Here is a 1,153,433-nt window from a genome sequence, read left to right as displayed (position 1 = left end):
TTTATTTGTCCTCAATTTACCTCCCTCAAGCTTCAAAGAAGCCTCCCACATCCAGAGCTAAAGCTCTAGTGGCCAAAGTAGAGACCCTTGTGTTCACAATGCTCAGAGTTAGAATACATAAGCTCAACTCATCTCTACAAAAGTTAGAGATCCAGGATTCTTGGGATGTCAGTTCTAGAAAGATGGTCACAGATCATCCAGTCCCCTCTCTACACTTTCCTCAACCCCCACCCACTATTCAGAAAAGAAGACTGAAGTTCAAAGAGGTTAGTAATCCTTTATGTATGTATGCATTGATAGAGTGGACAAAGCTGTTTAGCACATGTTTCTTCATGGAACCCTCAGAATAATCCTGTAAGGGATACTTATTATACCCAGCTGAGAGAAGAAGAGATTGGGGGTCATAACTGCCTAAGAATTTGTCTGTGATCTCATAGCAAATATGTGGCAGAGGAGAGCTCTAGCCTGTCTTGTCTCAAAGGCACTTTCAGGCTTTGAAGCTAAAGACCTGGGATTAAATTCCCATTACACCACCTCCTAGTGGGTGGCCTAGAACTTTCAATGAGCCCCTTAAGCCCCCAGTTTCTTGCCCTGAAAGCGGGGGGTAACAATTACCACTCTCATGGTGTTGTCAGGATGAAGGAAGCTGATGCATTATGAAGTGCTTATTCATTCAGTCCACAAATATTTAGTGAGCATTTACTATGTGCCGGGTACTATTCTGGGCCACAAGAATACACCAACAAACAAAAACATATTACAATGCTTGCCTTCATGAACTTACATTTCGATGTCATGGAGAAGCATGTAGATAAGTAAATGAACAGGACTACTTCAGCGAGTGATGAGTGCTGGAAGAAAATAAAATAGAGCATGCCTGGGGCAGGAGGTAGGAGGCAACTTGAGACCGAGGCACTGTTTGAGCTGAGACCTGAGGACAAGTGCTAGACAGAGGGGAGCATGTTCAAAGGCCCAAGGTAAAAACTCTGATCCCTTCCATGCCCTATCTCTTGCCCTGACCATTCCACTGGGCTCCAGATGACTGCCAACTTAACACTTCTACCTGTCTAATAAGATCTTGAAGTTAAGATAGCCAAGGTAGAATTTTTGAGTTTCCCCAAAAGCTTCCTTCCTCCCATGCTTCCCAGCTCCATACTTGGTATCACTATCTAGCCAGTTGCTCCAGCCCCAAACTCTTGAATCTTTTCTTTTAGTCACCTTCTATATCTGGTCCGTGAACCAGTCTAGCCACCCTACCCCCAGAATATATCCTAATCCATCCACTATTCTGCACTACCCCTTTCACAAGCTTGACTCAAGCCACCATCCCCACTCACCCCAATGGACCTCCTCTCACCTCCATGGTCTATTCTCAACATAGAAGCCAGAGTGAGTCTTTTAAAAATGCAAATTAGATAAAGCCACTCTCATGCTCACAACCCCCCATTGGCCTCTCAGATGGCTTAGAATAAATCCCTAAGTCCACCTCATGGTCTCCAGGGCCCTACCTTCTCTGGCCCTGCCTGGCCCTCCCACTCAGTCCTCACCATTTTTCTCCTTACTTGCTCACCTCCAATGCCACCAACCTCCTCCTCGCTGAGCCCTCCAACATGACAAAGCTCTTCGAATGTAGTGAGCATTCAGAAGATGTTAGGGGGTGGATAAAAAAGAAGACTAGAGGTGGACAGGGCAGGGAGGAAAGGGAGGGGGAGGAGGAACATTGGAAATTCAGATACAGCAGTTCCCTGAAGCCACAGCCTACAGCCTGGAGAAGCTCAGAGTCAGTGTCTTCTTCTGCACTCATCTCTCCTTACTGAGGCAGGAGTCTGGTGCATGACCTTCCTGGTCTGTCCTCACATGCCCTCTCTTCCTCTGTCAGGGGAGACAATTGAGACCACAAGACTAGATGGGTTTCCCAAGGTAAGGTATTGGAAGAAGAAAAGGAATCCAAAGAAAATGATGCAGAATCCTGAGGAGGACTATTAGAAAGAAAGGAGGATTTGGAGAGCACAATTCCAAAGAAACCCAGGAAGGGGCACTGCAAGGAGAGGCTGGACAATGGTGTCAAAACCAAATGGATGTTGTAAAGGCCAGGTGGAAGGAGGTGACTTTGAGCCGCACAGACACCACTGTCTTTTGCGTTAAGAGTGGGAAGGAGGTCATAGGGTAGGTCTATTTTTAATTTTCTGAGGAACCTCCACACTGCTTTCCAGAGTGGCTGCACCAATTTGCATTCCCACCAACAGTGCAAGAGGGTTCCCGTTTCTCCACATCCTCTCCAGCATCTATAGTCAATAGCACTGCTAGGAATTTATCCAAGGGATACAGGAGTACTGATGCATAGGGGCACTTGTACCCCAATGTTTATAGCAGCACTCTCAACAATAGCCAAATTATGGAAAGAGCCTAAATGTCCATCAACTGATGAATGGATAAAGAAATTGTGGTTTATATACACAATGGAGTACTACGTGGCAATGAGAAAGAATGAAATATGGCCTTTTGTAGCAACGTGGATGGAACTGGAGAGTGTGATGCTAAGTGAAATAAGCCATACAGAGAAAGACAGATACCATATGGTTTCACTCTTATGTGGATCCTGAGAAACTTAACAGGAACCCATGGGGGAGGGGGAGGAAAAAAAAAAAAGAGGTTAGAGTGGGAGAGAGCCAAAGCATAAGAGACTCTTAAAAACTGAGAACAAACTAAGGGTTGATGGGGGGGTGGGAGGGAGGGGAGGGTGGGTGATGGGTATTGAGGAGGGCACCTTTTGGGATGAGCACTGGGTGTTGTATGGAAACCAATTTGACAATAAATTTCATATATTAAAAAAAAAAAGAGTGGGAGGTAGCTCAAGCCAGGAGACAATGCATGTAGATGCTCGGCTGTGACCAGGTAGGCGAGCAGAAGGGTGGCAGCTCAAAGGGGTATATAGCATGGAGGAGAGGATTTTTTCGGATGGGAAAAACTGGAACGTATTTACAGGCTGAGGGCAGGGAACCAGCAGAGGGGAGAAAATGACTGAAGCATGGTCCCCTAAGGGATGAGCTACTTGGACTTCGGAGGAGAAGGGCCACTCTTTCCTTTGAGGAGGGTAGGGGTAAGGAACAGAGGAGGGCAGTTGAGAAGAAGAAAGAGGGGAAAGAGGATTCAAGCCCATGACCATCAGCCTCCTGCTATATCCCTTCATTTCCCTGTTCTGCAATGCTTCACCCACCAAGGACAATGCCAGCAGCTGTTCTTCAGCTCTTGCCCTCACATTTAAAAGATAACTGGGGGGGGGGGCGGGCAGGAAAGAGCAATGAAATGGGGTATTGCAACCACTCCTTTGATCTGCACTGCGGCCTATGGGAGCCTCCCAACATTGGGCTCAGGTGAAGAGGACAAGTGGAGCTTATACCTGGTATGGCCTCTCTCCCTGGCTCCCTTGCCAGATTTCCTCAAGACCCAGACCAGCACCCTCAACAACCAATTCCCAGGCCCACCACCTTAACTCACACTCCTGCTGCAATGTGCAGGGGGAGCTAAGGATGGCTCTGCGACTGGGAACACCATCAGGGATGCTACCACCAGTCCCAGATCAATGGCCTCATGCTGCTCTAGGCTCACAGGCTCTTTGTCAGAACTTCTGTATACATGATCACCCACAGCTAATGCCCCCAAAGACCTTATGAGGTAGATAGTTTTATTATGCCCTATTTAGAGTTGAGGAAACTAAGCTAATTAATTGCCTAAGACCAGCCAGAACCATTGGCCAAGGGAAAAATTCCCCAGGAATTGTCAGTGCTAGAACTTATAGCATATGTCCAAAGGCAAGAACAGTAACTGAAGCAGGAAAAGCCCTCTGAGCACATCATAGGGCATACAGTCCCAGTACAAATGGGAAAACAAAGAACCTTTCAGGGTCAATGACAAGGTCACATGGTGAACGAAAGAGAGGTTCTGTGTCTTCTGGCTTCTTCTTGTCAAGCTACCAGAGTGAACTGCCAATACAATGGTTGGCAACCTGCCTGACAGAGCCACGGAAGTGACAAAATATGTAAAGTCATGGAGAAGAATAGCTAAGAACATACTAGGTTTGGTGGTCTTGGGGGGGCAGTGACATATCTGCCTGTTCAATGTCCCAATAAAATCCCTGGCACAAGAATCAAGGCTCAGCAAATATGAGTTGAGTACACGGATGGAATAATGACTAGGTGGACACATGTTTGGAGTAAACCCAGAGAAAGGTCCATGCAGGATACCCAACACTGGTCCCAAGTCCTCTCCCAGATCCAGGACTTCACTCCTTTACCCCACTACCCTGGGGACCTGACTTCTACTGGGACAGAGTAGAGTGGAGAGGAAGCTCTTCCAAAGTTGTCTTGGGTCTTTCATTGAAAGCTGGACCCCAAAATCCATAGAGGCACCATCAATAAGCCTCTCATTCTCCTCCCCACCCATCACTCCAGGAATGTCTCCTGAATCCCCTCTTAACCATGCTGATGAAGCAAAAGCCCCATTCTTGTACACACACATACACACACACACACACACACACACACACACACTCTAGTGCCCGAGTAAGTTGGTAACACTCATGAAGGTAACTCCTTCTTGGTTCCCAGGGCCCACTGGAAACAGTTTTGTGGCTAGCATGGCACATCTGGCCTGCCTATCTTCCAGGCCCCAAAGCCTGCTCAGCTCTCTGGGACCTACCCTCCTTTCCATGCTTCCCATTTCCCTCTTACCCAGCTTAGCTGTCATACTTGCCCTCTGGGATGTACTCAGGGAAGGTCTTGTTTTTGTTCAGAAGCAGGGAGCAGTAGGAACAAGTACTCTCACACATGGGCACCATCCCACATCCTTGCTTACACACACACACACACACACACACCTTAGTTACAGACATTCTTGCATATGCCATGCACACATACATGCTACTGTACATTCACATGCCACTATACACACTGGCACATGTAGACACTCATGGACACACAGACACTTGTACCAGAGATAGACACAATTGGACCTAAGTACATATCTATCCTGCCAGGGCCAGTCTGTGAGTTCTCTTCCTGGGCAGACCTGTCTTTATTGAAGTGGGACTGATAAGAAAAGGTGGAAGCTAAGTGGGACAGTGAATGTGATTGTGTCTCTTGTGTTTGGAAATGGTTCTAGGGTCCAAAGAACCCGAGCCAGGGTTTGGATCTAATTCCCCTAGGCCCCCCATGCCCCAACCTCTCTGTTGTACTTCTTCCCAAAACTTGGCCCTCTTCTGCCCAGTGACCAGCTTGGTGCTCTAGCCTGGCCCTGCCCTGCTCAGTCCTCTGGGTGCAAAATATGTGGCCAGGGCTCAAGTAACAGGTCTCCTCTTGCCCAAACTGGGAAGCTGCTCAGTTGTGGAAGAGGGCCCCCCACCCCCACCAGAGGTTATTTTTTTTTATTATATGAAATTTATTGTCAAATTGGTTTCCATACAACACCCAGTGCTCGTCCCAAAAGATGCCCTCCTCAATACCCATCACCCACCCTCTCTTCCCTCCCACCCCCCATCAACCCTCAGTTTGTTCTCAGTTTTTAACAGTCTCTTATGCTTTGGCTCTCTCCCACTCTAACCTCTTTTTTTCTTTTTTTCCTCCCCCTCCCCCATGGGTTCCTGTTAAGTTTCTCAGGATCCACATAAGAGTGAAACCATATGGTATCTGTCTTTCTCTGTATGGCTTATTTCACTTAGCATCACACTCTCCAGTTCCATCCACGTTGCTACAAAAGGCCATATTTCATTCTTTCTCATTGCCACGTAGTATTCCATTGTGTATATAAACCACAATTTCTTTATCCATTCATCAATTGATGGACATTTAGGCTCTTTCCATAATTTGGCTATTGTTGAGAGTGCTGCTATGAACATTGGGGTACAAGTGCCCCTATGCATCAGTACTCCTGTATCCCTTGGGTAAATTCCTAGCAATGCTATTGCTGGGTCATAGGGTAGGTCTATTTTTAATTTTCTGCGGAACCTCCACACTGCTTTCCAGAGCGGCTGCACCAATTTGCATTCCCACCAACAGTGCAAGAGGGTTCCCGTTTCTCCACATCCTCTCCAGCATCTATAGTCTCCTGATTAGTTCATTTTGGCCACTCTGACTGGCGTGAGGTGATATCTGAGTGTGGTTTTGATTTGTATTTCCCTGATAAGGAGCGACGCTGAACATCTTTTCATGTGCCTGTTGGCCATCCGGATGTCTTCTTTAGAGAAGTGTCTATTCATGTTTTCTGCCCATTTCTTCACTGGGTTATTTGTTTTTCGGGTGTGGAGTTTGGTGAGCTCTTTATAGATTCTGGATACTAGCCCTTTGTCCCATATGTCATTTGCAAATATCTTTTCCCATTCCGTTGGTTGCCTTTTAGTTTTGTTGGTTGTTTCCTTTGCTGTGCAGAAGCTTTTTATCTTCATAAGGTCCCAGTAATTCACTTTTGCTTTTAATTCCCTTGCCTTTGGGGATGTGTCGAGTAAGAGATTGCTATGGCTGAGGTCAGAGAGGTCTTTTCCTGCTTTCTCCTCTAAGGTTTTGATGGTTTCCTGTCTCACATTCAGGTCCTTTATCCATTTTGAGTTTATTTTTGTGAATGGTGTGAGAAAGTGGTCTAGTTTCAACCTTCTGCATGTTGCTGTCCAGTTCTCCCAGCACCATTTGTTAAAGAGGCTGTCTTTTTTCCATTGGATGTTCTTTCCTGCTTTGTCAAAGATGAGTTGGCCATACGTTTGTGGGTCTAGTTCTGGGGTTTCTATTCTATTCCATTGGTCTATGTGTCTGTTTTTGTGCCACCACCAGAGGTTATTTAGTGTGGCCACTACTCTGATGGAGTACAGCCCAGGTCCTCTGAAGCCTCCCCAAAAAGAAGGCAGGAGCCTCCCTCAAAAAGCAAGCCATATTTCCTAGTATTGACAGACCTGGTGTGGATCCTGCTAAGAGGAAATGAGAAAAGAAGAGGACACTGGGGCCATCAGAGCTGTGGGTAAAGGGGAGGCAGCACTTCCTGGCCACTGCTCTGCTGAGCCCCATCAGGGATTCCCCAATCCCCTCACTGCCCACTGTCCCCACCCCCACTTGTCTGCACCATCCTTCTCCTGATTCTCTCATGAAAAATGGATAGAGCTTTTATTAAACTGTTTTCTCTTCAAGAGAGCTTTCAATTTTTAATGCTTTGCTGGAGTTGGAGAGACAGACTGGCCCAGACAGACTGTGAGGAGGGGGCAAAAGAGGTCTTCCCTGGACTGGGGGAGGGGACATGGAGAAGGAGCGGGGACTCTAGGTGTGCCTGAGGGTCAAAGAAGAGGGAGGCAAGAGAAGAGATACCTGCCAAAAGAGGTCGTTAGTCTTCAGAGTGGAAATACTTTCCTGTCTTGAATTTTGCTGTCCTATTCCAACCTAGTCTCAATTTACTATGTGTCCCCTTATACTAATCACTTCACTCCTCTGGTGACAGACACCTGAGTACCCCATCTCCTTTTTCGGCTCTCTTGGTAGATGAAGCTCCTGTGGAAAGAGGAGGTATGAGAAGATCCCAGTTATTAGCTGATAGAGTAAGCCTCCATGAGGACACGACTGCACAGGACAGGAACCCACAACCCCAACCCCAAAGTACCCACCACAGTGTTTGGTAAATGGTTTGGGTCTGCGTTTTGAATATGTGCTTTCAATTTCTTATTGTGGGATTTATGTTTGCTAATTACAAAGGTAATACTTGAATTTCCTAATTGTAGGAAATGTAGAAAACACAGGAAAACCCATAAAAAAAGGAAGAAATCTACTTTGAATCTAAAAAGGGTTGATTTGACCTCAATTTGTCCACATGCATCTCTTCTCTGAATTCTGAAGCCAGAGGATCTACTTCAAGATGGATATTGCCATCCAAGTGTATAGAAAAAGGAGGCATGAGGCCCAGCTGAATTAAATTCAAGCATGGACCCAGTGGTGTTCTAGGCACCTCCAAGGAGAACAAGATGAGGACCTTTGTTCCAGCCTATCTGGTCTGGATCCAAGTGAAATGATGGAAAAAGAAAGTTGGTTCTAAATGATAAACTAGAGAAAAATACATACTCCTAACTGATAGATTTTCCAGTTATTGGCCATTTTGACATATGTGAGATGTTTCCACAAATGTTTTTGACAATTTTAAGCATTTTTCGTGTATTGTTCATGTCGAAGGGAGGAACTTGTTGTTTATTTGTGGGGTGTTATTTCTAATTCATTTAAACTCCTATTCTTCCTGGTCAGCTGCATTGAAGGGTATTTGTTTCATTTTGGTGGAAGGATCAACGCATGCAGGGCCAGTGGGGCAACCACTCTGAGCCTAGACTCCACAGTTCTGCTACCCAGGAAAGGGGCCCCAATCAGTTTTTCAGACAGAGCCGGTGTTGGAACCATCAATGCTGAGACAATGTGGACCACCACTGAGGCAGCAGCACGTGGGCTGCAACGAACCATACACCCTGATCCTTTTCACTGGCTTCAGATGCTTCTCTCACCTCACACCCCACCCGGTGTGCTGTGTGTGTGAACAATACGCCTGCTGGCATTTTCCTTGCCAATACTTTCAAGCACCATTACACCAACAAAGCTCAGCCTAAGTCTGTCCCTGTCCCAGAAACCATACAGCACTTCAATCCTGACAGCAAGCAGCATTCCTAGTGGGAGCAAACGATTACCATGGCACAGTTGAAAAGATGCTAAGGAAAAGTTGCTTACGTTGAAAAGGGGTGTATGTTGAAACTGGTGGGAGCATAGGTTAAAGATAAAGAACATGAACATCACTGTCAAAGAAAAAATTAATTTGAAAAACTTAAAGGCAAATCACTTGAAAAGCAGATTGCATCCTGGCTTGCACGGATTTATGGAAACTGGAAGTAGCAGATGGAAACATTTCAGTTTCAATTTACTTGCTTTTGGGGCAGTTTATTTAGAACCAGAGGTAAGATTTCAAAGTTTTTGAAAATATTGTTGAACAACCGGAGCAGAAAGAGTGAGTTGAAAATGAATCTGCAAATTATTCTCCCCCAAAAATAAAAAAAATTGGAAAATCCAGAAAACAGGCAAACATGTTCAAAGTGCCTGAACATTATGATTACGTGCAAAACCATTGCTTGGAAATATTTATTTTCAACCAATTTATAATTTTAAAAAATTCTTTTTAATGTTTGTTTATTTTTGAGAGGGAGAGAGACAAAGAGACAGAGCATGAGCTGGGGAGGGGCAGAGAGAGAGGGAGATGCAGAATCAGAAGCAGGATCCAGGCTCTGAGTTGTCAGCACAGAGCCCAATGCTGGGCTCTAACCCACGCACCGTGAGATCATGACCTGTGTTGAAGTCAGAGGCTTAACCAACTGAGCCATCCAGGCACCCCATCAGTATAATTTAACTAGTTTGCTGTTGCCACTGACTTTTCAAGTTTGTTTCCTTTTTTCTTAATGTTTATTTATTTTTGAGAGCAGGGAAGGGTAGAGAGCGAGGGAGACAGAATCCAAAGCAGGCTCCAGGCTCTGAGCTGTCAGCACAGAGCCTGATGCAGGGCTCGAACCCAAGAACCTCAAGATCATGACCTGAGCTGAAGTCGGATGCTTAACTGACTGAGCCACCCAGGTGCCCCTCACAAGTTTGTTTCTGATATGCTACCAGATCCTCAAAAATCTCACTGTCTCCAGTCTTCAATGGGGCAGTATAGGGCTAATGAGCAGACACTACATCAGGAAGCAGACAGCACACTTCCTAGCTTCATATCCTGTGGTCGAACTGCTCCCCCTCTCTGAGCCACAGGTTCCTCTTCTGTGAAATAGGGAGAAATAACCCATCTGGGCCCATTTCCAGGGCTATTACAAGGGCCACATGACCTAAGGAAATGTTAAGGAAAATGGTCACAGGAATCAGTCTGCTTGGCTCTGCCACCTAGAAGGAGTTTACTTAACCTTCCTGGGTCTTGTTTTCCCCATCTACAAAGTAGGGCCACACCTCCTTCAATGACATCTTGACATCCTACGTGTACAGTACGTGGCATATAGTAAATGTTAAATAAATGTCTGTTAGCTATATGTATGACAAAGTTCACTTTGAACGCTTATGAGGCATTGCCATTACTTTTACATCTGCCTCCCCAGACAGTGCAGGAGCAGAGGGTCAGCAGAGGCTAGACTTTGCCCATCCATGTGTGTCTTGCAGAATGGAGACAGAGTAGTCACCATGGCATGAAACTGTGTGTCCTTCTTCCCCATTTACCCTCTGGCTGACTGGATCTCTTAAAGAGATCCAAATGACTCCATGCAGTCCCATGAACAGAAAGAGAACTAGAAAAATCCTAATGAAAACATCCGAGCCACATTCTTCTGTCACCCTGCCTGCCCCTGCCCTGGCCTGAACCATGACCCCTGCAAGTGTGACAGATAGAGCTCTGGGTCAGACTGTGGGAGTCCAGCCCTCCAGTATCAGCCCTGCTTCTGACTTCCTGGAAGACTTCAAGCAATTGCTTGGCCCTCTCTAAGTCTCAGTGCCCTCAACTGAAACATGAAGGGGCTGAATCAAATCAGTGCTTCTCAACCTTTGGGTGGAGTCCACAGATCTTCCCTTTACAGGACAAAAATTCCAGCAGAACCAGCCCCTAAAATGATATCTTTGAACAATTACGGCTCTCAACCCGAGATCTGCACGTCCTTCATTTGAGAAATGTCTTCAGAATTGAACATAGGCTATGAAAATGTCTTCCAGTGTGAATTATAGCTGTTGCTATAAATGTAAGAAAAATCATGTTTAGGTTACCATCAAAATAAGAACATAAAAGTTCAATTCTCAAAGAACTCGTGACCCCTGAGAATAGACCCCTCCCTACCCCCAAATCACACAAACCCCAGGCTGAGAATTACTGGGCCAGATGTTTGCCAACATGCCCTGGACCTACGCCTACTTTTATGGTCTCTTGGCTATGTATATACCTTAATTCCATGGACCCAGACACGCCCCTCCTCCCTGTCTCTTCTTGTTACCCCCAGCCCCTCTGGCAGACTAGATAGGCTTCTCACTTTCCTGCCAGCGCCCCCAGAGCAGCTGTGTGGTCAGAATGGGAGATGGGCCTGGGCAGAAATCAGCTTGAGGCCCCACCTTTCACCCTCCACTGGGGCTGGGCCAACCCCAGTAAAGCTTCCGTATCCAGGGGAGGAAATGGAGAAGGAACTCTGAATCCAAACTTTCTGCTGCCCCCAGATCCACTTTTAGGTATCTCCTAGAAAATAGCCACTGGGCCCCTGGAGCCCCTTTTACTTCTGTGGACACTGCTCTCCTTCTTTGCCAGGTGAACTAACCTGGGGAAGAGGGAACTTGTTCTACAGGTGCTGCTGACAGGAGGGTGGTGGTGGTGGTAGGTGGTCAGAAAGCCAAGACCGGCCATCTCTCTACTCTCTTTCCTTTGGAAAGCTTCTGTGGGCAAGAAGAGCCCTGGACCAATACAGGGGGCAAGGGTGGGAGGATCCAAGACAGGCACTGGGTGAATGGAGAAGACCGCCATGTTTAGCATCTGTCAAGGACTAGCCGCTCGCTGTATGACCTCACCTCCCTGGCAGTCAGTTTACTCATCTGGAAAGTGGGCAGGATCCCCATTGTTGAGAGGGTCAGAGGAGGCTATAAGTGAGAAGACCCTTTGGAAACTGTAAAGCGCTGTGCCCTAGGCGTGTGTGTACATGTACATAGATGCATGCATCCCAGCATGCTTTGGGACGCTCCCACCGATATCTAATGCTTACCACTTGTGCTGCATCAGAATCACCTGGAGGGCTTGTTAAAATACAGATTGCTGGGTCCCACCCTGAGTCTCTGATTCAGTAGGACTGGGGTAGGGCCTAGGAATTTGCATTTCTGGCAAGTTCCCAGGTGATGCTGATGCTGCTGGTCCTGGGACCACACACAGTTTGGAGAACCACATGCAAAGGGTTACACATCCACCATGGTATCTGTGCATGTTCTTGCTAAAGTGTGCTGCTCTTCTTAGAGGGATAAGGGTATCTGGACATGATGTCACAGCTATTTTGAACCTCTGGTACCCAAACCCCGGTCTTAGATAGCTTGCCCTGGGCCCCAGACAGCCCTTGTGCAGAGCATGAAAGAGCAATTGGGAATTAGCCAAGAACCCCTCCCAGCTCACAACTGACCATACACAACCATCATGTGTGCACACATACAAGCACACACACACACACACACACACAAAATCATCATGCACACACATTCATCTCACATCTGTATAACCTAGTGGCTAAATACAAAGACTCATCAACAAAACTGCCAAAGTTGGCCAACTCCCTCACTTCCTAATGTGTTAGCTTAGACAAGTCACTTAACTGCTCTGAGCTCTAGTTTCCCCATCAATAAAAATAGGGTTAGTAATACTTCAAAAGGTGAGATCAGTGAAATCAAAAGGTGACTCAGTGAGATCATGACTGGAAATCTCTTGGAAGAATGCTAAATGTTAGCTATTATTATAATTTTTAGCAGTGGGCTCCAGGCCCCCAAAGGAAGCCTCAGTGAGGGGGGGGGAATAAAGCTAGGGCAGGCTATAACTATTAACAAATTCACTCAGGTCAAAGCAGCCTCCCAGCTCAACCATGACCCACTTGGGAGGCAGGACACCTAGACCCCAGTTCCAGGTGTTTCTAACTCAATCACTGTGTGCCCGTGGGTCATTCCCTTGCCACCCCTGGACCCAGCATCTCCATCTATCCTATATGGGCTGAGCTGGATTATTTGTCAGGGCTTTCTTCCAGCTCTGCCACATGGTGGGTTCATGGCCAGTGGTGCATGGCAGAGGCAACAGCCACAATGCCACAGGCCCAGCCCATGGCCCAGTTTCATCCTTACTGGAGCTGGGGGAAACTGATCACCCTCTCTTGAATAAAAGGCTGTCAGTAACTCTCCCACTGCCATCTCTTCTACTGGCTCCTCAGGCGCAAAGAGCCTTGGGGCTGCCAGAGACCCGGAAAGGGATGCCAGAGAGAAGATTCGTAATAACCCCTTTACCTCTGTGCCCTGCCTGTCAGATTAGAAGGCACCATCGTGTCCATCATTTCACCACAGCCTCAGGAGGCAGGGTGCACAGGAGAAATGGAGGCTCAAAGAGGCAGTTTCCTGCCCAAGGAACTAGGACTTGAATCCAAGACTGTCAGATCCCAAGTATACTGGCCTGGGCTGTGAAAATCTGTAGGAATCAGACATGAGAAGAGTCCTTAATATTATTTCTGCTTGCTTCACATTTTTGGATTAAATGTCATTTTCTCAAAAAGGTTGTAAACCAGGGGCGCCTGGGTGGCTCAGTTAGTTAAATGTCTCACTTCGTCTCAGGTCATGGTCTCATGGTTCCTGAGTTCGAGCCTCACATCGGGCTCTGTGCTGACAGCTCAGAGCCTGGAGCCTGCTTCAGATTCTGTGTCTCCCTCTCCATCTGCTTCTCCCCTGCTCATGCTCTGTCTCTTTTTCTCTCAAAAATAAAAAAAATAATAAAATAAACATTTAAAAAAAAACGTTGTAAGCCAGCCCCACCCTCATAATTTCAAGTCTCCTTATTGTGCTGTTTTCTCTTTTTCTATATAGCTCTTATCACCTTCTAACCTAATATGTAAATTACTTATTTATTATGCCTATTGTTTATTGTGTGTCTCCGTGGGCAAGGAGCTTTGTCCATGCTGTTTATTGGCACATCTCCAATGCCTACGACAGTGCCTGGTGCTTAATAGACACTCAATAGGTATTTGTTGAAGCAGTGACATATATGGTAGCAGCTCAGAACTGGGTGGTGAAAACTGCCTCTTAACTGGTTCCTTGTCTCCACACTCCACACTGCTCTATGTGGATGACTTTCCAAAATGCCAAGCTGACCAGGTCCCTGACCTGGCTTCAACATTTCCAGAACTCCCCATCTGTTGCATGATGAACTCCAAATGCCTTGGTCCTTCATGATTTGGCCTCCTTACCTTTCCAGCTTCATCTCTTAGGCCACCCAACACATCCCCTGCCTTTCAACCAGAGCAGATTATTTAAAGCTTCCCAACATGCCCTGGTCTCCCCTGTCTTTGTGCTTTCATCCATGTGATTCTACCTGTCCTCTGGCACATCTGCAACCTAGCAAACTGTTAATCATCCTCTATTCTTTGCTCAATCTCCCTCTTGGAAATATTTCCCAATGAGATGATAATTTAAAGCATTTCCTGATTCTCATTGACCTCCTGCTCTCCACCTCTGGCTGCCTCTGTGCTTCCCAGACACCCTGAAGAGGCCTGGGTTCTACCATCTGCATTGTAATCTCTAGTCTTTTTTTAATTTTTTAAATGTCTATTTATTTTTGAGAGAGAGAGAGAGAGAGAGAGAGAGACAAAGCATGAGTGGCGGAGGGGCAGAGAGAGAGGGAGACAGAGAATCTGAAGCAGGATCCAGGCTCTGAGCTGTCAGCACAGAGCCCGGCATGGGGTTCGAACTCACGGACCGCGAGATCATGACATGAGTTGAAGTCAGATGCTCAACCGACTGAGCCACCCGGGTGCCCCTGTGATCTCTAGTCTTCATGCATGTCTCACTCAGTGAATCAGGAGCCCCTTGAGGATGGGGACACACCATGTCTTAGTTATCTCTGTGTCCCTAGTGCCCAGCCACATAGTAATTGCATGATGGATGAATGTATGAATGAATAGGGGTCCACAGGGGCATTAATGAACATCCACAACTATCTCAATTCCAAAAGCCCTAAGGGAGAATGAACATTTCTTTATCATAGGATTGTTCAAGCTAAGACATCAAGTTCTTTTGCCTTGGGCTAGAATTGTATCACCTCGATGAGGCAACTCTGGTTATCTTATGGAAAAACCAATCATATCTTTCATCTCACTGTTTGCCATGTATGCCTATCATGTCTGCCTATATCTATGTACCTAACCTGTCATCTGTATACATGCATTCCCTAAATACCTACCTGAGTAACTACCTTTCATTTATCAGAGCGAGGATACAGCTCTGGACTCGGATGGCACAAGTTCCTACCCAGATTTACCAAGCCATATGACCTGGCATGAGTCATTTAGCTTTTCTGAGGCTCAGTTCTCTCATGTCTAAAAGTTGAATAATAATAATGGCCCCTTTCTCATATGGTTGTTGTGTGATTAAATAAGCTAATTCTTTGTGAGTACTGGTGACAATGCACATTCACTAAATGGTGGTGGCTCTTACAACAGTCATTTATATCACAAGTTATTCATCAAAGGATTTGGTACAACTGAACAAATGCTATAAAATATAAAATGATAAAATATGTACTGGAGAGAAATCGAGATAAAATAAGGTTAGGAAAATAATAAATCCAGAAGTAAGATTCACACACACACACACACACACACACACACAATGCCTTCTCTGAAATTCTATGCAGATATTGGAGCCTGCATTTAGCTCTCAGCTCCTCTAGTAGTCTCATAAAAGAGGGAAACATCATCAATTATAAGCTTCATGGCATCTGTAATGTAAAAACAAACCAAGTATTCTAGAGAAGCATGGCTTTCCCTAGTCAGAAAAGAAATTACATCTTTTCCTTGGTCCTTCACAAAGAGGACCCTGGAAAAATAACCACACAATGTCTTTCAACATCCCTGCAACCAGTGAGCTCCAAGCTAACTTTCTGACAGTGTTCCCTCTAGCCACCTAACTATGAGGACCCAAAGCAATTTTCTAAGAATAACAATAAATAATAACAGCCGCCATTTACTATGTGTCAGGCATTGGAGTCCCTTGAATAAACTCAGGAGGTGAGCAATGTTATTATTCCCATTTTACAGATGAGGAAACTGAAAGGTGAAATCACTTGCTTGAGGACACACAGGCAGGAAGTGGTAGGGTTACATGCAAACCCAGATCGGTCTGTAACCAGAACCCAGATTCATAATCACTATACTCTCCTGCCTCTGAGAAGGCCACAGTGCTGTGCTCCAAATACCCAGCCCTCTGATGAGCTACCTTAAGCTCAGGATAAGACCCCAGGACAGAGGCTGGACATTCTGCTCTGCAGACTGTCCACCATAAATATTAGCTCTCTCAATGGAGCTGTTGATAAGGCTGGGGCATCAGGGGCTTCAAGGATGGGTTATCTGGAGGAAGATCCTGGAGTGTCGCAATTGTGAGTCGCTGATGCAGGGCAGAGCCGCACGCTTGGCTGGAGAGCTAGGCAGAGGGGAGGGCTTATGTGGATCAAAAGGGCCTAGGAGCGATTCTCACAGAGAGGCCTGGAGGGGTACCCATGTGCAAGGGCAGTGTTCTCCTGAAAACAGTTCTGAATCCCCTCCAATGTGCAAAGTTCTCTGCCATTGAGCCAGGCCTGCAGCCATTTCTGTCTGGAATGCTTTCAAAGCAGGCGTTACCAATTGCCACTGTGGCCATTTAAAAACTCAATAAAACACCCCTAGAACATCTAATTTAGGCAATATAGCTTCCTGGTGAACCCTCCAAGATGAATTAGTTGCAAATTGCACCCCCAGGTAACTAAATGATTTGACCTGCTGTATTAAATTGTTGGAGAGAAACCAACTGAATGCTGGGGACTGTCTGCCAACGCTGATGATCTGGGTTTTCGGGTAGTTGATCTTAAGGTCTGCTTTCTGATAATAATTGGGCAGTAGTATCAATTGTCTGCTGCAGACAATCCTACAGCATGACAATAAAGCTGTATCAACAGCAGAGAAAAAAATACTGATCTTTCTATTCTCATTTGCAGGGGGCCCAGCCAGGCCTCTGCTTTGCCCAGAAGTCGCATGGAGTCATTCAAACTCAAGCTCAGAAGAAGTGGGGTGTGTGGAAAAGGCAAAATCCATACACCTCTCAAATGTGGTATCTGATTTCCAGGAGACTTGCCTTCTCTGCTAACCCTGCACTATATGTTTTAAATGCAGAGTGTTTGCTAGACAAGATCTTTCAAAGCTTTAGTATTGAGGGCAGGGAGAAGAGAGGAATGAAGAGGAATAATTCCAAAAGATGATCCTAGGTGGTGAAACGGTTAAGGGCTACTGGCACTGAGTACCTTATATAGCTTCATGAAGGTGGTCACACGTGAAGTGTCCCTCTAAGCCTCTCCTGCCGACCACTCCCCCTCAACACACAAACCCTGCCTGTCCAGGTGCTTGCTTTGGAGATGGGTTCAGAATAAATACCTGAAAAGGCAGGGTTTGTGTTCATATATGCAGGATTCTTTTTTGGTGGGGGTGGGGAAAGGGTCATTCCAAGTTGAAAAAACTAAGCCAGGGCTGGGGAGCAGGTAAGTGTCCTTGAAATTCTGAAAGCAGTCACTCAGTTCACAAGGTGATTTGTGGTGTGAGGAGAAGGACAGGTAAGAGAGCCTTGAGTGGCAGCTTAAAGAATTTAGACTTTATCCTATAGGTACTAGGGAGTCATAGACTGTTTTAGGGGCACAAAACAGCTGAGTGGTTAAGAGGCCAATTTCTGGAAGCAAACAATGTGGATTCAAATGCTTGATCAGCAGGTTACTAGCAATGTGAACTTTGGGAAGTTGCATAATATTGCTGTGCCTCAGTGTATTCATCTGTGAAATGATAATGATAGCAGTGATCCCATGTAAAACTGTTGCAGAAACTTGATACACTATGACATGTGAAGTACTTAGAACAGTGCCTGGCACATAGTCACCACTCACTTGGTGTCAGTCTGTTTCATTATTAGCAGATGAGATGATAATATTGAGTGCTTCCTCTACTCCAGGCATGGATGTAAATGCTTTACATCATGCTCTTGGTTCATTTCCACAACCCCATTGAGATAGGACTGGTTTTTATCCCCACCTCACAGAGGAGGAAGCTGAAGCATAGAGAAGGTAAGCAAATAACCTGGGTCTGGAGTTTAAGAAGGTCATCCTGGCCTCAGGGTGTAAATCATGAATTACAGGGGCAACTGGGCAGTAAAGTGGGACTGGGGAGGATGCAGAGGAAGGGGTTCAAGTGAGAGGCTGTGGGGCCAGGGCCATAAAAGCAGCAACAGGAAGAAAACATAGGGATGAGAAAGACCTGGGCCTTTGCTTCCAAGGCATAGATAAAGATCCCACAAGACCTGTGTGGACCTCTATAAATCTTGAGGTGATTGTGTCCCAGAGGCCTCATGGTTCCCTACAAAGCACAGTAGGTCTCAGACATCACCAAGGGGTAGGACACTAGGACTGAGCAGCCCCATGTTTTAGCCCTTTGGCCAGGATCATCCCAGACAAAAAATGGAGTCAGAAGTGCCATTGGAGCCAGGGGGCACTGACTGAGTCAAGTGTTAGCCATTCTCCTCATCTGGAGCCCTCAGTTTACCAGGCTATTAATTAGGTAGGTGATTCCAAGGTGTTTCTGAATAGTGTTGAGTGAAGGAGCACACAGAGGAGGTAAGATCAAGGTGAGAGGCAGAGGAAAGTGCCAGGTGGGAGAGTGAGGGATGGGAGGCACACTCCACTGCCCTTCCCTTCCTTAGCAAAGTCAAACCACTATCTGGCCATTAGGTACTGATAAAGTCTGTGTGTGCCCACCACTGAGGGGGAAGGGACAACAGGGGAAAATTGTGCCCCTGACACACAATGGCTTGTTTCTTTCTTCTCCTGGCTATTGAGAATCATGGTGGGAAAGGAGGGAGCAGCTGCCAAATGGATACACACCCTAAGGGAGAGCTGGATGAAAGCAAATCCTTTCTGACCTTCAGTGGTGACCACAACCCCTTGCCCTGTGTTCCTATCCCACTCCAAGGAAAGACTACTGTCTTCCCAGGCTCCTTGGTGAAGTCTAACAAACACAAGCAGCTATACCCTTGTCTGGGTGTCTGTGGGTCGGGTCAGAGGATGGTGGCATCTGGCAGTGTCTCACATGTAGCTGTGATGGTAAATCTCTCTCTTTCTCTTGGAGCCATCCGCAGGATGGCAAATGGCAAATGGTTTTCACCTGCGTGTTGGAAGACCTGGGGCCAAGTCCCATATTTACCACCACCTTCCCACATGAATGAAGGTGAGTCTTTTCTCCTGTCTGGCCTGTGGAATTCAACTAAAAGGTCTCAGCTCATTCTTTCCTAACAATCCAACTGTAATCCAATGGAAGCCTGGAGATCTGGTGTCATGGGCACTGACTCTGTGTCATATCAGTGGGTCCCATCTTAATCTAAGCATCCAGAGACTGAAATCATCCTTAGCAGATCAGGGTGGGGTGCAGGAAGAAAAGAAGCCTTGGAAGCAGAAAGCTCTGAGTTTAAAATCTCCGTTCTATCGTGTAAAGCCTCTGTGATGTGGGCAAGTCCAGAAGCTTCTCAGATGTGCTATGTCCCTGTCAATAAACAGGGATAATATGACCCCGCCTTGTAGGAGATGGTAATGAGAATTTGATGAAATGATATATCCAGAGCACCCACAACCACTCAGAAATTGCCCTCCCTGCTCAGCCCACCACACACCAGCATAAGATGCTCCCTGGACAAAGAGTCAGCCTAGCAAAGCAGAGGTAGATAATGACCAGGGGGCTGACCAAGACTGGGAAGGTGACTTCTACCTCCACAGAGGGCAGAGGGCAAAGAAGGGAACTTGCATGGAGGTGGAGAGGGGCAGAAAATGGCTGAGGAAGGGGAGGTGAAAGAAATGGGGAGGCTCTGAATGGGAAGGAAGGGAAAGGGGGGCAGGATAAAGGAAGTTTATTATTCTTCCTGCAGACCAATCATGGGGCTCCTGGAGTGTCGAATTCCAGCTCCTGCAGCCAGATGTGACCTGTTCCTGTTATCATGGAATATTAATCAGAGGGGCCCTTGGGTAATTGGGGAGTTTTGATTAGAGAAATAGCCTTTACAATAATAAGCAGGCAGGAGCCTGGGGAAACCTACCCCCACTCCTGGTTGCCCACCTTTAAGCTCCATACTTCTGAGGCTCAGGAACCTGGACTAAAGGGTTTGAGGAGTGTGGAGAGGGGGATGGTATCAAAGCTGGCATGAGGATCAGAGTTGGACCTGGGGGGCTGCTGCAAGGATAGATGGCTACAAATGGGACTAGAGACTGGGAGTTCCAATGGCCTGGCGCTGGCCTGGCTTCACTCACCTTCCCATCAATCATCACATTAGCTGTTCCAAGGCCTTCCCCCTTGCTGGGCCCCTCCCAGCCAGCCCTCTGCCTGCACCACTGCCTCAGGCTCTGGCCCTGCTGGGACCCCAGCTCTGTTGCAGGCTGCACATGGCCCCTGGGCTCTGTATATTTAAATGGTTAATGAATCTTCCTGTTTGGCTGGGGCCAGGCTAGAGCTTGAGATGGAGAGAATGAGGGCAAGAATGAGGAGAGTCAGCAAAACTGCCCCAGCCTTGGAGACCCTCTGATCACAGGATCCCAGACCCAAAGCATGGAAAGAGCCCAGGCAGTTCAGCTCAAGGAATCCAGAAGATCCCCAGCCCCCAGCCTCACCCCCAATTCCCCATGGCACCATAATTTAAGTACACAAGACCCAGGATGTAGGCCTAACCCTTGACTTGCCCCTTCCTTGGGCCTCAGCTGCATCTTCTCCATGTTGAGGGCATTGGACTAAATTTCTTTCATCAAACTCACTCAGCACCTACTGTGTGCCAAGCCCTGTACTGGGCCCTATAGATTCAGAGAGAAAAAATATATAGCATAACTTTCACTCTTTTTTTTTTTTTTAATTTTTTTTTTCAACGTTTATTTATTTTTGGGACAGAGAGAGACAGAGCATGAATGGGGGAGGTGCAGAGAGAGAGGGAGACACAGAATCGGAAACAGGCTCCAGGCTCCGAGCCATCAGCCCAGAGCCCGACGCGGGGCTCGAACTCACAGACCGCGAGATCGTGACCTGGCTGAAGTCGGACGCTTAACCAACTGCGCCACCCAGGCGCCCCTGCTTTCACCCTTGAAGACATCATGGTGTAATGACAGAGGCAGTCATGTAACTATCTCGCATTGAGATAGTAATCATCATAATAAAATGAATTGAGTGATTATGACATGCCAAGCCCTGTGCTGAGGGCCTTAAATGGCATGTCTTTAACAGCCCAACACTATTGATAGTATCAGAAGTCCCATTTTCCAGATGAGAAAACTGAATTATTGACAGGGGAAGAACTCAGTAACTGTGATCTAATGTGTCAGGGACACCCATAGAGCTCAGAAAAAGAACTGAGAAGGTTTCTTTTTGTAAAAACATTTATTTATTTATTTTGACAGAGAAAGGAGAGAAAGAATCTCAAGCAGACTTCATGCTTAGCACAGAGCCTGACGTGGGGCTCGATCTCATGATTGCGAGATCATGACCTGAGCCGATGTGAAGAGTCAGATGCTTAACTCACTAAGCCACCCAGGCACCCCAAGAACTGCGGAGGTTTCTGAATGGAGAAGACAATTAATATATGCTACCTCAAAACATGTTCATTGTTACTGGAGGTGTGTGTGTGTGTGTGTGTGTGTGTGTGTGTGTGTGTGAGTGGATGGTGAAAACTTACCAGAGAAGGTGGCTTTTGAGGTTTCTCCCATTTTTCATTATTAGAAAAACACTAAAAATAAGTACAAATGTGATGAAAATCCTTTACACAGGCCCTTAACCCACATTGGAATTGCTAAGTGAGAGGGTCTGCACCTCTTTTAGGCTTTTAATATGTATATTATTATCTAAGTGGCCTCCAGAAAGGCTGCAATGACTTAGACTTCACCAGCCTAATAAGTGTAGAAAGAAGCCATTTAGTGTAGCTTCTTTCTTTTCAATGGTACCTGGAAGCCCCAGTGACACTGCTGAGGATCTGAACAAAATAGGCTCTGGATCTCAGGTTTTAGTTACCAGGCTTCTCCTCAACAGGCTAACACATGCTTCTTGATTTCCCAGAAGCACTGAAGACAACTACCAGAGTATTCCTGCTTCAGAACTGGGCCTCTGGCTGCTGGAGCCTGGCTGGGGATGGGCACAGATGCTGGGTGGGATAGACACTTGCTTAGGCATTCATTCATCAGGTCTTTGCTCAGCACCAGGTTCACTGCCCCAAAGGAACACACATTCTGATGAGAGTTGGTGGCTCCTTACAACAAAGTTCAGTTGGTGCTTTTACCAAGCAGTTTTGCTCACATGGTTCCATTCCCAACAGATGAAGAAGAAACCCAAACCCCAAGAAATAAATTATTCAAGTGTTAGTGGCAGAGTCAGGCCCTGAATGCAGGCCTCCCGACCCTGAGTCCAAGCTCCTGTGGGGGCACAACAGACTAGGTGTTCCTACCTCTGGGCCTTTGGGAGCCAAGGCCAGGCCAGCCAAGCCCTCAGGCTGGGGCCTGGAGAGCTTGCAGCCTACCACCGCTGGACTCGTACTGGAATCATAGTGACCCAGGCTGAGGCTGAGGCCAGGGCTGGTGAGTCCCTGATTCATGTGGCCACACAGAGACCAGCCTAGAGCAGACATGGCTGCCTACAGCTAGGTGAGAAGAACCAAAGGCTGCCTCAGGACTCAAAGGTTAGTAAGTAGCACTTATTGAGCAATTACCAGGGCACTGTTCTCAGGGCTTGTTATGTGTGTGTTCACGTAATCCTCACTGCAATCTCATGAATATGGTTGCTATGCTCAGCCCTATCTTATGGAGGAGAAAACAAAAGCACAGAGGGGTTTAAGTAACTTGCTAGAGAATTCATAGCTAGAGAGGGGTAGAGCTGGGGTGTAAACCCTGACAGCCTGACTCCAGGGCCTGGGCTCTTAACTACCACAGCAACCAGCCTCTGAAGCCACATGGCTGACATCGAAAGAACAGGCTACAGGGCCCAACTTCACTCTCTCCCCTTGCTGGCACTACCACCTCACCTCACTAGTGTGGCAAAGTACCTAAGCATTTAGGCTCTGGATTTGGTCTACTTAAGTTCAAATCCTTGCTCTACAACTGTGCTCATGGACAAGGTACTTTCCCTTTCTGAGTCTCTGTTTCTGTATTGGTAGAACAGGGCTAATCATAGTCCTGCCTCAGATAAGGCTCTCCTTGAGACCTCATTGAGACATGAGGTGTCAATGGAGTAATGCATGTGAAGTGTTGAGCACAGCGTCTGACCCATAATAAGTACCCAATAAATGGTCACTGTTATTGTAGGGTAATGTAATAAGTCATTGACTCTCCAGATTGGCTGGACAGTAATGTAAGCAGGCAGGGTCAGGGACAGAGCCCTGGGATGACTGTCCTAGTCCATCCAAGCCCATTCAATTTGACAAACAGTTCAAGTTTATTGATATTGCCTCTGTGCTAAACTCTGTACTGGGCCTCACTCTAGGTGAGTTACAGAGATGAATTAAACAGTTTCTGCCCTCTGGAAGCTCACAATCTAGTGGAGGAAACAGGCCACATAGTGTGAGCAGAAGCACTGTGAGAACTGAGAAGGGAACTCTACCCTTGCCTGGATCTGTGGATCAGAAGTGTCCATGAAGGACTAATAGGAGTTTGCCAGGCCAAGGGCAAGGGGATGGGCATTTCTGGCTGATGGAAGGAAGTGCATCCAGAAAGGCTTAATGGTGCCTCTTGTGGTCAGGGACCAATGGGGAGGCTTGTGTTGTTGGGATGTAAGGTGAGCATGGTGTGGAGGGATGAGAGGTTCAAAGCTTAAAATATGGGTAGGGACCAGACCACCCAGGGCCCTGATAGCCATGCTAAGGAGCTGATGGATGATTGACAAATTTGAAAGGTAAACAGACTGACAGTATCAGGAGTGAGTTTGGGAAGGATCATTTTGGCTGCTGTTCTGCAAGAGATGGGGACAGGATGGAAGCCGGGAGACCAGTTAGGAGGCTATTGCCATAGTCCAGGCAGGAGATGAAGGCAGCTTGAATCAGAGTTGTGGCATTAGGGGTGGTTAGAAATGGTCAGAGTCAAGAGCTGTTTCAGGGGCAGAACTAAAGGGTAACCCTGAAGTTTCTAGCTTAGACCCATCTGTGGCAAGACCGAGGCTGAGCTGGGAGCAGACACCTGTGCTCTGTAAACTAGTCTCTTTTCCCCCTTTGCTGTTTAGTTTTGTTTCCTTGTAAAGTTCATTTCAGAAAATTCTGATCTTGTTTCACTGAACTGAAAGGAAGGGAGATTTTTCCATACCCAACCTGGGGCCTGGGTTCCTGGGCTTCCCAGGGCTGAGGTTTTACCGGTGACAACTCCAGCAGAGTGATGATGCACAAAGCTAGGAAGATCTGGTGAGGTTTGGCATGGCTTGGCAGGCCTGCTGGGTCCGGGGGAGGGGGGTGGGGGGCAGATGGTGAGAGCAGTTCAGCCTAGATCGGGGGTGGGGGGATGGGGGTGACGGTTGTTGCACAGAGAGAGAAGTGAGCAAATCCTGCCTATCACTTGTTTCAAAGGAGAATGGCTCCCTTCCCTGGGCAATGCCTCTAAGTCATAGACACCTTTGGCCTTTTCTTCTGTGGATTCAACACTCCCAGGCCCCACTGAGAGCTGCCTCAGCTGAGTGTCTGTGCTAGAGGGAGGGATCCCAGAGTCCACAATAAACAACCCGTGGTGGGGGTGGGGCAGGGGGATTGGGAGCTGTGTGGTGGTTTGAAGCGGCAATGGGCTGGAAGTCAGAAGACCTGGGTGAAGGCCAGTCCTGGTGAACTTTCTATGTGACTGTGGGCAGTTCCTTCTTCCCCCTCTCTGGACCTCAGTTTTCCCATCCATCCAACAAGGAGGCTGGACTAGAAGGTCTCTAAAGGCCCTAACAACTTGAAAGATTCCATTCTCTTCTCTGAATCTGCCCAGGGGGAGGCCTTGGGGGCTGGGGCACCAACAGGGGCTGAGAATTCCATAGCAATTTGCATGTGAAAGCATGTTACTGCCATGGCTATTAGTGTGTGTAGGGGGGCTGAAGACAGGGCAAGGACAGCTAACTGTCAGGCTGTCCTGAAAGGCCCAGGCTGGCTGCCTGGGTGGGGGAGGGAGGGAGGAAGGTCCTGGAGGTGTGCACAGGAGGCTGTATGGCCTCACTAGGCTTCCAGGGAAGGGTGAACTGCATGACTTTTAAGGCCCCGCCCAATTGAGATGCCCAATTCTGGGTCCAGGCCATGAACTACACAAACTAGTAGGCCTGGACTCTACAGTTGTCCCTAAACTATTGTACTGAGTGACTTCAGAGCTGTGTGAGGTGCCACAGGAGAGGGAGGCCCTAGGGAATGGGGTGAACCATCAGTGCATTTTCGAGGTCTGCTCTGACTAGGCCTAAACTTCCCAGGGCCATGTTTTCCTCAGGGTTATAATGTGTCATTTTGGTAATTGCCTTGTGTCAACTTACATAGTTTGTCAATATAAATACTGTGTATATATAGATTTGTTTGGTTCACTCACATACACAAACGCCTGGGGATTCTGGGGGAACAAAGCAACGGTGTGCAAGAAAGAAGAGCACACAACCATGACCTGTGAGGTAAAGGAAATGGTTGTGATGCTTGGCTCTGCCAGCAAGCACTCCCTGTGTGCCCTTGAGTAAGTCCCTTCTGGTGTCTGGGCCTCAGTTTCCCCATAAGTGGCTTGTTCTGGAAAGGAGCTCTCAGGACACTCCTAGCGCTACCATTTCCTGGCCTCTAACCTCTCAGATTCTACTGAACAGGCATGAGGGCAGCCAGGGAAACCACCAGCTAGTACCCCTTGAGAACAAACACTCTGCCCAGCAGAATTCAGCCAGTGTGAAGTCCCTGTGATGTCAGATGGATTCCAGGATCTCCTTGGCTTCTGGTAACCTGGAAGTAAAGAAGCCATCTGGAGCCTCTCTCTAGGGCCCTGGCCAGAGAAAACGGGAAGATTCTCTCTCGGAAGCCAGTGCCTCATATACTGCCTCTAGGAAGGATGGGAGAGACGAACCCATGGAGCCATAGGAGTAGGCAAGGACTAAGGACACACATCTCTTCTACTTTGGTTTTGGAAGTATTTATCATGGATATATTTTGCCCAGCCCCCAGCCATGGACCCAGGATCGGGGCTAGGGAAGGTAACTGGGGATTGGCGCCTCAGGAAAACTTCTGATGAGGATGTTCAGTAACTTTGCAAAAGGCCAGCTTTGGTCAGTGATGATGAGAAAGGCTGGGGCTTGAGGTCCCCAGGAAGCCCAGCTGAACTGCCCATTCCATGCCTCAGGAGGAAAACAACAGGTATTTGGTGCTTACAATGTGCCAGGCCTTCAACATTTTATGGGGAAAAAAATGGATGAATGAATGCATGAAAGGCTAACTTCAGAACCCAAGGTTTTAATCTGTGTATCTTCTATTCTGCCTCTCACATTCCCATGACCCATCACCACAGAAGCACAGGTAAGAGCTAACCAGGCACTTAAAGGCCTTTATAGAATGTGAGGTCCCTGGAAGTAGGGACCTTATCTATTCTGTTCACCACTGCATCCCAGTGCCCAGACCACTAGCTGGCATATAGTGGCTGCTCAGTAAATATTTTCTGAATGAATGAAGACATCTAGTTCTACTCCTCATTACCCTGACAGGGAAATTGAGGTCCAAAGAAGCAGGGACCTGCCTGCTTCTGGTCAAAAAGTCATGTTGGAGTTGGGACAGGCCCTTAGTCTCTAGCCTCTCAGCCTGGGGCTATCTCCCCTGTATCAAAGGGCCCTGCAGCAAACTCCTCACACCCTTCCATATCCCTTCACACATTCCTTATTCCCCCCACTCCCCAGCTTTTCCTCTTTCCTTTCTCTTTGCCAGCTGGGTAATTAACTATTGGAAACAGAACATATAATTACTGTCTCCCCCATGCCCTTAAATTGCTTTCAGTTTGGGATCTGTGACCCCTGTCCTGGGTGGAGGTTGGTCTCCTCCTCAGCAGCCTCCCAAAGGGGGAGCCAAGCTAACAAGCACCAGCTGGGGCCCCAGCCCCCCAGATCTAATGGCCAGCTGTACAGGAGACCGGCAGCAGATGGGCAAGGAGGGTCCCCAGGCCAGCTGGGGCTGACTCAGCTGGGGTATCAGTGGGACTGTGACGTGCCTGGGCAGGACAGGAAGCTAGGCAGGCAGGGTGGATTTCTGAGACTGACTGATGCCAGGTGGCCAAAGCACCACCTAGGATGATCCCAGTGGGGCCTGGGTCTCTCCTTGGGTTCTTCACCTCCCTCCACGACCCCCCCCCCCCCGGCCAAGTCCCTGTCTCGAGTGTGCCAGGCCATCCGCATCCTCAGGGAGGCCTCCTATGAGCATCAAATGGACTGGTGCAATAAATCATAAGAGCCCCAGTTCCCCAGCTCCACATGGCCTGTTCCTTTAGGGAAACTGAGGCCTGGCTAGTAGCTGCCCAGCCTGTCTCATTGGTGATCTGGGCTCAGCCTGCAGAGGAAGCCAGGCAACCCCACCCTCACCTGGAAAGCATCCTCTATCCCTGACTCACCAGGAGCTTGGCCCAGCTGGGACAGGAATTAGAGCTGAGGGTGGGGCTGGTCTGGGGCCCTACCACGGGAGGCTCACACCTCCTGCCTCCACCTAGCTATGCTTGGTCTCTCTCTGACCCACACAGATGGGAAGGTAAGGGGGCAGGGAATGTCTCCTGTTCTTCAAGATCCCTAAGGAAGCATGCTTGCTCAGTCTCACCAGGGACAGCACAAGGAACAGGGGTGTGGGGAGAAGGAGAATCACCATCAAGAAACTTTTATTTGCTCATGGTATAGAAAAAGGCCTGGGCTCCAATCCTAGTGCTCTGGATAACTTGATGTGTGTTCTTGGGTAAGTTACTGCCCCTCACAGGGTCTCAGTTTCCTCATCTCAAATATGAGGCCAAAATTCCTCACTGTCCACCCTCACAGGAAGTTTACGAGACTCAATGACATAGTGTGTGTAAGATAAGTGTTTGAAAAAAGTGGCAGGCACTGGCCAGGTAAAGGACACTCTGCCACAAGGAGCTACTGAGCACCACTGTGTGGCCAGCATGGCTTGGATACTGAGCTCACACCAGCACCAGTCACAGCACCCAGGCCAGGGCAAGTAAGAATAGGCAGTCACAAACCTGGGCTGTTGGAGACTGCCCCATACTTTCCTCTGCTCTCCCCCACAGATTTTTACTTCATACTCCCACAGCTACTCCTGACGGGCTCCCAGGAACTCAACCCCCCACCGACAGGGTGAGGGTAGCTGATATCTTGGGCGGGGTGGGGGACCACCCAAGGACACTCAGTTATAGGAGTAAGGGACAGATCACCCAACCCTGGTCAGGCTCCACCTCAGAGATATCAACCTGGCCTGAACCAGTCCTGGTTAAAGACCACCAAGCCAGGCTGAGGGCCCCACTCTGGGCAGTCACTCAAGTAGCAGAGGCCCCATCTGATCCAGGCACTTCCTTTGGTTAATGAGAAACCAAATAAACAGTCTCTGCCCCAGCTGGCTCCAGGAGCACCCCAGCCGGGCCCAGCCTCCCTTCCCTTCGCCCTACAGGTCCCATGGCTCTCTTCCCCCTTGCTTCTCCATGTGCTTCCCAATTCCCTCATAGCCCTGCCTGCTCCTTGGCTGCTTCTCTGAGGCTTCTTATTCTGGATCACTAACCAACCCCCCCCCCCTTCCTTCCTCTTTCTCCTTTCCTCTAGTGCCTTGTTACCCATTTCTAGCTAGTGGGATCTCACATGGCCTCCATTTCTGACATCTGCCTTAGCCATCTCGACAGGGAATCCCCTCAGACTGGAGTGGGAAGGCCCCAGGCCCTGCCAGTATGCATCTCTGTTGCGAGACTGAGGCCAAACCCTCTTCAGGGCCCTTGCCACACTCCTGGACCACGAGCCTTCAGGGGAACTGAGTGCTCAGGGGTGCTCTAGCTCGAGGGCTTCAACTGCTAGCCAGAAGCTCCTAAGTATGCCATGGTGAGGGTTCTGGTGTGGCCCAGCTCTGGAGACAAGAGAGGAAGAATCTTCTGGCTACGAAGTGAACTGGGCAGGCTGAAACCTCAGTACCCAATGGGCCACAAGTGAGGCCCAGCTCTTAGGAAGTTATTTCTATCCACCTTTAGGTGTCTTGAGGCAGGGCAGGGCTGGGCCTGCCAGCAGGTTCCAGATGTAGCTCCAGCCAGGTGGTGGCAGTACTTGCAGACACACCCAGGTCCCCATGGGAACACCTCCTCCCCCATCAATTCTCTCTAGCTGAGCCTAATGACAGACTGGGCAGATGCTCACGGCCTATGCCACAGAGGTGACAGGATAGACAGGGAGAAATTGTCACAGGCTCCAGCAGAACAAGAGGGCAGAGGATCCTGCGGGCAGAAGAGGAAAGGCACAGGACAATTGAAACATCTTGTTCCACTAGGAAAGCCACCCTCTTCTTATACCTGCCCAGATCTTCAGTGGTTTGGGCACAGGGAATCTCTCTGTCTCTCTCTGTCTCTCTGTCTCACACACACAGACAAACACACACACATTCACACACACACTCACATACTCACTCACACTTCATTCCACAACATCATGACACAATTTTACACCCAGTTCTCCATGTGGTTAATTTTTTTTTTTAGTTCTCATTTTTTCTAAGAAAAAAGCAACAAGAAAATAATTCAGAGTTTATACAAAACATCTTTACATTATTTTTTCCAAAAAGACTAGTATTTACACAAATGGCAACAGAAACAAAAACAAAAAACCCTTCCGACTGCCACCTGGAAGGGGATGGCTGTTCCGCTCCCTCTCCCACCTGGCACTGGGGTGGGCAGCTGGCCAGGAGGCAGTGTGGAGGTGGATGGTGTAAGGCCCAGCTCCTTCCATGGCCACTCTGGGAGTACCTGCAAGGTGCACTCAAGTGGCAGTCTGTTAGCAGCCGTGCTGGCAAGGAGCCGGGGTCAAAGTGCACGGCGTGCTGGCCCAGCCCTGGGCAGCCTCTTCCTCTTTCCAGGCCCCAGCCCAAGATTGGAGGGGCCAGTGGAAGCTGGGTTGAGGGGGGCACCCACTTGTGCTAGAGCCCAGAAAAGGAGCAGGCCACCTGGCCTTATACCCGCTTAGGTCTCTGCCCTGGGCCTCTGTTTCCCCACCGGGCCAAAGGACGCCAAAGATGAGGAGAGAACAGGGCGGGGAGGGGGAGGGGGAACTCCCAGATCTGCAGGGCAAATAGCCACCTGGGCACCTCACCTCCCTCCACCCCCATGAGGTCATCTGCCTGCAGCAGCTCTCCTGTTCCCCAGGCAACAGCCAATTAAGACGTTAATTACCGTGAGAGTGAGGGAGGCAGGAGATGCCCAAGAATCCCACAAGGAAGATATTTTTTTTTTTTTTGGTGGAAGGGTGGCAGCCACTACCCCATTCCCAAGATCAGCTTTGTAGAAGGAGGGTCAGGAGGACAGAGTGAAACACTTTGCCCATTGGCACTCTCATCTTCCCTCATGGGCAAGAAGAGCTCTGGCCTGCCACCCCTCCCCAAAATACCAAGGAGTTTTTAAAAGAAATGCCATCCTATGCTTCCTGGCTGGCCACATCTTGCCCCAGTTCCCTTAAACTTAGCTGGGCCTGGCTCAGAAAGCCTAAGGAGGGACTGCATTTTCCATTTTTCCATTTTCTTTAAAAAACAGATGCAAATGAGTTGACAGCTAAAAAATGAACACAAAAACATTAAAAACAGTGATGATAGCGGACAAACAGTCCTGGGAAGGGGGAAAGGGGGTGGGGGGCAGGGCCAGGGGGGCATCTTCCTGCCTGCTGTCCATCAGCGTCCAACCCTGCCCTCCAAGAAGGGGTGCCCCTGCAGAGCCCAGAGGCCTGGCCAGAGGGGGAAGGCACAAGAGCATGGTGGCTGGGGGCAAAAGCACCCCCCTCCGAAGCCCAGGGGGCAGGGCAAAAGGGGGATTATAAAAGCCAAGAAACTACAAAACTAAATACAAAGGTGGGCACAGCTGGTAAGGGGAGGGAGTGTGGGGGAGAAAGGAGAGGTGCAGTCCTGGCTGACTGTCCCTCAGGGCCCGAGGCTGCACTGGGCTCTCAGACCTTGTAGTAGATGTTCGCTGGGCTCTGGGGTGGCATCTCCTGGACGATGTAGACGGGGTGCCCGTAGTCCCCACTCACCTTCTCATAGTGGGGGCAGTAGTTGTTCTCTGTAGTCCGTAAGGGGATGATGATGTCGCTGGGCTCGGTGCCCGCCGTGCCACTGCCCCCCTTGGGACTGGCCAGGGTACTGAGTGAGAGGGCAGGTGCCCGCTGTTGGGTGTGCTTGCGATGCCGCTTGCGCAGCTTTAGTAGCAGAACTGTCAGGAAGATGATGATGAGCAGGAAGATGACGCAACCAGCACCAACGGCCGCAAACAATGCCACCTTGGAGTTGAAGAAGCTGTCAGGGTCTCCACTGCCACCTCCACTCGCACCTGGGCCACTCTTCTCTTCCTGGTTCACAGTCTCTGAGGAAGGAGAAGGGAGGGGAGAAATGGTCAGCCAGGGGTCCCAGGGCCCTGTTCTGCCTCGCTTCAGAGACAGGGCCTGAAAAGGTAGCTAAGCAATGGGTTCTGCCCTTTGGGAGACACCTATACACTCACCATGCTTGCCATCAGAGTCACCCAGGGAGCCCCGACCACTGGGGGCCTGTGTGGCCATCTTGATAGTGTTATCTGCCTCCTTGCTCGGCCGGCTGGTGGTCAGCTGCTCAGGTGTCACAGCATTGGGGTCTGGGAGTGTGGAGAGCACAGGTTGATGGGGGACCCCACTAGCATACATGCCTCAATCATCTAGCATGGGCTCATTTAGCATGGGCCAACAATGGCCTGTATATCAGACCTCAGATACTCTAACCCCATTGCCCCTCCCCTACTCCCAAACACATCCATACCCAGACAGAGACATCTGTTATGACTGGGCACTCACCTTGCCCAACCTTCATGACGATCTTCATGGTGCGTGTACGGCACACACCTCCCTCCCGGTTTTCCAGTCCCTCCAAACTCCCATTGGATGTAGCTGTAGCAAGAGGCCAGAGAAGTCAGGGGGAAAGGAAGGTCTGCCCTCATTACCTAGAAATCCTAGTGCTGTCTTAGCCCATGAGAACAGAACTGGGAATTGGGGAGTGGCAAGCAGTGAACCTTTCTACTTATCTCCCTCTCACTGGGAACAGAGTAGCTGGCCCAGCTCAGGCCACATCAGAAACTAGGCCTTCCCCCAAGGGTGCTGCTCCTTTAACATCATCAGGGCTTAGCCCTTCTTTCTCAGTATCTTCTCATTGTGTGATCTCACTCAGAGGCAAAACAGTCAGAACTGGAATCATGAGGGAGGCTTCTATACAGACTAGAAGGAATCCAGTCAGGTGAACTGGGTTAGAGTCCCAATCCTGCCCCTAACTCCATGAGTGATATCAGGGCAGGGAGCTCCTTCACTTTTTGGGGCCAGTTTCCCATGAAGAGAAAGTCCGGACAGCCAGCTGATCCCAAAGGGTTCGTCCAACTCTGTCACTCCCAAGATTATATCTTAGGTAGGCCAAAGAAATAAGAGAGAGCACCACAAAGTGGAGTCCTCTCCCAGCCAACTCCTAGAGCCAAGGTGAGCTGGCAGCCATCCTCTTGGTGAATGTTAGGGCCAGAATTCCAAGGCCAGGCTGGAAGGAGAGCATGCCAGTCTTCAGAGGGAACCCAGATCAAGGTGGTCTGTGTGCTATCTCACTGTACTACTTAGAAAGCTCCTAGATAAGAGAGAACCATATGACGGGAAGAGACTCACAGGTAATGTAGTAATCATGGTGCTTCTTAAACTCCAGGCCCATGTAGTTGGGGCTGAACTCCTGGAACTTAATGGTGAAGCGGATTTCCTGCTCTGGCCTATTGCAGGTGACCAGCACGTTGGGGTCAAGCACAGTGCTGCAAGCAGCTGCCTGCTCAGGCCGCACCAGGTACAGCTTGTAGTACTCATAGGGCCGCCCTGCTTCTGCTCGGGGGCAGATGATGTCCAGCTTGTCTCCAATCTTTGGGTAGATCACCAGGCCCTTCCCACTCAGGAATCTGCCCAGAAGGGAAGAGATGGTCAGCCTCAGGGTCAGGGGTCCCGGACCATCTCCAGAATCAAGGGCACAAACAATGAGGGGCCAGGCTGAGCCTACTGGGTGGAGATGGCAAGAATAGGCATTCTGTCCTCCCTCCATCCTTAGGCTGGGGGTGCAGAGAGAGAATCACACTGCCAGCAGGGTGTGGAAGGGGTGGCCCATGGGCAAGGCTGCCAGGCTTTGACTGCTTGGTAGGGTGGGGCACTGCGTAGCTGGGGGAGCCCTTTGTCCTAATGTGGCATTTCCACAGGGGGCTGATGTGGCCAATGGTGTGAGGCTTGGGCTGCCTGGAGGTGGCAGCCCTGTCCTCTTCCCGCCCCCATCACACACATTCCTTCAGAGCCACTGCTACCATCTCCCTACCACACACGCATGTGTGTGCACACAAACATGTTGTGCACATGCACGCGTACACACACACACACACACACACACACACAAACAAGCCCACACACAAGCCCACACATGCCTTAGCCACCACCCCTGCAGCTCCCAGAAAACAACTGGGGGAGCTCAACCTATCTGGGACCCATACCTTCTCTGCCATCCTTGCTAATCTTGGGCATGAGGAGGAGATATGAATAGGCATCACCTGGAACCAAGGGTGATGGGCATAGTCTCTGGCCAGGAGCAATTCCACATAGCTCTCCCCACCTCCCATTCATACAGCCCAGTGTCTTATAGGGGACTGATTCAACTCCTGTAATGCAAGAATGTGAGTCCCCAAACTTGACCAGTCTCAGTCCTAAAAGAACAGAGGGAGGGGAGAAGGGGCCCAAGCAGGGACAACAGATTATGTAAGATAGGGCCCCAGGAACTTCACACATCTGTGTTCTAATCTACCCATCTCCACACTGCCTCTGTTCCAGATCCTAAGGGAGATGGACAAATGCCTTCTGAGCCAGGTTCCTCTTCTAATCCTGAAGGCCAGGCACAGGGAATAGCAGGGAGAGAGCAGCTGCCCAGGGCCATCTATTCATATCAGTGTCCTTGCCTAAGCACACAGCAAAATGGTGGTGCTATCTTGGCCATTTCTGAGCCTGGGCAGGCTGGAGCTGGAAACAAGGCAATAGTATGTAGCAAGGAAGAAGCAGACAGACTTTGGAATCAGACAGACATGCCCCTTCCGAGCTCTGCAACCTTGGATGAGCTACCTGATCTCCCTGAGTTTCCATTTCCTCACTTATAAACTGGCAGAGGTAAGAGCCCTACCCTCCTGGGATTGTGGAGGGGATGCAATGGTGCATACAGAGTGCCTAGCACACAGTAGGCACTCAACGTGTTTGACTCCTGCTTAGAAACAGTCTAGTTTGCCAAGAGGCAGGAGGCCAGATTAACAGCAAGTACCTATGAGGCCAGTCTTGCAGTTTTTTCGGCGGGTGAGGGGAAATAGGAAGAGGAGTTATGGCTCCATCCTCAAGGATTTTACTGTCTGCTGTAGGTCAGAAAAGTAAAAATGGTCCATGCTTTGGCAATAGACGGGACAAGGCTATCTGTAGGTTATGTGGGAGGAGGGTGGTTCAAACGGCAAGAGCTGGAGGCAGGGAGAGGAAGGAGACAGTTCATCTGACAGGATGGTCTAAGATGGTTCCTCAGAAGGAGCAGAATGAAAGTGGGTCCTGGGTAAGGAATTAGAAGTTAACACAGAGCAAGAGTGGACAAGAGTGGCTGGGACACAAACCCCAGGCCAGTGATTGGCCCCACAACTGGTAGAGAGAAGCAGAAGAGGAGGCCGATAAGCTCAGCTGGAACCAGGGTGAAAGGCCTTGAGGGTCACAACAAACAGTGTGGGGTTCATCCCACTGGAGACAGACTTTCTAGTAAGGACAATGAAGGGTTGAAAGCAGTGCTTCAAGAGAACAAAGCTCACAGTGGAAGAGCATGGCTCCACTTCCTGGAGGCCCATACCACAGTGGGGAGCACAAGGTATGAGTGCCTAGTGGTTGCACAGTGCCCTCACTCAAGGGAGGGAAATGATACCCCAGGAGGTGAGTCTAGACCAAGTAGATGAAGAAAGACAGCCCTCCCTCGATGTTAAAGGAGGCTTCAACAAGCTGGGACATGCCATTTTGCTGTACAGGTCGGTAAAAACCACAATGAGAAGGTCTTTCCCTTAGTATCTAGCTTTACTGCACTCCAGAGGGCCAGAAAGGAGGTGGGCATGGGATGAAGGCCCATACAAACATTTGAGAGGAAACATCCTCACCCCATTAACCACAAAAGGCTGAGAAGTTTCACCAGACCCCCTATGACTCCCAAGGCATTTTTCATTTTCCAATCCTCACACTGGTTCCATCCAGACAGCAGGATTAGACAACTTCTAACTTCTTAGCACCAGAAGAACCTTTAAGATCCACAGAGTCCTGGCTCCTCATGGGAGGGAGGGAGTGATCAGATGAACATTCCTATTGAAGAGAAGTTCTCAAAGGCAACCAGAGGAGGCTAACCTCACCCAGGATGTTGACCCCTAGGGGGTCTAAGAAGACCTGAAACATTGGCTGAATCCTTGTACAGCTGCACCTCAACAAGACCCTACATGGAGGTGACAGCAGGTACATAGAGGACATGCAAATGGGGGGTACGGGCCAGCTCACCTTCCTAACCACTTGGACCTGGCCTCCTCACCAGGGAGTCTTATGTGTTCTGAGCACATCTGTGGCCATTCAGGCTCTGGAGCTCCAGAAGCGAAACACAGGGCTTCCAGCTACTTGGGGTTATCCCTTGAATCCAGACACATTGAGGTAGCAGATGTCTATATAGTGGATGGGGGAAGGGGAAGAAAAGAGGACTATTGCCCCTAACACCCCTCAGACTCCTCAAACCTCAGAGAAGACTTCATGAATATTAATTAGTTAATTTGCCTGGCAGCTGCAGAGGGGAAACTCACCTTCTCCTAAAGTGAAGAAGGGAGAAGACCCTGAGGAGACCTGCCTTCCCTGACCCTGATCCCCCATAATGGTGCCTTTTCAGCATCTTCTGTATCACCAGGAAAACTGCTTCTTGGCCTTTGAGAAGCCCAGGAAAGTGGCAAGGGGACCTTGCCAAGGTGGGCATGTAGCCAGTGAGAGTGAAACCTGAAGTCAGCTTACAACACTAGCCATACTGTATAGGAAGGACCCTGCCCATCTTTCCTCATACATATCAGGTTAGGAATAGGGGCAAGAGAGTTGGAGGAAGAGATTGTTCCCAAGTTAAACTCTTTATCCCCCACTTTTCAAAAACTACTACTCCCCCATTATCAAGCCAAGCTTTCTTGCCTGGGGCCACCCCTAGACAAAGCCCTTTTCTGGAAAATAAGGGGATTGACAAGGCCCAGCAGCAAGCCTGAAGCAGGTCGCCATGGTAACCCCTGAGGCCTTCCCTCTTTAGCTTCGGATAGCCCCAGGACCCCAGTGAGCCACCCCAGGGAGTAAAGGGACTTGAAGGAGGCCATTCCAGCTCCTGTCTTATAGCCTACTTCTTCCTTCTACCCTAGCCCGTTTGTCTCTCAGCCTTTCTACTGAGCTGAGAAGGGCCACCATGACTGCTAATCAGAATCCTGCCATTCGAGAAGCCTGAAGAGTCTGGGGCAGTAGCCTGGTCAGAGGCCAACTGTCCTCCTGTTTCTTTTGTCCAGCTGAGCCCCTCTCCACCCAAACACATACAGTCTACAGTGGGGCTAGCTTGCAGATGTGGGTGTCATGCCCAGAAAGGTGCCCATGTTCCACCACATCTACATTTTCTTCTCTCTCACCCTTCCCACAGGCTCTAGGAACCTGTGGTCAGAGATTGGGAGAGCGTGGTCCCTGGCCATGCTAGTGCAAGTCTGGTTAAGACTCTAGACACAGCTTTGATTTGGTGACCCCAGCACCACTATGCCTGCACCCACAGAGTGGCAGGACGAGCAGAGGACAGACCCCAAGCCAGAGCTCAAGTCTGCTCTCATCCCAGCAAGGGTGGGGAGCCCCCAAATTAAAGGCTCCTCTTTCATTCCCCCAGCTCCACCCAGCCCCCAAGGCAGCAGGAGCAGGCCTGGCATGTCCCAGCAGTGCCCGCCCAGGCGTGGGTGGGTAGGAACAGCAGCTGGGTCCTGGCACACACGCAGCACTGTCGGAGGTAGGGAAGCCAGGAGAGTCCCAGAGGGTCACCCTCCCCACCTACACGGGACTACGCTCTCCCCTCTGCCCCACCAGGCTAACACTAGGGCCCATTGGGGGCTTAACACGCCCTTCCCTGTCTGCTTTCTAGGGGATCCCTGAGAGGAAGTGAGATTCCCGGCCCAGAGAGGAACCAAAGGTGAGATTCAGCACTCAGGAGGGAGAGTGCCAGGCAGTGAGTTGGCTGCCTCTAGTTCAGGTCACCCAAGCAAGGCTGCTGGTAGACCTAGCAAAATCAAATGAGGAAGCCAGAGCACTGCTCATCTGATGCAGGCAGGGCCTGAGTCATGAGGACAGATGCACGCACATCTGTGAAGTAAGAGGGGCAGGGAGATGGCACCTCTTTCCAAACCCCACCTTGAATTCCTATCTCTCCTAGATTCCAAGGTATAGCAGGATGGCATGGAAAGAATGGCATACAGCAAGCTCTACCCACTATAAGCAGACTGAGTTCAGACAATTCATTTCCCTGTTCCAGGCATATGCCTTCTCATCTGGAAATGGGGACAATTCCTACTTCCCAGGGCGGTTGGGAACAACCAATAATATTTACATATGAGGATGCTTTGTAAGTAGCAAGGTGCTGCCTGTTAGTTAGCATTGCCAAGCACAGTACCATTTACGGCTTATGTTCCTGGCTGCTAGCACCCCCACCCCAAATGACCACTATGAAAACACACCCAGGAGGAGTGGGTTATGGTACACAAGGCAAGGAACCCAGAATGTGGCTGGTAAGCATCCCACCACAGCTTCCCTGATAATCATGGAGTGTACCCTCCCCCAAACCTGGTGTTCTCATGGCAATAAGCTGCCTCCTGGCTGGCCCACCTCCTCCACAGTCCAAACCCCAGAAAAGAGTACTATCCAGGGCCTGGCCGTCCCCATTCACCTGAGCTGATGAGGCAACAAAGAACCTGAGGGGATACAGGGAACCCTCAATTTAGCCTGCACCCCAGCCTCACAGGCCCTTCTTGCCCTGGCCTGGCTGCCTGGGGTGGGGGTGGGGAGGAAGGGGAACAGGAAACTTTAGGAGCTGCTGGGTTCCCATCACTCTCAGGCCCCCGCCTGTGGCCAATCAGCCACAGAGTAGGAGAGGTCAGCCACCCTGGAAAGGGGCCCCCTGAGCTGGCCTCCCCAGGACTGTGAGCTGGAACAGCTGTGAGGGGGCTGGGACCAACACTTTGGCTTGTGGCAGGCAAGCCTGGGTTAGGGTCTGCAGCTGCCCCCACCCATGTTGGATGGAGTCAAGGGTCCTGGACACCAAGCTGAACCCCCCACCCCCACCCCCTTATAGGGAAGGTGTAATGTGATCTCAGGCATATTCCCACTCCCTGGAGGTGGGGGAACCTGAGTGGGGGGCAGGAAGGGGTCAGAATGGGACTGAGAGACTGAACTGCAGCAGCTGGACTTGGCTGAGGACTCAAGTGTGAGGCCTACCGGCTGCCCCAAGCTCTCAGGGGAAGAAGTTGGGGGAGGGGGCTGCTCTGGGACCTTCCATCACAGCCCCCAACCCACCCAAGCACATGCATTCATTCTGGTTTCTCCCAACCTCTAGTGGGACTAAACCTGCTTCCCCAACCTCTGTTCATCAGGGTAATCTGACAGGAGGGGCCGAAGAGGCAGAAGCTAATGCTACCCATTCAAAGACCCCAGCACGGATTTGGGAAAGAAGCTGGAAGTCTTAAGCCGGCCCTTCCAGCTCCCCTCTTCCAGTCAGGACTGGGGCTGCACGCACCCTGGAACCTGGAAACATACCCCCAGCCCCATCACTTCTTTATTTTGATTTTTTTCCCAAGAAGGAAGCAATTAAGCAAGGTTTATAGGCACTGGGAGATTTGAGGGGTGGGGTGGGGGTGCCAGCTCCTGACAAGGCTGAGTAAAGAGACCAAAAGCAGGGAGGAAGAGGGGAGGGAAGAGAGAAAATGAGCCTGTGAGGGAGAGCACGGGCATGTGCGAGAAACAAAAGGACTTGAGAAAAAGAGGCAGAGAGTGACTAAGAGTGAGAGGGAGTGTGAGAAAGAGGGAGAGCAGGCGAACCTAGCTGGAGAGGGGAGGTGAGCACAGCTCACAGAGGGTGTGAGAGGGCAAACCAGACACAGACCTGAGAGGGAGAACTCGGGCAGGAGGCAAAGAGGGAGAGACAGAGAAAGACTGTTTAGTTGAAAGGCTGTGGCAGCCTGAGGGTTGGGCGCGGTGGCAGAGGCAGCCCCCAGAGCTTGAGTGGAGCTGAGGGCAGTGCCTCCCTCCTGTCCTCCTGCCCATCCCCCATGTGCCAACACACACAGACCCTTGGGCATAGATGGAACTGGGAGTGTGTGTGTGTGTGTGTGCAGGGGCGCCAAGATCAGTCCCCCACCATTCTCAGGATCTGTTCAATTATGGGATAGAATTTGTGCAGGTCCTACTGAGTCCTCAGCCACCCCCCCACCTTACCACCCCCTCAAGGATGCCTGCCCTCAGCTTGAAGTGGATGGTGGCGTGGGCAGAACTCAAAAACCTATAAACTGGTCCAGAGAACTAAAGGCTCAGAACACAAAAAGGGAGAAGCTCAGAGAGATCTTGTTTCTCCCAGCTCCCCCCCCCCCAACTCTGCAGGAGGGCTCCTTTCCAGCTGTGGAGCTGCATGCTATCTCTGGTTAGAGACCTGAGAGAGCAATTAGGTCACTCCCATGAGCCCCTATAATGGGCTACCCCAGGCGGATTTCAGCTATCCTGGTTCAAGAGAGAGCATTTCCAGCCTCCACCCTTACATGAGGGAACTGGGCTCTTCAGAACCTTTCCCCTGTTTAGCTCAGGGGTCCCCAGACTATCTTGAATCCCTGCTGTTAGGAGAGCTCTGCACCCAGGTTGGCTTCTAGGTGGGGGAGAAATTCTTGTCAATCCCTTTCCTTGTACCTTGTTCTCTTTCCCAAACCCTCACACTGACCTTGTTTTAACCATCCCACAAACCAGTAAATAGGACTCTACCTTAACCCAAGGAGAACAGAACTAGAGAAGCTGATTTCTTCCACTCCAGGGCTAAGAGACGCACTGTCCCTGGAACCTAAGAGGCCAAGGGAGGCAGGAGCCCGGGGAAGTTAGCGGGGAGCCCATGAGAGTGGACAGGGATTCCGGATACAAACATCAGAGAGCACAGAGGGCAGGCCAAAGCCCCCCATTTTCCCACTAAGTAGGGGTGTCTGCACATTGCCGGGACCTCCACAAAACAGGAAGAGCAATCTTGACCCTGGATTTCAACCCCAGTCCTGAATGCCAGAAGAGTAAAAGGTCCAGAGGTCACCACACAGCCCCAGCGACTCTTCACTAACAGCCCAGAAACCACTGAGCCACCGCCCTAAAAGGTGTGTGTGTGTTGTTTGGGGTAGGGGGAATTGTGAAGGGGGAAGGAGGAGGAAGAAAAGAAAGGATCTTCTCTACATAGCTACCTCCCTAACCCCTTGGGAAAAGCTAAGCATAGCTTCCCAATCTGAGGGACATAGGGTGGGGGGGCCAACGGGACCCGCTTGAGCAGGAATCCTTCGACCCCCACCCACCTCCCTCACCAGCTCGGACGCCACTCTCTGCCTGGGCCGGCTTTCGAAGCTCTGCCACCCGCTCCATTAGACCCCCGACAGGCGCTGGATCGAAACCACCCCCTCCCAGATACCTCTCCCACTCCGCCCCTCTCCACCCGCCGCCTTTGTGAGCCTGGGAGCGACGCCCGCCCTTCCATGGCCCGGCAGGGAGAAAAGAGGGGCTAGAAGAGACGGCAAAGCGAAAAGCTAGAGAGGCAAACAGGGAAGAAAGAGAAATGAAAATGGGAGAAGCCCGAATGGGGATACAGGCGCTGCCACCCACCCCAAGCGCGGTGTCCCGCGCTGTGGTCCTTTCACAGCTAAACAAACGAGGAACCTGTGTTCTGGCCTCGCCCCCACCCAGGTCACGCTAGCCACTCGAGCGGCTCTCGGCGAAAACCGCCACGTTCCCAAGGGCCCCATAGGGGAATGCGTTCTCTCCCCCACCCAGCTCTCGGGTGCGCCCTCGAGCGCCGGGACTCCCAGCTCCGCCTGGCGCGACCATTCCGACTTGATCTGGGACGTGCGGAGGAGAAGGCGGGGAAGCCAAGGGGTCACAACCCAGCAGAGTGCCCCCACCCCACCCCGCCGCACCCTGCTCCGCCCGCCCGCAGGAAAACACACACGAAAACCACAGAGACAAAATGGGGTACAGCTCTTCCTCGGAACACCTCCCCACACGCACTCGGGGGCGCGTGGCCTCACCCTGCAGGAGTGCCTCCCACCCCCAGGGATCAGAGCCAATAAGTTACTCACTTGGGGTTGAGGGAGCTCCAGGACACGGGCTCCAGGTTCTTGGCCAACGGCGTGGCAAGCCGGCACAGTGCCAACACGACCATCGCCACAAGCCACTTGCCGAGCCAACGCTGCCCAGGCCGGGCCATCTTCCCGGGTGCAGGCTGCACTTGGGATCCCCTGGCGCCTCCTCAGCAAACTGGCCTTGCCTTCCCGTGCTGCGCTGCGCTCTGAACCGCTCAGGCGCCCATCCTCCGCAGTCGCCGGCCTTGAAGTGCTCCCCTCCCGCCGGCTTCCGTGTCGCTCTTCTCCGCCCAGCGGGCCAGGAGGACTCACTGGGCAGCTGTCCCCAACCTGGGCATGGGCCGCGGCCTCCGATGGCTCGTTACCTTGGTCTCTCCGCCGCACTAGGGGCGACGGGGGCTCTGCGCCCCCGGGTGATCCGGCCCGATTCCGCTTGGCTCCCGGAGACTGTTCGAGACTGCGCGCCCTCTCCCTGACTGGGTCTCCCCACTGAAGCCTCGGTGGCCGCTCCGACGCCTCGACCGTCTCGGGATCGACGCCCCTCGGAAGAAATGGGAGTCTCCCCACAACACGAGCTCAATCTGGGGGCTCCCGGCTGGGTCGCCCTGGCACGGTCTCTGTTCCTCCAGGCCACACTGGGACTCTGGGCTTCGCGCCCCCCGACAGCTTCTACTTCAGTGGGGCCCCCGTTCAGTGTACTTAGAAGAGCGGGAAGACGCAGTCGAGCGAGCCAGTTCCATCAGTTTTCTATTCTGAAGCCTCCGCCGGGTAGCCCCGCAGCCCCTTCGCCGACTCCTAGCTCCCCGGCGATTGCGCCCGAAGGTCTGCGGCCAGTGCGAGCTTCACACAACTACCACTGCTGTCCAGCGCGCATAGACTCCCTTCGGCTGCCGCTGAGCTGTCTACTCCCCTGCTCAGGCGAACGCAAGGCCAACCCTACTCCTCTTAGCCAATAGTAAGCTCCGTCTCGGGGGTCCTCGTCCGGTACCACGCCCCCAGAACAGGAAGGGGGCGGGGCTTCTGGGAGCTCTTAAGGACGCTGTGCTCGCGATGGCACCAATCTCGGAGTGTGGCTCCTGCGGTTAGGGGTGGGTCCGGTATAGCCCCGTTCCCAGAGCGCGCAGCCCGTGGGAAGTTGGAGCTCCTCAAGGGCTGTTGGCCTGCCCTCCTCCCGCGCGCCTAGTCAACACTCTGGCCCAATGACCTGGGCCACACAGGCCCTGTCACAAGTATCCCGTGAAAGTACTTCCATTCTCTTTACGCAGGAGCCCTGAAGTCGTGCTCTGTGCCCCTCTCTGTGGCAAAAACAGCCTGTTTGCTCTTGGTCCCATCTCACGTAGAGTTCTGGTGGTCTTTTCTCCTGCCCTAGCAATGCAGTGTCTGCTTGCACTTGGACCTGGAGTCCTAAACATACGGATAGCGTTAGGTAATGGAGACTGAGAGAGGTCAGTTACAAGTACGGGATGGAGGTGGGTGGGAGGTGAGTTCTTTGCCCCTGGGGACTGGGCTTTCGGAATCTCAGCTTTAGGGGAGAGCCTTGTGGGACCCAGGAACCCAAATTTGGCGTCGTGTCCTGTCCGAAGTCGCAGGCAAGGCCCCGGAATAGGCTAGCTGGGATGAGAGAGTGAGAGAGTACCTCGATAAAGAAAGACACCTGGAAGGCAAAGAGTCAAAGGCACAGGGTGGACGCTTTTTGAAAAAGCAAAAGCGGGCGTCCTGGCCCCAAAACACCAGACTCCAGCCCCGCCCGGCCTCGCCATCTGGGTCTTTGTCTCCCAGCCCTCGCCCATTCTTCCCGCCCCTCCTCGCTTCCTTGCTTATAACTTTGGCTCCATCCCATAGCTCAGACCCTCCCAGTCCGACCCACTCTCCTGGTCGGACCCCAACAGGCGTACCCACGTGCTAATGTCTCCCCCTACTGGTCTTCTGTAGCACTGTGGGGACCTGGGACAAACTGGAAGCTCCAACCTGGGAGCCTGTCACACACAAACCTAGCACATGATTTGAACACAAGACTTGGGACAGGCTTAGTGGCCTTGGCAAGAACTGCGGCCCAGTATGTGGAGGAAGGGAAACCATTAGGAGGAAGATCTAGGTTTGGGTTGGCTTTGGGATTGCCAAGGATATACTGTCTTTGCTGATACTTTATAGAGATAATTAGGTGAGCAACATTCCCCAAATTCTCTACAATTTACACAGTTTTGTGTCATATCACTTAAGTAGGGGTTTCTCACTGGATCCTATGATGCTCCCTTTGGCTGTAGGGTGAAACTGTATTTGGAGGGAAATAAGGGAGAAGCTAGGCCACTTCTACTTTTAGGGACAGGGCCTGGAAGGTAAGAGGGATCTGGGTGGACAGGGTCGAGGAGGAACTATGTCAGGTCTCTCGACTGACAGCTGGACCCCTTATTGGGGTGTGAACAAGGAGAAATGAGAACAAGGTACAAGGGCACACCAATAGTCTGGCTTAGAGACTTGGATCCCTTGAAATGTGCATGCACCTGAGTATGGAAAGAAGCGTGTTGCTTCCTGAGTGCCTACTCTGTGCCAAGAATCATGTTAGATGGCTTTTCTCTCATAGTCTGATGAGATAAGTTTCACTCCCCCCATTTCAGATAAGAAGGAAGATAAGGCTCAGGGAAGAGAAGTAGCTCCACTGAGCTCATCGATGGCAGAAGCAGGATTTCCCCCAGGCTTATTTGTCTCCAAAGCCTATATTGACTTGACAAATTTTCAGCTGCTCCTTGCCTACTTGCTTACTTAATACATTCCTGGTTAAAAGCTGGTTCATGCTTGGAAGGCAGCAGCCTTCAGGATGGCCAGGAGTCTACTCTTCATTCCCAGGTTGCTAGGCCTGGGAAAGTTCATCTGTGTTCCTGGCCACATCTCCAAGTTCCCACCTAAAATTGCCACCACCAACCCCAGAACCAGCCTCAGATTCTGCTGCTAACATGCCCAATGCCCCTTGGAAGGCAAACCCAAGACCAGGAGGGGAATAGGGGAGATGAGGCTATGGTCCCAGACTTGGGAAACCTGGGAAGACAGAAGTAACTTCTGAGTGTGCCAACACCTAATTATGGCTGGAGAGAGCAGCAGAGGAAAGAGGAGAAGACTCTTTATGTCTAGGCCTGCTCTACATGCTGATCACCCCTGGTCACAGCACAACCTTTCTGCCTCAACCCGTCCCCTCCAGTTATAGGGTCCTCAGTAGCCGGGCTGGACCTACTCTCTGCCACAGCCAGGGCCAGTGACTTCAAGCCCTCACATCCTGCCCCACCCTAGCAGGGCCTCAGATGTAATGATTCAGGCCCCTAAAGTCAGGAAAAATTACTCCCCAAGGGAGCCTGAGAAGAAGTTGGAATGTGTGGAGCATGTGGACCCTCTCTTATCCAAGCCCTCCCTACTCCAGTGGCAGTTGCACCCCTCCCCACGCCTCCCAGATCAGTGTCACCAAACATTCACACACACACACACACACACACACACACACACACACACACCCTTGGGATTCAAGTCCACCAGTGCTTCCTGAGCACTGACGTTGTGCTAGCTACCCTGGTGACCCAAAGAAAAGCCCCACCAGCCCTGTCTTCAAGGAGCTCCAAGCACACCAAAATCAGCACGTGGGGACCTCCCAGATCCAGGGATGATGAAGAACTTCTGAAAACTTCAGGAAACCTCAGACATCATGCAGTCCCCAGAAAGTTTCCATCAGTTCCTTCTGAGCCCAGCTTCCCACACCCACCGGAGGCACGAGGTATAAACTTCAGAGCCCCAGATTTCACTGCTTATCAGCTGTGTTTCCTTGGGCAAGTCAGTGAACTCATTTATAATTTGGAGATCATCCCTCCTTCACAGAAATGTGGTGAGGGGTGAATAAGATAATGTGTACATCAAGGGCTTAGCATCATGCCTGGCCCACCATGGTTCACTATATGGAAACTCATTCTTCCACAGAGATACCCTCATTCCTAGTCACACAAGTTCTCCCTTTTGTCTGTTCACACATTTCATGTACACATGCACAGTTTGTAGCCCCTCTTGTATATTCACACACAGGTACATACATATTCATACAAGAATACTTGGTGTTTCTCACCTATCAATTCATGCAGTGCCAGGTGACAGGATTGATTCCTGCTCCTGTGGAACTTAGATTCTCGCCCCCACATTTTCTCATGTCACTGTTGCATATACATGCATGAACACACACACACACACACACACACACACACACACAAACACCCTCAATTTCTGTGGCCCTTGCCCTTGACCTCTCCTTGCCTGCTTGTACTCTGAGACGAGAAGTGAACTAACTCACCTAAGGCCACACCGCCAAGAAGTAGGAAAGTCAGGATTCTAACCTAGGCCATTTAGCTACACAACTTGTGTTGTAACTGATGACTCTCATGAATCTACACTGATATCCCAAGGCTCTGGAAAGGAGTGTGTGCCAAGGGGTGGGCCTTGCACACCAAAGGGTTAGAGAACAGGCCTAGGGCAATGTGAGCTGGGACAACCCAGTAAGCCTAGCAGCCCTCTCTTATATCTACAGTCATCCCCAGCTTGCCCTAGGTCTCCTGTCTGTCCCCTCAAAGATCCATAGCTTCTGCACATACCCTCCTCACAGACACACACAGCTATTCCCTACAGGGAGAGAGAGAGAGCTCCATATCTTGAACACCCAGTGTATGCCAGGCACTGTGGCTGGTTACTTTCACCTTTGGTGCTATATTATACATCCCTGAAGTAGATATTTATGGGCCTATTCTAGAGATGAGAAAAACTGAGGTTCCAGGTTCCAACTGTCTACATCCTCTACCCCTGCCAACCTCAGCTTGCAAGGCCCTCTCTTGCCTGGCTGGCTCATTTCCACCATCCATTTCTCTCCTGTTCTTCCCTCTGCCATCATGGCTCCCCTAGCTGAGATTTGCTGGGGTCTGTGTTGGACCCAGCTGTCCTCCTTCCCCCACAAATACCTTGCTTTTCCCAAATCACTCTATCTCTGGGTTAGTCTCAGGGCAAACCCAGGGTGGGGCCTGAGCCCTCCCACTGTTCCTCCTTCCCTCCCCTGGATGCACCACACCCCAGGACTAGGTCAGATCAAGCCCCAGGTAGGTAAACCTTGCAAGTCTAGTTTCACTGCAGCCATGACAATTTTAAGTGGCTGGTGAAGGAGTGGGTGGTCCCCAAGGCCCAAGGTTCAACCAGACTCTCAACCCCTAGCCCCTCCCAAGTCCTGCCCCAACTTCATGCCTGATTTACAGGTGTTTGTACTGAGATCACCTTGATCTTCTAGGTGTCAGCCTGGTCCCTGCTTAAGCTATCAGCACTATACTAGGGATAGGAGGAGCCCCTCTTCTTGAGATGGTCCTGCTCCCCTCCCTCTCACTCTCTTTATCCCTTCCTTATTCCACTTCACCCTACCCTAGACTTCTAGAAATCTGTCCCAAACCCTCAGGCCCCATACAGGCAAATGACCTATCCCCTGTCCCTGAAAAAAGCCTACAACAGGGCATCTGAGAGACAGAACATGGCTAGGTGTGGCAGAGTAGGTAGCACAAGGCTCTGACTGCAGCTGGGACCCTGGGTTCCTTAGAAGCCTCCTCTTTGGACATCCCTGCCCTCCTGTGTCACTGATCTGGACTCAGCTTCCTCTAGCCATCCCTCCTGTTCTCAGCTCTCTAGCCCAGCAGGGGGCAGTCTAAGAGAGAAATCCCACAACACTCCAACCCAGCCCTCCTGTTGTTCTCTCACTCCTGGTAACCTATAGAGTGTGCAAAGCAAGGCTGGGCCATTCATCACTGTCAAGGTCTGAGGAATTTGGAGGAGGAGAAGCAGTAGCTGTCTCCACCTTGTCACTGACCCTAGCCTAGCTTCCCATCTCAGAAGCCCCGTAGGCCTGGGGGAGGATAATGCTGGCTGGAGAAATAGCATCTTTACCCAGTCCTGCTCCTGGATCCTTAGAGAACACATTGGACATGCCAGGCCTCTTAAACACAGGGAATAAAGTACCCTTGGAGGAACATCCCAAACAGAGCAAACATTTGAACAACCCAAGGAGCACAGGGAAGGGTAGCTGCTTCCTCATCTCTCCAGCCCTCCTAGCTCTAACCTCTCACCAGCCTGTGAGCTAACTTCCTATATTCCACCCTACCATGAAGGCTAAAGAATCAGGCCCTGGACTTTCTTGGCTGATAAACACAGGCCTACTGGTGGAGAGTCCATGAGCCCCCGAGGGCATCCTGAGGATAGATAAGGGGCTGGACCCAGCTGCCCAGATAATGACTGGCAGATATATGGCACCCAGGCCCACCAGCCTCAAGCTGCCCCTTAGCCAACCCAGCCAGTATTTCTGACATTGAAACCTCCCCTCCCCACTCACAACTTAGCCCAAACTTGGCTTAGAGACCTTCCTTCCTATCTACAGTTAGGAGGGCCCCAGTGCCTGGGCTCAGTGTACCTCCCAGTGAGGGCCCAGTTTCCTTCTAAGCCGTTAGTCTGCACCTAGCCTCCCCCATCTTGCCCCCACCATGCCTCCACCTCCCCAGAGGGCTGCCTAACTTGGGGTTGGGGTAAGACCTCAATTACAGAACCACCCGGCATCTTCCTTACAGGAAGCCACCTTCTCAGGGGAACATGAATTTCCTTGGCCTGGCTTGTTTTTCTTTTACAGACCCTCCCTAGGACACAAAGTAGAGCCTATAGCAGCACCTAATCTCAAGAGGAATTTTCTTCCTTGGGCTGGTGTCCTAGGAAGATGTGGGGAAGTCAGGAAGCTGAAGGCTTCTGAACTAAGAGTGCCACAGGGGATTAGGGCTCTGAAGACATAGGAGAGAGAAGATAGGATTTCAGATTTGGGGAAATGAGGCTGTTAAATCACAGGGATAGAGTCCTTAAGGAAATACTTCCCTCTCCCTGGTAGCCTCCCTATTCCTCAATCTCTGTCGACCTCCAGTGGCCAGCCCAGTATTTGCATTCCAAATGCTGACTTAGCACTAAACCTGGCCACTTACAGCCCAACAGGAAGTAGGGGACACTGCCAGCTTTGGGTACTGGCCTGGGCTGAGCTAAGCCAAGAACATCCTTTCTTCTCCTCCCCATCTTCCCTTTCAGTACTGTAAATCCAATCTCTCCAGGCCTATATCAGCACCCAGCTCCTCTGGGCAGCTTTCCTGGAAGGTTCTAGAAAACAAGTCTGTTTCTTCCTTTGAACTCCATATCATGACTGTACTTCCTATGATTGGCACTTGAATTGCCATTATTTGTATACCTCCTAGCTCTCCCACTACATACTAACCTGGGGCAGAAATCACTGACTGCTTCTCCTTTATCTTCTACGTGAAGCCAAGCATAAGAATGGGCATACAGGAGGTGTGCAGTGTTAATGTTGATGATGTTGATGATGATGGTGGTGGTAGTGGTGATGTGGTGATATTGGTGACAGCTGCCATCTACTGAGTACCTAATACATTCCACACACTTTGTATTCATTTTCTCATTCAAAAGTCATTTTACATACAGACCAGGAAACTGGCGTTATGAGAAGCCAATTGACTTAAATAATGCCTTACATCTAGTAAGACTGGCAGACTCCAAGGCTTGATGTGGGTCTCTCTGGCTCCAAACTATAGGTATCCCCATCTCCTACATGCCATACACTGTCTTTATCCCTGGAAGGGACATGGGGATGACTATGATTTAGTCCCTGACAACATGGCATGATATGGGCCACAGCAAAGATGATATGCTCCACAGAGCATGGAGGAACTAGCTCTACATCTTTCCAATTTTTCTCTAGTTTGCTCATTTGACAGAACAGATTGCCAAGCCCAGATGGGAACTCTCCCAGGTCCCATCACACAAGGAGACTTCTAAAGACAGTGAGGGCTTGACAAAGTCAAGAATCTAGCAGCACAGAGGAAGAGTCCATCAGAGATTGCTGTCAGTAGAATAAATACCCAGACCCTCCCATGAACAACATGGGTCTGTTAAATTCACAAGCACTGCTGGGACTTCTATAGGAGCCTGGCAGGTGCTGGAATCTGAGGTTTAAAGAGATGAGAGAGATATGTGACTTACTTCCCCTCTCTCCATGCTGAGCCCAGTTAGCTAACAGTGCCAGGCCAACAAGCACTATTGAGTAGAGCACCCATTGATCTGAACCTGAGCCATTTGCCTTTCTCCAGCCTGGTGACCTTAGAGGAAACCCACTCTCGCCCTCTCTCTTTCCCCAAGTAAACTCTTCATCTGAGACTCTTTCAGTCACTCTATTTTTAGTAGTCCTTGGTGCAAAGAGTACCTGTTTGAGTTGGAAAGGAAAAAAGCCCATTTTGGGGGGTCAGAGGTGGTTCAAACTACCCTTTCCTTGCCTGCCCCACTACTAGGGTTCTAACAAGGCCGTGGCTTAGAGTTGACAGCCTTGGAAAGTAGGATGCTTAGTTTCCCAGGCACATTCTACAAGGGGCAGAACTTGCAGGTTTCATGCTGGACTTTCCATGGACAGTTTATTAAGGGATTTCTATGGCCAAAGTGGCTGAGTGGTAACACCTGCTTTTAAAAATGCCCAGTCTGAAATGACCAGAGCCAAGAAATAAAGCACAGGCCTTGCCTCTGAAATCTATTTTTCCCCCCTCACATTTGTGCAAAACACAAGTGCTTCCTGTAAGAAATCTCAGCCCTGCTAGCAGGGCCTCCCAGGGCCACTGCTGGGCAGAAGCACTGTGATCATCCTCTAGAAGTGTATGTGCCCTCACCAGGCAACCCACCTTCCATCAGCAGCAAACAACCTCATTTCCAGCCTTAGCTGATTGCTAAGACTTATGGGTGTGCATGTACCCCACCACACAGGATGTTTGCACTCCAGGAGCTCATTAGGGAAGTTGGACTCACACACTGCCACCTAGCACATAGCAAAACTTATACTTCCGGAAATAATGACTCCAGGAGCCTTGACTGAAGGCATGCAGCCTAGCAATCTATCCTGGCACCCTAAATGATCCCAGGGATGAAATCAAACCCCAGGTCAGTGGTGCTAAAATGGGAATTGTGGGGACACACATCATCACACACAAATCAACAGACCACCATGGATGGGGTAATGGTGTCACACAGTATTGGGTGGCCTAATGGCGTTCACCATGAGGGAATGGGAGCCCAAATCATAGAGCTGTTGTGAGGGTTAAATGGATGATATATGTGAAATATTTATACAGCATGCACCATAGATGTGTTAGCCTTATTAATTGTCTTTTTGCCCTCTTCAAATATTTATTAGCCAATTTGTATTTCTTCTCAGCTTTACATATTCCTCTCCTTTGCCTTTGTGGTTTTCTTCTTATTAACTTGTAAGAATAATTTTTCTGTTAAGAATACTAAGTATTTGGGGTGCCTGGGTGGTGCAGTTGGTTGAGCATCCGACTCTTGATCTTGGCTCAGGTCATGATCTCACAGTTCATGAGTTTGAGCCCCACGTCGGGATGTGTGCTGATGGTGTGGAGCCTGCTTAAGATTCTGTCTTTCCTTCTTTCTGCCCCTCCCCCCACCTCTCAAAATAAATAAATAAACTTAAAAAAAAAGAATATCAATTATTTGTTGAAACTCTCTTGGACTTGGACCCCAAATTATTTTTATTATGTTTTTGATTTTCAGATTATTCCTTATTACAGCTTTGTTGAGAAATATTTTAGAAACCATAAAATTCACTCCTTTAAAATGTACAAATCAGTACATTTTAGTATATTTGTATAGTTGTGAAAACATCATTATTATCTAATTTCACAACACTTAATCATGCCCCAAGTACCATATCCATTAGCACCCATTCCCCACTCCCCATTCCTTTCTCCCCCCAGCCCCTGGCAACTAATAATCTATTTTCTGTCTTGGTGGATTTGCCTATTCTAAACATTTCATATAAATGGAATCATACAATATGCCATATTTCATGACTGGCTTCTTTCATGTAGCCAGTTTTTGAGGTTTGTCAATGTTGTAGTACATTGCCACATAATATTTCATTGCATGGATATACCACACAATTTTTTGGCATTCATCAGTTGAACATTTGGGTTGTTTCTACTCTTTAGATACTATGAATAATGCTGCTATGAACATTCGTGCACAAAATTTTGTGTAGACATATATTTACATTTTTCTTGCTTACATATACCTGGAAGTGGAATTGCTGAGTTATGTGGTAATTCTATAACTGTTTTAGGAACTGCCATATTGTTTTCTGAAGCAACTGTACCATTTTACATTCTCACCAACAATATATAAAGGTTTCAATTTCTCCACATCCTCCTCAACATTTATTTCCTTTCTTTGTGATTACAGTTATCTTAGTGGGTGTGAAGTGGTATCTCACTGTGGTTTTGATTTCTCTGATAACTGGCGATGTTGAGAACATTTTCATGTGCTTAAAGCACATTTTTGTTATTTTGATGAAGTACAATTTATCATTTTTTTCTTTTGTTGCTTATGTTTTTGGCATCACATCAAGAAACCACTGTATGACCCAAGGTCTCAAAGATTTACTCCCAAATTACTTCTAAGAGTTTTATAGTTTTACATCTTACATTTAGATTGATCCATTTTGAGTTCATTTTAGTGTTTGGTATGTATTAGGGTTCCAACCTCATTTTTTTTTTCTGGATATTCAGGTATCCTAGCACTTTTGTTGAAAAGACTTTCATTTATTTATTTTTATTTAGATTCAATTTGGTTACTATATAGTGTAGTATTTGTTTCAGGAGTAGAATTTAGTGGTTCATTATTTGCATACAACACCCAGTGCTCATCCCAACAAGTGCGTTCTTCAATGCCCATCACTCATTAAGCCATCCCAGCTACCTCCCCTCCATCAACCTTCAGTTTGTTTTCTGTATTTAAGAGTCTTTTATGGTTTGCCTCCCTCTCTGTTTTTATTTTATTTTTCCTCACCTTCCCCATGTTCATCTGTTTTGTTTCTTAAATTCCACATTAGAGTGAAATAATATATTTACCTTTCTCTGATTTATTTCACTTAGCGTAATACACTCTAACCATGTTGTTGTGTTATGCCCAGAATTCATGATCCCCAAAGACCACTAGGGAGCCGAGTCCAATGCAAAAGCAAAAGAGCCTTTATTCGAGCTAGCTCGAGCTCAATCCCCCACCTGCACCGACGCAGCGGTGAGATACCAGGGAGAGAGAGCGAGTTTCGAAAGCACAAAGGTTTTATAGGGGTCTAGGGGCAGTTGGTGAGGTAATGGCTGTGGCCTCAGCCGATTGGCTCGGAAAGGGTCGTGGCCTCGGCCGACTGGCTGGGGAAGGGTCGGGAGTCCTGTTACGCAGGTCGCTGGGCATGTTTTGATCAGGAAGTTTGAACGGGTGAGCAGGAGGTTACTCAAGGGGAGGAGGCGAGGTCTGAGGTTTCTGCGATTTTCCCAGAAAAGGGGTCATGTTGGGGACATAGTCACTCAAGGTGGAGAACACAGAACAAGATGGAGTCGGCCGGCGTAGGCCCGCCCTTTCAGTTGCAAATGGCAAGATTTCATTCTTTGTGATCCTTTAGTAATATTCATGTACATATGAATATATGTATTGTATGTATGTATATATTTATATATATGTATATTCACCACTTTATCTTTATCCATTCATCAGCCGATGGACATTTGGGCTCTTTCCATAGTTTGGCTATTGTTGATAGCACTGCTATAAACATTGGGGTGCATGTGCCCCTTCAATTCAACATTTTTGTATACTTTGGATAAGTACCTAGTAGTGCAATTGCTGGGTCATAGGGTAGTTCTATTCTATTTTTAACTTTTTTAGGAGCCTCAATACTGTTTTCCAGAGTGGATGTATCAGTTTACATTCCCAACAACAGTGCAAAAGAGTTCCCCTTTCTCCACATCCTTGCCAACATCTGTTGTTTCCTGAGTTGTTAATTTTAGCCATCTGACAAGTGTGAGGTGGTATCTCATTGTAGTTTTGATTTGCAGTTCTCTGATGACAAGTGATGTTGAGCATCTTGAAAAGACTTTTCTTTTGCCATTCAGTTTTCCTGGCACCCTTGCTGAAAATCAATTGACCATACATGTGAATATTTATTTTATCATATCCCATTGATCTGTATGTTTATTCTTGTGCCCATATGATACTGTCTTGATTACTATAGCTTTGTAGTAAGTTTTGAAGTTGGAAAGCATGAATCTTCTAACTTTGTTTCTCTCTTTCAATATTGTTTTGCTTATTCAGGGTCCATAGCATTTCATATAGATTTTAGGATCTGCTTGTCAAATCTGCAAAACAAAGCCAGCTGGGATTTTCATAGGGATTCCACTGAAACTATACATCAATTTAAGAATTAAATTTACAATATTAAGTTTTCCATTAAGTTATAAACACAGAGTATGACTTTCCACCTATTTAGGTCTTCTTTAATTTCTGACAATAACACTTTGTGGTTTTCAGACTATAAGTCTTTCACTTCTTTTGTTAACTTTACTAGTATTTTATTCTTTTGATGTTATCATAAATGAGATTATTTTTTAAATTTTATTTCAGATTGTTCATTGATGGTATATAGAAATACACATTTTTGTACATCGATCTTGTATCCTGCAACTTTGTTTAATTCATTTGTTACTTTTATAGGGTTTCAGTAGATTTGTTATGCTTTTTTATACATAAGATTATGTACTCTGTAAATAGAGATAAGTATTTACTTTTTCTTTTGTTATCTAGATATCTTTTATTTATTTTTCTTTCCATATTTCCTTGGCTAGAGCCTCCAGTAAAATGTTGAAAAGAAGTGGCAAAAGCAGACATCCTTGTCTTCTTTCTGAACTTCGGGAAGAATTCAATCTTTCACCATTAAATAGGACGTTAATTGTGAGTTTTATTGGTAGATGCCCTTTATCTGGTTGAAAATAGTTCCCTTCTCATCCTAGTTTATTGAGTTCTGTGTATTTTATTTATTATGAAAGGATAATAAATTTTATCAAGCACTTCTTGTGTATCTATAGAGAAGATCATGTAGTTTTTGTCCTTAATTAATATGGGTGTTAAATAAACCTTTTATTCCAGGAGGAAATTCCACTGGTTTATAGTGCTTAATCATTTTTATTTATATGTTACTGGATATGGTTTGGTCCATTGTTTTCTTATGATGTCTTTGTCTAGTTCTAATATCAGTAACATTTATTCCATTGGGTGAGTTACAAAGTATTCCCTTCTTGTATTAGGATTCTACAAAGAAATAGAACCAATATTGTATATTTACTAATTGACTTATTCACTTATGCAGTCATGAAGGCTGGCATGCCCAAAATCTGCAGAGCTGGTGTCCCAATTCAAAAGCCTTCAAGAAGGAAGAGATGATGTTCTAGTTTGAAGGCTGGCAGGTAGGAAAATTCTTTTATTGGGGATAAAATCAAGTAATATTGGGGAGATAAGCCCTTTATTCTATTTAGGCCTTCAAGTGATTAGATGAGGTCCACCCACATTATGGAAGGCAATCTGCTTTACTCAGTCTAATGATTTAAATGTTAATCTCATCCAGAAACACCTTCACAGACATTCCCAGAATAATGTTTGACCAAATATCTAGGCACTCCATGACCCAATAAAGCTGGCACATAAAACTATCTGTCACAAGCCTACCCTTTATCAGTTTGGCACCCATATTCATCTTCTTAAACCATATTTAAACTCCAAATAAAGACAACAATGAGGTTATTGACAATTCCACCAGCACGATAAAATTATCCTGCTACAACCAAAAGCACACTAACACCTTTCCCAGATGAAGGGGTGAAGTCCTTGAGTGATATTTACTCTCACCATGATATCCTCATAACTTAAATAATATGATGTAAATTTATAATACTGATACTCAAATCTTCCTCTACCTTTCTCTTGTCATTGAATTTAGAATGCACCCAGATAATCCAAGATGCTCTCTTCATCTCAAGCTCATTAACTTACTCACACTTGCAGAGATAGATTCTTTTTCCAAATAAGGTAACATTTGTAGTTTACATAGTCTTAGGGCATGGACATATATTTTTGGTGGCTACCATTCAGGCCAGTACAGTGGATAAAGGGATGGAGGGAATGGGGTGAAGAGCAAGGTTCAGAGAAGGTATAAGGAGGGACTGTCATGTTGTGTTTGACTCAGGGACCTTCATCACCATCACAAACATTTATTGTGTGATTACATGTACCAAGCTCCATGCTAAGTCCTTTATGTACATTATATCATTAAAGTGGTCCAACCCTCTGAGTTGTTACTTTTACTATCCCCATTTGCCAAGGAGGAAGCTGTGGTACAAACAAGTTAAGCAACTTGACCATGCTCACATAGCCAGGAAATGGTGAGCCTGCTTACTAGCCGTCTGACTTCAAATCCAGTATCCCTAATCACAATGCTGAGCTTCCCCCTCAGCCAGGCCTGGGAATTGGGATTCAAGGCACTTGCCATGGTTTTATAAGCATCTTCATATGATTTTTGGGAGCCTGGGCTCTGAGATTGAGTAGGCTTGAGTTTCCATTCTTTCTCTGTCCCTTATTACTTATGTGATCTCCCTGAGCTTCTGTTGGCCCTATGATAAACTGGGGAGAAATCATTTACTCATGCCCACAATGTGCCAAGAAAATACACAATTTACACATTGCCCACAATGTGCCAAGAAAATAACACTTACCTATCAGGAAGCTGTGCAGATCAAAGAGTTCATGTGTATAAATATTCTGGCACATACTATAGGTTTAGCAAATAGTGGCTATTATTATTGTTGTATAGTTACAGTTTTTTGAGAAAGAGAGAAAGACATAGGGGGAAATGACCAAGAGGTCTTACATTTGGAGTGAGACCAGATGGAGTTCCCAAGACCTAGGCTGATTCAAATGCCAGGAAGGCAATAGTACAGTCAGGCAGAGAAAAGCTAGGATCCTTGGCTGGGCTCTGGAGACTGACAGGAGGGCTACAGAATGTCATATCAGCTTGAATTTACATTAGGTGAACACATGAGGGCGTGTGCTCCTCACAACAGGTGGGCTCAGAGACTCCCAGAGAAGCCCCAGCCTCTGGCTCCCTTGTTTCCATCTCTAGGGCAACAAGCCCAGGCCCTGTGACTGAGAAGGAGGCTGATGGAGGGAGAGTGGAGGCATAGGAGTTTAACAGGGTCTTCTCTGGTGCACAAAAGACACCTTATATTGACCCACTGAAAGGAATAAAAAGGAAAGTAGAACTGGTTCAGCATGTTTGGGGGTTGAGTGGAGAGGGAAGAGGTCACAATACAGAGGGTTGAAATTACCTCTTAGCCTCCAGGCTAGGCAGGTAAACAACATCAGTCTATTACACACACACACACACACACACACACACACACACACATGCACATACACACACGTATGCACACACACAGAAATTATGAGGGAGTCCCAGATTTAGGGAGGGGAGCATGAGTGAGGCATGAGAATGACCAGCCAGGAGCGTTTTGAGTTACACTAGATCTCAGTCTTCATGTTATAATTTTGAAAAATAAAGACAGTAAAGCTTCATGTCTCTATAAGGTTAGCATGTGGACAAAGCTAAGCTGATAGTTGTAGTGAGAAAGATCTGATGAAATCAAGCCTGTTCTGAGGTTAGGAATCTCAAAGAAGTTCTAGACTGAATAATATGGTTTAAACTTCAGAATTAGGGAAGCAAGGAATGGTAGCAATATGCACCAGCTTTAGAGTTAGGCACATTCACTGCACACTTGCTAGCACTGTGGCCTTGGGCAAATTTATAAACTCTTTAATTTGTTCCATCTTTCAAATAGGCATAATAATAATAGTACTACTAGATAAGAGTTAAGTAAGATACTGGGTATAGAAGTATCTGGCACACAGCACATGCCTAGAAAATGCTGGTTCGGCAGCTATCCATAAGGGAGTCTTGAAAAATAACTTCAGTATGAAGTTTTGGGGACCTTGAGGCAGGTTGTTCTACTTGGGATCAGTAACCTACTGTTGGAAGATAAAACCTATGTAGGATTGGACCTTGTCTAGATAACTTTAGGAACCTTCCACCCCTGAGCAAGGCATTGTGGGAGGTACAAAAAGATCTAGTTCTCATCAGTCAAGTCCCAGCTCAATTGGCACCTCCTTGGAGAAATTTCTCCAACCATCCTGACTAAACTAGTGCCACTCCCCCAACCCTAGTCATTGCCTAGGCCTCTGTCTTGTTTTATTTTCTTTATAACAGTTATCACAGGATGAAATTACCATTTTCCTTATGTGCTTACTTTCTGGCACGCACACACACAAAAACTCAGTAAAATTTGTTGCTGTGTTGTATAAGAAATGGACCCTAGCATCAAAGACCTTATGATACAGCTGTAAGAGTAACTGAGGGCTCATGTGCCAAGGTCAGGAGCTTACTTCCCCCCAAGAGGTATGAGTTCTAGGAATTGTTGGGTCTTGAGTGAGGCTTTGAAGGATGAATAACATTTGAAAAAGTGGAGATAAGTAAGGAAAGAGGAGTTAATGAATGACAACAGCAACAGCAGTTCTCATTTTCTGAACACCACCATGTTAACATACCTGGTTCTCAGACCTGCAGCAGAGCAGTGAGTAAGCCAGAAGAGACTCTGGCTCTGAAATGGCACTCACATCACAGTGAGAGGAGACAGGATCCTTTCAGGTAGTAATCAATACTATGGAAAGGAAAATGGAGACAGAGGTGGGTGGGTTTCCTTTAGAGGTAGCCATCAGGGGGACTTTGAAAAGGCCATGTCTGAGCTAAGATCAGAATGGCTTAAAAAAATCAGGCACACAAATTCCAGTCCACTGTTCTATGCACAAGGTTCATTTCTCCTGCATTCACCTCTTCTCTTTCTCTGTCATCCTCTGATCTTTCCCCAGAGCTTTTTTTTTTTTTTTTTTTTTTTGCTTCTTCTGGCCATTCTCTACTCCTTTTATTATAAATCAATCCAGGCTTTCAAAGCCTCTTTCAATTTTCCTTTATTTAGTACCAATTAAACAACACAAAAAGCTCCAAATCAATCCAGAAAACTCAAGCCTCTTAGAAGGAGGAAGAGAATGGGTAAAGACAGTGAATCCTCATGCCTGATTTTTCCCTGTCACACTAGTGATATCAAAATAAAAATAGCAATCTCTCAGGGATGCTGCAGGGATTGTCTTACCTAGTACATAGTAGGTACTTAGAACATGTTAATTCTCTTCTCTTCCATCCTCCTTGATATTTTCAAGCACTAAGTGTCTATTTTTGTTATATGTTCATCATAGGATAAGTGAAAGACCTTGTAAAGTAGAGGAAAAGGAAAGAATAGCAATCACTTTCACAAATTGCCCATAGCTCAAGGTTAACAACTATTTAAATTTTTGGTGTATTTTTTGTAGGATTTTCCCAGGTTTCCTTCTTTAAAAAAACAGATTTACTGAGATATACTTTGGCTACCATGAAGTCCACCTTTTTGAAGTGTGCAATATAATTTCTTAGCATATTCCCAAAGTTGTGTGATAATCATCACTATCTAATTTTAGAACATTTCACCACCCCACAAAGAAACTTTGCACTCATTAACAGTCACTTCCATTTACCCCCACCTCCTGGCCAGTCCTAACTAACCATTAATTTACTTTCTGTCTTTATAGACCTACCTATTCTGAAATTTTTATAAAAATGAAGTCTCTTGTGTCTGGCTTTACTTAGCATGATTTCAAGGTTCATCCATGTTGTACTATATATTGATAATTCATTCCTCTGTATGGCCCAATAATATTTTGTTGCATGGATCGCACATTTTGTTTATACATTCTTCAGTTGATAAACACTTGGGTTATTTCCATTTTTGACTGTTATGAATAATGCTACTGTTCAGTTTTTATGCAGGTACATATTTTCATTTTTCTTGAATATTGGATATACCTAGAATTGAACTTTCTGGGTCATGTGGTAACTGTTTAACATTTTGAGGAACTACCAGACTATCAGTGTTTCTTCATAGTTATGGTAATGCTGTAACACAACCACGTGTACTAGCTTTCTGAGACGTTCTTATTCTTTTCCCCTAGTTTCTTAGTAAAATTTATTTTTTCAAGTGTCCTTTTAAAAAATGCATTTGAGAACCATATTATCCTCTCAAAAGATGCAGAGAAAGCATTTGACAAAATACAGCATTCTTTTTTTTTTGATAAAAACCCTCAAGAAAGTAAGATAGAAGGATCATACCTCAAGATCATAAAAGCCATTATGAATGACCCAACACTACTATCATCCTCAATGGGGAAAAACTGAGAGCTTTCCCCCTAAGGTCAGGAACAAAACAGGGATGTCCACTCTCGACACTGTTATTCAACATAGTATTGGAAGTCTTAGCCTCTGCAATCAGACAACACAAAGAAGTAAAAGGCATCCAAATCGGCCAGGAGGAGGTCAAACTTTCACTCTTCACAGATGACATGATACTCTATATGGAAAACCCAAAAGATTCCACCAAAAAACTGCTAGAACTGATCCATGAATTCAGCAAAGTTGCAGGATATAAAATCAATGCACAGAAATCGGTTGCATTCCTATACACCAACAGTGAAGCAACAGAAAGAGAAATCAAGGAATCGACCCCATTTACAGTTGCACAAAAAAACATAAAATACCTAAGAATAAATCTAACCAAAGACGTGAAAAATCTATACACTTAAAACTATAGAAAGCTTATGAAAGAGACTGAAGAAGATGCCAAAAAATGGAAAAAGATTCCATGCTCCTGGGTAGGAAGAACAAATATTGTTAAAATGTCGATACTACCCAAAGCAATCTACATATTCAATGCAATCCTTATCAAAGTAACACCAGCATTCTTCACAGAGCTAGAACAAATAATCTTAAAATTTGTATGGAACCAGAAAAGACCCGAATAGCCAAAGCAATCTTGAAAAAGAAAACCAGGGAGCCTGGGTGGCTCAGTCGGTTGAGCGTCCAACTTCAATTCAGGTCATGATCTCGCAGTCTTGTGATTTTGAGTGTCTCATCAGGCTCTGTGCTGACAGCTCAGAGCCTGGAGCCTGCTTTGGATTCTGTGTCTCCCTCTCTCTCTGCCCCTCCCCCACTCATGCTCTGTCTCTCTGTCTCTGTCAAAAATAAACATTAAAAAGTTTTTTAAAAAAAGAAAAGAAAACCAAAGCAGGAGGCATCACAATCCCAGACTTCAAGCTATACTACAAAGCTGTAATCATTAAGACAGTATGATACTGGCACAAGAACAGACACTCAGATCAATGGAACAGAATAGAGAACCCAGAAATGGACCCACAAACGTATGGCCAACTAATCTTTGACAAAGCAGGAAAGAATATCCAATGAAATAAAGACAGTCTCTTTAGCAAGTGGTGCTGGGAAAACTGGACAGTGGCATGCAGAAGAATGAACCTGGACCACTTTCTTACACCATACACAAAAATAAATTCAAAATGGATGAAAGACCTCAATGTAAGACAAGAAGCCATCAAAATCTTCGAGGAGAAAGCAGGCAAAAACCTCTTTGATCTTGGCCACAGCAACTTCTTACTCAACACGTCTCTGGAGGCAAGGGAAACAAAAGCAAAAATGAACTACTGGGACCTCACCAAAATAAAAAGCTTCTGCACAGCAAAGGAAACAATCAGCAAAACTAAAAGGCAACCGACAGAATGGGAGAAGATATTTGAAAATGACATATCAGGTAAAAGGTTAGTGTCCAAACTCTATAAAGAACTTATCAAACTCAACACCCAAAAGACAAATAATCCAGTGAAGAAATGGGCAAAAGACATGAATAGACACTTCTCCAAGGAAGACATCCAGATGGCCAACTGACACATGAAAAAATGCTCAACATCACCCATCATCAGGGAAATACAAATCAAAACCACAATGAGATACCACCTCACACCTGTGAGAATGGCTAACATTAACAACTCAGGCAACAACAGATGTTGGCAAGGATGCGGAGAAAGAGGATCTCTTTTGCATTGTTGGTGGGAGTGCAAGCTGGTGCAGCCACTCTGGAAAACAGTATGGAGGTTCCTCAAAAAACGAAAAATAGAACTACCCTATGACCCAGCAATTGCACTACTAGGTATTTATCCAAGGGATACAGGTGTGCTGTTTTGAAGGGACATATGCACCCCCATGTTTATAGCAGCACTATCAACAATAGCCAAAATATGGAAGGACCCCAAATGTCCATCGATGGATGAATGGATAAAGAAAATGTGGTATATATATACAATGGAGTATTACTTAGCAATCAATAAGAATGAAATCTTGCCATTTGCAACTACGTGGATGGAACTGGAGGGTATTATGTTAAGTGAAATTAGTCAGAGAAAGACAAAAATCATATGACTTCACTCATATGAGGACTTTAAGAGACAAAACAAATGAACATAAGGGAAAGGAAACAAAAATAATATAAAAACAGGGAGGGGGACAAAACAGAAGAGACTCATATATATGGAGAACAAACTGAAGGTGGCTGGAGGGGTTGAGGGAGGGGGGATGGGCTAAATGGGTAAAGGGCATTAAGGAATCTATTCCTGAAATCATTGTTTCACTATATGCTAACTAATTTGGACGTAAATTTTAAAAAATAAAATAATAAAATTTAAAAAATGCATTTGAGTCAATAAGGAATGGGCTAAGCCCTAGGAATACAAACATAAATAAAAGCTAGTCATTCCTGTCAATTAACCTACATTCCAGTGGGGAAAGCAAACACATCAAGTTCAATCCCATGTGGTCTGTACTATAGTAAAGAGAGATTTACAAACTATTGAAAGAGCTCAGAGTAAAGGGAGCAAAACTTCCTGTGGGGTGCTAGGGAAGTCTTCCTGGGGGAGGTGACATTTGCAGAGTCTGAAAAGATGAATATGGGTTCATCAGGTCGATGAGTCAGAAGGGGAGGAGGAGGAGAAGAATGCCAAGCAGAGGCAACAAAGTGTGAAAAAAGCATAAAAACATGAAAGGAAATGGCACCCAAGATGCTACAAATAGATTGGTGTGATCAGAATCCCAAGGCAGTTATGATGCTGATAATGTAGGTTAGGGCCAGATTTTGAAGGGCTTTGAATGACATGTAAAGAATGCATAATATAACCTGTATCATTGGAGAGACTCAGAAAAATTTAAGGCCAACAGTAGGCATGGTTAAAATTACAGAGTTTAAAAAATATTTTTAAATCAAAATATTACACATGTATATGGTTAAAAATCAAGGAGCAGAAGTGTTTATTATAACGACCAGCATTCCCTTGCTCCCTTTTTCCTATGTCAGACTCTCTCCTCTTTTGTTTCTCCTGGTAATTAGTTCCTTCATTTATTCCTAATGATAATATACATAAACTGCTATTTCTTGATCTATCAATTTTAGATACAACCTCCCTACTTTTGTTTTTGTGGTATACATGTTATTTTTGTATATTGTACTCCTATCTATGTACTCCCATCTTTCAATGGACACTATGCCATTTTACATTTCTATCAGCAATGTTTAAGAGTTTCAATCACTCCTTTACTTTTCTGTGTAGCTTTAGACAATATACTTGTACCTGTATTTCTTGTTTATCAAGTCTAGATAGTATCTCTTGACTCTCCATTCTGTGAGATAAGGATATTAGTGGCCCTGCTTTTCCTTACTGCTTTTCTTTCTACAACCCATTTTCTATCACCTGTATTTTTAATTTTGCATTTTCAAGATTGATATTTGCATTCTGCTCTATAAGCATAATTAAATCTTCCATGATTTCTCTATACATTGATTCAAAATGTTGAAAATAAACAATGGTTGCCCTAATTATTGTGACTTCATATATTTTGTTCCTTTTGCAGCCAAGTAGTTTAGTATGCTCCCATTTCCCTTTCTTTTACAGCTTTTTGTGTATTCTGCTGTAGTTCGATTGAGGATTCTGTATATGTCTGTTGGGTCTAATTGGTTTATAATATTAAGTTTTCTATCCCCTTATTTATCTTTTATCTGGTGGTTCTATCCATTATTGAAAGTGGGATATTAGAGTTTCCAAAAATTACTGTAGAAACATTTATTCCTCTCTTTAATTCTGTCCATTTTTGTTTCATATATTTGGGGATCTGAGTTCACTCACATATGCCATTCAGATGGTCTCGACACCACATCACTATCTCAAGGCTATGTCCTTGGGACACCTTATAGGGGCACTAAAGGCAAGCAGAATGCACATTCAAGGTCAGAGGAGTGGGTGAGGAGCCCTGGTTCAGCTCATGGTTCAACCGCTGGTCATGTCTTATCCATGACATCCCCTAACAATAACCTTAGATTTGGCAGTGGATCTTTGTGGAAGACACAAAAACACAAGAAAAACAATTAAAATAGATAAATTTGAAGTTATCAAAATGAAAATATTTTATTATATAAAAGACATCAAGAGAGTGAAAAAACAATCCCAGGATGGAGGAAATATTTTCAGATCACAGGGGACTTATATATAGTATATATAAACAACTCTTAAAACCTGATAACAAATAGGCAATTCAATTTTTAAAAATGGGCAAAATATCTGAGTAGACATTTCTCCAAAGAAGATATACAAATATCTAATAATTACATGAAAAGTTTCTCAAAATCATTAGTCAACAGTCCAAACCACAATGAGATACCACTTCACAACTACTAGGATGGCTATAATCAAAAAGTCAGATAATAACAAGTGTTGCTGAAGATGTGGAGAAATCAGAACCCTCATATATTGATTGATGGAATGTAAAATGGTGCAGCCACTTTGGAAAACAGTCTGGCAGTTCCTTGAATGGTTAAACATTGAGCTACCACATGACCCAGCAATTCCAATCCTAGGCATATACTCAAAAGAAATAAAAACACATATTCACACAAAAACTTGTTTATGAATGTTTATAGCAGCATTATTAATAATAGCCAAAAGGTAGAAACAACCCAAATATCTATCAACTGATGAATAGGTAAATTAAATATGCTATATCTATACAGTGAAAATTTATTTCACAATAAAAAGAAATAAAATTCAGACACATACTACAACACAGATTCACCTTGAAAACATTACATTAAATGAAAGAAGCCAGTCATACAAGGCCATGTATTATAGGAGTCCAATTATATGAAACGTCTGTAGTAGGCAAAAATACAGATACTCCTGGTTGCCAGGAGTTGGAGAAAAGGAGGAAGGGGGAATGACTGGTAATACAGATGCAAGATTTCTTTTTGAGGTTGTGAAAATGTTTTATCACCACAGTCAATAGTTGCACATACACTAAAAACCATTGCATTGTATACTCACTAATGGATGAATTGTATAGTATATGAAGTATATCTCAATAAAGCTATTCATTTAAAAAAGCTCCACTTAGACAATTTTAAAAAGAAGCTGTGATCCACTCAGTCCAACTCAATTAGTGGAAGTTTCATGTATAGAGCAATAAGGAAATGAATATGGGACTTGAAGAGACAGAACCTTTGAATAATCTGGCCTCATGGAGGCTGGAACTGGATTCTAAGCTACTTCAGAGACTTCTGCAGCAGGAGTTTAAATTTTCACTCTTAGCTTCTCTTTTCATTCTTTCTGATCCAATTTTCAGTGTTGGGTGCTTGATGATTTTTCTCCAGTTCTCATATCAGAATTCCTTTTGCATAGAATTTTCTGCCAGACCACCTTTAAAGCAGCACCAAGTGGACTGCCCTCTGGTTAGATAGCTAACTTGATTCAACTAATCATGTTCACCTCTTCTCCACCTCACTAAATTCAATTACTTGCTCTTCTCTCCTTTGCTCTCAGAGTACTCTGAGCCTCTCTCTATTATAGTCCTAAGCCTCTTGGATTCTGGCCAGTAAGTATGCATTTCTCTCTCAGGAACCTGGTCCAATTCTTCCCTGCTTCTCCCAGGGCATCTAGCACAATCAGGCACAATATGCACACAAAGTCAAAATGCATTCAACACTAATGATAATAGCATTTATCAAGTGTTTACAATATGGCAGGCATTGAGATATTTTCATACATCAACTCATTTAATTTTCACATCAACTTTATAGGGTAAATACTATTATTATCCCCATAATACTGTTGAGGAAATTGTGACTTTAGAGAAGTTAAGTATCTTACCCAAGATCACACATCTAGTAAGTGGTAGAGCTAAGAATTCTCAAGCCTAAGTCTTGAGAATTTTTGAATTACATGAAATCCAGAGGACTAATAGTGATGACAGTGAACCAAGCGTCAGAGAGTTCTTTGCAGGCTGGAATAATGAGTTGAGATGGACAAGGTAAAAAATTATAGCACCAAATGTAACCTGCAACTAGCTCCACACCTCACCCCCTAATTCAACTACACAAGTCTAAGAAAGGGAAGATGGATCTTAGCAGCAGTGAATTTGGAAGCTTTTTGAATTTGCCCCCTTCCCTTTATTCCCTTTATTTTTATATTTATTTTTATTTTTTTTAATTTTTTTCAATATCTGAAATTTATTGTCAAATTGGTTTCCATACAACACCCAGTGCTCATCCCAAAAGGTGCCCTCCTCAATACCCATCACCCACCCTCCCCTCCCTCCTACCCCCCATCAACCCTCAGTTTGTTCTCAGTTTTTAACAGTCTCCTATGCTTTGACTCTCTCCCACTCTAACCTCTTTTTTTTTTTCCTTCCCCTCCCCCATGGGTTTCTATTAAGTTTCTCAGGATCCACATAAGAGTGAAACCATATGGTATCTGTCTTTCTCTGTATGGTTTATTTCACTTAGCCCTTTATTCCCTTTAATCCACCATTTGCCAGGTAAGGCTGCAGTCACTTCCACGTATGCCCTCCTCTCCATTCTCACTGACTGTCTTAGTCTGAGATACTAACATCCCTTCCTTAGCCCACAGAAAAAGTCTCTTAGATGACCTTGCCTCAAGCCACCACTTTCTCCACACCTAGGGTGAATCTAAAACCCTATCTGGAAGACTTCCCCTTCAAGACTCCCTATCTCTCCCCTTACTAAAATGTAAGCCCTTGAGGTAAAGGCCAGATCTTGTTTATCTTTTTGTTTCTCCCCAACATAACCAAAACATACACACAGGCACACACACACACACACACACACACACACACACACACACGTGCGATGTGCTCAGTGCAGTGCCTGCTGTGATGAATACTTCTTAAATATCCTGGGTCTACCAAAGAGATATTTAAGTTTCTTCACTAAGGATGGTACACAAATGAGGAGAAAGGGCACCTCTTACTATCTGATGAGGCAATATCCTTTCCCTCTTTGCCATGGGTCATCAGCCGCGTTCTCTGGCACATATAAACCCATCTGATAACCAATTACTGAAATCATCCAAAGGTTCATCCAAGGTCCAGGCATATGTGGATGGCTAGAGAAGTTTGGATGTTTCTACCTCTCAGCAAAAGAGTGAATGACGATGGTATCCACCAAAGATTTTTATATTCCCCTTTAAGCTTTTCACATCATTTTCATCCTTAAGTATCCTGCAAAGTAAGTAGGGCAGGAGCTTCATATTTCAAATGGGGAAACTGAGGCACAGAGAAAGAACAGAAACTTCCCAGAGTCAGTGAGGCTGCACATGGAATCCCAACTCCAACACGCACACATAGTACCCAGAGCACATTTTCTATACATTAGTGGTGGTGTCTTACTCACATTCATTCATGCCATCCTGATAAATTCAGGGACCTGAGATAGCAGATACAATCTGCACTGGTTAACCAGACTTGTTAGTCACACCCCCAATGATCACCAGTTTCAGCTGAAAGGAAGTAGCCGCCAAGAAGCAGTTCTGGACTGTGAGGGTTGATGTGCTATTACTATGTGTATATGTGGTGAGGGCAGGGACTGGAGTGAGAAATGAGAATAGATGAGAATGCAGGCACCGTGAAATTTCAGGCTCACACCAATCTCCAGGGTGCCCACTTAGGTCCCTGGTACCTCACTGTGGCTTCCACTCACAGGCCCAGTGGGGAGCTCACCTCACCCTGGCCTTGCCCCTCCTCTGGGCTTCTTACCTTCTACAGGTCTGAAACATACACCCCCTCTAGCAACTTCTTAGTTCCCTTTGATCCTTACTTTTTATTCATAGATTTATAACCATTTAGCATTCTATAAATTTTATTTATTTTGTTTATTGTCTGTCTCTTGTCACAAATGGGAGCTCCATGAGGGAAGGGGTTTTTATATGTTTTTGCCTCTCATAGTCACTGCTGTGTTCCTCAGTGTCAAGAACAGTGCCTGGCACATCATGGGTGCTCAGTAAAGATTCATGGTATGGATGGAGTCTCACAGACAAAATCCTCCACTATCAGCTATCCAACCTACAAAACATCACAATGTGCACAACATCCCACATGCCCATGAAGTATGGAATGGGCAGTGTGATTACAGATAACTCCTTTTCCCCTTAAAGGGCTAAAGCTGGTATCTTTCCTTCTGGTTTCCATGTTGTGGCATGCACCTCACATTCACCCACCTAGCCCTGCAGCCTGGATAGGCTTCCCTTTCTCTCAACTTACCTAGTCCTTACTAGCAGAAACTTCAGCTTTCAGCTGAAACTCTGCCTGACTACCTCAAACTCTTTCCCAGTCCTATTCACGCATTGACATCCACACCTACCACATCTTCTATGGATAGTAATTCAATCCAATAAAAATTGGCTTACTGTGCACAAGATACCAGACTGTTTCCAGAACGTTCATTCAACACACAATTATTAAGCATCTACAAGATGCTATACAAAGACAAATAAGACATGGTTTATGTCCTCAAGTTGATCCTAGTTGAGTAAAGGAGTCCAAAATATAACTAGATTCATACTAGTTAGTGTGATTAGGTCTGTGACAAAGAGAAGCCAGGGATTGTGGGAACCCAGAAGAGAAACCTCCAACCCAGACTGGCTTTCAAAAAAGAAGTTGTGTAAGCTGAGGCTCAAAAGATGAAGAGTTTGCCAAGTGATGAAGTAGAAAGGAAGATGTTTCAGGCAGAGGAAGCAGTGTGTGCCAAAGTTTGAGATACAAAGTTTGTAAGATAGGAGTGTTGCCATCTACCAGGAAGTGGAAGAAGTGAAGCTGGGAAGAAAGTATGTGTCAGACCATGGGAGGGTAGTTGTAGGCCATGATGAGGAGTTTGGATTTTACCTAAAGAACAATGGGGAACCACAGAAGAGTATTTCAGAGATGTGGAGCATGGGCTGGAGATGCAAGAGTGAACTCAGGGAAATCAGTTAGGAGGCACTATGGTGTTCCAGGTGAGTAGTGAAAGATGATGATGACTTTGTGGTACCAGTGCAGACATGGAGGAAGGGACAGATTCAAACTTGCGATGTAGGGAAGAGAAAAAAAAACCCACTGGACCTGGAGACTAGTTTGTTGGAGGATCTGGTTCAGAAGGAGAGAGATGCTGAGTTGGGTTGGAGCCAACCAAAGCCATGGTGGCTTTAAGTTGCTGGTGGCACTTCTGAAGGGAGATGTCCAGTAAGCAAATAGACTTATGAGTGCCAACATTTTTCTCAAGTAGCTCAGTTTCATCTATCTTGGGGTTCTCCATTCTCTTCATTATTCTAATCCCTTTGCCTTGTCATTTCTACTAGATCCCCATGTTTGTACCGCTCATGCTTCTTTCTGAGGCCATCAGCTTGTCTGCCCACCTCCATCCCATTATGTTCTGTTCTGTTCCATCCCAACTAAATATCCCTAAGTACATCTGAGTACAACCACATATTTCCAATTAATACATTATTATCTTTTCCATCAGTCAATTTCTTCTCCATAGTGAATCTTTAATTGCAGACATGTACATTAACTCTTGACATAGCATCATCTGATCAGAGGCTTTTGAACTACTAAATGGAAATACCCTTAGAATGTGAAGCCCAGAGAGAGAAAGTGTGTTGTTAAGAAGCTCACACAGTGAGTTCATAGCTGAAAGGGGACCAGAACCTGGTACTTTTGCACCCAGGCTGGTGCTTGAGTGCACACAGTGGATTATTTCTAGCACAAAAAGAGATACTTTATATATTGACCAATCAGAGAGGGTTCTTACTTGCCATGAAGACATAAAGAGGAGCTAGGAAATTTCCTCTTCCAAATTGTCTCAGCAGAGAGTTCTATTCAATTGACTCTGGCTTTTCTACTTTAAAATAGGGGTTTCACTAGGCCAACTTGTGCCCCATTTACATTCTCACTGGGTTGAATGTCACCTAGCAGGTAAGCTATTGGGATCAGCCCATGGGGGGATAATGGAGACTTGTATTTCTACTCCAAAAGTACCCCACTGCAGCAGAGATGTACGTGCCTTATTGGCCAGTTCAGAGATCATCCAGGGATGACACACTTGTTCAAACAGTGGCTTCTGAGAGCTGGGAGCCCAATGGAAAACAATTTCAGGCATGTAATTACCCAAGATTAATTACCCACAAGGACTGGGTTTCATCTCTTTCAGACCTTCCCTAAGGAGAAGGAAGACATCACAATGGGCGTAAGGGACACTGTGAGGCCTCCAACCTACTTGATGGCCTCTCTGAGACCTGAAATCTGTGCCAGCATCCATCCAGCTGACACAGAATGACCTATAATCATCACTGAGGGGCATAAGACCTAAAATTGAATCTCTCCTCTACTACTTAGTAACTATGTGATCTTAAGCAAGTGACTTAATCTCTCTGAGATCCGACTGCCAATTCTGTAAAATAGAAATAATTAGTATCCACATCACAGTGCTATGAGATGCTTAAAGAAGAGTGTGAATATGAAAGAACTCAATAAACTGTAAACCAGTGCACAAATAGGAGGAAGTCTTATCGCCAGGAATTCTTTGTGCTGTCTGACCAGCAGTTCCACCTCGAGCATGGACTCCTCTTGCTGTGTTTCAGTCCATGCTTCTTATTAGTCCTTATTCTCCAAAGTGGCAAGTACTACAACTGCTTTCCTAAATCTTGTGGAGCCCCCACTCTCATTTTACTTAAAAGTAGAGTGGAGACTCAAGGGTACAATGGTATCTGACTTCAGACCTCAGAGGTATTGTCACAAGCAGAGGTTGTAGATGGGTTCTGGGTGGGAGCAATAAGGACCGATGCTCAAAATTTGCTCCTTCCCTTCCCCTAGCAGCCCTTCTTCCAATAGCAGACAAAAAGCCCCATGAAACCACTTCAGAAATCTGCATCTATAACATGCACCTCAGATGATTCCAATGAAGAATTCCTCAGACCAGATAACTACCTTAATTAATCTACATGAACAGGGCCAGTAGCTCTTCTGGGTTCTTTGCAAGGCAATACCTTATCCTAAATGATGGCAGTGAGACATTGTGAGTGATGGGTAGGAGTGACATTTGGGGTCCAGCCTCTCCACATCACTCAGATGGTACCTCATGAGTGTGACCACAGGGTCCCATAAGGTGCAAATATATTTTTTATCTTCCCACACTTGAGCCAAACAAGCTTAGTTCCCAGCCTCTGCTAAAATTCAGCCTGGGGGCGGGGGTGTGAACACCACAGGACGCATGGATAATGGAGAGGCACAAAGCCAATTTTTGTGAGTCTGGGAAGAATACACCAGTGGTTTGATGGAGGAAGACAGTAGGAAGCCCCTTTCAAAAAGGACATAAGAGGTTAGGAGATAGAGCAACCGAGGAATTTGGTCAGAGCCCAGGACACATGTTTAGGGAGATGTCTTTGAGGGAAGTCCAATGACAGCATGGGGCAGATGACTGTGGGGGGTAGGGTGGGGATTATATGATTTCCAAGCAGCTTGAGAGGAAAGTCCCTTAGCTCCTTTCCCCCATGACTATATCAGTGACAGCAGAAACTAGTGCCCTGCATTTTGTCAGTGTCAAAAAAACACATACCAGACAAGGAGGAAGGAATCCCAGGTCTGAGTGCCACCCCTAATATAGATGCACTAGGGGTGAAGAGAGGGAAGGTATCTATGAACATGTTGCACCTCTGTCTTTATAACCAGTACTAGGACCTCCAGAAGAGCCAGATAGCACTTGGCAAGGATGCTGCGCAGAAGGATCCAACACAAAATGATTGTCTGTTTCTTTATCTCTGCTTAATCAGATCAAGATGAAGAAGATTTTCCAGGTAAGACACAATAGTAATAAATACAACATTGATTATATGCTTTATCATATATCTCAGACCGTTCTAAGCCCATTATGTATGACCCACTTAATCTTTACAGGAGATTGGGACTTTTATGACTCTAATTTTACAGATGAGGAAACTGGGGCATAGAAAGGGTAACTTGCCCATAATTTCCCATTTGGGGCAGTACAGGCCAGATTATGCTGCAGTAGTAAACATCACCTAAATCTCAGGGATTTAAAAAGAAAGTTTACTGTCACTCGTATTATATGTTCATCATGGGTCAGCAGGAGAATCCAGGCTGAGGGAGAAGCCACCATTTTAAAACAATAACACCACCATCTAAATCTGGGCTTCCACCATTACCGAAACTATGGAAGACAAATGTAGAGAGTTGAAAACCTGCCATTAAATGTTTAGATCCAGATGTGACCCCTGTCACTTTTGTCCTCACTTCTTTGGCCAGAACTAGTCACATGGTCACATATAACTTCAAGCAAATGGGGACATCTAATACTCTGTGTACCTAGAAATGCAAAGAAAGACTGCTATTGGTGAATGTTGGTGATACCTATCACAACCCCACAGCTTACACAGATTCAACCTCTAGCTGCCTGTTTCTCAAGCCTCCACTCTCTATCACTAAGATTGACTGCTCTCCTCTTGTGCCCCCCAGGAAGAATGGCTAACACTCCTATGGTGACACAGCTAGCAATTGACATGGCTTGGGGTAGGAGGGGTAGGAGACTGGGGCCTCTCCTTGTCCAGTGTCTCTATGACTCTTGCCGCCAAATCCCTCAGGATCCCAGGGTGCTTTCTACTCCCGGGGTAAGTCCAGGAGAACTTCTGGAATAAGTTGAAGTCCACTGTCCCCTTCCATTCTCTGATTCTCAGAGAGGTAGGAATTCATAGGCTTCTGATGAACCTCACCTCACCCCACCCCTACCGCTAGCTCAGGCTCACATAAATACTTTTCTGTTGAGTTCTGGGTGTTGGGAAACAGAGCAGTGGAGACATAAAAGCCAGAGGGAAATTGGAAGTCTTCACTCCTGGTGATCAGAGAACAGTAGCAGAAGTTCAGCTTGATGGCTGAAGCTTCTACTGTAGCCTACCAAGGTGATGTCAGGAAACTGAGGGAGGATTTATATAAAAGAATCTGGCATGACATCATCCCAGAATGCAGCAGGAGAGATTAAAGTTAGATACTGAAGACTTCCTGATGATAAATGTAATTGTTTCTTTATGCCTGTCTCCCCACTCATTGAGGGAGAAACTGTCAAATTCATCTTTAGATCCTCAGCACCCAACATAGGCCTGGCACAGAATAGGCAATCAGAAAATATTTGGGGTGGGGGCACTAGAAGCAGATTTTTTTTAATATATTAAATTTATTGTCAAATTGGTTTCCATACAACACCCAGTGCTCATCCCAAAAGGTGCCCTCCTCAATACCCATCACCCACCCTCTCCTCCCTCCCACCCCCCATCAACCCTCAGTTTGTTCTCAGTTTTCAAGAGTCTCTTATGCTTTGGCTCTCTCCCACTCTAACCTCTTTTTTTTTCCTACCCCTCCCCCATGGGTTTTTGTTAAGTTTCTCAGGATCCACATAAGAGTGAAACCATATGGTATCTGTCTTTCTCTGTATGGCTTATTTCACTTAGCATAACACTCTCCAGTTCCATCCACGTTGCTACAAAAGGCCATATTTCATTCTTTCTCATTGCCACGTAGTACTCCATTGTGTATATAAACCACAATTTATTTATCCATTCATCAGTTGATGGACATTTAAGCTCTTTCCATAATTTGGCTATTGTTGAGAGTGCTAGAAGCAGATTTTTAAGAACAAGGTGAGGATAGCCAGGCTGGCTTACAGTTTCAAGAATGCCCCACTAAGCCTTCCTGTACCATGCTGGGTTGCTTGATGAAAGGCAGAGCTGGGCTCAGGACTAGGGAGTCTTGACAGGTTACTGTTTTCACAGGAACTGAGCAGTTGGTTTCCTTCACAGGCCTCATTCCTCCTTTCAAGTGGAGCCTACAGTCCCTGACACTTGGATACCTGGAAAGGGATTAGGAAGAAACAAATCCCGCAGGGTGGCTCAACCTCTTTGCCCCAGTAATAACACTCTCCTTCCAATTCTTCATGCACTCTGATCTCTTCCCCATCTTGAAGCCCTAGCTTAAAGTAGTCCCTCTATGTGAAACATTCTTCCCTTGGCTCTTGATTTAACAATTCCTACTCAACCTTTAGGTCTCATTTTAGGGCTTTTCTTCATAGGGGATTTCTTTGACACTCCCCTCCCCACCACCTGAATCGTGCTCCCCTTGCTATATACTCTCAAAGCCTTTCTATTTTTTTTTCAGAGCATTTATCACACTTTGTAATTTGGAATCAAATTGGGGGAATGATTTGCTTTATGTCTGTTTCTCCCAGCAGACTGTAGTTTCATGAGGTCAGAGGTCATGGTTTCTCACTGTATATCCCCAGTATCTAGCACAATGCCTGATGCATAGTGAGTTCAATAAACATTTGTTATATAAATGGATAAAATTGTGAATGAATGAATGAACATCTGACTCTAAAGTCTTTGCTCTTTCCATTAAACCATGCTTCCTTTGGGGTTTAATATGGGGCATGGCACATAGGTGAAGTTTGATAAAAGTTTCCTCTATCCCTCCTCCTTCCCTTCCTCCTCCTCTCCTTCCTTCCCTCTTCCTTTCTTTCTTCCTTCCTTCTCTCACTATTCCATTCCCTGGGAAACTCTTGCCCAGTTATGTATCTTCTACTGAGTACTTCAGACACTAAGACTCCAGATGGGTCAGCAGGAGCAAGGGGCATGGCTGGGCTACACAATGCTCAGAGTAGACCTGCATTATGAGGCATAAAACTTGCTACCTGATCCCCAGCATCTCCTACCTCCTCCAGGAAGATGCCAAACCACAGTAGGTTTGGTGTCCAAGGCTCATCTGTCACCTAGCAACAAAGGATACATTGAGGATGGGGACTAGAGTTCTTGAGGCATAAGGAGAATGGCAGGGATATCAAGAGGTCTCTTGGAGACAACTTACTAGCCAAAGGGGAACTTTGTTGACCTGGCTGGGGGACTGTGTCCCACTATCTGTCTATGGCGGAACTCTCTGGGTTCATCTCTGGAAAACAACTGGGCAGAATCTCTAAATTTCAGCTTCCAAACCAGGAAAAGATATGGAAGTCCACCTGGTTCCACTCCATGCCCACTGCCACTGGCTCCTGATGCCCCATAACTCTCTATAGCATCCCCAGCAGGTGTTCTCACAGCCTCCACTTGCACATCCCCAGCCACCCAGAGCCTACTACTCCTGAAGGAAGAAAAACCTGAAACCTCTGCTATATCATTTGAATTGTGCACTCATGGCTCAGATCCCTCCTCAAAGGAATGGTATTGGTCCGGGGGAATGATATGCCACTCAGTCCACAAACATAGAGGTATGGAAGGCTACAATCCTCTGTCCAGCCTCCAAAAGTCCTAGGGACCCTGCTTAGCACCCTAGTATACAGTCCATGCCAGAGACTGGACAGAGCAACCTGTGCAAGTAACCAACCTGATAGTCAAAAGAGCTTCTTCATGGTGGGGACCACATCTCTCTTGTTTGCCATTTCTGTCACTTGGCTATTGCCCAGTAAAGGATAAGGATTGAGCTTATTCATCTTTGTGACCAGCATAGTGTCTGACTTTGTTCATCTAGTGAATGGATGGATAGGTTTTCCTCCCTGGGTAAGTTACTTCTCTTCTCTGGGCTTCATTTACCTTATGCTTCAAATGAGAACCGTAACCCTTGTCCCATCTAGTTCCTAAGGATAGAGGGGGAAGGCAATGTCAGCTGGTATACTTCAGAAAGGGTGTGAGAAATCATTGGTATTCTTGTCTTTGTTTCATTTGTTTTCTCCACCAGAAACTCAGGAGTCCCCTGGTCATGAACAGAAGACTCCACAGGTTAGGTCACCCATCTTGCAGGCACCCTTCAGACATTCTTGCCACCATAGTCCCTGGCTTCAGCTGTCCCTACATTCCTCCCATGCCAACTCTAGAAGGATCTTGGCTGCTCTGGTTGGCCACTTGGCTCTGGAAGGTACCCCTAAAGTTAATTTTGTGGGCCCTGGCAAAGACTGCTTCTTGGCAGCTACCACAGTGGGTGGGTGGATAAGCCAGGAATGGGGATTTATCACCAAGAAGGCCAAAACTATAAGCAGCTTGAATTTAGTTGAAGAGCCACTTGAGAACTTGGAGGAATAGAGGAATAGTGTGTCAGCTCAGAGAGCAGACAAAAATAATCCCAACCATTACTGAAATAAATTTCCCAGGCAGAACAGAAAAGAAGACATTCCCTTGGAGAGGGTATTAGCACAAGAGGAGATTTAAGAGTACATCTCAGCCATTCCCCTGCCCTGTGCTGAGCCATTTTGCACTAAGAAGACTCTCTGCGTTGTTTAAAACTTGGCAGCTTAAGATAAATTGGAAACACCCTGAAAACCCAACAATAGGAGATTGTTTAAATAAATTACAGCTCACCCACAAGATAGAACACTGGACAGCTATTTCTTTAAATCACAATTTTGGAGGCTCCTTAATAGCATTATATATATGCATATATATATACACATATATATACGTATATATATATGTATATATATGTATATATGTGTGTATATATATGTATATGTATATATCTATATATATGTATATATATGTATATGTATATATCTATATATATGTATATATATGTATATATAATGTTATTAATGCTAAATATATATTTGCTATATAATGCTAAATATATATATATATTTAAATGTTATACATTTTTATATATTTATTTTATGTACTCATGCAGTTTTTAAATACTTTTAAAATATACATATATAATATATACATTCATATTATATATATATTTATATGTACATATAAAAGACTACAAAGAAGTACACCAAAATGTGTACACCGATGACCCTGGGTGGCAAAGTTATATATGATTTTTATTTTCTTCACTTTACTGTCAGTTCTTACCAAATTTTATCCATTAAATGCATGTAATATTAAAGTACTGATCAAGGCTACAACATGAGTTTACCTTGAAAACAACATTTGGAGAAGTAGCTTTCCCCAAGCTACAAAACAAATACTTGGAAAATCTCAATTTGGCACCTAGGACTTAAGTAAATTATTAATTCAGTGCCCCAGTGGAGCTTGGAAGGGGAGATGAAAAGCCTATGAAGTAGAGAAATGGGTCTAGACACAGCTCTGCCTTCAGCTCATTGAGTAGCCTCTGGGGCAAAGCACTTGAGAACCCAAAACCCTCAGAACTGAATGGACTCTTAAATACCGCCTAATCCAAAGAGGGTAAAAGGGTGGTATGCTATTTCTTCCCTCTCCCTCATCCATGGCAGATATTGCTGATTCATTCACTCCTTCTCCTTTAGCCTAGATGTCCTCAGAATCTACCTCCAGGTAGTGATCCAGGTAGCCATTGCCTATTGTGTAAACTTATGTACCTGAACTGATCCAATCCCATTTTATAGTTAGGGGAAAAGTATCTTAAGGTCACAGAATGAGTAAGTAGCCATGGCAGGACTTGCACCTGGGAGTCCTGCATCCCTGTCCAGTGTGCATTCCACTTACCATCTCTCTCTCATGGTACCTCTTTGCACATTTGGTGGGGGGTGGGGGTCAAATAAGATAATGTATGTGCAAGCACTTCCCCAACTGTTAAATGCAGTACATATATGTGGGTGAAGGATGACTGTTATAGGCATTGGGTGATGAGGCTCTCTGAGGCTGTGTGAGGCTCTCTGGAGGACAAGAGAGAAGCACACAGAAGAACACATTATTCTAGGAAAGAAGCTAGTGAGCAGAGGTGGCCAGTGAGAACAGATTCCAGGCATGCAAATACGTACCAGCCCACAGGTCCAGGATCTGAAAGAAATCAGGTAGTAGGTGGGAATTTGCTTTTTCCCTATTTGGTTTCTTCTTTGCATTCTGTCGCAGTTTTTCATAGTCACAGATGCCACAGGCTGGAGTTCTAGAAATATTTGCTACAGGAAGTAAAAATTTATGAATTATATACAAATTAGAAGTTGGAGTACAGGGCCAGAGAGATGAATACATAGCCCGACTCTGCTGCCAGATTTGTAGTGGCTCACACTTTGGGCCCTATACCCAAGGCCAACCCCATTTATCCTGAGCTGGATGTAATATTCTTTTATAAATTGTTTTAAAACATCGTTATAGTTTGTGAATATCTGTCTGCATGGAGAGCTTTGGTGATATCATGGGTGGTTTACTCTAGGGAATGTTTGAAAAGTGGCTCAATCCCAGAGGATGCCTCAAAGCATGTGCAGTCTATAGAGTAAAGCTCACCAAACACAGTGGGTACCACCATCCATGGCTGGCAGAAGGTGGCTCTTCTATACAAAGACTCTGGAAAGTAGGAAGGACTGGGCCTTTCTTTGGCAATAGAACAGCTTTTCCCACAATGCACTGGGGCCTGCTTTTCAGAGCAGGGGCCTGAGCCTCAGGCTGGCCTGTTTTCTATTCTCACTTCTTTTTATAAGGCCTTGGCATTCTTATCTGTGACATGAGGATAATGACACTGCCTCAAGGGGAGCCATCAAAGTACAGAAGAGAAGGTAAATAGAGCACAGAACACAGAGCTGAATGTGGAGGGGCCATAGTAATTGACCACTTCATTTCTTTTCTTCAGGGACACAGCCATTCAGGGAAGGGCCTTTGCCTCCCCAATTTGTAGCTTAATTCTATGAGAGAGAATACCAATGAACATGATAAGGAAACCAGCAAGGCAAGAGATGCTACTTCCACTGTCAGAGACCTCATTTTTATTCACTGCCTCACTTAATGTCTCTGGCCACCTTGGAGGCTCTAAATTATCATTAGCTCCATACTAGGGATGAGGAAACTGAGGCTACTTAGCAAGGTGAAATGACTTGCCTAAGGTCACAACTTTCACACTGAGATCTGTCTGTCTTGGAAGACTAGGCTTGGTTTATAATGCCACATGAGAGTTAAGAGAGTTTCTGCTCACAGAATTGCTATGTTCAAAGCACTATGAATGGGGAGGATCAAGAGAGCCTTCCCAAAAGACACTGGATCCCATAGAATTTCATCTAGGACAAACAAAGGAAAGGAAGCAAAAAAGAATCCAAAGATGCGTGGCATGGTGGGTACAAACTGAGGAAAACATCAGTTATGGATAGAGGCTACAACTCTGGCTCTTACAGTTGTGTAACCATGGAAATTTTACCTTACTTCTTTGGGCTTCAGTTTCCTCATCTGCAAAATGAGGATAGTTATAAGACCTTCTGTATAGGGATATTATAAGAATTTGATGAGATAATACATGTAGAGCTCTTAAAATAACAGCCAGCACATGGTAGACATCTCAATAAATAGCAGTTAGTACTACTATTTAATAGAAGGGGGAGATCAAGTTAGGGAGGTAGACTGGAGCCAGTTCCTAGACAATCACAGATGCCCACAAGCTAAATTTTGACTTTCTCCTACAGGTAATGGGGAGCCATTGATAGTTCTCAAGTCAAGGAGTGTCATGAGCCAGAGCTGTGTTCTAAGAAGATGAGATTAGCAAAGTCATAGGACAGACTCTCCTAGAAAGGACTGAGAATTCTGGAATTTTCCTGATGTCCAGAAGATATGGGAACAGTTAGTACTTTGGAGATTTGGTGAGAAGGAAGCAGTGGTAGCCTGAGTACTTGAAACCTCTGCTCAGGGATTTGGCCTCCTAGAAATGTGACAGCCTGTGACTGGAGCCTCCTTTGTGCTCTGTGCCTCAACCCTATCACACTTTCCCTGACCATAAGATACTCAAGAAGGCTTATCCTTGGGATGGGCTGCCGGAAATGTCATGATGTTTGGGTGCAGGGAGTAGCAAAGCAATGAGTTAGTCCACCTAGCTCAGGCCACCAGCATTCGTTACCTGGATGGTGACACCAGCCTTTTGTGTTTGTCATTTGTGAGTTTATATTCAGATCTTGTCTCTGGCCCTTCCTTCCCTCTGTTCTATGTTGGGTCTGGCCAATGGGAGGCACTGGTGGAAGATTAGATAGCAAGAGGAAGTAAGTCTTTCTCTACCTCTGGTTCTGCTTTGTACGCTGGCTATGGCAGCCGCTATGTCCCCTCTGTGCTCCGTCACTAGGCAACTCTGTGTGGTTCTAGTTTCCACTTAATTAACCAGCTTCTGGGATCCAGTTACATGACACCACTTCCCATTGTTCCTCCAGCCTAAGGATGACAGTGGCCTCCTGCTGCTGTTAAACTGTGGGCTGCCTCACCATCCTCTATTTGGCTTCTCGGCTCTTCTGTTCACTGTGTAACCCTGTTCACATGTTAAATTCCTTCTGTTTGAAGGATGAATATCATATGATTTCACTCATATGTAGAAGTTAAGAAATAAAGCAGATGAATATAGGGGAAGGGAGAGAAAAATGAGATAAAAAGAGAGAGGAAGGCAAATGATAAGAGACTCTAAAATATAGAGAACAAACTGAGGGTTGTGGGAGGGGTGTTGGGTGGGGGAATGGGCTAAATGCATGATGGCCACTAAGGAGGTCACTTGTTGGGATGAACACTGGGTGTTACATATAAGTCATGAGTCACTAAGTTCTATCCCTGACATCATTATTACGCTATATGTTAACTAATTTGGACTTATATTTAAGTAAAATAAATAATATTAAAAATTAAAAATTAAAAAAAAGAAAGATACAGCATGGGTTGTTTCCTTAATTGGACTTTCCCTGATATACCTTCATTTTGGTCTCTCTGAGTTGGCTCTTGCCTTCTTCCAATCCATCCTTCCCACCAAAGCCTGAATGACCTTTCTAAAATGCAAATCAGGGTGCCTGGATGGCTCAGTCAGTTAAGTGTCCGACTTCAGCTCAGGCCGTGATCTTGTGGTTTGTGAGTTCAAGCTCTGCTTCTGGCTCTGTGCTGACAGCTCAGAGCCTGGGGCCTGCTTTGGATTCTGTGTCTCCCTCTCTCTCTCTGCCCCTCCCCTGCTCATACTCTGTCTCTCTCTCTCTGTCAAAAAAAAAAAAAACAAACATTAAAAAAATTAAAAAAAAAATAAAATGAAAATCAAACCATGCTACTCCCATGCACGGAACCCTCCAATAGTTTCCTATTATCCTTAGAATCAAGTCCAATCTTTAGCATGCCTCTCCTTACCTCTCCCATGTCATTCCCTACTACTCTTTCCTGCTTTCACTACACTCTAACCCCACTGGGCTTCTCAAACACTCCCAAATGTTTCCAGCCTCAAGGCCTTTGTCCATGCTGTTTCCACATCCTGAAATACTCTTCCTCTGCCCGACCACACTATTGCCTAGTTTAAATCCTTTTCATTCTTCAGAGCTCAGTTTGTCAATTCCTCAAGGAAATCTACCTGGCCCTCCAAGATAGATACTTTCCCATCATAGAGCTCACCACAAATCATGGTAATTAATTATTTGACAGATTTACAACCTGTTTCTCCCTCTACTTTCATAAGGAAGAAGGATCAAATATCTTGTTCATCACTGTATCCTCTGTGCGTAGCACATAATAGATGTTCAAAACAATTTGTTGGATGAAAAACTTACCTCTTAACTCCAACTACCCTAGTGAGGTCAGGCTGAAGAGGGAAGGGCCAGGGGATAGCTGGGCCAGCCAGGCCCTTTCCAGCTATTTGACTTTGCCTTGCCTGCTGAGCCCTGGGGAAGGCAGGATGAGTGCCCGGCACCTTAGAGCAGGAAAGGCCTCTGATACCTCCCTTCTCCCTCTCAGGAATAAGTATTTCCTGACTTTCCATGGAACAAATAAGCTAGCAAGCAGTATTCTGCTGCTCAGATGAGACTATGGGGTCATAGCCAGGCCTGAGTTCCCAAGTTCTTCTCCAAAGCTGGAGAGGTAGATGGGAGTAGCTGTGGAGCCAGGGAGGACAAAGGAAGAAAGCTAGGCTTTTAAAGCAATTCAGACAGGGCCGTTGTGTGTGTGTGTGTGTGTGTGTGTGAGAGAGAGAGAGAGAGAGATTATCATTGTGAGTCTGTGTGTGAGTCCCTGCATGTCTCTGAAGGACATGGATGAGGCTGAAGGGAAAGGGAATCTGTACCACATGATGCTGACAACTGCATGTAAATGTGTGTACATGAGTGCCAGTGCATGGGGGAGCCAGTTTCTGTGTGTACGTGTGTGTGTGTGATACTATGTGAATGAATACATGTGTGACTATGGTGACAGTAAGGGGGTTGGGAAGGAGGGAGGCAGGTAAGGGGGTAACAGAGAAAGGAAGGAAGGCAGGAAGCAAAGAGATAGCAGAGTCTACCCCAGCCAGTCAAGGGCCCTCAGAGATGAGCCAAGTTCTGCCAGAGATTTCCTTCTCCCTGTGCTTGCACTCCTAGTCACAACAACCTAAAGAACACCTCCTGTCTGCTCATAGCCCTCTTTAAAGTACCTGCTGGTTCCCTTCTGCTTTTCTCCCATCCAGGGGAGAAGAAGAAGGGTGGTTTCCCTAGTCCATGACCCCAGAGAGGTGGTCCCCAGTGGGCAGATGGCTGAGTGAGGGGCTGGCCTGTTTGCTGTTCCAGAGAGTTTGAGTCATAGAAAGGTGGCCACCAACAGGAAGGGTAATTCTATCAGAAGAAGGTGCTACCACAGGTAGGTAGGTGAGAAGTAGAAACATCTTGACTTCACTCTACTCCTCTCCTAACCCTTGCAGGTGCTTCCCATTGACTGAACCCAATGGGAAGCCAGAGGGCAAGGGAGACCAAGTGATACTGTCCCTAAGGATCAGCTGCCTCCTGCCCACCTAGGATAAAGAGCAGGGTAGAGAGCAGGAAAGAATGAAGCTGGGGGAGGGGTTGTGGAGAAAAATCGAGTTAAATAAGGAAGGTTCTCTGGAAAAAGTGAACTTCAAGGGAGAGGTTAGGGAATCCAGCCTCTGAGGCCTAGCAGCCAGGTTCAGATTGGGTGGGCTGAAGAGAAACTAAAGGATGTGGGCCTCAGCTTTATCCCTGGGCAAGGTTTCCTAGAGGTCAATAAATGAGACAATGAAGTTATAGTTTTCCTGAAGAAAGTTCTGGTCACTTTGCAGAGTGGGGGACATCCAGCAAGGTAGGTGGCACTGTGAAATTGGGTGGGAAGCTCCTTCCATCAGGGTAGGCTGTGCCTTGACTTTTCCTGAGATACAAACATTCTGGAGTCATTGAATCAGATCATCCAAGTGGGGACTGCTGGGATCCATAGGGATTGCTCTCTCTCTCTCTCTCTCTCTCTCTCTCTGTGAATAAGAACATCTTCTAGAGGTCTTAGCAAAACCCTGCAATGCCAGCCAGAAAGTGGAGCACATGGTGGGGATACAGATGCAGCAAGTACATTCAGTTTCTCTTTACTGCCCTGGCACTAAAGTCATTTCTGAGCCACTCCATTCTCCTCCCCACTGACTTCTTCCCTCTATACCTTCAGGGGAAATTCAGGGCCTCTCTTGGCAAAACACTCTGTGAAGTCTCAGATGTTACATAGTGACAGAAGCAGAGGAGCTGGACTGCATATGCCAGCTGCATAGATTGGGGTAGGACATTAAAGAAAAGTGAGGGATATTCAAATACTAAAACAGTTGCCCATGAGAGAGTGTAGAAGCATATGCCTGGAGGAGGTGGCCTGGTGCTATGGAGTTAGCACAGAAAAAGGACTCAGGAAACTTGAGTTCTAGTACTGGGTTTGCCACTAACTCTGATCTTCAGAAAGTACATCCTGGTCTTTGAGCCTCAGTTTTCCCATTTATAACGGTGAAATCACCAGGTGGGCCTCAAATGGGTTTTATAAAGAAGAAAGCATAAAGTGAATCAGGAAGTATTTCTAAAATTATAAATCACCAGGTGAACCTGAAGTATGGCTAAAAAAAAAAAAAAAACAAAAAACCAGTAATAATGCTGACAGAAGCTCCCAGTGTCTCTCTTGGTAGGGAAACATGTCTGTTGACTACATGAATGAATGTCTCTATATGGAAACACATTTCCATGTATAACTAAACCTGAAATATGCAGAAGCTTGAACATTGCGTAGGGCACCTTTGGATCCAGAACATATACACAGGTCTGAATGCTTGGGTGAAAGGGTCTATGAGGGCTGCAGTGTCTGGGAAGAAAACAGCCTGGAGAAGTGATATGCAGCCTGCTTAGAGCCAGCCCTAAAGATACACATTTGTCTTCACTTCTAGTGAAAACTTAGTTCCTCTAGACAAAGCCAAGCTTTGGCTTCACAACAAATGCCATCTTGCCTAACCCACTCTTCTTTCAGCTTGTCTTTGAGTCTGTCTGAGAAACGCATTACTCACTATGATTTGAGGCTTTGCCTGGGTTTGGGGGAAAGAGTTTAGATGGGAAAATGAAAGAGATCTCATAATCAAAAGAACGTTGGAATAGGAAGTCAAAATTCCCTTCTGTTCCTGGTCCACCATGGGACCCAATGTAAGTTCCTTGCCCTCTTTGGGCACTTGCATCTGAAGCTAGTAGAAGTGTCTAAAGGTTGCATGAGCTGGGACTGCCCTTTCTATCCTGGCATAGAATATTTTGGAGAAAGTGATGCCAGGGGAAAACCAGGAGCTCTAACAAACTGTCTTAAAAACTACAGACAGTCTGCTTGAGATATGTACTTTAGAAGCAGTGGTTGGGGAACAACACTGTACACAATATGCTCTTCCTTTTCAGAGGGTTGAAAGATATCAGAGACCTCCAAAGAGAAGGTATGAGTAAGAGCAGGGAGCTGATTGCAAGATGAGTCCCAGGCTATATGAGCCCACTGGCCCCCCATGAGAGGAATGGCAAGGTTCAGCTCCTTGCTCTGGCTACAGCTAGGCCAGAACTGGGGTTTTGTCTATTTTAGAGATGGGGATACTGAAGCACAGTAAGGTGAGAAAAATTGCCTGATAGCCTTCAGCTACTAGGTAACAGAATCAGAATACACACTCAGGTAGTGAAATTCCAGAGCCTGTGTGCTTGCTTCCACACCTCTTGCCATCATACTGGACAGTATGCTAAGGGCTCTCAGAAAATAAGTAATCAAGCTTCTACTCTGTGCCAGGCATTGCTTTAAGCACTTAACAAGACAAAATCCCTTCCCTGATGGACTTCAAATCTAGTGCAGGTAGATGGACAGTAAACCAGTGAATGGTTAATGCGGTGTTAAGTTGTGGTAAGTGCTTTCATGAAAGGTGAAGCAGGGTCATGTGCTGGAGAGTGATGCACGTGCTGTTTTAAACAGGATGGTCCCAGGGGCATCTGGGTGGCTCAGTCAGTTGGGCATCCGACTCTTGATTTCAGCTCAGGTCATGATCCCAGGGTTGTGGGATCGAGCCCTGGGTTGGGCTCCACGCTGAGCATGGAGCCTGCTTGGGATTCTCTCTCTTTCTCTCTGTCTCTCTCTCTGCCCCTCTTCCCCATTCACCATCTCTCTGCAATAAACAAGCAAACAAACAAGATGGTCCCAGATGGCCTCATGAATAGCTAATACTTTTATCTTTTTTCTATGAAGTATGATTTACATAGAATACAGTACACTAATCCCACATATGGACAGTCAATTGCTCCAGCATCATTTACTGAAAAGGCTGCCCTTTCCTCCATTGAATCACAATGAGGGCCTTTTTTGTAAGTCAGTGACCATATGTGTGAGTCCATTTCTGGCTTGAGGTGATCTTTGAGCTGAAACATGAATGAAGTAAGAAAGTCAGCCACAGTGCTAAGGGAGACAGAATATCCCAGGGCCTGAACTAGGGTGAGGCAGTTGCCTTTGGCTAAAATTTACAGGAACACACACACACACACACACACACACACACACACACAAACCCTCAGAAATTTTGATGTATTTTAGCCTAACATTTTTAAAAGATTTTTAAAAATGTTTTTTTTAATTTATTTTGAGGGGGGGAGAGAGGGAGAGAGAGAGAGAGAGAGAGAGAGAGAGAGAGAGAGAGAGAGAGAGAAAATCCCAAGTAGGCTCTGCACTGTCAGCACAACCCTGCTGCATATAGTGCTGAAGGACCAGAGAGGGAGCAGCCAGGACAAAAGGCCTAAGCAGTTGGGCCTGAATTAAGGGAGGTGCATATCAGAGGTGCATAAGGGAGGTGCATATCAGAGAAAGCATCCCATAAGAGGTGACATTTGACCTAGTCTTGAAGGAAAGCTAGGAGCTTCCTTGCAGTCTGGGGTGGAGTACAGCATGGGCAGAGCACAGTGTGAGCAAAGGGATGCTGGCCTGAAAAAGCCTGGAATTTGAGAGAAATCAAGGGTAATCTGGTGTGGCTGGGTCCTGCCCAAAGTAGGGAAGGAGAGAGGGTGAGAGAGGCAGTTGGAAAGATATTCTGAGACCAGATGGTGAATGGTTTGTAACTCCAGCCTAGTTATGGGTTTGGTTTCAAAGGTAAGCAAAGGACATAGATGCATTTTCTTAGTGGGGGGTAGTTAGGACATGCAGTGCTTTGGAAGATGTTACAATCTCTATGCCATGGAATTCAGGGCTGGAAGAGAGTTAATGGACCATCTAGGATAGTGGTTCTCAGCTCTGCCTACACATTGGAATCACCTGGGGAACACTTCACAGTTGGACTGCGAGAGTTAGGCAAATAACCCAGGTTGTTTAGAGAGTCTAGGTGTTCCTGGGCTTGAATAACAGATGTGATGCTAAAAACCAGCATTCAAATCAAACATGGGCACACCCAGTTATGCTTCAAGTGCAGGAGTGAGAGGGGTGAAGTGGCATTTGACTTCAAGGAATCCCACAGTAAGCCCTTTCCTGGAACAAAGTTACCTCCTAAGTGTATTTTATAGGTGGCAATGAGGAGAGGGACAAAGGAGGGAGAGAAAGGAAAGAAATGTAAGGACATCTCATCCATCCTCCAAATGGATATTCCTGTGGGTATGAATGGTTGGTTTTTGTGTTGTACTTTGGCACTCCATGTGTGGGTATGGTTTTTCTTAGAGAGAAGACATTTCTGGGGTCATTAACTTGGGGAAGAAGCAGATCCGGATACAGAAACCTGAACTGTGGGGGAACCTGGGTGGCTCTTTCGGTTAAGTAGACGATTTCTGCTCAGGTTATGATCTCACTGTTCATGAGTTCAAGCCCCGCATCGGGCACTGCACTGACAGTGGAAGCCTGTTTGGTATTCCCTCTCTCTCCCTTTCTATCTGCCCCTCCCCCACTTGTGCTCTCCCTCTCTCAAAATAAGTAAATAAACTTAAAAAAAAGGAAACCCAAACTATGAGAAGTGGCCATTTGGCAGGACAGAACCTCTTCAGCCTGCTGGAGCACTGGACTACATACAGGTTTCTGGGTGGCATCTACACTGTGGTAGCAGATCAGAAGCTGAGGTGGGACTGGCATGGGCCTCATGGATAGGTTCTGTTGTAAGCTTGATAATGTACTTTTATGTCATTTCCCTGCTATTATCCATGCACCTATAGGAAAGCTTTGGCTGTATAATTCCACACTGAAGGCAAGGAATGAAGGGAAATGACCTAGGTCCTTCCCCAGGCCAGAGCATTAAATGGGTCCTGCCCGTGTTTGTATGGAGTCCCAGAAGAGGGGAGATAGCAGAAATTAACTATGAGCCAGTTAAGCTGTCTTTTGTTAAGGATGCCAAGGATGCAGCAGTGGGGGACAGGTCTCATTTTGCAAACACACCACCACATACTTTGTTAAAATGCACCCCACCCCTACTGGAGACCAAACACTGCTCACAATAAGCAAGGAGAGCCTCTGCAGACAACTGGGCTGAAGGAAAAAGAGTCCAAGTGTCAACAGCAAAGCATACACAACACACATTACAGACACCCCCAAAAGAACCAGGCTCTGGAGAACAGAGGACACTGCACTTCAGGACACTACAGAACCTCTTCTTGCTCTTTAAGAGCAAGAGAAGTAGCTGACTTTCCTAACACAAAGAAGAAGACACGGAAAGTCAGTCAAAGTGAGGAGACGGAGAAATATTTCCCAAATGAAAGAACAGGACCAAATCACAGCATGAAATCAAAGCAAAATGGATATTAGTAATATTCCTGATAGAGAATTTAAAGTAATGATCAAAAAGGTGCTCACTGGACTTGAGAAGAGTGGAGGACAGCAGTGAGACCCTTAACATGGAGATAAAAAGAAAAAGAACCAACTAGAAATCAAGAACACAGTAAATGAAATACTACTTTTTAAAAAATGCTTATTATTTCTTTTGAGAGAGAGAGAGAGAGAGAGAGAGAGAGAATCCCAAGCAGGCTTTGCACTGTCTGTGCAGAGCTCGATCCCATGAACCATGAGATCGTGACCTGAGCTGAAATCAAGAGTCAGACGCTTAACTGACTGAGCCACCCAGGTGACCCAAGGCTCCATTTTCACATCAGGCCTTCAAAGCTTTGGAAAAGATCCCTTCCCCTGGAAATAAAATTATATCCAGCTCTGTGAAAGGGCTACTATGAAGCCACAGATAAAGTAAGGCTTCATACAGTAAGAAAAGGGGAGGCAAGAAAGAGATCACTGGTCATTTTTAAATTAATAAACAAGGATACATTTCAAAGTCAAAATCAAAGCTCATGTAAATTCACTAAGAAAGAACCCAGCACCTCAGAGCAGTTCTGACTTGTGAGCATGCAGTGGTCATTCTCAGATTTCCAGGGCTACCTCTGCACTTTCCTCTGGCATTAAAGCCTTGTGGTCGCACAGGGACCAGGCACCTTATGGAATACTACACTTGTACCAGAAAAACACACAAGAGTCTCCCACTCTAGAGTGCTACTCAGCCACTGAACCACAGGACCACTTCTCTCCTCAATATCCACTTTGTTTCTTTGTTTTGCACCTTCTATCCACAAGCACAGCATCATTTCTACTTCTGCCTTCTGGTGGCCTGTCCAATGCTGTGGTGGCAAAACTTTCCCTAGTGTCTTTTCCTGCCCTCAATGGTGATCCAGGTCAAATGGTTGGTTTGCACCTCTTCCTTCAGATGATATTCCCAGTCATCTGCTCAAAAGCATAGGCCAAGCTCCACTGAGGCCATACCCAAGCAAAGTGCTGGAGACTCTGAGGAACTGAGTCATAGTTCTTGCCTTCCAATGTTCCACAGTTAATTGAGAACAGAGCACACCAAAAGGTGATGAAAATGCAGTATTGTCAGTGCCATTTAAAGTAAAATACAGGGGGGATTCTAGGGAAGATGGCGGCGTAGGAGGACGCTGGGCTCACCGCGCATCCTGCTGATCACTTAGATTCCACCTACACCTGCCTAAATAACCCAGAAAACCACCAGAAGACTAGCAGAATGGAGTCTCCAGAGCCAAGCGCAGATGAAAGGCCCATGGAAGACGGTAGGAAGTGCGGCAAGGCGGTGCACCCTCCACAGACTGGCGGGAGGGAGCCGGGGCGGAGGGGCAGCCCGCCGGTCAAGCAGAGCCCCGGAGTCTGGCTTGCAAAAGCGGAGGGGCCGGATGGAGTGTGTTCTGACAGCAAGCGGGACTTGACATCTGGAAGGTTATAAGCTAACAGCTCTGCTCAGAGAACGGAGAACGGGAGGGCTGGAGGATAACGGGAGGGAGAGTTGCTGAGCCCCTGGACGACAGAGCTCAGTTTGGCTTAGATTCCACCTACACATGCCTGAATAACCCAGAAAACCACCAGAAAACTAGCAGAATGGAGTCTCCGTAGTCCAGAGACTACGACAGGCCTCAGTTTGGGAACAAAGGCGCTGGCCAGCGCCATCTCCCTTGCCCATCCCCCAGTCAAAATCCCAAAGGGAACCAGTTCCTGCCAGGGAACTTGCTTGCTCCACTCAAACACCCAACGCTGTGCTCCTGCGGAGCCACCCCTCCGGCGGTGGGTCTGACTCTCTCCCGCTGCCACAGGGCCCCTCCTGAAGTGGATCACCAAAGGAGAAGCGAGCTAAGCCAGCCCCTCCTGCCCCCGTGCACCTTGCCTACCCACCCCAGCTAATATACCAGATCCCCAGCACCACAAGCCTGGCAGTGTGCAAGTAGCCCAGATGGGCCACGCCACCCCACAGTGAATCCCGCCCCTAGGAGAGGGGAAGAGAAGGCACACACCAGTCTGACTGTGGCCCCAGCGGTGGACTGGGGGCAGATATCAGGTCGGACTGTGGCCCCGCCCACCAACTCCAGTTATACACCACAGCACAGGGGAAGTGCCCTGCAGGTCCTCACCACTCCAGGGACTATCCAAAATGACCAAGCGGAAGAATTCCCCTCAGAAGAATCTCCAGGAAATAACAACAGCTAATGAGCTGATCAAAAAGGATTTAAATAATAGAACAGAAAGTGAATTTAGAATAATAGTCATAAAATTAATCGCTGGGCTTGAAAACAGTATAGAGGACAGCAGAGAATCTATTGCTACAGAGATCAAGGGACTAAGGAATAGTCAGGAGGAGCTGAAAAACGCTATAAACGAGATGCAAAATAAAATGGAAATGACCATGGCTCGGATTGAAGAGGCAGAGGAGAGAATAGGTGAACTAGAAGATAAAATTATGGAAAAAGAGGAAGCTGAGAAAAAAAGAGAGGAAAAAATCCAGAAGTATGAGGGGAGAATTAGAGAACTAAGTGATGCGATAAAACACAATAACATATGCATAATTGGTATTCCAGAGGAGGAAGAGAGAGGGAAAGGTGCTGAAGGTGTACTTGAAGAAATAATAGCTGAGAACTTCCCGGATCTGGGGAAGGAAAAAGGCATTGAAATCCAAGAGGCACAGAGAACTCCCTTCAGACGTAACTTGAATCGATCTTCTGCACGACATATCATAGTGAAACTGGCAAAATACAAGGATAAAGAGAAAATTCTGAAAGCAGCGAGGGATAAACATGCTCTAACATATAAAGGGAGACCTATAAGACTCATGACCGATCTCTCTTCTGAAACTTGGCAGGCCAGAAAGGAATGACAGGAGATCTTCAATGTGGTGAACAGAAAAATATGCAGCCGAGAATCCTTTATCCAGCAAGTCTGTCACTTAGAATAGAAGGAGAGATAAAGGTCTTCCCAAACAAACAAAAACTGAAGGAATTCATCACCACCAAACCAGCCCTACAAGAGATCTTCAGGGGGATCCTGTGAGACAAAGTACCAGAGACATCGCTACAAGCATAAAACATACAGACATCACAATGACTCTAAACCCTTATCTTTCTATAATAACACTGAATGTAAAGTAAATACAGGGACACTTACTCCACACTGGGATTGAGGAGGAAGACCAAGGAAGATTTGCAGGAAGAAGTGAAATCTGGCTTAAGATCTGAAGAAGAAATTATAGTTAACTAAGGAAAACAAATGGCATTCCAGGCAAAAGGACCTGCATGTTCAAAGTCTAGGAAGAAAATGAAAGCATGACATGTTACAGGAACTGCAAGAGGATGAATGTGGCCAGAGCAAAGAACGTAAGGGAACGTAGTGATGCGCGATAAGGTACATGGGCAGGGATATGTTGTGGAGAGCCTGGTATATCATGCCAGGAATCTGTGATTTTATTCTGAAGGCCTGAGGGAGATATTGAAGAAATAACCTCATGGACCCTCCTGTGGCAGAGAGGGTCAGTTGTCTAACTAGCCCTGTGCCGTTGAGAGTTGCACACCCAGCTCACTTGGCAGAATGGCCTAGAGATGAAACACCTGGGCTCTGGAGCCAAACTCCCTGGGTTGGAAATCCTGTTATGCCTTGGACAAGTTCCTAAACCTCTCTAGACCTCAGTTTCTTTATCTGTAAAATGGGGATAATTATAGTACCAATCTTGGAGTGCAGTTATGAGGATTAAATGAAATAATACATATAAAGTATCAGGCTCCTAGAAAGTACTTAATACATAGTAGCTATTATGCCTTATTACACACAAAAACTCTCACTATATGCTAGGCACTGTTCTAATAAGTAACTAAGTATTAACTCGTTTAACCCTCACAACAACTCTATGATGGCTGGCTAGAAAGAGCTACGAAAACCTCTTAAATAAGACTGACAAGGCCAGTAATCAGCTCAACCTGGACAGAATTCCCATAAACACAGTGGGACTGGGGCAGTGTGACACTCCCCTCAAAACACAAGTTTCTGGCTGGACTGGAGTGATTGATATGTGTGTGTGTGTGTGTGTGTATGTGTGTGTGTGTGTATGTGTGTGTGTTTGGGGGGAGTGACAGTGACAGACTGTGCCCTGTATCAGGCCAATCCCCTCCAGCTGCGGAGCCAGCTTGGCCTGTGGGTAGAAGAGTGGCTGTGGAAGGGTCTTGTATGAAGACTTGCCTCCAGCAAGAGACCCCTCCTCATATGGGCCCGGCCTGAATGAGGGGTAAATGCATACCCCTAGCCCTGTCCCCTGCCAATGTGGTCTGTTTAGAAGGCCTGGCCTGGGAGCTGTCTGGACAAACACCTCATTTCAGCCTGGAGATCACTGCCCTCCCAACTCTTTCCTCTCCACAGCCCCCAGATGGTTAGAGGACCAGGTCCGGTCCCTTCTTTCTCCCAAACGGTCTGTCATCTTTCCTTATAGGGAAAGTACCTGAGGACAGACATTCCCATGACCCTGCAAGGGGCATACAGAGCAGCACCCCACATATGCCCTATCACCTCTGTTGACAGGGCTGACCATGTGTGTGATTCACCCCTGGGGGAGGACTATAGGGTGGTCAATGGGTGAGACCAGTCTTGGGTCTCCAGCATTCCTTCAGCCCCACCAGCTTTGGGACAAGCAGTTCATCTAGTACTCATGTTTTGAAGGGCGGCAAGTGCCTGCATGCCTCTACCCTTGCCCTGTGACTGGTGTGCCCATCACACACCCTGATTCCAGCAGAGGCTGTGTCACTAAGACACACTACAACCCAGAGTTGCATAAACAAGTAAATGATAAGGGGAAATGATGTGTGTTAGAGACTCCTATATGTTTGTGCAGGAGCCTGTGTGTCTTTGTGCCTAGAATTGTTTTTCTGTGCCACTGTGTAGACACATGCCTGTGTGCCCTGCATCTCCATGCACCACCATAACCAGCACATGCTAACACAGAACAATTTAAAGCCCATTCTACTGGAGCCATTAACACACTATACCCAGATGACTGGGTTACAATATATAATCACCATGATTTTATTACCAGGTAATGGACTTCTCCCTGAGCCTCCCTTCACCTGTGAATGCCTCTATAAGTCCCCACCATAGCCAGTGTCACCAATAGAGTGAGGTGAAGTAGTAAGTTGAAGATGTCCTTTTCTTTTCCTTTTTAAATAAATAAACCATTAATGTGTATTTATTTCTTATTTATTTATTGCAGGGCCAAAAATTTTGCATCATCTGCATAAAATACAGCCATAATGCATCTTTTATGATTTTCAGTTTTGGTTTCTTTTCTTCTTTTCCCAGTTTTAATGAGAAAAAAAATTGACGTATATCACTCTATAAGTTTAAGATGTACAGCATGATGGTTTGATTTACATGTATTGTGAAATGATTACCACAATAGGTCAGTTAACATCCATCAAATCATATAGATACAATAAAAAGAATAAAAAACAAAAAAAAGTTTTTCCTTCAATTAGAACTCTTAGGATTAACTCTCTTAACAACTTTTCTATATATCATAGAGCAGTGTTAGCTGTAGCCAGTGTGTTGTACATTACAAATTTGTACAGTACAAACTTCTTGCAACTGGAAGTTTGTACATTTTGACCACCTTCTTTCATTTCCCCCTCCCCCCCACCCCCACCTCTGGTAACTGCAAGTCTGATCTCTTTTTCTGAGTTTGTTTTTGTTTTTTGTTTTTGTTTGTTTGTTTGTTTAGATTCCATGTATAAAGGAGATCATACAATATTTGTCTTTCTGGCTGACATGCTTCACTTAGGATAATTTCTTCAAGGTTCATTCATGTTTTCTCAAGTGATAGGATTTCTTCATTTTTTTATGGCTAAATGATGTTCTATTCTGGCTATATATGCCACAACTTCTTTATCCATTCATCCATTGATGGACACTTAGGTTGTTTCCATGTCCTTGTAAACAAGGCTGCTATGAACATGGGGGTGCAGGTACCTTTTTGATTTACTGTTTTTATTTCATTTAGATCTATTCCCAGAAATGGAATTGATGGATGATATGGCAGTTCTATTTTTAATTTTTGAGGCACTTCCATACTATTTTCCATAGTGGTGGCACCAATTTGCATTCCCATGAATAGTGCACAAGTATTCCCTTTACTCAATATCCATGCCAGTATTTCTTGTCTTGCATTTTTGACAATGGCCATTCTAACAATCATGAGGTGATATGTCACTGTTGTTTTAATTTGCATTTCTCTAATGACTAGTGATGTTGAGCATTGGTTCATGTACCTGCTAGCCTTCCTTATCTCTTTGAAAAAATGTGTTCAGGTCCATTGTTTAATTGGCTTGTTTGTTTTAGCAACTGAGTTCTACGAGTTCTTTATTTTCTTATTTAATTTTTAAATTTTAATTACAGGATAGTTAACATACAGTGTTATATTATTTTCAGGTGTACAATATAGTGATTCAACAATTCTATACTCGTGCTTTGTGTGAGTTTATATACTTTGCATATTAACCCCTTATCAGATATATGGTTTGCAAATATTTTTTTGCCATTCCATACGTTGTCTTTTCACTTTGTTGATGGTTTCTTTTGCTTGCAGAAGCTTTTTAGTTTGATGTAGTCCCATATGTTTATTTTTTGTTGTTTGTGTTTTAGGTGTAATCACCAAAATATCATCACCAAGACCCATGTCACAGAGTTTTGTTTTCTTCTAGGACTTTCATGGTTTCAGATTTTACATTTACTTTTCTTATTTTTTATTTTTTTGGATTCTTTAATTTATTTTTTTAAATTTACATCCAAGTTAGTTAGCATATAGTGCAACAATGATTTCAGGAGTAGGTTCCTTAATGCCCCTTACCCATTTAGTCCATCCCCCCTCCCACAACCACTCCAGTAACCCTCTATTTGTTCTCCATATTTAAGAGTCTCTTATGTTTTGTCCCCCTCCCTGTTTTTACATTATTTTTGCTTCCCTTCCTTTATGTTCATCTGTTTTGTCTCTTAAAGTCCTCATATGAGTGAAGTCATATAATATTTGTCTTTCTCTGACTGACTAATTTCACTTAGTGTAATACTCTCTAGTTCCATCCACGTAGTTGCAAATGGCAAGATTTCATTCTTTTTGATTGCCAAGTAGTACTCCATTGTGTGTGTGTTTGTGTGTGTGTGTGTGTGTGTGTGTGTGTGTGTGTGTGTGTGTATACCACATCTTCTTTATCCATTTGTCTATCGATGGACATTTGGGCTCTTTCCATACTTTGTATATTGTTGATAGTGCTGCTATAAACACGGGAGTGCATGTGTCCCTTCGAAACAGCAAACCTGTATCCCTTGAATAAATACCTAGCAGTGCAATTGCTGGGTTGTAGGGTAGTTCTATTTTAAATTTTTTGAGGAACCTCCATACTGTTTTCCAGAGTGGCTGCATCAGCTTGCATTCCCACAAGCAATGCCAAAGAGATCCTCTTTCTCTGCATCCTCACTGACACTATTCTTGCCTGAGTTGTTAATGTTAGCCATTCTCACAGGTGTAAGGTGATATCTCATTGTGGTTTTGATTTGTATTTCCCTGATGATGGGTGATGTTGAGCATTTTTTCATGTGTCGATTGGCCATCTGGATGTCTTCTTTGGAGAAGTGTCTATTCATGTCTTTTGCCCATTTCTTCACTGGATTATTTGTTTTTTGGGTGTTGAGTTTGATAAGTTCTTTATAGATTTTGGATACTAACCCTTTATCTGATATGTCGTTTTCAAATATCTTCTCCCATTCTGTCGGTTGCCTTTTAGTTTTGCTGATTGTTTCCTTTGCTGTGCAGAAGCTTTTTAATTTTGATGAGGTTCCAGTAGTTCATTTTTGCTTTTGTTTCCCTTGCCTCCAGAGACGTGTTGAGCAAGAAGTTGCTGTGGCCAAGATCAAAGAGGTTTTTGCCTGCTGTCTCCTCAAGGATTTTGATGGCTTCCTGTATTACATTGAGGTCTTTCAGCCATTTTGAGTTTATTTTTGAGTATGGTGTAAGAAAGCAGTCCAGGTTCGTTTTTCTGCATGTCGCTGTCCAGTTTTCCCAGCACCATTTGCTGAAGAGACTGTCTTTGTTCCTTTGGATATTCTTTCCTGCTTTGTCAAAGAGTAGTTGGCCATATGTTTGTGGGTCTATTTCTGGGTTCTCTATTCTGTTCCATTGATCTGAGTGTCTGTCTTTGTGCCAGTACCATACTGTCTTGATGATTACAGATTTGTAATCAGCTTGAAGTCTGGGATTGTGATGCCTCCTGCTTGGGTTTTCTTTTTCAAGATTTCTTTGGCTGTTTGGGGTCTTTTCTGGATTCATACAAATTTTAGAATTATTTGTTCTAGCTCTGTGAAGGATGCTGGTATTCTTTCGATAGGTATTGTATTGAGTATGTAGGTGGGTTTGGGTAGTATTGACATTTTAGCAATACTTGTTCTTCCTATCCAGGACCATGGACTATTTTTCCAGTTTTTTGTGTCTTCTTCCATTTTTTTTTAATAAGCTTTCTATAGTTTTCAGTGTATAGATTTTTTTCCTTCTTTGGTTAGATTTATTCCTAGGTATTTTATGGTTTTTGGTGCAATTGTAAATGGGATAGATTCCTGGATTTCTCTTTCTGTTGCTCCATTATTGGTGTATAGGAATGTAACTGATTTCTGTGCGTTGATTTTATATCCTGCCACTTTGCTGAATTCATGGATCAGTTCTAGCAGTTTTTTGGTGGAGTCTTTTGGGTTTTCCATATAGAGTATCTCCTGTGAAGAGTGAAAGTTTGACCTCTTCCTTGCTGATTTGCGTGCCTTCTACTTCTTTGTGTTGTCTGATTGCTGAGGCTAAGACTTCCAATACTATGTTGAGTAACAGTGGCTAGAGTGGACTTCCCTGTCTTCTTCCTGACCTTAGGGGGAAAGCTCTCAGTTTGTCCCCATTGAGGATGATATTAGCAGTGGGTCTTTCATATATGGCTTTTATGATCTGGCGGTATGATCCTTCTATCCCTAGTTTCTTGAGGGTTTTTTTTTTTTATCAAGAAAGGATGCTGTATTCTGTCAAATGCTTTCTCTGCATCTATTGAGAGGATCATGTGGCTCTTGTCCCTTCTTTTATTGATTCGATGAATCATGGTAATTGTTCTGTGGATATTGAACCAGTCCTGCATCCCAGGTATAAATCCCACTTGGTTGTGTTGAATAATTTTCTTAATGCATTGTTATTTCTGACTGGCTAATATCTTATTGAGGAATTTTGCATCCATGTTCATCAGGGAAATTGGTCTATAGTTCTCCTTTTTAGTGAGGTCTTTGTCTGGTTTTGGAATCAAGGAAATGCTGGCTTCATAGAAAGAGTTTGGAAGTTTTCCTTCCATTTATATGTTTTGGAACAGCTTTAAGAGAATAGGTATCAACTTCCTTAAATGTTTGGTAGAATCCCCCTGGAAAGCCATCTGGCCCTGGACTCTTGTTTCTTGGGAGATTTTTGATTATTATTTTGATTTCTTTACTGGTTATGGGTCTGTTCAAACTTTTTATTTCTTCCCGTTTCAGTTTTGGTAGTTTATATGTTTCTAAGAATTTGTCCATTTCTTCCAGATTGCCCAGTTTATTGGCATATAATTGCTTATAATATTCTCTTATTTTTGTTTTTATGTCTGTTGTGTCGGTTGTGATCTCTCCTCTTTCATTCTTGACTTTATATATTTGGGTCCTTTCCTTTCTTTTTTGATCAAACTGGCTAGTGGTTTATCATTTTTTTTAATTCTTTCAAAGAACCAGCTTCTGGTTTCATTGATCTGTTCTACTGTTTAGTTTTGTTTTTTCTTTTCTTTTTTCTTTTCTTTTCTTTTCTTTCTTTCTTTTTTTTTTTTTTTTTTTTTTTTTTTGGTTTTGATAGCATTGATTTCTGCTCTAGTCTTTATTATTTCCTGTCTTCTGTTGGTTTGGCATTTTATTTGCTGTTCTTTTTCCAGGTCTTTAAGGTGTAGGGTTAGGTTGTGAATCTGAGACCTTTCTTCCTGCTTTCGGAAGGACTGGCTTGCTATATACTTCCCTCTTATGACCACCTTTGCTATGTCCCAGAGGTTTTGGGTTGTGGTGTTATCATTTTCATTGGCTTCCATATACTTTTTAATTTCTTCTTTAACTTCTTGGTTAGCCCACTCATTCTTTAGTAGGATGTTCTTTAGTATCCAAGTATCTGTTATCTTTCCAATTTTGTTCTTGTGGTTGATTTCAAGTTTCATAGCGTTGTGGTCTGAAAATATGCATGGTATGATCTCAATCTTTTTGTACTTGTTGAGGGCTGATTTGTGTCCCAGTATGTGATTTTTTCTGGAGAATGTTCCATGTGCACTGGAGAAGAATGTAAATTCTGTTGCTTTAGGATGAAATGTTCTGAATATATCTGTTAAGTCCATCTCGTCCAGTGTGTCATTCAAAGCCATTGTTTCCTTTTGATTTTCTGTTTAGATGATCTGTCCATTGTTGTAAGTGGGGTGTTGAAGTCCTTTACCATTATGGTATTATAATAAATGAGTTTCTTTATTTTTGTGCTATATCTATCTATCTATCTATCTATCTATCTATCTATATGGGTACTTTCACATTTGGAGCATAAGTGTTTACAGATGTTAGGTCTTCTTAGTGGATAGACCCCTTAATTATTATATAATGCCTTTCTTCATCTCTTGATAGTCTTTACTTTAAATTCTAGATTGTCTGATATAAGTATGGCTACTCCGGCTTTCTTTTGTTGGCCATTAGCATGGTAGATGGTTCTCCATCCCCTTACTTTCAATTTGAAGGTGTCTTTAGGTCTAAAGTGGGTCTCTTGTAAACAGCATATAGATGGATCTTGTTTTCTTATCCATTCTGTTACCCTATGTCTTTTGATTGGACCATTTAGCCATTGACATTTAGAGTGAGTACTGAAAGATATGAATTTATTGCCATTATTGTACAGTTTGAGTTTCTGGTGACGTTCTCTGGTCCTTTCTAGTGTTTGTTGCTTTTAGTCTTTTTTTTTTTTCTCATCTTTTCTCCCCTCAGAGAGTCCCTGTTAAAATGTCTTGCAGGGCTGGTTTCGTCATCATGAACTCCTTTCATTTTTGTTTGTCTGGGAAACTTTTAATCTCTCATTCTATAATCTATCCAGCCTTGCTGGAGAATTCTTGGCTACATATTTTTTTTCTGATTCAGCACATTGAATATATCCTGCCACTCCTTTCTGGCCTGCCACATTTCTGTGGATAGGTCTGCTGCAAACCTGATCTGTCTTCCCTTGTAGGTTAAGGACTTTTTTTCCCTTGCTGCTTTCATGATTCTTTCCTTGCCTGAGTATCTTGTGAATTTGACTATGATATGCCTTGTCGATGTTTGGTTTTTGTTTAATCTAATGGGAGTCCTCTGTGCTTCCTGGATTTTGATGTCTGTGTCTTTCCCTTGGTTATGAAAGTTTTCCACTATGATTTGCTCACATAACCCTTCTACCTTTTTTTCTCTCTCTTCATCTTCTAGAACCCTATGATTCTGATGTTGTTCCTTTTTAATGCATCACTAATTTCTCTAATTCTTAAATCGTGCTCTTTCGCCTTAGTCTCCCTCTGTTTTCTGCTTCATCTTCTCTTTACGTTTGTCCTCTATATCGCTGATTCGATGCTCTGCTTCATCCATTCTTGCCGAAATGGCATCCATTTGAGATTGCAGCTCAGTTATAACATTTTTTATTTCATCCTGACTAGATTTTACTTCTTTTATCTCCACAGAAAGGATTCTAATCTATTTTCGACCCCAGCTAGTATTCGTAGTATCGTGATTCTAAATTCTGGTTCAGACATCTTGCTTGTATCTGTGTTGATTACGTCCCTGGCTGTCGTTTCTTCCTGCTCTTTCTTTTGGGGTGAATTCCTTTGTTTCGTCATTTTGAAGGAAGAAAAGGAATTAACAAGGTAAAAAAAAATTTAAATTAAAAAATTAAAAACACCACACACACACACACACACACACAGACAAATCAAATAAATGATGTTAGATCTTAGGTGTGTTTTGATCTGGTTGTTGAAAGGAGCTTGATAGATTAGAGAAAAAAGGAGGGGAGAAAGGAAAACGTTTGAAAATTTGAAAAAATGGATACAATGAAATAGAATAAAATGAAATAATGGAAGTAAAATAGAATCTGAAAAAAAATTACAAGAAATTAAAAATATATAGTAGAAAAACATTAAAGAAAAATATTTAAAAAATTTTTAATGTTTCTTATTTATTTTTGAAAGAGACAGAATGTGAGTCGGGGAGGGGCAGAGAGAGAGGAGGACACAGAATCTGAAGCAGGCTCTAGTCTCTGAGCTGTTAGCACAGAGCCTGATGTGGGGCTTGAACTCACATGCTGTGAGATCATGACCTGAGCTGAAGCTGGGAAGCTCAACCAACTGAGCCACCCAGGCACCCCAGAGAAATATTTTTAACAAAAAATACATTTTTTTCTCTTTCTGTATTCAAGAAAAAGAAAAGAAATGAAAAAGGAAAAAAAGGGGGAAAAAAGAAAATTTAATAGATGGATCAGCAAACAGACTGAAATACAATTGAAATTACATCGTTTTCCCATAGAAGTCAAACTATGATGCATTTTATAGTCCATGAACTAAGCAGAGGGAGAGACTTGTGGTGTTCCTGAAGAGGAAAGTTGGCCCAGTTGGGCGGGGCTTAGTGTAACGGCTCCATTCTCCACTAGATGGTGCTGCTTAGCTTACTGGGGTGGATTGTTGTGGCTCTTGTAGGTGTGTATGGGCATGCGTGGGAGTAGTGAAAATGGTGTCACCCATCTAGCCAGTGTCTAGTATTGGAACTCTGTTCTCCCTGATCAGCAATCACACACCTGTCCTTTGTCTCTGGCTTCCATCCACTCCCCATTTTTACACTGTCCATGACCAAGCCATCAGGTTACCAAGTGGCACCTCCCTCCTGAGTTTTATCTCAGATGTAGCTGTGTATGTCCAAGGTTACTTTTCAGCTATACAATCAAATCTTAGAGATGCCTGGGTAGCTCAGTAGGTTAAATGTCTGACTCTTGGTTTCAGCTCAGGTCATGATTTCACAGTTCATGAGATCGAGCCCCATGTCTGCAGCTTTGATCCACTCATTTCTGAGGGACTGCGGCTTTGATCCACTCAGACAATGATCTCACCAAACAATGACTGGGTCCTGGACGCACCCAAGAATGTTCATGGGACCATGCTGCTTCCGATGCCCAGAGACTGCGGCTGGGTGCCCGCCAACACCAGAAAAAGTTCACACGATCGTGTAGCGGCAGTGTTTCAGGGATTATGGAAAGTCACAACACCCATCTGGCACCAAGCATCACCCTTAACAATCTTGTTCCAGCACCAGCGAATGTGGTTGTTCTCTGGGGTCTGCTGGGACTGGGTGGCTGCATAGCCTCTACCAAATGTCCTTCCAGTAGGGGAACCACCTCTTCCCAAGTGGTCCTAGGATCCCCAGACCTACTTTGCTGTTGGGTATTCGCCCTTCCCACCAGAGCACCACCAGGTATCAAGCTCTGGGGTTTCAGACCCTGCACTCTCCCTGTTTATAGAGTCTTAATGGAATTTAAACCCTCTCCTTTCTCCCTTTTTAGTTCAGTCCCTGTGGCTGTTTCCACTTTTCCACTTTCTCTCCAGCTGCTTTTGGGGGAGTGCTTTTCCAGAACTCCCCCCCCCCCATCTCTGTCCTCTCTCTGCAAGCAAAAACATCTCCCTGCTCTCCGCAGCTTCTTTCTCCCCCAGTTCACCTCTCCGGTGCCACGTACCTGCTGAGTTCTGTGGTTCAGGTTGTACAGATTATTGTGTTAACCATTGAATACTTTTTCTAGGTGTGCAAGATGGTTTAGTGTTTATCTGGCTGTATTTCATGGGCATGAGACACAAAAAAAATTTCCTTGTTGTTCTGCCATCTTGGCTCCTCCCCTCAGATTTTACGTTTAAGTCTTTAATCCATTTCAATTTAATTTTTGTGAGTGGTGTGAGATAAGGATCCAGTTTTATTTTTTTACATATGAATAGTCAATTATCCCAGCACCATTTATTGAAAAGACTTGCTTTTCTCCACTGAGTACTCTTGGTTCCCTTGTCAAATATTAGTTGACTGTACATGCTTGGGCTTGTTTCTGGGATCTTGATTCTGTTTCATTGGTCCATTTGTATGTTTTTATGCCAGTACCACACTGTTTTGATGACTATAGCTTTAAATCAGGAAATGTGATGCCTCTGACTTTTTTCTTCCTTTCAGGATTTGTTTGGTGTGGGGGTCTACCTATGTAAAAAATGCCATTGAAATCTTGCCAGGAATTACATTGAATGAATAGATGGCTTTTGGTAGTATTAATATTTTAACAATATTAATTCTTCCATTCCATAAACACAGGATATATTTTCATTTATTTGTATCTTCTTTGATTTCTTTTATCAGTGTCTTGTAGTTTTCAAGTACAGATCTTTCACCTCCTTGCTTTAATTTATTTCTAAGGATTTTATGGTTTTTATGCTATTATAAATGGGGTCAATTTCTTTCATTTTTAGGAATTTTGTTGTTAGTGTGTAGAAATCTACTGTTTTTTTTGTAGTTAATTTTGTATCCTGTAACTGCACTGTGTTCATTGATTAGATCTAACAGTTTGGTTTTATTTTTGGTTAAGCATTTAAGGATTTTCTATATATAAAAGCATGTCATCTGCAAATAGAGACAATGTTACTTCTTCCTTTCCTATTCTGATATTTTTATTTATTTTTCTTGGCTGATTGCTCTAGGTAGGACTTCCAGAACTATACTGAAAAAGAGTGGTGAGAGTGAGTTCTTTTATCTTATACTCGATCTTGGAGGAAAAGCTTTCAAACTTTCACCATGGAGTATGATGTTAGCTATGGGCTTGTCACATATGGCCTTTATTATGTTGAGATATGTTCCTTTCATGCCAAATTTGTGAAGTTTTTATATGAATTAGTTTATATGAGTTTTTATATGAATATGTTTAATTTTGTCAAATGCTTTATCTGTATCTACTGAGATGATCCTATGGTTCATTTATTCTATTTATGTGATTGACTTGCATAGGTTGCATCCCAGGGATAAATCCAAGTGATCATGGTGAATGATTCTTTTAAGGTGTGTTGAATTCAGTTTGCAAGTATTTTGTTGAGAATTTTTGCATCTATATTCATTAGGGATATTGGCCTATAGTTGTTTTCTTTGTTTGTTTTGTCTCTTGTTGTTTCTTATAGTAGTTTTTCTGGGTTTGGAATCAGGGTTATGCTAGCCTTGTAAAATGTTTTGGGGAGAATTTCCTCCTCTTTGAATTTTTGAAAGAATTTGAGAAGATTTGATAATTATTCTTTAAATGTTTGTAAAATCCACCATTAAAGCCATCTGGTCCTGGGCTTTTCTTTGTTGGGAGGTTTTTGATTACTGATTCAATATCCTTACTAGTAATTGCCCTATTCAGATTTTCTATTTCTTCCTGATTCAGTGGCAGTAAGTTTTAAGTTTCTAAGAATTGTTTCATTTCTTTCAGGTTTTCCAGTGTGTTGGTATAATATTCTTTTATGACCCATTGTGTTTCTGTGGTATCAGTTGTAATGTTTTCTTCTTCATTTATAATTTTGCAGATTTGAGGTTATTCTTCCCTTGCTTAGTCTAGCTAAGGGTTTGTCAATTTGTTTATCTTTTGAAAGAACCAACTCTTAGTTTGTTTAATCTTCTCTGTTGTTTTTCTGTTCTTTATTTTATTTATTTCTGCTCTAATATTTATTATTTCCATTCTCCTGTTAACTTTGGGCTCAGTTTATTCTTTTTTGACTTCCTTAACGTATAAATTTCAGTTGTTTTGGGGGATCTTTCTTGCTTTTTCTTAACATAGGCATTTAATGCTCTGAATCTCCCTCTTGGAACTGCTTTTGCTGCATCCCATAAGTTCTGGTATGTTGTATCTCCATTTTCATTTGTCTCAAGAAATTTTATTATTTCCCCTTTAATTTCTGTTTTTGCTCCATTGGTTATTCAGGAGAGTGTTGTTTAATTTTCATGTGTTCATAGATTTTCTAATTTTCCTCTTGTTATTGATTCCTAGTTTCATGCCATTCTGGTCAGAGAAGATACTTGATATGATTCTAATCTTGAATTTACTAAGGCTTGTTTTATGGCCTAACATATGGTCTCTCCTAGTAATGTTCCATGGCACTTGAGAAGACTGTATATTCTGCTGTTGCTGTATAGAATATTTTGTAGAGATCTGTTAAGCCCATTTGGTCTATGGTGTTATTCAAATCCACTGTTTCCTTATTAATTCTCTGTCTGGATTATCTATCCATTGTTGGGAGTGTGGTATTAATGTCTCCAACTGTTATTCTTTTAGTGTTTATTTCTGCTTTTATTCCTGTCAGTTTTTGCTTTATATGTTGGGTGCATAAATATTTATAATTGTTTTATGTTCTTGATGTATTGATCCCTCCATTAATATTTAATGGCTTTTTCCCTCTCTTTTTATCATTTTTAGTTTAACGTCTATTTTTTATATAAGTATATCTACCTCTGTTTTGTTATTGTTGTTGTTGCTACCATTGCCTTGAAATGACTTTTCCTGTCCCCTCACTTTCAGTCTATGTTCATCTTTAAGGCTAAAATGAGTTTCTTGTAGGCAGTATTTCTTTAACTCTTGTTTTTTAAAATCCATTCAGCCTTTCTATGTCTTTCAACTGGAGAATCTCCAGTCTTTTTTCATGTTTTGATGTATTTTGGTATCAGTATGCTTGAGTTCTTTATCATGCTCTTTTCTGTAATTGCTACAGGTTTTTCCTTTGTGGTTACCATGAGGCTTACATAAAATATCTTAAAATTATAATACCTTATTTTAAGCTGATAACAACTTTTTTTAAATTTAATTTTATTTTTGAGAAAAGGAGAGAGCACAAGCAGGGAAGGGGCAGAGAGAGAGGGGAGAGAGAATCCCAAGCAGTGCAGAGCCTGCACTGGCAGTGCAGAGCCCAACACAGGGCTCAATCTCATGAATAGTGAGATCATGACCTGAGCCAAAATCAAGATTTGGATGCTCAACCAACCAACTAACTGAGACACCCAGACACCCCAGAGTCATAACAACTTAACTTTAATAGAACTTGTAAACTTTACACTTTTATTTCCCTTCTCCTTACATTTCAGGTTATTGTTATTAAAAGTTACATGTTTTTATATTTTGTAACTAATAACACTTATAGTTATTTTTACTACACTCATTTTTTAACCTTTATACTATAGTTTAAGTGAATTATTCACCACCATTAACAAATTACAGAATATACCTTGAGATGTCTTTTTCAAATAGCACTTGACAATAATAATAATTTTTGGGGCGCCTGGGTGGCGCAGTCGGTTAAGCGTCCGACTTCAGCCAGGTCACGATCTCGCGGTCCGTGAGTTCGAGCCCCGCGTCAGGCTCTGGGCTGATGGCTCAGAGCCTGGAGCCTGTTTCCGATTCTGTGTCTCCCTCTCTTTCTGCCCCTCCCCCGTTCATGCTCTGTCTCTCTCTGTCCCAAAAATAAATAAATGCTGAAAAAAAAATTAAAAAAAAAAAATAATAATTTTTAAGGTAAAAGTTTATTGGTATAGGGGTGCCTGGATAGTTCAGTCAGTTAAGCACCCGACTCTCAGTTTTTGCTCAAGTCATGATCTCATGGTTTGTGAGAATGAGTACCACATCAGGTTCTGTGCTGACAATGCAGAGCCTGCTTGGGATTCTCTCTCTCCCTCTCTACCCGCCCCCCCACTCATGCTTTCTCTATATTTAAATAAATAAATAAATGAAAACTTAAAAAAATTAAAAAAGAAAAAGTTTATTGGTTTAATTTTAGGCCTTGTAAAAAGATATTTATATCAAATTCACCCTATTAAAGCACTCAGAACAAAATATTCCAGGTGTCCGAATGTATGCATCAAAACAACCAGCTCAAAATATCATGTACCTGTGTGTGTGTGTGTGAGAGAGAGAGAGACAGAGAGAGAGACAGAGAGACAGAGACAGAGACAGAGAGAGAAAGAGAGAGAGCCTCATGTGAGTAAAATAAGGGTCAGTGGATAAATGCTCCCTTTATGGACACTTTGGTCAGCCCAAGTACCCATAGACCTGAGGGCCTTGTTTGGTGTATGTAGTGTGTGTCCATGAGTGCAAAGGTGCTTATCACCATTGCCCACAGAAATAGTCTGCCAGAGCGTTTTTATCTGTGCCCTTGACTTTACATTTGGCTGGGGTGAGGAAGTAAGGCTGATCCATGGGGAGAAGAGCTGCTATTTGCACCCCCTCCTCACCTTTTCATTGCTGTCATCAGTCTAGCTAGCCTTTCTAACACAGTGCCTCCAGTGGAAAGTCATAAAATGCTTCATAAAAGATAAGGGAGCCTGATGCCACATCTGCTCAGGCTGAAAACCCCAATAGGGTGAAATGAAATTGAAGAGTATGGGCCTTGTGAGATGCCAGACTTTTAAGATTTTACTGAAGGAGGAACCTAGCCTCCTTCAGTGCAAGCACACTGGCATTCTTGGCAGTCTGGAGGAGTGAGGGCTGGGAGGGTGGAATAAAACTGGGTGGGGAGAGTGCAGACAGGCCTACAGTGGGACTAGGCTGACTGAGTGGGCTTAGTCTTGGTCTGTGGGCAAGCTTCAGGATGCATGGACTGGGTCCAATTCAAACATGATACGTGCTCCAATGCCATCCATCATCCCTGCTGCACCCTTGCTATGGGTGGGACTCTGAATTCTCTTGCCTGGGTGATTGCATTGGTCTCTTCTGATCTTCCTGTGGCTCTTCTCTCCCTCTCCAGTCCATGATCCACACAGTGTCCAGAGTGAGCCTTCTAAAACAGGCTCAATCTCATCACTCCCAGACTGAAACCCTTTGCTGGTTCCCTAGTGTCTATGACAGCATTTCTCAAACTCTGTGGCCTGGGATAATAACTGGGATCTGGTGACAAAAGAGGCTTTAAGGATAAATACGTTAAAAGAATGCTGGGCTCAACAAAGTAAAGCAGGCATCTTTATTGCAGGACGGATCAGCACTTCTATTGTAATAATGTGTACTGAGGCTCAAGGCTCACTAAAACCCTCCTCTACTTCATCTTTCTCATAGGACATTGTGTTCAACAGAACCCATTTCAGGAAACACTGGCTCAGCAGGTCTCTGGGACCTGGTGCCTGCTTGCACCTCCAGCCCCTGTGTCCACTAATGCTGTCCCCTCAACTGAAATGCCTTCCTTGACCCTTCATTTTCCTAATTCCTACTTATCTGTGAGGACTTTTAGACTGTACCTCCCCCAGGAAAGCTATCATGGCTATGCCCACCCACTACGCATCACTCAGTCTCCAGGATGTGCTTATCTCTGACTTCTCAGTAATGGCCATGTATTAATATGATTTCTATATTTGTCTCCTGAATGAGATTTTTAGCTCCTTGTAGGCAGGGTCTCAGCTTTATTTAACTCTGGGCCCAGAGCCCAGCACAGGGCCTGCAAGTTCTCAGTAAATGCTGGATGGAGAGATGGGACAAAAAGAGCAGCAGGGAAAAAAGAAGAGAAAGAGAGCTTAAGAAAGAGAAGGATAAATGAGGCGCCTAGGTTGCTCAGGCAGTGAGCGTCCAACTCTTGGTTTCAGCTCAGGTCATGATCTCAGGGTCATGGAATTGAGCCCAACATCAGGCTCCATGCTGAACGTGGAGCCTGCTTAAGATTCTCTCTCTCCCTCCCTCTTCCCTTCTCCCCACCCCTCTCTGTCTCTCTAAAATAAAATAAATAAATAAATAAATAAATAAATAAATAACAAAGCAAAGGATAGGAAGAGAAAATGAGGGAACAAAAGCAAGTACATTTGACCCTTGAACAATGTGGGTTTGAAATGCATGGGCCCACTAATATGTGGATTTTTTATAGTACAGGATGGTGAATGTATTTTCTTTTCCTTGTGATTTTCTTAATAACATTTTCTTTTTACTAGCTTACTTTATTGTAAGAATACAGTTATAGTATATAATAAATATAACATTCAAAATATGTGTTATGTTATCAGTAAGGCTTCCACTCAACAGTAGGCTATTAGTAAAGTTTTGAGGAGTCAAAAGTTATACATGATTTTTTTTTTACTATATGGGGTGTCAACATGTTCAATTCCTACATGTTCAAATGTCAACTATATGGAAGCTTTTGTTAGGAAGCCCTCAGAATGCTCCAGGTTCTATGTGTCAAGTTAATAGACTTGAAATTGAACAGTAGTACATTATATAAGATACTCTATTCAGCTTTAGTAAGAATCACCGTTTATTCTTAGCTTATTGACATCCAGTGATGCTTTAGCCCACAAACAACAGGGAGGCCAGTACATTGGGCCAGTCCAGCCTACTAATTCAGCAGTGTTCACTAATTTGAAAAAACAATGTCTGCTAAAAAGCTTAGGTGGGCCATCCCCCTGATCAGGTGACCCTCATTTGGCCCTCATGCAGCACGTGTCAGTGTCAGGTTCCACTCCACTGGGGCCTTTCCCATAAACTGCTTGTAGTGCTTCTATGGGAGGATTAGACCTGAGGACACACCCATATCTATAGAAGGACACTAGGGCATCCTAGCATCCATGCAGGTGATACACCTCTTTCTCTACATCTGTTTCCTTCTCCTTTTTTTCTGAGGCTCAGAGTTTGGAAGTGGGGAAAAGAGATACTAGAAAGCAAGGCCAAGGTTAGAGTTTGGATGGGCTTCCTTGTTGACAAAGGACTAGCCTTCCTAGAATCTGGCATAAAATAAGTACTCAAGGAATATTTGTTAAATAAGTGAGCCTGGGTCAGGGGATATGAGTTTGGGGCTGGAGTGAAATTCAAGGAGTACCTCAAGCCTCACTTTTCCCAAGTGAGTGGCTGATGTGGCTACAGGGCCTGAGTTTCTACCACTGCTGGTCATCCTTGGGGTTGAAGCATTGTGTTTTGAGAGGACTCCTTTGAAATGCAAACATTTTACCAAAGAGGAGAAACCAGTACTTAGTCAATTCACATTTGTCTATCAACTTGCCCTAATATCTGTTGATTGAACAAACATTGGGTACCTATAAAGTGCCAGATCCTGCATCAGGTGGACATAGTCCTTGCTCTGTTGAACTCGCAATCCTATGTTCAAGATGCTTCCATGTGGGCACTAGCCCATTTGAAGAAGGGTAGGGTTTCCCAGCTTGATCTGAAAGGTTTCACTGCTAACTCATTTAATGCTTATTCATTGAGTGTGTACTACCTATTGTCCTTATTCTGGTGATAAAGCAGAGACCAAACCTATTGAACATCTCTGCCCTTAGTGGGACTTCTGCTGAGTGCAAAGGACAGACAATATATGAAATACATAAGTGAAACAGTATTTCACATGGTGATAAAACAGGAAAATGACATAGGGTGAATTGGGCCCAGGATGGGGGTATGCATTGCCATCTCAAATAAGTGATCACAGAAAGCCTCACTGACTTTTGAGTAAGAAGTCCAAGAAGATAAGAGACAAAGCTTTCCTGATATCTGGAGAAACAGGCAATATAAGGACACCAAGGCAGGAGTATGCCTGATAAGGTAGAGCAAGGAGGTCATTGTGGCCAATGCAAATAAAATGAGGGGCAAGTAGTAGAAGATGTGGTTAGAGAGGTGACAAGGGGCAAAGTTGGTCAAGGTCTTGTAGACCAACACAAAGAGTAGAGCAAAGTCAGAAGCCACTGGAGCGCTTTGAGCAAAGGGTCTTTCTGGTTTCTGTATTGAGAGTGGATTGTAGGAGTCTAGGGTGGAAATAGGAAGGCCAATTTAGAGGTTCCTGCAATCACCCAGGTGAAAGATGATGTTAGCAAGGACTAGGGTGGTATCAGTGGATTTGGTAGGGAATGGGGAGTTTCTGGATGGATTTTGAAAGGAGAACTAACAGAACTTGGATTAAATTTGGGGTATACAAGAAAGATAGGAATCAAGGATGATTCCAAGGATTTTGGCCTGAGCAACTGAAAAGATGGAGTTGCCATTTATTGCTAGTTGATACAGATAATCAAACCAATTTGCAGGGCATGGTGAAGGTAACCCAAGTTCCTGCAAAGCCCATTTATCCCCCTCAGTGACTGCCCCCAGTACAGGTCCTGCTTGACTTGACGAAGCCCCATGTGTTTTGCTGGAAGGAGGAGAATGAGATGTTTGGCAGGCCCAGGTAGAAACACTGGAATCTGGGAAAGTCAATGAAGCCAGAGAGAACACATGAGGATCTGTTTCTTCCCTTGAGTCCTCGACTTCTCTGGGGCATGAGAGCATTGGTTACTATAAAGTACCCCAGCACCTTTCTTTCCTTAACAGCTTCCTTTTTTCAACTCAATCCACTCTATCACTCCCAAGGTTTTCAAAGGTTTGTCAGAACTAAGAAAGCTCTGAGTGCCAGGTTTCTTTGTTGGATCCCGGGGCTGGTGGTTAGAGAGCAGAGACTGAGGCTTTGGGAGCTAAAGATGGAAAGGTTCAGCTGTTGGGCTGGAGAAGAGGTAAGATTGGACCACTTACCAAAGACCCATTAGCTATTGGTAGAATGGGTACCCAGCCCAGAAAGAAACGAGATTGAGGTGACCTTGGTATTGTTTGGAACCCATTTCTATGGGCCACTAGTAATCAGTCTTTAGCAGAGGCCATAGGAAAGGGAAGCGTGTTCAGCCCCCAGTTGTAAGTGACTATGCACCCAGGAGTTATACTTGTCTCTGATCCTAGGGATCACTGGTCAGGCTTTGGAGGGACATCTGTCACCTCTTTCTGTCCCAGATCTTAAAGATGACTAAGGCTTTTGTCCTCACTCGTGCCTAAAGACCAGGACCATGAATTATGTGTCCAGCAAGTGGATGTGCTACACAGAACCATCCCTGCTCTCACTTCCTCCCTTGGCAACCCTGGGCACTTGGTGAGTTTGGCCCCTTTGGATAAACTATTGTTCTAAGGAAGCAATAGTACACTTCTTGGTAACCTTAGTAACATTTAGAAAAATTAATCTTCCATAGGAAGACTCAGCTGAGAAAAAGGTCTGTGCCTTTCATGGCCAACTAGGAATTTACTACATATTTCTCTCTTAAAGCAGATTCACTCTTCAGTGCTTGCTTTTTTCACTCAAACCAGTCCTCTTGGGCCCTTCGGCACACCTACTGCTCAGGTAAGCCCCATGTCCAGCCCTGCCCTTGTTCCTGACTCTTCTCTGTCCTTTAGGGCCCTTGTGGTGCCCCCTCCTTGGCACTTTCAGGACCTTTACCTAGAGTGTAGATTCTTTCCAAGGAAGAAGATGGAAAGGAGTCCAGAAAAGGCTCAGTGAGAGTTGGGAAAGGCAGTCTCATGCAGTCTTCCACCCGTACCCTCCATTTCCCTCCCCTCCCCATTGGGCTTTGGACCTAGAACCTTGTGCTGGGCATATAGACTTGTGAAGGACTATCTCTCCCTCTTCTGGGCTTGATGCATACTCATGTGTTCTGCTTCGGTTCCCATGTCAGTGGCCATGAGGCATGCCCCAGCTTTCTATATTTCAGACCCTGCATGGGGGAAAGATCAAGTCCTTCCACTGAAGCATGAAATTGGGTGCCTGCAGTCACACTGCCAGTTGTAATACAGATCCTCTGGCATGGGAGAACCTCTTCAAGGGGCTGGATCTTGTGCACTGTCTCATCCCTTGCTTGTAAGTAAGAGCTACGCCACTTGAGCCCGGTATGTGTGCAGTTTATTCTCAGTGACCTTGAATCATGTATTTGTCTCTTCCCTGGGTGGCACTTTTCGCCTTGACTGCACAGCCTCAGCACCCTATGAATAGTAAAACAGTGAGACCAGTTTGTGCCTTGGCTACTGGCAGCCACCCCTTGTGTTTGGATAACAAGGAAAAAGCAAGACTGAGGGCCTGGTAAGGCCCACCCTCAGAAGGAGACTTAACCTCATATGTTCAAAAACTTCTTGGCCCCACTGTCAGGGCAAATCTGTGATGTTTTCTTGTACACTATCCAGAATAAGGACAGCAAATCAGGGAAAAGCTGACTGGGGACCACACCTCTGGTTGTACCCCACCTTGGAGCTAGGCCCCCTGCCTGGGCAATGCCCACCTGCTGTACCCCCTTGCTGAGGCTTGCCTGCTGCAGGATTTTGGACAGCAATAACCTCATCCAGGTGCTCCTGGATAATTTTCTGGGCTGAGTTCCTTGTGAATAACTGAACTTTCTGTAAATTCTTGATCCTGTCATCCATTTTCCCCACATTTACTCCAGCCAGGGATCAAAGAATCTGGTGACTGTGTGTATATGTGTGTGACTTTGTGCACATAAGCATGTGTGTATAGTACACATCTGTGAGCGTGTGTGTGTATGCATAGAACTATATGCAACCAGGAGAGGCACAAGGGCTTCTTCCTAGAGAACAGGGACCCACAGGTCCCCAAGTCTATCCCCTGGAAGTGGTGGGGGTGTGGAAGGCAGACCCTGGCTTAACTCCCTAGACCATGTCTCCAGTTACACTGGGTGGGTTTGGAGGAAATGCTAAGTGGGGTGTCTTGCTCAAGGTAACATAGTTCAGAAGTAACAGAGCTGTGACAGACTCCATGGCTCTTGATTCTCAGAGCAGTGTTTTTCCTACCACCCCAGAGCAGAGAGAAGAATCTTCATCCTGCCAATCCCATGGAGCATGTGTGAAGCCTGCAGGAGCCAGTGGACAGAGCAATGCTTGGTTAGGTGTAAAGGGCCATATGGCTGTAAGAGGTGACTCTTAGGCATTGTGTCTCCCTAAGTGTCTGGGAGACTACTGAATACCTGGAGGGTACTCAGTCCTGCCTACTTGCTTGTCACCTTTTAGGATCCTGCTGAACAATTCTCTCAGCTACATGCCCACTTCATGTATCTGTACCCAGAGACCCAAGCTGAAATGGCTGTGAAGGCTCCTCCTTCAGAACTCTGGAAATAAGACTGGGGGATTCACAGTCGGCTCCCTGCAGCCCTTCTTTTCTTCTCCCTTTATCTTCTCAACTTTTATTTTCTGGATTTATGGACTTCAGTCCCAATGGCCTTGGCCAGTTAATCCCAATTGCAACTGGAAGGATTTGGGTTAGACCAGCATTTCTCAATAGTTAGCACTATTGACATTTTGGGTAGGGGAGTTCTTTGTTGTGGAGCCTGTCCTATATCCTGAGCAGCAGCATCCTTAGCCTCTACGTGGCATTTGGTGTGCCACTGCCACATTTATCCTCACTGTCCCCAAGTTGTGACAACAAAAAGCATTTCCAGAAATTTTGCCCCTGGGAGGCAAAATTGCTTTCCATTGAGAACCACTGGGTTAGGCTGAAGGCAACTACTCTGGTTCTGCCTCCTTTTTCCTGGGAACACTGTGGTGTTGGTGGCGAGCTAGACCAGCTCCAAAGCTCCCAGTACCTCTCTGAGGCCTTTTCCCTGCCAGGTCCCTTGCCTGCTTGGCAGTAAAATCCAGAATTCCGGGAGCCAACATTTGGCAGCTAGGCCTGAGCACTCCCATCCAAACAAATTGTGAGGACTTGGAAGTGGATTGGGATGAGATCTAATAGTGTGGGAAGGGGAAAGGGCTGGGGGAGGACACTGGGACTTGCCAGTGTATTAGTAGCAAATGGCCCTTATTTGCAAGGCCAAGTCCTAGGACAAAGTGCCACTTTCATTTCAGAGCCCTGCTGGGTCTTTTAAAGACCTTACCTGTCCTGCTAGGTGCTCATCATGGCTGAGGCTTATAATCTGAGCCTCATAACTCCTTGTTTTTCTCCTCTCTAGGCAATCTGCCATCACCATGGGGTGCCTGGGAAAAGTCAGTGCCTCCAGAGTGTCCCTGGGCTCAACCCTCTAACTGCTCTACCCTGAGGGACCTGGAGTGTGACAATATCAGTGGTCTGAGCACCTCCATGTTTCAGGGCTATAGGGCCTTCATTGTGTTGTAAGCAAGTCTTTTCTCAGCACACTTGCCCATACTGCCAACTCCACTTTACCACCCTTCAGGCACCTTCACCTTTTCAATCCTCTGGCCCATGTGGCAGGAGTAGCCAAGGTTTTGAGTTGGTTTCTCCAGGAACTCTTGGAGGGACCTTGGCAAATTAGAGCTACAGGATGTGTTGGCTGTAGGACCCTTGGAGAACCAAAGCCCAAATCACTGTGAAGATCAGAACACTGAGGCCATGAGAAGAAGATAATGACTCAGTGGCTGTATGGGGTCTAGAACTGACCCCTCTTGGCTCCAAGTCATGATCTTTACCTACTCTTTATAGGAGTCTTGGAAACAGCTTTCTCATTGGGGTTCCTACTCCCAGACCTTCCTCCCTTCTAACCTTACTGTACTATGCTGCCAAATTTATCTTCCTTAAGCATGGTTTTCATCATACTCCTCTCCTGCTCAAAAACCTTCAATGGCTCCCTGTGGCCTAGGCCATAGGGAATTAAATTCAAAGTCTCCCTGTGAGGAGCCTCTTCTCCAGACCCATCCTCCTTCTCTCCCTGCCTCTACTGTGGTCACCTGCCAACCCAGTTCCTCAAGTTCACTAGGTAGGACCTGTGCTCTCCAAGCTGCCAATCCTAGCTCACACTTCTCTCTTCCACAGTATCTCCTCCCATCCTCCCCAAATTGTCTCACTCAAATGTTTCTCTCAAATGCATCTTTAAATTGATGCTCCCCCTACATTACCCCATTAGGATGAAATCTTGCCTCCTCTAAACCTTTGCCCTGTGACACATCTTCCATGTTTCCTGTCACATTCTAGTCCTCTCTGAATCTGTTTCCCTGTCCTGTAAAATGGGTCTAATAAGCTTTCAGCACATGGGCCTGCTGTGGAATTCAGATGAAAATAGCCTATGTAGCATGAAGGTGTTTTACAGTGCTCTCCTGTTGCCCTTCTTCATCATGCTATCCCCAGTGAACCGAGACCTCAGCTAGTGGTGCACCTAGTTCAGTAGTAATGTGGTAGCACTCTGCACTGTCCTTTAGCTCCTCATCTTGTGGGAGGACAGGGGGTGCAAAGCATTCTGAGAGGCTGGGTCTCTAAACCTCAGAGTAGGAAGTAAGTTTGCCACTCAGGTGTAAATAATCAAATACACAGCCAGAATAGACCTGGCCTAGGAAGGGGCGGGTGGTGGGAAATCTGGTTCTTGAGGGCTCAGGCCCATTTCTGTCCCACCTGTCTCTGTGAGCTGGTCTCCAAAAAGGAACTCAGTCCTGCTCTTTTCCAGACAATCTGAGTCCTTACATGTCCTCCCTGAATTCTGGCTCAACCTCCAGACCCCATGGGAGTCATTTTAGACAGCCCCTGTCTCCGAGTAAGGTGCTGCCAGGTAAGTGGTGTTTTAGTGATACATAGAATGAGGAAGTGTTCCCAACCTCTCAAGCTGTTCCCTAGACCTACTTCCTCTCTTTCCTCCATAGACAAGGAAACCACTTCTTACCATATCTGGATAAAGAATGTCTCAGTCATGTGTTGCTTCTTCTCTGGCTGGGCTCCATTTTCTGCCCCCTCACTCTGCCAAGCTTATCCCACTGGATCTAATGCCCACCACGCTGCCGAAGCACAGCCTTCTTTTGGTCTTTAGAGTCTGACAGCCCAAGCTTCAAATTCAGGATCCCTCACTTGCTAGCTCTGTGACCTCAGGTAGGCCCCTTTACCTCTCTGGGTTGCAGTTGTTCTCATCCATAAAATGGGTCTACTAATCATAAGATTGTTGTGAAAAGTGAATGAGCGAATGCATATAAAGTGTGCAGCACTGCCTGGCATGATAAATGCACACTAAACATTAAAGGAGGAAGGGCATGCAAACTGTGTAAAGCAGTGCTTGGCATATGGGAGGCACTGAATAAATGTTAGCTACTATTATGCTGATACCCAAGGGAAGATCTTTTGGAAACAAATCAAGTGTACTTTATGGGAGGTAGTAAAGAGACTGACCTGGCTTTCCAGACAAGTGAAACCACCAGAAAAGGCACTCCTGCCTCACTCGTTCTCCCCACCCACCTCAACCAATACTGAGTCGCACAAGCCAAATTTGTTTAAATCTAGCTCCAGTAGTACTGGAGTACTGTTAACTAGCTTAGTATAACACTGGGCAAGTACCTTCTCTCACCTCTCTGAGCCTTAGTTTCTGCACCTTTAAAATGGGGACCAAATGTATACCTATCTTCAGGGTTTTGTGAGTATCTAATGAGAAAACAGGTATGTGAGCTGCGTCAACCACACTGGAGAGAGGCTGGATTTTATTTCTGTGGTTCCTCCTCCTTTCCCTAGGCCCTGGGCCCTGCCTCCATTCTTAGCACTCTGCCCCTTTACCCCCCATCTCACCCTGTCCCCCACCTCCTCTTCTTCTCCTCATAAAGCTGTCATAAGCCAGGGCATGGCCATTTACTCCATACAAGCAGCACTTGTTTATGCCGGCATTATTTTGTGACCTGCACAATGTGTCCCACTACATGGACAAGCTGGAGTCACCGATTTAGCTGCTGACTCAGAGGAGAGAAGGCTGGGAACCCCGAGGGCTCTGCCTCCCAGTCATGAGCCCTGGGCTATATTGCTTTCACTTGGCAGCAAGGAACTTGTCCAGGGACATAGAAGTCAGTTCAAGGCCCTGACGGAAACCTGCTTGCCTCTCTAGACTAAGAAGCATAGCTAGGGTGGAGTTAGTAAATGAGAAGAGGTGTCTACAGTCCAACAAGGGAGGCAGGAAGTGTCCCTACGGTTGCACACGCTAGATCACCTGAAGTATAGAGTCAGGCATCCAGCTGCCCATGCCTAAGTACCTTTCTCCCTAAGCTGTAATGTTTTTACTTTAATACAGGCTCTGTGCTTCCTTCTGACAGGCCCAACTTATCATTAGGCATTATCAGTAGGCACAGCTTCTAGGGCACAGGAAATTGTTTTAATCTTAATTTATTTTAACCTCAGAGGAAAAAATGAGTATAATAACACCAAATATATAAGGAATAGTGCAACCCAAATAATATTTACCTTTATACCAATGCAGTTGTAAAATATATTTTTAAATGTTGCTTATAGAGGAATGGCCCATGAAAGTCTAGATGCAGCCTTCGTCTCTGCTCAGTCCTCAGCAGTCCCCATTGATTGAAGCACCATCTGCTTGTGTTAGAGGTGTGGCGGCAGGCCAAGGCCACTCTATGGGCCTTTGGATCACTGCTGGAATCCAGGAGGCAAGGCAGGGCAGAGAAGGCTGACTCCCAGCAGGCTGTGAGGATGGGCTGGGGCCAGAGAAGAGCAGCCTCTATGTCACTGTTCATCCTAGCATCCCTGGCCCTCTTCCCTCTCTCCTGGCCAGACTGCTCTTCAGCCAGCATTCCTCAAACACATTTCCTACTTTCTTCAACAGCTGTCATACCTACCACTCCCAGTTCACTCCCCACTGCCCCTCACACACACACACACACACACACACACACTGAAGCCAGCAGCAGGAAGTAGGAGTGTCCTATCCCTTTGCACTGGGCTCCAGTGGAATGAAGGCTGGCTTAGGATGAGGTGCCTGGGTGGCTCAGTTGGTTAAGCTTCCGACTTCAGCTCAAGTCATAATCTCACAGCTCGTGGGTTCGAGCCCTACGCTGGGCTCTGTACTGATAGCTAAGAGCCTGGAACCTTCTTTATATTCTGTGTCTCCATCACTCTCTGCCCCTCCCTCACTCAAGCTCTGTCTCTCTCTCCCTCAAAAATAAACATTAAAAAAAATTTTTTTTTTAAAGACAGGCTTAGGGGGGCGCCTGGGTGGCGCAGTCGGTTAAGCGTCCGACTTCAGCCAGGTCACGATCTCGCAGTCCGTGAGTTCGAGCCCCGCGTCAGGCTCTGGGCTGATGGCTCAGAGCCTGGAGCCTGTTTCCGATTTTGTGTCTCCCTCTCTCTCTGCCCCTCCCCCATTCATGCTCTGTCTCTCTCTGTCCCAAAAATAAATAAACGTTGAAAAAAAAATTAAAAAAAAAATAATAAAATAAAAGACAGGCTTAGGAGTCTGGGCAGAAGTCCCCATTCAGCCCCTTACTAGCTGTGTACTCCAGGGCAAGTCACCTTATTTCTCAGACTCCAAGATCCCCAACCAGAAAAAGGGGGTCCTAACACCTCACAGGAGACTTTTGAGGTTGAAAGGACATCTTGTATTGGAAAATGCATGGCATGGTGCCTGCTATACAGTAGGCACTCAGTATTCATGTGTTCCCTCTTAGGCAGTAGAAGGATTTGATGCTGTTCTCACCCACTGTACCAGGTTCCTCAGGTTCCAGTGCAGCCACCCTCACACTCCCCACCTCATGCTCTCTCATGTCTCCCTGATCCTACACACAAACATGTAACCACATTCAGCATACATTCCCTGACACTGGCTCTTCTAGACCAGACATTGTACTGGACACTGGGGCCACAGAGATGACTCTCACTTGGTCCCTGTCCTTGATGTCATAGTGTAGGCAAAGAGACAGGTTTGTCCATTTGAAGTTACTTTTGTGTGATAAAAAGTGCTTTTTGAGTGTCCATTCAAAAAGTGCTTAAGGAGCTCAGGGGTAGGTTGGTTAGAAAAGGCTGGCTGAGTCTGGAAGGGTGTGAATAGCTAGAGGAGATACAGGAGGGCAAGCCAAGCAGAGGGAAGCTTGTAGAGCAAGGGCTTGAGGTGAACAAGCTAACATAATCAATGGTGATGAAACACTCCCTTTATGTCCATTAATGTACTGGGCACTGTTCTAGGTGCACGGGCTCTTGTCAACACCCATTTTACACATGAGAAAATTGAGGCTCAGAGAGCAAAGTAGCTTGCTCACAATCACACTGCTAACAAGTTGCAGAGCCAGGACTTAAACCCACCTCTGTGTGTCTCCAGATGCTTTCCACCAGGCCTTCCTGCCTCTCTGAGGTGGGAATTATAAAGGACTCAGAGTTGAGCCTCACTATGATCCTGATCCCAGGTGCTCCCATGCCAATGGGGGTCATGTGACTGGTACCCAAAGAACCCTAAGAGGAGACATAAGCAAGATGGAAGCCTTGAAACAGATGCAAAAGACAATGATGTCTCAGAAGACGGGAGTCAACAAATCTTGCCAGAAGCTTCAGGGACAGCTTCATAGTGGGGATATATTGGAATTGGGCTTTGCCAAACTGATAAGGTTTGAGGGTAATAGCACTTTGTCATAAGTAATCCGCACATCTTTCCAAGCCTCATTTTACACATGGGGAAACTGGGCTTCCAAAAGCTTAAATAACTTGTGCACAGGCTCACAGATAAGAACTGACAGAACTGAGACTTGAGCCTGGGTCCTCTAAATCCAAGACAGTCCTATGTCTGCTTATGGCAAAGGTAACTAAAGGAGCATGTCAGGCACATGGCTGAAGAAGGTAAGTGAAAAGAAAGTTGGTGGACAGGTGAAGGCCACATTGTGGGGTCCTGAATTCCACAGTCTGAAAAACATAGGAAGACATTGGATTTTTGAAAGACTCACCTAGTACTAAGTATAGGTGGAAATGGGTGGGAGAAGAGAGAAAGGAGGTGAAAGCTTCTTTCTAATACCTGGGTGGAAAGGCATGCAATATGAATTGAGTGCTTCAGACACTGGGTAGAAGCTAGATACAGGAGACATGGTGGAAGTAGATCATAGTATGTAGCTAGCTCCCCTTTAGGCCCACACGATCTAGGCTTCTATTTACCTCTGCAACACCATCTCCTTCTCTCCCCTTGCTCCCTGCATTCCAGCATGCTACCCAGCTACTCAGCCCCAGACATGCCAACTTTGTCTTCACCCCAGGTCCATTGTACTTGCTATTTTCTCTGCTTAGAACTCCTCCCCATAGATCTTTGCATTGCTGATTTCTTCTCCTCTCTTAAGGTCTGACTTACATGTCACTTCCTCAGGCCTTCCCTGATCAGTCACCAGTGCCTTACCCTGCTTGATTGCCTTCATAACCCTTATCATAGCTGAAGTTAGCTTGTGTATGTGTTTATTGCCGACCTCCTTCTACTCATGCATCCACTAAGATGTGTGCTAAAGGCAGGTGGGAACCTTTTCAGTCTTTGTCATTGCTCTATTCTCTGTGCCTCGAGTCTGGCATATGGCAGACATTCTGCAACTACTTGAATGGCAGAATGGATGAGTGTTTGGATTGATGGATGGATACCTGTATGCATTGGTTATGGGGGGAAGTGAGAGAGAGGGAGGAGTTTTTACTGATTTGGGGATCTGAGTTTAGCAGCCAGGAAGATAACAGTGCTAACAGAGATAGAGCGGGCAGCGGGGAGCTATGTGTGAGAAGATGTTGAATTTGGCTTGTGCCTGGTGAGTCTGATATGCAGATAGGGCCTCCAGGTAGAGAGGTCCACTTATACAGCAGGAAATACTGGCCTGAGCTCAAAGAAGTGATGGGGTTCTGGGAGTGATGGGGGTCATCTGCACAAAAGTATAAAATGAAACCATGGATGCCAGTGAGGTCCCTTATGAGCAAGGTGATGCAGGAAGAGGAAAAGGAAAAACTTGAGAGGAATGATTGAAGTTGAGGTGGGACTGAGGGAGAAGAGAAGTGGAAGGGGCAAGGAAAGAGGACCAAGAGCTGCAAAGAATTGAGAAGAGCTCTCCTTGTGTGGAGGAAGGAGAGCTTTGAGAGGGAAGATAAAGTCACAGAGCCAAATTCTCAAAGAGGACATGGAGTGGAAACCAAAAGATGCAAAAAGGCCACTGGGATTTTTTGAGCCTAGTGAGGAGGTAGGTGTATCCAGAATGGTGGCTGAGACTATGGGGGTTTGAGAGCCAAGGAGGTAGGTAGGGCCCTGATGCCAAGCAGAACATAATGTGCATATCCACTCATCCACCCAAGCCTAAGCCCTCTTCCAGAACCTGACTGGTAAGGAGGAGGCAGGTAGGAGGAAGGACAGGGGAGACTACCATTTATTCATGTCCACCATGTGCTAGGCACTGTGCAGCCATGTTCACAGCTATTGGCTCATTTAACCCTAATGACAACATTGCAGTATATAAACAATTATTAACCCTATCTTCTGTGAGGAAAAAGAAATTAAAAAGGTTAAGTGTCATTTAAGATCACAGCCAGGAAATGATACAGCTAGATTTGAACTTGAGTCTATCTACCATCTACCCTCAGCCACTCTAGCTAGGAACAGGGCACTGGAGACTAAAAGCTCCAGGTAGATTAATTCCTATGTGAGATTCTCTCACTGCCTGGTTTCTTCGAGGTGCTGGGTCAGGGGAAATATAGGAAGAGAAAATATAGGCAACAGGATTGAGAATTTGAAGATGAGAGTTGTCTAGCATAAGGGAAAGGAAGAGATCAAGTCAGGGTAGGCCAAGGTAATGACTGAGGGTTAAAAATGGTCATAGGCAGTGCTTGCCATGTGTGTGGAATTGAGAGGCCCCATAATCATGACACCCAGTCCCACATCTATAGGCCATGGTGGTCAATTCATTGACTTCACAGTGGGCCACGCAGAGAGGCAGAAATGGGAGCCTCTGCTTTATGCAGGGGAACTACACTAAGGCCCAGAGAAGCTCCCTAACTTGGCACTAGATCTCCCAGAATGCCAGAGATGTAGAACTACACTGGGCAGCTGGTTCTGGGCAAAAGTCCAGAGCTGAAAGTTTGGAGGAATTCTCTGGCTCTTCCAAGAATCTCCACCATACACAGTTATCTGTCTCCTAGAGACCATCACCTGGGTGGTCATTTTCATATTACTCATTAACAGTATTCTCAACCTCATCCTCTGTATTATCACTACAGCCTCCTTCCATGACCAGGTCAGGCAGTGTTTGTGCCATAAGGTGCCCCTGGCTGCCGGCCTCAAGCTACTGGCTGGAGCTTCACACTAGTGTCCCTTAACACCAACACTGCTTGAGCCATCTCCCATCACCCATACCCACATGTGGGGTGCCTTCATTGTTTTCCCAAAAGCAAGAGGCTGACAAGACCTCTGTTTCACCTTGCTCCCAAGGCTATCTGAGATCCCCAGGCAGCAGCAGTGAAGAAAGGCCAAAGGGATGTAGGGACAGCTGAACCCAAAAGAAGAGAATGAAAGGTGAGAGAGAAGTGTGACTTGACAGGGACCCCAACCTGTTCAGGCTGAGTGGGGCAGAGCAAAGTGAACACTTACTGAGCCAGGCTTGTGCCCAGGTTTCACTAGCCTGTTTGGCCTACGAGGAGGCTGAGGTTCCGGTAGAGGGAGAGCAGCAGGATGTTTACCCCAGACTAGTCAATACCACTCTATGGGTGGAAATATAGATTGAATTGCAAAGCCTATACTCCCTCTCTAGCTGCCCTTAGGAGCTTAGAAACTTTATGGCTACAGAAGTGTGTCAAAGAAAGCCTTTTCCTATGAAGAAGTAAAGACAAGGCAGGGGGAGACTTTCTAGCCCCCTGGGATTTGCAGGCTACTAGAGCCAGACCAGAGGTTGCCTTCAGGCACTCTAACCTCTCTTAGGCTGGCTTATGGAGAAAACGGTCTTGTAGCCATCCAGGGCTGGGTTTCCACTCTTCATCCTTAAGCTTAGACTGTGTGTACCAGGTGAAGGAAGGACAACATAGCCAGGGACATCTCTCCCCAGGGCCACTGTCATCATGCCTGAGATCATGCTTGTGGGCCACTCAGACTGGGAACCCTGGCCAGATCAGGGGATGGGATCTGCAGCTTCTGCCCAGGCCCTGGGTTCTTGGAGTCCCACCTCCCCCACCCCCAAATTGCCTCCCAAAGAGAAGCGCTGAGGCCCTCCCCATTCCTCCTATGGCCTTCCCTTGAGTCCTAGAGTGTTTCTGATCCTAACATGAAGCCCACATTGTAACCCGCCCTCAGTTCCTAACCCATCATCTCAGTGAAGACAGCCACACAGCCAGAGTGGATCTCTAGTAATGCTTTATTGTTCTGCTGAGGGGTCCCATGGTTCCTGATCTCCACCTCCCTCATCTTAAATGCCCTGCCCCCTTAGGCTTTCAAGACCCCTGCTCATACCCACAGATTATAATATAGTCTGGACAGAATATGTGTGCATATGTAGATGTGCATGTATATATGTATACATGTATACATGCATGTGCATGTATACATGTATACATATATACATATATTATTCTGACTGTACAGTATTTATAGGTAGAAATAAAAAAGGCTTAAAAAGTTACAATATTGCCTGGGATCCATCTCACTCCAGTTTATTTTGCTGAAAGAAAAATAAAGCACTAGTTGGCATTTGAATGTCATTGGAAATTCCACATAAGCCAAGATAGCTGCTGGGTAGGATGAATCAGGTTTGGATCAAGCCCCAGCTGGCTGAGATGACACTAGGCCCTTCCATCTGGCTGGCTGGCTGCCTCAGGCAGGGGCCTGGTCTCTGCTTGAGGAAGGGGCTGTTATGTCAGCCAGCTACCACAGGCAGGAAGATCAGGAGAAGAGACACAGATACAGATGTGTGTCTCTTTTTACCACCATCTGTTTTTGCTTGGCCTGTGTGGTGGGAGTGAGCTTGTTTGCTCTCCAGACAAAAGAGTGTGTGACCACAGGCCGCACAGGACACCAGAGAGTGGCAGATAAAGTATGGGGCCCAAACTGGGGAGACTGGTTCATTGATCTCCTGAGACCTGAGAAAGGAAGCCACCTCCCCCCACTACCATATCCCAAGCTAGCCGAAATTGTCATGTCACCTACTAGGAACCTGTCAGTGCTCACTCTTTAAATCAGCCTCATAAAAATCAGCATTGTATTTACACAAATAAAACAGCTCATAGTGCTTGTAGCTGCCCTGTGCTCATCTTGTCTAATTTCTGTGGAAAAACCAGTTCAGGGCCAATATTAGGCCCCAAGGCAGGACCAGAGCCTCCTGCCAACCTCAAGGGGATGCTAGCACCAGACAGGATGGCTTGCCCTCTCAGAGAGGCAAGGAGTTGGAAGCAAATATTGCTCTCTACCTCCTTCCCCTGCAGGTGGGGGAGCTGGTAAGGCTTCAGATTGATGGTGGCTCTGTGGGCCTGGAGAGCAGCAGCAGTCTTCTTGTTCCTAAAATGACTCCTCTCTCTTGGGACGACAGACCACAGGCTTGGGGGTGGAGGTGGACTGGAGATGGGGCACTGAAATTCTCTTTTCCTCCCCTGAATGTGTGGAGGAGCTTCAGGAAGTAAAGGGGACAGTCAGTGGGAGCTTCAAGAGCCTGGCTCTGCCCCTGGAAGCAACATCTGGGGGCTGCTCTGCTCTCTTTATCCCCTTACTCCCTTGGTGCCAGGGGGCCTGGGTGGCGCCACCTTTGGACCAAGCTGAGGCTCACAGTTTTGTCTCAGGGCCAGCTGCCTGCAGGGTGGGGAAGGAGTCCCGGATCTTTGCCACTTCCATGGCACACAGGTGCCCAAAGACTTTGTTGTACCAGTCAGGAGAACGGCCCCTGGGGAGGTAGAAGCAGGCAGGCATGAGCTATGGGTTCTTCCCTGGAGCCCTTCCCAGGAGGAAGAAAGGGCTTTCCCCCAGCCTCCCGGGATCAATGGCATGGGGCAGAGGTGGGGAAAGTGCCAGGGCTAAAGGGGCCTGGTACCTGAGATCAGCACGGCAGATGTGAGTGAGCCGGGAGCGGCCCAAGCCACAAGGCTCCATGAGGTACTGGGAAGTGAGCATCATGGCCCTCACCCCTGACTCTGGCACAGGTTGCTCGGGATCCAGGGACTGGGAGACAAGCAGACAGCCACCACGGGGCAGGTCGGAGCGCCACATCCTGTGGGGAAGAGACACATACGTTCACATTCCTGGTGTCTGCTCCCACTCCACCTCCCTGGTTCCCCAAGCGCATCAGGATGACAACCAGAAGCCCTCACCGGAGCACCACAAAGTCGCGGCAAGGATGGGGTGCCATGCTGTCAGTGACATAGTGGTACAGCTCCACACCCGGCATCAGGGCTTCCAACACCTGGGCCCGCAGCAGGTCCTCATCCCAGAGGGCCCGCTCCCGCAGAACACGGTGCAGCACTACAGCCGGAGGGGCTGCTACCTCTGTGGACACCTTCCACACACGCAGGGGATGCCCATCGGACGCCTGGGAGCCACAGGAGTGGGGACAGGGGACAACTGTCAGAGCTGGAGAACAGCCACTCCACCCCCCAGTTCCAGCCTGCCCTCACTTTAGCCCCTGAAAAGGGAAGGTTGCAGAGCTACTGTGCTAACCCCAGCCAGATCCAGACAGGCCTTCCCTGTGTTCCCTGTCCTCTCTCTCCTCTTTGGACATCTGCTTCTCCACCTAGTCAAAAGCACAAACAGATGACAAGACACAAGTTCTCTGGGGCCTAGTAGGCTCTACCACGAAATGGACTCAGAGCTTGGAATTTCTAGAAGTGAACAGGAAGAGAAGATGGTGATCATCCTCAAGGAACTCACCATCTAGTGCAGGAAGTAGAACATGGGCACAGCAATCAAAGCTGCCACTCAGTGAGTCTTTTGTACGTGTCAGGCACTGCACGAGCTTCTCATCCCGATCCCGTAAGGGAGATTTTAGACGGGTTTATACATGGCAAACCTCAGGCTTGCAGTCTTACTTGTAATCAGAATCCAAGAAAGAAGATGGCTAGTGCCAAGAGGAGGACAGAGAGAAGTCATCTCCAGTTTGGGACATGACAGGAGGCTCTGAATGAAGGAGAGTGCATATCAAGTCAAGGCTAAAAGTGGCTTGGGAAATTTAACGCTTGGGGAAGGTCAGTCCAGACAGCAGGAAAGCAGGGGCAGAAGCACAAAGGTGGAAGTGTAAGGAGCTCAGCCTGACCATGGTGCAGAAAGATACTGGAGGTGAGGCTCTGCAAATAGTGACCTGTCTGGAATGGAGATTTGGTATAGGAATTCTGTCAGGCAATGCCCAAATGAGGGCCCCTGGTCTCATTTGGTTCTTGACTCCTTAAGGAACTTGCTTTGCTGGCTTACACCTTCCAGGATCAAGCCGAGGCACAGTGACACTAGCTGGGGAGCTCCTTCGTTTGGGATTCTTGGCCTCCCCTGCATGCACCACGCCCTCTCCCAGCCCCATGGCAGCCATTGGCAGTGTGCTACTCACTTTCCGGCAAGCCAGCTCCGTGTGCTGGGGCCCTGGCATACTCATCCAGCCCTTGAAGCGCTCAGCAGCATCACGCAGCAGCTCTTGGACACTTTCTTCCATGTAGAGGCTCAGGCTCATGCCTGCAGCTTGGGCCTGCCGCAGCTCAGCCAGAGCTGGGCCAGGAGAGCTGAGCTCAGCTGCACTGTAGGAACCACACAGTTGCAGCACCATGTCCTGGGGAACCTGGGAGAGCACACATACACTAGGGCCATGGGGAGAAACAGGGGGTGAGAAACCATCATTCCCAGAGCCCATGGGATCTTTCAGGTCCATGTTACGGGGGTAGAGAAGCCTGACTACTGCAGTGAGATAGATGAGAAACCTTGCAGGAAAAGAGTTGGAAGTTGAGGGGCATGCATCAAGTTGGGCCCTTACCCCTGACTTGGGGTAAAAATCTCTGGCCTGATAGTTCCTCCAGGTGTGAGCCTAGAGTTACTCACTTGGAAAAGTTTCTTGCAGTCATTGATCATGTGTGATAGGCCCTGAGTAGCAGCCATGTTCTCACTCAGGTCCCTAGGGCCTGGCCGGCCAACGATGCTGCGTTTGTTCCTGATCCTAGAGGGAAGGGCAGGGAGGAGAGGATGGCACATGGGCACAAGACAAGATGGCTGACTGGTTGGCTTCTAGCTCCCCTAAACACAAAACAACCTGCTGCTCTTTAGAAGGCCCTGCTTCAAAACATGCAACCAGTTTCAGGCCCCTGAACTGTCAGGCTGACCCCTTGTGGTGATGCTGGGGAACTGTAGGACCGGCCATCAAGGACCAAAAGTCCAAGGAGGCCCAAACCCTCCCTGCCTGGCCCTGCCACACACTGCCATGTTTCACCTGGGTGAGGTGCCATCCTTCTTGGAGACGTTGAGATGGAAGATGGAAGGTGCCAGGCACACTGCTAGGTTGCCAGCTGTCATCTGGTTTTCTTCAGCAGAGGCAATGTCACTTAGGAAATAGAGCAGGGTCTGTAGGACCTCTCGGTTCTCATCAGGGAGTAACAAGGTGGCAGCTTGTGCTGCTGCCAACCATTGATCCTTGGGGAGGACTGTGAGGAAGGAATGGCAGAACAGCTTTCTTATTCCCCTAGAGCTTCTGGCAGCAAGTCTCCTGCTTCTAGGAATTCAGAGAGCACAGCAGTCCCAAGGGAAGTCAGTCAGTGAGAGGAAAGGGTAAAGATGGGCTCTGGGATGTCTCTGGGTAAAAGAGGGGATAAAGCCCCACTCTAATATACAATGTCACCTTAGGTAAGCCCCTGCCTTTCCTCAAGGCCTCAGTCTATCTTTCCATATAATGGGTTCGGGGAATAGAACATGATCTCCCTCCAAGGGCCTTTCCAACTCTGGATAGCAAATCTTCCAATGAGCTCATGGATGTGGCTAGATTTGCTCACACCAGGTTTAGCTTTCACAAGCCCCAGGATTCGGAGAGATTGAGAATGGGGCAGGTTGCTGGGGACAGGTGCAGGTGACTCACGCTGGTAGATCTGCAGGAAAGTGGTGGTGAGCTTGCTGGTGAAGATAGGCTCTGGTAGGTCCCGGAAATACTGCTTCAGCAGGTCAGCCACATCATAGGCCGACTGGCCCTCATAGCAAACATTGTCAGGGGAGGTCTCATTCATTTGGCGCAGGTTCTGGATCCTGGACTTCACCCCAGACTTGCGGAAGATGCCCACCTGGCCCATGCAGGGAAGGGAGGGAGGGAGACATGCAGGACAAGGGTGGGGTGGGGAGGAAGATTATGAGGCCAGCCCTGGATCAGGTGTCAGGAGAGTAGGTCACCCTAGAGACTTCCAAGCCTGGAAGGTTTCCCACTGGGTAGGGTAGGAAAAAAATTGCAAAACCAAAGAGAAGCATTTTTATAGCCTTAGGGTCAAGAAGAAATATGGTTTTAGTGGGAATGAGCAGGAAGAGAGGGACCTAAAGCAGGCTCCTAAAGATGGGCCCTACGGTGCCCGGGCTGGAAATAAGCTGGCAGAGAGCTTGGCTGAGAGGAGCTTCAGCTCCATCCTTGCTGGGCCTTCCTAAGGCTCAGAAAGGTCTCTAGTGGGCCAGAAAGGCCATAGCAGCTCCCCACCAAATTCCTCAGTCTTGGATTTCTTCCCCAGTGTCATTTCTCTGTAGGTTCCCTGGCAGGGCTCACCTGGTCCAGGCACTGGCTGCGCAAGTAGCGCATGGCTTGCTGAATGCTCTGTGGCAGTGGCTGGCCTGTGCGCTGCACGTGGATGAGGGGTGGCACCCCAAACACGTGCTGGCCCCGGTAGTCTGGGGTCTTATTCCTTTTCATGAACTTGGGCACTGACCTGTTTGGGGGAATGACAAGAGATCTGTGAGGGGTATGGGGTAGGCCCAGACACAGCTTGGAGACTCTGTAGTCTCAGGGGGTTCAGGCAGGGGTGAGGGGAGTAAAAAACACACCACATCCCCAGAGTCAACATTCACTGAGCATCTGCTGTGGGCCTGGCCCAAGGGAGTCACAGAGGAATACAAGGAGCTCTCTGTCTGGTTAAGGAGATAACTGTGTCGACAGGCAATGACAATATATGTGGCCAGGAGTGGACCAAGAACTTAAGGGAAGACCCATGAGGAAGGGGAACTATACCTAGTGGATCAGAGAAGGCTTCAGGGAGGATGTGGAAATTCAGCAGGCTCATGAGGGATAGGTAGGTGTTGTCCCAGAGGAGAAATGGGGAAAAGGCATCCCAGGCAGAGAGAACAGCATGGACAAAGGCAAAGAGGTAGGAAAAAAGAGTATAGCACATTCAGGGAAGGGCAACAACTTTAGTGGCCTATATGGTGGTAGTGCTTGAGAGTGGCAGGCTAGAGAACCCAACAGCAAGGGCAGGGCTGGAACATGAAAGGACCATCATGGGAAGAAAGCTAGGCCCTATTCTTTGGCAGTTGAGGGGCAGTGGGGGGGGGGGGAAAGAAGGGTGTTTATCAGGAGAGCAGCAACCAAAGATGTATTTTAGAACAATCTCACTGGTAATAGCCTGGAAGTTGGGATGGAGGAGTTACAGCTCAAGGACCTAAGGTCCACTACCCCCACTCCTCCTCACACATGGCACACACTCATGCATGTCCCATGAGCATCCCCCACAGACATATGCAAGCCATGCTGACCTCTCAGGCCATGGCCCCTCCAGCTTCCCAACACTATTGGCTTCTGGGCTCCACCTTCTCGCACCCACCTTCAGGGGATGACCCTTCCAGTCCTAGAGTGGGGACAGGGAGGGGGCCAGCACCTGGATAAGAAGCTCCCCACACACCATGGCCCAGGAGCACTCACCAGACCCATCCTGGTTTGTGGGGCACAGTGTACTTCTCCATGAAGGCAGTGAGCCGCAGCAGTGAGCCCTTGTGCAGGAGGTGGATCTGGCCAGCAAACTGCCGGTTGATCTCCAGTGACTCTGAGTTGAGGCTAGGCCGGTGGGAGTTCTGGAAGCTGTGCCAACGGAGCTTCCTGGTGAAAGATGAGGAAGTGCAGAAGGGCCAGAGGAGCAGGTTTGGATAAGCCTTAGGAAATGGTGACTTCTTCTGATCCCTTTATTCTCCCCAAAGAAAACAAATGCAGGGAGGGAGATGTGACTACTGTCAGCATTGCTACTGGGTCCCAGGGTGGTAAACCTTAATTTTAGTTTCCAGGGCTGCCAAGTGGCCAAGAAGCTATCAAGGAGGGTGGCACAGAGCTCAGGCCCATCTAGTGCCAGCAAGCAGTACCAGCCCCTTATCCCTCCAAGACTGCAGTGTAGGGGCTGTTCTGAGAGCCCAGAATGGTAAAGCTGGGGACCAGAGACCATGTCCTCTAACACCTATGATTTACTCATGGGGAAAAAAATGCCCAAAGTGGAGCTAGAATTTGTTCAAGGCCATGGCAGAGGTAAGCCCTGAACTTAACCTGGAGGCAATCAAGAACCTGTCCCTGGGACTGGGCACTTCTTAGTGCCTTGAAAAAGAGTTGTGTAGAGGAGAGAGGGAGGGATGGGAGAGAGGGGAAAGAAGAAAGGGAGGATGAAGGATGGGGAGCAGGACAAAGAGACACAACAGAGTCCTCTGTCCCCACCCTTACTCAAAACTCCCACCTGCACGGTCTAGTCAGTGAGGCCCCAACGCCTGAATCTCGTCGTTCACGTGGTGCTGATGCCTGAAGTCCAGCTGGTGAGCCTGCAGCCTCAGCCTCATTCACAGAGTTTCCACTACTGTCCAGTTCACTGGAGGAGGCCACAGTGTCATAAATGGAGTGTCCTTCTTCCACAGACAGGCTGGAGGCAGAGGTTGGTTCCCCACCTGAATTTGCCTCCTGCTCATTATCCTGGGCTGGGTGTGGGGCCTCGGCCTGTGCCTGTTCCAGGGGCTCAGCCTGAGCCTGAGCCTGAACCTGAGCTGGGACTACTGGATGAACATCAGCCTGGCCCAGAGCTGAGGACTCTCTATGGGTCAGAGCCTCTAATTGGGCCAGAGACTCAGCCTGCCTTTCAACCTCAACTGTGGCTACTTTTACTGAAGTGACCTCCTCCTCTTCTTCCTCTTCCTTATCTCTAGTCCCCAGGTCTGGGTAGATGGCCTGAGACCAGAGCTCTACCCGTTGCTGCAGCCCCCACACATGCTGGAGAATGTCATCTAGGTGGGCGTAGTTGCCCTCACCCTCCTCATCTTCAGCTTCAGCCCCAGCCAGTACAGGCTCAGCTGGGTATAGCTCAGGCATGTTGTCATAGGTGCTGGCATGGCTGCCTGTGGAGCCACAGGAGCCCCGGCGCCCTTCATAGCCCCAGGGCCTACCTGGCTGCCAATCTGCCAGGCGGTGTCCGTCCTCAGGAAATAGGCTCTCAATGGACAGGGAGCGAGGGAATGTGCCTGGTTTGTGGTCCCTGGGCACATGCACAAGGCAGTCACCCCGGTGCACCCGCTGAGGATGCCAAAACATGGCCACAGGCCAGGCTTCCCAAGCCCTCTGAGCCTTAGTGCCACTGTCACCAGCTGAGGTGGCTGTCCTATTCTTGGCCCTATAGAATCCAGCTGAAAGGAAGCCACGGTGACTGCAGAAAGAGGAGGCTTTGGTGGTCTTTGAGGTGGCTGGGCTACGCTCAGGCTCTGTTTGCTGGCTGCCACCCTTTTCCTTCCGCCTCAGAGAATCAAGGTGCTTAAGGAAGCTACGAGAACGGCGCTTCTTGGCTTTGTCCTGGAGACCCTCTTGGCCCTGGGTGGGGCTGAGGAATGGCTGGTCATTTGGTCTGGGGGCACAGCTTAGCAAGGGCAGGTCTGCTGGCTCGGGCAATAGGCTCACGGTGATGGCTGGCAGGGAAGTGGCACTAAGCTCAGTGAGGACGCTCTCACAGCTGGAGGTCACTGGCAGGCCAGGGCTTGGTGGGGCCAGTAGGTCAGAGAAGCCTACACGAGACCAACATTTACTTTCACGCTTGAAAGCCCAGTGGTTGCTGATGGTACACTGCTCTTCCTCTTCTGAGTCTTCATTCTGGGGAGGGAGCCACAGGGTCAGGTCAGAATAGTCCTCAAGTGCTTGTTTGTACTCCACTCCCTGCCTCCAAACTCTTAGAGGACCTTGAGATAAAGGGCGCCACTTTCTGACTCAAGACATGTCCTAGATGTGGAGCTGGCTCTGGAGTACCAGAGTAAGCCAGGAGTCAGAGACAGAGCCCAGATGGATGGTAATGGTCATCGAATTAATCTAATCCCTCCTCATTTTACAGATAGGGAAACTAAGACCCACAAATGAGAAGTCATTTGCCTAAGGTCATCCAATGTCATGTAGTAAGTCAGTGACAGAGCCAGGGTTAGAATCCAGGTGTCTTGACCTGTCCTCAGCAGCCTCCCAAGTCTCTAGGCTATAGTCTTAGATTGGAATCACAGAATTCCAGAACTAAAAGGAGATTTTAGATTTTCTAATTTTCTATTTTGCAATATGGGGAAATCAAGGCCTATTCCTATTCTGGAATCACAGAATTCCAGAACTAAAAGGAGATTTTAGATTTTCTAATTTTCTATTTTGCAATATGGGGAAATCAAGAGAGGGGAAGAGGCTTGCTCAAGGCCACTGAGTAGTCAGTGGCAGAGGTGGGATCAGGCCCCAGGGGTTTCCTGCTTCCCAGGCCAGGGCTCTGGCTGCTTAGCTGACCCTCCTGGCTCCAGACCTCTGGTGGAGAAAGCTCCAGAGGAAACTAACAAAGCCTGACCCCATGGAAAGATGAGGTCATCAGGCCAGCATTCCAGGGCTACATGTGGACTAAGAGTCCTCTCGGTTTTTGCAATCCCACATTGGCAGAGTCAGAAAGGCCTCTTGAGTTTAGAGATGGGAAAAACGAGGCTCAGGGGTGTAAGACCTCCTGTGGACACAGTTGGGGATCTTGACTTCTAAGATCATATAGGCCATGATTTTTCCACCACATTATTCTGTCTCTGCTGTCTAGTGAAGGAATTCTCACCATCACAAAGCAAGTAGTGGAGGCAGATAGATTTCCCTGAGGAAGGGCAATCACTAGGTCAAGTTATTAGTAAACTCAGTGTGGAGAGGTGTGCTGAGGGGGGTGGGTGTGGCCATGGTACTTATTTTCACACTCTAAACTCTATACCAGGCTTGCCAAAAACCCATCAGGCTCATAAGAGCCCCCTATACCTCACTCTCAGGTTGGGGCAAGGCACTGCTCTGTACATCCCAGACACCCAGGACACTGGATCTAGTTTTGCAAGTGGTCTATGTATATCCTGGGTTCCCCATGGTGCCACAAGACCCCAGACCCCACCCTTGCCATGACTCACCTGCTTGCATTGAAAATTAACTTCCAGTTTCATCGAGGCACAATTGTTCAAGGTCATCAGCTTTCTATAAGGAAATGAAGCAGTGTTCACCCAAGAGTCCCAACCCAAGTTTTCAGGGCATAACCTATTGAAACAGTCCCATGATGCCATCCACTACTTTACATGCTCAAGATATCAAAACCTCTCCCAAGATCCAGTGCTCATGAAGGTTTCAGTGCCAGACACAATGCTAGGAAAATTATGGCTTCTGTCCTCTGGAAGCTTACATATGTGGAATAAACCACTAGAGAGCACAGGTTCAGGAACTTAGAAGACACAACAGGCACACAGAGAGTGGGGCAAGGAACTTCCATGAAGATGGGGTGGGCAGTCAGAGAAGGCTTCCTGGTGGTCAGAAATGGGTTTCTGGAGGGAAAAAAAAAACAGGGACTCTTATCCTGGGCTTCCACAAGAGGCTGTGACAAGGTAGAGAGGGAAAGAGTAAACTGACCAGTACTGGTGTGACAGAGGAGACTGAGGCTGATAAGGTCGGTCAAAGCCATACTGCAAAGGTGCCTCATGCTAAAAAAGTTTCACTTTTCTCTGCAGGCAGTTACACACTCTAAGCAGAGGAGTTCCTGCTTGGAAACTGAATCTAGTGGCTGTAAAGAGGCTGGATTGAGGCGCGGAGGGACATGGCAGGAAGGCCAGTGAGTTGGCTACTGTAATGGATCCAAAAAGCCATGGTTTGGCCTCAAACAAGGCCCAAACCAGTGTAAGCAGAGAAGGGGAAAATCAGAAGAATGTCTCAGGAATCTAACTGAAGGGAGAAAAGAGTCAACACCAGATTTTGACTTTCCAGCTAGAGTGCCTGGGTGGTGAGGTGTCACAGACACAGAAGACAGAGTGAGCAGTGTGACTCTACCAGATGAGCTTTGTTACAGGTTGGGCTCCTCCTCTGTTAGAGGGGACAGGGATTGTTTCTTTCCATGAAGAAGCTCCAAGCAAGGCCCTGACCTCCCAGGCCTGGCTCTTAGTGCTCCCTACCTGCACAGGGCCCCCAAAGAGTCCTCGTCCAGAAAACCGTGGTCCTTCTTCACAGAGCCAATATCCAGGGGAAACAGACCTTCTGTACGGCAGAGAAAAGCCACGATGAGTTGAGAGTGGTATGGTCAGAAACTCAGTGCCAGTAGCCCTTGAGTTGCAAAGGGGGGGCAGGGAAGGGAGGAGGCAGGAAAGCAAAAGCTGAGCAAAAGGAGCAAGCCTGGAGTAAAGAAGGGGCCCAGGGAACTCAGGCTGACCATTGGGGACAAGTTCAGGGTTGAAGGAAAGGAGGGTTGAGCTGGATAAGAGGACCCAGCAATAATACCAGTCCATGGGAGATGGCAAGCCTGAGGCCTTGGGTGGCTGCCAGGAGCCAAGCTGGGCTCACCCAGTCCTCTTTGAATCCTGGGTACTAAGACAAGGAAACTCCTCCCTGCCCGAAGATGAACTGGGGGGGATCAGGAAGAGAGTGAGGACAGAAAGGACAGTGTGCAGCTAAACCCCACCTCATTTCCTCCTACTTCTCAAAGCAGGGGAGCCCACTCCTTGGGATTTAAGAAGGAGAGGAGAGAGAGGAAGGTGCAGTAAGAGGACAGAGCATCCAGGAAATCCCATACCTCTCTCTGTCTTACTGGTAAAGCAAGCCCATTTATTCATTTAACTAATATTAATCATGCATCTACTTGGTGACAGATGCTAGGGCTACAACAGCGAACGAGATAAAAATGATCCTTGCCTTCACGGAGTTTACACTCTAATGGGGACAACAGACAATAAGCAATGTGTGAAACAAGATAATACGGTTCTGAATGCCATGAAAGACATTAGACAGGGTGATGGGGTAAAGAGAGGCTGGAGGGGTGGGGGCTACTCATAGAGAGGTGGTCAACAGAGGCCTTTCTGAGGTGGTGACCTCTGAACTGAATCCTGAAGAACAAGAGGAGGCTGGCCATGCCAAAAGCCTGGGAAGAGGGCTCCAGGCAGGACCAACATTAAGGTGTTGAGTGAGGAAAAAACATGGTGAGCAAGTGAGCAAGAAAGGAGCCTGGAATGTAGTGAGCAAAGGGAAGAGGAGTAAACAGCAGTTGAGTGATGTAGTCTTGTCATTCATAATAAAACATGTAAGCTTGCCTCATTCTGAGTGTGCTGGGAAACCATCAGAGGAGTGACAGAGCACAGAAGTGACAAAGTGAGTCCCAAGGCTCACAAGGTCCTTCTGGCTGCTGTGCATTGCAGAGAAGAGAAAGAGGATGCCTGAGTGGCTCAGTAGGTTAAGCTTCCAACTCTTGGTTTCGGCTCAGGTCATGATTTCACAGTTCATGAGTTAAAGCCCCATGTTGGGCTCTTTGCCGACAGTGCAGAGCCTGCTTAGGATTCTCTCTCTTCCCCTCCCCTGCTCTTGCTCTCTCTGTCTCTAAACAAACAAACAAAATTTTTTCTCAAAAGGAATAGAGGAGGTAGCAAAGGAAGGAGGCTGGTGCACTTTGGCAGGTGAGCAGTGATGGCAGGTCACACAGGATGCGGCAGTAAAGATGGCAGGAACTAGACTGATCCGAGACATACCGTGGAGGGAGGAGGGACTTGCTGAAGGATTAGATATAGAAGATGAAAGAAAAGACGAATCAAGGGTGATTCCTGGATGCACGGCTTGAGTGGACAGCGGTGCTCTCAGGAGTTGGAATTTAGACCTGCTACATTTGAGATGTCTGTCAGACATCCAAGGAGATACTTAACTGCTGGCTGAAAAGATGAATCTTGAGCTTGGGAATGAGGTCTGACAGAAATATTTGAGAGTCACCAGAATATAGATGGTACTTGGAGAAAGATCTCCTGGGAAAGAAATGTTGAGAGGGAAGAGGGACCAAGACTGAGCTTTGGGACACTCCAACATTTAGATATCAGTTACAGAAAGCAGAGTCCTCTATAAGAAGACTAAGAGCAGCATCTAGAGAGACAGCAAAGACAGGTGAGTGTTCTAGAAGCCGAAGTGAGTGGCCAGCGGCACTGAATGCTATTGAGAGATTAAGTAAAGACTGGGAAGTGACTAGTGAACTTGATCACATGGAGGTCAATGGTGACCTGGACAAGGATTGTTTTATTGGCAAGGTGGGGTTGAAGGCAGAGTACAGTGGGGAATGTGAGAAGAAGAAGGAAAGCAGAAATAGAAAGTATAGACAACACTAAAGAAAAACAGAAAAATGAAGGAAACAGAGAAATGAGGCCATGGGGAAGTGGAGATGAGGTCGGGGACACCAGGATGCACCCTCCACATTGCATCTATGCCAGTGGCATCCTCAGAACTGGTACAGTGCAGGGGCCCTGGTCAAGACATGGGTGACACCAGAGCTTATGAGAGCCAATCAAAGTGACCCAGTAGACATGATGATGTAACTATAGGAGGAGGGCCAAGGTCCACAGCTACCTGTGTGGTTGGAGAAAGGATCTGATTGGCACCATTTTACAGATGAAAAACAGAGGGATATGGCAAGTTTTGGGGTAGAGGAGGGGGAGCAGCTGAGTATCCTTACCTTCAAAAAGCTGAGCATATTGAGGGAATCCTGTTGCTCGGAGCCACTTGCATGCTCTTTTGGCCTCAACTTCTAAAACGGAACAGAGGGAGAGAAATGGGTCTAGGTGGGTGTTGGCACTGAACCATCCTGGGTGTATGCTGCCTCATTTCCAGCAGACAAGCACCTCTAGTTCCCATGATCTGGAAATGGCAAGAAAAGCATGGAGGGAGCTGGCTTATTTGTTTCATATCACAGCCAGCAAGAGTTTACCCTGTTCCCCATACCCTACCCTCTATGTCCTGTGAGGCCATCCTTGAGCCTCATTCCCCTGCTTGTCTCAATACCCCTCTCGCTCTCCTGCCCCTGCCCAAGAACAGAACCCACCAGCAGGAGCAACTCTCAGGAAAGTCTGAAGTCAAGGAGTACTGCTGGGGGAGGAAGCCATAGCTGTGTCTTCACCTTCCCCTTCTTCAGGGAGACATCCCCTTCCATGACCCTGGGTAGACCATCCTAGTCCAGCTAGGGATACAAAATGTTCAACGATTATCATTCTTTTTCCCACCATCATACCTCACATTCCCTAGCACTTTGATAACGAAATCTCACTTAACACACACAATAAGCTGTGAAAGAGGTTTTACTATCTACATTTTATAGATCTCCAGACAGGCTCAGAAAGGAAGAAGTCACCCACAGTCTCACAGCTGACCAAGGTAGCAGTGCCGGGGCCAGAGTTAAAGCTCAGTCTCCCTCCCACTCAGGGCCCCTACCTTTCTGACATGGCAGCTTCCCCAGTGCTTACTCTTCCCCATCACTCATGGATTTACAGCCCTCCCTTCCCAGGGAACCTCCCAAGACTGCTCCAGCTCTCCCTTGTGGCTAGATCTATGTGGCATAATCCAGTGCTGACTGTCATGATGACACAGTGGTACCTGTGGGAATCTTGGAGGGCACTGGCTGGGTTAGCCTCCCACCTCTGCTCTGGGAGTGCCCAGCACCTCTGCCAGCCTCAGTGAAGACATGCAGCTGGACTAAAGGAGGCCCTCCTGGCAAGGATAGGCTGAGTGCCAGCAGCAATGCCCTGGGACTACCCAGGCAGCCATCTGTTTCCTACCCCAAGCACTTCCAGGGAGCAGTGGGGCTGGGACTATAGGACAAGGCACTGTGGGGTTGGAGGGTGGGGTAGGCTGGTGGCTCAGCAGAGCTGCTCTGGCCACAGAGTCATACTCCTAACATCTCCTTGATTTCCTTAGCACCTGTGACCAGGCAACTCCGAGGAGACTGGTGGGGTTTTTCCGAGACAGGAAGAGCTCTTTCTTTCCAGTGCTCTTCTACAGGAAAATCCAGGATGAGATCCTGGCAGCTGAGACTGAGAAGTTAAAAGACAAAACAACATTTCAGAGGATGCAGGTAGGTAGACAACAGAGGGAAGAATACAGGAAGATCGAAGTTGATGAGAAAAAACAATAGGCTTCTCAAGGGCCACAAACTGATGAAGATTTGAGGGGGGAGAAGAGAAGGTTCTGGAGCCCCTGGAGCTCCTGAAAGCTTTTGGGGCAAACAGGAGTGGGGCGGAGATGAACATCTGGGCATTTCCCAGAGTGAGTGCATCAGGTCAGTGCCACCCTAGCATCTGCCTCAGCACATAGCTGTAGCCAAGTTTGCTCATGTCCGTGATCCGTGAAGATTGGTATGAGATGGTGCACCTGTACACACACCCCCTATAGGCCCCCTCAGTCTGTGCAGCACTTGAATGGTGTGTGTATGTGCCCATGTTTCTTGTTACTGCAACTTTCTAACCTATGATAAAGATCTAGGAATCATCTGGACTTCAGAGAGGTCCTGGAAAGTGTTTGTTCCCACAGAGCTTAGCTAACAGTACCTCAGACCCTCTGACAGGGGGCAATGCAGGCCTAGCAGAGGATACAGGTCTCTAGGCAATTGGTGGTGTGGGGGAACTGTGGTAAGAGCTGTTGGAAGGGACCTCACACCAGCCCAGGAAGCATCCGAGGTACCTGGTTTTGCTGCTAAAACAGCTTAGCCAGCTGCCACTACCACCTCCCTGTCTCCTGATCCTACCACACCCCCAGGAGAAGGCCCTTCTCCATCCTCAGAGCCCCTCCTAGCAGCCAGCTCTGCTTTCCCATGATTAGGATGAAGAGAAGGTACCAAAGAAAGGACCTGATAGTTCCCAGAAAGGCAGGAACAGGCACAGAAAGAAATAGTGACCCTAAAAGGGCCATGAGTCTGCTATGGCGACCCCAGGTAGGAAAGCTAATCCCCAGGGTTAGGCCTGCATGCCAAGAACACACCCTTGAAGTCCACTGCAGCCCTTAGCCATTTATGGCTATAGGCAGAACAAAGAGGAAAGGGAAGGAGAGAGGCCCTGCCTGCCCATTAGTCCTGAGGTCCTTCTTTAAGCCTGAAGAAGTTGAGAGAGTGTAGTAAGAAAGTCCCGCATCTTACACATCTGCACCATCTACCAGAGCCACAGAGGCAGAGCCCACAGGAGAGTGGTGAGCCGCCTGCTCCTCTAACGCTAGGCATTGGCCCTAGCCAGGGTTGGTGGGAAGGAAACCAGTGCACCTGAGTGGGCACCAAGTTCTTTTGCTTTTACCTAGAGCCCTCTAGCCCGCTACTACTTTAACTGTGATCTCTGGACCAGCAGCATCAGCATCACCAGGGAGCTTGTTAGAAATGCAGAATTCCAGACCTACTGAATCAAAATCTATATTTAACTACATCCTGAGTTTATTTGCATGCACATTAAAGTTTGAGAAGCACTGGCCTATATCCCTAGCTGAAGGATTTTCACCCTGGGATGCACGTTAAAATCAGCTAGGAAGCTTAAAAAAGACCAATTCCCTGGGATCCCATCCTCAGAGGCTGATGTAATTGGTCTCTGGTGGGGCTTTCCACGTCAGCACTTTTAAAAAGCTATAGTATGGGGCATATTGAGTCCCGAGGAACTTTCCCAATTCCCACAGAGTTACATGTCACAGCTGAGACTATGATCCTAATCTTTTATTTTTTTTAAGTTTTTGTTTTAATTCCAGTTACCTAACATACAGTGTTATTTTAGTTTCAGGTGTACAATATGATGAGTCAACAATTCCATACATCACCTGGTGCTCATCACAAGTACACTCCTTAATCCCCACCCCTTATTTCACCCATCCCCTGACCAACTCCCCTCTGGTAACCATCAGTTTGTTCTCTGTATTTTAAGAGTCTATTTCTTGTGTGCATGCTCTCTTGCACTTTCTCTCTCTTTCCCTTTGCTCCTTTGTTGTTTCCTAACTTCCACATATGAGTGAAATCATATGGTATTTGTCATTATCTGACTTATTTTGTTTAGCATAATGCTCTCCAGCTCCATCCATGTCATTGCAAATGGTAAGATTTCATTCTTTTTGATCACTAATATTCCATTGTGTGTGTGTGTGTACACTATACACACACACACACATACACACACCACATCTTTACCCATTCATCAATTGATGGACATGGGCTACTTCCATAACTTGGCTATTATAAACAATGCTGCCATAAACAGAGGGGTGCGCATATTCCTTTGAATTAGTGTTTTTGTATTCTTTGGGTAAATAGTAGTGCATTTGCTGGATCATGGGGTAGTTCTATTTTTAACTTTTTGAGGAAACTTCATACGGTTTTCCAGAGTGGCTGCACCAGTGGCTGCATTCCAACACTGCACGAGGGTCCTTCTTTCTCCACATCCTCACCAACACCTGTTGTTTCTGATATTGTTGATTTTAGCCATTCTGACCAGTGTGAGGTGATATCTCATTATAGTTTTGATTTGTATTTCCCTGATAGTAAGTGATGATGAGCATATTTTCATGCATCTGTTGGCCATCTGTATGTCTTCTTTGGAGAAATGTCTTTTCATGTGAGACCCTGACCTTTTAATTTCCTTTACAGCTCTCTCTTTCCCATTTCATTATGCCACTTGCCCTCAGAGGCCAGGTAAACAAAGGGCTTAGACTCAAAGGAACAAACTCCAGGTCCCCAAACTTTTTTTTGACCTCCTGATGTAGTGGAGTAACAAGCTTGAGTTGAAATCCTAGTGCTGTCAGTCACTAGCTCTCGGACCTTGGCAAGTTGTTTAACCTCTGTAAGACTCAGTTTCCCCCACTGTAAAATGGATGGAATTGTGTCTACCTGTAATAGCTACTGAGAGCATTAAATAAAATACTGGAGAGTGGAAAAATACCCTGACACATAGTACAAGTACTCCCAACTAACTGAAGGGTCCCAAGAAAGAACGACAAACAGGAGAAAGAGGCCCAGCTAGCATTCCCTTCTGGGTCTAGAAAGTGGCTGCATCCCAGCGAAGGCAGTCCTGAGAGGAAAATACATTATAATCCAGGCCTATCTCAAGAAACAAGAAAAATCCCAAATATAAAATCTAACAGCACACCTAAAGGAAATAGAAGCAGAACAGCAAAGACACCCCAAACCCAGCAGAAGAAGAGAAATAATACAGATCAGAGCAGAAATAAAAAATATAGAATCTAAAAAAACTGTAGAGCAGATCAATGAAACCAAGAGTTGTTTTTTTGAAAAAATATACAAAATTGATAAACCTCTAGCCAGGCTTCTCAAGAAGAAAAGAGAGATGGCCCAAATACATAAGATTATGAATGAAAATGGAATTATTACAACCAATCCCTCAGAAATACAAGCAATTATCAGGGAATACTATGAAAAATTATATGCCAACAATCTGGACAACCTGGAAGAAATGGACAAATTCCTAAACACCCACACACTCCCAAAACTCAAACAGGAAGAAATAGAATGCTTGAACAGACCCATAACCAGCAAAGAAATTGAATCAGTTATCAAAAATCTCCCAACGAATAAGAGTCCAGGACCAGATGGCTTCCCAAGGAAATTCTACCAGACATTTAAAGCAGAAATAATACCTATCCTTCTCAAGCTATTCCAAAAAAATAGAAAGGGAGGGAAAACTTCCAGACTCATTCTATGAAGTCAGTGTTACTTTGATTCCTAAAGCAGAAAGAGACCCGATAAAAAAAGAGAACTACAGGCCAATATCCCTGATGAACATGGATGCAAAAATTCTCAATAAGATACTAGCAAATTGAATTCAACAGCATGTAAAAGGAATTATTCACCATGATCAAGTGGGATTCATTCGTGGGCTGCAGGGTTGGTTCGACATTCACAAATCAATCAATGTGATACATCACATTAATAAAAGAAAAGAAAAGAACCATATGATCCTGTCAATCGATGCAGAAAAAGCATTTGAAAAAATCAGCACCCTTTCTTAATAAAAACCCTCAAGAAAGTTGGGATAGAAGGAACTTACTTAAACATCATAAAAGCCATTTATGAAAAGCCCACAGTTAATATCATCCTCAATGGGGAAAAACTGAGAGCTTTTTCCCTGAGATCAGGAACACGACAGGGATGTCCACTCTCATCGCTGTTGTTTAACATAGTGTTGGAAGTTCTAGCATCAGCAATCACACAACAAAAGGAAATCAAAGGCATCAAAATTGGCAAAGATGATTTCAAGCTTTCACTCTTTGCAGATGACATGATATTATACATGGAAAATCCAATTGACTCCACCAAAAGTCTGCTAGAACTGATACATGAATTTAGCAAAGTCGCAGGATACAAAATCAATGTACAGAAATCAGTTGCCTTCTTATACACTAATAATGAAGCAACAGAAAGACAAAGAAACTGATCCCATTCACAATTGCACCAAGAATCATAAAATACCTACGATAAACCTAACCAAAGATGTAAAAGATCTGTATACTGAAAACTATAGAAAGCTTATGAAGGAAATTGAAGAAGATATAAAGAAATGGAAAAACATTCCGTGCTCATGGATTGGAAGAATAAACATTGTTAAAATGTCAATACTACCCAAAGTTATCTACACATTCAATGCAATCCCAATCAAGATTGCAATAGCACTCTTCTCAAAGCTAGAACAAGCAATCCTAAAATTTGTATGGAACCACAAAAGGCCCCGAATAGCCAAAGGAATTTTGAAGAAGACCAAAGCAGGAGGCATCACAATCCCAGACTTTAGCCTCTACTACAAAGCTGTAATCATCAAGACAGCATGGTATTGGCACAAAAACAGACACATACACCAATGGAATAGAATAGAAACCCCAGAACTAGACTCACAAAAGTATGGCCAACTAATCTTTGACAAAGCAGGAAAGAATATCCAATGGAAAAAAGACAGTCTCTTTAACAAATGGTGCTGGGAGAACTGGACAGCAACATGCAGAAGGATGAAACTAGACCACTTTCTTACACCATTCACAAAAACAAACTCAAAATGGATAAAGAAACTGAATGTGAGAAAGGAAACCATCAAAACCCTAGAGGAGAAAGCGGGCAAAAACCTCTCTGACCTCAGCTGTAGCAATCTCTTTTTTTTTTTTTTAATTTTTTTTTCAACGTTTATTTATTTTTGGGACAGAGAGAGACAGAGCATGAACGGGGGAGGGGCAGAGAGAGAGGGAGACACAGAATCGGAAACAGGCTCCAGGCTCTGAGCCATCAGCCCAGAGCCCGACGCGGGGCTCGAACTCACGGACCGCGAGATCGTGACCTGGCTGAAGTCGGACGCTTAACCGACTGCGCCACCCAGGCGCCCCTGTAGCAATCTCTTACTTGACACATCTCCAAAGGCAAGGGAATTAAAAGCAAAAATGAACAATTGGGACCTCATGAAGATAAAAACTTCTGCACAGCAAAGGAAACAATCAACAAAACTAGAAGGCAACCAACGGAATGGGAAAAGATATTTGCAAATGACATATGGGACAAAGGGCTAGTATCTAAAATCTATAAAGAGCTCACCAAATTCCACACCCGGAAAACAAATAATCCGGTGAAGAAATGGGCAGAAAACATGAATAGACACTTCTCTACAGAAGACATCCACATGGCCAACAGACACATGAAAAGGTGCTCAACGTCGCTCCTCATCAGGGAAATACAAATCAAAACCACACTCAGATATCACCTCACGCCAGTCAGAGTGGCTAAAATGAACAAATCAGGAGACTATAGATGCTGGAGAGGATGTGGATAAACAGGAACCCTCTTGCACTGTTGGTGGGAATGCAAACTGGTGCAGCCACTCTGGAAAACAGTGTGGAGGTTCCTCAAAAAATTAAAAATAGATCTACCCTATGACCCAGCAACAGCACTGCTAGGAATTTACCCAAGGGATACAGGAGTACTGATGCATAGGGACACTTGTACCCCAATGTTTATAGCAGCACTCTCAGCAATAGCCAAGTTATGGAAAGAGCCTAAATGTCCATCAACTGATGCATGGATAAAGAAATTGTGGTTTATATACGCAATGGAATACTACATGGCAATGAGAAAGAATGAAATCTGGCCTTTTGTAGCAACGTGGATGGAACTGGAGAGTGTGATGCTAAGTGAAATAAGTCATACAGAGAAAGACAGATACCATATGTTTTCACTCTTATGTGGATCCTGAGAAACTTAACAGAAGTCCAGTGGGGAGGGGAAGGAAAGAAAAAAAAAGGTTAGAGAGGGAGAGAGCCAAAGCATAAGAGACTCTTAAAAACTTAGAACAAACTGAGGGTAGATGGGGAGGTGGGAGGGAGGGAAGGGTGGGTGATGCGTACTGAGGAGGGCACCTTTTGGGGATGAGCACTGAGTGTTGTATGGAAACCAATTTAACAATAAATTTGATATTAAAAAAATAAAAACAAAACAAAACAAAACAAAAAGAAAGTGGCTGCATCCACATCACTGTCAAAGTTGCAGCCAAATGGCTCCAGGAAGTGACGTTAGTTAGGAGGCAGAAGTTTCAAAGAGGCCACAATAGCTCCAAAAGACAAAGGATCCAAGTAGTTTGAAGCGGGGTTATGGGATGAATCCCCAGAAAGTACTCCCTGGCAGGAATCTGGAGAATGTAATGGGTTATTACCCAACAGGATGTCAGGGACACTGGCTCCTAACAATATACCACCTCATGGAGGGCTGGGAGGCCCTGAGGCTCCCTCCCAAATGGAGCAAAGATATATGTCTTGGTGATTAAGGGCTGAGCTAAAGTGCTTTGCTTTCATCCCTCCCACACATCCCAGCCTGTCGAGGCTGGGGCCAGGAGTGACCACTCACCCCTAGTAGAGTCCACTCACCTGAGGTTGGGCCCAGGTGTCCTGGACTGAGGACTGCCTTACATGCCTCGTGGGGAGAGTAACACCAGGCAGGCTGAGGCAAGTGATGTGGGAATGTCTGTGACCCCTAGTCTTGTTTCTATGTCCAGATGTGCAGATTTCAGCAGTTTCACTATATTCTGAAGGCCATGCTCTGGTCAAGGCTAGGTTGATATGCTGGGACAGGTCAGGGATGTCATTCATCTGGCACAAGCTTGATTTCACTGAGATTTAAAAAAAATTTTTTTAATGTTTCTTTATTTTTGAGAGACAGAGACAGAGACAGAGCATGATCAGGGGAGGGGCAGAGAGAGAAGGAGACACAAAATCCGAAGCAGCCTGAGATGTCAGCACAGAGCCCGATCCAGGGCTCAAGCTCAGGAACTGTGAGATAATGATCTGAGCCAAAATTGGACGCTCAACCAACTGAGCCACCCAGGCGCCCCAGGTTTCCACTGAGATTTAAGCCCAGACTCTTTCCCTGGGGAGGGTCCCAGCTGATCTGAGCCATAAAAGTTTGGGAAAAGGGCATACTCGAAAGCTCCAACATCAAATCGGGCCTCAAGGCCATACCCACGAGTCTCCTGGAGGGAGTGTCAAAGAAACATTGCTGAGCAGCAATGGATGATTTCAGAGGCCAATGACAGGATGTGCACCTACTAATATAGGCCATGCACCAGGGATCCTCTTAGCACAGCGTTTTTTTTTTTTTGTTTTTTGTTTTTGTTTGTTTGTTTGTTTGTTTTTTCTATTCAGAGAAGGATGGAATGAGGAGAAAAGCAGGGCTTTTCTTCTTGAGAAATGCTATATGAACAAGAGTAGAGTTTATGCGCTCGGGAAAGGGGCAGCAACATCCCCACTGAGGAAATGCAATAATGTTCAAAGATGATAACTGAGTTGAAGAAAGAGCTTCTTACAATCAAGCTGGCTCCCCTACCTGCTGCCTAAGTCATTTTAGGCAACTTGCTTCATTCCGTAAGCTTTGGATTTTGATCTATACAGCAAGGACTAACAACTTTCCTGCTTACTTCCACAGCTACTGTGTGGATTTGGTCAGCTTTTTCCTGGTTTTGAAAGTGACTATATGAAAGCTATCATTAGTGCTACTTTTGTTAAGGCTACTTGAACTTGGCCTCTCTCTCCTGAAACTAATATTACACTATATGTTAACTAACTGGAATTTAAATAAAAACTTAAAATAAGACTACTTGAACTTGGTATTCACAAATTCAGTCTCTAAGGCTCAGTTCAGATTGTGTCCTAGTTTTAAAACAGTAAGAATGAGCTAGGAGAAAAAGAAAAGGCAACTGGCAACTAAGCTGAGGGAGGTCAGGCTGCACCCAGCCGATATCACCAACCTGACCCTCTTCATGCCACACTTGGGGGACTTTCGCATTGTGGTCACTCTGGGCCGTGAGAGAGCCACTTGAACCCCACTTCTGCCTGCGCTTCCCCAACCCAAAAGCCAGCTCAGACATAGGTACCAGGTAAGACTCAGGGCCCAGGATAAGCAATGGGTGGATGTCACAGAGGCCCCACATCAAAGGATCCTTGTCCTGCTGAAGCAGTACTCTCTCAACTCAGACTGCACATTATAATCTGGGATCTTTTAAAAATTCCAGTGCCTGGGCCCCCATCATGACCAAATTAAATTAGAATCTCTGGGAACAGGGGTGGTTAGTTTTCATTTGTTTTTGAGAGCTTTCCAGATGATTCTAAAGTGTAGGCAATATAAAATGTAGGCCTTAAACAAACATGGCCAGCTAAAAAGCCACAGCATAGGTCTCTGGAAAGATTCTAGCCAGAGGCCAGACTCAGGCCCATTCTAATCACTGGTCCATGTTCTCTCAGCCAGAGTGAAGAAGCAAGAAAGCAATGAGCTTATGGTAAGACAGGGGAGGGCATACCTATGGGTATATGTGAAGGTAATTTATTCAAACAGAGGACCAGCAATTGTGTTGATTTCCTTTACCTTACTTTGTTTCCTATTTGGAAAGGCATCTCCTTCACGGCCCTCACCGTAGGAGGAGTGTCTCCAAAATAAGGTCTGGCATCATCATGGTCTTTCTCACCTTTAGTGAGCACAGGAGGAAAAGCCACCATTGTGAAGGAGTGGAGAAAGATCTGGGATGCCACTGTGTGATGACCCAAGTGTCTAAGGTGGACTTTGTGAGATCAAGCTGGTATTCAAGGTAGGCAGAGGGGCCCCCTACCACTCCAGGCCCTGCTGCTAGGTCCTGGCAAAAGGCTTCTCAGATTGTTTCTCTTGGTTGATGCAAGGCCCTTTTTCTTTGCCCATCTCCATTACTAGAGAGGGATCCTGCTTAAGGAAGAGATGTTGGCTTTGTAGCAGATGGCTTGGATCTCACTTGGCCCCAGGCAGCTATTAACCAGCTCCTTTCACCCTCTCATAAGGATACATCTAAGGAGCCCAGGCCACAAGAAGTATGCCCACCCAGTCTTGATCCTTGGATCCCTCAGAAGTGGATCTTCATTCAAATTTTCACAAATGCTACAACAGGTGACTGTCTGGCTATGCCCCCTCTCTCCCTGAGGGACAGTGGGAGGGGAGCCTTCACAAGGGCTCATAATAACAGCTATCATGAATTTGAAGACTGCCAAGATTTCCCCCTTCCTGACCTTGGAAGGGAGATTCAGGGGAGTCTGCAATACCCTGTCCACTAGGAGACTGGGTACACTCGTTGTCTCCCTGCTACTACTGCTCTTAGCTGTAATTACAATTCTTACTAGATTCTTACAGGGGAGGGACACAAATGGAGGAAAAGAGACAAGACCAAAATAGCTCTCATCCCACATTCTAAACCTCACAGGAGGGGTGCCATGGTAAGGGCTGTTGGATTTCAAGCAACTAGCTTGGCTGTGCTAGTCACTGGCTGGCCTCTGGCTTGTTAGGTCACAGGCAGAACTCAGGGCCCCTACTACACCTGTTTGGATGCCAGCCTCAATCTCAGTCAGAGCTACAGCTGGATGCCAAGCTCCTGCGCCCACACATGCAACACTTTTGGAGTCTCCCTGTCAGAACTGAGGCACCACCAAGGCACAAAGCCCAGGAAGGGACAATAACATGGGACTGGGTGGCAACATTAGTGAAGCCACTGAATCTTGCTGGTTAGTGGCAAGCTCACATGTGTGGCTCTCCATTCTAATACCCCTTTCTCCTTAACACTCCATGTCCACACCAAAGCCATTAGGCCTCAGGGATTCTCAACCAGAGACAATGTTATGCCCCGGGGGACCTATGGAAATATCTAGAAACATTTTTGGCCATCACAACTGGGGAGGGATGTTAGATGCTTCTATTGAGTAGAGGCCAGGGATGCTGCTAAACATGCTACACCACACAGGACAGTCCCCACAACAAAAGAACGGTTGACTCCAGACCTGAAATGTGAAACTATGAGGGTCAGCTCCACCTTACCTGGGATTCTCTAGCACTTCCAGGTATTCCCATCCTTCCTTGGGGATATCCTGAGGGATGAGGCAAATAATGGATACATGATTCAGTGGCGTCCCTGGTCTGTGGACCCTGTTAATCCTTCGTAGGCAGAGTTGGGTCAGCCACAGATAGGTGGCAGTTCTAGTTTGGAGTTTTTATAAATATGGAAGTCATGCATGAAACCCCCAACCATACACCTCTTCCCATAGAAGCTGTAGCCAGAGATCTGGTATGCAGCTTTAAGCAAGGGAGGCTCACGAGGGCCTTGTGGCTAAATCAGACCTCTGGCCTGCTGGGGCTGCTTGAAAATTTGGGTCCAGTCTGTGGTCTCCTGAACTGGCACTTGATACAGCAGGGTTAAAGCAGGCAGCTGACATTCTTGCTTAGCCCAGGGCTTCTCTGTGACAGTGAAGGTCAAAGCTGTCACCTGCTTTGTTGCAGTCACTCCATTAGCTTTCTTGCCTCCAGGGGATCCTGCCCCCAACCCAGTCCCCAAGTGCTCTGACAAGGTCATGGTGACAAGGAAAGACATGTGTTTTAATAAGTCATGTACTACTCCATCACCTCCAGTTCCCAGCCTGGAGGCAAGAGCTGCCAGCCTAACTGGTCTGGGGCAGATGTTAGACCAGTGGAAACTGCTCTCCATTATGGTATGGGTGGAAAGATTATTGGATTTAAGGCCAGGAGAACTACATTCTAGCCCCAACTGTACTAGGAACTTGTTGGGTGACCTTGGGCAAGCCACCAACACTCTCTGGGCTACAGTTTCCCCATCTTCTAATAGCCACTCACCAAATCTAGACCCAGAGCAAGGGTGTGTGTGATTAGCAGTGGCTGGTTCAGTATAGGGAGCTTTCCTCCTCCTGCACATTCTCTTCTGGGAGACTCCAGTGAGGGTCTTCGGTGAAGACCAAGACCAAACTCATCTTCCCCTCCCAACCTGGTTTTCTCTCCAGATTTTCTACCTCCAAAGGCACCAAACACCCAGGTTTGAAACACTAGTCATCCTATTCTGTCCTTTCTTGGCTCATGTATTTAGTCACCAAGTTCTATCAACTTTTCCATCAGGTGGTCACGGTTTCCCATGCCCAACCGTGCTCTAGGTTCTCATGTCTAGATTACTTAAGCCCTCCAAGTTCCCAGGCTCTAGTCTCTCCTTTCAACAGGTTGTCCTGCCAGTTTCTTCTTACAAGAGGCAAGCTTTGACCTGGCCACTCTCCTACTCTGCAACCTAGCAGGCTTCCCACTGCCCACAGCCCAGGGTAGACACCAGACTGTCTTCCACCTAGCACTTGAGGCCTTCTACACTCTGGACCCAGCCTGATTTGAAGCTGAAAATTCCTATTATGCATCAGGATGGATGCATCCTATGAAATCTTCCTTCCCTGACCTCTCACTAACCCCCTACCACCCAATGGCTCATTTAAATTAAATGACCTTCTACACATTTCCATTACCTTCTCAGCAGCACATGAGACTATCTCCCCCATTCAACTGGAGTTCAACTGGGTCTTATTGGTCTCAGTATCTCCACTGCAGTGTAATCAGAGCTACAGAATGTTCAGGCAACACCCAGACAGGAAGTCCTGCTTTCCAACTAAACAGTGTGCGAACCTATGACTCCACCCATTCCTCTGGCATCACTATAGCAGAGACACAGAACTGAGGACACACCTGCAACTCAGCCAACTAGATGACTAGCAGAACACCTTGCTCCAGTGCAGAAGCCACAGGAACAGGAACCAAGGCCCAGAGGTATAAAAATGGAAAATAACCTCTACGTGAGGGTGAAGGCATTCTGACCTCAAGGAATACTCAGCTCTTCCATCCCAAGCTCCTATGAAGGCATCCAAGCCCACTTAAGAAGGGACATGCGCCATCTCCTGCTTCCTCTCTTGGCCTGCAAAGTCTTGGCATGCACCTATTTTGACCTTGTGCCACCACTTCTACATCCCAACCCCACCCCCCTTGCCTACTTCCTTTTCCTTTTGCTGGGGCCAAATATAAACTCCTGGGCAGGAAATGCCTTGAAGGAGCCTGGCCCCACCCTAAGATCCACAGAAAATTGTCTCTTATAGGAAGAAAAAATGGGCCTGAGAGAAGTAGCCTCTTCAAGAGGGGTTTGTTCTCCCTCTGGAAGCCAGGGGACACAGGCCTTCCTGGAGACCTGAAGCCAAAGGGAGGGCTGTGATTCTGAACATAAAGCAGAAGGCAGGGGCCTTGGCTTTGTGGGCAGGGGGTGACAACATGCATATTTAGGTCATATGGGGTGAAGGGAAGGAGAATCCACAATGGTGGCCTAACAGCTGTGTAAAGTCTAGAAACATAGAGGTTTTGGGTTACAGAGGGAAGACTAACAGGCTAGCAATCTGAGAATGTGGCTTTTAGTCTTGACTCTGCTACTTCTTAATTGTGGTTGTGTTCATTATTGATAACAATATTTACAATAGTGAATGTAATTATTAATAATAATTAATATGAAACACTAATATTTACTGAGCACCTACTATGTGCCAGATCCTGAGCTAAGGACTTTACACAGATCACATTGGGCAAGACTTAACTTCCTTGTGCTTCAGTGTTCTCATCTGTAAAATAGGGATATGATTATAGCACTGACAACATGAGGTTTCTGCAAGTATAAAATGAGATAGTAATAACAACAGCCAAAGGGTACAGAGTCATCATTATGTTCCAGGCCTAGGTACTTTTTATATGGTTTATATCAATGAATCTTCACAACACCCCTGTGGGGTAAGTGCTATATTTCTATTTGACAGATTGAGAAAACTGAGGCCCAGAGATAGCTAGTGACTTGCCCAAAGTCAGCAGCTAGGAAGTGGTGTGTCAAGATGCAAATCCAGGCAGTCTAGTTACAGAGTCCTCCAAGTCCACCAAGTTAGAATATTCTTCATTAAACAGGAGAAATCATGTTGGCCATAGATACAAAAAACATATACTAGGATTTTTATAGTATGAACCCTTGGCCTGAAGTAACTTCCCATCAGCAGAGAAGACATTTGACCATCCCACATCTCATTTGGTCCCCATGACAGCCCTGTCCAAAGCAGGCCTACTGCACAAATGGGGGATCTGAGGCTACAATAGGTCAACTGGCTTCTATTGTACTACAGATGGGGGCCAGGAGCCTGCCTAGATGACCATAGCCATCCTATTAATCTGTTCCCATGTCGGTCTCCCTACGCTCTCCCCTCCAAATTCACTCCTACTTGGCTGTGCACTTATTCAATCAGTATTACCTGAATAGTTAGTTGGTGCTAACCACTACGCTAGGCACCAAAGTCTAAAACCGAACAAAAGCCAAACTTTCCTGGAGTACCTGGCCAGAGCTGCTACCAGGCCCATACTTCCCAAGGAGGCAGAAACTAAGATGGGCTGTCCTTTGAAGCATTCCCTGGAACTGGTTGGGTGGTAAGATAGCATAGAATAAGCTCAAAAGCAATGGAACTGACAGCAACAGTTACAGCCTGGGGGATGGAAGTCTGTAGCACCCAAGGGCCCTGAGGTGGGAACACTGTGGGGGGCGGCTAGAACTTCTGGGCAAAAGCTTACCCCTCCACATTCCCAATACCAGCATGGGCCACACCAGCTGGAGGGGGTCAAAAAGTTAATCCAGCCAGGCTCCTGCTTGCCCCTAACTACCCACACCTGCTAAAAATATTTTTTCTAATGTTTATTTTTGAGAGAGAGAGGTAGAGCATGAACAGGGGAGGGGCACAGAGAGAGGGAGACACAGAATCAGAAGCAGGCCCCAGGCTCCCAACTGCCAGCACAGAGCCTGATGCATGGCTGAAACCCATGAACCATGAGATCATGACCTGAGCCAGAGTCAGACACGCAACCAACTGAGCCACCCAGGTGCCCCAACCACCCACACCTTCCAAATAATGAAATCTGGTTGTCAAGAGGGCTCATTATAATGTCTCTTTTGTCCTGGGGCACCTGGGTGGCTCAGTCGGTTGAGCATCTGACTTCAGCTCAGGTCATGATCTCGCGGTCTGTAAGTTCATGCCCTACGTCGGGCGCTGAGCTGACAGCTCAGAGCCTGGAGCCTGCTTCGGATTGTGTCTCCCTCTCTCTCTGCTCTTCCCTTGCTCACACTCTATCTCTTTCCCTCTCTCAAAAATAAATAAACATTAAAAAAATTTAATGTTTCCCCAGTGCTGGAAGGTGCTAATCAGGCAGACCTACTGTTCTCAGAACCACCTCCCCAACCTTCTCCTGCACACCCTCCCCCAACTGTGCAGCTCTGCTATAGAGCATCAATACCCAGCCCTTTGATTTTCTCTCCTCTCCATCTGTCCACCTTGGTGGGGAGGGGGCAGGCAAGGACCTAGGGACTGTCTGCCCAGGAGTGACTGATCACTGGTGGGTACAATAAGCTGTCAGGGGCAGAAGGAAGGCCCAAGTCTCAGCTCTCACCTCCTGGCCAGGCACCTGGGAAATGGAGAAGAAGCATGGCACTGTTGCTAAGGGTGTGAGTGGTAGAGTCAGCCTGCTTGGATCCTGATCTCAGCTCCATCATTCCCTAGCTACGGGACCTTGAGTAACTTCTTCATTTAACCTCTTCTTGCCTCTGTTTCTTCATATGTAAAGTGGGGATGATGATAGCAGCACCTACCTTACAGAATTATCCTGAGAGCTAAATAAGGTCAAATGTGCCAAGACCTCAGAAGAATTTACTATTATTATTGGTGGTATCAGGGTTACTAAAACCTGTTGCAGTGCCACAAATGCCACTAAAGGAGGCCGGAGGGAGGGATCCCTAAGCGTGCGCTCTATCACTGAGCTACACCCCCCTTCTAAGGGAGGGATCCCTATAGGTGGGTATGGCCAAGGAATGCTTTTCTGGGGAAGGTGGAATCTGAAGTGACAGAAAAATCCAGACGTAATGCCTAGGGGGCAGCATGTTTGAGCACCACACTTCCCCAGGTCATTGAAAAACAGCAAAGTTGGGGCGCCTGGGTGGCTTAGTCGGTTAAGCATCCGACTTCGGCTCAGGTCATGATCTCACTGTCTGTGAGTTCGAGCCCCACGTCGGGCTCTGTGCTGACCGCTCAGACCCTGCAGCCTGTTTCAGATTCTGTGTCTCCCTCTCTCTCTGCCCCTCCCCTGTTCATGCTCTGTCTCTCCCTGTCTCAAAAATAAATAAACGATAAAAAAAAAAAACAGCAAAGTGACAAGGTGGCAGAAAGTACTACTAAACAATAACAGTGAGATTTCTTTTTGTATTATGGGATTTAATACTCAGCAACCCCATGAGGTAGGTACATATCTCCATTTCATAGCTGACAAAATGGAGGCTCACAGAGGTTAAGTAATTTGCCCAAAGTCACCCAGTGCTGTTTATACAAGAGCCCCTGCTCCCCACCATGACACTTTCCTGCCTCAAGCTCCATGTATACAAATAAGCACGAGTTTTGCTTCATCTCCAGTCTGGCCCCTTTCCCACAAGCCCCTCTACAAATGTTGTTCCAATTTAGAAAGCCCTGCTCAGGTAGGGGCTGCTCAGGCCAGATGTCTGGGGCCAAGCTCTTCCCAAGCTCCATGCTCCTAGCCCCAGCCTGACTTGACCTCAGCCTGGAGCAGAAAAGCTGGCTGCAAGTGCATGTCTCACACCTCAGACAGGCCAGCCTTTGGCCAGCCCAGATAAAGGACAGGAAATCCTTGGCCACCTCCCCTGGAGATTTTTCCCTCTACCATGGGAACAGAGTTGCAGCCTGGGCAGAGGTTCCTCTGTGGTGAGGAAGCTGTTGAGTCAGCCCCAGATGCCTTGGCTGCCGGGTGTGGTTTAGGGGAAACAGGGACGGCTGAATATGAGGAGACCTGGGTTCTAAATCCTCCCTCCTTGGAGACCATGCCCTTCCCCTTTCTGGGCCACAGGCACATATCAACAAGGATCACACTGCTTATCTTACTGGGCTGCTCTAAGAACAGAATGGAATCACAGAAGTGAAAGTGCCTTGGAAATGGAAAGAAATGGGAAGACTTGTTGTTGTCATAATCATCAATTGCAGAAGAGGAATGGCTGAGTTGGTATTTCTCCCTGTCCGATTCACCCTTCTAGGCCCTACTGTGGGCATGGCTCATACTCATTTCCGGGTTCAGTGCTCCTTAAAATATCCCCTTCCCCCCACCTCCACCAGCTCAAGGGAAGAAAGCAAGTGGCAGGAAAACAGGATATACTGGCAGCCCCCACAGAGTACACTGCAGTCAACTGGTCAGAGGTAAGTACCTCCTCTCACTAGGCTTATCCTCTGCTACGAGGACAACAAGAAGAAAGCTCTAGCCTCCAATGGCTCCCCAGTCATGAGAACTGGCTGGACCTGACCAACAAACAAATCAGAGAGCTGTATGAGGTGCTCAGACCCAGGACTCTGGGGATTCACCTGTTAGTCACCAGAAAAAGATGATAGAGAAATCTTATAGAAAAGTTCAGGGTAGAAATAGAAAGAGGAGAGTGGCCATTTCCCATTCCCAGGGCCACAAATAGTAGCATGTGCAGAAGGCAGTAACGAGGCTGGGAAGGGGACTTGCCCCAAGTACCTGGAGGAGTACTTGGAGGAACTGAGGCTGTTTGTCCTAGAGAAGATGCAGGAGGACTTGGATTCCAACCTCAGACCCCTGAAAGTCAGAGAGGACAGTGGCTAGGTGGTCCCAGGGGGCAGAGCTGGAATCCAGCATTATAGAAGCCACAGAGATACAGAGTTCAATCCAACATAAGCAAACACTTTTGGATAGTCCATGAATGAAAGCAACTGCTTTAAACATTGTGCTCCCATGTACTGAAAATGGGGGAACAGGAGCTGCACAAATACTTGGCGGGAAGATCTAGGTTCATAAGGAGAGTTGGACCTCTAAAGGCCCTTGTCCCCTGAGCTCTGTCTGCTTCCTACCTCTGGGGTATTATGGGAGAAAGCATAAAAGTGACTGGGGCCGGCTAAGCCCTTGGCCACTTGCCATAGAGCCCCGGGATCCCAGGAACACCTTAGGTTGGCACTACCCAGGGAGAGCAGGTCATTCATTAACTTGTGGCAGAATGGGTCAGAGGGTAGCCACTTGGAACAGACACAAACATGGGGAGGGGGCTCGAGAACAAACTGTACAAAAGCCCATGCTCAAGGAAAACCCAAGCTCTGGCAGTTCAAGGCCTGGTCAGCCCAAAGTGACCAGCCAACTGGGAATATTTAGTGACCAGGCCTGGAAGAATTTAAAGCCAATTGACTTTTGCCTTGTGGATAAGCAAAAGGTTTTGACTGGGCATGCATAATTTTACAGGTGGAATGGACCCTGAGAGACCATTGAGTCCACGCCTCTTGCCCTGATGATTCTAAAGATGTGGAAACTGAGGCACAGAGAAAGCAATGTCTTCTCTAAAGTCACTCATGTAGAGGTAGCTACAGAGAGGCACAACCAGAAGCCAGGTTTCCTGACTCTATAGTAGGCTTACATGGTTCACTAAATGTCGGTTCCTTTTCTTCTCACTGAAACTGCAGAAAACTGCTTGTGGTCCAGAGCTTTCCAAACTGGACCTGGCCTGAGCCTTCCCAATTCCCACTGCTTGTCAAGATACAGGCTCTTGAAGGAAGGTCTCCTCCTCCACTATGGAGGCCTCAGCCTTACAGCAGCAGCGTGGCTGACAGTTCATGTCCTTGCCTTGTACACGGGGACCCACAGCTATACTCAAAAGAAACACATGCACATAGCCCCACTAACGGGGAAGATCCTTTGGGTGGACATTTCTCGCTCTTTCAAATTGACATTAGGGGCTCAGGTGCTCCTGGAAACATCCCCAGCCCCTTCTGACTCTGATGCCTAAAAATCCCCCTTACCCCAACTGCCCATCTGAATCCCTGTCAACTCAACTCCCTGACTCTCTCAGTACCACCCAAATGAATGTGTGTCCTTCAGCAATGTGAATAACAACTTCTGTTTGCCCAAACGAAAACAGAGGGGCAGATGTTTAATTGGCCCTGGAAGTTCCTGTGAAGGAATGTTTGTTAATGTCCTCTTGGGGGAAGTGAGGGTTAAGATGGGATCCCCTCAAGGCCTGGGGTGGACAGGGAGTTAGTTAATGGCCATCCCCAGAGGTGACTTTTCAAGGTAGTTATTATGTGGTTCAATCATTAACCAAGCAGTGGCAGGACCCCAGGCTTGTTGGAAAGGAGCCACTCCTTTCCCAAGGACAGCCCAAGAGCAGGAGGCTGCAGCCAGGGAGAGCACTCATAGGGTCTTTCTGTCCCTTTCACAGCCTGCTCTGGGGCATTAGGAAGAGAGGCCTGGATGAGGGAAGCTGTCCCTCAGCTCCACATGGGGTGGAGGAGGGCTGGTCCGGATGTGGAGGAAGTCAGCACACCCTTACTGGGGTGGAGGGAAAAAGGAGACAGTGAGGGTTTTTATCATGAATGAGAGAGGAAGCTCCAAGCTGGGCCTTGGTGATTAGATGACAAGCTGGGAAAGACGCTCATCCTGAATGCATCCTGTTTTGCTCCAAAGTGGCCTCAGGGGAGAGGGGAGGGGCCAGGAGGAAAGAAGCCTCCCAGGAATTCTCCCAGGCCTGCTGACCTCAAGTTCCTGGGTGGCCCTGGAACTGGGGAAGCAAGTGGGAGAGTTTACCCCATTTACTGCTAGAGAAGCAAGGCACAAAGTTTCCACAAGAAGATTCCACAAGTCAGCCTCTGTAGCTGCAGCCCCAGAGACTGTGGCCAAGTGCTATAAAATGAGGAGCTAGGGCTCCCTAATTGACTTTCCCTGGGCCTCTCTTCAAAGGTTCAGCTCAAATGTCACTGCCTTGCCTCCTCAGCCACCTTCCCCTCAGTCAAAACCAATGGCTCCCTAGTCAGGCCCGCCAGGGCAAAACAGTCCCCTCAACAATTGGAAATATGAACGCTGTCAGGATATTTGACGATATTAAGGGGCTGTTTTAGATGTGCTAATGGTACAGTGGCTATTTTTTATGATCCTTATCTTTTAGAGATATATACTAGACTACTTACATATAAATTGATAAGATGCTTTAGATTTGTTTCAAAATAACAAGAAAGAAGGTAAGGAGGTGGAAGTGTTAATAGGCAAGATTGGTGATGGGCTAATGGCTGTTGCAGTTGAGTGATGAGTACATGGGGCCTCATTACACTAATCATCTCTACTTTTATATATGTTTGAAAGTCTTTGTAATAGTCTTTTAAAAAGTTCTCACTGAAGTAAAGACTTAGTATGACATACTCATTATTTATGCCAGTAACCCCCAAACTAGATGGTAATTCCCTGAAGGTGAAGGTTACATTCTTTGTCCTCTACAAGACCAAGCCAAGACTGAACTTAATGACTAATAATTTGTATAGCACTTGGTAGTTTACAAAGCACTTAGCCATGGATCCCCTCACTTAATCCAGTGAAGTGCAAAGAGTGGGGAGAACCCAAGAGTCTGACAGGTCACGAATGGAACAGCAGAGCTTGGATTTAAACCTCATATATTCAGGGGCACCTGGGTGGCTCAGTCAGTTGAGCGTCTGACTTCAGCTCAGGTCATGATTTCACGGTTGGTGAGTTTGAGCCCCGCATCTGGCTCTGTGCTGACAGCTCAGAGCCTGGAGCCTGGTTCGGATTCTGTGTCTCCCTCTCTCTCTGCCCTCCCCCACTTACACTCTGTCTCTGTCTCAAAAAAATAAATACATAAACACTAAAAAAAATGTAAACTTCACACATCCAGCTCTCAGTCCCCTGTGTTTTGCCCCATACCTCCCTGGACCCCTGAGGGTCTGAGGAACTTAACATCCAGTTCTACAGTCCCTGAGAGTTGGGGTAAACAGGGACAGCAATTCCACAGGGACAATTGTGTACATGTGAGTTCCCAAGGTGGAAGGCTGGGAAAGAGGAGACTCAACACACAAACACAGCATTTCAGACTTGTGACAGACTGATTCAAGGACTGGTCCTCACTCCTCATATACACACAAACCAAGATTTCAAGTCACAGGTGAGAAAAGCCTTAATAAACACTTGACACCAGCAACTGTGTGCCCAGCCTTGTGCCCAACTACTTTGTTTAGGGTTGCAGGATAGGGGAGTTCACACTTCTTATCCTAGAGCTCTTGCATTTTTGAGATCTCTTATCTCTATTTTATCTGATAACAGATTTGAGATCTCTTATCTCTATGTTATCTGATAACAGCCCCCCAAGAGCCCAGGGCCCTGACACTTGATCTTACCCAAACTTGAGGCCCAAAGAATAAGTTCTACTTTATTCAAGCCAGAGGCAATTCCTTCTTCCAGCCAGAGACCCCTTGCCCCACCTTCTTGAAAAAAGTGGGGGCACAGTCTGCTTTTGTTAGGACTGCCATCCATTGAACCTGAACTTTTTCCATGGCTAGAACAGGAAGCTCCAAGAGAGTCCTAGCAGAAAAGCACAGGCAGCTGCAACAGCACCCAGATTAGAGACTCCATCCTCTCGTCCCTTTGGAATCTTCTTGCTTTTGTATTGTTGCTGGTATTCCTATACCAGGCTCCAGGGGCCCTCTGCTCCCTCTCCAATCCCTATCCCTAAGAATAGAATTTTAAAACTTCAAGAAGGCAGAGTGGGTCAAAGTTCGGGCCTCTTCGTGCCACTTTCTTTGCTCCTATGCTCAAACTCTGGAGGTGTGCTTTAATAAGGAAGGCCCTTCCATTGGCCCTGCCCAACTCATGCTCCACTCTGCAGCAGTCACTCAAGATACACAGCTTCTTTGTGCACCTTCTGCCCCTCTTCATGCTCTAAACACCTCCAGATATCTCTCAACAATGTCTCCCCCCACCAGATGGGGGAGGGGAGCTGCAGATGCACAGGGAGGTTTAGCATACTTCCTGAAGAGTTGCTTAAGAGGTGAACAGAAGGCAAGCGAAGAGGGGAAACAGGACTCTATCTATGTGGTGTTTTCTAGCCCTGGTTACAGGGGTCCAGGGAGCAGAAATTCTAAACCCTAACCCTGGAACAAAACTGGACAAAGACTAAACCCTGAAAATGAGGATCAAGCCCAGAATGTCCACTGATATGGTAGCTGTAGTTTTAGGGTAAAAGAACCACCAACACCCAACACCATCATAACCATCACACTCTTACCCACTTGCTCTGTCAACCATTCATAAACCACCTGCAGCCATGACTCCTTCCTTATGCCCTTGGACACTCTGCCTTCCCATACCCAGATAGAAACTGTCTCTTCTTTATTCCAGACAGATGGAAGTGTGGAGAAAATTCAGAGAGCAATAAGACAAGATGGTGGGTGGTGACAGCAACCCCTAGAATGGAGACGGGAACAGGTCTCACAGTAGGAGTCAGGGTTTGAAAATAGCCCTGGTGTGATTCATCACCCTCTCCTCCTGGGTGGGCAGACCTGGGTGCTCCAAGTGGGATAGAAACAAGCCAGGCTTCTCCAGCCCAACTTCTGTAGTCCCGGCTCTGAGTTGGCCCCACATTCAGTCTGGCTGTTGTCCTGCTCACCCTTCCCACCACTACTAGTTACAGGGGGCTTGGCTGCATATCACCACAAAGATTTCCATCTGAATAGTTCCTGTCACCCCAAGCATCTCAAAGACAACCTTTCACCATGTGACAAGTCACCAAATGTCATGGAAGAGACTGGCCCTTGCAATACTAAAATGCAGCCCACCACCTGAAGTGCAGTTGAAAACACTGTGGCCCCCAGAAGTAGCATGACTCACCTAAGGTCACATGAATTAGTGGATGAACCCCAGTTTCCTGAGTTCTAATTCAGTGCTTAAGTTTACAGAGTCTTGGGGGAAGAGAAATGGAGAAAACCCCAGCCTAACTAATTTGAAAATCCCAAAAACTTCCATTAAAAGACCTTTCGTGAAAGCATCTGTAATCCAAACCCATTTTGGATTTCATGGGGAAACTCGGCCCTGAAAGATGCGACTTCTCCAAAGGTTTTCACTTGATCCCCACAGCTACCTTAACTACCAGGAAAGTCTGGAGCATTTCTCAGAAGGGAGGACAGTGGCCAAGGGGAAAGCCCATAGGGCCGGACTGGGGCTTTCTGGCAATGCCCTCAAAAGCAGAGGAAGGAAAAGGGTAGGCGAAGTGGCGCAGAGCCCAAAGGCCTGCCACCCCTGCTTGGTTCCAGTTCCCCTCCAAAGCCCCACAGCTACGCCTTCGGACTCTGGCCAGGCCCTGGATAACAGGCAGAAAACCTCCTTCTACTACCAGACTTCCCTGGGGAGAAGCGCTGCCAGCCGGCTCAGGGGGTCCCCCAGTTTCGGCGACTCCAACCCCAAATCCCAGGGCGGAAGGTGGCTGGGCTTGCTTCCTCCGCCCCTCCTGTGTGTGCCGCCCAGCCGAACCGCTAGGAGCGGGGGCCGGGCCAGAGCGCTCCCGAGACTAGGCCGGGCAAGGGGTCCCAGGAGGCCCTGCTGGTCCAGATTTCTCCCTGCCGTCGCCCCAGCTCCTACCTGGAGGCCGCGTCCACCGCTTTGGTTCAAGACCCTGCCAGTGCGCAGGACGTGAGCGCAGGAGGGACTGCTCCGTCCGGGGCACGCGCGGAGCCTCGGGTCGGGCGTGGGTAATGGTGCCAGCCAGAAAGAGCGGCTGCCGCAGCTGCTTAGCTGTTGTCAATCCGAGGCCACTTTCAGCGCAGGTGGGGAGGGCACGGCAGCGAGTGGGGCGGCAGGGACGCCCCGCCCACCTACACGACCTTCGACCAATGAGGCCGCAGTCCGGCCCACCGGACTCCCCCGAAAGTCGCCCAAATTGTGGTGGGCGGGGCTCTGCCTTCTAGCTCCTCCAATATCCTCGCCGCTGCCTCTTCCTCAGGTCACACCGCTAGTAAGGAGGGGGTAGGCGGGGAGCAGTCAAGCCAGAGCTAGCGACTGAAGGTGAAAGACAGAGTTGGCCAGGCGCACAGATTATTTATTGGGCTCTGAATGTGCCTGGTACCATATGGGGGATTTAAATACATGTGCCATGTAGACGTGAAGATTCAGTGGCTTGCTGAGGATAATTTATGGGGATTTCAGAAGACAACTTCAATGAAATGTCTGATTAGTACGGACAATCAAGAGAGAATCTTGGACATTAAATATGTGAGCAGGAAGTTGCCATTCCCACCTTGCTCAGGTCCCAGCATTCTGCAACTTTCCCACTACCCCAGCTCTCTGCCTCAAGTCCAAACACTACCCCCGCGGGGAAATGCATGGAAAACTTGGAGCATATGCATTAATCATGGCAGACGAGGGCTCCCAAGAGTGTATCAGCAAGTGCCATCAGAGAGTTGGTTTAAATTCAGTAAGAAACAGAGTGTTAAGATTTGATCTCTCTCTTGCCTTTCCTCACAAAGGTCCAATACATGTTCACAACCATGATTTCACTGTTGAATTGAGGACTCCGGGATCTGGAGTACTCAACGTGCCATGCCATCCAACTACCATCCTCCACATTTACAAATACAGAAACTGGGAAGAGAATACTCGCTCATCTTGACCAACCAAATCCATAGCAGGGATAATACCTGCACATGGGTTATTTTCTCCATACCTAACAGGTAGAAAGCAGGCTCCACATCCATCTAATTTGTTTGCCAAAGTACCCAACACAGATGAAAGCAAAAATTCATGTTTCTTGGGACAGCAACTTTCTTAAGGTCACCCAGGCAATGGCAAAGACAAACATAGCCCCAGGTGTCCCCCTCCTGTCTGGTCTTCAGACTCATTAGAATTCTCCCACCTTACTTACCTACTGGCCTTGATGAGAATCAGAGGAGAAATAATGAAGCAAGGCTACCTCCAGTGTGCACCCCTCCTTTCCTCTCAATGGCAAGACTGGAGCTGGCACTTTGTTTAAGGTGAGTCATGTACCTGTGGGTCTTGGAGTTCTGTACAACAGAACTCACTTCTTTTTTTTTTTTTTTAATTTTTTTTAACGTTTATTTATTTTTGAGACAGAGAGAGACAGAGCATGAACGGGGGAGGGGCAGAGAGAGAGGGAGACACAGAATCGGAAGCAGGCTCCAGGCTCTGAGCCATCAGTCCAGAGCCCGACGCGGGGCTCGAACTCGCGGACCGCGAGATCGTGACCTGAGCTGAAGTCGGACGCTTAACCGACTGAGCCACCCAGGCGCCCCCAGAACTCACTTCTTGAAACAAAATCCCATCCAGAGTCAGGAACCACTACGATGGGTGGGAAGGTAGAAGACCTCCTTTCTGAGGCTGTGCTGTTATGTTTGTATGCATCCCTAAAGCTCTGAGTTGGAGCCAAACTTATCTTGCTTCTGGAAAATGCTAAAAGGATATCCTATAGCTTCCCTAAGGGCAGGAAACCACGTCAGAGCCAATTCCATCCACCTCATGGCACCAAGCACAGTGTCTACAGTAGTTTCTCAGTAATGTTTGCTAATGGATGAATGAATGTTGAAAAGATATTCAAGGGACAACCATGAAGAAATTACATTCATATAGATAATGACCAAACCCCACTTACCTTTTAGTAGATTCATTTAACTAAATCAGATATGATGGGTCCTGAGACATCCAGTTCTTTTTTTTTTTTTAAGGTAATCAAACCAGAAAACTAAAAAAGGGAAAACTACAGAAAGTACAAAAACTACAAAAAGAGCAAGTGCTACAAATAAGTAGAACAAGAGCTTCACATGCCTGGCATAGAGCATGTGTGTACTCAATAAAAATATCTGTCAAATGACTTAGTGAACACAATAGCCAGAGAAAGCTATAATCCTAATATTTGCCATGTACCTTGTGACATTGTAGAATGGCCCAAGCAATAAATAAATAGAAATGCATTTTTTAATGTTTATTTATTTTTGAAAGACAGAGACAGAGCACGAGCAGGGGAGGGGCAGATAGAGGCACACATACACAGAATCTGAAGCAGGCTCCACACTCTGAACTGTCAGCACAGAGCCTGACATGGGGCTCAAACTCATTAACTGTGAGATCATGAACTGAGCAGAAGTCAGATGCTCAACCGACTGAGCCACCCAGGTGCCCCCCCACAATCAATCAATCAATCAATCAATAGTCCAAACAATGTCTAGACTGTTTCTTTGGGTCTTTCTTGATCTCCTTCTCTTAACCCATGAGCTTCAGAAACACAAGAACTCAACCTCTTTAGAAGGAGATAGCTCACTCTCTTCAATTCTTGCTCCCTGATCTACTCCCGTGCTCTGACCTAAACCAGAGTCTTACATGGAACAAATATACAATAATGGTGCCTGTAACAGATGAAGAAATAGTAACTTTCGATAATCTCCTTTCTGGGTTGCATCTGGAGTGGCTCTGGTGATAACTGGAGCCTTTAGGTCCTGGGTGTCCCTTTCCCACACACCCCCACTATTTACTGACTGTGTGTCATATAGTGCTGCTGCTGCTGCTGCTGCTGCTGCTGCTACCTTGGATGCCAGCTCAGGCATTAAGCAGGGAAATGTAGAGTGCATGAGGGCAGGCTGAGAGCAGGTGGAAAAGCCGTGGGTACATGTATGCATTTCCATGCCCTATACGTGGGGTTTCCATATTTCTACCACTACGAAAGCCCAGCTATGCCATACAAAGAGCAGTATGATGGATTCTGGAGCCATACAGCCTAAGAACAAAGCCCGGTTCTGGTAGGTATTTTCCAACTTTCTGTGCCTCAGTTTCCTCACCTGTAAAGTGTGGATGATAATCACAGTCCTGACCTTATGTGGCTGTTGAGTGGATCCACTGGGCTAAAGCACACTTAGAATGGTGGCTAGTACATAATAAGTGATCCCAAGTGTTAGATTAGTGGTGACAGAGGCACTGAGAAATGGAAAAAGCCCTGGATCAGAAAGTAGGAGAGTTGGGTCTACTCCCAGTTCTACCATTTTCTGGCTGTCACTGAGGGGGAAGTCATTGCACCACTAACCATCAGTTTCTTGGCCTGTAAAATGAGAGTAGAGCATAATCCCTAGCAGGCAAAATTAAGACAATGGATGTGAGGATGTACTGTAAAGGGCAGGTGACAGGATATCACTGAAGGTGTTTGACAGCTCAGCTTTTTTCCAAGGCCAATCATTCCTTTTCTTCCAGGAGATGGCAGAGACAAACTCCATATGCTGTTACTGTGGGCCTCACTCCAAGACACTTAGGTCCCAATAAGTGCCTGTCTGGACTTATAACAGCCCCCATACTCCCCCCTGCCTAGAAATGGGGATTCCTCAAGCTGTTGCAGCCACTCTGGAATGGCTGAGGGCAATGAAACAGGCCCTTCCACTACTCTTTTCCATGGAGCTAAAGGAGCAGCAGCAAATCCAGGAACCTGAGCTGAGAAGAAAAAAGGGGAGTAGGAACCATGGGGGGAAAATAAATTACACTTGGACCAGCCCCGCACAGCACATGACCATGGATGTCCTCACACTTGCACACACATTCCTGCATGCCTCATCAAAAGCCCACCAGTCAATCCTGGGAGGGTCAAGGCCTGCTTTCCAAAGATTTGGGGGTCCCCACCCAATTTCATGAAAGGGGGATACTGATCAGACTCCCACAACATGAGATAGTTACAGCTCACTAAAAAAAATCCTCAGGAGCCATGCCATGGCAGAGGGGTTTGCACTAAGAGGGGCAGCCAGAGCAGAGCCAATGTGGGGAGAAGGGGATTTGGTAGTGGGAGGGGATTGAAAAGGTGAGGAGCACACAAGCACCTCACTGTGCATTGCCAAGTGGGAGTGAAGGCACAGAGCTATGTCCAGAAGAGCACAAAGACTCCCTCTCAGCCCACAGCCCAGGAAACCACTCTGGCTGTGCCCACCCCACACTCCAGAGTACCCTGAAATGGGGAGCTCTCTGCTGGGCTGAGAGCCCTGGGCTGGCTGTCAGGAGAGCTGGAGTACAGGCCAGCAAAGTTTCAGAGATCACTTACTCTCTCTGCCCCCGCCACCCCACCCACCCCCCCCCCCCCCCCCAGCTCCAAGCTATGACCCAGATGCATTTATTTCCTCTCCTGGAACTACTGAAAGGAGTGTTTGGTGCTACTCATGATGGACCTCCACATACTTGGACTAGGAAGCTGGAGGGGGAGAACCCAGGCCCACTCAGTCTCTGCCCCTCACTCTTCCCTCAATACCAAACACTCTGTCCCCATCCTTCCAACAGTCACTAGGCAAAGTGTCAGTTGATGGAGAGCTGGCCCCCAGAATCTAACACAATAGACCCACTGATCCATGACAGTGTGGTGGGTCCCATTTCACACCAGGATGGCTGGCTTTACTGGTCAGTCTCAAAGGGGCTAGAGGTTTTCTGCTGCAGGCAGATGGAGCGCACCCACCATTCCCTCAGGGAATGCCTCAGTTCAAACCAATAGACAGGGGTCACCCTGGGCTGAGCAGTTGGTGAATCTGGCACAGACACCCAGAGCAGGATGTCCACTCCCACCCTCCCACTTCATTCCTGCCCTTCAGAGAACAGTCATAGTGTGGTGAGGAGAGATGAGCAAAAGCAAGACAACTTCTAACACAAATCCCCTCGCCTTGCCTCAATCCCATGCACCTACAAACACCTGAGGCCAGAGGAACCTTCCTTGTACCCCTCAATAGTCCCCCCTACCTGACTTTGTTTCAGCCCTTGAGCTTTCTCCTTCCTGGCTAGGCTCAATTTCCTCATCTGGAAAACAGGACTGGCTTCTTGAGTACCCTCTTTCTGTAGCATTATCTTCTTCTGTAAGCTTTTCTGTGTGTTCCTATAGGGGTGAGGCTCCCAGAAGCCCACCATCCATGCAGCTTCTGAAGAAGAAGGGAGTGTTGGGGGTGTGACAGCCCTCTGAGGATGAGGAGAAAGAGCAGAGGAAAGTGAGAAAAAGGAAGGAGGAAAGCTGATGTGAAAGGCAGAGAAAGAAGGGAGCAGGTGCTGAGACCAAACAAGCCCAGAAGTCTAGAAACCTGGCCCCCACCTCCAGCACTGCCTCCAGCTCACCTAGTGGCAGTGGACACACAGAACCTCTGAAAAGAGTTCAGGATCCTGCCTCCTTTCCTGGGACTTTTCCACATGTCCCTCAGGGGAAGCAGCTCTCAAGACAAAACTGAAAGGGTAAAGAGGAGCTGGAGTAGGATGAAAGGCAAGGGCTCTTCCTTCCTACCCACAGGCTACCCCATCAGTCCACCATGGCCTGACCTCATGCTGCCACCAGATATAGTGTCCACAAAGTGGGACAGCTGCTGGTGGGAGGTGGGGGATGGGGATTAGCTTTCACAGGCTTGCCCAGAGCCTGGCCCAGTCCAACCCTGTGATTATGAGTCTCTAGGACTTGGTAATTTCAATTCAAGCAGACAGAGCCATCCTCTGGCCACCCACCCTGTCTATTTTCCGTGAAGAATACCCTCAGAGGCTCCTGGATGACATCAGAGAGGATACAGGATGTGTGGTGAGGCTCGAGGGCCACTCAGCTAAGGGTCTGGGCTCTTGTAACCCCTCTCAGTGTGCCCTTCTCCAAACACAGCTTCCCCCTTCTGCAATCCTACACACACACACATACACACACACATGCACACACGCACACACATTCTAACTAAATAAAAACTCTGAGCTGATCTTCAACCAGGGCCAGGGCTTCCCTACACATACACAGCAACCCATCAGTCAACATGGGCACCCAGGCACTGATGGGGGGGCTGGAGCAGAGAACAGAGAAAGTAGGCCCAACAGCCAGGGTGTCTGTCTTCTGGAGCTCCCATGCCAATGGAAGAGGCAACAGCAGCCCCCAGATAGAGAATACCCAACTCAGGCAGGTGGGCAGCCAGGTCACATCCCAGAGATCAAGGAGAGAGGGGACAACCAGGCTCCCAGGTTGGACACCTGATATCTCTGGATCAACAGACCTCCAGGAAACACCAGGGAAGTAGCTTCTGGGCCCCACCCCCACCAAGGTTCCTGTATCAGGGTCCAGGACACTGCAACTCTGGCTTCTACTCTGCTTTTACCACTGAGGAGCTGTGTGACTTGGCTGAGAGCCTTGACCTCTCTGGGCCTCAGAGTCCACATACATACAATCAGAGAGTTTGCTCTGAGGATTTATGTGGGCCCTGTCCCGTAAATGTGTTCATGTTCCATGACAAACCCATTTCAAGAAACTCGACCCAGTTTGCTATTTCCACCCTACCATTTGGGCAGGAGCAAGGGAGGACTTATTGGAGAAAAGGAAGGAGCACAGCCTGGAAAGTGTTTTAAGTGCTCAGAGAAATATATACTTTTTCAATTTTTAAAAAGACAAAGTGCCAGGTAGTCTGGAAGACCCGCTGGAGTGGAAACAGGCCTTAGGGTGGAGCTTTAGGCAATTCAAGATGACTAACAAGGTGCTTCCAGGGTGGCTGGGCTGTGTCATGCAACAAGGGGACAGAGTGAGGCAAGTGATGGAGGGGGGTATGGAGCTACCAGCTAGGTAAGTAAGACCCAAGGGTAGGAGACAAAAAGAGGGACAGAAGGACAGACAGTGGGATAAAGTAAAAATATAAGCAGAGTGTCAGACATATAGTGGGACAGGAAGACAGACAGGAGGGTGGAAGGCAGAGACAGAGGCAAAGAAAGTACTGGGGGAATAGGGGGTAAGGGACCTACCGTTTATTAAATGCCTACTGAGTGTTAACAACCAAAATGTTGCTCTTCTTTGAGTGGAGGATGAAGACAGAGGGAGAGAGGTGGGTGGGGACAAAGCCAGATGGACAGTTGGGATAAAAGGATGGGGCACCTTGAGAAAGAACAGCTGGCTAAGAATTAGAGGAAAGCCAGCGGGCGGAGATGGAAGGTCTGAAAAACGGAGTCTGCCAGCCAGAGGTGAGGTTCAGACAGACTGACATAGGGCTAGTAGATCAAAACGGGACTGGAATCAAAGATGAGGAGGCGAGGGGGACTCAAGTTTTGCCTAGCAGAGGGCAGCTCAGCGCCCAGGTTCTCAGCGAAGTGCAAGCTTAGCCCTGACCTCCCACCCGGGTCCGCCCGGGTCCGCCCAGCTCTCTTCTTCACCTGGTTTCCAGCGCGGCGGGTCCCACCGGGTGCCCTTCACACCCCACGGCTTCCAGGACATCCGCGCCCGGGGCTTTGGGAGCCGCAAGGCTGGCCCCCAGTCCCTCGCCTCAGCCTTGTATCCACAGGCCGGCCACTCCCAAGCGGAGCGCTGCGCCTCTGGTGGTCGCACCCGGACTGAGCCTACAGCCAGGGCTGCATCGGAGGGAGGGAGGGAGGGAGGGCTGAGGGAATGAAGGCCCGGATTGCCCCACCCCCTCAGTAGCGACTAGAAAGTTCCACGCCCACACTTTAAGCAGGACACTACCCTTCTCTCTCCTACACTGGCCTCAAGTCATTTAGCTTAGCTACGCTGCCTCTTCCATTGCCATCCAGCCTCCTTTCCTGGGTTGGAGTCACCCTTTGGCCTTTTGTACACTAGCCCCCGATTTGAGGGGTGTTTCACCACTGATCTCACTCCTTTTTGCTGTACTATGCCAGTGCAAGATAGTGGGGGTCTTAGCCACTAAGTCAGCCCCTCTACCTCCTGTCTCCCCCAAATTTTACCAACCACGTTACAGGGCAGAAGACCTTATGCAACAGCCAGATGGAGAGGGGAACAATGGCTCCAGCCAGCTTGGCAGACTGACTCACTGACTCCTCAGCCTCCTACAGACCTTGCTTTTCACCACCCTTCCAGCCCCGTTTAATGTGTCTCTGACCAGAACAAGAAGACCCTGAGTTCCAACGACACCTTGAAATCCTTCTAGTACCAAGAGTATTCTAGACCTTATGAGCAGAAGCATTCTTTTCTTATAGACTCTCTCTAGAGAAGCAAAACTGAGGCCCAAGGATGCAAATTACTTGGTCACCATGTCAGCAGGATAATGATCTCTGTTGCAGAGCTGTTTTGAAGATCTAAAGCTACTGAACATGGTGCCTAGCACAGTGTAGTCTCCATGAAGAAAGATTAACTTATTCTCAAAGAAGAGGATCTATCATGAAAAAAGCCTGGAACAGGACCCTAAATTACATGACCCTTTCCCTTACCCCTAACTTCCATCCACAACAAGGGAACTTGTATTCCCTATTCAGCGATGGTGGGGAGTCTCTATCTGCCTTTGTTTACAATGGAGGGAAGGCAGAAAGTTGCCATCTCTCAGACCTGGTCATTTCCACTCCACTTGTGGCAGTGGCCAGTAAGGAGGGAAGATTCTAATAGTGGTTCTGCACTAACTGGGCAAAGCCCAGGCCATTTTCCTTCTCTGAGCCTCCATTTCCTCATCTGTAACATGAGCATAATCCCATGACTCAATCAGAATAATGATAAAAGGATACACAGGTAAAGGTCACAGCCCCTTCTTCTACTATATCCCTACCTTGTGCCACTAGACAAGGGCAGAATAGCACCATTTGTGAGGGACAGGCTAAGAAAAGGAAGAGGAGTTTGTGAATTGATATGTGCTTTTTGAATGAGATTTGCACTTGCTTTTCATAGACTCAGTGTCAGAACTGGAAAGGAATGAGAGAGTAACATGTTGATCTCCATGTCATTCACCCTTTTCCCCAGGGTAGTGTTGGCACACAGTAGGTGTTCACAAAATATGGAATGAGTATATTCTTCACATGGGGAAGAGAACTTGCCCAAAGCCACACAGTTAGTCTGTTTCACAATCAAGTCAGATCTCTTGTCCATTCCTCCTTCTATCAGGCCATGCTACTTAATGGAATTCCCCCCCCCCCATATGATCATAAATCATTGGGGAGCTCATTCCTCTCCCCCAGCACCCTCTGGTCTATCAGCAATCCTCATTCTGGATGAGCTAAGCCAGGGTAAACAGCCACTGGGAGTCTGCTGTCTGTGTCCAGCTTGGTACTGCCAAACCTTTGACTTCTGAGCTTCCAGCAGCCTCTGCCTCAGGGGCAAGTTCCTCTCTGAGGAAAAGGAGGCCCCAGTCAGCTTCCTCCAAGCACAGGAGTTTCCCTTTTGCTCTCTGGTGGGGTGGGAGTGCAGGACACAGGCTCTCAGAGCAGCAGCCTAGAAGGAAGGGCGGCAGCAGCCATTTCCTACCCTGCTAAGGCATCTCCCTTAAGTCCCTCCCATTTCCTGAGCTCTGCTGCTTCAGCCCCAGCCAGAACAGTGATATGAAAGGGCTCCTGAGTTTAACTTGAATCACAGAAGCTTGGAACTGGAAAGGACCTCAGAGCTTATTTATTCCCACCTCCTCCCCACTGCAGGAATGCCCTCTGTTAGCAAAGAGGAAGGGGGCATGTGATCTAACCTCATACAGCTTCAATTTCCTCCTTCATACAATGGACATGATGACACCTACCTGACAATGTTGTTGTGGGAGGAAATGTGAGAATGGATTTGATAAAAGCTAATATGCATTGAGCACTAACTCTATGCCCAGCATTGTTCCGAGTGCTTTTTGGGGATTCATCTATGTAATTTTTACCACAGCCCTCTAAAGTAGGTACTGTTATTATTGTCATCATCATCCTTATCACCCCCCTTTTACAGATGGAGAAACTGAGCCATGACAAAGATAATGTGACTTGCTAAGTTCACACAGCTAATGAGTGACAATGGCAGAATTTGACCGCTGAACCTCAGGTTTCACACATATAATGGCAGTGATCACCCTTACCCCAGAGAACAATCCATCGATGAAGTTTCATGAGCTCACATGTGTCCCTGTGGCTGGAACTTTTGAACGGAAAAGTACCCCACCCCAACCTAAGGGCTGAGGGAAAGAATGTGTAGGAACCTTGGGGGAGCTGAAGATATAACCAGAAGACTTCACTCCCTGCAGAGAATGCCTTTGAAGTCCCCACTCTTATCTTAAACACCTACTTGAATTTCCTGGTTAACTCTGGTATACATCCATGTTGTCTTATAAAAATGGGTGTTTTTCTCCTTTAAGCCTTTGAGGAAAGTTGACACTCCAGGAAATGGGCTACATTAGTCCTGTGCCTGTGTATGTTCCAGGCCACTGCCTTTTACCCCAGAAGTACCACATACCTGGCACACGGTAGACCATTACTCACTGGGAAGAGCTAATGTTAATGAAGTGCTTATTATATGAACCAACATTCTAAATACTTTCCACATATGATTTAATCAACGTGACAATTCTATGAGGAGGTATAATTATTATCATTGCCCTTATTTTCTAGTGGGAAAACTGTAGCACAGAGAGGTTAAGCAATTTGTCCAAGGCCGCATAGTTTGCAAGTGACCACTAAGCTTTGAATCCCTACAGCCTTTGGGATGCCTGGGTGGTTCAGTCAGTTAAGCATCCAACTTCAGCTTAGGTCATGATCTCATGGTTTGTGAGTTCGAGCCCTGCATTAGGCTCTGTGCTGAAGGCTCAAAGCCTGGAGCCTACTTTGGATTCTGTGTCTTTCTCTCTTTCTGCCCCTACCCTGCTCATGCTCTGTCTCTCAAAAGTAAATAAAAACATTAAAAAAAATTAAACCCTGTTAGCCTTGGCTGGTAACCACTATACGTACTGCCTCTCAGGCCACAACAGAGTCTTTCTTACCCACCCATCTCCACTACTTACCACCAGGATGGTTGAGTTCATTCTTGGCAAAAGCAGGACATATTCCAATTAGATGAGCAGCTCCTTGAGGGCAAATACGTAGTGTCTCTCCCACCAACCCAGCATTTCCCAAATGATGTTAAGCCAGGGTCTGGGCTATGTACAGAGAAGGTCCTCCATTCATATTTGCCAACTGATGGCTCCCTGGCTTGTGGCAGTCTCTTGGACCTAGCACCTACTGGGCACTATCATTTCACACAGGAGTCCTCTGCTACTCCCTGTGGCAAAGATCCAACTTCAGAAATGGCTGCACATCATCTACAAGGACAAGTCCATGCCTCTAGCCCTGACATTCAAAGTGCTGCACAAGCTTACCCAGCCAAATCAGCTGGCAATCCCAGAACACCCTATACTTCATTAACCCTTCAAATGTGTTACGTTTAATCTTCTCTCTCACAAAAATGCTCATTCTTACTTCTCTTGACTTATTTTACAAACACTTATATGGTGCTTTCTGTGTGCCTGGCACTGTTCTAAGCTGTTACCACATTTTAACTCATGGACTCCTTATGGAAACACTGCAGGTATCATTACCATCCCATTTTACAATGAGACAACTGACATACAAAGAGGCTAAGCTATTTGCCCTATCTCCTGGATCTGGCAAAGCCCCACATATTCCTTTAGTCCTCCCTATGAATACCATAAGCCATTCCAGTTCTGTGTGTTCCCACAGCTCAGTTATACCAGCAATCCTTCTATATTAAGTTTAGTTATCTATATGTCTTCCTGCCCAATAAAAGTGTGAGTTCCCTGAGGGCAAGGACTGTGTTTTATTATTTACAACATGCCCATTGCTCAGGAAGGAGTTTGGCATTGAGTTGGCACTGAGGGGATATTTAGTAAAGGACTGATGACAATTGAGAGAATGAATGAGTGTGTGACCCAAAAGTAGCCTTGACCCAACCAAACTGTGGCTCAGAAATTTTAGGTTTTCTTTCCCCAATGGCATTGGGATAGAGAAACATAAAGATGGCCGAATGACCTAGTATGAAATGCATCCATAGGTAGTGAGAGCAGCAGAGAGAGAACCCCCTTCTCCACCATCCTGCTACTTGTGTAGCTGGACCAAACCTGGCACCCTGATCACAGGGTTGATGGGGCATCTAGCAAACCACAGAAGCTGCCAGCTCTGGGGTCTGTGTGAAACTGAGCTCACTGGATTCTGTTTTTCTTCCTCAAAGGCCTCAGGACTGCCCTTGCAATTCAGAGGTTCATATGGAAAAGAGCAAAGGGCTTAAATGTCATTCCAGGGGGTCAGAGTTTGCCTCTTTTGGTCTCAAACAGTATGCTTCAATGAACTTTCTCTGTCCATCTCTGACTGGCCAAATGCACTTTGTGGGAAAGTAGAAGGGAATTTGGGCACAACTCTGGTCTCAAGTCCTGCTTCTATTATTCAGTATCTGCGCAACCTTTGGCAAGGTAACTGAACCTAGAAAATGGAAATAATTTTAAAAAATAAAATAAAATGGAAATAATTTTTCCTGCCCTGCAAACAAACACTGACATAATGGATCTGAGAGAGAGCCTTTGTAAGTGGAAAATGACCAGATGCAGAGAAAATGGCAGTGGGAGTGCTACTTTAGCAGTGTTTTGCAGCTTTCCAATTGAAGGCAGACAGGTGAGAGACCTGAGCCTCAGCCTCTCCCCTCTCTCACTCTGCCTGAGTATAATTCTGAAACAATCATCAGCCTTTCCTGTGCCTTTGTAAAATTGGAAGGATAATTCTTATGCCCTTGCAGCCAAGTCTTAGAAGAGTTGCTGGATGAAAAGCAACAGTGTATACGTGTATGGATTGGATCAGCTCCAGAGAAAGGGATCCCTGAGCACTGTAACTCTCAAAGCAGCCTTGGGTTTGAACACCAGCTTTAACTTGATGGCATGTCACATCACCTCTCTGGGCCTCAGTTTCCTCATTTACTAATGGAGACAATAACACCTACCTCCCTAAAATGTTACGTGGATCAAAACTGCAGGTGTCAATGAGATGCCTTTATCAGTGGCAAGATTGCCCCTTAGCCCTTTATCCTGCTTCATTGCTTTCTTCTTACCCTTGAATCATGTAGGCGGCATAGTTCAAACCTTCACTGATTCTTTCTGCCTTTATCTGGGTCTCTCTCCAGCCACCCTCTACTCCCAACTCCTCAGCATTAGTGCATACACCTTTAACCTGGTGAAAACTTACAGAAGCTCCTCCCATCATCTGGTGGGGTATAGCACCAACCCTACAGTAACACATATCTCACACTATGGCTCAGGGGTTTAGGGCTCTGTGCATTTGAGCAAGTGGCTTTGCCATGAGGAAAAGCTGCTTTTATGTCAGAGGAGTAGTTTGCAAGTTAAGGGTCATTAATCTGCCTCCTGCATCCCTTCCTTCTTGTGACTAGTCCAAAGGTCCAGCAAACCATGGAAGTGGGCAAGCTTTGTTTGCATCCACCACTTGGTGTGTTCCCCTGGGATTCTAGGCCAGCACATGAGAGAGTACCCAAGTGGTGGGAGCCTCCACAGAAGCCCAGCCTGGAGCTGGTGGGCCCTCAGAGAGAATCTACTCCACTCCTTCATGGTCCAGATGAAGATCTTGAGGCCTACCAAAGGAGGGTCAAACAACTCAGGGCCTGCACCCAGGCTTTGCCCTCCAGTATTTGCCTCAGGATGATATAGTCTTCTAGAGCTCTCATGGGGCCTGAGTGCTCAAATGATTAGGTCAGAAGAAGGGATTCCAGAGAAATCCCAAAGTTCTCTGGGAGGAACTTCTCCTATAATTTCTCCTCCATGTGGTGTTCTCAGGTAACCCACGCTGAAGTCTGGAAATAAAAGTTGGCAACACACAGGTTCTTAGATAGAAAGTAGCACACCTTGAACATATAGGGGCACCCACATGTGTAAATGTACAAGGGGCAGAACTTCAGGTCATTCCCCTGCACTTCCCTGACAACCATAAGTTGGAAGCCTGACTGCCATCCCAGAACCTGGGGGAAAAGAAGCCTTATAAAAATGCCCAGTTAGGGCCAAGAGTCCAGTAAGAAGGCCAGAATGGTAAGATTTAGCCCCAGGTCTGCTGAGTCCCACAGACTGAAAACCTCAGAGACAGGTGGCAACATCCCTTGTCAAAACAGAACCCCAAACCCTGTACAGTGAGAGGCCCCATGATGGTAAGGCTTGTCTTATCTCTTGAAGTCTAGGGTGGCTCTAGTAGGCTATAAGGGTTCACAGGGGTCTGCTGATATCCAGGGCTCAGGGGCAGGGCGTCTGGCTCAGCTTCCCTTTCCCTCTTGCTCTCTTTCCTTACCTAGCTGTTCTCTGCCCAAGCCTGGCATATTTTGTGTTCTAGTTTAACCAAGGAGGCTTTTCTCTTCGACTAAGTTATTACTGTCCATGACTAGTCGTACCATCTGTGCCCTCCTCTGCCTTTGACTAGCTATGCAACCTTGGGGATGTTACTTGCCCTTTCAGGGTTAATAATACCTTCATCTGAGCATAACAAGGTTGGATAGACTACATGAGCAGGCTTGCAAATTATTCCTTCTAGTGAGCAGCAAAGACCCTCAAGGCCTACCTTGGGGATCTTGGAAGCGGGGAGATCAGGGGAAGTCTGAGCCTGGAGGCTCTAGGCCCCACCCTTACCCAATTTTGCTTCCATCAAAGCCATGCTGCTTTTTATATGTTCTATAGATTGGAGTTCTACATAGAATTCAGTTTGGGGGTGGGGAGAAAAGAGTTATGCATCTAAGAAACATTTTCTTTTTAATTTTTATTTATTTTTGAGAGAGACAGAGTGCAAGCAGGGGAGGGGCAGACAGAGAGGGAGACACAGAGTCTAAAGCAGACTCCAGGCTCTGAGCTGTCAGGACAGAGCCCAGTGAGGGTTTTGAACCCACGAACCGTGAGATGATGACTGGAGCTGAAGTTGGACGCTTAACCAACTGAGCCACCCAGGCTTCTCTGCACCTAGGAAAACTTTAAAGGCTAATGGACTTAATATGTTCTTGCACCTGGGCTTCAGTTACCTTCTGAGTGATCATTGTATACCACAATACAAATAAAACATTTAGAGTTGTGCCCAGCACATAATGATGGTATCAATAGTAGCTACTATTTATTGAGCACTATGTGCCAGGAATTGTTCAAAGGCCATCAACTCATTTGATCCTTACAAATATTCTCAAGAAGGTATTATTATCTTCACTTTACAGATAAGGACACTGAGGCACAGAGAGGTTAATCAACTTGTCCAAGATCACACCACTGATGAGAGGAACAACTGGGGTTTGAGTCCAGGCAGTTTGGCTCTGGGGCCTCATTCTTCATCAGTACAACAATTGGTTTTCAATACATATGTAGCTATTTCTATTATTCTTGTGTTGTTATTATTTTCATTGGCAAATTATATTACCCCTCCTCTGTAAAATGGGCTAAGTTTACCTCAGAATGTGACTGTGTGCCTAAAATCCGATCGTGGCTGTACAGCAAGTGCATTCCCACTCTGACAACCAGCCCAGACTGTATGGTGCCCTCGTGTGCCAAATCTGAGGCAAAACCTACAGTCTGGGGCCACTTTTCCAAACAACACAGTGGAAAAATTTTGCATCTGCTAAAAAAATAAGGACTGGCTTGCATGTTCAGAGTCTGAAAGGAACCAGGCAGCAGACCTGGTGGGAACTTAGAAAGTTCTAGATGTCTTGCATGCAACAAGACCCTACTGACTTGCTATGCTCAGCCCTTACTGAGCCTACCACTTTAAATATTCTCCATCTGCCTGGTTTAGATTTCATTCTCTCCTGTTTTCTCCTTTTCTGGCCCCCTCTATTTTTCTCTTCCTCTCTCCTCCCTCTCCTTGCTCATCAAGACTCATAATAACTTGCTAAACCACAGCCCTCATGTTTCTTATATTTTTACTTTCCAGGGGAATTTTGCAGTTGGTCCCAACTTCTTCTCTTGATTGATCCCCCCTCTCTGCTCATATTCATCTCTTTTGGGGCCCCACACACTTTCCCCAGGTTAGTTACCTCAACTTGAGTTCCCTCAGCCCAGAGACTTGCCTTTTCCCTCCTTAATTTGGCTGTCAGAGCCACTAGTTCCCTGGGAAAATCCCTTCCCTTTTCTGGGTCTCAGGTTCCCTAGCTCTTAAAGGTTGGATAGTGATTGGACTAAATGATACCTGAGGTGCTTTCCAGCTCTCATTTTCTACCATTCTACAGCTTGTCCATTTAAAAAATGGAGTCTTCTCGAGCATCTGGGTGACTCAGTTGATTGAGTGTCTCTTGATTTCTGCTCAGGTCATGATCCCAGGGTCATGGGATCCAGCCCCATGTCAGGTTCCAAGCTGAGTGAGGAGCCTGCTTAAGATTTTCTCTCTCTCTCTCTCTCTCTCTCTCTCTCTCCCACTGCTCCTGTCCTCTGCTCACACTCTCCCTCCAAAATTAAAAAAAAAATGAAATCTCTCTCTCTTTCTGTCTCTTTCACCTACATTTGTATCTATATCTACATCCACTGTCTCTTTCACCTGTATTTGTATCTATATCTACATCCACACACTCACACATGAGGAACTCCAAAAACATTAGCTGGGCCAGAATCTGAGGAACTGGAAGCTGAGAGAGGTAGAGACTGGAAATAGCACTTGTAGGATTTTCAAAGTAAAGCATGGTTTTGAAAGGCAAGTAACTTTAGAAAAATGGTCCCTCCACAAAAGTATGGCCAAATAATCTTTGACAAAGCATGAAAGAATATCCAATGGAAAAAAGACAGTCTCTTTAACAAACGGTGCTGGGAGAACTGGACAGCAACTTGCAGAAGAATGAAACTAGACCACTTTTTTACACCATTCACAAAAATAAACTCAAAATGGATGAAGGACTTGAATGTGAGACAGGAAACCATCAAAACCGTAGAGGAGAAAGCAGGCAAAAACCTCTTTGACCTCAGCCACAGCAATTCTTACTTGACATATCTCCAAAGGCAAGGGAATTAAAAGCAAAAATGAACAATTGGGACCTCATGAAGATAAAAAGCTTCTGCACTGCAAAGGAAACAATCAACAAAACTAAAAAGCAATCAACGGAATGGGAAAAGATATTTGCAAATGACATATTGGACAAAGGGCTAGTATCCAAAATCTATAAAGAGCTCACCAAACTCCACACCTGGAAAACAAATAATCCAGTAAAGAAATGGGCAGAAAACATGAATAGACACTTCTCTAAAGAAGACATCCATCCACATGGCCAACAGACACATGAAAAGATGCTCAACGTCCCTCCTCATCAGGGAAATACAAATCAAAACCACACTCAGATATCACCTCACGCCAGTCAGAGTGTTTAAAATGAACAAATCAGGAGACTATAGATGCTGGTGAGGATGTGGAGAAACGGGAACCCTCTTGCACTGTTGGTGGGAATGCAAACTGGTGCAGCCGCTCTGGAAAACAGTGCGGAAGTTCCTCAAAAAATTAAAAATAGATCTACCCTATGACCCAGCAATAGCACTGCTAGGAATTTACCCAAGGGATACAGGAGTGCTGATGCATAGGGGCACTTTTACCCCAATGTTTATAGCAGCACTCTCAACAATAGCTAAATTATTGAAAGACCCTAAATGTCCATCGACTGACAAATGGATAAAGAAATTGTGGTTTATATACACAATGGAATACTACGTGGCAATGAGAAAGAATGAAATATGGCCTTTTGTAGCAACATGGATGGAACTGGAGAGTGTTATGCTGAGTGAAATAAGTCATACAGAGAAGGACAGATTCCATATGTTTTCACTCCTATGTGGATTCTGAGAAACTTAGCAGAGGACCATGGGGGAGGGGAAGGAAAAAAAAAGTTAGAGAGGGAGGGAACCAAACCATAAGAGACTCTTAAAACACTGAGAATAAACTGAGGGTTGATGGGGGGTGGGAGGGAGGGGAGGGTGGGTGATGGGTATTGAGGATGGTACTGGGTGTTGTATGGAAACCAATTTGACAATAAATTTCATATTAAAAAGAAAAGAGAAAAATGGTCTTCTCAGCTGGGCTTGTCTCCAAAGGAAAGTCAAGGAACTATGTTCCCAGAAGCAGGAAAGGAGCAAAGCACCAACCTCTGGTATTCAGTTCCATATCTCCCATTATTCACCACCTTCTTGTTCTAGACATGTTATTGGAGCTAAGGGTAATGGGAACTTCAGCCCCAGTGGACCAAGGTTTCTGTTGTCAAGGTGCTTACATTCAAGTTGCAGACACAGGCATGGAGATAGAGTACCATTTACAGTTGCAAAAAGGCTTTTATTTCTTTTGTCTCACTTGGTCTTTACAATAATCCAGTGAGATAGCAGAAGAGGGATTGTTATCCCATTTTACAGAGCAGAGGACCAAGAATCAAAGAGGACACATAATTCACACAAGATGATCTGACCAGCAAATGGAGAGCTGAGCCACAAACCCAGCTGTTTGGTCTGCAGAGCCATCACTCTATCCAAATAACATGCTCCTGCATTTTCAATAGCTTTGACAATAGAAGCTTTCTGGGAAGCTGCAAAGAAATCTCCAAACAGTGGTTAATTATGGAAAGTGGGAATGAGTGATTATAGGACTTTGACTCTCTATTTTATATTCAGATATACAGGTTTAAATTTTTCCGTGGAGAATGTATTTTATTTCTAATCCATATGTGAAAGGAAATAGTTCCAACATGAGACAGAATTAGATCCATACTATTAGACAGATACACAGTATGCTGGGGATTTGAAGGGGGAGGCAATAGTATTTGAAATAAGCTCTGAAAAATGGCAAAGGTCTAAAGATGTTGAGATGGGGGCAGGGAGCCCTAGAATCCCAGAGACTGCAGCAGTCAGCTTTCCAGCTCAGCAGCTGTTGCTGACTTCTGAGACAGCGAGCTGGCCTAGAAGGAATTCTTCCTGAAAAATTAGGTGTATATTGTGGACAGGATTTCCTGTTTTCTTCCCTTTCCTCATTTTATATTGTGAAGTACCTGGGCCAGAGCCCAGGGCTCGGGAAACACCTGCTTTATCCATACATCCCTTACCTGGACTGTGATCCCATATTGCCAGTCCAGCAAGACACAGAAGACTTACAAAGAGAAGAGGATTCCAGTCAGGCATCCCCACAACGCCTGGGGTCCAGTATCAAACTATCAGATGATCAGATTGATCACTTATTTTTTTGGGGGGGAGGAATCAAGGTCAAATGCCTTTTCAGTTAAGGGTCACATAACCATAGTGTGTAGGAGATCAATGGCCTTAGAGTCTACCCTTTACAATCTCATCATTTTAATGATGAGGAAGTCAGGGCCCAGAAGGAGAAGATACTTGCCCAAGGTGACATAGCTTGTTAGCAGCCAAGTCATCATTCCTGGTTGTACTTGAGCCCCTACTGATGAATGATCCTTGCTATGAGCCAGGCCACCAAGGAGCTCATTGGCAGACATGAGAAAGCAAGCATGTCTGGTCTTTGGAGACCTGAGGTATATCAGGCTCATCTGATCCTTCCATCATTCCACCAGAAGAAGTTGCCCTCTGGCCTGGGAAGTGCTTCTCTGAAGTGGGGGTGGGGCTCTAGAGTCATGATTCAACATTGACCCTCCACATCCCAGAGGCCCAGTGGCTCATTGCTGAGGCCTCAGCTCCTGCCCTCTTAATCCGAAATCAGACTTCCGGGTTGCAGAAAATCTCTCTCCCTTCCCTCACCCTACTGCCAAGGGCTAGTCATGGTGGTCATTTTATAATCTTAATAACTATTATTTGCATATTGCCTAAGAGGTTATAAAGCACTCTTTTTTAACATTTAAGAAAATTATTCTTTTTCAAATTTTTATTTAAGTTGTAGTTAGTTAACATATAGTGTAATACTGGTTTCAGGAGTAGAATTTAGTGATTCATCACTTAACATATAACACCAGTGCTCATTGTAGCAAATGCCCTCCTAAATGCCCATCATCCATTTAGCCCATCCCCCACTACCACACTTAGTTCCTGCAACAACCCAGGAGATGAGTATTGCATCCACATTTTTAAACTGAGAAAACTGAGGCTCAGAGAGATAGTCACACAGCTAATAAGTGACACAGTTAGACTTCAGACCCAGAGCTGTCTGAAATCTCCAGAAACTGAGTTCTTTCCACAACTCACTTTAAGGCTGCCTTTTTTGCTTGTTCCTTGACAAGGACAAATGGGCAGATAGGTGGATGGAAAGGTGCAACAAATAGTTCTTGAGCACAATCTCTCTGTGGCTTGCTCTGTATTGGGCATGAAGATACAGAAAGGAGTGAGACAAAGTTTCTACCCTCAGGGTGCCCACCATTTCAGTGAGTGCTTCTCAAACTTTTGCACCAAAGTACCAAATGGCTGAACGGAATGAACTCATTCCCCACACAGCCCCCCAAAAGCTGGAGAAGCCCAGGTAGTCAGCTACAAGTGTGAAATTTCTTTGAAGTCCCCACTTTTATCTCACAAATTCATGTGAATTTTTCATGCTATTCCATAACATATATCTGTGCTTGTTTTAATATAAAAATAATGCTCCCTCCACCCAGATCTTTTAAGAAGAATGAGCCATTCCAAGCAGATGCTCTTGAAAGCATGTTCCAGGAAGAGGTTCTGCATACCTCTGGCCCAAGGGGACACATAATACCCTTTGAGAAGCAAAAGACAGTGGTTCATTTTTGTGTTTTGAAGGAGCTGTTACTCTGCAGAACTAGTACTTTGGTAAAGATGTTATGTGTGTGTATGTGTGTATGCGTGCATACATGCATGTAACACATGTTTGTGTGTGCCTGTAGAAGCTCCAGAGATGGCCAGAACTGTTTCTTTGCAGAACTATGTTTCTTTGGCACACAAATGATCCACATTTTTACCCTGCCAATTACCTGTCAACTGGCCATGTTCCTCAATGCAAAAACCAGAATTGGAAAGGACCCAAGGGGTTCTGGGGTTTTTTTCTTTCTTTTTTTTAAAAAGATGGCTTTATTTTTATATTTATTTATTTATTTATTTATTTATTTATTTATTTAGTGTGAGAGAGAGAGAAAGCGTGAGAGCAGGGGAGAGTAGGGGCAGAGAGACGGCAAGAGAGAATCCCAAGGAGTTCTGGGTTTTTTTTTTTTTCTTTCTTTCTCTTTTTTAAAAAGATGGCTTTAGTTTTTTATGTTTATTTATTTATTTATTTTGTGTGTGAGAGAGAGAAAGTGTGAAAGCAGGGGAGGGTAGGGGCAGAGAGATGGCAAGAGAGAATCCCAAGGAAGTTCTGTGTTGTCAGCACAGAGCCCTATGTGGTTCTCGATCTCACCAACTGTGAGATCATGACCTGAGCCAATAATAAGAGTTGGATGCTTAACTGACTGATCTACCCAGGTGCCCCTGGAATATTTTTATTTTTCTAAAAGACCTTTTGCATTGACTCTTTTGGTAACTGTGGTTGGGAAATAAGATGGCACTCGCCTCCCAGCAACAGAGAGCTAAGTGGGGAGAAAGCCAGGCAAACTTGCAGCAGCTCATGTGCAGCGATAAAGTAGTTATCCTGAGGGATGTTTGGGGACTGGAAAAGTGCGTCCCACCTTTTGCTGGCTTTAAGATAAGAGGCATTTACTTTGTAAAGCTTGAATGTTGTTCTGCTGTTTGTAGGTTCTGTAATTAATCTATGTCTGTTTTTTTCTTGGTTTTAAAGTAAGGTTCTGAGTGATAGCCTGTTTTGATGATCTTCAGAGAAACAAGAAAAGAGGCTTGGACCTTCTTCTGGGCCATAGGTTGAAAGGAGCAGGGCATCTCTGGGGGCCAGATGTGGTGATAACAGCAGTGAGATCAAAGTACAACAGCTCAAAGTGGTGGATGGGGGAGAAGAGTTGGAGATTCTGAAAGAGCTGCCCCTCCCCTCCTTAAGAGTCTCCTTTTGGCCTTTTTCTCTTTCCAAACCTTGACAGGCTTTGTGTTTTGTTTTTAATAAGGAGGCTGTTCCCTTCTCTTATGGAATGTATTCTCTGAAATATCCTGTTCCAGGGGCACATGCACACAGAGTTGGAATCCTCTGTTCTCGGGCGCCCCACTTCCTATGTTTTCATTTTTCTTTTCAAAATATAAACCAAACCAACTCTTCCTGTTTCTGGGTTTGGGATGTGGAAGGTCACACAGCAGGAACCTCCAGCAGACAGGTCAGAAGGGACCTCTGAAAGCTGCCCTTTGGCTGCCCTGCCATGGGAGGAGCACTGTTTGAATGGAATTTAGTCCTATGGAGAGCAGCATCCAGGCTGTGGTGAGGGAACAGCTCTGTTTCTGATGCCAGTTTGCTTTCCTTTTCCTTTGCCCTTACCCTAGGCCAACCAAAGCCTAGGTGCCATAGAATATCCACCAGCTGAGCTGCGGATCTTCAGCCATTGGTTACTGTTAATCGGGAGTAAGTTTAGGGAATAGTCATCAGGACTGTGAGAAATAATTTTAGGAGTTGGAGCTATTTACTCAGGGGAAAGACAGATTCAGGGGAGGACATTATAGATGAGTGGGAATTTGGCTTCTAGTCTCAGTTCTACCACCAATGAGTTGTCTGCTGTTGTGAAGATCACTCAGCTTTGACCTCCCCAAATACAATGAAGGCATTGGACTGTATGAACTACAAAGTCACTTCCATCTAAGACTTTGGGAAATTCTAAACGCCATTAGATTGGTCTTATTGAAGAAGGAACAACTTCCATGAGACTCCAAGGAGTGAAAATGGGACAGCTGGGTGGAAGTTATAAGGCAGATTCTGGTTGTATATAAAGAAGAACTTTCAACTGAGTACAGAATGAAAAGAGATACTTGACCATATCTGGAGAATTTGGTCCAAGCCTGAGTGAACACATTAGCAGGAATGATATAAAAGGGAGGCTGTTAGCAATTGAGCACTGGGCTAGAGCAGTGGTCTGCAAAGTCTACTTTTATGTGCCCAACTCCAGTCTCCAAATGAAATCTTCATGAAATCTCCAAAATGTTTACATTTGGTTGAACCAAATGAGATTTGGTTGAATGAAGCACCCCTCAACTCTTTGACATTCCCCAATGAATTTCTGGGGACTCTAGGGTTCCTCAGTGTTTGGTTTGAAAACCACTGGTTAATAAGGTCCTTTAAGTGCCCTTCCTGCCTTGAGATTAAGGCAATCTTGAAGTTTCAAGAGTTCGGTGGAAATGTGCTTTACATGGATCTGCACCATTAACTGGAACTACAGGACCTTAAAGACCCTGTCTTAAGAATTTGTCATCTGGAGACAGTGGGGGCTGTGTGTCAATTTGTAATAGCTAGTTCAGAGATGAAACGATAGAGAAGAAAGTCTGCTGAGATGAAGAAGGCACTAGCCTGATTACCAGCAGTTCTTTTGTTATGTTATCAAAAATAAAAAGACAATCTTTGGTAGATTCATTGTTTATGTGAGATCCTGTGCTTAGTTCTGGGAATATAGGAATCAGTGAGACGTCACTCTCATACACTAATTGTCTGTAAGAGATACAGGAAAGAAAAGAAGAAAATGAAGATCAGTATGATGTGTTATAATAGAGATATGGACACAATGGAAAGGGAGTCCAGAGGATGGCTTAACAGACCAAATGTTTGTGGCGGTGGGAGCTGGCAAAGACATACCCAGTAGAGAGCCCAATATAAGGGTTCATTGTATGTATAGGAAATAAGGAGTTGTCCCATAGAGCTCAGAAATGTAAGGATGTGGTGGGAGATGAAAGAAAGATAGTTGTTTAAGTTGTGAAGGACCTTGAATGCCAATGCAAAGAATTTGGACTTTGGCCAAAGGTAGGGAACAATCAAAATTTTTGAGCAACCAAATTGTTTTCTTAAAGACAGAACTATGGCAGTGTATGGGAAATGGAATAGAAGGAAAAGCATGGTGACAGGGATACCAGTTAAGAAGCCAAGCAACCATCCATGCCAGAGATGCTAAGGACTGAGATGGATGGCTATCCTAGTGTGAATGGAAAAGAAGGGGCAGAAGTAGGAAACATTACAGATAAGTTTCATGGCCATGGTTTGGTGACTGGATGACAACAAATGAGAGAGATGGAGGCGTCCAAATGGTTCTCATGATTTTTGCTTGACTGACTGGTGGATGATGGTGCATTAACCAAGAAAGAGAGTCTTACAGAAGGAGGGGTTTCCAGGAGAATGATGATGAATAATTATTTTTAATGCTGAGTTTCAATAATTTATGGGATCTTCTGGTAGAAGTGTCCAAAATAATACTTCCAAGGTCTTTTCCATACCTGTCCCTCCTCCTACAATTCTTGCTCCCTTTCTAGCCCCTGGGTAGCTACACCAGGTCATCCAGCCCTGGCTCTGATATTCTGGATTGATCCAGGCTATAAAAAATGTTTCATTATCCTGTGCCTCAGGACATTTGCCTGGCCTGTATCTGTAAGCCTGGGCCTGGCTTTCTGTCTTACACTCCTGAAAACAGGCATTGGGAACCTGAGCTTCCCAGCCCCTTTACACACAAAAGGAAGCTGTTATACTCCTCTCACAGGTCTGGAAATCCTTCTCCCATTGCAAAGAACATCTTGAAATTGCCCTTTCCACTGACCCTATCTCCATCTTTCCCTCCTTTCAGACTGACTCTGGTAGGGATGGAGGGCAGAGGATGACAGAGTGCAGAGAACTTTGGGACCTTCAATTTCAACTTCCAGGCAGGAAAATTGAGGTCCAGGGAAAGGAAACAACTAAGTCAAGGTCACAGAAGTTTATGTCAGATCTGGGACTAGATCTTAGAAATCTCAACTCATAGGACAGTGTTTTTGACTTGGCTGAATTCATTGTAGATCACAGTTGAAAGATTTCCTGTCTCAAATGATAATCACTTCCAGATACCCCCTAAGTAAATTTTTATACTATTCCAAGTTGCTGAATAAACTATTTGTCAAATCCTAGATAAGCTATACCCTGCAAATATTCTTCATGAAATAGCAAATGTTAAGTGACCAAATCTATCAAGAAATAGTTACAGGAATGATTTGTTATTTTAAAAGTAAAAGAAGTTAATTATTATCATTATTATTATTATTATTATGCTGATTTTCTTAGGCTCAGTATTTTAGTCTTCTGCCCCCTTGAGCCTTGGAAGTAATATCCAATAGCAGCTTAAATAAATGCACTTATATTATGTATTTGTTTCTATTTTTTCCCTTTAAAACTGGTCTCCCTGCCCACTTCAGAGCTGGAGGAGGGGGTCTGGGGCAGCTGATAGACAGAATCCGGTGCTAAGGCCAAGCTTGCAGCCAGGCCAAAGCCAGTTGGATTAGGGAACCAGTCTCTTGTTACAGGCCAACTATTACCCCACAGGTTGACTTAGCCACTTCAGCAGGAGCCTGGAGAGAAGCTCTGAATGGCTTCAGGCAACAAAAGGAGCTTGGTGCACTGGGAGCAAGGGGACTTAGGGAGGATTTGGTACAACGTTGGTGGGAGGTCAGGTCAGCAGCCTCCTTACCTCTGCAAGCTACTGGGAGCCAATGGGTTAAGCAGAAGTGTGAGGTCTACAAGTGAAGGAGTCATTGATTTTCAGAGCAATCATTGAATTTCGAGGTCATTAGACCAAATTATTCATTTTTAAAAGTTTATTTATTTTTGAGAGAGAGAGAGAGAGAGAGAGAGCAAGTGGGGGAGGGGCAGAGAGAGAGGGAGAGAGAGAATCTTAAGCAGACTTTACACCATCAGTGTAGAGCCTGATGGGGGGCTTGAGCCCACGAACTGCAAGATCATGACTTGAGCCAAAGTCGGACACCTAACACACTGAGCCACCCAGGCACCCTCCAAAATACTCACTTTATTGTTGGGGACACTAAGGCCCAGAGAGAGAATGGAACAAGCCTAAGGTCTTAAAGTTGGCAAATGGCAGAGCCAAAACTGGAGCCTAGAGCTTCTGGTTTCCTAGTCAAGTGTTCTCACTTTAGTTCTTGTGATGCCATTCAGAATTGTCGATTTTGTTTGGAGGGAAGTAGTTCCTTTTAGGCTCCAGAACCTACTTCCATTTCAGGATCAATTTGTGCTGCATAACAGGATATAAGGACTTGGAAGGAGTGTGAAGTGTTGCAGGGAGCCCAAGAGCACCTAGTAAGTCTTGGAGTGAGCCCTGAAGGCCTGAGCCTCCTTCTGACCTGCTGGTTTGTGTTACTGCTACCTCTGTGTTTTCCAATGCTTGTTTATACACATGGGAAGATTTGGAGTGATACATTGACATTTTGAATCATGAGAAATATATACTGAATTCAATATGTATTAGGAAAGATGTAACTAGTACTTCAAACACTAATTTCATAGATATTATGGTAAGGCTATTGTTTAAAATCAGATTTATGTAAATAAAAAAATAAGTATAAACTTTTGGCACAGGATGAAGTGATGGTTAAAATTGTGAAGTTGGGGGGCGCCTGGGTGGCGCAGTCGGTTAAGCGTCCGACCTCAGCCAGGTCACGATCTCGCGGTCCGTGAGTTCAAGCCCTGCGTCAGGCTCTGGGCTGATGGCTCAGAGCCTGGAGCCTGTTTCCGATTCTGTGTCTCCCTCTCTCTCTGCCCCTCCCCCATTCATGCTCTGTCTCTCTCTGTCCCCCAAAAAATAAATAAACGTTAAAAAAAAATTGTGAAGTTGATTCACAAATATGTAAAATTTGGGAAACATTATGCTAGTGGATTCTTGGACCATTATAGCAGGACTGCCAAAGTCCCATCAGGCCATCCTCTTGGGCCTGGGCAGAACTACATATGTTGAATCAAGTTAGACATTCCTAACATTCTCCAGTGAAAACTGTACCAAAGGTTTGCTCTGTCAGTGAGACCACTGACAAAGGACAAAAGCAGTAGCATGTCAGAAAAGCCTTTGATTGATCTTAACATGAAAAAGATTACATATGCAAATCACATTCGATTGTCAGCTTTGAATCAGTGTCTTGGCTTTTTCTTCTCTAATATGTCCCTGGTTAGTCCTCTCCTCTACCACATCTGTTCAATTCTGGAGGAACTTGTAAGAATGGCATGTGAAAACATAATAGTTTTAATGTGCAGATGCAACATTGAGGATCAGAGAGGGAAAAGTTCTTAAGATCATTCAACCATGAGTGGAGCTGTCAATACTGGATCCTAGGCCTCTTGTCACCCAGACTAGTGCTTATTCCACCACTGCCCACATTTCCCTCCCCACAATTCCTTCTCCATTGCCTTTTCCGCACATTCTGGTCAGCCATTCCCCCACACCAAATCGGGCAGCCACAGCCTCCACTGATGTCCTGTCTAGCAAACTCACTTTAGACCTTCTAAACTCATCAAGGGCTGAAGAAGGTGGTAACATTGGTCACCTCCAAGGGGATTTCTGGGTGGTTGAGAGACAAGGGTGGGAAAACTTTTTATTTTCATATTTCTTTATGTTTGAGACATGTGAGGGTATTCCATATTCCAAAAATAAATGAATAAAAAAAACCCCAAAGATTTCTGCTCCTTACATGAGCTAGATCTCAGAAATAATCACATTTGTTAAGTACTTTAACATTTTAATGCACTATCTTGTATGACTCATACAAGAGCCCCATGCAATAAGCTCCATTTTGTAGATGTGAACCATGGTCTAGAGATAGAAGTTCCTTAGCTGGCCTGACAGAGTGAATTGGTAATGAAATTTGGGCAAAAATCTAGGTCCCCTGGTTCCCAGTGCCTTGCTGCTTCCATTGCCAAATCCACATAAAATCATAATTTGTGCCAGATAGTCCTCGGATTGGCCTGAGACAATGTATTCACATTTGCTCTTAAATAGACATTTTCAAACTTTAACCTAAAGAAGTAGCACAAAAATTAGTCTCGGCTCAGCTTTGTAGGTAGCAATCTCTTCTGCCTGGCCACATCCCCTAAAAGACATTCCTCTTTCCTCTGGAAGTCACAGACCTCTCAGGCACCTAGTACCCACCCTTCCAGGATTCAGCACTGTTGCTGGGCTTGGCACAGACATTCTAATGAGGCAACTTGGAAGCTGCAAGTGCATTCATCTGAGGGGGTCACTATTTCAGGGTATGAGGGGTTTCCTTTTAGCCTCTGCAGCTGGTGTCTCTGAAATGTAGAAGTTTGTCCTTCTCCCAGAACTGGGCAGACCACAGGTCTTGTGCCCCCAGAAGTCTCTTTTGCAAAGCAGGAACTGTGCTTAGCCAGAAGTCCTGGAATGGTGATGGGGGAAGAGGTGGGCAGTGGAGGAGCAGATGTATGCTCTATGCTGATCACTGCAGTGTTCCCACCTCAAAATAAGTCCCTCTTGTCTGCTGTCACGGCAATGCAAATAAACACCTCACCCAGCCAATTCTTCTTTTCTAGCAGCTGCCACCCAAGAACTCAAAATCCGAAGGTGGAAAAGTACTTGGGAAGTCACCAGATCCCCTCTCTGCCTCCAGGTAAAACTGTGCCCAAACTGGCTCCAACTACTTGGAGTAGTCTTCAGGAGCAAGAGCTCAGGACATCTCTTCCAACATCTCCCCAAGACACCTCACATAGGCCTTTAGCATGCCACGTGTTCATTGGTGCCTTTCAGTTTCTGTTACCTTCCTAGAAAGTCATGCTCATTCCAGCTAGTGGATGATCTCATGCTCATTCCATTCAAGTGATGACCTCATCCTAATGAAAAACTGTAGCCAATGGGAATAGCTGAGGCTAAGCTAGAGCCAAGGATGGCCTAAATGACCTCAGCAAAGCCCAGCCAATGCTAGTAGTTCAGACTGTGAAATCCTGGCTAGTATCCTTCTTTCTTTTCTTCCCCAAACCAGGCATCCCCTTCTAGACAACTGTTTCCTCCTCAATGAAAGGGAGCTGTTCCCAGGATGCCACTAATTTGCCCACCCAAGTAGGACACCAGAGACTGAAGGCAAATATGCAGCAAGGTGCAAAGAAACTTGTTAGAGAGAAAAAGGAGGGAGTTTTCTCCCTCAAAGCTATATATATTCCCTCAGTCCTAACTCTCTTAGAAGCCTTCTAGATAAAGAAAGTGTTGGTTATATCACATTGAATTCTAAATGTCATGTTTATTTTTTTAATTTTTTAAATGCTTATTTTTTGAGAAAGAGACAGAGTGTGAGCTGGAGAAGGGCAGAGAGAAAGAGAGAGGGAGACACCGAATCTGAAGCAGGGTCCAGGCTCCGAGCTGTCAGCACAGTGCCTGATGTGGGGCTCGAACTCACAAGCTATGAAATCATGACCTGAGCCAAAGTCAGACGCTGAACCAACTGAGCCACCCAGGGGCCTGAACTTCAAGTCTATTTATAGGATAAATTCTAAGCAGCAAGTGACTTCTAGTCACCATCTGTGACAAGGCTGGATGTGGTAAGAATTGGTATTTACCTGATAGTATTTTAAAGGATTATAGGAGCATGGTCCACAGGAATTATTTCTTCATTGGGACCTAAGTAGTTCTGACAGGTGGCCACTACAGGCTGAACGTTAGTTACCATCTCTCTTCTCTCATTTTTCCTTCCCTGTAGACAAACCTACCTATCTTCAAGTTGAAGGAGTCCTGTGTACGGCAGTGCTATAGTGACTTTGAGTGGCTAAAAAATGAACTGGAGTGAGATAGTAAGGTATGACCCCATTCCCTGTGAGGGATCTTTGGAGGAGGAGATCTACATAGGCTCAGAAGGAATAAGACCCTAGTGTATAAAATCTTTATAAAAATTTTTTTTAATATGAAATTTATTGTCAAATTGGTTTCCTAAAAAAAATTAACATTTATTTATTTGTGAGAGACAGAGAGAGAGCAAGAGCAGGGGAGGGGCAGAGAGAGAGGGAGACACAGAATCCAAAGCAGGCTCCAGGCTCTGAGCTGTCAGCACAGAGCCTGATGCAGGGCTCAAACTCACAAGCTGTGAGATCATGACCTGAGCCGAAGTCAGACGCTTAACTGACTGAGCCACCTAGGTGCCCCCTCATGTTTCTTTTTTTTAATGTTTATTTTGAGGGGGGGGAGGGGCAGAGGGAGAGAATCCCAAGCGGGCTCTGCTCTGTCAGCACAGAGCCGGATGCAGATGCAGGACTCAGTCTCAGGAACCATGAGATCATGGCCTGAAACAAAATCAAGAGTCCGATACTTAACCAACTGAGCCACCCAGACACCCCCTAAATGTCATGTTTCCTTCCTTTACCTTCCACTTATTTATTCCTTTTCTCAACAAACCTCCCACCCCTAATATACTTTCTGGTGGAAAGAAAGCATCTGAGAACAAGGGAAGCATATGGGTGGCTGCCACTTGCTGATAGTTCTTCAGGGAAATTCTCCCCTGGCTCCCCGACCAGAGAAAACCTTCTATCTGAGAAATAAAGAAGTTCTGCATACTCACTCTCTTTCAAAAAGAAAGGCTGGAAGAGCTCAGGAAATGCCCACTGGAGGGTGACAGAGAGGATGTTGCCAGATTTTACATCTAGGCCACTGGTCAGGAACCAGATCAGCCAGCCCATGAGAACCATTGAGAAGCTCAGCCATATTGCATGCCACTTGTGATCCTCACTTCACACACTTACCTTTAGTCTTCCTCCTCTGCAGCAATGGGAAGCACTGCAAAGGAAACAGAAAAAAATCAACACATTGAAATCAACCCACACAATGTCAGAACTGGAAGGGAACTTTGAAGTCAAGTTCAATCTACTCATTTCACGGAAATACACACTGAAGCTTACAGAAAAGGAAAGTGGAATACAATAGGGAGCAAAGTAGAGTCTAGAAGTCCAGACTCCTGACTACTTGATGCACAATACTTTCTCCCACTCCACTGGCTGATTCCTCTGGTTCACTTCACTCTCATCAACTGGGGAAGTCAGGAGACCGGAGACCAAGTCAGGAGACTGGAGACAGTCTGCACAGCTCACAGTGCTGTTCCAAGAACTGACAATAAGGATTACCAAAGAATCAGTCAAAATTTTCTTGGCACATGCCATCCTTGGTTAGAAGTAAGGCATATTGGTGGGAAGAGCAGTATTTAGAATTGGAAAACTCAAGTTCAGGGCTACCTTATGTAACATTGGACTTACCTTCTCGAGCCTCATTTTTTGCATCTATAAGTCTAGGATGGTAATGATCCCCACCTCACAGGCTTTGTGAGAAATTAAATTACATGAAAGCACTTTTAAAAATTATAAAACACATTATAAATTCATTCATTCAATAAATATTTATAGAGCACCAGTGCCCTATGGAGCATTATGCAGTATGCTAAAGCTGTAGCAGTCATCTAGACAGATAAGGTCTCTGTTCTCACAGAACAGGGACAATCAATAGGTAAACAGATAAACAAAAGGAAATTTCAGACATAATTAAGAACCAAGAAGCAGAAACTAAAAAACAGGATGAGGTAGGGAGTGATAGGGTAGGATAAATAAGGATAATTGCTTTAGAAAATATGGTCAGAGATGGTGTCTCAGAGGAGCTGAGCTTTGTGGGTTTTTTTAAGCTTTTATTTTCATCTAAATTAGTTAACATATTAGTTTCAGGTGTACAATATAGTGATTCAACAATGCCATACATCACCCTGTGCTCATCAACACAAGTGCACTCTTTAATCCCCATCACCTATTTAACCCATCCTGCCATCCCTTCCCTTCTGGTAACCATCAGTTTGTTCTCTATAATTAAGAGTCTATTGGTCTCTCTTTCTCTCTTTCCCCCCCCTTTGTTCATTTGTTTTGTTTCTTAAATTCCACATATGAGTGAAATCATATGGTATTTGTCTTTCTCTGACTATTTCATTTAACATAATAGTCTCTGGCTCCGCCCATGTCATTTCAAATAGCAAGATTTCATTCTTATTTATGACTAAGTAATATTCCAGTGTGTGTGTGTGTGTGTGTGTGTGTGTGTGTATGTATGGTATATTCTTTATCCATTCATCAGTCATTGGACATTTGGGCTATTTCCATAATTTAGCTATTGTTGATAGTGCTGCTATAAACATTGGGGTTATGTATCCCTTTGAATTAGTATTTTTGTTTTCCTTGGGTAACTACCTAGTACTGCAATTGTTAGATCATAGGGCAGTTCTGTTTTTCAATTTTTGAGTAATCTCCACACTGTTTTCCACAGTGGACGCACCAGTTTACATTCCCACCAATAGTGCATGATGGTTCCTCTTTCTTCATATCCTCATCAACAACTGTTGTTTCTTATGTTGTTGATTTTAGCCATTCTGACAGGTGTGAGGTGATATCTCATTGTAGTTTTGATTTGCATTTTGCATTTCCCTGATGATAAGTTATGATGAACATGTTTTGATATGTCTGGTGGCCATTTGGATGTCTTTTTTGGAGAAATGTCTGTTCATGTCTTCTGCCCATTTTTAATTGGATTGATTTTTTGGGTGTTGAGTTTTATAAGTTCTTTATATATTTTAGATACTAACCCTTTGTTGGATATGTCATTTGCAAATATCTTCTCCAATTCTGTAAGTTGCCTTTTAGTTTTGTTGATTGTTTGCTTCTCTGTGCAGAAACGTTTTATTTTGATTTAGTCTCAATAGTTTATTTTTGCTTTTGTTTCCCTTATCTCAGGAGACATATATGGAAAAAATTTGCTACAGCCCGTGTCAAAGAGGTTACTTCCTGTGTTCTTTTCTAGGATTTTTATGGTTTCAGGACTCACATTAGGTCTTTAATCCATTTAGAGTTTATTTTTATTTATGGTGTAAGAAAGTGGTCAAGTTTCGTTCTTTTGCAAGTTGATATCCAGTTTTCCCAACACTGTTTGGTTTTGGGGGGGAGTTCTTTGTTTTTTGTTTTTTTACACTTCTTTCTAAGATTTTATTTAAATTCAAGTTAATTAACATATGGTGTACTATTGGTTTCAGGAGTAGAATTTAGTGATTCATCATTTCCATATAACACCTGGAACTCATCCCAACAAGTGCCCTCTACATCTATTTAACTCATCGCTCCACCCACCTCCCCTCCAAAACCCCTCAGTTTGTTCTGTATAGTTAAGAGTCTTTTATGGTTTGCCTCTCTGTTTTTGTTTTATTTTTCCTTCCCTTCTCCTATATTCATCTGTTTTGTTTCTTAAATTCCACATATGACTGAAATCACGTGATATTTGTCTTCTCTGACTGACTTATCTCACTTAGCATAGTACACTCTAGTTCCATCACTACAGCTTTGTAATATAACTTGAAGTCCAGAATTGTGATACCTCCAGCTTTGCTTTGCTTTTTCATGATGCTTTGGCTAGTTGGGGTCTTTGTGGTTCCATACAAATTTTAGGGTTGTTAATTCTAGTTCTGTGAAAAATGCTGTTGGTATTTTTGTAGGGATTACATGAAATGTGTAGCTTGTTTTGGGAAGTATAAACATTTCAACAATATTTATTCTTCCAATCCATGAGCATGGAATTTATTTCCATTTCTTTGTTTCATCTTCAATTTCTTTCATCAGTGTTTTATAGTTTTCAGAGTACAGCTCTTTTACCTCTTCAGTTAGGTTTATTCCTAGATATCTTACTATGTTGGGTGCCACTGCAAATCAGATTGTTTTATTAATTTCCTCCTCTGCTGCTTCATTTTTTGTGTATAGATATGCAACAAATTTCTGTACATTGACTTTGTATCCTGAAACTTTACTGAATTCGTGTATCAGTTCTAGCAGTTTTAGGGTGGAGTCTTTTGGGTTTTCTATATAGAGTATCATGTCATGTGCAAATAGTGAAAGTTTTATTTCCTCATTACCTATTTATATGACTTTATTTCTTTTTGTTGTCTGATTGCTGTGCCTAGGGCTTCCAGTACTATGTTGAATAAGTATGGTGAGAAGGGACATTCTTGTCTTGTTCATGACCTTAGGGGTAAAGTTCTGTTTTTCCCCATTTAAGGATGATGCTAGCTGTGGCTTTTTCATATATGGGCTTTATTAGGTTGAGATATGCTTCCTGTTACCCTACTTTCTTGAGGGTTTTTATCATAAATGGTTGTTGTACTTTGTCAAATGCTTTTTCTGCATCTATTGGAATGATTGGACGGTACTTATCCTTTCCCTTATCTATGTAATGTATCACATTGATTGATTTGCAAATATTGAACCACTCTTGCAACCCAGGAATAAATCCCACTTGATCATGGTGAACTATTTTTTTTAATGTATTGTTGGATTAAATTTGCTAGCATTTTATTGAGAATTTTTGCATGCATGTTCATCAGGGATATTGGCCTGTATTTCTCTCTTTTAGTGGGGTCTTTATCTGGTTTTGGTGTCAGGATAATGCCTCATAGATGAGGTCTCATAGAATGAATTTGGAAATTACCCTTCTTTTTCTATTTTTTGGAATCGTTTTAGAAGAATAGGTATAGCTCTTCTTTAAACGTTTGGTAGAATTGGGCTGTGAAGCCATCTGGCCCTGGACTGTGGTTTGTTGGGAGTTTTTTGATTACTGATTCAATTTATTTGCTGATTATTGGTCTGTTCAAGTTTTCTATTTTTTCCTGTTTAAGTCTTAGTAGTTTATATCCTTCCAGGAAGTCTTGGTAGTTTATATGCTTCCAGGAATTTGTCAATTTCTTCTTGATTGACCAACTTGTTGGCATATAGTTTTTCATGATATTCTCTTATAATTGTTTGTATTTCCATGGTGTTAGTTGTTATTTCTCCTCTCTTATTTGTGATTTTGTTTATTTGAATATTTTACCTTTTTTTCTTTATATGTCTGGGGAGAGATTTATTAATTTTACTGATATTTTCAAAGAGCCAGTTCTAGGTTTCATTGATATGTTCTACTGGTTTTTTAGTTTCTCTAGCATTTATTTCTGCTCTAGTCTTTATTGTTTCCTTCCTTCTACTGGTTTTATATTTTGTTTGTTGTTCTTTCTCCATCTCTTGTAGGTGTATGGTTAGGTTGTTTGAGGTTTTTCTTGCTTCTTGTTGTAGTCCTTTATTGCTATATCCTTCCTTCTTAGAACCACTTTTTCTACATCCCAAAATTTTGGACTTTTGTGTTTTCATTTTCATTTGCTTCCATGTACTTTTATTTCTTCTTTTATTTCCTGGTTGACCCATTCATTGTTTAGTAGCATGCTATTTAACCTGCATGTATTTGTGCTCTTTACAGATTTTTTCTCGTGGTTGACTTCTACTTTCATAGCATTCTGGTCAGAAAAGATGCATGGTATGAATTCGATCATCTTGAATTTGTTGAGGCTTGTTTTGTAGGCTAATATGTGGTCTATATTGGAGAATGATCCATGTGCACTTGAATAGAATGTGTATTCTTCTGTTTTAGGATGGAATGTTCTGAATACATCTGTTAAATCCATATGTTCCAGTGTGTCATTCAAAGCCACTGTTTCCTTGTTGATTTTCTGTTTAGATTATCTGTCCATTGATGTAAGTGGGGTGTTCAAGTCCTCTACTATTATTGTATTATTATTGATTAGTTCATTTATGTTTGTTTTTAACTGTTTTATGTATTTTGGTGACCCTATGTATAAACATTCACAATTGTTATATCTTCTTGTTGGATTGTCCCCATTATTATTATGTAGTGGAGCAGAACTTTGAATAGAGGCATGTATGAAAAGAAGGAACCAGTAATGTGACAATCTTGGTGCAGAATATTCAAGCAGAGATGGAAGAGAGAGGTAAGGTGCTTTAAGGGCCAGGGGGAGAATTTGGACTTTTATTTAAATTACATTAGGAAACCATTGGAGTGTGTAGAGGAGAATGACTATCTGATTTTCACCTTAAAAAGATCATTTTATGGCTGTTGTGTGAGGAATGCATTGTGGAGCTAGAGTGGAAGCAGGCAGACCTTTTAGGAGGCTTTTACAGGAAATCAATATCAAGATTGTAATTTGAAAGTTAGGAAGAAAAGAAAGAAGGGTTTCTCTTATGCAGTCAACCAAAAGCTTATCAGTAACAGAGTTGCCATAGTATTTGTCATCTCTCTTATCCCTTGAATAATGATTGCCTCACTAGGTGCAGACACTTGACTACAATGATATCTAGTCCTAGGAGATTAGTCTCAGCCCCAGATCATTTTAAATGGCTAAAGTTCAGCTCCACCCTTGTAGACCACAAGACAACCTGGTGAATCTTCAACCCACAATTGGCCACAGGAGAGAGGAAGGGTAAGAAGTGTCCCCCGGGATGTTCACTGACAAGGTCCTTGAGGGTTGTTAGTATGAGAGAGTTGGCAAAGTATAGAATGAGATAGGTGTAAAAAGAGGAGAAGATCAATCAAGAGGGACAGATATGAAATTACCCTACAAGCTACAAAAGAACCTATGATTAACCTAGTCAATATAATTATTAGTGGTGGACGAAAGGAGAGTAAAAGAAAAAGATAAGGGAGTGGGAGGGAAAGAGGAAACAGCCTCCTGTGAGGTCCTAAATGTGACCATTTTGGGAAATTAGGAGATGAACTGATGGGTAGGACAGTCTGTTACTCTGAAGTCATGTTCTATTCACATTAAATTTCCTCTTTTCCCACCCTATCCCCCAACCCATCATGGGTATAACAGAAGTAAAGAATTAAAGAATTAAACATCAAGAGCTAAATAAGCTTTAATTTTACACAGGGATTTACAGGTCACAAGTAAGTGATCTTGTTTGTCACAAACATTCCACATGGTAAGTTTTATTATCTTCATGTAACACATGAGGAAAACGAAGCCCAGAGAAGTGACATGACTTACCCAAGGTAACATAGCTAGCAAATGTCAGAGCCAAATTTACACTTTAGGCCTATGGAGCTCCCAATTTTATTGCATCTTATTCTTTTCTCCCTGGGGTTCAGGATAACCATGACTAGGTCAAGACTATGAGTCCCACTCTGCTTTGGACCCTGATCATAGTAGCTGAGAAACTTACAGGGAAAGGTGAGGCATAAACTTCTACATCAGAGAGTTCTGCTGCAGAGTGGAGGCTCTTTTTTCCCTGTTGTAGAGCATATTCCTTACACTTGGGGGTGTTTTGAACCCAGGAATCCAGCAGTTACAGAGACAACCACTCTTGGAGAGGACCAGGATTAGTGGTTACAGTCTTCCCATCATTAATTTATTCATTCATTCACTCACTGCAAGCCTCTTCAGGGCCAGGCCCTGGGGTAGGTATTCATGGATTCAGACAAATTGCTCATGTCCCCTGTCCTTGAGTAATTCACAGCCAAGCAGGTGACTGGGGAAACTGCATGTGCAAATCATCACAATTCCATGTAAGTGCTACCGGGAAGTATAAAACTTTGTGGAACTTAGCAAATGGAGTAATTGTTTGCTGGGAATGTAGGTGCATTGTCATGATGATCTTCATGAAGTAAGCAGCATTTTGAACAGGTCTTAAAGGCTGAATCGTTAGTTGTTCATGAGGCAGACAAGATGGCAGGCAAAGGAAGAACATAGAAAAGGGCAAGGAGGTATAGAAGCACATGGTTTGTGGAAGTGTGTAGTCTGGCTGGAGAGTAGAGTGATGGAATAGTGGATAGGGGCCAGATTATGAAGTACATTGTAGGTCACGTGAAGGAATTTGAACTTTATCCAGAACCCAGGGGGAAGCCATTGAAAGGACAGAAGAGTACCATTGTCAGATTTATATTTCAAAATGTTATTTTATCTGTTGAGTGAAGAATAGATTGGGAAAAGGACTGGGAGAGGTTAAGCAAAACTAGAGACAGAGAGGCCAGAGCAGATCTGAGCAGTGGCCTTTGGGACCGAAAAGAGGACCAATATATGAACTGTTTATATGGTGGAACCAAAAGTCAATGACAGGATGTGGGAGCATAAAAATGGAGTCAACGATGAATCCAAACTTTCTGGCCTGTGGAACTGGGTAGATAATGGGGCTATTAACTGAGGGCAGGAACAGAGGAAAATACATGGTTGGGGGTAGGGAGAACAGGGATCTTCTTTTTGTAATGAATCACAGTTTTGAAACTGTTGAATTTGAGGAGTCTGTGGAGAATCCATTCAGAGCTATCCAGAAGGCACTGTGGTAGACCTACAAATGCAAAATTGCACAGAAGCAGATGTGGTCCTTGCCCTTGAGGAGGTTGTAGTCCAGTGGGTGATAGAGTGGCCGGCATAAAAAGAAAAAATCAGGAGTTTTTGAGAAAAATAGGGAATCATGTTGAAAGAGTGAAAAAGAGAGAACCCGAAAAGGGAATGGGAGCAGAAGGGAGATGGGATGGGAGAAGAAAGCTGGTTGCTGTGTGAGAAAGTGAGAGGTCTGAGAAGGTTAGTTTGGAGACAAGCTGCAAAAGCCACTGACAAGCCTTGTCAAAACCCAAAGAATCTTCAGCCATAAGTGGCCAGGATGGACCTCACTCTCTCCAGCAACCTCTCTGCTGGGTCTGCAAGCTGTATGACCAGTCCTTGCCTTGAGATTTGAAAAAGGCCTGGTTTTCTTTGCCTGGTTTTCAAGCTTTCTTTGCCTGGTTTCTCTGCTCCCCCTCATCCCCTGGCCAGCCCTGTGCCACAGGCTCAAGCCTGGGGCCAGTCATGGGAGCACATTCTTCACATTCCAGCCTCCTCCAGCCCTATCCTCTAGGCCACACAGAGTCCTATTCACAGCCTGACCCTCCTGCTCTCCAGAGTGGGCCTTCACCACCTCCAGGCCCAGCCCCAGCCAGTGTTCTGCCAACACAGACTATGGCCACTGTGGGAAACAGGGTCCCCTGATTCCTCAAGAGCTGACTTCTCTATATCTTAGGGTTTCTCAGCTGGGACGAGGTACAGTGGGTCTGGCTACTAGTATGAGCATGAGTATGTGTATATGTCCTATACACTCAGTCAACTTCCTTTAGACTAGACCTAGAATAGGAGCTGTGTTGGGCTGGACACAAGGGTGGATAAAACACAGTCTGGGTCCTTAAAAGAGCTCACAGTCCAGTATGGAGATATCCGGGTTCATGAAGGGCATTGTGCAAGCTGAGTCTGGAATCATCCTTCCACCAGGTCCTAAATTGGAGTATTGGTGTCATGGTGCCATTTTAAACCCCATCCTGGAGGCCTGAGAACATGTGCTCATGTTTGGGGCATGACATCTGCTGGGACGGGGTGCTGCAGCCTTGAGGGATGCCAATATCTTCCCTGGAAGGGGCAATGAGACCTAATTTAGAGTAAGACTGACCAAAACAGGCATTCTGGGCCTGACCATGTGCCTTTGATCAATTCTTTTCTGGGCTTCAGATTATTTGTTGCCTATAATGATATGCAAGTCCTTGACAATTCTCATCCTTTCAACACAGGGAAGAGGGTAAGGGACAATCCCAACTGGGAAAGGACAATGGAAGACATGAATTCTAGAAGGTCTTTGCAGAATTCAGAGTCTGGAACAGCCTTCTGAGGAATCCCTAGAAGGTCTACTTCCCCTTGTCCCCTCTTTGAGGATACAAGCTGTCCCATGCAAGCTTGGAGTGTGGGGCCTCCCAGAAAACCTAAATGTCCTTTCTGACCCATCAGGACCATGGTGGTCTCATATCTACTCACACATACACCTCAAAAGAGTACCTGACCTGTAGCCTCAAGAAGGCTGATCTGCATATCATTTTGTAATTCCTCCCATGACAGAAACTCCTGCTGCCTTGGACTCTTTTTACTTTGATTTCTTCCTGCCAGTTGCAGAAGGGCCTCCTTTCCTCCTTTCCCAGTCCCCACTCATCACCTGGCCAGAAGGGCTGTTCCAGGCCTAGCTTTTGCCTTTGGTCCTGTTTTCTTCGGCTTTCTGTCCTTCCTTACTGTTCTTCCGCCTCCACAGCAGGCGAGAGTGGGCCAAAGAGTGAGCTTGCAGCTGCAATGCCCAAGGGTTCTCTGGATAATCTCAGGAATGTCATATCCTAAAGACTTGGCTTTCCCACCAGCCAACAGGGACCCTCCTTCCTGCCCAGAGCTTGGGAGTCCTTCTGGGAGAGGGATCTTGGGTGGGGTGAGTGCAGGAAGTGACTGGAGGAAAGTGACACAGTGGTTCCAGGGTGGAGCTACGCCTCTTTTTCAGACTCTGAACTAGTTCAACAATGGATGGGAGTAAGGGTGGAGAGAGGAGAAAAGGGGGAAATCACCTAAACAACCCACTTCCTGAGCCTCAGTGTTTCCTACTGTCTTTTTACTTCCAAGATATTCTGAATTCTAGGCTCTCCTCAGGCAGGTAAATCTTATTTTATAGATGAGGAAACTGAAAGTACAAGCCATGAGCCCAGGATCACTTAGAGCAACCAATCAACTATCTTCAAATTTAACTCAGATTTACTGAGCATCTACAATGTAGTAGGCCCTTTCACATATGTCATCATTCACATACTTCAATTATGAAGTAGGGCATATTCTCCCCATGTTGTGTATGTGGAAACTGGGGATCAGAGAGGAGAAGTAGAGGCTGACCTTGGGCTAGCAGATTGGTGTCCTGTTTATGGTAGCTATGGGATTATATCATCATAATTTTTTCCTCTCAAGCTCTCAGCATGACCCAGCCCAGGGTAGAGGAGAGTCCAGGGAAAGTCAATTCACACCCATTTCCAGGGCCTCAGGCCCCATTCCCCAAGTGCAGGACTTCCTTTATTCTGCCCCTTGGCAGCCTCAGCCTTGGAACTGCCAGTTGAACTGGACTTCAAGGTCTCTAGTTTCAGCAGCAGCAGTTTGAGGGGTGGGCCAGAGAAGTGGGGTCAAGGTGCTCCACTCCTCTTCCCCACTGTGAAATCTCTGGCCCCCCATCCCAGCATAGGCTACTTGAGCTGCTGCTCCTTGTTATTGTTACTAGTAACTTGGAAGCCAGGCCCTGGCTTACAGAGCTTTTGCCAAGACTGCAGCTGTTCTCAGGCCTTGCTGGCTGCTGGGAGGATGAAACTCCAGGACAGGCTCATTTTCCTGAGCCTGGGCTCCCTTCCCCTTCCCCTTCCCCAGGGACCTTGAGTAGAAATCACTGACCTTTGGAGAGCACTTTTTTTTCACTTTGCTTGGAAGTTCAAAGAAGCATATATGAAATATGATGAGAGTGCCAGAGCTGGAAGGACTCTCAGAGATAAACCAGTCTAACATTGTCATTTTATAGGTGGAGAAACAGAGCAGAGATCACATAAACACAGTGGATAGAACATGAACTTTGGACCTGGCTTACCTGGGTTGAAACTCCCAATAATAGCTGTGTGACTTTGGGTAAGTCTCCTAGCTTTTCCATGTTTCAATAAAATGAGGATGATGATAATAATAGCACTTGCCTTGTAGTTATTGTGATGATAAAATGAGTTAGTATATGTGTAGGGCTTAGAACAGTGTCTACCACAAATACGTGCTCTATAAATGTTAGATAATATTACTTTTAACTTTTTATAGTGCTTTGGAGGGAAAAGCAAACCTGGCATCACCAATCCGCAAACGTTCCCAGTTACTTCTGTCTTCACCAGCCATATTGTCAGATATGTCCTTCACCCTCCAGCAGTCCCCACTCATATTCCTTTTGGCACCAATGAAACTAAAGGTAAAGTAAGAATTCATGTCCAAGATAGAGGTCAGAGTCAAAGCTTTGCTTTCCACTCCTCATCTTACTTCCTCAGTGCCCATCTCCATCTCTCCCACTTCCCAGAACAAATATTGTCCCATCTCTTGATCAATCTTGTTCAAACAGTATCAATTGTGTTGAAATGGGGCAACTGGGAAAGAGGGGCAAGGTAACTCCTAATGGAGTTCAGATCAGGCAAATTCTGGAGGTCCCCATCTCCATCTGCAGGCTGGGCCTATGATTAAAATTGTTCTGGCTCTGCTGTTGTAAGAAGTCCCTGGGACTCCAGTTTAGCCATCCCTTTGCCTTGAACACTAGGTGGGATTGCCATGCACTGGTGTTAGATAGACTAAAATTGTTAAGTGAACACTTTATACCCTGGAATTTTCTGGACTCAACCAGTTATACCCACCAACAGGGCACTTTGTGGTGTGAGTATGAAAAAATCTCATTTTATATCCACTGGAGAGTAAGTTCCATGAGGTTAGGGACCCACAGCTATTTTGTTAACCATTATCTATCTCCTTATGGCCTGACACAGTGTCTGGCACATAGTAGGCCTTGAATAAATATTGCTTGGTAATGAGCGAAAGAATGATTCCCTCAAGGCTATTCCCAGCATAAGGAAGCCTCCCATTTTCTTCAAGATAACAAATAATTATGTCAACGGGCCTTGCCATCATTATTTCGTGTGATCCTCACTACAACCTTATGAGGTAGGAATTATAATTTTCCCCAGTGCACAAATAATAAAAAAAGTTAATGCTCACTAACCATGTGCCAAGTGCTTTTCTAAGTGCTTTGTATGTATTCACTCAGTTAAACCTCATAACAATTATATGAAGTGGGTACTGTTATTAGTTCCATTTTATAGAGCAAGAAACTAAAGCTCAAAGAGGTGAAGTAATTTTCTCAAGGTCACACAGCTAGCAGTTTGTGGCTCAGAGAATGAATGGCTTGACTCCATGTTTTCTTACTCTAGAGACCTTGGATTTTTCACTGCATCAAGAACACCTTCTCAAAGTCTAACTCCCACATACAAATTTGCAAGTCTCTCCTTTTGGCCCCTTCTCCCATAACCATTTACACCTAATTTCTACATCCGGGGCAAGTCCCCTGCCTTTCTGTGTCTCTTCCTTCTTCTGTCTTCAGTCTTACTTCTCCTTGAAGAAGCCTCCCTACTCTTTCTCTCCATAGATAATCCCTTCAGATTTTGATCCAATTGTGCATCTATCATGTGTTGGGCTTGTATATACACCATTTCATTGGCAATTCCATTAAGTCATATCCACTGAGGAGAGACGGCTTGGCCAAGACCACTCAGCTTAGATGTGGCAGAGGTGGGCATTACCTCCAAGCCAGTCTGACTCCATGTCCAGTGCTCTTTCTGCCACACCAAGCTGCCTTCTGTTCTGAGCCAGGAAACTTCTCCAAGAAAGTTTCTTAAATGACTCAAAAACCAACTCCCAAATCTCTTTAAATCCATGTGTGCCAATAACCTTAGTACAATCTATTCTTTTACTTCAGCCTATTGACATAGGCCCCACAGATTTATGACATATATCAGCATCTAGGTAATTAATAATTTAGCCACACAGGGACAATCCATAGTGTGGGTTTTTCACCCATGTCAGGAACCAGTACCCACCATTCAAGCTGAGCTGTAAAACTGCAAAGAGAGGTCCTGAGAGTGAAGACTCCTTCTATCAGGCATAAGGCCTTGCCCTGCCCTTACTAAGTGGTTTTCCCATGACATGACAGTCTATGTAATAATTCCTTTCTTTGGATCCAGTAACTGAGAGGTGACCATATGTACAATTCTAAGAAGTACATGTTTACATTTAACCACTTACACACAAGAACACACACACACACACACACACAATCAAGTTGATGAAGGGACCTGTGGCAGTGTCCTCAGATGAAGCAGGCTATTTGAGGAGGTGGTGAGCTCTACATCAGTGGGGGTATGCAACAATGTCTGACCATCCTTTTGACAAAGTGTGATAGGACTCCTACATGGAATGTGGAAATGGCATCCAGAACCATTTGAAATTTTCTATGCATTCATACGCTCTCCTGAATTCTCTACACTCCTTCTTGCCCCTCCCACAGCAAACACACAGTGCATGTGGCAAATTGGTCTTGCTTGAGACAATAAGAGCAAAGGCCTAGAAAAGTAGAGACATCCTGGAGACTGAGAGTAAAACTGCTGAATCATGCAGCTACTGTCACACTTTCACCCCATATCCTGCCAGCCAAAGACTGGGAATTTATGAGCTGGCCTGGGGACAGAAAGAGCCCCAGGTGTGAAGAAGCACACGTGAGTATGTGTGCTTACATGAGTGTATATATGTATATAAATTTAAGCAGGCAAAGGGAGTGTGAAAGCATACACCCATATGAGCAGGTACCTAGGAGCCAGGTATAAGAGGCTAGAGTGAGAGACTCATATGCATGCTTGGTTGTGCTGAGAGGCCATTTATACCTTTCTGGCCCCTGCTGGCCTCCAGAGAAGACACATCAGACACATATGGAACTATTTATATTGGGTTCGTCTCACATCCAAACATCTTGTCCCTTGGCTGCCTCTAACCCCAGTGCAGCTCAAAGCAGTCCTGGGCCCTGCCCTGGCCTCTTGCTACCTTTCCAGTATCCCTGGCTTCTGAGGTGTCATTCTTCAGCTCCCAAATGGGTTGTTTCTGGTCCTAGATTCAGGCAGGGCCAGAGTGCTGTAGGGAAGTTCTTCCTAAGGAGCAAGTAAGACCTGAGATCTTAACCTTGGAGTTTCCAAATACAGAATAACCCTTGTTCTTTGCTCTGGTGCTCCTGGTGTGCAGTTTGGAATTCTGCTTCTAACAGGTCATGTGTTGACCACCTTGTCTATGCCAAGCACATTAAAGGTGCAACCTCCCCCAAATCTTCATGGCATCTCTGTGAGGCAAGCGCTTATTAGTATCATTTTTCAGATAAGAAAACTGAGGTTCAGAGAGGACTTGCTCAAAGGCACACATCCAGTGTGTGTGTGTGTGTGTGTGTGTGTGTGTGTGTGTGTGTCAGAGGGGTGGAATTCAGGCTTAAGTTTCTCTGCATCCCTCTTCTCATACTTCTTCAGTTGATGGAGAGCTCCATATGGTGTGGGATGGTAGGCAGCTTCATTTCTCCATTAGGACCACAAGAAGGTTGAATGAGATGATCTGAAAGACCCTTTTCAGCTATGATAGACTCTGCCACAGCCATGCTCTTCTCTGCCATCAGCTTTCCCACAGCCATGCAATTGCTTACAAGGGGGCCTGGCTCAGAAAGGGAGGGTGGCCCATAGCAGCGCATACCCTTGCCTGGGTTTATAAGCTCAGAAGCCCTGTTTATCTGACTGGGGCCTCAAAGCAGCAGCATTGGAAAAGTAGCATGTATGTGAGTTTGGCAAGCTGCCTCTTAGCCCTGAGATATAGCCACATGTTGATTCACATCTGCAATAGCCTTGTGTGTGTGCATGCATGCACATGTGCCTTTGTGCCATGTGCATACTTTTGTATGTCTACACAATTTTGTGTATATGCCTAGGTTTGTGTGTGCCTGCCTGCTTGTGCATGGGAGGGTACTTATTTGTGTACACGTGTGCCTATCTCTGTATGTACATGCAGGCATGGGTGTGTGAGTTTACATGATTGTGGATATGCACTATCTGTGTGTGTGTGTGTGTGCATTTGAATGTGTTTGTCTTGATATTTGTGTGTGTGCACTTGAATGGTGTGTCTATGCATATGTGCATGTAACTATAAACACATACACGTGTACATCCTGTATTTGTGGACATGCATGAGTGAATGTGTCTGTGTGTGCTAGTGTCGGGGACCTGGGATAGAGGTGTCCAAGCCTTTTAGGGGGGTCTCCTACTCACAAAATGTCTAAAAGGCTGACATGGGTAGGGAGTGTTTGCTGGGAGTCTGAAAGACTGAGGTAATAAGTGCAAAGTGATTTAAATCCTTGCCAAGTACCCAGAGTGGTTAGCCAGAGTAGTGAACAGTGGTGCCAATCGGATGTCAAATTTCACAGGTGCTTTTGCTTCCACCCTGCTTTGTCTTTATCATTAGACCCATCTCTCATCATCTCTTCCCTATCCACCCTCACTTCCATCTCAGCCACCTTCATGATGCTGTGTCACCACTTGGGCTCTTCCACACTGGAATTGAAGGCTGCTGGAGTAGGTTTCTTAAAATTGCCCACTTAAATATATTCCTACTTTACTAAAATCCTCCTTATCCCTTAAAACAACTGTCTCTAGACTTTGGAATTTCATAGATGAGAAAGACAATGTTTAAATAAATAAATAAATAAATAAATAAAGGAACAGAGTGTTACAAACTTTATGTTGCTAAGGGCAGATATTTTAAAAATCTCTCACTCCTGGACCCCACCCCATTAGAAGGACATAATAATCTCCAAATAAAGAATAGTCTTTTGAGGTGAATTAATTTAGCTTTCTGAAAACTGCATTACATTATCCATACTTTTATCCCATTTCACCACATATGGGTGAAAATCTCATTTAGGTACCCCTGTAGGTAAAGACCATGGACCCATGGATCTATTCCAAACCCTATGGGAGGCAGCCTAATTTCCCCTCTCCAGTTCCTCTCCACTCAAACCCTGTACATGAGACACATCACAAAACCAGCCCTCCCCCCAACTCACCACCACTTGACTGCCTCCAGACTCTTGCTCACAAAGTTCCCTCTGCCAGGCATGCCTGGAATGCCCTTCCCCCCTTTTTGGACTGACAAAGTCTTCTCTTCCTTCAAGCCTCAGGCTCAGCCCAAATGTAACCTCCTGTGAAACCTTTCCAAGTCGCTCCTGGTGGAAGTGATCTTTCCTTCCAAGGGTCCCAGGCCTCCCTTCACCATATTTAATAGTCAGGCTAGTTATTTAAAAGTTTCCCTACTGAATTAAACTGTGGAATGCCACATAGTATCAAGAGAAGTATGGACTTAGGAGTTCAGATCCCAGTTCTACCAGTCATATCTGAGTGACCTTCCTTAATTGTTTATAGTGTCCCTTCCTCATCTATAAAAACAGGAAAACAATGGGTTTTGGTAAAGATTACCACCACAGTTAATGTATTGAAAGTGCCTATGTCTGGTGCATAACAGATAGTAAATAAGTATCAGTCCCTAGGATGTTGAGAGCAGAAATCATGCCCTGCACATCCTTGTGGGTCCTGTTGTGCTCATGTATCCCCCATGTCCAGGATATAGTAGGCATTTAACAAATATTTATTGACCGACTATCTAGCATAGTGTCTAGCATATAGTAGGTGCTTGATAAAGATCAGTCACTTTTCTTACCTCCTCTTTGAGAACAGAAGCCATGTCCTTTTTGTATTTGTGTAACTCCTACAGTGCCTAGTACAGAGTAGGTGCTTGATATATGTGATGGAAATTAGTAATAATAATCATAATAATAGTACCACTAATAATCATAATAAATACCATTACTAATGGTAATAGTATGGATGTTATATATGAGGCATCACGCTAGGATCTTCACACACATATCTCTTTTATTCACATACATTTAGTATATAAACAATAACACCAACCTCATCACCCTATAAGGTTATTGCCACTATTATCTTCATTTTAAATCTGAGGAAACTGAGGCTAATAGAGGTTAAGAATATTTCCTTTGTGGCAAGGTCTGGGATGCAACACAGGCAAGTTTTATGATAAAGAGCCAGCTAGCCTACTTATTTTTATGGGAAAACAGCAGATATTTATAGAGCTGGTTAAGTGACAAAAGTAAGACTTGAATCCAATTCTTTCTAGCTCCAAGGTAGTCTCAGAAGTCCATCTGCCTTCCAGTGGCACACAGTGGTCCCCAGCTCCCTCCTTCCCCTCTAAGCAGTGGAGCAGGCTGGGTCTGGGCAGCCACTTACCTTCACTTTCTTGAAGCAAGCCCAGAAAACGTCCAGTAGAGTCATGGTGGGGTGTGGGGAGCTGGCAGGGTCCAGCAGAGCTCTGCTGGGCACGGGCTTCTTTCTCTCTAGGGACTAGACTAGAAAGGATTTGGGCCTCTGTGAGAATCAGCCCTGGCCCTGTACTCCATCAGCCATACCAGCGAAGGGAGAGACAGAAAGCAGTGGCTGGCCTGAGCTCAGCTTGCCTCCTCTTCAGGAGCCTCCTGCCTCCCGAAGGCCCCAGGGAGGGAAGTAGAGAGGGAGGGAGAGAGAGGCTAGCTAAGGAGGAGGGGCCAGGAGGCGGGTCACTGATTCAAACACGGCACCGTTAACCAGTTGGCTGGGAGACCAATGCCAGTTGAAATTCCTTGAACATTACAGTTCCCAAGCCTGGCGTGTCCAGCCTGCCTGCCAGCTCACCCGTCACTCCTGCCACCTTCACGCTGGCGTGCATGCCTACTTGTCTTCTGCTGAATGATACACAAGCTCTCCCTGGGGGTCTCTAGGTGCAACCAAGACCACATAGGAGTTGTGGAAAGAGTTCCGGGCAAAGAGCCCAGGAAGCGGAGCCTTCAACCTGGGCAAGACCCAGGCAAGTATGAAGGCATTTGATGGAAGGGGAAAAGGTATGAGCCTAGGAAACTCTCAGACAGGAGACTCTGGGCCCTTGATCAATAGGTCATTCTCCATCCCCACTTTAAAGTTAAGGATCATGAATCACTCTGGCACTTTGAGGTGGCACCTTCCTTTCTGGACTTCAGTTTTCCTGGCTGTGCAATGAAAGGCAGAGTCACAGTTATCTAAGCCTCAAGTCTTTTGTGTGACTTCTGTTTGGGGTTAGGTACAGGGTGACTCAAGAAGAAATTGCATTCTGAACAACAATTACAAGCTCCCCTCAGAACTCCCATGTTGCCCATAAGAAATCAGGTAACGTTCCAAGGAGAATCTGAGCCCAAAAGGGCCATTTCTTGATCTGCTTGCCTCAGGGCATCATAGTTCTCTCTCTCCCAGCTCGATAACCTAGGTGTAAGCCCTTTTCTGAACATCTGAGGAGATGGTGGCTTTCCTCCTTTATCTACTCCCATGCTCAGAAACCTCCAGATTCATATGTTTAGCCTGGAATCTGAACTTGAACCTCCTGAATACACTGAAGTCAGTTCTTTCAGTAAAAATAAAGTTAGCACTAGGCAGTTCTAGAGGCTTTATGGGCAGGAAGCCATTAAGAAGTGGTTATTCTCCCCTCCCCCAAACCTCAGCAGGCAGGGTGCTATGGCTGGCAGCCAGAAGGCTCCTAGGAACTCGATGGCAAAGGGCCAGGCGTGGGTCTCTGGAGGCATGTGTCATCACAAGGCCCAGAATAACTTATTCCCCTTGGCTTCACTTCCCCTTCAGAGACCCCAGCTGGTTAGGCAAAGGACCAAATCCTGGGACCCTTTGAGAATGCCTCTGCCTATCTTTGAGGACTTTACTCATTAATGGTTTGGTTCAGAGGTTCGTCCCAAGAGTCTATGAGAATCTCTCCAGCTCTTGATACAACTTACTCTGTGGCTCTCAGTTTCCCCATTTGTCCCCTAGGGAGGTTGCGATAACTGATCTCTCATCTTCTCTTATCATTTACAGTATCCCTTCCCCACCTGTAAAAATGAGTTAAAGCATTTAGTATATATTTAGTATAGTGCCTGGCATAAAGTAAATTCTCAATAAATGTTATTTGTTATTATTGAAGAAGTCCAGGCTTTGGGACCAGACATAGATTTGAATACTGGTTTGTTACCTCCTAGCAGTGCTCCCTTAGGAAAACTTCACTTCTCAAAACATGTTGCTTCATGTGTAAACTCCGGATTCACTGTTTATGTAAGGGGACTACTGCTGGGAGTCAGTGAGATAACATTCACTTATACTTAGCATGCTCAGCACATCATAAGTGCTTAATAGATATTAGTTCCCTTGCTCTCTCTGCCTGTCCTGGATGTTCCTGACTCTCCCTCCTTCTGGTAAAACAGAAGGTACATTGATTTGGCATCATCCAGACCTGAATTCAAATCCAAGCCCAGCTACTTTTCTGTTGTGTGACTACCCGAGGCAAGTTACTTTCTCTCTAGGACCCTGTTTCCCTGGCTGTAATATGAGGATGAGGATAAAGATCCCTACTCACCTCTCAGCCTTGTCATTAAGGAAGAAGGGACATGAAGAACCCGACACGTAGTGGGTTCTCTCAGTTAACATGAATCCTCCCTCCTCTCTTTCCTCCCTCTGCCTCCCACATCCCATAGAGGCTCTGAATCAGGCAGAGCCTCCCTTACCTCACATCCAATACTTCCCAGGAACAGCACACCAGGCACAAAGCCTGCTTTTTTTGGAAGAGTGGGAGGCGGGGAGAATTGGGAGAAAGTCAGGGAAGGTGGTGGGGGGGGGGAGTATAGAAAGTGCAACAATCAGGGCAGGCAGACAAGCAGGGAGGCTATCTATCACATTAACACTCACTGGGCCAGCTGCTTTATTTTCTTACCCAGGATCTGGCACTGCCTATTATGGGGTGCTTTGTTTAAGGCCCGAGTCACCAGTCCATGCCAAGGAACCAAGATGAAGGAGAAGAGAAGCTTTGTATGGTTGAGACCTGTAAGTTAGGAAGAATGGCATACCTCTCGAGGTAATTGTGTCCATCTTTCTGCTGGATATTGAGCAGATCACAGTTGGAACCATTGGAGGGAGAAGGCTGTACCAAATGAAGACAGGAAGTCAGAAACATACTAGAACAGTGACTCTCAAACTTGCTGCTCTCCAGACCCCTCTCCACTATTAAGTTACTAAAGACCAGAAATTTTGTGTGGGTTATATCTATGGATATCTACCACATTAGAAACCAAAACTGAGATATTTAATGTTCATTGATTTACTCATTCATTTCAAAAAACATGCTTAAGGGCGCCGGGGTAGCTCAGTAGGTTGAACATCTGGCTCTTGATTTTGGCTCAGGGCATGATCTCGCAGTCCTGGGATGGAGCTCCGCCTCAGGCTCCGTACTGAGTGTGGAGCCTCCATGGGATTCTCTCTGTCCTTCTCTCGCAGCCCCTCCCCTGCCCACGTTCTCTCTCTCTCTCAAAGTAAAAATTTTTTTAAGTTTTTTAAAAAACATGCTTAAAATCAGACACATTAACATAAATGACATATTTTAGAGCATATTTTTATTTTATTTTATTTTAATTCTGGCATAATTAACATACAGTGTTATATTAGTTTTAGGTGTATGAATTATTCAATAGTTCCATATATCACTTAGTGCTCATCACAGCAAGTGCACTCCTTAATCACCATCATCTATTTAACCCACCCCCCCCAACAATCTCCCCTTGAATAACCATCAGTTTATTCCTTATAGTTTTGAGTTTTCTCGGTTTCTCTCTTGCGCACGCACGTGCTTTCTCTCTTGCTTTCTTTTCTTTCTCTTTGCTTATTTGTTTCATTTCTTAAATTCCACATATAAGTGAATTCATATGGTATTTTTCTTACTCTGACTGACTTATCTTTCTTAGCATTATACTCTAACTCTATCCACGTCCTTGCAAATGGCAAGATTTCATTTTTAATGTCTGAATAATATTCCATTGTATATATATACCACTTTTTCTTTATCCATTCATTTATCAGTAGGCACTTGAGCTGCTTCCACATTTTGTATCTTGCAAACAATGCTGCTACAAACATAAGGGTTCAGGTATCTCTTTGAATTAGTATTTTTGTATTCTTTGGGTAAATATCCAGTAGTGTGATTGCTGGGGCATAGGGTAGTTCTATTTCTCACTTTTTGAGGTACCTCCATACTGTTTTCCACACTGGCTGCACCACTTTGCATTCTCACCAACAGTACAAGAGGATCCCCCTTTCTCCACATCCTCACCAACACGTGTTGTTTCTTGTGTTGTTGATATTGGCCATTCTGACAGGTGTGAGGTGATATTGCATTGTAGTTTTGATTTACATTTGCCTGATAATGAGTGATGTTGAGAATCCTTTCATGTGGCTGTTGGCCATCTGGATGTCTTCTTTGAGGAATGTCTGTTCATTTCTTCTGCCCATTTTTCATGGGATTATTTGTTTTTTGGATATTGATTTGTATACATTCCTTATATATTTTGGATACTAACCCTTTGTTGGATATATCATTTACAAATATCGTCTCTCAATCCATAGATTGCCTTTTATTTTTGTTGATTGTTTTCTTCACTGTGCAGTTTATTTTTGCTTTTATTTCCCTGGCTCAGGAGACATATCTTTAAAAAAATGTTGATACGGCTGATGTCAGGGATCTTACTGCCCATGCTCTCTCTAGGATTTTTATGGTTTCAGGTTTCACATTTAGATCTTTAGTCCACTTTGAATTTATTTTTTATGGTGTAAGAAAGCCATCCAGTTTCATTCTTTTGCATGAACATGTCCAGTTTCCCAACACCATTTGTTGAAGAGAATGTCTTTTCCTGTTGGATATTCTTTCTTGCTTTGTCGAAGATTAGTTAACCATATAAAAGAAAACCACTTCTGGGTTTTCTATCCTGTTCTGTTGATCCGCGTGTCTATTTTTGTGCCAGTACCATACTGTTTTGATTATTATAGCTTTGTAATATAACTTGAAATCCAGAATTGTCATACTTCAAGCTTTTCTTTTATCTTTGAAGATTGCTTTGGCTATTCAGGGTCTTTTGTGGTCCCACAAAAATTTTAGGATTGTTTGTTCTAGCTCTCTGAAAAACGCTGCTGGTGTTTTGATAAGAACTGAATTAAACATGTAGATTGCTTTAGGTAGGAGACATTTTAACCATATTTGCTCTTCCAAATCATAAACATGGAATGTCATTCCATTTCTTTGTGTCATCTTCAATTTCTTTCATCAGTGTTTTAAAATTCCCAGAATACAGGTCTTTCAATTCTTTGGTTAGGTTTATTCCTAGGTATCTTATTGCTTTTGGTGTAATTGTAGATGGGATTGATTCTTTAATGGCGCTTTCTGCTGCTTTATTATAGGTGTATGGAAATGCAACAGATTTCTATCCTTTGATATTGTATCCTGGGACATTACTGAATTTGTATATCAGTTCTAGCAATTTTTTGATGGAGTCTTTTGGGTTTTATATATGTACTATCATGTCATCTGCAGATAGTGAGAGTTTTACTTCTTTGCCAATTTGGATGCCTTTTATTTCTTTTTGTTGTCTGATTGCTGTGGCTAGAATTTGCAATACTATGTTGAATAAAGGTGGTGAGTGGACATCCTTGTCTTATTCATAACTTTAAGGGAAAAGCTCTCAGTTTTTCCCCACTAAGGATGATGTTAGCTGTGTTTTTTTCATATATGACCTTTATTATGCTGTGATATGTTCCCTCTAAACCTACTTTGTTGAGGGTTATTTTTTTTATCATGAATGCATGTCATACTTTATCAAGTGCTTTTTATGCAAATATTGAAATGATCATATAGTTCTTACCCTTTCTCTTATTAATGTGATGTATCACACTGATTGAATTGTGAACATTAAAGGAACTTTGCAACCCAGGAATAAATCCCACTTGATTCTGATGAATTATTTTTTTAATGTATTGTTGGATTTGGTTTGTTAGTATTCTGTTGAGGATTTTTTGCATCTATGTTCACAGAGATACTGGCCTGTAGACTCTTTTTTTTTTCTGGTGTCTTTATCTGGTTTTGGTATCAAGGTAATGGTGGCCTTATAGAATGATGTTGGAAGTTTTCTTTACTTTTAAAATTTTTGGAATAGTTTTAGAAGAATAAGTATTAAGTCTTCTTTAAATGTTTGGTAGAATTGGCCTATGAAGCCATCTGGCCCTGGACTTTGGTTTGTTGGGAGTTTTTTGATTACTGATTCAATTTCTTTGCAGGTCTGCTCAAATGTTCTGCTTCTTCCTGTTTCAGTTTTGGTAGTTTATATGTTTCTAGGAATTTATCCCATTCTTCTAGATTGTCCATTTTGTTGGCATATAGTTTTTCATAATTTTCTCTTAGAATTGTGTGTATTTCTGTGCCGTTCGTTGTTATTTCTCCTCTCTTGTTTGTGATAAACTTCTGGCTAGAAGTTTATCAACTTTATTATTTTTTTCAAAGAACCAGCTCTTGGTTTCATTGATCTGTTCCACTGTTGTTTTTAGTTTCAATATCATTTATTTCTGCTCTAATCTTTAATATTTCCTTCTTTCTGCTGGTTTTAGGCTTCATTTGTTGTTCTTTTTCTCCTTTAGGTATAAGGTTAGGTTGTTTGGGATTTGTCTTGCTTTGTGTGGTAGGCCTATATTGCTATATCCTTCCCTATTAGGACTGTTTTTGTTGTATCTCAAAAGTTTTGGACCATTGTGTTATCATTTTCATTTATTTCAATGTATTTTTTTTTATTTATTCCTTTGTTTCCTGGTTAACCCATTCAGTGTTTAGTAGCATGTTATTTAACCTTCATGTATTTGTGGCCTTTCCAGATTTTTCCTCGTGATTGACTTCTAGTTTTATACCGTTGAGGTCAGAAAGGATGCATGGTATGACTTCAATATTTTTCTGTTTGTTGAGGCCTATTTCCTGGCCTAATGTGATCTATTCTGGAGAAAGTTCCTTGTGCTCTTGAAAAGAATGTGTATTCTGTTGTTTTAGGATGGAATCTTCTGAATATATTTGTTAAGTCCATCTGTTCCAGTGTGTCATTCAAAGACTTTGTTTCCTTTCTGATTTCTATTTGAATGATCTGTCCATTGATTTGAGTGGGGTGTTAAAGTCTCCTACTGTTATTGTATTGTTATCTATTAGTTACTTTATGTTTCTTATTAATGGTGTTTTATATTTAAGTGTTCCCATATTGCATGCATAAATATTTACAATTGTTGTATCTTCTTCTTGGATTGTCCCCTTTATTATTATATATTGCTCTTCTTTGTCTTTTCTTACAGTCTTTGTTTTAATGTCTAGTTTATCCGATATAAGTATTGCTACTCTGGCTTTCTTTTAACATCCATTTGCATGGTAAATGTTTCTCCATGCCTCACTTTCAATCTGCAGGTGTCTTTTTGTCTAAAATGAGTCTCCTTTAGGCTTGTTTATTTTATGATTCTGCTGCCCTATGTCTTTTTAAAAATAATTTTTATTATTTTTAAATTTTTTTTTAACATTTATGTATTTTTGAGACAGAGAGAGACAGAGCATGAACGGGGGAGGGGCAGAGAGAGAGACACACACAGAATCGGAAGCAGGTGCCAGGCTCTGAGCCATCAGCCCAGAGCCCGACGTGGGGCTCGAACTCATGGACCACGAGATTGTGACTTGCGCTGAAGTTGGACGTGCAACCGACTGAGCCACCCAGGCGCCCCTTAAAAATAATCTTTAGAGAGAGAGAGCACCAACAAGCAGGGAAGAGGGGGAGAGAAAGAGACAGAGGAAGAGACAGAGGGAGAGAATCTTAAGCAGGCTCCATGCTCAGTGTGGAGCCTGATGCAGGGCTTGATCCCATGACCCTGGGATCATGACTTGACCAAAATGAAGAGTTGGATAATCAACCAACTGAGCCACCCAGGAACCCCTCATCCTATGTCTTTTGATTGGAGTATTTAGTCCATTTACATTCAAAGTAACTATTGACAGATATGTATTTATTGCCATTTTATTACTTGTTTTGTGGTTGTTTCTGTAGATTTTCTCTGGTCTTTGCTTGTCTCTCTCTTTCATGTTTTGCTGATTTTCTTTAGTGATATATTTGGATTTCTTTCTCTTTATTCGTTGCATGCTTATTAGTGATTTTTGATATGTGGTTACCATTAGGTTTGTATTTAACCTCTTCTGCAAATAGTAGTCTATATTAAGTTGATGATCATTTAAGTTTGGACCCATTCTTTACTCCTGTCCTCCCCATGTTTTAGGTATCTGTTATTAAAGTTTATATTCTTTTTTGCGAGTTCCTTGACTGATTTTTTAATAGAAATATTCACTTTTGCTGCTTTTGTGTTTTCTGCCTTTGTATTCTCACTTTTCATTTCTCCTTTCCACTTAGTGTCCCCTTGAATATTTATTACAGGTCTGATTTTGTGGTCATGAACTCCTTTAGTTTGTCTAGGAAACTCTTCATCTCTATTCATCTCTATTGTGAATGCTAGCCTTGCAGATAGAATATTCTTGGTTGCAGATTTTTTCCATTCAGTACTTAGAATATATCATGCCACTCCTTTCTGACTTGGAAAGTTTTGGCTAAAAAATCCCCTGCTAGCCTTGTGGGGCTTCCCTTGTAAGTTAATCACTTTTTTGGTCTTGTTGCTTTTAAGATTTTTTTCTTTATCACTATATTTTTCCAATTTAATTACAATATGTCTTGGTGTGGGTCTGCCTTTGTTGATTTTGAACAGAATTTTCTGTGCCCTCTGTATCTGAATGTCTATTCGCTCCCCCCAAATTAGGGAAGTTTTCAGCTATTTTTTCCCAAATAATTTTTCTGTCCCCTTTTCTTTCTGTTCTTCTGGGACTCCTATAATACAAATGTTACTACATTTGATGGAGTCACCAAATTCCCTAAGTCTATTCTAATGTTTCATATTTCTTCTCTTTCATTCAGCTTCATTGCTTTTCATTAGTTTGTCTTCTAGGTCATTAATTTGTTTCTCTACTTCTTCCCACCTGCTGTTGAGTCCATAAAGCATGTTTCTAATCTTGTTAACTGAATTCATCTCTGATTCTTTTTTAACTCTTTTATTTCTGTGGTGTCTCACTGATGTTTTCAATGTTTTTGTCAAGCACAATGAGTATCCTTTTGATTGTTGCTTTAAATAGTTCATCAGGCATGTTACTTATATTTATTTTGTTTCTATATCTGGCTGTTGCCTTATCTTTTTCTTTCATTTGGAATAAATCCTTCCATCTTCACATTTTGTATAAGTCTCTGCCTTCTCTGTGCTACAAAAATCAGTTATGTCTCCTTCTCCTGAACATAATGGGCTAAGAAGAAAGGTCATGTAGTGCCCAAGACTTGGTGATTCAGTGAGTGCCTCCAATGTGGCTCTGCTCTTGTGTTTTGGCTGTTCTGTCTTTCAGTCCAGTCATCTGCAGAGTGTCTCCTTGCCTGCAGTGCACAGTGTTTGGTACCTGGCCTAAATATGGCTTATTTTTAACTAGGTGTGCTCAGGTTTGCTTTTGAAATAAGACTGGTCACCACCTCCACTGGAACTAGTCCCTGCAAACCCCTATGTTCAGGAGGCATGGTATGGGCAGAGCTTTGTGCTGTTCTTTAGGGGTGGAGCATCACTGAGACTGAGGCAAGCTTGACTGAGAGGGGCAGACCTTTCAGAGATCAGGGGGGTGGGGCTTGGTGCAAGCAAGTTAGGCAGCCATTGTCCACACTGAGCTGCTCCCTGCAGGTGGCTCTGTGTTTATGCTGAGGGTTGGAAAAGGGAAATGTTGCCAGCTAGCTACTTTGTTCCCAGAGAGGTGTATCCATAAATGCTGACTCTCATGGACACACTCTGAAAGGAGTGAATAATCCCCCTGTGTACCCCAGGCACTCTTCAGATTGCTGTTTCCACACTGTCCCTGGTTTGTTTGCCTGCCTTCTCTCCAAGAACAGTGCTGTGACCTCAGGGATCTATCCCAGCCAAGCCTGCTGACCTTTAAAACTCCAGGATTTAAGCCCTACCGACTGCAAGAACTTATGAAATTCAGCCACTTTCATTTTCCAAGTTGGTGGCTATGGGAAAACATTCTCTTTGTAGGATCCCCTGTGTGCTCCTCTCTTTCACTTGCCCTTCTCCACCATCATGGGTCCTTCTCCTCTGCAAGAACCAGGTTCCATTTCTCCCTTTAAACCATGTCTCCACACTTCCTACTTTCTTAGAAGTGGCTTGTTCTCCCTCTTTAGTTGTGGAATTTGTTCTGTCTGTCTTCAGGTTGATTTCTGAGGTATTTAGGATGACTTATAGTTACCTAGTTGCATCTGTGGGACAAGGTGAGCCTAGGTTCCTCCTACTCTGCCACCATCGTACTCCTTCTCTCTAGAACATGTTTTTAATATAGTTTATAAATAATAACAATATTTTCTGGAGCAAAAATGAATTTACTGAGAAAAGGAGCATGGTTTTACCTTTTTTGCCATTCTCTTTACTGTCTGTCTTAATAGAAGAGAACTGAGTTGTTATAGATGTTTCCACATTCAGTCTGCTGTGATATGCTGTTTTTTGTTGAAGTATATGAAGAGAATCCTGCCTCCCACAGATATAGAATTTGAAAGTGAAGACCTCATTGATCCTTGGAAAGGGTTTCAGTTATCCCTGGGGATTCTTGGGCCACACTTTGAGAATGACTGTATTATGAGATCTTGATTAGACTGCATTAGAGGATGCTAGAACATACGAACTGAGTCTTGCAGACCATCCAGTTTGAAAACCCTTATTGTGCAAAAAGGGAATCTGAGGGCCAAGTAAGAAAAGGGATTACTGAATTTTACACAGCAAGTCAATGCAAGGGCACCTTGCAGAGTTGGAACTAGGTCACCTGCTCCATAAGAAAGTTATTTTCCCAACACCTTTGAGTAAAAATAGCTTTATAATTCCAAGGATAGTACAGTGGAGACTACCATAGTCTTGATTATAGTGATGTCATTGATACAGCAGTCAGAGCTTTTCAGAGCATTCAAAGATTATAGCATAGATTAAAAGCATAGCAAATATTATAAAGTAGTGAGCTCCCTGTCACTAGATGTATACAAGGGAAAAGTTGGCCCGACTAACCTCTCAGGTTCCTATCAGCCTCAAGGGCCCAACAAAGGTGACTACAAATGACACTTGCACCAAAGTTCAGGCAGGGTTCCTGAGGCAGGGCCTAATCAGTCACTTTTTTGGTTCAGCTAAGAACATGGTATGCAGAAAGAAGCGGTAGAAGAATTATTCCACATTTACTTTATTTAAAACACTATGTATTTATTTATTTCTACTATATCTTTAATTCAACAATATTCAGTCATTTGTTCAACAAATATTTATTTGGCACCTATTATATATCAGGCAATATGCTGAGTTCTTGTTCCAACAAAAGCCGTAAGTGATTTCAGATAATAATCCCACTGCACTAGAAAACCACCTGTCTCATCTCCTTTTATTTCAATCTCTACCTGTTCATTTTATGCTCATTTTAATAAATGCCAAGGACTCAATGAACCCTCAAATACTGCATTTGTTGGGAACAGTAATGGTGAGGAATCAGAAAAGTAATGAACAGAACACGGCATTTTTTTCTAAATGTTTGTCTGTTTACATATTTATGTATGTTTGAATTTATGTTGAGAGAGAGAGAGAGAGAGAGAGAGGGAGAATGCAAGTGGAAGACAGGCAGAGAGAGAGAGGGAGAGACAGAATCTTAAGCAGGCTCCATGCTCATCTCAGGGCCCAACGTGGGGTTTGATCCCACAACTGTGAGATTATGACCTAAACTGAAATCAAGAGTCAGATGCTTAACTGATGAGCCACCCAAGCACCCAAGAACATGATATTTCTATCTTTTTCTCCCTTGATTTCCAAGTATTTGTCAATCTTTCAATCAATGAATTTCACTGTAACAGAGGGAAAGAACAAAGCCCAATGGAAATGAAGTTTCTTGTCAGTCCATTGGAAGGTAGGGTCAGAGTGAAAGGCACAGTCTAGATTTTCATTTCCAATAATTACTGTAGAGAATAGAAGCATAGAAGAGACAAACATTTGTGTAACAATCTCCAAACAACAATAGGAATATGGTATTATATGCAGCTCCTTGAGGGCAGAAACTTTCTCCTGAGGAAACATAGTTTTCTAATGCACATGTATTTTCAGTGCAAAACTGCCCACATTGGCATTTACCACTGTCAGTAGGGTACAGGACCTTATATCCAGGCTTTTTACTTTTAATCATATATTCATGTATTCATTCATTTATTTAGTAGACTACTGATCACTACTCTGCACTTGATCCTGAGGTTACAGAGACAGTGATTTATAACAATAGCTAACATAGATTCAGCGCTTTCTGTATACTAGCTCTGTTCTAAAGTACTTACATAGTTTCATCTTATTTAGATTTCACAGCAACCCTATGTAAAAATTACTCTTAAAATTCCCATTTTACTGATGGGGAAACGGGGTCCCAAAAATATGAACAATCTTGCCCAAGGTCACACAGGTGGTAAGTGGCAGAGCTGAAATTCAAGAAAAAGCCTTCTGACTCCAGAGCTTATGTGTTTATACATTGCTCTCTACTCAAATATGGTTCCTGCTATGGCAGAGGGCTGGTTCATGATCCACAGGAGTGCTAAACCAAGTAGATAAAGAACTCTCATTCATGATAGAACATGATGAGGTGGAAGTAGAGAAAGAAGGAGGCTAGATGAACACCAGCTCAAAAACTAAGGAAATCTGAGAGATGTGGCATTAGGTTGAAAAATGGGTGGTAGTTGAGGAAATAATGGAGTATTCCAGACATAGAGAACAGCATAAGAAAAGGCTTAGAAGTAGGAATTCAGAAATTACATCTGACACATGACAAAGTTCATTCAGGTGGTCTGTGGTGTAGGGTGCTTAGAGTTGCCAGATTGAACTAATATGAGTACAGGATACTCAGTTAAATTTAAATTTCAGATGAACAGTGAATAATTACTTTAGTATAAGTATGTCTGAAATTAAAATGTAACTAGCATTCTGTATTTTATATAGCAACCCTAAGGGTGAAAAAATATAGATTAAAACTGATCATAGAGGGCCTTCAATATCAGGTTAAGTAGTTGCCATATGACCTTGAAAATATGCCGATCTAAGCCTCAATTCCCTCATCTGTAATGTGAGCACACTGGACTATATCAGTACTTCCTAAATCTGGCTGCACATCTATATTTAAAAATATAGATTGGGGCACCTGGGTGCTCAGTCGGTTAAGCCCCTTGATCTCAGTTCAGGTCTTGATCTCACGGTTGTGATTTCAAGCCCACGTTGGGCTCTGCATTGGGCTCTGTGTTGGGCTCCGTGCTGGGCATGAGGCCTACATAAAAAATAGAAAGAGAGATTGTCAAGCCCTTCCCCAGATATTCTGAATCAGAAATTTAAGGGATAGAGTCTTCACTTCTGGTGATTCTGATGAATAGCTTGGTTTGAATACCAATGGGCCAGGTGGTTCTAAGGGTCCTTCTAGCTCCCACATTCTTTGTGACCAACCCAAGATTTGATTATGTTGGAGAAGCAGGATATTCCTTAATGATTTTAAAATCCCTGAGCCCCTTCTGTCCCCAGGTTTTCTCACCAGGGAGGCCCAACACAAAAGTCTTCAGAATTCTCCTATTCCTCTCCCAGTGACAGAAGACTACCATTTTATCTATCATTATTTTTTTTAAGTTTACTTATTTTGAGAGAGACAGAGAGAGGGAGAGAGCATGAGCAGGGGAGGAGCAGAGAAAGAGAGAGAGAGAGAGAGAGAATCCCAGTGTGGAGACTGATGTGGTGCTTGAACACATGAACTGCGAGATCATGACCTGAGCCGAAACCAAGAGTCAGTTGGCTAAGCCACCCAGGAGCTCCAGAAGACTACCATTTTAAAATGTCCACAGTATGGGGAATTCTAGCAGATGGGAGGCAGCTAAACATTTCTTTGCTGAAAAATGACCCTTCTCTTGAACAGGAATTTCTTCTTCCTGTGCAAGGCAGCGGACCAGAGGTGGCTGGAAGATGGGATGCAGACTGGAATTCTGTGTGTCACAGGACCATCAAGGTAAGCATCCAGAGACTGAAGCAGGCCTAAATGAGATGTCCAGAAAAATCATTAGATGCCTCTTGGAGAAGTGAAACCCTGGGGTGGGAAATACAGATTTTCCATCTCAGGAACACAGTGTCCCTGCATACCGCCACAGTGGATCTGCCCATAAGTAGTTCAGCTCAGCACCTCTTAGCTCCTGTTGCCCCTACTTCAACCAGCTTGGTATGCTGAGAGTTGAAAGAAAGGCAGAAGACATGATCCCTAAGGACCAAGCTCTGCTATGTTTCCTAGTCAGACCCAGCAGCCCACACCTTGGGCTACTCCACCTCTCTGGGGAGGCCTTGGGTTCCTTCTTTTTCAAGTATAATTAACATACAGTGTTACATTAGTTTCAGGCATACAATATGATTCAACAATTCTATGCATTTCTCAGTGCTCATCAAGATAAATGTACTCTTAATTTCCTTTATCTATTTCATCCATCCCCCCCACCCATCTCCCCTCTGGCAACTACCAGCTTGTTTTCTGTATTTAAGAGTTTTCTTTTTTGTCTCGTTTTTTTCTTTGTGTATTCATTTATTTTACTTCTTAAATTCCACATATGAATGAAATCATATGGTATTTGTCTTTCTCTTACTGACTTATTTCACTTAACATTATACCCTCTAAGTCCATCCATGTTGTTGCAAATGGCAAGATCTCATTCTTTTTCATATATATATATATATATATATATATATATATATATATATATCACACATCTTTCGCATCCATTCATCAATTGATGGACACTTGGATTGCTTCCATATATTGGCTATTGTAAATAATGCTGCAGTAAACATAGGAGTGTATGCATATTTTTGAATTGCTGTTTCTGTTTTCTCTGGGTAAACACCCAGTAGTGGAATTACTAGATGATATGGTAATTTTATTTTCAATTTTCTGAGGAACCGCCATCCTGCTTTCCATGGTGACTACACCAACGATTTGCACTCCCATCAACAGTACACAAGGATTCCTTTTTCTCCACATTATCACCAACACTTAATTTGTGTTTTTTATTTTAGCCATTCTAATAACTATAAAGTGATATCTCATTACGGTTTTAATTTGCATTTCCCTGATGATTAGTGATGTTGAGCATATTTTCATGTTCCTGTTGGTCACCTGTATGCCTTCTTTGGAAAAATGTTCTTTCATGTCTTCCACCCATTTTTAATCAGATTATTTGTTTTTTTGGTGCTGAGTCACATAAGTTTTTTATATATTTTGGATACTAACCCTTTATCAGATATATCATTTGAAAATATCTTCTCCCATTCATTAGGTTGTTTTATTAATGGTTTCCTTCACTGTGCAGGAGCTTTTTATTTTGGTGTAGTACCAATAGGTTTGCTTTTGTTTCCCTTGTCTCAGGAGACATATCTAGAAAAATGTTACTACAGCTTATGTCAAAGAATTATTGGCTATATTTTTTTCTATAAATTTTATGATTTCAGATCTCACATTTAGGTCTTTTGTCCACTTAATCTATTTTGTGTATGGTGTAATAACATGGTCTAGTTTCATGCTTTTGCATGTAGCTGTCCAGTTTTCCCATCACCTTTTGTTGAAGAGACTATCTTTTCCCCATTCTATATTCTTGCCTCCTTTGTCATAGACTAATTGACCATATAAGCATGGGTTTATTTCTGGGCTTTCTATTCTGTTCCATTGATCTATATGTTTATTTTTTGCCAGCACGATCTTGTTTTGATTACTACAATTTTGTGGTATATTTTCAAATCTGAGGTTGTGATACTTCCAACTTTCTTCTTCTTTCTCAAGATTGTTTTTACTATTTGGAGTTTTTTGTGGTTTCATACAAATTTTAGTATTATTTGTTCTAGTTCTGTGAAATATGTTGTTGGTATTTTGATAGGGATTGCATTGCAAGTTTCTTTGTGTAGTATGTACATTTTAACAATATTCATTCTTCTAATCCATGAGCATGGAGTATCTTTCCATTTGTTTGTGTCATTTTCAAATTATTTCATCAGAGTTTTATAGTTTTCAGAGTGTAGTTTTTCACCTCCTTGCTTAAGTTTATTCCTAGGCTTTTTCTTATTTTTGGTCTTAGACGCCATTCTTAAGGGTGAGGGCCTTTCCAGGCCACAGCTGGCTTGGCAGGGCCTCACAAGAAGTGATGACAACTGAGGGCTGAATCCCATGAGCATCAATTATCAGGATTGTCAGTCATTAACAGTCCAGCACATGAACAATTTTCTGCATGAAGTTCTGGCAGAAGGGCTGCTGCCTTGGTTCTCACAGAGTCAGATAAAGACTGGCAGAGCTAAGTGCAAGATGGGAACACTGGCCAGCAAGGGAAGAGAACAAGGTGTAGTCCAATGATACAGCAGAGGATTTATCCTTAGAACAAAGTTGGCTTAGAGCTCTATTGGCATGTCTCAGGGGCTCAGGGAGACCCTGGGTTAGTAGCATCTAATGCTTGAGAACTTCTTTGTCAAACTTAGTGGGTGGAGTCAAATTCCTTGGCATGGAACCATGGCCTCAGCTTTCTGAAGGAAACCTGGATGCCCCAAGATATGACAAGACCTGGGCAGGCAGTAAGGAATAGGCCTTGATACTCCTATAGTAAGGCAGGCAGAAAAGGCTCTCTGGAGAGCTGAGATGACAGCCATAAATGGGACTCCTAGAGGGACAGTGGAGGTCTTCAGTCTCACATAATCTCAGCAGAGAACATGGTAACTGACAAGGAGTCTGGGGGCAGGTGATGCCAAACACTCTAGGGGCAGCTGGGATGTCACAGCTGGAGGGTGTCTACAGACAGCAGGATTCAAGCAGAAAGAAAGGATAAGACTCCAGTCTTTGACAGGACCAGCAAAGACAAGGCAGCGTTCAGCTTTCAAGTCACCAAGGATGGAACCAGGGATCAGAGCTGGGGTGGGCAAAGTTGAGACTTGGCCACAGTTACCAGTCAGAGCCTAGTGACTCAAACCAGGGTACAGGTCCAGTACCAAGCCTCATAGCAAGACTCTGATGCTGAGGCCAGTAGGTGGGCCTGGGGTTGCCCATTGTCAGGATGGGTGCCAAGGACTGGGTTGGGTCTGCGGTGGGATCAAAAGGTCTCAGCTATGGGAGCTGGCTCTCAGGCAACATTAGATAATAGACAACCCACGGTGCTAAGTCCAGCCCAGAAGTGTCCACCTCCCTATGCTTAATACCATTCAGCTTGCACAGTGTGACTCAGACCCTATTACAGTAGGAAGGAAACTTCCCAAGAGGCCCAAGCTCAGCAAAAGCAAGCCCTCAGCTGGAGATGCTTTGGCCTTATTGGTGACTTGGTAAACTATAAAACCTGGGACAAGCCACTGCTGGGATTCTGTGCTTCCATTTTCCCATCTATGATCAATCATTAGGGCTGGGAAAGAAAAGTGCATAGAATGTATGGAACAAAAAAGCAAAATAAGAGAAATAATAACAATGATGAGGATGGTGAAATAAAATAAATAACAATAGAACAATAACAAGAATAAAGTATAATAATAGGTTCTAGCAAAATAACCACAATCATGGGGAACCTGGGTGGCTCAGTCAGTTAAGAATCTGACTTCGTTTCAGGTCATGATTTCGAAGTTCATGAATTCAAGCCCTGTGTTGGGCTCTCTGCTGTCAGCACAGAGCCCACTTCAAATCCTCTGTTTCCCTCTCTCTCTGCCCCTCCTCCATTCTCTCTCTCTAAAATAAAAATAAACCATAAAAATCTTTTAAAAATAACCACAATCATGACCAACATGCATCAAGCACTTATTTTGTGCCAGACACCCCTCCAAACACTTTTCATGGATTGCCTCATTTAACCCCCACAGTAACTCCATGTGGTAGGCAGAGATGAAGAAATGGATGTGGTTAGAAGTTTGCCTGAAGTCATACAGTTGGTAATTGATAGAGACAGCTTCCTAATCCTGGCAGGCTGGCTGGCTCTTAAGCCTGTACAAGTAACTATCATGCTCAACAGCCTTCCACAACAAATAATAATAATAATAATAAACTCAGCTGCCCCTGCTAGATCATCTACAGTTAGTAAGAGTCCCTACACCAGTGAGCATTGGGCATGGTCATTCACACTCTCACCCAGTCCCCTGGACCACTGGGAGATGCTGTCTGGCCAGGCCCAGGGGCTCAGCTTATGGCCAATGCCAGAGCTTTCCTCTGTATAAGGCAAATAGCCCTTCTCAAGACTGCAGTGATTATCATCGGCCCTAACCACCAAGTCCAATGTCCCTTTTCTAGTGTCCTAGCCACCAAATCAACAGAGTGGTTTTAGAACTAAGCACTGTGCAGCAGTTATGACTCCATGGGAGTGGAGAGAGCACTGTCTTGAGAGTCAGGAAAAAGAGGGACATAGGGTCTTGTCCTGTCTGAAACAGTGATGAACTGTATGATTTGGGACAAAGCTGTTCTCCTTTGTGGAACTTGATTTCCCCATTTATTGATTAAACAAATATTTACTTAGTTCTCATCATAGGCCAGACACTCTTCTGATCACTGGAACTTCAATAATGAATGAGATGGCCATAGTCCCTGCCCTTCTGAAGCTTACATTCCAGTAGGGAAGACAAACAATAAATAAATTAACAAGTAAATATACAATAAAAGTAAAATAAAATGTCAGGTAGTGATAAGGGCTATAAAATATAGCAGAGGAAGAATATGAAAAATGATGAAGTTAGAGAGTGCTATTTTAGCTAGGATGGTCAGGAAAGTAGGGCCTTAAGACCTGGGGATAATGGCTCTTACCTCCAAGGGCTATTATTGAGGCTGAAAATAGATGGGTGATGGATATTAAGGAGGGCACTTGTGTTGAGCACTAGGTGTATGTAACTGATGAATCACTGAATTCTACTCCTGAAATCAATATTGCACTCTATTTTAACTAAAATTTAAATTTAAAAATATATGAAGTGGTCATTGACTCTGAAAGTATTTTGGAAATTGTAAAAATGCCCAAATGGGAGAAATTATTCCTACTCGTATCCTTAGTGACAGGAAGGTCTATTTATTGCCTTTCACTTTTTTTTTTCAAAAGAGATCCCTTTCTCCAAGCTCCTGTTTCATGGATGTTTCCCTTCCCCCTGCCAGTCCTGTGACTGTTCCTTCCAAAATGCTTCTAAGGGTCTCCATTGTACAAAGTACATTTCCCAAGGAAGAAGGTAGAGTAGATACCAGGGGACTGGAGTGTGCTGCCCATGTGTAAGGGAAGTGGCACTTCTGGAGCCCTGTGGCTTCCACCCATCAAGGTTTAGAGAGCCAGGGAGTGAGAAGGGAGGGCAGTGGGGGAAGAACCTTCTCCAGATAGCCATTGTGACTCCTGGGAGCAAAGAAGGAGAAAAACTTAGAAGTATGGATGTTCAGGAGGTGTCCTGTGAGCCCCCTTGCCTAGGACTGCTTGTGAAGAGGCAGGGGCCACATATTGGTAGAGCTCTTAGTAACAATGCAGCCCAGAAATTCTAAAACTGGGGGTAAGTAGAATCATCTGAGAAGCTATTTTCAAAAACACAATCATAGATCCTACCTCCTGGAGATTCTGCTTCAGTAGATTTGGAGTGAGGTCTTGGGACTTGAGCATTTTGAAAAAAAAGCTCTTCAGATTATGCTGATAAGCAGATCTGGTTATGAAATAACACTGGTTTAACCTCCCATGTCACAGGGAAACTGAAGATCAGAGGGTAAAATGTGTATGCTTGAAGTCACACAGAAGTGAAAGCATCTGGACTAGAAATGGAGCCTCAGTGTCTCTATGCCCACCCAGGCTTCCTTCCACTGCTCGACTTTGTCTCTTTATCCTCCAACCCACATCTCACCAACCCCCACCAAAAGCCCTGGATTCTGTCACATCCTACCAAGGCCAGGGCTCAATGCATGTGGTAGTCTTGTTCTTCCCATGGTCAATGGGAATCCCTTCACTAGCCATTAGGAACAGAAGCTCAAGGTTGCCTCTGTCTTTCCTCTTTCTTGGCTTCCTGCTGCCCTGGACTCAGGGCCCATGAGCACTAGTGCTGACCCCTGGTGGCAAGACCAAACAATAGATGGAGAAGTTAGTTTTCTCATTAATTCTGGAACTCCATAGCAGTGAGCACCTCAGCTTTCACATGGGGGTGAATCTGGGACTCATTTGATACGTCAGACGGTCACCAATTTTTTTGAACATCAAACATTGTGGGTTTATCCAAAATAAACAAGACACAATCCTGCCCTCAAAGAGCTTGCAATCTAACCTCAGGCACAGAACAGACATTTGTATTGGAAGGTAAGGGGCCCCAGGCTGAGAAGCAGTAGATATACCTTGTAGTCCCAGCTCAGTATTTTATAGCTGACTGAACTTGGAAAAACCTCTGCATGACTCCATACTTTGGTTTCCCCTTATGGAAAATCTGGATAATAATCTGTCTTATCGACCTGCTAGAAATATTTTAAAAATCAAATGATATATGTATGTGAAAGTATTGGGGATCTATAAAGTGTCATGTAAATGGAGGAAGATATTTATCCTGGCCTAAACAGCTAAGCTGGCTATGGCATAGGTTAACTGAGACAAGGACAGGGTTGTGCTTTTCAAAGCGTTTATACTTTTTTCCATAAAAATGAAACTCTTTATGAAAACAGCTTGGCTTCAACATCAACCTCTACTAAGTTTAAACATTTAAATCAAATGCAAAACTCACATATGATTTTAATATATACAGTTAGATACAATTCTGTTATGCATGAGCAATGTTTTTTTTATTTTTATTTTTTTTTGAGCAATGTGTTTTTTAAATAAATTGGAAAATATTATGGAAATATGTCATTACTATAAAATGTAGACGCCATCACATTTCCTTCTAGAATCCTCCAATTTGGAATTAGGCATTCCAGTAGGGCCTAATTGTTTGGCAGTTCAGATTACTTTGGCATCAAAGGTAAGTGCACCTTGTCACAGTGTTAGAATGAGATGGGTTCTGTGGACCCAGCTGAGGTCCACAGAGAAGGAGACCAAGCTGCAGTAGGTTGGACCACAGTGGGGAGGGGGACTGATTGCTTCCCTACAGAGAGTGAAGCCCTCGGGAGGAGAGAGACTTTATCTGGCAGCATATAAAAATACAAGCCATTTAGTCCCTTTCCTTGGAATTTGGAGTATAGAGACCAAGGGATACAGGGATTAGGACAGGACTATCAGGATTTATAGATAATACATGGCCTTGAGTGTCCATGTCTGTGTGCATACTTGGTTCCACTGGAAAAAAGAAAAGATGGAGGTAAACATGTGAAATCTCAGGAACTGAAAGATTTCAGGGACCCCTGATTAATCTCTCATGCTCAGTTGCTTTGTATGCTCAGCAATTTCCCCTCTTCTTCTGAGAAATATTCCACCCTCCATTTTTTAATGAAACCTGTCATGGTCTTAGATACCCAGCACTACCATTACCTTCTAAAACATACTTCCTGAAAATAATTTATTGATCCAGAGATGAGTCTAAGGATGGCTGGCTGACCTAAGTATGGACCATTGAATTCCACCCTTTGGTTTTTCTAACTGGAGCATGGGAAAGGGATTCAGTCATTCTCTGGTTACAAAGCACAAAGGCCATGCTATCATGTGAAGAGAGTCAGTCTGCATTCAAAGATAGTAATGGTGACATGTAGAAATAAACTTACTAGTGAGAAACAGCTAGATTTAAGGACTTGGTTCCAATTGTTCCTGAGGCCCAGCTGTATCCCTGCCTCTCCTGAGGTTTGGTTGTTCAACCCTACATTACACTTTGGGTTTTTTTGGCCTACACTACTTTTAACTGAAATTTTTGGGTCAATTTCTACCAAAATGAGTGCTGAAAATTCTCTATCCTTGGTTTTTCATCTTCAAATCTTTCACAACCAGCATTGTCAAAAGGCCCTAAGAGAGAAACCAAGGAAACTGGCTTTTATTCATTTTCTTTTTAAAAAAATTTTTAAAAATGTTTATTTATTTATTTTGAGAAAGAAAGAGCAAGAGAGCATGCATGATTAGGTGAGGGGCAGAGAGAGAGGGAGAGAGAGAGAACCCTAAGCAGGTTCTACACTCAGCACAGAGCTGAATGCAGGGCTTGATCCCATCATGACCACGAGATCATGATCTGAGCTGAAATCAAGAGTTGAACGCTTAACCAACTGAGCCACCCAGGCATCCCTATTCATTTTATGTGACATCTCCATTGAATTTGACTATTAATTACTTTCATTTTCTTGAAACACTTCTCTTCCATTAAAGACTCTGCATTTTCCTTCTCCTCATATGCTTCTGGTTCATCTTTTCCCTATCTCCTTCACGGAGACATTATTTTCTGACTATTCCTTAACTATTGTTTTTCTCTAAAGTTCTATCATAAGCTCATTCTATTCTCCCTGGATAATCTCACTTATTTTCAAGGTTTCAACCACCATTTATATCCTGATGATGCCCAATCCTTGTTTTCAGATCAGACCTCTCTCTGTATTGAGATCACATCTATGTATTAAGTTGCCTACTCAATATGTGTGCCTGAATTTGTCACAAGCACCTCCAATGCAACACATACAATGTTTAACTCATCATTTTTACTTCCCTGTAGTCCTCACCTTAATGAGTATCACCCCCAAAAACTCAGTAACATAAACTGGAAACCTGGGAATCCTCCAAGCTTCCTCTTTCTCTTATTCTAATATTTAATCACCATGTTTCATCAGTTCTACCTGCTAAATATCTCCCTTGGTTTGTCATTTATTTCTCCTTTACTTGATGTTAAATGGTAAGAGAGTTATTTGTAGCAAATTAGAAACTATAAATGGTCCAAAATATGCCACTTTATATTGACAAAATGATAATAAACAGTTTGTAATTAGCTATCTGAGTTATTACCATGACTGGTATGACAAACATACCACACACACCTAATTATTTAGTCTTCTCAGTCTCCTTATCCCTACCATCCTTGGCCTAGGTCAGGTCTCAGCTTCTACTTGGGGGCATATAAAGTATTCCCTGGAAGTATATCAAGCCACCATAAAAAGAGAGGGAGGGCACAAGAAACTAGGGCTCTAGACCCCACTCCTGCTTCAAACAGAGCAGTGATGATTGATTTATTGATTGATTCCTAGATTCCTTGAAAATTTCATTGAAATTTTCATTGAAATAAAGGGTTACTACTGCTGCCAAAATAAAGAAAACAAGAGAAAGAGGAAAGGAAGGAAGGTGGTGAGAGTGAGAAAGGAAGGGAAAAGAAAGAAAATGCAAACCATTGAATTAAATATTGCAATAGCTTCCTAATTGGTCTCCTTGCCTCTAGTCTCCACCCTTCCTATTTGCTTTCCAACAAATGCTTATGAATTCTGATTTATGGAATAAAGTTTTAAACATTTTTATTTTTTTTAATTTTTTTTCAACATTTATTTATTTTTGGGACAGAGAGAGACAGAGCATGAATGGGGGAGGGGCAGAGAGAGAGGGAGACACAGAATTGGAAACAGGCTCCAGGCTCCGAGCCATCAGCCCAGACCCTGACGCGGGGCTCGAACTCACGGACCGCGAGATCGTGACCTGGCTGAAGTCTGACGCCTAACCGACTGCGCCACCCAGGCGCCCCAGTTTTAAACATTTTTAAAACATAAATACTACATGAATATAAGTTTGCATTAAAAATCCAAACAAAAGAGGTCTAAAGAAGTCTATGACCATAGTCTTTCAGCTTTGGCACTTTCAGCTTTTGGACTGGATTCTTCTTTGTTGTGGGAGCTGTCCCATGCCCTGTAGAATGTTTAGCTATATCCCTGGCCTCTGTCCACTAATTTCCCTTAGCACTTTCCCACTTGTGACTACAAAAAAATGTGGAGACATTGGTATATATCACTTGAGGAAAAAATCTTCCCCTGTTGAGAACCACTGCTAAAGAGTGAAATGTGCATGACCCCCTTCACATCTGCCGATCCCACTCCCCTCTTCAGAGATAGCCATTTGTATCAGATGACATTTATCATTCCAGACCTTTTCTATGTCCTCACATAGCAATATGATCTTTCAAACTGCAGGTTTTATTATATTACTTTTCTGATCCAATTTATCCCAAATAGTCTGTGGGAGAAAATGCAAAATCCTTAGACATATGAGGCCTTCAAGACCTGGCTTCTTCAGGCTCTTTTCCTGCCATCCTTTCCTTGTTGTAAAGCTTCTCATTATAAAAAATGCCATATACTCATTTTCCCAGCCTCCTTTGCATTGAGGTCAAGGGCAGGGGACTGGAAAAGATGTCTAATGGGGAAATTCTGTGAAAGGTTTTCCTGCCTAATAAAAGGGCACATGTGGCATGAAGTGGTCTTCTTGTTCTTCACTGGATGTGGTTGTGCCTCCATGTGACACAATAACCATCTTGCAATCCAGAAGACATTGAAAACACAAAGATAGAGCAGAAGGATAAGAAAGGCTCTGGGACATTTATGACAACATTGAATCACTGAACCTGCCTGGGAACCACCTTCCTTTGGACTTCTTGTCATGTGAGATAACTAACTACTGTTCATGTGTTCATGATACTTTTAGTTGGATATCCACTTAGCTGCAACTGAAAACATCCTAACTAATACATACCATATTCAGCAATTTATAATTGCTTGAATACACCAGTGTATGGTGTTGTGCATGTTGGTTCTTCTGCCTGGAGTTCATTCACCACCATATCTGCATGACAAATACTCATACATCAAGTCCTGTTTTTAAGTGTCACCATCTTCTCTATTAAGACTTTCTAACCATCATCTTACACCCAGAACATCCTTTCTTCATGAATCTATTTCATCTTTCTCACATTTTATTACAAAATGTATCACACTAAATTGCAATCTTTTTATGTGTCTATCTTTCCTGTTAGACTGTGAGCCCTTTTTGGGATGAGGCTGTATCTGATTCACTTCTGAATGATTATGCTCATCACAAGGCTTGGCACAGAGCAGGGAGTTAGTAAATATTTGAGTGAATTGATCATTAGATGGATTAGTGAATTAATGAGGACATGAATGAACTAACTGAGCTAGCTGGATAGATGAAATTGCAATTAGTCTATTTCTCTGAATGCCCTGCTTCAGTCCATGCTGGTTGGGACCCTCAAAATGTAGAATGGGGAGAGTTATATGGATAGGAAATGTTCTTATATGACCTCAGTCCATTTATACTTCAGCTCTGCCACCACTTCCTGGCCAGGGTAGGGCCCTGTGCCCTTTCTTTTTACTACCAGGCTCTGACTTTGAATTGAAGTAAAGAAACAAAGTATACAGTCAACCCCTTGTTCCAGAAAAGAGTAATCATCTTAGAGAATGTGATCCCAAAGAGGTTATATAACCACTTGTTCTTTGAAGTGCCTAGGGACTTATTAGAAATACAGAGTCTTAGGCCCCAACTCAGACCTTTGAATCCGAATCTGCATTTTAACAACATCCAAGGTAATTCCTATGCTTAAGTTTGGGAAGCATGGAAGTCCAGCTCTCCATGGAAGTAATATGGCATTTGCTCAAGTCTAGGCCAGCCTAATGTGGGGATCTTTAGTGGGGGACAGATGGCCCAGGGGTGTCTCCTCATCTCAGATACCAAATGGAAGAACTGGAAGAAACATTCAAGGTAAGGTGGCCCTATGCTCCCATTTTGTAGCAAGGAAACTATACTCTGAAAAGAAGAGAGACAGACTAAGCATGGTCCACAGAACCAGAAACTACTTTAAAAAAATCATTTAGTTTAACATCTTCCCTTGTCACTTGCATTTTATAAATTAAGAAACAATGGCCTAGAGAGAATTGACCTGGATGACAAAGCAGGCTTAGAGCAGAGCTGAGGAGCATCCAGGTCTCTTTATGGATTTGAGACATTTACAATTCCATTCTGGTTTCTTAGACATTCCTTTCACATAATAAAACAGGCAATTCCATCTATATTATAAGAAATACCTTTAACAATATTCTTTCTAAGAGGAGGAATTAAGACGGTGAAGAACTAGGAGGACCCTGAGCTTTCCTTGTCCCTCAAACACAGCTGTGTTGAGGTCAGATCACTTGGAACACCCAGGAAATAGACCTGTGGACTGGCATAAGGATCTCCACAGTTGGGGGGAGACAGCTTGGCAGGTGCAAGGTGCATGGAAGTGAATTGGAGGAGAGAAAAAATGGTGGAATCTCAGAGGAGAGGGAACCCTTTCCATGGAGAGACAAAAGGGAGAGAAAAGGAGAGGGGTTGAGAAAGTGCAGCATTCAGTTTCACAAGAGGAAAACCTCTCTGGACCACAGACTGGGGAGGGATAAGTATTGAGTGCCCCATTCCTTTATTGAAAACAGCGTTTGGAGTTGAAACTCTGAGGTTTTGGAAGTGCATGACTTTCTCCAAAGCAGAGCCTTGGTGAGCACTCCTGGGAAGGAGGGAGCTGGCCCTGGAGTGCATAGCATATGTAGAGATCTCTGGGGTGCACTGGGAGAGAACATTCTCCTTCCTGCAATAATTTTGGAAGAAGGTTTATTGCCTTCCCAAGGACAAAAGACCTTGTAGGTGCCAGCCAAAAGCCTTTCATCAGCAGGGTGGACAGACTCTACTCTGGAAGAGGGGTGGGATCCATGTAGTGCTGGGCCCTTTAAGACTTTGGATTTTGATCATCAGGGAAATACAAATCAAAACCACAATGAGATACCACCTCACACCAGTCAGAATGGCTAAAATTAACAACTCAGGAAACAACAGATGTTGGCAAGGATGTGGGGAAAGGGGAACCCTTTTGCCCTGTTGGTGGGAATGTGAACTAGTGCATCCATTCTGCAGAGCAGTATGGAGGTTCCTCAAAAAATTAAAAATAGAACTACCTACAATGTAGCAATTGCACTACTAGGTATTTATTCAAGGGATATATGTGTGCTGTTTCGAAGGGATACATGAACCCCAATGTTTATAGCAGCACTATCAACAATAGCCAAAGTATGGAAAGAGCCCAAATGTCCATCAACTGATGAATGGAAAAAGAAGATGTGAAATATATATACGATGGAATACTACTTGGTGATAAAAAAAATATCTTGCCATTTACAACATGGATGGAACTGGAGGTATTATGCCAAGCAAAATAAGTCAGTCAGAGAAAAAAAATATCATATTATTTCACTAATATGTGGAATTTGAGAAACTCAACATATGTAAGAGATGAATCGCTGGGTTCTACTTCTGAAGCCAAGACTACACTGTATGTTAACTAACCTGATTAAAAAAAAAAGACTTTGGATTTTGAATCCCATCCATGCACCAAGAAGAAAAAGATACAGGAGAGTGTGGCACAGGGAGAGCTGACTGTCCTCTCTATTCTGTGACAGCTTCCTGAACATCAGGAATTGTGAGACCCCTGGTCTGCAGACAAGAGATTGGGGTGGTGCCATTTCCCACCCAACACCAACAAGGTGGGACTTCAGAGAGCAACACAGTGGCCACCAGTGGAGGCAGAACCCACGTACACCAAACCCCATGTCCCCCCTGCCTGGCAATTGCTTATTAACTAGGGAAAGACTGAATCTGAGTCAATTCAAGGGGGCTGTCCTGCAGAAAACCAGCACAGCCAGCAAACCCATGCACCAAGTGCACTGAAAATTGTGCCTCAAAACAACACTGAAAGGTTTTTTTTTTCACTTTTTTCTTCTATCTTTTTTTTTCTTTTGGAATCAGGCTCATTGTTTCTTGTTTGTTTTCTTTATTTCATTTCTCTCCTTTTTTTTGGATCAAGCTTTTTAATTCTTTTTCTTTCTTTTTTCCTTTTCTTATTTTCCTTTCTTTTTCTTTGGAGTCAGCCTTATAGATTTTGATTATGTTTCCTTTGTTCTCTTTCCTTTTCTCTTTTTTTGGGGGGGGGGGGGATTAAGCTTCCTTTCTTTTTTTCCAGGGTTATTTCAACAAACAAATCAATTAATTAAAAAAATCATCTAATTAAAGGTCCAAACACTCCACCACAGCAACCAAGGAGGAACTCTGCAGAGGACTTACCCGTGGGAAAGAGCAGCCAAAATGCAACAGCAGAGTGAACACAGCATACACCAGAAACACTTCCTGAAGTTCCAGGCCCTGGACACTGTATGACCCTTTTTTAATATAGCGGTACTCTCAGGAGCAGGAAACATACAAGCTTTTAAAACATTCAAAAGATAGAAACATAATCAAAATGACAAGACAGAGGAATTCCCCCCAAAAGAAAGGTCAAGAAGGAATCACAGCCACGGACTTGCTCAAAAGAGATATAAGCAATATATCTGAACAAGAATTTAGAATAACAGTCATGAGACTGGTAGCTGAGCTTCAAAAGGCATAGAAGACATGATAGAAAACCTTGCTGCAGAGAATAAAGACCTAAGAATTAGTCAGGATGAAATAAAAAATGCTATAAATGAGATGCAAAAATGAGATACAGTGACAATGAAAATTAAAGAAGCAGAGGAGAGAAACGGTGGAATAGAAGATAAAAATACAGAAAATAATGAATATGAAAAGAGGGAAAGTAAATTAGTAGGTCATGAGGGGACACTTAGAGAACTAAGTGATTCCATGAAACAAAATAATGTCCATATCATAGGAGTCCCAGGAGAACAGCGGGAAACAGGGGCAGGAGGTTTATTTGAACAAATTATAGCTGAGGACTTCCCTAATATGGGGAAGGAAACAGTCATTCAAGTCCAAGCAGCAGAGGGAACTCCCCTCAAAATCAACAAAAACACATCAACACCATGACACATCATAGTGAAATGCAAAGAATTCTGAAAGTAGCTATGGACAAAATGTCCTTAACTTACAAAGGTAAACCATAAGGTTACTAGCAGAACTGTCCACTGAAACTTGGTAGACCAGAACGGAGTAGCAGGAAATATTCAATGTGGTAAATGGGGAAAAATATACGGCCAAGAATTTTTATCCAGCAAGACTGGCATTCAGAATAGGAGAGATAAAGAGTTTCCAAGACAAACTAAAGGAGTTCGTAACAACTAAACCACTCTTGCAAGAAATTTTAAGGGAGACTCTCTGAGAGGAGGAAAAAAAAAGACCAAAGCAATAAAGACTACAAAGGACCAGAGAACCTCACCAGAAACACCAGTTCTACAGATAACACAATGGCACTAAATTCATATCTTTTGATAATCACTCTGAATGTAAACAGATTAAATGCTCCTATAAAAAGACATAGGGTATCAGAATGAATAAAAAATAAGATCCATCTATATGCTATCTACAAGAGACTCATTTCAGACCTAAAGACACCTCCAGATTTAAAGTGAGGGAATGGAGAATCATCTATAATTCTAGTAGACGTCAAAAGCAAGCCAAAGTAGCCACACTTATATCAGACAAACTGGATTTTAAAACAAATGTTGTAATAAGAGATGAAGAAGGGAATTATTATATCATAATTAAGGGGTCTATCCATCAAGAAGATCTAACAATTGTAAATATTTGTGCCCCCAACTTTAAAGAACACAAGTATATAAATCACTTAATCACAAACATAAAGAAACTCTTTGATAATAATACCATAATAGTAGGAGATTTTAATAACCCACTTATAACAATGAACAGATCATATAAGCAGAAAATCAACAAGGAAACAATGGCTTTGACTGACACACTGGACCTGATTGACCTAACAATTATATTCAGACAATTTCATCCTAAAGCAGAAGAGAATACACATTCTTTTCGAGTGTACATGGAACATTCTCCAGAATAAATTACATACTGGGTCACAAATCATACATCCACAGGTACAAAAAGATTGAGATCATACCATGCATATTTTCAGATGGCAACACTGTGACACTTGAAATCAACCACAAGAAAAAATTTGGAAAGTCCCCAAATACATGGAGATTAATGAACATCCTACTAAAGAATGAATGGGTTAACCAGGAAATTAAAGAAAAGATTAAAAATACATGGAAGCAAATGAAAATGAAAAAAAAAACAGTCCAATCCCTTTGGGATGTAGCAAAGACAGTCTTAAGAGGAAAGTAAGTTGCAGTGTAAGACTATCTCAAGAAGCATAATGGTCCCAAATAAACAACCTAACCTTACATCTACAGGAGCAAAAAGTAAGGCTGCTCTTAGAAAAGGAACAGCAAATAAAGCCCAAAGCCAGCAGAAGAAGAGAAATAATAAAGATTAGAGCAGAAATAAACTATAAAGAAACCAACCAACAAACAAACAAACAAAAAACCAGGAGAACAGATGAATGAAACTAAAATCTGGTTTATTGAATGAATAAACAAAACTGATAAACCCCTAGCCAGACTTCTTAAAAATAAAAGAGAGGACCTAAATAGATAAAATCACAATGAAAGAGGAGAGATCACAACCAGCACAATAAAAACACAAACAATTATAAGAGAATATAATGAAAAATTACATGCCAAAAAACTAGACAATCTGGAAGAAATGGACAAATTCCTATACACCCACCCACTAACAAAACTCAAACAGGAAGAAATAGAAAATTTGAACAGGCACATAACTAGCAAATATTTTGAATCAGTTATCCAAAATCTAACAAATAAGAATCCTGGGCCAGATGGCTTCCCAGGGGAATTCTACCAGACATTTAAATAAGAGTTAATGCCTATTCTCCTCAAACTGTTCCAAAAACATTAGAAATGTAAGGAAAGCTTCCAAACTCATTCTATGAAACCAGTATTACCTTGATTCCAAAACCAAAAACTCCAATGAAATGGAGAATTACAAGCCAATATGCTTGATGAACCTGGATGCAAAAATTCTCAACAAGATACTAGCAAATCAAATTCAACAGTACATTAAAATAATTATTGACCACAATCAAGTGAAATTTATTCCTCGGCTGCAGTGCTGGCTCAATGTTCACAGACCAATCAGTGTGATATATCACATTAATAAAGGAAAGGATAAGAAGCATGATCCTTTCAACAGATGCAGAAAAAGTATTTGACAAAATACAGCACCTTATCTTGATGAAAAACCCTCAAGAAAGTATAGATAGAAGAAACATACCTCAACATCATAAAAACCATATAAGAAAGGCCCACAGCTAATATCATCCTCAATGGGGAAAAACTGAGAACATTCCCCCTAAGTCAGGAACATGATAGGGATGTCCATTCTCACCACTGTTGTTCAACTTAGTACTGGAAGTCCTAGCCTCAGCAATAAGACAACGAAAAGAAATAAAAGGCATACAAATTGGCAAGGAATAAGTCAAACTTTCACTTTGCAGATGACATGATACTCTACTTGGAAAACCCAAAAGACTCCACCAAAAAAAACTGTTGGAAGAGATACATGAATTCATCAAAGCCGCAGGATATAAAATCAACATACAGAAATTGGTTGTGTTCCTATACACAAATAATGAAACAGCAGAAAGAGAAAACCAAAGCTGAAAACATCACAATTCTGGACTTCAAACCATATTGCAAAGCTCTAATCACCAAGAAAGTATGGTACACATAGACCAATGGAACGGAATAGAGAACCCAGAAAATAAATCAAGGAATTGATCCCATTTACAATTGCACCAAAAGCCATAAGATAGGAATAACCCTACCCAAAGAGGTAAATGATGTGCATGCTGAAAACTATAGAAAGCTTATGAAAGAAATTGAAGAAGACACAAAGAATATGGTCATTTGATATTTGTAAATACTGTGAAATGATCACCACAATATCAATCACCATACAAATTTATAGAATGTTTTTTATGTGATGGGAACATTTGAATTTACTCTCTTAGCAACTTTCACATATGCCATGCTGAATTATCAACTATAGTTAATAGGCTGTACACTTCCTATCCAAGACTTATGTACTTAATAACTGGATTTTTGTACCTTTTGACACCTTTCACACATGTGGACCTTCCCCAACTCCCCAACTCTGGCAACCACCAACCTCTTCTGTGTATCTGTGAGTTGTTTTTATTTTTTATTTTTCATTCTTATTGAGTTTTATTAAATTACAGTATAGTTAACATACAATGTTATATTAGTTTCGGGTATACAATATAGTGATTCAACAATTCTCTCAGTGCTCATCATGATAAGTGAACTCTTTAATCCACATCACCTATTTCACCCATACCCCTACCCACCTCACTTCTGGTAGACATCAGTTTGTTCTCTATAGTTGAGTCTGTTTTTTTGGTCTCTCTCTCTCTTTCTCTCTTTTCCTATTGCCAATTTGTTTCATAAATTCCAAATATGAATGAAATCATGGTATTTGTCTATCTTTGACTTATTTGCTTAGAATTATGCTCTCTAGCTCTATCCATGTTGTAGCAAATAGCAAGATTTCAACTCTGTATACTCCATTATGTATATATGAAATTATATATATATATATGAAATTATATATATATATATGAAATATATACATATATAATATCTTCTTTATTCATTCATCTATTGATGGATACTTGAGCTGCTTCCATAATTTGGCTATTGTAAATAATGCTGCTATAAGCATAGGGGTGCAGCATATATCCCTTTGAATTAGTATTTTTGTATTTTGGGGGGAAATACCCAGTAGGGCAATTACTGGAATGTAGGGTAGTTCTATATTTAACTTTCTGAGGAAATTCCATACTGTTTTCCAGAGGGGCTGCACCACTTTGCATTCCCACAAACAGTGAAGGAGGGTTCCATTTTGTCCACATCCTTGCCAATACCAACTGTTCCTTGTGGTTTTAATTTTAGCCATTCTGACAGGTGTGAAGTGATATCAAATAGTGGTTTTGATTTGTATTTCCATGAAAATGAGTGGTGTTAAGCATCTTTTCATGTGTCTGTCGGTCAGCCATATATCTTCTTTAGAAAAATGTCTATGTCTTCTGCCCATTTTGTAATTAGATTATTTGTTTTTTTGGGTGTTGAGTTTTATAATTTCTTTATAGATTTTGGATACTAACCCTTTATCCAATATGTCATTTGCAAATTTCTTTTCCATTCTGTAGATTGCCTTTTAGCTTTGTTGATTGTTTCCTTTGCTGTGCCGAGGTTTTTATTTTGATGTATTCCCAATAATTTATTGTTTTTGTTTTCCTGGCCTCAGGAGACATATCTAGAAAAATGTTGCTAGGGTTGATTTCAGAGAAATTGCTGCCTATGCTCTCTTCTAGGATTTTTATGGTTTCAGACCTCACATTTAGGTCTTTAATTTATTTTGAGTTCTTTTTTGTGTGTGGTGGAAGTGGTCCAGTTTCATTCTTTTGCATGTTGCCGTCCAGTTTTCCCAATACCATTTGTTAAAGAGACTGTATTTCTTCCATTGCATATTCTTTCCTCCTTTGTTGTAGATTAGTTGACCATATCATTGTGGGTTAATTTCTGGGTTTTCTATTCTTCTTACTGCTGTATGTGTCTATTTTCATGCCAGTACCATACTGTTTTGATTACTATAGTTTTGTAATATAACAAAGTCTGGAATTGTGATCCTTCCAGTTTCGTTCTTCTTTTCAAGATTGCTTTGGTTATTCAGAGTATTTTTTGTAGTTTCTTACAAATTTTAAGATTATTTGTTCAGGTTCTGTGAAAAATGCTGATAGCATCTTGATGAGAATTGCATTAAATGTATAGATTTCATTGGGTAATACAGACATTTTTAACAATATTTTCTTTTCCTATCCATGAGCATGGAATGTCTTACCATTTCTTTGTGTCATCTTCAATTTCTTTTATCCCTGATTTGTAGTTTTCAGAATACAGGTCTTTCACCTGTTTGGTTAGGTTCATTCCTAGATATCTTATTGTTTTTTTGTGCAATTATAAATGTAACTGATTACTTAATTTCTCTTTCTGCTGCTTCATTATTGGTGTATAGAAATGCAACAGATTTCTGGGGCGCCTGGGTGGCGCAGTCGGTTAAGCGTCCGACTTCAGCCAGGTCACGATCTCGCAGTCCGTGAGTTCGAGCCCCGCGTCAGGCTCTGGGCTGATGGCTCAGAGCCTGGAGCCTGTTTCCGATTCTGTGTCTCCCTCTCTCTATGCCCCTCCCCCGTTCATGCTCTGTCTCTCTCTGTCCCAAAAATAAATAAACGTTGAAAAAAAAATTAAAAAAAAAAAAAAAAAGAAATGCAACAGATTTCTGTACATTGATTTTGTACTCCGCAACTTTACTGAATTTATCTATCAGTTCTAGCAATTTTTTGGAGTCTTTCAGGTATTCTATATATAGTATTATACCATATGAAAATAGTGAAAGTGTTACTTCTTCCTTACCTATTTGGATGTCTTCTATTTTTGATTGCTGTGAGTAGGACTTCCAGTACTCTGTTGAATAAAAGTAGTGAGAGTGGACATCCTTGTCTTGTTCCTGACCTTAAGGGAAAAGTTCTCAGTTTTTCTCCATTAAGGATGGTGTTACCTGTGGGTTTCTCACATACGGGCTTGATTATGTTGAGGTATGTTCCCTCTAAACCTACATTGGTAAGGGTTTTTATCATTAATGGATGCTGTGCTTTGTCGAATGCTTTTTCTGGGTCTATTGAAATGATCACAAGGTTCTTATCCTTTCTCTTATTGATGTGATGTATCATGAGGATTGTTTTGCCAATATTGCAACACACTTGCAAACAAGGAATAAACCCACTTGATTATGGTGAATGATCTTTTCAAAGTATTGTTGGAACAGTTTGCTAGTATTTTATTGAGAAATTTTGCATACGTGTTCATCGGGGATATTGGCCTGAAGTTCTCTTTTTTAGTGGAGTCTTTATCAGTTTCATATAAGGGTAATGCTGGCTTCATAGGATGAATTTGGAAGTATTCCTTCCACTTCTATTTTTTAGAGTAGTTTGAAATAAATAGGTATTAACCCTTCTTTAAATGTTTGGTAGAATTCACCTGTAAAGCCATCTGGTCCTGGACTTTAATTTGTTGGAAGTTTTTTGATTACTGATTAAATTTCTTTGCTGATTATTGGTCTGTTAAAGTTTTCTATATCTTTCTGTTTCAGTTGTGGTAGTTTATATATTTCTAGGAATTTATCCACTTCTTCTAGGTTGTCTAGTATGCCAATATTGGTTGGCATATAGTTTTTTGTAATATTCTCTTAGAATTGTTTATATTTCTGTGGTGTTGGTTGATATTTATCCTCTCTCATTTGTAATTTTATTTATTTGAGTCATTTCATTTTTTTTCTTGATAAGTTTGGTTACAGGTTTATCAATTTTATGGATTTTTGCAAAGAACAAGCTCCTGGTTTCATTGATCTGTTCTATTGTTTTTTAGTTTCTGTATCACTAATTTCTGCACTAATCTTTATTATTTTCTTTCTTCTGCTACTTTTAGGTTTTTCTTCTTATTCTCTTTGTAGATCCTTTAGGTGTAAAGTTAGGTTGTATATTTGAGATATTTCTTCCTTCTTGAGGTGAGCTTTTCCACTTAAAACTGCTTTTGCTGCATCCTCAAAATTTTGGACCATTGTGTTTTCATTTTCATTTGTTTCCATGTACTTTTTCATTTCTTCTTTTGTTTCCTGGTTAACCCATTCATTGCTTAGTATCATGTTATTTAACCTCCATATATTTGTGTTCTTAGATTTCTTCTTATGGTTGACTTCTAGTTTCATAGCGTTATGGTCTGAAAAGATGCATGGTATCACTTTGATCTTCTTCCCTTTTATTATTATATAGTGTCCATTTTTGTTTCTTGTTACAGACTTTGTTTTGAAGTCTATTTTGTCTAATATATTTATTGCTACTCCAGGCTTCTTTGACATTCATTTGCATGATAAATGTTTCTCCATCCCCCTACTTTCAGTCTACAGGTATTTAGGTCTGAAATGAGTTTCTTGTAGGCAGCATATACTTGGAACTAGTTTTTTTTAATCCATTCTGTCACCTTATGTCTTTTGATTGGAGTATTTAGTCCATTTACATTCAAAGTAATTATTGATAGATATGTATTTGTTGTAATTTATTATTTGCTTTGTGATTATTTCTAAAGATTTTCTCTGGTCTTTCTTGTTTTTCTCTCTTTCATGGCTTGCTGATTTTCCTTAGCGATACATATGGATTTCTTTCTCTTTATTCTTTGCATTAGGGGTTTTTCACATATGGTTACTATCAGGTTTGTATATAACCTCTTCTGCATATAGCAGTGTATATTAAGTTGGTGGTCATTTAAATTTGAACCCATTCTTTATTACTCTTCTCCCCCACATTTTAGGTATATGTTGTCATTTTTTACATACTTTTATTTTGTGAGTTTCTTGAATGATTTTTTACATAAATATTTATTTGTACTGCTTTTTTGTTTCCTACTTTCATACTGTCACTTTTTATCTCTTCTTTCTACTCAAAGAGTTGCTTTTAATATTTTTGCAGGGTTGGTTTAGTGGTCACAAACTCCTTTAGTTCTTCTTTGTCTGAGAAACTCTTTATCTCTCCTATTTTGAATGATAGCCATGTTGGATAAAGCATTCTTGGCTGTAGATTTTTCCCATTCAGCACTTTGAATATATCATGCCACTCCTTTCTTGCTTGGAAAGTTTGTGCTGAAAAATCCCCTGCTAGTCTTATGGTGCTCTCCTTGTATATTATTGTCTTATTTTTCTTGCTGCTTAAAAACTTTTTCTTTATCATTATATTTTTTCCAATTTAATTATGTCTTCGTGTCGGCCTGCTTTTGTTCATTTTGTTGGGGGTTCTCTGTGGCTTCTGAATCTGGATATCTGTTTCCTTCCCCAGATTAGGGAAATTTTCATCTAGTATTTTTTCAAATAAATTTTCTGCCCCCTTTCCTCTCTCTTCTTTTGGGACTCCTACAATACAAATGTTATTACACTTTATGGAGTCACTGAGTTCCCTAAGTCTATTCTCATTTTGCCCAATTCTTTTTTGCTTTTTCTATTCAAGTTGATTACTTTCCATTACTGTGTCTTCTAGGTCATTAAATCATTCCTCTGCTTCTTCCATCCTGCTATTTTTTCCATCAAGCATTTCATTCCATTCATTCATTCCGGTTCATTTAATGAACCTTTATTTCTGCTGTTATTCCTTATCTCTGTGCTAAGGGTCTTACTCATGTCTTCCACTGTTTCAAGTCCAGTGAGTATCATTATGAACATTGCTTTAAATAGCCTACCAGGCACATTACTTATATCTGTTTTGCTTAGATCTTTGGCCATGGCCTTGCCCTATTCTTTCTTTTGGGATATTTTTCTCTGTCTTTCATTTTGTCTAAGTCTCTGTGCTTTGTCTCTGTGTTAGAAAAGTCACCTACATCTCCTGTTCTTGAGGTTAATGGCCTAATGAAGAAGAGGTCCTGATGTGCCCTGCTGTGTGCTGTACACTGTTCCCCAGGGCCTGGCTTTTCTAATAGTTTCCAATGTGTGCTTTATATGCTCTGTTCTTTTGTCCTGGCTGCTTTATCCTTCAGACCAGTCATCTGCAGAGAATCTTTTTGCCTGTTGTGGGCAGTGTTTGGTTCCTGACCTGAATGTGTATGCTCTGGTTTGCTTGTGAAATGAGACCTGTTGCCACTGCCACTGCAGTTTTGTGGAGGCTCCACAAAACTGCCATGTTGGGAGACATGGTGTGATCAAGGGTTTGGGCCAGGCTTCTGTACGAGAGGGCCCACAGCACTGGGACTGAGGCAACTGAGACTAGAAAGGGTGGTTCCACCAGAGTGCAGTGCGGGGTGGGGGGAGTGGAGATTGTTGTAAGCAAGTTAGGTAGCAAGTGTTGGTGCTGTACTGGTTCCAGCAGGTGGCCCTGTGCTTTTGCTGAGTGACAGGGATGGAAATGGCAGTAGCCAGTTCCTTTGCTCCAAGAAGGGTCTCTCTGTGAATGAATGGTGCCTCTATGAGATGCACTCCAAAATGAGCATATAACCTCCCCACTGTGTGCCCCAGGCACTCACAGATCACTGTTTCCATGCTGTATGTCTGCAGGTTGTTTGCCTGCCTTCTTTCCAAGAGCAGCACAATGCTCTCCTAGCTCTATCCCAGCCAAGCCCACTGACCTTTAAAACTCCAGGCACTAAACTTTGCTGGTTGCCAGAAGTCATGAAATTGGGTCCCTCTCGCTTTGCAAGCCATTTGATATGGGGATTCATTTTCCCTGAGTGCTCCCTTGGATTAGTCCATCTCTTGCTCTTCTCTGCAACCACAGCTCCTCCACCGCTACAGTGACCACGTTCCATTTTTCTCAGAGCATTTCTCTGTATTTCCTACCTTCTTTGATGTGGACTCTTCTCTACCTGTAGTTGTGGAGTTTGTTTTGTCAGTCTTCAGGTCAATTTCTGTGGGTATTTAGGTTGATTTAATAGTTATCTTGTTCTATTGGTGGGACAAGGTGAGCCTAGAGTTCTCCTACCCCACTGCCATTTTCAATGGTCCATACCTTCACTTTCAATCTTCAGATGTCTTTAGGTCTGAGATGAGTCTCTTCTAAGCAGCATATAGATGCGTCTTATTTATTAATCCACTCTGTCACTCTATGTCCTTTGATTGGAGTGTTTAGTCCATTTGCGTTCAAGGTAATCACTGATAAGTATTTATTGCCATTTTGTTACTTGTTTTGTAGTTTTTATCTGATCCCTTCTTCTCTTGCTCTCTTTCATGCTTTGTTTGCTCTATTTAACTATATACTTGGGTTTCTTTCTGTTTATTCTTTGCAAATCTACTACTGGTTTTTGATTTGTGGCTATCTGTAGGTTTGTATATCATCTCTTCTGCTTATAGCAGTCCATATTAAGTTTATGGTCACATAAGTTTTAACCCATCCTTTACTCCTGTACCCTGCCCCTGTATGTTTTTAGATATATGGCGTTGTATTTTACATTCTTTTTGTTATAAATCTCTTGATTGATTTTTACAGATTTAGTTATTTTTACTGCTTTTGTGTTTTTTGCTTTTCATACTCTCACTTATGTTTCTTCCTTTCCACTCAAAGATTCCCCTTTAATATTTCTTGGTGTAGTGACCATGAAATCTTTTAGTTTTGGTTTATCTGAGAACACTTTATCTCTCTTTCTATTCTGAATGATAGCCTTGCTGGATAGAGTATTCTTGCCTGCATAATTTTCATTTTCAGCACTTTGATCATATCATGCCACTTCTTTCTGGCCTGCAAAGTTTGTGCTAGAAAATCTGCTGATAGCTTAAAGGAGTTTTGGTTGTATGTAACTCTCTTCTCTTACTGTCTTAATTTCTTTTTTATCATTACTTTTCCCATTTTAATTACTATGTGTCTTGGTGTGGACCTCCTTGGATTGATTTTGGGGGGTAATTTCTGTTTCCTGGACCTCAAAATTTGTTTCCTTCCTCATCCATGTATTTGGGAAGTTTTCAGCTAGTATTTTTTCAAATAAATTTTCTGCTCTCTTTTCTCTTCTTCTTCTGAGATCCCTGTAATGTGAATGTTATTACACTTGATGGAGTGACTGAGTTCCCTAAGACTATTCTCATTTTGCATATTTGTTTTTCTTTAATTTGCTCAGCTTGGTTACTTTCCATTACCTGTCATCCAGGTCCCTCTGATTCATCTAGCCTGCTATTTATTCTATCAAGTGTATTTTTAATTTCATTTACTGTGTTTCTCATCTCTTATTCGTTCTTTATCTCTTTGTTAAGGGTCTCACTGATATTCTTCACTCTTTTATCAAGTCCAGTGAGTATCTCTACTATCATTTCTTTAAATTCTCTATCAGGCATATTACTTATATCCCTTTCACTTAGATCTTTTGCGGTGGTTTGGTCCTGTTCTTTCATTTAGGACATATTTCTCTGTCTCCTCATTTTGTCTATTTCTCTGTGTTAGGAAAGTCAGCTTTATCTATTGCTCTTGAACATAATGTTCTTATGAAGAAGAGGTCCTGTAATGCTCTTAAGTGCAGGGTCCCTTGCTCCCTAGGGCCTGGCCCTTCAGGCAATGACCCCATGTGTGTTGTGTGTTCTCTCCTATTGAGTCCTGGTCTTTTTTCCCTTCAGTCCAATTGCCTACAGAGGCTCTCTTTGCCTGTTATGGACAGGGTTTGGTCCTTCAGCAGGGGTGGGTCTCACAAAGTGTGCACAGGTCTGCTTGTGAAATAAGACCTGTTGCCACTGCTGCTAGAATTTAGGTCCTGCAAAATGCAGGAGTCAGGAGATGTGTTGGTGGGATTTGTACTGGTCTTCTGGAGGAGGGAGCTTGCAGTAACCAGAATGAGAATAGCGTGACTGGGAAGGGCTGATCAGCCAAAGAGTGTGTGGGGGGGTGGGAGTTTGAGCTTGGTGTAACCAAGTTAGATAGCAAGTGTTGGTGCTGCATTGGTCCCTTCAGGTGACCCTGTGTTTCTGTTGGGGGGCAGAAGAGGGAAATGGTGCCTGCCAGCACTTTTGTTCCTGGAGAGGTCTCACCATGATCTCCACCTCGCTGGGCCTTATTCTGAGATAAGTAAATCACTCTTCCTCCTTTCTGCCCTCTAGCATTTTTCAAACTGCTGCTTTCAAACTCTATCTCTGCTGGCTGTTTGTGGTGCTGTCTCTGTAAGGGTGGGGACTCTGCTTCCTAAGACCCTCTGAGTTCTCCCAGAGCTGAACCCATCAATTTGTTTTTTTTTGTTTTTTTTTTTGTTTTTTTCGTTTATTTATTTTTGGGACAGAGAGAGACAGAGCATGAACAGGGGAGGGGCAGAGAGAGAGGGAGACACAGAATCGGAAACAGGCTCCAGGCTCTGAGCCATCAGCCCAGAGCCTGACGCGGGGCTCGAACTCACGGACCGCGAGATCGTGACCTGGCTGAAGTCGGACGCTTAACCGACTGCGCCACCCAGGCGCCCCCCATCAATTTGTTTTTAATTTCAAGTTTAAGTCCTACGGGCTATAAGAACTTATGAAATTCAGCCTCTCTCACTTTCAAAGCTACATGTTATGGGGATTCATCTTCCTCATGTGGGCTTCCTGCTGGGAAAGTCTGTTTTTTGCCCTTCTCTATGCCACCAGCTCCCTCCCCATGGTCTTTTTTGCTCCCAAACCTCATCTTTGCCCTTCCAACATTCTTTGCTGTGGATTCTTCTCTATTATTCCTTGTGGAGTTTGTTCTACCAGTCTTCAGATCATTTTCTATGTCATTTATGCTGATATGTCATCTAGTTGTATCTGTTATGCCCAGAATTCATGATCCCCAAAGACCACCAGGGAGCCGAGTCCGATGCAAAAGCAAAGAGCCTTTATTCGAACTAGCTCGAGCTCAGTCCCCTACCTGCACCAACGCAGCAGTGAGATACCAGAGAGAGAGAGAGAGAGAGCGAGTTTCAAAAGCACAAAGGTTTTATAGGGGTCTAGGGGTAGTTGGTGAGGAAATGGTCCTGGCCTTAGCCGATTGGCTGGGGAAGTGTCAGAGTCCCATTATGCAGGTTGCCAGGCATGATTTGATTGGGAAGTTACTCAAGGGGAGGAGGCATGGTCTGAGGTTTGAGCAGGAATTTCTTTCTGCAGCCATGTCGGGGACATAGTCACTCAAGATGGAGGATACAGAACAAGATGGAGGACACAGAACAAGATGGAGGGCACAGAACAAAATGGAGTCGGTCGGCCTAGGTCTGCTCTTTCAGTATCCATGGGAAGAGGCAAGCTTAGAGTCCTTCTACTTTGCCATCTTCCCCAGTTTGTTTTTCTTTTTCTAGTTCCTTAAGGTGTAGAGCTAGATTGTTCATTGGGGATCTTTCTCACTTCTTAATGTAGGACTTTGTTGCTCTTAGAGCTCTTTTTGCTGCATTCTACAAGTTCTTGTATATTGTGTTTCCATTTTTGTTTCTCTCAACATACATCATTATTCCCACTTTAATTTCTCCTTTGTCTATTGATAAACTTCAGAAAAGTGTTGTTTAATTTCCATGTATTTGTAAATATTCCTTTTTTCCTCTTGCTGTTGATTTCTACTTTCAAGACTTTGTGGTCAGAGAAGATACTTGGTATCTTTAAGATACTTATTGAATTAAGAGTTATTTTGAGACCTAACGAAGGTCTATCATAAAAATATTCCATGTGTGCTTGAGAAGAATGTGCATTCTGCTGTTGACAGAATATTCAGTATATGTCTGTAGAGGTCTATAGTGTTCTTCAAATCCATTGTTTCCTTATTGATTTTCTGTTTGGATGATCTATCTTTTATTGAGAGGGGGGTATTAAATTCCCCAACTACTATTGCATTACTGTTTATATCATCTTTTAACTGTCAGTATTTTGATTTATAAATTAGGTGCTCCAATGATGAATATATATATATATATATATATATATATATATATAATTGTTACATACTGATGTATTTTAATATTTTTAGTTTAAATTCCATTTTGTCTGTTTAAGTATAGCTACCACTGCTTTTTTGTTATTTTTGCCATTTGCTTGAAATATCCCTTTTTATCCTTTCACTCTCAGTCTAATTGTGTCTTTAAGACTAAAGTGAATCTCTGTGGGCAGCATATTGTTGGATCTTCTTTTTAATCCATTCAGCCATTCTATGTTAATGGGAGAATTTAAGCCATTTATATTTAAAGTAATTATTGATAGGTGAGTACATACTATTGCCATTATGTCAATTGTTTTCTGGTTGCTTTGAAGATCTTTGTTTCTTATCCTTATCTCTTATTTTGTTTTGTTTTGTTTTGACATCTTTTGGCACCACTATGCACTAACCTCTTTATTGTGTTCCTTTGTATCATTAATACAGGATTTTCCCTTGTCATTACTATGATTCATACATAAAATATCTTGAACTTATACCATCCTGTTTTAATCTCATAACATCAATAGAAGTAGTTCTTTTCCCCTTCATATTTTAGATTGTTATTCTTACAAATTACATGTTTTTGTTGTTTGTTTAAGTTAATATATAGTGCAGTATTTCAGGAGTAGAATTTAGTGATTTGTTGCTTAGATAGAACACCCACTGCTCATCCCAACAAGTGCTTTCCTTAATGCCCATAACCCATTTAGCCAATCCCCCCACCCAGTGCCCCTTTCAGCAACCCTCAGTTTGTTTTCCATATTTAAGAGTCTCCTATGGTTTGCTTCCTTCTCTGTTTTTATCTTATCTTATTTTTCCTTCCCTTTCCCTATGTCCATCTGTTGTGTTTCTTAAATCCCACATATGAGTGAAATATATTTGACTATCTCTGACTAACTTATTTCACTTAGCATAATATACTCTAGTTCCATCCACTTCATTGCAAGTGGCAATATTTCATTCTTTTTGACCACCATTGTATATACCACATCTTCTTTATCCATTCATCAGCTGATGGACATTTGGGCTCTTTCCATAATTTACCTATTGTTGATATGCTGCTATAAACACTGGGTGTATTGCTACTTCAAATCAGCATTTTTGTGTCTTTGGAAAAATAACTAGTAGTCCAATTGCTGGTTTGTAGGATAGTTCTATTTTTAAATTTTTGAGGAACCTCCATACTGTTTTATGGTGTGGCTACACCAATTTGCATTCCCACCAACAGGGCAAAAAGGATTCCCCTTCCACCACATCCTCACTAGCATCTGCCATTTCCTGAGGTGTTCATTTTAGCCTTCTGACCTATGTGAAGTGGTATCTCATTGTGATTTTGATTTGTATTTCCCTGATGATGAGTGATGTTGAGAATCATTTCATGTGCTTCTTAGCCATCTGATGTCTTCTTGGGAAAAGTGTTTATTCGGGTCTTCTCCCCATTTCTTCACTGGATTATGTACTTTCTGGGTGTTGAATTTGTTAAGTTCTTTATAGATCTCAGATACTAAACCTTTATCCAATATGTAATTTGCAAATATCTTCTCCAATTTTGTAGGCTGCCTTTTAGTTGTGTTAATTGTCTCCTTCACTGTGCATAAGGGTTTTATCTTGATGAGGTCACAATAGTTCATTTTTGCTTTTGTTTCCCTTATCTCTGGAGACATGTCTAATAAGAAGTTGCTGCGGCCAAGGTCAAACACATTGCTGCCTGTTTTCTCCTGTAGGATTTTGATGTTTCCTGTCTCACATTTAGGTCTTTCATCCATTTTGAATTTATTTTTATATATGGTGTCAGAAAGCGGTCCAATTTCACTCTTTTGCATGTTGCTGTCCAGTTTTCCCAACACTATTTGCTACAGAGAATTTTTTTCTATTGGATACTCCTTCCTGCTTTGTCAAAGATTAGTTGGCTATACATTTGTGGCTCCATTTCTGGATTCTCTATTCCATTCCATTGGTCTATGTATACCATACTGTCTTGGTGATTAGAGCTTTGCAATATGGTTTGAAGTCCAGAATTGTGATGTTTCCAGGTTTAGTTTTCTCTTTAAACATAACTTTGGCTATTTGGGGTCTTTTCTGGTACCATACAAATTTTAGGATTGTTTGCTCTAGCTCTGTGAAGAATTCTGGTATTGCTTTGATAGGGATTGCATTGAATGTGTAGATAGCTTTGGGTGGTAGCAACATTTTAACAATATTTGTTCTTCCAATCCATGACCATGGAATGTTTTTCCATTTCTTTGTGTCTTCTTCAAGTTCTTTCATAAGCTTTCTATAGTTTTCAGCATGCACATGATTTACCTCTTTGGTTAGGGTTGTTCCTAGGCATCTTTTGGTTTTTGGTGCAATTTTAAATGGGATCAATTCCTTGACTTCTCTTTCTGCTGCTTCATTATTGGTGTATAGAAATGCAACCAATTTCTGTATGTTGATTTTATATCCTGTGGTTTTGTTGAATTCATGTATCAGTTCCAACAGTTTTTTGGTGGAGTCTTTTGGGTTTTCCAAGTAAAGTATCATGTCATCTGTGAAGAGTGAATATTTGACTTCTTCCTTGCCAATTTGTATGCCTTTTATCTCTTTTTGTCGTATTATTGTTGAGGCTAAGACTTCCAGTGCTAACCTGAACAACAGTCGTGAGAGTGGACATCCCTCTCATGTTCCTGACCTTAGGGGGAACGCTCTCAGTTTTTCCCCATTGAGGATGATATTAGCTGTGGGTCTTTTGTATATGGCCTTCATGATGTTTAGGTAAATTCTTTTTATCTATACTTTCTTGAGGGTTTTTCATCAAGATAAGATGCTGTATTTTGTCATATTCTTTTTCTGTATCTACTGAGAGCATCAGGTGGTTTCATTAGGATCATTATCCTTTCTTTTATTAATAATGTTGTGTATCACATTGATTGATCTGTGGATATCAAACCACCCCTGCAGCTGAGGAATAAATTCCACTTGATCATGATCAATACTTCTTTTAATGTATTGTTGGATTTGGTTTGCTAGTAACTTGTTGAGATTTTGCATCCATGTTCATCAGGGAAATTGGTCTATAATTCTTTTTTTTTGTGGGGTCTTTGTCTGGATTTGGAATCAAGGTAATGTTGGTCTCATAGATTGAGTTAGCAAATTCTCCTTCCATTTCTATTTTTTGTAACAGCTTCAAAAGAATAGGTATTAACTCTTCTTTAAATGTTTTCTAGAATTCCCCTGGGAATCCATCTGGTCCTGGACTCTTGTCTGTTGGAGATTTTTGATAACTGATTCAATTTCTTTACTGGTTATGGGTCTGTTCAAATTTTATATTTCTTCCTGTTTCAGTTTTGGTAGTTTACATGTTCTAGAAATTTATCCATTTCTTCCAGCTTGCCCAATTTGCTGGCATGTAATAGCTCATAATATTCCCTTATTGTTTGCATTTCTGTGGTGTTGGTTGTGTTCTCTCATTTCTCATTCATGATTTTTTATTTGGGTCATCTTTCTTTCTTACTTACTTACTTTCTTTTTTCTTTTATTTATTTATTTTTGTTGTTGTTGTTGTTAAATCTGGCAAGGGGGTTATCAATTTTGTTAATTCTTTCAAACAACCAGATCCTAGTTTCATCTATCCGTTCTAATGTTTTTTTTTTTTAATATCAATGATTTCTGCTCTGTTTATTGTTTCCCTTCTGCTGGTTTGAGCTTTATCTGCTGTTCTTTTTCTAGCACCTTTAGGTTTAAGGTTAGGTTGTGTATTTGAGACATTTCTTCCTTCTTTAGGAAGGCATGGATTGCTATGTACTTCCCTCTTATGACACCTTGACTGCATCCCAAAGGTTTTGGACTGTCGTGTATTCATTTTAATTGGTTTCCATGTACTTTTTAATGTGTTCTTTAATTTCCTGGTTAGCCCATTCATTCTTAGTAGAATGTTATTTATCCTCCAAGTATTTGTGATCTTTCCAAGTTTTTGCTTGTGGTTGACTTCAAGTTTTAGGCATTGTGGTCTGAAAATACACATGGTAGAATCTCGAAGGCTGATTTGTGACCCAGTATGTGATCTATTATGGAAAATGTTGCACATGCCCTTGAGAATGTTTATTCTGCTGCTTTAGAATAAAATGTTCTGAATAGATCTGTTAAGTCCATCTGGTCCACTGTGTCATTCAAAGCCATTATTTCCTTGCTGATTTTCTTCTTAGATGATGTGTCCACTGTTGTAAATGGGATGGTAAAGCCACCTACTATTATTGTATTATTATCAATGAGTTTGTTTATATTTGATATTAACTGATTTACATATTTGTTTTACTTCAAGTTGGGGGCATAAATATTTACAGTTGTTAGATCTTGATGTATAGACTCCTTGATTATGACATGATGCCCTTCTTCATCTCTTATTACAATATTTGTTTTAAACATTTTTGTGTTTATTTTTGATAGGGAAAGAGAGCATGAGTGGAAAGGGGCAGAGATAGAGTGAGACACAGAATCTGAAGCAGGCTTCAGTCTGAGCTGTAAGCAGAGCCCAACACAGGGTTCAAACTCATGAACTGTAAGGTCATGACCTAAGCCAAAGTTGGACACTTTGGTGGACTGAGCCACCCAGGCACCCCTACAATATTTGTTTTAAAATCTAGTTTTTCTGATATTAGTATGGCTACTCTGGCTTTATTTTCACATCCACTAGCATGATAGATGCTTCTCCATCCCCTGACTTTCAATCTGGAAGTGTCTTTAGGTCTAAAATGAGTCTCTTGTAGGCAAAATATAGATGGATCTTGTTTTTTATTAATTGTGTTACCCTATGTCTTTTTATAGGAGCATTTAGTCTATTTGCTTTCGGAGTGATTATTGAAAGTTATGAATTTAGTGCCATTGTGTTGCCTGTAGAGTTGACGCTTTTGGTAATATTCTCTGGCCTTTTCTAGTCTTTGTTGTTTTGGTCTTTTTTTTTTTCCTCCACTCAGTGTCCCCTTACCATTTCTTGCAGGGCTGATTTAGTGGTCATTAACTCCTTTATTTTTTGTTTGTCTTGGAAACTCTTTATCTCTCCTTCCATTCTGAATGACAGCTTTGTTGGATAAGAATTCTTGGCTACATATTTTTCCCATTCAACATGTTGAATACATCCTGCCCCTTCTTTCTGGCCTGACAATTTTCTGTGGACAGATCTACTGCAAAGCTGATCTGTCTTTCTTGTCAGTTAAGGACTTTTTATCCTTGCTGATTTCATGATTCTTTCCTTGTCTGTGTATTTTGTGACTTTAATTATAGTATGCCTTGGTAATAGACAGTTTTTTATTGAATTTAATGGGAATTTCTTGTGTTTCTTGGATTTTGATGTCTGTGTCCTTCCTCAGATTAGGGAAGTTTTCAGCTATAATTTGCTCACATAAGCATTCTCTCCCTTTTTCTCACTCTAATCTTCTGGGACTCTTATGATACAAATATTATTTACCTTTGATAAATCGCTGAGGTCTCTATGTCTTGTATTGTAATCATTTGCCTTTGTTTCTTGTTTTGTTTTTAAGCTTCATTATTTTCCATAATTGTATCTTCTTCTTTTTTTAATGTTTATTTATTTTTGAAAGAGAGAGAGAGCACAAGCAGGGAAAGGGTGGGAGGAGGGCAGAGGATCCAAAGTGGGCTCTGTGCTGACAGCAGAGAGCCTGATGCCAGGCTCGAACTCATTAACCATGAAATCATGACCTGAGCCGAAATTCATCCACTTAACCAACTGAGCCACCTAGATGGCCCTTATAAATTTATCTTCTATATCACTGACTTGCTGCTCTCCTTTGTTCGATCCTCACCACCATGGCATCCACTTGAGATTGCATCTTGGTTATAGCATTTTTAATTTCAGCCTGAGTAGACTTTAGTTCTTTTTAAAATGTTTATTTCTTTATTTTGAGACAGAGAGAGAGAGAGAGCAGAGGACAGGTAGAGAGAGATGAAGAGTGGGAGAAAGAATACCAAGCAGACTCTGTGCTGTCACCACAGAGCTCAATGCAGGGCTCAAACTCATGAACCCCAAGATCATGGCCTGAGCCAAAATCAAGTGTCAGATGCTTAACTGATTGAGCCTCCCAGGCATCCTTTTAGGTCTTTTATTTCTGCAGAAAGGGATTCTCTGGTGTCTTCTATGTTTTTTTTCAACCCATTTAGTATTCTTGCAACTGTGGTTTTATTTTATTTTTTTATTTTTATTTATTTATTTATTTTTTATTATATGAAATGTATTGTCAAATTGGTTTCCATACAACACCCAGTGCTCATCCCAAAAGGTGCCCTCCTCCATACCCATCACCCACCCTCTCCTCCCTCCCACCCCCCATCAACCCTCAGTTTGTTCTCAGTTTTTAACAGTCTCTTATGCTTTGGCTCTCTCCCAATGCATAGGGGCACTTGTACCCCAATGTTCATAGCAGCACTCTCAACAATAGCCAAATTATGGAAAGAGCCTAAATGTCCATCAATTGATGAATGGATAAAGAAATTGTGGTTTATATACACAATGGAATACTACATGGCAATGAGAAAAAATGAAATATGGCCTTTTGTAGCAACGTGGATGGAACTGGAGAGTGTGATGCTAAGCAACTGTGGTTTTAAATTCTAGTTCAGACATCTTATTTATATCTGTGTTGATTAAATCCCTGGCTGTCATTTCTTCCTGTTCTTTCTTCTTAGCTAAATTTCCCTGTCTCGTCATTTTGGAGTAAGAAAAAATAATAACAAAATGAAATAAAAAATAAAAATTTAAAAATTAATACCAAAAGAAAAAAATCAAATAAAGGAAGCTAGATCCTAGACATTTTGGTCTGCTTGTTGAGAGAATCTTGATAGAAAGGAGGAAAAATTTTTTTCTTTAATTTAATTTTTTATTTTTTAAAATTTACATCCAAATTAGTTAGCATATAGTGAAACAATGATTTCAGGAGTAGATTCCTTAATGCCCTTTGCCCATTTAGCCCATTTCCCCTCCCACACCCCCTCCAGCAACCCTCAGTTTGTTCTCCATATTTATGAGTCTCTTCTGTTTTGTCCCCCTCCCTGTTTTTATATTATTTTTGTTTCCCTTCCCTTATGTTCATGTTTTGTCTCTTAAAGTCCTCATATGAGTGAAGTCATATGATTTTTGTCTTTCTCTGACTAATTTCACTTAACATAATACCCTCCAGTTCCATCCATGTAGTTGCAAATGGCAAGATTTCATTCTTTTTGATTGTCGAGTAATACTCCATTGTATATATATATATATATATATATATATACCACATCTTCTTTATCCATTCAAAAATCGATGGACATTTGGGCTCTTTCCATACTTTGGCTATTGTTGATAGTGCTGCTATAATCATTGGGGTGCATGTGTCCCTTCAAAACAGCATACCTGTATCCCTCGGATAAATAGTAGTGCAATTGCTGGGTCAGAGTGTAGTTCTAGTTTTAATTTTTTGAGGAACCTCCATACTGTTTTCCAGATTTGGCTGTACCAGTTTGCATTCCCACCAGCAGTGCAAAAGAGATCCTCTTTCTCCAAATCCTCACCAACATCTGTTGTTGCCTGAGTTGTTAATGTTAGCCATTCTGACAGATGTGAGATGGTATCTCAATGTGGTTTCCTGGATGATGAGTGATGCTGAGAATTTTTTCATGTGTCGGTTGGCCATCTGGATGTCTTCCTTGGAGAAGTGTCTATTCATGTCTTTGGCCCATTTCTTCACTGGATTATTTGTTGAAAGGAGAACAAATTTTAAACTAAAAATTTTTAAACTAAAAAATATTTTTTAAGTAATAAAATAGAATAAAAGAGGGGCACCTGGGTGGCTCAGTCGGTTGAGCATCCAACTTGGGCTTAGGTCATAATCTCACACTCTTGGGTTAGAGCCTTGCATCGGGCTCTGTGCTGATAGTTCAGAGCCTGGAGCCTGCTTTGGATTCTGTCTCCCTCTCTCTCTGCCCCTCCCCCACTCGCTCTCGCTCTCTCTCTCTCTCAAAATAAATAAACATAATACTAAAAAATTTAAAAAAAAGAAAAGAAAGAAAATAAAATAGAATAAAAAATTGCTATTTCTGTATCTAGAAAGAAAAAGAAAATAAAGGGAAAGCAACATAAAAACAGAAGCAAAGAAAATGAACAAACGAAGAAGCAAATAAAATGAAACCCAAATAAAGCTAGATCCAGTTTCTCCCAGACCTGAAAGTTTGCAGCACACTACACTCCATAGACTACGTGGGTGAAAGGGATTGGTCTTGGTGGGGGGGCAGTGCCTAAGGGCATAGTTCAGCAGGGCATGTTGTAATGGCTCTTTTCTCCACTTGGTGGCACTACTTAGTTCTCTGGGGATGATATGTGTGGGTGGGGTAGAAGTGAAAATGGCTTCACCCTAACACCCTCACAGTCATATGATCAATCACCCCTCCTTTGTCTCAAGCTTCTGTCCACTCTCCACCTTTACCCTCCCAGTGTCCAAGCTGCCTGCCTTCCAGACAGTGCCTCCCTCCTCCTGCCAGAGTTTTATCTGATGGGACTGGTTTCAAAACCCCACAATTTAGAGATCCCTGTGGCTTGGACCTGCACTGATCTTCTGGTGGAAGGTCTCCCTGAGCAATGACCGGGTACCAACTTGTCCCACAAGACATTTCTGCATTCCCACTGTGACAAAGGCTCAGAGTTTATGGTAAATCGTAGCACACAGCTGACACCAGGTTTTGTTGCACTCAGCTGGTGTCTTTGTTCCAGTATCAATAAATGTGGCAGCTCTCTGGTGTCTGTCAAGACTTTTGCGGGCAGAGAGGCTATACTGCCTCTTACCAAATGCAACTCCAATCAGGGGAACTGCTTCTCCCCATGTGGCACAAGGGCTCCTTGGACCTTGCTGCCTGCTCCCAGGGATTAGCCCTGCTTCCTCACCAGAGCACTGCCAGACACTAAGGTCCAAAACTTCAGACTCTGAGCTCCACTGTTATAGAAAACTGGTGGTATTGAAACCCTCTCATTTTTCCCTGTCCCATGGTTTGGGGAACAAATTTCTTGTCCAGTTCCCTGTGAGTGTTTCACCCTTTCTATCTCTCTTTCTCTCCAACTACTTTCAGGGGGAGTGCTTTTCTTGTGCAATCCCGATGTGCTACACTCTCTCCCCCTTTCTCTTCCTCTCTCTGTCCTCTCTGAAAATGACTTCCTACCTTCTGTGGCACTGCCACTTTCTTTCCCCCAAGCCACCTCTCTGCACTGTGTACCTGCCAAGATCTGTGGCTCAAATTATGCAAGTTGTTGCGTTAATCTTCAGATCAATTTCCTAGATGTTCAAAATGGTTTAATGCTGATCTAATTGTGTTTCAGGGACAGGTCCCCATACTATCCCTCCATCTTAACTCCTCTTTACATGTTTTTTATACTGTGTAACTAATAATTATTGTAGTTATAATTATTTTTATACATTCATTTTTAATTTTCAAACTAGAATTGTAAGTGAATTATGCAATACTATTGCCATATTGCAGAATTTAACTATGACTATATATTTACTATTACCAGTAAGATTTACACTAATTTTTAATTTTTAAAGAATTTTTTAATGTTTATTTATTTTTGAGAGAGAAAACAGAGCGTGAGTGAAGAAGGGGCAGAGAGAGAAGGGAGACACAGAATATGAAGCAGGTTCCAGGCTCTGAGCTGTCAGCACAGAACACGATGCAGGATTTGAACCCACAAACCTCAATCATGACCTGAGCTGAAGTTGGACACTTAACCAACTGAGCCACCCAGGCACCTCTGTTTTTCATAATGTTAATTAGCATGCTTTAATTCCATTCTGATAACAACCTTTAGCATTTCTTGAAAGGTAGGAGTGGTGGGAATGAGCTCCCTCAGCTTTTGTTTGTTTGAAAAAGTCATTATCCTTCCTTTGTTTCTGAAGAACAGCTTTGTCAGGTATAGAATTATTGGTTGTCAGGCATTTTCTTTAAATACTTTAAATATGTTATACCATTCTGTCCTGGCCTGTAAAGTTTGAGAAATCCAATGGTTACCTCATCTAATTTTCTTTGTATATAATCTCTCTTTTCTTTGCTGTTCTTAAAATTCCTTCTTTGTATTTGACTTTTTAAGTTAGTGCTTCTTGGTGTCATCCTATTCAGATTCAATCTATTTGGGGTCTTCTGGGCCTCATGTTTTTGGATTTTTATTTCTCACTCCAGGTTCAGGAAACTTTCAGCCATTATTACTTTAAATATACTTTGTCTCTTTCTCTTCTCCTTCTGGAAATTTCATAATGAGAACATTGTTTCTATTCATTGTGTCCCATAACCGAGACTTTTTTTTTTAAATGTTTATTTATTTTTAGAAACAGAGAGCATGAATCGGGGGAGGGGAAGAGGGAGAGAAGAGAGGGAATCCCAAGCAGGCTCTGCACTGACAGCCTGATGCTGGACTAGATCTCACAAACCTTGAGATCATGACATGAGCTGAAATCAAGAGTCAGACGCTAAACCGACTGAGCCACCCAGGCACCCAACACATAGACTTTCCTTTTGTCACTCTTTTTTCCTTTTGCTCCTCAGATTCAGAAATTTCCAATATCTTCTTGTCTAGGTAATTGACTTTTTCTTCATGTTTGAGTCTTCTTATGAAACTATTGAATTCTTCAGTTTATTTATTATAGTTTTCAACTTTGGGATTTCTTGGGGTTTCTTTTTCTGATGGTTAGTATTTTCTTGTCAAACTTGTTTTATTTATGCATTGTTTTCCTAATTTTATTTACTTATCTGTGTTTTCTTGTTGTTTACTAAAATTTCTTAGGAGGTTTACTCTGAATTTTTTGCCTGACAGTTCATTGATCTCCATTTCATTAGGGCCAGTTATTAGATCTTCATTAGTTTCCTTTGGTGGTGTCACATTTACCTGATTTTTTTTTTATCCTTAATTTATTACATTAGTATCTGCATTTCAGTAATCAGGTTCCTCTTCCAGATTTTATAGGTTTATATTGGCAGAGACAGTACTTTATCAGGCAGCTCAGATTTGACTTCTGGGTATGTCTGCTGGTAATGTCCTTGGGCAGGTAGAACCTGCTATTATGATGTGGTTTTTGTTGTTGTTTTTTAAGCAAGGCAACAGTTTGATCTCTGAGGAGGGGAGTGGGAGGGGAGCCATGGCCTAAGAACAGTTTGATAGGACTTGTGACTTGGCTACCTGTGTAAGTGATTTTGCAGGATGGGCCCGGATTCTCTGCTTAGGCTTACTAGATAGTCAGGACTTGGTAATATATTCAGTGGTTAGTGGGGCTATGAATTAGCTTGCCTGACCTGGAAGGACAGTAGGACAGGTACCAGAGACTGTGCAGCATGATGTCTGGGGATCAGAATCAGGCCAGACTGTGCACTGAATTTCCTGGTTAGCTGAACCCACTAGTTTTTTCTTTTTTCTTTAAATTCCAGATAGTTAACAGTGTAATATTAGTTTTATTTGCACAATATAGTGACTCAGCACTTCCACACAACACCAGGTGCTCATCATGACAAGTGCACTCCTTAATCCCAATCACCCACTTAACCCATTTCCCTACCCACCTGTCCTCTGGTAACCGTCAGTTTGTTGTCTATAGTTAAGAGTCTGTTGCATGGTTCCCATCTCTCCCTCTTTATTTTCCCTTTGCTCATTTCTTTTGTTTCTTAAATTCAAAATTAGTGAAATCATGTGGTATTTGTATTTCTCTGACTGACGTATTTTGTCTAACATAATACTTTCTAGCTCCATCCATATCGTTGCAAGTGGGAAGATTTCATTCCTTTTTATGTCTGAGTAATATTCCATTATATATATATATATATATATATATATATATATATGAGACATATTCTTTATCCATTCATCACTCAATGGACATTTGGGCTTTTTCTGTAATTTCGTTGTTGCTGAAGGTACTGCTATAAATATCAGAGCTCATGTATCATTTTTAATTAGCATTTTTGTATTCTGTGGGTAACCACCTAGTACTGCAATTGCTGGATTGTAGGGTAGTTCTATTTTTACCTTTTTGAGTAGCTTCCATATTGTTTTACAGAGTGACTACACGGTGCATTCTCACCAACAGTGTAAGAGGGTTCCCCTTTCTTCATATCCTCACCAGCACCTGTTGTTTCTTGTGTTGATTTTAACCATTCAGACTGGTGTGAGGTGATATCTCATTGTACTTTTGATTTGTATTTCCCTGATGTTGAGCATCTTTTCATTTGTCTATTGGCCATCTAGATATCTTCTTTGGGGAATGTCCATTCATTTCTTCTGCCTATTTTTAATTGGATTATTTGCTTTTAGGGTATTGAGTTTTATAAGTTCTTTATATATTTTGGGTACTATTCCTTTATCAGATATGTCATTTGCAAATATCTCCTCCCATTTTGTAGGTTGCCTTTTAGTTTTGTTGATTATTTCCTTTGCTGTGCAGAAATGTTTTGTTTTGATGTGGTCCCCATAGTTTATTTTTATTTTTGTTTTCCTTGCCTCAGGAGACATATCTAGAATGAAGTTGCTATGGTCAATGTCAAAAAGGTTACTGACTGTGCTGTCCTCTAAGATTATTATGGTTCATGTCTCACATATAGGTCTTTAATTCATTTTGAATTTATTTTTGTGTATGGTATAAGAAAGTGGTCCAGTTTTATTCTTTTGCAAGTTGCTGTCCAGTTTTTCCCACACTATTTGTTGAAGAGACTGTCTTTTTTTGCATTGGATATTCTTTCCCTGTTTGTTGAAGATTAATTGACCATATATTTGTGGGTTCATTTCTGATTTTTTTACTCTGTTCTATTGATCTACGTGTGTATTTTTGTGTCAGTACCTTAATGATTTGATCACTACATCTTTGTAATATAACTTAAAGTTCAGAATTATGATACTTTCAGCTTTGCTTTGCTTTTCACAATTCCTTTGGCTATTTGGGGTATTTTGTGGTTCCATACAAATTTTGGGATTGTTTGTTCTAGCTCCGTGAAAAATGCTATTGGTATTTCGATATTAAATGTGTAGATTGCTTTTGGTAATGTAGATATTTTAATGATATTTGTTCTTCCAATCTGTGAGTCTGAAATGTCTTTCCATTTCTTTCTGTCATCTTGAATTTTTTCCTCAATGTTTTGTAGTTTTCAGAGTATAGTTCTTTCACCTCTTTGGTTAGGTTTATTCCTATATATCTTATTGTTTCTAGTGCAATTGTAATGGGATTGATTCCTTAAATTCTCATTCTACTGCTTCATTATTGGTGTATAGAAATGCAACCGATTTCTGTATGTTGATTTTCTATTCTGGGACATTACTGAATTCGTGTTTCATTTCTAGCAATTTTTTGGTAGTCTTCGGGTTTTCTATATAGAATATCATGTCATGCGCAAATTGTGAAAACTTTACTTCCTCCTTGTCTATTTGGATGCCTTTTATTTATTTTTGTTTTCTGATTGGTATGGCTAGGGCTTACAATACTATGTTAAATAACAGTGGTGACATTGGACATCCATGCCTTGTTCCTGACTGTAGAGGAAGAGCTCTCCATTTTTCCCCACTGATGATATTAGCTGTGGGTTTTTTGTATATGGGCTTTATTATGTTGAGGTATGCTCCCTCTAAACATACTTTGTTGAGGGTTCTTTTTTTTTTTATCATGGATGGATGTTGTATTTTGTCAAATGCTTTTTCTGCATCAATTGAAATGATCATATGGTTCTTATCCTTTCTTTTTTATGTGGTATATCACATTGATTCATTTGCAAATATCGAACCACCCTTGCAACTCAGGAATAAATCTCATTTGATCACGGTGCATACATTTTTGATGTATTGTTGGATTCGTTTTGCTAGCATTTTCTTGAGATTTTTTGCATCCATGTTCATTAGGGCTATTTGGCCCATAGTACTCATTTTCAGTGGACTTTTTATCTGGTTTTGGCATCAGGGTAATGCTGACCTCATAAAATGAATTTGGAAGTATTACTTCCTTTTCTATTTTTTTGGAGTACTTTGAGAATAGGTATTAACTCTTTTTTAAATATTTGGCGGAATTGGCCTTATGAAGCCATCTGGCCTGGGACTTTGGTTTGTTGGAAGTTTTTGATTATTGTTTCAATTTTTTTGTTTTTTGCTGGTGATTAGTCTGTTCAAGTTTTGTATTTCTTCCTGTTTTAGCAGTTTATGTGTTTCTAGGAACTTATCCATTTGTTTTAGGTTGTCCAATTTGTTGTTATATAGTTTTTCATAATATTCTTTTAGAATTATTTGTATTTCTGTACTGTTTGTTGTTTCTTGTCACTCATTTGTGATTTGACCTATTTGGGTCCTTTCTCTTTTCTTTTCGATAAGTCTGGCTAGAGGATTACCAATTTTATCATTTTTTTCCAAAAAACTAGCTCCTGATTTTATTAATTTGCTTCTTTTAGTTTCTATATCTTTTATTTCTTCTCTAATCTCTATTATTTCTTTCCTTCTGTTATCTTTTGGCCTCATTTATTGTTCTTTTTCTAGCTCCTTTAGGTGTAAGGTTAGGTTATTTATTTGAGATTTTTCTTGCTTCTTAAGGTAGGCCTATAGTGCTGTATACTTCCATCTTATCGCTTTTGCTGCATCCAAAATTTTTGAACCATTTTGTTTTTATTTTCATTTGTTTCCATGTATTTTCTTATTTTTTTATTTCAGATTTTTATTTCTGTTCCAGTTAGTTAACACATAATTAGTTTCAGGAGTAGAATTTAGCAATTTGTCACTGATATATAACACCCAGTGTTCATCACAAGTGCTCTCCTAAATGACTATTACCCATTTAACCCATCCTCCCACCCACCTCCCCTCCAGCAGCCCTAAATTTTCTCTTTAAGAGTCTGTTATTTTCTTATTTCTTATTTTTCAGCTTCATTGTTTTTCATTATTTTGTCTTCTAGGTCACTGTTTTTCCTTTGCTTCTTCCAGCCTGCTTTTCGTTGCATCAAGCATGTTTCCAATCTCCTTTATTGCATTCTTCATCTCTGACTCTTTTTCAACTCTTTTATCTCTGTGGTAAGGATCTCACTGATGTCTTTTATTCATTTCTCAAGCCTAGGGAGCACCCTTATGATTGTTGCTTTAAATTACCCATTAGACATGTTACTTATATTGGTTTTGCTTAGATCTCTGTCCAAGGCCTTATCTTGTTCTTTCATTTAGGCTAAATTCCTCTATCTTTGCATTTTGTCTAAGTATCTGCCAGTTAGAAAAGCCAGTTATGTTTCCTGCTTCTGAAAGTAGTGGCTTTATGAAGAAGAGGTCATGTAGTGCCCAGGGCTGGTGCTTCATGGAGTGTCTGTTGTGTGTGTTGCATGCTCTCTATTGTTGTGTTTTAGCTGCTCTATCCTTCAGGTGTCTTTCCTTGCCTATAGTAGACAGTGTTTGGTCCTTGGTGTGAATGTGGTTTTAACTATGTGTGCTCTGCTCTGCTTGTGAAATGAGACCCCAAACTTCTTCCAGTAGAACTGAGACCCTGAAGAAATCTCTGGTTGGAAAATGTGTGAGCAGGGGTTTGTGCTGGTGTTCTGGGCAAGGGCCCCACTTAGGCTAGCATGACTAAAAAGGGCAGTTCCCCCAGAGTGCAGGGATTTGGGGCCTGTGTCTGCAGTGTCCTGCATCGAGCAGGTGGCTCTGTGTTTATGCTGAGGGATGAAGGAGGGAAATGGCGCCCGCCAACTCCTTTTTTTTCCTAGAGGTATCTTGGTGAAAACTGCCTCTCAGTGACAGGTCCCAGAGCAAATAATCTCTCCCTGTGTGCCCCAGGCATTGTTCAGATTTCTGTTTCCATGCTGTCTGCCCCTGGGTTGTTTGCCCATCTTCTCTCTAGGAGCAGGGCAGTGTCCAATGGGCACTATCTTAGCCAAGCCTACCGACCTTTAAAACTCTTGGCTTGAAGCCCTGCTTGTTTCAAGAACTCAAGAAATTCACCCCTCTTGTTTTGCCAGCCAGTGGCTTTGGGGAAACTTTCTTCTTGTGTGTGTTTCCCTGTGTGCCCTTCTGTTTCTGTTCCTTCTCTGTGACCATGGCTCTCTCCTCTCTCAGCACTCATAATCAGTTTCTCCCCTAACCATGTCTTCACACATCCTACCTTCTCCAATGTGGCCTCTTTCCCCCTTAGTTGTGTATTTTTCTCTGTCAGTCTTCAAGTAAATTTGTGGTGTATTTAGGATGATTTAATAGTTATATAGTTGTGTTTGTGGGACCTTCATCAGGTAGAGTCCTACTCTGCCATGGTCTTCCAAGGCCACTAGTTTGCTTTGCAGATGGGGTGAGCCATCAGCTGTGGTCTCTTTTCAAGTGCTACTATATATAGGGTTGTTGAATGGGCTATGCAACTGTGTGCTCTGGTTAGGTCCTCTGATTGGATGCACTGAGGGCTGTATTAAGTGATAAGCAGGGCTATGAATTAGAGTCCTTGCCTTGGCACAGCAGAAGCACCTCTAAAGGCAATAAAGCTCTTTGTTGCCTTAAACCAACTTATACCCCAATTCCCCGATAGAACATGGCCACTGTCTTTCCTCTGAAAACTATTGGCTTTGCCGACCTTTTGGCTCAAGTACTGCTGAGCAACACAGCTTCCAGGAGTTGTCCCAGCTTTTCTGGTCAGATGAGATCAGAAGACACTCTTCACAGCAAGTGGGGCGTTAGGTCTCAGCTCTCTTACCTGGCTGGGAGTAGGGGAACTCCAGTCTACTCTCAATTTCCCAGTCTCTTTGGTTGGAAGGAGCTAGGAGCTACCCTGAGCTTTGGCTATGAATTAATCCATGAATGCTCCATGCCCAGTACTGGATTTGCTCTGGGGGTGATCAGTTCTACTTGCCTCTCAGCTCAATCACCACTGAGCCAGCACAGCTTCCAGGGATTGTTGCCAGCCCTTTTGGTTGGATGGGGCTGAGAGACCTTCCATAGTAGGTGGACCTGTGATTCAGTTACTTGCCTCGGTAGGCAACATGGGTTCTATGTCCAGTATATCTCATTTGAGGATCTGAATCAGAAACATCTGCACCCCATCAAGTTCCCTAGTCAGAGTCTATCCCCAACTTGGTTTTGCAGATGAGCAAATCTGCTAGTTGGGACTACATGGGCATTGTAGGTATGAATTTGGTCTGCCAAGATCCATGTGCTGGTTGTTGCAAGCTTCTCCCTTCTCCATCAGATTCCCAGTGGTTGAGCCCCATAAATTTCCTTACAATCCCCTTGGTGTGAGAACAGAGCAGGGGCTCCTGCAGAGCAACTTACCATGCTGGATGGGATGATTGCTTCCCCTGGGTTATCTTGTCCCACTGGAGTAACTAGAAGCTTAGGAGAGATGTCTCCACATGGTATTGTGCTGGAATGGAGGAGGAGCGATGTCGTCAACATGTAGCTACTTCTCTTGCCCTTCTAATTCTGTCTGTCTTGGTCTTTGTGGTACAGTGGGGTGCTTCAGCCTCACCCCTATGTTTTAGGATTCTCTCAGTGGTGTCTTGTTCTTGAATAGTTGTTAGTTGTTCTTCTTGTGAAGGGCAGCGAAGTTAGGAGTAACCTCTGCCACCATCTTGGTGCTATCACTCCCGAGGCAGTTTTGAATCTTCAATATCTAGCATAATGTAACAGTCAACAAACTTGTTGAGGTGTAACATTTAATCATTAATGTATCTATCTAACCACTCAGTCTTCATTTTCACCTCACAAGAGGTTTCTCTACTTTCTCCAAAGCTAATCTACCAACTATGTTCAGAATCATAGTCCTTTTCATCTTCTTTGGGTAGTTACTCCCTTAATAAACCCTATTCCTTGCAGCCTATCACTCTTTCTTATAAGCATCTCCTTTTTTCACTGTTACATATGTGCAGTGACAAAATGTTGATTTTTTTTTTTTTTTTTTTGCATTAGGTTATGACCCTTTCAGCTACTCTACTGTGTTATGTCATATAAAGAGCAGTGGACTTGAAGTGAAGAAAACTAAGTTTTATTCTGGTTCCTTCCATTAGCATTGGATAAGTAGTCTTCCCTCTCTGACCCTCAGCTTTTCACTGGTAAAATGAGTAAATGGGATCAACTATCTCTAAGATTCCTTTCATCTCTAATATTCTGTGCTTGATATGACTCTACAAATAAGAAACAAATACTCAGTGCCTCAAGCTTCCAATAACTTTGGAAACCTAAAAAGAAAATTAAGAATGGCTTTTGTATCCAGTTATCTACCGCCACTATAATGCTGCATATCTAACCACTCAAAATTTAGTAGATTAAAACAATAAGTATTTATTTAGTTCTTGAATCTGCAGATTGACAACTTATGTTGGCTACAGCTGGGCAGTTCTTCTACTCTTAGAAGGCTCACTTATTTGTCTGACAGTCAGTTGGTGTTGGGCTAATCTGGAATAGCTAAGGCTGGGATGACTGGGCTATGTTCTGTATGTCCAGCAGGCTAATTCAGGCATGTTCTCACAGATATGGCAGAGAAATGAGAGATAAATAAAAATACACAAAGCCTCAGGTTGCAGGGTCACACCATTACTTTTGCCAGATTTTATTAGGCAAAGCAAGCTATAAGGACCACCGAGAAAGAAGAGGTGGGGAATAGGTTCTGCCTTTTACTGAGAAGAACTTCAAAATCACATGGCAAAGGGCAGGGCTTCAGAGGGGGGTAAAATATTGAGACACTAATGCAATCGAATTACCACAGCCTTCTAGCCAAATATATTCTTTCAATTCTTATTTCTCATCATGCCCCCACACTCAGCATGTAATACCTATTTACTATTTTTCTTTTAACTAATTCAACACATTTCCTGAACACCTACTTTGTGCAAGACACTCATTCTTAGGCTTTCAGAGTATAAAACTTTCTGTAAGGGTAGCAGAGCATAGCAGGAAGTGCATACACTTTTGAGTTAAGATGGAGCTGTGTTCACATTCCAACTTTGCCACTTACTGAATCCAAACTGCTTCTTCCTCTGTAAAAATGAAGGAAATTCCCTCAAAAGGTTAGTGTAATACAAAGGTAGCATGTAGAAATCTGTGGCACATAAGTAATAGTTCCATTTCTTCCTTCTCATCTTTCTGATTCTTAATCAGGCCTTCCCTTCAGCAACTACACTTGTCAACAAGACTGAAACAATACATTCTCTCAACATGCATCACATCTGCAAGATCAAATTTACATTCCTAGCTATGATTTTTACAATTCACTTGTATTTCCAGTTGTCTTTAGGATATGATCGCTTTGACTGGTCAAGCTCAGTACCTATTCTCAAACACATACCATTCTTCAAGGCCCGTGGTTAGAAATATATTGGCATTCCTTTCTTCTCTGCCCTACTCACAATCCAAGTTTTCAAGGTCCTCATTTATTCCATTAAAGTAACTTTCTTCAAAAAACTCCCCTGCTCCAGAACTTTTGAAAACATCCTATTTCCTACCACAGTATGACCTACTCATGACTTTTCATTATCTACCCTCAATAATTTGGTCTCACCTTATCCAACCAACTTTATTTTCCAAAGTCAGTTGAATTCACTTCAGTATGTGAGTTATCATTAGAAAAGGATCAATATTAACATGAAGAACAACTTTCCAATTGTGTTCTTGAGACTGGCTTTATCATTCAAGGCCTATCACTTCACCTATCTGAGCCTATTTCCTTAGGTATAAGCTTAGAAGCTTTATCTACCTTGCAAAGTGAAATAAAGGCAGCTAGAAAAATTTCACAAAGCATTGTGATTATGTACAGGACAATGTGACACACTTGCACATGTGCACACAGATGGCTTTAGACTTGCCTCCTCTCTCACCTTTGTTCATAAGTATTCTCTACCATCTGGAATGCCACACCCCACCCCCATCTTGGATGATACAAATTCTCCCAATATGTCACAGATGTATTCCTGTTCTTACTGCTCATTCTGAGATCTTATGTGGCACCAAAATTAAGAACCACAATGCATTTCAACTATTAGTGTGTAGGGATGGTGAGTTCAGTTTATCCAAGTAGATTGCAAACTGAAAGCAGAAACAGGTATAGTTCCCAGAAGATGTGTGAAAACCCAGTTTCTCACCATGTTATTAAGGTACCTGATTGATGCGGCTTAAGTGGGTAGGTATGATGGCAAAGAACCAATATAGAAGACTATGGAGTCATAAAACCAGAGTTTGAACCCTGGTTGTGCTGTGACTTTAGGCAATTTATTTAACCTTCCCAAGTTCCCAGGTTCCAAAATGTTGAGATAAGGATAATACCACCAACCTCAAAAGGCTGTTGTAATTAGAGATACTGTTTATAAAGTAGCTAATATTAACACTTGGTATATATTATTTGCTCAATAATTGTGATTTTTCTTACTAACTTGCTGCCTGTGCAATCCTACACAGCATTCAATATTGTCTGATGACAATATATTACACCTGAAAATAGTATGCAGCAAATATCTCTGCATCTTTCAGTACAAGAAGAGGCACATACAAAATCTCCTTTTCCAGTGTTTTTATTTGCACATTTAACATTCACAAATCATTTTACAGATTTATTATTTCCACAGGTTCATTATTTATAGGAAAAATCAGGATTGAAATGGAGTACTAAAGAGGACCAAGAAATTACCAGCAGTGATGGCATAGTTTAAAAAGTTCTGAAATAAAGAGAACAGAGTGAGCAATAGCAGCATGTGGCCACGTCCTACCAGGCAGAACCACTGACTTCATTAAGGCAATGCCCTTACTGTTATTTTCCCCACCTAGTTTAACCAAAATAAAAAAGGATTTTATTCTCACAGTACTGCTTTCTGAAGTCTTAGAAATATAAATGGTACTATAGGTGACTAGATGCATCTGAGGACTATAAACACCTGAATAAACAGGTTAAATTTTGATGCATTAAACATCCCTATGGAAGATTTAAAATGAAAGAGGCAGAAGTCCGTTTGACTCTTAAGACTTTGGGAATTTGGGGGAGGGGTGTGTGTGCTGGTGGGGAGAAGGGAGAGAAAAGGGATTCAAGGTGCAGGGGGCAGCAAACCTAACTCCAATGTACACCTCCTCTTGTGTTTTTCTCAGATGCTAACATAGTGTTCTATTACTCAGGGGAAAAAAAGAATGAGTTATCTATCTCTAGTCAGTTGTATGGTATAATGGTTAATGACAGGGAGCATACCCTGGGAAAGGGGTACATTCATTTCATGTACATAACAATGCAATTCAAAACTGTGTCCTACTGTGCTCCCATCTATGGTGTTTTCCTACTTTATTTTTTAAAATTTTATAATGTTGATTTAGTTTTTGAGAGACAGAGAGACAGAGTGTGAAGAGGGGAGGGGCAGAGAGAGAGAAGGACACAGAATCCATAGCAGGCTCCAGACTCTGAGCTGTCAGCACTGAGCCTAAGATAGAGCTCGAACTCATGAGCTATGAGATCATGACCTGAGCAGTAGTCAGATGCTTAACCGACTGAGCCACCCAGGCACGCCACGTTTTCCTATTTTAAATCAATTTATTGCGTGCCCTAGGGCAATTTACTTAACTTTTCTGTGACTCAATTTTCTATTTGTAAAATAAGAACTGTAGCATTTTATGTTAAGGATTAAAGGAGATATATAAAATGCACTTAACGATAGTGCCTGGCCAAATCCACAGAGACAGAACACATACTGGTGATTGCCAGAGGCTGGGGAGAAGTGGGAGAGGAAGTGACTGCTACTGGATATGGGATTTTACTGTGAAGTGATGAAAATGTTCTAAGATGAGAGTGGTGATAATTACACAATTATGTGAAAATACTGAAAAATCACTGAATTGTATAACATTTTAAAAGGGTGAATTTTATGGTAAAGTATATCTCAATAAAGCTGTTATAAAACAATTCTTAAAAAAATAGAATATTGCCTGGCACAATGTAAGTGCCCAATAAATGTTAACCATTATTAGTAGTAATATTACTGTTATTATTATTATTTGGCCATCCTATGGCCTGAGTAAATCACTAGAAATTCTTTATTTTCAATAAAAGCCCACAGAATCTAGAAAAGTATTTCTAATTTACATATATTAACATTCACACATTTATTTCTATCCAAATTGTCTCAGAAATTAACAGTCTAATAAAGAATAACAATGTCAGTATTTTACCTGGAATAAAACAGCTGCATGCAATGGATGTCTGATCATATCATGATAGCATTCAGATAAATTTCAATGATTTGATGTTACCCAAAGATTTCAAATGACAGGAGATTTTCATTTTCATCTCCAGGAATAAACAGGAAGTCCAGGTACAGTAAGTAGTTAGCTTATAAGAAGTATACAATTAAATCTTCAAATACAGGCTTGCTAACCTTCTCACCACATCTGGGGAATACTTTATAAAAAGACAAATATAGTAAGCAGTTAAATGCTTACCAGTCCCATGCTCTGTGACAAGCCCACCTTGCCCAACAAAACAAAACCCCCATCACAATAAAAGATCCAACTTAATTCATGTAATAAGCCTTTTAAGATGCAAAAGACTTGAAAATTAATGGTATGAATGACATTTACGACTACATGGCACAAATACATTTGCATCAGTTGAGTTTTTATAATCTGAACAGCGATTAAATCCAGTCTTTACCCTTCCTATTGCTAAAGAATATGACAGTGGAGGCTCAATCTCAGAAGCAAGAGCAGCAAATGATAAGCCATGACAGTAGTGATGCACCACACTTGGCAATGATCCACCACATTTGGTAATGATGCTCACACACTTGAGTTTCATCTAAAGCATGAAACTTCCCAATTCTTGGAAGAGGGTTTCCTTTGTTAAAATCCCCTTCTCTTCTAGTCTTTCTTTCTATAATTAGCCATGTGCCTTTGCAGCAAATCAGGGAAAGCTGTGTTGAGGGTTACAACTTCCAGATAATCAGGTCTTCTGCTACAGAAAGCAATGCACTTTTTTTTTCATATATTAAGAAAATATAATTTATGCCACAAAACTGATCATTCATTTTAAGAAAGATAATCTCCATTTTACCCACTTTCATTTAAATCAAATAAAACCATTCTTCAAGTCACCGAAGAGCAACAGGTTAATAGAACAAGCAGCCTTAACACCCAATATGTATAACCCCCCCCCCCCACACACACACACACAACCCCTACTCCAGTTGTGGCCCTAAAAATTTCTGACCAAAATATTTAGCCTGAATAAAATCCAGCAGATAATTCCTTTTTGAGAAACAGGATTATTTTTTTTTAATTTTACATTATAACCATTGGGACAGAGTATGAAATAACTTTGGAAGAGAGATGTTTTTGGTAAGAAGTTAGAAAATTTCAGACAATGGAAATGGATGATATTTTTGGACCAGTCAGAACCAGTTTCAAAATATTTTCTTTACCACTTCAAGACTGAAACATTGGCTTTGTGCTCACAAGATTTATTTTAAAATTTAGAAGGGAAGCTGAAATAAAGATATAAACAAAAACTCTGGACAAGGCTGGGACAGAGGGAACCAACTTTGTAACGCTCTGTAATTTAATATCACTCCAAGAACAGATTTGTCCTAGTATTGTTCTTAGTTAAGCTGAGAATGGAGAAAATACGTTTTTAAAATTATATATCTATGTGTAGATAGTCTTTAGATACAAAATGAATAAATATTTAAATTCCATGATAAAGAAAAAATGTGGAATAAATTCCTATCTTTAAAAGTAACTGTATATACAGTGGATGGTGTCTGCCTGACTCCTAATCTTTTGTCTATTAAGAGTTCTTCAATGTGCAATTTATAGAAGGCAGTAGCTCATATTACCTGAAAGGAGCCCAGTTTAGCTTAGAAATCAGCCTTTCCAGACACTCTGCTTCCTGAAAAGCCCTCACACTTGTGTGTATAAATAGCTGAGAATACAAGCAGGTGCACACATGCAAAAAAAGTACTTGTCTAAAGAAGAATTAATTAGCTTTACAAATAAAGTCTAAAACCAAGAAATTAAATTGCTATTCCCCAATCAGAGAAGCACAGCTAATGAAAAAACTGCTAAGCCCGCTATGAAAAGGTGGCAGCTGTAAACCCAACTTATCCTACGTCATGCTCTAAGCATCTAGCTGTTTTGTGAATCAGCCATCAGAACACTAAATCCCTCCACGTTCACATGGTTAACTGCAGGCTTCTGATTTAGCTTTACTTTCTAGTTAGAGGCCAGACTACGCAGAATAATTGTTTAGAGCTATGCTGTATCCAAACTACCTCCTACTATTAAGAAGAAAGTGCCCACGTGATAATATGCATGAAGGACCTATCAATATAAATTTCTGAGGTCTTCCACCTGGATAAGTTCGAGCACTGGTCCACAGAAAGCTTTAATCAAAGGAAAATTATATGGTAACTGTGAACAGTTTGCATATTCAGAGCTAGGGGGGTAAGATTAAAAATTAGAGTGGGGCGCCTGGGTGGCGCAGTCGGTTGGGCGTCCGACTTCAGCCAGGTCACGATCTCGCGGTCCGTGAGTTCGAGCCCCGCGTCAGGCTCTGGGCTGATGGCTCAGAGCCTGGAGCCTGTTTCCGATTCTGTGTCTCCCTCTCTCTCTGCCCCTCCCCCGTTCATGCTCTGTCTCTCTCTGTCCCAAAAATAAATAAACGTTGAAAAAAAAAAATTTAAGATTAAAAATTAGAGTAATTATATGGTAACTGTGAACAGTTTGCATATTCAGAGCTAGGGGGGTAAGATTAAAAATTAGAGTGTCACTGAGGTGCTGTTAAGCATGGGAGAAAAGTGACTATATGGAAAGACTAAAGAAGCCAATTCTTTAGCTGTCCTTTGCTTTTTAAAAAAGCAACAAGTGTAGAATTTTCCCCTGTCAAAATCTGAACACTGGTTGATGCATGATGCATGTTTTCTCCTACCCAGTTATGAACCCCCTTCCCAACCTCTGTCATTGCCTTTTTAAGCCTAAGAGAGAAATAAAAGGAAATGGATACAGACTATCGATTCTTATTTATGAAGAGAGAGGCATATTCTAATAGTCATAAGGCAATGTATTTAAGAGCTGCACCTGAACTGGTATTCTCAAAACTGAAAATACAGTTACTAATTCTACTCAACTTGCAGGATGTATACATGTGCTTTCCAAATCATTGGTTGTCACTCAAATGGACCACAGTGACCCTATCATGCCTTAAGGCAGCACTATACTGTGTATACTATGTATTTTCAAGAAATGACATTAAGAGGAAAAGGACAATCTTTCAAACATCAGTTCCTTACATAAATGGTGATGGTGCTTTATGGCTCCCCTTTCATCTCAAAATATCTCCAAAATTAGACAAAAGAGGGCCAGAGGCAAAGCTCAATGGTAAATTGCATCTTTCAGACGAGCTTTCAATTCACTGGTTTTTAATTTCCATTTCCTGATTTACTGAGGAGTGAAGGTGAGAATCATCCAACTGATGACAAAATAGAACAAGAAAACAGGATAAATGGCGAGGGCTTTGCGGTTTGGAGGCTGGCTATCGGCAAGAAAAGCTGTAGAGGCTAAACAAAACAAACAAAACAAAATGGAACCTTTAATATAGTAAGATTGTCACAACCACTAACATCTACTAAACTTGAATGTGCTTGGCATAGTCTGGAACATAGAATTATACTAAAAGTTCAGTTATATTTGATATCCTCAGAGAAAAAGGCATTCTGCAGCATAGTTTCCCAGACAGTTGAGAGCTACTAGTTTCTAGTATTAAGATTTCAACCATTTTACATGAAAATCTTTCTAAAAGGGGTTTCCTACTCTTTTCTCAGAAGTTACTGAACTGTGATGAGTAGGCTTATTACAAAGATGTCTAAGGTTAGTTGCTCCTGTGGCAAATGACTTCATACTGCTGTGCTGGGTTATCAGCTCTTTATGATGCTGTCCCTCTTGTCCACCCAGGAAAGCAGACTCATCTTTTTACTTATTAATGACCACCTTTCATGGAAATCTTTCCTGAACAACCATCTGTTATCCTGCCACCCCAGGCAGATCTGCCCACATACCTCCTCTGTGTCCTCACCATCCCCTGCACAGACTTCCATCTTCCACCTTGGATGCCTATTGCCCTTAAGTGTTTACATGTCTGGCTGCTCCACTAAGTTATGAACTCTGAGGATGGAGACCATGGTTAGCACAATGCCTGACACAGAGTTTGTGCTTAAGAAATACTTGCTGAATTAAAAAATGGAATGTTTACAGGAGCCTCTCTCCCTTCTAAGATTCTACTTTCTGAACTGCTATGAGCCTGGACACTGGGTATTTAGAACTACATATAGGGTAAATTATCAGACTCTATGTGAGGGAATGAGGAGTTCTCCCATGGGTAAAGCACTTGACTTAATATACAGTCTCTGCAGTATCAATTCTATCACTCTTGTACCTTACTTTTGGATTACTTCTTGGATTTTAATCATGGTCCAGAGCAAAGACATGATAATGCACTTAAAAATATTAAGCAGTCTGTCTATCCCATGAAACAAGAAGCTACCTTGTAGCTGAAGGTAGAATTTTAAGAGAATTTTAGGAAGGCAAAACTAATGAGCACTTGGCATTCACTGCCACTGCTACAGGCTCTTCCTAATCTTTAGCAGAATGTTCTACTGAAGCATAAAAGTACTATATAATGATACCTAACAACCTATACTGGGAGATCGTATAGTACACTTCTAAAGAGGTGTGAGATCTGCTTGGGTTTTAAACTTAATTCCCTTATTCACTAGTTATGTGTTCTAGGGCATGTTGTTTAACCTTGCTGTGTCTGTTCCTCATCTGTAAAAATAGGACTAATATATATAGTTTTTATTTATTAGGGCTGTTGTGAGGGTTAAGTGAGATAATACATACATAGCACTCACAACAGTGCTTGGTCTGTAATAAGCAATCTGTATATGCAAGCTACTATTTTTATTATGATGAATTTCACAGGAAAAGTCCCAAGTCATTTCTCAAGTCACCTATGCCTCCTACATGCCAGGAACTGAGCTAGGTCTAGTGTAATCTCCATTCCCAATCCTATATATTATTTAATAATTTAAAAAAAAGGATGTGACTATCCACATCTCAAAACTCTAGATACCCAATCTGCATAAGGTGGACATCACCCCTACCAAATGCCTACTCAGAGAAGAGGGTTCCATGGATGACACTGGCATGAATCATATCACCCATGTATGACTTAGGAGTTACATTGCTCCTCATCTGGTCTTCATCTCTTAACTCCTGTCCTTGTATGTTTTGCCATTGTAGAGATAAATACATTCTTACCTACTATAGACCATGTAAACATCACGATCACCACAAAAAGCCGGACCATGAAGTTTATTGGTCCTTGCTCGGCCAAAAGCACCAACCGACAAACCAGCATTGCCACTGTCAAGGGAAGTATACAGTAACCCAGCACACAGAGGCTCTGGAAAAAAGATCTAAAAAAATAATATACAACCATAAAGATCATAAATATAGTTGATCTGTATCATGAGATAGTTTATTACACAGATTTCTATGTAGCCTGGATTGCTACAGTCCTCAAAATACATAATACCTATACTTTAACATTGATTTTATGAAGATAGGTTTCTGTATTAATCATATGCTTTAATTTTTCTCTCACCATACTCTTCCTCCTTTCCTCTCACACTCCTTAAGAGTCAATCATCTAGGATACCAGATGATCTACTCTAATTCGTAAAGACTTCTTTTTCCCACTGAACCTCTAAGACAGTGATTCTTAATCTTTTCTAGTTTAAAAACCTATTTAAGAATTTGTTGAAAGCTATGGACCATTTCTTCCACAAAATGGACATAATATCCTTTTTTTTTTTAAATATGAAATTATTGTCAAATTGGTTTCCATACAACACCCAGTGCTCATCCCAACAGGTGCCCTCCTCAATACCCATCCCCCACCATCCTTCCCTCCCAGCCCCATCAAACCTCAGTTTGTTCTCAGTTCTTAAGAGTCTCCTATGTTTTGGCTCCCTCCCTCTCTAACCTCTTTTTATTTTCCTTCCCTTCCTCCATGGTCTTCTATTAAGTTTCTCAGGATCCACATAAGAGTGAAAACATATGGTATCTTTCTCTGTATGACTTATTTCACTTAGCATAACACTCTCCAGTTCCATCCACGTTGCTACAGAAGGCCATATTTCATTCTTTCTCATTGCCAGGTAGTATTCCATTGTGTATATAAACCACAATTTCTTTATCCATTCATCAGTTGATAGACATTTAGGCTCCTTCCATAATTTGGCTCTTGTTGAAATTGCTACTATAAACACTGGGGTACAAGTGCCCCTATGCATCAGTACTCCTGTATCCCTTGGGTAAATTCCTAGCAGTGCTATTGCTGGGTCATAGGGTACATCTATTTTTAATTTTTTGAGGAAACTCCGCACTGTTTTCCAGAGTGGCTGCACCAGTTTGCATTCCCACCAACAGTGCAAGAGGGTTCCTGTTTCTCCACATCCTCTCCAGCACCTATAGTCTCCTGATTTGTTCATTTTAGCCACTCTGACTTGGGTGAGGTGGTATCTGAGTGTGGTTTGGATTTGTATTTCCCTGATGAGGAGCAACGTTGAGCACCTTTTCATGTGCCTCTTGGCCATCTGGATGTCTTCTGTAGAGAAGTGTCTATTCATGTTTTCTGCCCATTTCTTCACTGGATTATTTGTTTTCTGGGTGTGGAGTTTGGTGAGCTCTTTATAGATTTTGGATACTAGCCCTTTGTCCAATATGTCATTTGCAAATATCTTTTCCCATTCCGTTGGTTGCCATTTAGTTTTGTTGATTGTTTCCTTTGTAATGCAGAAGCTTTTTATCTTCATGAGGTCTCAATAGTTCATTTTTGCTTTTAATTCCCTTGCCTTTGGGGATGTGTCAAGTAAGAAATTGCTATGGCTGAGGTAAGAGAGGTTTCTCCCTGCTTTCTCCCCTAGGGTTTTGATGGTTTCCTGTCTCACATTCAGGTCCTTTATCCATTTTGAGCTTGTTTTTGTGAATGGTGTAAGAAAGTGGTCTAGTTTCATCCTTCTGCATGTTGCTGTCCAGTTCTCCCAGCACCATTTGTTAAAGAGACTGTCTTTTTTCCATTGGATGTTCTTTCCTGCTTTGTCAAAGATGAGTTGGACATACGTTTGTGGGTCTAATTTTGGTGTTTCTATTCTCTTCCATTGGTCTATGTGTCTGTTTTTGTGCCAATACCATGCTGTCTTGATGATTACAGCTTGGTAGTAGAGGCTAAAGTCTGGGATTGTGATGCCTCCTGCTTTGGTCTTCTTCTTCAAAATTACTTTGGCTATTCGAGGCCTTTTGTGGTTCCATATGAAATTTAGGATTGCTTGTTCTAGCTTAGAGAAGAATACTGGTGCAATTTTGATTGGGATTGCATTGAATGTGTAGATAGCTTTGGGTAGTATCGACATTTTGACAATATTTATTCTTCCAATCCATGAGCACGGAATCTTTTTCCATTTCTTTCTATCTTCTTCAATTTCCTTCATAAGCTTTCTATAGTTTTCAGCATACAGATCTTTTACATCTTTGGTTAGGTTTATTCCTAGGTATTTTATGCTTCTTGGTGCAATTGTGAATGGGATCAGTTTCTTTATTTGTCTTTCTGTTGCTTCATTATTAGTGTATAAGAATGCGACTGATTTCTGTACACTGATTTTGTATCCTGTGACTTTGCTGAATTCATGTATCAGTTCTAGCAGACTTTTGGTGGAGTCTATCGGATTTTCCATGTATAATATCATGTCATGTGCAAAAAGTGAAAGCTCAACTTCATCGTTGCCAATTTTGATGCCTTTGATTTCCTTTTGTTGTGTGATTGCTGATGCTAGAACTTCCAACACTATGTTACACAACAGCGGTGAGAGTGGATATCCCTGTCGTGTTCCTGATCTCAGGGAGAACGCTCTCAATTTTTCCCCATTGAGGATGATATTAGCTGTGGGCTTTTCATAAATGGCTTTTATGATGTTTAAGTACGTTCCTTCTATCCCGACTTTCTCGGGGGTTTTTATTAAGAAAGGATGCTGACTTTTGTCAAATGCTTTTTCTGCATCGATTGACAGGATCATATGGTTCTTTTCTTTCCTTTTATTAATGTGATGTATCACGTTGATTGATTTGTGAATGTTGAACCAGCTCCGCAGCCCAGGAATGAATCCCACTTGATCATGGTGAATCATTCTTTTTATATGCTGTTGAATTCGATTTGCTAGTATCTTATTGAGAATTTTTGCATCCATATTCATCAGGGATATTGGCCTGTAGTTCTCTTTTTTTTTTTACTGGGTCTCTGGTTTAGGAATCAAAGTAACACTGGCTTCATAGAATGAGTCTGGAAGTTTTCCTTCCCTTTCTATTTTTTGGAATAACTTGAGAAGGATAGGTATTATTTCTGCTTTAAATGTCTGGTAGAATTCTCCTCGGAAGCCATCTGGTCCTGAATTCTTATTTGTTGGGAGATTTTTGATAACTAATTCAATTTCTTCGCTGGTTATGGGTCTGCTCAAGCTTTCTATTTCTTCCTGTTTGCGTTTTGGGAGTGTGTGGGTGTTTAGGAATTTGTCCATTGCTTCCAGGTTGTCCAGTTTGATGGCATATAATTTTTCATAGTATTCCCTGATAATTGCTTATATTTCTGAGGGATTGGTTGTTATAATTCCATTTTCATTCATGATTTTATCTCCCTTTTCTTCTTGAGAAGCCTGGCTAGAGGTTTATCAATTTTGTTTATTTTTTCAAAAAACCAACTCTTGGTTTCATTGATCTGCTCTACATTTTTTTTAGATTCTATATTGTTTATTTCTGCTCTGATCTTTATTATTTCTCTTCTTCTGCTGGGTTTGGGGTGTCTTTGCTGTTCTGCTTCTATTTCCTTTAGGTGTGCTGTTAGATTTTGTATTTGGGATTTTTCTTGTTTCTTGAGATAGCCCTGGATTGCAATGTATTTTCCTCTCAGGACTGCCTTCGCTGCATCCCAAAGCGTTTGGATTGTTGTCTTTTCAATTTCATTTGTTTCCATATATTTCTTAATTTCTTCTCTAATTGCCTGGTTGACCCACTCATTCTTTAGTAGGGTGTTCTTTAACCTCCATGCTTTTGGAGGTTTTCCAGACTTTTTCCTGTGGTTGATTTCAAGCTTCATAGCATTGTGGTCTGAAAGTGTGCATGGTATGATTTCAATTCTTGTATACTTATGAAGGGCTGTTTTGTGACCCAGTATGTGATCTATCTTGGAGAAGGTTCCATGTACACTTGAGAAGAAAGTATATTCTGTTGCTTTGGGATGCAGAGTTCTAAATATATCTATCAAGTCCATCTGGTACAATGTATCATTCAGGGCCCTTGTTTCTTTATTGATCCTATTTCTAGATGATCTATCCATTGTTGTAAGTGGAGTATTAAAGTCCCTGCAATTACCACATTCTAATCAATAAGGTTGCTTATGCCCTTCTTCATCTTTTGTTACAGACTTTAATTTAAAGTCTACTTTTTCTGATAGAAGAATGGCTACTCCAGCTTTGAGTTCCAGTAGCACGATAGATAGTTCTCCATCCCCTCACTTTCAATCTGAAGGTGTCCTCAGGTCTACAATGAGTCTCTTATAGACAGCAAATAGATGGGTCTTGTTTTTTTATCCATTCTGATACCCTATGTCTTTTGGTTGGAACATTTAGTCCATTTACATTCAGTGTTATTATTGAAAGATATGGGTTTACAGTCATTGTGATGTCTGTAAGGTTTCATGCTTGTAGTGATGTCTCTGGTACTTTGTGGTCCTTGCAACATTTCACTCACAGAATCCCCCTTAGGATCGCTTGTAGGGATGGTTTAGTGGTGATGAATTCCTTCAGTTTTTGTTTGTTTGGGAAGACCTTTATCTCTCCTTCTATTCTAAATGACAGACTTGCTGGATAAAGGATTCTTGGCTGCATTTTTTTCCTGCTCATCACATTGAAGATTTCCTGCCATTCCTATCTGGCCTGCCAAGTTTCAGTAGATAGATCCGTCACTAGTCTTATCAGTCTCCCTTTATATGTTAGAGCACATTTATCCTTAGCTGTTTTCAGAATTTTCTCTTTACCCTTGTATTTTGCCAGTTTCACTATGATATGTCATGTAGAAGATCGATTCAGGTTACATCTGAAGGGAGTTCTCTGTGCCTCTTGGATTTCAATGCCTTTTTCCTTCCCCAGATCAGGGAAGTTCTCAGCTATGATTTGTTCAAGTACACCTTCAGCCCCTTTCTCTCTCTCTTCCTCCTCTGGAATCCGTATTATACAGATATTTTTCTGTTTGACTGCATCACTTAGTTATCTAATTCTCCCCTCATTCTCCTGGATTTTTTTACCTCTCTTTTTCTCAGGTTCCTTTTTTTCCCTAATTTTAGTTTCTAATTCACCTATTCTCTCCTCTGCCTCTTCAATACGAGCTGTGGTCGCCTCTATTTTATTTTGCAACTCATTTATAGCATTTTTTAGCTCCACCTGTTTCTGAGTCCCTTGATCTCTGTAGCAATAGATTCTCTGCTCTCTTCTACACTTTTTTCAAGCCAAGCAATTAATTTTATGGCTATTATTTTAAATTCATGCTCTGTTATATTGCTTAAATCATTTTTGATCAATTTGTTAGCTGTCGCTACTTCCTGGAGTTTCTTTTGAGGAGAATTCTTCCATTTCATCATTTTGGATAGTCCCTGGAGTGGCGCTGAACTGCAGGGCACCTCCTCTGTGCTCTCTGGGGTAACTTGTGTTGGTGGGAGGAGCCACAGTCAGACCCGATGTCTGTCCCCAGCCCACCGCTGGGGCCACAGTCAGACTAGTGTGTACTTTATTTTCCCCTCTCCCGGGGCAGGACTCACTGTGGAGTGGTGTGGCCCCGGTCTGGGCTACTTGCACACTGCCAGGCTTGTGGTGCTGCTTCTATGGGATCTGGTGTATTAGCCGGGGTGGATCCACAAGGTGCACAGGGGCGGGAGGGGCAGGCTTAGCTCACCTTGCCGTCACTGGTCCCCTGTGGGAGGGGACCTGCAGCACCGGGAGGGAGGCAGGCATACCAGTGGGAGGGATGGATCCATAGAAGCACAGCATTGGGCGTTTGCGCAGTACAAGCAACTTTGGTGACAGAAACTGGTTCCCTTTGGGGTTTTGGCTGGGGGGTGGGCGAAGGAAATGGCACTGGCCAGCACCTTTGTTCCCTGCTGAGTTGAGCTGTCTTCCAGGGCTCAATACTTCTCCCTCCCGGTGTCCTCTCTGCTCTCTGAAAAGAGCCGCTGAGTCTTAACATTCCAGATGTTAAGTCCCGCTGGCTGTCATAACTCATGCAGTCCAGCCCCTCCGCTTTTGCAAATCAGACTCAGGGGCTCTGCCTTGCTGGGCAGGCTGCTCCTACGCCACCCCGGCTCCCTCCCACCAGTCTGTGTAGCGTGCACCGCCTCTCTGCCCTTCCTACCCTCTTCCGTGGGCCTCTTGTCTATGCTTGGCTCTGGAGAGTCTGTTCTGCTAGTCTTCTGTTAGTTTTCTGGGTTAGTCAGGTGTGGGTGGAATCTAAGTGATCAGCATGATGCGGTGCGCCCAGCATCCTCCTACACTGTCATCTTCCCCCCCTCCCCAAAAAAACTGGACATAATATTCTAACACAAAGTATTCTCCATATGATTTCATGAGCTGGGCATAGCATCTGAAGCTTATCAAAGGACTGTAGATAATTTAAGGTAAGGTAACTAAACTAAGTTATCTCTGTTCAATTTTTTAAAAATTTATTTTTATTTTTTCTATTATTTTTTTCTTATAACTTACATCCAAGTTAGTTAGGACATGGGGTAATGATGATTTCAAGAGTAGATTCCTTGAGCCCCTTACCCATTTAGCCCACGCCCCCTCCCACAACCTCTCCAGCAACCGTCTGTTTGTTCTCTATATTTAAGAGTCTCTTATGTTTTGTACCCTTCCCTGTTTTTATATTATGTTTGCTTCACTTCCCTTATGGTCACCTGTTTTCTATCTTACAGAGCTCATATGAATGAAGTTATATGATATTTGTCTTTCTCTAATTTCGCTTACCATAATACACTCGAATTCTATCCACATAGTTGCAAATGGTAAGATTTCATTCTTTTTGATTGCCGAGTAATACTCCATTGTTTATGTGTGTGTATGTATATATATATATATATATGTATATGTATATATATATATATATGTGTGTGTGTGTGTATGTGTGTGTACACACACACATACATACCACATCTTCTTTATCCATTCATTCATTGATGGACATTTGGGATCTTTCTATACTTTGGCTATTGTCCATAGTGCTGCTATAAACATTGGGTTGCTTGTGTTCCTTTGAAATAGCACACCTGTATCCCTTGGATAAATTCCTAGTAGTGCAATTGCTGGGTTGGAGGGTAGTTCTAGCTTTAATTTTTTGAGGAAACTCCATACTGTTTCCCAGAGTGGCTGCACCAGTTTGCATTCCCACCAGTAGTGCAAAAGAGATCCTCTTTCTCCAAATCCTCGCCAACATCTGTTGTTGCCTGAGTTGTTAATGTTAGCCATTCTGACAGGTGTGAGGTGGTATCTCAATGTGGTTTCCTGGATGATGAGTGATACTGAGCAATTTTTCATGTGTCGGTTGGCCATCTGGATGTCTTCTTTGGAGAAGTGTCTATTCATGTCTTTTGCCCATTTCTTCATGGGATTATTTGGTTTTGGGGTGTTGACTTTGAAAAGTTCTCTATAGATTTTGGATACTAAACCTTTATTCTGATATGTCTTTTGCAAATATCTACTCCCATTCCATAGGTTGCCTTTTAGTTTTGCTAATTGTTTCCTTTGCTGTGCAGAAGCTTTTTATTTTGATGAGGTACCAATAGTTCATTTTTGCTTTTGTTTCCCTTGGCTCCGGAGACCTGTCGAGTAAAAACTTTCCATGGCTAAGGTCAAAGAGGCTTTTGTTTGCTTTCTCCTTTAGGATTTTGATGGCTTCCTGTATTACGTTTCGGTCTTTCATCCATTTTGAGTTTATTTTTTTGTACAGTGTAAGAGTGGTCCAGATTCATTTTTCTGCATGTTGGTGTCCAGTTTTCCCAGCACCATTTGCTGAAGAGGCTGTCTTCATTCCATTAGATATTCTTTCCTGCTTTGTCAACAAGTAGTCGGCCACATGTTTCTTGGTCCATTTCTGGGTTCTCTATTCTGTTTCGTTGATCTGAGTGTCTGTTTTTGTGCCAGTACCATACTGTCTTGATGATTACAACCTTGTAATATATCTTGAAGTCTGGGATTGTGATGCCTCCTGCTTTGGTTTTCTTTTTCCAGATTGCTTTGGCTATTCAGGGTCTTTTCCGGTTCCATACAAATTTTAGGATTGTTTGTTCTAGCTCTGTTAAGAATGCTGATGTTGCTTTGATAGGGATTGCATTCAATATGTAGATTGCTTTGGGTAGTATTGACATTTCAACAATATTCTTTCTTCCTATCCAGGAGCATGGAACATTTTTCCATTTTTTTGTGTGTCTTCTTCAATTTCTTTCATAAGCTTTCTTTAGTTTTCATCACATAGATTTTCATCTCTTTGGTTAGATTTATTCCTAGGTATTTTATGGGTTTTGGTGCAAATGTAAATGGGATAGATTCCTTGATTTCTCCTTCTGTTTCTTCATTATTTGTGTATAGGAATGCAACCGATTTCTATGCATTGATTTTATATCCTGCCACTTTGTTGAATTCATGGATCAACCCCAGAAGTTTTTTGGTGGAATCTTTTGGGTTTTACACATAGAATATCATGTCACCTGTTAAGAGTGAAAGTTTGACCTCCTCATGGCTGATATGGATGTCTTTTATTTCTTTCTGTTGTCTGATTGCTGAGGCTAAGGCTTCCAATACTATGTTGAGTAACAGTGGTGAGAGTAGACACCCCTTTCTTGTTCCTGCCCTTAGGGGGAAACCTCTCAGTTTTTCCCCATTGAGGATGACATTGGCAGTGGGTCTTTCATATATGGCTTGTATGATCTTGAGGTAAAGCCCTTCTATCCCTACTTTCTTGAGGGTTTTTATCAAGAAGTGATGCTGTATTTTGTCAAATGCTTTGTCTGCATCTATTGAGAGGATCATGTGGTTCTTGTCGTTTCTTTTATTTATGTGATGTATCACATTGATTGTTTTGCGGATAGTGAACCAGCCCTGCAACCCAGGTATAAATCCCACTTGGTCCTGGTGAATAATTTTAATGTATTGTTGGATCTGGTTGGCTAATATCTTGTTGAGGATTTTTGCATCCATGTTCATCAGGGAAATTGGTCTATAGTTCTCCTGTTTATTGGGGTCTCTGGTTTTGGAATCAAGGTAATGCTGGCTTCATAGGAAGAGTTTGGAAGTTTTCCTTCCATTTCTATTTTTTGAAACAGCTTCAAGAGAATAGGTGTCAACTCTTCCTTAAATGTTTGGTAGAATTTCCCTGGAAAGCCATCTGGCCCTGGACTCTTGTTTTTTGGCAGATTTTTGATTACTAATTTGATTTCTTTACTGGTTATGGGTCTGTTCAAATTTTCTATTTCTTCCTGTTTCAGTTTTGATAGTGTATGTTTCTAGAAATTTGTCCATTTCTTCCAGCTTTCCCATTTCATTGGCGTATAATTGCTCATAATATTCTCTTATTTATTTATTTCTGCTATCTTGGTTGTTATCTCTCCTCCCTCATTCTTGATTTTATTTATTTGGGTCCTTTCCTTTTTCTTTTTGATCAAACTTGATAGCGGTTTATCAATTTTGTTAATTCTTTCAAGGTACCAACTTCTGGTTTCATTGATCTGTTCTACTGGTTTTTTTGGTTTTGATAACATTGATTTCTGCTCTCGTCTTTATTATTTCCTCTCCTCTGCTGTTTTTGGGTTTTACTTGCTGTTCTTTTTCCAGCTCTTCAAGGTGTAAGGTTAGGTTGTGTCTCTGTGACCTTTCTTCATTCTTTAGGAAGGCCTGGATTGCTATATACTTCCCTCTTATGACCGCCTTTGCTGTGTCCCAGAAGGTTTGGGCTGTGTTGTTTTCATTTTCACTGGCTTCCATTTTAACTTCCTCTTAACTTCTTGGTTAGCCCATTCATTCTTTAGTAGGATGGTCTTTAGTCTCCAATTATTTATCTTTCCACATTTTTTCTTGTGGTTGGTTTCGAGTTTCATAGCTTTGTGGTCTGAAAATATGCATGGAATAATCTCAATTTTTTTTTTTACTTGTTGAGGGCTGATCTGTGTCCAGTATGTGGTCTATTCTGGAGAACGTTCCACATGTACTGGAGAGGAATGTGTATTCCAATGATTTAGGATGAAATCTTCTGTATATATCTGTTAAGTCCATCTTGTCCAGTGTGTCATTCAAAGCCATTGTTTCCTTGTTGATTTTCTGTTTAGATGGTCTGTCCATTGCTGTAAGTGGGGTGTTGAAGACCCTGACTATTATTGTATTATAATCAATGAGTTTCTTTATGTTTGTGATTAAGTGATTTATATATTTGGGTTCTTCCACATTTGGAACATAAATGTTTCCAACTGTTAGGTCTTCTTGGTGGATAGACCCCTTAATTATCATATAATGCCCTTCTTCATCTCTTGTTACAGTCTTTATTTTAAACTCTAGATTGTCTGATATAAGTTTGGCTACTCCAGCTTTCTTTTGGAGACCATTAGCATGATAGATAGTTCTCCATTCCCTTACTTTTAATCTGAAAGTGTGTTTAGGTCTTAAGTGGGTCTCTTGTAAACAGCATCTAGATGGATCTTGTTTTCTTATCCATTCTGTTGCCTTATGTCATTTGATTGGGGCATTTAGTCCATTGACATTTAGAGTGAGTACTGAAAGATATGAATTCATTGACATTATGTTGCCTGTACAGTTTGAGTTTCTGGTGGTGTTCTCTGGTCCTTTCTAATCTTTGTTGCTTTTGGTCGTTTTTCTTCCATCTTTTCTCTTCTCAGAGTCCCCCATAAAAGTTCTTGCAGGGCTGGTTTAGTGGTCACAAACTCCTTTAATTTTGTTTCTCAGGGAAACTTTAATCTCTCCTTCTGTTTTGAATGAAAGCCTTGTTGGATAAAGAATTCGTGGCTGCATATTTTTCCAATTCAACACATTGAATATATCCTGCCACTCTTTTCTGGCCTGCCAAGTTTCTGTGGCTAGGTTGGCTGCAAACCTGATGTGTCTTCCCTTGTAGGTTAAGGACTTTTTTCCTCTTGCTGCTTTCAGATTCTTTACTTGCCTGAGTATTTTGTGAATTTGACTATGATATGCCTTGATGAAGGTCGGTTTTTGTTGAATCTAACGGCAGTCCTCTGTGCTTCCTGGATTTTGATGTCTCTTTCCCCAGGCTAGGAAAGTTTTCCACTATGATTTGTTCACATAACCCTTCTACCCCTTTTTCTCTGTCTTCATCTTCTGAGACTCCTGTGATTCTGATGTTGTTCCTTTTTAATGAGTCACTGATTTCTCTAATTCTTAAATCATGCTCTTTGCCTTAGTCTCCTGTAGGGAATAAGCTTACAAATCCCCCGGGCTTACATCAATGGGTTAACAAGGCATAAAGAAGTACAAAACCATTGGATGCTCACATCTGAGTTTGGGTAAAAAAGACAAGGCAACCAAGAATAGGGAGGTACAAAGGAACCCAATACATAGGTATATGAAATAAACAAGATTAAATATTCAGGGTGGAAGCACCCCACAATTTAGTACTATAACAGAATGCTGCTTTCACAGGAAGGAAGGACCAAGTTAGGTAAACAGGTAAATTGGGCTATAGACCGCTGCACTACAGGTGAAGTAGACCAGAGCAGAGATGATTAACAAAAGAAAAGGTGCCTTGTTAACTCTGAGGTCACGTGTCCTACCTGTCTCATTCCCCTAGGCTAGCTAAGATAAACAGAGGTGGTGCCTCATGTTCGCTATAAACAACCTTCCACCTGACTGCCTGGCATCAGCATTTTGCTTTGTATTAGCCTAAACCCCTAACCCCAAATGTCTTCAGGACCCCCTTTCCCTCACAACCACAAGTTAAAGTTCACAGATTTATTGTCTCTTTGCGCATGTCCATCACCATGTTTGTAAGCCTTCTTATCCTAATAAAAACAGGGCAAGGACTCTTATTTGGGGCTCTTGTCTTTTCCCAGACATTAGCAATCTTGTTTTTTCATGCTGTGTCCTGCTCTCTTGCTAGACAAGAGAGAACATTAGACACAGAGTCTACGACAGTCTCCCTCTTTTTTTCTGCTCCATTGTTCTCCATAAGTTTGTCTTCTATATTGCTTATTTGCTGCTCTGCCTCATCTGTCCTTGACACTGTGGCATCCATTCAAGACTAAGGCTCAGTTACAACATTTTTATTTTCATCCTGACTAGCTTTAATCTCCGTGGAAAGGGATTCTAATCTGTTTTCAACCTCAGCTAGTATTATTATCGTGATTCTAAATTCTGGTTCAGACATCTTTCTTGTATCTGTGTTGATTAAGTCCCTGGCAGTCATTTCTCCCTGTTCTTTCTTTTGGGGTGAATTCCTTCGTTTCATCATTTTGAAGGAAGAAAAGGAATTAAAAAGGTAAAAAAAAGTTAAAATTAAAAAATTAAAAACACACAAAAAATCAAATAAAGGATGCTAGATCCTAGGTGTGTTCTGCTCTGGTTGTTGAAAGGAGCTTGATAGGTTAGAGAAAAAAGGAAAGAAAATGAAAATGCTTGAAAATATGAAAAAAAATGAATACAATGAAATAGAATAAAATGAAATGATGAAATTAAAAAAGAACTTGAAAAATTTACAAAAAGGTAAAAAAAAGTAGAAAAAATTAAATAGTGTTTTTAATAGAAATGGAAAATAAGGGGCGCCTGGGTGGCGCAGTCGGTTAAGCATCCGACTTCAGCCAGGTCACGATCTCGCAGTCCGTGAGTTCGAGCCCCGCGTCAGGCTCTGGGCTGATGGCTCAGAGCCTGGAGCCTGTTTCCGATTCTGTGTCTCCCTCTCTCTCTGCCCCTCCCCCGTTCATGCTCTGTCTCTCTCTGTCCCAAAAATAAATAAACGTTGAAAAAAAAATTAAAAAAAAAAAAAAGAAATGGAAAATAAAAATAAATTTTTTCTCTTTCTGTATTCAAGGATAAAAAAAGAAAGAAAAGAAATTGAATAGATGGACTAGTAGACTTAAGTACGATTGAAATTATATCAGCTTCCCCTAGAAATCAAACTATGAAGCACTTTATAGTCTGTAAACTAAGCAGGCAAAGAGACTTGTGTTGTTCCTGAAGAGTGAGGTTGGCCCAGTTGGGCAGGGCTTAGTGCAATGGCTCTGTTCTCCACTAGATGGTGCTGCTTAGCTTACTGGGGTTGATTGTTGTGGTCCTGTAGGTGTGTATGCACAGATGCATTAGGAGTGAAAATCGTGTCACCCAGCTACCCAGTCTGTAGTATCAGAACTCTGTGCTCTCCATGATCAGAAATCAGGCACCCCTCCTTTGTCTCCGGCTTCCATCCACTCCCCACTTTTACACTGTCTGTGACCAAGCCATCAGGTTGCCAGGTGGCACCTCCCTTCTGAGTTTTATCTCAGATGTAGCTGTGTTTCCCAACCTCTCACTTCTGAAGGACTGTGGCTTTGACCTGCTCAGACCCTGTGGGGGAGAGTCTCACTGAGCAATGGCTGGGTGCTGGCCCACCCCCAGGAACATTCAGGAGACCATGCTGCTGCTGATGCCCAGAGACTGTGGCCACGTGCCAGCCTGCCCCAGAAAAAGTTTGCGCTATCTTGTGGCAGCAGCATTTCAGGAATTATGGAAAATTGCAACACACATCTGCACCAGTCTACCCCCTTAACGTCCTTGTTCCAGCACCAGTGAATGTGGTTGCTCTCCAGGGTCCACTGGGGTCTTTGCCTGTGGGGAGGCTGCACAGCCTCTACCAAATGTCCTCCCAGCAGGGGAACCGCCTCTCCCCACGTGGCCTGAGGACCCTAAGGACCTCGCGCTCTGTTCCTGGGGATTTGCCCTTCCCACCAGAGCACCACCAGGTATCAAGGTGCAGAGTTTTAGACCCTGAACTCTCCCTGTTTATAAAGTCTTAATGGAATTTAAACCCTCTCCTTTCTCCTTTCTCCCTGTTTTGTTCAGTCCCTTGAGTAATCTTTCTTTTCTCTCCAGCTGCTTTTGGGCGGGGGGGGGGGGGATGTTTTCTGTACTCTCCCCCCATCTCTGTCTTCTCTCTGCAAGGAAAAACAGCTCCCTGCCCTCCGCGGGCTTCTCCCCCAGTTCACCTCTTTGTGCTGCATATCTGCTGAGTTCTCTGGTTCAGGTTGTACAGATTGTTGTGTTAATCCTCAAATCAGTTTTCTAGGTGTGCAAGATAGTTTAGTGTTGATCTGGCTGTATTTCAGGGATGAGAGATGCAAAAAAAACTTCCATGCTGTTCTGTCATCTTGGCCCCCTCCTAGAAATCCTCTGTTCAGCAGTTTTAAGAGACTTTTCTCTTTAGCCCTCATTTATATATATATATATATATATATATTTTTTTTTTTTTAAATACCTAACAGTCAGACTTCCTAAAAAATCTAAAAGACGCTACTTGCCAAGGGAAAAAATGCATTTTAATAATACTCACATGTTTCCTCCAAGAAGTTTTGAGTTGAGGGTGATGGTAACTGCACCAAACCAGACAATGACAAAGACTTCTGCAAACTGGGGCCCTCCATCCTTTTCACTATCTACAGAGCTTCTTTGAAGCATTCTGTGACAAGGAAATGGCATGAGAAATGCTTCATCTTTTATTTAGAGCAATAAAGTTAAGGCATGGGTTGTCCAACATTGAATCAGAGAGCTGTCTGAAACCTCACCTAGAGATCTGTAATATGTAGGCTATATAAAAGGAAGATGTCAGAAATATTTAGCAAGGCTCCTTTATTTCAAATTCCAAATGCCTCAGGACTACAAGGGTTGCCTCATATGGCCTTGTTAAGATGTTTACATGCATTACTGAAGACCGTTTTGGTTAAGCACAGGTTATAAACTGAAGGGCCAAATGTGGCTCACAGACATGAGGTTGTTGGTCTGTACATGGCTTAACATGGGTTTAAATCCAAGATGACATTATTTTAAAGTTGGGAGGTTTCACATAAAAACATGTATTTCTGGGGGCACCTGGGTGACTTGGTTGAGCATCCAATTTCGGCTCAGGTCATGATCTCGTGGTTCATGGGTTCGAGCCCTGCACTGGGCTCTGTGCTGACAGCACAGAGCCTGGAGCCTGTTTTAGATTCTGTGTCTCCCTCTCTCTGTGCCCCTCTCCTGCTCACACTCTGTCTCTCTCTCTCTCTCAAAAAATAAACATTAAAGAAATATGTATTTCTGGATTTTCTTAAAAAACCAGAAGAATTTCTAACACATTGCTACACAGCAACAATTGGGAGCAGGTGACACAGCAGCAGCTCCCTTCACAAGGGGCTTCAGGTCACCAATTCCCAACGAATACATTTAGGTTACTTTTCTAGCCCTTAGACACATTTGGATTTGTAATCCTGGGGTTAAGTCTTTAGTTCTTACATTCAAAAATGGAAACGTTCTATAAACCTATTTAGCTGTGGATTTTTAAAAATAAAAACATACAGATTATTACTAAGAGACTTTGCTTTAAAATAGAGTAGTTGAACTGTCACTTAAATATCCTCTCTTTGTCTAAGAATTTTACAGACATAAACTGTTTTGAACTTTGGACAAGAACACTTGGATTCAGTGTCATTTTTTTCAGAAAAATAATAAATAACACCAAGCTCACAACCTCTTTTCATTACATAGTATAGACAAGTCACATAGTAAGTCTCGCCCTGCTATGCTGTTTGCCAGTACAGGCTTTTGTATTCTACAGTTGTACATAGTCCATTCTGAGTCCTGACAATCCGATGCAAGGAATGCTGGCATTCATCACTTGTCTGGAATCTCTATTGCTTCAGCATGGTATGATAGAAGAACATTAACTGGCCTCAAAGGAAGGAGATCCAGAAAGTGATCCTAGTTCTGTCACTAGATACATACACTAATCATTTCATGTCTTGGGACTCCAGTTTTCCTCTCTGCAAATAAATTGGGTTAAACTACATAATCTCTAATGTTAACCTTTTAAAACTAAAAAAGTACATGCTCAGAGATTCTAATATAAACCTGTCCATCAAGGCACCAGGTTACTGCCCTTGATGTGGTTATTAAAGGGCTAAGAAAAAGCACTCTATGTTATTACCTAAATCACCACATGATCAATTTACATTAAAAAAAAATGGGTATGGGAGCCTGGGTGGTTCAGTCAGTTAAGCATCCAACTTGATTTCAGCTCAGGTCATGATTTCATAGTTGGTGAGATCAAGCCCCATGGAGCCTGCTTGAGATTCTCTCTCTCTCTCTCTCTCTCTCTCTCTCTCTCTCTGCCCTTTCCTCTCTCACGCTCTCTTTCCCTTCCTCCCTCTCTCTCAAAATAAACTTTAAAGTAAAAAAGTGGGTAGAAAAGCCAGTAAGAAACTTGCTGAATTTAGAATCATAAAACATCAAGCCTGGAAAGGATCCTCAGCCATCTCCTTTTACAGATATGGAAGAGGAGACCCAGAGGGGTTAGGTGGGAAGAGAGGTATAATAATCATAGAGATAGAGAACGGGCAGTCAAGGAAACCTGAGGTTGAATCCCAGGTCTACCACTGACTGTGTGATCTTGGTTCAGTCCTCAATCTCTCTGAACCTAAGCTTGTTTGTCAAAAAAAGAAAATAATATTCTTGTTATGATGTTAAAATAAGAGAAGGTGGGGCGCCTGGGTGGCACAGTCGGTTAAGCGTCCGACTTCAGCCAGGTCACGATCTCGCGGTCCATGAGTTTGAGCCCCGCGTCGGGCTCTGGGCTGATGGCTCAGAGCCTGGAGCCTGTTTCCGATTCTGTGTCTCCCTCTCTCTCTGCCCCTCCCCCGTTCATGCTCTGTCTCTCTCTGTCTCAAAAATGAATAAACGTTGAAAAAAAAAATTTTTTTTAAAAATAAGAGAAGGTATTTAAAAGTTTTCTGTAGGGGCGCCTGGGTGGCTCAGTCGGTTAAGCGTCCGACTTCGGCTCAGGTCGTGATCTCGCGGTCTGTGAGTTCGAGCCCCACGTCAGGCTCTGTGCTGACAGCTCAGAGCCTGGAGCCTGCTTCTGATTCTGTGTCTCCCTCTCTCTCTGACCCTCCCCCCATTCATGTTCTGTCTCTCTCTGTCTCAAAAATAAATAAACGTTAAAAAAAATTTTTAAAAAAGTTTTTTGTAAACTGGGAAAAATTATTATATACATTTTGGTTCTAAGTAGCCCAAAATCGCTTTGCTGATAGCACAGTCAGGATGAGAACCCAGAACTGAATCCTAATGCAGTACTTTTTTTCCTTGCTACCAATGGTTATATTCCCCTCTCCAATGGAACTTCGCTCTTCCTGTCCTCTCCCTTTATGTACTATGTGTATAGAAAGCCTAACACTTTGAAACATGATCTTGCTTTGAACTGTACCACTTCTACTCTAATTTATTCTCATTCGTATTATTGTTAAGATTTAAAAACAATATGTTTGCAAATAAACATTGCTTAAACCTACAGATATTTAATTCACTTAGTTTAATGATAGGGAGGTGCATGAGAGTAAACAAGTATCTATTCAACAAAAATGGCTAAAGCAGGCTAAGAAATTGGTAAACAGGTGAGCATAATTTTCCCATCTCTAATTCCATCATTTTTTGAATTGATCTGGAAACCTACTTGACTTTTTAGATTTAAATCATAAGGAGCATAATGTGTCAAAGAAGTCCTAACTGAAATATTCAATATTCCCCTCAATTTTGAAACTCCACACAAAAAAGTATAGTCTATCTCAAATGACAAAGGATGGAAATGTAAGTACTTACAATGCAAGTGTCACACAAAGGATCAAAGGGCCCCATAAATCCCCTACAAGGCAAGCAAAAAACAGAAGATTGTTAGTAAACAACTATGTAGAATTTCCTATCTTTATTCCAATATCTGCCTCTCCCACTCTTGGAATTCAAACATCAAGGCTTTCCCTGCCCAACCCTTCCAACCTCTTACCCCTCTACCTGCCCTCCCTGCTCCCCGATTCTGAATGCCCTTCTTCATATATCCTTTAAATTCTGTTTACTCCATATCCCACAAATCACCCTTCTTCCACCTACTAAGCCACATTCCAGCATGGTATAAAGACCAATGGGCCAGGAGTCAAGAGACTTAGGTGCTCCACCCTCAGAAACACTAGAGTTAACTCATTCCACCAAACTGACACTATAGGAGACAGGGCAAATATAATCAGGATCACCTCAAGAATATGAAAATTGAAGCTGAGAAGTGACTTACCCAAGTTTATATAAATATTTATTAGGTATGGAGGTGGGACCACAACCTAGATCTTCTGATTCCTACTCCAAAGTTCTTTCCACTCTGCCACACTGCTTCCCTTTTATAATCATTAAATTGAACTAGTATGGAATCGCTGTTCTTATAAGTGAAAAAACAGCCCAATATTGGTAATTTTATAAAGTTAAACCTTAGCAAATAACATGAAAGCTTTTTGAAAGGTATAAATCGCTCTACCAACATCAGGTGTAAGCACAGTGGTTCTCAATTAATAGCTGTTAGGTAATTAATATGCCAACAGATGAGTAACATACAGCTTAGAGCAAAATTACCTTCCTCAACAAATATGAAAAAAGATACATATACCATTTCTAACTTTAACCTCATATGTACATAACTTTAAATAAGTATGTATATGTACATACTTACGTTGGTTTTTTTTCATATTATATAAGTAATTTTGATATCACTGTGGCAAGTTAGGAAGATGTAAAAACAAATCATAATCCTACCACTCTGATTAAATATTGTTCTTGTTAAATTTTTGAACTTATCAATTGAAAAGTGAATTCAAGTACAACTGACATTAATATACTGGCTTTTAAAAAATACACTGAGGTTTTTTAATTAATAAAATTCTGTAACTGTATTTAAAAATCTTTATTTTAGTAGAATATATATATATAGAATATATTATAAACACACATATATAGAATATATTATATATATACATACATTATATATATGTATATATATATAAACACAAAATTTACCATTTGAGTCACTTCTAAGTGTACAGGCTTTGAGTACAGTCATCATTGTACAACCTTCATATCACCCATCTCCAGAACTTTTTCATCTTCCCAAACTAAAACTCCAATCCATGAAATAATAACTCTCCACTTAGCCTCCAGCAATCATCATTTTACTTTATTTCTAGAAATTCAACTATTCTAGGTACCTAATATAAGTGAAAAAATATAATATACGTCCTCTTGCGACTGGCTTATTTTACTCAGCAAAATGTCTTCATGGTTCATCCACGTCATAGCCTGTGTCAGAATTTCACTCCTTTTTAAAACTAAGTAATATTCCATTAATACATAGTATATGACATGGTGTATACACCACAATTTGTTTATCTATCCATCCATTGATGCCATTGAAATTGTTTTCACCTTTTGGCTATTGTGAATGATGCTGCTATGAACATGGGTGTACAAATATCTGTTTGAGTTCCTGCTTTCAATTTTTGGGTATATACTCAGAAGTGGAATTGATGGATCATATAGTCATTCTATGCTTAGTTTTCTAAGGAGTCACCATGTCGTTTTGCACAGCAGCTGCACCATTTTACATTTCCACTAGCAATGCATGAGGGTTACAATTTCTCCATATTCTCACCAGTAGTTGTTATTTTCTGTTTCTTTGATAATGAGCATCCTAATGGGTGCAAAGTCCTATTGCATTGTGGTTTTTTTTTTTTTTTTTTTTAAAGATTTTTAAGTCGTGAATTTTTTCCTTGCCACTTTGCCCAGGACTGTGCTAACACAGCAGGGCAGAAGTGCAAATCTGGGCCATGACTTACTCACCCTTTGTGCCAGCCCATCTGTGTATCCCAAGGTCTGAGAATGGACCTTAACATATGACACGGCTAATCATCATCACTAATCTGCAAAGTTAACACACTGGTTCTGCATTGTCACTGAAGCAACCTTGCCCTGAACTGAGCCACAGCAGCAGTTGCAAGGATATCTTCACATCTGGGATAACAGTGGTAGAATGGAAAGGGAACTGAACTTGAAAACTGGGTTCTAATTTTGCCTGTGTCATCCTGACACTCACCTTCGTGGAGACTCGTTTTCTTCACCTGTAAAACAGGAGCCATAACTTTTCATAAGGTTGTTGTAAGGATTAAAAAAGAGGTATGTGTGTGTAGGCAGAGGCAAGGCACTAGAATAGTAGCTATCATTTATGGAGTGCCTAATAAATGTCAGATGCTGTGCAAGGTGGCTGGTATGCATGATCTCTAATCCTCACCAGCAGGTATGTTATTATCTCCACTTTAACAAGGGAAGAAAGTTGAGCCTCAGAAAAATTAACTGTCTTATCCAAGATAACACAGGTAGGGATGGAACTGCTATTCAAACCCAGATCTGTCCATGCTCTTTCCATCACATACCAGCAGCAGCAAATCATGTCAGCTCCAACCCACGGTGTACTATGTTGAAAAAGATTCTGACGCTGCATCCAGTCTCCACAGAGTGACGGCATATATGCCACATATTTGACATCCCTACATTATAGCTGAAATGCCGCCAAAATAGAAGGTACACTCATGTATAACATCATTGTTACTATTCTCACACAACTGATTCAATTTTTCTAATAAAGGGTACTATGAAAATAACACTAAAAGGTCTAAAAATTTTAATAATAAATTCTAAATAAGAGCATAATGTACTGCAAGCACTGTTTTGACAGAACTCTTGAACAAAAAAAAATGCAGTCATCAGACTAATAGTTCTGAAAATAGAAATGTCAATAAAGGTATTAATAATTTTGTTAATCCTTAATGGGTATTAGCTGTTATTCTAATTTAATATGTAAACATTTTGCCTTTCCTTTGGAGACTGTCAGCTCTTTGATTGAACAAAAGTCCTTATGTGTTTACAATTTCCAGAGATATTTTTTGCAGTGCCCACTATAGCAGTTGAGGATATACAAACTATATTTGTTGATGAAGATAATATATTAAGCAAAATCTTCCAGTCTCTGAAATTCCATTCTAATTTTTTTTATTTCTTCCCAAATTTTCATTTGTATATTCATTTATATATTTTTTCATCCAGTTTTCTTACCACAGAAATTTAGCCATATAGGGGCGCTTAGGTGGCTCAGTCGGTTGAGCATCCGACTTCAACTCAGGTCATGATCTCACACTCATGGGTTTGAGCCCCGTATTGGGCTCTGTGCTGACAGCTCAGAGCCTGAAACCTGCTTTGGATTCTGTAGCTCCCTCTCACTCTGCCCCTCCCCCACTTGCGCTCGCGCTCTCTCTCAAAATAAACATAATAATAAAATTTTTTTAATTACAAAAAACAAATTTAGCCATATAAAGTACTTATGATAAGATAAAGCGAAAAACAGAAAATTCTCAAAAGCCTCATATACTTACAATCTCTCAAAAGAGTATTACTTTTTCTTGGATACAAAACATGCATAAATTTTTTCCCAACAGCTTTTAGATCACGCACCTGAAAGACATAAACAACTTGCTGCATTGTCATGACCAAAGTTGCCAAGTAGTTCCCTTACTTAATTTGCTAAGATTTATTTTAATTTCCTTGGAATCCTTCATGTGGAATTTTAGAACTACAATTCCAGTTTAACTCCTTCACAATACAAACAAACCAGAGAGGTAGGGCTTTTCTATTAACTTTTTTATTAACTCCTTAGGCCAACGTTTAACTCTTTACCATACCCACCAGTTCTATTTTGATTTTTAAAGCTCTGTAAAAGAGAACTATAGCCATTCTGATACCTTAAAGAAATTAAAGTAATAATAGCACTACTAAAGTCTGCTCTGCAAAATATGGCATCTGACATTCAGTTCACAAGTGATGAAGTCCCAAGGGCCAATCAGCCTGCTCCCCAGCTACCACATTATTCACAATATAAAACAAATTAGTTTCCAACATTCCCAATTTAACTGGTAAATGAAGCCTAGAAGCCAGATTTTTAAGAATCAAGACATTTGAGGAAGAACATAGTAATACAAACATAACCTCTCAAAATATAGTTGAGATAATTCTGTCCTAATTTTTTCACCTAGAAATTTCTTCATGTCGGGGTGCCTGGGTGGCTCAGTTGGTTAAGCATCTGACTTCAGCTCAGGTCATGATCTCACAGTTCGTGAGTTCAAGCCCCGCATCAGGCTCTGTGCTGACAGCACAAAACCTGGAGCCCACTGCGAGTTCCATGTCTCTCCCTCTCTCTCTGTTTCTCCCCTGCCCCTGCTCTCTCACTCACTCTCTCTATTTCTCTCTCTCTCTAAAATAAATTAACATTAAAAAAAATTTCTTCGTGTTATTAACAGTGCTTTGTAAATACATTTTTAATGGCTGTTCGGTATTCCACCACATAGATGTAACATTATTTAATTGATATCCCCTCTGGTGTTCAATTTTTCCCTATTATAACGAATGCTGGGATGAACATTTTTGTACATTAATATTTTTCTGTATTTTAAAAACATATTTTTTTAAAAAATTTCCGTATACTTTAAGTGGAGCAGAATTATCAGCTTAAAAATATTTTAACATCTGAAGATTCTTAATACTCATTATAGCCAAACTGCTTTCCAAAAAGGCTATACCAAATTATTCTCTAGAGTAAAATCTTAAAATTTCAGTAAATTATATTGAAAGTTAGTGAACCAAACAAAAGAAATATTACAAAGTGCTATTAGTTATTTAGTCCCATGATACTGAACAGAAGTTCTTTCAACTAGTCTCACTTACAATAGTATTCTGAACAGATTCATTTAACGTGGAGCTGTCAAATTCCCGAATGTGAGATCTCATAGGAATGGTGATTTCTCCTTCCACAGGGATGTCTTGTGAGATGGATATATCAGAAAGGCCTGCAAACTGAGAAGAGTTGGGAAAAAAAAAAATTAAAGCCTGTAATCAACTACAGCATTCCTCAAAGACATCATTTCCTAGTGAGTAGGGAGTATGTCTTTTTTTTAAATTTTTTTATTCTTTCTTTAGTTTTGAGAGAGAGACAGCGAGACAGAGTGTGAGTGGGGGAGGAGCAGAGAGAGAGTGAGACATAGAATCCGAAGTGGGATCCAAGCTCTGAACTGTCAGCACAGAGCCCGACGCAGGGCTTGAATTCACAAACCACGATATCATGACCTGAGCCGAAGCTGGATGCTTAACCAAGGGAGTCACCCAGGTGCCCTGGGACTATGTCTTTAGCAAGGCATTAATTTATCAGACATTAAACAATGTGGTTAACTAAAATTCTCAAATGCTTATTTCTTTTAAAGGAGATAGCATTTGATGGAAAAAATATGAAGTAAATTTCACAGACACTTTCTTGCCCTTAAATATTTGGTTTCTTTCAAGCATGAAATCTTCACAGGACACACACAAGCTAGCAAGATTGCAAAGCTATTTAAAAAGACCTTTCAGCAATGACATCTTCACATAGTCACAATTCTGTAGCTCTTCTGCTCTTTGATAGGCTCTGGTGGCCTCTGCTGGCTAGAAAAAAGCATTATGTGAAGACTAAAGCGAAACTGGGAAGAACAGGGAAATAGCAAAATAAATCTTAATCTATACTCTTTTTACCAGGTTATCTGGCAAACCAGATCAAATAACATTTCCAAAATGAATTATGAGACTAAAAGCTTTTAAACTCTTATGTTCATCTGCCAAATTTGATTACTGTAACTAAAACTCAGGAGTCTTCTAGTTCCTAAGAAAACAAATACAACGATCACTTCTCCCATGACTTTTGGCCCAATGGGCACAATATTTAGAGGGTAGCAGCTGCAGGTAAATGAAGTGTAAGACAGTATACTGAAATTCTAGGAAGAATAAAGTTGTTCAAAGAACTTCTGAAAAATAAATTCTCAAACACACTTTTTAATAAGAAACGAAAATTAGGGGTGCCTGGGTGGCTCAGTCGGTTGAGTGTCCGACTTCGGCTCCCGTCATGATTTCACAGTCTGCGAGTTTGAGCCCTGCGTCGGGCTCTGTGCTGACAGCTCAGAGCCTGCTTTGGATTCTGTGTCTCCCTCTCTCTCTGCCCCTCCCCCACTTGCTCTCTCTTAAATATATACATAATTAAAAAATAAATACATAATTAAAAAATAAAAAAAAAGAAATGCAAATTAAAACTGCTTGTAATAAAAATGTTTCCGTGTTAAGACTGGCAAAAATCCAACAGTTTGACAACATACTCTGCAGGTGAAACTGTGGGGAAAGAGTATTCACACGCTTCTGGTGGAAATGCAAAGTAGTACTACATTCTACTGAAGATGAATCTGGCCATACCTAGCAAATTTATATATGGATCATCCACTGAAAGCAATGCCACTTTTAGGAGTCTAAAGATAGAGTAGGAAAAATACTACTCCATTGTTCCAAAAAGAACATATACACAAAGCTGTTTATTATAACGTTACTTGTAAAAGCAAAAACCTGAGAATAACCTAAACATCCATCAACATAGAACTAGCTGAACAAAGTATGATGTATTCACATAATGGAGCACTGTGCATCTATAAGAAGGAATGGGAGTATCTCTAAAGAACTATTTATGGAGTATTGAATAAAAAAACAATGTGGAGAAAAGTTTTTAAAAAAATTTTTTTTTCAACGTTTTACTTATTTTTGGGACAGAGAGAGACAGAGCATGAACGGGGGAGGGGCAGAGAGAGAGGGAGACACAGAATCGGAAACAGGCTCCAGGCTCTGAGCCATCAGCCCAGAGCCTGACGCGGGGCTCGAACTCACGGACCGCGAGATCGTGACCTGGCTGAAGTCGGACGCTCAACCGACTGCGCCACCCAGGCGCCCCTGAAAAGTTTTTATAATATGCTGCTATTCATTTAAGAAAGTAGAGGCTATAAAGGCGCTTAATGCACACACACGCACACACACTCACATGTGAATGTTACTTTTAAATGTAAGAAATGTATAAGAAATAAATCATGCAGTATAATTTAAGTCATACATAATGTAAGAAATAAGTCATATGATTTTTTTTAAAAGAGGTTTCCATTAAGGAAAGGAGAGAATAAGGTAGAGGAGATAGAGAAGCTAGGCTTCTGCAAATACAAGTGGTTCTATATATAGGACTTGAAGTCATATAAATAGTTCACATAATCATGAAACAAAATTAAAATTTAGAAGTCCGGGGCACCTGGGTAGCTCAGTCTGTTAAGCGTTTGACTTTGGCTCACAGCTCGTGAGTTCAAACCCTGTGTTGGGCTCTGTGCTGACAGCTCAGAACCTGGAGCCTGCTTCAGATTCTGTGTCTCCCTCTCTCTCTGCCCCTCCCCTGCTTGCACTTTGTCTCTCTGTCTCCGTCTCTCTCAAAAATAAATAAACGTTTAAAATTTTTAAAAAAAAATTTAAAAGAAGTCCTTAAAACTGAAAGAAAAATGAAACAAATGAATCTACTGTACGTTGAATTAAATGCACAACTACACAGAGAGCCAACTATTTCAAGTGACTTTAGAACACTGAATTTGACTTGTGAGTAGGATACAGAAAGCTAGAAAGAATACCCCTACCACTAGAACAATGAGGAAAAGTTAAACTACAAAATCATAACTTTTCTTAAACCCATCAGACAGTTGAGGTTGTAGGGCAACCAAGTAGCCTGAATAAAATCTAAGGAAGGAGAGATGCTTCCAGGAAAAGATGGGACATGAGCACTACATTGCACAGTGCAGCAAAGTATAAGACAATGACACTAGATATCACACAGATGCTTAAGAATTCAGCGAAAACTTAAAAGGAATTGCCAAAGGCCAAGCATGGACTAGTATGTGAGTACAGGGCCCCTGGATGCATCAGACACGAGGGGAGTTCACACCCACTTGTGGGCTCTACACCAGAGACTTCCACTGGGTCTTGGTGCTGGGGAAGGGAGCAGCTGCCAATTCTGAGAAAAGCAAAGAGCCCCTGCTCAGGCCCTTCTCCCCTACAGAACAGGAGCCTTAGAGCTACTAAGAGAACCCTGCTGTCTCCAGGGCACAGGTGAAGGCCTACTGTGTATGGTGAAAGGGAAAGACAAATGTCTCTACTTCTGGGAGAGGGATAGGAAAACATCCTGAAGCCAGACCACTACAGTGTCCTTCAGCTGGGGGAGAAACAGGGACACATGAACTACCTAAGGCTGAGGCTGGACCAAGACAGCAAATAATCCCTTCTCCCAGGCTAGCAAGTGTGGAGTCAAAACCAATAGCAGTCTACTGCTAGGGGAGGGGCTAGAGGTTAGAGAAAGACCCACTATTTTATGCAAGGGCAAAGGGAAAATGAACAGATCTGAGCATAGAACAGGGACATTAAGAAAAACACCAGGACGATCTAGCACCCACCCTAAGCACAATGTAGTGGAAGAGGAATTTGAAGCTGGTGACAGATTGAAGGTTCCCATTGCAAGGATAAATCCAAACACCGTTCAACTCCTGACTAGACTGACTTAATCCCCACAGTAAAAACTTGGAAGAAAAGATGCACTACTTCCAGGCCGCCTCTACTGTTCTATACACGATGGCCAGCATTCAATAAAAAATATTACACCCCCCACAATGAAAAAACAACCCACTATGACAAGACAGACTCTGAGATGACCTAGATGTTATAATTATCAGAAAAAAATTAAGAGGACTATGATTAATATGTTAAATGCTCTAGTAGAAAAGGTATATGCACAAATAAATGATGGTGAATTTCTGCAAAGAGATGGAAACTGTTAGATTCAAATGGTAATGCCAGAAATAAATGAACATAGTAATAGATGAAGAATGCCTTTGACAACTTTATCCATAGACTCGACACAGCCAAAGAAAATCAGTAATAGGTCAGTGAAAATTATCCAGACTAAAACAAAAAAAGAAGATTTAAAAAAAAACATATAAATCATTGTTGTACACCTTAAACTTATACAGTGTTACTATGTTAATTATATCTCAGTAAGACTGGAAAAAGCAAACAAAACCCAAAACAGAATAAGCATCCAAGAGCTGTGGGTCAATAGTACGGTCTAATATGTATATAATTGGAATCCTAGGACAAGAGAGAGAAAATGTGCCTGAAGAAATATTTGAAAAGATAATGGGTGAACATTTTCCAAAAATAATAAAAGACATCAACTGATAGATCCAATCCCAGAGAACCCCACTCAAGATAAATACTTAAAGACAAAACAAAACCCAAAATCTACAAACCTAAACACATTCAAACTACTAAAAACAAAACAAAACAAAAAATCCTGAAGCCAGCCAAAGACAAAAAGACATTGCATTCAGAGGAAAAATTTCAGTAACAGACATCTCACCCAAAACTACACAAGCCAGAAAAAAAATGGAGACACCCTTAAAATGCTGAAAAAACTGTCAACCCAGAAAACCCAGCAAAAACAGCTATCAAAAATGAAGGCAAAATAAAGACTTTTTTCAGATAAGCAAAAGTTGCACAAGAAATGTTAAAAAAAGATCTTCAGGAATATGGTATATATGTACAATGGAATACTATTCAGCCATCAAAATGAATGAAATCTTGCCACTTGCAATGATGTGGATGGAGCTACAGTGTATTATGCTAAGCAAAATAAGTCAGTCAGAGAAAGACAAATACCATATTATTTCACTCATATGTGGAACTTAAGAAACAACACAAATGAGCAAAGGGAAAAAGAGAGAGAGAGAGGCAAACCATGAGAGACTCTTAAAAGTAGAGAACAAACTGAGGGTTAATGGAGGGAGGTGGGTGGGAGATGGGCTAGGTGGGTGATTGGTATTAAGGAGGGTACTTGTTGGGGTGCCTGGGTGGCTCAGTTGGTTGGGCGCCCGACTTCAACTCAGGTCATGATCTCACAGCTCGTGAGTTCAAGCCCTGCATCAGGCTCTGTGCTGACAGCTCAGAGCCTGGAGCCTGCTTCGGATTCCATGTCTCCCTCTCTCTATGCCCCTCCCTTGCTTGTGCGGTCTCCCTGTCTCTCTGAAAAGTAAATAAACATTAATTTTTTTTTCTTTCTAAAAAGGAGGGCACTTGTTGTGATGAGCACTGGGTATTATGTAAGCAATGAATCACCGAATTCTACTCCTGAAAAAAAAAGAAAGATCTTCAGGAATATATCAGAAGGAAACTTGGATTTACACAGGAAATGAAGATCTACAGAAGTGGTTAAAATGAAAATAAATATAAAAAATATTTTTTTTATTTTTAATTATTCTAAAAGATGATTGCTTAAAGCAGGGGTCCCCAAACTTTTTCTATAAAGGGCCCCAAAAGTAAATATTTTAGACTTTGAGAGTCATGCAGATTCTGTTACAACTACTCAACTCTGCTATTACAGCATGAAAGCAGTCCGAGATGATACATAAACAATTAAGTGTGGCTATATTCCAATAAAACCTTATTAATAAAATAGGTATTGGGCCAGATTAAAATTTTTAATGTTTATTTATTTTTGGGGAGGGAGAGAGAGAGAGAGAGAGAGAGAGAGAGAGAGAGAGATTGATTGTGAGTGGGGGAGGAGCAGAGAGAGAGAGGGAGACAGAATCCGAAGCAGACTCTAGGCTCTGAGCTGTCAGCACAGAGCCCGATGCAGGGCTCGAACTCACGGACCATGAGATCATGACCTGAGCTGAAGCTGGACACTCAACCGACTCAGCCACCCAGGCGCCCCTAGGCCAGATTTTAAATTCTAAAAATACGACATTTAGGAGATAATTGGAAATTTGAATACTGACAGGATATTTGATATTAGAAGTTTACTAATTTTTTAGATGTACCAATGATATTATAGTTATGTTCTTTAAAAACAGAATCCTTTTCTTTTAGAGACATGTATTAAATATTTACTGATGTAATGATGCCTGAGATTTGCTTCCAAATAGTATAGATAGGAAGTGGATAGATAGGCCATAAATTGATAAGTATTGAAGGTTGGGTACATGAAGGTATACTTTACTATTGTACTCTGGTATATTCTGAAACTTAATGAATAGTTAAAAAACAAACATTCCTAATTTTAGGGGCCACCTAAGTTTTTTTATTCTTGCCCCATCTCTAGCCAAAATGAACCTGAATATAATCTTAGAGTTTACAGAAAATATGTGGCTGGAGGAACATACTAAAAACACTATGAGGATATAATCAGCCAAATACAGAAAGTGGAGAATTCCAGAAGACAAATGACTAAATTTAAACAAATAAATTGCATTAAAAACAGGAGAACATTTACATATTAAGAAAGACTTAAGAGACTTATTAACTGAATGCAATTTGCTGACCTTTGGGTCCTGATTCGGACAAACTGTAAAAACACATTTTTTTTTTTTTTTTGGAAAACTGTGAGATGACGAGCACAGATTAGATGATATTGAGGAATTATTAGTTTTGTTACTGTGATAACAAAGAAAACGTCCTTACCTGTTAGAGAAACATACTTAAGTATTTACAGGTAAAGTCATATGTCTATAATTTGCTTTAAAACACTCAGAAAAGATCATGAAAGACAACAAAGACCATTAAAGATCTAAGGGAACCAGGGAAAAATAGTAACTCAATGAAATGCGAGATTCTGGATAAGATCCTGGAACAAAAAAGGACATTAGTAGAAAACTGATACAATTCAAATAAGATCTGTAACTTAGTTAATAGCATTATGCCAATGTTAATTTACTGGTTGTCATCACTTTACTATGGTTATATACAATGTTAACACTAGAGAAGGCATATAGGAAACTCTCTGTGTTTTCTATAGGTATAAAATTAGTTAAAAATAACAAGGTTAAAAATTATACTCCAACAAAAAAGGAACCCTCATGCACTGTTGGTGGGAATGCAAGCTGGTGCAGACACTGTGGACAACAATACACAGGTTCCTCAAAAAAATAAAAATAGTGATCCAGTAATTGCCATATGATCCAGTAATTCCACTACTGGGTATTTACCCAATGAAAACAAAACACTAATTTGAAAAGATATTTGTACCCCTGTGTTTATTGCAGCACTGTTTATAAGAGCCAAGACATGGAAGCAACCCAAATGTCCATCAACTGATGAATGGATAAAGAAGATGTGGTATATATGTACAATGGAATATTATTCAGCTATAAAAAAGAATGAGACCTTGCCATCTGCAACAGCATGGGTTGATCTAGAGGGTAAGTAATGTTACTAAGTAAAATAAGTCAAAGAAAGACAAGTACCATATGATTTCACTCATATGTGGAATTTAGGAAACAAAAACAAATGAACAAAGAAAAAAAGAGACAAAAAAACCCCCAGACTCTTAAATATAGAGAACAAATCTGTGGTGGCCAGAGAGGAGGTTGGTTGAGGGGATGGGTGAAAAAGACAAAAGGGTTTAAGAGTACACTTATAGTGATGAGCACTGAGATGTATATACAATGGTTGAATCATTATACTGTACACCTGAAACTATTATAACACTGTATGTTAATTATACTTGAACTTAAAAAATAAGTTTAAAAAAGATTAAATTGAAAAAATCATACTCCAGTAAAAAAATGTGGTGGGGAATATGAAATAAGAATAGCAGAATTTGGTTAAGTACACGGGGTTCATTATACCACTCTTTATTTTGTTTATATATTGAAAGCTCCTGTAATAGAATTTTTAAATACATCACTTCTTTGTTTTTGCCATTCCCTCAAACTATTCTTCCTCTCCTCTTTCCTGATTAAATGGCTCTACACTCGCCCACTCCCTTAATCCTTTGTAATTTGGTACTGGCTTCCCCATAACTTTACTGACTCGGCTCATCATCAAGAAGTACAGGGATCCTTTTACCCTCTGAATACTCTTCAGCATTTAACATGTAAACCACCCCTTTCAAAGCTGTATTCTCTCACTACTATGACATTGACATTTCAAGGTCCAGGACAACTGTTTTGAGCTTTCTCACTGCCTGCAAGTGCTAGGGTAAGGCAAGGCAGCACAGAAGGAATGAGCTTCGAAGCCAAATTGGGCTCTGCTCTCACTTGAAGACAAAGTGCCGTAAGAATTAGGTAACACCAGCATTGCACCTAACACATAGTTGGTCAATGCTCAACATACAGATTTGGAGAGTATGGGTTAAGAGTGCAGAGTGCAGACTGCTGAAGCCAGACAGCCTGGATTCAAATCCCAGCTCTATCATTTACTACCTACGTGACACTGAGCAGGTTCCTTACTCTGCGCACCTCAGTAAAATTGAGATAACAGTATCATCACTCAGGGTTGTTGTGAGGAAGAAACGTATTACTATGTGCATAGCACTTAATAGTAGGCTCACAGCAGGGGGTAGATAAATGTTAGCTCTATTTCAAGATTCCCAGGGAGTCTATTGTAGTTCTGTCACTATTGGATAATAAAGAATTTGGCTGGGTTTTGTCTCCCATTCCTCTAAACCCTGGGAATTTCCCAAATGAGAGTGGTATTTTTGTTATTCATGGTGTGCCATAACAGTTTAGCTAACAAATAAGTCATGGTAGGCCCCTAGACAGTTTTTGCTAATGAGATGGCTCAGCATGGAGGTTAACCATTCCAGAAAGACCAAACACAAGATTAGAGGGCTGAAGCTTTGAGTCGTGTGATATAAACCTGGCTTCTGAGGAGGGGAGGAGTCAATGACCCAGTCAATCATGCCTACATAAAGAAACACCAATAAAGACTCTGGATACACAAGTGCACTTCCCTGATTGGCAATATTCTGCATATTGTCACACACTGATATCTCGGGGGGTTAACAGGGTCCTGATTCCACAGGGAGAAGACAAGGAAGCTTTGTGTTAGGGACCCTCCCAGACTTCACCCTACACATCTCTCCCTTTCACTGGTTTGGATTGCATCCTTTTGCTATAATGAAACTGTAATTTTAAGTATAGTGCTGTCCTGAATTTTGTGAATCGTTCTAGTTAAGTATGGAGTTTGAGGGGGAACACAGGAACCCCTCTGTAGCCAGTAGGTCAGAATTAAGAGTGGTCCTGGGAACAGCCAAACCTGTGGCTGGTGTCTGAAATAAGGGCAGCCTTGTAGAAGACTGTGTCCTTAACCTGTGGCCTAACTCCAGGTAATTGATTTTGGAAGTCACTACAGTCATTAAAGGCCATGTGATTCCCACCCTATTCCCCATCCCAACATTTCCTCAATATCTCTTCTCAGGAGAATGAGTGACATTGTTCAGTGAGCTGAGCCAGGATCTGTGGCCTTCCAGCCTCACATAAGACAGACAGGACTTCCAGGCCCTCAGCTAGTGGACCTTGCTCTCTGACTAGCCTCTCAGTGGGGATAGAAGGTGAGTTTGGATCCCATGTCCCTTCTTCTTGTGCAGGTGGGTTCATGCACATATGTGCACATGTGTGCACAGAAACCCACATGCACTTCACTGCCTGGCTTGGGCCAACGAGGGGAGCGGGTAGAGGCAAGGCCAAAAACAAACAGTAAAACCAGGGACTGCAGCCTTAAGAAAGCAGCTGGGACCAGACGAATTATACTATTGACCAAAACCCTGGAGCAAAGAGTCAACGAGTAGAGGAGCATCAAGCAGAAACCAACTCAGTCAAACAGGCTTGGCTTCAAGAAGTAGGGAGGGTGGCTAGTGGCATGGTCTCCAACCAGCCCCTTTACCTGGGACCAACATGCTTCCAGACCTCAGGCTAAAGCCATTATTATAACTCTTTTTCCTGTTCCCCAAACAGACAAGCAATAGATAGGCATTACCAAAGACTGTCTTTCCAACTCTATGCAAATGACTCCGAAATAAACATCTCTAGGGGCGCCTGGGTGGCTCAGTCTGTTAAACCAGTCTGTTAAGTCTGACTTCGGTTCAGGTGATGATCTCATTGTTCCTGAGTTCGAGTCCCACGTTGGGCTCTGTGCTGACAGCTCAGAGCCTGGAGCCTGCTACGATTCAGATTCTGTGTCTCCCTCTCTCTCTCTCTCTGCCCCTCTCCGGCTCGCTCTCTCTCTCTCTCTCAAAAATAAATAAACATTAAAAAAATTTAATAATAAATAAATAAATAAACAAACAAACAAACAAACATCTCTAATCCTGACATCTTCTGAGCCCTGAAATTCAGGGTTTAGACAAACTGCCTGCTGGGTATCTATTGCATGGCTTGCCAATATCTCAAACTGAACCTGTCCGAAAGTGAATTAATCAACTTTTAGGGTCTTCATCCTCCTCTTACATATATCTGTTCAGGGTATCACTATCCCACCATTTGTATACAGCCTTGTTTTTCAACATGTGGTACTGGGACTCACAGCAACATCAGCACCTGGAAGCATGTTAGAAACGCAGAATCTCAGGTCTCATCTCAGACCTACCAAATCAAAATCTGCAATCTAAAAAAATTCCCCAGATGGTTGCTATGCACATTAAAGTTTGAAAAACACTGATGTAAGACACATTCTCCCTAGCACTACAAACCCTTAAGGATCCTGCCTCTCTAAACTTCATGACCCCACCACTGCTATAGTCCAGGTAGCAATCACCTGTTCTTAGAACTACTGGTTTCACTGGTCTAGATTCCAGACATTCTTCATGGTAACCCTTCTATTATTTTGTCAAAGTCATGATTTTAAGCCCTTCCCTTCTTAAAACTTTCCACTGGCACCTCATTGCCTATTACACCTCCAAGCTCAGTAGTCAATAAGAATAAATAATACTTATTGCATGATTATTACGTGCCAGGCACACTACCAAGTGTTTTACATGCGTTAACTCATTGAATCCACCTAACAACCCTATGAGCGTATTATTGCTGTATCTTCATTCTACAGATGGGGAAACTGAGGCATGGGGAGATTAAATGACAGAGCTTAAAATCAAATCTAAGCAATTTGACCCCAGCACACAAATTCCTAACCACTGTTCCATACTGCCTCCCTAATTCAGTAGCCTTATTTTTTAAGGCTTACCTCCTAATACTTCCCTGTGCTTTAGCCAAAATGATCTGTTATCCTATAAACACATTAACAATTCCCAACTTCTGTACATTTGCCCATGAGAGGTTGTGCAGTATTAATGGAAATAATCTGGGCTTTAGACGCAGACCCAGCTTCAAATTTCAGGCCTGGCCACTAACTGGTTCTAAGACCCTAGGGAAATCGTCAAACTTCTCTGAGTCTCATCTCCTCATCTGCAAGTAAAACAGTTTAAAAACCAACTAACTGAAATGGTTGCTGTGAAGTTTATAAAGTGTGTGGAGGATGTCTAATACAATCCTGGCATATAGCAGGTTCTCAGTCACTGATAGCTCTTATGGTAACCTGAAATTTCAAATCCTACCCATCCTTTGAGGCCCTCTCAAATATAACTTCTACTATGTAGCTTGCTTTGTCATCCCAACTAGACATGATAGCATCTTCCTTTAAATTTTGTTAATATTTTATATGTAACTCTCTCTGATTTACTATCTTATCTTAGCATCGTACATTTGTCTTACTAGGCTGTAAGTACCAAAAAGGGCAGGCCATCTGTATTTCCTAAAGCAGATAGCATAGTGCACTGCACATTGTGGGACTTAAATAAGCATTACTGAATAGAAGTGGATCAGACATTGAGCAATGAATGACCAGAACCACTAAATTTAATTGTGGAGAACTTCATAAGAGAGGTGGAACAGCAACTACAAAAACAGCTAAACACCTGTAAACTATGTCATACCAGGCACTGTGTGTATATTAGCTCATTAGTACTCTCATTAGTTCTGTGATGAGTTACTATCCTCATTTTCCAAATGAGGAAACTGGTGTTGAGAGTGATTTCCTCAAGGTCACAATTGTTCCATGAGAACTTGGACCTACCCAACTCTCTTTCATTGCTGTATCCCCAGTGCCTAAAGGAGTGCCTGGGACACAGTAGATGTTCAAGAAATATTTGTTGAATGAATGAAGAGATGAACAAATAGTGCTAGTAAGTAGTAGTAAGTAACTTATCAGTAAGTAATAAGTAAGTAGTCAGTAAGTAAGTAAGCAGGACTAGAAGCAATTTCACCTGACTCCCAGTTCAGTCCTCTATGTTAAGTTGCCAATTTAAAACAGAGGAAAGGGATGTACCATTAAACAACTGCTATAGAACTAAACACTGGAAGAGGGATCTTGGGGCAGAATGCTGAATTAATTACAATCCTTAGTTCATGATGCTGATTGTGTTCTGCACTTCACATAAATCATATCATTTCATCTTCCTAAAAGCTCTCTGAGGCACGTATTTATATATCCATTTTACAGATGAAGAAAACATTCTCCATGAAATAATTTGCCCAAACTCTCATAGGAGGCAGAGTGGGGTGATTCCAGTCCAGGTAAGTTTAACTCCAAAACCTCTGTTCTTAAATACCTGTCCAGGCTTTGGGCTTGTACTTGCAATAGAAATCATATCCCCTGTAACAACAGGAGCAAGACAGCACCATGAAGAGAATTACAAGGAGCTGCAACAGTGAGGGCAGGGATGAAACCAAAACTACTGGGGTCACTGAACAAATCAATAATCAAGTTATAACGTTCTATGGGAAGTAATATCATTAATCCAAGAATGCTACTCCAACAAGAACAGGTTCTTGATAACATGAAGGACAGCAGAAACGTCTAAATTCTTAAGATACTTAAGAAATCACCTAAAGCTTGGCATTTAACACAATGTACGGGATGAGGACTTTCCCTCAGAGTATGGGAAAGCAAAGTGAATCGGAGTTTCCCAAGAAGGCGTTGAAGGAACGAGGAAAGCAGGGGGAAAGCGGTGAGCCCAAAGAGCAGGTGCAGTGTTGGGGCTGGTTCTGGCATAGGATACAGGACAGGCCTACCGGGAGAAAGGAGTCGGCCTTCTCAGGCCAGGAGCCCGTCACCCGACTTCCATAAGGGCGCTCTGCCTCACCCTCAGTCCCTTTCGTCGCAGAACCCAAGCTCACCAGGGGCCTGGGCGACGTTGTCCCCGGCTCTCCCGAAGACTCTGCCGCTTTCGCCATCTTGGCCCTCCTTCTCCCGGGTCGCTCCCACAGGCCTTTGCGGAACCTAAGACGTGGAGGCCGCGGCTCATCAGCGCGTCAACGCACTGCTGTCGCGTCACCGTAAAGCGTCTGGCAACTGCAGGCGGCGCCTGTCCTTTGCTCTCCCTGTCCTCCAGCTGTTGGCGAGAGGTCTGAATTGCCGCGCCTCGCCTCGCTTCTTTGAGGCCACTCCCTCTTTAATACTCAACGCCGATCTTCAGATCGCGTCACTGCTGCGTGTGTGTGTGTGTGTGTGTGTGTGTGTGTGTTTGTGTGTGTGTCTGTTTTAATCCACCGCACCCACGCACCCGTTTCTTGCTCTTGTTGCCGGTTTCCGGAGCCAGCACTTCACGGAAAAAGCCTGCGCCTCCCCGGGGCCGCAGAGAAATTTCAAGATTCCGTGCTGCCGAATAAAGCAGTCAAGCCCTCCAGACCAACTGCTCCCTCTGCCCTGGTCCCTGCCTGAATGATTCCTTGCGATCCCCCGTCCTGCCCCGCCCCGCTACCAGCCAGTTACCACTTCTCAACTTTATTATAAACTATACAAGATGGCTTTTCTCCCTTTCCCCCTTGGAGGAGGGGCGAAGCCAGCTTCTCTATATACATTGGCCAAAATGCTAATACCAGTACAACTTCCAAAATTGCTAAGCGATTTGGAGCAAATACTAAAAAAGTTTAAGGTCTTAAAGAGAGTGATTATTGTAAGAATAACTTTAAAAAAAAAAAAGAAAAAGAAAGAAAGAAAAAAAACCCTACATGTGCCAACCTCTTTTTCCCTACTTAATTCCGGGTGTTTCTCAGTGTTTCTCACTCCACTTTACCACGACCCCAGGTTATAATGAGATCAGGTAATACATTTTTGATGCACGCTGTAGACCTAAGTGTTTTGGGGGATGGGAATACCAGGTTTCCGCTTTTAACAAACAGGGTAGGGATGGGTGTGAAATGAAGTGCTTTATATTTTTGGGTAAGCAATGCAGAAAGGCATCAAGTCTTAAATTTAAGGAGAAAGAATGTGGAACGTGGTGGGACGAAATTCCCAAATGAATGGTGGTGGTGATGGTGGTGGTGGTGTGTGTACAGTGCTAGTTGTATGGTTTTGTTTTGTTTAAATACTGTCATAATTCTTCAGATCAAGCATATTTTCAATATTTGCTCAGGTACTGATGGTAATGATATTAAAACTGAGGCTAGTGAATATGAAACATTTTTATTACAAGAGAATACGTACAATTACCCAGCCCCAACTTCGTCACCCATTGTACCCCTCCCACTTCGACCCCAGTCCAGATTTCCGGCCAATTTCTTGTGGCCATTGATAATCTCTTCAATTTCCTGCAAAACCTCCAAAATTAGTTATCTTTCCCTAACCCCACGCTCCAACTTCTGCCATCTAACCTCATCCCTTTGCCTCTTTGCTAGTGGTTTCAAGATGGCCTTGGCACTGGGTTAAGAAGAGGACAGACCATAAAATAATTGTTGAGGTAGTCCGTGTTCAGGTTACCCAGGCATTATTTCAGAATAAAATGCCAGTTTTCCTCATTTAATAGGGTACAGGTTGAGTAGGAGGTAATATGCTGTGAAGAAAAAAGTCAGAGGGAAAAGTTGTAGAGAAAGGGGGTGGAATAGGGACAATCTCTTAAAATGGGAAATATTTTGTGTTTTTAGTTGCAAATATATCTTGCAAAATTGCAAAACTCAGTATTCTTTAATACACTTAGAGTCATTACCCTCCGTTAGATTATGAAAATTTACAGTGCTGCAGGACTCACATGACATGCCCAAAGTTGCTTAGAAACTTTGTAAGTGGTGGAAGTGAGATCAACATTTAGGCCAATAGGTATGGAGAACTTTTTTAGTTGTTCTAAATTACAGGACAATATAATGCACAACTCTAAGAAAACAACTAGAAAATATTGGGGAAACAGTTTCCTAGAAAAATGGTCAAAATTAATTCAGAAAGGAAGTAAGGAATTTCATTAGGACAAAATTTGGGAAATAAAAAACATCAGGGCTCCTGGGTGGCTTAATCAATTGAGCATTCGACTCTTGATTCATGAAATTGAACCCCTCGTTGGGCTACACGCGGTTAGTTCAAAGCCTGCTTGGGATGCTCTCTCTCTCTCTCTCTCTCTCTCTGCCCCTCGCCTGCTCTTTCTCTCTCTCTCTCAAAATAAATAAAATAAACTTAAAACAATCAAATATATAAAAAGCAAGGTACAGAACAGTTTGTATGGTATGCTATCATCTGGGTAAAAATGTAAGGGGAAAGGAATGTATATTCATATGCTTGAATATTCACAGACTATGTCCTAATGGCTACACAAGAACTTGGTAACAGTGGTTGCCTCAGTAGAAAAACTGAAGAACTGGCAATAAGAGGTTGGAGAACTACTTCTTGTTTTAAGAGAGGGCTATTTGTTACATGACCTTTCGTGCAATTTGAAATTTTTGCCATATACATATATTACCTCAAAAAAACAAAAAAACTTGCCAAAGATCTATCCTTCCATCCCACTCCCAACGTGCTAGATGATTTCACAGGCTATTCATTCAAGCCTTCAAGGAGCAGACCATTTCTACATTATATAAATTTTTCCAGAGAGAGGAAAAAGGAAAATTTACCAATTTATTCCAGTGATTCAGTGTAAACTTGGTATCAAAGCTAACAAAGATAGCAGTAAAAACAAAAATTTTGTACCAGTCTCACTTATTAATATAGGTAATATAGGTAAACATCTTAAACTATTAGCAAATCAAACCTGGCAAATAATACAATAATAATATTACATGATCAATTAAAGTTTTTTCTCAAAAATATAAAGCTCATGGAGAAGCAGGAAATGCAGGGGCACCTGGGTGGCTCTGTCAGTTGAGCGACCTGACTTCAGCTCAGGTCATGATCTCCCAGTTTGTGGGAGCGTTGAGCTCTGTGCTGACAGCTCAGAGCCTAGGGTCTGCTTCAGATTCTGTGTCTCCCTCTCTCTCTGCCCCTACCCCACTCATACTCTGTCTCTCTTTGTCTTTCAAAAATGAATAAACGTTTAAAAAAAAAAGAAGCAGGAAATGCAATGATGATAAAGAGAAATCCATCATCTTAATGCTGAAAATTCAACTTCATTCCTGAAAGTAAATACATTAATAATAATATCTACCTAATAACTACATAATAAAGTAGTAGGATACCTAACATTATACTGACATTTGTCTCAGGACACCAGGGTGGCTCAGTTGGTTAAGCGTCCAACTCTTGTTTTCAGCTCAGGTCATGATCTCATGGTCCTGAGATCAAGCCCCAAGTGGGGCTCCTCTGCACTGGGTGTGAAGCCTGCTTAGGATTCTCTCCTTTTTCCCCTCTGCCCCTCACCTCCCCACTCTCTCCAGTGATTGTGCTCTCTCACTCTGTCTCTCACTCTCTCTCTCTCTCTCTCTCTCAACAAGAAAAGAAGAGAAAAGAAAAGAAAAGAAAAGAAAAGATATCTGTCTCAAACCAAAAGTCAATATCTTGCTATACCTGGCATTCCCATTTAAACCAAGAACAGTAGAAAAATGCTTATTATCACCACCATCATTTGACACTGTTCTGGAAGTACTAGACAGTGCAATTAGACTCTTCCTTCTCTGGGGCCAGGGGTAGCCTGCTCATTCTCTCTGAGTCCATTGTTTCCCCTGAATACTCTCAGCCATAAAACCCACCTTAACCCTTTCTAACACACAAGCAACCTTTCAGCCCTATAAACTCCAGGCATGTTTTCTACTTTTAGTATTTTTTTTCTTGTCACTTGCCTCTCCCAAAGTATAGTACTTCTCTTCATAAACACTCCACCCTTCCCAGTGTAAACATAGTTTTTCCTCTCTCCTGTTGTGAAGAATTACTAATAAACCCCTCTCTAATCTCTCTGTTTGCCTCCACCTCTTTCCCAGTTGCTGCCCTGGCCCAGCTCTTCCTTACCCCATTGTCTGTTCTTTTCCCACTTTCCTGAAGCTTTTTTTAACTTTTATTTCCACACCTAACTCCAAACTAAGTTATCTAACTCCTCTAACCTATACCTCATTCCTGTGCTTTCTCAGCACTTCTGACTCAGGATTGCCTTGCTCCTGGGCTAGGAGGAGGTCAGATTATAAAGCAGTTACAGATTCAGTCAGTATTAAGGTTACCTGGGTGCCCTTTCAGACTACACATACCTATTCCCTGTTTAACAAACAAGGTAGGAAATTCATATGAGATGAAGTAGAGTGCTCTGTATTTTTGGTTAAGCACTCCACAAAATTCCAGAGTACCTCTTAAGGTAAAACGATGTAAAGGGCATAAATAACTCACAGAATAAGAATTGCCATGATATATATTTTTTTTTCAGTTATAATCATAATCCAGCAACATTTATAATTGTGTATACCAACATGAATTATTCTCTTTCAAACCATGGATCCTTTGACATTTGATTGTTTTAATAATAAAACTACATTCACACACTTAGCATGTGTCCTAATTGTAATTTTATAAAAAAAGAAATAATTTTACAATTTATTTTTATTTTTTTCTTTTCTTTTTTTTAAAATGTTTATTTTTTGAAGAAAGCAAGAGCGGGGGAGGGACAGAGAGAGAGGGAGACAGAGGATCTGAAGCAGGGTCTGTACTGACAGTAGAGAGGAATTCAGGGCTCAAACTCACAAACCATGAGATCTTGACCTGAGCTGAAGTCAGAGATTAACCAGCTGAGCCACCCAGGTGCCCCTATGAATTATTTTGTAATACCTGTACATTTGTACTATTCAATTAGGTTAATACTTTCCCCAAAATTTTGCTATGAAAATGTTCAAATATATTTTTAAAAGTTGAAAGAATAGTACAGTGACCACCCATATACACACCACCTAGATTTCTACAATTCACATTTTGCTATTTCTGCCTTATTACATCTCTGTCCATCTGTCCATCCAACAAACCTCTTCATGCATCATTTACTTCATTCTTTATACATTTCAAAGTAAAGACATTAGTATACTTCATGCCTAAACATTTCAGCAGGTATTGTTTAGAAAAGAAAAGATAGATCTTTGTGTATTGACATATAAAGACGTTCATGATATATTAAATGAAAAAAAGTAGCCACTACTTGTGTTAAATATAAATATTAATGAAGGCAAGATTCAATTGCCTCAACAATATCCATTTTTCCCTTATTCCTTCTTTTTTTAAAAAAAATTTAACGTTTATTTATTTTTCAGAGAGAAAGAGACAGAGGGAGAGCGCGAGTAGGGGAGGGGAAGAGAGAGTGGGAGACACAGAATCCAAAGCAGGCTCCAGGCTCCGAGCAGTCAGCACAGAGCCCGGCACAGGGCTCAAACCCATGAACCGTGAGATCATGACCTGAGCTGAAGTCAGATGCCCAACCTACTGAGCCACCAAGGAGCCCCCCCCCCCTTATTCCTTCTTGATAGACTCCACTTATGTTCAGTTTGGCAATGTGTCCAGACCCAAGTATTGAAGCATGATCATTTCAAGTCAATCATGGCAATCATGTTCTCCAATTTTCCGACTTCCTGTGTAGACAGGGATGGCCATATCCAGTTTGGGCTGAGAAAAAAACAAAAGTCATTTAGGGAGGCTTCTGGAAAAACATTTGCTTTATTAGATAGAAAAGACAGATTAAGCTTGCATGGCTTGCCACCCCCCCAACCCCCGCCAATTTTCTTTCCTTGAATGCAGATATGATGTCTGGAGGTGCAGCAATCATCTTGCAATGAAGAAAACACAAAGACAAAGACCAAAGCTCATGTGTTAAAGATGGTCTTTTCATTTTTTGTGTAATTTTTTAAAAAGAATCATCATATATATTATTGTAATATATGAATAATATTATCATAAAATATGAATAAGTATATCTCTATTAAAATGGAGACATACTATCAACACTAAATTCAAAGTAGATTTTGGAGGCTTAAATGAGAAAGTGTATGAGAAAGTAGCAGTGTGGGAAAAAAAGGTTAAATATTTCTTATCGGAAGAGTGGTCTCTCTTTCTCTGCATTTCCTTCAGAAAGCAGAGTCTGAGACAAGGACTTTTATATATATGTTGATGTTGGAAGTGATCCCCAACATTAGTAGGGAGCTGGGAAGAGTGAAGCAGAAATGGAAGGAAAGTCTAATGACTTAGGTATGTTTTCAAGCTGCAAAACTTGGGGGAGATCCTACTGGGGAGCCATGTAGAATGGGCTTCAGAATTGTCTGCTGGAGAGATAGAAGAGGCAAACATGTCTCTAGCGCTCCCAAATCCCATTGTCAAGGGTCACTATGTAGAGTGTTAACTCTTTTGCATCTCCAAACTTGTGCACATTCAGAATGACAGAAGAGATTCCCCCAGGCCTATGACAGATCATGAGATACAGCACAGCATAGACAAGTGCTTCCAGGTTCAACCTGGCAGAATGGATGGCTAAGAGGATGTGAGGCAGGCAGGGCAAGAGAGGGGTTGATGCCTAGTCTAAACACAAGATAATAGACATCTGAAAAGCAGTGGTGGCAGTAGGAGTGCCAAGGAAACAATTTTGCTTTCATTTTTTCTTTATCTTTTATATTTACATTTATAAAAAGAGAGGCAATTTAGTGAATTGAATAAGAATACAAACTGTGGAACCAGGACACTTTAGGTATGAAGCTAAACTCCACCATGTACTTTTTACTTGACTTTTGACAAGTTACTAAATGTCTCTGTGCCTCAATCTCATCATCTGTAAAATAGAAATAATAACAATAACTACCTTATAGAATTGTAAGGACTATGAGTCAAAAATTAGCTGTCAACACTTACAATAGAAATGTTTGTTGTAAAGAATCAAAATACATAAGTATATAAAACACAAAGTGTCCCGTATCTGTTAGAATGCTTTTGTTTTCAAATGAAAGAAAATCGAACCACACTGCCAGTGAGGGATTGGAGAGAACAAGGGCCATGGATGGGATATTGAGATGGGAAGTTTTGGGCTTAGGCCATTGTAAGGTGACATGAAACTACTCTGTCAGCAAATGTCAGGTCAAGGAGTTGGGGGAAACTGAGAAGTGGAATGTAAAGCAGATAAATTAAGTGATGAGTGTTAGTATCTCATTAGCCAAGGAGAGGTGTTTCTTCCATTACCTCCTTTGGTTATTCCTTCTTTCTCTTTTTCTTGTCCTTCACTGTCTTCTTAGCAGCAATGTGCTCCTCTTTTGTTGCTAGGAAGAAAGAGGACATGGGGCTACTGTGGGAGAATTTCTAGGCTCAGTGGACAAAAAGAACTAAAAATGTAGAATGTCTAGTCAGTGTTTTTTCTGAGTAAGTTCATGTGAAAAGTGTAATTCTCTCTTTTATTAAGATTTTATTTTCAAGTAATTTCTACGCCCAATGTGGGACTTGAACTCACAACCCTAAGATCAAGAACCACATGCTCCAGCCAGGCACCCCATGAAAACTGTATTTTTCAAAAACGAACAAAACCTTTGCAACTAGACTTTCCTTAAAATTACACACAGAGCAAAGAGAAGTGTGTCTGCTGGACTAAATATTTCTTTTTCCACCCTTCCCCAACATCTCTTTTTCAAAAAGAAAGATTGCAAAGAAGGAAAGGAGGAGGAAGCATAGGAAAGGAAAGAACGCTCTGAGGAGTATGGAGCAGCATCACTTCCGTTCTTTACATAAACTGCCACATGAGAAACACCACTTGGAATAATTTTAAAGTAGGCTTCCTCTATAAGAAGGTTGGGAAAGGAAAATGGTGGGAGTGGGCATGACAAAGTGGGGCAGAGGTCACTGATTTTCCTAGATCTTACAGTCCAGAAGGATGCATACGTGATCCACTAATATTTGAGCTACTTGTATGAGAACTTAAAATATAGTAAATTCTTCAGTTCAGCTTTCCAAATTATTTCCTACCTCTGTTTATGTGTGAATTCTTAGAAAAACCCGCTGCTTTAATGTATATGAGACGAGCAAGAAACAAGCTCAGGGAAAAACAAAACCACCTCACACTTGCTACTCTTTGCTTTGTTGGGACTTAGAATTCATTAATCTACGAATATTTCACTGTCTCACATCCCACTGATGTTCTCTCTTCCCTACTTATTCAGTTTAAACTCCATTGATGATCGCTACACTCACTCCTTTGGAAACTCTAAACTCCCTTGCCCCTGTTTTGCTTCATCATACTTATGTGGCAAAAGTCTAGCCCTATCTACTTGGTGTCTGCCACAGTTGGCTAAGTGGGCTTGGAGTAAAGAATGCAACTATGCTGACTGTTCTCACTTAAAATGACCACAAAGCTTTTATAGACTGGTTAATGCTGCTGGGTGATCACACACATTTTGTAAGTCCCTTCACTCACCCCACTGCCTAGAAGAAGATTATATTATACGTTCTGTCTCCTCAACATTTTCTCTCTAGTCCTGAATTTCACATGACAACTTTGCAATAAAAAGAGAACATGTACAGACTTTCACCACCACATCTACCCACTTATAAACATCTGTAACCACATTCTATGCCCTTGCTCCTGATAAATGTCATTACTATATAAGGCTAACCCCTTCACTTGTGTACTAGATCCAATCCCCTATCTTCCCACTCAAAGATAACATGTAAACATTAAAAGGAAAAGTCCACATAAATGAAATGAGTTTATTAAAATAGTCTAGCAGGTTAAAAAAGCAACTAGCCTCTGCTTGGGCTCTACTATTTTAGAAATCAATTTCAGATACATTATTGCATCTGATCCTCATAAAAATTCTGTGAAGTAAGTTGTATTATTCTTCCCATTTATGAGAAGAAGACTAAAACAAGAGACTAAACAAGTGATTTGTTCCAAACTACTCTGAAATTTTGTTAGTGATGAAAGTGGGATTAAAATTAAGGTCAAGAGTAATAATGAAGAAGTTTTTTTTTTTTAATTTATATAAGGGTATTATGTACTTTCCATGCAAACAAGTTTAAAAATATCAGAGATGGCTGGAAAACAGTATGGAGGTTTTTCAAAAAACTAAAAATAGAACTACCCTAGGACCCAGCAATTGCACTACTAGGCATTTATCCATGGGATACAGGTGTGCTGTTTCGAAGAGACACATGCACCCCCATGTTTATAGCAGCACTATCAACAATAGCCAAAGTATGGAAAGAGCCCAAATGCCCATCGATGGATGAATGGATAAAGAAGATATGGTATATATATATACAATGGAGTATTACTCAGCAATCAAAAAGAATGAAATCTTGCCATTTGCAACTATGTGGATGGAACTGGAGGGTATTATGCTAAATGAAATTAGTCGGTCAGAGAAAGACAAAAATCATATGACTTCACTCATATGAGGACTTTAAGAGACAAAACAAATGAACATAAGGGAAGGGCAATATAAAAACAGGGAGGGGGACAAAACAGAAGAGACTCATAAATATGGAGAACAACCTGAGGGTTACAGGAGGGGTTGTGGGAGGGGGGAATGGGCTAAATGGGTAAGGGGCACTAAGGAATCTACTCCTGAAATCATTGTTTCACTATATGCTAACTAATTTGGATGTAAACTTAAAAAAATAAAAAATAAAACAAGTTTAAAAAAAGTATCAGAGATGGATAGATTCTTAGGAAAATATGAATCAAAACTGCCCCAGAAGGATTCAGAAAACCTTATCAGAACAATAGCTATGTAATGACATATTTTATTTTATTTAAAAAATATTTTACTTGAGTATAGTTGACACACAGTGTTACATTTGTTTCAGGTATACAATATAGTGATTCAACAAATCTATACACTAGGCTATACTCACAACAAGTGCAGCTACTGTCACTGTACAATGCTGTTGCAATGTCATTGATTATATATCTTATGGTGTGCCTTTTATTCCCGTGACTTATTCATTCCATAACAGGAAACCTATATCTGCCACTCTCCTTCACCTATTTTGTACACCTCCCCCTCCCCCTTCCCTCTGGCAACCACCAATACTCTGTATTTGTAGGTCTGATTCTACTTTCTTGACTCCTTTGTCATAGATTGAAAATATAAGCCTGATTTTATTTCTGGACTCTCTATTCTGTTTATTGATATATGTATCTATTTTTGTACCAGTACCATACTGTTTTGATTACTATAGCTTTTCTGTGTATCTTGAATCTAGGATTATGATGCCTTCTTTATTCTTCTTTTTCAAGATTGCTTTGTGATTCCACACAAATATTAGGATTATTTGTTGTACTTCTGTGAAAGCTGTTGTTGGTATTTTGATAGGAATTACATTAAATCTGTAGATTGTTTTAACAATATTAATTCTTCTAATCCATAAGCATGGGCTATCTTTCCATTTGTTTGTGTCATCTCAGTTTCTTTCATTAGTACTTTATACTTTTCATAGTGTAAGGCTTTCGCCTCCTGGGTTAAGTTTTATTCCTAGCTATTTTGTCCTGTTTGGTGCAATTGCAAATGGAATTGTTTTCTTAATTTCCCTTCCTGCTACCTCATTATTAGTGCATAGAAATTTCTGGGTATCAATTTTGTATCCTGCAACTTTACTGTATTTATTCATTACTTCTAATGTGTGTGTGTGTGTGTGTGTGTGTGTGTGTGTGTGTGTGTGATTTAGGGTTTTCTATGTATAGTATCATGTCATCTGCAAATAGTAACAATTTAACTTCTTCCTTACCAATATGGATGCTTCATTTCTTTTTCTTGTTTGATTACTGAGTCTGGGATTTCTAGTAATGTGTTGAATAAAAGTGGTGAGAGTGAACATCCTTGTCTTGTTCCTGATTTTAGAGAAAAAGCTCTCAGTTTTTCACCATTGAATACGATGTTAACTGTGGGTTTTTCACATATGGTCTTTATGATGCTGATGTTGACGTATCTTTCCTCTAAACCCATTTTTGTTGAGAGTTTTTTATCATGAACATCTCTTTATTACTGAGATGACCTTATGATGTTTATCCTTTGCTTTGTTGATGTGGTGTATCACATTGACTGATATGCAGGTTTTGAACCATCCTTGCATCCTTAGGATAAAACCCATTCGTGATGTTTTTTGTTTGGGTATCTGAGTAATGCTGCCCTTGTAGAATGCATTTGGAGATTTCCTTCCCTTTCTCTTTTTTTTTTTTTTTTTTGAATAATTTGAGGAAAATAAGTATTAATTGTTCTTTAAATGTGTGGTAGAATTCATCTGTGAATCCATCTAGTCTTGGACTTTTAAGTTTTTGGTAGTGTTTTATTACTGATTCAATTTTGTCATTACTAATTGGTCTGTTCAGAAATTATATTTCTTCCTGATTCCATTTTGGAAGATTATATGTTTCTAGGAATTTATCCATTTCTTCTAGGTTGTCCAATATACTGGCATATAATTTTTTGTAGTATTCTTTTATAATCCTTTGCATTTCTGTGGTATCAGTTGTTAGTTATTCTCTTCTTTTTTTGATTTTATTTATTTGGGTCCTTTCTCTCTTTTTTTTTTCTTGATCATTTTGGCTAAGGTTTTATCCATTTTATTTACCTTTTCATGGAGCCAGCTCGTGGGACACCTGGGTAGCTCAGTCAGTTAAGCATCCAACTCTTGATTTGGGCTCAGGTCATGATCTCATGGTTCATGAGGCTAAGCACTGCCAGACTCCATGCTGACAGCTCAGAACCTGCTTTGGATTCTCTCTCTGCCTCTCTCTCTCTGCTTCTCTCCCATTCATGCTCTCTCTCTCTCTCTCTCACACACACACTCAAAATAAATAAACATTTTTTAAAAAAAGAATCAGCTCTTGGTTTCATTGTTTTTTTTCCCTATTTTTTTTGGGGGGGATCTATTTGATTTATTTCTGCTCTGATCTTTATTATTTCTTTCCTTTTACTCACCTTGGGCTTTATTTGTTCTTCTTTTTCTATTTCCTTAATGTGGAAAATTAGATGATTGATTTTAGATTTTTCTTGTTTCTTGAGGTAGACCTGTATTGCTATTTATTTTCTTCTTAGAACTGCTTTCATCCATCCCAAAGACTTAAAATATTTGTGTTCTTCTTTCATTTGTCTCTATGTATTTTTATTTCTTCTTTGATTTCTTCATTGACCCATTGGGTTTTTTTTTTTAGTAATATATTGCTTACTGTCCATGTGTTTGTGTTTTTTCCAGTTTTTTTTTCCTTGTGATTGATTTATACTTTCATATCATTGTGGTCAAAAAAGATACATGGTATAATTTCAGTCTCAAATTTAATGAAAATTGTTTTGTTGCTTAACATATGATATATTCTGGAGAATGTTCCATGTGTACTTAAAAAGAACGTGTATTCTGGGGCACCTGGGTGGCTCAGTCGGTTAAGTGTCCAACTTCGGCTCAGGTCATGATCTTGCGTTTTGTGAGTTTGAGCCCCGTGTCTGTCTCTATGCTGACAGCTCAGAGCCTGGAGTCTTCTTCAAATTCTGTGTCTCCCTCTCTCTCTGCCCCTCCCCTGCACTCTCTCTCTCTCTCTGTCAAAAATAAATACACATTAAAAATATTTTTATAAAAAGAATGTGCATTCTGTTGTTTTGGGATGGAATGTTTTATATAAATCTGTTATGTCCATCTGGTTTAATGTGTCATTTAAAGGCACATTACTTACTGAAAAATCTGTCTGAATGATCTATCCATTGACTTAAGTGGAGTACTAAAGTGCCCTACTATTATTTTATTACCATTCATTTCTCTTTATGTCCTTTAGTATTTGCTTTATGTATTCACACTTCCCAATGTTGGGTGCATAGATATTTACAGTTATTATATCCTGTTGTTGGATTAATCCCTTTATCTTTATGTAATGCTCTTCTTTTTATCTTGTTATAGTATTTTTAACTGCTCATTTTATGTATTTTGTGCACACATGTATGTAACATGCTCTTTTGAGTGATGGGATGACAGACCATTTTTTACTCTGAATCCAACCAAACCCTATTTTAAGTAGGCGCCATACCCAGCACAGAGCCCAGTGCAGGGCTTGATTTCATGACACTGAGGTGGAGATCTGAGCTGAGATCAGGAGTCAGAAGCTTAGCCAACTGAGCCACCCAGGTGCTCCCCAACCAAATCCTATTTTAATCCCATGAATATTGTGAACTTAAACTGATGACACTTTATCAAATTTAAATATTTGGAAATTTTAAAATATTCTTTTTGTTTAGTTTTCTACTTTATTTTCTAACAGGCATCTTTAAAATTGATTTTTTAAGAAATAAATTTGGGGTTTTTTTGTTTTTATTTTTAAATGATTGTAGACTTGAAGAAAGCTGCAAAGTACGAAGAGTCCCAGGTAATTTTGATCCTAGAGTGAATTCTTACTTTGAATTTGACATTACTTGTAATATGCCAAAACCAGATAATTCTCAGTGAAGAACTAGACTACTAAGAACTAGAGAACCAGACTACATATCTTAGTAAATTTTCACCTTTCTAAAACCTACGTGTGCGTGTGTGTGTGTGTGTGTGTGTGTGTGTGTGTAGTTCATTATAGTCTTTGTTTTAAAGTCTATTTTGTCTGATAAAAGTATTGGTCCCCAACTTTTCACAAAAATGTATTTTAAATAGTCAGAGAATCAGTTCTCTAAATCAGAGATTGAAAAACATTATTTGTAAAAAGACAGTAAATATTTTAGGCTTTGAAGACCTATTGGTTCTGTTGCGTATTCTTTTTGTTTTGTTTTGAATTTTACAGCTCCTTTTTTTTAAGTAGGCTTCACGACCAGCATAGAGCCCAGCCTGGGGTTTGAACTTACAACCCTGAGATCAAGACCTGTGCTGAGATCAAGAGTTGTATGCTTAGCTAACTGAGCCACCCAGGTGCCCCAGATTTCTACAGATCTTTAAAAATGTGTCTTAGCCTGTTTGGACTGCTATAACAAAATACCAGAGAGTGGGGTACTTACAAACAATAGAAATTTGTTTTTTCACAGTTCTGGAAACTAGAAGTCCAAGCTCTAGGCACCAGCACCAAGGCCCTCTTTCTGGTTCAAAGCTGGCACCTTTTCACTATGTCCTCATATAGTGGAATGGGCTAGAAGGCTCTGTGGGCTCTCTTTTATAAAAGTGAATCCCATTCATGAGGGCTCTACCTTCATGACATAATAACCTCCCCAAAGTGCCACCTATTAACACCATCACCTTCGGGGTCAGAATTTCAACATATGAATTGGGAGGAGGGAACACAAACTTACAGACCATAGCACACAAAAACAATTTTTAACTTATGGGGCAGCACAAAAACAGGCTGCAGCCAGGATTTTGCTTGTAGGCTGTAGTTTTCCAATTCTAGCTACCTCTTTACAAGGTATACACAGGGTAGAGTAGATCTAGCTACCTCTTTACAAGATATACACAAGGTAGAGGAACATATTCAGTGATACCACAGGGATGCAATCAGCAAAATCCAAACTGAGGGAAACTAATCTACAAACAACTTGTTTCGTATCCTCAACAGTTCAACATCTCTTCAGTCTTGACTTTGAATATAAATTGCAAGAGCAAAAGTCAATTGCTATGTATGAATTTTATTTGGATCATAATTCAAAAAAGCAAACAGTTTAAAAAACACTTTTGAGACAATCTGGATAATTTAAATACTGATGATAATTTTGATGACATTAAGGATTGGTTTTGTTTTATTTGATTTTGTTTAGTTTTGGTATAATAACAGCTTGTCTATGCCTACCAAAAATTCTGTTGGAATTTTGATTGGAGTTGCAATTAAACCATACATAAACTTGGGAGGACTGACATTTTAACAACATTGAGTCTTCAAACACATGAATATAGAATATATCTATTTATATCTTAGATTTCTTTCATCAGTATTTTGTTGTCTTCAGCAAAATGTATACATGTTTTTGTTAGATTTATACTTAAGCATTTTGCTTTATTTACAGCATTATTGTAAATGATATTTTTAAAATATCAAATTCTACCTGTTCATTGCCAGTGTGTATATTGACTTTTTAACCTGCGATCTTGCTAAACACATTATTAGTTTTAGGAGATTTTTCATGGATTTATTGGGCTTTGGGGGTGAACAATCATGTTATCTGTGAATAAGGGCAATTTTATTTCTTTCTTTCCAATCTGGATGCTTCATATCATTTTCTTGTCTTCTTACACAGTAGGATTTCCAGTATGATACTGAACAGGAATGGTGAGAGAGGACATCCTTGCTTGGTTCTTAATATAATTAAATATTACATTGTAGTAGATGTTTCACTGACTTTTTTTTTATTATATTAAGGAAGTTTCTGTCTATTTCTAGTTTGCTGAGAGTTTTTATCAGTAATGGGCATTGAATTTTGTTGAATATTTTTTCTGCATCAATTCCAGAAAATACATACTATATGACATGATCATATGGTTTTTCTTAGTCTGTTAAAATGGTGAATTAAATTGATTTATTTCCAAATGTTGGACCAGTCTTGTTATCCTAGGATGAAACCTACTAGTGGTATTGTATTTTCCACTCTATATATGGCTGGATTTAATGTTAATGTTTTATTGAAGATTTTGTTAAAGAAAGGATTTTGAAGGGGAGAATTAGTTACAAACAGAGAGGGAGGGAGGCAAACCATAAGAGATTCCTAAATACAGAAAACAAACTAAGAGTTGATGGGGGGATGGGGGAGAGGGGAAAATGGGTGATGGTCATTGAGGAGGGCACTTGTTGGGATGAGCACTGGGTGTTGTATATAAGGGGTGAATCACGGGAATCTACGCCCAAAACCAAGAGACACTGTATACACTGTATGTATACAGTATTGTATATATATATATATATATATATATATATATATATACACACACAAGTATATATACAACTTGACAATAAATTATATTAAAAAAAGAATGGTAAATTTTACTATGTAATTTTGCAAGAAAAGAAAAGAAAGGATTTGGATCTGTAGTTTTCTTTTAATATCTTTGTTTTTTGTATTAGAGGAATGATGGCCTCATGAAATGAGATAGGGAGTGTGCAATCTTCTATTTTCTGTAGGTAAGTGTTGAGAATTGGTATAATTTCTATGTCAATATTTGGTAGAATTCATCAGTGAAACTATTTAGGCCTGATTTTTCTTTTATGGAAATTTTTTTTTAACTGTAAATTCAATTTCTTTAATAGACACAGGACTATTCAGGTTATCTATTTCTTCTTCAGTGATTTTTGATAGTTTGTATCTTCTAAGGAATCGGTCCATTTTATCTAAGTTTTTAAATTATGGGCATAGAGTTGTTTGTTAGCAATCCTTTTTTTTTGTTTTTGTTTTTAAATTTTTTAATGTTTTTATTTATTTTTGAGAGAAAGAGACAGTGCATGAGCAGGGGAGGGGCAGAGAGAGAGGGAGACACAGAATCTGAAGCAGGCTCCAGGCTCTGAGCTGTCAGCACAGAGCCTGATGCAGCTGGAACTCACCTGATGCAGCTGGAACAGAGCCTTGAGATCATGACCTGAGCCGAAGTGACTCCTAACCCACTGAGCGACCCAGGCGCCCCCTGTAGCAATTCTTTATTATCCTTTTAATGTCTGGGCTAGTAGTAGAGATCTCTTTCCTTTCTGATATTGGTAGTTTGTGTATTTTATCATTTTTTTCTTCTTCAGACTTGCTTCAGGTCTGTAAGTTCAGTTTTGAACTTTTGAAAAATCCACCTATTGGTTTCATTTATTTCTACTACCATTTTTCCATTTTTGATTTTATTCATTTCTCCTCCAAATATTCTTCCTTTTGCTTGCTTTAGGTTCAATACTTTTTCACTCTTTTTTCTCTAATTTCTTTTTTTTAATTTTTTAATGTTTATTTATTTTTGAGAAAGAGAGACAGAAAGAGAGAGAGTAAGTGAGGGAGGGGCAGAAAGAGAGAGGGAGGCACAGAATCCAAAGCAGGCTCCAGGCTGTCAGCACAGAGCCTGATGTGGGGCTGGAACTCATGGACCATGAGATCATGACCTGAGCTGAAGTCAGATGCTCAACCGACTGAGCCACCCAGGTCCTCCTTAATTTCTTAATTTGGAGGCTTAAGTTACCAACTTGAGATCTTTTTTCTTTTCTAATGTAAGAATTTAATGCTATAATTTTCTTTCCAAGCAGTTTGTAACTGCATCTTACATTTGATATGTTTTATTTTCATTTTCATTTAGTTCAAAATATTTTCAATTTCCCTGCCTCTTCCTTTTGATGCACAGGATATTTAGAACTGTGTTGTTTAATTTACAAATATTTAGGAATTTCTCAAGTTATTTTGTTATCAATCTCTAATTTAATTCCATTATTCTTTACACATTTTCTGCCTACTTTTTCTATAAATTACTAAGAAAGGAGTGCTGAAGACTTCAACCATACTTGTGAATTGCTTCTTTCAGATTTATCAGTTTTTGCATCATATAATTGCAAGGTGCATACACATTTAGGATTTTTATGTCTTCCTGAAGAACTGACACTTCTATCATTCTGTAATATCTCTCTTTATTCCTGATAATATTCCTTGTTCTGAAGTCTAGTTTTTCTGAAGTTAATAAAGATACTCCAGCTCTCTTTTGGTTACAGTTTTCATGGTATTTGTTGCTATCTTTTTACTTTTAACATAATAGCTTTTTATATGTAAAGTATGTTTCTTATAAACAGCATACAGTTGGATCTTACTTTTTTACCCAATCTTTGTATTGTAATGGATATATTTACATCACTTACATTTAAAGTGATTATTGATATAGTTGGCTTTATATATACCATCTTAAAATTTGTTTTTTGTTTGTTCCATCTGATTTTTGTTTCTTTTCTTTTTCTGATTTCTTTCTGATTGTTTTTTACCATTCTATTTTTTTAAATTTTTATTAACATTTATTCATTTTTGAGAGTGAAAGAGACAGAGGGTGAGCAGGGGAGGGGCAGAAAGAGAGGGAGGCACAGAACACAAAGCAGGCTCGATGCTCTGAGCTGTCAGCACAGAGCCCGACGCAGGGCATGAACTCACAGACCGTGAGACCATGACCTGAGCTGACGTCGGACGCTTAACTGACTGAGCCACCCAAGCGACCCTATCATTCCATTTTTTAATCCTTTTTTTGGATTATTACCTATAATTCTTTGCTGTGTTAGTTTAATGGTTGCTTTAGGGTTTATATTAAATATCTTTAATATATCACGGTCAAGTGACATATTCAAGTAATTTACGCTGTTTCTTTTATAGTATGGGAAACTTATTAACAGTATACTTCCACTTCTCTCTTCCTGGCCTTTGTGCCCTTGCTTTCATATATTTTACTGCTATAATACTATAAGCTCTGTCATACATGGTTGTTTTTCTTTAAACAACCAATAATCTTTTAAACATTTAAATGATAAGAAAGGAAAGTCTTTATATTCGTACATATGGTTACTCTTTCTGCTTTTCTGATGCTTTTCATTTATTTGTATAGCCCAAGGTTTCCCACTGGTATCATTTACCTACCATTTGAAAGAATTACTTTAATATTTCTTGTAGTGTAGGTCTATTTTATGTTTGAAATCATCTTTATTAAAACTTCAAGTCTTGGGGCGCCTGGGTGGCGCAGTCGGTTAAGCGTCCGACTTCAGCCAGGTCACGATCTCGCGGTCCGTGAGTTCGAGCCCCGCGTCGGGCTCTGGGCTGATGGCTCAGAGCCTGGAGCCTGTTTCCGATTCTGTGTCTCCCTCTCTCTCTGCCCCTCCCCCGTTCATGCTCTGTCTCTCTCTGTCCCAAAAATAAATAAACGTTGAAAAAAAAATTCAAGTCTTTTTGTAACAACTTATTGAGATATAATTCACATATCATATAATTCACCCATTTAAGGTACATAATTCAACGACTTTTAGTATATTCAGAGTTATGCATCCATCATCACAATCAATTTTACAAATTTTCATCACCCCAAACAGTAACCCTGTATCCTGTAGCCATTACCTGTCAATCTTCCATTCCCCATTCTCAGCCCTAAGCAACCACTAATCTAATTTCTCTACATATAGATTCTCCTATTCTGGGCATTTCATATAAATGGGATCACACAACATGTGGGCTTCTTTCACTTAACATATGCTTTCAAGGTTTATTCGTTTTGTGGTATGAATCAATATTTTATTCTTTTTTACAGATGAATAATATTACATTGTACAGACAAGCCACATTTCGTTTATCCATTCATCAGTTAATGGACATTGGGATTATTTCCATTTCTTTTGGCTATTATGAATAATGCTGCTTGAAATTTTGTATGAAAGCATGTATGTGGACATAAGTTTTTATTTCTTTCTTTAATGTTTATTTATTATTTTTGAGACAGAGAGAGAGAGAGAGAGAGAGAGAGGGAATGAGTGGAGAAGGGGCAGAGAGACAGGGAGACACAATTTGAAGCAGGCTCCAGGCTCTTGGCTGTCAACACGGAACCCAATACAGGGCTTCATCTCATGAACCAGGAGATCATGACCTGAGCCGAAGTCGGACACTTAACCGACTGAGCCACCCAGGTACCCTATAAGTTTTCATTTCTTTTGGATATATATTTAAGAGTAGAATTTCTGGGTCATATGGTAACTTTATGTTTAACCTGTTAAGGAACTACCACCCTGTTTGCCAAAATGGATGCATGATTTTACCTTTCCACAAGCAAATTATGAGGGTTTAAATTTTATCACATTTTTGCAGACCCTTGTTATTTCATATACTTTTTATATTTGTACTATAGCCATCACAGCAGGTGTGAAGTGATATTTAATTGTGGATTTTATTTGCATTTTCATAATGACTACTGGTGTTGAACATCTTTCATATCCTTACTGTCATTTTACCTGTCTTCTTTGAAGTAGTATCTATTCAAACTTTTTGCCGATTTAAAAATTATTGTCTTTTTTACTGTTGATTTATTAAGAGTAATTTACATATTATATATACATGTTTATTGTCAGATATATAATTTGAAAATATTTTCTCCCATTCTACAGGGTTTCTTTTTTAATTTGATAGTTTTTTTTGATGAAAGGTAGTTTTAAATTTTGATAAAATCCAATCTTTTTGCTGTGCTTTTGGTGTCATAGCTAACTCAAAGTCACAAAGATTTGCTTCTATATTTTCTTCTAACAATTTTATAGTTTTCAGCTCTTTTATATCTATAATCTATTTTCAGTTAATTGTGCATGGTATAGATACTCATTTTTCCCACATTTAATTCTCATTTGTCAAAAACCATTTATTAAGTTCTGCCTTTACCCACTGAATCACCTTGCACTTTGTAAAAATTCATTGATAAAAAAGATGTTTGGATCTATTTCTGTGCTGTCTGTGTTTCATTTTATTTATCTGTGTACCCATTTTTTGTCACCAATAACAACTGTCTTTATTACTGTAGCTTTACATTCAATCTTGAAATCAGATAAGGGTAAGTCCTTCAATTTGTCCCTTTTAAAAATGTTTTCAGTTATTGTAGGTTCTAGAATTCTCATAAAAATTTTATTTCTATGTTTTTATCATTTTATTTTATTTGTTTCATCATAATAAGTGTACTCTTTAATCCTTGTCACCTATTTCACCCATTCTCAATATAAATTTTAGAATTGGTCTTTTAACTTATTTTTTTAAAGCCAGTGGAAAATTTTAATGGGTTTGTATTAAATCTATAGATCAATTTGGGGAGAATGCCATCTTAACCATATTAAATCTTCCAATCCATTAATATGGCATAGCTTTTAGATTAGACTTTCTTTATCTTTGCAATATTTTGAAGATTCTTTTTTTAAGATTATTTATTTATTTTGAGAGAGAGCACAAGCAGGAGATGGGCAGAGAGAGAGGAGAGAGAGACAGAATCCCAAGTAGGCTCTGCACTGTCAGCACAGCGCCCGATGCAGGGCTCTAACCCACAAGCCCATGAGATCATGATTTGTGCCAAAACCAAGAGTTGGACGCTTAACTGACTGAGCCACCCAGGCACCCCTTGAAGATTCTAATGTATAGATATTGGATATCTTTTTAATGTTTTGTTTTGTTTATTTTTGAGAGAGAGAGAGAGAGAGACAGAGTGTGAGCAGGGGAGGGGCAGAGAGAGAGGAAGACACAGAATCCGAAGCAGGTTCCAGGATCTGAGCTGCCAGCACAGACCACAATGCAGGGCTTGAACCCACAAACAGTGAGATCATGATCTGAGCCAAAGTTGGAAACCCAACCAACTGAGTCACCAAGGCGCCCCTTGGATATCTTTTTAAACATTTATTCTTTGCCACTTAATATTCAGTGTTTTTGGATGTGCAAAATAATTTTACATTTCATTTGTTAGTATGTAAGCATACAATCAATTTTCTCAGTGTTCTATGTGTTGTGTTCTATGACCTTGCTAAACTCATTGACTGTAAATTATTATTCTAATCATTGTTTTGTTTTTGCTATACCTTTTCATTTTAACCCTTCTTGTGAGTGTGTATCAGTATGTCACTGAAATTTTAATGCGCATTTTTTTATAATTAATGGCATTCTACTTTATTTTGAGGTTAATTTGCCTTTCCAAAAATTGAAATTTGCTTGGCATACAATATTATATTACTTTCAGGTGTATAACATAGTGATTCATCAACTGTATATGCTATGCTATGCTCACCACAAGTGGACATACCATCTGTCACCATACAACACTATTATACCCTTGACAATATGCTGTACCATCCATTCTTGGGATTTTTTGTTCCATTACTAGAAGCCTGTACTTCCCACTTCCTTTCACCCATTTTGCCCTGCCAATGGAAAGCACCAGTTTCTTCGCTGTGTTTATGGGTGTGCTTCTGCTTTGTTTGCTTAATCATATGTTTTGTTTCTTAACTTCCACAAGTGAGTGAAATTATATTGTATTTGTCTTTCTCTGACTGGTTTATTTCACTTAGCATTATACCATCTAGATCAATCCATGTTGTTTTGAATGGCAAGATCTCATTCTTTTTATGGCTGAGTAATATTCCATGGTGTGTGTGTGTGTGTGTGTGTGTGTGTGTGTGTGTGTTCTACATCTTCTTATCCATCCATCTGTTAATGGGCACTTGGGTTGCTTCCATAATTTGGTTATTGTAAATAAATACTGCAATATACATAGGGGTGCATATATCTTTTCAAATTAGCATTTCCATTTTCTATGAGTAAATACCCAGTAGTGGGATTACTGGATCATATGGTAATTCTATTTTTAATTTTCTGTGTAAAGTTCATACAGTTTTCCACAGTGGCTGCATGAGTGTGCATACCCACTAACAGTGCATGAAAATTTATTTTCCTCCACATCCTCACCCAACACTTGTTATTTCTTGTGTTTTTGATTTAGCCATTCTGACAGGTGTTAGGTGATATCTCACTGTAGTTTTGATTTGCATTTCCCTGATAATCAGTGATGTTAAGCATGATCTTGTCCATCTGTATGTCTTTGGAAAAATGTCTGTTTATGTCTTCTGCCAATTTTTTAATTGTATTATTTGGGATTTTTGGTGTTGAGTTGTATAAGTTCTTTATATATTGTGCATACTAAGTCCTTAGATATGTCATTTGCAGATATCTTCTCCCATTCAGTAGGTTGTCCTTTAGATTTGTTAATTGTTCCCTTTGTTGTGCAGAAGCTTTTTATTTTGAGTGAGTCCCATTAGTTTCTTCACGCTTTTGTTTCCCTTGCTTTGTAGACATAACTAGAAAAATTTTGCCATAGCCAATATCAAGGAGATTATTGCCTATGTTCTCTGCTAGGATTTTTATAGTTTCAAGTCTCACACTTAGGAATTTAATCTCTTTTTTGACTTCAAGTTTTTATTTAAATTCTAGTTAGTTAACAAATACAGTAAAGTTGGTTTCAGGTGTTGAATTTAGTGATTCATCACTTACATATAACACCCAGTGCTCATCACAACAATTACCCTCCTTAATACCATCACCCATTTAGCCCATCACCTGCCCACCTGCCTCCATCAACCACCAGTTTGTTTCTATAGTCTTTTATGGTTTGCTTCCTTCTCAGTTTTTTCCCTTCCCCTATGTTCATATGTTTTGTTTCTTAAATTCCACATATGAATGAAATCATATGGCATTTGTCTTACTATGACTGACTTATTGTACTTAGCATAATACACTACATCTACATCATTGCCAAAGGCAAGCTTTCATTCTTTTTGATGGCTGAGTAATATTCTGTTGTATATGTATATATATGCCCCATATTCTTTGTCCATTCATCAATCAGTGGACACTTGGGCTGCTTCCATACCTTGGCTATTGTAAATAATCCTGCTATAAACATAGGGATGCATATATCCTTTTGAATTCGTGGTTTTGCATTTTTTGGGTAAATACTCAGTAGTGCAATTGCTAGATCATAGGGTAGCTCTATTTTTAACTTTCTGAAGAACCTCCGTACTGTCTTCTGGAGTGCACCAGCTTGCATTCTCACCAACAGTGCATAAATGGTCCTTTTTCTCCATATTGTCACCATCATTTGTTTCTCGCATTTTTATTTTAGCCATTCTGACAGGTGTGAGGTAGTATCTCATTGTAGTTTTGATTTACATTTCCCTGATGATGAGTGATATCAAGAATCTTTTCATGTGCCTGTTTGCCATCTGGATGTCTTCTTTGGAGAAAGGTCTTTAAACAAACAGTTTTGCCAAAGTTCTATGTTACTCATCTCTTTAAGGAAACAATTTATTTTGTAAATCTTCTATGTTGTTTCTTTCTCTTCTCTATTTCATTATTTCTTTTATGCTTATTATTCCCTATTTATATTTTCTCTATGCACTTTTTCCAAACTTATGACTTGAATGTTCAACTTTTGTTTTGTTTTGTTTTTTGACATTTCTTTTCTACTGTAATACTTATCTAGTGTCATAAATTTTGGCCTATATACCTATATAACTTTTTCAGGTATGGTCACCAAATTTTGACACGTATAGTTTTATTATTCTATTTTGGCATTTCTTAATTTTTATACTTCCTTTTTTTAACTAAAATGTTATTTATTAATATGTAATTTTTCCCAAACATATGTGATCTGTTAGTTGTCCTTTGTTATCAATGTCTCTTGTTATTGTATGAACGCTTATACTAACATTATTTATAATAGTTCCAAAGCGGAAACAATCAAAATGACAATCAACTGATGAAGGTCTAAACAAAATGTGATATATTTCTTTTTTTTTTCAATATATGAAATTTATTGTCAAAATGGTTTCCATAAAACACCCAGTGCTCATCCCAAAAGGTGTCCTCCTCAATACCCATCACCCACCCTCCTCTCCCTCCCACCCCCCATCAACCCTCAGTTTGTTCTCAGTTTTTAACAGTCTCTTATGCTTTGGCTCTCTCCCACTCTAACCTCTTTTTTTTTTCTTCCCCTCCCCCATGGGTTTCTGTTAAGTTTCTCAGGATCCACATAAGAGTGAAACCATATGGTATCTGTCTTTCTCTGTATGGCTTATTTCACTTAGCATCACACTCTCCAGTTCCATCCACGTTGCTACAAAGAGCCATATTTCGTTCTTTCTCATTGCCACGTAGTACTCCATTGTGTATATAAACCACAATTTCTTTATCCATTCATCAGTTGATGGACATTTAGGCTCTTTCCATAATTCGACTATTGTTGAGAGTGCTGCTATAAACATTGGAGTACAAGTGCCCCTATGCATCAGCACTCCTGTATCCCTTGGGTAAATTCCTAGCAGTGGTATTGCTGGGCCATAGGGTAGGTCTATTTTTAATTTTCTGAGGAACCTCCACACTGTTTTCCAGAGTGGCTGCACCAATTTGCATTCCCACCAACAGTGCAAGAGGGTTCCCATTTCTCCACATCCTCACCAGCATCTATAGTCTCCTGATTTGTTCATTTTGGCCACTCTGACTGGCGTGAGGTGATATCTGAGTGTGGTTTTGATTTGTATTTCCCTGATGAGGAGCGACGTTGAGCATCTTTTCATGTGCCTGTTGGCCATCCGGATGTCTTCTGTAGAGAAGTGTCTATTCATGTTTTCTGCCCATTTCTTCACTGGGTTATTTGTTCTTCGGGTGTGGAGTTTGGTGAGCTCTTTATAGATTTTGGATACTAGCCCTTTGTCCGATATGTCATTTGCAAATATCTTTTCCCATTCCGTTGGTTGCCTTTTAGTTTTGTTGGTTGTTTCCTTTGCTGTGCAGAAGCTTTTTATCTTCATAATGTCCCAGTAATTCATTTTTGCTTTTAATTCCCTTGCCTTTGGGGATGTGTCGAGTAAGAGATTGCTACGGCTGAGGTCAGAGAGGTCTTTTCCTGCTTTCTCCTCTAGGGTTTTTTTTTTTTTTAATTTTTTTTTCAACGTTTATTTATTTTTGGGACAGAGAGAGACAGAGCATGAACGGGGGAGGGGCAGAGAGAGAGGGAGACACAGAATCAGAAACAGGCTCCAGGCTCTGAGCCATCAGCCCAGAGCCCGACGCGGGGCTCGAACCCACGGACCACGAGATCGTGACCTGGCTGAGGTCGGACGCTTAACCGACTGCGCCACCCAGGGGCCCCACCTCTAGGGTTTTTGATGGCTTCCTGTCTCACATTCAGGTCCTTTATCCATTTTGAGTTTATTTTTGTGAATGGTGTGAGAAAGTGGTCTAGTTTCAACCTTCTGCATGTTGCTGTCCAGTTCTCCCAGCACCATTTGTTAAAGAGACTGTCTTTTTTCCATTGGATGTTCTTTCCTGCTTTGTCAAAGATTAGTTGGCCATATATTTGTGGGTCTAGTTCTGGGGTTTCTATTCTATTCCATTGGTCTATGTGTCTGTTTTTGTGCCAATACCATGCTGTCTTGATGATTACAGTTTTGTAGTAGAGGCTAAAGTCTGGGATTGTGATGCCTCCTGCTTTGGTCTTCTTCTTCAAAATTCCTTTGGCTATTAGGGGCCTTTTGTGGTTCCATATGAATTTTAGAATTGCTTGTTCTAGTTTCGAGAAGAATGCTGGTGCAATTTTGATTGGGATTGCATTGAATGTGTAGATAGCTTTGGGTAGTATTGACATCTTGACAATATTTATTCTTCCAACCCATGAGCACAGAATGTTTTTCCATTTCTTTATATCTTCTTCAATTTCCTTCATAAGCTTTCTATAGTTTTCAGCATACAGATCTCTTACATCTTTTGTTAGATTGATTCCTAGGTATTTTATGCTTCTTGGTGCAATTGTGAATGGGATCAGTTTCTTTATTTGTCTTTCTGTTGCTTCATTGTTAGTGTATAAGAATGCAACTGATTTCTGTACATTGATTTTGTATCCTGCAACTTTGCTGAATTCATGTATCAGTTCTAGCAGACTTTTGGTGGAGTCTATCGGATTTTCCATGTATAATATCATGTCATCTGCAAAAAGTGAAATCTTGACTTCATCTTTGCCAATTTTTGATGCCTTTGATTTCCTTTTGTTGTCTGATTGCTGATGCTAGAACTTCCAACACTATGTTAAACACCAGCGGTGAGTGGGCATCCCTGTCGTGTTCCTGATCTCAGGGAAAGAGCTCTCAGTTTTTCCCCATTGAGGGTGATGTTAGCTGTGGGCTTTTCATAAATGGCTTTGATGATCTTTAAGTATGTTCCTTCTATCCTGACTTTCTCAAGGGTTTTTATTAAGAAAGGTTGCTGAATTTTGTCAAATTCCTTTTCTGCATCAATTGACAGGATCATATGGTTCTTATCTTTTCTTTTATTAACGTGATGTATCACGTTGATTGATTTGGGAATGTTGAACCAGCCCCGCATTCCAGGAATGAATCCCACTTGATCATGGTGAATCATTCTTTTTATATGCTGTGGAATTCGATTTGCTAGTATCTTATTGAGAATTTTTGCATCCATATTCATCAGGGATATTGGCCTGTAGTTCTCTTTTTTTATTGGGTCTCTGTCTGCTTTAGGAATCAAAGGAATACTGGCTTCATAGAATGAGTCTGGAAGTTTTCCTTCCCTTTCAATTTCTTGGAATAGCTTGAGAAGGATAGGTATTATCTCTGCTTTAAACGTCTGGTAGAACTCCCCTGGGAAGTGATCTGGTCCTGGACTCTTATTTGTTGGGAGATTTTTGATAACCGATTCAATTTCTTCGCTGGTTGTGGGTCTGTTCAAGCTTTATATTTCCTCCTGATTGAGTTTTGGAAGAGTATGGGTGTTTAGGAATTTGTCCATTTCTTCCAGGTTGTCCAATTTGTTGGCATATAATTTTTTCATAGTATTCCCTAATTGTTTGTATCTCTGAGGGATTGGTTGTAATAATTCCATTTTCATTCATGATTTTATCTATTTGGGTCATCTCCCTTTTGTTTTTGAGAAGCCTGGTTAGAGGTTTGTCAATTTTGTTAATTTTTTCAAAAAACCAACTCTTGGTTTCGTTGATCTGCTCTACAGTTTTTTTAGATTCTATATTGTTCATTTCTGCTCTGATCTTTATTATTTCTCTTCTTCTGCTGGGTTTAGGCTGCCTTTGCTGTTCTGCTTCCATTTCCTTTAGGTGTGCTGTTAGATTTTGTATTTGGGATTTTTCTTGTTTCTTGAGATAGGCCTGGATTGCGATGTATTTTCTTCTCAGGACTGCCTTCGCTGCATCCCAAAGCGTTTGGATTGTTGTATTTTCATTTTCGTTTTTTCCATATATTTTTTAATTTCTTCTCTAATTGCCTGGTTGACCTAGTCATTCTTTAGTAGGGTGTTCTTTAACCTCCATGCTTTTGGAGGTTTCCAGACTTTTTCCTGTGGTTGATTTCAAGCTTCATAGCATTGTGGTCTGAAAGTATGCATGGTATAATTTCAATTCCGGTAAACTTATGAAGGGCTGTTTTGTGACCCAGTATGTGATCTATCTTGGAGAAGGTTCCATGTACACTTGAGAAGAAAGTATATTCTGTTGCTTTGGGATGCAGAGTTCTAAATATATCTGTCAAGTCCATCTGATCCAATGTATCATTCAGGGCCCTTGTTTCTTTATTGACCATGTGTCTAGATGATCTATCCATTTCTGTAAGTGGGGTTTTAAAGTCCGTTGCAATTACCACATTCTTGTCAATAAGGTTGCTTATGTTTATGAGTAATTGTTTTATATATTTGGGGCTCCCGTATTCAGCACAAGACATTTATAATTGTTAGGTCTTCCTGATGGATAGACCCTGTGAGTATTATATAATGCCCTTCTTCATCTCTTGTTACAGCCTTTAATTTAAAGTCTAGTTTGTCTGATATAAGTATGGCTACTCCAGCTTTCTTTTGGCTTCCAGTAGCATGATAAATAGTTCTCCATCCCCTCACTCTCAATCTAAAGGTGTCCTCAGGTCAAAAATGAGTCTCTTGTAGACAGCAAATAGATGGGTCTTGTTTTTTTATCCATTCTGATACCCTATGTCTTTTGGTTGGCGCATTTAATCCATTTACATTCAGTGTTTTTATAGAAAGATACGGGTTTAGAGTCATTGTGATGTCTGTATGATTTATCCTTGTAGCGATGTCTCTGGTACTTTGTCTCACAGGATTCCCCTTAGGATCTCTTGTAGGGCTGGTTTAGGGGTGACAAATTCCTTCAGTTTTTGTTTGTTTGGGAAGACCTTTATCTCTCCTTCTATTCTAAATGACAGACTTGCTGGATAAAGGATTCTCGGCTGCATATATTTTCTGTTCATCACATTGAAGATCTCCTGCCATGCCTTTCTGGCCTGCCAAGTTTCAAAAGAGAGATCAGTCACGAGTCTTATAGGTCTCCCTTTATAAGTTAGGGCACGTTTACCCCTTGCTGCTTTCAGAATTTTCTCTTTATCCTTGTATTTTGCCCGTTTCACTATGATATGTTGTGCAGAAGATCGATTCAAGTTACGTCTGAAGGGAGTTCTCTGTGCCTCTTGGATTTCAATGCCTTTTTCCTTTCCCAGTTCAGGGAAGTTCTCAGCTATTATTTCTTCAAGTACCCCTTCAGCACCTTTCCCTCTCTCTTCCTCCTCCGGGATACCAATTATGCGTATATTATTTCTTTTTAGTGTATCACTTAGTTCTCTAATTTTCCCCTCATACTCCTGGATTTTTTTATCTCTCTTTTCCTCAGCTTTCTATTTTTCCATAATTTTATCTTCTAGTTCACCTATTCTCTCCTCTGCCTCTTCAATCCGAGCCGTGGACATTTCCATTTTATTTTGCATCTCGTTTAATGCAGTTTTCAGCTCCTCCTGACTGTTCCTTAGTCCCTTGATCTCTGTAGCAAGAGATTCTCTGCTGTCCTCTATACTGTTCAAGCCCAGCAATTAATTTTATGACCATTGTTCTAAATTCACTTTCTGTTATATCATTTAAATATTTTTTGATCAGTTCATTAGATGTTGTTATTTCCTGGAGATTCTTTTGAGGGAATTCTTCCGTTTGGTCATTTTGGATAGTCCCTGGAGTGGTGTGAACCTGCAGAGCACTTCCCCTGTGCTGTGGTGTATAACTGGAGTTGGTGGGCAGGGCCGCAGTCCGACCTGATGTCTGCCCCCAGCCCACCGCTGGGGCCACAGTCAGACTGGTGTGTGCTTTCTCTTCCCCTCACCTAGGGGCGGGATTCCCTGTGGGGTGGCGTGGCCCATCTGGGCTACTTGCACACTGCCAGGCTTGTGGTGCTGGGGATCTGGCATATTAGCTGGGGTGGGTAGGCCAGGTGCATGGGGGCAGGAGGGGCAAGCTTAGCTCGCTTCTCCTTAGGTGATCCACTTCAGGAGGGGCCCTGTGGCAGCGGGAGGGAGTCAGACCTGCCGCCGGAGGGGTGGCTCCGCAGAAGCACAGCGTTGTGTGTTTGAGTGGAGCAAGCAAGTTTCCTGGCAGGAACTGGTTCCCTTTGGGATTTTGACTGGGGGATGGGCAAGGGAGATGACGCTGGCGAGCGCCTTTGTTCCCTGCCAAACTGAGCTCTGTCCTCCCAGGGCTCAGCAACTCTCCCTCCCTTTGTCTTCCAGCCTTCCAGCTTTCCGAGCAGAGCTGTTAACTTATGACCTTCCAGATGCCAAGTCCCGCTTGCTGTCAGAACACACTCTGTCTGGCCTCTCCACTTTTGCAAGCCAGACTCGGGGGCTCTGCTTGACTGGCAGGCCGCCCCTCTGCCCGGCTCCCTCTCGCCAGTCCGCGGATCGGGCACCGCCTGGCAGCCCTTCCTACCCTCTTCCGTGGGCCTCTCGTCTGGGCTTGGCTCTGGACACTCCATTCTGCTAATCCTCTGGCGGTTTTCTGGGTTATTTAGGCAGGTGTAGGTGGAATCTAAGTGATCAGCAGGATGCGCAGTGAGCCCAGCGTCCTCCTATGCTGCCATCTTCCTAGTCTCATATGTGATATATTTCTAAAATGGATTTTTATTCATCAATTAAAAAGAATGAAGCACTAATTTACTCTATAAAATTAATAAGTGAAAGAAACCAGACAGTAGAGGTCACATATTATATAATTCTTTTCATATGCAATGTACAGAATAGGCAAATCTATAGAGACAGAAGGTAGAATAATGGTTGGTACAGCCTGGTTGCTAGAGGCAGGTTTCTGGGGAAATGGGGAGTGACTGCTAATGAGCATAGGCTTATTTTTTTTTTTTTCAACGTTTATTTATTTTTGGGACAGAGAGAGACAGAGCATGAACGGGGGAGGGGCAGAGAGAGAGGGAGACACAGAATCGGAAACAGGCTCCAGGCTCTGAGCCATCAGCCCAGAGCCCGACGCGGGGCTCGAACTCACAGACCGTGAGATCGTGACCTGGCCGAAGTTGGACGCTTAACCGACTGCGCCACCCAGGCGCCCCATGGCTTATTTTTTTGAGGTGATGAAAATATTCTAAAATTTATTGTGGTGATCATTGCTCAATTTTGTGAATATGCAAAAAAGCATTAAAAGTGTACATTTTAAATGTGTGGATTATATAGTATATGAACTATGTATCAATAAAATTATTAAAAAAAAAGTATAGGTCTGTTGCAGTAAAGTATTGGTTAGATACAAGAGTGACTGTAGTTTTCAGTTCTTCCAAAATAGTTATTTAAAGAACTGAAGAGTGTACTGTTTAATATTTGTTTAAAGTTTAAGTGGTTCCAATTACTGTTTACTGATAAAGGCAGGATAAAAATGTAAAATAGTTCATATTTTCTCTTTTATTTTTGATTCACTTATTTAGTTTAACAAGGTAGTTTTACATAAGCTCACATCAACCACAGAAAGTAAGCATTTTTTAAACCACATGATGTACAATTTTAAATTGGGTTCCACATTAAATAGTCTAATGCCTCTCTTAAATTTTTTGGTCAACCAAACTCTCCCCACATCTTTGGGCTCCGTGTTTGTTTTTTTTTTTAATGTGTTAGTTCTGGCTACAAGTAAGTTTGGCTTTGCTCTGCACAATCTCAGAATAAGTAAATCAGGAATATGTAAAACGTTATATGAATAGGGCAAATAAAAATTTGAGTATATGAACTGGTAGTACAATGTGAAGAAAACAGAAGAATAGAGTTAAAACAAATGAGCAGCAGAACCAACTTTTTTTTTGTTCCTTGATGAATTAGATAAAATAAAATTACAGGTTACTGAGTTAAAAATTTTACTACTAAACAAGGATTACTGCTAAACCCAATTCAGTAGAGTCTAGGTAGGTTTTGGGATATGAGACTGGGAATAGGAGGAATGGGATAAATTCTTTAAAGTGAAAAGATTTGAGACCACACCTGTCCTATTTTAAGAAAGCATTCTCTTGTGTTAATTGTGTTGGGAATATCTGAGTTTGTGGGCTAGGTAAACACTGGGCTGGCTAGAGATGGTCCATTGTAAATTAGGGCTACCTCCAGATATTTATTGGTTATATCAGCAGGACAAGTCAAGATTTACTTTGGGATATGAAATCATTTTAGTGGGTAGTAATGAAAGTTTAAAACAAATGGATAGAATTAAGTTAAGATGGTAGAGTAATAAGAGGACATTATGCTTGCCTTGTCCCTCAAACACAGATAGTTAAATATCAAATTATTCAGAACACCCTGGAAATCGATCTGAGGAATGAGAGAACAAACTGCACAACTAGAAGGAGAGAAGAGGCCATATTGTGGAAGGTAGGAGGTACAGAGATGTGATTTGGGGAGAAAGAATCATGAATGCTGGAGAGGACAGGGAGCCCTGATCATGGGGAGAGAGAGAGAGACAGAGACAGAGACAGAGAGACAGAGAGAGACAGAGAGAGAAGTACACAAAGGATTGCATAAGAAAAACACGTCCCCCAAACCATTGACTGGGAAACAAGAGGGGCTTATTATCACAAGTTTTTCACAAAGTCAGAAGTTTTAGAAGTCTGCACCATCACCAGGGTTGAGCCTGGTGGATATAGCAGTGTTCCTGTGGAGGAGGCAGAGGCCTGGAAGCAGACTGCATGCTTTGAAGATCCAATGGGAGAGATAGTTCCCCTTCTGGTATTGCATTAAGGAGAGGCAATATTGCATCTCAGGGGTCAAAAGAGCCAGCAGGGTCCAGTGAGCTGCCCTGTTCATTAGCATAGGAACAAAAGCAGCTGCTCAGGGCAGCTAACTGGGATGCTGGATGCTGGATTTTTGTTACACTTTACAATAAATTCCAAGGCTTTCTGTGGTACTGTGACTGTTTTTTTGGGGGGACAACTAGAACCACCCACAGCATGGTGAGACCCTCCTCGAGAGGACCAACACAGGTCCTTAACACACCAAGTCCCTAAAATTTGGGGTTTTGAAACCAAGCTCCATGCCTGAGATAAAATACAAGAGCACTACACTGCAGGGCAGGTAGATGGCTCAGACACAGATAAGGTGAAGGCAAGGATCTGGCAGAAGCCTAAGACACAAGAAGGGAGATTGTTTACTCTTTTGTGAGGGCTCCCTGCACAGCAGCTAGCATGAACTCTCCACTCCATGGAAGAGAGTGGGCTGTCACCATTTTTCACCCTTCCCATCAGCATTGAAAGACTTCAGCAAGCTCACAGTGCATACATGGAGGCTTGAACTGCTTAAACCAAGCTCCCAGCCCCTGCAATCTGCAAGTGCCTTTTTAAGTAGGGCAAATGTGATTGAGAACCAGAGCAGCAGGACCCTTCTCCAGAAGACCAGCACAAACCCCCTGCACACACCAGGTCTACTGAACATAGAGTCCTGAACATATTTCAGCTCTAGTGGAAATAGACCCAAGCACAGGTGTTCCTAACACAAAAAGACTGAGACCTAGAAAAAATGCATGGATGGAAGAATTCATCCCAAAAGAAAGAACAAGAACAGGCTACTAAAAGGGAGGCAATCAAAACAGATATAAGTAATATACCTGAACCAGAATTTAAAACAGCAAGCATAAGGATACTACCTGGGTTTGAGAAAAGCATAGAAAACACCAGGGAGTCCCTCACTACAGAGATAAAAGACCTAAAAACTAGACCGGTTGAAATAGAAAATGTAATAACAGATGCAAAACCAACTGTGTGTAATGACCACAATGATGGAAGAAACATATGAATGAATAAGTGATATAGAAGGTAAAATTATGGAAAATAATGAAGTTGAAATGAGGAAGGGAAGAAAAAATACTGGATCACGAATGTAGACTTAGGGAACTCAGTGACTCCATAAAGCGTGATACCATTCTTATCATAGGAGTCCCAGAAGAAGAGAGGGAAAAAAAGGAAGAAGGCTTATTGAAGTAAATTATACTGAAAACTTCCCTAATATTGAGAAGGAACTAGACATCCAAATTCAGGAGGCCCAGAGAACTCCCATCAAAATAAACAAAAGCTGGTCAATATCAAGACATATAGTAATAAAATTTGCAAAATACAGAGGTATGGAAAGAATCCTGAAAGCAACAAGGGAACAGAAATCCATAAGCTACAAGGGAAGGAAATTAGGTTAGAAGCAGATCTTTCCACAGGAACCTGGCGGGTCAGAAGGGAGTGGCATGATGTATTCAACATGCTGAATGGAAAAACTATGCAGCCAAGAATACTTTATCCAGCAAGGCTATCAATCAGAATAGAAGGAGAGATAGTTTCCCAGACAAACAAAAACTAAAGGAGCATGTGAGCACTATATCACCCCTATAAGAAATATTAAAGGAGACTCTTTGGTTGAGAGCAAAAGACTGTAAGCAACAAAGACTAGAAAGGAATAGAGAAAATCTCCAGAAACAATAACTTTACAGGTAATAGAATGGCAGAAATTCATCTCTATCAATAATCACTTTGAAAAAATTTTGTATCGTTTATTTATTTTTGAGAGAGACAGAGACAGACTGAAAGCTGGGGAGGGGCAGAGAGAGAGGGAGACACACAGTCCAAAGCGGGATCCAGGCTCTGAGCTAGCAGTTCAGAGCCCGACGTAGGCCTTGAACTCATGGACTGCAAGATCATGACCTGAGCTGAAGTCAGCTGCTTAACTGAGCCACCAGGTGCCCTATCAATAGTCACTTTGAATATAAATGGACTAAGTGCTTCAATTGAAAGACATCAGGTACGAGAATGGATAAAAAAAAAAAAAAAAAGATTCATCTATATGCTTCCTACAAGACAGTCATTTTATTTTATTTTATTTTATTTTATTTATTTTTTTGCTATTTTATTCACCTCCACATTCAGTTCTGTCTCATTTTATTTATTTATTTATTATTTTTTTTATTATTGTATGCATTTTTTTCCAATATATGAAATTTATTGTCAAATTGGTTTCCATACAACACCCAGTGCTCATCCCAAAATGTGCCCTCCTCAATACCCATCACCCACCCCCCCCTCCCTCCCACTCCCCATCAACCCTCAGTTTGTTCTCAGTTTTTAAGAGTCTCTTATGCTTTGGCTCCCTCCCACTCTAACCTCTTTTTTTTTTTCCTTCCCCTCCCCCATGGGTTTCTGTTAAGTTTCTCAGGATCCACATAAAAGTGAAAACATATGGTATCTGCAAGACAGTCATTTTAGACCTAAAGACACTTCCAGATTGAAAGTGATGGTATAGAGAACCATCTGTCATGCTAATGGACATCAAAAGAAAGCCAGAGTAGCCATACTTACATCAGGCAAGCTAGATTTTAAGCCAAAGACTGTACAGATATTAAGAAGGACATTATATAAAATTAGAGACCTATCCATCAAGAAGATCTAACAATTGTAACTATTTATGCTCCCAAATGGAAAGCACCCAAATGCATAAATCAATTAATAACAAACATAAAGAAACTCTTTGATAATAACTCAATAATGGTAGGAGACTTTAACAACTTTTTTAAATGTTTATTTTCGGGAGAGAGAGAGAGAGAGAGAGAGAGAGAGAGAGAGAGAGATGGAGCACAAGTGGGGAAGGGGCAGAGAGAGAGGGAGACAGAATCTGAAGCAGACTCCAGGCTCCGAGCTGTCAGCACAGAGCCCAATGCTGGACTCGAATTCATGAACTGTGAGATCATGTCCTGAGCCAAAGTTGGACAATCAACCAACTGAGCCACCCAGGTGCCCCCAATAATGGTAGGAGACTTTAACACCCCACTTACAACAATGGGCAGACCATCTAAGGAGAAAATCAACAAGGAAACAATGGCTTTGAATGACACGCTGACCTGATAGATTTAATAGATATATTCAGAACATTTCATCCTAAAGCAGCAGAGTACACATTCTTTCTCGAGTGCACATGAAACATTCTCCAGAATAGATCACTTACTGGGTCAAAATTCGGGCTTCAACAAGTAGAAAAATGTTGAGATCATATCATGCATGTTTTCTGACCACATCACTATGAAACTTGAAGTTAACCACAAGAAACAATTTGGAAGACCACAAAAGTCAATTGAGCTTGATTTCAAGAGTCAATTGACTCTTGATTTCAGCTCGGGTCATGATCTCATGGTCGTGAGATTGAGGCCTGCCTTTGGATCTGTGCTGTGGAGGCTGCTTAACATTATCTCTCTCCCTTTTCCTTCGGCCCTCTTCTACTTGTACTCTTAATCACTCTCTCAAAAAAAATACACAGAAGCCAATGAAAATGAAAACACAACAGGTCAATACCATTGGGATGAAGCAAAGGCAGTTATAAGAGGGAGATATAAAGTAATACAGGCCTACCTAAGGAAGCAAAACGTCTCAAATACACAACCTAACCTTACACCTAATGGAGCTAGGAAAGGAAGAGCAAGTAAAGTCTAAAGCCAGCAGAAGAAGGGATGGAATAAAGGTTAGAGCAGAAATAAATGAGATAAAAACAAAAAAAGCATTCCAACATATCAATGAAACTAAGACCTGATTCCTTGAAAGAATTTACAAAATTTATAAACCCTTAGCCAGACTTATCAAAAAGAAAAGAGAAAGGACCCAAATAAATATAATCATAGATGAAATAGGAGAGATCACAACCAACACCACAGAAATACAAACAATTATAAGAGAGTATTATAAAAAATATATGCCAACAAACTGGGAAAACTGGAAGAAATGGATAAATTCCTAGAAACATATAAACTGAAAAATGGAGGCAGGAAGAAATAGAAAATTTGAACAGACCCATAACCAGCAAAGAAAAAAAAACCCTCAATAGAATAGGGGTAGGGGAACATACCTCAAATCATTAAGGCCATATACGAAAGACCCACAGCTAATATCATCCTCAATAGGGAAAAACTGAGAGGTTTTCCTCTACAGTCAGGAACAAGACAGGGATGTCCAGTCTCACCATTGTTATTTAATATAGTACTGTAAGTCCTAGCCTCAGCAATCAGACAACAAAAAGAAATAAAAGGCATCCAAATCAGCAAAGAACTCAAACTGTTATTTGCAGACAACATGATACTCTATGTAGAATATCTGAAAGACTCTACCTAAAAAATTTCTAGGACTAATATATGTATTCAGCAAAATAGCAGGAAATAAAATCAACATACAGAAATCGGTTGCATTTCTATATACCAATAATGAAGCAGCAAAAGGGGAAATCAAGGAATAGATCCCATTTACAATTGCACCAAGACCCATAAGATACCTAGGGATAAATCTAACTAAAGAGGTAAAAGATCTGTACTCTGAAAACTATGGAGCACTTATGAAAGAAGTTGAAGATTACATGAAGAAAGGGAAAGGCATTCCTTGCTCATGGATTGGAAGAACAAATATTGTTAAAATGCCTATACTATCAAAAGCAATCTACACATTTAATGAAATCCCTATCAAAATACCACCAGCAGTCTTCACAAAGCTAGAACAAATAATCCTAAAATTTGTATGGAATCACAAAAGACCCTGAGTAGCAAAAGCAATCTTGAAACAAAACAAAACAAAACAGCAGGGCTGGAGGTATCACAATTTTGGACCTTAAGCTGTATTACAAAGCTGTTGTCATCAAGACAGTATGGCACTGGCACAAAAACAGACACATAGATCAATGGAACAGAATAGAAAATCCAGAATTGGACCCACAACTCTATGGTCAACTCGTCTTCAATGAAGCAGGAAAGAATATCGAAAGGAAAGAAGATAGTCTCTTCAACAAATGATGTTGTGAAAACTGTACAGCAACATGTAGGATAATGAATCTGGACCACTTTCTACACCATACACAAAAATAAATTCAAAATGGATAAAAGACCTAAATGTGAGACAGAAAACCATCAAAATCATGGAAGAAAACACAGGCAGTAAACTGTTTGACCTCAGCCAAAGCAACTTCTTATGAGACATGTTGTTGGAGGCAAGGGAAACACAAGCCAGCTTGAAGTATTGGGACTTCATCAAGTTAAAAAGATTCTGCACAGTGAAGGAAATAATCAACAAAACTAACAGGCATACTTAGGAATGGGAGAAAATATTTGCAAATGACCTATTTGATAAAGAGGGGGCACGTGGGTGGCTCATTTGGTTGATCATCTGACTCTTGATTTCAGCTCAGCTCATGATCCCAGGGTTGTGGGGTCAACCCCCAAGTCAGGCTCTGTGCTGAGTGTGGGGCCTGTTTAAGATTCTCTTTTTCTCTCCCTCTGCCCCTCTCCCCCACTTTTGTGTACTCTCTCGCTCTCTAAAATAAACAAAAAAGTGTTTGTATCCAAATCTCTAAAGAACTTACAAAATTCAACACCCACCAAAAACAAATAATACGGTAAAAAAAATTGGCAGAAGAAATGAATAGACATTTTTACAAAGAAGACATCCAGATTGTCAACAGACACATGAAAACATGGTCAACATTTCTCATCACCAGGGAAATACAAATCAAAACCACAATGGGATACCTCTTCACACCTGTCAGAAAGACTAAAATTAACAATACAGGAAACAAAAGATGTTGTTGAGGATGTGGAGAAAGTGGAACCCTCTTACTCTGTTTGTGAGCATGCAAAGTGGTGCAGTGACTCTGGAAAATAGTACAGAGGTTTCTCAAAAAGTTAAAAATAGAACTACCCTATTATCTAGCCATTGTACTGCTAGGTATCTACCCAAAGGATACAAAAAATACTGATTTGAAGGGGCACATGAACTGCAATATTTATAACAGCATTATCAACAATAATCACATTATGGAAAGAGCCCAAATAGCCATTGATTGATGAGTGGATAAAGAATATGGGGTATACATATTCAATGGAATATTACTCAGCCATTAAAAAGAATGAAATCTTGCCACTTGCAACAATATGAATGGAGCTAGTGTGTATTTTGCTAAACAAAATAAGTCAATTAGAGAAAAACAAATACCATATGATCTCACTCATGTGTGGAATATAAGAAACAAAACATATGAACATAAGGGAAGGGGAAAAATTGAGAGGGAAGCAAACCATAAAAGACTCTTAATTATAGAGAACAAACTGAGGGTTGATGGAAGGAATGTGGGTAGGAGATGGGATAAATGGGTGATGGGCATTAAGGAAGGCACTTGTTATGATTAGCACTGGATGTTGTATGTAAGTGATGAATCACTAAATTCCACTCCTGAACCCAATATTACAGTATATGTAAACTAACTAGAATTTAATTGAAACTTTGAAAGAAAAAAGTTTTTAAAAAATGAAATAGACCACAATTTCTTTATCCATTCATTAGTTGATGGACATTTAGGCTCCTTCCATAATTTGGCTATTGTTGAAAGTATATACAATGGAATACTACTTGGCAATGAGAAAGAATGAAATATGGCCTTTTGTAGCAACGTGGATGGAACTGGAGAGTGTTATGCTAAGTGAAATAAGTCATACAGAGTAATACAGATACCATATGTTTTCACTCTTATGTGGATCTTGAGAAACTTAACAGAAGACCATGGGGGAGGGGAAGGGAAAAAAGAAGTTAGAGAGGGAGGGAGCCAAACCATAAGAGACCCTTAAAAACTGAGAATAAACTGAGGGTCGATGGGGGTGGGAGGGAGGGGAAAGTGGGTGATGGGCATTGAGGAGGGCACCTGTTGGGATGAGCACTGGGTGTTTTATGGTAACGAATTTGACAACAAATTTCATATTAAAAAAAAAGAGTTGGATGCTTAGCTGACTGAGCCAACCAGGCACCCGTAGCCTGGAAGGCATTGTAATGCAATAGCAAAAAGTGGCTTCAGATTCATACATGGATTTAAATCTCTAGTACATCATTTAATTTCTGGGTGATCTTGGCCAAGTAGCTTAAATTCTCTGAGTTTTGGTTTCTTCATCTGTAAAATGAAGGTGACAATAGAACGTTTCTCACAGAGTTGTCATGCAAAGTAAAGGAGACCATTTATGTGAAGTACCTGGCATAAGAGAAGTCATCAACCTATGCTATCCCCTAGTCCTCTACTTCTTTTTTTTTTATCTAAAATTTTTTAAATGTTTATTTTTGAGAAAGGGAGAGACAGACAGAGTGTGAGCAGGGGAGGGGCAGAGAGAGAGGGAGACACATAATCCGAAGCAGGCTTCAGGCTCTGAGCTGTCAGCCCAGAGTCTGATGTGGGGCTCGAACTCATGAACCTTGAGATCATGACCTGAGCCGAAGTTGGGTGGGACGCTCAACTGACTGAGCTGCCCAGGTGCCCCTATAGCCTTCTATTTCTTAATCTTACTTCCTGTCTGGTTTCTCTTCTTGTTACTGATATATCCCAGTTAACTTATGCATCTTTTCTCCCTTTTTGTGAAAGAAGAACTGTAACATTTTAGGACAAACACACTTAAGATTTTTTACAAGAAACACAAGGGTTATAAAATATTACTTTATATCATCAATATAAAACTCTCTTGGGTTGAGTCTGAAGATGGCGGCGTAGGAGGACGCTGGGCTCACCGCGCATCCTGCTGATCACTTAGATTCCACCTACACCTGCCTAAAAAACCCAGAAAACCGCCAGAGGATTAGCACAACGGAGTCGCCGGAGCCAAGCGAAGACGAGAGGCCCACAGAAGAGGGTAGGAAGGGCGGCGAGGCGGTGCATGCTCCACGGACTGGCGGGAGGGAGCCGGGGCGGAGGGGCGGCTCGCCAAGCAGAGCCCCAGAGTCTGGCTTGCAAGCGGAGGGGTCTGACAGACTGTGTTCCCACAGCAAGCGCGACTTAGCGTCTGGGAGGTCATAAGTTAACAGCTCTGCTCGGAAAGCGGGAAGGCTGGAGGACAAAGGGAGGGAGAGCTGCTGAGCCCCCGGACGACAGAACTCAGTTTGGTGGGGAACAAAGGCGCTCGCCAGCGCCATCTCCCCCGCCCAACCCCAGCCAAAATCCAAAGAGAACCAGTTCCTGCCAGGGAACTTGCTCGCTCCGCGCAAACACCCAACTCTGTGCTTCTGCGGAGCCAAAACTCCGGCAGCGGATCTGACTCCCTCCCGCGGCAACAGGGCCCCTCCTGAAGTGGATCACCTAAGGAAAAGCGAGTTAAGCCTGCCCCTCCTGCCCCTGTGCACCTTGCCTACCCACCCCAGCTAATACGCCAGATCCCCAGCATCACAAGCCTGGCAGTGTGCAAGTAGCCCAGACAGGCCACGCCACCCCACAGTGAATCCCGCCCCTAGGAGAGGGGAAGAGAAGGCACACACCAGTCTGACTGTGGCCCCAGTGGTGGGCCGGGGGCAGACATCAGGTCTGACTGCGACTCCGCCCACCAGCTCCAGTTATACACCACAGCACAGGGGAAGTGCCCTGCAGGTCCTCACCACGCCAGGGACTATCCAAAATGACCAAGCGGAAGAATTCCCCTCAGAAGAATCTCCAGGAAATAACAACAGCTAATGAGCTGATCAAAAAGGATTTAAATAATATAACAGAAAGTGAATTTAGAATAATAGTCATAAAATTAATCGCCGGGCTTGAAAACAGTATAGAGGACAGCAGAGAATCTCTTGCTACAGAGATCAAGGGACTAAGGAACAGTCACGAGGAGCTGAAAAACGCTTTAAATGAAATGCAAAACAAAATGGAAACCACCACGGCTCGGATTGAAGAGGCAGAGGAGAGAATAGGTGAACTAGAAGATAAAGTTATGGAAAAAGAGGAAGCTGAGAAAAAGAGAGATAAAAAAACCCAGGAGTATGAGGGGAAAATTAGAGAACTAAGTGATACACTAAAAAGAAATAATATACGCATAATTGGTATCCCAGAGGAGGAAGAGAGAGGGAAAGGTGCTGAAGGGGTACTTGAAGAAATAATAGCTGAGAACTTCCCTGAACTGGGGAAGGAAAAAGGCATTGAAATCCAAGAAGCACAGAGAACTCCCTTCAGACGGAACTTGAATCGATCTTCTGCACGACATATCATAGTGAAACTGGCAAAATACAAGGACAAAGAGAAAATTCTGAAAGCAGCAAGGGATAAACGTGCCCTCACATATAAAGGGAGACCTATAAGACTCGTGACTGATCTCTCTTTTGAAACTTGGCAGGCCAGAAAGAATTGGCACGAGATTTTCAGTGTGCTAGACAGAAAAAATATGCAGCCGAGAATCCTTTATCCAGCAAGTCTGTCATTTAGAATAGAAGGAGAGATAAAGGTCTTCCCAAACAAACAAAAACTGAAGGAATTTGTCACCCCTAAACCATACCTACAAGAGATCCTAAGGGGGACCCTGTGAGACAAAGTACCAGAGACATCACTACAAGCATAAAACATACAGACATCACAATGACTCTAAACCCGTATCTTTCTATAATAACACTGAATGTAAAAGGATTAAATGCGCCAACCAAAAGACATAGGGTATCGGAATGGATAAAAAAAACAAGACCCATCTATGTGCTGTCTACAAGAGACTCATTTTAGACCTGAGGACACCTTTAGATTGAGAGTGAGGGTATGGAGAACTATTTATCATGCTACTGGAAGACAAAAGAAAGCTGGAGTAGCCATACTTATATCAGACAAACTAGACTTTAAATTAAAGGCTGTAACAAGAGATGAAGAAGGACATTATATAATAGTTACAGGGTCTATCCATCAGGAAGAGCTAACAATTATAAATGTCTATGCGCCGAATACCGGAGCCCCCAAATATATAAAACAACTACTCATAAACATAAGCAACCTTATTGATAAGAATGTGGTAATTGCAGGGGACTTTAACACCCCACTTACAGAAATGGATAGATCATCTAGACACACGATCAATAAAGAAACAAGGGCCCTGAATGAAACATTGGATCAGATGGACTTGACAGATATATTTAGAACTCTGCATCCCAAAGCAACAGAATATACTTTCTTCTCGAGTGCACATGGAACATTCTCCAAGATAGATCATATACTGGGTCACAAAACAGCCCTTCATAAGTTTACCAGAATTGAAATTATACCATGCATACTTTCAGACCACAATGCTATGAAGCTTGAAATCAACCACAGAAAAAAGTCTGGAAAACCTCCAAAAGCATGGAGGTTAAAGAACACCCTACTAACGAATCAGTGGGTCAACCAGGCAATTAGAGAAGAAATTAAAAAATATATGGAAAAAACGAAAATGAAAATACAACAATCCAAACGCTTTGGGATGCAGCGAAGGCAGTCCTGAGAGGAAAATACATCGCAATCCAGGCCTATCTCAAGAAACAAGAAAAATCCCAAATACAAAATCTAACAGCACACCTAAAGGAAATGGAAGCAGAACAGCAAAGGCAGCCTAAACCCAGCAGAAGAAGAGAAATAATAAAGATCAGAGCAGAAATAAACAATATAGAGTCTAAAAAAACTGTAGAGCAGATCAACGAAACCAAGAGTTGGTTTTTTGAAAAAATAAACAAAATTGACAAACCTCTAGCCAGGCTTCTCAAAAAGAAAAGGAAGATGACCCAAATAGATAAAATCATGAATGAAAATGGAATGATTACAACCAATCCCTCAGAGATACAAACAATTATCAGGGAATACTATGAAAAATTATATGCCAACAAATTGGACAACCTGGAAGAAATGGACAAATTCCTGGACACCCACACTCTTCCAAAACTCAATCAGGAGGAAATAGAAAGCTTGAACAGACCCACAACCAGCAAAGAAATTGAATCGGTTATCAAAAATATCCCAACAAATAAGAGTCCAGGACCAGATGGCTTCCCAGGGGAGTTCTACCAGACGTTTAAAGCAGAGATCATACCTATCCTTCTCAAGCTATTCCAAGAAATAGAAAGCGAAGGAAAACTTCCAGACTCATTCTATGAAGCCAGTATTACTTTAATTCATAAAGCAGACAGAGACCCAGTAAAAAAAGAGAACTACAGGCCAATATCCCTGATGAATATGGATGCAAAAATTCTCAATAAGATACTAGCAAATCGAATTCAACGGCATATAAAAAGAATTATTCACCATGATCAAGTGGGATTCATTCCGGGGATGCAGGGCTGGTTCAACATTCGCAGATCAATCAACGTGATACATCACATTAACAAAAAAAAAAGAGAAGAACCATATGATCCTGTCAATCGATGCAGAAAAGGCCTTTGACAAAATCCAGCACCCTTTCTTAATAAAAACCCTTGAAAAAGTCGGGATAGAAGGAACATACTTAAAGATCATCAAAGCCATTTATGAAAAGCCCACAGCTAACATCATCCTCAACGGGGAAAAACTGAGAGCTTTTTCCCTGAGATCAGGAACACGACAGGGATGCCCACTCTCACCGCTGTTGTTTAACATAGTGCTGGAAGTTCTAGCATCAGAAATCAGACAACAAAAGGAAATCAAAGGCATCAAAATTGGCAAAGATGAAGTCAAGCTTTCGCTTTTTGCAGATGACATGATATTATACATGGAAAATCCGATAGACTCCACCAAAAGTCTGCTAGAATTGATACATGAATTCAGCAAAGTTGCAGGATACAAAATCAATGTACAGAAATCAGTTGCATTCTTATACACTAACAATGAAGCAACAGAAAGACAAATAAAGAAACTGATCCCATTCACAATTGCACCAAGAAGCATACCTAGGAATAAATGTAACCAAAGATGTAAAGGATCTGTATGCTGAAAACTATAGAAAGCTTATGAAGGAAATTGAAGAAGATTTAAAGAAATGGAAAGACATTCCCTGCTCATGGATTGGAAAAATAAATATTGTCAAAATGTCAATACTACCCAAAGCTATCTACACATTCAATGCAATCCCAATCAAAATTGCACCAGCATTCTTCTCAAAACTAGAACAAGCAATCCTAAAATTCATATGGAACCACAAAAGGCCCCGAATAGCCAAAGGAATTTTGAAGAAGACCAAAGCAGGAGGCATCACAATCCCAGACTTTAGCCTCTACTACAAATCTGTAATCATCAAGACAGCATGGTATTGGCACAAAAACAGACACATAGACCAATGGAATAGAATAGAAACCCCAGAACTAGACCCACAAACGTATGGCCAACTCATCTTCGACAAAGCAGGAAAGAACATCCAATGGAAAAAAGACAGCCTCTTTAACAAATGGTGCTGGGAGAACTGGACAGCAACATGCAGAAGGTTGAAACTAGACCACTTTCTCACACCATTCACAAAAATAAACTCAAAATGGATAAAGGACCTGAATGTGAGACAGGAAACCATCAAAACCTTAGAGGAGAAAGCAGGAAAAGACCTCTCTGACCTCAGCCGCAGCAATCTCTTACTCGACACATCCCCAAAGGCAAGGGAATTAAAAGCAAAAGTGAATTACTGGGACCTTATGAAGATAAAAAGCTTCTGCACAGCAAAGGAAACAACCAACAAAACTAAAAGGCAACCAACGGAATGGGAAAAGATATTTGCTAATGACATATCAGACAAAGGGCTAATATCCAAAATCTATAAAGAGCTCACCAAACTCCACACCCGAAAAACAAATAACCCAGTGAAGAAATGGGCAGAAAACATGAATAGACACTTCTCTAAAGAAGACATCCGGATGGCCAACAGGCACTTGAAAAGATGTTCAGCGTCGCTCCTTATCAGGGAAATACAAATCAAAACCACACTCAGGTATCACCTCACGCCAGTCAGAGTGGCCAAAATGAACAAATCAGGAGACTATAGATGCTGGAGAGGATGTGGAGAAACGGGAACCCTCTTGCACTGTTGGTGGGAATGCAAATTGGTGCAGCCGCTCTGGAAAACAGTGTGGAGGTTCCTCAGAAAATTAAAAATAGACCTACCCTATGACCCAGCAATAGCACTGCTAGGAATTTATCCAAGGGATACAGGAGTACTGATGCATAGGGGCACTTGTACCCCAATGTTCATAGCAGCACTCTCAACAATAGCCAAATTATGGAAAGAGCCTAAATGTCCATCAACTGATGAATGGATAAAAAAATTGTGGTTTATATACACAATGGAATACTACGTGGCAATGAGAAAAAAATGAAATATGGCCTTTTGTAGCAACGTGGATGGAACTGGAGAGTGTGATGCTAAGTGAAATAAGCCATACAGAGAAAGACAGATACCATATGGTTTCACTCTTATGTGGATCCTGAGAAACTTGACAGGAACCCATGGGGGAGGGGGAGGAAAAAAGAAAAAAAAAAAAAAAGAGGTTAGAGTGGGAGAGAGCCAAAGCATAAGAGACTGTTAAAAACTGAGAACAAACTGGGGGTTGATGGGGGTGGGAGGGAGGGGAGGGTGGGTGGTGGGTATTGAGGAGGGCACCTTTTGGGATGAGCACTGGGTGTTGTATGGAAACCAATTTGACAATAAATTTCATATATTAAAAAAAAAAAAACTTAATACCAGCAAAAAAAAAAAAAAAAACTCTCTTAAAACCTATCTCACAAATTACTGAAGGTTAAGAAACACCTTTTGGAAAATTACCTTTCTTTCCAGGCTCCCAGAGCATTTAAAAAACCCTCCTGGGGCGCCTGAGTGTCAAAGCCTGCTCAGATCCTCTGTCTCCTTCTCTCTCTCTGCCTCTCTGTCTCTCAAAAATAAATAAATATTAAAAAAAACCCTCTCCATATATATGTATTTCCACATGTGGATAAGAGCAAATGACAAACAAGTACTGTAATGAAATATTTTAATGAAGCCAGCTGTGGTTTGTTGCTACAAATACAATTTATGAGATCTGAAAAAAATTTCATGCTATTTTTATGTATTGTGTATGAATAACAATAGCAATTGTAACTCAGTCTAGAAAACTTTTTATTCTTGGAGCCTATGATCACAAGGAAATAAAAATAATTCAATATCTATTTATGGACATGTCTGTTTTGCAGAGAAATTCAATATGTGATCAATAGGAGACTTTCAAGTATAAAAATATATTGTAATACAATTCTGTGCGGAGAATGCAATGGACATTTGATTTCAAGAAGAAAAAGAAACAATGTAAGTTTTCTGAAGGTTAAAGGAAAGTTTACACTTTCGTGTTTAATGTTTGATAGTAGGCATCGAATTGCTCTGGTATTTAGAAACCAATGAAAACCTTTAATTTTTTTTAATGTTTATTTATTTCTGAGACACAGAGAGACAGAGCATGAGTCGGGGAGGGGCAGAGAGAGAGGGAGACACAGAATCAGAAGCAGGCTCCAGGCTCTGAGCTGTCACCACAGAGCCCGATGCGGGGCTCAAACTCACAAACCGTGAGATCATGACCTGAGTCGACATTGGCCGCTCAACCGACTGAGCCATCCAGATGCCCCCCAATGAAAGTGTAATAGAACAGTTTTATTTTAAGTTGTCCATATGTATAGTATGCTAGATATTATACCTTTTGCAACTATTTAAACATGATGAAAAAATTTAGATGTCAACCTAAAAATATGTGAGGTAGTACATAGCTTCTCAAAATTCTTCTAGGGGTTATGTGGATAAAAGTTTGAAGATCCCAATCCTTTAGGGTTGTTGTGAGGGTGAGTTATAATTTGTGAAAAGCTTCTAGGATAATGCTCAATTAATGCACCTAATATTTGAAGGACTGAATTCTAATTTTAACCCTCTTTCTTATCTGGTATTTGATACAGGGCATTTGTTTTCCTCTGCACTTTAGCCTCATTGTCTGGATAAAGGATAAAACAGAAGACTATACAAACACTTTGAATATAGGAAGTTAGACAAGCATGAGTGTACCTAACATCAGTAATATCAATGGTATTGATTATAGTGATGAAACCAGGTACAGACTTTGTTATAGCAGATATGCAATAAATGCTTGTCAAATTAGTGAATGAATGCTATAAGGAACCTTGGTAGAATGAGAGACCATATACTCTTTAGTGGGCACCTTCTTTAGTATGTGCATTGGTGTTTTTAAAGCCCATTTCTGGCATTTTCTCATGAAGGTAAAAGGAGTAGGAAATAAAATCCTTCGCTGGGATGTGGCTACTCATTAATTTTCTGAAGGTGTTTCTTCATTGGACTCTATTATACTGTGGTATAGTACAGTGGTTAAAAGTAGTGCCTCTAGAACCAGCCAGGTTAAGCTCAAGTTCAAAAACTGTCACTTAACTAGCTGTGTGTCTTTGGGCAAGTCAGTTAACTTCTCTTCAACTCAGGTATCTTTAAATGGGTATAATAATAATAATACTAACCTCATAGGATTGTTTTGAGGATTAATGAAGTGGGTTTATAGGATTATAGGTTTGCGGACAGAAGAATGTTCCTGCCAAATATGCCCATGTCCTAATATTTGGAACTTGTGAATATGTTACCTTACAGGGTAAGGACAACAACAACAATAACTTTGTGGATGTGATTAAGTTAAGGATCTTGAGATGGGGAGATAATCCTGTGTTATTTGGTTGGTTCTTATAAGTGAAAGAGGGAGGCAGGAGAGTCAGTTTCAGAGCAATGCAGTGGGAGAAAGACTTGATCAGCCATTACTGCCTTTGAAGATGGAGGAAGTAGGCTATGAGCCCAGGAATGTGGACAGCTTCTAGAAGCTGGAAAAGGCAAGGAAGTGAATTCTTTCCTAGAGCCTCCAGAAAGGAAAACAGCCCTCTGACATCTTGGTTTTGACCCAGTGAGGTCCATTTCTGATTTCTGACTTCCGGAACCATAAGATAAGATAGAACTATAAGAAATAGAACAGCAATACAGGTGGCTTGGTCATTATTACTCTATTTACAACTCTCTTCAGTTCTGGCTTTTCCTGGCTTTCATCACAGGGCAATGTAATCTAAACACTTCTTCAAAATAAAAATGGATGCTTTTGCCCATGTACACATGAATTTCCAACCCGTAACTACTTTTGATCTCAAGGCATTGGCCTGTAACAGTGGCCTCAGTTCTACCTTGGACAATGAACAAGAGATCTCTTGGGTAAGCTGTAAGACAATTTATAACAACCTCTTCTTAGATTTTCCACTTACACATTGAAAATCATGTGCTTTAATGAAAAACCTATACAGTGAGTTGAGTCACAAAACCATATTCTGAGGTCCTATTCAGAAAACAGTGAACTCCTAAGTATGGTCTCTCCTTTGGCAGGGGATTTCTGAGCCTAACAATGAGATGCTAGAGTAGCACTCAACCCTTCAGGTTGTTCAGGTCTAAGGCTCATGGGGATTAGAACACTAGAACCAGGAAAAATGGGCAAGGGAAGAGGAAAAGAACTTGCTTCCTCAGAGGGAGGGTGGAAAGAGCAAGGGAAAAAAAATACAGCCAAGTAATGGGAAGTGAGAGATGGCCTCCCACCATTGATGCCTCCCTGTTCTCTCGCTCTTTTTGGAAACTTTCCACTTAGAAGCTCCAGAGCAGCTCTCTTGCCCCTCGAGGCTGGGCTTGAGGAATGAACCTGGGGCAGGCTGGGAAAGTCTTGCTTTGAGAGCCGCCGCCCTGGCTGAGTGGTGCGGAGATCGCAGGGAGGAGTCATGGGACGAGAAACGGAAAGACTACATCTCCCAGGCCGCCACGCTTTCCAGCTGGAGTCCCAGGGCGCCGGCGGCTCCCCAGTTTCCGTAGGGAAGCGCCGGGCTACTGCAGCTATTGTGCGTAGTGATATCGCCCTCCTCTTCCCTCTCGGGTGTCTAGGGTGGAAGGCTACGTTTTATTGCCTCCTAGGCTTAACCCGTCCGGAGACTAACAGGATAGCAGGCCGGCTCCCTTGGACCAGGAAGAACTCTTGGGAGCAAGAACACTTTGGTAACGCAATCCCAGGGTGCGTGGAGAACAGTTGGAGAAGGAGCCGGAGTGCTGAGGCTCGGCACACGGGTTCGCTGGGGTTGGGCGGCAGCTCTGGCTTTAAGAAGGGGGAGGGGACAGTACAATCAGGGCTGCCCGCGGAGTTCGGCAAAGGAAATCTTCAGCTAGCTCGGGAACAAGGAGCGAGGAGAGGAGAGTTCCAGCCCCAGCGCTCACCACAGCCTACACCCTGGGCGGGCAGAAGTGTCACGTTTGCAGTTGCTCTGGAAGGATCCCGCTGCTGTCCGGGGGCAAGCTGGGCCGCCTGTCTGGGGAGGCAATGCGTTGGGGGCATGCTGCTTGCTAGGCAGAAGAACCCAGCCCGGGTCGGACCGCATTAGTTTGCTTTGCGTGTCACCTGAAGCAATTACTGGCCTCCCGCTTCCGGTACAGGCCAGCCGGCTCTACCCGGGAATCTCAACCGAACAGGTACCTGTCCTCCAAAGGGAGGGAGGCTAAGAATTTCCCAGGCGGGACCCACACTCAATCCTTCCCATCTACTCCCCTCTACTGTGTTGCTGATGCTCTTGGTCTTTGTGTCTTTCTTCTCTTTCAACCCTCGCCATCAGAACCATGGGGCATCCCCCGCTGGAGTTCAGCGACTGCTACCTGGACAGCCCTGATTTCCGCGAGAGGCTCAAGTGTTATGAGCTGGAGCTGGAGAGGACCAATAAATTCATTAAGGACGTGATCAAAGATGGCAACGCGCTTATCAGCGCAATGAGAAGTAAGTGGAAGGCTTCGATGGATGAGCCGTTTCCTTGAGCCAGTGACTCTGGCCTTTAAGCTCTTCGACACTACAGGGAAAGGGAAGATTCAGGGTGATTCCCAATCCTGTTCTCTTAGGCGAATGGGTTTCTGAACACTTCGGCAGTGGGGTCAGTAGAAGTGGAAGGTGGTGGCTATAACTAGAACTTTGGGCCTTTCCCTTTAGTGGCCTTGACCTTATAAGACAGGATCTGTACCTGTGCCAAGGAATCTCTTACTCTGCACCTATTCTTACTTGGCAGGTTGTTCAGAGGGGGCAATTTGCCTGTACTGTCAGACATGTTTAGTGCTCATGTTTGGGTAAGGAGACATCCAAGCTGACCAAGGAACTGCCCCTAGCACTTCCTAGAGAGGAGGTGATTGAGGCCGGCAGCTTGAGTAATGATTTGTCCCAGCCCGTAGTCGCTACAGATACAGATGGGGGCAGAAAAAAATTCCCTATCTCAACTTGTTTTCCAAGGAAAGCACCTTTGCCCCAGTGATTTTTTTTTTTTTTAAGTTACTGAGCTAAGGTTTTGGTCAAAGTCAGTCTAAGCTCAGAATTATTGGATGGCCTCACATTCCACTGCATTTTGCTTGGGGGTGAAATAAAGACCTGCCTAGCACCTGACACAAGGATCCCAGCCCCCCCCAGGGAGCATATTATAGGGCCAGGGTTAAGAGCCACTGGTCTGCAGGAATCTCACCTAACTTAGCTTTCCCAGTGGTCACAGCTGACAGCTGTGGGACCCTACCCCCTTTCCCTACTTGTGGAGTTTTTATTTCTGCTAGTTGGCAGAAGACTTAGAGTAAGAGAAAGAATAATAAACATTCCTGACAGGAGTGCAAGCAAGCTAGCCTTTTGTGCCAGAGTGTACCCAGAAGAATGGGGGGCAGTGATTGGGTAGAGTGATCATTTTTTCCCTTCTTGGCTGAAAAATGACTGCGAAAAATAAAGTCACTGGTCAGAGTTACTTGTAAATATGTCCTATATATTTGTAACATTTTTCTGAATGGATTTATCCCCAAAAGACTGTGTCCAAGTCCAGTGTGGTGACCTCCTTTGAGGCAAATACAGCCAATGAAGAACAGGGAGAAAGGCAGTGGTAACTGCTTTTTTATGCAGCTCTTACTGATTTGCTCCTGGGAGTCCGCTTTCACTGCTAGTGTTGTCTGCACATTTGGTCAGAATATATGAATTGTCCAAGTTCCTGCCAGTCACTTGATTGAGCTTGATTATTTAACGCTTTGTACTATTGTGGTCTAAATAAGAGCACACTCTTGGCAGCACCTTAAAGATGGGGTATTTTGAAATACTGATCCTTAGAGATTTCTAGGCCAGCTTTTGGAGTATGTTCCCACTTAATCAAATTTATTGAGAGGTTAAAGGTATGCAGGTTATACCACAAAAGTAGTTAGAAAGGTTGAGGACTCATTAAAAAGGAAAGAGGAAAATATTTGGATTAAAAAAAATTACTTACTGTGATAAACTGCTTGGTGTAGCCTCTGCAGTCAAATATAGCTTGTCATAAGCCCCAGGAAGGGGATGGTTTTGAGAAGTATATGCTAAGCAGAAAGTGTTTGTGCTAAAAAGTGACCTGCTAAGGCACAGCAGAGAGATTCAGATTTTTAAGAAAAAATAAACAGTGCAATAAAACATTTGAGGAAGGGCAAATTTTTGTAAGCTACGGACAAGTCATGGTTTTTATTCCTTCCTTCTTTTCTGAGACTAAGAGTGGTAAGAGTCAATAATTATGCAGGCCTAAACTTTGGCAGATGGGTAGAAGATCCAAGAAATCATTTTGGCCCATGGGGCTTCTGGATATTCAGGGTGGTTTTCTGTTTGTGAATATACATAGAAAGCCAAAATAGGACAGGTAGGAAATAAAACAAAGCAGCTAACCCACACTCCATTTCTTTCCTTTAAGTTGCACGATTCTAAAAACATGATTAGGTAGAGGCACAAGCGGGATGTTTCCTGCTGTCTTGACCACAGTAATGTTGATACTCCCACTCTACTTCCTCACACTGTGCTAGCTTTCTGAGAATAAGTGGGGAAGCAAAACAAAGGTATGCTTTTGCTTTGTGTGGAGGAAATAGGAAAAGAGAACACCGGAGCTGGAGTTAGAAGACCTGGCTTCACCATCTTGGGATAAGATGGTACAAATTGCTCTCTTTATCTGTTAAATGGGGGGAATTATACCCACCTCACAGGGTTGTGGTGAGACTCAAGGGAGTAAATAGATTATGAAAGTGTTTTGTAAATGGAAACAGCTAAGCATTGGAAGTTGTTGATAACATGTCTTTAGGCTAATAATGTATCTGCTGGTGAATGTGTATTTTTTAATGAGGTTTCTGAAGGGAAATGCATAAGCAGAAGTAGTTGGAAGCATATTTTTTGCTGTCATCTTATTGGAAAATGTGACTCCCTTCATTGATTGGCATATGTCAGCAGTTAATTTTGTATTCATATGTGGGGATTTGTTTTGGCAGTTGGAGTCTGGCATTAAAGTCATGAAGAATTATAGACACCTTTATATTTAACTTACTAAACTGACTATCAAATCAAATGGCTAGTGTTTCTAGGAACCAATGAAACTTGGTGCATTGTGCTGCAAAAACTAGTTGCAGTTTTTGTTAGAGTTGTTAACCTGGGTGGAACTTGATTTCTATGTTTATTCTGCTTGTGTCTGATTTTGTACAGAGCTCCAGATGAGGTTTCAGTCACAACTGTTTGTGATGATTTATTCATTAAATGTAGGTCCCTTTTGAATATTTACATTTACTTTTGTACTCATAGGTCATTGATGTTATGAATAATACCGTTTCTCCCTTGGGGAAGTGGTTTATTTCCCCCCCTTAAATGTGATCCATTTATAATTGTTGGAGTACAAGATGATGATTATAACATAAACTAATGGAAAATAAAAACACCATCACTGAAAGGTGAATGTATTTCCTGCTTTTCTGTTTGTCCTTTGTTTTTCTGTTGGGAGTTTGGTCCCTGATGTTTGAATATTTTCTAAGCACTCACACTAGGTATTATTCAGAACAAGTGATGTGGCTCCTTCTTATATCACAGTGCAATATAATACACTTAATAAATGCTATATATAGTTCACTGAACACATACCATTCATTCAGTAAATACTTGTGCCCATACTGTATTCAAGCCAGTGTTCTCAGGGCTATCACACGTGTGGCAGAGTAAGTCATAGATGGATCCTGCCATGAGAGAGTTCCTAGACTAGTAGGAGAGACAAGACATGGGTAGAGTTCACTATCATGTATATCATAGATATGGATCAGAGTCATAAGAGTGGAACAGGTGGCTACTGTGGCACATGACACTAGCAGGAGAGCTTATTTCTTGGTGGGAGGACAAGGAAAAGTAAAGGAGGAAGTAACATTGGAATTGGGCAGAATTAATAACACTTATTGCTTGTTTAACTGTTCCCATGTGCCAGGCATTAAAATATCATAACAGCTTATGAGGTAAGGATTATATTCCCATTTTATAGATGAGAAAACTGAAGTTCTGAGGTATTAAGTAACTTTCTCAACTAAAAGGGGCAAAAGTCTGAATTAGAACCCAGACCTGACTCTAAAGGCCCTGCTTATTTTGCTGTGTTGGACTGTATTCAGGGCAAGGATTTCTTGTAGTAGGAATGATATAAAGAATGTAAAGGGCCAGCAGATAATTCAAGTCATCTGCAATATGTAGGGTGCAGGAAGGAGTTTTGGGAGATGAGGTTGGAATAGAAGGTTGAGGACTTGACTGTGCAGCAACCTATTAAGTACTTCAGATTTTCCTTTGTAGATAGCATAAAGATGTTTTTGGTAGGAGAGAGGCATGGTTTGAGCTGTGCTTTAGGAAGATTCATCTGAGCGTGACATGTAGGGTGCGAGCAACTCCACACAAATATTTGTGACTTTTAGAAGTTAATTGGCAGCTTTAAATTCTCTTTGATATAGCTCAGGGGTCAGAAGGCCTCTTCTATAAAGGGCCATATTTGAAAAAAAATTATTTAAAATTTTTTTTAATGTTCATTATTTTTGAGAGAGAGACAGAGTGAGAGTGGGGGAGGGGCTGAGAGAGAGGGAGACACAGATTCTGAAGCAGACTCCAGGCTCTGAGTTGTCAGCACAAAGCCTGGTGTGGGGCTCGAACTCAGGAACTGTGAGATCATGACTTGAGCTGAAGTCGAACGCCCAACCAACTGAGCCACCCAGCGCCCCTAAAATTTTTTTTAATGCTTATTTATTTTTGAGAGAGAGAGGGAGAGAGAAGAGAGAGAGAGAAATAGAGAGAGAGATCATGAGTGGGGTAGGACAGAGAGGGAGAGACACAGAATCCAAAGCAGGCTCCAGGCTCCGAGCTGTCAGCACAGAGCCCAATGCGGGGCTCAAACCCCCAACCCTCGAGATGATGACCTGAGCCAACGTCGGACACTCAACTGACTGAGCCACCCAGGCACCCCATGTAAAGGGTCATATTTTAGGCTTTGCAGGCCATACAGTTTCTGTGGAAATTACTTAACTGCCATTGTCATGAAAAAGCAACCATAGATAATATGTACATGAAATGAAAGTGGTTGTGGTCTAATACAACTTTATTTATTGACATTGATACATGAGTTTCAGTTAATTTTCATATGTCATGAAATATTCTTCTTTTGAATTTTTCAACTATTTAAAAATAGAAAAATCATTCTCAGCTCAGCTGGGGGGGGGCAAACAAAAATAGGCAGCAGGTTGGGTTTGTCTCACTGGTGGTAGTTGGCAGACCTTTGATATAACTAGTTAACCTAAAAACCCCAAATGGATTTTTATTGGTAAGGCACTGAAAATAGCTAATGGTAGAACATAATGCCATATTTCACATTTCCATCAACTAGGTTTACCTTGGTGTGCTGTTAATTATGCCCAATCTGGATTTAGGGATCATAGGCTCAAATGTGGTCAGAGGCCAAGGAGAAAACAGAAAAGTATAAAGCTGTTGGACATGGGTTAATAGGACTGGAGTGATTGGGGTAAAATATCACCCCTTTCAAATGGACTTTACCTTCTTTTAAAAAAAAAATGTGATAAAATACATCCACAGCCTATATTTAATCAGGTTGCAACTCCAGAGCTAGATGATCTAACTCTATTAGTCTATGAGTCTTGGACACTAATGGGCTAGGGAAATGAAAGACAATAGTCTCCAGATAGAGACTTCTCTGGGGAAGTACTACTGGCCACTGTTTGCAAATGAGCAGAGGCAGAATGATAGTATAATGGGAAAAAACTCTAGACATGATGACTGGATAGTTGGGTATGGTTCTCTTACCAATGGGGTCTGTGACCTTGGGAAGTCATTTTGCTGGGGCCCCAGGTCTGCAGCTTTACAAAGGTAGGGGTAGGCAGGAGATCTATAAGCTCACTTTCAGCTCTAACATTCCATGACTTTTTTTTTTTTTTTTTTTTTTTTTTTTTTTGCATCGCATATTGTAGTTTAATCATTTGGGAAAGGAATGACTAACCCAATTATAGGAAGTTATTTCATCCCTATGTAAATTTTCACATTATTTTAATGTACATGTCAGTATTTAAATAGAAAAAATTAAACAATATTAGTCTTTCAAAAACCAAGGATAACATACTTTATGTATGTTTGTATATATAAAACAGATGTCAGAAAAAAAAATAATTTCCCTAAGCCCACCCATATACATGTACAACCACACATACATAGGCTGTCTAGGACTAATGAAAACTTATGTTTTAAAAGAATGCAAAAGATGCATTCTGTACTAAAAATGTACATTAGGTTGATAAATAGAAATAATATAATTTGTATAGGTTTTATAACCTAGTCTTAAATTAAAAAAAAATATTACTTTCTTATATCCTATACTTTTAAAGACAAGAGTTTTAGATGTTTATAGTAAGGTAAACCTTTTGGGGGTGCTTGTTCAGCTCTTGCTTTGACAACTGGGGCACCTATGTGATAAGTGCTTTCCTGGAAGGATGGGTTGATTCCATCTTTGAGGCAAATTTGATCTTGAATATCCTTAGTGGAGCCATCTCTACCTTGACACAGAAATAACCTGGTTGCTAGTTCCAACTCTGTCACTAGTTTGCTGTATGGCATTGAATACATCTTTAGCTTTGTGAGCCAGAGTTTTCCCATTTTTAAAATTGGAGTTTGGGTCAGTAAGCTTTAGAGTTCCTCTTGGTTTTATTGTTCTCTATTTTCTGGGCTGTACCTATCTTGCTCAAATAGTCAAGCAACCTAAATTGGTTCTGTTATAAACTTTAGAGCCAAATAATCTTTATTCTGGATGAGCAGGCAAGGGGAAAATCAAACTGGTATGTCCAGTATGCATAGATGACTTGAATCATGTTAACTTATCTGATTATCTTCTTTTTTTAAATATTTATTTTTGAAGTAGAGACTGTGTGAGTGGGGGAGGGGCAGAGAGAGAGGGAGACACAGAATTCAAAGCAGGCTCCAGCCTCTGAGCTTTCAGCACAGAGCACGATGTGGGGCTCAAACTCATGAACCATGAGATCATGAACTGAGCTAAGTCAGATGTTTAACCGATTGAGCCACCCAGGTGCCCTCTGATTATCTTCTTGATGAATGCTTCTTGAAAGATGTCAATCTGATGCCCTTTAGTTCTGTCCTGAATAGCTCTGTAGTGAGAGTGACCAAAGCTTTTAATCCCTTTGGGGTGGGTGTAGTGTAATGGTGTGCAGGGAGGAGTTGGTGATGTAATATACATTCTCAGCAGATATCCTGTCATTATGCTGGTGGTATTTGTACTTTGGAACACATGGGGTTATGTTAGATATTCTCCGAAGTCAGATCAATGTAATGGGTATGTCATATGATATTACTGTTAGTAGATATTAACCAGTGTCAAAGGGAATTTGGTGGAGGCATTATTGTCATGTTCACTGAGGGTCCTCAGAAGACTAGATTCCAATGTCCAAAATAGTTGGACTAGTAGTGCTGTAGGGAGTAGGGTGGAAAAATGAACCAAACCAGCCTTGCAGTGTGACCATTTATAAGATTTTTTGTGCTGGGGAGGGGGAATGGTACTGTCATGGGGTAGGGAACATTATGGCTTGACTTGCTTGTTAAGGAAGGGTTTTCAATCAAAGTTAATAGTGATGAAGGGAAGTTACTTTTCAGCTTCATTTTTATAGCCTCACTTTTTATTTTTATTTTTAAAAAATTTTAAATGTTTATTTGAGAGAGAGAGAAAGAGAACAAAAGTAGGGGAGGGGCAGAGAGAGAGAGGGAGACAGATGATCCAATAGCAGAGAGCTCGAACTCATGACCCATGATATCATGACCTGAGCTGAAGTTGGATGCTTAACCAACTGAGCCACCCAGGCGCCCCCAATGTAGCCTTACTTTTTAAAGCATAGCCTCAAACTCGTTTAATATAGCATCTGTTTCTCTAATCAGTTACTACAAAAGTTTCTAGAGTTTTTTTTTTTAAGTTTATTTTCAGAGATAGAGTGAGCTGGAGAGGGGTTGGGGCAGAGAGGGAGAGAGAATTCCAAGCAGGCTGTGTGTTGTAAGTGCAGAGCCTGGCGTGGGGCACAAACCCAAAACTGTGAGATCATGACTGAATTGAGATCAAGAATTGGACACTTAACTGACTGAACCACCCAGGCTCCCCACTACAGAAAATTTCTAAAGCCTACGAAGACCTAGAAAGAGATATGGTTTACCAGGAAAGCACCCTGGAAATCTTGAGTCAATTTTTTTTTTTCCTAGTGGGGTAGAGTGTCCTCATGATGCTTTGTTGGGCTTGCATCAAGTGCTAAAGCCTTGCACAATATAAAGCCAATTCAATTTAATTCAACATGGATTTACTAAGCACCTATATGTGTCAGGTACTATCTTGGGAATTGGGAATATAATGGTCGATAAGGCTGCTATGGGCTCTCCCTCTTGGAGCATACATTAAACATCTGATTACTCACTTAAATAATTTAATTACAATTGTGAGAAGAGCTATGAAGAAGTTCAGGGTATGATGAATATTCTTTCACGTTAAAAAGAGGGGCTTTGTGGGGGAAAAAAGGGAGCTAGATCATAGGGATGTAACCATCCATAGGAAAAAGAATAAACTGAAAAGGAAGAGCTCCAAAGTCAAAGCTACCTGTTTTACTCTCTTGGTAGTTAATAGTTCTGATAATGAGCTAGACTCTTCAAGTTAATGGAGATTTTCTCAGAAACAGACAGGGTATGTATATCTCATGTGGACTTTAGGGAAAATTTAAAGTACCTACTATTTCCTTCTTCTTTTATAAGTATATTAATTTTTTTTTGATAGATAACACATGAACATGGTACAAAATTCAAAAGGTACAAAAGGCTAAACGTTCTCCCTCCTCTTATGTCTCAATTCCCCCATTCTCCACCCTAGAGGCAACAACAGGTAGCTGTTTATCCTTTAAAAAGACTTTACCCCATTGCTTCTTTTAACTTCTGCTTCCTCAGGAGTGTGTTTCATTGTAGGCACATTTCTAGCCACACTGGGGTAAGATTTCGTAAAGATTGTGTTTGGAGGGAATGGTAGATTAAAGACATCAGAGGGGAACCTAGGTGGCTCAGTCAGTTAAGTGTCTGACTTTAGCTCAGATCATGATCTCAGTTTGTGGGTTCAGGCCCTGCGTTGGGCTCTGTGCTGTCAGAAAAGACTGGGTTTGTAGCTCCTCAAAAACTGACACACCCAGAGTCTTGTCACTATTTAACCTGTCTCAAAGCTACCTAGAAAAACCACATTTGCAGGGCTTCTCCTTACTTTACCTGACTTAGCACTAGCTTGGTGTGCAAAGTTCTATTCCCAGAGTGTTTTACGTTACAGCTGCCTGAGACTGCAATACCAGTAGGGTAAGCAAGAGTCTGGCCAAAAACATGAAAAGAAGAAATGGGGAATGAGATACCCATCGGGGACTTTGGAAAACTCTGACATATTCCTGGAAATCTAGAATGCCACATGCATGCTCAGGGCTGTGCATGTGCCTAGAAAAGACCTGAGAAGGCTCCAATTTCTTCCCAATGGCTGAACTTGAAGCAGAGTTGTAAACTGCCTGGCTGAGTATTGAAGGAATGCCCCAAAATATACATAGAGCCCTTGGCAAAAGGTGGAAGACATAATGGTTCAAGACATTTAAGATCTCTGAAAAATCACTAGCTGGCCACTAAGCTAACTAAGCAAAGATGTCAGTGTCAAGGAATACAAACATTACATAATCAGTCCAAGAAAGACACCAAACAAAGCAGCAACAACAACAAGGATAACAAAACAACAATAGCAACTTTTGCTATCCTAGGGGTCAGGATCTGATTTCTAGAGGTACCATAGTAGATTGTGTTAAATGCCCAATTTTCAACAAAAAAATTATTAGGCATGCAAAACAAAAATGTATGGCTTATATGCAGGAAAAAAGCAATCAGTATAGACTGTCCCTAATATGGCCTAAATGTTAAAATTTAGACAAAAATATTAAATCAGCTAATATAAACATAGTCAAAGAACTAAAGGAAACCATGTCTAAGGACTAAAGAAATTCATGAGAACAATGTATCACCAAAGAGTTATTATAAAGAGATAAAAATTATAAAAAAAACAAGTGAGATTCTGGAATTGAAAAGTAAAATAGATGAAAAATTCACTAGAGAGGCTTTATAGCAGATTTGAGCTATAATAATCATAATCATAATCATAATAATAAAAAAATAGGATAGTAGAACTTGAATATATGTCAATTGAGATTATCCAGTTTGAGCAAAAGATGGGAACAAATGAAGAAAAATGACCAGAACCCCAGAAACTGTGGGACACGATCAGGTGTACAACATATGCATAATGGAAGTCCCAGGAGAAGATAGATTGAAAGGAGCAGAAAGAATACTTGAAAAAATAATCGCCCAAACCTTCATAAATTTGATGAACAATGCTAATCTCCAGATTCAGGAAGCTCAAAAAACTCCAAGTAGGATAAACTCAAAGAGAGCCATACCTAGATACATTATATTCAAACAGATGAAAACCAGAGACCAAATCTTGAAAGAAGCAAGGGAAAAATAACTCATCAGATAAATGGGATCCTTAATAATATTAAAAGTTAACTTATAAATAATCATGGGGACCAGAAGGCAGTGGGCTGACATATTCAACGTGCTGAAAGAAAAATAATGGCAACCAGGCATTCTGTATTCATGAAAACTATCCTTTATCCTTCAAAACACAAGGGAGAAATTAAGACATTCTGGGATAAACAAAAACAAAAACTGAGAATTTGTCACTAGCACCTGCCCTATAAGATATACTAATGGGAGTCCTTTGGGATGAAATGAAATAATGATGAATGATAACTCAAATCTGTAATAAATATGAAGAGTACCAGTAAGTTAATGATATATGTAGATATAAAAGACAGTATCACTGTCTGTTAGTAACTCTTTTTCTTCCCTACCTGATTTAAATGGCAACTGCATAATGCAATAGTTATAAAACTATGTCAATGAGCTAATGATATATAAAGATGTAACACATATGACAATACAGCAGAGAGGAAACATTTATACTGGCAACATGTTTCTGCATACTTTCTAATTAAGTTAAAACTAATCTGAACTAGATTGTCTTAAATTAAGATGGTAATTGTAATCCTGAGGTCAGCCACTAACAAAATAACTAAAAGAATATAGTGAAAGAAACAACACGAGAATTAAAGTAGTACAATAGACAATATCTATTTAACACAGAAGAAGGTAGTAATGGAAGAATAGAGGAAACAAGATAAGACATATAGAAAATAAAATAAATGTTAGACATAAATCCTGCCTATCAGTAATTATATTGTGAATGGAATGCACTGCAATAGAAAGGCAGGGATTAGCAAAATGGATGAATTGATTAAAATATATACTGTCTTGGGTGTCTGGGTGACTCGATTGAAAATCCAACTCTTGATTTTGGCTTAGGTCACTATCCCTGAGTTGTGGGATTGCATCCCTCTTTGGGCTCCACACTGAGCATGGAGCCCACTTCAGATTCTATCTCTCCATCTGTGCCTCTCCCCCACTAGTGCATGAACTCTCTCTCATATGTATGTATATGTATGTGTATATATATATGTACGTATATATATGTGTGTATATATGTGTATATATGTGCATATATATGTACATATATATATTTATATACACATACACACACATATACGTACATACAGTCTTTAAGAGACACATTTTGGATTGAATGACACAAATGGTGAGAATAAAAAGATGCAAAAATGTGCCAAGCAAACAGTAACCAAAGAGAGTTGTGGTGGCTATACTAATATCAGACAACATAGATTTTAAGACAAAATATTTTTGATATACAAAGAAAAAAATTATCATGGTAAACACAGCCCATATATCAGGAAGACATAAAATTATAAACATATGCATCTAACAACAGAGCTCCAAAATACATGAAGCAAAAGTGGACAGAACTGAAGGGAGAAATAGATACTCTAGCAATAGTAGCAGGAGACCTCAATATTCCACTTACAATAAGGGATAGATTATTTTTTTTATTTTATTTATTTATTTTTCTTCAATATATGAAATTTATTGTCAAATTGGTTTCCATACAACACCCAGTGCTCATCCCAAAAGGTGCCCTCCTCAATACCCATCACCCACCCTCCCCTCCCTCCCACCCCCCATCAACCCTCAGTTTGTTCTCAGTTTTTAAGAGTCTCTTATGCTTTGGCTCTCTCCCGCTCTAACCTCTTTTTTTTTTTTTTCTTCCCCTCCTCCATGGGTTTCTGTTAAGTTTCTCAGGATCCACATAAGAGTGAAACCATATGGTATCTGTCTTTCTCTGTATGGCTTATTTCACTTAGCATCACACTCTCCAGTTCCATCCACGTTGCTACAAAGGGCCATATTTCGTTCTTTCTCATTGCCATGTAGTACTCCATTGTGTATATAAACCACAATTTCTTTATCCATTCATCAGTTGATAGACATTTAGGCTCTTTCCATAATTCAACTATTGTTGAGAGTGCTGCTATAAACATTGGAGTACAAGTGCCCCTATGCATCAGTACTCCTGTATCCCTTGGATAAATTCCTAGCAGTGCTATTGCTGGGTCATAGGGTAGGTCTATTTTTAATTTTCTGAGGAACCTCCACACTGCTTTCCAGAGTGGCTGCACCAATTTGCATTCCCACCAACAGTGCAAGAGGGTTCCCATTTCTCCACATCCTCGCCAGCATCTATAGCCTCCTGATTTGTTCATTTTGGCCACTCTGACTGGCGTGAGGTGATATCTGAGTGTGGTTTTGATTTGTATTTCCCTGATGAGGAGCGACGTTGAGCATCTTTTCATGTGCCTGTTGGCCATCCGGATGTCTTCTTTAGAGAAGTGTCTATTCATGTTTTCTGCCCATTTCTTCACTGGGTTATTTGTTTTTCGGGTGTGGAGTTTGGTGAACTCTTTAGAGATTTTGGATACTAGCCCTTTGTCCTATATGTCATTTGCAAATATCTTTTCCCATTCCATTGGTTGCCTTTTAGTTTTGTTGGTTGTTTCCTTTGCTGTGCAGAAGCTTTTTATCTTCATAAGGTCCCAGTAATTCATTTTTGCTTTTAATTCCCTTGACTTTGGGGATGTGTCGAGTAAGAGATTGCTGCAGCTGAGGTCAGAGAGGTCTTTTCCTGCTTTCTCCTCCAGGGTTTTGATGGTTTCCTGTCTCACATTCAGGTCCTTTATCCATTTTGAGTTTATTTTTGTGAATGGTGTGAGAAAGTGGTCTAGTTTCAACCTTCTGCATGTTGCTGTCCAGTTCTCCCAGCACCATTTGTTGAAGAGACTGTCTTTTTTCCATTGGATGTTGTTTCCTGCTTTGTCAAAGATTAGTTGGCCATATGTTTGTGGGTCTAGTTCTGGGGTTTCTATTCTATTCCATTGGTCTATGTGTCTGGTTTTGTGCCAATATCATGCTGTCTTGATGATGACAGCTTTGTAGTAGAGGCTAAAGTCTGGGATTGTGATGCCTCCTGCTTTGGTCTTCTTCTTCAAAATTCCTTTGGCTATTCGGGGCCTTTTGTGGTTCCATATGAATTTTAGAATTGCTTGTTCTAGTTTCGAGAAGAATGCTGGTGCAATTTTGATTGGAATTGCATTGAATGTGTACATAGCTTTGGGTAGTATTGACATTTTGACAATATTTATTTTTCCAATCCATGAGCAGGGAATGTCTTTCCATTTCTTTATATCTTCTTCAATTTCCTTCATAAGCTTTCTATAGTTTTCAGCATACAGATCCTTTACATCTTTGGTTAGATTGATTCCTAGGTATTTTATGCTTCTTGGTGCAATTGTGAATGGGATCAGTTTCTTTATTTGTCTTTCTGTTGCTTCATTGTTAGTGTATAAGAGTGCAACTGATTTCTGTACATTGATTTTGTATCCTGCAACTTTGCTGAATTCATGTATCAGTTCTAGCAGACTTTTGGTGGAGTCTATTGGATTTTCCATGTATAATATCATGTCATCTGCAAAAAGCGAAAGCTTGACTTCATCTTTGCCAATTTTGATGCCTTTGATTTCCTTTTGTTGTCTGATTGCTGATGCTAGAACTTCCAACACTATGTTAAACACCAGCGGTGAGAGTGGGCATCCCTGTCGTGTTCCTGATCTCAGGGAAAAAGCTCTCAGTTTTTCCCCTTTGAGGGTGATGTTAGCTGTGGGCTTTTCATAAATGGCTTTGAAGATCTTTAAGTATGTTCCTTCTATCCCGACTTTCTCAAGGGTTTTTTATTAAGAAAGGGTGCTGGATTTTGTCAAAGGCCTTTTCTGCATCAATTGACAGGATCATATGGTTCTTATCTTTTCTTTTATTAATGTGATGTATCACGTTGATTGATTTGCGAATGTTGAACCAGCCCCGCATTCCAGGAATGAATCCCACTTGATCATGGTGAATCATTCTTTTTATATGCTGTGGAATTCGATTTGCTAGTATCTTATTGAGAATTTTTGCATCCATATTCATCAGGGATATTGGCCTGTAGTTCTCTTTTTTTACTGGGTCTCTGTCTGCTTTAGGAATCAAAGGAACACTGGCTTCATAGAATGAGTCTGGAAGTTTTCCTTCCCTTTCAATTTCTTGGAATAGCTTGAGAAGGATAGGTATTATCTCTGCTTTAAACGTCTGGTAGAACTCCCCTGGGAAGCCATCTGGTCCTGGACTCTTATTTGTTGGGAGATTTTTGATAAGCGATTCAATTTCTTTGCTGGTTGTGGGTCTGTTCAAGCTTTCTATTTCCTCCTGATTCAGTTTTGGAAGAGTGTGGGTGTTTAGGAATTTGTCCATTTCTTCCAGGTTGTCCAATTTGTTGGCATATAATTTTTCATAGTATTCCCTGATAATTGTTTGTATCTCTGAGGGATTGGTTGTAATAATTCCATTTTCATTCATGATTTTATCTATTTGGGTCATCTCCCTTTTGTTTTTGAGAAGCCTGGTTAGAGGTTTGTCAATTTTGTTAATTTTTTCAAAAAACCAACTCTTGGTTTCGTTGATCTGCTCTACAGTTTTTTTAGACTCTATATTGTTTATTTCTGCTCTGATCTTTATTATTTCTCTTCTTCTGCTGGGTTTTGGGTGTCTTTGCTGTTCTGCTTCTATTTCCTTTAGGTGTGCTGTTAGATTTTGTATTTGGGATTTTTCTTCTTTCTTGAGTTAGGCCTGGATTGCGATGTATTTTCCTCTCAGGACTGCCTTCGCTGCATCCCAAAGCGTTTGGATTGTTGTATTTTCATTTTCGTTTGTTTCCATATATTTTTTAATTTCTTCTCTAATTGCCTGGTTGACCCACTGATTCGTTAGTAGGGTGTTCTTTAACCTCCATGCTTTTGGAGGTTTTCCAGACTTTTTCCTGTGGTTGATTTCAAGTTTCATCGCATTGTGGTCTGAAAGTATGCATGGTATAATTTCAATTCTTGTGTACTTATGAAGGGCTGTTTTGTGACCCAGTATATGATCTATCTTGGAGAATGTTCCATGTGCACTCGAGAAGAAAGTATATTCTGTTGCTTTGGGATGCAGAGTTCTAAATATATCTGTCAAGTCCATCTGATCCAATGTGTCATTCAGGGCCCTTGTTTCTTTATTGACCGTGTGTCTAGATGATCTATCCATTTCTGTAAGTGGAGTGTTAAAGTCCCGTGCAATTACCACATTCTTATCAATAAGGTTGCTTATGTTTATGAGTAATTGTTTTATATGGGGGCTCCAGTATTCGGGGCATAGACATTTATAATTGTTAGCTCTTCCTGGTGGATAGACCCTGTAATTATTATATAATGCCTTTCTTCATCTCTTGTTACAGACTTTAATTTAACGTCTAGTTTGTCTGATATAAGTATGGCTACTCCAGCTTTCTTTTGGCTTCCAGTAGCATGATAAATAGTTCTCCATCCCCTCACTCTCAATCTAAAGGTGTCCTCAGGTCAAAAATGAGTCTCTTGTAGACAGCAAATAGATGGGTCTTGTTTTTTTATCCATTCTGATACCCTATGTCTTTTGGTTGGCGCATTTAATCCATTTACATTCAGTGTTTTTATAGAAAGATACGGGTTTAGAGTCATTGTGATGTCTGTATGTTTTATGCTTGTAGCGATGTCTCTGGTACTTTGTCTCACAGGATCCCCCTTAGGATCTCTTGTAGGTATGGTTTAGTGGTGACAAATTCCTTCAGTTTTTGTTTGTTTGGGAAGACCTTTATCTCTCCTATTCTAAGTGACAGACTTGCTGGATAAAGGATTCTCGGCTGCATATTTTTCCTGTTCAGCAAATTAAAGATCTCGTGCCAATCCTTTCTGGCCTGCCAAGTTTCAAAAGAGAGATCAGTCACGAGTCTTATAGGTCTCCCTTTATATGTGAGGGCACGTTTACCCCTTGCTGCTTTCAGAATTTTCTCTTTATCCTTGTATTTTGCCAGTTTCACTATGATATGTCATGCAGAAGATCGATTCAAGTTACGTCTGAAGGGAGTTCTCTGTGCCTCTTGGATTTCAATGCCTTTTTCCTTCCCCAGTTCAGGGAAGTTCTCAGCTATTATTTCTTCAAGTACCCCTTCAGCACATTTCCCTCTCTCTTCCTCCTCTGGGATACCTATTATGCGTATATTATTTCTTTTTAGTGTATCACTTAGTTCTCTAATTTTCCCCTCATACTCCTGGGTTTTTTTATCTCTCTTTTTCTCAGCTTCCTCTTTTTCCATAACTTTATCTTCTAGTTCACCTATTCTCTCCTCTGCCTCTTCAATCTGAGCCGTCGTGGTTTCCATTTTGTTTTGCATTTCGTTTAAAGCGTTTTTCAGCTCATCCTGACTGCTCCTTAGTCCCTTGATCTCTGTAGCAAGAGATTCTCTGCTGTCCTCTATGCTGTTTTCAAGCCCACCGATTAATTTTGTGACTATTATTCTAAATTCACTTTCTGTTATATTATTTAAATCCTTTTTGATCAGTTCATTAGCTGTTGTTATTTCCTGGAGATTCTTTTGAGGGGAATTCTTCCGTTTGGTCATTTTGGATTGTCCCTGGGGTGGTGCGGACCTGCAGGGCACTTCCACTGTGCTGTGGTGTATAACTGGAGCTGGTGGGCGGAGCTGCAGTCAGACCTGATGTCTGCCCCCAGCCCACTGTTGGGGCCACAGTCAGACTGGTGTGTGCCTTCTCTTCCCCTCTCCTAGGGGCGGGATTCCCTGTGGGGTGGCGTGGCCCGTCTGGGCTACTTGCACACTGCCAGGCTTGTGGTGCTGGGGATCTGGTGTATTAGCTGGGGTGGGTAGGCCAGATGCACGGGGGCAGGAGGGGCAGGCTTAGCTCGCTTGTCCTTAGGTGATCCACTTCAGGAGGGGTCCTGTGGCAGCGGGAGGGAGTCAGATCCGCCGCCGGAGGGGTGGCTCCGCAGAAGCACAGCGTTGGGTATTTGCACAGAGGGAGCAAGTTTCCTGGCAGGAACTGGTTCCCTTTGGGATTTTGGCTGGGGGATTGGCGAGGGAGATGGCGCTGGTGAGGGCCTTTGTTCCCCGCCAAACTGAGCTCTGTTGTCTTGGGGCTCAGCAACTCTCCCTCCCTTCATCCTCCAGCCTCCCCGATTTCTGAGCAGAGCTGTTCACTTATGACCTCCCAGATGCTAAGTCGCGCTTGCTGTCGGAACACACTCCGTCCATCCCCTCCACTTTTGCAAGCCAGACTCAGGGGCTCTGCTTGGCTGGCAGGCTGTCCCTCCGCCCCGGCTCCCTCCTGCCAGTCCGTGCAGCGCGCACCACCTCTCTGCCAATAAGGGATAGATTAACTAGACAGAGATCAACAAGGAAATAGAAGATTTTTACAATAATGTAAACCAACTAGACCTTTTACAGACATTTGTAGAACACTCTACATGACAACAGCAGGTGCACATTCTTCTCAAGTGCAACATGGAACACTGTTCAGGATAGACCCTCTGGTAAGTCACAAAACATGACTGAATATATTTATTCATATAAAGTATATTCTCTAGCTACAGTGTAATGAAATTATAAATCAGTAACAAAAGGATATTTAGGTAATTCACAAATATATGGAAATTAAATATCACACTCCTAAGTGTCTTGTGAGCCAAAGAAATCATAAGGGAAATTAGAAAATACTTTGGAATGAATAAAAATGAAAAAAAAAGTGCCAGAAATTGTGGGATGCAGGAAAAGCAGTGCCCCTCCTCTGCTCATGCTCTCTCTCAAAAAAAAAAAAAACTTTAAAAAAATTAAAGAAAAATTAATACTCATGTTTTGCAAACTCTTCCAAAATTCAGAAGGGGAGAGAACACTTCTTACCACATTGTCTGAGACCAGTAGTATCCTGATAGCAAAACCAGACATCACAAGAAAATAAAACTATAGACCAAATTCCTTTAATAATACAGATGCAAATATCCTCAACAAAATGCTAGGAAATCAAATCCAGCAACATGTAAAAAGGATTATTTACCATAATCAAATGGAATTTATTTCAAGAATATAAAATTAGTTTAACATATGAAAATTAATTAATGTAATACACCAAATAATTAGGATAAAAAGAAATTGCATATTATTATCTTAATAGATACAGATATTTTAAAAAGCTTATTACTTTATTATGTTAAAAGAACACTAGACAAACTAGGTATATCAGGTTAGTAGTTGTTTAAGGCTGGAGGAGAGGGTTAGGACATATTATGACTGCTAATAAGTAAAATATTTCTTTTTGGGATTGTGAAAATTTTCTAAAACTAGATTGTGATGATAGTTGCACAACTCTGACTATACTAAAACCCATTTAATTGTACACTTTAATGAGTGATATGTGAGTTATATGTTAAAGTCAATTTTTTTTTAACATTGTGCATGGAAACAGATGCTTGGGTTATATACCTACATTTTCCTTTGGTTCTTATGGAATAACAGACCTGGAAGGTTGTTTAGGAAACTTTACATCCACTCTGTGGGGTTTATATCCAGGGAAAAGGAAGCCAAGAGAGAAATGGCTTCTCCAGGGACCTAGAGCTGGAGTTCAGGTTGGGATCAGAATCAGATTTCCTGGTTTTCCATTCTAAGGTTCTTTCTGTGCTGTACTTTAAGAAGGTATCTTGCATCAAAACTGCCTGGATATTCTTTATTGGGGCTGACAGTGCTTTTATTTGAAATGACCCCATTAGCAGTAAAGAACTGTACTTGTAGTTTCCTTTCATTCCCTCCCCACCCCACCATCGTGGGTGGAATTTTCCCTGTTGACAAGGGGTTTTCCCTGTTGAGAAGTCTAGCCTCAATTTAATTAGGATCTGGTTGTGTTTTCTTTCCTTTGTCATAGAAGAATGGCTATACCTTTTGATGGTGTGACACCCGTCCTCTTTGTTTCCTTCGCTGAGAGTCTATACCAGCTGGTTGGGCAGTTCTAGACGGCTTCCCTCTTCTCTGCTCATTTGTTGATGTCTTTTAGCAAATGTAGCTGCTTTTCATGTAGTGTAGTGTATAATTGGGAAATGTGTGGCATTACTAAAGGGTGACAAAGTCCTCCCCCCATATTATTTTTATCATAAAGCAGTGTGAAATTTCTCATAAGTGGCAAGCATTAGGCCCTGCACTTTAGTACCATATTAGGAATTTCAAGGGAGTTATTTACAAAAGGTTTTCATTAATGACTTCCCAGAAATAGGAGGGCCACATTTCAGCTTCCAGTTCTCTTTCCAGAGCCAGGCTATTGTGGAAAAGCCTTTCCATGTGATTGGAAAAATATGTATTATGCATGTGGCAGTTGACAGCTGGAGCCTAATCCTGAATTCATCCATCCTGAATTGATTAGGTGGGGGAAGGTTGATGGGTAACAAGCCATCAAGGTGTTTTTATAGCTGCCCCTTACAACTCTTGCTTAGAGCATAAAAAAAAAAAATGGAAAGGGAATTTTAAAGAGAATGTTCCTGCTACCATTGTCACCATGCTGAATTTCTCTTGCTCTTAATATGGGAAATATTGATATATCTTCAAATTTGGTTTGTCTGGAGAGATTTGTCTTCTACAATCCATGCCCATGCTGAATATTTCATGGCTTATGGGAATGATTATTCTGTTATAGTACGAAATGGGAAAGCAAAAGGTTATCAGTGTGCTAATTTAGTAACAGCTCAGCCAGGGATTGTATGGCTGCACTAACAGAAAGGGGAAGGAAGGCTGGGGCTTCTTGGCATTTTGTTTGATTTTCCTTTGTGAAAAGCAAATGCTGTTTAACTATTTCCTTTCCTTTTTGACTAATGGCACTGTCTTGCTGGAAATGAACTTATAGAGTTCTAAGGGCCTTTAAGAGAACATTTAACTCTTTCATATTTCAGATGAGGAAACAAACTTAAAAGGGAATGTTCTTGTCCAATATCACGGAGCCAGTTAATCACAGTCAGTACTAGAACCCAATAACTAGTCCCAGTCCTGGGCTCTGTGCAGTATCACTGTGCCTCACAAAGCAGTCTCTACTCTTTACAACCTCCTTTTGCTAAGCCTGTGATTTTTTTTCAGAATTACTTTCAGATTGTGAAAGAAAAGAATTGTTTTTTCTTTACAGCCTCTTGCCAAGAATGCACCTCCAGTGTTGGCCTGAAGACAGACATACATTTCACAGACCTGCAGGAATGGAGTAGGGGAAAGAAAGTTCAGGGAGTCTGAAGTTACTGCTGTACTTTTTCTAGTTGGCTCTTGCCCAGTAGGAGCTTGGTGAAATAGAAGATCAAGAGCTTTCTCTTTTGTAATAGAATTCCCCTTCAGAAATGTGGAGTTTAGAGAATCCAATTATGAATGAGGAAGAAGTAATTCTAATACAAATTGGGTTGTTTTAGGTATGGTAATGCTTGTACTGGACAACAGCAAGGCTAGGTTCTGTGAATGTGATCTTAGGCTGATCAAGTACTTGGATGTGGATATAGATATGGATAGAAGTTAACATTTGTGAAGCACTTTATAGTATACAAGACATTTCCACATATCTTATATAACTTAATCTGAGAAGGAAAATGTTATTATCTCCATTTTGTAGATGAGGAAACCAAGGCTTAAAGAGCTTAAGTCCTTTCCCACTGCTAAGTCAGTAGTAGAGCTAAGACTTAGATTTTCTGAATATTCTTTCCACTGTTCCACATTGCTTTTATTTTTTTTAGTGATGAAAGAGGATATAAGTGTTATTCAGATGAACAGATAGTTTAGAAAGAATAGATGTGAAAAAGAGATATGGAGCCTTTTGTAGAGAAATAGGAGCAACCACCAGTATGCATGTACAGGGAAAGTGGCCATTAACAAAGGTTTGAAAGCTGGAGAACAGCAGTAAAGAAATGGGTAGCTGGCAGGGCTGATAGCCCAGAGCTTGTGGTAGAGTTTTTGGCATCATCAACTAACTGTGTGCTATTCTGGGAAGGCAGCCGTGAAGACAGTTCAGACCAAGGTAGAGAGGTCTTTAAGGGATAATTCTCTGAAGCCAATGGAGGTGGTTAAAAAGAATTGAAGAAGCGTCATATTGATGATGGGGGAGGGGGTGATCCTGGGCAATATTCGTTACATCTTTGGGATATAAAATAAAGCTTAAAATTATAAATTAGTTAATAAGGAAGAAAAATAGGGGCATTTTTTTTTTATTATATGAAATTTATTGTCAAATTGGTTTCCATACAACACCCAGTGCTCATCCCAAAAGGTGCAATAGGGGCATATTTTAATAGGCCACTTAGTTTTCTGTTCTAGAGGTTGCATAGGTGGTGCAGGCATTATTTCATCCCAAGTTATGTGAATGTTGACTTTTAGGGCTAATACCCATCTTGTTTGAAACCATTGTGATCCTTAGATGGAGTTGTGTGTTTGCACTGATATCGTACATAATAATGCTTCATAAAAATAATGGGAGTATAACATCTTCATATTTTTTAGTTCACCTGTTTTACCTTTGATTTCAACTTGATCTTTACAACTCGATGAGCTAATCAGGCAGGGTATTATTAGTGTTCCTCTTATTCAGGTGAAGTAACCAAGGGCAGATAATGGTCTCCCAGTGTTACAGATGAGGAAATTGAAATTCAGGGAAGTTAGGTGATTTGCTCAGTTATTTGGCTTAGTGTGTGGCAAATTGCGGTCCAAACCCAGATTTTCTGGTTTCCAAGGGCTGCAAATTTTCTTCTGTATTCTAATGTATTCTCTGTAGAATGAGGTCAGTGGTTATACCTTTCAGGATGGGTTTGAGAAATCTGTGTCTCTGGGCTTTCTTACAGAGTTTCTCGCCATGGTAGTTACCCGATTCTCCTTGATGTATGTCCCAGCTCTGGCCTGGCTTTGTACTCAACGCTTTCTGCTCCTTGAGCCTGTCCTTCTAACACCATTTCCTTATGTATCTCACTATTATACTTATAGTATATATTATATATATATATATATATATATATATATATAGTATATATATAGTATATATATAGTATATATATAGTATAGTATATATAGTATATATACAGTATATATATAGTATAGTATATATAGTATATATACAGTATATATATAGTATAGTATATATAGTATATATACAGTATATATATAGTATAGTATATATAGTATATATATAGTATATATATACTATATATAGTATATATATAGTATAGTATATATAGTATATATATAGTATATATATATAGTATATGTATAGTATATATATAGTATATATATAGTATATATATATAGTATATTATATAGTATATACATAGTATATATTATATATATATAGTATATATTATATACTATAAGTATATATTATACTTATAGTATATATAGTATATATATATAGTATATATACAGTATACATATATATATATAGTATATATATATAGTATATATATATACTATATATATATGTATACTATATATATACTTATATATATATAGTATATATATATATGTATATATATATATATATATATATAAGTATATATTATACTTATAGTATCTCTATACTATTCACTTACTATTCATTGCCCATTGCTACCTGCCAGACCCTAGGAAGCCTTCTCAGAAACCTTGCCTTACTGTGCCTTGTTTTTATGCCTAGCCATCTGTCCCTGCCCTGATGACTCACCTGCCACCCTCCAAATTGTCTTTTGGGCCCTTCACTCATGCCTCATGTTAGGCAGCCCCCATTCAATAATAAATATAGGTGTGCCATAGTGAAATTTTGGACCAATCCTTTTGCCTCTCTCTTACCCCTGTGCCTTTAATCAGTTTCTGCTTTCCTGGTAATATGGGAATAATTGGCATGTTTCCTAGGCAAAGCCCATTAGATAGATTTCCTTTACAGGAGGCAATTTTGCCCTTGCCCATGTCTGGAATTAATTACCAAAGCTACTGCTGTTGTTTTGTTAGGTCTAACAAGTCCTGCATGATCTGGATGAGTAAAGCATTGAACCAGTCACTGGGCAAGGAGGCACTTGTTTGACAAGTCTTCTTTCTAGGGAGAATTCTTCTCAGTAGCACTCTCACTCTCAAGGAGTTAGTAGTCCCTTTTGGGACTGGTTTTCCCAAAATTTGGCCCTCCAGGAGCTTCTGTGTGTTCTGAAGGCTGCTGGGCAATTGTGCCTTTGATGTTTCTTATGGGATACTGTCTGAGTTTCTGCATCAGGCAAGAGTTAATAACATACATGTATGTATGACACTGGCCTGACAGAGAAGGTCACTCTGGTCCCTTCATTGGACCAGCAAAGACTTTTCTTTTAAGTGTTTGTTTATTTTGAGAGAGAGAGAGAGAGAGAGAAAGAGTAGGGGAGGGTCAGGGAGGGGGTAGAGAGAGAGAGGCGGGGGGTGGGGTGGGGAGAATCCCAAGCAGACACTGCACTGTCAGTGTAGAGCTTGATGTTGGGCTTGAACCCATGAACTGCGGGATCTGACCTGAGCCGAAACCAAGAGTCAGATGCTTAACTGACTGAGCCACCCAGGTGCCCCAAAGACTTTTATTTTCTAATGGAGACAAGTAGAAGTAGGTATAATGGATACTCACAGGCATTGTTTACTTTGAAGTGATTTCTAGGCTTTAACCTTAAGAATAAGTGGTTGAGGGAAACTTTCTAGCCTTGTACCTTTGCTCTTTGCTCCTTCCTGGGAAGAAGGGAGAGGGGATATGTAATTACAGCAAAACCTTGGTTTGTGAGCATAATTTGTCCTGGAAACATGCTTGTAATCAAAAGCACTTGTGTATTGAAGCACATTTCCCCGTAAGAGATAATGGAAATTCATTCAGGTGATTCGTTCCACAACCCAGAAATATTCATATAAAAATGATTACAATACTGTAATATAATACAAGGTAATAAAATATAAAATATAAAGAAAAATAAATTAACATGCACATACCTTTGAAAACCTTCATAGCTGGTGTGAGGGAGACAAGAAAGCAGGGTTATTGTGTAGGACGACTTTCACTATCACTAACAGAATTACTGCTATCTATTGGCTCAATGGAATCTTTTTATTTTCATGCAACTTTAACAAGGAACCTATCCAATGACCTAGAATGAAGCAAAGCATTCCTAAGCTTACTCTTGTCTGGAAAATCAAAGGACTGTCAATAGGTGCTTTGAAGTGACAAAAAATACACAAGTGCCAGTTGTGGGCATCTTTCAACGTTCTGAAAAATCACTGATTTCTGCCAAACACTGTGGCCTGAGACCAAGCATCTGAGCATGAGAGGATTACCCACAATTCTTCAGAAAGAGAGAGAGAGAAGAACCATTGGTTCAGTTGTGATTATGTGATATTCGGTGCCACATACTACTAGTATTCCAAGACATTGCTCGTTTATCAAGTTAAAATTTATTAGAAATGTTTGCTCATCTTGTGGAACACTTGCAGAACAAGTTACTTGAAACCCAAGGTTTTACTGTACTTGATCTCTCAAGAGGTCTCAGTGCTTTGTTTGCAACAAAGCAAGGGTCAGCCTACTATGGCTCATGGACCAAATCTTGCCTACCACCTGCTTTTGTAAACAATATCTAGTTTTGTGAATAACATTTTATTAGCACAGAAGCACACCTACTTGTTTACATATTGCCTAAGGCTGCTTTTGTGCTAAAATGGCAGAATCGAGTAGTTTCAGCAGAGACAATATAGCCTTGAGGACTAAAATAGCCTGTGTAACTTTAATTGGCTATTCTTGGATAGGGCAAGATAGTTCCTCCAATATTCTTTGGACCTTTTTGTTTAGCTTCAGCTCAGTTTGTGTAGAGAGGTATGCAAGGAAGTGGTTTTAGAAATAGCCTCCTTCCTAACACACAATGAAGATTTAGAATCCATATGGTGCCACTATGTGTTTGTTTGAATGGGTAAAAATCTCCATCATCAGTGATGCATCCCTAGTGCCTAGCCCAGGGCCTGAGGCAATCTCAGCTCTGGTCTCAAGAAGCTATCATCCATGGGTTTTGCTTTCTCCAGTGACCAATCAGAAACACTTTGCTTCTCCAGTATAGAAATTGATTTCCTTTCAGTATTTGGCCAGGAACCCCTGTTTCCTCCTTCCCATTATAGACCATCATTGGGTTCTTTTACAAAGAATAGTTTAATAGTTTGTATGTATTTGAATAGTTTGTATGTATTTGTTGATTTTGAATTTTGAACTGGCATATGAAGCCCTATGGTGTAATCTATGGCTTTGCTGGAAGGGAAACCCATGATTTCTGATGTATTATTTGTCATAAGAAAACAGGAATCTTTTCTTCTCTATGACAGATTTTGGAACTTCTGGTTCATTAAAAGGTCCAGACAGCAGTTCCCTTGATAGTAATGAAGGTGACAGGACAGGAACCACAAAAGTCACAACTGGGCATGCCGCCCAGTCAGGCTTTGTCCAACTGGTAAGATATTATTTCATGGAGGTCCAAAGAAATGAAACGAACAGGCATACCTCTCAGCTTTCCTGGTTCTTATTTATTCCTTGTAACTAATTGGTATGATTTTGGCATTTTGGTATGATTTTATGTGAGTTTTACAAAGCATGGCAATTACTAGATGCAATTTCATGTTATTTGTGGTACCTTTACTAAAATTGAACAGTCTGGCCTCTAAAATGTAGTTTTAGAGAATAGCCACAAATTCCCCCTATGTAAGTAGGGCAAAGAGAATCAGAATTCTAGTGTTAGAAGGGGTCTGGGAGGTCATGGAGTCAACAACTCCTCTGTTTTCCAGGCACCTAAACCAGCCAAGAGAGAGAAGAGCTAGAGAAAGACTGGAATTAGACTGTTGCCTTGGGGATGTTTTCCATCATTTATTTATGTCCTTTTGGGAATAATGGATACTAGTTTGTTAGGGAAAATATAACTTTTGGATCCCAGGGCTTTAATTTAAAGTCTTCTATGTTTTTTTCATTCTTCCCTAAAGGACACTTGGGACTAAAGTTGTTAAAGATATGCTCTTGGTTGAAGTTAGGCTATTAAGCTTAGGTTTCAGCATATCCTCTATCTAGGAAATAGAGTTCATCAGCAAAGAATGACATGGCAATGCTTAGCACAGTGGTGTGATGTTTTGGGAATGGGCATTGGAATTCCAGGCACATAGACCTGGGTTCAAATTCCATATATGCCTTTGTCTAGTTGGGTGGCATTTGGCAAGCTACCAGCCTTTCAAGTCTGTTTCCTCAACTATAAATGGAGATAGTAATGCCAACCTTAGTCACTGAGTGTGTTAATGTTCTTAATAAATGTTAGGATCTGCTATCCAAGTATATTTTTTAAAAACATATTTGTGGCAATGCTTGTGCCATAAATTTCAATTGTAGTAATCAACAATTTGGTTGGAGTTTGGATATGGGCCACTAATTGAGAATTCAAGAATATATTTTACAAAGAGAAGACAGACAGCCTTGAAGATGCCCCAATGCGAGTAAAGTAGGGACTGATCAGAAAGCCCCTGAGATAGGATATAAAAGTAATTCCACTAACAAAGTATCAATATGACCTATCATGGTCTCCTTTTCTATAATAATCATTTGAAAAAGATTAGCATTGTTTGCAGTGCCATTGAATGTCATATTTTTGCTGTAGTTCTACTGGCTCTGAGAAAGGGGACACTCTTTACGTCTGGTCAAAATGCTTAATAAAGTGCCTGGCCCTCTGTATTCTCTAAGTATTTTATTTGAATGAATGATGAGAGCCATTTTAACATCAGGTAAATTGAGACAAGGAACAGTTAAGTGGCTTCTCCAAGAATCAACGCAGAGGTTGTGGCCTTGTCCCTAAGGGGACCTGGTCTCCTGTCTTGGTATATTAACACAAATTCTTCCCTTTCCAGTGTGTCTTTCCTCTTGCTCCATGTATATGATGCAGTGTAATGTAAAGGGACTTCCTTCCTCCTCACCAGTGGGTGATTAGCTTCTACCTAAATTAGGAGAGTGGGTTAAAAATTCAATGAGAGTGTTATATGGCAAATCAAAGTACAGTTTTTTTATCCAGGATTTCATAGTTGTTGAAATTGCAAAAAATTAGGGAGAATCTTTTTTTTTTGTCTACTTAATTGGAGAAGAGGTTGAACAAAAGGGCTGAGGTGGGAGATTGGAGAAGGATAGGTGTCATGGCATGGATTTTATAGGGAGATGGTGTTGGCTTTCAAGAAAAGCACAGTAACAGTGATGTGTGGATATAGGTATAGGGGGTATGTCTCATTCTACAGCTTCGAATCCTTGAATCTGACTATATTCTTCAGGGATGTGGCATTGATTAAAATCAGTTACTTTGATAGAGCCACATGGTAGGGCTAATGTACATTAATAAAACTATGTATAGAAATCCTCTCCCCGAATGTATAGAGATTCTCTGTTGTGGGAAATAAGCTTAGGAATCCCCTGAGCTTGCACTGATGGGTTAACAAGGCATAGAGGAATAGGAAGCCACAGAATGAAAGCATCCAAGATTAGGTAATCAAGGCTAGGCAATCATGGCAGAAGCGCCTGAGCTTAGTACAATAGCAGAAAGCTGCTTTCACAGGAGGGAAGGACCAAAATAGGTGTACTGATAAATAGGGCTATAGACCACAGCAAAGTTGCCCAGAGCAGAGCTAATTAGCAAAAGAAAGGTGCCTTGTTGACCCTGAGATAGCATGCTCTGTCTTACCTCCTAGGCAAGCTAGGAAAAACAGACACCATGCTTTGTGCCTTGTGTCTTGTGCCTGCTGTAAACAACCATCTGCCCAGTGCAGGAATTTTGTTTTGTATTTATCCAAACCCCTAACACTGCATATTTTCGAAACCCTCTTTCTCGCGCACACACACAGGTTAATGTTCATGGTTTCATTGTTTCTTTGCGCATGTCCATCACACTTGTAAGCCTTCTGATCTTAATAAAAACAGAGCAAGGACCCTTACTTGGGGCTCTTGTCTCCTCCCAGACATTAGCCTCTCTTGCATTTAAATTCTGCATCCATTCACTTGCTGGACAAGAGACAATTCCAGACCAAGAGTTTATGACACTCTAGAAAGCTGGCCCCTTTTTGAACTCCTCACTGTGCCCCAGTTGTTGCTGAAGTAATTTGGAAACCCCACTGGAAATACATAAACAGGTTCTGTTACACTGGGCCTAGACAAGTTGGAGAGAAATAATTTCATATTTGATAGTGGGTTATTTGACCAGTTTGCCTTTCCTCTTTGCTTCCTGTCTGCTTTTGAGTCACTGCAGCAGCTCTTTTCTTCCTTGTTTTTTTCCTTTAAAACATTTTTAAAGTATAGTTGACACACAATGTTACGTGAGTTTTAGCTGTATGACATAGTGATTCAATTTCTGTTTGTTATGCTATGCTCATCACAAGTGTAGCTACCGTCTGTTACCATACAGTGCTATTACAATATCATTGACTGTATTCTCTAATGCTGTACTATCCATCCCCATGACTTATTCATTTTATAACTAGAAGTCTATACCTCCCACTAGCCCTCACCCATTTTGACCATGCTCCATCCCCTTCCCCTCTGGCAACTATTAGTTTGTTCTCCATATTTATAGGTCTGATTCTGCTTATATAAAATTTTGTTTTGTTTTTTAGATTCCACATATGAGTGAAATCATATGGGATTTGTCTTTCTATGACTAATTTATTTCACTTAGCACAATACCCTCTGGGTCCAGCCATGTTGCAAATATCAAGATCTCATTCTTTTTTATGGCTATGTAATATTCCATCACACACACATATACACATGCACACACACACCATATCTTTATCCATTCATCCATCATTGGACCCTTAGGTTATTTCCATTTCTTGACTGTTGTAAATAATGCTGCAGAGAACATGGGGGTACATATATCGTTTTGAATTAGTGTTTTAATTTTCTTCTGGTAAATTTGCAGAAATGGAATTGCTGGATAATATGGTACTTCTATTTTTAGTTTCTTGAGGTACCTCCATTTGTTTTCCATAGTAGCTGCACAAAATTACATTTCTACCAACAGTATATGTGGATTCCTTTTTTCCTTGCCAATACTTGTTATTTCTGATATTTTTGATAGTAGCCACTCTGCCGGGTGTGAGGTGATATCTCATTGTGGCTTTTATTTGCATTTCCCTGATGATTAGTGTGATGTTGAGCATCTTTTAATATGCCTGTTGGCTATCTATATGTCGTCTTTGGAAAAATGTCTGTTCTCGTCTTCTGCCTATTATTTAATCAGATTATTTGTTTTTTGGTGTTGGCTTATAGAAGTTCTTTATATATTTTGGGGGCACCTGGGTGGCTCAGTCAGTTAAGCCTCCAACTTTGGCTCAGGTCATGATCTCACAGTTTGTGACTTCGAGCCCCACATCGGCCTCTCTGCTGTCAGCATGGAGCCCATTTGTGATCTTCTGTCTCCCTCTCTCTCTTCCCCTCCCCTGCTTTCTCTCTATCACTCTCAAAAACGAATAAACATTAAATTTGTTTTAAAAAGTTCTTTATATATTTTGGATATTAATCCCTTATCAAATATATCATTTGCAATTATCTTCTCCCATTCAGTAGGTTGCTTTTTTTTGTTTTGTTGATGGTTTTATTTGCTGTGCAAAAGCTTTTTATTTTCATGTAGTCCTAGTAATTTCTTTTTGCTTTTGTTTCCCTTGCCTTAGGAGACACATCTAGAAAAATGTTGCCAAAGCTGATGTCAGAGAAATCACTGTCTGTGTTCTCTTTTAGGATTTTTATGGTTTTGGGTTTCACATTTAGGTCTTTAACCCATTGTGAGTTTATTTTAACCCATTGTGAGTTTATTATGTAAAAGATGGTCTAGTTTCATTCTTTTACATGTAGCTATTCAGTTTTCACAGCACCATTTATTGAAGAGACTGTCTTTGCTCATTGTTTATTTTTGCCTTCTTTGTCATAGATTAATTGACCATATAATCATGACTTATTTCTGGGCTTGCTGTTTTGTTCTTTTGATCTATGTGTCTGTTTTTTAATGCCTTTACCATACTGTTTTGATTACTATAGCTTTGTGATGTATCTTGAAGTCTGGGATTGTGATAGCTGCAGTTTATTTTTCTTTTTCAAGATTGTTTTGGCTATTAGGGTCTTTTGTGGTTCCATACAAATTTTAGTATTATTTGTTCTAGTTCTGTGAAAAATGTTAGTATTTTGATAGTGATTGCCTTAAATCTGTAGATTGCTTTCAGTAGTATGGAAATTTTAACACTATTGATTCTTCTAATCCATTAGCATGGAATATCTTTCCATTTGTTTGTGTCATGTTCAATTTCTTTCATCAGTGTTTTATAGTTTTTAGTGTAGGTCTTTCACCTCTTTGGTTAAGATTTTTTGTAGGTATTTTACTCCTTTTGGCATAATTGTAAATTGTACTGTCTTCTTAATTTATCTTTCTGCTACTTTGTTATTAGTGTATAGAAATGCTATAGATTTCTGGGTATTAATTTTTTATCCTGCAACTTTACTGTATTCATTCATTGCATCTAGTAGTTTTAGGTGGAGTCTTCAGGATTTTCTATGTATAGTAAGTCATCTGCAAGTAGTTAAAGTTTTATTTCTTCTTTACCAAGTTGGATGCCTCTTATGTCTTTTTCTTATGTGATTGCTGTGGCTAGAACTTCCAGTGCTATGTTGAATATAAGTGGTAAGAGTAGGCATCCTTGTCTTATTCTTTTTTTTTTAATGTTTATTATTTATTTTTGAGAGAGAGAGAGAGGGAGAGAGAGACCGAGTGCGAGTGGGGATGGGGCAGAGAGAGAGGGAGACACAGAATCCGAAACAGGCTCCAGGCTCTGAGCTGTCAGCACAGAGCCCGATGTGGGGCTCGAACTCATGGACCACGAGATCATGACCTGAGCTGAAGTTGGACGCTCAACTGACTGAGCTACCCAGGTGCCCCTATCTTATTCTTGAACTTAGGAGAAAAGCTCTCAGTTTTTCACCATCGTGTATGATGTTAGCTGTGGGCTTTTCTCACGTGGCCTTTACTATGTTGAGGTATTTTCACTCTACACATACTTTGTTGAGAGATTTTATTATGAATGGATGTTTTACTTTGTCAGATGCTTTTTCTGCATTTATTGGGATGATCATATGATTTTTATCCTTTCTCTTTTTAGTATGGTGTACGTGTGTTGATTTGTGAATATGGAACATATTGTTGGGTTAAGTTTGCAAATACTGTGTTGAGGATTCTTACACCAATGTTTATCAGAGGTATTAGCTTGTAGTTTTCTCTTTTTGTAGTGTCTTTATCTGGTTGTTATGAGGGTAATGCTGGCCTTGTACAATGTATTCAGAAGCTTTTCTTCCTCTTCTGTTTTTTGGAATAGTTTGAGAAAAATTGGAATTAACTATTTAAATGTTTGGTAGAATTCACCTGTGAAGCCATGTGGTCCTAGACTTTTGTTTGTTGGGAATTTTTTGTTTATTGATTCAATTTCATTGCTAGTAATTGGTCTGTTCATTTTTTTAAAATTTCTTCCTGATTCAGTTTTGGAAGGTTAGATGTGTTTAGGAATTTACCCATTTCTTCTAGGTTTTCTAATTTGTTTGCATATAATTTTTCATTGTATTCTTTTATAATCCTTTGTATTTCTGTAGTATTGGTTATTATTTTTCCTCTTTAATTTCTGATTTTATTTACTTGAGTCATTTTTTTTTCCTTGATGAGTCTGGATAAAGGTTAATCAATTCTGTTGATCTTTTCAAAGAACCAGCCCCTGGTTTCATTGATGTGGTGTATTTTTATTTTTAGTCTCTATTTCATTTATTTCTGCTCTAATCTTTAAAAAATTTTTTTTAATGTTTGTTTTTGAGAGAGAGAGAGAGACAGAGTATGAGTTGGGGAGGGGCAGAGAGAGAGGGAGACACAGAATCCAAAGCAGGCTCCAGGCTCTGAGCTGTTAGCAGAGAGCCCGATGGAGGGCTCAAACTCATGGAGTGCAAGATCATGACCTGAGCCAAAGTTGGGACGAAAAACAAAACAAAACAAAATAAGTATTAACATCTCCTTACCTTGTGTGTCTATGCTGGTTTCTATTTTCAGCTATCAGTCTTCATCTTTTCAGATAAAATAATTTTAATTTTTCTATTAGCATTTCAGTTTAAAACACATCATTTGCTTGGAAATATTTCGTCCTCTGTTTCTGGATTATCTCCAGGTTTCATATGATATTCTGAACATTGTGCTCAGCATTCCAGGGCAATACTGAAGCCTAGGGAGGAGATTTTAGTATGCAAGGTGTATAATTACCTGCCTAGTGATACACCATTTTTGGGGGCTCATATATTTTGGAAATAGTCCATACCTCCTCTCTTTTAGGATAGTAGCTGATAAAATGTTCTTCAGAGTTTCTATACTTACAGAGATGCTTCAGTGTGTTCATGAGTGTCACTGTGGTCTAGCACAATGAACACTGGCCTAGCATTCCTAGAACCAGGAGTCAAGTCCTAAACCTTTGCTAACCAGATATTAAGTATAGTTTATCTTTTAGACCTTAGTTTCTGTTTATGTGAGATGGAATCAGCAACATCTGCCCTGTCCACCTCACAAGATTATTCTGACAATCAAGTGAAATAATAGAAGTTAGAGTACTTTTTCATTAAGTGGTATGCACTGGTGGGAAATGTTGATTGATTGAAACTTAATCATAGGGTATATCAAATAGTTTTGCTTCCCTGACTTAATTTCCTCTTATTTATAAGCCATTGGATCAGTTGCTAATTAGAGTAATACGTATAAAACTGCTCTCATTTCCTAATTGCAGTAATAGCACTACATATTTGAAGATCAGTTGTCTAATCTCAATATCCAGAATAAAACTGGGAGTCTAGAGGTTGGCAAAAAATGGTTTTAAATAGCTAATGTGGTTTTCACTGGGCGTTCTACTCCATGAGAGAGCATGTGGTTTCCTACTCCTCAGGAATTTCGAGGCAGAAACTAGGGATGTGATGGTGAAGTAGGAAGGTGTCTAGAAACAGAACTTTGATATGAAGAATAAGTGATAATCAAATTTAATTGAGTTGAAGTTAGGGAGGAAACTGAAAATATCTGAAAAACAGATATAAAGTCTATAAAACATTGTGTTTGGGCTGATTTTGTGTAGGGGTAAACAGTTCTACATACCTGAGCATTTTTTGAGTATATGACAATCTCAGATTAATTGGTGGTATTAAGGAAGTAATACTCAATTTTTTGAGTATATGACAATCTCAGATTAATTGGTGGTAATGATGAAGTTGAGTCATCCAGAATCTCCTTAGAAGGAAGTAAAGTGTTAAATGTTAGCTTTCCATAAAAGTGGTTAAAATAAAAAAAAATAATTAGTGCTTAAAGAGTTAAGCCATTTTCAAATTGAAAATTAACTTTATTTAATGATGCATTATCTAATAATGTTGAACAAATAGGGCATTATTAATATTTTATGGATCATTATTATAAAATTATTTTTATTTTTCCAAGTTGGATACTTTAGTATTGTTATACCTAATTTATAGATAGAGGACCTTGACAGGGTACTGGTATGCCAAATTTGTGGCATCATCTGGAGAGGAACACATGGTCATTATCTCTTCTGATATGTTACCAACCGCTATAAATAAAGGGTTTTCCTATAGGCATTGCCTCATTTTACAAACTCCACAGTGATTCATTGAGGTACATATTGTTACTCCCATTTTATAGCCTCAGGAATACTGAGGCTTAAGATTCATGAAATCTGCTCATATAAGTGTTAGAGCACTGGATTTACATCTTGTCTTTAGACTATAAAGCTTTTGTTTTTTTCAAGTCTTCCTCATGGAAGCATCATTATGCTCTGCATTTTAGAACAATTCTGGAAAGTAGGTAGGACATATAGGTATCATTGCCCCCATTTTATCATCTGAAGAAATTGAACTGAAAGGTACCAAGTAACTTTCCTAAGGGTCACATGATGACTAGAACCCAGGCTTATTAAATTTTGGACCATTAACTATTTTTAAAAATATTTCCAAATCTACAGGGAAGTTTCAAAAATAGTACAAAGAACTTTAGTGTATCTTTTAGTCAGATTCACTGATTATTAACAGTTTGCTGCATTTGCCTTATTCTACCTCTGAATATTTACATGGTATTATTTTTTTGGAATCATTTGAGAGCAGGTTGCATACATCAGGACCCTTTTCCTTGAATCCTTCAGTGTGTATTTCCCAATAACAAGGATATTTATTACATACCTCTAGTACATTACAATCAAGACATTTTAACATTGATTGATACTGTTATCTAAAGTCCAGATCAAAATTTGTCAGGTTGTCCTAATAATGCCCTTTATAGCTATTTGTTTTCTGGTTCAGGAACCAGTCCAAGATTATGAATTGCATTTAGTTATCATTGGATTGTTACTCTTTATATAGTATCTTATTGCTTCCCTTAGCCCACTATGTCATAAAATTAGGAAACATCTCTTGGATGAAAGGTACATACAATGAATTAAAGGACAAAAATGGGAACATGGGCACCCTCTTTTCTTGGCACTCACCTCAGGTTGCTTGCACACTTTGTGAAACCTCACCTACCACTTGGACCTGATGAAGATAGAGATCATTTATTCTGCAGCAGCTTCTGCTTTCAACAAGGCAAGGATTTGGGCATCTTCCAGCTCTCCTGTTGACACCTAGGAAATCCCAGTCATGTACGGGTCTGATGTCAGTTGTATTACAGGAATGTGGCTGTTTAAAGATAGAAGAAAAAGGGGTGCCTGGGTGTCTCAGTCTATTGAGCGTCTGACTTCAGCTCAGTTCATGACCTGCATCAGACTCTGTGCTGACGGCTCAGAGCCTGGAGCCTGTTTCAGATTCTGTGTCTCCCTCTCTGTCTCTGCCCCTCCCCCGCTCGTGCTCAAAAATAAACAAACATTTAAAAAAAAACAAAGAAAAAGAAAATAATTTAAGGGACTATAATGAGTGGAATAGGGGAATGCATGATGGACAAGAACTGTTGTACGTTTATATAGGACTTTATTATTTCAAAGTAAATAATATGCATTACTTTTATGATCCTGTTTGCATCTTGTATGAATTATTTGAAATAAGGTTGTTGTCATTAACCCTGTAATACAGAGAAAGAAGCAAAATAATTTAAATATACAAAGTTACACAGTGGTAAAGCTGAGACTTGCATCCACATCATCTTACTCTGCATTCAGTATCTTATTTCCTCCTTTATTACTTTCCTGTGCCTTCCTTCCCTTCCTCGTGTCATTCCTCCAGAGCTCTTCAGACGTGATTGTGGCACTTCTGTTTTAGAATTTTCTGTGTGGTGCAGCTGTCCCCTTTGCTCAAGAAATGTCCCACCATCAAACAGTGTGTCTGGTGCAGTATCTAACTTCTTGGAGTTCAGAATGCTGCCTCAGTTAGGCTTCATCACTGCTCCTTTGCCTTGTACTCTTGAGCTTGGGATCACACACAAGAAAGCAGCCAGTTGGCTGCTCTATGGCACTAGCTCAGTGATAGGGAATTTTCCTTTATAAAGTTGAAAGGCACAATTACTCTTTGATTTAGTTGCTGAGCACTGACCCCGCCCCTTTAGATTTCTGCTGATTTAAAGTAGGTATTATTTCAATAGCAACACCTTCAAAAATAACATGGCTGCACACATGCAAAAAGGTTGCTCATCTGTAGGGAAGACAGGCAGTTGTATAAAAAAGGCATATGATTTTTATATTTCAGTTGTAGCAAACATTACCCCTCTCTCTATGAATGCTTCCTACCACAGTTGAGTCTCCCTGATTTGAGCTTTTTAGATTTTGTTTTCAATTTATTTGATGACTTTTTCTTCTTCCATAAGGATCATCTTAGTATTCTCTTTTGCTAAAGTGAAAGGCATTTGATATTGGTTCTGTATCTGGTCTCTGAGGTTAGTGGTGTGAAAGCTTCTAAGACAAGCTCCCTAAGCCATAGATTCCTAAATAAACAGTGTTCTTCTGGAGTCTGCAGACTGAACAGACATTTTGTGTCTGTGCTCCTATTTCTATAGCACATAGGGACAGTTGGCACCTGGGACCATATCATAATTATCTGTTCTTGGCTTTGTTTTTTCCTCATCTTCCCACCTTACCTGGTTGTGATTTGGTGCTGGCTTGTTCAAGTTCCAGTCTTCAAGGACACCATCATTCTTTCTATGTGGCTATCAAAATGTTGAATATTTACTTCAACTACTCCTATATAATCATAGCTCTCTATTAGGAGTTTTGTGGAAACACCCCCTAGTTTTATTTATTTTTCCTTTTCATTGAAGTATAGTTGACATACAGTGTTATATCTGTTTTAGGTATACAATATAATGATTCAACAGTTCTATACATTACTCAGTGCTCATCACAATAAGTGTATTTTTAATCCCCTTTATTTATGTCATCCATCCTCGTATCCACCGCCTCTCTGGCAACAGCCACTTTGTTCTCTGTATTTAAGAGTCTGTTTTTTTTTGTCTCTTTTTTCTTTGTTCATTTGTTTTGTTTCTTAAATTGCATGTGTGACTGACATCATAAGGTATGGTCTTTGAGTTATTTCACTTAGGATAATAACCTGCAGATCCATCCAACGTCTCCTTCCCTTCAATTTTATATTTTAATGTGTGAGTATGTTCTAATGCATGTTTTTCTCAGGGAGCAAACCCAGAGTGTTCAGTTTCCAAAGATTAAAAACTACTGGTCATATGTGGGACCTATGTTAACCCTTCTCATTATGGAAATTTTGCAAATCTGATCTTATAAGCACTCCTCTGAATATCTTACCAGGTCTTATATCTGGTTTCTAGTTCTTGGTGTAGCACTACCTATAACTCTTACTGAACTGTTTAAAGAGAACATATGCCTGTCAACATAAGGTATGCAACAGGGTTTATTTATACCTGGGGCTTAATGATTTGATTTATTTTGTCTTTGTTTTGAGTCAAAACCCAGCTAAGCATTTTCCCCAAGTCCTGCTGACTTCCTTATTTTGGTTCATGGTATCCCCAGCTTGCCAGTTGGCCAGACTTGGAACCTCAAAGACAGCTTTTCTTTCTTTTTTTCTCCCATGGCCCTCACATCCAATAAATGGCCAAGTCTGGTAGGTTTATCTCTGGCAGTGTCTTTTGCATTTAACTCTGTCTTTCTCTTGCTCTTCTTCTGGCTGCATTTCAAACCGTTCTTACTTTTTGCCTGAGCAAAAACTGGTCCTAAAATGTTTATCTTTTCTTCCCTTTAGTTCATCCTATACAGATTCCAGTTGAACTGTTCCAAACCAAAGCATCCATCATGCCACTTCCTGTTTAGAAATATTAAATAGCTTCTCATACTGTGAACTTCTTTTAAAAAATGTTCAGTCTGACCTTCAAGTTTTTCCAGATTAGGTACCCAACTATCTTCTCCAGCCTCATTTCCTGTTATGTCAATTTTTACCCTTTGTTTTCAAGCTAAGTTGGATTTCATACTGTTCTCCAAACCTATGCTCAGCTCTGATCCACCTTAGTCCTTTTTGCTCCAGGCATTCTTTTGATCTTGCCTCCATCATCTCTCTTTGTGATCCTTCTATCTTGCAAGGCTCATGTCAAATCTCACCTTCTTCCTCCTTCCGAGATCCTTCCAATTGAATGTGATTTCTTCCTCATTTGAACTCTCATGAGACTATCTATGTCCCATGATGCTTGTATGATTCTTGATATTATACATATTTATGTACTCATCTTCACTGCTTCATTGTATGCTGTCATTGGAAGACAAAAGTTGTTTCTTAATAATCTTTATATTACTGAATAATATGAGGCCTAGGGCCTTGTGTATATCAGGCTTTCTAAAATTATTTGTGATATTGAATAGAGTTCTCTTTGGTTGTCTTTGTTGTTCCAGTAGTCTATCTGAAATCTTTCTAGGCCAGGCCCAAATGCTACCTTCTCAATTAGAACTAGCACTACTTGCACTGGTGATCATTTATGTTTTTTTAAAAATTTAATGTGTATTTATTTTTGAAGGAGAGATACAGAGTATGAGCAGGGAGGGGGGACAAACAGAGAGAGGGAGACACATGATGCGAAGCAGGCTCCAGGCTCTGAGTTGTCAGCACAGAGCCTGACACGGGGCTCAAACCCACAAACCATGAGATCATGACCTGAGCTAAAGTCAGACACTTAACTGACTAAGCCATCAGGTACCCCTATATGTTGTTTATATTGTATTTTCAGCCATCTATCTTGTTGTTAAGTTAGCCATATTTGTGAATATCTTCCCTCCCTTTCTGGGAGAGGGATTGGTTCTGATTCACCTGTGTAAATCTCATGACATTAAGTACAGTGCTTGGCTCATAGAAAGATATTCAGTGACTATTAGTTGAATTGAGTAACTATGTATTCTAAAGTTTACATTTATTTCACCTTCTTTTCAAGAAAGTTATTCTTAGGATCAATCTACCACATTCATAGGGAGATTAGTATATAGAACAACTTTTCTCCCAATTATTTGAGACCCATTGTAAGAACCTTTTCTTGTCATGGTCAGGAATGGTGATGTTCTAACATCCACTGTAAAGTAGAAGCTGTATAAACACATCTGGGGTTGATGTTGTGTGCAAGAGTGAAAGGTTATGACATTAAAAAATCTGTGAGTATCATATTAACAGTCAGTGAAATATATATCAGTGAGGATGGTCTGCTTCATGCTGCAGTACCAAACAATCTACAAAAAACACAATGGCTTATAATAACAAAGGTTTATTTCTTTATTCTGATCCATATCCATGGAAGCTTGTCTGGGTGCCCTGTTTATCATAGATATTCATGGACTGAGGCTGAAGGACTTCCATTTTCATATATGCTTTTCATAATCACTGGGGCAGGGGAAAAATGAGGGTTTGCTTCATTCTTACAGCTTCTGCGTGAAATGGTATGCGTCACTTCTGCTTATATTACATTGGCCAAAGTAAGTCACGTGGTCAAAGCTGCCTTTAGAAAAGGTGGGAAAGTGCAACCCTACCAGCTACTTTGAAGGAGGAACCAGCAATATTTGGTGAGCATCACTAATATCTACCATACATAGTAAAGACTTCATGAAAAAATAATATTATAAAAACTTAATCCAGGATACTTAGGGAGGGCAGAGAAAAAGGATAAAGAAGTATTTAGCTCAGTTAGAATGTCAGTCCTTCAGAGGTACATACTGAGTACCTTTTATGTACTGGGCACTGGGATAGAGTGCAAGACTAATATGTCTCTAAACAAAGGATGAGAGAATAATGGAGGGAAACTTTATTTTGGCAGCATGGTCAGGTAAGTCTTCTTAGAAGAGGTGGCATTTAATTTGGAACTGAATGATAAGAAGGCACCAACCACACAAAGATCTGGGAAAGGGGTTAGGAGAACATTACAGGCAGAGGGAACGGTGCATGCAAAGACTCTGAGGTTGCAAAGAGCTTCCTTTTTTCACCTTCAAGATACTAAAAGAAGCACAATGTGGTTAGAAGGTATTGAGTAGTTGCCTGTTCACTGAGGGCCTGTAGAAAAGGTAGGGTTATAAAGTGTAAACCCATTAGAGAGTTTAAAACAGGAAGATTCAAGTGATGTGATTTTTATTTTCAGCTTACTGTGGTTGCATTGTGGATAATGAATTCAAGATGGGCAAGAGTGGACAAAGGGAGACTGGTTAGGTGGTAGGTGCAGTAATTAGTACACATGAGATGACGATGGCTTAGATTACAGTTAGAGATAGAGAAAAGTATATTAGAGAGATATTTAGAACTTTAAATCAATGGGTTTGGTGATGGATTAGACATGGAAAGTGAGGAAGAGGGAAATTTCACAGATATCTGGTTTCTTTTTTTTTTTTTTTTTTTTCAACGTTTATTTATTTTTGGGACAGAGTGAGACAGAGCATGAACGGGGGAGGGGCAGAGAGAGAGGGAGACACAGAATCAGAAACAGGCTCCAGGCTCTGAGCCATCAGCCCAGAGCCCGACGCGGGGCTCGAACTCACAGACCGCGAGATCGTGACCTGGCTGAAGTCGGACGCTCAACCGACTGCGCCACCCAGGCGCCCCACAGATATCTGGTTTCTAAATGGATGTTGGGGCCATTCTCTGACATAGGGAATCCTACAGAGGACCAGTTTTGTGGAAAAGATTGGGCATTAGACTAATATATTGAGGAGCCTTCCTGACACATAGTTTAGGCATACTGCCTTTAGGTTAGGGCTTCAGCTCTCTGGTACTGTGTAAATGTGATCTTCATTCAAGGCAGGGTGACCAGGGCAACTGACTTCTTTATAAGCCTGACAGCCATATGTGGTTTCCTTTTCACCATTAAATGCATCATTACTGCAGGAATGGAACACGTAGAAGGGGCTGGAGAACATTTTTGTGGGCTTGAAAATTTCAAGTGAAAAATATGTTGGCTTGAAATTTTGGCAACTGTTCCATAGGGTTATTATAGCTGCAGCTGAAATCGATTAATGGAGCAGCAGATGAAAATCCAAAACATCCATAGATCATTCAAGTATTTGGGCACTATAGAAGATGGTGGACCTTTCTCTTGTTGGATAGAAAATAAGTTGAAGAAAATGCACACAGATGCACCCAGGCGCAATTATATAAGTGTCTCCTAAAAATACTGGCAAGTCAAAGTTAGTAAATGAAGGCAGAGAAAAGGCAGGAGGCAACATAAGATTGAAGTCAGCTCCAGTTTCTTTTCAGTCCTTTGTGCTCCAATCTGTTAGTTTTCCTGGAGATATTTTGGTCTGGAATATCCTCTTTGTCTTTCTTTGATTCAATTCCCAAACCCAAGCAAGACGATTAAATTATCTTTTTATAAATGTTAGAGGACAGAAGTAGCCTCATTCGAGAAGAAAAAGTAGCAAGCAAGAGCAGTGTGAGATATGCCAGTGCCAAAAGGAATATGGTGGTGATAAAAACAAAAGACAAAAACAAAACCCAAGCATCTCAGGGAATTAAGAAGAGGTTAACTGGTTAATCTAACAGAGAAAAAAAAAGCCAAAGGAAATACACTCTCAGGCTATGTTGAGGCCACAGTGTGGAAGTGAATTCAGCTACCTGAGAAGCTGCAGGCTTGTACTGAAAGGCACTGGGGGAGGCCTGTTTTGTAAATTTGTGGGGATTCCTGTAGCAAATGCATGTGGTCCCTAGTTCACAGCAAATTATATATTAGAAATAAAAAAAGAGGAAAAGGTTGTTAACCTTGTTATGATTTTATCTAAATGGAACTTCCGTTATAGGCTTAGAGAAGATGAAAAGAAATCTGAGTGAACTGTGCTGGAGGCTGTTTCAACATAGCTCTTGTAAAACAGCCCTGGGATTGCTCCCAAGACAAGATTTGCTCACAGTTGGGACATAATTTTCACTAGCCACCCAGAAAGATTAACAACAGGATTCAGTTATTTGCAGTTTCTTCGAGCTCCCATAGTTCAGACAGAGTCACATGCCTCTGAGAGCAAGTTCTCCTAGGAAGGCAGGGAGTGTTGGGTAAACTTATAGCTAGTTACTACTGTCCAGGGGCTCAACCTCCAAGACAAGTATTCAGAGTCAGTAACTCCCAGGTAGTCCTTCATATAAGTCCTTAAACCATAGACATAGGGTGAGGGCATGGATATTCACCTAGCCTTCACATCCTTGATGCTTACTGCCTGTACAGGGAAGTCCTGCCTTGTTCTGTCTCAGGGAGGAATGGTTGAAGGTCCTACCAGCCAGCCTCCACCCTCAATAATAATCTGTTGATCTGAATCTTTGATACAAATTCAAAGAAAGGATCCTAGACACCTTTCCTGCAGTCATCCTGAAATTACCTTCATGTAAAGTAGTAACCATCAGAATATATAAGGGAAGGAAAAACCCTATCTATCTACCTACCTACCTACCTACCTACCTACCTACCTACCTACCTATGTCTTATTTTAAATTCCAGTATAGTTAACATACAGTGTTATATTAGTTTCAGGTATGCTGTATAGTGATTAAACAATTCTATACATTACTCAGTGCTCATCAGGATAAGGGTACTGTTAGTCCCGTTTGTCTTTTTCATCCATTCGTCCCCACCTCTCCTCTGGCAACCCTCAGTTTCCTATATTTAAGTATCTGTTAAAGGGGATCACTTATCATGATGATCACTGAGTAATGTACAAAACTGTTGAATTGCTATATTGTACACCTGAAACTAATATGACACAGTATGTTAACTATTCTTGAATTAAAAGAAAAGAGTTTTTTTGTCTCTTTTTGTTCTTTGTTCACTTGTTTTGTTTTCTAAATTCTACATATGGGTGAAATCATATGGTATTTGTCCTTCCTGAATGACTTAATTTCACTTAGCATAATATCCCCTAGGTCCATCCATGTTGTTACAAGATTTCATTCTATTTTAAGGCTGGATAATATTCCATTGTGTGTATATATAGATATATATGTATATACAATGTTTCTTTATTCATTTAACTATGGATAGCCACATGGGTTGATTCTATATCTTGGCTGTTATAAATAATGCTTCAAGAAACATGAGGTTGCACATATCTTTTTGGGTAAATATGCAGCAGTGGAATTATTGGATCATATAGTAATTCTATTTTAAATATTTGAGGAAAATCCATATTGTTTCCTACAGTGGCTCTACCAATTTGCATTCCTACCAGCAGTGCATAAGGTTTCATTTTTAATGACATCCTTGTCAACACTTGATGTTTCTTGTGTTTTTGATTTTAGTCATTCTGACAGGTGTAAAATGGTATATCATTTTGCCTTTAATTTACATTTCCCTGATGATTAGTGTGATGTTGAGCATCTTTTAATGTGCCTGTTGGCCTCTGTATGTCTTCCTTGAAAAAATGTCTGTTGTGGTCTTTTGCCTATTATTTAATCACATTATTTGTTTTTTTTTGTGTGTGTGTTGGCTTCTAGAAGTTCTTTATATATTTTGAATATTAATCTCTTATTGGATATATCATTTGCAAATATCTTCTCCCATTCAGTAGGTTGCTTTTTTTGTTTTGTTGATGGTTTTATTAGCTGTGCAAAAGCTTTTTATTTTCATGTAGTCCTAATAGTTTCTTTTTGCTTTTGTTTCCTTTATCTTAGACATATCCAAAAAATGTTGCCAGGGCTTATGTCAGAGAAATTATTTCCTATGTTCTTCTCTAGGATTTTTATGGTTTTTGGTTTCACATTTAGGTTTTTAATGCATTGTGGGTTTTTTTTTTTTTCGTTTATGGTGTTAAAAGATGGTCCAGTTTCATTCTTTTTACATGTAGCTGCCCAGTTTTCCCAGCACCATTTATTGAGGAGAATGTCTTTTCCCCTTTGTTTATTCTTGCCTCCTGCTTTATTTCTTGCCTCCTTGCCTCATAGTTTATTTCTGGGCTCTCTATTCTGTTGTGTTGATCTATGTGTCTGTTTTTGTGCCTGTACCATACTGTTTGGATTACTACAGCTTTGTAATATAACTTGAAGTCTGGAATTGTGATACCTACAGCTTTGTTTTCCTTTTTCAAGATTGCTTTGGCTATTTGGGGTCTTTTGTGGTTCCATACAAATTTTAGTATTATTTGTTCTAATTCTGTTAAAAATGTTGTTATTTTGATAGGGATTGTATTAAAAGTGTAGCAGGTTTTGGTCTTTGTTGTTTTACTAGCTTCTTTATAGGTAAGGTAAGGTTAGGTTGTTTATTTGAGGTTTTTCTTGCCTCTTAAGGCAGGCTTGTATTGGTATAATCCCTCTTACAGCTTTTGCTGTACCCCAGAGATTTTGGAATGTTGTGTTTTCATTTTCAATTGTCTCCATGTATTTTTTGATTTTCTCTTTGATTTTTTTTTGGTTGACCCATTCATTGTTCAGTAGCATGCTATTTAGCCTCCATGTATTTGTCTTCTTTCCATATTTTTTCTACTAATTGATTTTTTAGTTACCTATCATTATGGTCAGAAAGGATGCATAATATGATTTTAATTTATTTGCATTTTTTGAGGCTTGTTTTGTGTCCTAACATGTAACGTACTCTGGAGAACGTTTCATGTACACTTGAAAGGAATGTGTATTCTGCTGTTTTTATTTTTACTTTTTAATTTTTTAATGTTTATTTTTGAGAGACAGAGATAAAAAGAGAGACAGAGCACAAGTGGGAGAGGGGCAGAGAGAGGGAGACACAGAATCCGAAACAGGCTCCAGGCTCTGAGCTGTCCGCACAGAGCTCGATGCGGGGCTTGAACTCACGGACCACAAGATCATGACCTGAACCGCAGTTGGACGCTCAACCGACTGAGCCACCCAGGCGCTTTTGTTCTGCTGTTTTTAGATGAAATGTTCTGAATATATTTGTTAGGCCCATCTGTTCCAATATGTCATTTGAAGCCTCTGTTTCCTTGTTGATTTTCTGTCTGGATGATCTGTCCATTGATGTAAGTGGTGTGTTGAAGTCTGCTACTATTATTATATTACTGCCAATTTCTTCCTTTATGTCTGTTAATAGTTGCTTTATGTGTTTAGATGCTTCTATGTTGGGTGCATAAATATTTATAATTGTTATATTCATTTTTCGGATTATTCCCTTGATGATTATGTAGTGACCTTCTTTTTCACTGTTACAGTCTCTGTTGTGAGGTCTAGTTTGTCTGATACAAGTATTGGTACCTGAGCTTTCTTCTTGCTTCCATTTGAATGGTAAATATTTTTTCCATCCCTTTATATTTTCAATTTGCATGTGTGTTTAGGGCTGAAGTGAATCTCTTTTAGGCAGCACATACATGGGTCCTCCTTTTTTATCCATTCCGTCACCCTATTTCTTTTGATTGGGGTATTTAGTCCATTTAAATTAAAAGTAGTTATTGATAGGGTGCCTGGCTCAGTTGGTTAAGCGTCCAACTCTTGGTTTTGACTCAGGTTATGATCTTGCAGTTTGTAAGTTCGAGCTCCACAATAGGCTTCATGCTGACAGTGTGGAGCCTGCTTCGGATTCTCTCTCCTCTCTGTCCCTCCACTGCTAGTGTGCTTGCTCTCTCTCTCTCTCTCTCTCTCTCTCTCTTTCAAAATAAAGAAATGAGGGGCGCCTGGGTGGCTCAGTCGGTTAAGCGTCCAACTTCAGCTCAGATCACGATCTCACGGTCCGTGAGTTCGAGCCCCGCGTCGGGCTCTGGGCCGATGATGGCCCAGAGCCTGGAGCCTGCTTCTGATTCTGTGCCTCCCTCTCTCTCTGACCCTCCCCCGTTCATGCTCTGCCTCTCTCTGTCTCAAAAATAAATAAACGTTAAAAAAAATTCAAAATAAAGAAATGAACTTTAAAATGTAGTTATTGATAGGTAAGTACTTATTGCCATTTTGTTGCTTCTTTTATGATTGTTTTTGAAGTTCTTCTCTGTTCCTTTCTTCTTTTGCTCTCTTCCCTGTGGTTTAATGGCTTTTTTTAGCAGTCCAACCAGATGCCTGTCCCCAGTCTGTTTGTTGGGGCTGCATAGCACTGGCTTGCAGAGTGCTCTCCCTACCTTCTCCTCTGAGAGGATTTTGTAGGTGGGTGGGGGTGGCAGTCAGAGCAGGTGCTGGTCCCCAGTCTGTCTGCTGTTGCCACAGTGACCTCGAACTTCTTGGCTCTTTCCCTGTGCTGCCCCCCTGAGAGGTTTTTGTTGGTGGGCAGAACCAGCAGTCAGATTAGATATCTGCCCTTAATCTGTCTGCTGGGGCTGCAGTCGAACTGGTGTATGTGGTTATTTTTCCCTCTCTCCAAAGTAGGAGTCACTTTGGAGCGGCTTCAGTCCCTGTTGGTACTGCTTATAGTATGAGACATGGAACCACTTTAGAGGGACTCTTGCTAAGTGTAGTGGGTTGGATGGGGTGGACCTTTAGGAAAACCTGGAGGTGGTGGAGTAGAGGGTGTGAGTAAGTTAGGTGATGGGTATTAGTGCTGGTTCCTGCAAGTGTCCAGCCATCTAGGCTGGTAGAGAGGGTGGTGACAAATGGTGCTGCTAGATCTTTTGTTCTTGAAGTCTCCTAAAGATCCCTGCCCTTCCAGGACATGTTCTGAGATTAGTAAATAAATTTATTTCATGTATACCCCAGGAACTTTTCCAACTGTTGCTTCTATGCTGTATCTCAGCTGGGTTGTTTGTTATGCTGTCTCCTTTAGGGCTCCGACTGTTTCCTTCACCCTCTAGCTTTGCCAGAGTTTAAAGTACTGGGAGTTAAGCACCACTGATTGTAAAAACTCTCAAAGTTAAGCCCCACTGGTTTTCAAAGCCAAATGTTATTGGGACTAGTCTTTCCACTGCAGGTCCCCTATGTCTAGAGTAACTGGTATGGGGTCTGTTCCTCTCCCTTTGCTGTTTCTGCTGTCCCTCTCATTTGTGGTTAGTCTTGCTGGGAGTTTAGTTCTTGACTGCATGTCCACCCCTATTATCCTTTTTGATGTGGCCTCCTCTCTATGATTAACTTTGGAAAGTCAGTTCTGCCAGTCTTTGGGTCATTTTCTGGATTTGTTGCCATGATGTGGCTGCTGACTAGGTGTGTTCATGGGATGAGTTGAGTACAGGATTCTTTTAGTCACCATCTTCCCAGAAATCTTCAAAGAAAAGAGAAAATATCGAAAAATAAACTTTTTTTGTTAACTTTATTTTTTATTTTAAAAAATTTACATCCAAATTAGTTAGCATATAGTGCAACAATCATTTCAGGAGTAGATTCCTTAGTGCCCCTTACCCATTTAGCCCATCCCATGCCCTCCCATAACGCCTCCAGTAACCCTCAGTTTGTTCTCCATATTTATGAGTCTCTTATGTTTTGTCCCCCTCCTTGTTTTTAAGTTTTTTTTAACGTTTATTCATTTTTTAAGAGACAGAGACAGAGCACGCAAGAGAGGGGGAGACACAGATCCGAAGCAGGCTCCAGGCTCTGAGCTGTCAGCACAGAGCCTTACACGGGGCTCAGACTCACAAACCATGAGATCATGACCTGAGCTGAAGTCGGATGTTTAACTAAGTCACCCAGGTGCCCCTGTCCCCCTCCCTGTTTTTATATTATTTTTGTTTCCCTTCCCTTATGTTCATCTATTTTGTCTCTTAAAGTCCTCATATGAGTGAAGTCATGTGATTTTTCTCTTTCTCTGATTGACTAATTTCACTTAGCATAATACCCTCCAGTTCCATCCACATAGTTGCAAATGGCAAGATTTCATTCTTTTTGATTGACGAGTAATACTCCATTGTGTATATATACCACATCTTCTTTATCCATTCATCAATCGATGGACATTTGGGTTTTTCCATACTTTGGCTATTGTTGACAGTGCTGCTATAAATATTGGGGTGCATGTGTTCCTTTGAAACAGCACACCTGTATCCCTTGGATAAATACCTAGTAGTGCAGTTGCTGGGTCGTAGGGTAGTTCTATTTTTAGTTTTTTGAGGAACATCCATACTGTTTTCCTGAGTGGCTGCACCCACTTGCATTCCCACCAACAATGCAAAAGAGATGCTCTTTATCCACATCCTCGCCAACATCTGTTGTTGCCTGAGTTGTTCATGTTCACCATTCTGACAGGTGTAAGGTGGTATCTCATTGTGGTTTTGATTTGTCTTTCCCTGATGATGAGTGATGTTGATCATTTTTTCATTTGTCAGTTGGCCATCTGGGTGTCTTCTTTGGAGAAGTGTCTATTCATGTCTTTTGCCCTTGTCTTCGCTGGATTATTTGTTTTTTGAGTGTTGAGTTTGATAAGTTCTTTATAGATTTTGGAAACTAACCCTTTATCTGATATGTCATTTCCAGATATCTTCTCCCATTCTGTCGGTTGCCTTTTAGTTTTGCTGATTGTTTCCTTCGCTGTGCAGAAGCTTTTTATTTTGATGAGGTCCCAGTAGTTCATTTTTGCTTTTTTTTCCTTTGCCTCTGGAGACGTGTTGAGTAAGAAGTTGCTGTGGCCAAGATCAAAGAGGTTTTTGCCGCTTTCTCCTCGAGGATTTTGATGGCTTCCTGTCTTACATTTAGGTCTTTCAGCCATTTTGAGTTTATTTTTGAGTATGGTGTAAGAAAGCAGTCCAGGTTCGTTTTTCTGCATGTCGCTGTCCAGTTTTCCCAGCACCACTTGTTGAAGAGACTGTCTTTATTCCATTGGATATTCTTTCCTGCTTTGTCAAAGATTAGTTGGCCATATGGTTGTAGGTCCATTTCTGGGTTCTCTATTCTGTTCCATTGATCTGAGTGTCTGTTCTTGTGCCAGTACCATACTGTCTTGATGATTACAGCTTTGTAGGATAGCTTGAAGTCTGGGACCGTGATGCCTCCTGCTTTGGTTTTCTTTTCAAGATTGCTTTGGCTATTCGGGGTCTTTCTGGTTCCATACAATTTTAGGATTATTTGTTTTAGCTCTGTGAAGAATGCTGGTGTTATTTTGATATGGATTGCATTGAATATGTAGATTTCTTTGGGTAGTATTGATATTTTAACTATATTTGTTCTTCCCATCCAGGAGCATGGAATCTTTCTCCATTTTTTTTTCTGTCTTCTTCAATTTCTTTCATAGGCTTTCTATAGTTTTCATTGTATAGATTTTTCATCTCTTTGATTAGATTTATTCCTAGGTATTTTATGGTTTTTGGTGCAACTGTAAATGGGATAGATTACTTGATTTCTCTATAGCTTCATTGTTGGTGTATAGGAATGCAACCGATTTCTATGCGTTGATTTTATATCCTGCAACTTTGCTGAATTCATGAATCAATTCTTGCAGTCTTTTGGTGGAATCTTTTGGGTTTTCCATATAGAGTATCATGTCATCTGTGAAGAGTGGAAGTTTGACCTCCTCCTGGCCGGTTTGGATGACTTTTATTCCTTTGTGTTGTCTGATTGCAGAGGCTAAGACTTCCAATACTATGTTGAATAACAGTGGTGAGAGTGGACATCCCTGTTTTGTTCCTGACCTTTGGGGGAAAGCTCTCAGTTTTTCCCCATTGAGGATGATATTAGCATTGGGTCGTTCATATATGGCTTTTATGATCTCAAGGTATGCTCCTTCTATCCCTACTTTCCTGAGGGTTTTTATCAAGAAAGGATGCTGTATTTTGTCAAATGCTTTCTCTGCATCTATTGAGAGGATCATATGGTTCTTGTCCTTTCTTTTATTGATGTGATTAATCAAGTTAATTGTTTTGTGGATATTGAGCCAGGTATAAATCCCAGGTATAAATCCCACTTGGTCATGGTGAATAATTTTTTTAATGTATTGTTGGTTCTGGTTGGCTAATGTCTTGTTGAGGATTTTTGAATCCATGTTCAACAGGGAAATTGGTCTATAGTTCTCCTTTTTAGTGGGGTCTCTGTCTGGTTTTGGAATCAAGGTAATGCTGGCTTCATAGAAAGAGTTTGGAAGTTTTCCTTCCATTTCTATTTTTTGGAACAGCGTCAAGAGAATAGGTGTCAGCTCTTCCTTAAATGTTTGGTAGAATTCCCCTGGAAAGCCATCTGGCCCTGGACTCTGTTTTTTTTTTTTTTTTTTTTTTTGGCAGATTTTTGATTACTAATTCGATTTCCTTACTGGTTATGGGTCTGATCAAATTTTCTATTTCTTCCTGTTTCAGTTTTGGTAGTGTATATATTTCTAGGAATTTGTCCATTTCTTCCAGATTGCCCATATTATTGGCATATAATTGCTTATAATTTTCTCTTATTATTGTTTTAATTTCTACTGTGTTGGTTGTGATCTCTTCTCTATCATTCTTGATTTTATTTATTTGGGTCCCTTCCTTTTTCTTTTTGATCAAACTGGCTAGTGCTTTATCAATTTTGTTAATTCTTTCAACGAACCAGCTTCTCGTTTCATTGATCCGTTCTACTGTTTTTGTTTTTTTGTTTTTTTGTTTTTGGTTTCAATAGCATTGATTTCTGCTCTAATCTTTATTATTTCCTGTCTTCTTCTGGTTTTGGGTTTTATTTGCTGTTCTTTTTCCAGCTCCTTAAGGCATATGGTTAGGTTGTGTATCTGAGACCTTTCTGCCTTCTTTAGGAAGGCCTGGATTGCTATATACTTTCCTCTTATGACCACCTTTTCTGTTTCCCAGAGGTTTTGGGTTGTGGTGTTATCATTTTCATTGACTTCCATATACTTTTTAATTTCCTCTTTAACTTCTTGGTTAGCCCATTCATTCTTTAGTAGGATATTCTTCAGTCTCCAAGTAGTTGTTACTTTTCCAAATTGTTTTCTTGTGGTTGATTTCAAGTTTCATAGTGTTGTGGTCTGAAAATATGCACGGAATAATCTTGATCTTTTTGTACTTGTTGAGGGCTGATCTGTGTCCCAGTATGTGGTCTATTCTGGAGAATATTCCATGTGCACTGGTGAAGAATGTATATTGCGCTGCTTTAGGATGAAATGTTCTGAATATATCTGTTAAGTCCATCTGGTCCAGTGTGTAATTCAAAGCCATTGTTTCCTTGTTGATTTTTTGATTATATGATCTGTCCATTGCTGTGAGTGGGGTGTTGAAGTCTCACTATTATGATATTACTATCAATGAGTTTCTTTATGTTTGTGATTAATTGATTTATATATTTGGGTGTGCTCACATTTGGTGCATAAATGTTTACAATTGTTAGGTCTTCTTCGTGGATAGACCCCGTGATTATGATATAATGCCCTTCTGCATCTCTTGATACAGCCTTTATTTTAAAGTCTGGATTGTCTGATATAAGTATGGCTACTCTGACTTTCTTTTGTTGACCATTAGCATGGTAGATTGTTCTCAGTCCCCTTATTTTCAATCTGAAAGTTTCTTTAGGTCTAAAGTGGGTCTCTTGTAAATAGCATATAGATGGATCTTGTTTTCTTATCCATTCTGTTACCCTGTGTCTTTTGATTGGACCATTGAGTCCATTGACACTTAGAGGGAGTACTGAAAGACATGAATTTATTGCCATTATGATGCTTGTAGAGTTGGAGTTTCTGGTGGTGTTCTCTGGTCCTTTTTTTTTTTTTTTCTTAAGGAAATATTTATTTATTTATTTTTAATTTTTGATTGAACTTTAATGCATGCAGGTTATACATAAATATGTGTAACAAGGCTTTTATATTTTTCTTTTTTAATTTTATTTTTTATTTTTTAAAATTTATATCCAAATTAGTTAGCATATAGTGAAACAATGATTTCAGGAGTAGATTCCTTAATGCCCCTTACCCATTTAGCCCATCCCCTCTCCCACAACCCCTCCAGCAACCCTAACTTTGTTCTCCATATTGATGAGTCTCTTATGTTTTGTCCCCCTCCCTGCTTTTATATTATTTTTGTTTCCCTTCCCTTATGTTCAGGTTCCTCAAAAAACTAAAAATAGAACTACCTATGACACAGCAATTACACTACTAGGCATTTATCCATGGGATACAGATATGCTGTTTCGAAGGGACACATGCACCCCCATGTTTATAGCAGCACTATCAATAATAGCCAAAGTATGGAAAGAGCCCAAATGTCCACTGATGGATGAATGGATAAGGAAGATGTGGTATATATATATACAATGGAGTATTACTCGGCAATCAAAAAGAATGAAATCTTGCCATTTGCAACTATGTGGATGGAGCTGGAGGGTATTATGCTAAGTGAAATTAGTCAGAGAAAGAGAAAAATCATATGACTTCACTCATATGAGGTCTCTGGTCCTTTCTAATCTTTGTATTTATTTGGTATGTATGTATGTATTTATTTATATTTTCATCTTTTCTCCCCTCAGAGAGTCCCCCTTAAAATTTCTTGCAGGGCTGGTTTAGTGGTCACACCAAAAAATAAACTCAATAAACAATATGCAAGTTCTACCTGAATGAAAAAATAAATATTATTGAGGAACATAAAAGAAGACTTAGAGTAATAGAGAGGCATAGCATATTCTTAAATGGAAAAATAATATGAAATATATTCATTCACTTAAGTAAATAGTAGGGTAAATTAAAGTCAGTTCAAGTAAAGGTACATTTTTTGTGTGTGAAGCTGGATGTAAAATTCATATGTGAAAACAAGCAAGCATGAAAACCCAGATAGTTTTGGAAAAGGGGAGTAGTTAGTGGAGATGAGTTTTATCAGTTTAGAAAAGGGAAGTGGTTAGGGTAGATTAGTTTTATCAGAGATTAAAAATGACATCTTAAGTTACAGTAGTTAAAACAGTGTGGTACTGCTACAGGATTTTATAGACAAATCAATGAAACAGACCAGAAAGTCTAGGAATAGATTGAAGTCATATAGAAATTTCACATCTCATAAAGATGCCACTTAAGAACAGTGAGAAAAAGATGAATTACTTAACAAATATTGTTGGATCACCTTGGTAGCCACTTGGGAAAATGAGTAGCATCCATACTTCATAGTTAACCACTGAATAAATTGCAGTTAGTAAAATATTGGGCCATAAAACCAATAGGAGAAAATGGGAGTGCTGAAAAATTAAGTTTAGAGTGGCTATTTCTAAAATATACAAAATTAGGAATCAGTAAGAGGAAAAAATGATATCTTTAAGAGCATGAACCGCAAACCTCTGTGTGGAAAAAGAGCATCATGATAAAGTCAAAAGTCAAATGAATTACACTCCTACATCATTGCAGTAGAATTGGTGCAACCTGCATGTAGGAAGTTTGGCAGTTTAAATCAAAATGAAACATTACATACTTTAACCCAGGAATTCTCATTCTTTGAGTTTATTGTATAGATATATCCAGTATATGCATACATGTACAAAAGGATATATGTATAAAGATGATCTACATTGCTACTGTAACACATAACCACAAATTTAGTGGCTTAAAACAACAGAAATTTATTCTCTTACAGTTCTGGGTGTCCTAGGTTTAAAATAAGTTTCGCTGGGCTAAAGTCAAGGCATAAGTAGGGCTGGTTCCTTCTGGAGGCTCTAAGGGGAAATTTAGTCTTCTTGCCTTTTTCAGCTTCTAGTGACCTCTTTTTTTCGGCTTGTGGCCTCCCTCCATTTTGAAAATGTATCACTCCAGTCTCTAGTTGTGTTAATCTTTTGCTCTTGCCTTTTCTTATAAGGATCTCTGTCATTATATGGGGCCTATCCAGACAAATGGTGATAATCAACCCATCTCAAAATCCTTAACTTAATCATATCTGTGAAGTCCCTTTTTGCCAGTAAGGTAATACATTAACAGGTTCTGGGGATTAGGACATGAACATCTTTGAGGGACCATTAATTAGCGTACCATGGACATATTCTTGCATATCCTATCTCTGGAAGAGTAAGAAACTGTTAATGATAATTGCCTTTGGAGAGAGGAACCTGGGGCCTGAGGGACAAGGGTGAGACAAAGACAGTTTACTGTATGCCCCTTTGTACTTTTTGTGTTTGTTTGTCTGTATTCACTCTTTTTTAAAAAAGTGAAATATGCTCATTGTTAGAGCTTTTATAAGTTGTAAAAGAGAAAAACGTAAAAATATAAATCATAATCCAACCATCCAGATCAATACTGTTAATATTTTTTTCTATATTTCCTTCTATTTTTTTAGATTCAAAGTTATGTCTGTAGTAGACAGAGTAAATAACTCCCAAGATGTCCAAGCCCTAATCCACAGAACCTGTGGATATGCTACCACATATGGCCAAAGAAATTTTATAGATGTGACTAAACGTTTTGGGATAGGGAGATCATCCTGGATTATCTGGGGGGCACTCAATGTAGTCACAAATACCCTTATATGAGGGAGACAACAAGGTGAGAGAGAGAGAGAGAGAGAGAGAGAGAGAGAGAGAGAAGGTGATATAAAAATGGAAACAGTGGTTGAGTAATGCATTCAGGAGCCAAGGAATGTGCATAGCTGGAAAAGGGAAGGACCGAATTCCTGGACTTCTGACCTCTAGAACTATAAGAGGATAAATTTATGTCATTTAACAATACTGACTGTGTTGTTTTTTGTGACATTGGCATTCGGAAACTAGTGCAGGGTCTTTAAATGATAAGCATTTCCCCATGCGCTTTTAACTTTTTTTGTGTGAACACTGTATGGCCCTTTACTTTAATATTATCACTTGTTTGTCTTATTTTCTATACTGTAAGTTGTACAAGGGCAGAAACATTGATGTATTTTTAACACAGTTTTATTGAGATGTTGACATATATGCACATTTAAGGTGTACAATGTGATGATTTTGATACACATATATATTGTGCAATAATTGCCACAATAAAGTTAGTTAGCACCTCTATCTCCTTACATATTTGCCTTCTTTTTGGTGTGTGGTGATAACATTTTAGGTCTATTCTCTAAACAACTTTCAAGTATATAATACAGTACTGTCTTATAGTTACCATGCTGTATAGTATATCTTCAGAACTTACTCAACTTTTTTTATTTTTTGAGAGCGAGAGCATGATCAAGGGAGGGGCAGAGGGAAAGGGAGAGAGAGGATCCCAAGAAGGCTCTATGCCCAGTTCAGAGCCTGATACAGGGCTTGATGTCATGACCACGAGATCATGACCTGAGCCCAAATCGAGTTGGATGCTTAACTGACTGAGCCACCCAGGCACCCCCAGAACTTATTCACCTTAAAGCTGGAAGTTTATAGCCTTCAGCCAACATCTCCTTATTTCCTACAATTGCTACCCCCTGGCGACCACCAGTCGCTCTCTGAGTTCATCTTTTTTAGATAGTGAAATCATACAGTTTTTGTCTTTCTGTGCCTGACTTACTTCACTTAAAACAGTGCCCTCAAGATCCATCCATGTTGTTGCAAAAGGCTGGAATTCCTTCTTTTTTATGGCTGAATAATATTTCATATTAATATTCTCTCTTCTCTTTACACACACACACGTGCGCGTGCACACACACACACACATACCATACTTATATTTATACCACATTTTCTTTATCCATGCAACACTTAGGTTTTTTCCATGTCTTAGCTATTTTGTTTTTTTTGTTTTTTCTTTATTTTATTTATTTATTTTTGTAATATATGAAATTTATTGTCAAATTGGTTTCCATACAACACCCAGTGCTCATCCCAAAAGGTGCCCTCCTCAATACCCATTACCCACCCTCTCCTCCCTCCCACCCCCCATCAACCCTCAGTTTGTTCTCAGTTTTTAACAGTCTCTTATGCTTTGGCTCTCTCCCACTCTAACCTCTTTTTTTTTTTTTTTTTCCTTTTTTCCTCCCCCTCCCCCATGGGTTCCTGTTAAGTTTCTCAGGCTCCACATAAGAGTGAAACCATTTGGTATCTGTCTTTCTCTGTATAGCTTATTTCACTTAGCATCACACTCTCCAGTTCCATCCACGTTGCTACAAAAGGCCATATTTCATTTTTTCTCATTGCCACGTAGTATTCCATTGTGTATATAAACCACAATTTCTTTATCCATTCATCAGTTGATGGACATTTAGGCTCTTTCCATAATTTGGCTATTGTTGAGAGTGCTGCTGTGAACATTGGGGTACAAGTGCCCCTATGCATCAGTACTCCTGTATCCCTTGGATAAATTCCTAGCAGTGCTATTGCTGGGTCATAGGGTAGGTCTATTTTTAATTTTCTGAGGAACCTCCACACTGCTTTCCAGAGCAGCTGCACCAATTTGCATTCCCACCAACAGTGCAAGAGGGTTCCCGTTTCTCCACATCCTCTCCAGCATCTAGAGTCTCCTGATTTGTTCATTTTGGCCATTCTGACTGGCGTGAGGTGATACCTGAGTGTGGTTTTGATTTGTATTTCCCTGATAAGGAGCGACGCTGAACATCTTTTCATGTGCCTGTTGGCCGTCCGGATGTCTTCTTTAGAGAAGTGTCTATTCATGTTTTCTGCCCATTTCTTCACTGGGTTATTTGTTTTTCGGGTGTGGAGTTTGGTGAGCTCTTTATAGATTTTGGATACTAACCCTTTGTCTGATATGTCATTAGCAAATATCTTTTCCCATTCCGTTGGTTGCCTTTTAGTTTTGTTGGTTGTTTCCTTTGCTGTGCAGAAGCTTTTTATCTTCATAAGGTCCCAGTGATTCACGTTTGCTTTTAATGCCCTTGCCTTTGGGGATGTGTCGAGTAAGAGATTGCTACGGCTGAGGTCAGAGAGGTCTTTTCCTGCTTTCTCCTCTAAGGTTTTGATGGTTTCCTGTCTCACATTCAGGTCCTTTATCCATTTTGAGTTTATTTTTGTGAATGGTGTGAGAAAGTGGTCTAGTTTCAACCTTCTGCATGTTGCTGTCCAGTTCTCCCAGCACCATTTGTTAAAGAGGCTGTCTTTTTTCCATTGGATGTTGTTTCCTGCTTTGTCAAAGATGAGTTGGCCATACGTTTGTGGGTCTAGTTCTGGGGTTTCGATTCTATTCCATTGGTCTATACGTCTGTTTTTGTGCCAATACCATGCTGTCTTGATGATGACAGCTTTGTAGTAGAGGCTAAAGTCTGGGATTGTGATGCCTCCTGCTTTGGTCTTCTTCTTCAAAATTCCTTTGGCTATTCGGGGCCTTTTGTGGTTCCATATGAATTTTAGGATTGCTTGTTCTAGTTTTGAGAAGAATGCTGGTGCAATTTTGATTGGGATTGCATTGAATGTGTAGATAGCTTTGGGTAGTATTGACATTTTGACAATATTTATTTTTCCAATCCATGAGCAGGGAATGTCTTTCCATTTCTTTAAATCTTCTTCAATTTCCTTCATAAGCTTTCTATAGTTTTCAGCATACAGATCCTTTACATCTTTGGTTAGATTGATTCCTAGGTATTTTATGCTTCTTGGTGCAATTGTGAATGGGATCAGTTTCTTTATTTGTCTTTCTGTTGCTTCATTGTTAGTGTATAAGAATGCAACTGATTTCTGTACATTGATTTTGTATCCTGCAACTTTGCTGAATTCATGTATCAATTCTAGCAGACTTTTGGTAGAGTCTATCGGATTTTCCATGTATAATATCATGTCATCTGCAAAAAGCGAAAGCTTGACTTCATCTTTGCCAATTTTGATGCCTTTGATTTCCTTTTGTTGTCTGATTGCTGATGCTAGAACTTCCAGCACTATGTTAAACAACAGCGGTGAGAGTGGGCATCCCTGTCGTGTTCCTGATCTCAGGGAAAAAGCTCTCAGTTTTTCCCCGTTGAGGATGATGTTAGCTGTGGGCTTTTCATAAATGGCTTTTATGATCTTTAAGTATGTTCCTTCTATCCCGACTCTCTCAAGGGTTTTTATTAAGAAAGGTGCTGGATTTTGTCAAAGGCCTTTTCTGCATCGATTGACAGGTTCTTCTCTTTTTTTTTGTTAATGTGATGTATCACGTTGATTGATTTGCAAATGTTGAACCAGCCCTGCATCCCAGGAATGAATCCCACTTGATCATGGTGGATAATTCTTTTTATATGCCGTTGAATTCGATTTGCTAGTATCTTATTGAGAATTTTTGCATCCATATTCATCAGGGATATTGGCTGGTAGTTCTCTTTTTTTACTGGGTCTTTGTCTGGTTTAGGAATCAAAGGAATACTGGCTTCATAGAATGAGTCTGGAAGTTTTCCTTCCCTTTCTATTTCTTGGAATAGCTTGAGAAGGATAGGTATTATCTCTGCTTTAAACGTCTGGTAGAACTCCCCTGGGAAGCCATCTGGTCCTGGACTCTTATTTGTTGGGAGATTTTTGATAACCGACTCAATTTCTTCGCTGGTTATGGGTCTGTTCAAGCTTTCTATTTCCTCCTGATTGAGTTTTGGAAGAGTGTGGGTGTTCAGGAATTTGTCCATTTCTTCCAGGTTGTCCAATTTGTTGGCATATAATTTTTCATAGTATTCCCTGATAATTGTTTGTATCTCTGAGGGATTGGTTGTAATCATTCCATTTTCATTCATGATTTTATCTATTTGGGTCATCTCCCTTTTCTTTTTGAGAAGCCTGGCTAGAGGTTTGTCAATTTTGTTTATTTTTTCAAAAAACCAACTCTTGGTTTCGTTGATCTGCTCTACAGTTTTTTTAGACTCTATATTGTTCATTTCTGCTCTGATCTTTATTATTTCTCTTCTTCTGCTGGGTTTAGGCTGCCTTTGCTGTTCTGCTTCCATTTCCTTTAGGTGTGCTGTTAGATTTTGTATTTGGGATTTTTCTTGTTTCTTGAGATAGGCCTGGATTGCAATGTATTTTCCTCTCAGGACTGCCTTCGCTGCATCCCAAAGCGTTTGGATTGTTGTATTTTCATTTTAGTTTGTTTCCATATATTTTTTAATTTCTTCTCTAATTGCCTGGTTGACCCACTCATTCGTTAGTAGGGTGTTCTTTAACCTCCATGCTTTTGGAGGTTTTCCAGACTTTTTTCTGTGGTTGATTTCAAGCTTCATAGCATTGTGGTCTGAAAGTATGCATGGTATAATTTCAATTCTGGTAAACTTATGAAGGGCTGTTTTTTGACCCAGTATATGATCTATCTTGGAGAATGTTCCATGTGCACTCGAGAAGAAAGTATATTCTGTTGCTTTGGGATGCAGAGTTCTGAAGAGATCTGTCAAGTCCATCTGATCCAATGTCTCATTCAGGGCCCTTGTTTCTTTATTGATCATGTGTCTAGATGATCTATCCATTTCTGTAAGTGGGCTGTTAAAGTCCCCTGCAATTACCACATTCTTATCAATAAGTTGCTTATGTTTATGAGTGGTTGTTTTATATACTTGGGGGCTCCGGTATTCAGCGCATAGACATTTATAATTGTTAGCTCTTCCTGATGGATAGACCCTGTAACTATTATATAATGTCCTTCTTCATCTCTTGTTACAGCCTTTAATTTAAAGTCTAGTTTGTCTGATATAAGTATGGCTACTCCAGCTTTCTTTTGGCTTCCAGTAGCATGATAAATAGTTCTCCATCCCCTCACTCTCAATCTAAAGGTGTCCTCAGGTCTAAAATGAGTCTCTTGTAGACAGCAAATAGATGGGTCTTGTTTTTTTATCCATTCTGATACCCTATGTCTTTTGGTTGGCGCATTTAATCCATTTACATTCAGTGTTATTATAGAAAGATACGGGTTTAGAGTCATTGTGATGTCTGTATGTTTTATGCTTGTAGCGATGTCTCTGGTACTTTGTCTCACAGGGTCCCCCTTAGGATCTCTTGTAGGGCTGGTTTAGTGGTGACAAATTCCTTCAGTTTTTGTTTGTTTGGGAAGACCTTTATCTCTCCTTCTATTCTAAGTGACAGACTTGCTGGATAAAGGATTCTCGGCTGCATATTTTTTCTGTCTAGCACACTGAAAATCTCGTGCCAATTCTTTCTGGCCTGCCAAGTTTCAAAAGAGAGATCAGTCACGAGTCTTATAGGTCTCCCTTTATATGTGAGGGCACGTTTACCCCTTGCTGCTTTCAGAATTTTCTCTTTATCCTTGTATTTTGCCAGTTTCACTATGATATGTCGTGCAGAAGATCGATTCAAGTTCCGTCTGAAGGGAGTTCTCTGTGCCTCTTTGATTTCAATGCCTTTTTCTTTCCCCAGTTCAGGGAAGTTCTCAGCTATTATTTCTTCAAGTACCCCTTCAGCGCCTTTCCCTCTCTCTTCCTCCTCTGGGATACCAATTATGCGTATATTATTTCTTTTTAGTGTATCACTTAGTTCTCTAATTTTCCCCTCATACTCCTGGATTTTTTTATCTCTCTTTTTCTCAGCTTCCTCTTTTTCCATAACTTTATCTTCTAGTTCACCTATTCTCTCCTCTGCCTCTTCAATCCGAGCCGTGGTGGTTTCCATTTTGTTTTGCATTTCATTTAAAGCGTTTTTCAGCTCCTCGTGACTGTTCCTTAGTCCCTTGATCTCTGTAGCAAGAGATTCTCTGCTGTCCTCTATACTGTTTTCAAGCCCGGCGATTAATTTTATGACTATTATTCTAAATTCACTTTCTGTTATATTATTTAAATCCTTTTTGATCAGCTCATTAGCTGTTGTTATTTCCTGCAGATTCTTCTGAGGGGAATTCTTCCGCTTGGTCATTTTGGATAGTCCCTGGCGTGGTGAGGACCTGCAGGGCACTTCCCCTGTGCTGTGGTGTATAACTGGAGTTGGTGGGCGGGGCCGCACTCCGACCTGATGTCTGCCCCCAGCCCACCACTGGGGCCACAGTCAGACTGGTGTGTGCCTTCTCTTCCCCTCTCCTAGGGGCGGGATTCACTGTGGGTGGCGTGGCCCGTCTGGACTACTTGCACACTGCCAGGCTTGTGATGCTGGGGATCTGGCGTATTAGCTGGGGTGGGTAGGCAAGGTGCACAGGGGCAGGAGGGGCAGGCTTAGCTCGCTTCTCCTTAGGTGATCCACTTCAGGAGGGGCCCTGTGGCAGCGGGAGGGAGTCAGATCCGCTGGGGGAGGTTTGGCTCCGCAGAAGCACAGAGTTGGGTGTTTGCGCGGAGCGAGGAAGTTCCCTGGCAGGAACTGGTTCTCTTTGGGATTTTGGCTGGGGGATGGGTGGGGGAGATGGCGCTGACGAGCGCCTTTGTTCCCCACCAAACTGAGCTCTGTCGTCGGGGGGCTCAGCAGCTCTCCCTCCCTTTGTCCTCCAGCCTTCCCGCTTTCCGAGCAGAGCTGTTAACTTATGACCTCCCAGACGCTAAGTCTTGCTTGCTGTCGGAACACAGTCAGTCAGGCCCCTCCGCTTTTGCAAGCCAGCCTCCGGGGCTCTGCTTGGCCGGTGAGCCGCCCCTCCGCCCCGGCTCCCTCCCGCCAGTCCGTGGAGCGCGCCCCGCCTCGCCGCCCTTCCTACCCTCTTCCGTGGGCCTCTTGTCTGCACTTGGCTCCGACGACTCCGTTCTGCTAATCCTCTGGCGGTTTTCTGGGTTATTTAGGCAGGTGTAGGTGGAATCTAAGTAATCAGCAGGACGCACAGTGAGCCCAGCGTCCTCCTACACAGCCATCTTGAATACCTGTCTTAGCTATTTTGAATGCAACAAACTTGGGGATACAGATATCCCTTTGAGATAGTGATTTCATTTGTTTTGGATATATACCAAGAAGTGGGCTGCTAGATCATATGGTAGTTCTACTTTTAATTTTTTGAGGAACCTCCATCCTGTTTTCCATAGTGGCTATACCAATTTATGTTCCCGCCAACTGTGCACAAGGGTTCCTTTTTCTCCACATCCTTGTCAACACTTGTCCTTTTTCTTTTTGATAATAACCATCTTAACAGGTGTGAGGTGATATCCTATTGTGGTTTTCATTTGCATTTCCCTGATGATTACTGATATTGACAACATTTTTCATAAACATGTTAGGCATTTGTTTATCTTTGGTAAAATATCTGTTTGGGTTCTTTGCCTATGTTTCAATCAGGTTATTTATTTTTTTTATTTTTTATTTTTTTTGCTATTGAGTTGTTTGAATCCCTTATATATTTTGGATATTAACTTATCAGATATATAGATTGCAAACATTTTCTCACATTCTCTAGTTGTCTCTTCACTCTTTTGATTATTGTCCTTGCTGTGCAGAAGCTTTTTAGTTTGATGCAATTACATTTGTCTATTTTTCTTTTATTGCTTGTACTTTTGGTGTCGTATCCAAAATTGTTGCCAAGAGAAATGTCAAAGAGCTTTTCTCCTATGTTTTCTTCTGGTGATTTTAGTTTTGCATCTTACATTTAAGTGTTTAATCCATTTTGAGTTAATTTCTGTGAATGGTATCAGGTAGGGGTGCAGTTTCATTCCTTTGGATGTATATATCCAGTTTCTCCAAAACCATTTATTGAGGAGACTATTGTTTTCCCATTGAGTATTCTAGGCTCCCTTGTTCAAATATTAGTTGACCATAAATATGTGTGGGTTTATTTATGGGCTTTCATTTATGTTCCATTGGTCTATGTGTCTGTTTTTATGCCCATACCATATTATTTTGATTACTATAGCTTTGTAATAAAGTTTGAAATTAGTATTGTGATGCCTCCAGCTTTGTTCTTCTATCTCAGGATTGCTTTGGCTATTGGTCTTTTGTTGTTTCATATGAATTTTATAATTGCTTTTTCTATATCTATAAAAATGCCATTAAAATTTTGATAGAGATTTCATTGATTCTATAAATGGCTTTGGGTAGTACGGGCATTTTAGCACTATTAATTCTTCCAATCCATGAACACAAGATATCTTTCTATTTATTTATATGTTCCTCAATTTGTAATCAATGCATATGATTTTCAGTGTGTAGATCTTTTATCTTTTTAGTTAAATTTATTCCTAAGTATTTTATTATTTTTGATGCTATTTTAAATGGGATTGTTTTCTTTATTTCTTTTTCAGATAGTTTATTGGCAATTTTATAGGAACAGCTGATTTTTGTATAGTGGTGAGCATTGCTGTCTTCTATATATGTCTTGAACACCATTATATTTCTAAAGTCTTTTCCACAGTGGCCCCTTAATAACTATTTATTTAGTAAATCAATGAATGAATATGCTATAATTTATGTTACCTTTATTTCATTTTATATATTAAGTGTTTCCCAATGTTATGCTTTTTTAAAAGTAGCTCTTGCGATAGATAGCTGATAATAATAATAATGATTACTATATGGTAAATTGATCTTTGACAAAGCCAGGAATAATATCCAATGTGGAAAACAGTCTTCAACAAATGGGGTTGGGAAAAGTGGACAGCAGCATGCAAAAGAATGAAACTGGATCACTTTCTTACACCATACACAAAAATAAATTCCAAATGGATCAGAGGCCTAAATGTCAGACCTGAAACCATAAAAATCATGGAGTAGAACACAGGCAGTAACGTCTTTTGTATTGTCTGCCACAACTTCTTTCTAGAAAGGTCTCTTGAGGCAAGGAAATAAAAGCAAAAAGAAACTGTTGGGACTACATGAAAATAAAACACTTGTGTACACTTAGGAAACAACGAAACTTAGAGGCAGTTTACTGAATGGGAGAAGGTATCTGCAAATGACATATCCCATAAAGGGTTAGTATCCAAAATATATATAGAGCTTATAAAAAAAAAAACTTAACACCCAGAAAATGAGTAATCCGATTAAAAAGGGGCAGAAAACATAAATAGACATTTTTCCAAAGAAGACGTCCAGGTGGCCAACAGACACATGACAAGATGCTCAACATCACTGATTATCAGGGAAACAACAAATCAAAACTACAATGATGTATCACCTCCCACCTTTAAGATGGCTAAAATTAACAAGAAACAGCAGGTGTTGGTGAGGATGTGGAGAAAGGGGGACCCTCTTTATTTATTTACTTACTTATTTACTTACTTACTTATTTAATATAATTTATTGTCAAATTGGCTAACATACAGTGTGTAAAGTGTGCTCTCGGTTTTGGGGGTAGATTCCCATGGTTCATCACTTACATACAACAAAGATATGGTTTATATATACAATGGAATACTACTTGGCAATGAGAAAGAATGAAATCATGCCATTTGCAGCAACGTGGATGGAACTGGAGGGTATTATGCCGAGTGAAATAAGTCAGAGAAAGACAGATATCATATGTTTTCACTCATAAATGGATCTTGAGAAACTTAGCAGAAGACCATGGGGAAAGGGAAGGAGAGAAAAATAGTTACAAACAGAGAGGGAGGGAGGCAAACCATAAGGGGAACCCTCTTGAACTGTTTGTGGGAATATCAACTGGTGCACCATTGTGGAAAACAGCATGGGATTTCCTTAAAAAGTTAAAATAGAACTAACTACCCTGGGATCCAGTGATTGCAGTACTATGTATTTACCCTACAAGAATACAAAACTACTAATTCAAAGGGATACATGCACTCTGATGTTTACAGAAGCATTATCCACAAGAGCCAAATTATAAAAAGAGCCCAAATGTCCATCAACTGATGAATGGATGAGGAGGATGTGGTGTGTATGTGTGTATACACACACACACACACACACACACACACACACACGCACACACACACACTCAATGGAATATTACTCAGCTATAAAAAGGGGGAAATCTTGCCATTTGCAACATCATAGATATAGCCAGAGTATATAATGGTAAGTAAAAAAAGTCAGTCATAGAAAGACAAATACCATATGATCTCACTCATATGTGAAATTTAAGAAACAAAACAAGTTCTGACTTCAGCCAGGTCACGATCTCGGAGTCCGTGAGTTCGAGCCCCGCGTCAGGCTCTGGGCTGATGGCTCAGAGCCTGGAGCCTGTTTCCGATTCTGTGTCTCCCTCTCTCTCTGCCCCTCCCCCATTCATGCTCTGTCTCTCTCTGTCCCAAAAATAAATAAACGTTGAAAAAAAAATTAAAAAAAAAAAGAAACAAAACAAGTGAACAAAGGGAGAAAAAAGAAAGATTCTTAACTATAGAGTACAAACTGATGGTTACCAGAGAGAAGGTGGTGGGTGGTAGGTTAAATAGGTGATGAGTATTAAGGAGTGCACTTGTGATGGGCATTGGGTGTTGTATGGAACTGTTGAATCACTATATTGTACATCTGAAACTAATATTACTCTCTATGTTAACTAACTGGAATTTGAATAAAACATTTTTAAAAAATAAAGAGAGAAGATATATTGCAAAGCTGTAGTAATCAAAACAGTATGGTATTGGTAGCACCTCTCTATATTTTTTGCCTCCCTTTAGTTTATTCTCAACTTTGGTGCACTTTTGCCCTTATTACCTGGGTTATTTTCTTTAAAAACAAATTTGTTCAGACCGTCAATAAATATATGTTGAATGGATGAACTCCTTTCACTCTTTACTTGCATTTGATTCCTCCCTGTGTACAAGAATGAATACCACACTTTTTAAATTTTTTTTATTTTTTTTATTTTATTTTGAGGGAAGGAGGGAGGGAGAGAGAGGGAGAGAGGGAGAGAGGAAGAGAGAGAGAGAGAGAGAGAGAAAGCAGGGGAGAGGGGCAGAGTGGGGGGGAGAGAGAGAGAATCTCAAGCAGGCTCCATGCTCAGCGTGGAGCCTGACAAGGGCCTTGATCTCATGACCCTGGGATCATGACCTGAGATGAGATCAAGAGTTGGACGTTCAACTGACTGAGCCACCCAGGTGCCCCTAATACCGCAGTTCTTAAAGTATGGAAGATCGTTCATATTCTGACAGCTGCCCATCTTTTCAAGATTCCATTCCTAGATTTTCCTCCCATATATATCCTCCACTCCAGTCACCAAACTACTTCATTTTTTCTGAATGTAGCTGTCATTTTTATGCCCCATATCCTTGCCTACAACTGCATTCTCAGCCTGTGTTGTTCCCTTTACCTATTATACACATTGCACGTTTTCTAAGTCTGGGGAATGTATGCATCCTTCAAGTTACAGCTCAAATTTATTCTCTTCTGTGACACTTTCTGAGTCTCACCCAAACATAGTCAGATGACCCCCAGTTCTATTTTTTCCAGTGCCTCTGGTTTATACTTTAAGTATTATATTTGTGACATTGTTTTGTAATTATTTAATGTCTGTGTCCCTCATGTGAGCTCTTTTAGGTCAGGGACCATGTCTTCTTTCTCTCCATCATCCATAGCACCTAGAATCATTTTTTGAGGTAAGTGCTCACTAAAAGTTTATTGGATAATTATTTATTCATTAATTCTGCAAGTATTTAGTGAACATTTCCTGTATGCCATGAAATGTTCTAGGTATTGTAGATACAGGGGTGAAAGAGACAGACCAAACCTTTTCTCTTATGGAGCTTGTATTTTAATGAGGAGAAACATAAAATATAGTAGTAAATAATTAAGTAAGATATATTTTTTTAAGTTTTTAAGTTTTTAATTCCAGTTAGGTAACATATCACATTTTATTAGTTTCAGGTGTACAGTACAGTTCCATACATCACCTGGTGGTCATCAGGACAAGTGCACTCCTTAATCTGCATCACTCATTTCATCCATCCCCCCACCCCTCCCCTCTGGTAACCATAGATTTGTTCTCCATAATAAGATATTTATTGATAGTTATTAGTTGTATAAAGAATACAAGAGGATAATGGGATAGAAAATATAGTTTTAAAAGTTACTTATAGCTTCTGTAAGTTTAATGAATTATAGGAGTAAGAGTGGAAGAAGGAAAATCAGTTGAAGGTCTATTGCAATAATATGACTAAGAGATGAAGGTGGCCTGGACTCAAGTCATGTTGGAGGCAGTGAGACATGCACAGGAATTCAGGATATGCTTAGAAACTGGAGCCATCATTATTTATTACTTGCCAGTGAATTGGATGAGAGAGAGGGGAAGGGAGAGGGAGAGAGAGGGAAGGAAAGGGAGGAATAGAGAGATCAAGGATGAGTCACAAAGTGTTTTTGCCTTGAGCATCTGGATGGTGTGTGTGTGTGTGTGTGTGTGTGTGTGTGTGTGTGTGACAGAGAGAGAAAGAGAGAGAGAGAGAGAGAGAGAGAGAGAGAGAGAGAGAGAGAGAGAAAGGAGAGGAAAGAAAGTGAGAGCAAGAGCGAGTGAGTGAGAGAAGATATTGAGAGTTTTGTTTGGACATAATAAAACTTGAGATGCCTATTTGAAATTGATAAAACAAGGGTAGCTTTTGTCAGTCTAGAATTTTTATCAGCTGTGTAGCAGAAGCAAAACTTCATTCCCCTATGCATATTTCTCTGATTTGTGAGAGCAGAAGTGAGGGAAGGGAAGCATTTTGACAATTAAAATTTAGTTTCCTTATGCATTAAAATTGCTGGAGTTTACCTAGGTTTTTCTTCTGTTTTACCTTTTGCAAATGTTAGATGGAGACAAGATGTTTGCCCCTCCCATTCCTCATTCAGTTTTAAAAATAAACTGACCCATACAACTGGCCCTTAACAAGAGCCATGATGGTCTTTGAAGGTTAATAACAGTTGTGGATAGATTGGCTAGAAGTCAATGGTGGGTGGCAGGGAAAAGGACTGATTAGTCAGAACCAAATACAGATATTAGTTTCCCAGTATAGATGAGAAGTTGTTGGTGTCAAAATATTCTTAGAAGATACTGCTAAACAGTAAGGATGATTGTTCAGTATTGTGTTTGGCTTTTTTTGAAACATTAGACCCTAGAGTTTGGATATCAGCCCAGGAAGGCTACTGGCAAAAACTGCTAGTGCAGATTCAGGATTTTTAAATTTCTGGAACTCTCAGCTATATTCTAGGAGACTGCTGCCAAGGTGGGGCTTGCCACAGAGATCTGCTTTTTTTGCCCCAGGAAATAACTACTTTTTGAAATATATCCTTAAAAGGAAAGGGTTTGTTTGCTATAATCTCTTGGCTGGTATCAGGAAGGGTTAAATTTGGCTTTGATGGGTAATGGGTATGGATGGAGTTGTTATAGTTTGTGTACAGAAAAATCGGAAAAGCTATTTTTTCTCAAAGCTATTTTCTCAAAAGATCATATTTATCTGTTGGCCCTTCTTCTGTTGGCATTCTGGAGGCTTTGATATTCTCACCCTTGCTGCTGGTATTGTTATCAGTTTGTTAATTATCATCTTATAACAGTTTGTGGTTAAGACTCTGGAATTAGAATTTTTATCCCAACCAATTTACCTTCAGATTGATAAGTAAAAGATATGAAATAGCTCATTATTTCTGATGCATAAGGCAGAGTACATCATGCAGATTTGTGGGAAGAATTTCAGAGCAGGCATTAAAAATAGTGAATTATATTAATAAGTAAAGCCTCTTCAACTCCACCCTCTTGACTCTTGGGATGCAGCTGATAAACAGCCACCCATGTTTTTTTTTTATTGGCCTGAAACACAAGGATCCAGCAGAGTAAACATTTTGCTGTTCTGTGAACACTTTTCCAACCCCTTTTCTTACTTGCTCCTAACTGAGTTTCACTTGGATTTCAAATGTGAACAACAAAGTCTAATGGAATTTATTGTTTGTGTTTTTTTAAACAAATGGTTGTTAAGGAACATCTGGTTGTAGTTAATGGTTATGTGTGTGTGTGTGTGTGTGTGTGTGTGTGTGTGTCTAATATGTCTTCACTTACAAAGTTCATTTCCAGATTCAGATCTTTTCTAGAAGAGATTTTGTTAATTACACATTTTAGAGTGTGAAGTGCAAAGTAATTTATTTAGTTTTCATTTCTCCTCATTTACCAAGCAAAAGATGACTGAAATTTTTCCACTGTTCATTTTCAATAGTGTAAACACAGTGTTGCAGTATTCTTTGTTACATTTGTATATAGCAAAGGATTTTAGGGGTTGACAAGATCTTAATTATTTTGCCCCGTTATTTCTGGGAAGGGGAAATTAATATGCTCTTGACATTTTGGACATTTGGATAGTTCTTCATTGTGTTTGTCCCGGGCATTGCTAGTTGTCCAATATCTTAGCTATCCCTCCCTACCATGTAATAAATGACAGCAGTTATCCCTGAGTCATTATTCCAAACAAAATCACCTCCACACATTTCCAAGTCTACCCTGCATACAGTACTGCCTTGAGATTGAGAACTACTGTTGTATTTTAAACTCCCCATATTTTAGAGCAGGAGACTGGACTAGAGAGATTTGCTGAAAATTATACAACTGATGGCAAAACTAGACTAAAACTCAGCTCTCCTGAATTTTGCCTAGTGTCCTTTCTTGCCATATATTTTGAAGGCTCATTTAAATACTTTAGGCTGATGTCTTTGGTACTTTTAGGGGTTTTGACTGGTGGGAAGGTATTCCATGGCATACATATGGTCCAAAGGTAGTAGAATCTGGAATTTAATTAAAGAATAATATATTCTAATTTTTATTCATCTATGAAATTTTGTTCATGTTTGCTGTATGGCAGCTTGGAAAATTGGTAACTCTCATGGGCCTCTACTTTGGAAATAATATAAATGGGAAGGGTGGTGATACGAAGAAAATTATCTGAAGATCTTAAAAGGGGGCTTTTTAAAAGTTGAATGCAATGAAATATTTGCAATCCATTCTCTCTTTTTCTCTCCATAGCTTCTTCCCGGTATTCACTAGGAATCAGGTATAATCACCAGCTTCTGTATTTTTTCTTCAGTCACCTCTTCCCCCATAAGTTGTAGACGACATATAAACCTCTCATTTTCTAGTTATTTAGCCCAGGTCAGAGTGTGGACTCATAAGGTGCCTGGCAAATGTTCCTGCTTGGGGAAATGATTCTGAACTTACTACCAGGTCAAGTGGTGGCATCTAGGTCTTGCCTTTGTCACTGGTGACATTGAGGCAAACAAACAAACAAACAAACAAACACAGAACAGCCTTCTCTGCCATGAGGTTTCTGCTTGAGATTACCAAATGTGATTAGATCTCTGATGGATAAGAGAAAGAATTGAAAGAATAAGTTGGAGCTTTCTGAGGATCCCTGAGGACTTGTCCTCTTCTGGACAGACTGTTGTTTTCCCTATATTTTCCTGTTGTTTTCCATGTTGAGCTTCGCTTTGGAGGATTTTCCTTCATCTGCCTGTTTAATTCCATTTTAATGATGCCAAAATGTTTCCTGAGTACATTTAGGCAGTCTGCATTTGGTCTGAGATGAGAAGTGATGTTTTTCTATCCCTTTATCTCTGATTCCATTCAGTAGCATTTTTAATGTAATCTTTAAGTTTAACATGGTGACCCTCATCCCTCCTCCTAGGTGGGCCACAACTACAAAGATCAGAAAAGAAAGTGAACCTTCTAGATTCTACATGCTTTGGGCAAATAGAGTTAATAATTTGCTTTTGGGCAGAGACCTTTTTAGGTTCTACCATCTGTTCCAATTCATGAATAGATCCAAGGCCTATTTTGTTTTGGGGGTTATTTTAAAAATATTTTTATTGAGGTATAATTAACATACCATACAATTCACCCATTCATACCATTCAGTGATTTTTAGTATATTCATAGAGTTGTGCAACCATTACCACAATTTCAAAATGTTTTCAATATTCCAAAAAGAAACCTTGTACCCTTACAAAGGCCTACTCTTAAGCCTGGTTTGTTGCCAATAATTATAGCTAATGTTTGTTGAGAGCTTATTCTGTGCACTGGACTGAATATTTGCATGTATTATCTCAATTAAAATTTGTCACAATCCTATAAGGTATGGGCTAATACTATCCCCATTTTGTAAATGAGGAAACTGAGGCATGGAGACATTTAAAACTTGTTCAGAATGAAACAGGATTTATTTTTATTTTTTTTAATTTATTTATTTATTTTGAGAGAGAGAGAGAGAGAGAGAGAGAGAGAGAGAGAGAGAGAGAGAGAATCCCAAGTTGGCTCCGCACTGTCAGTGCAGAACCCAATGCGGGGCTCGAACTCACAAACTGTGAGATCATACCCTGAGCTGAGATCAGGAGTCGGATGCGTAACCCACTGAACCACCCAGGTGCCCAGAATCAAACAGGTTTTAAGTAGTAAAGCCTGGATTCAAATGCAGGCTATCTGACTTCATAGCATTTTTAAAAGTTTTTATTTAAATTCCAGTTAGGGGGCGCCTGGGTGGCTCAGTCGGTTAAGCGTCTGACTTCAGCCAGGTCACGATCTCGCAGTCCGTGAGTTCGAGCCCCGAGTCAGGCCCTGGGCTGATGGCTCAGAGCTTGGAGCCTGTTTCCGATTCTGTGTCTCCCTCTCTCTCTGCCCCTCCCCCGTTCATGCTCTGTCTCTCTCTGTCCCAAAAATAAATAAACGTTGATAAATTCCAGTTAGTTAACATATGGTGTAATATTAGTTTCAGGTGTACAATATAGTGATTCAACACTTCCTGGTGCTCATCACTACAAGCACACTCCTTAATCCCAATCACTTATTTAACCCATTCCCCACCCTGCTCTCTGGTAACCATCAGTTTGTTCTCTATAGTTAAGAGTCTCTTTCTTGCTTTATCTTTCTCTCTCTGTCCCTCCTTTCCTCTTTTTCCCTGTGCTCATTTGTTTTGTATCTTAAATTGCACATATGAGTGAAATCATATGGTATTTGTCTTTCTCTCACAGACTTCACTTAGCATTATGCACTCTAGCTCCACCCATGTCGTTGTAAATGTCAAGATTTCATTCCTTTTTATGGCCGAATATGATTGCATTGTATGTGTGTGTGTATATATGTGTGTGTGTGTGTGTGTGTGTGTATATATATATACATACATATACATTTGTGTATGTATTATATACACATACATCATACACACACACACACACACACACACACACACACCACATTTTTGTCCTTTCATCAATAGGTGGACACTTGGGCTGCTTCCATATCTTGGCTATTGTAAATAATGCCACTGTAAATATAGGGGTGCATGTATCCCTAGTATTTTTGTATTCTTTGGGTAAATACCCAGTAGTGAAATTGCTGGATTGTAGGGTAATTCTATTTTTAACTTTTTGAGGAACCTCCATGCTGTTTCCACAGTGGCCACAAAAGTTTGCATTACCATTCTGCATGAGTGTTCCTTTCTTTCCACATGGCTTGCCAACAGCTGTTGTTTCTGGTGTTGTGAATTTCAGCTATTCTGACAGATGTAAGGTGATATTTCACTGTAGTTTTGATTTACATTTCCCTGATGGTAAGTGATGCCAGGTATCTTTTCATGTTGGCCATCTGTATGTCTTCTCTGGAAAAATGTCTACTCTTGTCTTCTGCCCATTTTAAAGTGGATTATATGTTTTTTGGGTGTTGAGTTTTATGTTTCTGAAATATATTTTGGATATAAACCATTTATTGGATATATAATTCACAAATGTCTTCTCCCATTCTTTAAGTTGCCTTTCAGTTTTGTTAATTGTTTCCATCACTCTGCAGAAGCATTTTATCTGGATGTAGGCCCAATAGTTTATTTTTGCTTTCATTTCCATTGCCTCAGGAGACCTATCTAGAAAAAAAGTTGTTATGGCCAATGTCAGAAAGGTTACTGCCTGTTTTCTTCTGGATTTTTATGGGTTTTGGGTCTCACATTTAGGACGGCTGATCCATTTTGAATTTATTTTGTGTGTGGTGTAAGAAAGTGGTCCAGTTTCATTCTTTTTTATGTTGCTGCCCGGTTTTCCCAACACCATTTGTTGAAGAGACTTTTTTCCCATTGGATATTCTTTCCTGCTTTGTCAAAGATTAATCGACCATATAATTGTGGATTTGTTTATGGGTTTTCTATTCTGTTCTAATGGTCTATGTTTTTATTTTTTTCACATACCATACTGTTTTAATTACTAAAATTAAATTATATTGCTTTGCAATATAACTTGAAGTCTGGAGTTGTGATGGTTCTGGTTTTGCTTTTTTTTTTTTCCAAGGTTACCTTGGCTATTCAGGGTCCTTCGTGGTTCCATACACATTTTAGGATTGTGTGTTCTTGTTCTGTGAAAAATGCTGGTGGTATTTTGACAGAGATTGCATTAAATGTGTAGATTGCTTTGCATAATATAGACATTTTAACAATATTCATTCTTCCTGTTCATGAGTATGACATATCTTTCCATTTCTTTGTGTCATCCTGAATTTCTTTCATCAGTATTTTATAGTTTTTAGAGTACAGGTTTTTCACCTCTTTGGCTAGGTTTATTCCTAGGTATCTTACTTCTGTTGCAGTTGTAAATGAGATTGTTTTCCTAATTTCTCTTTCTGCTGCTTCATTATTGGTATATAGAAATGCAATAGGTTTATGTATGTTGGTTTTGTATCCTGCGCCTTGAGTGAATTCGTTGATCAGTTGTAGCAGTTTATTTTGGTAAAATCTTTAGGGTTTTCTGTATACAGTGTCATATCCTATGCAAATTGAGAAAGATTTACTCCTTCCTTCCCACGTTGGATTCCTTTTATTTATTTTTGTTGTCTGATTACTGTGGCTAGGACCTCCAGTACTATTTTGAATAGAAGTGTTGAGTAGAAGTGAGTAGAGAGTGGACATCCTTGTCTTGTTCCTGACCTTAGAGAAACAACTGTCAGTTTTTCCCCATTAAGGATGATATTAACTATGGGTTTTTCATAAATGGCCTTTATTAGGTTTAGATATATATCCTCTAAACTTAATATTTTTTTGTCTTTATCACTGTATTTGGCAATTTCATTACAATATGTCTCGGTATGGATATCCTTTTGTTGATTTTGTTGGAGGTTCTCCATGCCTCCTGGATCTGGCTATCTGTATCTTTTTTCAGATTAGGGAAAATTTTCAGCTCTTTCTTAAAATGACTTTTCTTCCCCCTTTCTCTGTTCTCTGTTTGATGGAGTCACTGAGTTCCCTAAATCTATTTTTGTTTTATGTAATTCTGTTTTCTCTCTTCTTTGTTCAATTTGGTTACTTTTCGTTACTCTATCTTCTAGATCATTAATTCAGTTCTGCTTGTTTCATCCTGCTGTTCTTTGCACCAAGCATGTTTCTAATCTCATTTATTCCACTCTTCATCTCTGATTGATTCTTTTTTATTTCTGTGTTAAGGGTCTTTCTGATGTCTTCCACTCTTTTTTCAAGTCTAAGGAGTATCCTCATGATCATTGCTTTAAATACTCCATCAAGCAAGTTACTTATATTTGTTGTGCTTAGATCTCTAGCCATGGCCTTGTCCTATTCTTTGATCTGAGACAAATTTCTCTGTCTTCTCATTTTGTCTAAGTCTCTGTGCCTGTTTCTCTGTGTTAGGAAAGTCAGCTATATTTCCTGTTCTTGAAGGTAAGAACAGTCAGCTATATTTCCTGTTCTTTCTTGTTATGAAGAAGAGGTCTTTGCTGTCTGTTCCTTGTAGTGTCCTCTGTTCTACAGGGCTTGGTGCTTCTAGAAGTGTCTCCAATGTGTGCTCTGTGTGCCCTGCATTTGTGTCCTGGCTGCTTTATCCTTCAGGCAAGTTGTCTGCAGAGGCTCTCTTTGTCTGTTGTGGGCACTGTTTGGTCCCTGGCCTGAATATGGCAAGTGTTTACTAGGTATGCCCTGGTCTGCTTGTTAAATGAGATCTGTTGTCACCACCACCAGAACAGAGGCTCTGCAAAACTCCCTGGTCAGCAGACATGGTGTGAGCTGGGGTTTGGGCCGGTCTTCTAGGGGAGGGGGCTTGCCACTCTGGGACTGAGAAGAGTGTGACTGGGAATGGTGGTTTCACCACAGCATGGGTAGGTAGGGTTTGATATAAGCAAGTTAGGTAGCAAGTGTCAATGTTGCATTAGTTCCCAAAGATGGCTGTGTGTTTATGCTGAGAGACAGCAGAGGGACATAGTGACTGCCAGTTTCTTTGTTCCCAGAGAGGTCTTTCCATGAATGCTGCCTCTCTGGGACATACTCCAAAATGAGCAAATACCTCCTCCACTGTGTGTACATGTGCTCTTCAGATTACTGTTTCAATGCTGAATGTCCAGGCATTGTTTGCCTTTCTTCTTTCCAAGAGCAGCACAATGCATTTCAGGCTCTATCCAAGCCCATTGACCTTTAAAACTCTAGGTTTTAAACTCCTCTGGTTGCAAGAACTCACAAAAAATTGGCCCCTCTGACTTTACAAATCAATTGCTATAGAGATTTATTTTTCCCGTGTTGAGCTCCCCTGTGTGCTGGTCTATCACCTTTCTCCATGCTGCAGCTACCTCCCCACTGCAGTGGCCCTGGTCTTTTTTTCTCCCAAGACAAAAGGTACTTTCTACCTTCTTTGATGTGGCCTCTTGCCTGTCTTTAGTTGTGGAGTGTGTTCTGCCAGTCTTAAGGTTGATTTAGGGCTATTTAGGATGATTTGATAGTAATTTGTGTTCATGGGATGAGGAGTATCTAGGGTGCTCCTACACTGCCACCATCTTCTCCTTCTCTTCCCTGACTCCATAGCTTTTAACACTTTAGTCATGTGATAGGATCAAGCATAGTCTTCCCTCCTTTTTGTCAATGTGACCCATGATTTGAGATGTTCTATCATAAACTGGTAAGTGAACCACTGAGTTGCCAGAGGGAAGGGGGTTGGGAGGATAGGCAAAATGGGTGAAGAGCAGTGGGAGATACAGGATTCCAGTTATGGAATGAATAAGTCATGGGATAAAAGGCACACCATAAGGAACATAGTCAATAATCATGTAATAACATTGTATGGTAAGAAGTGGTAGCAACAATTGTGGTGAGCATAGCATAATGTTTAAACTTATCAAATCACTATGTTATACATGTGAAACTAATTTAACATTGTGTCTCAACTATACTCAAAGTTGTGAGTAAATTAGTATTTATTGATTGCTTACTATATATCAGGTACTGGTACAGAAGCAAAGTGGCATGCAGAGAAGACTGAAACAGAAATCATATCCTCAAGAAGTTCCCAATCTAGTTGATTGCTGGTTTATAATATAGCACCACACTTTAGAGAATGCCATACACATGTCACAGATGGTTGATACTGTTAAGCTTAGTAGAAAGTGAGATTAATGTGGGCTGGTGTGATTAAAGGAGGCTTATAGAAAGAAGTAGGTTCTACCTAAATGTAGATGAGAACAACAAACAAGCATAGGGGTAGGAAGGCCTGGAAGCATGTCAGGAGAATCTTTAGATAGGTTGGAGATTGGAAAATGGTGAGGGAGACCGTGCAAGTCAAACTGTGAAAGGCCTTGAATATTAGCCAAAGAGTAAATTCATTCATTTAATGCATCTTTTTAAAAATATTTATTTTTGAGAGAGAAGGTGAGAGAGAAATAGAATGAGTGGGGGAGGGGCAGAGAGAGAGGGAGACACAGAATCCAAAGCAGACTCCAGGCTCTGAGCTGTCAGCACGAGCCCGATGTGGGGCTTGAACTCGGGACTGGTGAGATCATGACCTGAGCCTAAGTCGGATGCTTAACCGACTAAGCCACCCAGGCACTCCCATTTAATGGATCTTTATTGAAAAATTACTATGCACCAATCACTTATGTAGACACTGGGGTAGAGCTGAAGGCAGAAGACAAAAATCCTAGTCTTCAAAGAACTTAAATTCTGTTTGAGAAAGTAGATGACAAGTAAGTCAGTTATATAATCCGATGGTATGATCAGTCAAGGGGTTGGGACAGGGTTTGTCAGATGTAAGAGGTAGTGGCTGTAAATTTATAGTTTTAACTTTTCATTTAGATAAGTTAACAAACTTCCATATTATGTTTTGGCAAAGCATTTATCCTAGGGATTGCAAGGGAAGAAATGATTTAGAAGTGAGACGTTAGGTGTGGAGAGGCATAGAGGCAGGCAGGAAGGTCAAGGGCAAGTTGGAGCTGGGCTGGCTTGTTACTCTGAGTCTAGTTGTGGTATTGTGGAAAAAACCACTGGATTTGAATCCATATGGTTTGGACTCTGCCAGTAACCTAATGTCACTTCAGTTCTCTAAGCTTTGTTTCTTCTTCTGTATAGTAGCGTTAGAAATACCAAACTAATGAGTGTTTGATGGATTACTTGGCATAATATGAATAAAAATTTTATTAGTTGTGTAACACTGTACAATGTGAAAAGTTACAGACAGTGCCTGTGAAAATTGAATTTTCATTCTTTTCAGTCCATCTACAGTTCTGATAGTAGCATTTAATTTTTTGTGACAACAAAGTCCTAAGTTAAATTCTAAATCACAAAGTATAATTAATATAAGATACCCTGTAAGATGTACTATCCTAGGCACTGGGAGTGCAGTAGTGACCAATACTGTTCTTACCCCAGGAAGTTCTTTCTTCCTTGTTGAAGGCTGCCAGCATGAAAGATGGGAAACTCGGTTGTGGAGTAGGTAGTATAAATATACAGTGCTGGCCATACTCCTGCAACCTTGCCCTGTCTAGCAACCAGCCCTTCACTGAACCATGTTATCACTGAACCCTGATATTTCTCTTTGTCTTTCTCTTTGTCTGTCTCTATCATTTATTCCTTTGCAGCTGTATTACCTTCTGCCGAAGCACCCTTCCCTGCCATTTTTTTTTAACAACCTCTAATTTCACATCCTCAACTAACATTTCCCCTCCTCCAGGAAGCCTTCCCTGATATTTTTCCCACTGTCAGAGTTACTGGACTGAATTGCATTTGATCCTTGTGAATCACCTTCACCAGAATGAGCTCCTTGAAGATAGGATTATATTTTGTGTCTCTTTGGGTCCTGGTGCTCAGCGCTGAAATTAATATTAAATAAATGCTTGCTGACTGAAGAAATCATAACTATATGATTTATCTAAGAAAATATGTCTTATTTGTCTTGTCTAAGAAAGTTTTCAACAGTGCTATATTTATGCATCTTTAATGAACTTAAACATAATCAAAGGCCTAGTGACTGAAGGGTGTATCAGAGAGAGACTGTAGAAGATAGTAATAAGGTTATATAATAATTATGAGAATATAATTCTAGATCCAGATTACATTGTAGCTCCTTCTATTCTTAGTAATTGGACATGGAAGCAAGTACTTTAATCTCTTTGTGACTCATTTTTCTCATCTGTAAAATGAGGATCATAATCATCCCTACACCTCATTGGGTTATTTTGAGAATTACATGAAATAATATATACAAAATATTTGACATTTCTTAGTACATAATAAATGCTCTTTAAATGTTAGCTTTTCTTCCCGAAATCAAATAGACTAACCCAGCATATCTATGGACAAGGCAGTTTGGGAGAAGTCTAGTGATCTCTTTAACTTCAACACTACTGAAAACAGACATTTCCTAAGTGCCTGCTATGAGCGAGGTACTGAGACAGTTGGATAAAACTTGGTGTCTGCTGTCTTTAGGAGTCTTTCCTTCTTGTTTTGAAAGTTTTTTCCTGCTGAAAGTCCTTGATATTCTAAGATTTTGGTCACACATCACATTAGCATCTCTCATAAGAGTTTCTTGTAAAAGTTTCAGTAGTTCACTATGTGATTACTCAACAAAGAGTGTTTTCTTCTGCATACAGCTATAGCTACTGATGTATTTCTCGAAGATGTCTGCAGGCTTTCCTAAGATCTCAATTTCAAGTTCTTTTACCTCGGGAAACCACTGATCTGTTTCTATAATTTTGTCATTTTGAGAATATTCATTAAATGGAATCATATAGTATGTGAACTTTTAAGATTGGCTTTTTTCACTCAGCATGATGCCCTTATGATCCCTCCAAGTGTATCAATAGTTTATTCCTTTTTTTTTTTTTTTTTTGCTGAGTAGTGTTACACTGTATGGATGTACTAGTTTGTTTATCCACTCTCCAGTTGAGAGACATTTGGATTGTTTGTACAGTTCGGTGATTACAAATATAGCTGCTTTAATCATTGTCATATAGGTTTTCATGTAAATGCAAGTTTTCATTTCTATAGTGTAAATGCCCAGGGATGGGATTGTGGGCTCATATATGTACATGTTTAATTTTATAAGGAAATTACTAGCCATTTTCCAGAGTGGCTATACCAATTTATATTCTCTTGAGCAATGTATGATAATTCCATTTTCTCTGTATCTTTGTCAGCACTTGGTATTGTCACTATATTTGAGTGTAGCCATGCTAATAGGTGGGTAGTATATCTTATCTGGGCTTTAACTTGCTTTTCCTTAGTGGCTAATGATGTTAATATCTTTTTATTTTGAGAGAGAGAGAGAGAGAGAGACAGACAGAGAGAGAGAGGGTCTCAAGCAGGCCCCACACTCAGTGTGGAGCCTGATGTTGGGCTCAATCCCACAACCCTGGGATCATGACCTGAGCCAAGATCAAGAGTTGGATCCTCAACTGACTGAGCCACTCAGGTGCCCCTGATTATCTTTTCATGTACTTGTTTGCCATCTGTATATTTTCTTTCATCAGGTGTCTGTTCAACTGTTTTGCCAATATCTAATTGGGTTGTTTGTTTTCTTACTTTTTTATTATTATTATTTTTAATGTTTATTTATTTTTGAGAGAGACAGAGAGACAGAGCACAAGTGGGGGAGGAGCAGAGAGTGATGGAGACACAGAATCTGAAGCAGGCTCCAGGCTCTGAGCTGTCAGCACAGAGCTCAACATGGGACTTGAACTCCTGAACTGTGAGATCATGACCTGAGCTGAAGTCAGACGCTTAACCTACCGAGCCACCCAGGTGGCCCTGTTTTCTAACTTTTGGTTTAGTAAATTCTTCATGTATTCTGGATATGAGTCCTTTATCAGATACGTAATTTGAAAATACTTTCTTCTACTCTGTGGCTTAATATTGAAAATTTTCTCATTAGAGTCTTCAACAGAGCAATAGTTTTTAGTTTTGGTGAAGCCCAATGTATTTACTTCTCTATGTATTGTGCTTATGGTGTCCAAGAACATGTCACATAACCCTAGATTACTAAAATTTTTATCTTATGTTTTCTTGTAGAAGTGTCATAGTTTTAGGGTATTTATTTATTTAGTAGACATCACACCCAGCATGAAGCCCAGTGTAGGGCTTGAACCCACAACCCTGAGATCAAGACTTGAGTTGAGATCAAGAGTCAGACACCCGACTGAGCTACCCAGGCACCCCCAGGTTTTACATTTAGATCTATGGTCTACTTTGAGTTCATTTTTGTATAAGGTGCAAGGTTTAGGTTAAAGTGGTTTGTTTGTTTTTGTCTATGGTATCTAATTGCTCCACAACATTTGTTGAAAAATCTCTGCTACTTATTAATTGTGACACCTTGGGAAATCATCTAACCTCTCATGGCCTCACTTTTCTTTCCTCAAAAATGGAGATGATAATAGGACCTAACCTCTAAGGATGAAGTGAGGATTCCAGACTCTATGTGTAAACACCTAGCACACAGTAGATAGTAGTAGCCATTATTATTACTTACAGAGTTTCAAATTTTGGTATCTTACATTATGATTTACAAAATTTGATAACATATAATACACTGTCTCTTTTTAATCCCTTCCATGGATGTTGGAGAACATGGATCAGTGCTAAGATAGATTCTGGCAGATGGGTTCTACTGAGATGATGGCTGAAAGTACTTGTAGTGAGGAAATGACAGCAATTCCCAGTTGGGAGGGGCGCTGAGGCTAAGGCCAGTTCAGTACAAGTCAAAAGTGTGTAGCCAAAAACAGGAAATAAGAAATGAAGTTAGATATTATGGAAATCAGAAAGAATTCAAGAATTTTCTTCTGAATAGGTAAGGGCAAATGGGGTTCTGGACTTTGAGTGTGTATAAAGCAGAATACTGAGATACACTGTTACTGAGTTGTGGCCTCACAGCCTTGTTTAAAGGTCTTGGCCTTGGCTTTTCACTTCAGGATGCTCTTTACTAGCTGTGTGGGGAGTCTTTTGCCTTCTCTTCTCTAAGCGAATTTAGTCCAAGACCATGTTTTTCTGTGAACTCTCTTACTTTGGTGCCAACAGTGGGGTGATGTGCCAGGTACCCTCTGGGAAGTCTTTCTAAAACATTCTGCTTAGCAGATCTGAAAAGGCTGAAGAACCTTCTCAGGAAGCTGATTGTGCCTGTGGTAGGTGTTGGTCTGGAAGCTGTTTCAAAAGCTGGATACCACTGCCACTTTGTTGATTCCCACTATGCTCTCTGGCACTGCATACCTTGTTGGCTCCACAGGAACTCTCCTTAGTGTCCCTGAGAAAGAGCTGGAAGCTTCAATGTTTTTGTTTGTTTGTTTGTTTGTTTGCTTTTTACTTCCTCTTTGATCTTTGTTCTGAGATCCTACATGAATTAATCTTTTGTGATAGGCATGTGTAAGATACCTTGAAAGAAGTATACTGTTATTGGAAAAGTTATAATCACAATCAGTCAGACCAGAGATTCCTACCAGTCTGGTCAAGTGTGAAGGTTTATGGGCTAGGGGTGGTATCATTGGAAACTGATAGTGTAATTGAAATTGCTTCTGAGTTGCAAGATATAGCAAAACAAATATGTTTTATAGCACAGTACTGAGTATCAACTTATTGTGGTGGTTTATGTGTAAGCTCCAAGAGGCATCTGACTTCAGTCCTTTGCAGTTCAGAAAGCCCTGTGTTGTTCCCTATTTAAATTGATTCTTACAACAAGGATGAGAGAGGCAGGGCAGAGATTATTATTCATATTTTACAGATATGGAAGCTGTCAGGGACTTAGAGCTGGAGGGGGCTGAGATATCATCCATAGTGATCAAAAGCATAGGCTCTGTGGCAGATTGCCTACTTCTTTTTAAGTTTTTGTATTTTGGTAAAATATATATAACATAAAATTTGTGACTTTGAACATTTATAAGTGTACAATTCAGTGGCATTACATGCATAATGTTGTATAAACATCACCACTGTTTCTAAAATATTTTTATCATCCCAAACAAAAACTCTATAGCTATTAAACAACTCCCTATTAGCCCTACCCTCAGTCTCAGTCCCTAGTAACCTCTAATACCTCTAATCTACTGTCTGTATGAATTTGTCTATTCTAGATATTTCATATAAGTGGGATAATGTAGTATTTGTCCTTTTATAGATAACTTATTTCATTCAGCATAATGTTTTCAAGGTTCATTCATTTTGTAGCATGTATCAATCACTATGTCATTTCTTCCTATTGCCAAGTAATGAATATTCCATGTGGGGTGTGTGTGTATGTGTATATATATATATATATATATATATATATATATATACACACACACATATATATACAGTATATATATATATATAATCTGTATATACAGATTGTATATATGTATACAGTATATATATATATATATACAGTATATATATACAGATTATATATATATACAGATTATATATATACAGATTATATATACTGTATATATATATATATACTGTATATATATATATATATACTGTATATATATATATATATATAATCTGTATATATATCACATATTGTTTATCCATTCATCTGTTGATAGGCATTTAGGTTGCTTCCACATGTTGACTACTGTGGAACATTTGTGAACAAGTTTTTGTTTGAATACCTGTTTTCATTCTTTTGGTTATATACCTAGGAATAGATTTGCTGGATCATATGGTAATTCTATGTTTAGCTTTTTGAGGAGTTTCAAACTTTTCTACATCAGCGGTACCATTTTACATTCCCACTGGCAATATACAAGGGTTCCAACTTCTCCATATCTTCACCAACACTTGCTAGTTATTCTTTTGTTAAAACCACATCCTAGTAGGTGTGAATAAAATATATTATTACAGATTTTATTTTCATTTCTCTAATGACTAAGACTGAGCATCTTTTCATATGCTTATTAGCCATTTGTAGATCTTCTTTGGAGAAATGTCTATTCAAGTCCTTTGCCCATTTTTAAATTGGGTTATTTATCTTTCTGTTATTGAGCTATAGGAGTTTTCTATGTTCTGGATATTAACCTTTATCAGCTATATGATTTCCAAATATGTTCTCCCATTCTGTAGGCCGTCTTTCACTTTCTTGATGATGTTCTTTGGTACACAAAAGTTTTAAATTTTAATGAAATCCAATTTATCTTTTTTTCTTTGTTGCTCATGATTTTGTTGTTATATCTAAGAATTCATTGTCAAGTCCAAGATCATGAAGATTTACCCCCATATTTTCTTCTAAGAGTTTTATGATTTTAGCTCTTATTTCAGGTTTTATTCATTTGGAGTAAATTTTGGATGTGACACGATATAAAGGTCCAAATGCATTATTTTGCCTGTGGAAATAAACTTGTTGCAGCCCCATTTGTTGAACAGACTGTTCTTTCTCCACTGAATGGATTTGGCATCTTTGTCAGTTCCTGAATTAAAGTTAATTTTGTGTGTTAGTATATCTACCTCACCTCCCTTTTGGTTATTGTGTATATACATACATATATATACACACACCATCTTTATTCATCCATCAATGGACACTTAGGTTGTTTCCATATCTTAGCTATTTTAAGTAATGCTGCAATGAACATAAGGGTGCAGATTTCTTTTTGAGTTATATTTTTCATTTTTTTCAGATAAATATCCAGAATGGGAATTCCTAGAGTATATGGTAGTTCTATTTTTAATCTTTTGAGAAACCTCCATGTTGTTTTCCATAGTGGCTGTACCATTTTATGGCCCCACAAACATTGCATAAGACTTTCCATTTTCTTCACATCCTTGCCACCATTTATTTCTTGTCTTTTTGATACTAGCATTCTAACAGTTATGAGGTGATATCTCATTGTAGTTTTGATTTGCATTTCCCTAATGACTAGTGATGTTGAACATGTTTTCATGTGTCTGTTGGCCATCTGTAGGTCTTCTTTGGAAAAGAGTCTATTCAGATTCTCTGCCCATTTTTTAATCAGATGTGTGGCTTTTTGTTTGCTCGTTTGCTATTTACTTGTATGAGTTCTTAATTTTTTTGGATATTAAACTCTTATCACATATATGATTGGCAATTGTTTCCTCCCATTCAGTAGGTTGCCTTTTCATTTTGTTGATTTCTTTTGCTGTTCAGAAGCTTTTTGTCTGATGTAGTTGCATTTGTTTATTTTTCTTTTGTTGCCTTTGTTTTTGGAGTTAGATCCCCAAAAAAAGTCATTGCCAAGACTGATGTCAAGGAGCTTATAAGTCTATATTTTCTTCAAGGGGTTTAATGGTTTTAGGTCTTACATTCAAGTCTTTCATCCATTTTGAGTTAATTTTTGCGTATGATGCTAAGATAGTAGTAGTCTTGTTCCATTCTTTTGCATGTGGCTGTCCAGTTTTCCCAGTACCATTTATTGAAGAGATTTTCCTTTCCCTATTATATATTATTGCCTCCTTTGTTGTAAATTAATTTGACTGTATATATGGGTTTATTTCTGGGCTCTCTATTCAGTACCATTGATTTGTGTGTCTTTTTTTATTCCAATACCATACTGTTTTGATTACTATTTGCATGGGATAGCTTTTTCTATCTTTTATTTCTTTGGATGTGTTGGAGAAATGAATAAAGTATGCCAAATATGGCCGACAGGTCTAAAACAGACTCTGGTCTCTAGCTTAGAGACCCCTCCTCTGGGTTCTTCTTCCTTTGTTTGCTGTATGTGCGAAAACCTCCACAGATATGGAAGCTGATGACTATAAATTACCCTCCCCACTTGCATTCCGCACTCAGACCTTTGGAGAAACAGTCTTCTCTGAGCTCGCCATTGTTAAATGAATCTCCCATCCACCAAGATCTCCGAGTGCTGCTTGGTTTTTCCGCTGGTGTTCCAGCCTGGTTCCGTAACATACTTGGTTCCCTGACCCGGAAACCCAACCGTACTGGCCCATTGTTGCCACCAGTTTGGGAGAACGGTGAGGTGGTGATGGAGCAAGGGATCGCAAGGGAGAAGGCACGCCCTGCCTGAATTTCAGCAGTCTTCTCGGTTGCCTCGGGCTGGCCTGCTCCGTGGTTTCCGCAGGACTCAAAGAGACCTGGTAGGTGAGGACCTGGACCCGACGTCGGAACCGGTAAGGCCGGGGCCCCAAAGAAGTCAGGCCCACCCAAAAGGGTGGAAGGGAGACCTGATCAATCCCCAGAGGCCTTAATAGGTCTCACAGATAGAAAATTTTGTGGGAGGGAATGTAATAGACTCTGGTGTGTGTGTGTGTGTGTGTGTGTGTGTGTGTGAGAGAGAGAGAGAGAGAGAGAGAGAGAGAGAGAGAGAGAATGTGCGGCTTGGCCAGGCTTGCCAGTCAAGTTCGAGTTTGTGGCTCCATAGACAGGCACCCTTAAGGTCCCCAAAAGTCGTGTGTTGTGGTGAGAGTATAAGGTCTAGGGTGGTATTGGATCAGATTCTGATTGCAAGTCACAAAGCTGAGTCCACTATGGCCAAACCTCACCTAAAGTTTCCCTCGAGAATGCGACCAGAGGAGTATCTGATTGGTCCTCTTCCAAGGGGATACCCTCCCTTTGTCTGTCTTTGCGACACTGAACACAAGAAAGAAATTAATAATGGGATCAAAACAGAGTAAGCCTATGATTTTACAGGTCATGCTCAGAAATTTTAAAAAGGGATTTTCAGGTGATTACAGGGTGAAAATGAAACCCAGGAAGTTAAGGACCTTTTGTGAACTAAAATGGCCCATATTTAATGTAGGATGGCCCCCAGAAGGGATATTAGATCCTCAAATAGTGCAGCGGGTTTGGCTAATAGTCACTAGGAACCCAGGCCACCCTGATCAATTTCCATACGTTGACTCCTGGCTTGAAATTGCCCAAAATCCCCCGCTTTGGGTGCAATTCATTGTTAGCAAACTGAGCCAGGTTTTAGCCACTTTATCTGGAGGCTCACCCAAGGAGCCAAAGAAGCGACCCACTGCTCCTCTAATATTTAAAGGAGACACGGAGGAAGATATTGTCTTTCCACCTCATTATGACTCGCCAAGCTCCCTCCCAGCTCCCCCTGAGCTTGAAACTCCTGCCCCGTCTGTCTCTCTGCTGCCGCCACCTCAGTTGCTGAGGTGGCCGCTGCAGTCGGCGCCACCCATCTTCCAGCCCCTCTCTCACCCGGAGACCCTCCCCAACAGGAGCCAGCCACCAGACTGTGCCCCAGACCCAGACTTAACGCTCTACAAATGCCTGTAAGGGAGACGAGGGAGCCTGAAAGGTAGAATGAGGACAGAATAGTCCAGCCCACCTGTTCCATGATGTATTATCAACCTTTCTCTACAACTGACCTCAACTGGAAACAGAACACTTCAGAATACTCTGAAAAGCCATAAGCAATGGTCGACTGGATGGAGTCCCTCTTCCAGACCCACCGACTGACTTGGGAAGATTGTCAACAGTTACTCCATACTCTGTTTAATACAGAGGAAAGAAGAGGAATGAGAGAAATACAACAGTATCTAGAAGATCACGCACCACCAGGGATCAATGACCCTGCTGTCTGGGCTCAAGCTGCCGCGCCTGTAGAATGCCCAACATAGGATTTCACCACAGAAGGACAGGCCCACATCCAATGATACCAGGAAGCCCTCCTTCAGGGAGTCTGAACTGGAGCCAAAAAGCCCATGGACATGACTAAAATACTGTCAGTCACACAGCACCCTGGGGAGTCTCCCGGAGACTATTATGAAAGATTATGTGAAGCATACCATGTATACACCCGGTTAGACCCCGAGGTACCAGAAAGTCAATAGATGGTAAATACCTCTTTTGTGGCACAGGCTGCCCCAGATATCAGAAGAAAACTCCAGCAGTTGGAGGCTTTGCCGGGATGAATATCACTCAGCTGATAGAGGTCGCCAATAAAGTTTTCATGAACAGAGAAGTCGCAGCCAAAAGAGAAGTGGAGAGAAGACTAAAAAAGAAGGCCACCCTTCTCACAGCAGCACTATAAGAAACAGTTGCTGCGAAGATGGGAAGAACCCAACCACCAAAAGGGGGGAAGCCCAGAGCCCCCTTAGCAAGGGACCAATGTCTGTACTGCAAAGAGAAGGGACACTGGAAGAATGAATGTCCGAATCGGAAGGGGCCCTCAAAACCCAGCTGATACCGGGAGGAACCTCAAGGTGAGAACCTCGTTGGTCTGGCTGGGGTAGAATCGGACTGAGGGGGACCAGGCTCTTTCTCTCTTGGCCCCCATGAGCCCACGTTCGAAATGAAGGTAGGGGGCTGAACAATAACTTTCATGATTGACACTGGGGCTGAATACTCCGTTGTTACTTCCCCTGTGGCTCCCTTAAGCCGAAAGACAGCAACCATACTTGAGGCTACTGGGACACAGATGATTGCAGCACCCCTTCTGTCAAGCTCGACAATGTGAACTTGGGGGTCACAAGGTCTGGCATGAGTTCCTCTAGTTACCTGACTGCCCGATTCCTCTCCTGGGATGGGTTCTGCTCTCCAAACTTGGGGCCCAGATAACTTCTGAACCCACTGGACACACTAGCCTCCAATTAAACCCAAGGCAGAAGGAAACCCTGGTCTTGGTGATTACCCTGCCAAGGGAAGAAGAATGGGGACTATTCTGTGCCCAGGTCTTACCCTGTAGCCCCTCAGAATTCAGGCTTACATTCCCCTCCGTATGGGCTGAAGATAACCCACCTGGACTAGCTTGGAATCGGGCCCCCATCATTGTTGACCTGCTCCCTGGAGCCCAACCTCAGAGAGAAAGGCAGTACCCCCTTCCACTTGAGGCTAGAATGGGTATACAAGAGCACCTGACTAAGCTCAGAGAAGCAGGTATTCTAATTGAGTGCCAATCAGCTTGGAATACCTCGCTCTTGCCAGTCAAGAAGCCAGGAGGAGGAGGGGTGCCTGGGTGGCTCAGTCGGTTAAGCATCCTACTTGGACTCAAGTCATGATCTCATGGTCCATGAGTTCGAGCCCTGCATTGGGCTCTGTGCTGACAGCTCAGAGCCTGGAGCCTGCTTCATATTCTGTGTCTCTCTCTGTCTCTGCCCCTCCCGTGTTCATGCTCTGTCTCTCTCTGTCTCAAAAAAAAAAGTAAAACATTAAAAAAAAAAAAAAAAAAAAAGAAGAAGCCAGGAGGAGGATACCAACCAGTACACGATTTGAGGGCCATTAACAAAGTGACTGTTTCCTTACACCCAGTGGCTCCGAACTCGTATACTCTCCTCAGCCAAATTCCGGAGTCAACCAGATGATTTACATGCCTCGACCTAAAGGATGCTTTCTTCTGCCTCTGCCTGGCTCCTCTAAATCAACCATTGTTTGACTTTGAATGGACTGAGCTCATTACAGGGCGCCAGATGCAGATGACCTGGACACGACTTCCCCAAGGTTTCAAGAACTCGCCCACTCTTTTTGGGGAAGCACTAGCTGCAGACCTCACCGATGTTCCGAGGGAAACCACAGGGTGTGTGTGCCCTCTAATATGTAGATGACCTCCTCCTTGCCAGCGACACCCAAGAAGACTATATGAAAGGTACCAAGGCCCTCCTGCAGTTCCTATCCTACTCGGGGTACTGGGCCTCTTGGAAAAAGGCACAGATTTGTCAGCAGCAGGGCTGATACTTAGGCTTCCTCCTCACAAAAGGAAAAAGAAGTAGGACTGGAAAGGAAGAAAGTTATCACCACACTGCTACAGCCCCAAACAAAATAAGGCTTGTGTGAATTTTTAGGGGCTGCAGGGTTCTGTCACATTTGGATTCCCAGATTCTCAGCCATAGCGAGGCCCCTCTATGAGCTGTTGGGAGGGCCAGACCGGGAGCCCCTCGCATAGACTGAGGAAGCAAGGGCCGCTTTCATAGAAATAAAGTTGGATCTGGGACGAGCCCCAGCTCTGGGTTTGCCTGACATAGAAAGGCCCTTTAACTTCTTCGTACATGAAAAGGGAAAAATAGCCCTTGGAGTGCTCCTTCAGAGTATGGGGCCTTGGCAATGGCCAGTGACCTACCTATCAAAAAAAACTTGATCCTGTGGCTGCAGGATGGCCACCGTGCCTCAGAGCGCTGGCAGCCACAGTCCTGCTCATCAAGGAGGCAGACAAATTCACTCTGGGGCAAACACTTAATGTTAAGGTCCCACATATGGTCATGCCCCTCATGAGCACCCAAGGATATCGTTTCCTCTCCAATTCTCTGCTGACACAATACCAAGGCCTTCTCTGTGAAAATCCAGTGGTCATTCTCGAAGCAGTAAGAACACTAAACCCGGCCACCTTCCTTCCCACGGAGGAGGGAGAACCTGACCATGACCGTTCCGAAGTAGTGGATGAAGTCTATGCCAGCCGCCCAGACCTCTAAGACCAGGCTATAACAAGCCTGGAGATCACCCTGTTCAGCAGTGGGAGCAACTATTTACAAGAGGGCAGCTGAAGAGCAGGATATGTGGTAACCACAACCACCAAAGTTCTGGAAGCCAAGGCCTTGCCAGGAGGATGGTGGGCACAACAAGCTAAACTGTAAGCCTTAACCCGAGCCCTCATCCTTAGCAAGGGTAAATGAGTTAACTTTACACTGATTCCCAGTATGCCTTTGCTACTGTGCATGTACACAGGGCCATCTATAAAGAAAGAGGCCTCCTTACTGCTGCAGGTAAAACTATCAAAAACAAGGAAAGAATACTAAAGCTTCTTGAGGCCGTATGGCTGCCAGACAAGGTCGCTATTCTACACTGTAAAGGACATCAGAAAGGAGACGACCCCATAACTCAAGGAAATCGCCTGGCCAACAGAACACCCAGAGTGGCAGCTTGTGGTGACCCAGGTGAAGCTCCTACCTACACTGTGACTCTTGTGTCCCAGAGGGAAGCCTCCCCGCCCCTGTACACAAAGGAAGAAAGAAGTTGGGCCTCGACAGAAGGAGGCAGACTAAGCAAAGAGGGTTGATGGGTCATGCCAAATGGACACATCTTTGTCCCCTTGTCTATGGGAAAGCACCCAGTGAAGGAATATTAACTCACACACCTAGGGAAAACTGCACTAGAGGCCCTCCTCAAAAAGAACTACTGTATCAGCCAGCTGCTGGCATTATGCCGAGCTGTCAGTGAACAATGTGTAACGTGTGCCAAATATAATGCTTGGTCTGCCTCACGGCCCCCGCCTGGCACACAAAGGATGGGGGCCGCCCCTTTCGAAGACAGAGGTGGACTTTACCAACATACAACCAAATAAAGGATTCAGGTGCCTTCTTGTAATAATCTGCACATATTCAGGATGGGTAGAAGCATTCCCGACCAGAACGGAATGAAGTCGCGAGGTGGCCAAAGCCCTTCTATGGGAGATTGTGCCTCGGTTTGGTCTACCCTTAACCATACACAGTGATAACGGACCTGCATTTGTGGCAGACATTGTACAAACCCTGACCAGGTCCCTCAACATTACCTGGAAACTACACACTGCTTACCTACCCCAGAGCTCAGGGAAAGTAGAGCAGATAAATCGCACCCTCAGGGAAACCCTGGCTAAGTTCCACCAAGAGACTAACATCCATGGCCAGATTTACTACCACTGGCCCTCCTGTGTACCCGATGCATGTGTGGGGCATTGGGATTCTCCCCTTTTGAGGTATTATATGGGCGACCCCCTCATGTTTAGGAAAACTCCCAGGAGACCTACACCAGATTGGAGACAAGGGAATAAGCGAGCAGCTCCAGACCTTGGGGGTAGTCCTACATAAGTTACAGAGATATACCATAGAGAGGGCCCCAATTTCCTTAGGGACCCCCGTTCACCCCTTTCAACCAGGAGACTCTGTGTGGGTCAAAGTTTGGAAGAGGGAACCTCTTAAACCACGGTGGACTGGGCCTCATACTGTTATTCTAACAATTCCTACAGCTCTTAAAGTTTCAGGTATTACCCCATGGGTCCATCACTCCAGAGTTAAGAAGGCCAGCTCAGAAGAACCCACAACCTGGCAAAGTGATCCAGATCCAGTCAACCTGCTTAAACTGACCCTCAAAGGGGCACTGGCCTCTGAGACCTCCAGCCCTGCTCCAGCCACACTCCGGAAGCTGGCTGGCCTGCAAATGGCAGAAGCTTGAGGAATCAATGCATGAACCAAGCCCAGGGGTTTGGATGCAACTCTGCCAGCCCTTGCTCCTTACTGGTGTCATAGCCCTGATCTTATTTCTTACTGTTGGGCTGATAGAGACTGCACCAACAAGCTGGACATGGGACAAAAGATGCATGCTGGGTTTCACATACCGCCTATGGATGGGAGGATTGTTAAGTATTGCCTATATATTATGATAACCTCTCTTACCCTCACAACTGCCGCTTACCCACCTTGCCCCTAGGATTGTATGTGACAATAAGGGGGTCAAGGGCGTTCAGCGCCTTCACCTCCCTCCACAAAGATTGCTACAAGGGAAAAACACCCACTCTCTGTGAGTCACCCAGTGCCCCAAGGACTAAGTATTGGACCATAGAGATAACCCAAAATGTCAGGAACCCATGTCACAACAAGAGCCTCCAGAGAGGGAAACGAGCTTGTTACACTTACCTTCCTCAATGGGAGATCTCAGATGGGGGAGTGGTGCAAGACAGGGTCCTTCAAAAAGTTATAAAGGATACCCAGGATAGGGTAATACAAGTCATAAAGGCGACCACTCCCCCTGCAGCCTGCCAAGGTTTGAACCTTTCAGCCCTCAATCGGATGCTTATCAATTCCCCACTCCAGCATTGGGCCAACACTACTCTACGAGTCCTCCATAAAATAGACAATCACACCCAAACCTGCTGGATGTGCTTTCCCCTCAGCTGTAGGGCTTACTTAGCCACTCCCATCCCTTTGACCTGGGAGGCTCCTGAAAATCTCAAAACTAACACCTCTGTCTTAATTGGACCCCTGGCCACTGGGGTCTGTCTCACAAATGCCGACAATTTAATCTGTACAGTCCCTGAAGGTATGAACAGCACCTCTCTATGCGGAAGAAATATAACCTTAAAGAGGAATGCAACCCTGTGTTCAACCCCTGGGTTGTTCTATCTGTGTTCTAATTTGGCCTACTGATGCTTAGAGGCCAACTGGACTCAGATATGTTATTCTGTCTTCCTAACCCCTGAGATATCTGTATACACTGAAAATCAGCTCCTAACAGCTTTAGCCCCAAGTCCTGGGCTAAACAGGCAGTCCTGCTACCCGTTCTGATAGGAGCAGGGATTGCGACAGGAATAGGAACTGATATAGGGGGCATAGGTTCATCCATAGGACTATACCATAGACTATCTCAGGTGATAAATGAAGACATGGAACAGGTGGCAGATTCTCTGGTAACCTTACAAAACCAAATAAACTCTCTGGCGGCAGTGACCCTCCAAAATAGGTGAGCCCTCGACCTCCTCACTTCAGAAAAAGGAGGGACTTGCATCTTTCTGGGGAAACCGGAACCAGTCAGGAATAGTTACAACTAAGGTTAAGGAACTCAAGGAAAGAATTCAACGTAGACAACAGGAAAGTATCAATCAATGGAAAGGATGGGATCTCACGGATTGGGCATCCTGGCTTCCTGCCTTGGCGGGGCTCCTCCTCTCCATAATTTTACTTTTATCCATCGGCTCCTTTATACTGAATGCCGTGGTATGTTTTATTGAAAACACTGTTGCTCCCCAAACTACTGCACGTACCTTAGCCTTCCTAGAATACCAACCTATCAAACTGAAAGGTGATGCCTACTAAAAGTTTTTTTAAAAGGCATCAAAGGGGGCAATGTCGGAGAAGTGATTACGCCAAAGATGGCCAATAGGGCTAAAACCGACTCTGGTCTCTAGCTTAGAGACCCCTCCTCCAGGTTCTTCTTCCTTTGTTTGCTGTGCGCGCAAAAACCCCCACAGATACGGAAATTGATGACTATAAATTAGCCTCCCCACTTGCATTGGGCACTCAAACCTTTGGAGAAAGTCTCCTCTGAGCCCACCGGTGTTAAATAAATCTCCGAGAGGCACCTGGGTGGCTCAGTCAGTTAGGTGTCCGACTTCAGCTCAGGTCATGATCTTGTGGTTTGTGAGTTTGAGCCCCTCGTCGGGCTCTGTGCGGACAGCTCAGAGCCTGGAGCCTCTTTCAGATTCTGTGTCCCTCTCTCTCTGACCCTCCCCTGTTCATGCTGTCTCTCTCTGTCTCAAAGATTAATAAACATTAAACAAAAAATTTTTTAATAAAAAATAAATAAAAGTTTAAAAAATTAAAAAAAATCTCCAATCCACCAAGATCTCCGAGTGCCGCTTGGTTTTTCTGCCAGCGTTCCAGCCTGGTTCCGTGACAGATGTATTTCTGTTTTTGGATCTAAAGTGAGTCTATTGTAGATAGCATTTAGTTGGATCCTGTTTTTTTAATCCATTCTATGGATAAAAATCTATGGGTTAAAAATCTATGGGATTATTTAATTATATGGATCCATTCTATGGATTCTGCCTTTTTATTGGAGTGTTTAATCTATTTACGTTTAAAGTAATTATTGATAGGTAAGGACTTACTTCTACCATTTTTCTGTTTTCTGTATGTCCTGTACTTTTTTCTCTTTCATTTCCTATTACTGCTTTCTTTTGTGTTTAGTTGAGTTTTTTGTAGTGACCATTTTTATTCCCATCTCATTTCCTTCTACGTATATTTTAGAAATATTTTATTTGTGGATATCTTGGGGATTATGTTTAACATCCTTAATTTATAGCAAACGAGTTTGAATTGATACAAACTTAGTTCCAATAGCATACAAACCTCGGCTTCTTTATAGCTCTCTCACCTGTGGATTGTCACAATTACATCTGTATACACCATGTGTGTAAGAACATAGATATGTAATTCTTTGTATGCATTTGTCTTTTAAATCATGTAGGAAATTAAAAAGTTGGGTTACAAGCCAAAAATAAAATAATGTTAGCTTTTATATTTGCATATATAGTTACCTTTACAGGAGATCTTTGTATCTTCATATGATTTTGAGTTACTTTCTAGTGTCCTTTTATTTCAACCTAAGGAGTCCATTTAGCATGCCTTGTAGGGGAAGTGTACTGGTAATGAACTCCCTCAGTTTTTCTTTACCTAGGAATGTATTATTTTCTCCTTCATTTTGAAGGATAGTTTTGCCAAATGTAGAATTCTTGGTTTTGGTTTTCTTTTTAACACTTTGTGTCCTCTCACTGTCTTCTGGCCTCAATGTTTTCTGAAAGTAAATTGGCTATTAATTATAAATGAGGTTCCCTTTTACATGACAAGTCACTTCTCTCTTGCTGCTTTCAAGGTCTTCCCTTTATCTTTGGCTTTTGGAAGTTTAATTACAAGGTGTCTCAGTGTGAGCCTCTGAGTTTGTCCTCCTTGAAGTTTGTTCAGCTTCTTGGATGTATAGATTTTTATCCTTCATCAAATTTGGCATGTTTTTTGGTAGTATTTCTTTATTCTTTCTGCCCCTTATTCTCTGTTCACTTTCTAGAAGTCCTATAGTGTATATTCTTGTCCACTTGATAGTGTCCCCTAGGTCTCTTAGACTCTATTCAGTCTTTAATTTTGATATCTTTAATGATATTCTCATTTTGTTTGTATATCATATTCCTGATGTTTTTAGTTCTCTGTGTTTTCCTTTAGCTCTTTCAACATATTTAATAAAGTTATTGTTTTTAGGTCTTTGGTAAATCTAATATGTGGACACCCTTAGGGACAGTTTCTGACAATTTATTTTGTTCCTTTGGACAATAGTTTCCTGTTTCTCATATAAATTGTGATTTTGTTGTTGAAAAGTGAACATTTGAATATTATAAGGTGGTAACTCTGGAAATTAGATCTTCTACCACAGGATTTTCTTCTCTCTTTTTTTTTTTAAAGCTATTTTGGCAAAGACTAAATCCTTTGTCCTTTTCCTGTGGGGTCACTGATGTCTTTGTCCCTTAGCTTGTGTACAACTAGGATTTTGACACAGATCTTGAATGCCAAAGCTAAAAACAAATAAACAAACACCTCTCCCAATCTTTCTTGATTGGACTTGTGCTTAGGCCATCCTTGAACAATTAGCCAGGCTTGGGCTTACTAGCAATTGGCTCAAGGTGAAAGACTAGAGTCTTCTCAGATTTTTTCTGAATATGCGTATTGCCCTGGGCATGAATGTGGTTTAATTTAATGCCCCATATACACATTTGCTTTTGAATATTCTAATTTTGCAAGGAACCCCCCTCAGGTTACTCTCATGCCTTAGACAGTGCATTATGTTTCAACATACAATCCTGCCTTAGGCATCAGAACATTGTTAGTTCAGCTTGCAGTATTTTCAGGAATTGCTCACCACTTTCTTGAGTTTTGAGTTTTGAGTTAAGTGAAACAAACACAAGCAGCTGACTTCAGTCTTTCAAGTATCCCCCAGACATGTTCAAACAGGTATACATGGTGATTTGTGAATAAAATCTGATCTGCACCTTCTAGAATCAGGGGCTAGGATTACACACTAGGAGCACAGGCTGCCACCAGTTTAAGACTGCAAATGCTACTGCATCAAAGATGGGGTGGGGAAGAGGGCAGTTAAAAATCCCACAAAACTTTCCTACTGTTTTGAGGTTGCCTTATTTTTGATTTAGCATTTGTTTGGTTGGTGTAAACTTTTGACTATTTTCCAGAGTTTGGATGAAATTGGTTCTGACATCTTCTGCTTGCTTTGTGATGTTCCTGGATGAGAGAGTGGGGCAAGAGCTTAGATCTGCCTACTCTGCCATTTTGCTAATGTTACTTTCTGACTATGCTTTGTAAAAATATTATTTTAATTTCAGTTAATATATGTGTTATATTAGTTACAGCTGTACAATATAGTGATTCAGCAATTCCATACATCACCCAGTGCTCATCACAAGTGTCCTCCTTAATCCCAATCACGTATTTCACCCATCTCCCCTCCATTCTCCCCTTGGATAACCATCAATTTTCTCTCTATAGTTAAAAGTCTGTTTGTTGGTTTTTCTCTCTCTCTTTTTATTCCCCTTTGCTCATTTGTTTTGTTTCTTAAATTCCACATGAGTATTTGTCTTTCTCTGCCTTATTTTGCATAGCATATTACTCTCTAGCTCCATCAATATCTTTTGAAATGGCAAAACTTCATTCTTTTTTAAGGTTGAATAATATTTCATTGTGTGTGTGTGTGTTTGTGTTTGTGTGTGTGTGTGTGTATCACACCTTCTTTTTTTTAAAACTAACTCAACTTTTTATTTTGCTTCTTAATATGCACATATATTCCATCAATGCTCTCCAGTTTTCTAATCATTAAGGAAAGACTGAAAGAAAGGGAACTCTGGGTTGCCCTATTTTTTCCTTTACTTTTTTTTTCTTTTCTTTTTTAAATTTACATCCAAGTTAGTTAGCATATAGTGCAATGATGATTTCAGGGGTAGATTCCTTAATGCCCCTTATGATAACATTTAGCCCATTCCCCCTTCCACAACCCCTCTAGTAACCCTCTGTTTGTTCTCCATATTTAAGAATCTCTTATGTTTTTTTCCCTCCCATTTTTATATTATTTTTGCTTCTCTTCCCTTATGTTCATATTTTCTGTGTCTTAAAGTCCTCAAATGAATGAAGTCATATGATATTTGTCTTTCTCTGACTAATTTCGCTTAGCATAATACCCGCTAGTTCCATCCATGAGGTTGCAGATGGCAAGACTTCATTCTTCTTGATTGCCAACTAATACTCCATTGCGTGTGTATGTGTGTGTGTGTGTGTGTGTATGTATCTTTTGTATCCATTCATCCATCGATGGACATTTGGACTCTTTCCATACTTTGGCTATTGTCGATAGTGCTGCTATAAACATTGGGGTGCATGTGTCCCTTCAAAGCAGCACACCTGTATCCCTTGGATAAATACCTAGTAGTGCAATTGCTGGGTCGTAGGGTAGTTCTATTTTCACTTTTTTGAGGAAATTCCATACTGTTTTCCTGAGTGGCTGCACCAGTTTGCATTCCCAACAGCAGTGCAAGAGAGATCCTTTTTCTTCGCATCATCGCTAACATCTGTTGTTGTGTGAGTTGTTAATTTTAGCCATTCTGACAGGTGTGAGGTGGTATCTCATTGTGGTTTTGATTTGTATTTCCCTGATGATGAGTGATGTTGAGCATTTTTTCATGTGTCGGTTGGCCATCTGGATGTCTTCTTTGGAGAAGTGTCTATTAATGTCTTTTGCCCATTTCTTCACTGGATTATTTATTTTTTGGGTGTTGATTTTGATAAGTTCTTTATAGATTTTGGATACTAACCCTTTATCTGACATGTCACTTGCAAGTATCTTCTCCCATTTCGTCAGTTGCCTTTTAGTTTTGCTGATTGTTTCCTTCGCCATGCAGAAGCGCTTTATTTTGATGAGGTCCCGATAGTTCATTTTTGCTTTTGTTTCCCTTGCCTCTGGAGATGTGTTGAGTAAGAAGTTGTTGTGGCCAAAATCAAAGAGGTTTTTGCCTGCTTTCTCCTCGAGGATCTTGATGGCTTCCTGTCTTACGGTTAGGTCTTTCATCCATTTTGAGTTTATTTTTGTGTATGGTGTAAGGGTGGTCCAGGTTCATTTTTCTGCATGTCGCTGTCCAGTTTTCCTAGCACCACTTGCTGAAGACACTGGCTTTATTCCATTGGATATTCTTTCCTGCTTTGTCAAAGATTAGTTGGCCATATGTTTGTGGGTCCATTTCCTGGTTATCTATTCTGTTCCGTTGTTGTATGTGTTTTTGTGCCGGCACCATACTGTTTTGATGATTACAGCTTTGTAATACAGCTTGAAGTCCATGTATCGCATCTTCTTTATCCATTCATCAATAGATGGACATTTGGGCTGGTTCCATTGTTGGGAAAATAAGTAAATTTGTGTACCATAACATGGCCACCTGGATTAACATAAGCTCTAGTTCCTAGCTTAGAGACCCCTCTTCCAGGTTCTTCTTTCTGCCCCGCTTGCCATGCATGCCAAATTACTACTAATGTGGAATGTGGAAGTAACAGACGATAAATTGTCCACCATGCTTGTGCTCAGGACTCAGATCTCTGGAGAAGGATCTCCTCTGAGCCCGCCAATGTAAAATAAAACTCCAACTCACCAAGATCTCCGAGTGCTGCTTGGTTTTTCCGCCAGTGATCCAGTCTGGTTCTGTAACATATTTGGTTCCCTGACTGGGAAACCCAACTGTGCTGGCCCATTGTTGCCACCGGTTGGCAGAATGGTGAGGCAGTGTCGGGACAAGGAGTCGCTATGGAGAAGGCATGCTCTGCCTGATTTTTGGCAGTCTCCCACTTGGTTTTCTCAGGCCAGCCCCACTCTGCCGTTCCTGCCAGACTCAAGGGGACTTGGCAGATGAGGACCTGGACCCGACGTCAGATCTGGTAAGGCCAGGGCCCCAATCTAGTCAGGCCCACTTGCAAGAGTGGAAGGGGGACGTGATTACTCCCTGGAGACTTCAGAGGTCTCACAGGTATGGGGCCCCAATTCCGTCCAGCCAACCCATAACTGTGGAAGGGGGACCTGATAACTCCCCAGAGACCTCAGAGGTCTCACAGGTAGAAATTCTGTGGGAGGGAACGTAATAACCTCTTGTGTGTATGTGAGTTGGAATGTGCGACTTAGTCTGGTGCATCTGCCAAGTTCCATTCTGTGGCTCCACGGGCAGGCACCCTTAAGTTTCCCAGAAGCCCACGGAGTCTGAATGGGCCCATCTGTGATTCTGTGTTGAATGGCCTATGGTCTGTGGCGGCATCAGAATAGTTTCCAATTGTAAGTCATAAAGCTGAGACTGCTACGGCTAAGCATCACCTAAGTTCCTTCAGGACATGGCCAGACGGGCATCTGACTGGTCTCATCATTAGAGTTGGCACCCCTACCCCTCTGTCTTTGTGACTCTGTCTCACGGGAACATTATGGAGTCAGGATAGAGCAAAGAAGGGGTTTTTGGGAGACTATGGAATTAAGATATCCCCTGGCAAGTTAAGGACCCTATGTGAGTTAGAATGGACCACTTTTGGTGTAGGATGGCCCTTGGAGGGAACCTTAGATGTCCCAATGGTCCGCTGTGTCTGGCGTGTTGTCACCAGAGACCCAGGTCACCCCTATAAGTTCCCATATATTGACTCCTGGTTAGAGATTGCCCAAACCCTTCCCCCTTGGGCATGATTTACCTGCAACAAACAGGGACAGGCTAGGGTCTTAGTTGCCTCAACAAAGCAGCCCAAGAAAGGCCAACAGTTGCCTCTTAGTTGCCTCAACAAAGCAGCCCAAGAAAGGCCAACAGAAGTCCTGACCTCCACAAATTCTTGCCGTTGACCTGGAGGAAGAACCAATCTTGCCCCCACCATATGAACCCCCCAGTTCCTGATACTCTGCCACCTTCGGTCTCCTCACCACCTCCAGACTCGGCAGATCCTCTGTCCCCTGGACCAGTGGCCAGGTTGTGCCTTCGGTCAGGTGCAGGCACTCTCCAGATGCAGGTCCACACCTGCTGGTACCAAGAGGCTTTCCTTTGGGGGGTCCAAGCAGGGGCTAAGAAGCCCATGAATATGCCCAACAGCAAGAGGAATCCTGGGGAATTATTATGAGAGGCTATGCAAGGCTTACACCTCCTTTGATCCCAAGGCACAAGACAGCCATGACAAAAGGATGGGGGAGGTGCAGCTGCCAAAAGGGGGGAGGCCCAGAACCTCCTTAGCAAGGGGTCATTGAGCCTACTGCAAAAAGAAAGGACATTAAGGGGATAAATGTCACAACCAGGGAAAGTCCCAGAAACCCAGCCAATATCGGGAGGAACCTTGAGAAGGGGACCTTATTAGTCTGGCTGAGATAGAATCAGACTGAGGGGGATGCTGACTCTCTCTCTCTCTGTTCCTCTGCCTAATAGATGTGAGGGCTTCTCCCTCATTCATTTCCTGGGTTAACGGCTATAATTGGAGCCAACTGTGTTTAGTCTACTGCAGTACAGGGACTTTAAGGAATATTCCCAAGCAGTTGCTGAAACTCCATTTGTTTTGAGGAAATTCCCCTTCTCTGTCCTGATATGGACTCCATATTTCCACTTTGGTGGTAAAAACATGGCATCTGCTCCTCTGTCTGAGCTGGTTTTGAATCCAGTTTTCCTTCTCTGCCTTCTGCTGGCACCTTGCCTCTTCTGCCTTCCTTTCCCTTTCCTGTTTCTGCACCAACTTGGGTATGGTCTATATAACTGGTTCCTATACCATCCTCAGTGCCTCAGGCACCAATGGCTCCTTCCCCCCCACCCTCAAGGTCAAGGGGTGAAGAGCACCCCCTTGGGCCACCCACTTCAGACACCCCCACTGGTGTCCTAGGTGAAAACTGACAATGGAGAAAAATTGATTTTAAGCAGATACAGATGAAACATATTCAGTGTTTAAACTATTTATGTTTGTTGGACCTGTCTCTAAAGTTATCAGCACTCTACCAAAGTTGACCAAAAGTCAAATAAGCTCATGTTATCTCTGTTGCAGTTTGTTAGCAAAAAGATGACTTAAAATGGTAGTTAATTTTATCTGTCTCAGAGTTTTCATGGGTAATTCTTAAGATAGCTTTCAAGATCTTTGGTAACCTGAAACTTTAAAGTTTTGATTGCATGATAAATAAGATTAAATTCATTGGACATCTAGGTCTTTTCCAAATAGGATGGAGTGCTAAAGCTTTGATTACTGAACATAGGTTTGTGTTTTTAACTTCTTATTGCAGATAAACTAAGGCTATTTGGACCTATTGGAAAACATGCTTTGTGCTTAATTGGTTCATGAATTTACCATCTAAAAAAATTCTGGTGTAAACACCTCTCAGTTGGTTACTAAGTCCTCAATAGGAGACTAAGGTTTCCTAAGAGTTAAAATTCTGCTAAGTGTACTTAAGACTGGAAATAAGGAAAGCAACCCTGTATGTAGGAAAGTAGGAGGTATGTAAGAAAGATATAAGTAAAAAAAAAAAAGAAAAAAAATATATATGTAATTGAAATACATATTTGTTGAGGGTAAAAGAAAGTAATTTTGTCCTAAATGAGACTGGTTGTTTGGAGAGAAATGGCTTTGGGACAAAGCTTAAAGGCAAAGGAAAGTTGTAGAAGGTTCATTAAGGGAAGTCTTTGGAAAGGAATTTTATGTGTGCTAAGGATAGACTAAGGTTGAGATGAATGGAAATTTAAAATACACTGGTATAAGATTGAAATTCTGCTTTTCTCTCTGTTCAAAAGAACATTTTATTGGACTGTTGATCGCTTTTGATAAGACAGTGTAAACAAAGGTTTTTTTTCTCTTTTGTCTGCCAGGAAAACCAAAGCTTTAAGTTTCATCTTTATCAGGTCTTTGATTGTTTAGTTAAAACTTCTCAATGTTAATGGAGCTAGGTTTTGCTAACAACTATGTAATGCTATACGTTCACCTTTAGGATCTTTTATTGCCACCTTGGTTGAATAAGATTTTAACATTTGTAATGATCTGTAATCCTATTTAGGATGTACTTATAACTTCCTAAAGTTTTAACAAACTTCCCAGGATTTGAATGGTAAGTGAAGTCTTTTTGACCAATTAGGCCCTTTTATTTGGGATGTTAAGTTACTTGGAAGAGCACAGTCGTACCATGGTAAACCTTAGGTTGCATCGCACAGGTAAATGTTGTAACTGCCAAAATAGATATGCAATTCCTAAAGTTTTAGTGTTTTGGTATAAGGTCATCACTTAATATTCTGATTACTTGAAGTGTTATGTGTCAGAAATAACTGAATTTCTTTGTCAATTGCATCATAATGAACTGTCATCAGATCTTTAACAATGTCCATTTCTGAGATTTTGTCATTTATAATTGTTCTTTTTCTCTTACAAAATGTGTTTCTTCTTCAAGGAGATTTATAAAAAGGACTTTTGGGACAAATACAGGTGTTTGACATCGTTAAGATTAATGCTAAAATGGGTAAGAATTACCAGGACTGAAAAGTTGCATTCAAACTGAACAAGAATTAGGAACATGGGACTAAATGAACTGAGGAAGATTATACTTTTGTGAGTCTTGTAAATATTGCTGGTTCTTTAATGTTTGCTCTTTCAGATTAAGGAAGATTTCTCTTAAGATATCTATGATATATATACAGAAATGTCATGAAGTATTCATTTGTAAACTGAAGCATTTATCTTTTCTCCCTACCTAAACCATCTGAAATTCAAAACCTCTTAGTGAGTATTCTTTCTTTCATGGCAATTGCAATTGTTTGCATAAGTTTGATAAGCATCTGTTCATCTTGTAACAGGTCACCATTGGAAATACTGGTTATTTTACCAAGGCTTTGACTGGAATGTCATATTTGAGAGTGGCATGCATAGACTCACATATAACCAGACAGCTTTAAGGAACTAAGGTTGACTTTATGAAACATGGAGCCATAAAGCCCCTTGGAAATGTTGGTCTGATACCTTGCTTACAGAGTTCCCAGCAGCCTCACCAGGTGAGTAAAGAAGGTCACTTCCTGGCAAGTGCAGGAACTCAGGATATCTTGAGGACCTCATGAAGAGGAATTTGCCCAATTCTATAGGTATTGCAGGCCTTTCTGATGGCAAGTATTTAGCTTGGCTTCTGGCCTGGAGAGGCTACTGAAAGTTCAACCTGGATATTCCTTATAAAAGGTTCCAACAAAGCAAACTTTAAAAGATCCTCATGATCAATCGCTATTCTTGCTGAGCTTATGTAAACAATTAGGCCAGGTTTGTTAAGATTGGTCTTAATTTAGCCATCTCTGGAAATGGGGGTTTTTAGAGAGAAAAACTGTTTCAACAACGCACCATTATGGATGTTAAATTCTAGTTTGTATTGTCTTTAAATGTTTGTTGTTTGCCTAAACTAGACAACTTGAGGTAAACTTCAGAAAAATTGTCACAGTATTTCATGTATAGACAATCTGCTGTGCTTGTTATTCTGTGGGGATAACAATAAGACCCATGGGCATATGATTATTTAAACAACTGGGAAATGGGATGGATTCCCCCACCAATAGTATGCAAAGACTTTTCTCACTGTAGACCTATCAATAGATAAATATTTTCATGCTTTATTATTCACTTGAGGCCTGGTTAATTCATAAATCTCTGAATATGCAAACCATATCCTCCCTAAACCTGACCTGACAGTTACTAGAGACGCATCCCATATAAACCCAGGAGATCTGGTTTATTCAAAGGATGGGGGCCACCCCTTTAAAAGACTTGGAGGTGGACTTCACAGATATACAACCAAGCAAAGGATTCAGGTACCTCCTTGTAATAATCGGAACATATTCAGGATGGGTTGAAGCCTTCCTGACCAGGATGGAACGAAGTTATGAGGTGGTCAAAGCTCTTCTACGGGAAATCGTGCATTCATTTTGGTCTGCCCTTAACCATACACAGTGACAACAGACCTGCATTTGTGGTGGACATTATACAAACCCTGACCAGGTCCCTCAACATTACCTGGAAACTGCAACATGCATCTTAGCCCTCTGAGGGTACCAACCCCTAGAGCTAAAGGGTGATGCCTACTAAAAAAGATTTTTAGAAAAGGCATCAGAGGGGGGAATGTTGGGAAAATAAGTAAATTTATGCACCATAAGATGGCCTATGGTACTAATGTAAGCTCTAGTTCCTAGCTTAGAGACTCCTCTTCCAGGTTCTTCTTCCTGCCCTGCTTGCCATGTGTGCCAAATTACTGCTAATGCGGAATGCGGAAGTAACAGACGATAAATTGTCCACCATGCTTGTGCTTGGGTCTCAGATCTCTGGAGAAGGATCTCCTCTGAGCCCTCCGATGTAAAGTAAAACTGATCCACCAAGATCTCCGAGTGCCGCTTGGTTTTTCCGCCAGCGATCCAGCCTGGTTCTTTTTTTTTTTTTTTTTTTTTTTTAATTTTTTTTTTTCAACGTTTATTTATTTTTGGGACAGAGAGAGACAGAGCATGAACGGGGGAGGGGCAGAGAGAGAGGGAGACACAGAATCGGAAACAGGCTCCAGGCTCTGAGCCATCAGCCCAGAGCCTGATGCGGGGCTTGAACTCACGGACCGCGAGATCGTGACCTGGCTGAAGTCGGTCGCTTAACCGACTGCGCCACCCAGGCGCCCCTAGCCTGGTTCTGTAACACCATAACTTGGCTATTGTAAATAATGCTGCTTTAAACATTGGGGTGCATGCATCTCTTTGGATTACTATTTTTGTATTCTTAGGGTAAATGCCTAGTAGTGCAATTGCTGGATCATAAGGTATTTCTAGTTTTAATTTTTTGAGGAACGTCCATACTGTTTTCCAGACTAGCTGCTCCAGTTTGCATTCCCACAAACGGTGCATAAGGGTTCATTTTTCTCCACATATTCGCCAATGCCTCTTGTTTCTCGTGGTTTTTATTTTTGCCATTCTGACAGGAGCGAGGTGATATCTCATTGTGGTTTTGATTTGCATTTTCCTGATTGTAAGTGATACAGAGCATCTTTTTGTGTGTCTGTTGCCATCTCTGTGTCTTCTTTGGAAAAATATGTTTATGTATTCTCATTTTAACTGGATTATTTGTGTTTTTTTGGGTGTTGAGATTTATAAGCTTTTTATAGATTTTGGATACTAATCCTTTATCAGATATGTCATTTACAGATATTTTCTCCCATTCTGTAGGTTGCCTTTCAGTTTTGTTCATTGTTTCCTTTGCTGTGCAGAAGCTATTTATCTTGATGAAGTCCCAATGGTTTATTTTTACTTTTGTTTGCCTTGCCCCAGGGGAACTATGTAGAAAAAAGTTGCAACAGCCAATATCAAAGAAATTTTAAATGTGATTGTTTCCTTAATTTCTCTTTCTGCTGCTTCATTATTGGTATATAGGAATGCAATAGATTTCTGTACATTGATTTTTGTATCCTGTGAATTTACTGAATTCATTTATTAGTTCTGGTAGTTTTTTGGTGGAGTCTTTAGGTTTTTGTGAATATAGTATTCTGTTATCTGTAATTATTGAAAGTTTTACTGCTTCCTATTGATTTGGAAGCCCTTTATTCCTTTTTGTTGTCTCCTGTGGCTAGGATTTCCAGTACTATGTTGAATAACAGTGGTGAGTGTGGACATCCTTGTCTTGTTCCTGACCTTAGTGGAACAGCTCTCAGTTTTCCCCCATTGAGGATGGAATTAGCTGTGGGTGTTTCATAAATGGCCTTTATTATGTTAAGATACGTACTCCCTAAACCTACTTTGTTGAAGGATTTTATAATGAATAGATGTTGTACTTTGTCAAATGAATTTTCTGCATGTATTGAAATGATCATTTGGTTCTTATCTTTTCTCTTATTGATGTGATGTTGCTGCAGGATTTTTTACCTCAATACCAGGGATTTGTTGTCTTGCCACTTCAACGAATGAAGAGGTGGACACAAAATTAGCAGCAGGCATAGGTTTTTTTTAAAAAAATACTAGATCAGAAAGGAAGAATAGTAGAAAACTCTCTTTACAGAGGGGACATTCAAAAGTGAATGTCTGAGGACTACAGGCAAGGGTCCTTGTTTTGTAAGGTTCTGTTCAGCCCTCCCCTTACCCTTCCCCCTTGTTCCTTCTCAGGTTCTACCCTTATTGGCTTGATAGCTCTAGGTACTGGGTTATCCATTCCTGATTGGCTTGTTTTCATAGTATGATGGGTGGTCTATGGCCATACTTAGAGGTCTTTTGTCAAATTCCTGAGGGAAACCTGAGGGGGAGTAGATGGGGTCTGTTACATTCTTAAGAGGAACTTTAAGCCTGAGGGGTTTGCTGTGGTCAGACATTCCCAGCATTGTTTGAAAATGTGTTTTTTCCCACCCAGGGACCTCAGGTCCTAATCCTTTCCCTCCCTATTTTTTCCTATCATAATGTACCCTGTTGGTTGATTTACAAATAGTGAGCCATTCTTGCAAACCAGAAATAAATCCCACTTGATCTTTGTGAATGATTTTTTAATGTATTGTTGGATTCGTTTTCTAGTATTTTTTCTGGATTTTTGCATTTATGTTCATCAGAGATAATGGCCTGTAGTTCTCTCTCTCTTTTATTTTTTTTTTGTGTTATTTTTATCTTGTTTTGGTATTAGGGTATTTATTGCTGGCTTTATAGAATTAATTTGGAAATTTTCTTCTTCTCATTTTTTAGAATAGTTTTGGAAGTGTAGGCATTAACTTCTAAAACTAGTGTAGATATTAAGTGTTCTATAAATATTTGGTAGAGTTTGCCTGTGAAGCCATTTGGTTCTGGACTTGTGTTTGCTGGGAGTTTTTGATTACTGATTCAATTTTTTGCTGGTAATTGGTCTGTTCAAATTTTCTATTTCTTCCTGGTTCATTTTTGGTAGTTTATATATTTCTAGGAATTTATCCATTTTTCCTAGGCTGTCCAGTTTGTTGCCATGTAGTTTTTAATGATATTTTTGTAGAGTTGTTTGTAATTCTGTGCTTTTGATTGCTATTTATCCTTTCTCATTTGTGATTTTATTTATTTGAGTCCTTTCTCTTTTTTCTTGAGAAGTCTGGCTTGAGGTTTATCAAATTTACTGATTTTTTTTTTTTCAAAGAACCAGCTCCTGGTTTTATTGAAATTTTCTATTTTTTTTAGTTTCTATACCATTTCTTTCTGCTCTAATCATGATTATTTCCTTCTGCTCGTTTTAGGTTTTGTTTGTTTTTCTTTTTCTAGCTCCTTTAGGTGTAAAGGTAGGTTGAGATTTTTCTTGCTTCTTGAGTTAGGCTTGTATTGCTATAAATTTCCTTCTTAGAACTGCTTTTGCTGCATCCCAAAAGTTTTGGACCATTGTGTTTTCATCTTCATTTGTTTCCATGTACGTTTTAATTTCTTCTTTATTTACTGGTTGACCCATTCATTTTTAGTAGCATGTTATTTAACATCCATGTATTTGTGGTCTTTCCAGATTTTTTTCTTGTGGTTAACTTCTAGTTTTATGGCTTGTGATCAGAAAATGTTCATGGTATGACTTCCATCTTCTTGAATTTGTTGAGGCTTGTTTTATGGGCTAATATGTGATTTTTTCTGGAGAATGTTCCATGTGAAGTTGAAAAGAATGTGTATTGTGCTGCTTTAGGATGGAGTGTTCTGAATATATCTGTTAAATCCTTCTGGTGCAGTGTGTCATTCAAAGCCGTTGTTTCCATTTTGATTTCATGTTTATATGATCTTTCCATTGATATAAGTGTGGTGTTAATGACCCCTACAATTATTATATTACTATTAATTAGTTCCTTTATGTTTGTAATTAACTGTTTTATGTATTTGGGTGCTTCTATTTTGGGTGCCTAAGTATCTACAATTGTTATGTCTTCTTGTTGGATTGTCCCTATTCTTATTGTAGTGTCCTTCTTTGTCTCATTTTACAGTCTTTTTTAAAAGTCTATTTTGTCTGATGTAAGTATTGCTAGTCTGGCTTTTTTTTAACATCTTGTTTGCAAGATAGATGTTTTTCCATTCCCTCACTTTCAATCCTCAGGTGTCTTTAGGTCTAAAATGAATCCCTTATAGTCAGTATATATATATATATATATATATATATATATATATATATATATATCTTGGTTTCTTATCCATTCTGTTACCCTGTGTATTTTATTTGGGGTATTTTGCCGTTTACATTCAAAGTAATTATTGATACATATGTATGTAGTGTTATTTTATTACTTGTTTTGTGTTTCTGAATATTTTCTCTGATCCTTGTTTCTCTTTCTCTCTTTCATTATTTGGTGCTTTTTTTTGTGATATAGTTGGATTTCTTTCTCTTTATTCTTAGTCTGTATTTTAGTGGTTCTTGATTTGTGGTCACCATTCAGTCTGTATATAACATTTTATGCATATAGCAGTGTATATTGAGTCATTGGTTTTTTAGGTTTGAACCTATTCTTTACCACTCTCCTTATGTGTTTGGCATATGGTGTCATATTTTACATTCTTTAATTTTGTGAGTTCCTTGACTTATAGTTTACTGCTTTTGTTTTTCCTACTTTGATACTTTCATTTTTGGTCTTTTCATTTCCACTCAGAGAGTCCCCTTTAATATTTCTTTCAGGTCTGGTTTTAGTGGTCATGAACTCCTTTATTTTTTGCTTGTCTGGGAAACTTTATCTCTTTTTGTATTCTGAATTATAGATTTACTGAATAGAGTATTCTTGGTTGCAGATTTTTCCCTTTGAGGGCTTTGAATATATCATGCCACTCCTTTCTGGCCTGGAAAGTTTCTGCTGAAAAATTGGCTGGTCACCTTATGTTTCCATTTAATGTAACTGTCTTCTTTTGTCTTGATGCCTTTAATTTTTTTCTTTATTTCTGTATTTTGCCTTTTTAATTACCACCTATCTTTGTGTAGATATTCTTTTGTTCATTTTGTTTCTCTGTCCCACCTGGTTCTGGATATTGGTTTTCTTCCCCAGATTAGGGATGTGTTCAGCTATTATTTCTTCAAATAATTTTTGGCCCCCTTTTCTCTGTCTTCTTTTGGTACTCCTGTAGTCGGATGTTATTACATGTGCTAGAGTCACTGAATTCCCTAAGTCTATTCTTATTTTGTCTAATTCTGTTTTCTCTCTTTTGTTCAGCTTGATTACTTTCCATTACTCTGTCTTCTCGATCATAATTCATTCCTCTGCTTCTTCCAGCAGCTGTTCATTCCATCAAGCGTGTTTCTCTTTTCTTTTTTGAGCACTTTATATGTGCTATGTTATTCCTTATTTTTGTATTAACAGTCTCAATCATATCTTTTCTCAAGTCCAGTGAATATCTTTATGATTATTACCTTTATTCTCTGTCAGGCATATCATATCTGTTTCCCTTAGATCTGTGCCCATGGTCTTACGTGTTCTTTCATTTAGGACAAATTCCCCTGGGGTTTGGTCTGGTTTTCTGAGGGAGTAGGCTCACTGTGCTGGAACTGAGGCAAGCATGACTGGGAAGAGTGGTTCCACCAGAGCATAGTGGTGCAGGGTGTGATGTAAAACATTAGGTAGTGTCAGTACTGTGCTGGTGACTGCAGGTGGCCTTGTGCTTATGCTGAGTGGTGGGGGAGGAATGTGGTACCTGCCAGTTCCTTTGTGCCTGTTGGAATCTGTGAAAGCTGCCAATAACCTCCCCACTGTGTGCCACTTTATCTCTTCAGATTGCTGTTTCTTTGTTGTGTGTTGAGGGGCTGTTTGCCCTGCCTTCTCTCCAAGAGCAGTGTTCCACATCTTTGCCAGAATTTGGAGTTGTCAGTGTTTTGAACTTTATTTTAGCTATTTTGATAGGTGTGTAGCGGTCTCACATTGTTGTTTTAACTTGTAATTCCTTAATGATATATGATGTTGAATGTTTTTTTCAAATGCTTATTTGCCATTTGTAGATCTTCTTTGGTGATCTGTCTGTTCAGATCTTTCACCCATTTTAAAATTGGTTTGTTTCTTATTGTTGAGCTTATGGGTTCTTTGTATATTTTGGATGTCTGTGTTTTATACAAATGTTCTCCTAGTCTGTGGGTTTTTTTTTTTTTCATTTTCCTAACAGTGTCTTCCACAGGGAAGGAGTTCTTAATTTTAATGAAGTCCAGCTTAACAGTTTTTTTCTTTCATGAATTGTGTTTTTGCTGTTATATCTGAAAAGTCATTGCCAAATCCAAGGCAACCTTGATTTTTTTTCTATCTCATCTAATACAAGTATTATAGTTTTGTGTTTTATATTCATGTCTGCAATCCATTTTGAGTTATTTTTTGCGAATGGTGTAAGGTCTTAGTCTAAATCCCCTCTCCCCCCACCTTTTTTTTTGCATACGGATATCCAATTGTTACAGCCCCATTTTTTTTTTCAACGTTTATTTATTTTGGGGACAGAGAGAGACAGAGCATGAACGGGGGAGGGGCAGAGAGAGAGGGAGACACAGAATCGGAAACAGGCTCCAGGCTCTGAGCCATCAGCCCAGAGCCCGACGCGGGGCTCGAACTCACGGACCGCGAGATCGTGACCTGGCTGAAGTCGGATGCTTAACCAACTGAGCCACCCAGGCGCCCCTACAGCCCCATTTTTTTTAAGAAGACTGTTATCTGTCTATTAAATTTCCCTTTATTCTTTGTCAAAAATCAGTTGACTATGTTTATGTGGATATATTTCTGGGTTCTCTGGTCTGTTTTATTGATATATTTATCCTTTTGCCATGGTGACAGTCTTGATAATTTAGTTCTGCAGTCAGTCTTAAGTTGGGTAGTCAATCCTCTGACCTTATTGTTATGTTTAAATATTATGTTGGCTATCTGGGCCTTTGCTTTTTCATCTAACTGTTAGAATCACTTTGCATCGAATCTGTAGGTCAAGTGGGAAGAATTGGCATATTGACAATGTTGAGTCTTTCCATGCATGTACATATAATATCTCATTTATTTAGATTATTTATTTATTTTATTAGAATTTCATAATTTTGCTCATACAGATGTTGTACATATTTTGTTATATTTGTTCTTAAATATATTTGTTCTTAAATATTTTTTAGTGCTAATGTAAATATTTTAACTTTCAAATTCCAAATGTTTATTGATATATAAAAAGTGGTTGACTTTTGTAGATTAGCCTTTATCCTTCAGTCTTGCCATAATTGCTTATTAGTCTCAGGAGATTTTTGTTGATTATTTGGGATTTTCTACATAAATAGATAGTATCTACATAGATAATGTAAGCTGTGTACAAAGATAATTTTATTTTTTCCTTCTCAATTTGTATACCTTTTATTTCCTTTGTCTTGTCTCATTGCATCATCTAGGACTTCCAGTTGAAAAGGAGTGGTGAGAGGAAACATCCTTGTCTTGTTCCTGATTCAGTGGGAAAGGTTCTACTTTCTATCATTAAGTGTAATGTTAGCTGTAGGCTTTTTGTAGATGTTCTTTATCAAGCTGAAGATGTTCCCCTCTGTTTCTAGTTTGTTGAGTTTTTATCAAAAAGTGATGGATTTTGTCAAATGTTTTTTCTGCACCTATTGGTATGATGATATATTTTTTCTTTAGTCTATGGATGTTATGGATTACATTAATTGATTTTCAAATGTTGAACCAGCCTTGCATACCTAGAATAAATCTCACTTGATTGTAGTCTATCATTATTTTTTATACATTGTTGGTTTCAACTTGTTAATATTGTGTTGAGGATTTTTACATCTATGTTCATGAGAGATATTGGTCTGTAATTTTCCTTTTTTCTAATGCCAGTGTCTGATTTTGGTATTAAGGTTTGCTGGTCTCATAGAATGTGTTAGATAGTATTTTCCTTGCCTTTAAGTTTTAGAAGAGATCACAGAAAATTTGTGTAATTTATGTTTTTTAAAGTTTATTTATTTTGAGAGAGAGAGTACATGTGCGAGTGGGAGAGGGGCAGAGAGAGAGAGAGAGACTGGAAGAGAGAGAATCCCAAGCATGCTCTGCGCTGTCATTGCAGGGCTTGAACCCACAAACTGGTTAGATCATGACCTGAACTGAAATCAAGAGTTGGATGCCTGATCGACTGGGCCACCCAGGCACCCCCACATAATTTCTTTATTAAATGTCTGTTAGAATTCACCAATATATCCATCTCAGTCTTGTACTTTTACCTTTGGAAGTTTATTATTTTTATTATTGTTATTATTTTTAGTGTTTATTGTTTTTAGTAATCTCTACACCCAACATGGGTCTCAAACCCATGACTACAAGATCAAGAGTTCCCCCCACTTCGACTGAGCCAGCCAGGCACCCTGGAAGTTTATTATTTATTAATTCAATTTCTTTAATAGACATAGGCCTATTTACATTATCTGTTTCTCTCTGCGTGAGTTTTGGCAAATTGTGTATTTCAAGGAATTGGTCCATTTCATTTAGGTCATCAAATTTGTGGGCATAGCATTGTTCGTAATAATTCTTTATTATCTTTCTAACATGCATGGGATTATTATGGTGGTTCTTTCATTTCTGACATTACTAATTTGTGTCTTCTCTCCTTTTTTCCTCATTAAGTTGGCTAGAAATTAATACATTTTCTTAATCTTTTCAATGAAATATGATTTTGGCTTTTTTGATTTATCTGTTGAGTTCTTTTTTGAATTTCATTGATTTTCTTTTTTAACTCTAGTGAATCTTGTTCTTTTCCTTGTTTTCTAAAGGAAAGCTTAGATGATTGAATTTCAATCTTTCTTTTTTTTTAAATATATACATTTAGGGTTATAAATTTCCTTCTGAGCACTACTTTGTATATCCTACAATGTTTTGGTAAATTGTATTTTCATTTTAATTTAGTTAAAAATATTTTATTTTATTTTTAATTTTATTTACTTATTTTGAGAGAGAGAGAGAGAGAGAGAGAGAGAGAGAGGAGTAGAAGGAGTAGAGGCAGAGAGAGGGGGAGAGAGAATACCAAGCAGGCTCCACACTGTCAGCACGGAGCCCAACATGAGGCTCTATCTTATGAACTGTCAGATCATGACCTGAGCCAAAATCAAGAGTCAGATGCTTAACCAACTGAGCCACCCAGGTGCCCCTAGTTCAAAATATTTTAAAATTTTTCATGAGACTTTTTCTTGCCTTGTGTGTTACTTAAAGGTTTTCATTTAATCTCCACATATTTTTTTTATCTTTCAGCTATCATTTATTTACAGTTTAATTCCATTGCAGCTTGAGAGCATAGTTTGTATAATTTCCATTTTTTTGATTTGTTAACGTGTATTATATGGCTCAAAATGTAGTATATTATGGTGAATATTCCTTGTGAGTTTGAGAATAATGTGTATCATGCTATTGTTGGATGAAATATTATGTAAATCTCAATTGTTTGGTAGTGCTGTTCAGTTCAACTATGTTCTTACTGATTATTTGTTTGTTGGCTCTGTCAATTACTGATAAAGTAGTGTTGAAGTCTCCAATAGTAATTAATGGATTTGTCTATGCTTGCATTTCTTAATTTTTTTAATGTTTATTTATTTTTGAGAGAGAGTTAGAGCACAAGCAGGGGAGGGGCAAAGAGAGAGGGACACACAGAAGCAGAAGCAGGCTCTGGGATCCAAGTTATCAGCACAGAGCCCAATGCGGGGCTTGAACTCGTAAACCATGAGATCATGATCTGAGCCAAAGTCAGATGCTCAACCAACTGAGCCACCCAGGCGCCCCTGCTTGCAGTTCTTTTAGTTTTTGCCTCTCATATTTTCATGCCCTGTTGTTAGATGCATATACATTAAGGATTGTTATGTCTTCTTGGAGAGTTGACCTCTTTATCGTTACATAGTGCCCTTCTTTATCCCAAATAATTTCCCTTGCTTGGAAGTCATCTTTGTCTAAAATTAATATACTTAATCCAGCTTTCTATTGATTAGTGTTAGCATGGTATACTTTCCTCCACACTTTTAATTTTAATCTGTTGGTGTCTTTATATTTAAATTGGGTTTCTTGTAAACAATATGTATTTGGGTCTTTTTTTAATAATTATTATACTCTGACAGACTCCATCTTTCAATTGCTCTATTTAGATCACTGATATTCAGTGTGATTGTTGATATAGTTGGACTACTGTGTAATCATTGCCTTTGTTTTTTAGTTTTATTTTTTGTATTGTACTTTTTCTGCCTTCTGTGGTATTAATTGAGCATTTTATATGATTCCATTTTCTCTCCTGATTTAGCCTCTCAATTATACTTATATTGAAACTTTATTTTTATGGTTTCCATAGAGATTATATATAGATACACACACACTTATGTATACACACACACACACACACACACTTATATTTATAGTTTTTGAGAGAGTGCACTCACGCAAGCAGAGGATGGCAGAAAGAGAGGGAGGGTGAGAATGTTAATCAGGCTCCATGCTCAGAGTGGAATCTGACATGGGGCTTGATCTCACAACTGTGAGATCATGACCAGAGCCAAAATCAAGAGTCGAACACTTAATCGACTTTGCCATCCAGGCACCCCTACAATATATATTTGTAAATAATCAAAGTCCACTTTCAAACACTATTATTTCATATACAATGCAAGCACTTATATAGTATAGTATTCCTAATTCCTTCCCTAGTCCCTTATAACATTGCTGTCATTCATTTCACTTAACTATACAGTATAACCACATAATACATAGTCTTGATTGTTATTTTGAGCAAACTCTTATGTTATATCAACTAAGAATAAGAAAGATCAAAGGTTTTATTTTAACATCATTTACTCCTTCTTTAATGCTTTTCCTTTCTTTTTGTAGGTCCATGTTTCTGACCAATATTTTCTTTTTCTGAACAACTTCCAACATTTATTCAAAAACAGGTCTACTCTGAAAATAATTCCCTCAATTTTTGTTTTTCTGAGAAAACCTATTCATCCTTTACTTTTGAAGTATAATTTTGCATTGCACATAATTCTAGGTTGATTTTTTTTCCCTCAGCATGATAAATACTTTACTCCACTTGTTTTCTGCCTGCATGGTTTCTAAAGAGAATTTGGGTATAATTCTTATCTTTCCTCCTCCATAAATAAGGTGTTTTTTTCCCCCTTCTGGCTTTGTTCTTTCTTTTCCCCTCTTTATTTTGATTTTCTGCAGTTAGAACATGATATTCTTAGGGGTAGGAATTTTTGGTATTTACCATGCTTGGTGTTCATTGCTTCCCCTTGACCTGTGGTTTTGGGTCTGATAATAATTTGGGGAAAATTCTTAAGTCATTTTTGCTTCTTCTGTTCCTTTATGTCATTTTTTTGTGGCAATTCCATTATCCATATGTCACACCATTTTTAATTGCCCTACAGTCTTCGGATATTCTGTTCCATCTTGCAAATTATTTTTTTGTCTTTGCATTTCAATTTTGTAAGTTTCTGTTGACTTATCTTCAAGTTCAGTGATCCTTCCTTGGCCTATTCCAGTCATTTTTATTCTTGATTTCGAGCATTTTTTAAATTCTTTTCTGTAGTTTACATCTTTTTGTTTACATTATTCACCTGTTCTTGCATGTTGCTCACATTTTTCTTTAGAGCCCTTAGCACATTACTAATATTTTAATAAAATTCCTGATCTAAGAATTACAACATTTGTGCAATATCTGAGTCTAGTTATGAAGCTTACTGTGCCTATTGAAGCTGCATTTTTTGACTTTTAGTACATCTTGTAATTTTTTTTTGTTTGTTTAGAGTAAGGCATGATGTACTAGATAAAAGGAGCTGTGGTAAATATACCTTTAGTGTGATACCTTATGTTCATCTGACTAAGAGTTGGGTTGTATTATATTTGCTATTGCAGTAGGTGTCAGAAGCTAAAACCTCCTTTGGTTTCCTTGTTTTTGTCTACTTTTTTGTCTTTGGGTTTCCCTAGTGATACCTTCTTAAATAAGGTTTGTACTTATTTAAGTACTTTCAGTTGTATTTTCCTGGTATCATATATAAGCCCTATTGGTGTTGTGCTAAGTTTTGGGGGGAGGGGAAGATGAGAAGCATTTAGTAGTCATATGTTTAGAATTTAGTGTTTTAGTGATCCTGTGCCCCTGGCCTGTGATCTTTGCAGGTGCTTCTCAGTTCTCTTACCTTAAGTTAGAGAGGGATGCTAGTGGGTCCTGGAGTTGGTAATTTTCTTTCCCCATATGGAAAAATAGATGTCACTGGAGTTGAATAATTTCATTCCTTTATGTGAATGGCTAAAGTTTGTTGGAGTTGGGAATTTTCCTTTCTTTGGATTGGTTAGGCTTTGGTAAAACCTTAGTTGTTAGGCTCTGATAAAATACTTTCCTTTGACTTTAGGTCTTGTTAAGAACACAGTGCTCTGGTTGTATCTGAAAATGGTTATTTTCTCCCTCCTCCTGATGGAAACATAAGGGAGCTTTCCTCTTATCTTCATTGTGAGAACCTGGTAAGGCTCCTGGTACTAAGACTCACAGAATTGTTGGGGGACTCCCTAAAACTGCCCCCCCAGAGCTTTTAAATCTCAAACTTGTCCAAACTGATTCCGCAGAAATTTATCAATTATAATTTTGTTTTCCTACTCTGGTACTGGCTCCAATGAGGGTTCGTACTCTTGAGCTTCTGCTATACCAAGGTGTGAATCTTTGTATTCATCTATCTCTCCAAATTTGGGGCCCCAGTTTGTCCTGTGACCTCAATTATCTGATGAATCTAAGAAGAAATATTGATTTTCAGTTTGTTCACCTTTTTTGTTGCGAAAATTGTAGTGATGTCTTCCACGCTCCTTACATACCTGACTGGAAACCAGGAAGTTCTTTCAAACTTTTTATAGCGTGAACTACTCATTTTAATAGAGTTAAGATGATTTACCTCATGTAACCCAAGTAGTTTGTAAATTATAAACACTTATTATATGCCAGTCACTGTTACAAGTACTTTAGAAAACCTGTAAGGTTACTGTGATAATATGATGCTCATTTTACAGAAGAGGAAGGTGAAGAACAGAGAAGTTAAGTAAGTCGCCTAAGGCCAGAAAGATACTACTTTTCAGAGTAGAGATTTGAACTTAGACAATCAGGGTCTTCTCTTCTAGCTGATTCCTAGAAAGTGATGTGTATTAATACTGAATGTAGAATAGGTGTTGAATATTCCATTTTGGGGGCCTGTCTGTACTATGCCCCAGGAAGGTCATGTTTTAGAGGAATTTCCTTTTTAATCATCTCTATTATTTTCCTTCTGTGATCTCTTGTGCTTCCTCACAAAAATAGAAACTACTTATTTCCCCTTCCAGTCACTGTTCTATAAAAGCCATAGGTCCTATGAGTATGAGATGCCTGGAAGCTTGTATTTATTGTAAAGCATCTACAATTCCATATGTACCCCAAACATTATCTGTAGAATAATAGCGTGAACACTATTTTTAAAGTTTGAATAAATAATAAATAACAGTGTACTTGCATTTTCTTACTTGCTGGATATTATAAATTACAACTACAATCACATGAGAGGGTCCAAAATTTGGGGGGGTGCATCAAAAAATTTTTATAGTTGAAGGGGGTAACCATTGCTAAGGAGAGACAATGAGTATGAATGAAATAATAGAACAGAGATAAGTAGAAAACAAAACCTTTGGTTATAAAGGGAAACCCTAGCCTCATTGGCTCTTCTTCTGTAAAATGAGAAAATGTTTTCCAAACTGTCAAGGGCTGCCATTTTTGGAGAATAGAAAAAGAAGACATGTGAAGTGGTACCAAGAGTATTAACCTAGGGGTTTTTGGCATTTGTATTCTTGAATTGGAATCACATTCCCACTGTTTAATAGTTGTATGATTTTGGACAAGTTACTCAATCTCTCTGGCTCTAAATTTCTTTATCTGAAAATGTATTTGTTAATATACAAAGTAAATCACAAAATACATAAGACAACAAATAAGGTGGCTAGAAACTCAGGTTTTGCTAGCATGAAGTCAGATGGACTGGAATTCAAATCTTGGCTCTGTCACTTACTATTTGTTTGACCTTGAGGAAGTTACTTAATCTTTCTGAGTTTCATTTTCTTAACTGGAACTAATAGTGGTTCCTATTACAATGCGGTTAGGAAGAGTAGACTAGAGAATGCTTTTAAGCCATTTATCTTAGTGATTGATACATTCTAGTGTATTTAGTCTTGATATTTCTTATATTAACATGGATAGAACTTGCCTAACATGTACTTGTAATTCAGTAAATATTTAAAGTTGAGAAGAGATGGTTATTTGTTTTATTTGTAGACAGATGATTTATTTCTAAACTTATATATCTTAATTATGACCTCCTTTGACTCTGGACTACCTCTAGCATGGGTTTTAGACTCCTTTTTGCTTTTAACTGTGGATTAAGATTTTTCTGGTGGAAAGCACCACTTGTTTTCACCAGACTCTCCCTAAAGCAGATCCTTTGTTTGGACCCTAGAAGAGATATTTTTTCCCTTCAACTGGTATCCTTGCCAAGAAAGATGGCTGTTTGAGTAAGCCTCCTGAGAGAAGTAGTTCTTAACCTTCATTGTACATTGAAATCGGGAAGGGAATTTAAATAAAAGCCTGGGATATGGAACTAGAAATACTGATTTAATTGATCAGGGATGCAGCCTGGGCACTGGAAAATTTAAAACTCCCGTTATTCTAATGTGTATCCAGGGTTGAGAAAACTGCCCTAATGCATCCCTTGTCAGAACCTTCATTGACTCCATTATGCACTCAATAAATATAGACATCTGAGCCTGGTGTTCAAACACCTTCATGAACAGGCCTGTCCTAGTCAGCTTTTCTGAGTGTTTTGTTTCCATTATTTCCAATGTGAAGCTGCTCTTGTTAATCTAGATCTATTACTCTTTGAAAGTGCACTTTCTTACATCAATTCTTTGGCCAATATATATTTTTGCTGGGTATACCCTCCCCATTTTTTAGCTGCTGAAATTATACAGATCTTTAAAGCCCCAATGAAAAGCCACCTCAAAGAAGCCTCGTGTGATTTACCCAGTGGAAACAATTCCTGTTTGCACTTCTCTGCTTGCACTTTCGCAGCCTGCATTTGTACTTCCATATACTGCCTTGTATTTGGACTAAGTTTAATAAAACTTTACTATAATAATATACAATAGAATAAAATGCAGTTTATGATAGTTTATTTTATAAGGCTTAGAGAGAAAAGAATAATTCATATTTTAGTTATAACAGGTCAATATGAGTGGGCACTATTATATTCTAGGTACTGTATGAAGTATTTTTTATAATATTAATTTAATCCTCAAAATGATTTTATGAGGTAGATAAAAATTATCCTCATTCTGTAGATGAGTAAACTGAGTCAAAGAAAAATTAAAGAGTTTGCTTTGAAGTAAAAAGCCTGTAATGGGTAGAGCTGGAACCCAGGCAGGCTATATCTAGAGTGTGTGCTCTTTTCTTCTTTTTTAATTTTTTATACATGTATTCATTTTTGAGAGACCGCACAAGCAGGGGAGGGGAAGAGACAGAGGGAGACACAGAATCTGAAGCAGGCTCCAGGCTCCGAGCTATTAGCTCAGAGCCGGACTCGGCCTGAAGTCACAAACTGCAAGGTCATGACCTGAGCCAAAGTTGGAAGCACAAGCTACTGAGCCACCCAGGCGCCCCCAGAGTCTGTGCTCTTAAGCACTACGTTTTACTACCTTTCTAAAGAGAGCCTAAAGATGGTATAAGGGAAGTCCACTAAGTGACAACTGAGTGGTGGAGTGGGATTTGTTCCCAGGCAGTCCTGCATATTGTTATGTCTAGAACTACCCTGTGTACTATGGTAGGCACTGACTGCATGTGGCTATTGAGCAGTTGAAATGTGGCTAGTCTGAATTGAGATGTACTATAAGTGTAAAAGATACACTGGATTTCAAAGACTTAATATGATAAAATAGAATATCTCATTTTTACATCTGTAGGTACAGAATATCATGTTTTATATTGATTGCATGTTGAAATTATAACATTTTGTGTAAATTGAGTGAAATAAAATCACTAAAAGTAATTAATTTCTTTTTACCTTTTTAGTGTGATTACTAGAAAATTTAAAATTACATACATGGCTTGCATTTGTGGCATATATCATTTGTTATTGGTCAGCACTGATATAGAAAGTATTTTTGGGGCACCTGGGTGGCTCAGTCGGTTGGCATCCGACTTCGGCTCAGCTCATGATCTCGCGGTTCATGAGTTCGAGCCCCGCGTCGGGCTCTGTGCTGACAGCTCAGGGCCTAGAGCCTGCTTCAGATTCTGTGTCTCCCTCTCTCTGACCCTACCCCGTTCATGCTCTGTCTCTCTCTGTCTCAAAAATAAATAAATGTTAAAAAAATATTTTAAAAAAGAAAGTATTTTCATGGAAGAGTTCATTTTAATCCTTATGACAGAATCATAAAGCAACAAAAGAGATATTTTTATCCTCTTTTTAAATTTTTTAAAGGTGAGGAAATTGAGGCTTATAAAGATTTATTAATTGACTAAGGTTACACATTTGGAAGATGCTGGTGATGGAACTTAAATGAAGTCATATTTCCAGTCCTGTATACTAAACGCTGTTTGAATTCTATTTTATGTCATATTTTTTCATTATGCAACTCTTTTTTGCTTTGTTTTTTCAAGTTTATTATTGTTATTATTATTATTATTATTATTATTATTATTAAGAGAGAGAACATGAGCAGGGGAGAGGCAGAGAGAGGGAGAGAGAGAGAGAGAGAGAGGAAATCCCAAGCAGGCTCTGCACTATAAGCATGGAGCCTGACAAGGGGCTCGAACCCACGAAATGTGAGATCATGACCTGAGCCAAAATCAAGAGTCGGTCTCTTTGGGTGCCTGCGTGGCTCAGTCGGTTAAGCGTCCGACTTCGGCTGAGGTCATGATCTCACACTCCATGAGTTCAAGCCCCGTGTCAGGCTGTACTGACAGCTCAGAGCCTGGAGCATGCTTCAGATTCTGTGTCTCCCTCTCTCTCTGACCCTCCCCCATTCATGCTCTGTCTCTCTCTTTCTAAAAAATAAATAAACAATAAAAATATTTTTATTTAAAAAAAATTTTTTTAATGTTTTTATTTATTTTTGCGACAGAGAGAGACAGAACATGAGCAGGGGAGGGCGAGAGAGAGGGAGACACAGAATTGAAAGCAGGCTCCAGGCTCTGAGCTGTCAGCACAGAGCCCGACGTGGGGCTCGAACCCACAGACTGTGAGTTCATGACCTGAGCCAAAGTCGGATGCTTAACCGACGAGCCACCCAGGCACCCCACAATAAAAATAATTTTAAAGATTGCTGATCTTTAAACAATTGCTGTTGTATTTGGTAGGCAAAGATGTTTTAACCTGCAGTATTAGGCTTTCTTGTATCTCCACCATCTTATCAAACCAGATTTTAATTGAGAATGAGTTTTTCATGTACATTTTTTTACTTGTGTCCAACAATGCAACATGCTCTGTTATAAAGTTGCATCCAGATCTCTGCTCTTATGAACTTTATTTATTCCAGTGATGAGAACTCATGTCTGAGCCTTAGATGGCTCATTTGTAATATAGGATATCAACTTCCACATAGTATTGTTAGGATGATATGAGATGAAATAAAGTACCCAGGGAAGTACCTAATACATAATAGGAAATCAGTTTACAGTTGTTTCTTTCTTCCCTTCAGATGGATCACCAATGGGAAACCTTTCACAAGCACCCTAGGCCAAGTTCATTATTCTTTCTTAGGTTACTACCACAAAACAACTCTATTATAGTCTTGATTTCATTCAGGATTGTGATGGTTTCTGTTCTGCTTTTCTCCTTTATATATTGTAAACTTCCCCATGGCCAGAATCACATTTTATTTGTCTTGTATCACTATAGCTTCTGACACTGTGCTAGGCCCAGAGTAGGTGCTTTTGACTAGCCATGAAGTTGTAAATAGAGCTTATGACCTGGTGGTAAGAATGGAAATCTAGCGTGACTCTTTGTGTTGATTATTATAATAGATACCTCTTTGAAAATTAAAATGTGAAAGTATTTATCATATATAGAATTTAGAGAAGATTGTACAACACGCACACCACACACACACACACACACACACGCGCGCACACACACTGGACTTCCCCTTCTGGAAAAATGGAGGAGATGCACTTTTTCCTATTACTCCTGCTATGTACAAATAAGAATCTTGGACATTATATATAAAACCAGTACAAGAAGACTATGAAATGTGGAGATAAGTAGACAAGCTGACCAATAACCTTGACCTGAGAAAGTGCATGGTGGCAAGTTCCTGAGTGTCCTTTTGGTCTTATATATCCCAGTCTGGTAGCTGTACAAGCTGGCAACCAGATAATGCCAATAGGTAGAAGCAAAAACAAAAACAGAAACTTAAGAAAAGTGTGCTCTCTCTAGGGGAAGCCCAGCCAGTCAGAAAACTTTTAGACAACAACTATTCTCCTTAAGTCCAACACCAGAGAAAAATCTATGGCTCTACCTCCATCACTGCCAGGAAAGAACAACTAGGGAATCTAGACCACCCTTGCCTGCATGAAATGAATGAAACACTCTAACTACTTCTTCCAGCTAGAGTAGTGTCAATGGAAGCTTAGTGAGGTACTAAGGAACCTGAACTCTTACATCTATGTAGCCATAAGGAAGAACACTTTCTCTTCTAGGTATCATTGAAGGCCAAGTAGGGATCCTCGATTTTCCCCATTACCTGGCAGTAATGGTGCTTCCCTTCACACATCAGAGAGGTGTCAGAGTAGGACCGCAAAAACACAAGGTTTAGTGAGATCAGGGAATCTCATAACAGAATACCTTAAATGTCCATGATATAATAGAATTTTTTTTGTTATATCAATAATCATTAAACATTAAACATCGATAATAAAAATGCTTTAATAAGCAATTGTTAATATGCATGAAACAAATGAATAGAAATCCTCAGCAAAATATAGATAATACAAAGAAAAACAAAATGAAAATTTAAAGTTGAAAAATAACTGAAATTAAAAACTCAATGCATAAAGCCAACAACAGAATGGAGAGGACAGAGGAAAGAATCAGTGAATTTAAAGATAGAACAATAGAAACACCAATCTGAACATAAGAGAGAAAAAATAGACAGAAAAAAAAATGCCCTGGGCCTGAGGGACCTTTGTGATTATAATAAAATGTATAGTATTTGTGTCACTAGGTAGAGGGGAAAAAAGGGAAAAAAGGGTGGGGCTGAAAAGTGGAATGTACACCAGTAAAACCTGAATATTGCCTTGGCATTTGAATATTTGAGTTTCTGGCTGATAAATATGAATTCCTTCCTCCCACCCATCCTCCCTCCCTCCCTTCCCTCCTTCCTTCTTCCCTTCCTTCCTTCCTTCCTTCCTCCTTCCTTCCTTCCTTCCTTTCACTTAGCATATTTTCAAGGTTTAGTCACATTCTGGAGGCTATTCTTAAAAGCTCTGTATTTGAAGGTGAGACTTTCCTGTATTAGTCAGGGTTTTCTGGAGAAACAGAAGTGATAGGCTGTATATATGTATAGAAAGATATTTATTTTAAGTAATTGGCACACACAATTGTGGAGGCTTGCCAAATTCAAAATCTGATAGGGGAGCCCAGAAGGTTGGAGCCTTAGGAAAGAGTTGCAGTTCTAGTGCAAAGGCAGTCTGCAGTAGAACCAGTGTCTTAGTCCATTTGGACTTCTGTATAACAAAAATAAACCATAAACTGGGTAGCTTATAAACAACAGAAATTTGTTTCTCCTGGTTTTGGAGGCTGGAAGGAGCAAGATCATGGTGCCAGTAGATTCAGTGTCTGGTGAGGGCCTGATTCCTAGTTCACAGGTGGTGTCTTTTTGTTGTAACCTCAAGTGGCAGAAGGAAGCAGGTGAGCTCTCTAGTACTTCTTTTATAAGAGTTCAATTACATTCATGAAGGCTTTGCCCTCATGACCTAAACACCTCTCAAAGGCCCTACCTCTTAACACCATTACACTGGGCATTAGGTTTCAAAATATGAATTTTGGAGGAACACAAACATTAAATGTATAGCAATCAGAAAGGGCCAATGTTGAAAATAAAGTCCAAAGGCAGTCTGCTGGAAAATTCTCTCTTGCTAGGAGTGGGGGAGGTCAGCATTTTGGTCTATCCAGGCCTTCAACTGATTGGATGAGGCCCACTCACAATATGGAGGGCAGTCTGCCTTACTCAGAGTCTACTGATTAAAATGTAAATTTTAGGGGCGCCTGGGTGGCTCGGTCGGTTAAGCATCCGACTTCGGCTCAGGTCATGATCTCACGGTCCGGGAGTTCGAGCCCCGCGTCGGGCTCTGTGCTGACGGCTCAGAGCCTGGAGCCCGTTTCAGATTCTGTGTCTCCCTCTTTCTCTGACCCTCCCCCGTTCATGCTCTGTCTCTCTCTGTCTCAAAAATAAATAAACGTTAAAAAAAATTTTAAAAAAAATGTAAATTTTATCCAAAAATACCCTCACAAAAACATCAAGAAAAATGTTTGACCAAATATCTGGGCACTGTGGCCTGGCCAAGATGACACATATAATTAACTATTACACTTGATCAGTCTATTTTTATCTGGTAAATAGGTAAATAAACTTAACATTGGGGGTTGCCTTCATTTGAAACACACAATTTAAAATGAGCACCAGAAATTGCTGTATTTTGAGACTCTTTCTGTAACCAACTCTCTGAGATAAAACATGACTTTTTGAAATGACCCAGAAAGAAGAGTACTGATCTCGTACAGCAGTCTCAAAGCTTAGCTAAGAAAGGACTTTTTTTCTTAAATTTTTTTTTATGTTTATTCATTTTTGAAAGACAGAGAGAGACAGAGCACAATCAGGGATGGGGCGGAGAGAGAGGGGGACACATAATCTGAAGCAGGCTCCAGGCTCTGAGCTGTCAGCACAGAGACTGATGGGGGGCTCGAACTCACGAACCGCGAGATCATGATCTGAGCCGAAGTCGGACACTCAACCGATTCAGCCACCCAGGCGCCCCAAAAGGACTTTTTTTCTTCCATCTTCTTGAAATAGGAAAATATTTCATCTTGAAAGCATCTGGGTCTTTGTTCCTGCCATGGATAGCCTATATCCAAATAAACCCAAAAGGGAGAGATTAAGCCACATTTATTAGCCAGAAACTCATATTATCAAATGTCAGGACCATGTTCAGGTTTCATTGGTCTACTTTCAATAGCAGACAATAATCTTCCCCATTGAACAGATATCATTTTTAGGTACTTCTCTATTTTATCCCTGTCCCAGTCCTATCAGTTTCCACTATTGGTTTCTTAAGATGAATCCATTTTCTTGCAGATTCTAGATTGCAATTACCAGATTTACTGGTGGAGATAGAAAGATTTCCCTTTGTTTCTGCATTTCAAGAGGAAGCTTTTCTAGTCACAGACATGTAAAATGTAAAACACTTCAGGATCTGTAAGTAAAGGAGTTCTGTGGAGCTTAAACAGATGTAGGCTGAATAATATGCAGGGAAACTATTCTACTCCTCAAATTCTCCAGCCTCATGCTACAGACTTAAGAGCACTCTCCTGGGCCCAACAGTTCTGTGTGGAGAAAGAACCTGGTTGTTTATAACAGTACCTCCCCCCTGAAATGTACTTAGGATATGTGTGCCTATTTCATTTGAAGGAGTGTTTAGCCTAGAGGTACGGAATATTAGGGATAAGGACAGCTGTAAGTCACACGGACAGTAAAAACTGTGGCCAGAAGATGGACTACAAAGCCAGTGTTCTTTTTATCTCATCATGGCTTTTCAGATACTGTCCAACAGTGCCTTGTCCAGAGGCATTATTAATGGCTGAAATCATTGTAATGCTGTTTTGTCAGAGGAGATACTGAGTTTGTATAAATAGTTGTGAATTCAGAAAGTATATCTGTGAGGGATGCCTGGGTGGTTCAGTCAGTTAAGCGTCTGACTTTGGCTCACATCATGATCTCACAGCCAATGAGTTCGAGCCCTGTGTCGGGCTCTGTGCGGACAGCTCAGAGCCTGAAGCCTGCTTCAGATTCTGTCCCGTCTTTCTCTCCTCCCCTCTCCCACTCGCTGTCTCTCTCTCAAAAATAAATAAAAACATTAAAAGATTAGAAAAAAAAGATTGGAAGTTTGCCTTTAAAAAAAAGTATATTTGTGAATCAGAAGTCTGATTCTGTGAAATAGTGTACTTTTTGTAACTTTTTGGAGTTGAGCATCCATTTTGCTGAATCTTCATCACTATGATTTGGAGTGTTGAATTGATAGCATTGAAAGATCTGGCTGCCTAATTTGCTTCCCTGCTAACTTTTTACAAGATTGTATCTCAGCCAGAAAAAAAGACTTGCTGCATTCTTTGTTGTATAGCTCAAGTGAGCGTATGTTAAAACAATTATGGACATTGCATTGAAGAAGTTATACAGTGAAAATTATTAGGGTAAAATGGAATCATAGAAAAATTTCATCTAAGGGGAATGATAAGGAATGATCATTTTTTGGCATTATTTGAAGATGCCATGCTTTAATGTTCTAAAAAGTGTATAATTTATTTTTAAGTAGGAAATAAAAAACAACATAAATTTACCTTTTACATTTTAAATGGGTGAATTTTATGGTATGTGAAATATATCTCCACAAAGGTGTTTTTAAAAAACTCCACTTAATCTCCCTGTTACTCTGATTTGTTTATGACTTTCTAATGCGGAAACTTTCCTTATCCCAAAGCATTGAGAAGGTCCTCTGCACTTGGAGGCTGCTCTTTCCTAGAACTAGCTTGAAAACATACTCTCTCTCTCTCCCTCTCTCTCTCTCCTATTTTCATTAAAGCCCTAATTCTGACATTGAAAAGACTTTATGAAAGATTTTGTGTTTTAGTTTCATCAGAATCCCCCATGAAACCTAAGTTGCTTTCCATTCTAGGTCTTGTGTTTATTTTAATAAGAGACTGTTTTCCCATAGATGAGGTTAAGTGTCTAGGCTTTGTCCCATCTTTCTGCCTGTGAATTCTCACATTGTAATTGTAGCTGTGGTGATACTATTCCTTCATGTAGAGGTTAAAGCTTAGGAGAAATGTGTGCACAGTAAGTCAGTGGGCTCTGCTGATAATTTAGTTCTTACCAACAGTAATGTGCTTTGGAGAGGGCTTGTATTTTTTGCCCATTTCTTTTGTTAATTCATATGAAATAAAAAACTTCTACGGGCCACTGGGTGGCTCAGTTGGTTAAGTGTCTGACTCTTGGTTTTGGCTCAGGTCATGATCACATGAAGCCTCGTGTTAGGGCTCTGTGCTGACAGTGAGGGAGCCTGCTTGGGATTCTCTCTCTCCCTCGCTTGCACATGTGCATGCTCTCTCTCTGTCTCTCTATCTCTCTCACAATAAAAAAATAAACCTTCTAAACTCTTTTTACAGGAACAAATTTTCTCAACTAAACTAAATCTTCTTAACAGGGAAACCTTTTAGGCATGAAATGAATATTCTGTGGGAAGATTTACAAAGTTTAAAACTGCCAAGCAGATTTTACCTTGGGGCATCTGGTTGGCTTAGTTGGTTAAGCGCTGGACTCTTGATTTCGGCTCAGGTCATGATCTCACAGTTTGTAAATTCAAGTCCTAAGTCAGGCACCTAGCTGACAGCGTGGAGCTTGCTTGGGATTTTATCTCTCCCTCTCTCTGCCCCTCCCCTGCTCTCTCTCTCAAAATAAATAAATAAACTTAAAAAAAGAGAGGGTTTTACCTAGTGGATACCACGAAGCTAATGTGAAGTCCTATGCTAGGCCTAGGGGATAGAGAGATGAAGTAGATACAGTGCAAGCCTACAGGTAGCACATGGCCTAATGGGAGAGAAAGATAGGCATATTTACAACCAGCCATGCTATGGTGACCATGCTTAGTGAACTAGAATTTAGAATATATACTCTGTATTTTTTTTAATGTTTATTTTTGGGAGATAGAGAGAGTGCAAACGGGGGAAGGGCAGAGAGAGATTGAGAGAGAGAGAGAGAGAGAGAGAGAGAGAGAGAGAATCTGAAGCAGGCTCCAGGCTCTGAGCTGTCAGCACAGAGCCCGATGCAGGGCTTGAACCCATGAAGCGTGGGATCATGACCTGCGCCGAAGTCGGTCACTTAACCGACTGAGCCACCCAGGCACCCCTATGTGCTCCATATTAATAGGAATTTACTTATGTGCTTAAGGTAACAACAGGATGTGATGTTTTAAATTAGTACTGTTCCTTATTTTCTGGGACATTTAGTACTAATAACAGATAAATTAGAATTTTGTAATTCTTTTTTGAGAGTACCACTGAACAGTGGTGAGAAGAGAGGAAATAATGCTACTGAATTTCTTGCCTCTTTTTTGCCCTCCCCTAACATTTTCATGTTGTTCAAATCTGGTTGAGGGAATGCCATAAGAATATCTGATAAATAAAGAAGCCACTAAAAGATAATATGTAAAAGATATGAAAATAGGGCAGAGGCAGTCTTACTGTGGAAACACTTGGCATGTTAAAACCTCTTGATACCATGAGTATATGATTTGGTTATTCTTTGGTTCATAAAAGCTTTTGTAGGTTGAAATTTAAACTTCTTTGTGTAACATACAAGATTCTTCACAGTTTGTCTTTTACTTAGAAGACTTTTTCAGTTTTATTTCTTCCCCACACCATCTACTTGCCAACTGCTTGCAGTTCTCAGAATATTTCTAATTTTTTTTTCTATATCCATTGTCTCTCTATCTGCTATTTCTTTTGCTTGGAATTTCCTCATCCCTTCTTGCTTGGGTAAATGTCTCTTTATTTTCATAGTCACAGCCAAATATATATTACTTTTTTATGAAGTCTTTCCTACATCAAAACAATTGTTCTCTTGTTTGTCTTTGTAGTTTGTCTTTGTAGCCTGTCATAGTTCTGACACAAAATAGATGCTGAGTAAACATTTTGCATGTTTAAACATCAAAATTCCATGCAAAATAAATGTTCTTCGAATGTTAGCTTGCCTGACCAAATGACCCACAGTAGAATGGTTCCTGGCTTTGGGACTTCTCCCAGGCTCTCCTAGAGAATTTCTTGTCTGAGCTAGGAATCTAATGCATATCTTCAGCTCCTAGATTTTGGATTTAGGCTATTAGGGTCCACTGGCTTCTCGGAGGAGGGCTCCTAATTTTCTCATAAGGAAATACACATTTGGATATGGAGTTTTTGAAATTTTGATTATAGCAGTGTTAATTTAGCGTTCACAGAATCATAGAATGTTAGAACTTCAAGAGACCTTTTTTTTTTTTTTTAAATAAAATTTATTGTCAAATTGGTTTCCATACAACATCCAGTGCTCATCCCAACAGGTGCCCTCCTCAATACCCCTCACCCACCCTACCCTCCCTCCCACCCCCCATCAACCCTCAGTTTATTCTCAGTTTTTAAGAGTCTCTTATGGTTTGCCTCCCTCCCTCTCTAACCTTTTTTTCCCCTTCCCCTCCCCCATGGTCTTCTGTTAAGTTTCTCAGGATCCACATAAGAGTGAAAACATATGGTATCTGTCTTTCTCTGTATGACTTATTTCACTTAGCATCACACTCTCCAGTTCCATCCACATTGCTACAAAAGGCCATAGTTCATTCTTTCTCATTGCCAAGTAGTATTCCATTGTGTATATAAACCACAATTTCTTTATCCATTCCTCAGTTGATAGACATTTAGGCTCCTTCCATAATTTGGCTCTTGTTGAAAGTGCTGCTATAAACATTGGGGTACAAGTGCCCCTATGCACCAGCACTCCTGTATCCCTTGGGTAAATTCCTAGCAGTGCTATTGCTGGGTCATAGGGTAGATCTATTTTTAATTTTTTGAGGAACCTCCACACTGTTTTCCAGAGCGGCTGCACTAGTTTGCATTCCCACCAACAGTGCAAGAGGGTTCCCGTTTCTCCACATCCTCGCCAGCATCTATAGTCTCCTGATTTGTTCATTTTGGCCACTCTGACTGGCATGAGGTGATATCTGAGTGTGGTTTTGATTTGTATTTCCCTGATGAGGAGCAACGTTGAGCATCTTTTCATGTGCCTGTTGGCCATCTGGATGTCTTCTGTAGAGAAATGTCTATTCATGTTTTCTGCCCATTTCTTCACTGGGTTATTTGTTTTTCGGGTGTGGAGTTTGGTGAGCTCTTTATAGATTTTGGATACTAGCCCTTTGTCTGATATGTCATTTGCAAATATCTTTTCCCATTCTGTTGGTTGCCTTTTACTTTTGGTGACTGTTTGCTTTGCTGTGCAGAAGCTTTTTATCTTCATGAGGTCCCAATAGTTCATTTTTGCTTTTAATTTTCTTGCCTTTGGGGATGTGTCAAGTAAGAAATTGCTGTGGCTGAGGTCGGAGAGGTTTTCCTTGCTTTCTCCTCTAGGGTTTTGATGGTTTCCTGTCTCACATTCAGGTCCTTTATCCATTTTGAGTTTATTTTTGTAAACAGTGTAAGAAAGTGGTCTAGTTTCATTCTTCTACATGTTGCTGTCCAGCTCTAACTTGGAGAGACCTTTGAAGTCATGTAGTACAACCCCCTTTTTTATTGATGAAGGAAATAGAATGAAAGTTCACTTAGCTGTAAAATGGCAGAGAAGCTACCAGGAGCTCAGGCCTCCTGCTGTTTGTATTAAAAGACACTAGAGAATATGTCTAGGCAAAGCCAATGGGTAGGTGAAGGAGATGGGCTTTGGATATGTGTCTTTCCTGTGACACATAGCAACTATCATATTTACAAACATGAAGTGGTCCACAGAAATGAATTTGCTTCTTACACCTTAGTCCTGTGTTGTACATACACAGGAGAAATTATCTCAAGTTAAAGGGATTGGCTTGTTTTTTCTTAAAAATTCTCTGGAGAGAAATTGAGATTACATTGCCAGCTTTTTACAATGAACCCAATATGGAGTGCAGTTTACTCTTGAACAATATGGGGATTAGGAGCACCCACCCCTCTCCCCTGTGCAGTGAAATATTCACATATAACTTTTGATTTCCCCCAAACTTAACTACTAATAGCCTACTGTTCACTGGAAGCTTTACTGATAACAAAAAACAGTCGATTAACACATATTTTATAACATTTTATGTATTATATATTGTATTCTGACAATAAAGTAAGCTAAAGAAAAGAAAATGTTATTAAGAAAATCATGAGATAATACATTTAGAGTACTATACCATATTTATGAAAAAACAAAACAAACAGCTGTGTATAAATGGACCCATGTGGTTCAAACCTGTGTTGTTCAAGGGTCAACTGTATGCTTGTTTGGGGGCTTTAGATTCCCTTCATAAAAATAGTAACATTCTCAGCATACACATTTGGGGAAAGCAGCTGGTGTTGTTGGAAAGAGTTCTGGCCTGGGATTAAGTCCTAGCACTGCCAGATCTCACTGTGGACTTTTCATAAGGCCCTTACTCGGTTCTCTGGGCTTTGTTTTCCCCTTATATAAAATCCCCTTACATGGGTTCCTCTCATGAATATTCTTGTGTTGATATGCTAGGTTCTGAAGACATTTTTAACATTCTGCTGAAGTAGCCCCTCCTTCTAGCCATCTGCTGCATTCCAGAAGAGGCCCTTATTCTCTCCCTATTGCCTAATTAGATTGTTTCATGCTACAGACTAATGGGCATGCTGCACTTGTCATTTCTGTAGATCCCTTTGTTTTCTCTTGAATTTCACAGTTTCTTTGTTCATTTCTCATCAGACTCTATTGTTTTCTTATTAATAGAGGTTTGTCTTCTTAGTCATTTCTCAACTCCTCAGTTCTGAAAACCATTCAGTGCTGGAGGACTCTACTCCTCTATTTTATTTTAGCTGGAACACTACCAAATATAACAGTATGTGTATTTCAAGGTCATGCAGCTTGTACCTCTGCTAATAGTCTCTGTGCTTTCTTTAAAAAGGGTATTCATTTGTCATTAAAATATTATTGTAATAATGAAAAATTTTTATTTATACGCTTAGCTTTTAATTTTTCTATGTTCTTGTCCAGTTTTATCCATATGTAATTTTTCTTTTTCTTTTAAATATTTTTATTTTTTTGAGAGTGAGAGAGAAAGAGAGAGGGAGGGAGGGAGGGGGGAGAGAGAGAGAGAGAGAGAGAGAGAGAGAGAGAGAGAGATTAGTGGGGGAGGGGTAGAGAGAGAAGGGGACAGAGGATCCGAAGCAGGCTCTGTGCTGTGAGCAGAGAGCCCGATGCAGGGCTCAAACTCATGAACCATTAGATCAGATGACCTGAGCAGAAGTTGGAGGCTTAACTGACTGAGCCACCCAGGTGTCCCTGTCCATATGTATTTTAATCATGTTTTTGAATCATTTTTCCAATACAAGGGTAATGTAACTGCATAGAAAATATTTTGAAAATAAGAAGAGGAAAGCAAATCTCTTCAAAATGCCATCACTCTTGTTCAACCACTAATAATCCATCACTAATTACCAGGGAAATGAAAATCAAAACCGTGGTGAGATATCACCTTACACCTGTTAGAATCAGTTTCATCAAAAAAGACAAAAGATATGGAGAAAAGGGAAGGGTATGAAGAAAAGGGAACCCTCTTGCACTATTGATGGGAATGTAAATTGCTGCAACAACTATGGAAAACAGTATGGAGGTTCCTTAAAAAATTAAAAATTACAACTACGATATGTTCAGTAGTCCCATGCCAAGAGATGGAAATAACCTAAATGTCCAGTGGTGGATGAATTGATAAAGTAGTGGTGGTATATAAACACACACACACACACACACACACACACACACACACATACATACATGCACACACATACACAGTGGAATATTCAGTCATAAAAGGAAGGATGTCCGTTATTTGTGATAGCATTACTATAACTTGAGGGAATTATGCTACGTGAAATAAGACAGATAGAGAAAAACAAATACTGTATGATTTCATTTGTGGAATCTAAGGATCTGAACTAATAACAACAGAAAACAGATTGGGTGGTTGCCAGAGGCAGGGGTGAGGGGTGAGAATCGGGTAAAGGTGATCAAAAGGTACAAACTGAAAAAGAAATGATACATTTCATTCCAGTTTTTTAAATTTATAGAATAGTTGCAAAAATAGTACATGGGATTTCTATATAAACTTGATACTCTTCACCTAGGTTCTTCACATGTTAACATTACTCACTTTTTTAAAAACTTCAATTCCTGTGTAGTTAATATACAGTGCTATATTAGTTTCAGGTGTATGATATAGTAATTAAACACTTCCATACATCATCCTGTGCTCATCAAGACAAGTGCACTCCTTAATCCCCATCATATAGTTAACCCATTCTCCCACCTACCTCCCCGTTGGTAACTGTCAGCTTGTTCTCTATAGTTAAGAGTCTTGTTTCTTGCTGTCTCTGTCTCTCTCTCTTGTTTTTTTTCCCCTTTGCTTCATTTGTTTTATTTCTTACATTCTACATATGAGTGAAATCATATGGTATTTGTCTTTCTCTGACTCACTTATTTCACTTAGCATAATACTCTGTAGCTCCATCCATGTCATTGCAAATTGCAAGATTTCCTTTCTTTTTATGGCTGAACAATATTACATTGTGTATATATATATACACTATATATATATATATATATATATATATATATATATACTACATTTTTTTATCCATTCATCAATCGATGGACACTTGGGCTGTTTCCATATCTTGGCTATTGTAAATAATGCTGCTATAAACTTGGGGGTGCATATATCCCTTTGAATTAGGATTTTTGTATTAGTTGGGTAAATACCCAGCAGTGCAATTGGATTGTACAGTGGTTCTATTTTTAACTTCTTGAGGAAGTTCCATACTGTTTTCCACAGTGAGTGCATCAGCTTGCAGTCCAACCAACAGTGCACAGGTGTTCGTTGTTCTCCACCTCCAACACCTGTTGTTTCTTGTGTTGTTGATTTTAGCCATTTTGACAGGTAGGAGGTGATATCTCATTATAGACTTGATTTACATTTCCTTGATGATAAGTGATGATGAGCATTTTTTCATGTGTCTGTTGGTTGTAGCACTGCTTTTGATGGGCTCCAGCCAAAAGTGTATTAGTGGGGGCAGTTCTGCAGGAGAACATGGGGCTGGATGCGTGATGTTAGCAAGGGTTGCTCACATGTGCTGTGGAGGGTACTTGAAGCTGAGGCTTGCCTGGAGAGGGTGTGTCAACAAGATAATACGGGTCAGGGCATGTTAGCAAGTAGGTAGTGACTTTTGTGCTTTGCTGTAGGCTGGGTGTGGGAGAGGGAAATGGTGCCTGTCACTTCTTTTGTTCTTAGAGAAATATCCCAAAGATCCTTTCCACTCCAGCACAGCTTTGAGATTCGTTAACAAATCTCCCGTCTGTATATCCCAGGTGTTTTTCAAACTACTGGTTCTATTGTTGTGTTTCCCCAGGGCTGTTTGCTGTGCTCTTTAAGGGTAGGGACTCAGTTTCCTTTTCCAATCCTGTCCTTCCCACAGCCTGCCTGCTGAATTTTAACATTCTAATCAGCTCTGCTGATTCTAAGAAATTGTGAAATTGGGCCCTTCTGGCTTTCTAAGCCAAATGTTATGGAGGTTCATCTTCCCTGTGCAGGTTCCCTGTGCCTGGGGTGCTTGATGTGAGGGTCCATTTCTTTCCCCTCTGCCTGTCTGTGGAATCCCTCCCTCCCCCTGACAGTCCCTTGGGTCATTTAACTCCTGACAGTGTCTCAGCCTTTCCTATCCTCTTCCATATGGCCTCTTCTCTACATTTAGCTGTGGAGTCCGTTCTGCCAGTCTTTGAGGTGTTTTCTGGGTTATTTGTACTGATATGGGTTTTATCTAGCTCTGTCCATTGGATGATGTGAGTTTAGGGTCTTCCTATTTCACCATCTTCCCCAGAAATAAGATTTGTATTTTTTCATATCTTTTGTAATAAATTGATAGTCTGTTGAGTAAATGAGTTTCCTGAGTTTTGTGAGCAGCTCTATCAAGTTAAACCCTAGAAGGGGGTCATGGGAACTTCTTAACTTGCAGTGGGCCTCTGAGGTGGAGGGCAGTCTTGTGGGACTGATTGCTTAACCTGTGGAATCTGATTCTATCTTTAGGTACATAGTGTCATAGTAAAATTCTTCTTTTTGTGGGAACCTGCCTCCTGCAACACATGTACACATTGAAATTGGGTCCAGAATCTGTTACTGTTGTAAATGGAATGGTTATCCTAATTTTATTTTTCAATTGTTCATTGCTAATATATAGAATATGATTTGTTTTTATATATTTTGTGATATGCGACCTCGATGAAATTGTTTATTGTAAATGATTTTTAACTGGATTCCATTTGAATATTCTTTATACAAGTTCATGTCATCTGCAAATATAGTTTTGTCACTTCCTTTCCAATCTGGATAGCTTGTCCTTCCTTCCTTCCTTCCTTTCTTTCTTTCTTTCTTTCTTTCTTTCTTTCCTCCATCCCCTCCCCTCTCCTCCCCTCCCCTCCCCTCCACTCTCTTCTCCTCTCCTTTATCCTACATGCCCTGGCTAGAATCTCCAGAATAATGTTGAATAGAACTGGTGAGAGTGGACATCTTTTTCTCATCATTGAATGAGGGGGAAATTATTCAGTCTTTCACTTTTTTTTTTTCAACGTTTATTTATTTTTTTTGGGGACAGAGAGAGACAGAGCATGAACGGGGGAGGGGCAGAGAGAGAGGGAGACACAGAATCGGAAACAGGCTCCAGGCTCTGAGCCATCAGCCCAGAGCCCGACGCGGGGCTCAAACTCACGGACCGCGAGATCCTGACCTGGCTGAAGTCGGACGCTTAACCGACTGCGCCACCCAGGCGCCCCTCAGTCTTTCACTTTTAAGTATGAAGTGAACTGTATTTTTTTTTTTATAGAGGCTTTATATCAGGTTGAGGAAATTTCCTCTATTCCTAGTTTGTTGAGTGTTTTAATAATGAAAATTGTTAGATTTTATCAAATACTTTGTCAAATGAGATTATTATGTTATTTTTCTTCTTTATTCTAATGATGTGATTATGACATTAATTTTCATGTTGAACCAACCATGCATTTGTGAAGTAAATCCCACTTGGCCATAGTGCATAATCCATTTTATATGTTACTAGAACCAGTTTGCTGCTTTTGTTTTTATTGTAATTGAGGGTTTTGCTTTTATATTTATAAGAGTTTCTTTTATAGTGTTTTTATATTTATAAGGGGTTTTTTGATGATGACTTTTCTTTTATATCAGGGTAATATTGGCCTTATAGAGTGAGTTGGGAAGTGTTTTCTTTTTTTTCAACCTTTTTTTCAACCTTTCTTTTTTTCAACCTAGAAAGTTTAAGTTAAGACTTTGTATTCTTATTTCTTTATGTAGTTTTGCCTGTTGAGTTCATTCTCTGTCACTCTGCTTTTTATAAAGTATTTTATTAGATTTTGAAAATAAAAAAAACATTTTTTTTTAAATTGAAGTATGGTTGACACATGTTATATTAGTTTTAGGTGTACAACATAGTGATTCAACTTTTTTTTTTTAATTTTAAATGTTTATTTATTTTTGAGAGAGACAGAGACAGAATGCGAGTGGGTTAGGGGCAGAGAGAGAGAGGGAGACACAGAATCCCCTGAATGCTTCAGCAGGGTCCAGGCTCCAAGCTGTCAGCACAGAGCCCGATGCGGGGCTCGAACTAATAAACTGCGAGATCATGACCTGAGCTGAAGTCAGACACTTAACCAACTGAGCCACCCAGGAGTCCCGTGATTCAACAGTTTTATACATGATGCAGTGCTTACTACAATAAGAGTAATTACTATCTGCCACTTTACAAAGTTATTACAACTTTATTAAGTATATTCCCTATGCTGTACTTTTCATCCCCATAACTCATTTATTTTATAACTGGAGGTTTCTATGTCTTAATCTCCATTATGTATTTTACCCATACTCCCATCCTATATACCCTGGCAAAACCAGTTTGTTCTTTGTATTTATAAATTGGTTTCTGTGTGTGTGTGTGTGTGTGTGTGTGTGTGTGTGTGTGTGTGTCTGTTAGTGTGCACATGTGTGTGTTCTTTAAATGTTGGTAGAATTAACCAGTGAAGCCTTCTGGGCTTGGGCTTTTCTTCATGGAAAATTCTAAAATTACAAACTTAATCTTTTAAAAATACAAATTTAATCCCTGAACATAGTGGTTGTAGGTATTTTCGGATTTCTCTTTATTCTTGAGTTAGTTTTAGCAATCTGTGTCTTTCAAAGAATTTTTAGTTTCATGTGATCTAACTTTTGGCATACGGTTGTTCATAAAACTCCCTAATAATAATTTTTATTTCTTTTTTTAAAATGTTTATTTATTTTCAGAGACAGAGTGAGTGAGCATGTGAGTTGGGGAGAAAGGCAGAGGGGAGCAGAGAGAGAATCTTAAGCAGGGTCCACTCTCAGCACAGAGCCCAATGTGGGGCTCCATCTCATGACTGAGATCATGATCAAGAGTCAGTCATTTAACTGACTGAGACACCCAGGTGCCCCTAATTGTTTTTATTCCTATAAAATTATAGTAATGTTCCTTCTTTCAGTCACGATGATGGTTATTTGAGCTTTCTTTGTTTTTTCTGGGTTAGTCTAGGTAAAAGTTAGTTAATTTTGTTGATTTCTTTAAAAAACGAAACTTTGCTTTTGTTTTCTGCAGTTTTTATTTTTCTTTTCTTATGATTTAATTATTTTATTTTATTTTTTTCAATATATGAAATTTATTGTCAAATTGGTTACCATACAACACCCAGTGCTCATCCCAAAAGGTGCTCTCCTCAATACCCATCAACCACCCTCCCTTCCATCCCACCCCCCATCAACCCTCAGTTTGTTCTCAGTTTTTAAGAGTGTCTTATGCTTTGGCTCTCTCCCACTCTAACCTCTTTTTTTTTTTTTTCCTTCCCCTCCCCCATGGGTTTCTGTTAAGTTTCTCAAGATCCTCATAAGAGTGAAACCATATGGTGTCTCTCTTTCTCTGTATGGCTTATTTCACTTAGCATCACACTCTCCAGTTCCATCCACGTTGCTACAAAGGGCCATATTTCATTCTTTCTCATTGCCACGTAGTACTCCATTGTGTATATAAACCACAATTTCTTTATCCATTCATCCGTTGATGGACATTTAGGCTCTGTCCATATTTGGCTATTGTTGAGAGTGCTGCTATAAACATTGGGGCACAAGTGCCCCTATGCATGAGTACTCCAGTATCCCTTGGGTAAATTCCTAGCAGTACTATTGCTGGGTCATAGGGTAGGTCTATTTTTAATTTTTTGAGGAACCTCCACACTGTTTTCCAGAGTGGCTGCACCAATTTGCATTCCGACCAACAGTGCAAGAGGGTTCCCGTTTCTCCACATCCTCGCCAGCATCTATAGTCTCCTGATTTGTTCATTTTGGCCACTCTGACTGGCGTGAGGTGATATCTGAGTGTGGTTTTGATTTGTATTTCCCTGATGAGGAGCGACGTTGAGCATCTTTTCATGTGCCTGTTGGCCATCCGGATGTCTTCTTTAGAGAAGTGTCTATTCATGTTTTCTGCCCATTTTGTCTCTGGCTTATTTGTTTTTCGGGTGTGGAGTTTGGTGAGCTCTTTATAGATTTTGGATACTAGCCCTTTATCCGATATGTCATTTTCAAATCCCTTTTCCCATTCCGTTGGTTGCCTTTCAGTTTTGTTGGTTGTTTCCTTTGCTGTGCAGAAGCTTTTGATCTTCATAAGGTCTGAGTAGTTCATTTTTGCTTTTAATTGCCTTGCCTTTGGGGATGTGTCAAGTAAGAAATTGCTACGGCTGAGGTCAGAGAGGTCTTTTCCTGCTTTCTCCTCTAGGGTTTTGATGGTTTCCTGTCTCACATTCAGGTCCTTTATCCACTTTGAGTTTGTTTTTGTGAATGGTGTGAGAAAGTGATCTAGTTTCAGTCTTTTTCATGTTGCTGTCCAGTTCTCCCAGCACCATATGTTAAAGAGACTGTCTTTTTTCCATTGGATGTTCTTTCCTGCTTTGTCAAAGATGAGTTGGCCATACGTTTGTGGGTCTAATTCTGCGGTTTCTATTCTATTCCATTGGTCTATGTGTCTGGTTTTGTGCCAATACCATGCTGTCTTGATGATCACAGCTTTGTAGTAGAGGCTAAAGTCTGGGATTGTGATGCCTCCTGCTTTGGTCTTCTTCTTCAAAATTACTTTGGCTATTAGGGGCCTTTTGTGGTTCCATATGAAATTTAGGATTGCTTGTTCTAGCTTAGAGAAGAATACTGGTACAATTTTGATTGGGATTGCATTGAATGTGTAGATAGCTTTGGGTACTATTGACATTTTGACAATATTCTTCCAATACATGAGCACGGAATCTTTTTCCATTTCTTTATATCTTCCTCAATTTCCTTCATCAGCTTTTTATAGTTTTCAGCATACAGATCTTTTATATCTTTGGTTAGATTTATCCCTAGGTATTTTATGCTTCTGGGTGCAATTGTGAATGGGATCAGTTTCTTTATTTGTCTTTCTGTTGCTTCATTGTTAGTGTATAAGAATGCAACTGATTTCTGTACATTGATTTGTATCCTGCAACTTTGCTGAATTCATGTATCAGTTCTAGCAGACTTTCGGTGGAGTCTATCGGATTTTCCATGTATAATATCATGTCATGTGCAAAAAGTGAAAGCTTAACTTCATCTTTGCCAATTTTGATGCCTTTGATTTCCTTTTGTTGTCTGATTGCTGATGCTAGAACTTCCAACACTATGTTAAACAACAGCGGTGAGAGTGGACATCCCTGTCGTGTTCCTGATCTCGGAAACAGCTCTCAGTTTTTCCCCATTGAGGGTGATGTTAGCTGTGGGCTTTTCATAAATGGCTTTTATGATGTTTAAGTATGTTCCTTCTATCCCGACTTCGTCGAGGGATTTTATTAAGAAAGGTTGCTGAATTTTGTCAAATTCCTTTTCTGCATCGATTGACAGGATCATATGGTTCTTATCTTCTCTTTTATTAATGTGATGTATCACATTGATTGATTTGTGAATGTTGAACCAGCCCTGCATCCCAGGAATGAATCCCACTTGATCATGGTGAATAATTCTTTTTATATGCTGTTGAATTTGTTTTGCTAGTATCTTATTGAGAATTTTTGCATTCACTTTCAGCAGGGATATTGCCCTATATTTCTCTTTTTGTGCTGGGTGTCTGTCTGGTTTAGAAATCAAAGTAATACTGGCTTCATAGAATGAGTCTGGAAGTTTTCCTTCCCTTTCTATTTTTGGAATTGCTTGAGAAGGATAGGTATTATCTCTGCTTTAAACGTCTGGTAGAACTCCCCTGGGAAGCCATCTGGTCCTGGACTCTTATTTGTTGGGAGATTTTGATGCCTGATTCAATTTCTTCACTGGTTATGGGTCTGTTCAAGCTTTCTAATTCCTCCTGATTGAGTTTTAGAAGGGTGTGGGTGTTTAGGAATTTGTCCATTTCTTCCAGGTTGTCCAGTTTTTTGGCATATAATTTTTCATAGTATTCCCTGATAATTGTTTGTATCTCTGAGGGATTGGTTGTAATCATTCCATTTTCATTCATGATTTTATCTATTTGGGTCATCTCCCTTTTCTTTTTGAGAAACCTGGCTAGAGGTTTATCAATTTTGTTTATTTTTTCAAAAAACCAACTCTTGGTTTCGTTGATCTGCTCTACAGTTTTTTTAGATTCTATATTGTTTATTTCTGCTCTGATCTTTATTATTTCTCTTCTTCTGCTGGGTTTAGGCTGTCTTTGCTGTTCTGCTTCTATTTCCTTTAGGTGTGCTGTTCGATTTTGTATTTGGGATTTTTCTTCTTTCTTGAGATAGGCCTGGATTGTAATGTATTTTCCTCTCAAGACTGCCTTCGCTGCATCCCAAATCGTTTGGATTGTTGTATTTTCATTTTCATTTGTTTCCATAAATATTAAATTTCTTCTCTAATTGCCTGGTTGACCCACTCATTCTTTAGTAGGGTGTTCTTTAACCTCCATGCTTTTGGAGGTTTTCCAGACATTTTCCTGTGGTTGATTTCAACCTTCATCACATTGTGGTCTGAAAGTATGCATGGTATGGTCTCAATTCTTGTATACTTATGAAGGGCTGTTTTGTGACCCAGTATGTGATCTATCTTGGAGAATGTTCCATGTGCACTAGAGAAGAAGGTATATTCTGTTGCTTTGGGATGCAGAGTTCTAAATATATCTGTCAAGTCCATCTGATCCAATGTATCATTCAGGGCCCTTGTTTCTTTATTGACCATGTGTCTAGATGGTCTATCCATTTCTGTAAGTGGAGTGTTAACGTCCCCTGCAATTACCACATTCTCATCAATAAGGTTGATTATGTTTGTGAGTAATTATTTTATATATTTGGGGGCTCCCGTATTCAGTGCATAGACATCTATAATTGGTAGCTCTTCCTGACGGATAGACCCTGTAATTATTATATAATGTCCTTCTTCATCTCTTGTTACAGCCTTTAATTTAAAGTCTAGTTTGTCTAAATATGGCTACTCCAGCCTTCTTTTGACTTCCAGTAGCATGACAAATAGTCCTCCATCCCTTCACTTTCAATCTGAAGGTGTCCTCAGGTCTACAATGAGTCTCTGGTAGACAGCAAATAGATGGGTCTTGTTTTTTTATCCATTCTGATACCCTATGTCTTTTGGTTGGCGCATTTAGTCCTTTTACGTTCAGTGTTATTATAGAAAGATATGGGCTTAGAGTCATTGTGATGTTAGTAGGTTTCATGCTTGTAGCGATGTCTCTGGTATTTTGTCTCACAGGATCCCCCTTAGGATCTCTTGTAGGGCTGGTTTAGTGGTGATGAATTCCTTCAGTTTTTGTTTGTTTGGGAAGACCTTTATCTCTCCTATTCTAAGTGACAGACTTGCTGGATAAAGGATTCTCGGCTGCATATTTTTCTGTTCATCACATTGAAAATCTCTTGCCATTCCTTTCTGGCCTGCCAAGTTTCAGTAGAGACATCGGTCGCAAGTCTTATAGGTCTCCCTTTATATGTTAGGGCACGTTTATCCCTAGCTGCTTTCAGAATTTTCTCTTTATCCTTGTATTTTGCCAGTTTCACTATGATATGTCATGCATAAGATCGATTCAAGTGATGTCTGAAGGGAGTTCTCTGTGCCTCCTGCATTTCAATGCCTTTTTCCTTCCCAAGATCAGGAAAGTTCTCAGCTATTATTTCTTCAAGTACACCTTCAGCACCTTACCCTCTCTCTTCATCCTCTGGAATACCAATTATTCGTAGATTATTTCTCTTTAGTGCATTACTCTGTTCTCTAATTTTCCCCTGATACTCCTGGATTTTTTTTTTCTCTCTTTTTCTCAGCTTACTCTTTTTCCATAATGTTGTCTTCTAGTTCACCTATTCTCTCCTCTGCCTCTTCTATCTGAGCCGTGGTTGTTTCCATTTTATTTTGCAGCTCGTTTGTAGCCTTTTTTAGCTCCTCCTGACTGTTCCTTAGTCCCTTGATCTCTGTAGCAATAGATTCTGTGCTGTCCTCTATACTGTTTTTAAGCCCAGTGATTAATTTTATGACTATTTTTCTAAATTTACTTTATGTTATATTGTTTAAATCCTTTTTGATCATTTCATTAGCTGTTGTTATATTCTGGAGATTCTTTTGTGGGGAATTCTTCTGTTTTGTCATTTTGGATAGTCCCTGGAGTGGTGCGGAATTGTGGGGCACTTCCCCTGTGCTGTCTTGAATAACTTGCGTTGATGGGCGGAGCCGCAGTCAGACCTGATGTCTGCCCCTAGCCCACCGCTGGGGCCACAGTCAGACTGGTGTGTACCTTCCCTTCCCCTCTCCTAGGGGCAGGATTCACTGTGGGATGGCATGGCCCATCTGGGCTACTTGCACACTGTCAGGCTTGTGGTTCTGGGGATCTGGCTTATAAGCTGGGGTTGATCGGCAAGGTGCCCAGGGGCGGGAGTGGCAGGCTCAACTCGCTTATCCTTTGGTGATCCGCTTCGGGGGAGGGGGGGCTGAGGCACCAGGAGGGAGTCAGACCCGCCACCAGAGGGATGGATCTGCAGAAGCATAGCGTTGGTTGTTTGCGGGATGCCAGTAAGTTCCCTGGCAGGAACTGGTTCCCTTTGGGATTTTGGCTGGGGGATGGGCAAGGGAGATGGCGATGGCCAGCGCCTTTGTTCCCCACCAAGCTGAGCTCTCTCGTCCAGGGCTCAACAACTCTCCCTCCCGTTGTCCTCCAGCCTTCCCACTCTCTGAGCAGAGCTGTTAACTTACAACCTCCCAGATGTTAAGTCCCGCTTGCTGTCAGAACACACTCTGTCCAGCCCCTCCACTTTTTCAAGCCAGACTCGGGGTCTCTGCTTGGCCGGCAGGCCGCTCCTCCCCCCGGATCCCTCCCGCCAGTCCGTGTAGCGCGCACTGCCTCTCCGCCCTTCCTACCCTCTTCCATGGGTCTCTTGTCTGTGCTTGGCTCCAGAGAATCCATTCTGCTAGTCTTCTGGCAGCTTTCTGGGTTATTTAGGCAGGTGTAGGTGGAATCTAAGTGATCAGCAGGACACCGTGAGCCCAGCGTCCTCCTAAGCTGCCATCTTCCCTCAATCCTGTTTTTATTTTTCTATTTTATTGTTTTCTGCTCTAATCTTTAATATTTTCTTGCTAATACTGGCTTTATTTTGTTCTCTTTCCATTATCTAAAGAGGGAAGTTTAGTTAATTATTTAACATCTTTCTTCTTTTTTAATATAAGTATTTGTAGCTATAAATTTGATTGTAAGCACTGCTTTAGTTACATGCCCTATGTTTTTGCATGTTGTGCCTTCATTTTCATTCATCTTTAAATATTTTCTAATTTCCCTTGTGATTTGTCATTTTACCCATTTACTACTTGGTAGTGTGTTGTTTATTTTCCACATACTTGCAAGTTTCTCAACTTTATTTCCATTAGTAATTTCTAATATTCCATGTGGTCATAATTCTATGATTTCATACTTCTATGATTTCAGTTCTTTCAAGTTTATTGAGGAATTTTTATGGACTAGTATATAGTCTATGTGGGAGGAATTTTTATGGACTAGTATATAGTCTGTGGGAGGATATTGTTTATTTTTATTTTTTTAACTTTTATTTATTTTTGAGAGACAGAGAGAGACAGAGCATGAGCAGGAGAGGGGAGGAGAGAGAGAGGAAGACACAAAATCTGAAGCAGTCTATAGGCTCCAAGCTGTCAGCACGTAGCCCGATGTGGGGCTTGAACTCATAAACAGATCATGACCTGAGCTGAAATCAGACATTCAACCGACTGAGCCACCCAGGTGCCCCAATGTGGGAGAATATTCTATGTCCACTTGAGAAGAATGTATATTCTGCTGTTGTTGGGTGGAGTGTGCTATAGAGGTATGTTAGGTCTAATTAGCTTATGATGTTGTCCAAACCTTATATTTCTTTATTGATTATCTGTCTAGTTCTAACCTTTAATGAAAATAGATTATTGGATTCTCCAACTATTATTTTTGAATTGTTTGTTTCTCCTTTCAGTTTTGTCATTGTTATATGTACTTTGGGGGCTCTATTGTGAGGTACATATGTGTTTATAATGGTTATACCTTCCTCGTGAATTGGCCTTTTTATCATTATAAAATGTCCTTTATTATTTCCAGTGTAATTTATGCTCTGAAATGTATTTTATCTGATGCTTGTATAGCCAGTAAAGCATCCCCATTATCTGTTTCATTTTTTTTTACTTTTGACTTATTTGTGTCTTGAATGTAATATGTGTCTCTTATAGGCAGTATACTGTTCAATTTTTTAAAAAATCCACTTTTCACTCACTTTCTTTCGATTAGGTTATCTGATCAACTCGCATGTCATGTATTCATTGATGTAGTTGGATTTATGTCTGGTATTTTACTTTTTTAATGTGTTGTGCCTTTTTTGTTCATATATTCCTTTTCTTCTTTCTTTTGTATTAAATGCTATCATTGTTATTATTATTGTACACATTACATATTGTATTAAAAAACAATATTACATTGTTATGATAATTAGCTTATAAAACTTTATTACATTGTTATAATAATTAACTTATAAAACTTTATCTTTTTTAAAATGTTTATTTTGAGACAGAGAGAGAGAGAGAGAGTGAGCACAAGCAGGAGAGAGGCAGAGAGAGGAAGAGGCAATCCCAAGCAGACTCTGCACTGTCAGTGCAGAGCCCAATGAGGGGCTTGATCTCACAAACCATGAGATCATAACCTGAGCTGAAATCAAGAGTTGGATGCTTAACAGACTGAGCCACCCAGATGCCCCAACTGTATGTCTTTTAAAGAAGTTGAGGGAATGAGAATAGGCTTACATTTATAGAGTTTGTTACATTAGCCTTCTTGGGTGCAAGTTCTGGTTCACTTTATTTGCTTTTGTAGATTTAAGTTACCAATTTTTATCATTTCGTACTCTATTATAGCTTTGCTTTTACTTTCCTTCTTTGTGATTTTATTGTAAAATATATTATGTTTCCTTTGTGCAGGCCCCCAAATGCAGTCATGTACATATTGTTTTGTGCTTTCTTTTTTTTTAATGTTTATTTCTGAGACAGAGAGAGACAGAGCATGAGTCGGTGAGGGGCAGAGAGAGAGAGGGAGATACAGAATCAGAAGCAGGCTCCAGGCTCTGAGCTGTCAGTACAGAGCCCGATGCAGGGCTCAAACTCACAAACCATGAGATCATGACCTAAGCTGGTCAGTCGCTCAACCAACTGAGCCACCCAGGCGCCCCTATACAGTTGCTTTCTTTTTTTAAATTTTTTTTTAACGTTTATTTATTTTTGAGACAGAGAGAGACAGAGCATGAACGGTGGAGGGGCAGAGAGAGAGGGAGACACAGAATTGGAAGCAGGCTCCAGGCTCTGAGCCATCAGCCCAGAGCCCGACGCGGGGCTCGAACTCCGGGACCATGAGATCGTGACCTGAGCTGAAGTCGGAGGCTTAACCGACTGAGCCACCCAGGCGCCCCTACAGTTGCTTTGTATATTAGTTAAGAGAACAAAGAAGAAAGATGTATATATTGTCTTTTATAATTACAGAATTTGCAAGAGATGTGAATTTTTCATGTGAATTTTAATTACTGTGTATGTTCAATTGCTTTCAGCCTGAAGAAGTCCTTTAAAATTTTTTTTGTAAGGTGAATCTTCTAGCAAGGATTCTCTCAGTAGAACACGGATCTTATCCTGTATAATTTAAATCATCTTTGAGAGTAGAGCCAGGAAAAGTTGATTAAAAAATTGTACCATGTTATTTTAATAATAAACCAGCGGCTATAACCACTGGACTAGGGTTTTCTGAGGTCTCTTGTGGCTCTGACATTCTGCGATACTGTAAGCAAGGTAAATGTTCTCCCTGAGATTCTTAACCCATGTTAAGACATATTCTTGACTTGCTGGTATAGTATAGGCTTGTAGTTCTCAAAGTATGTTCCCTAGACCAGCAGCATTAGCATCACTGGGCAAAATGTCAGAAATGCAAATTATCAGCTACTACTCCACACCTATGAAATCAGAAGCTGTAGGGGTGGAACACAGTAGACTGTGTTTTAGCAAGCTCTATCTCTCCTATTGATTTTGAATCACTTTGAAGTTTGAGAACCACTGGCATAGGAAAAGAACACTGTGGGCTTTGTGGTATGGTGACTCTAGTGAGTTTTGGAGATCTCACTGACCAATTTTGGGTTGTTGCTGGGCAACTTCTCCTTTGAGCCACTTTTACTTTTTTTCTAAGGATAATAATATTTGCTCTATATAACTCACATAGTTGTTGTGATACTACTCAGAGAGTTTATGTCCAAGCTCCTTTATAAACTATTAAGCCTATATGCAGTGTAAGCCATCATTATAATCAAAGGAAACTAAAATTTACTGAGCATCTAATCTATGCCAGGCACTCTGTATATGTTGTCTCATTTAGTCCTTAGCCACTCTACAAGTAGTGTTAGAATTATTTAGCAATCCAGTTTAGTTTTCCAACTGTATTGGAATCCACACATTGAAATTCAGATTCAAAATACAATTACATCAAAATCCAAATAAATCAAATTGTATCTTATATCAAAGTCTAACTGTGTAAGAATCCAGCTCATCAAAATTCGATATTGAATGCTAAAGAATGAATGCTGTTTCTTAAAATACTTGAGTATTTTGTTGCATTCACTCACCTCCTCACTGAGAAGAGCACATGAGATCTTGTCCTATTAGTAGTTACAACATGTTAATACTTAGCTTTGACATAGGGAACATCAGATAAATTGTGTTTCCTCTCTTGACTTCAGTCTTCATTTTAAAGTAAGCAGTTTTACCAAAAAAAAAAACCCCACCCTTTAAAATATCTTTTACACTTTAGTCTGTTAACTTAAGATGTATGGTTACGTGTGAAATTTAGTCATTGTTAAAAGCTATAAAAACTGCTTTCCTCTTGAACTTTGAAGGTATCTTTTTAGATTGGTTTAACTATCAAAATCAATATCAGATTAGAAATGATTGGATTGTATTGGACCTGATTAGAAAATACCAGTTGATGTAGCTAAAATTTGTCTATCAATATTGATCCTTAGCAATGTGATTACAGACTGTTGAAAGTCAGGTGAAGGGGTTTTCAAATTAAGGACATATTTCTTTTCTTTTTTTTTAAAAAAATTATTTTATTTTATTTTATTATTATTATTATTTTTTAAAAATTTACATCCAGGTTAGTTAGCATATAGTGCAACAATGATTTCAGGGATAGATTCCTTAATGGCCCTTACCCATTTAGCACATCCTCCCTCCCACATCCCCTCAAGTAACCAATCCGCTTGTTCTCCATATTTAAGAGTCTCTTATGTTTTGTCCCCTCCCTGTTTTTATATTATTTTTGCTTCCCTTCCCTTATGTTCATATGTTCTATGTCTTAAAATCCTCATATGAGTGAAGTCATATGATATGTGTCTTTCTCTGACTGAGTGAAGTCATATGATATTTGTCTTTCTCTGACTGACTAATTTCACTTAGCATAATACTCTCTAGTTCCATCCATGTAGTTGCAAATCGCAAGATTTCATTCTTTTTGATTGCCGACACAATGGAGTATTACATATATATATATATATATATATATATATATATATATATATACACAATGGAGTATATATATATATATACCGCATCTTCTTTATCCATTCATCCATTGATGGACATTTGGGCTCTTTCCATGATTTGGCTATTGTTGATAGTGCTGCTATAAACATTGGGATGCATTTGCCCCTTCAAAACAGTACACTTGTATCCCTTGGATAAATACTTAGTAGTGCAATTGCTGGGTCTTAGGGAATTTCTATTTTTAATTTTTTGAGGAATCTCCATACTGTTTTCCTGAGTGCTGCACCAGTTTGCATTCCTACCAGCAGTGCAAAAGAAATCCTTTCTCTGCATCCTCGCCAACATCTGTTGTTGCCTGAGTTGTTACTGTTAGCCTTTCTGACAAGGGTGAGGTGGTATCTCATTGTGGTTTTGATTTGTATTTCCCTGATGATGAATGATGTTGAGCATTTTTTCATGATAATGACACACTTATTTTCTGATAGAGGTACTTAAACAATATAAAATTCAGTTGAACTGTTTTGTCACAGCCCTTTCATATGTGGGGTACGAGTGTGTATGTGTTCACAAGTATATTTACTTTAAAGTACCAATCTTGTTGGTTGCATATTATTACATTGTATCACATTTACGTGCATTATACGAACTGTAATTTAACAGAGGCTAGAATGTCAGCTTAAAGTTGCAGTATTTTGGTTCCTTTCTCTGTAAGTTTGACTGGACCTAGAAGCTAGGCAGTGATAGAGTAGTCAGTCTCTGAAGAATATTGTTTATCTGTGCTAAAGAAACAAATTTGCCCCAAGAGGCCATTGGCTATTGTTCCTACATCCAGGCAGCAGATTCTGTTTTGCTTTACATCCTGTAGGTCTCTGCACAGGCATAGCAGCAGCCTATATTCTTATGATTTGAAAGCTTTAAGCTCTCTGCTTTTTAAAAAGTTTCCACAAATGACCAATTAGAAGAGAAAAAATAGTGGGGACCTTACATTTTTCGTCAGTCCTTTTTGGCCTAGAAGTCTCCTCCTTTGTTCTCTCAAAGGCTGAGTCTTTTGCAGAGGCTTTGCCAAGGGAAATTGGAGTTTTCCCTTGGGACTCAGAGAACAGCAGTACTCAGTAAATCTGAAAAAGACAATCTTTTCAAATGTTAATAAGACTAAGCAGGACCCTGCAGTACAAAGGACAGATTAAATACCCAAGCAGTATAACTTTTCCCTCCCTGATGGCCAGATTCTTAATATTGGTGATAACTATAAGAAGGTAGAATTCCACCAGCTGTCAAAGGTAGAATTCCACCAGAAGGCATTTCTCTGAACTTGGAATTCCATACAACTTCCAAAAGTCACAAGCAGCAAAAAGTACTGGTGCCTATTTGGGTGCCAGATTTTCACATTTTCTCTGGGTTTCTCTCTGTGTCTCTAACTGCAGCTGCTAGTGAGTGCTGAACTGGTAGTTGCTGCCACAAACGTGTGGGGAAATTGGAAAAAAAAATTATGTGCTTTGGAAATTGAACAGCAGACACAGGGAAAAAAACAACTACTTATTTATTATTATTATTAAAAGTACTATTATTAATGTGAATTAAAAAGTATAGAGTCATATAATAAACATTTTTGTACCCACTTCCTGAAGATGAAAATTTGTGATGTTAGTTTCATTGCTCTCTTTTTCTAAATAAAGCATTGCAGAGTTAGTGAAGTCTGCTTTTACCCCTCTCTCTAGTCCTCAACACAGGCAACCACAATCCTGAATTGGGTGTGTATCCTTCTTGGCCATACTCTCTTTCTTTATATATTCAGGATTGGGGCGCCTGGGTGGCGCAGTCGGTTAAGCGTCCGACTTCAGCCAGGTCACGATCTCGCAGCCCGTGAGTTCGAGCCCCGCGTCAGGCTCTGGGCTGATGGCTCAGAGCCTGGAGCCTATTTCCAATTCTGTGTCTCCCTCTCTCTCTGCCCCTCCCCCGTTCATGCTCTGTCTCTCTCTGTCCCAAAAATAAATAAACGTTGAAAAAAAAAATTTTTATATATTCAGGATAGATAGATAGATAGATATCTATCTCAGAGTAGTTTTATATATATTTATAAACCGTATTTATTTATAAATATAAATATTGTTTATAATATATTTATATATTTATTTAAATTTTTTCACAAATGAAATCATACCATATGTACCATTGAAGTTACATTTTTCACTCAGATGTTTAGATATTTCCATGTTGACATACATATATATATGTGTGTATACACACACACATATATATATATAGTTTATTCACTTTTAATAATGGATAGTATACTTCTGCTATGAATATTGTTGGAAAAACTAAAAATAAAATCTGCTAACCCACAAAATCCTTTTTGTAAATATAGAAAAGAAAGAAAATTATTTTATTATTGAATAAGCTTTAAACCAAACTGGGCTGTAACTGATAGGCAATCCACTACTAACATTGCAAGGAGAGAAAGAAATTTCATCCTTTTATATAGCCAAGCAGATAAAATCCATTATGTACATGTTGTAAGATAAACCATAACTTGTCCTCAAGTAAAGTGACTTGACAGCACTATTATATTTACATAATTCATCCAGAATTCACCTAGTATTTGAAGTGGCCATGCATTTAAATTGCCTTTATCAAAAGGAAAAAAATAAAACTTTTCTTCTATGACAAACAGGCAATTAAAACTTGAAGCAAGGTACCTAGCATAAACTTCCAAGGTAACAGAGAGGTAAGGACTTATCTTCCTTGATGTTAATATTTCAAAGAGATGGCTGTTAGGCTTCTAAGAAAATATATTACTGGGTTACAATGCTTATTTTAGCTTTCACAAAGATTTGCATACATATCAAAGGGACAGAAGGCAGCTTTACAATTAAATTTTCATAAGGAAATTAAGAAAAGGGACAGGGGAAAAGGTCTTTCCTTTGTGGCAACCAGGAACATTCAATTGTACAATATACTACATATTTACCTATTAATTTTTCTATTTATGGGATTGTAGGCTTTTTATAATTTTTCATTATTGCCAAAACATGCCAACGAACATCCTCCTATATGCCTTCCTGGGAAATATGCAAGAATTTCTCAGGTAATGAAAATTTTTAACATTACCAGATATTTCCAAATTATACTCCTACCTGGTTATATCCATTTATATATTTTATCAACAAATATAAGATTCTCCATTTGTCCACATCATTAACACTCAATATTGTTGTACCTGAAAAATATTGCCAATCTATGAGTATGAAAGGGAATCTCACTATTGCTTAATTTTTATTTTCCTATTTTTAAAAATTTGAGTATAGGGGCGCCTAGGTGGCTCAGTCAGTTGAGTGTCTGACTGTTGGTGTCAGCTCAGATCATGATCTCATGGTTCGTGGGTTTGAGCCCTGCATCTGGCTCCATGGTGACAGCATGGAGCCTGCTTGGGATTCTCTTTCCCTCTCTCTCTGCCCCTCCCAGATCTCTATGTCTGTCTCTGTCTCTGTCTCTGTCTCTGTCTCTGTCTCTCTCAACAAATAATAAACTTAAAAAATAAAAATTTGATTATATTTGACACACAAAGTTACATTAGTTTCAGGTGTACAACACAGTGATTCAACTTTATTATATGTTATTCTGTGCTCACCACAAATGTAGCTACCATCTGTCACCATATAACACTATTACAATATCATTGACTATATTTCTTATGCTGTGCCTTTTATTCCCATGACTTGTTCATTCCATAACTAGAAGCCTGTATCTCCTACTCCCCTTCACCCATTTGTTCTCATGCCCTCAACCCCTCTCCTCTCTGGTAACCATCAGTTTGTTATCTGTATTTGTAGATGTGGTTCTCCTTTTCTTTTATATATTCATTTGTTTTTTTAGATTCCACATATGATTGTGAAATCATATGGTGTTTGTCTTTCTCTGACTTATTTCACTTAGCATAATACTCTGTAGGTGCATCCATGTTGTTGCAAATGGCATGATCTCAACCTTTTTTATGGCTGAGTGATGTTCCTGTGTGTGTGCTTGCGCATGTGCTTGGGTATATATACACCACATCTTCCTTGTCCATTCACATATTGATGGACACTTAGTTTGCTTACATATTTTGACTGTTGTCATATATCTTCTCAAGTTACCGTTTTTCTTTTTTTTTTTTTTTTTAATGGTTATTTCTTTTTGAGAGAGAGACAGAGCGTGAGCAGGGGAGGGGCAGAGAGAGGGGGAGACACACAATCCGAAGCAGGCTCCAGGCTCTGAGCTGTCAGCACAGAGCCCAATCTGAGGCTCTAACTCACAAACTGTGAGATTATGACCTGAGCTGAATTTAGATGCTTAACCAACTGAGCCACCCAGGCACCCATGTTTTTTTTTTCTTTGGGTAAATACCAATAGTGGAATTATTAAATCATATATTTCTATCTTAAATTTTTTGAGAAGCCTCATTCTGTTTTCAACAGTTCCTGTATCAATTTACATTTTCACCAACAGTGTATGAGTGTATGGGGCGCTCCTTTTTCTTCTAGGCTTGCCAACATTGTTATTTCTTGTCTTTTTTTTCTTCCAGCCATTCTAACAGGTGTAGGGTGGTGTCTCATTGTGGTTTTAATTTTAATTTTTCTGATTATTGGTGTTGTTGAGCATCTTCTCACGTGTCTGTTGGGCATTTGGATGTGTTCTATTCAGGTCCTCTTCCCATTTTTAAATTGGATTTTTTGTTTGTTTGTTTGCTTATTTGTTTTGTTGTTGAGTTGTATGAGTTCTTTATATATTTAACCTCTTATTGGATATATCATTTGCAAATATCTTCTCCCATCCAGTAGATTTCTTTTTCCTTTTGATGATGGTTGTCTTTCCTGTGAAAACCTTTTTATTTTGATGATGACCCAATATTTTTTTGTTGTTGGTTTCCCTTGTGTTAGGAGATCTATCTAGAAAGATGTTTCCAGGGCTGATATCAGAGAAATTACTACCTGTGTTCTCTTGTAATATTTTTATGGTTTTGGGTATCACATTTAGGTCTACTAAAGACCTAAATTAACCATTTGAGTTTTTTTTTTTTTGTATGTTAAAAAGCAGTCCAGTTTTCCCAGCCCCATTTATTGAAGGGATTGTCTTTTCCCCAGTGTATTTTCTTGCCTCCTTTGTCATAGGTTAAGTGACAAATATAATCATGGATTTGTTTCTGGGCTTTCTATCCTGTTGCATTGATTTCTCTGTTTTTATGGGAGTATCATACTGTTTTGACTATTACAGCTTTGTAGTATATTATGCAATGTGGAATTGTGATACCTCCAGCTTTGTTCTTCTTTCTGAAGATTCCTTTGGCTATTCAGGTCTTTTGTTCCATACAAATTTTGGGATTATTTTTTTCCAGTTTTTTGAACAATGCTTTTAGTGATTTGACATGGATTGCATTAAATCTGTGGATTGCTTTGTGTAGCATGGACATTTTAATAACGTTGGTTTTTCTAATCATGAGCATGAAGTATCTTTCCATTTGTTTGTGTCATTTTCTATTTCTTTCATCAGTGTTTTCTAGTTTTCAGAGTACCGGTCTTTCACATCTTTGGTTAAATTTATTCCTAGGTATTTTATTAATTTTTTGGTGAAATTGTAAATGGTGTTGTTTTCTTAATTTCTCTTTCTGCTCTTTTGTCATTAGTATCATGTCTTCTGCCGATTGTGACAGTTTAACTTCTTCTTTAGGAATTTAGGTGCCACTTATTTTTCTTATCTGATTACTGTGTCTAGGACTTTCAGTACTATGTTGAATAAAAGTGGTAAGAGTGGACATCCTTGCCTTTTTCCTGTTGTTAGAGGGAAAACTCTTAGTTTTTCACCATCGACTATGATGTTAGCTGTGGATTTTTCATTTACGGCCTTTATTAACATGAGGTACGTTCCCTATAAACCTACTTTGTTGAGAGTTTTTATCATGAATGTATATTATACTTTGTCAAATTCTTTTTCTGCATTTATTGAGATGGTCATATTTTTTTTATCCTTTCTTTTGTTGATGTGATGTATCACATTGATTGTGAATATTGAACCATTCTTGCATTCCTGGCATAAATCCTATTTGATCGTGGTGAATGATATTTTAATTATTTTGTGTTGTGGTGTGGACTTCCTTGGCTTCATTGTGTTTGGAACTCCCTTGCCTTCTTGGACTTGGATGTTTATTTTTTTCTCTATGTCAGGGTGACCCTTATATTGCAAATTTTCTTTGGTGATTCTTATATTGCAGATGTTTGTTCATTTGATGTTGTCAAAGTGATCCATTAAGCTCTTCCCCTTTTATTTTATTCTTGTCTCTTTTTGCTATTTAACTTGGGTGCTTTGCATTACTCTGTCTTCTAGATTGCTGATACATTCTGCATCTGCTAATCTATTGTTGATTCCCTCTAGTGTGTTATTTATTTCAGTTATTATATTCAACTCTGATTGGTTCTTTTTTATATTTTTATCTCTTTATTAAAGGTCTCGCTGAGTTCTTCCACTCTTCTTTCCAGCCTAGTGAGCATCTTTTAAGACAATTACTTTAAATTCTTTATCAAGCGTATGATGTATCTCCATTTAATGTAGTTATTTTTCTGAAGTTTTCTCTTGTTCCTTCTTTTGGAACATATTCTCCATCTCCCCATTTTGCTTGACTTTCTGTATTTCTTTCTATGGACTAGGTGGACCAGCTACCTTTCCTAAACTTGAACAAATGGTCTTGTGTATGATTGTCCTGTATGTAGATTGTGTGTGCTTGGTGACTTTTCCTGGCTGGCTGTAGGGATCTGGAGGTCACTGGGCTTTCCATATAGTGGATGCCCTGTCAGGAAGCTGAGACTGAAATGGGTACAATGCATGGTGTCCCAGTGTGCTCTCTGCAGGGGATGCACTTGTCTGGAAACTGGAGCCAAGGCAGTGTGTGTGCTGGGAATTCCCTGGGCTCTCTGTGCAGTGGATGCCCTGGCAGGATAGGTGAAACTAAACTGGATGTGAACATGGGTACCCTAGGACTCTACAGCCAAAGGGTACCTAAGTAGGATAATCAAAACTGAATTATATGTAAACTGGGGTCTTCCTGGACTCTCCACAAAGAGGGTGCCCTAAAGAGATGGACAAAGCTTAGGCAGGGTACAGGCTGTAAGGTCTTAGGGTGCTCTGCAGAGATGACATCTTGACAGGACAACTAAAGCTAAAATGTGTGTGAGCCAGTATGGTCCCTGAGCTCTCCATGAATGTCTCCCTATGGGACAGCTGAAACTGAAATAGTTGCAAGTTGGGTTGTCATCATGTTCCCATGCTGAAGGTAACCTGGTCAGACAGCTGAAGCTGAATTGGGTGCAAGATGTAGTGTCCCAAGGTGTTTATCACAGGGGACTCCCTGGCTGATTGATTACAGCTGAGGCCGGTACAGGCAGATATGTTCCAAGACACTCATAGAGCCCAGAGGAGTTGCCCTGGTGAAGTGGCTGAAATCAATGCAGACATGAGCTTGGGATTTCCAGAGCCTTCCATATTGGGGGCACACTTGCTGGGTGACTGAATCTGAGGCTAATGTCATTCAAGAGGCTCTGGAGCACTCTGCACCAAGGGTGCCCTCGTAAGCTGTCTGAAACCAAAGTAGTGTGGACCTGGAGTGTCTTGTGGTACTTTGCATCCATGTTAACTAGGCATGAAGTTGGGACTATAGTGAGTACTAACCAGTGGTGTCCCAATGTGCACCAACCCATGACCACCTTGGTTGGATGGCTGTGGTTAGAGGCCTTGGGATTCACTGAGGCAGCCAGCCAGTTAGGGTGCCCAGACTATGCACTGGTCTGTGCTTTGAAGGTTGAGGGGTAGGGTAGACCATGTCTTTTGGCCCCTCCCAAAGTGTTCCAGCAGCTACCTCACTGTTGTTTGGTGGAGTTCAAGGGCTGAGGCTTTTATATGACAATTATTTTTACAAACTAAGTCTTTTTAAAGAATAATAAGAGCAAAGAAAAAAAAGGAATAAGAGGGAAAAAAGAAAAAATGAAAAAAAAAAAGGTAAAAGAGAAAAAGTGAGAGCAAGGCAGGGAAGATGGGGGAGTAGGAGGACCCTAAGCTTTCCTCATCCCACACATAGAACTACATCAGAGTAAATAACTTAGAGAATGACCTGAAGACTGGCAGAACAAACTCCACAACTAAAGGTAGAGAAGAGTCCTCATCGAACAAGGCAGAAAGGGCAGGCATGCAGTTTGGGACTGAAACAGACTATGGCTCTCCATGGTCAGGAGGGATGCAGTGGTGCAGAAAAGGGTGAGAAAAAGACTGTCACACTGGGGAACCGGCATATGGAAGACAAATCCCCATATTTGCCCTTGAAAGGGAGAGAGGCTGAGTTTTGTGAGTTATTAAAACTAGTGAGACTTAAAGCTTGGAATTCTAAAAATCAGCAGGCTTGGCTCAGGGAAAGCCTGGAGGGCACTAAGAATCTGAGTCCCAGGTTTTAAAAAGATAGTGTGACAAACATTCCTTGGAGATATAGCATAGAACCAGAAGTTTGAAAAACACCTGGGGCATATGGGAGATAGAGTTATTTACTCATTTCAGAGGAAGGAATTGCAAGGAGACACCTCCAGGAACAAAGGAGCTAACAGATGCCATTTGCCTCTGTGCCCACCACACCAATAGGTGCAGGAACCAGCAAGCACTGACACTTGCCACCTAACTGGCTTGCACCAGGACCTGCCACCATATGCTTTGGCAGATCTGGCCTTCAAAGTCACGCTTGTCTCAGTCCAGAATACTGTGGGTCCACCCCCTCACAAGCCACACAAATGCCCCCAACACCACCTCTGACCCTTACAGTTTGCATGGCCTCAGATCTGGTGTCTGTGGCAGCAGGTCTCACTTGTCAAGTACACCAGTGTGCATCTTGTTAAAACATTCCACACCCTGGCTAGAATGAAACATTGCATATAACAGGCAAAGAGTGCCTCTGTAGATGACTGGACTGAAGGAAAAAGTAGCTAGGACACAATAGCAGGGCATAAGCAACACACATAGTTGACAGTTTCTGACGTGACAGGTCCTGGGGAGCAGGTGATACTGCATTGCAGGGAATTGCAGGACCTCTTCTTCATTAGACCATTACCTTCAAGAGCAGAAAACATAGCAGACTTTCATACTCTGAAACAGACACAGAGAGTTGGACAATATGAGGTGAGAGAGGGATATGTCCCAAATCAAAGAATGAGACAGAACCACAGCAAGAGACCTAAGTGAAATGGATATAAGTAATATTTCTGATAGAGAATTTACTTTTTTTAAATTTTAAATGTTTATTTTTGAGAGAGAGAGAATGAATAGGGAAGGGGCGGGGGAGGGGGGGCAGAGGCTCCAAAGTAGGTTCCACCCTGACAGTAAAGAGCCTGATGTGGGGCTCAAACACACAAATTGTGAGATCATGACCTGAGCCGAAGTTGGATGCTTAACCGACTGAGCCACACAGCTGCCCCAGGAATTTACTTTTTTAAAAAGTTTATTTATTTTTGAGAGAGAGGGGGGGGGGAGTGCGACTGGGGAAGGGCAGAGAGAGAAGGAGAGAGAGAATATCAAGTAGGTATCATGCTGTCAGCATGGAGCCTGATGAAACGCTCAGACCTATGAACCATGAGATCATGACCTGTGCTAAAATCGAGTTAAACAGTGGACTGGCTGAGCCACCCAGGTTCCCCACCTGATAGAGAATTTAAAGTAATGATCAAAAAGATTTTCAGTGGACATAAGAAAATAGTGGAGGACATGAGACAAACCCTTAAAGAATAAATTGAAAATAACCAATCAGAGATGAAGAACACAATAAATGAAATTGAAAATACACTTGATGGAATACATAGGCTAGAGGAAGCAGAGGAATGAGTTAATGACCTTAAGACACAGTAATGGAAAGCAGTCAAACTGAGAAAGTAAGAGAAAAAATATGCAAACTGAGAATAGACTTAGGGAACTCAGGGACTCCATAAAGCATAATAAGGGACACCAAAAGAAGAAGAGAGGGAAAAGGGGACAAAAAATTTATTGGAGGAAATAGTACCAAAAAACATCTCTACTCTGGGAAAGGAAACAGATGTCTATATACAGGAGGCACAGATATCACCCAACAAAATAAACCCAAAGAGGTCCACAGCAAGATATGTAGTAATTAAAATGGCAAAAACAATGATGAAAAAATTTTTAAAAGCTTCAAGAGAAAAGAAGACAGTTACATACAAGGGAAACCCCTATCAGCTGACTTTTCAGCAGAAAATTTGTAGGCCAGATGAGAGTTGCATGATATATTCAAAGTGCTAAAAGACAAAAATCTGCAACCTAGATTATAATACCCAGCAAGGCTGTCATTCAGAATAGAAGGGATATGAAGGGTGGCTCAGACAAACATAAACTAAAGGAGTTCATGACCACTAAAAAAGCCCTACAAAAAGTGTTAAAGAGAACACTTTGAAAACAGAAGACCATAAATGGGAGTATAAAAAGTAGGAAATACAAAAGCAATAAAAATAACTATGTAAAAATCATTCAAGGGATTCACAAAATAAAAGGTGCAAAATATGACTCTATATATCTAAAACATACAGGGGACAGGAGTAAAGAATGAGTTAAAACTTAAAATGCATCCAAATTGTTAAGGAAGAATTCAATTTTCACTATTTGCAGATGATATGATTCTATATGTAGAAAACTCTAAAGTCTCCACCAAAAAATTGCTAGAACTGATAAAAAAATTCAGTAAATTTGCAGGATACAAAATCAACGTACAGAAATCTCTTGCATTTTTAAACGCTAATAGTGAAGCAGCAGAAAGTGAAATTAAAAAACAATCACATTTAATTGCACTATAAAAATAAATTAGCTAGAAATAAACAACCAAAGAGGTGAAAGACCTGTACTCTGAATACAACAAAACAGTGATAAAATAAGTTAAAGATGACATAAAAAACGTTAAGATATATTTTGTGCTCATGGATTGGAATAACAAATATTGTTAAAATGTCCACACTATTATAAGCTTAATGCAATCCCTACCAAACTACTAACAGCACTTCTTACATAAATGGAACAAACTCTCCTAAAATTTGTATACAACCACAAAAGACCCTAAATAGCCAAAGCAATCGTGACAGAGAAAAGCAAAACTGGAAATCTCACAATTCCATGCTTTAGGTTGTATTACAAAGCTGCGGTAATCAAAAGAGTATAGTACTGGTGCAAAAGCAGACACAAAGAACAATGGAGCAGATAGAGAATCCATAAATGAACGCACAATTATATGGTCAATTAAACTTTGACAAAGGTGTAAAGAAAATGCATTGGAAAAAAAAAAGACATTCTCTTGAACAAATGGTGCTGGGAAAACTGGACAGCTACATGCAAAAGAATGAAACTGGACCACTTTCTCACACTGTACACAAAAAGACACTGTAAATGGATTTAAAACTGAAGTGTGAGAACTGAAACCATAAAAATCCTACAGGAGTGCATAGGCATTACTTTCTCTAACATCAGCTGTAGCAACATTTTTTTCTAAATAGTCTTCTGAGGGAAGGGAAATAAAAGCAAAAGTAAACTTTTGGGACAACATTAAAATATAAATCTTCTGCACAGCAAAGGAATTAACAAAACTAAAAGGCATCCTACAGAATGGGAGAAGATATTTCCATGTGACATATCCAATAAAGGGTTAGTATCCAAAACATATAAAGAACTGATACAAATCAACACCCAAAAAGCAAATAATCCAGTTTCAAAATGGGCAGAAGACACGAACAGACATGTCTCCAAAGAAGATACATAGACGACCAACAGGCTCATGAAAAGATGCTCAAAATTACTCACGATCAGGGAATTACAAATCAAAACTATAATGAAATATCACCTCACACCTGTCAGAATGGCTAAAATCAAAAACACAAGAAACAACTATGTGGAGAAAAAGGAACACCCACACTGTTGGTGGGAATGGAAACAGGTGCAGCCCTTGTGGAAACAGTATGGAGGCCGTCATAAACTTAAGAAATAGAACTACCTTTGGGGCACCTGGGTGACTCAGTTGCTTGAGCATGGTACAGTTGATTTTGGCTCAGATCATAATCTCACGGTTCATGAGATTGAGCCCCACGTTGGGCTCTGTGCTGGAATTCTCTCTCAACCTCTCTCTCTCTGGCCCTCCTCCCTCTCTCAAAACAAATAAATAAAAAGTTAAAAACAATAGAACTAACCTCGGATCCAGTAATCACACTACTGGTTATTCAAAAACAGTAATTCAAAGGGATACATGCACTCCTATGTTTATTGCAGCATTATTTATAATAGCCAAATTATGGAAGCAGTGGAAATGTTCATTGGTAGGTGAATGGATAAAGAAGAGCTGATATATATGTGTGTGTATTATTCAGCTATACAAAAAGAATGAAACCTTGCTATTTTTAAGTACATGGATGGAGCTAGAGTGTATAATGCTAAGTGAAATAAATCAGTCAGAGAGAGACAAATACTAGATGATTTCATTCATATGTAGGATTTAAGTAATAAACCAAATGACCAGAGAAAAATAAAAGAGAAGAAGACAAAACAAGAAAGACTCTTTGCTATAGAGAACCAAATGATAGGAGAGCGGAGGTAGGGAAGAGAGATGGTTTAAATCTGTGATGTGGATTAAAGAGGACACTTATGATGAGCACTGGATGATGTATATAGAATTCCTGAATCACTATATTGTACACCTGACAGTAATATGACACTGTATGTTAACAATACTGGAATTAAAATAAAAGACTATAAAAAAGGAAAAAAAAAAAAAAGAAAGGAAGGAAAGAAAAATTCCTGGATTATTTTCTGTACCCCAGAGTGACCAGGGTTGTTGTGGGCTTATAGATTCTGAGCTCACTGAGTCAGCAAGCTCAGTGTGTCCACTGGAGTCTGTTCTCACCTGGGCTTTTAATGTGAAAGTGGAGACAGCATTCCTGCAGCTCTCAGGTCCTTTTAAATTGTTGCTTTTTTTTTTTCTCCTGTGCCTCAGCATGACCTGTGCTGGTGTGGGTTTGCAGACCTGGAATGCATTGAAGTATCAAGCTCACTGTGTGGACTGGACCCTCCTGTTATGGAGATCAGACTCAGTCTGGCCTGGGCATTTAAGGTGGAGGGGGAATGTAAGCTATGTAGATCTCCAGTCCGTCTGACCAGAAGAGCATTCCTAAAGTTCATGCCCTTTGTTGAAGTTCTAGTGTTGTCTCTTTGATAAACCAGCTACTCTTTTAAACCATGCCTTTTCTCTGTGGCCCAGCACAGAGGAAGCTGTTCCTGGTTCTGTAGTATTATGCCTCCCCACTACCATTCTCAGCATCAGGCTAGGGTTTCTCTTTGTTACATGTTTCCACCTCTCTTGGTGTTCTATTTTGCTGTTCTCTGTGTTTTCTATTGTGAAGATGCTATTCAGTTGGCCATCAGTTCTTAAGGAGGATTTTTTCTATATAAGGAAGAATTTTTCCATATATAGATATAATTTAGAGTGTTCCCTGGAGCGGGAGATTTCAGGGTCTTTTTACTTCACCATCTTGGACCAGTTTCTATAATTTTTAAACTATTAATTTATTTTATTTTTTAATTTTTTTAATTATATGTATTTATTTTTATTTTTATTTTTTTCAATATATGAAATTTATTGTCAAATTGGTTTCCCTACAACACCCAGTGCTCATCCCAAAAGGTGCCCTCCTCAATACCCATCACCCACCCTCCCCTCCCTCCCACTCCCCATCAACCCTCAGTTTGTTTTCAGTTTTTAAGAGTCTCTTATGCTTTGGCTCTCTCCCACTCTAACCTCTTTTTTTTTCCTTCCCCTCCCCCATGGGTTTCTGTTAAGTTTCTCAGGATCCACATAAGAGTGAAAACATATGGTATCTGTCTTTCTCTGTATGGCTTATTTCACTTAGCATCACACTCTCCAGTTCCAACCACGTTGCTACAAAGGGCCATATTTCATTCTTTCTCATTGCCACGTAGTACTCCATTGTGTATATAAACCACAATTTCTTTATCCATTCATCAGTTGATGGACATTTAGGCTCTTTCCATAATTTGGCTATTGTTGAGAGTGCTGCTATGAACATTGGGGCACAAGTACCCCTATGCATCAGTACTCCAGTATCCCTTGGGTAAATTCCTAGCAGTGCTATTGCTAGGTCATAGGGTAGGTCTATTTTTAATTTTCTGAGGAACCTCCACACTGTTTTCCAGAGTGGCTGCACCAATTTGCATTCCCACCAACAGTGCAAAGGGTTCCCATTTCTCCACATCCTCTCCAGCATCTATAGTTTCCTGATTTGTTCATTTTGGCCACTCTGACTGGCGTGAGGTGATATCTGAGTGTGGTTTTGGTTTGTATTTCCCTGATGAGGAGCGACGTTGAGCATCTTTTCATGTGCCTGTTGGCCATCTGGATGTCTTCTGTAGAGAAGTGTCTATTCATGTTTTCTGCCCATTTCTTCACTGGGTTATTTGTTTTTCGGGTGTGGAGTTTGGTGAGCTCTTTATAGATTTTGGATACTAGCCCTTTGTCTGATATGTCATTTGCAAATATCTTTTCCCATTCCGTTGGTTGCCTTGTGCAGTCTTAGATAAGGATTTATAAGGAAGGCTCTCTGGTAAAGTGACATTTTAGTAAAGACATCTGCAGGAAAATAACTTTTAATGGCCCTGAAGTTTGCATGTTTCTGGTGAGTTCACAGACCAGAAAGGAAGCTACTGTGGCTAACACTGGTTTTTCTATTAGGCCAGTAAATGATTGAATAGCTTTCTCATTTGTTTTTTAAATGTATTTTTTGAAATAATCATAGAATCACAGGAAATTGCAAAGATAGTACAAAAATGTTCCTTGTACCTTTCATCTGAGTTTATCACAAGGCTACTTCTTTTTTTAAATGTTTATTTATTTATTTTTGAGAGAGAAAGAGAGAGAGAGAGCAGGGGAGGGACAGAGAGAGAGAGGGAGAAAGAAAATCCCAGGCAGGCTCTGCGCTGTCAGTGCAGAACACAATGTGGGGCTGAATCCCACGACTGTGAGATCATGACCTGGGCCAAAATCAAGAGTCAGACGCTTAATCAACTGAGCTCATTAAACGTGTCCACAGTGGTTACTTCTTAAATAATTATTATATGGTATCAAAACGAGGAAGGTGACATTGGTACAATGTGTACATAAAGTTCTATGCATTTCATCATACTTGGAGATTTGTGTGACTATAACTTTAATCAAGATATATAGCTAGTACATTACCATGAATATCTCCTTCATGCCACCCCTTTGAATTGACACTTACCCATCTTCCTGTCACCATCTTTATCCCCTGGCAACCAAGGATGTGTTCCCTATCTCTGTATTTTTGTCATTTTGAGAATGCTATAAAAATGGAATCATATAGTATATGATCTGTTGGGACTGGCTTTCCTCCTCCCCTCCCCCACTCAGCATGATTTTCCGGAATTTTTTTCAAGTTGTGTGTATCAATAGTTTACCCCTTTTTATTGCTGAGTTGCATTACTTGTATGGATATATCATAGTTTTTCTAACCATTCATCTGATGAAAGATATCTGGGTTGTTTCCAGGTTTTGATAATAATGCTGCTAAAAATATTCATGTAGAGGATTTGGGGAAGACATGTTTTCAGTTCTCTGGGGTAACTGCCCAGGAATACAATTGCTGGGTTTTATGGTGTTTTAAATAAAATTTGTAAATATTTTTCCCCATTCTATAACTTGTCTTTTCATCCCTTTAATAGGGTCTTTTGAAGAGTGAATTTTTTTAAGTTTAAAAGTTTGATGAAATTCCATTTATAGATAATTCTTTTATAGATCATGCTTTGAGTGCCAAGTCAAAGAACTTTTCAGCAAGGGCTAGGACCTAAAGATGTTCTCCAAGTTTTCTTCTAAAAAATATTGTTTTAGGTTTAAGTTAATGGTCCATATTGAGTTAATTTTTATATAAGTTTGAGGTTTATGTTCAGGTTTATTTTTATGCTTCATATTCAGTGGTTCCAGCACTTGAAAAAGCTATCCTTCTTTCCATTCAATAATTTTTACACTTTCGATAAAAATAAGTTCAGCAATAATTTATGTAGATACTCTACCCTGAAGGAGGTGGAGTATAACTCCCTTCTCTTTAATTGTGGGCTGTATACAGTGATTTCCTTCCAAATACACAGTATGGAATAAAGGAAAGAAACAGTAATGTTAGTGTGTAAAATTCTGACAAGTACTGCCTCATCCAGGTAAACAATGTGAATATTAGCAATAGTAAGTCAAGTTGATAGTGTGTGCCCATGATATGATGTGATAAGAATGGCACTTTTGTGTTTTTTCCCCAAAACATATAACTCTAGTTTATGGGAGAAATATTAGAACATTCTGATTTTACAAAATACCTAAGTGCTCTGTAGAAACATCAAGGTCATTTAATACAAGGAAAGACTGAGTAACTGTCACAGCTAAAAGGTACCTAGTGAGACATGACTACTAAATGTAATGTATAATCTTCCAGTTATAAAATAAATAATACAAGATGATATAATGTACAGAATAGGGAGTTTAGTAAATACTACTGTAGCTACATTGTATTGTGATATATAGTAATGGCTTATTGTGGTGACCATTCCATAATATTTATAAATATCAAATCACTATGTTGTATAGCAGAAACTAATAAAATGTGGTATGTCTATTAGTCTGTTGTCAGCCAAGAAAAGAAGTACTGAAATTAAAGCATTTATTTGGAGTCTTAGAATTACAATTCAGGGAGCACCCATTTGCACACATCACAAATGTGTCCTGTCAAATAAACTCAGGGGTCTTCATTAGTAAATTGTGGAATTATTAGGAAATGCATGGAAGTTGTTTTCCAAAAATTATGGTTAGAAGATATAATTACATTTTATAATTCATTGGTTTTCTGAGTACACTATGTCTGTTACCAGGAAAATATATTTGTGGAGTGCCCAATTTTTGTCAAAAATGTGGGTGCAGCAGCCTTGTGTTCAGTCATATACTTCAGCCCAGTTTGAAAGTTCAATGTAGTCCCTATTTCAAAAAAGAAAGATGAAGTTTTTAGTCCTAAAATAGAGTCTCTCATGTTCAGAGGTTTTATACAAGTTTACATTTCCCCCATTTTGACTGAGATATTTCCTCTGTAAAATATCACAGTCAACATTTGACTCCTCATTGCCATTGTGGTCATCTATACCTGCTCTGATTCCATCATGAACCTCAGAGTAGGATATTAGTGATCCTGTTCTGGTATCCTAAGTGAGGAAGGTATGTTCGTATGGGTTGTCAGCTTTGTGAATTTTAGTAATGCCAAGCATGGTCATGTGGGAAAACAAGGCATGTGACTGAGCTGGGTATAGCAGAAAGAATAAGCTTAGATATGCTTTTAAGAATCATTAAATTATGGAGTAGTATAAGAAGCATAATGAAACAAATTTAGTACCTAATGATTGGAAACCACTGAGGTCACATTTAAGTAACAAGGAAGGGTAGTAGGGAGAACTTTCAGGTACTTCCCATGTAAAGTGTATATCTTATCAAGGTCATAAGCATTGTAGATCATCTCAAAGCACTGAGCTACCATTGCCCTATTGCTGCTTTGCTTTTGCAGAAATTTGACAGCCAATAGGTACAAAGTTTTAAAATAATTCTGTAAAGAAGAATTAGAATTAATGACAGGTACAATTGGTATGATAATTCTAAAAGAAATTCCCTTAACCTGAAGGTTGCCAGTTAAATAGATGAAAAGACCTGGGGTCTTTAGGTGAAAGTCATTGAGGCCAAATGTTCTTGTCTTCTGATTTTATGCAATTGCATTTCTTCTTTCCCAGAGTAATTTATCCATGTGCAACAGGTGGTATTGCTATTAAAAAAAATGCCTCCTTGTTCAGCAAGTAAACAATGGCTACATGCATGGGGCATCCTGTTACAAAGAGAACAGAGTCTTATTGAACTTATGCAAATCATACATTGTCATAGAAAATAAGAATATCTCTTTCTTTTCTTTCTTTTTTTTTTGAGAGAAAGAGAGAAAGAGAGAGAGAGAGAGCAAGTGGGAAGAGGGGCAGAGGGAGAGAGAATCTTAAACAGGCTCCATGCTCAGTGCAGAGCCTGATGCAGAGCTCAATCCCATGACCCTGGGATCATGATCTGAGCTGAAACTAAGAGTTGGATGCTCAACCAACTAAACCATCCAGGTGCCTTGACAATAAGAATATTTAAAAGAGTTTCAGAATTCTGGAGGGATAAGGTTGGGAGAAAAAAAATGCTTCATTCAACCTTTGTTGTAAAGATATGCTTTACCAAATTGTAAGTTATACATAGCTTAAAGGAGAGGAGAAAAAGGGGTCCTTTAAATCTGGAAAACAAAACATTCAAGAAATCAGTTTTCTATTAGAGTTTTAGAAATTCTTATCTACTTCAATGATCTTAAATTTATCAAAACCTGTGTTTTAGAGTATTTGTCAAAGTCTTTTTTATAAATCTCTTTGAAAATGAAGCACTTAAAACAATAACTGTACAGAAATGACAGAAGACTTAAAAAATAGCAATCGTTAGAGATCTGAAGAAAGTTCATTTTGATGTAATTGACAAGGAGATTTGCTTATTTCTGTGACACACTATTTCATGATAATAACTAGAATTATCTTTACCCCAGGGCATATTAGGATTTTAGGAATTTTATATTATTTCTACAACACTTGTAAAATTATAACATAAAGAAGTACTACTTTTTGACAATGCTTCCTATGTAAATTAGCATATTAGGTAATCATAATTATTGTAACATCTCATTTTTTATAAGAAGACAGAACAAATATTTTGAAAAGTTCCAGGGACCATCTAAATCTCTCCAAGTTATTAGGCTGAGAGTTATTATTTGGGGGTTGGGAAAAATGGGTAAAAAAACTGGGAGATACAAGCTTCCATTTATAGAATGAATAAGTCATGGGAATAAAAGACACAACATAAGGAACATAGTCAATGATATTGTAATAGCCATGTATGGGGATAGATGGTAGCTACATTTGTGATAAACATGGCATAATATATAAACGTGTTGAATCACTATATTGTAAACCTGAAACTAATGTAACATTGTGTGTCAAGTATACTCATATTTTAAAAATGTTACAAAAAAAGATTATTAGAATTTGATTTTGGGAAGCTTGTGAAAAATATCAAAAATTGTTAGATACTTGACCAAATAGGATCACAGATCATTGTGAAACAATATCTAATTATTATTTAACACTGTGACAATAAAAGATTTCAAAGGCAAATGTAAAGGTCACATAGTTGAATTATTATTTTTTTGTATTTTATTTAATTTTATTTTTTATTTTTTATTTATTTATTTTCAATATATGAAATTTATTGTCAAATTGGTTTCCATACAACACCCAGTGCTCATCCCAAAAGATGCCCTCTTCAATGCCCATCACCTACCCTCCCTTCCCTCCCACCACACATCAACCCTCAGTTTGTTCTCAGTTTTTAAGAGTCTCTTACGCTTTGGCTGTCTCCCACTCTAACCTCTTTTTTTTTTTTTCTTTTTCCTTCCCCTCCCCCATGGGTTTCTGTTAAGTTTCTCAGGATCCACATAAGAGTGAAAACATATGGTATCTGTCTTTCTCTGTATGACTTACTTGACTTAGCAGAACACTCTCCAGTTCCATCCACGTTGCTACAAAAGGTCATAGTTCATTCTTTCTCATTGCCAAATAGTATTCCATTGTGTATATAAACCACAATTTCTGTATCCATTCGTCTGTTGATAGACGTTTAGGCTCCTTCCATAATTTGGCTCTTGTTGAAATTGCTGCTATAAACATTGGGGTACAAGTGCCCCTATGCCCCAGACCTCCTGTATCCCTTGGGTAAATTCCTAGCAGTGCTATTGCTGGGTCATAGGGTAGATCTATATTTAATTTTTTGAGGAACCTCCACACTGTTGTCCAGAGTGGCTGCACTAGTTTGCATTCCCACCAACAGTGCAAGAGGGTTCCCATTTCTCCACATCCTCGCCAGCATCTATAGTCTCCTGAGTTGTTCATTTTAGCCACTCTGACTGGTATGAGGTGGTATCTCAGTGTGGTTTTGATTTGTATTTCCCTGATGAGGAGCGACGTTGAGCATCTTTTCATGTGTCTGTTGGCCATCTGGATGTCTTCTGTAGAGAAGTGTCTATTCATGTTTTCTGCCCATTTCTTCACTGGATTGTTTGTTTTCCAGGTGTGGAGTTTGGTGAGTTCTTTATAGATTTTGGATACTAGCCCTTTGTCCACTATGTCACTTGCAAATATCTTTTCCCATTCCATTGGTTGCCTTTTAATTTTGTTGATTGTTTCCTTTTCAGTGCAGAAGCTTTTTATCTTCATGAGGTCCCAATAATTCATTTTGCTTTTAATTCCCTTACCTTTGGGGATGTGTCAAGAAATTGCTGTGGTGAGGTCAGAGAGGATTTTTCCTGCTTTTTCCTCTAGGGTTTTAGATGGTTTCCTGTCTCACATTCAGGTCCTTTATCCATTTTGAGTTTATTTTTGTGAACAGTGTAAGAAAGTGGTCTAGTTTCATTCTTCTGCATGTTGCTGTCCAGTTCTCCCAGCACCATTTGTTAAAGAGACTATCTTTATTCCATTGGACATTCTTTCTTGCTTTGTCAAAGATTAGTTGGCAATATTTTGTGGGTCTAATTCTGGGGTTTCTATTCTATTCCATTGGCATATGTGTCTGATTTTGTGCCAATACCATGCTGTCTTGATGATTACAGCTTTGTAGTAGAGGAAAAGTCTGAGATTGTGATGCCTCCTGCTTTGGTCTTCTTCAAAATTACTTTGGCTATTTGGGGTCTTTTGTAATTCCACACAAATTTTAGGATTGCTTGTTCTAGCTTTGAGAAGAATGCTGTTGCAATTTTGGTTGGGATTGCATTGAATGTGTAGATAGCTTTGGGTACTATTGACATTTTAACAATATTTATTCTTCCAATCCATGAGCACAGCATGTTTTTCCATTTCTTTCTATCTTCTTCAATTTCCTTCATAAGCTTTCTATAGTATTTCAGAATACAGATCTTTTATATCTTTGGTTAGATTTATCCCTAGGTATTTTATGCTTCTTGGTGCAATTGTGAATGGGATCAGTTTCTTTATTTGTCTTTCTGTTGCTTCATTGTTAGTGTATAAGAATGCAACTGATTTCTGTACATTGATTTTGTATCCTGCGACTTTGCTGAATTCATGTATCATTTCTAGCACACTTTTGGTGGAGTCTATTGGGTTTTCCATGTATAATCTCATGTCATCTGCAAAAAGTAAAAGCTTAACTTCATCTTTGTCAATTTTGATGTCTTTGATTTCCTTTTGTTGTCTCATTGCTGATGCTAGAACTTCTAACACTATGTTAAACAACAGTGGTGAGAGTGGACATCAGTGTCGTGTTCCTGATCTCAGGAGGAAAGCTCTCAGTTTTTCCCCAGTGAGGATGATATCAGCTGTGGGCTTTTCATAAATGGTTTTAATGATGTTTAAGTATGTTCCTTCTATCCCAACTTTCTTGAGGGTTTTTATTAAGAAAGGATGTTGAATTTTGTTAAATGCTTTTTCTGCATCCATTGACAGGATCATATGGTTATAATCTTTTCTTTCATTAATGTGATGTATCACATTGATTGATTTGCGAATGTCGAACCAACCCTGCAGCCCAGGAATGAATCCCACTTGATCATGGTGAATAATTCTTTTTATATGCTGTTGAATTCGATTTGCTAGTATCTTATTGAGAATTTTTGCATCCATATTCATCAGGGATATTGGTCTGTAGTTCTCATTTTTTTACTGGGTCTCTGTCTGGTTTAGGAACCAAAGTAATGCTGGCTTCATAGAATGAGTCTGGAAGTTTTCCTTCCCTTTCTATTTGTTGGAAAAGCTTGAGAAGGATAGGTATTATCTCTGCTCTAAATGTCTGGTAGAACTCCCCTGGGAAGCCATCTGGTCCTGGACTCTTATTTGTTGGGAGATTTTTGATAACTGATTCAATTTCTTCGCTGGTTATGGGTCTGTTCAAGCTTTCTATTTCTTCCTGTTTGAGTTTTGGAGGTGTGTGGGTGCTTAGGAAATTGTCCATTTCTTCCAGGTTGTCCAGTTTGTTGGCATATAATTTTTCATAGTATTCCCTGGTAATTCCTTGTATTTCTGAGGGATTGGTTGTAATAATTCCATTTTCATTCATGGTTTTATTTATTTGGGTTCTCTCCCTTTTCTTTTTGAGAAGCCTGGCTAGAGGTTTATCAATTTTGTTTATGTTTTCAAAAAACCAACTCTTGGTTTCATTGATCTGCTCTACAGTTTTTTTTAGATTCTATATTGTTTATTTCTGCTCTGATCTTTATTATTCCTCTTCTTCTGCTGGGTTTGGGGTCTCTTTGCTGTTCTGCTTCTATTTCCTTTAGGTGTGCTGTTAGATTTTGTATTTGGGGTTTTTCTTATTTCTTGAGGTAGGCCTGGATCGCAATGTATTTTTCTCTCAGGACTGCCTTCGCTGCATCCCAAAGCTTTTGGATTGTTGTATTTTCATTTTCATTTGTTTCCATATATTTTTTTTAAATTTCTTGTCTAATTGCCTGGTTTACCAATTTTTCTTAATAGGGTGTTCTTTAACCTCCATGCTTTTGGAGTTTTTCCAGACTTTTTCCTGTGGTTGATTTCAAATTTCATAGCATTGTGGTCTGAAAGTGTGCATGGTGTGATCTCAATTTTTTTTATACTTATGAAGGGCTGTTTTGTGACCCAGTACGTGATCTATCTTGGAGAATGTTCCATGTGCATTCGAGAAGAAAGTATATTCTGTTGCTTTGGGATGCAGTGTTGTAAATATATCTGTCAAGTCCAACTGATCCAATGTATCATTCAGGGCCCTTGTTTCTTTATTGATCCTGTGTCTATATGATCTATCCATTGTTGTAAGTAGAGTATTAAAGTCCCCTCCAATTACCAGATTCTTATCAATAAGGTTGCTAATGTTTGTAGTTAATTGTTTTATATATTTGGGGGCTTCCATATTTGGTGCATGGACATTTAAAATTGTTAGCTCTTCCTGATGGCTAGACCCTGTAATTATTATATAATGCCCTTCTTCATCTCTTGTTATAGCCTTTAGTTTAAAGTCTAGTTTGTCTGTTATAAGTATGGCTACTCCAGCTTTCTTTTGACTTCCAGTAGCATGATAGATAGTTCTCTATCCCCTCACTTTCAATCTGAAGGTGTCCTCAGGTCTAAAATGAGTCTCAGGTAGACAGCAAATAGATGGGTCTTTTTTTTTTTTTATCCATTCTGATACCCTATGTCTTTTGGTTGGAGCATTTATTACATTTACATTCAGTGTTATTACAGAAAGATATGGGTTTAGAGTCATTGTGATGTTTGTAGGTTTCATGCTTGTGGTGATGTCTCTGGTTCTTTGTGGTCCTTGCAACATTTCACTCACAGAATCCCCCTTAGGATCTCTTGTAGGGCTGGTTTAGTGGTGACAAATTCCTTCAGTTTTTGTTTGGGAAGACCTTTATCTCTGCTTCTATTCTGAATGACACACTTGCTAAATAAGGGATTCTCAGCTGCATATTTTTTCCTTTCATCACATTGAAGATTTCCTGCCATTCCTTTCTGGACTGCCAAGTTTCAATAGATAAATCTGCCTGGTCTCCCTTTATGAGTTAGAGCCTGTGTATCCCTAGCTGCTTTCAGAATTTTCTCTTTATCCTTTCATTTTATCAGTTTCACTATGATGTGTTGTGAGGATCGATTCATGTGATATCTGAAGTGACTTCTCTGTGACTCTTGGATTTCAATGTCTGTTTCCTTTCCCAGATCAAGGAAGTTCTCAGCTATGATTTATTCAAGTACACCTTCAGCCCCTTTCTCTCTCTCTTCCTTTTCTGGAATTCTGTTATACAGATATTGTTTCGTTTTATTGCATCCCTTAGTTCTCTAATTCTCCCCTCATTTTCCTGAATTTTTTTTCTCTCTTTTTCTCAGCTTCCTCTTTTTCCATAATTTTATCTTCTAATTCACCTATTCTCTCCTCTGCCTCTTCAATCCATGCTATGGCCACCTCCATTTTATTTTGCACCTTATTTATAGCATTTTTTAGCTCCTCACGACTATTTTTTAGTCCCTTGATCTCTGTAGCAACAGATTCTCTGCTGTCCTCTATACTTTTTTCAAGCCCAGTGATTAATTTAATGATTATTATTCTAAATTCTTATTCTGTTATATTGCTTAAATCAGTTTTGATCAATTGTTAGCTCTTGCTTATTCCTGGAGTTTTTTTTTTCAACGTTTATTTATTTTTTGGGGGACAGAGAGAGACAGAGCATGAACGGGGGAGGGGCAGAGAGAGAGGGAGACACACAATCAGAAACAGGCTCCAGGCTCTGAGCCATCAGCCCAGAGCCTGACGCGGGGCTCGAACTCAAGGACCGCGAGATCGTGACCTGGCTGAAGTCGGACGCTTAACCGACTGCGCCACCCAGGTGCTCCCCCTGGAGTTTTTTTAAGGAGAGTTCTTCTGTTTTGTCATTTTCGGTAGTTCCTGGCATGGCTTCAAACTGCAGGGCACTTCCCCCATGCTGTCCAGAGTAACTTGTGTTGGTGGTCAGGGCCGCAGTCAGACCCAATGTCTGCCCCCAGCCCACTGTTGGGGCCACAATCAGACTGGTGTGTACCTTATCTTCCCCTTTCCCAGAGGCAGGACTCACTGTGGAGTGGTGTGACCCCTGTCTGGGCTACTTGCATACTGCCAGACTTGTGGTGCTGCTTTGATGGGATCTGGCATATTAGCCAGGGTGGATCTGCAAGGCGCACAGGGGTAGGAGAGGCAGGTTTAGTTTGCTTTGTTGTCAGTAGTCCCCTTTGAGAGGGGCCCTGCAGCACCGGGAGGGAGGCAGACCTGTAGGAGGGATGGATCCACAGAGGCACAGTGTTGGGTGTTTGTGGGGTGCAAGCAAGTTTGGTGAAGGGAACTGGTTCCCTTTGGAATTTCAGCTGGGGGATGGGAGAGGGAGATGGCAGTTGCCATGCCTTTATTCCCTGCTGAGCTGAGCTCTGTCTTCCAGGGTTCAACAACTCTCCCTCCCAGTGTCCTCTAGCTCTCCCACTCTCTGAGCAGAGCTGTTGACTTTTAACATTCCAGATGTTAAGTCCCACTGGCTGTCAGAACTCATAGAGTCTGGCCCCTCCACTCTTGCAATCCAGACTTCAGGGGCTCTGTGTTGTTGGGCAGGCTGCCCCTCCACCGCTCTGCCTCCCTCCCACCATTCCGTTTAGCGTGCACCACCTCTCAGCCCTTCCTACCCTCTTCCATGGGCCTCTTGTCTACACTTGGCTCCAGAGAGTCCATTGTGCTAGTCTTCTGGCAGTTTTCTGGGTATTTAGGCAGATGTGGGTGGAATCTAAGCGATCAGTAGGATGAGGTGAGCCCAGTCCTCCCACACTGCCATCTTCCATGTTGAATCTCATGTTCTATGCTTTTTGATGCCCAGCTAGTATCCTTATACTCACTGTTTTAAATTCTAATTTCAGGTATCTTATATCTGCATTGATTAAATCCCTGGCTTTCTTTCTCCCTGTTCTTTGTGTTTTTTTTTTTAAAGCACAAAATTTTAATGTTTATTTTTGAGAAAGAGACAGAGCATGAGTGGGGGAGGGTCAAAGAGAGACACAGAATCCGACGCAGGCTCCAGGCTCTGAGCTGTCAGCACAGAGTCCCACATGAGGCTCGAAACCACAAGCCTCAAGATTATGACCTGAGCCAAAGTTGGACACCCAACTAACTGACTGAGCCACCCCGGCACCCCTCCCTGTTCTTTCTTTAGAGGTAAATTCCACCATCTTGTCATTTTGGAGGAAACAACATCAACAATAATAATAGAATGAAATAAAAATTAAAAAATTAAAAAAAAGGGGTGCCTGGGTGGCTCAGTTGGTTAAGCATCCGACTTCGGCTCATATCATGATCTCACGGTTCATGGGTTCGAGCCCCGCGTTGGGCTCTGTGCTGACAGCTCAGAGCCTGGAGCCTGCTTCAGATTCTGTGTCTCCCTCTCTCTCTGCTCCTCACCCAGTCAGGTTCTGTTTCTCTCTCAAAACTAAATAAAAATTTAAAAAATTGAAAAAAAAAAGTTAAAAAAAATCAAATAAAGGAAGCTAGATCCTTGGTGTGGTTTGGTGTTCTTTTGGAGTATCTTGATAGAAAAAAAGGAGAAAAGAGAAAAGAGAGAAAAATAAATAAAAATTAAAAAAATAAAATGTAAGAAAAAAATAAATAAAATAAAATATTTTGCTCTTTCAGTGTCCATGAAACAAAAGATAAACAACAGTAACAACAACTAAAAAGAAAAGAAAAGCAATAACAACAACAAAAGAACAAACAAAAAAACTGAAATGAAGCTAGTTCCAGGTTCCCGTAGAGCTGAAACTTTGCAACCGTCTATGGGTAGTAGACTAAGCTCTTTGAAGGGGTTTGTGCTGGTCTTGGAGGGGCTTGCTGCTCTGTTTCTCTGGCCACCTTGCCCTAGTGATGTGCCTGGAGGGCACAGGGGGCCAGGATTCGTGTAACATCTCCATTCTCCATTTGGTGGCGCTCTTTAGCTGGCTGGGGTTGATCAGTGTTTGTGGGTTAATGGCGAAAATGTGTTTACTGTGCTCCCTAGTCTCCAGAGCAGGAATTCATGCTCTCACAGATGGGGGATCAATCATCCCTCTTGTGTCCCCCTCTTCATCAGCTCCCCACTTTCCCTTTGTCTGTGACCCAGCTGTCTGCCTACCAGGTGTAACCTTCCTCTAGAGTTTTATCTCATGTGAGGCTGTGTTTCAAAACCCCACACTTCAGAGACCCCCAAGGTTCTGACCTATAGTTATCTTCTGGGAGAGGGTTTCACTGCACTGTGGCCAAGACAGACTTGTTCCAGGAAACGCTGGTACCAGTGAGCACAGGCTTAGAATTTATAGTAATTCACAACATACAGCCAGTGCCAGGGTTTGCTGCCTTCAGCCACTGTGTTTGTTTTTTGTATGGGTGAATGTGGCAGTTTGATGGTGCCTGCCAGGTCTTTTGCCCATGGAGCCACTGTATCACCTCTACCAAATGCACTCCAAGCAGGGGAAACTGCTTCTCCCAGTGCAACCCAGGGTATCCTCAGACCATGCTGCCTCTTTACTGGGCTCTGCTCTGTTTCTTCCCTGGAGCACCACCAGGGGCTGACTTCTGAAAATTCTGACTCTGTGCTCTGCTGTTTATTTAAAAAAAAAAAAAAAAAAAAAAAAGCAGTATTGAAACCCTCTTCTTTTTCCCCTGTCAGTGGTATTGGGAACAGTTTTCTTGTGCAAGCACCAGTGCATGTTTTCACTCTTTATATCTAGCTGCCCTTTGGGGCAGTGCTTTCTTGTGCAAATTGCATGTGCTGTTCTCTCTCCAGCTCTGTGTTTCTTCTCTCAGTGACAATGGCTCCTTCCTATCTGTGGTACCACAGATCTCCCCAGCAATTCACCAATCCTCACTGCATACCTGCATACCTGCATTCCCTCCCTCAAATTATGCAGATTGTTCTAATCCTCAGATCAATTTCCTAGGTTTTCATAATGGTTTGATGTTGATCTAGCTGTGTTCAAGGGATGAAACAAGCCCAGAGTCCCCTTACTATTCCACCATCTTAACTCCTCCTCTGTAATCACTTTTAAATCCATTCTATCACTCCCTGGTTTTGATTGGGGTTTTTACTATATTCATGTTTAAATTAATACAGACAAGTTAGGATTTACATCTGGCAATTTGCTATTTATTTTCTGTATGCCTCATATATATTTTGTTCCTCTGTTCTAATACTATTGTTTTCCTTTGTGTAAAGTTGATTTTCTAGTAGACTCCTTAGGTTAGTTCGATTTATTATATATTTTTAGCTATTTTCTTAGTGGTTGTCATCAGAATTACAATTAATATCTTAATGATACAATGTGTAGTAGATTAATATCAGTTCCAATTGTGTATAAAAATCTTTTCTCCAATACAGGCAACTTACCTCCCCTTTCCTTTGTATCTGTATATTCATACAAATTATAATTTATACATTATAATTCCATAAATATAATTTTATAATTATTGATATACAGTTTTCTTTTGAACATATATAAGAGGAAATGAATTACAAATCAAATGTATTTATTCTGTCTTCTATATTTGCTTGTGTATTTCCTTTCCTGGTACCATTTATTTCTTTGTGTGGATCGAGTTATGATTTAGTGTTTTTTGTTTTTTCTTTAAGTTTTTATTTAAACTTCAGCTAGTTAACATACAGTAAAATGTTAGTTTCATGTGTACAATTTAGTGATTCAATAAACCTGGTGCTCATTACAATAAGTGCACTCATTAATCTCCATCACTCTTTAACCCATTCCCTCACCCACCTCCCCTCTGGTAACCATCAATTTGTTCTCTATAGTTAGGTTTCTGTTTCTTGGTTTGACTCTCTCCCTCTTTTATTTCCCCTATGGTTGTTGTGTTTCTTAGATTACACATATGTGTGAAATCATATGGTATTTGTCTTTCTCTGACTTATTTTGCTTTGCATAATATACTCTAGCTCCATCCACATCATTGCAAATGGCAAGATTTTATTCTTTTAGGTGGCTAAGTAATATCATTGTATATATATACCACCTCTTCTCTTTATCCATTCATCAGTCAATAGACATTTGGACTATTTTTTTTTTTTTAATTTTTTTTTTTTTTCAATGTTTATTTATTTTTGGGACAGAGAGAGACAGAGCATGAATGGGGGAGGGGCAGAGAGAGAGGGAGACACAGAATCGGAAACAGGCTCCAGGCTCTGAGCCATCAGCCCAGAGCCCGACGCGGGGCTCGAACTCACGGACCGCGAGATCGTGACCTGGCTGAAGTCGGACGCTTAACCGACTGCGCCACCCAGGCGCCCCTGGACTATTTTTATAATTGACTGTGTAGATTACGCTGCCATAAAGATTGAGGTACATGTATCCCTTTGAATTAGTATTTGTGTATTCTTTGGTAGTACCTAGTAGTGCAGTTGTTGGATCTTTGGGGAGTTTTATTTTTAACCTCTTAAAGAACCTCCATACTGTTTTCTAGAGTGGCTGCAGCTGTTTGCATTGGCACCTAGAGTGCAAGAGGGTTCCCCTTTCTCCACATTCTCATCAACACGTGTGGTTTCTTGTGTTGTTGATTTTAGTCATTCCAGCAGGTATAAGGTGATATCTCATTGTAGTTTTGATATGCTCTCCCTGATGATGAATGATGTTGAGCATCTTTTCACGTGTCTCTTGGCTATCTGTGTGTCTTCTTTGGAAAAATGTCTGTTCATGTCTTCTTCAGATTTTTAATTGGATTATTAGTTTTTTGTATGTTGAGTTTTATAAGTTCCTTATATATTTCGGTTACTTACCTTTTATCAGATGTTATTTGCAGGTATCTTCTCTCATTCTGTAGGTTGCTTTTTGGTTTTGTTGATTGTTTCCTTCACTGTACAGAAGTTTTTTTTTTTTTTTATGAAGTTCTAATAATTTATTCTTGCTTTTGTTTCCCTTGCCTCAGGAGATGTATCTAGAAAGAACTTTCTAGGGTTGATGTCAAATAGTTTACTGCTTGTGTTTTCCTCTAGGATTTTGATTGTTTCCTGTCTCACATTTAGGTCTTTCATCCATTTTCAATTTATTTTTGTAGATGGTGTAAGATAGTGGTCCAGCTTCATTGTTTTGCAAGTCTCTATCCAGTTTTCCAAGAATTAATTTTTGAAGAGACTCTCTTTTTCACATTGGATATTCATTCCTGCTTTGTTGGAGATTAATTGACCATAGAGTTTGGAGTTTATTTCTGAGATATCTATTATGTTCCATTGTGTCGTTTATTGTGCTAGTACCACAGTGTCTTGATCTCTACAGCTTTGTACTATAATTTGAAGTCTAGATTTGTGATGGCTCCAGCATTGCTTTTCCTTTTCAAGGTAACTTTGGGTATTTGGAGTCTTTTGTAGTTCTATATCAATTTTAAGATGTTTGTTCTAGCTTTGTGAAAAAATACTGGTGGTATTTTGATACGGATTGCATTAAATGTGTAGATTCCTTTGGGTAGTATAGAAAATTTAATAATATTTGTACTTCTAGTCCATAATCATGGAATGATTTTTCCATTTATTTGTATCTTCTTCAATTTCTTTCATCAGTGTTTGACAGTTTTCAGATTACACTTCCTTCACCTCTTTGGTTAGGTTTATTCCTAGGTATCCTATGGTTTTTGGTGCAGTTGTAAATGTGATTGATTCCTGAATTTCTCTTTTTGCTTCTTCATTATTGATAAATAGAAATGCAACAGGTTTTTTTTAAATTTTGTATCTTGTGACCTTATTGAATTTGTGTATCAGATCTTGCAAATTTTTGATTGAGTCTACATATACTACATATGTATCTACATATCTACATATACTGAAAGTTGGATTTCTTCCTTGCCTATTTTGATGCCCTTTCTTTCTTTTTATTGCCTGCTTGCTAGGAATTCCAGTACTATTTTAAGTGACAGTGGTGATAGTGGACGTCCCTGTCTAGTTCTTGACTGTAGAAGAAAAGCTCTCAGTTTTTCTCCATTGATGATATTAACTGTGGTTTTCTTATATGGCCTTTATTATTTTGAGGTATGTGTCTTGTAAACCTACATTGTTGAGGGTCTTTTTCATGAGTGAATGTTGTACTTTTTCAAATGCTATTTGTCCTTCTATTGAAGCAATCATATGGTTCTTGTCCTTTCTTTTATTAATGTCATGTATCACAGTGATTTATTTGTGAATATTGAACCACCCTTGAAACCCACATTATCATGGTTAATGATTATTTTTAATATATTGTTGGATTTGGTTTGCTAGTATTTTATAGAGAATTTTTGCATCCATGTTCATCAGAAGTATTGGCTTGGAGTTCCTTTTTTTGTGTAATCTTTATGTGATTTTTGTATGAGGATTATGCCTGCTTTTTACTATGAATTTGGAAGATTTACTTCCTTTTCTATTTTTTGGAATAGTTTGAAAAGGAAAGTATTAAGTCTTCCTTATTTATTTTATTTATTTTTTTAAAATACAAATTAATTAACATAGTGTTGGTTTCAGGAGTAGAACTCAGTGATTCATCACTTACATATAATACCCAGTGCTCATCCCAATAAATGCCCACTTTAATGTCCATTACCTATTCAGTCTATCCCCCCACCTACCTCTCTTCCAGCAACCCTCAGTTTTCTCTCTCTCTCTCTCTCTCTTTTTTTAAGGGTCTCTTATGGTTTACTTCCCTCTCTGTTTTTTTTTTTTTAAGTTGAATGTTTTATTATTAAACTATTTATCTTCCTGCAAGGCTGTTGCTTCACCATATAAAAATAGCACCAACAAGCACAGTATATTACAAAATTAAGATAATATTGTTCTTTATCTGACACTATACAACTAACAACCTTTCTCCACTGCCATTTATTTCCAATGGACAGATCATTTAAGTGTTTTGATCCCAGCCCAGGGATAGATGTAAGAAAGTGAAAATTCCCAAAAGTTTAAGATGACAGTGTTATCCTTGAATTACATAGTTTTTATAACTAATTTTTAACCACAGATAATTTCAGGATTCTGAATATTATAACTGGAGCCTAGCCTAAAAATCGTAGGGTGTTGCAAAAAAGATACATATTGTGTTTATCTGCAATCATTAGAAAGTTAAGAGGTGTTTTCTTTCATTAACATTGTTGCAAGTAGTTTCTTTTTGCACTGGTATTGCTAAAAGTTGCCATTTTAAATCCTCTGTGCACCACTAATTTAAAACAACTATGCTAGATTAAGTTGTTTCATAATAGTTTATTTAGGGGTTCCATTTTTACTCCTCAATAGATTTTATGTATTTCTCATATGCTTCTTCGCTCATCAATTCATCCTGTTCTGAAGGATTACTGAGTGTTTTCTTGATCAGCCAACCATCTTCATAACAAGATTTGTTGACAAGTCCTGGATTTTCTGCAAGAGCTTCATTAATTTCAGTTACTTCTCCTGATAGAGGAGAATAGAGTTCACTAGCAGCTTTCACACTTTCCAAAGCGCCAAACTCCTCTTGCTTGTTCAATTTTGACCCAACTTCAGGCAGACTACAGTAAACAACATCTCCCAAAGCTTCCTGTGCAAAATTGCTGATTCCCACTGTTCCAATACCATTTTCTGTTATTATCCACTCATATTTGTCTGTGAATTTACACACAGACAGCAGTGCGGAGCCCGTGCGAAACATCCGGAGGGCACCCGCCCTCAGCCCCCAGGGCCGCGGCAGGCTGCAGGCCACAGACTGTATGCTCTACGCCGCTCATAGCGCCATGTTGCCAGGGGTGCGGGGTCGCAGTCTCTGTTTTTATTAAGTCTTCTTTAAATGTTTGGTAGAATTTGCCTGTTAAGCCAGCTGCCCTTGCACTTTCGTTTGTTGGGAAATTTTTCATTACTGATTCAATTTCTTCACGTTTTCTATTTTTTCTTGTTTCAGTTTTGCTACTTTATATATTTCTTTAAAAAGTTTTTTTAGGGGCACCCGGGTGGCTCAGTCGGTTAGGCGTCCAACTTCAGCTCAGGTCATGACCTCACAGTTGGTGAGTTTGAGCTCTGCATAGGGCTCTGTGCTGATAGCTCAGAGCCTGGAGCCTGCTTTGGATTCTGTGTCTCCCTCTCTCGCTGCCCCTCCCCAACTTGTTCCCTCTCTCTCTTTCTCTCTCTCTCTCTCTCTCAATAATAACGTTAAATTTTTTTTTTAAAGTTTTTTAATGCTTTATTTTTGAGACAGAGAGAAAGAGACAGAGCGCAAGTGGGGGAGGGGCAGCGAGAGAGGGAGACACAGAATCTGAAGCAGGCTCCAGGCTCTGAGCTGTCAGCACAGAGCTTGTCTCGGGTCTCAAACCCACAAACCACGAGATCCTAACCTGAGCCAAAGTTGGATGCTTAACCGACTGAGCCACCCAAGCACCCCTATATATTTCTACGAAGTTATCCATTTCTTCCAGGTAGTCCAATTATTTACTATATAGTTTTTTTTTTAATATTCTATTACAGTTGTTTGTATTTCTGTGATGTTGGTTGTTATTTTCCTTTCCCATTTGTGATTTTATTTGGATCCTTTCTTTTTGCTTTTTGGTAAGTCTGGCTAGCAGTTTATCAATTTTATTAGTTTTTTTCGAAGAACCTACTCTTGGTTGTATTGATTTTTTCCTATTGTTTTTTTAGTTTCTATATCTTTTGTTTCTGCTCTAATCTTCATTACTTCTTTCCTTCTGCTAGCTTTAGGCTTCATTTATTGTTGTTTTTCTAGTTTCTTTAGGTTTATCTTAGGTTGTTTATTTGAAATTTTTGTTGCCCCTTGAGATAGGCAGGTATTGCTATATGCTTCCCTCTTAGGACCACTTTTGCTGCATACCAAAGGTTTTGGACCATTGTGTTTTCACACATTTCTTTCCATGTTTTTTGTTTGTTTGTTTGTTTGTTTGTTTGTTTATTCTTTGATTTTCTGGTTGACCCATCCTCTATTTAGTATCTTTAAATTTCCATGTATTTGTGGTCTTTCCAAATTTTTACTTGTGGTTGACTTCAAGTTTTATGGCATTGTCATAAAAAAAATGCATGGTGTGATCTCAGTCTTTTTGTATTTGTTGTGTATTGATTTGTGACTTAGTATGTAATCTCTTTTGGAGCATGTCCCATGTGCACTTGAAAAGAATGTGTATTTTGTTGTTTTAGGTTGGAATATTCTTAATGTATCTGTTAAGTCCATCTGGTCCAGTCTGTTATTCAAAGCCAGTTTCCTTGTTGATTTTGTTTAGATGATTTTCCTCTTGATGTAAATGGTGTGTAAACATTCCCTACTGTTATGTATTATTATCAATTGGTTCCTTTATGTTTGTTAGTAATTGTTTTATATATTTGGGCACTCCCATTTTGAGTGTATGAACATCTATAGTTGTTAGATTTTGTTGTTGCATTGTTCCTTTTATGACTATATCATGCCCTTTTTTCTCTTGTTGCATTCTTTGTTTTCAAGTCTAGCTGGTCCGATATATATATATTGCTACACTGGCTTTATTTTGATGTCCATTTGAATGATGAATGTTTCTCCATCTCCTTACTTTCAATCTGCTGGTGTCATTAGATCTCTAGTGAGTGTCCTGTATGCCTCATATAAATGGATCTAGTTTTTTTTTTTTTCTTTTCTGACACCCTGTGTGTTTTGATTGGAGCATTTAGTCTATTTACATTCAGAGTAATTGTTGATAGATTTGTATTTAGTGCTACTTTATTACTTGTTTTTCATTGTTTCTAGAGATTTTCTCTGATCCTTTTTTGTCTTTGTCACTTTTATTCTATTCATTCCTCTCAAAGAATTTCCTGTAATATTGCTTGCAGTTTGGGTTTAGTGGTCATGGACTCCTTTAGTTTTTGGTTTTCTGGGAAACTCTTTATCTCTCTTTCTATTCTGAATGATAGCCTTGCTGGATAGAGTATTCTTGGCTGCAGATTTTTTCCACTCAGCACATTGAATATATCATGCCACTGCCTTCTGGCTTGCCAAGTTTCTGTTGAGAGAGCTGCAGCTAACCTCATGTGTCCTCCCTTGTAAATTAGGGACTTACTTTGTCTTTCTGCCTTTTAAGACTTTTTCCCCATCACTATATTTTGTCAATTTAATTACATTATGTGTTGGTGTTGGCCTGCCTTTGTTGATTTTGATGGGAGTTCTTTATGCCTCCAGCATCCAGATGTCTGTTTCCTTCCCCAGATTAGTGACATTTTCACTTATTACTTTCTCTAGTAAATTTTCTGCCCCCTTTCTCTCTCTTCTTCTTCAGGGGCTCCTGTAATATGAATATTATTACATTTGATGGAGTCACTGAGTTCTCTAAGTCTATTTTTGTGTTCTATAATTCTTCTTTAAGCCTTCTGTTCATTGTTTCAAGCCTGTTTCCAATCTCAGTTACTGCATTGTTCATTTCTGATTGATTCTTTTTTAACCTTTTTTCTCTGAGGTAAAATTCTCCTTGATGGCTTCCATTCATTTCTCAAAACCAGTGAGTATCCTTATGATTATTGCTTTAAATTCTCAGTCATGTTACTTATATCTGTTTTGCTTAGATCTCTGGCCAGGGCCTTATCTTGTTTTTCATTTGCAGTAAATTCCTTCATTTTGGCATTTTGTCTAAGTCTCTGTCTTTTTCTGTGTTACAAAAGTCTGTTCTGTTTCCTGTTTCTGAGAATAATGGATTTATGAAGTAGAGATGATGTAGTGTGCAGAGCCTGGAGCTTCAGGGAGTGTTTCTGCCATGTGCTCATGCACTCTGTTCCGTGTTTTGACTGCTCTATCCTTCAGGCCAATTGTCTTCAGAGGCTCTCCTTGCCTACAGTGGGCATTGTTTGGTCCTTGACCATAATGTGGCAAGGTTTAACTAGGTATGGTCCTGTCTGCTTGTGAAAAGAGACTGGATCCTTCTTCCACTAGAACTGAGGCTTTGCAGAACTCTCTGGTCGGGAGACATGGTGTGGGCAGGGGTTTCTTCTGGTCTTTTGGGGAAGGGGCCCATCATGCTGGGACTAAGTCTAGCTTGACTGAGAAGGGTAGTCCTGCTAGAGTGCAGCGGTCTGAGATTTTGTGTAAGCAAGTTAGGTAGCCTGTGTTGGCCCTGAGCTGCCTCCTGTATGTGTCTCTGTGTTTATCCTGAGGTGCAGGGGAGGGAAATGGCTCCAGCCAGCATCTTTGTTCCTGGAGAAGTGTCACCATGAATGCTGCCTCTTAGGGAAGCACTCAGAGAACAGCACATAATCTTCCCACTCTGTGACTCAGGTGTTTTTCAGATTGTTGTTTCCATGCTGTCTGTCTCTGTGTTTTTTTGCCTGACTTCTCACCAGGAGCAGCCCAGTTCCCTTTGGGCTCTATTTCTGCCAAGCCTGCTGATGTTTAAAACTGCATGCTTTAGGGATTTGGTGTGGGCAGGGGCTTGTGTGGGACTTCTAGGGGACACATGCTGGGACTGCCATGCTGGGACTGAAGCAAGCTTGACTGAGCTGGGTAGTCCTTACGGCATTCAGGGGTGTGGGAATTGTAATCAAATTAGGCAGCCTGTTTTGGCCCTGTGCAGCTTTCTGCAGGTGACTCTGTGTTTATCTTGAGGGGAGGAAGGGAAATGGGACCAGCTAGCTCCTTTGTCACCAGAGAGGCATCTGTGTGAGTGCTGCTTCTCAGGGAAGCTTTCAGAGAAGAATGAGTAATCTCCCCACTGTGTATCCCAAGAGTTTATTCATATTGGCCTTTCCATGCTGTCTACCTCCCCCCTTTTTGCCTACCTTCTCTCTAGGAGCAGTGCAGTTCCCTCTCAGCTCTATCTCAACCAAAACTGCTGACATTTAAAACTCCAGACTTTGAGGCTTGTTGGTTGCAGGATTTCAGAAAAGTCAACCCTCTCATTTTCCCAGTCAATGGCTTTGGAGAAATGTTCTTCTTCTGTGTCCCCCTGTGTGCTTCTCTGTCTCTTGCCCTTCTCTGTGACCATGGCTCACTCCCCTCTACAGCACCCATAATCCTTTTCTCCCTGAAGCCATGTCTTTACACTTCCTACCTTCTTCCATGTGGTTTATTCTCTCCCTTTAGTTTTGGAGTCTGTTCTGTCAGTCTTCAGGTTGATTCCTTGGGTGTTTGGGATAATTTGATAGTTGTATCATTGTGTTCATGGGTTGAGACTAGCCCAGGGTCCTCCTACTCTGACACCATCTTTCAACCTCCTGATTTAGTTTTCTTTGATTTTAGCCTGGTAGACTCCCTTTATTGATTGATTGATTGATTGACTGACTGATTGATTGATTGATTGATTGTAGGACAAATTTGCCAGCAACAAATTCAGTTTTTGTTTATCTTAATTTCCTCTTTATTTTTTAGGAGGTTAATATTGGTAGATGTAGAATATTTTATAATCCGCCCCAAGGATTTTTTAAAAAAGTTTATTTTGAGAGACAGTGCACATGTGCAAGTGGGGGAGGGGCAGAGAGAGAGAGAATCCCAAGTAGGCTCTGCACTGTCAGCACAGAGTCCAATGCAGGACTCAATCCCTCAAAGTGCAAGATCATGACATGACCCGAAATCAAGATTCAATCACTTAACCAACTGAGTCCCCTAGACACTCCCTCCTCCTAAGCATTCCTTTTCCTGTCTGATCCTTCATGATTCCTGATGAAAAATTCAGCAGTTAATCTTACTGAGAATTCCTTGTTCATGGTGAGTCTTTTTTTTCTTTTTAAAAGATTCTCTCCTTTTATCTTTCAATAGTTGACTATGATGCTTTTAGGTGTATATATGTGATTTTATCTTCTTTTAACTATATTGAGCTTGTTGGGAGTGAAGATGAGTTTTATTTTTATCAAGTGTGACAATATTCTTTCTTCTTCTTACTCTCCTATTGTAGGATTCCCATTGTCTGTATTTGTTATGTTTATGGTGCCTCTTAGGTCTCTGAGGTTCTGATAATTTCTTCATTCTTTTTTCTTTCTGTTACATAAACTTGGTAATCTCAATTGACCTGTCTTTAACTTCACTGATTCTGTCTAAATCAAATATTGAGCTTCTGTAGTAAATTTCTCATGTTTATTATTGTATTTTTTAATTATAGAATTTTTAGTTGGTTCTTTTAAAATATTTTCCAACTCTGTTGATATCTGCATTTGATAAGACATTGTTCTTATTCTCTCATTCAGTTTTCTTAGACATGGTTCCCTTTAATTCTTTGAAATATTTAGAATAACTAACTTAAGGTGCATCTGGGTGGCTTAGTCAGTTAAGTGTCTGACTTCGGCTCAGGTCATGATCTCATGGTTCGTGGGTTTGAACACTGCATCGGGCTCTGTGCTGACACCTCAGAGTCTGGAGCCTGCTTTGAATTCTGTGTCTCCTTCTGTCTCTGCCCCTCCCTGACTCACACTCTGTCTCTGAAAAATAAATAATAAAAACATTTAGAAAAAAGAATAACGAACTTAAAATCTTTGTCTAGTAAGTCCAATATCTTCATCATGGACAGTTCAGGTGATTACATTTTTAATTTTTTAAAATATTTATTAATTTTTGAGAGAGAGAGACAGAGCATGAGCCGGGGAGGGGCAGAGAAAGAGGGAGACACAGAATCTGAAGCAGGCTCTAAATATCTGAACTGTCAGCACAGAGCCCCATGCAGGACTCGAACCCATGAACTGTGAGATCATGACCTGAGCTAAAGTTGGAGGCTTATCCAACTGAGTCACCCAGGTGCCCCTACATTTTTTGAGTATAAGCTAATGTTTCCTGTCTCTGTGTGTTTCCTCATTTCTTGTTGAGAAGTGTACATTAATATTATATAATGTGACAACTCTGGATAAGATCATCTCTCTTTGCCCATGGTTTGCTCTGTTGTTGTTTGCTTATTTATTGGTTTCCTGAGCTAATTCTGTATTAAAGTCTGTATTTTTTGGTGTGTGCAGCTGCTGAGGTCTTTTGTAGGTTACCTCTGTGACCAGCTAATGAGTGGACAAGGATTCCATAAAATATCTTGAGCCAGCAAGTTTCTCAGCCTTTGGTGAAGGGCTTTGTTGGTGTGTGTTATGGTATGACCTCAACATTCAGCCAGTCAGTTTACAACTCTGCCTGCCATTCTCTCCCTGCTTGTTCAGGGCCTCAAGTTCAGATAGAACTGAGAGATTAGGGCCTTCTTAAATCTTTAATGGACATAGATACAGCCTGGGGTGTTCACACATTCCTTTGCATGTACATGTCTTTCTAGATTCTTAGGAATAGTATGTACTTTTGCAAAGGCCCTGTGCATGTCATTCTCCAAATTGTCATTCTCTAATTTTTTTATGAAGGGTTTTGGGTTCCTGGACCCAATTCCAATTTATTTTTGGGAGTGGTTTCCCCACAGTAACAAGCAGTTCTCTGGACATCAGCTAGATGTCCTACCATTCAACTCAATTACAACACTATATACCTGGAAACCAGATTCTCCAGGTTAAGGGTTCAGTCGTACAAGACTACACTACTACTTTCAGGTATCAGTCACAAGTCCAATGCTTCTGACCAACTGATTATAAACCAGTGTTTCCACAATGCCCTTCTTAGGTTTGATTAATTTACTAGAGTGGCTCACAGAGCCAATATTTTGGCTTTCTAGATTATTGGTTTATTATAAATATTTTACTTTCTAGATTATTGGTTTATTATAAAAGGATATAACATAGGAACAGCCATATGGAAGTTATGTATAGAGCATATTATGCAAAAGGGTGTGGGGCTTCCATGCCCTGTCTGAGTGTACCATTCTCCCCACTTCTCCTCCACATATTTACTAACCTAGAAGTTTCCAGAACCCCATCCTTTTCGGTTTTTATGGATACCTAGGGATGATTGATTAAATCATTGGCCATTGATGATTGATTCAGCCTCCAGCCCCTCTCTCCTCCCAGAGGTCAGAGGGACCCAGAGGTCAGGGGAGTGAGAATGAAAGTTCCAATGCTCTAATCACATAGTTAGTTATCCTGGAAATCAGTCTCCATTTTTTTTTTTTTTTAATTTTTTTTTCAACATTTATTTATTTTTGGGACAGAGAGAGACAGAGCATGAACGGGGGAGGGGCAGAGAGAGAGGGAGACACAGAATCGGAAACAGGCTCCAGGCTCTGAGCCATCAGCCCAGAGCCCGACGCGGGGCTCGAACTCACGGACTGCGAGATCGTGACCTGGCTGAAGTCGGACGCTTAACCGACTGCGCCACCCAGGCGCCCCTCAGTCTCCATTTTTAAGTGTGGCCCAAAAGTCATTCTAATAACCTAACAAAAGACAATTTTATGGCTGTCATCACTTCAGTATTCCAAGTGTTTTGGGAGTTGTCAGCCAGGAACTGTGGATAAAGACAAAATATATATGAGAAATGTATTTTTGTCATCTGAATGATCAAATACACACACATACACACACATATATAATATATGTGTGCATATATATATATATATATATATTAATTTATTTTTGAGAGAGAGAGAGAGAAAATGTGAGCAGGGGAGTGGCAGAGAGAGAGGGAGACACAGAATCTGAAGCAGGCTTGAGTCTCTGAGCTGTCAGCACAGAGCTCGATGTGGGGCTCAAACTCACAAACCACAAGATCATGACCTGAGCTGAAGTCAGATGCTTAACTGACTGAGCCACCCAGGTGCCCCTCAAAATATATTTCTTATAAATCACAATATCACACCAAATACTTTGATCAACCTCTTGATAACTCCAACTTTTACATTGCTTAAGGCCACCACAATTTTTAAAAATTTCAGGTAATTGTTTTTGACAAATGCCCCAATAGCAGCACTGTTTACACAGAATGAGCTTTGGGTAAGGAGAGAGACTATTCTTAATAATGGAATTTTCAGGACCTCTCAAAATGGGCAAATAGTGATAATTGTCTAAGAACACAGCCTTGTAAAACTCCACCCCATTCTGCCCTCTCTGGTGGCTGCTAACCAATTGTTTTTCACAGCTACTGTAGTTGTGAAGCTGTTGTTTTTCAATGCTACAGTAGAGACGGGGAGAGAGTGGTTTGATTAGGTTTACTTAATGTATCACAAAGTACACTGGTATTATCAAGATTCAGTATTTTATCTTGAAGAGAGAACCTTAGATTGTTACACCTTTAGTTTATTTAGAGAATATTTGGTATCTATTTCTCTCTCTCTCTCTCTCTCTCTCTCTCTCTGTATATATATATATATATATATATATAACAAAAACTTGTGTCCAGAATATATAAGGAAATCTTATAACTCAATAAGAAGAAGACAAAAACCCAGTTATAAAACAGGCAAGAATTTGAACAGACACTTCATGAAAAAAAGATACTATAAATGTCTAATAAGTACATGATAAACTACTTAATGCCATTAGTCATCAGGAAAATGCAAATTAAAACTACAAGGAGATACTAGTACTCATCCATTTGAATAGTTAAAATAAAAAAGTAACTTACCAGCTTTTTCTTGTATGTTTATTCACAATAGCCGAGATATGGAAGAAACTTAAGTGTCCATCAGTAGATGAATGGATAAAGAAGATGTGGTATATATATACAGTGCATTATAGTCATAAAAGAGAACGAAATCTTGCCATTTGTAACAATATGGATGGACCTAGGGAGGATTTTGCTAAATGAAATAGGTGAGAGAAAGACAAATACCATGTGATATCACTTAATGTGGATACAAAAATAGCAGAAACAGAACCACAAATACAGAGAACAAACTGATGGTTACCAGAGGGTAAGTGAATGAGAGGATGAAAAAAAAATGACTGAAGGGAAGTAGGGGTACAGGCTTTCAGGTACGGAATGAGTAAGTAAGTCATGGAGATGAAAGGTACAGCATAAAGAATATAGTCAGTGGCACTGTAATAGCATCGTATGGTTACGGAGGGTAGCTGTACTTGTAGTGAGCATATCATCATGTATAGAGTTGTTGGATCACTATGTTGTACACTTGAAAGTAATATAATATTGTATGTCAGCTATACTGCAATAAAAAGATTTTAAAATAAATTACCAGATGTTGGAAGATATGTGGATCAACTGAAATTCTCATATATTGTTGATAGGTGTACAAAATAGTACAATGAATTTGGAAAGCAGTTAGACCTCTTCTTGTATATTTTAGTATACACTTTCCAACTAAACATATAACCAATTTATTGGACTCTTATGTATTTACCAAAGAGAAATGAAAATATATGTTCTAGGCAGGCTCATACATGAATGTTTAAAGTAACTGTCTTCACAATAGTGAAAAACTATAAACAGCACAATATCCATAAATAGGTGAATGAATGAATTATGCTATATTTATACAATGCAATCTACTCAGCAACAAAAATAATGAATTACAGATAGATGAATTTCTAAGACATTGTGCAGACCAAAGTAATGTAGACATCAGGGTATATTCTATATGATTCCATGTCAGATAATAGTGATAAAAGTAAAGTGGTGTGTATACAACATTAATTAACTACCTGACTAATTAATTCTGTTTACATTCTGTCTTATTCCCAGAAAGCTTCAATTGCCTAAAAACACTATCTAGCTACGTTTAAGGGGAAGGTGAGGGAAAAACATTATAGAAGGTAAATAAGAAGGTGGTATAGAGAGAACCTTCAAAGATAGCTTGAAAAATTATGAGATAATGGCTTGTTGGACAGGGATGCAGAAGTATTAGGAAGGATAAAATAATGACTTTACATGGTTTAGAGTGATGCAGTAAATTTTAGTGTAATAAAGAAATAAGTGCCCCATATACTGCAAGCATTTCTAGGTTATCAATTGATTCTTTGGAGTCCAAAAGTTACCCAACTCATTTATCTGAAATAGATGACTCATTCCTGGTACATCTCTTAGTACAGAGTCTAAATATTGAGACTTTGTTTCAATGAAGAGCTGTTAATTTGTGCTTGTTCATATTTGCAAATGTGATTTGTCTGCATTGTCTAATTTTTTATTTGCTTGTTTATAAGGTGAACATAGTAATACCTACATTGGGGTATTGGAGAGGAGTCAGTGACAGTGTGGAAAGTTCTTCATATACTTTTTGAAGCTCTATGCAAATGTAAAGTAGCGTTTTGAAAACCAGAAGTCTGGGGTGCGTGGGTGGCTCAGTTGGTTAAGTGTCGACTTGATTTTGGCTCAGGTCATGATCTCACGGTTCATGAATTCGAGCCCCGCGTCGGGCTCTGTGCTGACAGCTCAGAGCCTGGAGCCTGCTTCGGATTCTGTGTCTCCCTTTCTCTCCGTTCCTCCCCTGCTCATGCTCTGTCTCTATCTGTCTCTCAAAACTAAATAAATGTTTAAAAAAAAAATCAGAAGTCTGGAGAAGAGACGTTGGTGCAAATAGTGAAAAAGGGAATAAATGCCACTCCTTTCTTATTCTATGCTTTTACTTACAAAATAATATAAATGTCAAAAATTATAGTATTTGTTGTTTCAGAAGAGTTCAGATTATTCTAAAAGAGGAATTATTAATAACTGTACCTTGCTTGTCTCAAGAAAATAATGAAGAAATCCAGGTATGTGTGAAAAGGCAATATAATAAATATTTTCATTTAATCTTTCTGAGTGAAACAGAAAGTGCATGGCAGAATTCTGGGCTTGCCCTTTTCTGCTACTGGCTAAGGAGGGCAGAGGAAAGTAATTGTTTTCCAGCCATGGGGCTGGTTTTGTATTCTCTTTGCTGATGGAATATGGAAAGCAGGGTGGGCATGCTCTTCTCACATTTATGTGGACCAGATTTGAAATAGAAAATGCTATCCAAAATGTGGAGATTTGAGAAGGCATGGTAACCTGGTCTGCAGCCTCCAATTTCTGTAAAACTTTTCTCCTCCTCCACTTCCTCCTCCCCCTCCCTCTCCTTCCCCCGTCCTACTCACTAATCATGTATTCAAAGGGTCAGGGCTCTAAATACTGAAAATAAGTTCTTCTGGAAATGGGACACCGATAAGATGGCAATAAAATTGTAGGCAGTTTAATCTGTTTCCACCAAATATCTGAACATGTTTTATTGTGTTTGTGCTTAACCATGATAGTTTTTCATTGAAAGGGATAGGTGCTGTTTGCATTGTCTCCCTTTCTGTTAGTCTGAGAGCAAAAACTCCCATAACCCTGTGTTTCTGATAGATGTGAAGGTGGGGGATGATGAAACTATGGAGTTAGAGAAGAAATAGGAAAAGGGAGCCAAAGATAACCCAAAGCTTGAGCTTTCCTAGAAGATTGTCCAGTGGGTTACTTGAGTTGTTGAGAGAAGTGCCCCTCAAACTTTCAAAGGCATATGAATCCCCTAGGGATTATATTAAAATGCAGTTTCTTATTCAGTAAGTCTAGGTTGTGACCTGGAAATGTGTATTTCCATCGAGCTCCTAGATGATGATGATTCTGCTGACCTGAGAACCACTCAGAGTAGCGAGGCTGGAGAGTTTGGCCAGACCACTTGATGAAGGCCATATTTAAAATAAATCCATAAAGAGAATTTGTCAAAAGGTTAGCTAAATGTGATTTAGTTTTATACCTGCATTAATCTTTTATATAATAAAATTCAAAACTGTTCACCCAAAGTAAAAGCATTTGTCTGGCCATACCATCCTGAAGTTTGTTATTAAGTGCCTTCCTAGTTCAGGTCTCTCGGTGAATACTATGTGAGCAACTTAAATTTGTTCTCCTGCCAGATAGTATTCTAACCCAGGATTCCATATGGTTAATGTGTAACATTTCCATGTTGTGCCTGTGTTGCCATGGAAAAGGCCCTGAAGAGACAGGCCATCTGGCTTCTACTTTTGGCTCTGCCAGCTAGCTTGGGGACTTTGATTACCACAGTTATAAAATTCAGCTACATCTTTCTTTGTAGAATGATTGTGGATATTTCTTTGGTGAGAGGTGAGAAAGCATTTAGTCCATTGCCCATAATTGGTGCTCAAAAGAGCCTCTTTTAGAAGTAAAACTAAGTAGTTTTAGGTCTTTACAGGCTTTGGGTAGAACGAGTCAGAAAGGACAGGGAGTGAGATTAAAACATGTCCCATAACTTAAAAGGATTCACTAAGATGCCTTCCTTCCTCCTTAATGTATGATTTTCATTGCTCAAATCTTCTACTGAGGGTGAGATCTTTTGTTTAACTTTATTAAATGCAAGTTGCTAACTCCTAGGAGCACTTTGCTTTTTCTCCTATTCGCCCTAACAGAGATGAGTAAATCAGTTAAAGGACAGAAATTTTGACCATTTCTTCTGTTTCTCTTACTTTGCAGATTATTCTTCAGCTGTCCAGAAATTTTCTCAGACACTTCAGTCCTTTCAGTTCGATTTCATTGGAGATACTCTGACTGATGATGAAATTAACATTGGTAAGTCTTCACCTACATGTGGTCATGCGCCTCTTGAGGCGATTCGGAGACCATTCAGTCTCCTAGGTTTCTAGATACAGAGAACTTGGGCACCTTTATCCTCTGTGGTCTTGTGCCAAGCTCATGGGAAGCTGCTTATGAAGGATAAAGAAACACTGCTTGTCAGTCCTGTTCCCCACTCACACAAAAGCAATAAAAATATATCCCTGAAGCCTCCACTGAAGCCTTTGTATCAGTCTGCAGGAGAATTTTTCTTTAAAGAATACAATACATGAAAATAGATATTTGTGTAAGGGATAAATTAAAGAGTGATTTAAAAAAAATTTCTAAAATGATTTAGAGTAAGAGTCCTCTAAGCAATAAACTCCCCTAGAAAGTTTAAAATTAGCATTTATATATGTACAGCTTTTCAGATGACAGGACATTTGGCATCTCTCTTGGAACTGAATTTAACAACTCACTCTATCAGCTGTGTCATCTTGGACAGATATTTCTTTTCTCTGAGCCTTAGTCTTGTCCTCTGTAAAATGTGGTTAATATTAATAGCAAGACTGTTACCATGAGGAAATTGAACAGTGGAGGGTAAAGAACTTTGTGTTTGTGTTAGTTGTAATGAAGTTAAAGTAGTATCAGCAAACCATGGCCCTTGCGCCAAACTTGCCTGCCACCTTTTTTTTTTCTTTTTGTAAATAAAATTTTGTTGGAACACAGCCACATTTATTTGTTTAAATATTTTCTAAAGGTACTTTTGTGGTAGGAAAACAACATTGAGTAGTAGTAGTGACTGGATAGCTTTCAAAGCCTAAAATATTTGCTCTCTGGCCATTTAAGAAAAAGTTTGGTAACCACTGAATTGAAGAGTTAGTGTAAAGCATTTGCTAGACAAGAACATTGAACCACAGAAATGTTGCAAATGATTTAATGTCACTGAAACAAGTTTGTTACACAGTTCTATTTATGAACTCCAGCATTAAAATATAAAATATTATTATTATTAAATGACATTTGTAGTAAGTATAATATATAAAAGTATAAAATTACCTATGATAATAGGATATTCTAGCACAGAAACTTTGTATTAGATGGTATTGTCATGTTATCTTTTAGTTCTTTTTTCTACATGTACCTCTTTTATATGTATGCAATTTAGTTCATAGTATATACATAATTTTAACTTTTTAACCTACCTTTTATCATAATTATCTTCTTATATCAATTCAAATTCTTCTTAAGTTTCATGGGGGGCAAGGACATTGTTTTTATTCACTGCTATTTCCCCAGCAGGTAGAGGAGTGCCTAGCATGTAGTAGATACTCGATTCATGTTTACTGACTAAATGATGGATGCATTCAGATCTCATTATTATTGGAGCCATACTGTACATAATATTCAACTATTTTGCTTATGTCCAATTTTTCACTATTATAAATAATACTGCAATGAGTGCTTTTATGAGATTATGATTGATGACTATTTGTTTTGGTAAATGTAGTGGTGTAACTAGTGAGGCACACGTTTGCATTTAGATTATTTACTTATTCATTCCACTTCACTTTACTTTTGCAAATCTATTTTTGTCAAAGGGCATGACTTATTTAAAAGTTAATTTCATGGGCTGTAGAGTCAGATAGGCCAAATTTGAACTCTAGCTTTGGACCTTATTATCGGTGTAACCTTGGCAAGTGACTTTCCCTGAGTGTTAATTTTTCTCATCTTTGAAATGGGGATGAGGTGATCAATTCCAAGTGTACACAGTGCCTAAATACATTTTATCTATGTAATTGTTGTTAACATAAAATTTGATGTATTTGTACTCTGCAATGGATTGGATATTTTTGTGTCCTTCCCAAAATCCATATGTTAAAATCCTAACCCCTGATATGATGGTATTAAGAGCTGGAGCCTTTGGGAAATAATTAGGTCATGAAGGTGGAGCCCCTCATGAATGGGATTAGTGCCCTCACAAAAGAGACTTCAAAGGGCTCTTTTACCTTCCTCCCATCACGTGAGAATACAAGTTGTCAGTCTGCAACCTGGAAGAGGGCTCTCACCAGAACCTAACTATGTCGACACCCTGATCTCAAACTTCCAGCCTCCAGAATTGTGAGAAATACATTTCTGTTGTTTATAAGCCACACAGTCTATGGTATTTTGTTACAGAATCCTAAACTTTGTAAGACGGAAATCAGTACTGAGAAGTGGGGGGAACTGCTGTACCAAATACCTAAAAATGTAGAGGTAGCTTTGGAATTGAGTAATGGGAAGAAAGTACAAGAATTTGGAGGTGCATGCTAGGAAAAGCCTAGATTGCCATGAATATAATTTTAAAGGCAATTGTGGTGAGAGTTCAGAAAGAAAAAAGGAGAGCCATAGAGAAAGCTTCCACGAAGAACATGTTATTGGACAATGGAGAAAAGCCATCCTTGTTACAAAGTAGGCAAAGAACTTGGCTGAATTGTATTTGTGTTTTGTGGGAAGTAGTATTTTGTGAGTGATAAAATGGAATATTTGGATAAGGAAATTTCTAAGCAAAGTGTTGGAAGAATGGCTTTGTTCTCTCTGTTTATAGTAAAAGCTGAGAGGAGAGAATGAATTGGAGATGGAATTATTAAACAAAATGGAAACAGAACTTCAAGATTTGGACATTTCTCTGCTTGCCCATATTACAAAAAATGGCAAAGTGTATTTGGAAGAGAACGCCAAGGGTGTGGTGGACTGACCATTGCATAAAGAGCTCAATATGGATGTAACCATGGATATAATCAACAATTCCACAGCAGAAGCCAGGAATAGAGATGGGATTATATGAGCAGAAATACCACCAGCTGGGAATATAGGAAACAAAAAATTTGACAAAATGAAGAAAAACTGGTTGACTTCTTAGACCCTATTAGACCAGACCATAGAGCTATTTGACTATGAACATGCACTATTCTTCAAGATAAGAGAAGAAGGCCTCTGAAGCCACTTCTGAGATCATCAGGGCTGCCACTCCTATCATATACATAGTGTACATAGGCTTTGGGGGCCTACTCTTAGATTTGAAAGGGCAAGACCAATACCCAGGGAGCTGTAGGAGTGGGCCTACTGAGGGTATAACACCTGCCCTACCATAAATGTCAACCAGTGCCATTAAGGAAAAATAAAGTGGGTGAGGTTGAGCATGATGGCTTATAAACAAAAATAAAAATGACCCCCTGATATGTCAGGTTCTTGTGGGTGTCTGTGAGCTCCATGTAAGGTGTTAGCTGAACACATTTGCTTCTTAATGTATGCTTTACAACAACCTCTTAACTCAGTTACTATTTGCCTGCCAACTCCAGATATTCTTGGTTATCAACTGATCATTGCTTTTAGGGCTGATGACTCATGAACTGACCTTTATTGATGGGGACTGAAAAAAGATTTTGAGATTTTAATTGGCCTGTCATATTCACTGTCCTTGTTGAATTTGTCATTTTGAGAACTGGGATGTGTGGTGGTAGTGACAGTAACACCCAATGCTCCAACAGTTTAAGGTGAGGCTTTTTGGAGGCTTTAAGAAGAAATATTAGAGAGCATACTGGCAGAGTATTGTTGGGAAAGAACAGTTGCTTTGGAAGTTGAGACAGCAGAGTGTGCCATGCCCTCCAGTTGCCAATACTACTGGCCCTGAGTCAGTAGATCTTCCATTTAACTGAAAATATTGGTAGAAGGACAGTTGCAATACAATTTTGGGTTGAGATTTAGATTTCACATTGCATGTGAAGAGGGCCTTGCAGTTCTTTCCATAATGCATTTTTCATGATGGCTGCAAAAGGTGACTCATACCATTAAGCCCCTTGTAGATACTATTTGTCTAACAGAAATGATAGTGATTCCTAGAGGATGTGAGGCAAAGCCTGAGGCTTCTCTGAAGAGTCCCTTCCGTTGATGATCAGCTCTACTACCTAACTTGAGCAGTCTGCGTACAACAGGAACAAGTGGGAGGAAGTGTCTCACTGCCCTGAAGATGACATTTGTTCCTGCTCTTAGAGTAAGACATATGTGCCTTCAGTTGGCATTGTATGACTTTTTCTCTACCTCTAGAGCTCAATAACTAAAGGAAATCTCAGGTATTTAGGTAGTTTTGTATGTACTTCAGATTTATCAGCTATAGGATATTAGCAATATTACCTAAACTTGTTGGGCCTGTTTTCCTCATCTGTAAAGTAGGAAGTATAATCTATTTCACAAGACTGTAAAGAGTAAATCAGATAAATACATATAACAGAGAGTATATGTAAATCATTTGGCTCAGTGTCTGGCATATGATTGGTGCTCAATATCTCATGGTCGTTATTAATCTTAGCAGGAAGGTAGTAGAACCCAATTTTTTGAAAATGTCAGTTTGCAATTTGATTTCCTGAATAACTACAAGAAATATAAAATAAAATGTTAGTGTTCCAGGGACCTTAGAGGATATCTAGTTCAGTTATTTCTAATATATGTCAGAGGCACCTGAAGCTCTTACTGATCCTGTCTCAGGACCTCTCTTAGATCAAATGAATCAGAATCTCTGTAGTGGATACCAGGTCTCTGATTTCTGTAAAGTCATCATAACATCAGTGAGCATTTTGGAACTCATTAGTTGTCAGGGATTTTCAAACTGTTCCTTGGATCTTCAATGTCTCCTATCCACCCAAGCTCAAATGAAGCATGTAAGAATTTACTTGAAAATTCGAATTTCAGATTAAAAAATAAGCTGATATTTTCAGAGTGCTTACTGAGTAAGAGGTCTTGTTCTAAGAACTTTACATAAACTAATGAGAGAAAGTCAGAAAGACAGTGACTGAAAGGTGTGTGTGTGCACACGCGCACGCACACACACACACACACACACACACACAGACACAGAAGGAAAGAGAGAGGGAGAGAGGAGAATATACTAGACTAGTTTACCAACCTCCCCACCACCACTTCTGCCAATTCTAAAGATAGGGAAATTGATGTCCAGAGGTGGGCTAGTGATTGTTGAAGGTCTCACACAGTTAAGTAGTGCCGGGTTTATTACTGGAACCAAGGTCTCCTAAAGCCCAATTGATTTATTCAACCAATTTTTACTGAGCATCTGCTGTGAACTCTACCTTCATGGAGCTTCAGTTAAATTTTAGGAAGAAGTACAGGTGCCTAGGTGGCTCAGTCAGTTAAGTTTGAGCCCCGTGTCAGGCTCTGTGCTGACAGCTCAGAGTCTGGAGCCTGCTTCAGATTATGTGTCTCCTTCTCTCTCTGCTCCTTCCCTGCTCGCTCGCTCTCTCTCTCTCTCTCTGTCTCTCTCAAAACTAAATAAACATTAAAAAATTAAAAGAAAAGTTTTAGGAAGAAGTATAAGCAAATAACTTCCTATATCATTGCAGTACTAGGAGCAAGAAAGAAGAATGCTTCCCACATAGGCTTCAGAGAACTTCCCTGCTCTTTTCTGAGGAACACTGCTATGTGTTTGTTCATTAGTAAATAGGTAGAAAGTGTCCACTAAATGCCATAGACTGGGGTTTCAGGTACACAATGTATCTCTCTGCCCTCCAAGATATCATAGTCTATTAAAGGAGGCAGATATGTTTTCACTCATATGTGGATCTTGAGAAACTTAACAGAAGACCAGGGGGGAAGGGAAGGGGAAAAAATAGTTACAAACAGAGAGGGAGGAAGGCAAACCATAAAAGACTCTTAAATACAGAGAAGGATCTGAAGGTTGATGGGGGGGGGGGGTAGGGGAGAGGGGAAAATGGGTGATGGCATTGAGGAGGGCACTTGTTGGGATGAGCACTGGATATTGTATGTACGCGATGAACCACGGGAATCTACCCCAAAAACTGAGAGCACACTTTACACACTGTATGTTAGCCAATTTGACAATAAATTATATTTAAAAAAAATGAGGCAGATGAATAAACAGACAATTGCAATACAATGTAAGTATTGTGGTAGAGGTAGGCACACAGTAGCCCCTATTCCACACTGTGTGTGTGTGTGTGTGTGTGTGTGTGTGTGTGTGCGTGTGTGTGTGTGCGTGTGTGTATGTGCGTGTGTCTGTCTGTCTGTCTTGTATTAGTGGTGGGGAGAATAAACAAGGAAGGCTTCTGAGAAAGATTATATCTAAGTTAGATCCAGGGCTAGGGTGAGGCAAGTGAGGCTTCTAAGGCAAACATTTAATAAAGCACTTATTCTCAGATTCATGGAAAGTACAGGTGGGCACCAGAGTGTGAATGCCTCCTTAAATTTTGTACCCTAAGTGCCTCACCTGCCCCTTTTCTGTTTTGGTCCTGATCTGAGTTGAATTTCTAAAGGATGAATGAGAATTAAAGAGGGGAGAGAAAACACATAAAAAAGTCAAAGTTGAGGGGAGTGAGATTATCTCTCTTGATACTGGAGGACATTGAATGTGACTGGAAAGAGTAGGGAGGAGTCAGAGATTAAGACCTAGAGATTGCATAAAGGCTAAGTTAGAATCTTGGCAGGTAATAAAAGTGAGCAAAGCAGGCTGGATATAGGATGGCAATTGATATTCTGTCTCTGTGACTTGGTAATGAGAGGTAGGGCTGTGGCGAACAAAAAAAGACATGCTCCATCTAAGAGCAGCATCTTTGACTGGGCTCCAGTGATTGTTTCCACCTAAAATATGTGGGTCTACATTGCCATAATCTCTTATTTTTTTCCAGAAAGTGACACCCATATATTTTATGCCTAGTATTAAGTGCCACCAGTAAATTAAAATTGAAAACACAGCAAACCAAACAAAACATACCTGTTGGCCGAACACACTGCATGGGTTTGTGATGCTGTTGCCTGGGTTAGACAATAAGGGGCCTGGAATACCTCATGAAATATTTTGGATTGTATCCTGAAGCTTATGGGGAGTAATACCCAAATGGCAAATGATCAAGCAGGAGACCTAGGCAGATACCCAAAAGATTTGCTTTAACCTTAAAAACTCTGAGTATTATCTGGTAGACCTCACCAGATAATATGTGTTTCTTGTGTTGTTAATTTTAACCATTCTAACAGGTATGCAGTAGTATGACACAGTGGTTTTGATTTGTATGTCTCTGATGATGAGTGAGCATCTTGTCATGCATCTGTTAGCCATCTGGATGTCTTTCTTGGAAAAGTGCCTATTCATATTGTCTGCCCATTTCTTAACTGGATTATTTGTTTTCAGGGTGTTGAATTTGCTAAAATCTATAAAGATTTTGGATATTAACCCTTTATCAGATGTCATTTGCAAAAATTTTCTTCCATTACTTACCCTGCCTTTTAGTTTTGTTGATCATTTTGTTCCCTGTGCAGAAAGAAGCTTTTTATCTTGTTGAAATCCCACTAGTTCATGTTTGCTTTTGTTTCCCTTGCCTCTGGTGATGTGTCTAGTAAGAAGTTGCTATGACTGAGGTCAAAGAGGTTGCTGCTTGTATTCTTCTCTGGGGTTTTGATGGTTTTCTGTCTCACATTTAGGTCTTTCATCAATTTTGAATTTATTTTTGTTTATGGTGTAAGAAAGTGGTTCAGTTTCATTCTTCTGAATGTTGCTGTCTAGTTGTCCCAACGCCATTTGTTGAAGAGACTGTCTTTTTACAATTGGATTCTTTTTCCTGCTTTGTCAAAAATTACTTGATGATACAGTTTTGGGTCTATTGCTGGGTTCTCTATTCTGTTCCATTTGTCTATGCGTCTGTTTTGGTGCCAGTACCATACTGTCTTGAAGATTGTAGCTTAATAATATAACTTGAAATATGGAATCATGATGTCTCCAGTTTTATTTTTCTTTTACAATATTGCTTTGACTATCCAGGGTCTTTTGGGCTTCCTTCCATACAAATTTTAGGATTGTTTGTTCTAGCTCTGTGAAAAATGTTGGTGGTATGCTGATGGAGATTGCATTAAATGTGGATTGCTTTGGGTAGTATAAACATTTTAACAATGTTTGTTCTTCCAAACCATGAGAATGGAATACTTTTCCATTTATTTGTATTATCTTCAATTTGTTTTATAAGTGTGATATAGTTTTCACTGTAAAGATCGTTTACCTGTTTGGTTAGGTTTATTCCTAGGTTTCTAATTGTTTTTGGTACAATTGCAAATGGGATCAATTCCTTGATTTCTTTTTCTACTGCTTTGTTATTGGTGCATAGAAATGCAATTGATTTCTGTATGTTGGTTTTATATCCTGTGACTTTGCTGAATTCTTGTATTCATTCTAGAAATATTTTGATGGAGTCTTTTAGGTTTTCTACATAGAGTATCATGTTGTATGTAAATAGTGAAAGTTTGTCATTTTTCTTTGATTTGGATGCCTTTAATTTCTTTGTTGTCTGATTGCTGAGGCTAAGACTTCCTTGTTAAATAATACTGGTGAGAGTGGACATCCTTGTCTTGTTCCTGAGTATAGGGGAAATGAAAGGCTCTTAATTTCTCCCCACTGAGGATGATATTAGCCTTGGATCTTTCATATATGGCCTTTATGATGTGGAGGGTTTTTAATCAAGAATGGATGCTGTACTTTGCCAAATGCTTTTTCTGCATCTATTGAGAGGATCACATAATTATAATCCTTTCTATTATTAATATGATGTATCACATTGGTTGATTTGTGAATATTGAACCGGAACTGCAGCCCAGGGATAAATCCCACTTGATCATGGTGAATAATTCTTTTAACGTACTGTTGAATTTGATTTGCTAGTATCTTGTTGAGAATTTGTACATCCATGTTCACCAGGGATATTAGCCTGTAATTCTCCTTTTTGTGGGGTCTTTGTCTGGTTTTGGAATGAAGGTAATGCTGGCTTATAGAATGAGTTTGTAAGTTTTCCTTCCTTTTATATTTTTTGGAACAGTTTGAGAAGAATAGGTATTAACTCTTCTTTCAGTGTCTGGTAGAATTCCTCTGAGAAGCCATCTGGGCCTGGAATTTTGTTTTTTGGGAGATATTTTATTACAGATTCAGTTTCTTTGCTGGTAATGGGTCTGTTCAAATTCTCTATTTCTTCCTGTTTCAGTTTTTGGTAGTTTCTAGGTTTCCAGGAATTTACCCATTCCTTCCAGGGTGCCCTGTTTATTGGCATATAATGTTTTATCATATTGTCTTGTAATTGTTTGTATTTCTGTGGTGTTGTTTATGATCTCTCCCCTTTCATTCATGATTTTATTTCTTTAGGTTCTTTCTCTTTTCTTTTTTATAAGTCTGTCTAGGGGTTTGTGAATTTTATTAATTCTTTAGTAGAACCAGCTCTTAGTTTCATTGATCTTTTCTACTGGTTTTGTTTGTTTGTTTCTATATTGTTTATTTCTGCTCTAGTCTTTATTATTTCACTTTAGGCTAGCTTTAGGCTTTATTGACTGTTCCCTTTCTAGTTCCTTCAGGGGTAAGGTTAGGTTGTGTATTTGAGACCATTCTTGCTTCTTGAAGTAGATTTGTATTGCAATATACTCCCCTCTTAGGATTGCCTCTGCTGCATAATAAAGGTTTTGGACTGTAGTGTTTTCATTTTATTTTGCTTCTATGCATTTTTAATTTCCTCTTTAATTTCATGGTTAACTCATTCATTCTTTTTTTTTTAATTTTTTTTAACGTTTATTTATTTTTGAGACAGAGAGAGACACAGCATGAACAGGGGAGGGTCAGAGAGAGAGCGAGACACAGAATCTGAAACAGGCTCCAGGCTCTGAGCCATCAGCACAGAGCCTGACGCGGGGCTTGAACTCACAAACCGCGAGATCATGACCTGAGCCGAAGTCGGACGCTTAACCGACTGAGCCACCCAGGCGCCCCAACTCCTTACTGGAGATAGTATTCTTGGCTGCTTATTATTCCCATGTAGCATGTTGAATTTATCCTGCCACTCCCTTCTGGCCTACCAAGTTTCTTTAGACAGATCGGCTGTGAACCTGATCTGTTTTCCCTTGTAGGTTAAGGACTTCATTCCCTTTGCTGCTTTCTGGATTCTTTCCTTATTTTTGTATTTTGTAAAGGTTTCTATGATATGTCTTGGCAATGGTCAGCCTTGGTTGAATTTATTGGGAGTTCTCTATGCTTCATTTCCTTTTTTGAATAGTTTGAAAAGCATGAACATTATCTCTCATTTGAATGTTTGGTAGAATTGCCCCGTGAAAACCCCTGGTCTTAGACTTTTCTTTATTGGGAGTTTTTTGATTAGTAGTTAAATTTTCTTCCTAGTAATTGGTCTGTTCAAATTTTCTCTGTCTTAATTGAGTTTTGGAAGATTATATGTTTTTAGGAATTTATCCATTTCTTCTTGACTGTCCAGTTTGTTGGCATATAATTTTTCATAATATTGTCTTATAAAACATTTTGTTTTTGATGTCAGTTGTCATTTTTTCCTCTTTCATTTCTGATTTTATTAATTTGAGTCCTTTCATTTTTTCTTGATTGTGCATTAAAGGTTTGTCAGTTTTGTTTAGCTTTTCAAAGAACTAGTTTTGGTTTCATTGCTCTTTTAAATTGTTTTAGCCTTATTTCACTTATTTCCATTTTACTTTATTATTATTTCCTTTCTTCTAATAAATTTGTGTTTTGCTTATTCTTTTTCCTGTTCCTTTAGATATAAGGTTAGATTGTTTATTTGAAGTTTGTTTTGCTTTTTGAGGTAGGCTTTTATTACTGTAAACACCTAAAGTAATTTTTTATAGGTATGTACTTCCTGTTATTTTGTTAATTTTTTCTGGTTGATTTTGTAGTCTTCCTCTGTTCCTTTCTTCTTTTGCTGCATCCCCTTGTTGTTTGATGGCTTTCTTTCATGTTCCTTTGTCTTTATTTTTTGTGTGTATGTAGTTTTTTTTTTTTGTGTGTGCTGTTTCTGCTGAAAAAATCATTTGATAACCTTTTGGGTGTTTCTCTTGTGTGAAACGGTTAGCTTTTCTTTTGTTGAAGATTCTGTTTTTATCTTTAATCTTGGACATTTTAAGTATTGTGGATAATGTCACCTTACTGTGTATTTTGCTTTTATAAAAATTAACCCTAAACAAGCATTTGCAGGGTTAGCTATTAGAAGGTACTGTAATGATCCATAATATTTGGTTAAAATGTAGGAGTAAGAAGCCTTATAGGACTTCGTATCTCAGAGCCAGAAATAACCATTGCCCAAACCTCTTGTTTTAACCTTTCATATGTATTTTCCAACTTACCATAGACATGAGCAAAGAATGGTGAATATGAGACCGTTTGAAAACTGAAAACACCATTCTGAGGAGGGGGAGACAATTAGAGAAACATATGTGACATAGATACTGTGGCTGTGACAGGAGTCACATTATTATCTTACAGTGGTTAGACAGAGCTTTAAATTCATGTCCTCTTTGTGTAGCTAGCTTTGTGACCTTGGCAGTTCCCTTCTATGGACTCTATTCTCCTTATGATTTAATGAAAGTAGTTGGACTATGATAGATAATATGGAGAAGTTTGAGGCTTTTGATGGCGGGTAACCAGATACAAAAAAAAAATCTTTACTTCTTGCCTGTTGACATATACTTTGGTGTGTTTTTAAAGTATTTTGATCACCTAATAAATAAACTTATAAGGTCTTTTAGAGGCCAGTAATGGAATATAATGGTTTTCCTTGATTCAGTTACTTAATTTTAGGTTGATTCAGAACATTTACAAGCTCATTCTATGAGGCCAGCCTTAGCTTGATTCCGAAACCAGACAAAGACCCCACTAAAAATGAGAATTACAGGCCAATTTCCTTGATGAACATGGATGCAAAAATTCTCATCAAGATACTAGCAAATCGAATACAACAATAGATTAAAATAATTTTTCACCATGATCAAGTGGGATTTATTCCTCAGGTGCAAGAGTGGTTCATTATCCCCAAATCAATCAATGTGATACATCACATTAATAAAAGAAAGGCTAAGAACCTCATGATACTCTCAATAGATGCAGAAAAAGCTTTTGACAAAACACACATCATTTCTTGATAAAAACCTTTAAGAAAGTAGGGATAGAAGGAACATACCTCAACATCATAAAGGCCATATATGAAGGACCAACAGCTAAAATCATCCTCAATGGGGAAAAACGGAGAGCTTTACTGCTAAGGTCAGGAACATGACACGAACTTCCACTCTCACCACTGTTGTTCAACATTCTACTAGAAGTCATGGCCTCAGCATTCAGACAACAAAAAACTAAAATGCATATAAATTGGCAAGGAAGAAGTCAAACTTTTGCTCTTCACATACAACATGATACTGTACGCAGAAAACCCAAAAGACACCACCAAAACGCCGCTAGAAACGCTGCTACATTAATTCAGCATTGTCGCAGGATATAAAATCAATGTAGAAATCAGTTGCATTTCTATACAGCATTAATGAAGTAGCAGAAAAAGAAGTCAAGGAATCGATCCCATTTATATTTGCAACAAACCCCATGAAATATCTAGGAATAAACCTAACCACAGAGGTAAAAGATGTGTAGGCTGAAAACTATAGAAAGCTTATGAAAGAAATTGAGAAACACACAAAGACATGGAAAACACTCTATTCTCATGGATTGGGAGAACGAATATTGTTAAAATGTCTATACTATGCAAAGCTATCTACACATTCAAAGCAATCCCAATTAAAATAACACCAGAATTCTTCACAGACCTAGAACAAATAATTGTAAAATTTTTAAGGAACCAGAAAAAAACCTAAATAGCCAAAGTAATGTTAAAAGAAAACCAAAGCTGGAAGCATCACAATTCTGGAATCCATGCTGTATTTCAAGCTATAATCATTAAGACAGTATGGTACTAGCAAAAAAAAAAAAAAAAAACAGACACATAGATCTGTGCACCAGATTGAGAACCCAGAAATGGACCCACAAATGTACGGCCAGCTATCTTCAACAAAGCAGGAAAAAGTATCCAATGGAAAAAAGACAGTTTCTTCAGCAAATGGTATTGGGAAAACTGGGCAGTAATATCTAGAAACATTAGCATGGACACTTTTTCTTTGCAAATTCATTTTTTTTTATTTTTTATTTTTTTAAAATATGAAATTTATTGTCAAATTGGTTTCCATACAACACCCAGTGCTCATCCCAAAAGGTGCCCTCCTCAATACCCATCACCCACCCTCCCCTCCCTCCCACCACCCATCAACCCTCAGTTTATTCTCAGTTTTTAAGAGTCTCTTATGCTTTGGCTCTCTCCCGCTCTAACCTCTTTTTTTTTTTCTTCCCCTCCCCATGGACTTCTGTTCAGTTTCTCAGGATCCACATAAGAGTGAAAACTTATGGTATCTGTCTTTCTCTGGATGACTTATTTCACTTAGCATCACACTCTCCACTTCCATCCACGTTGCTACAAAAGGCCATATTTCATTCTTTCTCATTGCCACGTAGTATTCCATTGTGCATATAAACCACAATTTCTTTATCCATTCATCCGTTGATAGACATTTAGGCTCTTTCCATAATTTGGCTATTGTTGAGAGTGCTGCTATAAACATTGGGGTACAAGTGCCCCTATGCACCAGCACTCCTGTATCCCTTGGATAAATTCTTAGCAGTGCTGTTGTTGGGTCATAGGGTAGATCTATTTTTAATTTTTTGAGGAACTTCCACACTGTTTTCCAGAGTGGCTGCACCAATTTGCATTCCCACCAACAGTGCAAGAGGGTTCCCGTTTCTCCACATCCTCTCCAGCATTTATAGTTTACTGTTTTGTTCATTTTAGCCACTCTGACTGGCTTGAGATGATATCTGAGTGTGGTTTTGATTTGTATTTCCGTGATAAGGAGCGACATTGGGCATCTTTTCATGTGCCTGTTGGCCATCTGGATGTCTTCTGTAGAGAAGTGTCTATTCATGTTTTCTGCCCATTTCTTCACTGGATTATTTGTTTTTCGGGGGTGGAGTTTGGTGAGCTCTTTATAGATTTTGGATACTTGCCCTTTGTCCGATATGTTTTTGCAAATGTCTTTTCCCATTCTGTTGGTTATCTTTTAGTTTTGTTGATTGTTTCCTTTGCTGTGCAGAAGCTTTTTATCTTCATGAGGTCCCAATAGTTCATTTTGGCTTTTAATTCCCTTGCCTTTGGGGATGTGTCAAGTAAGAAATTGATGTGGCTGAGGTCAGAGGTTTTTTCCTGCTTTCTCCTCTAGGGTTTTGATGGATTCCTGTCTCACATTCATGTCCTTTGTCCATTTTGAGTTTGTTTTTGTGAACGGTGTAAGAAAGTGGTCTTGTTTCATTCTTCTGCATGTTGCTGTCCAGTTCTCCCAGCACTATTTGTTAAAGAGACTGTCTTTTTTCCATTGGATATTCTTTCCTGCTTTGTCAAAGATTAGTTGGCCATACTTCTGTGGGTCTAGTTCTGGGGTTTCTATTGAGTTCCATTGGTCTATGTGTCTGTTTTTGTGCCAATACCATGCTGTCTTGATGATTACAGCTTTGTAGTAGAGGCTAAAGGCTGGGATTGTGATGCCTCCTGCTTTGGTCTTCTTCTTCAAAATTACTTTGGCTATTCGGGGTCTTTTGTGGTTCCACACAAATGTTAGGATTGCTTGTTCTAGCTTAGAGAAGAATGCTGGTGCAATTTTGATTGGGATTGCATTGAACGTGTAGATAGCTTTGGGTAGTATTGACATTTTAACAATATTTGTTCTTCCAATCCATGACCATGGAATATTTCTCCCTTTCTTTATATCTTCTTCAATTTCCTTCATAAGCTTTCTATACTTTTCAGAATACAGATCTTTTACATGTTTGGTTAGGTTTATTCCTAGGTATTTTATGCTTCTTGGTGCAATTGTGAATGGGATCAGTTTCTTTATTTGTCTTTTTGTTGCTTCATTATTAGTGTATAAGAATGCAACTGATTTCTGTACATTGATTTTGTATCCTGCGACTTTGCTGAATTCATGTATCAGTTCTAGCAGACTTTTGGTGAAGTCTATCAGATTTTCCATGTATAATATGTCATGTGCAAAAAGTGAAAGCTTAACTTCATCGTTGCCAATTTTGATGCCTTTGATTTCCTTTTGTTGTCTGATTGCTGATGCTAGAACTTCCAACACTATGTTAAACAACAGCGGTGAGAGTGGACATCCCTGTTGTGTTCCTGAGCTCAGGGAGAAAGCTCTCAGTTTTTCCCCATTGAGTATGATATTAGCTGTGGGCTTTTCATAAATGGCTTTTATGATGTTTAAGTATGTTCCTTCTATCCCGACTTTCTTGAGGGTTTTTATTAAGAAAGATGCTGATTTTTGTCAAACGCTTTTTCTGCATCCATTGACAGGATCATATAGGTCTGTTCTTTTCTTTTATTAATGTGATGTATTACATTGATTGATTTGCGAATGTTGAACCAGCCTGCAGCTCAGAAACGAATCCCACTTGATCATGGTGTATAATTCTTTTTATATAATGTTGAATTTGATTTGCTAGTATCTTATTGAGAATTTTTGCCTCCATATTCATCAGGGATATTGGCCTGTAGTTCTCTTTTTTTACTGGCTCTCTGTCTGGTTTAGGAACCAAAATAATGCTGGCTTCATAGAATGAGTCTGGAAGTTTTCCTTCCCTTTCTATTTTTTGGAATAGCTTGAGAAGGATAGGTATTATCTCTACTTTAAATATCTGGTAGAATTCTCCTGGGAAGCCATCTGGTCCTGGACTCTTATTTGTTGGGAGATTTTTGATAACTGATTCAATTTCTTTGCTGGTTATGTGTCTGTTCAAGCTTTCTATTTCTTCCTGTTTGAGTTTTGGAGGTGTGTGGGTGCTTAGGAATTTGTCCAATTCTTCCAGGTTATCCAGTTTGTTGGCATATAATTTTTCATAGTATTCCCTGATAATTGCTTGTATTTCTGAGTGGTTGGTTGTAATAATTCCGTTTTCATTCATGACTTTATCTATTTGGGTCATCTCCCTTTTCTTTCTGAGAAGCCTGGCTAGAGGCTTATCAATTTTGTTTATTTTTTCAAAAAACCAACTCTTTAGTTTCATTGATCTGTTCTAGGTTTTTTTATATATTCCACATTGTTTATTTCTGCACTGATATTTATCATTTCTCTTCTTCTGCTTGGTTTAAGGTTTTATTTGCTATTCTGCTTCTATTTCCTTTAGGTGTTCTGTTAGATTTTGTAATGGGATTTTTCTTGTTTCTTGAGATGGGCCTAGATTGCAATGTATTTTCCTCCTCTCAGGACTGCCTTTGCTGCATCCCAAAGCATTTGGATTGTTGTCTTTTCATTTTCATTTGTTTCCATATATTTGTTAATTTCTTCTCTAATTGCCTGGTTGACCCATTCATTCTTTAGTAGGGTGTTCTTTAACCTCCATGCTTTTGGAGGATTTCCAGACTTTTTCCTGTGGTTGATTTCAAGCTTCATTGCATTGTGGTTAGAAGTGTGCATGGTGTGATCTCAATTCTTTTATACTTATGAAGGGCTGTTTTTTGACCCAGTATGTGATCTATCTTGGAGAATGTTCCATGTGTACTTGAGAAGAAAGTATATTCTGTTGCTTTGGGATGCAGAGTTCTAAAAAGATCTGTCAAGTCCATCTGATCCAATGTATCATTCTGGGCCCTTGTTTCTTTATTGATTCTGTGTCTAGATGATGTAGTCATTGTTGTAAGTGGAGTATTAAAGTCCCCTTCAGTTACCACATTCTTATCAATAAGGTTGCTTTTGTTTGTGGTTGTTTTATTTATTTGAGGGCTCCGTATTCGGTGCATAGACATTTATAATTGTTAGTCTTCCTGATGGATAGACCCTGTAATTATTACATAATATCCTTCTTCATCTCTTGTTACATCCTTTAATTTAAAGTCTAGTTTGTCTGATATAAGTGTGGCTCCTCCAGCTTTCTTTTGACTTCCAGTAGCATGATAGATAGTTCTCCATCCCCTCACTTTCAATCTGAAGGTGTCCTCAGGTCTAAAATGAGTCTCTTGTAGAAAGCAAATAGATGGGTCTTGTTTTTTTTTTTTTTTATCCATTCTGATACCCTATGTCTTTTGGTTGTAGCATTTAGTCCATTTACATTCAGTGTTATTACAGAATGATATGGGTTTAGAGTCATTGTGATGTCTGTAGGTTTCATGCTTGTAGTGATGTCTGTGGTACTTTGTCTCACAGGATCCCCTTTAGGATCTCTTGTTGGGCTGATTTAGTGGTGATGAATTCCTTCAGTTTTTGTTTGTTTGGGAAGACCTTTATCTCTCCTAATCTAAATGACAGAGTTGCTGGATAAAGGATTCTCGGCTGCATATTTTTTTCTGTTCATCACATTGAAGATTTCCTGCCATTCCTTTCTGGCCTGCCAAGTTTCAGTAGAGAGATCCATCACGAGTCTTATCGGTCTCCCTTTATATGTTACAGCACGTTTATCCCTCGCTGCTTTCAGAATTTTCTCTTTATCCTTGTATTTTGCCAGTTTCACTATGATATGTCATGCAGAAGATCTATTCAAGTCACGTCTGAAGGAAGTTCTCTGTGCCTCTTGGATTTCAATGCCTTTTTCCTTCCCCAGTTCAGGGAAGTTCTCAGCTATGATTTCTTCAAGTACACCTTCAGCACCTTTCTCTCTCTCTTCCTCCTCTGGAATCCCAATTATGCATATATTATTGGGTTTCATCGCATCACTTCATTCTCTGATTCTCTCCTCATACTCCTGGATTTTTTTGATCTCTCTTTTTCTCAGCTTCCTCTTTTTCCATAATTTTATCTTCCAATTCACCTATTCTCTCCTCTGCCTCTTCAATCTGAGCCGTGGTCGCCTCCATTTTATTTTGCACCTCATTTATAGCATTTTTTAGCTCCTCACCACTATTTCTTTGTCCCTTGATCTCTGTAGCAATAGATTCTCTGCTGTCCTCTATGCTTTTATGAAGCCCAGCGATTAATTTTATGACTATTATTTTAAATTCATGTTCTGTTACTTTGCTTAAATCATTTTGATCAGTTCGTTAGCTGTCACTACTTCCTGGAGTTTCTTTTGAGGAGAATTCTTCTGTTTTGTCATTTTGGATAGTCCCTGAGTGGCGCGGAACTGCATGGCTCTTCCCCTGTGCTGTCTGGAGTAACTTGTGTTGGTGGGTGGGGCCGCAGTCTGACCTGATGTCTGCCCCCAGCCCACCGCTGGGGTCATAGTCTGACTGGTGTGTACCTTACCTTCCCCTCTCCCAGGGGCTGGACTCACTGCTGAATGGTGTGGCCCCTGTCTGGGCTACTTGCACACTGCTAGGCTTGTGGTGCTGCTTTGATGGGATCTGGCATATTAGCCTTGGTGGATCTGCAGGGTGCACAGGGGCCAGAGGGGAAGGCTCAGCTCACTTTGCCTTCAATGGTCCACTGTGGGAGGGCCCCTGAGGCACCGGGAGGGAGGCAGACCCGTCAGAGGGATGGATCCACAAAAGCACAGCGTTGGGTGTTTGTGCAGTGCAAGCAAGTTCCATGACAGGAACTGGTTCCCTTTGGGATTTTGGCTGGGGAATTGGCGAGGGAGATGGCACTGTCCAGCGTCTTTGTTCCCCACCGAGCTGAGCTCTGTCCTCTGGGTTTCAACAACTCTCCCTCACATTGTCCTCTAGCCCTCCTGCTCTCCGAGCAGAGCTTTTGACCTATAACATTCCAGAAGTGAATTCATGCTGGTTGTCAGAACTCACGGAGTCCGGCCCTTCTGCTTTTGCAAGCCAGACTCGGGGGCTCTGCTGTGCCAGGCGGGCTGTCCTCTCCACTGCCCCGGCTCCTTCCCACCAGTCCGTGTGGTGCGCACCACCTCTCAGCCCTTCCTACCCTCTTCCGTGGGCCTCTTGTCTACGCTTGGCTTGGGAGAGTCCATTCTGCTATTCTTCTGGCAGTTTTCTGGGTTATTTAGGCAGATGTGGGTGGAATCTAAGTGATCAGCAGAACGCGGTGAGCCCAGTGTCCTCCTACACTGCTACCTTCCAAGAATCCATCATACAGAAAAACCATGGACACTTTCTTACACTATACAGAAAAATAAACTAAAAATGGATGAAAGACCTAAACGTAAGATAGGAAGCCATCAAAATCCTAGAGGAGAAAACAGGAAACAACCTCTTTGACCTCAGCCAAAGCAACTTCTTACTAGACGTGTCTCTGGAGGCAAGGGAAATAAAAACAAAAATGAACTATTGGAATCTAGATAAAAACTTCTGCACAGTGAGGGAAACAATCAACAAAACTACAGAATGGGAGAAGATATTTGCAAGTGACATATTGGATAAAGGGTTAGTATCCAAAATCTCTAAAGCATTTATCAAACTCAGCATCCAAAATCAAATAATCCAGCGAATAAATGGGCAAAAGACATGAACATATACTTTTCCAAAGAAGACATCCAGATAGGTAACAGGCACATGAATTCATGCTCAACATCACTCATCATCAGGGAAATACAATGGGATACAATCAAAACCACAATGGGATACCACCTCACACCTATCAGAATAGGTAAAATTAACAACTCAAGAAACAACAGATGTTGGTGAGGATGTGGAGAAAGGGGTGCCCTCTTACACTGTTCATGGGAATAAAAACTGGCACAGCCACTTTGGAAAGCAGCATGGAGGTTCCTCAAAAAATGAAAAATGGGACTACCTTATCCCAGCAATTGCACTACTATGTTTTTACCCAAAGGATACAAAAATAAAGATTTGAAATGGTGCATGCACAAAATTTATAGCAGCACTCCCAACAATAACCAAATTATGGAAAAATGCCCAAATGTCCATTGACTGATGAGTGGATAAAGAAGGAGTGGTATATATATACAATGGAATATAACTCAGAGATTATAAAGACTTAAATCTTGGCATTTGGAATAACATGGATAGAACTAGAATGTATTATGCTAAGCAAAATAAGTCGGTCAGAGAAAGACAAATATCATATGATTTCACTCCTGGAATGTAGGAAGCAAAACATCTGAACGTAGGGAAAGAGAAGGAAAAATAAGATAAAAACTGACTGGGAGGCAAACCATAAGAGACTCTTAAAGACAGAGAACAAACTGAGGATTGCTGTGGGGTGTTGGTGTAGGGGATGGGCTGAATGGGTGATGGTCATTAGGAGGTCACTTTTTGGGATGAACACTGGGTGTTACATGTAAGTCATGAATCACTACATTCTACTCTGGAAACCATTAGTACACTATATGTTAATTAACTTGGATTTAAATGAAATAAAATAAAAATAAAATAATATATTGAACAATCACAGAATTTTTATTGAGAGTAACTCATTTTTTATTTTATTTTTATTTATATAATTTATTTTTAAATAATTTATTTTTATTAATTATTTTATTAATATTTATTAATTGAGGTGACCAGGTTACTTCAGTGGAATGGTTGAGAAATGACCTCTGAAATGCTGCTCTTTAATAAAAGCAATAGAAACACCAATAGACATTTTCAAAATCAACTTTTTAAGATCTCCATACATTAACCAAAATTTGAAATAATAGAAGGTGTGCTTGTTCAAGAAAAATAGCTGAGTAATTAATAGAACAGTGAGCTTTGTGATTTTTTGCCCTGTATTCTATACCCCTTTCTCCAGCTCCATAGTAGCTTTGAAAACTATGAGCTGGATAGTTTTGGAAGCTGTGAATATCATGATTTTAGTAGCCACTGCAGAGGGCAGAAGGGGATTGTAGCTCCCCTAGAGCTGAACTATATTACTCATATGGGTTGCCTTATTTGAATTGACTCATAGCTGGCTTACTGAAAATGGATTTTTCCTTAGAGTTTCCTTTTCAAAACAATCAATTAGTAGTGATTGTTCAGTACTGCAGTTCTCTTAGGCAGCATAAATTGTGATAGCAAACAAGAAGCTGAACAATAAACTTAAAAAGAAAAACTGGAGAATGAAATGTCCATAGAGAGCTTCGAAAAGTTGCTACATATTCCTATAAGTATGGAAGATCACATGCACATTTAGGGCTTTGCTTATATGTATTGTTTTGTGCCTGTCTAGAAAAGATTTTAGAAGGCTATATTGTCTTACTTCTGGCTGACCTTGAAGCTCTGGGCGGGAAGATTAAGGCAGAATTATAAACTAATTGGCTGAGTGTTGAAGGCACTCACCAACACACACAAGAGCCCTTCAACAAAGCCTGGGATACTTAATGGTTCAATGCATTTAAATACATCTCTGTCTAATCACTAGCTGACCACTAAGCTAACTGACCAGAGATGTCAGTGGCTTCATATGATAAAGAATACAGACTTTATAGCATTAGCCACAAACTCACTAAACAAACAGCAACAACAAGAACAAATTTGGGAAAAAGACAGGTTTTGATTTCTGATTTGTCACATTACATCATTTAAAATGTTCTCTTTTCAACAAATTATGAGAAGTGTCATGAAATAAGAAAATTGGGGCACGTGGCTCAATCAGATAAGCGTCCGACTTTTTATCTTTTCTCAGGGCATGATCTCATGGTATTTTAGATTGAGCCCTGTGTTGAGCTCTGTGCTGACAGCACAGAGCCTTCTTAGGGTTCTATCTCTGCCTCTCTCTCTCTCTCTCTCTGCCCCTCCTCTGCTCTCTGTCTCTTTCTCTCTCTCTCAAATTAAATAAATATTTTTAAGAAAAGCAATACGAAAATGGGCCATGAATAAGGGAAAAAAGTCCACAATCAATAGAAACTGTCCCTGAGGAAAACAAATCATTGCACTTCCTGGGAAAAGAGTTTCGATGATGTATTTCTAATATTAGAAACATATTTACTTAATAAAAAAGAGCCATTTAAAACTGTGCATTTGAAAAGTAAAATAACTGAAATGAAAATTCACAACAGGGGCTTAACCTCAAATGTTTACTGGTAGAAGATAGAATCAATAAATATTAAGATAGATGAATTGAGATCATACAATCTGTGGAAAAAAGTAAATTAAAAAATGAACAGAACTTCAGAGACCCATAACAGAATATACATAATGGCAGTCCCAGAAGAAGAGGATAGAGAGAAAAGGTAGAAAAGATATTTGAGTTAACAAAGGTAAAAACCTTGCTAAATTTGATGAAAAACTTTAGTCTGCTCATATAACAAATTCAACAAACCAAGGGAAGGAAAACTCAAATACATGCTTAAACATACTACAGCCAAATTTGGAAGAAAAAGAATAGGAGACATGAACAATACCATAAACCAACTATACCTAACACGTTTCCCTACCCAAGAGCAGTAGAATATATATTTTTTCATGTGTGCAAGGAATACTGTCCAGGAGAGACCATACATTAGGCCATAAAACAAGCCTCAATAAACTTAAATGAATGAAAATCATACAAAATAAATTTGCTGAATACAATGAAATGAATTTAGAAATTAATAACAGAAAGTTGGAAAAGTCACAAATATGTGGAAATTAAACAGCATACTCTAAATTAATCAATTGATTAAATTTAGAGGTAATCACAAAGGAAATGATAAAATACTTTGCAAATAGAAAAAAACCAAAAACATAGTATATCTAACCTTATGGAATTCAGCTAAACAATGAATGGAAGGAACTTTGTAGCTTCAAATTTCCTACTTTAAGAAAGAACAAAGGTACCAAATCAATAACAGAACATTTTATCTTAAGTCACTGAAAAAAATGAGGAGCAAAGTCCAACACAAACAGAATGAATGAAATAAGAATAGAGAAGACATTAATGAAGTAGACAATAAGAAAACAATAGATAACAACAAAACCAAACATTTGCTTATTGAAAAGTTAAACAACATTGACAAACCCTTAGCTAGACTAACCAGGAGCAATACTAAATTACTAAAATTGGGAATGAAGTACAGGCCATTACAATTGACCTTACAGAAGTAAAACTGATTATAAGGAAATAGTATAAACATGTCTATACCTACAAATAAGATAACCTTAGTGAAATCAAATTCCTAGGAATATACAAACTACTAAAACTGGTGAAACAGAAAATGTTACTGGACCTATAACAAATAAAGCGATTCAATTTTTAATTGAAAAATATCCCATCAACTCATTCTGTAGGTCCAGCATTACCCTGATACAAAAACCAAAAGCATCCCATGTTCATGTGTCAGATGACTTAGTATTGTTAAATTGGCAACAATCCCCATATCCATCTACACATTCAGTGTAGTACCTATCAAAATCTCAGTAGCTATTTTTTCAGAAATTGTCAAGGTGGTACTAAAATTCATATGGAAATTCAAGGGGCCTAGAATAGCCAAATAATCTTGAAAAAGAACAATATTGGATAACTCATACTTCCCCATTTCAAAACTCATTAATCCTTTGTATGTTCTTTACTATTACCACAATTGTTTGGTATTGGCATAAGAACAGATACAGAGATCAATAGAATAAAAATAAGAGTCCAAATACAATCCCTTATTATATGGCCAATTGGTTTTTAACAAGAGTGTCAAGATAATTAATTAGGGGAAAGAATAGTCTTTTTGATAAATGGTGCTGAGATAATAGGATAAATACAAGTGAAAAAACGAAGTTGGACCTTTATAGCATACAAAAGTTAACTCAAAATGGATCAAACAGTTAAATGTAAAAGCTAAAATTATAAATCTCTTAGTAGGAAAAAAAAGATATAAGTCTTCACAACCTTGACTAAGCAGTGGTTTCTTACATAAGACCAACAAAGTACAAGCAATAAAAGAAAAGGTAGATAAGTTGGATTTCAACAAAATTTTAAACTTTTGTTCTTCAAAGGGCACCATAATGAAAGTGAAAGTCACACACACAGTGCCCCAAAATTTTGCAAATTATCTATCTGATAAGGGGGACATTTTGTCCAGAGTAGATAAAGTACTCTTACAACTCAATAATAAAGACAATTAGCCCAGTTACAAAATGGGCAAAGTGATTGGATAAATGTTTTTTCTTGCAATATTTTATTTAAATTCAAGTTAGTTAACATATAGTGTAGTAGTATTGGTTTCAGGAGTAGAATTTAGTGATTTATCACTTAGATGTAGCACCCAGTGCTTATCCCAACAATTGCCCTCCTTAATGCCCATCATCTACTTAACACCCCCCCCCCACCTCCCTCCATCAATCCTGTTAGTTCTCTATCTTTAAGAGTCTCTTATGGCTTGTTCCCCTCTCTCTATTTTTCTCCCCTTTCCCATATGTTCATCTGTTTTGGTTCTTAAATTCCATATATCAATGAAATTATATGGTATTTGTCTTTCTCTCACTGACTTATTTCACTTAGCATAATACACTCTAGTTTCATACAAAGGAGATAATAAAATGACCAATAAGCACAGACAAAGATTCTCAGTAACATTAGGAATTAGGGTAAAACAAAACCACAATGAGATACCACTTCAAACCCACTAGGATTGTGGGCAACAAAAAGACAGGTAATAACAAATCTTGGTTAGGACATGGAGAAATTTGAAACTTCATACGTTGCATTGTTCATAGAAAATTGTGTAGGTAGATGATTTTGAAAACAATTTTGTCAGTTCTTCAAAAAGTTCAACATAGAGTTACCATAAGATTCAGCAATTCCATGCCTAGCTATGCACGCCCCTAAAACGAAAAAAATCCACACTAAATTTGTACGTACATATTCATGGATACATTATTCATAATAGCCAATAAATGGTAACACCGTGTCTTTCAGTTGATAAATGGTTGAATAAATCTGATATAGCCATACAATGGAATGTTATGTGGCAATAAAAAATGAAGTATTGATAGTACAACATGGAATAGCTCTGAAAATATTATGCTAAGTGAAAGAAAGTCACAAAAGACCACATAGTGTATGATTTCATATTTATGTAAAGTGTTTAGAGTAGGCAAATCCATGGAGATAGGAAGTAGGTGAGTGGTTGACTGAATACAGGAGGAAGATGGGAATGGGGAGTGATGCTAATGAGTTAATGCTTCTTTTAGGGGCAATAAAACGATCTGGAATAGCAATGGTGGTTGCACAACTTTGAGAATATACTAAAAACCAATGAGTTGAATAGTTTAAAATGGTACATTTTATGGTATATAAATAATATCTCAATTTTAAAAAGTTATGTAACTATTTAGCCAAATATAAATATTGTCAAATATTTTTTTCCTCATGAATGATGAAGCCTGACTAATTTATTTTATTTTTTTTAAATATATGAAGTTTATTGTCAAATTGGTTTCAATACAACACCCAGTGCTCATCCCAAAAGGTGCCCTCCTCAATACCCATCACCCACCCTCCCCTCCCTCCCACCCCCCCATCAACCCTCAGTTTGTTATCAGTTTCTAAGAGTCTCTTATGCTTTGGCTCTCTTCCACTCTAACCTCTTTTTTTTTTCCTTCCCCTCCCCCATGGGTTTCTGTTAAGTTTCTCAGGATCCACATAAGAGTGAAACCATATGGTATCTGTCTTTCTCTGGATGGCTTATTTCACTTAGCGTCACACTCTCCAGTTCCATCCATGTTGCTACAAAGGGCCATATTTCTTTTTTTTTTTTTTTTTTAATATATGAAATTTATTGTCAAATTGGTTTCCATACAACACCCAGTGCTCATCCCAAAAGGTGCCCTCCTCAATACCCATTACCCACCCTCTCCTCCCTCCCACCCCCCATCAACCCTCAGTTTCTTCTCAGTTTTTAACAGTCTCTTATGCTTTGGCTCTCTCCCACTCTAACCTCTTTTTTTTTTTTTTCTTTTTTCCTCCCCCTCCCCCATGGGTTCCTGTTAAGTTTCTCAGGATCCACATAAGAGTGAAACCATTTGGTATCTGTCTTTCTCTGTATGGCTTATTTCACTTAGCATCACACTCTCCAGTTCCATCCACGTTGCTACAAAAGGCCATATTTCATTTTTTCTCATTGCCACGTAGTATTCCATTGTGTATATAAACCACAATTTCTTTATCCATTCATCAGTTGATGGACATTTAGGCTCTTTCCATAATTTGGCTATTGTTGAGAGTGCTGCTATGAACATTGGGGTACAAGTGCCCCTATGCATCAGTACTCCTGTACCCTTGGATAAATTCCTAGCAGTGCTATTGCTGGGTCATAGGGTAGGTCTATTTTTAATTTTCTGAGAAACCTCCACACTGCTTTCCAGAGCGGCTGCACCAATTTGCATTCCCACCAACAGTGCAAGAGGGTTCAAAGGGCCATATTTCATTCTTTCTCATTGCCACGTAGCATTCCATTGTGCATATAAACCACAATTTCTTTATCCATTCATCCGTTGATAGACATTTAGGCTCTTTCCATAATTTGGCTATTGTTGAGAGTGCTGCTATAAACATTGGGGTACAAGTGCCCCTATGCATCAGTACTCCTGTATCCCTTGGGTAAATTCCTAGCAGTGCTATTGCTGGGTCATAGGGTAGGACTATTTTTAATTTTTTGAGGAACCTCCACACTGTTTTCCAGAGTGGCTGCACCAATTTGCATTCCCACCAACAGTGCAAGAGGGTTCCCATTTCTCCACATCCTCTCCAGCATCTATAGTCTCCTGATTTGTTCATTTTGGCCACTCTGACTGGCCTGAGGTGATATCTGAGTGTGGTTTTGATTTGTATTTCCCTGATGAGGAGCGACGTTGAGCATCTTTTCATGTGCCTGTTAAGCCTGACTAATTTTAAACACATACCTGCTGGTAGTAGTAGCTTCCCCCATCTCTGATGATCTATTCAGATGATATTTAGTAACCTAATCTTTGGTTACCTCTACCTGGAGAGTTGTGGGCAGTGTGACAATGGCAAGACTCTAGCAGCAAGACAGGTCTGAATTTGTAATGTAGCATTGTCATTTATTTCTTGTATGGTTTTGAACAAGTTGCTTAGCTTCTGTGAGCCTTAGTATTCTCATGTTCAATTTAGGAACAATTACATGTCCCTCATAAAGTTATTATGAGTATTAAGCTGTCAACCAAAGGGCTTTTATCCATTTATGTTTCATGAAATTAACCTTTTCCTTTAAATGTTCCAATATTATATGCATCACATTTCTTTTAGAGTCAAACTGATCTTGCCTGGAAAAATGCTCAAATAAGAAACAATCTGATTGGGGCGCCTGGGTGGCGCAGTCGGTTAAGCGTCCGACTTCAGCCAGGTCACGATCTCGCGGTCCATGAGTTCGAGCCCCGCGTCAGGCTCTGGGCTGATGGCTCAGAGCCTGGAGCCTGTTTCCGATTCTGTGCTTCCCTCTCTCTCTGACCCTCCCCCGTTCATGCTCTGTCTCTCTCTGTCCCGAAAATAAATAAACGTTGAAAAAAAAAAAAAAGAAACAATCTGACTCCTTTTGTAGTGTTAACCTTAACTATAAAACAGCCATTTTTTTTAACCAGCAAAAATGAATTTATTCAGGAATAAGAGAGAATTGCAATTCAGGAAAAGGAGGTTATGGAAAAACCATAAGCAAATTCAACAAGCAAAGGAAAGAAACATTTTATAGATAAGAAGGAAGTTGGGAGGGGCTGTTAAAGTCCACTGGAGAAAAGCAAGTGGGTGATAGCTGTTTCCCCTTGGCCGATTTGCATGTGTAGTTGATTTCTTGTAGTAGATGCAATATACATCTTTCCCTGCTGAGGCCTGTAATTGATGATTCTTTCCCACTGAGGATTCTTCTGTTATGGGGTCTGTAACTGATGATATTTCCTGTAATTGACATTGAATATGCCTCCCCCCACCTTTCCAGCCTCCCCTTCTAGAATCCTGAGTCCACTTTAATGAGGTTTGCCTTTATTAATTTTTTCAGTAGCATACAGTATTTGGGGACAGGAGTTCTGCAAACATTTCTGTGTTTTCCTATTTACTCTTCCTGATTAAATTATTTTTTTTCTTTATGTTGAGCTTGAGCTTTTAATTTGCAGTGTTTCCAAAGGTGACCTCCTTGAGTATGAGCAATTTGATCCTCAGAAGGAAAGAGTGCCATTATCTGGTGTCCTGTATTGACTCAGCACTTAGTTTCTTTGGTGCTAGGAATTCTTGATTAGTTATCCAGTTCTCTTGGGAAGGGAAATCTATTTTTGATTTAAAATATCAATATGACTATATTTGTTTTCTAGGCTTTCAAGAAGTTTTCTTTAAATCAGATACCATTTGATAATATTCTTCCTGTTTCTGGTGAGAAGTTTTGAACTTTAAACTAGTAGTTACCAGAATTTGAAGGGATGCTAAATACTATTTAACTTCTCTTTTTTTAGTATCTGGAGACCATGAAGTCTAGGAAGGAGAAGTTACTTGCCCAGTCACCTCACCAGTAGATCACAGAACTGGCACTAAAAGTGTAGAAAGTTGGGATGGGGGGGGGAGAAGTGGTAAGGTTTATTTTCTACTATGTGTTGGCACTTTACATTTATCTTCTGATTTAGTTTTTTTTTTTTAAATGTTTTTATTTATTTTTGAGACAGAGAGAGCGTGAGCAGGGGAGGGGCAGAGAGAGAGGGAGACATAGAATCTGAAGCAGGCTCCAGGCTCTGGGCTGTCAGCACAGAGCCCGACGTGGGGCTCGAACTCACAGACTGTGAGATCATGACCTGAGCCGAAGTCGGATGCTCAACCAACTGAGCCACCCAGGCACCCCTTCTGATTTAGTTTTTACAACACTCTCAGGTAGATATATTATCATGTCTCTTTGACAAGTGAGGCAACTGAAACTCATAGGGGGTAAGTCATTTATCAAAAGTTTCACAGCAAGAAGATGACAAAATATGGCTGCAAGTCTAGCCCTCTCTCAAAGTCATGCTCTTTTTTATTTCATCCCCTAAAGTAGAATCCTCATTTTCTGTCACCCTAATGTTCTTTCTAACATGTCACATGGCTTTCTTACCTACATTCCCACACTCATTAGGAACCTGAGGAGAAACAAAAGTAGAATGCAGGGAAATGGAATTTATCTATCTATTAAGGAAAAAGGTTTATTTTTAAATATAATTTATTGTCAAGTTGGGGCTTATGTACAGCACCCACTGCTCATCCCAACTAAGGAAGGAGATTTTAATAGAGACACAGACACTGCAAGCAGGGTGACTAACAGTCCTGGGAAAACCAGGACTTGGGGTTTTCCTTGAACAAGGGGCTTCCAATTTTATAACTGTGACAGTTCCGGGGACACCAAGACAAGTTGGTCATCACTCCTTTCACTGGAGGTGTATGAGCAGAGATTTGATGGTTCCTCAGGCTTGAAGAGTTGCATAAGACCATCTGAGATTCTTCTGTTACTGTGAAATAAGATGTTTACCTTGTTGTTTTTGTTTTTGGAGCTCAGGTCCAAATTCTGATAAAATTAGGTCAGAGGGCTGAAAGTTAAATATAATAACACAAAATAGAAACAAGGGAATAATTGAGTCTTACTGTTCTCTGTACTACTAGAACATAGTTTCATTGTTGTTGTTTTGTTCATTCCTTTTTGTTTTATTTCAATATAAGAATACATTCGCAGGTAGTTATGATTCATTTTCTGACAGCCTCTGAGTGTTCATCCCTGCAATTATATTGTGCCAATCAAGCTGTCTGATACTTAGCAGGTGAATTTGGGCTTTAACTAGTCTGGGAAGGGGGCTGGCATTGATATGTAAGCTTGCCAGATACTTTTTTTTAAAGGAAATACCAGAATTTTATTTAAAAATATTGAAATATTTGAGATTTTGTGCTATTACAGAGATCATATATGAAACCAATAGTGGGAATTAAAAGATACTGTTTAAGGGTACCTGGGTGGCTTAGTCGGTTAAGCATTTGACGTCAGCTAAGGTCATGATCTTGTGGTTCGTGAGTTCAAGCCCTGAGTTGGGCTCTGTGCTGACAGCTCTGAGCCTGGAGCCTGATGCTGATTCTGTGTCGCCCTCCCCAACTCATGCTCTGTCTCTCTCTGTCTCTCTCTCTGTCTCAAAAATAAATAAATATTAAAATTTTAAAAAAGATACAGTTTAGGCTCTTCTAGTAAACATTATAGTAATGAATATATGTGAAAAAAATTACAATCAGTGTATGTTTCAAAAAATACTTTCTATGTGCTTTATGTATCAATTAATTTAATTCTCACAAGTCTAGAAGTTTAGTATCCTTTTAATCTCTGATTTTTATTTAAAAATTTTTTAATGTTTATTTATTTTACAGACAGAGAGACAGAGCACAAGCAGGGGAGGGGCAGAGAGATAGGGAGACACAGAATCGGAAGCAGACTCCAGGCTCTGAGCTGTCAGGACAGAGGCCGACACAGGGCTCAAACCCACAAACCGTGAGATCATGACCTGAACTGAAGTCGGACACTTAACTGACTGAGTCATCCAGGCGCCCCTTCAATCTCTGATTTTTATTTTTATTTATTTATTTTTTTTAAATTTTTTTAACGTTTGTTTATTTTTGAGACAGAGAGAGACAGAGCATGAATGGGGGAGAATCAGAGAGAGAGGGAGACACAGAATCCGAAACAGGCTCCAGGCTCTGAGCGGTCAGCACAGAGCCCGACGCGGGGCTCGAACTCACCGACCGCGAGATCTTGACCTGAGCCGAAGTCGGCTGCTTAACCGACTGAGCCACCCAGGCGCCCCTAATCTCTGATTTTTAAATGAGGACATTGAGATACAAAAGAATTATTAATTTCCCCAGATCAAATAGCTATGAAAATGGTGTAGCCAGACTTCAAGATCAGGCAATCTGATCTCAGAGTCTTTAAGCTTAACTAACTTCATGCTATTTTTTTAAGGAAAAATTACCTGGAAATGGGAATGAAACGTTAAGGTAATACTAACAAAATTATCTCTTTGTGCAGAGGTGCATAAAGTATGGGAAAATGAACATCCTCCTTCCCTTAAGACAGCTTCAGGGAGAAAAGAAAAAGTCAGGTCTTAGCTTCAGGAAAGGACAGGAAAGGAGAATTCTGTGAAGAGTATCAGGTTAAGGGAAGATCTCTGTGTAATGAATAGGGGTTTTAAGGATCACTGTGGAGGTGGTTGAGAGGAAGCACAGGCCCCTATAGGTATAAGAATATGTTATATAAGATTTACAAGGATGTGAAGCATGGTACTATTGACTGGCCTTGTATTATCAGGTTGAGTGGAGATCTGCTGGCACCTAGCAGTGTATACCACTTGCTTAGGATTCTAAGTAGACTAATGAAGACCTGAGTTGTTGACACTGAAAGATCCCTCCTCTAATGACTGGAAGATACCCCTCTTGGATAAATCAACAATGGCTAGTACACAGTTGTATATTCTATTTCAAGTGGTTTGTTTTTTTGCTTATTTGATTTTATTATGTTTATCTTTTAAAGTCCTGCTTTGCTGTATTTCTTTTGTAATTATATGGAAACAAAATGAAAGATAATATATAAAGAAAATATAATTACAAAGATACAATTAATACACATATGCCTACTATTCAAAAATTAAAGTTTTGTATTTACTTCAGATTGTTTGCTCTTTTTGTTCTTTAAAAACATTTTATGTATTTATTTTTTGTTCCAAAATTTTATTTAATTCTAGTTAGTTAACATATGGTGTAATGTTGGTTTCAAGAGTAGAATTCAGTGATTCATCCCTTACATTTAATACCCAATGCTCATCATAAGAAGTGCCCTTCTTAATACCCATTACCCATCTAGCCCATCCCTTACACATGTCCATCCATCAACCCTCCGTTTGTTTTCTATCCTTAAGAGTCTCATATGGTTTGCTTCCCTTTCTGTCTTTTTTTCCCTTTGCATATATTCTTCTGTTTTGTTTCATAAATTCCACATACGAGTGAAATCATATGGTATTTGTATTCCTCTGAGTGACTTATTTCTCTTAGTATAATATACTCCAGCTCCATCCACGTTGTTGCAAATGGTATGCTTCCATTATTTTTGATAGCCGAGTAATATTCCATTATATATATTATATTACATATATAATGCATATACAATATGGAACATTTCTCAGCTTTCAATGGAATATTACTCAGCCTTCAAAAGTAATGAAAGCTTAACACACACACACAAGCACATACACAGCATATCTTTATCCATTCATCAGTTGATGGACACTTGGGCTATTTCCATAGTTTGGCCATTGTTGATAATGCTGTTATACACAGTATAAACATTGTGGTGCATGTACCCCTTTGAATCTGTATTTTTGTATTCTTTGGGTAAATACCTAGTAGTGCAATTGCTGAATCATATGGTAGTTGTATTTTTACTGTTTGAGGAACGTGCATACTGTTCTCCAGAATGGCTACACCAGTTTGCATTCTCACCAACATTGTAAGAGTGTTCCATTTTCTCCACATCCTTGCCAAATCTGTTGTTTCCTGTGTTGTTAGTTTTAGCCATTCTGACTGGTGTGAAATGGTATCTCATGGTTTTGCTGTGTTTTTCCCGATGATGAGTGATGTTAAGCATCTTTTCATGTGCCTGTTAGCCATCTGTTTGTCCTCTTTGGAAAAGTGTCTATTTGTGTCTTCTGTCAATTTCTTAACTAGATTATTTGTTCTTTGGGTATTGAATTTGATAAATCTTCTATATATTTCAGATACTAACCCTTTATCACATATGTCTTTGGCAAATATCCTCTCCCATCCCATAGGCTGCCTTTTATTTTTGTTGATTATTTCCTTCACTGTGCAGAAGCTTTTTATATTAATGAAGTCCCAATAGTTCATATTTGCTTGTGTTTCCTTTGCCTCCAAGAACGTGTCTAGTAAGAATTTGCTCTGGCTGAGGTCAAAAAGTTTACTACCTGTGTTTTCCTCTAGGATTTTGATGGTTTTATGTTTTACATTTAGGTCTTTCATCCATTTTAAATTTCTTTTTGTGTATGGTGTAAGAAAGTGGTTAAGTTTCATTCTTCTGCATATTACTGTCCAGTTGGCCTAACATCATTTGTTGAAGAAACTGCCTTTTTCCATTGGATACTCTTTCCTGCTTTGTTGAAGGTGAGTTGACCATATTATTGTGGGTCCATATCTGGGTTTTCTATTCTGTTCCATTGACATATATGTCTGTTTTTGTGCCTGTATCAAGCTGTCTTGATGACTTCAGCTTTACAATGTAGCTTGAAGTCAGGAATTGTGATGCCTCCAGCTTCACTTTTTTTTTTCAGGATTTCTTTGGCTATTTAAAGACTTTTATGGTTCCATAGAAATTTTAGGATTGTTTGTTACAGCTCTGTAAAAAATGCTGGTGGTATTTTGATAAGGATTGCATTAAATGTGTAAATTGCTTTGGGTAGTATAGACATTTTAATAATGTTTGTTCTTCCAATCCATGAGCATGGGATTTTTTCCAATATCTTTGTGTCCTCTTCAATTTCTCTCATAAGTGTTGTATAGTTTTCAGAGTACAGATCTTTTACTTCTGTGGTTTGGCTTATTGCTAAATATCTTATTGGTTTTGGTACAATTGTAACTGAGGGTGATTCCTTGATTTCTTTTTCTGATGCTTCATTATTGGTGTATAAAAATGCAACTGATTTCTGTACATTAATTTTATGTCCTGCAGCTTTGTTCAATTCAAATTAGTTCCAGCAAATTTTTGGTGGTGTCTGTCAGATTATCTACATAGAGTATCTTGTCATCTGGAAATAGTGAAAGTTTGACATCTTCCTTGCCAATGTGAATGCCTTTTATTTCTTTTAGTTGTCTGATTGCTGAGGCCAGGACTTTCAGTAGTATGTAGAATAACAGTGGTGAGAGTGGACATCCCTGTCATGTTCCTGACCTTAGTGGTAAAGCTCTCAGTTTTTTCCCATTGAGGATGATATTAGCTGTAAGCCTTTTGTATATAGCCTTTATGATGTTGAGTTATGTTTCCTCTATCCCTACTTTCTTGAAGGTTTTTATCAAGAAAGTGTTTTGTCAAATGCTTTTTTTTCATCTATTGAGAGGATATAAAGAGGTTCTTATCCGTTCTTTTATTATGTGGTGTATCATGTTGATTGATTTGTAGATACTGAACCACCCCTGCAGCCAGGTAGTAAATCCCACTTGATTGTGGTCAATTCTATTACATTAATTCTATTAATGTACTGTTGGATTCGATTTTCTATTATCATGTTGAGAATTTTCACATCCAGCTTCATCAGGGATATTGGCCTGTTATTCTCTATTTTAGTGGGGTCTTTGTCTGGTTTTGGAATCAAAGTAATATTGGCCTAGAATAAGTTTGGAAACTTCCCATTTACATTTTTTGGAACAGTTTGAGAATAATAAGTATTAAGCCTTCTTTAACTGTTTGGTAGAATTCCCCTTGGATGCCATCTGTCCCTGGACTTTGTTGGGAGATTTTTGATTAATGATTAAATTTCTGTGCTGGTTATGGATCTGTTCAAATTTTCTATTTATTCCTGTTTCACTTTTAGTAGTTTGTATGTTTTTAGGAATTTGTCCATTTCTCTCAGATTGCCCAGTTTGTTGGCATATAATATTTCATAATATTCTCTTATAATTGTTTCTATTTCTGTGGTGTTGGTATTCTCTCCCCTTTCATCTGTGGTTTTATTTGGGTCCTTTCTCTTTTTCTTTTGATAAGTCTGGCTTAGAGTTTATCAATTTTATTAATTCTTTGAGAGAACCAGCTTTTAGTTACATTGATCTGTTCTCCTATTTTTTTATATATCATTTATTTATCCTCTTGTCTTTAATTTTTCCCTTCTTCTCCTGGCTTTAGTCGTTATTTGCTGTTGTTTTTCTAGCTCCTTAAAGTGTAAGGTTAGGTTGTGTGTTAGAGACATTTCTTGCTCCTTGAGTTAAGTCTGTATTGCTATATACTTCCTCCTTCTGACTGCCTTTGCTATCAAAGAGTTTGGACTGTCATGTTTTCTTTTTCATTTGATTCCACATATATTTTTTATTTCCTCTTTAATTTCCTGGTTAACTCATTCATTCTTTAGTAGGAGGTTCTTTAATCTCCGTATATTTGTGGTCTTTCCAAATTTTTTCTTGTGGTTGACTTCAAGTTTCATATCGTTGTGGCTTGAAAATATACATGGTATGATCTCAGTATTTTTGTACGTGTTGAGCACTGATTTGTGATCCAGTATGTGATCTATTCATGAGAATGCTCCATGTGCACTTGCAAAGAATGTGTATTCCACTGCTTTAGAATGAAATGTTCTGAATATATCTGTTAAGTCCATCTGCTCTAGTGTGTCATTTAAAGCCATTGTTTCCTTGTTGATCTTCTGCATGTATGATCTGTACATTGCTTTAAGTGGGGTGTTAAAGTCTCCTATTATTTTATTATTTTCAATGATTTCCTTTATGTTTGTGATTGATTTATATATTTGGCTGCTTCCAATTGGGGGCATAGATATTTACAATCACTAGATCTTCTTGATCAATATAGACCTTAATTATGATAGAGTGCCCTTCTTCATCTCTTGTTACAGTCTTTGGTTTAAAATCTAGCTTGTCTGATATAAGTATGGCTACTTCGGCTTTTGGTGTCTGTTAGCATGTTAGATGGTTCTCCCTCTCCTCACTTTCAGCCTCAGGATGTCTTTAGGTCTAAAATGAATCTTTTGTAGGCAGCATATAGTTGAGTCTTGTTTTTTTTTATTATTATATTGATACGCTATTGTTTTTTTTATTGGATTCCCAGATAATTCTAACATGTTGCCAGGGTGAAGTATAACTGCCTTATACCAAGGAAGAAACACAACTAACATTTATTGATTGTCTATCATGTGTTCTGGGAGCTATATTTGATGTTATCTTGTTTACTCATCAAAGAACCCTGTGAGATAGGAATTATTATTTCTAGGTAAGGAAAGTGAGTCTCAGAGAATTTGAGTAACTTATCAAAGGTCACAGTTAGTACATCAAATGTGCTTTTTACTCAACCATAGTGCTTCTAAAAAACAAGAAAAAAACACAACTCATTCGTCAATTATATCTCCATAACTACTCTGATGTAATAATTCCTAATATGCTCATTTTACAGATGTCGAAATTGGGGCATAGAAAGACTAAATTGAGAAATTTGTCTAGGTTGGTAAGTAGTGGAGCAGGGACTCAAACTCAAATCTCAAGATTTTCGTTCCACTTTTTTTTTTTACACAGAAAAGCCATTTACATGGAAAACCCACTTTGCTAATCATTTTGCTTGTCTATGAAATGAGAGAAGTCCTGGCTACTCCTAAGGGTGCCTGAGAGGATTAATAAAATATTAACTATGAAAGAATTCATAGAAAACCATAGGCCAATATTACTGATGCATGATGATGCAAAAATTCTCAACAAAATATTAGAAAACAAAATTCAGACTCACATTAAAAGGAGAATAATCAGGATGAAGTAGGATTCATCCCTGGGAAGCAAAGATGGTTGAATAAGTGCAAATCAATAAATTATATATATTATATTCATAGAATGAAAGGTAAAAGTCAATGATCATCTCAATCAATGCAGAAAAGCCATTTGACAACTCCCAAAAGCTAAAGTCCAGGACCAGAATTCATATATGAAGTGAATTCTACCTAACATTTAAAGAAGAGCTAATACCTATTCTTGTACTCCTGAAACTAAGACTATAGTATGTTAACTAACTTGAATTTAAATTTAAAAAATAGTAATAAATGGTCAGAAGACTTGAATAGACATTTTTCCAAATAAGACATACAAATGCCAAGAGACGTATGAAAAGATGCTCAACATCACTCATCATCAGGAAAATGCAAATCAAAACTACAATGAGATATCACCTCACACCTGTTAAAATGGCTACAATAGAAAAATACAAGACATACGTCTTGGTGAAGATGTGGAGAAAGGAATCCTCTTGCTCTGTTGGTGGGAATGCAGACTGGTTCAGCCAGTGTAGAAAATAGTATTCAGTTTCCTCAAAAAATTAAAACTGGAACTATCCAATTATCCAGTAATTGCACTACTGGTACTTACCCTCCAAAATACAAAAAAAAAAAAAACAGTCATTCAAAGGTATATATGCACCCCTATATTTATTGGAGCATTATTTACAATAGATAAATTATGAAAGCAGTCCAAGTGTCCATTGATAGATAAGTGGATAAAGAAGATGTGGGGTGTGTGTGTGTGTGTAATGAAATATTATTCAGTCATAAAAAGAAGAAAATCTTGCCATGAAATGAGTAGATCTAGAAAGTATATTGGTAATTGAAACAAGTCAGTCAGAGAAAGACAAATACCATATGATCTCACTTGTATGTGGAATTTAAGAAACAAACAAAAAAAATGAACAAAGGAAAAAAGAGACAAACCAAGAAACAGTCTCTTAATTATAGAGAACAAACTGAGCATTATCAGAGGGGAGGATTATGGGGGGGATTGGTGAAATAGGATATGGAGATTAAATAATACACATCATCATGAAAAAAAAGTAAAATAAAATAAGATGATAAAAAGGTGGGGTAAAGAGAATAATTTTATAGTAATTGCACTATAGTACCTAAATGCTGGACTAAGGTCATCAGGACTAAATAAATGCCAGTCATCATCTCATTGTTATTGTTTAGTCATAAGTCAGGGCTTTGGAAGTACCTTACTCAACAAAGTTAATGCGTTTTGGAAAGTTGGAAAGTTTGGAAATTTGTACAAATCAAATAACACTTCAAATTTGTTAGGAAAGTTCAGTAATTAAAGGTATCTTGAAATGAATATTTCATAATGGTAAAGTAAACATAACAAATAAAAACTATTTGCATTATGATTAACCATCAATAAAAATAATAGATAAAAATATTTGACAAAATTTAATATGTGTTCATGGTAAAAACTCTCAACAAATTAGATATAGAAGGAGTGTACCTCAATATAATAAGGGCAGTATGTGACAGCCCACATCTAACATCATATTCAGTTGTGAAAGTTCCAAAGCTTTCTTTCTAACATCAAGAACAAGACAAGTGTTCAACATTGTAGTGGAAGTCCTAGCCATATTAATTAGGAAGAAAAAGAAAGAAAAGACATCAGAATTGGAAAGAAAGAAGTAACATTATCTCTATTTGATTTTAAATAGACAAAATCCTAAAGACTTCACCAAAAAAAAAAAAAATGTGGGGTACGAGGTGAAAGAAATGAGTGAAGGGGATAATAAGTTTAAAAAAAAACAAAAAATAAATTATGTGAGAAAGAAATAAAATGATTTCATTTGCAAGGGCATAATAACCAAAGTATTTAGGAATAAATTTAACCAAGGTGCTAAAAGACTTATACTGTGAAAACTATAAGACATTGATGAAAGAAGTTGAAGATGAAACAAATAAATGGAAAGATATAGTTCTCATGGATTGGAAGAATTAATATTATTAAAATATCCACACTACCGAAGGCAATCTATAGATTGAATTTAATCCCTAACAAAATATCATAGCATTTTTCACAGACTATAACAAATAATCCTAAAATTTGTCTTGAGAAAGAAGAACAAAGCTAGAGGCATTAATGCTCCCTGATTTCAAATTATATTACAAAGTTGTAATCAAAACAGTATGGTACTGCACAGAAACAGACATATAGATCAGTGGAACAGAATAGAGAGCCCAGAAATAAACCCGCATTTATATGTTCCATTAATCTAAGACAAAGGAGGCAAGAATATACAATAGGGAAAAGACTGTCTCTTCAATAAATGGTGCTGGGAAAACTGGATATTCACATGGAAAAGTATGATTCTGATCTTACACTATTCATAAAAGTTAACTTGAAATGGATTAAAGACTTAAATGTAAGACCTGAAACCATAAAATTCCTAGAAGAAAACATATAGGAAAAGCTTATTGATATGGGTCTTGTCAAATATTTTTTTTTGATATGACACCTAAAGCACAACAACATAAAAAATCAAGTGGGACTATGTCAAACCAAAATTCTTTTGCACAGCCAAAGAAACAGTCAACAAAATGTAAAGGCAACCTATGGAATGGGAGAAAATATTTGCAAATCACATATCTGATAAAGGGCTAATAGCCAAAATGTATAAACAACTCATATAACTCAATAGCAAAACAAACAACCTCCAAAAAATTCAATTAAATATGAACAAACGATTTGAATCAACAGTTTTCCAAATAATATATTAAAATACCCAAGAGGTACATGGAACTTGCTTAACTTCACTAATCATAAGGGAAATGCAATTCAAAACCACAATGAGATATCACTGTGGTTAGAATAACTGTCATCAAAAAGACAAGAGATAACAAATACTGGTGAGGATGTGGAGAAAAGGGAACCCTTGCACACTGTTGATAGGAATGTAAATTGGTACAACCACTCAGGAAAATAGAGTGGAGGTCCCTCAAAATATTAAAAATAGAATTACCTTATGATGCAGCAATTCCACATCTGAGTATATATCCAAAGGAAATGAAATCACTATGTTGAAGAGATATCTGCACTCCTGTGTTCATTGCAGTATTATTTGTAATGGCCAAGACATGGGAAACAAATGACCATTGATAGATGAATGGATTAAAAAGTTAGAATATTATTCAGGCATAAAATAGTTGGATATTTTGCTACTTGTCACAACATGAATGGATCTTTATGGTATTATGCTAAGTGAAATAAATCAGACAAAATCATACTATATGATCTCACTTATATGTGGAACCTGAAAAACAAACTCATAGAAAAAGAAATCAGGCTTGTGGTTGCCAGAAGTGGGGGTTGTTTTAATTGTATGAAGGCAATCAAAGGGTACAAACTTACAGTTATAAAATAAATAAGAACTGAGTATGTAGTGTACAACATGATAATTATAATTAGTATGGCTATGTGGTATTTTGAAAGTTGCTAAGAGAATAGATCCTATCCTTAAACTTGTGTGGTATGTATATCAATTATATTTCAGTAAAACTGAAGGAAAAAAAATCTCTTTGGTAGGGATTGGCAAGGAAAAAAAAAGAAGAAGAAAGAAAATGAAAACAAAAAGATATTCAACAGGCACTGAACACATTCTTCTGTTAGCCTTTGGTTGGTACCTTCCTCTAGTGTCCAGGCAGGCTCAGAGCACTGGCCCCTACCTCATATCACACAGGTCTATGCCCACCTCCCTATCAAGTACTGTGATTAATTTGTCTTGTCTTTTATTCTATCCTTCTAGCTGAATCCTTCAAGGAATTTGCTGAATTGCTCAATGAAGTAGAAAATGAAAGGATGATGATGGTAGGTCTCTAACACTGGGCCATGACCTTATTCATTGGATCGGTACTCTGTTGTTTCCATTTTGTCTCATGGCTGTTTAGTACAGTAAAGATATTTAGGAAATAGATCTGGTTATTCTGTCTCAAGCTTTTACCCTGGAAATTTAACATTAGCTAGAGATAGATTATTGTAGGAACTCCATTCCTCTTCATATCAGTGAGAAAGGGTTTCAAAGGACATTAAACTAGGCTATTGGACATGTGAAAAGAAATTGTGGCCTTTAGTGTTCTTAAACATATTATCCATTTATTTATCTGTTTCTCTGTTTGTAAAAATAATAATATGGGTTTTATTTATATTTGATATATAATTTTTTTATTTAAATCTGTGTGAAAACTTTCCTTACATTTAAAGTCTGTTTTTTAAAATAATATACTTATTTTTAGAGCAGTTTTAGTTTTATAGAAACAGAGATTTCATATAATCCCTTTCTTCTATTTTGATTCCTGTAGCTTTGTAGTAAGACTTAATGTTAGGTGTGAACTTTACAACCATTTTGTCAGCATCCACCAAATGAATTGCTGGGATTTGATCAAGATTACATTGAATCTATAGAACAGGTTGGGATAAACTGACATCTTAAAAGTATTTTCTTATTTATGAACATGGATTATCTTTCCATTTATTAAGCCCTTCTTTGATTTCTGTTATCAGAGTTTCTTACATAGCTCTTGTATGCATTTTATTAGATATGTTCCTATTTTCTTTTTTTGTGAGCTCTATTTTAGCAGCTTAAAAAGTAATCATTTTGTGTGGACCCTAGACCTGCAGCACTAATGTCACCTGGCAAATTGTTAGAAATGGAAGTCCTTGGCCCCAACACAGACCTATTTGTACCTAATGTGAACGTACCTAAGTTGGTCAATATTTATTTTGATTAGGGGTGTGAGGGTAAAGTTGGAACTTTGTAGAGAGCAAAGAGAGGTGTATCTTGCCTTTCTTGATAAGTTGTCTTCCTGTGGGCAGTTCAGTTTTGTGAAGTCCATTTATCCAATAGCCAGAGTTCTTCAATCTGTCATTACTCATCCTTCCCAGCAGTGTGGTACTGGCTTTTCAGAATAGTGCTATCATTTTATCTAGGCTCCTAGAGAAGTGGGGTTGCAGGGCTTGGAGGTAGGGGAAGTAGAGACTTAGGTTCCAATAATGGCAGTGCCACTAATTGTTGATTTCAGACTAATCATGGTATTTTGCTGTCTCTCTTTTTTCATATGTAAAATGAGGAAAATAATCCCTACCTCCCACAGTTGTTGTAAGAGCTCCAAATGATATAATGAAGCGTTCTATATGTAGCAAAAAACACTTATTAAGTAAGTCTTGTTTGTAGTTATCTTTTGTTACCCCCAAGATTCTGCTTGTGGAAATTTGACTTGGGAATTTTCTTAGTTTAAGAGAATTGCTTTTAGGGATACTAAGGAGGGACCAATATGGGTAGCTTCTCTGGAGTCTGGTAGATATCCACCCACTAGCTAATCTACACTCTACTGTTTTCTTCTGCCTGAAGAGTTTGTGGACTATTGCCAATGTTGATCTCAAAGGCATTCAACTCCTTTTCATTCAGATACCTCTAGAAAGCTCAACTGTACTTCCTTCAGCCCTAGTTGTTTATCTCTTTTATTTACCCAATTATAAAGCTCTAAAATATTAAAGTAGGACTCATCTTTTTTTTTTTCTCCAACGTTTATTTATTTTTGGGACAGAGAGAGACAGAGCATGAACGGGGGAGGGGCAGAGAGAGAGGGAGACACAGAATCAGAAACAGGCTCCAGGCTCTGAGCCATCAGCCCAGAGCCTGACGCGGGGCTCGAACTCACGGACGGCGAGATCGTGACCTGGCTGAAGTCGGACGCTTAACCGACTGCGCCACCCAGGCGCCCCAGGACTCATCTTTTGAGATATTGTTTTTCTCACCCTTCTTGCTGGATCTTTTCCACAGGAATGACTCATTTTCTTCTGTCTTTCATTGTTGTGCCCTTTTGTGCCCACAACTTTTCAATCATGTATTGACTTTTAGCTCCCCACTTCCCGTTTAATTCTAGGAATGCTGTGAAGGTTAAGCTCAATGAGGGCCTTTCACAACGTGCCAGGAATTCATTGTTTGACTGCACCTCTCCCTTTTCCTAGAACTGTGGTAAAAGGACTCCTTACCCCAGTATGGATAATCTGGGTTATCTGAGGTATTAAACAGCTTTTTATCCTTTCTATAAGAAGAGACCAAACGAAGCTTTAGAAGAACAGGAAGGAAGTTCACAGCCCTAGCATCTGATAATTGCAAATGTCTAGTCATTCTTGTAATGAACTTAAACTGTTGAAGGAATTATGGAGGAAAGAATTGAGGGGAAGCATTTCCCAACTGTGGTGTTCTTAAATAGTACCCTGTGGGATGTTGTATTAACCTCAGAAGTTGGCCTTGAAAAGTCTGGATAAAAGACTTCCTGTATGATTAAGGATAGGAGTCTTGCCTATGTGCCTTTCTGACTCTGAAGGGGACCATATTAGCAATATGCAAGGTCTGTCTTTGAGGACTGCCAAGAATGACCTAAAGAGACCCATGCTATTTTAAACAGTGTATCTTCAAATCCTTTTTTTGGTAGTTAGTTAACAATAAAAGATTCACAAAAAATCCTACACTGCTGGATTGTGTACCATCTCTAATCTGCTAAATGTTTTATCTAGTGTAATTGGGGATTCATGCAATAAGAATCCGATTAGTTAAACTCCCTAAGATGTTTAGAATATCAGTTATGCTGGGTATTCTACCCTGAGTTAGAAGGTAGGAGCTTTTCTCCTAGAAAATTTATGAAATGGATGCAGTGATCAGAAAGGGGAATAAAGGTCATATTTAATTAAAAGGGCTTTTTTTGAGTAGATGCTGGATTTCTAAGGGATTTAAGGATAAAACAGAATGAAAAAAAAAAGAGCCAAGCTTCAGTGTGACCATTTCCTATATCTCTAGCTCTGTTTTCTGGCAGAAAGTAGTATAATTACCAATGAGTGTCAAAAAAAGGAAGTGGCTCAGAGTATCTATTTGTGTCATAGGAGACTGGGAGCAATATTGCCAATGTGATTAAGGGAAATCTATGGTCTCCAATTTCAGTGAATCATATGCTAGTTTCCTAGGGCCAAACATACAAAAAGCAGTGGTCTTATGGACCCTGTGTGAGAAGTTGCTGGTACACCTGCTTATGCAAGAAAATCCCCTTTGAATCACAAAAACTGGTACTGTGCCATCCTTGTGTTGCCTGTATATGCAAGGGCTCAGCTGAATATCCATATAGAGGTTTGACACATATTACTCTCCTTAGAAATGGCATGTTCACTTCTTATTCAACAGCAAACTTCTTCAGTGTGTCCCAGGTAACCACTTTTTTTGTGTTACCTTGGTGAAAGTGGAAATAATTTTTCTAATTATCTATTGCTGCATAAAAACCTATTTCAAAACATAGTGGCTTAACCTAAAACCATTTAATTTTATCTCATTATGTTGTGGTTCAGGAATTCAGGCAGGGGTCAGCTGGGTGATTCTTCTGCTTCATATGGAGGTGTTCACCTGGGAGGTGGGTTCATGTGGAGAGTCCAAAGCAGCTTTGCTTACCCATCTTGCACCTCAGTGGGATGGCTGGAAGGTTGGGCTGAACATAACTTTTACCAGAATGTGTATGTTTGGCCTCACTAGTTTGGTAGTCTCAGGGCAGTCTAACTTCTTAGAGAGTGGCTCAGGGCTCCCCAGTGGGAGTGTTCCAAGAGAACCAGGTGGAAGTTGCTGGCCTTTTATGACTTAGTCTGAGAAGTCACATTGTGTCACTTCTGCTGTATTCTGTTGGTTCAAAGAAGTAATGAACTCACTCTCATTAAAGGTAGAGGGGGCAGAGGCCTCACCTCAATAGGAGAAGTGTCACAAAATTTGTAGCCATGTTTTAAAAGTTCCACAAAAGGAAAGAAGAAAAATGACTCTCTGTATTGGATCTATGATACCAATGACATAATTTGTTTCCAGGTAGGTACACAAAGTTGATGTCACACAATTCACAATTCATAACTGTAGAGTGTGTTGGGCAAAAGAGATGTGCTAGTACTTTTAATAGAATAATTCTTGTTTTCGATCAAGCAGAATCACTGGTGTCTTTATTTTTGGTGCTAGGGCTTCTGGTAGAGCTTTGATTGGGTGAGAGTTTGCCCATTTAGTTGAACTTTGAATCATACCTAGACACAAAACAGGAGACCCAAAGTGGCTGCAGGACATAGCTAAAAAATATGTACTAATGCCCCAACTTGCCATGCATTTTGGTGGGTAGTTTAAAAACTGCTTCTTAATATGGAGAATACAGGACTGGTCAAAACTGGCTCTTTACTCTGTTTTCTGTTTTTGGTATGAATATATATCTTGTCTTACTGACACTTTATGTCTCATTTGACAAGGAAGGCAGTCCCTCATTTTCTTGTCTTATAACATATCAAAATTAATGCAATGGATCCTAAAATCCAGCCCTTCAGATGTATTCTTTTAGGTCCTCCATTAAAATACAGCTGATTCACACAAGTGAAGAAAACAAACTCCACTTGCTGCCTTGGACAGGTGTAATTTTTCAAGAGGTTAATATTGAAGACAAAACTTTGTGTATCTCTGCCTGACCACTAAGCAAGGGGTCCAATTTGTAAATGGGGTTTTTATATCTCTAGAACCATATTAATGTCAATGTTTTAGTATTTGGGCAGGCTGTTTTTATCAGCTTTGGAGCATCTATAGTTAGGTAATTTGAAGGCCTAGTCCAGTGTTCTCTGTGATGCTGTAATACACTCCAAGTTCTGAAGGAAATGTTCTGGTTTTATGACACACACTGGCAGGACTGGAAACAATTTATCTTGATGCTATTATTGTTAACTCATTTCCCTCTCATGAAATTATTTGCACTTGATGCAATTGGTATTTTCGTGCATTTTCCATTCCCTTTATCTTCTCTTTTCCACATATACTTCAGGCCCCCATATCTGTTTCTGGACATGACTATAGATTGATTAAAAACTCAGATCAGACTGCCAGTAAAAATACAGAGAAATGCCCCTAGTGTTCCTTCTCTCATTTCCTCTCAAATCATTTGATTTTAAGAGACCAATATGGGGGGGAAAGTAACAACAATGGGAAAAAAAACCCAGCAAATCAATTTACATTTTGCAGGCTGATGTATTACAGTGAAATGCCTTAGTAACAAGGAAACTTGAATCTGATCTTTTCTAATCTGAAAGTTGTTTTATATGTTTTCTTTTTTTTTTTTTTTCTAGGTACACAATGCTAGTGATTTGCTGATTAAACCCCTGGAAAATTTTCGGAAGGAGCAAATAGGCTTCACCAAGGTACATTTTCTCCACATAAGATATTTTTTACGGCAGTTGAGTAGTTGTTTGGGCTACCACCCTTCATTCTTTAGGGGCGAGGAGGGTTCATATATATAAGAATCATTCAAAAAAGTGAGAAAATCTGGAATTGGTGCCTGGTCATGTTTCCAACTAGCTGTGCAACTGTTGACAAGTCAGTTCTCGTTTTGGAGCTTCCATTTCTCCATCTGGAAAATGAGGAGCTCAATAATAACAAGTATTATTTAAAGGGTAATTACTATTATGTTTGCTAAGCATTGGGCTTCATGCTTTACATTAATTCTGTAATTACAACAATTGTGTGAGTTTCTGGTAGTATGTCATTTTACAAATGAGGCAACTGAGGTTTGGGCATGATAAAGAGCTTGATCAAAGTTATATTGTTAGTGACAGTAACCAGGATTTAGACTTTAGGGTTTTTTAGCTTCAAATCCCACGTTCTTTCCATTAAGCCATACTATGTAGATCTTTGCTGTCCAATATTATAGCTATAGCTATATATAAATAAATTAAAATTAACAACTCAGTTTCTCAGTCATGCTAGTCACATTTCAAGTAGTCAGTACCCACATGTGGCTAGTAGCTACTATATTGGATTGCACAGATATAGAACATTCCATCATTGTAGAAATTTCTGCTGGAAGCACCTTGCCAGATAATCTGAGATTATTTCCAGCTTGACTACTCATGGATCTGATTCCCCAGTGTTTCATAAAGGGATATGAAAAATTGTCAAATTTATTCTTTTTCAGCTAGGTGTAGACCTATTTTCTGAACTCCAATATGTATGCCATGTAACCTAAATAGTCTTCCAGAACTAAATGTAGCATCTTGACCAAGCATGTAGTCATAAAAAGGACTAAGAACACACCATCTGGTTATTATCTAGAATATTGTGACAAGCAGTTTGGATTGAAGATATGGAAGTAGGAAAACAGAGGAGACTAAGTGGCTGTGATACCATAGCTGGATATCATCAGTCAGATTGACATGGGCATTATTTGAGTGACTGACATCAAGGCTAAATGAGTTATCTGGATGGCCCAGTAATTCTGGATTCCACTCAGTTTACCTGAAATCTCATTAACATAAATACTTAATTGGGAAAGTATATAATTGAAGGAGAGAAGAACCTTTAAAATCACAAGTGTGGTATGGAAGTAATTAACCACTAAGTGATGTGACAGTTGTTACATAACAATGAATAAAGAGTATGAAGAAGCATAGACAATGTGAGAATCTTCACAGTTAGTCTACTTTCACTCCTGAATGATATTAGGAAAAAGCACAGTAAAAATATGCTGCATTGGTTGACCCCATATCATCTGAGGGAAACAAATTTCTAATATATATTTCCTATGTCCCACGCCTGTGCTGAGGATTTTACATATGCTGTCTTCCTTAATTATTACAGCAAATCTATGAGGTGGGATGTATAATATTCATTATCCCAATGAAGAAACAGAGACTCAGAAAACTTAAATTCCTATATTCCTATCAGTCTTTTTCTCCTACTTCTTTACTGGTAGGGTCAACTTGCACACCTAAAAGGAAAGTGACCAACTCTCAGTATGAGTGTTGTTTTTCAGTCTGTCTAGAATTATCCTAGTAGTAAAATTTGGGGTAATAGAGCACTGAACTAAAGACTAGAAAATACAGCTTTCAGTCTACCTCTGTGTGTTTTCCAATTATTGCCTCTCAGTTCCAGCACTTCTTAATACCTGTTCTATGAAATTGGACAGAATTCGTTTAAGCATCACTCCTTTATACATGCTGTTAAGCTTTCTCAGTAGAGGGTGCTGGAGGGATATTGCAGGGAGAAGGGACTCTCCTGAAGTTTTCAGCTGCTGCAAGTGGGCGTCAGTAGAGAGGGAGTGAGCTATCTGGTGGGGCTCTGAACCATTCACACATCCAAAACACATAGTCCCTCAGTGACCTTGAAGCCTCTCTGCCTGGCCTGGTGATAACTTTCCTGCTGGTCTCTCAGTTTAGGTCTCTCCCTGAAAGCTTCCCCACTCATGTTGTCCCCTAGCTTCCCTCTGTAGGGTCCCCACCTATCCCACCAGCTGACTGAAGGTCCATAACAGAGTTGCTGCTCCATGATTTCTCTGCCAGCTCCCACACAGCCTATTTGAATTCTAGGAGGTTCCTCCTGAGGCAGGCTGGTCCTGCAATGCTTATCTGCAAACTAGAAGGTTCCCATTCTCTCTATAGTACTACCTGCGCTCTGGAGAGTTGCCTCCTGCTTACCTAGTAAGTGTGAACCACCAGGCCAAACCAATTTAAACTAATTTCTCTGCTTAAATTATACTTTTTCCAATGAGTTTGGAACCCTTTCCAGATTTCCCCTTCCTTGTGTGCCTTCTCTCAGCCTCAGGGTACTGTAAAGAGTTTCCTTATATATTATAGTTACTTTCTTTTTAGTTTAACAAGTTTGTAGTTTAATAATTCTATGTAGTGGTTTTTGTCTTTTGTCTGGGCCCAGACTGATACACCCAACACTTCTGCTAGTTGGCTCTGTGACTTAATTGGTAGTGGTATGTGCTTTGCCAGGCATTACAAAGAGGGGTGTGTGTTCTCATTTGAACCTCAGAACCTTGTAAAGTAGAAGTTACTATCCATTTTTTACAGATGAAGATACTAAGGCTCAGTGAGGTGTAGTGTCTAAAGCCATTCAGCCAGGAAGTGGCAGAGCTTGGGTTTGAGTTCAGTTTTCTTGATTGTACGTCTGGGGCTCATTTCACTTTATGAGAGATCTCACTTCTCTCTGGACCTCAGTTTTGTCATATGTACAAAAAATGATGGGCAAATAATTCCTAATCTAATATTCTGTGTGAAATTCTAAGGGTGATTAAATGTGCATCTATACAGTAGTAGAAATTGACTAGTCAGAATTTAGTGTGCTATAAATGTAAAATATGTGCTAGATTTTGAAGGTAGTGTGAAAATTGTAAATATCACTAATTTTTTATATTGATCACATGTTGAAGTGGTACTTTTTTGGATATAGTGTGTTAAATATATTGTTGAGATAAATTTCACCTGTTTCTTTTTCCTTTTTTTTTTTTAATTTTTCAATATATGAGGTTTATTGTCAAATTGGTTTCCATACAACACCCAGTGCTCATCCCAAAAGGTGCCCTCCTCAATACCCATCACCCACCCTCCCCTCCCTCCCACCCCCCATCAACCCTCAGTTTGTTCTCAGTTTTTAAGAGTCTCTTATGCTTTGGCTCTCTCCCACTCTAACCTCTTTTTTTTTCCTTCCCCTCCCCCATGGGTTTCTGTTATGGATCCTGAGAATCTTTTTCCTTTTCTTAATATGCTTATAGAAAGTTAAAAATTATAAATGTGGCTTGCATTACATTTCTATTTGGTAGCACTGAACAAAAGAAAGTAATTACAGTTGAATTATTTATTTTATAACTGGAAGTTTGTACCTCTTGTTCCCCTTTATCCATTTTACCCATGCCCCCACCCCACCCCCCTCTGGCAACCACCAGTTTGGTCTCTGTATTTAAGATTTTGTGTTTTGGTTTGTTTGTTCATTTGTTTTATTTTTTAGATTGTGCATGTAAGTGAAATTATATGGTATTTGTCTTTCTCTGTCAGACTTATTTCACTTAGCATAATAACCCTCCAGGTCCATCTGTGTTGTTACAGATGGCAAGATCTTTCTTTTTTAATGCTGATAATATATATCACATCTTATTTACCCATTCATCTGTCAGTGAATGGTTGGTTGCTTCCATATCTTGGTTATTGTAAATAATGTTGCTATAAAGATAGAGGTGCATATCTTCTTGAAATACTGTTTTTCCCCCCTTTGGGTAAACACCGAGCAGTGGGATTACTGGATCATATCGCATTTCTATTTTTGATTTTTTGAGGAACCTCCATACTGTTTTCTACAGTGGCTGTACCAACTTGCATTCTCACCAACAGTGCAACAGCATTTGCTTTTTCTTTCTCTGCATCCTCGCCAGCACCTATTGTTTCTTGTGTTGTTGATTTTAGCCATTCTTACAGGTGGGAAGTGATATCTCATTGTGGTTTTGATTTGTATTTCCCTGATGATGAGTGATGTTGAGCATCTTTTCATGTGACTATTGACCATCTAGATGTCTTATTTGGAAAAATATCTCTTTACTGTCCATTTTTAAATTGGATTATTTAATTGTTGGTACTAACTTTTACAAGTTCTGTATATATTTTGGATATTAACCCCTTATCAGATATGTCATTTACAAATATCTTCTCTTGTTCAGTGACAGTTTTGTTGACAGTTTCCTTTATTATGGAAAATTTGTTTATTTTAATCAAGTCCCAATAGTTTAATATTTCTTTTGTTTCCCTTTCCCAAGGTGACATATCTAGAAAAATGTTGCTATGGCCGATGTCAAAGAGGTTACTGCCTATGATTTCTTCTAGGAGGTTTTTGGTTTCAGGTCTTACATTTAGGTCCAAGTAATTGCTTTTGATAGAAAGGTCCTGACATTTCGTGGATTCTCTGGATTCAGAATTAACAGAAAGGCAGCATTTGAAGAAAATTCATATACACATAGATATATAATTAATTAAATTAGTTAACACACACACACACACACACACACACATATAAAGTTATTCAAATAGCACCTGGCAAATAATATATGTTAGTGTTTTGTTATCATCTTCATCATTGTTATTGGCAGCAAAACTGGGAGAATAGAACACTCTGCATGAAATTGTCCAATTGGTGATGGTCTTACTCTGATTAAAATAATCACAAGAAGTTGCACCTGGGTGGCTTGGTTGATTAAGCGGCAGACTTTGGCTCAGGTCATGATCTTGCGGTTCATGGGTTCAAGCCCTGTGTCCGGGCTCTGTGCTGACAGCTTGGAGCCTGCTTCGAATTCTGTGTCTCCCTCTCTCTCTGCCCCTTCCCTGCTCACGCTCTGTCTCTCTACATCTCTCAAAAGGGAATAAATATTTAAAAAGAATTTTAAAAAATCACAAGAAGAGATGTTAGTGAGTGAGGCAGGAAGAGAAGGATAGGGTCAATGAACGTTTCCCAAGTGACTACTGGTATATGGAGAAGTTTCATTTCACTAGATCTGTGTCTCTGGCTCTGCAGGATGTGGGAGATGTCTTCTTATCATAGAAAGTAAAACAAGCAAACAAACAGGGGGTAAATAAAAGAGAGTGCTGGGAACTGAGAGGGGGCATATTCGGAATAAACTCATCTTGTTCAAAGAGGATTAGCCTCTTCAAATGATGCTGATGATACTACCTCTTGAAATAATAAATGTCTTGTGTGAAATCTGTGGAAAGGTGAATGGTCATGCATAGAGGGGAATGATGTGTGATAATCAAATGTTACTCTTCTCCTTTGGTTCCTGTGATAGATTTTGAGCTATTGGTCTGGGTTGGCTTTCCTGGGTAATGCAAGTTACTCTGTTTGCAGAGTCCATTTGCAGGCCAATGAACTCTGTTGTAAGTTCAGCTTGGCTAACCAAGACCTAGTGGAAAGGCTCTTTCAATAATCAGAATCTCAAAAGGCCATTTTGTAACAGAGTCATTTCACAAAGACAACAGATTCTCTATCTGATTAGCCACTCTGATGTGATGCCTTGGATACTATCTTTTGTTATACAATAGATTCTAAATGTCTCAGATGGTTGGCTTCCCAAGCATGGAATCATGGGTCAGATGATTTCCCAGGTATCGTCTCCATCAGAGGATTTTTTTCCCTAGGAGAAACTGTCTTGGTAGGGCTCCTAACTCCCTACTTAAACCAGAACAGTTTCTCTTGCACTTATAATAGGATTCTATTGGCTAAAAAGTTTGAACACCAACTCTTTATGCTAAAACTCTATTGGTCTCCCTTTTCCAATTAAATAGGATATGTCTTTTAATCTCTGTATGGCAGTTAGGACATATGCAATTAGATGAAAATTTGTTTTCTTCAAATTTTAGTGTGTAATCTGCAATGTAATCAGACTAATCCCATTTTACAACCCTTAAGTTTTTTTTTTTTAACATTTATTTATTTTTGAGACAGAGAGAGACAGAGCTTGAACAGGGGAGGGGCAGAGAGAGAGGGAGACACAGAATCCGAAACAGGCTCCAGGCTCTGAGCTGTCAGCACAGAGCCTGACACGGGGCTCGAACTCACGGACCATGAGATCATGACCTGAGCCGAAGTCGGCCGCTTAACTGACTGAGCCACCCAGGCGCCCCATACAACCCTTAAGTTTTGACAAAAATAGCTTTTATTTTTTCTACTGTAAAATTGAACTTATATACAATTGAAAAAATAATGCAATCAAATCTATTTAAAAACTTAATAGTCTTCATTCTTTCCCTACTCCTCAGAAGACATTCATTTTTAACCATTTATATTCCACCATTTGGTGGTTACTTTCATATTTTTAAAAAAAATATGCTTGTATTGCTATTGCATTATTTATCTACTTGGGAAATTATTTAATTTGTCTTGCTATAAACAGAGGGGATCATGGCTCATACCTCTTTCTTCCCCTCCCCTCCTGTTGTTGGGTAGACTGGGGAGACCCCCAGATCCTGAGGCCTCCACCTAGCCTGTCTCTGGGAATGGTTGTCGCCAGAGGCTCTTATTCTCATCACCAGAAAGAATTCAAGGATGGACCAGACACAGTGGTTGAGCAGTGCTGGTGGAAAAGTTTAGTAAAATGAGAGTACACTCTTAAGATCTGAGAGCAGGCAAGCTCAAGTGAACTCTGTGCCCCAGGTTTGGGTCTTTATCTTTTATAGATAGTTATTAACTAAGGGATGGAATATTTATTATTTGTGGAGGGGATTTCTTTGGGAGCAGGGTTTCATGCCTTTTCTCCCTCACTTGGTGAGGGTCTCAGGCCTTCTTTGCCTTGGGCCTGTGTAGTTTTGATATGGCTTCTTGTGGCTTTGTTTTTGGAGTGCTGTCAGGACAAGTCTCTAACTTTCCTGATAATGGAGCATGATATGCCCTTTGCTGGCCTCCAGGCATCCTGTTAAAGCCTAACTGCCTATTCTAACACTTATAATTTTTAATAACTATAACATACTTTTACCTTCTGTTGTTCACCGCTGTTTAAATAATATACTTAACCCATATTTCTTACTCCATCACCTTTTGACTGACTTTGTAAGATGAAAGTATTAACACTTCTGTCTTGCTTTACTAAAAGCCTCGACTCCTGTCAGACACACCTTTACTTTTCACTGGTAGGTTGATAACAGTACTATTCTAGTCTGGAACCTTAATTTAATCTTGTTTTTGGTTATTATTAGGCTCATTTTATAGTGGCAAATGCAAGTGAAATTTCCAGAATTTTAACACAAGTTTCTTGGCTCTGAGTCCATGAATTTTCACATTTCTTATATTGGATTAATATAAGTATTAATTTCTGGTGGATGGGATAGATCAAGGATGACCCCTTCTTTACCCTTTTCTCTTAATTTCTTGTCTACTAGGCTTAGAGTTTTTTGGCCACCCTACTCTAGACTCCTGTTTAGTTAACTCCTTCTATTCCTCTTACCTCTTAAAAGTAACTGTACATGCAAACTTTGTGAGGTATTTTCCATGTGTATATTTTAGCTATCACTTGATTAACAGAAGCCTTCCCACCACTATTCCCCTTCTAACCACCATGCAACAACCCCCCCCCCCCCAACATCCTGCACCAAGGTCAAGGAAGGACAAACAAAACTCAGTCCAGTTCTGTTCATAATGGGTCTTTCATGTAGCAGTGTAGAATGCTGGACTGTCCATTGGAGATGGCAGAATAAAGACTTAGTCATCTCCCGTAGACCCATGACAGAGAAAGTATTTGTACCCTTTGATTCATATTTTTTGGACTTGTCAGAATTGTCCACAGTATTATGTTTTCAGTTCTTTTTCAAGGATTCCCTTGCCAAAGAACTGTCGCTGAATTGAGACTTTGTGTATTCTCTGGAAATAATAGGGCCAAATTGCCTAAGACATCTGAATCTGCATTTAACTCACTTTTTGGAGAGTTAGAGCTTCTGTGGAAGCTATGATATTAGTGTGTTCTCAACCAACAGATGTCAGGCAAGAGACATTGACAGTAATGTATGAAGTTGCCAGTCTTATTGCTGTTTCTTCTCCATGAACAGAGATCATAGGAAGAACTTTAGGAAAAGATCCTGTTCTGGAAGCAGATGAGGTTGAAAAAATTACGAGGATGGAACAAAATGCAACCTAATAGGATACGTGAAACCAAGGGTATATCAGTCTGCCCTGCATTCCAAATATGAGAGTATACCCTGGGACAGAAAGGAAGGAAACAGGAGCAAAGAACTTTCAACAGCTACAAAGAGTTTTAATTATCACATCCACTCATCCCTGTTTGAATCTCAATGGCCCCATAATGTATTAACCAGAAGAGTGAAATACTCAAGGTGCTCAAGAGCTAAGCTGTGTGACAGTAATCCATAAGTGGTTTCCAAGCCAATATTAAATATTTTACATGATTTATAATAATTACCAGATACTAGGTAATTGCTGTATATTAACTCAGTTAAGCATTATTATCTACATCCCACAGATGAGGAATTCAAGACCCATAATGGCCAAATAACTTGTCCAAGGACACAAAGTTATTAACAGAAGTAAGCTTCAACCAGATTTTCGTAATTCCAGAAATTGTACTCTTTCCATTTTATGCACTCTGAACCCAGATTTTGTGGGGTTGTTATGAAAAAAATTAAAAAGATAGATTAATAATGCCTATTGACAATTTAATGGGTAAACAAATTCACAATAAATTCACAGTACTTTTACAGCAATGAGAATGAATGAACCTGACCTGTTGTATACAACAACATGAATGAATCTGACAAATATAAGGTCAAGGGGGGAGAAGCTTGTCACAAAAGATTACCTGCTGTGTGTACATATTTTTATAAAATTCAAAAACAAGCAAAAATAAGTGATGGTGTTAGAAGCCAGTATACTGGTTACCCCACAATGAGGTATTAGTGACAAAGTCAGGCACAAGTGTCACTTTAAGGGAGTTGGTAATATTTTGGCTTTTTATATGAGTGCTGATTGCGCACGCATGTTCAGTTTGTGAATATTGAAACTTGTGCAGAGTATTTTTCAGGTTACATGTTACAATTTTTTATTAAGTTTTTTTTTATTTAAACTCCAGTATAGTTAACAATAGTGTTAAATTAGTTTTAGGTGTATAATATAGTGATTCAACAATTTCATACATTACCCAGTGCTTATCACAACAAGTGCACTCCTTAATCCCCATCACCTATTTGACCAATCCCCCACTCACCTCCCCTCTGGCAATCATCATTTTGTTCTCTATAGTTAAGAGTCTCTTTCTTGCTTTTTCTCTCTTTCCCTGTCTTTTTTGATGTGTGTATTTGTTTTTTTCCTAAATTCCACATTTGAGTGAAATTATATGGTATTTGTCTTTCTCCGACTGACTTATTTCACTTAGCATTATACTTTCCAGCTCAATCCATGTTGTTGCAAATGGCGAGATTTCATTACTTTTTATGGCTGAATAATATTCCTGTGTGTGTGTGTGTGTGTGTGTGTGTGTACACCACATCTTCTTCTTTATCCATTCATCAATTGATGGACACTTGGGCTCTTTCCATAATTTGGCTATTATAGATAATGCTGCTATAAACATTGGGGTGTATGTATCCCTTTGAATTAGCATTTTTGTATTCTTTGGGTAAATACCCAGTAGTGCAATACCTGGGTCATAGGGTCGTTCTATTTTTCACTTTTTGAAGAATCTCCATACTGTTTTCCAGAGTGGCTGCATCAGTTTGCATTCCCACTAACAGTGCTGGAGTGTTCCTTTTTCTCCACATACTTGCCAACACCTTTTGTTTCTTGTGTTGTTGATTTTAGACATTTTTCCAGGTGTGAGGTGATATCTAATTATAGTTTTGACTTGTATTTCCCTGATGATCAGTGATGTTGAGCATCTTTTCATGTGTCGCTAGCCATCTGTATGTCTTCTTTTGAAAATGTCTATACATGGGGCGCCTGGGTGGCGCAGTCGGTTAAGCGTCCGACTTCAGCCAGGTCACGATCTCGCGGTCCGTGAGTTCGAGCCCCGCGTCGGGCTCTGGGCTGATGGCTCAGAGCCTGGAGCCTGTTTCTGATTCTGTGTCTCCTTCTCTCTCTGCCCCTCCCCCGTTCGTGCTCTCTCTCTGTCCCAAAAATAAATAAACGTTGAAAAAAAAAAAAGAAAATGTCTATACATGTCTTCTGCCCATTTTATAATGGGATTATTTATTTTTGGTGTTGAGTTTTATAAGTTCTTTATACATTTTGGATACTAACCCTTTATCAGATATGCCATTTTCAAATATCTTCTCCCATTTTATAGATTGCCCTTCCGTTTTGTTGATTGTTTCCTTTGCTGGGCAGAAGCTTTTTATTTTGATGAAGTCCCAATAGTTTATTTTTGCTTTTGTTTCCCTTGCCTCAGGATACATAACTAGGAAAATATTGATATGTCCAATATCACAGAAATTACTGCCTGTGGTCTCTTCTTTGATTTATGTTATTTTATTTTTTAAAAATATTCATTTATTTATTTTGAGAGAGAGAGAGAGAGAGAGCGCAAGAGAATGGGGGAGGGGCAGAGAGAGAGAGAGAGAGAGAGACCCAAACAGGCTCTGCACTGTCAGCACAGAACCTATCCTGGGGCTCGAACTCACAAATGTTGACATCATGACCTGAGCAGAAACCAAGAGTCGGACACTTAATTGACTGAGCCACCCAGGCTCCCCTCTCTTCTATGATTTTTATGGTTTTAGGTCTCAAATTTAGGTCTTTAATGCATTTTGAATTTATTTTTTTATATGGTGAAAGAAAGTGGTCCAGTTTCTTTCATTCTTTTACACGTTGCTGTCCAGTATTCCCACCTCCATTTGTTGAAGAGATTGTCTTTTTCCCATTGGATATTCATTCCTCTTTTGTTAAAGATAAATTAACCATATATTTGTGGGTATATTTCTGGGTTTTCTATTCTGTTTCACTTAACTATGAGTCTATTTTTATGCCAGTACCATACTGTTTTGATTGCTACAGCTGTGTAATATAAATTAAAGTCTGGAATTGTAATGCCTCCAGTTTTGTTTTTCTTTTTCAAGATTGCTTTGGGTATTCAGGGTCTTTTGTGGTTCCATAGAAATTTTGGGTTTTCTCTAGTTCTGTGAAAAATGCTATTGGTATTTTGATAGGGATTACATTATATCTGTAGATTGTTTTTGGTAGTATAGATATTTTAACAATATTTATTCTTTCAACCCATGAGTATGGAATGTCTTTCCATTTCTTTGTGTTGTCTTCACTTTCTTTCATCAGTGTTTTAGAGTTTGTAGAGTATAAGTCTTTTCTCCTCTTTTGTGAAGTTTATTTCTACATATTTTATTGATATTGTTGAATTGTAAATGGCATAGTTTTCTTAATTTTACTTTCTGTTGCTTTATTTTTAGTGTATAGGAATGCAACAGATTTCTGTACATTGATTTTGTATCCTGCGACTTTACTGAATTCATTTATCAGTTCTAGTAGTTTTTTTGGTGGTGTCTTCAGGGTTTTCTATACATAGTACCATATCTGCAAATAGTGAAAGTTTTACTTCTTTCTTATCAATTTGAATGCCTTTTATTTCTTTTTCTTGTCTAATTGATGTGGCTAGGACTTCCAGTATTATGTTGAATAAAAGTGGTGATAGTGGATATCCTTGTCTTGTTCTCAACCTTAGAGGAAAAGCTTTTACATTTTCCCAGTTGAGTATGATGTTTGCTGTGGGTTTTCCCTATAAGGCCTTTATTATGTTGAGATATGTTCTCTATAGACCTGCTTTGCTGAGGTGTGGTTTTTTGTTTTTTTGTCATTAATGGATGTTGTACTTCGTCAAATGATTTTTCTGTATCTATTGAAATGATCTATTTTTCATCCTTTGTCTTAATGATGTGATGTATCACGTTGATTGATTTGCAAATATTGAACCACCCTTGCATCTCAGGATTAAATTACATTGATTGTGGTGTATGATTTTAAAAATGTTTTGTGGGATTCTTTATGTTAGTGTTTTGTTTGGGATTTTTGCATGTATATTCAACTGAAATACTGGATTTCAGTTTTCTTTCTTTTTGTGGTGACTTTGGTTTTGGTGTCAATGTAAAGCTGGCCTCATAAATAAACTTGGGAGTTTTCCTTCCTCTTCTATTTTGTGGAAATGTCTGAGAATAATAGGTATTAACTCTTCCTTAAATATTTTCAAGAATTGACCTATGAAGCCATCTGGTCCTTGATTTTTGTTTGGTGAGAGTTTTTATTGATTAGGTTACATTGATGGTAATCAGTCTGTTCACATTTTCTATTTCTCTCTGCTTCAGTTTTTGTAGAATTTATTCATTTTTTCTAGGATGCTCAGTTCTTTGGCTTATAATTTTTCATAATATTCTCTTAGAATTGTTTTATTTATCTGGTGTTGGTTATTTCTATTCTTTAATTTGTGATTTTGTTTATTTGTGTTTCTCTCTCTCTCTCTCTCTCTCTCTCTCTCTCTCTCTTTCCTTTCATGAGTCTGGGTAGGGGTTTATCAATTTCATTGATCTTTTCAAAGCACTGGTTCTTGCTTTAATTCATTTATTCTATTTTTTTTTTTTTTTAGTTTCTATATCATTTATTTCTGTTCTTATCTTCATTATTTCCTTCATTCTCTGGTTTGGAGTTTTGTTTTGTTTTTTCTTTTTGTAGCTCCTTTAGGTGTAATTTCACTTTTATTTGGGATTTTTCTTCTGAGATAAGCCAGTATTGCTATAAATTTCCCTGTTAACTGAGATTGCTCACATTGCGCTGGAGACAAAGGACCATTACGGCATACATGACTATGGAGGAAATCTGTTGGGACAGGCAGAAATTCTTAAATGCAATGCCTTTTTTAAAATATTTTTTTAACGTTTATTTTTAAGACAGAGAGACAGAGCATGAACAGGGGAAGGTCAGAGAGAGAGGGAGACACAGAATCCAAAACAGGCTCCAGGCTCTGAGCCATCAGCACAGAGCCCGACGCGGGGCTCAAACCCATGGACCGCAAGATCATGACCTGAGCCAAAGTGGGACATTTAACAGACTGAGCCACCCAGGCGCCCCTAGGACAGGCAGAAATTCTTGGAGCAAGTTTTTAAAGTGAACTCCTCAGATTTGGTAAACATGTGAATCAGTGTGGTTACCTATAGTCTGAAGGATATTCACAATGATCAGGACTATTTGCACTCCTTAGGAAATGGTCAAATAGCTCAAATGCAAAAAAGTGCTCAGACTGGGCAAGTAGATGCCAAAAGAAGGGCTGGGATCCAGGATGCCAATGCCAAGCAGTAAAAGGTGTCTGCTCAGTACCTGTGTGGGATCAAGATGGCCAAACTGCAGAGAAACTATGAGCTAAAGAAGGCTGTATACAACACTTGTCTAGCACAGGCTGATCTGGCCTATCAGCTTCAGACCCTCATCTTCCAAAGAAGTCATCAAGAAGACTATGCTGGGGAACATGACCAATCCAAAAGGAAAGACTTAAAGATCCTGAATCAGATTTTTCATCAGATGGCCTGCCTAGATCACCCTCGAGTGAAGCTTAAAGTCAACAAGACTCATCCACACACCCGGTTTCCTTTCATTGTTTTAGACCTTCTTCCCTGTGAGCAGACAGCCAAGGATTACCTGATATATGAGGGAATCCTGCAACATGGAAGGCTGAGACTAAAAACACAGCAAAATGATTTGAAGGGTACATACTATGCAGGAAGAAGAAAGTTTAAAAACTTTAATATCTTCAGTGAGATAAGGGAATTCACATCCAGAAAACCAGGACATAGAACAGAAAACAAGAAAAGAGCTCTTAGAAATTAATAAGATGGCAGAAATGAGGAAAAAATTCACATTGAAGGAAATTCAAATGTATTAATCTAATTCTAATAAATTATTCTAATTTTTAAAAAATTATTAATCCTAACAAATCTACAGTTTTATTAATCTAATAAATCCACAGAACAAATAAAATGGGAAGAAAATCACCAACAGAAAAAATTCAAAAATGTTTACCTGTTCTGAAAGTTATCACTTTCTAGATTGAAATGGCCCACCAAATGCACAATACAATGAATTAAAAACAACTGCAGTGTGAAATTTTACAACATGGAGAACAAGGGAAGGATCTAAAAGATTTCAGAGAGAAAGAACAGATCTCAAACAAAGGGTTAGACATCAAAATGGCTTTACATTTCAATAAGCTATGAGACCATGGAACAATGCCTTCAAAATTCTGATGGAAACGAATTCTAACATAGTAACCTGTTTTCAACCTAATTGTCATTCAAATAGAAAGGTAGAGTCTGGGAGATTGTAGCTAAGATGGCTTTAGAGTAGGGGGACTCTAGTTTCCTGTCTTCTCTTGAGCACAGCTAGATAACTATCAAATCATTCTAAGCATCCCAGAAATAAACCAAAGACTGACAACACACTCCGCAATGCAAGGGAGACGAGAAGCCACGTGAAAGAAGGTAGAAAGTGCAGAGGCTTGGTTTGGGGAAGAAAAGAATCATGGGTGCTGCAGAGGGGAGGGAGCCCTGGTTGCAGAGAAAGGTAAGAGCTAGAGAGGGAGAGGGAGATGGGGAGGGAGAGGAGAGGGAGAGGGAAGAGGACACAGGGGAATGTACAAGGAGAACAATTCCACAAAGCCACTGGCTGGAGTTTTAAAGGTCTGCAGGTTTGGCTGGGATAGAGCCCTAAGGGCACTGCCAAGCTGGTAGACCTTTAAAACTCCAGTCTTTAAGCCTTGCTGATTGCAAGAACTCATGAAAATCAGCCCCTCTCTTTTTCCCAGTCAATGACTTTGGGGAATTGTTCTCCTTGTGCATTCCCCTGTGTTCATTCTCTCTCTCTCTCTCTCTCTCTCTCTCTCTCTCTCTCTCGATTCCATTTTCTGTTTGTGTGTGTGTGTGTGTGTGTGTGTGTGTGTGTGTGTGTATACCATATCTTTACCAGTCAGTGGACACTTGGCTTTTTCAATAATTTGATTATTATAGATAATGCTGCTAAAATTATCTGTGTGTATGTATCCATTTGATTTAGTATTTTTGTATTATTTGGGTAAATACCTAGTAGGGCAATTGCTGAGTAGGGTAGTTTTATTTTTCACTTTTTGATGAATCCATACTGTTTTCCAGAGTGGCTGCACCAGTTTGCATTCCCACCAACAGTGCAGGTTTCCCCTTATTCCACATCCTCACAAACACCTGTTATTTCTTGTGTTGTGGAATTTAGCCATTCTGCCAGGTGTGAGGTAATATGTCATTGTAGTTTTGATTTGTATTTCCCTGATGATTAGTGATGTTGAGCATCTTTTCATGTGTCGTTAGCCATCTGTATGTCTTCCTTTGAAAATATTTATTCATGTCTTCTGCCCATTTTATAATTGGATTATTCATTTTTGTAGTTTTGACTTTTATAAGTTCTATATATATTTTGGATACTAACCCTTTATCAGATATACCATTTTCTTTCTTTTGTTTTCAGATATACCATTTTCAAATATCTTCTCCCATTTCATAGACTGCCCTTCAATTTTGTTCATTGTTTCCTTTGCTGTGCAGCAACTTTTTATTTTGATGAATTCCCAATCGTTTATTTTTGCTTTTGTTTCCCTTGCCTCAGGAGACATATTTAATGACAAGTTGCAATGACCCATGTCAAAGAGTTTACAGCCTGTGTTCTCCTCTAGGATTTTTTATGGTTTCAGGTCTCTGAATTTTGAATTTATTTTTGAGTTTTGAATTCATTTTTGAATTTATTTTTATGTTTGTTGTAAGAAAGTTTTTCAGTTTCATTATTTTGCATGCTGCTCTTTAGTTTTTCTAACACCATTTATTGAAGAGACTGTCTTTTTCCCATTAGATATTATTTTCTACTTCATCAAATATTAACTGACCATAGAGTTGTGGGTTCATTTCTGAGTTTTCTATTCCATTCTATTGGTCTATGTGTCTCTTTTTGTGCCAGTATCATACTGTTTTGATTACCACAGCTTTGTAATATAAAGTAAAGTGAGAAATCGTGATGCTTCCCGCTTTGCCTTTCTTTTTCAAGGTTGCTTCAGCTGTTTAGGGTCTTTTGTGGTCCCACACAAATTTTGGGGTTGTTGGTTTCAACTCTGAGAAAAATGCTGGTGGTATTTTGTTAGGAATTGCATTAGAGGTGTAGAATAGGTAGCATAAACATTTTAACAATATTTATTTCTCCAGTCCATGAGCATGGAATGTTTTTCCATTTCTTTTTGTCATCTTTAATTTCTTTCATCAGTGTTTTATAGTTTCCACAGTACAGCTCTTTCACCTCTTTGGTGACATTTATTCCTAGGTATTTTATTGTTTTTGATGCAATTGTAAATGGTGTTGATTCCTTAATTTCTCTTTCTGCTGTTTCATCATTGGTGTATACAAATGGCAACAAATTTCTGCTGTTGATTTTGTATCCTGTGACTTTACTGAATTCATTTATCAGTTCTAGCAGGTTTTGGATGGATTTTTTTTTTTAGTTTTCTATATAGAATATCATGCCATCTGCAAATAATGACAATTTTACATCTTCCTTGCTGATATAGAAGACTTTTTCCTTTTTGTTGCCTGATTTTCATGGCTAGGGCTTTTACTATTATATTAAATAACAGTGGTGAGAATGGAAATTCCTATCTTATTCCTGACCGAAGAGGAAAAGCCGTTGTTGTTCCCCATTGAGGGTGATATTAGCTGTGGGTTTTTTCATTTATGGCCTTTATTATGTTGAGCTATGATCTCTCTAACCCTACTTTGTTGAAGGTTTTTATGATGAATGGATGTTGTACTTTCTCAAATTCTTTTTATGTATCTATTGAAATGATGACATGGCTCTTATCTCTTCTTTTAGTAATGTAATGTATCACATTGATTCATTTGCAAATATTATATGACCCTTGAACCCCAGGAAGAAATTTCGCTTAATCATAGTGAATGGTTCATTTAATTTATTGTTGGATTTGGTTTTGGTGTATTCAGAATTTTTGCATCTATGATCATCAGAGATATTGGCATGTAGTTCTCTTTTTTAGTGGAGTCTTTATCTGGTTTTGTTATCAGGGTAATGCTGGCTTCAAAGAATGAATTTGTGAATTTTCCTTCCTTTTTTATTGTTTCAAAATGTTTGAGAGTAACAGGTATTAATTCTTTTCTTAATGTTTGGTAGAATTCACCTGTGAAGCCATCCGCCCTGGGACTTTTGTTAGTTTTTTGATTACTGATTTAATTTCATTGCTGATTATTGGTCCACTCAAGTTTTCTGTTTCTTCCTGTTTTAGTTTTGGTGCTTTATATATTTCTAGGAATTTAACCTTTCCTTCCTGCTTGACCAATTTGTTGGCATGTAATTTTCCATTATATTCTCTTTTTTTTAAGTTTATTTATTTTGAGAGAAGGGGAGGGGCAGAGAGAGAGGTAGAGAGAGAGAATCACAAGCAGGCTCCATGCTGACAACACAGGGCTCAATCTCATGAACTGTGAGATCATTACCTGAGCTGAAATCAAGAGTGGGATGCTTAACCAACTGAGCCACCCAGGTGCCCCTCATTATATTCTTTTACAATTGTTTGCATATTTTTGATGTTTATTTATTTTTGAGAGAGACAGAGACAGAGAGATAGAGCATGAGTGGGAGAGGGGCAGAAAGAGAGAGGGAGACACAAAATTCAAACCAGGTTCCAGGGTCTGAGGTATCAGTACAGAGCCTGACATGGGTCCCGAACCTATGAGCAGTAAGATCATGACCTGAGCCGGTTGGTGGCTCAACCAACTGAGCCACCCAGGCACCCCTAATTGTTTATATTTTTAAATGTTTGTTTATTTATTTTGAGAGAGAGAGCAGGGAAGGTGCAGAGAGAAGGGGAGAGGAAGAATCCCAAACAGGCTCCACACTGAGAGCATGGGATTCTATCTCAAAAACTATGAGATCATGACCTGAGTGGAAATCAAGAGTCAGAAGCCTAACCTACTGAGCCACCCAGGCACCCCACAATTGTTTGCATTTTTATGGTGTTGGTCCTTATTTCTCTTCTCTCCTTTGTGGTTGTGTTCATTTGAGTCCTTTTTTTTTTTTTTTTTTTTTTTTTTATGAAACTGGTTAGACGTTTATAAATTCTGTTGCTCTTTCATGGAACCAGCTCTTGATTTCATTGATTTCTTCTACTATTTTTTTAGTTTCTATACCATTTATTCCTGCTCTAACCTTTATTATTTCCCTCTTTGTGCTGGTTTTAGGTTCTTTCTTTTCTTTTTCTAGCTCTAGGTTGTTTGAGATTTTTCTTACTTCTTTAGGTAGGCCTGTGTTGCTGTAAACTTCCCTCTTAGAACTGTATTCTATGGGATTTGGACTGTTGTGTTTTCATCTCTGTTTCCATATAAATTTTAATTGCAAAGGTTTTGTACATTGTGTTTTCATCTCCATTTGTTTCCATGTAATTTTTTATTTCTTCCTTTGTTTCTTCTTGGCCCATTCATCGTTTATTTGGCCTGCATATATTTGTGCTTTTTCCATATTTTCTCTTGTGGTTACTCACAAATTTTATACCATTGTGGTCATAAAGGATGCATGGTATGACTTTTATTTTTTTGTGCATTTCTTGATGTTTGTTTTGTGGCCTAATATGTGATCTGTGCTGGAGAGTGTTCCATGTGTACTTTGAGCAAAATGTATACTGTGCTGTTTTAGGATAGAATGTTCTGAATATATTTGTTAGATCTTTCTGTTCTGGTGTGTTATTCAATGCCACTCTTGTTGATTTTCTGTTTCGATGACCTATCAATATGTGTGGGGTTTTAAAGTTCTATACTGTTTTTCTATTACTATTGATTATTTCTTTACCTGGTATTAACAGTTTTATGTTATTTGGGCACTTTCTGTTGGGTACATAAATATTTATAATTGTTATGTCTTCTTGTTGGTTTGTCCCCTTATTATATAGTCTGTGTCTCTAGTTATAGACTTTGTTGTAAAGTGTATTTTGTGTAATATAAATATTGCTACTCCAGCTTTCTTTTATCAACCATTTGCATGACAAATATTTTTCTGCCCTCTCATTTTTAATCTGCAGATGTCTTTAAGTTTGAAATGAGTCTTTTGTAGGCTGTCGGTCTTGTGTTTTTTTTTTTTTTTTTTTATCTACTGTGTTACCCTATGTCTTTTGATTGGAGAGTTTAGTCCATTTACAGTCAAAGTAATAATTGATAAATATGTATTTATTGCTATTGTGTTGTTTGTTATGTGGTTGTTTTTGTAGTTTTTCTCTGATCCTTTCATATCTTTTTCTCTTTCATGGTTTGCTGGTTTTATTTTGTTATAACCTTGTATTCCTTTCTCTTTATTATTTCCATATCTATAAGTGGTTTTTGATTTGAAGTTTCCATTAGGTTTGTATATAACATCTGCATATAGCAGTCTATATTAAGTTGATGGTCGCATAAATTCAATACCTTCTTTATTTCTATTCCCCCCACCCTGCCATGTTTTATATGTATGTCATAGTTTGAGTCCTTTTATTTTGTTAATGCTTTGATTAATTTTCTGAAGATATACTTATTTTTATTGCCACCATGATTCCTTCTCTTCATATTCTCAATTATAATCTTTCCACTGAAAAGTCCCTTCATCATTTCTTGTAAGCCTTGTTTAGTGGTAATGGTCTCCTTTAGTTTTTGTCTGTGAAAGTCTTAACTTTCCTCTATTTTGAATGATACCCTTGCATGGTAGAGTATTCTTAGGTTTAGATTTTTCCCTTTCAACACTTTGAATATATTATGTTCCCTTCTGGCTTGCAAAGTTTCTGTTGAAAAATCCATTGACTGCCTAATGGGTTTTCCCTTTTATGTATCTCTCTTCTTTTCTCTTGCTTATTTAAACATTTTTCCTTTATCATTACTTTTTCCATTTTGAATTCTATTTGTCTTCTAGATCTCTTTTGGTGTCATAGACTCTGGGTCTAAAGTACTCTCTTGTTCAGCAAGAGAGAGGATGCAGAATTAAAATGCAAGAGATGGCTAATGTCCAGGAAAAGACAAGAGCTCCAAATAAGGGTTCTTGCTCAGTATTTATTAAGATCAGAAGGTTTACAATTGTGATGGGTATGTACAAAGAGACAATGAATCTGTGAATATTAATTCATGGGCATGAGGGAAAGGGGGTTTTGAAGATATATGGTGTTAGTGGTTTGTATCAATATAAACCAAAATCCTGGAGCTGGGCAGATGGATGTTATCAGCAGACAGTAGGCACCTTGTATGTTTATTTTAGCCAGTCTAGGGGATAAGACAGATAAAGCATGCTGCCTCAGGGTTAACAAGGCACCTTTCTTTTGCTGATTAGCTCCACTCTGGGAAGCTTCATCTGCAGAGGTCTATTTACCTGTTTATCTAATTTGGTCCTTCCTTCCTGTGAAAGCAGCTTTCTGCTATAGTACTAAATTGTGTAGCATTTTCACCCTAAATACCTAATCTTGTTACCTCATGTACATTTGTTTTGGGGTCTTTGCTCCACCCTCAATATTCTGGGGGCCTTCCCCCCCCACTTCTATCCTGGGGTTTTTTGCCCCCCCCCCCCACTCTCTATCCTTATTTGCCTAATCTTGTTCACCCAAGCTTGGGTGTGAGCATCCTATGGCTTTGTAATTCTTTATGCCTTATTAACCATCAGTGCAGGCTCAGGGAATTCCTAAGCTTATTCCCCACACTTTGGTTGATTTTGTTGGAGTATCTCTGTGCCTCTGAAATTTGGATATCTGTTTCCTTCTCCAGAATAGGGAGATTTTCAGCTACTATTTCTTCAAGTAAATAGCCTGCCACTTTTCCTTGTCTTTTTCTGGAATCCCTATAATGCAAATGTTATTTCCCTTGATGGAGTCTCTGAGTTCCCTAAGTGTATTCTAGTTTTTCATATTTTTTTTCTCTCATTTGTTCATCTTGATTACTTCCCATTACTCTGTCTTCTAGGCTATTAATTTGTTCCTGTATTTCTTCCAACCAATTTATTCCACCAGTTGTATTCTTAATTTGATTTATTGTGTTCTTCATCTTTAATTGGTTCTTTCTTATATCTATTTCAAAGGTCTCACTTATGTCCTTAACTCTTTTCTCAAGTCCATTGAGTGTCTTCAAGATCATTAGTTTAAATTCTCTGTCAGGGATTTTACTTATATCTGTTTTGCTTAGATCTCTTGCTGTGGTTTTGTCCTGTTCTTTCATTCAGTGCATATGTCTCTGTGCCTTATTTTGTGTAACTCTGTGTGTGTTTCTCTGTTTGGAAAGGCTATGTCTCCTGATCTTCATGGTAATGGCCTTATGAAGAATAGTTCCTGTCTTGCCCTGCAGTGCAGTGTCCCTTGTTCCCCAAGGCCTTGTACTTCATGGATTGTCTCCTATGTGTCTTTTGGTTGTGCTCTACTGTTGAGTGCTGGTGTTGTTTTTTCCTTCTGTCTAATTGACTGCTGAGGCTGTCTTTATATGTTGTGGGCTATTTTTGGTCCCCAGAAGGGGTGGCACTCATTTTAGAAACTTGGAGCTGGTCTGCTTGGGAAATGAGAACTTTCACCACAACATTCTTGTTGGTAGATGGCTGTTGGTGGGGTTTGCACCAGTATTCTGGGAGTGAGGGCCCAAAGTGCCAGGTCTGAGGCAAGTGTGACTGGAAGGGCAGATCTTGCTGAAATGTAATAGGATGGGATTTGGGGTAAGTTAAGCAGTAAGTATGAGTGTCATGCTAGTCCCCACTATTGGCCCTATATTTATGCTGCAGGGCAGGGGAGGGAGATATCACTTATAGGTCCATTGTGTTTGGACTGGTTTCTCTGTGATCCCTGCCTCTCCAGGCTCTGCTCTGAAATGAGTAAATCACTCTCACTCCCGTCTGCCCCCAGCATTTTTCAAATTACTGGTTCACTGCAGCATCTGTACATGCTGATTTTGGTGCTATCCTTCTGTGGCTATCCTCATGCCCTCAGAGTGCTACCAGAGCTGAGCCCACTGATTTTTAAAATTCCAGGCTTTACATTTTGCTCGTGTAGGAATTCATGAAATTCAGCTACTCTCACTTTCAAAGCCAAATATGGGGATTCTTCTTTCCCAAGTGTGCCCACTGGTATGAAAATCTGTTTTTTCCCATCTGTGTAGCACCAGCACCCTCCCCAGTGCAGATTACCAAGGCCCATTTTGCTCCCAGACTGCATATTCACCTTTTCTACTTTCTTCTATGTGGCCTCCTATTTGCTTTTAGTTATGGAGTTTGTTCTGCCTGCTTTTAGGTTGTTTCCTGGGTTATTTCTGCTCATGTGTATGTTATCTAATTGTATCTGTGGGACAAGAGATGCTTAGGGCTCTCTTACTACACCATCTTCCCAAGCCTCTTTATATGTTACAATTTTGGAAAGATTCGTAAAACAATGTTAAAATACTAAAATTTCCTTTCATCATATCTTTCACTGAAAGTCTTGTGTGTACATACATATAAAGATACAGTGGTTGAGGGAAGATCTGTGGGTTTATTTTTCTGATTATATTTATGTAAGGAGTTTCATCCCTTTCTAGGACTTTCCTTTCCTTCCCCTCCATATGTGACTTTCCCTAAGCAATATATAATATTATTTTGCATAATATAGTGGTTGAACTGGACTGTGGAGCCAGACCACCTGGGTTTGCATCCTGGCTCTTCGACATACTATCTGTTGCACTTAAGCAAGTCACTTATATTGGGCTTTAATTTACTTATCTGTATGACATGAATAATGGTATCAAACTTAAAAGAGTTATTGTGAATAAGTTTTAATTTGTATATAATGCTTAGAACAGTATCTGATACACAGTAAGCATTATGTGTGTTTGCTATTATTGCTTTCCATGTTTATAAAAAAGAAATAATTCATTTATTCTTTTTGTACTCTGTTTTTCCACTCAATATTATGTATGTGAAATTCATCTGTGTTTATATATTTAACATAAGTTCCTTCATTTTTATTGCTATATGGTATTCCACTGTGAGAATATACTGTGATTTCTTTAAGCATTCTTTTGTTGATTGATAAAAAAGTTACTTCTCTTTTTTATGCTAGTACAAACAATACTCCCACAAAAAGTGTTGTACATGTCTTTTGCACGTTCATTTTTTTTCCCACAGTAGAAGCTTAGAAATAGAAATTTTGGGTTGTAGGACATGTACATCTTTCCTAGATATATTGCCGAATTGATCTCCAAAGTGGTTATACCAACTTAGGTATGACCAGCAGTGTTAATGAATTTTCAGTGCTCCCCATCCAAGGAAAACAAAAGGTAGGCTGATTCAGAAAGATGTAAGAAAGTTTGTTTCAGCAAACTTGTCTCTATCCCATGTATGGAAAAAAACAGTTATCCTAGAAACAAATCTGTCTTAAAAACAGAAAACAACTCTACTTAATACCAAATGAGATCCTGTACGTAAAGTATTTGGCATACAGTAGGCCCTTTTCCTCAATCAATTTAGGAATGTACCTACATAGGCTAATATGGTAATGTTAGTTTTTAAAAATGTAATTAATTAATTTATTTATTAATTTATTCATTTATTTTTAATATGAAATTTATTGTCAAATTGGTTTCCATACAACACCCAGTGCTCATCCCAACAGGTGCACTCCTCAATACCCATCACCCACCCTCCCCTCCTTCCCACCCCCCATCCACACTCAGTTTGTTCTCAGGTTTTAAGAGTCTTTTATGGTTTGGCTCCCTCCCTCTCTAGCCTTTTTTTTTTTCCTTCCCCTCCCCCATGGCCTTCTGTTAAGTTTCTCGGGATCCACATAAGAGTGAAAACATATGGTATCTCTCTTTCTCTGTATGACTTATTTCACTTAGCATAACACTCTCCAGTTCCATCCACATTGCTACAACAGGCCATATTTCATTCTTTCTCATTGCCACATAGTATTCCATTGTGTATATAAACAACAATTTCTTTATCCATTCATCCGTTGATGGACATTTAGGCTCTTTCCATAATTTGGCTATTGTTGAAAGTGCTGCTATAAACATTGGGGTACAAGTGCCCCTATGCATCAGCACTCCTGTATCCCTTGGGTAAATTCCTAGCAGTGCTATTGCTGGGTCATAGGGTAGGTCTATTTTTAATTTTTTGAGGAACCTCCGCACTGTTTTCCAGAGTGGCTGCACCAGTTTGCATTCCCACCAACAGTGCAAGAGGGTTGCTGTTTCTCCACATCCTCTCCATCATCTACAGTGTCCTGGTTTGTTAATTTTAGCCACTCTGACTGGCGTGAGGTGGTATCTCAGTGTGGTTTTGATTTGTATTTCCCTGATGAGGAGCGATGTTGAGCATCTGTTCATGTGCCTGTTGGCCATCTAGATGTCTTCTGTAGAGAAGTGTCTATTCATGTTTTCTGCCCATTTCTTCACTGGATTATTTGTTTTCCAGGTGTGGATTTTGATGAGTTCTTTATAGATTTTGGATACTAGCCCTTTGTCTGATATGTCATTTGCAAATATCTTTTCTCATTCCATTGGTTGCCTTTTAGTTTTGGTGATTGTTTCCTTTGCAGTGCAGAAGCTTCTTATCTTCATGAGGTCCCAATAGTTCATTTTTGCTTTTAATTCCCTTGCCTTTGGGGATGTGTCAAGTAACAAATTGCTGCAGCTGAGGTCAGAGAGGTTTTTTCCTGCTTTCTCCTCTAGGGTTTTGATGGTTTCCTGTCTCACATTCAGGTCCTTTGTCCATTTTGAGTTTGTTTTTGTGAATGGTGTAAGAAAGTGGTCTAGTTTCATCCTTCTGCATGTTGCTGTCCAGTTCTCCCAGCACCATTTGTTAAAGAGACTGTCTTTTTTTCCATTGGATATTCTTTCCTGCTTTGTCGAAGATTAGTTGGCCATACTTTTGTGGGTCTAGTTCTGAGGTTTCTATTTTATTCCATTGATCTATGTGTCTGTTTTTGTGCCAATATCATGCTGTCTTGATGATTACAGCCTTGTAGTAGAGGCTAATGTTTGGGATTGTGATGCCTCCTGGTTTGGTCTTCTTCTTCAATATTACTTTGGCTATTCGGGGTCTTTGAACCCAGATTATTGAAAACTGATTCAATTTTTTCACTATTTATCGGTCTGTTCAAATTTTCCATTTCTTCCCGTTTGAGTTTTGGACGTGTGTTTGTTTTTCAGAATTTGTCCATTTCTTCCAGGTTGTCCAGTTTTTTGGCATATAATTTTTCATAGTTTCCTCTGGTAATTGCTTGTATTTCTGAGGGATTCGTTGTAATAATTCCATTTTTATTCATGATTTTTTCTATCTGGTTCCTCTCTCTTTTCTTTTTGAGAAGCCTGGCTACAGGTTTTATATCCAATTTTGTTTATTTTTTCAAAAATCAACACTTGGTTTCATTGATCTGCTGTACTGTTTTTTTTTAATTCTATATTTTTTATTTCTATTCTGATCTTTATTATTTCTCTTCTTACACTGGGTTTGGGGTGTCTTTGCTGTTCTGCTTCTAGTTCCTTTAGGTGTGCTGTTAGATTTTGTATGTAGGATTTTTCTTGTTTCTTGAGATAGGCCTGGATTGCAATGTATTTTCCTCTTAAGACTGCCTTTGCTGCATCCCAAAGTGTTTGGATTGTTGTATTTTCATTTTCATTTGTTTCCATATATTTTTAAATTTCTTTTCTAATTGCCTTGTTGACCCATTCATTCTTTAGTAAGGTATTCTTTAACCTCCATGCTTTTGGAGGTTTTCCAGACATTTTCCTGTGGTTGATTTCAAGCTTCATAGCATTGTGATTTTAAAGTGTGCATGGTATGATCTCAGTGGGCTGTTTTGTGACCCAGTATGTGATCTATCTTGGAGAATGTTCTATGTGCACTCGAGAAGAAGTTATATTCTGTTGCTTTGGGATGCAGAGTTCTAAATATATCTATCAAGTCCATCTGGTACAATGTATCATTCAGGGCTTGTTTCTTTATTGATTCTCTGTCTAGATGATCTATCCATTGTTATAAGTGGAGTATTAAAGTCCTCTGCAATTACCACATTCTTATCAATAAGGTTGCATATGTTTGTGATTAATTGCTTCATATATTTGGGTGCTACTAATTTTTGTGCATACACATTTATAATTGTTAACTCTTCCTGATCGATAGACCCTGTAATTATCATATAATGCCCTCCTTCATCTCTTATTACAGCCTTTAATTTAAAGTCTAGTTTGTCTGATATAAGTATAGCTACTTCAGCTTTCTTTTGAGTTCCAGTAGCATGATAGATAGTTCTTCATCCCCTCACTTTCAATCTGAAGGTGTCCTCAGGTCTAAAATGAGTCTCTTGTAGACAGCAAATAGATGGGTCATTTTTTTTTTAATTGATTCTGATAACCTATGACTTTTGATTGGAGCATTTAGTCCATTTACATTCAGTGTTTATTGAAATATATGGTTTAGAGTCGCGATATCCGTAGGTGTCATGCTTGTAGTGATGTCTCTGGTACTGTGGTCCTTGCAACATTTCACTCATAGAGTCCCCCTTAGGATCTCTCTTGGTTTAGTGGTGAATTCCTTCAGTTTTTGTTTTTTGGGAAAACCTTTATCTCTCCTTCTATTCTGAATGACATATGCTAGATAAAGGAGTCTTGGCTGCACATTTTTTCCTGTTCATCACATTTAACATTTCCTGCCATGCCTTTCAAGCCTGCCAAGTTCCATTAGATAGGTCTGCTACTACCCTTATGTGTCTCCCTTTGTATGTTGAGGCCCATTTATCTCTAGTTGTTTTCAGTCTGGTTTTGTATGTTAAGCCCCATTTATCCTTAGCTACTATCAGAATTCTCTCTTTATCCTTGTATTTTACTATATCACCAGCACCACTTCTACCCTGTTCTTTACTTGTAATCAGTGTTTTGGGGTTTTTTGTTTTTAATTTTTTGACTATGTTATTTGTTTGTTTGTGTTATTTGTATGTGTGTATGCATGTTTTTGTCTTCTGTTTGTCTATCTGTTTTCCTTTACAGGGCTACTCCAAGCAACAAATCAAAGCACACCTGGTTGAGGGTCCAAAATATCACTACGAGTAGGGTAATAAAATAACGAAGTCATGACAATAGAGAGGAAGTAACAATCTCTTAAAAAATACCTCCTGAAGGGCCAGGCCCTGGACAGTATATGACCCCCCCCCCTTTAATATAGCAGAATGTGCAGCAGAACTAGCCACTGAGCCCTGGGGGTGACAGACCCAGGCAGACACAGGCTGGCTTTGTCTTCTCCAACAGCACTCCAGGGAGGGGGCAGCTTTCTCCTACTGTGGACTGTGCCTTTGGCCCAGCCACTGACCCTGGGCGTGGTGGACAAAGCTTTGTACTATTGTGCAGCCCTCCAGGGAGGGGACTACTTTCTCCAACTGCAGACTGAGCCCCTGAGCTACCAGTGCACCCAGGCCTGGCTCACCTCCTCCCCAGGTGCAGGAACAGGGAGCCAGTCCCAGACTTAAGAAAACCCCGAAGTTAGAGATAGGATCCCTCTCAGTCCCAGTTCAGGGTCTTTCTCCTGTCCAGATACAGTCCTACACTTTCCTAGCTTCCATTTGTCTTTCCTTAGAAGAGGGTCCCTCCCCTCTGTGCTCACACGACCTTTCTTGTCTACCTCAGTTCGCAGTCACCCACCTATCTTTCCTCCAGTTTTCCTATTTTCTTCCTGGTAGATTCAGTCTCTTTTCCTCCCAGGGTCTGGTGTTCAAAGTCCTTTTGCTTTAGTACATCTTTGTTTGAGAGACGTGGGAAGTATGGATCCCCCTACTTCTCTTAGGATGATGTTACTGATAAAAAATTTTTATAAGGTAACCTATCCCCCAAAATAGAAAAATGTCTGCATTTAGGTTGAAGAGGAGAGAATTAAAGGGGGAATACCAACTTAGCTGTCTGTGATGTTGAAAAGACTATATCTCAGAAGGCAATCACATCTGTTTTTCATCTCCCTTGCCATCATTCACTAGAGCTGAAGAAAGTTGCATCATAGAAGAGAGTGACATCAAAAGATTTTTCCTTCATTTTGTAATCAAAATGAGAGGAATATTCCCATCCTTTTCACCTTAGTTACCTTTCTACTTGAACTATTTAAAGGCATGTATGTAATTACAAGCAGGACTGTGTTCAAATGAACTGGACCTAAGTGAGCTTGCAACTCTGTCCCTGATAGCAGCTGGTTCCAAACTTACCCCTGGAGAGGAAAAGAAATGAGGAAAATCAAGAGCCCATAACCCCTTGAATTAGATTGTAGATTTAAGATTAAATGAATTAAAGAAAAAAACAAAAGTAGATGGAAGCAAATGAAAATAAAAACAAAATAGTCCAATACCTTCGGGATGCAGGAAAAACATTTCTAAGAGGGAAGTTCATAGCAATACAGGCATATGTCAAGAAACAAGAATCCTCAAAAAGAAATCTAACTTTAACCCTAAAGGAGCTAGAAAAGAAAAATGCTAAAGCAGCGGAAGGAAGGAAATAGTAAAGATTACACCATAAATAAATGATATAGAAACTGCAAAACCAAAGTATATATATAGTCAAAAAAAAAAAAAAAAACCAGGAGCTGGTTCTTTAAAAATACCAACAAAATTGATAAACCTCTTAACAGACTCATCGACAGAGAGAGAGAGAGAGAGAGAGAAAACCAAATAAGTTAAAAAATGAAAGAGCAGAAATTGCATCAACAATACAGAAATGGAAACAACTGTAAGAGAATATTACAAAAAATATGCCAACATATTAGACAACATAGAAAAAATGGAGGAACTCCTAGAAACATATTACCTACCGAAAATTATACAGGAAGAAATAGAAAATTCAAATCGATCAATTAGCAACAAGGATATTGAATCAGTAATCACAAAACTCCCAAGAAACCAACATCCAGGACCAGATGGCTTCACTAGCGGTTTATGTGAAGTATTTGAGGAAGAGTTAACACCTATTCTTCTCTAACCATTCCAAAATATAGAACAAGGGAGACTTTCAAATTCATTCTATGATACCAAACCAAAACCAGATAAAGACACCACAAAATGAAAATAACTAGCCAATTTCTCTGATGAATATAGATGCAAAATTCCTCAACAAAACACTAGCAAACCGAATCCAACAATACATTGAAAAAATTTATTCACCCTGATCAAGTGAGATTTATTCCCAGATTGCAAGAGTGGTTCTATATTTTCAAATCAATCAATGTGATACATAACATCAATGCAAGAAAGCATAAAACCCATATGGTCATCTTAATAGATGCAGAAAAAGTATTTGACGAATTATAACATCCATTCATGGTAAAAGCTTTCAAGATCTCTCAACTTAGTAAAGTCTATATATGAAAAACTCACAGCTAATATCATCATGAATGGGTAAAACAGAGCTTTTCTCCTAATATCGAGAGCGAGACAAGAATGTTCACTCTTACAAATTCTATTCAACATAGTACTGCATGTCCTATAGGCATCTAAATGGGTAAGGAAGAAGTAAAACTTTCACTATTTGCAGATGACATGATGCTATATGTAGAAAACCTGAAAGATCCACCAAAAAGCTACTAGAACTGATAAATGAATGCAGTAAAGTTGAAGGATACAAAATCAATGTGCAGAAATGTGCTGTAGCTCTATGCACTAATAATGAAACAGTAGAAATAGAAATTAAGGAATCAATCCCATTTACAATTTTACCAAATACCATAAGATACTTAGGAATAAACCTAATCAAAGAGTTGTAGGACCTGTACTCTGAAAACTATAAACTATTGTTGAATAGTGGAACACTACTCAGCTATGATAAGAATGAGCTTTTATATTGGTGACAATATAGATGGACCTAGAGTTTATTGTGATAAGTGAAATCAGAGAAAGGCAAAAACCATATGATTTCACTTATATTGGAATCTTAAAAATAATATAAACAGGGGCACCTGGGTGGCGCAGTCGGTTAAGCGTCCGACTTCAGCCAGGTCACGATCTCGCGGTCCGTGAGTTCGAGCCCCGCGTCGGGCTCTGGGCTGATGGCTCAGAGCCTGGAGCCTGTTTCCGATTCTGTGTCTCCCTCTCTCTCTGCCCCTCCCCCGTTCATGCTCTGTCTCTCTCTGTCCCAAAAATAAATAAACGTTGAAAAATAATATAAACAACAAATACATAATACAGAGAACAAACTGGTGATTGCTAGAGGGGAAGGGGTAGGAAAAAGGGTAAAGTGAATGATGGGGAATGGCAGAAAACTACTTCCAGTTATGGAATTAATAAGTCATAGGGATGAAATGTACAGCATAGGAAATATAGTCAATGGTATTTTAATAGCATTGTATGGTGTCAGATGCTATCTGCACTTGTGGTGAGCATAGCATAATGTATAGATTTGATAAGTAAGTTGTACACCTGAAGCTAATGTAATGTTGTGTTTCAAATAAACTTCAATATAAAAAAAAATTTTGTGTGTAGGGGAAAGTAGGGGAGGTAACGTTTGTTCAGTAGTACTATGCATTGCAGTCTGTACTGGCATTTAGTTCTCATAATACCCTGTGAAAACTATATTATGCCTATTTTACAGATGAAGAATCCAAGGACCAGAGAGGGTAAGGATTTGTCCAAGGTCACACAGGTACAAAATAGTACAGCCAAGACTAATACTCAGGTTTGTCTGGGCTTCCAATTCCAAAGTCATTTTACTCATCTTGTATTGTGTGGGTACAGTTCTGTTCTTGCTGTTTGGCTCTAGCTATTAACCAGAAAAGCTTAAAATTGAATGCCTTGCAGCACAGGTAGCAGGTAAATTCTTAACTGCTAATTTGCATGAATAAATTGATTTGTTGATACTTTAAATTCCATGGGCGTTGAAGATGTTTTTCCTTAGTAAGATGTTCAAAAATAATAATAACTAGCCAAGAACAAAGTGACTGAATGAATCAATTAGGCTTCTTGTTAACTTGAAGCAAAAAATCATTCCTGGTGACCTAAGATTGCAGAGTATTAGGAGGACCCTAGGCTTGCTTCATCCCTTGAACAGATAAATAACATCCCTTGAATAGATAAATCACAAATCATTCTGATTACCCATGAGATTGATCTGAGGACTGACAGAAAAAACTACACAATTAGAGTGAGAAAGGAGGCCACATCATGAAAGGTAGAAGGTGTGTATAGGAAACTTGGTTTGGAAGAGAAATGTATCTCAGGGTGTCCCAGAGGGGAGGGGGAGGTGGTCCTGGAAAGAGGTGAGGGAGAGGAGCACATAAGGAATCACTCAAGGAAAATATTTCCCTAAAGCGATTGAGTGGGAAAATGAGAGGGTCTGAGATTTTTGCAACCAGGGGGCTCAAAAACTGGAGTTTCAGAGGTCCGCGGCATGGCTGGTATAGAGCCCTCACAGCAGTGCTGTGATCCTGTAGAGAAGTCAGGCAGGTAACCTGGGGTCAGAGGGTACAATCTGTGGATCACCTGAAACACACTGGAAGAGATGGTTCCCCTGTTTTGGAGAGCATCTGAGAGAGGTGGCATTGCCTTTCCAGGTATAAAGTAGCTGCTGGGCACCATTTCCCTCCCCTGCCCCACAGCATGGGTGCAGAGATGACTGCTTAGGGTGCCTAACCTGGACACTGTCTCTTTAGTGGGCTTTGCTCCAAACTTAATTCCTGTGCTCTGGTGTAACTGCCTTTCTGGGTCAAACCTGCATCAATCCCAGTGCAGCAAGACCCTCCCCCCAAAGACCAGTGGAGGTCCCCACCACACTGGGTACCTAAAGTTTGGAATTTTAAAAGTTAGCCAGCCTGGCTGGGGTAGAGCCCAAAGTTCACTAAACTTCTCATGGCAGGCAAGCAACCCAGACACAGATAGTATGAGAACAGTGATTTAAAAAAAAAAAACCTAGGCCATATGCAAAACACCCATAGCTAATATCCTCATTGGGGAAAAACTGAGAACTTTCCCACTAAGGTCAGGAACATGACGGTGATGTCCACTCTCACCACTGTTGTTCAACATAGTATTGTAAGACCTAGCCTCAGCAATCAGACAACAGAAAGAAATAAAAGGCATCCAAATCAGCAAGGAAGAAGTCAAATGTTCAATCTTGGCAGATGACGTGATACTCTACATGGAAAACCCAAAAGATTCCATCAAAGAAATGCTAGAACTGATATATAAATTCATCAAAGTCACAGGATATGAAATCAATGTACAGAAAGTCAGTTGCATTTCTTTTTAAAATTTTTTAAAATGTTTATTCATTTTTGAGAGAGAGAAAGAGAGAGAGAGGGGGAGAGAGAGAGAGAGAGAGAGAGAGAGAATGAGTTGGGGAGAGGTGGGGGGGGGGGAGACACAGAATCCCAGGCAGGCTCTAGGCAGAGCCTGACACAGGGCTCAAACTCATGAACCACAAGATCATGACCTGAGCCAAAGTTGGACGCTTAACCAACTGAACCATCCAGACGGTGCTCCTTGGTTGCATTTCTATACATCAATAATGAAGCAGCAGAAAAAGAAGTTAAGGAATCAATCCTGTTTATAATTTCACCAAACCCCATAAAATATCTAGGAATAAACCTAACCAAAGAAGTAAAAGATCTGTATGCTGAAAACTGTAGAAAACTTATGAAAGAATTTGAAGAAGACACAAAGGAATAGAAAAACATTCCATGCTTATGGATTGGAAGAATAAATATTGTTAAAATGTATATTATACCCAAAGCAATCTACACATTCAATGAAATCCATGTTCAAATGACACCAGCATTCTTCACAGAGCTAGAACAAACAATTCTAAAACTGGTATGGAACCAGAAAAGACCCCTAATAGCCAAAATGATGTTGAAAAAGAAAACCAAAGCTGAAGGTATCACAGTTCTGGACTTTAAGCTGTATTACAAAGCTCTAATCCTTCAGTCAGTATGGTGCTAGCACAAAAACAGACACATAGACCAATGGAACAGAATCCAGAACACATAAATGAGCCAATTAATCTTGGACAAAGCAGGAAATGATATCTAATGGGAAAAAAGACAGTCTCTTTAGCAAATGATGCTGAGAAAACTGAACAGCGACATGTAGAAGAATGAACCTGGACCACTTTCTTACACCATACACACAGACACCAAAATTCTAAACGGATGAAAGACTAAATGTAGGACAGGAAACCATCAAAATCTTACAGTAGAAACAGGCAAAACTCTCTTTCACATTAGCCATAGCAACATCTTACTAGACATGTCTCTGGGGGCAAGGGAAACAAAAGCAAAAATAAATTATTGGGACCTCATAAATATAAAAAGCTTCTGCACAGTTTTGGAAACAATCAACAAAACTAAAAGGCAATATACAAAATGGGAGAAGATATTTGCAAATGACATATCCATTAAAGGGTTAGTATCCAAAATCTATAAAGAACTTTTCAAACTCAACACCCAAAAAACAATTCAGTAAGGAAATGGGCAAAAGACATGAACAGACACTTTTCCAAAGAAGACATCCAGATGGCTAACAGACACATGAAAAGATGCTCAATGTCACTCATCATCAGAGAAATAAAAATCAAACCCACAATGAGATTCCTCCACACGCCTGTCACAATGGTGAAAATTAACAACTCTGGAAAAAACAGATGTTGGTGAGGATGTGGAGAAAGGGGAACCCTTTTGCACTGTTGGTGGGAATGCAAACTGCTGCAGCCACCCTAGTAAAGAGTATAGAGGTTCCTTAAGAAAAGGCACATGCTCCCCAATGTTTATACCATTGCTATCAGCAATAGCCAATTTATGGAAAGAGCCCAAGTGTCCAACAATAGCCAAATTATGGAAAGAGTCCAAATGTTCATCAACTGATGAATGCATTAAGAAGATGTGGTGTATGTATGTGAGTACACACACACACACACACACACACACACACACACACACAGTGGAATACTACTTGGTGATGAAAAAGAATGAAATATTGTCATTTGCAACATCGTGGATGGAACTGGAATGTATTATGCTAAGTGAAATTAGTCAGAGAAAGGCAGATATATGATTTCACTCCTGTCTAAAATTTGAGAAACTTAACAGATGAACATAGGGGAAAGAAAGGAAAAATAAGATAAAAAACAGAGAGTGAGGCAAACCTTAAAAGACTCTTAAATACAGAGAACAAAGTGAGGGCTGATGGGGGTGGGTGGGTTAAATGGGTGACAGGTATTAAAGAGGGCAACTTTCAGGATGTGTAATGGATGTCATATGTAAAAGATGAATTGCTGGGTTCTATTCCTGAAGCCAAAACTATACTGTATCTGAACTAACTTGAGTATAAAAAAAAATAATAACAATAGAGCTACCCTACAGCTCAGCAATTATGCCAAGTATTTATGCAAAGGATATAAAAATGCTGATTCAGGGGCACATGAACCCCAATGTTTATAGCAGCACTATCAGCAATAGCCAAATTATGGAAAGAGCCCCAATGTCTGTCAACTGATGAATGGAAAGAGATGTAGTTTTGTGTGTGTGTGTGTGTGTGTGTGTGTGTGTGTGTGTGTGTAATGGAATATTACTTGGCAATCAAAAGGAATGAAATCTTGCCATTTCCAACAATGTGGATGGAATTAGAATTTATTCTAAGTGAAAAAGTCAGATAAAGATAAATATCATATAACTTCATTTATATGTGGAATTTAAGAAACACAACAGATGAGCATAGGGGAAGGGAAGGAATAATAAGATAAAAACAGGGAGGCAAAGCATAAGAGACTCTTCAGTATAGAGAACAAATTAAGGGTTGCTTTAGTGGTGTTTGGGTGGGGTGTTGGGCTAAATAGGTGATGGGCATTAAGAAGGGTACTTGTTGGGATGAGCCCTGGGTGTTATATGTAAGAGATGAATCGTTAAATTCTACCCCTGAAACCATTATTATACTATATGTTAATTAACCTGGATATAAGTAAAATTTAGAAAACCAAATGTATAAAATAAGCACTGTGTAAAATAAATGTACACAAATAAAAAGCTGTATAAGAAAAAAAATAAAATAAAGCTAAGATGCACAGATTTAATTGTTCAGTCTTTTGGGAGGGCTTCCCTGACAGCAAGAAGCATACACTCTCATCTCCAGGACGAAGGAGCTGGCTGGTACCCTTTCCATTCCCAGCCCCTCAGCATAAGCTATCTTCAATAAACAGCACAGTGCCAACACTGGCTGCCTGACTTTCTTCCACCAACTCCTAGGTGGGCCTGAGAACCAGCACAGCAGGGTCCTTCTTCAGCACAGCTTCAGAAGACCAGCACAAATCCCCCCACACACTATATCTACTGACCATAGGGTTCTGTAAAGCTTCAACTCTAGTGGAAATACCATCAGGTGTCTTTTAACAGGCAGACCAGAGCAACCTAGTTGAAACTCACCACACTCTGGTCAAGGACCAAACACTACTCACTGCAAACAGGAATAAAGTTTTCAGAGGACTGACTTAAGGGATGGAATAGCCACAACACAGCACCCGAGTACACACAGCAGCATACCAAGGATACACTTCTTGAAGCACCAGACCCTGGAGATTATATGACCTCTCCTTCATAAAGCCATTACTCTCAGGATCAGGAAACATAACAGGCTTTCCAAACACACATAAGAAGGCAGAGACTTACACAAAATGCCAAGATGGAGGAATTCATCCCAAAAGAAAGAACAAGAAAAGGTCATGGCCAGGGATCTAATGGAAACAGATGTACATAATATATCTGCTATAGAAATTAAAGGAACAATCATAAGTTTACTATCTGGGCTTGAGAAAATCATAGAAGACACCAGGGAGTTCCTTATCTCAGAGATAAAAGAGTTTAAAACCAATCAGGTCAAAATGGAAAACTGAATAATCATAATTTAAAACTAACTGAATGCAATGCCCACAAGGATGGAAGAAACAGAGGAATGAATTAATGATACAGAAAATAGAATTTTGTAAAATTATGTAAAATAATGAACACAAGATGGACAGAAAATTCTTGGATCATGAAACCAGACTTATGGAAATGTAATAGCATTTATATCATAGGACTCCTTGAAGGGGAAGGGGAAGGCAAAGTGAGAAAAGGGGCAGAATTTTTTTTAGAGGAAATTAAAGCTGAAAACTTCTGTAATTTTGGGAAGGACACAGACATACAAATCTATTAGGTACAGAGAACTCCCATCAAAGTCAAGTAAAGCAGACCAACAACAAGATGTGCTGCAAATAAATTGGCAAGACATAATAATAGAGATAAGGAAAAAAAATCTTAAAACCAGAAAGACAAAAGAAGTCCCTAACTTACAAGTGAAGACAAATAAGGTTAGCAACAGAACTCTCTACCAAAACTTGGAAGGCCAGAAAGGAGTGGTGTCAATGTGCTGAATGGGAAAATTATACAGCCAAGGATACTTTGTCCAGCAAGGCTGTCATTCAGAATAGGAGAGATAAAGAGTTTCCCAGATAAACTAAAACTAAAGGAGTTTACATCCACTAAAAGGACTCTTTGATTGTGAAGAAGAGTAGAAAGGAACAAAGAAAATCTCCAGAAACAATGACAAAAGAACTAATAAAATGACACTAAATTTTTATCTATCAATAATTACTCTGAATGTGAATGGACTAAATGCTCCAATCAAAAGACATATGGTGTCAGATGGATAACAAAACAGGACTCATCTATATGATGCCTATAAGATACTCATTTATTTATTTTTTAAGTATTTATTTATTGTTGAAAGAGAAAGAGAGAGTGCACATGTGCGTGTGAGTGGGGAGGGGCAGAGAGAGAGGTAGACAGAAGATCTGAAGCAGGCTGCTTGCTGACAGCAGAGAGCCTGATGCAGGTCTTGAACTCACAAACCATGAGATCATTACCTTAGCTGAAGTTAGACACTTAACCAACTGAGGCACCTAGGCGCCCCTACAAGAGACTCATTTTAAACCTAAACACACCTGAAGGTGAAAGTGAAGAGATGGAGAAATATTTTTCATGCACATGGACATCAAAAGAATCCTGGAGTATCCATAATTATATCAGGCAAACTAGATTTTAAACTATAGATCATGCACTAGTTTACAAATTAGGCCTCAACAAGTACAAAAAGATTGAGATAATACCATGTGTATTTTCAGACCACAATGCTATGAAAGTTGAATTCAGCCACAAGAAAGTATTCAGAAAGACTGCAAATACATGGGGGTTAAGGAATATGCTACTAAAGAATGAATGGGTTAACCAAGAAGTTAAAGAAGAAATAACAAGTGCATGGAAACTAATGAAAAACATCTGGGATGCAGCAAAAGTGGTCATAAGAGGGAAGTATGTAGTATATCAGGCCTACCTCAAGAAAAATGTGAAAATACACAACCTAACCTTACACCTAAAGGAGATAGAAAAAGAACAACAAATGAGATTTAAATCCAGCAGAAGATGGCAAATAATAAAGATTAAAGTAGAAATAAGTCATATAGTTGGGGCACCTGGGTGGCTCAGTCGGTTGAGCGTCCGGCTTCGGCTTGGGTCATGATCTCACAGTTCATGGGTTTGAGCCCCGCGTTGGGCTCTGTGCTGACAGCTCAGAACCTGGAGCCTGCTTCGGATTCTGTGTCTTTCTCACTCTCTGCTGCTCCCCTGCTCCTGCTCTGTCTCTTTCTGTCCCTCAAAAATGGATAAATGTTTAAAAAAATAAATAAATGATACAGAACCAAAAAGAACAATAGAACCTATCAATAAAACCAGGAGTTGGTTCTTTGGAAAAATTAATAAAATTGAAAAATTCCTAGCAGAGTTATCAAAAACAAAAGAGAAAAGACTCAAATCAATAAGATCACAAATGAGATAGGCAAGATCACAACCAACACCACAGAAATACAGTTATAAGAGAGTATTATGAAAAACTGTATGCCAACAAATTGGGCCACCTGGAAAAAATGGATAAATAGCCAGAAACCTGTAAACCATGAAAACTGAAACAGGAAGAAATAGAAAACTTGAACAGACAGATAACCACCAAAATAAGTGAACCAGTAATCAAATATCTCCCAATAAAGGAAATTCCCAGACCAGATGGCTTCCCAGGGGAACTCTACCAAACATTTAAAGAAGAGTTAATACGTATTCTTCTCAAATTGTTTCAAAAAAATAGAAATGGAAGGAAAACTTCCAAACTCATTCTCTGAGGCCAATATTACCTTGGTTCCAAAACGGGACTAAGACCCCACTGAAAAAGAGAATTATATGCCAATATCCCTTATGAACATGGATGCAAAAATTCCCAATAAAATACTGACAAGTTGAATCTAACAGTACTTTCAAAGACTCAGTCACCATGATCAAGGGGAATTCATTCCTGGCTTGCAAAAGTGGTTAAATATTCCCAAATCAATTAATGTGATTCACCACATTAGAAAGGAAAAGAACCATGTGATCCTCTTAATAGATGCAGAAAAAGTATTTAACAAATAGCATCATATATTCTTGATAATAAATCTCAAGAAAGTGGGGCTAGAAGGAACATACCTGAACATCATCAAGGCCATATATTAAAGAGTTATAGCTAATATAATCCTTAATGGGGAAAAACTTAGAATCTTTCTCCTACAGTAAGGAACAAGACAAGGATGTTATCTCTCACCACTACTAGAACTGATACGCAAATTCATTAATGTTGCAGGATTCAAAATCAATGTACAGAAATCCATTACATTTTATACACCAATAATGAAGCAGCAGAAAGAGAAATCAAGGAATTGATCCCATTTGCAATTGCACCAAAAACCATAAGATACTGAGGAATAACCCTAACCAAAGAGGTAACAGATCTCTACTCCAAATATAAAACACTTATGAGAGAAATTGAAGATTATACAAAGAAATGGAAAAACATTCTATACTCATGAAGAATAAATATTGTTAAAATGTCTGTATTACCCAAAGTAATCCACGCATCTATTATAAATCTATTATAATACCATCAGTGTTTTTCACAGAGCTAGAACAAAAAATCCAAAAAGTTGTCTGGAACCACAAAAGACCCCGAATACCCAAAGCAGTCTTGAAAAGAAAAGCTGTAGGCATCACAATTCCAGACTTCAAGTTATATTGCAAAGCTTTAGTGATCAAGACAGCATACCACTGGCATAAAAACAGACACATAGATTGATAGAACAGAATAGAAAACACAGAAATAGATGCACAACTATATGGATAACTAATCTTTGGCAAAACAAGGAAGAACATCCAATGGAAATAGACAGTCTCTTCAACAAATGGTGTTGGAAAAACTGGATAGCAACATGAAAAAGAATGAAACTGGACCACGTTCTTAAACCATACACAAGAATAAACTGAAAGTGGATTAAAGACTTAAATGTGAGACGAGAAACCATAAGAATTCTAGAAGAGAAAACAGGCAGTAACCTCTTTGACATTGCCTGTAGCACCTTCTTACTAGATGTGTCTCCTGAGGTAAGGAAACAAAAGCAAAAATAAACCATTTGGACTTCATTAAGATAAAAAAGTCTTGGGGCATCTGGGTGGCTCGGTTGAGTGTCTGACTTCGGCTCAGGTCATGATCTCACGGTTCGTGGGTTCGAGCCCTGCGTCAGGCTCTGTGCTAATAGCTCAGGGCCTGGAGCCTGTTTCGGATTCTGCGTCTCCCTCTCTCTCTGTCCTTCCCCTGCTCATGCTCTGTCTCTCTCTGTCTCTCAAAAATAAATAAATGTAAAAATTAAAAAAATTTAAAAAAGATTAAAAAAATCTCCTTCACAGCAAAGGAAACAATCAACAAAACTAAAAGGCAACGTATGGAATGGAAGAAGGCATTTGCAAATGACCTTTCTGGTAAAGGGTTACTATCCAAAGTCTATAAAGAATTATAAAACAACACCCTGAAAACAAGAATCCAGTTAAAAAATGTGCAGAAGATATGAATAGACATATATCCAAAGAAGACATATAGATGGCTAACAGACACATGAAAAGATACTCAACATCACTGATCGTCAGGCAAATATAAATCAAAACTACAATGAGATATTATATCACACCTGTCAGAATGGCTAAAATTAACAACAAAGGAAACAGCAGATATTGGGGAGGATGCGGAAAAAGGGGTACCCTCTTATACTAGTGGTTGGAATGCAAACTGGTGCAGTCACTCTGGAAATTAGTATGGAGGTTCCTCAAAAATTAAAAAAATATAACTACCCTATGATCTAGAAATTGCACTACTGGATATTTTCCCAAAGGATACAAAAATACTGATTTGAAGGGCTACATGCACCCTGATGTTTATAGCAATATTATCAACAATGGCCAAATAATTGAAAGAGCCCAAATGTCCATAGACTGATGAATGGATAAAGAAGATGTGGTGTGTGTGTACACACACACACACACACACACACACACACACACACACTGGAATATTACTAAGCCATAAAAAAATGAAACTTGCCATTTGCAAGGATGTGGATGGAGCTAGAGAGTATTATGCTAATCGAAATAAGGCATTCAGAGAGATACAAATACCATAGGATTTTATTTATATGTGGAATTTAAGAAACCAAATAGATGAACATACAAGGAAGATAAAAGAGAGAGGCAAACCATAAAGCAGATTCTTAACTATTGAAAACAAATTGTGGGTTGCCAGAGGGGAGGTGGGCAGGTGAATGGGTTAAATGTGTGATGGGTCTTAATGAAGGTACTTGTTGTGATGAGCACTGGATGTTGTATGTAAATGATGAATCACTAAATCCTACATGAGTATCTAATATTATACCCTGTGTTAATTAACAAATGTATATAAAATTTGAATAAAAAAGTATACAAGTGTTTCTAATCATGAAAAAAAAACATCATTCCTCAAATTAGATTATGTATCAGTCAGAATTTTCATGAGAAACAGAGATGTGTGTATCTATGTATGTATACGTATTTGTATGCATGTCTATGTGGAGAGAGACTTATATTAATAATTGTTTAATGTGATTGTGCAGGCAGTTACATCCAAAATATGTAGGACAGGGCAGCAACCCAGAAAATAAGTGAAAAGTTGATTTGCTGCTCGAGTCTGAAGGCATTCCTTCTTCCTTGGGGAACCTCAGACTTTTTTCTCCTGAAACCTTGGATGAAATCCATCCACATTATAAGGTGTAGTCTGCTTTACTCAAAATCTGATTTAGATGTCAGTTGCATCTAAAAATTACCTTCACAGCAATGTCTAGACCAGTGCTTGACCAAATGTCTAGGTACCATGGCCTTGCCAAATTGACACATAAAACTAACCATCATACCTCATAACATTATTTGTTGTTGATTTAAGAACTCTGGAGCTAGGCAGTTCCATGTTGCAATCAGTGGCCTCTAGATATTCTTGCTGTGATTCTCTTGGACTTTGTCTTAAGGTCATAATATGGCTGACACAGCTCAACACATCACGCCCTTAAATATTAACATTTCAAGCAGGAACTAAGAGGAAGGATTTTCTCATATGACATATTTTGTATTTTATCCAGACAGAAAAATTTCTTCCTAAAGTCACCCTCAGATTTCCCCTTATTTCTTATTGGCAAGTAGTGAGTCATAAGCCAAATTCTAGGCAATAATTGAAGAAGAGAAAGAGTCACCCTTGGCCTTACTTTCCCTGAGGACACTGCTACCTGCCTGATATCTGAAAAACTACTAAGGAAGAAGAAGAATGGCTGTTAGGTTACAGTTAACTTCCAAAATGGACTTTTAGGAATAGAGATTTTGGGTCCTAACCAGAAACCTCTGGAATATGCTCAAAGGTCAGGAAATAGAAAAATTCTGGTTGTGTGCCTACAGTACTTTGATGTAATAATCACAGTAGAACTTTTATCGTATCTTGTCTTCCAAAGCAAGACTACATGAAAGAACAAGAAAGGCAATGTGACTCCTCTAAGGTCTCACAGTAAGCTAATGGTAGAGCTAGAAAAAGAACCCATATTCTTGTGACTCTTTCATGCTTTTTGTATTACATTTGGTCCTGATGCAAAATCTCTTAATCACTTTAAGAAACTATATGGAGTTTTTCCTGCCTATACATAATAGCCATGTTGTCGTTTTCCATTAAAATAAATAACCTAATTTGACTTGCTTTTCTTCATTCACATTGTAGTTTATATTTGGTAGCAGAAGGGACCTTCAATGGTATTAGTCTCATGTCACTTTACAAATGAGGAAACAGAGGCTTAAAATGACCATCCCCAGGAACAGAGCTTGTTAATGGGCAAAATGGGACCAGAACCCAAGTCACCCTACTCTTATTCAGATGTAAACACCTTTCTTTCAAAGATACTCTATAACTGGGGCGCCTGGGTGGCTCAGTCAGTTGAGCGTCCGACTTCAGCTCAGGTCATGATCTCGTGGTTTGTGGGTTCGAGCCCTGCATCGGGCTCTGAGCTCACAGCTCAGAGCCTGGAGCCTGCTTCAGATTCTGTGTCTCCTTCTGTCTCTGCCCTTCCCCCACTTGTGCTCTGTCTCTCTCTGTCTCTCAAAAATAAATAAATGTAAAAATATATATATATTCAATAATTATGATACTTTAGACAGAGCTCAGCTCTACTATGTGTACCCAAATCACTCATAATCTTAACAACATCTTTGAAAATTCATGTAGGGGGATACTGCTGTGATAACCTTCTAGGCCCAAAGTCATGGCCTTTGTTTAACACTTTCCTACTTCAGTCATTTCCTTTATACAGAACCAGGTGCACCTCTGTACATTATAGATTCCTTACTTGGAAAAAAAATTAGGGGAATGAGCGACCTAGTTTATTTCACTTCTGAAGTTTTATGAATAATACAAACCAAGGTTGGAAACAGTGGCTAGGTCTGTAGATTACTTGTCTTAAAATCAAGAAGTCTCTTTTTAATTTAAGCCAGTATCTTTCCAGACAACTTAATTAGTAATACTTTTCATTTCTTCTCCTATGGTTTTCTTTTTAACATGGTACCAATTTTATTATTTTTAAAGATAATCTCTAAACCCAATATTGGGATTGAACTCACAGCCCTGAGATCAAGAGCTGCATGTTCTACTGACTGAGCCAGCCAGGCACCCCCTGTTTTCCTATGTTGTAACTAAAGCAGATATCTAAGGATTCTTTTAACAGGCATTATGTCATCAGTCCTAACAGGTACAATGGTTCTTGAGGAGTCGATATTCCAAAGACAGATTTCCTCCAAGAAGACTCCCTGGCAAACAAATCTCCACATAGTAAAGTATACTCTCCCAGGATGGCATGTCCACAGATTTTTTCTTTAACATAGTTATTTGTGTAGCTTCTGTGCATGAGAGAGAAAGTGTACTGAGTTGCTTCTTTTTTTAAAGTTTATTTATTTTGAGAGAGAGAGAAGGAGCATGAGCAGGGAAAGGGCAGAGAGAGTGAGAGAGGGGGAATCTCAAGCAGGCTCTACACTGTTAGAGCTGTCAACATGGAGCCCAATGTGGAGCTTGAACCCACGAACTGCGAGATCATGACCTGAGCCGAAATCAAGAGTCATATGCTTAATGGACTGAGCCACCCAGGTGCCCTCTGAGTTGCTTCTTAAACACTTCTCTCTTATATACAAGGGGTTGACATTATGAGGCAGTAAAAGAAAAGAAAAATCTTTAAGCCCAAACTAGGACTTTATACATTGTCTCTTTTGAGCTTTACAATAACTCTGATATAGGTGGTATTATTATCTTCATTTTGCAGATGAGGAAATTGAGAGGCAGGGAAATAAGAACTTTAAGTAAGCTGGTGTTTCTTTTTTTCCAACACTTGTAATGTCATTCTTCATTGAATATTTAATCCATATGAAAGAATATTTATAGTATAGTTTATGTACAGTTTTTTTAACGTTTATTTATTTTTGAGACAGGGAGAGACAGAGCATGAACAGGGGAGAGGCAGAGAGAGGGAGACACAGAATCTGAAGCAGGCTTCAGGCTCTGAGCTATCAGCACAGAGCCCGACGCGGGGCTAGAACTCATGGACTGCTAGATCACGACCTGAGCCGAAGTCAGCCGCTTAACTGACTGAGCCACCCAGGTGCTCCTAGTTTATGTACAGTTTAAAGAATAACAGTACAAGGATACCCATTTAAGAAAAAGAACATTTTTTTTTAATTTATTGTCAAATTAGCTAACATGCAGTGTAGTCTTGGCTTCAGGAGTAGATTCCTGTGATTCATCACTTACATACAATACCCAGTGCTCATCCCAACAAATGCCCTCCTAAATGCCCATCACCCCCCTCCCCCACCCCAACCCCCCTACCCCCATAAGTCCTCAGTTTATCTATATTTAAGAGGCTCTTATGGTTTGTCTCCCTCTCTGTTTGTAACTTATTTTTTCTTCCCTTCCCCTATGGTCTTCTGTTGAGTTTCTCAGATCCCACATATGAGTAAAATCATATGATTATCTGTCTTTCTCTGACTGACTTATTTCACTTAGCATAATACCCTCCAGATCCATCCAAGTGGTTGCAGATGGCGAGATTTCATTCTTTTTAATCACTGAGTAGTATTCCAGTGTGTGTGTGTGTGTGTGTGTGTGTGTGTGTGTGTGTGTGTGTATATATATATATATATATATATATATATATATATATATATACCACATCTTCTTTATCTATTCATAAGTTGATGGACATTTGGGATCTTTCCATAATTTGGCTATTGTTGATAGCACTGCTATAAACATTGGTGTACATGTGCTCCTATGAATTAGCACTCCTGTATCCTTTGGATAAATTCCCAGTAATGCTATTGCTGGGTCATAGGGTAATTCTATTTTTAATTTTTTGAGGAACCTCCACAGTTTTCCAGAGTGGCTGCCTCAGTTTGCAGTAAGCTGGTGTTTGAGTTCAAGGGTAAATTCTCATACTAGGAAATAATGGGAAATTTTTGCCAGATAAAGTTGCCTGCTGATATGAATGACAATTTAATTTGGCCTCTGATTGTTATCCCCTGAAGAAATTTATAATAGTCACCAAATTCTTTTCTGGGAGCTGTTGGAACTTTGCATATTGGTTAGCTATTGCATTAATAATTCTGCATAACAAAATATCCCCAAACTCAGTGGAACACAGCATTAAGCATTTATTTCTAGCTCACATGTCTATGTGTTGATTGTGGTAGTTCTGTTGACCTCATATGGGTTTAAATGGCTTGGCTTAGGCCACAAATGCTATTTAGGTCTGCTCTATGTGTCTCTATTTTTCAAAGATCAGGGGGTTACTGTGGCATATTCTTCTCATGATGAGGACAGAAGTCCTTGGTTGGTAAGCAAGAGACATGTGAGGTCTTTTATGGTTTGAAACTCTCACAGTGTTACTTTCTCACAAATTACATTGGCCAAAACAAAGTATATGGCTAAGACTAACATCAGTTAAGCAGTACAATAATTTCTGTCTCTAGTGGGAGGACTGCAAAGTCACATGATTAAGTAGAATGACACAAGGAAGGGGGAAGATTTGGGAACAATAATTCAACCTACTGTGACTTGGCTGAGTGTTAGTGGTGATAGTCAGAAGGTGAGAGTTAGAAAAGATCTTTTGATGGAAATGAAGATGTGTGGTAAGAAGAGCCTTGGGGTCAAGACATTTGGGTTTGAGTACTAACCTCTATACTACCTGGTAGGACTTTAATGAAGTCATATTCTCTCAAGATATTTTAACATTAAGTATTGATGAGGTCTCTTTATCAATTATTTTCATTTTATAGATAACAATGCTGAAGCAAGAGGGGTGAAGTAATTAGCCTTATTTCAAATAACTAGGTGGAAGCAGAACCAGGACTAAAACCTAGGATTTTATTTCTATTCCTGTCTTCATCATTACAGAAGAGGTAATTGGGAGTGGTGTGGAGAGAGGTTTCAGCCCTCCTCCTTTCCTCATAAAATTGAAGTTGTTTTGCTGTGATTCCATTTCCCACATTACAATTCTCATCTGTTTTCCATTTTTTCCAAGGGATGAACAAGAGGAAGTAGTCCAAAATTATAATAGGAGGGATTGAAATTCAAGCTGAGATAGTTACTTCCTGAACGGAATAGTATTTAAATGCTCTATGTTGTTAGGGAAAATGTCAACGCTGCTTTCCTCAAAGATCTTTCAGAAAGACATCTGTTGCTATGTTGTATGTTAAGTGGAGTTATTGATAGGATTCATGACCTCTTCTAACTTTATGGTACTTCAACTCTGTATGTATAGTTGTTTATTTGTTAAACATTTACATGGTGCTTGTTTTGTGCCAGATACTCTTCTAAGTACTTCACAGATATTATTTCATTTAATTCTTAAAACTATGAGGTAGAGACTCTTATTTATTCCTTTTTAAAAAATTAATATAAACATTTGTAAGAACATAGTTGGGCCTAGAGGGTATAATGCTAAGTGAAATATGTCAGAGAAAGACAAATAACATATTATTTCACTCATATGTGGAATTTAAGAGAGAAAATAAATGAACAAACAAACAAAAAATACAAACCAAAAACTAGACTCTTAAATACAGAAAACAAACTGGTGGTTGCCAGAGGGAGGGTGGGAGGAGGAATGGGTAAAGTAGATAAAGGGAATTAAGAGTACACTTATCCTGATGAGCACTGAGAAATGTATAGAATTGTTGAATTATATTAAACACCCGAAACTAACATAACACTGTATGTTAATTATTCTTTAATAAAAAAGAAAAAAACAAGTAAAATAAATTAAAAAACAAGCAATAACAAATAAGAAAAAACCAAAGCCTCAGGCACAGGGAGGTTACATAAATGCCACAGTCACGTGGTAGAAAGGGACAGAACTGGTAGGTAAATACAGGTAGTCTGGTTTCATAGTCCATGTCTGTAACTATTGTGATATACAGTGCCAAGTATCAAGGCACACAGAACTCAGAACTAAACAGATCAGCTCTGCTACATTCACTGGTTCTGTGAGATGGGACAAATTATTTCACCTCTCTGAGCCTCAGTTTCATCTGTAAAACCTAGATGATCATTATACTTACCTAACAGGGTTGTTATGAGCATTAAATGAGATAGTGTATAAAACATGCTTGGGACTGAAACATTAGTTCCATTTTATTGAGGTACACTTTTATCACTTTTTAAAATGTCTATATAAGTATTTCTTTTAACCCTTCATAACCTTAGTCTTATTTATATGAGTGACTTCAACTCTGCAAGATCATGTGGTATTGCCATCTCTGTTTGACAAAAGGCAAAAAACAGTAAGGCAATTTCCCTCAGGGAAGAGATTGAAAACCATTGACCCCATATGTTACGGCTGTCTGGAAAGTTGCTGAGCTGTGCCATCTCCTTTTTCCTAATTTATCTTTACCTTAAAAATGGTACTGGATCTGAATTTTGTATGTAGTGTTGAGAGTAAATCTTATACTATGGCTTTGAGTTTGCTAATTTATTATGTTTTTTATTTGTTCTCTGTACCACCAACAAGAAATTATTAAATCATTGCTGCTGCCTTTATTAAGAAGAGTCTGAATATGTTGCTAAATGCCAGAGTCCCATGTCCTGCAGACAGAAGCATCATCCTCCTGTACAAATAATAATACACTATCTATAAAAAGCTCACACCCCTGTATGTGCTGCATGCGGGATCCCCAGGGAATGGTACAAGTGGTGGAAGAGTTATATAAGCTCATATTCCCATCCAAGTGGAAGGAAGAGAAGGACAACAGCTGTCAATTACACAGCTGGTCTTGCCAGCCCAAATGATCCCAGAGAAAAAGCCTCCTCATCACATAGCAGGGAGATTTGCTGAACCAGATCCAATGTCTTAAACCTTTGGAAATTTATGTTAACTTCCTCTAGCTAAGACAGATGTTTGTTGGCTCTGGCTGTCTGGACATGGTGTTCTCTAGGCATTTTGTATGGTCTTCATCTAGTTGCTTGTCTATAGGAAGCTGTCATGGTGGAAGAGTACAAAGCCCACATTACACTCAGACTTTTGGTTGGACAGTTACTCTTGCCTCAGTGTCCCCTTCAATCCACTAAATTATGTATATATATGTATATATATATATACACACATGTATATATATGTATATATATGGTTTCATATATGTATATATATGGTTTCATATATGTATATATATGTATATATATATACACATATATATATACACACACACACATATATATATATATACACACACACACACATATATATACACACACATATATATACACACATATATACATATACACATATATATGTGTGTATATATACATATATATGTCTGAAAAAATCCTCAAAGATAAGAAATAGCAATCTCCATAAATGATTTATTCTTTATTTACTCCAACTCTGTTTATTTATGAAAGATATTGCCACCACATTAGTTAACCTCAGCGTTTCTTTTACAACTGAAAGAAATATTGGACTTTTGGGGTAACTCTCTTGTCCTTGCTGGAAATATGAGTATTGAAGGCTGGTTTCCTCTTCAAAGTTTATGCCTGGAATAGATAAAATAATTTTATGACTGGAATGCTGAAATTATACTTAAGAAATGAAACTAGAGAAGAAAAAGAAAGCTGTTGTTTGCCTATGGACTTAATTCCTATGATGATTTATTCTCCTTCTATAACAGTTCTACTGTGTGTAAATGGTATTATAGCATCCTCTTATTAAAAACGGTACAGTGACAATATTTCTAGTAATTGGATGTCCTAGAATGACTAAAATACTAATATAATACATATAATTCTGTTCATAACAAGTCTTCCTTTTATTTGTCCATCTCCTTTTATTTTTCCCATTCTTTTTTATTCTCACACTCTTGCTCTTTCTCACTGAACATTTACTGAGCGCCTGCTCTTTAGAACAACCTCTGCTACTTACGTATCTCTGGGAGTACAGAGATAAATAAAATATAGTTCCTGCTCTCAAAGAACTCACAATCTAGACCAGCAAACAGATAATTACAGCACACTGTATTCAATTCTGTCATTATATACACAGTGCTGAGGGAGCACAGGAGGAATCCCAAACCAAGAGTAGGCTATGAGGCATGGAAGAAAACTTAGAAAAGAAACCTTGGAGAATATGACACAGGAATAGAATCTTGAAGGATGAAGTACATTTAGCTAGTGAATGGAGTGTGAGGAAAGGGCATAGCTTGTGCAAAGATAGAAGGCTGTCAAGGTGCACACTGATCATCTCACAAAGGATCTTGTATGTCCTGTCAAGGTGTATAAACTTGCAGCCAATACTGAAAGCTTTTAGGCAGGGGAATTGGGTAGATTTTAGATAGTTCATTCCATTTCCTACTGTCTGTGTGGCCTTGGGCAAGCCATTTAACTTCTCTAACATTTGGTTTCTTTATTTGTAAAACAACAATCATCATGTATATTATAAGGTAACTCTGATGATTACATGGAGTCACATGCCCAGACTATGCATGATGTATTAGAGCTACTCACAAATTATTTTATTCTCTTTCCTTTGTACTCATCTGTGACTTCTGACATTATATGGTAGTTTAACAAGTGTATCTTGAGCCAGTTCCAGTTCTAGGCCCTAGGGATATAGTCAAATAAGACAATCCTTGGCTTAAAGGAGTTCAGAGGTATGTACCTTACTCTAATAATCAAAAGACCATGGTTTCTTGTCTCCTCTATGCCATTATGAAACCAACTCATTCTCTAGCCATCTTCAAACTTCTCTCTATCCCCATACATCTTTACCTTCTTCCTTCATCTGTCAGACAACATCTGAGCCCTTCTCCTACCCATTATCTTTCCATACAAGCTTGGTATCTATCATCTTCACTTGTCTTTTCTCACTTTTCCCCTCCATGTAGAAACATACTTAAATCTTTCCTGTATTAAAAATATAGCCCCATTCTTATTCCTAGGGTCTGGAGAGACCACAGCATAACAGCATTGGTCCATCTAGTGTTAGTCAAAGCCTTGTAGCAACAGGGACTCAGGAATCAGCATTATTTAGAAATGGAGATAGATGATTTCAGGATGATCTGTTATCAGGGTGAAAGGTGCCTAGTTTAGTGGTGGTAGGAGTGTGAGAGTGATAGTAGTGGTCAATATTGTCAAGAACCAAATAGGATCTAGTTCTAGAAAACCTGATTATCAATGTAGGGACTAAGGCATAGTAAATTAGTATGGGACTCAACTGAGATGCAAGGTGGAAACTGGGTATTATGAACCAGGTGGAAATCATGATATCTCAAATGAGACACAAAGTCAAAGTCAGGCTAGTAGCCACATTGACGCAGTGGTGAGTTCAGTGTTTGGGGCCATAATTCTCAATCTGTCTTACCCATGGCAGATCTATTCTTATCAATGAGAGGCAACTAGATCTATATGAGCATGTCAAGTAGCCCCCACTCTTAGAAGGAGAAGGAACCAACTGGCTAATGTCTTGTAATTTCAATAAGGAGATGTTGGAGAAAGAATGTTAAAAGTAGAGCAAATAACATGAGGAAAAAGCACAGTATGAAAAGTGTGGGATATTCAAAGAACATAGAATACTCTGGTATGGCTAGAGCATGAGTGGTTCATACAAGGAGTGCAGGATATGAGACTAGAAAGTAGATTGGGATGAGACTGAAGGCCTTGAATGCCAGGCTAAAGAGTTTGTAACTTGGTACTGAATTAAATCTACTATTGCTACCCCATAATTGGGGTCTTGGGATGTGATTCAATGGTGTGCTGTTGTTTTTTCTTATAAAATATATGATAGATGCTTCACAAGATTGTCTATTTTCACATTAGAAAATTGGCAGCCAGGAAGTGAAGTTTTTTGTTTAAGGTAGAATAAGTAGTAAATTGAAAAGGCAGAATTTCAATCTGGTTCAGTTTCTTTAACATAATCTAGTATAGTATTCAGTTAGAAGCAAGGACATATAGCAACATTATCAACAATAGCCAAATTATGGAAAGATTCTAAATGTCCATTGACTGACAAATAGATAAAGAAGATGTGGATGTGTGTGTGTGTGTGTGTGTGTGTGTGTGTGTGTGTGTGTACAGTATGAAATCTTGCCATTTGCAATGATGGAGATGGAGCTAGACAATATTATGCTAAGAAAAAGAAGTCAAAGAAAGACAAATACCATATGATTTCATTTATATGTGTAATTTAAGAAACAAAACAAATGAGTAAAGGGGAAAAAAGAGAGACAAACCAAAAAATAGACTCTTAACTATAGAGAACAAATTGATGCTTACCATAGGGGAGGTGGATGGGGGATGGATTAAATAGATGATGGGGATTAAGGAGTGCACTTACTGTGATTAGCAGCAGGTGTTGTATGGAAGTGTTGAATCAGTAAATTGTACACCTGAAACTAATATTATCTTTTATGTGAACTAATTGGAATTTAAATAAAAACTTAAAAAAAGAAGCAAGGACTTTTGAGTCACATCTGGGTTTGAATCTTGTCTCCCTCATCTCTAGCTGTGCAACCTGGGGAAAGTTAGTTCTCTCAGCCTCAGGCTCATTCCTCATCTATAAAATGCAGATAACAGTAGTAACAGAGGCTTCTGTGAGGAATTAAAGAAGTAATGCATGTAAAATGCATAATATAACAACTGGCAAATGGTCCTCAATAAATGGTAACTTTATAGTATTATATATAATTTAGATAAAAATGTTATTTTACTTGCAAAAGTGGCCCAGAATAGTTGACTAAAAGGAGTTGATGTAATGATATACTTATGGGGAGGTAGTTAACATTAGTTATTTCTAATCATGCCCAGAAGTTTGATGCTGTGGTCGTATTTGGATCCAAAGTAATGCTTGTTCTGCAGGTGCAATTGCAAGAAGCTCCATTGATTCATTAAACAACCATTATTTGGTCCCACTATATACCAGAGACTGTTTCATGTACAGTGAACAGGACAGATGAAGTCTCTGCCCATGTATAGCTTACATTATAGTGGTGTGGCAGGGGGCGGGAGGCAGATAATTAGATAAAATAAATTATTTATTTTTAGGTAAAAAATAGATAAATAACTTTAGAAAATGATAAATGCTATGAAGACAATAAAATGTGCAATTTGTTAATAGTTGACTGCTGGGGTTGGAGATAGTACTGGGCAACTTTAAAGGGGTTTATGCTAGAAACCCTCTAAAAAGGTAACATTGTAGGTATGACCTAAATGTTGAAAAAGAGCCAGCTTTGGGTAGAGCTGGAGAAAGAATGTTGTAGTCATGAAGAACAATAAGTTCCAGTCTCTGAGAAAAGAGCAAGTTGGATGGTATGTTTAAGAAACTGAAAGAAGTTCATTGTGGCTGGGGTGGACACTGGGGACAGTGGTAGAAGACGTAGTTTGATAAGCAGACAGGGATCAGGTCATGTAGGGTTTTATAGGTCATAGTAAGAAATGTTAATTTAATTCTAAGGACAACAGAGAATGGTGGAAGGTTTTAAGCTGAAGGAAGTAATGTGATTGATTTCTATTTTTAAATATTTATTTGTTTAGAGAGAGATAGTGAGTGGGGTCAGGGCAGAGAGAGAGGGAGACAGGGAACCCAAAGCAGGTTTCACACTGTCAGCGCAGAGCCTGATGTGGAGCTCGAATTCATGAACTGTGAGATCATGCCCTGAGCTGAAATCAAGAGTCGGTTGCTTAGCCACCTAAGCCAACCAGGCACCCTGGATTTCTATTTTTTGATAATAATAGCTTTTGCTTATTGGATACAGTGATAAGCACATTACATGTATTTGCCTTATTTTAATCCTCAAATAATCCAAATCCAATAGGGTATTATGGTTTTTTAAAATTATTTTGATGATTAAGAAATCTGAAGTTTAGGGAGGTTAACTTTTCAAAAGTCATGAAATTAGTAATTGATATAACCAGAATTTGAGTTCGGGTCTGTCTGATCCGTGCACCGACTATTTTTTTATTGTGATTTAAAAGGAAATATGTATCTATAAAAAAATTTGCTATTTTAATCATTTTTAACTATACAGTTGAGTGCTATTGATTACATTGAAAGTTATGTGCAACCACCACCACTACATTGTTCTAAAGCCCTTTCATCATCCCACATACAAACTGTAGACATTAAGCAATAGTTCACCTTTCTATCCTCTCCTCAGCTCCTAATAAACTCTAAACTACTTTCTGTCTCTATGAATTTTTCTATTCTACATACTTCATATAAGTGGAGTCATACAATACTTGTCTTTTTGTGTCTGATTGACTTCACTTAGTGTGATGTTTTCAGGGTTCATCCATGTTGTAGCATGTATCAGAATTTCATTTTTATAGTTGAATATTACATTGTATGTATATACCACATTTTGTTCATTCATTCATCCATTGTTGAATGCTTGGATGGTTTCCAGCTTTTGGCTATTGTGAATGATTCTTTAATAAACAATGGCAACCAAGTATCTGTGTGAGTCCCTGTTTTCAATTCTTTTGGATATATACTTAGGAGGGGAATTGCTGGGTCACATAGGAATTGTATGTTTAAATTTTTAAGGAAACGGCAAAATGTTTTCAAAGGTGAATGTAACACTTTATATTTCTGTCAGCAGTGCACAGTGTTTTCAATTTCTCCACATCCTTGCTGACACTTGTTATTTTCCATATTTTTTATTATAGACATCCAAGTAGGTATGCAGTAGTACCATGTGGTTTTGATTTGCATTTTTAATGACTAATGATGTTGAGTATCTTTTCTTGGCTTTATTGTCATTTGTATATCTGAAGACATGGAGAAAAGTTTATTCAAATTTTTCCTATATATTTTTGCCCATATTTTCTAAAAATTGAGTGATTTGTGTGAGTGTTCAGTTGTGAGAGTTCTTTATATATTCTAGACACTATATCCTTATCAGATGTATAATTTGCAAATATAGTTTTTCATTCTGTAGATTGTTTTTTTACTTTCATGACAATATCCTTTGATGCACAGAAGTTTTTAAGTTTTGTGAAATCTAGTTTGTATTTTTCTTTTGTTGCTCATGACTTTGGAGTTACATCTGATAATCCATCGCCATATCCAAGGTCATGAAAATTTACCTTTATGTTTTTTCCCAAGAGTTTTATGATGTTAGGTATCATATTTAGGCGATTGATCCATTTTGAGTTAATTTTTGTATATGACATGAGGGATCCAATTTTATTCTTTGGCATATGGAAATCCAGTTGTCCCACTACCATTTATTGAAGACATAATTTACTTCCCCTATTGAATGATATTGATACCCTTGGTCAAAAATCATTTGGCCACCGATGTCTGAGTTTATTTCTAGATTGTTACTTCTCATTTGTTCCATATGATAATCCTATGCCAGTACCACACTGTTTGTATTACTGCATAGTCCAATTATGTTCTTTTTCAAAAATATTTTGGCTATTCAGGGCTACTTACAATTTCCTATGAATGTGAGGATCAGTTTTTACATTTCTTAAAAAAGTTTGGATTTTGATAGAGATTACTGTAATCTGTGGATCAGTTTTGGTAGTACTGTCATGTTAACAATAATTAGTCTGTAATCTATTTAGGTCTTCTTCAATTTATTTCACAACATTTTACAACTTTAAGTGGAAAAGTCTTTCAACTCCTTTGTTAAATTTATTTCTAGGTAATTCTTTTGGATACTATTGGAAATGGAATTGTTTCATTAGTTTTCTTTTTCACGTTGTGCGTTGGTGGGTATAGAAACACAACTGGTTTTCTTGTGTTTATTATGTCTCCTATAACATTGCTGAATTCATTTATTAGCTCATGTAGCTTTCCTGTGGATTTTTTAAAAAATTTGTATATATACAATCATGTCATTTTTGAAGAGACATAGTTTCACTTCTTCCCTTCCAATATAGATGTATTTTATTTATTTTTCCTGCCTCATTGCCCTGTTTAGTTCTTCCAGTACAATGTTGAATAGCAGTTGTGAAACTAAGCATCCTTATCTTGTTTCTTGACCTTAAAGGGATAGCTTTCAGCCTTTTGACATTTAGTATGATGCTACCTGTGCATTTTTAATGAATGCCCTTCATTATGTTGAGGAAATTCCCTTCTGTTCCTAAATGCTGAATGGTTTTTTATTATCAGAGGGTTTTGAATTTTGTCAGATGACTTTTCTGCATCGATTAAAATGTTTTTTCTTTATTTTACTAATGTGGTATATAACATTGATTTTATATTTTTACTGAAGTATAATTGGCATACAATATTATATTAATTTCAATGTACAATATAGTGAGTTGGCATTTATATAAATTATGAAATTATCACCACAATAAGTCTAGTTACCATCTATCACCATAAAGTATTATTACAATATCACTGTCTTTATTGTCTATACTGTACTGTACTTTACATGCATGTGATTTATTTATTTTGTAAGTGAAGTTTTGTACTTCTTAATACCCTTCACCTATTTCACCCATTCCCCTAACACCTCCCCTCTGGCAATCACCAGTTCTTTGTGTTTATGAGTCTGTTTCTGGTTTGTTTGTTTTGTTTATATTTGTTTTATTTTTCAGATTCCACATATAAGTGAATTCATACAGTGTTTGTCTTTCTGTATCTGGCTTTCTTTACTTAGCATAATACCATCCAGGCACGTTATGTTGTCACAAATGCTAATATTTTGTTCTTCTTATGGCTGAGTAATATTGCTGTGTGTGTGTGTGTGTGTGTGTGTGTGTGTGTGTGTGTGTAAAACTTCTTTGTTATCCACTCATTTGTCAATAGACACGGGTTGCTTCCATATCTTGGCTATTGTACATAATGCTGTAATGTAGAAAGGGCTACACGTATGTTTTTGAATTAATGTTTTTATTTTCTTTGGATAAATACTAAGAGTTGCTGGATCATACTGCAGTTCTATTTTTGATTTTTTGAGGAAAATCCATAATGTTTTCCACAATGGCTGCACCCGTCAACTGTGCACAAGCATTCCTCTTCCTCTACATCCTTGCCAACACTTGTTATTTCTATTCTTTTTGATTAAAGGCCATTTTGACTGGTGTGAAGTGATATCTCATTGTGGTTTTGATTTGCATTTCCCTGATGATTAGTGATGTTGAGCATCTTTTTATGTGTCTTTTGACCATCTGTATTTCTTATTTGGAAAAATGTCTATGCCCACTTCCCACTTTTAAATCAGATTATTTTTTAGGTAGAGTTTTATGAATTCTTTATTTTGAATATTAGCCCTTTATATCAGATATGTGATTTACAAATACCCTCTTCTATTCAGTAGGTTGCTTTTTGTTTGTAGACAGTTCCTTCACTATGTGAAAGTTTTTTAGTTTGTTGTAATCACAATAGTTTATTTCTGCTTTTATTACCCTGACCTGAGGAGACAGATCCAAAAACACATATTGCTAAGACTGATACCTAAGAATATACTATCTATGTTTTCCTTATAATTTTATGGTTTGGGGTCTCATATTTATTTAATCCATTTTGAGTTTATTTTTGTATATGGTGTAAGAAAGTAGTCCAGTTTCTTTTTTGTTTGTTTTTGCATGTAGTCCTCCACACCATTTTATGATGAGACAGTCTTTTCCTCATTGTAAATTTTTGTCTCCTTTGCCATAGATTAATTGACCATATAAGTGCAGATTTATTTTTGGAGTCTCTATTGTGTTCCATGATCTGTATGCCTGGTTTTGTGTCAGTACTGTAGTGTTTTGATTACTATAGCTTTGTAGTATATCTTGAAATGTAGGATTGTGATACCTCCAGTTTTGCCTTTCTTTTTTAAGATTTTTGGATATTTGGGATCTTGTGTGATTTTATACAAGTTTTAGGTTTATTCTAGTTCTGTGAAAAATGCTTTGTGTATTTTAATTGGGATTGCATTAAATGTGTAGATTGCCTTAGGTGGTATGGACATTTTAACAATATTAATCCCTCCAATCCATGACCACAGTATATCTTTCTTTTATCAGTGCCTTATACTTTTAAGGGTATAGGTCTTTCACCTCCTTGGTTAAATTTATTCCTGGATTTTTTTTAGGCAATTGTAAATGGGATTGTTTTCTGTTAACTCATTTTTGGTATATAGAAATGCAACAGGTTTCTGTATATTAATTTTGTATCTTTCAACTTTACTCCATTTATTCTAATATTTTTTTTGTAGAGTCTTTAGGGTTTTCTATATATAATATCATCATCTGCAAATAGTGAGTTTTGCTTCTTTTCAGTCTTGATGCCTTTTATTTCTTTTTCTTGTCTAATTGCTGTGGCTATAACTTACAATACTATATTTAATAAAACTGGTGAGAACATCACCCTTGTTTTGGTCCTGATCATAGAGGAAAATTTTGCAACTTTCTAAAATTGCATACAATGTTAGCTATGGCTTTGTAATATATGACCTTTACTGTGTTGAGATGTGTTCCCTCTAGAGCCACTTTGTTAAAAGTTTTTAATTATAAATAGATGTTGAAATTTGTCAATTGCTTTTTCTGCATCTATTGAGATGACAACATGATTTTTAACCTTCATTTTTTTAATGTTTTGCATCACCTTGATTAGTTTGAAGATATTGAACCACCCTTGCATCCTGGAAATAAATCCCACTTGGTCATAGTATATGATCATTGTAATGTGTTGTTGAGTTCAGTTTTCTAATATTTTATTCAATATTATTTGCATCTATGTTTATCAGGGAATTTGTTTCTAAATTTTTTTTTATCATCTCTATCTGGTTTTGTTGTAAAGGTAATGTTGGCACCATAGAATAAGCTTGAAAGCATTCTTGACTTTTCAATTTTATTATTTTTCGTCTGAGAAGAATATTTACTCTTAATTAAATGTTTTGTAAAATTCACCTGTGAAGACATCTGGTTCTTGACTTTTGTTTTTTGGGAGTTTTTTTTTATGACTAATTCAATTTCACTGCTAGTAATAAGTCTGTTCAGATTTTCTATGTCTTCTTGAGTCCATCTTAGAAGATGTATATTTCTAGGAATGTATTCATTTTTTTTCTAGGATGTCCAATTTGTTGGTGTATAATTTTTCCTACTAGTCTCTTTAATTTTTTGCATTTCTGTGGTGTCAGTTGTAACTTCTTTCATTTCTAGTTTTATTTATTTGAGTCCTCTTTCTTTTTTTCTTGATTATTCCAGCTATAAGTTTCATTTATCTTTTTAATGAACCAGCTTTTAGCTCCATGGGTTTTCTATGTTGTGTTTTTAGATTCTATTTGATTTATTTTCACTCTGTGCTTTATTATTTCCTTCCTTCTGCTAACTTTGGGCTTCGTTTATTTTTCCTTTTTCAGTTCTTTTAGGTGTAAGGTTAGATTATTTGAGATTTTTCTTGTTCCTTAAAAGAGACTTGTATCACTATAAACTTCCCTCTTGGCATGCTTTTGTTGTATCCCTTAGATTTTGTAATTTTGTGTTTTCATTTTCATTTGCCTCAAGGCATTTTTAAAATTTCTTCATTGGTCAATTGTTTAGTATCATGTTGTCTATCCTTCACGTGTTTTTTCTTTCAGTTTTTTCCTTGTAATTAATTTCTGGTATCATGCCATTATGGTTATAAAAGTTGCTTGATATGATTACAATATTCTTAAATTAAGTGAAACTTGTTTTGTGCCCTGACATGTGATCTATCCTGGAGAATGTTCTATGTGCACTTCAAAAGAATGTGTATACTGTCGTTTTTGGATGGAATTCTTTGTATACATCTGCTAGTCCATCTGGTCTAATGTGTTATATAACACTGATGTTTCCTTATTGATTTTCTATCTGGATGACATATGCATTGATTTAAGTGAGATGTTAAAATCCCTCATTATTATTGTATTGTTCTCAACCTCTCCCTTTAGGTATGTTAATATTCTCTCTATATATTTACTGCCCATTTGGGGGTGCATATGTATTTATAAATGTTAGATCTTGCTGAATTGACCCATTTATCACTATGTAGTGCTCCTCATTTTTATTCAAATTTCAGTATGTTTTAAAGTGTATTTTTCTCTGATATGAGTATAACTACACCAGCTTTCATTTTGTATGCATTTGCATGGAAGACCTTTTTTCATTCCTTCAGTTTCAGTCTGTGTGTCTTTAGGTCTGAAGTGAGTCTCTTATAGGCAGCCTATAAATGGGTCTTGTTTTTTTATCCATTCAGCCACCCTGTGTCTTTTGGTTGGAATATTTAGTCCCTTTGTATTTAAAATAATTATTAATCAGTATGTACTTATTGCCATTTTGTTAAGTGTTTTCTGGATGTTTTTGTAGTTCTATGTTCCTTTCTTCTCTTGTTCTCTTCCTTTGTTATTAAAAATTTTAATGTTGTGTTTGTATCCCTTTCTGTGTGTGTGTGTGTGTGTGTGTGTGTGTGTGTGTGTTATAGATTTTTGGGTTTTGGCTACCATGAGGTTTATATATAACAATCTATGTATACAATAGTCTATTTTATGTTGATGGTTGCTTAAGTTTAAATGCATTTTAAAAGCACCCAAGTTTTACTGCTTTCTCCCCATCCCAGACTTTGTTTTTGAAACCATATTTTAAATCTTTATTTTGAATCTCTGGGAACTAATTATTGTAGATACAGTTAATTTTTCTACTTCTGTATTTTGACCTTCATAGTAGCTTATAAGTAAGTGGTTGTCATTTCCGGCATGTTTGCTTTTACAAGTGAGATTTTTTTTCCATAATTTTATTACTTCCAGTAATAGCCTTTCTTTTCCACTCAAAGAAGTCTTTTTTTTTTAACATTTCTTGTAAGGCTGGTTTAAAGTTGTTGAAGTCCTTTAACAACTTTTGTTTGTCTAGGAAACTAGTTTTCCTTGAATTTAAACTGACAACCTTTCTGGGTAGAATATTCTTGGTTGTAGGGTTTTTTTTCCTTTCTCCACTTTTTTTTATTGTTTATTTATTTTGAGAGAGCAAGAGTGAGCATGAGAGAGGGAGGGGCAGAGAGAGAAAGAGAGAAAATACCAGGCAGTCTCCATGCTGTCAGCACAGAGCCTGACACAGTGCACATGAGACTGATCTACCCAGGTGCCCCGCTTTCTCCACTTCAAATCTATCACTGCCGTTCCCTTCTGTCCTGCAAAATTTCTGCTGGAAGTTTAGCTGATGGTCTTATGAGCGTTCTCTTATACATAACTAGTTAATTTTTTGCTGCTTTTGAGATTCTCTTTTTAAATTTTGACATTGGAGTTATAATGTGTCTTAATGTGGACCTCTTTGGCTTCATCTTGTTTGGGGCTCTCTGTATTCCTGGACCTGGACATCAGTTTCCTTCTACAGATTAGGTAAATTTTCAGCAGCTATTTCTTCTAATATGCTTTCTTCCCCCACTTTTTTCTCTCTTCTGCTTTTTAGACCCCTGAAAGCAAATGTCATTATACTTAGAGTTGTCTCAGAAATCCCTTAAACTATTCTCATTATTTTAATTTTTTTTTTTTTTTTTTTTTTTTGCTATTCTATTTGGGTGACTTCTACTAACCTGTCTTCCAGATTACTGATGTATTGTTTTGCATCATCTAATCTGCTATAGATTCCGTTAACTATATATATTTTTTCATTTCAATTATTGTACTCTTCAGCTCTGATTTGCTTTTTTTCTTATATAATTTCTTCCTCTTTGTTGAAGTTCTCACTGTTTTATTCTTTCTTCTCTAGAGTTCCCTTCACATCTTTATGACCATTATTTTGACCTCTTTATCAGGTTCATTGCTAATCCCTGTTTCGTTTAGTTCTTTTTCTGAGGTTTTGTATTGTTTTTTTTGGAACATATTATTCTGTCTCCCCATTTTTCCTGACTCTGTGTTTATTTCTATGAATTAAGTAGTTCAACTATATCTCCCAGTCTTTAAGGAGTGAGCATATTTACAACATGTCCTGAGGAGTACAGAAATATAATTTCCCCCAGTCACAAGAACCAGGAATTCCAGAGGTGCTCCCTTTCTTGGCTTCATGCACTTTTCTCTTGTGGTTGGATTATGTTTAGTGTAGATGTGCTGATGTGTAGGACTGGCCCCCAAACTGGCTGGCTGCAATTCCTACTATGCCTATGCTTGCATTGGTGGGTGGGGTTGGCTTCCAATGAGGCTAGCTGAGAGCCTTGGCTGTAGATACTGATGTCATATTTTGGGTGGGGTTAGCCCTCTGGTGTAGCTAGCTGCATGGCCTGGCCAGGACTGTTGCAGGCATGCTGGTGGGTGGGGTTTCCCCACCCCAAATGATCGGAATGTTTTGGGTTGGCATGGTTCCAAGTGTAGGCCACTCATGTGGTATGATAAAACAGGAGCTTCTTTGCAGGAGTGTTTTTTGTGGCCAAGTCCACCTGCTGGGTGTGGCAGCGTGAGAGGCACTTTGAGGGGACCCCAGGTTTGGTTGTGGCGATCTGCCTGATTTGGTGAGTCAGGAGCAACTTTTCAGGGATTGCCAGTTCCAGGCAAACTTGCCCACAGGATGTGTTATAGCAGGTGCAGCTTTGGAGGTGCATCTGCCAGGGAAGGCAGGTTGAGTGTGTTGGGTTTCCAGGAGAATTCTGGGGCAGGGTAAGTGATGCCAGCAAAATAGATGGAAATTTTCAGAAATTGTGCTCTCTAATGCTGGGCCAGCTAGGTAGAAGTAAAGTAAAAAAAAAAAAAAAGAAAAAAGAAAAGAAAAAAGTCACCCACCCCCACTTTTGTTCCTGGAAAAAGCTGCCCCTACAGCCCATATCCTAAAGTTACTATTGTATAGACATGCAGTTGATTTCTATACATTGATTTTGTATCTTGTGACTTTGATGAATTTATCAATTCTAGCAGTTTTTTGGTGGAGTCTTGGGTTTTCCATGTAGAGTTTCATGTCATCTTCAAAGAGTGTAAGTTTGAAGTTTTCCTCACAAATTTCGATTCCTTTTTAATTGCTTTCTGTCTAATTGCTAAGGCTAAGACTTCCAGTACTATGTTGAACAACAGTGGTGAGAGTGGACTACCCTGTTGTATTTCTGACAACAGAAAACCCCCACCCAGTTTTTCCTCATTGATGATGATATTAGCTATGGGTCTTTCATATAGAGCCTTTATGGTATTGGGGTATGTTCCTTCTATCCCTACTTTTTTGAGGGTTTTTATCAAGAAAGGATGCTGTATTTTGTCAAATGCTTTTTCTATATCTATTGAGAGGATCATATGGTTCTTATCTTTTTATTAATGTGGTGACTCATATTGATTCATTTGCAAATAATGAACTAGCCCTGTAGTCCAGGAAATCTCACTTGATCACCATGAATAATTCGTTTAGTGTACTGTTGACTTCGATTTGCTAGTATTTTGTTGAAAATTTTTGCATCCATGTCCATCAGGGATATTGATCTGTAATTCTCCTCTTTAGTGGGATCTTTCTTGGGTTTTAGAATCAAGGTAATGCTGCCTTCACAGAATGCATTTGGAAGCTTTCCTTCCATTTTCTATTTTTTGAAACCGTTTAAGAAGAATAGATATTAACTGTATTTTAAATGTTTGGTAGAATTCCCCTGGAAAGCCATCTGGTCCAAGACTCTTGTTGGTTGGGAGATTTTTGATAAATGGTTCAGTTTCTTTGCTGGTTATGGGTCTGTTCAAATTTTCTATTTCTTCCTGATTCAGGTTTGGTAGTGCATGAATTTCTAGAAATTTGTCCATTTCCTCCAGGTTGTATAGTTTGTTGACCCATAATCTTTCATAGTGTTCTCTTATAATTATTTGTATTTCTGTGGTGTTGGTTGTGATCTTTCCTTTTTCATTTGTGATTTTATTATTTGGGTCCCTTCTCTTTTATTTTTGATAAGTCTGGCAAGGGTATTATCAATTTTGTTATTCTTTCAAAGAACAAGCATTTAGTTTCATTGATCCATTCTACTGTGGTTTTTTTTTTATATATATTATTTATTTCTGTTCTAATCTTATTATTTATCTTCTTCAGGCTTTAGTTGTTATTTGCTGTTCCTTTTCTAGTTCCTTTAGGTGCAAGGTTACATTGTGTATTTGAGACCATTCTTCCTTTTTGAGACACACCTGAATTGCAATGTACTCACATTAGAAGTCCAATGTGCTACCCATTGCACCACAGAGCCTGCACTTGAATTGCAATGTACTTTCCTCTTAGGACTGTCTTTGTTGCATCCCAAAAAGTTTGGACTGTCATGTTTTCACTTTGCTTCCTTGTTTTTTTTGTTTTTGTTTTTGTTTTTTTGTTTTTTTACCTTCCACAATTTCCTGGTTAACCCATTCTTTTTTTAGTTGGATGTTTTTTAACCTCCATGTATTTGAGGGCTTTCCAATTTTTTTTTCTTCCTGTTGATTTCAAGTTTCATAATGTTGTGTTTTGAAAATATGCATCATATGATCTTTCTTTTTGTATCTGTTGAGAGCTGATTTGTGACCCAATATGTGATCTGTTCTGGAGAATGTTACATGTACACTCGAGAAGGATGTGTATTCTGCTGCTTGAGGATAAAATGGAATATATCTGTTAAGAACGTCAGGTCCAGAATGTCATTCAAAGCCATTGTTTCCTTGTTGATTTTCTGCTTAGATGATCTGTCTATTGAAGTAAGTGAGGTGTTAAAGTCTCCTACTGTTATGGTTTTATTGTCAATTAATTTCTTTATATTTGTTATTAATTGATTTATATATTTGGGGTGTCACATTGGGGGCATAAATATTTACAATTGTTATGTCTTTTTGATGGATAGACCCCTTAGTTATTATACCATGCCCTTCTTCATTTCTTGTTGCAGTCTTTTTTCTAAATCTAGTTTGTCTGATGTAAGTATGGCTACGCTGTCTTTCTTTTGATGTCCATTAGCACGATAGATGGTTCTCTGCCCCCTCACTTTCAATCTGCACGTGTCTTTTGGTCTAAAATGAGTCTCTTGTAGGCAGTATATAGAAGGATCTTATTTTGTTTTATCCATTCTGATACCCTATGTGTTTCGATTGGAGAATTTAGTCTATTTACATTCAGAGTAATTATTGAAAGGTATGAATTTAGTGCCATTGCATTACCTGCAAAGTTGGTGTTTATCATGATGTTCTCTGGTCCTTTGCTGTCTTTGTTACTTTGGTCTTCTTTTTTTTTTCTCTCCACTCAAAGCTTCCCCCTTAAAATTTCTTGCAGGGCCAGTTTAGTGGTCACAAACTCCTTTAGGTTTTGTTTTTATGGGAAAGTATCTCTTCTTCTATTCTGAATGACAGCCTTGCTGGATAAGGGATTCCTGGCTGCATATTTTTCCACTTCAGTATTTTGAATATTTCCTGCCACTTGCTTCTGGCCTGCAAAGTTTCAGTGGACAGGTCTGTTGCCAACCCTATGTGTCTAGTTTTTTAGATTGAGGACCTTTTGTCCCTAGCTGCTTTCAGAATTCTCTCTTATTCTCTACTTTGCTTCTTTAATCCTTGTTGTCACTGTATCCAGTCAGTTTTGCATCTCAGTATACCATTTTTTTATTTTAGCCTGAATAGTTTTTAAGTCTTTGATCTCTGCAGCACGGGCTTCTCTGGTGTCTTCCATGCTTATTTCAAGTAGAGGTAATAGTATTATGATTGTTGTTCCAAATTTTTGTTCAGATATATTGCTTGCCTGTTTTGAGCAAGTCCCTAGTGGTGATTTCTTCTTGATCTTTCTTTTTGGGGAGAATTCCTCCATCTTGTCATTTTGAATAAGTTTCTGTATTTTGTGTATTTTAAAAGCTTGTATTGTTTCCTACACCTGATTGTACTTCTACATTATAAAGGGGTTATACATTGTCTAGGGCCTGTCATTTGAGGAGCTGTTTCTAGTGTATGCTGTGTGTACTGTGCTGTTGTGTTTTGGCTGCTCTTTCTCACTGGTCAGTATCTGCTGAGCTCCTCCTTGCTTGCAGTGGTTAGTGTTGGGACCTTTAATTAGGTGTGCTTTGATTTGTTTGTCAAAAAAGGGGGGATAACCCTGATACCCAAAAAGAGAAAAGAAAATGGAACAATAAAAACCAAACAGAGACTCAAAAAAAGTACAAGGCTGATTCCAAAGAAAAAGGTAGGGAGAAAAAGGAAGAAAAGACAAAAGAAAAAGAATAAAAAAGTCTGCTCCAAACACAGCGAAAAGAAAATGGAAAACAAACAAACAAGGGAATATGAGCTTGATTCCGAAAGAAAAAAATTTAAAAAAAAGAAAGAAAAAAAGTAAGCCTAGTCCTATTTCCACCAGAACTGCAGGTGTCATTTTGAAGCACTAGATTTTCAGTACATTTGGTGTGTATTTGGTGCTGCCTGTGCTGGTCTTCTGAAGAAGGGGTTTGTTGCATTGGCTTAAAATCAGTCCTGCTCCACTAAATAAATAGTTGCCAGGCACAGATGGTGGGGTTTGGTGTAAGTGCCTCCAGCCTCCCCTGGGGGGCTTCTGTGTTGCTCTCCAAAGTCCTACAGTGTTGTTGGATGGAAAATGGCACCACTCCAATCTCTCTTCCCCAGATGGGGGAACTCACTGACCCCCCTCCTCTGTTCAGAAGGCTTCACAGAATATTGAGGGCAGTCACTTCTTTGTGTGCCACAACTCTCCTGCATTTTTTCTTTGGCATGCAGCTTGGATCCAAACCCAAAGTCTTAAAGGACCTGGCACTACTGGGATCCACGCCCACCCCTACTCTGGAGTAGAGCCTCTCTATGTTGTGTCTGTAATCCTTTGCCCTGAAAAACAGTCCCATACCTGTGCAGTCTGTGGAATTTAAGGAATCTAAAGCGTAATGCCACTGATAGCAGCAAAGGTTATATTCCCTTTGGGTGCACCTATGTCCTCTACTGATGAAAGGCCTTTTTTCTGTTGCCTGTAGGGTGTTTTGTCCTTGGGGAGGTAATATACCCTCTTTGAAAAGCACTCCAGGAAGGGGAATATTCTCTCTCTATGCGCCATGGAGATCCCTACACCCTGTTATGCAATGTGGGGTCATCTCCCTCCTCTCCAGCTTGTGCTACAGCTCCACTTTAGAGAAAGTTGCATACTTCCATAGCCTCAGAGTTTGAGCTCCAATTGCTGTTTTCAAACAAACATACAAACAAAGAAAAGCCACAGCACTCAATACTTCTCATGCCGCTGTCCGTGGTCTCAAGAGGTTTTCCTCTTAATACTTCTCACACCCCTGTCCCTGGTCTCAAGAGGTTTTCCTCTTGTGTGAACTTGATGCTCCACTTTATCAACCCCTCTCTCTCTGTCCCTTTTGTCTCTCCAGAGAAAACATTGCCTCCCCTCCATGGCACTGCCATTTTTTTTCTCCCCTGATTCACTTCATGCACCTTGCACCTGCAACACTGTCTCCCTCCAACTGTGGAGATCCTTCTGCCACTCTGCAGATAGATATCCTGGGTGTTCCAAGTGATCTGACCTCAATACAGCTGTGTTTGAGGGATGAGCAAAGCCTAGGATCCCCCTACTTCTCAACTGTCTTAACTCCTCCTTTATAGTCTTTGTTTTATAGTCTATTTTGTCTGGTACAATTCTTGCCACCCTGGCTTTCTTTTGACTTCCATTTGCATGATGGATGTTTCTCCATCCCCTCACTTTCACTCTGATGGCATCTTTAGGTCTAAAGTGAGTCTCTTGAGGGCAGCATATGGATGGGTCTCTCTTTTTTTAATCCATGCTGTCACCTGTGTCTTTTGTTCGAGCATTTAAGTCCATTTACATTCAAAGTAATTATTGATCGGTGTGCATTTATTGTCATTTTATTATTTTGTGCTTGTTTCTAAAGCTTTCCTCTAATCCTTTATTATCTTTCATTTATGATTTGCTGATTTTCCTTAGTTTTATATTTAGACTTATTTCTCCTTATTCTTTGCACATGTATCAGTCGATTTTGATATATGGTTACCATTAGGTTTGTTTATAAGCTCTTCTTCATATAGCAATTATATTATGTGATGGTCAGTTAAGTTTAAACCTATTCTTTACTCCTCCCCTCTCCACATTTTAGGTATATGTTGTCATATTACATCCTTTTGTTTTGTGATTTCCTTGAACTTTTTAAAAATAGAAAGTCATTTTTACTGCTTTTATGTTTCCTATCTTTATACTGTCAGTTTTGGCCTCTCTTCCATTCAAGGAGTTACCTTTAATATTTCTTGCAGAATTGGTGTAGTGACCATGAACTCCTTTAGTTTTTGTTTGTCTGGCAGACTTTATCTTTCCTTATCTTCTGGATGATAGCTTTACTGGACAGAGTATTCTTGGCTGCAGATTTTTCCCATTTAGCACTTTGAATATATCATGCCATTCCCTTCTGACTTAGAAAGTTTCTGCTGAAAAATAAGCTGATGATAGCCTTATGGGGTTTTCCTTGTAAGTTACTGTCTTCTTTTGTCTTGCTGCTTTCAAAAATTTGTTCTTTATCACTATTATAATTTAATTAGAATATTTCTTGATGTGGATCTGCTTTTGTTGATTTTTGATGGCAGTTCTCTGTGCCTCCGAAATCTGGATGTCTGTTTCTTTCCCCAGATTAGGAAGGTTTTCAGCTATTATTTCTTCAAATAAATATTCTGCCCCCTTTTGTATCTCATTTTCTTCTGGTACCCCAGTAACATAAATGTTTTTACATTTACTGGAGTCACTGAGTTCCTTAAGTCTCTTCTCATTTTGCATAATTCTGTTTTCTCTCTTTTGTTAGGCTTAATTGCCTTCCATTATTCTGTCTTCTAGGTCATTATGTCATTGCTCTGCTTCTTTCAGCCTGGTGTTGATTCTATCAATCATGTGTCTCATTTTGTTTAGTAAGCCTTTTATCTCTGCTATGTTATTTCTTATTAAGAGTATCAGTCATGTTTTCCACTCTTTCCTGAAGTACAGTGATTATTCTTATGATCTTTACTTTAAATTATCTATAATATATATTATTTATATAATATTTATATATTATATAGTTATAAAGTTATTTTATATAGTTATAAAGTTATTTATAACTTTTTTTTTTACATTTCTAGTAATGGCCTTTTCCTCTTTCATTTGGGTTAAATTTCTCTGTCTTCTCTTTTTTCTATGTCTCTGTGCCTGTTTCTTTGTGTTAGGAAAGTGAGCTACATCTTTTATTCTTGAGGTTAGTGACCTTATGAAGAAGAAGTCCTGTAGTGCCCTACTGTGTAGTGTCCCCCGTTCCCCAGGGCCTGGCACTTCCAGGAGTGTCTTTAATATTTTCTCCGTGTGTTCTGCTGTTTTGTTCTGTCTGCTTTATTGTTCAGGCCAGTTGTATGCAAGGACTTTCTTTGCCTGATGCATGCAGTATGTAGTCCCTGGCCTGAATGTAGTACATTTTAACTAGGTGTGCTCTGGTCTGATTGTGAAATGAAACCTGTCACCCCCACTCATGGAACTGAAGCTCTGCTAAACTCCCATGTTGGAAGACATGGTTTGAGCAGGAATTTGGGCCACCCTCCAGTGGGCAGGTCCCAAAACATTGGGACTGAGGTAAGCATCACTGGGAACAGTGGTTCCACCAGAGTTTGGGAGCTTGGTGTAAGCATGTGAGGTAGGGAGTATTGGTGCTGCACTGGTTCCTGCATATGGCCCTGTGCCTATGCTGAGGTGCAAGGCATCGAAATGGTACTGGCCAGTTCCTTTGTTCCCAGAGGGTTCTCTCCCTGAATGCTGTCTCTCTGTGGTGTGCTCCAAGGTGAACAAATAACCTCCCCCACTGTGTGCCCCAAAGTCTTCAGATTGCTGTTTTCATGCTGTTTATCCCTATGTTGTTTTCTTGTCTTCTCTCCATGAGCAGAACAATGCCTTCCGGGCTCCATCCCAGACAAGCCTGCCGACTTTTAAAACTCCAGGCTTCAAGGTTCGCTGGTTGTAAGAATGCAAGAAATTTGGCCCCTCTTGTTTTCTAAGCCTATTGCTATAGGGATACATTTTTCCTGTGAGCTTCCTTATTTGCTAGTCTGTCTCTCACCCTTCTCTTGGACTGCAGCAGCTGTGATCTGTTTCTGTCCCAAACCACATCTCCATTCTTTCTACCTTCTTTCATGTGGCCTCTTCTCTGTTTTTAATTGTGGAGTTTGTTCTGTCCATCTTTATATCAATTTCTAGGGTATTTAAAATGATTTGATAGTTATCTAGTTGTACAGGAAAATAACATTAATAATATTATATTACATGTTTAATCTATAATTAATATTTAGATGGTCATAATAATTTAATTATTGAATATGAATCAAAGCAAAATTGCGATATAAGTTTAATAGGAGTATCAGGACATGAGTTTGGGTTGGGGGACAAAAGAGATGGTGGTGATAATGAGACAGGGAGAGGAAAAGGCTAAATCCTCATCTTTTTTTGGAAGTTAATAGATAATGCACAAAACTTAAGAATTAGTAATAGCAATGTAAACCTTTGTTTTGAGATATTAGAAATGTTAAAGCAAATACTAGAATAATTGGCTTAGAGATGAAAAAGTTTATTTCTGGAGAACGGGAAATAGAAGAAAGGTGACTGGGAATAGCTGCATTTCTTAATTTACTGCATGGAACTAAATGATCATGTGAATAAATGAAGTTTTAAAAGTCTTACACATGAATGCTTTTTAAGTGATCACTTGAGCATTATGAGTGTAATGCTGCAGGAAAGTTTCCTGGGTCTATTTTCTCTATTCAGTGTCTGATTCTGTGTGGGTTCAGCTTATCATGTTGGGGTCATTAGTTGTGGGTTTGGCTTTCAGCTTTGTCCAGCAAAGCTAAGGATGGCAAAGAGGATTACTCAAGACTCCACAAGTCAAGAGAGGTGAGAGGAAGGCTAATATGTGGGAAATCAAATAGCTATTTTCTGGTTGAGGAGATTATAGGGAACACATTATACTGCTTTCTGGCTATGCTGAAAACAGCTAACCCATATCTAGTTAATGCATATTTAAGGGTTGGATCCTACCTATGCTCATGAATTACTTAGTTCATGTTATCTATGGAATAACCTATGGTAGGCATGGGCTTGGACTTGAGCCATGGTATAATGGCTGATGATAAATTGTATTTCTTTTTTTAATATTTAATTATTTATTTTGAGAGAGAGAGAGAAGAAGAGAGAGAGGGAGGAAAAGAGGGGCAGAGAGAGAGAGAGGGAGAGGTAGAATCCCAATCAGGCTCCACATTTTTAGCACAGAACGTGACATGGGGCTCGATCTCATGAACCGTGAGGTCGTGACCTGAGCCAAAATCAAGAGTCAGATGCTGAACCAACTCAGCCACCCAGGTGTCCCAAGATTAAATTAAGAAATTCCCATTTATAATAGTATCAAAAGATTAAAGCACTTAGGTTTAAATTTTAAAAGCATTTTATTTATTTAAGTAATCTCTACCCCCAACATGGGGCCCGAACTCATGACCCTGAGATCAAGAGTCACTTGCTCCTCTGACTGAGCCATCCAGGAACTCCTTAGTTGTAAATTAGAAGAAAAAAAAAAGTCCAACACTTGTACATTGAAAAGTACAAAACATTAATGGAATAAGTTAAAGAAGATCTAAATAAATAGAAGGATAAATGGAAACACGTCTTATGTACATGAATTATAAGACTTCATATTATTGATGATAATAGTCACAGAATTGATCTACAGATTTAGTGCCATCTGTACCAAAATTTCAGCTGGCCATTTTCAACAGATTGATGAGGTGATCCTAAAGTCCACATAGAAGACCAAGATAGAAAAAGAAATATTGAAAAAAAGACTCATAATCTTTAATTTAATAATTTACTTCAAAGTTATAATAATCAAGAGAGTGTGGTAATGACATGGAGAAGACAGACATATAGATTAATATAATAGAATTGAGAGTCCAGAAATAAATTTATACATTTATAGCTAATTGATATTTTGTGAGAATGCCAAAACAATTCAATAGGGAAAGAAGAAATGGTTCTGGGACTACTGGACATCCATATGAAGAAGAATGAAGTTGGAGCCCTATATTACACCATATTCAAAAATAAAAACCAAAAAATATAAAGCTCTTGGAAGAAAACATAGGTATAAATCTTCATGACCTTATATCAGGCAACAGTTTCTGAGATATGACAGCAAAAACACAAGAAATCAAAGGAAATAGACTGATTAGACTTCACAAAATTAAAAATGTTCATGCTTCAAAGGACACTATCAACAAAGTGCCAAAACAATCCAAGGAATGGGAGAAAATACAGCATAGCTAGTATTCAGAATTATACAATAAATTTTTAACTCAAAAATATATATACATATATACACAAAGGGCCGACAGATACATGAAAAAACATCATTAATCATTTGAGAAGTGCAAGTCAAACCACAGTGAATGCAAATTAACACCCACAAGGTTGTTTATAATCAAAAAGATAAGTAAGTGTTGGTGAGGATGTGTAGAAATTGTAACTCTCACTCATTGCTGTTGACAATGTAAAATGATACAACTGCTTTGGAAAACAGTTTGGCAGTTTCTGAGCAAGTTAAACATAGAGTTGCCATATGACTCAGCAAGTCCACTGCATATGTGTGTGTGTGTGTGTGTGTGTGTGTGTGTGTGTGTATTCCTAAAAGAGTTGAAAACATGACTGCAGAAAATTTTGTACATAAATGTTCAGAGCAGCACTATTCATAACAGCCAAGGAAATGGAAGTAACTCAAATGTCCATCAGCTGATGAATTTATAGAGAAAATGTGGTGTAACCATACAGTCAAACATTATACAGCCATGAAAAAAGAATGAAGTACTGATGCATGTTACAACATGGATAAACCTTGAAAACATTATGCTAAGTGTAAGAAGACAGTCACAAATGGTCACATATTGCATGCTTCCAGTTATATGAAATGTATAGAATATACAAATCCATAGAGACAAAAAAAATTGTGGCTTCTTGGGGGGCAGATTTGGGAGAAGGGGGAAATGACTGCTAACAGTTATAGGATTTTTCTTAGGTGATGGAAATAATCTGGAATAAAACAGCAATGATGGATATACATCTTTGTAAATATATTAAAAACCACTGAATTGTCTATTTTAAAAGGGTAAATTTTATGATATGAATTATATTTCATAGTTTTTATTTTAAAAATGGAATTGGAGGGGTAAATGATCAACAGAACTTTATCTTTTCCTGGAGAAGTCACTGACATTTTCTGGATCTAATGCTCTCTTCAAACAATTGCTACTTTTTTTTTTCAACGTTTATTTATTTTTGGGACAGAGAGAGACAGAGCATGAACGGGGGAGGGGCAGAGAGAGAGGGAGACACAGAATCGGAAACAGGCTCCAGGCTCTGAGCCACCAGCCCAGAGCCCGACACAGGGCTCGAACTCACGGACCGCGAGATCGTGACCTGGCTGAAGTCGGACGCTTAACCGACTGTGCCACCCAGGCGCCCCAAACAATTGCTACTTTAAATAGACTTACCAGCTGGAGGTACACTTTGTCCTACCTATATGTTTTGTGTGAATATTTCTATTGTGTTTTGGTATCTGAGTTTGGGCTAGGGCTGTAGACCTACTTGAGTTTTATTCACAAGGTTTCCTGGTTATTTACAGGCCTCCTGAGTGCAATTCCTCTCATGATCATCTGGGCTTTATTAGACTGTATGTAATAAATCAAGTAGATCTGTATATTATATGACTTTGGATAAGTTAATTCTTCTTTTTGATCCTTAAGTTCCTTTACAATATCTACTACTCAGGGTTGTAGACTAAATGAAATAATGGATTATAAGTGTATAGCATACTTCCTGGCCTATTGTAAGCCTCAGTTAATGTTAGCTTCCTCTCTGCTTCTTTACCTTTGGAAAAAAGCACGTTTCTTACAGGTCAGAGGTCACAAATGGTCTAAGCTTCTTGCCCAGGAGCAGATTGCCTCTAGAAATCAATCATGGATGAGGTTTTTTTTTTTTTTTTCTATTTTTCCTGTGTGACCCTTGCTGTGCCTCTTCTAGTAACTGGCACACTGTAGATGCTCAGTGAATTTGGATTTACCATGACACAGTACAAGCTGTTTCCATGAATTTCCCAGCATGATGTTCAGAGGATTGCAGAGTGTCAGCATTAGTATGTGACAAATGGACATTGTTAGTGCTCCTTTGGGGCTGTGTGACTTCCAGTTGTGCTGAGGCAGAGAGCTTAATTAAGTTGTATTGAGGCAGAGAGCTTAATTAAATTTCATACTTTTATTTTGAGAGAGAGAGATAGAGAGGACTAGAATGCAAGCAGAGGAGGGGCAGAGAGAGAGGGAGAGAGAATCTTAATCAGGCTCCATGTCCAGCACTGAAGAGTCTGTCACAGGGCTTGACCTCATGACACCATGAGATCACGACCTGAGCTGAAATCAAGAGTTAGGAACTTACTGAGCCACCTGTCGTGACTGGCACGACAATCACCGAGGTCAGGGTCCTGAGGGTAGGGGAATGCAAGAAAAAAGAGAGAAGAGAAAGTTTGGGAACAGGAGGGTCCTCTGGGCTGATGGCCCAAGTGACGGCTTTATTGTTGCTGTACACAATCTTTTATAATATAAGACTCTTATGGATCAGGTCATTCTAAGAATAAATAGGTTTCACATGATCACTGCCAGCCAAAACATTTAATTCTGTATACCTTGTGAACCTTGTGAACGGGTCACAAGACCTTGTTGATAGATTGCTAGCAAAACACAGTTCCCATGTTTGTTTCTATCTGACTCGGGGTAGAAAAAGGGAGGTAGCATTACTGCCAACACCTGCAGACGACAGGCTTCAGGAATTAACTTTCTCAGCCTTGACAAGGCTTTCGTATGCCCTTGAAAGTGGGGGAATGGGAGGGGGAACCACCGGGTTGGCTTGAGTCAACAGGGAATGTTGCTCGACCCAGTCTCAGCCTGGCGCCGGGGCCCGGCCTCCCACATGAATGGGAGGGGGAACCACCGGGTTGGCTTGAGTCAACGGGGAACATTGCTTGACCCGGTCTCAGCCTGGCGCCGGGCCCGGCCCCCCACATGTCCCCCTATTGTTTGTAATTGCAACATGTGTATCCTGGCCTGGTATGTGGTAAAGGCAGTAAGACCCCATCTCCAGAAATAACACAGCAAGACAAGTATAACAGATATTACAGAAACAATTCCAATAAAGATCCAAAAGGAATGTTGAAGAATATTAAATGGATTAAACCCATTAAGTTGGTGCAGTATGGTTTCAGCGAGATCTCCAGGGTCAGGGAAACTGAGTGAGCTACTTGCAACAGCATTTATCTCTTCTTGTAGCTGTAAGAGGTCTAAGCTAGTATTAGCATCATGCCAAACCCCTTGTAAATGACGACGCACTTGTCCCCATGTCGTATTGGTATACTCGAAAGGGGTAACAGATATGCTTATATGCATCATGACAAATTAAAGAAAGTCTGGTACGCAAAACAGCAAACTGATCACCAAGATACATTAATGCTTCTTGTAGTGCCTCTAATTGGGCTTCCAATTTACGGTCTATTTGTTCTTGAGTGACAAACACCTTGGATACATTATGAGCCTATTTATTTACATGGGATGCCATTTGGGCACTTTTATGTAAGGATATTACAGATACAGTTGCAGAGGCAATTACAGTCACTGTTGCTATGAGTCCAGCAATTAAGGGTCCAAGAAACCGTTTGGTCCTGCGTAGTCGTTTACTGATTTTTAAGGCCAATTGCATCCCATAATTAGGATACCAAGGTCCTGTAACATTTACTGGCAACATCCAATAGGGAGGTTGTAAGACCAGATAAACCTTTATTCCACTTCTAGAGGGTCCATTTACTGGTAGACAATTGGTCAAAACACAAGCAGGACACATCAGCCGGTATAACTGATGACCATCTTCTTTCACTGGAGTAATGGTCCCATCTCCAACAATCAGATAGTAGGGTGGAAGAACACAGGCACGCAATTGCAGAACTGGAGAAACATAATATTCTGGAAAACTAAAGCTGTCATTAGTATATATTTTATCAAAGGTAGCATATAATTTCCAAAGATCAGAATGAATTCTTTCTTTAGGGGATTGCAAAATGGTTTGTGGGATAATCTTATGGTGTACCTGTACCTCGCTAGGAGGTGGACCCACAACCCTGGGATTAAGAGTCTCATGCTCTACGGACTGAGCTAGCCGGGCCTTTTGGGAATAATCTGTAATGGTATAGTTTATGTTTTTAGGAGTCATCCTCAAAGAAGAGGATTGGGCACATATACCCCAAGGTGAGTCCCCAGTAAGTCCTTGACCAGCTGAGGGACATATAGGAAGACTCTGAGGGGTATCACGCGGTCCAAAAAACATCCATTCTCCTAATAACTCTCTCTTTTGCCAATAAGCAGCAACGGAGCGGGGTACCCGTTCAGAAAGACGCTTGTCATTTTGCCACATAGTATAAGTAATAGACCGCCCTACTGGTTTCGTACCCAAACACCCATAAGCAAGTTGTACGGCGTAGACTCCCTTTGCAGGCAGATGGGTACTCCTGCAGAGAGTGCCGTCCAATTTATAGAGGCCGACACAGTGGGCAAAAACCCTGCATCTTCCCCTCCCATAAAGGTGAGGTTGGTGTATACTTTGGGTGTGGGGTCTCTCCATGGTACAGGTTGTACTGTAGGAGGACCTACCATGTATGCCCAATAGAGAGCAGACTCCCCGGTTGTAGTTAGAATGCACAGGCATGCCAAGAAGACATGTGTGGCCATTACCTCTCTACCTGAGGCCATCACTACATCAGTGGCCTGGGTCAGCAGGTTCTTTATCTGTCCCCAGGTGGGTGTACCCGCCTTATGACTCCGCCGTTGTCGCTTCTGTGGGGGGCCTCGTCACTCTCAATTTGGCCATTTTTCGGCACAACCGTAATGTCTCTGAGGAGCCGAAGCGGGACCCAGCGTGGCTCTTCCTCATCCTGTGGAAAAACACAAGCATACCCTCGCCCTTTTCGAAGGACTGGGTCTGGGCCTCGCCAAATGCCTTCCGGCATATCTTTCCATCTAGCCATCAAGAGAGGTTCTTGATTCCTTCCCCAGCGACGCTCTGCGGCAGTCATCCCTGCTTCATTGACATTTAAAAAATTTAAAACATACAACACAAGAGTGAGATGTACATGTGGGGAATACTTTATCTTTGCCTTTAATATCTCCCCTTCTTTAAGTTTTTGCAGATATTATTTTAAAGTCAAATGAGCTCGCTCAACAATAGCCTGTCCTGTGGAATTATAAGCAATGCCAGTTGTATGCTCAATTCGGAATCGGCGGCAAAATTCTGCAAAAGATTTAGAAGTATAAGCACTACCATTGTCAGTTTTTATTTTATGAGGTTTGCCCATTGCTGCAAAGGCAGGAAATAGGTGATTTTGAACATCAACAAATGCTTCTCGTGAGTGGGCTGAAGCATGTATATAGCCTGAGCAAGTATCTACAGACACATGTATATATTGCAATTTCCCAAAATGTAAATATTGGGTGACATCCATTTGCCACAAATCATTGGGCCGAAGACCTCGGGGATTAATGGCATAGACCGGCTGTGGGAAGAATTGTGGACAGATGCCGCATTGTTTAACAATTTGTCTGGCCGCTTCACAAGATATTTTGAATTCTCGTCGAAGGGCTGCCGCATTCTGATGAAAATTATCATGACTCCTTTTGGCTGTTTCCAAAGGAGTGGTAATGGGCAGAACTTGCAATAAATGGGTTGCGGCATCGGCTATCCGATTCCCAGCAACTAGGGGACCAGGCAGGTCGGTGTGAGCTCAAATGTGGGAAATATAAATTGGACTGTGCCATGAATTAAGAAGTTTTTGTATAGCATGAAATAGATGATAAAGTTCCACATCTGCTGTCAGTATAAAGGCAGTGGGAAGTTGCAATGCGGCTTTGACAACGTATTGACTGTCAGAATTGACATTTATAGATTCCGGGTAAGTTTTTAGGGCTACCTGTACAGCATAAAGCTCGGCCCTTTGGACAGATTTAGTCGTATAATTTAAAGTGATCAAATTTTTATGTTGAGAAGTGACATAATACACTGCCATTTTACCTTCTTTACTAGCATCCACAAAAATGGAAGCAGCATCTTCAATCGGCTGACAAACGATAGGATTATAGGGCAAAATATCTATAAGACTGAAACCTTGTATTAAAGAATCAGAAGGTAAATGAAATTTAATTTGACCTGTAAAATTAGCCAAGGCAAGTTGCCATTCGATGGACTGGGCAAAAGCAGCGTCCACCAGCTTCTGTGTCAGAAAGGCACATGCAATAAATTCTGGATCGTGTCCAAAGAGCTGAACAGCTCGGGGTCTTCCTCTAATGATGAGAAGACAAACCATAGATAGTAAAGGATTAATGACATGCAGAGAGTGTAAGGCTAAATGTAGCCATTCAAGTGGACCATGAGATTGCCACAGAATTGCAAAGGGGATGACCTGAGATTTTAATATTATTAGATACAAAGGCTGAGAAGGGTCAATTTTAGTGACTTGGGCCTGCTGAATGGCCTGTTCTATATGTCTTATAGCTTCTTTAGCTTCTTGAGTGAGACTTTGCGGGGATGCTGGAGAAGTATCTCCTTTTAGAATATTAAACAAAGGCAGTAATTTTTCTGTGGTGACCCCTAGTGTATTTCTAATCCAGTTTATATCTCCTAATAATTTCTGAAAATCATTTAGAGTAGTCAAATGTCCGGTTCTAATTGATACTTTCTGAGGTCGGACAGTTGATTTGGAGATGAGATACCCTAGGTATTCAAAGGGTGCTTCCCTTTGAACTTTCTCAGGGGCAACAATCAAATTATATGCTTTAAGGCATCTTTGAAGAGAAATAAAAGCCTCCTGTAATAATTCCTCAGTTTCAGCAGCCAAAAGTAAGTCATCCATATATGGATACAATATACATGGGGAAAACTCTGTCTAAAAGGGGTAATTGCTCTGGCCACAAATTCTTGACATAAAGTCGGACTGTTAGCCATGCCTTGCGGTAAGACCTTCCACTGATACCGCTCAGCAGGTTCCTGTAAGTTAGTGGAAGGCAGGGAGAATGCAAAATGTTCTCCATCGCCAGGGGCCAACGGAATGATAAAAAAACAATCTTTTAAGTTCAAAACTAGTAATTGATATTGTAAAGGAATGGCCGATGGGGAAGGGAGGCCAGGTTGCAAAGCCCCCATGGGCTTCATGACAGCATTAATTGCTCTCAAATCTTGCAGCAACCTCCATTTATTTGACTTTTTTCTAATCACAAAGATTGGGGTGTTCCAGGGATTGGTGGAGGGAACTAAATGACCTAATTGCAGTTGTTCCTCTATGAGATGAGCAGCAGTCTCCCTCTTAACAGTAGGTAAGGGCCATTGGTTAACCCACACTGGAGTGGACGTCATCCACTGGAGAGGCATAGCGTGGGGAATTTCCAATGGCCCTGGGAAAAACCCAATCTGAAATGGTCTCTTTTAGGCTCGGGAACATACGGCTCAGGATTCCCCTGCAACTCCTTCCCTAAGCCTTTCCCCTCAATATAGCCCATTTCCTTCATAAGGTGCATAGCAAGATTAGTCTGTTTTTGAATCGGGACTGCCTTAGTCTCCAGAGTCAAATTCATTGCAGTTAATATGTCCCTGCCCCAGAGATTAAGATCTATATTCAAAACAAAAGGCTGAAAAGTTCCAGTCATACCATCAGGCAGTCTCCAATGTAAATAGTCAGAGCTTTGCAACGGAGCAGAGGCATAACCAACACCTTTAATTGGAATATTAGTTACTTGAGTAGGCCATGTGAAAGGCCAATTTTTTTGAGCAATAACTGAGACATCTGCACCTGTATCCACTAGTCCCTCAAAAGGGACTCCTTGGATATGCAATGTAAGCATGGGCTTTTCTACAGAGATCACTTTAGCCCAATAAAGATCTGTGGAGCCGAACCCTTGATTTCCCCGATAAGGTTTAACAGCCTTATTATTGGAGGATATCCGGGGTATCAAGATCAATTGTGCTATGGGAGTCTTGGGCTCAAGCACCAAAGTTCCCATAGTTAAGCTGGCCAAAATTTTTATTTCTCCAGTGTAATCTTCATCAATAACTCCAGGATAGATCACCAATCCCTTAAGAGTCCAGCTGGATCTTCCCAATAATAACCTCCAAGTATTCCTGGTAGAGGTCCCCATATCCCTGTGGGGATGGCTTTAGGGGGCTGTCCTCCTTCTAGGTAAACGGACTGAGCTGGGGCAAGATCTAGTCCTGCACTGGCGGGGGTACCGTGGTGTAGTTGGCTAATACCTGGGAGGTCTCCAGTGTTGGACACAATGGGTGAGAAGGCGCCTGTGGGAACATTGCCACAATTGTTTGAGGGGCCTGCGGCTGGCCCCGCTTCCAGTTTCCCTGAAGAGGTTTGCCATTACAATCAGTTTTAGAACAGCATTCATTGACCCAGTGATACCCCTGTCTACATCTGGGACAAATAATTGCCAGCTTATTATTAATGTTAGGGCCACTTGGCAAACCGGGGGTGGTTGGAATTATTTCTGTACTATGACATTGGGCCTTCATATGGCCCTTTTGGCCACATTTGAAACACACTATTCCACCCAACTTCCTTCGATTAGTTCTTACGTTTTTACCCTGAAGCTGGGCATTCACCTGTAAGGGGTCTATTCCCTTTAAGGCGGCTGCCAAAGTAATGCCCTGAATAAAGATGGTCCAATCTCAGCACATAGTCTGACATAATCCTCCAAGGTACCCTGATTTTTCCAAGGACGAATGGCTGCCTGACATGTAGAATTAGCATTTTCATAAGCCAGTTGTTTTACAATAATGATACCTGCCTCCCCATCAGTAACGATATGAGTGACTGCAGTCAAAAGGCGCCCAATGAAATCCTGGTACTTCTCATCTGGCCCTTGCCTAATTTTAGACAATTCCTCAGTTCTGCCCCCTGTGGAGGGGAGTTTTTTCCAAGCTGTAATGGCACAAGTATTAATTTGATTATACGCAATTTCAGGATAATTCAGCTGGAGGCCCACATCATAATATTGTCCTGTACCTGTGAGCATGTTGAAATCCACTGGTATGTTAGTTCTTTTATTATACATAGCCTGTTTTTCAGCATTCTCTGCAAATTCTGCTTTCCACAAGAGGTTATCTCCCACACTCACACAAGCCTGAGCAATGACCTTCCAATCTCCTGGGCATAATGCCTCCCTGCTCAAATTATCAAGCATAGACAGAGTAAAGGGAGCTGTTGGACCATACTGGGCTGCAGAGGATTTCAAATCTTTCAGCAATTTAAAACTTAGGGCGGAGTACACTCTCTGTCCCCCCTGCTGAATAACGGGGTAAGTGTGAAAAGCAGAGGTGTCTTCCCCATACTGTGTTGCTTGATACAGAGTCTGCTGCAAAGGAGTAGCTCCCATAACGGGGTAAGGTTCAGTGGACTGTTGATTCTGAGTAATAGGGAAAGCCAGCCGAGGTAAGCCTCTATCTTGTGCCTAAAAAGAAGGTCGTTTAAAAAAAATTTTTTTTTTGAACGTTTATTTATTTTTGGGACAGAGAGAGACAGAGCATGAACGGGGGAGGGGCAGAGAGAGAGGGAGACACAGAATCGGAAACAGGCTCCAGGCTCTGAGCCATCAGCCCAGAGCCCGACGCGGGGCTCGAACTCACGGACCGCGAGATCGTGACCTGGCTGAAGTCGGACGCTTAACCGACTGCGCCACCCAGGCGCCCCATAAAGAAGGTCGTTTTAAAGGTACCTTCTGGACCAGAGGGGCCAAGAAGGCAGGCTTCCTCTGATCTTCCAAATACGGCCCATCATCTCCCTGATCCCCAAAAGGAGAGTCATCATTATTTTCTGGATCTTGCACAGATAACTGTTCTAGGAGGGGGAGAGGAGGTAAAGGTGAAGGCACCCGTGAATGTCCCGAAAGGGCATTGAAAGTGGCTTCTGGAGGGACAGGAGCATCTGAAGTCACTAAGGGTTGGGCTACTTCCGAGCTAAGAGAAACTATTTCAATAGAATCTTGAGGATCAAGGACCTCCTTAATACAGGTCCAAGTAGACCACAAAGTACCTGGAACCACAGCTCCACGAATCTTCATTTGATTTTTAAGTTCCTGACCAATTCGCTGCCAATCCTTTAAATCAACTGTACCCCCATCTGGAAACCATGGGCAATAATCATGCACTATGTCAAAAAATTCCCTAAGGGCTGACTGAGAAACCTTAATTCCCTTCTCCTTCATAAGAGCCTGCAAGGCAGTTATAAAATATCCCTGTTCCATAGACTGTTTCTGTCCCATAGTTTTACTCCCATCATCTGTGCTGCTGGCACAGTTCCCCTACCTGAATTAGACACCGCGCAGTCCGCTTTCGCTTTCCTCCTTGTTGTCTCAGGTCCCTTTTCGGGCGCCACTTGTCGCGACCGGCGCGACAATCACCGAGGTCAGGGTCCTGAGGGTAGGGGAATGCAAGAAAAAAGAGAGAAGAGAAAGTTTGGGAACAGGAGGGTCCTCTGGGCTGATGGCCCAAGTGACGGCTTTATTGTTGCTGTACACAATCTTTTATAATATAAGACTCTTATGGATCAGGTCATTCTAAGAATAAACAGGTTTCACATGATCACTGCCAGCCAAAACATTTAATTCTGTATACCTTGTGAACCTTGTGAACGGGTCACAAGACCTTGTTGATAGATTGCTAGCAAAACACAGTTCCCATGTTTGTTTCTATCTGACTCGGGGTAGAAAAAGGGAGGTAGCATTACTGCCAACACCTGCAGACCACAGGCTTCAGGAATTAACTTTCTCAGCCTTGACAAGGCTTTCGTATGCCCTTGAAAGTGGGGGAATGGGAGGGGGAACCACCGGGTTGGCTTGAGTCAACAGGGAACGTTGCTCGACCTGGTCTCAGCCTGGCGCCGGAGCCCGGCCCCCCACAGCCACCCAGGCGCATCCTCCTGTAAAGTTTTTGACTCTTGCTTTCCAAGCCATGCTTTCCAGGATTGTTTCCTCATTTTAAACATCATCTTTTAACATGCAGTAGTAAAATATTTAAACAATACCAAAGAATTCATAATTTATAGAAGCAGTCCAAGGTTCCTATTGCCTTGGAAATGTTTTGCTTATTAGGCTATCTAAATGCATTGTATATGACTTTTAAAGGCATATATTTAGTTAACCATTGTTCCTTATTTCTATTTTTAAAAAATGAATGAGTAGTTAATGCACATAAAAAAGAAAGATATTGGAAGGAAGAAAAAGTTACAACTGTACAGAGCCATTTTAAGTGCCATTTTCTGAGCAGCAGCTCCCAGGGCCATCAAATGTACCAATAGGAACTGCCCTGTGTTTAGGTGGAATGGTTTAGGGTTATATTTGAGGTAATCGAAACTGCTGAGACCAATGCAAAAGTAAATTTTCTGTTTATTCTTTCCAGAGACTAGAAATATGGAGAATGAGACACTGCATCCTTCATTCTCAGTTCTGAGCAGAGTGAATTAAAAACTATAGACATCTTAATCTGTGCTTTCTCTCCCACATCTAGGAACGGAAAAAGAAATTTGAAAAGGATGGTGAAAGATTTTATTCCTTGCTGGATCGGCACTTACATCTGTCTTCCAAAAAGAAAGAATCTCAGTTACAAGAGGTATGTTCAAAAAGCCTGTTCCTACCTTCTGCTGCCAGATATGCCTTGGTAACATTGGTATCTTCCTATTACAAGGTTTTCCTTAATACCCTGCCTCAGCAGGGAACCACTATAATAGTTGTCTTACAGTTAAAACCTTTTGCCTGGGACTGAGGAGTCTTGAATTCCCAAACTACCTCCTCCACTCACTAACTGTGTGACTTTTTTGTTGTTGTTCATTTGTTTTTTGGACTTTAGAATAAATAATTTAATATATAAATAATTTTTATGTAAACAATAACATGTAAGTTTGAGAAAATAAAATGTTACCATACAACACTGTTATAGTATCACTGACTATATTCCTTATGCTCTGCCTTTTATTCCTGTGACTTATTTATTCCATAAGTAGAATTCTATCTCTTCAACTCCCCTTCACCCAATTTGTCCATCCTTCTCACCCTCCTTTACTTTGAAAACCATCAGTTTGTTCTCTTTATTTATAGGTCTTATTCTTTTTGTTTACTCATGTTTTGTTTCTTAGATTACACATATGACTAAAATTATATGGTATTAATTTCTCTCAGTTTGACTTATTTCATTTAGCACAATACCTTCCAGAGCTATCCATATTGTCACAAAGGGCAAGATGTAATCCTTTTTCATGGCTGCATATTATACCAAAATCCACGTCTTCCTTATCCATTCATCTATCAATGAATACTTAGGTTTCTTCCTTATCTTAGCTATTGAAAATAATACTGCAACTATGATAGGGGTGCATGTATCTTTTTGAATTAGTGTTATCATTTTCTTTGCCTAAATACCCAGTAGTAGAACTACTGGGTCATGTGGTAATTCTATTTTTAATTGTTTTAGGAATATTCATGCTGCTTTTCACAGTGGCTGCACCAGTTTGCATCCCACCAATAATACATGAGGGTTTCTTTTTCTTCACATCATCGTCAACACTTGTTATTTCTTGTCTTTCATGGTGTGACTTTGGATAACATATTTTTTTTTTTCTTTCAAAGGAGGAGTGATATGCAATGATCTCCAGAGTCCCTTTCAGTTCTGTTTTTGATTCCAAAATCCACATGAGGATAAAGTTAGACTAGTACTGTATTTGGTAGATCAGGAGCAGATCTTCTCCTTTTTTCCCCCAAGATATTCTAACATTAACTTTTTTGTATGGGCTTTCAGGGACTTTAGTTCAAATAAATCACTATTCCATGAATGCATACCACATGCCAGGCATTAAGCTGGGTTCAATAGGACTAGAGAGACAATGAGACATACTTCCTGTCCTTCTATAGCTTATAATTGGAATGCTAAAATAAGAATACACATGACACTTAAACAAGTAGCATTTTTTACATACTGTAACATGTATCTGTATGTGGTATCCTTATAGGGGTGGGGAGGTGTTTGGAGAATAAAAAACTTACATTTGGATGTGGAGATTTGCCTTTGTAAAATAATGGGGCCCATTCAATTTGAGGTGGTCATTCAACAGAAAGTGAAGTCTTTGACAGATAGAAATGGAGAAATGGACCTTTCACATGGAGGGCAATGGCCCCAAGAATGGAAAACATGGAGTACGTTTGGGAAATAGTATGACCAGAATTTTCATTACTGTTGCAGAGTAGTGAAAGACAAAATATGATCAGGAAAGTTCAGGCTATGTTGTGGAGTGATAGGCTCAGGAGTTTGTATTGAATTCTATTGGCTCTGGGGAGATTAACAAGACCTTTTGGATGTATAAGCAATATGAGTGGAATTCTGATTTAGAAATCTTAAACTGTATGAGGTTATAAGATGAATTAGACCTGGGAGAGACCGGGAAACAAACAAACAAACAAAAATCAGTTTAGGAAAGTATTACAATGATCTAGAGGAAAAGGTCTAAGTCACAAGGGTGGCCCTGGAGAAGGGAGGAAAGGAATTAACTGATTAAAACTGCTTTTCATGGAAGAATGGATCTGTGTGTTGGATAATAGATAAAGTAAAAGATAGATATATTGTAGATTCAAGTATAAAAAGAGATATTCAATTGAATAAGGTCATAGACATGAGCTGTGAAATTTCTTAGAAATCATCTTGTCCAGGCAGAGGGAGGAGGGAAGATGGCGGCGTAGGAGGACGCTGGGCTCACCGCGCGTCCTGCTGATCACTTAGATTCCACCTACACCTGCTTAAATAACCCAAAAAACCGCCAGAGGATTAGCAGAACGGAGTCGCCGGAGCCAAGCGCAGACGAGAGGCCCACGGAAGAGGGTAGGAAGGGCGGCGAGGCGGTGCGCGCTCCACGGACTGGCAGGAGGGAGCCGGGGCGGAGGGGCGGCTCGCCGGCCAAGCAGAGCCCCGGAGTCTGGCTTGCAAAAGCGGAGGGGCCGGACGGACTGTGTTCCGACAGCAAGCGCGACTTAGCGTCTGGGAGGTCATAAGTTAACAGCTCTGCTCCGAAAGCGGGAAGGCTGGAGGACAAAGGGAGGGAGAGCTGCTGAGCCCCCGGACGACAGAGCTCAGTTTGGTGGGGAACAAAGGCGCTCGCCAGCGCCATCTCCCCCGCCCATCCCCCAGCCAAAATCCCAAAGAGAACCAGTTCCTGCCAGGGAACTTCCTCGCTCCGCGCAAACACCCAACTCTGTGCTTCTGCGGAAGAGCCAAACCTCCGGCAGCGGATCTGACTCCCTCCCGCTGCCACAGCGCCCCTCCTGAAGTGGATCACCTAAGGAGAAGCGAGCTAAGCCTGCCCCTCCTGCCCCTGTGCACCTTGCCTACCCACCCCAGCTAATACGCCAGATCCCCAGCATCACAAGCCTGGCAGTGTGCAAGTAGCCCAGACGGGCCACGCCACCCCACAGTGAATCCCGCCCCTAGGAGAGGGGAAGAGAAGGCACACACCAGTCTGACTGTGGCCCCAGTGGTGGGCCGGGGGCAGACATCAGGTCTGACTGCGACTCCGCCCACCAACTCCAGTTATACACCACAGCACAGGGGAAGTGCCCTGCAGGTCCTCACCACTCCAGGGACTATCCAAAATGACCAAGCGGAAGAATTCCCCTCAGAAGAATCTCCAGGAAATAACAACAGCTAATGAGCTGATCAAAAAGGATTTAAATAATATAACAGAAAGTGAATTTAGAATAATAGTCATAAAATTAATCGCCGGGCTTGAAAACAGTATAGAGGACAGCAGAGAATCTCTTGCTACAGAGATCAAGGGACTAAGGAACAGTCACGAGGAGTTGAAAAACGCTTTAAATGAAATGCAAAACAAAATGGAAACCACCACGGCTCGGATTGAAGAGGCAGAGGAGAGAATAGGTGAACTAGAAGATAAAGTTATGGAAAAAGAGGAAGCTGAGAAAAAGAGAGAGAAAAAAATCCAGGAGTATGAGGGGAAAATTAGAGAACTAAGTGATACACTAAAAAGAAATAATATACGCATAATTGGTATCCCAGAGGAGGAAGAGAGAGGGAAAGGTGCTGAAGGGGTACTTGAAGAAATAATAGCTGAAAACTTCCCTGAACTGGGGAAGGAAAAAGGCATTGAAATCCAAGAGGCACAGAGAACTCCCTTCAGACGTAACTTGAAGCGAGCTTCTGCACGACATATCATAGTGAAACTGGCAAAATACAAGGATAAAGAGAAAATTCTGAAAGCAGCAAGGGGTAAACGTGCCCTCACATATAAAGGGAGACCTATAAGACTCGTGACTGATCTCTCTTTTGAAACTTGGCAGGCCAGAAAGAATTGGCACGAGATTTTCAGTGTGCTAGACAGAAAAAATATGCAGCCGAGAATCCTTTATCCAGCAAGTCTGTCATTTAGAATCGAAGGAGAGATAAAGGTCTTCCCAAACAAACAACAACTGAAGGAATTTGTTACCACTAAACCAGCCCTACAAGAGATCCTAAGGGGGACCCTGTGAGACAAAGTACCAGAGAGATCACTACAAGCATAAAACATACAGACATCACAATGACTCTAAACCCGTATCTTTCTATAATAACACTGAATGTAAATGGATTAAATGCGCCAACCAAAAGACATAGGGTATCAGAATGGATAAAAAAACAAGACCCATCTATTTGCTGTCTACAAGAGACTCATTTTTGACCTGAGGACACCTTTAGATTGAGAGTGAGGGGATGGAGAACTATTTATCATGCTACTGGAAGCCAAAAGAAAGCTGGAGTAGCCATACTTATATCAGACAAACTAGACTTTAAATTAAAGGCTGTAACAAGAGATGAAGAAGGACATTATATAATAGTTACAGGGTCTATCCATCAGGAAGAGCTAACAATTATAAATGTCTATGCGCCGAATACCAGAGCCCCCAAATATATAAAACAACTACTCATAAACATAAGCAACGTTATTGATAAGAATGTGGTAATTGCAGGGGACTTTAACACCCCACTTACAGAAATGGATAGATCATCTAGACACACGATCAATAAAGAAACAAGGGCCCTGAATGAGACATTGGATCAGATGGACTTGACAGATCTCTTCAGAACTCTGCATCCCAAAGCAACAGAATATACTTTCTTCTCGAGTGCACATGGAACATTCTCCAAGATAGATCATATACTGGGTCAAAAAACAGCCCTTCATAAGTTTACCAGAATTGAAATTATACCATGCATACTTTCAGACCACAATGCTATGAAGCTTGAAATCAACCACAGAAAAAAGTCTGGAAAACCTCCAAAAGCATGGAGGTTAAAGAACACCCTACTAACGAATGAGTGGGTCAACCAGGCAATTAGAGAAGAAATTAAAAAATATATGGAAACAAACGAAAATGAAAATACAACAATCCAAACGCTTTGGGATGCAGCGAAGGCAGTCCTGAGAGGAAAATACATTGCAATCCAGGCCTATCTCAAGAAACAAGAAAAATCCCAAATACAAAATCTAACAGCACACCTAAAGGAAATAGAAGCAGAACAGCAAAGGCAGCCTAAACCCAGCAGAAGAAGAGAAATAATAAAGATCAGAGCAGAAATAAACAATATAGAGTCTAAAAAACTGTAGAGCAGATCAACGAAACCAAGAGTTGGTTTTTTGAAAAAATAAACAAAATTGACAAACCTCTAGCCAGGCTTCTCAAAAAGAAAAGGGAGATGACCCAAATAGATAAAATCATGAATGAAAATGGAATGATTACAACTAATCCCTCAGAGATACAAACAATTATCAGGGAATACTATGAAAAATTATATGCCAACAAATTGGACAACCTGGAAGAAATGGACAAATTCCTGAACACCCACACTCTTCCAAAACTCAATCAGGAGGAAATAGAAAGCTTGAACAGACCCATAACCAGCGAAGAAATTGAATCGGTTATCAAAAATCTCCCAACAAATAAGAGTCCAGGACCAGATGGCTACCCAGGGGAGTTCTACCAGACGTTTAAAGCAGAGATAATACCTATCCTTCTCAAGCTATTCCAAGAAATAGAAAGGGAAGGAAAACTTCCAGACTCATTCTATGAAGCCAGTATTACTTTGATTCCTAAACCAGACAGAGACCCAGTAAAAAAAGAGAACTACCGGCCAATATCCCTGATGAATATGGATGCAAAAATTCTCAATAAGATACTAGCAAATCGAATTCAACGGCATATAAAAAGAATTATTCACCATGATCAAGTGGGATTCATTCCTGGGATGCAGGGCTGGTTCAACATTCGCAAATCAATCAACGTGATACATCACATTAACAAAAAAAAAGAGAAGAACCATATGATCCTGTCAATCGATGCAGAAAAGGCCTTTGACAAAAACCAGCACCCTTTCTTAATAAAAACCCTTGAGAAAGTCGGGATAGAAGGAACATACTTAAAGATCATCAAAGCCATTTATGAAAAGCCCACAGCTAACATCATCCTCAACGGGGAAAAACTGAGAGCTTTTTCCCTGAGATCAGGAACACGACAGGGATGCCCACTCTCACCGCTGTTGTTTAACATAGTGCTGGAAGTTCTAGCATCAGCAATCAGACAACAAAAGGAAATCAAAGGCATCAAAATTGGCAAAGATGAGGTCAAGCTTTCGCTCTTTGCAGATGACATGATATTATACATGGAAAATCCGATAGACTCCACCAAAAGTCTGCTAGAATTGATACATGAATTCAGCAAAGTTGCAGGATACAAAATCAATGTACAGAAATCAGTTGCATTCTTATACACTAACAATGAAGCAACAGAAAGATAAATAAAGAAACTGATCCCATTCACAATTGCACCAAGAAGCATAAAATACCTAGGAATAAATATAACCAAAGATGTAAAGGATCTGTATGCTGAAAACTATAGAAAGCTTATGAAGGAAATTGAAGAAGATTTAAAGAAATGGAAAGACATTCCCTGCTCATGGATTGGAAAAATAAATATTGTCAAAATGTCAATACTACCCAAAGCTATCTACACATTCAATGCAATCCCAATCAAAATTGCACCAGCATTCTTCTCGAAACTAGAACAAGCAATCCTAAAATTCATATGGAACCACAAAAGGCCCCGAATAGCCAAAGGAATTTTGAAGAATACCAAAGCAGGAGGCATCACAATCCCAGACTTTAGCCTCTACTACAAAGCTGTCATCATCAAGACAGCATGGTATTGGCACAAAAACAGACACATAGACCAATGGAATAGAATAGAAACCCCAGAACTAGACCCACAAACGTATGGCCAACTCATCTTTGACAAAGCAGGAAAGAACATCCAATGGAAAAAAGACAGCCTCTTTAACAAATGGTGCTGGGAGAACTGGACAGCAACATGCAGAAGGTTGAAACTAGACCACTTTCTCACACCATTCACAAAAATAAACTCAAAATGGATTAAGGACCTGAATGTGAGTCAGGAAACCATCAAAACCTTAGAGGAGAAAGCAGGAAAAGACCTCTCTGACCTCAGCCGCAGCAATCTCTTACTGGACACATCACCAAAGGCAAGGGAATTAAAAGCAAAAGTGAATTACTGGGACCTTATGAAGATAAAAAGCTTCTGCACAGCAAAGGAAACAACCAACAAAACTAAAAGGCAACCAACGGAATGGGAAAAGATATTTGCAAATGACATATCGGACAAAGGGCTAGTATCCAAAATCTATAAAGAGCTCACCAAACTCCACACCCGAAAAACAAATAACCCAGTGAAGAAATGGGCAGAAAACATGAATAGACACTTCTCTAAAGAAGACATCCGGATGGCCAACAGGCACATGAAAAGATGTTCAGCGTCGCTCCTTATCAGGGAAATACGAATCAAAACCACACTCAGGTATCACCTCACGCCAGTCAGAGTGGCCAAAATGAACAAATCAGGAGACTCTAGATGCTGGAGAGGATGTGGAGAAACGGGAACCCTCTTGCACTGTTGGTGGGAATGCAAATTGGTGCAGCCGCTCTGGAAAGCAGTGTGGAGGTTCCTCAAAAAATTAAAAATAGACCTACCCTATGATCCAGCAATAGCACTGCTAGGAATTTACCCAAGGGATACAGGAGTACTGATGCATAGGGGCACTTGTACCCCAATGTTCATAGCAGCACTCTCAACAATAGCCAAATTATGGAAAGAGCCTAAATGTCCATCAATTGATGAATGGATAAAGAAATTGTGGTTTATATACACAATGGAATACTATGTGGCAATGAGAAAAAATGAAATATGGCCTTTTGTAGCAACGTGGTTGGAACTGGAGAGTGTGATGCTAAGTGAAATAAGCCATACAGAGAAAGACAGATACCATATGGTTTCACTCTTATGTGGATCCTGAGAAACTTGACAGGAACCCATGGGGGAGGGGGAGGAAAAAAGAAAAAAAAAAAAAAAAAGGAGGTTAGAGTGGGAGAGAGCCAAAGCATAAGAGACTGTTAAAAACTGAGAACACTGAGGGTTGATGGGGGTGGGAGGGAGGGGAGGGTGGGTGGTGGGTATTGAGGAGGGCACCTTTTGGGATGAGCACTGGGTGTTGTATGGAAACCAATTTGACAATAAATTTCATATATTAAAAAAAAAAAAAAAGAAATCATCTTGTCCAAGGTTATATAGATTGTGGCAAAGCTGATATGTGATTTGGTGAGTGTTCATTACATCATGTAAGGTGCTTCAAGGTGATAAATCAGAGCCTCAGTGGTGGATAGAGTTAGTATTGAAAAAGTGAAGGACTACTTTTCTTCCATAAACTGGAATGAAGTACTAGTCTGGGGTCTTCTGTCATTTTTTCTTCTGCATACCTTTGTTTTCTTCCTTTTCCATCTATTCTGTTTTGGGTTCCTAGGTAGAAGAGAGTTAACATAAAAGGCCTGAGTCTACTTTGATTAGGAAAATCTGTCTATAAGATTAACTCTTGGCTGGTATCTGGGAACTAGGCTAGTGGGCAGTTTCTTACACAGATATAAAATTTTTCCTAAATGGTAAGAATGACTCACTGTGCCTAGACTGCCTGTACAAACAATATGGTTTATGTTAAATGTCTCATTTTCTTCTGGGAATCTGGAGTCTTGGTATATGCTCAGCAGCCAGTACCTGTGTACAGGCACTAATAAAAACCTAGGGCACTGAGTCTAAATAGTTTCCCTGGTAGACCATATTGCACATGTGTTGTTATAACTTGTTGCTGAAGGAATTAACTGTGTCTTTTGTGACTGTACTAAAGGAACACTCTTGGAAGCTTTTACCTAGTTTCTTCTACACTTCATCCCATGTATTTTTCCCTATGATGATTTTGCTTTATATCCTTCCACTAAAATAAATCTTAGCCATGAGTATGACTTTATGCTGGAGTCCTTTGAGTCCTCCTAGTGAATTACCAATTCTCTAGGGGGTTGGGACCTTGGCACAGTCCAAACTTTGTTCTTTTGGAAACTTTTACAATAAAAGCTTCTGGAATGTCCTAGTAGTTTGGTTGCTGTATGTAGAGGTCCCTGGTGACTTTACTAAAGAGCAAGGATACAGCCTTTGAACTTCTTCAATTAAAAATAATCTGAGGTTGTATGGAAACCAATTTGACAATAAATTTCATATTTAAAAAATAAATAAACATTAAAAAAATAATAATCTGGGGGACCTTGGGTCACTTTTTTAATATTAAGAGACTTTATTTTTAGAGCAGTTATAGGTTTACAGAAAAGATGAATTATAAGTACGGAGTTCTTATATATCCCTAATTTCCAGCATACAGTTCCCCCTACTATTAACATTTGCATGAATGATGAGCCAACGCATTATACATCTGGGGGTTTTGACAAATGTATAATGACATAAATGCACCATTACACTATCATGCAGAAAATATGTCACTGCCCAAAATATGTGTGGGCACCACCTGTTCATCCCTCTATCCAGCCACACCCCCCAAACTGCTAGTAACTGTTGATCTTCTTATGGTTTCCATATTTTGCCTATTCCAGAATGTTTTATTGTTGGAATTATACAGCATGTAGCAGTTTCATTTTGGCTTATTTAATTTAGCAGTATTCATTTAAGGTTCTTCTGTGTCTTTTCATGACTTTATAACTCGCTTATTTTTAGTGCTGAATAATACTCCATTGTGTGTATTTACCACAGTTTATCTTTTCACCTATTGAAGAATATCTTGGCTTCGTCTCAACTTTGTGAATTATTAATAAAGCTTATGTAAATATTTGAATGCAGGTTTTTGTGTACATAACTTTGCAAATAATATTGGTAAATACCAAAAAGCACAATTTCTGGATTGTGTGGTAAAAGTATATTTAGTTTCTTACAGTTTTTTATAGAAACTTCCATATTGTCTTTCAAGCGACTGCATTTTTTTATTTCTATCATCAATGAATGAAAGTTCTTATTGCTCTTGTTGCTCTCTTTGTTAGCATTTGGTGTTGTCTGTGTTTTGGATTTTAGCCATTCTAATAGGTATGTAGTGATCTCTCATTGTAATCCTCGTTTCCATAATGACATATTATGTTGAACATCTTTTCATATGCATTTTTGCCATCTGTATATCTCTTTTGGTAAGGTATCTGTTCATATATTTTGCCATTTTTAATTGGATTATTATCGTTTCATTTTAAGAGCTGTTTGTCTATTTTATTTTTATTTTTTTTAAAAGATACCCTACTAGGGGCACCTGGGTGGCTCAGTCGGTTAAGCATCCGACTTCGTCTCAGGTCATAATCTTGCGGTTTTGAGTTGGAGCCCCGTGTCAGGCTCTTTGCTGACAGCTCAGAGCCTGGAGCCTGCTTTGGATTCTGTGTCTCCTTCTGTCTCTGCCGCCCCACCCCCCAACTTGTGCTCTGTCTCTCTCTGTCAATCAAAAATAAATAAATGTAAAAAAAAAAGATACCCTACTACTTCTTTGTTTGTTTTATCCCCCCCCCTCCACGCCCCTTGGGGTAAAAGATATTTATTTCAACTTTCTAGGAGTAAAAATAAAATTTTAACTTGGAATTTGTATTGTTTTAAGTTTTTATTTAAGTTCTAGTTAGCTAACGTACAGTATAATATTAGTTTCAGGAGTAGAATTTAGTGATTCATCAGTTACATATAACACCCAGTGCTCTTCACAACAAATGCCCTCCTTAATGCTCATCACCTATTTAGCCCATCCCCCCACCCACCTCCTCTTCAACAACCCTCAGTTTCTTCTCTATAGTTAAGAGTCTGTTTTATGGTTTGCCTCACTGTCTTTTTCCCCCTATATTCATCTGTTTTTGTTTCTTAAATTCCACGTATGCGAGAAATCACATGGTATTTGTCTTTCTCTGACTGACTTATTTCACTTAGCATAATGCCTTCTAGCACCATCCATGACGTTGCAAATGGCAAGAGATTATTCTTTTTGATAGCTGAGTAATATTCCATTGTATATATACATATACACCACATCTTTATCCATTCATCACTTGAGGGACACTTGGGCTCTTTTCATAATTTGGCTATTGTTGATAATGCTGCTTGTTTGTCTATTTTAGATACCAGCCCTTTCTCAGATATGTTTTGCAAAGATTTTCTCCCAGTCTATGGATTGTTTTTTCATTCTCTTAACCAAGATTTTCACAGAGAAGAAATTTTTAATTCTTATGAAATCCAATTTATCAGTTTTTTCTTTTGTGGATTATGCTTTTATGTTATATCCAAAAAGTTATCACCAAGTCAAAGGTCACCTGAATTTTCTCTTATATTATCTTCTAAGAGTTTTAGGGCCTTGATTTTTATATTTAGCTCTATGATATATTTGGGATTAATTGTTGGGAAAAGTTTAAGGTCTGTCTCTAGATTAATTTTTTGCATGATGATGTGCAGTTGCTTAAGCACCATTTGTTTAAAAGACTATCTTTGCTATATTATTTACATTTATCTATTTTTAATTGAAAGTATAAAGTATGTATATACACAAAATAAAAACTTCAAACACTATAAAAAGGTATAGAAAATATTAAATCCTTATCATTCGAGATTCCCGTTCCTTTCCTTCTCTTCCTTATAGGCAGTTCCCATTACTAATAGCTTGTGAAACTTTCCAGAAGTCTAGAAGGCTACTATACACAGTGTGCTTATCTTACTCTTTTTAACCTAAGAATATACCTTGAATATTGGTTCATAGCACACATACTGAAAATTTTCCCCCACAGTTGTGTTGTATTTCATTTTATTAACTTCCATAGATATTTAAACAGTCCCTTTTTTTTTCATTACTTCATAAGCTGTTTCTGGTCCAATGAGTCTCTGTAGGTAAACAACCTGAGTCATAGCCCAGGCTAGATAAATTCCCAACCAGTTTTTGTTTGACTTTTTAAATGTTTATTTGTTTTTGAGAAAGAGACAGAGTGCGAGCAGCAGAGGGGCAGAGAGAGAGAGGGAGACACAGAATCCGAAACAGGCTCCAGGCTCTGAGCTGTTAGCACAGAGCCTGCTGTGGGTCTCGAACTTGTGAACCACGAGATCATGACGTGAGTTCTGAGTTGTAGTCGGACACTCAACCAACTGAGCCACCCAGGCACCCCCAACCAGTTTTTATAAAGACTTTACCTTAGGAAGTATTTGGGGGGATGAAGTAGATGCTCAGAATCTAGGGCTGGTGTCAGAAACAATGAAGGAAGATTATGATCCTGATTTTCTTGTATAATATCTACATTGACCTCTGGATCTTGGAGGCAAAAATAAAGGTGACGCTTTAAAAAGATGTCTCAAGAGTAGGTCCTTCGAATACAAGAAATATGATACTAGAAAACAATATCTGTTTTGTGTTATTTTCTGGGATAAGATTGGTGAGCTATCTGCTAATACTGTTCATGGGAGCAGTAATTTTTAAATTGCAGGTTGCCACTCATTTAGTAGGTCATGATATCAATTTAGTGATTCATGCCCTACATTTTGTAAAATGAAAGAATAAAAAGGAAAAATCTTAGTGCATCATCTGTAGTGTTTTATTAAACTTGACAATACTTTTTTTTTTTTACTATAGTGAGTCAGAACAGTATCTTAAATCATGTCCTAGTATATGCATACTTATCTTTGCTTTATTGTATTGTCTTTGCTCCTGTGTCAGAGATTAATTGACTATATTTATGTGTAAATATAATTTTCACGCTTTCTATTCTGTTCCATTGATCTATTTGTCTGTTCTTTCACCAGTACCACATTGTTTTGATTATGATAACTTTATGGGAATTTTGAAATCAGATAGTGTAAATACTTCAACTGGTTCTTCTCTCCCAATATTGTGTTGGCTTTTCTTGCCTTTTTCCCTGTCTATATAAACTTTAGAGTCACTTTGTTGATATCCAGAAAATAGCTTGCATTAATTTTGAATTGGATAACACTGAATCTATGGATCAAGTTGTGAAGAACTGACATCTTGATAATATTTTATATCCATCTACATGTAATATTTCTCCATAAATTTAGATCTTTGATTTACTGGTTTTATAATTTTCATCATATAGATCTTATAAATTTTTTATTTATGACTAAGCATTTCAAATTTTCTTCTAATTCAAATACTTCAGTGTTTTTTTATGTTTATTTAATTTTGAGAGAGAGACAGACAGAGTTCAAGCAGGGGAGGGGCAGACAGAGAGTGAAACAGAATCTGAAGCAAGCTCCAGTCTCTTAGCTGTCAGCACAGAGCCCATCATGGGGATTGAACCCACACACTATGAGATCATAATCTGAACTGAAGGCAGACACTTAACCGACTGAGCCACCCAGGCACCCATATAGTTTGGTGTTTTTAATTTACAATTTCAATGTCCACTGTTAGCATGTAAGAAAACAATTGATTTTTTATATCAACTTTGTATCCTGCAGTTGTGCTATCTAGTTACTTATTAATTCCAACATATTTTTGTTGACTTTTGGGGGGAATTCCTGTACACACAATTGTGTCATGTGTGGAAAAAAAAGATAGTTTTATTTCTTCCTTTCCAATCTATATACTTTTTATCTCCTTTTCTTATCTTAATTGCATTTGCTTAGAATTCCACTATGATTTGAATATGAATTGTTCCTGGTGTTAGAGAGAATATATCTAGTTTCTCAAAATTAAATATGGTGTTAGCTGTAGTTTTTTTTACAGATATTCTTTATCAAGTTGATGAAGTGCCGTTATAATTGTAGCTTGTTGAAAGTTTTTCTCAAAGGATGGGTGTTGGATTTTGTCAAATATTTTTTTCTATATCTGTTGGTATTGTCATTTAATATTTATTCTTTAGGTGTTGATGTGATGAATTATATCAACTGATTTTTGAATGTTGCACCAGCCTTGCATACATGAAATAAATCACACGCAGTCCTGGTGTATATTTTTTGTACCCTGGTGGATTTGATTTGCTAATATTTTATTGAAAATTTTTATATCTATGTTTATGAGAGATACTAGTTTGTACTTTTCCTTTATTGTAATGTCTTTGTCTGGTTTTAGTATCAGGGTAATGCTGGCCTCAGAGAATGAGTTAGGAAATATTCCCTCTGCCTCTGTTCTCTGGATGAGAGTATAAAAATTTGGTATCATTTCTTCCTTAAAATATCTAGTAAAATTCACCAGTGAACCCATCTAGTGCATTCTTTTTTGGAAGGATTTTAATTATTGATTCAATTCCCTTAATAAATATAAATCTATTCAGATTGTGTATTTCATCTTGTGTGAGTATTGGAAGCTTGTGTCTTTCAAGGAATTAGTTTATTTAGGTTATCAAAATTTAAGGCATGGAGTTGTTATTAATACTCCTTTGTTATCCTTTTAATATCCATGAGATCAATAGTGATGACTCTGCTTTCATTTCTGACATTTTTTTTTTATTCTTTAAGGCTATTTACTATTTATTTTTAACAGAGAAGGAGACAGAAAGAGCGTGAGTGGGGGCGAGGCAGAGAGAGAAGGAGAGAGGGTCAAAGCAGGATCCGTGCTGTCAGCAGAGTCTGACATGGGGCTCAATCTGACAAACCATGAGATCATGACCTGTGAGAAAATCAAGAGTTGGATCCTTAACTGATTGAGACACATGGGCGCTCCTCATTTATGACATTTTAAATGTATGTGTTTTCTTTTTCTTTCTTAATCTGGCTATAGTCTTATCTATTTTCTTGATGTTTTAAATTAACCAGATTTTGATTTTGTTGATTTTCTTTGTTTATTTCCTATTGTTAATATTATTGGTTTCCTTAAAAATTGTTATTATTTCTTTTCTTCTGCTTATTCTGGTTTTAATTTGCTCTTATTTTTCTAAGGTGGGAGCTTAAATTATTGATTTTAGATTTATTTTATTCTAATATATGGTTTAATGCTATAAACATTCCTGTAAGCATTGCCTTCACAGCATCCACAAATACTAAGTTATATTTTCATTTTTGTTTAGTATAAAATACTTTTTAATTTCTCATAAGAATTCTTCTTTGACCCATGTGTCATTTAGAAATGTGCTGTTTAATCTCTAAGTATTTTGGCAGGTTCTAGCTATTTTTTGTTATTGATTTCTAGTGTAATTTATTTGTGGTCTGAGAGCATACTTTTCATGATTCCTGTTCTTGTAAATTTATTCCAGTATATTGTATGTCCCAGAACGTGGTTGATCATGGTGATCTGTGTGAGCTTGAATATAAGGTGTATCCTGCTGTTGTTGGATGAAATGTTCTACAGATGTTAATTAGATCCAGTTAGTTGATGGTGCTGTTCAATTCGATTATGTCTTTACTGATTTTCTGCCTCAATTACTGACAGGAAGGTTGAAATTTCCAACTCTAATTGTGGATTCACCTATTTCTCCTTGGTGTTCTATCAGTTTTTGGCCTCCCATGTTTTGATGTCCTATAACACAATAAGGGTGGTTATATCTTCTTAGAGAATTTACCGTTATCATTATGTTATGCCTCTTTTTCCCTGACAGGTTTTGTTGCTCTAAAGTCTCCTTTTTATGAAATTAATATAGCTATTCCAGCTTTCTTTTGATTCTTGTTGGCATGGAATTTTTTTCTCCATACCTTTGCTTTTAGTCTATGTCTTTTGTATTTCAAGTGATATGTTATACATAGCATAGAGTTGGCTCTTATTTTTCATGCACTCTCACAGTCTCTACATTTTAATTGGTGTGCTTAGGCAATTGACCTTTGAAGTGATTGATACAGTTGGATAAATATCTACCATGTTTGTTACTGTTGGCTACCCTTTGCTTATTTTTGTCTTAATTTTTTATCTGCCTTCTCTTTTTTTAACTTAAAATTGTATGATTCCCTTTTATGTCCTCTTCTAGCATATATGATTTATACTTTTTAAAACTTTAAGTGGTTACTCTGGTTTCCCATACACATTTACAATTAATCCATTTATGCTTTCATACAACATTATGCTTCTTCATGGGTGGTACAGGAAACTTATAACAGAATATTTCCTATTGCTCCTTTCAGTCACTTATAATATTATTGTCATTCATTTCACTATTTGATAATCTATATTCACCAAATATGTTGTTACAATTATTATCTTGGACAAACTCTTATCTGTAAGATTAGTTAAAAATAAGAAAAATGTGATTTTATTTTACCTTCATTTATTCCTTCTCTAGTACTCTTCTTTTCTTTCTTTTGGTACACATTTCTCATTTATATAGTTTTCCTTCTGTCTGAAGAACTCCTTGTAAAATTTCTTCAGTCACAAGTTTACTTCAAACATTCCTTAAATTTTTATTTGAGAAAATCTTTAATTTTTCTTCACCTTTGAAAAATAACTACTGGATGCAGAAGTATAAATTTGTGATTTTATTTCAGTACCTTAAACATCTCACTCCACTCTCTTCTTTTTGCATGGTTTCTTAAGAGAAATCTTATTCTTGCTCCTCTTTAGATAAGGTAGATTTTCTCCTGCTTCTCTCAAGATTTTCTCTGTGCCTTTGACTTTGTGCAATTTGAATATGATATGCCTACATGTAATTTTTTTGTATTTATACTATTGTTCTCTAAGCTTTCTCAATCTTTTGTTTCTTATCTGTCTAATTTTGGAAAAATTTTAGTCATCACTTTAAGTATTTATGTTCCTCTTTTTCTTCTCCTTTTAGAAAGCCTAGTATGCGTATCTTCCACTTTTTATAATTGTCCAACACCTTTTAAATACACTACTCCATCTTTTTCATTCTTTTTTTTTTTCTTTTTGCATTTCAGTTTTTGAAGTTTCTATTAACATATCTTCAAGTTCATTGATCCTTTCCTTAGCCTTGTTCAGTCTGTTGATAAGCCCATTAAAAGCATTCTTCATTTCTTTTTTTTTTTTTTTTTTAATTTTTTTTTAATGTTTATTTTTTATTATTTTTGAGACAGAGAGAGACAGAGCATGAACGGGGGAGGGGCAGAGAGAGAGGGAGACACAGAATCGGAAACAGGCTCCAGGCTCTGAGCCATCAGCCCAGAGCCCGACGCGGGGCTCGAACTCACGGACTGTGAGATCGTGACCTGAGCCGAAGTCGGACGCTTAACCGACTGAGCCACCCAGGCGCCCCGCATTCTTCATTTCTGCTAATGTTTTTTATTTCTAGCATTTCCTTTTGATTATTTCCCCTACCTTTCATATCTCCACTTGTATTACCCATCTGTTCTTGTGTATTGTCCTCCTTTTCCATTAGAGCCCTCACTATAATTTCTTGTCTAATAATTCCACGATCCAGTATCTCTGCCTTATCTGTTTGGTTTTTATGTTTGTTTTTTATCTTCAAACTGGTTTTTGTTGTCTTTTCCCCTTTTGAATGACTTGTAATATTTTGTTGAAACCAGGTGTAATGTTCTGGGTAAAAGGAACTGAGGTAAATAGGTCTTTAGCATGAGGCTTTATGTTTATATAGATAGGAGTTAGGCTGTACTTAGTTTGCTGTTAGGCTATGTTTGGTTTATTCTAGATATTGTTCTCAGAGGCCAAAATTTCCTGTGGTATTTTTGTTTTTGTCTTCCCTGTTGTCTTTGGATTTCCTTATAGAGTTGTTCTTAAATAACTGATAGTCTGATACTGGCTATAGCAACGGGTTTCTGCTTCGGGGCTTTTGCTCTCGTAAGCTCTGATTCTCCATTTTGACCTGTCTATCCAATATTTGAGGCAGCTCTTTTCCCTCTGATTTCAATTCTCTGTTGTTTCTAAGAGAAGTTGTTGATTTTCAACTTGTTCAGCATTGTTTTTTTGTGAGGATGGTTATGATAACTTGCAAGCTTTTTAATTGTTCGACCAGAAACCAGAAGTTTCCCATTGATCGCTTTTTATTTCTTGACTGATAATTCCTATCTGTAAAATAAAGGAGTAAGATCACTACTTGGTGGCTAAATTATTTCCTAGCTCTAGCATTCTGTTGAGTGCATAAGTAGTGACTTGTGTGAATGATTATGCTGTTATGTGACTTTTGCTGCTCTTCTTCTACAGGCAGACCTCCAGGTGGACAAAGAGAGGCATAATTTCTTTGAGTCCTCCCTTGATTATGTTTATCAAATCCAGGAAGTTCAGGAGTCCAAGAAGTTCAATATTGTGGAGCCAGTAAGTTCTATCTGTTGATGAATAGTCTAAAAATATTTACCAAATTCCCGGTAAATGCAGAGAACTTTGAACATAAAATTGAAATCTCAAAGATGGTGAAGGATATTTAATGCTTAATAATGAATGTCAAGAAAATAGACACACCAGTTTGTGTTGTTCTTGCTTTCTTACTAACATTTTCTCTTCCTTACCACCCCTTCTGCCTTTCTTTTCTTTCCATTTTCTTTTTTTTAATGTTCATGTATTTATTTTGAGAGAGAGACAGAGAAAGAGAGGGAGAAGGAGAGAGAATCCCGAGCAGGCTCCATGCTGTCGGCATAGACCCAATGTGGGGCTTGATCCCACAAACCAGGAGATCATGACCGGAGCTGAAATCAAGAGTCGGACACCCAACCGACTGAGCCACCCAAGCGTCCCTTCTTTCCCATTTTGTCTCCCTAGCTATGATTTTCCTTTCTTTCTCTTTCTTTGCTTCCTCTTTCCTTCTCTCCCTCCTTTGATTTCTCGGTCACCCTTCATTTTATCTTGCTCTCCTCCCTTCCTTGCTCTCATGCTTTCATAAAGCTTCTAAAGGGCCTATCAGATACCAATGTGCTACAAGCTCATGTCCCTTGCACTCAGTGACTTCCTATTGTACTGTTTTTACTTCTGTACTGTTTTTACTTCTATCTTCTTTATTTTTTTCTACTTACATCTCTTTGAGCATAAAAGTGATGTGCTTTGATTTGACAACTATGTGGAATTTTAACAACTTTTATTTTCTAGCATAAAAAATGTACTTTTATTGCAGAAAAGCTAAAAATAACTATAGGAAAAATAAAACAAAAAGAATAAATTTCCAAAACAGAGGTAATCACTGTTAATAGTGTGGCATTTTCCTTCTAAGTTTTCTGTGTATCTACAGTATTTCTTTCTCTATTTGTGTATGCTTTTGTACTTATGTGGGTGTGTGTGTACACATGTGTGAACATGTGTGTACATGTATATGTTTTGCACATGAACATGTATATCTATGTACACGTGTATCTGTGCTCACATTTGTATGTATCTGTATATATATGTACGCAATCAAGTGTGTATTCATTTATACAAAAAAATTAATTGAACTTCTATGACTGGCACTGTGCTAAACACTGGGTATTCTATAATTAATAAGACGGACTCTGTTTCTGTCTTTATGAGGACTACATTCGTATTGGGTAGACAGAAGGGAAACAAGGATACAGATAAATAAAATTAATTGTAAGTTGTGATAATGGCTAAAACAATAACAAGAATGGGCAGCTACTTTAGAGTAGATGGTCAAGGAAGACCTCTGAAAGTATCATTTATGGTAAGATCTAAAGAAAGAGAGGATGAGGCTACATGAATAATGGAGAAATAATACTCCAGACACAGAAAAACACATGTGCACAGTCCTTAAGTTAGGAAAGAATGGTGTGCTTGAAGAATGAAAAGATTAGTGCCTCTAGATACTGGCAATAGAAAAGGAGAGGGGCAGGAAGTAATTAATGTATGATAGGAAGGCACATGACCTGTAAGCATGGTAAAAAGTTTGGATATTAGTCTAAGTGTAGTGGAAAACCACTGATAAGTGTTAAACAGAATATGACATGAGCTGATTTTGTTGTGTGGAGAATGGCTTAAAAGAGACCAACAGTGAAAGTGAGGGAACCAGTTAGGAGGCTACTATAGTGGTCTAGGCAAGAAAAGATGTTGGTTTCGGTTAGGGTGGTGGAAGTTCAAACAGAAAAGAATGGCTGGATTAGAGCTATGTTTTGGAGATAAAACTGACACAATTTGGATTCAGATGTGAGTGGAAGAGAAATCAGGGATGATTCTTTACTTTCTGGCTTGACTGAGTGGGTAGTAGTGTCATTTCCTGAGATGAGAAAGCTTGGGAGAGAAACAGAAAGATTGTGTATATGACAATGTATGTGGTATACACACCCATATACGTTTATACACACACACATGCACATATATATGCAGCACATATGTGTGTATATGTACATAGTTTTTATATGTATTTATGTATATATACATATATAGTTTGTTTTTGTATTTATACATATATGCACGTCTATATGCATATGGTGTTATCTGTGTGCATATTTATATGCACCTACCTGTTTATTTTCTAAAAAGAATAGAACAATTATTACTACTCCTTATTACACTTTACTATTGGCAGAATTGAGTATTATTTTTTAAAGGTTTGTTTTTGATAGCTGAAATCATATTTTCTTTGTTTTTATTTATGTGTATATGATTATTGAGGTTGAATATTTTTAACATTAAAAATGTTTGATTGATCATTTGTATGTCTTATTCTGAAACCCCCCTGAAACATTTCTAACTCAAAAATGGGTTCACACTCCGTGAACATTTTAGCATTATGACAGTCTTCATTAAGGTACAGAATCTTACTTTATTCATTTATTCACTTATCTGTTTATTCAACAAATATTAATTGAGCACCTACTCTGTGACAATTCTGAAGATATAAAGAGAAAAGACACAGTCTATTCCCATACTATCCAAATTATGAATGGTTTTATATGCTATCTGAAAATGATCTGAATGAACAAATTTGTTATTAGTTCTTATTTTCTGGAACTAATTCCAGTGTAAATGTTTAACCTAATAAGAGAATGGCTTTATGTACACCTGTTTTTGTTTTCATGATTACTTTTAACACTATACTGTGTAACGCTATGGAATTTATTTTCCGTGTTTCTTTTTCCTTTATTTGATAATGAGAAGATGCTAGTGATAAAGTTATTTTTACATGTTTTCCCTAGGTCTTGGCCTTTCTTCATAGCCTCTTCATTTCCAACAGCTTGACTGTAGAGCTCACACAGGATTTTCTCCCATACAAACAGCAGCTCCAGCTCAGTTTGCAGAATGTGAGTTTGCATGTGGGTTTCTTCACCTGTCCCCACATTCGAGTTGGATTTTAGCCCCAATAACTTTAACCTTGAAATCCCAGTTTATTGCAGTCTAGCCAATTTGTCAAGACATATTGGTATGGATCACAAATATTTTTGTGTGCTAGACTGTTCTTGCTCTTTCAGTTTCAACTCTCCCCAGTCTTTGAGGCTTATTGTTGCTCAAACCTACCCCTCCACCCACTAATACTTCTATCTATCCAATATTTATTAAATGTTGCTAATTTACCACATCTCTTCCAGATCAGAAACCAGCTATGGGCTTGTTTAAGCACAGGTCTTATGCTACTTCCGTGTTGGTCAGTCTAGACACTTAAGAGTTTTATGACCACAAATGTCCATTTTCCCCTCTCTTCCTTTTCTCATTAAATACTAGAGTTAAATAAATTATATCTAAAGGTTTTATTCACCTTCTTTCAAATGCTAGTTCTTATAGATGGCATAGGCACAGTCTTCCCATCTTTGTAACATATATATATTTTTTCTCATTCATTTATTTAACTACATTTAATGAATACTTATGGATATAATATATACTTTGTGCCAGACATTTTACAAGACACTGGACATACCATAATGATGCATGTTAGTTTTTCTTTCCTCAGGGTACATACAGTTTCTTGCATGAAGGAGACATAAACACTGGAACACATCATAATCCCTTGTGATAAGTGTTTCAATAGTGTTACGACCAAAATTTTTAAAATTTTTTTTTTTCAACGTTTATTTATTTTTGGGACAGAGAGAGACAGAGCATGAACGGGGGAGGGGCAGAGAGAGAGGGAGACACAGAATCGGAAACAGGCTCCAGGCTCTGAGCCATCAGCCCAGAGCCCGACGCGGGGCTCGAACTCACAGACCGCGAGATCGTGACCTGGCTGAAGTCGGACGCTTAACCGACTGCGCCACCCAGGCGCCCCACGACCAAAATTTTTAAAGCAGCACAGAAAGTAGAACATTGACTGCCTCGTGCAGTTAGAGAAGGCATCACTGAGATAGTGATTTTGGACTAGTTGTTACATTGCATAAAATTTACAGAGTATTTTTATATTAAATAGGTTGGTAAGTTGTAGTGGACATAAACTTCACTTGGTTTTTTAGGAGGATCTTGACTTAGAGTAGTTTTTTAAATTTCTTGCTGGGTACTCACCTTCACCTGAATGTGAGAGCCCGTGTCTTTGGATTTATAAAATATCCCTATAACCAGGTTAATCATTTGAATCTTCCTCAAAAAAGAAATTGAGAAGTATGAGTTTAATAAAACCCCTTGTATTTATGTACATGATGAATTCATTCACAGGATGATCAATAGAGTAGGCCCAAAAAGATAGGGCAGCCCAGATCACCATTTTGACTGACATAACAATCTTGAGGCTAGATGCTAAGGACCTATCTCTAGTGATTTTCTTACCCATATTTCAAACAGTGTTTTGCTATTGTGTTTAGTTGTGTAGTTGTACATATATTATTTCTTACCATTAGCTTTTGTTTTTCATGAATATGAAAACATAACTTTTCAGTTGATCTATCTTCAAAGAGCACATTGTCATGTATTTTATCCTAATGCTAGAATTTGATTCAGAGTCAAATAGGCAGTCACTTTACTTGAGGCAAAACGTAAAAGTTGCCGTGATAATATTATCTTTGGGAACCTTCTTTATAGTCTCCCTTCTTGTAAAGTGGAAATCAGTCTGGTGCTCAGAATTCTAAGAGCCCTTGTTTATTGGAGCCTTATGTCATTCCCATTAGAAAATAAAAGTCTTCCACATGTGTTTTATTGTTATATTATTTATGTTTCTGTTTCCCTTTTAGTCTTTAGTACTGTTACACTCCATAAAATTGTTTTCTCATCACTATGCCGTTCAACATTTGTTTTCTGCTGTGTTGTAGCATATAATGAAAACCAAGAAAACTCTACACTGGATCTCTGACCAATAAATGCTTTTTAATAAGGTGATAATGGTGATAATGATAATGGTGATAATGGTGATATCATAATATCATATCATAATGGTGATAATGATAATAATTATGATGATAATGTCTTAACAGACAAGAAATCATTTCTCCAGTACTCGGGAAGAGATGGAAGAACTTAAGAAAAGGATGAAAGAAGCTCCCCAGACATGCAAACTTCCAGGACAGCCAACCATCGAAGGCTATCTCTATACACAAGAGAAATGTGTGTGGGAATATAGGGATCCCCATTGGGTTTCAGTAGACTGTCACCTACTTGCCACTCTCCAAACTCCAGGCACCTATATTGTTCACAGACCCTTGACAGCTACACCTCTTTGGAGAACAGTCTGGAAATAGTGGATTAAAAAAAAATGAAGGGGAAGTTGGAGGTGGAGGTTAGGAATTTGTCTTGCAAAGGGTCTGGGATGATAAGATTTAAGGTTTTTCTCTGTGATTCAAAATGGGGATTGTTAATTGTTTAATCCTTCTGATGGCTCTGATGGGGAGAAAAAGTGGTAAGGGAAAAGAGGCAGAAAAATAATATTTATTACACCTGCTATGTGCCAGGCAGGCATGGTGCTAAGTACTTTAAATACACTATTTCATTTGATCATTAAAACCACTTATCATACCCATTTTACTTGAGGCCACTGAGGTTTAGAGAGATCACTAGTTGAAAGTCACCCAACTATCAAGTAACAGCCCTAAGAGTAAACTCCATTCTGTGAAATGCCAAAACCTATGCTCGTATCACTATACTCTATACTTCTCACTGCCTTAGGAGCACATGGTTGCTCTTAAAGCACTAAACAACAACCATTGTGATTTCAATGGGATTACAGTTGTTCATTGCTGACCAAGGAAAATGAGTTAACTTATCCACTCACTGAATATTGCAGAAGATTCAAGCCTTCCTACCTCCTAAATAACATCATGAAAACCTGCATGTGCTGTTTGCTTTTCCTTATGAACTATGACCCAGTGCTCCCAAAACCTGTGATTTCAGCCCTGCCCATAATTATTGTACCTGAGAAGTAGGAAGAAGAAGCTACTCAGATGTTACCAGTGGCAAAAAACTACTGCAATTCACAAAACATGGCATTTAAGCATTGATATTATCATGCTTTTCCTCTCTTTGAGAAATTAACTTTTGATATTTTTCAAAGATGTGTTCTTCCACTTTTCAGATGTATCCCTTCAACTCTATATTGCAGTATTTCTCAATCTCAGTGCTATTGACATTTTGGGCTGGGTAATTCTTTGTTTTGTCGGGGGGGGTGGATCATATACATTTTAGGGTGTTTAGCAGCATCTATGCCCTGTCCTCACTTTATTCTAATAGCACTCCCTAGGTACTACAACCTAAAATGTCTCCAGACATTGCCAAATGTCCTTTGGGAGGCAAAATTTCCCTTGGTTGAGAACTACTTCTATATTATAAGAGAGGTGGAAATAATGAGTTTGCAATCTTGGCTATAATATCAACTAGCTCCAGTTTTCTAATTTGTCAAATGGATATGACATTGCTACTCAGTTGAATATTTATTGAGCATCGTTTTTTTTCCAGACAATATGCAGTGCACTGGGGGATTTTAAAAACTGAATCAATCTTGATTTTTGCCTTCAAGTTCACAGTCTGAGGAGGAAGATAGACAACTATGTCAAGAATTATAAGGAAATCTGCTGAGCATTGCATTTGGGGCATATATCTAAGGGCTTCACTGAGGAAGTAATGTTTGAATTAGAACTCGAATTATGAGTGGGAGTTTGATAGGCAAAAAAAAGGGGGGAAGAAATTTCCGTGTATATACCATTGCATGTTACTCAGGCACAGAGGTATGTGAGGATGTAATCTATTTTCAGGTTCTTGGTTTGCCAAGAATAACCCTGGTTTATACCTGTAATCCTTTTGTAATTATTAATGGTGACCCATTCAGTCTTAAATATGTCTTGAAAATTTGGACTAAAAATATATGACCAACTCTTTGTTTGATAACTGAAAGTAATTCAATGAGACAGGACCATAGAGCGTGGCAAAAGACAAAGTAGGAAAGGTAAATATCACATTATGAAGGATTTTGTGGGCCAACCAGAGTTTAAAGATGGTGGAAAAGCCATGCATGATTTACAAGAGAAATGATATAGAGATATGTGTTTTAAGAATGCTCCTTTAGCTAAAGAGTGGAGAATGCACTAGAAAAGAGTGATCAGAGATAGGGGAAATCAGAGAGAAGACCACTGACATGGTTAATTGTGGAGAAATAGTGAATTTTTGTTTTGACTGAAATACTTCATAAAACATTAAAAGTAATTCAGCAATAGGGTCCTGAACTAATTCAGGTCTAAAAGGGATGGAGAGGATGAAGCAGCTGGAAGAGAGGCATGTAAGGAATGAATGGACAGAACCCAACCACCAGTCAAATGGCAGGTTACAGGGAAAGACGAGCAGAAGATTACAGTTGTATCCAACTCATACAGTAATAAGTAGTAGAAGCATTCATAGGGGACATGGCAAGGAGAGTGATTTGGAGCAAGCTAGAGCCAATGTGGAAAGTAGTTGATGAGTTTTAGGATCTCCATATGTTCTGTGTGTTGATGGCACTGCAGGGCTGCTGGAGTTCAGGGGAGGGTTAGGGCTGGATCTGAAGCACTATGACTATGAAGAGCAGACTGTACAGCCTTTCCATCTTAGGAGTGTATTGACCATACTGCCTAAAAATATATTCTGCCAGCTCACTTTTGCCTATCATTGTAGGGGCTTTGGGAATATCCTGGGTCAAATATTACTGCCAGTATGAGAAAGAGACCAAAACGCTCACCATGACACCTACGGAGCAGAAGCCAGGTGCTAAGCAGGTCAGTTCTTTTGTGTGCCATATTTTTTGAAATGCATCTGTGCCTGCATCTCAGAAAAGAGTATACCTTGACTTAGTGCCAAAGAATCAAGTTCATCACTGTCACGTGAATCATGACGTGTTCTTTTTGGCCTAAGTTTGCATTGGACCAGATACTAGTCAGTTGAGTAAAATGATATCTATTATGTCAAGCCTTCTGAAAGTGCCTATACTCTTTAAGATCATTTATTAAATTATTAAAAGTGCCTGTCACATTGTACAAGAAAATTTGCAAGAATATGGATGAATTGGAGGAGGATAGTATTTATTACTTGCTTTTAATAAGTTTCTACTGTAGTATTCCTTTAAATAGCAAGTGTTTAAAATATCATTTTCCAAAATTGCTTTTTTAGATAAATATGTCTGTTTCCTAAAGTTGGAATAATGGAATAACCTATACCCCGTATTCTATGTAATGTTCAGATATATTTAAGCAGTCGATGCCTCTTCTTCTGTCCTCCAAACCTTCCCCTATTCCCTAAAATGTCAAGATGAGTTTAACATACTGAGAAGATATTTACTTACCAGAAGAACTTAATCTTATATATTACATACTATACTGTATAATATAATATAATATAATATAATATAATATAATGACCACACAGCCAAAAATTTTTATTCTGTCATCTCACTTTTGCCTGTATTTGTAGAGGCTTTGGAAATACACACACACACACACACACACACACACACACTCACTCAAGGGTTTATTAAGATAAAAGCTGATAGACAAACGTTTCATACTCTAAAAGTAGTTTAATGTGTCCTTTAAACTGCCTCTCAAACTGGGTGTTAATGCATGGGTTTTTAAGGATTTCTGTTCTTTACAAATTGTTTAAAAAATTGAAACAAGGTTCATTTACTAATGCTGGACCTTGGTGGTATAAGTAGACCCAATTGAGGTAGGCAGAAATTTGGAGAAAAAATGGGCCAATTTTTCTCCACTGCTGCTGGTTACCATGGAAGATCTCTCTTGTGTTACTTGTCCACAGAAAATTAGAGAGGTCTGAGATTTGGTGGCAGGCTCTTGAAAGCTGCTTTTTTGTGTCTTTAACCAAAAATTTTGTTACTCTGCTTTGGATGTGTATTGGAGATGAAAATCACCTCTAATGAAGTGTACTAAATGGGATTTCCAGAACCCTCATCCAATGCTTCTATGTAGGCCAGTTACTCATTCATGATTCCAAAACTCTCCTTAGTTTCCAGTCTGCCAAGGCACCTTTCAGTATGGTTTCAATAAATTTATCTGGTGCACTATCACAGAATTTGTTCCATTTCTGTCAGAATGCAGCTGATGTATCTGACTGGCTAGTACTTATAAGAAGCATTGTCCTGTGGTCTCTTCCTTTTCTTTTTCTACACACATCACTTTCCAGATCCCAGCCTTTAACGTTACTCTCTTAGACAGTAAGCTCATTTAGGCCTTTTCTCTCTTGCTCAGGCACATACTGGAAAGCTCAAGACAGAAGCAGTAGATGCCACTTTCATATCCTCCTAGCAGATGAGTGCAAGCTCTCATTTTAGTTCTTTTTTCCTCGTCCCGTTTCATTTAGAGGCTGCTTGCAAAACTTGCAGTAGTGTTAGCCTAAGCAGTTTTAATATGGGATTCCTTACGGAGTGGGAAGAGGAACTGGGTTCTCTATTTAGAAGGAAAGTGAGGTAAAGTAGTAACTTGAATCTCCATAAAATGAAGTTGAAAATGGTTTCTTCTTGTCAGTTCTGTCAGTTCCTATTACTGGTTTGTGTTTTAGAAAGGTAAATCATACGAATGAGACTATAATAACACCATATAATCCACTATTTATTGAATGTCTACTGTGTACCAGGCACTGAGCTAGACACTTTTTGCCATGTGCCTCATTTATTTTCTCAGCAGCCCTGTGAAATTTTATTAGTTCAATTTGAAGATAGAGGAATTAACCCTCTTTCTGACTGTGGTACTTACCAGTGTTCCCTGCTAGTTCAGCCTATCACCTTCCACCTGTGTTGTTCTGTTCACTTTATGAATTATCTTCCTAAATGCTATTTTAGAAGATCCCCATCATTTCCCTGTCAGGCAGTTATGGTAAGAGGAAAGAGTGCTGTATTTTGAGTTTCAAAAACTGGGTTTAAATATGAGCTCTGTGGCCTAGTAGCTTTTTGACCCCAAGTAAATTGTATAATGTTGCTTAATATAATTTTACTCATCAGAAAAATGACAAGAATAATACTGTAGTTCATAAAAATTTCTGGAGCACTAATTCTTCGCTAGGTGCTAGAGAGATAAAGATAAATAAAATGTCCATCCCCTTGAGTTCTCAGTCAACTGGGGAAAGAAATAATGCAGAAAACACATAGTGAACAGTGTGCGGGATTGGGAAGAATTTTGGAGGAAATGAAAGCTGAACTGCAGTTTGTAGAACAATTAAGAGTTTTTCCAGGCAAAGAATATAGATAAAGTCATTTCAGGTGGAGGAAACATTATTTGCAGTTATGGAGCCATGAAAGACTATGACATATGTGTGAAATGAGAGTACTTATGCATGGATGGGGCATAAAACAGATTGGGGTGGCTAGAAGTAAACCTGAAGTACTAAGCAGGGTGTAGGCCAAGGAGCCATGATGCCTCTGAACCTGAGGGAGATGAGTTTAAAGAGGGAGGGTCAGTATATGATTCTGTTAATCACTGTCCTCTTGAAAGGCTAGTAATGTTTGATACCCTCAGTACTGGGGCAAGGAAGGCAGATTGAAGGATGAATTCAGGGTTGAGTTTTTATAGTGTGGGAGCAACAAAAAGGCCTGAAAGGGGGTTGAGTGTGCCAGTGAGAAAGAATTCTTTTTTGATCAGCTGGATCAACTCTATGGCCCAGTTTGGAGGGCAGAGTACCTAAACACAGACCTGGCATTTGGGAAGTGTTTCTGACTTGGTGGGAACAAGGTGGTTAGTTAGCATTATCCCTATTTATAGATTGTGAAGTTAAGATTCAGTGACAGAAATGATTTGCCCTGGGTTGCAAGCTACTAAATGGTATAACTGGGATGGACTTCCTAGTTTATTGCTATTTCCACTATCACTATACCGACTCGAGTGACTTTAGGTAAGTCATTTTATCTCTCTGAGCTTCAGTTCTTTCTAAGGATTGTTGTGAGGAAAGTTGGTTTGAAGACACCTAGCATAATATGTGGCACATAGTAGGTAATGGATAAATGTTACTTCTCTTTCCTATACTACGTTGTCTCTATTGAGATAATAGAGGGAAACCGAACAATATGGGACTGGGGGATTTTAATCTGTGAACAGAGTGGATTTCAATGGCCTTATTAAGTGTCCATAAAACTGAGGGGGCTACACTATTCTTCATGTATGAAATAACAAATGCACTTTGAGAAATAACTCAAATTTGCTTACTCCCTGATCTATCTTTGGAGAGATTGCTTTCGTGATTCCTGTCTTCCTGAAGAGTCTGGAGGTGGGGAATGAAAATGTTTGCCTTCTCTCCTCTATCTGCCAATTTAATGGAAGGAGGGTTTCATAAAGCCACTTCCTACCTTATTTGGTACACTTAATGCCTTTTGGTCAGCCGATATCTCCAATACTCCCCTTATGTTAATGTGTAATGAGCTTTCTATTTAATCTACCATGCTTGGAAAAGAATACTCATCTACCCTGAGCATTTTCTCCTGGTCTCAGCCATTAATTATTGGAGCAGGAAGAAACCATCTGCCGCCTTTCTGCAACTACTGTTCTCAGTGAGACTACACATTGCTCCTGCTGCCCTGACAGATGCCTTCCAAGTGACCCTGAGGATAATTAAGGAGGCAGAAGAAGCCTCTGTGCATTTTTTTTTTCAAATTGGCTATTAATCCTTCTCTTATAGCAGGGGCCCTTGGACTTAACGCTGAAGTACTGCGTGAGGAGGAAGACAGAGTCTATCGACAAAAGGTTCTGTTTTGATATAGAAACTAATGAAAGGTAAGCTGCGATCGTATGAATTGGCAATGTCCCCATGTGACAGATACTGAGACTGAGTAGATCTTTTATTTTCCTTTGTCATCTCTTATTGATGAAAGTGAGAAAATCTGTTCATGACATCATCGTCTTGGCTCTTCTGGCTGCCATTCGGAGGAATCCCTGTTAGACCTGGTCCAGAGCTATTTCCCTCTGGGGAAACTTCAATCAGCTTCACCTCACCTACTCTAGGAAGAATAAATCACTCCTAGGATTTAATTTGCTATCAGATACGCAGAGGTCAACATTTGGTGATGCTGCAAGGACAGCATACAAAAATTCATTTTTTAAAAATTTTTTTGTAGTTTGAAGTTTTTATTTAAATTCCAGTTAGTTAACATATAGTATCATATTAGTTTCAGGAGTAGAATTTAGTGATTCATCATCACTTATATACAACACCCAGTGCTTAACATAACAAGTACCCTCTTTAATACCATCACCCAATTAACCCATTCCCTATGCCCACCTCCCCTCCAGCAACCCTCAGTTTGTTGTCTATAGTTAAGGTTCTTGTTTTATGGTTTGCCTCTCTCTTTTCCCCCATCCCATATGTTCATTTGTTTTGTTTCTTATATTCCACATATGAGTGAAATCATGTGGTATTTGTCTTTCAATGACTTATCTTGCTTAGCATAATACAATCTAGCTCCATTCATATTATTGCAGTTAGCAAGATTTCATTCTTTTTGGTGGCTGAGTAATATTTCATTGTGTGTGTGTGTGTGTGTGTGTGTGTGTATACTACATTATACACACACACACACACACACACACACATACACACACACCACAACCTCTTTATTCATTTGGGCTCTTTCCATACTTTGGCTATTGTAGATAATGCCGCTATGAACATTGGGATGCATGTATCCCTTCAAATCTGTATTTTTGTATCCTTTGGGTAAATACCTAGTAGTGCAATTTCTGGGTGATAGGGTAGCTCTATTTTTAACTTTTTGAGGAACTTCCATACTGTTTTCCAGAGTGGCTGCACCAGTTTGCATTCCCACCAACAGGGCAACAGGGTTCCCATTTCTCCACATCCTTGAAAACACTTGTTGTTTCCCATGTTGTTAATTTTAGCCATTCCAATAGGTGTGAGGTGATATCTCATTGTGCTTTTGATTAGTATTTCCCTGATGATGAGTGATGTTGAGCATCTTTTCATGTGTCTGTTAGCCATCTGGATGTCTTCTTTAGAAAAATGTCTATTCATGACTTCTGCCCATTTTTTAACTGGAGCATTTGTTTTTTGGGTTTTGAGTTTGATAAGCTCTTTATAGATTTGGATACTAATCCTTTATCAGATATATCATTTGCAAATGTCTTAGCCTATTTAGCAAAACTCATTCTTTTATCTCCTAATATAACATACAGGAACAAGTGAATTGGAACACATTTTTAATGAGAGATAGAAGGAATGGAGGATGGTAGTGGTATTGAAGAGTTTTTTCTCCATACTTGGTGCAAACATAATAGAGACTTTCCCTACTTTGCAGATATTTTTGTAAACTGGAGATAGTTTGATTATCAACCTTCTGATTTCAGTAAGGCTTTCAAACTTTGTTCATTTGTTTTTCTCCATTACCCTCTTTTCATTTTCTGGATCTTGGTAGTTTTATCAGAGGGAAATTTAATATTGAAATTTTAGAATGAGAGCATTTGGAGTTATTTTGGCGAAAAGCATGTTATATAGTTGGGAAGTTGATCTAAAATTCAGTGAATAAATATTTCTATGTGTTATTTCGGTCTATTATTTCTATGTTTTTGTTACTGCTTAATAGAATAGAATTTAACAAAATGGTCAGATTCCTATAAGGGGGCTTGAAGTTTGAATTACAGTGTCATATGAACAAAATTATCAGTGACTGGAATCATAAAGATTAGACTAAGAGATGAGGGCTCTTTTTTTCAGTCTGGAAAAAAGTAGGAAGTCCTTTTCCCCATTTGAAATTTCTGATTTTTAATCTATGTGATTTCTTTCTTAAAAATGGATGGTCCTGACCAAAGATGGTTGTGATAGTAAACATTGTTACTGGTAACCATAAGGCTGTCACTCATTTTTCCAATAGCTTCAGGCCTAGTTGGAAGGGGAAACTATACTATTTATTGGGGAAAATGACTATTGGCTGTGGCTTCTCTTTCATGAACTTTTAGTGTCTCTGGCTCTGCAACATCAAGGTGCTTAAAAGAAATTAAATTTTTTTATGTGTGTCTAGTTTCATTCTGATTCCCCTTTCAGCTTAAATTTGCAAGCTGCTTGCAAATAATATTCCCATATACCCAAAGCAGTTGCAGACAGTTTGGCCCTGAGGTTAGGGGCTGGGACCAGTTTATCTTCATATATCTTGTACCTAGTACTATGCATGGCTCATGGGAGGTACAACATTTGGTGTTTATTTTTAAATGTATTTTCCCCCTCCTAACACTAAGGAATTCTTAGACTAGAACCCAGGAATTAAAGCTTTGATGTGTCTGTGATTTAAGTTACCACATATTAGGCACATAAAAAACATTCAATCATTGAATCCCTCCCCTATTTTACAGGTGGAGGAAACTGAGACTTGACTACATTAAGTGACTTGCCCAAAGTCACATAGTGGCAAGGCTGAGCTCAAACACTTCTTTAGAGGTTTACAAAGTCCATGTTCTTTTTAATTTTGCTACATCGTCTTAGAATGAGAATAAATATGCTGTGAAATAAAGGATCAAATAAAATAATGAACAGGTGATGAGGTACATGTGTGTACATGGAGTTATCTGAGGGATGTGACATCTGCTTTACTGGCTAGTAAATCTGATATAAAAAACAAAGTCAGACTTCCCAGCAGGCATTGGGTACCTGTACTCATGTCCCTGAAGCACAGAGAGCAAAGAGCTCTTTGAGTCCCTTTTTCTATCTAAGGAATAGAGGATAACTTTTTTCTTTAATTAGCTTTGCTGCCAGTATTTGAAACCACAGACTTATAGCTCATAGAGCTTGAAGTGCAATAATAATAATAACAATAACAAACAACAACTGCTAACATTTGCAGAGTAACTTCTATGTGCCAGGTACCATTCTCAGCCCTTGAAATTGTATAATTTCCTTTATTCCTCACTACAGTCATATGAGGTGACTGTATTTTGCAATTTCACAAAGGAAGACAAGGAGACAGAGAGAAATTAAGCAACTTAGGTAACACTGCTAGCAAACGGTAGAGCCAGGATTGGAATCCAGGAATTTTAGTCTCCAAGCCCACACTCAACCATTACACTGTACTGCACATATGCTGTATATGCCTTTTTGTTCCAGATTGAGTGACTGGGACCTTGGTGAGGGCAAGGGATTTGTCTTAGATAATGGAAGAGCCTGGACTAGAAGTCAATGTTCTTTCTACTTTGTCATCCTGTTCTTATGAGTATTCTTTGAATTTGACTTTCTGTAGCACCTAAGAATCTTCAAATGCTTCTTAAATAGTTACTTATTTATTATTTCAGCTTCTCTTTACAGTTAAGGGAAGACACACACTGCCTTTTTGATTTCCCAGATAGGGAAGCTGAGTTCCAGAATGGGATTAATATCATACCTGATCTACACTGTCTGCTTTTAAGTCTGTTCCCAATTTACTTGTTCTCCTTCTTTTTGCCTTCAGGATTCAGCTGCGCTCCTGTCTTTCCAAAACTATTTCTAAACTTTCTATCCCCATGTAATATATCCAGAAGGTTGGTTATTTGTTAGAGAAAGGTAAACTTGAAAGAATCCAGTTCCCAACGCCAAGTCCTGGTTTTCAGTTGATTTGACTTAAAGAAAATTTGGAGACTTTCCTTTTTAAAATGTACTTTAATGGAATAAAAGAATGGAAGATAGAATAGGAATCCTATGATATCAAAACTGGAAAGGACCTTCCAGTTCATCTTGTCCGACACCCTTATGGATACAGAAACTGAAGCCCATAGAGCCCCAGTTACTTTTCTAGGCTCTCTGAGCTCTCTTGACATTATTCTTATCATTTTATGACTCTGAGAGTCTTAACATAGAAGGAACAAGAGGAACCAGTTTCTCATAATGGTGCAGATACACAGATAATGTGAGGAAGATTTGTGTTTGCAATGATATGGCCGATCTGCAATTCCCAGTTTAGTCATGAAGGTCTAAAAAGGCCATACAGAGTATATCAACTTGGAGTATCTCTGGTTAAAGGTAGCCTACAAGTAAATACAAAAAAATGGTTTTGAGGCCATCTTCGAAGGAGAAGCCTTGTAGCATAGTGGTTAAGAAAGAAGATGGCAGAAAGAAAGGAAAGGAAAGGGAAGGAAAGGAAAAGAAGGGGAGGAGAAAGGGAAGGGAAGAAAAGAAAAAGAAAGAGAAAAAGAAAAGGAAAGAAAAGAAAGACTGCTGGACCGGAATTCCTAAAATCAAATTCTGGCTCTATACTTACCCACTGTGTGAACGTAGGGGAGAGCTCTGTGCTTCAGCTTCCCCTTCTGTAAAATAGGGATTACTATATAGTACCTGTTTTATAAGGTTCCTGGTAGATTTCATGAATTAATACCTATAAAGTACTTAGAACAGAATGTGGTACATAGTGAGCACTCAATAACTGTTAGTTATTATGTCATAAAATTGCTTAAGTCAGCAAAAAGGCCTCCTCCCTGTACTGAGCCAGTGTGCATGTTGTTGAATTATTTCCCACTAGAAATACTCCTTGGACATCATAGGTGGTGGAAGTAGCACAGACATCTTTTTTGTGGCTGAACATGCTTATTCCTAGTGCCCAGAACAAACTTCCAGCTTCCAAGAGAGAAAGGCAGAGAGAGCCACAGTTAGGCTCAAGTGCAATCGAGCCAATTTAAGTATGTATAATGGTGAGGTGTCTTGACATCTGACTCTATTTCCTTGCCTGACCCTGGCATGAGGCTGCCAAGATACCACCTTCTCCAGGGTTCCAAAAGATACTGTTTTGTAAATGTTCCATTGTTTTTTTGAGTAAAGGAGGTTTTGAAAAATTGGAATTCTGTATGTGTCTGCTCGGTGTGACACCTTCCAGGGCTGATAGGGACCCTAGATCAGCCTCTCTAGGCTGCTTTATAAGGTTCCTGGTAGAACCAGGTTCCATTCTTTAGGTGACTTTTCTGCTTTAAACTTGTCATTTTTTTCTATAGGCCAGGAACCATAACTTTGCAAGCTCTTTCGGAAGCTAACAGAAGGCTATGGATGGAAGCCATGGATGGAAAAGAACCTGTAAGTTACGTGAGGACACTGTAGAAACTTAGCAATATAGTCCAATGTATGAGTACCCTTAGTGGTACTAGTGGGTCTAGGACATTTAAAGAGTCAGATCTTCAGACTCAAAATTTTAGAGTTAGAAGGAATTGTTTACTCAACATTTTTTGTTTAAAAAGTAAGGCAATTTGAGTTCCATAGAGGATGAGGGACTTCTCTAGGATTACTATCTGAAAAGACATAAAAATTGGGCCTATATAGAATCCAGGTTTCTTAGCTGCTTGCTTCAGTGTTAGATTATGCAGCTGTGCCTACAAGATCTTCTTAAAGAAAATTAAGCCCTTTTGTCAGTTTATAAAATTAATGTGTTCATATAGAAAGGTGGAAAATAATTTTCATAACTGTGAATAAGGATTTATTAAGATTTTATTCAAAACAGTTTTGCTGCCCCTATTTTACATTCCCATGTCAGCTTACTCTCTTTAAGGGTACAGCTGTTGGAGAAGATGGTGCTACCATCCTATATCCCAAGATGTACCACTCCATTTAGAACATTGTTACACAGGAGGACAAGCAATACCTTAAAGGGTTTAGTGATTGTCATAGAAAGACCAATCTGAAGAGTCAGAAATTCCTGAAGAGAGTTTTTTTTTTCTTCAGTATCTTCCAAGTAAATTTCTTCTAGTGGTGTATGAAATAATATTAGCTTCCTACTGTTAGATTTACAAAAGCCTGAATTTGGATCCCAGTTGTGCCATCAGTGGTGGTGTGACTTTGGGCAAGGTATTCTATCTCTCTGAGACTCAGTTTTCTTCTCTCCAGTAAAAAGGGTTGAATCATCTCCATTCTATCTACCTCACAGAGTTGCTTTGAAAAATTGAATGAATGGAAGTGGGATAAAGAATGAGTGTGAAGCTACTGAGATTCCATAGTATTTGTGTACAGTCTAATATCTTTGTTTTGTTCAAGGCAAAAATGTGCTAAGAGGGGAAATACTCCAAGGTTTTCTTTCTGTGTCTCCTTGGTGCCCTGGAAACTAAAGAGAAGTGCACAGATTTCAGAATGTACTTATAGCAACCAAGAAGGTAGCAAAGAGAGAAGGGGTGTTATGAGGATTGTCATACAGGAAGTAGCCCATGACCTGTTGCTCCTCCCTCCTTCCCAGAAGATTGGAGCTTAACTATTGCATGCCTATGATGTTTCTCGAGGAATATGGTAGCAGGCTCAGTGAAACATTTTATTCTTGATTCCGTCATTGGAACTTGTTCTCCCTTTAGGTTTTAAAGATCAAAGGATGCAGATGGCTTTTTGTGGAGAATGATATTAGAACATGGGTCCACTGAATGTGGATCCTTAACAACTCGATTATGCTAGACTTTTCACAAATAACTTGTTTATAAAAGTGGCAGCAAGGGCTTCCCAGAACAGAAATCTCTCTCATTGAAATATCCATGGGTATACACACATATGCAGAAAGTTTTCTCTTAAAAGAAGAGTTTGTTAAAGTGGACTGTAACAGATACCGTACAGAAGGTTTATTTCCTGAAGTTTCACATTGTTATTGTTGCTGCCTTGATAAACACCCCATTTCACTAATTTTATACATGATATGCATGCCTTTGCTTAAAGTATCACAGAAGATTAGGACTTTAAGGAACATCTACTCCAACTCAAATCATTTTAGAGATATGAAGTTTGAAGAATAGAGAATGAAAAGGACATGCCCAAGATTTTATAATGAATTAGAGGTAGAGCCAGGCTAGACTTCAAGAGTCAAGGATCTCCTGTTTGGCCTCTCACATAGCTATCATGATGTGTATTTCACGATAACTCAAAGAAATCTTGGTCAGTGTGTGGATCTCTTTCAGACAGACACTTGCTTTTCTACAGAGAAATACCCATTAATTAGCCTTTGGGGTAGGAGGTTGGTATTGGGCACATTTAAATTTTACCATCAATGCCCACTACCCAGGTCCCATAAGAAGACTGTTTCTCTTGCTCTATCAGAAAAATTCTCCAAGTTTTACATAAGTAAATCTCTAAAATAGGTAGGCAACAACTTCAGCTACAGTGAGCTACTTGGAATCTAGTTTAGTCTTCAGATTTGTTAAATCAGTTGTTTTCTAGGGACCTAGTCAAAGATGATTCTGTTTAGCCCACTTTTCCATTAAAGCCTTAGAGTCACTAATGGTTTTGATGGACTTTCTGGGGAAAGAGAGTTAGTATTATTTGCTGTACTTACCTATAGTGATTCACAATAGACATGGCTCTTTCTTTCTCTTCTTTTGTAGATATACCACAGCCCCATAACAAAACAGGAAGAAAGTGAGTCAAATTTACAATCTATTGACATTACAAACTGCCAGTTTTCCTGTCATCTGTGATATGTAATATTGATTCAAGTGTGTTTATGGATGCAACTGTGTGGAGTAGAATTCAGACCTATTTTTTTTTTAAATATGTCTACTTATTGAAATAAGGAAGTCACTTTATCTTGGCTTATGTTGTGGGCAGTAATATTAATATAGAGAAGAACATTATCCCTTTCTTGTTCTAAACACATGATAGAAATTATGTGCATTTCTAGCCTACCATTTCACGTTTGATGTTGCTACTACCTAAAACAAACATAATGCAAAGGGATAATTAAAGCATTTTGTGTAATAAGAGTAAAAACTCTAAGTTCCCCCTGAATACAAAGACCTTTCCATTTAAGAGTATTGGAGATGAAAAACCATACCCCTTATTCTCTCACTGCAGTCTCCTAACATGATCAATAAATACTTGGTAGGTAAAGCTTGTTAGTGGATCTAACTTTGTTTTCCTTTATTTGAAACAGTGGAGCTGAATGACATAGGGTTCAAGTTTGTTAGAAAGTGCATCAATGTCATTGAGACAAAAGGTAAGATTTGAACCGGAGTATTGGCAGTGTTTGAATCTGGTCACTCTGAATTTATCCTGGGTCAATTTCTTGAAGGTAGCAATGATGTCATTTATTGTTCAGGACTCATTTTAGGAATGAAGACTATATACCTTGAACACTAGACACAAATTTGTAAAATTCCAGCAAGTTCCAAACCAGTGGTATCCAAGCATATTGGAATAATTTGTGGTTTCCTCCTTTTAAAGAGAAATAGCTTAATTAATCAAATGGTACACAGTTCTAAGTTATACAAGAGATCTGCTGTACAGCATAAAGCTATAGTTAATAATACTGTATTGCAGGGGCGCCTGGGTGGCTCAGTCGGTTAAGTGTCCGACTTCGGCTCAGGTCATGATTTCACGATCTGTGAGTTCGAGCCCCGTGTGGGACTCTGTACTGACAGCTCAGAGCCTGGGGCCTGCTTCAGATTCTGTGTCTCCCTCTCTCTCTGACCCTCCCCCATTCATGCTCTGTCTTTCTCTGTCTCAAAAATAAATAAACATTAAAAAAAATAATACTGTATTGCAGACTTAAATGTGCTAAGATGGTAGATTTTGTATTGAGTTCTTATTGGAAAAAATACTAAAGAAAAAAGAGGACAGCAGAAAACTTTTAGAGGTGATATATATGTTTATGCATAGATTATGGTGATGGTTTCATTTATCTCCAAACTCACCAAGTTATATCTATTAAATATGTACAGCTTCTTGTATTTCGAAAACAAGGCAAAGAGCTTCAAATGGCTTTTAAAGTATTCTGAACTACTAATGGGCACTCCTCAAGTAGTGTTATGATGGTTCCATCACAAATAAATAAGAGTTCAATTTCTGCCATAATACATATTGATTTAAAAATTTCTGGCTAAATGGGTGATGGGCATTAAAGAGGGCATTTGTTGGGATGAGCACTGAGTGTTATATGTTAAGTGGTGAATCGCTAGGTTCTATTCCTGAAACCAACACTATACTCTATGTTAACTAACTTGAATTTCAATAAATAAATTTTAAAAAATTGATGGGGTGCAAAGCTTAACTCAGACAAATGGGGAATCAGTGTTTTTCCATGTTCATGATACTCTCTAGATTCTCGCTGAGAATATTTAGAATGTGGGCATGTAGTATATGAGTCAAGCCTCTTTTTTTCCTTGAAATGTTGCTTTAATCTTTCCCCATACACAAAATAGCCTTTTGTTTCACATTTGCCATAGTTCAGGCCTTTCTTCCTTTATATTGATGCTCATGGGCAGCTTGATGATTGATATTTCCTCCTTTTTCAGTTAAACTCTAGCTCCTTTCCAAGATGGCAGCACTATTCTCAGCCATCTGCTGCTATCAAACTAAGCATATTTTTCTATTTACTAGAGTGTATATTCTCTTCTGTTCACACTAATGAAACCTCCGTATAATCCAAATGAAAGTATGGAGAGAATAATTTGGAGAGCTGCTTCAAAACTGGCCCCCTGTTGCAGGGAAGGGATAGAAAGCTAGGAGAGAGTAGGGAGACCCTTTCTTGTTTGAACTGATGCCAGGGTGAAAGTACCTACTTTTTCTACCTAGAGGGAAATGAAAGCTCTAGCTGTATAAACAAAACTGACATGATTTTCTTTTCCCTAGGGATCAAGACAGAAGGATTGTACCGTACTGTGGGCAGCAATATCCAGGTTCAGAAGCTGCTGAATGCCTTTTTTGGTAACAAATTAATTTCATTATTCTCATTGGAAATTGTGTATTGAAAGAAATGTGACTATAAAAGAAATGAGACATTGCTTTAGCAATGGTTGTAGAATGTTTTAAAAATATTTTCAAAGGAGAAATGTACACATATTTGCCAATCCTGTGTCAGAGACAATCTTGCCTTGAAGAAACAACTAGCATCTCTTCTCCACATCATACTCACTCATCAAAGCCTTTGCAATCTGGCTTCTACCCCAGCCTCTCCACTGAAAATATTTTCACCAGGCTTAGAAGGTATCATCTGTGAAATCTAGGGGACAATTTTCAGTTTCTATCTTGCTTGATCTCCTTGTTGACCACTCCCTCCTTTTTGTAGCTTTCTCCCTATGTGACTTCTGTGACTCAACATCTTTTGATTTTTCTAAAATCTTCTATGAAACCTTTCAAGTGACTCTTGTCAGCTCCTTTTTATTCTTCCCATCTTCTCAATCTTGTCTGGGTATTTTCAAGCATTCCATCTCTGTCCCCCTTTACTTCTTCTACATGTTTTCCTAATGAATAAATATTAACCTGGTTATCTGTCACATTTTTTTCAATTTTGTATGTCTAGTAATTTTTTTAACTTTCAAAATTCCAGTTAACATACAGTGTAATATTAGTTTCACGTGCATAATATAGTGATTCAACACTTCCATACGAAAGTATACTCATTAATCACAAGTGTACTCATTAATCCCATCACCTATTTCACCCATCCCCCCACGCACCTCCCTTCTAAAAACCATTACTTTGTTTTCTATAGTTAAGAATCTGTTTCTTGGTTTGCCTCTCTGCTTTTCCCGCTATGCTCTTTTGTTTTGTTTCTTAAATTGCACATATCAGTGACAACATATGGTATTTGTCTTTCTCTGACTGACTTACTTTGCTTAGCATAATACTCCCTAGCTCCATCCACATAGTTGCAAATGGCAAGTTTTCATTCCTTTTTAAGGCTGAGTAATATTCCTGTGTGTGTGTGTGTGTGTGTGTGTGTGCACTCACACACGCGTGCATGCGTGTCACCTTTTCTTTATCCATTCATCAGTCAGTGGACATTTGGGCTGTTTCCATAATTTGGCCATTGTTCATAATGGTGGTATAAGCATCAGGGTGCACGTATCCCTTTGTGTTAGTATTTTCATATTTTTTGATAAGCACCTAATAGTGCAATTGCTGGATCATAGTATATTTCTACCTGTACCTCTTTGAGGAACCTCCATACTGTTTTCCATGGTGGCTGCACCAGTTTGCATCACCACCAACAGAGCAAGAGAGTTCCCCTTTCTCCACATCCTTGCCAACACTTGTTGTTTCTTGTGTTGTTAATTTTAGCCATTCTGACTAATGTGATATGATATCTCATTGTAGTTTTGATTTGTATTTCCCTGATGATGAGTGACGTTGAACATATTTTCAAGTTTCTGTTAGCTATCTGGATGTCTTCTTTAGAAAAATGTCTGTTCTGGGTGCCTGTTTGGCTCAGTCAGTTGAGCGACTGACTTCAGCTCAAGTCATGATCTCCTGGTTCATGGGTTTGAGCCCCACGTTAGGCTCTGTTGCTAATAGCTGAGAGCCTGGAGACTGCTTCAGATTTTGCGTCTCCCTCTTTCTCTGCCCCTTCCCCTCTTGCATTCTTTCTCTCTCAAAAATAAATAAACGTTTTAAAATTAAAGAAATAAGAAAAATGTTCCTATCTTCTGCCCATTTTTAACTGGATTATTTGTTTTTTGGGTGTTGAGTTTTATAAGTTCTTTAACCCTTTATCCAATATGCCATTTGCAAATATTTTCTCTGATTCCCTAGGTTACCTTTTAGTTTGGTTGATTATTTCCTTCACGGTGCAGAAGCTTTTCATTTTCATGAAGTCCCTGTAGTTTATTTTTGCGTTTGTTTCCCTTGCTTCAAGAGACATTCTAGTAAGAAGTTGCTACAGCTGATGTCAAAGTGGTTCTCTAGGTGTGTTCTCTAGGATTTTTATGTTTTTTTTTTTTAGGCCTTTCATCCATTTTGAACTTATTTTTATGTATGGTGTAAGAAAGTGGTCTAGTCTTATTCTTTTGAATGTAGATTACCAGTTTTTGTAATACCATTTGTGAAGAGATTGTCCTTTTTCCATTGGATAGTCTTTCCTGCTTTGTCAAAGATTAATTTACCATATAGTTGTGGATTTATTTCTGGGGTTTCTATTCTGTTCTGTTGATTGATGTGTCTATTTTTTTGTGCCAGTACCATACTGTCTTTATCACAACAGCTTTGCAATATAACTTGAAGTCCAGAATTCTGATGCCTCTAGCTTTGGTTTTCTTTTTCAAGGTTGCTATGGCTATTCCAGGTCTTTGTGGTTCCATAGAAGTTTTAGGATTGTTTGTTCTAGCTTTGTGAGAAGTGCTAGTGGTATTTTGATAGGGATTGCATTAAATGTGTAGATTGCTTTGGGGAGTATAGACATTTTCAAAATATTTATTATTCCAATCCATGAGCACAAAATGTTTCTCTGTGTAATCTTTTGTCATCAGTATTTTATAGTTTTCAGAGTACAGATCTTTTACCTCTTTGGTTGGGTTTATTCCTAGGTATCTTGTGGTTTTGGATGCAGTTGTAAATAAGATTGATTCCTTGATTTCTCTTTCTTCTGCTTCACTGTTGGTGTATAGAAATGGAACAGATTTCTGAATGTTGATTTTATATCCTGTGATTTTACTGAATTCATGTATCAGTTCTAGCAAGTTTTTGGTACAGTCTTTCAGGTTTTCTACATAGAATGTCATGTGATCTGCAAATAGTGAAAGTTTGACTTCTTCCTTGCCAATCTGGGTCTTTTATTTCTTTTTGTTGTCTGACTGGTATGGCTGAGACTTCCAGTACTATGTTAAATAACAGTGGTGAGAGTGGACATCCTTTTCTTGTTCCTGACTGTAGAGGAAAAGCTCTCAGTTTTGCCCCATTCAGGATGATATTAGCTGTGGGTTTTTCCTACATGGCTGGCCTTTCTTATGTTGAGTAGTGTTTCCTCTAATCCTACTTATTTGAGAGTTTTTATCATGAATGAATATTGTACTTTGTCAAATGCGTTTTCTGCATCTTTTCAAAGGATCATATGTTTCTTATCCTTTATTTTATTAATGTGGTATAAATAAATCGCACTTGGTCATGGTGAATGATTCTTTTAATATACTGTTGAATTCGGCTTGATGGTATTTTATTGAGAATTTTTGCATCCATGTTCATCACGATATTGGCCTGTAGTTCTCTTTTTTTAGTGGAGTCTTTATCTTGTTTTGGTATCAAGGTAATGCTGGCCTCAAGAATGAATTTGAAAGTTTCCCTTCCACTTCTGTTTTTTGGAAGAGTTTGAGAAGAATAGTTATTAATTCTTCTTTACATGTTTGGAGAATTCACCTGTGAAGCCATTTGGCCCTGGACTTTTGTTTGTTGGGAGACATTTGATTACTGATTCTATTTTTTTGGTGTTTATTGGTCTGTTCAGGTTTTCTCTTTCTTCCTGTTTCAGTTTTGGTAGTTTGTATGTTTCTAGGAATTTATCCATTTCTTCCAGGTTGTCCAATTTGTTAGCATATAGTTTTTCACAGTATTCTCATATAATTGTTTGTTCTTCTTTGGTGTTGGTTGTTATTTCTCCTTTCTCTTTTGTGATTTTATTTATTTGGGTCTTTTGTCTTTTGTTTTTAATAAGTCTGGTTGGGGTTTATCAATTTCATTAATTTTTTAAAAGATCTATTTCATTGATCTGTTATATTGTTTGTTGTTGTTGTTGTTGTTGTTTCTCTATAATTTATTTCTTATCTTTATTATTTCCCTTCTTCTGCTGGGCTGAGGTTTCATTTGTTCTTTTTCTAGCTCCTTTAGGTGTAAATTTAGGCTGTTTATTTGACATTTAATTTCCTTCTTCAGGTAGACCTCTATTGCTATGTACTTTCCTTTTATGACTATATCTAGTTATTTTTATTAAATTATAAAATTATGGGTTTTGCATGTCCTGATTTTGTTGACTTCTTTTAAAGACTACTGAATTTTCTTTTATAGGTAGCTATTTGTAGATCAGCTTGGTTCATTAGGTGCTTCTTTTTAAGCTTGTTAGTACAAATATAAAGTATCTTTTACTGGCTAGGTTAGGTGTACTACTAAGGCCTGACTTCTTTTGTCTCTTCATTCTTATTGATTGTAACTTAAACATCTCCCAACTCTGTGTCGCTTCTTGGAATTGTTCAGTTTAAATTCCCTGATAAAATCTATGAATATTTGTATCTTGGCCATTCATGGCTTGGTATTCAATGATAGTATCCATAGGGCCCATAGAATAAGGTGTTTTTCTTTTTCTTTCTTTTTTTTTTTTTTTTTAATATTCTTCCTCTATATAGCTCCCTCTTTTCTGGTACACTGCCATGCAAATTCTTTCTGCCCAAGTCTCTCTGAACTCTAAACTTTGTCTCTTCTACTTAATAAGACTTCTATGTCAGCTTGAGTTCTCATTTGCTGTGCTATCCTTCAGAAAGTGCTTTCAGGTAGCAACCTGTGGTAATGGTAGGACTTTGTTTCCCTTTTTTTTGAGAGTCATACTCCTATGCTTCATAGCTAAGAGCTACAAACTCAGAGCTACAAACAACTCTTTCTAATATTATGTCCAGGGTTAATTGTTAAAGTAGAAAAGCAAGTCTAGTACCAGTTACTCCATCATGGCCTGGAGTTGAAATCCTTCTGTGTGGGTTTGCTAGCACCTCTGTGCTGGAAGCACCCAAAAATCTCTAGTCTAGACATTATCTCATGAGTTCTAAAGTCATTTATTCAGTTTCTCACTGGACCTGTGCTTCCCAAACATATTTATGTCATGACACATTGGAATGATCGTATCTGTATAGCACACTTTGATAAATGAACAAAACTCATCATGCCTGAGGTAATAAGGCTCCAAGGGCTGAAGGAATCAGAACTGGAATTGTTGCAGACTCTCTCTGTACGTAGATGTTCCAAAGATATGTGTATTTTACATGTCCAAAATTAAACTTAATTGTTTTTATCTGTCTGCAAACTTGCTATTCTTTCTTTTGCGGAATTATAGTGAACTATCTGGTAAGCAAAATTTTCGCAGAGTCAGAAAACAAATTGAGTGTGGAAAGCTGCAGTTTGGATAAAGCATGTATTTTTTGTCTTTGATGCATAGCTTACCTTCCATAACCATGTAGCCATGACAAACCAACCCTGTTAGTATTTTAGAGTGCTACAACATCTAGTAATGTCAAGTATGGAGTTTTTGCATTACGTATTACATCATTAGTGCCTCAATATTTGCTTGTGTTTATCTCTTTATATTCTTGACTTTTAAAAATTCACATTGTCTTATTCCTAGCCATTTACATCCTATTTTGTAAGCCAAAGGACACTTTTTTTTTTTATATATAAAAGGGTTTATAGCATGGCCCAGAATATTTAGTCTCTGAAAAATTATTGAACTCAGATTAACTGTTTAGAATTCTGTGTGCAATATAACTATTAACTTTTTAATATTCTGTGTATAGTATCACTATGTTCTTTTACCTAATATATAATAAGCTAAAAAATATGCCATTCTCAGTATCTTACTGATTTTGTTACAGGCTTCAAGAGGCCTGAAATGGTTCCCTCAAATCATACATAGCAATACAATTTGGTTCACATATCATGAAAAGTGGTAGGGTTGGCATATTGCATCTATTTAACATCAAGCTCCAAATATATTTGTTTTGGCATCACTAGCACATAAAGCATTACAGGCAATTGGAAAAGAGAAATCACAGTATTCCCTTTTGAATATTTTGAATTCCCTTTTGAAAAAACAGACTGCTTCTTGAACCAACGTCTTTTGTACTATTTATATGAAGCACATAAGAAGAATATATTAACTTTGAGGTAATGTAAAAGTATTCTTTTTTCTGATGTGGAGTATATACTTCGTTTCCTCTATCTGAACTCCACTGCTTCTCATTTTCTTCCCACTCTTTTTGCTTGTCTTCTGCCTCCTCCTATCTTGATTTATGAACCCCTTTCTCATTTTAGACCAGTATTACAGTTCACCCTTCTTTTCTTTTGAATCTTTGAAAGATTCAAAATCTTTGAAAGAATTCTTTGAAAGAAAAGATGAACATTTCTTTCAATGGTTCATCCAGTGTTTATTGAATGTCTACTGTATGATAGACATTAGTGTTTATGGCTGCTGTTTACCTCGCTTTATCTTTGTTTTTTTTGTGTGTGTGTCTCATTCTTTACATATTCCTTGCCTTCCATTCTGATATACTTTGTCAATTTACTTTCATAAAATTTCTCCCATTAGCTCACATTGGAGACCCTTTTAGTTACAAGTAACAAGTCAATCAGAAGTGAGAGACTAGTTTTCTCTGGATCAAACCTAGCTGTCATCTGGGAAAACTGAATTTACAGAATTCTCAGGTAGCTAGTACATGCTCTAGTATTTTTCTATCTGTATTTTTTTAACCAAATGCTTGGACCTCTAGGAATCTAGTATCCTGCACAATGGCTGATAGAGAAAATATTTGTGGAATGAATGAATGCTATAATGATAACCTTAAAAGACACAAAGCTTATGACACAGTACTGGCCACAGCAAAATCCAACTATAGTTCCATATTCATATATTTTCATGTACCTTTAATAGTGGTACAAGTAATTAATTGTCAGTTACATTTAGCAGAGTTCCACATACTTTTTCAAATAAATTAAAAATTAGAAATCAGCAAAATTTGTAGAATAAAAATACTCAGTGTGTCCCATTGTTGTGTGAGTATACATTCTAAATTGATTTCACAGATTAATCAGCCTGTACTTGCACTTACAATATTACATTCCATGGTCAGTACACCTACTGCTAAAATATAAACTGAGGCATACTAAAAATTTTAAGAGCTAATTTGAGCAAAAATCAATTTGAATTTGGCATCATTCGGTCTAGCAGATTGAAAAGAGCTGCAAGGCTCTGTACAAAATCAAACACTTTTATAGGCAGATGAGAGCAGCAACAGGAAGTTATATTGGGTAAAAGTAGGTTGCTTATTGCAAGGTTACTTTCCTTTAGGGGATGACAGGGTCTGTCAGGCATATAACCTAACTAGTGCTAATCAGGTGATTCCTGATGGACTTGTTTAGGATTCCACTACTGGGAAAGCCAAAATAATAATTAAGTTTCAGTTTTGAGAATGTGGTGATTAACACAAGTGACTTCATTTTTGGCCTGTTGTCTTATTTTCTTAAACAAGTCCCTCCCTTTTGAATAGACTCTCAGCCTAACTGAGGGATGTGATCAAAATTTAAGGCATTAGTGCTATTCCCAGCTACTGCATTGGAGTGCTCACAGTTTTGTTTTGTTTTGTTTTATTTTGTTTTTTTTTTTTTGCTGAATCTATCTGGTATTCACAGGTCACATCAGGTTCACATGCTTTAAGTTGGTCATTCTCTTCACTCCTTTTCTGACATTCTGATCTTAGGTAGGTAATTTTCCTGGTGATTAGCAGATGTGAGCATGCACTTAAAGCTTTTGAGAGAATACACGTGTACAGGGAAACTACTATGATTATTAGAAGCAAGATAATTCCCAAGGTCTGGAGTGTACATCAGAGCCGTGGTTCCCAAGACTCAAACCCATCAGAATCAAATAAGTCAAAGAAAGACCCCATTGAAGAAGTTGATCTCTTAATCCAACTAACTTGTTCAGTAATCTTTTGTAGCTGAATCTCAACTTCCCCAGAAGTGTCAGTCCAGTTGAAGCATTTGGTATTGGCCATAGCACAAACACCTCTTTGCACAGCTAAAAGATAATCAAGGGATATTAAAAGCAATTTTGGCCATAGAGTCTAGGGATTTTTGTTTGGCAGCTATCGTTTGAGCAGTAGATTCAGGTATAGTCACCAGAGTTAAGGAGCATTACCTTCCTGTGCATTAACAGAGAAGACAAGTAAGAAGTGAAAAGCAAAAGGAATAAAAGCTTACTGTTGGAGATGAAGATCTCAATCTGCAATCTTGGGACAGCTGTTTACCTCAGGATGCAATATGATTCTGTGGGGGAACCTCCCTAGTCAGTATTAATTTTATATCTGCAGCTGGTATGCAGCTCCAAGAGTTTGGGGATTTTTTTTTTAATTGGGAGTTTTGGACCTAAAGTTCAGGTTCCTGAAGTTTTATTTCTGTCTGGGTAGTGAGGAGGACCTGGTATAGTCCCTTTCAAGGAGGTTCAAGAGCACTCTTTATTCTAAATGATTCCAAATTAGAAAAGTTAGAGAAAATTATAAATGTTTGGAAAATTGTAGCTTGTAGCCTGGATAATTGAGGAAACTAGCAGAATTTAGAATCCAGTCCAGTGTAGAATTATATAACAAAATATCAATGACAATGAGCAGGGCTATAAGTTGACATTTACAGACTTTTGTCATAATTTTCTACAGAAACATTATTTTTCTCTACAATCACCCTCATTTCTATCAAAGATAATCCTAGTAAGACTAATTTGTTTGCAAAATAAATTTAGTCTCATTCCACTGGCCTGGTTATTTACATAAGTACAGCAAAAATAGTGATTGACTGTATAGGCTCTTTTTAAATCTGCTATGCTGGAACTTTTCATAAAGAATCTTAGATTGGACTTTTAAAACCCTCTCCAGGCTAAGAAACCAAGCCAAACACTCACCATCAGACTTCTGGAATACCTTTAGATTTGGATGGATTCCTTTCTTCATGAAATCCCCAGGAGATCCTGAGGTCCCTGGGCCTGTGAGGAAGTGACCTTCTTTACTCACCTTGTTAGACTGGCAAGAATCCTGTAAATAAGGTCCCAGGCTGGTTTTTCCCAAGGGCTTTATTGATTGCATAAAGTCAACCTTAGTTTCTTAAAGCTGTCTGTTCATATTTGGTTCTATGCATATTCTTAAATATAACATTCTAGTCAAAGCATTGGTAACATAACCAATGTCTTCCAGTTGTGTCTGAAGAGAACAGATTCTTGTTTCTAAGTTTATTTATATTGAGAGAGAGAGAGAGAGAGAGAGAGAGAGAGAGAGAATCCCAAGCAGTCTCTGCACTGTCAGCTGTCAGCACAGAGCCTGATGCAGGCCTCAAAGTCATGAACGCTGAGACCATGATCTGAGCTAAAACCAAGAATAGGATGCTTAACCAACTGAACCACCCAGGAGTCCCAGGAGGAGACCAAATTCTTATTGAAATTACATAAATAACTATATTGCCTTGAAAATAAGAAAATTCATTAAGTTTCCAAATTCTGGAGAAATCAGGTAGAGAGAAAAAGTAAATGTTTAAATTCTGCTTAAAAAGTGATACTCTACAAAATGACTTACTCTACTGTAAGTCATAGGTAGCTTAAGAGAAAAGAGAAAACGTTTTCCTTAAATCTGGATAAAACAACATTAAGGAACAATCAGCAATGTTTTAAAGAAAAAGTTTTTAAAAATTATAATCACCCTCATCAGTTCATCCATCCTCATGTTATTGTTGTTCTGCTTGTATCCTGCTTTTACATTTGTTCTGGACATTCTTGCACAGTTCAGTTTTATTATGTTAAAGTTATCAGAAGCCCGTATTCTAGAGTAATTGTCAGAGTTCTTTCCATGAATCTTTCTCAAGATGAAGTGCTTTTGCAAAAGCATCAGAATAAATATCTGTAAATGGCAAAAGACTTACAAATGCCCATGGTTAACAATCTGATGATAGTTCATTATAATAGAATTGTCAAGGAAATTTGGTTATTTCTGTAACATATAACATTATATGATAATTACTACAATGAGGGCTGATGACATTATACCAAGATGTATCAGATTTTTAAGAATTTCACATGATTTCTAGATCAGTTATATCAATAACATGCATCCATACAATATACCCTAAGAAGGTTTATCATCATTTAACAATATTCCACATATAATTTAACATACCAAATAAGCCTAATTAGTTTAACATTTCTCTTATACAAGGTGAGAGACAAATCCTTTGAGATTTTCCAAGGACCCTTTGAGAAATATCAAAGTTAGTTTGAGGTCAAAAAGACTCCATTTAGGGGGCGCCTGGGTGGCGCAGTCGGTTAAGCGTCCGACTTCAGCCAGGTCACGATCTCGCGGTCTGTGAGTTCGAGCCCCGCGTCGGGCTCTGGGCTGATGGCTCAGAGCCTGGAGCCTGTTTCCGATTCTGTGTCTCCCTCTCTCTCTGCCCCTCCCCCGTTCATGCTCTGTCTCTCTCTGTCCCAAAAATAAATAAACGTTGAAAAAAAAAATTAAAAAAAAAAAAAGACTCCATTTAGAATTTGATTTTGAGAAGATGTCAAAGGTTTAGACATTTTATTAAAAAGGATCAAAGATCATTATGAAATAATACTTTATATATTTAGCCAAAGTGATATAGAAGATAATAAAGCAAACACAGAAGGCTACATAGTTGTGAATAAAACTTAACTTTCTTAATATTGAGAAGACTGGGTTTTCTTGACTAAAGCCCTGATAAAGACAATTTGAAGTATAGTAAATTATTTTGATTAGAGACAAAATCTTTGCTTTCCATGTGAAGTACTTTATTAAAAGGTAAAGAAAGTCTTTTCATAAGTTATTATCAAGAACAGACCAATAATCTAAGAAAATTTTGTCCTTTTAGCATATGAAGGAAAATTTTTAGCTTTAGTTTTACATAAGTACACTATTGATATAATAGCTTCTTTTATTTGTTTAATGGTTATTGTTGAGAGAGAGACAGAGAGCAAGCATGAGTAGGGGAGGAGCAGAGAAAGAGGGAGACAAAGAATCTGAAGCAGGCTCCAGGCTCTGAGCTGTCAGCAAAGAGCTCGATGCGGCGCTCAAACCCATGAACCATGAGATCATGACCTGAGCCAAAGTCAGACGCTTAAGTGACTGAGCCACCCAGGTGCCCTAATAGCTTGTTTTTAAAACCCTTAGTATTTCTAGTAGTTTTAATTACATATATTAATTAGAATTCTTAATCCTGAGAATTCTTAATTTCTAGTAAAAACCAAGAAGTAAACAGTAATAAACTGGAAAATTTATAAATACATTTCATGATTTCTAGAAGTATCTTCTTCCTCATAGTGAATTTTCCAGACTGGCATAAAACATGTTTAATTATAGACTCATATATGTGCTCCTCTATAGAAGCAAGCCAAAGGTAGATAAACCTATGTTTAGTAATTGAGTTTCACTGTTTTATCTTATTTGGAAATGATCTGGATATTCAATGAATATCCATTACTTAACTTATCTCAGTATAACTTCAATGTTTTATCTTACCAAAAAGATTTAGGAAACTGTTTTTAAATAGACATACCATAAAGTATAATTATTGTTAAATTTCTTCTTTCTTTCTTTCTTTCTTTCTTTATTTATTTATTTTTGAGTATAGTTGATACACAATGTTATCTTAGTTTCAGATGTATAACAGTGATTTCTCGTATCTATACACTATGCTATTCTCACAATTATAGCTACCATATTTTACCATATAATACTCTATTTATAATATCATTGACTATATTTCCTATGCTGCGCCTTTTATTCCTATGACTTATTCATTCCATAACTAGAAACCTGTTTATAAACTTTTTCCTTACATCTATTTAATTTACTTGTTCTTAACAATTATGTTTAAATCAGTCATGGAAAATTTTGTGAGTTATTACATAGCTAACAATCATATTAAGTTCTCTTTCTTGCTGATAGATTCTGTAACAGAAATAACATGAGTTTATTTGACTTTTAGTAAACCTAAGTACAATAAAATATTATATTTAATGCTGATAATATTAAAGACATTCCTATTTTAATTAAACCAAACTTAAAAGAGCTTTATTTACTGAATATTATCCTAGATCATATGAACTTGAAAAACATTTGGGTTACTTCTGTACTTCTGATAGTATACTTGATTTATATAAATTCTTGTTTGTCTTTAAGCCAGTTAAATAGAGCTCTTTATAAATTAATTTTGGCAATATCACCTAGAGGTCAAAAAATATCACACATCTATAACATATATTCACAGACATTCATAACTGTGAAGACAGACACAAAAGGAGGTCTTACATCTTTCATTTTAGCTTAGGAGAGAAGGCCTAAAAAAAAAAAAAACACCTTTCTATTAGGCTCTGAATATAAACTTCCAATTTGGCCACCTTCTGACCATAGAGCTAAAAAAATTCTTTCAAATATCTTGCCAGGCTTCAACTGGGGCAAATAGCAAATATTCCTGGAAGTCTTGAATAACCCTTTAGGCATAAGAGGTGTCTTAAAAGAGGGTGCAAAGGAGGGGCGCCTGGGTGGCGCAGTCGGTTGGGCATCCGACTTCAGCCAGGTCACGATCTCGCCGTCCGTGAGTTCGAGCCCCGCGTCGGGCTCTGGGCTGGTGGCTCAGAGCCTGGAGCCTGTTTCCGATTCTGTGTCTCCCTCTCTCTCTGCCCCTCCCCCATTCATGCTCTGTCTCTCTCTGTCCCAAAAATAAATAAACGTTGAAAAAAAAATGAGGGTGCAAAGGATACTATCCTCCCATGATCCAGAGCTACTCTCAAAATAGCCAAAAGAAAGAAACAGGCAATTCCCCTGAGAGTAGGTAATAGTTGGTAGGACCCTAGATGCAAATGGAATGTGACCTGAATTTCTCTTCAGCCATAGTTAGCCATAAATGGAGTACAGCCCACATTTCTGTCTGGCCAAATTTGGGAGATCCCCAACCTGACTATTGCCAAGCCAAGATCTCAGGTCACAAAACAAGACAAAAGAAGAAGGCAATGGCTGTCCATGCTAAAGATCAACAACCAATGGCAAAAGTATCTGAAAGCAAAGTCCTGAATCACAATTCACAATTTTAATTCTTACAAATGTTTAATACTACCAATCTAAATTTAATAATGAAGGGACACTGTAAATGTTTACCTTTCTTTCTCAACCAGACACTACAGATAGAGTTCTGTGAGAGCTGAATTTGGTAAGAATTCTCACCCTTTTCTGGCTTCTGCCCATTTTTCTAGGATCCCATCTGTAGGCTCTGGAGTGAGTGGGGTGCCCCAGTGGGTGTTATCATGGCCACAAACTGTAGAGGGGGAAAAATAATTCTCCTTCCACTGTTTATGATGTGTGCTTGGCTAGATCCCATTTTTCTCTAGAACACCACCTACCTACATGGATAAGCTTAGTTAGGTTAAAAGTTCTCCATTGTAGCCATTGAAATTCAAGAATATTTTACTAAGTTTAACATACTTCTTCATCCTTTGAATACAATTTCATTCATCTGAGGCCTAATACTGGACCCAGTCCAGCTTAAGTCAGCCTCAGTCTGACCCCATCTAGTCTGGTTTCCAAGTCAGTCTCAGTCTGATGCTGGACCCAGGCTGGTTTCTACATTAGACTCAGTCCAGAAAAATAAATGTTCAAAGTCTGAAATCCCTCAATGCAAAGGCTGCAGAGCTAGGATCCAAGAAGAACTTACCCACAACCTCCAGAGGCAGCAAGAAAGCAGCAAGCTCAGGGGACTCAGTGGGTACCTTTGTGTGGTTGCTTGTTCCTGGAGGTCTTTGGGGGTGGGTTTCCTCTTCAAATCCCATTTCTGACACAAGAACTGTTAAAAGATAAACTGAGGCATATTAATAACTTTATGTGTATTTGAGTAAAAGTCAATTCAAATCAGACATCATCCAATCTAGAAGATAGAAAGGAGCTCAGGGGAGCTGTACAAAATAACAGACATTCATGGGCAGAAGGAAGTGGGAACAAGGAAGTTATATTGGCAAAAAAAGCATGTTGGTTATGACAAGGTTACTTCCCTTTAAAGGATGGCGGAGGTTTATTAGGCAGATTTCCTATTACAAGGTTACTTCACTTTAAAGGATGACAGAGGTTTATTAGGCAAATTTCCTAACTAGTGCTGTTAAGGTAATTCCTGATTGTTTAAAAATTCCATTTCTTTGAGAGCCAAAACTGTAATTAAGTCTCACTTTGTTAGCATGGACTTACTAACTTAAAATTCTTAATAACTCAAAATTATATAGAATACAGACAAGAGAACTAATAAATCATGACTAAAAGCATGAAACCCAAAAATAATAGAAACATTTAACAATAAGCATTTTTATTGCTCAGGATTAAAGTAAAGCAATAAATGTTTCACTCTTCTGGCTATTCTTCAGGCTATTCTTACCTGGTTAGGTAGTTCAATTTTTATTATTCTTCCCACCCCATTTATTTTTTGATTCATTCCTTTTTTTTTAATTTGAAATTTATTGTCAAATTGGTTTCCATAAAACACCCAGTGCTCATCCCAACAGGAGCCCTCCTCAATGCCCATCACCCACTTGATTCATTCCTTTTTTAGAGCATATTGTGGTCTCCCTCTACTGGGGAAACTGTCATCTCAGAAAACAAAATATGTGCATTCTAAGTTCAGGCAGTTTGGCCATACTTCCATATTTGTCCACCTTTTGAATTCTTGTTCATCTATTAGATTTATGTTCTGTGTCCACTGAAGCCAAATCTCATCTTACGCAAAACAGGTAATCACTTCCTCTTCTCTACTAGTTCTATACTTCACACAATTTCTATTATTGTGCATTTCCTATTGTGATGTAATTACTTCTGGGATTATATGACATGATTGTTTTCTAATGTCTCTTTCTGCTGTTTCATTATTGGTACACAGAAATACAGTAGGTTTCTGTACATTGATTTTGTATCCTGTGACTTTACTGAATTTATCAGTTCTAGCAGTTTTCTGTGAGAGTGTTTTGGGTTTTCTACCTGGAGTATCATGTCATCTGCAAATACTGACATTTGACTTCTTCCTGGCCCATTTGGATGCCATTTATTTCTGTTTGTTGTTGCTGAGACTTCCAGGATTATGTTAAATAACAGTAATGAGAGTGGACATCCCTGTCTTGTTCCTGACTGTAGAGGAATAGCTCTCAGATTTTCCACATTGAGGATGATACTAGATGTGGGTTTTTCATATATGGCATTAATTATGTTGAAGTATGTCCCATCTGAACTTACTTTGTTGAGGGTTTTTATCATGAATGAATGTTGTACTATGTAAAACACTTTTTCTGCATTTATTGAAAGGATCATATGGTTCTTATCCTTTCTTTTATTAACGTGATGTATCACATTGATTGATTTGCAAATATAGACCTACCCTTGCAACCTAGGAATAAATCCCACTTGATGGTAGTGAATGAGTTTTTTAAATATATTGTTGGACTTGATTTGCTAGTATTTTATTGACAATTATTGCATCTATGTTCATCAGAGATACTGGCCTGTTGTTCTCTTTTTTAATGGAGTCATTATCTGGTTTTAATATCACCCTAATGCTGGCCTCATAGAATTTGGAAGTTTTTTTTCCATTTCTGTACTTTTTCTTTGGGATAATTTGAGAAGAATCAGTGTAACTCTTCTTTAAATGTTTAGGAGAATTTTCCTCTGAAGCCATCTGGCCATGGAGTTTTTTGGCAGCTTTTTCATTATTGATTCAATTTCTGGTTATTGGTTTATTCAAGTTTTCTATGTCTGTTTCCATTTGATTATATATATATATATATATATATATATATATATATATATATATTTTTTTTTTTTTTTTTTAGGAATTTATTTCTTCCAGGATGTCCAATTTGTTAGCATATAGTTTTTAATAATTTTCTTTCATAATTGTTTGTATTTCCATGGTGCTAGTTTGTATTTCTTCTCTCTCATTTGTGATATTATTTATTTGGACCCTTCTCTGGTCTTTTGTGTAAGTCTGGTTTGAGGTTTATCATTTTGTTTATTCAGAGAACTATCTCATAATACATTTATTTGTTCTATTGTTTTTTAGTTTCTATATCATTTATTTCTGTTGTAATTTTTATTATTTCTTTCATTCCACTGGATTTAGGCTTTATTTGTTTTTCTTTTTCTAGCTCATTTAGGTGTAATGGTGGGTTGTGTATTTTAGATTTTTCTTACTTCTTGAGGTGGGCCTGTATTGCTTTATCCTTTCATCTTAGGACCACTTTTGCTCCATCCCAAATGTTTTAGAATGTTGTGTTTTCATTTTCATTTGTTTCCATGTATTCTCTTATTTCTTATTTGATTTCTTTGTTGACCAATTCATTGTTTAGTAGCAGGTTGTTTAACCTCCACATATTTGTGGTATTTCCAAAACTTTCTTGTTCTTGACTTCTAGTTTCATACTGTTGTAGTCAGAAAACATGATGGTATGATTTCAATCATTTTGTATTTGTTGAGGCCTGTTTTGTGAACTAATATGTGCTCTATTCTGGAGAATGTTCCATATGCACTTGAAAAGAATGTGTATTCTTCTGGTTTAGGATGGAATGTACTGTAAATATCTGTTAAATCAATCTGGTGCAGTGTGTCATTCAAAGCCATTGTTTCCTTGTTGATTTTCCATGTAGATGATCTATTGTTTTGAAGTGGAGTGTTAACTGCTAGGAATTTACCCAAGGGATACAGGAGTGCTGATGCATAGGGGAACTTGTACCCCAATGTTTATGGCAGCACTTTCAACAATAGCCAAGTTATGGAAAGAGCCTAAATGTCCATCAACTGATAAATGGATAAAGAAATTGTGGTTTATATCCACAATGGAATACTATGTGGCAATGAGAACGAATGAAGTATGGCCTTTTTAGCAACGTGGATGGAACTGGAGAGTGTTCTGCTAAGTGAAGTAAGTCATACAGAGAGGGAAAGATACCATATGTTTTTACTCTTATGTGGATTCTGAGAAACTTAACAGAAGTCCATGGGGGAGAGGAAAAAAAAAGAGGTTAGAGAGGGAGGGAGCCAAAGCATAAGAGACTCTTAAAAACTGAGAACAATCTGAAGATTGATGGGGAGTGGGAGGGAGGGGAGGGTGGGTGCTGGGTATCGAGTAGGGCACCTGTTGGGATGAGCACTGGGTTGTTGTATGGAAACAAATTTGACGATAAATTTCATATTTAAAAAAAAAGAATGAAGTGGGGTGTTAAAATCCCCTACAATTATTGTATTATTATCAGTGAGTTTATGTTTGTTATCGTTATACAAATTTGTGAACTTCCTTGTTGGGTGCATAAATATTTACAGTCGTTATATCTTGGTGGATTTTCCCCTTTATTACTGTATAGTGCCCTTCTTTGTCTCTTGTTACAGTCTTTGTTTTAAAGTCTATTTTGTCTGATTTAAGTATTGCTACTCTGGCTTACTTTGACATCCATTTGCATAATAAATATTGCTCCATCACTCACTTTCAATTTGCAGGTGTCTTTAGACATAAATTGAATATCTTGTAGGCAGCATATAGATGGTCTTTTTTTAATCAATTCTGACACTATGTCTTTTGATTGTAGAGTTTAGTCTATTAATATTCAAAGTGATTCTTGATAGATATGTATTTTGTTGTATTTTATTACTTGTTTGTCACTAGGTCTGGAGATTTCTCTGATATTTTCTTTGTCACTTTTTGTCTCTCCTTTGCACTTGCAGAGTCCCCTTTAATACATTTTACAGGGCTGGTTTAGTGATCACAAACGTTTCTGCTTGTCTGGGGAACTCATTATCTCTCCTATTCTGAATGATAGCCTTGATCCTTGATGTGTATAGTGTTCTTCGCTGCAGATTTTTCCCACTCAGTACTTTGAATATATCATGCCCCTCCCTTCCGGCTTGCCAAGTTTCTTTTGAGTAATCTGCAGCTAGCCTTATGGGTCTTCCTTTGTAAATTAAGAACTTCTTTTGTCTTATTGCTTTTTAAGGTTTTTTTCGTCACTATATTTTGCCACTGTAATTACAATATATCTTTGTGTTGGTCTGATTTTCTTGATTTTGATGGGAATTCTCTGTGCCTCCTGGATCTGGATGTCTGTTTCCTTCCCAAGATTAGGGCAGTTTTTGGCTATGGTTTCCTCAAATAAATTTTCTGCCCCTTTTTTCTCCTTCTTTTGGGACTGCTAAAATACAAATGTTATTACATTTGATGGAGTCACTGAGTTTCCTATGTCTATTCTTGATTTCATAATTCTCTCTCTCTTTTGTTCAGCTTCATTATTTTCCATTATTTTGTCCTGTATATAACTTATTTGTTCTTGTTCTTCCAACTTTGTGTTCATTGCATTAAGTCTGTTTCCAATTTTAGTTAGTGCATTTTTCTCTTCTGACTCTTTTTTAATGCTTTTATCTCTGCAATAAAGGCCTCCCTGAAGACTTCCATTCTTTTTTCAAGGCCAGTGAGTATCGTTATGATTAAATCTCCACTAGGCAAGTTACTTAATTTTTTTTGCTTAGATCTCTTGACATGGCCTTATCTGTTTCATTTGTGATAAATCCCTCTGTCTTCACATTTTTTCTAAGTCTCTGTCTTCTTCTCTGTGTTAGATGAGCCAGTCATGTTTCCTGCTCCTGGGAGTAATGACTTTGGGAAGCAGAGGTCATATACTATCCATGGCCTGGAGGTTCAGGGAGTGTCTCTGTTGTGTGCTGCATGTGTTCTATTGTGTACGCTGCTCCATCCTTCATTAAAGTCATTTGCAGAGGCTCTTTTTGCCTGCACTGGACAGTTTTTTATTTGAATGTGGCAAGTTTTAACTAGGTGTGCTCTGGTCTCCTTGTGACATGAGACCTGACACCACTTGGACTAGAACTTAAAACCTGGAGAACTCTCAGGTCCAGAGTCATGCTGTGGTCAGGGTTTTGTGCTGCTCTTCTTGAGGAGGGGCCCACCACACTGGAACTGAGGCAAACATGACTGAGAAATGCAGTCCCACTGGAGTGCAGGGGGGTGGCACTCAAGGTAAGCTAGTTAGGGAGCTAGTGTTGGTGCTGCACTATTTCTTACAGATGGCTCTATGTTTATGCTGAGGGGGCAGGGGAGAAAAATGGTGCTGGCCAACTCCCCTGTTCCAGTATAGGCATCTCTGTGAATGCTGCCTATGAGAGATGCACTCTGAATAATCTCCTTCATGTGTGCCCCTGGTGTTTTTCAGATCATTCTTTCCAAGCTTTCTGCCCTCAGCCAGCTGTCTTCCTTCACTCCAGGAGCAGTGCAATGTCCTCCAGGCTCATACTAGCCAAGCCCACTGTCATTTAAAACTCTAGGCTTTAGGCCACACTGGTTGCAAGAACTCACAAAATTCATCCCCTCTCATTTACCAAGCCAGTCGCTTTGGATTATGTTCTCATGTATTCCCATGTGTGCTCCTCTCTCACATGCCCATCTCTGTGACCATGGCTCCTTCTCCTCCATAGTACCCATGATCCCCTTGTCCCTTAAACCATGACTCCGCACTTCCCACCTACTTTGAGGTGGCCTCTTTCTTCCCTTTACTTGTGGAGTTTTTTCTATCAGTCTTTAGGTCAATTTCTGGGTTATTTAAGATGACTTGATAATGATCTAGTTGTATTCGTGGGCCTAGGGTCTTCCTACTTACCACCATCTTCCTCTGTTTCCAGGTGCTTTTTAAATTGATGTTTCTTTGTTGTGTCTCAGGCAAAATTATTAGTGTGCTGTCTTTTTAAGAGTGTGGTCTTGTTTCCTGTAGCCCTCTGGCTGTCTGAGTAAAGGCCCACTTATTTTTTTTCTTATTTATTTATTATTTTAATATGAAATTTATTGTCAAGTTGGTTTCCATACAACACCCATTGCTCATGACAATAGGTGCACTCCTCAATACCCATCACCCACCCCTCCCTCCCTCCCACCCCCATCAACCCTCTGTTCTCAGTTTTTAAGAGTCTCTTGTACTTTGGCTCTCTCCCTCCCTAACATTTTTTTTTCCTTCCCCTCCCCCATTGTCTTCTGTTAAGTTTCTCAGAATCCACATAAGAGTGAAAACATATGGTATCGGTCTTTCTCTGTATGGCTTATTTCACTTAGCATCACACTCTCCAGTTCCATCCCCGTTGCTACAAAAGGCCATATTTCATTCTTTCTCATTGCCACGTAGTATTCCATTGTGTATATAAACCACAATTTCTGTATCCATTCATCCATTGATGGACATTTAGGCTCTTTCCATAACTTGGCTATTGTTGAAAGTGTTACTATAAACATTGGGGTAAAAGTTCCCCAATGCATCAGCACTCCTGTATCCCTTGGGTAAATTCCTATCAGTGCTATTGCTGGGTCATAGGGTAGATCTATTGTTTTATGAAATTTATTGTCAAATTGGTTTCCATACCATACCCAGTGCTCATCCCAACAGGTGCCCTCCTCAATACCCATTGCCCACCCCCCCAAACCCCATAGACCCTCAGTTTGTTCTCAGTTTTTAGGAGTCTCTTATGTTTTGGCTCCCTCCCTCTCTAACCATTTTTTCCTTCCCTTCCCCCATGGTCCTCTCTTAAGTTTCTCAGGATCCACATAGGAGTGAAAACATATGGAATCTGTCCTTCTCTGTCTAACTTATTTCACTCAACATAACACTCTCCAGTTCCATCCACGTTGCTACAAATGGGCAGATTTCATTCTTTCTCATTGCCAAGTAGTATTCTATTGTATGTATAAACCACATCTTCTTTATCCATTCTTCAGTTGATGGACATTTAGGCTCTTTCCATAATTTGGCTATTGTTGAAAGTGCTGCTATAAACATTGGGGTACGAGCACCCCTGTGCATCAGCACTCCTGTATCCCTTGGGTAAATTCCTAGCAATGCTATTGCTGGGTCATAGGGTAGGTCTATTTTTAATTTTTTGAGGAACCTCCACACTGTTTTCCAGAGTGGCTGAACAAGTTTGCATTCCCACCAACAGTGCAAGAGTGTTCCCATTTCTCCACATCCTCTCCAGCATCTATAGTCTCCTGTTTTGTTCATTTTAGCCACTCTGACTGGCGTGAGGTGGTATTTCAGTGTGGTTTTGATTTGTATTTCCCTGATGAGGAGCGACCTTGAGCATCTTTTCATGTGCCTGTTGGCCATCTGGATGTCTTCTGTAGAGAAGTGCCTATTCATGTTTTCTGCCCATTTCTTCACTGGGTTATTTGTTTTCCAGGTGTGGAGTTTGGTGAGTTCTTTATAGATTTTGGATACTAGCCCTTTGTCCGATATGTCATTTGCAAATATCTGTTCCCATTCCATTGGTTGTCTTTTAGTTTTGTTGATTGTTTCCTTTCCAGTGCAGAAGCTTTTTATCTTCATGAGGTCTCAATAGTTCATTTTTGCTTTTAATTTTCTTGCCTTTGGGGATGTGTCAAGTAAGAAATTGCTGAAGCTGAGATCAGAGAGGTTTTTTCCCTGCTTTCTCCTCTAGGGTTTTGATGGTTTCCTGTCTGACATTCAGGTCCTTTATCCATTTTGACTTTGTTTTTGTGAATGGTGTAAGAAAGTGGTCTAGTTTCATTCTTCTGCAAGTTGCTGTCCAGTTCCCAGCACCATTTCTTAAAAAGACTCTCTTTTTTTTCCATTGGATATTCTTTCCTGCTTTGTCAAAGATTAGTTGGCTATACACTTATGGGTCCAATTCTGGAGTCCCTATTCTATTCCATTGGTCTATGTGTCTGTTTTTGTGCCAATACCATGTTGTGTTGATGACTATAGCTTTGTAGTAGAGGCTAATGTCTGGGATTTTGATGGCTCCCGCTTTGGTCTTCTTCTTCAATATTCCTTTGGCTATCCAGGGTTTTTTGTGGTTCCATACAAATTTTAGGATTGCTTGTTCTAGCTTCGAGAAGAATGCTGGTGCAATTTTGGTTGGGATTGCATTGAATGTGTAGATAGCTTTGGGTAGTATTGGCATTTTAACAACGTTTATTCTTCCAATCCATGAGCACGGAATGTTTTTCCATTTATTTCTATCTTCTTTAATTTCCTTCATTAGCTTTCTATAGTTTTCAGCATACAGATCTTTTACATCTTTGGTTAGGTTTATCCCTAGGTATTTTATGCTTCTTGGTGCAATTGTGAATGGGATCAGTTTCTTTATTCGTCTTTCTGTTGCTTCATTATTAGTGTATAAGAATGCAACTGATTTCTGTACATTTATTTTGTATCCTGCGACTTCGTTGAATTTTTGTATCATTTCGAGCATGTCCACTCTCACCACTGTTGGTTAACATAGTGTTGGAAGTTCTAGCATCAGCAATCATGCAACAGAAGAAATCAAAGGCACCAAAATTGGCAATGATGAAGTCAAACTTTCACTTTTTGCAGATGACATGATTTTCTACATGGAAAACTTAAAGTTTTCTATGGATGTGTGTTCCTCACTCTTCCCCCTTCCTCCTGGGGGAAATGCCTCAGGGTTGTGTACCTTCTCCCAGTCTTGCAAATGCAAGTCAGCTATAGTAGGCAACCCATCCATTATCTTTGTTCTTAGCTATCCCCAGATGTCCAATTACACAGTTTCCTTCATGGATAAAAGTGAAGCAGTGCACCTGCTCCTGTGCAGGACTACGTAGTGCTGGGTTTACCTCAATTGGGAAGACCTATTACTATTAGGCTTTCCCCATTGTGGTGTCCTAAAAACTGTGTAGTGTAATAATAGGTGTAAATTGTTACTGCCTATGGATTTTAGGGTCTCTTTTCACTCAGAATCATTTTATTTTCATCATAGTTTGGTGGAGAATGGGTTTCAACATAAATCTTTCAACCTCAGTAGATTCATGCCTACTAAGAGACAAGAAAGTTATTTTATAGATAGCTGACCTTTTGGGCACTTTGACAAACTATGCTCTACTGCTTGTTATTGAAAATAAAATTTTATTGAGGTAAAGCTTCACCAATTATTTTCCTTATATGACTTGTTTTTTTAAATAATTCTTTTTTAAATTTATTTTGAGAGAGAGAGCGAAAAGGTGAATGAGTGGGGGAGGGCAGAGAGAAATGGGTAGAATCTTAAGCAGGCTCCTCACTGTTCAGTGTGCAGCCTGATGCAGGGCTCAATCCCACAAGCCATGAGATAATGACCTGAGCTGAAATAAAGAGTCAGATGCTTAACAAACTGAGTCACCCAGGCACCCCTGTCTCTGGCTGTTTTTGCCCTACAGTGGCAGAATTGAATTGCTGCAATAGAAACTTTGTAGCTGGAAAAATCTAATGTAATTGTTCTCTGGTCCTTTATACAAAAACTGTGCTGAACCCTTTCCTGATACCAGGTGTTTGAATCAAGAGGCCACAGCTATGCTGTAGGTTACTTGCTGCCATTCTTTCACTCAGGTGGTATAATGGTCCTCCATTTATGGTTTATAATCCATTTTCTTATTTAGATATAATTCATATATTTTCAATTCCTCTGTTACATATATATATATATATATATATATATATATATATATAAATTTTTACCTTCTAAGTCATACCAATGTGAAGTCTTAAATAGGATGTGTTAGAATAATAATATAATTCCAATTTTGAAGTGATTTCTTATCATAGAATTTTATTCACAAATATATAACCATTCTTCTATCCAGACTTTTCTTAGTTACTTCATTTTCCTCAGAGTGTCAACTTGTAGTATCACCTTCAAGGGGTGGTTTAGATTTAAAATTAAAGCCTTAAAAAACTCTGTTTTTGCAGCCATTCATTCATGGTTCTAGAATCACTTTACTTAGCTGTTTCTACTGACTGACTTACCATTGCTAATTGATTTTATCAATCAATCTCTGGTAAGTCCAAGGGCAGTCATCAATCTATTGAGTTTTCATCTTCTTTAGTCTTAACTAAAGAAATGACAATTCAAGTTCTCAGATGGTCTTTTGTAAATTCTTTCTCCTTTTCTATAAACCTCCCTGCTATAGATTCAGCTGTTACTGGTTATTGTCCTCTTCATCACTACTGAACATGTCTTTGTTGTTGTACTTTACTACTAAAATAGGAATGTGTTATATTTGTGCTATAATTTTCTGTTATTTTGTTCCATTTTAGCCCACTCTACCCCCACATTGTGTTCTCTCTTCAAGATGAACGTAGAGAATGACTTAAACATTTCAAAGTGACTTAATGTCTTCTTTTTTTTATTATTGAGGCAAAATTCACCTAATGTAAAATTTACCATTTAAAAGTAAGCAGTTTAGTTGCATTTAGTAACTTTTCAATGTTGTGTAACCACAGCCTTTTTCTGGTTCTAAAACATTTCAGTACCCTAAAAGGAAACCCAATACCCATTAAGCACTTATTCCCCATTTCCCCCTTCTCTCTGCTCCTGGTGCTCTCATATATGTTTTCTGTCTGTATGGATTTGCTTATTCTTCATATTATATATTTAGGAATTCTATATTTATGGAATTTTATAATATATAATCTTTTGTCTGGATTCTTAGCATGGTTTTGAGTTTCATCTATGTTGTAGCATATATATATTTTTCATGTTTTTTGTGACTGATTACTATTCTCTTGATGGATATTTGGGATGATTTTATCATTTAGCTGTTGTCAATAGTGTGGCTATAAACATGCATGTGCATGTACTTGTTTGAATACCTGTTTCCAATTTTTTGGTTATATGACTAGGAGTAGAATTTCTGGGTCACATGGTACTTCTGTAACTTTTTGAGGAAAGTTAAACTGTTTTCTTCAGCAGCTGAACCACTCCCACTAGCAACATGCAAGTGTTCTGACTTTTTTGCATCCTTGCCAACACTTGAAATTTTCTGTCTTTTTTAAATTATTATAGTCATCACTTTATGTCTGAAATAACATCTCATTTTGGTTTTAATTTGTATTTCTCTAATGATTAATAATTTGTGTATTTTTTTCATGTGCTTGTTTGCCATTTGTATGTGGTCTTTACTGATGTATTCTTGTACAGATTTCTTCTTTTCTATCACAAATGAAGGGAATGGGGTGCATATAAATACAGTAATTATAAGAAAAATCATACTGGTAGTAAATTCTGAGCTTTCCTGTCAGTGGCTTTACAACTTGCCATGAACAATGTACTTAGAGGTTATTTTAATGCACGTTGGCTAAAACTTTGGTATAACTTTTTAAAATTGCTTTCTCCCATATTCATTAGAGCCTGCCACTCAGGCATATAATAATAATTATTTTGATTCTTTCCAAGGAATTTGCAACAGTCAGCGTATGTGGTGATTTTTTGCTTGGTTCAATTAGTTGTTTCTGTGGTATGGGTTTCAAGGCTGAAGCCTCAGAGGCAAGGAATTTTTTAGTCGAGTGAGTGTGGCAGAATATTAATCATCTAAATGTCAGCTGTGGCTTTGTTATTCTTCATAATAATATTCATGAATTTGGGAATTCTTAAAAGCTATCTGCAGAGCCACATTACAGTTTTCATGGGTCCTAGGCACTTTTTCTTTCATTGGACACCTTTTCCATTAAAATTTTAAAAGTTCTATTTTATGACTGTTTTGGCATAAAGGCAAATATTATAGAGACTGAATTATATTAATATTTTCTTTTGATTTAAAAAATAAATTATTTCTTGAGCCTCTGAAAGTATAATGGGCCCTAGGCATTGTGCTTACCGTGTGCACTGGATGTCAGCCCTGGATATTTGGATACATCCCTACTGATATCATATAGTCCTTTGTGATTTTCACTGTCATTGGCATATGATTTCTTAACAGTTAAATGAGCTCTCTACAACTACTTTGAAATATCTGTCTTATATAACTCAGGTTATATTAAACTTGTGTTTTTGCCTCAATTTAATCATGGACTTTACAATTTCTCCTTGTTCCTTTTTATTTTTATCTTCCACTTCATACTGTGCTTGGTACCATTTGAGCTCTCAACTATTGGAAAGCCTTTCTCAAATAAGGCCTTTGGCTTGGCATAGCAGTTTTTGGCTCAGTATGTTTCAGAAGGTTAAAGTCAGTGTCCATTTGATCTCCACTTGTAGCATTGAGGAGACAGGAACACGGGCTGATAAAGAAAACTTCACACAAGTGACATTTTAAATAGTGAAAAAATTGAAGAAATAAAAATGTCTATCAGTGTGTTATAAATTCACACAATGAAATGCTACACAAAACAATTACAATGAATTAACTATTACGAGAGTTGGTAAACTTTTCCTGTAAGGAACCAGATGGTAAATAGTTGAAGTGTTGAGAGCCACATCATCTGTCTCAGCTCCACTGCTATTGTGAGAAAGCAGCCATAAACAATATGTCATCTAATGAGAGTGTTCCAATGGCTATGTTCTAATAAAACTGTGTTTATAACAACAGGCAGCAGATTGATTTGGGACCAAGCATGATAATTTTCTGACTCTTGAACTAAAGTAGGATATATCAACATGTATAAATATCAGAAAAATAATTTGAATAAACAAATTAAGTTGTAGAAAGATTCATGTCTTATTAACATTTGGATAAAGATTAAAGATGCAAAAAACAACATAATGTTTATAGACATGTATGTGTGCACATGTGTACACATGGGAATGAGAAGCATTGTACTCATGATAGTGATTATCTCTGAAGAGGGAGGGATGGGTACACAGTGAGTCAATGTAATTACAGTGTTTAATTTCTTTATAAAAGTGATTTGATAGACATATGGCATAATATGATATGATTAGTACATTGGTTTTTGCTATATTTTTTTCTCTTTGTGTCTTTATGTGTGAAGCATTTTACAATTTAAAAAACACTGTGGGGGGTGCCTGAGTGACTCAGTTGGCTAAGCATCTGACTCTTGATTTCGGCTCAGGTCATGATCTCATGATTCATGAGATCAAGCCCCACGTCAGGCTCTGCGCGGACAGCATGGTCAGCACAGAGCCTGCTTGGGATTCTCTATATATCTCTCTGCCTCTCCCCTACTTGCTCTCTCTCTCTCTCTTTCTCTTGAAATAAATAAGCAAACATTAAAAAAAAAAACACTGTATAAGCCAATCAATACATGTTTGCAAGGTGAATTTGACTCAGATACTGTCACTTTGCCACCTCTGCTGTTGATGCATGCAAGAATTGTTAAGGAATATCAGCATGGTGGAAAATGATAAATCTTTATGTCAATAAATTAGAATCTACTGCATTTATGTCTGGAGACTTTTAATGTAATAGCAGTTTATGATAGATCATCTGGATATTAATCAAGATGGTTTTTGTCAATGTATAATATTTCATTCTTTACAAAATTGTTGCATAACTCCTTGACAACATATACATGTTACAATTATAACTTTGTTTTCTAGCCTATTTCATTTTATTTTTATTTCCTCTGTGGTTTTGTGGACTCTTAAAAAGGTATAGTTTGTTCCAGTTAGATCTAGTTATTTAATAAACTAATTAACCACCTCTCCTCATCATGGAAGCCTGTACTCAGACTTGCCTCTGGCCACATCAGAACTATCCTATTAAACCTGGCGTATATTGTGACTTTTTAAATAATATGATGCTTCATAACCATTGTTTTTCTTGTTGCAAGATCAAGGCTGGCATGCTTTTCTGTTGACCTTGAACTTGCTTGGTGAGTTATGAAACAAACCCTATATTGAGCTCCATGAAGACAGAAATTTTGTTTTATTTACTGCTATATTCTTAGAACCTTGATATAGTGTTTTGCATGGAAAAATTACTTCAGAAACAGGTATTGAATAAATAAATGAATTATGCTATTCTTCTCAGAGGGCATAGTTCTGTATGGTTTCTGGGGAGATGTGGGATTATTCCAAAGGCAGCTTTAGATACCACAGTGACAGAGAGGAAACTCAAAGCTCTGAGTTTGTGATTAGCTTGGAGTTTCACCCTGGTTCCCTTTTTATTTCTTACTTTAGTATAATTTTACTTATCATATCCTGTTTCCTGTTTATTTTTTTTTTCATATGCAACATGCATGTATCAGATTCTATGTAATATGCTATTTTATTACCTTACCCAATTTCATGTGTAAATATGTTTTATAAACCTTTATATTTACATGCCACCTTTTTGGTTTCTTTACTTAATTGAAACTTGTTTGTGGGACTTTGCAAACTTTGTTTTTAATTTTTATGCATATATCTATGCTGTTATTATTTCAATGTTGTGTTAGTACATTACTCTCTATAATTGTCACTCTTTATGGTACAGTGCCATAGTCATTGTCAGTTGAGTTATTGAAAGACTAAAAAAAGAAATTGTTTCTCTTCCTGAAGGTTCTGAAAATGTATTACCCATATGTGTTGGAGATCTTCAAGACTACCTCTAGGTTTGGTCATTTGCTAGAATAATTCATAGGACTGAGCATATAGTCATTTTCATGGCTATGATTTATTGTAGTCAAAGGATACAAAGCAAAATTAGCAAAGGGTAAAGGTACATTGAGTGAAGTCTGGAGTAAAACAGGCATAAGTTTCTAAGAGTCCTCTCCCAGTGGAGTCACACAGGATACACCTAATTCTTCCCTTATGGAATTTTGGCCACGTGTGTGAAGTGTTGTCTACCATAGGAGCTCATTACAGACTAAGTGACTAACGTTTTTACTGATGTCGGATCATGCAGGCATCCTCTGCCCAGGATGTACCAAAATTCTAGACTACAAGAGGAAAACAATGTTCAGCAAAAGCCACCGTGTTTGCATAGGTAGTCTAGGTTCTATTGAGATGTTCTCAATATGGTCCCAGCAATAGTCCATAGTACCATTTCTAGTATTCACTGTCTTCTCTTTTAGTCGCTGTCTCAGATGTGAATGGGCCCCTGCCATCACCAAGCACCAATTTCCCAAAGTTGAAGAAATCCAAATTTATTTTGTTGTCACTTGGTGTCTTTTCCCCCTCCCAGATATCTTCAGTTAAAAGCCTTTACCACTAAGCATAGCATCATACTTCTTGTAATGAGCTTCACTCTTTAACTAATGTGAAGGTTCCTTTTCTTACCTCCTATCCCACAATGCAGCTTATTGATTTTATATTTAGTAAAGTTTTACACATACAATATGTTTTCTTTTCTTTTTTAAGTTTCTACTGAGGCCTAGCATTGGGCAATTTCTCCTTGCAGTCTGGTTATATGCTAGAGATAGGGTATCATTCCAAAAGGTATTAATGTATCTTCTTGTTTACTCTGAGCACCATGGGGGCTTGGAGAATCTTCATGGAGAGCCCAGATTTCCATAGCAAAAGAGGTTTTCAAGTCTTAATCCAGGATAAAAGAACTCACAGAGAATGCTTGCTCTATAAAGGTTAACATAGAAGGTAAGAGGCCACAAACCATGCCCAACTATTAATATGGAGAAACTAATCAATTGAAATCAAACATAACTTTACAACTACATAATTGTTCTCCAGTTTTTTATTTTTTCACCACAAATTATCAGGTAGAGAATGGATAATTTATCTCAAGATTTTATATCATAAATTTCTAAAATAATGATTCTGTTTACCAATAAAATATCCATCTATCCCCAAATTAAACCATCTGGGGAAAATATTTTATTCCTTTTAACTAATAATTGCATACTTGTCCCTAGCCCACTGTATAGTAATACTTTATCTTCATGTTTGACTCCTACACTACACTACATGTTCTTAAGAATTTGAATAATCCTTTATCATCTACATTTGTATAACACCTATGTCATCATGCTCTTACAAGAATTCCTCGGGGTATCATGGCCTGGAATATTGTTGTTTGTGTCCTAGGTCCTGTGTCAGCACCAGCTAAAACATGGAATAGGCACTCTTTTTTTAATGTTTTATTTATTTTTGAGACAGAGAGAGACAGAGCATGAGCAGGGGAGGGGTAGAGAGCAAGACACAGAATCCGAAGCAGGCTCCAGGCTCTGAGCTATCAGCACAGAGCCTGACGCGGGGCTTGAACTCACAAACCATGAGATCATGACCTGAGCCGAAGTCGGACACTTAACTGACTGAGCCACCCAGGTGCCCCTGGAATAGGCACTCTTATACTTCAGTCAGCTGAATAAATGTCATCAACATTTGGGAAACCATGTAGGAACATTAGGGGAAAGGGACAATGTCAAGACTGAGGGGCTCTTTGCCCAGGGCCCAGTTGTGGTCATCGTCTCAAGGACTGTCCAGATCCATAGGCACTTGTCTTCATTTGTAAGTCTTCCAAGCTGGGCCCTTACCTCTCTAATTGCTTTTCTCTTAGCAACACCATGTTGTCACTATCTTCATTTTCTTTCCCTCTTTTGGCTTTTCTTTTCCTGGCCAGAATGCACCTCTGGTTTCTTTTAGGACCTTCCTTGACGTCAACATAAGTCTCAGCCATTGACCCTCTTTATGAGCTGTTGTATCCCCATTGGGAAAGAGCCAGTCCCAGCAACCATAAATATCATATTTCATTGATTCAGAGAATCACACATTTTTCACATTTCACATTTATTAAATTGAGATTTTTCTCGTACTTGATGGTATGTCACTGTATAACTGGCAGGTGTATTTTTCTTTGTTAATAATACAACAATAATGGAAGAAATTACACTTAAATGTATCTTAGATTTGAAGTAGCAGTAATTTTACAAAGTATACGAAGGCATAATGGTAACCTTCACATACAGAAATTTTGTTTACATGTAGTCCCTTGTTTCTGCCCTGACCTTACCACATTGCTTTATGCTGTAGATATTCTTCATGCTGGCCTATGAGTGTTTCCTGTTCTATAGCCCTTTCTTGAGTCCTTCCATTAAATGTGTTTTGAATATCTTCTATGTGCCAAACATAGTGATAAGTGCTAAGGATAGAAATATGAGCAAACCAGACATACTTCTTGCTTATTTTCATTATATACTCTTTTAAGGTAGTGTGATTCATTAGCATTATAAATTGTACTGATCATAGGTCAGATCATGCAGTTGTTCCTCTGGTATCTAGGTTCCTCAATCTTTTTTCCTCAGTCTTTTTCTCTTCCATATGGAAGGAAATATTCCGGGCGATTCCTTTTTTTTTTAAAGAACTCTTCCATGTTGCTACAAAGGGCCATATTTCATTCTTTCTCATTGCCACGTAGGGAGAGTGTTATGCTAAGTGAAATAAGCCATACAGAGAAAGACAGATACCATGTGGTTTCACTCTTATGTGGATCCTGAGAAACTTAACAGAAACCCATGGGGGAGGGGAAGGAAAAAAAAAGTGGTTAGAGTGGAAGAGAGCCAAAGCATAAGAGACTCTTAAAAACTGAGAACGAACTGAGGGTTGATGGAGGGTGGGAGGGAGGTGAGGGTGGGTGATGGGTATTGAGGAGGGCAACTTTTGGGATGAGCACTGGGTGTTGTATGGAAACCAATTTGACAATAAACTTCATATATTGAAAAAAAAAAAAAGAACTCTTACTTTTTTTGTTTTGTTTGTTTGAAGTTTCTTTTTATGTATTTATTTTGAGAGAGATAGAGACAGTGTGAGTGGGGGAGGGTCAGAAAAAGGGGGAGAGAGAGAGAATCCCAAGTAGGCTTCACGCTGCCAGCACAGAGCCCAATGCAGGGCTCAAACACACAAACTACAAAATCATGACCTGAGACTAAACCAAAGAGTCAGATGCTTAACCAACTGAGCTATTCAGGTGCCCCTCTGGATGATCATTTTGTACTATGCCCAATGAACCTGTTTGGGATGGCTGCTTCAAGTTGATTCATCTCTTTCATGGCCTCGTCAGTGGCCTCTAAGGTTTTCTTTCTAGTGTGTGGATCTAATATGTTGCATCTGTCTTTGTCAGGTTTCTAAAGGAACTATATGTAGCAAGTCCAGTGGATTTGCCTCAGGGTTTATCTTTCTCTTTACACATAGCAATTATATAGCTCAAGGAAAGTTCCAACTGAAAATGTGTCAGCTGACACTTGCTAGGTCTAAACAGAACATGTTATTTCTTCCCTCGTAGTTAAGTTATCCTCAAAAGGTTGGTGTCTGGATAGAGATTTCTGTAACCATCTCCTCTTGGGAGAGCAAGTAGCCAACATGTACTTTCTTGGTAGGGCCTTGCCCAAGATGAGGTTTTGTCCCCCCCCCTTTTTTTTTAAATTGAGATATAATTTACATATAATAGTGTATAAGTTTAAGGTATACAACAGTTGGTTTCATACATGTATATATTGTGATATTATTACTAAAGTAACATTGGCTAACACCTTTATCATGTCACACATTTATCATTGCTTTTTTTGCATTGGGAAGTTAAGATTTAGCCTCTTAGCAACCATAAAGTTTATGGCACAGTATTGTTGACTACAATCATTATGGTGTACATAAAAGCTCCAAAACTTATTTATCTAGTAGTTGTAAGATTTTCCCCTAAACAGCATTTTCCTAATTCCCCCAACCTCAGCCCCTGCTGAACCACCATTCTACTCTCTATGTTTATGAGTTAAGTTTTTTAAGATCCCTTTTAAGATGGCTTTTATCAAAAATATGAGATAACAAATTTTGGTGAGGATGTGGAGAAAAAGGTAACCCTTGTATACTGTTGGCGGGAATGTAAATCAGTGCAACTACTGTGGTAAACACTATGAGTATTTCTCAAAAAAATAAAAATAGAAATACATATGATCCAGTAATTCACCTACTGGGTATTTACCCAAAGAAAATGAAAACGTCAACTGGAAAATGTATATGCATCCCTATATTTATTACAAAATTATTTACAATAGCCACGATATAGAAGTAGCACAACTGTCATTGATAAATAGGTAAAGTAGATGTGGCATATACATACAATGGAATATTACTCAGCCATAAGAAATGAGATCTTAACATTTACATTTGGAATCTAAAAAACAAACTAAATAAAACAAAAGAACAAACAAATCAATCAAAAGGAAGAAACAGACCTATAAATACAGAGGCCAAACTGGTGGTTTCCAGGAATGAGAGGGGTGGGGAGATTGGCAAAAAGGGGTGAAGAGGAGTGGAAGATACAAGCTTCCAGTTATGGAATGAATAGGTCATGAAGATGAAAAGTACAGCATAGGGAATATGGTCAGTAGTATTATAATAGAATTCTATAGTAACAGATGTTAGCTATACTTGTGAAAAAGGCAAAATGCAAAATGTATAAATTTGTTGAATCACTGTGTTGTACACCCGAAACTAATGTAACATTATGTGTCAACTATACTTCAATTAAAAAAAAAAAAAAACAACTAGATGGTAAAGAAAATGGTAACTGTGGTTGCTTCTTGAGGTGGAAACTGGATGATTGAGAACCAGGGGTGGAAGGAGACTTCCTTTACACAGTTTACCTTTATGTATGAGTGTGTGTGTGTGTGTGTGTGTGTGTGTGTGTGTGTGTGTCTGTGTCTGTGTCTGTGTGTGTATGAGTATTGTGTGTATGTGCATATATATATAATCTTATTTACATATTCATCTGTTTAAGGACACTTAAGACACAAGACTGTTCCTAAGTCTTGGCTATTGTACATAGTGTTCAAATGAACATGGGGGTGCAGATATCTCTTCAAGATACTGATTTCAATTTTTTTGGATATATACTAGGAAGTGACATTACTATACTTATCTTTTTGATACTAGCCATTCTGGCAGGCATAAGATGATACCTCATTGGTGTTTTGACTTACATTTCCATGGTTATTAGGGATGTTGAGCATCTTTTCCTGTGTCTGTTGGCCATTGGTATGTCTTTTTTTTAGGAAAAATGTCTATTCAGGCCCTCTGCCCATTTTTTATTGTGATTATTTGTGTTTTTTTGGTATTGACTTGTATGTATGCTTATATATATTTACAAATACTATTTATATATATAAATTTTATTTTAAAAATATATAAATTTATATATTCTGTATTTATATATTTTGAATACTAAACCCTTATCAGATACATCATTTGCATATATCCTCTCCCATTCAGTACTTGGCTGTTTTGTTTTCTTTATTTTTCTAAGATGGAATTTATTGTCAAATTGGTTTCCATACAACACCCAGAGCTCATCACAACAGGTGCCCTCCTCAATGCCCATCACCCACTTTCCCCTCCCTCCCACCCACCATCAACCCTCAGTTTATTCTCAGGTTTTAAGAGTCTCTTATGGTTTGGCTCTCTCCCTGACTTTTTTTTCCTTCCCCTCCCACATGGTCTTCTGTTAAGTTTCTTAGGATCCACATCAGGGTAAAACCATATGGTATCTGTCCCTCTCTGTATGACTTATTTCACATAGCAGGACACTCTCCAATTCCATCCATGTTGCTACAAAAGGTCATATTTCATTCTTTCTCATTGCCACATAGTACTCCATTGTGTATATAAACCACAATTTCTTTATCCATTCATCAGTTGATGGACATTTAGGCTCTTTCCATAAGTTGCTGTTGTTGAAAGTGCTGCTGTAAACATTGGGGTACAAGCACCCCTGTGCATCAGCACTCCTGTATCCCTTGGGTAAATTCCTAGCAGTGCTATTGGTGGGTCATAGGGTAGGTCTATTTTTAATTTTTTGAGGAATCTCCGCACTGTTTTCCAGAGTGGCTGCACCAGTTTGCATTCCCACCAACAGTGCAAGAGCGTTTCCATTTCTCCACATCCTCTCCAGCATCTATAGTCTCCTGATTTGTTAATTTTGGCCACTCTGACTGGCGTGAGGTGATATCTGAGTGTGGTTTTGATTTGTATTTCCTTGATGAGGAGCGACGTTGAGCATCTTTTCATGTGCCTGTTGGCCATCCAGATGTCCTCTTTAGAGAAGTGTCTATTCATGTTTTCTGCCCATTTCTTCACTGGGTTGTTTTTCGGGTGTGGAGTTTGGTGAGCTCTTTATAGATTTTGGATACTAGCCCTTTGTCCGATATGTCATTTGCAAATATCTTTTCCCATTCCGTTGGTTGCCTTTTAGTTTTGTTGGTTGTTTCCTTTGCTGTGCAGAAGCTTTTTATCTTCATGAGGTCTCAATAGTTCATTTTTGCTTTTAATTTTCTTGCCTTTGGGGATGTGTCAAGTAAGAAATTGCTGAAGCTGAGATCAGAGAGGTTTTTCCCTGCTTTCTCCTCTAGGGTTTTGATGGTTTCCTGTCTCACATTCAGGTCCATTATCCATTTTGAGTTTATTTTTGTGAGTCGTGTAAGAAAGTGGTCTAGTTTCAATCTTCTGCATGTTGCTGTCCAGTTCTCCCAGCACCATTTCTTAAAAAGACTGTCTTTTTTTCCATTGGACATTCTTCTCTGCTTTGTCAAAGATTAGTTGGCCATACTTTTGTGGGTCCAATTCTGGAGTCCCTATTCTATTCCATTCGTCTGGGTGTCTGTTTTTGTGCCAATACCATACTGTCTTGATAATTACAGCTTTGTAGTAGAGGCTAAAGGCTGGGATTTTGATGCCTCCCACTTCGGTCTTCTTCTTCAATATTCCTTTGGCTATCCAGGGTCTTTTGTGGTTCCATACAAATTTTAGGATTACTTGTTCTAGCTTCGAGAAGAATGCTGGTGCAATTTTGGTTAGGATTGCATTGAATATGTAGATAGCTTTGGATAGTATTGACATTTTGACAATATTTATTCTTCCAATCCATGAGCACGGAATGTTTTTCCATTTCTTTCTATCTTCTTCAATTTCCTTCATTAGCTTTCTATAGTTTTCAGCATACAGATCTTTTACATCTTTGGTTAGGTTTATTCCTAGGTATTTTATGCTTCTTGGTGCAATTGTGAATGGGATCAGTTTCTTTATTTGTCTTTTTGTTGCTTCATTGTTAGTGTATAAGAATGCAACTGATTTCTGTACGTTGATTTTGTATCCTGTGACTTTACTGAAAGCATTTATCAGTTCTAGCAGACGTTTGGTGGAGTCTATCGGGTTTTCCATGTATAATATCATGTCATCTGCAAAAATTGAAAGCTAGACATCATCTTTGCCAATTTTGATGCATTTGATTTCCTTTTGTTGTCTGATTGCTGATGCTAGAACTTCCAACACTATGTTAAACACCAGCGGTGAAAGTGGACATCTCTGTCATGTCCCTGATCTCAGAGGAAAAGTTCTCAGTTTTTCCCCATTGAGTATAATATTAGCTGTGGGCTTTTTATAAATGGCTTTTATGATGTTTAAGTACGTTCCTTCTATCCCAACTTTTTCGAGGGTTCTTATTAAGAAAGGATGCTGAATTTTGTCAAATGCTTTTTCTGCATCGATTGACAGGATCATATGGTTCTTATCTTTTCTTTTATTAATGTGATGTAGCACACTGATTGATTTGCGAATGTTGAACCAACCCTGCATCCCAGGAATGAATCCCACTTGATCATGGTGAATAATTCTTTTTATATGCTGTTGAATTCGATTTGCTAGTATCTCGTTGAAAATTTTTGCATCCATATTCATCAGGGATATTGGCCTGTAGTTCTCTTTTCTTACTGGGTATCTGTCGGGTTTCAGAATCAAAGTAATGCTGGCTTCATAGAATGAGTCTGGAAGTTTTCCTTCTCTTTCTATTTTTTGGAACAGGTTGAGAAGGATAGGTATGATTTCTGCTTTAAATGTCTGGTAGAAATCCCCAGGGAAGCTGTCTGGTCCTGGACTCTTATTTGTTGGGAGATTTTTGTAACTGATTCAATTTCTTCGCTGGTTATGGGTCTGTTCAAGTTTTCTATTTCTTCCTGTTTGAGTTTTGGAGGTGTGTGGGTGCTTAGGAATTTGTCCATTTCTTCCAGGTTGTCCAGTTTGTTTCCATATAATTTTTCATAGTATTCCATGATAATTGCTTGTATCTCTGAGGGATTGGTTGTAATAATTCCATTTTTATTCATGATTTTATCTATTTGGGTCATCTCCCTTTTCTTTTTGAGAAGCCTGGCTAGAGGTTTATCAATTTTGTTTATTTTTTTCAAAAAAACAAATCTTTGGTTTCATTGATCTGTTCTACTGTTTTTTTTTTATATTCCATATTGTTTATTTCTGCACTGATATTTATCATTTACCTTCTTCTGCTGGTTTAAGGGTTTCTTTGCTGTTCTGCTTCTATTTCCTTTAGGTGTGCTGTTCCATTTTGTATTTGGGATTTTTCTTGTTTCTTGAGATAGGCCTGGATTGCAATGTATTTTCCTCTCAGGACTGTCTTTGCTGCATCTTAAAGCATTTGGATTGTTGTATTTTCATTTCCATTTGTTTCCATATATTTTTTAATTTCTTCTCTAATTGCCTGGTTGACCCATTCATTCTTTAGTATGGTGTTCTTTAACCTCCATGCTTTTGGAGGTTTTCCAGACTTTTTCCTGTGGTTGATTTCAAGTTTCATAGCATTGTGGTCTGAAATTGTGTGTGGTATGATCCCAATTATTTTATACTTATGAAGGGCTGTTTTGTGACCCAGTATGTGATATCTTGGAGAATATTGCATGTGCACTTGAGAAGAAATTATACTCTGTCGCTTTGGGATGCAGAGTTCTAAATATATCTGTCAAGTCCATCTGATCCAATGTATCATTCAGGGCCCCTGTTTCCTTATTGATCCTATGTCTAGATGGTCTATCCATTGTTGTAAGTGGGGTATTAAAGTCCCCTGCAATTACCACATTCTTATCAAAAATGTTGCTTATGATTGTGATTACTTGTTTTATATGTTTGGGGGCACCCGTATTCAGCACATAGACATTTTTAATTGTTACCTCTTCTGATGGATAGACCCTGTAATTATTTTGTAATGCTCTTCTTTATCTCTTGTTTCAGCCTTTAATTTATAGTCTAGTTTGTCTGGTATAAGTATGGCTCCTACAGCTTTCTTTTGAATTCCAGTAGCATGATAGATAGTTCTTCATCGCCTCACTTTCAATCTGAAGATGTTCTCAGGTCTAACTCTTATAGACAGCAAATAGATGGGTCTTGTTTTTTATCCATTATGATACCCTATGTCTTTTGGTTGGAGCATTTAGTCCATTTACATTCAGTGTTATTATAGAAAGATATGGGTTTAGGTTCATAGTAATGTCTGTAGGTTTCATGCTTGTAGTGATGTCTCTAGTACTGTGGTCCTTGCAACATTTCACTCACAGAATCCCCCTTAGGATCTCTTGTAGGGCTGGTTTAATGGTGATGAATTCCTTCAGTTTTTGTTTGTATAGGGAAACCTTTATCTCTCCTTCTATTCTGAATGACAGACTTACTGGATAAAGGATTCTCAGCTGCATATTTTTTTCTGTTCACCACATTGAAGATTTCCTGCCTTTCCTTTCTGGCCTGCCTAGTTTCAGTTCATAGGTCTGCTACTATTCTTTTGTGTCTACCTTTGTAAGTTAGAGCCTGTTTATCCCTAGCTGTTTTCAGAATTTTCTCTTTATCCTTGTATTTTGCCAGTTTCACTATGATATGTCATGCAGAAGTTTGATTCCAGTTACGTCTGAAGGGAGTTCTCTGTGCCTCTTGGATTTCAATGCCTTTTTCCTTCCTCAGATCAGGGTAGTTCTCAGCTATGACTTATTCAAGTACACCTTCAGCCCCTTTCTCTCTCTCATTTTCTCCTGGAATTCCTATGATATGGATATTGTTCTGTTTGATTGCATCTCTTAGTTCTCAGACTCCTGGATTTTTTTATCTCTCTTCTCAGCTTCCTCTTTTTCCATAATTTTATCTTCTAACTCACCTATTCTTTCCTCTGCCTCTTCAATCCGAGCCGTGGACATTTCCATTTTATTTTGCACCTCATTTATAGCATTTTTTTAGCTCCTCATGACTATTTCTTCATCCTTGACCTCTGTAGCAATAGATTCTCTGCTATCCTCTATGCTTTTTTCAAGTGCACTGATTAATTTTATGACTATTATTCTAAATTCTTGTTCCATTATATTGCTTAAATCGATTTTGATCCATTTGTTAGGTGTCACTACTTCCTGGAGTTTCTTTTTAGGAGAATTCTTCAGTTTCATAATTTTTGACTGTCCCTGGGGTGTGTGTTGTGTGTTTGTCATATATAGACTTTATTATGGTGAGTTATATTACCTCTCAATTTAGTTTGTTGAGAATTATTATCATGAACAGATAATACATTTTGTCAAGGTTTTCTTTGCATTTATTTAGATATTAATATGATTTTTATCTGTCATTTTGTTAATGTGGTGTGCCTAGTGGATTGATTATAGATATTGAACAATCCTTGCATCCCTAAGTTAAAGCACACTTGATTTTGGTGAATGATCCTTTTAAAATATTGCCAAATTTGGATTGCTTATATTTTCTTAAGAATTTTTTTCATCTATGTTCATCAGGGTTATTGGCCTTTAGTTTTCTTTTTTTGTAGTATCTTTGGATTTGGTGACAGGGTGATTCTGGTTTCATAGATTGTAGTTGGAAGCTTTCCTTCCTATTCTATTTTTTTTTGTGTGTGTGTAATTTGAGGAGAAAAGGTATTAACTCTTCTTTTTTAGGATTTCATTTTTAAGCAATTTGTACACACAGTGTGGAGCTTGAACCCACAACCCTGAGATCAAGAGTCATAAGCAACACTGACTGAGCCAGCCAGGCTCCCCTTAGGTCTTCTTTAAATACTTGGTAAAATTCACTTGTGCACCCATCTTCTCCTGGACTTTTTTTGTTGTTTGTTTAGAATTTTATATTACTGATTCAATTTTGTTTCTAGTAATTGGTAACAAAATTTCTATTTCCACTTAATTCCAATTTTGTTAGATTGCATGTTTCTAGAAATATATCCATTTACTGTAGGCTGTTCACTTAGTTGACATATAATTTCTTATAGTAGTCTGTATAGTCCTTTGTATTTCTATAGTATTGTTTGTTATTTCTATTTCCCTTTTTATTTTATTTACTTGGTCTTTCTCAATTTTTCTTGATGAGTCTGGCTAAATGTTTATTATTGTTTCCCTTTTCAAGGAATCAGCTTTTGGTTTCATTGATCTTTTCTAATGTTTCTTTAGTCTCTATTTCATTTATTTCCAATCTGATCTTTTCTTTACGATGTTTTCTTTATTTTTTGAGAGGGAGAGTGTGAGAAATGGAGGGGCAGAGAGAGGGGGACCGAGGATCTGAAGCCGTCTTTGCACTGACATGGTGACAGCAGCAAGCCTGATGTGGGGGTTGAACTCACAAACCACTAGATCAAGACCGTAGCTGAAGTCAGACACTTAAGCGACTGAGCCACCCAGGCACCCTTGTACTCTGATCTTTATTATTTCCTATCTTGTACTAACATTGGGCTTTGTTTTTTGTTCCTTTTTCTAGTTCCTTTAGAGGTAATGTTAGAATGTTGTTGAGTTTTGTTTCTTGAAATAGTTCTGTACTGATATAAATTATCCTCTCACAACTGCTTTTGCTGTGTCCAAAAGATTTTGAACCATTGTGTTTTTATTTTCATTTGTGTATGTATGTTCACATTATATAATACATAATATGTAATGTATATATATAATATATATTAAGAATTCCTCTGATTTTTTTCATTGAAGTATTGGTTGTTTAGTAGCATATAGTTTAGCTTCCACATGTTTTTGTTTTCTCCAGGTATTTTCTTACAATTGCTTTTTTTTAAAGTTTTTATTTTAATCTCAGTTAGTTATCATTTTAGTTTCAGGTGTACATTGTAGTAATTGAACACATATACATCACCTGGCGCTTATCACAAGTGCACTCCTTAATCCTTATCACCTATTTAACCCATCCTTCTACTCCTCACCCCTCTGGTAACCATCAATTTGTTCTCTGTAGTTAAGAGTCTGTTTCTTGGGGCGCCTGGGTGGCTCAGTCGGTTAAGTGGCCAACTTCAGCTCAGGTCATGATCTCGCAGTCCGTGAGTTCGAGCCCCACGTCAGGCTCTGTGCTGACAGCTCAGAGCGTGGAGCCTGTTTCAGATTCTGTGTCTCCCTCTCTCTGATCCTCCCCTGTTCATGCTCTGTCTCTCTCTGTCTCAAAAATAAATAAACGTTAAAAAAAAAAGTCTGTTTTTTGGTTTGTCCCTATCTCCCTTTTTTCCCTTTGCTTATTTGTTTTGTTAAATTCCACATATGAGTGAAATCATATGATATTTGTCTTTTTCTCGCTGACTTATGTCAGTTAGCATTATACTCTCTAGCTCCATCCATGTCATTGCAAATGGCAGTATTTCATTCTTTTTCTTGGCAGAATGATATTCCATTATATATATATACATATATATATATATATATATATATATATATATATATATATATATATACCAAATCTTCTTTAACCATTTATCCATTGATATTTGAACGTATTCCATAATTTGGCTATTGTAATTAATTATGTTATAAACATAGGAATACGTGTATCCCTTTGAAATACTGTTTTCATATTATTTGGATGAATATCTAGTACTGCAATTACTGGATCATAGGGTAGTTTTGTTTTTAGTTTTTTGAGGAACTTCCATAGTGCTTTCAAGAGTAGCTGCACCAGTTTGCATTCCCACCAAAAGTGTAAGAGTGTTCATTTTTCGCCACATCCTTGCCAACACTTGTCATTTCTTGGGTTTTTTTGTTTGCTTGTTTTTTGTTTGTTTGTTTTGTTTTGATTTTAGTCATTCTGAAAGTGTAAGGTGATATACCTCATTGTAGGTTTTTTTAATTTTTAAAAAATTTTTTAATTTTATATTTAAGAGAGAGAGAGCAGGGGAGGAGCAGAGAGAGACAGAATCTGAAGCAGTCTCCAGGCTCTGAGCTGTGATGCCGGGCTTGAACTCATGAGCAGTGAGATCATGACTTCAGCCGAAGTTGGATGCTTAACCAACTGAGCCATCCAGTCACCCCCCTCATTGTAGTTTTGATTTGAATTTCCCTGATGATGAATGATTTTGAGCATCTTTTCATGCATCTCTTAGCCATCTGTATGTGTTCATTGGTGAAATGTCTTCATGTCTTCTGCCCATTTTTAATTGCATTATTTTTTTTCATGTTGGGTTCTATAAGTTCTTTTTATATTTTGGATACTAACCCTTTATCAGATATGTCATTTGCAAATATCTTCTCCCATTCCCAAGGTTGCTAGTTTTGTTTATTTTTTCCTTTGGTATGCAGAAGCTTTTTATTTTGTTGCAATCCCAATAGTTTATTTTTGCTTTTATTTCCCTTTCCTAGACATATCTAGGAAAAATGTTAATAAAGCCAGTGTCAGAGAGATTATTGCCTGTGCTCCCTTCTAGAATTTTTATTGTTTCAGGTCTCACATTTGTGTGTTCAGTGTTTCTTTGAATTTATTTTTGTGTATGTTGAAAGTGCCCAGTTTCATTCTTTGCCTGTAGCTGTCCAGTTGTCCTAACACAATTTGTGAAACAGACTGTCTTTTTTCCATTAGATATCTTTTCCTCCTTTGTTGAAGATTAATTAACCATACAATTGTGGGGTTATTTCCCACTTTTCTATTCCATTCCATTGAAGTAAGCATCTATTTTTGTGCCAGTACCCTACTGTTTTTATTACTATAGATTTCTAATATAACTTGAAGTCTGAAATTGTGATGCCTCCAGCTTTGCTATTCTTCTTCAAGTTTGTTTTGGCTATTTGGGGTCTTTTCTTCTTCCGTATAAATTTTAGGATTTTTGTACTAGTTCTGTGAGTAATGCTGTTGGTATTTTGATAGAGATTGCTTTGAATGTGTAGATTGTATGGGGTAGTATAGAAATTTTAACAATATTTGTTCTTCCAATTCATGAACATGGAATATCTTTCCATTTATTTGTGTCATCTTCAGTTTCTTTCCTCAGTGCTTTATAGTTTTCAGAGTACAGGTCTTTCACCTCTTTGGTAGGTTTGTTCCTAGGCATATTACTGTTTTTCTTGCAATTGTAAATGAAATTATTCTCTTAATTTCCATTTCTGCTGCTTCATTATTAATGTATGCCAATGTAACATATTTTTTCACATTGATTTTGTATTTTGTGACTATACTGAATTTATCAATCAGTCTAGTAGTTTTTTGTTGGGTCTTTAGTGTTTTCTATATAGAGTATCCTGTATTATGCAAATAGTGAAAGTTTTACATTTTCCTTGCCAATTCAGATATATTTTGTTTCTTTTTGTTTTGTGATTACTGTGCCTAGGACTTCAAGTATTATGTTGAATAAAAGTGGTGAGAGTGGACATCCTTGTCTTTCTGATTTTTTAGGTGTAAGAGCTCTCAGTTTTTTTCCATTTAGTATGATGTTTGCTGTGGGTTTTTCATATATGTTTTTTTTTATGTTGAGGTACGTTCCCTCTAAACCTATTTCATTGAGGTTTTTTTTTTTTTTTTAATCATGAATGCATGCTGTACTTTGTCAAATGCTTTTTCTGCATCTATTAAAATGATTATATGTTTTTTATCCTTTCTCTTATTGATGTGATTGATGCATCACATGGATTGATTTGCAAATCAATTTATGCTCTAATATTCATAGTTTCTTTCCTTCTGCTGGTTTGGGGTTTGTGTTTTTTTTTCTTGATCCTTTGGGTGTAATGTGGTTGTTTATTTGCAATTTTTCTTCCCTCTTGATACAGACCTGTATTGCTATAGCCTTCCCTTTTAGGACCACTTTCAATACTTTCAATGCATTCCAAAGGTTTTGAACTGTGTGTTCTCATTTTTATTTGTTTTCACCTATTTTTTAAATTTCTTCTTTGATTTCCTGCTTTACCATTCACTGTTTCATAGCAGATTGTTTAACCTCCATGTATTTGTGGTGTTTTCAAAATTTTCCTGTGGTTGACTTCTAGCCATTGTGGTCAGAAAAGGCGCATGGTATGATTTCAATCATTTTGTATTTCTTGAGTCCTGTTTTGTGACTTAATATGTGATCTATTCTGGAGAATGTTCCTTGTGCTCTTGAAAAGAATGTGTATTCTTCTGCTTTACAATGGAATGTTCTGAATATATCTGTTAAATCCATCTGGTCCAGTGTGTCATTCAAAGCCACTGTGTCCTTCTTGATTTTCTGTTTGGCTAATCTGTCCATTGTTGTACTTGGGTGTTAAATTCCCCTACAATTATTGTATTACTGTTGTTTAGTTCCTTTTGGTTTGTCATTAACTGTTTTATTTATTTATTTGGGTGGTCCTATGTTGGGTGCATAATTATTTAAAATGGTTATATCTTCTTCTTGGATTGTACCCTTTATTATTATATAGTATCCTTCTTTGTCTATTTATTTATTTATTTATTTATTTATTTATTTCTTTTTACAGACTTTGTTTTAAAGTCTATTTTGTCAAAGTACTGCTACTCTGGCTTTTGACATCCATTTGCCTGGTAAATGTTTCTCCAACCCCTCACTGTCAATTTGCAAATGTCTTTGGTCTGAAATGAATGTTTTGTGGGCAGCATGTAAGTCCATCTTGTTTTCCTTATCCATTTTGTCACCTTGTGTCTTTTGAATGGGGAGTATAATGCATTTACATTCAAAATAACTTTTGATAAATATGTACTTATTGCCATTTTATTACTTGTCTTTTTTTTTTGTAGTTTTTCTGATCCTTTCTTCTCTTTCTGTCTTTCATGGTTTCTTGGTTTTCTATGGTGATAAACCTCGATTTCTTTATTCTTTGCATAACGATTAATTGGTTTTGATTTGTGATTACCATTATGATTGTATATAACATATGTCTAGAGCAGTGTATATTTAGTTGATGGTCACTTTCATTTGAAAACTTTCTTAACTCCTCTGGCTCTCCACCCCCCACCATTTTAGGTATATGTCATTATATTTTACATCCTTTTATTTTTTGAATCCCTTTACAGAATTACTTATTGTTACTGCATCTATGTTTCCTTCTTTTCATACTCTCGCTTGTGGTCTTTCCTTTCCACTCAAAGAATCCCTTTTAATATTTCTTGTAGGGGCAGTTTAGTGGTCATTAACTCCTTTAGTGTTTGTTTGAGAAGTTCTTTTTCTCTCCTTCTACTCAATGATAGCCTTGTTGGGGCGCCTGGGTGGTGCAGTCGGTTAAGCGCTCGACTTCAGCCAGGTCACGATCTCGCGGTCCGTGAGTTCAAGCCCCGCGTCGGGCTCTGGGCTGATGGCTCAGAGCCTGGAGCCTGTTTCCGATTCTGTGTCTCCCTCTCTCTCTGCCCCTCCCCCGTTCATGCTCTGTCTCTCTCTGTCCCAAAAAATAAATAAACGTTGAAAAAAAAATATTAAAAAAAAAATGATAGCCTTGTTGGATAGCTATTCTTGGCTGTATATTTTTCCCTTTCAACACTTTAAATATATCATGCCACTCCCTTCTGATTTGTAAAGTTTCTGTTGAAAAATTGCTGGTTGCCTTATGCAGTTTCTTTAGTATGTAACTGTCTTCTTCTGCTAATTTCAAAACTTTTTGTTTATCATTACTTTTTCCATTTTAGTTACTGTGTGTCTTGGTAGATCCCTGTTTCCCTTGAATTTGAATACCCTTTTACTTCCTTAGATTAGGGACATTTTCAGTGATTATTTCTTGAAATAAATGCCCTGCCCCCTTTTCTCTGTCCTTTCCTTCTGGGAATGCTATAATGTGAATGTTATGTTTGATAGAGTCAGTGACTTCCCTAAGACTGTTCTAATTTTGCATAATTATTTTTCTATTTGTTTATCTTTATTTACTTTCCATTACTCTGTCTTCTAGGTCATTTACTCATTCCTCTGTTTCTTCCAGCTGCTATTTATTCCATCAGTTGTATTCTTAATTTCATTTATTGTCTTCATCTCTAATTGGTTCTTTTTTATCTCTGTGTTAAGAGTCTCACTGATGTCCTCCACTCTTTTCTCAAGTTCAGTGAGTATCTTTATGATCATTATTTCAAATTCTTTATCAGGCATGTTACTTATATCCTTTTTGCTTAGGTTTCTTGCAGTGGTTTTGCCCTATTTTTTCATTTGTGACATAGTCTTCTGTCTCCTCATTTTGCCTATCTCTTTGTGTCTGTTTCTGTGTTTTAGGAAAGTCAGTTTTACCTCTTGCTCTTGAAAGTAGTGGTCGGGATGTGCACTTTTAACTAAGTGGCACTTGTCCTCCTCCATAGGGGTGCACAGCCACTGTGGAGACTGGGAATGGCCAGGGCCATTGCACAAAATTCAAGCAGATTGAACAGGCCACAGTGCCATAAGTGCTGGTCCTCTTCCACTGGGGATTCACATCTGCCACAGAGACCTGGGCCAGTTGCTCAACACAACATGGTGGTCAGGGGGTGTAATTTTAACAAGGTGTGCTCATTCTCTGTGGGATATCGATAGACCCAATGTTGGCAAAGTTTGCATGAGTCCTCTGCAGTGGGCATCCATATCACCAGGATTGAGGCAGGTCTGGCTGGTGATTTGTGCTGTTGGTGTAGGTCAGTTAGGTAGTGAGTGTTGGTGCTGCTCTGGTTCCCACAGGTGACTGTGCATTTATGATGTTGGGCCAGGGAGGGAAACATTGCCTGCCAGCTCCTTTGTTCCTGGTGAAGTCCCTCAGTGAACTCTGAGATTAGTAACTAGCTCCCCCTCTTGTAACCCAAGTGCTTTTCAAACTGCTGCTTCCAAGATGTATCTCCACAGGCTGTTTTTTGTGCTGTTTCTTTAAGGATAGGTGCTTAGCTTCCTATTGCCATCTCAAAGCCAAGCCTGCTGATTTTTATAGTTCTAGGATTTAATTCCTGCTGGTTGTAAGCACTCACCAAATTTGGCCCCTCTGATTTTCAAAGCTAAATTCTGTGGTGATTTGTCTTCCCTTTCTAGGTGCCCCAGTGTGCTAGTCTGTTTCTTGCTCCTCTCTGTGCATTAAGCTCCTCCCACCCCCCCGCCCATCCAGCATTCAGACCTGCAGGGTTTAGGTTCTCACCAAATCTTTGCCTTTCCTATCCTCTTTAATGTGGCCTCTTCTCTACATTTAGTTGTGGAGTTATTTTGCTAGTCTTTGGGTCCTTTTCTGGGTTTTTTGCTCTGGTGTAAGTGTTATCTAATTGTATCCTTGGGAAGAGGTGAGTTTAGTCTTCCTTCTCCACCATATCTCCTTGAAGTCCCTATTGATGGCTTCTTTTATACCCTTTTTTGCTTTAGAATGTTGGTTGCTATGTTATTTTATGTGCAGATGCTCATAGCTATTTTATTTTCATTCTGAGCATGGCTTTTAGCACTAAAAAGTGTTCTTACTCTCATGTAGTGCTTTTGGGCTTGAAATTTTCTTTGTATGATATTGATTCCATTTGCCTAGTAGATCTTTGCCCATTCCTAAATGTTCCTCTTTTTCATTACTTCCCTTTGGCTGATGTCTCTCCCTTATGTTTTGAGCTTTCCTTTCCTAGGAGCAATATATTTCCATGGCTTCCTTTTGAAGATCACTTAGAACACTCTTCCAAAAGTGCTCTTATTTACCGTGTTTTTCAGTATTTTTATACTTTGTGTAGACTTTGTCTTTCTGGTGCTAGTTTTAGATTAATTTTATGCCTCTAGACCCCTTATTTTCTTATGAACATACTTTTTCCAGCATTGCACTTTCTCCCTGCAATGGTTTGTGGAGAAGGAATATTGGCAATAGCTCCCTGGGATTTGGTGTCCATTTTTCTACTTTCAGGTGATTTGGAATTTGGCTATTCTCTATGTATTTGTTATGTGGGGTACATGGCTTTGTGTAGCCCTGTTTTCTTCTGGTGGTTGCATGTTGTTTTATGGAGTATGTGTAGGGAGATGTAGATTTACATGTCCATCATTACCTTGACATAAGCATTTTCTCATATAGTTAAAAATACTTTGTAAATATTTGAATGGCTACATAATATTGTGGTAAATAAAAGAACCAATGTTTATCAAGTCATTTCCTTCCTTTTGAGCATTTAACTTCCTTCCTTTTTTGTGATGACATATTTGTAGAATAAATTGTAATGTATACTTTGGGTAGATTTGCTGAAGTAGAATTATTGCTCTAGGGTTATAAATGTTATTAATAATCTTTCTATAATTTGAATCTAAGAGAACCAGTAGGCCACAGATGGATTTACTTTAAGCTGATAAGGTAGTTTCCACCTTTTTATGAGGTCACACACCTCTTTCCTACATATACAACAGGATCCAGGTCTGAAATAGTTGGGAGGCACCAGTGTGGCTATTTTTGGAGTTTATAACCAGTATCTCTGCCAATTAATGGAAATTGTGCCATTACTAATTATTAAGTATTTGAACATCTTCCCCTGCCATAGTTTATATAACATTTGTTCTTCTACAGGTGGATTTTCTTTTTATCACTGCAGTGGTGACACACGCATCTTATATACAGCAACAATAAAAGAACAAGTGACCTTTCTTTTAGCTATTCTTTAGTCTGGCATTTCTGGGTTTTATATGAGGATGAGTAAGATCCTAAAATACAGCTATCAAAACTGTAACTTCATGAAACTGATCAATTCTCACATTAGTAATTGCTGCTTTCCAGCTAGCATCAGAGCCTGATGGGCTTATTTCTGACTATACTTTCTATTAATCATGTCTGTTGCATCTTCTCACTTGATCAGTTTTATTAACTATAAACCATCAAAACTGATCTTGCTATTTATTCAACCAGGATTTTCACAGTAATATATTATTAACTTTTATTTTTAATTAATTGGGACACTCTGGCATAACTCATGTGTTTCAGAAGAATGATTGTAACTTTCTTGCTGTTATGGGTTGTTGAGTTTTTTGTTTTTGTTTTGGATTTGGTTTTGTTTTTTTGTTGTTGTTGTTTTTTTGTTTTTTTGTTTTTTTTTTTTTTTTTGTTTTTGCCTCTACATGTAACAAAAGATCATGGTACTCATTTGAAGTGTTGGTTAGAACTTTGTTCAAGATATTTCTATGATTATTCTTACTCCCAATCTGATTATCTATCACATTACATGACAGAAAATCAGCCTCAGCCTACAATCATCTTTGAGAAATTGTTATTAAGCAAACAAATGAACAAACAAATTCATAGGTCTAATTCTAGACTCAATGATTCGGTCTCTTGAGATCCAGGGATCAACATTTTTGCAAGGCTCCCCAATAAAATTTGTTGCAGTTTGGCACCTTACTATAGGTTCATTTTGAGAATGCATACTTTCATTTTAGTGCATGCTCCACATCAAGTCATGACCCCAGTACAGGTCTCAAGTGGTCATCTCTATTCCAGTTTCTAGAACTTGACACCTTTGCAATATACCCATAGTATGCTCCAGGGTGCATTCAAAACTTTATTTTCTAGCATGCTCAAAAAGTCATTCCCTAAGTACGTATATTGTTCCATTATGAAATAGGGATCTAACTTTTCCCCTAAAGAGTTATTTTTTTTTAAATTCCATGTGTTGAACACATCTTATTAACTAATTTATAATTCTGTTTTTATTGTGTGTTAGGTTGTTATATTCACATGATGTTTTTTTCCTGGACTTTTCATTTTTTCTACTTGTATGACTGTTCTTATACTAGTATGATTTTGCTACAATTGTAGCATCACTAATCATTTTCTTATCAAGTAACACAAATTCTCATTTATTCTTTTTTGAAGGAATTATTTTAGTCATTTGTCTTAGTTCATTGTCTTGTGTAAACTTTAGCATGTTCCAGGAAACTTTAGCATCTTCCTTATCCATAGAGCACTTATACAACTCAACACCAAAAGAACAAACTATGGAATTAAAAACGGGCAGAGGAACTAGACATTTTTTTTTTTCTAAAGAAGATATACAGATGGCCAACAGACATGAAAAGATGCTCCACACCACTAATCATCAGGGAAATGCCAATAAACACCACAATAAGATATAACCTTATACCTGTTAGAATGGCTAAAATAAAAAAGACAAGAAATAACAAATGTTGGTGAGGATGTGGAGACAAAGGAACCCTCCTCATACACTGTTGGTGGGAATGCAAATTGGTACAGCCACTGTGGAAAATAGTATGGAAATTTCCCAAACAAATTAAAAATGGGCTTAGACTTTTAAGTTGATTCTGGAAAGAGTTAATTTTGGGGGCTCTAGTGATGGAATGAATGTGTTTTACATGTAACAAGGACACAAATTCTGAGGAACCAGAGGTGGAATGCTATGGTTTGAATATGTCTCCCTAAAATTCATGTTGAATCTTAACCCCCCAAAGTGATAGTGTTTGGAGGTGAGCGTTTGAGAGGTGATTAGTACTCTTATAAGAGACTCCAGAGAGATCCTTGTCCCTTACACCATATGAGGGCACATTGGATAGTTTGTGGGCTGCAGCTTAGAAGAGGGTCTTATTGACCTGACCAGACCATATATCCTGATTTTGGACTTCCAGCCTCCAGAACAGTGAAAATAGCTTTATGTCATTTATCAGCTACCCAGTCTATGGTAATTTGTTATAGTAGCCTGAACTAAGACACTCATTTTCTTCCTTGATTACTATAGAATTATAATAAGTTTGAAGTTGGATAGTGTCACTCTTCAGACTTTATTTTTCTCCCCCATTATTACATTGCCTATGCTGTATCTATTGTGTTTTCATATAAACTTTCATGTCACTTCTTGATGTCCATAAATTAACTTGCTTGGATTTTATTTATATTTCATTTAATAAATAAAATCATTGGAAAGCTGGGAAGAAAGACATATTGAGTCTTCCTATCCATGTATATGGACTATCTGCCCATTTATTTAGATCTGTATTTTATCAAGATTTTGCAGTCTTCATATAGATCTTGCACATCTCTTATTGTATTTATACCTAAGTTTTTCATTTTATGGTGCTAATATAAATGGTATTATGTATTTAATTTCATATTCAAATTGTTTATTGTTGGTATATGAGAAGGCAGTTGACTTTTGTTTATTAACCTTGTATCCTGCAGTTTTGCTATAATTTTTCATTACTTCCAGGATTTTTGTTGTTCCTTTTTTTTCAGATTCATTTCATTTTATTATTTTTTTTAAAATTTAAATCCAGGTTAGTTAACATATAGTATAATAATAATTTTAGGAATAGAATTTACTGATTCATTGCATATATAACACCCAGTGCTCAATCCAACAAGTGTCCTCCTTAATGCCCCTTGTCCATTTAGCCCATCCCCCTATCTGTAACCCCTTTAGCAGCCTCAGTTTGTTCTCTGTTTTTAGCAGTCTTTTATGGTTTGCCTCCTTCTCTGTTTTTTTGATTCCATTCCCTAATGTTCATCTGTTGTGTATTTTAAATTCCACGTATGAGTGTAATTATGTATTTGTCTTTCTCTGAGTTATTTTGCTTAGCATAATGCACTACTTCCATCCATATTGTTGCTAAAGGCAAAATTTTATTCTTTGTCATCGCCAAGTCAAATTCCATTGTGTATATATATACCACATCTACTTTATCCATTCATCAGTCGATGGAAATTTGGGCCCTTTCCATACTTTGATTCTTGTTGATAGTGCTGCTATAAACGCTGCGGTGCATGTGCCCTTCAAAATAGCAGTCCTATAACCTTTGGATAAATACCTAGTAGTGTAATTGCTAGGTCATAAGGTAGTTCTATTTTTAATTTTTTTGAGGAATCTCTATACTGTTTTCCAGGGTAGCTGCACCAGTTTGCATTCCCACCAGCAGTGTGAAATGTTTACTCTTTCTCCACATCCTCACCAACATCTGTTGTTGTCTGAGTTGTTAATGTTAGCCATTCTGACAGGCGTGAGGTGGTATCTCATTGTGGTTTTGATTTCCCTGCTGATGAGTGATGTTGAGCATCTTTTCATGTGTCTGTTAGGAATCTGGATGTCTTCTTTGGAAAAGTGTCTATTTTAGTCTTTTGCCTCTTCTTCACTGGATTATTTGCTTTTTTTGGGTGTTGAGTTTGATAAGTTCATTATAGATTTGGGTACTAACACTTTTTCTGATATGTCATTTGTCATATGTCATTTGTCTTCTCCCATTCCATTGGTTGCCTTTTAGTTTTGCTGATTGTTTGCTTTGCTGTGCAGAGGTTTTTATCTTGAAGAGGTCCCAATAGTTCATTTTTTGCTTTTATTGACCTTGCCTTGGAGACATGTCAAGTAAGAAATTGCTGTGGCTGATGTGAAAGATGTTGTTGCCTGTTTTCTCCTCTTGGATTTTCATGGCTTCTTGTCTTCCACTTTGGTCTTTCATCCATTTTGAGTTTATTTTTGTGTATGGTTTAAGAAAGTGGTCCAGATTCATTCTTCTGCATGTCATTATCCAAGTTTTCCAGCACCATGACCATTTGCTGAAGACACTTGCCTTTTTTCCATTGAATATTCTTTCCTGCTTTATCAAAATTAGTTGGCTATACATTTGTGGGTCTATTTCTGGGTCCTCTATTCTGTTCCATTGATCTGTGTGTCTGTTTTTGTGCCAGTACCATAGTGTCTTGATGATTACAGCTTTGTAATAGAGCTTGAGGTCCATAAATGTGATACCTCCAGCTTTGGTTTTTTTTTTTTTTTTTTCCAGGATTGCTTTGGCTATTCGGGGTCTTTTCTGGTTCCATACAAATTTTAGCATTATTTGTTCTAGCTCTGTGAAGAATGCTGGTATTATTTTGATAGGATTGCATTGAGTGTGTAGATTGCTTTGGGTAATACCAACATTTTAACAATATTCTTCCAATTCATGAGCATGGTATGTTTTTACATTTTTTTTGTGTGTCTTCTTTAATTTCTTTCATAAACCTTCTATAGTTTTCAGTGTATAGATTTTTCACCTCTTTGGTTAAGTTTATTCCTAGGCATTTTATGTTTTGCGGTGCAATTGTAAATGGGATCGCTTCCTTGATTTCTCTTTCTGTCGCTTCACTGTTGGTGTATAGGAATTCAACCGATTTCTGTACATTGATTTTATATCCCGTGACTTTGCTGAATCCATGTATCAGTTATAGCAGTTTTTGGTGGAGTCTTTTGGGTTTTCCACATAAGAGTATCTTGTCATCTATGAAGAGTGAAAGTTTGACTTCCTCCTTGCCAATTTTGATGCATTTTATTTCTTTGTATTGTCTAATTCCTGAGGCTGAGACTTCCAACATTATGCTGAATAAGAGTGGTCAGAGTGGACATCCTAGTCGTGTTCCTGACATTGAGAGGAAACCTGTCTGTTTTTTTTTCGCATTGACAATGATATTAGCAGTAGGTCTTTCGTATATGACCTTTAGGATGTTGAGATATGATCCTTCTATCCCTACTTTCTTGAAGGTTTTTATCAAGAAAGGATGCTGTATTTTGTCAGATCCTTTCTCTGCATCTATTGAGAGGATCATATGGTTGTTATCCTATCTTTTGTTAAGGTGATGTATCACATTGATTGATTTTCAGATATTGAACCAGCCCTGTGTCCAAAGAATAAATCCCACTTGATCCTGGTGAATAATTATTTTAATGTATTGTTGGATCCAGTTTGCTCATATCTTGTTGAGAATTTTTGCATGTTCAACAGGAAATTGGTCTCTAGTTCTCCTTTTTAGTGATATCTTTGTTATTGGAATCAAGGTAATGCTGGTCGCATAGAATCAGTTTGGAAGTTTTACTTCCATTTTTATTTTTTTTGGAACATATTCAAAAGAATAGGTGTTAACTCTTCTTTAAATGTTTTGTAGAATTCCTCTGGAAAGCCATCTGGACGTGAACTCTTGTTTGTTGGGATATTTTTGATTACTAATTCAATTTATTTACTGGTTATGAGTCTTTTCAAAATTTCTATTTCTAGTTGCAGTTTTGGTAGTTTATATGTTTCTAGTAATTTGTCCATTTCTTCCAGATTGCCCAATTTGTTGGCATATAATTGCTCATAATATTCTCTTATTATTGTTTGTGTTTCTGTGGTGTTCATTGTGATGTCTCCTCTTTCATTCATGATTATATTTATTTGAGTTCTTACTTTTTTTCCTTACAGAAAGGGCTTTTTTCAACCCCAGCTAGTATTCTTATTATCATGGTTGTAAATTGTAGTTCAAACATCTTGCCTATATCTGTGTTGATTAAGACCCTGGCTGTCATTTCTTCCTGTTCTTTTTTTGGGGTAAATTCCATCATTTTGTCACTTTGGAGGAAGAAAAAAATTAATAAAATTAAAATTAAAAAATTAAAAACCAACCACAAAATCAAATAAAAGAAGCTAGATCATTGGTGTATTTTGTTCTGCTTGTTGTAATAAGCTTGACAGAATAGAGAAAAAATGGAAAGAAAGGAAAAAAAAGGAAGAAAAATTTAAAAATTTAAAAAAATATATGATAAAAGACAATAAAATGAAATAAAATGAATAGAATAAAAATATAATAAAGTAAAAGATAATTTTAAAAATTAAGAAAAAGAAAATAAAAAATAATTTTTTCTCTTTCTGTATCCAAGATAAAGGAAGGACAAAAACACAACTTAAACAAAAACAGAAGCAAAATACTAAAAAATGAGCCAGTAAACAGAATGAAACTTGAATGAAGTTACATCCACTTTCCCCTAGAACTGACACTATCAAGCACTCTATAGTCCATGTTCATACCCTAAGCAGATGGAGGGACTTATGTTGGTCTTCTAGGGTATTGTGCTTGGAGGGTGCAGTTGGGTGGAGGTTGGTGTAATGGCTCTGTTCTCCACTAGGTGGCACTGCATATCTTACCGGGGTGGATCAGTGTGGTGCAGGTATGAGTGAGCATGCATGCGCATGCTCATGCTCGAGAAAGGTGGAAACGTCTTCACCCAATTCCCTAGTCTCTGCCCCAGGGACTTTACGCTCTCACTGACCCATGATTTACCATCCCTCCTTTGTATCAGGTCTCTGTCCACTCCCTGTCTCTACCCTGTCCGTGTCCAAGCCATCCACCTGCAAGGTGGCACCTCCCTCCAGAGTTTTATCTTAGATGGGGCTGTGTTTCAAACCCCACACTTCAGAGACCCCTGCGGCTTGAACCCACACTGACTCTCTGGCAGAGGGTCTCACTGAGCAATGGCCAGTGATGCTGGCTTACCCCAGAGAATGTTCATGCAATCACGCAGTGGCAGAGATTCAGAGACTGTGGTGAATCACAACACACAGGTTGTGCCAGGTTTCACAGTATCCTGGCATCTATGTCCCAGTACCAGCAAACATGGATGCTCTCGGGGTCTCCTGGGACCTTTACGTGTGGCAAAGCTGTATGGTTTCTACCAAAGGGTTCTCTAAACAGGGGAAACAGTTCTCCCCATGTAGCACACGGACCTCTCAGACCCCTCTGCCTGTTCCTGGAGATTTGCCCTACTTCCTCGCTAGGGTACTGCCAGGCACTGAGCTCCAGAACTTCAGACTCTGACCTCCACTGTTTATAGAATCCTGGTGGTATTGAAACCTTCTCCTTTCTTCCTGTCAGTGATTTTGGGGAACAGATTTCTTGTTTTCATCCCCTGTGTTTTCACTCTTTCTCTCTCTTTCTCTTCAGCTGCTTTCAGGGGAGTGTTTTTCCTGCATTCTCCTTATGTGCTTCACTCTCCCCCTTTCTCTGTTGTCTCTCTGCAAAAACAGTTCCCTACACTCCAAGGCTTTTCTCTCCCCTAGTTCAACTCTCCTCTCCGCACTCTGTACCTGCCAAGTTCTGTGGTTCAAGTTTTGCAGATTTTTGTGTTTAATATTCATATCAGTTTCCAAGGTGTGCAAAAATGGTTTGGTGCTGATCTAGCTGTGTTTCAGGTATGAGACAAGGTAAGGGTTTCCATGCTTCTTCGCCATCTTCTCTTCTCCCTGGATTTTTGTTGTTCTTGTTGACTGTTTGGGATGTTCTGCATAGACAGTCATTATATCTGTAACAAAGGCAATTTTCATTTTTCCTTCCCAAACTGTATACCTTATACTCCCTTTTCTTATTTTATTAACTAAGATTTCCAGTTTGATGTTTAATAGGAGTGGTGAGAGAGGACATCTTTGCTTTGTTCCTGATCTTTGGAGAAAAGCATTCTATCTTTCACTGTTAAGTATATGTTAGCTTCCTGTTTTTTTGTAGATGCTCTTTATCAAATTGAGTTCATTTCTATCACTAGTTTCCTGATGGTTTTTTATTGTGAATGAGTATTGCATTTTTCAAATGCTTTTTTCTGCATCTATTAATACAATCATATGCTTACTCTAAAGAAGAACTAACCTATGGATGTGATGAATTACAGTAATTGATTTTTGAAAATTGAATCAGCGTTACATACCTGCAATTAATCCCACTTGTTCATGGGTTTTATACTATGTTGTATTCTATTTGTTAATATTTAATTCAGGATTTTGCATTTTCATGAGAGATATTTCATTTGTTTTCCTTCATCACAATGACTTTTGTGGTTTTGGTATTCAAGTAATGCTGGTCTCAAAGAATGATGTAGGAAATACTCCCTTTGCTTCTATTTTCTGGAAAACATTATATAGGAATGATATGTTTTTTTTTTTTTTCATTAAATGTTTTGTCAGATTTACCAGGGAATCCCTCTCGACCCGGTGGTTTCTATTTTAGCATGTAATTCATTTCTGACTCATTTTTTTTTTTTAATAGCTACCAATCTATTCAGATTGTCTATATCCTTATGTTTGTATTTTGGTAAATTTCATCTTTGTAGGAACTGGTCCATTTCATCAAGATTATCAAATTTATAGGCATAGAACTATTCATAATATTTCTCTATTTTTTCTTTCAATGTCCACAGGGTCAGTAGTTGATTATCTCTCTTCTGATATTAGTTATTTATGTCTTCTCTTTTTTTCTTAATTAAACTGGCTAGACGTTTATCTTTATTTTGGATTTTTTCAAAGAGCCATCTTTTGGTTTTATTGATTTTCTCTATTGATTTCCTATTTCAATTTCATGGATTTTTACTCTAACTTTTATTATTTCTTTCCTTCTGCTTCCTTTGGGGTTGCTTTTCTTTTTGTAGTTTCATAAGGTGGAAGTTGAAGTGATTCATTTTATTTTAGCTCATCCCTCTTTTTTTTTAAATATATGCATTCAGTGCTATGTATTTCCTTTAAAGCATTGCTTTTGCTACACCCCACAAGTTTTTATAACTTGTATTTTTATTTTCCTTTCACTTGAAATATTTTAAAATGTCTCTTGAGATTTATTTTTTGACTCACCTAAATAACTTGAAGTGTGTTGTTTAATCTCCATGTATTTGGGGATTTTTCAGGTATCTTACTGTTATTGATTTCTAGTTTAATTTCATTTTCTGAGAGCATATTTTATGTGATTTCTGTTCTAAATATGTTCAGGTATGTTTTTTTGCCCTGACTGTGGTCTGTCTTGGTTAATGTTCTATATGGACTTGAGAAGAATGTTTATCCTGCTATTGTTAGATGAAGTAGTCTACAAATGTCTATTAGGTCCAAATGATCAGTGGTCTTATTTAGTTCAATTGTATACTTTCCAACTTTCTGCCTATTGCGTCTGTCTGAAGGAAGTGTGTTGAAATCTTTAGCAATAATAGTAGATTCATTTTCTTGCAGTTTTATCAGTTTTTGCCTCACATATTTGGATACTTTGTTGTTGGATGCATACCTGTTAAGAAATGTTCAGTCTTCCTTGAGAATCACTCCTTTTTATGCTATGCCCCCTTTATACCTTATAATTTTTCTTGATCTAAAGTCTGCATTGTTTGAAATGAATACAGCTACTCCAGCTTTCTTTTGATTATTGTTAGTATGACATACCTGTTTCTATCCATTAATTTTTAATCTCTATGTGTCTTTATATTTAAAGTTGGTTTCTTGTAGACAATATATAATTGAGCCTTGTTTTTTAATACACTCTTGACAGTCTATATCTTGTAATTAACATATTTGTACCACTTATATTTAAAGTTATTATTGATATAGCTGGATTAGTATCTACCATATTTGTTACGGTTTTCTATTCATTGTCTTTCTTATTTGCTTCTTTTTTGTCTCCCACTCTTTTTCTTCCTTCTCTGGGTTTAACTGAGTACTTTGTATGATTTCTCTTCTGTTAGCATATCAATTATATTCTTTTAAAAAAATTTTTTTAGTGGTTGCCCTTATATTTTTAATATACATTCATGTTATTCAGATCCTCTCTCAAATAACACTATGCTACTACACAAGTTGTGCCAGTACCTTATGACAAAGTATTATTCTTAATTACTGTCTCTAATCCTCATTAATATTATTATCATTCATTTCACTGTTTCATAACCTATAATTACTGGATACATTGTTTATATTATTTTGAACTTTACCTGTTAGGCCAAGAAAGATTAAGTCAAATACAAAGTTTTATTTACCATCATTAATTCCTCCTCTAACGCTCTTTCTTTCTTCATATAGATCTGAGTTTTTGACCTCAACTTTCTTATGAAGAACTTCTTTTAATATCTTTTGCAAGGCAGGTCTACCGTTGACAGAGTTCCTCCATATTTCTGTATCTGAAAGAGTCTTTATTTCTCCTTCACTTTTAAAAGATAATTTTACTGTGTACAGAATTCAGGCTGGTCTTCTTTACTTTGAATACTTTAAATATTTCACTCCATTCTCTTCTTGTTTGCATGGTTTCTGAAAGATGAGTATGATGTAATTCTTATCCTTCTCCAACTTTGGCAAGATCGTTTTTGTTTTTGGTTTTGTTTTCCTTCTGACTTCTATCAAGATGTTTTGTCTTTGATTTTGTTTAGTTGAATATGTTATACCTAAGTGTGGATTGTTTTGGTGTATAACCTGCTTGGTGTTTTCTGAGCTTACTGGATCTGTGCTGTCATGTTTATCATTGGTTTGGGGAAATTCTCAATCATTATTATTTCAGATATTTCTGCTATTCCTTTTTTTTTCTTCTTCTGATATTCCCCTTACATGTATGTTACACCTTTTGTTATTATGTTGCAGTTCTTGGATATTCTGTCTTTTTCTTTCTTTTTCCTCTTTTCTTTTCAAAATTTCTATTGACATTTCTTCAGAATCACTGATTATTTCCTCAACTGTGTCCAGTTCATAGATGAGCTCATTAAGGGAATTCTTCATTTATGTTATGGTGTTTTTGATTTCTAGAATTTCCTTTTGGTTCTTAAAGCTTCTATCTCTCTGCTTACCTAATTTATCTCCCTTTTTATGTTGTCCATTTATCCATTACAGTCCATAGCATATTAATCATACTTGTTTAATATTCCCAGTCTGATAATTCCAACATCTCTGCCATATCTGAGCCTGGTTCTGATGCTTGGTATGCTATGTCTCTTCAAACTGTGTTTTTGTTTTTTTGTTTTGTTGGGTTTTTTTTGGTCTTTTGTCTTTAGTATGTCTTACAATTTTTGTTGTAAGCTTTACACGATATAATGATAAAAAGAACTGAAGTGAATAAGCCTATCCTGTGAGGTTTTGTTTAGCTGCTAGAATTTAGCCTGTGTTTATGTTTGCTGTAACCATATGTGTCAGAGGCTACAGTTATCTCTGATGACCTTGTTTTTATTTCCTCTGTTGTCTTCGGTTTTCCCTAGAGACTTCTTAAATATTATCTAAGAAGCACTGTTCTTTTAGTTGCATTCCCCTGTTACTATTCAAGAGGACTATTGATGTTGTGGTAATTTGTGGGGGGAAGGGTAACATTCTATAATCCTATCATTATGTCTTTTAGTGAGTCTCTGCCGCTGGCCAGTGACCTTCACAAGTACTTCTCAGTATGATTTCGGTTTTTCCCCTTAGACAGGAAGGCAGTCCAGGTATGGAGTTGGGTATTTTCATTTTCCTAGTTCAGTTAAGTTCTAGTAAAACCCCATCACATTAGGATCTGGTAAAATAGTTTCTCTTAATGGTAGGCTTCCTAAGAAGAATGAAATGTGCTGTGCATATTTTTTAAAGAGCTACTTTTCCTCTTTTGCCCTCTCAGAAGCACAGAAACATGAGTAAATTTTTCTCACATCTTCACCATGAGAACTTGATAGGGCTCCTGGAAGTAAAATTCACAAAAGTGTGGGAGTCCCCATAGGACCAGGCCCCCTGAGAATTTTTAACTCTCAAACCTGTCCACACTGAACCTCTAGCAATTCATCAATTGCAGATTAGGTTTTCCTAAACTTGTACTGGTTCCTAAGGAATTTTCTGCTCCTGGGCTCCTGCTCTAATAAGTTTTGATTTTCTGTATATGCCTGTCTATTTCTTCAGTTTGGGGACAGTAGTTCAATGACCTCAGTTCTCTGATAGATCTAAGAGGAGTTGATTTTTGGTTTATTACACCTTTTTTCTTGTTGTGTGGGTAGAAGAGATGACTTCCAAGCTTCTTACATGACTGACTGGAATGCAAGGAAATTTTTGAGGCATCAAAGACGTTTGTTGTACAAAGTTTTCATCTCTTGAAAACTGGGTGACATAATCATGTTTTAATTAATGAACTTTATTTTTCTTTTTTTTTTATTTTTTTTTCAACGTTTATTTATTTTTGGGACAGAGAGAGACAGAGCATGAACGGGGGAGGGGCAGAGAGAGAGGGAGACACAGAATCGGAAACAGGCTCCAGGCTCTGAGCCATCAGCCCAGAGCCTGACGCGGGGCTCGAACTCACGGACCGCGAGATCGTGACCTGGCTGAAGTCGGACGCTTAACCTTAACCGACTGCGCCACCCAGGCGCCCCTTTATTTTTCTTTTAAAGGGGTAAAAAGTAAGAACTTTTGGAACATTAACTTTTTTCATATTTTTTTTTTCTCAAATAGATCCTAAATGTCCAGGAGATGTTGATTTTCATTATAGTGACTGGGATATTAAGACAATTACCAGCTCCTTGAAATTCTACCTCAGGTATGCCTGATATGATTTGGAACTTTGTTTTTCACACTTGATGAAATTTGTCTGGGTGGATATTGGAGCTTATGTGGTCATAGTTTCTGGAGGTTGGGTAGGAATGCTGAAGAAAAAAAGAGTGAAAAGGATTTCTGTCAAAACAAAGAATGTGCATTAGAAGACATTTAATCTGGGAATTTACGCAAGTGAAGGATCAAAATAATAGGATTGTTATTGAAAAATTGCTTTTTCTTAGGGAAATGATAATTTTAAAACTCATACCCTTAAAATAATGGAAGTTTGCCCATTGTGTATAGATGTAATGCTGTCACAATGTGCTCACTGGTAATATCAGGATTTATGACAATTCAAGGTTGTTAACATGTTTTGGTGAATAATAACTATTTTGAAACGTTAAATTGCATTTACACAAACAATACATGTGTTTGTATGTTTATATGCCATATTCCATGCTTTAATCCATGTAATAGAAATAAAAAAACAAGAAAGTACAACCATAAAAATGTTAAAACTGAATGAATTGACAGAAGTAGGAAAACAAAATTTACCTTATCAGCAAAATATGGGGATGTGCGATGGTAATGAATATAACATTTAGTTAATTGGCATAAATTTATATTATGTAAAAGTATTTGGGACATATACATTTAAACTCATTCATTTCTTACTCTTCTTTATGTGCAATATTATTTACCATACTTTATTAAATAAATGTCTTTTTTTTCAATTATTGTACTCTTCAGACATTAAGATAGATACTTGAATATCATTAATCCAAAATAAATTGGGTCTCAGATATTGCTGTTAAATGACTTCCTGCTGTAGTATAATCTTAGAACTTTATATAAGCATGGATGCTTTTTCCAGGAGTATTTCTCCTGCATCTGCAAAAGAAGAGAGGTACTGTTGTCCGAGGGTTTATTCAGTGCTAAGCAGTGTTCTAGTTGCTTACATGGGCAATGTCATTTTTTTACAATAATCTTATAAGGTAGGTAGTACCATACTATTTTATAGATGAGAAAATTGAAAGGCATCCCCTTCCCCATTTAGTACTATCCATGCTCACAGCTCATATTACTTGAACCTAAGTATCTATGACTTGTAGGCCACTTATATTGGGGCATCTTTTTCCTCTATTTCCTACCCCCAGGGGTTATGGCCTCCTTGGAGTTACTTGGGTAATTTTAGTGATGATAGAGAGCAATCTACTATGTATGTTTTTAGAATACTGATGATGATAATAGTGAGAGTAAATGATTCTGTCTTTAGCCTTCTTCAAAGGAGTCAAGTTTTTTCAAAGATTTATATAGGTTAAATACATCTACACATTATATGTTTCCCAGCTCATCCCATAATAACCAGTGTGGCCCTTTTGAAAGATGGGAGGGTCAGGCCTTAAAGCCTGAATGAGCAATACCCCTAGTAAGAGATTTTTCCTTAAGACTTATGTATGGGCCTTTAATATGCACGAGCCAATCAACACCCATTAAGTTTCTCAAATACATTAATATTTTCAAAGAGGGCCTCTTCCATCTGTGTTATAGGTACCTAACTCAACCCTTATCTCTAACATTTTCAGAAAAGTACTCCAAAAACTATCCTCTCTCTCTTATATTTTTAATGTCTCTTTTTCGACTGGCTGTTTCTTCTCAGCATATAAATATGGTACCATAAAGCACATCTCTTTGACTTTGTGTCTTTTTTCATTTATTCATTTTACCATTTACTGGATCAGTAAACATTTCCTGTATAGCTAGTCTATGTCTAGCATGGTGCTAAGCAGGAGGCATACAATTGTGAATGGATGTGATCTCTGAATTTAAAAAGGTTATAATCCAGTGAGGGGCAGAAAAAAAAAACAGGTAACCATACAAATATAACAAACTATAATAAGTACTCTGAAGGGAAGGCACAAAGTGGTACGAAGGCTTACAACAGGAAGACCTGTTGTATTCTGGTTGTCCGTTTGAACTGAGGTTTAAATTATAATTTGGAGTCAACTGGGAGGAGGCAGTTGCAGACAAAGAGAACTGCATGTGCAAAGGCCTTGAAGCAAAAGAGGGGATGACCCCTTCAAGAAACTACATGTACTAGTATAGGTGGAGTACTGAGTGTAGAGAGGGAGGGAGAGATGTGTAGGAGCCAGACATTGCAAGGCTGTATGGGACATTTTAAGAATTGGAGTATGGATTTATTTTAAAAAGAATGGGAATAAATTGAGAGATTTTAAACAAGTTACATGATGAGGTTTGAATTTTGAAAAAAAAATATATAGAGACCAGATTATAGGGAATCAAAATACGTTGAGGTAGAAACCAATTAGCAGGCTATTGCTGTGGTCCATGAAAAAGATGATGCTTCTTCTTGAAGTAGGGAATAGGAATATCGATTTGTAGAAATAAGCATAATAAAGAAATTTGGGGAGTAAATTTAGATATGAGAATGGGGGAGAGGGAGATAAAAGAATGATTTCCATGTTTCTGACCCATACAACCAAATGGTGGTCATACATTCAGTGATTTGAGAAACACAAGAAAAAGACTAAATGGAAGGGAGATGGCAAGTTGGGTTTTAGATATTTCAAATTTGGGTGTCTTTGAAGAAATCAGAACAAGGTATTAAGCAAGGCATTGCATATATGGGAATAAACTCAGAGAAGAGTTCTGAGCTTGAGCTAAAAATTGTGAATCATTGACAATATAGATGACAATTGGAGGCAGGATCTTGGATGAGATTGCCTAATAAGAGAGATACTTCATGTCTTCCTATTCTAGCTTCAGTATATGATGTAATATACACTCAGTGTCTCTACTTCTTAACCTCCTAGTTTACCCTTTAACCCATTGCAGTCTCCCTCCCACCAACTCTGCTCCACTGAAGCTGCTCTTGCCAAGGTCACTAGTGACTCCTTCAATGCTAAACACAATGGACAATTGTCAGTCTTTACCTTACTTGATTTCTTTGTAGCATTTGAAGGTGTTACCAAGCCCTCCTTGAAACATTATCTTCTTTTGGATTCTACTGTATCTCTTGCTTTTGGCTTTCCTCACACCTTTTCAACCATTTTAGCAGTTCCCTTTATGGACTTTCTACCTGATATATTCCAGGACTCTCCCCTCTTTTTGCTATACTGGAGGGAGGGAAAATTCAAATATCCACAGGGGCCAGGATGTGAAGATGAATGAAGCAGACTCCTTTCATATTAAACACATTACATATTGAACCTGTATTTGCATAGTGATACCTTTGTTTATGTATAATAAGCAATATTATTTACTTCCACAAATAACCATATAGGCCCAATATAGCCAACTCGTTCAGTTTTTCAGTAGTGTTAGAAAATAATGGATTTTATGTGAAATATCTCAAATTTTTTATATTCTGATGACTGGTTCAATTCCATTTCTTTTTTATACACTATTCTGGACAAATAATAAATTAAAGTCCTCATGTAGCTATTGGCTGTGACTTGGTCATCTCTCCTTGAGCAGTGGTATCTGTTCTCATGGTTTTAGTCACTCACCTACGTTTGTGATTTCCACTTCTCAAATTTAGAAGGAACTCCTTCCATCTGCCTAATAGACATCTCCCTTTGGCTATCCTAAAAGTCCCTCTAGCTTAGATCTCCACTTCCTTCTGAATAAATTTCTATTTTATCCAGTCTTCCAAACCAGATGACTTTCTCCCTCACCAGTATACCCAATGATTGAAGAAGTTCTGTCTTTAATGCCTTTTAAATAATTCTCATCATTTCTTTCTATCCCTGATGCCACTAATTTTGTTTAGGCCTTTATTAACTCTCAACTGGATTACTACAATAATCACAGTGGGAGGAAGTATAACAGTGATTAAGAGCATAGACTCAGGACAGACTGACTAGTTCTGCCATTTACTAGGCATGTGTAGTCTTGGATAAATTAAACTTCTCTGAACCTCAGTTTCCTCATGTATGAAATGGAGATAATAACAATATGCACCTTACACAGTTGGTATGAGGATTAAATTAGTAAATATATGCACATCGCTTAGAACAATGAAGACTTTACTATTATTATTATAAGTGAATTACTTCTTCTGAGCCACCCACCACCTACCTTTATTTTATCATCACACTGGTCATTTTACATTGAAAGTTTTGTATATGACACTCTTCTCAACTAGACTATTAGCTCCTTGGAGGTTTGGGGTCTCTCTTACTCATCGCTGGATCCCCAACATCTGGCACAATGCTAGGTACCCATAGGTGCTCAGTAATTTTTTTTTTTTTTTTACCAAATAAAGAAATCTATTGGGCCTCAATTTTCTCCTCCATTAAACTGGGACTGGAATAACTGCTCCATCTCACAGGATCATTGGAAGGATCAGATGGTAGGACAGATATGAAGCACTTTGAAAACTAAAGAACTATCCAACTGCAAGAACTTTATAGCAGAATTCAGAGTGGGTCTACTTTGGAATTTTTCAGAACTGGTTTGAAACTCCTTTCACTTTTGAGAACTAATTGGAGACCTTACTAGACTAATTTGCCTATACTTTTGCAGGTTTTTCATTGAATTACTAGTAACTAGGATTCCTCTGACAAAGTTTCAGGTGAAGAGAGAAATGTATATGGTCACACTAAGCTATGGGGCTCAGAAACTTAAGCCTTGCTGCCCACAAAACTGAGAATCCAAGGCCTGGCTATTCCCTCCCCAAAGGAACTTACAGTGTTCCTTTATTTCAGGAATCTTTCTGAACCTGTCATGACCTACAGACTTCACAAAGAGCTGGTCTCTGCTGCCAGTAAGTATCTATGTTACTAGTTAATTGTGTTGTCTTGCCTTCTTAATAATGTTCATAGCAATAAACCTAGAAGACTGCTTGAGGGAAAGTGAGGGGAGAAAACAAAAATACATCCACAGATTGCGTCCACTGCTAAATGAGAGTCTTCCTACTTGTTGTCTAACTCAAATGTTCTATTATTTTTCATAAATCAATGTAAGTTGTGTAGTTTGGACAAAACTGGCTAATATGAGGAATGTAACAGGTATGAGGGCTTTATTGACTATGCCTCTTCTATCAGAACAAGAGCATTGGCTTATGTTACTAGGAGACAACAAAATTGTTCCCTTACAGTTGCTGTTTTAGCTTTTTTTCATCACTTTGCCTTTTCAAATGCTTTTCAATTGTGCTGTGAATTAATACTCCTAATCTGTTAGTGCTAGCATCACATTTTCTAGATGATAAACCTGAGGGTTAAGGTGAAACATTGCATGGGAAATGAGACATAAAGAATCACCCTAAAATGTTTGGCAGCTGAATAAGTATTAAAAATTTTGGCTGAGGCCACTGTATGTATGAGCATCTGTCCCTATCTCTACATGACCTTTCTCTTGCTTGGTACCCTCTGTGGTGTGCAGGAAAAAGATTCATAGGACTCGTCCTCATAATGAATTTTTGTGGAGGCAAGGGACCTTTGATCTTTACTCTGAGATGTCTCAGTGATTTTCACATGAACCCGGAGAAAGAGCATATCCCCATCACCATAAGAAGATGTGTGGGCAAGGGTTTCCAGTGGAAGTTCACATGCAGAACTTTGGGAACAACCTGCTGTACCTAGAACTCACACTTCCTCAGAGATAGTCTTATGTTCTTATCTTTCTGTTCTGTCGTCTACTTCAACTTTATAGGCCTATTTCTTTGTTTTTATCTCTCTTTTTGCCTTTTGGTCTCTTTGTCTTTTAGTCTTTTGCTCTCCATCTCAGTCTTTTTTCTTGGTCTCTCTTTACCATTATTTCATAGTGCCTATTTAACTCTGTGTCTCTTTTTGTCTCTTTGTGTCTCTAATTGTCTTTGTGTGCGTGTGTGTGTGTGTCTGTGTGTGTGTGTGTGTGTGTGTGAGAGAGAGAGAGAGAGAGAGAGAGAGAGTTCACTTGATACAGTTGCCCAAAAGGCAAAACTGTCTTTCTCTGTTCTATCTCAGAGTCTGACAACCTGGATTACCGGCTGGGAGCTATTCATTCCTTGGTATATAAGCTACCTGAAAAGAACCGAGAGATGCTGGAACTTATTATAAGACACTTGGTCAAGTAAGTAACTTCTGGATTTTCAGGAGGAGTTGCTATTAAAGGACTGGTCCATAGGGTAGTACCTCAGAGGAACTGTTTATCAACTCATTAAGTCCCAGCCACCAGTTGTTTCATCCTGGAAAGCTGAGTGCTCTATGAAGATGATTTTATCTTGAACCTTGTATATATCCTCTCAGGCTCATCATGCATCTCAGTTAAGAGGTAACATGAGGTAAATTGGACTGAACACAGACTTTGCAGTCAGATAAACTTGGTTTCAAATACCAGCTATACCACTTACTTAGTTGTACGATCTTAGATAAACCTCTTAACCTCTGTTTAGTCATCTCTAAAAAGAGAATAGTATTGCCCACCATGCAGGACTGTTCTGTGGTTTTGAATGAACACGGGTAAAGTGCATGGCACATAGAAGATTCTCAAGAAATGGGAGTTATTATTAGGATTGTGGTCAACTCGTTGCTTGAGTATGGCAAGCAGGAAAGACAAATATTTGAAAGAGTAGGCCTGGTGATGAGCTCCAAGATAGTGGGTTTAAGTGGCATGGGGTGGTGGTGCCTTTTGGCCAGAGAGCTTAATGATTGGAATAAAAGTAAGTTGACGTGCCTTGTAGAAGTACAGCAAGTAGCTCTTGTGAAGCAGTATGGTGCAGCAGAAAGCACTCTGTCTAGGGGTCAACAAACCTGTGTTCTGGTGTCAGTTCTGCTCCTAGCTTCCTTTTTTAAAGTTTATTTATTTATTTCGAGAGAGACAGAGAGTGTAAGCATGAGTTGGAGAGAGTCAGAGAGAGAGAGGGAGAGAGAGAATCCCAAGCAGGCTCCACGCTGTCAGCTCAGAGCCCAACACAGGGCTTAATCTCATGAACTAACCCATGAGATCTTGACCTGAGCTGGCTCAAGAGTCTGTTGCCTAACTGACTGAACCACACAGGTGCTCCGTTTTGCTACTGGCTTTCTTGATGATCATGAGCAGGTCACTCTCAAGGCTCCTCCTGATATTTTTAAAAGTACAGAAATGAGACAACAAGCTTAGAAAAATCATGATGCATTTTAAGAGTGTCTATTAAAAAATAAAGCTATCATCAAAGTTACAAAAGTACAGTAATTATACATTTTAAACTCATTTGAAGAGGATCTCAAATACCTAAACTTGAAGCCCCTAGTAAAGTTGAGGCTCCAGGCTAAATGATCCTCTTGGTCTCCCCTATGATAAATTCTGCATCACTGGATCTCAGGTTTCCCTAATGACATAATGAGATCCCACCAAGATTCAATGGAGCTCTGACAGTCTATGTATTTTTATACTTCTATAACAAATGAGCATTAAATACACTAAGGAAGATAAATAGGCAGAATTAACAAGAGGATGCCTTTTACATTTATTGCCAATGTTTCCAATTTGGGCTAATACAGAACATTAAGAACAGTTTCTTCCCAAATAGTTGTTTGTGATAATCTCAGTAAAAGTACAACAATCAATACATAAATCATTTGCATATTAATTTGAAGCTGCCCTGGGGGAAAGAGAAATTGAGTTCAAGTTCCACACTGACACTAATTTTGTTTGAACTAAAGAAAGTCCCTCCCACTCTCTGGACATCAGTTTATTAATCTCTAATATGAGGGGACTGAACTAGCTAATCTTAAGGGATTATTACTGCTCTGACATTCTAAGAGTCTTGTATGTTTTGGGAGGCAGGGACTCAGTTGAGAATTATCCTACCAGCAGTTAGTGAGAAGCGCCTGCTACCATGCACTCAAAGGCTGACTGCTGCCTTATTTCAAGAATTTTGGTCCTTCAAAACTCTAGAACAAAAGGAACAAGAGACACAAACACACAAGGAAGAGAAATAGAAAGACAAATACACTTAGATATATGAAAAACTGCTCAAGTTCACTCATATAAGAAAAATACGAATTAAACCTACACTGAGATGCCATTTATTGGGAAAAACCTAAGGCATGACTGTATTCTCTGTTGATGAGACATTGGGGCAAATGGATACTGTACTACATTGCTGGTGTTAATGCAATATATACGACAGGAGGAGAATTTGACAATATCTAACAAATGTGTGTATTCACTTACCCAGCGCCAAGCAATTCTACTTTTAGACATTTACTCTGAGGACACACCTCCCCAAGTACCAAATAGCATATGTAGAAGGTTCATCATCGCAGCATAATTTTTTAATAACAAAAGGTTAGAAACACAAAAGTGTCCAACAATAGGGGACTAGTTGAGTAGATAATGGTCTATTCAAATAATATAGCATTCTACAACCTAAAAATAATTAGGAAAATATCTGTGAACTTCTTTTGTAGTGATTTCCAAGATGCATTACAAATTTGAGGTTATATGTCAGACAACAACAGCAACAAAACCCAAAGTTTAAAACATTATATTAGTATGATAACTTTTATGTAAAAAGAAAATGAGGGAAATAAGAATATATAAGAATATTGGGGCACCTGGCTGGCTCAGTGAGTTAAGTGCCTGACTCTTGATTTTGGCTCAGGTAATGATATCATGGTTCTCGAGATTAAGCAACCCAATTGAGCTCTGAGCTGATAGTGTGGCACCTGCTTGAGATTCTCTCTCTCTCTCTCTCTCTCTCTTTCTCTCTGCCTCTCCCCGTCTCATGCACTCACATACTCTCTATCTCAAAATAAATAAATAAACATTAAAAAAAGAATATGTAAAAATATTAAACACATATTTTCTTCTGTCAAATTAAACACACAGTAAGATAAATAAAAAACTAATGATTCAAGGAGTGACCAAGATGGTGGAACAGCATGAAAGATTTTTTTGTGTCTCTCATCAATGAAATGCAACCATATCAAAATTAAACCATCTTGTACACCTGGAAAACTGATTTGAGGATTAGCACAATAATCTGCACAACCTGAACCATAGAACTCAGCAGGTACAGGGTATTGAGAGGTGAACTGAGAGAGAGAGAGAAGCCATGGAAGGCAGGGAGCTGTTTTGCTTATGGAGAGAGGATGGAGACAGGGGGAGAGTATTGGAAAAGCAACCCACCCCCCAAAAGCAGCTGGAGAGAAAGGAAGAGTGGAAACAGCCACAAGGGATGGAAATCAAAAAAGGGAGAAAGGAGAAAGGAGAGGGTTTAAATTCCATTAAGACTGTAAACAGGGGGAGTGCAGAGTCTGAAACTCTCTAGCTCAATACCTGGTGGTGCACTGGTAGGAAGCACAAGTCCCCAGCAGCAGAGATCAAGGTCCAAGGGGTCCTTGGGCCACATGGGGAGAGGCGGTTCCCCTGCTAGGATAACATTTGGTAGAGGCTGTGCCACCTTCCGACAGGCAAAAGTCCCAAAAGACCCTGAAGAACAACCATAGTCACTGGTGTTGGAACAAGGATGCTAAGGGTGAAGACTGGTGCCAGATGTGTGTTGTGATTTGCCATAATCCCTGAAATGCTGCTTCTACATGATCACTTAAGTCCTTAACTTCAAGGGAAGACAGATCAGGTTTGCAACAGACCTATCCACAGGAACTTGGCAGGCCGGAAAGGAGTGGCAGCATATATTCAATGTGCTGGATCAGAAAAATATGCAACAAAGAATTCCTTATGCTGCAAGGCTGTCATTCAAAATAGAATGAGAGAAAAAACTTTTCCCAGACAAACAAAAACTAAAGGGGTTGTGACCACTAAACCATCCCTGCAAGAAATTTTAAGGGGGACTCTGTGAGGCGAGAAAAGATGAAAAAACAAAACCAAAAAGACCAAAAGTAACAAAGACTGGAAAGAACCAGAGAACACCACCAGAAACTCCCAACTCTACAGGCAACATAATGGCAATAAATTCATATCTTTTGGTACTAACTCTAAACCTCAGTGGACTAAATGTTCCAATCAATAGACATCGGGTAACCGAATGCATAAGAAAACAAGATGCATCTATATGCTGTTTACAAGAGACCCATTTTAGGTGTAAAGACACCTTCAGATAGAAAATAAGGGAATAGAGAACTATCTGTCATGCTAACGGTCACCAAAAGAAAGCCAAAGTAGCGATATTTATGTCAGACAATCTAGATTTTAAAATAAAGACTAGAACAAGAGATGAAGAAGGGCATTATATAATAATTAAGGGGTCTATTTACCAAGAAGGTCTAACAATTGTAAACATTTATGCTCCAGACATGGAGCTCCCAAATATGTAAATCAGTTAATCACAAACATACAGAAACTCATTGATAATAATGCCATAATAGTAGGGGACTTAAACATCCCACTAACAACAATGGACAGATCATCTAAACAGAAAATCGACAAGGAAACAGTGGCTTTGAATGACACACTGGACCAGATGGACTTACCAGATATATACAGAACATTTCATCCTACAGCAGTGGAATACACATTCTTCTCCAGTGCACATGGAACACTTTCCAAATGGAACAATTAATGTGACAGAAATCAGCCCTCAACAAGTACAAAAAGATCAAGATTGTACCATGTATATTTTGAGACCACAACGCTGTGAAACTCAAAGTCAGCCACAAGAAAAATTTTGGAAAGATAACAAATACTTGGAGACTAAAGAACATCCTACTAAAGAATGAATGGGCTAACCACGAAGTTAAAGAGTAAATGAAAAAGTACATGGAAACCAATGAAAATGATAACACCACACCCCAAAACCTCTGGGATGCAGCACAGGCAGCCATAAGAGGGAAGTATATAGCAATCCAGGCCTTCCTGAAAAAGGAAGAAATGTCTCAGATACATAACCTAACCTTACACCTTAAAGAGCTGAAAAAGAACAGCAGATAAAACCCAAAACCAGCAGAAGACAGAAAATATAAAGATTAGAGAATAAATCCAAGCTACTGAAACAAACAAACAAACAAACAAAAACAAAAAACAATAGAACAGATCAATGAAACTAGGAGCTGGTTCTTTGAAAGAATTAACAAAGTTGATAAACCCCTAGCCAGTTTGATCCAAAAGGAAAAGGAAAAGATCCAAATCAATAAACTGAAGAATGAAGGAGAAGAGATCACAACCAACACAAGAGAAATACAAACAATAATAAGATAATATTATGAGCAATTATACACCAATGAAATGGGCAAGCTGGAAGAAATGGACAAATTCCTAGAAACATGTAAACTACCAAAACTGAAACAGGAAGAAATACAAAATTTCATCAGACCCATTACCAGTAAAGAAGTCGAATTAGTAATCAAAAATCTCCCAAAAAACAAGAGTTCAGGGCCAGATGGCTTTCCAGGGGAATTCTACCAAACATATAAAGAAGAATTAACATCTATCCTTTTGAAGCCATTCCAAAAATAGAACTGGAAGGAAAACTTCCAAACCCTTTCTATGCAGCCAGCATTACCTTGATTCCAAAATCAGACAGAGACCCCACTAAAAAGGAGAACTATAGACCAATTTCCCTGATAAACATGGATGCAAGAATTCTCAACAAAATAGCAGCCAACCAGATCCAACAATACATTTAAAAAAATTATTCACCACAAGCTACTGGGATTTATACCTGGGATCCAGAGCTGGTTCAACATCCACAAAACAATCAATGAGTTAAATCACATCTATTAAAGAAACAAGAAGAACCACATGATCCTCTCAATAGATGTAGAGAAAGCATTTGACAAAATACATCATCCTTTCTTGATAAAAGCCCTCAAGAAACTAGGGATAGAAGGAGCATACCCTGAGATCATAAAAGCCATATATGAACAACCCAACGCTAGTATCATCCTCAGTGGGGAAAAACTGAGAGCTTTCCCCCTAAGGTCAGGAACAAGACAGGGGTTTCCACTCTCACCACTGCTATTCAACCATAGCATTGGAAGTCTTAGCCTCTGCAATCAGACAACACAGAGAAATAAAAGGCATCCACATCGTTCAGAAGGAGGACAAACGTTCACTCTTTGCAGATGACATGATACTCTACATGGAAAACCCAACAGATTCCACCAAAAAATGGCTAGAACTGATTCATGAATTCAGCAAAGTCACAAGATATAAAATCAATGTACAGAAATCTGTTGCATTCCTATACACCAATAATGAAGCAACAGAAAGAGAAATCAAGGAATAGGTTCCATTTACAATTGCACTAAAAAACATAAAATACCTAGGAATAAACCTAACCAAACAGGTGAAAGACCAATACACTGAAAACTATAGAAAGCTTATGAAAGAAATTGAAGAAGACACAAAAAATATGGAAAAATATTCCATGCTCCTGGATTGAAAGAACAAATATTGTTAAAATGTCTATGCTACCCAAACCACTCTGTATATTCAATTCAATCCCTAACAAAATAACACCAGCATTCTTTACAGAACTAAAACAAACAATCCTAAAATTTGTACAGAACCAGAAAAGACCCTGAATAGACAAAGCAATCTTGCAAAAGAAAACCAAAGCTGGAGGCATCACAATCCTGGACTTCAAGATGTATTACAAAGCTGTAATCATCAAGATACTTTGGTACTGGTGCAAAAATAGACACTCAGATCATTGGAACAGAATAGAGAACCCAGAAATGGACCCACAATCATATGGCTGACTGATCTTTGCAAAACAGGAAAGAATATCAATGGAATGGAAATAAACAACAATGGAGTAAAAACAGTCTCTTCACAAATGGTGCTGGGAAAATTGGAGAGGGACATGCAGAAAAATGAACTTAGACCACTTTATTACACCATACACAAAAATAAACTCAAAATGGATGAAAGACCTAAATATAAGACAGGAAGGCATCAAAATCCTACAGGAGAAAGCAGGCAAAAACTCTTTGATCTTGGCTGCAGCAACTTCTTACTCAACACATCTCTGGAGGCAAGGGAATCCAAAGCAAAAATGAGCTAGAGGGACCTCATCAAAATAAAAAGCTTTTGCACAGTGAAGGAAACAATCAGCAAAACTAAAAGTCACCTGATGGAATGGGAGAAGATATCTGCAAATGACATATCAGATAAAGGTCTGGTATCCAAAATCTGTAAAGAACTTACAAAACTCAACACCCCAAAAAACAATTAATCCAGTGAAGAAATGGGTAAAAGACATGAATAGATACTTCTCCAAAGAAGATATCCAGATGGCTAACAGACACATTAAAAAATGCTTAACATCACTCATTATCAGGAAAATAGAAATCAAACCACAATGAGATACCACCTCACACCTGTCAGAATGGCTAACATTAACAACTCAGGCAACAACAAATGTTGGCAAGGATGTGGAGAAAGAGGACCTCTTTTGCACTGTTGGTGGGAATGCAAACTGGCGTGGTCACTCTGGAAAACAGTATGGAGGTTCCTCAAAAAATTGAAAATAGAACTACCCTACGACCCAGCAATTGCACTACTAGGTATTTATCCAAGGGATACAGGTGTGCTCTTTCGAAGGGGCACATATACCCCAATGTTTATAGCAGCACTATTGACAATAACCAAAGTATGGAAAGGGCCCTAATGTCCATCAGTGGAATAATGGATAAAGATATGGTATATGTATATATATGTGTGTGTATACACACACACACACACACACACACACACACACACACACACACACTGGAGTGTTACTTGGCAATCAAAAATAATGAAATCTTGTAATTTGCAACTACGTGGATAGGAACTAGAGGCTATTATGGTAAGCAAAGTTAGTGAGTCAGAGAAAGACAAATATCATACGACTTCACTCATATGAGGACTTTAAGACACAGAACAGATGAGCACAAGGGAAGGGAAGCAAAAATAATATAAAAACAGGGAGGGGGACAAATCATAAGAGATTCAAATATGGAGAACAGAGGGTTTCTGGAGGGGTTGTGGGAGGGGGATGGGCTAAATGGGTAAGGGGCATTAAGGAATCTACTCCTAATATCATTGTTGCACTATATGCTAACTTGGATGAAAATTTAAAAATTAATTAATTAAGTAATTAATTAGAAAAAAAAAACGAATGACTCAGAAAGTTAAACATAGAGTTACCATATGACCCAGAAATTCCACTCTTATATATATATACTTACCATATGACCCAGAAATTCCACTCTTATATATACTGAAGAGAAATGAAAACATATACACAAATATCCAAAGTACTATTATTCATAGTTGCCCAAAGGTGGAAACAACCCAGAGACCATCGACTGATAAATGAAAAAAATTAAATGTAGCATAAACATACAATGGGGTATTATTCAGGGATAAAAAGAAATGAAGCACTGATACATGCTACAACAAATATGAACTTTGAAAATATTATGCTAAGTGAAAGAAGCCAGATACAAAAAGCCACATATTATATGATTCCATTTATATAAAATGTGAACAGACAAGTCTATAAAGACGGAAAGTAGATTAGTGGTTGCCTAGGGCTGGCATGTGGAGACATGGGAGGAAATGGGGAGTGACTACTATGGGGTTTCTTTTTGGAGTAGTGAAAATGATCTGAAATTAGAGTGTGATGATGGTTACACAACTCTGAATATACTAAGATAAAACAACAATAAAGGGTTAATTGTATGGAATGTGAAATATATTTTAATAAAGGTATTATTAAAACAAGCACAGTAAAGAAACTATCAACAAAACAAAAAGGCAACCTAGTGAATGGGAGAACATATTAATCTGATATGGATTTAATATCCGAAATTTATAAAGAAGTCATACAGCTCAACACTAACAATCCTCAATCTGATTGAAAAATGGGCAGTAGGCCTGAGTAGACATTTTTCCAAAGAACACATACATATGGCCAACAGACACATGAAAAGATGCTGAATATCACTTTTACCATCAGGGAGATACAAGTCAAAACCCTAATGAAATACCATCTCACACTTCTCAGAATGTTTAGTATCAAAAAGACAAGAAATAACAAATGTTGGTGAAGATGTGGAAAGAAAATAACTTTCATGCATTATTGGTGGATATGTAAATTGGTGCATCCACTGTGGAAAACCTTATGGAGGTTCCTTGAAAAAGTAAAAATACAATTATCATATGATTCAGTAACTCCACTACTGTGGATTTAACCAAGCAATATGAAAATACTGATTCAAAAAGATACATGCAGCCCCATGTTTATTGCAACATTATTTACAATAGTCAAGGTATGGGAGCAACCCAACGGGCTATCCATAGATGAATAGATAAAAAAAGATATGAGATATATAAATATGTGGAATATAAATACATGTATATGTGGAATACATGTATATATGGAATACATGTATGTATAGATAGATAGATAGATAGATAGATAGATATAGATATAGCTATATAGATATAGATATTTATATATGATGGATATATGTGTGTGTAATGGAATATTACTCAGCCCTAAAAGTGAAATCCTGCCATTTGAAACAACATGGATGAACCTACAGGGTATTATGCTAAGTGAAATAAATCAATCAGAGAAAGCCAAATTCTACATGATTTCACTCATGTGGAATCTAAAAAACAAACAAAAAAAACCTCTTAAATATAGAGAACAAACTGGTGTTTGTCAGAGGGAAGGTGGGAGGGAGATGAATGAAGGGCATTAAGAGGTACAACTGTCCAAAAGAAAAAAAAGGAATGAAAATTATTATTACAGGGTGGTGAATACAGTAGAAGGGATATAGATGAAAGCTACATTCCTCTAAGTCCATCTCCTTGAATGCTTTTTACTTTTGAGCCATATTAATGTTTTACATACCTAAAAAGTAAAATTGAGTCAAGAATTACAAACCCTAAAGTTGATGATAAAAAGGCAAATGAATTTAAGTCTATCAAATTGATAAAACAAAGACAAGTTATTTCACCTAACTTATAAACACGATCCTCTGACTTATCCTTAATGAGATATATTCTGAAAACAGGACAAGCTACAAAAAAAGTAGTAAACATCACTCAATAGGTTTACTAACACTATTAATAATATAAATAAATTTGAAACCATTTTGTGTTTATGTATTGTCATAGACTCTGGATCTAAAGTTCTCTCTTGTCCAGCAAGAGAGTGGACACAGGATTAAAATGCAAGAGATGGCTAATGTCTGGCAAAAGACAGTAGCCCTGAATAAGGGTCCTTGCTCTGTATTTATTAAGATCAGAAGGCTTACAGACGTGATTGGGCATGCACAAAGAGACAATGAATCTGTGAACATTAACTCATGGTCATGAGGGAAGGGGTTTTGATGATATATGGTGTTAGGGGTTTGTGTCAATATAAACCAAAATCCTGGCACCAGCCAGATGGATGTTAACAGCAGACAGGAGGCCCCATGTCTGTTTATCTTAGCCAGCCTAGGGGATATGACAGAGCCTTCAACCTCAGGGTTAACAAGGCACCTTTCTTTTGCTGATTAGCTCTGCTCTGGGCATCTTCACCTGCAGAGGTCTATAGCCCTATTTACCTATTTACCTAATTTGGTCCTTCCTTCCTGTGAAAGCAGCTTTCTGCTATAGTACTAAATTGGGGGGCATTTTCACCCTGAATACCTATTCTTGTTTACCTCATGTACCTTTGTAATGGGGCCTTTGCCCCACCCTCTCTATCCTGGTGGCCCTGGCCCTACCCTCCTTATACTTATTTACTTAATCTTGTTTACTCAAACTTGGGTGTGAGCATCCTATGGCTTTGTAAATCTTTTTGCCTTAACCCATCAGTAGAGGCTAAGGGTATTTCTAAAGTTATTCCCCGCAATGTATATCACAAGGATAAAGCAAAAATTAAATAATATTATCAGAAGACAAAATTTATGGTGTAAGAAAAAGGGATGATATAAAATTTAAGATAAAAAGCCTACAATACTTAAGTTGAATTAATGCCATATGAGCTAATGATTTAAAAAACAAAACAACAAAAGCTTCTATTCACTGAACCAGTCTTGAAGTGCTTCTACTCTAAAAAAGCAGTGAACACACATAATGCCCAGATCCTTGTTTCTACAATATCTTCACTTTTCAAAACTACCAAGGCTTCTTAGAGAAATGGTTGATTCCAGGTCTAAAGCAAGGGAAATACAAGGTAAGCCTTGGAAAATTTTACCTTTGTAAGCAAAGAAGACCTCAAGTACTAATATGGTCATGTCACAAGGGCACAGGAACCTGCTTGAAAAGGCTGACACTGATTAAATCTAGAGTCAAAATAAAAATCAAAAACAATAAATACTGTATTGAATATAACATTTTGAATAAATAAAAATTTATGGGAGATAGGTAGACTAAGGAAAGCCCTCCATTGCAGAAGAATGCCAGCTAATAAATTTTAGGAGGAATAATAGAATTAGACAAACCAGTAGTTTATAATCTCGATGTCCTATTTCAGGCATACATCAATACTATTGAATAAAAGATTGTTCACAAAAAAATATTCAAATAATTTCAATGTTTCATCCACAGATTGCTTACTAATTATAAGTGAAAAAATATATCTTACAATGAAGCTATCTGACAAACACCACCTTAATTAACTGATCAAAGTTAGCATCACTAAGAATGGTACAAACTGACTTTATGTGCCTCCTGATAGGATACAAAAAGAAATGTACAATGTAACCTAAGTAATTTTGCCACAAATATTTAACCTCAATCAAATTAGACCTTTGCAGTTTATAGAAAATATAGGGTATAGAAAAATACAGACTTCTGGACATTCTATAAGAAACTAGTTTGGAGTTTTTAAAAAGTCAAAGTCCTGGGAAACAGAGATAGGGGTAGTGTTTTACATTAAGAAACAAAAGAGAAATAAATGCAGTGTGTGAACTATGGACCTAGATTTATAAAAGCCTGACTATAAAATTATTTTTTTTGCAATACATTTCAGAAAATTTGAATATGAACTAATTATTGTATGATATTGTAAATTTTCTTAGGTATGAAAATATTTTGTGATTTCGCAGAACAACGTGCTTTTTCTGTTTGTTTTTTAACTTTTTATTTAAATTCCAGTTAGTTAACATATAGTGTAACTATTTCTAGTAACTAGTAGAATTTTGTAATTCATCACTTAGATACAACACAAGATGCTCATCACAAGTGCCTTCCTTAATCTTCATCACCCATTTAAGTCATCCCTCCACCCGCCTCCCCTACACCGACCCTCTGTAGTCACAGGCTGTTCTTTTGGTTTGCCTCTTTTTTCCAGCCATGTTTATCTGTTTCATTTCTTAAATTCCACATATGAATGAAATCATATGGTGTTTTTTTCTCTGACTGACTTATTTCACTTAGCATAAAATACTCTAGCTCCAACCACTTCATTGCAAACGGCAAGGTTTCATTCTTTTTGATGGCTGAGTAATGTTCCATTGTATGTATGTGTGTGTGTGTGTGTGTGTGTGTGTGTGTGTGTGTGTGTATCACACACTACATTTTATTTATCCACTCATCAGTCGAAGGACATTTGAGCTCTTTCTATACTTTGGCTATTGTTGATAATGCCGCTATAAACAATGGGGTGCATGTGTCCCTTGGAATCAGTATTTTTGTATCTTTGTGTAAATACATCGTAGTGCAATTGCTGGATCATAGGGTAGTCCTATTTTTAACTGTACGAGGAACCTCCATACTGTTTTCTAGAGTGGCTGCACCAGTTTGCATTCCCACCAATACTATAAGAAAGTTACCCTTTCTCCACCTCCTTGCCAACATTTGTTGTTTCCCATGTTGTTAATTTTACCTGTGCTGAACAAGTATGAGGTGATATATTTCATTGTAGTTTTGATTTGTGTTTCCCTCATGATGAGTGGTGTTGAACATCTTTTCATGTGTCTGTTACCCATCTGTATGTCTTTGAAAAAGTGTCTATTAATGTCTTCTGCCAAATTTTTTAATGGATTGTTTGTTTTTTGAGTGTTGAGTTTGATGGGTTCCTTATAGATTTTGGTACTAACCCTTTATGAGATATGTCATCTGCAAGTACCTTTTATCATTCTGCAGATTGCTGTTTAGTTTTGTTGATTTCCTTCACTATGAAGAAGCTTTTTATCTTGATGAAATCCCAATAGTTGAATTTTGCTTTTGTTTCTCCTGCCTCTGGAGACACATCTAATAAGAAATTGCTTCGGCCAATGTCAAAGACGTTGCTGCCTGTGTTCTCCTTGAGGATTTTGATGGTTTCCTATCTCACATTTAGGTCTTTAATCCATTTAAAATTTATTTTTTGTGTGGTATAAATGGTCTAGGTTCATTCTTTTGCATATTTCTGTCCACTTTTCCCAAAACCATTTGTTAAAGAGACTATGTTTTTTTCATTGCATATTCTTTCCTGCTTTGTCGAAGAAGATTAGTTGGCCATGTAGTTTTTTGGTTCATTTCTGAGTTTTCTATTCTGTTCCATTAATCTATGTGTCTGTTTCTGTGTCAGTACCATACCGTTTTACTCACTACAGCTTTGTAATATAACTTGACATCCAGAATTGTGATGCCGCCAGCTATGCTTTTATTTTTCAAGATTACTTTGTCTATTTGGGGTCTTTTGTGGTCCCATACAAATTTTAGGATTGGTTGTTCTAGCCTGTGAAAAATGCTGGTGGTATTTTGATACGGATTGCATTAGATGTGTGGATTGCTTTGGGTAATATAGGCATTTTAACAATATCTATTCTTCCATTCCATGAGCGTGGACTGTTTTTCCATTCCTTTGTGTAGTCTTTAATTTCTTTCATATGTGTTCTGTAGTTTTCAGAGTACAAATCTTTAATCTCTTTGGTTAGGTTCATTCCTAGGTATCTTATGGTTTTTGGTGCAACTGTAAATGAGGCCAATTCCTTGATTTCTCTTTCAGCTGCTTCATTATTGGTATATAGAAATACCAGAGATTCTGTACGTTGATTTTATATCCTGTGACTTTACTGAATTTGTTTACCAGTTCTAGTAATTTTTTGGTGAAATCTTGTTAGTATTCTATGTAGAATACCATGTCATCTGCAAATACTGAAAGTTTGAATTCTTCCTTGCTGATTTGAATGACTTGTATTTATTTTAGTTGTCTGATTACTGAGGCTAGGACTTCCATTACTATGTTAAATAGCAATGGTGAGAGGTGACATCCCTGTCTTGTTTCTGACCTTAGAGCAAAAGTTTTCAGTTCTTCCTCATTGAAGACTATATTAGTTGTGTTTTTTTCATATATGGACTTGTGATGTTGATATATGTACCCTTTGTCCCTAGTTTGTTGAGGGTTTTTATCAAGAATGGATGTTGTTCTTTGCCAAATGCTTTTTCTGCATCTATTGAGAGGATCATATGGTTTTTATCCTTTTTTTCTTTTTTTATTAATTTAATTTTTTAGTGTTTATTTTTTGAGAGGCAGAGAGAGAGAGAGAGAGAGAAAGAGAGAGAGAGAAATATGAGTGAGGGAGGAGCATAGAGTGAGGGAGACATAGAATCTGAAGTAGGCTCCAGGCTCTCAGCTGTCAGCACAGAGCCTACATGGGACTCAAACTCAGGAACTGTGAGATCATGACCTGAGTCAAAGTTGGAGGCTTAATCAACTGAGACACCCAGGTGCCCCTATCCTTTCTTTTCTTAGTGTGGTATATCACATTGATTGACTTATGAATATTGAACCACCTTTGCAGCCTAGGAATTAATTTCACTTGATTGTGGTAAATGATTCCTGTAATGTACTGTTGGATTTGATTTGCTACTACTTTGTTGAGAATTTTTGCATCCATGTTTATCAGAGATATTGGCCTGTGATTCTCTTTTTTAGTGGGATCTTTGTATGGTTTTGGAATCGAGGTTATGCTGGCCTTATAGAATGAGATTGGAAGTTTATTTCCATTTCTAGTTTGTAGAATGGTTTCAGAAGAAAGGTAATAACTTTTCTTTAAATATTTGGTAGAATTCTCCTGGGAAGTCATATGGCCCTGGACTTTTGCTTTTTGGAAATTTTTTGATTACTGATTCCATTTCTTTGCTGGTTATCGGTCTGTTCAAGTTTTTTATTTCTTCCTGTTTCGTTTTCATAGTTTGTGAGTTTCTAGGAATTTGTCCATTTCTTCCAGATTGCCCAATTTGTCAGTATATAATTTTTCATACTATTCTCATAATTGTTTTTATTTCTGTGGTGTTAGCTGTGATTTGTCATATCACATTCCTGATTTCACGTATTTGGGTCATTTCTCTCTCTCTCTCTCTCTCTCTCTCTCTCTCTCTCTCTCTGTTAAGTCTGTCTTAGGGGTTATAAATTTTATTAATTCTTTTAAAGAACCAGCTCCTGGCTTCATTGATCTGTTCTGTTTCTTTAGTTTCTATATCATTTGTTTCTTCTCTAATCTTTATTATTTCCCTTTTTCTGCTGGCCTTAGACTTCATTTGCTGTTGTTTTTCTATCTCCTTTAGATATAATATTAGGTTGTGTATTTGAGCTTTTTCTTGCTTCTTGATATAGCCTGTATTGCTATATACTTCCCTCTTATGACCACTTTTACTGCATTTCAAAGATTAGAACCATTATGTTTTCATTATCATTTATTTCCATGTATTTTTTTTATTTCTTCACTGATTTCCTGTTTGACCCATTTATTCTTTAGCATGATGTTTCTTGAGATAGGCCTGGATTGCGATGTATTTTCCTCTCAGGACTGCCTTTGCTGCATCCCAAAGCGTTTGGATTGTTGTATTTTCATTTTCGTTTGTTTCCATATATATTTTTTTAATTTTTTTTCAACGTTTATTTATTTTTGGGACAGAGAGAGACAGAACATGAACGGGGGAGGGTCAGAGAGAGAGGGAGACACAGAATCGGAAACAGGCTCCAGGCTCTGAGCCATCACCCCAGAGCCTGACGCGGGGCTCGAACTCACGGACCGCGAGATCGTGACCTGGCTGAAGTCGGACGCTTAACCGACTGCGCCACCCAGGCGCCCCTGTTCCATATATTTTTTTTAATTTCTTCTCTAATTGCCTGGTTGACCCACTCATTCTTTAGTAGGGTGTTCTTTAACCTCCATGCTTTTAGAGGTTTTCCAGACTTTTTCCTGTGGTGGATTTCAAGCTTCATAGCATTGTGGTCTGAAAGTATGCATGGTATAATTTCAATTCTTGTATACTTATGAAGGGCTGTTTTGTGACCCAGTATGTGATCTATCTTGGAGAATGTTCCATGTGCACTCGAGAAGAAAGTATATTCTGTTGCTTTGGGATGCAGAGTTCTAAATATATCTGTCAAGTCCATCTGATCCAATGTATCACTCAGGGCCCTTGTTTCTTTATTGACCATGTGTCTAGATGATCTATCCATTTCTGTAAGTGGAGTGTTAAAGTCCTCTGCAATTACCACATTCTTATCAATAAGGTTGCTTATGTTTATGAGTAATTGTTTTATATATTTGGGGGCTCCCGTATTCAGCACATAGACATTTATAATTGTTAGCTCTTCCTGATGGATAGACCCTGTAATTATTATATAATGCCCTTCTTCATCTCTTGTTACAGCCTTTAATTTAAACTCTACTTTGTCTGATATAAGTATGGCTACTGCAGCTTTCTTTTGGCTTCCAGTAGCATGATAAATAGTTCTCCATCCCCTCACTCTCAATCTAAAGGTGTCCTCAGGTCTAAAATGAGTCCCTTGTAGACAGCAAATAGATGGGTCTTGTTTTTTTTATCGATTCTCATACCCTATGTCTTTTAGTTGGCGCATTTAATCCATTTACATTCAGTGTTATTATAGAAAGATACGGGTTTAGAGTCATTGTGATGTCTGTATGTTTTATGCTTGTAGCGATGTCTCTGGTACTTTGTCTCACAGGATCCCCCTTAGGATCTTTTGTAGGGCTGGTTTAGTGGTGACAAATTCCTTCAGTTGTTGTTTGTTTGGGAAGACCTTTATCTCTCCTTCGATTCTAAATGACAGACTTGCTGGATAAAGGATTCTCGGCTGCATATTTTTTCTGTTTAGCACACTGAAGATATCGTGCCAATTCTTTCTGGCCTGCCAAGTTTCAAAAGAGAGATCAGTCACGAGTCTTATAGGTCTCCCTTTATATGTTAGGGCACGTTTATCCCTTGCTGCTTTCAGAATTTTCTCTTTATCCTTGTATTTTGCCAGTTTCACTATGATATGTCATGCAGAAGACCGATTCAAGTTACGTCTGAAGGGAGTTCTCTGTGCCTCTTGGATTTCAATGCCTTTTTCCTTCCCCAGTTCAGGGAAGTTCTCAGCTATTATTTCTTCAAGTACCCCTTCAGCACCTTTCCCTCTCTCTTCCTCCTCTGGGATACCAATTATGCGTATATTATTTCTTTTTAGTGTATCACTTAGTTCTCTAATTTTCCCCTCATACTCCTGGATTTTTTTATCTCTCTTTTTCTCAGCTTCCTCTTTTTCCATAACTTTATCTTCTAGTTCACCTATTCTCTCCTCTGCCTCTTCAATCCGAGCTGTTGTCGTTTCCATTTTGTTTTGCATTTCGTTTAAAGCGTTTTTCAGCTCCTCTTGACTGTTCCTTAGTCCCTTGATCTCTGTAGCAAGAGATTCTCTGCTGTCCTCTATACTGTTTTCAAGCCCAGCGATTAATATTATGACTATTATTCTAAATTCACTTTCTGTTATATTATTTAAATCCTTTTTGATCAGTTCATTAGCTGTTGTTATTTTCTGGAGATTCTTTTGAGGGGAATTCTTCCGCTTGGTCATTTTGGATAGTCCCTGGGGTGGTGCGGACCTGCAGGGCACTTCCCCTGTGCTGTGGTGTATAACTGGAGTTGGTGGGCGAGGCCGCAGTCAGACCTGATGTCTGCCCCCAGCCCACTGCTGGGGCCACAGTCAGACTGGTGTGTGCCTTCTCTTCCCCTCTCCTAGGGGAAGATTCCTAGAATCTTCCTAGAATCCACAGCGGGATTCACTGTGGGGTGGCGTGGCCGTCTGGGTTACTTGCACACTGCCAGGCTTGTGGTGCTGGGGATCTGGCGTATTAGCTGGGGTGGGTAGGCAAGGTGCATGGGGGCAGGAGGGGCAGGCTTAGCTCGCTTGTCCTTAGGTGATCCACTTCAGGAGGGGCCCTGTGGCAGCGGGAGGGAGTCACACCCGCTGCAGGAGGGGTGGCTCCGCAGAAGCACAGCGTTGGGTGTTTGGGCGGAGCGAGCAAGTTCCCTGGCAGGAACTGGTTCCCTTTGGGATTTTGGCTGGGGGATGGGTGAGGGAGATGGCGCTGGTGAGCGCCTTTGTTCCCCACCAAACTGAGCTCTGTCATCCCGGGGCTCAGCAACTCTCCCTCCCTTTGTCCTCCAGCCTTCCCGCTTTCCGAGCAGAGCTGTCAACTTATGACCTCCCAGATGCTAAGTCGCGCTTGCTGTTGGAACACAGTCCGTCCGGCCCCTCTGCTTTTCCCTGCCAGACTCCGGGGCTCTGCTTGGCCGGCGGGCCGCCCCTCCGCCCCGGCTCCCTCCCGCCAGTCCGTGCAGCGTGCACCGCCTCTCTGCCCTTCCTACCCTCTTCCGTGGGCCTCTCGTCTTCGCTTGGCTCCGGAGACTCCGTTCTGCTAGTCTTCTGGTGGTATTCTGGGTTAGTTAGGCAGGTGTAGGTGGAATCTAAGTGATCAGCAGGAGCCCAGCGGTGAGCCCAGCGTCCTCCTACGCCGCCATCTTCCATGAATCCTAGCCAGGTAGCTTTAGACCAGTATGATGTTCTTTAAACTCCGTGGATTTGTGGTCTTTCCAATCTTTTTGCTCATGGTTGACTTTGAGTTTCATAGTGTTGTGGTCTGAAAATATGCACGGTGTGATCTCATTATTTTTTTATTTGTTGAGGCCTGATTTGTGATCTAGTATGTGATCTCTTCTGGAAAAATCCTATGTGCATTTGAAAAGAAGGTGTATTCTGTTGCTCTAGGATGGAATGTTGTGAATATATGTTAAGTCCATCTGCTCCAGTGTGTCACTCAAAGCCATTGTCCTTGTTGATTTTCTACTTAAATGGTCTTTCCGTTGATGTAAGTGGGATGTTCATGTCCCCTATTATTATTGTATTATTATCAATGAGTTCCTTTTGTTTGTTAATAATTGTTTTATATATTTGGGTGTTCCAAATTTGGGGCACAAATATTTACATTTGTTAGATCTTCTTGTTGGATATACCCCTTTTTATGATATAGTGCCCTTAATCTCTTGTTAGACTTTGGGTTGAAATCTAGTCTGTCTGATATAAGTATGGCTACTTTGGCTTTCTTTTGATGTCCACTAGCGTGATAAATGTTTCTCCATCCCTTCACTTTCAATCTGCAGGTGTATTTGTGTTGCAGATGAATCTCTTGTAGGCAGGATGAAGATGGGTCTTGCTTTTTTATCCATTCTGACAACTTATGTCTTTTTGTTGGAGCATTTGGTTCATTTGCATTCAGAGTGACTATTGATAGATATTAATTTTGTGCCATTTTACTAGTTCTTTTCTGGTTGTTTCTGGATATTTTCTCTGTTTCTTTATAGTCTTTGTCCCTTTTGGTCTTTCTCTCCCAATCAAAGAGCCCCCTTTAACATTTCTTGCAGGGTTGGCTTAGTGGTCACAAACTACTTTAGTTATTGTTTGGGAAACTCTTTATCTCTTCTTCCATTCTGAGTGACAGCCTTGCTGGATAGAGTATTTTTGGCTGCATATTTTTCTGTTCAGCACATTGAATATATCAAGCCACTCCCTTCTGGCCTGACAAATTTAGCAGAGATTTCTGCTGCTAATCTTATTGGTCTTCTTTTGTAAGTTAGGGACTTCTTTGGTCTTACTGCTTTTAGGACTTTTTCTTTATCTCTGTATTTTGCAAATATAGTTATGATATGTCTTCATGTTGGCCAGCTTTTGTTGGTTTTGATGGGAGTTCTCTGTGAGGCCTGGATTTGGATATCTATTTCTTTCCCAAGATTAGGTAAGTTTTCAGCTCTAAATTGCTCCAAAAATCTTCTGCCCTTTTTCCCCTCTCTCCTTTTTCCCTTGGACTCCTATGATATGAGTGGTATTCCACATTGTGGGGGTCCTGAGTTCATGATCCAATATTTTTCTTTCTCTTTTCTTTTCAGTTTCATTATTTTCCATAATTTTATCTTCTATATCACTTATTCATTCTTCTGCTTCTTCCATCCTTGTGGTCATTACAATCAGTCTGTTTTGCATCTCGATTATAGCATTTTTTTTTTTTTTTATTTTGGCGTGATTAGTTTGTAGGTCTTTGTCTCTGAAGTCAGGGACTCCCTGGTGTCTTCTATGTTTATCTCAAGCCCAGATAATATCCTTATTATTGTTCCTTTAAATTCTATAGCAGGCATATTACTTATATCTGTTTGCATTAAATCACTGGCCATGATCTTTTCTGGTCTTTCTTTTGGGATGAATTCTTCCATCTTGGCATTTTGTCTAAGTCTCTATCTTCTTCTGTATGTTCAGAAAGCCTGTTATGTTTCCTGATCCTTAGAGTAATGGCTTTATGAAGTAGAGGTCATATAACGTCCATGGTCTGGCACTTCAGGAAGTGTCTCTGGAGTATGCTTTGCACTCTGCTGCTGTGTTATAGCTGCTCTACCCCTCAAGTCAGTCCTCTGCAGAGTTTCCTCTTGCCTGCAGTGGGGAGTGTTTGGTCCATGGCCATAATGTGGTGAGTTTTAACTAGGTTGATCTGGTCTGCCTGCTAAAAGAGACCTGATGCTATTTCCACTAGAGCTAAATCTTTGCAGAACTCTATGGTCTGTACACATGGTATGTGTGTGTGTGTGGGGGGGGTTGTGCTGATCTTCTGGGGGAGGGGCCAGCTGTGCTGCTTCAGCAGCACACTTACCCGAGAAAAGCAGCACCTGTTGAGCATAAGAAGGTGGGGCTTGGTGTAAGGGGTTTATGCTGCTAGTGTTGGCACTGTGCTGCTTACTGAAGTCAGTTTATGCTGAGGAGAATGAGAGAGATGGTGCCTTCAGGCTCCTTTATCCCTGCAGAGGCAATGCCACCTCTTTCAAATGCACTCCAAAAACAGGGAACCATCTCTAGCAGTGCATCCCAGGTGCTGTTCAGATCATGCCATCTGCCCGTCTGGCTGTCTTCCTTCTAGGCTATTTGCTCTCCTTCTCTACAGTAGCACTGCAGAGCCTTCTAGCCTCTACACTTGCCATGCCACACACTTCTAAAACTTTAGCCTTTGAGCCCCATGATTGTAAAACCTCACAAAAATCAGCCCCTCTTATTTTCCCAGTGAGTAGCTTTGGGGAAATGTTTTCCTTGTGCGATCCCCTATGCATTCCTCTCTCTCTCCTCTCTCCATGACCAGGGCTCCCTCCCTTCTGGGGCACCCACGATCCTCTTCTCCCCCAAATCATGTCTGTGCACTTCCTACCTTTCATGTTGTGTCCTCTTCTCTCCCTCTAATTGTGCAGTTTGTTCTTTTAGTACTCAGATTTATTTTTGGATATTCAGAATGATTTGATATTTATCTAGCTGAGTTCAGGGGACCAGGCAAGCCTAAGGCCCTCCTACTACCCTGCCATCTTAGCTCTTCGTGTACTTAGCTCTTTGTGTAGCCCTTTGTGTACTTTTTCTTTGGAGATGAATACTGAGGTATTTGGAGTTGATCAATTTACTTTTAAAGGATTTAGAAAAATATAGAGATGGAAAGCACGTGTAGTAAAATGCTAATTCTTGAATGTAGGTATGACAGTATGAATGTTCATAATACAAATTTTTTCAGTATTTTGTATGTTTGTAAACATTATAAACCAAAAGTTGTAGGGGAAATTCAAATAAAAAATAGGCTTCATTCTAATAGGGAAATACACACATGAGAGGAAAATCCATGTACTTTTAAAATTCACATAATTATTCTGCCTGCCAACTGCTGCTTTTCTAATCTATATATAATTATATCTTTGCCTTTGTAAAGTATTCCCACTGCCAACCCATTTTCTAAGGTAATAACAGACAGACACAAACTCTCCTCAGCCAATATGAGGTTCCCAAATATCCAGTTCTTTTTGAATAGTACTTACAGTTACTATTAATCAGAGATAGGAGAATGCTACAGGTTACCTTCCCCACAACCTCACTACCAGAGGAATATTACAATGGAAGTGATACTCAGGCCTTTTTCTGCTACTCATGCATAAAAACAACCTCTTCTATAAACTCCATGAAGTCCCAGTTCTCTTTCCTTTCAGATGCTCTGACTGCATTTGCATCAAATATTCACTGGATGGAGATAAATAATATAGAAACACAACTGGAGTCAGGCAATAAAATCCTGTGATCTATGCTCAAATGAAAGACTACTTTGTAATCATAGGCCTGGGCTATGATTCTAAAAGGTGTGGCTCTTTGGCTTACTAGATTCTTATTTTTGTAATAACACATCTGTTACTCCTGAAGCAATACTGTACATTATAGAGATTAGAAAATACATAAAAAAATTAAAAGTAAATCTCTTTATCCCCAGTATCCAAAACCACTGCTATTAATAATTAGTGTATTTTTTCAGATCATTCTGTGAATGTGTATCAACACACACACACACACACACACACACACACACACACAATTTGCATTTTTTTTACCAAAATTAGATTATGGTATTCTGCAACTTATTTTTTTCAGTTCAGCTATTTCTACTTTTCAGAAATATTACCATTTTCCCATTGAACCAAAAATTCCCTGTGTAGATGGTGTGTTCAATCTAGTACTCCATAGAGTGCCACACATTATATCTACCTCATATATTATTTTCATATTCAAAAATTCTAGCACAGTCCCTTTTTTATTGACTTTGGTTTATTGATAAGACTAGATCCACCATTTTTCCTGCAGAGCCTTACTACTTGTGTCTACTTTCTTTAGTATCATATTGTTCAGCTTATTCCCATATCTCCTTTATTTCTGATAAAGTAGAGATTATATTTAAAGACTAGTTGAATTCAAATTAACTATTTTTTGACTAGAACATATAATAGGCAGTGTTGTGTCCCATATGGTATATCACATTTGAAGATGCATATTTGTTGGTCCACCCTACTGATGTTATGATTGACCACTGCTCTATTCTTCTAACCTATCTATGCAAGTTTGGTAGTGTCCATACAATATTTGTAGTCACTACATATATAGTATCTTGACACCTCTAAGCAATGAGAAATCACTTTACCATCAATCATGCTAATTTATTTTTTTTAATATATGAAATTTATTGTCAAATTGGTTTCCATACAACACCCAGTGCTCATCCCAAAAGGTGCCCTCCTCAATACCCATCACCCACCCTCTCCTCCCTCCCACCCCCCATCAACCCTCAGTTTGTTCTCAGTTTTTAACAGTCTCTTATGCTTTGGCTCTCTCCCACTCTAACCTCTTTTTTTTTTTTCTTTTTTCCTCCCCCTCCCCCATGGGTTCCTGTTAGGTTTCTCAGGATCCACATAAGAGTGAAACCATATGGTATCTGTCTTTCTCTGTATGGCTTATTTCACTTAGCATCACACTCTCCAGTTCCATCCACGTTGCTACAAAAGGCCATATTTCATTTTTTCTCATTGCCACGTAGTATTCCATTGTGTATATAAACCACAATTTCTTTATCCATTCATCAGTTGATGGACATTTAGGCTCTTTCCATAATTTGGCTATTGTTGAGAGTGCTGCTATGAACATTGGGGTACAAGTGCCCCTATGCATCAGTACTCCTGTATCCCTTGGATAAATTCCTAGCAGTGCTATTGCTGGGTCATAGGGTAGGTCTATTTTTAATTTTCTGAGGAACCTCCACACTGCTTTCCAGAGCGGCTGCACCAATTTGCATTCCCACCAACAGTGCAAGAGGGTTCCCGTTTCTCCACATCCTCTCCAGCATCTAGAGTCTCCTGATTTGTTCATTTTGGCCACTCGGACTGGCGTGAGGTGATACCTGAGTGTGGTTTTGATTTGTATTTCCCTGATAAGGAGCGACGCTGAGCATCTTTTCATGTGCCTGTTGGCCATCCAGATGTCTTCTTTAGAGAAGTGTCTATTCATGTTTTCTGCCCATTTCTTCACTGGATTATTTGTTTTTCAGGTGTGGAGTTTGGTGAGCTCTTTATAGATTTTGGATACTAGCCCTTTGTCCGATATGTCATTTGCAAATATCTTTTCCCATTCCGTTGGTTGCCTTTTAGTTTTGTTGGTTGTTTCCTTTGCTGTGCAGAAGCTTTTTATCTTCATAAGGTCCCAGTAATTCACTTTTGCTTTTAATTCCCTTGCCTTTGGGGATGTGTCGAGTAAGAGATTGCTACGGCTGAGGTCAGAGAGGTCTTTTCCTGCTTTCTCCTCCAAGGTTTTGATGGTTTCCTGTCTCACATTCAGGTCCTTTATCCATTTTGAGTTTATTTTTGTGAATGGTGTGAGAAAGTGGTCTAGTTTCAACCTTCTGCATGTTGCTGTCCAGTTCTCCCAGCACCATTTATTAAAGAGGCTGTCTTTTTTCCATTGGATGTTCTTTCCTGCTTTGTCAAAGATGAATTGGCCATACGTTTGTGGGTCTATTTCTGGGGTTTCGATTCTATTCCATTGGTCTATGTGTCCGTTTTTGTGCCAATACCATGCTGTCTTGATGATGACAGCTTTGTAGTAGAGGCTCAAGTCTGGGATTGTGATGCCTCCTGCTTTGGTCTTCTTCAAAATTCCTTTCACTATTCGGGGCCTTTTGTGGTTCCATATGAATTTTAGGATTGCTTGTTCTAGTTTCGAGAAGAATGCTGGTGCAATTTTGATTGGGATTGCATTGAATGTGTAGATAGCTTTGGGTAGTATTGACATTTTGACAATATTTATTTTTCCAATCCATGAGCAGGGAATGTCTTTCCATTTCTTTAAATCTTCTTCAATTTCCTTCATAAGCTTTCTATAGTTTTCAGCATACAGATCCTTTACATCTTTGGTTAGATTTATTCCTAGGTATTTTATGCTTCTTGGTGCAATTGTGAATGGGATCACTTTCTTTATTTGTCTTTCTGTTGCTTCATTGTTAGTGTATAAGAATGCAACTGATTTCTGTACATTGATTTTGTATCCTGCAACTTTGCTGAATTCATGTATCACTTCTAGCAGACTTTTGGTGGAGTCTATCGGATTTTCCATGTATAATATCATGTCATCTGCAAAGAGCGAAAGCTTGACTTCATCTTTGCCAATTTTGATGCCTTTGATTTCCTTTTGTTGTCTGATTGCTGATGCTAGAACTTCCAGCACTATGTTAAACAACAGCGATGAGAGTGGGCATCCCTGTCGTGTTCCTGATCTCAGGGAAAAAGCTCTCAGTTTTTCCCCGTTGAGAATGATGTTAGCTGTGGGCTTTTCATAAATGGCTTTGATGATCTTTAAGTATGTTCCTTCTATCCCGACTTTCTCAAGGGTTTTTATTAAGAAAGGGTGCTGGATTTTGTCAAAGGCCTTTTCTGCATCGATTGACAGGATCATATGGTTCTTCTCTTTTTTTTTGTTAATGTGATGTATCACATTGATTGATTTGCGAATGTTGAACCAGCCCTGCATCCCAGGAATGAATCCCACTTGATCATGGTGAATCATTCTTTTTATATGCCGTTGAATTTGATTTGCTAGTATCTTATTGAGAATTTTTGCATCCATATTCATCAGGGATATTGGCCTGTAGATCTCTTTTTTTACTGGGTCTCTGTCTGGTTTAGGAATCAAAGTAATACTGGCTTCATAGAATGAGTCTGGAAGTTTTCCTTCCCTTTCTATTTCTTGGAACAGCTTGAGAAGGATAGGTATTATCTCTGCTTTAAACGTCTGGTAGAACTCCCCTGGGAAGCCATCTGGTCCTGGACTCTTATTTGTTGGGAGATTTTTGATAACCGACTCAATTTCTTCGCTGGTTATGGGTCTGTTCAAGCTTTCTTTTTCCTCCTGATTGAGTTTTGGAAGAATGTGGGTGTTCAGGAATTTGTCCATTTCTTCCAGGTTGTCCAATTTGTTGGCATATAATTTTTCATAGTATTCCCTGATAATTGTTTGTATCTCTGAGGGATTGGTTGTAATCATTCCATTTTCATTCATGATTTTATCTATTTGGGTCATCTCCCTTTTCTTTTTGAGAAGCCTGGCTAGAGGTTTGTCAATTTTGTTTATTTTTTCAAAAACCCAACTCTTGGTTTCGTTGATCTGCTCTACAGTTTTTTTAGACTCTATATTGTTTATTTCTGCTCTGATCTTTATTATTTCTCTTCTTCTGCTGGGTTTGGGGTGTCTTTGCTGTTCTGCTTCTATTTCCTTTAGGTGTGCTGTTAGATTTTGTATTTGGGATTTTTCTTGTTTCTTGAGATAGGCCTGGATTACAATGTATTTTCCTCTCAGGACTGCCTTCGCTGCGTCCCAAAGCATTTGGATTGTTGTATTTTCATTTTCGTTTGTTTCCATATATTTTTCTAATTTCTTCTCTAATTGCCTGGTTGACCCACTCATTCTTTATTAAGGTGTTCTTTAACCTCCATGCTTTTGGAGGTTTTCCAGACTTTTTTCTGTGGTTGATTTCAAGCTTCATAGCATTGTGGTCTGAAAGTATGCATGGTATAATTTCAATTCTTGTAAACTTATGAAGGGCTGTTTTGTGACCCAGTATATGATCTATCTTGGAGAATGTTCCATGTGCACTCGAGAAGAAAGTATATTCTGTTGCTTTGGGATGCAGAGTTGTAAATATATCTGTCAAGTCCATCTGATCCAATGTCTCTTTCAGGACCCTCGTTTCCTTATTGATCGTGTCTAGATGATCTATCCATTTCTGTAAGTGGGCTGTTAAAGTCCCCTGCAATTACCACATTCTTATCAATAAGGTTGCTTATGTTTATGAGTAGTTGTTTTATATATTTGGGGGCTCCTGTATTCGGCTCATAGACATTTATAATTGTTAGCTCTTCCTGATGGATAGACCCTGTAACTATTATATAATGTCCTTCTTCATCTCTTGTTACAGCCTTTAATTTAAAGTCTAGTTTGTCTGATATAAGTATGGCTACTCCAGCTTTCTTTTGGCTTCCAGTAGCATGATAAATAGTTCTCCATCCCCTCACTCTCAATCTAAAGGTGTCCTCAGGTCTAAAATGAGTCTCTTGTAGACAGCAAATAGATGGGTCTTGTGTTTTTATCCATTCTGATACCCTATGTCTTTTGGTTGGCACATTTAATCCATTTACATTCAGTGTTATTATAGAAAGATATGGGTTTAGAGTCATTGTGATGTCTGTATGTTTTATGCTTGTAGTGATGTCTCTGGTACTTTGTCTCACAGGGTCCCCCTTAGGATCTCTTGTAGGGCTGGTTTAGTGGTGACAAATTCCTTCAGTTTTTGTTTGTTTGGGAAGACCTTTATCTCTCCTTCGATTCTAAATGACAGACTTGCTGGATAAAGGATTCTCGGCTGCATATTTTTTCTGTCTAGCACACTGAGAATCTCGTGCCAATTCTTTCTGGCCTGCCAAGTTTCAAAAGAGAGATCAGTCACGAGTCTTATAGGTCTCTCTTTATATGTGAGGGCACGTTTACCCCTTGCTGCTTTCAGAATTTTCTCTTTATCCTTGTATTTTGCCAGTTTCACTATGATATGTCATGCAGAAAATCGATTCAAGTTACGTCTGAAGGGAGTTCTCTGTGCCTCTTGGATTTCAATGCCTTTTTCCTTCCCCAGTTCAGGGAAGTTCTCAGCTATTATTTCTTCAAGTACCCCTTCAGCACCTTTCCCTCTCTCTTCCTCCTCTGGGATACCAATTATGCGTATATTATTTCTTTTTAGTGTATCACTTAGTTCTCTAATTTTCCCCTCATACTCCTGGATTTTTTTATCTCTCTTTTTCTCAGCTTCCTCTTTTTCCATAACTTTATCTTCTAGTTCACCTATTCTCTCCTCTGCCTCTTCAATCCGAGCCGTGGTGGTTTCCATTTTGTTTTGCATTTCATTTAAAGTGTTTTTCAGCTCCTTGTGACTGTTCCTTAGTCCCTTGATCTCTGTAGCAAGAGATTCTCTGCTGTCCTCTATACTGTTTTCAAGCCCAGCGATTAATTTTATGACTATTATTCTAAATTCACTTTCTGTTATATTATTTAAATCCTTTTTGATCAGCTCATTAGCTGTTGTTATTTCCTGGAGATTCTTCTGAGGGGAATTCTTCCGCTTGGTCATTTTGGATAGTCCCTGGCATGGTGAGGACCTGTAGGGCACTTTCCCTGTGCTGTGGTGTATAACTGGATTTGGTGGGCGGGGCCGCGGTCCAATCTGATGTCTGCCCCCAGCCCACCACTGGGGCCACAGTCAGACTGGTGTGTGCCTTCTCTTCCCCTCTCCTAGGGGCGGGATTCACTGTGGGGTGGCGTGGCCCGTCTGGGCTACTTGCACACTGCCAGGCTTGTGATGCTGGGGATCTGGCGTATTAGCTGGGGTGGGTAGGCAAGGTGCACAGGGGCAGGAGGGGCAGGCTTAGCTCGGTTCTCCTTAGGTGATCCACTTCAGGAGGGGCCCTGTGGCAGAGGGAGGGAGTCAGATCTGCTGCCGGAGGTTTGGCTCCGTTGAAGCACAGAGTTGGGTGTTTGGGCGGAGCGAGCAAGTTCCCTGGCAGGAACTGGTTCTCTTTGGGATTTTGGCTGGGGGATGGGCGGGGGAGTTGGCGCTGGCTAGCGCCATTGTTCCCCACCAAACTGAGCTCTGTCGTCCGCGGGCTCAGCAGCTCTCCCTCCCTTTGTCCTCCAGCCTTCCAGCTTTCCGAGCAGAGCTGTTAACTTATGACCTCCCAGAGGCTAAGTCGCGCTTGCTGTCGGAATACAGTCCGTCAGGCCCCTCCGCTTTTGCAAGCCAGAATCCGGGGCTCTGCTTGGCCGGCGAGCCGCCCCTCCACCCCGGCTCCCTCCCGCCAGTCCGTGGAGCATGCACCACCTCGCCGCCCTTCCTACCCTCTTCTGTGGGCCTCTCGTCTGCACTTGGCTCCGGCGACTCCGTTCTGCTAATCCTCTGGCGGTTTTCTGGGTTATTTAGGCAGGTGTAGGTGGAATCTAAGTGATCAGCAGGACGCGTGGTGAGCCCAGCATCCTCCTACACCGCCATCTTCCCTCCTCCCCTCTGTATAATTCAATCATGCTAATTTAAAAAGCCTCTGGTGTTGATTGGAGGTGCAGTTGACTGAAGCTTATAGTAATCCCTCTGCCCACTGATTAGAGTTTTTAAAGTAGTAATCAATCACTCCTACTGTATGTAAGCATGTATTTACAATTATAATACTACACTTATAACTAACCTATCCTAGAGTATGCATGAAAACTAACAAACATATATCAAATTTTATCAATTCTAAGGGGCACTTTTTTTCTAGTTGTAACCTGAATTCCAAATGCATCTTAGAATCAATAGTTTATTGGGGCACTTGGGTGACTCAGTCAGTTAAGCATCTGACTTTGGCTCAAGTCATGATCTTGCACTTCATGAGTTCAAGCCCCGCATTGGGCTCTGTGATGACAGCTCAAAGCCTGCCTCGGATTCTGTGTCGCCGTCTCTCTCTGCCCCACCCCACTTTCATTCTGTCTGTCTCTCTCTCTTTCTCTCTCTCTCTATCACAAAAAATAAACATTAAAAATATTTTAAAAACATTTTTAAAAAAGAATCATTAGTTTCTTAAAATTACTGTTGTCAGTCAGCAGAGCAGTTTTGATATAATGTCATAAACTTTACATGCATGAACTAGGTCATAGCCACTCATTTTGTAGTCTTTTGGTTAAATGATGTTCATTGTTGAGTTTAGGTTCTATTAAAACGTTTTACGATATTATATAATTTGACAATAAACTGATTGTTTTTCATACTTAGTGATCCGTAAAATGATGATGTGGTTGCAATTGATGACATTGATGAAATTCAGGACATTGCACTGACTGTGTTGAAGTATTTTTAAAGTAAATTACAGTTGAAAAATGAAAAGAAATGAAATGAAAATAAAAAGTAAAGTAAAGCAAAATATTTACTGGTAATATAACATCAGTAGAGGAAACCAAACCTATCTAACCTTAAGGGCACCCATGGAAACTGCTCACTTTGTGACAGACACTGACTCACTCTCTCCCTCTATTAGTATCTTGTCCCTTAAAAATTCCTTTTTATTATGCAAAATTTCAAGTGTATACAGAAATAGAATAAATAGTGTAAGGAACCCTCATGTGTCTATCACCCAGCTTCAAAAGTTATCAACTTTTGTGGCCAACTGATGTAGCCAATCTTGTTTCATCTATATCTCTACCCACCTTCCCCTGTATTATTTTGAAGTAAATCCAAGACATCATATTATTTCATCCATAACTATTTTAGTATGTATATTGAAATAATGAAAACTATTTTTACATATAAATACAATATAATTATCATGCCTAAACATAAGTTAGTAATAATTACTTAATATTATTATTTATTCTGTGTTCAAATTTCCAGTAGTCTCAAATATGTCATATGGTTTTTCCTTGAATCAGGATGCAAATACTATACATACATAGTATCTATTGAAATGTTTTTTAAACCTATTTTAATCTTTAACAGAGGTCAGAAAATGTTTTCCACAAAGGATTAGATTGTACATATTTTAGGCTTTGTGAATTATATAGATGCTGTCACAACTACTCAGTTCTACCTTTGCAGTACTAAAGTATCCATTAATAATATGTGAACAAATGGGCAGAGCTATGCTCCAATAAAACTTTATTTACCAAAACAGATGGTAGGTTACATTTGGCTCAACAGCCGTGGTTTGATGACCCCCAATCTATAGCAGTAGTTCTGAAGCTTTTGTGTGTATCATAAGCACTTAGAGGGCTAATGAACACAGAAGCCAAATCTTAATACAATATAGGATAGGGCTTCTATGTTTTTACCATGTTCCCAATATAAAAGTTTCTTCATCTTTTTTTTCTTGTAATTTCTTGATTAATGGAAACAGATCATTTGTTTTTCAAAGTTTGCTATGGTTGGATCAAGAGGCTTGCTCTGATTCCAGTTCTTTTTTTGATTTTTTTTTGAGATATTTGGTTTTGGGGTTTTCTTTTGTGTGTGCTTTTTTTGTTTTGGGTTTTTGGTGATGGTGGTGGTGGTGGTGTTTAGAGTGGGGAAGACAAGCACACTTTATACATTGTCCTGTGTTCTTCCAACAGTAGATAAATAATGTGTGGCTTTCTTTTTTTCCCTATTACTTTCAAGAGACAGCTTTCTTAGATTCATTAGATGGCAGATCTTGAAGCCTCTTTAGTTCACCTAATAACTTGCTCATTTTACAGACGAGAGAATAGATATATAAGGATAGAAAAAGATATGCCAAAATTCACACAGCACATAAGTGATGAAACCAGCTTTAATGAACTTCTTCAGTTTTTATGTTTTCCATATTTACTGACATATAATTGACAAATAAAATTTATATATGAAATTATAAATAAAATTATATATATTTAAGATACATATACAACTTGATGGTTGGTGTGTGTGTGTGTGTGTGTATATATATATATATATATATATGTTATGAAATGGTTGCCACAACAACATCTATCAACTCACATAATTTCACTTTCTTCTTGTTATAGTGATAACACATAAGATTTACCCTCTTAGCAAATTTCAACTGTACAATACAGTATTGTTAATTCGCATTGCTATACATTAGATCTCCAGAACTTAATCATCTTATATAACTGAAACATTGCACCTCTTGACCACCATGTCCCCATTTCCCCCTCCCGCAGCTCCTGGAAACCACCATTCTACTCTCTGTTTCTATGTTTGACTATTTTTGGATTCCGCATATAAGCAAGATAATTTTATCTTTCTGTGGCTGGATTATTTCACTTAACATGTTTTCTAGGTGCATCCATGTTGTAGCAAATGGCAGAATTTGCTTCCTTTTTAAGGCTGATAAACATTCCATTGTATGTATATATTTAACTATTTGTCTATTGTTGGACACTTAGGTTGCTCCCAAATATTGGCTATTGTGAATAATGCTGCAATGGGAGTGCAGATATCTTTTTGAGATAGTGATATAATTTCATTTGGATTGTCTATGCAAAATGAACAAACCTTTTAGAATCTCTAAATGTTGGGGTGCCTGGGTGGCTCAGTCAGTGTAAGCGTCTGACTCTTGGTTTCGGCTCAGGTCATGATCTCAGGGTCGTGAGATTGAGACCTGCATTGGGCTCAGCGCAAGCATGGAAACTGCTTGGGATTCTCTCCCTCTCTCTCTCTCTGTCTCTCCCCACTATGTGTGTAACCCCCCCTCTCAAAATAAATAAATAAACTTTAAAAAAGGAATCTCCAGAAGTAGAAATAGTTTTATTTGAGCCCAAGATAAGGACAGTTGCTCAGGAAACATAGTCTTCACAAGGAAGAAAATGCTCCAGAAAATTAACAGTTTTTACAAGGCTATATAGTTTTTTACATCTTATAAAAGCTCAAAATATTATATATTTTGAAGATAGGCAGGAATCATGAGTTTTATCATGAATACAGGTGATGTAGGGCCACTGAGCAAATGGTCAAGAAAGAATTCTTGAGACATTTTCAGTGCAAAAAGGTGTTTTCATTAAAGCATGGGACAAGACCCCCAGGCAGGAAGAGATGCACTGTGACTGTGAGGATTGATTGACTATATACTTTCAAGTTGGGGGGTAGGAATAAGGGAAGTCTCTAAAATGATTTCCATATGTTAAAGAAGACTTAAAAGGATCCTGGAGGTCTGACTATTGTCAAGCTAAGGTTGCTTTTAGTCTCTAGCAGAACATCAAGATTAAGTCAGCCCTGAGTTTCTTGAGGAATTTCACACTCTGCATGTCTCAGGCATTTATCAATGGGCTGCAAGTTGTAAGAAAATTTAATTTTATCTATGTTTTTCTTGCCTTTGTTCTCCTCATCATAGGGAGTAGGAACATTGACCAATATCTCAAGAACAAGATGGTTTTCCTTTATGCTATTCATTCAGAAAGCAAGTGTACAATGTATGTGTGGTAAGCCATAAATCAGGCTTCTGATTTTAACAAAGTTTATGTACATTCATGCTAAATAAGAAATCTAAAATGGCTTCCCTTGTATATAGGCCTTTAGAGAGTTTTTCTCTCATCAGGATATATTTCCAGAAATGGGATTGCTGGATCATAAGGTTGTTCTATTTTATAGACTCTCAAATCAAAATTATTTTTCCCTCAACTGGAAGCTTTTTACAACTTCCCTCTGATATCCACTTTTTAAAAAATATTGATGTTCAAGAATTTGTACCCATTGTTTTTAGTCCATGTGGACTAGAGAATTTAAGGTTTATTTGCTGTCAAATCATATCACAAACTCCTACCTAATTCACTACTCACAGTGCCCTTTTGGTTTTATTCATCTTATGGTTTGGGGTGTGACTTATGACCCTTAATGGTTCTCAAAATGTATAATCAAAGGAAATATGTCAAATGCAAATAAATCTACCCAGAAATAGGTTATCTTCCAAATCTTATAGTGTTGTGGGATTTTTTATGTCAATACCCAGGGTTCATTGTCTCGCCACTTCGAAGAATGAAGAGGTGAACACAAAATGAGCAGCAGGCCAAAGTTTATTAGGGTATAACATTAGGAAAGAAGAATATTCTTAAAACTGTCTTTACAGAGAGGGGATGTCCTTGTTTTATAGGGTTCTGGTCACCTCCCTTCCCTTCCCCCTTTCTTCTCAGGTCTCATCGTTATTGGCTTGACAACTCTAGGTGCTGGGTTGTCCATTCCTGATTGGTTCAGTTCTATTGTGTAAGGAGTCAGACTGGTCAGACTGTCCCTCATATAACATAAGTTTTATGGTTTACTTTTTTTAGTTAGGTATGTTGATTGTCAAATTCCTGGGGGGAACATGAGAGGGAGTAGGTGGTATCTGTTACATTCTTAAGAGGGACCTTATATCCAAGGGGTTTTGCTGCAGTTAGACATTCCTAGAATTGTTCCAAAATTTGTTTTTCCACACCCAGGGACCTGAGGTCCTAATCTTTCCCTCTCTGCCTATTTTATCCTATCTTTTCTTATCATAAGAAGGCCAAGAAGTAAAAGAATGTCCTAAATGGGATACCAGTGATGGGGTTTTGGAGTGGTGGGAGTCTGGATCTGATGGCCAAAAAGAATTCTTGAGATGTCTTTGGTGCAAAAAAGAATTCTTAAGATGTCTTTGGTGGAAAAAGGTGATTTTATTAAAGCACAGGGACAGGACCTGTGGACAGAAATAGCTGCACTGGGGTTGTGAAGAGTGAGTGATTATGTACCTTCAGGTTGGGAGGGGGGTCAGGGATAGCATAAGTCTCTAAGGTATTTTGGAAACAAGGTTTCCAGGACCTTGAGGGGCTAGCTGCTGTTAGGAAAAGGTCATTCATTATTGTTTAGTAAAAATTCAGTCAGGAGACCCTTAAGGTGTATATCAGTGGGCCATATGCTTGGAGGATGGTTACTAACATATATCTTGGGGGGTAGAGATAAAGGAAGATTCCAAAGGAATTTTTATATGTTAAAGTAGATTTACAGTGTCCTTGGGGGGTCAGGATAATGTTAAGCTAAGATTGCCTTTTTCCCTGAGCAACATACCATCATTGAAGCCGCTCAGTTCCTAGAGGAATATCACTCTGCCTGTTTCAAGGACTTGTCAATAGGCAGTAAGGAAATTTAATTTTTCATTTCCCTTTGTTTCCCACATCATCAGCAACCTCCCTTAGAGACATAAAAGGTGGTTTTAGCTTAAAGGGGCCCCCACACGGGTTTTGATTTCTTGAGAGGAATTAAGCAGGCAGTGGGAGGCAATAGAATGGCTGTAAGACTTGTGGCCAAACAAATATAGGTTTGAATCCCTGTATTTTCATGTATTCACAAACTCTGTGATCTTGATTAAGTGCTTTACCCTCTGTGAACCTAGGCTTCAGAGATAAAACACTCTGCCTTTTTTGGAGTTGGGAGGATTAAGCAAGCTTTGGCACCTTCAACCAAAGTCATTTCCTTTCAAAGCTCACATAAGGAGATAAGCATTCACACATGTTGGAGGCTATCTTCTCAGGAGTGTCCTTGCCTTGCTACTAGTGGTTTAGCCATTCTGTATCTCTTGCTGGCTGTATAGAGTTGTTTTTCCATTTTAACATTTCAAAAAATTCTGTCATTAAATAAGGGTTAATTGGGGCACCTGGGTGGCTCAGTCAGTTAAGCGTCCGACTTCGGCTCAGGTCATGATCTCACAGTTTGTGGTTTTGACCCCTGCGTCGGGCTCTTTGCTGACAGCTCGGAGCCTGGAGCCTGCTTCTGATTCTGTGTCTCCCTCTCTCTCTGCCCCTCCCCTGCTTACACTCTGTCTCTCTCTGTCTCTCAAAAATAAACAAATGTAAAAAAAAAATTTAAAAAAAATAAGGGTTAATTGTAGAAATATTTAAACTGTTAAAAGGGACCCATAGCCGGCCCAGCAATAACAAATGCCTATGCATTGTTGCTGTTCATCATCATGTGAATTTCACCAGCCTTTGTCATTGGCTTAACATTAGGATTTGTATAAGGATTCTGTCCCTCCCAACTTCCCAGTTAGTAACAAGAACCTGCTGATGGGGTCAACCTCTCAGGGGTCTTTACCTGAGCAGGGAGTTTTGAAAATTAGTGTTTGTGGTGGGTTGTCTCATAGCCTTACCTCCCCACCCCACAGCCAAACTGACCAAACAGCTGTTCATCTTTCATTTGGTTCCTCAAGTAGTATTTGAAAAAGCACTAGAAGCATTCATTTCCATGAAAAATAATTAATTGGCACCTGATGTGTATGAGTCACACACACTTGGAAGTTGTTTACCACCTAGTAAAGGAGGCAGATAAAAAAAAAAAAAAACAGGAAATCGTAACATACTTGCTTGCCAATGGTATCAATCAAGAAGAAAATGGGCTGTGATAGCTCTGAAGGATATGTCATCTGAAGTGTATCTTAAAGGATAGACATTTTTAGATCCAGGAAGAAGGAGACATTCTAAGCAGAAGGAGTGGCATGTAACAACATGGTACAGCCATGTTGTTAATCTAAGCAGTGTAATATATCAAGAGTGTCAAAGGTCAGCAGATCCTGAATGAAGCCTCCTGTAGAGGTAACAATAACATCAGATCTTTCTGATGCAGTATTTCCAGGATACCATGCTAAAGCAATTTAGCTCTATGCAACTTCCCTCTAAGGTGCATACTATTTTTGCATGTGGAAAAATTGAATCCTAGAGAGGTTAGGTTACTAACACTGTTGCTCAGATATGTGGTAGTGTTAGGATTCAAACCCAGATCAGCTTCAGAGTCCAAGCTGTGCATTGGGATTAGAAACAGGCATCAAGTTGCAACTTTGAAGAGTTGGTCCTATCCTATAAATGATAGGAAACCCCTAAAGAGAATTTAAGCAAGGAGAGTGACTAGGGATTAGAACATTATTGATTACAGGCTCTACTGTGATGAGACTGATGGTGATTTCAGGGAAATCCCTTTCCTTCTTTGGAGCTCTTTGTTTTGTTTTCTTTTTGTTTTTGTTTTTGTTTTTTGTTTGTTTGTTTGTTTTGGGGTGTGTGTGTGTGTGTGTGTGTGTGTGTGTGTGTGATTTCATCTGTAAAATGAGGACAGTGATAAAAGGCTAGTTTAAAGTATCCCTTCCAATAAAAAGCTTCTGCACAGCAAAGGAAACAACCAACAAAACTAAAAGGCAACCAACGGAATGGGAAAAGATATTTGCAAATGACATATCGGACAAAGGGCTAGTATCCAAAATCTATAAAGAGCTCACCAAACTCCACACCCGAAAAACAAATAACCCAGTGAATAAATGGGCAGAAAACATGAATAGACACTTCTCTACAGAAGACATCCGGATGGCACATGAAAAGATGCTCAACGACGCTCCTCATCAGGGAAATACAAATCAAAACCACACTGAAATACCACCTCACGCCAGTCAGAGTGGCTAAAATGAACAAAACAGGAGACTATAGATGCTGGAGAGGATGTGGAGAAATGGGAACCCTCTTGAACTGTTGGTGGGAATGCAAATTGGTGCAGCCACTCTGGAAAACAGTGTGGAGGTTCCTCAGAAAATTAAAAATAGACCTACCCTATGACCCAGCAATAGCACTGCTAGGAATTTACCCAAGGGATACAAGAGTGCTGATGCATAGGGGCACTTGTACCCCAGTGTTTATAGCAGCACTGTCAACCATAGCCAAATTATGGAAAGAGCCTAAATGTCCATCAACTGATGAATGGATAAAAAAATTGTGGTTTATATACACAATGGAGTACTACGTGGCAATGAGAAAGAATGAAATATGGCCTTTTGTAGCAACATGGATGGAACTGGAGAGTGTGATGCTAAGTGAAATAAGCCATACAGAGAAAGACAGATACCATATGGTTTCACTCTTATGTGGATCCTGAGAAACTTAACAGAAACCCTTGGGGGAAGGGAAGAAAAAAAAAAGAGGTCAGAGTGGAAGAGAGCAAAAGCATAAGAGACTCTTAAAAACTGAAAACAAACTGAGGGTTGATGGGGGATGGGAGGGAGGGGAGGGTGGGTGATGGGTATTGAGGAGGGCACCTTTTGGGATGAGCACTGGGTGTTGTATGGAAACCAATTTGACAATAAACTTCATATATTGGAAAAAAAAAAGTATCCCTTCCAGCCCTTAGAGTTTTTTGCTTTCAAACTAGGGGTGGGGAAAATGCTAGATTCCTGGCTGGCGAAGCTGGTATACATTTATCTATGTGCTTTATTGTTTTTTATATGTGCTTTATACATGCTGTACTTCTGGCCTGGAATGCTGTCTTGCTTTTCTCCTGTCTTTCCAAATACTTTCTAACTATAGCTGCCCACCCTCCTTCTCTTAACTCCTACAGTGCTACTAAGTTAGATGTGTCTCACTTTGGCCCCTAATTATATACTAACTTTTATTCTTTGCTACTTGCTTCTTTTGTAGTATTTTATTCTCATATATATTTTGGACTCTCCTTTTTTTCCTTACTATTTAGTTTCTCTTACCCCCTATATCACCTAACACAGTCTTGGTTGGTTACAAGGGGTCTTGGAGAAAGTCTTATTAATCATTTTCTTTCTCTTTTGGCAGTGTATGTGAGCACAGCAAAGATAATCTTATGACCCCCTCTAACATGGGGGTGATCTTTGGGCCCACTCTGATGAGAGCTCAGGAGGACACTGTTGCTGCCATGATGAACATCAAATTTCAGAACATCGTGGTGGAAATCCTAATTGAGCACTTTGTCAAGGTATGCATTCCCTGTTCTCACCATCACTTCTCCAAGCATGTGACACTTTACCCTAGGCACCTTTTAGAGTTGTGTCTCCCTCCCTGGCTCAAATTGATAATGGAAGGAAATTCCATTTTGACACAATGGCATTTAATAACATTTCTCACACTGTGAAATTCATTCATTTAGAAAATATTGCTCAATTCTATAATTATTATTAGGCACCAGGCTAGACGATATAGAAGAAGAAAAAACAAAAACTATTCATGCCTGTATGGAGCTAACAGTGTAATATGGTGATAGCCATATAAACAAATGAAAATGATAGATATAAAAGTGGTGCATGTACAATGAAACCATAATTAAAGCAGTACTAATACTTATTTAAACCTTATTTCATTTCAAAAAAATTTAGGGTTGTATATTTTATATGGCATGTAAAATATGAAGTACTGTACATAATAATTAGGTCAAATGGAAAAGGAGAAATAAGGATAGACAGAAAATGTACCCAGGAATGAGGCTAGACAAGAAATATTTATTGACAAGTCCTGTACACTTGTTACAGATGGCCCATCATCAACCTCTAAGCTTTCTAGCAGCCAGTACCATCCTAGAAAAACATAATTCAATAAAAACTTTTTGCAGGGGAGGGGGCTAATAATATAACCCAGATAGCATCCACAGTTCAAATCCAAGCTCTGCCACTTACTAGCTGTATTTGGTGGGATACAGGTAGGCCTCTAAGACTCCACATACAAACACAATGACTCCAACAAAAGAGACACTTATTATTTGATTGTGGAATAGTCCAGTGAAGTGTTTCAGGGCTGGTATGGTGATTTGACATGAGCAGGAACTCAGGTTCCTTCTTTCTTTCTTATTTTTCTGCCATCTCTAAGGTGCTGCTTCATCTGCATGGCCAAATACCTTCTGTGTTATATCATTTGAAAAGGTTGAAAGAAAGTCAAGTGAAGTATTCAAACCTTTCCATTAAGCCCATGACCTGGAAGCCCCATATACCACTTTTATTTACCATTTCAGAATTTAATTCCCTGGTCACATCTGGCTATAAGTGAATTAGAGAAGTGTAGTTTTTATTTGGGACACTCATATGCCAAGATAAGACTTTAGTTCTTGCGCTAAAAGAAAAATGAGAGAATGTATATTGGATAACAGCTGGCATTTTCTGTTATATTATCTGTGTTACATCAAACAACTTCTATGATAGTCATTTTTTCAGCTAAAATGTGAAGATGATAATAAACCTGTACTATGTGACAGACACATGTCCAAGGTCATTTAGCTAATAACAGAGCTGGGGTTTAAATCCAAGTAGCATAGAAATCCTTAATCACTTAATCCTTAATCAGTGCTGCCTCACCAATAATTTTGAACAGTGATATTGTTGGGCATAGAGGGCACTTTGGGATTGTCAAGGATGGGTACTTTCAGAGAAGTACAGCTTATGTTAATACTGAAGGTGGAAATAAAGGAAAATAGGAAAAGGAATTTTCGAGGAGATGACCCAGTGTGAACAAAGGCCCAAGGGCCTAAAACTTCAAGTAATTTGGTATTGTTGGAACATGAAATGAAAATAGCAGTGGCCAGAGATGTGATTGGAGGCAGACAGGGGCCAGGTCCTAAGAGGACTAAACTCTGCCTAGTTGAGGAGTTTGGAATGTTTGGAATTGTTCCTGCAAGCTTGGGAAAGCATTTCATAAAAGTAGAATAGTATGATGGACAGACTTACATTTGGAAGGCATTATCTTGACTGTGGTGTGAAAGAGAGATCACAGAGAGGGAGGGTAGTGTCATAGTGAGAGCAATAAACAACTGCAGTCTGAGTCAGGGTGGTGGGAAAAAGAATAGAGAGGGAAAAGTATAAGACTTAGTTATTGGAAATGGAAATTGTGGGAGAGGAAGATGTCTGAATTCTGGATTTCTGATGTGGCTGACTGGATGGATGGGACTGTCCTTCATACATATGAAAATACAGAATGTTAAAGTTTTGGGAAAGATGGGGAAAAAAACTTAATTAGGGGCAGGTTGGACTTTAGATTCCTGAAGGATATCCAGAAGGCATTATCTAGGAAGTATTTGACTATATAAAGTAAAGAGTAACAAACTTTTCTTTGTTTATTTTTTCAAAAAACCAACTCTTGGTTTCGTTGATCTGCTCTACAGTTTTTTTAGATTCTATATTGTTTATTTCTGCTCTGATCTTTATTATTTCTCTTCTTCTGCTGGGTTTGGGGTGTCTTTGCTGTTCTGCTTCTATTTCCTTTAGGTGTGCTGTTAGATTTTGTATTTGGGATTTTTCTTGTTTCTTGAGATAGGCCTGGATTGCAATGTATTTTCCTCTCAGGACTGCCTTCGCTGCGTCCCAAAGCGTTTGGATTGTTGTATTTTCATTTTCGTTTGTTTCCATATATTTTTTAATTTCTTCTCTAATTGCCTGGTTGACCCACTCATTCTTTATTAAGGTGTTCTGTAACCTCCATGCTTTTGGAGGTTTTCCAGACTTTTTCCTGTGGTTGATTTCAAGCTTCATAGCATTGTGGTCTGAAAGTATGCATGGTATAATTTCAATTCTTGTGAACTTATGAAGGGCTGTTTTGTGACCCAGTATATGATCTATCTTGGAGAATGTTCCATGTGCACTCGAGAAGAAAGTATATTCTGTTGCTTTGGGATGCAGAGTTCTAAATATATCTGTCAAGTCCATCTGATCCAATGTATCACTCAGGGCCCTTGTTTCTTTATTGACTGTGTGTCTAGATGATCTATCCATTTCTGTACGTGGAGTGTTAAAGTCGCCTGCAATTGCCACATTCTTATCAATAAGGTTGCTTATGTTTGGGAGTAATTGTTTTATATATTTGGGGGCTCCGGTATTCAGCGCATAGACATTTATAATTGTTAGCTCTTCCTGATGGATAGACCCTGTAATTATTATATAATGCCCTTCTTCATCTCTTGTTACAGCCTTTAATTTAAAGTCTAGTTTGTCTGATATAAGTATGGCTACTGCAGCTTTCTTTTGGCTTCCAGTAGCATGATAAATAGTTCTCCATCCCCTCACTCTCAATCTAAAGGTGTCCTCAGGTCTAAAATGAGTCCCTTGTAGACAGCAAATAGATGGGTCTTGTTTTTTTATCCATTCTGATACCCTATGTCTTTTGGTTGGTGCATTTAATCCATTTACATTCAGTGTTATTATAAAAAGATACGGGTTTAGAGTCATTGTGATGTCTGTATGTTTTATGCTTGTAGTGATGTCTCTGGTACTTTGTCTCACAGGATCCCCCTTAGGATCTTTTGTAGGGCTGGTTTAGTGGTGACAAATTCCTTCAGTTTTTGTTTGTTTGGGAAGACCTTTATCTCTCCTTCTATTCTAAATGACAGACTTGCTGCATAAAGGATTCTCGGCTGCATATTTTTTCTGTCTAGCACACTGAAAATCTCGTGCCAATTCTTTCTGGCCTGCCAAGTTTCAAAAGAGAGATCAGTCACGAGTCTTATAGGTCTCCCTTTATATGTGAGGGTACGTTTACCCCTTGCTGCTTTCAGAATTTTCTCTTTATCCTTGTATTTTGCCAGTTTCACTATGATATGTCATGCAGAAAATCGATTCAAGTTACGTCTGAAGGGAGTTCTCTGTGCCTCTTGGATTTCAATGCCTTTTTCCTTCCCCAGTTCAGGGAAGTTCTCAGCTATTATTTCTTCAAGTACCCCTTCAGCACCTTTCCCTCTCTCTTCCTCCTCTGGGATACCAATTATGCGTATATTATTTCTTTTTAGTGTATCACTTAGTTCTCTAATTTTCCCCTCATACTCCTGGATTTTTTTATCTCTCTTTTTCTCAGCTTCCTCTTTTTCCATAACTTTATCTTCTAGTTCACCTATTCTCTCCTCTGCCTCTTCAAACCGAGCTGTCGTCATTTCCATTTTGTTTTGCATTTCGTTTAAAGCGTTTTTCAGCTCCTCGTGACTGTTCCTTAGTCCCTTGATCTCTGTAGCAAGAGATTCTCTGCCGTCCTCTATACTGTTTTCAAGCCCGGCGATTAATTTTATGACTATTATTCTAAATTCACTTTCTGTTATATTATTTAAATCCTTTTTGATCAGTTCATTAGCTGTTGTTATTTCCTGGAGATTCTTTTGAGGGGAATTCTTCCGTTTGGTCATTTTGGATAGTCCCTGGAGCGGTGAGGACCTGCAGGGCACTTCCCCTGTGCTGTGGTGTATAACTGGAGTTGGTGGGCGGGGCCGCAGTCAGACCTGATTTCTGCTCCCAGCCCACCGCTCGGGCCACAGTCAGACTGGTGTGTGCCTTCTCTTCCCCTCTCCTAGGGGCGGGATTCACTGTGGGGTGGCGTGGCCGTCTGGGCTACTTGCACACTGCCAGGCTTGTGGTGCTGGGGATCTGGCGTATTAGCTGGGGTGGGTAGGCAAGGTGCATGGGGGCAGGAGGGGCAGGCTTAGCTCGCTTGTCCTTAGGTGATCCACTTCCGGAGGGGCCCTGTGGCAGCGGGAGGGAGTCAGATTGGCTGCTGGAGGTTTGGCTCCGTTGAAGCACAGAGTTGGGTGTTTGGGCGGAGCGAGGAAGTTCCCTGGCAGGAACTGGTTCCCTTTGGGATTTTGGCTGGGGAACGGGCGAGGGAGATGGCGCTGGCGAGCGCCTTTGTTCCCCACCAAGCTGAGTTCTGTCGTCCGGGGGCTCAGCAACTCTCCCTCCCTTTGTCCTCCAGCCTTCCCACTTTCCAAGCAGAGCTGTTCACTTATGACCTCCCAGACGCTAAGTCGCGCTTGCTGTTGGAACACACTCTGTCCGGCCCCTCCGCTTTTGCAAGCCAGACTCGGAGGCTCTGCTTGGCCGGCAGTCTGCCCCTCGGCCCTGGCTCCCTCCCGCCAGTCTGTGGAGCGCACACCGCCTCTCCGCCCTTCCTGCCCTCTTCCGTGGGCCTCTCATCTGCACTTGGCTCCGGAGACTTGGTTCTGCTAATCCTCTGGCAGTTTTCTGGGTTAGTTAGGCAGGTGTAGGTGGAATCTAAGTGATCAGCAGGACGCGCGGTGAGCCCAGCATCCTCCTACGCCGCCATCTTCCCTGTAGGCAAGAGTAACAAACTTTTCTTAAAGAACAATATGGTAAATGTTTCAGGCTTCACAGATCATAGAAATCTTTCACAACTGTTCAACTCTACCTTTATATTGGAAAAGCATGTAAACAAATGAGTATTCCAATAAAACTCTATTTACAAAACAGGGAGCAGGCCTATGGGCTGTAATTTCCTGACTCTTGATCTAAAGCCCAAAGTTCATTTACTAATTAATTGACTAATTGATATTCATTCAACCAATATGTATTGAGTAACTACTGTTTGCCAGGTAGTATTTTATTTTTTATTTTTTAAGTTTATTTATTTATTTAGAGAGAGAGAGAAAGAGAGAACAAGTGCAAGTGGGGGAGGGGCAGAGAGAGAAGGAGAGCGAGAATCCCAAGCAGGCCCTATGCTATCAGTGCAGAGCCCATCATGGGGCTTGAATTCATGAACCATGAGATCATGACCTGAGCCAAAATCAAGAGTCAGATGCTTAACAGACTGAGCCACCCAAGTGCCCCTGCCAGTTACTATTTTTGGGCCTAGAGATACAACCCTAATGGAATTTACATTCTAAAAGAAGTAGAAAAACAGTATTTAAAATGAGTAAAATACATAGTATGTTAGATGGTAATGGGCATTAAGAAGAAAAATAAAGCAGAGAAAGGGAAAAGGAAGGGTTGGAAAGTGGTTTTCCAATTTTAAATACAGGAAGACCTCACTGAGAAGACAACTTTTGAGCAGAGATCCATAGGAAATAAAGGAGCAATTTCATTCAGATATCTGAGGGAAAAGCATTTTACGCTGAGGAAATGGTAAGTATATTATCCCTGAAGCAGAAGTGTGCCTATCATGTTCAAAGTACAAAAAGGAGGCCTGATTAGCTAGAAAGGATTAAACAAAAACAAAAACAAAAACAAAAACAAAAACAAAAACAAACAAAACAAAAACAAAAACAAAAACAAAAAAATCCCAAGAAGATGGAGTCAGAAAGAAAATAGAGAAGGGAAGCTGAGTAGATTCCAATATGTCCTTAGAATCCATTGGAAGTACTTTGCGACTTTGCTGTATCTGAGTAAGATATAAGGAGGTTTTTGACCAGAGAAATAACACAATTTGACTTATGTTTAACAGGACTATTCTGGATGCTGTGTGGATATAAGGGTAGAAGGAAGGAGACTGATTAGGAAGCTGTTTCAGTAATGCAATAAAAAATGGTTGTATCTTGCATGAGGGTAGTAATAGTGGAGATGGTACGAAGTGGTCACATTCTAAACACATTTTGAAGTCAGAGCCAACAGGATTTGCTGACAAATCACATGTGAAATGTTGTAGAGAGAGAGGAGTCATGGGTAACTTCAAGATTTTTTTTTTTAATTTGAGCAATTGGAAGGATGAAACTGCCATTTACTGAGATACATAAGGGTGAGGGAGAGGAGAAACTCAGTTTACAACAAGTTAAGATAGATATGCCTGTGAAACATCTGAGGCCAGAGAAGAAGGATTAGAGAAATAGAGTTGACGTCAACAGCATAGAGATGGTGTTTAAGACAATGTGAGTAAATATTCTTGCCTATGGAATACGTGTAGTGAGAGAATAAATATTAGACAAAGAATTGAAATGTAAGGAGTGCCAATGTTTGAAGAGCCAATAGAAGAGATTATAAAACACATTGAGAAGGAATGGTCAGTGAAAGAACTAGGAGATAGGGGAGCCACAGACCCCTGGAAAGGAGAGAGTCTTAGGAAGGAAAGAGTGAACAGTAGTCTCAATTTATCAAGACATGTTATGTAGGACAAGCACTGAAAAGAATCTACTGCTTTAAAAGTTGTTAATTTTTTAAAAATATAAGCAATAGATGTACATGCCAAAAAATACCATAAAGAAAGAATAACACACACACACACACACACACACACACACACACACACACATAATCAATCACAAGAATACTCTAAATATGGAGGGAGGAAGGCAGACCAGATTGGGTAGGAACCTTAGGACCTGAGGAATGACATGGCCTTGAGTCATCTGGATTTTGTTTTTGCCTCATGTCTTCCAGATTGGGGTAGTGTAGAAGCTGACAGCCTAAGAACACCAACAGGTGCAGTCAAAAAAAGGTATCAACAAAAGCCTACTCTCTCTAGCCAAAGGACCAGGAAAGCGAGAGCCCCACAACACAGAAAATGTTTAGATAATAACATCTCTACTCCAGCAAAATAGCACAGAAAAATTGTGACCCCACTCCCACCCCTTCCAGCAAAGACTGCGCAGGGAAGGTAGACTTCTACCTTTGCAAGTCTGTAACAAGGCATCTGAGCCTCCCTCCCCCGACTCCATGTGGTAGTGTCAAGTGAGGAGCCAGAATTTCATCCTCACCTGGTGGTAATGAGACACCTTCCCACACTCCTAATCGTGTCAGTGGAGACCACATGAAGCACCTGGACAACCATACCTATTTGGCACTGTAGTAGCATCAGGGGAGGCCTGGTAGAAATACAGAATTTTAACCACCATTCAGTGGTAATATGGCTACCACACTGTAGTGTCAGTGTAGAGGATACCATTTTGGGAAGAATAATGAGATATCCCTCTCCCTCCAGCCAGAGAGGTATCAGCAGAGGCCTACGTGGGAAGTCTGAACTCCTACCTATCAGTAACAAGAAGTTCTTCCCTTCCATTGGGATGTCGATAGAGGCCTGGACTTTCACTCAGTCCTGGCAGTAATGAGGCAGTGCTCCTCCTTCCCTATAGTGCCAGTGTCAGAAGAAGCTGGCTATAACAGAAGATACAAGTAAGAACAAGAGTCACATAATACCCCAAATCTGCAGGCTTCAGTTGAAAATCATTTGTCAAAATAATACCAAGAACCAGGAAGATTACAACATGAATGAGAAAAGACCATCAATGGATATCAGCACCAAGATGACACAGATGCTAATTATCTGACAAGAATTTTAAGGTAGCCATTATAAAAATGCTTTAATGAACCATTAGGAATACATTTGAAAGGAAAAAAAAAGAGAATCTCAGCAAAGTAATAAAAAGTTTCTTTAAAGAAATACAGATTCAGCAACTAAATAGAGGGTATAAAAATGATATAAAAGATATAAAAAATAACCAAGTGAAAATTATAGAACTGAAAAATACAATAAACTATATTTTAAAATCCAGTGGATGGGCTTAACAATAGAATGGGGGAGGACAGAGGAAAGAAACTGAAGGGTGTCTGAGTGGCTCAGTTGGTTAAGTGTCTGGTTCTTGATTTTAACTCAGGTCATGATCTCATGGTCGTGAGATTGAGCTCCACATCAGGCTCCGCGCCCAGTGTGAAGATTATCTCCCTCTCTTTGGCCCTCCCTGGCGCGCGCTCTCTCTCTCTCTCTCTCTTCTCTGAAAGAAAGAGAAAGAAAGAAACTGAACTGTTACAATAACAGAATCCAAACAACAGAAGACTAAGGCTAGAACAATAGAAGACTAAGAGAAAATGTAGCCAGCAGTCCTATCATAAAAAATGGCTAAGGGGAGTTCTCTAAAGAAAAAAAGATACAATAAAAGAAGGAATCTTGGAATATCAGGAAGGAAAAATAAACAATAGAAAAAACAAAAATATGGGTAAATTTAATAGACTTTCCTTTTCCTCTTGAGTGTTCTCAATTATGTTTGATGGTTAAAGCAATTTTTCCAGCTTTATTGAAATAAAATTTACAGTATGATCTGATGTGTAATGTATGTGAAAGAAGTGTTTAAGACAATTGTTTTATAAAAGAGGGAGCATAAAGAATATCAAAGGAGGTAAGGTTTGTGCATTTAACCAAACAGGTAAAATATTGACACCAGTAACCTGTGATGAGTATATATGTATACCTAATGCAACCACTAAAAATCTATACAAAGAGGTACACTCAGAAACACTGTAGATAAACTGGAATTCTAAAAGTGTTCAAGAAGACTTAGCAATCCTAAATGTTTATGTAGTAACAATAAACCTTCAAATTACATGAAACAAAAATTTGTAGAGCTGAAAGGAAAAATAGAAAAATCCACAATTATACTTGAAGACTTTAATAACCCTCTCAACAATTGAAAGAGCAACTAGATAGAAAATCATAAAATATTTAGAAGAATTCAAAAACACTATCAACCAACAGGATTTATACAATGCTCCAGCCACCAACAGCAGAATATACATTATTTTCAAGTAGCCATGGGACACATACCAAGATAGACCATATCCTGGGCCATAAAACAAACCAAAAACCTTAAAAAATAAAAGTATGCATGGTGTTTTACTGACCCCAATGGAATAAAACTAAAAATCATTAACAAAAAAGCAACATAAAGCTTGGAGGGAATAATGGCAAGATTGAAGAACCCAGCTACCCCATCCTCCAATGTTATCAATGATTGTATAGATGTCTGTGAGCAAAAATAGCTCTTGGAGACCTCTAGAATTCACATAGGTAGTTTTAGCAACACAATGGAACTAAAAAATCTGAGAATAACTGCATAAGAAGAGAAAGAAAACTAACTTCATTTTGCTTACATCATCCCATTCTACAAGATAGTGTTGTTCAGTGCCAAGAAGGAATTTCCCAGCTAGAAAACCTTCCCCTCACCAGGAAAGGAAGAATGAAGTGAGCAACCAGCTTCTCCATCCTCTCAGAGCACTATGAAGATCTAACTACAATCTCACCCCACTCAGATGAGCAAAACTGAGATGTATACAGCTGTATAAGAACAAGAAAGAAAAGCAGAGGGTATTCACAATTGCACCAAAACCCATAATATATCTAGGAATAAATGGAACCAAAGAAGTAGAGATTGGTATGCTGAAAACTATAGAAAGATTATTGAAAGAAATTGAAGAGGACACAAAGAAAAGGGAGAACATTCCATGCTCATGGATTGAAAAAACAAATATTGTTAAAATATCTATATTACCCAAAGCAATCTATTCAATGCAATCCCTATCAAAAAACACCAGTATTCTTCACAGAGCTAGAAAAAACAATTCTAAAATTTCTGTGGAACCATAAAAGACCCTGAATAGCCAAAGTAATGTTCAAAAAGTAAACCAAAGCAGAAGGCATCACAATCCCAGACTTCCAGCTGTATTACAAAGCTATAATGTTCAAGACAGTATGGTGCTGGCACAAAAACAGACATATAGACCAATGGAACAGGATATAGAACTCAGAAATGGACCCACAAATTTATGGCCAACTAATCTTCAACAAAGCAGGAAAAAGTATCCAATGGAAAAAATACAGTCTCTTTAGCAAATGGTGTGGGGCAAACTGGACAGCGACATGCAGAATAATGAAACTGGACCACTTTCTTATGCCATACACAAAAATAAATTCAAAATGGATGAAAGACCTAAATGTAAGACAGCAAACCATCAAAATCCTAGAGGAGTAGACAGAGAGAGAACAACCTCTTTGACCTCGGCTACAGCAACTTCTTGCTAAATATGTTTCTGGAGGCAAGGGAAACAAAAGCTAAAAGTGAACTATTGGGACCTCATCAAGATAAAAATCTTCATCAAGATAAAAACAGTGAAGGAATCAACAGAACTAAAAGGCAACTGACAGAATGGGAGATGATATTTGCAAATGACATATTGGATAAAGGGTTAGTATCCAAAATCTATAAAGAACTTATCAAACTTAACACCCCAAAAATAAATAATCCAGTGAAGAAATGGGCAGAAGACATGAATAGACACTTTTCCAAAGAAGACATCCAGATGGCTAACAGACACATAAAAAGATGCTCAACAGCACAGGAAATCTAAATCGAAACCACAATGATATGCCACCTCACACCTGTCAGAATGGCTAAAATTATCAACTTAGGAAACAGTAGATGTTGGTAAGGATGCAGAGAGGGGCTTTGCACTGTTGGTGGTAATGCTAACTCGTGCAGCCACTTTGGAAAACTGGTGGAGCCACTCTGGAAAACAGTATGGAGATTCCTCAAAAATTAAAAATAGAACTTACCCTATGTCCCAGCAATTGCACCACTAGGTATTTATCCAAAGGATGCAAAAATGCTGATTCGAAGGGCAATGCACCCCAGTGTTTATAGCAGCACGCTCATCAACAATAGCCAAATCATGGAAAGAACCCAAATGTCCATCAGCTGATTAATGGATAAAGAAGATGTGGCATACACACACACACACACACACACACACACACACACACACACACACTGGAATACTACACAGCAATCAAATAGAATGAAATCTTGACATTTTTAACAACATGGATTGAACTAGATTGTATTATGCTAAGCGAAATATGTCTATCAGAGAAAGACAAGTATCATATGGTTTCACTCATATTTGCAATTTAAGAAACAAAACATATGAACATAGGGGGAGGAATGTAAATATAAGATAAACACAGAGATGGAAGCAAACCATAAGAGAACGTTAAATAGAACAAACAGGGTTGCTGGAGGGGAGGTGGGTGGGGGATGAGCTAAATGGCTGATGGGCATTAAGGAGGGCACTTGTTGGGGTAAGCACTGGTTATTATATGTAAGTGATGAATCACTGGGTTCTACTCCTGAAACCAATGCTACACTGTATATTAACTAGAATTTAAATAAATACGTTTTTAGAAATTCATACAATATGTTAGCACATATATATATGTGTGTGTGTGTGTGTGTGTGTGTGTGTGTGTGTGTACATAATGGCCAAGGAAGCGGAATTGATTTGAAAATCAATCAATATAATCTACCAAATTAACAGGTTATTAAAGAAGGAAAATCACATGAACATACCTATTTCTGCAGAGTATTTGAAGAAATCAACATACATTCACACACACAAACACACAAGCAAAAACTCAGCAAATTAGTAATAGAGATAACGTCCTCAACTTGGTAAAGAACATCTACAAAAATAAATAGATAAATAAATAGATAATAAACAAACAAACCCTATAGCTAATATCAGACTTTATGTTGAAATATTAATGCTTTCCTTTTAAGAGTGAGAATACATATGAACAATTTCTCTCACCACTGCTATTCAACATAGTAATAGAATTTTACCCAGTGCAATTTGGCAGGAAAAGAAGATAAAACACATATATATCAGAACAGAAGAAATATAACTTTCTCTATTTGCTGCTGGGATGATTGTCTACATAGAAAATCACAAGGAATCTATTAAGAAAACCTCCTACAAACTAATAAAGGAATTTATCAAGGTTACAGGGTACAAGGCCAACATGCAAAAATCAATTGTATTTTTTATATACTAGCAATAAATGTGTGGGAAATGAATTAAAAATACAGTCCATTTTACAAACTCTCAAAACAAGTGAAATACTTAGGCGTAAGTCTAATAAAATATGTATAGGATTTATATGCTGAAAAATTACAGAATGCTGATAACAAAGTCAACAGGTATGGGTTAGCAATTCTGAAACTAATGTTTTTATATTCTAGGATTAAATAAATATTATTAATATTAAAAACTAGATTTATTGCTACTGGAGACAGACATTAAAAATAAACAAAGGGTGAAGGTTACAATTATATCTGTGGTATTTGATTGGAATGGAAAGAATGGGAACTCATTTTTTAGAAATATACAGATAAACATAGAAGTAAATATAGATAATTATGTATCTGTGTCTGCTAAGAGGGCCTAGAAGCAGTGCCATTCCAGTAATAATGAGCACATTTAGTAGCCAGGTCTTGGTTTCTAAATACCATTCTCCAATAAAATAACCAGAACTGTTTGGAGAAATAGCTGATGCCAGGTCTGGAGCATGGGAAATAAGAAATGATATTAGAATGTCTTTTGGTGCCAGAAAGTAAGGAAATACTAACAAATTGCAGGGACACAATGAAAGAACACAGGAGCCAACATGAAATTGATCCCAATGGTCAAAATGAGAATATTTGAGCAAAAAAATAATGATAGTATTGAATTATAATCCAGAGAAAAAAAGGAAACATGTATGATTTCATACTGATATAAAACAAACAAACACAGGGGAGGAAGAATTAACAGCTCTTTCTTATCATAGAATTTTATTTAACAAAATAGGATGAATAAGAAAAATAGCAAATCACTACAGTAAATAACACAGTATTTGCAGGCAAGAATCATGAACGAATACTGAAATTAGTTGATCAAAATATGGCAAGAATCAGAATATCTACATAGTCTCGAAATATCTCTCTGCAAGATACTTATTAATGAGACAGGGAAAAATGGTGTTTTTATGGTGGAAAAGTCTGACATCACCAGTGATAAGATGTATTAATATTTTGTACCATTAATATGATGCACTGAGGGGGTACAGCATCACTTCTTCCTAAAAGTGCATAGCCTAAATCTAACCATGAGAAGATATTTAAAACCCCAAGTTGACTGAATCACACAAAATAACTGACCAGTTGTGTGCCCTTTTTCCATGTAAAGTGATCTATTTACAGGTTCTGGGGATTAGGATAGGAACATTTTGGGGGATAATTATTCTGTCCACTGCAATTCACCCTCTGGCCCCAAAATATTTACATCCATCCCACATATAAAATACATCCAGACTATTCCATGTTCCCCCACAGTCTCAACTGATAATAGCATAAACTCAAGTCCAAAATGTCATCTAATTATTATCTGCTCAGAAGTCACAAATCTCATCATCTAAATGATCTAAACTAGATATGGGTGAATCTCTTGTTATAATTCATCCTAGGTTGAAATTTCTTACCATCTGTTCACCTATGAACCTAGAAAACAAGTAATTTGCTCCCAAAATACAGTGGTAGGACAGATATAAGATAGTAGTTATAGATATTCCCATTAGAAAGGGGAGAAAATGGAAGGAAAAATGAGCCACCAATACCAAGCAATTTTGAAATTCAAATGGGCACATTTTTTTTTTTTTTTTAGGTTTCAAGGCCTGGAATAATTCTCTGCGAATTGTGGCTCAATCCTTTGGGCTTGTATCTCCACCCTCTGAGTCATCCTTCCTTTTTCATGAAAAGTAGCATGTGTTTGAAGCTGAGTAGCTATATCAGCCTGTTTCCTGCTTGTAGAATTTTGAAGGTCTGACCACCTTCTTTCATTTCATCTACTATCTGTCCCTTTGAAGCCAACATAAATGTTGGTATAACATCCTCAAAATTCTGTGGGTACCCCAGGTATGTCATTGAGATTCATTCCATTAGGCAAGAAGGTTCTCCAAAAGTCTTTCCTAAATAATCCCCTTAGCCATCCCATCTATAATTTTGGCTTTTACTTAACTAGATAAAGGGATTGAGGAGCCACATGTATAATCTCTTTTAAGAGCCCGCTTTGTAACTACTGTGATCTTTTGATCCTTCTGAGTCACTAGCAAAAGGCTATCTAGCCATATCCTTGGCTTTCTCTTCAGAACATGTTTTACTTACAATGAATCTCCTAATTTTAGAATTTTTTTTGAAATCTATATAGGCTTTCCTAAATTATCTACTTCTAGAAGACATACTCCCCTTTTGCTTAACAGTTCTTTATTCAATTTGTGTCTTTGTTCTCATGTTTTAGTATAAACAGCAAGAGGAATCCAGGCTATACCTTTGATACTTTGCTTGCAAATCTCTTCAGCTAAATAACTAAGTTCACTGCTTATTAGTTCTGCTTCCCACATAATTGTAGGACACAACTCAGCTATGCTTTCTGCCATTGTTATAGCAAGATCGTTTTTCCTTCAGTTTCTAATAAAATGTTCATTTTTTTTCTGAACCCTCGTCAGCAGTATCTTTAAAATCTGTAATTCTACCAATAGTCTGTTTATAAGAATTTCAGTGTGCCCTAAGACAATATACATTTTCTATATTGTGGTCTTCACTTCCTTCTGAGCCTTCAATAGCAGAATTGTTAATATGAACATTCTCACAATTTGTTCAAGGCAGTCTAGACTATTTCTATCATGCTCTCCACCAAATTCTGATCACTGCCTGATTACAAAGCCACCTCAACAATTTTATTACAATTTTGACTTCCACAATTTTAACGTATTTTGTGTGACATCACATCGTTTATAGGTACCAAAATTTATATTAATTTCTTATTACTGCTGTAAAAAATTAACCACAAACTTTGTGGCTTAAAAGAAATCAAATGTATTGTCTTAACAGGTCTGGAGGTCACAAATATAAAATTAGTTGGCAATGCTGCATCTCTCTTAGCTCTTTCCAGCTTTTAGAAGTCTGCATTCCATGGTTTGTGGCTCCTTCCTTTATTTTCAAAGCACAGCATCTTCAGATTAATTTCTCTCTCTCTCCCTCTCTCTCTCTCTCTCTCTCCTTCACTAACTCACCTCTGCTCTGTCATCACATCACCTTATCTCTTTGACACTCCTGCCAGACCCTTGTGATTATATTGGGCCTATGGAGATAATCCAACATAATCTTCCCATCTCAAAATCCTGACCTTAATCATATCTGCAAAGTCTTTTTTGCCACATAAGGTAACATAATAGCAGTTTCTGGGGATTAACACATGAACATCTTGGGTATCATTAATATGTCTACCACATCACTGCTCTTCAAAAGTGTTATGGTCAAGAAAGACAAAGATTAAGTAAGTATCACAGGAAGAGACTAAAGTGACATGATAGCTTAATGCTTCATGGGATCCTGGATTGCATTCTAAACCATGAAAAATATATATTAATGTGAAAACTGACAAAATTCAAATAAAAACTGTAGGTTAATATTTTTATGTCAGTGTTAATCTCCTTTTTGATAATTATATTATGATTATGAAATATGTTAACATTAGGGGAATCTGGATGAAAGTTATACATAAACTCTGTTCTATCTTTGCATATTTCCTGTAAGTCTAAAATCATTCGAAAATAAAAAGTTAAAAAACACTTTTACTGATATATATTGGCACCATCAGTATTTGGCCTATTTCTTCACATTCTCAATAAACTTACCAAATTACCAAATATGTTAATGTTATCTGAATTATAAATGAATAATTACATTTCATTGTTTTCAATTTTTGAAATTATGAATGAGATTGGTTATATTTTCATGGTTATGTTAGTTTGCTAGGGCTGTAATAACAAAATGCCACACACTGAGTGGCTTAAACAACAGAAATTTATTTTCTCACAGTTATGAAGGCTGAAAGTCTGAAATCAAGGTGCTGAGGTGCTAGGAAGTTGTCTTCTTCTGAGGCCTTTCTCCTTGGTTGTCAGATGGTAGCCTTATCACTGTGCCCTTATGTAGACACCAGTCATATTGGGTTAGGGCTCCACCTTTATGACCTCATTTAACCCTAATTACTGTTTAAAGGCTCTGTCTCCAAATACAATCACCTTAGGGGTAAAGGCTTCAAAATATGAATGGGAGCACATTTTAGTCCATAATCGGTGTCTATTTAATTTGAGAGATGGGTGGCAGATTGTTTTTACTAGGTTAAAATTTGAATGTACGTGTATTATCCTTGTGCACTTATTTAATCTTTAGTCACCAAAAACTTCATTACATTATAGTGGTTTCTGCTGTGAGGAAAAAGGGAGTGCAATTGGTGAGGGTTATTGATCTTAAAATGAGTGGTAGTTACACAGGTTTTGTTATAATATTTTTAATCCCTTATCTATCTTAAATATTTAATAATAAATTATTTTTTTTAATTTTTTTTTCAACGTGTATTTATTTTTGGGACAGAGAGAGACAGAGCACGAACGGGAGAGGGGCAGAGAGAGAGGGAGACACAGAACCGGAAACAGGCTCCAGGCTCTGAGCCATCAGCCCAGAGCCTGACGCGGGGCTCGAACTCATGGACCGCGAGATCGTGACCTGGCTGAAGTCGGACGCTTAACCGACTGCGCCACCCAGGCGCCCCAATAATAAATTATTTTTAAATATTTAGTGGTAGGTGAGGAAATGAGCATCAAGTAGCTTAGTTGTAAAAGGAGAGAAAAATTGGAAACAATGGCTAAAAGATATTTGTTCAGGAGATAATCTTTTTAAGGCTGGTAAATTTGTACATGTTTATAAACCAGGGGGAGTAGAATTAGTATGATGGAAGTGATTGAAGATCCAAGTGAGAAGATAATTGATGGAGGGAGGTCCTTAAGGAGCTTTGAGCACATGGCTTCCAGATTACTTGAAGAAGGATTGCTTTGGATGACCTTTTACAAAATAAAGGAAATAAGAATAGATGCATATGAGTTTGCAAGCTGGGGGCATGAGGAAGCAGTGTCTGTGAAAACTGAGAAACATAATGATTACTGTACTCTATTTTCTGAAGTAAAATGTAAGTTTATCTTATCTTCTGACAGCAAAGGTAAATGGGTGTGAGGTGGAGGCTTGAAAAGAGTAAGAGAAAGTTTAGAACAGTCTATTAGGGAATGAAAAGAGCTGACCAAGGACATGTTACAGGGCTGTTATTTAAAAAAAAAAAAAAAACTATATATACTATAAATCTAGAGTGGTACCATCCATGGTGGGTCTTCACTTCCCCACACAGGACTGCTCAAAAGCAAGTGTGTAGATATGGAAAAGAATAATTATATGCTGCCTTCAGCACTGGTGTATTGCAGAAAATTCAATACACAGGAAATGCAGAAAATGAGCAAGACCCAAAAATGTTGAGTTAGTTGTTTATGATCCACCATTTAGACCAATCTGACAATGAGGGGAAGGAAGTGAGGTAATTAGTAGACTCAGAGAAAGTGGAATTATCAAGGAAGTAGAGATATCAGTATTAAAGACCAGGAATAGAGAGAGTGAAAGCATGAGTTTGCTAGAAGAATAACTTGTTATCAAAGTTGAATACTAGTATTTAAATGTCAAAGATAAAGCAAATTTCCAGGTGATGACAAGAAAGTATTAGCTAATACTTAGAAGGCCCTTACTATTTTTGTCAAGTGCTGTTTGCAGCACTTGAAACATATTAGGAAATTTACACCTAATATCACGTAGGAAAAATCCCAGACACAGAGAAGTTGTGACTTGTCCATGGTCACAGAATGAGTATTGGAATTCAGATTTAGAACCTGAGATCAGCATCAGGCAGTTACCACCTCAAGATCTTCGTTACATTCATGAAAATATGTACCTGAATTGGAAGTGAAGGTCATTGGTGATCAAAAGACCAAGGAACTTTGAGTCAAGAGTTGCTTAAGGGTCACCTACACAGACCATGACAAGTTTTATTAGAAGATATTCTTCTAATTTTAGCATTTGGTAGTCAGATCATGCATCTTGTATGCTTGACTAAGTGGTCAGTCTTTATTTTGAAGGTAGTAGGGAGACATGGAAGCTCAATGCATGATTCATTGCATTTTAAGTGTTCTTTTTTTTTTTTTTTTTTTTTTTTTTAGCAGCAAAAAAGGGTTTATTTGGAAAAAGCAGAGAATTACAATCCCAGACAAGTAGGTTATGGCAAAACCATAAACAAATGCCCAGAAGGAAGGAGAGGAACCCTTGGTTTTTTATTTTATTTTTTATTTTTTTTAAATTCACGTTCAAAGTAATCAAAGTAATGCTGGCTTCATACAATGAGTCTGGAAGTTTTCCTTCCCTTTCTATTTTTTGGAACAGCTTGAGAAGAATAGGTATGATCTCTGCTGTAAATGTCTGGTAGAATTCCCCTGGAAAGCCTTCTGTTCCTGGACTTTTATTTGTTGGGAGATTTTTGATAAGTGATTCAATTTCTTTCTTGTTATGGGTATGTTCAAATTTTCTATTTCTTCCTGTTTGAGTTTTTGAAGTGTGTGTGTGCTGAGGAATTTGTCCATTTCTTCCAGGTTGTGCAGTTTGTTGGCATATAATTTTTTATAGTATTCCCTGATAATTGCTTGTATTTCTGAGGGATTCGTTGTAATAATTCCACTTTCATTCATGATTTTATGTATTTGGGTCATCTCCCTTTTCTTTTTGAGAAGCCTGGCTAGAGGTTTATCAATTTTGTTTATTTTTTCAAGAAACCAACTCTTGGTTTCATTGATCTGCTCTACAGTGTTTTAGATTCTATATTGTTTATTTCTGCTCTGATCTGTACTATTTGTCTTCTTCAACTGGGCTTGGGGTGTCTTTGCTGTTCTGCTTCTAGTTCCTGTAGGTGTGCTGTTAGATTTTATATTTGGGATTTTTCTTGTTTCTTGAGATACGCCTGGATTGCAATGTATTTTCCCCTCAGGACTGCCTTCGCTGCATCCCAAAGCATTTGGATTGTTGTCTTTTCATTTTCATTTGTTTTCATATATTTTTAAGTTTCTTCTCTAATTGCCTGGTTGACCCATTCATTCTTCCGTAGGGTGTTCTTTAACCTCCATGCTTTTGGAGGTTTTCCAGACTTTTTCCTGTGGTGGATTTCAAGGTTGATAGCATTGTGGTCTGAAAGTATGCATGATATGATCTCAATTCTTTTATACTTTTGAAGGGCTGTTTTGTGACCCAGTATGTGATCTTTCTTGAAGAATGTTCCATGTGCACTCGAGAAAAAAGTATATTCTGTTGCTTTGGGATGCAGAGTTCTAAATATATCTGTCAAGTCCATCTGATCCAATGTATCATTCAGGGCCCTTGTTTCTTTATTGATCCTGTGTCTAGATGATCTATCCATTGTTGTAAGTAGGGTATTAAATTCCCCTGCAGTTACCACATTCTTATCAATAAGATTGCTTATGTTTGTGATTGTTTTATATATTTAGGGGTGTCCGTATTTGGTGCATAGATATTTAAAATTGTTAGCTCTTTCTGATGGATAGACCCTGTAATTATTATATAATGCCCTTCTTCATCTCTTCTTACAGCCTTTAATTTAAAGTCTAGTTTGTCTGATATAAGTATGGCTCCTCCAGCTTTCTTTTGAGTTCCAGTAGCATGATAGATAGTTATCCATCCCCTCACTTTCAATCTGAAGGTTTCATCAGGTCTAAAATGAGTCTCTTGTAGACAGCAAATAGATGGGTCTTGTTTTTTTTTTATCCATTCTGATACCCTAGGTTTTTGGTTAGAGCATTTAGTGCATTTACATTCAGTGTTGTTATTGAAAGATATGGGTTTAGAGTCATTGTGATGTCTGTAGGTTTCATGCTTATAGTGATGTCTGTGGTACTTTTTGGTCCTTGCAACATTTCACTGCAGAATCCCCCTTAGGATCTCTTGTAGGGCTGGTTTAGTGGTGATGTATTCCTTCAGTTTTTGTTTGTTTGGGAAGACCTTTATCTCTCCTTCTATTCTGAACGACAGACTTGCTGGATAAAGGATTCTCAGCTCCATATTTGTTCTGTTCATCACATTGAGGATTTCCTGCCATTCCTTTCTGGACTGCCAAGTTTCAGCAGATAGATCTGCAGGGTCTCCCTTTATGAGTTAGAACCTGTTTATCCCTAACTACTTTCCGAATTCTCTCTTTATCCTTGTATTTTGCCAGTTTCACTATGATATGTCACGAAGAAGATCTATTCCAGTTACGTCTCAAGGGAGTTCTCTCTGCCTCTTGGATTTCAATGCCTTTTTCCTTCCCCAGATCAGGGAAGTTCTCAGTTATGATTTGTTCAAGTACACCTTCAGCCACTTCCTCTCTTCCTCTTCTGGAATTCCTATAATATGGATATTGTTCTGTTTGATTGTATCACTTAGTTCTCTAATTCTCCCCTCATACTCATGGATTTTTTTGTCTCTCTTTTTCTCAGCTTCCTCTTTTTCCATAATTTTATCTTCTAATTCACCTATTCTCTCCTCTGCCTCTTCAATCTGAGCTGTGGTTTCCTCCATTTTATTTTGCACCTCCCTTGTAGCATTTTTTTACCTCCTCATGACTATTTCTTAGTCCCTTGATCTCTGTAGCAATAGATTTTCTGCTGTCCTCTATACTTTTTTCAAGCCCAGCGATTAATTCAATGACTATTGTTCTAAATTCTTGTTCCATTATATTGCTTAAATCGTTTTTGATCAATTCGTTAGCTGTCGCTACTTCCTGGAGTTTCTTTTGAGGACAGTTCTTCTGTTTTGTCATTTTGGGTAGTCCCTGATGTGACTCCCAACTGCAGGGCACTTTCCCTGTGCTGTCCAGAGTAACTTGTGTTGGTGGGTAGGGCCGCCATCAGACCTGATATCTGTCCCCAGTCCACCACTGGGGCCGCAGTCAGACTGGGGTGTACATTATCTTCCCCTCTTCCAGGGGCAAGACTCACTGCAGAGTTGTGTGGCCCCTGTCTGGGCTACTTGCACACTTCCAGGCTTGTGGTGCTGCTTTGATGGGATCTGGCATATAGCCGGGGTGGATCTGCAAGGTGCAGAGGGTCAGGAGGTGCAGGCTTAGCTTGCTTTGCTTTCAGTGGTCCCCTGTGGGAGGGGCCCTGCAGCACCAGGAGGGAGGCAGGCAGACCCCTAGGAGGGATGGATCCACAGAAGCACAGCATTGGGTGCTTGCGAGGTGCAAGCACGTTCAGTGATGGGCACTGTTTCCCTTTGGGATTTTGGCTGGGGGATGGGAGAGGGAGATGGTGCTGGCCAGCACCTTTGTTCCCTGCTGACCTGATCTCTGTCTTCCAGGGCTCAACACCTCTCCCTCCCGGTGTCTTCTTGCCCTCCCATTCTCTGAGCAGAGCTGTTGACTTATAACATTCCAGATGTTAATTCCCACTGGCTGTCAGAACTCACGAACTCAGGCCACTTCGCTTCTGCAAGCCAGACTCTGGGATTCCACCTTGCTGTTGGGCTGCCCCTCCACTGCCCCAGCTCCCTCCCACCAGTCTGTGTAGCGTGCACCGCCTCTCTGCCCTTCCTACCCTCTTCCATGGGCCTCTTGTCTACGCTTGGCTCTGGAGAGTCTGTTCTGCTAGTCTTCTGGTGGTTTTCTGGGTTATTTAGGCAGGTGTGGGTGGAATCTAAGTGGTCAGCAGGACGAGGTAAGTCCAGCGTCCTCCTACACTGCAATATTCCCTCCAAAGTAACTACCACATCTACTTTATCCATTAATCTATCGATGGACATTTGGGCTCTTTCCATACTTTGGCTATTGTTGATAGTACTGCTATAAACATTGGGGTCCATGTGTCTCTTCGAAACAGCACACCTGTATCCCTTGTATAAATGCCTAGTAGTGCAATTGCTGGGTCGTAGGGTAGTTTTAATTCTAGTTTTTTTTGAGAAACCTCCATACTGTTTTCCAGAGTTGCTGCACCAGGTTGCATTCCCACCAAAAATTCAAAAAAGAACCTCTTTCTCTGCATCCTCGCCAACATCTGCTGTTGCCTGAGTTATTCATTTTAGCCATTCTGGCATGTGTAAGGTGGTATCTCATTGTGGTTTTGATTTGTATTTCCCTGATGATGAGTGATTTTGAGCATTTTTTCATGTGTCTGTCAGCCATTTGGATGTCTTCTTTGGAGAAGTGTCGATTCATGTCTTTTGCCCATTTCTTCACTGGATTATTTGTTTTTTGGGTGTTGATTTTGATAAGATCTTTATAGAGTTTGGATACTAACCTTTTATCTGATATGTCATTTCCAACTATCTTCTCCCATTCCATCAGTTGCCTTTTAGTTTTGCTGATTGTTTACTTCGCTGTGCAGTAGCTTTTTATTTTGAGGTCCCAATAGTTCGTTTTACTTTTGTTTCCCTTGCCTCTGGAGACGTGTTGAATAAGAAGTTGCTGCAACCAAGATCAAAGAGGTTTTTGCCTGCTTTCTCCTGGAGGGTTTTGATGGCTCCCTAGCTATAATATCCATTTTGAGTTTATCTTTGTGTATGGTGTAAGAAAGCGGTCTAGATTCATTCTTCTGCATGTTGCTGTCCAGTTTTCCCAGCACCACTTGCTGAAGAGACTGTCTTTGTTCCATTCGATATTCTTTCCTGCTTTTTCAAAGATTAGTTGGCCATAGGTTTGTGGGTCCATTTCTGGGTTCTCTGTTCTCTTCCATTGATCTGAGTGTCTGTTCTTGTGCCAGTACCATACTGTCTTGATGATTACAGCTTTGTAGTATAGCTTGCAGTGTGGGATTGTGATGCCTCCTGCTTTGGTTTTCTTTTTCAAGATTGCTTTGGCTATCCAGGGTCTTTCTGGTTCCATACAAAATTTGGGATTATTCGTTCTAGCTCTCTGAAGAGTGCTGGTGTTTTTTTTGATAGGGATTGCATTGACTGTAGATTGCTTTAGGTAGTATCGAGATTTTAACAATATTTGTTCTTCCTATCCAGGAGCATGGAATCTTTTTCCATTTTTTTTCTGTCTTCTTCAATTTATTTCATACAATTTCTATAGTTTTCAGTGTACAGATTTTTCACCTCTTTGGTTAGATTTATTCCTAGGTATTTTAAGGATTTTGATGCAACTGTAAATGGAATTAATTCCTTGATTTCACATTCTGTTGCTTCATTGTTGGTGTATAGGAATGAAACAGATTTCTGTGTGTTGATTTTATATCCTGCAACTTTGCTGAATTCATGAATCAGTTCTAGCAGTTTTTTGGTGGAATATGTTGGGTTTTTCATATGGAGTATCATGTCTTCTGCAAAGAGTGAAAGTTTGACCTCCTCCTGGCCTATTTGGATGCCTTTTATTTCTTTGTGTTATCTGATTACAGAGGCTAAGACTTCCAATACTATGTTGAATAACAGTGACGAGAGTGGACTTCCCTGTCTTGTTCCTGACCTTTGGGGGAAAATTCTCAGTTTTTCCCCATTGAGGATGGTATTAGTATTGTGTAGTTCATATATGGCTTTTATGATCTCGAGGTATGCTTCTTCTGTCCCTACTTTCTTGAGGGTTTTTATCAAGAAAGGATGCTGTATTTTGTCAAATGCTTTCTCTGCGTCTATTGAGAGGATCATATGGTTCTTGTCCTTTCTTTTATTGATGTGATGAATCACGTTAATTGTTTTGCAGATATTGAACCAGCCCTGCATCCCAGGTATAAATCCCACTTGGTCGTGGTGAATAATTTTTTTAATGTATTGTTGGATCTGGTTGGCTAATATCTTGTTGAGGATTTTTACATCCATGTTCATCAGGGAAATTTGTTTATAATTCTCCTTTTTAGTGGGTTCTCTGTCTGGTTTTGGAATCAAGGTAATGCTGGCTTCATAGAAAGAATTTGGAAGTTTTCCTTCCGTTTCTATTTTTTGGAACAGCTTCAAGAGAATAGGTGTTAACTCTTCCTTAAATGTTTGGTAGAATCCCCCTGGAAAGCCATCTGGTCCTGGACTCTTGTTTTTTGAGAGATTTTTCATTATTAATTCGATTTCCTTACTGGTTATGTGTGTTTTTAAATTTTCTATTCTTCCTGTTTCACTTTTGGTAGTGTATATATTTCTAGGAATTTGTCCATTTCTTCCAGATTGCCCATATAATTGCTCATAATATTCTCTTATTATTGTTTTTATTTCTGCTGTATTGATTGTGGTCTATCCTGTTTCATTCTTGATTTTATTTATTTTGGTCCTTTCCTTTTTCTTTTTGATGAAACTGGCTAGTGGTTTATCAAGTTTGTTAATTCTTTCAAAGAACCAGCTTCTTGTTTCATTGATCTGTTCTACTGTTTTTGTTTTTGTTTTTGGCTTCCATAGCATTAATATCTTCTCTCATCTTTATTATTTCCTGTCTTATGCTGGTTTTGGGTTTTATTTGCTGTTTTTTTTCCAGGTCTTTAAGGTGTAAGTTTAGGTTGTGTATCTGAGATCTTTCTTCCTTCTTTAGGAAGGCCTGGATTGCTATATACTTTCCTCTTATGACTGCCTTTGCTGCGTCCCAGAGGTTTTGGGTTGTAGTGTTATCATTTTCATTGACTTCCATGTACTTTTTTATTTCCTCTTCAAGTGCTTGGTTACCCATTCATTCTTTAGTAGGATGTTCTTCAGTCTCCGAGTTTGTTACCTTTCAAAATTTTTTCTTATGGTTGATTTCAAGTTTCATAATGTTGTGGTCTGAAAATATGCACGGTATGATCTCAATCTTCTTGTACTTAGTGATGATTTGTGACCCAGTATATGGTCTATTCTGGAGAACATTCCATGTGCACTGGAGAAGAATGTATATTCTGCTGCTTTACGATGAAATGTCCTAAATATATCTGTTAAGTCCATCTGGTCCAGTGTGTCATTCAAAGCCATTGTTTCCTTGTTGATTTTTTGATTTGATGATCTATCCATTGCTGTGAGTGGGGTGTTGAAGTCTCCTACTATAATGGTATTAACTATTGATTAGTTTCTTTATGTTTGTGATTAATTGATATATATATTTGGGTGCTCTCACATTTGGTGCATAAATGTTTACCATTGTTAGGTCTTCTTGGTGGATAGACCCCTTGATTATGATATAATGCCCTTCTGCATCTCTTGATACAGTCTTTATTTTAAAGTCTAGATAGTCTGATATAAGTATGGCTACTCTGGCTTTCTTTTGTTGACCATTATCATGATAGATGGTTCTCCATCCCCTTATTTTCAATCTGAAGGTGTCTTTAGGTCTAAAGTGGGTCTCTCGTAAACAGCATATAGATGGATCTTGTTTTCTTATCCATTCTGTTACCCTATGTCTTTTTATTGCAGTATTGAGTCCATTGACATTTAGAGTGAGTACTGAAAGATATGAATTTTTGCCATTATGATGCTTGTAGAGTTTGAGTTTCTGGTGGTGTTCTCTGGTCCTTTCTAGTCTTTGTTGCTTTTGGTATATATATATATATATATATATATATATATATATATATATATTTCATATTTTCTCCCTTCAGAGTCCCCCTTAAAACTTCTTGCAGGGCTGGTTTAGTGGTCACAAACTCTAATTTTTGTTTGTCTGGGAAACTTTATCTTTCCTGCTATTGAATGGCAGCCTTGCTGGATAAAGAATTCTTGGGTGCATATTTTTCTGATTCAGCACAATGAATATATCCTGCCACTCCTTTCTGGCCTGCCACGTTTCTGTGGATGGGTCTGCTGCAAACTTGATCTGTCTTCCCTTGTAGGTTAGGGACTTTTTTTCCCTTGCTGCTTTCATGATTGTCTCCTTGCCTGAGTATTTTGTGAATTTGACTATGATATGCCTTGTTGATGGTCGGTTTTTGTTTAATCTAATGGGGGTCCTCTGTGGTTCCTGGATTTTGATATCTGTGTCTTTCCCCAGGTTAGTAAAGTTTTCTGCTATGATTTGCTCACATAACCCTTCTACCCCTATTTCTCGCTCTTCCCTTCTGGGACTCCTATGATTCTGATATTGTTCCTTTTTAATGAGTCACTGACTTCTCTAATTCTTAAATCATGTTCTTTTGCCTTAATCTCCCTCTTTTTTTCTGCTTCATTATTCTATATTAGTTTGTCCTCTATATCACTGATTCTCTGTTCTGCCTCATCCATCCTTGCCACTGAGGCATCCATCCATGATTGCAGCTCAGTTATAGCATTTTTAATTTCATTCTGACTAGTGTTTCCATCTTTTATCTCTGCATCAAGAGATTCTAATCTATTTTCGACTCCAACTAGTATTTTTATTATCATGATTCTAAATTCTGGTTCAGACATCTTGCTTGTATCTGTGTTGGTTAAATCCCTGGCTGTCATTTATTTTTGCTCTTTTTAGGGGGTGAATTCCTTCGTTTTGTCATTTTGAAGGGAGAAAAGGAATTAATGAGGTAGAAAAATTAAAATTAAGAAGATAAAATTTAAAAAATATTAAAAATAAAAAATTAAAATCACATACACACACAAAAAATCGAATAAATGATGCTAGATTCTAGGTGGGTTTTGGTCTGTGAATTGAAAGTGGTTTGACAGATTAGAGAAAAAAAAGGGGGGGACTGTAAATCGTTTGAGAATTTTAAAAAATAAATACACTGACGTAGACTAAAATGAGATGATGGGAGTAAAATAGAATTTGAAAAAAATTACAGAAAAGTAAAGAATATAGTAGAAAAAATTAAAGAACAATATTTTTAATAAAAATTAAAAATAAAAATGAATTTTTTCTCTTTCTGTATTCAAGAAAAAGAAAAATGAAAAAAAGAAAAAGGGAGAAAAAAGGAAATCGTTTGAAATTTGAAAAAGTGAATACACTGTAGTAGACTAAAATAAAATGAAGGAAGTAAAATAGAATTTGAAAAAATTTACATAAAAGCAAAAAATATAGAAAAAATTAAATAAAAATATTTTTAATAGAAATTGAAAGTAGAAGTGAAGGTTTTCTTTTTCTGCATTCAAGAAAAAGAAAATTAACGAAAAAGAAAAAGGAAATCATTTGAAAAATTTAAAATGTGAATATACTGAAGTAGACTAAAATATAATGGTGGAAGTAAAATAGAATTTGAAAAAAATTACACAAAAGTAAAAAATATACTAAAAAAATAAAAAATATTTTTAATAAAAATTGAAAATAAAAATGGATTTTTCTTTTTCTGTATTCAAGAAAAAGAAAAGTGAAAAAGAAAAAAAAAGAAAATTGAATAGATGGACCTGCTAACATATTGAAATAGGACTGAAATTACTTCGTTTTCCCTTAGAAGTCAGACTATGAAGTGTTTTATAGTCCATAAACTAAGTAGGCAGTGAGACTTGTGTTCTTGAAGAGGGAGGTTGGCCCAGTTGGGCGGGGCTCAGTTTAATGGCTCCCTTCTTCACGAGATGGCGTTGCTAGCCTACTAGGGTGGAGTGTTTGGCCTTGGTATGTGCGTATGCGCATGCGCGGGAGTGGTGAAAATGGCATCACTCAGCTACCCAGTCTCTAGTATGGGAACTCTGTTCTCCCAGATCAGCAATTGCACACCCGTCCTCTGTCTTCAGCTTTTGTCCACTCCCCGCTTTTTCACTGTCCGTGACCAGGCCCCAGGCAGTACCTCTCTCCTGAGTTTTGTCTCAGATGCAGCTGTTTTCCCTGGCCCCTTCTGAAGGATTGCGGCTTTGACCCGTTCCGCCCCTCTGTGGGAGGGTCTCACCAAGCAATGGCCGAATGAACAATGGCCGAATGTTGGCTGTACCTTGGAATGCTGGCTGGACCCTGGTGTTGCTGGTGCCCCGAGACTGTGGCCAGGTGCCAGCCCGTCCCAGAAAATGCTTGCTAGACAGTGTAGCAGCAGCGTTTCAGTGATTATGGAAAATCACAACACACATCTGGCACCAGGCTTCACCCTTAATGAACTTGCCCCAGCACCAGCGAATGTGGCCACCTTCTGGGGTCTGCTGGGACCAGGTGGCTTCAACAGTCTCTACCAAATGTCCTTCCAGCAGTGGAACCGCTTTTCCCTGTGTGGCCTGAGAACCTCCCCGACCCTACTCTGTTCCTGGGGATTTACCCTTCCCACCAGAGCACTGCCAGGTATCAATCTGCGAAGTTGCAGACTTTGCACTCCCCTTGTTTACAGTCTTAATGGAATTTAAACCCTTTCCTTTATCCCTATTTAGTTTAGTCCCTGCGGCTGTTTCCAACTTTCCACTTTCTCTCCAGCTGCTTTTGGGGAGGGGTGCTTTTCCTGTATTCTCTCTCCCCCACCCTGTCTCCATCCTCTCTCCATCCGCAAAAGCACCTCCCTTCCCGTGGCTTCTTGCTCCCAAAATTCACCTCTCTGCACCACATACCTGCTGAACTCTGTGGTTCAGGTTGTGCAGATTGTTATGTTAATCCCCCAATCAGTTTTCTAGGTGTCTAGAATGGTTTTGTGTTGGTCTGGTTGTATTTCATGGACGTGAGACACACAAAAAACTTCCATGCTGTCCCGCCCTTAAGTGTTCTAATAAATTAACAAATGGATACAAGATTGACACAGTGTGCTTAGTCTCTCATCATTAATCTAACAAGATAGGGCCTCTTGTGTTGTTATTCTATATAATTTTTAGGGAAAATGCCAACTTCAGTTTACCATAAAGTCCATTTTTTAAATGAATGACCTCAAGCCCTGCTGAGTGTATTAAAGTGTGATTTTGGTATGCTTTTGGTCAGGCATAAGGCATATCCTGTGGAGTGATTTAAAGAGCAATGAAAGTACTGATAATCTGTTATCTCCAGGATCCAATCAGAGATTGTTTCTTCTAACCAATGGTCAGCTTTTGAGTGAAGTTGTTATACCCTTGTAGCCTATAAATATGTGTTAAATGATTTAAGTTCTGACCTTTGTGTGATACCAGAGATGTAGTCTCACCATGTTTTCCAAACAAAGACATGGTAACCAAGGATCTTTCCAGATTTATAAATTTATTTCCTATGAAATATCTTTTTAGAGATATGAAATGAAGTCCTAGTTTTTATGCATTTATATTGGATTGCCTTTTTAGAAAAAAAGAGCAAAATGATGTGTGGGTGAGATTGTTTCAGAAATTCTGAACATTCTGTAGGTGTACCCTCATAGGATAGTTCTAAGGATTAAAAGAGATAATATATATGAGAACTGATACTGCTCTACAAATATCAGGGATTATATGTTCCTGCCAAGTTGTTCAGTTAATAGGATATGATTTTTCAGGTGACATATATTATAATTTCAGTAATATGTTTTTTTTTCCATTTATACTTGCTCTTTAATAGAAAAGGGCTTACACATGTTGGTTTTAAGTTTCTCTGTCATTCCCTTCCTTCAGCCTCTCTTTTAAGAACAACCAGGGTTTGTAAATAAAATTTAAATTCATCAAAAAATTGGTACTTAAGGAATCCACTCTGAAGTATTTTTTAAAGAATTTTTAAAGCAATTGAATCATCTTGTCTAAATTATTTATTTTCTAAGTAGGTAGGTAGGTAAATGATGGGGAGATATCTGCCTCTGCTCTGATCCCTAGAACAACATCAATCATTCTTAAGTTCTCTCTCTTCCCACTTCATTGAGCAGTATGTGTCAGGGTGCCCAAACCTGATGCTGCTGCCTTGAGACACAGACAATTTGGACTGATAGAAGAAGGTTGACTTCAGTTTTCTGAACATTTTGTGTTGGGAAACTTCCAGGAAATACAGGGAAAGGCAGATCAGCTCTTATCGATTTAGTTTTGAGGACAGCAAGTTATTTCACTTAAGGTGACAAAATATAGGATAGGTCTATTTGAATATTAGTACTTTGAAAGGGATCTTGAATACCTTCTGTTCCACGTGCTTCATTTAAATTAAGTCCCTTTTGCAGGCTGCAGTAGTGGTAACAAATTTGCATTTGTCCAGCTCTATTCCCACTCATTTAGTCTTTAGAATTTAAGCCCACCCCCACTCACCTACCCTCACAGTTCTTCCCAACTAGTTTATAAAAGAAATCAAGTACCAGCCCCAAAGTCTTACCAGTTTTCCCATTTGTGCTTTGCAAAACTCATCTCAGTTACACAAGCTAGCATTTTCCATTTACTACTACTGCGATCATTATATTCAATCTAGGAACCAGCAATTTGGCCTTTGTAGATTTTGATTTGTATTCAAGGAACATGGAATCAGACTATGTGACTAGTGTAGGGCAATGTACTTTTTATCTCATTTATTCCTTATTATAGCTCTGTGAATAATGGATATCACTATTTTTTGGATTAGGCATTGATTATGGTCAGTGACAAAGCTGAGACCAAAATCTACGTTTGTCACAGTAAGCCTGTACCTCAGGGATGTGGATCTGTTTTATGTGAGATGTTAAAAACAACAGTGAGGTGTTGTACTTGTCTTTGTATCACTGATGTTTACTTAGCTTTTCTAACCTCCCTGGAGCTCCCTCCGCATCGCCAATCTTTTCCTTTCACTTGGTGGGAAGCTGATTTTTTTTATATATATATATTTATTTATTTATTTATTTATTTATTTTTCATTATATGAAATTTATTGTCAAATTGGTTTCCATACAACACCCAGTGCTCATCCCAAAAGGTGCCCTCCTCAATACCCATTCCCCACCCTACCCTCCCTCCCACCCCCCATCGACCCTCAGTTTGTTCTCAGTTTTTAAGAGTCTCTTATGCTTTGGCTCTCTCCCACTCTAACCTCTTTTTTTTTTTTCTTCCCCTCCCCCATGGGTTTCTGTTAAGTTTCTCAGGATCCACATAAGAGTGAAACCATATGGTATCTGTCTTTCTCTGTATGGCTTATTTCACTTAGCATCACACTCTCCAGTTCCATCCACATTGCTACAAAGGGCCATATTTCGTTCTTTCTCATTGCCCTGTAGTACTACATTGTGTATATAAACCACAATTTCTTTATCCATTCATCCGTTGATGGACATTTAGGCTCTTTCCATAATTTGGATATTGTTGAGAGTGTTGCTATAAACACTGGGGTACAAGTGCCCCTATGCATCAGTACTCCTGTATCCCTTGGATAAATTCCTAGCAGTGCTATTGCTGGGTCATAGGGTAGGTCTATTTTTAATATTCTGAGGAACCTCCACACTGTTTTCCAGAGTGGCTGCACCAATTTGCATTCCCACCAACAGTGCAAGAGGGTTCCCGTTTCTCCACATCCTCGCCAGCATCTATAGTCTCCTGATTTGTTCATTTTGGCCACTCTGACTGGCGTGAGGTGATATCTGAGTGTGGTTTTGATTTGTATTTCCCTGATGAGGAGCAACATTGAGCATCTTTTGATGTGCCTGTTGGCCATCCGGATGTCTTCTGTAGAGAAGTGTGTATTCATGTTTTCTGCCCATTTCTTCACTGGGTTATTTGTTTTTCGGGTGTGGAGTTTGGTGAGCTCTTTATAGATTTTGGATACTAGCCCTTTGCCCGATATGTCATTTGCAAATATCTTTTCCCAATCCGTTGGTTGCCTTTTAGTTTTGTTGGTTGTTTCCTTTGCTGTGCAGAAGCTTTTTATCTTCATAAGGTCCCAGTAATTCACTTTTGCTTTTAATTCCCTTGCCTTTGGGGATGTGTCGAATAAGAGATTGCTATGGCTGAGGTCAGAGAGGTCTTTTCCTGCTTTCTCCTCTAGGGTTTTGATGGTTTCCTGTCTCACATTCAGGTCGTTTATCCATTTTCAGTTTTTTTTTGTGAATCGTGTAAGAAAGTAAGTGGTCTAGTTTCATCCTTCTGCATGTTGCTGTCCAGTTCTCCCAGCACCATTTGCTAAAGTGACTGTCTTTTTTCCATTGGATGTTCTTTCCTGCTTTGTCAAAGATGAGTTGGCCATACGTTTGTGGGTCTAGTTCTGGGGTTTCTATTCTATTCCATTGGTCTATGTGTCTGTTTTTGTGTCAATACCATGCTGTCTTGATGATGACAGCTTTGTAGTAGAGGCTAAAGTCTGGGATTGTGATGCCTCCTGCTTTGGTCTTCTTCTTCAAAACTCCTTTGGCTATTCGGGGCCTTTTGTGGTTCCATATGAATTTTAGGATTGCTTGTTCTAGTTTCGAGAAGAATGCTGGTGCAATTTTGATTGGGATTGCATTGAATGTGTAGATAGCTTTGGGTAGTATTGACATTTTGACAATATTTATTCTTCCAATCCATGAGCAGGGAATGTCTTTCCATTTCTTTATATCTTCTTCAATTATCTTCATAAGCTTTCTATAGTTTTCAGCATACAGATCTTTTACATCTTTGGTCAGGTTTATTCCTAGGTATTTTATGCTTCTTGGTGCAATTGTGGATGGGATCAGTTTCTTTATTTGTCTTTCTGTTGCTTCATTGTTAGTGTATACGAATGCAACTGAGTTCTGTACATTGATTTTGTATCCTGAAACTTTGCTGAATTCATGTATCTTTTCTAGCAGACTTTTGGTGGAGTCTATCGGATTTTCCATGTATAGTATCATGTCATGTGCAAAAAGTGAAAGCTTGACTTCATCTTTGCCAATTTTGATGCCTTTGATTTCCTTTTGTTGTCTGATTGCTGATGCTAGAACATCCAACACTATGCTAAACAACAGCGGTGAGAATGGGCATCCCTGTCATTTTCCTGATCTCAGGGAAAAAGCTCTCATTTTTCCCCATTGAGGATGATGTTAGCTGTGGGCTTTTCATAAATGGTTTTTATTGATGTTTAAGTATGTTCCTTCTATCCCGACTTTCTCAAGCGTTTTTATTAAGAAAGGGTGCTGAATTTTGTCAAAGGCCTTTTCTGCATTGATTGACAGGATCCTATGGTTCTTATCTTTTCTTTTATTAATGTGATATATCATGTGGATTGATTTGCGAATGTTGAACCAGCCCTGCATCCCAGGAAAGAATCCCACTTGATCATGGTGAATAATTCTTTTTATATGCTGTTGAATTCGAGTTGCTAGTATCTTATTGAGAATTTTTGCATCCATATTCATCAGGGATATCAGCCTGTAGTTCTCTTTTTTTACTGGGTCTCTGTCTGGTTTGGGAATCAAAGTAATACTGGCTTCATAGAATGAGTCTGGAAGTTTTCCTTCCCTTTCGATTTTTTGGAATAGCTTGAGAAGGATAGGTATTATCTCTGCTTTAAACGTCTGGTAGAACTCCCCTGGGAAGCCATCTGGTCCTGGACTCTTATTTGTTGGGAGATTTTTGATAACCGATTCAATTTCTTCGCTGGTTATGGGTCTGTTCAAGCTTTCTATTTCCTCCTGATTGAGTTTTGGAAGAGTGTGGGTGTTCAGGAATTTGTCCATTTCTTCCAGGTTGTCCAATTTGTTGGCATATAATTTTTCATAGTATTCCCTGATAAATGTTTGTATCTCTGAGGGATTGGTTGTAATAATTCCATTTTCATTCATGATTTTATCTATTTGGGTCCTCTCCCTTTTCTTTTTGAGAAGCCTGGCTAGAGGCTTGTCAATTTTGTTTATTTTTTCAAAAAACCAACTCTTGATTTCGTTGATCTGCTCTACAGTTTTTTTTAGATTCTATATTGTTTATTTCTGCTCTGATCTTTATTATTTCTCTTCCTCTTCTGGGTTTAGGTTGTCTTTGCTGTTCTGCTTCTATTTCCTTTAGGTGTGCTGTTAGATTTTATATTTGGGATTTTTCTTGTTTCTTGAGATAGGGCTGGATTGCAATGTATTTTCCTCTCAGGACTGCCTTCGCTGCATCCCAAAGCGTTTGGATTGTTGTATTTTCATTTTTGTTTGTTTCCATATATTTGTTAATTTCTTCTCTAATTGCCTGGTTGACCCACTCATTCTTTAGTAGGGTGTTCTTTAACCTCCATGCTTTTGGAGGTTTTCCAGACTTTTTCCTGTGGTTGATTTCAAGCTTCATAGCATTGTGGTCTGAAAGTATGCATGGTATGATTTCAGTTCTTGTATACTTATGAAGGGCTGTTTTGTGACCCAGTATATGATCTGTCTTGGAGAATGTTCCATGTGTACCTGAGAAGAAAGTATATTCTGTTGCTTTGGGATGCAGAGTTCTAAATATATCTGTCAAGTCCATCTGATCCAATGTATCATTCAGGGCCCTTGTTTCTTTATTGACCGTGTGTCTAGATGATATATCCATTTCTGTAAGTGGAGTGTTAAAATCCCCTGTAATTGCCACATTCTTATCCATAAGGTTGCTTACGTTTATGAGTAATTGTTTTATATATTTGGGGGCTCCCGTATTCGGCACATAGACATTTATAACTGTTCGCTCTTCCTGATGGATAGGCCCTGTAATTATTATATAATGCCCTTCTTCATCTCTTGTTACAGCCTTTAATTTAAAGTCTAGTTTTTCTGATATAAGTATGGCTACTCCAGCTTTCTTTTGGCTTCCAGTAGCATGATAAATAGTTCTCCATCCCCTCCCTCTCACTCTAAAGGTGTCCTCAGGTCTAAAATGAGTCTCTTGTAGACAGCAAATAGATGAGTCTTGTTTTTTTATCCATTCTGATACCTTATGTCTTTTGGTTGGCACATTTAGTCCATTTACATTCAGTGTTATTATAGAAAGATACGGGTTTAGAGTCCTTGTGATATCTGTATGTATTGTGCTTGTAGCGATGTCTCTGGCACTTTGTCTCACAGGATCCCCCTTAGGATCTCTTGTAGGGCTGGTTTAGTGGTGACGAATTCCTTCAGTTTTTGTTTGTTTGGGAAGACCTTTATCTCCTTCGATTCTAAATGACAGACTTGCTGGATAAAGGATTCTCGGCTGCATATTTTTTCTGTTCAATACATTGAAGATATCGTGCCAATCCTTTCTGGCCTGCCAAGTTTCAAAAGAGAGATCAGTCACGAGTCTTATAGGTCTCCCTTTATATGTTAGGGCATGTTTATCCCTTACTGCTTTCAGAATTTTCTCTTTATCCTTGTATTTTGCCAGTTTGACTATGATATGTCGTGCAGAGGATCAATTCAAGTTACATCTGAAGGGAGTTCTCTGTGCCTCTTGGATTTCAATGCCTTTTTCCTTCCCCAGTTCTGGGAAGTTCTCAGCTATTATTTCTTCAAGTACCCCTTCAGCACCTTTCCCTCTCTCTTCCTCCTCTGGGATACCAATTATGCGTATATTATTTCTTTTTAGTGTATCACTTAGTTCTCTAATTTTCCCCTCATACTCTTGGATTTTTTTGTCTCTCTTTTTCTCAGTTTCCTCTTTTTCCATAACTTTATCTTCTAGTTCACCTATTCTCTCCTCTGCCTCTTCAATCCGAACCGTGGTCATTTCCATTTTATTTTGCATCTCGGTTAAAGCGTTTTTCAGCTCCTCCTGACTGTTCCTTAGTCCCTTGAGTCTGTTGCAAGAGATTCTCTGCTGTCCTCTATACTGTTTTCAAGCCCAGCGATTAATTTTATGAGTATTATTCTAATTTCACTTTCTGTTATAGTATTTAAATCCTTTTTGATCAGTTCATTAGCTGTTGTTATTTCCTGGAGATTCTTCTGAGGGGAATTCTTCCGTTTGGTCATTTTGGATAGTCCCTGGAGTGGTGTGGACCTGCAGGGCACTTCCCCTGTGCTGTGGTGTGTAACTGGAGTTGGTGGGCGTAGCCGCAGTCCGACCTGAGGTCTGCCCCCAGCCCACCACTGAGGCCACAGTCAGACTGGTGTGTGCCTTCTCTTCGCCTCTCCTAGGGGCGGGATTCACTGTGGGGTGGCATGGCCTGTCTTGGCTACTTGCACACTGCCAGGCTTGTGGTGCTGGGGATCTGGCGTATTAGCTGGGGTGGGTAGGCAAGGTGCACGGGGGCAGGAGGGGCAGGCTTAGCTCGCTTGTCCTTAGGTGATCCACTTCAAGAGGGGCCCTGTGGCAGCAGGAGGGATTCAGACCCGCTGCCGCAGGGGTGACTCTGTAGAAGCACAGCTTTGGGTGTTTGGGCAGAGCGAGCAAGTTCCCTGGCAGGAACTGGTTCCCTTTGGGATTTTGGCTGGGGGATGGGCGAGGGAGATGGCGCTGGCGAGCGCCTTTGTTCCCCGCCAAACTGAGCTCTGTCATCCCGGGGCTCAGCAACTCTCCCTCCCTTTGTCCTCCAGCCTTCCCGCTTTCTGAGCAGAGGTGTTAACTTATGACCTCCCAGAGGCTAAGTTGCGCTTGCTGTCGGAACACACTCTGTCCAGCCCCTCTGCTTTTGCAAGCCAGAGTCGGGGGCTCTGCTTGGCTGGCAGGCTGCCCCTCCACCCCAGCTCCCTCCCACCAGTCCGTGGAGCGTGCATCGCCTCGCTGCCCTTCCTACCCTCTTCCGTGGGCCTCTCATGTGTGCTTGGCTCCGGAGACTCCCGGAAGCTGATTTAATCCCACATAATCTTGCTTTACTGTGTTAAGTATAATTTTCTGGGAAAATAATTAGTTATATTCAAGATAATTAGAAAATCTATTATCAATGTATGTAAAAATGGATTTTATTCTTATCTCTAAATATTTATGGTTAGAAGCCATACTATTTAGAGGAAAACAAACAGTAAAGTCTTTGCTACAGATGTATATGGCTGAGGGCAGTTCTTTCTGTAAATTGGCCAGAGAAAGCTGGGTTGTTCTCAGTGAAATTTGAGGGAACTCAAATGTTGTCTATGTCCCTCTATGGCCAAACAGGACCTTGTCCAGGAAAAACTCAAAATTGTAGCATTGTAATGTATTTGGGAGAGCAAGAAAGATACCCTTTTAAGGAACAGCTCTGATTTATGTATTTTTAAGACACCCAGTCTAGCAACTCTGCGGAAACAAACTGTTCTAGTTTGTTCCTCCTTTCTCTCTGAAATGTGACTTCTGTGAATTTTGGTCTGCCACCAGAGGGCAGCAAGAGAATAGATGAATATTTCTCTACACTTCTCCTTTCTGGAATAAGTAGATATATAAATATTTTAAAATATAAGTAAATATACATATCGATTTATACTTTACATATTTTTTATATATTTTAAAAATATACTCTATGTATCTAAGTACATATATACATATATGTGTACACACACACATACATACATATGGAGAGAAGAGAATCTAATTAAGCCAAGTCTCTACTTCATTACCATTAATCTCTGAAATGATAAAGTTAACCTAAAAGTCATCAAAAATAACATTTTTGTTAGCCTGTACGTGTGAAGACATTTCAGTTTAATATGTAGTCATCTGGGGATTTGGCAAACATTTTCAAATGAATCTTCAGAATAAATATCTTTAAGTAGTGAATATTAAGAGCAAAGTTTAACCTGAAGGAAAACATCTTTGAACAGTGAATTATTAAAACTGAGAAATTCAGATGTGTTTATTAGTCATAGTGAATCTTTGAAAATACAGCTTCAAGTTTTCAATTCTGGCTAAATCAAGAAGATCTTCACACAATTTCCAAAAGCCTACTTGTTTTAGCTTTGAAGTGAAGTGAATAAACATGTCCAAGCCTGATGAGATAGTGTGATAAGTGTAGGATGCAGCTGTAAGCTGGGGTTTACCCTTCAACCTTCAGAGAGCTGAAACATCCCCCATGAGTCACCCTTTTCATTCTGATCACACTGAGAATTATCTTCAAGATTCAGCAGAAGATGGAAATACTTTCCCCTTCCTTTTTCTTTCTTCAGCTGGCATTGAAATAATAATTAGAACATTAAAAATGATAGCATTTATTGAGAGCTTCCTATATTCCATGTGCTATGCTAAACAGTTGACATTCAACATCTCATTGAATCTTTACAACTTTTATGAGGTATTCCCTTATTTTACTTCAGGCAAACTGAGGCCTACAAGGGCTAAATTTGTTATGGACTATCAAAATCAAATATCTGTTTCTATTGTATTTTTGTAGGCTTCTAGTTTGCTTGTCTGTGTTTGTGCATGTGTGTGCTTGTTGAAAGTATGAGAAAGAGAAATATAGAATTAGAGAATGTTGAGAGTTTAAAAAGATCTCTAAGATGATATAGTTCATTACCATTTGAGTGGTCTGAGTCTCAGGTTTGAACATCAGAGTCTAAATGATACAGTAAAACTGGGACCAGTGTGCTAAATGGCAAGCTAGACTTGAAGTAGACTGAATTTCCTCAGTCTGGTGGTGCTGCCTATGGAAATTTCAAAAACCAGGAATCAGGGGAGGAGCATTGAGATTGGGTGGACTTTTCTTTGTTCTGATAATTTGGAACTGATGGCTGGGTCACTGCTAATTTCTTGGATTAAAACTTCTTAAAATAACCCTGAAAATGCCAATACCAACTCTGTAAGCTTGCCAAATATCCCTAGAGGTAAGTATATTATGGAAAGAATGGAAAGAATGCTTTGGAACAAGACAGCCCTAAGGTTGAATCCCAGCTCCATCCTTTGCTAGCTGGGTGGTCTTCAACAAGCTAGTCTACCTCCCTGATCCTGGTTACCCTTATTTTTAAAACTAGGCTAAGAATTAGACCTTCCTCACTCTGTTGTTTTCAGGATTCAGTGAGATAAATATGTCAAGTTCTTTGTATGTAGTATTGCCCACCAAATTTTAATACCTCCCTTTGCCATATACTACTACCTCTTTACTATATTGACAAGAAATTAACTTTATCTTCATGATGACCTTCTTCCATAATCCTTTTACCTTGGTATCTAGTAAGTCTTTAATAAGGAAAGGGACTTTCCTTAGATGTCTTTAGACTATTGTTAATTATTGGTTGTTAAATGATACAAAAACTTAAAATCATTCTAAATACATCTAAAATCCAGCTTAAAATCATTCTAAATAGATCTAAAAGGAAAACTCCATTTGAAATATGCTATCTCATTCCTAGTAGAAAACATAACCTATGCTAAGTAGATGGAGGTGTCCTTAGCAGAATCTGACTTTATTGTTTCTCTCCCTTAGTATTGTCTTCCCAAGTCAACTGGACAGGGGAGTGGACTGACAGAACATGGATTATAGACCTATTAGATATAATCAGTGGGAGAATACAATTGGTTTATATATGAAGTACCATGTTTTAAGGGGATAGCTTGAGGATAGTATTCTTGGGTTCTTCTCTCAGTTCTACCAGCTACTAGCTTTGGAGCCTTGGGCAAATCACTTCCCCTATTTGGATATTAGTTTTCACATAAGTATAATGTATGGGTAAGACTAGATAGGATTCTAGAATATTCCATATAGAAGGGCCTTAAAACTATGTGTTGAAGAGACCAAATATAGCTGATGGGAGCCCTCTTTAAAAATAGTTGGCTCTTGATAACAACAGACATGATATTTTCAAATTTTTGTGCATACTCTAAGAAGACTTGGTGACACAGTTGATGTTTAAAGTGGTGTCTGCCAAATGCTAAGAGCTCATTATTTTTAACCTCATCACCATCTTTTTTTTCTAACGAAGTTCAGAGTGCAGATTTTGCTAATATATCCACACCCAAGAAAGCCCAACACAGGCTGAGCCAGAGTGTAAAGGGAGACTCAGTGGAAAGCTGGATTTCATCAAGTCCAAGTCTTGTAGCTTTGATTTATAGAAAGGCGAGATACTTTTTGTACAATCTGATATTTGTAGCCCTGAGGCAGCATCTGGGAAGAATCTGGATTGGTGTTCAGTTTGCCAAAATTTTGAACAGTTTGAATGAGTCTGGACCTCATGGCTTTTAGCAATTGAAAAATAATTGCCTTATGTTACATTTATTCTTTATTTAACACCTAAAAACATGAAAAAGAAGAAACCAGAAGACAGTTAATATGTGACCAGTTAGGCAAGTAGTTCATGAACTCCCTTCCCAGTTGTAGGAGATTCCTTTCTGACCATGCCTCAAAGCTCAACAAATGTTATCATCAAGTGTTAGCCTTTAGGAGACTTCAGAAGAAGGATGCTCAGTTGGACTCTCAACTACAACCCCAGACAATGGCCAAGGCCCAATTGTGTGAAATAGCATCCCTTGAATATTGAGTTTTATTAGACCAGGTCTTTAGAATTCAACTCAGCAAACATTCATTCAGTGCTAACCATGTGCCCAGCAAACAAATAAGCACAGGTTTAGCCCAAGACTCTGCTCTGGCTACCCTCTAGGATTTTTCCTGAAGTCACTATCAAAGATCACAAAACCCTAAGTTCTTAACAAATCCACAGAAAGCCAGATCAGTCTGTTCTCTATCTTGAGTTTTGGCTAATACTCTTTCCACCCAAGGATTTTTTTAATTTTTTAAGCCCATTTATTTATTTTGAGAAAGAGAGCACATGTGAGTGGGGGGAGGGGCAGAGAGAGAGAGTGGGAGAGAGAGAATCCCAAGCAGGCTCCATGCTATCAGCACAGAACCCAAGTGGGGCTAGATCTTACGAACTGTGAGATCATGACCTGAGTTGAAATCAAGAGTCAGATGATTAACCAAGGAGCCACCCAGGCGCCCCCCCCCAAGGAATTATATTTCAAACTTAAAATGTTTCCTTCTATATTATATAGTAGAAAGAATGTTAACCTTAAAGTCACACACAGCTGAGTTCATATCATAGTGCTGTCATTTACGATCCGGGTACCTTAGAAAATGTACACTCTTTATTCCTATCCAACTCTTTGGCCTCAGATCCTCTCTTTAGTCTTCTCCCTAATTAATTGATCTAGTCTATCTACGAGTTAAGAATTCCAGCTTGATTTTTCACCTATAGAAGACTCTTATCCAGTGTCCAAAGAGGGGAAAATAAGGGCTTATTTCCTGTCAAGTTTTAGTAATAGTTCTTCAACTTTCCATTTGTATTGCCAATTATTCTCCCCTTTTTTGTCCTATGAAAGGGGTGGGTAGGAGGATTTATTCTGTGATTACCCTAACGTGCTAGTTGATCAGCAATGTCTTTTCACCCTAAATTCCCTTTGGAAGTTCAGAGAAAGAATTTGTAAACAATCAGTAAATAAGTTAATATATGTAAAACATTTAAAACTGTGCTTGATACATAGTAAACACTGTATAGGAGTTGATCATTAAAAACAGCTCTGACCTATGGCTTGAACTTGGAAAATGTTTGTTCTACCAAAGCCATTTTTTTATCAGTCTTCTAGGTTAGCAGCTGGTCCCATCCTTTAGGCTTTTTCCTGCCATTGCTTTCACTTCCCTTTTGCATGATTACATGAGATATAGAGGAGGTATTTTTGTATCCTATGCCACCTGGTATTTGGCCCCATTCACCCCTAGGAGACCCCCATGGACTACGTGTTTCCTATTGCTTTAGGATTTATTTCTTCTTCCTTCAAAGGGTATATTGTTATTCCTTTCTCAGAACATGGTTAGAATATATTTTCATGGATACTCAAGAAGTTGATAGGGAATTGAATAGGCAGACTGGGTTTCTTGTTCCTTTCTTAACTCTCTTCATCTTTAAAAGTTTTTCCCTCATTAAAATTGGGCTGCCAAAAGTAAGTCCAGAGATCATGGTCCTATCATCTCTCCTTTCTTCTCTCTTAAGAGGAACTATGGAGATTTTTCCACAATTTCCTTCCCAAGGTCACTAGTTAGTCTGTAGGTTAGAGCTCTATTTTCAATTTTTTTTTTCAAAGTTTATTTATTTTTGGGACAGAGAGAGACAGAGCATGAACGGGGGAGGGGCAGAGAGAGAGGGAGACACAGAATCGGAAACAGGCTCCAGGCTCTGAGCCATCAGCCCAGAGCCTGACGCGGGGTTCGAACTCACAGACCGCGAGATCATGACCTGGCTGAAGTCGGACGCTTAACCGACTGTGCCACCCAGGCGCCCCTAGAGCTCTATTTTCAAAGAGCTGATGATATCCATTAATTAAATAAATACTTACTAAATTTTTATTGTATATACGTGTAAACAAAATAAAGGTCCTTATTTCATGGATCTTATATTCTATTTGGAAAGATAAATGATAATTTGATATATTTGCCAGGTGATGATAAGTGCTCTGAAGAAAAATAAACACAAGATAAGGGATTTTCATCTTATAGAAGGTGATGTTAACATAATATTTAGGTAAAAAAGTGATTAAATTAAGGGTACAAGCCATGGTGGATATCTTAGGGAAGAGCTGCTCCAAGAATATTGAACAGCCAAGTGCAAAGACCCTGAGGCAGAAGTTTTTGGTATGTGGAACAGCAAAGAGGCCAAAGTGGCTAGAATTGAATGAGCAAGCAGGACCATTTACTCCATTTCTTTTTTTAAAGTGTATAACAGTAACACATAGGTTAAAGCTCATTTATTTATTTTTTTAATGTTTGTTTCTTATTTTTGAGAGAAAGAGAGAGGGGTGAGGGGCAGAGAGAGAGGGAAATAGAGAATCCCAAGCAGGCTCTGCACTGACAAAATCAGATGCATAACCAACTGAGTCAGCCAGGGACCCTGGTTAAACTCATTTAAAAAGAGATATGAGGGGCACCTGGGTGGCTTGGTCAGTTACACATCCAACTCGGTTTCAGCTAAGGTCATGATCTCATGGTTCATGAGTTTGAGCCCCACATCGGGCTTTGTGCTGGCAGCATGGAGCCTGCTTAGGAGTCTCTCTCTCTCTCTCTCTCTCTCTCTCTCTCTCTCTCTCTCCCTCTCCCTCTCCCTCTCCCCCTCTCTCTGTCCCTCTGCTGTCTCTGTCTTTCTCAAAATAAATGAATAAACTTTTAAATAAAAGATGTGAAATGAGACCTTTGGAATGCCCACAGTCCAGAAAGAGGTAAGTAGATTCTTCCTACCACAGTAATTCCCAGTATTTCCACATTAAAACCTCACTCTAAGGTTTACAAGTGTCAGCCAGCTTTAGGGAGGATGTTGCAATCCACATTGACTGTGGGGTTGTAAAGGCCATGTTTTAATTTTAGACATGATAGACAACAGGAAGTGTCCTTTCTGTTTTTTCTAGACTTTTCTCATTTAGAGAGAAAATGTTGAATTTAAGCCTAACAAGCATCTTCTCTGAGTTCTACCTACTGGCACATTGGCAGAAGCGATCTCAAAAGGCTCCAAACCAATGCCTCAGTCTATTTGGAGGAGACAGGGACTGTAGACAACCTCTGTTGAAGTAAATTTGGAATCTCTCCTTATAAACCCTAGAAGTTGGTGAGCCCATATCTATCTTGGGGCCTGGATAACTCCTTAAAGAGCAGGCTTTGAGGAAGGACCTTTGTAAATGAGAAGTGAGTAATTTGTGAAAATGGAAGAGGGAAATAAGATTATTTAATCTGGCAGAGACCTTAAAGAACCAATAAGTTCACATCCCCTGATTTGCATATCACATAACTGCTTCACTCCATTATTGCTCCCATCTCAACTTCCTTCCTGCCCCAACTCCTTATTACCCATATCCAAGAAAACATGGGTTTAAGACCTTCTTAGGATTGCTAACAGAGTCGCTATCAGTTTTTGAGTGTTTAATAGGTAGGTGGTACTTTTATCCTCATTTTGCAACTGTTTGCAAAATTCAAATTGAGCCTCAAGTGTCAGGCTCATATACTTTAAGTACTGTGCCTGAAGTCACTCAGCTAGCAAGTGGCAAATCCTCAACACAACTGATTCTGATTCAAAACTTACTTTAATTTCTATGCTGTGCTCTCTTTTCCTGATTGCAATTGGAGAAGGAATAAGTGACAATAGGCTCTATGATTTAATAGACCTTGAGGGTCCTGGTGGCCAAGATTCATTTATTAATTCCGAAAACTGCCACTAATCTGCTACCTTTTATATGGTACCCTAGTAGCACCCTTGCTTCTAAAGATGAATGAGACAAAAATCTATATTGTCAGGAGATTCATTATCCTGGCAGAGATTTTGGACCAACTAACACTCAGGATACAGTATAACTACTGTGATGAAGATATATATCAGACACTATGGGAACACATGGAAGACGAATATATCTCTGGGAGTTAGAAAAGGCTTCATACACTGGGTAATGCAAGAGATGAGTCCTGAAAGTTAAAGAGGAGTGGATTAATTAAGGTACAGGCTAACTTTCTGTAACAAATAAGGCCACAAATTCAGTGACATAAATAAGATAGAGAAAAATTCATTTCTGTCATGGAGGAGTCTATAGATATACAGTACAAAATTTGTGGGGCAGCCCTCCCAACCTCACCACTTGGCCTCAATCTCTGGGTCCTACATTTGTCTCCATTACCACCCAAAGAGAGGGCGAAAAGAGACAGAATGGAATACAGACAAGTTCTTTATAAAAACATGACACAGAAGTTTAGCTACATCGTTTTCCCTTGTATTCTATTATCTATTATCTAAAAGTATGCTTAACTACATGGTCTTACCTAGTTTCAAAGGAGGCTAGAAAATGTAGGCGTGGGTACCCAGCTAAAACTCAGTCACACAGAAAACAGAAGACCATTGTAGCAATATTTGAGAGACATGATGAGACTTGGAACCAAGGCAGTGGCTGTAAACAGAGAGGATATATTAGAGAAATCAAGGAAGTATAATTTATAGAACTTGGTGACTAAATGGATGTGGGGTGTAAGAGAGAGGGAGGATACCAGGATAATAATGTCAATCCCTCTGGCTTGGACATTAGCATCATTTTGAGTAATAAAATTATAAGTATAGAACTAAATATGTTTAATTTTCATAATATTGAGATTAAGATATCCAAATGGCATGTATTCAGCAGGCAGTTAGATATACTCGTATAGAAATAATTACAGAAAGCTAATAGTAAAAGCCATGAGAGATGAAACTGTTGAGAGAGAGTATCGATTAGTGAGATCGTTAGAGAACTGAGAACACAATTTGGGGGAAGATCAACATTTGGGAAGAGCCAGTGAGAGAGTCTTGGCAGTGTTTAGAGATACAGGAATATGCTCATTCAGAAATGTAAAAGGTAAGGCATTTTTAGAACAGGAATGTCAGCTGTGTCAAATGCTTTAGCAAAGTCAAAATAAAGATTGAGAAGGGCCCATTGGATTTGTCAATTAGGAAGTTAGTGGTGATCGTTATTAAAACAGGTACAGAAGATTGGTATGAGCAGAGATCAGATTGAGAAGGAAATGGGATATGAAGTGGAGCCCAGAAGATTGTGGAGTGACATCAGCCAGATGTCAGCATAGGAATTTCTAGCACAAATCTTTTTCCAGCAACATAAATTTGAGCAACTGTGTGCACCTGATGAGGGATTGCAACACCTGGATGAAGCACAGAAATAAGAAAAGAAACACCAAGGAGGAAAGATAATCACGTTATCCCTATTAACCATCCCCCAATACTTCACAGCCCAGTGCAGAAAAGGACACCCTCCCCATGGGAGGAGAGTAAAATGAGCACCTGACTTCACCATAGATCCAATTTCTGGCCTCCCCAGGACCAGGCCAACTCCTCCAAGCCTGGGTGTTTCCCATAGCCCTAGTCTCCAGGTGGGCTCCTGAAAACCCAGTCCTTTGACACACTTCCAGCTTCCATGGCCCCAGGCATGTCTTGCAGCCCCAGAAATTTCGCACAGAGTCAGGTTCAGCAGGTTCTTGTGAACCCAAGCCCCCAAGCTACACTAGCATTATGCAGACCCCATGTCCCCAGGAAACTCCCAAGGCATTGGTCTACCGGTGGGCTCCAGTATACAGAGACTCCTGTTTAATTCCATAACTGGCCAGCATCCACAGAACTAGCCGCCTAGACCAGTTCCCACAGACCCAGACCCCTGGCCTGCTTCAACACTCAGATTGCCCCTGTGGCTCAGGCTCCCTGTGGGCTCCTGTGGACCCAGCCTCCTGGTCTGCCTCAGTGCTGGGCCAGCACCTGCAGCTTCAGCCTATAGGCTCTCATGGACCCAGGCTCCTTGTCTGCCCTAGTACCAGTCCAGGCCTCATAGACTCAATCTCCAAGATGGACCCCAAGGCCCCAAGTAACAGGTCAACTTTCATGCCCTTAGGTTGCAGGTGTACTTTAGTGGCAGGCCAGCCCCTGTGGTCTTAGCCTTTAAGCTAGTTCCTATGAAACCAGGCTCCTGGCCCACCCAGCATCATGCCAGTTCCTGTTGACCCAGATGCCAGGCCCACTCCAGTAATCCCCTGAGCCTAGTGAACCCCAATAGACCCAGGTCCAGGCTCAGGTCCACCCACACAAACTGAGATTAGAGGTCCATCACCACAGACTGAAGCACCATACCCACCCCAGTGAATCCAGACTACAGGCCCACCCTCTTGAACCCATCATCAGGCCTGCCCATCTGCTGACCCAGGAACCAGACATCCTTTCCAAGAACTTTGCAGCACACCTCCCCATAGATGCCACCAGATGGTTCACACAGAATCTCAGACTGAACTGTCTGCTGAAAGGTTCTGCCTGCTGAAGCCAGTTTGTAAAGACTGGAGAAGATGCCTGCTTGAACAAATGCACAGACACAAATGCAAGGACAGAAAGAATCATGAATAATGTAGGAAACATGACACCACCAAAGGAAGATAATAAAGCTCCATTAACTGACCCTGAAGAAATGAAGATCTAGGAATTGTCTGACATGGAATTCAGAAACATCATCTTAAAGATATTAGGTGAAGTGTAAGAAAACACAGATAGGCAACTAAATGAAGTTTGGGGAACAAAACATGAACAAAATGAGAAGTTCAACAAAGAAATAAAAATCATTAAAAAAAAAAAAAACCAGAAATCCTGGAGTTCAAGAAATAGTGACCGAACTGAAGAAGTCAACAGAGAGCTTCAACATCACACTTGACAAAACAGAAGAAAGATTTAGTGAATTTGAAGACAGGTCATTTAAAATCTTATAGTCAGAAGAGCAAAAAGAAAATAAAACAAAAAAGAATAAAGATAGCCTATGTGAATTATGTGATCCATTAAAAGAAACAATATGTGTATTATTGGAGTCCCAGAAGTCCCAGAAAGAGAAGAATAGGAGAAAGCTTATTTAAAGAAATCATGGCTGGGGCACCTGGGTGACACAGTTGGTTAAGCGTCCAACTTCAGCTCAGGTCATAATCTCGCAATTCGTGGGTTTGAGCCCCGCATCGGGCTCTGTACTGATAGCCCAGAGCCTGGACCCTACTTTGTATTCTGTGTCTCCCTCTCTCTCTCTCTGCCCTTCCCCAGCTCATTGTCTGTCTCTTCCTTTCAGAAATAAATAAACATTATTTTTTTTTTAAAAAAAGAAAGAATGGCTCAATATCCAAAGGGAAAAATATGGTCTCTTCAACACATGGTATTGGGGAAACTGGTCAGCTACATGCAAAAGAATGAAACTGGACCACTTTCTTACACATTACACAAAAATAAACTCAAAATGGATTAAAGACCTAAATGTGAAATCAGAAACCCTAAAAATTCTAGAAGAGACAACAGGCAGTAATGTTTCTGACATTAGGCATAGCAACATTTGTCTAGATATGTCTCCTAATACAAGGCTAAATAAAAGAAAATATAAATTATTGGGGCTACATCAAAGTAAAAAGATTCAGCACAGCTGTGGAAACAATCAGTAAAACTAAAAGGCAACCTGCTGAATGGGAGAAGATATTTGCAAATGAGCCATCCACTTGAGGGTTAGTATCCAAAATATACAAGGAACTGATACAACTCAACACCCCAAAAATCAAATAAGCCAATTAAAGGTGGGCAGAAGACATTAACAGACATTTCTCCAAAGAAGACCTCCAGATGGCCAACAGACACATGAAAATAGTCTCAACATCATTCATCATAGGAGAAATGTAAATCAAATATACAATGAGGTAGCACATAACTTCTGTCAAAATAGCTAAAATCAACAACACAAGAAACAAGTGTTGGTGAGGATATGGAGAAAAAAAGAACATTCATGCACTATTGGTGGGAATACAAACTTGTGCAGCCACTGTGGAAAACAGTATGGAGTTTCCCCTAAAAGTTAAAAATGGAACTACCCTATCATCCAATAATCACACTACTAGATATTTTTCCAAAATATACAAAAACAATAATTCAGAGGGTTACATGAACCCCTATGTTTATAGCAGCATTATTTACCATAACCAAATTATGGAAGCAACCCAAGTGTTCATTGGTAGATGAATAGATAAAGAAGATATATATATATAGGGGCGCCTGAGTGGTGCAGTCGGTTAAGCGTCCGACTTCAACCAGGTCACGATCTCACGGTCCGTGGGTTCGAGCCCCGCGTCAGGCTCTGGGCTGATGGCTCAGAGCCTGGAGCCTGTTTCCGATTCTGTGTCTCCCTCTCTCTCTGCCCCTCCCCCGTTCATGCTCTGTCTCTCTCTGTCCCAAAAATAAATAAACGTTGAAAAAAAAAAAAAAAGAAGATATAGATATAGATATATATATATATATATACACACAGTTTTTTTTAATATGAAGATACAGACACACACACCTAATGAAATAGTATTCAGCCATAAATCCTACCTTTTGCAATAACAAGGATGGAGCTAGATAGTATAATGCTAAGTGAAATAAGTCAGTCATTGAGGAGTTAATGGCAGAGTAGGGTAACCTTAAGCTTGCCCATCCCTTGAACATAGGTAGATAAATATTGAATCATTCTGAACACCCAAGAAATCAATACGAGGACTAAGAGAACAAAACTATAAGACTACATGTAGAATTATGGAAGGTAGGAGCTATGGAGAGTTGATTTGGAGGAGAAAAAACTGTGGATGATGCGGAGGGGAGAGAGTTTATGGAGCTTATGGAACTCTACCACATATAGAGCTTATGGAGAATACCACAAGGTATTATAATCAGTGGATGTAAAATCTGATGTTTTAGAAGTCTGCCACTGCCAGGGTCATTCCTGGATTAGTAGTACTTCTGTGCAGAAGGAGGGTAGAGACCTGGGAGCAGACAGCATGGTGTCAGAATCCCCAGGGTTGCATGGGGGAGAAACAGTACCATGCTTGAAGTGCTTTTAGAAGTGGCAGTGGCAACTCCAAACTTCTGAGCAGTTATGCAACTGCTTTCCTGGGATGGGCCAGCAAACAGCAAAAGCAGAGCAAGACCCTCCCCCAGAGGATCAGCACAGTCTGAGCTGCATGATTCCTTAAAATTTGGAATTTAGAAACCTAGCTATGATTCTGAGATAAAACAGCTTGGACACAGGGTAAAGGAAGGGATCTGATGGAAGCTGGGGACACAAGAAGGGTGATTATTTGCTCTTCTGTGAGGGCTTCCTGAATAGAATTAGCTCTTCACTCTGGGGAGGAGAAAGCTGGGCAAAGCCATTTTTTCCCCTCTCTGCCATTAGCACTGACCAACCTCGGTGAGCTAAAGAGAGCCACCAAGTGGAGACCAGAGCCACTTACACTAAACCCCGCCCCACTGCGTGCAGCAGGTGCATCTCTATGAAGGCAAGTTTGCCTGAGAATCAATGTAACAGCCCCTTCCCCCAGATGACTAGCACAAACCACTCCCACACACCAAGTCTACTGATCACAGAGTGCTGAAAAGCTTTAGCCCTAGGGGAAATAGGATCTAACTTCATTTATATTTTTAGTTTTATTTTTTTTTACTATTTTATTTTTTTCTGTTTCTTTTTTCAATTTTTAATTTTTTTGTTTTATTTACATATAATTTTTACTTAAACTTTTTTTAGATCTAGCGTCTTTTCATAAGCAGACTAAACACACCTAGGATATAGCATTTTTTTTTCTGGACAAAATGACAAGAGAGAGAAATTCACCTCAAAGGAAAAACAGGAAATAGAAGTAATGGCCAGGGATTTAATCAATACGGATATAAGTAAGATGTCTGAACTAGAATTTAAGACAATTATAAGGATACTAGCTAGGCTTGAAAAAAAGCATAGAAGACACTAGAGAATCCAATACTTCAGAGAGAAAATAACTAAGATCTAGTCAGGCTGAAATTAAAAATGTGGTACCCAAGATGTAAACCTGAATGGATGTCATAATGAGGATGAATGAAGCAGAGGAACAAATCACTGATATAGAAGATAAGATTATGTAAAATAATGATGCTGAAAAAAAGAGGGAAAAAATGGTATTGAATTATGAAGGTAGACTCAGGGAACTCAGTGACTTCTTAAAACATAATAATCTTTATATCATAGGAGTCCCAGAAGATTAAGAGAGAGAAAAGGGGGCAGAAGGTTTATTTGAGAAAATTTTAGCTAAAAACTTCCCCAAGCTGGGGAAGGACACAAACATAGAAGTACAAGAACCAAAGAGAACTCACATTAAATTCAACAAAAGCCACCCATCACCTGGACATAACATAGTCAAATTAACAAAATACACAGATAAAGAATCCTGAAAGCAACAAAGGAAAAAAGTCCTTAACCTGCAAGGGAAGACAAAACAGGCTCATAGACCAGTCCACAGAAACTTGGCAGGCTAGAAGGAAGTGGCAGGATACATTCAACATGCTGAAATGGAAAAATATGTGGCCAAGAATATTTTATCCAGCAAGGCTGTCATTCAGAATGGAAGGAGAGAGAGAAAGAGTTTCCAAGACAAACAAAAACTACAGGAGTTTGTGACCACTAAACCAGCTCTGCGAGAACTTTTAAAGGAGACTTTTTGGGGGAAGAAAGACCAAAAGCAACAAAGACTAGAAAGTAACAGAGAACATCACCAGAAACACCAGCTTTACAGGTAACACAATGGCACTAAATTTATAACTTTCAATACTCACTTTGAATATAAATGGGCTAAATGCTCCTATAAAAAGACATAGAGTATCAGAATGGATTAAAAAAAAAAAAAACAAATCCCATCTATATGCTTCCTACAAGAGACTCATTTTAGACCTAAAGATACCTGCAGATTGAAAGTGAGGGGATGGAGAACTATCTATCATGCTAATGATGGTCAAAAGAAAGCTGGAGTAGCCATACTTATATCAGACAAGCTAGATTTTAAAACAAAGACTAACAATAGATGGAGAAGGGCATTATATCATAATTAAGGCATCTATCCAACCAGAAGATCTAACAATTGTAATATTTATGCCCCCAACTTGAAAGCACCCAAATTTATAAATCAATTAATCACAAACATAAAGAAACTCGTTGATAATAATACAAAAATAGTAAGGGACTTTAACACCCCATTTACAACAATGGACAGATCATCTAAACAGAAATCAACAAGGAAACAATGGCTTTGAATGGCACACTGGACTGGATGCCTTAACATATATTCAGAACATTCCATCCTAAAGAAGAAAAATGCACATTCATTTCACGTGCACATGGAACATTCTCCAGAATAGATCCCATATTGGATCACAAATCAGCCTTCAACAAGTACAAAAAGACTGAAATCATACCATGCAAATTTCCAGACCACAACCCTATGAAACTTGAAGTCAATCATGAGGAAAAAATTTGAAAAGACCACACATATGTGGAAGTTACAGAACATCCTACTAAAAAGTGAATGGGTGAACCAGGAAATTAAAGAAGAAATTTTAACAGTACATGGAAGGAATTAAAAGTGAAAATATAACACTCCAAAACCTTTGGGATGCAGCAAAGGCGGTCCTAAAAGGGAAGTATATAGCAATGCAGGCCTACATCAAAAGCATGAAAAGTATCAAATACACAACCTCAGATTACACCTAAAGGAGCTAGAAAAGGAACAGCAAATAAAGCCTAAATCCAGCATAAGAAAGGAAATAATAAAGATTAGAGCAAAAATAAATTATATAGAAACAAAAAAAAAATACCCAATATAACAGATCAACAAAACTAAGGGCTGGTTCTTTGAAAGAATTACTAAAATTGATAAACCCCTAGCCATATTTATCAAAAAGAAAAGATAAAGGCCCAAAAATATAAAATAACATATGAAATAAGAAAGATAACAGCCACTCCACAGAAATACAAATAATCATAAGAGAATATTATGAAAAATTATATGCTGACAAAGTGGGCAATCTGGAAGAAATGGATAAATTCCTAGAAACATACAAATTAACAAAACGGAAGCCTTCTGGGGATCTTCTCTCTCCCTCTGCCTCTCCCCCTGCTTGTGTGTGCTTGCTTGCTCGTTCTCTCTCTCTCTCAGAAAAATCTTAGAGGAGAGCACAGGCAGCAACCTCTGTGACCTTGGACATAGCAAATTCTTAATAGACACATCTCTAGAGGCCAGGGAAACAAAAGCAAAAATGGACTTTTGGGACTTCATCAAGATAAAAACTTTTGCACAGTGAAGGAAACAAACAACAAAACTAAAAGGCAGTGTATGGAATGGGAGAAGATATTTGCAAATGACCTGTCTGATAAAGGGTTAGTATACAAAACCTGTAAAGAACTTATCAAATCCAAATCTCCAAATACAAATAAACTGTTAAGAAATGGTCAGAAGGCATGAACAGATATTTTTCCAAAGAAGACATCCAGATGTCTAACAGACACATGAAAGATGGTCAACATCAGATCATCACTCCTCACCAGATAAATACAAAACAAAACCACAATGAGCTATCACCTCATACTTTTCAGAATAGCTAAAATTAATAACACAAGAAACAGCAGTGTTGGCGGGGATGCGGAGAAAGGGGAACCCTCTTTCACTGTTGCTAAGAATACAAATTGATACAGCCACTCTGGAGAACAGTATGGAGTTTCCTCAGAAGGTTAAAAATAGAACTACCTTACAATCCAGCCATTGCACTACTAGGCATTTATTCAAAGATACAAAAATACAGATTCGAAGATGTGCACACACCCCAATGTTTATAGCAGCATTATCAATAATAACCAAACTATAGAAAAAGCTCAAATATCCATCGACTGATGAATGGATAAAGAAGATGTGGTGCATACACACACACACACACACACACACACACACACACACACACAGAAATATTACTCAGCCATCAAAAAGAATAAAATCTTGCCATTTGCAACAATGTGGATGGAGCTAGAATGTATTATGCTAAGTGAAATAAATCAGAGGAAGACAAACGCCATATGATTTCACTCATATGTGGAATTTAAGAAAACAGATAAACATGAGGGAGTGAGAAAGAAAGAAAAAGAGAGAGGGCAACAAACCATAAGAGACTTTTAATGATGGAGAGCAAAGTGAGGGTTGCTGGAGGGAGGTGGGTGTGAGATTTGCTAGATAGGTGATAGGTTTTAGGAGGACACGTGTTATGAGCATTGGTGTTGTATGTAAGTGATGAATCACAAAATTCTCCTGAAACCAATATTGCATTGTTAACTAACTAGAATTTGAATAAAAATTTGAAAAGACAAAAAGATAAGTTAGTTAGAAAAATACATGATTTCATTCATATGTGGAATTTAAGAAACAAATGAGCAAAGGAAAAGAGAGAAATCAAGCAGCAAACTCTTTTTTTTTTTTAAAGTGTGTTATGTATTTTTGAAAGAGACAGAGCATGAGTGGAGGAGGGGCAGAGAGAGAGCAAGACACAGAATCTGAAACAGGCTACAGGCTCCAATCTGTCAGCACAGAGCCCGACGCTGGGCTTACACCCACGAACCGTGTGATCATGACTCGAGCCGAAGTTAGAGGCTTAACCGACTGAGCCACCCAGGCACCTCCAGACTCTTAACAATAGAGAACAAACTGATGATTACTAGAGGGGGGTAGGTGGGGGATGGGTGAGATATGTGATGGCAATTAAGGAGGGCACTTGTCATGATGAACACTGGGTGATGTATGGAATTGTTGAATCACTATATTTTATACCTGAAACTAATATAACACTGTATGCTAACTATACTGGAATTAAAATTTAAAAAAAAAAAGAAATAATGGCTGAGAACTTCTCAAATCTGAGGAGAGATTTAATGAAGCTAATAAGCATTTCAAAATTTCAGCCTGATGCAATCTTCTCCAAGACACTGTCTAAAATTAAAGACAAAAAAGAATTTTCAAAGCAGTAAGAAAAAGAGAAGAAAGGGGCACCTGGGTGGCTCAGTTGGTTGAACGTCCGACTTTGGCTCAGGTCGTGGTCTCACAGTTCGTGGGTTCGTGCCCCGCGTTGGGCTCTGTGCTAACAAACAGCCCAGAGCCTGGAGCCTGCTTCAGATTCTGTGTCTCTCTCTCTCTGTCCCCTGCTCATGCTCTGCCTCTCTCTGTCTCTCAGAAACAAATAAATGTTAAAAAAAATTAAAAAAGGAAAAAGAGAAGAAAATATTCACATATAAAGGGAACCTATAAGGCTATGGACAGATTTCCCACAGATACCTTTCAGGCGAAGAGAGAGTTGGTTGATGTTGCAAAATGCTGAAGGAATAAAATACCAACTAAGAATATGTTACCTAAAAAGTCATCTTTCAGAAATGAAGGATAAAGACATTACAAAAAAAACAAAAGCTAAGGGAGTTTATCAACTCTAGATCTACTTTACAGTAAATACTGAAAGGCATTCCTCAAGCTGAAATGAAAGAACACTAGTAATATAAAAATATATTAAAATATAAAATCTACTGGTAATGGTAAGTATATACTCAAATTAGGTATGTTCGGATTCTGTAACATGGTGGCGTGTTAACCATGTAACTCTAATACAAAAGTTAAAGGACACAAGTGTTAAAATAATTTCAGCTACAATAATTTATTAATAGGTACACAATATAAAGAGAGGTAAATTGTGACATCAAAAACAAAATATAGGGAGATGTATAATTGTAGAGGTTTTGTAAGTGATCAAAGTTGTTATCAGCTTAAAAGAGATTGTTACATTGATATTTTTGTTTATGGAAGCTTCGTGGTAACCACAAAACAAAAACCTAAAGTAGATACACAAAGGATAAAGTGCAAGGTATCAAAACACACCCATACAGAAAATGATCAGTTCACTCAAAGATAGCAAGAGAAGAAGAAAGGAACAGCAGAATTACAAATGAGCCAGAAAACAATTATAAAGAGATAATTAGTAAATCTTTACCTATCAACAAGTATGTAGATGGATTAAAATTTTCAATCAAAAAGCATAGAGTGCTGAATGGATTAAAAATAAGACCCAGCAATACACTGCCTAAAAGGGACTCCCTTCAGCTTTAAGGGAACACATAAGCTCAAAGTGAAGGGATGGAAAAAGATGATACCATGCAAATGGAAACTAAAAGCGAGCAAGGATAGCTATACTTATATGAGACAAGGTCAAATCTAAGCCAAAGACTGTAACAAGAGACAGAGAAGATCATTATATAATAATAGGGTGGTCTAGTATCCAAGAGGATATAACCATTATCAGTATTATGCACCCAACGTTAGAGCACTGAAATATATTAAGTAAATACTAAGAGATCTGAAGGGAGAAATAGAAAAAAAAAATAGTAGGGGACTTTTAATACGTCACATTTAACAATGCATATAGATCATCCAGACAGAAAATTAATAAAGAAATACTGGACTTGAGCTATACCTTAGACCAAATGAACCTAACAGACGTTTATAGAACATTGTATCCAACAGCAACAGAACACACCTTCTCAAGTACACATGGAGCTTTCTCAAAGCATAGATTATATACTAGGTCACAAAACAATCCTTAACAAATGTATGAAAACTGAAATTATATCAAGTATCCTTTCTGACTAGAATTATATGAAACTAGGAATCAATAACACGAGGAAAACTGGAAATTCACAAATATGTGGTAATTAAACAAACACACTCCTGAACAACCAAGGGGTCAAAGGAAGACATCAAAAGGGAAATTAAAACATATCTTGAAACAAATTACAGTGAAAAAACTTATGGGATGCAGCAAAAGCAGTTCTAAGAGGGAATTTTATGTTAACACCTACATTAAGACAAAAGAAAAATGGCACCCAAGCTGCCACCCAGCCTTTGTGCTGCTGGAGTTGGTCAGCTGCCTGCATGCTCCACATCTTCAGTGCCCACCAACCACAGCACTTAATTATTTGATTTTCCAGTGTGAGTGGTGAGAAAAGGAACTCTTGAAGGCACTGTGTGATTTTAGGTAATTAGTCCTTCTAATTCAATTCTGTGGTTCTTGCCTCACACATAAGTATTGACTAGTACTCAGCTAAAGTCTTAAAGAAGATCCCTGCAGCTCTCTAGAGCTCTTTGTGCAGCTACCTCCTCTCTGATATTTTGCCTGGAAAATTCACTTTCTTCTCTCCATACTTGCAACCCAGTGTCCTCAACTTAAGCAGACTGATGCCCACCCCCCGAGTTTCCCTCCACATACTATGACTTTCAGACTTTCTCCAGGCTGTAAGCTGGAAATATGGGGATCATTTTTTTTTTTTTTACTCTCTCTCATGGATCACTGTCTTTTATTTTTACTGTCTCTCAAGGATCACTGACTTTCATTGCCAGATTTCTAATGCCTTGAAAAAGGCACATAACATTGTTACATGTATTTTTTCTAGTTTTTAAATTATTCCTGGCTGAAGATGTAAACTTAATACCTCTTGTCCTATTTTGGCTGGAAATGGAAGTAGCTGTTATGTCTTTTCAGAGGACAGTCTGGCCTTTTATATCACTGTTTTAAATGGGTTTTTCTTTTGAATTTCAGTCAGTGTTTGAATTTCAGTCAGTCAGCAATTTCACTCAGTGTTCTAGTTGCTGGAGATATAGCAGTGAACATTATAATGTACTTCCAAATAGCTTACAATAGATTACAGCAGCAGACAAAAAATAAATAACTACAATTTATCTTGATAGAAAGTAATAAGAAATGCTAAGGAGAAAAAAACTTAAACAAGGAAGGGGGATAGGAGGCACTGCATACAGGGAGGTGTGTCAAAATTTTAGATACATTCACGTAGAGGGACTCACTGAGAGGAATATATTTTATCATAACCTACTGAATTCAAGAGAGCAAGCTATACGGATATCTGGAGGAAGAACACTCCAGGTAGATGAAACACTCAGTGCAAAGACCCTGGTGTGTAATAAATAGCAAGGACTATTCTTTTTTTAATTTTTAATTTTTATTTATTTTTAATTTGCATGCAAAATAGTTAGCAACAGTGATTTCAGGAGCAGATTCCTTTATGCCCTTACCCATTCAACCCATACCCCTTCCCACAACCCCTCCAGGAACTCTCTGTTTGTTCTCCATATTTAAGAGTCTCTTATGTTTTGTCCCCCTCCCTGTTTTTATATTATTTTTGCTTCCGTTCCCTTGTGTTCATCTGTTCTGTATCTTAAAGTCCTCATATGAGTACTATCATATGATATTTGTCTTTCTCTGATTGACTAATTTTGCTTAGCATAATACCATCCAGTTCCATCCACATAGTTGCAAATGGAAAGATTTCATTCTTTTTAAATGCCAAGTAACACTCTGTTGTATGTATGTATGTATGCGTGTGTGTGTGTACACATACAAACATACCACATCTTTATCCACTCGTCCATCGATGGACATTTGGGCTCTTTCCATACTTTGGCTATTGTTGATAGTGCTGCTATAAACATTGGGGTGCAAGTGTCCCTTCGAAACAGCACACCTGTATCACTTGGATAAATTCCTAGTAGTGCAATTGCTAGGTCGTAGGGTAGTTCTATTTTCAATTTTTTGAGGAACCTACACACTGTTTTCCAGAGTGGCTGCACCAGTTTGCATTCCCACCATCAGTGCAAAAGAGATCCTCTTTCTCTGTATCCATCACCAACATTAACATTGTTGCCTGCGTTGTTAACGTTAGCCATTCTGACAGATGTGAAGTGGTATCTCATTGTGGTTTTCATTTGTATTTCCCTGATGATAAGTGATGTTGAGCATTTTTTTCATGTGTCTGTCAGCCATCTGGATGTCTTCTTTGGAGAAGTGTCTATTCATGTCTTTTGCCCATTTCTTTTTTTAACGTTTTTTTAATTTATTTTTGAGACAGAGAGAGACAGAGCATGAACGGGGGAGGGGCAGAGAGAGAGGGAGACACAGAATCGGAAGCAGGCTCCAGGCTCTGAGCCATCCTCCCAGAGCCTGACACGGGGCTCGAACTCACGGACCGCGAGATCGTGACTTGAGCTGAAGTCGGACGCTTAACCGACTGAGCCACCCAGGCGCCCCTCTTTTGCCCATTTCTTCACTGGATTATTTGTTTTTTGGGTGTTGATTTTGATAAGTTCTTTACAGATTTTGGATACTAACAATTTATCTGATGTGTCATGTGCAAATATCTTCTCCCATTCTGTCAGTTGCCTTTTAGTTTTGCTGATTGTTTCCTTCACTGTACAGAAGCTTGTTATTTTGATGAGGTCCCAATAGTTCATTTTTGCTTTTGTTTCCCTTGCCTCTGGAGACGTGTTGAGTAAGAAGTTGCTGCGGCCAAGATCAAAGAGGTTTTTGCATGCTTTCTGCTCAAGAATTTTCATAGCTTCCTGTCTTACATTTAGGTCTTTCATCCATTTTGAGTTTATTTTTGTGTATGGTGTAATAAAGTGGTCCAGGTTCATTTTTCTGCTTGTCACCGTCCAGTTTTCCCAGCACCATTTGCTGAAGAGACTGTCTTTATTCCATTGGATATTCTTTCCTGCTTTGTCAAAGATTAGTTGGCCATATGCTTGTGAGTCCATTTCTGGGTTCTCTATACTGTTCCATTGATCTGAGTGTCTGCTTTTGTACCAGTGCCATACTGTCTTAATGATTATAGCTTTGTAATATAGCTTGAAGTCTGAGATTGTGATGCCTCCTGCTTTGTTTTTTTTCAAGATTGATTTGGCTATCCTGGGTCTTTTCCGATTCCATACAAATTTTAGGATTGTTTTTTGTAGCTCTGTGAAGAATGCTGGTGTTATTTTGATAGGGATTGCATTGAATATGTAGAATGCTTTGGGTAGTATTGACATTTTAACATTATTTGTTCTTCCAATCTTGAGCATGGAATGCTTTTTCATTTTTTTGTGTCTTCTTCAATTTCTTTCATAAACTTTCTATAGTTTTTAGCATATTGGTTTTTCACCTCTTTGGTTAGATTTATTCCTAGGTATTTTATGGTTTTCAGTGCAATTGTAAGTGGGATCGATTCCTTGATTTCACATTCTGTTGCTTCATTGTTGGTGTATAGGAATGCAACTAATCACTGTGCATTCATTTTATATCCTGCAACTTTTCCGATTCATGAATCAGTTCTAGCAGTTTTTTGGTGGAATCTTTTGGGTTTTCCATGTAGGGTATCATGTCATCTGCAAAGAGTGTAAGTTTGACCTCCTCCTGGCCAATTTGGATGCCTTTTATTCCTTTGTGTTATCTGATGGCTGAGGCTAAGACTTCCACAATACTATGTTGAATAACAGTGGTGAGAGTGGACATCCTTGTCTTGTTCCTGACCTTTGGATGATAACTCTCACCTTTTCTCCATTGAGGATGATATTAGCGGTGGGTCTTTCATATATGGCTTTTATGATCTTGAAGTATGATCCTTATATTCCTACATTCTTGAGGGCTTTTATCAAGAAATGATGCTGTATTTTGTCAAATGCTTTCTCTGCATCTATTGAGAGGATCATATGGTTCTTGTCCTTTCTTTTAATGATGTGATGAATCACATTGATTGTTTTGCAGGTATTGAACCAGCACTGCATCCCAGGTATAAATCCCACTTGGTCATGGTGAATAATTTTTTTAATGTATTGTTGTTTCCAGTTGGCTATTATCTTGTTGAGGATTTTTGGATCCACGTTCATCAGGGAAATTGATCTATAGTTCTCCTTTTTAGTGGGGTCTTTGTCTGGTTTGGGAATCAAGGTAATGCTGGCTTCATAGAAAGAGTTTAGCAGTTTTCCTTCCATTTCTACTTTTTGGAACAGCTTCAAGAGAATAGGTGTTCACTCTTCCTTAAATGTTTGGTACAATTCCCCTGGAAAGCCATATGGCCCTGGATTCATGTTTTTTGGGAGGTTTTTATTACTAATTCTATTTTTTTACAGTTTATGGGTCTATTCAAATCTTCTATTTCTTCCTGTTTCAGTTTTTGTAGTTTATATGTTTCTAGGAATTTGTCCATTTCTTCCAGTTTGACCATTTTATTGGTGTATCAATGCTCATAATATTCTCATTATCATTTTTATTTCTGCTGTGTTGGTTGTTTATCTCCTCTTTCCTTCCTCATTTTATTCATTTGGGTCCTTTCCTTTTTCTTTTTGATAAAACTGGCTAGTGGTTTATCAATTTTGTTAATTCTTTCAAAGAACCAGCTTCTCATTTCATTGATATGTTCTACTGGTTTTTTGTTTGTTTGTTTCAATAGCATTAATTTCTGCTCTAATCTTTATTATTTCCCATCTTCTGCTGGTTTTGGGTGTTATTTGCTCTTCTTTTTCCAGCTCTTTAAGGTGTTAGGTTAGGTTGTGTACCTGAGATCTTTCTACCTTCTTTAGGAAGGCCTGGAGTGCTATATACTTCCCTCTTATGACTGCCTTTGCTGTGTCCTAGAGGTTTTGGGCTCTGGTGTTATCATTTTCACTGGCTTCCATGTACTTTTCCTTTCCCCTTTAACTCCTTTGTTAGCCCATTCATTCTTTAGTAGGATGTTCTTTAGTCTTCAAATATTTGTCACCTTTCTAAATTTTTTCTTGTGGTTGATTTCGAGTTTCATAGCATTGTAGTCTGAAAACATGCACAGTATGATCTCGATCTTTTTGTACTTGTTGAGGGCTGCTTTGTGTCCCAGTATTTGGTCTATTCTGGAAAACGTTCCATGTGCACTCTAGAAGAATGTATATTCCACTGCTTTAGGATAAAATGTTCTGAATATATCTGTTAAGTCCATCTGGTTTAGTATGTCATTCAAAGCCATTTTTTCCTTGTTGATTTTCTGATTAGATGATCCATCCATTGCTGTAAGTGGGATGTTGATGTCCCCCTACTATTATGGCATTATTATCAATGAGTTTCTTTATGTTTGTGATTAAGTGATTTATATATTTGGGTGCTACCACATTTGGAGCATAAATGTTTACAATTGCTAGGTCTTCTTGGTGGATAGAGCCCTTGATTATGACATAATGCCCTTCTGCATCTCTTGATGCAGTCTTTATGTTAAAGTCTATATTGTTGTAAGTATGGCTACTCCGGCTTTCTTTTGTTGACCATTAGCATGATAGATGGTTCTCCATCCCCGTATTTTCAATCTGAAGGTGTCTTTAGGTCTAAAGTGGGTCTCTTGTAAACAACATACAGATGGATCTTGTTTTCTTATCCATTCTGTTACCCTATGTCTTTTTATTGGACCATTGATATTTAGAGTGAGTACTAAAAGATATGGATTCATTTCCATTATATTGCTTGCAGAGTTGGAATTTCTGGTGTTGTTCTCTGGTCCTTTCTAGTTTTTGTTGTTTTTGGTATTTATTTATTTATTTTCATCTTTTTCCCCTCAGAGAGTCCCCCTGAAAATTTCTTCCAGGGCTTGTTTAATGGTCATGAACTCCTTTAATTTTTGTTCGTCTGGGAAACTTTTAATCTCTCCTTCTATTTTGAATGACAGCCTTGCTGGATGAAGAATTCTTGGCTGCATATTTTTCTGATTCAGCACATTTAGTATATCCTGCCACTCCTTTCTGGCCTGCCAAGTTTCTGTGGATAGGTCTAGCAAAGAATATTCTTAAGAAACTCTACAGTACCTAAGCCTATGCTCACAAAATTGTAGCTATTTAAAATATTATTACTAATCATTGTGAAACTGTATGGCCTCAAAACTCCTCTGCTTGCTACTATGCCATATTGTCTCTTTCCTATGTCATGAAATGTTGAGACATGTAGTGCCTTTGATTGTGCTTGCACTGCTTTCTATCATTGTCCAGCTTTTACACAGCATTTGTGTTCCCAATCATTTAATTTCTGTGACTATGCAGCCTGATGAAATGTTGGGCTCTGACATTTCTCTTTGCACTAATCATTGGGGTTGATTTCATTATTGCATTATTCAATGGTCCCCTTCTTCCCTCACCACACGTGTGTCCTCCCAAAGTGGGTCCACTCTGGCCAAAAGCTCAGTCTCCCCAGAGACAAGAAACATTCTCAAATACATATGAGATACTATATAAAAATGTAATCATAGCTTCTCTTCTTTTGTTCAGCACTTTTTATATCATATAAGGCATTTTGGTTTTCCCCTTTCCTTTTTGAATAAGTAGTGCATACATGGTATGAAATTTTAAAAGATCAAAATGATATAGGAGTGAGAAATAGGTTTCCTCCATCCTTTCCTCAGCCATTCATTATTCCTGTCTTGAAGCAAACACTTTAACCAGTTTATTTGGTATTCTTTCCGAAATATTTGGTGCATTTAGTAACCCTCCACAACCCACCCCTACCCATACAATGTACCTTGACTGCCCTTTTCACCTTATTTTTGTCACACTGTGAGGTAGGTGGTCTTCCCATGTTACAGATAAGGAATCTAAAGCTTAGAGATAGGAGGTAATTTGCCTACGGTTTTTCAGGAAGTAAGTGAAAAATCCAGGACTGATATTGCAGTTCTTGTCTGCATTGCTTCCTCCACATTGTAAAGTGTCAGGTCCTATGTGGTAAACAGGAAGGAAGACCTCTAAACACTTGCTGGTAGCTAGAGTGATTCTTAAAAATCCCCCCACCCCCAATTCCTTTAGTCATATTAGAATTGCTATGGCAGACTCTAGATGTAATGCTAGTGAGCATCAATTGCTAGTTAGCATTAGGGAGACAAAAATTCAGTCTTTCTAATTGTTTCCTGAAAATGTCCTCCTTTTACAGATCTATTCAGGTCCACCTGAAGAAAGTGCTACACCTCCAGTGCCTCCACCTCGAGTGACAGCAAGAAGGCACAAACCAATCACAATTTCAAAACGCTTGTTGCGAGAAAGAACAGTTTTTTATACTTCTTCTGTGGATGAAAGTGAAGGTCGGTACTGAGGTACACTCTTAGCTTCTTAATAGTGATTAGACACAAAAAATATATCGAAGAGCAGAAGTGGAGCCATATTTCTCAATATAAATATAGACTTTTTCTAGTACCTGAGCCAGGCAAAGCAAGGTTTGCAAAATTTGTGCCACTGAGAAATCGTTAGTGGATAGGACAGAGATGAACATGTAAAGCCAGATACCATGATCCCTGAGGAAGACAGTGGAAGATCCAAAATGTTCTAAGATATGTACCTCAGTGCATTGAAATGGGTGAACAATATGCGTTCTGAATTTCTGACATTTTTTTTAATGTTTTATTTTTATTTTTGAGAGAGAGAGAGTGGGCAAGGGGCAGTGAAAAAGGAAGACAGAACTGAAGCAGGCTCTGCGCTGACAGTAGAGAACCTGATGCGGGGCTTGAACTCATAAATGTTGAGATCAGGACCTAAACTAAAGTCGGATGCTTAACCGACTAAACTAGCCAAGCACCATGAATACTCTCAGATTTTAAATTCAAGTTTAGTTTCCATGGAGGAGTGATCTCAGCAAGTTGACTGAATAGGAGTTTTCTTTGCTGTTTCCCCATGGTGAATTTAATTTGAGCAAACTTTCATGCATGAAAATCCCTTCATAAGAACTATACAATCCAGCTGAGAGATTACAGCACCGGAGGGGAGCAAAGAAATAAGAAATAGTGCATTGCAGAGGGTAGGGAGGACATTTTAATATTAAACATATCACCCCTCTCCCAAGCTCACACAGCACAGTACAGAGAGAGATAGCCAACCTCTGCATGGGTGAAGGAGAGTAAAGTGAACACCTGACTTCACAACCCCAGCAGCAGACCCACCCCAGTGAACCCAATTACCCATCTTCCATTGATCCATCTCCAGGGTAGCACCCACAGACCTAGGCTCTAGGACTGCCCCAGTTATTACTTGGAACCCCAAGCTTCAGGACTAACACAGCACCAGGATGTCCCTGTGGCCCCAGCCTGGGCCCTGCAGCCCTACCCTATAGAATGCAACCACAGACCCAGCCTCCAGGCAGGCCTCCTGTAGATCCACACTACAGGTCTGCCCCAGTGCCAGACCAGCCCCCTGGTCCCAGATTGCAAGCTTGCCCCTGAAGATCCAGGCTGAAAGTGTGGCCAACTGATCCAGGCACCAGACCAGCCTACTCAAGGACTCCAACACTGATCCCACCTGTGTAGCCCATCAGCTGGGCCACCCAAAATCTCTGTTTGCTCTTACTCTAAAGGGCTTTCCTTTCCAATCATCTGTAATGACAGGGAGATGTGCCTACATCTTCAAATAGACAACCACCGACACAAGACCACAAGACACAAGAACCAGGAATATCCAGGGGAAATGACGCCAATAAAGGAGCAAAATAAAGCATCAGAAACTCACCCAAAAGAAGTAGAGATCTATTAACTGTCAGACAAAGAATTCCAAATAATTGTCTGTAAGATGCTGAGTGAACTAAAAGACAATGCAGATTGACCACTAAATAAAATCAAGAAAACAATACACAAGAAGTTCAAGAAAGTGATAGAAACCATAGGGAAAAAAACAAACAGAAAACCTGGAGCTGAAAAATGAGTGCACTGAAAAATTCAATAGAGTGCTTTATCACTAAGAAGAAGAAAGGATCATTGAGCTCAAAGATGGGTCACTTGAAATTACCCAGTCAAGGAACAAAAAGAAAAATAATTGAAAAAAAGTGAAAAAAACTTGAGACTTACACAACATTGTCTAACAAACGAATATACGTATCATGGGAGTCCTGGAAGGAGCAAAGAAAGAAGGGTAGAGAAAGCTTATTTAAAAAAAATAATGAGAAATTTCATAGATAAGAGAGGGACATGAACATCCAGATCATCAAAGCCCAAATAAACCCAAATAGATTAAGCATATTTTTCACCAAGACAGATTATAATAAAATTCTCAAAATTCCAAGACAGAGAACTTTGAACACTACAAGAGAGAAATGAGTCATCACATACAAAGAAACTCCCATGGACGCCTGGGTGGCTTAGTCAGTTAAGTGTCTGATTCTTCATTTTAGCTAAGGTCATGATCTCACAGTCGTGAGATTGAGCCCAATGTTGGGCTCTGCACAGAGTGTTGAATCCGCTTGAGATTCTCTCTCCCATTCCCTCTACCCCTCCCTTGCTCTCTCTCTCTGTCTCTCTTCCTCTCTCTCTCAAAAAAAATAGAAATAAAAACAAGTAAATAAAAAACAAACTCCCATAATACTATGAGCAATTGTTCAGCACAAACTTTGCAGGCCAGGGGACAGTGGGATGATATATTTAAAGTACTGAAAGGAAGTTTTAAAAACCTGCCAACCAAGAATAATATACCAGACAAAACAATCCTTCAGAAATGAAGAAGAGAGAAAACTTTTCCAGAAAAATACAAAAGTTAAGGGAGTCCATCACCACTAGACCTAATTTATAAGAAATGCTAAAAAAAAGATTATTCAAGTTGAGACAAATGAACACTAACAAGAAAAAAACATGAAAGAATAAAACTCATTAGTGAAGATATAGTCAAATTGAGAATACTCTAATAGTATAATACTGATGGGTAAATAACTTTTTAAAAGTTTTTATTTTATTTCCAGTTAGCTAACATACAGCGTTATGACAGTTTCTGATGTACAGTATAGTAATTCCACACTTCCATACATCACTCCATGCTCATCGTGACAAATGCACTCCCTAAACCCCATCACCTATTTAACCCATCCCCCACTCCCTTCTGGTAAACATCAGTTTGTTCTCTATAATTAAGAGTATGTTTCTTGATTTGTCTGTCTCTAAATTTTTTCCCTTTGCTTGTTTTGTTTCTTAAATTCCACATGAGTGAAATCATATGGTATTTGTCTTTCTCTGACATTTTCCTTAATGTGTATATCACTTTTAACTCTAGTACAAAAGTTAAAATACAGAAGTATTAAAAATGAATAGAGCTCTAGTAATTTTTAGTAAATACAAAATTTAAAAAGATATAAAGTATGACATCAATAACATAAAATGTAGAGGGAGAAGAAGTTGAACTGTAGTCAAGTGCGGAGATTTTGTTTTGTTGTTGTTTTTTAATATGAAATTTATTGTCAAATTGGTTTCCATACAACGCCCAGTGCTCATTCCAACAGGTGCCCTACTCCATGCCCATCACCCACTTTCCCCTCCCTCCTACCCCCCATCAACACTCTGTTCTCAGTTTTTAAGAGTCTCTTATGTTCTGGCTCCCTCCCTCTCTAAACTTTTTTTTCCCTTCCCCTCCCCCATGGTCTTCTGTTAAGTTTCTCGGGATCCACATAAGAGTGAAAACATATGGTATCTGTTTTGCTCTGTATGACTTATTTCACTTAGCATAACACTCTCCAGTTCCATCCACGTTGCTACAAAGGGCCATATTTCATTCTTTCTCATTGCCACATAGTATTCCATTGTGTATATAAACCACAATTTCTGTATCCATTCATCCGTTGATGGACATTAAGGCTCTTTCCATAATTTGGCTATTGTTGAAAGTTCTGCTGTAAACATTGGGATACAAGTGCCCCTATGCATCAGTACTCCTGTATCCCTTGGGTAAATTCCTAGCAGTGCTATTGCTGGGTCATAGCATAGATCTATTTTTAATTTCTTTAGGAACCTCTGCACTGTATTCCAGAGAGGCTGCACCAGTTTGCATTCCCACCAACAGTGCAAGAAGGTTCCCATTTCTCCACATCCTCTCCAGAATCTATAGTTTCCTGATTTGTTCATTTGAGCCACTCTGACTGGCATGATGTGGTATCTCAGTGTGGTTTTGATTTGTATTTCCCTGATGAGGAGCGACCTTGAGCATCTTTTGATGTGCCTGTTGGCCATCTGGATGTCTTCTGTAGAGAAGTGTCTATTCATGTCTTCTGCCCATTTCTTCATTGGATTATTTGTTTATCGGGTGTGGAGTTTGATGAGTTCTTGATAGATTTTGGATACTAGCCCTTTGTCCAATATATCAATTGCAAATACCTTTCCCCTTCCGTTGGTTGCCTTTTAGTTTTGTTGATTGTTTCCTTTCCAGTGCAGAAGCTTTTTATCTTCATGAGGTCCTAATAGTTCATTTTTGATTTTAATTCCCTTGCCTTTGGGGATGTGTCAAGTAAGAAATTGCTGCGGCTGAGGTCAGAGAGATTTTTTTCCTGCTTTCTCCTCTAGGATTTTGATGGTTTACTGTCTCACATTAAAGTCCTTTATCAATGTTAGGTTTAATTTTGTGAGTGGTGTAAGAAAGGGGTCTAGTTTCAACCTTCTTCATGTTGCTGTCCAGTTCTCCCAGCACCATTTGTTAAAGAGACTGTCTCTTTTCCATTGGATATTGCTCCTGCTTTGTCAAAGATTAGTTGGCCATACTTTTGTGCATCCAATTCTACAGTCCCTATTCTATTCCATTGGTTTATGTGTCTGTTTTTGTGCCAATACCATGTTGTCTTGATAATTACAGCTTTGCAGTAGAGGCTAAAGTCTGGGATTGTGATGCTTCCTGCTTTGGTCTTCTTCTACAAAATTACTTTGGCTATTCAGGGTCTTTTGTGGTTCCATGCAAATATTACGATTGCTTGTTCTAGCTTTAAGAAGAATGCTGGTGCAATTTTGGTTGGGATTGCATTGAATGTGTAGATAGCTTTGGGTAGTGTTGACATTTTAACAATATTTACTCTTCCAATCCATGAGCATGGAATATGTTTTTCTATTTTTTTTATCTTCTTCAGTTTCCTTCATAAGCTTTCTATAGTTTTCAGCATACAGATCTTTTACATCTTGGTTAGGCTTATTCCGAGATATTGTATGATTCTTGGTGCAATTGTGAATGGGTCAGTTTCTTTATTTGTCTTTCTGTTGCTTCATTATTAGTGTATAAAAATGCAACTGATTTCTGTACATTGATTTTGTATCCTGCGACTTTGCTGAATTCATGTATCAGTTCTAGCAGATTTTTGGTGGAATTTATCGGGTTCCATGTGTAATATCATGTGATCTGCAAAAAGTGAAAGCTTGACTTCATTTTGCCAATGTTGATGCCTTTGATTTCCTTTTGTTGTCTGATTGCTGATGCTAGAACTTCCAACACTATGTTAAACAACAGTGGTGAGAGTGGACATCCATATCGTGTTCCTGATCTCAGGGGGAAAGCTCTCAGTTTTTCCCCATTGAGGATCATATTAGCTGTGGGCTTTTCATAAATGGCTTTGATGATGTTTAAGTATGTTCCTTCTCTCCCGACTTTCTCGAGGGTTTTTATTAAGAAAGGATGCTGAATTTTGTCCAATGATTTTTCTGCATCAATTGACAGGATCATATGGTTCCTTTCTTTTCTTTTATTAATGTGATGTATCACATTGATTTTTTTGTGAATGTTGAACCAGCCCTGCATCCCAGGACTGAATCCCACTTGATTGTGGTGAATAATTCTTTTTATATGCTGTTGAATTCGATTTGCTAGTGTCTTGTTGAGAATTTTTGCATCCATATTCATCAGGGATATTGGCCTGTAGTTGTGTTTTTTTGTTGTTGTTGCTGGGTCTCTGTCTGGTTTCAGAATGAAAGTAATGCTGGCTTCATAGAATGAGTCTGAAAGTTTTCCTTCCTTTTCTATTTTGTGGAATGGCTTGAGAAGGACAGGGATTATCTCTGCTTTAAATGTCTGGTAGAATTCCCCTGGGAAGCCATCTGGTCCTGGACTCTTATTTGATAGAAGATTTTTGATAACTGATTCAATTTCTTCGCTGGTTATGGGTCTGTTCAAGTTTTCTATTTCTTCCTGTTTGAGTTTTGGAAATGTGTGGGTGCTTAGGAATTTGTCCACTTCTTCCAGGTTGTCCAAGTTGTTGGCATATAATTTTTCATAGTATTCCCTGATAATTACTTGCATTTCTGAGGGATTGTTTGTAATAATTCCACTTTCATTCATGATTTTACCTATTTGGGTCATCTCCCTTTTCTTTTTGAGAAGCCTGGCTAGAGGTTTATCAATTTTGTTTATTTTTAAAAAAAAAAACAACTCTTGGTTTCTTTGATCTGCTGTACTGTTTTTTTTTTGAATTCTATATTTTTAATTTCTATTCTGCTCTTTCTTATTTCTATTCTTCTGCTGGGTTTGGGGTGTCTTTGCCCTTCTGCTTCTAGTTCCTTTAGGTGTGTTGTTAGATTTGTATGCAGGATTTTTCTTGTTTGTTGAGATAGGCCTGGATTGCAATGTATTTTCCTCTTAAGACTGCCTTTGCTACATCGAAAATGTTTGCATTGTTGTATTTTCATTTTCATTTGTTTCTGTATATTTTTAAATTTCTTCTCTAATTGCCTTGTTGACCCATTCATTCTTCCGCAGTGTATTCTTAACCTGCATGCTTTTGGAGGTTTTCCAGACTTTTTCCTGTGGTTGATTTCAAGCTTCATAGCATTGTGGTCTGAAAGTGTGCATGGTATGATCCCAATTCTTTTATACCTATGAAGGGCTGTTTTGTGACCCAGTATGTGATCTATCTTGGAGAATATTGCATGTGCACTGAAGAAGAAAGTATATTCTGTTGCTTTGGGATGCAGAGTTCTAAATAGATCTGTCAAGTCCATCTGATCCAATGTGTCATTCAGGGCCCTGGTTTCTTTATTGATCCTGTGTCTAGATGATCTATCCATTGTTGTAAGTAAGGTATTAACTTCCCCTTCAATTACCACATTCTTATCAATAAGGTTGCTTATGTTTGTGATTAATTGTTTTATATATTTGGGGGATCCCATATTCAGTGAATAGACATTTATAATTTTTAGCTCTTCCTGATGGATTGACCCTGTAATTATTATATAATGCCCTTCTTCATTTCTTGCTACAGCTTTTAATTTAAAGTCTAGTTTGTCTGTTATAAGTATGGCTACTACAGCTTTCTTTTGACTTCTAGTAGCATGATAGATAGTTTTACATCCCCTCACTTTCAATCTGAAGGTGTCCTCAAGTCTAAAATGAGTCTCTTGTGGAAAGCAAATAGATGGGTCTTTTTTTTTTTTTTATCCATTCTGATACCCTATGTCTTTTGGTTGGAGCATTTAGTCCATTTACATTCAGTGTTATTATAGAAAGATATGGGTTTAGAGTCACTGTGATGTCTGTAGGTTTCATGCTTGCAGTGATGTCCCTGGTACTTTGTGGTCCTTGCAACATTTCACTCATAGAATCCTCCTTAGGATCTCTTGTAGGGATGGTTTAGTGGTGATGAATTCCTTCAGTTTTTGTTTGTTTGGGAAGACCTTTATCTCTCCTTCTAGTCTAAATGACAGACTTGCTGAATAAAGGATTCTCAGCTGCATATTTTTTTCTGTTCATCACATTGAAGATTTCCTGCCATTCCTTTCTGGCCTGCCAAGTTTCAGTAGATAGGTCTGCCACGAGTATTATAGGTGTCCCTTTATATGTTAGAGCCTGTTTATCCCTAGCTGCTTCCAGAATTTTCTCTGTATCCTTGTATTTTGCCAGTTTCACTATATGTCATGCAGAAGTTCGATTCAAGTTATGTCTGAAGGGACTTCTCTGTGCCTCTTGGAATTCAATGCTTTTTTCCTTCCCCAGATCAGGGAAGTTCTCAGCTATGATTTGTTCAGGTACACCTTCAACCCCTTTCTCTGTCTCTTCTTCTGTAATTCCTATTATACGAATATTGTTCCTTTTTTTAAAATTTTTTTTCAACGTTTATTTATTTTTGGGACAGAGAGAGACAGAGCATGAACGGGGAGGGGCAGAGAGAGAGGGAGACACAGAATCAGAAACAAGCTCCAGGCTCTGAGCCATCAGCCCAGAGCCTGACGCGGGGCTCGAACTCACGGACCGCGATCGTGACCTGGCTGAAGTCGGACGCTTAACCGACTGTGCCACCCAGGCGCCCCGAATATTGTTCCTTTTGATGCATCACTTAGTTCTCTAATTCTCGCCTCATACTCCTGGATATTTTTTATCTCTCTTTTTCTCAGCTTCCTCTTTTTCCATAATTTTATCTTCTAATTCACCTATTCTCTCCCCTGCCTCTTCAATCCAGACTGTGGTTGCCTCCATTTTATTTTGCACCTTATTTATAGCATTTTTCAGCTCCTCATGACTATTTCTGAGTCCATTGATCTCTGTAGCAATAGATTCTCTGCTGTCCTCTATACTTTTTTCAAGCCCAGCGATTATTTTTATGACTATTTTTCTAAATTCTTGTTCCATTATATTGCTAACTTCGGTTTTGATCAATTCGTTAGCTGTCGCTACTTCCTGGAGTTTCTTTTGAGGAGAATTCTTCTATTTTGTCATTTTGGACAATCCCTGGGGTGGCGGGGAACAGCAGGGAACTTGCCCTATGCTGTCTGGTGTAACTTGTGTTGGTGGGCAGGGCCACAGTCAGACCTGATGTCTTCCCCCTGCCCACCGCTGGGGCCACAATCAGACTGGTGTGTACCTTATCTTCCCCTCTCCCAGAGATAGGGCTCACTGTGGACTGGTGTGGCCCCTGTCTGGGCTACTTGCACACTGCCAGGCTGTGGTGCTGCTCTGATGGGATCTGGTGTGGATCTACAAGGTGCACAGGGGCAGGAGGCTCAGGCTTAGCTTGCTTTGTGTTCAGTGGTCCCCTGAGGGAGGTGCCTTGCAGCACCGTGAGGGAGGCAGGTAGACTCTTCAGAGGGATGGATCCACAGAAGCACAGCATTGGGTGTTTGTGAGGTGCAAGCACATTTGGTGATGGGAACTGGTTCCCTTTGGGATTTAGTTTGGGGGATGGGAGAGGGAGATGGTGCTGGCCAGCGCCTTTGTTCCCCAGTGAGCTGATCTCTGTCTCCAGGGCTCAACACCTCTCTTTCCTGGTGTCCTCTTGCCCTCCCGCTATCTGAGCAGAGCTGTTGACTTATAACATTCCAGGTGTTAAGTCCTGCTGGCTGTCAGAACTCATGGAGTCTGGCCCCTCCACTTTTGCAAGCTAGACTCAGGGATTCCGCCTTGCTGGGCAGGCTGCCCCTCCACCACCCTGGCTGTCCTCCCACCAGTCCTTGTAGCACGCACGCCTCTCTGCCCTTCCCACCCTCTTCTGTGGGCCTCTTGTCTATGCTTGGCTCTGGAGAGTCTGTTCTGCTAGTCTTCTGACTGTTTTCTGGGTTATTTCTAGGCAGCTATGTGTGGAATATAAGTGGTCAGCGGAATGAGGTGAGCCCACCGTCCTCCTACACCTCCATCTTCTCTATATCCAAGTGCAGAGATTTTGTAAACAAAGTTACTTTGTTATTAGATTAAATCAATGGCTATAACTGTACAAAGTTTTGAACTTTATGATACTCACAAATACAAAATCTGTAGTAGATACGCAAAAGATAAGGAGAAAGGAGTCAAAGTATACACTACAAAAAAATCACCAGGAAAGATAGCAAACAGGAGAAATGGAAAACAAAGGAATGAGAAACAATTAACAAAATGCCAATAGTAAGTTCTTAACTACCAATATAGGCATACTTCATTTTACTGTCCTTCACTTTATTTGCATTTCACAAGTACTGTGTTGTTTTTGTTGTTGTTGTTGTTGTTGTTGTTGTTGTTTATGAATAGAAGGTTTGTGGCAGCCCTGTATTTAGCAACTCTATTGGCATCATTGTTTTCCCCAACAGCATTTGCTCACTTCATGTCTCTGTATCACATTTTGGTAATTTTTGCGATATTTTGAACTATTTAATTATTGTCATATTTGTTACAGTGATATATGATCAGTGATCTTTGATGTTACTATTGTATTTGTTTTGAGGCACCATTAATAGTTTTCATATAAGATGGCAAACTTAATTGATAAATGTTGTGTTCTGACTGCTTTATCAGCTGGCCATTCCCCCATATCTATTCCTCTCATCATTCTTCTCTGAGACACAGCAATACTGAAATGAGTCCAATTAAATAGCCCTACAATAACCTGCAAGTATTTAAGTGAAAGAAAGAGTTGAAGATTTCTCATTTAAAATCAAAGCTAGAAATAATTAAGCTTAGTGAGGAAAGCATGTTGAAAGCTAAGATAGGCTGAAAGCTAGGCTTCTTGTGCCAAACAGCCATGTTCTGAATGCAAAAACAAAACAAAACAAAATGTAGGAAATAGAAAATGCTACCCCAGTGAATAAATGAATGATAAGAAAGCGAAACAGCCTTCTTGCTGATATGGAGACAGTTTCATTCATTTGGATAGAAGATCAGAATAGCCATAACATTCCCTTAAGCCAAAGCCTAATCAAGAGCAATGCCCTAACTCTCTCTTCAATTCTATAAAGACTAAGAGAAGCGAGGAAGGTGAAAAGAAAAGTTTGAAACTATCAGAGGTTCATTCATGAGGATTTTTTTGTTTTTAATTTTATTTATTTATTTATTTATTTATTTATTTATTTATTTTTAAATTACATCCAAATTAGTTACCATAAAGTGTAACAATGATTTCAGGAGTAGATTCCTTAATGCCCCTTACCCATTTAGCCCATCCCCCCTCCCACAACCACTCCAGTAACCTTCTATTTTGTTCTCCATATTTAAGAGTCTCTTATGTTTTGTCCCTCTCCCTGTTTTTACATTATTTTTACTTCTCTTCCCTTATGTTCATCTGTTTCATCTCTTAAAGTCCTCATATGAGTGAAGTCATATGATTTTTGTCTTTCTCTTACTGACTAATTTCATTTAGCATAATACCCTCCACTTCCATCCAAGTAGTTGCAAATGGCAAGATTTCATTCTTTTTGATTGCCGAGTAATACTCCATTGTATATATATACCACATCTTCTTTATCCATTCAAAAATCGATGGACATTTGGGCTCTTTCCATACTTTGGCTATTGTTGCTAGTGCTGCTATAAACATTGGGGGTGCAAGTGTCCCTTCAAAACAGCACACCTGTATCCCTTGGATAAATACGTAGTAGTGCAATTGCTGAGTCATAGGGTAGTTCTATTTTTAGTTTTTTGAGGAACCTCCATACTGTTTTCCAGAGTGGCTGCACCAGCTTGCATTCCCACCAAAAATGCAAAAGAGATCCTCTTTCTCTGCATCCTTGCCAACATCTGTTGTTGTCTGAGTTGTTCATGTTAGCTATTCTGACACGTGTAAGGTGCTCATTGTGGTTTTCATTTGTATTTTCCTGATGATGAGTGATGTTGAGCATTTTTTCATGTGTTGGTTGACCATCTGGATGTTTTCTATGGAGAAGTGTCTATTCGTGTCTTTTGCCCATTTCTTCACTGGATTATTTGTTTTTTGGGTGTTGAGTTTGATAAGTTCTTTATAGATTTTGTATACTAACCCTTTATCTGATGTGTCATGTGCAAATATCTTCTCCCATTCTGTCACTTGCCTTTTAGTTTTGCTGATTGTTTCCTTCACTGTGCAGAAGCTTTTTATTTTGATGAGGTCCCAGTAGTTCATTTTTGCTTTTGTTTTCCCTGCCTCTGGAGACGTGTTGAGTAAGAAGTTGCTACAGTCAAGGTCAAAGAGGTTTTTGCCTGTTTTCTCCTCAAGAATTTTCATGGCATCCTGTCTTACATTTAGGTCTTTCATCCATTTTGAATTTATTTTTGTGTATGGTGTAAGAAGGTGTTCCAGATTCATTCTTCTGCATGTCACTGTCCAGTTTTCCCATTTGCTGAAGAGACTGTCTTTATTCCATTGGATATTCTTTGGTTCATGAGGTTTAAAGAGAAAAGCCATTGCCATAACATAAAAGAGGAAGGTGAAGAAGCAAGCACTGATGTAGAAGTTGCATCAAGTCATCCAGATCTAGATAAGATAATTAGTGAAGGTGGCAACACTAAACAACAGATTTTCAGTGTAGATGAAACAACCTTATATTGGAAGGAGATGCCATGTAGCATAGCTAGATGAGAATAAATCAATGCTTGGCTTCAAAAGATAGGCTAACTCTTGTTATGGGCTAATGTAGCTGGTGCCATTAGGTTGAGACCAATGCTCATTTACAATTCCAAAAATCCTAAGGCAGTCTTCAGTATTACACTAAATCTACTCTGCCTGTGCACTATAAATGGAACAAGAAAGTCTGGATGACACCACATCTGTTTTTATAAACAGATGGTTTACTGAGTATTTTAAGCCCACTATTGAGGCATACACTGAGAAAAAGAATACTATCAAAATACTACTGCTCATTGTCAGTATCCAGTGGTCACCCAAAAGCTGTGTATGTTAGAGATGTACAATAAGATTTATGTTGTTTTCATGCCTGCTAACATGACACCCATTCTGCAGCCCTTGGATCAAGGAGTAATACTAACTTTCAAGTCTTATTCTTTAAGATATACATTTGTAATGCTATAGCTGTCATACAGAGTGATTCTTCTGACAGACCTGGGCAAAGTAAGTTGAAAACTTTCTGGAAAGAAAACACCGTTCTAGATGCCATTAAGAACATTTTTGGTCATGGGAAGAGGCCAAAAAGTCAACATTAACAGGAGTTTTAAAGAAGTTGATTCCAACCCTCATGGATGACATTGAAGGGTTCAAAATTTCAGTGGAGGAAGTAACTGCAGATGTGGTGGAGATAGTAAGAGAATTATAATTGGAAGTGACTGAATTGCTGCAATCTCAGGATAAAACTTCAACAGATGAGGGAGGAGCTGGGTGCCTGACTGTTGCACAGGCGGGCACAGGGACCTGAAGTCACAGCCACTGCTACCTGATTGGGGGCCTGGGATGCACCACAGGGGCTAAGCACCTTTGGAGCCTTGAGCTCTCCAGTCACAGGGCACACTGGCAGCATGGGAGCATAAGCTGTGGTAGGAGTTGGGTCAATGCAGCAAGTCCTGTTACTACAAGAGCTGGACCAGGGAGTCTGAGTCCACCTGACTTACCTACACCAAATTGGGTGTGCCACCTGATGTCTCTGCCACTGACAATGGCTATGAAGTCAGTGGCCTGCATGCAGGTGTGTTGGAAGATGGACTGTCTTTCAATGGTATGCCCTGATCTATGGCCCCAGAGAAGAAGATGAGCTGTGGAACCCAGTGCTTGAATCCCCAGAGCCTCAACTCAGGCTCTCTGACCCAGAAACATAATAGCCTTCAGATCACAGAGACTAAAAGAGATGCTAAGTGAATGTCTGCAAAAGAAGTCACCATTAATGTTAAAGAAAGTATCTGACAGGGGGACACAGGTTGAAAAATCATGAAGAACTGTATTAACTGGAAGAGTGTCAACTAGAAGGATAGATTGACTTCTTTGGTGCCCTCCACATCAAGGAGTCTTGAATAAGTGAGTGGCCCTTACTGAGCATGACTGCTGCTGAGTTCCTTGAGAGATTGTCTTACTTGGCAGCCAATGGCTGCCTGGGCTTTTGGGATATTCTCAGCCTCCTACTTACCACATAAATGTATTGGCACAGTACTTGCATATGGTAACAAACTGAATGTGCAATTAGTTTGCCCGTGCAACTCTTGCAATATGGTCTTATGTAAAAGTGGTGAGCCAAAGCCACAGGAAAGTTTATGAAACAGAGAAAAGTAGCAGGAATACATTCATTCCCTGGGTAAAAAAGGCTCACACGGGTTCTAAGTTCTCCTGACCATGTTAGTGTGCACTGTTTCAGGCCAGCTTATTCTTTCATTCTTCCTTTCTGAATACCACCACCATAAGGAAGCTTGCCGTGTTCACTTTAAAGTTGTCTTCCACCTAACTGTAAACCCAGATATAGGAGAAATCAAGAAACAGGAAAACTCCCTGTTATACTTATTTCCTTAGCTCAGTGTGAGACAGATTGAGGTCAAGTTTCACACAAAATAACCCCACCAACACCCAAAGTGTGTTTTGGGAGGTTTCTAGGATGCAGTCACATCTATTTCTCATCTGCCTTCAATGTCCCCCCTTCCTGGTGTCCATGTCAGCCTCTGTACAACAATATCATGGTCATTGTGATCAACACATCCAACCTAGGATGCCCCTCAGGGCTCAGCCAGGCATTGCATTTTCATAGCTTTCCAGTTCTCTTTGCTTATTCTCTTGAGTGTTCTCTCCAGTTGGGTCATTTGCAATTGTTAATCAAAGAGTGGACACTGCTTGGGGTGCCTGGGTGGCTCAGTCGGTTGGGCATCTGACTTCGGCTCAGGTCATGATCTCATGGTCTGTGAGTTCAAGCCCCACGTCAGGCTCTGTGCTAACAGCTCAGAGCCTGTAACCTGCTTTGGATTCTGTGTCTCCCTCTCTCTCTACCCCTCCCACGCTCATGCTCTGTCTCCCTCTCTGTCAAAAATAAATACACATTAAAAAAATTTTAATAAAAAAAGAGTGGACACTACTTACAAGAGGGAGGTAATCCATAAAATATTGGCAGCACACACAGCTTCCCTTTTGCCTCTCATACACAGTTCCAGGATTATGCCATTTGCTATCTGTGAAGGAATCACTTTAGAAAGCCATTACCTGGTTAATGTACATTCACATTGACATTAGACTGATGCTCACTGTGGTAAAAATCAGAGGCAGTGAAAAATGTTTTAAAAGATTACAATTATCTGACATTAAACACGTTAAGCTGGAGGTATCTTCCTCCAAAGTAATGTAGCATGATTTTTAAAGGATTGTTAACACGCCCGGATTGGGATAAAGTTATACCAAACAATACCAATAAACTCCATATTTATCAGGAAAAAAATAAGCTCTACTGTGGGTAAAATGCCATCAAAGAGCATTGCATGTTAAAGAGAAATGGTTTGTGAAAGGAAATGTCAGTCAATGCAGCAAACTTCATGATTGTCTTATTTTGAGAAATTCCCACAGCCAGTCTACAAAAGACTCATTATAGACTTGAGGACACCTGCAGATTGAAGGTGAGGGGATGGAAAACAATCTGTCATGCTAATGGATGTCAAAAGAAAGCCATGATGGCCATACTTATATCAGACAAACTAGACTTTAAATTAAAGACTGTTACAAGAGATGAAGAAGGGCCTTATATCATAATTAAGGGGTCTATCCATCAATAAGAGCTAATAACTGTGAATGTTTATGCCCCCAACTTTTAAGCCCAAATATATGTCAATCACAAACCTAAGCAAACTTATTGATAATAATACTGTAATTGTAGGTGACTTTAATACTCCACTTACAACAATGGACAGATCATATGGCAGGAAATCAATAAAGAAACAATGGCCTTGAATGATACACTGGACCACATGGACTTGACAGATATATTCAGAACTTTTCATCCCAAACAGCAGAATATACATTCTTCTTGAGTGCACATTGAACAGTCTCCAAAATAGATCACATACTGGGTCACAAAATATAAGAGGATTGAGATCATACCATGCATATTTTAACATCACAACACTATGAAACATGAAATCAACAACAAGAAAAAATTTGGGAAGCCTCCAAATTCATGGAAGTTAACGACCACCCTATTAAAGAATGAATGGGTGAACCCGGAAATTAAAGAAGAAATTAAAAACATAAACAGAAGCAAATAAAAATGAAAATATGACAATGCAAACACTTTGGGATGCAGCAAAGGCCATTCTATGAATAAAATATGTTACAATTCAGATCTATCTCAAGAAGCAATAAAAATCTGTATTTGGATACAGAACCTAACCTTACACCTAAAGAACTAGAAGCAGAGCAGCAAGGAAACCCCAAAGCCAGCAGAAGAAGAGAAATAATAAAGATTGGAGCAGAAACAATATAGAATTCAGAAAAACAGTAGAACATATCAATGAATCTAATAAGTGTTTTTTGAAAGAATAAACAAAATTGATAAACCCCTAGCCTGATTTCTCAAAAAGAAAAGAGAGAGAACCCAAATAGGTAAAATCACTAATGAAAGGGGAGAGATCACAACCAACACCACAAAAATACAAACAAATATTAGAGAATACTATGAAAAATTACATTCCAATAAACTGGACAATCTGGAAGAAACGGACAAATTCGTTGACACCCACACACTAACAAAATTCAAACGGGAAGAAATAGAAAATTTGAATAAAGCCATAACCAGCAAAAAAAAATTGAATCAGTTATCAAGTCTCCCAACAAATAAGAGTTCTGGGCCAGATGGCTTCCTAGGGGAATTCTACCAGACATTTAAAGCAGAGTTAATACCTGTTCTTCTCATGCTGTTCCAAAAACTTGAAATGGAAGGAAAGCTTCCAGACTCATTCTATGAAGCCAGCATTACCTTGATTCCCAAAAGCAGACAAAGACCCCACTATAAAGGAGAATTACAGGCCAATATCCCTGATGAACATGGATGCAGAAATTCAGAAGAAGATAGTAGCAAATCGAATTCAACAGTATATTAAAAGAATTATTCACCATGGTCATGTGGGATTCATTCCTGGGCTGCAGGGATGGTTCAATATCTGCAAATCAATCAATGTGATGCATCACATTAGTAGAAGAAAAGATAAGAAACATCCTGTCAATAGATGCAATAAAAAGCATTTGACAAAATACAGCATCCTTTCTTGATAAAAAAAAAAAAAACCTTGAGAAAGTCGGGATAGAAGGAACATACCTTAATATCATAAAAGCCATATGTGACAGTCCCACCACTAATATCATCCTCAATGGGGAAAAACTGAGAGCTTTCCCCCTGAGATCAGGAACATGACAGAGATGTCCACTCTCACTATTGTTGTTTAACATAGTGTTGGAAGTCTTACCCTCAGCAATCAGACAACAAAATGAAATAAAAAGCATCAAAATTGTCAAAGAAGTCAAACTTTCACTTTTTGCAGATGACATGATACTCTTCATTGAAAACTCAAAATACTCCACCAAAAAAACTACTATGACTGATACATGGATTCAGCAAAGTTGCAGGATATAAAATCAATGTACAGAAATTTGTTGCATTTCTATACACCAATAATGAAGCAATAGAAAGAGATATCAAGGAATTGATTCCATTTACGACTGCACTAAGGACCATAAAATACGTAGGAATAAACCTATCCAAAAAGGTAACAGATATGTATCCTGGAAATTATAGAAAAACTTATGAAAGAAATTGAAAAAGACACAAAGAAATGGAAAAACATTCCACATTCATGGATTGGAAGAACAAATATTGTTAAAATATCAATACTACCCAAAGCAATATACACATTCAATGCAATCACAATCAAAATAACACCAGCATTCTTCTCATAACTAGAATAAACAATCCTAAAATTTGTATGGAACCACCAAAAAAAAAAAAACCCGCAAATAGCCAAAGTAATGTTGAAAAAGAAACCAAAGCTAGAAGCATCAAGATCCTGGACTTTAGCCTGTACTACAAGGACATAATCATCGAGACACCATGGTATGGGCACAAAAACAGACTCATAGACCAATATAACAGAATAGATAACCCAAAACTGGACCCACAAATGTATGTCCAACTAATCTTTGGCAAAGCAGGAAAGAATATCCAATGGAAGAGTCTCCTTAGCAAGTGGTGCTGAGAGAATGGGACAGCAGATGCAGAAGAATGAAGTTGGACCACCTTCTTACACCATAAACAAGAATAAACTCAAAACGGATGAAAGACCTAAATGTGAGACAGGAAAACACAAAATCCTGGAGGAGAAAGGAGGCAACAACCTCTTTATCCCAGCCACAGCAGCTTCTTATTTGACATGTCTCCAAAGGCAAGGGAATTAAAAGCAAAAATGAACTATTGGGACCTCATCAAGATAAAAGCTGTACAGCAGAGGAAACAACAAAACTAAAAGGCAACCAACGGAATGGGATAAGATATTTTCAAATAACATATTGTATACAGGGTTAGTATCCAAAATCTATAACAAACTTACCAAACTCAACACCCACAAAACAAATAATCCAGTGAAGAAATGGCCAGAAGACATGAACAGATACTTTTCCAAAGAAGACATCCAGATGGCTAACAGACACATGAAAAGATGTTCAATGTCACTCATCATCAGGGAAATATAAATCAAAACTACAATGAAATATATCACCTCTCACTTCTTCAGAATGGCTAAAATTAAGAACACATGAAACAAAAAATGTTGGCAAGGAGGTGGAGAAAGGGGAACTCTCTTACACTATTGGTGGGAATGCAAACTGGTGTAACTACTCTGGAAAACAGTATGGAGGTTCCTCAAAGTATTAAAAATAAATAAAAAATAAATAGTAAAAATTAAATATAGAATTACTGTATGACCCAGCACTACTAGGAATTTGTCTAAAGGATACAGGAGTGCTGATTCATAGGGGCACAGGTGCCCCAATGTGCTATCAACAATAGCTAAATTATGGAAAGGGCCCAAATGTCCATCAACTGATGAATGGATAAAATTAGTATGGTACACACACACACACACACACACACACACACACAATGGAATACTGCTTGGAAATGAAAAAGAATGAAATCTTGCCACTTGCAACAACGTGGATGGAACTGGAGGGTATTATGCTATGTGAAATAAGTCGATCAGAGAAAGACAGATATCATATGTTCTCACTCATATGTGGAATTTGAGGAATTTTAACAGAAGACCATGGGGGAAGGGAAGGAAAAAACAGTTACAAACTGAGAGTGAATCAAAACATAAGGGACTCTTAAATATAGAGAACAAACTGATGACTGATGGAGGGGGTGCGGGGGGGGGAGGGGAATGGGCAGTGGACTTTAAGGAGGGTACTTGTTGGTATGAGTACTTGGTGTTGTATGTAAGTGATGAATCATGGGAACCTACTCCCGAAGCCAATAACATACTGTATAGTCTTTATGTTAGCTAACTTGACAATAAATTATATTAAAAAAAGTACCAAATTGCCACAGCCAGCCCAACCTTCAGCAACCACCAGCCTGATCAGTCAGCAGCCATCAACAATAAACCCAGACTCTCCTCCAGCATAAGGATTATGACTTGCTGAAATCTCATGTGATGGTTGACATTTGTTAAGCAATAAAGCATTTTTTATTAAGTTTTTATTTAAATTCCAAAATAGTTAACATAAAGTGTTATATTAGTTTCAGGTGTACAATATAGTGATTCAACACTTATATACAACACCTGGTGCTCATCACAAGTGCACTCCTTAATCCTAATCACCTTTTCCACCCATCCCCCCATCTACCTCTCCTCTGGTAACAGTTTATTCTCTACAGTTAAGAGTCTGTTGCTTGGTTTGCCTGCACCTCTCTCTCTCTCTTTCTCTCTCTTCCCCCTCCCTTTGCTGGATTGTTTTGTTTCTTAAATTACACAAATGAGTGAAATCATATAGTATTTTTCTTTCTCCGACTGACTCCGACTTCCCTTAGCAAAATACTCTCTAGCTCTATCCATATCATTGCAGATGGCAAAATTTCACTCTCTTTTATGGCTGAGTAATATTCCATTGTGTATATATACCACATCTTCCTTATCCATGCATCAATCAAGGGACACTTACGCTGCTTCCACAATTTTGCTCTTGTAATAATGCTGCTACAAACTTAAGGGTGCATGTATCTTTGAATTAGTGTTTTTGTATTCTTTGGACAAATACCCAGTAATGTGATTACTGGACCATAGGAAAGTTCTATTTTTAGCTTTTTGAGGATCCTCCATACTGTTTTCCACAGTGGCTGTACAAGTTTGCATTCCCACCTGCAGTGAATGAGGTTTTTTTTTCTGAACATCCTTGCCAATCCTTTCTTTTATTTTTAATTTTAGCCATTCTGACAGGTTTGAGATGATATCTCATTGTAATTTTGATTTGCATTTTCCTGATGAGTGATGTTGAGCATCTTTTCATGTGTCTGTTGGCCATCTGGGTGTCTTCTTTGAAGAAATGTCTTTTCATTTATTCTGCCCATTTTTAATTGGATTATTTGTTTTCTAGGTGTTGAATTGTATTAGTTCTTTATATATTTTGGATACTAACCCTTATTTGAATATGTCATTTGCAAATATCTTCTCCCATTCAGCAGGTTGCCTTTTAATTTTGCTGATTGTTTCCTTCACTGTGCAGCACCTTTTATTTTTATGTACTCCCAATACTTTATTTTTGCTTTTATTTTCCTTGTTTCAGGAGACATATCTACAAAAATGATGCTGTGACCAATGTCAGAGAAATTACTACCTGTGCTCTCTTCTAGGATTTTTAGGATTTCAGGTCTCACATTAAGTGTTTAATATATGCTGAGTTTATTTTTGTGTATGGTGTAAGAAATTGGTCCAGTTTCATTCTTTTGGATATAGCTGCTATTCAGGGTCTTTTGTGATTCCATATAAATTTTAGGGTTGTTCCAGTTCTTTGAGAAATACCACTGATGTTTTGTTAAGGATTGCATTAAATGTCTAGATTGTTTTGGGTGGTATAGACATTTTAACAATATTTATTCTTCCAGTCCTTAAGCATGGAATGTCTTTCCATTTCTTTGTGTCATCTAAAGAACAGTGCTTTAATCAGTGTTTTACAGTTTTCAGAGTACAGGGCTTTCATCTCTTTTGCTAAGTTTATTCCTTCCTACTTTATTATTTTTGGTGCAATTTTAAATGGGATTGTTTTCTTAATTTTTCCTTCTGCTGCTTCATTATTATTATGTGGAAATGTATCAACTTTTCTGAACATTGATTTTGTATCCTGCAACTTTACTAAATTTATTTATCAGTTCTAGCAGTTTTTTGGTGGAGTCTTCAGATTTTTCTCTATATAATATCATGTCATCTTGAAATAGTGCAAATTTTACTTCTTACCAATTTGAATGCCTTTTATTTATTTTTCTCATCTGACTGCTATGGCTAGGACTTCTAGTACTATGTTAAATAAAATTTGTGAGAATGGAGATCCTTGTCTTGTTCATGATCTTAGGAGAAAAGTTCTCTCAGTCCCCCCCTGCATTGAGTGTGATATTCACTGTGAGTTTTTCATATGAGACATTTATGTTAAGGTATGTTCCCTTTAGACCTACTTTGTTGAGGTTTGTTGTTGTTGTTGTTGTTTTCACAAATGGGTGTGTAGTTTGTCAGATGTTTTTTTTTTCTGCATCTATTGAAATGATCATGTGATTTTTGTTCTTTCCTCTATTGACGTGATGTATCACATTGATTAATTTGCTAATATTGAACCATTGAACCGTCCTTGGAATAAATCCCCCTTGATAGTGGTCAATGATTATTTAAATGTATTGTTGGATTCAGTTTGCTAGTATTTTGTTGAGAATGTTTGCATTTATGTTCAACAGAGATATCAGTTTGTAGTTCTCTTTTTTGTGCTGTCTTTATCTGGTTTTGGTACCATGGTAATGCTGGCTTCATAGAATGAATTTGGAAGTTTACCTTCCTTTTCTATTTTTTGGAGTATTTGGAGAATAGGTATTAACTCTTCTTTAAATGTTGTCTTGTCCTGGACTTCTGTTTTTTGGGAGGTTATTATTATTATTATTATTATTACTGATTCAATTTCTTTGCTTGTTATAGGTCTCTTCCAGTTTTCTGTTTCTTCCTGATCCAGCTTTGGTAGGTTATATGTTTCTAGGAATTTATCCATTTCCTCTAGGTTGTTCAATTTGTTGGCATATAGTTTCTCATAATATTCTCTGACATTTGTTGGTATTTCTGTGGTGTTGGTTGCTCTTTCTCCTCCATCATTTATTGTTTTATTTATTTGAGTCCTTTCTCTCTCTCTCTCTCGCTCTCTCTCTCTCTCTCTCTTTTTTCTGATGAGTATGGCAAAAGGTTCACCAATTTTTGTTTTTCTTTTCAAAGAACCATTGATCTGTTTTATAGGGGTTTTTTTAGGTTTTTTTTTTTTTTTTCTATATCATTTGTATCTGCTCTAATCTTTGTTTCCTTCTTTCTGCTAGGGTTTTGGTTTTATTTCCTCTTTTTCTAGCCCCTTTATATGTAGAGTTAGGTTGTTTGAGTATTTTTCTTTTAGAGACAGGCCTGTATTACACTAAACTTCCCTCTTAGAACTGCTTTTGCTACATCCCAATGATTTTTGGACTGTTGTGTTTCATTTTCATTTGTTTCCATGTAATTTTTTATTTCTTTTTTGATCTATTGGTTGACCCATTTATTAGTTAGTAGTATATTATTTAACCTCCATGTATTTGTGCTTTTTCCAGATTTTCTCTTTTGATTGATTTTTAATTTCATAGCATTGTCAGAAAAGATACATCATATGACTTAAATCGTTTTTAATTTGTTGAGACTTGTTTTGTGGCATAATATGTGATCTATTCTGGAGAATGTTCTATATGCACTTGGCAAAATATGTGATTTATTCTGGAGAATGCCCCATGTTCACTTGAAAAGAATGTGTATTCTGGTATTTTATTTTTGTGGAATGTTCTGAATATATCTGTTATGTCCATCTCATTCACTGTGTCATTCAAAGCCACGATTTCTTTGTTGATTTTCTAATTGGATAATCTGTCCAGTGATATAAGTGTGGTTTTAAAGTACCCTACTATTATTGTAATACTATTGATTTGTTCCTTTGTTGTTAACTGTTTCATGTATTTGGTCCCTCTCATGTTGGGTGCATATTTATAATTGTTATATCCTCTTGTTGGATGGTCCCCTTTATTATTATTTAGTGTCCTTGTTTGTCTCTTGTTACAGTCTTTTTTAAAGTCTATTTTGTCTGATATAAGTACTGTTACTATGGCTTCCTTTTGACATCTATTTTAATGATAAATATTTCTCTATCCCCTCATTTTCAATCTACAGATGTCTTTAGGTATGAAATGAATTTCTTGTAGACAGCATATAGATGGGTCTTGGTTTTTTAAATCCATTTTTCTACCCTATTTCTTTTGATTGGAGCATTTAGTCTATTTACATTCAAAGTAATTATTGATAGATATGTATTTAGTGCCATTTTGTAACTTGTTTTGGAGTTATTTCTCTGATCCATTCTTCTTTTGCTCTTTCATGGTTTCCTTTAGTGATATACTTGGATTCACTTCTCTTTATTGTGTGCATAGTTATTAGTGGTTTTTGATATATGTTTACCTTTGTATATATAACCTCTTCTGCATATAGCAGTCTATATTAACTTGATCATCACTTAAGTTTGAACCCATTCTTTACTCCTCTCCTCCCAACATTTTAGGTATCTGGTATCATATTTTACATCCTATTATTTTGTGAATACCTTGACTGATTTTTACCGATATACTTATTTTTCATACTTTTATTTATGGTCTTTCCCTTCTACTCAGTGAGTCACTTCAATAAAATATTTTTAAATTAAGGTATGCACATTGTCTTTTTAGACATAATGCCATTGCACATAATGTAGTGCATATGTATATGTATATTTCATATAATGTAGTGTAGTATGAACATAGCTTCTCTATGTACTGAGAAACAAAATATTTATTTGACTTGCTTTACTTGTAATATTCACTTTATTTCAGTGGTCTGGAACCAAACCTGCAATATATCTGCTATGCCTGTAGTTACTTTAAATGGAAATGGATTACATTCTCCAATTAAAGACACAGTGTCCGAGTAGATTAAAAAATAAGATCCAACTCTATTTTGGCCACAAGAGGTTCACTTTAGCATTAGGAACACAAATAAGCTAAAAACGAAGGACTAGAAATGGTATTCTATGTAAGTGTTAATCACAAAAGAGTAAGAATGACAATACCTATATATAAGGAAAAATGAACTATATGTCAAAAAGCTGTCAAAAGAGAAAAAGATGGTCATTATATAGTAATTATTATGTCATTTATCAAAGGATATAGCTATTGTAAATACACATGTACAAAATATCCAATGCAAAGCAAATATTAACAGAAATAAAGAGGGAAATAGAACAATAAAATAATAGTAGGGGATTTTAATAACTTACTTTTAAAAACGCTCATTCATATGGAAAATAAGGAAATAGTTGACTTGAACAACAATATAGACCACATGGACCTAAAAGAGCTATGCCTAACATTCCACTCAACAGCAGAAGAATACACATTTTTAAAGCACACACAGAACATTCTCCAGGATAGATTATATATTGGGCCACAAAACAAAGCCTAACAAATTTAAGAAGGTTGAAGTTGTACCACGTATCTTTTCTGACCAAAATGGTATGAAACTAGAAATAAATAACTGGGGAAAAATAGAATAAAATTACAAATATTTGGAAACCAATTAAAGAATAAATCAAATTGGAATACAAAAATTATCATGAGACAAATAAAAATAGAAATACATATACAAAAGCTTATGGGATAAAGTAAAAGCTGTTCTAAGAAGGAAGTTTATAGTGTCCAATGCCTACATTAAGAAAAAAGAAAGATCACAAATAGACAACCTAGCTTTAAATTTCAAGGAACTAGAAAAAAGAACAAAATAAGGCCAAAGGTGGCAGAAGAAAGGGAAAAGTAAATATCACAGTGAAAATAAAGGGAATAAAGACCAGAAAAATAGAAAAATAATTCAAAGAAATTAAGTGTTTTTTTTACAAGATAAACAAAATTGACATTTATTTAGACTAAGAAAAAAGAGTAGGCTCAAATAAAATTATAAATAAAAGAGGAGTCATTATAACTGATACCACAGAAATCTAAAGAATCTTAAAGAGATACCTGTGAATAATTAAATGCCAACAAATTTGATAACCTAGAAGAAATGGCTAAATTTCTAGAAACATACAAGCTACTAAGACTGAAGTATGAAGAAATAAGAAATCTGACCGGACCAATAATGAGTAAGAAAATTAAATCAGCAATCAAAAACCTCCCAACCAAGAAAAGTTTCACAGTCAAATGTCTTCACTGGAAAATTCTACCAAACATTAATGAAGAATTAATACCAATCCTTCTTAAACCATTGGAAAAACTTTAAGAAGAGGGAATAATCATATCTCTTTTTATGAGGTCAGCATTACCTTGATACCAAAGCCAAATGAGGATAATATGAAACAGGAAAACTGTAGGTCAGTAACCCTGATGAACATAGATGCAAAAATCCTCAACATTAATACTAGAAAACTGAATTCAGCAACAGATTAAAAGGATCTTACACCATGGTCAATGGAGATTTATCCCTAGGATGGATACAAGGACAGTTCTATATAACAAACAATAAATGTGACACATCACATTGATAGAACGAAGGATAAAAATTATATGATAATTTCAATATATCCAGAAAAAGCATATTCATCAATATTATTTCATGATAACAATTGTCAAAAAATTAGGTGTAGAAAGAATGTACTTCAATATCAAAAAGGCCATATATGACAAACCCACAGCTAACATTATATTCAAAGTTGAAAAGCTGGAAGCTTTTCTTCTAAGATCAGGAACAAGGATGTCTACTGTGTCCACTTTTATTCAGCATAATACTTGTAGTTCTAGCCAGAGAAGTTAGTCAAGAAAAAGAAAAAATATGTGTCTGAATAAGAAAGGAAGAAGTAAAATTATCTGTAGATGATATGATTTTAAATTTTATTTTAATGTTTATTTATTTTTGAGAGATAGAGAGACAGAGAGACAGAGAGACAGAGAGAGAGACAGAGCACAAGTTGGGGAGGGGCAGAGAGAGAGGGAGACACAGAATCCGAAGCAGGCTCCAGGATCTGAGCTGTCAGCACAGAGCCTGATGCAGGGCTCAAACCCACAAACTGTGAGATCATGACTTGAGCTGAAGTCAGTCGCTTAACTGACTGAGCCACCTAAGCGCCCCTGGATGATATGATTTTATATAGAAAAAAAGTCTAAACACTCCACCAAAAGATTGTTAGAACTAATAAGAAAATTCAGTAAAGTGCAGCGTACAAAATCTGTATACAAAATTCACTTGTGTTACATACTAACAATTAACTATCCAAAAGGAAAAAAGTAAAAAAGAATTAAGAAAACCATCCCATTTACAATAGCATAAAAATATTTAGGAAAAAGTTTAACCAAGGAGTTGAAGACCTGTGTAAGCTTATGCACAGCAAAGAAAACAACAGAGTGAAGAGAACCTACATAATAAATGATATTTGCAAGCCATGTATCTGTTAAGGGGTTAATATCCAAAATATATAAGGAAGTCCTAAAACTCAGTAACAAGAAATTTTAAAAACCTTCCCATTTACAGTAGCCTCAAAAAATACTTAATAAAAAAATTAAACCAAGGAGTTGAAGACCTATGCACTGAAAATTAGAAGACATTGATAAATAAATTGAAGAAGACACAAATAAGTGGAAAGATATTTTGTGTTTATGTATTAAAAACATTAATATTGTTAAAATGTCCATACTACCCATAGATATCTACAGGCTCAATGCAATTCTATATGTTTGACTTTTTTAGATTCTACATATAAATGAGATCATGCAGTTTTTTTCTTTGTGTCTGCCTTATTCCCTTTAGCATAATATCTTCCAGGCTTATCCATATCATTGCAAATGGCAGGATATCTTTCTTTTTTTATTTTATTTTTTTGATAGACAGAGAACAAGTGGGGGAGGGGCAGAGAGAGAAGGAGACACAGAATCCAAAGCAGGCTACAGGCTCTCAGCGGTCAGCACAGAGCCAGATGCGGGGCTCAAACTCACAAATTGCAAGATCATGACCTGAGCTGAAGTCGGATGCTCAACCGACTGAGCCATCCAGGAGCCCCAGGATATCTTTCTTTTTTAAGGCTGAATAGTATTCACATATGTGAATATATGTATATCACATTTTCTGTATTCATTCATCCTTTAATAGACACTTAGCTTACATATCTTGTTATCTTTTTAATTCTTTCCATCATAAGTAGACATGAATTTATACTCCTTTAATTCTTATCACCTCCCATTTGAGGCTGGTAAATTGAGATCCATTTTATAGTGAGGTCCTTGGATGCTCAGAGGGAAAGTATTTTGCCCAATCCACATTACTTCTAAACAACAGTGCAGCAATTTGCATCAATCTCATTCCAGAGCTCATTTGTCTACTGTATAATGTCTAAACACTCTTCTGAGAAGGCACCAAATCCTTTTATTCACCACTGTGCTTTACCCCTATTATCTTACCCCCAAACTTGTTATTCCTCTTGTATAAAGTATTTCAATGAGTCTGCTCACTAACATCATGGACTCCTTCGCACCTCCATATCTAAGCACTGTCCATTCTCCCTCTTTAATATCTCTTGAATCTATCTCTCTTTGGTGCTGGTATTCTAATTTAGATCCTTCTCATCAGCAGTATCCTATCTGGTCTCCCTACCTCAGTCTCTCTAGTCTAGTCAACTTTTAATAATAAACCTAAAGGGATATTCTAAAAATGCATTTGATAATACCACTTCCCTGTGGTCATACTCACTTCAGCCCAGTGATAAAGTTCATACTCATGGCATTCATTCATTGCCTTCATGATACAGCCCCAACCCACCTTAACAACCTCATCTCCAACTACCCACACTTATCATCTAAAATTGGTTCCTATGCTCAAACCACACTAAACTTTACTCTTAGTTTACATTTTCTTAGGCAAACTATGATCTTTCACTCCTCTAAGGTGTTCTGTCTGAAGTTCCCTTTCCCTCGTTTTCTACCTATTGTAATCCCTCAAGGCCCAACTCAAATGTTACTCCTTTTGAAAGATCTTCTTCAGCCCCTCCAAGTAGAATTAGCACTGTCCTCCTCATAGCACTTATTTGCATTATTCTACTTGTATTATAATAATTGATATATTTCTCCTGCTATACTAGTATGATACATCTCAAAGCTTCTCCCTACCACTTACCCACATGTAGAAGAGAGGGCCCCAGTTGGCTACTTGCCTATTTGTGAGGCCTCCCTGTCTTTCCTGATTCACTCTCAGTTTTCTGCAGTTTATGAAGTGGGCTATGTGTTTTCTTGTGGAAATGGATGACTAGCTAAAGAAAGGGAATGATACTGAACACTTTTTACCTGACAAGAGCAATAAACTCTCTCTTCAGAAAGAGTGTGAACTCTAGAAACAAACTTCTAGCTTTGAAAATTGGCTCTGCCACATTAACTTTGTGACACTGATCTTCCCAGTGCCTTAGATTCCTTATCTGTAAAGTAGGACTAATAAAGAGTTCACTACTTTATAGAGCAGTTTTGAAAATAATGGTGAGATAATCCATGTAAAGCACTTAGAACAGGGTCTGGCACAGAGAAAGTGCCCAAATAATGGTATCTGTTACCATTACCATCACAGTCATTATTATCATCACTACCATTTTGTTATTATTATTCAGCATATCCCAGAACCTGGAAATATTTTCCCTTGGCGGAGGGTCTAGTTCCAAAGTCCCCATTGCTACTATCATTCTATCCCCTGTTTCCTTGAATCAGAAAAATATCCTTTCCTATGTAGAAGGTAGTGGCCTCTGTGAGACTGTATATGTGGCTCATCTTTATGACATTGGACCTCTTGTACTGTATTAAGATGGCAATAATGCTGTTATATCCTGTAGGGCACAGTCCATCCCTGTTGTCTCTTCTAAAGTAGAGCAGGGGTGAAATTTCCTAGGGTCTTTATACTAGAAGAAAGTATTCAAATAGAAACATGTAAATGAGATGTTGGGCCTAAAGCACATGAGAGAAGAAATTCATGTCACTGTTCACTTCATTGTTTTGAGGGGTAAATGTGCTTAAGATTACTCCTAAGTGCTGGAGGTTTACAGGTAGCCTCTGCCACAAGGCATGTCCTGGAAGCATATGATCTAGTTACATGGCTCTCTTGTGCTTATGCCCCTATTAGTTGTAAGCCTTCAGTAAATTTTTGTTTGAATGTTCTAATCTGATTTTTTTGAATGTCCTAGTGCTAGGATTATGAAAGCAGGACTATTTATCTACTTTGGGACAAAGTAGGGAAACTATAAAGGGAATCCTTTTGGCCCTGATCCCTATAATGGTAACAGGAGTGATTGGTAACAGGTTCTCAAATAGAAGAAAGCTCTCTGGGGGGGGGGGGGAAAGTCTTTGCAGCAAAACTTAGCCCTTCTTTCTCACATAAAAACTCTTGCCTCACTGCCTAATTGGAGCATAATAGCATAAGTAATGACTAGCAATTATAGAGTATTTATTATGTACCACACACTGAAATAAGTATACCATCTCATGTAACCCTGACTACTACCTCATGAGGTAGGTACTATTATTATTCCCATTATACTGAGGAGAAAACTTGAGGTATAGAGAGGTCATGGACTTGCCAAATGTCCTACAGTTGATAGGAAGCAGAACTGAAATTCAGACTTGGCCACTTGATTCCAAAGCCTGCATTTCTTTTAACATTTTACTATGGAGAGTTTAAAACATAAACTGAACTTAAAAAAAAAAAAGTATAACATACTCCCCGGTGCCTATCACACAGCTTTAACATTTACCACCATATGCCCATTCTTGTTTCATCTATACCCCACCCACATCCCCAAACAAGGCCTCATGTCACTTCATCCATAAATGTTTCAGTATATATCTCTAAAAGATAAAGACCTTTTTAAACTAAAATTACAATACCATCATTGTACCTGAAAGAAAAGCAAACAGTAATTCCTTAAGATCACTGTCCAGTCAGTGTTCAAATTTTCCTGTCATTTTTTTTTAAAAATCAGGATATAAATAAGATGCATGTATTACAACTGTTTGACATATTTCTCAAGTCTCATTTAGCCATCTAGAACGTGTTATTAACCACTACACTCTGATCTAGGGTTTCTACTATGAAGAAAGGTGCCACTTTCCTTAGAGCAGGAGTTCTAAATTAGGGAGTAACAGCTTTAAGGGAAGCTATGAATCTCTTAAAATTAGTTGTTAAAATTTTGCATGTATTTGTGTTGGTTAATTTGTCTTAGGAGAATATCCTTGGCTTTCATTAGAGTTGGGAGTTTATGAGGATGGAGAATGAAGTTAAATTCTGTTAAGTTTATTAACTTGAAATTTAAGAGAATTTAACAAATTAGTTTTGAGAGGAATAGAAATAGTTAAGGATTAATTGGTGTCACTTTAAAGAGAATAGAATTATAGGGGTGCCTGGGTGGCCCAGTCTGTTAGGCATCCTCCTTCAGCTCGGGTTATGATTTCACAGTCCATGAGTTCGAACCCCGCGCCAGCTCTGTGCTGACAGCTCAGAGCCTGGAGCCTGCTTTGGATTCTGTGTCTCCCTCTCTCTCTGCCCCTCCCCTGCTCATGCTCTCTCTCTGTTTCAAAAAGAAATAAAAACATTTAAAAAATTTTTTAAAAAGAATAGAATTATAATTGATCGGAAACTCTTAAGTCCTTTTTCAATTACATATCCTTTTGAATAAAGCATCTTGGTGTACTGTGGTGTTACTGAATTGTGGTGGTGAAAATCATACTCAGTTCTTGAACTGAATTCCCTATTTGTTGGAATCTGTGACTCGACATGAATTGGGGTAGGAAGAGACTGATTTTGTGAGATATCAGTGATTTGTTCCACAATAATAACCCCATTGAAAATGTGTACAATATTTCAATATTATGTGTGTATAAAAATGAAATGGTAATAAAGTTATCATTAATTTTCCCTCTTTGCACCAACTTTTCCTAGATGAAATCCAACATCAAACACCCAATGGTGTTATCACCAGCAGTATAGAACCCCCCAAGCTACCACAATACCCCAAACTGCCTATTCAGAGGAGTGGGGAAACTGATACTGAGAGGCAGTCCCCAAGCAGGCTTGTTTCAGATGGCAAGTTGGAGTCCTGTCCTGAAGTGGATGTGGGGAAGCTGGTGTCTAGGCTGCAAGATGGAGGAACCAAGGCCATATCAAAGGCCACCAATGGACCTGTGCCAGGCTCTGGGCCCACCAAAGCACCCTCTTTCCAAATAAAGAGACCAGCTCCTCGTCCCCTGACTCACCACAAGGAGGGTAAGTGCTTGGGAATCCCATTGAAACCAGAATTGAAACCAAATCTTTTGTGCATTGAGATCTTTCTGAGGTTGGAGATATTTAAATAGGAATCTGTTCCAGTTTACTACCACTAATATTGGAATGATGGTTAAGAACATAAAACCCATTCACAATAATCACTAGAATGTAAACTTAATGAGGGTGGTGATTTGGGGCCTGTTTTATTTACTTCTATATCCAAGTGTTTAGAACATTGCCTGACTATCACAAGGTAGGCACTTATTACTTGCATAATAAATTAATAATAATATTTTTTATAAATATTATTACTGCTACTGTTGCCATTAAGTATCTGCTATGTCCTTGGCACTGTACTAGGTATTGACAAACTATTTCTGATCTTCACAGCCTTACTATGGAGAATGTATTACTATTTTTTTTCCTACTAGAACTGAGGATCCTAGAGCTAAGTGACTTGACAAACGTTCATAGCTAGTAACTGGCCGAGCTGTGATCTCAATCTTACCAAGTCTGACAGGCACAAAAGCCTGTTTTATTTCCAATAAGGCGGAACTATCACTTTATGTTTCTATAAGAAACTTTGAAATTGGTGAACTGCTGGTTTCTCATTCTCACTTGCCAGATTAATCAAAATAAGGACAAAAGGGCACAACTTCTGCAAAACTATAGGATTTTTAAATTACAAATTCAAGATGTGGCTGACTTCTGTAAATTTAATTGGTTACTACATGTGGAGACTCATGTTTGGAGGTTGGAGCTAATCCAGAGGGTATCTGGAGAAGGGTACATAATTCTATGAAGATAGTATGGTATACTGGACAGAATATAGACTTTGATATCACAAAGGCTTGGATCCAAATTGTGGATATTTTATTTTCTTGATAGATGACCTTCTAAAAATATGCCTTGTTTTTTTATCTTGTCCTATTCCAAAAAGGATTTAAGGCATTTCACAATATAGAAAATACAAGAACTCAAAATAGTAAGAATAATTTATTCAACAAGTATTTATGTAATACTTACTGTATGCTTGGCCTCATTCTAAGTGTTGAGGACATAAGAATGAATAAGACACAAGGTCCCTACTCTCTTGAGCCTTATATCAGGGCTTAGCAAACTATGGCCTTAACTGGTTGAAAAAAATCAAAAGAAAAATAATATGTCATGACACATGAAAATTATATGAAATTCAAATTTCTGTGTCCATAATATACCACTTAACTTACATAGTGTCTAAAGCTGCTTTTATACTACAACAGCAGAATCTAGTAGTAGCAACAGAGACCTTCCAATGGCCTACAAGACCTAAAATATTAGCTATCTGATACTTTACAGAAGAAGTTTGCTGACTTCTGCCTTAGATTCCAGAGAATACAGGTGAGAAAAAATGAGGTCAAGAGAGAAAAAAAGGTAGTATAGTAAGGATATGGAAATAATGGAGTTCATACACAAAATGTTTGCTGTGAAGCCTTACATACTTGCTGGAGCAGTGTCACATATTTGTCTCCAAACTTTCTAGAGAAAATGAAAAGAGGAGGAACTTAATGGTAATATAAGTCTATGCTCTTAAGGTAACAACAAGCCACTTGTTCAAGTAAAAGTACAACTCATCCATTTTTGAGGCAAGAGAATACTTCTAAGAAGCATTTTCTCTCAAGAATTGTTGCATATAACAACCTTAACATGGGCTGATGGCATTGTCTCAGAGCACAATTCCGTAAAAGCTATTCTTTGGGAATCTGATAAGATTTCCACTAAGTAACTGACTCTGTGAATTATTTGTCTTGGCCCACTGATCCATCTGTCTGTATGATTAATAGTTATTTAACCTCTGTGCACCTAGGTTTCTAAATCTATAAATAGGAGAAACAGCTCATCTAACAGAATTATTGGTAGGGTTAGAAGAAATATAGGGGCGCCTGGGTGGCTCAGTCAGTTAAGCGTCCGACTTCGGCTCAGGTCATGATCTCACGGTCCGTGAGTTCGAGCCCCGCATCGGGCTCTGTGCTGACCGCTCAGAGCCTGGAGCCTGTTTCAGATTCTGTGTCTCCCTCTCTCTCTGACCCTCCCTCATTCGTGCTCTGTCTCTATCTCAAAAATAAATAAACCTTAAAAAAAATTAAAAAAAAAAAAGAAATACCAAAATTTCTGCCATATAATCAATATTCAAAATATGTTATTAATTCCCTACCCTGCTCTTCCCCTTTCTAAGATTTGCCTATTTAGGGAAATAACCAATTAACACCAGACTTCTATGTAGACACTGCTTCAATTTATAAGTCATGTATTGACCTTCACATCAATCTGGTAGAGTTGGGTAATTCAAGATATATTTTTCACGGAGAAGTTTGTTTTGCCTGCTACTAAGCCTTGAGGTCAGCCAGATCCTCTAAGGTCAGCACACCACAACTTAGCCCTCCCTAACTATTGCCTACTGTAGAGTTAAATTCTAGAGGAATTTCCCCTTCCCATTCCTCCACAGTCCTGCTCCAGGTTCCTGGCAACAGCTGCTCTGATCTAATAGTTTCAGTTAATATAATGATCTTACTGTCCATTATCAGTCAGACTGTCTAAATCTGGGCCACATCATTGCTTGGTTTTTGCTTTTTACCTTAAATTAGTCAGGAACAGGCTAGTGTTATGTAGCTTTTTTCAAAGATCCATGCCTCCAGCCTTAGCTACAGAAAACAGAACTGTGGTTGTAATCCTGGCCTTGGTGAAAAATGAGCCAAATTTATGATGTAGTTGCCTCTTTTTTTTGGGGGGGGGGGGGAGTTTTTAATTAAATTCCAGTTACTTAACATACAGTGTAACATTAGTTTCTGGAATAGAATTTAGTAATTCATCACTAACATATAACACCCAGTGCTCATCACAAGTGCCTTCCTTAATAACCTATCACCCATTTAACCCATCTCCCTACCTACATTCCTTCCAACAATGCTCAGTTTCTCCTATAGTTAAGAGTCTGTTCTATGGTTTGCCTCTCTCTTTCTTCCCCCTATGCTTATTTGTTTTGTTTCTTAAATTCCGCATATGAGTGAAATCATATGATATTTGTCTTTCTCTGACAGATTGATTTCTCTCAGTATAATACCCTTTAGTTCCACCCATGTTGTTTCAAATGGCAAGATTTCATTCTTTTTATGGCTGAGTAATATTCCATTGTGTGTGTGTATATTTCAAAACTTTTTTTATGCTTTATTTTTTTTTAATTTTTAAATGTTTTATTTTTGAGAGAGACAGAGCACAAGTGGGGGATGGGCACAGAGAAAGAGGGAGACACAGAATCCAAAAGAGTCTCTAGGCTCTGAGCTGTCAGCATAGAGGCTGACACAGGGCTTGAACTCATGAACTGCAAGATCATGACCTGAGCTGAAGTCAGCACTTAACCAACTGGGGCACCCAGGTGCCCCAAAACTGTTTTATTCTTTTATGAGTCAGTGGGCACATTTGGCCTCTTTCCATAATTTGGCTATTGTTGATAGTGCTGCTATAACCATCAAAATCTTAGAGGAGAACACAGGCAGCAACCTCTTTGACATCAGCCCATAGCAACTTCTTACTAACTACATCTCTATAGTTGCCTGTTTGTACTTCACTCATTCCCACCTCCTCACCTCTTATTCCCCCCCGCTTCCTCCCTATTTTGACCACCACTCCAGTGGTAGATTCCAGGCATCAGAACAGATATCAATTAAGCAAAGGCTGCAAACACCTCTGACCCTGAGCTATAATTAAGAGTTGTTGGCCCCAGGTACTGGCCAGCAGCCTTAATGACAGTCACCTCAGCTGACCCACTCTGTACTTTGCAGTTGTCACTCCATTTCAGCTCTTTGTTCAGAGTTTTGCCTACCATGTCAAAGGTCAATGCACAGTCCTCATTTCTTTAGTGATCCAACTATGCCATTTCCCTGTCCCCGATGTCCTCCCCTTGCATCAATCCAACATTTGGATTTGATATTGAGTGGGCTTGATATTCTTTACATTTTTCCTTAGCAATTAAAGATAGCAAACACAAAGTGCATGTTAAATTGCTTTGTTCCATGGCAGTCAACTTACAATAAAATCAATATTGTTTTCTGAGATAATTTTGGCAAGGGCTCTTTTCTGTTCCAGACATACAACTGGATATTTTCTCTTTTTCTGTTGTATCTAATCATTATGATAGGCCTATGAGGTAGGTTTCCTCCCTCATTTCACATTTATTTCCCCATTAAGGAAAAATTGAGGCTCAGAGAAGTGAAACAACTTCCCAGAGCCACCCACATTGTAAGATGTGGAGACAGAGATTGAACCTAGGCTTCTTGGGTACCAAATTTTAATTTCTTAAATGGTTTTAGCTACCTTCTTATTTCTATTTTCTAAGAAGCATTAACTTGTAGGAGAGAAAAATATACAAGCCTATATACTGTCCTTTAATCTCACTGCCTCTAATCAGGCCTGGCTTTGAAAAGGACTTGGGACTTTCCTCTGTATAGTTTCCAGAAAAGTACTTGGGACTTTCCTTTGGAGAGTGGGGTGGATAAAACATCTACTTATATGCATTTGTTCATTTATTTAGGTATAGTGCTATGCAACGGGGAGGACAATGATGAAAGGTCATGGTCCCTGCCCTCCAAGTGTTCATGGTGAGGCTGGCATGTAAGAAAACAGTCCCAGTCCAGTGTGATCCATGTTCTAAAGCTGGTGTGAATAAATTCCTGTAGGAGCATGGGGCAAAGAGACCTTCACTCTGCCTCAGGTTCTTCGATAAAAGTAAAGAATACATCCATACTGTAAAATACAATACATGTGTTTAGGAGCCCTTCTTAGCTCTTTTTCTCTGTCTTGACAAGAAATAAAAGACTTCATTCTGGTGATGTGTTCTAGAGTTTGGAGAAGAGAGCTTGTAAAGTCTTGCTCAGCCACAGGTCCACCAATTTTCCACTGGGCTAAGACATGCAGTCAGTGACATTTGTATCTGCTCTAGAAGTATTAGAAACAGACTTGCTCTTTCAGTAATTGGCTGTGCTGGCCATTATCCACATTTGTTTGTTTAGATTAATTATGCTTTAGTAATCTACTGTGTTTTATCTTCTTTCTCTGCCTTTCCTGGAGCCTAACTCCCAATTGATCCAAAAGAGTAATTGGTGGCTACAGGAGAAGAGAGGCTTTCAGATGAGCATGGCAGAATTTCATAGAAAGTAAGAGATGATTCTAGAAAACTTGGGGAATCTACAAAGAGAAAGAATCTCTCCTTATTTACCCTTTGGTTGGGTATATATAGATATAAGGAAAGCTGAAAGAAAGTTGCTAAATGTTGAGGACTGATGGTCATGAGGTACTGAGAAATCAACAAGTGCTAAGATTGGTTATGGTCATTTGACAGAGAATGGGGAGGGAAAGAAGAGGTTGGGCTGGAGAGGGAGGTCAAATTTGTAGTAAAAGTCAGGTTGTGGAGAAAGCTAAAAAGAAAATAAGAGAAGTACAGTTTGGTATAAAGATCATAACCTCAAAAGGCTTAGTGAAGTCTCAGATGTGACAGGCGCCAAAGTCTCCCAGGTGTGATTTTTAAACTTAGCTCTGCCTCAGAGCTGTGGGACCTTCATCAAGTCACAACCTCTCTGAGCCTTAGTTTTCTCATTTGTAAAATGAAGATAATAATTGTACCATAGGATTGCTGCAACAATGAATTGAGATATCTATGTGCTTGACACATAATGAATACTCAGTAAGTGGTAGCAGTTGTTTTGATTTTCCAGGAAGATAATTATTAGCTACATAATCTTAGGTAAATTTAACTTATTTGAGCCAGTTTTCTTACCTATAAATGGAGACAATGCCTACATTATAGGAAATGTTTTGTGGTTGTAAACTAAGATTAGGTATACAAAACATTTTGTAATACAATAGAAGTTCAAAATGGATAACAACCTCTCAGAAAATGGCATCCATAGAAGACAGTAGGTGTTTACTCTTCTCTATTTTGGAGCCTATGAGAAGCCTCAAGCCTCAAATGTAGATGTCATAATCGAGCTCAAAGCTACTATTTCCACCCTCAGACTTTCTATGACCCTGCCAAACACTGAGAAAAAGGAGGACTATTGTTGAGGAGAAGGGGGCAAGGAAGGATTTTTAACCATCTTGAGGTCCAGCTCAAGTACTATTCCTTCCTTGAAACCTTCTGACAATTCTGCCTCAGGGAAATCTCCAATACTTCACTTTTTTTGACATTCAAGTTTGACCCTTTAATGTCGGTCCTGAGGTACAGTATTCACACTTATTTCCCATATGTATGACTTCATTGTCCACCTCTGTTCTAAGTCCCTGGAGGGCAAGGTCTTTGTCAGATCACTTGTAAGAACATAAGGCTGGACACAAAAGCCCTCAAGAAACACTCAGTATATTTAAAACCTTTCCATTTAGCTTTAAGAATAGCCCTGAAATTTGGACATAAAATTTGGACATATCATGTTTGTTTGTGTGTGTCTCAAAGAGGTCACAACTGGGAACTTAAAAAAGAAAATCTTTTTACATTGTCTTTCTAATGGACTGAACTATGTGTTTCTTTACTCAATAAATATTTATTGAATATCAGTTATGTGCAAAGCAATTTACTTGGGCTTTTGGGGAATACAGAGATGAATCCCACCTGTATGTTGCTATCGAGTTGCTTGCATTCTAATAGGAGACATAGAGCCACCAAAACAAGGAACGTGGTTTAATAGTACAAGATGATTAGTGCGTTAGAAGTCAGAGAAAAGAATTTAGAGCATCTTAGGCTTGGAGCACTTAAGCTGAGTCTTGATGGATGATGTAAATTTGGGCATATGGGAATAGGGTAAAGGGAATGTGGGGAAAATATGATTAATTGTAAGACATGTATATAGAACAACAAATAGTACTGTTTGTGTGGACTGCAGGGTATGTGAAGATAAATAGTGGAAAGGTATATCGGAAATATCAGTTTAAGCCAAATGGAAGTGGATACTAACTTCTAGGTTAAAAAAAACACTTCAGTTTCTTTTTCAAGCAACAGGAAACTATGGAATCTAAATCTATATCTATAGAGAGATTTTTTTCAAGTTTGTTAAGTACATGAGCAGAACAGATTTCTAGAGTACTCCAAAAGCATCATTTAAAAGCCAGCAAGGGGAAACACAGGATATGGGTGGAAGATGGTGGAGTAGGAGGAGGTTGGGTGCACCTCCTCCTGCTGATCACTTAGTTTCCACCCACATCTGCCTAAATAGCCCAGAAAAAAGCCAGGAGACTAGCAGAACAGACACTCTGGAGCCAAGCGTAGACAAGAGGCCCACGGAAGGGGGTAGGAAGGGCAGAGAGGGGTTGCGTGCTACATGGACTGGCAGGAGGGAACCTGGGCAGTGCAGGGGCAGCCCGCCAGGCAAGACAGAGCCCCCAAAGTCTGGCTTGCATAAGCGGAGGGGCCAGACTCCGTGAGTTCTGACAGCCAGTGGGACTTAATATCTGGAATGTTAAAAGTCAACAGCTCTACTGTCGGAAAGCGGGGAGGGCGAGAGGATGCCAGAAGAGAGAGTTGTTGAGCCCCAGAAGACAGAGCTCAGCTAGGCAGGGGAACAAAGGCACTGGCAAGTGCCATTTCCCTCTCCCATCCCCAAGCCGAAATTCCAAAGGGAACCAGTTCCCATCACGGAACTTGCTTGCACCATGTAAATGCCCAATGCTGTGCGTCTGTGGATCCATCCCTGAAGCAGGCCTGCCTCCCTCCCGGTGCTGCAGGGCCCCTCCCACAGGGGACCACCAAGGGCAAAGCAAGCTAAGATTGCCCCTCCCACCCTTGTGCACCTTGCGGACCCATCCCTCTGATATGCCCTTGGCCATATCCCATCAAAGCAGCACGACAAGCCTGGCAGTGTGCAAGTAGCCCAGACAGGGGCCACACTACTCCACAGTGAGTCCTACCCCTGGAAGAGGGGAAGATAAGGTACACACCAGTCTGACTGTGGCCCCAGCAGTGGGCTGGGGGCAGATATTGGGTCTGACTGCAGCCCTGCCCACCAACACAAGTTACTCTGGACAGCACAGGGGAAGTGCTCTGCAGTTTGGAGCTACCACAGGGACTAGCCAAAATGACGAAATGGAAGAATTCTCCTCAAAAGAAACTCCAGGAAGTAGAGACAGCTAATGAATTGATCAAAACCGATTTAAGCAATATAACAGAACAATAATTTAGAATAATAGTCATAAAATTAATTGCTGGGCTTGCAAAAATCATAGAGGACTGCAGACAATCTATTACTACAGAGATCAAGGGACTAAAAAATAGTCATGAGGTGCTAAAAAATAATGCTATCAATGAGGTGCAAAATAAAATGGAGGCGGCCATAGAACGGATTGAAGGTCCAGAGGAGAGAATAGGTGAATTAGAAGCTAAAATTATGGAAAATAGGAAGCTGAGAAAAAGAGAGATAAAAATATCCAGGAGTATGAGGGGAGAATTAGAGAACTAAGTGATGCATCAAATGGAACAATATCTGTATCATAGGAATGCCAAAGGAAGAAGAGAGAAGGGCTGAAGGTGTACTTGAACAAATCATACCTGAGAACTTCCCTGATCTGGGGAAGGAAAAATGCACTGAAATCCAAGAGGCACAGAGAACTCCCTTCAGACATAACTTGAATCGATCTTCTGCATGACATATCATAGTCAAACTGGAAAAATACAAGGATAAAAAAAAAATTCTGAAAGCAGATAGGGATAAACAGGCCCGAAATCACAAAGGTAAACACATAAGAGTAGTGGCAGACATATCTACTGAAAGTTGGCAGGCCAGAAAGGAATGGCAGGAAATCTTCAATGTGATGAACAGAAAAAAAAAATGCAGCCGAGAATCCTTTACCCAGAAAGTCTGTCATTCAAAATAAGAGGTGAGATAAAGGTTTTCCCAAACAAAAACTGAAGGAATTCATCACCACTCAACCAGCCCTACAAGAGATTCTAAGGAGGATTCTGTGAGTGAAATGTTGCAAGGACACCAAAGAACCAGAGACATCACTACAAGCATGAAACCTATAGACATCACAATGACTTTAAATGCATATCTTTCTATAACACTGAATGTAAATGGACTAAATGTTCCAACCAAAAGACATAGGGCATGAGAATGGATAAGAAAACAATAACTATCTATTTTCTGTCTGCAAGAGACTCATTTTACACCTGAGGACACCTTCAGATTGAAAGTGAGGGGATGGATAACTATCTATCATGCTACTGGAAGTCAAAAAATGCTGGAGTAGCCATACTTATATCAGACAAACTAGACTTTAAATTAAAGGCTGTAACAAGAGATGAAGAAGGACATTATATAATGATTACAGGGTCTATCCATCAGGAAGAGCTAACAATTGTAAATATCTATGCACCAAATACAGATGCCCCCAAATATATAAAACAATTAATCAGAAACACTAAGCACCATTATTGATTAGAATGTGGTAATTGCAGGAGACTTTAATACTCCACTTACAACAATGGATAGAAAGAAACAAGGGCCCTGAATGATACATTGGATCAGATGGACTTGACAGATATATTTAGAACTCTGCATCCCAAAGCAACAGAATAGACTTTTTTCTCGAGTGCACATGGATCATTCTCCAAGATCAATCACATACTGGGTCACAAAACAGCCCTTCATAAGTATACAAGAATTGAGATCATACCATGCACACTTTCAGACCACAATGTTATGAAGCTTGAGATCAACCACAGGAAAAAGTCTGGAAAATCTCCAAAAGTATAGAGGTTAAAGAACACTCTACGAAAGAATGAATGGGTCAACCAGGCAATTAGATAAAAAATTTAAAAATATATGCAAACAAATGAAAATGAAAATACAATATTCCAAATGCTTTGGGATGCAGCAAAGGCTGTCCTGAGGAAAATACATTGCAATCCAGGCCTATCTCAAGAAACAAGAAAAATCCCAAATACAAAATCTAACAGCACACCTAAAGGAAATAGAAGCAGAACAGCAAAGACACCCCAAACACAGCAGAAGAAGAGAAATTATAAAGATCAGAGCAGAAATAATACAGAATTTAAAAAATCTGTAGAACAGATCAATGAAACCAAGAGTTGTTTTTTTGAAAAAAAAAATTTGTAAACCTCTAGCCAGGCTTCTCAAAAAGAAAAGGGAGAGGACTCAAATAGATAAAGTCATGAATGAAAATGGAATTATTATGCCTAGTCCCTCAGAAATACAAGCAATTACCAGGGAATACTATGAAAAATTATATGCCAACAAACTGGACAACCTGGAAGAAATGGACAATTCCTAAACACCCACCCATTCCAAAATTCAAACAGGAAGAAATAGAAAACTTGAACAGACCCATAACCAGCAAAGAAATTCAATGAGTTACAAAAATCTCCCAACAAATAAGAGTCCAGGACCAGATGGCTTCCCTGGGGAATTCTACCAGACATTTAAAGCAGAGATCATACCTATCCTTCTCAACCTGTTCCAAAAAATAGAAAGGGAAGGAAAACTTCCAGACTCATTCTATGAAGCCAGCATTACTTTCATTCTGAAACCAGACAGAGACCCAGCAAAAAAAGAGAACTACAGGCCAATATCCCTGATGAATATGGATGCAAAAATTCTCAACAAGACACTGGCAAATCGATTTTAACAGCATATAAAAAGAATTATTCACCATGATCAAGTGGGATTCATTCCTGGCTGCAGGGCTGTTTCAACATTCGCAAATCAATCAATGTGATACATCACATTAATAAAAGAAAAGATAAGAAACATATGATTCTGTCAATCGATTCCGAGTAAGTATTTGACAAAATTTAGCATCTTTTCTTAATAAACCCCTCGAGAAAGTCGGGATAGAAGGAACATACTTAAACATCCTCAAAGCCATTTATGAAAAGCCGATAGCTAATATCCTCAATGGAGAAAAACTGAGAGATCTCTCCCTGAGATCAGGAACACGACAGCGATGTCCACTCTCACCGCTGTTGTTTAAGATAGTGTTGGAATTTCTAGCTTCAGCAATCAGACAACACAAGGGAATCAGAGGCATCAAAATTGGCAAATATGATGTCAAACTTTCACTTTTTTCAGATGACATATTATACATGGAAAACCCTATAGACTCCACCAAAGGTCTGCTAGAACTGATACATGAATTCAGAAAAGTCACAGAATACAAAGTTAATCTACAAAAAACAGTTGCATTCTTATACACTAATAATAAAGCAACAGAAAGAAACTGATCCCATTCACAATTGCACCAAGAATCATACAATACCTAGGAATAAACCTAACCAAAGATGTAAAAAGTCTGTATGCTGAAAACTATAGAAAGCTGATGAAGGAAATTGAAGACCATATAAAGAAATGGAAAAACATTCCGTGCTCATGGATTGGAAGAATAAATATTGTTAAAATGTCAATACTACCCAAAGAAATCTACACATTCAATGCAATCCCAATCAAAATTGCACCAGCATACTTCTAAAAGCTAGAACAAGCAATCCTAAAATTTGTATGGAACCACAAAAGACCCTGAATAGTCAAAGTAATTTTGAAGAAGACCAAAGCCGGAGGCATCACAATCCCAGCCTTTAGCCTCTACTACGAAGCTGTAATCATCAAGACAACATGGTATTGGCACAAAAACAGACATATAGACCAGTGGAATAGAATAGAGACTCCAGAATTGGACCCACCAAAGTATGGCCAACTAATCTTTGACAAAGCAGGAAAGAATATCTTATGGAAAAGAGACAGTCTCTTTAATAAATGGTGCTGGGAGAACTGGACAGCAACATGCAGAAGAATGAAAGTAGACCAGTTTCTTACACCACTCACCAAAATAAACCCAAAATGGATAAAGGACCCGAATGTGAGACAGGAAACTATCAAAACCCTAGAGGAGAAAGCAGGGAAAACCTCTCTGGCCTCAGCCACAGCAATTTCTTACTTGACACATCTCCAAAGACAAGGGAATTAAAAGCAAAAATGAACTATTGGGACATCATGAAGATAAAAAGCTTCTGCACTGCAAAGGAAACAATCAACAAAACTAAAAGGCAACCAATATAATGGGAAACCATATTTGCAAATGACATATCAGACAAAGGGCTAGTATCCAAATCTATAAAGAACTCACTAAACTCCACTCTGGAAAAGCAAATAATCCAGTGAATAAATCGGCTGAAGACGTGAATAGACACTTCTCTAAAGAAGACATCCAGATGGCCAACAGGCATATGAGAAGATGCTCAACGTCACTCCTCATCAAGGAAATACAAATCAAAACCACACTCAGATACCACCTCACACCAGTCAAAGTGGCTCAAATGAACAAATCAGGAAACTATAGATGCTGGAGAGGATGTGGAGAAATGGGAACCCTCTTGCACTGTTGGTGGGAATGCAAACTGGTGTAGCCACGGTGAAAAACAGTGTGGAGGTTCCTCAAAAAATTAAAAAAAATGTACCCTATGACTCATCAATAGCACTGTTAGGAATTTATCCTAGGGATAGAGGAGTGCTGATGCATAGGGGCACTTGTACCCCAATGTTTATAGCAGCACTTTCAACAATAGCCAAACTATGGAAACAGCCTAAATGTCCATCAATGGATGAATGGATACAGAAATTGTGGTTTATATACACAATGGAATACTACTTGGCAATGAGAATGAATGAAATATGGCTTTTTGTAACAACATGGATGGAACTGGAGAGTGTTATGCTAAGTGAAATAAGTCATACAGAGAAAGACAGATACCATATGTTTTCACTCTTATGTGGATCCTGAGAAACTTAACAGAAGACCATGGGGGAGAGGAAGGAAAAAAAGTTAGAGAGGGAGGGAGCCAAACCATAAGTGACTCTTACACACTGAGAATAAACTGAGGGTTGATGGGGTGTGGGAGGGAGGGGAAAGTGGGTGATGGGCATTGAGGAGGGTACCTGTTAGGTGGAATGAGCCCTGATGTTGTATGGAAACCAATTTGACAATAATTTTCATATTAAAAAAATAATAAATAAAAGGCAGTAAGGAGAGATCTAGGCCTGTAGACTTATATCACAGACACATTGATTTATAAAAGAATCCATGTCCACATTGTACAGGTACTGAAGTGATCTTGTCAAGGTCACACAGCAAGGTAGTTTTAGTACTAAGACTGGAATCTAGATCTAATGACTCCATTTTATTACTCTTCCATCTCTGCCTTCTCAGTTTGACATTGTAGTTTTACTGTGGCAAATTAGAGATAAGAGAGAACGTTGGAATCTTTCACTCAAGAAATCCCTTTGCTGTGACTTCAAAGTTTTATTTGTAATGAATCATCAAGAAAGAGACTAAGAATGCAAGGCTAATGATGTTTCCTTTCTAAGGCCTTGGGGTGATGTCCATTTGGATGTGGCTGTTAGTTGGAAAGGAATGGGATTCATATTTTAGTGGGCATTATCTGGTTCTCTCATCAAGAAAAGCGATAGCTCTAAAATGGACACAGTTTTGGGTAGAAGTGTTTTTTGGCACAGACTGCAACATACACTTCTTTTCCAACACCACCTTTACTATACAGTAGAAATGGTATGGCATTGTCAACTCTGGTAATCTTTGATCTACAGTAACCAAGTAGCACAATGTGACCTATTGATTCCTAACTCTGACTACACATAGCATCACTTGAGGAGCTTTTAAAAACACCCATACCTGGGACTCCTGAGTGGCTCAGTTGGTTAAGCGACCAACTCTAGATTTTGGCTCAGGTCATGATCTTGCAGTCGTGAGATTGGGCTTGCATCAGGCTCTGAGCTGAAAATGGAACCTGCCTAAGGCTCTCATCCTTTCTCTCCCTCTCTCTCTCTCTCTCTCTCCCTCTTTCCCTCCCCCTCTGTCCCTCTACCCTGCTCATTTTTTCTCTCAAAAAAAAAATAAAGCAAAATTAAAAAAAAAATACCTATACCCTAGTCCTACCCCAATCAATTAAACCAGAAGCTTGGGGGATGGACCCCAGGTACTGTATGATTTTAATGTTCCCAGTGTGTAGCCAGGGTTGAAAACCACTGGTACTGGTACTACATTGACTTAAGAAATCACATGTACCTGATTCTATTGCCAATTACCCATGAAGTTATGTCTCATCTGTGTGTCTCTGTTTTCTCAACTGTAGAATAGGGATAATACTTTCTACCTTGGAAGGTTATGACCAGTGTTAAATGAGAATGTATGCATAAAGTACTAAGTACAGGATCTCAGTATCTAGAATGGAGCAGGTGTTCAATAAATGATGGCTAAATTTTTAGCAGTTATTACCATTACTTTATTTTTGCCATTTATAATTTTATATGCCTTAAATTACAAACAGTGGACACTAAGAAGAACAGTGGGTACAGCAAAAAGAGATGGGGATTTCAATTCTCACTCTATTACTTACCTAACTATGTGACTTGGGGTGAATTAGTTCACCTTTCTGAACCTCAGTTTTATTCTCTATGAAATGGAGAAGATAAGACCCATAACATCTTCCCTCCCAAGCTTATTGTGAACATCAAATAATTATCTGAAAGAATGCTTTGAATGCTATAAACTGTGTTAGAAAAATCAATTATTATAATTTTGGTCATTTTTTTAGCTGAAATTCTCTGTGCCCAGCCTGCTGTTAAGGGGAATGGCATGTTCAGAAATGTAAGATGTAGTCTATATGGGGAGACAGAATTTGTATGTGTATACACAAATAATTCCTCCATTAGAACACCAATCACACTGTATTGTCATTAGCTCTTTTCATCCATGTCTCCCTCACCAGAATGGCTACGTGGGTAAATTTAAAAAGAACCACAAGGCAATATATAAGCACTTAATGAGTGTTTACATGAATGTAAATCTGCTATGCCACCTGAAGTGTTCAGAGGGATGAGATTTGACCTGAGTTTTAAGGGATGGTTACAATACAGATAAGACATGAGAACTGGGGCATGTATCAGGTAGGAAGCAAAACAGAGTCTAACATTAACTTATCCATACTATATGCTAGGCATTCTAAACAGACTATCTAGTTTAGTCCTTACAATCATCTGCTGAGGAGAGGTTATTGGACTCACTTCCCAGGTGAAGACATTGATGGTCAAAGGGGTGAAATAACTCTCCAGAGTCCCATAGCTTGGAAGTAGCAGAACATGGTCTCAAAATCAGGCTTACCCAACTCCAGATTTTTGTACTTTCCACTATACCATACTGTCTCACACAGAAATAAGACTCAAGTGCTTGATTTGATAGGGCAGTGAGTAGTCCAGTTTGACTAGAGTAGAGCTTGAAGATAAGGTCCAGAGTTGCTGCCTGGGTTCATAATTTGGGACTAGCTCATAGAGGGCCTTGAATTTATATTAAGGAATTTGAACTTTGTCCTGTGCATTTTATAGCCATGTAAAAGAACTATAAGAAGAAAAAACTGTTAAAATACTTAAGGTAAAATATATAACAGTTTTAAAAATTATAACAGTAAGTAATAAAGTAATAATTAAAGTAATAGATTAAGTTAATAATTTTTTATATTTTCCTTAATTTTTTAATTGATTAATTTATTGTTGAATTTATATCCAAGTTAGTTAGCATATAGTGCAACGATGATTTCAGGAGTAGATTTCTTAATGCTTCTTACCCATTTAGCCCATCACCCTTCCCACAATCCTTCTGGCAACCCTCTGTTTGTTCTCCATATTTAAGAGTCTTTTATGTCTTGTCCCCCTCCCTATTTTCATATTATTTTTGCTTCCCATCCCTTATATTCATCTGTTTTGTATCTTAAATTCCTCATATGAGTGAAGTCATATTTTGTCTTTCTCTGACTAATTTCGCTTAGCATAATACCCTCTAGTTCCATCCACATAGTTGCAAATGGCAAGATTTCATTCTTTTTGATTGCTGAGTAATATGCCATTATATATATATATATATATATATATATATATATATATATATATACACACACACACACACACACATATACATAGACATATGTATATATATATACATATACATATGTGTATATATAATGGCATATTACAAGAAGATGTGATATATATATATATACACACATATATATTCTTTATCTAGTCATCCATCAATAGACACTTGAGCTCTTTTCATACTTTGGCTATTGTCGATAGCACTGCTCTAAACATTGGGGTACATGTGCCCCTTTGAAACAGCACACCTGTATCACTTGGATAAATACCTAGTACTGAAATTGCTGGGTCATAGGGTAGTTCAATTTTTAATTTTTTGAGGAACCTCCATACTGGTTTCCAGAGTAGCTGCACCAGTTTGAATTCCCACCAGCAGTGCAAAAGAGATCCTCTTTCTCTGCATCCATCACCAACATCAACATTGTTGCCTGAGTTGTTAATGTTAGCCATTCTGATATGTGTGAGGTGGTATTTCATTGTGGTTTTGATTTGTATTTCCCTGATGTTGAGTGACGTTGAGCATTTTTTCATGTGTCTGTCAGCCATCTGGATGTCTTCTTTGGAGAAGTGTCTATTCACGTCTTTTGCCCATTTCTTCACTGGATTATTTGTTTTTTGGGTGTTGAGTTTGATGAGTTCTTTATAGATTTTGGATACTAACCCTTTATCTGATGTGTCATGTGCAAATATCTTCTCCCATTCCATCAGTTGCCTTTTAGGTTTGCTGATTGCTTACTTCGCTGTGCAGAAGCTTTTTTATTTTAATGGGGTCCCAATAGTTCATTTTTGCTTTTGTTTTCCTTGCCTCTGGAGACGTGCTGAGTAAGAATTTGCTGCGGCCAAGGTGAAAGTTTTTGCCTGCTTTCTCCTGGAGGATTTTGATGGCTTCCTTTCTTACGTTTAGGTCTTTCATGCATTTTGAGTTATTTTTGTGTATGGTGTAAGAAAGCAGTCCAGGTTCATTTTTCTGCATGTCGCTGTCCAGTTTTCCCAGCAGCATTTGCTGAAGAGACTGTCTTTATTCCATTGGATAGTCTTTCCTGCTTTGTTGAAGATTAGTTGGCCATAAATTTGTGGGTCCATTTCTGGGTTCTTTATCCTGTTCCATTGATCTATATGTCTGTTTTTGTTCCAGTACCATACTGTCTTGATGATTACAGCTTTGTAGTACATCTTGAAATCTGGGATTGTGATGCCTCCAGCTTTGGTTTCCTTTTTCAAGATTCCTTTGAACATTTGGGGTCTTTTCTGGTTCCATACAACTTTTAGGATTGTTTGTTCTAGCTCTGTGAAGAATTCTGTGGTTATTTTGATAGGGATTGCATTGAATACGTAGATTGCTTTGGGTAGTATTGACATTTTAACAATATTTGTTATTCCTATCCAGGAGCATGGAACACTTTTTAAAATTTTTTTTGTGTCTTCTTAAATTTCCTTCATCAGCTTTCTATAGTTTTCAGCATACAGATCTTTTACATCTTTGGTTAGGTTTATTCCTAGGTATTTTATGACTTTTGGTGCAATTGTAAATGGGATCGATTCCTTGAGTTCTTTGTTACTTCATTATTGGTGTTTAGAAATGCAACCGATTTCTGTGCATTGATTTTGTATCCTGTGACTTTGCTGAGTTTGTGAATCAGTTCTAGCAGTTTTTTGGTGAATTCTTTCCGGTTTTCCGTATACTGTATCATGTTTGTTTTGAAGAGTGAAAGTTTGACTTCCTCCTGGCTGACTTGGATATTTTTATTCAGTTGTTTTGCCTGCTTTCCGAGGCTAAGACTTCCAATACTATGTTGAATAACAGTGGGGAGAGTGGACATCCCTCTTGTGTTCCTGACCTTAGGGGGAAAGCTCTGTTTTTCCCCATTGAGGACGATATTAGCAGTGGGTCTTTCATATATGGCTTTTATGACTTGAGGTATCATCCTTCTATCCCTACTTTCTTGAAAGTTTTTATCAAGAAAGAATGCTATATTTTATCAAATGCTTTTTCTGCATCTATTGAGAGGATGCAGTTCTTGTTCTTGTTCTTGATCTTGTTATTGATCTTGTTCTTGATCTTGTTCTAGTTCTTCTCCTTTCTTTTATTGATGTGATGTATCTATAACATTGCTTGTTTTGCGGATATTGAAGCATCCCAGACATAAATCCCACTTGGTCGTGGTGAATAATTTTTTTTTATTGTATTATGGGATACGATTGGCTACTATCCTGTTGAGGATTTTTGCATCCATGTTTATCAGGGAAGTTGGTCTATAGTTCTTTTTAGTGGGGTCTTTGTCTGGCTTGGGAATCAAGGTAATGCTGGCTTCATAGAATGAGTTTGGAAGTTTTCCTTCCATTTCTATTTTTGGAAGAGCTTCAAAAGGATAGGTGTTAACTCTTCTTTAAATGTTTGGTAGAATTCTCTTGGAAAGCCATCTGGCCCTGGACTCTTGTTTTTTGGGAGATTTTTGATTACTAATTCGATTTCTTTCCTGGTTATGGGTCTGTTCAAATTTTATATTTCTTCCCTGTTTCATTTTGGTAGTTTATATGTTTCTAGGAATTTGTCCATTTCTTCCAGATTGCCCATTTTATTAGCCTATAATTGCTCATAATATTCTTCTATTATTGCTTATATTTCTGCTGTATTGGTTGTGATCTCTCCTCTTTCATTCTTGATTTTATTTATTTGGGTCCTTTTTCTTTTTGATCAAACTGGCTAGTGGTTTATCAATTTTGCTAATTCTTTCAAAGAGCCAGCTTCTGGTTTTATTCATCTGTTCTACTGGTTTCGATAGCATTAATTACTGCTCTAATCTTTATTATTATCTTGTCTTCTGCTGATTTTGGTTTTATTTGCTGTTCTTTTAACAGATCTTTAAGGTGTGTAAGCTTAGGTTGTGTATCTGAGACATTTCTCCTTCTTTAGGAAGGCCTGGAGTGCTATGTATTTGGTCTCTGCTGGAGAATGTTTCATGTGCACTGGAGAAGATTGTGTATTCTGCTGCTTTAGGATGATATAATATATATATATATATATATATATATATATATATATATATATATCTGATCCAGTGTTTCATTCAAAGCCAGTGTTTCCTTGTTGATTTTCTGTTTAGATGACCTGTCCATTGCTGCAAGTGAGGTGTTGAAATCCCCTACTATTATGGTATTTTATCAATGAGTTTCTTTATGTTTGTGATTAATTGACATATATTTGGGCTCTGTCACGTTTGGAGCATAAATGTTTACAATTGTTACATCTTCTTGGTGGATAGACCCCTTAATTTTGATATAATGTCCTTCTTTATCCCTTGTTAAAGTCTTTATTTTCAAATCTAGATAGTATGATATAATTATGGCCACTCCAGCTTTATTTTGGGGACCATTAGCATGGTAGATGGTTCTCCATCCCCTTACTTTCAATCTGAATGTGTCTTTATGTGTAAAGTGGGTTTCTTATAAACAGCATATAGATGGATCTTGTTTTCGTATTCATTCTGTTACTCTATGTCTTTTGATTGGAACGTTTAGTCCATTGATGATTACAGTGAGTACTGAAAGATAGATTAGAGTGAGTACTGAAAGATATGAATTTACTGCCATTATGTCGTCTGTAGAGTTGGAGTTTCTGATGGTGTTCTATGTTCCCTTCTAGTCTTTGTTGCTTTTGGTCTTTTGGGGTTGTTTTTCATCTTTTCTCCCATTCATAGAGTCCCCCTTAAAATTTCTTGCAGGGTTGGTTTGGTGGTCATAAACTCCTTTAATTTTTGTTTGTCTGGGAAACTTTTTATTTCTCTTTCTATTCTGAATGACAGCCTTGCTGGATAAAGAATTCTTGGCTGCGTATTTTTCCAATTCAGCACATTGAATATATGCTGCCACTCCTTTCTGGCCTGCCAGCTTTCTGTGGATAGGTCTGTTGCAGACCTTATCTGTCTTCCCTTGTAGGTTAAGGACTTTTTTTCCCCTTGCTGCTTTCATGATTCTTTCTTTGCCTGAGTATTTTGTGAATTTGACTATGATATGCCTTGCTGATAGTCGGTTTTTGTTGACTCCAATGGGAGTTCTTTGTGCTCCCTGGATTTTGATATCTGTGTCTTTCCCCAAGTTAGGAAAGTTTTCCACTATGATTTGCTCACATAAACCTTCTACCCCTTTTCCTCTCTTTTCATCTTCTGGGACCTATATGATTCTGATATTTCTTTTCAATGTGTCACTGAGTTCTCTAATTTTTATATCATGCTCCTTTGCCTTAGTCTCCCTCTTTTTCTTCCTGCTTCATTATTCTCCATAAGTTTGTCATCTATATCAGTGATTTTCTGCTCTGATTCATCCACCCTTGCCACCATGGCATCCATTCGGGATTGCAGTTTAGTTATAGCATTATTTATTTCATCCAGTCTGACTAGCTTTTACTTCTTTTATCTCTGCAGAAAGGGATTCTAATCTGTTTTCATCCACAGCTAGTATTCTTATTATCATGATTCTAAATTCTTGGTCAGTCATCTTGCTTGCACCTCTGTGTATTAAGTCCCTGGCTGTCATTTCTTCCTGTTCTTTCTTTTGGGGTGAATTTCCTTCGTTTAGTCATTTTGAAGGTAGAGAAGTAATTAATAAAGTAAAAAAATAAAGGGGCGCCTGGGTAGCTCAGTCTGTTGAGCATCCAACTTCAGCTCAGGTCATGATCTCATGGTTTGTGAGTTCAAGCCCCATGTCAGACTCTGTGCTGACAGCTCAGATCCTGGAGCCTGCTTCAGGTTCTGTGTCCCCTCCTCTCTCTGTCCCTCCCATGCTCATGCTCTGTCTCTCTCTGTCTCTCAATAATAAGTAAACATTAAGAAAAAAATGTTTAAGTATAAAAAACAACTAAAAATTAAACAAAACAATACAAAAAATCAAATAAATGAGGCTGGATTCTGGGTGTGTTTTGGTCTGGTTGTTGAAAAAATTGATAGATTAGAGAAAAAAGGAAAAGATAAAAAAAGAGTGGAGGAAGGGAAATGTTTGAAAGTTTGGAAAAATGAATGCAATAAATAGAATAAAATGAAATGATGGGAGTAAAATAGAACATAAAAAATTTCAAAAAAGTAAAAAAAATAAAAAAATTTAAAGAAAATTTTTTAGTAAAAATGGAAAAGAAAAATAAAATTTTTTCTTTCTGTATTCAAGAATAAAAAAGAAAAAAGAAAAAGAAAAGAAAATCGAATAGATGTCCCAGCCAACAGAAACAAATATGATTTAATTACATCCGGTTTCCCCTAGAAGTCAAAGTATGAAGCACTTTATAGTCCCTAAACTAAGCAGGCGAAGACATTTGTGGTGTTTCTCAAGATAGTGGTGGACCAGTTGGGTGGGGTTTAGTGTAACAGCTCTGTTCTCCACTAGGTGGTGCTGCTTAGCTTAATGTGGTGGATTGTTGTGGCATGTGTAGGCATGGCCACCCAGCTACCCAGTCTCTAGTATCGGAACTCTGTGCTCTCCCCACCCGGCAATCAAGCAGCTCTCTTTTGTCTCCAGCTTCCGTCCACTCCTCACTTCTACACTGTCCATGACCAAACTGTCAGGCTACCAGGCTGCACCTCCCTCCTGAGTTTAATTTCAGATGGGGCTGTGTTTCTCAACCCCTCACTTCTGAGGGACTGCAGCTTTGACCCTTTATGACTCTCTGGGAGAGGGTCTTGCTAAGCAGTGGCCGTGTCCCGGCCTGCCCTCAGGAATATTCACAAGACTGTGCCACTGCCTATGACCAGAGACTACAGCCAGGTGCCAGCCTTCCCCAGAAAAAGTACTTGTGATCATGTACCAGCAGCGTTTTAGAGATTATGGCAAATCACAACACACATCTGGTGCCAGGCTTCACCCTTAACCTCCTCTCTAACACCAATCAATGTGTCCATTCTCTGGGTCTTCTGGGACCTTTGACAGCGGGGAGGCCACACTGCCTCTACTAAATGTCCTCCCAACAGGGGAACATCCTCTCTGCGTGTGGCCTGAGGACCCTTTAGACCTTGCTCTCTGCTTCCGGGGATTTGCCCTTCCCACCAGAGCACCTCCAGGTATTGAGCTGCAGAGTTTCAGACTCTGTGCTCCCCCTGGTTATGGAATCTTAATAGAATTTAAACCCTCTCCTTTCTCCTTTCTCCCTTTTTTGCTCAGCCCCTGAAGCTGTTTTGACTCTTACTTTTCTCTGAAGCTGCTTTTGGGAGGGGGGAGTGCTTTTCTAATATTCTCCCCCTGTCTCCATCCTCTCTGCACAAGCAAAAACAGCTCCCTGACCTCTGAGACTTCTCTCTCCCCCAGTTCACCTCTCTGCACCACATACCTGCTGAATTCTGTGGTTCAGGTTGTGCAGATTTTTGTGTTAATCCTAAAATCAGTTTTCTAGGTGTACAAGGTGGTTTAGCATTGAACTAGCTGCACTTCAGGGATGAGAGACTAAAAAAAAAAAAGCTTCCATGCTGTTCTGCCATCTTGTCCCCTCCTCTACCTTAACGTTTTATAGAAGAAAACTTGAAAGTATCAAGATGTCCTTTTAAAAAATTAATAAATATCAAGGTCTACTGACACAATTTTTATTACTCTTTTTTTTAGCTTTCATTTAGCTTCCATTTATATAACATACAGTGTAATATTAGTTTCAAGTGTACAACTTAGTGATTCAACACTTATATATGATGCCCTGTGCTCACCAAAACAAATACACTCCTTAATCTTCATCACCCATTTCACCCATCCCCCTACCTACCTCACATCCAGTAAAACCTCAAATTTGTTCTCAGGGTTAAGAGTCTGTATCTTTGTGTACCTCTCAATTTTCTTGCCATGATCACTTGTTTTGTTTCTTAAATTCCATGTATGAGTGATATCATATGGTATTTGTCTTTCTCTGACAGACTTATTTCACTTGGCAAAATAATCTGTAGCTCCATCCACATCATTGCAAATGGCAAGATTTCATTCTTTTTTATGACTAAGTAATATTTCATTTTATATATATATATATATATATATATATATATATATATAACCTCTTTTTTCCCCAAATTTTTCTTTAAATTCCAATTAGTTAACATACAGTATGATATTAGTTTCAGGTGTACAATTTAGTGAATCAAAACTTAGATATGACACCCTGTGCTCATCATAACATATGCACTCATTAATCTTCATCACCTATCAAACACATTGCCACTCAATAACCATCAGTTTGTTCTGTATAAATTAAGAGTCTGTTTCTTGCTTTTCCTCTCCTCCCCCCCCACCATGTTCATTTGTTTTGTTTCTTAAATTCCATATATGAGTGAAATAATATGGTTTTTGTCTCTGATTTATTTTACTTATCATAATACTCTCTACCTCCATCCACACTATTGCAAATTACAAGATTTCATTCTTTCTTATTGATGAGTATTATGCCATTGTAATATATATATCCATTCCACATCTTCTTTATCCATTCATCAGGGTATGGACATTTGGGCTCTTTCCATAATTTGGCCATTTTCTTATGCTGCTATAAATATCAGGGTGAATGTATCCTTTCAAATTAGCATTTTTGTATAATTTGGGTAAATAACTAAGGGTGCAATTGCTACATAATCAGGTAGTTCTATTTATAAATTTTTTTAAATTTAGTTTTAATTTTTTTAATGTTTATTTATTTTTGAGACAGAGAGAGACATAGCATGAATGGGGGAGGGTCAGAGAGAGGGAGACACAGAATCTAAAGCAGGCTCCAGGCTCTGAGCTGCCAACACAGAGCCCGACACGGGGCTCGAACTCACAGACCATGAGATCATGACCTAAGCCAAAGTTGGAAGCTCAACCGACTGAGCCACCCAGGCTCAGCCCCTATTTATGAATTTTTAGGGAACCTCCATACTGTTCTCCAACATGGCTGCACCAGTTCTCATTTCCACCACAGGGCAAAAGTGTTCCCCTTTCCACATCCTCACCAACATATGTTGTTTCATGTGTCGTTAATTTTAGCAATACTCACAGGTGTAAGGTGGTATCTCATCATGGTTTTGATTAGTCTTTCCATGATGATATGTGATATTGAACATCTTTTCATGCATATGTTGACCATATGGATGTCTTCTTTAGAAAAAAAAGTGTATTCATGTTTCTGTCCATTTATAACTGGATTCTTTGGTTTTTGGAGTGTTGAGTTTTATAAGTTCTTTATATATTTTGGATATTAACCTTTAATGAGATACATCATTTGCAAATATCTACTCCCATTCTGTAGATTGCCTTTTAGTTTTGATTGATTCTTTTGCTGTGCAGAAGCTTTTCATTTTGATGAAATCCCAATATATCATTTTTGCTTTTGTCTCCCTTGCCTCAGGAGACATATCTAGTAAGAAGTTGCTGTGGATGATGTCATAGGAGTCACTGCCTGTGTTCTTCTCTAGGATTTTAATGGTTTCCTGTCTCACATTTAGGTCTTTCATCCATTTTGAATTTATTTTTGTGTATGGTGTAATAAAGAGGACCAATCTCACTCTTTTGCATGTTGCTGTTCACTTTTCCCATTATCATTAAGAGACTGTCTTTTTTCCATTGGATATTATCCCCTGCTGTATAAAAGTTTAATCTACCATATAGTTGTGAGTTGATTTCTGGGTTTTCTATTCTGTTCTGTTGATCTATATGTCTATTTTTGTGCCAGTACCATAATGTCTTCATAACTACAGCTTTGTAATATAACTTGAAGTCTGGAATTGTCATGCCTCCAGTCTGCTTTTCTTTTTCAAGGTTTGCTTAGCTATTCGGGGTCTTTTGTGGTTCCATACAAATTTTAGGATTGTTTATTCTAGCTCTGTGAAAAATGCTGGTGGTATTTTGGTAGGGATTGCATTAAATGTCTAGATTGCTTTGGGCAAAATAGACATTTTAACAATATTTGTTCTTCCAATCCATGAACATGGAATATTTTTTCATTTCTTTATGTCATCTTCAATTTCTTTCATAAGTGTTTTATAGTTTTTGGATTGCAGATATTTTACCTCTTTGGTTAGGTTTGTTCCTAGGTATCTTATGGTTTTGCAATTACAATGTGGATTATTCTTTTAATTTCTCTTTTCAGCTGTTTCATTATTGGTGTATAGAAATGTAACAGATTTCTGTACATTGATTTTGTATCCTGCATCTTTCCTGAATTTGTGTATAACATCTTGCAATATTTTGGTGGAATCTTTCAAGTTTTCTATATAGAGTATCATGTTATCTGCAAATAATGAACATTTTACTTTTTTTCTTGTCAATTTGGATGCTTTTGATTTCTTTTTATTGTCTGATTGCTGTGGCTAGGACTTGCCATACTGTGTTAAATAACAATGGTGAGATTGGGCATCCCTGTCTTCTTCCTGACCTTAGAGGGAAAGATCTCAGTTCTTCCCCATTGAGGATGATATTAGCTTTAGGTTTTTCATATATGGACTTTATTATGTTGAAGTATGATTCCTCTAACCCTACTTTGTTACAGGTAACTATCATGAATGAATGTTGTACTTGGTCAAATGCATTTTCGCCACCAGTGAAAGGATCATGTGATTCTTATACTATCTTTTATTAATATGGTATATCACATAGATTCATTGGCAAATATTGAAACACCCTTGAAGCCCAGAAATAAATCCCACTTGATTATGATGAATGTACTGTTTGATTCAGTTTGCTAGTATTTTATTGAGACTTTCTGCCTACATGTTCATCAGGGATATTGGCCTATACTCTTTTTTGGTGCAGTCTTTATCTGGTTTTGGTATCAGGGTGATGCTAGCCTCATACAATGAATTTGGAAGTTTACCTTCCTTTTCTATTTTTTGGAATAGTTTGAGAAGAATGGGTATTAACTCCTCATTAAATATTTGGTAGAATTTACCTGTGAAGCCATCTGGCTCTGGGCTTTTGTTTTTTGGGAGATTTTTTGATTACTGATTCAGTTTCTTTGCTGGTTTATCACTCTGTTCAAGTTTTCTGTTTTCTTCCTGTTTCAGTTTTCATAGTTTATGTTTCTAGGAATTCATCCATTTTTGTAGGTTGTCCAATTTGTTGACATATATTTTTTTCATGATATTCCAATTGTATTTCTGTGGTGTTGGTTGTTGTTTTTCCTCTCCAATTTGTGACTTTATTTATTTGGGTTCTTTCTTTTTTGGTAAGTCTGGCTCTAGGTTTTTCATTTTATTATATTTTTTTAAACAACCAGTTCCTGCTTTCATTGATCTGTTCTATTAGGTTTCTTTGATTCTATATCATTTATTTCTGCTTTAGCCTTTATTATTTACTCCCTTCTGTTTGCTATAGGTTTTGTTTCTTGTTCTTTTTCTAATTCCTTTAGGTGTAAAGTTAAGCTGTTTATTTGAGATTTTTCTTGCCTCTTGAAGTGGTGTATTGCATCTCTTTCCTTCTTAGGATTGCTTTTGCTGCATCAGAAAGGTTTTGGGCCATTGTGTTTTTATTTTCATTTATTTCCATGTATTTTTTATATCTTCTTTGATTTCCTGGTTGATCCATTCATTGTTTAGTTTAACACTCATGTATATGCTGAAGTTTAAACAGCATGCTGTTTAACACTCATGTATATGTGGTCTTTCCAATATTTTTCTTATAGTTGACTTAAAGTTTCCTAGCGTTGTGTTCAGAAAATATGCATGATATGATCTCAATCTTTTGGTACTTGGTGAGACTGAACTATGACCTGCAGAATGTCCCATGTGCACTTCCAAAGAATGTGCATTCTGCTGTTTTAGAATGGCATGTTTTGAATATATCTGTTAAATCCATCTGATCCAGGGTGTCATTCAAAGCCATTATTTCCTTGTTGATTATCAGCTCAGATGATGTGTCCATTGATGTAAGTATGGGTGTTAAAGTCCTCTACTATTATTGTAGTAGTATCAACGAGTTCCTTTTTTGTTGTTGTTTTATATATCTGACTGTTCCATGTTGGGAGCATAAATATTTACAATCGTTAGATCTTCTTGTTGGATTATCCCCTTTATTATAATATAGTGCCTTTCTTCAGTCTTTGGTTTGACATCTACTTTGTCCAACATAAGTATTGCTACTCCAGCTTTCTTTTAACATCCATTTGCATGATAAAATTTTCTCCATCCCCTCACTTTCAATCTTAGGTGTCTTTTGGTCTAAAATGAGGCTCTTGTAGGGAGCATTTACATGGGTCTTGGGTTTTTTTTTAATTCATTCTTACACTCTCTGTTTTTTTTCTTGGCATGTTTGGTCCATTTACATTCAGAGTAATTACTGATAGATATGTATTTAGTGTGATTTCATTATTTGTTTTATTGTTGTTTCTGGAGATACTCTCTGTTCCTTTCTTGTCTTTGTCACTTTGGGTCTTTACTTTCCACCTAAAGAGTCCTCTTTAATACTTTCAGTGCTGATTTAGTGGTCACAAACTCCTTTAGTTTTTGTTTGTCTGGGGAACTATTTAATTCTCCTTCAATTGTGTGTGATAGCCTTGCTGGATAGAGTATTCATGGCTACATGTTGTTCCCATTCAGCATTTTGAGTGAATCATGCCACTCCCTTCTGGCTTGCCGAGTTTCTGTTAGAAATCTTCACCTAGTCTTATGGGTCTTCCCTTAAAAGTTAGGAACTTCTTTTCTTTTGATGCTTTTAAGATTTTTTTAATTACTTTATTTTTCAAATTTAATTATAATATATCTTGGTGTTGTCCAGCTTTTTTTGATTTTGATGAGACATCTCTGTGCCTCCTGGATCTGGATTTCTGTTTCATTTCCTAGATTAGGGGAGTTTTAAGCTATGATTTCCTCAAATACATTTTCTGCCCGCTCCTCTCTCTTCTTCTGTGACTCTTATGATGTAAATGTTATTACATTTGATGGAGTCACTGAGTTCCTTAATCTATTCTTGTGTTCCATAAGTCTTCTTTCTCTCTTTTGTTCAGCTTCATTATCTTCCATTATTTTGTTCTTTATATTACTTATTCTTTACTCTACTTCTTCCAGCTTGTGTTTATTGCACAAGCATGTTTCCAATGTCAGTGTTGCATTTTTCGTTTCTGACTATTTTTTAACTCTTTTATCTCTGTGGTAACGGTCTCCCTGAAGTCTCCTATTCTTTCCTCCAGCTCAGCAAGTATCCTTATGATTGTTGCTTTAAATTTTCCATCACGCATGTTACTTATATCTGTTTCACTTGGATCTGTGGCTTTGACCTTATCTTGTTGTTTCATTTGGGATAAATCCCTCCATCTTCACAGTTTTTTATAAGTCTCTGTCTTCTTTGCTGTGTTAGACAACCCAGTCATGTTTTCTGTTCCTGAGAGTAATGGCTTTGGGAAGAAGAGGTCATATACTATCCATGGCCTGAAGCATCAGGGAATGACTCTGGTATATGCTGAATGTTTTCTGTTGTGTTTTAAGTGCTCCATCATTCAGGCCAGTCCTCTGCAGACATTCTCCTTGCCTACATTGGTCAGTGTTTGGTCCCTGATCTTAATGTAGTGAGGTTTAACTAGGTGTGCTCTGGTCTCTTTGTGAAATGAGACATGATGCTACTTTCAATAGAAATGAAGCCCTGCAGAATGCTCTGGCCAGGAGATGCAATGTGGACGGGGGTTTCTGGTGGTCCTCTAGGGAAGGGGCCCACTATGCTGTCAGTGATACAAGCTAGACCTAGAAGGGCAGTACCTCCAGAGCACAGGGGTGAGGGACCTGGTGTAAGCAGGCTAGGAAGCTAGTGTTGGTTCTATGGTGCTTATTGCAGGTGGTTCTGTGTTTATGTTGAGGAGTGTGAGTAGGGAGAAATGGCACCAGCTATCTCCCTTGTCCTTGAGAGGTACCTCCATGCATAATGTCTGTGAGGGAAGCACTCTGAGAAGATCAAATAATCTTCCCCTATATGTCCCAGGTGCTTTTCAGATAGCTGTTTCCACACTATCAGACTCTGGGGTGTATACTGCCTTCTTTCCAGGAGCAGCGCAGTGCCTTCTGGGCTCTATCCCAGCCAAGCTTGCTGACTTTTATAACTCCAGGCTTTAGGAATATGGTGTGGGCACGGGTCTGCACTGGTCTTCTTGGTGAAGGGCCTACCAAGCTGGAATTGAGGCAAGTTTGATTGAGAAGTTCAGTTGTTCCAGAGCACAAGAGTGTGGGACCTGGTTTAAGCAAGTTAGGCAGCCAGTGTAGGGCCAAGGTGCCCTCTGTAGTTGGCCCTGTATTTGTACTGAGTGGAAGATGAGGGAAATGTTGATAGCCAGCTCCTTTGTCCTCAGAGAGGCATCTTCCTGAACTCTGACTCTCATGGAGGTACTCCAGGAAGAGGGAGTAATCTCCCCCTGTGTGCCCCAAGCATTCTTCAGATCACTTTTCCCATGCCATCTGCCCCTTGGTTGTTTGCCTGCCATCTCTCCAGAATTAGGGCAGTACACTCAGGTCTGTATCATAGCCAAGCACACCAACATTTAACCCCCCCCCCCAGTTGCAAGAACTCATGAAAATCAGCTCCTCTAATTTTCCCAGTCAATGGCTTTGGGGAAATATTCTCCTTGTGCATTCCCCTGTGCTCTCCTCTCTCTCTCTTGCCTTTCTTCATGACCATGCCCCTTCCCCTCTGCAGCACCTGCCATCTATTTTTTTCTCACAAACCATGTCTCTGCACCTCTACCTTCCTCAATGTGGCTTCTTCTCTGCCTTTAGTTGTGGAGTTTGCTCTGTCAGTCTTCAGGTTGATTTCTGGGGTATTTAGAATGATTTGATAGTTATCTAGCTGTGTTTGAGGGATGAGATGAGCCTAGAGTCCTCCTATTCTAACGCCATCTTAGCTCCTCCATGATGACACCCTTAGTTGCACATGTGTCTATTTCCCTATAATGTTCTGCAAGCCATAAGTACTTTAGTGTTTTTTTTTCACTTAATATTTTAATTTTAATTTTTAAAATTATTTTTTAAAGTTTATTTATTTTTGGTAGGGAGAGGGATAGGGAAGGAAAAACAGAGAGAGAAGGAGAAAGAGAATCCCAAACAGGTTCTGCACTGTGAACTCAGAGCCTGACATGGGTCTCTAACTCACAAACCATGAGATCATGATCTGAGTTGAAATCAAGAGTCAGATGCTTAACCAACTGAGCCACCCAGGTGCCCCATTACTTAATATTATTTTAAATGCATGTATATTTTTTAACCTGCCCCAAATCTTTGTCAGTTCATGTGTAATATTTACTGGTTAAGTGCTTATAAAAATTGGTTTGCTTATTCTTTGTGCTGGGTCCGAGTATTTGCTGTTAAGAAATATGTTTTTGTTCTGATTGTTTTTCCTATTTTGGGGAGGGGTTAATTCCCTTGGACTTATTCCCCAACGTGGATCAACTGGATCAATAAGTATAAACTATGCCTTATGTATGATTTTGCATCCACGTTTTCCAGAATTCTTTATGGCTATATAGACAGAATTAGCCTGGTGTACAGTGCTACCAGCAATGTGTAAGTGCATCCATGTCATAAACTCCTGCCAGAACCATTTCATAAATAATTATGTATATTTATTTTGTACTGACTGACCTGGAAACCAGAGACATAGAGGCAGGGAGGCAAGTTGGAATACTGCTACCATAGTCAAGGTCTAAGTAAAAAAGTCCTGAGTTTTGGTAATTACAAAACTAACAGATTCAAATTCATTATAAAACATTGACTAAGTGCCTATTATGTGCCAGGCCTGTACTAAATATATTAGTGCTTATTTTTTTTTAAGTTTATTTACTTTGAGACAGAAAGAGAGAGGAGCAATAACACATGCATATGAGTGGGGGACAGGCAGAGAGAGAATCCCAAGCAGGCTCCGTACTGTCAGTGCATAGCTGAACTGTGAGGTCATAACCTGAGCTGAAATCGAGAGTCAGATGCTTAACTGACTGAGCCGCCCGGCACCCTAGTACCTAATTAATTTTTTTTTATCTCTGTAAGTTAAAGTATTATTGGTCTTCATTATGTAGATGAGCAAACTAAGAATTATCAAATTGATGTAACATACCCTAGGTCACACAAATAGAAGTTCTAGAGCTGGGTTTCAAACATAGACTTTCTGAAGGATTAAGCTTCTGGAAGAATGAAAAGCAAAACAAAACAAAAACAAACAAAACAAAACCAAAATCAACCAACCAAAAAAAAAAAAAAAAGATAGAAAGAAAGGAAAACAAATGCATAGTTGTTAGTGACCAAAAGTAAGTGGGGGCCAAGGGAGGTAGCCAAGATAACTCCAATATTGGGTGCCTGTTCATGAATAGTGTTCCAATTGGCTAACCACTCAAGTTCTTGGTGGTGTTCTCTTTCAGGAGACTCTGACAGTTTCAGCAAAGTGCGGCCTCTAGGAGAAAAGCCAACCATTGTCCGTCCTCCAGTGAGGCCTCCAGATCCTCCGTGCCGGGCAGCTACTCCCCAAAAGCCAGAACCAAAGCCAGATATTGTGGTTAGCAATGCAGGGGGAATCTCATCGTCTGTGTAAGTAGAGTTGTTCCTCATCCTTGACCTAAAGGTCATGTTAGGCCATCAGGAGTTCTTTCAGGATCACCATTATGATTATGAAGAGTATACAGTCTACAACCCCAGGGCTTAGTTCACTTAATAGTCTAGGGAAATGTCACAGACAAGCCCTGTTTGGCGTGTTGCACTCATCACTCAAGGCTGACAGATTTCACTAAAACTGCCCTGATCTCTGTAGGGTGATAAGATTACATTCTGTTTTCATGTTCCCTTTGGAAATTTTTTTGTATTTTCTTGTTATTGCTACTGGCTTTTAAAGTAATTTGATGAACAGATTTATTTATTGTACTTGTGCCTTTAGGCTTTTTTTTTTATATCAAGGGTATGATTTTTAAAACTCTTCCAAAATTGGGGCGCCTGGGTGGCTCAGTTGGCTGGGCGTCCGACTTCGGCTCAGGTCGTGATCTCGCAGTTTGTGAGTTCAAGCCCCATGTCAGGCTCTGTGCTGACAGCTCAGAGCCTGGAGCCTGCTTCGGATTCTGTGTCTTCCTGTCTCTATGCCCCTCCCCTGCTCATGCTCTGTCTCTCTCTATCTCAAAAATAAATAAAACATTTTTAAAAATCTTCCAAAATGTCTCAGATTCTCCAGAGAACCTCTTGCAAAGTAGGAACTGAGCTTATTTCTAGCAGTTTTTCCTGAGGTGGGACTGGAAGCCAAGGAACCAGGCATAGAGTGGCTAAGGTAGGAGCATAGCAGCTCTCACAGATCAGCCTTTCATGGCCACAGTTAGCCTGACTGGTCTCTCTTCAGCCAGTGCTTGGGATCCCTCTCATATACTGCCGCCTGTATTCCTTTTTCTCATGTCTCTTGTTTTCCATAATTGTAAAATGGGGTAAGTAGGAAAAAGAAAGACTCTACCATATTAATTAAGTAGCTAAGTGTATTTACAAAAATGGCAAAAATTTATACTTTGAAACCAAAGACTTGTTTCACTTATTTCTCACAAGAATAGCCTGAACCAACAACATACTCAGACCATTCTGAACCAAGGGAAAGCAAAGGGCATTAGGCATAGCCTTGCAGTAGCTTATGGTCTCTGAGTCATTTCACATTCTGATGCTTGGGTTTCTTCTCAAACCCAGGTCCTTTGCAAGCTAAGGCAGACCCTTCAATTGGTGCCCATCTGGTTTATAGTTTTTGTGTTGCTCATTGTCTATTGGTTCTCATATGTATTCCAGAGAAACTCATGGGACTTGATTGGCTTCTGTTTGCAGGGTGGCTTCCAGGACCAGGTTCTTTGAAACAGCTTCCCGAAAACCAGGAAGGTAAGACATATAAGTGACAGAAGAAGAACCAAGTTACTTTTTATTTAATGGATCATGAGCATTTCATTTCCTCTCTTACATTCTGTTTTTCTGTTTCTCTGTAGCTGTCTCTGTCTCTCTGTCCCTTTCTCTCTCCTAGTTCTCTCTGTCTCCTCATCTCTCACCCTGTATATTTGTCTTTGTCTATATACATGTGTGTTTCTCTTTGTTACTCTATTTGTCTCTCTCACACTTTCTTTCTGTTTTTGTCATTCTCAGTCTCTTTCTCTCTTTGTGTTTTTCTACTTATATCTCTGTTTCTGTCTTTGTCTCTCTGTCTCCTATCTGTATATTTCACTCTTTTTCTGTCTTTCTCCATGTCTCTCTTTCTTTGCCTATCTCTGTATCTGTTGTGCCATTGAGTCTCTGGCACTGTTTTCCATTTCTTCTTCCTCCTCTTCCTCCTCCACCTCCTCCTCTTCTTTTCTTCTCTTTTCTTTTCTCTCTCTCTCTCTCTCAGACGCAGATATACAAACAGTACTCACATACTAAGTAACACTACAAGAAATATTACACTCAACGTAAGTTTTTTTTGTTAGTTTACTTATTTAGACTCTATTATATTCTAAAAGAGCAGCTGATAGGAATACACATAATGTAACACTCTAACATAAGCAGCCTTAGAATAAGCAAACATTAGGTGATAGGATATAAATCACCTGGAAAAAATTGAGGGAACAAAAAACGAATAGATTTGCCTTCGACTCCAGACCCACTGAAACAGAATCTCCAGGAGTGGGGCCTGAGTATGCTTCTTTTTTCTCTTCTCTTCTCTTATCTTTCTTCTTTCTTCTCTTTTCTTCCTTTCCTTTCCTTTCCTTTTACTTCCTTTCTTTCCTCTTTCATTCTTTCTTTCTTTCTTTCTCTCTTTCTTTTCTTTTTTTTTTTTTGAGATGAATTCCTCTTTTATTACACATATTCCAACTTTAACTTCAGGAAGATGAATGACATTATTCGGCAATGTGTCCTGATTATATTTCTTTTTTTTTTTTTTTATTATGTGAAATTTATTGTCAAATTGGTTTCCATACAACACCCAGTGCTCATCCCAAAAGGTGCCCTCCTCAATACCCATCACCCACCCTCACCTCCCTCCCACCCCCCATCAACCCTCAGTTTGTTCTCAGTTTTTAACAGTCTCTTATGCTTTGGCTCTCTCCCACTCTAACCTCTTTTTTTTTTTTTTCTTTTTTCCTCCCCCTCCCCCATGGGTTCCTGTTAAGTTTCTCAGGATCCACATAAGAGTGAAACCATATGGTATCTGTCTTTCTCTGTATGGCTTATTTCACTTAGCATCACACTCTCCAGTTCCATCCACGTTGCTACAAAAGGCCATATTTCATTTTTTCTCATTGCCACGTAGTATTCCATTGTGTATATAAACCACAATTTCTTTATCCATTCATCAATTGATGGACATTTAGGCTCTTTCCATAATTTGGCTATTGTTGAGAGTGCTGCTATGAACATTGGGGTACAAGTGCCACTATGCATCAGTACTCCTGTAGCCCTTGGATAAATTCCTAGCAGTGCTATTGCTGGGTCATAGGGTAGGTCTATTTTTAATTTTCTGAGGAACCTCCACACTGCTTTCCAGAGCGGCTGCACCAATTTGCATTCCCACCAACAGTGCAAGAGGGTTCCCGTTTCTCCACATCCTCTCCAGCATCTAGAGTCTCCTGATTTGTTCATTTTGGCCACTCGGACTGGCGTGAGGTGATACCTGAGTGTGGTTTTGATTTGTATTTCCCTGATAAGGAGCGACGCTGAACATCTTTTCATGTGACTGTTGGCCATCCGGATGTCTTCTTTAGAGAAGTGTCTATTCATGTTTTCTGCCCATTTCTTCACTGGGTTATTTGTTTTTCGGGTGTGGAGTTTGGTGAGCTCTTTATAGATTTTGGATACTAGCCCTTTGTACGATATGTCATTTGCAAATATCTTTTCCCATTCCGTTGGTTGCCTTTTAGTTTTGGTGGTTGTTTCCTTTGCTGTGCAGAAGCTTTTTATCTTCATAAGGTCCCAGTAATTCACTTTTGCTTTTAATTCCCTTGCCTTTGGGGATGTGTCGAGTAAGACATTGCTACGGCTGAGGTCAGAGAGGTCTTTTCCTGCTTTCTCCTCTAACGTTTTGATGGTTTCCTGTCTCACATTCAGGTCCTTTATCCATTTTGAGTTTATTTTTGTGAATGGTGTGAGAAAGTGGTCTAGATTCAACCTTCTGCATGTTGCTGTCCAGTTCTCCCAGCACCATTTGTTAAAGAGGCTGTCTTTTTTCCATTGGATGTTCTTTCCTGCTTTGTCAAAGATGAGTTGGCCAAACGTTTGTGGGTCTAGTTCTGGGGTTTCTATTCTATTCCATTGATCTATGTGTCTGTTTTTGTGCCAATACCATGCTGTCTTGATGATGACAGCTTTGTAGTAGAGGCTAAAGTCTGGGATTGTGATGCCTCCTGCTTTGGTCTTCTTCTTCAAAATTCCTTTGGCTATTCTGGGCCTTTTGTGGTTCCATATGAATTTTAGGATTGCTTGTTCTAGTTTCGAGAAGAATGCTGGTGCAATTTTGATTGGGATTGCATTGAATGTGTAGATAGCTTTGGGTAGTATTGACATTTTGACAATATTTATTTATCCAATCCATGAGCAGGGAATGTCTTTCCATTTCTTTAAATCTTCTTCAATTTCCTTCATAAGCTTTCTATAGTTTTCAGCATACAGATCCTTTACATCTTTGGTTAGATTTATTCCTAGGTATTTTATGCTTCTTGGTGCAATTGTGAATGGGATCAGTTTCTTTATTTGTCTTTCTGTTGCTTCATTGTTAGTGTATAAGAATGCAACTGATTTCTGTACATTCATTTTGTATCCTGCAACTTTGCTGAATTCATGTATCACTTCTAGCAGACTTTTGGTGGAGTCTATCGGATTTTCCATGTATAATATCATGTCATCTGCAAAAAGCGAAAGCTTGACTTCATCTTTGCCAATTTTGATGCCTTTGATTTCCTTTTGTTGTCTGATTGCTGATGCTAGAACTTCCAGCACTATGTTAAACAACAGCGGTGAGAGTGGGCATCCCTGTCGTGTTCCTGATCTCAGGGAAAAAGCTCTCAGCTTTTCCCCATTGAGGATGATGTTAGCTGTGGGCTTTTCATAAATGGCTTTTATGATCTTTAAGTATGTTCCTTCTATCCCGACTTTCTCAAGGGTTTTTATTAAGAAAGGGTGCTGGATTTTGTCAAAGGCCTTTTCTGCATCGATTGACAGGATCATATGGTTCTTCTCTCTTTTTTTGTTAATGTGATGTATCACATTGATTGATTTGCGAATGTTGAACCAGCCCTGCATCCCAGGAATGAATCCCACTTGATCATGGTGAATAATTCTTTTTATATGCCGTTGAATTCGATTTGCTAGTATCTTGTTGAGAATTTTTGCATCCATATTCATCAGGGATATTGGCCGGTAGTTCTCTTTTTTTACTGGGTCTCTGTCTGGTTTGGGAATCAAAGTAATACTGGCTTCATAGAATGAGTCTGGAAGTTTTCCTTCCCTTTCTATTTCTTGGAATAGCTTGAGAAGGATAGGTATTATCTCTGCTTTAAACGTCTGGTAGAACTCCCCTGGGAAGCCATCTGGTCCTGGACTCTTATTTGTTGGGAGATTTTTGATAACCGATTCAATTTCTTCGCTGGCTATGGGTCTGTTCAAGCTTTCTATTTCCTCCTGATTGAGTTTTGGAAGAGTGTGGGTGTTTAGGAATTTGTCCATTTCTTCCAGGTTGTCCAATTTTTTGGCATATAATTTTTCATAGTATTCCCTGATAATTGTTTGTATCTCTGAGGGATTGGTTGTAATAATTCCATTTTCATTCATGATTTTATCTATTTGGGTCCTCTCCATTTTCTTTTTGAGAAGCCTGGCTAGAGGTTTGTCAATTTTGTTTATTTTTTCAAAAACCCAACTCTTGGTTTCGTTGATCTGCTCTACAGTTTTTTTAGACTCTATATTGTTTATTTCTGCTCTGATCTTTATTATTTCTCTTCTTCTGCTGGGTTTGGTGTGTCTTTGCTGTTCTGCTTCTATTTCCTTTAGGTGTGCTGTTAGATTTTGTATTTGGGATTTTTCTTGTTTCTTGAGATAGGCCTGGATTGCAATGTATTTTCCTCTCAGGACTGCTTTCGCTGCGTCCCAAAGCGTTTGGATTGTTGTATTTTCATTTTTGTTTGTTTCCATATATTTTTTAATTTCTTCTCTAATTGCCTGGCTGACCCACTCATTCATTAGTAGGGTGTTCTTTAACCTCCATGCTTTTGGAGGTTTTCCAGACTTTTTTCTGTGGTTGATTTCAAGCTTCATAGCATTGTGGTCTGAAAGTATGCATGGTATAATTTCAATTCTGGTAAACTTATGAAGGGCTGTTTTGTGACCCAGTATATGATCTATCTTGGAGAATGTTCCATGTGCACTCGAGAAGAAAGTATATTCTGTTGCTTTGGGATGCAGAGTTCTAAATATATCTGTCAAGTCCATCTGATCCAATGTCTCATTCAGGGCCCTTGTTTCTTTACTGACCGTGTGTCTAGATGATCTGTCCATTTCTGTAAGTGGGGTGTTAAAGTCCCCTGCAATTACCACATTCTTATCAATAAGGTTGCTTATGTTTATGAGTAGTTGTTTTATATATTTGGGGGCTCCGGTATTCGGCGCATAGACATTTATAATTGTTAGCTCTTCCTGATGAATAGACCCTGTAACTATTATATAATGTCCTTCTTCATCTCTTGTTACATCCATTCTGATACCCTATGTCTTTTGGTTGGCGCATTTAATCCATTTACATTAGTGTTATTATAGAAAGATACGGGTTTAGAGTCATTGTGATGTCTGTATGTTTTATGCTTGTAGTGATGTCTCTGGTACTTTGTCTCACAGGGTCCCCCTTAGGATCTCTTGTAGGGCCGGTTTAGTGGTGACAAATTCCTTCAGTTTTTGTTTGTTTGGGAAGACCTTTATCTCTCCTTCTATTCTAAATGACAGACTTGCTGCATAAAGGATTCTCGGCTGCATATTTTTTCTGTCTAGCACACTGAAAATCTCGTGCCAATTCTTTCTGGCCTGCCAAGTTTCAAAAGAGAGATCAGTCACGAGTCTTATAGGTCTCCCCTTATATGTGAGGGTACGTTTACCCCTTGGTGCTTTCAGAATTTTCTCTTTATCCTTGTATTTTGCCAGTTTCACTATGATATGTCATGCAGAAGATCGATTCAAGTTACGTCTGAAAGGAGTTCTCTGTGCCTCTTGGATTTCATTGCCTTTTTCCTTCCCCAGTTCAGGGAAGTTCTCAGCTATGATTTCTTCAAGTACCCCTTCAGCACCTTTCCCTCTCTCTTCCTCCTCTGGGATACCAATTATGCGTATATTATTTCTTTTTAGTGTATCACTTAGTTCTCTAATTTTCCCCTCATACTCCTGGATTTTTTTTATCTCTCTTTTTCTCAGCTTCCTCTTTTTCATAACTTTATCTTCTAGTTCACCTATTCTCTCCTCTGCCTCTTCAATCCGAGCTGTGGTGGTTTCCATTTTGGTTTGCATTTCATTTAAAGCGTTTTTCAGCTCCTCGTGACTGTTCCTTAGTCCCTTGATCTCTGTAGCAAGAGATTCTCTGCTGTCCTCTATACTGTTTTCAAGCCCAGCGATTAATTTTATGACTATTATTCTAAAGTCACTTTCTGTTATATTATTTAAATCCTTTTTGATCAGCTCATTAGCTGTTGTTATTTCCTGGAGATTCTTCTGAGGGGAATTCTTCCGCTTGGTCATTTTGGATAGTCCCTGGAGTGGTGAGGACCTGCAGGGCACTTCCCCTGTGCTGTGGTGTATAACTGGAGTTGGTGGGCGGAGTCGCAGTCAGACCTGATGTCTGCCCCCGGCCCACCGCTGGGGCCACAGTCAGACTGGTGTGTGCCTTCTCTTCCCCTCTCCTAGGGGCGGGATTCACTGTGGGGTGGCGTGGCCCGTCTGGGCTACTTGCACACTGCCAGGCTTGTGACGCTGGGGATCTGGCGTATTAGCTGGGGTGGGTAGGCAAGGTGCACAGGGGCAGGAGGGGCAGGCTTAGCTCGCTTCTCCTTAGGTGATCCACTTCAGGAGGGGCCCTGTGGCAGCGGGAGGGAGTCAGATCCGCTGCCGGAGGTTTGGCTCCTCCGCAGAAGCACAGAGTTGGGTGTTTGCGCGGAGGGAGGAAGTTCCCTGGCAGGAACTGGTTCTCTTTGGGATTTTGGCTGGGGGATGGGCGGGGGAGATGGCGCTGGCGAGCGCCTTTGTTCCCCACCAAACTGAGCTCTGTCGTCCGGGGGCTCAGCAGCTCTCCCTCCCTTTGTCCTCCAGCCTTCCCGCTTTCCGAGCAGAGCTGTTAACTTATGACCTCCCAGACGCTAAGTCGCGCTTGCTGTCGGAACACAGTCCGTCAGGCCTCTCCGCTTTTGCCCGCCAGACTCGGGGGCTCTGCTTGGCCGGCGAGCCGCCCCTCCACCCCGTCTCCCTCCCGCCAGTCCGTGGAGCGCGCACCGCCTCGCCGCCCTTCCTACCCTCTTCCGTGGGCCTCTCGTCTGCGCTTGGCTCCGGCGACTCCGTTCTGCTAATCCTCTGGCGGTTTTCTGGGTTATTTAGGCAGGTGTAGGTGGAATCTAAGTGATCAGCAGGACGCGCGGTGAGCCCAGCGTCCTCCTACGCTGCCATCTTCCCTCCCTCCTCTTTCTCTCTTTCTTTCTTTTCCTTCCTTCCTTCCTTCCTTCCTTCCTTCCTTCCTTCCTTCCAGTTTGTTTTTAAAACTTCTAAGATATTGATACAGATTGTCCAGAATCTGGCATCTGAGACCCTTAGGCTATAACATCTAGAGAAATGGCTGCATAGCCTTTAGGGACTCTTTTGTGAGCTTGCTCCATGTTGCTTATCACAGAGTTTGAAATTGTGCTTCCTGATGGGTGATAAGAGTATAGCTTTTCTAGGTGGTCAGTTAAAAGAAAAATGTGCCTTTACCAACACTGGAGCTGGGGTATGCTTAACACTATCTAGTCAATGCTGTGAGACCTAACTCACCAGTACATGACCCTGCACAGCAAGTCACCCTAGTTCTGCTTGGCAGTCAGCCATTAGACCAGGCCAAATTCTCCTTTGACAATAATTTACTATTTATTCTCCCATAACAGATAAAAATGATGTTACAGTCCCAGATTTCTCTTCCAATACAATAAAACTTTAACCTAGGATGTTTTTTTTTTTTAATTTTTTTTTTTAACGTTTTATTTATGAGACAGGGAGAGACAGAGCATGAACAGGGGAGGGTCAGAGAGAGAGGGAGACACAGAATCTGAAACAGGCTCCAGGCTCTGAGCAGTCAGCACAGAGCCCGATGCGGGGCTCGAACTCACGAACAGTGAGAACGTGACCTGAGCCGAAGTCGGACGCTTAACCGACTGAGCCACCCAGGCGCCCCAAACCTAGGATGTTTTTAAAGCAGGCTTAGTCAAATGTCCCTCTTGAAAAAAAAATAAGAGAGAGAGAGAGAGACAGAGACAGAGAGACTCTTAATATAGCACCTGCCTGTGAGCAGGATCACATCCTATTTCCTTGGTGATTCTTCCTCCCTCCCTAGAATAAGCCATATGAGAAATAACTACCAAGGAAATGTAATGAAGTAAACTAGAATTAACAGAATGAATTGGGTACATCTAAAGGAAAGCTTTTTTTACAGGGTACTTGCATGATTCAGTGGGTTAGGCATCCAACTTTGGCTCAGGTTGAGCATCCAACTTTGGCTCAGGTCATTATCTCAAGGTTCTTGGGTTCAAGTGCCACGTTGGGCTCTGTGCTGACAGCTCAGAGCCTGGAGTCTGCTTTGGATTCTGTGTCTCCCTCTCTGTCTGCCCCTTTTCTACTCACACTCTGCCTCTCTCACTCTCAAAAATAACATTAAAACATTTTTTTAAAGGAAAACTTTTTTAGAGGAAGTGATACCTAAGTTAGAGCTTAAAAGATGAGTAGAAATACACCAAAACATATAAAGAATTCATTGGTAGCCTTGGACAGGGAACCGAGACAATGAGAGAGAATTTGTAAGAGGCATGAACAAAGTCCAGTAGAATCTTGAAGGCAGGCCAGCTTCTAAAAGGAAATTATAGCCAGACTGATGTTGAGAGTATGGAAACATTGTCTGAGCTACTGTCACTACTGGCTGAGCTATGTCAGCTATGTCAGCTACTGCTCAGGGAATTCCTGGACCAACTTACAACATGAGAGGGCTGTAGCCAAACCAGGCATTTCAGGCTAGAGAACAACTCTACTTATCCTATGTTTAGGCTTCTGGAACCTAGATTTAATTCCGTACTTTACCTCCAGATACCATCTTGGCAGAGGTGTGGGCAACACCAAAATGGATACACCTATCCTCCAGTGTGTCATGAGCCATAGAGACATACTCTGTATCCACAGGTTCCTCCCATTTAGTATCCACGTAGAAAAAACAACACTTCTGTCTAGGCTCCCACCTTGTAACCCCCATTTGTATTAGTACATCTACATCAGTACCATCTATAGACATTGTTGAAAAGCTCTTCTCTCATCTCTGATGAAAATAATCATCTGTTTATCCTTTGTTTATCCTCCTTTTTGCTTCCCATTTGTACCCCTGACTGTAGCCTGACATTTGAATCACCTCACTTCCTCATTCATCTCCTTTCCATAACCAATAAAAAAATTAAATCTCAAATGACAGTGAGAAGTGGTTCATCAAGAAGAGAAGGGAGGGGAAGATAGTTCAGCAAGGCAGACAGCTTATGCAAGACAAGTTCAGTAAGTCATTAGTGTTACACTTTGGCTACAATGTGGGGGTGAGAAGAGGGAAACTTACGTGGAGGTGAGGCCAGAAAGATACTTTGGGGCCAGATTTTAAAGACCTTATATGACATACAAAGGGTTTTTGTCTTTATACTATACTCTATGATGAGTCATGGAACTTTTAAACATGACAATGCATAGTCTGAGATGACTGAATTGTAAAAAAATCATTCTAGTAATACTGAGAAAGATAGATGGGAGAGTAAAGACTGGAGATAGAGAGACTAATTAGGAGGATAATCATCATGGCAACAGTTAATGAGGCCTTAACCTATGACATTGCCAATACAATGGAATAAAATGGACAGTTTTGAGATAGACACAATGAGACCTTGCTGATTTTTCAAACATGGAGCATTGGAGAAGGATTAAAAGGGGGTAAAAGTCTATTCTAGAAAATTAAGTGTATGATAACAATAATGAGTCATGGAGGAACAACTTTTGTGGGAAAGTGTTGCTCCCCTCAATTTTGGACACAGTGATTTTAAGACCCTGTGGAATATCAAGAAAAAAATATCCAGTGGGGGTTGAGAGGAAGATAGGAGCAGAGTAGGAGGACCTGCGGCTCACCCATCCCACAAACACAACTAGATAACTAAAATCATCCTAAATGCCCCCAGAAATAGACAGGAAGACTGACAGAACAAACTCTACAAATAAAGGTAGGAAATAGTCCACACTGAAGAAGGTAGGAAGTGTGGAGAGGGCGTTTAGGGGAGAAATGGTTCGCTGGTATGTGCAGGGGAGGGATCAGTGCTCACAGAGAAGGGCAAGAGATAGAGGATCACAGAAGAATGCACAAGGAGAACATTTCCCCAGGGTTGTTGGCTTGGAAAATGAAAATGGCTGAATTTTTTGAGTTCTTGCAACAAGTGGGGCTTAAAGCATGTAGTTTTAAGGGAGAGTGGACTTTGCTGTGATAGAGGCTGGGGGGCACTGCGCTGCTCCTATAAAGAAGGCAGTATACACCCCCAAGTCTGATAGTGTGGAAACAGCTATCTGAAAAACACCTGGGACATATGGGGGAAGATTATTTGCTCCTCTCAGAGTGCTTCCCTTAGAGTCAGTGTGCATGGAGGCACCTCTCCAAGGACAAGGGAGATAGCTGGTGCCATTTCTCCCATTCACACCCCTCAGCATAAACACAGAGCCACCTGCAATAAGCACCATAGCACCAACACTAGCTTCCTAGCCTGCTTACACCAGGTCCCTCACCCCTGTGCTCTGGAGGTACTGCCCTTCTAGGTCAAGCTTGTATCAGGCACAGCATGGTGAGGCCCTTCCCTAGAAGACCACCAGAAACCCCTGTCCAGTTTGCATTTCCTGACCAGAGCATTCTGCAGGGCTTCATTTCTATTGGAAGTAGCATCATGTCTCATTTCACAAGCACACCAGAGCACACCTAGTTAAACCTCACCACATTAAGACCAGGGACCAAACACTGTCCAATGTAGGCAAGGAAAATGTCTGCAGAGGACTGGCCTGAAGGATGGAGCACCTAAAACACAGCAGAAAACATGCAGCACACACAAGAGACGCTCTGTAAATCTCCAGGCCATGGACAGCATGGGGCGAAGGGAGGGGGGGTTCGTGTTCACTTCTGGAGCAAGAGCTCACTGCTGCTCTGGCTTTCAGTCATACTTTCCCTAGTAAAAAAGACACCTGCAGATCTCAGGGAGGCGGGACTTGGTATAAGCAGCTCAAGCCTCTGCTGTGTGGGCTATGCCACTAGTGGATGTCCCTCATTGCTCATATGATGGATGTAAAATGGTGTTAGCCCACTCTCTTTCCCAGCGAGGTGACTTTGCTTCCACTTCTTTTCAGGAAGCCCTCACAGAAGAGTGAACAATCTCCCCTCTTGTGTCCCAGGCTTCCATCAGATCTCTACCTTCATCCTATTTACTGGCCTTCTGTCCACCCAGCAGTGCAGTGCTGCTGTGTTTTATCTCAGGCACACAGCTGGGTTTCAAAACTGCAAATTTTAGGGACTTGGTGTGGCAGGGACCCACACTGATTCTCTAGGAGGGACTCACTGCTTTCTGCTGGTACCAGTTTGTCCCAGAAAAATAGTCACATGATCACACAGGGGCTTGGATTTTATGGTAAAGTTCAACAAAAAGCCCTCATCCAGGTTAGCTGCCCTCAGCAGCCTTTATGTTAATGAATGGGACAGCTCAATGGTGCCCACTGGCTCTTTTGTCCCTTGAGAGGCAGTGCCACCTCTTCCAAATGCAGTCCAAGAAGAAGAACTTTCTCTCTCAGTTTAACCCAGGAGATCCTCAGAGAACACTGACTACTTTCTGGATTTTGGCCTCCTTTTCCACAGGAGCAACACTATACCCACCAGGCTTGACCCTGGTGATGGTGCAGACTTCTAAAACTTCAGACTATCAGCTTGGCTGCTTGTAAAAACTGGCTATAATCAGCTCCTCTTGTATTCTCAAGTCCCTGGTTTTGGGGAAGTGTTTTTCTTCTGCAACCCCCTTGCATACTGCTTTCATTTGTCCTCTCTCTCTCTTTCCCTTTGTCTATTTCTCCTCTCTCTGTGATCAGGGCTCCCTCCTCTCTGCAGCACCCACGATTCTTTTCTAGCCCCCAAATCACATCTCCAAGCCTCCTACCTTCCATAATATTGCCTCTTTTCTCCCTCTAGTTGTGTAGTTTGTTCTCTCAGTCCTCAGATGGATTTCCTGGGTGTTCAGAATGATTTGATAATTACCTATCTATGTTCAAGGAATGAGGTAGCATAAGATCCTCATACTACTCTGCCATCTTAACTCCTCCTATTAATTAATAAAATTAGTAAGCCTCTAGCCAGGCTTACCAAAAAGAAAAGAGAAAAGACACAAACAAATAAAATCACAAATGATAGAGGAGAAATAACAACCAACACCACAGAAATACAAACACTTAGAATATTATGAAAAACTATATGCCAACAAATTGGACAAACTGGAAGAAATGGATAAATTCCTAGAAACATATAAACTACCAAAAATGAAACAGGAAGAAATAGAAAACTTGAACATACTGATAATCAGCAAAGACATTGAATCAGTAATCAAAAATCTCCCAGCAAACAAAAGTCCAGGGCCAGATGGCTTCATGGAGAAATTCTACCAAACATTAAAGAAAGAATTAATACCTATTTTTCCGCAAACTCTTCCAAAAAATAGAAAAAGAAGGAAAACCTAGGAAGTCATTCTATAGGGCCACAACATTACCTGAATACCAAAACCAGAATAAGACTCCACTAAAAGAGAAATACAGGCCACTATCCTTGATGAAGATGGATGCAGAAATTCTCAATAAAATACTAGCAAACCAAATCTAACAGTACATTAAAAGAATCATTCACCACAATCAAGTAGGATTCATTCCTGGGCTTCAAAGGTAGTTCAATATTCACAATTCAATCAATACTGTATACCACATTATTAAAAGAAATAATAAGAACTATATGATTTTTTTCAATAGATGCAAAGAAAGCATTTCACAATGTACAACATATTCATTAAAAACCCTCAAGAAAAGTTGGGTTACAGGGAACATATCTCAACATAATAAAGGCCATACAAGAAACCCACAGCTAATATCATCCTCTATGGGGAAAAACTGAGAGCTTTTCCTCTGTGGTCAAGAATTAGGGATTCCACTCTCACCGTTATTTAACATAGTACTGGAAGTTCTACCCACAGCAAGCACACAGCAAAAAGAAATAAAAGGCAACAAAATCATCATCAAAGAAGAAGCCAAACTTCCACTCTTTGCAGATGACATGATTCTCTGTATAGAAAACTCAAAAGACTGCTACACAAATTCAATATAGATGCAGGATAAAAATTCAACATACAGAAATCTGTTGAATTTATATGCACCAATAATGAAGCAGCTGAGAGAGAAATCAAGGAATCAATCTCATTTACAATTTCACCAAAAACCATAAGATACATAGGAATAAACTTAACCAAAGAGGTAAACAGTCTGTACTCTGAAACTATAAAACACTGATGAAAGAAATTGAGGACACAAAGAAATGGAAAAACATTCCATGTCCATGGATTGGAGGAACAAGTATTGTGAAAATGTCTATATTACCCAAAGCAATCTACACATTTAATGCAATTCCTATCTAAATACCACCAGCATTTTTCAGAGAGCCAGAACAAACAATCTAAAATTTGCATGGAACCACAAAAGACCCTGAACGGCCAAAGCAACCTTGAAAAAGAAAAGAAAATCTGCTAGTATCACAATTCTGGAGCTTAAGTTATATTACAAATCTGTAGTGATTAAGGTAGTATGGTATTGGCACAAAAATAGACACATAGATCAATGGATCAGGGATCAGAATAGAAACCTCAGAAATGAACCCACAGCTATATGGTCAATGAAACAGGAAAGAATTTCCAATGTGAAAAAGACAGTCTCTTCAACAATCAGTGTTGGGGAAACTGGACAGCAACATGCAAAATAGTGAAACTAGACCACTTTCTTACACCATACACAAAAATAAATTCAAAATGGATCTAATACCTAAATGTGAGAGAGGAAACCATTAAAATCCTAGAGGAGAACACAGGCAGTAACCCCTTTGGCATCAGCCATAGCAACTTCTTACTAGATATGTCTCCCGAGGCAAGGGAAATAAAAAATAAACTATTGGGACTTCATCAAAATAAAAACCTACACGTGAAGGAAACAATAAACAAAACTAAAAGGCTGAAAAAGAGCCTACTGAATGGGAGAAGATATTTGCACATATCATATCTGATAAAAATTAGTATCCAAAATATATTTAAAAAAACTTATGAAACTCAACACCCAAAAAAATGAAATATACATTTAAAAAAGTGGGCAGAAGATAGGAATAGACACTTTTCCAAAGAAGGCATACATATGGGAGGGGAGGAGGGAAGATGGCGGCATAGGAGGATGCTGGGCTCACTGTGCGTCCTGCTGATCACTTAGATTCCACCTACACCTGCCTAAATAACCCAGAAAACCGCCAGAGGATTAGCAGAACGGAGTCGCCGGAGCCAAGCGCAGACGAGAGGCCCACAGAAGAGGGTAGGAAGGGCGGCAAGCCGGTGCGCGCTCCACGGACTGGCGGGAGGGAGCCGGGGCGGAGTGGCGGCTCGCCGGCCAAGCAGAGCCCCCGAGTCTGGCGGGCAAAAGCGGAGGGGCCTGACTGACTGTGTTCCGACAGCAAGCAAGACTTAGCGTCTGGGAGGTCATAAGTTAACAGCTCTGCTCGGAAAGCGGGAAGGCTGGAGGACAAAGGGAGGGAGAGCTGCTGAGCCCCCGGACGACAGAGCTCAGTTTGGTGGGGAACAAAGGCGCTGGCCAGCGCCATCTTCCCCGCCCATCCCCCAGCCAAAATCCCAAAGGGAACCAGTTCCTGCCAGGGAACTTCCTCCCTCCGCGCAAACACCCAACTCTGTGCTTCTGCGGAGGAGCCAAACCTCCGGCGGCGGATCTGACTCCCTCCCGCTGCCACAGGGCCCCTCCTGAAGTGGATCACCTAAGGAGAAGCGAGCTAGCCTGCCCCTCCTGCCCCTGTGCACCTTGCCTACCCACCCCAGCCAATACGCCGGATCTCCAGCATCACAAGCCTGGCAGTGTGCAAGTAGCCCAGACGGGCCACGCCACCCCACAGTGAATCCCGCCCCTAGGAGAGGGGAAGAGAAGGCACACACCAGTCTGACTGTGGCCCCAGCAGTGGGCCGGGGGCAGACATCAGGTCTGACTGCGACTCCGCCCACCAACTCCAGTTATACACCACAGCACAGGGGAAGTGCCCTGCAGGTCCTCACCACTTCAGGGACTATCCAAAATGACCAAGCGGAAGAATTCCCCTCAGAAGAATCTCCAGGAAATAACAACAGCTAATGAGCTGATCAAAAAGGATTTAAATAATATAACAGAAAGTGACTATTAGAATAATAGTCATAAAATTAATCGCTGGGCTTGAAAACAGTATAGAGGACAGCAGAGAATCTCTTGCTACAGAGATCAAGGGACTAAGGAACAGTCACGAGGAGCTGAAAAAACGCTTTAAATGAAATGCAAAACAAAATGGAAACCACCACGGCTCGGATTGAAGAGGCAGAGGAGAGAATAGGTGAACTAGAAGGTAAAGTTATGGAAAAAGAGGAAGCTGAGAAAAAGAGAGATAAAAAAATCCAGGAGTATGAGGGAAAAATTAGAGAACTAAGTGATACACTAAAAAGAAATAATATACGCATAATTGGTATCCCAGAGGAGGAAGAGAGAGGGAAAGGTGCTGAAGGGGTACTTGAAGAAATAAAAGCTTTGAACTTCCCGGATCTGGAGAAGGAAAAAGGCATTGAAATCCAAGAGGCACAGAGAACTCCCTTCAGACGTAACTTGAATCGATCTTCTGCACGACATATCATAGTGAAACTGGCGAAATACAAGGATAAAGAGAAAATTCTGAAAGCAGCAAGGGGTAAACGTGCCCTCACATATAAAGGGAGACCTATAAGACTCGTGACTGATCTCTCTTTTGAAACTTGGCAGGCCAGAAAAAATTGGCACGAGATTTTCAGTGTGCTAGACAGAAAAAATATGCAGCCGAGAATCCTTTATGGCAGCAAGTCTGTCATTTAGAATAGAAGGAGAGATAAAGGTCTTCCCAAACAAACAAAAACTGAAGGAATTTGTCACCACTAAACCAGCCCTACAAGAGATCCTAAGGGGGACCCTGTGAGACAAAGTACCAGAGACAACACTACAAGCATAAAACATATAGACATCACAATGACTCTAAACCCGTATCTTTCTATAATAACGCTGAATGTAAATGGATTATATGCGCCAACCAAAAGACATAGGGTATCAGAATGGATAAAAAAACAAGACCCATCTATTTGCTGTCTACAAGAGACTCATTTTAGACCTGAGGACACCTTTAGATTGAGAGTGAGGGGATGGAGAACTATTTATCATGCTACTGGAAGCCAAAAGAAAGCTGGAGTAGCCATACTTATATCAGACAAACTAGACTTTAAATTAAAGGCTGTAACAAGAGATGAAGAAGGACATTATATAATAGTTACAGGGTCTATTCATCAGGAAGAGCTAACAATTATAAATGTCTATGCGCCGAATACCGGAGCCCCCAAATATATAAAACAATTACTCATAAACATAAGCAACCTTATTGATAAGAATGTGGTAATTGCAGGGGACTTTAACACCCCACTTACAGAAATGGAGAGATCATCTAGACACACGGTCAATAAAGAAACAAGGGCCCTGAATGATACATTGGATCAGATGGACTTGACAGATCTATTTAGAACTCTGCATCCCAAAGCAACAGAATATACTTTCTTCTCAAGTGCACATGGAACATTCTCCAAGATAGATCATATACTGGGTCACAAAACAGCCCTTCATAAGTACACAAGAATTGAAATTATACCATGCATACTTTCAGACCACAATGCTATGAAGCTTGAAATCAACCACAGAAAAAAGTCTGGAAAACCTCCAAAAGCATGGAGGTTAAAGAACACCCTACTAACGAATGAGTGAGTCAACCAGGCAATTAGAGAAGAAATTAAAAAATATATGGAAAAAACGAAAATGAAAATACAACATTCCAAATGCTTTGGGACGCAGCGAAGGCAGTCCTGAGAGGAAAATACGTTGCAATCCAGGCCTATCTCAAGAAACAAGAAAAATCCCAAATACAAAATCTAACAGCACACCTAAAGGAAATAGAAGCAGAACAGCAAAGACACCCCAAACCCAGCAGAAGAAGAGAAATAATAAAGATCAGAGCAGAAATAAACAATATAGAGTCTAAAAAAACTGTAGAGCAGATCAACAAAACCAAGAGTTGGTTTTTTGAAAAAATAAACAAAATTGACAAACCTCTAGCCAGGCTTCTCAAAAAGAAAAGGGAGATGACCCAAATAGATAAAATCATGAATGAAAATGGAATTATTACAACCAATCCCTCAGAGATACAAACAATTGTCAGGGAATACTATGAAAAATTATATGCCAACAAATTGGACAACCTGGAAGAAATGGACAAATTCCTGAACACCCACACTCTTCCAAAACTCAATCAGGAGGAAATAGAAAGCTTGAACAGACCCATAACCAGCGAAGAAATTGAATCGGTTATGAAAAATCTCCCAACAGGGGCGCCTGGGTGGTGCAGTCGGTTAAGCATCCGACTTCAGCCCGGTCACGATCTCGCGGTCCGTGAGTTCGAGGCCCGCGTCGGGCTCTGAGCTGATAGCTCAGAGCCTGCAGCCTGTTTCCGATTCTGTGTCTCCCTCTCTCTCTGCCCCTCCCCCATTCATGCTCTGTCTCTCTCTGTCCCAAAAATAAATAAACGTTGAAAAAAAAAATCTCCCAACAAATAAGAGTCCAGGACCAGATGGCTTCCCAGGGGAGTTCTACCAGACATTTAAAGCAGAGATAATACCTATCCTTCTCAACTTATTCCAAGAAATAGAAAGGGAAGGAAAACTTCCAGACTCATTCTATGAAGCCAGTATTACTTTGATTCCTAAACCAGACAGAGACCCAGTAAAAAAAGAGAACTACCGGCCAATATCCCTGATGAATATGGATGCAAACATTCTCAATAAGATACTAGCAAATCGAATTCAACGGCATATAAAAAGAATGATTCACCATGATCAAGTGGGATTCATTCCTGGGAGGCAGGACTGGTTCAACATTCGCAAATCAATCAACGTGATACATCACATTAACAAAAAAAAAGAGAAGAACCATATGATCCTGTCAATCGATGCAGAAAAGGCCTTTGACAAAATCCAGCACCCTTTCTTAATAAAAACCCTTGAGAAAGTCCGGATAGAAGGAACATACTTAAAGATCATAAAAGCCATTTATGAAAAGCCCACAGCTAACATCATCCTCAACGGGGAAAAACTGAGAGCTTTTTCCCTGAGATCAGGAACACGACAGGAACACCGCTGTTGTTTAACAAAGTGCTGGAAGTTCTAGCATCAGCAATCAGACAACAAAAGGAAATCAAAGGCATCAAAATTGGCAAAGATGAAGTCAAGCTTTCGCTTTTTGCAGATGACATGATATTATACATGGAAAATCCGATAGACTCCACCAAAAGTCTGCTAGAAGTGATACATGAATTCAGCAAAGTTGCAGGATACAAAATCAATGTACAGAAATCAGTTGCATTCTTATACACTAACAATGAAGCAACAGAAAGACAAATAAAGAAACTGATCCCATTCACAATTGCACCAAGAAGCATAAAATACCTAGGAATCAATCTAACCAAAGATGTAAAGGATCTGTATGCTGAAAACTATAGAAAGCTTATGAAGGTAATTGAAGAAGATTTAAAGAAATGGAAAGACATTCCCTGCTCATGGATTGGAAAAATAAATATTGTCAAAATGTCAATACTACCCAAAGCTATCTACACATTCAATGCAACCCCAATCAAAATTGCACCAGCATTCTTCTCGAAACTAGAACAAGCAATCCTAAAATTCATATGGAACCACAAAAGGCCCCGAATAGCCAAAGGAGTTTTGAAGAAGAAGACCAAAGCAGGAGGCATCACAATCCCAGACTTTAGCCTCTACTACAAATCTGTAATCATCAAGACAGCATGGTATTGGCACAAAAACAGACACATAGACCAATGGAATAGAATAGAAACCCCAGAACTAGACCCACAAACGTATGGCCAACTCATCTTTGACAAAGCAGGAAACAACATCCAATGGAAAAAAGACAGCCTCTTTAACAAACGGTGCTGGGAGAACTGGACAGCAACATGCAGAAGGTTGAAACTAGACCACTTTCTCACACCATTTAGAAAAATAAACTCAAAATGGATAAAGGACCTGAATGTGAGACAGGAAACCATCAAAACCTTAGAGGAGAAAGCAGGAAAAGACCTCGCTGACCTCAGCCGTAGCAATCTCTTACTCGACACATCCCCAAAGGCAAGGGAATTAAAAGCAAAAGTGAATTACTGGGACCTTATGAAGATCAAAATCTTCTGCACAGCAAAGGAAACAACCAACAAAACTAAAAGGCAACCAACGGAATGGGAAAAGATATTTGCAAATGACATATCGGACAAAGGGCTAGTATCCAAAATCTGTAAAGAGCTCACCAAACTCCACACCCGAAAAACAAATAACCCAGTGAAGAAATGGGCAGAAAACATGAATAGACACTTCTCTAAAGAAGACATCCGGATGGCCAACAGGCACATGAAAAGATGTTCAGCGTCGCTCCTTATCAGGGAAATACAAATGAAAACCACACTCAGGTATCACCTCACGCCAGTCCGAGTGGCCAAAATGAACAAATCAGGAGACTATAGATGCTGGAGAGGATGTGGAGAAACGGGAACCCTCTTGCACTGTTGGTGGGAATGCAAATTGGTGCAGCCGCTCTGGAAAGCAGTGTGGAGGTTCCTCAGAAAATTAAAAATAGACCTACCCTATGACCCAGCAATAGCACTGCTAGGAATTGACCCAAGGGATACAGGAGTACTGATGCATAGGGGCACTTGTACCCCAATGTTCATAGCAGCACTCTCAACAATAGCCAAATTATGGAAAGAGCCTAAATGTCCATCAACTGATGAATGGATAAAGAAATTGTGGTTTATATACACAATGGAATACTACGTGGCAATGAGAAAAAATGAAATATGGCCTTTTGTAGCAACGTGGATGGAACTGGAGAGTGTGATGCTAAGTGAAATAAGCCATACAGAGAAAGACAGATACCATATGGTTTCACTCTTATGTGGATCCTGAGAAACTTAACAGGAACCCATGGGGGAGGGGGAGAAAAAAAGAAAAAAAAAAGAAAAAAAAGAAAAAAAAAAAGAGGTTAGAGTGGGAGAGAGCCAAAGCATAAGAGACCGTTAAAAACTGAGAACAAACTGAGGGTTGATGGGGGGTGGGAGGGAGGAGAGGGTGGGTGATGGGTATTGAGGAGGGCACCTTTTGGGATGAGCACTGGGTGTTGTATGGAAACCAATTTGACAATAAATTTCATATAATAAAAAATAAAAAAAAAAGAAGAACATACATATGGTCAACATATGCATAAAAATTTGCTCAATATCACTCAACATCAAATGGAAATCAAAACTACAGTGAGATATCACCTCACACATGTCTGAATCAACAACACCAGAAACAACAGGTGTTGATGAAGATGTGGACAAAGGGGAACCCTCATGCAATTTTGGTGGGAATGCAATCTGGTACAGCCACTCTGGAAAACAGTATGTAGGTTCATCAAATGGTAAGAATAGAACTACCCTATGATCCAGCAAATGTACTACTAGGTATTTGTCCAAAGGATACAAAAATACTGATTCGAAGCGGCACATGCACTGCAATGTTTATGGCCGCATTATCAACAATAGCCAAATTATGGAAAGAGCCCGAATGTCCTTCAACTGATGAATAAATAGATAATGAAGAGATGCTATATATAGAATGGCATATTACTCAGCTATATAAAGGAATTAAATCTTGGCATTTGCAACAACATAGATGGAGCTGGAGAGTATTACGATAAGAGAAATAAGTCAGAGAAACACAACTACCATATGATTTCACTAATATGTGGAATTTAAGAAAACAAGCAAAGGGGGGAGATTGGAGATAGAGAGACAAATGAAGAAACAGACTTAATTATAGAGAACAAACTGGTGGTTACCAGAAGAGAAGGGGGTAGGGGATGTTGTAAATACATTGTGGGGATTAAGGAAACACTTGTGATGAGCACCAGGTGTTTTATGGAAATGTTTAATTACTGTATTGTACACCTGAAATTATTATTATACTGTGTGTTAGCTAACTGGAATTTAAATAAAAAATAAAAAAAGAAATGTCCAGTAGGTAACTGCAACTTAGACTAGTAGTTGAGGTTGAATCCACAGAGATTTAGGGGTAGAACTGTTGAATACAGCCACTGTGCAACTTCACAGGACATTTACATATACTCCGATGTGAATAGTGGCCCCTTGGTGGGTTCTCAGTATTTGGTGGTGATTTAAACCATGAATGGGAGTAAGATCACTCAGGAAGTAGGTATAAATAGACTTAGGAAAGGACAGAAAAACAATGCTATAGAAATAGCCCTATTGTCATTCTATCTATTGTCTGGGATGTTCTGGCAAAACTATATAGGCCTTCATTCTTTAGGATTGTCTCTTCCCTCCAGCTCTTCCCAGACAAGGCTAACTTAATATGGATCTAAGCATATTAAGGGGCTGGGGAAAGTTGGTTTGGTCTTTAAGGCAAAGGGTGATTAATGTTTTGAATGGCATTTGCCATTCTACCTTGTCCTTATCCCTATGAGAGATAATCACAGAATACAGGTTTTGGTCTTGGGCCAGTTTCTCTGGGCTCCCCTAGCCTCCCATTGCCTAAACACTAAAAGGATTATTCTGACACCTGAGAGATGTCTTTGTATTTAGGTTACTGGGCTTTCTAAAACTGCTGAGAGGCATCTCAACTTATAAGCATAGATCTAGATGCTTTGAAACATTTGGATGGATTACTTCCCATTTTTCAAATGGACTCTTTGACACTGGCCTGGAAGGGTCACCCATCCCCTTGCTTTGCCTTTCCAGTTCTGATTTCTAGAGACTTAGTGAAATATTTTTCCTCCTTTACCCACAGTTCTCAAGGAAGACTTCCTGGAGATGAGAGTTGAGGCCTCAGGTATGTATTCTTCACCCCTGATTACAAAACCTTAATTAATATAAGCCTTCTTTATGGAATTTGAACTTTTGAGGACTTTAGTCTTGAGGGTCCAGCGGGTAGGAGCTCCCTCCCTGTCTCAGTTCATGACCCTTATATTTACTGCCTTCTAATTCTGAGGTTCCCTGTGTTTTTAAGTCTCCTTCCTCTTTCCTTCCTTTCTCCTCCAACCAAACTACAGCATGGTTTTACAAGTTGCCTTTGAATAAAGTTCATTAGAAATCCTAGACTGTGACATTTGGGGCAAGTACATTTCATTCTCTTAGCCTCAATTTCCCAATCTGTACAATGAAAAGTTTGGAACTGTCTAACTCTGACATTCTTTCGGTCTATAAGAAAATCAGTAAGCTCTCTTTTGGTATTATAGCAAGTACCATGAGTCCACTTCAGTATCATGTAGAGACTTGGCAGCTTTAGAACAAATCACTATTTAAGTCCTACCCCCAAAACCTTTATCCTTAGTCCTGTATATTTGTTTAATGCAAAATACTTCCACTTCCATTATGCAAAATACTTTCACTTCCATCATTTTATTTGATCCATATCAAATGCCAGAATAAGGAGAATAATATGTATTTTAACTCAGCCAATAAAGGAACTGAGGTTCAGGGGCGCCTGGGTGGCTCAGTCAGTTAAGCATATGACTGTTAATTTCAGCCCAGGTCATGATCTCATGATTTATGAGTTTGAGCCCCACATCAGTCTCCTTACTGACAGTGCAGAACCTACTTGAGAGTCTCTCTCTTAGCCCTTCCCCTGCTCTCTCTTTCTCTCTCAAAATAAATAAATAAACTTTAAAAAAGGAACTGAGGTTCAGAGGGGATAAGTAACTTGGTAAGGTCACAAGAGTCACAGAGATAATGGAATTTTTTTTTCTCTACCAAGGAGTTCTAATTGGCTATCAGGTTGCTGGCATGACATTAACCAATATAAACATAAATGAGATCTGGGTATCTGAAGAAGAACTTTCCATTTGTCTCCTAGCCTTCTTTTTCTTCCTATCACTGCCAGTCCTATGTGGTCCATGGGTTGATAAGCTTTTCCTTAGCAGCCCTCATGGAGGTGAAGTCCCAGAAAATCAGTTCAGTTATTGTAGTACCATAAATGCAATGGCTACTCTAGGTGGGTAACCTCAGAGGTATCAGGCTTCATCTCCTGTGGACTTTTAGGGAATAAGGGTTGAGGTCAAATGGACACAGTTTCCAGTCCTGATTATAGCACCATCTTAGGCCTGTCTCAAAGGATCTGAGTTGTAAGGGCCTTTTCCTAGCCAGCCTCTGTTGCTCAGAAGATTAGCTACCAATTATATGTTTAGCTACCCAACAAGAGAGGTGTCACTCCTCAGTGGCTGGTAAGTACTTGACCAGTTCTAGCTAATTACCTACTCTCTTCTTTCCTTTTTAGGTTTTGAAATCCTTGGTCTCAGAGGATCCTCCACAGGTTCTGGAAGGGTCTTCTTCAAACCCTTGTGTGTTGAGTCATTTTGTGCTGAGGAGAGCAGCTTCTTCCTGGCCTTGCACCTTCAGGCTCTAGGATGCTATAAAATAAGGGGCACATGTCTTAGACACAGGTTTATTTCTCCTATGTATTCTGTCTTCATTCCCTCTGAAGATCTATGTTGAGCTACTATATGACTGTGAATGGCTGAACACCCTCAAGCCAGACTGCAGAAACCAAGCTATCTACTGACCTGAGTTGAAGAAAGAAGCTTAGTTTTCAGCTCTTCTCTGAATTTCCTGCCTCCTCAGAAGACCATGGAACTCTGAAAGATTTTGGACTAAAGACTGATCTCAAAGGTCTTACCCTAAAGTAGAAGCTACTTGAGTTGGGGGCCATTGCCCATTGTAGAAGAGTAGGAATGTTTGCTGAACATTGGAGAATATTAACATGTCTCTTACTAAGGATAAGGAGGCTGGTACTAGGTTGGAGTTCTGGCACTGCAGTATATTACCAAGAACCTGTCTGCTCCTATTGGGCAAGACAGCATGAGTGATGCCAAACACAACCTCTTCATGTGGACTCAAAAAGCGGCCTTCCTGTTTTTACATATAGCCACATAGGACAAATCTACAAAGAATATTTTGCATGTTGAAGCCTAGGTTTGTTTGAGTTATTTTTCCTGTTTTTTTTTTTCCTGACAGCTTCATTTCCAAACAATTAAGAAAGATACAAAAGCTGAAAAACAGTTCTTTTAAAAATGCAAGCTGTATTTGTCCTGCACGAGTTCCATTCCTGGGTCAAATACTGGGAAAAATTGTTAAGATGGATTGAGTCCAGGCAGCTGGCACTATTGCTTCATGTTTGCCTTATGCAGATAAGCAAGCTCTTTTATCTCCTCCAAGAAACAACTCCTATCCCAGTGTCCATGGATTCAGAAACTCCACGAAGCTTCTGAAATGGTATGCAGAACTCCATGACAATGTGCCTTTTCTGGGGAGATGGTCCATAGCATTCTACTGAATTTCAGATGGACCGGTGACCCAATAAAGGTTAAGAACCACAGCACTTGAGATAAAAGATTCTATTTACAACCCATACAGTATATGATTGGAAGAGCCTTCCAAAATTATTTACTCTAACTGCCTAATTTACCTTTGGAGAAACTGAAACAATGCAAGTTATTAGCCAGGCCTAAACAAGATCCTAGGTCCCTAGGTTCCCGTGCAAGTTTCTTTCCATTTTACAACACTTGTCTAATAAGAGACTTTATTATTGGTGGCTTTAGTGGTCATCATTTTGAGTGTTTGGTTTTTACCCTCTTTACTGAATCCTACATACTTTTCATCAAGTGGAAAACTTTAAGACATAAGCTCCTGGTGTTCCATTTGCCATCTCAGTCATTGGAAAAGTACTAAAACACAACTGGTTTATTGAGTAGTCAAAAATCTGAGTAGACATCTCTGAGTCTTGTTTGTTGATGGGAGGCTGCTGGAGAAAGTGTCATTGCTTGTGTTCCCATGCAGGTGTCTAGACCATAGCCTGTCTTTAGAGTCTGTATATTTATAATGTGACCAAGTGTGACAGAAAGGATTTTCCTACTTGGACCCTTCTAGCAAGACCCTGACTATGGAACTGAGAGAGAAGCATAGACATGGGTGGGAAGAGGGGAAGGAGAGAAGGAAGGAGAGGGAGATGGATGAAGGGGAAGAGAGAGAGAAACACACGTTCTCAAACCGACTCTGAGATGCCTTTGAAACAGTGTTACTGAAAGGTGATAGTCACTTTCAAGACTGAACTCAACATGGTTTATTGGTGAATTAGTAACATGTAGGCTAAACACACTGAGAGCCCTTGTGGAAGTTATTGAGTGGAAACTTGATGCCATTCCCAATAGACATGCCCAAGTAGCCACATAAAACTCTCTCAGCTCTACCCAGTCTCAAAGACCAAGTTAATAAGAACCAGTAGCAAGAAAGCCAAGTAGCCATCATTCTACCTGCTACTCACCCCCAAAGGAATTTTCTGTGAGACTACTGGCCTCACCCAGGAAGTTCTTGTTGAGCCCTGGTCTCAGAGCTGTGGCGTCTTTGCTCTGCCCCCATTAGATGAATGATTAAAGCAAGCGGGTGTGTAGATTTTGGCCACATATTGAAAGATTATTGAGAACCAGAGAAAGCCACTGCAGTCCCAGTTGAATAGGTGTCCTAGAAATGTGACCATGAGATTGCTGTGTGTTTTCTGGGACATATATAGATCAAGACCCTGAGCTAGAAAGTTGGGACCACCAGTATGGCTGGATGTCAGGAAGCAGTAACTGGATAGCTCTGCCCCTGCCCTAGTCTATACCCAAAGAATGCCCCCAAATGAACCTCAGAGCCTCCTCTTTTGCACTCTGATTTAAAGAGCAAAAACTTTTGTGGTAAGGCACACCATCATGGAATGAGACTGTCTTGGCTCAGGCTTAATGGATGAATAGTCATTCAGAAGAGGCTATTGGAATGGGATGATAATTGAAGAGTGACAACTATAGGAAATTACCTACATACCTTGGCCAGAGGTTAGATAAACTGTCAGTGGAAGAACTGTAAATCTTGAACTGACAGTAATAACATTTATTAAGCACCTACTAAGTTCTAAGTGCTTTATATACATAATCTCCTTTGTCCTTACAACAATCATGCAGAGATGCTATTCTCCTCATTTTACAGATAAAAGATTTATGGCCCAGGAGGCTAAAGTAACTGGCTCAAATTCACACAGAAAGTAAATGACAGGTCCGTGGCTTGAAATCCAGGCCTCTCTGACTCCATGCTGGTTTCCCTTTGTCACACAGAAGCTACATTACTGGAATTGGCATGACTCTATGACTTTTTCTCCCTAATAAAATATTAGAAGGCCAAAATTTGAGGGGAATTTGGGGATGCAGGTCTAGTTTACAGGGGAACAAAAACTGGGCCGAAAGAGATTTCTGAGTTGGGCTTTCTCCTCACCTTCCATTTATGCATTCTGTAATGTTTTTAAAAGGATCATTCAATTTTACCTTGTGAAATGAATGGTTTACTTTTCAGTTGGTAGTTGTTGAGTCCTTGGCTTAGCTGTTTTTCAAAGGAAAAAGGATCCTTGTATGTGTCTATGTACTTTACCAAGGCTGTAGCATGTGTATTTTCATTCCAAGAGATTGGAGATATCCACACAAACAGTTTAAGAATCAAAAAAAGGTATTTGTGGCTCTCTGGTACTTATTACCTTGGGGTAAAATCGTTACAACGTTTTCTGTGGTGATCGCAAAATTAAGAGATAGTGTAAAATAAGAAATGTTATTGAAGTTTTTGCTTAAAAAATGTGGGGAGGTTGTCCAGCTACAGGGTGTGGATGTAAAATTCAGCATCTGATTTCAGTAATGAAACAGTGTCATATAAAGTATAAAATAACTGGTTTTGTGGGAAAGGATTCTTCCCTTTTCTAGAACTTCCTTGATTATGTAATAACTAGAATAGAGTAGAAGAAGATGTATCTCTGTGGCCAGAAAACACATTGCTTTCAAAAGAACGTAGATCAATGATATTAGTCTTAACGTAGCTGCAAGCAAATGGCCTTGACACATTACAATCCCCAAAAGCTTCAGAAGCATTTAAAAATTTCAGATGGAAGCAAGATACCTTGAAAAGATGTTTCTGATGAAGAAGAAACCTTCATTTTCATGAAGCACTTGATGCCAAGGACATTAATAGATGCTAGAAAGACTGCCTATGTGAAATACATATGTGACAGGCAAAAGAAGGAGGTCCTTGGGCCCATTCATGTGACTTTCAATAAAATATGCAGACTCTCTAGTATTGATGTCCTCTATCTGCATTTTTTTCATGGAAACAATCTTTGAGCATATTAGACATGATGCTGTAGCTGCCATGCACTGCTCGTGTTGTCTTTTGCAATTCTAAGGACATACAGGCACAGAATCTTTTATTACCAAGATTCTCAAGCTATAGTCTACTTTGCACCAAGCCCTTGTCATTTCCTCAGGCCTTACAACATCACTGCAGGATGGGTAATAACCCCATTTTATGGATAAGGAAACTTGAGGTTCAAGGAAATGAGAAATGACTTTGTCCAAGATCACACAGCTAAGGATTGATAAAAATACAGGACTGGAAACTACAGAGGTCTTACAGTTTCTACTACATCACACTACCCCTTAGGAGTAAAGAAATCCTGATGGTAAATGGAGAACATGCTTTAGAAATGAGACTGATGGAAACAACATCTATTTCTACTACAAATGTGGTTCATCATCAGCCTCAGCATCATCATTACCTGGGAGCTTGTTAGAAATGCAGATTCTTGAGTACTACCACAGACAACTGTAATCATAACTTTTATTTTAATAAGATCTTGATATTTCAGTGTACATTAAAGTTTGAGAAACACTGATATAAGGCATTTGAGACCAAAAAAGGGTTGAGGAAGGAGATTTTTTAGTGAGGCAAAGACCAAAAATGGTGGATAAGAGCATTCTGGTATGTTGAGAGTGTTTACAAAAGATTGTGTCCATAGCTGCCTGCTTCTTGCACTACTTTGTACGTGGCCTTGTACTTTGATGACATGTGAATGAAATTTCTCCACTTCAAAGAACAGTGAAACCAGCCTGGGGGAAAAGACTGAAAAATCACTTGATTTTCAAATTTCTGACCATTAAAGGCAGTAGAAAGGCAACATGTGGCCGTAGGAAGACCTACTTTCAGAAGCCCTGGTAGGGGGATCCAGATTTGCCTCTGTCACTGACTCTCTGTAATGCTCAGCAAGTACCTTGCTCTCTCTAGGTCTCAAATTGTCTTTAAACAAGGTAGTCTCAAAGGTACTTTTAAGTTTTGATGTTCTGTTATTCTAAGCTATGGGTTTTGCTACAGCTTACATTTAATTAAAACATGGATAACTCTATAGGGTTTTGTCAGGCCCTAGTTTAACATCTTCAGTTAACATAATAAGGGTTAGTCTGAGAGAAAATCTCACAGTCATGACAAAGCAACATTAATGGGCACTGCAAGGAACTGGGAGCGCCATGACTCTAGTTAACCAGCTTGAAATTGGCTAGACAATTTTTAAATTTTAAAAATACGAAATTTTACAATCAATTGTTTCAAACCACATACTTGGGAATCAATTCCTATATCCTAAATGGGGCTTACTTTGCATGATTTAATATAGTAAATTCCTCTGAGTTGGGCTTTTAGGGGATAGTTTCTTGAGAGTAGAAGGGGAATATTAAAAGGGGAAAAGTTCTACTTATCCTCTATCTGCCACTCTACAGATTCTGATACATATTAGCTGAAGACAATTAACTGGCTATAATATAAACTCTTAAAATCAAAATCAGACCCATAGAGAAGGGACTTGTCTAAGGCCATGTACCAGAAACAATAACAGAAAATAGGTGCTCAGAGTTCAATTCTACTTTCTTTGGGTGACTAGTTTACCCAAATCAAGAAATCTGCTTCCAGCAGCAGGGCACACATTGGGGATGACTAATAGGCCTTCCATCTGGGTATTTTGTTTCCATCACGTGTTTTCAGTCATTGCTTCAGTTAAGCCTCAGACAACCATATGATCTAGGCAGAGATGATTACCCTCATTTTATTGAGGCTCAGAGAGGTGACAAAACATGAGCAAGGACATGCAAGTAGAAAATAAACTTGGACCTAAGTTTTCTGATTTCATCCATATTGTAGTGCTTCTCTAGGAGAGGAGAAGCAACCCTCCAAACCCTCAGAACTTCTAAGAAATGTCAGCTCTAAACTCTCAATTGGTTTAATCCAATTACTTCAAAACAGATGAACTTGTTTTCTGTTGGAGAATAGCCTAACAGTTTTATAACTTGAAACTGCAGAGTCCTCTAGGATCCATCATTTTGTTCTCATAACAGCCTCAAAAAGTAGGCAAGAGAAGGCATTTTGCCCGCATTTTACAGATGTACAAATCGAGGCCCAAAGCATTGTATTAGTTTTCTGTTGGTGCTGTAACAGATGACTACAAATTTAGCAGCTTAAAACTAACATCCATTTATTCTCTCACAGTTTCTGTAGGTCAGAAATTCAGCATAGTGTGGCTGGATCCTCTTCCTAGGGGCTCACTGAACTAAAATCAACATATAAGCTAGACATGTGGTTGTCATTTGGGGCACAGAATCCTATTCCAAGCTCAATGGTTGTTGGCAGAATTTAGTCCCTCATTGCAGGAGTGAGGTCATCATTTATTTGACATGTGCCCCTCTCCATATTCAAGCTAACAATGGCATGTAAAATCCTTTTGCTTCCCCTTTTGCATCTCTCTGACTTCCTCTTTTGCCTCTGCTGTTACAGCCTTATTTTTTTGTTGCAGTGATTTCATTGGGCCCACACAGATAATCCAGGATAGCCTCCCTGTTTTAAAGTCAGTAGTAACCTTAATCACATCTTCAACATCTCTTTTGCCATATAATCACAATTCTAATGATTATGACATAAAATATTCTTGGAGGTCATAATATTGCTTACAACAGACATGGAGCAGCTACGTACAGAAGTCCCACCTTTCGGCGTCAAGACACATGGTTGTCAAGATCTTCATTCTGGGGAAGAAAAAATTTACCATTTGCATCCCACTTACATGGCAGCTAGAAACTCTGGTGCCATTCAATTTCTCCCGTCTTTCAATTACACTCAGACACAATTGGGTGGCACAACAAAGAAAGTGGTGGCTAGAAGGCAAAGGGGGCTCTTTGGAAGCTGATGGTACTCCTAGATGGCATCTTGATGCTGGTGACCAATTCCTTAACTAGTCTCATTCTATCTAGGAATGGGGAGAGGAAGTTTCCCCAAAGATCCAAGGTGAGATATCTACTCCCCATATAACTTGACCAGAAGAGGTAACACTTATATAGTATATATTTTATGCCAAATGTGTCTCTGTATGCTTTTGAATGGCTTTATTGAATTTATCCTGATAATATTTCTTTGAGGTAAGTAGTGGTATTAGCTCCATTTCATAGCTGAGAAAACTGAGGCACAGAATGGTTATGCCATTTGCCCTGGAAATGGTGAATTCGGGATTTATTCTCTTAACTAATCCCCAGTGGCTTCCACCAGACAGAGAAAAATCTCCTAGAAGAGACATTGAGGTCAAGTTGATTTAAAACTCCCTTGCACCTGTGATTCTCTAAGCTTGCTCTCAGGGTCCCAGAATTCACGAAACCCAAATCAGCACAGGTGAACTTTCTGAAAGAGTAGGTTAAATTTAGACTTAATGGATTTTATGTGGCCAGTGGACTGCACAGTGAATGTCCCAATCTTTTTTCATAGGCTGGAAGAAAAGGAGACTGTCAGTCCATGTGAATGGGACAAAGATAGGTTGGCCCCAGGAATGCTCTCTCCAGAGCAGAATTTCCACTTGGTAGCCTCTGCATGAGGTAGATCTCCCTGTTTTGGTGTGAATGGAAGTTGTATTACTTTCTCTGACTCTCTGTGAAGCCCATTTCCTGAAGACCAAGCCCTCAAAATGCCCAAAAGAAGGTGCCTAAAATTAAGACTGCAAAAGAGGGCTTTCCTGGTCCTGGAAAACAAAGCTAAGCAGTAGTGTTCTCTATGCTGGCCCTTTCCTAGCAGTTGGCAAGCCCGTGAGAACTGGATTTTGCTTCCTCAGCTACTCCCACCTGGGTCTTATGATGCTACCAACCTATTGTAGTTCCCAGAGCTATTAAGATATGAGGTAGGTAGGGTAGGAAAAACCTCAGTCCTAACTGTTCCTCAACTTTTCTCCACCCCTACTATCATCCTGCAGGACTCAGAATTCTATATCCGTTATTTGGCTAAGATCTAGAAGGATTAAATAAAGACTGATTTCTTCTTTTATTCTCTGTGTCTTTTTTTGCTAGCCATTGCAGATAAGACCCTGGCCTGTAATTCTTGTGGAAGGAACTCAAACACTATTATCCATATTCATGTCTCAGTCACCATTGGAAACTTATTTCACCCAAATAACTGTGGTTAGCCCTTACTAAATGCTCAATTAATATTAACCAGTCATAGTAGTAGAAATACCGATGGTGGTGGTGGTGGCGGCAGTTGCCTCAGTTGCTATTCAGGAATAGAATCTTCTCTACACCCATTCAGATATGATGGATCATGCTCTGTCATTTAAAATCTTCTCAAATTTTATCTGCAACTTGATTTTTAGATTCTTCAATGCAGTGTAACCTGTTTGTTTGGAAACTGTTATGTCCTTTGGCCTTGTGACCAGCCATCCTGACTCCTACAACCCTATGTACATTGTTCCCATAATAGGCTCAGTTCCACTCATACTTTTTACCTCATAAAAGAGCTTCAGGCCAAACACTGAGTCTGAGCTACTTTGCTCTGTGAAGTTGCCAGGGCAGGAGGAATCTGGAGGATTCATATGTCTTGAGGACAGATGCTTTTTCTTCTCATGACAAGCCCCTGGTGATGTGTCTTGGGTACCTTCACCTTTTTGAGCACACCTTATGCTATTCTGGGAAGCAGCCATCTTTCTCACACTCCCTTACTCTCCCTACCTCTTACATTTTTTACTCCTACTATAATTACAATGGTGCTTATGGTACTTCCTCAAAGACACTCCGTGAAAGGGTGGGCAAGTCCTACAGGGGAAATAGAAAGAAACCCTATCCTACTACTGGCTGACTTCACACTTAATTGGAAATTAATCCTGGGGTCTTGGCTGTCCAGAGTGTATTTATGTCCAGAAAAATATCACATTATCTTCCCTGTAGCGAAGAAGGCATCACAAAATGCCTTAGGAATGGACCTAAAGAGTCTTTAAATAAATTTGAAGAGCTCTGGGAAAGAAGCATTGTCAGCCAAATAGGCCAATCCCACTGTGACAAAGGGGGAAAAGGACTCGGCCCTGACCACAAATCAGATAGGTTATGAGAATCATATCCAGAGCTTTTGCATAATTTGTGCTTCTAGAATTCAGGTCCTTGGGAGTTGACACAAAGCCCACAATGGAGTTGGGGGTTCCCTGAAACTAAGGAAGGAAACAAACACTGTGGAGTATCTATCATGTGCCAAGCATGAAATGGGAAAAACTTGAATTCTAGGGTCTTTTCAGGAGATCTGAGATAAGAATTAGGGTGCTAACTCTGTGAAAACGAACAAACAAACAAACAAACAGGACTACCACCTGGCAGGCACATTACATGCACATACGAATAACTCATTTTAGTCACATTTTATAAATAAAGAGATCCAGAAAAATTGCTGCTTGCTCAAAGTCACACAGAGATTAAATGTTAGAAGCCAAGATAGGAATGGAGAACTATAGGACTCATTAGCCTGTATACAGATGGTATATTTTCATTACTGAAAATTTTTTTTGACGCTGAGGGCCTCCAAACTCAGATGAGCTCCAACCTGGAAAAGAAACTTATTATTTATGGTGCTGCAAAAGGTGGGGCAAGAGGGGAATAGTAAGTGTAAAGCCAGTACCTGAAAGAAGTTGGGGATAAGAAAGTACAAAACTATCTGTAGTTTATATGGAGGCTTTGTGTGAATCAAAAACAAACAAACAAAAAAAACACCCATTGCTCAAAACACTTTATGGTCATCTGCCAGAAAATATTAATAAATAGACAAATCGCCAATTGAAATGTGAAAGGCACCTCTAGATGTGGCCATCACAACTGCATTATTTGGCCTTAGGAAGAAGGTGACCCAAAGTACAAAGAAGGTGAAATAAACACGGAACTAACAGAGGCATTAATGAGCATGCCTCAGATCCATCTAAGGCCTAGAAGGCTATTATATATATCAAAGCCTATATGATTCCAAGGAGAAACGGATTATGGAAGCTTAGTTAGAGGGAAAGTAGGGATTTAAGTTTATATTACTAACTCACATTGTTGAAATTCTGAAAGCTTTAGAAGGCTGACTTGTAGCTAAGAGAAAGAATTAAGTAATGGTGGAGGTAAAAACCCTCTACTAGGCACTTTTACACTAAATTCCTCATTTATTACTATAAAGCTCTGGGAGAGAGAGTGCTATCCTAATATGAGATATGTGGAAATGAAGCTCTACAAGTATTTTTTCCACGCCTTTTTTTAATATGAAATTTTTGTCAGATTGGTTTCCATACAACACCCAGTGCACATCCCACCCAACAGGTGCCCTCCTCAAAGCCCATCACCCATTTTCCCCTCCCTCCCACACCCCATCAACCCTCAGTTTATTCTCGGGAGGTAAGAATCTCTAATGGTTTGGCTCCTTCCCTCTCTTTTTTTTCCTTCCCTTCCCCCATGGTCTTCTGTTAAGTTTCTCAGGATCCACATTAAGAGTGAAAACATATAGTATCTGTCTTTGTATGACTTATTTCACTTAATACTCTCCAGTTCCATCCACATTGCTACAAAGGCTAGATTTCATTCTTTCTCATTGCCACGTAGTATTCCATTGTGTATATAAACCACACTTTCTTTATCCATTCATCAGTTGATGGACATTGAGGCTCTTTCCATAATTTGGCTATTGTTGAGAGTGCTGCTATAAACATTGGGGTACAAGTGCCCCTATGCATCAGTACTCCTGTATCCCTTGGGTAAATTCCTAGCAGTGCTATTGCTGGGTCATAGGGTAGATTTTTTGAAAAATTTTTTGAAGAACTTGCACACTCTTTTCCAGAGAGGCTGCACCAGTTTCCATTCCCACCAACAATGCAAGAGGGTTCTCGTTCTTCACATCCTCTCCAGCATCTATAGTCTCCTGATTTTATCATTTTAGCCACTCTGCCATGAGGTGGTATCTGATGTGGTTTTGAATTATATTTCCCTGATGAGGAGCGATGTTGAGCATCTTTACATGTGCCCGTTGGCCATCTGGATGTCTTTAGAGAAGTGTCTATTCATGTCTTCTGCCCATTTATTCACTGGATTATTTGTTTTTCCCGAGTGGAGTTTAATGAGTTCTTGATAGATTTTGGATACTAGCCCTTTGTCTAATATGTCATTTGTAAATATCTTTTCCCATTCTGTTGGTTGCCTTTTAGTTTTGTTGATTGTTTCCTTTCCAGTGCGGAAGCTTTTTATCTTCATTAGGTCCCAATAGTTCATTTTTGCTTTTAATTCCCTTGCCTTTGGAGATGTGTCAAGTAAGAAATTGCTGTGGCTGAGGTCAGAGAGATTTTTTCCTGCTTTCTCCTCTAGGGTTTTGATGGTTTTCTGTCTCACTTTCAGGTCCTTTATCCATTTTGAGTTTATTTTTGTGAGTGGTGTGTGAAAGGGGTCTAGTTTCATTCTTCTGCATGTGGCTGTCCAGTTCTCCCAGAACCATTTGTTAAAGAGACTGTCTCTTTTTCCATGGGATATTCTTTGATGCTTTGACAAAGATTAGTTGGCCATACTTTTGTGGGTCCAATTCTGTAGTCTCTATTCCATTGGTCTATGTGTCTGTTTTTGTGCCAATATCATGCTGTCTTGATGATTACAGCTTTCTGGTAGAGGCTAAAGTCTGGGATTGTGATGCTTCCCTCTTTGGTCTTCTTCTTCAAAATTACTTTGACTATTCGGGGTCTTTTGTGGTTCCATACAAATTTTACGATTGCTTGCTCTAGCTTTGAGAAGAATGCTGGTGCAATTTTGGTTGGGATTGTATTGAATGTGTAGATTGCTTTGGGTAGTATTGACATTTTAACAGTATTTATTCTTCCAATCCATGAGCATGGCATGTTTTTCCATTTCTTTGTATCTTCTTCAATTTCCTTCATCAGCTTTCTATAGTTTTCAGCATACAGATATTTTACATCTTTTACATTGATTAGGTTTATTCCTACGTATTTTATGTTTCTTGGTGCAATTGTGAATGGGATCAGTTTCTTTCTGTTGCTTCATTATTAGTGTATAAGAATGCAACTGATTTCTGTACATTAATTTTGTGTCCTGCAAATTTTCTGAATTCATGTATGACATCTAGCAGAATTTTGGTGGAGTCTATCAGGTTTTCCATGTATAATATCATGTCATCTGCTAAAAGTGAAAGCTTGACATCATATTTGCCAATTTTGATGCCTTTGATTTCCTTTTTTTGTCTGATTGATGATGCTAGAACTTCCAACACTATGTTAAACAACAGCAGTGAGAGTGGACATCCCTGTCATGTTCCTGATCTCAGGGGGAAAGCTCTCAGTCGTTCCCATTGAGGATGATATTAGCTGTGGGCTTTTCACAAACGGCTTTTACGATGTTTAAGTATGTTCCTTCTACCCGAGATTCTTGAAGGTTTTTATTAAGAAAGGATGCTGAATTTTGCAAAATGCTTTTTTCTGCATCAATTGACAGGATCATATGGTTCCTTTCTTTTCTTTTATTAATGTGATGTATCACATTGATCGATCTGCAAATGCTGAACCAACCCTGCAGCCCAGGAATGAATCCCACTTGATCATGAATAATTCTTTTTATATGCTGTTGAATTCGATTTGCTAGTATCTCGTTGAGAATGTTTGCATCTATATTCATCAGGGATATTGGGCTGCAGTTCTCTTTTTTTACTGGGTCTCTGTCTGGTTTCGGAATCAACGTAATGCTGGCTTCATAGAATGAGTCTGGAAGTTTTCCTTCCCTTTCTATTTTTTGGAATAGCTTGAGAAGGGTAGCTATGATCTCTGCTTTAAATGTCTGGTAGAATTCCCCAGGGAAGCCATGTGGTCCTGGACTCTTATTCGTTGGGAGATTTTTGATAACTGATTCAATTTGTTCGCTGGTTATGGGTCTGTTCAAGTTTTCTATTTATTCCTGTTTGAGTTTTGGAAGTGTGTGGGTGTTTACGAATTTGTCCATTTCTTCCAGGTTGTCCAGTTTGTTGGCATATAATTTTTCATAGTACTCCCTGATAATTGTTTGTATCTCTGAGGGATTGGTTGTGATTATTCCATTTTCATTCATGATTTTATCTATTTGGGTCATCTCCCTTTTCTTTTTGAGAAGCCTGGCTAGAGGTTTATCAATTTTGTTTATTTTTTCAAAAAACCAACTCTTGGTTTCATTGACCTGCTTTACAATTTTTTTTAGAATCTATATTGTTTATTTCTGCTCTGATTTTTATTATTTCTCTTCTTCTACTGGGTTTGGGTGTCTTTGCTGTTCTGCTTCTATTTCCTTTAGGTGTGCTGTTAGATTTTGTATTTGGGATTTTTCTTGTTTCTGGAGATAGGCCTGGATTGCAATGTATTTTCCTCTCAGGACTGCCTTCCCTGCATCCCAAAGCTTTTGGATTGTTGTATTTTCATTTTCGTTTGTTTGCATATATTTCTTAATTTCTTTTTTACTTGCCTGGTTGACCCATTCATTCTTTTGTAGGGTGTTCCTTAACCTCCATGCTTTTGGAGGTTTTCCAGACTTTTTCCTGTGGCTGATTGCATGCTTAATAACATTGTGGTCTGAAAGTATACATGGTATGATTTCAATTCTTGTATACTTATGAAGGGCTGTTTTGTGACCCAATATGTGACCTATCTTGGAGAATGTTCCATGTGCACTCAAGAAGAAAGTATATTCTGTTGCTTTGGGATGCAGAGTTCTAAATAGATCTGTCAAGTCCATCTGATCCAATGTATCATTCAGGGCCCTTGTTTCTTTATTGATCCTGTGTCTAGATGATCCATCCATTGTTGTAAGTAGGGTATTAAAGTCCCCTGCAATACCACATTCTTATCAATAAGGTTGCTTATGTTTGTGATTAATTGTTTGATATTTTTGGCTGCTTACATATTCAGTGCATAGACATTAATAATTGTTAGCTCTTCCTGATGGATAGACCCTGCAATTATTATATAATGCCCTTCTTCATCTCTTGTTACAGACTTTAACTTAAAGTCTAGTTTGTCTGGTATATGTATGGCTACTCCAGCTTTCTTTTGAGTTCCAGTAGTATGATAGTTCTTCATCCCCTCACTTTCAATCTGAAGGTTTCATCAGGTCTAAAATGAGTCTCTTGTAGACAGCAAATAGATGGGTCTTGTTTTTTTTTATACATTCTGATACCCTAGGTTTTTGGTTGGAGCATTTAGTGCATTTACATTCAGTGTTATTATTGAAAGATACAGGTTTAGAGTCATTGTGATATCTGTAGGTTTCATGCTTTAGTGGTGTCTCTGGTTCTTTGTGGTCCTTGCAACATTTCACTCACAGAATCCCCCTTAGGATCTCTTGCAGGGCTGGTTTAGTGGTGATGAATTCCTTCAGTTTTTGTTTGTTTGGGAAGACCTTTATCTCACCTCCTATTCTGAATGACAGACTTGCTGGATAAAGGATTCTCGGCTGCATTTTTTTTTTCCTGCTCATTACATTGAAGATTTCCCACCATTCCTTTCTGGCGTGCCAAGTTTCAGTAGATAGGTCTGCCACTACTCTTATGTGTCTACCTTTGTAAGATAGGGCCTATTTATCCCTATCTGCTTTCAGAATTTTCTCTTTATCCTTGTATTTTGCCAGTTTCACTATGATATGCCATGCAGAAGATTGATTCAAGTTAAGTCTGAAGGGAGTTCTCTGTGCCCCTTGGATTTCCATGCCTTTTTCCTTCCTCGATCAGGGAAGTTCTCAGCTATGATTTGTTCAAGTACACCTTCAGCCCCTTTCTCTCTCTATTCCTCTTCTGGAATTCCTGTGATACGGATATTTTTCCATCTGATTGCATCACTTAGTTCTCTAATTCTCCCCTCATAATGCTGGATTTTTTTATCTCTCTTTTTCTCAACTTCATCTTTTTCCCATAATTTTATCTTCTAATTCACCTATTTTCTCCTATGCCTCTTCATTCCGTGCTATGGCCGCCTCCATTTTATTTTGCACCTCATTTATAGCATTTTTTAGCTCCTCATGACTATATCTTAGTCCCTTGATATCTGTAGCAATAGATTCTCTCCAGTTCTCTACGCTTTTTTCAAGCCAGTGATTAATTTTATGGCTATTATTCTAAATTCTTGTTCCGTTTTATTGCTTAAATCGGTTTTGGTCAATTTGTTAGCTGTCGCTTCTTCCTGGAGTTTCTTTTGAGAATTCTTCCATTTCGTCATTTTGGCTAGTCCCTGCAGTAGCTCCAAACTGCAGAGCACTTCCCCTGTGCTGTCTGGAGTAACTTGTATTGGTGGGCAGGGCCACAGTCAGACCCGATGTCTGCCCCCAGCCCACCGCTAGGGCCACAGTCAGACTGGTGTGTATCTTATCTTCCCCTCTCCAAGGGAAGAACTCATTGTGGAGTAGTGTGGCTCCTGTCTGGGCTACTTGCACACTGCCAGGTTTGTGGTTCTGCTTCAACGGGATCTGGCCAATGACGTATCAGAGGGGTGGATCCTCAAGGTGCATAGGGGTGGGAGGGACAGGCTTAGCTGGCTTTGCCTTTGGTGGACCAGTATGGGAGGGGCCCTGCAGCACCAGGAGGGAGGAAGGCCTGTCAGAGGGGTGGATCCACAGAAGCACAGCGTTGGACATTTGTATGGTGGAAGCAAGTTCTGTGACAAGAACTGGTTCCCTTTGGAATTTCAGCTGAGGCATGGAAGAGGGAAATGGCACTTGCCAGCACCTTTGTTCCCCTTCTGAGCTGAGCTCTGTCTTCTGGGGCTCAACAACTCTCCCTCCCGACGTCCTCTCACCCTCCCAGCTGCTCTCTGAGAGCAGAGCTGTTGACTTTTAACATTTCAGATGTTAAGTCCCACTGGCTGTCAGAACTCACAGAGTATGGCCCCTCTGCTTTTGCAAGTCAGACTTTGGGGGCTCTGCCTTGCCTGGCGGTCTGCCCCTCCACCACCCTGGTTCCCTCCCACCAGTCTGTGTAGCACGCACTGCCTCTCTGCCCTTCCTACTCCCTTCTGTGGGCCTCTTGTCTACTCTTGGCTCCTGAGAGTCCATCATGCTAGTCTTCTGGTGGTTTTCTAGGTTATTTAGGCAGATGTGGGTGCAATCTAAGTGATCAGCAGGACAAGGTGAACCCAGCATCCTCCTATGCCACCATCTTCCCTCCTGGTTTTCTTTAGTAATGTCTTTGCATTTATTTCTCTCTCTCTCTCTCTGTCTCTTTATTTTTTTCATATTATTTGTTGTTTTTGATTTGTGGCTACCATTAGATTTGTATATACCATTCTCTGCATATAACAATCTATATTAAGTTGATGGTGATTTCACTCTGAATGAATTCTTTACTCCTCTACTCCTCCTATGTTAGGTATATGTTATCATATTTTACGTTCTTTCGTTTTGTGAGTTCCTTGACTGATATGTTACAGAAATACTCGTTTTTATTGCTTTTGTGTTTTCTATCTTCATACTGTCACTTTTGGTCTCTCCTTTCCACTCAAAATGTATTCTTTAATATTTCTTGCAAGGCTGGTTTAGTGGCCAAGAACTCCTCTCGTTTTTGTTTGTCTGAGAAACTCATTATCTCTCCTTCAGTTCTGAAAGATAGCCTTGCCAGATAGAGTATTCTTGGCTGCATATTTTTGCTGTTCAGCACTTTGAATATATCACTTTACACCATTTTGGCTTGGGAATTTTCTGGTGAAAAACCCCTTGATAGTCTTATGAGGTTTCCCTTTTGTGCTACTGTTTTATCTTGCCGCTTTGATTATTTTTTTCTTTGTCACTAGTTTTTGCTCAATTTTATTACAAAATGTCTTAGTGTGAATCTGTCTTTCTTGATTTTCCTTTGGGTTCTCTGTTCCTTTTGTATCTGGATATCTTTTTCCTTTCCCAGATTAGGAAAGTTTTCAGTTATTATTTCTACAAATAAATTTTCTGCTCTCGTTTCTCTCTTCATCTTCTTCTGGGACTGAACTTCCTAAGTCTATTCTCATTTTGCATAATTATTTTTTCTCTCTTTTGTTCAGACCAATTATTTTCCATTATTCTGTCTTCTAGGTTATTAATTCCTCTGCCTCTTCCAATCTGCTATTCATTGAATCTAGCACGTTTCTCATCTCATTTACTGCATTCTTTATCTCTGATTGGCTTTTTAACATCTCTGTGTTAAAGGTTTCACTGATGTCTTCCACTTATCCTCAAGTCCAGTGAGTATCTTTATGATTATTGCTTTAAATACTCCATCAAACATGTTAATTATCTCTGTTTTGCCTAGATATTTGGCTGTGGGCTCTTCCTGTGTTATCATTTCAGACAAGTTTCTCTGTCTTCTCATTTTGTCCTAGTCTCTGTGCCTGTTTCTCTGTGTTAGGAAAGTAGCTAAGTTTCCTGTTCTTGAGGGTATTGGTCTTATGCAGATAAGATTCTGTAGTTCCCTGTTGTGTGCCCTGTTCCTCAGGCACTTGTGCTTCCAGGATTGTTTCCAATGTATTTAACATGTGTTCTGCTGTTTTTGTCCTTACTGCTTTATTCTTCATGCCAGTCTACTGTATAGGTTCTCTTTGCCTGTTGTGAGCAGTGTTTGGTCTCTGGTCTGAATGTGCATTTTAACTAGATGTGCTCTGGTCTTCTTGAGAAAGGAAACCCGTCACCACTGCTGCCTGATTCAAGGCACCACAAAACTCCCAAGTCAGGAGATGCATTCTGAGCAGGGGTCTGAGCCAGTATTCTCAGGCAGGGGGCCAACTGTGGTGTGACTGAAACAAGTGTCACTGGGAAACATAGTTCCATCTGAGCATAGGAGGGTGGGGCTTGGTGTAAGCAAGTTAGGTTGTGAGTGTCAGTACTAGGCTGGTTGCCACTGGTGGCCCTGTGCTTATGCTGAGGCAAAGGAGTGGCAAATAGAGCCTGTAAGTTTCTTTTTTCCCAGTGGTGTCTCTTTGTGAATGCTGCTTCTCTGGGACACAATTTGACACAAATAACCTCCCCATGGTGTGCCCCAGGTGATTTTCAGATCATTGTTTCCATGCTTTGTGCCTGTGGGCTGTTTGCCCTGCCTTCCATCCAAAAGCAACCCTATACTTCTGGGGTCTATCCAAGCTAAGCCTGCTGGCCTTTGAAACACCCAGCTCTAACTTCCACTGGTTGCAAGAACTCAAGAAATTTGCCCTTTTTTCTTTCCAAGGGATTTACTTTCTTCATGCATTGTCCTGTGTGTTAGTCTGTCTTTCACCCTTCTCTGTGACCAAGGCTTCTTCCCCACCACAGTGGCCCATCTGTTTCTCTCCCAAACCATGTCTGCACATTTCCTACCTTTTTCAGTGAGGGCTTTTCTCTACCTTTAGTTGTGGAGTTTTTCCTGCCAGTCTTTAGGTCAGTTACTGGAGTATTTAAGATGATTTCATAGTTATCTTGTATTTGTGGCACTAGGCAAGCCTGGGATCCTCCTACCCTCCCACTATCTTCCCCTCCTATCATGTTTTGTTTCTTAAATTCCACAAATGAGTGAAATCAAATGGTATTTGTCTTTCTTTGACTGACTTATTTCACTTAGTATTATACCCTCCAAGTCCATTTATGTTGTTGTAAATGGCAAGATTTCATTCTTTATTAAAGCTTTGTTATTATATATATATATATATATATATATATATATATAATGCATATATTACAGGAATTAGTTTTTTTTCATTTTCTTTGTATAAATAAATACCCAGTTGCAGAATTACAAGATCACATGGTAGTTTTATTTTTAAGTTTTTGAGGAACATCAAAAAGGTTTCCTAGAGTAGTTGCAACAATTTGCATACCCACCAACAGTGTACAAAGGTTTCCTTTTCTCCACATCTCCAATACTTGTTATTTATTGTGTTTTTGATTTTAGCCATTGTGACAGGCATGAAATAATATTTATTTTTGGTTTTGATTTGCATTTCCCTGATGATTAGTGTTTTGAGCATCTTTTCATGTGTAAAGAAACTCACCTTATAAACAGAAGAGATTCATAAATATTGAGAACAAACTGACAGTTACTAGAGGGGTTAGGGGAGGTGGGATGGGCTAAATAGGTAAGGGGCACTAAAGAATCTACTCCTGAAATCATTGTTGCACTATATGCTAACTAATTAAGATGTAAATTTTAAAAAATAAAATAAAATAACACCTTATATTGAAAGAAACTGAGAGATTTAAAATGAAAATACCAAAAAAACTTATTGTATGTAAATAATAACCAAAAGAGAGTTGAAGTAGCTGTACTAAATCTGATAAAATAGACTTTAGGTCAAAGACTGTTACAAGAGACAAAAAGGGGCATCATGTGTTCATAGAAGGATCAATACATCATGATAATATAAAAACTATAAGCACATACAGGAACAACAAAAAGAGTTTCTATGTATAGACAAAATTAAAAAAATTAAAGTGAAGACTTTAATACTCCACTCTGTATAATGCAGAAATCTTTAGAGAGAAGATAAATAAGGAAACAGTGGGCCTGAACAACATTCTGTACCAACTAGACATAACTGACATATATAGAATAGTTTAACCTGAAACAGTAGAATACACACTTCTCAAGTGTACATGGAATATTTTCCAGAATAAAAATATGTATTAAGCTATAAAACTGGCTTAAAATTTTAAAAGATTGAGATCATACTGAGTACCTTTCCTGACCACAATGAAATTAAACTGGAAATCAGTAGGAAAGAAAACTGGGAAATTCAAAAGGAAAGTTAAAATTCTAGGAGGAAACTGAAATATTCACAGATATGTTGAAATTACACAACACACTCTTGAACCACCAACTGGTCAAAGAAGAAATAAATGAGAAAGTAAAAATTATCATGAAACAAATGAAAATAAAACATAATTTATCCGAATTTATGGGATGCAGCAAAAGCAGTTTTTTAATGTTTATTTATTTATTTTAAGAGAGAGAGAGTGAGCACATGAGTGGGGTTGGAGTAAAGAGAGAGGGGAGAGAGAGAATCCCAAGCAGGCTCCATGCTGCCAGTGCAGTGCCCAATGCATGGTTGGAACTCACAAGTCATGAGATCAAGACCTGAGCCAGGATCGAGAGTCAGATCCTTAACTGACTGAGCCACTCAGGCGCCCTAAAAGCAGTATTAAAAAATAAGTTTGTTACAGTAAATGCCTATATTTAAAAAAGAAATGCCTCAAATAAAAAGTATAATTGTAAACATCATGAACTAGAAAAATAACAAGAAATACAACCAAAAGTTAGCAGAAGGAAGAAAATAATAAAGATTAGAGCAGGAATAAATAAAATAGAGAATTGAAAAACAATAGAAAAGTAAATAAAAACTAAATTTATTTTTGGAAATGATTTAAAAAATTGCATTTTTATGTATAGTAGAAAAAGAAGACTCAAATAAAAATAAAATTGAAAGATGAAATGTTATATTGCAACTGATTCTACAGAAATAAAAAGGATTATATGAGAATACTGTCAACATAGCCTTTAAAAATGGGTAAATTCTTACAACCATAAACCTACCAAGACTGAGTCATGAATAAACAGAAAACTTGAATAGACTAGTGAAGAGATTTAATCAGTAACCAAAAAACTTCATAACAAAGAAAACCATAGTCCAGATGGCTTCACTGTGAATTCTATCAAACGTTTAGATAAAAATCGAGGTCTATTCTACCCAATTTCTTCCAAAAATTTGAAAAGGAAGGAGTACTTTCCAACTCCTTTTATGAGCTCAGTATCACTCTGATACCAAATCCAGGCAAAGGTGCTGTAAGAAAAGAAAACTACAAGCCATTCCTGAAGAATATAGATGCAGATCCTCAGAAAAGTAATAGCAAACCAAATTCAACAGCACATTAGACACATCATATACCATGACCAAGTGGGGTTTATATCTGGGATGTGGAAATGGTTTAATATAAAAGTCAAATCAATGTAATACACCAGATTAATAGTGTGAAGGATAAAAAAAAATCTAGAGAACTCTGTTACAAAAATGTGCATATTAATAATACTGTACTATACACTTACAATTTTTTTACGATGGTAGGTCTCATGTTATGTGTTTTTTAATCACAATAATTAAAAAAAATACGCCAAGGAAATAGAAGAAAAATAAGTGTCTATCAAGTGACTCAATTTTTAATCCGAAAATTTTACAATTATACAATCAAGATTAATATTTTAAAATTAAAGACTCATGTTCATATTAAAATGATTGTAAAAGTCTATCTACATATCAGTTTTATCATATACATTTGACCTTTTCAGAAAGAAATCAAATAAATGTGCTAAAATAAAACAACATGATTACAGAAAAAAATAAACCTAATGGAATTGGAGAACTGCCAAGGCAGCCATGACTTGAATGGATAAGATACTGGGAAGACAAAAAAGTAAACCTGATGCAAAGAGAAGTAAATCTGACATTTGTATCCCTTTTTCCCCCCTTCAGGGTTTTTACTCATTCATAACTAGCACAAAGCTCAGAGGTTAAAAGCTCAGCAGAAAATTTAAGCACAAGGTTGAAAAGATAAACAGAGCTAAAACAGTCTCACAGAGCAGAAAGGAGAAACATTTTACCTCAATAGCCTATTAAGATTGAGAGACTTGATGAAACTTTCAGACTTTATGATGTGACACTTGAAGGACTGGTCCTTAGGAGCAAAAGTGAACTGGAAATAGGCAAGCTTTCATAAATAAACACAACTTTGAATCAGTTCAATCCCAGGTTACATTAAATTTTCCACCCTTTATTCTATCTGCCTGCTAGACACAAAAGTAATACTAATAGCTTCTATAAGTTTTTAATTCCAGTATTGAATACAAATTACCAACACACAGGAGATAGAATTAAGAGGAAAATGGCAGTAAAAAACACTTACATTTGATCTATATTTTGCAATTATTACAGTTGGACTTTAAAATAACTGATGTTTCATTAAACAAAATAGATAAAAACATAAAATTTCCGTGAAGAAATCAAATCTACAAAAAAGAGTTAAAATAGACAGTTTAGAATTAAACTTACAATACTAAAATTCAACTCAATAGATGGATTTAACAGCAGACCAGAAGCATAGCTAATGAGAGTATTAATGAACTTTAAGATAGGTCAGTAGAAAATACTCAAACAAAAGCATGGATAATGGAAAGATCAGAATAGCAAGAAGAGGATAAGAGATGTATAGGAAATTATAAAAAGGTCTAATGTGGGTCTAAATGAATTTCCAGAAAAGGAGGGGAGAAAAAAGAGAGCAGAAATATCATGTGAAAAAATAATGGCTCAGAATGTTAGGATACTACAGTAAGACATAAAACCACAGTTTTCAGGAATGCTATAACACTTTATTTTTTTATTTTTATTTTTTATTTTTGAGAGAGGGAGAGAGAGAGAGAGAGAGTGCAGGAGGAGCAGAGAGAGCTGGAGACACAGAATCCAAAGCAAGTTCCAGGCTCTGAGCTGTCAGCACATTTAATGCATTCCCTATGAAATTATCACCAGCATTTTTCACAGGACTAAAGAAAATCCTAAAATTTGTATGGTACCACAAAACTCCCCAAATAGCCAAAGAAGCCTGGAAAAGGAAAGTTGAAGTTGGAGACCTCACAATTCTGGGCTTCAAGATATATCACAAAGCTGTAGTCGTCAAGACAGTGTGGTATTGGAACAAAAACAGACACAGAGATGAATGGAAGAGAATGGAGACCCCAGAACTGAACCCACAATAATATAGTCAATTAATCTTAGACAAAGCAGGAAAGAATACCCAATGGGAAAAACGGTGTTGGGAAAAGTTGACAGCAACATGCAAAACAATGAAACTGGACCACATTCTTACACCTTACACAAAAACAAATTCAATATGGATCGAAAACCTACATGTGAGAGAAGATACCATCAAAATCTTAGAGGAGAACCTCTTTGACATCTGCCATAGTTGTTTCTTACTAGATATATCTCCTGAGGCAAGAGGAACAAAAACAAAAATAAACTATTGGGACTTCATCAAAATAATAGGCTTCTGCACAGCAAAGTGAACAATCAACAAAACTAAAATGCAATCTAAAGAATGAGAAAAGGTATTTACAAATGTCATATCTGATACAGGGTTTGTATCCAAAGTATATAAAGAACTTATAAAACCCAACACTCAAAAACAAATAATCCACTTAAAAATGGGCAGAAGACATGAATAGACATTTGTCCAAAGAAGACATACAGATGGCTACCAAACTAAACATTACTCATCATCAGGGAAATACAAATCAAAAGTACAATGAGATATGACCTCGCACTCATCAGAATGGCTAAAATTAACAACAAGGAAACAAGTGTTGATGAGGATGTGGAAAAAGCATAACCCTCTTAAACTGTTCGTGGGAATGCAAACTGGGGCAGCCACTCTGGACAACTTTTTTCCTTAAAAAGTTAAAAAAGAAGTACTACCTTACAACCCAGCAATTGCACTACTAGGTATTTACCCAAAGGATACAAAAATACAGATTCTAATGAACACCAATGTTTATAACAACATTATCTACAATAGACAAATTATGGAAAGAGCTCAAATGTCCATTGACTGGTGAACGGATAAAGAAGTTGTGATTATGTAAATGTGTGTATGTGTATATACATATATATACATATACACATATATATCACATTATATATGTATCATATTTTATATATATATATATTATATATATGTGTGTGTATATACACACACATATATATACATATGTGTACATATATACATATTACATATATATACATATTATATATGTGTGTATATATATATATTTAGAGTATTACTCAGGTATCAAAAAGAATTAAATCTTGCCATTTTCTTTTTTTTTTTTTCAGTATGTGAAATTTATTGTCAAAATGGTTTCCATACAACACCCAGCTCATCCCAAAAGGTGCCCTCCCCAATACCCATCATCCACCCTCCCCTCCCTCCCACCCCCCATCAACCCTCAGTTTGTTCTCAGTTTTTAAGAGTCTCTCATGCTTTGGCTCTCTCCCACTCTAACCTCTTTTTTTTTTTTTCCTTCCCCTCCCCCATGGGTTTCTGTTAAGTTTCTCAGGATCCACCTAAGAGTGAAAACATATGGTATCTGTCTTTCTCTGTATGGCTTATTTCACTTAGCATCACACTCTCCAGTTCCATCCACGTTGCTACAAAAGGCCATATTTCGTTCTTTCTCATTGCCATGTAGTACTCCATTGTGTATATACACCACAATTTCTTTATCCATTCATCAGTTGATGGACATTTAGGCTCTTTCCATAATTTGGCTATTGTTGAGAGTGCTGGTATAAACATTGGGGTACAAGTGCCCTTATGCATCAGTACTCCTGTATCCCTTGGGTAAATTCCTAGCAGTGCTATTGCTGGGTCTTAGGGTAGGTCTATTATTAATTTTCTGAGGAACCTCCACACTGTTTTTCAGAGTGGCTGCACCAATTTGCATTCCCACCAACAATGCAAGAGGGTTCCCGTTTCTCCACATCCTCTCCAGCATCTATAGTCTCCTGATTTGTTTATTTTGGCCACTCTGACTGGCATGAGGTGATATCTGAGTGTGGTTTTGCTTTGTATTTCCCTGATAAGGAGCGACATTGAGCATCTTTTCATGTGCCTGTTGGCCATCCGGATGTCCTCTTTAGAGAAGTGTCTATTCATGTTTTCTGCCCATTTCTTCACTGGATTATTTGTTTTTCGGGTGTGGAGTTTGGTGAGCTCTTTATAGATTTTGGATACTAGCCCTTTGTACGATATGTCATTTGCAAATATCTTTTCCCATTCCGTTGGTTGCCTTTTAGTTTTGGTGGTTGTTTCCTTTGCTGTGCAGAAGCTTTTTATCTTCATAGGGTCCCAGTAATTCATTTTTACTTTTAATTCCCTTGCCTTTGGGGATGTGTCGAGTAAGAGACTGCTATGGCTGAGGTCAGAGAGGTCTTTTCCTGCTTTCTCCTCTAGGGTTTTGATGGTTTCCTGTCTCACATTCAGGTCCTTTATCCATTTTCAGTTTGTTTTTGTGAATGGTGTAAGAAAGTAAGTGGTCTAGTTTCAACCTTCTGCATGTTGCTGTCCAGTTTTTCCAGCACCATTTGTTAAAGAGACTGTCTTTTTTCCATTGGATGTTCTTTCCTGCTTTGTCAAAGATTAATTGGCCATACGTTTGTGGGTCTAGTTCTGGGGTTTCTATTCTATTCCATTGATCTATGTGTCTGTTTTTGTGCCAATACCATGCTGTCTTGATGATGACAGCTTTGTAGTAGAGGCTAAAGTCTGGGATTGTGATGCCTCCTGCTTTGGTCTTCTTCTTCAAAATTCCTTTGGCTATTCGGGGCCTTTTGTGGTTCCATATGAATTTTAGGATTGCTTGTTCTAGTTTCGAGAAGAATGCTGGTGCAATTTTGATTGGGATTGCATTGAATGTGTAGATAGCTTTGGGTAGTATTGACATTTTGACAATATTTATTCTTCCAATCCATGAGCAGGGAATGTCTTTCCATTTCTTTATATCTTCTTCAATTTCCTTCATAAGCTTTCTATACTTTTCAGCATACAGATCTTTTAGATCTTTGGTTAGATTTATTCCTAGGTATTTTATGCTTCTTGGTGCAATTGTGAATGGGATCAGTTTCTTTATTTGTCTTTCTGTTGCTTCATTGTTAGTGTATAAGAATGCAACTGATTTCTGTACGTTGATTTTGTATCCTGCAACTTTGCTGAATTCATGTATCACTTCTAGCAGACTTTTGGTGGAGTCTATCAGATTTTCCGTGTATAGTATCATGTCATCTGCAAAAGGTGAAAGCTTGACTTCATCTTTGCCAATTTTGATGCCTTTGATTTCCTTTTGTTGTCTGATTGCTGATGCTAGAACTTCCAGCACTATGTTAAACAACAGCGGTGACAGTGGGCATCCCTGTTGTGTTCCAGATCTCAGGGAAAAAGCTCTCAATTTTTCCCCATTGAGGATGATGTTAGCTGTGGACTTTTCATAATTGACTTTTATCATGCTTAAGTATGTTCCTTCTATCCCGACTTTCTCAAGGGTTTTTATTAATAAAGGGTGCTGAATTTTGTCAAAGGCCTTTTCTGCATCGATTGAAAGGATCATATGGTTCTTATCTTTCTTTTATTAATGTGATGTATCACGTTGATTGTTTTGCAAACGTTGAACCAGCCCTGCATCCCACGAATGAATCCCACTTGCTCATGGTGAATAATTCTTTTTATATGCTGTTGAATTCGATTTGCTAGTATCTTATTGAGAATTTTTGCATCCATATTCATCAGGGATATTGGCCTGTAGTTCTCTTTTTTTACTGGGTCTCTGTCTGGTTTGGGAATCAAAGTAATACTGGCTTCATAGAATGAGTCTGGAAGTTTTCCTTCCCTTTCTATTTCTTGGAATAGCTTGAGAAGGATAGGTATTATCTCTGCTTTAAACGTCTGGTAGAACTCCCCTGGGAAGCCATCTGGTCCTAGACTCTTATTTGTTGGGAGAATTTTGATAACCGATTCAATTTCTTCGCTGGTTGTGGGTCTGTTCAAGCTTTCTATTTCCTCCTGGTTGAGTTTTGGAAGAGTGTGGGTGTTTAGGAATTTGTCCATTTATTCCACGTTGTCCAATTTGTTGGCATATAATTTTTCATAGTATTCCCTGATAATTGTTTGTATCTCTGAGGGATTGGTTGTAATAATTCCATTTTAATTCATGATTTTATCTATCTGGGTCATCTCCCTTTTCCTTTTGAGAAGCCTGGCTAGAGGTTTGTCAATGTTGTTTATTTTTTCAAAAAACCAACTCTTGGTTTCGTTGATCTGCTCTACAGTGTTTTTAGATCCTATATTGTTTATCTCTGCTCTGATCTTTATTATTTCTCTCCTTCTGCTGGGTTTCGGGTGTCTTTGCTGTTCTGCTTCTATTTCCTTTAGGTGTGCTGTTAGATTTTGTATTTGGGATTTTTCTTGTTTCTGGAGATAGGCCTGGATTGCAATATATTTTCCTCTCAGGACTGCCTTCCCTGCATCCCAAAGCGTTTGGAATGTTGTATTTTCATTTTCGTTTTTTCCATATATTTTTTAATTTCTTCTCTAATTGCCTGGTTGACCCACTCATTCGTTAGTAGGGTGTTCTTTAACCTCCATGCTTTTGGAAGTTTCCAGACTTTTTCCTGTGGTTGATTTCAAGCTTCATAGCATTGTGGTCTGAAAGTATGCATGGTATAATTTCAATTCTTGTGAACTTATGAAGGGCTGTTTTGTGACCCAGTATATGATCTATCTTGGAGAATGTTCCATGTGCACTCGAGAAGAAAATATATTCTGTTGCTTTGGGATGCAGAGTTCTAAATATATCTGTCAAGTCCATCTGATCCAATGTATCATTCAGGGCCCTTGTTTCTTTATTGACCGTGTGTCTAGATGATCTCTCCAATTCTGTAAGTGGGGTGTTAAATTCCCCTGCAATTACCACATTCTTATCAATAAGGTTGCTTATGTTTATGAGTAATTGTTTTATATATTTGGGGGCTCCCGTATTCAGCACATAGACATTTATAATTGTTAGCTCTTCCTGATGGATAGACCCTGTGAGTATTATATAATGCCCTTCTTCATCTCCTGTTACAGCCTTTAATTTAAAGTCTAGTTTGTCTGATATAAGTATGGCTACTCCAGCTTTCATTTGGCTTCCAGTAGCATGATAAATAGTTCTCCATCCCCTCACTCTCAATCTAAAGGTGTCCTCAGGTCTAAAATGAGTCTCTTGTAGACAGCAAATAGATGGGTCTTGTTTTTTTATCCATTCTGATACCCTATGTCTTTTGGTTGGCGCATTTAGTCCATTTACATTCAGTGTTATAGAAAGATACGGGTTTAGAGTCATTGTGATGTCTGTATGTTTTATGCTTGTAGCGATGTCTCTGGTACTTTGTCTCACAGGATTCCCCTTAGGATCTCTTGTAGGGCTGGTTTAGTGGTGACAAATTCCTTCAGTTTTTGTTTGTTTGGGAAGACCTTTATCTCTCCTTCGATTCTAAATGACAGACTTGCTGGGTAAAGGATTCTCGGCTGCATATTTTTTCTGTTCATCACATTGAAGGTCTCCTGCCATGCCTTTCTGGCCTGCCAAGTTTCAAAAGAGAGATCAGTCACGAGTCTTATAGGTCTCCCTTTATAAGTTAGGGCACGTTTATCCCTTACTGCTTTCAGAATTTTCTCTTTATCCTTGTATTTTCCAGTCTCACTATGATATATCATGCAGAAGATCGATTCAAGTTCCGTCTAAAGGGAGTTCTCTGTGCCTCTTGGATTTCAATGCCTTTTTCCTTCCCCAGTTCTGGGAAGTTCTCAGCTATTATTTCTTCAAGTACCCCTTCAGCACCTTTCCCTCTCTCTTCCTCCTCTGGGATACCAATTATGCGTATATTATTTCTTTTTAGTTTATCACTTAGTTCTCTAATTTTCCCCTCATACTCCTTGATTTTTTTATCTCTTTTTCTCAGCTTCCTCTTTTTCCATAATTTTATCTTCTAGTTCACCTATTCTCCTCTGCCTCTTCAATCTGAGCTGTCGTCGTTTCCATTTTATTTTGCATCTCGTTTAAAGTGGTTTTCAGCTCCTCGTGACTGTTCCTTCGTCCCTTGATCTCTGTGGCAAGAGATTCTCTGCTGTCCTCTATACTGTTTTCAAGCCCGGCGATTAATTTTATGACTATCATTCTAAATTCACTTTCTGTTATATTATTTAAATCCTTTTTGATCAGTTCATTAGCTGTTGTTATTTCCTGGAGATTCTTCTGAGGGGAATTCTTCCTTTTGGTCATTTTGGATAGTCCCTGGAGTGGTGTGGACCTGCAGGGCACTTCCCCTGTGCTGTGTTGTATAACTGGAGTTGGTGGGCAGGGCCACATTCAGACCTGATGTCTGCCCCCAGCCCACTGCTGGGGCCACAGTCAGACTGGAGTGTGCCTTCTCTTCCCCTCTCCTAGGGGCGGGATTCATTGTGGGGTGGCGTGGCCTATCTTGGGTACTTGCACACTGCCAGGCTTGTGATGCTGGGGATCTGGTGTATTAGCTGGGGTGGGTAGGCAAGGTGCACAGGGGCAGGAGGGGCAGGCTTATCTCGCTTCTCCTTAGGTGATCCACTTCAGGAGGGGCCCTGTGGCAGCGGGAGGGAGTCAGACCCGCTGCCGGAGGGGTGGCTCTGCAGAAGCACAGCATTGGGTGTTTGAGTGGAGCAAGCAAGTTCCCTGGCAGGAACTGGTTCCCTTTGGGATTTTGGCTGGGGGATGGGCGGGGGAGATGGTGCTGGCGATGGCCTTTGTTCCCCTCCAAACTGAGCTCTGTTGTCCTGGGGCTCAGCAACTCTCCCTCCCTTTGTCCTCCAACCTTCCCGCTTTCTGAGCAGAGCTGTTAACTTATGACCTCCCAGATGCTAAGTCCCGCATGCTGTCAGAAGACATTCCGTCTGGCCCCTCCACTTTTGCAAGCCAGACTCGGGGCTCTGCTTGGTCAGCAGGCTGCCCCTCCACCCTGGCTCCCTTCTGCCAGTCCGTGGAGGGTGCACCGCCTCACCGCCCTTCCTACCCTCTTCCGTGGGCCTCTCATCTGAGCTTGGCTCCAGAGACTCCATTCTGCTAATCTTCTGGGGGTTTTCTGGGTTGTTTAGGCAGGTGTAGGTGGAATCTAAGTGATCAGCAGGACACGAGGTGAGCCCAGCGTCCTCCTATGCCGCCATCTTCCTCTCTCTCCCTTGGGCTTCGCTGTCTTCCGTCTGATCCGCCCTTGCTGTGGGTTCAGTTCACGAAATCTTGCCATTTGGAATGACATGGTTTGAGCTAGATTGTATTATGCTAAAAAGAAAGTCAGAGAAAGCCAAATGTCATATGATTTCACTAATATGTGGAATTTAAGATACAAAACATATGAACACAGAGGGGAAAAAAGAGAGGCAAACCAAGAAACAGATGCTTTTTAATTTTTTTAATGTTCATTTATTTTTGAGAGAGAGAAAGCATGAGCAGGGGAGGGGCAGAGAGAGGGGTCAGAGGATCTGAAGAAGGCCCGAACTAATGAACCATGAGGTCATGACCTGAGCCAAAGTTGGATGCTTAAATGACTGAGCCACCCAGGTGTCCCAAGAAACAAACTCTTAACTATAGAGAACTGTTCATTACTACAGGGTAGGTGGGTGGGAGATGGGTTAAACAGGTGATTGATATTAAGGATGGTACTTGTGATGAGCACTGGGTGTTGTATATAAGTGATGAATCACTAAATTCTACACCTGAAACTAATATTACAGTGTATGTTTGCTAATTGGAATTTATATAAAAAACCTAAAAAGACTTATCTCTCCCTCATTAACAAATGATAACCTTGCTGGGCGGAGTGTTCTTGGTTGTAAGTTTTGAATATATCATGCCACTGCTTTCTGGCCTGCCAAGTTTCTGCTGAAAAATCATCTGGTAGCTTTATGGGTTTTCCTTTGTACTTAAGTATTCATTGTTCTCTTGTTTCTTTCAAGAGTCTCTATTTTTAAAGTTCGCCATTTTAATTATACCTCCCTTAGTGTCGACCTCATTGGGTTCTACTTATTTGGTACTCTCTGTGATTACTGGACCTGTATGTCTGTTTCCTTACCCAGGTTTGGGAAGTTTTCAGCTATTATTTCTTCAAATAAAATTCTTGACTCTTGTCTCTTTTTTTTCTCTTGGACCCCTATAATCTATATACTAGTATGTTTGGTGTTGTCCTAGCCATACCTTAATCTATCTTCTTTTTAATTCTTTTCTATCTTTTTTTGCTGTTTAGTTTGTGTGCTAAACCCTGTCTTGCAGATTGCTAATTTGTTCTTCTGCATCCTGTAACCTGATATTGATTCATTCTACTGTATTTCCTTCTCAGTTATTGTATTCTTCAACTTTGATTGGTTCTTTTTAATATTTTTGATCTATTTGTTGAAATTATCTCTGAGTTCTTCCACGTTTCTCTCAAGTTTGGTGATCATCTTGAACTCATCAAGTTGATTGCTTATCTTCATGTCCGTTATTTCTGTTTCTGAAGTTTTGTGTTGTTCTTTCTTTTGGAGCATATTCCTCTCTCTGCTTATTATTTTTTTTTTTTACCTCCTGTGTTTGTTTCTATAAATTACGGTAGAAAGCTATGCCTCACTGTCTTGAAGAAATGACCTTATGAAAAACATTTCCTCAGTAGACTGTGTGTACCTGGTGGCTTTTGCAGTCTGTTTGGAGCTGTAGTTAGTGCTAGCTGGAGTTTGCTGGGTACTTTATATTGGCTCTCCCTTGTGGGATGACTGGAGTTGAAGTAAGCACCAGATGGGGGGTCTCAGTGTGCTCTATTACAGGAGGCACCCTGCTGGGTTTGGTGTATTTTAAGAAGGCACAAGTATGGGCCAGGGATTTCCAGGGCATTTGATCATGGAGATGCCCTGAGAGACAGCTGGAGATGAAGTAGATGTGGGCCAGGGTGTCTTGGGGTGCTCCAAATAGGGGATGTTCTGGCAAATTGGCTGGAGGTGCAGTGTGTGTGGGACTGTGGTTTACTGAATTGCTTTGTACCTGTAGCTTTGTACAGGTTACTGAATTGCTTTGTACCTGCTTTGTAAGATGTCTGAAGTTGTAGTAGTTGCAGTCTGAAGGTGTCCCAGCATGTACCACACTGTGGTCACCTTAGTGGAATAGCTGGAGATGTATGTGGGTGTGGGGGCCACTTTAGGGGGACTGCTGGGGCTGGTATAGACTAGGGTCCTGGTGCTCACAGAAGCAACAGGCTTGCTAGACATCCAGATCCTGCTCCTGTCTGTGCCATAAATGTGGATGGGAAATGTAAACAGTGGTGTTTGTCAGCACCTTTAATGTTGGAAAGATTTCCAGCATTTACCCCACCATTTGGCAGATCCTTTAGGGTTAGTTAAATTCTAGTCTAGCTGCCTTTTATATCACAGGGTTTTTTTTTTCTATGCTCCAATGTGCCTGGAACTAGTGTGGGCTATGAGTCTAGAGATTTCTGAGGTAGCAGGCCAGCTAGAGCACCAGGACCCTACTCCTTTCTGTAATCTTAAGGTGGAGGGGGCACATAAATAATGACACTTACCAACACATCTAACCCTGAAGGTATTAAAGTTTTTACTAACTGTTTGGAAGACACTCCAAAATTAGTTCACGTGTAGTATTGTTGTCTTTAAATTGTTTTTTTTTTCTGTGCTCCAGCACAAACATACCTGCACAGAGTCCTTCAGTACTATCTTCCCCACTGCAGTTCACAATATTGGGAGTGGGATTTCCATCATTACCATGTCTCCATCTCTCCTGCAATTATTTATGTGGTCCCTCTATCCTTTGTTGTGTGAAAGTTTTTTTTTTAACTTTTTAATGTTTATTTATTTTTGAGAGAGAGTGGGAGAGAGAGAGCTGAGGAAGAGGCAGAGAGAGGGAGACACAGAATCCCAAGCAGGCTCCAGGCTCTGAACTGACAGCACGGAGCCTGACACAGGGCTCAAATTCATGAAACATGAGATCATGATCTGAGTCAGTTGGACACTTAACCGACTGAGCCACCCAGGGTCCCCATTGTGTGACAGGTTTTTAATCAGCCTTTAGTGATCCTTTAGGAGGAATTGATCTATATGTAAGTAAATAATCAATGTGTCTGTGGGAGAAGGTGAGTTCAAGATCTTCCTACATTGCCACCTTCACCTTCCCTCAAGCTGTGGTATATATTTCTACAGGGGAAAATTATTCAACCATAAGAAAAAAGGAAATTCTGCCATTTGTGACTACATTGATGGACCTTGAGGTGGTTATGCTAGTTGAGATAAGTCAGAGAAAAACAAATACTGTATGATATCACTTATATGTGAAATCTAAAAGAACCAAACTTGTAAAACCAGAGAGTAAAATATGATATAAGGGGCTGGAGGGTTGGTGAATTGGGAGATGTTGATCAAAAGGTGAAAACTTGCAACTAGAAGATGAATAAGTTTTGGAAACTTAACACACAGCATAGTGATTTAGGTAAACAATACTGTGTTGTATAAAGTTGTTAAGAAACTAGATATTAAATGTTTTGACCCCCAAAAAGAGATGATAATTACATGATGTGATAGAAGTGTTAGCTAATCTTACAGTGGTGATCATATTAAAATGTATAAATGTATCAATTAAAAGCACACGTGAAATATAAGAAACAAAACAAATGAGTATAAGGAAAAAAAGAGACACAAAATAAAAAAATGCTGAAGTTAAAACACCTTGAAATTAAACAATATTATATGTCAATTATATCATAAGTAAATAAATAAATAATTCCAAAATCTAGCATAGACCTACCAATATTTGTATTTTTAAAATAACTTTATTGAGGTATTTTAAAAAGTTTATTTATTTTGAGAGACAGAGAGACAGAGAGGAAGAGAAGGAGAATACTAGATAGGATCTGCACTGTCAGTACAGATGCTGATGCAAGGCTTGAACTAATGAACCATGAGATCATGACCTGAGCTGAAGTCAAATACTTAACTGACTGAGCTACCCAGGTGCCCCAAGGTATTATTGATATTAAAAAATGGATACATTTGATGTATACAATGTAATAAACCTGGATATATGTATGTACCCATGAAACCATAGCCACAATCAAAATAATAAATGTATCTATTACCTCCAAAAAAAGAGAAAACAATGAAATAGAAAATTGAAAAACAAGAGGGCAAATCATTGAAACAAAAAGGTACTTATTTGAAAATATCAATAGCATTGACAAATATCCACTAAAACTGATAAAGAAGAAAATAAGACAAAATTACCAATATTAGTAGTGAAACAGGGTATATAACTACAGATATTGCTGTCATTAAAGTGAAAAAAAAGGAATAAAGAGCTCTATGCATATAAATTCAACAGCTTAATGGACAAATTTCTCATAATCCACAAACTACTAACACTCATCCAATATGAAATAGATAAGTTAATAGTCCGAAGAAAATTGAGTCCAAAATGTAAAAGTATGTGGAAAAAATCTTCATGTTCAAATGGTTTCACTATAGCATTATAGTAAATATTTACAGAGGAAATTGTACTAATTCTACATGGAATGTTGAAGACATTGCTTTTGCTTTCTTGAAATTTATAACAAAGCATAGAAAATATATTCGAACAATAATTACAAGTGTAATTAGTATCAGGAATTCTCTATACACTTCCATTTCACTATACACTTCTAAATATTCATACATCTACACTACAGTTAAATCCAACCTTTTATTGGTGAAAATGGGAGCAGCATGAGGCTAGGGGGTAAGCATAGGGTAGATGTTCCTAAGGAATAATACCTAAATTGATATCTTAAGGATAAGTAGGAATTGACTAGGGAAAAAAGATGGGAGAATATTCAAATGGAAATAATATCATGTTTTCAAGCTGTAAGATGGAGGAGAGCATTTCATGTTGAAGGAACTGAGAGAGTTCTAATGTGACTGGAGTGGAAATAGAAAAGGTTGCACGTGGAGATAGATAAAGCTGGACAACGAAATTTAACTTCGTGGGTCAAGTATTTGGGGCATTCTCCAATGAGCATTTGAAATACATTGAAGCAGGGAAGAGATACAATCAAATTTTCACTTTTAAAAGATCATTTTGGTTAATGTGTGAAGAATTGCAGGGGCATAAGAACAGTTATAAGCTGATTAAGAGACTATTTCATTAAGCTAGATGATAGTGAACTAGCCTGAATTCCTAACTGAATGTATGGAGGAAAGAAGATGGAATAAAAATATTTTAGGGGCACATGGGTGGCTCAGTCAGTTAAGTGTCTGACTTTGGGTCAGGTCATGATCTCACGGTCCATGGGTTCAAAGCCACATCGGGCTCTGTGCTGACAGCTCAGAGCCTGGAGTCTGCTTTGGATTCTGTGTCTCCTTCTCTCTCTGTCCCTTCCCCACCTAGCATTCTGTCTCTCTCTCTCTCTCTCAAAAATAAATAATAAACACTAATTTTTAAAAAATATTTTAGAGATAAAATAAGAGGATTTACTGATAGGTTGTCTGTGGGGGGTGATGGTGAGGGAGGAAATCAGGAAGGCTTCTACATTCCTTTTTTTTTGTCTGGGAAGTGGGTGTTGCTACCAATAAGAACATTCCCAATATATGTAATGTGCCTGGCACCTGGCCCATAGAAGGTGCTCTGGAAATGTGAGTTCCCCTACACTTCAGTAATAATATAAACAAAACAAAACCTAATGCCCAGTTCTCCCATACCTTAGATGGCAATTGCTTCAATTAAGGGAACCGTGGGAAATGATCAACCTCTGAGACTTCTTCTATGCTTAATTTTCATTTCCATTTCTCTTTTCTTTGAAATAACCAGTGGTCTCATGAGGGTTATCCCTAAGTATATTGAAACCCTAATATATGATGAAAAGGTATAGCCTTTCCTCGCGAGGAAGATTGGCCTAAAGCAGATGGCAAATTCATGACGGTGTTATAATGAAACCTTTAGGGGCCTCTGGAATACTCTAATATTTGCATAATTTTTAACTTGGGTCAAAGAAAATGGTCTCAGAATTCAATCTTGACTGTCCCTATGATCTCAGCAAAAGGGTCCCTATGCTTCATGAAGGATATTTGGCCAGAGGCTTGCCCTATGCCAGGATAAACCACTACCCCTTCCTTCTTGAACTGCTGCCCCCACACATAGAGGAAAATGGCTTGGAAGTAGTCCTGAGTAGGGAAAGCTGAGAGAGGAATGCATGAAGAAAAGCTGCCTGTTAAGAAAGATAAAAGCGAGGAATGCAATGGCCTGTTGGGGGGGCAAGGAAGGAAGCTAAGTAACAGAATAAACAGACTTCAAGGAGAACAAGAGTGAAAGTAAACACAGATGGAGAATAAAAAATAACTTATCTCTAGAGATTCATTTTTGACCAAGTTGGAGCTCTGAGAGTCACAGCCAGAAGTAATCTATGAAGTCTAAGGATAAGCATTATCTCTGGTGAGAGAGATCTATTGGCTATCTGTGTGGTCCTGGAAACACTCCTAGCACACTAAACTTCAATTTCCCCAAATCAACATGAGACATTGGGACTTGAATATATCTCAACTCTACCAGCATTTGCTTTTAGATGAAGTTGAAAAATCAAGTGGGCATTACAGGATAAATGAAGTGACTCAGTTACACAGTTGTCCCTGACAGTGGAGAAAGTGGAGGGTAGAGGGGCGCAGAAGATTGAGACCTCTTTCAAAAGATACCATGCATACAGCACATGCCACAAAACTCTGTCAGATAAAAGTAAGACTTACATGGGCACCCACCAGTGGACTCCTGGGTCTTCTCTGAGTACATCACAAACCTGGGTTTTGGCTCTGGCTACAAGAGTGCTTGTCCTGATGCCTTGTAACATATTTATCATCTCTGGCTGGTCTGAAAGTTTTGCTTAATTAAATGATAGCTAATGTCTTCTTTAGAAGGATACCCAAAAAAGATAACTTTGAAAATCCCAATAATTTGTCCTAGAAAACCAAAAATTAAAATGTAGGTCTAATACATCACTTCAAAAGCATCATCTAATTAGAAGAGGGATAAGACCTATGGATGGGAGCTTGATTAAACAGATTTGAGTTTAATATAAGAAAGAAAACTGTAGATGCCTCAAGGTGGGGATAGGGTCCATCACCATAGGTGATCATAGAATAAGTTTTGGAAGGTAAATGTATACCTTTAATATTACTTTCCTTTCATGTTAAAGTTATCAAGAAGTTTTAAGTTGCAAGGAAAATGAGTACCTGGATAATATCTTGTTTTGTAGAGGTGTCTTGGAGTATATAGAGGCCATGTTGGTAAGAAAGAATTGTGTGACCTCAGGGAGAATGAGAGTAATGACTCAGCATCATTCAAGATATAACCACAGTTCCAATGGCCCAGATCCTCCCTAAAGAAAATCGCCATTTCTCCTTAGGTCCTTCTCTATTTAAATGTCATGGTTACACAATCAAAGTGAGAAGGAGATCTTGATTGATTTAATTTGCCACTGAGTATTACATAGGCATTTTCACATAGGTTTCTGACTCCTTTTCATACAGCCTTTGTGTCAGAAGAATCTTGAGGTCCAAAGATCTGGGTGGCTCAGTCGGTTAAGCATCTGACTCTTGATTTCAGCTCAGGTCATGATCTCACAGTTCGTGGGATGGAGCCCGGCATCTGGCTCTGTGCTGACAGTGTGGAGCCTGCTTGGGATTATCTTGCTCCCTTTCTCTCTGTCCCTCCCCCATGTGTTCTCTCTCTGTCTTTCTCTTAAATAAATAAATAAACATTTAAAAAAAGATGTAGAATTTCTTAGACTGAAAAAACAATTGTGTTGCCACTTGGTAGTCACATCTGCCCATCTCCAATCCCTGAAAACCATTCCTATACTATTGCTTTATCCAGAATGTCATATAAATGGAATTATACAGTATGCAGTCTTTTGTATATGACTCCTCTTGCTTAACATAATGAAGTTAATCTACATTTTTGCATGCTTTATTGTTGAGTAGTATCACATTGTATTAATGTGCCAGTTTCTTTGTCATTCATCAACAGTTGAGGTTCTTTGGATTGTCATATATATATATATATATATATATATATATATATATGCCATTTCTTCTGTATCTGTTCATCTACTGATAAGCACTTGTTTCCATATTTTGGCTCTTGTGAATAATGCTACAATAAACATGGGAGTGAATATATTCTTTCAATATCTTGTTTTCATTTCCTTTGGGTATATACCCAGAAGTTGAGTTGTTGGATCGTGTGCTTGACCTATTTTTAATTTTTTGAGGAACCTTAATATTGCATTTTGTAATGGCTGAACCAATTTATATTAACACCAACAGTGTAGAAGAGTTCTCTTTTTCCCCACTTCCTTGCAAATACTTGTTATCTCTTGTCTTATTGATAATAACCATTTTAACAGGTGTGAGGTGATATCTTGTGGTTTTCATTTGCATTTCCCTGATTCTTAGTGATGTTGAGCATCTATTTATGTACCTGTTGGCACTTCGGATGTCTTTGGGAAAATGTCAATTTAGTTCCTCTACCTATTTTAATTAGATTTTTTTGTTGTCATTGAGTTGTATTAGTTCTTTATACATTTTGGATATTAACTCCTTATTCAATATAAGGTTTGCAAAATTTTTCTCCCATTCAGTAGATGGCCTTTTTTGTTAATTGCTTCTTTTGCTGTTAAGAGCTTTTAAGCTTGATGCAGTATCATTTGTTGATTTTTGCTTTTGTTGTTTGTGCTTTGGTATTGATCAAATAATCATTTCGAGACTAATGTCAAGGAGCTTCTTTCCTACATTTTCTTCTATGAAATTTATGGTTTCAGGTCTTTTGTTCAAGTCTTTATTCCAAGTAAATTCTTGTGAGTGGGGTAAGATAGGGATTCAATTTCATTTGTTCTGCACCATTTGCTGAAGAGACTATCCTTTCCCCATTGCATTTTCTTGGCTTCCTTGTCAAATATTAGTTGGCCATATATACAAGCCTTTAATATTGGCCTCTATAGTCTGTTCCATTGACCTATGTGTCTATTTTTATGAAAATACTGTACTGATTTTATTACTATAGCTTCATCATATAATTTGAAATAAGGAAGTGTGATACCTCTGGCGTTGTTCTTTTTTCTCAGGATTGCTTTAGCTATCTGTGGGGTTTCTTTGATTCCATACAAATTATAGGATTGTTTTATTCTATTTCTAGAGTATTACTGGTATTTTGATGGGGATTTCATTGACTCTATAGATGATATTGGGTGGCATAAACATTTTAACAATATTAATTCTTTCAATCCATATACATGGAATATCTTTCCATTTGTGTGTCTTCTTATTTTTCTTTCAGCAAAGTCTTGTAGCTTTTACTGTACAGATCTTTCACCTCCTTGATTAAAAGTATCATTAGATGTTTTATTGTTTTCAATGCTATTGTGAATAGAAAAGCTTTCTTTATTTCCTTTTCATATATTTCATTGTTAAGTGTGTAGAATTGCAACTGAATTCTGCATTTATCTTATATTCCGCAACTTCACTGAAATTTTTTGATTCGTTCCAACAGTTTTTCGGTTGAGTATTTGGGATTTTCTATATACAAAATCATATCACCTGCAGATAGTTACCATTTTTTTACTTTTTCCTTTCTAATTTTGATGTCTTTTATTTCTTTCTCTTGCTTTGTTGCTCTAGCTAAGACTTCCAATACTATGTGGAATAAGACTGGTGAGAGAGGGCATTCTTGTTTTGTTCTTAGAGAAAAGGATTTCAATCTTTTACCATTGTGTATAATGTTACCTGTGGGTTTGTTGTGGATAGCCTTTATTATTTGAATATGTTCTTTCTATAAACAATCTGCTAAGGATTTTAACACGAAAAGATTTATTTCCTCAAATGTTTTTTCTGTATCTATTACAATGGTAATGTGATTTTTTTCATCTATTAATGTGATGTATAACATTTATTGATTGGCATATGTTGAACCATGTTTGCATCCCAGAGATAAATCCCACATATTCATGGTTTATAAGCCTTTTAATGTGTTATTGAATTCGGTTTGCTATTTTTTGTTCATAATTTTTGCATCCATATTCATCAAGGTAGTGGCCTATTAGAGTTTTCTTTTCTTGTAGTGTCCTTATCTGTCTTTGATATCATGGTAATGCTGACCTTGTAGAATGATTTTAGGAGTGTTCCCTCCTCTTCAATTTTTTGAAAAAGTTTGAAAGTAATTGACATTAATTATTTAAATTTTGGTATAATTTTCCAATAAATCCATCTGATCCTGAATATTTATGTATTGGGAGATTTTTTTTATTAGTGATTCAGTCTTTTTACATGTTATTGGTCTATTTAGACTATTTTTTCCTAATTCAGTCTTAGTAAATTGTATCTTTCAAGGAATTCACACATTTCTTCTAGATTATCTACTTTGTTGACATGTAATTGTTCATAGTAGCTTTTTATAATCCTATGTATTTGGTAGTATCTGTGTGATATCTCCTCTTTTAAATATAATTTTATTTATTTCAGTCTTCTTTCTTTTTTATAGTTCATCTAGCTAAAGCTCTGTCAATTTTGTAAATATCCAAAAAATCACCTCTTGGTTTTATTGATCCTTTCTGTTATTTTTCTGGTAGCTATTTCATTTTTTTCTGCTCTGATCCTTTTATTTCCTTTTTTAAGCCAACTTGGTATTTAATTTGTTCTTCTTTTTCTAGTTTCTTGAGGTGTAAAGTTGGGTTGCTTATTTTAGATCTTTCTATTTTATTTATTTTATATATTTATTTTTAAATTCAAGTATAATTAACATACAGAGTTATATTAGTGTAGGTGTACAATATAGCCATTCAACAATTCTATACATTTCCCAGTGTTTGACACCATAAGTGTACTTTTAATCCCTTTCACCTATTTCATCCATCCTCTCGTCCATGTCCTTTCAGGCAACCCCCATTTTGTTCTTTATACTTAAGAGACTGGGTTTTTTGTTTGTTTTTATTTCTTTGTTTTATTTTGTAAATTCCATACATAAGTAAAATTATATAGTATTCATCTTTCTCTGACTTATTTCACTCAGCATTATAACCCCTAGATCCATCCATGTTGTTGTAAATGGCAATATTTTGTTCTTTTCTATGGCTGTGTAATGTTACACTGTATGTGTATGTATATGTGTGTGTGTGTGCGTGTGTGTGTATGTATGTGTATACAGTTCTTTATTTATTGCTCTATTGGTAGACACTTGGGTTGTTTCCATATCTTGGATTTTGTAAATAATGCTCAACAAATATAGGGGTGCATGTATCTTTTTGAATTAGTGTTTTAATTTTCTTTCGGTAAATATCTGGTAGTGGAAATACGGGGCCATATAATAATTCAATTTTTAATTTTGTGAGAAACCTCCATACTCTTTCAACAATGGTGGTGCCAGCTTGTATTCCCACCAAAGGTGCACAAGGGTTCCTTCTAATTTTTTTTATTTATATTTTAAATTCCAGTATAATTAATATATGGTGAAATAGTTGAAGGGGATAAAGAGTGTATTTACCATGATGAGCACTGAGTATTGTATAAAATTGTTGAATTACTATATTGTATACCAGAAACCAATATAACACTGTTTAATTCTTGTGCTTTTCATTTTAGCTATTCTGACAGGTGTGAGATCATATCTCATTGTGGTTTTGATTTGCATTTACCTAATGATTTTTACTGTTGAGCATCTTTTCATGTGTTTGTTGGCTATCTATTTATCTGTTTGGGAAAATGTCTATTCATGTCTTCTGCCCATGTTTTAGATTGCCCGATTTGTTGGCATATAATTTTCATAGTATTTTTTTAAAATTGTAATTCTGTGGTGTTGGTTGTGATCTCTTCTCTTTTGTTCATGATTTTAACTATTTGGGTCATTTCTCTTTTCTTTTTGAGAAGTCTGTCTAGGAGTTTATCAATTATGTTAATTCTTTCAAAGAACCAATTCTTAGTTTATTTGATTTGTTCTACTGTGGGTTTTTTTTTGTTGTTGTTGTTTTTGTTTGTTTGTATATAATTTATTTCTTCTCTAATCGTTATTTCCCTTCACCTGCTGGCTTTAGGTTTTATTTGCTCTTCCTTTTCTAGCTCCTTTAGGTGTAGGGTTAGGTTGTGTACTGGGGACACATGTATTCTGCTCATGTTTTATACTATTTTTTAAAGTTTATTTATTTATTCAGAGGTAGAGGGGGGAGGGGCAGAGAGAGGGAGAGAGGGAAAAGCCAAAGCAGACTCTGCATTGTCAGAACAGAGCCTGATGTTGGGCTCAAATTCATAAACCATGAGATCATAACCTGATCCAAAACCGAGTGTTGAACACTTAACTGATTGAGCCACCCAGGCACCCCATTGCCCATGTTTTAAATTGCACTATGTGTTTTTATAATGTTGAGTTGTATAAGTTCTTAATACATTTTGAAAATTAATCTCTAATCACATATATCATTCGCAAATATCTTTCTCCATTTCAAACATTGTCTTTCTGTTTTGTTGACATTTCCTTTGCTGTACAAAGATGTTCATTATGGTGTAGTCCCAATTGTTTAATTTTTTTGTTTATTTGTTTCCATTGTTTCCATTGTTTAGGAGACATGTCTAGAAAAAAGTTGCTACAGCCAATGTTAAAGAAATTACTGCCTCTTTATTTCCCAGGAATTTTATGGTTTCAATTATCACATTTAGGTCCCCAATCCATTTTGAGTTTGTTTTTGTATATGGTGAGAGAAAGTGGTTCCATTTCATTCTTTTGCATGTAGCTTTCCAGGTTTCCCAACACAGTTTGTTGAAGAGACTGTACTTTTCTCATTGTATATTCTTGCCTCTGTCATGGATTAATTGACCATATAATCCTGGGTATATTTTAGGACTCTATATTGTGTTCTATTTACCTAAGTTCCAATTTATTTTTTTTTTTGCCAGTACTATACTGTTTTGATTATGACAGCTTTAGAGTATATCTTGAAATCTGGGATTGTGATACCTCCAGTTTTGTCCTTGTTTTTCAAGATTTCTTTGGATATTTGGGATCTTTTGTGGTTTAATACAAATTTCAGTATTATTCTAGTCTGTGAAAATGCTGTTGGTATTTTTATACTGATTGCATTAAATGTGCAAAATCCTTTGGGTAGCATAGACATTTTAACAGTATTTATTCTTCCAAGCCATAAGCATGGAATGTATTTTTTTCATAGAGAATGTATGTATGTATGTGTGTATGTATGTATGTATATATGTATGTATTTTAATTGATGTTAGTTAATGTACCGTGTAGTATTGGTTTCAGGAGTAGAATTTAGTGATTCCTTACTTACCTATAACACTCAGTGCTCATTCCATTAAGTGCCCTCCTTAATTCCCATCATCCATTTAGGCCATCCACCCACCACCTCCCCCTCAGAAACCCTCAGTTTATTCTCTGTATTTAAAATCTTTGATTGTTTGCCTCCCTCTTTGTTTTTGTGTTATTTTATTCTTCCTTCCCTTCCTCTGTGTTCATCTATTTTGTTTCTTAAATTCCACATATGAGTGAAACCATATGATATTTGTCTTTCTCTGATTGACTTACTTCACTTAGCATAATACACTCTATTTCCATCCACATTGATGTAAATGGCAAGATTTCATTCTTTTTGGTCATTGAATAATATTATATATATATACCACATATTCTTTATACATTCATCAGTCAATGGACATTTGTGCTCTTTCCCTAATTTGGCTATTGTTCATAGTGTTGTTATAACCATTGGGGTGCATGTGCCCCTTCAAATGAGCATTTTTGTATTCTTTGGATAAATACTTAGTAGTGCAATTTCTGTGTCATAGGTTAGTTCTATTTTTTATTTTTTGAGGAACCTCCATACTGATTTCCAGAGTGGTTGTACCAGTTTGCATTCCCATCAACTGTGCAAAAGAGTTCCTCTTTCTCTTCATCCTCACCAACATCTGTTGTTTTCCATGTTGTTAATTTCAGCCAATCTGACAAGTGTGAGATGGTATCTCTTTGTGATTTTGATTTGTATGTCCCCAATGATGAGTGATATTGAACAGCTTTTCATGTGTCTGTTAGTCATCTGCATATCTTCTTTGGAAAAGTGTCTATTCATGTCTTCTTCCACTTCTTCACTTGACTGTTTTTTGGGGGGTTGACTTTGATAAGTATTTTTTAAATAGATTTTGGATACTAACCCTTTATCCGTTATGTCATTTGCAAATACCTTCTCCCATTCCTTAGGTTGACTTTTAGTTTTGTTGGTTTTTTCCTTCACTGTGAAGAATCTGTTCATCTTGATGAGGTCTGAATAGTTTATTTTTGCTTTTATTTTCCTTGCCTCCAGAGATAAGTCTGGTAAGAAGTTTCTGCGAGTGAGCTCAAAGAGGTTGTTGCCTGTTTTCTCCTCTAGGGTTTTGATGGATTCCTGTATCACATTTAGGTCTTTCATCCATTTTGAATTTATTTTTGTGTATCATGTAAGAAAGTTGTCCAGTTTCATTCTTCTGCATGTCACTATCTAGTTTTCCTCATTCCATTAGCTAAAGAGACTTTTTGCCATTAGATATTCTTTCCTGCTTCATCAAAGATTAGTTGGCCATACAATTGTGGGTCCATTTCTGGATTCTCTGTTCTGTTTAATTGATCTACATGTCTGTTTTTGTGCCAGTGTCGTACTCTTTTGATGATTACAGCTAATACAGTTTGAAGTCTGGAATTGTGATGCCTCTAGCTTCAGTTTTTCTTTCAACATGTCTTTGGCTATTCAGGACCTTTTGTGGTTCCATACAAATTTTAAGATCGTTTGTTCTAGCTCTGTGAAGAATGCTGGTGTTATTTTGATAAGGATTGCATTGAATGTGTATATTGCTTTTGGTTGTATCGACATTTTAACAATATTTGTTCTTCCAATCCATGAGCATGGAATGTTTTTCCATATTTTCATGTCTTCATTTTGTTTCATAAGCTTCCTATAGTTTTCAGCATACAGATTTTTTACCTCTTTGGTGAGGTTTTTTTTCCTAGATATCTTATGTTTTTTGGTGCAATTGTAAATGGGATCGGTTCCTTGATATCTCTTTCTTCTCCTTCATTATTGGTGTATGGAAATGCGACTGATTTCTGTACATTGATTTTATATGTTGAGACTTTGCTGAATTCATGTATCAGTATTAGGAGGTTTTGGGTGGAGTCTTTCAGGTTTTCCATGTAGAGTATCATGTCATCTGTGAAGAGTGAAAGTTTTACTTCTTCTTTGCCAATTTATATACCTTTTATTTCATTTTGTTGCCTGATTGCTGAGGCTAGGACTTACAGTTTTATGTTGAACAACAGTGGTGAGAGTGCACAGCCCTGTCATGGTCCTGACCTTAGGGGGAAAGCTCTAAGATTTTCCCAGTTGAGGATGATATTAGCTATGGGCCTTTCATATATGGTCTTTATGATGTTGAGGTACGGTTCTTCTTTTCTTACTTTGTCGAGCATTTTTATTAAGAAAGGATGCTGCATTTTGTCAAATACTTTTCTGCATCTATTGACAGGATCATATGGCTCTTATCTTATCTTTTATTAATGTGGTTCATTATGTGAATTAATTTGCAAATACTGAACCAGCCCTGCAGCCCAGGAATAAATCCACTTGATCATGGTGAAAAATTCTTTTAATATACTGCTGAATTCAATTTGTTAGTATCTTGTTGAGAATTTTTACATCACGGTTCGTCAGGGATGTTGGCCTGTAATTCTCCTTTTTAGTGGGGTCTTTATCTGGTTTTGGAATCAAGGTAATACTGGCTTCATAGAATGAGTTTGGAAGCTTTACTTCCATTTCTATATTTTGGAACATTTGAAAATTAGGTATTATCTCTGCCTTAAATGTCTGGTAGAATTCCCATAGGTAACCATCTGGCCGAGGACTCCTGTTCGTTGGGAGGTTTTTGATAATGGATTCAATTTATTTGCTGGTTATAGGCCTGTTAATATTTCTATCTCTATCTGTTTCAGTTTTGGTAGTGTGTGAGTTTCTTTGAATTTTTCCAATTCTTCCAGATTGCCCAGTTTGTTGGTGTATAGATTTTTTTTTTGTATAATAGTCTCTCCTTATTGTATGCATTTCTGTGTTGTTTGTTCTTATCTTTCCTCTTTCATTTGTGATTTTACCTATCTGGGTCTGTTTTCTTTTTGATAAATCTGGCTAGGAGCTTAATAATTTTGTTAATTCTTTCAAGGAACCAGCTATTAGTTTCTTTGTATACCATTTTTTCTGCTCTAATCTTTATTTCCCTTCTTCTGCTGGCTTCAGGATTTATTTGCTCTTCCTTTTCTATCTACTTTAGGTGTAAGGTTAAGTTGTGTATTTAGGACCTTTTGTGCTTCTTAAGATATGCCTAAATTCTACTGTACTTTCATCTTAAGACTGTCTTTGCAGCATCCCAAAGTTTTGGACTGTTGTATTTTTAGTTTCATCTGCATCCATGTATTTTTTCAAATTCTTCTGTAATTTTCTGGTTTACCCATTCATTTTTTAGTAAGATGTTCTTTAACCTCCATGTATTTGAGGGTTTTCCTTTTTTTTCTTCTGGTTGGTTTCAAGTTTAATAATGTTATGTTCTGAAAATATGCACCATATGATCTTGATATTTTTGTAATCTGTTGAGGGATGACTTGTGACCTAGTATGTGATCTATTCTGGAGAATGTTCCATGTGCACTCAAGAAGGATGTGTATTCTGCTGTTTTAGGATAAAATTTTCTAAATATATCTGTTTACTCCATCTAGTCCAGTGTCTCATTCAAACCCATTGTTTCCTTGATGATTTTCTGCTTAGATGATCTGTCCATTCCTATAAGTGAGGTATGAACATCTCCTGCTATTGTGGCATTATAAGTAATTTTCCTTATGTTTGTTAGTAATTTGTTTATATCTTTAGGTGCCACAATTTGGGGGCATGAATATTTACAATTTTTAGATATTCTTGATGCATATTCTTGATGGATCTACCCCTTAATTATGACATAATGCTCCTCCTCATCTCTTGTTACAATCCAAAATGAGTTTCACTGTGTTACCTGTAGAGTTGGTGTGTCTAGCGATGTTCTATGGTCCTTTGTGGCCTTTGTTGCTCTGGTCCTCTTCCTCCTCCTCCATTTCCTCCTCCTCCTCCTCTTCTTCCTCTTCTTCTTCTTCTTCTTGTTCTTCTTCTTCTTGTTCTTCTGTTTTTTGTTTTTTCTCCCTCAGAGAGTTCCCCTTAAAATTTCTTGCATGGCTGGTTTTGTGGTCATGAATTCCTTTTATTTTTTGTCCAAGAAACTCTTTATCTCTCCTTCTATTCTGAATGACAGCCTCTCTAGATAAAGGATTCTTGGCTGCACATTTTTCTCATTCAGTACATTGAATATTTCCTTCCAATTCCTTCTGACCTATCAAGTCTCAGTGGATAGGTCTTCTACTAACCTTATGTGTCTACCCTTGTAAGTTAAGGACATTTTCTCATTAGCTTCTTTCAGAATTCTCTCTTTATCTTTGTATTTTTCAAGTTTCACTATGATATGTCATGGTGTTGACTTGTTTTGTTGATTTTGAAGGGAGTTCTCTATGCCTCTTGGACTTGGATGCCTGTTTTCTTCTCCAGATTAAAGAAGTACTGGGGTATAATTTCTTCAAATAAACCTTCTGCCCCCTTTTCCCACTCTACGTCTTCTGGGACTCCTATGATACAGATAATTGTTTCTTTTCATGGGATTGCTTAGTTCTCTAAGTCTCCCCTTGTTATATAGTAATTTCCTTTCCCTCTTTTTTCTGCTTCATTATTTTCTGTAATTTTATCTTCTATTTCACCTATTCTCTCCTCTGCTTCTTCAATCCTTGTTGTCACTGTATCCAGTTGGTATTCCATCTCAGGTATAGCATCTTTTATTTCTTCCTGACTAGTTCTTAGGTCCTTGATCTCTGCAGCAATGGTTTCTCTGGTGTCTTCTATGCTTTTTTCAAGGCAAGCTACTATTCTTATGACTTATACTCTAAATTATTGTTCAAATATATTGTTTATATCTGTTTTGAGCAAGGTCCTAGCTGTGATTTCTTCTTGACCTTTCTTTTGGGGAAAATTCCTCTGTTTTGTCATTTTGACTACCTTTCTATTTTTTGCGTGTTTTAAAATATTGTTATGTTTCCTGTGCCTAAGAGTACTGTTATATTAACAAGGGATCATATAGTGTCTGGGGCTTGGCACTTCAGAAAGTGTTTGTGGTGAAAGTTGTGTGTACTCAACTGTTGCGTTTTGGCTGCTCTTTCCAACTGGTCAGTCCTCTGCAGAACTCCTTTTTGCTTGCAGTGGTGAAGTGTTTGAACCTTGAAATAGATGTGTTTTGATTTGTTTGTTGAAGTAACCCTGGGCATAAGGGTGTGGGGGGGAAGCCTGATCGAAAAAAAAAAAAAGAAAAAGAAAAAAAGAAAAAGAAAAAGAAAAAGAAAAAGAAAAAGAAAAAGAAAGGGACCAATAAAAGCCAAAAAAAAAAATCTATAAGGCTGATTCCAAAGAAAGAAAAAGACAAAGTAGAAAAAAGAAGAAACAGAAGAAGGGAAGAAAACAGGAGGAAAAAAGAAAAGAAAAAAATTCTGATCCCCCCAAAAAGAGACAAGGAAATGAAAATCAACCAACCAACCAACCAACCAACCAAGAAACAAGAAACTATGAGCCTGATTTCAATAGTAAAGAAGAACTCTCAGTGTCGTTTTGAGGGACTCAGTTTTCATTGCACTTGGTGCATGGCTGTGCTAGTCTTTTGGAGGAGAAGTCCACTGCACTGTTTCAGAGTCAGTATTTCCCTAGTATATAAGCAGTTGCCAGGCACAGTGGGTGGAGGGATGAAATGGGGTTTGGTGTAAGTGAGTACCACATCCACTGGGGACTGCTGTGTTGTTCTCTGAAGTCCCACCCTTTTGGTGTTGGGAGGAAAATGGCACCACCCCAATCTTTCATCCCCACCCCAAGGATCTCATACCCCCTACTGTTCAGGCAGCCTTTTCAGAATAGTGAGGGCAGTTAGCTTGCCTGGTGCCACAACTCTCCCGCATTTTTAATTTGGCACATGGCTGGGATACAAAACCCAAAGTCTTAAGGGCCTCTGCACTGCATAGATCTGTTCCCCTACTCTGGAGTACAGCCTCTCTACCTTGCTGATGAAAGGCCTTCGTTTGGCTGGCACCTGCAGGGTCTTTATCCTTGGGGTAGCAATAATCTTTCTTCCAAAAGTATTCCACAGAGGAGAATGTTCTCTCCCAGTGCACCTGGAGATCTTTACTCCACCCTATGGGGCAAGCTCCCTCCTCCCCAGGGGTGTGTGCCACAGCTCCACTCTAGAAAAAGTAATGCACTTCCAAAACCTCAGACTTTGAGCTCCAAACGCTGTTTGCAAAAAAGAACTGGGACCCTCATTACTTCTTGATCCCCAGTCCATGGTCCAGAGAGGTTTTCCTCTTGTGATAATTCAATGCCACACTTCAACCCCTCTCTCTTTCTCTCTGGTCTCTTCACAAAAATGCTTCCCTCCCCTCCAAAGCACCACCATTTTTCTCTACCTCTATTCACTTCCATGCACCTCACACCTGCCAAGCTGTCTTCTCCAACAGGGGAGATCCTCTTGCCACACTGCAGATAAATTTCTTGGGTGTTGAAAATAATCTGGTCTCAATATAGCTGTATTTGAGGGATGAGGAAATAGCTCCTCCCAGGCATAGAATGTCTTTATATTTCTTTGTGTCATCCTCACCCTCTTGCATCAATATTTTATTGTTTTCAAAATACAGGTCTTTCATCTTCTGGTTAAGTTTATTCCTAGGTATTTTATTTTCTTTGATACAATTGTCAATTGGCTTATTTCTTTAATTTTTCTTTCTTCTCTCTTATTATTAGTGTATAGAAATGCAACAGATTTCTGTATATTTATTTTATATCCAGCAATATTACTAAATTCAATTATCAGTTATTATAGTCCCTAGTGGAGCATTTAGAGTTTTCTGTATATAGTATCATGTCTTCTGCAAATAGTGCACATTTTACTTCTTTCTTACCAATTTAGATGGTTTTTATTTCATTTTCTTATCTGATTGCTGAGGCTAAGAATTCCAGTAGTATGTTGAATAAAAGTGATGAGTGTGGACATCATATCTGTTCCTGAATTTAGAAAAAGAGGCTCTCAGTTTAGCTGTTAGCTATTTTTGATATATGGCCTCGATTATATTGAGGTATGGTTGAGGTATGTTTCTTCTAAACCTACTTTGTTGGGAGTTTTTTTTTAATCATGTACATGTTATACTTTGTCAAATTTTTTTTCTGTATCTATTGAAATGATCACATGTCTTTTATCCTTTCTCTTATTAATGTGATGTATCATGTTGATTGATTTGCAAAGATTGGATCACTCTTGCATCCCTGGAATTAATGTCACTTAACGGTGTTGAATAATTTTTTAATCAGGGTGCCTAGGTGACTTGGTCAGTTAAGCGTCCAACTCTTGATTTCAGTTCAGGTCGTGATCTCATGTTTTGTGGTATTGAACCCCACACTGCTCTCCTTACGGATAGCATAGAGCCTGCTTGGGATTTTATCTCCTTCTCTCCCTGCACCTCATCCTCTCTCTCTCTGTCATTCTAATATATATATATATATATATATATATATATATATATATAATATATATATATATATATATACTATATAGTTATATATAGTTATATATATATAGGTATGTATATATAATGCATTTTTGCATTTTTATATATATAGTATATATATACCCTTATATATGTATAAGTATATATATACATACTTATAGTTATATATATATATAACTATATATATAGTTATAGTTACAGTTATAGTTATAGTTATAAAGTTATATAGTTATATATAGTTATATATATAATGAATTTTTGCATTTTTTGCTAATATTTTGTTGAATTTTGCATCTAAGTTCATCAGGAATATTGGCAAGTAGTTTTCTTTTTTTATATAATGTTATCTGGTTTTGTTATCAGGGTGATGTTGACCTCAGAAAATGAATTTGGAAGCTTTCTTTTCTATTCTATTTTTTGGAAAAGTTTGAGAGTAGGTATTAACTCTTCTATAAATTTTTGCGAAAGTTCCCCTGCAACATCATCTGGTTTTATACTTTTGTTTGTTCAGAGGTTTTCTTTCTTTCTTTCTTTCTTCATTTCTTTCTTTCTTTCTTTCTTTCTTTCTTTCTTTCTTTCTTTCTTTTTCTCTCCCTCTCTCTTTTTCTTTCATTATTGATTCAATTAATTGCTGGTAACTTGTTTATTCAAAATTTTTATTTCTTCCACATTCAGCTTTGGGAATTATATGATCCTAGAAATTTATCCATTTCTTCTAGGTTGTTAAATTTGTTGGCATATAATTTTTCATTATATTCTCTTATAATCCTTTGTATTTCTGTGGTGTTGGTTGTTAATTCTCCTCTGCCACTGCTTTTTATGTTTTTGTAATTCTAGTATAGTTAACTTACAGTGTTATAGTAGATTCAGGTGTACAATACAGTGATTCAAACTTTCTACACATTATTCAGTGCTCATTATGATAGGTGTACTGTTTAATACCCATCACCTATTTAAAACATTTAACATTTAACATGTATTTCCCATCCACGTTCCTCTGGTAACCATCAATTTACTCTCTATAGTTAAGATTTTGTTTCTTAGTTTGTTCCTCTATATTTTTTTTCTTTGCTCATTTGTTTTGTTTCTTAAATGTCACATATAAGTGAAACAATATGGTATTTTTCTTTCACTGACTGGCTTATTTTGCTTAGCAACTGCAAATGGCAAGATTTCATTCTTTTTTATAGATAAATAATAATAATATTAATATATAAACCTCATACCTTCTTTATGCATTCATCAAACAATGGGAATTTGCATAATTTGGCTATTATAAATGATGCTACAATTAACATGGGGTCCATGTATCACTTTGAATTAGTGTTTTTGCATTTTTTGGTTAAATGCCCATTAGTGTGATTACTGGATGGTAGGGAAGATATATTTTCAATTATTTGAGGAAACCCCATACTGTTGCCACAGTTAGTGCAAAAGTTTGCATTCTCACCAAAAGTACAAGAGAGTTCCTTTAATCCACATCTTTGATAAAACTTGTTTTTCCTTGTGTTTTTGATTTTAGCAATTCTGAAAGGTGTGAAGTAATATCTGATTGTAGATTCTTATGCTTTTTTTCCTTCAAGTTTTTATTTAAATTCTACTTAGTTAACATAGTGCAGCATTGGTTTCAGGAATATACTTTTGTGTTTTACCACTTACATATAACACCCGGTGCTCAACACAAAGTGCCCTCCTTAACACCCACCATCCATTTAGACCACCCCCCACCATGTCCCCTCCAGCAACCCTCAGTTTCTTGTCTATAGTTAATAGTGTTATGGATTGCCTCCCTCTCTTTTTTCCTACCTTCCCCTATGTGCATCAGTTTTGTTTCTTAAATTCCACATATAAGTGAAATAATATGGTATTTGTAAAATGTATATATTTATATATATTTATATGTTTTTTATCTTTATAATGTTTATATCTATATCATCTATATCTATATCTATATCATCTATATCTATATCTATATCATCTGTGTCTATATACACCACATCTTCTATATCAACTCATCAGTCAATGGACATATGGGCTCTTTCCATAATTTTACTTTTGTTGATAACACTGCTAAAACATTTCGGGTACGTGTGCCCCTTCAAATTAGTATTTTAGTGTCTTTTGGGTAAATGCTTAATAGTGCAATTGCTGGGTCATAGGGTAGCTTTATTTTAACTTTTGGAGGAACCTCCATACTATTCTTCAGATTGACTGCACGAGTTTGCATTCCCACCAACAGTGTAAGAGGGTTCCTCTTTGCATCCTCACCAACATCTTTTGTCTCCTGTATTGTTAATATTAGTCATTATGACAGGATAAGAGCCATAGGACCCTCTCAATAGATGTAGAAGGCATTTAACAAAGTACAGCATTCATTCTTAATAAAAACCCTCAACAATGTAGGGATACAGGGAACATAACTCAACATCATGAAGGCTATATACAAAAGACCCACAGATAATATCATCCTTAGTGGAAAAAAATGAGAGCTTTTCTTCTATGGTCAAGAAGAAGACAGGGATGGCCCCTGTCACCATTCTTACTTAATATAATACTGGAAGTCCTAGCTTCAGCAATCAGACAACAAAAAGAAATAAAAGGCATCCAAATTGGCAAGGAAGAAGTTAAACTTTCACTATTTGTGGACAACATGATTATGTAGAAAACTTGAAAGACTCCAGTAAAAAATAAATTGCTAGAACTGATACACAAATTCAGTAACATGGCAAAATACAAAATCAATATACAGAAATTTGTTGCATTTCTATACACCAATAATGAAGCAGCAGAAAGAGATATCAGGAATCAATCTCATTTACAAGTGTACCAAAGACAATAAGATATCTAGGCATAAAGCTAGCCAAAGAGGTGAAAGACCTGTACTCTGAAAACTATAGAACACTTATGAAAGAAATTAAAGAGGAAACAAAAAAATGGAAAAGCATCCCATGCTCATGGATTGGTAAAACCAATATTGTTAAAGTGTTCATATTACCCAAAGCAATTTACACATTTAATGCAATCCGTATCAAAATACCACTAGAGTTTTTCACAGAGCTAGAACAAACAACACTAAAATGTGTATGGAACCACAAAGACCACAAACAGCCAAAGCAATTGTGAAAAAGAAAAACAATGTTGGAGACATCACAGTTCTGGACTTCAAACTATATTACAAAGTTGCAGTCATCATCACAGTAAGATTCTGGCACAAAAGCAGACACATAGATCAAAGAAACAGAATAGAAAACTTAGAAATGGATTCACAACCATATGATCAACTAATCTTTGGCAAAGTAGTTTTTTTTAATTATTTAAATTCCAGGTAGTTAACATATAGTGTAATATTAGTTTCTGGTGTACAATTTAGTGATTCAACACTTACATACAACACACAATGCTCATCACAAGCACAAGTTCATTCCTTAATTCCCATCACCTATTTCACCCATAATCCCACCCACCTCCCCTCTGGTAACAATAAGTTTGTTCTCTATGATAAGAGTCTGTTTCTTGGTTTACCTCTCTTTCTCTTTGGCCCCCTATGCTTGTTTTATCTGTTACTTAATTTCCACATATGGATGAAGCTATACGTCATTTGTCTTTGTCTCACTTATTTCACTTCGCGTAATACTCTCTAGCTCTATCCACATTGTTGCAAATGGCAGAATTTGATTCTTTTTTTTTTATGGCTGAGTAATAACTCATATATATACCACATATTCTTTATCCATTCATCTGTTGATGGACATGTGAGCTCTTTCCTTAACTTGGCTGTTGTTGATAATGATGCTATAAACATTGGAGTGCCTGTATTCCCTTGAAGTAGTGTGTTTGTATTTATATTCTCTGGGTAATTAACTACTAGTGCAATTGCTAGATCATAGGGTAGTTCTATTTTTAACTTTTTGAGGAAACTCCATACTGTTTTCCAGAGTGGCTCCATCAGTTTGCATTCCCATCAACAAGACAAGAGGGTTCCCTTTTCTCCACATCCTCACCAATACCTGATGTTTATTTTGTTGTTGATTTTAGCCATTATGACAGGTGTGAGGTGATATTTCGTTGTACATTTGATGTGCATTTCCCTGATGATGAGTGATGTTGAGCATCTTTTCATGTGCCTGTTGGCTATTTGAAAATCTTTCGAAAAATGTCTATTTATATAGACATTGTCTATATATAACATATATATAATAGACATTGTCTATTATATAAACATTGTCTTCCCGTTTTTAATTGCATTATTTGGTTTTTGTATGTTGAGTTTTATAAGTTCTTTATATATTTTGGATACTATCCCTTTATCAGATCTGTCATTTACAAATATCTTCTCCCATTCAGCAGGCTGACCTTTAGTTTTGCTGATTGTTTGCTTTGCTCTGAAGAAGATTTTTATTTTGATGAAGTCCCAATATGTTATGTTTGCTTTTGTTTCCCGTGCCTCAGAAGGCATGTCTAGAAAGAAGTTTCTACAGCCCATGTCAAAATGGTTACTGCCTGTGTTATTCTCAATAAAATAGTAGGAAACCTAATTCAACAATCCATTAGAAAATCATTCCCCACAATCAATTGGGATTGATTCCAGAGTTGCAAGGGTGGTTCAGTATTAACAAACCAATCTTCTTGGTACACAGCATTATAAAAGAAATATAAGAACTCTATGATCATTTCAATAGATGCAGAAATCATTGAGCAAAGTACAACATCCATTCATGATAAGAAAAAAAAAAACAAAGTAGGTTTAGAGGGAACTTACCTCAGCATCATAAAGGCTATTTCTGAAAAACAAACATATAATATTGTCCTCAATGGGAAATAACTGAGAGCTTTTCATCTATGGTCAGGAATAAGACAGGAATGTCCACTCACAACTGTTATTTAACATTGTACTGGACGTCCTAGCCATAGCAACCAAACAACAAAAATAAATAAAAGGTATCCAAATCAGCAAAGAAGGAAAACTTTCATTATTTGCAGATGACATGATACTCTATGTAGAAAACCTGAAAGAACCCAACAAAAAGTTGCTAGAACTGAAATTCTTTTCTCTTCTTCCCTCCACCTTTCTGATATTTGCTGTCATATTTTACATCCTTTTATTTCGTTCTTTTCTTGACTGATTTATTTTACAGATATATTTAATTTGCTTTGCTTTTGTGCTTCTTATTTTTTTACTTTTTAAAAATTTTTAATGTTTCTTTACTTTTTTGAGAGAAAGACACACAGCATGTGAGTGGGGGAGGGGCAGAGAGCGAGGGAGACACAGAATCCAAAGCAGGATCCAAGCTCCAGGCTCCACACTGTCAGTACAGAGCCAGAAGTGGGGCCCGAACTCATGAACCACAAGATCATGACCTGAGCCGACGTCAGTCACTTAACCGACCGAGCCACCCAGGCGCCCCTATTTTTCTTACTCTTACTTGTGGTTTTTCTTTCCAACTCACACAGTCCCCATTCACATTTCTTGCAAGGCTGGTTTGGTGGTCATGAACTTCTTTAAAATTTTTTTTGTCTGGGAAACTCTTTAACCTTCCTTCTATTCTGAATGATAGCCTTGGTAGAGTATTCTTGGCTGAGGAGATTTCCATTTTAGCACTTTAAATATATCATGCCATTCCCTTCTGGCCTGCAAAATTTCTGTTGAAAATTAAGCTGATAGCCTTATGGGCTTTCCTTTGTATATAACTGTTTTCTTGCAACCTTTAAAATTCTTTCTTTATCACTTTTTTTTTTTTTGGTTTTTTAAATTGCTATGTGTCTTGGTGTGGACTTCCTGGGATTTAATTTGTTGGTGGATCCCTGTACCTCCTGAATCTTGATCTCTGTTCCCCTCATCAGATGTTGGAAGTTTTCAGCTATTATTTCTTAAAATATCTTTTCTGCCTCCTCCTTCTTTCTCTTCTCTTTCTGAGATCCCTATAATGCGAATATTATTACATTTGATGGACTACCTTAATTCTCTAAGTAAATTCTCATTATGCAGTATTTGTCTCTCACCTGTTCAGCTTGACTGCTTTCCAGTAGTCTCCCCTTTGGGTCAGTGATATGTTCCTCTGTCTGTACCCTATTATTTATCCATCTATTGTATTTTTAATTTCACTTTTTGAGTTCTTCACCTGTAATATGTTATTTTTTCCCTGATGTTATCAGCCCTTTTCTGAAATCCTGTGAGTATATTTGTGATCATTACTTTAAATTCCCTATCAGGCATATCATGCATTTCTATTCTGCTGTGATTTTGTCCTGTTCTTTAATTTGGGTCATATTTCTCTCTCTCCTCATTTTTTGCACCTCTCTGTGTTTCTCTGTGTTAGGAATGTCAGCTACGTCTCCTCCTCTTGAAAGTAGTGGCTTTATGAATAAAAGGTCCCTACTGCCTGCAGTGCAATATCCCTTGCTCACCAGAACCTATTATGTCAGGGAAGTCTCCTATGTGTGTTGCTTGCATCCTATTGTGTGAGTCACCTTTCCTTTCAGTCCAGATAACTGCACTGATGCTGCCTGGTGAGGTCAGTGCTTACTTTCTGTGAGGTTAGTGAGATTCAGGCAGGCTGGCTCTGAGGGGTTACGAACTCTGAATGGCTTCAGGGCAGGGTGATGTTATTAGCAAAATTTGCACTGAGCCACTAGTCCTAGGCTGGATCTCCCACAGCCTGATGGCTGCCAGGTGTACAGCATGTGGTGGTGGTGTTGACATTTTAGAAGTGTATGTCATCTATTTGTGCAGTGGTTGGGCAGGGCACACATGCAGCATTACTAAAATTGGTGCTGAGCTACCAGTCTTAGGCCAAATACCCCAAGGCTTGGCAGTGACCAATGGCACAGGACATCTTTGAACATGGTGGCTGTGTGTGGAGTGTGGCAGCTGGGCACACATGGTGTCTGTTTGCATGGCAGCTGGTCATGGAGCATGTCAGTGGCAGGGGCTCAAGACATCTGTGTGCAGGGTGGCTGGGTAGGGCATGTACAGAGTTAGTAAAATTAAACCCAACCATTAGTCCTATGCTGGATCCTCTGAAGCCTTGTACCTGCCATGGGTTTAGTATGAGGAGGCCACACCTACATGGGGCATACTTGGAGTTAACAAAACTTGCACTTAACCCAGGGCCTAGGCCAGCAAGCTTGGGCTGGGAGAGTCCTCTGGAGAACTCATGGGTGGCGCCCACTGCAAGAAGGCTAGGTAGTAAGTGTCTGTGCAGAGCTGCCTCCCACAGGTGGCTCTGTGTTTACTCTGTGGTAGGGGAGGAAAATGCTGACTGTCAGCTCCTTTGTTTCCAGGAAAGTCCCCCAACATGCTCCAAGATCTACCAACAGATCTCTCTCCTTTTGTGTAAACTCGCTTCTATGTTGCCTCTCCTTGGGCTGTCATTTTAAGAGAGGCAACCCTGCTATCGCTTGCTCTTCTGGGTTGCCCAGTGCTGAGCCAGCTGACTTTTAAAGCACCAGGCACCTCATCCCATTGGTTATACAAACCCATGGAATTATGCCCCTCTGGTTTTCAAGGGCACATATTATGGGGATTCATTTTTCACAGGTGGACTCCCTGGTACTTTCCCATCTTTGCACCCACAGCTCCCTCCTGTGGGGAGCTTGTGACTAGTGTTTCTGTCCTTCCTAACTTTTATGATATGACTTCTCTACATTTACTTGTGGCCTGTGTACTTCCAGTCTTTGGATTGCTGTCTGGCTTATTTACTTGGATGTAAGTGATATCTAGTTGTAAGCATAGGACGAGGTGAGCTTAGGGTCCCCTTATTCCACCATATTCTCAAGTCTCCTCCATTCCAACTTTTTTTTTTTTTTTTTTTTTTTTTACTATCACTGATGGTCTTTCCTTTTCACTACACGAGTCCCCTTTAACATTTCATACAGGGCTTGTTTATTGTTCATGAACTCCCTTGCTTTTACTTGTCTGATAAACTCTTTATCTCTCCTTATATTCTGAGAGGTAGCCTTGCTGGATAGAATATTTTTGGCTGCAGATTTTTTTCCTTTCAGCACTTTGACTATATCGTGCACTCTATTCCAGCCTGCAATATTTGTGCTGAAAAATCAGCTGATGGGGTTTCCTTTGTATGTAAATGTCTTTTTTCTCTTGCTGATTTTTTTTCATTACTTTTTGCCATTTTAATTACTATGTATCTTTATTGGTGTGGACCTCCTTGGGTTGAATTTGTTGGACGATGTCTGTGCCTTCTGGATCTAAATATGTTTCCTTTCCCAGATTAAGAAAGTTTTCAGCTATTATTTCTTCAAATAAAATTTCTGCCTGTTTTCCTCTCTGTTCCTTTTTTGGGATTTCTATAATGTAAACATTATTATGCTTGATGGAGTCAGTGGGTTCCTTAAATCTGTTCTCTTTGCAAAATTCTTTTTTCTCTCATTTACTGAACTTGATCAATTTCCATTACTCTGTCTTCCAGGTAATTAATTTGTTTCTGTGCTTCATCTAGCCTGCTCTTTACTCCATCAGGTTTATTTTTAATTTCATTTATTGTGTTCTTCATTTCCGATTGGTTCTTTTTTTATCTCTTTCTAAAGGGTCTCACTGATGTCCTCCAATTTTTTCTCAAGTATGGTGAGTATCTTTATGACCATTACTTTAAATTCTTTATCAGGCATATTACTTATATCCATTTCACTTAGCTCTCTTGCTGTGGTTTTTGTCATGTTCTTTTGTTAGGGACATATTCTTCTTATCATTTTGTCTAACTCTCTGTGTCTGTTTCTGTGGGTTAGGAAAGTCAACTACATCTCTTGCTGTTGAAGGTAATGATTTTAGGAAGAAGAGGTCCTATAGTGCCCTGCAGGGCACTGTCCCCCTTTCCCCAGGACCTAGTGCTTCAGAAAGCATCTCCTACATGTGTTGTGTATGTCTTGCTGTTGATTCCTGACTGCTTTTTCTTTGGTTCATTTATCTGTTTGGGGCAGAGGCTTCATTTATCTGTTTGGGGCAGCATTTGGTACATGGATGCGTGGGGCACATTTTAACAAGGTGTGTGCTGTTTCTTTCTGAAGTATTACCTGTCAGTGCCACTGCCATTGATGTCATAGGAGCTGAGGTCCCACAAAATGCTGAGGTTGGGAGATGAAGTGTTGATTGGGTTTCTGCTGGTCTTCTGGCAGCAGGTGCCTACAGTGCTGGGATTGAGGCAAGCATGACTGAGAAGGGTAGATCCACTGAATGGCGGGGGTTCAGGCCTTGGTTTATGCAATTTAGATAGGGAGCATCCATGTGGGCTGGTTTCCACAGATGGCCAGATGTTTATACTGGGGTCAAGGGAGATAAATGCCACAAGCTTGCCCCTTTGTTTCTGGGGGAGTCTCCCCATCATCCCTGCCTCCCTGGGCCATGCTCTGAGGTGAATAAATAAGTACCCCTCCCATCTGTCCCTGGTATTTTTGAAACTGCTGCTTCCACATTGCATCTCCACTGGCTGTCTTGCAGTCTCTTTAAGTTCAGGGACTTAACTTCCTAATGCCCTCCAGGCCTTCTGAGAACAGAGTTCACCAATTTTTAAAATTCCAGGCTTTAATCCCACTGGTTGGAATAACTCATGAGATTCAGCCCCTATTGTTTTCAAAACAAAGTGTTATGGGGATTCATTTTCCTTCTGCAGACTCCCCAGTGTGCTAGGCTGTTTTTTGCTCTTCTGTGCTACACTTACTCCCTCCACACTGTGGACACCCATGGTCTGTTTCACAACCAAACCATGTCTCCACCCTTCCTTTCTTCTTTGATGTGGTGTCTTCTTTATCTTTAGTTGTGGTTTGTTCTGCCAGTCTTTGGATTGTTTTCTGGGTTATTTATGCCAATGTGAGTGTTATCTAGTTGTATGCTTGGGGGAGGCAAGCTTTTTCCCAGCCATAAAATCTCTCTTTGTCATTTCAGATGTAATTTGTTGAGTCCTCTCTTTCTTTTGTTAAGTCTGGCCAAAATTTTATTTATTTTGTCAATCTTTTCAAAGGATTAGCTCTTGTTTTCATAGATCTGTTACATTGTTGTTGTTGTTGTTGTTGTTGTTGTTTTAGTCTCTATTTCATTTGTTTCTATTCTAATCTTTATTATTCCCTTCCTTCTTTTGGTTTGGGGCTTTGTTTGTTATTCGTTTCCTAGCTCCTTTAGGTGTAATGTTAAGTTGTTGAGAATCTTTTTTCTTCTCGAGGAACACCTGTAATGCTATAGTTTATTCTCTTAGAACAGGTTTTGCTGAATCCTAAGATTTTGGGCCATTGTGTTTCCATTTTCATTTGTCTCCATGTATTTTTTATTACCTATTTGATTTCTTGGTTGATTAATTCATTGTTTAGTAGCATGTATTGTGTTCTTTGCAGATTTATTTCTTGCAGCTGATTTCTAGTTTTATACCATTGTGACTAGCTAGGATCCATGATATAGTTTCAATTTTTTTAATTTGTTGAGACGTTTTGTGACCAAACATGTGATCTGATCTGAAGAACGTTTCATATGCACTTGAACAGAAAGTGTATTTTTCTGTCTTAATATAGAATGTTCTGAATATATCTGTTAGATCCATCTGGTCCAATGTGTCACTCAAAGCCACTGTTTTATTGTTGATTTTCTGTCTTGAGTTCTATCCATTGATGTTAGGAGGGTGTTAAAGTCATCTACTATTATTCTATTACTATCAATTTTTTCCATTATGTCTGTTAACAGTGGCTTTATGTATTTGTGTGCTCCTATGTTGGCTACATACATATTTACATTTATTATATTTTCTTGTTGGATTGCTCCCTTTATTATTACATAGTGTCCTTTGTCTTTTTTTACATGTTAGATATTTTTATTATTACTTCCCATTCCCAAGGGAATAACTGAAAAAGGTATAGAGGTAGTCCATGTGGTGCTAAAGGATATTAGGATGTATTTTATTTTTATTTTTTTTAATGTTTCAAGTTTTTATTTAAATTCTAGTGAGATAACATATAGTGTAATGTTGGTTTCAGGAGTAATTCAGTGATTCATCAATTACATATAATACCCAGGGCTCACCACAAGTGCACTCTTTATTTTTTTTTTAATATATGACATTTATTGTCAAATTGGTTTCCATACAACACCCAGTGCTCATCCCAAAAGGTGCCCTCCTCAATACCCATCACCCACCCTCCCCTCCCTCCCACCCCACATCAACCCTCAGTTTGTTCTCAGTTTTTAACAGTCTCTTATGCTTTGGCTCTCTCCCACTCTAACCTCTTTTTTTTTGTTGTTGTTCCTTCCCCTCCCCCATGGGTTTCTGTTAAGTTTCTCAGGATCAACATAAGAGTGAAACCATATGGTATCTGTCTTTCTCTGTATGGCTTATTTCACTTAGCATCACACTCTCCAGTTCCATCCACGTTGCTACAAAGGGCCATATTTCATTCTTTCTTATTGCCACGTAGTATTCCATTGTGTATATAAACCACAATTTCTTTATCCATTCATCAGTTGATGGACATTTAGGCTCTTTCCATAATTTGGCTATTGTTGAGAGTGCTGCTATAAACATTGGGGTACAAGTGCCCCTATGCATCAGTACTCCTGTATCCCTTGGATAAATTCCTAGCAGTGCTATTGCTGGGTCATAGGGTAGGTCTATTTTTAATTTTCTGAGGAACCTCCACTGCCTTCCAGAGTGGCAGCACCAATTTGCATTCCCACCAATAATGCAAGAGGGTTCCCGTTTCTCCACATCCTCTACAGCATCTATAGTCTCCTGATTTGTTCATTTTGGCCACTCTGACTGGCGTGAGGTGATATCTGAGTGTGGTTTTGATTTGTATTTCCCTGATGAGGAGCGACGTTGAACATCTTTTCATGTGCCTGTTGGCCATCCGGATGTCTTCTTTAGAGAAGTGTCTATTCATGTTTTCTGCCCATTTCTTCACTGGGTTATTTGTTTTTCGGGTGTGGAGTTTGGTGAGTTCTTTATAGATTTTGGATACTAGCCCTTTGTCCGATATGTCATTTGCAAATATCTTTTCCCATTCCGTTGGTTGGCTTTTAGTTTTGTTGGTTGTTTCCTTTGCTGTGCAGAAGCTTTTTATCTTCATAAGGTCCCAGTAATTCACTTTTGCTTTTAATTCCCTTGCCTTTGGGGATGTGTCGAGTAAGAGATTGCTACGGCTGAAGTCAGAGAGGTCTTTTCCTGCTTTCTCCTTAAGGTTTTGATGGTTTCCTGTCTCACATTCAGGTCCTTTATCCATTTTGAGTTTATTTTTGTGAATGGTGTAAGAAAGTGGTCTAGTTTCAACCTTCTGCATGCTGCTGTCGAGTCCTCCCAGCACCATTTGTTAAAGAGACTGTCTTTTTGACATTGGATGTTCTTTCCTGCTTTGTGAAAGAGTAGTTGGCCATACGTTTGTGGGTCTAGTTCTGGGGTTTCTATTCTATTCCATTGATCTATGTGTCTGTTTTTGTGCCAATACCATGCTGTCTTGATGATGACAGCCTTGTAGTAGAGGCTAAAGTCTGGGATTGTGATGCCTCCTGCTTTGGTCTTCTTCTTCAAAATTACTTTGGCTATTCGGGGCCTTTTGTGGTTCCATATGAATTTTAGGATTGCTTGTTCTAGTTTCGAGAAGAATGCTGGTGCAATTTTGATTGGGATTGCATTGAATGTGTAGATAGCTTTGGGTAGTATTGGCACTTTGACAATATTTATTATTCCAATCCATGAGCAGGGAATGTCTTTCCATTTCTTTATATCTTCTTCAATTTCCTTCATAAGCTTTCTATACTTTTCAGCATACAGATCTTTTACATCTTTGGTTAGATTTATTCCTAGGTATTTTATGCTTCTTGGTGCAATTGTGAATGGGATCAGTTTCTTTATTTGTCTTTCTGTTGCTTCATTGTTAGTGTATAAGAATGCAACTGATTTCTGTACATTGATTTTGTATCCTGCAACTTTCCTGAATTCATGTATCAGTTCTAGCAGACTTTTGGTGGAGTCTATCGGATTTCCCATGTATAATATCATGTCATCTGCAAACAGCGAAAGCTTGACTTCATCTTTGCCAATTTTGATGCCTTTGATTTCCTTTTGTTGTCTGATTGCTGATGGTAGAACTTCCAGCATTATGTTAAACAACAGCGGTGAGAGTGGGCATCCCTGTCGTGTTCCTGATCTCAGGGAAAAAGCTCTCAGTTTCTCCCCGTTGAGGACGATGTTAGCTGTGGGCTTTTCATAAATGGCTTTCATGATCTTTAAGTATGTTCCTTCTATCCGGACTTTCTCAAGCGTTTTTATTAAGAAACGGTGCTGAATTTTGTCAAAGGCCTTTTCTGCATCGATTGACAGGATCATATGGTTCTTCTCTTTTTTTTTTGTTAATGTGATGTATCACGTTGATTGATTTGCGAATGTTGAACCAGCCCTGCATCCCAGGAATGAATCCCACTTGATCATGGTGAATAATTCTTTTTATATGCTGTTGAATTCCATTTGCTAGTATCTTTTTAAAATTTTTTTTTTCGACTTTTATTTATTTCTTTTGGGACAGAGAGAGACAGAGCATGAACGGGGGGAGGGGCAGAGAGAGAGGGAGACACAGAATCAGAAACAGGCTCCAGGCTCTGAGCCATCAGCCCAGAGCCCGACGCGGGGCTCGAACTCACGGACCGCGAGATCGTGACCTGGCTGAAGTCGGACGCTTAACCGACTGCGCCACCCAGGCGCCCCTGTCTGCTCATTTTTAATTAGATTGACTTTTTGTTTTTTTTTTTAATGTTTGTTTATTTTATTTTTTAATATGAAATTTATTGTCAAATTGGTTTCCATACAACACCCAGTGCTCATCCCAAAAGGTGCCCTCCTCAATACCCATCACCCACCCTACCCTCCCTCCCACCCCCCATCAACCCTCAGTTTGTTCTCAGTTTTTAACAGTCTCTTATGCTTTGGCTCTCTCCCACTCTAACCTCTTTTTTTTTTTTTCTTTTTTCCTCCCCCTCCCCCATGGGTTCCTGTTAAGTTTCTCAGGATCCACATAAGAGTGAAACCATATGGTATCTGTCTTTCTCTGTATGGCTTATTTCACTTAGCATCACACTCTCCAGTTCCATCCACGTTGCTACAAAAGGCCATATTTCATTTTTTCTCATTGCCACGTAGTATTCCATTGTGTATATAAACCACAATTTCTTTATCCATTCATCAATTGATGGACATTTAGGCTCTTTCCATAATTTGGCTATTGTTGAGAGTGCTGCTATGAACATTGGGGTACAAGTGCCACTATGCATCAGTACTCCTGTAGCCCTTGGATAAATTCCTAGCAGTGCTATTGCTGGGTCATAGGGTAGGTCTATTTTTAATTTTCTGAGGAACCTCCACACTGCTTTCCAGAGCGGCTGCACCAATTTGCATTCCCACCAACAGTGCAAGAGGGTTCCCGTTTCTCCACATCCTCGCCAGCATCTATAGTCTCCTGATTTGTTCATTTTGGCCACTCGGACTGGCGTGAGGTGATACCTGAGTGTGGTTTTCATTTGTATTTCCCTGATAAGGAGCGACGCTGAACATCTTTTCATGTGCCTGTTGGCCATCCGGATGTCTTCTTTAGAGAAGTGTCTATTCATGTTTTCTGCCCATTTCTTCACTGGAATATTTGTTTTTCGGGTGTGGAGTTTGGTGAGCTCTTTATAGATTTTGGATACTAGCCCTTTGTCCGATATGTCATTTGCAAATATCTTTTCCCATTCCGTTGGTTGCCTTTTAGTTTTGTTGGTTGTTTCCTTTGCTGTGCAGAAGCTTTTTATCTTCATAAGGTCCCAGTAATTCACTTTTGCTTTTAATTCCCTTGCCTTTGGTGATGTGTCCAGTAAGAGATGCTACGGCTGAGGTCAGAGAGGTCTTTTCCTGCTTTCTCCTCTAAGGTTTTGATGGTTTCCTGTCTCACATTCAGGTCCTTTATCCACTTTGAGTTTGTTTTTGTGAATGGTGTGAGAAAGTTGTCTAGTTTCCACCTTCTGCATGTTGCTGTCCAGTTCTCCCAGCACCATTTGGTAAAGAGACTGTCTTTTTTCCATTGGATGTTCTTTCCTCCTTTGTCAAAGATGAGTTGGCCATACGTTTGTGGGTCTAGTTCTGGGGTTTCGATTCTATTCCATTGGTCTATGTGTCTGTTTTTGTGCCAATACCATGCTGTCTTGATGATGACAGCTTTGTAGTAGAGGCTAAAGTCTGGGATTGTGATGCCTCCTGCTTTGGTCTTCTTCTTCAAAACTCCTTTGGCTATTCGGGGCCTTTTGTGGTTCCATATGAATTTTAGGATTGCTTGTTCTAGTTTCGAGAAGAATGCTGGTGCAATTTTGATTGGGATTGCATTGAATGTGTAGATAGCTTTGGGTAGTATTGACATTTTGACAATATTTATTTTTCCAATCCATGAGCAGGGAATGTCTTTCCATTTCTTTAAATCTTCTTCAATTACCTTCATAAGCTTTCTATACTTTTCAGCATACAGATCTTTTAGATCTTTGGTTAGATTTATTCCTAGGTATTTTATGCTTCTTGGTGCAATTGTGAATGGGATCAGTTTCTTTATTTGTCTTTCTGTTGCTTCAGTGTTAGTGTATACGAATGCAACTGATTTCTGTACATTGATTTTGTATCCTGCAACTTTGCTGAATTCATGTATCAATTCTAGCAGACTTTTGGTGGAGTCTATCGGATTTTCCATGTATAATATCATGTCATCTGCAAAAAGCGAAAGCTTGATTTCATCTTTGCCAATTTTGATGCCTTTGATTTCCTTTTGTTGTCTGATTGCTGATGCTAGAACTTCCAGCACTATGTTAAACAACAGCGGTGAGAGTGGGCATCCCTGTCGTGTTCCTGATCTCAGGGAAAAAGCTCTCAGCTTTTCCCCGTTGAGGATGATGTTAGCTGTGGGCTTTTCATAAATGGCTTTTATGATCTTTAAGTATGTTCCTTCTATCCCGACTTTCTCAAGGGTTTTTATTAAGAAAGGGTGCTGGATTTTGTCAAAGGCCTTTTCTGCATCGATTGACAGGATCATATGGTTCTTCTTTTTTTTTTTTTGTTAATGTGATGTATCACGTTGATTGATCTGCGAATGTTGAACCAGCCCTGCATCCCAGGAATGAATCCCACTTGATCATGGTGGATAATTCTTTTTATATGCCGTTGAATTCGATTTGCTAGTATCTTATTGAGAATTTTTGCATCCATATTCATCAGGGATATTGGCCGGTAGTTCTCTTTTTTTACTGGGTCTCTGTCTGGTTTAGGAATCAAAGTAATACTGGCTTCATAGAATGAGTCTGGAAGTTTTCCTTCCCTTTCTATTTCTTGGAATAGCTTGAGAAGGATAGGTATTATCTCTGCTTTAAACGTCTGGTAGAACTCCCCTGGGAAGCCATCTGGTCCTGGACTCTTATTTGTTGGGAGATTTTTGATAACCGATTCAATTTCTTCACTGGTTATGGGTCTGTTCAAGCTTTCTTTTTCCTCCTGATTGAGTTTTGGAAGAGTGTGGGTGTTCAGGAATTTGTCCATTTATTCCACGTTGTCCAATTTGTTGGCATATAATTTTTCATAGTATTCCCTGATAATTGTTTGTATCTCTGAGGGATTGGTTGTAATCATTCCATTTCCATTCATGATTTTATCTATTTGGGTCCTCTCCATTTTCTTTTTGAGAAGCCTGGCTAGAGGTTTGTCAATTTTGTTTATTTTTTCAAAAAACCAACTCTTGGTTTCGTTGATCTGCTCTACAGTTTTTTTAGACTCTATATTGTTTATTTCTGCTCTGATCTTTATTATTTCTCTTCTGCTGGGTTTGGTGTGTCTTTGCTGTTCTGCTTCTATTTCCTTTAGGTGTGCTGTTAGATTTTGTATTTGGGCTTTTTCTTGTTTCTTGAGATAGGCCTGGATTGCAATGTATTTTCCTCTCAGGACTGCCTTTTGCATCCCAAAGCGTTTGGATTGTTGTATTTCCATTTTCGTTTGTTTCCATATATTTTTTGATTTCTTCTCTAATTGCCTGGTTGACCCACCTATTCGTTAGTAGGGTGTTCTTTAACCTCCATGCTTTTGGAGGTTTTCCAGACTTTTTCCTGTGGTTGATTTCAAGCTTCATAGCATTGTGGCCTGAAAGTATGCATGGTATAATTTCAATTCTGGTAAACTTATGAAGGGCTGTTTTGTGACCAAGTTTGTGATCTATCTTGGAGAATGTTCCATGTGCTCTCGAGAAGAAAGTATATTCTGTTGCTTTGGGATGCAGAGTTCTAAATAGATCTGTCAAGTCCATCTGATCCAATTTCTCATTCAGGGCCCTTCTTTCTTTATTGTTCGTGTGTCTCGATGATCTCTCCATATCTGTAAGTGGGGTGTTAAAGTCCCCTGCAATTACTGCATTCTTATCATTAAGGTTGCTTATGTTTATGAGTAGTTGGTTTATATACTTGGGGGCTCCGGTATTCGGCGCATAGACATTTATAATTGTTAGCTCTTCCTGATGGATAGACCCTGTAACTATTAAATAATGTCCTTCTTCATCTCTTGTTACAGCCTTTAATTTAAAGTCTAGTTTGTCTGATATAAGTATGGCTACCCCAGCTTTCTTTTGGCTTCCAGTAGCATGATAAATAGTTCTCCGTCCCCTCACTCTCAATCTAAAGGTGTCCTCAGGTCTAAAATGAGTCTCTTGTAGACAGCAAATAGATGGGTCTTGTTCTTTTTATCCATTCTGATACCCTATGTCTTTTGGTTGGCGCATTTAATCCATTTACATTAGTGTTATTATAGAAAGATACGGGTTTAGAGTCATTGTGATGTCTGTATGTTTTATGCTTGTAGTGATGTCTCTGGTACTTTGTCTCACAGGGTCCCCCTTAGGATCTCTTGTAGGGCTGGTTTAGTGGTGACAAATTCCTTCAGTTTTTGTTTGTTTGGGAAGACCTTTATCTCTCCTTCTATTCTAAATGACAGACTTGCTGCATAAAGGATTCTCGGCTGCATATTTTTTCTGTCTAGCACACTGAAAATCTCGTGCCAATTCTTTCTGGCCTGCCAAGTTTCAAAAGAGAGATCAGTCACGAGTCTTATAGGTCTCCCTTTATATGTGAGGGCACGTTTACCCCTTGCTGCTTTCAGAATTTTCTCTTTATCCTTGTATTTTGCCAGTTTCACTATGATATGTCGTGCAGAAGATCGATTCAAGTTACGTCTGAAGGGAGTTCTCTGTGCCTCTTGGATTGTAATGCCTTTTTCCTTCCCCAGTTCAGGGAAGTTCTCAGCTATTATTTCTTCAAGTACCCCTTCAGCACCTTTCCCTCTCTCTTCCTCCTCTGGGATACCAATTATGCATATATTATTTCTTTTGGTGTATCCCTTAGTTCTCTAATTTTCCCCTCATACTCCTGGATTTGTTTTTTCTCTCTTTTTCTCAGCTTCCTCTTTTTCCATAACTTTATTTTCTAGTTCACCTATTCTCTCCTCTGCCTCTTCAATCCGAGCCGTGGTGGTTTCCATTTTGTTTTGCATTTCATTTAACGCGTTTTTCAGCTCCTCGTGACTGTTCCTTAGTCCCTTGACCTCTGTAGCAAGAGATTCTCTGCTGTCCTCTATACTGTTTTCAAGCCCAGCGATTAATTTTATGACTATTATTCTAAAGTCACTTTCTGTTATATTATTTAAATCCTTTTTGATCAGCTCATTAGCTGTTGTTATTTCCTGGAGATTCTTCTGAGGGGAATTCTTCCATTTGGTCATTTTGGATAGTCCCTGGCGTGGTGAGGACCTGCAGGGCACTTCCCCTGTGCTGTGGTGTATAACTGGAGTTGGTGGGCGGGGCCGCAGTCAGACCTGATGTCTGCCCCCAGCCCACTGCTGGGGCCACAGTCAGACTGGTGTGTGCCTTCTCTTCCCCTCTCCTAGGGGCAGGATTCACTGTGGGGTGGCGTGGCCCATCTGGGCTACTTGCACACTGCCAGGCTTGTGATGCTGGGGATCTGGCGTATTAGCTGGGGTGGGTAGGCAAGGTGCACAGGGGCAGGAGGGGCAGGCTTAGCTCGCTTCTCCTTAGGTGATCCACTTCAGGAGGGGCCCTGTGGCAGCGGGAGGGAGTCAGATCCGCTGGGGGAGGTTTGGCTCCGCAGAAGCACAGAGTTGGGTGTTTGTGCGGAGCGAGCAAGTTCCCTGGCAGGAACTGGTTCTCTTTGGGATTTTGGCTGGGGGATGGGCGGGGGAGATGGCACTGACGAGCGCCTTTGTTCCCCACCAAACTGAGCTCTGTCGTCCGGGGGCTCAGCAGCTCTCCCTCCCTTTGTCCTCCAGCCTTCCCGCTTTCCAAGCAGAGCTGTTAACTTATGACCTCCCAGACGCTAAGTCGCGCTTCCTGTCGGAACACAGTCCGTCAGGCCCCTCCGCTTTTGCCCGCCAGACTCGGGGCTCTGCTTGGCTGGCGAGCTGCCCCTCCGCCCTGGGTCCCTCCCTCCAGTCCGTGGAGCATGCACCGCCTTGCTGCCCTTCCTAACCCTCTTCCGTGGGCCTCTCATCTGCGCTTGGTTCCTGCGACTCCATTGTGCTAATCCTCTGGCGGTTTTCTGGGTTATTTAGGCAGGTGTAGGTGGAATCTAAGTGATCAGCAGGACGCGTGGTGAGCCCAGCGTCCTCCTACGCCGCCATCTTCCCTCAACCCCAGCCTTACTGCTTTTTAAAGTGCTAAGTGTTAAGCTTCATTGAGTGAAAAAAAAAAAAAAAAACTCACAAAGTTAAGCCACTCTGGTTTTCAAAGCCAAATGTTATGGGTACTTGTCTTCCCAGTGTAGGTTTCCTACTTTTGGGATGACTAGTGGATCTGTTCCTCTCCCTTTTCTGTACTTGTGGTGATTCTCCCATTTGTGGTTAGTCTCACAGGCTATTTTTGTTACTGAGCAGCTCTCTGCCCTTCTAATGATTTTTAATGTGGTCTTCTGTCTAAAATTAACTGTGGAGAGCCTGTTCTGCCAGGCTTTAGTTCATTTTATGGGTTAGTTACACTAATGTGTCTGTTATCTAGTTGTATGCATGAGACAAGGTGGGCTTAAGATTCTCCTACTTTGTCATCTTCCCAAGCTCCCTTCTTATTTCTTAATATTTGCATTTATTTCTATAAATTTCTTTCAGAACTGATTGGAATTCTCCCACAATATTTGGTATATTGTTTTTCCACTTTCATTAGTTCTGATGTTTTTATTTCCCTGTTGAATTTTTTCTTTTTATTAAATATGAAAGTTAATGTCAAATTGGTTTCCATACAACATTCAGTGCTCATCCCAACAGGTGCCCTCCTCAATACTCATTACCCACCCTCCACTCCCTCCCACCCCCCATCAAACCTCAGTTTGTTCTCAGTTTTTAAGAGTCTCTTAGGTTTTGGTTCCATCCCTCTCTAACCTATTCTTTTTCTTTCCCTTCCCCCAGGTCTTCTGTTAAGTTTCTCAGGGTCCACATATGAGTGAAAACATATGGTATCTGTCTTTCTCTGTATGACTTATTTCACTTAGTATAACACTTTCCAGTTCCATCCACATTGATACAAAAGGCCAGATTTTATTCTTTCTCATTGCCACATAGTATTCCATTGTGTATATAAATGACAATTTCTGTATCCACTCATCAGTAGATAGACACTTAGACTCTTTCCATAATTTGGCTATTGTTGAAAGTGCTGCTATAAACATTGGGGTAAAAGTGCCCCTATGCATCAGCACTCATGTACCCCTTCAGTAAATTCCTAGCAGTGCTATTGCTGGGTCATAGGGTACATTTTTTTTTAATTTTTTGAGGAACCTCCACACTGTTTTCCAGAGCTGCTGCACCAGTTTGCATTCCCACCAACAGTGCAAGAGGGGTCCCATTTCTCCACATCCTCGCCAGAATCTATTCTCTCCTGATTTGTTCATTATAGCCACTCTGACCAACGTGAGGTGATATCTGAGTGTGGTTTTGATTTGTATTTCCCTGATGAGTAGCGACGTTGAGCATCTTTTCATGTGCCTGTTGGCCATCCGGATGTCTTCTTTAGAGAAGTGTCTATTCATGTTTTCTGCCCATTTCTTCACTGGATTATTTGTTTTTCGGGTGTGGAGTTTGGTGAGTTCTTGATAGATTTTGGATACTAGCCCTTTGTCCGATATGCCATTTGGAAATATCTTTTCCCATTCCGTTGGTTGACTTTTAGTTTTGATGATTGTTTCCTTTGCAGTGCAGAAGATTTTATCTTCATGAGGCCACAGTAATTCAATTTTGCTTTTAATTCCCTTGCCTTTGGGGATGTGTCAAGTAAGAAATTTCTGTGGCTGAGGTCAGAGAGGTTTTTGCATGTTTTCTCCTCTAGGGTTTTGATGGTTTCCTGTCTCACATTCAGGTTCTTTATCCATTTTGAGTTTATTTTTGTGAATGGTGTGAGAAAGTGGTCTAGTTTCAACCTTCTGCATGTTGCTGTCCAGTTCTCCCAGCACCATTTGTTAAAGAGACTGTCTTTTCTCCATTGGATATTCTTTCCTGCTTTGTCAAAGATTAGCTGGCCATACTTTTGTGGGTCCAATTCTAGGGATCCTATTCTATTCCATTGGTCTACGTGTCTGTTTTTGTGCCAATACCATGTTGTCTTGATGATTACAGCTTTGTGGTAGAGGGTAAGTCTGGGATGGTGATGCCTCCCGCTTTGGTCTTCTTCAGTGTTACTTTGGCTATTTGGGATCTTTTGTGGTTCCATACAAATTTTAGGATTGCTTGTTCTAGCTTTGAGAAGAATGCCGGTGCAATTTTGATTGTGATTGCATTGAATGTGTAGATAGCTTTGGGTAGTATTGACATTTGGACAATAGTTATTCTTCCAATCCATGAGCATGGCATGTTTTTCCATGTCTTGGTATCTTCTTCAATTTCCTTCATCAGGTTTCTGTAGTTTTCAGCATACAGATCTTTTACATCTTTGGCTAGGTTTTTTCGTAGGTATTTTATGATTCTTGATGCAATTAGGAATGGGATCAGTTCAGTTATTTGTCTTTCTGTTGCTTCATTATTAGTGTGTAAGAATGCAACTGATTTCTGTACATTGATTTTGTATCCTGCGACTTTGCTGAATCATGTATCAGTTCTAGCAGACTTTTGGTGGAGTCTTCAGGTTTTCAATGTATAATATCATGTCATCTGCAAAAAGTGAAAGCTGAGAACAAACTGAGGGTTGATGGGGGGTGGGAGGGAGGAGAGGGTGGGTGATGGGTATTGAGGAGGGCACCTTTTGGGATGAGCACTGGGTGTTGTATGGAAACCAATTTGACAATAAATTTCATATAATAAAAAAAAAGTGAAAGCTTAACTTCATCTTTGCCAATTTTGATGCCTTTGATTTCCCTTTGTTGTCTGACTGCTGATGCTAGCACTGACAACACTATGTTAACAACAGTGGTGAGAATGGACATCGCTGTCGTGTTCCTGATCACAGGGGAAAGCTCTCAGTTTTCCCCATTGAGGATGATAGTACTTGTGGACTTTTCATAAATAGCTTTTATGAGGTTTAAGTATATTCCTTCTATCCCAAGTTTCTTGAGGATTTTCATTAAGAAAGGATGCTGAATTTTGTCAAATGCTTTTTCTGCATCGATTGACAGGATCATAAGGTTTTCTTTTCTTTTCTTTTCTTTTCTTTTTTTTCTTTTCTTTAATTAATATGATGTATCACATTGATTGATTTGCAAATGTTGAACTAGCCCTGCAGCACAGGAATGAATCACACTTTATCTTGGTGTATAATTCTTTTTATATGCTGTTAAATTCGATTTGCTAGTGTCTTGTTGAGGGTTTTTGCATCCATATTCATCAGAGATATTGGCCTTTAGTTCTCTTTTTTACTGGGTCTCTGTCTGGTTTGGGAATCAAAGTAATGCTGGCTTCATAGAATGAGTCTGGAAGTTTTCCTTCCCTTTCTATTTTTTGGAATAGCTTGAGAAGGATAGGCATTATCTCTGCTTTAAATGTTTGGTAGAATTCCCTAGGGAAGCCATGTGGTCGTAGACTCTTATTTTTTGGGAGATTTTTGATGACTGATTCAATTTCTTCGCTGGTTATGGGTCTGTTCAAGCTGTCTATTTCTTCCTGTTTGAGTTTTGGAAGTGTGTGGGTGTTTAGGAATTTGTCCATTTCTTCCAGGTTGTCCAGTTTTTTGGCATATAATTTTTCATAGTATTCGCTGATAATTGCTTATATTTCTGAGGGATTCGTTGTAATAATTCCACTTTGATTCATGACTTTATCTATTTGGGCCATCTCCTTTTTCTTTTTGATTAGCCTGGCGACAGGTTTATCAATTTTGTTTACTTTTTTATGAAAACAACTCTTGGTTTCATTGATCTGCTCTACAGTTTTTTTAGATTCTATATTGTTTATTTCTGCTCTGATCTTTATTGTTTCTCTTCTGCTGTGTTTGGGGTGTCTTTGCTGTTCTCCTTCTATTTACTTTAGATCTGCTGTTAGATTTTGTATTTGGGATTTTTCTTGTTTCTTGAGATAGGCCTGGATTGCAATGTATTTTACTCTCAGGACTGCCTTCATTGCATCCCAAAGCGTTTGGATTGTTGTCTTTTTATTTTCATTTGTTTCCATGTATTTTTTAATTTCTTCCCTAGTTGCCTGGTTTACCCATTCATTCTTTAGTAGGGTGTTCCTTAACCTTCATGCTTTTCGAGGTTTTCAAGATTTTTTCCTGTGGTTGATTTCAAACTTCATAGCATTGTGGTCTGAAAGTGTGCATGGTAAGATCTCAATTCTTGTATACTTATGAAGGGCTGTTTGGTGACTCAGTATGTGATCTATCTTGGAGAAAGTTCCATGTACACTCGAGAAGAAAGTGCATTCTGTTGCTTTGGGTTGCAGAGTTCTACATATATCTGTCAAGTCCATCTGATCCAATGTATCAATCAGGGCCCTTGTTTCTTTATTGACCATGTGTCTAGATGATCTATTCATTGTTGTAAGTTGGGTATTAAAGTCCCCTGCAATTACCACATTCTTAACAATAAATTTGCTTTTGTTTGTGATTAATTGTTTTTAATAATGGGGCTCTTTGGTGCATAGACATTTATAATTGTTAGCTCTTCCTGATGGACAGACCCTGTAATTATTATATAATGCCCTTCTTCATTTCTTGTTACAGACTTTAATTTAAAATCTAGTTTGTCTGATATAAGTATGGCTACTCCAGCTTTCTTTTGACTTCCTGTGGCATGATAGATAGTTCTCCATCCCCTCACTCTCAATCTAAAGGTGTCCTCAGATCTAAAATGAGTCTCTTGTGGACAGCAAACAGACGGGTCTTGGTTTTTTTATCCATTCTGATACTCTATGTCTTTTGGTTGTAGCATTTAGTCCATTTACATTCAGTGTTATTATAGAAAGATATGGGTTTAGAGTTATTGTGATGTCTGCAGGTTTCATGGTTGTAGTGATGTCTCTGGTACTTTGTCTCACAGGATCCCCCTTAGGATCTCTTGTAGGGTTGGTTTAGTGGTGATGAATTCCTTCAGTTTTTGTTTGTTTGGGAAGACCTTTATCTTTCCTTCTATTCTAAATGACAGACTTGCTGGATAAAGGATTGTCGGCTGCATATTTTTTCTGTTCACCACGTTGAAGATTTCCTGACATTCCTTTCTGGCCTGGCATGTTTCAGTGGATAGATCCATCACTAGTCTTATCGGTCTCCCTTTACATGTTAGAGCGTGTTTATCCCTAGCTGCTTTCAGAATTTTCTCTTTATCCTTGTATTTTGCCAGTTCGACTATGATATGTCATGCAGAAGATCAAGTTACATCTGAAGGAAGTTCTCTGTGCCGCTTGGATATCCATGCCTTTTTCCTTCCCCAGATCAGGGAAGATCTCAACTATGATTTGTTCAAGTACACCTTCAGCCCCTTTCTCTCTCTCTTCCTCTTCTGGAATTCCTAAGATACGGATATTGTTCCATTTGATTGCATCACTTAGTTCTCTAATTCTTCCCTCATGATCTTGGATTTTTTGTATCTCTCTTTTTCCCAGCTTCCTCTTTTTCTATAATTTTATCTTTTAATTCACCTATTCTCTCCTCTGCCTCTTAAATCTGTGCTATGGCTGGCTCCATTTTATTTTGCACCTCATTTATTGCATTTTTTAGCTCCTCAGGAGTATTTTTTAGTCCCTTGATCTCTGTACTAATAGATTGTCCGCAGTCTTGTATGCTTTTTTCAAGCCCAGTGATTAATTTTATGACTCCTTTTTCTAAATTCTCGTTCTCTTATATTGCTTAAATCGTTTTTTTTTTAATTTTTTTTTCAACGTTTATTTATTTTTGGGACAGAGAGAGACAGAGCATGAACGGGGGAGGGGCAGAGAGAGAGGGAGACACAGAATCAGAAACAGGCAGGCTCTGAGCCATCAGCCCAGAGCCCGACGCGGGGCTCGAACTCACGGACCGCGAGATCGTGACCTGGCTGAAGTCGGATGCTTAACCGACTGCGCCACCCAGGCGCCCCGCTTAAATCGTTTTTGATCAATGCGTTACCTGTCGCTACTTCCTGGAGTTTCTTTTGAGGAGAGTTCTTCCGTTTCATCATTTTGGATAGTCCCTGGGGTGGCTCCAAACTGCAGGGCACTTCCCTATACTGTCCAGAATAACTTGTATTGGTGGGTGGGGCTGCAGTCGGACCCGATGTCTGCCCCCGGCCCACTGCCGGGGCCACAGTCAGACTGGTGTGTACCTTATCTTCCCCTCTCCCAGGGGCAGGACTCACTGTGGAGTGGTGTGGTCCCTCTCTGCGCTGCTTGCAGAGTGCCAGGCTTGTGGTGCTGCTTCAATGGGATCTGGCGTATTAGCTGGGGTTGATCCGCAGGGTGCACAGGGGTGGGAGGGGCAGGCTTAGCTCACTTTGCCCTAAGTGGCCCCATGCGGTAGGATCACTGCAGCACTGGATAGGGGGCAGGCCTGTCAGGGGGATGGATCCACAGAAGCAAAAAGTTGTGTTTTCACGGTGCAAGCAAGTTCGGTGACGGGAACTGGTTCCCTTTGGGATTTAGCCTGGGGGATGGGAGAGGGAGATGGCACTTGCCAGAGCCATAGTCCCTGCTGATTTGAGCTCTGTCTTCTGGGGCTCAGCAACTCTCCCTCCTGGTGTCCTCTCGCTGTCTCTGCTCTCTGAGAGCAGAGCTGTTGACTTTTAACATTCCAGATATTAAGTCCCACTGGCTGTCAGAACTCATGGAGTCTGTCCCCTCTACTTTTGCAAGCCAGTCTTCAGGGGCTCTGCCTTGCCCAGTGGGCTGCCCCTCCACCGCCCGGGCTCCCTCCTGCCAGTCTGTGTAGTGCCCACAATTTCTCCACCCTTCCTACCCTCTTCCGTGGGCCTCTTGTCTATGCTTGGCTCTACAGAGTCTGTCCTGTAGTCTTCTGGTGGTTTTCTGGATTGCTTAGGCAGATGTGGGTGGAACCTAAGTGATCAGCAGGACGAGGTGAGCCCAGCGTCCTCCTACACTGACATCTTCCATGAATTTCTTTAAAATTTTAAATGCTTATTTATTTTTGAAAAAGAGAGAGAGATAGAGAGAGAGAGAATATGAATGATCTGTGGAAGGGCAGAGAGTGAGGGAGACACAGAATCAGAAGCAGGCTCCAGGCTCTGAGCTGTCAGCACAGAGCTTGATGCAGGGCTCAGACTCATGACTGCAACATCATGACCTGAGCTGAAGTCAAATGCTTAACCGACTCAGCCACCCATGACCTCCTCATTTATCATAATTTCTAATAAAACTTTTTGTTTAATCCCTAAGTCTGATAGTAGCATATCCACTCCAGTTTTCATGTGGCTGTTATTTGCATGATATATTTTTCAATCATTTTACTTTCAAAAGATGTGTCTCTATTTTTTTATTTAAACAAATTTTTAATGTTTTTATTTATTTTTGAGACAGAGAGAGACAGAGCATGAGCAGGGGAGTGGAAGAGAGAGAGGGAGACAGAATCTGAAGCAGGCTCCAGGCTCTGAGCTGTCAGCACAGAGCCCGACGCAGGACTCAAACTCATGGAGGACGTTGGGCTCACCACATCCTGCTGACCACTTAGATTCCACCCAGAAAACTGCCAGAAGACTGTACCTCCATCTTCTTCCAAAAGGACATTTTTTTTTAAGTAAAACATGCAGATAGCCAACAGACACATGAAAAGATTATTAAACACTGGCAAAGAAATGAGGAAAAAGATACTTTTGTATACTGTTATTGGAAATGTTAATTTGTACAGCTAAGATGGAAAACAGTATATAAAGGCTTGAAAAAATTAAAAATCATGCTCTCATATGATCCAGCAATTCTACTTCTGAGTATATATACAAAGGAAATTAAACCACTATCTCTAAAAGATATCTGCATCCTCATTGACACTGCAGTATTATTTACAATCACCATGTCATGAAAACCTAAGTGTTCATCAGCAGATATATGGATAAAAAAATGTGGTATAGATATAGTTATATATATAGAATATTATGAGCCAGAAAGTAGGAAATCTTGCCATTTGTGACAACAGGAATGAATCTTGAGGGTGTGATACTAAGTGAAATCTGAAAGAGAAATACCAATTCTGCATAATCTCACTTATATGAAGAGTCAGAAATATTGAACTTATAGAAATAGAGAACAGGTTGGTAGTTGCCAGCATGGGTGGATGGGAGGAGAGAAATGGGTGAAGGTGGTGAAAATTTATGAACTTCCAAGTATAAGATAAGTTATGAAAATGTATTATACAGCATGATGACTATAGCTAACAATACTATGTTGTATATTTGAAAGTTTCTAAGAGAGTAGACCTAAAAGTTCTTGTCACAAGAAAAATAATGTAACTATGTGACATGATGGATGTTAACCACAGTTATTGTGGTAATCATTTTGCAATATATTCATATATTAAATCATTATGATGTATACCTTAAACTTATATAATGCTATATACCAATTATATTTTAGCAAAACTGGGGAAAAGGAACAAGAATATTTGTAATTCAGTGTAGAATCAAATCAATAGGAAAAGTATAGATTACTGAAAAATGGTACTAATAAAATTTATTATTAACTATATTTTATTATGATTATGTGTATATCTATGTATGTAAAAAATAGCTATATTTTATAATAATCATGCAAGATAGGCATTATAATCACTGTTAAGTTAAAAAAGGTTCGTAGACTTAAGGTGAGTTGCCCTAATGCAGAGAGCATGCCTATCCTGTTAACTACTGTGTATTCATTACCTAAAATAATACCTGGCACATAGTAGCTCCCCCAAAGTATTTTTGAATGATTGAGGCTTATAATTGTTGTGAAAATCATATTCCATCTATACAATAATCAGCTTTTTTATATGGTAAGAGAATTATGATTTTTGTGTGTAACAATTCTGTCAATTTTAAAAAGATGTACAATTGCATAGAAGACCATGAGATACCTAGGAGTAGAACTAACCAAAGAAGTAAAATATCTGTACACTAAAAGTTATAGAAAGCTTATAAAAGAAATTTAAGACATAAAGAAATGGATAAACATTCCATGCCCATGGATTGGAAGAATAAATATTGTTCAAATGTTTATAGTACTCAAAGAAATCTATACATTCAGTGAAATCCTTATCAAAATAATACCAGCATTCTTCACAGAGTTAGAACAAATAGCCTAAAATTTGTAAGGAACCAAAAAAGACCCTGAATAGTGAAGTAATGTTGAAAAAGAACCCAAAGCTGAAGGCATCACAATTCCATCCTTAAAGCTGTGTTACAAAGTTGTAATCATTAATACAGTATGGTACTGGCACAAAAACATACACTTAGATCTATAGAACAGCATAGAGAACCCAGAAATGGACTCACAAATGTATGGCCAACTAATTTTTGCCAAAGCAGCAAAGAATATCTAATGGAAAAAAGTCTCTTCAGCAAATGTTGCTGGGAAACTGGACAGCAACATGGAGAAGAATGAACCTGGACCCCTTTCTTACACCATACACAAAAATAAACTCAAAATGGATGAAAGACCTAAATGTGAGTTAGGAAACCATCAAAACACTGGAGGAGAAAACAGGCAACAACCTTTTTGACCTCAGCTTCAGCAACTTCTTACTAAACATGTCTCCAGAGGCAAGGAAAACAAGAGCAAAAATGAACTATTGGAACCTCATGAAGATAAAAAGCTTCTGCACAGTGAAGGAAACAATCAACAAGGCTAAAAGGCAACCGATGGAATGGGAGAAGATATGTGCAAATGACATATGGGACCAAGGGTTAGTATCCAAAAGATATAAAGATCTTACCAAGCTCAACACCCAAAAAGAGAAATAATTCAGTGAAGGAATGTGTAGAAGACATGAATAGATACTTTTCCAAAGAGACATCCAGATGGCTAACAGACTCATGAAAAGATGCTCAACATCATTCATCATCAGAGAAATACAAATCAAAACCACAATGAGATACCACCTCACACCTGTCAGAATGGTTAAAATTAAGAGCTCAGGCAACAACAGGGGTTGGCAAATATGCAGAGAAAGGGGAACCTTCTTGCCCTGTTGGTGGGAAGGCAAACTGGTGCATCTACTCTGGAATATAGTGTGGGGATTCTTCAGAAAATTAAAAACAGAACTACCTTACAACCCAGAAAATGCTCTACTAGATATCCAAAGGATTAAAAAATGTGATTATAAACATGTACCTCAATGTTTATAGCAGCTCTATCAATAATAGCCAAATTATGAAAAGATCCCAAGTGTACATCAACCGATTAATGGATAAAGAAGATGTGGTATATGTATACAATGAAATACTATTTGGCAATAAAAAAATGAAATTTTGCCATTTTCAACAATGTGGATGGAACTATAGTGTATTTTGCTGAGCAAGATAAGTTAGAGAAAGGCAAATATATTTTTTCACTCATGTGGAATTAAAAACAACAGATGAATATATGAGAAGGGAAGGAAAAATAAGATAAAAACAGAGAGGGGGCAAACCATAAGAGAATCTTAAATACAGAAAACAAATTGAGGGTTGCTGTAGGGGAGGTGGGTGGGGGATGGGTTAAATGGGTGATGGACATTAAGGAGGGCACTTGTTGGGATGAGTACTGGGTATTACATGTAAATGATGAATCACTGGGTTCTCCTTATGAAACCAATGCTACACTGTGTATTAACTAACTTGAATTTAAATAAATAAATTTTTAAAAAAGAATAAAGAGAAAAAGATATACATTTCTCAGCCTTCTATGCAATTAGGAGTGGGCATGTGACACAGTTCAGGTCCTTGAAATGTAATGAAAGTCTCCAGATTGAGCTTCTAGAAAAGTTCTTTAAGTCAGGATGACTTTTGTGTATGTCTTTTGTTCTCTGCCCTTCCCTTTCTTCTTATCTAGTATATGTACATGATACAGGAAGTAGAGTGTCTTATTGTTGAGACATGATTAACCATAGCCAAACCTTATAGCTTTTTTTGTGACAAAGAGAAGATGTTACCTCTAAACATAGGGTCAATTTCATCTTTCACTTAACTTCTTATTGGGTACCATTGGACAGTGAAAATTGTTAGAACCGTATGTTGCAGTCTAGACTGAATAGAAGACCAGAAAAGGCTTAGATTTCTCAGGGCATCATAGAGTCACATACCTCTGGATTTCTCATGTGAGAAAAGTAAAGTCTCTAATAAAAACAACCATTTGGAGATTTCTGTTATTCACAGATAAAGACAATGCTTAATTTATAAAACTATAGACAGGTCTCTTTGGGGAGGACCATCATTGCCAGGGCATGAAATCCATATCTTTCGGGGGGCACTTGGTAAATATAGATTTCCCTAAAGGCTTGTGAAACCCCTGTTTGAAAATTGCAGAAAAGAGGGACGCCTGGGTGGCTCAGTCGGTTAAGCGTCCAACTTCATCTCAGGTCATGATCTCATGGTTCATGAGTTCGAGCCCCACATCGGGCTCTGTGCTGACAGCTCAGAGTCTGGAGCCTACTTAAGATTCTGTGTTTCCCCCTCTCTCTCTGCTCCTACCTTCTCACACTCTGTCTCTCTCTCTCAAAAATAAAATAAACATTAAAAAATTAAAAAAAAATTAAGTTGCAGGGATGAGTTATCAGGTCTAGTTGTGAAAAAAACTAAAATAAATTATTTCCAAGAAGTTTACTTCCTTATAAAATGCCTAACAAGGAAATAGGTATTGCTGGAATTAGGAGCTCTGATAATGACCCAAGAGGTATTTAAGCCGGGCATGTAAACAGAGTTTACATAAAACAGCAAGTTTGTGTTCCCTTTATCCTATCAAGTCTGTTCTGCCACAGGACTGGATACACACAAGCCATTAAATGCATAACGGTTGTAGCTTTCCTATCCTCTGCACCCTGTAGTTATTCCCTTTCCCCCCAACATATGCCTCTTAAACAAAGCCCTAAGTACTAGTAGTGACTGGGTCATGAAGTCCTCAGAAATTATTCAGTATTCAAGAACACAGGCTTTCCTGGGGCACCTGGGTGGCTCAGTTGGTTAAGCGTCTGACTTCAGCTCAGGTCATGATCTTGAGTTTGGTGGGTTCAAGCCCCCTGTCAGGCTCTGTGCTGACAGCTCGGAGCCTGCTTCAGATTCTGTATCTCACTCTCTCTCTGCCCCTCCCCCCGCTCATGCTCTGTCTCTCTCTCTTACTCTCTTTCAAAAGTAAACAAACATCTAAAAAGTTTTTAAAAAAGAACACAGGCTGTTCCAAAGTGAGTGGGACAAGTAAGAGTGATGGGGCTTGATCCAAAAGTCAGTATTTTAAATAATCCAATCAAAGTCAAGTACACTCTGAAACCATTTATTCAAAGCAGCTTCTCCTTGTCAACAAATCTATACAGACCTACAGACCACATACTGCCACTCACAATCCTTCAACAACCCACAGTCTCATGGTATACAGTCATGGTACTTTCTCCCACCAAGCCCAGGTAAAGCCATAAAACCCTTTCTACTAGTTCAAAATTCCAGTGGTGTATATGTAGATTAAGCCCTCTGAAATAATAATAACACATGTATAAATAGTAAAGCTTTTAAGGCACACATGCCCATGATTTATTTTAATACTTCCTTCTGAAATAAGAAGATCAGAGGTTATTTTCTTCATTTTCAAAAAAAAAAAAAAAAAAAAAAAAAAGAAAAAAGAAAAGAAAACTGTTCCAGAAGGGGTTTTGACTTGTGCAAGGACACATTGTATGGCTATGTAATTCCCTCCCACTCACTCTAGTATTCTTTCTGCTTTACCACGGGCCTCTGAATCAGGGTAGCTTTCACCCACAGTGGAATCAGCCTTCTCTTAACAAGCCTTTTACCACAGCCAAGGAGCTGGCAGCCTTAAAGCCCATCTGGTCTCCAGTGGATGAAACTTTCAGTGATTGGTGACAAGCCCCACCCTCCAGTCCACTCCATTAGGGAATGTTCTGCCTGAACTGCTGGAGACATGCAAAGTTCTGTGGCATGTGAATGTGCAGTGGAAATATGCTTTGCATCTGCAGACTGCAAACCCCAGAACATTGGCATGGGGCTCAAAAACATGAGAATGTTTGAATGTGTCCACACTTTAATAAAGGGCAACATTTCTAGTGCCAGATTCCTGGAAGAAGACAAGGAAGATGTATTTAAAACAGAAACTAAAGAGATGGAAGTGGGAAAGAAGTTCATTGAAACCCCATTTATATCTTTTTCTAGATGAGGGAACACTGAGTCTCAGAAAGATGAAAGGACCTAGTTGAGGTTTTAGTATCAATACTTGACACTGGTGGGATGTGAACTCACTCTGTGTGTCTCCAAAGCTAGTAACCTCTCCACTGTACTGCACTGCCATGCTAGGTGCTCTCAAAGAAAATGATTTTTTTTATTATTTTTTATTCTGGTTCTCTTCCTTCTTCCCCTTGAGTCAAGGCCTGGGGTGCTCAACTTTCAAGTTTACAAGAGAACTTGGTGACGAGGAACAAGGGAGCAGTGGTAAAATGACTCTGCCTTACCCTGCATGTATGATGAGAAAAAACGAGGGCTCTTATTTCCAGCATGCTCATAAGGGACACAGTTACTGCCGGCTTTCAGGCTGGCTTAGTTTTTATCACTTTTAAAGCATTTAATAATTCATTAGAGGTGATTGATCATGTGCCTGACTCAGAGGGAGAGATGAATAAGGAGAGATTTCCAATAAATTCAATTTGTAAATGAAATAAAAAAACAACCGAGTCTCAGTAAGTTTATTACCTGAGGCCTAAGCTAGAGAGCTATGTGACTGCTTGCAGCTAAATGTCTGGAAGAGGGTGTTCTAGCTGGGTTCAGATCCTGAATGGGCTTTCCACTTGCTTTGTGAATTCTGAACAATTATTGAAATCTCTGTTACCTCAGAGGAGGAGAAGATGCTCTCCATTCTTCCAGTACAGAGTTATAAAGGATCAGGATTAGGTTACATTTGATTTTGAGATATAACATAAATCTCTACCTCACTCTTTGGAATTGGTGAATATAGACTATTAGTGTGGAGCCTGACATAGGGCTTGATCTCGTGAATTGTGAGATCATGACCTGAGCCAAAATCAAGAGTTGTTGGGTCCTTAACCAACCAAGCCACCAAGGCACCCCTAAGTATTTTAATTCTATCAATTGACATATGGTGTTAAACCACTTGCAGATGTACAGCACAATGATTCAACAATTCCATACAACACCCAGTACTCATCACAAGTGCACTCCTTAATCCGTATCACCCATTTAACCGATCAAACTACTTGCCTTCTGGTAAAATCATTTTGTTCTATATTGTTAAGAATCTGTTTCTTGGTTTGCCTCACTCTCTGGTATTTGTCTTTCTCTGACTGACTTATTGTACTCAGCATAATACTCAAAGTTTCATCCATCCTGTTACAAATGGTAAGATTTCATCATTTTTATGGCTGAAAAATATCCCATCACACACACACACACACACACACACACACACACACACACTATGCCTTCTTTATCCATTTATCAATCCATGGACACATGGACTATTTCCATTGCTTGTCTATTGTAAACAGTGCTGCTATAAACATACGGGTGCATATATCCCTTTAAATTGGTAGTTTTGCATTCTTTGGGTAAATACCCAGTAGTACAGTTGCTGCTCATAGAGAATTTCTATTTAAAATTTTTTTAATATTTATTTATTTTTGGGAGACAGAGAGGCAGAGTGAAAGCAGGGGAGGGTCAGAGAGAGGGAGACACAGAATCTGAAGCAGGCTCCAGGCTCTGAGTTCTGAGCTGTCAGCACAGAGCCTGATGCGGGGCTCAAACCCATGAACTGTGGGATCATAACCTAAGCCTAAGACAGAGGTTTAACCGATTGAGCCACCCAGGAGCCGCAAAATTTTCTATTTTTAAATTTTGAAGAATACCCATAATGCCTGCAATATTTTATATTCCCAAAAACAGTGCAATAGGGTCACCCTTTCTCCACATTCTCACCAACACCTGTTGTTTCCTATGTTATTGATTTTAGACATTCTGACAGGTGTGAGGTGATCTATCTCATTGGAGCTTTGATTTGCATTTTTATGATGGTATGTGATAAACATATTTTCATGTGTCTGTTAACCATCAATATGTCTTCTTTGGAGAAATGTATGTTCAAGCTTCTACCCATTTTTTAATGGGATTATTTGTTTTCTGGATATTGAGTTTTATATGTTCTTTATTTATTTTGGATATTAACCTACTATTGGAAATATCATTTGCAGATATCTTCTCCAATTCATCAGGTTGCCTTTTAGTGTTGATTGTTTCCTTCACTGTGCAGAAACTTTTTATTTTTATGAAGTCTGAATACTTTTTTTTGCTTTTGTTTCCCTTGCCTCAAGATACTTTTATAGAAAAAAATTGTCACAGCCAATGCCAGAGATTACTGCCTGTGTTCTCCTCCAGGATTTTAGTGGTTTCAGGTCTCAAACATAGGTCTCTAATACATTTTGAATTTATTTTTGTGTATGGTGTAAGAAATTCTCTAATACATAGAGACTCACACATAGGTCTCTAATACATTTTGAATTTATTTTTGTGTATGGTGTAAGAAAGTGGCCCTAGTTTAATTCTTTTGCATGTTGCTGTCCAGTTTTTCCAACACCATTTGTTGAATAGACTGTCTTTTTTCCATTGGATATTATTTCCTGCTTTGTTGAAGGTCAATTGGCCATTCAGTTATGGGTTCATTTCTGTGTTTCCTATTCTGCTCGATTGAACTATGTGTCTATTTTCATGCCAGTACCATACTTTTTTGATTACTACAGCTTTGCAGTATAGTGTGAAGTCCAGAATTGTGATGCCCCAGCTTTGCCTTGCTTTTTCAAGATTTCTCAGCTATCTGGGGTCTATTGTGGTTCAATAGACATTTCAGGATTATTTATTCCAGCTCTGTGAAAAATGCTCTTGGTATTTTGATAGGGTTTGCATTAAATGTATAGATTACTTTGGGTAGTATATTTAAAGAATATTTGTTCTTTCAATCCATGAGTATGGAATGTCTTTACATTTCTTTGTGTTATTTTCAATGTATTTCATTAGTATTTCATAGTTTTCAGAGTACGGGTCTTTCACCCGTTTGGTTATATTTGTTAAGTATGTTATTGTTTGGGTACAGTTGTATGTAAATAGGACATATTCCTTAATTCTCTTACAGCTGCTTCATCATTGTGTATAGAAATGCAACATATTTCTGTACATTTATTTTGTATCTTGTGACTTTACTGAATTTATGTATCAGTTATAGCAGCTTTTATGTGGAGTCTTTCAGGTTTTCGATATAAAGTCCCATGTAATTTGCAAAGAGTGAAAGTTTTACTTCTTCATTACCAATTTGGATGCCTCTGATATCTTTTTTGTTGTCTGAAAGCTGTGGCTAGGACTTCCAGTACTATGTTCAATAAAAGTAGTGAGAGTGGACATCCTTGTCTTGTGCCTCTCCTTAGGGAAAAAGCTCTCAGTTTTTCACCATTGGGGAAGATACTGGCTGTGGTTTTTTCATATATGGCCTTTATTATGTTGAAGTATCTTCCCTGTAAACCTACTTTGTTGAATTTTATCATGAGTGGATGTTGTACTTTGTCAAAGCTTTCTGTATGTCTATTGAAATAATTGTATAGTTCTTATATTTTTCTTTTTGATCTGACTTATCACATTGATTTATTTGTGAATATTGAACCACACTTACAACCCAGAAATAAATCCCACTTGATTGTGGTGAATGATTTTTTTTAACATATTGTTAAAATGGGTTTCCTAGTATTTTATTGAGGATTTTTGCATCTATGTACATCAGGGATATTGGCCTATAATTTTCTTTTTTAGTGATGCCTTTGTCTTTTTTTTTTTTTGGAATAGTTTGAGATAATTAACTATTAACTCCTTAAATGTTTGGTAGAATTCACCTCTGAAGCCATCTGGCCCTGGACTTTTGTTTGTTGGGAGGTTTTTGATCACTCATTCAATTCATTTATTTATTGCTTGACAGTGTGATCAATTTTTCTATTTCTTCCTGTTTCAGTTTTGGTAGTTTATAGGCTGTCTATTTTGTTGGCATATAGTTTTTCATAATATTATCATTTAATTGTTAGTATTTCTGTGGTGTTAGTTTTTATTTCTCCTCTCCCCTTTGTGATTTTATTTATTTGACTCCTTTCTATTTTATTGTTGATAAGTCTGCCTGGAGGTTTATCAATTTCATTAATTTTTTTTAAAGAACAAGCTCCTGAGGTTTCATTGATCTGTTTTATTTTTTTAGTTTCTATATAATTTATATCTGCTTTAATATTTATTATTTTCTTCCTTCTGCTGCCTTTAGGCTTCAACTGTTTTTCTTTTCCTAGATTCTTTAGGTGCAAGATTAGGTTGTTTATTTGAGATTTTTCTTGCTTCTCAAGACGGAGGCCTCTTTGCTATAAACTTCTCTCTTACAACTTTTGCTGTATACCAAAGGTTTTGGATCATTTTGTTTTCATTTTCATTTGTTACCCTGTACTTTTTATTTCCTCTTTCATTTCTCATTTGACCCATTCATTGTTTAGTAGCCTGTTATTTAACCACCATGCATTTGTGATCCTTACTTTAATTTTCTTCTGCTTGACTTTTAGTTTCATAGCACTGTCATCAAAAAGATGCATTGTTGTGGTTTGTTTTGTGGTCTAATATGTGATCTTTTCTGTAGAAAGTTCCATGTGCGCTTAGACAGGATATGGATTCTGTTGTTTTAGGAATGAATGTTCTCAATATATATGTTAAATCCATCTGTTCCAGGGTGTCATTCAAAGCTCTTGTTCCCCTGTTGATATTATATTTAGAAGATCTGTCTATTTATGTAAGTGGGATGTGAAAGTTCCCTACTATTTTAAAGTTATTATTGATTAATTTCTCTACATTTGTTATTAACTGTTTAAAATTATTATTGATTAATTTCTCTATATTTGTTATTAACTGTTTTGTGTATTTGTGTGCTCCTATGGCAGGTGCATGAATATTTTATATCTTCTTGTTTGACTGTCCCCTTTATTATTATATAGTGTTCTTTGTTGCTTACTGTTACAGTTACTGTTTTAAAGTCTAGTTTGTGCAATATAAGTATTGCTACTCCAGCTTTCTTTTGACATCTATTTCCATGATAGACATTTCTTCATCCCCTCACTCTCAATCTACAGTTGTTTTTAGGTTTATGAGTCTCTTAAAGGCAGCATAAAGACAGATCTTGCTTTTTTATCCATTCTGTCACCTTATGTCTTTTGATTGGAGCATTTAGTTCATTTACATTGAAAGTTATTATATATATATATATATATATATAGTCAATTTATTACTTTTTTGTGTTTGGTTCTGAAGATTTTTCTCTGACAATTTCTTTCTTTCTTTCTTTCTTTCATTCATATTTTGCTGATTTTCCTCAGTTACATATTTGGATTTATTTCTCTTTATTTTTTGCATATTTATTAGTGGTTATTCATATATGCTTACCAGTAGTTTTGTATATAACCTCTTCTGCATATAGCAGTTAATATTAAGGTGATGGTTGTTTAAGTTTGAATCCATTCTTTTTTCCTCTCCTCACATTTTAGGCATATATTATTATATTTTAATCATTTTTGTGAATTTCTTGAGAGATTCTTTATAAAAATATTTGTCTTTACTGCTTTTCTGTTTCTTATCTTCATACAGTCACTTTTGGCATCTCCTTTACACTTACAGAGTCCCCGTTAATATTTCTTGCAGGGCTGTTTTAGTGTTTATGAAGTCCTTTACATTTTGTTCGTCTGGAAACTATCTCTCTTTCCTTTCTGAATAATAGTCTCGCTGGATAGAGTATTCTTGACTCCAGATTTTTCACATTCACCACTTTGAATATATCATGTCATTCCTTTCTGCCTTGCAAAGTTTCTGTTGAAAAATCTCCTGCTAGCCTATGGGTTTCCCTTTGTAAGTTAATGACTTTTTTTTCCTTGCTGCTTTAATGTTTTTTCTTTATCACTATATTTTTTCCAATTAAATTACAATATGTCTCGGTCTGGGTTTGCTTTTATTGATTTTGATGGGGATTCTCTGTGCGTCTTAAATCTGGATATCTGTTTCCTTCCCTAGATTAGGGAAGTTTTCAGCTATTATTTAATCAAATAAATTTTCTGTCCCCTTTTCTCTCCCATAGTCTTCTGGCACTCTTGTAAAATGAATGCTATTATGTTTGATAGAGTCACTGAGTTCCTAAGTGTATTCTTGTTTTTCATTTTTCTTTTTTCTCTATCTTGTTCAGCTTAATTACTTTCCATTACTCTGTCTTCTGAGTCATTAATGCATTCTTCTGTTTCTTCTATCTTGAAGTTCATTACATCAAGCATGTTTCTCATTTAATTTATTGAACACTTTATCTTTGCTATGTTATTCTTATCTCTGTGTTCAGGGCTTCACTCATGTCTTCCACTCTTTTCTCAAGTCCAGTGAGTATCCTTATGATCATTGCTTTATATCTTCTTTCAGGAATGTTACTTATATCTGTTTCACTTAGCTGACCATGGCCTTGTGCTGTTCTTTCATTTGAGATAAAACTTTCTTTCTTCTCATTTTGTTTGCCTTGCTGTATCTGTTTCTGTATAAGAAAGTCAGCTGTACCTTCTGCTCTTGAAAGTAGTGACTTTATGAGGACAGAAGACCAGGAGTCCCCTGCATACAGTGCCCCCTATTCACCAGAACCTGGCACTTCAGGATAGTATCCTGTGTGTGTTGCTTATGCCTTGCTCTTTCTTTTGTCTGAGTAACTTTTCCTTTCAGTGCAGTCATTTGCACCAACTCTCTGCTTTTTTAGGGACTGTGCTTGTTTTCTGTTATGTTAGTGGGACTCAGGAGGGGAAGCTCTGGGGGTGCATGCCTACTGAAGAACTTGGGAGCAGAGCAGAGGTGTTAGCAAAAGTTATCCAGGCCACTAGTCCTAAGCCAAGTACATCAAAGTCCTGTTGTGGCTGGAAGCTGTGCACTGGTTATGGCTGTGCATGAGGCTAGGTGCAATGTGTGGTCATGCTTCGACATAGTTTGGTCCAGTGCAGGATGGGGGCTGAGGTATCTGGCTGGGTGTAGTGGATAGACATGGTGCATGTGGGGCTTTAACAGAATTTGCCTTGAACCCAGGACTGAAGCTAGCAGGCTTGCAGTGGGCAATTTTGCAGGAAAACTCATATCCATGGTTTACTGCTAGCAGGTTAGGTAACAAGTGTCTGTGCAGCACCAACTCATGCAGATGGCTCTGTGTTTATGCTGGCGGTTGGGGGGAGGAACGTGGACCCTGACAGCTCCCTCATTTTCAGAGACATCCCCCAATATTCTCTTAAATCAGTACAAACAAATCTGTCTCCCGTTTGCCCCCTATATTATGTAAACTGCCCTTTTAATGTTGCGTCTCCTCACAGGCTGTTGTCTAAGGGAAGTGAACCAGCTATCACTCACCTTTCCTGCTTGCCTAGTGCTGAGTTAGCTGACTTTTAAAGCTTCAGTCTCCAATACACAGTTGTTATACAAACTCATGGAATTCAGCCCCTCCAGTTTGTAAAAACAAATTTTATAGGGATTAGGCTTCTCCGTGTGAGCTCCCTGGTGGAAGGGTCTGTTTCTGTGTCCTCTCCATGCTTGCAGCTCTCTTTCTCCTGTGAGCAGCCTCCCTCAGGCTTTCTGACACTTCTAACCTTTCAGATGCAGTTTATTCTCTATATTTAGTTTGTTCTGTCAGTCTTTGGATCACTATCTGGATTATTGACTTGGATGTGGATGATACCTCACTGTAAACACGAGATGGGTTGAACTCAGGGTTCTCTTAACACTGCAATCTTCCCAAGCTTTTAGAATAGTTATTAACATAGAAAAAAATTGGGGGTGACATATATACTGGTGGGCAAGGTTACATTGCTTAAAAAGTAGTATCCTTCTTTCCTTTCATTTCCAATGCCTATGCACATTGGTCTATGCACTTCTGGCCTTCCTCCACAGTCAGAACACTGTGAGATAAGAACATTAGGCAGAAAATCTAAACTTGCTTTTTATCTTCCCCACTCTCTTTTTTCTGCCTGTAATTGATTTATATGGCAGACTTTAATTTTCATACATAGAACTTGTTGGGTAAAGGTACCCAGAGCAGTTTCAGATGCAAGAGAGTGTAAAATGCAGCAATTAAGCCTCAAACCTACACTACTTTCTCTAAACCATAGCTTTACACCGGGGGTATAACAATTTTGCCTAAGGGAATACAATTAGCATGTGTTTCTCATTTGGGTAGTGATATTCATGTGTGCTTTCCATTTGCCAGAAATCTGGAGAACAAAAAAGGTGAATGGTATTCTGATATCTAAAAGTGATGATCTTTCAATAACTACATTTCTATATTGTCATTTAACCAGCCACAGGATATCTCATTGTAAAGATGTTTCATATTTACATAAACAATTCCCTATAAACTGTTTCTTTTTTCCCAGGCTATAGAATCTGTATGCTGAAAATTATAAAATTCTGATAAAAGAAAGCAAAGAAAACATAATAAATGGAAAGAAGTATCATGGTAATGGGTTGGAAGAATTAGCACAATAAATATGCCAATTCTCCCCAATTTATATACAGGCTTAACATAATTCCTGTAAAAATCCAAGCAATATTTTTTGTGTATGCAGAATATTCTAAATTGTTATGAAAAGGCAAAGAAAATATAATACCTATAATTTTGAAAGAGAAACATAAAGTGGGAGTAATAACTTTATCAGATATGAACTCTTCATATCTAGCTAATCAAGACCGTGTGGTATTGGAGGGTGGAGCCAAGATGGCAGAACATCATGGATATATTTTTGCATCTCACATCCATGAAATACAGCCAGATGAACACTAAACCATTCTGTGCACCTAGAAAAAGTATTTGAAGATTAACACAACAATCTGCACAACCTGAAACACAGAATTCAGCAGGTACGTGGTGTGGAGAGGTGAACTGGAGGAGAGAGAAGACGTTGAGGGCAGGGAGCCATTTTTTGCTTGTGGAGAGAGGATCGAGACAGGGAGAGAGTTCTGGAAAAGCACCCCCCTCCAAAAGCAGCTGGAGAGAAAGTGGAAAAGTGGAAACAGACACAGGGACTGAACTAAAAATGGAGAACGGAGAAAGGAGAGGGCTTAAATTCCATTAAGACTCTATAAACAGGGGGAGTGCAGAGTCTGAAACTCCACAAGTCAGTACCTGATGGTGCTCTGGTGGGAAGGGCGAATCCCAATGAGCAGAGTGGGGTCTGGGAGGTTCTCAGGCCACACGGGGAGAAGCAGTCCACTGCTGGAAGAACATTTGTTAGAGGCTGTGAGGCCACCCAGTCCCAGCAGATCCCAGAGAACAGCCACATTCACTGGTGCTGGAAGATCATTAAGGTTGAAGCCTGGTGACAGATGTGTATTGTGATTTTCCATAATCCCTGAAATGATGCTGCTATGTGATTGTGTGAACTTTTAATGGGGTGAACTGGGAACCAGCCACAGTCTCTGCAAATTGGCAAAGCATGCTCCCTCGAACATTCCTGGGTGCTTCCAGGCCCAGCCATTGCTCCATGAGACCCTCCTCAAGAGGATCTGAGCAGGTCAAGCCACAGTCCCTCAGAAGAGAGGGGTTGGGAAACACAACATTTGAGATAAAACTCAGGAGGGAGGTGTCGCCTGACAACCTGACAACTTGGTCACAGACATCGTAAAAGACTGGAGTGGATTGAAGCTAGAGACAAAGGACAGGTGCATGATTGCTAGTTTAGGGAGAGCACAGAGTTTCTATACTAACGACTGGGTAGCTGGGTGATGCCATTTTCACTCCTTGCTCGCATGCACATACACACTTGCAAGTGCTACAATAATCCACCCCAGTAGGTGAAGCAGCACGATCTAGTGGAAAACAGAGCTGTTACACTAGCCCCCGCCCAACTAGGCCAAGCAGGCTCTAAAAGAACACCAAAAATCTCTCCACCTGCTTAGTTTAAACACTATAAAGTGCTCCACAGTTTGACTTCTAGGGGAAATCTATATAATTTCTTTTTTTTAATATGAAATTTATTGTCAAATTGGTTTCCATACAACACCCAGTGCTCATCCCAACAGGTGCCCTCCTCAATACCCATCAACCACCCCCTATAATTTCAATCCTATTTCAGTTAATTCGTTGGTCCATCTATTCAATTTTATTTATTTTTCTTATCTTTCTCATTTCTTTTCATTTTCTTTAATACAGAAAGAGAAACAATATATTTTTATTTTCAATTTTTATGAAAAATATTTTCTTTTGTTTTCTACTATATTTTCCCTTTTGGTAAATTTTTAAAATTCTATTTTACTTCCATCATTTCATTTTATTCCATTTCGTTGTATTCATTTTCTCAAATTTTCAAACATTTCCTTTTTTTCTTTTTTTCCTTTTTTATCTACTCTATCAAGTTCCTTTCATAACCAGGCAAAAACACATGTAGAATCTAGCATTATGTATTTGATTTGTGTGTGTGTGTTGTGTTTAATTTTTCATTTTTTTTTACCTTCTCAATTCCTTTTCTCCCTTCAAAATGGTGAAACAAAGGAATTCACACCAAAAGAAAGAACAGGAATAAATGACAACCAGGGACTTAACACAGATACAAGCAAGATGTCTGTACCAGAATTTAGAATCACAATGATAAGAATAGTAGCTGGGGTCGAAAATAGACTAGAATCCTCTGCAAAGATAAAAGAGTAAAAACTAGACAGGATGAAATAAAAAATGCTGTAACTGAGCTGCAATCTCTAATGGATGCCATGGCAACAAAGATGGATGAGGCAGAACAACTAATCAGCAATATAGAGGACAAACTTATGAAGAATAATGAAGCAGGAAAAAAAGAGGGAGACTAAGGCAAAAAAGTGCGATATAAGAATTAGAGAAATCAGTGACTCATTAAAAAGGAACAATATCAAAATCATAGGGGTCCCAGAAGATGAAGAGAGAGAAAAAGGGGTAGTAGGGTTATGTGAGCAAATCATAGTGGAAAACTTTCCTAACCTGGGGAAAGACACAGACATCAAAATCCTGGAAGCACAAAGGACACCTATAAGATTGAACAAAAACTGATGAACAAGGCATATCATAGTCAAATTCACAAAAGATTCAGGCAAGGAAAGAATTATGAAAGCAGCAAGAGAAAAAAGTCGTTAACCTACAAGGGAAGACACAGAAACGTGGCAAGCCAGAAAGGAATGGTAGGATATATTCAATGTGAATTGGAAAAATATGCAGCGAAGAATTCCTTATCCAGTAAGGTTGTCATTCAAAATGGAGAGATTAAAAGTTTCCCAGACAAACAAAAATTAAAGGAGTGTGTGACCACTAAACAAGCCCTGCAAGAAATTTTAAGAGGGACTCTCTGAGGGGAGAAACAACGAAAAAAAAATACCAAAAGGAACAAAACCTAGAAAGGACCAGAGAACACTACCAGAAACTCCAACTCTACAAGAAACATAATGGTAATAAACTCATATCTTTCAGTACTCACTCTAATGTCAATGGACAATGCTCCAATCAGAAAACATAGGGTAACAGAATGGATAAGAAAACAAGATCCATCTATATACTGTTTACAAGAGACCCACTTTAGACCTAAGGCACCTCAGATTGAAAGTAAGGGGATGAAGAAACATCTACCATTCTAATGGCCAACAAAAGAAAGCCAGAGTACCCATATTTATATCAGACAATCTAGGCTTCAAAACAAAGACTGTAACAAGAGATGAAGAAGGGCATTATATAATAATTAAGGGGTCCATCCACCCAGAAGACCTAAAAATTGTAAACATTTATGCTCCAAATGTGAGAGCACCCAAATATACAAATCAATTAATCACAAACATAAACTCATTGATAATAATACCATAGTAAGGGACCTCAACACTCCACTTACAACAATGGACAGATCATCTAAACAGAAAATCAACAAGGAAACAATGGAAACAGTGTGAATGACACACTGGACCAGATGGACTTAACAGATATATTCAAACATTTCATCCTAAAGCAGAGGAATACACATTCTTCTCCAGGGCACATGGAACGTTCTCCAGAATAGATCACATACTGAGACACAAATCAGCCCTCAACACGTACAAAAAGATCGAGATAATACCGTGCATATTTTCAGACCACAACACTATGAAACTCGAAATCAACCACAAGAAAAACTTTGGAAAGGTACCAAATACTTGGAGACTAAAGAAAATCCTACAAAAGAATGAATGAGCTAACAAAGAAGTTAAAGAGGAAATTAAAAAGTACATGGAAGCCAATGAAAATGATAACATCACAGCCTAAAACCTCTGGGATGCAGCAAAGGCAGTCATAAGAGGAAAGTATATAGCAACCCAGGCCTTCTAAAAGAAGGAAGAAAGGTCCCAGATACACAACTTGACCTTACACCTTAAAGAGCTAGTAAAAAGAACAGCAAATAACCCCAAAACGAGCAGAAGACAGGAAATAATAAAGATTAGAGCAGAAATCAATGCTATTGAAACAAACAAAAAAAGTACAACAGATCAGTGAAACCAGAAGCTGGTTCTTTGAAAGAATTAACAAAATTGATAAACCACAGCCAGTTTGATCAAAAAAAAAAAAAAATGAAAAGAAAAAGAAAAAGAAAAGACCCAAATAAATAAAATCAAGAAGAAAAGAGGAAAGATTTCAAACAACACAACAGATACAAAAAAATAAGAGAATATTATGAGCAATTATACGCCCCAAAAATGGGTAATCTGGAATAAATGAACAAATTCCTAGAAACATATAAACTGCCAAACTTAAACAGGAAGAAATAGAAAATTTGAACAGACCCATAGCCAGTAAAAAAATCAAATTAGTAATCAAAAATCTCCCAAGAAACAAGAATCCAGGGCCAGATGCCTTTCGAAGGGATTCTACCAAACATTTAAAGAAGAGTTAACGCCTATTCTCTTGAAGCTGTTTCAAAAAAAAAAAAAAAAAATAGAAATGGAAGGGAAACTCCCAAACTCTTTGTATACAGCCAGCATTAACTTGATTCCAAAACCAAAGACCCCACTAAAAAGGAGAACCATAGACCAATTATTCTGATGAACATGGATGCAAAAATCCTCAACAAGATATTAGCCAATCAGATCTAACAATGCATCAAGAAAATTATTCACCATGACCAAGTGGGATTTATACCTGGGAGGCAGGGCTGGTTCACTCTCTGCAAAACAATTAATGTGATTCATCACATCAATAAAGAAAGGACAAGAACCACATGGTCCTCTCACTAGATGCAGAGAAAGCATTTGACAAAATACAGCATCTTTTCTTGATAAAAACCCTCAAGAAAGTAGGCATAGAAGGATCATAAGTCAAAATGGTAAAAACCATATGTTAATGACCCATATGTGATCCAACTCTAATATGATCCTCAATGGGGAAAAACTGAGAGCTTTCCCCCTAGGGTCAGAACAAGACAGGGATGTCCACTCTTGACACTGTTATTCAACATAGTATTGGAAGTCTTAGTCTCTGCAATCAGACAACACAAAGAAATAAAAGGCATCCAAACTAGCCATGAGGAGGTCAAACTTTCACTCTTCGCAGATGACATGATACTCTGTGGAAAACCCAAAAGATTCCACCAAAAAACTGCTAGAACTGATTCATGAATTCAGCAAAGTTGCAGGATATATAATCAACGCACAGGAATAAGTTGCATTCCTATACACCAACAATGAAGCAACAGAAAGAGAAATCAAGGAATCGATCCCATTTACAATTGCACAAAAATCATAAGATACCTAGGAATAAATCTAACCAAAGAGGTGAAAAATCTATACATTGAAAAATACAGAAAACTTACGAAAGAAATTGAAGACACAAAAAGATGGAAAAAGATCCCATGCTCCTGGATAGGAAGAACAAATATTGTCAAAATGTCAATACTACCCAAAGCAATCTACATACTCAATGCAATCCCTATCAAAATAATGCCAGCATTCTTCACAAAGCTAGAACAAAGGATCCTAAAATTTCTATGGAACCAGAAAAGACCCTGAATAGCCAAAGCAATCTTGAAAAAGAAAACCAAAGCAGGAGGCATCACAATCCTGGACTTCAAGCTATACTACAAAGCTGTAATTATCAAGACAGTATGGTACTGGCACAGGAACAGACACTCAGATCAATGGAACAGAATAGAGAACCCAGAAATGGGTGCACAAACGTATGGCCAACTAATCTTTGACAAAGCAGGACAGAATATCCAATGGAATAAAGACAGTCTCTTCAGCAGTGGTGCTGGGAAAACTGGACAGCGTCATGCAGAAAAATGAACCTGGACCACTTTCTTACACCATACACAAAAATAAACTCAAAATGGATGAAAGACCTAAATGTAAGGCAGGAAGCCATCAAAATCCTTGAGGAGAAAGCAGGAAACAACCTCTTTGACCTTAGCCGAAGCAACTTCTTACTCAACACGTCTCCAGAGGCAAAGGAAACAAAAGCAAAAATGAACTATTGGGCCCTCATCAAAATAAAAAGCTTCTGCACAGAGAAGGAAACAATCATCAAAACTAAAATGCAACTGGGGCGCCTGGGTGGCTCAGTCATTTAAGCGTCCGACTTTGGCTCAGGTCATGATCTCATTGTTCGTGGGTTCAAGCCCCCCGTCATGCTCTGTGCTGATAGCTCAAAGCCTGGAGCCTGCTCTGGATTCTGTGTCTTCTTCTCTCTCTGCCCCTCCCCTGCTCACACTCTATCTCTCTCTCAAAAAACAAACATTAAAAAAAATTTTAAAAAAAGAAAAAAATAAATAAAAGGCAACCGACGGAATGGGAGAAGATATTTGCAAACTACATTATCAGATGAAAGGCTAGTATCCAAAATCTATAAAGAACTTATCCAACTCAACACCCAAAAAACAAATAATCCAGTGAAGAAATGGGCAAAAGACATGAATAAATACTTCTCCAAAGAAGGCATCCAGATGGCCAACAGACACATGAAAAACTGCTCAACATCACTCATCATCAAGAAAATACAAATCAAAACCACACTGAGATATCACCTTACACCTGTTCAGAATGGCTAACATTAACAACTAAGGAACAACAGATGTTGGTGAGGATGTGGAGAAAGAGGATCTCTTTTGCATTGTTTGTGGGAATGCAAGCTAGTGAAGCCACTCTGTAAAACAATATGTAGGTTCCTCAAAAAACTAAAAATAGAACTACCCTATGACCCAGCAATTGCACTACTAGGTATTTATCCAAGGGATACAGGAGTGCTGTTTCAAAGGGACATATGCACCCTCATGTTTATAGCAGCACTATCAACAATAACCAAAGTATGGAAAGAACCCAAATGTCCATTGATGGATGAATGGATAAAGAATATGTGATATATATATATACAATGGAATATTACTTGGAAATCAAAAAGAATGAAATCTTGCCATTTGCAACTACGTGGATGGAACTGGAGGGTATTATCCTAAGTGAAATTAGTCAGAGAAAGACAAAAATCATATGTCTTCACTCATATGAGGACTTTAAGAGACAACAGACGAATATAAGGGAAGGGAAACAAAAATAATATAAAAACAGGGAGGGGGACAAAATGTGGGAGACTCTTAAACATAGAGAACAAACAGAGGGTTATTGGAGGGGTTGTGGGGGGGGATGGGCTAAATGGGTAAGGGACATTAAGGAATCTACTCCTGAAATCACGCTTTCACTATATGATAACTAATTTGAATGTAAATTTTAAAAATAAATTAAATAAATTTTTTTCAAATAAAATAATAAAATTTAAAAATCGACACATAAAAAGATGCTCAACATCACTCATCATCATGAAAATACAAATCAAAACTACAATGAGATACTACATCACGCTTGTCAGAATGGCTAAAATTAACAACACATGAATGACCAGTTGTAGGTGAGGATGTAGAGAAAGAAGAACACTCTTAAAATGTTGGTGGGAGTGAAAACTGGTGTAGCCATTCCTAAATAAACTAAAAATAGGATTACCCTACAAGCCAGCAATTTCAGTATTAGTTATTTACCCAAAGGATATAAAAATACAGATTTGGAGGAGTACATGCACCCAATGTTTACAGCAGCATTATCAACAATAACAAATGTATGGAGAGAACCCAAATGTCCATAGACTGATGAATGGATAAAGAATATGTGGTATGTATGTATGTATATATGTGTATGGATGTATATATATATACATACATATATATGTATATACATACATACATATATATGTATATATACATATATCTATACATATGTATATACATATGTATATATGTATATATATGTGTGTATATATATATATATATATATAACTCAGCCATCAAAAAGAATGAAATCTTGCCATTTGCAAGGAGGTGGATGGAACTAGAATGTATTATGCCAATCAAAATAAGTTAATCAAGAAAGAAAAATACCGTATTATTTCACTCCTATGTAGAATTTAAGAGACAAATCAGATGTCATATGGGAAGGAGGGAAAGAGAAGAGAGGGTAACAAACCACAAGAAACTTAATGATAGAAAACTGTGGATTGATGGAAGGAGGTAGATGGGAGATGGGTTAGATGAGTTATGGATATTAAGGAGGACACTTGCTGTGATGAGCACTGGGTGTTTTGTTTAAGGGATGAATCACTGAATTCTACTCCTGAAACTAATATTGTGTTGTATGTTAACTAATATATAAATAAAAATTGCAACAAAATAAAATAAAATATCCAGTTCCCAAGGAAAAAAAATTATAAGGAATGAAAAGAAACATGAAAATATGACCAACACACTAGAAAAGAGAGAAATCAACAGAAAGGACATGTAACAGTGACGGTATGCCAAATTTAAGAGGAAAACATTTCAAACTATCCATTATAAATATGTTAATAGAACTAAAAAACACACAAGAAACACTTGTCTAAAGAAGTAAATAAGGTATGACATTGTTGATCAAAAAGATAACAAATAGAATTTAAAAAAAATTTTATTTTTTTATTTTTATTTTTTTTAATTTTTGAGACATAGAGAGACAGAGAGTGAGCAGGGAAGGGGCAGAGAGTGAGCGGGACACAGAATCTGAAGCAGGTTCTGGGCTCCAAGCTCTCAGCACAGAGCCTGACACAGGGCTCAAACTCACAAACTGAGAGATCATGACCTGAGCCGAAGTCAAACGTCCAACTAACTGAGCCACCCAGGTGCCCCCTAAAAAAACAAATTTTAAATGAACTTACTGTAAATTCTAGACTTGAAAAATACTATAACTGAAGTAAACTAGTTACTACAAGGATCAAGAGTAGATTTATTACTGAAAAAAATAATTAGCAAACTTAAATATAAATTGATAGAGATTATGCAAACTGAGCAACAAAGAGGAAAAAATGAAGAGAAATAAAGTTTCAGAGAAATGCAAGACATCATTGAGAATGTCAAAATTCACCTAACAGAAATATCAGGAGAGAGAGAAAGAAGCTTAAGATAAATATTCAAAGATACAATAGCCAAAACTGTTTTAAATGTATTTTAAAAATGACAACACACATATCCCAGAAGTTCTATGAAATCCCTGTATGATAAACTCAGAGACTCACAGACACATCAGAGTAAAAATGCTGAAAATCAACAAGGAGAAAATCTTGAAAGCTTCAAGCTTCAAGCTTCAAGCTACATATCATTTATAAGGGAACTCGAGTAAGATTAAGAGCTGATGTCTCAGGAGAAATAGTGGAGGTCAGAGTCAGTGAGATAGCACACTTAAATTTCTCAAGGAAAAACACTGTCAAACAAGAATTTTGTATCCAGCAAAGATAATGTGTAAAAAATAAGGCAAAATAAACACTTTCAGATACAAATTAAGAAAATCCAAATTTCTGGAAAGAAGTCAGAGTAGGAGGATCCTGAGCTCACCTCCACCCATAGACACACTGAGATAGCTACATTAGAGAAACTAACTGAAATGAGCTAAAGAGTAGAACAGACTTTTCACAGTTAATCAGAGAAAGGAGGCAACATTGAAAAGGATAGGAGGGATAGAGACTCAGGCACCAAATGCCCAATGACACCAACTACAAATGGAAGGGATACCACAAGCACAGAGAAGCAACAAGATCAGACCCCACAGCAGGTACCACAGGCACAAGGGACATGCATTAGGAAGACAAGCCACCATAACATCTGGCTTTGAAAAACAGTGGGGCTTAACATTGTGAGTTTGTACAATCACAGAGGCTTAGCTCCAAGTAAATTCAAATCAGTGACATTCGCTCCAGGAGAACCAGAGGGCAGTAGGAAACAGAGTTCCCACACTTAAAGAGTCAGCATAACAAATAACCTGACTCAGACATGACAGAGAAACCTTAGGTTGAAAATCATTTGGAGTAGTGAAGGAGATATATTCACTAGTCCCATAACATGTGCTGGAGGGCCAGGAATCTTTAGGAGACTTCACCAAGAAGAAAAGTGCTGGTGGGTGCCATGTATCTCAACCCCCTTACCCCAGCCTAGATAGCCAAACAGTTACAGGAAACGGTGCTAGCACTTCCCACCTATCTTGCTAGCACATCATGCCCTGACACATGTTCCTCTGAAAATTCAACACATCTAACTCTTCCTACTCCACAGTAATTCCTCCAAAGCAACCAAGAATGGAAGATGATTCCTCATAGGAAACGGCTTGGGAAAGTGAGATAGGCCAAATTTTATGAGTTCATGCAAACAGTGGACCTTGAGTTGAAAAGGTCATTAGTCTTGTCTCAGTGAAAGCCTGGAGGGCATTGTGCAGCTCTTGGGAGGGAAGGTATGGAAAACATCCCATTGACATACAGCATGAAAACAACAATCTGAAGAGTGATTGGGGCACACAGTGGGGAAGTAATTTACTTTTTTATCAGCATGTTCCAGAGAAAGATATTCACCAAGAGACCCCTCTGGGAACAAAGGAACTGCCCAGCAGCATTTCTCTACCTAACTCCTCAGCATAAGCACTGGGCCACCTGTGGGAATCAGCACAGCATTGACACTCACAACCTAACTTGCTTACACCAAGCTCCAACTCTCCATGTTCAGATGGAACTGCTCTTTCCAGTCACATTTGCCTCATTCCCAGTGTGGCAGACATCCTCCTCCAGAACAGCAGCTAAAACTCCTGCCAACACTGAATCTCTTGAACTGGGACTTTGCAGGGTCTCAGTTCTAGCAGCAATGACAATGGGTTTCATTTCAGAAGCAGACACACCTAGTCACAACTGGCCATGAAAATTCATGCCAGCGACAAAACACTGCCCACAACAGGCAAAGAGAATCACTGCAGAGAACTAGTCCGAATGATAAAGTAGCTAGGACACAACAGCAAAGTACATGCAGCACATATTGGAGATACTCCTAGAAGAGCAAGGTCCAGGGGAACAAAGGGACACTACACAGCAGGGTACTGTAGGACCTCTTCTTCATAATGCATTTCCCCTCAAGAATAAAAGATGTAGCTTAATTTCCTAACACATAGACACAGGCACAGACACAGACACTTAGAAAAAATGAGAAGACTGGGGAATTTGCCTCAAATGAAAGAACAGGACAAGGCCACAGCCTTGTGAAGACCTAAGTGAAACAGATATTACTAACATGCCTGAAGAAAATTTAAAGATATGATCATAGAGATACTCACTGAAATTGAGAAAGAGGGGAAGGCATCAGTGAGAACCTTAACATAGAGATATGGAATAACATGTCAGAGATAAGGAATAACATATCAGAGATAAAGGGTACAATAAAGTGAAATAAGAAACACACCTGATGCAATGAATAGCAGACCGGAAGAAGTAAATAAACTAACTAATGACCTAGAAGACAGTAATAATACATAATACATAATGGAAAGTAATAATTATGAACAAAAGGGAAAAAAAGAAATATGCAAAATGAGAATAGACTTAGGAAATGTGGTGACTCCATCAAATGTAATAACATTCATATTATAGGAGCCTCAAATAAGAGAGAAAAAAGAAAGAGATAGAAAATTCATTTGAATAAATAATAGCTGAAAATATCCCTAAACAGATATCCAGATCCAGTATGCACAATGAAACCAAAACAAAATTAGCAAAGGTCTGAACCAAGATATATTGCAATTAAAATGGTAAAATATAGTGATACAGACAAATCTTGAAGGCAGCAATAGAAAATAAGAGTTGTATACAAGGGAAACTTGAAACTTCATAAGGCTATCAATGGATTTGTCAGCAGAAACTTTCTAAATCAGAAGGGATAATATACTCAAAGTGCTGAATGTCAAAAATCTGCATCCAAGAATATTGTATCCAGCAAGTCTATCATTCAGAATAGACAGAGAGAAAAAGAGTTTCCCAGACAAACAAAATCTAAAGGAATTCATGACCACTAAATCATTTGTGCAAGAAATATTAAAGGGGACTATATGAGGGGAAAGGAAGATAAAAAAGTGACTGTATGAAGGTAAGAGACAGAAAAGCAGTTAAGAAGAATACTTTCATAAAAAATTAGTGAAGGAACTCACAAAATTAAAGGATGTAAAATATGACACCGTATACCTAAAATGTGGTGGGTGGAGGAGTAAAGAAGTGGTTCAAGAGTCATCTGGCTGGCTTAGGTGGTTAAGTGTCTGACTCTGGCTCAGGTCATGATCTCATGGTTTGCGGGTTCATTGAGCCCCACATCAGGCTCTGTTCTGACAGCTTGGAGCCTGGACTCTGTTTTGGATTCTGTGACTCTGTGTCTCCCTCTCTCTCTGCTCCTCCCCTGCTCAAGCTTGCTCTCTCTCTCTCTCTCTCTCTCTCCCCCTCTCTCTTTCCTCTCTCTCTAACATAAATAAAAAAATTATAAAAACAAGGATTGGTTCAAATTTAAGCATTCATCAACTTAAAATTGACTGCTGTATACAGAATATATATACAAACCTAATGGTAACCACAAAACAAAAACCATTGATAAATACACAAAGAATAAAGAGGAAGAAATCCACATATATAAATAAAGAAAACAAGCAAACTATGAAAGAAAGACAAGAAAGGATGAGAGAAAATATTCACAAACAACAACAAAGTAATAAAATGGCAATAAATACATGTTTATTAATAATTATTTAAATGTAAATGGAATAAATGATCCAATAAAAAGACATAGGAAAACAAAATGTTAAAAAAACAACTATCTCCATGCTGCCTACAAGAGACTCAATTTAGACATACAGACATCTGCAATTTGAAAGTGAAATATGGAGAAATATCTATCACGCAAATAGATGTCAAAAGAAAGCTGGAGTAGTAATACTAATATTGGATAAAATACTTTAAAACAAGGACTGTAATGACAGACAAATAAGGGCATTATGTGATAATGAAAGGGACAATCCAAAAAGAAGATATAACAATTTTAAATATTTATACAGCCTACATGGGAGCAGTCTAACACATAAAACAGTTAATAACAAAGGAAGTAATCAATAATAATACAATAGTAGCAAGGGTCTTTAACACCTCACTCAAATCAATGGACATATCATCTAAACAGAACATCAGAGGGTCACCTGGGTGGCTCAGTTAAGCATCCAACTTAGGCTCAGGTCATGATCTCATGGTTCATGGGTTCGAGCCCCGCGTCAGGCTCTGTGCTGACAGCTCAGAGCCTGGAGCCTGCTTAGGGTTCTGTGTCTCCCTCTCTCTGCCCCTCTCTGCTTGTGCTCTGTCTCTCTCTGTCTCAAAAATAAACATTAAAAATTAAAAAAAAAATACAGAACATCAGAAAGGAAACAATGGCTTTGAATGACATACTAGGCCAGATGGATTTAACACATATATTGAGAACATTCCATCCTAAAACAGCCAAAAACACATTCTTTCCAAGTGCACATGGAACATTCTCCAGAAGAGATCACATATTAGGCCACAAAATGAGTTTCAACAAATACAAAAAGATTAATGTCATACCATGCTTCTTTTCTGAATACAATGCTGTGAAGCTAGAAGTCAACCGCAAGAAAAAATCTGGAAATATCACAAACACATGGAGGTTAAATAACATGCTACTAAATAAAGAATGGGTCAACCATATAATAAAATAATTAAAAATAAACATGAAAATAAAACAGAATGGTTCAAAACATTTGGGATGCAGCAAAATCTGTTCCAAGATGGAAGTATATAGCAATTCATCAAAAAGCAAGAAAAATCTCAAATAAACAACTTAACCCTACACCTACAGAGGCTAGAAAAAAGAAGAAACAAAGCCAAATCAGGAGATGGAAGTAAGCAATAAAGATTTGATAAAAAATAAATGATATAGAAAGTAGAAGCACAATAGAACAGATTAATGAAATCAGGAGCTTGTTCTTTGAAAAATCAATTAAATTGATCAACTTCTAGCCAGTCATATCAAAAAGTGTGAGAGAGAGAAGAGAGAAGAGAGAAAAGAGAAGAGAGAGAGAGAGAGAGAGGTGGAAAGGACTCAAATAAATAAAATAACAAAGGAGAAAGGAGAAATAACAACCAACACCACAGAAATACAAGCAATTTTAAGAGAATATTATTAAAAAGTATATGTCAACAAATTGGACAACATAGAAGAAATGTATAAATTACAAAAAAATATATATAACCGACCAAAACCGAAACAGAAATAGAAAATTTAAACACACTAATTACCACCAAAAAACTAAATCAGTAATCAAAAAACGAAAACAAAAACAAAAACAAAACTCAAAACAAACAAAACTCATGTACCAGCTGGCTTTACAGGAAATGTCTGCAAAACATTTAAAGGAGAGTTAATATTTATTCTTCTCCTACGTTTGCAAGAAATAGAAAAGGAAGGAAAACTTTCAAATTCATTCCATGAGGCCAGCATTACCTTATACCAACATCATATAAAGACACCACAAAAAAAAGAAATACAGGCCAATATCCCTGATGAACATGTGCAAAAATCTTCAACAAAATACTAGCAAGCTGAATCTAATAACAAATTTGAGAAATTTTTCACCATGTTCAAGGGGCTTTTATTCCCATGTGGCAAGGGTAGTACAATATTCACAAATCAATCAACGTGATGCATCACATTAATATGAGAAAGTATATGAACTATATGATCATTGCAATAGATGCAGAAAAAGCACTTGACAAAATATAATATCAATTGATGATAAAAACCTTGAAAAATGTAGGCTTAGTGAGAACATACCTCAACATAATAAAGGTCATTTATAAAAAACCCACACCTAACATTAATGAGTAAAAACTAAGAACTTTTCCCCTAAGGTTAGAAATAAGACAAGGACATCCACTCTCACCATTTTTATTAAACATAGTACTGGAAGTCCTAACCACAGCAATCAGACAACAAAACGAAACAAAAGGCATCCAAAACAGTAAAGACGAAGTAAAATTTCACTCTTTGTAGATAACATCATACTCTAGATAGAAAACTCAAAGACCCCACCAAAAAACTGCTAGAACTTATAAATTAATTCGGTAAGGTTGCAGGATGCAAAATCAATGTACAGAAATCTGTTGCATTTCTATACACAATGATGAAGCAGCAGAAAGAGAAATTAAGAATACATGCCCATTTACAATTGCATCAAAAATAATAAAATACTTAGGAATACACCTAACCAAAGAGGTGAAAGACCTATGCTCTGAAAACTATAAAACACTGGTGAAAAAAATTAAAGATGACACAAAGAAATGTAAAGACATTTCATACTCGTGGGTGAGAAGAACCAATATTTCTAAAATGTCTATACTACCCAAAGCAATCTACACATTTAATGCAATCCTTATCAAAATACCAGCAGCATTTTTCAGACCTAGATAAAATCATCCTAAAGTATGTATGCAGATAAAAATGGCACCAAATATCCAAATCAATCTTGAAAAGAAAAAGTAAAACTGGAGGCATCACAATTCAGGACTTTAAGTTATATTACAAAGCTGTAGGGATTAAAGCAGTATAATGCTGGCACAAACATAGTCACATAGATCAATAGAACAAAGTAGAAAACCCATAAATTAATCCAAAACTATATAGTCAATTAATCTTTCACAAAGCAGGAAAGAATATCCAATGGAAAAATTTAAATTGATGAAACACTTAAATGTGAGACAGGAAACCATCAAAATCCTAGAAGAGAACATAGGAAGTAACCTCTTTGACATTGCCAGTAACAACTTCTTTCTAGGTGTGTCTCTTAAAGCAATGGAAACAAAAGCAAAATTAAACTATTGGGACTTCATCAAAATAAAAACTTCTGCACAGTGAAATAAACAATCAACAAAACTAAAGGACAACCTATGGAATGGGAGAACATAATTTCAAAAGAAAGATCTGCTAAAGGGATACTATACAAAATATATAAAGAACTTAGAAAACTCAATACTACAAAAATGAATAATCCAATTAAATATTGGCAGAAGACATGAATAGACATTTTTCCAAAGAAAACATAAACATGTCAAACAGAAACATGACAACATGCTCAGCATAAGTGATTATCAGGTAAATCCAAATCAAAACTATAATTTGATATCATCTTACTCCAGTCATAATAGCTAAAATCAGCAACACAAGGAAAAATGAGTATTAGTAAGGATGCAGAGAAAAGGGAACCCTCCTTTACTGTTGATGGGAATGATAAGTGTTACACCCACTCTGGAAAACATTACAGGTGTTCCTCAAAACTTTTAAAATAAAACTACCTTACAACCCAGCAAATGCACTACCAGGTATTTACCCAAAGAATACAAAAACCAGTAATTCAAAGGGACACATGAACCTTATTTCTATAGCAGCATTGTTTACAGTATCCAAGATATGAAAGTAGCCCAAGGGTCCATCCAAAAATGAGTGGAGACAAAGAATATTATGTGATATATATGTGTATATATATATATATGCCATAAAAATGGCTAATAAAAAGGCTATATATATATATTTATTTATTTATTTATTTGCCATAAAAAAGAATGAGAACCTGCCATTTGCAACCACATGGATGGACCTAGATAGTATAATGATAAGTAAATTAAGTGAGACAAAGAAATACAAATGCTATGTGATTTCATTCCTATGTGGAATTTTGGAAACAAAACAAAGAAGCAAAAAAACAAAAAGAGGCAAATAAAGAAAATGGACTCTTAAATTCAGAGGACAACCTGGTGGTTTCCAGAAGGGATATGGGTGGGAATGGGTGAAATACATAAAGGGGTTTCTTTAAAACACTTAATATGATGAGCACTGAGTAATACATAAATTGTTTGAATTATTTTATTGTGTACCTAGAATTAATGTAGCACTATATACTAATCATACTTCATTTTTTAAAAGAAAATTATGTAGCTTGAGAAGGATGTCTACATAGTAGAGAAATATTGAAAATTTTTCTCAAGGAAAATTGTCACCACATTCTGTTACTTCCTTTACTGATGTTATGCTCAGAAAATTATTTTATCTTTTGGAACAATTACCTCATTTGAAAAATGGGAAAAACAACAGAAGAGGGTGTTATGAGGAATCAATGAAATAAATTATGTGGCAAAGAATATGAAAATAAAAAAATTAAAAGGATTAATTGCTACCAGACCTGCCTTACAAGAAATATAAGAAACCATTTTTTAAGATGAAATGGATGTGACTCTAGATGGTAATATTATAATTTGAATTCACATAAAAAAGAGAAGATCCCTACGAATGTACTTTTGTAATTATAGTAGACAGTACTAACACATAGTTTACTCCTTTTTTCTTATGTTATATATCAATAGTCTAAAGTTACATATAATATGTTATTGTCTAAAACTATATACTATAGATATTTAATGCATTTATATATATTATAATACAAATTGTATACATTGTAAAAATATATAATTTATATGTATTCTTTTAGATAATTGATGTATTACTGAGTTCAGAAAAAAAGGGGTAGGGGTGCCTGGGTGACTCAGTTGGTTAAGCTTCTTACTGTAGATTTCAGTTCAGGTCATGATTTCATGATTTGTGAGATCAAGCCCTGAATCAGACTCTGTGCTGACAGTGAGGGGCCTGCTTACGATTCTCTCTCCCTCTTTCTCTACACCTCCCCCACTCACATGGTGCAAGCACTTTCTCTCTCTCTCTCAAAATAGATAAACTTCATTTTAAAAAGGAAAGAAAAAAGGAGTAAATATAGGCATATATGCATATAGAATTTATATTAATATAAATATTTATAAATATAATTATGTAATGTATTTCTAGAACTGTAATATACAGAAATTCATATATTGGTGATGTATTTTCCATTAACAGGATAAAAAAAGAGGTTGGAGCAAAGATATAATGGGCTAAAAATGAGAAAATATGGTAAATTAAGAGTAATTTTAAAACATAAAAATGTATTAATAAAATTAAAATTCTACATTAGAAAATGTTCACTCATTATAAATAAGTCAGCAAAGGATGAATAATGTAAATGGGAAGATATGAGACATGTGGAAAACAGAAAGATGGCAGAGATAAATACAACAATATTTATAATAAAAATTAAATTTAAATGTAAGAAAACATCCAAAGAAAGATAGAGGTTGTCACACTGGATTAAAATATATGATCCAATTTTTTATTGTCTATAGGAGTCACACTTTTGATTTAAAGACATAGATACTTTTTAGGGGTGCCTGGGTGGCTCACTCGGTTGAGCGCCTGACTTCAGATCAGGTCATGATCTCACACTCCATGAGTTTGAGACCCGCGTCGGGCTCTGTGCTGACAGCTCAGAGCCTGGAGCCTGCTTCAGATTCTGTCTCCCTCTCTCTCTTCCACTCCCCTGCTCATGCTCTGTCTCTCTCTGTCTCAAAAATAAATAAAAACATTAAAAATTTGTTTAAATAAAAAAATAGAGACACATCTTTTGAAAGTAAAATGATTGAAAAATATATCATGCAAATAACAGCCACATGAAAACTGGAGTGGATATGCTACTATCAGACTTAGGGATTAAACAAAAAGTTTTATTAGAAATTATGATAAATGAGGAGGTCATGGGTGGCTGAGTCGGTTAAGCATTTGACTTCAGCTCAGGTCATGATGTTGCAGTCATGAGTCTGAGCCCTGCATCAAGCTCTGTGCTGACAACTCAGAGCCTGGAGCCTGCTTCTGATTCTGTGTCTCCCTCACTCTCTGCCCTTCCACAGATCATTCATATTCTCTCTCTCTCTATCTCTCTCTCTTTTTCAAAAATAAATAAGCATTTAAAATTTTAAAGAAATTCATGGAAGATGTCAGTGTAGGAGGACGCTGGGCTCACCTCGTCCTGCTGGTCACTTAGGTTCCACCCACATCTGCCTAAGCAATCCAGAAAACCACCAGAAGACTACAGGACAGACTCTGTAGAGCCAAGCATAGACAAGAGGCCCACGGAAGAGGGTAGGAAGGGTGGAGAAATTGTGGGCACTACACAGACTGGCAGGAGGGAGCCCGGGCGGTGGAGGGGCAGCCCACTGGGCAAGGCAGAGCCCCTGAAGACTGGCTTGCAAAAGTAGAGGGGACAGACTCCATGAGTTCTGACAGCCAGTGGGACTTAATATCTGGAATGTTAAAAGTCAACAGCTCTGCTCTCAGAGAGCAGAGACAGCGAGAGGACACCAGGAGGGAGAGTTGCTGAGCCCCAGAAGACAGAGCTCAAACAGCAGGGACTAAGGCTCTGGCAAGTGCCATCTCCCTCTCCCATCCCCCAGGCTAAATCCCAAAGGGAACCAGTTCCCGTCACCGAACTTGCTTGCACCGTGAAAACACAACTTTTTGCTTCTGTGGATCCATCCCCCTGACAGGCCTGCCCCCTATCCAGTGCTGCAGTGATCCTACCGCATGGGACCACTTAGGGCAAAGTGAGCTAAGCCTGCCCCTCCCACCCCTGTGCACCCTGCGGATCAACCCCAGCTAATACGCCAGATCCCATTGAAGCAGCACCACAAGCCTGGCACTCTGCAAGCAGCGCAGAGAGGGACCACACCACTCCACAGTGAGTCCTGCCCCTGGGAGAGGGGAAGATAAGGTACACACCAGTCTGACTGTGGCCCCGGCAGTGGGCCGGGGGCAGACATCGGGTCCGACTGCAGCCCCACCCACCAATACAAGTTATTCTGGACAGTATAGGGAAGTGCCCTGCAGTTTGGAGCCACCCCAGGGACTATCCAAAATGATGAAACGGAAGAACTCTCTTCAAAAGAAACTCCAGGAAGTAGCGACAGGTAACGCATTGATCAAAAACGATTTAAGCGGGGCGCCTGGGTGGCGCAGTCGGTTAAGCATCCGACTTCAGCCAGGTCACGATCTCGCGGTCCGTGAGTTCGAGCCCCGCGTCGGGCTCTGGGCTGATGGCTCAGAGCCTGCCTGTTTCTGATTCTGTGTCTCCCTCTCTCTCTGCCCCTCCCCCGTTCATGCTCTGTCTCTCTCTGTCCCAAAAATAAATAAACGTTGAAAAAAAAATTAAAAAAAAAAACGATTTAAGCAATATAAGAGAACGAGAATTTAGAAAAAGGAGTCATAAAATTAATCACTGGGCTTGAAAAAAGCATACAAGACTGCGGACAATCTATTAGTACAGAGATCAAGGGACTAAAAAATACTCCTGAGGAGCTAAAAAATGCAATAAATGAGGTGCAAAATAAAATGGAGCCAGCCATAGCACAGATTTAAGAGGCAGAGGAGAGAATAGGTGAATTAAAAGATAAAATTATAGAAAAAGAGGAAGCTGGGAAAAAGAGAGATACAAAAAATCCAAGATCATGAGGGAAGAATTAGAGAACTAAGTGATGCAATCAAATGGAACAATATCCGTATCTTAGGAATTCCAGAAGAGGAAGAGAGAGAGAAAGGGGCTGAAGGTGTACTTGAACAAATCATAGTTGAGATCTTCCCTGATCTGGGGAAGGAAAAAGGCATGGATATCCAAGCGGCACAGAGAACTTCCTTCAGATGTAACTTGATCTTCTGCATGACATATCATAGTCGAACTGGCAAAATACAAGGATAAAGAGAAAATTCTGAAAGCAGCTAGGGATAAACACGCTCTAACATGTAAAGGGAGACCGATAAGACTAGTGATGGATCTATCCACTGAAACATGCCAGGCCAGAAAGGAATGTCAGGAAATCTTCAACGTGGTGAACAGAAAAAATATGCAGCCGACAATCCTTTATCCAGCAAGTCTGTCATTTAGAATAGAAGGAAAGATAAAGGTCTTCCCAAACAAACAAAAACTGAAGGAATTCATCACCACTAAACCAACCCTACAAGAGATCCTAAGGGGGATCCTGTGAGACAAAGTACCAGAGACATCACTACAACCATGAAACCTGCAGACATCACAATAACTCTAAACCCATATCTTTCTATAATAACACTGAATGTAAATGGACTAAATGCTACAACCAAAAGACATAGAGTATCAGAATGGATAAAAAAACCAAGACCCGTCTGTTTGCTGTCCACAAGAGACTCATTTTAGATCTGAGGACACCTTTAGATTGAGAGTGAGGGGATGGAGAACTATCTATCAGGCCACAGGAAGTCAAAAGAAAGCTGGAGTAGCCATACTTATATCAGACAAACTAGATTTTAAATTAAAGGCTGTAACAAGAAATGAAGAAGGGCATTATATAATAATTACAGGGTCTATCCATCAGGAAGAGCTAACAATTATTAATGTCTATGCACTGAATATGTAAGCACCCAAAAATATCAAACAATTAATCACAAACATAAGCAACCTTATTGATAAGAATGTGGTAATTGCAGGGGACTTTAATACCCTACTTACAACAATGGATGGATCATTTAGACACAGGATCAATAAAGAAACAAGGGCCCTGAATTATACATTGGATCAGATGGACTTGACAGATATATTTAGAACTCTGCATCCCAAAGCAACTCTTCTCGAGTGTACATGGAACATTCTCCTAGATAGGTCACATATTGGGTCACAAAACAGCCCTTCATAAGTATACAAGAATTGAGATCATACCATGCACACATTCAGACCACAATGCTATGAAGCTTGAAATCAACCACAGAAAAAAATCTGGAAAACCTCCAAAAGCATGGAGGTTATAGAACACCCTACTAAAGAATGAGTGGGCCAACCAGGCAATTAGAGAAGAAATTAAGAAATATATACAAACAAATGAAAATGAAAATACAATAATCCAAAAGCTTTGGCATGCAGGGAAGGCAGTCCTGAGAGGAAAATACATTGCAATCCAGGCCTATCTCAAGAAACAAGAAAAATCCCGGGGCGCCTGGGTGGCGCAGTCGGTTAAGCGTCTGACTTCAGCCAGGTCACGATCTCGCGGTCCGTGAGTTCGAGCCCCACGTCGGGCTCTGGGCTGATGGCTCAGAGCCTGGAGCCTGTTTCTGATTCTGTGTCTCCCTCTCTCTCTGCCCCTCCCCCGTTCATGCTCTGTCTCTCTCTGTCCCAAAAATAAATAAACGTTGAAAAAAAAATTAAAAAAAAAAAGAAACAAGAAAAATCCCAAATACAAAATCTACCAGCACACCTAAAGGAAATAGAAGCAGAGCAGCAAAGACACCCCAAACCCAGCAGAAGAAGAGAAATGATAAAGGTAAGACCAGAAGTAAACAATCTAGAATCTAAAAAAACTGTAGAGCAGATGAATGAAACCAAGAGTTGGTTTTTTGAAAAAATAAACAAAATTTATAAACCTCTAGCCAGGCTTCTCAAAAAGAAAAGGGAGATGACCCAAATGGATAAAATCATGAATGAAAATGGAATTATTACAACCAATCCCTCAGAGATACAAGCAATGGTCAGGGAATACTATGAAAAATTTATGCCAACAAACTGGACAACCTGGAAGAAATGGACAAATTCCTAAACACCCACACACTCCCAAAACATAAAAAGGGAGAAATAGAAAGCTTGAACAGACCCATAACCAGCGAAGAAATTAAATCAGTCATCAAAAATCTCCCGACAAGTAAGAGTCCAGGACCAGATGGCTTCCCAGTGGAATTCTACCAGACATTTATAGCAGAAAAAATACCTATCCTTCTCAAGCTATTCCAAAAAATAGAAAGAGAAGGAAAACTTCCAGACTCATTGTATTAATCCAGCATTACTTTGATTCCTAAACCAGACAGAGACCCAATAAAAAAAGAGAACTACAGGCCAATATCCCTTGATGAATATGGATGCAAAAATTCTCAATAAGATACTAGCAAATCGAATTCAACAGCATATAAAAGAATTATTCACCATGATCGAGCGGGATTCATTCCTGGGATGCCAGGCTAGTTCACCATTCGCAAATCAATCAAGGTGATACATCACATTAATAAAAGAAAAGATAAGAACCATATGATCCTGTCAATCGATGCAGAAAAAGCATTTGACAAAATTCAGCATCTGTTCTTAAAGAAATTCCTCAAGAAACTCGGGTACAAGGAACATACTTAAACCTCGTAAAAGCCATTTATGAAAAGTCCACAAGTAATGTCATCCTCAATGGGGAAAAACTGAGAGCTTTCCCCCTGAGATCAGGAACACGACAGGGATGACCACTCTCACCGCTGTTGTTTCACATAGTGTTGAAAGTGCTAGCATCAGCAATCAGACAACAAAAGGAAATCAAAGGCATCAAAATTGGCAAAGATGAAGTCAAGCTTTCACTTTTTGCAGATGACATGATATTATACATGGGAAACCTGATAGACTCCAACAAAGGTCTGCTAGAACAGATACCTGAATTCAGCAAAGTCGCAGGATACAAAATCAATTTACAGAAATCAGTTGCATTCTTATACACTAATAATGAAGCAACAGAAAGACAAATAAAGAAACTGATCCCATTCACAATTGCACCAAGAAGCATAAAATACCTAGGAATAAACCTAACCAAGGATGTAAAAGATCTGTATGCTGAAGACTATAGAAAGCTTATGAAAGAAATTGAAGAAGATATAAAGAAATGGAAAAACATTCCGTGCTCATGGATTGGAAGAATAAATATTGTTAAAATGGCAATACTCCCCAAAGCTATCTACACATTGAATGCAATCCCAATCAAAATGGCACCAGCATTCTTCTCAAAACTAGAACAAGTAATCTTAAAATTTGTATGGAACCACAAAAGGCCCCGAATAGCCAAAGTAATTTTGAAGAAGACATCACAATCCCAGACTTTAGCCTCTACTACAAAGCTATAATCATCAAGACAGCATGGTATTGGCACAAAAACTGACACATAGACCAATGGAATAGAATAGAAACCCCAGAACTAGACCCACAAACGTATGGCCAACTAATCTTTGACAAAGCAGGAAAGAACATCCAATGGAGAAAAGAAAGTCTCTTTAACAAATGGTGCTGGGAGAACTGGACAGCAACATGCAGAAGGATGAAATTAGACCACTTTCTTACACCATTCACAAAAATAAACTCAAAATGGATAAAGGACCTGAATGTGAGACAGGAAACTATTAAAACCCTAGAGGAGAAAGCAGGAAAAATCCTCTCTGACCTCAGCCGCAGAAATTTCTTACTTGACACATCTTCAAGGGCAAGGGAATTAAAAGTAAAAATGAATTACTGGGACCTTATGAAGATAAAAAGCTTCTGCACAGCAAAGGAAACGACCACCAAAACTAAAAGGCAACCAACGGAATGGGAAAAGATATTTGCAAATGACATATCAAAGGGCTAGTATCCAAAATCTATAAAGAGCTCACCAAACTCCACACCTGAAAAACAAATACTCCAGTGAAGAAATGAGCAGAAAACATGAATACACACTTCTCTACAGAAGACATCCAGATGGCCAACAGGCACATGAAAAGATGTTCAAAGTCGCTCCTCATCAGGGAAATACAAATCAAAACCACACTCAGATATCACCTCACGCCAGTCAGAGTGTCTAAAATGAACAAATCAGGAGACTATGGATGCTGGAGAGGATGTGGAGAAATGGGAACCCTCTTGCATTGTTGGTGGGAATGCAAACTGGTGCAGCCGCTCTGGAAAACAGTGTGCAGGTTCCTCAAAAAATTAAAAAATAGACCTACCCTAAGACCCAGCAATAGCACTGTTAGGAATTTACCCAAGGGATAAAGGAGTGCTGATGCATAGGGGAACTTGTATCCCAGTGTTTATGGCAGCACTCTCAACAATAGCAAAATTATAGAAAGAACATAAATGTCCATCATCTGACGAACAGATAAAGAAAATGTTTATGTACACAATGGAATACTACGTGGCAATGAGAAAGAATGAAATATGGCCCTTTGTAGCAACGTGGATGGAACTGGAGAGTGTTATGCTAAGTGAAATAAGTCATACAGAGAAAGACAGATACCATATGTTTTCAGTCTTATGTGGATCCTGAGAAACTTAACAGAAGTCTATGGGGGAGGGGAAGAGAAAAAACAGGTTAAAGAGGGAGAGAGCCAAAGCATAAGAGACCCCTAAAAACTGAGAACAAACTGAGGGTTGATCGGGGGTTGGAGGGAGAGGAGGGTGGGTGATGGGTATTGAGGAGGGCACCTTTTGGGATGAGCACTGGGTTTTGTATGGAAAACAATTTGACAATAAATTTCATATGAATAAATAAATAAATAAATAAAAATTTAAAAAATGTCTATTCATGTCTTCTGACCATTTTTTAATTGCATTATTTGTTTTTTGGTTATTGAGTTTTATAAGTTCTTTGTAATTTTTGGATACTAACCCTTTATCCCATATGTCACTTGCAAATATCTTCTCCCATTCCATCGGTTGCCTTTTCGTTTTGTGGATGTTTCTTTCACTGTGCAGAAACTTTTTACTTTGATGAAGTACCAATTATTTATTTTTGCTTTTTGTTCCCTTTCCTCAAAAGAATTTGCTATGGACAATGTCAAAGAGGTTACTTCCTATGTTCTCCTCTAAGATTTTGATTGTTTTCTATCTCACATTTAGATCTTTCATCCATTTTGAATTTATTTTTGTGTATGGTATAAGAAAGTGGTCCAGTTTCATTATTTTGCAAGTTGCTGTTCAGTTTTCCCAGCACAAATTTTCGAAAAGACTGAAATTTTCCCCGTGTATATTCGTTTCTGCTTTGTTGAAGATTAATTGGTCATATAGTGGTGGATACATTTCTGTGTTTTCTATTCTGTTCAATTGATCTATGTGTCTATTTTTGTGTCTGTAACATACTGTTTGATCACTTCAGCTTTACAATATAACTTGAAGTCTGGACTTGTGATGCCTCTAGCTTTTCTTTTCTTTTCCAAGATTTCTGTGGTTGTTTGGGGTCTTTTGTGGTTCCATACAAATTTCATCATTGTCTGTTTAGCTCTGTGAAAAATGCTCTTGCTATTCTGATAGGGATTACGTTAAATGTGTAGAATGATTTCAGTAGTGTAGACATTTAAAAAATATTTGTCCTTATAATCCATGAACATGAGATGTCTTTCCACTTCTTAGTGTCCTCTTCAATTTCTTTCATCAATGTCTTATAATTTTCAAAATATAAGTCTTCACCTCTTTGGTTAGGTTTATTCCCAGGTGAGCTATTGGTTTTGGTGCCATTGTAAACGGAATTGATTCCTCAATTTCTGTTTCTGCTGCTTCATTACTAACGTATAGAAATACAACAGATTTCTGTATGTTGATTTTTCTTTTCTGCGACTTTACTGAATTCTTGTATCAGTTCTAGCAAATTTTTTGCGGAGTCTTTTGGTTTTTCAATAGAGTATTATATCATCTACAGATAGTGAAAGTTTTATTTCTTCCTTGCCAATTTGGATGTCTTCCATTCTTTTTGTTGCCTAATTGCTTAGACTAGGACTTTCCTTACTATGTTAAGTAACAGTTGTGAGAGTGGACATCCCTGCCTTTTTGTGACTGTAGAGGAAAAGCTCTCAGTTTTTCCCCATTACGGATGATATTTCCTCTGTGTTTTCCATATGTGGTCTTTATTATGTTAAGGTATGTTCCCTGTAAACCTACTTTGTTGAGAGTTTTTATCATAAATGGATGGTGTACTTTTTCAAATGCTTTTTATGCATCTATTGAAATCACATATGGTTCTTAGTTTTATTAACGTGCTGTATCATGTTGATTGATTCGAAAATATTGAATAAATCCCACTTGATTATGGTGAATGATTTTTTAATGTAGTATTGTGTTTAACAGGGATATTGGCTTATTTTTTAGTGGTGTGTTTCTCTGGTTTTCCTAGAAGGGTAATACTGACCTCATAGAATGAGTTTGGAAGTTTTCCTTCCTTTTTTATTTTTGGAATAGTTTGAGAAGTATAGGTATTAACTCTTCCTTAAATGTTTGGTAGAATTTGTGTGTAAGGCATTCTGGCCCTGGACTTTTGTTTGTTGGGAGATTTTGATAACTAATTCCATTTCTTTGCTGGTTATTGGTCTGTTCATGTTTTCTATTTTTCCTGTTTTGGTTTGCTAATTTATATGTTTCTAAGAATATATCCATTTATTTCAGGTTTTCTATTTGTTGGCATATATTCTTTCATAATACTGTCTGATAACTGTGTATCTATGGTGTCGGTTGTTATTTCTTCTCTCTCATTTGTGATTTTTATTTATTTGGGTCCTCTCTCTTTTCTCTTTGATGAGTCTGGCAAGAGTTTTATAAAATTTTATTATTTTTTTCAAAGAACCAGCTCCTGGTTGCATTGATCTTTTCAAGTGTTTTTTAGTTTCTATAATATTTATTTCTGCTCTAATCTTTATTATTTACTTCCTTCTTGTTTTGGCTTCTGGCTTCATTTGTTCTTTTTTCTAGCTCCTTAGATATAATTTTAGGTTGGTCATTTGAGATTTTTCTCGCATCTTGAAGTAGGACTGTATTTCCCTCCTAGGATGGCTTTTCCCAAAGATTTTGGACCAATGTGTTTCCATTTTTATTTTTTCAGAGAAATTTTAATTTCTCCTTTGATTTCCTGGTTAACGCATTCATTCTTTAGTAGCATGCTGTTTATCCTCCATGAACTCATGGTGTTGTCATATTTTTTCTTATGATTGATTTCAAGTTTCTTAGCATTGCTGTTAGAAATGCCACATTGTATGATTTCAATAGTTTTGTATTTGTTAAGGCCTGATTTGTGACCTAGTATGTGATCTATTCTGGTGAATTTCCCATGTGCCCTTGAAAAGAATGTGTATTCTGCTGCTTTAGGATGAAATGTTCTGAACATATCTGTTAAGTCCGTCTGGTCCAAGATATCATTCAAAGCCAGTTTCCTTGTTGATTTTCTGTTTAGATGATCTGTCCATTGGTTAAATCCTCTACTATTATCGTATTATTATCAGTGAGTTTTTTTATATTTGCTATTGTTTTATATAATTGGGTGCTTTTATGTTAGGGGCATAAGTATTTAATTTTTATATCTTCTTTTTAGATTGTCCCCTGCATTGTGATATAGCACCCTTCTTTGTCTCTTGTTATTGTGTTTGTTTTAAAGTCTATTTTGTTCGATATAAGTATCACTACTTTGGCTTTCTTTTGACACCCCTTTGTGTGATATATATTTCTCCATCTCCTCACTTTCTTTCTTTTTAAAAATTTTTTATAGTGTATTCATTTATATTGAGAGACAGAAAGAGAGATCACAAGCAGAAGAGGGGAAAAGAGAGAGGGAGAGAGAGGATCCTCGGCAGGCTCTCCACTATCAGACACAGGGGTTGAAGTCAAGAACCACAAGATCATGACCTGAGATGATTCTAAGAGTCAAACGCTTAACTGACTGAGCCACCCAGGTGCCCCTCCATCTCTTCACTTTCAATGTGCTGGTGTCTTTAGACATAAAGTGAGTCTCTTGTAGGCAGCATATAGATGAGTCTTGTTTTTTTTTTTTTTTTACCCATTCTGACACTCTATGTCTTTTGATTGTAGCACTAAGTCCATGTACATTCTGAGTAATTATTGATACATATGTATTTAATGCCATTTTATTACTTGTTTTGTCATTGTTTCTGGAGATTTTCTCCAATTCTTTCTTGTTTTTGTCACTTTTGGTCTTTCCTTTCCAAAGAGTCCACTTTAATATTTCTTTCAAGGCTGATTTAGTGGTAATGAACACCTTTAGTTTTTGTTTGTGAACCTCTATATCTCTCCTTGTACTCTGAATGATAGTGTTTCTGTGTAGAGTACTCTGGACTACATATTTTTTGCATTCGGCACTTTGAATATATCATGCCACTCCCTTCTGGCTTGCCAAGTTTCTGTTGAAAGATCTGCAGCTAGCCTTATGGGTCTTCCTTGTAAGTAAAGTACTTCTTTTGTCTTGGTGCTGTGAAGATTTTTGCCTTATCACTATATTTTGCAAATTTAATTACAATATATCTTGGTGTTGACCTGTTTTTGTTGATTTTGATGGGGGTTCTTTGTGCTTCTTGGATATGAATGATCTGGATGTCTCTTTCCCTTCCCAGATTAGGGGAGATTTCAGATATTACTTCTGAAAAAAATTTGTTCCCCTTTTCATTCTTCTTCCTGGACTGCTAAAAATACAAATGTTGTTATGTTTGATGGAGTCATCGAGTTCCTTAAGTCTATTCTCATATTCCATAATTCTTCCTTCTTCCTCCTTTGTTCAGCTTCATTATTTTCCACTATTTTGCCTTCTAGGTCACTAATTCATTCCTCTACTCCTTTTAGCCCGCTGTTCATTACATCAAGCCTGCTTCCAATATTGTTTATTGCATTCTTTGTCACTGATTGATTATCTTAAACTCTTTTATCTCTGTGATAAGTGTCTCCTTGATGTCTTCTATTATTTTCTCAAGCCTAGCGAGTATCCTTATGATTGTTGCCTTATATTCCCCATCAGGCATGTTATCATTTTATCTGCATACATTTATTTTGATTAGATTTCTGGAAATGGCACTAATTAGTTCTTTAAATTGGGATAAATTCCTTTGCCTTGGCATTTTGTCCAAGTTTCTGCCTTCTTCTTTTACGTGTTAGAAAAGCCTGTTAGTCTTCTTGCTCCTGAGTAATTACTTTATGAAAAGATGTCATGTAGTGTCCAGGACCTGGGGCTTCATGGAGTCTCTGGTGTGTGTTGAATGTGCTCTGCTATTGTGTTTTGGCTACTCTGTCCTTCAAGCCAATCATCTGCAGAGACTCTCCTTGCCCACTGTGGGAAGTTTGTATTCCTTGGTCTGAATGTGGTGAGTTTTAACTAGATGTACTCTGGTATGCTTGTGAAATGGCACCTGATAATCATTTGCTAAAACTGAGGCATTGAAGAACTCTGGTCAGGAGATGTAGTGTGGGTGGGATATTGTGCTTGTCTTCTGTGGGAGGGGTCTTCTACACTGGGACTGATTAAAGCTTGACTGAGAAGGGCAGTCCCACCAGAAAGCAGGGCTTGGGGCTTGGTGTAAGCATATTAGGCAGCCAGTGTGAGCTCTGTGCTGCTACCAGCAAGAGGTTCTGTGTTTATGCTGTGGGGTAGGGGGTAGGGGGAATGGTGTCCTGGAACCAGGTCCTTTGTCCCCAGAGAGGTATGTCCTTGAATGTTGCCACTCAGGGAAGCATTTGGAGAAGAGCAAATAATCTCCACCCCTCCCCCACACCATGAATGACAGGCATTTTTTTCACATAGCTCTTTCTAAGCTCTCTGCCTTCAGGTTTTTGTCTGCCTTCTCTCCAACAGTATCCCAATACCCCTCTGGCTCTATCCCAGTCAAGCTTGCAGACCTTTAAAACTCCAGGGTTTGGGGACATGGTGTGGGGACAGGCTTACACTGGTCTTCTGAGGGAGTGGCTCATGGCACTGGGACTGAGGTGAGATTGACAGAAACGTACAATCACACCAGAGTGCAGGGGTGTGGCACTTGATATAACCAAATTAGACAGTCTGTGTCAGCCCTGAGCTTCTTCCCACAGGTAGCTCTGTATTTTTGCTGAGGAGCAGGGGAAGGATATGGCACCAACCAGCTCCTTTGTCCCTGTAGAGGAGTCCCCATGAATGCTGCCTCTCAGGTAAGCACTCCCAGAAGAGTGAATAATCTCCTAGCTGTGTGCCTCAAGCATTCTACAGATTGTGGTTATCACTCCCTGCCCCCAGGTTGTTTGCCTGCCTTCTCTCCTGAAGCAGTGCAATTCCCTCTAGGCTCATACTAGCCAAGTCCACTGTTCTTTAATAATCCAGGTTTTAAGCCCTGCTGGTTTTAAGTATTCACAAAATTCAGACCCTCTCTATTTTCCAAGCCAACTGCTTTGGAAAAACATTCTTCTTGGGCATTCTCTTGTGTGCTCATGTCTCTCTCCTTCTTGTCCCTGTCCCCTCTGCAGTACAGCAACTGCAATCCATGCCCACATGTTCTACTTTCTTCAATGTAGCCTCCTCTCTCCCTTTAGTTGTGGAATTTGTTCTGTCAGTGTCAGATTGATTTCTGGGGTATTTAGGAAGATTTTATAGTTATCTAGTTAAGTTCATGGGAAGAGACAGGTCTACAGTCCTCCTACTCCACCACCATCTTCCTGAATCTGATTCTTTTGATGTGCAAAGAAACTTTCCATTTTGACATAGTCCTACTTAATTATTTTTGATTTTATTGCTTATCCTTTAAGTGTCATATCTAAAAAATAATTTCCATTACCAATGTCAACGAGCTGTTCCCCTGTTTTTTTTATTTTCCTTAGAACTTTTATGATTTCAGGTCATGTTATGCCCAGAATTCGTGATCCCCAAAGACCACCAGGGAGCCGAGTCCGATGCAAAAGCAAAGAGCCTTTATTCGAGCTAGCTTGAGCTCAATCCCCTACCTGCACCAACGCAGCGGTGAGATACCGGAGAGAGAGAGTGAGTTTCAAAAGCACAAAGGTTTTACAGGGGTCTAGGGGTAGTTGGTGAAGTAATGGTCATGGCCTTAGCCAATTGGCTGGGGAAAGGTCAGAGTCCCATTACACAGGTTGCCGGGCATGGTTTGATCGGGGAATTAGTCAAGGGGAGGAGGCAAGGTCTGAGGTTTGAGTGGGAATTTCTTTCTGCGGCCGTGTCGGGGATATAGTCACTCAATATGGAGGATACATAACAAGATGGAAGACACAGAACAAGATGGAGGACACAGAACAAAATGGAGTCAGCCGGCCTAGGTCTGCTCTTTTTTTTTTTTTTTTTATGATCTCTTTGTTTATGTCCACATATATTTAAAAAGTTTTTTAAATGATATTTTTACTTATTTATTTATTTATTTATTTATTTATTTTTTCCATATATGAAGTCTATTGTCAAATTGGTTTCCATACAACACCCAGTGCTCATCCCAAAAGGTGGCTTCCTCAATACCCATCACCCACCCGCCCCTCCCTCCCACCCCCATCAACCCTCAGTTTGTTCTCAGTTTTTAAGAGTCTCTTATGCTTTGGCTCTCTCCCACTCTAACCTCAATTGTTTTTTCCCATCCCCTCCCCTATGGGTTTCTGTTAAGTTTCTCAGGATCCACATAAGAGTGAAACCATATGGTATCTGTCTTTCTCTGTATGGTTTATTTCACTTAGCATAACACTCTCCAGTTCCATCCATGTTGCTACAAAGGGCCATATTTCATTCTTTCTTATTGCCACGTAGTACTCCATTGTGTATATAAACCACAATTTCTTTATCCATTTGTCCGTCGGTGGACATTTAGGCTCTTTCCATAATTTGGCTATTGTTGAGAGTGCTGCTATAAACATTGGGGTACAAGTGCCCCTATGCATCAGTACTCCTGTATCCCTTCGGTAAATTCCTAGCAGTGCTACTGCTGGGTCATAGGGTAGGTCTCTTTTTAATTTTTTGAGGAACCTCCACACTGTTTTCCAGACAGCTGCACCAGTTTGCATTCCCACCAACAGTGCAAGAGGGTTCCCGTTTCTCCACATCCTCGCCAGCATCTATAGTCTCCTGATTTGTTCATTTTGGCCACTCTGACAGGTGTGAGGTGATACCTGAGTGTGGTTTTGATTTGTATTTCCCTGATGAGGAGCGACGTTGAGCATCTTTTCATGTGCCTGTTGGCCATCCGGATGTCTTCTTTAGAGAAGTGTCTATTCATGTTTTCTGCCCATTTCTTCACTGGGTTATTTGTTTTTCGGGTGTGGAGTTTGGTGAGCTTTTTATAGATTTTTGGATACTAGCCCTTTGTCTGATATGTCATTTGCAAATATCCTTTCCCATTCCGTTGGTTGCCTTTTAGTTTTGTTGGTTGTTTCCTTTGCTGTGCAGAAGCTTTTTATCTTCATAAGGTCCCAGTAGTTCATTTTTGCTTTTAATTCCCTTGCCTTTGGGGATGTGTCGAGTAAGAGATTGCTACGGCTGAGGTCAGAGAGGTCTTTTCCTGCTTTCTCCTCTAGGGTTGTGATGGTTTCCTGTCTCACATTCAGGTCCTTTATCCATTTTGTGTTTATTTTTGTGAATGGTGTGAGAAACTGGTCTAGTTTCAATCTTCTGCATGTTGCTGTCCAGTTCTCCCAGCACTATTTGTTAAAGAGACTGTCTTTTTTCCATTGGATGTTCTTTCCTGCTTTGTCAAAGATTAGTTGGCCATACGTTTGTGGGTCTAGTTCTGGGGTTTCTATTCTATTCCATTGGTCTATGTGTCAGTTTTTGTGCCAATACCATGCTGTCTTGATGATCACAGCCTTGTAGTAGAGGCTAAAGTCTGGGATTGTGATGCCTCCTGCTTTGGTCTTCTTCTTCAAAATTACTTTGGCTATTCGGGGCCTTTTGTGGTTCCATATGAATTTTAGGATTGCTTGTTCTAGTTTCGAGAAGAATGCTAGTGCAATTTTGATTGGGATTGCATTCAATGTGTAGATAGCTTTGGGTAGTATTGACATTTTAACAATCTTAATTCTTCCAATCCATGAGAACGGAATGTCTTTCCATTTCTTTATATCTTCTTCAATTACCTTCATAAGCTTTCTATAGTCTTCAGCATACAGATCTTTTACATCTTTGGTTAGATTTAATCCTAGGTATTTTATGCTTCTTGGTGCAATTGTGAATGGGATCAGTTTCTTTATTTGTCTTTCTGTTGCTTCATTATTAGTGTATAAGAATGCAACTGATTTCTGTGCATTGATTTTGTATCCTGCAACTTTGCTGAATTCATGTATCAGTTCTAGCAGACTTTTGGTGGAATCTATCGGATTTTCCATGTATAATATGCCATCTGCAAAAAGTGAAGACTTAACTTCATCTTTGCCAATTTTGATGCCTTTGATTTCCTTTTGTTGTCTGATTGCTGATGCTAGAACTTCCAACACTATGTTAACACCAGCGGTGAGAGTGGGCGTCCCTGTCGTGTTCCTGATCTCAGGGAAAAAGCTCTCAGTTTTTCCCCATTGAGCATGATGTTAGCTGTGGCTTTTAATAAATGGCTTTTATGATCATTAAGTATGTTTCTTCTATCCCGACTTTCTCGAGGGTTTTTATTAAGAAAGTTGCTGAATTTTATCAAAGACCTTTTCTGCATTGATTGACAGGATCATATGTTTCTTATCTTTTCTTTTATTAATGTGATGTATCACGTTGACTGATTTGTGAATGTTGAACCAGCCCTGCATCCCAGGAATGAATCCCACTTGATCATGGTGAATAATTCTTTTTATAAGCTGTTGAATTCGATTTGCTAGTATCTCGTTGAGAATTTTTGCATCCATATTCATCAGGGATATTGGTCTGTAGTTCTCTTTTTTTTACTGGGTCTCTGTCTGGCCTAGGAATCAAAGTAATACTGGCTTCATAGAATGAGTCTGGAAGTTTTCTTTCCCTTTCTATTTTTTGGAATAGCTTGAGAAGGATAGGTATAATCTCTGCTTTAAACATCTGGTAGAACTCCTCTGGGAAGCCGTCTGGTCCTGGACTCTTATTTGTTGGAAGATTTTTGATGACTGATTCAATTTCTTCTCTGGTTATGGGTTGTTCAAGCTTTCTGTTTCCTCCTGATTGAGTTTTGGAAGAGTGTGGGTGTTCAGGACTTTGTCCATTTCTTCCAGGTTGTCCAGTTTGTTGGCATATAATTTTTCATAGTATTCCCTGATCATTGCTTGTATCTCTGAGGGATTGGTTGTAATAATTCCATTTTCATTCATGATTTTATCTATTTGGGTCATCTCCCTTTTCTTTTTGAGAAGCCTGGCTAGAGGTTTATCAATTTTGTATATGTTTTCAAAAAACCAACTCTTGGTTTCATTGATCTGCTCTACAGTTCTTTTAGATTCTATATTGCTTATTTCTGCTCTGATCTTTATTATTTCTCTTCTTCTGCTGGGTTTAGGCTGCCTTTGCTGTTCTGCTTCTAGTTCCTGTAGGTGTGCTGTTAGATTTTGTATTTGGGATTTTTCCTGTATCTTGAGATAGGCCTGGATGGCAATGTATTTTCCTCTCAGGACTGCCTTTGCTGCATCCCAAAACGTTTGGATTGCTGTATTTTCATTTTCCTTTGTTTCCATATATTTTTTAATTTCTTCTCTAATTGCCTGGTTGACCCACTCATTCTTTAGTAGGGTGTTCTTTAACTTCCACGTTTTTGGAGGTTTTCCAGACTTTTTCCTATGGTTGATTTCAAGCTTCATAGCATTGTGGTCTGAAAGCATGCATGGTATGATTTCAATTCTTGTAAACTTATGAAGGGCTGTTTTGTGACCCAATATGTGACCTATCTTGGAGAATGTTCCATGTGCACTCGAGAAGAAAGTATATTCTGTTGCTTTGGGATGCAGAGTTCTAAATAGATCTGTCAAGTCCATCTGATCCAATGTGTCATTCAGGGCCCTTGTTTCTTTATTGACCATGTGTCTAGATGATCTATCCATTTCTGTAAGTGGGGTGTTAAAGTTTCCTGCAATTACCACATTCTTAACAATAGGGTTGCTTATGTTTGTGAGTAATTGTTTTATATATTTGGGGGCTCCTGTATTTGGCGCATAGACATTTATAATTGTTAGCTCTTCCTGATGGATAAACCCTGTGATTATTATATAATGCCCTTCTTCATCTCTTGTTACAGCCTTTAATTTAAAGTCTAGTTTGTCTGATATAAGTATGGCTACTCCAGCTTTCTTTTGACTTCCAGTAGCATGATAAGTAGTTCTCCATCCCCTCACTCTCAATCTAAAGGTGTCCTCAGGTCTAAAATGAGTCTCTTGTAGACAGCAAATAGATGGGTCTTGTTTTTTTATCCATTCTCATACCCTAAGTCTTTTGGTTGGAGCATTTAGTCCATTTACATTCAGTGTTATTATAGAAAGATATGGGATTAGAGTCATTGTGATGTCCATAGGTTTCATGCTTGTAGCGATGTCTCTGGTACTTTGTCTCACAGGATCCCCTTTAGGATCTCTTGTAGGGCTGGTTTAGTGGTGACAAATTCCTTTAGTTTTTGTTTGTTTGGGAAGACCTTTACCTCTCCTTCTATTCTAAATGACAGACTTGCTGGATAAAGGATTCTCGGCTGCATATTTTTTTCTGTTCATCACATTGAAGATCTCCTGCCATTCCTTTCTGGCCTGACAAGTTTCAGTAGAGAAATCGGTAGAGTCTTATAGGTCTCCCTTTATATGTTAGGGCATGTTTATCCCTCGCTGCTTTCAGAATTTTCTCTTTATCCTTGTATTTTGCCAGTTTCACTATGATATGTCGTGCAGAAGATCGATTCAAGTTACGTCTGAAGGGAGTTCTCTGTGCCTCTTGGATTTCAATGCCTTTTTCCTTCCCCAGATGGGAAGTTCTCAGCTATTATTTCAAGTACACCTTCAGGACCTTTCCCTCTCTCTTCCTTCTCTGGAATACCAATTATGTGTATATTATTTCTCTTTAGTGCATCCCTTAATTCTCTAATTTTCCCCTTATACTCCTGGATTTTTTTATCTCTCTTTTTCTCTGCTTCTTCTTTTTCCATAATTTTATCTTCTAGTTCACCTATTCTCTCTCCTCTGCCTCTTCAATCCGAGCTGTGTTTGTCTCCATTTTATTTTGCAGCTCATTGATGGCATTTTTTAGCTCCTCCTGGCTGTTCCTTAGTCCCTTGATGTCTGTAGCAATAGATTCTCTGCTGTTCTCTATACTGTTTTCAAGCCCAGCGATTAATTTTATGACTATTATTCTAAATTCACTTTCTGTTATATTGTTTAGATCGCTTTTGATCAGTTCATTAGCTATTGTTATCCTGGATGTTTTTCTGAGGGGAATTCGTCCATTTGGTCATTTTGAATAGTCCCTGGAGTGGTGAGGAACTGCGGAGCACTTCCCCTGTGCTGTCTTGAATATCTTGCGTTGGTGGGTGAGGCCGCAGTCAGACCTGATGTCTTCCCCCAGCCCTCCGCTGGGGCCACAGTCAGTCTGGTGTGTGCCTTCTCTTCCCCTCTCCTAGGGGTGGGGTGGCGTGGCCCATCTGGGCTACTTGCACACTGCCAGGCTTGTGGTGCTGGGGATATGTCATATTAGATGGGTTGGATCGGCAAGGTACACAGGGGCAGGAGGGGCAGGCTCAGCTCGCTTTTCCTTGGAGATCCGCTTTGGGAGGGGCCCTGTGGCACCGGGAGGGAGTCAGACTCATGGAGGGATGGATCTGCAGAAGTACAGCACTGGGTGTTTGCGTGGTTCAAGCAAGTTCCCTGGCAGGAACTGGTTCCGTTTGGGATTTTGGCTGGGGGATGGGCGAGGGAGATGGCACTGGCGAGCACCTTTGTTTCCTGCCAAACTGAGCTCTGTCATCCGGGGCTCAACAATTCTCCCTCCCGTTGTCCTCCAGCCCTCCCGTTCTCCGAAGAGAGCTGTTAGCTTATAACCTTCCAGATGTCAAGTCCCGCTTGCTGTCCAAACACACTCCGTCTGGCCCCTCCGCTTTTGCAAGCCAGACTTGGGGGCTTTGCTTGGCCAGCGGGCTGCCCCTCCACCCTGGCTCCCTCCTGCCGGTCCGTTTAGCGTGCACCGCCTCGCAGCCCTTCTTACCCTCTTCTGTTGGCCTCTCGTCTGTGCTTAGCTCCAGAGACTCCTTTCTGCTAGTCTTCTGGCAGTTTTCTGGATTATTTAGGCAGGTGTAGGTGGAATCTAAGTAATCAGCAGGACGCGCTGTGAAACCAGCGTCCTCCTATGCCACCATCTTCCTATTTCTCTGCTGTTTCATTCATACGTAAAAATATTTAATATAGTTCAAGTTAATTTTTGAGTGGTGTAAATACTGGTCCAGTTTCTTTTTTCATATAAATATCCAATTTTCCCAGTACCATTTATTGAAGGAATAGTCTTTTGCCAGTAAATATTCATGAGTCCCCTGTCAAGTATTAGTTGAACAGATGGGCATGGGTTTATTTGTAGGGTCTTGATTCTCTTCTGTACATATATCTTTTTAAGTGTTTATTTGTTTTGAGAGAGAGAGAAAGAGAGAGAGAGAGACAGAGAGAGAGAGCAGGGGATGGACAGAGAGAGATGGGAGAGAATCTCAAGCAAGCTGTGCACTGTCAATGCAGAACCCGACATGGGACTCAATCTCATGAACTGTAGGATCATGAACGAGCCAAAATCAAGAGTCAGGCACTCAACAAACTGAGACACCCAGGCACCCCCCATAGGTCTATTTTTATGAAAATAGTATACTTTTTTGATTACTATAGATTTGTAGTATAATTTAAAATCAGGAAGTATGATGTCTCCTGCTTTGTTCTTTCTCAATCTTCTGTTCACAATCCTCTGCCATTCCGTTCAAATTTTAGGATTTTTTTTTCTATTTGTATAAAAATTCCACTTCAATCTCATAAGGATTGCATTCAATGTACTGTGGGTAGTATGGATATTTTAACAAGATTAATTCTACAAGCCATGGACATGATACATCCTTTATGTCTTATTCAATTTCTTTCATTAATTTCATAGTTTTCAGTGTAAAGATATTTCACCTCCTTGGTTAAATTTATTCCTAAAGTATTTTATTTTCTTTTTGAAAGTATTATAAATGGTATTGTTTCCTTCATTTCTTTTTAATATACTTTGTTGTTAGTGTATAGATGCATTGATTTCTGTATTTTTTATTTTATATCCTGCAACTTTATGGCATTTATGATTAGATAAAAGTTTTTTGGTGGCATCTTTAGGATTATGTGTATATATATATATATATATATATATATAATGTCATCTGCATACAAAGACAGTTTTACTTCCTCCTTTCTAATTTAGATACTTTTTATTTCTTGTTTTCTCCTGATTGCTCTGGCCAGGACATCCAGTATTATGATAAATAAGAGTGGTGCAAGTGACCACCCACATCTTGCTTCTGATCTTTTAAGAGAAAAACTTTTCAACTTTTCACCATTTAAGTATTATGTTAACTGTGGGTTTGTCATATTTAGCTTTAATCTATACCAACCTATTGAGAGTTTATTAGGAATGGATGATGAATTTTCTCAAATGCTCTTTCTTTATCCATTTAGGTGACAATTAATTTTTTTTTTTTGCTGTGACCTGAAGGTCTTTTTAAAATTGAGGTATAATTGACATACAACATTATATTAGTTTCAGGTGTAGAACATAGTAATTCAATACTGCCTACACTGTTAAATGACCACAATAAGTCTAGTTATCATTTTTCACCATACAAAGCTACATTTTTTTGTGATAAGAAATTTTAGGATTTACTCTCTTGGCAACTTTCAAATACAATGTTATTGACTATAGTCACTGTGCTGTACATTACATCTCCATAATATTTATTTTATATTTGAAAGTTTCTGCCTCTTGACCCCCTTTACCCATGTCTTTTTTTTCTCCCTTTACCCATTTAAACCAACGCAAAGTCATCTCCACTCCAGCATGTACAGTTCTGTTCTCTATATCTATGGGTTTTGCTTTGTTATGATTTAAATTTCACATATAATTGAAATATATTTGTTTTTCTCTGTCTGACTTATTTCACTTAGAATAATTCCATCAAGGTCCATCAATGTTGTCACAAATGGCAAAATTTCATTCTTTTTTAATGGCTGAGTACCATTACGTTGCATTTATATAGCACATATTTACCCATTCATACATCAATGGGCAGTTATATTATTTCCATATCTTGGATATTGTAAACAATACTTCAATGGACATAGAGATGGATGTATCTTTTATAAGTTGTGTTCTTTTCAGATAAATATACACAATAGTGGAGTTGTTGGATAAGATGGTAGTTAGATATTTAATTTTGGGGAGAAACTGCATATTGTTTTAAATAGTGGATGCACCAATTTAAATTCCCACCAATAGTACATGAAATTCTCCTTTTCTGAACATTTAGCCAACACTTGTTATTTCTTGTCTTTATGATACTAGCCATTCTAACAGATGTGAGGTGATATCCTGCGATTTTGATATGCATTTCTGTCATAATTAATGACACTGAGCATCTTTTTATGGTCCTGTTGCCCATCTATATGTCTTATTTGCAAAAAAAGTAGTATATTCAGGTCCTCTGACCATTTTTCAAATAGATATTTCTTTTGCTATCGAGTTATATGAATTCTTTATATATTATGAATATTAATCTCTTACCAAATATAACTTGCAAATTTTTCTTTCATTCAGTAGATTTCTTTATCATTTTCTTAATGGTTTCCTTTCCTGAGAAGAAGCTTTTCAGTTTGAAATAATTGCCAGGACCAATGATAAGAAGCTTATTGTGTGTGTTTTATTCTAGGAGTTTTTGGGTTTTAGGTCTTCCTTTTAAGTCTAACACCTTTTGAGTTCATTTTTTCGTATGGTGAAAGATAATTATCTAGTTCCATTCTTTTGCAGGAATCTGTTTAGTTTACCTAACAAAATTTATTGAAGAGACTATACTCCCCCCACTGTATATGTGTGGATTCTTTGTCATAAATTAATTGACCACATGAGTGGGTTTATTTATGAGCTTTATATTCTGTTCCATTGATTTCTGCATGTGTTTCTTTGACAATACCATGCTGTTTTAATTATTATACCTTGTAATGCATTTATGAATAAGGGAGTATGATGCCACCAGGTTTGTTCATTTTTCTTGATATTATTTTGGGTATTCATGATCTTTAACAGCTACATACAGACTTTAAGACAGTCTATGCTACTTCTGTGAAAAATGCCATTGAGATTTTGATAAGGATAGCATTGAGTCTGTTCATTGCTTTTGGTAGTATAGAAATTTTAACATTTTTCCAATCCATGAACATGCAATACCTTTCCATTCATTTGTGTCTTTTATTTCTTTTATTAATGTCTTGTTTTCAATATAGAGGTCCTTCACCTCTTTCACTGAGTTTATTTTCAGGTATTTCATTCCTTTTTTAAGTTTATTTATTAAATTTGAGAGAGAGAGAGCATGACTGGGGGAGGGGCAGAGACATAAGGAGAGAGAGAATTCCAAGCAGGCTCCATGCTGTCAGCACAGAGCCCAATGTGGGGTTCAATTTCACAAATCATGTGATCATGACCTGAGACAAAATCAAGAGTCAGACACTTAACTGACTGAGCAACCCAGGCACCTCGGTATTTCATTCTTTTTGATGCAATTATAAATTAGATTGTTTTATTAATTTCTTTTTGTGATAGTTCATTATTAAATGTTTGTATATTTATTTATTTTTATTTTTTTAGAGTCACATGCTCTACCAACTGAGCCAGCAAGGTGCCCCTTTAGAGATTTATATATATGTATATAATCATATCAACTAGAAATACTGAGAGATATACTTCTTTCTTTCCAATTTGGATGACTTTTTTTTTCCTTACTAAATTGCCCTGGCTAGGATTCCCAATACTATGTTGAATTAAAGTGGAAATAGTGAACATCCAAAGAAAAGTTTGTATTTATTGATATTAGCTGTGATCTTGTCATATATGGCCTTTATTATGTTGAGGTATCTTCTCTCTATACCCACTTTTTGGAGAGTTTTTATCATAAATACATGCTAAATTTTGTCAAATGCTTTTATGCATCTACTGACATGATTATGTGTTTTTTTCTTATTTGGAAATTTCTGGGATTCCTGGAACTGGATGTCTATTTCCTTTCCCAGGATAGAGAAGTGTTCAGCCATTATTTCTTCAAATATTTTTTCCCTTTTTCTCTTCTCCCCTTGGGACTGCTGAAATGCAAATGTTGATCTACCTGATGATGGCCCATAGGTCCCTTAAGGTAGCCTCACTATTTTTGCATTATTTTCTTGTTTTAGCTTCTCTGTTTGGTTGAGTCCCACTTCCTTGTCTTCTAGCTTACTGATCTTTTATTTTGCTTTATTTGGTCTGCTGTTGAACCCCTCCAGGGTATATTTTTTAGTTCTTGTAGTATTTAGCTCTGTTTTGTATTTTTACAAATATTTTCTGTCTCTTTGTTAAAGTTTTCACTGAATTTACTCATTTTCTCCTATTTTGGTAAGCTTTTTTATGACTATTAATTTGAATTATTTTTTTTTGCATTTTTATTTATTTTTGAGAGACAGAGAGACAGAGCACAAGTGGGGAGGGGCAGAAAGAGAAGGAGACAGAATCCAAAGCAGGCTTCAGGTTCTGAGCTGTCAGCACAGAGCCTGACATGGGGCTTGAACTCACAAACCGTGAGATCATGACCTGAGTTGAAGTTGGATACTTAACTGACTGAGACACTTAGGCGCCTCTGAACTCTTTTTAAGATGAAGTAGTTATCTCTGTTTCATTTTTTTTCTGGTTTCTTTTTCTTCATGCTCTTTCATCTGGAGCACATTCTTCTGTTTCTTTATTTTTCTTTCTGTATTTTTTCCTACTTGTTAGGTAAAACAGTTACCTCTCCAAGTCTTGAATCTTATACGCAAGTGTTGAAGCTTGTTACTTAACTCTGTTCTAGCTGTCAGTTGTCTATCAAATCTTTGTGTTTGTTTAAGTATCCTGATTTATTTTTCATAAGTTCCAGGTGTTGAGGGTGGGCCAAGATCTCTCAGTTATCCAAAGTGAGTGATCTCAGTCAGCATCTAGTTTTGGGATGATTGGGAACTATCATGATACAGCTTATAAAGTATGTAAATATATATTGTCCTATGGGTTAGACTATTACCATAGACCCTACTGGCCTCCAGACCAGGTAAGCTACAGTTCTCTCTCTGGAAACAGCTGCAAAAGTTGTGGATGCAATTGAGTGCATATGCTCCTTTTTGGAAAGTACTGGTGAGCTGTAGTGAGGCCTAGGTAGAGCACAAAGAAGTTGTCCCACAGGCCACATTATTTGAGAACACCTACCCTAGCCTCTGTACATGTGGCAAACCTGAAGCCTACTCTTCAAACTGAAGCTACAGGATAAATAGTTTTGTTTTTTTTTTTTTTCACCACAGGAAGACTGGAAATATATTTTCGTTTGCTTTCTTTGCCATTCTCTGGGAGTGATAGACTGTTAAGAATTATCTCCATGATTACGTTCCCAAGAGACACAGATGTGCAAGCTACCTTGGCCACCAGAGCTGGGTGAATAAACAGAGTCCCTCTGTGTTCTGAATTTTCCTACTGGCTTTAGTAAGTCAACTAGAGGGTTCAGTGGTAAGTCACACTTACTGATTTTAGCAAGGTCTCAAGAGAGTGCATGAAGCACATGCATCCACTCATTTTGGCAGGTCAGAGGGAGAGCATAGAAACCATATGCACCCTCCAGCTTTTGACGGGCACCTGGAGCATCCAAGAAATGTGAGGATCTGCTGGCTTTGAAAGGGCATCTGGAGAGCACAGGGGTGAGTCATGCTCACTAGCTTTAGCAGGACAGAGGGAAAGTGCAAGAACTCAGATAATTTGATTTTTATCTTTAATTTTATTAATATGAAGTATCAAATTTATTAATTTGTGTATACTGAACCATCCTTTCATCCCATGTATACATCCTATTTGATCAAGATACTAGTAATGTGCTATTGAATTCAGTTTGCTAGTATTTTGTGAGCAATTATTCAATCTATATCACCAGGTATATTATATAGATTTTTTTCCCCTGGATTGTCTTATCTGGCTTTGGTATCAGGGTAATATTTGCCTCAAAAAATAAGTGTAGGGGTTTCCTCTTCTCTTCATTATTTTGAAAGCATTTAAAAATTAGCACTTCATAGTATTATTATGTTATGTATTATATTATGTAATATATTATGCATATTTTTCTTTGTAAAATAAACATGTAATTAGGAATTTATTTCTGGGCTCTTTATTCTGTTATATTAATCTATGTGTCTATATTTGTGTCAGTGCCATACTGCTTTTTAATGTTTTTAAATTTTGGCTCCAGTATATTTAACATACAGTGTTATATTAGTTTCAGGAGTACAATATAGTGATTCAACAATTTTATAAATTAATCAGTGCTCATCATGACAAATGTACTCTTAATTTCCTTCACTTATTTCACCTCTCCTCACACCCACCCTTACACTGATAACCATCATTTTGGTATCAATAATTAAGAGTCTGGTTTTGGTTTGTCTCTTTTTAACTTTGTTCATTTGTTTTGTGTTGAAATTCCGCATATGAGTAAAATCATATGATACTGGTCTTTCTGTGACTAACTTGTTTCATTTAGCATTATAGTCTCTATATACACCCATTTTGTTGCAAATGGCAAGATTTAATTCTTTTATATGGCTGATTAATATTCCTCTGTGTGTGTGTGTGTGTGTGTGTGTGTGTGTGCATGTGTGTGACTCCTTATCCATTCATCAATAAGTGGACAATTGGCATGCTTCCATAATTTGGCTACAGTAAATAATGTTGCAACAAACATAGGGGTGCATGTAGCTCTTTGAATTAGTGTTTTTGTATTTTTTAGTAAATACCTACTAGTGAGATTACTGGGTCTTTGGGTAGTTCTATTTTTAACTTTTGAGGATTTTCAACAATGTTTGCCATAGTGGCTGCATCTGTTTGCATTCCCACCAACAGTGCAAGATGATTCCTTTTTCTCCACTTCCTCGCCAAAACTTGTTGATTTTTCTGTTTTTTTCTTTTTTTATCTTAGCCATGCGCACATTTTTATGAATGTGAGGTGATATCTATTGTGGTTTTGATTTTGATTAGTATTTCCCTGATGATGTGTGATGTTGAGCATCTTTTTGTGTGTCAGTTGGCTTTCTGCATGTCTTCTTCAGAGAAATTACTGCTCATGTTTTCTACCCATTTTTATTGGATTATTTGGGGTTTTTTTGGCATGTTGAGTTTTGTAAATTCTTTATATTTTTTTGGATGATAACCTATTATTAAAGGTGTCACTTACAAAAATTTTCTTCTATTCAGTAGGTTGTCTTTTAGTTTGTTGATTGTTTACTTTGTTTGCAGAGGATAACATGTTCATTTTCATGTAGTCCCAATTGTTTATTTTTGCTTTTACTTCCTTTGCCTCAAAAGACATATCTAGAAAAATCTAGAAAACTAACCTCAGAAAATTACTGCCTACGCTTTGTTCTAGGATTTTTTTTGGTTTCAACTCTCACACTTGGCTCTTTAATCCTTTTTTAGTTTGGTTTTGTTTGGTGTAAGTAGTCTAGTTTCATTCTTTTGCATGTAGATATCCAATTTTCCCAACACCCTTTCTTTAAAATACTTTTTCCCATTGGATATTCTTCCTTCCTTAGTAAAGATTAATTTAGTATAATTGTGGGTTTATTTCTGTTCTATTTATATTCTGTTCCATTTTATCTATGTGTCTATTTTTATGTCAGTACCATAGTGTTGATTACTACAGCTTTGTAGTATAACTTGAAATTTGGAATTTTAATGTCTCCAGTTTTGCTTTTTTTTTCTTCAAGATTGCTTTGGCTATTTGGGGTCTGTTGTGGTTCTATAAAAATTTTAGGATTGTTTGTTTCTAGCTCTGTGAAATATACTATTGGTGTTTTGAAAGGGATTGCATTAAATGTGTAGATTGTTTTGGGTAATGTAGACAGTTTAACAATATTTGTTCTTTCAATCCATGAATGTCTTTCCATTTGTGTCATCTTCAATTTGTTTTATCAATGTTTTATAATTTTCAGAGTACAGGACATTCACCTCCTTGGTTAATTTTATTCCTAAGTATTTATTTTTTTGGTACAATTGTAAATGAGATTATTTTCTTATTTCTTTTTATGCCCCTTTATTATTACTATATAGATATGCAACAGTGTTTCCTCTTTTAGGATGATATGACCTGTGGGTTTTTAATATATGACTTTTATCATGTTGAGGGATAATCCCTACAAGCCTACTTTGTTGAGAGATGTTATCATGAATGGATGTTGTCCTTTGTCACATGATTTTTTGCTTCTACTGAAATAATCATTTAGTTATTATCTTTTATTTTATTAATGTGATATATCATATCAATTAATTTACAAATACTGAACCATCTTTGCAACCCAGGAATAAATCTCATGTGATTGTGGTGAATGATTTTTTTAATGTATTGTTGGATTCGGTTGGCTAGTATTGTATTCAGAATATCTGTATCCATGTTCATTAGGGATATTGGCTTGTAGTTCTCTTTTGTAGGGGGGGTCTTTATTTGGTTTTGGTATCAGTGTAATTATGGATTCACAGAATGAATTTGGAAGTTTTCCTTCCTTTTCTACTTTTGGATTAGTTTGAGAATAAAAGGCATTAACTTTTCTTTAAATATTTGGTAGAATTCACATGTAAAGCATTCTGGCTGACTTTTTTTTCTTGTGAGATTTTTCATTACTGGTTTAATTTTGCTAATTATCAATACATTCAAGTTTTCTATTTCTTCTTGTTTTGTTTTTGGTAGTTTGTATATTTATAGGAAGTTACCCATTTCTTTGAGGTTGTCCAATTTGTTAGTATATATTTTTTGATAATATTCTCTTATAATTGTATTTCTGTGGTGTTGGTTGTATTTCTCCTCTCTCATTTGTGATTTTATTTATATGAGTCCTTTCTCTTTCTTTTTGATGAGTCTGGTGAGTTAATTTATTTTTTCAAAGATCTATGTCCTGTTTTCATTGATCTTTTCTGTTGCTTTCTTAGTTTCTCTATCATTTATTCTGGTCTTATCTTTATTATTTATTTACTACTGCTGGCTTTATGTTTTGTTTATTGCTCTATTTCTATATAACTCCTTTAAATGTAAAGTTAGGTTGCTTAATTGAGATTTTTCTTGCTTCTAGGTAGGCCTGTATTGCTATATAATTACCTGTTAGGACCACATTTGCTGCATCTAAGTGGTTTGAATCACATATGAAAAAAAAAGAAAAACACAGATAATATCAACCTGAATAGGAAAAACCTGAGAGCATTTACTCAACATTCAGGAATAAGACAGGGATTCTACTCTCACCACTGTTATTTAACATAGTACTGGAAGTCATAGCCCCAGCAATCACAACAAAAATAAATAAATAAATAGCCTCAAAATCAACAAGGAAGAAGTAAAACTTTCACTAGTTCACTAGTTCACATAGTTCTGTTTTTCACAGAACTATGACAAACAATCCTTAAATTTGTATGGCACCATAAAAGGCATTGGAGAACAAAGTAAGCTTGGAAAAGCAAAGCAAAGCTGAAGCATTACAATTTCAGGCTCCAAGTTATATTTCAAAGATATAGTCAAAAGAATATGTTACTGGTACAAAAATAGACATAGAGATCAATGCAAAAGAATAGAAAATCCAGAAATGAACTCACAACTATATGGTCAATAAATCTTTGACAAAGCAGGAAGGAATATCCAAATGGATACAGACAGTCTCTTCAACAATCATTAATGATAAAACTGGACAGTATCATGAAAAAGAATGAAACTCAGCTACTACTTTCTTACACCATACATAAAATAAATTCAAGATGGATGAAATACCTAAATGTGAGAGCTGAAACTATAAAAATTCTAGAGGAGAACAGAGGGAGTAACCTCTTTGGCATCTGTAGTACCAACTTCTTTCCAGATATATCTCCTGAGGCAAGGGTAGCAAAAACAAAAATAAACACTGGGACTTCATTAAAATAAAAAGCTTCTGCACAACAAAGGAAACAATCAACAAAACTTAAAGGCAACATATTTAATGAAAAAAGATATTTGCAAATGACATATTTAATAAAGGGTTAGTATCAATGATATATAAAGAACTTCTATAATTCAACACCCCCAAAACGAATACTCCAATTAAACGATGGGCAAAAGACATGAATAGACATTTTTCCATAGAAGACAGGCAGATGATCAAGAGACACATGAAAAGATGCTTAATATCACTGATCATCAGGGAAATACAAATCCAAAGTACAATATGATATCACTTCACACTTGGCAGAATAGCTAAAATCAACAACAGAAGCAACAACACGATCAAAAATACAAGTTTTGGCAAGATGTGGAGAAAGGGGAAAATTTCTGCACTATTGGTAGGAAAGCAAACCAAAGCAGTCACTGTGGAAAGCAGTGCGGAGTTTCCACAAAAGGTTAAGAATAAAACTACCCTATGATCCAGGAATTGCAGTACTAGGTATTTACCCGAAGAGTAAAAAATACTAATTCAAAAGGATACATGAACCTTAATGTTTATAGAAGAATTTTCTACAATAGTGAAATTATGGAAACAGCCCAAGTAGCCATTGATTGATGAATATATATATATATATGGAGAAAGAGAGGTATCATATATATATGATATATACTATATATATATGTTATATTATATATATGATATATATAATATATAGCCAGCCTATATATATATATATATATATATATATATATATATAATGAAAATATTGGCTGGCTATAAACAAGTATGAAATCTTGGCATTTTGAACAACATGGATAAACTAGAGAGTATCATGCTAAGCAAAATAAGTCAGTCAGAGAAAGGCAAAAACACAATTACACTCATATGTGGAATTTAAGAAACAAAGGAAAGGAGCAAATGGGGAAAAAAGAGAGAGGGGTAAACTATGAAACAGAATGTTTTTTTCTTTTCAAAAAACAGACTCTTAACTATAAAGAACAAACTAATGGTTACCTGAGTGTAGATGGGTCAGGAGATGAGTTAAATAGATGAGAGGGAGTAAATGGAGGAGTCAACGTGGTAGAGAAATAGTGGGCCGAAAGCTGCCTCATCTCTCAAACACAGCAGTATTGAGGCCAAAAGACTTGGAATTCCAGGAATCTGGGCTACACGGTGACAGAAACATCTCCAGGGGCCCACAGGGAAAGCTTAATGGGACAGAGGTGCATGCTTGCAAATTGGAAGATACAAAACAGGCAGCATAGGCACAGACAGAAGGGGGAACCCCTTTGGTGGAGAGACAAAAGGAAGAGGAAGAGAGGCTGTGGAAGTGTGGGATTGTATTTGGACAAGAGTAAAACATCTCTGGACCACTGACAGGGGGATGGAAAAAATCAGAGAGACCCAGAATCTAACTTGCAAACAGCCTTAAGAGTGATGATGCAGGGTTGCATGACTTTGTTTGGACCAGGACAAGAGCTGGCTGCCAGTCTTTGTGCCAGGTCCAGTGGGGAAGGGGAGCCATCCCCAGACTCAGTAGCAAGCTCAGAGGTACATTGGGAGAGCAGTCCTCTTCCTCCAATGCTGTGGGAAGAAGGTATATTGCTGTTCCAAGGACAAAAGACCTTTCAGGTGCCAGCCAGAGGCGCTTTGTCAGGCTGGCGGAGTGGCACTACCCCAGAAGGAGCCCCACAGAGCAGGATATTTTAAGACATTGGGGTTTGAATCCCAGCCTAGCAACTGGGAGGCACAGGAGACTGTGGAGTGGGACAAACCAGCCCACTCATGCCCACGCGGTGTTGTGAGGACTGCTTGAAAAGTGTGGATTAGGACACCTGGTCAGGGGTCGAAAGATTGGGGTGTCACCATTTTTCTCCCTATCACCAATGGGGGGGGGGGCTTCAGGGAACAGGACAATGGCTCTGAGTGGAGGCAGAACTTGCTTACACCAAACCCCTCCCCTTTGTGCCTGGCAACTGCATATCTACCAGAGCGAGATTGACACTGACCAAACCAGAGGGCCCCTCCTCCAAATCAGCACTGCTATTGATTCCAAAGCACCATCAGACAACAGTCCAGCTGTTTTGCATTTTCTGATTTAATTCTTGGTCAAGTCTTATTTATATATATTTTTTCTTCTTTCCTTTTCGTCTTCTTCTTCTTCTTCTTTCCTCCCTTCTGTATTCTGGTTGTTGGTTTATTTAAGCAGATATTTTTAATCTATTCTTACAGCTCTTCTGTATCTCCTTCTTCTTTATTTTACTCTCTCACTCTGGATTAAGCCGTATAGTTTCTCCCAAACGCTGCCTGCTCATTTTTCCCCACCCCTGTCATTTCTCATTTCTCTCTTTGTATTGGAAAAGGTTTCTTCCACCATCCCCCAATTTTTAATTTTTTTCCAGAGTTATTTCAATGAAAAAAATCAAAGCACAGCTGGTGAAAGGTCCAAACCACCACCATGAGTAGGGAGATAAAGCAACCAGACTCCCAACAACAGAGAGCATACAACACACTCCAAAGACACCTTCTTAAGGGCCAACCCCGGACAATGTATGACCCCTTTTTAATATATTAGTATTCACAGGTGCAGGACAAATAACAAGCTATTAAAACACATAAAAGACAGAAAACTAGCCAAAATGAGGAAACAAAGAATTCTGCTCAAAAAAAATTCCAGGAATAAATGACATCCAGAGAATTGCTCAAAACAGATAATTTATATACATATATATATATATATATATATATATATATATGAATAAGAATTTATAATAATAGTCATAATAATCATAGCTGGGCTAGAAAAAAGCACAGATGACAGCAGACAACCTATTGCTGCAGAGATCAAGGACCTAAAAAATAGTCACAATGAATTAAGAAATGCTATAAAAGCAGGGTTCCTGGGTGAATCTGACGGTTAAGTGTCTGACTTTGGCTCAGGTCATGATCTTATGGTTCATGGCTTTGAGCTCCATGCTAGGCTCTGTGCTGACAGCTCAGAGCCTGGAGCCTACCTCAGATTCTGTGTCTCCCTCTGTCTCTCTGCCCCTACCTTGCTTGTGCTCTGTCTCTATATCTCTCAATAATAAATAAAAACATTTAAAAATAAAAAGAAATTCTGTAAAAGAGATACAAATAATAAAATACAATGATGGAGGGATGCAAATATGGAGGAAGCAGAGGGGAGAATAAATGAAATAGAAGATAAAATTATGGAAAATGATAAAGCTGAAAAATAGAGATAGGAAAATACAAGACCACTAGGGGAGAATTAGAGACTTAAATGATTCAATGAAAAGTAATAAAATCCATATCATAGGAGTTCCAGAAGAAGAAGTTGGGGAGAATGGGATAGAAGGTTTATTTGAACAAATTATAGCTGAGAACTTCCCTAACCTGGAAAGGAAGCAAGCATACAAGTCCAGGAGGCATAGAGAACTTTCTTCAGAATCGACAAGAACAGGTCATCACCATGGCATATCACAGTGAAACTGGCAAAATACAAATGTAAAGAGAATTCTGAATGCAGGTAGAGACAAATGGGCCTTAACATACAAGCATGGACACATAGGGTAGTAGCATACCTGTCGCTGAAACTTGGCAGCCCAGAAGGGAGTGGCAGGAAATTTTTAATGTGCTGAATAGACAAAATATGCAGCTAAGAATCTATTATCTGGCAAAGCTGTCCTTCAGAATAGAGGGAGAGATAAAGGCTTTCCCAGACCCCCCCCCAAAAAAAACCCAAAAAACTAAAGGATTCATGACCACTAAACCAGTCCTGCAGTATATCCTAAGGGGGACTCTGTGAGTGGAAAGCAGCAAAGAGTAAAAAACCACAGACATCACCATAAGCATGAAACCTACAGATAACACAATGACACTAAATCCATATCTTTCAATAATTACTCTGAATGCAAATGTACTAAATGCCCAAATCAGGATACATATGGTATCAGAATGGATAAAAAACCATGATCCATGTATATGCTGTCTACAAGAGACTCATTTTAGACCTGAGGACACCTGCAGATTGAAATTGAGGGGATGGAGAACCATCTATCATGCTACTGGAAGTCAGAAAAAGCTGGAGTGGTCATACTTATATCAAAAAAAAACCCCTAGATTTTAAACTAAAGAATGTAACAAGAAATGAAGAAGGGCATTATATCATAATTAAGGGGTCTATCCATCAAGAAGAGCTAACAATTGTGAATGTTTTGCTCCCAACTTAAACACCCAAATATATAAATCAATTAATCACAAACATAAGCAGTCTTATTGATAATAATGTGGTAATTTAGGTGACTTTAACAGTCCAATGACAGCAATGTACAGATCATCTAGGCAGAAAATCAATAAAGAAACAATGACCTTGCATGATACCCTGGACCAGATGGACTTAACAGATGAATTCAGAACTTTTTATCCTAAAACAGCAGAATACACATGTTTCTCTGGTGCATATGGAACATTCTCCAAAACAGATCAAATACTGGGTCACAAAACAGCCCTCAATAAATATAAAAGGATTGAGGTCATACCATGCATATTTTCAGATCACAATATTATGAAACTTGAAATCAACCACAAGAAAAAATTTGGGAAGCCTCCAAAAGCATGGAAGTTAGAAAACAAATTCCACTAAAGAATGAATGTGTCAACCAAGGAATTAAAGAAGTAATTTAAAAAATATATGGAAGCAAATGAAAATGAAAACATGATAGCCCAAAACTTTTTGGATGCAGCAAAGGCAGTCGTAAGAGGAAAGTACATTGAAACACAGGCCTATATCAAGAAAGAAGAAAACTCCCAAATACAGAACCTAACCTCACACCTAAAGGAACTAGAAATAGAACAGCAAAGAAACCCCAAAGCCAGCATCAGAACAAAATAATAAAGATTAGAACAGAAAGAGACAGTATAGAATTCAGAAAAACAGCATAACCGATCAATGAATATAAGGGCTGGTTTTTTAAAAGAATAAACAAACTGGTAAAACCCTAGCCAGATTTCCCAAAAAGAAAAGAGATAGGGCCCAAATAGATAAAATCACAAATGAAAGAGGAGAGATCACAGCCAACACCACAGAAATACACACAAATATTAGGGAATACTATGAAAAATTTTATGCCAACAAATTGGACAATCTGGAAGAAATGGACACATTCTTAGACACCCACACACTACCAAAACTCAAACAGACAGAAATAGAGAATTTGAACAGACTCATAACCAGTGAAGAAATTGAATCAGTTATCAAAAACCTCCTGACTCTTATTTAGAGTCCTGGGCCAGAAGGCTTCCCAGGGGAATTCTACCAGACATTTAAAGCAGAGTTAATACCTATTCTTCTCAAGCTGTTCCAAAAAAAAATAGAAATGGAAGGAAAATTTCCAGACTCATTCTGTGACGCCAGCATTACCTTGATTCCCAAACCACAAAGATTTCTCTAAAAGAGATAATAACAAGCCAATATCCTTGATGAACGTCAATGCAAAAATTCTCAACAAGATACTAGCAAATCAAATCAAAACAATATTAAAAGAATTATTCACCGGGGCTCCTGGGTGGCTCAGTCGGTTAAGTGTATGACTTCGGCTCAGGTCATGATATCACAGTTGGTGAGCTCAAGCCTCGCATCAGGCTCTGTGTTGACAGCTCAGAGCCTGGAGCCTGCTTCGGATCCTGTGTTTCCCTCTCTATCTTCCCCTCCCCTTCTCATGCTCTGTCTCTCTCACAAAAATAAAAAAAAACATTAAAAAAATGAAAAAGAATTATTCACCATGATCAAGTGGGATTCATTCCTGGGCTGGTTCAATATTCACAAATAAATCAATGTGATATGTCACATTGATAGAAGAAAGAATAAGATATATATGACCCTGTCAATAGATTCAGAAAAAGCATTTGACAAATTACAGGACACTTTCTTGATAACCCTCAAGTAGTCAGGAGAGAAGGAACATACCTTAACATCATAAAAGCCATATGTGACAGGCCCACAGCTAGTATCACCATCAATGGGGAAAACTTGGGAGCTTTCCCCTGAGATAAGGAACACAACAGGGATGTCCACTCTCACCACTGTTGTTTTTTTTTTTTTTTTTTTTTTTAGGATTTTTAATGTTTTAGTAATCACATTTAAGAAGTTTTTAAAAAGGTGAGATTAATTTTATAATGTATTTTGTATAACTGAGTGTATCCATATTTACTACCATTTCAACATTAACATAAAAATTATTTTTTTTATTATATGAAATGTATTGTCAAATTGGTTTCCATACAACACCCAGTGCTCATCCCAAAAGGTGCCCTCCTCAATACCCATTCCCCACCCTACCCTCCCTCCCACCCCCCATCAACCCTCAGTTTGTTCTCAGTTTTTTTTTTTTTTTTTAAATTTTTTTTTTCAACGTTTATTTATTTTTGGGACAGAGAGAGACAGAGCATGAACGGGGGAGGGGCAGAGAGAGAGGGAGACACAGAATCGGAAACAGGCTCCAGACTCTGAGCCATCAGCCCAGAGCCTGACGCGGGGCTCGAACTCACGGACCGCGAGATCGTGACCTGGCTGAAGTCGGACGCTTAACCGACTGCGCCACCCAGGCGCCCCTGTTCTCAGTTTTTAACAGTCTCTTATGCTTTGGCTCTCTCCCACTCTAACCTCTTTTTTTTTTTTTTTTTTCTTTTTTCCTCCCCCTCCCCCATGGGTTCCTGTTACGTTTCTCAGGATCCACATAAGAGTGAAACCATATGGTATCTGTCTTTCTCTGTATGGCTTATTTCACTTAGCATCACACTCTCCAGTTCCATCCACGTTGCTACAAAAGGCCATATTTCATTTTTTCTCATTGCCACGTAGTATTCCATTGTGTATATAAACCACAATTTCTTTATCCATTCATCAGTTGATGGACATTTAGGCTCTTTCCATAATTTCGCTATTGTTGAGAGTGCTGCTATGAACATTGGAGTACAAGTGCCCCATACATCAGTACTCCTGTATCCCTTGGATAAATTCCTAGCAGTGCTATTGCTGGGTCATAGGGTAGGTCTATTTTTAATTTTCTGAGGAACCTCCACACTGCTTTCCAGAGCGGCTGCACCAATTTGCATTCCCAACAACAGTGCAAGAGGGTTCCCGTTTCTCCACATCCTCGCCAGCATCTATAGTCTCCTGATTTGTTCATTTTGGCCACTCGGACTGGCGTGAGGTGATACCTGAGTGTGGTTTTCATTTGTATTTCCCTGATAAGGAGCGACGCTGAACATCTTTTCATGTGCCTGTTGGCCATCCAGATGTCTTCTTTAGAGAAGTGTCTATTCATGTTTTCTGCCCATTTCTTCACTGGGTTATTTGTTTTTCGGGTGTGGAGTTTGGTGAGCTCTTTATAGATTTTGGATACTAGCCCTTTGTCCGATAGGTCATTTGCAAATATCTTTTCCCATTCCGTTGGTTGCCTTTTAGTTTTGTTGGTTGTTTCCTTTGCTGTGCAGAAGCTTTTGATCTTCATAAGGTCCCAGTAATTCACTTTTGCTTTTAATTCCCTTGCCTTTGGGGATGTGTCGAGTAAGAGATTGCTGCGGCTGAGGTCAGAGAGGTCTTTTCCTCCTTTCTCCTCCAGGGTTTGGATGGTTTCCTGTCTCACATTCAGGTCCTTTATCCATTTTGAGTTTATTTTTGTGAATGGTGTGAGAAAGTGGTCTAGTTTCAACCTTCTGCATGTTGTTGTCCAGTTCTCCCAGCACCATTTGTTAAAGAGGCTGTCTTTTTTCCATTGGATGTTCTTTCCTGCTTTGTCAAAGATGAGTTGGCCATACGTTTGTGGGTCTAGTTCTGGGGTTTCGATTCTATTCCATTGGACTATGTGTCTGTTTTTGTGCCAATACCATGCTGTCTTGATGATGACAGCTTTGTAGTAGAGGCTAAAGTCTGGGATTGTGATGCCTCCTGCTTTGGTCTTCTTCTTCAAAACTCCTTTGGCTATTCGGGGCCTTTTGTGGTTCCATATGAATTTTAGGATTGCTTGTTCTAGTTTCGAGAAGAATGCTGGTGCAATTTTGATTGGGATTGCATTGAATGTGTAGATAGCTTTGGGTAGTATTGACATTTTGACAATATTTATTTTTCCAATCCATGAGCAGGGAATGTCTTCCCATTTCTTTAAATCTTCTTCAATTACCTTCATAAGCTTTCTATAGTTTTCAGCATACAGATCCTTTACATCTTTGGTTAGATTTATTCCTAGGTATTTTATGCTTCTTGGTGCAATTGTGAATGGGATCAGTTTCTTTATTTGTCTTTGTTGCTTCATTGTTAGTGTATAAGAATGCAACTGATTTCTGTACATTGATTTTGTATCCTGCAACTTTGCTGATTTCATGTATCAATTCTAGCAGACTTTTGGTGGAGTCTATTGGATTTTCCATGTATAATATCATGTCATCTGCAAAAAGCGAAAGCTTGACCTCATCTTTGCCAATTTTGATGCCTTTGATTTCCTTTTGTTGTCTGCTTGCTGATGCTAGAACTTCCAACACTATGTTAAACACCAGCGGTGAGAGTGGGCATCCCTGTCGTGTTCCTGATCTCAGGGAAAAAGCTCTCAGTTTTTCCCCGTTGAGGATGATGTTAGCTGTGGGCTTTTCATAAATGGCTTTTATGATCTTTAAGTATGTTCCTTCTATCCCGACTTTCTCAAGGGTTTTTATTAAGAAAGGGTGCTGGATTTTGTCAAAGGCCTTTTCTGCATCGATTGACAGGATCATATGGTTCTTCTTCTTTTTTTTTGTTAATGTGATGTATCACGTTGATTGATTTGCGAATGTTGAACCAGCCCTGCATCCTAGGAATGATTCCCACTTGATCATGGTGGATAATTCTTTTTATATGCCGTTGAATTCAATTTGCTAGTATCTTATTGAGAATTTTTGCATCCATATTCATCAGGGATATTGGCCGGTAGTTCTCTTTTTTTACTGGGTCTCTGTCTGGTTTAGGAATCAAAGTAATACTGGCTTCATAGAATGAGTCTGGAAGTTTTCCTTCCCTTTCTATTTCTTGGAATAGCTTGAGAAGGATAGGTATTATCTCTGCTTTAAACGTCTGGTAGAACTCCCCTGGGAAGCCATCTGGTCCTGGACTCTTATTTGTTGGGAGATTTTTGATAACCGATTCAATTTCTTCTCTGGTTATGGGTGTGTTCAAGCTTTCTATTTCCTCCTGATTGAGTTTTGGAAGAGTGTGGGTGTTCAGGAATTTGTCCATTTCTTCCAGGTTGTCCAATTTGTTGGCATATAATTTTTCATAGTATTCCCTGATAATTGTTTGTATCTCTGAGGGATTGGTTGTAATAATTCCATTTTCATTCATGATTTTGCTTATTTGGGTCATCTCCCTTTTCTTTTTGAGAAGCCTGGCTAGAGGTTTGTCAATTTTGTTAATTTTTTCAAAAAACCAACTCTTGGTTTCGTTGATCTGCTCTACAGTTTTTTAGACTCTATATTGTTTATTTCTGCTCTGATCTTTATTGTTTCTCTTCTTCTGCTCAGTTTGGGGTGTCTTTGCTGTTCTGCTTCTATTTCCTTTAGGTGTGCTGTTAGATTTTGTATTTGGGATTTTTCTTGTTTCTTGAGATAGGCCTGGATTGCAATGTATTTTCCTCTCAGGACTGCCTTCACTGCATCCCAAAGCGTTTGGATTGTTGTATTTCCATTTTCGTTTGTTTCCATATATTTTTTGATTTCTTCTCTAATTGCCTGGTTGACCCACTCATTCTTTAGTAGGGTGTTCTTTAACCTCCATGCTTTTGGAGGTTTTCCAGACTTTTTTCTGTGGTTGATTTCAAGCTTCATAGCATTGTGGTCTGAAAGTATGCATGGTATAATTTCAATTCTGGTAAACTTATGAAGGGCTGTTTTGTGACCCAGGTCATGATCTATCTTGGAGAATGTTCCATGTGCACTCGAGAAGAAAGTATATTCTGTTGCTTTGGGATGCAGAGTTCTAAATGGATCTGTCAAGTCCATTAGATCCAGTGTCTCATTCAGGGCCCTTGTTTCTTTATTGACCGTGTGTCTAGATGATCTATCCATTTCTGTAAGTGGGGTGTTAAATTCCCCTGCAATTACCACATTCTTATCAATAAGGTTGCTTATGTTTATGAGTAGTTTTTTTATATATTTGGGGGCTCCGGTATTCGGCGCATAGACATTTATAATTGTTAGCTCTTCCTGATGAATAGACCCTGTAACTATTATATAATGTCCTTCTTCATCTCTTGTTACAGCCTTTAATTTAATGTCTAGTTTGTCTGATATAAGTATGGCTACTCCAGCTTTCTTTTGGCTTCCAGTAGCATGATAAATAGTTCTTCATCCCCTCACTCTCAATCTAAAGGTGTCCTCAGGTCTAAAATGAGTCTCTTGTAGACAGCAAATAGATGGGTCTTGTTTTTTTATCCATTCTGATACCCTATGTCTTTTGGTTGGCACATTTAATCCATTTACATTCAGTGTTATTATAGAAAGATACGGGTTTAGAGTCATTGTGATGTCTGTATGTTTTATGCTTGTAGTGTTGTCTCTGGTACTTTGTCTCACAGGATCCCCCTTAGGATCTCTTGTAGGGCTGGTTTCGTGGTGATGAATTCCTTCAGTTTTTGTTTGTTTGGGAAGACCTTTATCTCTCCTTCTATTCTAAATGACAGACTTGCTGGATAAAGGATTCTCGGCTGCATATTTTTTCTGTCTAGCACACTGAAAATCTCGTGCCAATTCTTTCTGGCCTGCCAAGTTTCAAAAGAGAGATCAGTCACGAGTCTTATAGGTCTCCCTTTATATGTGAGGGCACGTTTACCCCTTGCTGCTTTCAGAATTTTCTCTTTATCCTTGTATTTTGCCAGTTTCACTATGATATGTCGTGCAGAAGATCGATTCAAGTTACGTCTGAAGGGAGTTCTCTGTGCCTCTTGGATTTCAATGCCTTTTTCCTTCCCCAGTCCTGGGAAGTTCTCAGCTATTATTTCTTCAAGTACCCCTTCAGCACCTTTCCCTCTCTCTTCCTCCTCTGGGATACCAATTATGCGTATATTATTTCTTTTTAGTGTATCACTTAGTTCTCTAATTTTCCCCTCATACTCCTGGATTTTTTTATCTCTCTTTTTCTCAGCTTCCTCTTTTTCCATAACTTTATCTTCTAGTTCACCTATTCTCTCCTCTGCCTCTTCAATCCGAGGCGTGGTGGTTTCCATTTTGTTTTGCATTTCATTTAAAGTGTTTTTCAGCTCCTCGTGACTGCTCCTTAGTCCCTTGATCTCTGTAGCAAGAGATTCTCTGCTGTCCTCTATACTGTTTTCAAGCCCAGCGATTAATTTTATGACTATTATTCTAAATTCACTTTCTGTTATATTATTTAAATCCTTTTTGATCAGCTCATTAGCTGTTGTTATTTCCTGGAGATTCTTCTGAGGGGAATTCTTCCGCTTGGTCATTTTGGATAGTCCCTGGAGTGGTGAGGACCTGCAGGGCACTTCCCCTGTGCTGTGGTGTATAACTGGAGTTGGTGGGCGGAGTCGCAGTCAGACCTGATGTCTGCCCCGTTCCACTGCTGGGGCACAGTCAGACTGGTGTGTGCCTTCTCTTCCCCTCTCCTAGGGGCGGGATTCACTGTGGGGTGGCGTGGTCCGTCTGGGCTACTTGCACACTGCCAGGCTTGTGATGCTGGGGATCTGGCGTATTAGCTGGGGTGGGTAGGCAAGGTGCACAGGGGCAGGAGGGGCAGGCTTAGCTCGCTTCTCTTTAGGTGATCCTCTTCAGGAGGGGCCCTGTTGCAGCAGGAGGGAGTCAGATCCCCTGCCGGAGGTTTGGCTCCTCTGCAGAAGCACAGAGTTGGGTGTTTGCATGGAGCGAGGAAGTTCCCTGGCAGGAACTGGTTCTCTTTGGGATTTTGGCTGGGGGATGGGCGGGGGAGATGGCACTGGCGAGCGCCTTTGTTCCCCACCAAACTGAGCTCTGTCGTCCGGGGGCTCAGCAGCTCTCCCTCCCTTTGTCCTCCAACCTTCCCGCTTTCCGAGCAGAGCTGTTAACTTATGACCTCCCAGACGCTAAGTCGCGCTTGCTGTCAGAACACAGTCCCTCAGGCCCCTCCGCTTTTGCCAGCCAGACTCAGGGGCTGTGCTTGGCCGGCGAGCTGCCCCTCCGCCCCGGCTCCCTCCCGCCAGTCCGTGGAGCGCGCACCGCCTTGCCGCCCTTCCTACCCTCTTCCATGGGCCTCTCGTCTGCGCTTGGCTCCGGAGACTCCGTTCTGCTCACCACTGTTGTTTAACATAGTGTTGGAAGTCCTAGCCTCAGCAATCAGACAACAAAATGAAATGAAAGGCATCCAAATTGGCAAAGAAAAAGCCAAACTTTCACTTTTCACAGATGACATAATACATGGAAAACCTGAAAGACTCCACCAAAAAACTGCTAGAACTGATACATGAATTCAGCAAAGTTGTAGGATATAAAGTCAATGTACAGAAATCGGTTGCATTTATATACACCAATTATGAAGCAACAGTAAGAGATATCAAGGAATCAATCCCATTTGTAAGTTCACCAAGAACCATAAGTTACCTAGGAATAAACCTATCCAAAGATGTAAAACATCTATATGCTGAAAACTATAGAAAACTTATGAAAGAAATTGAAGAAGACACAAATAAATAGAAAAATATTCCATGCCCATGGATTGGATGAACAAATATTGTTAAATTGTTGATATTACCCAAAGTAATTTACACATTCAATGCAATCCTGGTCAAAATTGCACTGGCATTCTTCTCAGAGCTAGAAAAAATAATCCTAAAATTTGTATGAAACAAGAAAAGACCCCGAATAGCTAGAGTAATGTTGAAAAAGAAAACCAAAGCTGGAGGCATCACAATCCAGGACTTTAGCCTGTACTACAAAGCTGTATTAATCAAGAGAGTATGGTATTGGTGCGGAAACAGACACATAGAACAATGGAAGAGAGTTGAGAACCCAGAATTGGACCCACAAATGTTCGACAAAGCAGGAAAGAGTATTCAATGTAACAACATGCATTCGAATGAAACTGGACCACTTTCTTACACTATATACACACACACAAAAAAAAACTCAAAATGGGTGAAAGACCTAAATGTGAGACAGGAAACCATCAAAACCCTAGAGGAGAAAACAGGCAACAACCTCTTTGACCTCAGCTGTAGAAAATTCTTACTCAACACGTCTCTCAAAGCAAGGGAAATAAAACCAAAAATGAACAATTGGGACCACATGAAGATAAAAACCTTCTGCACAGCAAAGGAAACAATCAACAAAGCTGAAAGGCAACTGATGGAATAGAAGATATTTGCTAATGACACATCGGAGAAAGGATTAATATCTAAAATCTATAAAGAACTTACCAAAACCAACACCCGAAAACAAATAATCCAGTGAAGAAATGGGCAGAAGACATGAATAGACACTTTTCCAAAGAAGACATCCATATGGCCAAGAGACACATGAAAAGATGCTCAACATCACTCATCATCAGGGAAATACATTTCCAAACCACCTTAAGATACCACCTCACACTGGTCAGAGTGGCTAAAATGAAAAACTCAGGAAACAACCAGTGTTGGCGAGGATGTGGATAAACAAGAACCCTCTTGCACTGCTGGTGGGAATGCAGACTGGTTCAGCCATTCTGGAAAACAGTGTAGAAGTTCCTCAAAAAATTAAAAATAGAATTACCCTACAACCGAGCAATAGCACTACTAGGAATTTATCCAAAGGATACAGCAGTGCTGACTCATAGGGACACGCGTACCCCAATGTTTATAGCAGCTATATCAATAATAGCCAAATTATGGAAAGAGCCCAAATGTCCAACAACTGATGAATGGATAAAGAAGATATAAAATGGAATACAACTCAGCAATAAGAAAGAATGAAATCTTGCCATTTGCAACAACATGGATGGAATTGGAGGATATTATGCTAAGTGAAATAAGTCAGTCAGAGAAAGATAGATACCATATGTTTTCACTCATATGTGGATCTTGAGAAACTTAACAGAAGACCATGAGAAGGGGAAGGGGAAAAATAGTTTCAAACATAGTGGGAGGCAAACCATAAAAGGCTCTTAAATAGAGAACAAACTGAGGGTTGATAGGGGGTGGGAAAATGGGAGATGGGTATTGAGGAGGGCACTTGCTGGGATGAGCACTGGGTATTGTATGTAAGTGATGAATCATGGGAATCTACTCCTGAATCCAAGAGCACACTGTATACACTGTATGTTAGCTAACTTGACAATAATTTATATTAAAAAATAAAAATAAAAAAGTAGATGAGGTGATTAAATAATGCATTTATTGTAATGAACACTGCATGTTGTATGGAAGTTTTGATTCACTATTTATATACCTGAAACTAATACAACACTGTATGCTAATTGAAATTTAAATAAAAACTTTTAAAAAATGCAACAGATTTCTGTATATTGTTTTTATATTCTAAGAGCATATAAATTTATTTATTATGCTAGAAATTTTTGGTTGAGTCCCTAAGATATTCTATATAGAGTATCATGTCATCTGAAAATAGTGAAAGTTTGACTTCTTTCTTGTTTATTTGGATACCTTTTATTTCTTCATGTTTGTGATTGCTGAGACTAGGACTCTAAGTACTATTTTAAATAACTTTGGTTAGAGTGGACTTCACTGTCTTGTTCCTGAACGTAGAGGGAAAGCTGTTAGATTTTCCCCACTGAGGGTGATATTAGCTGTGGATTGTTTATATATTATCTTTATTATGTTGAAATATGTTCCCTCTATCCATATTTATTGAAGGTTTTTATCATTAATGATGTTGTACTTCAATTGCTTTTTCTGCATGTATTGAAAGGACCATATTGTTCATATACTTTATTTATTTATTTTAATTAATTAATTATTTTTAAATTTACATCCAAGTTAGTTTGCATATAGTGCAACAATGATTTCAGGAGTACAGTCCTTAATGCCCCTTACCCATTTAGTCCATCCCACTTACCACAACCCCTCCAACAACCCTCTGTTTGTTCTCTATATTTAAGAGTATTTTATGTTTTGTCCCCCTCCCTGTTTTTATATTATTATTATTTCCTTTCTCTTATGTTAATCTGTTTTGTATCTTAAATTCTTCATATGAGTGAGGTCATATGCTATTTGTCTTTCTCTGACTGAGTGAAGTCATATGCTATTTGTCTTTCTCTGACTAATTTCACTTCACATAATACCCTCTAGTTCCATCTACGTAGTTGCAAATGGCAAGATTTCATTCTTTTTGATTGCCGAGTAATACTCCATTGTATATATGTATTCATTTATCAGTGGACACTTGGGCTCTTTCCATATTTTGGCTATTATTGATAACGCTACTATAAACATTGAGGTGTATGTGCCCCTTCAAAACAGCACACCTGTATCCCTTGAAATAAATACCTAGTAGGGCAATTGCTGGGTCGTAGAGTACTTCTATTTTTAGTTTTTTCCGGAAATCCGTACTGTTTTCCAGAGTGGCTGCACCAGTTTGCATTACCACAAGCAAGGCAAAGCACATCCTATTTCTCTGCACCCTCACCAATATCTGTTGTTGCCTGCGTTGTTATGTTAGTCATTTTGACAGGTGTAAGGTGTTATGTCATTGTGGTTTTGATTTGTATTTCTCTGATGATGAGTGATATTGAGCTTTTTTCATGTGTCTTTTAGCCATATAGATGTCTTCTTTGGAGAAGTGTTTATTCATGTCTTTTGCCGATTTCTTCACTCGGTTATTAGTTTTTTGGGTGTTGGGCTTGGTAAATTATTTATAGATTTTGTATACTAACCCTTTAACTAATATGTCATTTGCAAATATCTTTTACCATTTTGTTGGTTGCCTTTCAGTTTTACTGATTGTTTCTTTAACTGTGCAGATTTTTATCTTGATGAGGTCCCAATAGGTCCATTTGGCTTTTATTTCCCTTGCCTTTGGAGACGTGTCAAGAAAGAAGTTTCTGCGGTGGAGGTCAAAAAGATTTTTGCCTGATTCCCCTCTAGGATTTTGATGGCTTCCTGTCCTATGTTTAGGTCCTTCATCCATTTTGAGTTGTTTTTTTTTTTTTTTTTTTTTTTTTTTTGTATGTGTGTGTAGTATAAGAAAGCGGTCCAGGTTCATTTTTTCTGCATGTCACTGTCCAGTTTTCCCAGCACCATTTGCTGAAGAGACTGTCTTTATTCCATTGGATATTCTTTCCTGCTTGTTAAAGATGGGTTGGGCATATATTGGTGGATCCATTTGTTGGTTCTCTATTTTGTTCCATTGATCTGAGCGTCTGTTTTTGTGCCAGAACCATACAGTCTTGATGATCACAGCCTTGTAATACATCCTGAAGTCCAGGATTGTGATGTCTCCTGCTTTGGTTTTCTTTTTCATGATTGCTTTGGCTATTTGGGGTCTTTTCTGGTCCATAAAAATTTTAGGATTGTTTGTTCTAGCTCTGTGAAGAATGCTGGTGTTATTTTGATAGGGATTACATTGAATACATAGATTGCTTTGGGTAGTATTGACATTTTAACAATATTTGTTCTTCCTATCCAGGAGCATGGAATCTTTTTCCATTTTTTTGTGTCTTTTTCAATTTCTTTCATAAGCTTTCTATAGTTTTCAGTGTATAGATTTCCCACCTCTTTGGTTAGATTTATTCCTAGATATTTTATGGTTTTTGGTACAATTGTAAATGGGATTGATTCCTTGATTTCTCTTTATGTTGCTTCATTGTTGGTGTATAGGAATGCAACTGATTTCTGTGCATTTATTGTATATCTTGTGACTTTGCTGAATTCATGGTCAGTTCTAGAAGTTTTTTGGTGAAATGTTTTGAGTTTTCCATATAGGGTATCATGTCATCTGTGAAGAGTGAAAGTTTGACTTCCTCCTGGCCGATCTGGATAGATTTTATTCCTTTGTATTGTCAAATTGCTGAGGCTGAGACTTTCAATACTATGTTGAATAACAGTGGCAAGAGTGGGCATCCTTGTCTTCTTCCTGACCTTAGGTGGAAAGCTCTCAGTTTTTCCCCACTGAGGATGATATTAACGTTGGGTCTTTCATATATGACTTATGATCTTGAGGTATGATCCTTGTATCCCTGCTTTCTTAAGGATTTTTAGCAAGAAATGATGCTGTATTTTGTCAAATACTTTCTCTGCATCTATTGAGGGGATCATGTGGTTCTTGTCTTTTTTTATCGATGTGATGTACCACATTGATTGTTTTGCAGTTACTTAACAGCCCTGCATCCCAGGTATAAATCCCACTTGGTCATGGTGAATAATTCTTTATTTTATTGTTAGATCCAGTTGGCTACTATCTTATTAAAGATTTATGCATCTGTGTTTATCAGGGAAATTGGTCTGCAGTTTTCCTTTTTTTGTGGGGTCCTTGTCTGTTTTTGGAATGAAGGTAATGTTGGCTTCATAGAATGAGTTTGGAAGTTTTCCTTCCATTTCTATTTTTTGGAACAGCTTCGAAAGAATAGGTGTTAACTCTTCTTAAATGTTTGGTAGAATTCCCCTTGAAAGTGATCCAGTCCTGGACTCTTGTTTTTTAGACTTTTGGTTACTAATTCAATTTCTTTACTGGTTATGTGTCTGATCAAATTTTCTACTTCCTGTTTAAGTTTTGGTAGTTGATATGTTTCTAGGAATTTGTCCATTTCTTCCAGATTGCCCATTTAAATGGAGTATAATTGCTAATAATATTCTGTTTGTTTTTATTTCTGTTGTGTTGGTGGTGTTATCTCCTCTTTTATTCTTGATTTTATTTATTTGGGTCCTTTCCTTTTTCTTTTTTATTTAACTGGCTATGGGTTTATCAATTTTGTTGATTCTTTCAAGGAACCATCTTCTGGTTTCATTGATCTGTTCTACCTTTTTTTTTTTTTTTGGTTTCCATACCATTGATTTCCATTCTCATCTTTATTATTTGCTACCTTCCGCTGGTTTTAGGTTTTACTTGCTGTTCTTTTTCCAGCTCTTTACGGTGTAAGGTTAAGTTGTGTATCTGAGACGTTTCTTCATTCTTTAGTAAGGCCTGGATTGCTATATATTTCCCTCTTATGGCTGCCTGTGCTGCATCTCAGGGGTTTGGGGCTGTGGTGTTATTATTTTCATTGGCTTCCATGTACTTTTTAATTTCCTCTTTACCCTCTTGGGTAGTGCATTCATTCTTTAGTAGGGTGTTATTTAGTCTCCAAGTATTTGTTTCCTTTCCAATTTTTTTCTTGTGGTTGATTTCAAGTTTCATAGAATTGTGGTCTGAAAATATTCACAGTATGATTTCAATGTTTTTATGCTTGTTGAGGGCTGATTTGTGTCCCAGAATTTGATCTATTCTGGAGAATGTTCCCTGTGCACTGGAGAAGATTGTTTATTCTGCTGCTTTAGGATGACATATTCTGTATATATCTGTTAAGTCCATCTGGTCCAGTGTGTCATTCAAAGCCATTGTTTTCTTTTTGATTTTCTGTTTAGATGATCCACCCACCCATTGCTGTAAGTGAGGTATTGAAGTCCCTTACCATTATGATATTTTTATCAATGAGTTTCTTTATGTTTGTGATTGAGTTATATATTTGGGTGCTTCCATGTTTGTAGCATACATATTTACAATTGTTAGGTCTTCTTGGTGGATAGATCCCTTAATTATGATATAATGCCCTTCTTTATTTCTTGTTATGGTCTTTATTTTAAAATATCATTTGTCTGATATATGTATGGACACTCCGACTTTCTTTTGGCGACCATTAACATGGGATGATTCTCCATCTCCATATTTTCAATCTAAATGTGTTGTTAGATCTAAAATGGGTCTCTTCTAAGACTCTTAAAAACTGAGAACAAACTGAGGGTTGATGGGGGGTGGGTGGGTGATGGGTATTGAGGAGGGCACCTTTTGGGATGAGCACTGGGTGTTGTATGGAAACCAATTTGACAATAAATTTTATATATTGAAAAAAATAAATAAAATGGGTCTCTTCTAAACAGCATATAGATGGATCGTGTTTTCTTATCTTCCCTTATCCTATGATTTTTGATTTGAGCACTTATTCCATTGATATTTAGAGTGAGTACGTGAGTACTGAAAGATATGAATTTATTGCCATTATGTTGCCTGTAGAGTTGGTATTTCTGGTGGTGTTTTCTGGTTATTTCTGGTCTTTGTTCCTTTTGGTATTTTTTGTTTGTTTGTTTTCTGTTTTTTGTTTCTGTCCTTTCTCCCCTCATAGAGTCCCCCTGAAAATTTCTTGCAGGGCTAGTTTGGTGGTGATGGACTCCTTTAATTTTTGTTTGGGAAACTTTTTATCTCTCCTATTTTGAGTGACAGCCTTGCTGGATAAAGAATTCTTGGCTGCATATTTTTCTTATTCAGCACATTGAATATATAATGCCACTACTTTCTGGCCTGACAAGTTTCTGTGGATAGGTCTGCTGCAAACCTGATATATCTTTCCCTGTAGGTTAAGGACGTTTTTTCCCCTTGCTTCTTTCATGATTCTTTCCTTGCCTGAGTATTTTGTGAATTTTACTATTATATGCCTTCTTGATGGTCAGTTTTTAAAAATCTAATGAGAGTTCTCTGTGCTTCCTGGATTTTGATGTCTGTGTCTTTCCTCAGGTTAGGAAAGTTTTCCACTATGATTTGGAGACATAAACCTTCTACCCCTTTTTCTCTCTCTTCATCTTCTGGGACCTCTATGATTTCTGATACTATTGCTTTTCAATGAGTCACTGAGTCCTCTAATTCTTATACCATGCTCCTTTCCTTTAGTCTCCCTCTTTTTTTTCTGCTTCATTATTCTCCGTAAGTTTGTCATCTATATTGCTGGTTTGCTGCTCTGCTTCCTCCATCCGTGCCACCGTGACATCCAGTCAAGATTGCAGCTCAGTTATAGCATTTTTTTTAATTTCATACTGACCAGTTTTATTTCTTTTATCTCTGCAGAAAGGGTTTATAATTTATTTTCAACCCCAGCTAGTATTCTTATCATCATGATTCCAAATTCTGGTTCAGACATCTTGCTTGTATGTATGGATTAAGTCCCTGGCTGTCATTTCTTCCTGTTTTTCTGTTGAGGTGAATTCCTTCATTTCATCATTTTGAAGGTAGAAAAGGAGGTAATAAAGTTAAAACAAATGAAAATGAAACAATTAAAAACAACACACAAAAAAACAAATAAAGGATGCTAGGTCCTAGGTATGTTTTGGTCTGGTTGTTGAAAGAAACATGATAGATTAGAGCAAAAAGGGAAAGGTAAGGAAAAAAGGGGGGGAGGAAAACGTTTGAAAGTTTGAAAAAAAAGAGTACAATGGAATAAAATGAAATGACAGCAGTAAAATAGAATATAAAAAATTACAAAAAAGTAAAAAAAAGTAGAAAGATTAAAGAAAAATATTTTTAATAAAAATGAAAAATAAAAATAGTTTGTCTCTTTCTGTATTCAAGAATATGAAAAGAAAAGAAAAAGAAAAAAATTGAATAGATGCCCCAGTGAACAGAAACAAATATGATTGAAATTACATCGTTTCCCCTAGAAGTCAAAGTATGAAGCCCTTTATAGTCTGTAAACTAAGCAGGCAGAGACACTTGTGGTACTCTTCAAGAGTTTGGTGGCCCAGTTGGGCCAGGCTTAGTGTAACGGCTCCATTCTCCACTAGATGGCACTGCTTAGCTTCCTGGGGTGGATTGTTGTGGCATTTGTAGGCTTGTACACAAATGCATAGGAGGGGTGAAAACGGTGTCACCCAGTTACCCAGTCTCTAGTAGCAGAACTCTTTGCTCTCCCCAATCAGCAATCAAGCAGCCCTCCTTGTCTCCAGCTTCCATCCACTCTTTGCTTCTACACTGTGACCAAGCCATCAATCTGCCAAGTGGCACCTCCATCCTGGGTTTTATCTCAGATGGGGCTGTGTTTCTAACCCTTCATTTCTGAGGAACTGTGGCTTTATCCCATTCTGACTCTCTGGGAGAGTTTCTTGCTGAACAATGGCAGGGTGCCGACTTATCCCCAGGAGAGTTTGCAAGACCATGCCACTGCCTATGCCCAGAGACTGCAGCTTGGTGCTAGCCTGCCCTAGAAAAAGTGCGTTCAATCGGGTAGCAGCAGTGTTCCAGGTATTATGGCAAATCACAACACACATCTGGGCTTCACCCCTAAAGTCTTTTCTCCAACACCAGTAATGTGGCTGTTTTCCAGGTTCTGCTGGACCTTTTCCTGTGGGGAGGCCACACCACCTCTACCAAATGTCCTCCCATTAGGGGAACTGTCTCTCCCTGTGCGGCCCGAGGACCCCTGGGATCTTGCTCTCTGCTCCTGAGGATTTGCCCTTCCCACTAGAGCACTGCAAGGTATCAAGCTGCAGAATTTTGGACTCTGCACTCCCACTGTTTAAGGAATCTTAATGGAATTTACACTCTCTCCTTTCTCCTTTCTCCCTTTTTTGTTCAGTCCCTGCAGCTGTTTCCATTCTTTCTTTTTCTCTCTAGCTGCTTTCACGGGGGGGAGGGTGCCTTTCCCATACTCTCCCTCTGTCTCTATCCTCTCTCCACAAGCAAAAACAACTCCCTGCCCTCCGTGGCTTCTCTCTCCCCTAGTTCACCTTTCCACGCTATGTACCTGCCAAGTTTTGTGGTTCAGGTTGTGCAGATTGTTGTGTTAATCCTCAAATCAGTTTTCTAGGTGTAAAAGATGGTTTAGTGTTGATATGGCTGTATATCAGGGACAAGAGATGGAAAAAAACTTCCAAGCTGTTTCGTACAGATCTTTTGCTTCTTTTGTTACATTTATTCTTAGGTATTTTATCGTTTTTGGTACAACTTATAAATGGAATCGATTCCTTGACTTCTTTTTGTGATGCTTCATTATTTGTGTATAAAATGAAACATATTTCTGTATGTTGACTTTGTAAGCTGGTTGCAGGTTTTTTTTCTTTTCTCTTTTAGTACATTGAATATATCATGACACTACTTTCTAGCCTGCAAAGTTTCTCCTGAAAAGTCACCTTATATACTTACGGGGCTCTTTTGTATGTAAATGCTTTCTTTCTTTCTTTTCACGTGTTGCTCTTAAAATTCCTTTTTTATCACGTTTTTCACATTTTTATTACTATGTATTTTGGTGTGGGCCCCCCCCTTTGGTTGATTTTGTTGGACATTCTCTTTGTCTCTTGGATCTGGATTTCTGTTTCCTTTCCTAGATTTTAGTCGTTTTCAGCTATTACTTCTTCAACTATATATTCTTCCCCCTTTCCTATGTCTTCTTCTTTTGGGAACAGTATTGTGCAAATGTTATGCTCAATGGTGACACTGAATTTCCTAAGTCTATTTTCACTTTTTTTTCTCTCTCCTTATAAGCTTCATTATTTTCCATGAGTCTGTTCTCCATGATGCTGATCTGTTTTTCTGCTTCTTCTAGGTTGCTATTTATTCCATCTAGTCTATTTTAATTTCAGTTATTGAGTTCTTCATCTCTGATTGGTTCTTTTTTAAATTTTCTATCTCTTAATTTAGGGTCTCACTGATGTCCTCCACTGTTTTCCCATGATCTTGTGGTCTGTGAATTCAAGCCCGGCATCTGGCTCTGTGCTGACAGCTCAGAGCCTGGATCCTGCTTCGGATTATGTCTATCAGTGTGACTGTCTGTCTGTCTCTCTCTCTCAAAAATAACATTAAAAAATAATAAAAATAAAGTGAGTTTGACATACTAAAGGATAAATAATATTATTGTTGGAATAAGTGGACAATTATTGTATCTTAAGTCACCCCAAAATTTAATGATTTTAAATAATCTTTTTTAAAATTTATTTTTGTAAGAGAGAGTGCAAGCAGGGGAGGGGCAGAGAGAGTGAGACAGAGGATCCCAAGTGGGCTCTGCATTGACAGCAACAAGCCCGATGTGAGGCTTGAACTCATGAACTGTGAAATCATGACCTGAGTTGAAGTCAGATTCTCAACTGACTGAGCCACTCAGGTGCCCCTTTAAACAACCATTTTTTATTATATTTCATGATTTTCTAGGTCAGAATTTTGGAAGGACTTGGGTTGGGTAATTTCTGATCTACCCAATGTCTGCTATGATACCTGAGACTGGAGGACTCCTTCCAAGATGACTTCTTCACCTATGTGTGGCACCTCAGTACTCCTTTTCCTCACTATTTTTCATATCCTCATGTTTCTCAGTTGCTTGATTTATTCTTGATAGGTTTCACTTGTTGAGGTTGTGCTCAAACAAGTCAGTGTTCCAAATGGAGGGATAACAGCACGTAATTTCAGGCTGATTTGAAGCAGGCTCACCAGCAGCAGCTTTTAAAGTTATCTTCAGACCAGATAATTTAAAGGTGGCCCTTTGGCAACAGTTGCAGAAACTGGGGCTCCAGATGAGTGTATAAACTCTTTTCTGAAAGGTACCAGCAAACTGTAGTAAGGCCTAGGGAGAGTGCAAAACAGGTGTCCCTTGGCCTACATTCTCTAAAAGCTCCTCTGTAGCATCTAGACACGGTTAACTTGAAACCTGTTTCTTGGGCTGAGCTCCAGGACAAGTAAATAGACCTTTTTCACAGGAAGACTGGAGGTGTGTTTCAATGTGCTGTGTTGCGCCCTGGTAGATAGCCTGCCAAGAACTGCTTCACCAATTGTTTCCCCTGGGGCTCAGCAAGCTAAGTGCCCCTGGCCACTGGAGCAAGGTGTTTCAGTGGTGACCCCTTTGTGGAATTCACCAGCCTGTCCAGAGCCCAGGGCTGGAGCAGGCCTGCCAGCTTCAGCAGGGACACCAGGGAGCCTGTGTCCAGGGCAGGTCTACAAGCTTCAGCAGGGCCATGGGAGAGCCTGGGCCCAGGCAGGCCTCCTGACTTCAGTGGAACTGCAGGGGAGCTGAGGGCAAGAGAGTCCTGATGGCTGCAGCAAGGCTGTGGGAGTATGTGGGGGCAGGCCAACCCAACCAGCTTCAACAGCGATTTGGGGAAACCTGGGTCAGTTGCAAGCCCACCAGCTGCAGCAGGTCCACAGGAGAGCCTGAGCCAGAATGAGCATGCCAGTGGCAGCAGGGCTAAAGCTGTGCCTGGAGGTAGGACACTGGGGGTAGGATAAGGTCTACTGGCTTCATGGGGGTTGTGGGAGATCACAGGGGCTTGGTTGACCCCAACCAAGGTAGATTGGAGAATAAAAATTGCATCCACCAATGCATCCTTCCCAGGATGCACTATACTCTTGCATCTTTGCCAGAATCTTGAAGACTAACCAATGAATCTTCTTTGTGTATGGTCTAGGTGCTTTTCAAACTATTGCTTTTGTTGCTGAATCCTTGGGTGAGTCTGTAGTGGGGCCTTTCATAGCTGACTTTCCATTACCAACATTCTTTTAGGTCTCCAGAAAGTAAACCTCATTGGTTTTCAGAGCCAGAAATTTTTTTGGGGGGAGAGAGCTCATTTCTCCAGTGTAGGACCCAAAGGTTGGGGTGCCTGATATGGAATAATAATTTCTCACTCTTCAGGGAGAAACTCTGTGAGATTCTACCTTATTGTGGGTTGCATTGCTGGGGTGGGGTTTTGGGTAAGATACATCTCTTCCTCTCCTACCTGTATCAATGTGGCCTTTTTATTCTCTGTTGTGGAGTTTTTCAACTAGTTTTCAGGTCTTTTCATAAAGAATTTATTTATGTGTGGCTGTAGATTTAGTGTGTTTATGGGAGGAGGTAAGTTCAGGATCTTCTTATGCCACAATCTTGAACTACTCTAGAGTGTAGTCATGTTTAAGAAACACTTCTTTACCCACGAGTCATAAATTTATTCTGCTATAGAGCCTTCAAAAGTTGTATACTTTGCAATTCTCATTTATATTTTTAATCTACTTAGAATTTGTTTTTATGAGGTCAAATTTCATAATTTTTACATATGAATAATTTTCCTGGCACAATTTATTGAAAAGTCCATCCTTTCTCTATGATATGCAATGTATTCTCTGTCATGAATCAGTTACCTATGAAATATATATGTGGGATGCATCTAATGAAAGTTGTGCAGGAAAGGTATTCTCTTCTATTGAATAGTTTGTTATTCCTATGTTAATACAACATTGTAATTCCTATAGATTTATTATAGTATCTGGTTTATAATGCTTGCTTTGATGATCTTGAAAATGGTACATTTTAAAATTAAAATTTCAAACTGCTTGTCATTGGAGAATAGAGATACAGTTGACTTGCACATATTCATTTTGTATTCAGCAAACTTGGTACGCTATTTTACTAATTCCAATGATTTGTCTTAGATACTTTTATTTTATTTTATTTTATATAATCAATCATGTTTAAATAACTGCAGTTTTCTTTACTTTTAATCCTTTGGCTTTTCACTTCTTATTACTTTACTGCTTTTAGTAGGATATATTCTATTAACTGTAATTAAATAGGCAGGATTTGGAACACTTTTTTCTTATCTTAAAAGGAATAATTACACATAATTTGTCATTACATATAGTTTTACCATAGTTATTTTGTTCTAGGGTTTTGTTTTAGGTTTTGGCCTTTGCAGGTTTTTACACCTGTTTATTAGTTTTGAAAGTTTGTTCCTATTCCTAGTTTGCAAATAGGTTTTCTTTTGCTTAATGCTTATAAGTGAAGGTTGAACTTTATCAAAAGCATTTCTTTTTTTTTTTTAATTAACGTTTAGGGGTCTATCTACCAAGAAGACCTAACAATTGTAAACATTTATGCTCCAAATGTGAGAGCACCCAAATATATAAATAAATTAATCAAAAACATAAAGAAACTCATTGATAATAATACCATAATAGCAGGGGACTTCAATACCCCACTTACAACAATGGACAGATCATCTAAACAGAAAACCAACAAGGAAACAATAGCTTTGAATGACACACTGGGAGATAGACTTAACATATATTCAGAACATTTCATTCTAAAGCAGTGGAATACACACTCTTCTCCAGTGCACATGAAATGTTCTCCAGAATATATCACATACTGGGAAACAAATCAGCCCTAAAAAAGTACAAAAAGATCGAAATCATACCATGCATATTTTCAGACCACAAGGTATGAAACTCGAAATCAACCACAAGAAAAAATTTGGAAAGGTAGCAAATACTTTGAGGCTAAAGAACATCCTACTAAAGAATGAATGAGCTAGGGGCGCCTGGGTGGCGCAGTCGGTTAAGCGTCCGACTTCAGCCAGGTCACGATCTCGCGGTCCGGGAGTTCGAGCCCCGCATCAGGCTCTGGGCTGATGGCTCGGAGCCTGGAGCCTGTTTCCGATTCTGTGTCTCCCTCTCTCTCTGCCCCTCCCCCGTTCATGCTCTGTCTCTCTCTGTCCCAAAAATAAATAAACGTTGAAAAAAAAAAAAAAAAGAATGAATGAGCTAAACCAGAAGTTAAATAGGAAATTACAAAGTACATAGAAGCCATCGAAAATGATAACACCACAGCCCAAAGCCATTGGGACACAGCAAAGGCAGTCACAAGAGGGAAGTATATAGCAATCTAGGCCATCTTAAAGAAGAAATGTCTCAGATACACAACCTAACCTTATGCCTTAAAGAGCTGGAAAAAGAACAGCAAATAAAACCCAAAACCAGCAGAAGACAGGAAATAATAAAGATTAGAACAGAAATCGATGTTATAGAGGGGCGCCTGGGTGGCGCAGTCGGTTAAGCGTCCGACTTCAGCCAGGTCACGATCTCGCGGTCTGGGAGTTCGAGCCCCGCGTCAGGCTCTGGGCTGATGGCTCAGAGCCTGGAGCCTGTTTCCGATTCTGTGTCTCCCTCTCTCTCTGCCCCTCCCCCGTTCATGCTCTGTCTCTCTCTGTCCCAAAAATAAATAAACATTGAAAAAAAAATTTAAAAAAAAAGAAATCGATGTTATAGAAACCAAAAAACAACAACAACAAAACAAAAACAAAAACAAAAACAAAACAAAACAAAAAACTGTAGAACATATCAATGAAACCAGAAGCTGGTTCTTTGAAAGAATTAACAAAATTGTTAAACCACTAGTCAGATTGATCAAAAAGAAAAAAGGAAGGACCTAAATAAGTAAAATTAAGAATGAAAAAGGAGAGATCACAACCAACACAGAAGAAATAAAAACAAAAATAAGACAGTATTATGAGCAATTATATGCCATAAAATAGGCAATCTGGAAGAAATGGACAAATTCCTAGAAATATATACACTACCAAAACTGAAACAGGAAGAAATAGAAAATTTGAACAGACCCATAACCTGTAAAAAATCAAATTAGTAATCAAAAATCTCCCAGAACACAAGAGTTCAGGGCCAGATGGCTTTCCAGGGGAATTCTACTAAACATTTAAGGAAGAGTTAACACCTATTCTCTTGAAGCTGTTCCAAAAAATAGAAATGGAAGGAAAACTTCCAAACTCTTTGTATGCAGCCAGCATTAACTTGATTCCAAAACCAGAAAGAGACCCCACTAAAAAGGAGAACTATAGACCAATTTCCCTGATGAACATGGATGCAAAAATCCTCAACAAGATATTAGCCAACCAGATCCAACAATACATTAAAATAATTATTCACCACGGCCAAGTGGGATTTATACCTGGGATTGCAGGGCTGGTTCAATATCTGGAAAACAATCAATGTGATTCATCACATCAATAAAAGAAAGGACAAGAACCACATGATCCTCTCAATAGACTCAGAGAAAGCATTTGAAAAAATATAGCATCTTTTCTTGATAAAAACCCTCAAGAAAGTAGGCATAGAAGGATCATACCTCAAGATCATAAAAGCCATATATGAAAGACCCAACACTAATATGATCCTCAATGGGGAAAAACTGAGAGCTTTCCCTCTAAGGTCACGAACAAGACATGGATGCCCACTCCTCCCACTGTTATTCAACGTAGTTTCGGAAGTCTTAGGCTCTGCAATCAGACAACACAAAGAAATAAAAGGCATCCATATCGGCCAGGAGGAGATGAAATGTTCACTCTTTGCAGATGACATGATACTCTATATGGAAAACCCAAAAGATTCCACCAAAAAACTGCTAGAACTGATTCATGAATTCAGCAAAGTGGCAGAATATGAAATCAATGCACAGAAATCGGTTGCATTCCTATATACCAACAATGAAGCGACAGAAAGAGAAATCAAGGAATCGATCCCATTTACAATTGCACCAAAACCCATAAAATACCTAGGAATAAATCTAACCAAAGAGGTGAAAAATCTATATAATGAAAACTATAGAAAGCTTATGAAAGAAATTGAAGAAGACAAAAAAAATGAAAAAATATTTCATGCTCCTGGATAGGAAGAACAAATATTGTTAAAATGTCAATACTGCCCAAAGTAATCTACGTATTCAATGCAATCCCTATCAAAAATAACATCAGCATTCTTCACAGAGCTAGAACGAATAATCCTAAAATTTGTGTGGAACCAGAAAAGACCCTGAGTAGCCAAAGCAGTCATGAAAAACATAACCAAAGCAGAAGGCATCACAATCCCAGAGTTCAAACTGTATTACAAAGCTGTAATCATCAAGACAGTATGGTACTGGCACAAGAACAGATTCTCAGATCAATGGAACAGAATAGAGAACCCAGAAATGGACCCACAAGCATATGGCCAACTAATCTTTGACAAAGCAGGACAGAATATCCAATGGAATAAAGACAGTCTCTTTAGGAAGTGGTGCTGGGAAAAGTGGACAGCGTCATGCAGAAAAATGAACCTGGACCACTTTCTTACACCATACACAAAAATAAACTCAAAATGGATGAAAGACCTCAATGTAAGACAGGGAGCCATCAAAATCCTCGAGGAGAAAGCAGGCAAAAACCTCTTTGACCTTAGCCACAGCAACTTATTAACTTGACATGTCTCCAAAGGCAAGGAAAGCAAAAGCAAAAATGAACTATTGGGCCCTCATCAAAATAAAATCTTCTGCACAGTGAAGGAAACGATCATCAAAACTAAAAGGCAACCGATGGAATGGGAGAAGATATTTGCAAATGACATAGCAGATAAAGGGCTAGTATCCAAAATCTATAAAGAACTTATCAAAGTCAACACCCAAAAAACAAATAATATAGTGAAGAAATGGGAAAAAGACAGGGATATACACTTTTCCAAAGAAGACATCCAGATGGCCAACCGACACATGAAAAAATGCTCAACATCACTCATCATCAAGAAAATACAAATCAAAACCACAATGAGATACCACATCACACCTGTCAGAATGGCTAACATTAACAACTAAGGAACAACAGATGTTGATGAAGATACAGAGAAAAAAGGATCTCTTTTGCACTGCTGGTGGGAATGCAAAGTTGTACAGCCACTATGGAAAACAGTATGGAGGTTCCTCAACAAATTGAAAATAGAGCTACCCTACATTCCAGCAATTGTACTACTGGGTGTTTATCCAAGGGATTCAGGTATGCTGTCTTGAAGGGGCACACGCCCCCCAGTGTTTATAACAGCACTATCAATAATAGCTCAAGTATGGAAAGAGCCCAAATGTCCATCGATGGATGAATGGATAAAGAAGATGTGGTATATATATACAATAGAGTATTACTTGGCAATCAAAAAGAATTAAATCTTGCCATTTTCAGCTACCTGGATGGAACTGGAGGGTGTTATGTTGAGCAAAACTATAGAAACACAAATATCATATGACATTTCTCACATGAGGACTTTAAGATACAAAACAGATGAACATAAGGGAAGGGAAGCAAAAATAATATAAAAACAATAAGGTAGACAAAAACATAAGAGTCTCTTAAATATAGAGAACAAACGAAGGGTTGCTGGAGAGGTTGTGGGGTGGGATGGGCTAAATGGGTAAGGGGCATTTAGAAATCTACTCCAGTAATTATTGTTAACTATATCCTAACTTGGATGTAAATTATAAAATAATTTAAATAAAAATTTTTAACGTTTATTCATTTTTGAAACAGGGGGGCAGAGAGAGAGGGAGACACAGAATCAGAAACAGGCTCCAGGTTCTGAGCTATCAGAACGGAGACTGAAATCATGGGCTCAAACTCATGAACCACCAAATCATGACCTGAGTCAAAGTCAGTCACTTAACCGACTGAGACACCCAGGCGTCTGTCAAAAGTTTTTCCTTCAACTAAACTGTTTCTAGATTTATTGAGATGCTGTTATGACTATTCTTCTCTAATCTGTTAATGTAGGTAATAATAATTTATATCTAACATTAAACTGACTGTATTTTCCTGAATAAACTAAATTGATGATAATGATCTTTTCTTACACATTGCCGAATTTTATTTGCAAATACTTCGTTTAGAAGTTTTCATCTATACTCATTAGTAGTATTACCAGAAATTTTTTCATCCTTTCTTCGTCATGTTTTTGAAAAAATTTTAAATGTTTATTTTTGAGAAAGAGAGAGACATAGTGCAAGAAGGGGGGGCAGAGAGAGGGGGAGACACAGAATCTGAAGTAGGCTCCAGGCTCTGAGCTGTCAGCACAGAGCCTGAAAAGGGGCTTGAACCCACGAACTGTGATATCATGACCTGAGCCAAAGTCAGACTCTTAACAAATGACTTCGGCCCATTTATTCACTGGATTATTTGTTTTTTGGGTGTTGAGTTTGGTGAGTTATTTATAGATTTTGGATACTGAGAATTTATCTGATATGTCATTTGCAAATATCTGCTCCCATTCTGTTGGTTGCCTTTTAGTTTTGTTGATTGTTTCCTTCACTGTGCAGAAGCTTTTTATATTGATGATGTCACATTAGTCCATTTTTTATTTTCTTTCCCTTGCCTCCAGAGAGATATCTAGTAAGAAGTTTCTGTGGCCAAGGTTAAAGAGGTGTTGCTGCCTTTGTTTTCTCCTCTAGGATTTTGTTGGTTTCTTGTATCACATTAGGTCCTTCATCCATTTTGAGTTTATTTTTGTGTGTGGTGTAAGAAAATGGTCCAGTTTCATTCTTTTGCATGTTGTTGTTCAGTTTTCCCAGCACCATTTGCTGAAGAGACTTTTTTCCATGTGATATTCTTTCCTGCTTTTTCAAATATTAGTTGGCCATACATTTGTGGGTCCATTTGTGCGTTCTCTATTCTGTTCCATTGGTCTATGTGTTTGTTTTTGTGACAGTACCATACTGTCTTGGTGATTACAGCTTTGTAATACAGCTTGAAGTCTGGAATTGTGGTGCCTCCAGCTTTGGTTTTCCTTTTCAACATTGCTTTGGTTCTTCAGTGTCTTTTCATACTTACTTTTGTATTTGTCCACATATTCACATTACTGATGGGCTTTATATATTTGTATGGCTCAAGTTATTATCCCTTTTTGTTTTATTTAAATTCTAGTTAACATACAGTGTAATATTAGTTTCAGGTGTACAAGTCAGTGATTCAACACTTCCACACAACACCTGGTGCTCATCACAAGTGCACTCCTTAATCCCCATCACCTATTTTACCCATCCCCCCGTCCACTTCCCCTCTGACAGCCATCAGTTTGTTCTCTAAAGTTAAGAGTCTATTTCTTGGTCTCTCTCTCTCTCTCTCTCTCTCCCTCTCTCTCTCTCATATGGGTTCCCCAGTAGGGCTGGGAATAATTGTGAGCTCTCTCCATAGCCTTTTTTTCTCTGAGTGCCACACCAAGGTGAGGTCCTTGCCTTGAAGACTCTGGAAGAAGCCCTGGTTAATGAAGGGATATCTTCTCTGGAGAGATTGGAGTAGTTTTTCCAGCCTGAGAAGGCAATAATTTTCTCACTTAAATCACATTTATTATAAACCTAACAAGAGCTTATTTGGAGAATAATTTCGTTTCTCAAGGAAACTGAAAAAAAAAATTAGTAGTGGGAGACAGTTCTAAGCAGCTGGAATTTTTTATAGTTCTTTGAAGTTAAGAGGAGTGTGGCCAGAAGGGAACTTGACTCCCAAGCTCTGGGGCAAGTCCTGGAAGACTTTGTATTTCATTCTGGGAGCAGCAGGATGTGGAGTGTTCTTAGACTATGAACAAATGTATAGGAGTATGATAAAGATATCCCCAAAAATGATATGAGGAGGAACCCTAGGATCTGACTTAGGGAAAGGGCTTGGACTTCAGAATTGTGAGATTATGACATTTAAAAACTAGAAGGACCTTAAAGAGATTATCTGGATCAAAATCCTCATTTTATAAGTTAACTGAAGCCCAAGGGACAAAGCCATGTCCAAATTCATACTCATATATACACACTCACAAACACACCTTGTAGTTATGGAATTATAGATACACCATGTCCTGGAGCTAAACCTTTGTAAAATATCTTATTAAATCCCCCTCATGCTATAAATGCGGATGCAGAGGCCTGTAGAGGAGAAAGGGTCAACCCAAGGTCACAAACTGATGGTTTCCAGAGGGAAAGGGTGTAGGAGATTGGGCAAAATGGGAGAAAGGGAGTGGGATAAATAAGTTTTCAGTTATAGAATGAATAAGTCATGGAAACAAAAGGTACAGCATAGGGAATATAGTCAATGATACTGTAATCACATTGCATAGTAGGCAGATGGCAGCTACACTTGTGGTGAGTTTAGAATAATGTATAGAGATATTGAATCACTATGTTGCACACCTGAAACTAATGTAACATTTTGTGTTAACTATACACATTTTTTAAAAAAAAAGAGAGAGAAAAGAAAAAGAAAAGAATAGAAGCCTGCAATGCCAAACTAAGGGGTTTGGATATTATTCTGGATGCAATGGAGAGCCATCAAAGAATTTTAAGCAGGGGAGTAACAGGATTATAGTGGGTTTTTTTTTGTTGTTGTTTTGATACGTTTTAGATGACAGTTATGGAAGCAGTGTGAAGAATTGGCTGGAAAATGGAGGGATAGAAACAGGGATACCAGTTAGAACATTACGAAGGTCAGAACTGAGTCAGTGGAAAAGATAGGAAAGATATTTAGGCAGTAAAATGAACAGAATCTAGGTAATGTTGGGTTGAGGTGTCTAGCAGTCAGCTTCTGCCCACACTAATGCTGCCTAATAATCACAGAATCTTTTTTTCTTACTATATTTAATTTAATAACAAATTTAAACATTATTTTAAAAATATTAAAAGAAAAATGTATTTAATGTAAATTATTCTTCACTAAATTGTATATTTGATTAACATTTTTTATTTTTTAATTTTCAACAAATTTCATCACCCAGATGCAAAATTAACAGTAACACTTAGTATTTGAAGCATATTTCATAATACATGGTTCTAAAATATATATATAAAACATTCCAACCAAGAAAAATAGAATACACATTTTCCTCAAGAGCACACAGAAGAGGGTTGCCTGGGTGGCTCAGTTGGTTAAGCGTCCAACTCTTGATTTCAGCTCAGGTCATGATTTCATAGTTTGTGAGTTTGAGCCCCGTGTCGCCTGCTTGGGATTCTCTCTCACACTTTCTCTCTGACCCTCCCCTGATTCCAGCCCACCAGCAAATCAGAGCCCCTGAGTCTGGCTGGCAAAACGGAGGGGCCTGACAGAGTGTGTTCGGACAGCAAGCGGGACTTAACATCTGGAAGGTTATAAATTACCAGCTCTGCTCCCAGAGCGGGAGGGCTGGAGGACAATGGGAGGGAGAGTTGTTGAGCCCTGACGACAGAGCGCAGCTTGGTGGGGAACAAAGGCGCTCGCCAGCGCCATCTCCCTCGCCCATCCCCCAGCCAAAATCCCAAAGGGAACCAGTTCCTGCTAGGGAACTGGCTTGCACCACGCAAACACCCAACGCTGTACTTCTGCAGATCCATTCCTCTGGCGGGTCTGACTCCCGGTGCCACAGGGCCCCTCCCAAAGCGGATCTCCAAAGGAAAAGCGAGCTGAGCCTACCCCTCCCGCCCCGTGCACCTTGCCAATCCACCACAGCTAATACGCCAGATCCCCAGCACCACAAGCCTGGCAGTGTGCAAGTAGCCCAGATGGGCCACGCCACCCCACAGTGAATCCTGCCCCTAGGAGAGGGAAAGAGAAGGCACACACCAGTCTGACTGTGGCCCCAGCGGTGGGCTGGGGGCAGACATCAGGTCCGACTGCGGCCCCACCCACCAAGCAAGTTATTCAAGACAGCACAGGGGAAGTGCCCCGCAGTTCCACACCACTCCAAGGACTATCCAAAATGACTAAATGGAAGAATTCCCCTCAAAAAAACCTCCAGGAAATAACAACAGGTAACGAACTGATCAAAAAGGATTTAAACAATATAACAGAAAGTAAATTTAGAATAATAGTCATAAAACTAATTGCTGGGCTTGACACTCCCCTGATTCCTCTCTCAATCTCTCTAAATAAATAAATAAATAAATATTAAAAAAAAAACACAGAAAAATCCCCTGGTTAAATCACATAAAAATAGACATAAAAATATTATAAATTTAAAAAGAATGAAATCACCGCAATTATGTTTTTGGGTTTTTTTCATCTTTTTCAATTTTTTAAATTCCAGTTAGTTAACATACAGTGTAACATTAGTTACCCGTGTACAATCTAGTGATTCATCACTTCCATGCAACACCCAGTGTTCATCACAAGCCCTCCTTAATATGCATCACACATTTAACCTGTCCCTCTGCCCACCTCTGCTCCAGTAACCCTCATTTTGTTCTTTATAGTTAAGTCTATTTTATTGTTTTCCTCTTCTTTTTCACCCTTAAGTTTTTCGTTTTGCTTCTTAAACTTCACATGCGAGTAAAATCATATGGTATTTGTTTTTCTCTGACTTATTTCTCTTATCAGAATTCTCTCCAGCTCCATCCACATCATTGCAAATGGCAAGATTTCATTATTTTTTTATGGCTAAGCAATATTCCACACACACATCTTATCTTCTTTGTCCATTTATTGGCCAATGGATATTTGGGCTCCTTCAATAATTTGGCTATTGTTGATAATGCTGCTATAAGCATTGGGGTGCATATACTCCTTCAATTAGTACTTTTGTATCATTTTGGGTAAATACATAGTAGTGCAGTTGCTGGATTGTAGGGTAGTTCTATTTTTAATGTTTTGAGGAAACTCTATACTGTTTTCCGGAGTGGCTGCACCAGTTGCAATACCAGTAGTGCAAGAGGGTTCTCTCTTCACCACATCCTTGACAAGACCTGTTATTTCCTGTGTTGTTGATTTTAGCCATTATGACAGGGTATTTCATCACGGTTTTGATTTGTATTTCCTTGATGATCAGTGATGTTGAGCATCTTTTCATGTGTCTGTTCACCATCTGTATGTCTTCTTTGGAAAAATATCTACTCATGTCTTCTGCTCAGTTTTTAACTGGATTATTTGTTTTATGGGTTTGAGTTGTATAAGTTCTTTATATAACCCTTTATCAGATCTGTCATTTGCAAGTATCTTCTATTCCATGGGATGCCCTTTAGTTTTGTTGATTGTTTCCCTCACTGTGCAGAAGCTTTTTATAATGATGAAATCCCAATAGTTTATTTTTGCTTTTGCTACCCTTGCCTGAGGAGATATATTGAGTAAGAATTTGCTAGGTCAGAGTGGTTACTGCCTGTGTTCTTCTCTAGCATTTTGACGGTTTTCTGTGTCAAATTTAGGTCTTTTATCAATTTTGAATATATTTTTGTGTATGATGTAAGAAAGTAGCCCAGTTTCATGATTTTGCATATTGCTGTCCAGTTTTCCCAGCACCATTTGTTGAAGAGACTGTCCTTTTCCATTGGGTGTTCTTTCCTCCTTTATTGAAGATCATTGACCATACAGTTCTGCTTTCATTTCTGGATTTTATATTCTGTTCCATTGTTCTGTGTGTGTGTGTGTGTGTGTGTGTGTGTGTGCGTGTGTGTGCCAGTGCCATACAGTCTTCATCACTACAGCTTTGTAATATAACTTGAAGTCTGGAATTGTGATGACTCCACCTTTGCTTTGCTTTTCCAAGATTGTTTTGGTTATTCCTTTTTTTGTGGTTCCATAAAAATTTTAGGATTGCTTGGTCTAGTTCTGTGAAAAATCCTGTTGGCATTTTGATAGGGATTGTATTAAATGTATAGATTGCATTAGGTAGTATAAACATTTTGACAATATTTGTTCTTCCAACCTATGAGCATGGAGTAGTTTTCCATTTCTTTGTGTCATCCTCAATTTCTGTCAACAATATTTTATAGTCTTCAGAGTACAGAACTTTCTCCTCTTTTGTTAGGCTTATTGCTAGATATCTTATGGTTTGTGGTGCAATTGTAAGTGGGATTGAGTCTTTGATCTCTTTTTCTTCTGCCTCCTTATGGTATATAGAAATGTAGCAGATTTATGTACATTGATTTTGTATCCTGTGACATTGCTGAATTCATGCATAAGTACTAGCAGTTTTTTGCCGTAGTCTTTTGGATTTTTGATAAAGAGTAAGTATCATGTCATCTGCAAATAGTGAGTTTCACTTCTTTCTTGTTGATTTGGATACTTTTTACTTATTTTGTTGTCTTCTTGCTGTGGCTAGGACTTCCATTATTGTTAAATAATAGCGGTGAGGGTGGATATCCCTGTCTTGTTCCTAACCATACAGGTAAAACTCTCAGATATTCTCTACTGAGGATGATATTAGCTGTGGGGTTTTCATATATGGCCTTTATGATATTGAGGTATGTTCCCTCTCTCTCTACTTTGTTGAATATCTTTACCATTAATGGATGCTGTATTTTGTCAAATGTTTCTGCATCTATTGATAGGATTATATCATTCTTATCCTTTGTTTTATTAATGTGGTGTATCACATTCATTGATTTTTAAAAAGTGAACCACCCTTGCAGCACAGCAATAAATCCCACTTGAACGTGCTGTATGATTCTTCCAATGTGCTGTTGTAATTGATTTGCTAATATTTTGTTGGGAATTTTTGCATCCATGTTCATCAGGGATATTGGCCTATAGTTCTCTTTTTTTAGTTTAGTTTTTGTCTGGTTTTGGAATCAGAGCAATGATGGTCTCATTGACTGGATTTGGAAGTTTTCCTTCCATTTCTATTTTTTGGAATACATTGAGAAGAGTAGGTATTAACTCTTCTTTAAATGTTTGGTATAATTCAGGGGCGCCTGGGTGGCTCAGTCAGTTG

The 1,153,433-nt window shown here is 39.4% G+C and overlaps 5 protein-coding genes across 16 annotated transcripts; 1 reads left to right on the top strand and 4 right to left on the bottom strand.

Moving 5' to 3' along the window:
- Positions 1-29,526: 29,526 nt before the first annotated feature.
- EFNB1 (ephrin B1) lies at positions 29,527-42,372 on the bottom strand. The gene is made up of 5 exons (XM_045470767.1): positions 41,428-42,372; positions 32,663-32,940; positions 31,817-31,909; positions 31,492-31,620; positions 29,527-31,356 (listed from the first exon to the last, which is right to left on the bottom strand). The coding sequence occupies exons 1-5, from the start codon at positions 41,553-41,555 to the stop codon at positions 30,944-30,946; spliced, it is 1,041 nt and encodes a 346-aa protein (XP_045326723.1). The 5' UTR covers positions 41,556-42,372; the 3' UTR covers positions 29,527-30,943.
- An 80,523-nt stretch (positions 42,373-122,895) lies between these two features.
- Positions 122,896-207,948, bottom strand: STARD8 (StAR related lipid transfer domain containing 8). Of its 6 annotated transcripts, none has more exons than XR_006710747.1 (15): positions 136,509-137,096; positions 136,143-136,214; positions 133,618-133,699; positions 132,592-132,655; positions 129,900-131,290; positions 129,107-129,280; positions 127,961-128,120; positions 127,295-127,493; positions 126,656-126,866; positions 126,271-126,385; positions 125,789-126,013; positions 124,566-124,783; positions 124,289-124,465; positions 123,675-124,141; positions 122,896-122,929 (listed from the first exon to the last, which is right to left on the bottom strand). XR_006710747.1 is itself a non-coding variant. In XM_045471106.1 (15 exons), exons 5-15 carry the CDS (start codon positions 132,646-132,648, stop codon positions 124,024-124,026), a joined length of 3,045 nt encoding a protein of 1,014 aa, XP_045327062.1. In that variant the 5' UTR covers positions 132,649-132,655; positions 136,143-136,214; positions 144,335-144,576; positions 190,908-190,941; positions 207,775-207,948; the 3' UTR covers positions 122,896-124,023. The 6 variants fall into 6 exon arrangements, 5 of the variants coding, with proteins under 5 accessions (XP_045327062.1, XP_045327063.1, XP_045327061.1 ...); XM_045471106.1 differs by lacking the exons at positions 133,618-133,699; positions 136,509-137,096 and adding exons at positions 144,335-144,576; positions 190,908-190,941; positions 207,775-207,948 and having other exon boundaries at positions 122,896-124,141; XM_045471107.1 differs by lacking the exon at positions 136,509-137,096 and adding an exon at positions 160,278-160,475 and having other exon boundaries at positions 122,896-124,141.
- Positions 207,949-274,690: 66,742 nt separating this feature from the next.
- On the bottom strand, positions 274,691-313,247 carry YIPF6 (Yip1 domain family member 6). Of its 2 annotated transcripts, none has more exons than XM_045470721.1 (7): positions 312,888-313,247; positions 299,737-299,865; positions 298,392-298,470; positions 294,751-294,793; positions 291,455-291,580; positions 277,079-277,236; positions 274,691-275,319 (listed from the first exon to the last, which is right to left on the bottom strand). In XM_045470721.1, exons 1-7 carry the CDS (start codon positions 312,942-312,944, stop codon positions 275,201-275,203), a joined length of 711 nt encoding a protein of 236 aa, XP_045326677.1. In that variant the 5' UTR covers positions 312,945-313,247; the 3' UTR covers positions 274,691-275,200. The 2 variants fall into 2 exon arrangements, with proteins under 2 accessions (XP_045326677.1, XP_045326678.1); XM_045470722.1 differs by having other exon boundaries at positions 312,854-312,967.
- A 49,110-nt stretch (positions 313,248-362,357) lies between these two features.
- Positions 362,358-981,325, top strand: OPHN1 (oligophrenin 1). 6 transcript variants are annotated; one of them, XM_045472066.1, is made up of 25 exons: positions 362,358-362,471; positions 363,080-363,237; positions 554,947-555,042; positions 595,076-595,137; positions 600,454-600,525; positions 683,112-683,213; positions 701,100-701,210; positions 704,015-704,119; positions 706,214-706,343; positions 708,876-708,976; positions 712,875-712,969; positions 718,154-718,232; positions 720,506-720,539; positions 721,054-721,116; positions 722,751-722,825; positions 783,246-783,330; positions 788,057-788,115; positions 789,296-789,401; positions 827,512-827,671; positions 890,551-890,698; positions 921,246-921,569; positions 952,857-953,022; positions 954,280-954,330; positions 975,972-976,013; positions 977,457-981,325. In XM_045472066.1, exons 2-24 carry the CDS (start codon positions 363,084-363,086, stop codon positions 976,003-976,005), a joined length of 2,412 nt encoding a protein of 803 aa, XP_045328022.1. In that variant the 5' UTR covers positions 362,358-362,471; positions 363,080-363,083; the 3' UTR covers positions 976,006-976,013; positions 977,457-981,325. The 6 variants fall into 6 exon arrangements, 5 of the variants coding, with proteins under 5 accessions (XP_045328022.1, XP_045328021.1, XP_045328020.1 ...); XM_045472065.1 differs by having other exon boundaries at positions 362,380-362,487; positions 712,878-712,969; XM_045472064.1 differs by having other exon boundaries at positions 362,380-362,487.
- LOC123595171 (glycine cleavage system H protein, mitochondrial-like) lies at positions 541,930-546,196 on the bottom strand. The gene is made up of 2 exons (XM_045472547.1): positions 546,192-546,196; positions 541,930-542,413 (listed from the first exon to the last, which is right to left on the bottom strand). Exons 1-2 carry the CDS (start codon positions 546,194-546,196, stop codon positions 541,969-541,971), a joined length of 450 nt encoding a protein of 149 aa, XP_045328503.1. The 3' UTR covers positions 541,930-541,968.
- Positions 981,326-1,153,433: the final 172,108 nt, after the last annotated feature.

This window comes from Leopardus geoffroyi, chromosome X (genome assembly GCF_018350155.1).
Source record: "Leopardus geoffroyi isolate Oge1 chromosome X, O.geoffroyi_Oge1_pat1.0, whole genome shotgun sequence".
In the NCBI taxonomy this organism is placed as follows: Eukaryota; Metazoa; Chordata; class Mammalia; order Carnivora; family Felidae; genus Leopardus; species Leopardus geoffroyi.
This window is presented reverse-complemented; position numbering and strand designations above follow the sequence as displayed.

Excerpts from the sequence above, each read along its gene's own strand:
- EFNB1 (XM_045470767.1), bottom strand. The coding sequence starts at position 41,555 with ATGGCCCGGCCTGGGCAGCGTTGGCTCGGCAAGTGGCTTGTGGCGATG. Across the intron at positions 32,941-41,427 it reads TGGAGCTCCCTCAACCCCAA|ATTCCTGAGTGGGAAGGGCC; the intron begins GTGAGTAACTTA and ends CCTTCTGGGCAG. Across the intron at positions 31,910-32,662 it reads CCATGATTACTACATTACCT|CTACATCCAATGGGAGTTTG; the intron begins GTGAGTCTCTTC and ends CTCTTGCTACAG.
- STARD8 (XM_045471106.1), bottom strand. The coding sequence starts at position 132,648 with ATGACCTTGAACAATTGTGCCTCGATGAAACTGGAAGTTAATTTTCAA. Across the intron at positions 127,494-127,960 it reads GCAGCCAGTGCCTGGACCAG|GTGGGCATCTTCCGCAAGTC; the intron begins GTGAGCCCTGCC and ends TGCATGGGCCAG. Across the intron at positions 126,386-126,655 it reads AAGGATGGCACCTCACCCAG|GATCAGGAACAAACGCAGCA; the intron begins GTGAAACATGGC and ends CCTTCCCTCTAG.
- YIPF6 (XM_045470721.1), bottom strand. The coding sequence starts at position 312,944 with ATGGCGAAAGCGGCAGAGTCTTCGGGAGAGCCGGGGACAACGTCGCCC. Across the intron at positions 299,866-312,887 it reads CAACGTCGCCCAGGCCCCTG|TTTGCAGGCCTTTCTGATAT; the intron begins GTGAGCTTGGGT and ends AACTCTTCTCAG. Across the intron at positions 275,320-277,078 it reads GTTTACATGGTCTATAGTAG|CCTCTACAGCTTTTCTTGCC; the intron begins GTAAGAATGTAT and ends TGTTTTGTTTAG.
- OPHN1 (XM_045472066.1), top strand. The coding sequence starts at position 363,084 with ATGGGGCATCCCCCGCTGGAGTTCAGCGACTGCTACCTGGACAGCCCT. Across the intron at positions 363,238-554,946 it reads GCTTATCAGCGCAATGAGAA|ATTATTCTTCAGCTGTCCAG; the intron begins GTAAGTGGAAGG and ends CTTACTTTGCAG. Across the intron at positions 783,331-788,056 it reads TCCTTGAAATTCTACCTCAG|GAATCTTTCTGAACCTGTCA; the intron begins GTATGCCTGATA and ends CCTTTATTTCAG.